Source organism: Melanotaenia boesemani, chromosome 2 (genome assembly GCF_017639745.1).
Source record: "Melanotaenia boesemani isolate fMelBoe1 chromosome 2, fMelBoe1.pri, whole genome shotgun sequence".
In the NCBI taxonomy this organism is placed as follows: Eukaryota; Metazoa; Chordata; class Actinopteri; order Atheriniformes; family Melanotaeniidae; genus Melanotaenia; species Melanotaenia boesemani.
This window is the reverse complement of record NC_055683.1, coordinates 32,281,694-33,397,684: the sequence shown is the minus strand read 5'-3', so window position 1 is coordinate 33,397,684 and position 1,115,991 is coordinate 32,281,694. Positions and strand designations below refer to the sequence as shown.

The 1,115,991-nt window shown below is 38.9% G+C and overlaps 16 protein-coding genes and 5 long non-coding RNA genes across 37 annotated transcripts; 10 read left to right on the top strand and 11 right to left on the bottom strand.

The window, feature by feature from the left end:
* Positions 1-39,325: 39,325 nt before the first annotated feature.
* LOC121632184 lies at positions 39,326-39,507 on the bottom strand. Its single transcript, XR_006008894.1, has 2 exons — positions 39,456-39,507; positions 39,326-39,381 (listed from the first exon to the last, which is right to left on the bottom strand). It is a non-coding gene; the product is annotated as an uncharacterized LOC121632184 (long non-coding RNA).
* Positions 39,508-53,765: 14,258 nt separating this feature from the next.
* LOC121632178 (speckle type BTB/POZ protein) lies at positions 53,766-159,150 on the top strand. The gene is given in 14 exon segments (XM_041973415.1): positions 53,766-54,027; positions 67,378-67,511; positions 104,381-104,496; positions 119,565-119,692; positions 135,870-135,898; positions 135,900-135,960; positions 135,962-136,043; positions 145,344-145,399; positions 147,702-147,803; positions 153,235-153,357; positions 156,104-156,146; positions 156,149-156,236; positions 158,907-158,955; positions 158,957-159,150. Coding segments are annotated over 12 exon segments (924 nt in total). The 5' UTR covers positions 53,766-54,027; positions 67,378-67,511; positions 104,381-104,429; the 3' UTR covers positions 159,053-159,150.
* Positions 159,151-229,593: 70,443 nt separating this feature from the next.
* LOC121646674 (neurexophilin-1) lies at positions 229,594-246,893 on the bottom strand. Its single transcript, XM_041995815.1, has 2 exons — positions 246,303-246,893; positions 229,594-233,944 (listed from the first exon to the last, which is right to left on the bottom strand). The coding sequence occupies exons 1-2, from the start codon at positions 246,378-246,380 to the stop codon at positions 233,171-233,173; spliced, it is 852 nt and encodes a 283-aa protein (XP_041851749.1). The 5' UTR covers positions 246,381-246,893; the 3' UTR covers positions 229,594-233,170.
* A 3,368-nt stretch (positions 246,894-250,261) lies between these two features.
* LOC121632772 lies at positions 250,262-324,397 on the top strand. 2 transcript variants are annotated; one of them, XR_006008965.1, is made up of 6 exons: positions 250,262-250,344; positions 251,751-251,919; positions 293,054-293,121; positions 294,030-294,188; positions 324,007-324,068; positions 324,181-324,397. It is a non-coding gene; the product is annotated as an uncharacterized LOC121632772 (long non-coding RNA). The 2 variants fall into 2 exon arrangements; XR_006008967.1 differs by lacking the exon at positions 251,751-251,919.
* ngfra (nerve growth factor receptor a (TNFR superfamily, member 16)) lies at positions 321,852-352,277 on the bottom strand. The gene is made up of 6 exons (XM_041974500.1): positions 351,894-352,277; positions 349,236-349,398; positions 339,603-339,962; positions 332,434-332,668; positions 330,717-330,922; positions 321,852-324,055 (listed from the first exon to the last, which is right to left on the bottom strand). Exons 1-6 carry the CDS (start codon positions 351,930-351,932, stop codon positions 324,003-324,005), a joined length of 1,056 nt encoding a protein of 351 aa, XP_041830434.1. The 5' UTR covers positions 351,933-352,277; the 3' UTR covers positions 321,852-324,002.
* Positions 352,278-372,304: 20,027 nt separating this feature from the next.
* si:ch211-214j24.15 (GTPase IMAP family member 8) lies at positions 372,305-380,170 on the bottom strand. The gene is made up of 5 exons (XM_041967127.1): positions 380,146-380,170; positions 379,302-379,988; positions 376,354-377,064; positions 375,558-376,217; positions 372,305-373,672 (listed from the first exon to the last, which is right to left on the bottom strand). Exons 1-5 carry the CDS (start codon positions 380,168-380,170, stop codon positions 372,948-372,950), a joined length of 2,808 nt encoding a protein of 935 aa, XP_041823061.1. The 3' UTR covers positions 372,305-372,947.
* A 3,946-nt stretch (positions 380,171-384,116) lies between these two features.
* On the top strand, positions 384,117-385,909 carry LOC121634108 (migration and invasion enhancer 1-like). Its single transcript, XM_041976576.1, has 4 exons — positions 384,117-384,249; positions 384,466-384,563; positions 384,736-384,812; positions 385,079-385,909. The coding sequence occupies exons 1-4, from the start codon at positions 384,221-384,223 to the stop codon at positions 385,160-385,162; spliced, it is 288 nt and encodes a 95-aa protein (XP_041832510.1). The 5' UTR covers positions 384,117-384,220; the 3' UTR covers positions 385,163-385,909.
* Positions 385,910-392,194: 6,285 nt separating this feature from the next.
* On the top strand, positions 392,195-400,185 carry slc4a1a (solute carrier family 4 member 1a (Diego blood group)). Its single transcript, XM_041972582.1, has 21 exons — positions 392,195-392,362; positions 393,551-393,626; positions 393,776-393,831; positions 394,360-394,472; positions 394,559-394,605; positions 394,704-394,869; positions 394,975-395,110; positions 395,210-395,279; positions 395,358-395,400; positions 395,486-395,670; positions 395,798-396,005; positions 396,115-396,318; positions 396,405-396,553; positions 396,650-396,844; positions 396,952-397,197; positions 397,286-397,375; positions 398,106-398,272; positions 398,368-398,609; positions 398,707-398,876; positions 399,082-399,255; positions 399,338-400,185. The coding sequence occupies exons 2-21, from the start codon at positions 393,600-393,602 to the stop codon at positions 399,392-399,394; spliced, it is 2,745 nt and encodes a 914-aa protein (XP_041828516.1). The 5' UTR covers positions 392,195-392,362; positions 393,551-393,599; the 3' UTR covers positions 399,395-400,185.
* Positions 400,186-401,252: 1,067 nt separating this feature from the next.
* On the top strand, positions 401,253-412,716 carry ubtf (upstream binding transcription factor). Of its 8 annotated transcripts, none has more exons than XM_042011488.1 (21): positions 401,253-401,918; positions 404,210-404,268; positions 404,434-404,606; positions 405,364-405,447; positions 405,539-405,694; positions 405,781-405,845; positions 405,959-406,085; positions 406,178-406,288; positions 406,388-406,521; positions 406,622-406,763; positions 406,853-406,894; positions 406,987-407,097; positions 407,304-407,459; positions 407,569-407,715; positions 407,872-407,982; positions 408,068-408,156; positions 408,262-408,451; positions 408,535-408,582; positions 408,677-408,730; positions 409,996-410,118; positions 410,204-412,716. In XM_042011488.1, the coding sequence occupies exons 2-21, from the start codon at positions 404,232-404,234 to the stop codon at positions 410,321-410,323; spliced, it is 2,220 nt and encodes a 739-aa protein (XP_041867422.1). In that variant the 5' UTR covers positions 401,253-401,918; positions 404,210-404,231; the 3' UTR covers positions 410,324-412,716. The 8 variants fall into 8 exon arrangements, with proteins under 8 accessions (XP_041867422.1, XP_041867431.1, XP_041867437.1 ...); XM_042011497.1 differs by lacking the exon at positions 401,253-401,918 and adding an exon at positions 402,387-402,567; XM_042011503.1 differs by lacking the exon at positions 401,253-401,918 and adding an exon at positions 402,891-402,929.
* A 2,226-nt stretch (positions 412,717-414,942) lies between these two features.
* On the top strand, positions 414,943-428,126 carry atxn7l3a (ataxin 7 like 3a). 2 transcript variants are annotated; one of them, XM_041967807.1, is made up of 14 exons: positions 414,943-415,178; positions 415,734-415,776; positions 415,905-416,004; positions 416,148-416,280; positions 416,364-416,535; positions 416,620-416,717; positions 420,969-420,991; positions 421,086-421,131; positions 421,750-421,787; positions 421,897-421,965; positions 422,080-422,123; positions 422,797-422,868; positions 424,964-425,100; positions 425,186-428,126. In XM_041967807.1, exons 3-14 carry the CDS (start codon positions 415,954-415,956, stop codon positions 425,380-425,382), a joined length of 1,080 nt encoding a protein of 359 aa, XP_041823741.1. In that variant the 5' UTR covers positions 414,943-415,178; positions 415,734-415,776; positions 415,905-415,953; the 3' UTR covers positions 425,383-428,126. The 2 variants fall into 2 exon arrangements, with proteins under 2 accessions (XP_041823741.1, XP_041823751.1); XM_041967817.1 differs by lacking the exon at positions 422,797-422,868.
* A 36-nt stretch (positions 428,127-428,162) lies between these two features.
* Positions 428,163-431,594, bottom strand: tmub2 (transmembrane and ubiquitin-like domain containing 2). Its single transcript, XM_041967830.1, has 3 exons — positions 431,481-431,594; positions 429,813-430,438; positions 428,163-429,268 (listed from the first exon to the last, which is right to left on the bottom strand). The coding sequence occupies exons 2-3, from the start codon at positions 430,421-430,423 to the stop codon at positions 428,875-428,877; spliced, it is 1,005 nt and encodes a 334-aa protein (XP_041823764.1). The 5' UTR covers positions 430,424-430,438; positions 431,481-431,594; the 3' UTR covers positions 428,163-428,874.
* Positions 431,595-434,798: 3,204 nt separating this feature from the next.
* asb16 (ankyrin repeat and SOCS box containing 16) lies at positions 434,799-438,597 on the bottom strand. Of its 2 annotated transcripts, none has more exons than XM_041976362.1 (7): positions 438,563-438,597; positions 436,796-437,137; positions 436,452-436,719; positions 435,837-436,245; positions 435,664-435,747; positions 435,350-435,460; positions 434,799-435,264 (listed from the first exon to the last, which is right to left on the bottom strand). In XM_041976362.1, exons 2-7 carry the CDS (start codon positions 437,130-437,132, stop codon positions 435,079-435,081), a joined length of 1,395 nt encoding a protein of 464 aa, XP_041832296.1. In that variant the 5' UTR covers positions 437,133-437,137; positions 438,563-438,597; the 3' UTR covers positions 434,799-435,078. The 2 variants fall into 2 exon arrangements, with proteins under 2 accessions (XP_041832296.1, XP_041832291.1); XM_041976357.1 differs by lacking the exon at positions 438,563-438,597 and adding an exon at positions 437,332-437,711.
* Positions 438,029-448,848, top strand: hrob (homologous recombination factor with OB-fold). Its single transcript, XM_041976345.1, has 10 exons — positions 438,029-438,242; positions 438,421-438,471; positions 438,615-439,556; positions 439,734-439,817; positions 442,563-442,697; positions 444,332-444,440; positions 445,838-445,923; positions 446,021-446,143; positions 446,248-446,482; positions 447,981-448,848. Exons 1-10 carry the CDS (start codon positions 438,231-438,233, stop codon positions 448,034-448,036), a joined length of 1,833 nt encoding a protein of 610 aa, XP_041832279.1. The 5' UTR covers positions 438,029-438,230; the 3' UTR covers positions 448,037-448,848.
* A 6,969-nt stretch (positions 448,849-455,817) lies between these two features.
* asic2 (acid-sensing (proton-gated) ion channel 2) lies at positions 455,818-936,032 on the top strand. Of its 2 annotated transcripts, XM_042002156.1 has the most exons (11): positions 455,818-456,001; positions 456,733-457,353; positions 891,345-891,495; positions 907,780-907,907; positions 917,632-917,782; positions 918,083-918,139; positions 928,078-928,231; positions 929,033-929,124; positions 930,784-930,863; positions 931,572-931,640; positions 934,038-936,032. In XM_042002156.1, the coding sequence occupies exons 2-11, from the start codon at positions 456,781-456,783 to the stop codon at positions 934,137-934,139; spliced, it is 1,557 nt and encodes a 518-aa protein (XP_041858090.1). In that variant the 5' UTR covers positions 455,818-456,001; positions 456,733-456,780; the 3' UTR covers positions 934,140-936,032. The 2 variants fall into 2 exon arrangements, with proteins under 2 accessions (XP_041858090.1, XP_041858083.1); XM_042002149.1 differs by lacking the exons at positions 455,818-456,001; positions 456,733-457,353 and adding an exon at positions 778,888-781,044.
* On the bottom strand, positions 913,994-932,220 carry LOC121650595. The gene is made up of 3 exons (XR_006012302.1): positions 932,209-932,220; positions 931,926-931,927; positions 913,994-914,075 (listed from the first exon to the last, which is right to left on the bottom strand). It is a non-coding gene; the product is annotated as an uncharacterized LOC121650595 (long non-coding RNA).
* A 22,267-nt stretch (positions 936,033-958,299) lies between the features above and the next one.
* Positions 958,300-987,750, bottom strand: mpp3a (membrane palmitoylated protein 3a). Of its 3 annotated transcripts, XM_042002125.1 has the most exons (20): positions 987,581-987,750; positions 974,235-974,297; positions 974,014-974,132; positions 973,091-973,168; positions 972,674-972,754; positions 972,437-972,574; positions 972,238-972,319; positions 968,406-968,491; positions 966,678-966,752; positions 966,368-966,564; positions 965,500-965,564; positions 964,743-964,763; positions 963,904-963,945; positions 962,299-962,364; positions 961,546-961,701; positions 961,366-961,446; positions 960,283-960,376; positions 960,093-960,201; positions 959,785-959,913; positions 958,300-958,891 (listed from the first exon to the last, which is right to left on the bottom strand). In XM_042002125.1, exons 2-20 carry the CDS (start codon positions 974,269-974,271, stop codon positions 958,712-958,714), a joined length of 1,836 nt encoding a protein of 611 aa, XP_041858059.1. In that variant the 5' UTR covers positions 974,272-974,297; positions 987,581-987,750; the 3' UTR covers positions 958,300-958,711. The 3 variants fall into 3 exon arrangements, with proteins under 3 accessions (XP_041858059.1, XP_041858067.1, XP_041858074.1); XM_042002133.1 differs by lacking the exon at positions 962,299-962,364 and having other exon boundaries at positions 987,581-987,749; XM_042002140.1 differs by lacking the exons at positions 962,299-962,364; positions 963,904-963,945 and having other exon boundaries at positions 987,581-987,749.
* A 2,071-nt stretch (positions 987,751-989,821) lies between these two features.
* LOC121631321 lies at positions 989,822-994,397 on the bottom strand. The gene is made up of 3 exons (XR_006008718.1): positions 994,256-994,397; positions 993,492-993,567; positions 989,822-989,882 (listed from the first exon to the last, which is right to left on the bottom strand). It is a non-coding gene; the product is annotated as an uncharacterized LOC121631321 (long non-coding RNA).
* Positions 994,398-1,003,414: 9,017 nt separating this feature from the next.
* Positions 1,003,415-1,021,416, bottom strand: si:ch211-198m17.1 (uncharacterized protein PB18E9.04c). 2 transcript variants are annotated; one of them, XM_041976112.1, is made up of 15 exons: positions 1,021,269-1,021,416; positions 1,010,270-1,012,357; positions 1,009,871-1,010,026; positions 1,008,047-1,008,145; positions 1,007,858-1,007,967; positions 1,007,707-1,007,765; positions 1,007,558-1,007,611; positions 1,007,330-1,007,460; positions 1,007,104-1,007,238; positions 1,006,448-1,006,490; positions 1,006,272-1,006,309; positions 1,006,092-1,006,179; positions 1,004,810-1,005,005; positions 1,004,514-1,004,546; positions 1,003,415-1,004,158 (listed from the first exon to the last, which is right to left on the bottom strand). In XM_041976112.1, exons 1-15 carry the CDS (start codon positions 1,021,318-1,021,320, stop codon positions 1,004,030-1,004,032), a joined length of 3,411 nt encoding a protein of 1,136 aa, XP_041832046.1. In that variant the 5' UTR covers positions 1,021,321-1,021,416; the 3' UTR covers positions 1,003,415-1,004,029. The 2 variants fall into 2 exon arrangements, with proteins under 2 accessions (XP_041832046.1, XP_041832053.1); XM_041976119.1 differs by lacking the exon at positions 1,004,514-1,004,546.
* Positions 1,021,417-1,033,381: 11,965 nt separating this feature from the next.
* Positions 1,033,382-1,045,693, bottom strand: znf281a (zinc finger protein 281a). 3 transcript variants are annotated; one of them, XM_041974071.1, is made up of 7 exons: positions 1,045,554-1,045,693; positions 1,042,712-1,043,159; positions 1,040,366-1,040,467; positions 1,039,727-1,039,853; positions 1,037,456-1,037,539; positions 1,037,213-1,037,331; positions 1,033,382-1,037,123 (listed from the first exon to the last, which is right to left on the bottom strand). In XM_041974071.1, exons 2-7 carry the CDS (start codon positions 1,043,108-1,043,110, stop codon positions 1,035,516-1,035,518), a joined length of 2,439 nt encoding a protein of 812 aa, XP_041830005.1. In that variant the 5' UTR covers positions 1,043,111-1,043,159; positions 1,045,554-1,045,693; the 3' UTR covers positions 1,033,382-1,035,515. The 3 variants fall into 3 exon arrangements, with proteins under 3 accessions (XP_041830005.1, XP_041829990.1, XP_041829999.1); XM_041974056.1 differs by having other exon boundaries at positions 1,042,712-1,043,134; XM_041974065.1 differs by lacking the exon at positions 1,045,554-1,045,693 and having other exon boundaries at positions 1,042,712-1,045,547.
* Positions 1,045,694-1,051,479: 5,786 nt separating this feature from the next.
* On the top strand, positions 1,051,480-1,069,320 carry LOC121634554 (G protein-activated inward rectifier potassium channel 1-like). The gene is made up of 3 exons (XM_041977269.1): positions 1,051,480-1,052,526; positions 1,063,331-1,063,547; positions 1,068,257-1,069,320. Exons 1-3 carry the CDS (start codon positions 1,051,861-1,051,863, stop codon positions 1,068,919-1,068,921), a joined length of 1,548 nt encoding a protein of 515 aa, XP_041833203.1. The 5' UTR covers positions 1,051,480-1,051,860; the 3' UTR covers positions 1,068,922-1,069,320.
* An 11,826-nt stretch (positions 1,069,321-1,081,146) lies between these two features.
* LOC121648204 lies at positions 1,081,147-1,105,041 on the top strand. The gene is made up of 4 exons (XR_006011927.1): positions 1,081,147-1,081,216; positions 1,086,744-1,086,755; positions 1,102,276-1,102,281; positions 1,105,029-1,105,041. It is a non-coding gene; the product is annotated as an uncharacterized LOC121648204 (long non-coding RNA).
* The last annotated feature ends 10,950 nt before the right edge of the window (positions 1,105,042-1,115,991 follow it).

Here is a 1,115,991-nt window from a genome sequence, read left to right as displayed (position 1 = left end):
AATCCAAAGTAGAAAAGCCAGACCAATTGTGTAGCCAATTTATTTTCTCAGATTTTAAATTGTATAGGCAATTCAGCATCTTAACCAAGACATCAACCAAGAAAATGTCCTGGTTAGTTAGAACAAGTTAAGTGGCCAGTGCATTTAAGCCTGAAATTAAAAAGTATATTTACACACCGAGAAATGTCTTTGCCTAGTTTGAACTCCTCAGACTGGCAGATAATTCTATAAAACCTGTAAAATGACCATAAACATGCAGCTTATAAAGGTTAAACATCAGAAATATTCACAAATAAAACTATCTTCCTCTAGGCTGTATATTTGTTCACAGATATTTCACACAAAAGAAAGAAAATCAAACCCAGGAGACCAAATTACAGCAATAGATTTGAACTTTTTCTGTGTCAACATTGCCTATTATAATAATCTCAATTGTCTCTCTTTTTTATTGCTTAGACACAAACATACACTGTTACAAATGCATTACTGAAGCAATAAATTGCTGTGGCACTCCTGCTTTGTTCTTGGTTTCCCTTTCTCTTTTCCTCCTTCCTCCTGTCTCTGGAGTTTTTATTTTTATGTCCACGAAGCCACTATATAGACACAGACATGAACTGCCAGCAGACAGGAAGTTTGTTGTTATATTATTCCTACAAAATCATATTGATCCTTGAGCCTACTCCTGGAAAATGACAAAGTGCATTTGCAACAGATGCACAAAAAGGTCAGGGTTGTCGATGTGTCTTTGCATGAGGGATTGAGTATGGATGTTGCAATTTAAGGGCCATTTCAAGAGGAATACCAGAGGAATTAATCATCTCCAATATCTCAGGGACAGAGACACTGTGGAAACATGCTTTATGTGGCGTTCAGAGCGTCCATCACTCACTTTGGAGCCAATTCAGTGCTGGATTGGCTGGATGGTTAGAGACTGTATCATAAATACAAGGTCTCCAGTTTGATCCCTGAAACAGCCAATGAGTCTTGCCCTTGAATAAGACAGTGGAGCCCTCAGGATAGACTGTCAGCTATTGCCGTAGTAACAAAAGATGTGAAAGTTAAAGTGTGATTAATGTGATTGTTCTATTAGGGCTTTACTATGACAGAGAGACACACAGAATGGCAACAAAAACTAGCAGACACACCAGATCCAACTTATTATTATCCTTGGCATCTGTATTTAGAAGAAATCTGCTTTTTTTGTGTGTGTGTGTATGCCTCCGTGGTAGGAAAACAGGTCAAAATTTAAATAGCTGAAAATAGAACATCTGGCAGGGCCTTGTCAGTCAGCAGTGCGTAATGAAATATGGAAATTGGGGCGCTCTTCAAAGAGATACGGGCCTCTTAGTTCCGTCCTGGGTCTCCAGCAGGCCCCTCAACAGCCCCGTTGGAGCCCCGCCCCTGTGAAACGTGTGCTACATTTCCAGGTGCCGCCGCTGTGGCCTGGTCTGCCGCTAGTGCCAGCTCATTAGCGCTCACAGCCTGGTTGAGCTGGCAGCTGGCATCATTAAACTTCAAACCGGCTTTCGACCCAGGGTGCCGCCGCGGGGAGAGACCGACGGCTCATCTGCCTGCCAACAGCTGATTAGAGCCATGCTGACACCAGCAACCAGACACCATTTGCACGCTATGCTAACAGCATTTACAAACGCCACCAGAAAATCTATCCCAACTAGCAGCTTATCCACACACCATCAGCTACACCACAAACTGTCCAAACAACAACCAGACATTGAAAAAAAAAACCCTAAAGACAAACAGTGAATGTTCAAACTCAAATCTGTGTGAATCATACAAACATATTTGGTGACTTGGCAGGAAAGATGAGCAGGACCAAAACCACCGCACAACAATCAAGCATTTATATTCATGCTGAGTGACTGTGGAGGGAACAGCTGGAAACTCATTACCTTAATGCAGCTTTTAAAAGAAAATTGTATGTTTTAAGCCACATTGATTGTTCTTTATTAAAACTCTGTTCCTGCTATGAGGCTATCTATATCACATGTGAACATTCAATAATCCACAATCCTACCTTGTTTTATTTCACGATCTAAAATGTCTGTCAACTAACCTAACAGCAACCATTAAATATTTTGGAAAGTTCTGAAAGTTGAATGCAGTAAAAAACAAACAAACAAACAAACAAACAAACAAACAAACAAACAAACAAACAAACAAACAAACAAACAAACAAACAAACAAACAAACAAACAAAACAAAACAAAACAAAACAAAACAAAAAAACAAAACAAAACAAAACAAAAAACAAACAAAACAAACAAAAAACAAAACTGTAAGCAAGTTTAAAAGCTAACGATTCTTTTTCAAGGTAAGAAATTACTTTAAACCTTTATATTAAAATGGATAACTCAAAACCACAGGGTGTTGCACTAAAGCAGCAGTAGTTCATCCATCCATCCATCCATCCATCCATTTTCTTGTCATTTATCTGGGATTGGGTTGTGGGCGTAGCTACCTAGCAGACAAGCCCAGATTTACCTGGGGGGCGATCCAAAGGGGTTCCCAGGCCAGCCAAGAGATGTAGTCCCTCCAGCATGTCCTTGGTCTTCCCTGAGATCTCTTCCCAGGGAGGTGTCCAGGAAGCATCATGACCAGATTCCTCACCTGTGTAACATTAGAGCAAAATCATTTCTGAACTCAGCTTTGCTTTTTTATGAGATGAGTGGAGGAACGTTCTAAAGCTTGTTACATACACTGTGAAAACCGAAAACCTTGTTCTTGCGCTCAAGCCTACAAGATTAAGAAAAAACTTTGTTTCGCCCATTTCATACTTCAAGAATAACTTTGTCTGTGGCAGGGTGGGCTTGTGCATATGGGAATGTCCATATTAAACATTAAAACTATCTGTTCAGCTTTATTAAACATTTTGGATAAGCAGAAAAATGGAAATGACAAGTTTCCAAACCTTGAACTTTTCCATGTTAAGCGCTTCAAACTTCCAAATCAAAGTTCTCATTCTTTTGTCTAAGTTTCTGGGCAAGAGTGAGAACACAAGTAGGCGAAGGCTTAACTTGAGAGGGATTCGCATCTTCTGGTTGGGTGCTCTTGGGAATGTTTAAGATTTCCAAGGCTGGAGTGACCTTTCCACTGGCAATGCCGTTGCCCAACAGCAGGGTAACCCCTTTTACTGGCAATGATGAACATACAGCAATGGGAAAGACGCCAGACACAGGTTTAGGCTGCAGGTGAACACAACTGACAGATTTTGGCACATAGCCTTTCGCAACACCTTGCAATATGGTGCTGTATCTGCAGGAAGACTTGAAAAGTGTCAGCCGGAATCACGGATTTTGATCCCCCTGTATCCCTCAGGATATGGATTAACCGATAACTTCCTTCTTTGCAGTAAGTAAAACGGTCCCCTTAAATATAGTTTAAAACGTGAATCAGTGGTGCAACCAACTCCTGTAACTGAACCCAAGGCTGATTCATTTTAAATCAATCCAACACTTTTTGTCTGGACCTGTGGGGAACACTGAGTTTTATGTTTCAACGCTAACCATTTAGCAATTACATGACCTGATTTATGACAATAAAAACATTTTCTGTCATCATTTTTTAATAGTGGCTTCTCAACTGAGCTGCTACCAGAGGGGTATTGCACGAAACCAAGATAAGCGATTAAGCCGGGATATGTTGGTTATCCTGGCTGAATTTAGCCCTAAGTCAGTTGCATGAAAGCAGCTCAAACTAATCCCGGCCAAGTTACTGTGGTGATTTATCCGCTGCAGCTAGCCTGCTCCAGACCAGGCTAACTGCTCAGGCTAAGATTAATCCTAGCGAGTCACCTGCATGTCCAACGTCAATTCTATGAGGAATTAATGTGTTTTACAGCATGTCCATGGTCTTCCTAAGTATGGCGCGTCATTTTAATCATCCAGTATTAAAATATTACATATACAGTCACTGTACATTTAATCGAAATCTGTTCGTAATCGCAACAGCCTTTTTATATGGATTCGAGTTGTAGTATTATTATTCTATTCTATTCTACAGTCATTTAGCAGACGCTTTTATCCAAAGCGACTTACATTTGAGAGTAAGAACAACACAAGCATGAATTCAAACATGATGGGACGTCATAATTAAGTGTTAGTCAGACCGCTTTTGAGTCCAGTTGGACCCAGGTGCTGACGTGTAGTGCTAGTGCAGTGCATATAATTTTTTTTATTTTTTTTATTTTTTTTAGTCATTTTATTTAAATACAAGATCACGATTTCATCACACAATATCAACTTGGTCATAAGTTCATGATTTCATCAGGCCAAGTGTTATATTGCTATGCTAATGAAGACTGCTCGTCAAATTGCTGTCAGAGGTTTTATAAATATGTGTTTTATTGCAGTAATTGAGATTACAAAACACAGCTGATGAGAATTTGATGTATCTTGATCAGGAGATGTGGAAAAATTGGCTTTCAGGCAAAAACGTCTCTGGACGCTGACTTGAATAATAAAAAGAAGTTTATTACAAAAGTTCAGACATCAAAACAGATTTCTGCAGCAAAATCTGGAGGTCCCAAAGCCAGAACGAAGACCTAAAGACTTGATGTGTCATTCTGTCTTATATAGGGTTTAAACAAAGAAAATTCCTCAGTCCTGTGTCCTCCAATCATAGAGTTTGCCTATAGGATACTCATTTGCATGGAATGCATGTTCTTGTGTCAGTCCAGTCTGTGAGACAGAGAACCTTATATGGTAAAGACTTAAGTGTGTACCATACAAATGCTATGCTTAGATACCTCAGTTTCAAAGGTGTTTTCAATTTAATCTGTGACGAAGACAATGTAGAATATTCTGGTCCAACTCCCCTTCACCTGTTCCCTCTTCATAATGGCTTGCCCTTTTTTGGAGGATGTGCTGGACGAGGAAGCCCGCATCCTCAGAAGAGCATTCAGACGTGAACGAGTCTTCAGGGACAGGTCAGATCCCCTGGCCTTTGGAGATGACTATGTCATTGAAAGATACAGACTTTCGGGTGATGGACTAAGATATTTATGTAGGCTGCTGAGTCCAAAAATACAGCACCAGACAGCACGAAGCCATGCCCTCACTGTACCACAGATGATCTGTGTCACATTGAGATGGCTTGCGAGTGGGAGCTTCCTTTATTCTGTTGGGGATGCAGAGAACCTCAATAAAGGAACCATTTGCCGGACAATCAGATGTGTTTGTCTGGCGCTGAAATCATTCAGCAATATATTCATCACCTTCCCTGGCCACAGAAGACCCCTCTACATCAAGGAGGAGTTTTACAAGATTGCAGGCAACCTCAATTTTACCCCCTAACCTGCTTGTCACTCTTAAAGTATACAACAGTTAGTGGATTTAAAAGGTAACTCCTTTAATTGTAGCCTAATTATGACAGTTCCAGTGGAGCACTGTTTATTAATTGTACAGTTTTTGACCACTTACGCATTGAGCCGGTCGGCTATTGTCTGCCAGGCTCTCTCGCGTTCTTTACTTATGGCATTGGTATTGCCTTTTTTCCTTATAATATCCTTAACTTCGTCAGAGAACTCTGTCAGGAGCTGTTGTTCAGCGGCCGTGACGTAGGACGCGCGGCTTTTATCCATTTCCCCATCGGTGATTCTGTGAGCGATCGCGAGGTCTGCTTCAGTATGCCGTGCACACGCACTTATCCCAACTATCTTCACCTGGCTTAACCTAGCCGCACCTTCTCATCCTGGCTCAGCAAACGTGCAACCAATTAAGCCAGGATAGGCCGCGCAAGCTAGGTCAAGCTGGGCTTGCTTAATTATCCAGGATTTCTTTATTCTGGTTTCGTGCAATACCCCTCAGTTAAGGAAGGTTTTGTTGTCCAAACATGGTAGGTAGTTTTGTGTGTGAGCACATGCTCATCAGCTATTACAGCAGCTGCGGAACAGTATTTACTTTCTGTTTGTTCATAAACAGTTCTTAAATTCCTCTTATAGGATTAACTCCAGCAGAGAAGTCAGTCATCTTACATGTTTCACGCCATCTGTCAATTTGTAATTTCGTTACACTTGTTACAATGACAAATAAAGTTCTATTCTATTCTATTCTATTCTGTTCTATTCTATTCTATTCTATTCTATTCTATTCTATTCTATTCTATTCTATTCTAACAAACTCCCCTTTTCTTATGGCAAACTCTGTGTAGGTTTGTTTTCAGGTTCTTTTTTGAGACCTGAACTTCTGGCAATCTCCTCACTGAGCCGAGGAGTTTGCGTGTCCTGGTGATCCTAGCGGCTATGTTGTCAGGGGCTTTATGCCCCTGGTAGGGTCACCCATGGCAAACAGGTGTCGAAGGGAGGGACCAGACGAAGCGCGACTCAAAAACACCCCTATGATGATGACAAATCATGGACCCAGGTTTCCCTTGCCTTGACTTGGGTTATTGGGGCCCCCCTCTGGAGTCAGGCCTGGAGGTGGGGCAAGGAGGTGAGCACTTGGTGGCCGGGCCTTTGCCCAAGGGGCTTGGTTGGGCTCAGCCCGAAAGGGTGACATGGGCCCCCCCTCCCATGGGCTCACCACCTGCAGGAGGGGCCATAGGGGTCGGGTGCAGTGTGAGCTGGGCAGCTGCCAGAGGCGGGGACCCTGGCGGTCTGGGTTTGGCTGCAGAAGCTAGCTCTGGCGGGGAAGGAGCCTGAGCTGGTGCGCGAGGTTGAGCGGTCCCGGCTAGATATAGTTGGACTCACCTTGACACATGGCTTGGGCTCTGGAACCACTGTCCTTGAGAGGGGCTGGACCCTCTTCCATTCTGGAGTTGCTCCCAGTGAGCATGCTCATTGCCTCCCGACTTGGCACCTGTGTGTTGGGATTTACCCTGGTGGATGAAAGGGTAGCCTCCCTACGCCTTCAGGTGGGGGGTACGTTGCTTAGAGATAGAGTGAGAAGCTCGGTGATCTGGGAGGGGCTCAGAGGAGCCAAATGAGGTGACTCGGGCATCTGGTCAGGATGCCTCCTGGGCGCCTTCCAGGCAAGTCCCACCGGAAAGAAGCCCCGGGGAAGACCCAGGACATGCTGGATGGACTACAGCTGGTGAATGTGGCCGGGGAGAGGGCAGCCTGGGTTTCCCTACTTAGGCAGCTGCCCCCGTGATCCGACTCCGGATAAGTGGCAGAAGATGGATGGATGGATGGATGGATGGATGGCGATAAGCTTCAGGAACAATTTCATAGGCCTTTAAAACGGTTGCCTTGACTGTGTCATAGCCTAGACTTTCATGAAGAGGAAGTGCTGCTTCAACCTCTTGTGCCTTGCCAAGTATTTTGCATTGAGCACTAGAGACCAAACATCTGGAGGTCATTTTAATGCTTGTGCTATGTGTTTGAAAGTGGCAAAATAGCACTCCACCTACATCTCTCTGAATTCAGACACCAAAGCAAAAAACTTGGTGATATCTATCCGGCGAGGGATTGGGGAAGGAGGACCCAACAGGACCACTAAGTGCTGGTGGCACCTGTGCAGTGCCAACCCTGGACTGAGACACAAGCTCAAGCTGGCAAATACAAACAGCTTTTTCAGATTAAATTTCTATCGTCTTTCAAGTTGGAACCGCCTCATATGTTCCTTTACCTGCAACGAAGCCAGTTTGAGTTTCAACCGGGCATCAATTCTTGACCCACCAGAGGAACCATCCAAGAGATGGACACCCTGTGGACTGCACAGTAAGGACTGACATGAAAGCACGGCTGGACAAAAACACAGACTAGAGAAATTTAGGCCCTTATCCACATGTGAACGAATATAGATGATTTTGCTACAGTTGTTTGTTGTTTGGACATTTTGTTCGCACAGAACTGCCATTTTGGGAGTCTGAAACTGCTGCTCTTCTAAAACATTCCCCACATTGAATGGCTCTGCTAATGTCACCTTTTTCCATTCAGTGTGTATGACCTAGACCAGGGGTAGCCTGATGATGTAACTGTGCGAATGCTTACCTTATGCTGCATAAGTTTAATTAACTTGAGGATGATCTTCTCATTGAGAGTCATGATAAAATTATTTCCACCACAGAGTGCAGCTTTCTAAGACTATATTTGCCTACCCTTGGCCTAGATGCTTCCAGAAAGCACAGAGGTTCTGAAAACTCAAATATGGAGCCGGTACCACAAAAAACAAACAAATAAACAAACAAACATGTCTGTGTGAAAGCCCTAGTGCAGACCTTCCTCTTCTTCTACTACTTCTTTATTGTCAGGGACTTACATCAGTGCAAGCTCCATGTCTTCTTCTCTGGTACGACAGCGTTTTCACTAGAATTATGTGGATATACATCTTACTGGAAAAATTTCCATCTGCACAAAAAACATTTTACCATTTCATGAAAAATATTAACTTTATTTTGAATTTGATGGAAGCAACACATTTAAAATAAAAAGTTGGAACAGAGGAAAACGGTCCCCACAGCTAATGCCACCTTTTTCCATTCAGTGTGTATGACCTAGATCAGGGGTAGTTTGGTGGTGTAACTGTGCGACTGCTTTCCTTATGCTGCATAAGTTTAATTAACTTGAGTGTGATCTTCTCATTGAGAGTCATAATAAAATTATTTCCACCACACAAAGGAAAGAAAAGGCTGGAAGTATTTTATACAAATCAGATATTATTGGAGAAGCATTTGATCACTAATTAGGTTAACTGGCAAAGGGTTGATAACATGGTGGGGTATAAAAGAAGCATTTCAGCGAGGCAGAGCCTCTCAGATGTAAGGATGGGCATAGGTTCTGCATCAAAATCTGGGGCACAATATCAGAAAAATATTCCTTATTGTAAAATTGAAAGAGTTTGCAGGTTAAAGCTCTATAGGAAATATCCAGAAACTCAGATGAATCGAAATTCGAACTTGTAACTCATGCAACCCTAAGCCATCAGAGATGCAGGCTTTTGAACTGGGTAGTCATAACGAGCTGGATGGTCCCTCTCATCTTTAGTCTGCAGGTCATGGTGTCCATGTTTTTTAAAAAAAAGAATTTCAAATTGTGATTCATCACAGTTTTCCACTTTGCCTCAGACCATTTTAAATGAGCTTTGGTCCAGAGAAGACACCAGCTTTTCTGGACCGTGTTCACATATGGCTTCTTCTTTGCAGACAGAGCTTTAACCAGCATTCATGGATGTGATGGAAAACTGTGTTCACAAACAATGATTTCTGGAACTGTTTCTGAACCCATGCAGGGATTTCCAGTAGAGAATCATGTCTGTTTTTTAATGCAATGCTTTCTGAGCGCCTGGAGATCACCAATTTTGAGCCTTTAGGCTTTGTTCCATGCGCACAGAAATTCCTCCTGAATCTCTGAATCTTTTGATAATATTATACACTGTAGATGGTGGGATCTTCAAAGATTAGAAATTCTAAAAATCTTTTGCAATTTTCATCTGCAGTTTATCGCGAACATTTGCCCATTTTATACATCTGAGCTGAGCTCATAACTTTAAAAAAAATAATAAATTATAGTTTTACCTCTCCCGAAAAGTAACTGCATTGGTTACAGCATCTTAAAAATAAATGGTTACTTGGGAAAGTAATTACTTTAAAAAAAATCTTTAAATGTGTTTTATTTAGCAGAACTTTAAATTCAACTGCATGTAAAATAATTACAATAATAACTTAAAATCAAACTGAATTTTTTTTTTTTTTTTTTTTTTTTTTTTTTTAAACCTGTCTTGTCCAGCATCGTTGCAAACAGAATGATTGTCTGGCTGCTGTCTGGTGCTGGGCAATTTTACTCTATCAAGCAGGGATTTATACTACATGTATAAAGTCCCTCTTTATGAAAAACTTTATTAAATCAGACTCTTAATGCTGGACTCGACCGGAGGGGACAGAGAGAGAGAGAGAGAAAAGAAAGTAGAGAGAAGAGGGAGGGGAGAGAGAGGGACAGAAAGGGTGTGGGGAGTGCGGGTGGGGACTTGAAACATCATACAGAAGACCATGTAATCCATACTACTTACAACATATATAGCTACGATCATCCTAGCCAGTAGGTCATTACACAACTAGTTGATAATAGTAACAATAATAATAATAAGAGTAAGAGTAATAATAATAATAAGAACAGAAATAATTAAAAAAAGAAACAAAATATGATAATAGATATAAGTGAAACTGCTGTATTCAAGAACACGCGCAGAGAAACCTGTGTGGATGTGTTGGAGAACTCGGCCACACGGCGACGCAAAGACTGTGTGGAGACGTTCAGGAAGGAGTGACCATGCAGAGTGATCATGCAGATGCCACTTCACTTGAACAGAGGCCAGAGTCAGGCCAGCGGTCCCGAGACCCAGGCCACCAGCCCCCCCGCAGGCAACAGATCCCGACCGGTCCACAGAGACGACCACTCGCCCGCCCAGGAAGGCAGCAGCAGGAGACCCCAGCAGGAGCCGCCCCGCGGACCCAGGGCACCGGCCCCGGCGGGCCGAGGCCAGCAGTCCCCGACCCCCCCGGGCACCGGCCGCCCGGGACAGACGGGGCAGAGGGCCCGGGCCCAGGAGCGCAGGGACACCCCCCCCCCCACAGGCCGAGGGCCAGCACGCCACCCAGGGGGACCCGGCCCGCCCAGACGGCCACCACCAGAGGCCAGCCCCACACCCCAGCGCCCAGCCGCACACCCCGAGAACCAGTCCTGCCCCCCCCAGACCAACACACACACACACAAACACACACACTCTCCTTCCACTCCTCCATTTATCCTCCCACGCATACACCATTCAACCCTCACATACTCTGTCCTCCCACACACACACACACCATCCTTCCACCATCCATCCTTCCACACACACACCATCCTTCCTCCCACACACTCACCATCCTTCCACCATACACTCTCCCACACCTATCCCATCCTCCCACACACACATCATCCCTCCACCACTCATCCTCCCACACATACACTATCCTCCCTCTCACACACCATTCATCCACCTTCACACCTCCCATACACACACACACACCTTCCTTCCACTACCCATCCTCCCACACATACATCATTCTCCTACACCAAACATCCACCTTCACGTACCCCATCCTCCCACACACACACACCACCCCTCCATCACCCACTCTCCCAAACATACACCACTCCCCCACACACACACCATCCTCCCTCCCATACACCATCCATCCTCCCGCACACACACCATCCTTCCACCATCCATCCTCCCACACACTCCCCCATCCCTGCACCATACATTCTCCCACACATACCCCATCCTCCCACACATACATCATCCCTCCACCATTCATCCTCCCACACCCACACCACCCCCCCTCCCACACACCACGCATCCACCTCCACACACCCCACCCTCCCACACACCATCCCTCCACCACCCATCCCCCCACACCCACACCACTCTCCCACCCACACCCCCCCCCCCAACACACACACACACAAACACCATCCCCCCACCACCATCCTCCCGCCACCCCACGCCACGGGGGGACAGCCCCAGCCAGGAGGCGAGGAGACACGAGCCAGGCCCCCAACCCCCCACCCCGCCCCCGCCCCCCACTCCCCACCCCCAAAACAGCACCAAACTGAATTTTAAGCTGCTCAGAATGCTTGGATGTCGTGCCTCACGTGATTATAACTGCTTACAGCCAAGTCATTATCATTTAGGCCAGGTGTTCCTAAACTTTTCCATGCCAAGGCCCCCCAGACAACATTAGCTTCTGGCTGGGGACCCCCAAACCCACAGACAATGCTACAAAATAAAAATAATACTAATGAATAAAAGCATCAACTTTTAGAATGAATTTTCCTACTTTTATTCACTAATCAATAATTATTACATTTGTTTGGCATAAGAAAATTATTAACGGACATCTTTTATCAGCACTGTATATTTCCACTGAAAAATTAACTTTTTAACAAACTGTTGACAAATAAGCACAGAACAGAAGAAATCAAACCACTCCTGTGCCTGAGTCTGGGAGTGCTAGAGTGGGACGAGTTTCCAAACAGCGGACACATTTCGGGCAATAATGGCCATTTTCTTTATAGCTATAAAGCCATACCTAGTCTTTGCTACATCATCACAGCTTTCAGATTTTAGTTGGCCATGAGTTCCTTTGTTTCTTTTGAGGAAGAGTCCTCCATGACAGGGCTGTTGGTCTGCTCCTTTGGTATATTTGTTGTCAAAAATCTGTCCATTTTGCACTAGCTAGCTACACGCTAGCTTGATGAGCAGAGCAGCCTGATGACTGCCAGGTCCACACATATTCTAACATGCTGAACATTTCTTTCCGTAGCTTCTGTCTAATGAGGCCCCATAGCACCACCTAGCCCCCACTTTGAAAACCACTGTTTTGTACTAAATTATAGTAATACCTCGCATTTTTTCGTCAGTAACAACGATGAAAAGAACAACTAGCATACCATACTGTAAAAAAGGTGATGCTGTTAGTCCAATCACTGTATCTGAGGGGCTCTGCTTCTCTGAAATGCTCCTTTTATACACAATCATGGCCTGCTGCCGATTTACGGTGTTAGTTGTCCAATGCCTCTCTGGTTGTTTTCTAATTACTATTCTCGCCTTCTGCTACAACTTTCTTTGTGATGTGTTACTGCTACCAATTTTATAAATTAGCTAATATTTTCCATGAAATGCTAAAATGTCTCAATTTTGAAGTCTTATGTTCTATTGGGAATATAATTTGGTTAATGAGATTTGCAAATCATTGTATTGTGTTTTCATTTACATTTTAGAAAGAACTGGGCGTATAAAAAACCATCACATGTTAGAGCTGTAGTTGCAGATCCATAAAATTGTGATATCTTTTGCTTCAGGTTATCATCCTGTCAGAATCTCATATTGGTCCTCACTAACCCCATAAAACAGGAGCCATTTGATGATTCAAGTTTGTAGTGATAAGACTTTGTTGAGAAATAATCTCTCCCTTCTTCTAAAACAACATCCAATGTTTTTTTCTTTTGTTGTTTATTTTTTTTTTTTCATTTTTGTCACAGTTGCAGACGAGCTACATTTATCTGTTTCTGGCTTAATAAAACTAAATGGATTCTGGCTCAAACCTTATATTTGAAAACAGATATAGTGTGCAGTATATGCTCTCCCAGCTTATGGCAAGAAAGAAAAAGCATTGTTTCTAAAATTGACTGTTGATATTTTGGAAAACACTTTTTTTTCCCCCCTGAAAACTGCCTGATAAGAGTTGGCATGAAAGGAGTGCTGGACCATTTTTTATCACCACTTTCTTTAGTCTGAAAAACAGCTTTTTTTTTTTTTTAGGTCAGTTCATAAATGTCTGCCAAAATGTCCAAATATATCTTATCTGTGGAAGCAAAACAACAATACATGGACAAGGTGTTTCTGTTTTGCCACTGTGACAAAATACCAAACATAACTCATCACATGCAGATTACTCAGAGGGAACATGATCCACAAATCCTGGAATCTTGATATGAGCTTCTTTATTCCAAAAACATTGTTGGCAAATCCCATCTCTCTCTTTTCCTTCCATGATGAAAAAAAGATTGAGTTTGCACCCAATCAGACTAAGGTATGTGGCAGATAGCGGATATCTCGGCAGGCACCAGTGAGTTAATGCAGCAGTAGTCCCACTGGAGACTCAAACTGGTTTGAGCTTCATTATCATCCTTTTGTTTCCCTACATGTGTGTCGTTTTTTTTCCTCTCCATTGCCAGGCACAAGCAGAGACTTAGTAAATTCCACTGTGACTGAGTCATGAATGATAATGGCTTAATTATTTGGCAAAAATTGGTCTCTTTACATTCATTTCATGTTCTATAATAATTGAGAAGTCTTATTGCTCTAGATAATACCAAACCGTTTATCTGACAGCTTTTACACATCTCTCAGTTTTCATATTTTTACTTTCTGCTAGTAGAAATCTCATTTCAATTTTTCATGTGCTGGAAAAATTCTTCAGATAATTTCTGTTAAATCAGTGTATTATCGTACCACAAGGCTTACACAGAAACCTGAAAGCTTGTGCAAGAAACCTCTGAGTTTATAGTCTTCCATGAGTTCGGCTCAACCTCCATGATACTTCTTTGCCTCTATCTTTGGGGTCTATGTCATATCTACAATAAAAAAAGAAGCTGATGTTAATCTGTAACTCCCAATCTGTACATCCAGAGGGCCTACAGTGTAAGCTTTCTTTAGTACTAAAGGGAAAGTTTTGCTGCAACTATAACCTTCTTCTTGAACAGCAAAGAATCAATCTATATGCCCTAAAGGTACTATTGAGATAAGCATGAGCAGTTGAGGGTGAAACCAGCCTAGTTATGCTGATTTTGAAGCAAGAACCTTAGTCATAATCATCTCTGTTGTTAATGAACCCCCCAAAATATCAAGGCCTTTTCTTTGTGTGTCTCACAAACAAATGAGCATGAGGTTAATGAGAAGTCCAGTGAAACAACTGGTAAGGGTGGCTTGCTCCTTAAAGAATCCCTAATGAGCTCTTTGTGCTTCCTTTGGAACCCCATGCACTGATTTATCACCAAACCAGTGACATAAAGGTCACCGGTCCACAGTGTGATGGAGTTCAGCACTTTCTGGTTTAGACACGACCTTTTGACCCCCACCTTGCATCACAAGTCTCTCGTGATCATGCTGTCACACATGCATCAGCCAAAGCACTCCTTGGAGAAAATGCAGTTTCGCATCAGTGTGTACAACATTTATTTGGCAGCTCTCCCTTGCCCTCCCCACTCCGCCTCTCTGTGAAAAATGAGCTGCTTACGTGTAGCCTGCAGTCTTGATCATTTCAAAGCTGGCTTCGCCAAGAGACATTGAGAGGCTTTTGTCTGAGGACAGAAATGCTTCAGCACAGTCAGAACTTCAAAGCCAGCATGCAGTTGCTTCTTACATCCACAGGGAGGCAGCAGAGTGTTTGTGGGAGGATAAGGTGGTGGGGTGACCCCTCTCTGTAAGCAGTTGACCCTTGTAGTGATGGAAGGCAGGGGCCAGGTATGGTCTCCATGTTCCCCTGGCATGATGCCTTAAAACTAGAGGATGGGGGGGCTAGAATGCTTGAAGAAGAGGTGGTGGGAGGAGAGCGGAGCCTTTGGACTCCATCTGTCGCTTTCTCCACAGCAGAGAGGTAGGAGACAGGGAGAGCCAAAGACAGGTGGGCCCACCCCCCACCAGCTGGTGCAGCAACCAGCATCTGGCCACAGCCAAGGCAACTTTCTTGTCTCATCATCACCATTCAGACAACTCAAATCCTTTTATTTTTCTCCTCATAATTGTTCCCATCAGCTGCTCCTCCACACTCCAGACTTTGCTTTCAGTGATGTAATAGTTTGACCCAACTGAATGAAGAGTACTTTAATTTATCTGCACTTTATCATTGTTCTGATCCAAGATTTTACACAGCTGCCTGCGCTGTTGTACTACTGCTGTTGTACTACTGCTGTTGTCTTCAGTATGTAGTTCAATACCAAATCGATAACAGCAAAAGCAAAGCATGGGAAGTCAACAGAGGAATGTAAACAAAAGACAAATTAGGAAAGATTTTAATGCTATGAGACAACTCAGATGTGAATTGAGGAAAAATGACCTTCAGTATATTGCGTGTTTTGTGCTTTCAAGGCAATTTAAAGCACAATAAAAATAATGTTGTTTTTATTATTTTTAAATTTGATCGGTGCAAGGAAAACAAGTTTTTGCTATTGTGTTTCACTTTAAAAGATAATTCAGGCTCTGAAGTTAGCCTGTATGGGGGTCAATAATAATTAAAAATAACACTTAAAATGTAGATCCTTAATAAACATAAGGTTCACAACATTTAACACGGGATACACACTCACATCAGACTATGTTTTTACTTGTCTCTGGTTGGTATGAGATGCAGTCTGAATTGTGCAATGCTGAAGTGAATAGCTGTAGTAGCAACCCCTCCTGTCTAATTCTGCTACATTTCTGGTGGACCAGGCAATTTAGCTGAAAATTGATACAAGAATGGTAATAAATTGTCAAACAAGACAATCCAACAAGTCTGATTAGGGAGTGTGTAGCCAATTAGGCCTACTGGCTCCCATCTGAAGTTTAGTGACCGGCAGCAGCAAGCATATTAGCCCACTGAAGAGCTTTTTGTCTGTCCCATAACATAATTATACCCATGCTGTTACATTTAATCACATTGATGTAAGATTTAACATTTCTTAAAGACAAACAATAGAGACAAAAAGCTGTATTTATGTCTAAGATTTTCATCACCACAGTGAAATATATGGTGGGTCTGGTTTTAAATCTAACTTTACATATATGCATACAACTTAGGTGTAATAATGATTTTATTTATGACAATGTGCCACTGTTATAGTGTGTCTGTACAAATGTAAATTCATCATCCAAAACCAACATCAGTCATGCAAAGAGAGCTCAGATCAATAACGATAGCTTCTGCCTCTTTGTTTTTGTCTACATATTGCATCCATAGCCTGAATTGTTTGTGTCACCTTCCTGCTGGGTTTAATCTCAGTTTTACGTGGATCCTGATGTCCATTCATTCATGATGATTAGCTTTAATAGATGTGCAGTTGGGTTTGTTTGAAGTCTCTTATTGTTTTTGTTGACAGAGTCTTCATATCTTTTTATATGAAATGCATTATTCCTCAATAAATATGGTTACCTTCTAAGATAACTGAAAGCCCACCCAGAAAGACCAAAAGGTGGGCATTAATATGGAGTTCTCATAGAAAGGATCTACATTTTGTTTCTCCTTGATTGCCACAAGGCTTCTCATTGCAGGTTAGAGTGACATCTACAGATTTATAGCCACAAAATGGAAATTACTTTGTGGGACAGACAAGAATGAAAAGGAAAATGTGCACCACCGTGTGTGAAAAAAAATCACACAATGCACCAAATAACATCTACTGAATGAAAAATAATGGCTCCAAAACATCTGGTTTCTGGTTTTAAAAATTTTTCAATAATGTTCTCTGCAGTAACAAATGACATGTGACCGGTGCCCAAAAACCGTGGAAGTTAAATGAGTTGGAAATATGTATTTCAAGGTGTGATAACACACCTCTGTAAGCACATGGTACCTTTATTAAAGATGCTCTGGAGCATCTGATTTCTTCTGCAGGTATCAGCACGCACAGAGAGAACAAATTACATGAGGTGAAAATAGGCTGAATACTAGAAGAAAGTTTCCATATCCAAGAGCATCACAGAAATGACTGACAGGTAATAGAGATTAAAAAAAAAAAATTTATTATAGTTTAGATTCACATGGAGAAAAATATGATAAAAGCACACTGTTAATATATCTGTTTACTCATTTATTTGAAAGATTGACTAAAAAGGCTTCTGAAATAAAATAATTTTAGTTCTTTGTCTGATTTGAGTATTTAAAAAGACCTTTAGCAGACACTAAGCAAAAATATGCAATTACAATGTCAGCAAATTTCCCCCATTAAAATAATCTCACACTTGCTGTCACCGCACTGCTTTGCACCACCACGTTTGCACTGTAGTGGAGGAGACAGATGTCCCAAATCTCCCCCTTTCACACTTTTATAAGAAGTCTAATTCCATTGCTAGTTATTGCCTTCATTTGTCTCCGCTATTACCATTGCTGGAGGAGGTTGGCAGCCCCTGGAGATGCCTTTTGGCGGGCCTTTTCTTTTCACTTGAAATGTGTGAGCCAGACATGATGGAGGCGCCTTCTTGCACTGCGTGGTACCTATCTTCTGATCATCTGTTATCACTGACTGAACATATTGGATTATTGATTTGGAGCAGGGATGTGTTTTTGTAGCCATTCACATTTATCGGTATAAGCCGAACATACTCACTATAGTCAAACTTTGACCTTAAAAAGGGCTAAACTGAAAACAATTGCATTTTTCTCTGCTTGTGTGCTGCTGCAGAGCTGTCCATGGTGCTGAATCCGATTTTTATTCAATTTATTTTTTCTCTTTCACTTTGGTCTAAAACAGCCTGGAGAAAATGTGCTTCAGTTTGAAAGTGAAAACAGCAAAGCACTGATTGAAAGACACAAGCTGTATTCATGTTGAATCTAAATCTGATATTTAAAGGAAGAAATAATCAAACTGATGCAGTAAAACCAAAGATTTAGTCTTTTTCCATAACCTTTCTTCCTTTTTAAAATCTCGCCCCTCTTTTATCAGCCTTTAGTAGAAAATATTTTAAATTTCATCTTGTGAATTAAATTTACAGCATGCTTAAGTACAAAAAATGTGATTTTATCAAAAGCACATAGGCCAGTAAGACCCACATTATTGGCAACTATAAACATTTGATTAATCACACATGCTCCAAACCATGTGTGTACATTTGCATTAAGATAACCATTTGAGCAGTGGTGGGAAACCCTGGTCCTCAAGGGCTGCAGTACTAAAAGTTTTCAATGTTTGCCTGCTCCAACACACCTGATTCAAATCAAATGTATCCAACAGCCAATCAAGTTCTGGTCAGTGACTCTTACATATTTAATTAGGTATGTTAGGGCAGGGAAACATCTAAAACCTGCAGGACGAGGGCCAAGGTAGATCAGCCATGACAGATCAGATCAGTCATGACACCACTTATATACCTTTTAGAAATAACATGGACATATCTTATGTATCTTCCCCAGAGTAATTGAGAGGAGTGACTGAGTGCCACTGAGACTAAAGCCAACAAACATTGCTTAGTTTACTCAGTTCACTCATTCAGGTCATGTTAACATTTATTTATGAGGCACTTTTCATGCACGAAGCACCATAAAATTCTTTATACAAATAAAATTAAAAACACATTTGTAGCAGGCATAAAAGTACAAGAGCAGAAGATAAATTTTATTTAACAATAAACCCTACAATACAGTGCATCCATGAACTATTATTAATGATTAACAATAACTATTATTGTTTTAATTAAGAAAAAAAATACTACAACATTTTGATTTTCCTCTGGGATAAAACTGTTTTTAATTTAATTAATGGTCTACCCAGCATATTTAAAGATGCAGCTCCTTCCTGTTTGATTTTTGCTTGGTGTTCATTTGTCTGAGGGAACTGAGTATCTTTTGGGCCCAAAGAAAATTTAACACCCAATAAAAATGATAGTCCAACTCGGTGATGGTTAGGAAATGTCCAATTCGTCTCTTATTTCTCACGCTCTCACCAAGCAGATTGCTGCTCTCTCTGAAGATACTCACTGTGGAGCACAATTTGCTAAATCTTCTAGTAAAGGCAGCTCAGCCATGACGAATTTTCAAAAACCCATCTGTCACAGGTGTCTTAAGTTTTGACACAAATTAGGCTATATATTTCAATTTTAAACTAAACATAATTACTAAGTAATTATCATTTTGAGACGATAAAGAGTATATGGACACCACTAAATCCTGAGCATGGTCAGAGCAGTTCTTATATTTTTTCACATGTTAAAGTACCAGAACATGTTGGAAAACTCTACTTTCCTTTACACGGAAAGTTTCTTATGCACAGATTGGGGTAACTGATGCCTAACTAACTCAAAATATAACAAAATGCTTTTGGCAGTTTATTTTTTCTGGAATCATATGTTTAATGTCTAAATATAAGTGCTTCTTAAGATCTACAACTATATATTAATGTGTAAGATGACTTGTGCGGAAGCCCCATCATTAACTTCTCCACACAGAAGTCCAAACAGAAATGCTGTAACTGGGTGGAAGAGGGGATGTTGGGAAAACATAAATACTCACTCATACACAATTACATCCTCACACTTGAACTGTATTGTAAGCTTTGCCATCTGGGAGCAGGATTTATTTCTGGACTATTGCTCAACCTCTTCTAATATGGGCATCCATTACACCAAATGTTTAAAAGTGTGTGTGCACAAACAAGAGGGTATAATGAACAAGTGAAGCAGGAGAAAGATGTGTAATGTTGTAGGTACCACTTTGATGGTTCCTCAGGAGGATTTATGAATTAGGACAGCCTGAAGATCGGCAGGAGAAGAGAGGAGGAGTCTGTCAACAGGAGGAGAGCAGGAGGGAATGCGTGGCGTCAAGGCAATAAATTTTATTGACATTTCATCTGCCTTGTGTGTGTGTGTGTGTGTGTGTGTGTGTGTGTGTGTAAAAGAGGCAAAGACAGAGAGTCTGAAGGATTGACCAGAGACACCAAGCCACTATGCTGCCAAGTCACATTAATTGTATATCAGTAACTGCCTTTCATTCCTCAAGTTTGCCGCATATCTGGATGCAGTTCCAAGAAAAAACCCATGATTATTTTACAAACAGAGGAAAAAAAAGCCAAATGGTGTCAGTGTTTGGTCTGAATGACTGCTAAAATGTGTAATGTTATGCCATCCATTAAAAGAGGCTTTGTCTTTTTATCATCTAATACATGTAAACAAATCACTTAAGAATTAATATAATCAAGTCGGACTATTACCCAGCAGTCTGGTTCAGTGCTTCAGCTGAATTAGTAAAGAAATTAAATGAAATGAAAAGAAAATGGTTCAGAATTGAGCTGCACACACAGCATGAGGTTGTAATTATAAGACAAATCTAATTCTAATGCATAAGAATTTAAATGGGTTATTTGTTAAAGATAGACCACTGTAGTCATTGTACATTTTTTAAGAATATTAAAAATAAGACCAATTTTAAATCATACCAGAATTTAGAGTTCGGCAAAGATTAACATAATCATAGGACTAGACAAGCAGTGGCTAATAATTTAACAGTTTTTTCTTTTTTCGCTTTCCAGACAACAAGAATCTTTTGAATTGTGCCAACACACACACACACACACACACACACACACACACACACACACACACACACACACACACACACACACACACACACACACACACACACACACACATATATATATATATATATATATATATACATACATATATATGTGGGCACTATTCAAAAGATTCTTGTTGTCTGGAAAGCAAAAAAAGAAAGAAAAACCTGAGATGAAATGAGTTCCAACATCTTCAGCTCAGTTTGTAAGGTGTTCCAAGCAGTAGGGGAGGCAAAGCTATAAGCTTGTTTTCCCAGTTCAGGTCGGACTCTTGGGACATTAAAATGATAACTATCACAATTGTGAAGGGCATAATGCTTATTGTTCCTTTAAAGAAGACATGACAGATATGTTGGAGCCAAAGCAATAAGAGCTTTTTATATTACCAGTGGGTATACCTATGGAAACTAGTCAGCAACTAGTCACACTGTAAGTCACAGTAGTGTGTGAGACAACCACAACCAGTGATTAAATGTAAAGCACTATGACAGGCAGTATTTGTAGAGATTCCACACATTTGGTTGTGGAATTTGTTTTCAAACCATCTCCATAGTTGTTTGATGATAGTAGAACCCAACCTTCGGCCTAAGTCTGTGGACCAAATTTGAGATATGAGCTTGGAAAGAAAGCTCACAATCAAGCAGTGTTATTATTATAATAATATTATTATTGTACATAATAATTATTTTGTCATGCAATGTGCTAATGCTAATGCTCTGCATGCTGCTTATATATTTCCAAGGCAGCAGCTGTTGTTCATTATTATTATTATTATTATTATTATTAGTAGTAGTAGTAGTAGTAATAGTATATACTGATAGTGTGCATTTATGTCTGTATATCAAGATATTTCCTGTATTCAAAGTAATTCATGTAATCATGAAAAGGTTTTACATTACTTTGTTATTTTGTTAAATTTTTATTATATATACAGAATATATATGGTGACAGACCCATGGGAAAGTAGCTGCAGTGTTTTGCTGTCGCTAATAGCTATCCTAGTAAATGAAAAGAAATGAAATAAATATGATTTCAGTCCAACATGTTTACCACTGCCAGCTGAGTTTATTAATACACACACCCATACAGCTGAAATGTGAACATGCAAGAACGTTCGACTTTGAATCTTTCAGCGGTGTAGCCTTAAGCTCACTCATTAGTCATATGCTTTAGGGACAATAGATGCTTACTCCTCAGGCTAACCCATCTCTTTCTTAGTTATATTTCTGTCAATCTGTACAGTAGATATAAAATGCATAAATTCTTGTACACAACTGTTTTATTTTTTTTCCCTTTACCAGGCCCAAGATGATTGGAAGAGTTAATGTATATTCATGAAGTGGGAATAGGTTGAATCTCTCTTATGTGATATCATCTCTGTCGCTGATTGATATAATCAGACACAGAGATTGTTATTCATAACCAGGGATACAGACTGGGCTTTATTTCTCTCACAATGTTGCCAAGTTTTTCTTTAAACAAAGCTTTTTTTCCTCCCTGTCAGATGGGTGAGGTTGAACTTCAAGCTTTTTTCTTTCTGCCTGATCCCATGTTGGCTTCCTCTCACTGTTTATTAACATCTCAGTGGAACAGCAAGGATCAAAGTGTGTCTATCTGCAGAAATCCCTGCTCTCCCATTTACAGACTGGGAAACATATCTTCTATGCTTGCTCTCACCTGACCCTACTCCCTCTTCCTTGCATACACTCTCTTCCCTTCATTACATTAGCTGATGGCATGATGTCTGGAAGCTGTTAAAGCACTAGGGACCTGCTCCTACTGTCCCCAGCTGTCTATATGAATTAGTAACATAAAGTGCCAGTAATGCTAGCAGATCACAGTCTCAGCAACATCTGTGCACATCTGTGCAAGTCTGAGTCCTTGAACTAAGCAGGGAAGTTGTCTTGAGGACACTTGCAACTGTTATGACAATCTGAGGAGGGTTTCAAAGGAGGCTTAAGTCACAGGACAGAGCAACATTTTATTTTATTTACTTCTCTGCCTGTTGCAACTGCTGTGTGCTTGAAGTGGAGTTTGGATTTTCCTGCGTGACAAAGCCTTCCTCCTCATCCATGCACCACTTCTGCTTGACTGTCACTTCACCCCAGAGTTCTACCCTGGTCTTCACTCATCCCTTTTTTAAGTGATCATTTCCATTTCATCTTTCTATTTCAGTGTCCATGGGTTTGTTTATTTCACTTTTTCTCTTGCCCCACATGCCTCTTTTTTCCTGCCTGCAGTCAAACAGAAGCACTGCCAACAACAGCCCTGTTGGACTGTTTAGAATTTACATATGTAAATGAGAGCCAGTGTTGCCCGTAGATCTGCAATTAAGCAAACAGCTGAAGCTTACAAATAATGTCGGTCCCTATTACTTTACCAATAATAGAGTTCTTGTGCACTGATTTATATTTCTAACCCCATTACCTTTTTTTCCCTGCTTTTACGCAATTGGCTGACAATAATGTTCTGGACCAGACTCAAAGTCTTTGATTAGTGGAGCAGCACAATGTGTTCGGGAAGCAAAGAGGCGCCTCACTTTTTCTACAAAAATATGAAAACAAAACACAAGTTGATTCACTTTTATTACTTTTAAGGTTAAAAATGATTGCGAGCTTTTCCTCATCAAAGTACAGAGAATACATTTACATTTTGTTCTCTGACATGGAAGCAGCAGTCTAAATAAACAGTAGAATTGTACAAAGTAAAGTAAATTAATTTACAAAGTAAATTACCTGACAGGGGGTAGCTAATGCATAAATAAACACAGATGACTTTCCAACATTGTATGTTGGAGGCAAAATATTTCCAAATATGTCTTTGATTTTGAGTCATTCTGTTATTATTCATGCAAATTAAAGTTTGGCATTGTTTCACTGAAATGGACAAGGCCTTCTTTGTAAAAAAGAAAGAAAGAAAAAAAAAAGATATATTACTCTAAACCTTGTATATGTTGCTAATTTATTATTTTCCTTTCACAGGTATATAATTTATCTATACTGCAGGCACTGATCACAAGTAGGACGGTCTTTTTTGTCTTGCAGTCAGAAGAAACACACAAAGTGCCCTAAAAGAAACTCAAAATTAGTTAAGTCAGACCACCACACAGTTTTTACTATTATTTTAGCCTATCTTTAGTTAACTTAGACGATTTTTTAGTAATGGCATTTTCCTTTCTAACACTCATCCTTCACACTCTCTACATACTATAAGAAGGCCTTCTAAAGGAGAGGTACTCCATAAGATATCTTGTGGCAACTTGCGATAAGGAGGTTGGTCTTGTTATTTCAGCCTGTAAACTTCAATGCAGTTCAGAAATTTATATGTGGAGATTTGAGGTCAGTGTGACCTGCCCCATGTGTGAGGTGAGTGAACATTATCCAGCATCTTCTTCCCACTGGATGTTTGCTTTACAGAGGGAATCAAAGGAAAGATTTAAAGCATGTTTGGTGACTGAAAAGTCTGAAGCAGTAAATCCAGGTCATTATCCTGATTTTATCTTTGCTGCTTATCGAAATCTTATTGCTGTGGAAATATAAGTACTTAAAAAATATGATCAATCCTCCATTTAGTCCTAAATGTCTTTGATCCAGATCCACATCTGGATCCACATCAAAACTTATTCACTTCAAAGTTGGACAAGGCCCCACCTCTGGGTGGTTTTAACAAAGACCTATCTGTAAATTTTATTAAAAATTGTTAACACAAACATACTGCAGAACCTGCTTGGCAGGATTTGGCTATTTAAAGAAGAAAACCAAGTAGAAAAAAATTAGTAATTTCATATCAGTAGCTACTTAAACCTTAATTTTAATTAAGTCAAGTACATCTAAGAGAAAATAAAGGCTGAATTCAGGATTTTGTGTCATAGTAAGACAGTAATATTGACCAAAAACTGTATTATTTGGCTCCAGACATGACGACTGGGCTCTTCAAAACAAAAAAAAAAAAAAAAAAAGGCTGGGAGACAATATTTAAGGTTCACAGATCATCTTAAAACTAAAAATATGTATCAGAAACCAACTGATGGCCTGATGACACCTTAGACTGTCTTTAGCTTTACAGTCAAGACTAAACCTTTTATTTCACTTGTTCTTATTTCACATTTTCAGTTCTTTGTCTTTTTTTTTTTATTTATTTTTGTACGTTAAGTTACTGCAACAGATTTGAACTATTGACAATAAAAGTAAATCGGATGAGCAAATAAACAAATATGATGTAAAACAAGGGATTTATTTAAAATCTATGCACTAAGTGAATGATATGAGTTTTCATTCTCATTTCCTGGTGTTTTATATGTCAACTAAACCCCTGTCTAAGGTAGAAATGCTCATCTTTCAGCTACAAGTTGCTCACTCTACATAAAGAGAAACATAATGTCAGGTTTTGTTCTTCTTTGTTAACTACATAATTATTAAAATAATTCAAAACTGTAACACTGCAAAGCTTGGAATAACTGACAAATGTAAAGTAATTTATTCTGTTGCTGTCAGAAAGAAAAAAAGCACACCTGCTTTAAAGCCACTTTTAGACTGTGCCATATGAATAAACTGTCGTTGGTTTTAATGTTGGTGTAAAAGGAGAAAAAAGGGTCACATGGAATAGTGAAATTGGATTGCGGCACATGATGAGGAATAGGGCTAAAGCCACTCAGTGTTACAGGCTCAGACCTTTTCCAGTAGCATGAAATAAGAACAGATCTACTAAAACCTCAAAGAACATAGAAATGAGACAGAACTGGCTTTATGCAATCGCTCATTGGCCCCCTCGCATTGATGAGGCCTCCATGAGACTTAATTAAAAAGTCGATGGCATCTTTAATGGCCACAGCGCTGGTTGCTTTTCTGTGCTTTTAAAATGCTGGTTTCCTAATGATCAGAGGCAGCCTCATTTGGGGGATAGCGTAAAGAAAAATGTTTTGACCTGTGGCTTTAGGTCATTATGCCCCAGCTGTGTCAGGAAAACAGATTAGTCTGTTTTGTATGTTTCCATTGTGTTTGGGATGCAGGCAAAGCAGAAAATTGCATGAGTTGAGGCCCTTTACAGAAACTCCACCAAGATAGGGATGAAAGGGTAAAATGAGATGACAAATCGAGTGCCTGCTGATAGAATTCTGCTTGGTTTGTTCTTCATGCTCTGAGTTTTTCTGATTTTGTTTCATGTCCTTGTTTATTCCCTGAATTAGAAACAGAGTAATGGTGCAACATGTCAGAGATGAAGCCAGCTGTATCAAAGCGTTGAAAGAAAGCCCATGTCCTTTCTCTCTCAGACTAACTTTAGCTCAGGTTAATGATTGCAGGTTGCAAAACACAGAGAAGGCCTCCTTGCAGTAAATGTATTTGTTTTTATTTTTTTATGCCAAGTTCAATGATGCTTGTTCAAGCTATGCAATTTTGCAAGTATGTTAGCTTTTCTTCCACTTATGAAGGTTGCTCTTGCATCAGGTTTTTAGGTTTAAACTACTGCTTCTTCCTGTAGCCTTCATCAGAAAAGTCACATGATGTTGCTGTGAAAGGTCTTATAGACTCTTCTTTCTTCTATAAGATCCCTCATCCCTGGTGATGGCCCTTGGGACCCACTTCCATATCTCTATGGGATTTTGGCCCACTCTTCCATACAGATTTTCATATCTTTCATGTTTCACGGCTGTTGCTTGGCAACATGGAGTTTCAGCTCCCTCCAAAGATTTTCTATTGGGCTCAGGTCTGGAGACTGGCTAGGCCACTCCAGGACCTTGAAATGTTCCTTACTGAGCCATTCCTTAGTTGCCCTGGCTGTGTGTTTTGGGTCATTGTCAAGCTAGAAAACCCAGCCATGACCCATCTTAAATGCTCTTACTGAGGGAAGGAGGTTGTTCTCATGATACATGGCCCCATCCATCATCCCCTCAATATGATGCTGTTGTCTTGTTTCCTTTGCAGAAAAACACCCCCAAAAAAGATGTTTCCACCCCCATGCTTCAAGGTTGGGATGGTGTTCTTTGGTTTGTACTTGTCCTGCTTCTTCCTCCAAACACAGTGAGTGGAGTTTAGACCACAAAGTTCTATTTTGGTCTCATCTGACTACATGACCTTCTCCCTGCCTGTCACGATTATGGACTTTATGCTGGTGTTTTTTTGGGTTTCTGGTTATGTTTAGTTAGTTTTTTCCCTTGTGTTCTGTGGTTTTCTGTTCCTGCCTCGTTAGTTCACCTGGTCTGATTAGTGGTTTCTGTTTTGGAAATAAACCCTTTTTACCTGCACCAATTCTGCCTCCTGCCTGCAATTGGGTCCTCACCTCCTCCGACGCCCGCCATTCATGACACCTGCCTCCCTTGGATCATCCAGATGGTTATAGGAAACCAAATGTATTACTAATGGTAACCTTTGAGACTATGGTCCCAGCTGTCTTCAGATCATTGACCAGGCCCACGTGCATAGTTCTGGGCTGATCCCTCACCTTTCCCATGATCACTGTTACTCTATGGCAGGGGTGCCCAAGTCCAGTCCTCAAGATCTACTATCCTGCAACTTTTAGATGCAACCCTTCCCCAATACACATGAATCAAATGGCTCAATCCCCTCATCCACATGTCATTCTGCTCTGCAGACGCCTGGTAACGAGCCATTCATTTGATTCAGGTATGCTGGAGAAGGCTTACATCTAAAAGTACCAGGATAGTAGATCTCGAGGACGGAACTTGGGCACCACTGTTCTACGACGTAAGATCTTGCATGGAGCAACTGTCCGAAGGAGATTCATCTTGAGTTTCTTTCATTTTCCAATAATTGCGCCAACAGTTGTTTTTCTCACCAAGCTGCTTGCCTATTGTCCTGTAAGGCAAGGCAAGGTAAGGCAAGTTTATTTGTATAGCACAATTCAACAACAGGGTGTTTTAAAGTGTTTTGCAGAAACATTGAAACATCAGAAAATAAGAAACATGATTTAACATTAAAACCAAAAGAGAAAGGAAAAAAAGAAAGAAAACTGGATTAAAAACAATATTAAAACATGATCATGTTTTCTCCAGGTTGGGAATGAGGTCCTGCCCCAATTGGAGGAGTTCAAGTGTCTCGTGCTCGAAAGAATGACATTGCGAACACAAGCGGCCAAAATGAGTTTTCTCGGCAGAGTCGCCAGGATCTACCTTAGAAGATTGGGTGAAAAGCAAGGTGATCCGGGCAGGACCCAGAGCAGAGCCGCTGCCCCTCCACATCGAGAGGAGCCAGATGAGGTGGCTCGGGCATCTGGTCAGGATCCCTCCTGCACGCCTCCCTGTCGAGGTGTACTGGACTTGTCCAGTGTTGGGGTAGTAAAAGTAATGCCACTACTTATTACTTTACTTCACCTTTTCTTAATTCACTGTCTAGACATGGACAAACATAACCAAATCATCACTGCCTGTCTGCATAGTGTTTAGTGTATATTGTAAACAAAATGGCTTTAAAAACAGGAACAATATTCCTGTCTATGGGAAGAAATGGGCACACTTGTCTCATAATCATTTTATCTAATATTTATCTAAACTGGGGCAATCAATAGTCGACAGGGGGAGCATGTCTCCTACAATGAACCCTGCAACTAACTTGTTAATTTCTGTCTTACCGGCTGCTGCGCTCCAGGAAATGTTGAAAAAAGCTTGCTTAGGCGGGTCGGCGGCTGAAGGACTCCTTCCACTGAAAGTAATATCGTTACTCCCAACACTGGACACATCCCACGCGGAGGAGACCCCGGAGAAGACCCAGAACATGCTCAATGAACTACACCTCTTGGCCAGCTTGGGAATGCCTTGGCATTCCCCCAGATGAGTTGGCAAATGTGTTTGATCTGAGGCTTTCTGGGACTTACAGATAATTTCTTTTGAGTTCATGCTTGGTTTGTGCACTACCATGCACTGTCAAGCGTGGGACCTTTATATAGACAGGTGTGTGCCTTTCCACATCATGTCCAATCAACTGAATTTACCACAGGTGGACTCCAATTAAGCTGTAGGAACATCTGTTCATGATCAGCTGAAACAGGATGCACCTGAGCTCACTTTGAGATTCATGGCAAAGGCTGTGAATACTTATGTAATGTGATGTTTTCTTTTGAATAAATTTGCACAAATCTCTAAAATAACCTTTTTCACATTATAGGTTATTGTGTGTAGAATTTTGAGGGCAAAAATTAATTTACTGAGTTTTGGAATAAGGCTGTAACATAATAATGTGGAAAAAGTGAATTGCTGTGAACACTTTCCTGTTGCACTGTTTGAGAGGAGCCATCACAGTACATACAGAGAAGGATCCATCTGGTTCCCAGTGTTAACTCTAGAAGTTTGGTTTGAACAAAAAGCTCAGCTGCTAAACATAAACTTGATCCATTGATCCAGGCCGATGCACAGACTCAGGATATCCTGTGCTGCTTCATTCAGGCAACATTTTTTGAATCTCCACTTAAAATAATATTGAGTCTGGCTTTCCCTTCTTAAGCAGCTGCCCTCACAACCCGACTCTGGATGGATGTAGGAAACATGGAGGTTTGTGTTTCAGTAAATATATATATATATATATATATATATATATATATAATTAAATCATAAACATTTCCATCCTAATCTGCACTTGTTTTTACACACAGTATTTCACACATTTTCACCCCGAAGGTTTTTTTAGCTTTGAAAAAAACAACTTTAATATGCAAATATTTCTGTGCAAGTCAACACTGGAGGGGAATTAGCTTTTTCAATCAGTCAAATTGGGCGGCATAATTCAGTTTCTGACAGTCTGAGGAAAAACAAGCATATATTATTCTGTAATGTGTCTCAAAAGTTTTATATGAAAGTGGTTAATTAAGATATCAATAACTTGGTTAACTGAGGCAATCTATGTTTCCAGCAACTATGTGTAACTGCAAAGATTATTTGCTATTAATGGACTGATAATGACTTAATAAACTATTTGAATGAAAAAAGGTTAAAAGGCTATATAAATAGAAATAGTTTCACAACATTGTGATGTGTGGAAGGCATTAGCCATTAAACATAGGAGAATTTGACAATAATTCAACATATGAATTTAGCTGTGATTTCCCACAAGGCTGCTGCCTGTCGTTGTTAAAAATATTTTCTCACCTTGATAGTTGAATGATTTCCAGTCTGGTTGAGCCTGACATTAGCAGGAGACCAAGCGTCAACAGCTCCTCTCTCTGTCTTTGAAAAAATGATCCTCATTTAGAGCTGCAAGTCTTTCTTCCAAAGGATGCCTCTAATTGGAGGAGAGAAAGTTTCTCTCTGATGGCGCTGCAGGTTTCAAATAAAGCCCATTTGCCAATGTAAGGAGTCATTAAACATGTCATTAAATCCAGCTTCTTTGATATAAGAAGATGATGCTCTATATCCCATTTGGTCTTTGGACAATTGGAATTTTTGAAATTTGGAAATTTAAAACCGCTCTCTTTGGCTCACGAACACCCACCCATACATGAATGTGCTCTGTCTGTACACCGTGTGTGGTGTTTATTAAGTGGTAAAGGGAAGCTTTTTACAGTATCATTTTTATACAGGAGGGCACCAAATCATCCCATTACTGAAGGAGGAGAGTGACATTCAGCTACTAAAAGAACAGCGAATTTCTCAAACTGGTCTCACTCTTCTGTCTGACTGACTTGCATTTTGTTTCTCTGTTGCATTTTTTTAAACTCAGTGGTCTGATTTGGCTTGCTGCTTGTAAGTCCCAGTGGAGATGTCGGCCTAAACAGCCGGGTCTGAAGTGATTATGTGAGTGCAGTGTGAGAGATTCCTTTAGGGCCTGTGGGAAGAGTGCACATTCTTTGTTGACAGTAGATATCAGTGAAAGTAAGGGAGGGAAAGGTAGAAGGGAGGGATATGATCCAAGCAGACAAAATAGAAAAAGAGCTGGAAACAGAGGGCTTAAAGGTATGTGTAGATAGAAAGTCCCTTTTCTGTTTCCTTTTTTCTTTGTTTATTTAAACGTACCCAGTTAGCACAAGCTTTGCAATCATGTAGGCCGCATTCATATAAAATAGGACAAATTCAGTTTGGGTAACCTCCCCTATTTCATAAAGGTGTCATGATGCGTTTGAACAGCTTTGTTATGGAGCTTTTTTTATTCTAAAACAGATGTCAGAATGTGACAGCAGATGATAAAACTGTTCCTTATTTCTTTGATTGTTCTGCACATTTTTACTTTGAACATAACAACTAATTAAGGACCAACAATCCTTCTTAAGAATCTATAACAATCAATCATTCACATTCACAGCATCTCACATTGTCTTTATAAGTTCAGCCAAGCAATCAAATTGAAACTATCCCGGTTCTGTTCATCGCCATTGGCCTGTGTATTCTAAACACACGTCCTTCAAGCATCTCCTTCGAAGAATTGCGGCACTAAGCCGTAGACAGCAAGCAGTCGTTTATCACTGCCTTGCAGACAAATCCACTCTAAATGGCCGGTGATTTTTACTCATTGGCTCAATAATCCATTTGAGAATTTACTCAGGGACTAAGACACAATGTTGAGGATATTTTTCTCCTTGTGAAGAGATTCCTCTGTTTACCCCTCTGTTTACTCCTCCAGCTTGAATGAGATGTGTTTAAACACAGAAAATGGAAATGAATGCACACAGACTAGAATTTTAAAATAACCTCGTGCAACCCTGAACAGTGTACTCGCATGTCTATGCTTTCAGATGTCAATGTTAAATCTGAATTGTTTCCACTCATTTTCATGCACTTGCACAAATCCTTTCAGATTAAAGAACTGACTTGGGTCATACAAACATTCAATATTTCCATTTTTTCTCATCATCTTCCACCACTGTGCTCCTTTACCCTGTTGCCTTCAATGTCCACCCCTCATACCTGCTGTCCCTCCGCCCATAGTACACTGGTAATTGAGTGGGAGCTGTGGCCCTGGAGTCCTTTTGTAATCCACACTTTATAAGCACTCTAATTGAAGTGCAAATTCAATACTACCTCATCAGCCTTTTACTGGCTGTACCACTGCCTACACCCCTAAGTAATTACAAGGAGACTGGCAGTTCAATCATTCTGCAGAAAATAATATAAAACATAGCAGCATACACAAACTCATTTTACAGTGCCTGCAAGGAGTGTGATAGCTGGGTTACTGGAGGAAAAATACTTGAAAAAACAAAACACCTTCCTCTCTGTTGTCAGGAAGGTTACACACCTGTGTGATGAAGGAATTTTAACAATCTTATCTGAATAGCACAGGGGATTAAGCTAAGCTTGCATTCTCCTCCCAATGTATTGGTTTACCTGAAGACTTGTGCATACTTTGATACGAGCACATCAGTAATGGTGTGCATAAAGATGCTCATGCAAATGCCCACTCTTACAATTTCCTCTTTTGTTTAGCTGTAGCCAAAGATACACTCATGCATGCAAAACTGTATAATGTCAAGTGAAGTGTGCACACAAATGCACAGGTTTTGCCCATGTTGCAGTGTGTCTATGTGTAGGAGTGTATTTTGCTGCTTTAATTAAACTTCCTCTATGTTTTTTTCAGATTGTCCCCACAGGGCACTGTCTTCTTTTCAACCACATGCTTATTTATTTATAATTGCATTAAACTCTAGAGCGGAGCCATGGTTGAACATGGTGCCAGACCTGTGGAGTAAGTTGGGATTGTCACAAACACTTTTCATGTACTGAAACGTCCCACTGGCTGGGAAAATTCCACATTATGAATCATGTAAACAAACTGGAAAAATGTAAGATATTATTCTCAAAACTAGAGTACCAATCAATAATGTCAACACAAATGTACGTAAAAATTGTGGAAACATATGGCTACGTCTTACAATAGCAAAACCAAATTCTACCTGTAAAAAGATCTTCTGAAACTCTTCCCTGCAGAACTGTGCTCTTCCAGAGATCAAACATTCCTGAGAAGAATACAATCCAGGTGTCATTATAACATTTCTCTTCTTTATTCACTTGCCAGATTTCTCGTCCTTTTTTTTGTTTTTCTTTCTAATTTGCCCTGCCTTAGACTAAGTTTCCCACAAGACAATGTTTTGGATGAACTTCACAGCAAATTCCAAAGACATCTCAAGCACTTTTGTTCAAGTTTTATGAAAGTGATTTAAATCTTCAAAAGAGAAAACCACATTACGATATTCTTATAACACGGCAAAACTGCCAAGATGCCCTACATGAGCAGCTACCAATGAGTGGTGGCTTAATGTCTGCAACACTGCCTACTCACAGCTGCAGCACAAACAAGGCTGCTTCCCATTCTTTTTATAGTCGATTTGAATGCTGACATGAAGATTATAATCATATTATAGCACATCTTTACAACACTGCAATGTAATTTAAGCTTTATGTTATTCTGAGTACATTTTTAATTGCTTCAGGCATTATCTCTTGGATCTATTTTCTGCTGTATTGACCTACATTCCCAAGGGCAATAATTCACTGTATAAATAAGAAAATTCCTGCATTTTGTGTAGTTTAGCTCTCTCAAAGGAATGCAATTTTCATTGGAATGGACCAATGATCAGGGATTGGAGAGAAGCAATTACTTCCAACAAAAGTGTATCTGTGTGTGTTTGAAAAATTGTAAATCACTGAGTAACCAGCTTCAGAGGAAAATGGAAGCAGACATGGTCTCAATGTTGATTGATAATTTAAAGGTCCCATATTATACATTTTTTCAACAATTTCATGTGGGTGTTAGGGGTCCAGCAACATTGTTTTCAAAGTGTATTACCCCAAATTCAGCCTTGGTCCTTAATTTCAGTCATTTCAAAAGTGGCTCTTGTGAGCTCTACTGAGAACGGGCTGTTTCTGTGTCTGAACCTTTAAATGTTATTGAGTGGTGCCTTTCCTCACCCCTCCATGGGAGAAGATCCAGCTTTCACTGGTGCCCACTCAGTGATTTTAGAGGGTAAGCTCAGCTAGCCCGGGGGGACTGGTCAATGACACTATCCACTGCCGTGGGGGGTTCCCCTTGTGATGTCAGAAGGGGAAAGATCTCAGATTCACTAGTTTGAGCACACATTCACTAAAAAGTGGAGCAAGCAAGTGAGAGAGGTGACAGAATTTTCTAATTCTTGGGCCTCATGCACGGGCTATGAGGACATTTAAGACTGTTAGAAAACCTTTAGAAAGTGAATTTTGCATAATATGGGACCTGTAAGCTTTTTATGGCAGTACACAAAGTTTCACCATCATGGTCAATGAAGTTCATTAAGTAAGACTATTTTATTGTGATTATTGCAATGCAAGTTATTTGATTTAGGAATCTGATGGCAAAACAGATGAGATAAAGGGTCCACTTTTGTGGGCTTTGGTATTGTAGTTCAGGTGTCCATGCATTTGGATCATCCTGTCCTTTGTTGTCTTTGCCAAAATAATCTTTTTAAAATAGAGCTTTTTTACTGCCTAATGCTTTAAAGTTTGACCAGGAAAAAAGCAAGAGACAAATATTTCTTTGCATTTTTCTTTTCCTTTGGAAATAATAATAATAATAACCAATGGTTTTAACAAATAGTTGAGAAAACAATAGTAACAATAGTGAAATATTTAACATTTGAGACAGTAATAAGATAACAAACACTTGATTTTGGCCATTGTCAATCCAGGTGGTAGAGATAGCTCAGACAGATTTATTTCCACAAATGTTAAATAAAATTAATTATAGCCACATTTTTTTTGCTCTCTGTCAGTACAGGCTGTTAAGGTGTTGATCTAATTCAGGTTCTGAAAAGTCACTCAACCAGCTGAGCCACAGACACCCCAGCTGATGAGTTAGCAGTCCTTTAACTGTTGGGAATTTATTATGACTTTGACTTGGAATGATTATAAAATGCTCCAGTACGCTACAATTGCAGGGTAAAATAATGTATAATAGCTTTTAACATTCTTTCTTTTTGTACATTTATTTAATTTAGCCCGAGTGTTTCCATTTTCTATAACTTGATATTTGGAAGAACAATTGTATTTGTTTACTCCATCTGCATGCCCCCTTAAATCGTCCAACCCTCATTTTCTTTTCTTTTTTTTTAACCTGTCCTGTCCAGCATCATAGCAAGCAAAATGATAATCTGGTTGCTGTATCGTGCTGAACAAATTTGCTCTGCCAAGGGGAGGCTTATGCAAAAGGGAAAGAAGAAAGGAGACAAAAACATCACAGACAGAAGGAAACAACCCTTCAATCCACACCTTTACCAGTCAACAAACTGTTACACCTGTACATGAACACACCAGAAAATTTCCTACAACTTTTACAAAAAACAAAAAACAAAAAAAAACAAACAAAAAAATAAAAATAAAAAATAATAAAACAGAGCTCCTAGTCATTAAGAGTTTTTAAATTATAACCAAATCAAAAAGACATATCATGAAAGTAGCATAACAGCGACCACATACTAACTAACAGGAAAAATAAAAAGAAGAATTATCTCTTAGTATATAAACCCACTGGACAACTCAGTGACTGTGTCAGCATGCGGAGGATGAGGAATAACGAGTGATCAGTGATGAAGAGTGGTGAGTGAGATCGTGCAAATGCGACCACGCCTCTACGGAGGTCAGAGGCAGACCAGGGCAGCCCAGAGACCCAGGCCTTCAGCAGCAGCCCCGGAGCACTAACCCAAGCTACCCCACCACGATGACGACTCTGGCCCCACCTGAAGGGCGGCAGAGGAGAGCCCCAGCAAGAGCCCCCCACTGTCTTGGGGCACAGGTCCCAGTGGGCCAAGGTTGGCAGCCGCCGGCCCCGCCAGGGACCGGCCACACAGGGCAGCCCAAGCGAAGGGCCCAGGGCCCCAGGAGCCCAAAGGCGGCCACCCCACCCCCCAAAGGCAGAGGGTCTGCACCATGCCTAAGAGGACCAGGCCCCCCCAGACACCACCCAATGTAGGCCAGCACACACTCCGATGTTCCAACAGCACACCCCAGGAAACCAGGACGCCATCGACCCCCTCCCCCCACCCTCCACCTACTCCAATCTGCACCCCATATAACCCCACACTCCCGTACCCACAAGCACTCACTTTCACACAGTCACGTCACACATAACCCACCCACCATGCCCCGTGGGAGACACCTCAGGCGGACCAGAGGACAGCGAGCCCCAAGCACCGCCCCGCACCCCGACCCAGCACCCACACCTGACCCAGCACCCACAGAGCCAGCAGCCCACTAGCGCAGCCACCCCGGGTCCTGGCCCATGGGGCAACCACCTCCCCCTGCTCACCCCCGGCCACACCCAAGGGGAACAGGGGTGTGAGAGGTCCCCATTACCCTCTCCCTCCCCCCTCCTGACTGTTTATGTAGTCTGTGTGGTTTGCAATTAAAACTGAGGGGCAGTGACCGCAATGTACCAGGAGCCAGGCCACCTAAGTGGCCCTGCCCCACATGCACCGCATGACACGCCCCCCAGGTGTTGTTTGTGTGTTGTGTTTCTTGTGTTTTGGTGTCTAATTTAGCATGCAAACAAAAAACCTATTTTTCACATTAGTGCAAAATACCAATAAAAAACCAATAAATTATGATATACAACTTCACATTTGACACGATGTGAGGCAGTTATAACAAGATTTACCACAAAATAATGCTTCTCACGCTTCAGTGCAAAAGTAATATAGCATTTACGAGCACTATTGAAATATAATGAAACTCCAGTATCTGCTATTAGTTTTCAAACTCAGTTCTTTAATTTCTAACACTCAGTAGGTTGAACATTTAAAAATGATAACATTTTGTTGGTGAGAGTTTGAAGGCTGGATTTTTTTCCTGTTGCACACTTGAAAGCATGACACTGCTCTGTTCAGACATTATAAAGATCAAGTATCTCTATATACTAGTCACCACGGCTTGCTGGTCTTTTTTACATGCTAACACAATGCACAAAATGTTATCATAAGACATATCAGGGAAACAATAAACTACGTATAAATAAGATTTTACACATCGAAATCTACAGATTGCAAATAATTAATATAAAACAGAACAGAAAACTATGTCTTAGATATTCATGCAAAATTAGTAGTTATTAAGATAAAAGAAAATTAGATAGAATAAAAACCTAAATCATTAGAAACCAAAGCAGTACAACAATTTACTTAAAAATTTTAAAGTATTTGTAAAAGCTTAAATAACAAAAATAAATTCTTATACAAAGTGTAGTGATACATGGACACATATCACCATCTAAAGCTTTTAAAGACAATGTTTTGACTTTTCTGTTGAAAAGAGTTTTTTTTTTTTTTTTTTTTGTCTGGTCATAAAATCATGCTGTATGGCAGCAGATTTGAGATATGTAGTGATGAATTTGATATGGTCAGACTAGTGATCAAATTCCCAAGAAAGTTGGTTCAACAAGCCTAGTTTCATCAAATATACAAAGCTCGAATTTTGTTTGTATTTTTTGCTCCAGCTGTCAATGTGTGCATTATACAGAATCCAGAATTAGATTAGAGAGATTTAAACAAACAAACAAACAAACAAACAAACAAACAAACAAACAAACAAACAAACAAACAAACAAACAAACACCACTTAATTTGAAAATGCATAACTAAACCAGACAAACAAATAAAGAATAACCTTAACTAAATGCCACAGGAATATTTTGAGAATAACAGCGCTGCTTTGATGGAAGAGTCTTTATTCAAGAAAGGACTTTGTATTTTCTCCAATCTAACAAAACCAAAACAATTTTTTTATTGCACAATTCTGCAAATACAAATGTGTTAAGAAATACTGAAGATTTGATTAATAGTGCATGAACATAGCAGCTTAAGAGGGAACAAAGGTAGAATCAAAACAATTAACATAATAATAAAAATAAGAATAAAAAAGAAAAAGGAAAATACATAAATAAAATCAATCAGCTTAAATTATTAGATTGAGGTAGTAAAACAAAGTTGTTTTTTTTCCTGAGAATTGTATATTACAAAGCATTACAGTAACAACACAGGCGTGAGAACAAGAATATTGATAAAAACACTAGTAATAATATCAATAATAGCAAGGGGTCAAGTACAAAGGAAGTTAAATCTTTCAGTAGATGTCAAGCAGACATAAGTCAATGGCAAAACCAAAACAATTCCAGCATGGCCAGTCTGTTATTGGGCGTCACGATACGTCACCGCCTCACCCGGAAGTTCGGTGACAGCTCGTGTCAAATTTTTTTTTATCCTTTTCGTTTAACTGCAAAACAGAGGTGAGTTTCAGAGCTTTAAAATGCGCCCTTCATGTATTTGTTGCATAGAAATTTTTACATTTCTTCCATTATAATATACGCTTGGAGTGTATCATTTGACGTTACATTAATTTTTACAGTGCTTATATATTTGCCGCTGGTTGTCTAATGTTCGTCGGCTAATAACGGCTCAGGACGTTAACGATCCGTTTTCCCTGATTTTCTGTAGAGTGCCCAGGGCTTCTGCTTTATTTTGTATTTACGGACAAAAAATGTCAGTGCGAAAATTTCCACAAAGACTTGAGAAATGTTGAGCTCGTACTAAAAAACATGTTAGCCATCGCCTCGGGCACAGCAGCAGTATCCTGCCAAATAGTGATCACGCTTTCTTCACTGTGTTGCTTCTTCCTGCGCAGTGCAGGGCAGCTGCAGGTTGAACCGCTTTCAAGCACCCACAGACAGTTATGGTCCACCAGAAAGGCTCCTGCAGTGCAGAAGGGAATAAATGAAGCCATAAAAAAGGATTTCTAATGGCCAGAAAAAACAAAAAACAAACAAACAAACAAAACAAACAAAAACACAAAAACCTGTAGCTTAAATAACTAAGTAATAATTTGTAACATTTAACCTACAACTGTTGAATTTGGGTTAATTTATATTGAACACTGAAATCTTTGGTGCTTTGCTTCATTGCATTTCAAAAAGAAAGACTTGCCGAAACATTTCTTTAAGCTATTATTTACTGTTTAACACCATATTTTGTCATTTAAATATACAATAATCTTAAATTTAAACCAACATTTTAAACCTCTTGGGCCTTTTCTGTTTTTATCAATATTGAGTGGTCTGTGTATTAATGCAGATGTTAGTTATTACAACTCAAATGCAGATGTTTTCCTCATAAGTTCTAACAATCTCATTTAACTAAAAGTTTAAATAACGAAAAGAAAAAAACTCAACAACTCCCATTAGTAATTGCACGACTCTGTAAGTTTAGCTGGAGTCTCTTCATACAAAACTCCTCTAGCTACAGTATTATGCTTCTCATACAAATTTTATAATGTGATTATGTCATTTTAATTGGAAAGTCTCATCTAATACTTTTGCTTTAGTGCTCTAAGTATATTTAGTGGCTAATAAATATGTATTTTTACTTAAGCAGACTTTTTGGGTTACTGTTAAATAGTGTGGTATTTTTATATATTTCTATTTTAACATTTTCACATAATTAAATGATCTGAATACCACTTTTCACATAAAATCCATGAGATATGATAGTTTATGGAACAAATTGAGAATTTCTGCCATTTTTTGTCTTGAATAATTGTCACGAATCAGCAAACTGGACCACAATAATTGTCAGAACTGATGACTGGGTGATAAAAGGTTTTTATTGTAAAGATGAGAGTATATCCAGGGGAGCTGAGTCTGGTCTCACAGTCCGCTAGCCTGATAGGGTAGGAGAACCAAGGTGAGATAAAGCGTGATCAGATGGGAATGTGTAAGATAATTTACTCACGTACCAGCAGTGGGGATGGAAGCTGGCCGGGAGGTTTTCAGGAACAGAGATGGCAGCAAAGGGGCTCCACTGGGGCTATGGAAACTGCTGAACCAAAAACAGTTAGCTGGGTCTGATAGTGACAAGAGCTGAATATCCACACTGGATCCAGGTAAATCCTCCAGATTTTCCAGAAGGGAGAGAGACAGGTTCCGTAATCCAAATCCAAATCCTGGGGACAGTCCAAGGGTCAGAGTACCAGCAGAATCAAACGACAGACAGAGTTACCAGACGGGGCAGGCAGAGTCAGAATATCCAGGTCAAAAACAGGTCAAAGATCAGAACACAGGTTTGGCAGGCAGGAGATCAGGGCTGGAAACGTGCAGGGTTAAACCGAGACGATCTGGCATGGAGAAGTTGTCACACAATGGTATTTAAAGCGCATCAGCAATCAGCTGTGCTGGAGGGAGAATGCCTTCAGGGACAGCTGGGAGATCTCAGCGCCAGCTATACACAGTGACAATAATAGAAAATTCCCCCAGGATTTTGGCTGTTGTTCAGAAATATTAGTCATTAGTTTTTTTTCCTCTTTACTGATATTGAAAGAGTTACTGTTGAAGATATGTTCCTTGCTAACAGTCAAATGGGATCGATCATAAATGATTAGCCTCTGATGTTGGGTAATATTCAGGTTATGAGTGCAAAAATACCTAAGCTGTCTTTTACTGTTTTACATAATTTACCAACCTCAGTGTAGATTTGTGATATCTGGGATTGGACTCACTGGGACCAACTCATCAGATTCTAAATTTATTCCAGATTACACATTACTAATATGCTTGACTTTTAACATCTTTGATGATCCGATTGATCAATATTAAAATAAGTGTAGCCTTATGCGAAACTATGGCTCTGAAGACAGAAGAACACCTTTTTAATTATAAGCAGTCAAAACATAAAAAAACTCTGAAAAGTGGAATAATAATACAGTACAGTCTTGATGGGAAAAGACTGGTGATCCGCAGGAGAGGATAGATATTGAAAACGGAGCTAAATTGCTAAAGTACCTGAAGAAATGGTGCTGCTGTCAGTATTTATGTAACGTAAATTCATTTTAACGTTATGCTAATGACATTGAAGCTGCCAGTGTCAGACTATTATGTTTGACTTATGAATGTGTTTACATTCTGTGCTCTCCAGTCTTGGCTAAACCTTCTGAAATGTAGACCAATTCCACACATTGTAATCTAAATAAAACATAATGCACAAAAGGTTGTTTTGTTCTGTAGCCCAACCTGATACTGCTGCTTAACATCTGCAGGAATGAAAGAGACAATAAACACAAGGTATCTTTGTATTGGATCCTTTCAAACAGTTTTTGCAGGGTGTTAAAGGGGAAAGATTTGATCTGCAGATATGTGTAGGCCAATAGCAGGCAAAGTATTATCCATGCTGGAAGCAGGTTTTGTCAGCACAACATTGTAATGTAACAAGATGAGAAGCTACTCACTTGACCTGTCATGGTTTTAATATAGTGGCTGATAGGAATAATCTATAACAATGTCCTAACCATGACTGCAGACCATTTGCTTTACAAGCTTCAGGGCCCTGCCAGTGCTGGCCTTCCATCAAAGCCCTGTGGTATACAGCAAGGTTAAACTTTCAGCTGCATAAAGGATCAATAAACACATGTATGCATTACAAACAACTGTGAGGGTTGTTTTAAAGTTATGAATATGAAATAGATATACAATATATTATAACTGCTGTATACTGACATTGTATACTCCTTTCATTTTCTTTATATTTAAAGTAACGTGTAGCTGATTGTGTCTTTATTGTGTCTGCAGCCCTGGAAGCATTTCTGCAAAAGGAAATATATTATTTTTAACATTAGTTTTTCAAAGTCCAGTTAAGGACATAAAAAAAAAAACAAATGTAGCTAAAGCATATTGCACATCACATTAGTTACACATGTTACACATAGTCAGAAGAACAGGTAACTTGATAATAAGAGGTTTAAGAGATCATCCTTTTTCTGGTTATTGTTGTAACAACCAATTTATTGTCTTACTGAAGGAAACACTGTGCTTTTATATGAATAACCAGCATCTGTTGGCTGAGAGCTGGTGGCAAAAATAAGTTACAAATATTAACTCATTGAATTTATGAACACAAAATTATGCTTTTCATGGAGAAAAAAACCCTATTTCTGCGAACCATCCAAATAAATTCTGTGTAAGAGGAACACAGTTCAGGCTTTTAACAAGATCAGTGTAGAGGGGACAGGCCAGATGCTCTTTTTCAAATTTCTGAGCTGTATGCATCAAAAGCAGCTATTAGACAGGTGGCCTTTCTACAGTCTTCCACCTGGCAGCTGGCAGATAGATACATATTTCCTCTGTATATAGAAATGTGTGTTGAGTGGAATGAGACCACTTTTCTTTATTTAGAACAGCTCTTCTTGTCTGGCTGTTTTTATTTCCTTAAACACTAGTCAAATTGAAACAGTAACAATAATGCCTATCAATATTTCCCTCAAGTCAGCTTAGTCCATTCATTTATATTAAACTACTCAACCACTCTGTCAGAAACACCAACGTACAAAGCTGCTCAGAGACCCCTCCCTTCATACGCTGCAAGATGCAGCCATTTGGTTTATTTACGGGAGGTGCTTCTGTAAATGCTGGGAATAGGCCAAGAGCCAAATCAAACACATGGTGGAGGCCAAGTTAATAGAATCTGACAGGAATGGAGTCATAGGGGCTGCTCAGGCATCGTAAAGCTGTCATCGTTTAAGCCCCTAAATTTGTCGCTATTACCTACTTGCTTCTCTCTTTACCTGAAAAAAAAAAGAAGAGTGCAGTCAGTTTTTAGAGTTTGGTAGATGTTGTTGCTGCCCATTTCCACTACATCAAATAAGTCTTGTTGTGTTGGTCTATGAACACATAGTTGGATCAAATGTCAGAGTACTTTACTAGGGCTGAACAATTAACAATCTTTAAATCGAAATCGTGATTTAAGACATTGCAATTAGCAAATCACAGAGTGCAATTAATCTACTTGATCCAGGTTTTACACCTGCTGCATCCACGGTTATACAAATCCACTCGCTTCAGACGTTTTTCATGTCATCTATGTTGTGCGACAGCAGGGTCCTCTTTTTTTAGAGTTAAAAATGGCGTCCGGCCATGATTCTGCTCTATCTGAGCAGAATTTGAGCCAACTTTGGCCTGCCAGCCTGTTATGTCTGGCCCGCCAATTAGATATTAAAACTATTTCGAGTATGCCACACTAGAAAAATTGACACACATTGTTTATTATTAGTTATTATTATTAGTTTTACATTTATTTGTGTTTCACCCTTAAAATTGCTGTTTGAATTTAAAGCGTTTTCTGTGGTGATACAGACTAGTTTCTTTCCACCGGGTCCCCATAGCTATTGTTTGTCTCAGACCAGCCGCTATGTTCTGGAGACATTTTGTTTTCACGTTGATATCTGCATCAATAAAATGTAGCGCAACATTTATATATGGCTCTATGGTGTGGCTTGACCACAGGTCCGTAGCGCCATCAATAAAATGTAGCGCAACATTTATATATGGCTCTATGGTGTGGCTTGACCACAGGTCCGTAGCGGTGCCGAAACATTGGACTGTAGCCACGTGCTTCACAACACCCTCACCACACTCATCATACAGGGCAGGGAGACACTCGACTAACATGATGTCAAGATGGCAGTGATGCTGTTTGTCCAAAAGTGTTGATGAGTTTCTTAAATCCCGAGTTGTTCACTGTGTTAACTTAGAAAAAAGTTGTGTTTGTTTATAACATTTGTCTCGCTGTGTCTCTGGAAGCTGATGGATCATTTAGTCACGACTCACAAAAATTTAACATTTTTCTATTTTCTTGTGTCGCGTTGCAAACCCCCATGTGTGCGTCTGGGTGAATGAGCGCAACATATCACATGCACGAGTGTCACCTGTTGCTTGGCTGGAGGAGGGCAGCGCTTTTCGCTTCATCACTCAAGTTTCAAAAACAATGATGGAGAAGGCGCAACGTCGCCTCCCGTGTGTCCAGCCCTTAACTGGCGAGGTGTTTGCAACTCGCGCTAAATAAAACTAAAGCAGTCGGGGCCAGGGGAAAAATATGGTGGCGGACTAGGTAGGAAAACCGTGGCAGAGAATGTTAAAATTCTGGGATAACTTGACGTTAAACTTACAAAATAAATTAAATACATGTGAGATTTGTAAAGCGGACCTTGTGTACCACGGAAGTATGTCTGCAATGCTCGAACATTTAAAGAGGAGGCACGGCGGACTTACTAACAACCTTATGCAAAGTTTCAAAGCTAAAAGTGAAATAAAATCCGTTTATAATAATCATGAGATACATAATCCGATTGGTCGACTAGTCGTTTTAATAGTTGGTGACTAATCGACCATTAGAATAGTCATTAGTTGCAGCCCTAATTAGAAATATGTCAGTCTGTGAGGAATGAATGTCTACATTATACAAGTTTCACTCTTTGAATGGAATTACTGAAATAAATCAACTTTTTCATGATATTCTAATTTTATGACGAGCACCTGTACATCTTCCACTAAAACTGAATATATAGGTTTCACAGTTAATGAAGCCTTTCCAAATGTACAAGCTGCCAGTTCAGTAGGTATTCATGAACCTTGATTCCTTTATAAATGAAGTCTTTGAACTGAGTGTTGACAACAAGCTGACGTTTAGTCTCAAGGATTACGCTGTGCTGGTTAAAAAAAAAAGAGGAATCCTTTTTTAGAATAATTTGGCCATAGCAGGTTTTTTGTCACTTTGCAACAATCCTTTTTAAAATGAGCCCAGAGAAGACAGCAGTGTTTCTGGATAATGTTTACATGTGGGCTCTTCTTCATGTGATACAGCTTTAATCTGTAATGATGTCACGGTGAAGTTTGCTGATTGAGCGTCTGAAGATTACAAGCATTCAGTATTGATTTTAGCCACGTCCCTTGTGCACAAAGATGTCATGACATCTGATTTTATCTACTGGAAATGATCAATTCATTAACATTAGAATAATATTGCTTTCTAATTTGTAAACCTAGTTTTTTTTTTTGGCTGATTGCTAAACCTTGTTCTAGCTCTGCTTCAATAGACTCTGCCTCTCTAAGGTGCTCCTTTCTGCCTAATCATCTTGCTGGCTTGTTGTCAGTTAATTCAGTGAATTAGAGTGGATATTTTTTTATGATATAATAAAACAGTTGATATGTTTTCTTTGTTCTATTATTACGATCAGTTTATGAGATTTACAAATCATGGTGTTTTGATTTTGATTTACATTTTAGATAGCACCACAGCCTTTTTTTTGCTATAATTTGAGTTGTAATACAGCATGGTCCTTCTTTTTCTTTCCTTCTTTTTGCTGACAGTCATTCCACATTTGCTATGTCATGGAAATAGGAAGTCAGAATTCAAGATTACATCGAGGTTGAGATATAAAAAAAGTGGTGTTATCCTGACAGCTGCTTCTGTGAGGAAAACTTACCCATGTTACTGACCATGTTAGTTAATCTGTTATCTTGTGCTGTTTTAATATTTTTGTTCTTACTGTTTTAGGATCAGATATTAGAATTCCCAGCTGCAGTTTAATGCTGTACAATGACAGTGGTGTTCAGAAGTGAGAGACAGACTGACCTAAAAATAATAATAAAATGATTTATTCATTGTTTCACAACAGCTATATTCTAAATCACAAGTGAACACATACATATATACAACCTTGTGGGGAAGTTTTTATATGAGGGGCCGTTTGAGACATTATTCAGAATTACCCTCTCATAGACACATGTGAAATTTAAGTCATCCACATATTATACTGAAAGCTCTCATATATCATACTGAAATCATTCACACATTATAGTAAAACCTCTCATACACTATACTGAAACTGCCTCTTATATACAATATTGAAATTTCCTCTTATACACTATACTGAAATGCTCTCACATACTATACTGAAATCTCCTCTCACATACTATACTGAAATGCTCGCACATACTATACGGAAATCTCCTCTTATATACTATACTGAAATGCAGCTCCCTGTCTCATCTTTGACTCAGTGTTTGATAAAGAAGTTCTCAACCCTGTGTCACTGTTTTCATTTGTCCGTGTTTAAGTCAGTGTTGAAGCGTCATCCTTATGTAACTGAGATAGTAACTGTGTTGTTGTATTTATAATGTTATATTAAAAATTGTGGCTGTGACACGGACATTTTCAACTTGTCACCTTGTTTGCAGAAAGCATAGCAGGTGTAGCTTCTGTTCAATGGCAGTGGGATTGTTTAATTCTATTGATGTGGTCATGAGTTTATGATGACTAAGTGAAGCAGCCGGCTTCTTTAATACTATACTGGCCTAAGCAGATACTATTAAAAGGGTTAGGTCTAACACGACAGCAACCAGATAACTGACAGAAGCAAGTCTGAATGAGGACACGCTAACTAGCCACCTAGCATAACTCGGCCCTTAAGATATGCAGTGCTGTCAAAGGAAGACCTGGACAGCACTGGACAATATACTCTTCACCTGCGTTTGGAGTATTCTCTAGAATATGACTCACAGTGCTGTCCAGGTCTTCGTTTTACAGCATTGTATATCCTAATGGCAGAATTATGCTATTTGGCTAGTTAGCATGTCCTCATTCAGACTTACTACTGTCGGTTGTCTGGCTGATGTCGTGTTAACCCTTAATAGTCTCTGCTGAGACCAGAATAGTATTGAAGATGCCAGCTGCTTCACTGAGATTACTCCCAGGCGACTGAACAGATATTAATACAGCATAAGTCTTCGCAAAACATCTGTCATGGTGTTTTCCAACTTCTTCTTCGGTTTGTTTTAAAAATGCGCTCCTGTTTTTTTCTACTACGTGACTTCCGTTTCAACTGAAATGACTTCCTTTTCAAGTGAAATCCGCTCTCACACACACTAGTAGAATTCCTTTCATACATACTAGTGAAATTCCCTCTCACACACACACTAGTAGAATTCCTTTCATACATACTAGTGAAATTCCCTCTCACACACACTAGTAGAATTTCTTTCATACATATTAGTGAAATTCCCTCTCACACACACTAGTAGAATTCCTTTCATACATACTAGTGAAAGTCACTCTTACATAGTACACTAGTAGAATTCCTTTCATACATACTAGTAAAATTTCCTCTCACACACACTAGTAGAATTCCTTTCATACATACTAGTGAAATTCCCTCTCACGCACACTAGTAGAATTTCTTTCATACATATTAGTGAAATTCCCTCTCACACACACTAGTAGAATTTCTTTCATACATATTAGTGAAATTCCCTCTCACACACACTAGTAGAATTCCTTTCATACATACTAGTGAAAGTCACTCTTACATAGTACACTAGTAGAATTCCTTTCATACATACTAGTGAAATTCCCTCTCACGCACACTAGTAGAATTCCTTTCATACATACTAGTGAAATGTGTTTTCAGAAATTTCACTATAGTGTGTGAATGATTTCAGTATAGTGTATAAGAGCATTTCAGTATAGTATATGAGAGGAAATTTCAGTGTAGGTTATAAGAGGCAGTTTCAGTATAGTGTATGAGCAGTTTTACTATAATGTATGAATGATTTCAGTATGATATATGAGAGGTTTCCGTATAATGTGTGAATGACTTAAATTTCACATGTGTCTGTGAGGGTAATTCTGAATAATGTCTCAAACGGCCCCTCATATGTTTATGTGAGAGTCTATATACTGTCAACATTTATGTGTGTGGGCATCTGTTGCTGTCTGAAAAAACAAAACAAAATAAAGAAATTACAAGCAGAGGTACATGTCTGAGAAATAAACATACACTTCTATGAGGTCATAAGACATGATTGAGAGGAATAGCTTTGGTATGAGTTTCTGCATTTAGTTGTAAGGAAACGCTATAAGTGAGGTACTCTGCCTCAGTTGATGTGTTGTCCAGTCTTGTACGAATGGCAAATGTTGCGTGTGTCCCAACTCTCACTCACTGCTGTAGGTATGTCTGGATCAGGCTGTGGGGAACATTAACGTTGATGAGAACTTTGTCTGAATGGCTGAATGCCATCCCTTTAACAGAATGATGAAGCCATTAATGTTGTGTGTCTGGAAACACACCAAACTCGAAATGCAAAATCTCCTGGGTTCTTTCAGCTGAGAAGCTGTCATTATTGTTCCCTTCCATTGGAGTTTGACTTATTTGAGGCTCATGGCAGAACGGTTACCCTATCCCGGGGTCCGGTCGAACAAGGAGGGGAGAACGCTGCACATGCACGCTCTAGGTAGTGATCTGTCTGTGGACAAGAGGGCAGACTGTAGCTTGAAGAGAAGTTGCAACCACCCACTGCTTCCTTCTCACTGTGGGGAGGAATGCACAGGGGGCTTTAGTAGAAAGGGCAGTCAGGCGGCTGCTTCATGTCTTTTAGTATTCCACACCCTGAGTGCCTGTTCAGAATAATAAAGGCCAATGCAAGGATTCACGACTTCTATAAGACTAATAAAATTGTCTTACCTCTCCACTATGTGGAGTTTAATGTTTAATTAGCAAATAATAATGAGGATAATACATTTATTTATACAGTACCTTTCACAGATATAGAAAAAAAATACCAAAAAAAGTACAGAAGATACTTTTTTTTCTTTCTTTTTTTTAACGTGTCCTGGCCAGCATTGTAGCAAACAGAATGATGGTCTGGCTGCTGTGTTATGCGGAACAAATTTGTTCTGCCAAGAGGAGCTTTATGGGTATAAGGCTCCTCTTGATAATCTATTTTTTTTCTTTATTTGTATAAATATATTGTTATATCTTATTTTTTTCAGTATTATGGAATCTGTCTGAATCTGACGGAGGGGACAGAAAAAATAAGAAAGAAAGAAAGAAAAGGACAATAATGGAGAGAAGTAATAAGGAAAGTGAAAAACAGGAAGTAGAGACAAAGATACAGTGGATAGAAGCAACAACGCTTCAATTCAGCTTAACACCAGACACTTCTACACCTGTACAGAAACACAACAGAGAATTTCTTACAGCTGGTAAACTAAGCTGACAGTCATTAGGAGCTCAGAAAAAATAACCAAGACAACAACAAGAAGATGTATCACAACAACAACCAAAGTACCAAAGACATACCCATAAAATAAATAAATAGATAGATAGATCGATAGATAGATAGATAAAAACCCTAAACAAAAATAGCTTGTGTATAAATCCACTGGACAACTCGGTGACTGTGTCAGCATGCAGAGTATGAGGAGTCAGGATTGAGCAGAGATGAGTGTGATCAGGCAAATATGACCACACCTCCACGGAGACCAGAGGCAGACTAGGGCAACCCAGAGACCTGGGCGATCAGCGACAATCCCAGAGCACGAACCCAAGCCACACCACCACTAAGACTACCCCGGACCCCCCAGGGCATTAGAGAAAGGCCCCAGCCAGAGCGTAAACATATAATAGTCACAAATTGTCTGGCACTCACTTTACAATAACACAGTGTGTTGCTCTTACAGCCTAAGTCACATTCTACTGTTTTCTGACAATGTAAAACTAAGAATTACATGACATGATGACAGTTGCTGAAGACAGAGATTAATGTTCATCATTTTAACTTTTTCACCTCCTCTCTGCGTTCACATCGCTCCTACTTAAATACGTTTCAATACGCAGATGATGAAGGGATGAACGCTCGTTCTGTACTCTCAAATATTTTATACACTTAACGTTATTTCTGCAGTTACTTACTGGCTTTTAAACTGTTAGCTAATGCTGTGCTAATTTGGCATAACCACAGCAATGTTACTGCTTACATAAACAGTCAATGAGTAACTTAAGCTAGGTTAGCACAACTTTAGCAATGCAATGTAAATGAAAAGCCTGACAGATGCAACGAAGCACGGGTCACTATTGTGACACATAGCAGAGTTAACTAAAACTGGAGAATTATTGAGTCATTCTTAATTTCACAACATCGTTATAAACATTCCTGTCATCAAGCACCGCAATGCCCACCCCTGTAGTGTCGCCTGGCTGTAGCAACTGCAGTAGTCACAGCGGTGAAGACTGATGATTGAATGGAGTCCGAGATCCATCTAGTGAACAAACGGCACAACAACATCATTTTGCACAACTCCGACACTTGACAACATTTACGTTTTTATGAGAAATTACGAATATGTTTTCAATCAGCAAAACTCTGGCCAATTATGATTGTTTTGAAAAGGGCTATAATCAACCGATTTAATTGGCTGGCCGCTCAATTGGTCGGGCTCTATGAGATACAGAAAAAATATATTTAAAACACAAGTTAAAAACAAAAAACACAATGACACAATAAAACAGTAATAAAACCCACTGGCTTATTCAAAGCCTGCTTTACAAAGCAAAGACTGTCGCTGCTTTTTAATAACTGTGTTTTTGCGAAGGGAAGGAGGAAGAGCGTTCCACGGCCTAGATGATACTGCTTCAAAAGAGCAATCTCCTTGAAACACAATTTAGCCAAAAACAGGCTTAATATGTATATCCAAGACTCTGTATTATGAAGGTATTTATGTTTGAGAGGCAGGTAAGTTTCCTGTCCATGACATGACTAACTTAGAGAAACAGATATGTGCTCCAACCCTAACCCTAACCCAACCTTTTTGTAAGGTGACAATACTAGGCGCTCCACCTTTGTGTAGCCCGCTATTCATATTATGCATAAAAAAAGTTGTTCCATGATGTATTCAAGCTAATTTGCCATACTTAACATTGCATTTCCTGCAGTGTAACTTCTGTATACACATGTTGCAGTGTTGTTGATGAAACAACCTAACTTGGAGCATGAAATGAAGAATAGTGACCCTGAACATCAATAGCATACTTTCCAACACACTGGTATCAAACACACATGCGGATTATCGTCAACTGTGGTGAGATTAATCAAAATGTTTAGGGCTGCAGTGATGCAATCCATCATAGCATCATTTGGTTGATTTGTGTAGCACACATTAAAATTATTTAAACAAATTATCATTGGCTGTTTTTCCAAAGATGTTCTAATACTGCACCATTTCTCAGTCTGACTCCTGGTTATGTATTCTACATGCCTGCTGTCATTCTTATTGGATCTGTTCTTTTGAGGAATTGATTTGTGGTTGACCTTGTAGGTCTGGTCTGTGGGGGTCTGTTTAAAACGGTAGAACATCAAATACTAGTTAGTGAAGCAAAAGAAAAAAATAAAAATAAAAAGTTAGCAATAATGAAAGCAATACAAAAGTTCATTCAATAAAAATTCATCAAAAACTAATGAAATGGTGCTTTTCTCCCCACTAATGAGCCCGATTAAAAGAATGTTCATAAATTTCTCTTAATTTTGAGCTCATACTGTGACCATTTACCTCTGAGCTGCATTGTTGGATCAAATTAAAAAATTGTTTGCCTATGGCATCATAGTTAACAGCTTTGGCATTTCTGTGTCTGACTTTGTGAGAGACTTTCATCTAAATGGATCTTTGTTATTGGAAAATCTGAGAGCTATTTATTCAACTCTGCTACTTATTCAGCTGATCTATTCAGTGCTGTTAATGATTTGTTTGGAAAAACACAAGGAGTTAATCTATTCATATATGCACAGACGGTGTGTGATGTAAAGTATTAGTTTTTTTAAATGTGGCTAATTGAGTGTGAATGCATTCTGAAAAATGTACTAAAAAATCTGCTTTGGTGCAAAATATTACACAGATTGTATGTCCTCAGACACTGTGCTTCCAAGAATCTGCCCGTGTGCTGGCCTGCTACGACATAATTGATATAGACAGAAGCGCCACTCAAAAATGTCTTTGATTGGGCCTTTTATATACGCAACATGAGAGCAGGCTCATTTCTCATATGGCTTATCGCTTGTGAGGAACGGCAACAAGTATTGAATTAGTTTGCATGAGAGGAGGGAAATTGAAATATGGATTGGGGTCGCAAATGCCTTCCAGTGCTATTGGCTGTTTTGGATATGGAGGATGAAATGTATTTTGTGTGTATGCTTGTGTCAGTGTGTGACTGATGCAGACACAGCCAGCATCGAATGGTTTTCCACTGCTCTTAAACGGAGCTATTTTCCAATAACAAGTAGGGAACAGGAGGGACACAGATGAAGTGAATGTTTTAAGAGGAAAAGTAATCTTAAAGATAAGCCAAGCCATTCCTCACTTTAATGCGCAGCCTCATTCCCCGCTTCTCCTACATTACCGCTTCAGTCTCTTGCCATCTGCCATTTACATGTATTTAAATCATGCATGCTGACTTTAGACCTGTGATTTGAACTGGCCAGGTCCCCAGTCTCTACCAGGCTCCTCAAAAAATCTCATGACCCAGGCAAGCCAATGGATTCTGAATTAACGTCTGCATTTAAAAGGGTCACTGCTTAAAAGTCAACTAAGTTTTTGCTGATTTTATTTGGCATTTAATCCTGGAAATGCTGACTCATTCTAATAGTTTGATAGGTCCAACTACTTTTTTATGGCTGAAAGAGTATCTAATTTATTGTTTTTTAGAAGAGCATAACTTTTGGTGGGAATAATGTTAAGCAAAGAGAGGTTTAGTCTGTATAAAAAGGTGTGTTATCTTTGTTTTGAGATATCTTTGTTTAATTAAGGTGCCAGGTCTTTCTCTTAAATTCTCACTGTTACTATGACTTGTTATATTTGTTTTTAATATCTAATTTTGATGCATGTATGTTTGGGTGTAAATCAGTTGCTAATCCATTAATTCCTACTTTATTTCTGACAGTTGTGTGAAACTTTCAGTTAGTTTACTTGACACTTGACAAAAGAAAAAACAAGTGCATTAATCAGACCAGAGATGACTTTAAAATGCATATAAACATGTTAGTCTAATCAGAATTAAATGAAATCAAAACTGTCAAAACTAGACAGACCCAGATAATGTGGGTGGGAATCAAACCACTCCTGCATCTATGTGATCAAGGTTCCATCTTTTTGCATCTTTTGAAAAACATAAAAAGTGTTAGCTGACACAGCCATTCATGTATTTTACTTCTTCCTTTGATTGCTAAACGCCCCCATTGAGAATACATGTCCCTCAAAGCATTTTGAGACACTTTTTTTGCACATTTTCTGACAAAATCATCACCCAAGTGACTTAAAGACAATATCTCAGCACTGATTTAGACTACAGTGCTCGCCCACAGTAAAACTGTAAAGCAACATAATGTGTTGCGCTGACAGTGTCATAGCTCAACTCAACTGTACATGTAACTGTACTGTAGATAGCGAGACGAAGAGGCAAATAATATATTGTTTTCTGCATTAATTAATCTTGATATTGACACTGATACAGAATTTATAAAATAATTTAATAGTCCTGTAATTTTATTTTTTTAATTTTTTTTCATTTCAACCATTATTCAACCAGGGTTGTTCAATGGAGAACCAGTTCACATTTGCAGTGACAACCTAGGCACATGTGCATATATAAATACACAACTTTTAGCTATTTCATATGTATTGATGTTTGCATTTACATAAAAATAAGACTGTATAGATGCGCTGCACATACTGTTGCTCTACGATACAAGAATATATTGGTATTTTGAATATTAAAAACCTAAAAAGTAATCATCCAAACAGTTTGTAAAATAATGCGTGGTCACTCTTAGTCAATCTCAACCCTGCTTTTATATTTCCTGTGGGCTCCACTCATTCTCCCCCCACTTGCAATAAGTCCTCTTCCTTGCTGGCAGCTCAGTGTTTTTCCAGTAATAAATGGTTGTTTGTGTCTATGTGATGGCCAGACATACTGGCTGTTGTGACATTTGGTTAGCGTTGAGGGACAAGTCATGTTCTCTGCTAATGTACATTTATTTAGTTTCAATCCAACTTTAAGATCCTTTTATCTCCCAGCCTTACCAAATTGGCTGTCTTTTATTTATTTCTCTTCTAAAATATATCTTGAGTACATTAGAAAGTGGGTTTCGGAGGGAGACTACACTGTGTGTCAGATCTTTGGAGAAAAATAGTTGACAAAGCTTTTCTTTTTTCAAACTGATCAGAAAGGTTCTGAACGCATTCAAATGAAAACACACACACATTTAGTCAACACTGGTTATTAAAGGTGATAGCTACAACTTTTTCATCAAAAAAATAAATAATAAAAAAAAAAATACATCAAAAGAACGCCTAGAGGGGTGCAGAATAAAAGTATTCATTTGAATGAAAAAAAAATATATCATAGGATATAAATAATTGTTTTATAAATTTTGACGGGTCCAAAATTTATAAATATTTACATTTGGCTGCAATGCCAACACCTACACTGAAGGATTCTAAGCCAATAGCATTAGTAGGTTGATGTCTGGTGAGGCAGCGCTCCAGAGTTGCCAGATCGATAGCACTGTCTACAAATGGCATCTACCCGTTACATTTCTCAAATTAAAGCGGACCAAAAACGAAGCAGAACGAGGGTGAACATCGGTCAAGCATTTGAGTGTTGGTGCCGACTGATGGAAGAAAACACACTTAAAAGCCACTTTCCTTCTCGACAGGTAAGTAATACGTTTTGCTAGTGTTATTGCTAATTAATGGTCAGCCATACTGTAACATTTTTGATGCTCATTAACGGTCAACTGGTACTGTACTGGTACTTTCAAGACCAGAGAAATTTGTAAGAGTAAGTACTGAAGGGTTCATTCAAAAGGAACCATTTCTAACAGTGTATTTTATAATCATTTAGAGGGGACTCCATTGTATTAGTGAATTATTATGATTACACAAGAAATTGTCATGACACCAACTTTGCAAAGATGGTCAGGAAAATTTAAAATGGATGGTATCACTCCTTCCTTTAAACCTGTGGACTGTCCAGTCCTGTCAAAGTCCTCTGGCTTGAAATGACGGCTGCAGACGACTGAACAGTCCTTCGGTACCAAGTCTTTCCTCCTGAGTGCTGCTACCCATCTTTTGGAAACATAAAAAACAAATCCATCTGAACATTGCTCAGTTCACAATTATTCTGTAGCTACAGTTCGGCTGTTAAAGTTAATGTTAGCGCCATGAAACTGATTTAATAGATAATGTTGAAATTACATGACCTACTTAGTACAATTATATGAAGTGGCTGATTGCCAAATGCCACTTAAATGATCTTGCTGTAATCATCGTCTTACTAACAAAAACATTTTTTCATTTTCTTGTCCTGATCTAACCGGTTTCATTTATGTTAGCTGTAGCGTAATGCCTCGATATTAATGTAAAACCTTGATGGTAGAAATTAATATCAAAATTAAAGAAACCTTATAATTGTGATTTTCCTCGAAGTAGGGCACCACTCTTCTGTATAGCTGATTAAGTAATCCACGGTCCAGAAGAGAATACCGTGAGTGGGATTTTAATAAAATTATTGATTTTAATCCAGTCTAATTCTCATATCTTAAGTTGCGAATTCAACGTCTGAAGGGACCTTGATTCCATCCAAAGATAACCACGGAAACGCTTCTAAATTTCAATAATGTAAACCATTTATTACACTAATAATCAATTAACAGCAAAGAGAAATCCATGTCAGAAATATTGAAATTATCAATATCGCTTTAGAGACTCTGCTGGCTTTCTGTTGCGCTGGGAGGGTGAACAAGCTTAAAAGACAGTGGAAATGAAGCAGGAAAATGAAATAAACAAGGGTGAAGATTGAAATCAAATTAAATCAGAGATTATAAAGAAAATAATATCTGGATCTTACGCAGCTTGGAATATGGGAAACTTAACTAACTAATGAGCAGCATTTAGTTAATTTTGGTCGGAACCTAACGGAGTAACCGGGAATTTGGTAAAGCAATTCAGAATCGTCAATTGAATGAAAGGAATAACTAAATGAGCTTTGGAGTGAAAAGAATAAAATTCAGCATTTCAAAGACACCAGCTAGATGCAGTTGGAGGCTCGGTTCGGTCTTACTTGGAGCAGGTGGTAGGGCCTACGAGCGGGGTTCGGTACGGCATCACGGTGACAAGGTCCCTGAGGTCGTCTGGTACCTGGCAGAAGACAGCCCTTCATTATTACAAAAATCAGACATTTAAGGCAATTTTAAGAACTTTGTTCAAAACAGTCCTGCAAGAGAAAGGTTATTTTCTCTGACACTTCTTAACAAAGTACAGATGTGGGGAGGAATGTTCTCTGAGTCCTGAATGGGGGAAGAGAGTCCAGGTTGGGTGATTTACATGTGTGAATGTCTGGGGACGATGGCGTTAAGTGTCGTTAGTCAACAAAAGGGTTGAGATGTTCCCTGGTACGGCTGACACTTACGGATTTAATCAGCTTAAGAATGTTTCTGCTTTTGAAGTTGATGAGTTCGAGTTTTCTGGTCTGATTGCAAATAAAATGTCCTCTAAATGCAAAGTTTGTGTAGGCTGAGAACCCAGTGTTAGGTCAACAATTGTCCATCTGGTGGTGAACAGGAACTTCCTGGGGGTCGTAAAACATGTAGATAAGATGGGTGAGGGGAACGAGTCTTGGGCCTTAATGCAACATAGCTTAAGAAATACATCAAATTCAACAAGTTCATAACAGTTAAATTATATAAAACCACTTCTTACTTGTGAAATGTTATCCCTCTTGGTTTTGGTGTTTCTTTCACAGGAACATCCGTATGCAGCACAAAAATCTGGCATTTTGGATTCACACACACACTGAAAAGACACACTGAAAACCCGGCCCAAGATGGTGGCCATGTTGACGTGCCTGACAAGCCCGAATGCAACATCTAGTGTATATATCTATGGTAGAATCTAAGGTTGGAGGGATAGTGAACGAGTGTGAGTGCGACTTCTCCTGGTAGGGAGGAGTTAAAGTTGTAGCTATCGCCTTTAAAATGATGGGAAGCTGTTAAATGTACATCTTTTAACATTTTTCAAAAACACCAACAACACAATCAGGGTGTAAATTACAATTTGATGAGGATGGGATATCGTATAGATTCAGTGGATTAGAATTCTATATATCACAAATTCTGCCACAATATGATTTTGATTATGGAGCTGATTCAGGAGTCAGCAATCAGTGTGGGATGATAGTACGTCTACATGCTCTTCCATTCATTAAACAGAAAATAATACATATAATAAAAAGCAACTAAAATAATGACATTCAAATGTAAAATCTGTCATTTTGTACATTAAGCTTTAAAAGTTTCACATAATGAAAACTGAAAGAATAATTGTTTTTGGTCATTAAAGCTAGAAGTAAACCTTACTTTTAAACAAAATATACTGTATACAGAACATGGTCATAATAACAAAGGTGTGATTACTAAAGCTAACTTAATTGTCATAGTTACAATATGTGTTTTGATTGAGAAGAGGTGTGGAAGGAATCAGGCCTTGGTGTAGCTAGAGAAATTGAACTCAGGTGTGATAAACCACAGTTAAGTTATGTTTTACCCGAACCCCAACACGTGGGGGAATCACTTTTTCACACAGGGTCATGTAGGTTTGGATTTTTTCCCTCCCTTAAGAATAAAAACCTTTATTAAAAAAAAAAAAAAACTGCATTTTGTGTTTACTTGTGTTGTCATTAACTATTATTTAAATTTGTTTGATGATCTGAAACATTTAAATGTGACAAACATCCCCCCCAAAAAAAAAGAAATCCGGAAGGGGACAAACACCTTTTCACACCACTGTATGGGCAAACAAGGCATTAAAGTTACTACATTCAAGATTCAAGCTTTTAATGTCAGTTTCTCCAGTATGTGAGTACATACACAGGAACCGAAAAAGATGTTTCTCTCCGCCCCATGTTGCAAAAATACAGAGAATAATTTAAAAAACAGTGTGCTAAAAATACAATAGATAATAGTTTGTCTATGAATATAGACATTCCTATACACATGAATCCTATACATACGCATGGAAACCTACAGTGCAAAATACAGAACCAGGTGATTCTGTAGCATTAGCAGCATCAGAGTTGTTTTTTTTTAGGAGTGCAATTGTCATGTACAGTTACATTACATTGTTACTGCAAACTAAACATGTCCTGCCGTATGGAATTTAAATCCCATCTAAATTATAAACCGCAGTGTTTTGGACAGGGCTTTCACTGTGAAGATGTGCATTCGTACCATGCGTAACAATACGCCGAACTGATACAAAGTAATTCAGAATAAATTAACTGTTCAACAATTTTTTTCTTTCTTGTGTTGACCAAGTCCCCAACTAGTATAAGATGCTTCTTGTTGAACCACATATTTGTTTAAAAGAAATGTGGCATTAATTATTAATATGTTTTAAGTTTTTTCTTTAAAAATACATTGCGGCTTAATTAATATGGAATTATAAATTTAATGCCGAAGAATTTTTTTCATGCCTTTACCTCTAACAGAAAACTCTTATGTTTTCCCAAGCAGAGAGGTGGAAAAGGAATTACATGTCAAGAGTAGGAACTGGAAAAGAGAGCAGACAGGAGGAGGCAGAGGAAGAGTAAGAATCGTGGCCGTGAAATCAATAGCTCATACTGTTCTGAAATTGAGTTTTTTTTTTCTTTTTTTTTTTTCTTGGCAGAAATTGCGTATAGAAAGTGGAATATGAAAAGGCTTTGGTGAGGCCCCCTCATGTAAGCAACAATATTGATTGCCAGGGAGACCTGGTCCAATTATGGTGCCACAGATTTGGTCACTGCCCCTTAAAGGACTGGGTTGACTCTGGTGGGGCAGAATTTTTTGGCAGTACCTGACTTTCTGCCCTCTGCTACTGACAGAGCCCCCAGACAATTCTGTCTCCAAAGCCACAGTGGAAAAAAGTCAGGAAAATAGTTTCCTCCATTGTTACAGTTTGCAGAATCCCTCTGAGAGCACAGCTGTAGGATGAAAGATTTCCCCTGTTGGCAGTTCCTGTGAAGAGATTCACAAGCATTACAACATAACCAGAAAATAATCCCCCCTCTTTGTGCGGTAGTCTCTGTTTGCACGTGTGTCTGTTGGCAAGTGGCTCAGAGACTGACTGAATGGATTGACAGACTGTGTGTCTGTGTCTGAGACAGCCCAGCTTTGTGCGTCTAAGTGTGTTTTGTTGCTGAACAATGATGGGGGCTGAATGAATGTCTGTTCAGCTGCAGTTTGAGTTGAGGTGTATTCACACATATCCCCTACAGTTTAACAGTTACTGTGAACAGCCAGACATTAGTGGAGAAATACCAGCTGTTTGAAAGCTTTTCTTGCAGAATTCACAGGGAAAAATGGTCTGTAATTCCCAGCCTGTGTTCCTGCTGTGCTGTCCCTGCTGCTGATGCTTCTTTCAAAGTACCCTATGTTTATAAGTAAAGGCAACAGAGAGGTTTCAGCCTTGGGAACAATGTTGGAATTTTTTTTCACCTGTACTCTACTATTGAGATAAAAAAAAAAGTTTGCTGGAAAAAAAAATGAAGGCATTGCCACTTGCTGCCTGCGCCCCTTTGCTTCCTCTGTAGCCACCACGTGTCTCATCTCTTCTTCGGCTTTTTTCTCTCTCCTTTAACTCTCATTCTCTTTCCAATTAATGGGAGCCTCTTGCAATATGTTTTGTTTCACCACTTGAGTGTTAATGAGGCAGATGAATATTCATAAAGAAGAGGCTGACATTGCTCTGTGGTGATTGTGCAGAGGATGATTGTGTGCACAGGGACTGTAGTGGCCACATTTCAGAGGGATCTATGGGTAGACATCAGGAGACTCTGTGCTCCTCTGCTAATGATGCAGATGTGCATCCCTGTGTTTTGTTTTGGTTCATAATTTTGAATGACCCGTTCCCAAGGCCTTTCCTCGTTCCCTTGAGGCTGCTGCCAGAGCTTATGTTTAGCCTCCAGCTGCCAGTGGAGAGCAGGCACAGTGCTCATGTCTTCGAAGAGGAGCTGCCTGCCTACTGCCTGCAATCCCCATCCTCTTCCTCCCGGTGGTCCTGACTTGTAACAAACAGATGCTGTGGGTTTCCTTTCTGGGGAATATTTCTATGCTTTTATTATACTTCTGTATCTATATTCCTATCTCTCCTCATCTTTTCTTCTTTTGTGGCATCGTCATTTATTTTCTCCTGTAACATATTGCACTGTGATGTGTAGAGCTGTCTGCACTTCATGTTGAAGGACATACAGTGAGAAAGCATGCACCCCATTTTAAAAGGGAAAGGCCACATTATGCATGCATATCATGTCTCTAGTATTGCTGTTTCCTTCTGCAGTTGGCTGCCATACTCACACTTTTTTATTGTCGTCTTCAGATTATCTTCCAACAGCTCTTAAAGTAATCTCTCACATTTCTCTCATCTGCTCTCTTTTTTCTTTGTTCAGCAGATTTTAATTTACATTTTCTCACTTGCTCATCATCTCAGTCCTCCTCTTCTAACACTGCTGTCCTCAGCCTGCGGCTTTTTTGGTCCTTATTTGCCATTTCTATCTTGCAGCCTAACCTTTTCTGCCCTTACTTCTCTGTAAGCCATCTGACACTTGCAGTCTACCTCTGAAGGAGTACCTGTGCGTATGTTAAATATACATAAAATATCTAATCTTTCACAAGACATTTTTCAATCTGATTTGATGTGTATACTTCCTCCAACCTTTGCTGGAAATGTGTATTTGTCTGTGTGTCTTATGCTTTTGTACTCCTAACCCTTTAATCTGGTAAAGTGAGTCCTCTTGTGCTGTTGTGGAAGACAATAGTCAGACCAGCTCCTTTGTGGTACTAGTTGCCGACATAATAGAGACCTTCCTACAGTTCTGTGCTCTTGGCCTTCTTGCGTTTGGATGGCCACTTAATGTTGTCAGTTCCAGTCTAGCTGGCGTCCATACTGATCCTCATACGCACATCCTTCCTGGAGTTGGGGAAAAGGTGGAGGCTGGTCAATTTATCAGTGTTCTGACTGTACAGCTACAGGGAGCCCTCTGTCTTCATCAGTTCACTCAGCAAATAGGCCCACCCCAGTCACCACTACTAGACTTACCTCATGTGTCTCCATTATACGTTAATAACAAAGCAGTGGGGGTGACTAGAAAATGTTTGGCCACTTGAAGAAACAGGGGTCTGCTCAAATCACAGGTGAAAGATTAAAGTATGATTATTAGCTCTGAAAAATGAGAATAGTATTTAATTTGTGTGTCTGTCCTAGTGTTTGGAAGTTAATAATCAACAGATTATTTAATGTAATAGTAAATTCTTCCCTAAATTGTAACTCTGATATCAACTGACTGCTGTTCTTCTTTGATTATTGTAATCACTTTACATTGCATAAAGTTGTGCTCATTTCTTTTAATTTTTTTTGCATTTTCTTTCAGCCCTGTCCATTTCAGGGCTTTTGTACTGCAGTAACGAAGGACGCTGTCTTTTTTGTCTGTTTTTCCGTTCTCCTCCGTCTCCTCCCTCTGCTGCCCTTGGCTTCAGTGCTCCCTCGCTTTCCTTGGCCGGTGCTGATCAAAGCCCCTTTGAGGTTGCTGAGCGGTTCTTGGGCTGATAGTGATTTGATGATATGTGTATGTCTTCAGAATCTTGTGTTCTGTGATTAGATGGTGTGTGACAGGTAGTGTCAGTCCCATCAGCTCACATTAATCCATGGTGCTTTGCTGCCACCACTGCTGCCGTTTTTATCCTTTAATGTTAAACCTTCCTCACCAGCCAAATCAATTATCAGTGATTATGTTAGTGTCAAAGTCTTTAGCGCCTGGCTGAGCCGCACCACTGCCTCCTCCTTCTAGTTTCTGTGTGGCCCAGAGGCCCAACAGAAGCCCCTCTGTGCTCATCCCCTGTCAAAGTGCGACTGCTGCAGAGGGACAGCTTTACAGACAGCTCTAAGTTTAACCTTCCTTCTCAACAGTGTTGTGACAAGGCAAGGAGAGTTTATTATGCCTGACAAAACTCCCACATGTATATTCTCCTCACTGCATAGAGATTAGCCATATCATGCTCAGTCGTTGGATGTAGCTGTTAGAACCAACGTGGTGGTCCCATGTCCTTGGATTGAACATGCTTGCATATTGCTTTCGAAGACCTGGGTTGAGATCACAGATTTTTCTCTGCAGCACACCAGCAAATATTTCCTTTTCTTTTCTTTTCTTTTCTTTTTTCTTTTCTTTTCTTTTCTTTTCTTTTCTTTTCTTTTCTTTTCTTTTCTTTTCAAAATCCCCACCTCACACTTTCCTTTGCAAACCCAGCTCTTTCTCTCATGGGCTTTCCCCAGAGCCGCTTGGCCTTGGATACACAATGTGTGTATGGATTATTGCCACTGCACGACAGGGTAGTGAGGCGGCTCGTTAAAAACCACTCTCGGCTGCAAGGTCACAGCTCTGGCTTTTCCACCCTTGTGTGTTAGTGCTTTGTCATATACATGTTCACACATTGCTTCTAGATGTCAAGCTCCTATAAAAGTTTTAAATATATATATCACACATTTTCATATTTGCTAATAATTACTTGTCCCAGATGAAGTCTTACTTTTATTATTAGAGATCTCAGATGCTGGTATGTTATTGGTGAACAATACAAGATACCTTTAACATCAGTAATGTTTAAGCTTCTGAAATGCAGTCGTCCTGAAAACAAATTTAACTGTATGGTCAAAAATGTCACTGAACATGACAAGTGTTAGCTGTGCTCACATGGTCATTTTGGGATTTGTGGAGCGACTGATTGACATATATGAAATTATTATATACATATTACTTATATATAGATATGTATGTCCAACTGAAAACAATCAGAGTTTAATTAGCCCAGTCATGCTAACATTAACTTTCCAGCTTTGTTGGTGCCACATTTAGCTTTTCTTAAGTAGATTTATGTCTTGTTTAATAGCAGTTAGTAAAAACTGATTTAAATGTTAAGCCAGGATTGAGATCTATGCTTAGTTTCTGTTTTTTCCCCCTCTTTTCCCTATTAAACATAAAGCTGATTCAGAAATGTCTTAACATTCAAAATATCAGTACAATTTATTTCAACAAATCAATATGACCTGCTTAGCCCAATCTGATTAGTGTATTGGCAGTAAATAATCCAATAGATATTCATCCCAAAAAAAATTAAATATTTTTTTATCCAATTAGCTCCCAAGTGCTCCGCATTATGTTCAGATATGGGTACGTGCAGCACCTAAAAGAACAACACAGTAAGGAATAAATGGTGAACTTGAGGCTTTTAAAATCTGCAGTTCATAAACAAGAGGTTGGCATCATGGTGACTTTCTGTTTTTAACTTAGTCTATGGTTGTGTGACTGAAAATAGAGGAGGCAATGTACAAGACTGCTTCTTGGGGGCCCAATTATTGTACAAACACATAAAATATTCAAAGATTACCACATTTTCAAATACTCGACAACAGATAATCTAGTGTTATTATATTTCTGATGGCACAAGTAAAAATATATTCTTGCCATTGTTTGAATTATTCAGACCGAGAAATGTAAAATTGAGCCTTGGACAGTCCCAACCCACTTTAATCTTACTTGCTTATTGAAATGTCAGATGTCGTCAGCGATGTTAAAACTGAACATCTTTTGACAAATACTGTATGTTTTGCATCACATTTAATTAGCTGAAAGATTAAAGAAAATGGGACTCAGCCTTTGTGTTAGTCAGATGAGGTTTTTTTCTTCATGTTGACATGGAATACTGATACTGTACATTTTTAATTCTTAAGATATAATTTCATTAGTAATTAATTTTCTTAAATGAAATTGAGATCAGGATTATTTACCACTCAGCAACATTTAGTATTTGACTATCTCATTGGAGAAATTTGATTTGTTACTACAGTCCAACAAAGAGAATAAGAATACACACAAAGCACAAATGATAGCAGTCAATGAAATCCAAACCCTTTATGTCATTTTATTATCTAATCTCATTGTGGAAATGGATCAAATAAAATTGTGCTGCTGTGCTTCTTGACAAGCTTCTGGTGGTGGCATGGCTGGAAGTTTTTTTTTTTTTTTTTTTTTAAACCCATTAAGGCCCAGGGCTTTGATTAAAAAAATAAATAAAAAAGAAATACTCTAAAGAGCTTTTTTTTAAAGACTTAAATCTTTAAAACTAGAAAATAAAAAACATGATTTTTTTAAATGAAATGAATCACTGTTTTGCACATAATTGACTTTGCCCTCATGTTTATTGATAATGATAAAAACAAATTAAATTATGTCTTGAGAATGTTGATGCTATGCAGATGTAGCCTCAGGCTTGAAATGTAAAAGCTCATATGTGTTGCATCAGCTCTCAATGGTTTAAGATCTCATGCATCTGCCTGCTATACAAGATTTTTTTCTTTAACACCCTTGCAACCCTCCATGCCCCCTCATCTGCCCATCCTCTCGGTTTACATGTTATCCACTGTTGAGTGGAGGTGGGACAGATAGTAATCTGCTGTAGCCTTGGCACTCTCACACTCTGGTCTTATTGAAAAAGATCAATGGCCCTCATTCTGGAATGACTGTTGGTTTGGATGGAGACAGAAAAAGATGGAGGCATAAAAAAGGATTAAGAATGAAAAACTGAGTGTTGGAGTGCTTCAGAGCAGGTATAGTGGGAAGAAAAAGAGACAAAGGTAGGGTGAATGTTAGCTGTAAAAGATTAAGGGAATGGAGGAGAAAATGCCAATGTGGAGGAGCTTGAGAGGTCGTTAAGTTTGGTTGTATTTTATTTTATTGAGTCAGAGATATGCACTGACCTGTGACTGGTCTTAAGATTCACACTGTTTTTTTTCTATGCATACGTGGGTTGTGAAATTGGCTGCACTTGGGTTGCATGTCAGCAAGGTTGCATTTAAATGCTAGATTTTCTCTTTGGATGCAAATGAGATGGGAACAGATTGAGAAGATGTGATTTCTGTACACGTGTCTTATGTTTCTTCTGCATTCGAATAGTATTAATAGTGGCTGTTAAATTGCAGGGGAATTAGCAGCCCTTCATCCCTCTTTATGATAGGTCTGTTGGCCATGTGTGGGTGGAACTGGGTTTATTGGCTGTAAAGACAGTTACACTCTTAATTGTGTCAGTTATTCTCCCTCAGTAGCTCTTTTTGAATTTAGTCGAGCGCTTGATGTAACCCCCTGGTGTTTTGTTCTGTTCTACACATTGGTCTCTTTTAAAAGATGAATTAAATTTACATTTTATTTATTTTTGGGGCACCCCCATCTTCTTGTGCCCCTCTGTGTTGTCTGATTAATTTGTCATCTGCTTCTTTAGTGACGGCTTTATGCTCCTCTTTTTCTTGGCTATTGTTTAAACTGCTGTTAGACTCCCTTATCCCTTGTTTTCTTTTGCTCTGTTTTATCAGCGGGTTTCACATAGACCTAGCTTTTATCCTTTCTCCTTGTCTGTCTTGTAAGCTCTCCTACCTCGCTGTTTAGCAGCTGTGTTTCCCCTTTCTACTTTTTTTAAGATACATCATGCTGTCTTATGAAGCTTAGACATTACTAGGGTCAACTAGTCAGGCCTTGGGGGCATGATATGTTGGACTATCTATTGTTATAGCCTCAGGACCTGAGACTGCTGGAGTTGCAGCAGGGCAAATGAAGGAAAAACAAAACAAAAACATAAAAGCTAAGTCCTGTTGGGCTCACTCAAACTATTGAGTGGGTTGTTGTGCTCAGTGCAGGTCGTACCTCATTTCCTATGGTCACAAGAGCATCACACCTAAGGCAAGTGTGAACATTAGGTAAAATGTAGACATGTGGCATTTTTGGTTCCAAGTTTAAAACAAGGGAAGAAGCAAAGTTAAGGTCCTTGTTGGTAATTTGCAGAACAAAGGGGTTGCTTGCATGTGTAGAGAAATCTTAAACAGTTCAAAAGGCTATAAGAATTTGATCTGATATGGCAAAATGTATGAAAACACCAGTTTTACCTATAATTTTGTTGTCACAAAGAGTTGTGGATGCTAATGGCTTTCTTCAAAAGACGCTATTGTCACGAATGGCGGACGTCGGAGGAGGTGAGGACCCAATTGTAGGCAGTCAGGCAGGAGGCAGAATCGGTGCAGGGAAAAAGGATTTATTTTAAGGATCCAAAACAGGACAAAACAGAATACTTAAACCAGAGGGAACAGGCATGCATGAATGGTGAAATGATGACTAATCAGACCAGGTGAATGAGGCAGAAACAGAAAATCACAACACACAAGGAAAAACTAACTAAACATGACCAGAAATCCAAAAACATAAACATAAAGTCCATAACCGTGACAGCTATGAACTGCAGCACATGCAAAACAGTAATAGTGTTGCTTTGCCAAAGTTCAAAAGTTGCTACAAATTAGGTAGATTTTCTTGTTGCTATCACATTGCAAGAAACACTCATTTTCTTGTGGTAAGAACTGAAAGCTGTCTTGCCACCAGCAAAAAGAAATGTGTATTTATCAAGTATCTTGGAATGGAAAAAGAAAAAAATAAAGTTAAGGAGGATCGTCAATATCCAGTTTGACATTTAATTTTTTTTTATAAAAATATGTTGCTATTAAATAATTTTTTGAGAAGTGCTTGTTGACCCAGGTTGCAGCTACTTTGTTGTAATGTTTGGACTCAGCATCTGCTTTGTTGAGTCAGAGAGAATGAGCACATATTCAGGTGTACTATTGATCAAACGCTGCTGGCCCCATCCACACACCACACAGCCAGGCTACCTTTTTGACATTTCTTTCAGGACTCAACCTTTGTATTTTGCATCTGATTGACATTTCCTTGGTATATATGTGTAAATATACAGATCTTAAGATATTTCATTCATTCATGCTGATCATCTTTTCCCTCTTGGAGGTAAAAATCCCACAAGCACTTTAGATTCTTGCCACGAATTAAATGAGCCTATAAAAAGTGGCCCATAATGTGTGCAGTATTTCTGAGCCTAATATGAGTCTGTGTTTACTGTTTCAGTGTGTCTAGATTTATTTTCCTTCTGAGGCAACTTGTGACTCTCAATTCTGTGGCTTACACTATAGTTTTAAGTCATTCATGTCGACTTTAAAATACAGCTATGTATTAATGATATTGCCATGAAAATGTTACTTAAATTACCTTGCTTTTTCTGGTTTAAATGTCAGGCATCTTTATGGATTACCTGCATTATGAGTCCAAATAGCACCACTGTTGCTGTTTGGCTCGAGACATTTTGTTACAATCAACACAGACTGTCTGCAGTAATTTTTCTTTGGTCGAACACAAGCAGCCTGTTATGTGAAATCCTGTTCGCCTGTGGTTGATAGGCATGTGAAGTATGAGAAAGCGTCCTCGGTCATGTTTATTTAGGTAGGGGTGGTATTTGAAAGAAAATTAGACTTGGAAGATTTTAATGAGACTGCCAGTGCACACAGTCACGCTGGAGTTGTGTGCCACTGCAAGTCTGCTAGATGTTTGTTCAGCTATCGAGGTATCTTTGGGCCTTTATTACATGCAGTGTGTACATCCATAAAGATTTTTATCCATCTTAATGGCTCAATGAAGATAAACCACAATTAGTATTAGGGAAACATTAATCCTGCTTTTAAACTAATTGCTATTAACACTATTAATTCATTTGTGGGGTAGAGACGGCATGTTTTATAGATCTGTTTACACATGTGGTTTTCCAGGTTGCTGTTTTGATATAGTTTGTGTTTGTCAGTGTATGAAGCTGGGGGTAATTATGAAATGCAGGTCCCTGTCCCAGTTAGTTGGGTAAGCCTTCTTGCAGTCTTTGTAAAACATGTGTCTTTTCAATATTTTGTCACACACACGCATACATACACACACATTCTCAAAAATATTCTGCATTCAAGTCTCCCACATAGCAGATCCACACACAAGCAGTCAACTTGACAAGGAGTCTCTTGCAAGAATATGATAAGACAGTAGCTTACACCCACGCACGCTCTCACAACTACATCTTGTATTTTCTTTTTGCTGTTTGTGTTAACAGCTTGCCAAGAAGCTCGGGCTTGGGACAGGCATGCAGTACTGACACTTCTACAGACAGAGACCTGAACGGACAGGGTCCAGCTGGCTAGTATGGCAGAAGCAAACAGAGCAGATGTGCAAGGTGCTTTGATCTAGGTGAGTACCAAATGGGGTGAGAATCTGGGGCAGCAGTAAGGTGGGGCTAGTACTGGTCTGCAGCATTACAGGGAAATTGCAAGTATATGGTGGGTTATTAGGGGTTTGGTTTCAGCTTGTATTACATTAACATGTTCATACTGATTTGAAAGTGACTCCAGGTAGTGGGGGACTCGTGGGGAGATGTTTTAAAACAAGCTGAATTTATGGCTATATGAAATTAATGTTTTACTACAACTTTAGAACTTCTTCTTTATATTGAATTTATTTTGCAGTCTGTAGAAGGAAGTTATTTTATTGTTAGTCAGACTAGACAAACAGAACAATATTTGTTATATCAAAAGTTAATTTAATTTACACTTTTATTGTGGTTTCATACATCATCTTCTTTAATTCTAAAGTAAATTATTGCCTTTCGGCAATTAATTTTCTGTGCAATTTTTAATGCAGCTTTGGTTTTTACTTGGACTGGAATGACACCTTCAGTGCTTTTAGCTGAGCTGCATTAAAATCACTTGTGGGTAAGAGGACATAGATTGTCCAGAATGGGAAATGAGATTGATAGTTTCAGAAAATTAAGGTGTGAGGATCTGAGGGATTACAGAGGAGCAAAAAAAAAAAAAAAAAAACCCTCACAAACTGCATGCCAACTCTTGGGAGTATAAATAACGATTGGCCAAAAGGTTTTATGTGGTAATTGCCATTTAAAACTGCAGCCAAGTCTTATAAGAACAAAAAGTTAATTCAGATTTAGATTCAGACAAACTTATTGATCCCTCAGGGCAGTTCATTTGCAGCTAACCCACATCCACATCAACAGTCATCAGAACAAAACACAATGGTCTATCAGCACCAGCAGTTAAAAACAGACAGAAAGATTATACAACCAGAATTAAGTGTAAAAAAAAAAGCAATGCATAAAAACTTCAATAAAGTAATAATAAATACAAGAAAAAATATCCTATAATATCATACATATAAATTAATTAACAGACTAAAGTCAGATTTAAGCATCCTGATGGCTGAAGGATTGATTGACTTGTAGTAATTATATCTTTTCGTCAACTGAGCGTATCAGCAGTGACTAGTAAGCCTCATCACATAATCACAAATAAAGGGGCTATATCGGGTAGTTATCTGAGGAAATGGAAGCAGAGGCACCAAGGATGTGCCAACGCAGGAGATCAAAAAACAAAAATAAAACATCTGTTCTTTAGGGAAAGTATAAGGGCCTTAGAGTATCAATCCTCCCTACATTAAACTTTCCCATGTGAATTAGGTTGCAAAACTAGCAAAAACATCCAAAGAGCTAGATCATAAAAGCTGCATGGAAATACTGTAAAAAGGCACACATCACCACTTAGAGGCTAACAGCTGCATGCTTTTGTGCATGCTGATAGGTGACAGTAGTATTATTTACATGATGAATTAACCTTCTGTTGTGTAAAAGCCATTGTCTCATCAAACATAACAGAAACTCCAGGACACAGATCTGACAGTGACTGACCTTCACATATTCATTCACAAAACATTTAATAAGGCAGCATTCTTTCTATGTGTTCTTATGAAAATAAAATCTCAGTATAGAGTTTATTGAGAAATGCTTGGGCTCTAAATGATCTCCTTTGTGTAATAGCATACATTCAAATTCAACATGAACATCATTGTGTGGATGTATGTGAAACTGTGCCTATGATATTGGATTTCCTGGTTGCGGTTTAATTTCTTTTCTGTCAAGAAACTCAGAATAGTTTCAGTGATGAAAATGAAGAAAATGCTGTGTGGGTTTTTTTTTTTTTGTACAAGACAAGCTGTGTGTGTCCTGGGTGTAAGCATGTATATACAAGTGAAAGACAGTCCTTGCTGACCCTGCACTTAAAGCCAATTTGCTGTGAACACTCTGACAAGTGTTTTTATAAGGATACTTAGTAATTAGCTAAGAGGAGATGGAGACAGGTTGTGGCTGGTGGGACACTAACTGACCTGTCACAAGACCCTACTCATCCTACACCCCAAAAATCTGTCAAGAGCTCTGTCTGGAGCCCTTGCTCCCCTGTCCCCTCCCTCACACTTGGCTGCTTCAGTTAATTGAAGCCACTTCAGATCAGTTAGAAGAGCTGGATCTGCACGCCTGAGCAGACCACAACACTCACCTGACCTGCCAGTCACTGCTCCCACCAGCTGCCTGCCACACACACCATAACATATCAGTGTCTTTCATGTGAACTAACCAAAGACAAAGCAGGCACCCTAGATACATACTTATTAGTATACCCTTACACATACCCAAGTATTTGGCCTTGTTCTGTTCTATAAGGTAAGGATGCTTTATACCTGTCAGTTTTGAATATAAACTTTTTTTTTTTCACACTTATTATGTAAATTGGGACTTTTCGCTTGATTGCATTAAAAGTGCAAACCAAGAGACCTGAAAAATATTGGTTGTAATAAGCGACCCTGATTTAAATAATTAAAACTTTCAGGAGGCCAGTGTTGTCATCTGATGGACTAGATTATTCATGCTTGGAAAGCCAAGCATAAACCAAAGACAAACTTGTATGTGTAACACAGTAGAATCCTTTTTTAATCTTTGGACACTACTGAATCTGAAGGAGCGCACAAGAAGTGGCAAAGCTCAGTTCAAACAAAGACCCAAGCCTACAAAGCTCAGCTGAAGTGACATGGAATACAATTGGATTTGCTTGGAATAATTTGGCTCCCACATGGCTTTTGTTGATAAATTATGGCTAAAATGCAAATTGTCTGTGGTTATCAGAAAGTAACCGTAGCATGGAAACAACAAAGACACAACTTGTTCTCTGATTTGGACAAAAACAAACTGACAGAGGCCATCAATTTTCCCCTTTTTCCCACTTTGAATAATTACTTTTCTTTGGTTTTAATATGCAAGAATTCTTATTACAGTATACTTTCTAAAATGTCTGTGGATTTTTTTAAATTAAAATATGCCAAAAGGTTTGTTAAAGGGCCCGTGGCATGTTTTTCTGTGTTTTTAATATTAAAATGATGTATTAGAACCTTAAACGTCACCCAAAGCTGAAACAGGGCACGCTGCTAAACTAACATCCTGCATCCTGAGTAAAATATTTGCTTAAAAAAGACTGTGTCCTTCTAATGCTTCTGCAGAGCTGCGTCAAATAACACTTAGAGCTTGGGAAGTCCAAAGGGCAATCATGCAGAGTACTGTAGATCTCTTTGAGACAGCCCACATGGGAGTGAATTTCTGCATTGAGAAATGGAGCTTGTGTATTGTTTTAAATGCCAGGCTTGTCCTCAGCAAGTGTGTTTTATTGTGCTAGCCTGTAGATGTACTGTAGCTCACTCAGCTGACATTTAATGCTCAGTCATTACTCTGATGCTGCTTTAGTCTGGATGTAGTTGTTATCGGCTTGTGTTTGAGCAGACAGATGTGACAGCTGGCCAACAATATGTGACGAGTCTTTTAGAGCTTTATTCCCTAATTATTCCTTCCCTTGAGACCAATATTGACATGTAAGGTCCTAACACTTAGGCCATATAAATTGCCAGCCACCGGTTAGCATTATCTGTCTCTTGGCAACTTTCAAGCAGACTTAGAAAGGTGCTCAATACTAGCTAAGTGCCAATTTTATGTCTGTCAGCTGTGGTGAAATAGAAGCCTTCAAATGCATCATATCACCATACAAATTATTAGTTGTTAGTAGATTACAATCTCTACTAAAGGTTTTCTTGTTTCCTCTAACTGTGACCTTTTTGAGGTTTTCACATATTTTCAGTAAGTAAAATGAAAGATCTTTGGTAAGTATGTGTCTGTATCTTTCTCACCTTGGTTGCTTGCACACATTCAAATTTTTCTCGTAGTCTATCAGTCTAATTTCAGTTGCCGCAGCAACTCTGTGGCTCCCTCTACTTATGCATCCTCCCTTGTTTCTCTGAGCTCCTTGTTAAGTTCCATCAGCTGGTTAATGATTGTTTTTGTTATTTATTTAATTCTTACAGTGTTCCTTTTGACAGAGCTCACAAGTCTTGTCTGGTCTCCTGTATCTTCATTCCAATTCTTTCTTGTTTGTTTGCCGTCTTACTGACTTAACTGTTCATTTATTTTTTCTTGCTTTTTTAGCAGGCTCTTGTTCATTCTTTTTTTCATTTTTCCTCATTCTTTTGCATTTTAACACTGTTTGGTTTAAAACATGCAGGAAATTTTGGTCATTTGAGGCCACTAGGTGAACTGACACTGCTTATCTAATGATGTACTTGAATGCAAATGAGTTTGCTTAGTGTACCTTGTCTGATTGCTTGTTTTAATGGAGGTTTAAATGGAGTTTAGAAAATTTCTTGGTTCATCATAGAAGTGAAATGCACAAATGGTTGAGAAAGCAAATCAGTAGAACACCACACAATAATTTTCATTATTTCACATATCTAATAACTTGGGTATAGATTGTGAATTTATTTGGACCACTGTATTTAATTGAAATGCTTTAGATTTAGAAGTCACTTAAAGCTCTGTTGTTGTTCTGTTGGTCCTGAAACAAAACTAATGGCCACTTTGTTTCAGTGTCTATTTTACAGACTTTCCATCTCAAAGAAAATAAATTAAGCCAAGACATTTTTCTCTAAAGCTGAATCATCACTGGGGGCTTTTATGTGAGAAGCTTTTATCAAAGCATTTCCTTAAGTGAAAAAAATGTGTTGTACTTATCACAAATGAAAAAATTGGATATTGATTGATATGTGCAGTTTAAAGAAACACACGGTCCATTTGAAAAGAAATTAAAAAATGGAAGAAAAAAATACCAAACTTCATCCATCCATCCATCCATCCATCCAGCCATCCATCCATCCATCCATCCATCCATCCATTTTCTGACACTTATCTGGGGTCGGGTTGCGGGAGCAGCTGCCTAAGCAGGGAAATCCAGACTTCCCTCTACCCGGCCACATTCACCAGCTTGTCCAGGGGGATCCCAAGGTGTTCCCAGGCTAGCGAAGAGATGTAGTTGTTCCAGCATGTCCTGGGTCTTTCCCGGTGTCTCCTCTCGGTGGAACGTACCCGAAACACCTCACTAGGGAGCTGGCCAGGAGGCATCCTAAACCAGATGCCCAAGCCACCTCATCTGGCTCCTCTCGATGCGGAGGAGCAGCGACTCTACTCTGAGCCCCCCCTGGATCACTGAGCTTCTCACCCTATCTCTAAGGGAGAGCCTGGCGACCCTGTGGAGAAAACTCCTTTCGACCGCTTTTCCAAAATACCAAACATTCCATTTGAATTCAGGAATGGAACAACATATATCAGTTGTCAAACAGTTGTAAGGACATTTTTGGATATCTTTTCCAGAGCACCCTGTCCAGGATGTACCTCACCTCTCACCCAATAGCAGCTGGGATAAGCTCCAGTGCCCCCTACAACCCTGGATTGGAATTAAGCTTGTACAGAAAGTAGATAAATAGGTTTTTTTCCAAGCTCTATTGTCAAACTGGGTTAATCTGTTTCTTGTTGGAGTCCTGTAGAGAGGAATCGATCCTTCCAATTAAATCTGGAAGCTTTGATCTACACCACTGTCACTTTGAAACAAGCTTGATTGCATCTTGACTCCATCATGAGTATGTACTTCATGCTGTCTTGTTGTGAGGGAAACAGAAGTTATAGCATTTTAATAGCCTCAGTGAAACAATCTTCCAATTTATCAAGATCATTCCGACTTCTGTGTTTCTTTGATCATCCATGTGAGGTGCCATGAAACATGAAATGCACTCTTGGAAATCTTAAGGTGGAAAAAGCTTATTTCTGACCATTCACTCCTTTTAGGTACTTCCTCTGAAACTCGGCTGATAATATATGTATTTATTTTAAATAGAAGCCTGGAGACAAAGCACTTGACTTAGAGAAGATATTGTCTTCAATTGTCCAACTAAAAACCAGACCATCAGCAAATTATTTTCGGTGATTGTATATCTGTGTTGTTAAGCAGTTATCAGCTGCCAGGTAATGAGAAATATGGTGTTTTTATTTATGAAATACAGAGGAAACACAACTTAGCCTATTTACTAAGAGGCAGCAGCTCTGAATGCTTAGGTCTGATGTTGATTTCAAGTTTACATTGATCAAACCTGTCTGTTACAGAGAAACAGGAACGGCTTACTGCCTGGTACAACAGGAGAAAGTTGCTCCTCAGGCCAGAAGTAAGGCCATTTTGAGTCTTTCATTCTTCCCACGTCCCACACCACTGCCTGTATCGGCCACACAAGAATACCACAAACTTAATAAAATGTTGTTGCTGTATATTTGTGGGATTCTGTGAAATAAAGCGTAATTCAGGCTTGTGCTAAATTTTAAGCCCTGATTGGGGAAAGCAAGACATGAGAAAGTGTTAGAGTGAGGCTGGTGTTAATCTGTTGTTTCTGATTGTAGCTTAGCTCTGGTTTCCTATGGTGATACCCTTAAATAACACTTCCTCATCCTCCTTATTAACATAGTTGAACATATTCTTCTGATGGGCATCACTACAGCAAAGCAAAGCCAGCATCAAAAACATGCTGGCTTTGCTTTGGTATCCTCCACATGTAATTAGAAAATCTCAGTACATTAACACATCTATTTACATAAACCACATGGAGCTACCAGTGGTACATTTTCCAAAGAGAAATTTAAATCATGTGTTTTGTTAATAGGTAAGTAAAAAAGTTTAATTCTCACAAGACATTGAAATACGAGAACTGACTTGATAAGCACTTTAATTAAAAGGTACAAGTAATCCACCTATCGAATATGTTACAGTGTTATTGTGAAAAAAATCAATCATTACCTTATAAAGTTGGTGGAAAGATGAAGTCTGATGAATTGCATCCCTAAGGGCAGCCGCTTAAATCCATTTTGATGACCTGCTGACAGTCAGTGGAATATATTCTGTAAGACTGAACAGGGTCATGCTTGCTTGTTGCCAAGCAGCAGTTTCTTTTTTCTCCACTTTTTTCTTTTATTTCTCCACTCTTTCACTCTTATGAAGACTTCTAAAATGATTATTGATAACTCAGAAGTAACAAGTGACCATGCTGGTATGTGCAAGATACAAGCTTCAGAGTATTATTTTAAAACGAATCCTTGTGTAACCCAATGGATGATAAATAAATGTTTTAATGAACATTTGCGGCATGAACTTGAAAAAAAGCTCTCAATGAAACAATTTCATTTTGCTCATTCAAAGTTTCAGGGATGAGAATTTAATTTTGTTTGAAATCTGGCTTCCTTATTTGCATTATCACTTCATATCAGGACATTTCTTATTTTCTTTTTTTTGCTTTTTGTCTATCTTCCTAATACATAGCTCCTTTGTTTCAGTGTTTTATTATTCTGTTATATTTATATATTCCACATATTTTAAGCTTAGTCTTGTCTGACTTGTTTTCTTTTACTAATTTCTTTCTCTTTTTATCTACCAACACCCTTTAGTTCATCACTGTCTGCTGTTGCCACCATCTTGGCATCTGCCAGAGCAGTGAAAGTCTCTGTGGTGCTTTTGATTGGCTGTTCAGAGATTGGAATGTGCCTGTATGACTCAAATGACTTCATTAGAGAGAGTGATAATCTCAGAGGGGGTTTGCACCAAAGGCATCCTCCACCAGAGGCGATTTAGACAAAAGACAAAACGTGCAGAATAGTTAACGTGAGTAATTTAAAATTGCAGAATAGAGGAAGAAGATGAGTTTTTGGGCTCAAAGTTTGATAGTGGCAGGAGTGCTCTCAGATACAGAAGAAAAAAAAAAGATGGAAATAAATTAGGAAGCCTTGCATTCAGACTATAACTGTTGGTTACGGTCCCAGATTTACTGCAAAGATCTAAAATGTCAGTGTGTGTGTGTAAGAGTGCGTGTTTGTGGAACTCTTGCAGCTTTATCTGCCTGGCATTTTCCCCTTTCAGAACTGACTGCAGTACCAACCACCATCTGATGACCCTCCAAAAGGCTCAGCACTGCAAAGAATATTGAGGAGAACACATGTAACCTTAACATGAATTAGGAAGGCTTGGATTTAAAGGATGAAGCACAGGGTTGTGTCGCCTTTACTGACACTGACAGTTATTTTGTGGTGTTATCTTAATGGTGCCTTTGTGACAGATTTTATTCTGCCACTGCTGACTTTCTGTGAGCCCCTGTGTGCAGGTAATAAACTGATCTCAAATCAGTCTCCTAGCTGATTAATACACATGATATGACACATTCACGGTTGTTTGGTTTCCGCTTGTGGCTGCATGCAGTCTGTTTTTACATCAGTAGTGTAGGAACTAAGGCTGGCATTTAGGTGTCATCAGCCAGAGACTAGCATCTGCAGGAATTCAGCTCCCACTGCTTTCTGAGCTAGCGTAGTAAACACAGTAAAAAATGTCAAATTTTTAATGTACTTTATTTCTTAAAGTTGAAATGATCTCATTAAAACGTAGAAAAATCCCTGAAACTGTACAATATCTTATAACTAGAGTGTATGCAATTTCCCCTAATAAAGGTTTTTCTTATTCTTATTCTTATTCTTAATTTTTCTTTTTGACTACACATAATTAGCTAAAGATGCACAATGTGAAGAACAAGCTCATGGTTATTCAATCATCTTGTTGGACTGCTTAAGTCAAGTTTTGTTGAGAACCTTTGTATTTATATTGCCATTAGCTTATATCACCAACTCCATTTCTCTGCTTAGTGTGACTGACATTTACCTTTTCATAATAACAATGTGGTTTGACTTTTCTCAGTATGAGGTGACTCATTTTTAGCCAACATCAGATAATGTACGTGTTCGTTTATATATATGTAACAGCGTATAAAAGGTAAAAAGTTAAAAAGAAAGATCCATATTTGATTAATTTAAAAGATAGGATTTAAAATTCTCTCAGAATGTGAATGAACGTTTGTGTATGCGTGTATATATTTGGTAATTGGGGGAAGCAATGTAACTCTGGGGCACACAAAGAAGTAACCCTTGTCGTACCAAGCGGAAACGATGGATGGAACTGAACTTGTTAGTGCAGCTACCTTTCTTCTCTCTTCATTTCACTGGAAAGAGCAACAGCAAAGCAATAAGACAGAGCAAAGTGTGCACATTTCTTTATATGTCCTCAGTGGTCTGTGAGATTCTGACTGGATTTTCCATACAATGTGAACATATTTATGCAAATTTTGTGTCTGTTCCAAATAAAGAAATAGACTTGTTTTGTTAATGAATCTTAAAATTTAGTGAGTGATATTTAATCTATTTTTTCACCTCTGGAAGCTATGAAATAGCTAATGTTTGTATTTATATGAAGAATTTCTTAACAATATGAAAAATGTGGACAAACATACTAGAAATCTGATTTACCTCAGCTGAAATCATAGATGCAAGTTTAGTATCATTGTACATTTTTAAGCATTTTATGTTTGTTAAGCTTCCCTGACTTGAGTGTTTGATTGCTTTTTTATTCTCATTGTTCCTAAAAGATAACTTGGTTTGACTGTAAAGACACATAGAATCACATTTTCGTTGTAGGCTTATGAAAGCTGGGATAAATTACCACTGGGAAGAATAATCAATTTTATTTAGTGTCATTTCAGTTTTGACTTGGTTTAAGCTCAAACATAACTTTTTTAGGGGTCTGATAGGAGCTTTGTTTGGGTGGAAATCAGTCCTTGTCTCAAAGAACTTCATTAAGGATCAGGGGTTGTCAGTTTGGCACCAATTGGATTATTTCGAGAAGACAGTTTTACTAAACAATAACTCAACTGATACATACGTTGACCCTTTTTGCCACAGTAGTAACTGCAGAATGGTCTCTTATGTACACTTCTTAAGGGAGAAGGAGATTAGATGTGACATCTGTTGAGAAGTGGGAATATTGTCCCCTGAGGTAAAGATGAGCTGCTGTGGAAGAATGCCAGTTTTGACCCCCTACAGCATGAGATTGCCCTTGATCCTCATATTGCAGCAGAATGATATGACAGTATGACACATTAAGTGAACATTTGATCTTAATGGACTCCTCTTCAACGTGAGTGTATGTGTGATGTGTGGGGGGGCTTCCCATGGGATTGAAGTACTTTATGTTAATGAAAGACCAGCAGTATAGAGACGTGTATTTAACAAGAACATATTTGCTTTATTGATGGTTTTTCAAGGTAGCTGCTCATTGCTATGATACAGATGTGCATTGTGTGAAGTGAACAAGACACGACATTAAAGTACTAAATGATAATTGGCACTTCAGTGCACACCAACCACACAGTCATGTAGAATTTAAATCTTGCTGTCAGTCATATTTTTTGTTCAAGGGAAAATGTTTTTGAATGTTTTCAAGTACTATGGGTCCACACCAGGTTTCCTCAACCTCTTCTTCATGAGGCCTTTTTTAAAAAAAAAAATCTGCCTCTTGTCTGAAATCACATACCTAAAATAAATAAAGGACATTTTTACAACTTGCATGTATAAGCTTGGTCTCCAAAGAAAGCCAAGACATGAGATATTACTACAGAAGTGTCAGAATCAAGATCTGTACTGTATCAAAATAATTTCACCTGAAACACAGTTGAACATTTTTAATGGTTAACTCCTCCTTAAAGAAACCACATTACTTTGAGTGAAAACCAGAGGATAGCAGCCCAATTTATCTAGCAATTAGTGAAGTAATGTCTCATGAGGAACTACGCAAAAGCAGATGTTAGGACCGTGAACCTGAACAGTTTTAAAGATGTTTAAATAGAGGTGTTATGCATATCTTAGGAACCTATCATCTGATGTTGATAATCGACACCTCTATCAACAGACACATTCAGGATAGCCCCCCAATTCACCTCAGAAACACCATAATGATCCAGAAAGAAGTGAATCCCCAGATAGTTTATGATAAGAAGAGTCAATACTTGTCTATAAAACCTCCTTCATCTTCATGTAAATTGCCAGGATCTTCATGACTGTAAGGGGAGAAAAGAAGTATGAGTTCTGTTATGACCTCGGTAATCTAGGGTGTAGGTCGATAACAAACCGGGCCGGAGTCAAATCAAACAATATCAAAGATTTATTGTACAAAACAAATATCGAGATATAAACACAAATACTGCCTCCGGCTATAACCAAATATAACAAAAGGTGTCCACAGTAGGTGCTTTAACAATTATATCTACAACAAAAAAAGGGTCCACCAGACAATTAACGTACTGGGACTATCAAACAAATCAATAAAGAAACAAAACAATTGCTGAACAAACACAAATTCCTCCTCCTGTTGAGGGAAAAACCAAACCAAAACAGTTAGCCAAAATCGCTCTAATAATGTAACTCAAACACAAACGTCTTTTCTTCAAACCAAACTTAAATCACTGTCACAGAAAGCTCTCACAAGTCCACCATGTCACAAAGAGTTCCCAAACCGGCAAGACTGTGCTCAATGCTCACAGCTGCCACGACCGAAGCTGGAATGAACCATTTATGGGCGAGGCCTCCCAGCCGAACGGTCCCTCGGGCGAGTCCGGAATGCCGGTCGACCAATCCCGGTGGAGGAGGGCGGAGCCGAGGCGGCAGCTCCTGCAGGCGACTGACGAGGCACAGCTGTTCCCAATAATACGGCCTCAGGCTGGCAGGCTGGGGGCCGTAACACCCCCCTCCCTAAAACTTGGCCACCACGCCAAGTAAGGAACCCTTTTCAAAAAAAAAAAATAATCACGTAAACATGCCAGTGTCAAAAGCTATCACGAGCACACAAGCTCATGGTTATCCTTCATTTCGGTCTTTCTGTTTACACACACACACACACACACACACAACGTTCACAATAAATCACTTTGTCACGCTCGAGACAAGGCATCAGCAAACTGGTTGTCAGTCCCTTTCTTATGGGATATCCTCAGCTGGTACTCTTGTACTACGAGCGCCCACCTCATGAGTCGCTGGTTGCTGTTGTACATCCGAGCAAGGAATGTTAGCGGGTTATGATCTGTGTATACCTGTATGGGCACTGGCGAGGACCCCACGTACGCATCGAAGTGTTGTAGAGCCAACAGAAGGGACAGCGTTTCCTTTTCAATTGTGGAATAGTGCAGTTGGTGCCGGCTGAACTTCCGGGAGTAGTAGCAGACGGGGTGATCAATTCCGTCGTCACCAGTCTGGAGAAGTACAGCGCCAACCCCTACCGCGCTGGCATCAACCTCCAATTTAAAGGGTTTAGCCATCTCTGGGGCAGCTAAAACGGGCGAGCTTTTAAGAAGCGCCTTTGCACTGTCGAACGCGTGCTGACAGGCTGAGGTCCAAATGAAATCCTTCTTGGGACTCATGAGCGAGGTTAACGGTTCCACCACTGTGGCATAGTTCCTACAGAAGTTGCGGTAATAACCAGCCATACCTAGGAAACGTCTTAAGGATTTTCTGCTGTCGGGAGCCGGGTATTCGGTGATGGCTGTCACCTTAGCTTCAATCGGGCGCACCACCCCTTGTCCTACCTGTCGACCTAGATATGTGACCGTAGCACGACCAAACTCACATTTCGCTAGGTTTAGGGTTAATGAAGCCTCAGCTAGTCGCGAAAATACCCTCTCCAAGGCAGAGGTGTGTTCCTCCCAGGTAGCCGCGTACACAACCACGTCATCCAGATATGCTGTACACTTAGGCAGATCCGAAAGCAGTTCATTCACTAACCGCTGAAACGTAGCCGGGGCGTTACACAGCCCAAATGGCATTACATTGTATTGTAAAAATCGGTCTGGTGTCACAAATGCGGATATAACTGAAGCACGGTCAGTTAATGGAACCTGCCAGTAACCTTTCAGTAAATCGAGTTTTGTCACGAATCGAGCTGACCCGATCGTGTCCACACAGTCATCTACTCGGGGTAACGGAAAAGCGTCTGGCACGGTAACAGAATTCACTTTTCTGTAATCCGTAATGAAACGCGGTGTCCCGTCTGGCTTGGTCTCTACCAGACAAGGCGAACTCCACGGGCTATTACTAACTCTGGCGAAATTGTTTTCCAGCAGGTAGTCAGTTTCACGTTTCATTATTTCCCTCTTCGTCGGATTACAGCGATACGGGTGTTGCTTGATAGGACGAGTGTTGATGAGTTCAATATCATGACTGACAACATGCGTGCGGGTTGGGATATCATTGAATAGAACACGGTACTCTTCGATTAGCTGGATAAGTTCTGTACGCTGGACGGCGGAGAGATAGTGCAAAGTGGACGGGAGCGCAGCTAGCATCGCAGTGTTAGTTAAACGCGGTGTGAGTCTGGACGCGACCGAGAGAGAGATGTCTTTCTCCTCCGTTGGTGGTTCGTCCCGAGCAATCCCCTTCTGTCCGACTATCACCCCCACCGGTGCAGCGCTTAATGAGGCTGGAGTCGCAGCCTCTTCCTGGTCCATTTTGACGCTCGGCGACACATAAGCCTTCAACATGTTAATGTGACATCTACGCGTCTTTCGCCGGTGGTCCGGAGTAGCGATTACATAATTCGTCTCACTAACACGCTGTGTAATCGTATATGGTCCCGCAAACTTCGCATCCAAAGTTGTCCCAGATATAGGGAGCAAAGCCACTACCTTGTCTCCTACCTTGAACTCTCGTTTTTTCGTCTTTTTATCGTATCGTCTCTTCATTTTAGTCTGGGCTATTTCTAACGAGGCCGCCGCAAATTTTCGTGAGCGCTTCAAACGGTCTCGGAACGAAGACACAAACCCAGAAACGTCAACACTGGGAGACAGTGGTGTCTCCAATATCTTCTCTTTTAACACCTTGAGCGGTCCCCTCCGCTCGTAACCAAAGATGAGTTCGGCGGGACTGAATCCCAAGGATTCCTGAGGAGCCTCTCTAGCAGCAAATAAAAGGAAGGGAATTCCTTCATCCCACGTATTTCCTTCTACTTGGCAGTATTTTCGCATCATTGCCTTCACAGTTTGATGCCATCTCTCTAACGCACCTTGGCTTTCCGGATGGTACGCAGTCGACGTTACATGCTTAATGTCTAACTCGGCTAACACCTGCCTGAATATTTTAGACATGAAATTACTCCCTTGGTCTGTTTGTATGATTCGAGGTAAGCCGTAAGTTGAAAAGAAGGTCAGCAAAGCTGTCGTCACTGCGCGAGCGGTAATCCGGCGCAACGGGATTGCTTCCGGGTACCGAGTCGAGGAGCACATAAGTGTCAGGAGGAACACATTTCCTTTCTTAGATCGGGGAAGAGGGCCTACACAGTCTATTATTAACCGTTCAAAGGGTTCGGATATAACAGGGACAGGATGTAGCGGAGCACGGGGCACTTTCTGATTTGGTTTGCCTACGATTTGGCAAAGGTGGCAGCCATTGACATGTTTAACCACATCAACTTTCAAACCCGGCCAGTAAAAGTGTTTTAATATCCGCTGGTATGTTTTATTTATCCCTAAATGGCCCGACCAATGATCGTCATGCGCCAATAGTAGAATCTGTTCACGGTAGGGTTTTGGCACTACTACTTGCTTTTCGACATTCCAATCTACTTCCGGGATCACTACCGGACACCAACGTCGCATCAATACTCCATCCTGCAAGAAAAATGCTCTATCTCCAGTCTCCAGTCTGTCAGCACTCACCACCTCGTTAAAGTACTTGCGAAGCGTGGGGTCCCCCCTCTGCGCCTCACACAGTTGCTTTCGGGTCATCGACAGCCGGGAGGTAGCCGGGGACGAGGGGGCCGGTCGAGCTTTTATGTCTGCCTTTACCCCCCTCCCAGCCACTCTCCCAGGTGGCGACTCCCCATCTCCACCTGAAAAAGGTGTACACAGAAAACTGTCAGATAAATCAATCTCATCATCGAGTGATCGATTCTGACGAGCCTGAGCTCGAGTTACCACACATGTTTCTCCCGAGACATCCCTCACCGGATGGTCCAGCACCTCCAATGCGGGGATTACTCTGCCCCCTGCAATGTCGTTCCCTAGAAGGACAGAAACATGATTAATGGGCAGCTCAGTACATACCGCCATCGGAAATATCCCCGTCACTAGATCAGTTTTTAGGTGTACCAGGTGCACAGGACGGGGCGCATACCCCATCTCCACTCCTCGCAGGATCACGCTGTAGCCAGCGTGCGTTTCCTGCGAAAAGGGAAGGGTGCTCGCCAAAATAAGGGACTGGGAAGCTCCTGTGTCCCGAAGCACGTCGACCTGCTTACCTCCTGTGGTACAACCGGGGACTGACACGGCCCCTTTCATCAAAAATGGAGTAAAACATGGATCTATTGAGGAACCTTCTAGGGTACTGACAACCTTACCTGCCTTGCCTGTATTCTGAACAAAACCCACAGACTTTTGTTTTGAAGGGGAGGAAGGGCTGTCCTGCTTGTGCTTTCTGCACTGGGCAATTAAATGACCCGTCTTTTGGCAGTAAAAGCAGGCTCTTTCCTCCTTCGATCGGCCTTTTACCGATCTATATTCAGAGGCAGGTTGTGCAGTAGAGTCATACACCGTTTTATGTGTTAACACAAATTCGTCAGCAACCACTGCAGCTGACGCTAACACCTTCACTCGCTGTTCATTTAAATGAACAACGAGACGCTCAGGGAGCTGCTTCTTAAATTCCTCCATTAAGATCAGCTCCCTTAACGCCTCGAGAGAAGTGACCCCACATGATGAACACCACCGGTCAAACAGGTTGCACTTCTCCCGAGCAAACTCCACATAGGTTTGGGAAATCTCTTTCTTATAGGCACGGAATCGCTGTCGGTAGGCTTCCGGTACCAGCTCATAAGCTTTCAACACCGTTGCCTTTACAATGTCATAGCTTTGACTCTCCAACAGGGGGAGTGCTGCCACCACCTCCTGAGCTTTCCCCGACAGCCTGCATTGCACCAGGAGGGACCAGCAATCCTGTGGCCACCTTAAAGCCAGCGCGATGCGTTCGAACGCTGGAAAATAACTGTCTATGTCTGCTTCCCGAAACACCGGCACAAACGGAATGAACTTAGACACATCAAAAGGGCCCGAAGACGTGGCGGCGCTGTGGGATCCCAGCGGGGTCCCAGCGCTTGGCTTGGCACCGGTCGCCGCCTGGGCTTCCAGCTCCAGGCGGCGCAGGCGGACAACCTTATCAGCTTCTATCTCCATCCTCCGGATGTCAAGCTGCATTTGCCTCTGGTGGGCCTTTTCCTGGGCTTCCAGCTGTAGCCTGGCCAACCTGACCTGTAGCCGGACGTCCCCCCGAAAGGGACTCGAGCCGTCCACAGAAAAGCGGGGGGGATCAAACCGGGGCAGGGTGACAGGGGTCGCGGGCCTGTCATCCCCCTCGGCCGTCCCCTCTCCCGGACTTCCAGGATCACTCAGATCCTCGCTCTCAGGTTTGCACGGCCCCGTCTCACCAGACGGACCTGCTACCTCAGGCACAGTCGGAACACCCTCGGCACCACCCCCTTCCAGGGTCAGCACTCGCCGTTCCACCAAACCAGCCACAACCAACGCCTTCAATTCCCTCTTAAGTACCTGTTTTGGCACCGGGATCTCGTAGAAGTCAGCAATGACAGCTAAATCGTCCTTACGACATAACTCCAATAAATCCAATGTCGGGTTCTCACGGAACCGATCCAAATCGAATTTAGCCATCTCTCTGGCTGCCACAGCCCCTCACAATGCAGTAAGTTTGCAGGAAAGACAATTCAAGCCACACACGCTGATCAATCTATTCACGGCTGATAACTGTTACCAATCAGGTATTAATTAGGCTATTGTTCTCACAATAAACTAATTAAACTCCCGGACGAGCCCCCATTTTGTTATGACCTCGGTAATCTAGGGTGTAGGTCGATAACAAACCGGGCCGGAGTCAAATCAAACAATATCAAAGATTTATTGTACAAAACAAATATCGAGATATAAACACAAATACTGCCTCCGGCTATAACCAAATATAACAAAAGGTGTCCACAGTAGGTGCTTTAACAATTATATCTACAACAAAAAAAGGGTCCACCAGACAATTAACGTACTGGGACTATCAAACAAATCAATAAAGAAACAAAACAATTGCTGAACAAACACAAATTCCTCCTCCTGTTGAGGGAAAAACCAAACCAAAACAGTTAGCCAAAATCGCTCTAATAATGTAACTCAAACACAAACGTCTTTTCTTCAAACCAAACTTAAATCACTGTCACAGAAAGCTCTCACAAGTCCACTATGTCACAAAGAGTTCCCAAACCGGCAAGACTGTGCTCAATGCTCACAGCTGCCACGACCGAAGCTGGAATGAACCATTTATGGGCGAGGCCTCCCAGCCGAACGGTCCCTCGGGCGAGTCCGGAATGCCGGTCGACCAATCCCGGTGGAGGAGGGCGGAGCCGAGGCGGCAGCTCCTGCAGGCGACTGACGAGGCACAGCTGTTCCCAATAATACGGCCTCAGGCTGGCAGGCTGGGGGCCGTAACAAGTTCAATGGGACTGAAATTACTCCAGTGCTCAAGAATTCATTGGTTGAGGCAGAGCTCTTGTGGACAATATGTCAACAAGTCAACAATGCGATGCATCGTATGCAAGGTCTCAGTCACTGAACCTTACTGTAAAGTTCACATCATAGCAGTACACTTCTCAACATTAACTGACAACAAATGCTAAGTTCAAGCTCTTCAAAAACAGAAACATTAATTCATAAACAAAGTTTTTTTTACTGCAGTTTCTTTTACCTGTATGCTGCTTTATTGAGATGATAGCAGTTAAAGAGGTTACATCAAGCAAAATAGTGCAAGGAAATGAACAAAGTGGAAATGACTGATTTTATAGCTGTAAAAACTCTTAACATACAGCAAATTCATTTTATATATAATAAAGTCACATTGTTTTTATGCAACATTAGAAGATGGGTAGGCTTGTTTCTCCATTTCTCTTGTTACTCTTCCTAAAATGGGCTTTTTTTGCTGATATTTTAATGTGTTTTTGTGCTGCATTGAATGTTATTTATTTATTGATTAATTAATTTATTTTTACATCTGTATATCAGATTATTTTTATGTATAAGCCAATGCTTTTGGGTCAGACATCTAATTGTGCATTGTGATTCTCTCCATAAAAACTTAAACCTGTTGATGTATAAAGATACCCACAGAGTGCATGTATGATGTCCAACACCCTTTTTGAAAGAGAAGGATCAGATGAGATTAGACAAGCAAAGAGGATAAAGATAGAGCTAAAGACAGGCTTTGTGTTTGGTCCCCTCATGAGCTAGGGCTCCTGCTAATTACCAAGCTCTCTGGTCCTTGCTAAATGTGTTTGAAATCCACTGGATGCAGATAATTGAGCTGGAAACGTGTTACATGACAAAGTCACGCTGAAGGACATCAACTAAAAAAATAAAAGACCTCCTCTCCACTTCTGTTACTTTTACTGTCAGACTCACTTTTGAAACAACGCTCTCTCCACATGATTCATTCCACGTTTGTCTTTGTTGTTTGTTGAGATTGAAGCTTAGGGGATGTTGGAGCCACCTTTTGTGATAAACTATAGTCAAAACAGAGACAGCCTGATGGTAGATGTGTCAGACAGACGCGTGTTTTCCTGTTGCAGAATAATTGCTTTTAGCTTTCAGTTCAGGCATGTAAGCGTTTAAAAATCCTTCACACATCATCATAGCAAAGTACTTTTTTTTTTTAATAGCCACAGGCTGGGCATCTGTCCATGTATCTCAAGTTTTCTTTCAATCAAGTTGTGGCTTGTCTTTAAGTTTTTGTACAGCCTAAATCTCAAATTGATTTCAGTGCTTCATATAAAAATTGATTTCCTGCCTTGGATACATAGATCCCAGACAGAGATGGGTCTCCCCTGAGAATGTTGGAGTAAACTGAAAACAAGGTAGAGAAAGGCTTCCTGCTGTTCTATTTGCATTTTAATTATAAATTGCATCATTGCACCAAGTGCAGTAACAAAACAACTACATCCCTCTCCATTCACATTCTGCAGGGCAGAAAATAAACAGGGCAAAATGAAAGAGCATATCCAGAGCAGTTAAGGTGGATTAAGATAAGTTAAACCTAAGTGGATGTATGCAAACATCAATATCTCTATTAACTTGGCCCACAGAAAGGATGGTGCCCATTTTCAGAAATAATTTTTAAGTTCGGGGGCAGACTGTGGGTGTCTTTGAGAGAGAACTGTGGACTTTTGCGATAAAAAGGACACGTCTTTGGTAATATCTTGACTGCTGTGTCCACTTTTATATGTTGGAATTTTTTCAAATCTAAGTGTGTTTGGCTATTTTTGTTTGGTTGTATGATTGTCTCAGCATATGTAGATGAAAAAGTGTTTGTTGCTGGCGTTGTGCTGTGTTGATCATGGAGTAAAAAGCCTTAGATGCTGGAATTGGCAGAATGCTCACAGGGCTTTAGTTATAAGAGTTGCATATCCATTTGCATAGCTCGTGCTTTCTGCATTTCTGAGCCTGCATCTGTCAGTTTAGTGTTATCTTTCTTGCAAGTTAGTTTGTTTCCGACTGTGCAGATTTATTTTTGACAGTTGAAAGTCACTTGTGTGTTTACTGAAGCATATTAGCTAATGTACATTTCAGATTTTCATTCATATAAGCACTTTGTCTTCATCATTAGACAGTGTTTTGCATTTAGTTTAAACCTTTACACTCTAAGTCAGACATCCGTTGGTATACTTTTCAACAAAAGAGTAATGCAGAGATTTGAGAAAGATCAGAAAGAATAGAGAAGTGAGCTGGGTAAAGTAAGTATTTGCCAAATTGATCAAAATGTTATTTTTTTCTTATTCAGCTTTACTAGTGTAGGCCAAGGTTGCTTTAGACTGCTGTAGGCCTTTAACTAAGTTGAGTGATGTTGTAACGAGAGCATCAAAAGAGCCCCACATCGTTCGTCTTTGCATTGTTTGTTATTTGGCATGCGTGTTTCCCCCCTCTGCCCCACAAGATGAGATTTTTTTGCTACACTAAGACTACAGCAACACTGAAGTGACTGCTTAGAAATGCAGTGTAAAACATCAGTGCAATCACTTCTGCTTCATGACACCCAAATTAGCTTAATTTATTATTATCACTCATAAGAGTCACAATATAGTTAAAGCTCTGAAGGATATTAACGCCATTAATTTGAGCTAAGCAATCTCTTTTTTTAATGATGTGTAATGGTTGTTGCACATATGAGTACTTCTCTCATTTTATATCTTTTAAAGTAAGGAATGCCATCAGAATGAGGGTCTAAAGCATTAAAGAAGGTGTGTGGTTTTGTCATGGTTGCCTGGTTTTATAGCACTCTTGAGTGGGTATTAGAGGAGAGAAAATGGGGAGTTGAGGAGATGTTTTAAAAACGGGGGAGAATGGAGGCCATAAGTGATATGGAGAGCGATGGTGATGTTGTTTTGCTGGGGTTAGCTCCACGGTTCAGGGAAGACCTCTGTCTCTGCCAGTGCTTCTTAATCCATCACACCTCCTGCAGCCCTGTATCCGACACACTCCAGCATCCTCGCGACCTGCTGCCGAATTCGTGCTCAGCTTTGTCATGCATGTTTGCCCACTGTTTCTGGCATCCTCTCATCCTGGCTCTCACTCTATTTTTTACTCTCTATCAGCTGTGCCTCAGGCAAGATGGACCAACACTGATTTACAGCAGACAGGTTTCATACATGCTCTACATCTGGCCTTTTTCTTTCTCTCAGGTCTGATGGACAGTTCCTCTTCCCTCCACCTACTTTGCCTGCCAGTCTCACCTGCAGCAGCTCATATACTTTCGATTTTCTTGCCATTAATTTCAGAGACATCCCTGGATTACTTCTCCTGTCAGACATACTGAATTTCTCATAATGAAGAGTTAGAATTACTTCCTTTATATGATGCATGTCCATGTGCCTATTTAACAGGATGTGCACCTCCAGCCAGCTGTGTATGATTTTTAGAAATAAGGATCAGCTACTTTACTTGATCAATCTTAGTAACCCACCTCCAGATGCATCTGCACGTGCTTCCTGTAAGGTTTTAATGGAATCTCACCTTATAATGAGCATTAACTTTGTCAGATTTCTCACCAGAGGGGCAAGACTTGGTGGTGAAAATGGCATAAGACGAGCCCAGGTTTCACTCTAAGCTGTTAAAAGAATTGAGTGAGCATGCATGCATTTGATTTATGATCAGATCTGTAGCACTTTGTTGCTTAAGTTCAGCCTTCTGGCATGTTTTTCAGAGTTAGTAAGCTGTCCCTCTGTACTCTGCAGACTGTCTCTGTACCTCACTGTTTTGCTTGATGCCTGTTTTTGCCCAAGGTGACCCTCCAAACGCTCCAGGATCCCTGCTGTGTTCGCAGCCTTTGCTGCAGCAGCCAAAATTTGCAGCTCCACCCCCTGTCCACCTGGTGGCATTGTCTCAGCACTGTGCCACCTGTTTGGTCTCCTCCCAGCAGGAACCAATGCCCCAAGGGAGAAGATAGTGGGTGGCTCTGTGTATTTGATTTTTCATTTCATTTTGCGAGTGAAAAGAATTGCAGGTGACACATTTATGTGTGTGTAAATGCTTGTGTGCTTGCATGTTGAATATGGTTTTTCTTCTTTTTTTTTAATATTGAATTTATTTTCTGTGTTTGAGGGTCTGGGCAGTGGCTGTAATATATTCCAGAAGGCTTTCTGTCTCTCTGTTCTGTCACTCCTCACTTCTGATTACACAGCAGGGCTTGTCGCCTGATGTCCCTGCCATATGGCCTTGCTCAAGGATTTTTGGGGTAAATGTAACCTTTTCATATATAATCCATTGATTTAAAAGTCTGTAACAGGCTTTTCATCATTTTCAGCAGCTGTGGTGTGCATTCATCTTAACATTAAACAGATATTTTAAAGTTGTGCGATTTATATTTAACCTAATAGTTGCATAACATAATTCAGTAAAAAAAAATAGCTGAAAACACATTACTTTCAGAGAAAATCAAAGGATAACAGGTTAACTAATCAAAGATTTAGTGATGTCTGGAATTGTGCAAAAATAGAAGCTTAAAAATTTAACTTGAGTGGTTTTACAGATGTTTTAATAGAGGTGTTATGCAGGTAAGTATCTCAGAATCTCATCAGCTGATTTTGATGATTTTTATTAATGGTCAGTCGTTAAAATGGAGGGATAGCCCCCAATTTCACATTAGAAACACAAGATGACCTAGAAGGAAGTTAGGCTCCAGATAGTATATCATAAGAAGAGTGAATAGTTCATTGTAAAACTTCCTTCATCTTCATGTAAATTACCGGGACCTTCATGAATCATGTTAAACAAAGACGGAGTCATAGGAGAACACATTGGCAGTTTTTTTTTTTGTTGTTTTGTTTTGTTTTAGGTGGAATTAAACTTTTGACCAAAAAATAGCAAGACTAAGATATGATTTATAACTGAGTGATTCTTTTTGTTTTTATTTGTTAGTTTTTGGCTGATAGCTCACAGACTTTTCCCTACAGTGATGAGACAGACATAATCAGCAGTTTTTTCTTTAATGTAACACATTTTTTGGGTGGTTTGCTTGAAGTGAAGAAATTGGCAGAAACTTTAAAGTGGTGTTGTAGAAAAATGATTATCAAGAGTCTGAACAGTGCTGTTCTTGTTCCTTTGTTATAGTTCTGTATAATTGGGTTTGAATTGTGTTTCGTTTGGTAGAGTGCCAATGCTTGGTATAGTTTTTTTAGCTGAGTTTCTTTCCATGCTTTTTGTATGCTACATGTTAGAACTGTTGCTTCTTAGCATGTGCAAAGATACTCTGTACTGCATGTATCTCATACTACCATTGTAAAGAGGCCTCTTGTAAAAAAGAGGTTAGGCAGTTGTGTTGCCATCTTTTGTTGGACTGACAATCTATGAGGAAAACCTTTTCTGTATTTGTCCACATCCAAGGATATAAGATATATTCTTTTTTCAGCATTATATTTGCTAGTGACAGCAGAGGAAACTCAAGGAGAACGTACATAACTAAAGTCTCCCTCAGCTGGAAATGAATTTGTTGCTAAGATATTTAGCATTTGTTTTAATCAATCCACTCCTTATAACCCCTCATGATCTTTGAAAATGTTATTGTATGGAATTTTAAAAAAATCTGTTTTTCAGTCATTATGACAAAGAACGAAAGCATTGGCCTCATTAACCAGTAATGAGCCCATGATCAGTGAGCCCAATCACTTTTCATCAAAGATGTTCGTAAGCACGCCTTCTGGTTGGTCATAATGAATACAATCTGGATGTAATCGGCTTAACATTTCAGACAAAATGACCAAAGCTATTCTCACTCAGTCCATTAGTAGCACAGCAATGTGTCCTCTCCAGTGGTTTTGCATGAGCAGTTAATAAGCCCTGTCCAGGTACAGTCACAGAAAAAAAGTGATAATTTGATCTCAGTTTAATAATATGAGCTAAAATGTTGATGCTCATCGTTTCAAAAGAATAATTTGTTTTTAGCTTAACATTAAATGTGTTTGCTTTTAAATGTTTGAAAAATACCAAGATAAATGTGTTGTAGAAAAATTACCAAGAGTCTGGAATGAGTAAAAGTATATAAAGTTTATTACAGGAGAATTACTGAATACAGAAATTACTTGCAAGTTGAGAGCTGACCCACGAAGAGTCAGAAGAGGACTCTCCCGATTCATCAGAGAAAACCAGTTTTATTCAGCTGGTCCCCAGCTGATGGTCAGTCTCAAAACTAATAAAGTCAGAAAAAGGAGACTGGATGGTGCCACTCTCCTTCCAGTTCTCACCAAAAACAGGCTGATATCCTAAACAATTATTGCCATCTAGCAGGTGTGTCTTTGAAAATCAGTCTTAACTTTCCCATATCCAAGGTCTGGAAGAGAGTGTTCAGTCTGACCACACAGAAGCATGCACAATAAACCTGCAGCACAGTAACTTCAATATTCTGTAAAATAAGAACACACAATATGAAAATGTAACAGTGAATGGATTAACAACAATAAATGAATAAAGAAAACTGAATATATGCGTGATTATTATATGAGTAAATATGAGTGATTACCATATGCAGCAAAATTTCTTTCACAAAAGGTCATCCACAAAATTAAGTCAAGTCAAGTAAATTTTATTTATATAGCACATTACAAGTGCAAGTGCAAACTCAGTGTGCTTCAGCAACATACCACAACATAACATAAGCAATACAAGATTAAAAAAACACAAGATAAAAAAGGGGGCAATGTTGCAGTATAAAACAAAAACAAAAAATTTAATTAAAAACTAAAAGCTTGTGAGAATAGAATTCTTTTGAGTCTGCATTTAAAAGAAGATACTGTAGCAGACCTGAGTTCATAGGGAATTCCAAAAAGTAGGACTGTAGTAACTGAATAAAACCATGAGCCTATTTTCACTGTATTCTGGGAATACAGAGTAGACCTTTACTTCATGATCTCAAGGATCTGTTCAGTGAGCATGTCAGGGATGTAAGGAAGTGCTGTGCCATTCAAAGCTTTAAAAACATTAAGTAAAATAATTCTTTGCTTCACTGAAAGCCAGTGAAAAGATACTAAAATATTGCTGTCAAGATCTTTTTTATTTCGGTGTTATATTTGCTGAGTTTTCTAATTTATATAATTATCCTGCAGTTCAGCTTTGAGCAATTTGCTTATAGACTTATGACAAGCTATTTTTAGTGCTTTCACACAGTATATATTCCTACATGGTGCTTTAAACTTATTTAGAGATGCCTTTATTTTGAGTTGAGCAATATCTGTTGTTTTTGGATGTTCTTAGTTTTATTCTGGTTAAGGTCAACTTGTTGGATGTGTCTTCACGCACGGAGTGTCTTTCAATTGATTGTAGTCTAGGTTGGCGTATGGTGGTCAGAGGCATATCAAAGACAATACAGAAATGACTTGATATCCCAACACTAGAATGGCGTTTATGGTTAAATTGAGGCCCTTGGAGTGAAAAGTCTCAATGTGACTGTGAGTAGGGCCACCTACATGCTGTGTGAGATCAAACGTTGACAACATGTCTGTAAACTGGTTGGCATCTGAGATGTTGAAATCACTGGAGATAAGGACAGAGTCATGCTCAATAGAGATCTTAGATAATAGCTCAGTAATTGTTGTACAAATCCATTTTAAAGCCTTGGTGGACAATAAACTGAGTACTAGACAGGGATATAGAGATTTCATAATTAAGGCCAAGTACTCAAACGTAGAGTAGCTACCAAAGAAGACATTTTTGGTTGATATATTGAATATAGCAGCAACCCCACCACCCCTCATGTTCTCCCTGGAACAATGTAGGGATGAGAAGTTGTTTCAATTAGTTCCTTTCTACCAGTTATATCAAGCCATGTCTCAGTAAGAAAAATACAATTTAACCTGTGAGAAATGATAGAATCATTAATAATAAAAGTCTTATTGATATGAGATCTGACATTAAGAATTGCAAACTTTAAGGTAGTAGGTGGCAAGGAAACCGGGAAGTAAGCAAGAGTGTTCATTAAATTGAATACAGAAATTATATGCAAGTTGAGAGCTGTCTTCTGACCCACGAAGAGTCATTAAAGTTGCTGAATGGCTGCAGCACCCTGTCATTCACAATAGGCTGGATTTTCTAGGCAGGAAGACCTATTAATAACAGTTGAGGCCTGAAGGGGACGATCTCACGGTAGGCAGTACTTAGGTGAGAGACCGTAGAGGAAGGGGGGGGGGGGGGACAATATATCACCTGCCTCCTGCTCAGAAAGCAGCTTTGATCCTTCAGAGCTTTGAGACCACTCCTCTGGGCATGTCCTTTATTGTTTGGTACTAGGACATAGACAGTAGATCCTTAGGAAGCAAACTGTTGCAGATTTTGACCCTCTATGGATCAGGTTGTTCTGTTGTATCCAGATGTATACAGATGTACAACACATTGTGATCTGGGAGTTTGATGGCAGAGTCGATACATTGGGATATTATGTTCTTGCTTATTCATAAGTATATTTTTCTGCAGTGTGGGTGGTGCATGTCTTTCAGGGAAATGATAAGTTTAGGGAGTATCTGATGTGTACCTGGTATGCAGCATGGTATGCATGGGTAACACATTTAAACATTACATCCACATTAACTGCAGGGCCCAAGATCTCCTACAGAGTGTTGTACAATAACAATGTTCACTCTGCCATTTAAGGGTTTAGTTTTTGTGGTTTATAGGATAGTCTTTGTTGAATTGTGGGCTAACATTAGCTCAAATGTTTCCAGCAATCCGTCAGCACAATCACTGACAAATAAATCCTCTTATCATAAAATTATACTAAGTAATTGCATTGCAGTAATTGGTATTTTTGTCAGCCCCTCAAGCTAAGATTTTACCACAACATTCACTGATTTTGAATTATTTTTTTAGTATGATAATATTGACAGGTCCTCAGTGGTGCATCTTGGTCTGAAATAATTCATCTGGTTCATACTCCCCAGCAAACACTTCAAAGCATACATTAAACCTTCCCATTTGAAGGATTAGTTTCAACTTAGTCTTAGATTAGCTCTTATCATCACTCTTGCAACTGGTTTAGTTCAATCAAGAATAAGCCAAAACTGAGACTTATTTAAAACAAGTCTTTGCAAGTGACTTTTAGTAAGGTCAGTTACAACAGCCATTTTAGTCTGGGACTAGCCTTAAGCTCTGTCTCTGAAACTGACCTCCTAGACCAGTGGTTCCCAACCTTTTTTCCTCGAGGACCCCTTCATGCATATACTAAAATGCCATGGACCCCCTGCTCCACCCTGTTCTGAAACCATGCTTGGTTTTAGGCTTTCAAAAGTGAGATTCTCACCATATATATTGTATTCTGGTTTAGTCCTGTCCTTTGATAAAGCCAAAGTTAAATGAACAACATACAGCCTTACTTTTTGTCCTTAAAATAGGGACAATTTGTGGACATTAATCACAATGGCTTTAATGTTCAAAGCCTCAGGGACCCCTGTGCTCTTTGGACCCCAGGTTGGGAACCACTGCCCTAGAGTTTGATGTAGGAAAACATTTTAAGGTTGTGATTGCGCTTCAGAAATGTCAAGGTGGGTAGCAAGTGTTAAAGTAACATTATGCAGGTGCCAGGAACACAAAGAGCACTCTTGATTAACTGGTCATGAAAAGTCAGAAATCCCAAAATTTCAGTTTTTCCTATGGTCACATGCTATGTTATGACAATGTTTATTTTCTGTGTTTAACCAGTATTGTTCTTTAAAGCCACTTATTCCTTTTTTTGTGTGTGCTGATATTAACAGCTTCACCAGCCAGTGCTAAAGCTGTACAGCATCTTTATCCCTGCTGTATTTCATCAGCTACAGTTCAGTGAGATATAGGATATTTTGTTAATAAAGTGCTTTGTTCGTGGATAGTAACATTGAAACAGCTAAAGATATTGAAATGAGCTAAATATTCTTTGTCCTCTTTGACAGACATGCAAGTTAAGAAAGCTGTGCAAGCAGCTTGTGCATCACCAGCGATTCATATTGTCACAAGCCCAGATGGAAATAACAAATACAGAAATGTGCCCTCAAGTACAAATATGCGTTGTAGGCTGTTTTTTTATTATTCAATTTGCAGATGGAGGTAACATATGCCCAGAATTATATGATATCATTATGTAAAATGTACAGATATGTGAACTTCTTAGCACAAATGTTTTCACACCATGAGCTGGGTGTCATGGGCTGACTAGGTGTTTGTGATGTGATTCCTGCATACAGTCTGGTTGTTGTGGCCTGGACAACTGGCAGCCTCCAGCTCTCATCCTGTTGGCAGGTTCGGTTGTGGCATCACCTCACTTAACTCTTGTTTATGCAAGAGAAGTTGAATCTGTCTTTTGGTTTGTCAGACTCTCTGGTGAGTTGAGGTGTGTGGCAGAGAGATGGTGGCTGGACTGGCAGAGTGAGAGGAGACCATCTCTGTAATGAATATAAATGCACTCTCTTCATGTGGTGTAACTTTCTGAAAGCAGGTATGGGAGAATGGTGTGGGAAGGAGTTGGCACAAACCCATTTGCTTCACATTCTACTTACTCACACACTTGCTGCATTGTACAAAACACACACAAGCATACAGTTTTTCTTTCTGGCTTCTCTGTTGTCCACATTGTGATTTGTAAGCTCCCACTTCAGTCAAAGCAGCTGGTGGCGAGACTCTCAAAACAATGAATCTTCATCATAGTGTTGTCAAAGTAAATGTGTTTCATGCTTTTATAGAGGAGAATGCATTTCACTAGAAACATTTGCTACGAGCTGCATCATTACCTTTGTCAAGTGGGTTATGTGATGGGTATGAATTGTTTGTTTTTAGCAAGATTACTTGCAAAGCAATAGCATGATTTGCATGAAAATGGTGGTGCATGGCCCGACATTAAAGTGGTGTTTGATGTTGATCCAAAACTGGATTTTGATCCAGGATTTTTTTTTTCTTTTTTCAGCTTTGGCTAAGCTTTTGTTGAGCTGTTGTTGTCTCTAATGGAGTAACGACAGGTGCTCTTCATCAGACAGTTTTATGAGATTTTGCTGTTGTGACAACTTTGTCAAATATGGGGATTTGTTTACAGCTATGAAATTATAAAGGATATTTCTACAAATTTTTCTACCAACAAAGAATATAAGTGATTATAATTTGCTAGACTTAGGTGCAACTTGCCCTTATAATCTTTAAAACAACCATAGATATAATTTCCGACTGTAAAACTCTGCTTCCGACTTGCTTTGATGGCACACTGACATTCATTATGAATATCCCTGAAGTCATTGTTTGACTCACAGCGTCCTGAGGCTGAGAAAATGCTCTTCATGGCTGTTTTTTCCAGCCTGGAGCAACATGTAGCAGCTGTGTTTTGCTTTATGGCACTGTGTCACACACCAACAACCAGACATCAACACACCAGCCGTTTTGGACAAATACCATGGTTGATTCAGCAAAGATACCCAAGAGGACATTATCGGAGGAAGTAAGGAAAAGAAGAAAGTGAAAGAGCAAGCGTCCTTCACTGCCAGAATCTACCAGCGAGTTTGGGGATTATCACCACCGGGCACCGACAACCTTACGACCACAGCTCCGGTTGGCTGCCTCAACAATGGAGGTGCGGAACATAGTCCACTCAGAATCAGTTTCACGTGCCTCAACTGGGAATTGATTGAAGCCCTGCCGGATGTGGGAGTTGAAGCTGACAGGGGACTCCTCCAGACGTTCTCAGCAGACCCTCACAACATGTTTGGGCCTGGCAGGCCTGATTGGCATTCTCGCCCACCATCTTAGCCAACTCGCCACCAGGTGGTGATCAGTTGACAGCTCCGCCCCTCCTTTTACCCAAGTGTCCCAAACATGTGGCCACAAGTCCGACGACACGACTGCAAAGTGGATCACCGAGCTGCGGCCTGGAGTGCCCTGGTGCCAGGTTCCATGTGGACACTGTTATGCCTGAACATGGTGTTTGTCACAGACAGTCCATGAGAAGCACAGAAGTCCAATAACGGATCACCACTATATTTTGACTTCAAAATACACAGATTTTTTTTGTGAAATTCCATACAAGAGAAAGAACTGGCAGGAAGAGTTGTATTGAATCTCAGCAAGGAGTGGACATCTACACCTCACAGTCTCTGTTGTCTGGCTCTGTTATTTGCTGGAAAGAACATTAAGTCATGTAATCTTTATTTGTTGGTCTGCCTTTCTGTTACTCTAAGCACCCTTATCATTGTAATTTCGTCTACTTTTTATCCATCTCCAACGCTGATTGAGCTAAAGTAAAAATCGTCATCCCTTATCTGGAGAGTAGCAACTAAATTAACTTTTACCTTTGTCCTTTAATTGCCTTTGTGAAGGTATATATATATATATATATATATATATATATATATATATATATATATATAAACTCTTTCCTGGAGTCCTGGGAGTTTGAGGGTATCTTAGCTGTTTCATGACTCCACTCTTTTGGATGGAGATATCTGATGTTTCTCCAGGTTTCTGTTGGAGCCACTTCTCCAGTGTCGGGGACACAGCCCCCTGTGCTCCGATGACCACTGGTACTACTGTTGCCTTCACCTTTCAGGCTTTCTCCAGCTCTTCCCTGAGTCTTTGGTATTTCTCCAGTTTCTTGTGTTCCTTCTTCCTGATATTTCCATTGTTCGGGATGGCTGCATCGATCACTACGGCTTTTCTTTGCTTCTTACCGATGATCACAATGTCTGGCTGGTTGGCTATATATATATATATATATATATACACAAAAATGTTAATATTTATCTTTGCCTTATCATATTTGTTATCTCTTAGTTCACTCTGTCATCATCGGATTCCCATGACAACTGAACTGTCTAAAGACGTTTCTTCAGAGGGCATCTTATGATTAGTTCATATCTTTTCCATCTCTGAGTTGTTATTTCTCCTTTCCTCCTGCTGCTTTGCTCTTGATGTTTGTCATGAAAGGGTATAAAAAAAACAAAACAGAAGAAACGTTCTTAGCTTTATTCTGGTTAAGTGTCATCTGGGTGTACTTAGAAAGCTGTGAGGGTGTTAGCAGTGCTGCCAGTGTTGTCATGTTTTTCTAAATTGATTCGCTCTGTGATTACTCAGCATTCATAGTGCTCTTTAAGGCACAGCATACCAAAAGCATTTGGAAAATTGTGCTTTAGATACGCTGTGTAACAATGCTAAAATAATGGCACACACTGAGAAACACACATGCATACAAAAATCTGTGTATATGCCCTCACTCACTTATGTGGACTATAATTAATTGCCAGGAAGTTTCACGTAATTTAAATTGCAAATCAGTGCAGCCTTTTTCTCCCAACCTTTTTTTTTATATTAATATTTTATTGTTTTACTGAGCTAAAATGCCACCAGTCTTTTTCATCAGATACAAATTGCACAAAAGAAGAGAAGGGGAGTGAGGAGGATCAGATGAAGGAGTTATCTTTTACTTTTAATTAAGACATGTGTTGGTCTGAAGCTGTTGAGGCTTGAGTCTCACCCCCTCTGTTTCCTGTCAACTCACCAAGACAGAGGGTGCCTCTCCCACTTTATAAGCCGTCTTTCATTTCTTGCTCTGTCTCTCTGCGCTCTGGGCCCGATATTTAGTTTCTGCCAAGTTTTCTCAGGTCCTGAACTTCTCTTTCAATCAGACACTAATTAGGCTTGGAAATGGAAGGGTTTCTTTGGCAGGAAAAAGGAGGGGAACTTGCAGGTTGAGTGAGAAAAGATGATCCTGAGACCTTGCGGTGACTTGGCATGAAATTTGCAGAGAGGAACCTAAGAGGAACACGACAAAATGAGACTGCAGGAAATGAGTTTAAAAGAAGTTAAATTAAGCTTTTAAATCAAACTGTCATTTGTTCTTTTGTTGTTGTTTTTTTGTTTCTTTTCTTTAGTAAGATTTTCAATCCCATGAGAGTTGAGCAATGCAACAAAGTCTTAGCACAAAATAGTGAAAGGTGATTTAACCATTTTAGCTCCCTGCCCTCCAATAAAAAACAAAACAAACAAACAAAAAAAAAACCCAAAAAACAAAAACAAAAACAAAAAAAAAACAAACAAAAAAACCAAAAACAAAAATAAAGCAACATTGACCTTCCTTCGTCAGCACTGCTATTTAAAAGTATGGTGGTGCATTTTCAGTGCAGACTGGCATCTGGAGATGAAAGTCTTAAGTCTTGCCCTTCACTTAAAACCATGGCGGACGGTTGCAGCCTGGCTGGAATCAGATGGCTGGCACAGCACTCTGCTCCTCTCAAAGCAAAACAAAGGAGAAACCATGCACAGATAAAGGAAGGCATCCCTCGGTGAAGCAGAGCACGTGCTGCTGCTGTGCTTTGAAAACAAATGAATTCAGGGTTCTTACATCCTGCTCACTGGGAAATGCTGCTCAATTAGACGAACCATTCAATTAGAAATTGCCTCAACATGCACGAACACACGCACACAAGGTCACTGATTTTCTCAGTAATGTGCTTCACTTGTTTAAAGGTATTTTAATGACTTTGTTGCTGTGTTCCTACAGGGTTTCCATAACTATTTTGGACACTGGAAGTTCTGTTGCACCTGTTCTGTGACATACTGCACAGTTGTTGGTCAAGACTGATTAGTGAACCTACCCTCCTATGCACACTCTCCCTCACTCCCACACCTGGCTGGCCACCCCTGCTGCCACCTGGCAATGTCCAGAGCCCTGAGTCCCCCACCCCCTTCAGAAATGTCCAGCAGACCCGTAGCCGAGAGCTGGTGTAATACTCAAGTGACTGATGCATAACATATACGTGTGACTGATCATATCTAATTTTGTAGGTGTTTTAAGAAAATTTTTTATTTTCATGCAAACAAGTAGTTTACTAAAACCCTTATGGCCTCAGAAGACGTTGTACAGAATATAATAAATCACAAAATGTTTTCAACAATTGTTAATTTGATCATAGAACAAAAAGTTTGAAATTGAAGAGGGAATCTGTGTTTTCTTCACTGAGAAATACAACAAATTCAGCAACTTTTTTTTAATTGAAAAAAACAAAAACAAAAAAACAAACAAAATATTAATGCCACACAGTCAACCAAGAAAACTAGTCTGTGTCTAAAACCTAGAAATATCTCTGAGGTCATTTCACAATTTAATATGGTTGTTTTAAAAATCCTACAAGAAATAGTTTAGCATTTGAAATCAACAACATGCACTCTGGACATGATTCCATCTGACTTTTTAAAAGCAATTTTTTTACCTCAGTAGAAAGTGATCCCCTGCTTATAATTAACAGTGCACTGGCATCAGGCATTTTTCCTTAGTTACTAAAGATAGCTGCTATTAAGCCACTCCTAAAGAAAAGGACTCTAGACTCTTCTATAATGAACAACTACAGACCTGTCTAAAACTTCTTATTTATATCAAAGATTATTAGAAAAGTTGTATTTAACCAGCTTAATGACATTAAATGAAACAGAAATTTTAAAAATATCAGTCTGGCTTCTGACCTCATCACAGCGCTGAAACAGCTCTGGTCAAAGCGTTAAATTACATTAGGTTGATTACTGATTCTGGTCAAGTATCAGTCCTGGTCAAGGCCGGCTTTACGCAGGGGCAAGAGGGGGCAGTGCCCCCTCAAACAAACATTCTGCCCCCTCAATCAAATGCGCCGAAATGGGCAAATCTCTCCAAACGCTCTCTCCCCTCTGTACTGAACTCTGTGTGTCGGAGCTTCACAGGATCCATTGTACTGTCTTCAACAAGTCCTTCCCACCACCACAGAAAACAACCAATCAGTGTTTAGTATGCAAATGAGTTGACATACAGCCTGATCTTGCGGTGTCATATTTCTTCCCCTCGTAGAGAGAGCGGCTGCTGAGCTCCAGCGGTAAAACTTATAGAGTAAAGCTCTGTTAAATGTGTTGTAGCGATACTGAATAAATACTTATAATAACAGACGTATTTATTGCATCTATTCTGTCAACTGGGGTTTGTTTCTGTTCTATTTAAACGTGTCTACGCCTGTTAGTAGGAGCAGTGATCAATCACGCACGGGCCATAGATGTGACTGCCTCCTCGGTACTAGACTGAGGGAAAACGAGCTGCGCATATGAGACCCCTCAAGCTCCGCCCAGCCTTTAGTTCAGCATGCTAGTTTGAAGAAAAAAATAACAGAAAGTTTCACTCTACATTCCCGCTGCTTTCAGCAGTTCAGCTCAGAGCTTCATGTATGCCTTGTTGGTTCTTAAAATTTTGATGAAGGATCATTAAGTTTTTAGTCATTTTCATTTATTATTATCATTATTTCCCCCTGAAGATTTACTGCCTTATTTTGGTAGGGGGTTTAATTTTTTGCTCTGTTATTGTTGTGCTTGATAGTTATGATTCTTTAATCATTATGGTCTATATACAGACAGAAACAAACACACAGATAGTTGAGTTTATTGTTATTAGTTTCAAATTTATTCAAAATGCTTAGACATCTAATGGCTGTCCAATAGGGCAATTGTTATTTTGTTGGTTGTTAAAGCTTTGATAATGGATTATTCTTTTCTTTTTTCTTACTTCATTTTGTTATTGATATTTTCTGTTCCCCCCCCTGAGGGATTGCCACCTTATTGTGGTCAGGGGGTTTGCGTGCCTCAGTGACTCTAAGAGCTATACCAGCAGGAGCTTTGGTTTCAGGTGGGACACCCAAGCTGGACAGGTCTTAGAGTAGAGGCCTGACAAAGTGCAATCCATTTCTTTGAAGTTGGACTCCACTAACAGCACAGTTCCGTTAAAGAAACACTTAAAAAACAACAACAAGAAAATGCTGAAGTATGTACTCATAATGCCCCCTTCAAATTTATGCCTGCCCCCTCATGTATGCATTCCTAGAACCGGCCCTGGTCCTGGTTCTGCTGGATCTCAGTGCTGCTTTTGAAACTGTCGAACACAGAATTCTGTTGCACAGGCTGGAAAACTGGGTTGGTGTTGTGTGTTCAGGGTGTAATCAGGATCCAAGTGTGGACACAGAGCTGGGAAAGAGTAAAGGGTTTATTTGTAACCATCAGATAACTGAAAAGTGGGATGAGGAGGGTGTGGCAGGCGTGCAGGCAGGCAAGTCCGGATCTCTAAGGAAAGTAAAGCAAAAAGCAAATTAGGTAGGCAGAACGACAAGACGGACAAAAATGCTGACATGGCTGAGTGCTGTTACCACTGGGTAAATCAACAATCTGGCGATGGCTGAAAGGCTGGTCCAGTCTGATATACTTGCTGCTTGATTACAGAATAAGGTGCAGGTGAAGATCCTGGTTGCCCGGGAAACAGGGACACCTACCATTGCCACACACCAGAGCAGGAACCACCACAGCTGGACTTTCTGGAGTGGTCCATAACTGGTTCAGGTCCTATTTAGAAGGCCAGAGTTATTTTGTTATGATTGGAAGCTATGAATCTAAGCAAGTGGCCATGACTTGTGGAGTCTAAGGCCCGACTGATTTATCGACTGGCTGAATAAATCAGTCGAGCCCTAGTGGAGTCCCCCAGGGATCAGTCCTTGGACCTCTTCTGTTCAACCTATAAATGCTCCCTTTGGGTTAAATATTACAGAACTTTGCAGACAATACACAACTTTATGTGTCTCTGTTAGCAGATGACTGCAACCCAGTAGACTTACTGTAGACTTACAGTGTCTGGAGCAAATAAACACAGAGATGAGGAAAAATTTACTACAATTACATGAAGACAAAACTAAGACTATTCTGTTTGGGAGGAAAGAGAAGAGGCTCAGCATTGGCAAACACCTGGAGACTCAGGCTCTTAAAATCACTGACCAAGGTCTTAACCTTGGAGTGTTGATACTCGGATCTGACTTTCAGCAGCCCCATCAAAGCTGTCACTAAGAAGCTTTTTACCAACTCAGAAACATCAACAGAATTAAAAGTTTAGTTTCCCAGAAAGATTAAGAGAAACTCATCCATGCATTCATCTCCGGTAGGCTGGATTACTGTAATTGACTTTTAACAGGACTTCCTAAAAAGAGCATTAAACATCTGCAGCTCATCCAAAACTCTGCTGCTAGAGTTTTTATCACACCAGTTTTGAATCTTTACACTGGCTTCCAGTCAGTCACAGAATAGATTTTAAAACCCTTCTGATTGTTTACAAATCCCAGAATGGTTTAGGCCCTGAATACATCTGTGATATGTTCAGAGAATATAAACCTAGCAGAGCTCCATGATCCAAAGACTCTGGTCAACTAGTACAGACCAGACTTAACATGGAGAAGCAGCATTTAGCTGTTATGCTGCAAACAAGTCGAACAAACTGCCAGTGGAGATTAAACTTTCACCAAATATAGACACTTTTAAATCCAGGATAAAAACATTTATTTTCTCCTGGGCCTATGCATGAAATCTGCATGTTTACCTTATCTTGCTTTTCAATTTAATTTATGATTTTATTATAATTTTATTGTGATTTTTGCTATTTGTTGCTGCCTTTTACTACTTTTTAATGCTTTCTCTGCACCATCTGTAATGCTTTTAATGTATTATGTAAAGCACTTTAAATTGCCTTGTACATGAAATGTTCTATACAAATAAATTAGCCTTGCCTTGCCTTTTTTGGAGTTAGAAAAAAATGGAGCTCCACAGTCCTCTCTTACCCACTTTCAGAGTCACAGGTAAACATGAGCAGTTACTAGTAAAATACAGCCAAGTCTCCAGATGAAGTGCCAGATGTTGACATGACTCTAGGTTATGAAAATGAAGAAGAAGCAAAATATAAAGAAAATCTTTTGGTTTCTGCTGCATCATTTGTCAACATAAGGGGTACAACAGTAAATCTATGGAGTGTAAAGCTAAGATCTGCTGAGTGGCTGATGAAACTCAAGTTCATTGTCTTCGTAGGAAACTTTTGTTCTAATTCTTAATTAAATCAAGCTAATTCTCAGTGAGAATAGTTTAAAATTTCTCATAAGAAAGTCATACTTATTGGTGCCCTTTTAATTGAAAAAGCTTCCAGTTTTAATTGTCACACTTTTCCTTATTAATACTGTTGCCCTTTGGATATTTTCCAATTCTATTTATTTTATCATAAAGATCGGTGTGATTGAGTTTGTTTTCTTTGTTTAAAGGGTGTCTGAGCTGTGAGATTTTAATTGTTTCACTCATTACACTTCAGAGTTAGCAGAGACTTCGCTTTCTTGTTAAATGACACAGTAGATAAAATATGTCATTGATGATCTGTTTTTCATCTCTTATGTCCTTGCAAAGTTGTTTTGTTTAGTATTTTTTTGCCACTTTTGCAATATCCTTTCTTCTTTCCTGTCGTTTGTTGTTAGTGTTTATTGAGATGAAAGGCAGTTTTGATGTGCGGTTTTGAAGTCCAGGCTGACCAAACATCACTTACCCATATAGATATATAAATATATAAATAAAAAGATCTGGTTTCAGTCCATCCTCTTTTTTTCCCCCTCTAGATCAAAGAGGTGAAGTTCTCCTGCATTTGGACCATCAACAACTTCTGACATGAAGATATGGGAGACGTCATTAAGATCTCTACTTTCTCCTCAGCAGCCAACGACAAACTCAAATGGTTAGTGATGCCTTGTTTATATATTGAAAATTCTGCATCTTATTTCTAGGAATTTTTGAAAAACACTCTTTTAAACAGTTTTCTCAAGGCTTTTCAGTTTATTGCATCTTTGAGAGGTGGATCTTTTTTTTTTTTTTTTTTTTTTACAAGTTTAAAACCATCCACTTCAAGGTTCTTGCACATACACAGTATGAATCATCCATTTTTTTTTCTTAGCTTTTGGTTGGCTGGGATCCAATGCACCTTCAGCTTTATCTGCATTTGAAATTATTATTATTAAGGATACTTTTTGGGATGTTCAGTTGAACTGCTCGTTTGCTTTCTGGAATTGCTGTCAAAACACTTTTGCATAGAGCTAAGATCTTAGATTGCAGCCGTTTGCTTTTGCAGGGCCCTGCGATTTCTACGATGTCAAAAACACAGAATTGCAGAATCTGACAACAAAAATTAAATCAGTTGTGAAATCGATTCCTGACCTAATTGTCTAAGAAGGAACAACTATACGACACAGTTTTAGTGTCAAAACACTATTTAGTTTCTAAAACGAGCAAACTGAGTTGAGAATCTTTGTCAACTCCACACAGTGTACAGAAAATGATTCAGATCAATAATATCTTAAAACTGATATGAATGCCAAAACTACAGATCTTGTCTAAAAAAAAGAAAAACATAATACACCACTTAATATAAAAAGTCAGTTGATGTTTAAATTAAGTCAACCAAGAATGCAAGAATATATCACTGTATTGTGTTGCTTATTAATGCAGTATAGCCACTTTCACTGGAAAAAGATTCACCAGATGATGAAAGGAGCGATGCATTATTCCAATATCTGGCTTCTGATTGGATTCTAATAACAATGTTTCCCTACAATTATATCAGTGGCGCCCCGCTTGGCTTTAGACCTTTCCTTTTAGACCTTTCACAGGGTTATACTTTATCCTTTAATTAAACAACAATATGGTATTTGTTTTATTTACATGACTGCCATTTATTTCTCATCTGCTCACTTATTAACAGTTTACCCGAATATAGCCTACAAAAGTCTCCATGAAGCACATATACACCTGTGGCTACAGGTAAGCTAATTGATAAATCAACAAGCTGCTAATAGCCTCCAGACAGAAATACAGCAGGAATATTTTCCCCAAAAGGTGGAAAACTAAATTTGTCAGTGATGAATTCCTGGCTGCACTCAGTTTATCCAGTTGAAAACATTTACCTCCCAGTCATTCCCAGTCACCACTGGTGTGCCCCAGGGCTCTGTCTTTGGGCCCCTGCTGTTCCTCATCTACCTCCTCCCCCTCAGTTATATTTTTAGAAAACACCACATACATTTTCATTGCTATGCGGATGACACCCAACTCTACCTCTCCACCAAGCCTAACTCTACCCTCCCACCATCTTCCCTCACAGATTGTCTTCAAGAGATTAAGTCCTGGTTCACCTCAAATTTTCTTAAACTAAACGGCAGCAAAACAGAAATTTTACTAGTAGGCACCAAATCCACTCTCTCCAAATCTGACAGTTTCTCCATTCCCATTGATGATTCTTCCATTTCCCCCTCCCTTCAGGTAAAGAGTCTGGGTGTCATTCTCGACAGCACTCTGTCTTTTACATCACATATCAGTAACATAACCCGGTCAGCATATTTTCACCTTCGCAATATCAACTGCCTCCGCCCCTCCCTCACCCCTCACACCGCCGCCATACTCGTTCACAGTCTTGTCACCTCCTGTCTCGACTACTGTAACTCCCTTCTGTTCGGTCTTCCCCAAAAAACACTTTATAGACTTCAACTGGTTCAGAATGCAGCAGCCCGGGTCATCACAAGAACCGCATCCACCCATCACATTACCTCTGTTCTGCAGCAGCTCCACTGGCTCCCCGTCACCTACCGCATCCACTACAAAATCCTGCTGTTCACCTACAAGGCCATCCATCACCTCGCTCCTCCCTACATTTCTGATCCATCTCAGATCCTCCTCCTCCATCCACCTCATCGTCCCCCCAGCCCGCCTTGTTACCATGGGGAGTAGAGCTTTCAGCTGCTCTGCTCCTCATCTCTGGAACTCCCTCCCCCCAGACCTCTGTAACTCTGATTCAATACAACTGTTCAAATCCAAACTCAAAACACATATGTTGAAACTGGCATACTCACTGTAATATTTCACACTGCTTTTATTATTGTTTTATGTATCTGTTAATTTATGAATGTATTTATTGATTTGTTTTACTCTTGTGTTTTATCCTGTAAGGTGACCTTGAGTGTCAAGAAAGGCGCCAACAAATAAAATGTATTATTATTATTATTATTATTATTATTATTATTATTATTATTATTATTATTATTATTATTATTATTATTAAAGCAGGAAGTTATTCCATTAATTTGATAACTGGATTGAATTAAACGAAGCTGCACATCAGGCAAACCCCCAGCAAGTACACTACAAGTAGTGGTTAGGCTGTGTACTCCTCTGCCCAAGGATATAGGTCTGTCTGATGAGCTTTTAATATTATTGGTCCTTTCAACACAGACATTAGAGCTTCTGTCTTTGTTTCTTAATGAAATGTATATTGTAGATGCTACGACCCGGCTCAGCTAGGGAAGGAGGAAGTAACACAAAAGACTGATGCCCAGATGTAAGATGGAGTAACAGGGACTATATTGTTCTATGGCAGGTGGACAAATAACAGAAACCAGGAGGGATGGAAGGTTGCTGCTGCTCAAATCAAAGAAATAAGTAAAACCGAATGGACTAAGCAAACTAAAACACAACAGAAGCAGCACCAGTAACTAAACAAGACAACAAACAAAGACTGTAAGTGGACAGACCTAACTGGCCCAAATGTTTGACAGACGCCAATTACAATGACAAGGCTCAATACAAGACCCAAGGGGTCAGACATAGTATTAAATACACAAATCAAACCAAACTAGCAAGTCACTACAAGAGTGCAAACTGTCAGCCAGAACACAGCTGCCAGCTACTAAAGGGATGCCACACCCTTTTATACATGAAGTGAGGAAGCAGCAGCAGCGATTGATCCAGAGGGCAGCGAACCAGGGAGCAGGTGAGGAAGGTGTGGCGGAATGCAGCCAATCCCAGCCAGGTGACGAGACATAGTGATTTGCATAGCAGATGGAGTAATTGGTTGCACAGCTGACAGCCGTAACAGTAGATGTAGATGTCCTCTGGATCCCCTCTTCCAACAACAATCACACGTGCATGTCTGACATTGTTTATTTGCAGTCAGTGAACTGGCTAGCACCTGTCAGCCCTGATAAAAGCATTGATAAGTCCATTGATAAGCATGTGCTTTGGAAAATTTGGAACCGTTTCCGGCTTGGAATCGGTTTTTGATTCCCATCCCTAATCATGGAATCTGCTTGTATGAGTGTGATCTGCTTTCCCTACTAATCTAAGAGTTTTTCATGGAGCCAAATGAACAAAAAAAGCTGGATGAGAGTCAAATGTGCTTGATCACTGCAACCTCAAGTCTTTCCCAGGAAGTCAGCAGCGACTAAAAGACTAACAGAAACACTAAAGTTATCCAAGAAATTAAGAAATGCTACCCTAAATGTTTCTAAAAAAATGTAAAAGCTGTCTCCTTTTTTGGTGAAGCCTTGCAAAGGAGTGTTGTCAGAAGACAAGAGCGGACCCCAAGTGTTTGAGCTGCAGCTCCTGAAGAAGATTCATGGGAAAAAAATCAGCCAATGTCAACTAAAATACTTTTTAGATTATGCAGGGTATGAAAAAATAAATAATGAACATAATGAAAATAAACAATAATAGTGAATAAAAAAAGAAAAAATGTTTGTTGCCAAGCTCTTTGCTGCAGGTAGCCTCCTCTGTCTGACCACCCTTTTACATCTTTAAGCTGGGCCTGTTTACCTTTAATAAATTAAAAAGACAACGCAGAGGAAGATCACCGTTTTATCAGTGTGTGCTTACAAGTTGCCTGCTGGCATTACAGAATCAGGTGAGTATTGTTGGTGTTTGATGTTTAATATTTTAGTTGTAAAATTAAATGTTTTTATTCTCACAGAGTGCATTTGAACATATTTCAATGTCTTATGCAGTAATGTTGTGGCTGTAGACATATAGCAGGTCTAAAAGAAATGACTATTGTGTGTGGTAAAATAACACATGGTAGAAGCTGTTCAGTTACCTTTTAAGATGTAAACTAAATTGTAGCATTGTAGAAAAATTACAATAAGCAAAGTTTTTAATCATTATGCCAATAACCACAAATAATTTACAGAGCTTTACTGTCTTGGTTATTAATTTAGCTGGTTTTCACACCCGGTGTAGCAAACATCACAATCAGCATCCACTTAAGAAATGATTCTCCACTGCTCTGCAGGCCTGACTCTACAGTAGGAGGGCTAATTTAATATAGATTAAAATAAAATACTGAAATATATATTAATTATAAACAGTTAAAAATACAGGCCAGGATTTATAAGGTATTGGTTTGAAAAAAATATCAAAATGACCCTTAACATCACTTGCAAAAAGCTTGAGTTATTGGTGCTGCAGACAGATGAGTATTTGAGGTGCCACAGTTCATTTGTTTATCTGAGGTCATTTGATAAGGTGAATGCAGAACTTATGGCACAATAATTGCCTATCAAAGAAACTTAGCATGAGTTATTTTTTTTATTTTTATTTTTTCAAAGCAGGGTCTGTAAAGCTCTATTTCATGAAATGTTTGTAAAATATATTTTTCTTACATAGCTTAGCAATTTTACAGCATCTTTATGCTTAATATGTTAATTAATGGTCCATATGGCTTGTTAAAGTGTTTCATGTTTCTTAAACTATAACAGGCTATGGAACAAGGGATCCATATGTTACAAATGCATCATTATGCACAGCTATAATTCTTTTATAAAAAGGCCTCCATTAAAAAAAAAAAGTCTATGACTCCACTGTTTTATTAACATAATGAAAAATAACAGCATTGTAGTGGATTACCTTTCAAAAACATATTGTTTGTATGTCTAACATAATGTATTTACTAGTTGAATGAATTAGGATATATTTAGCTGGACTGACAAATCTACTGTAGGTCTGGAAATCTCCTTTTATATTTCATGTTCAGGGGGTTTAGCCTGAGGGCTCATGCCTAGACAGAAGTTGAGGTGGGTTTTGTTTTCTCTGACAACAGAGTAGATTATTTACCCCCTTTATTCATATCCTTTCAGTTGCAGAGCTGTTGTTTGTTTACTTTTCTTGAAGGAAAGGAAACAGTGTGAAATGTTTTGCTTTTGGCAGTTTAGTTCTCTGCAAGTTTATTGCTGTTTGAGATGGAAATATTGTCTTGTGTTACGCTTCTGAGTGTTTGCTAAGAAAGCGCAGACTGTTTGCTCTGTTTGCTCTTCAGTTGTGTAATATCATAACTGAAACACAGTAAAATGTTAATTATTGCATTATGAAGGATTCATTTTTTCATCCTTTTTTTTCATTATCTGTACTGTTTTATCCATTAAGGGTCATGGAGAAGCTGGAGCCCAACCCAGCATTTTAACAGGTGAGAGGCAGGGTACACCTTGCCTGGTCACCAGCAAAGGGCCAACATAGAGAGACATTCATGCTCACACTCATTCCTAGGGAGATTTTAGAGTGACCATTTAACCTAACATGCATGTCTTTGGACGATGGGAGGAAGCTGGAGTACCTGGAGAGAACCACGCATACATGGGGAGAACATGCAAACTCTAAACAGAAAGGCCACCGCCCCCCAGTTTGACCCTCCCCCTAGCAGAGGCTTGAACCAGTGACCTTCTTGCTGTGAGGCTGCAGTGCTAACCACCACACCAAAAGTTCACCGTACATGATTTAATTAGTTTCACAATTTTGTTCAAAACATCATAAACTGTTATATATAAAAAAAGTGTATGGTTTCCAGCTGTGTGCCTGTTCGGCTTTTTAACCATCCTGATGTTATGGTTCAGCGGGTGAGTTTAGATCAGCATTTTCTCTGATAGGTTGGTGACTTCAGTTTATGTATGTGAGGTTGACAATGATGATGAAGAGAAATTAGTTTTTGTGGCATTTAAGGATCCAATCAGTAAAAATCTGAACCAGAGCATGAAAATGGGAGAAGGATCAAAATAGTTATTGCTCATTACTAATAGAGTAATGTACCAGTAATAAACATTACAAACACCTTCCATGAACCGAAGCATTAGATTCCCCTTTCAGCTTTATCTGTCTCACTTGTATGTTTCTTCCTTTTCTTTTCCCCTCCAGGTGTTTGTGTATGAATCCTAAAAGTCTAGATGAGGAGAGGAAAGACTCTTTATCACTTTGCCTTCTGTTGGTTAGCTGCCCAAAAAGTGAAGTGTGCACCAAGTTTAAGTTTTCTATCCTCAATGCCAAAGGAGAAGGGACCAAAGCCATGGGTAAGTCAGACTCCTGGTGAAGAAGGAGCTCAGCCCAAAGGTAAAGCTCTCAATTGACCGGTCGATCTACATTCTTAACTTCACCTATGGTTACGAGCTGTGGATAGTGACCGAAAGAATGACATCATGAACACAAGCTGTCAAAATGAGTTTTTTCCACAGGGTGGCCGGGCTCTCCCTTAGAGATAGGCTGAGAAGCTCAGTGATCTGGGTGGGGCTCAGCGTAGAGTCGCTGCTCCTCCTCATCAAGAGGAGCCAGATGAGGTGGCTCGGGCATCTGGTTAGGATGCCTCCTGGACGCCTCCCTGGTGAGGTGTTCCAGGCACATGCCGCCAGGAGGAGATCCCGGGAATCCCCCCCAGACAAGCTGGGGAATGTGGCCGGGAAGAGGGAAGTCTGGGCTTCCCTGCTTAGGCAGCTGCCCCCACGACCCGACCCCAGATAAGCAGTAAAAAATGGATGGATGGATGGATGGATGGATGGATGGATGGAGAGCCCTAAGCTGTATAGAATACAACAGCAATACAGCACCCTCTTTTTTATGACCCTTTCTTTGATTTCCATAGTAATTGTGAGAAATTACAAATGATTCTTCTCTCTTCTCTCAACTGGCTGTTGTGAATCCTTGAAGTAAAAACAAGCTGATTCTCTGTCTGTCCAAAACTACATTTTCTTTGTTTTTTTTTCTTTTGTTTTACTTGATCTGTTCAGTATTGTAGCAAACAGAATGATGGTCTGGCTGTTGTGCTGAACAAATTTGCTTTGCCAAGAGGAGCTTTATGGGTATGAGGCTTCTCTTAATAATCTCATTTTTTTATTTCTTTATTTGTTTAAATATATTGTTTTATCTTATTTATTTGGTATTATGGAATTTATGTAATCTTGCTGGACCTGACCGGAGGGGACAGAAAATAAAGGACAGCAATGAAGAGAAGTAAAAACAGAAACTGGAGGAGGAAGAGGACACAAAGATACAGTAGATAGAGGCAACAACCCATCAATCCAACCTAACACCAGACAACAAACCGCTACACCTGTACAGAAACACAACAGAGAATTTCCTACAGGTTTTACAGGTAAACTAAGCTGACAGTCATTAGGGGCTCCTAAAACATAACCAAGAAAATCACAAGATGTATCACAACAACAACCAAAGTACCAAAGACACACCTTAACATATAAAACCTTAACAAAAACAGCTTTTGTATAAACCCGCTGGACAACTTAGTGACTGTGTCAGCATGTAGAGTATGAGGAGTCAGGAGTGAGCAGAGATGAATGTGATCGTGCAAATGTGACCCCGCCTCTACAGAGGCTAGAGATAGTCTAGGGCAGCCCAGAGACCTAGGCGATCACGGAGCACGAACCCAAACCCAAACCCCACCACTAAGACCGGACAGAACCCCCCCCCCCCCCCCATGGCAGAGGGCCCACACCATGCCCAGGAGGACCACCCCCCCCTACAGTCACCTGGCATGGGCCAACACCCACCCCAATGTTCCAGCCGTACATTTCTTAACATGACATCAGAAATGAGTTTGCTATTATTACTCATAAACCTTTTTAAGCCATGCTACATAAAAGTATGCTCAGCGGAAAACTTAGGCTATCTCAAAGTTTGCGAGTTTAAAAATGAAAAAGTCTTCTCACACCTGTATCTGTGGGGCACTGAAATTTGTTGCAGGTAGAGAGTGTGTCTAATACTCCAAGTGTGTCTAATAATGTGAGTTACTGATAGCCATATGGGCTATGTAATCACTGCCGGTTGGATTCATTTCCAGTAAATATGTAATTCAAAGTAGCGTGGTGCAATTTGGATTTTAATTAAAAGAGACCCAACCTTTTTAGAAGTCTTCGTCCGCTTCACTCCCCGTTGATGAATTGAAAATGAATGAGCTTCCACTTTCTATTTTTATTTATTTATTTTTATTTTAATTAGGTTATGTTATTGGGGGTGGGGGAAGCAAACTTGTGTGGAACAGGATTAGTTAGGGCCAGATGTGACCGCTTCCTGGTTATCAGGCTTTCTGGCTGCCTCCCTCCCTGCAAGTGCCCTGCAGCATTCTGTTCAGGAAGCATAGAGGAGGAAAGATTGGGCGGGTGGGACACAGGGAGAGAAGAGAAGAGGTGGGAGTCGGAAGTGTCTTTGATTTAGAGGCGTATGCGGAGTAGCTGTGTACAAGCCCCTGCGGTGCAGGTTGTGTAAAAAGTGAAATAATTTTTCCTGTTGAGAAACATTTCCCTCATGTGAACCTTCAGTCCCTCATTTGCTCATTAGACCTGCATCTTCTCCTTTTCACACTCAAAAATTTTAATTTTTTTCACTAAAATTCTTTTTAAATTCCATGTCTGCTGTGTAAAATTGGAATACCAATAATTGTCAGCTTTTGGCTTTTATTCTGTTTTTTTTAGTTGCTTTTCGTATTAAGAGGCAGGTTTTCTTGTGTAGTGATTTAAAAGAAGACCTTTGAGGTGTTTAATTTCATTGCTTGACCATTTTATGAGCATTGCTACCTCCAAATGACCTGGGAAAAGCCTGAATATGGGGGATACTGAGTGTAGTGAAAAGGATCTCATTTTCCATTCTTTTTCTCTTTTTGTGTCTCAATGGGTCTTCAGCTATAAATGCTGTGCTCTATGGTGCACACCCCATCCCGTTCTTGCCATATGCCCTCCTCCACTTCCCACAATCCCCTCAGGGAGACCTGGGCTTTTTACTTTGCTTGTCTTGTCACTGGGAAAATTACCCAACTGCCAGCATATTTGTTTAGGGAACGCTTCGTCTAAGAATATGGCAGTAATGATTGCTCTGTCGGTTCTGGATCATTTGGAATCCAATTTAATCCAGGCCTTTAGGAAAAAAGCCAAATAAAAACAAAGTGGCTTAATTATGAAAGCTGAGTGATTGTAGACTGTTTATGTGATGGGATGCCACTTTCCTGCATATACACTCTTTGCCTGGAGGTAAAAATTTGAATGACTTGCAAACTGAGTTCAAATTCTTTAATGGAAATTTGCCAGGTTGAAGGATAAATACTGGATAAGTACTATAAAATTGTTATGAGCACAATGTATGGAAGTGTACCACAGTTGGACAGCTGAGAAGCTGGAAAGCTTTTTGTGTGTCTAGTCTTTGTTAAATTTTGTCATTACTGTTCCTGCCTTTTGTTTAATTTCATGCAGACTGAGTTAGTTGTGTTTATGCAATGAGTGGTCTGTTTGCATATTGAGTATTTCCGGATTATTTGAAAGATGGGATATAAATACAGTCTAATGTTTGGGCTGAGCTATGATGGCAGATTTTTGACTGCAAAGTCTGACATTATCTGATAAAACATGCCATCCGCATCAGTCAGCTCTTGAGCTCCCCACTAGAGAGCATGTGTCTGTGTCTGGATCCTCTGATGGTCTGTACTTACTAATGGAGATAGATTCAGGCAGCAGTGGCAGCCCCCCCCCCCCCCCCCCCCTGCCTCTTGCACCATGCTTGGCTACATCATTTCTTTCCCTGGCTTAATGTGCTGTTTTCTCCTCTGAGGCTGTTGGGTAGGTTGTAAGTTGTCTCTTGACACCCCCCGTTCCTTCCTCCTCCTTTTTCCAGAGAAAACAGCTGCCCCCCTTACAGACTTATTCTGACAGCTCAAAAAGGAGAGATGGAAAGTTTTTATTCTCTGCTGCAAGGTGCTTTGTATTCAAATGGTTTCCATGTAAAGTCTCCCATTCAGTTAGTGGTTTTCTTATGTTGTAGCCAAAGGCTAAGAGGGCTTATAGGGATATGAGGTGGACAGAGAACCCACTTCCAGCGGGTTTTATTGTGGTGGTCTTCTTTTTATATTTGCAGTTGGTGAGTGAGATTTTTATTTATTTATTTTTTGTTAAATTTAATTGAAGCTGTGGGGATGAGCTTGTCAGTCTGTTGCCCTCAGTAACTGATGGAGGTGATCAGACATTCTGTGTGGGTGAGTAAAGCACGGCTAATAGAGTCGAAGCTATTGGTCAGTCTTAACATAATCAGCTGGTATTGACATTGGTAGAGAGAATGTCAATAGACATGTTTGTGCTGACACTAGCTTCTAAAGCTCAATCTTTAATTGGAATTAGATTTTTTTTTTTTTGCTGAAACACTCTGTGTATCAGCCAATGAGAGTCAATGTGTTAATGTGAATTAAGTTTTAGATGAGATTTTTAAAGTCTGATAGAGTAGCACGATAGATATTTGTCCTAGCTAAGGCCTGGTTAAGTCTCTTATAAACTAATCACTTATTTTGTTCAGTTCACTGAGAAATAAAAGGTTTGTTGCTGGTAATATGATTGTTATAATGTAGGAAATTGTGAAAGATGTCTAAAGGAGGGCTAGATGGAAAGTGAGGTGTTGACTCTGGCTGCTGTCGGCTGTTATATTTCTACATGCCAGCTCGTCTTCTGACGACCTTCTCTTTCTGTGTGCCAACTGAGCTCCTGAGCCCTACGCCTGAATATGGATGCCCTGCTCACTTAAACAGCCTGGCATCACTCCTGCTCCCCCCTTCCTCAATCTCTCTGACTCCAGCTCAGACTTCAGTTTTCTCACCTTCCTCATCACATTCAGTCTCTTTTCTGGCAGGGTGGGAAACTTTACTCTTCAGTGTTGGTAAAGTGCTGTTGCAAAGGGGTATAAACTTGAAAATCTTCACTGAGTGGCACCTGTACATGCCTGCACTGTAAGTGTTATTTTTCACGCAAAATTCATACCTTTTTTCATACATTAACAAGACCTATATATTTCTCTGAAGGTGTGCAGTGACACGTTTTCCTATCAGAGCTTGTTAATCTTTCTTTCATCCCAGTCTTTTTCACACGTTTCCAGTAGGATGTCTCAGATGCACTGACCCCCTCAACCACTGTCCGGTTCTTTTTGGTATTCTGTCAGAGTGGCTGCACGCCCACCACCTTGGCTGGTTCCCTGAAACAGTGAGTGCGAGTGATCTGACCTGCAGTTGATTCTCTGCCAACGCAGGTTTCTGATGCCTCACTGGAGATGGCAGCATGGCATTAGCTGAGCTCAGCACACACACGCCCTCATCTTCGGTCTCTGTATGCATGCATACATACACGCACAGACACCTTACTGTCATGGGTGAGCTCTGAAAATGTCACACCTTTTTTTTTTTTTCTTTGCAGCGAGTCTGCTGGAGCTTCTTTCAGCATTCCCTCTCACCTCTCTGGATTTCTTCCTTTTGGCTCCCCCCCACCATCTCTGTCTCTCCTGCCAACCTTTCTCTTCACTCCTTAGTTTAGCTTTCGATACTGCCACTGGGGAAGTCCTCATTCGTTACTGGTAGTCTTGTTTCATACCCAAATAACACAACTTCACAAGTAGTTTCTGCGCCTCAGGGCTTCATCTGGGTCTCGCATAACAGGTCTTTCAAACATGTTTAAAGGACATAAAAGAGGGCGTGAAAGGCAGCAGAAAAAGAAGTCCTTTAGATGTCTGACAAAGATTCTTGTATTGAGTTTATTGCTTCATGTCTACCCAGCGACATACAGGAATGTGCACTGAGGTCACAAAAGTTTGACTTTGTTTTCAAGCCTACTTGGCTGCTGTAGAAATCTTTGGTCTATTTCTTTTAAAGACTGACTCTTTCCTTTTGCTGCACTTACTGGCAGTACGATGAATAAACTCAATGAATAAACTAGTGTAAAAAGTGGAGTGCATAGATTTGTAAATTTTGTGAATTGGCATGCATTCATACTTACATCTGTGTGTGTTTGCATGGTGATTTCTGTCAGCTTCTTTGCGTACGCAGCCTCAAGAGGCAGGGGATTACATTGAAGGGCCCCCTGCATGAGCAGTGGTGGGAATAACTGCATATGCACTGTACTCCTCCACCAATCCTGTCTTTGACTGCCTGTTCCCTCAGATCCAAACAGGGGATTTGACACAAGATCTTACAGTTGCGTTGACACTTCATCTTAGTGCTTCCTACTGTGATCTGTCAGCAGAACGCCTGTTGAGACCTATGCAAAAGCAGCCTGAGTGGAAGTAAAGAGACTAAACACATGTACATTAGTGTGCACACGAGATCTATGAGTGTTAGATGTGATGACCAGTATGGGGTGACTATATAGCTCTATCGGCTTTTAACAGAAGTGTTGTGTTGTTTCATTTAACCACTTCTCAGTTGCCAGTGATTGAGTACTTATCAACTTGATGCTTGATGGTGATGGGGAGTTGGCAGATTTGCAGGACCAAGTTTGAGTGGTCCTGTTGCCCTTAAAAAGTATGCTGTGTGTGAACTTTAACTTGTCATCTTGCCGGCATTAATTGTGGAAAATCTCTGAGTGAATGCTGCAGGTGGTCCTCCTGGGAATTCATATTAAGAGAGTGTGCATGAGGAAAACAGTTGCTGTCTCATTCTGTTTTCTGCTCAGCTGTATATGGCTTTTTATGTATTTGTTGATTTTACAGATGCATTCAAAGTTAGGTGGTATACATGTCAACACAAAAACAATCATTACACATAAAAAGGGTACCTTATCCACCATCCTAGGTGCGCTGTGAGTGAAACAATTTCTACTGCAAATTTGTTCGTTATGTCCCTCTTTACCCTCGTGCTACTTGGTTGAATTTGCAGTTGTGAGAATGCATCTCATATTGAAAATATCAGACTATCTAATGCATTTGTGAGTAGGTCTGTTGTAAAACTATATGCCAAATTTTGTCTGGTGTTTGTAAAAATGGCTTGAGAGGACTGAAAAGATCTGTTGCCACTGTGTTGGTGTTGGTTTGGTCTTCATTAGTTTACTGTATAAAAATTTGGCCATGTCAGATGTTTAAATTCTTGATCCATTATTGGGAGGTATCTGATCACCTCAAATCTGCCATGCATGTCATAATGAATCTGACTACACAGCCAATCAAAAAGTAATATTTTCAGAAATAAGATGAGCAAAAGGGGCTGCAGTAGTGTGGTGGTAGCATTGTTGCCTTACAGCAAGAAGATTCCAGGTTTGAGCCTCGGCTGTAGGGGGTGGGGTTTGATGAGCTAACATGTATACATGGCTACTCTCCGAGTACTCTGGCTTCCTTCCACAGTCCAAAGACATGCATGTTAGATTAATTGATCACTTTAAATTCTTACTTGGACTGAGTGTCAGCTTGGTGGTTGGTTGTCTCTGTGTGTTGACCCTTTAAAGGACTGGTGACCTATACAAGGTGTACCCTGCCTCATACATAGTAGCCTGCATTGGAATAAGTGGGCATAGAAAATGGATGGATGAATGGATGGAGAAGAGCAAATAATCCTGGTTAGCTCATGTGGCCTTCATAGAGGCATGACTTCAACATGAAGAAGTCAGTCTGAAGACTCATAGGAAAACAAAATATATTTTTTCTGTATATAAAATGGATAAATACACAACAATTGATATTATTTGAAGAGCTTTTGTACAAAATAAAGATTTTGTCATTTAATTTTAGTCTATATACTAAATAGAAACAGAGGGTGCATTGCTTTTAGACTGCATTAGCCTGACCAAATAAACATTAAGCAGTGTCATATGGAGATTTAAATTTTTATAATTGTTTTTTTTCCCCCGTTTTGTGTTTCTTTTCAGTGCCAACACAACTGAAGAACCCACATGCCCAGGTTACTGCATTTTTGTTGCATTGTGTATATCAAACATTGTTGGAAGCACAGCAATGACAAAGAAATGAAAGGACTAGAAACCAATTTGTTTCAAGTGGGTCTTTTGTAGCTTGGGGTGCTTTTTCTCGTTTGTCCATGTAACCCATTACAGGATGAGGCACATAAAACCGACATAAAGCCCTAAGTTATTACCTTCATTGTGTGTTATTGTCATGGCTTCTTTGATAGGAATGCACAACATACCCAAACACATCATTCATCACTGAATCTCAGTTCATCTGATTCAGAAAATTTGAGCAATGTGTGAGGAAGCATTATATTCTCATTTACAAAATGAATGATGTCATTTCTCTTAGAAATAATTGCATTCCTCCAACTAATTGCTTGCAGAATTTATGCATTTATGGCTGGCTTTCTTAATATCTGCAGTTAGCCTTAACTTGCCATGATATGTGCAGCAGTCATAGTCCATAGCCATAATGTTTAGACTTGGTGCGTTATTGTTTACTGTTAGATGACTGTCTATAACTGTAACCACCATACAGCTCGACTGTTGTACACACAAGAACTCCACCACCGTCCTGTGTCTTTGTAGTGAAACTGAGTGTCACAGAATCCTTCCTGCCACTGTCAGAGATAATTGGCACTCCATAAACACATGATAATTGGACTGCTTTGATCCCTGCAATTTCTCACTTCTTGGCCAAAAAGGCCCAGCAGTTCTGTCTCATGTTTACCACTCGTCTTTATGCAGCAGTGAGAAGATAGAGAGGAAAAAGGAGAGAGAGAGAGAGAGAGAGAGAGAGAGAGATTCTGCTTTCTTCTGAAGTGTTAAAAGCTCCCTGCAGGCATAACTTCCTGCACCCAGCATCTTTTGCCATTGTTCCTCCGCTGCTTATGGCCATGACTCATAACAAAGTTTCTTTTTTGCACAGACATTCACACACACAGTGCCTAATCACTTTTTGAAAGTCTCCTCCAAAAAGATTTAGTTACTCCTTGTTTTTTTGTGTGTTTATTTCCAGAGAGTCAGAGGGTGCATCGTTTTGTCCAGAGGAAGGACTGGGGTATCAAAAAGTTCATACGGACATACTTCCTCAAGGACGGGGCCAACGAACAGCTACCTGATGACAAACTAACACTTTTCTGTGAGGTAAGGGTTGGGATAGTTGATTTTAACTCGGGGTTTTAGAGAAAGTGTTCTTACTGTGTCTTTGTTTTAAACTCAGCACAGGCTGAACTTTCAAAAGAAGGATAATCCTGATTATATTGTGAGATCAAAACGGAGCTATTCCGACATTGTGCACAAACACGTCTATTTTTATCAGAAATTTGCATTTTCGCTTTTTTTTCTTTTATTAAATTAGTTATTTGGCAAATATATAATTTTAATAAAATCTTAAAACAAGGAATACGTTTGAGATCTCCACACTTTTTATTGGTGTTGGCAGCTTTGCCTGGGGGGGTTCACAACTGTAATTCCTGTTTCACATATCTTTTTATTCAACACTACTACTCATTTTATGTCCCTGTTAGTGAATTATGTATGTTTTTATTGGTACTACATAGCCTCTGGGTTTAGATCGCTCTTTCATCACTAACATACAAGCTGATTGTCATTCAGCCCGCACGGTCGCTTGGCTCTGATTCCTCTGATCCAGAGCTGGCCGCTGCTCCACATTAAAAATTCCCTTGTTGTTTTCCAGCTGCAACGTAGGGGGCAGCAGAGGTCAACTCTCCTCTCTCCCTCATTTCCCTCTGCTCCTCCAATTCGAGCCAGAGAGCAGAGAAGAGGTTAAACTTTCTGGATATGTTAATGTCTTAGTTGTAATGCATGCACCCATAAATGTTTAAAAAGCATGGCAATGGCTGTTTAAAACAATTCTAATTAAGCCTGTGGGTATGAAGGAGAGCATGTCTTCAAGTTTTCACTTTTTGTAGCAGTATAATGTGCAAGTCTGTTTAAAGTGTTTCCAAACTGGGCTTATTGACAGAGGGGTAGGAGGGGCAGCACTGTCTTTCCAGACCCATGTTGAGTTTGGGGGGGTTGAGTTGATCTGATACATATACAGCATTGTGCGTGTTTGTGTAGGCGTGTCTCTTTGGGACATAGTTTTGAGGATGAGTCTGTTTGCTGGAGAAGATGAGCAGAAGGAGACAGTGATTAGTTACTTTGAAGGGCCTTCTTTCACTAAATTCATCCACATTTTTGAAGGGGAGGAGGTGGGGGTTACTGGTTCAAGTCCTTGGTGGCGCCTTCCTCCCCCATTAATATTTGTCATACTGTGGTAATTAGCCAGCTCTGATCTGCCAGCTCTAATAACTAACATTGTTTTGACTCTGGAAATATTTAGCATTTAGTATTTTATTTATATGCTATCAGATGACATTAAAAGAAATCCTGAATACCCCACAGAACAACCATTTAACCAGAAACTGGCATATATGTAAAGTCTCTCAAGGATTTACAGAGAGAGAGAAAGAGAGAGAGAGAGAGAAAACACACACTGGAAGGCAGTGTGTTATAGAAAAAGGGCAAACTGGCTGTAGGATGTTTTGTTTAGAAGCAATGAAACTGCCAACACTGAGGTCTGGTCATGCCTTACACCAATACGTGGGAAGGATGGTTGGCATAGTTACTTTTTGGGTGGGTAATGGCAAATGGATGGTGGTAAGAAAGTGTGTAACGAGTGTTTGAATCTCTTTTCCTGGGCCTTTTCCACGTGCGTGTGATGCCCAGTGTTTACTGTCAGAGACCTGGCTCTGCTTTCGTCCAGATGGTCCCATCCTGCATCTGAGAAAGGCCCATTGCCCCAGAGTCCAGAGCTCTCCCTCTTTTCTCTTCTCTCATCTCCTCCTCTTCCTTCTTTCCCCTCAATTTAATCTCTCATTCGAATCCAATGCCCTCCTCCTCCTTTTTTGTTTTCCTTTCAAGTCTTGTTGCCTCCCTCTTTGAACATAATTTTCATCAGTTTTTTCCTTTTCCCTCTCACTCTAGCTTTACATCTCTCCTGTGTCCTTTCTCTTTCCTCACTGCTCTGCTTCCCTACTTTTACCACCTCTGACAATTTTATCTAACTTATTTCTTCCTCCTTTAGACTGTGCCATAGATTGCCGTAGAGACAAAGCTAAATCCCAGTGAGAGAGGAATACTGGCTTGACATCTCCTCCTCATGACCCTTGATTCCCGTGATCACTTACCTGTAGAGTCATAAGTAATTCATATTTAGAGCAGAAAATCTGCTATATGTCATGTTCAAGAGGGCCTAAACAACACCAGCCGCTGCACTCTCTGTTTCTCCTGCGACACTTTCTGTCTACATCCCTGCCAAAGCACTTCAGACAGCTGCAGGTATTTAATGAGGAGATAGCTCCTATTAAAGGTGCTGCGTTGCTTGTCAAAAGTAAGCATGAGGGACAGAGGAAGATAAAAATGGAAAGTAAGAAGACACAGTGAGAAGAGACAGAGGTACAGGCCTTAAAAGGAAAACTGAGCACGCTTGGTGGCATCAAGTCAAAAAGAATAAACATGACACAAGATTAAGACAATAGACAATAAATGGACTTGTTTAAAAAAGATTTTTTCATCTGGATAAGATTTTCTCTTCTCATTCCCTCTGTAATGAAAGAGAGGGACACAGGAGGTAAAATCTGCTCTCTGTGCTCCACTTCTCTCTTTCTCTGTCAGCAAGGTAACCTTTAGCTTTATTGTCAAACAGTTCTCTCTCTGTTCAGGTTAAAAATTATACAAATGCTTTATAAAAAGTTTAGTTATACCAGCCGCGGGATGTCCTTTAGCACACAGAAAAATCCCAGAATCTTCATGCTGTCATGATATGCCTCTAGGCAGAGTTGTGTTGACTGACAATGTGAGAGTTACTACTCTGGAAAGCTTGTTTTTTGATTGACAAAAGGAGGGAAAAAGGGATTGTTTTGGAAGGAAGAAGTTTATGGTAAAACTTATCTGTCAGTCATCTTAAATTGGCTACTGTGAAACAGAAGAAGACAGTGGTCCACCTTTAGTCAGCCAGAGGTAGAGTCAGAGAGCTTCTGCTGCTGGACACATTCGGCTTGTTTCCTCTTTCTTCTCAGAGTAACACACAGAATACACCATTATATACTCTGTATTCACTATGCACACACAGTACATTACTCTGTTATAGTGGTTGGAAGGCAGCACTTTATCCATCTTCATCTTTGAAAGACACCTACTGATAAATCACTTTACAAATGTGCAGTAATACTTAATCAGTTGTTGATGGCAAAAGGTGATTAGCAACATACACATATATTACATGAGTAATATATGGCAGATTCAAAAATTCTGAATATTTTCTAAAAATTGTGCCTCACTTCAATACAACCAGTATGTAGGAGGATGCATATTTTGCATTTGCATTGGACAAAATGCATAACTTATGTGATTTCATCTGAAAGTCCTTTTTGAAAGCAGCATAGAAATAGACAAAAAAAACTTATTTACAAATAAAGTAGATTAAGATGTACAAACAGGGGGAATTATTATAATTATAATTCTACAATATAATTATATTATTGAATCTAAATATGCTTAATAAATATAATAAAATGCAGAGCTATAGAAGGAGGAGGAGACTGTTGACCTGTGTCCTTACTGTCTCTGTTTGGATTGTCTGGTTCAGGCAGAGGATGAGGAAGACTACATGGATGTGATAAGAAAAACAAAACACAATTACAATTCCTAGAGGTGAGTCTAAAATGGTCTTGTGCCAACTTTTCTGATCATTTACATTTCCCTAATTTAAATTTGATTTGTTAAATGTATTAATTGATGCTCAGATTTTATAAGAAAAAGGGATTTATTTAATTTTATTTATTTATTTTATTTATTTATTTAATTGTATTTATTTATTTATTTTTTACAAAGAGATACTGGAATTGGGAATGCACACACACGGGCTTTGGCACACAATGAACACAGCTGAGGAACAGCTCGAAGAACTCAACAGTGAGCCAGAAGCATTGATCTGCTTCCCCTATTTCAACCCTTTCGAGTATTCGCTTGATGCGCTGGAATGAGCCCAATCCACAGAGCCTCCAACCCACAGAAATGTAAGGATTTGCTTTGGATGCCCTGATGCCAGACAGCACACAATATCTCCAGCAGTCCTGTGACCACGGTACTAGAGGGATAACATGTCATTAATTCTTTCGCTTCTCTGAGTGTCAGTGTCTCCATGTCTGAACTGGAAGGTGACAAAGAGTTTTCTTGATTGGATTATTTTCTGCAAATAGACAATCTTTGATATCCACTGTAACATTTTGAAACTGCCATCTTGGCTGCCATTAGCTGTTTGGAAGTCTTTTCTTTGAGGCTTCAAGGCTCTGTCCTCTTAGGGTGGGGTGGTGGTAGGAGAATAAATGAGTAGGATGCTGATGTTCAGCTGTTTCCTCCTTTTCCTCGTAGTGTAAGTGCGGTTCTCCTTTCCTGTCGGTGGGTAAGCACTTTGCCGGGTGACAGCACCCATCCTTCACAGGGCCCTGCCATATGCTGTGCTGCTGTCAGAGGAGACAACTGCAGATGCTCCAGCTGCTCTCTCCCTGCACACTGAACAACACACACACATACAGAGTGGTGTGTGTGTTGAGCTCAGAATATGGAGTAGGATAAAGAGACAGTGGTAGACAGAGAAAGAGACACAGGAAGGATGGAGTGAGAGAGAATGGATGCATATCGAGGTTAAAGTTTACTTTAGGAAAGATGGGAGAAGTGAAATGCATGTCTTTTATGGTGAAATGTCTGAACGCATGCTGGATTTAGCCTAAATAGAAGATGATGGAGAGATGTATAATAGGTAGGGTTAGGGGCAAAGGTTCGCAGGTACAGTTAAAAGGATAGAAATAAAAGAAGGTAAATGATGGGGAGGAAATGGAAAAGAATGAGCTTAAAGTCAATACTGGATTTCTATGATAAGTTGCTGGCAACTATTTTTAAACCACAAATTATTCTTTAATTGATAGTGTTTCTGTAATACTTTTACACAACACCAAAATGTTATTTATTTATGTTCTTTGTCCATAAATCTCCTTCAGATACCTCAGACCAGATATCAGAGTTTCAAAACAATCACTTTAGTAGCTGCTTTCCTCATGCAGAGAAAACTGAACCAACTTAAAACAGACCCAAATGGCTGGTGCTCACAGACATCATGCAGAGGCTTATGCTTGCTGGCAGTGCTGATACCAAGTCTGAGTGTGTGTTTGTTTGCGTGTGTGTGTGTATGGAAACAGTGTCTATATGTCAGTATTGTGAATTGGTCAGAACTGGAGCAATCCGGGCAAAACACAGTTGGCTATGGAAGTGGCACTGAAGTCACGATACTTGTTCAGCAGCTTGACTTCAAATCATGCATGGGATGTGCCTCTGTCAGTGCAGATTCACCCAAATATGTCTGTGTCAGTGGCAGGTTGGCATGTCTGTCTGAGGGCTGCTCAAGCTCGCTTGCACCAAGAGCACAAGCTACCACAACAGCAGTTATCTGGAAAGTTCTTTAACTTATTGAGGTGATCCTTACCATCTTTAATACTGAAATATCAAATGATTTTTGCTTCTGCATGTTGAGAGATTTTCTCTAAAAACAAAAGCTGCAGAAGGCAACTACTACCTCCCACCATCCAGCGTCGGCACTGCTGAAAGTCTACCATAAATGATTTATTGGAAACGCAATTGATACACCCTGATTGATCAACATTTTAAAATGTTTTCCAGGAAATCTCAGACTGTAAATTGCCATTTAGAAAACTCACAGAACAATAGTATTTTCATTGATCGATCAGAAACTGGTATGTACTGTAATGACATTTTTGTGCAGGACAGATTACATAAAAGCTGGGAGCTGAACCAAATGTTATCATCTTGCTTTAAAACACATTTACCTTTTGGTACAAATAAAGTAACCTGACCTGATCTAAACTTTAAAAAATATCATTTCACTTCCTAAAGAATTTCAAAATGATACCAAAAAGACACAAATTTATTGTTGTCTTCATGCGGTTTTTACCTGTTTCATCATCACATATAAACATACCCAGCCTATGGAGCCATAAATAAAATGGTCTAAAGAAAACCGGTATGGACACTTGAGAAATTTTAACATACTGAGAGATTTTAGATTGCATTGCTGATAGAAAAACTGAAGTGTTATAATAGGCAACGATTGAAAGCCAAGTCCAAACTGTGTTGTAATTTCTTCTCTGCATATTGAGACCTGAGTTTCAAGTTGCTCCATTCCTCTGTATCATATAAGGATAACATTAAGAAAAGTTATAAATATGGGTGAATTTTTACTGATTTAAACTGTGTGTTTCTTTTTTTTATTGAGGTGTTTAAACCAATCATTGTCCCATGTCACAGAAAATTCTCTGCTGTGTAATCTCCTACTTGAAAGTTAATAGACACTCATAAACAATCCATCTGTGATAATAATAAAAGTCTTTGCCATGTGATTTATTGTTCTGGGTGCTGTGTGTGTTCTGCACACAAGCTCAAACTAGCCACCCAGATGTTAGTGATTAGTTTTGTTTTTGAGTTTTCTGCAAACAAACCAAAAATGTAAACTAATTACTCGTTGTACACCAAAGAAAAAAAAAACCCCACTAAGCACTGTGTTGACAGCAAATCTAACAGCTTCCATTAACTCTTTGTGGGTTAACTGTGGAGATAGAAAAACAACAAAATAGCCTTTAATTAAAGAAGACTAAGCTTTAAGCTATTAAAATACATGTATTTATTTTCCTTTAATAGCTTTGTGGAGTTAGCAGTTAGCGCTGCTAACTCCAAATCCAAATCAAAATATCTCCTAACTCAAATATCCAGTCATTGCTTTAAGTGGTTTTGAGCAATAAGAACTGGAAGTGGATGGAGGGACTGAATGAAAAAGGCAGAGGGAGTGAGGAAGCTGCAGAGTGGCTCCGTGACATCAAGCCTGTTTACTCTGGCTGGCTGGAGAGAGGAGGGCGAGCCGTGCATTATAAAAAGCTGGTGATGACTTTTGTGCTCAGGGGTTCAGATGACAAGTTTAAAGGTCCTGGATCTATTAAGCTGCGAGCCAAAATTAAATGTGCTTGCGTGCATGTTATGTGTGTATTAATGAGGTTATAATGAAAATATCTATGTTACAAGACACCATAATTTGGATGATTCCTCAGATAACATAGATCCACATTAGCTTAGGAGCATATTGTTTTAAAACACATAATGCACAGCATTTCCTATTGACAGTTAAATTTAGGTAAACTTTTATCCCGTAGCAGATAATAAAGTCCCTGATGAAGCCACAGTATAGTACTCCTCTTTCATTTAATTGTCTTGTAGTTCATTTGACATTATTTCTCTAAACCTAATGATTTATTTCATCATAGCAGCAAGAACACAACTAATTGTGAATCAACAAATTGGTTTGGATTTTCTTTCAAATATGAAAACGTCATGATACAGTTAATGGTTTAATAGATAGAAAAGGTTTCATTTACCCTGTGATGGCAGTTGTGTTTGTATTTATTCATGTTTTTGTTGTTACCTCCACAGAGCTCAGCAGTAGGTTTTTCAATAGCCTCAAGCAGCCCGATTTGGATGAGGCTCAACCATTTAGTATGCTGCGGTCGCCACTGTCGGGGAGCACTTTTCATATGTAACCAGTGCTTTCACTCTTAGACTCTTGTTTAAACTAATAAAAGTGTTTTTGGTGCATAGATGTTCAATGTGAGATGTAAAATCAGAAGTGCAGAATATTATGGGTCAGTTATAACCTTCAATTTCAGATTTCAGAACCAATGAACCAGTAGATGTAATGCTGAAAGACCAATTTTAATCGAATATAAACACTGGGGTGACCACAGTTTTAATAATTAGAAGTGAGTGAAATTAAATTGATTTGAAAATAGAAGAGTAGCAATGAGCAACAGGAGCAGAGTGAACCTGCAGCTTAAAATCTGAATTGAGTGAGTCATGGTGGGGTTTCAGTGATACACTTCACTAGATGAGTAGCTGTTGTGCTCCTTTTCTTGGCTGCTCTGACTGACCCGACCTTGCAAATGAGTAATTTCAAAAGCATTCATGAAACGGTCTCAGTGTTATTTTTATTATGCGTAATTATCCAGATTAAATCGTAGTGGTAAATTCATGAGCATTCATGTGTCACATAGAAGATTGAAAATGAAGTGTATGTTTTCATGTTTAACCAAATTCAGTATTAGTTTTTACTTGTAAAATATGCAGCATAATTATACTTGGTTTTACAGCTTCAGTCATAAACAGTTCTGGCAGTATCTCGCCACCAACCTGGCAGCCATTTTTGAAACAGACTCTGCCTCTGTCTGCAGAGTTGGGCACCATTTATTTTCCTTCCCATTTTGTCAGTTTGTTAATTTCTTCGAAGAATGACTCAGAAAGTTAATGAATGCCAGCAAAGGCCTGCTGAATAATTTCCTCTCTGTTAGAAAAATATATATCTCAATCAAACAGGTGCTTATTATAAACCATGCAAATATGATAATGTGTGTAACAAATCTGACCTGGAATATTTAAAAATGGCTCAAATTTACATCTTATGGGTCAAAGTGAATAAAACGATGCAAAATGACTGATAAAAGTGCTTGAAGGAAAGATACAGGTGGTATAAAATTAAAACTGGACAGCATTTGTAGGGATAACACACGTCTGGTGCCATCTACTATTTTATAGTCAGCAGCCATCCACAATAGATTAAAAGAGGCTTTTAACAGTTCAGCTCATGGTTCAGTGCATTTATAAATGCACAAATCATTTATAAAAACAATAACACGAAGAGGGTAGGGAAAAGAAGCCATCCCCAAAAAGAAAAGTGCTTTGATTTTCTTTAAGGCATCCAGCTGCAGTATATGATGTAGACTGACGTAGTAAGTGGATGAATACCTCTGTGCATATGAACTGAACACAAAAGATGAGACTTAGAAGGTGAAAATAAATAAATAAATAAATAAAAACAAGTTTTCCATAACTTAACTATTTCACGCATGGTAAAACACTATAAATCCATAAACAAACACACAAACAAGAAGAAACAGATTGATGCATTATGAATAAATCATCTGGGTGCTGAAACTCAATATTAACTCTTGCCTGGAGGGTTTAGAGGGAACTTACGACAGATCCATCTTGATGTCTGAGGAACTGACTGGGAGGCAAGTGCTTTAGCAAGTACTTATCTTGGGAACTTAATTACCAAAACAAATGATGATTGTGATGATACACAACAGCAATGATTCTTCATTACTGTTATTCTTTACCTAGGGTTGTATACAGAATGGGTTTTTGTCGTCATCATCATTATTATCTGCGTTAAAACTCGAGGGTAATAAATAAAATTCATTCAGTTGGCTGATTGGTTGGTTCAGCGTTTTTATGTCTTCATCACTCTTGGGTCCTGAACAAATTTGTTTGACGATGATGAGTTTCTTGTGTTTCAAGTTATAAGTCATTAAAGGCCACTGTAATTTAACAAATAGGGCATCAATGACCCAAGTATCTCCAACATTTTGTTTAAGATCTATACCCAGCCTATTTTGAGCTGATTTTTAAAATTTTTTTTCAAGTTGAGGAGCTTTGTGCACCTTCATGGAAGTGGGAGTCCACATTCCTGGGAATTGCTGGTAGGTTGTTTTTATATGGAGTAGTGTTGTCTGAGGTTAGGATATGGAAACAGTTCTTACATGGTTCAATAACCAGTCATAAATTATGTATTATATTATATTATATTGTTTATTATATTGCTTTATAGGCTAAAGATGTCATGATAATAGATTTTCTTGTTATGATTATTGTCAGAAAATAATTACAATATTACAATTATTATGATTATATTTTATTTAATGTCACATTATACGTGTGCAAAATCAAATGAACACGCCTTACAGGCCTGTAATTTTAATTTGTTTCTCTGCTTTGAGGAAAACATAAAAAAATAGTATTGCAACAAAGGTAAGTAAAAAGGCCACATAGAGCTTGGGAATGTATGTCGTCCCGCAGTGCATTGTGGGACGCAGTCGCCATACTTGCAGACACGTAGAGTGCAACAGCGACAACTTAACATCAAAGAAAACAAATAAATAAATGGATTGAGAAAAACATAAAAACCCTGTTCCTTAGGAAGAATAATGGAACAATCAGACACGGGAACATTATCTAGACATTAGGCGGAATTGCCCAATGCAGGCGTGGGGAACGCTCCCAAAAATATAGGATGTGTGCTTCGTTTGTGGGTGTGTCTGCAAATTCCATGATGCTTTGCGTTGTAACGTCACATTCCTAAGCTCTATTCCAACTAATCTTTGTTTGGTAACCAGAAAATAAATTCTACACATTGACTAGGGGTGTTAAATTTAAACATTTCTATGATGCATCGACATATGGACGTGGACGATTCTTCATTGATAAATAAAAACATAATCAGTTATAATAATGTATTTATTCTGCCGCCGTGCGTGATCTTGTGTGAGCTGCGCCGGGGCCTCTGCAGCTATTTGCAGCCATTTTAGTCAATAATTTGGTTAATGCATCCCAGAAGCACCTTGTCGTGGCTCCTCGCTAAACATGTGTGCCTCCGATAATTTTCAAAATATAAGCCTCCGTGCAGATTTGTGCTAACTAAACCATGTAAACATTACGTCATTAAGTAGTCAGGGTGTCCAAGTGTTTTTTTTTTTTTTTCATCATGGATGACGAGATGTTTATCCTGGAAGTGGAGAATCACAAAATCGCCAATTCTTCTGGGATTTCGTTTTATTCCCTTTACAAAGTAAAGGGATTAAAACAACTTTGTCCATCAACAAATGTTTATTCTCTGTGTCCAATTACAAATTGACAGAATACTTACAGGCAAATATTTTTTGGCCATATAAGAGAACGTGAAAATCATTGTTTCATATTTTTCCTAAACTGACTATGGAAAGACTGAAGGGACAAAACACACTGCCTTACTGCAAAAAAAACTAGCTACTTAACCAGAACGTCACAGTAATGATGTTTCTTGATTTTCCGGTAATGAAAAAATAAAGGTAAAAAACGAAGTTAAAAAAATAACATAATTGCTTATATGTTTGTGATTTTTGTCAATATCAGGACATTCATATTAATTTTTTAAATAATTAGAAATGAACAGGGAGTTCACAATTATCTTACTCCTTGTATTCATTGTTGAGTTATGTTCAGTAATAAATAAAATTAAGAGTGATGCATCGTGATCCTTGTATCTATTCAAATTGACCAGCTAATCGTAATTGAATCAAATTGTGAGACACTAGTAAAGATGCACTGGAAAGAAAGGCGAAGGTCTTACAGCAAATCAATCATGTTTGAAAAGCGAAACTATCCAACAAAAAGTTTTTGAGACCTGTTTGTTTTTCTCATGCATAAAATGCAATGTTCAGTGAATGCTGCTTAACACGTTTGACGCTGTAAGCTCAACCTGAGTTGAACATAATTACATATTTGCAAATGATGCACTTTTTAATTTTAATTTCACACAAAAATTTCAAGAGGCCTTTGCAACGCCTTCGGTGTTTGGGCCTAATTAGGTAAACATGAACATAATTTACACCTTTACTTTGGGGTACCAAGCTGAATTTTATATGCTCTAGTTGGTGAAGTAAGTGTTGGTAAGTGTTTTTCCTCTTTTTGCTGCAACTTTTTATGGCATGCTGGCACATTGTCCAGAATAACACCTTATTGTTTTTTTTTTTTGTTTGTTTGTTTTTTTATAACCAAAAACAAAGCAAAAAATAAAAAATAAAAATAAACATTAATGACTTGAAGGTACAGTGTGTAAGAATTACAGACATATTGTGGTGAAAATGGACACAAAAATGACCTCAAATGCCAAACATAGTTTTGACTGGATCGTTGTCGTCATTGGTCAAAATTCATCCAGACAAAAAGATGTTTCTACTGCAAGTTGATCAAGTGACCTCAGGTGCAGCAATGACTGCACTACAGGAAAATGCTTTTGGTGCCTTTTAAGGTGTTATTTATCCCAAACTGTGCTCTAGCACCTGTTAAACAAAGCCGGAACTGCAGTTTTAAGACTCTGAGGGTTTTCACTTCCCACACAGAGTTGTTTGACCATTCAGAGACACAGTAAGTGAAAATGGTGGCCCAGATATGGCAGCTACCATGTACTGTACGTGGACTCATGGCAAGTAGACATAAATGACTCATTCTAAGAGAATAAAAACACAATAGTTAATTTTGTGAAATGGTAAGATACTAATAGAAACAGTTTTTAATTATATATAAAACATTTTCTGCCATTGATCTTTGTTTTAGTTACAGACGGCACCTTTAATGTGTTTGTTTGATGAAAATAAATCTCCGTCTGCCATATTTTTCCTCTCTGGCATGCTTGGGACGTTGTTTTACAATCTTTAGGTAAATATAACCTACTACTGGTCACCTCTACCAGTCATAGATAAATGCTAGATATGCATCAGATAGTTGTTTTAATGTAAATTATGTAAGTGTGTACTATAAATTACCATAAATTAGCATTAAGTTTATACATTGCCCGTGTCCACTCGTCTATTATGCCAAGGTGTGTTACGGAGGGGCAAGACATACAGAAAAAGATGGTTGACAGTGACTGAAGATGACAGGTAATAGCGAGATGACTGTCAGGGCAGCCGGTGTGTCTAAATAACCAGGTGCTGCGATTTCGTTTATGCCTGGTTAAACAGTGGAATAATTGGTCAAGTTAGCCAGTAATTAGACCGGCTCTGCCACGCTGCATCTGAGTCCCAGCAACGTCTCCACCATACTAATTGGGCTATTTATACCCAAACACATTGACCAGGCTCACAGGCTTCCCTTCCAATTCGCTTTTCAGCACTTGTTTATTTTTTCAGTGAGCACTCAGGACACAGTACTGGACTCACTCTATCTCTCTTCTCAACTTCTGTCATCTGCCCTCTGTTTCTTTGTCCATCTGTCTCTCTCCTCTGTTTTTCTCATCCTCACATGTACACAGCCGTTCCCTCTCTCTCTTGAGCTTTCTTTTTGCTTATCAGTGTTATATGAATGACAGTGTCTGTCTCTTCTTCCTGTGAATGTTTTCCAGCGTTCCTCTTAAATTGTGAGGAGATGGAAGTATGTCAGTCAGTCAGACCTGCATACGCCTGATTAATAAAGCCAGCTGTGGAAAACAGACACACATGAATACTTGCTTCTTTCTTCTTTCTGCCCTAACAGCTCATTTCTAGCCAGAAATAAGCTGCTACTATGAGAGGCCATCTCCAACTGTAGCTTTCTCCCACCCTGTTTTTATGTAAAGATTTCTCTCTATTCTGTCAGTCTGTCTCCCGGTATCTCTTGTGCCTGTATTCTCTCTGCCTTTTATTATCCATATATCTTCCCCTCACTCTCATCCTTTTCTTACTCTCCTCTTATGTCTTATTATCCTTCCTTCTGTCTCTCATTCTGTCTGTCTTTCTTTCCCTTTCATGCTTACCCTCAAACCCCCATCAGGAGCAAACAAGGCTCCTTGACATTCAATTTCTTGCTTGCCACACACTTCTCTTTTGTATGTAGCTCCCCTCCTTTTTCAGGACTCTTTTTGTGTGAATTGAATAGGTGGATGGATGTGGCATTGGACAAATAGCTGGGCGGAAGACTGAATGGGGGTGAATGAAGAGGGAACCTGGCTATTTTTTTTTTTTTTGTTGTTGTTGTTGTTGTTCTTTTGTATGTGTTTGCGAGTGTCAGCCCTCTGTGCCAAAGCTTTAACAGCAAGGTCATTTTGTGGAGATATTGTGGGGATTTTTGGCCTTTTTCTTGACAGCAGTGTGCTAAAAACATTTAGGTGGCATCAGTAATGGAAACAAGGAAACAACAAGGTATCTCCGACTGGTCGTAATTGTGCACAGTGTGAAAACCAGTAACCACCAGGTAAACAGTGTCATAAAATCTGTTGTAATAATGTGCTGAATACTGGAAGAGAATCTTTAAAATTCAATTTTATACTTTTAATTACCCTTGTATAACTTTTATATAGTCATAATCGTAACTGTGTTAATGTAGATCTGTATCACGCTGCCATTAGAAAATTACAATGTAGTAAAAATAACATTATATCCATATTTAGCTGCAAGCTTACTTCACAACCTGACATTTTTATAGGCTGCACAATGGTGTGGTGGTTAGCAACGCGGCCTCACAGCAAGATGGTCCCTGGTTTGAGCCTTGGCTGGGGGAGGTTCGAACAGTGGCCTTTCTGTGTGGAGTTTGCATGTTCTCCCTGTGTATGTGGGTTCTGTCTGGGTACCCGGCTTCCTCCCACCATTCAAAGACCAGCATGTTAGGTTAATTGGTGACTCTAAATTCTCACTAGGAATAAGTGTGAGAGTATGTTTGTCTCTGTGTTGGCCCTGCGATAGACTGGTGATCTTTTCAGTTTTTCTGAAACACACTATTAAGATTTTTTTTTATTTATTTAAATTGCAAAATAAATGCATGTATAGTATTTAAAAAATAACAAAAATACAACAAAAACAAAGATTAGTTTGCTTGGTGGTAAAGCTGAAATTGCAGCCTCAACAAATGCATGGTGATTTAGTCAAACATGAAACTAACAAAAAAAGTTCCAGTGTGCTTGTACTTAAACGTACCTCTGCATTTAGCCAATAAATTCTATTTAAAACAAAACTTATTTCAGCTTCTCTTGCCCAAAAATCCCAGTACTTTAATTCCACAGATTAATCTCTTTGTGCCGGTGTTTTAATTTTAAAAAGTGTAAGAAAAAATATGTTTTCTTCCTTTATACTTTTTGAATACCATTTCTTTGATTTTTTTATGTAAATATTTGGACAGAGTCTTTTGTAAAGTTTAGTCCATAATTTTCTGCCATATGTTGTAAGACACGTGATTTTCATGATTCCAGTTTTTTATTATTTTTTATTATTACTATTCCTAATCACAATAATGATAATAATAATAATAATAATAATAATAATAATACAATCTTTTGTAAGTAGTCAGACAGTAAATTATTTCTTGACATATATACATTATTATTTACATTATTATTGCTGTTTATGATTCCATCAAATCAGTAATGTCACACTGATGTGAAGAAAACATTTGACCATGTAATTATTGTTACTATATTATTAACTGCGTTTCACTTTATGGCATAATGTCACATGCTAGCAGCTGGATTCACACACTGGCCATTTTTAACGAGCGCCATGGCGGATTTAGGAAATTTTTTTGAGCAAAAAGTGAAAGATAAAGTGACAGAGCAAGAGATATGACAAGAATCATAATCGGACTGACATTTACTAGCTGGAGAGGGCTCAGAGAAGAGACCGGATGCAAGACAAATGCTTAATTTGCCGCAATTATGGGCTCCCAATATGTGAATTCTGCCACAGTTAAGTAGTGTTGCTTCCATCCACAGCCAAAGAATAGTGAGTTACCACAATTTTTTTCCTGTAATAGCCTCTTATGTAAAATAACACATGTTTTTAGGTATTTGTATTAGAATTTGTCCGGTGAAAATATTCTTTGACTAATTTTGAACTAGATTTCAAAGAAATCGCCTAACAAGCGCAGCTGTGAACTTGGCTATGTCTAATCAGACATCGCTTGTTGATTAGACTGCGTACAGATAAAACACCGCAAGTCAGTCAATCCAGTCTGTCAGAAATGACTTAATAATGAGGATGTGTGAATATGTGGCTGTGTGTTTGTGTTCCTGATTCTGCTTGTGTGTGTGTATGTGTGAGTGTGTTTGCAATGACTCCTGTTGAGAGATAAATGAGTCTGGTTGACATTGTCTGGAACAGGTGGTGAAATCAGCAGGGAAGACATACAGACAACTCTCATGCTCACACACACACACACACACACACACACACACACACACACACACACACACACACACACACACACACACACACACACACACACAGGCACACACACTCTGACACTCCCAATTTGACTTCAGTGCTTGGGTTGTTTGAGGGTGTAGCCCATCTGATAAAGACAGAACAATAGGTTGTCTTTGAATTGCTCCCATATTGAGTGGCTGATGTATTGATTAAAGAGGCAGAGAACCCGGATTAATCATTCACAGCGTGCTTGATTGACTGACTCATTTTCTGTTATGAACATTGATGCTATTTATAGGCTTCTGTGTGAATTAGTCAGTTTGTTAACAGATAATTTCTGCCTAGAATAACTCCTATTTCACTTGCATGTACAGTAAAAAGTACAGTATAGAGTACGGTTGATATAGTAGCTATTTGTATGTGTGTGTTTTCAGGTAAGTTTAGTGCAAGACTCTGTAAACATCCCAGAACGCCATGAACATGGTGAAGGTTCCTGATTACAGGTTGGCTGAGGAGCTTGGAGATAATATGGGAAAGCTCCAGATTCCTAGACTGCTCCCTTTGTATTGCTGGCCAAAAGTTTCAGGCACACAAAGCCATCTTAACAGGTAGGCGTAACTGTTGTTAACCTGGAAACGGTGGTGTATTTAGCATTCAGGTGCTAAAACCCTAAAAAATATATAAATTAAAGCAGATTATTCATAGTACATTGACATAGTGACATAAATACATCATCACTTGGTTATAGTGATCATGTGTGTCTTGAAGATTGATCATTATGAGCAGATTTTTTTTAAATAGTTTTTTTTACCTGGACAGTGCAAATTAACAGCAGTGAGCCTGTAATATGCCAGAGTTAGCCAAAGGCTAGTTTTCATCTGTAGTCCTGTTGGTCAGTTGTAAAATAAGGCCATAAGTAAACCATAAACGTCAAAAGAAAGAAGTACATCCATTATGTTAGAACTGTGTTAAACTATCACATGAAAGCAGCGGCAGCTGCAAATTTTTTAAGACAAGAAGTTAAAACTCGTTGAAATAAACAATAATAATAATAATAATAAAACAGAATTAAAAGTCCGGGTAACAGCAAAGGGTTGAAGAAAAAAAAATATATGTATATATAACAGAAATGACAAGTATGACATGCATGTCTGAGAGGCATTTGGTACAAAGAAGCATTTGTGTTAATATTTAGAATTGGTTAGAATATATATATGCAGAGCAAAAACAGAGAAGCATCAAAAACACAAAACAAAGACATAAAACAGAATAGCGGCAGCAGGGACTCAGTGATGACAAGTGTGATTAGTAATAAGCCAGCGTTTTAGGTATGAGCGAAAGAGTTTAAAACTATTGGTGTTGTGAATTGTTGTTGGAATGGTATTCCATTCCTGAAAGGCCCTAACAGAGAAGGCTAATTGACTGAAGGTGGCACTTTTTCTATGTGGAATTGTACAGTCACCTCTGGACACACCTCTGCTGATTCTGTAAGGGGTTGTTCTGCGACTGACAAAATCACTAAGAGGTGGTGGGGCCATTCCATGTAAAATTTTATATAAATAGCAGACATTTGTAAACTTAAAAAAATGTCCCACTTTAAAAAACTATATTTTAATAAGATGGCCCAGTGATGGAAGTGATTTGGAAGTCTGTTTGTATAGAGACTGTAGTGGTTTTAATGTAGAGGCGTTGGACGAGCTGGTTAAGCAATAATTAAAATGAGAAAGGATCATTGAGTGCATAAAAGTTTTAGCAGCTTATACAGACATTGAATTTCTAATAAAATGTAAATTAGCTAAGTTAAATTTGACTTTTTTAGAAATCTGTTTTACATGCGCACTAAAATTGACTTTGGAGTCCATATAGATGCCAAGATATTTTTATTCCTGGACTATTTGTATTTTTTGATACTAATATATCAGCGTCTTCTGTTACCTTATAAGATTTAGTAAAATACATTCCTACAGTTTAGATACATTGAGTTGTAGACAGCATTGATTCGACCATGTTGTTGTTTTTATCATTGCCTGTGTGCGTTTAGCCGCTACCTCAATTTTTGAGGCTCCTTGAACATATAAAACTGTGTCATCAGCATACATATGAATATTATTCTCTTGGCACACCCATGGCAGATCGTTGACATACAAGCAGATAGGGGCTAATATGCTAATTATTATAAATATGGACTATTTGTAAAGGTTGAATGTGATATGAGTTTATCCACTTTAATACATTATCTGAAAAATTAAACAAGGATAATTTAGCCAGTAGGATCTGATGGTTTAATGTGTCAAATGCCTTTCTAAGATCGAGAAAGACTGCTCCTATAATGCTATTGCTATCCAGTGATAACTTGATTTTATCAGTAAAATAACAATTAGCTGACTTGATTTAGTTTGGTCGAAATCTGAATTGTAATGAATGAAGATGAAATGGGTTATTGTTTATGTAATCTGTTCAGATATCTGCTTCTCAAGTACCTTAGATATTACAGCCAAAATACTTTTAGGTCTGTAATTGTTAACGGATTGCGGATTTCATGATTTAAAAATCGGTGATACAATAACTGTTTTCCATATGCTTGAAAACTCTGCTTGACAAATGGGTTCATTAATAATTTTTGTGATGGGACTAGCTAATGCTGCACTAACATTTTTAAGCATCATCGTGTCCATTCCATGCACATCCTTAGCTTTGGACTGTTTTAGTTTTCTGATAATTGCTTTAATGATGTCTTCTGTGGCACCTATAAAGACAAGACTATGTTCTATAGATTGGGTTTTGTATGTCTCTATATTTATCAGTGGGAAGCTCTGTGCAATATCTGCAACAGATACAACAAAATATTGATTAAATATCGCAGCTACTTCCATTGGATTTCTGATACTGTTTCAGTTTATAACAGAATTTTTTTTCTCTTTTGTATTTCATGCAGATTCTATTTAATGCTGTCTTTACACCAAAATTACAATGTTGCTAGTCGTAGTGTCTTCATCCTCAATGATCTGTGGTCTACAATGTATTCAGAGTCTGTCCAGAAACTACCACTAACTCTCAAGGGAAAATCCTTTAAAAATGACAGCATGAAGGGATGGCATTATGCAGTGTGCTGCAAGCTGTGTTGGACATTAATTTATGATGAACACAACTTTTTGAGATAATTAGGCAAGTTTATTATTTTTTTGACTGGAGTGTCAGCCCCTCACAGCAGGACTGAGAGTGAGCTGCAGTTTTTCCACAGACAGGTAAAATCAAGTCTTGTCTCTTTTTCACAGTTTTAGACCCTCCGTGTGAGATACTACAGTCTGTAAATGAGTGTTTCTTTTAAAAAATAGTAGGCTGTGCCCACTCTTGTTGACCCATCCTCATCAATGCCAACTGAAGCTAAAGCCAAATAAAACCCATTATTACTGCTGAATTGTTTGAAGCGGGACTGAATGCTGATTAGGCACTCATAAGACAGATGTTAGCAGGTGTTTTTTTTTTTTTTTTTTTTTTTTTAACAGTAAAAGAGGTTTAATTTACACATAATTATTTGTCTACTGGATTTTCTTTCTTTCTTTCTTCAAATTGTCTTGTCCAGCAAGCCAAAAGGATCTTGGTGGATATAAACGGAAATGAAGCCACCCTTGTGCTTAAATATTGATCTTTATTTTGTTTATTGGTGTTACATGCTTATGCTGGACCTGACGAGGTGAAACAAAGGGAGGGGGAGTGTGAGGAAAAGAGCGTAGGAGAGAGTAAAAAAAAAAAAGAAAAACGACATAAAGATGCAACAGATAGAAAGCAACAGCAACAACTGTACAACTGAAACAAAAATCTGTAACAAAAAACCTTCCCATAACCTCTGTAAGAAAACAAAGCAGACAATCATCGGGAGCACCTACTGGAAGACAAGCTGAGCAAAACATGAATACCAACAGCAAACAATGAACAAAAATACAGCTGTAGTTGTTGGTGATTAAACCAGCAGGTCAACATTGTAAGGGTAAGTGAGAGTGAGTGCCAAAATATAAGTATTGAATAGTGTTCCATGATGTGTACGATTGTTCAAATGAAACCGCGCCCCTCCAAGGATCTGAAGCAGACAAGGAGGGCCACCACAAAGCACGAAACCCAACCAGCCCACCACAGACGGCAGAGGACGGCCCTAGACAGATCCCCCATGACCATGGGGCACAGACCCCAGAGGGCCAGAGACGACAGCGACTAGCCCTGCTGGGCACCGGCCCCTCAGGATCAAGCCGAGTGCAGGAACCCGAGAGCTGACTTCTAATGTATATAAATTAAAGCATCAAGGATTTTCCAAAAAGAAATAACTGCAGAATAATCACAGCTTTTTTTTCTAATGTATCTTTTGAGATTGTACACAGAGAAATAGCCATAGGTGAGAATTATAGGTGAGCTATTGTTGCAACATTTGCTTGAAAGAACTGATGCTACAGTAGTGTTTTAAGACTCCTGGTAACATTTGGTAAACTGTACACTGGTGTAGTGTCTCTAAGTACATCATGAAGTGCTCTACTCACAATCTTGAGGCAACGCAAGGCAAGAGAGACATGAAAAATGTGGAATAGAAAGAAAAGGGAAGAAATAAATGCACATCTTGACCTGAGTACATATTAGAGATACAATGTAGAGACAGAATTCACTGAGCATATTAGTCTCACTCCAGTTTGTTCTCATTTGTGGCTCTAACACCTTTAACTTTCACTTACTTTGCACTTCTTTGCCTCTGCCTGTCGTTTGTCCTTCTAACGACATTTTACTCTTAGTGTTTATGCCAGATTTTCTTACTGTACAAAAGTTTGGATGTTTTTACTTGTAAGTGACTTTGGGTAAAGCATCTGTTAATGTTAAAATGTAAAATGTAATATTTATAATCTACACAGAGCAGCATCTCTTGTCATGATCTTTCTTCTTCAGAGGTGCTTTGACCTAATAAATAGGAATCTGAGCTCTGTGTGCATGTGCCAAACTCATTTTACACTGGTGAAGAGATGATGCAGGATAAAGAAATATTAATAAGCTTGTACTTAATTCCACCGTGGGGTACTTTTCCTGCCTGTTTTAACCCTTCATTCTTTGTTCTGGGCTCCACAATACACTGAATATCTTGTGAATCTTTTCTTTAATTTGATCAGAAATCCACTCATAGCTAAAGAGGTTTCACACTTTTTGGCTTAAATGCTATCTGGGGGAAATTTGAGTCTAAAAGCTTGTTAAAAAAATAAATATCTATAATGATCTAAAAACTAATTTAATCTATAGCAATGATTTAGTATGAAACAAAACTAATTTCCATAATTTCATCACTAATACCCACAGAGGAGTGTATTTTATTATTCATTGAGAAGTTTGTTATCATACCACGTTTTACTGTAGAGTTGTTTGGTCTAAATGCTGTTTCACAGACTTGTTCACTGTGACAAGAATTAAACCGCTGAATAATTTTGCTTGCCATTGGGATGGTTGAATTTGAAATTTAAACGTATCTTCATTGCCCTTTAGGCGAGATGAAAATATAGTTGCACACTCAAGCAAATAAACGTGAACTTCATATACAATCACTTTGATGACAGCCACCATCAGAGAGTGAAAAGTTTGAGGAACTGGTGAACTGTATGTCTCTGTGGAGACGAGGGGAGGCTGTTCATTATTGGATTTGTTGAAATGTGTGTGTGAGGAGCCATTTTAATTATGTGCTGCTGTGGTTTGGGGTCTTCCCCTCTCTCCTCTGCTCTCGCTTTCTCTCTCTGCTCTACTCGGTCCAGATGACGTCCCTCCTCCTCGTTATTCCCTTGTTGGCTGTTCCCGTGACAACTCTCCTGTCCGTTAATCGCCGTGGAGACGGACGGAGGAGGGATCAAACAAAGGAGGGAGAACAACTCAAATTGGCTATACACTGACCATGTGATCTTTAAATCAGACTATCTTCCTGTCTCTTACCTCCTGCTTTATTTGTGCTCCTGGAACTTCTTTTACCTTCCCTTCCCTTTTTCAATCTTTTTCCCCTTTTGTCTCTATGAACCGTGTTCTGCTCATCTCTATTCATTTTTCACTGCTTTGTCTTTTTCTTCTCAATTCTGCTCATTCTACATATCTCCTCATCCCTCTTTCTCTTTTACCATTCTTTCCTTTTCCCTGATGCTTTCTCTCTTTCCCACTATTTCTTTTGTTGCTGCAGTATGAGCTCACCAGTTTTCAGCTGCACCAGACAGACTTTCCAAAGGTTTGTCTCCAGAGTCTTACCTGGCCACTTGGTGCTTAGTTGGTTTTCAATGCAAATATTTAGGATGCTTAGCTTGCTAGTCGAAGGATGTGTAACATCTGTGCAGGCCGAAAAGATGAAAAATAGCCTCTTGGCAACTCTGGAGCATTTACAGCAATGCTCATTAATGTGCAGTGCCTTTGTGAGATAAAGTAGAGCATAATGAATAACCAGTCAGTAATGAGTAGCAACATCAAACCTTTTCTTAATTTACCTGAAACTCAAAATAACTGATGCATCCTTGTTTCTTGTGTTTTTCCAAAGACTGTCTAATGGAGTAAACTGACATGAACCAACATGTCTAGTTATCCTGTAACATCAATAAATAATTTCTTCTGACAAGTAGATTAACCCTAATGCCTAATGCATTATATTTGGTGCATAGTTTTGGAGACCTATTGCATGACCATACCATAAAAACTTTGCTCAAAACCCTGTTATATACAATCTAATGCTTGTCTTTTGCCTTTTGGTGGATACCATGTGCATTACAAGTTGGACATATCACACAGTAGTACACATACATGTAATTAAGACATTTTAGGTGAACCCCTTGAACATGGGTCCTCCTGACTCAAGTCCCCGTCTCTAACCAGTAGGCTATCACTCCTTCAATGAATTCAGATTTTAGATTAAAAAAATGACACTTTTATGTCCTCTACTTCTTGGGTTAGGGGTCAAAGTGTTAAATTATGTCTAAATAATAAAGCTACCTGCAAATGGTCAACTGCATTTTAGCCACTGCTAACGATCTTAGCTTACATTTCATTGGTTAATGTTTTTAGGAGGGAATGCACACCATCAGTACTTCTCTTTATGTTCTTGTTGACGAGATTCATGTTTTCACTTCATTTTTCCCTCTTATGTTCCCATTCTTGTCAGCTGTGGAACTGTAATGGCTCCTTGTTTATTCTCCCACTCACTGATGAGTCTGCTTCTAACACAAACAAGCTGCTTCTATATTTAGATCATACCCATATTCTGATCATTAAAGGAATATACTGACCAATACAAAGTCTACTTCTCTGTGCTTATAGCACTGTTGAAGGGACTGTCATGCACATCTGGTTGCAGTGTCACCTAATGAGCATTCATCCCATGTTTTTGTGTATTGATCCAGTGTGTGTGCTTTGAGGGAGTTGTGTGCATGTGTGATTGAGAGCATGGTGAGAGGCCTGAATTCACAGGTTACATTTAACTAATTTTGTGTGGGAAACCCTGAAAATATCTATTATAAAAATGCAATAAATAATTGCTCAAAGAAAGCATCATCAACACGGTTGTCTTATAAAAACTAGTTGAATAAAAGAAAGTTCATATAAACGTTTAGCTTCCTTTGTCTTTCATGTAGGTAGGAGGTTAACCCTCACTGGAGACCTTTTAGGAATATTTTGCCTGCTTGCATTTGCTCCTCCAGTATAAATGTTAAAGATTGTTATATGTGTCAGAGTACCATGCACATTCTTTGATGAATGTTGGTTCAGTAAACTCTGGACTTTACTGTTCAGTCTATTACTGTTCTGTTTCACTTTTCAAAATACAGTAAATATTATAAGCTGAATGGCAGAAATCCTTACCAGTGCTTACAAAGCTTTCTTCTAAGGCTGTTGCCATGCATCCAACACTGAACTCCTTCATTGATGAGTTTTCTTATGCCCTAAAATAGACCTCATGTGTAGTGGATCCAAGAACGATGATCATCAGCAATTCTTAAAGTGTGGATAAAATGGAGGGTGAACAGCAGCTCCTATATTAATAATGACTATAAAAATATCACCCTGTTGAGCCACTGAAAAAGTCTGAAAGTTGAAAAGATAGTTAACAATTTCAGGATCAAGACAATCTCCCTGATTCTATAGTTTTGATGATCTTGAGTCTTGATCTTTGTTACCATCATACAATTATTTTCCATCCTAAAACTGTCTGGACAAATCAGTAGAATCACTTGACCATGTTTTAGTTGGTTTGGAGTGTTTATGTTATTTGTTTTTGTTGAGATTTTGGTCTTAAACATGTAATTTTAAGCTTTGTCCTTTGTTTCAGAGGCTTGATTCAGACACAGAGTCACAACCTATCAAAGCAGATGTCTGAAAAGACAGCAGGATCTGCTGCAGTCTGATGTCTTTGTTTCTTAAGTTAATTGAAGCTGTTAAAGCAACAATCGCTTCTGATTTTCTATCCTGTACATCCCATTGTAATCTGAGCACTTGCTTAATGGCTAAAGCTGGCTGAGTTGATGGATAGCACCATGTGTTTCCAGATGAGTAATTTCTTGGTTAGCTGCATTAACACTGGCTTTAGCACCTAATTAATAATGTGTTAAACATTTGTTAAAATTTAATAAGTGGCTAATTAGTGAATGAAAATGTGTTAAAGTATCACAAAGATTAGTGACAGTATTTTCTGTGTGATTCTCAGTAAATGGCCAAGCTCTACCCTCACCCTGAGTAAAAAACACATTCTCCCTAGGCTGGTAAACAACTGAGTGGTAATCGAGTTCAGACAGCGCTCCGTCTGTGAGGTTCGGCTTCAGCCTGTGCCGAAACTAACCGCTGTCACGGCTAGGATGATAAGAGAGAAAATACACAGTGAGGTTGCCTTAAGCAGAGCGACAGAGCCATGATGCTGTGATTATTTTAATCTTGCAGAGTTATTATACAGCAGAGATTTCAAGTAGCAGAAGTCGGACTGATTTATTTAATTTGCAGCGCTGTGGTAGGGCCAGCATGACCTGTCTGGAGTGGAGATTAAACATGACCTCTCCCGCTGTGGTCATGGCTGGGATATTCAGACAGAAAACACACTATTCTTAGCTTTTAAAGCAATGTGATAAGTATGTTACATCACTTATTTAATAGGAAGAAAACATCCATCCATCCATCCATCCATCCATCCATCCATCCATGATGCAGAATGATAATGAGGCGGTAATTTTAGTAGATTAATTGTAATTCTTGTTGAAAAGTTGTTGTTCTTCTCAACTTCTTCAATAATTTGTTCTGATTATTAAACTAATCTCTGTACTTGTTGGATACTAATTAAATAAATTGTTTTATAAAATCAATCATATAAAAATGGGTGAGGTTGGATAATATACCATTTTCCTCTCATTTATGTGATGCATTTGAAAGGACACTTTCTTTGATCTGTCTTTTTCTTAAGCGGATTTATAGACTGGTGAGCAGTGTCCTCTTACAGCAAGAAACTGAGCAATTTAATATTCTGTCGGAATATTAAAGATGAGTAAAAAAAAAAAAAAAAATCAACACAATGTTAGACCCTTTAAAAAAAAACTCAACAGTGTTTATTTTTTAGGAAAGGATAAGTAGACCTGAAGCAGGTGTCAGTATTATAAAAACGTTAAGGCAGACCTTTTTTAATGAATAGAAAATCACTGTTAAGTCGGCCTGTCAGCTCTGACTACAAGCTTAAAAAACTTGAGGCAGTCAAGAGTCTGTCAGCAGGAAGGAGTTGCAGATGACTTTTTCCACATGGTGCCTCTTCAACTGTCAGTACTGTCAATCATCTTGTCACTCTCATGGCAGGCTGTTCATGGATATCAGAGACCTCACTATGTTATCAACATTATACACAATAACAAACCCTCCCCTGTCTGTGTCTCTTCTTTCTTTTTCAGCTTCCTCACTGGTATTCCGTGCCATGTTTGAGCAGGAGATGGAAGAGAGCACGAAGGTGAGTTGACTTCCTTTCAGTAACAAATCTGATAGCTTTTTTTTTCACTTGTGACAAAAAATACATCAGGACTTGTGTTTTCCACGTCATATTGACTGTAACTCTGTCATGTGTCATTAAAGCTACCATATGTAGAATTTCTATGTGATCATGCCACCATTTCTGAAGGCCCATGGTTGTTGTTTATAGAAAAAAATAAGACATCACTGGCATTACTTAAGAAGAAATTGACTCACATTCTCTTTCTAAATTGTAAACATGATATATTTTTACAATAAGGCAGGTAAATGACCAAACTGGGCAATAATTTTAATTTCAGGGCAGTTGACAGAGTAAATACTAAGTTTTCTCAAGCTTTTGTGAATCTTCCAACTTGAGTTAAATATAAATTTTTAGGTTTTAGCTCTAAAGTTTAAACTTCTGATGCAGAATCACCTTCAGCAAGCAAACACTGGGTGGTAAGGTTCTGTTCTGCACAGTGTACCTTAACCATAACTGAAAAAGCACAGTATAAAAAAAACACTTTTAAGAATTTGTTATGTTAAAATAACAGAAAATACTGGGTCGCTATTAAGTCTCTCATGTTGACTTTTTATCAAGTTAAATAGAGAACTATGAGCAAAAAGTACCATCCAATGCGTGTTTTACTAAACACAAGCAAATTTATTACTGCAGTTTTTCATGTTGGACAAAATGTATTCCAAAACCTTTTTATTACTTCATACTGCCCTGTTTCTGCCTGCAGTGACTTTAGTTATTTATAAATATGCAGATATATTACATTTTGACTTCAGTGTCAGGCTCTGCAACATTTTCAAGGGTTTTATTGCAGTTTAAATAAGCCCTTTAAAACCAGTGTTAACCACCTGTTAATTTAACCTTAAATCTCATTGATTTAGAAGTTAATACACTCTACATAAGTCTGTCTGTGTGACCCAATGAATTTCTGTTTAGATTTTACTAATATATGGGGAGTCCATTTTTGTGTGTCCTCTGTGATGTTTGTATGTTTATGTGCATTTGTATTATTCATGTTGTAGAGATGTAAATCTCTACACATGTTGTGGGGTTTAGCCACCACAGTAATCAAAACATAAAAACATAGTTGAAATCATAAAATTTTAAACTCAAGACTTATTTAAAGTTGGACTGACGTATGCGGTGACACATCTGCTGGTAAGCAGGAAACGTCATCAGGAAATTAATGTAAATCAAATTAATGTGCTCTGAATTACAAGAAATAGAACAGTGTGAGTGATGCACAAGGTCTTTGAACCAGCTTTGGTTGTTTTCATCTGATAGGAGGAGGTGAGATTGAACCGCAGTGTTTTAGCCCTCATGTCAGCGGTATATTGATGCCTGCACAGCTCAAATGGGGAAATTATAAAGCACAGAGCCAGGAAATGCATCTTAATTGCTGCTTAACTGGGCGTCTTTATCAGAAATACGGAGAAATGGTGGGCCATGTCCCCATACAAATCAGGGAAAACAGATAGATGAGTAAACACTCCTCTGCAGCACTCTATAGAGAAGAGACAAATGAGCTCATAAAGAAACACTCCAATAGAAGGCTGCTTTGTTTATAGAGGGGAGTTTCAGAAACTGTAACTACAGGACTGTTGTCTATTTATGGGACACATTGAGAGCTGATTTTAAATTATGGGGGGATTTTTTTTTTTTTTTTTTTGTGCTTTGTTAAGCAGGTGATATTGCCAAAAACTATAGCACAGTATTTTGTAGATACTATTGTGGATATTATATTTAAACAACATTTTTTCTATTATATCTTGACAACAATATAACAGATAACATCAAAGACGTCTTTTGCCACACAATAGGTTTGTCAGGGGTGTAAAGGTATATGTGTCCATATTGGGATTTTTTTGGGATGGAACATTCGGTTCGGAACAGAGGCGAGCCGAGTTCCCACACGGAGTAACAGCCTTGCACTATGCTAGCAGACGTTACTGGCTAGCCACGGTTTTAAGGTGAAACCAGGGCTTGAAGACCCTCTTTCTGTTATGATTACTGTGCTGAGGTGATCACTGCCTGCAGGAACCTCCACTCCCTCATTAAGTTGGTCCCTGCCAGATGGTCAACATTGCTAACCCTGTTGATATCCAGCGTTTATCCCTTGTTTCTAGACTCCTGTTGCCGACCTTGCCACGTCTCCTGGATTTCCCCGTACCTGATTCCCTGTTAGACTTTCCTGCCGTCTGCCTTCTCTGGATTTTGACCCATGCTTTGGAGTCCGGTTTGCATGATATCATGTCTATGGTGGCTAAGCTCTCTACTTCTGCAGGCCCTCCCAGTGCGGTGGCGACCCAGCCCCCTGTTGTACCACCTGCCAGCCTTGTTCTGCCCTCCCACGAGCCTCGGTTGGTTCCACCTGAGGTGTTTGCAGGTGAGAGTTCTCAGTGTCGGCCATTTATAACCCAGTGTAAGATCCAGTTCGAGCTGCAGCCCTCATAGTTTCCCTCCGACCGGGCTAAGGTCGCTTATATGGTGTCGTTATTAACTGGCAAGGCAAAACTGTGGGGGACTGCTGAATGGCAAAAAGACTTGCTGATCTGCTATTCTCAGAAAGATTTTGTCAAAGCCTTGGTCAGAGTGTTTGATCCTGTATTACCAGAGAGAGAGAGGCGGTGCGTGGGCTGTTCACCCTGCAACAGGGAAGGAGCTGGGTCACGGACTACATTATAGATTTTCACACCCTGTCTGCTAAGAGTCATTGGAATGATGCTGCACCGTGTGATGCTTTTTATCAGGGTCTCCAGGAGGTAATAAAGGACGAGCTGGCCACCCGGAATGCACCAAAGAGTCTGATCAAACTGGAAGTTATTGCTGCACGCATTGATCTCAGGCTTCTGGAACGGAGAGCAGAGAAGAGTCGTGCCCACCCTGGTCACCGATCCGAGCCCCAGGGTAAGCCCTCCTACATCCAACCTGATCTGTCCCCTGCTTCCCCTTCCTCCAGGGAAATGGGGGAGCCCATGCAGCTCGGGCAGACCAGGCTGCCTTCCCAAGAAAAACAACGGTGACTGAAAGAGGGGCTGTGTTTCTAATGTGGTGGGGACGGTCATCAAGCTCTCCGGTGCCCTTTAAAAGACCAGACTCAGTGGGAGAAGTGAGGCGCCTGCTGAGTCAGAAAATCTTCAGAGACCTCCGATATGTTCTCTGTACCCTGTCAGCTCATAATAAATGGTCAGATGAAGCAAGTGTCCGCGTCCATTGACTCTGGTACAGACAAAGAGTTCCTGGATATCGGTCTGGCTCAAGCCCTCAAGCTTCCGAGTTGAACAACATCCAAAAAGGTTAAAGTTCTGGCCCTCGATGGCCACGTCTTACATCAGACCACTCATGAAACGGTTCCGGTAGAAGTGGTCGTAGGGGGCAACCATCATGGAGTAATTTAATTTCTGCTCATTCATTCTCCAGAAGTACCGGTCATTCTGGGTGCGTCCTGGCTAAAGAACCACAATCCCCACCTCAACTGGAACACTGGAGAGATTTTGGGGTGGTCTCCTGGCTGTTTGACCACCTGTCTCCGCACCACCACCACCCACGGCGGGGTTCCGGGACCTCTTCAACGGCCTATGCCAATCTGTCAGAGGTTCCTCGGGGGTATCATGACCTCAAGGAGGTTTTCAACTAGCATCAAGCCAACTCCCTTCCGCTGCATCGACCCTACGACTGCGCCATTGACCTCTTGCCAGGATTGTTTCCTCCTAGGGGTTGTTTGTACTTTTGTACTACATTGATGACTCTCTCAAGGCCGGTATTCCGCCGTCCTCGTCTCCTGCTGGAGCGGGCTTCTTCTTTATGGAGAAGGACGAATCACTCCGACCTTGTATTGATTTCAGAAGTCTTAACGACATAACGGTGAAGAATCGTTACCCTCTTCCCCTCATGACCACTGCTGAGCGATGAAAGATACCATGTACTTCACAAAGCTGGACCTTCGGAATGCCTATCATCTTGTCCGTATTAAGGAGGGCGATGAATGGAAGACGGCCTTCAATACTCCAACACGACATTATAAATATCGTGTTATGCTGTTCGGACTGTCACACGCACCAGCTGTGTTCCAGGCACTGGTGAATGACTTGCTCAGGGACATGGTGGGTCAATTGGTCTTTGTCTACTTGGACGACATCTTAATCTTTTCAAAAGACATGCCATTGCATATGGAACATGTTCGTGCAGTGCTTTTTCCGCCTCCTGCAAAATCTGTATGTCAAGACTGAAAAATGCGAGTTTCACAGAAGGACAACCTCATTTCTTGGACACATCATTACCCCTGAAGGCATCTCCATGGATCCTAACAAGGTCAAGGCAGTCACGGATTGGCCCCTGAGGCTTAATCAGGAAGTGGAGGCGAAGCTCTGTATACTCTGCGAGCAGAGTCACAAAACCTGCCATTTGTGGAGCATGCCCTTAACTCCCTCCCTTCTAGTGCTACCAGGCTTTCCCCCATTCTATGTTTTATGGATACCAACCTCCAGTGTTCCAGGTACAGGAGAGGCCTGCTGGGGTTCCCTCGACCCATGCTGCTGCCCGTCATTGCCAACAGCTCTGGCGAAGGGCCCGCAGGGCTCAGCTTTCAACTTCTACCGTGTATTCCAGGGCTGCTAATAGACGCCGGATCCCTGCTCCCGATTACCGTGTTGGACAGGAGGTCTGGCTGTCTGCAAAGGATCTCCCTCTTCGCTTGGAGAACCATAAGCTTGCTCCCCGCTTCATCGGTCCCTTTCCTATCACCAAAATTATTAATCCTGTAGCTGTGTGTCTGAGTCTCCCCAGGACTCTCCGGGTCCATCCCACGTTCCATGTCTCCCGGATCAAGCCCGCGAACTCATCTCTGGCTCCTGCCTTCCGGCCCCCCTCCTCCCGCCCCGTTGCTGGTGGTCCAGGGAGGGTTACGGGCCGGATGAGCACTCCTGGATTCCCTCCCGGTTCGTGGTGGACCGCACCTTGATCCGGGATTTCCATCTCGCTCATCCTGCCTTGCCTGGTGGGCCGTCAGGTGCCGGCCCTTGAGGGGGGGTCCTGTCATGATTACTGCGCTGCAGTGATCACTGCATGCAGGAACCTCCACTCCCTCATTAGGTTCATCTCTTCCACCTGCCCTGATTACTCACTCTCTCCACCTGCTCCCCGTCCTACTTAAACACACTCCAGTCTCTGCTTCCCTGCCAGATGGTCAACATTGCTAACCCTGTTGATATCCAGCGTTTATTCCTTGTTTCTAGACTCCTGTTGCCGACCTTGCCACGTCTCCTGGATTTCCCTGTGCCTGATTCCCTGTTGGATTTTCCTGCCGTCTGCCTTCTCTGGATTTTGACCCATGCTTTGAACTGACCACTGAGCCTTGCCTGTCACTGATAAGTAACCTGTTTTCTGCCTTCTCGTGAATGACCCTGCCTGCCTCATTACAACTCTTCTGGATTATTGGATTTTTCCCTGTTCATGTCTGGATTCCCTTTTTTCAGGATCCTGTACCCCACATCAAATAAGGACCTTGTTGTCACTCCCCGCTGGACTGTCTCTGGCTATTGCCTTGGAGCACCTGTTTCAATAAACACATTTCTTGTTTAATACTCCATCACCATGTGTGGCTGAATTTCCGGGTCCCCCCCATGACAACTCATTACATCTTTCGTCATTAAAATGTCCTGTTTGGGAGCACTTCCCAGTGAAGTATGTAAATGGCCAAAGACAAGTAGATAAAACGAATGTCGTGCTGGTCTTGTGTCGAGCTGTGTTCAAGATGCCTGCCTCCCCGTCCCTTGCACATGTGGATGGAAACGTGCTCTCACTGGACTGTGCTAAATTATTTTTATTTTAATGAGCTGTAAAAAAGACTTGTTTATGTTTATATTTTAACGATAACATATACTGTAAACTAAATAAAACGTAAAATGGTTGAACAGTTTGAATACAGACATATCTATATGCCTTTTTCTTTCTTTTTTTTTTTTTTTTTAAATCTTTTATTGGAGGATTTACTAAATTTTTTTTTTTTTAGTTTCAATTTAAATGTCTTTAAACATGTTCCTGTTTACACCAAAGTTAAGCAGTTTTATTTATATTTTGCAATTGTTCCCTTACTGTAGCAAAAAAGAAAAGAACACAACCATGACCTTAAAACCAAGGTATGTACCAAACAGTGATTTTGGTGTACCGTTACACCCCTTATATATATATATATATATATGTATAGCCTTCTGAGTATGATCTCTGCCACTGTCTACTGTTGTCTGAAACCAACACTGGAACTCGGAGTTGAACTTTGAACTCAGCATTGACCTCTGGTGGATTGCCAGGCAACCATTCCAATGTAAAGGATGCATGAGTGAAAAAACAGGAAGGGAAAACCTCTGGCAGAACCCGGCTCAGGGAGGGCAGCCATCTGCCTCGACCGGTTGGGGTTGAGAGGACGGTAAAGAGAGAACGTCAAGCATAACAATTTTTAGCCAGCGAGATCTGATGATAGAGAAGAGGAGAAATATGTTAATGATGCCAATACTATCATGAGATTATACATGGAAGATAAGGAGCAGAGAGATGAAAAAGAAGTGCTCAGTGAGTCATGGTTCGTCCCTCAGCAGTCTAAGGGACCTAGGGATGGCTAGACCACCCTTAGTCACAATGAATTGGCTTTAGTTGATTTTATCTGAAAAGTGCCTTGAGTATGAGGACCCTGACATTTGAAATAGACATATCTATTTAAATATGCAAAGGGAACATAAGTCTATTCCAGCTGCAAGGTACAGAAACATTTTTTTAATAATTGCAAAAGTAATGGCTGTACATGGTAAAGATGGGGAATTAAATTTGTTTTTCCTTAGCCATTTATTTTTTTTATAAATACACTGGAATGAACAGTTATTATAAATTTGGACTAACGTTGATTTGTTTTATTGGGATCACAATGAATTGGCTTCAGTTGATTATGTCTGTAAAGCGCCTTGAGTTGATTTTGTTGTGAATTACTGTTGTATAAATAAAGCTGAATATAAAATGCCCAGTAATAAGCTATCCAACAAGTGTTACACAATCCCTATTACTCTTTACCCACTATTTGTCAGTCTATTTCACATTGTATTCTTGCAGAATGTTTGTGTAACATGCAGCAGGATATTTGTTTAACCTGTTAAAACAGTTTATAATCTGACATGTCTTGTGCTTACTATCATTCCAAAAACAAAAAGGGCAACTATAGCAGACCACAAGCTGCATGCTCAGGCCTGCTTCTTTTCGATTTGGTTCTTTTATAGTGATATTATGTTGTTGGTCAAAGTTGAAACAAACACACTAAACTGTTAGTATACCCAATCTGACCCTGCTGAAAAGCCACTGGTCACCTTGGTGACGATAAAGCTCTGTTTATAATTGGTTTATTGCTCTGTTTTTCCTCTCAATGCCGGGGGAAAAGCTCAGGTTACCGTCACTGTGCCAGTGAGTGATAAAGCATATTTAGTCGGCGGCAGGCTCAGTCAAGCAATGAATACACAGGATTTACTTTCAAGTAAATAATTAAAAAATACACTGAAGTGTAGTATTGTTGGTGTATGTATAGACTGCTCTTCAAGGCTTCTTCTCATTATCTGGTTCCTGGAAGTTGTTTTGTATCATAGCAGACTGTTCCTATGTGTCTGGTAAACAAGGTGATTAAGTTTAGTTCAGGCAGAATTTTGCAAACTCACAAAATATAATGTGCTGCTCGGCATAGTTTTGAAATATTGTTATAGCATCCTTTTTTCTTCTTCTTCTCTTGCTTTTCATGCCAACAAACTGTATATTCTACTCTCCTGTCCTCTCCACCCATTCAGAATCGTGTGGAGATAAATGACATGGAGCCAGATGTCTTCAAAGAGATGATTTGCTTCGTCTACACAGGCACGGCCCCCAACCTGGACAAGATGGCTGATGACCTGCTGGCTGCAGCTGACAAGGTACAGTTTGTGTGTGCTTGCACCTGTTACTATGTACATTTACACACAAGTCTGTGTGTATTATAATAGGAGACGCATTTCACCAGACACAACACACACATACTTAAACAAATAAACATGCTTTGATATATATATGTATATATATATATATACATATATATATATAAGAAAAAAAAACGTCAGCTTGCCTATAAAATGTGTAGACTTGTTGTAGACGTGCACACACTTAAAGGTGCAGCGTGTACCAAAATCAAATATCAATGACAAAAAAATGTAAAATATTATTAAAACCTGTGTTTCTATTATTATCTATTCACTCTACTAAATAATGTCAATGTTTTTATTCTCCTAGAATGAACCATTTATATCTACCTGCCGTGGGTTCACAAACATGGCAGCTGCCATATTTGTGCCGCCATTTTTTACTATGGTGTCTTTGAATGGACAAACAGCTCTTTCTGTGAAGTGAGAACCTCTGAGCTTTAAAACTGCAGTACTGACTTTGTTTGATAGGTGCTGGTGCACCATTTGGGATAGGTGACACCTTAAAAGGTATCAAAAGTAGTTACCTGTAGTGCAGTTTATGGACTTCAGTGTTGAATTTGGGGAATCTGTGGATCAAACCACAATGTTCTAACCTAGTCAGAGTTGTGTAATATAAAACTTTTGTAGGTCTCCTTCATTCCACCAAAAGACATCTGAACATTTGCAGCCCATGGCCACAGGTTTGTATACCTGTGTAGACTTGTTGTACCTACAGTTTTGTATACCTATGGACTTGGGAATCTGTAGATGTTTTAGACAGTCTGGGTCAACTTTGTTAGAGCTTTCTATGTACAAGCAACAAACCTTTCAGGGAAGCATTGAGGTGGAATAGGTTCAATTCAGCTTTATTCAGCTTTAGACCATTGATGTTTTTAAAAAGAAGTTAACCTATCTTTTTAGTTTATACCTTTTTACTTCATTTATTTATTTTTAAATTATTCTCTTTACCTTTTACTTAGTTATTAAACTTTGTATTTTATTTTTTATTTTAATTCTGCTTTCATTTGTCTTATTTGTTATTACAGTTTTAGATTAATTTGAGCTTTGTTCTATTTATTTTATTTTTTCCATTCTAGTGTTTTTTTCTCATAGGAGTTGTCTGCATTGGGAGCTATGCCTGCTCTGGTCGCGTGGTCATTGCTATGGGGACTGTATTTGTTGGGGTAGTAGGGGCCCTGCACTGCAGCCTTATGGCTGTTGTGTGGGCCTGGTCTGCCCTGATCTGGGTCATTCCCATGGTGATGGCCTTTGTGGTCATGGGTTGGGTTGGCTCTTGGCGTGGATGGAACCTTAGGATATTGTTTCCTCACCTGGTGCCAAGACATATGTTTGTTTTGTTTGTTATTTTTTAGCTAGAGACAGTTTATTTTAGAGTAGGGTCAAGGGGTAGGGGGTAGGACTCCATGTCCATTTAGCTTGCGTGTGAGAGAATATATTTAAGTGTGTGTGCTTTACTTTGTTTTGTGGTAATCTTTGGGTGTGCTTGTGTTTTTATTATTTAAACAGTTGTTCTTATCATGTAAAACACTTTTTGCTGCTCTGATGTATGAAAAGTGCTATATAAATAAAGTTTGATTTGTATTCACAAAAGATCAAATTCCAGACCAATTAACAACAAAATCAACTCAATTCCTTGTAGTCCAGTTATAACCCAATTAAAAGAAATACATTACATAATTCATAACAGTCCAATAAAAAACAAACTACATATCGAAGGAATGAATAGAAGCAGGCCTGTGCAGTCTCTTCTTCTTGCCTTTTTCTGCATTCTTCAGTTAATCTGGATTTTTTTTCCGCTTAATTTCTTTCTTTTGAATTTGAAATTGATCCAGGCAATCATCGCACAGACCTCACTCATGAAAGACCGCAGTACCCATGAATTAAGCTTTACAGAACATTTGCAGCAGATCCTTTGGCCATGTTGAGTTTACACCGAGGCATCACATTGATGCTTACTTGGATGCCTTGGGGCTCTTTGTCGTGCTCTAAAAGCCTTCATTGGAAAGAAAAGGCTGTTATATCTTGATGGTGACTATACCACCCATTAATATATTCTAAATATCAGCCTGTTAGCATAACCATATGACTAAGAACTGCCTCACAAAGCTATAATAATCAAATCAGTCACTGAATCTTTGCAGCAGTGATCTTGTCTGCAAAAAACTGAGACTGCAAAAAGAAAACAAAAATGCATTTATGTATTAAAACAAGCCTAAAGTTTTTGCAAAGAAAGTACTGGTGTCATATGTAAGAAGTGTTTTGAACTAAGAAAAAGGCTTATTTAAGGGTGTGTTTGTTAAAGGAACCCCTGCACAGTGTAGGTAAATAGACGCATACATAAATATGGAAAGATAAATAAATATATGCTGTCTCTGCTTACCGTCTAGAACTCAGCCTCAAGTGTGTGTGAATATTACAGAAAATTGTTGTGCCTTGCAGTTTAGTAATCAAACTGAGATTTTTATTATTTTACCTCTCATATGAATGTCTATCTCATCATCACTCCCTCCTCAGTCTGCATAATCATTACTCTTCCTTCTCTTCCCCATACTTTTCCTTATTTAATTTAAACCTCCTTGTCGCTGCGATGGAGCAATTCTGTGTTCTTGTATCATTACACAGTGCAGCAGTAGTTGTTGGTGGCAGCGCTGTTTAAGTAATTTAGTTTACCTGCTGTCTCTCGTCTCCCTGTCTTTGGCAGTATGCTCTGGAGAGGCTGAAGGTGATGTGCAAGGATGCTCTGTGTCTGTAGAGCACGCCGCAGAGATCCTCATCCTCACCGACCTGCATAGTGCCAACCAGCTCAAGACACACACCGTGGACTTCATAAACTAGTGAGTTACATGCTTACAACGAGATCATCCATCTCCGGGGCTGCCTGTATACAAATGCAAATATTTTTCCCCTTCACATATGCATATATGCACTTGTATGCTCAGCTTTTTGTCAAAGGAAGTCATTAATTTTCAGAGGGAGCAATTTTTGTCTCCAGGGGAAATTTAATTTAATCCACCGATCAGACAATTTTCTTGTCATATCATATGAGTCATTTAGTAATAAACCTCCGCTGGTTACGTTAATCTTGTTGCAGGCAGTCTGTTTATGATAGAAGGAACATATTAGCATCAATAACTACTACTAATGCCCACAGAGTTGATTGATCCAGTGTTTGGATGTACAACTGCAACAAAAAGCTTTCTGTCAGACACCACCTAAATTCGCTTGTCCTTTTCCCTGTGTTTTCTGAATTCTCTGTCTCAGAGCCAAACACATTTTCCATTCTTTTGTTCATTCCTCTGTTCTCTCTTTAAAGCGTTACTACATCTGCTGGCCTTGTGCCTGCCTGGGCTCCAGCTTCCTCCCCCTTACATCCACTCCCATCTCCCCTCCCTTCCTCTCTTTTCTCCCCTTTATCCCTCTCCTGTTCTGTGCTTAAGAGCTCATGTGTGCCTAAAGGTGTTCAGTAATGCAGATTTCTGCCCCTAATCCCAGTCATTAATTGTGGTTATGGGCGTTGTGACAGTTTAATTTGCGACAGCGTTGTTGTGGTGGAGGGAAAATTGGCCACGGGGGACTCCTGGCCAGCAAAGCGTTATCAACCCTCCTGCGGACGCAATCGACAGCTACAAGAGCAGCAAAACAAAAATCAATTTAGAGACTGAATATTGAAAACTGGTGACCCGGAGGAACCAATAATCCTGCCCCCAGTAGTCCCTCAACCTCTTTCCAGACCAGTCTTTACAAGCATCTTACAGCCATTTAGTGGAGACAATAGGAGTTCTTTTTATCCTCCCTCTGTCTCATTTATTCATCCTCTCCAGGGATGTCGCAAAGAGTAAAGCCACCCAAACTCCCTTTATCTACTTTGTTTATTGAGCTTGCCCACTTTTTCAGTCTAACATGAATCTGTAGCCTGAGTAAATTTCTAAAATAAACCACAGAAAGAAATGCAGACGCAACACAAGTTAAATGAAACACAGTTTAAAGGTTTTTTTTAAAAGGATTTTTTTTTTAAAGAATTTTGTTTTTTCATAGTTCTTCTTTATCTTGTGGTTAGCACTGACGAGTCATAGCTTTACCCTCACATCGCTGCTCTCCTGCCGCTTCTCTTCGTCACCTCTCCGTTTATCTGTCACAGCTGCTGTCTTATTCTCCTCTCTGCCTGGACATCCCTCCTCCTTCCCCTCCTGCTGCGACTGCTCTCCTCCTGCCCTTTCCCTGGCCTGTTGCCTTAGCTGCAGCACACTGGCCATTACTGTGAACAGGAGTTCACTTCCTCCACAGAGAATAGGGTCAAAGGTTGGCAGGAGGTCTGGGCTTGTGTGGAAAGCCAATGAGCACGCACACACACAACAAACACACCGGCACGCCAAAACCATACATGCCAAGGCATAAACACAAGTGCACACGCACAAGCACACATGCGGCTGTTTATTTACACACAATAAACCATGAGAAATGTCATTAAAGGCCACACAGCGGTGTGCGTGATAGTGCAGCCCCGCACCCTGAGGGTGTCAGGAGGATGTCTGCTGGTGTGAGCTAGCGCTGTTAGGAGGTGATGACCACAAGTAAACTCATCAGCAGTTAATTAGTCAGCTTATCTGCACACATACTGATCATTTAAGAAGAGCGTGAGAATTTCCATTGTTAATATTATAAAGAAAATTGGGAGTTGGCCATTAATTAAGTGGATAAAATAGAAAATAAAAGAAAAGTAGCCAAAACCTTCAAACTGTGTATATATATATATAACAAACTATAGATTTTTTTAGCTTTAAATTTAACCATTTTTTTAGTGACATTTAGTTGTCAGTGACATTGTAAACTCACAACTTGATTAATGTCACAGGGCACAGTGAAGATTAGTAGTGGAGTTAGTGGAAATGAGACACAACTTGTGTATTGTGCATTGATCAGCGATACACAGAAATAAGCAGTCTGCAAGGTGCAAGCAATAAATAATGTCATTATTTCCCTATAGAGTACTACTTGTATGATGTCAAAGGCTTTTGAAATGCTCTAACAAAGAAAGAAATGCATCAAATCTTCATGGAGTTAAGAGCACGTTACTGTTTTGCCTTTTTGTTTAAAAATGTATTCACAAAAATATGCTGATTGATTTTCTGTTGACAAACTGATAAAAATAAGTAAACATTCTATATATGAGTTGAAATGATAAAACCATGAATCAGCAGATTTTATTTAACATGCCCACATATTTGTCTTAGTGTTGACTGTTACTTTGTGTGAGTTCTTCTTATTTAAAAGTGACCTCATGAGTTACAGTAAATATGTTAAAAAATATTAAGTAAACAACAGCTCTGCCAGCTGGTATGACAAATCCTTACTCCGTCTCATAGCCCCACACAGATGGATAATTTAAAAAAAAAAGGAATAAATAAGTAAAAGGGAAAAAAGAGTGTATTTGTGTGAGTGATTAGCTTCTCTGTTTAGCCTGTAAATCTCTTTTTCTTCACTTAGCGTGTCTTCTTTCCTTCCAGTCATGTGGCTGATGCGATGAAGACGTCAAGTTGGAAGTCCATGGTGATTTTGTCACCCACACTTGGTGGCAGAGGCATATCACTTGCTGGGCTCAGCCCAGTGCCCCTTCCTGGGGCATCCAAGAAAATGGCTGAAACAACCGTAGCGGTCCTCAGCAACTCTTCTATCCTAACCCTGCTGTGTCCTCCTGCACCGGCAGCCTCTCGTCTCCTTTCTCCCAGCCCTCTGTTTGCTCATGTAGGTTCCAAGACAGCAAAGCTCCTGGCTAGATATCACTAGTGGAGCTTGGCATACCGTAAATGAGGACACTACACACTTCTGTAGTTGAGGATTAAGTTAGTTAAGTAAGATCTGAACCGGCCAGCCCACAGCCTTACATGTTCCATAACTTTTGCCTAACCTATTGGAAAGCTAGAACTTTATTTTGCAAGATAGTCTTGAAAGAATTGATCCTGAAAGTAAAAAGTCAAAGTTGATCTTTGAAAACATTATTTTCTGGTATATTCTCTGATGCAGTGGATTTTACCCAGTTTCAGCCCTGAAATGCTGTTTTCTGGGGCAGTTGTTGTGTTCAGATATTGAAGTGAAAGATCAACTGTCATTGTCTGGATGTCTGATTGAAGTTTTTGTATGTCAGAAATGAGTTGCCAAAAGTTCTCCAGTTATCTAAGACTGACTTGTTTTTACAATACTGGAATTCAGTTTTATTTTTGTCATATAATAAAACCAATGAAAAATTCAGCCGACTGCAGTTAAAGAACAAACTTAAAGTTGGTACACCACGCACATTTTTTCTTAAACTTTTCTGATAGTAAAACTGCTCAAAGTAAAGCTGCATCTCTCCTCTGTGTAAGCAGTGTTGTAAATGATGTCTTGTTTGTTTAAACGTCACAGGGCAAAATAGGATTGCCATGAGGCTACGGTGCCAGGCATGGGATGTCAGTGTTGTGTTTCATGAAGTTTTTTAAAACTGAACAATGCTTTACCATTTCATGGAGTCAACTTCAACCAGTTTAGACATTTTTGTTCTGCGTGTAGATGGTCTCAGAAACTTTTTTTTATGAAACACAATCCATGCAGTTGTTGTCCTCAAAGAGCCGCCGCCGACTTCCTGCATGTAGCTGAAATACAAGTCATTTCTTTGAACTACAAGATGAGGCCTTGCCCTTAAAAGCAGCCTTTTGTTGATTTGTGTTGGGATTTGTATTTGTGTTTTGCCACTTATAGATTTGTGTTTAATATTTTGCACATTTGTTTCTTAAAATGCTAATTTGTTTTCTAAATGTAATTTGGGTTTGAAATTCTTTATGTGTTTAGAAATGTAAATGTAATTTTGCACTTCTCTGCCACCGTAAGACGCAGCTTACCTGAATGTAGTCTCTGTGACCGACTGTCTTGCCTGTAAAATACATTCTGAATTTTCTCAAAAATGCCTTTGTCTACTTCTTTAATCCTATTAATCATTTTTCTAATGTATTTCCAGATATTGACTCATCGAGGGACAGCTTTTTACACCTCGCTGCCAGATGACTGTCTCTGAGTAACATGTTTCAGTTTCAGCTTAATCCTGCTGTGATCAAAGTTCAGTCTCCTCTGTACATGCTGACAGCGAGGGCTCGTATCCAGCTGCGTAATATCTGGACTCAGCTCTCACTTATGGTTACAAGCGTGTTTGACTTGGTCGCCTTAGCCTAGCTCAGAGAACAGACAGGTTGTAATTACTCCACAGAGAGTTGGACCTCTCTGTTGGACTGTATTTTAACAGGGATTTCTTTGTGTTGACCAAAGTCGTGGCCTTGTGGGCTTTAAGGAAGCTCATCCCTGAGCCCTCAAAACACTCCCCATCAAACAGTCTGGTCACCGGTCTCTGGGGACATTGTGGCTTTGTCGCGCCCTCATCAAACACAGGGTGAACCGTTATTTGTGATATCTACAATCTAGTGTGGCTTTAAAAAAGAGCATATATTTGAAAAAAATTGACTAACTAATGAAGGGATATTTGTTTAACAGCATTTATGAATTAAGGAGGATTTTTAAAGTAGTTGTTATTTAGCATCATCTCTGAACCAACAGAAGTTGACAGTAATTGCATAATCTGTTATCTTGAAATGACACTTTGATGTAAAAACGGGTTTTGGTATTCATTAATTTTTATAATGAGGTTAGATTAGTGTTTTCCTGGTCTTCTAGTTTGAAGTGTGCCAGCTGCAGGACAAAAAGTAGTTGTGTTACATCATCTTTTCCGTGTTAGTGTCTGCAAACTCTACTCACAGTTCTGAAAACAAAATCTTCTCCCATTGTTGCTTAATGTTGCATTTGAGCTGCTGACCAGTTCCGGTATCTTTTCTCATATTTTTCACTTCGCCAAATGTTTTCGGTGGATGACAGGTCTGGGCTTCAGGAAGAACTCAGACTCTAATCACAGAGCTTTACTGTTGTAAAACATGCAGAATGGGGATTTGACACTGACCGCTGAAATAAGCAATGTCCTCTCACTGACTGAAACTGAGTCTTTGTTTCTACAGAATGTGGTTTTTTTATTGTGCAGCATTGGTGGTGCCTTCAAAAATATGCAAGTTTGTCATGCATATGTGCTAACACAACTATGTCATCGCAAATGCTTGCTTTTAATTTGTGGATAAAAAAATGAATTTTTCATATAATGGTAAATGGTCTTTATATAGCACTTTACTGTACCTTAACTGTACCTGCCCCAATAATGGTTTTTGAAAAATTTTTTGAGTCCACACAGGGATTTTCACTGCAGAACTGTGTGTGTTTCTCATGCAGTCCTGCCTGGAGATCCCAGCTATTAGGTAGTGGTTTGCAGCCTTGTTCTGAGTACAGATTTCTCCTAATTATTTGAATATTATACATTTTTTATGTACAGTAAAGGATGAGTCTTTACATTTGTTGCAGTTTTACCTTGAGAAACATTGTTTTTCGATTATTTAACTAATGCCTTACTCTGTCTTTAAGCTTGGATAGCAGCTTGCAACCAACCTTCTGTGTCTTTGTAAAGATTTGTGTGTTTGTGTGTCTCTGTTGGCCTTCGATGAGACAGTTTGAATGGGGGGATTTAGATGGAGTGATGCATGTGGAGAGGCGTACTTGGTTATTATGCATGCTGTATGAGTCTGTCACTCCCCCCCTCCTCCTTGCCTTCCCATCACTCACTCATCTTTTTATGGGCAAAAGGAAAGCGAGGCGTGGCAGGTCAGTGCTGTGACAAGCTCTGCATCTGTTTCTGCCCGCCATCACTAAAGAGGAGAAGGAGCCAGGCGGAGATTGATGCCTGCTGGGTTGTACTGCCCAGAAGGAAGAAAAGGAAGAAGGATGGCAGTCACAAAAGAGGGACCTGGGGAGCGCTGAGCAAAGGGTCAGGCCTACACTCATGGGAATGAAATTTACACCTCATTTTTAAAATGTGAACATCACTTCTGTGTCAGCAAAGTTAAACATGAATATTTGAATATTTTTTTGATATCCAATGGAAACTTGCAGCTTGATGTAAAGATAGCTTCACTAACCCTGAGCAGTACTGTGATTGTCAGATAAAGTATATACATTCTTTCAAATTTCCTTTAAATTATTTTTGCTCTTTTTTGAATGTAAATCATTCAAACTATCACTGCTCTATATAGATAGAAACTACAATGTCAGATGAACAACACAACATATTACATCGTGTCTAACAGCCTAAGTGCAAAAGCAGTTGGTGGAAATAAATAGTTTAGTCTGCTCATTTGAAGCATTTAAGTGTCTGTTAAAATATCAGAGAGGAAACAAAAACAATCTTAGAACAGCAACTGTTCAACAGCAATTTTATTAAGTATTTCAACTTTTTTAAACTACAGACCCACACTGAAAAAGGTATTGAAGACATGTGGGGACATGAGGATCTTGCATGCTTGCTTAACAACACTTAAAAGTGTGGATAACCACTCTGAGCGATGGTGACCCACATTAAAAGGCTATGTCCATTTGGAATCATTGGAGTCCATCATTCTATAATAAGAATATTTATATTCTAGTGGAAAACATTCAAGACAGGAGTGTAAGTGTTCAGCCCAAGATCAGACAGTGTAATGCTCAGGGAAACCTAAAAACTTAAAAGCTTAACCTCAGACTCAACAGAGTCCACAACAGAAAAGAAATAAAGAAAAAGTACAGTGAGCTTGGAAGGGTTGTCAGTAAACACAGTGGTGGAAGGCTGGTGATTTGGGTTTGTTCAGCCACAAGACTTGGGACTCCAGATTTCAATGTGACATAATCGCTGTGATGGGACCTTAAAAGAGCTGTGCATGAAGAAATGCCAGCAAAGCTTAATAAACCGAAGCAACACAGTGATGTAAAGTTGACCAAAATTACTTTACAATGACAAGAGAGACTGATAACATCATAGAGAAAATGATTACTTCAAGTTACTACAGCTAAAAATGTTTTCACACAGTTTCTGCATCTTGGCTTAGTTTTTGTTAAATACACAATGACAGGGTCTGATATGTGTTGATCATATGAGGCAGTATTTATCTTGTCTTATTACCTAGTAAGGGCCAGAATATTTAATATGTCCTTATATATAAAACAGATATACAGAAAGAGCTATGCAGATGAACTTATTTGATTTATTTTTCATATAAAGTTTTGATTAAAACAGCTTTAGTTGTCACAACACAAAGTGCACCTTAAGTTTTGATAAAGCATACTTTAGTAGTGGATTTATGAGTATCTGATGCCTCATTAATGAGGGAGCAAATATAACTTAGGGGGTTCGTGTGTGCTGAGACTTCATTTAAAATTATAATTTTCTTTTATAGTATCTACATCTAAAGAAGTCAGGTTATGTATTTGTTGAAAAAACATAAAAAAATAAACTATTAAAAAGGGATTTGCCAACAATAACATGGACATTAGTTTAATTTTACTAACCTGACCTAACAACATAGAATCAGTCATCATATGGAGCCACTGGAGTATCACAGCGTAATACGACATTATTATTAAGTGCATTATAACCTTTGTGAGGAGATATTCGACCATCCATCCCTCATGATATCCCAAGTAATCCACTCAGATAGTATCATCTGTGACAGGCGGGAGGGAGCTCAGGCCTTGGGGCAGAGAAATGGAAGGAAGAAGTGACAGGGGTAATGGATGGATAGAGGGATGAAGAGTGATCGGGTGTCATACAGGTGGGATAGGGCCAGACAGATAGCGAATGAAGGTGCGATGGAGGATGGATGGCCGGAGCACCTCAGACATTGACAGCGTTGAGAGATTTGTCTTCTTTGCACACCATTTGTCTTGTTTTTCCCTCTCCGCCATGTCCTCGCAAGTTAAATCTCATAAAGCTATTTACTCTGACAATGCAGAAGCAGCCGCAGCACGTCTGCCATGATACTATTACTGCACTGGAATGCTAGAAGCTGCCGTTTTGGGAACATCCTGCATTCTGACAACATTGTCTTAAGGATTAGAGGAAGGTAAACATTAAACAAACTACAGTCCACAATGAACTTCTTACTAATAACACTACATGTATAAATTAGAGTTGAGGAAAAAAAAGGGAGCAGAAGTAGGAGATGTGTTGCACCCACACACTTGCACATGGACACCATTACACATGCATATATGAGCTGCTAATTGCTTTGTGTGTTCCATACTGTTGTGTGAATGTGTCAGTGTAATATTGCAGTGCTGTGGGTGTTTGCCCAGCTCATAACCGCAGACCAATGTGGCAGAGACAAGCTCATATATTAAGATAACCCCGAATCGGAATGGAATTGTATTTCCCCGGCGGTTCAAACGACTTCTGTGGTTGTAAACTGATAGTGGATGAGATTTGGCTTTAATGAAGCAAGACTTATTGCACACAGTGCCACAGAGGAAGGTGCATGGGTATATATGTTTCATTATTCAAGGGTGTGTTTGGGGTGTGCATGTGAGTGTGTGTTTCCATTTATTTTTCCTTAAACAAGGAGTGCTGTCATCCATATCTGCACGTTAGCTTGCGCTGTCACGGCGAATGTTATTGTATCGGTATTTTTCTTGCTTTGAGGCTGGAGTGTGTGCCTGAGGGCCGTGATTTATCTTACCTGAACTAATCAAGTGAAAGGTTTTTATTTTGCACTCGTCCCTGTAGTAATCTTTTTCAAGGTTGTGTGTGTTTTAGTGTGTGTGTTATCTTCATCTGTTTATTAGAACGATCCCTACTGTCCTGGCTGTAATGAGGCCTGTGGAGTGATGGAGTTGGGCTCATCAGGACAACACAGGGAGACAGAGAGGTAGCAGACAGGTTGGAAGCTGTTAAAAAGGATCAAAACCACAAGACACAGCTCCTCGGTTAATGAGTGACAAGTGTAGTTTTCCAGATTTTTCTCAAAACCCTTTTTACCTTTCATTGCTGGTCAGTGAGTTCAGACCTGTTTAAATGTGGTTTGTAGTGAGAGCTGACACAGCTAAAATCTTGTTGGTAATTGGCCTCACATCATTTTCCAGCAAGATATCTTCCTCTGATGCTATTTTGTGCACTTTAGCAGTAGCTGAAATTCCAGCTGGGATTATTAGCTCAGTTACTGGGTAGCAGGGAAAATGTTTTACCACCCATCTCCCCCTGGAGTGTTAATACTGTCAGAAGAACAGAGGATGTCCATGTGTTGTGAAACGGAAGGAGAGATGAATGAAAAACAAAACGAGGCCTGAGTACAGCTTTAATGTCTCAGAGGCACCATTTAGTTTTCACACGGTATAATGCAATAGAAGGAAGAAAACACACACACACACACACACACACACACAAAAAATGCAAAAATAACTAAGTCTACAGCTGTGCAGCTAGAGGGGTGCTTTAAGCTAAACACCATCAACATGCTAACATGCTTACAGTTACATTTTAGTCTAAATTTTAGAGGTTTTAATGTGTTTGCCATGTCTTAGAAGAGTATTTGCAGGGTTAACATTTTCTAATCAGCAATATCTACCATCAGCAGATATTATGGATGTGATTAATAAATCTACTGGAAATTTACAACCCAGACTTTCTAGATGAAAATGCTGGACTGTTGAAGTTATAGACAAAAATCACCATTCCGAATTTCAAAGCTGTGTTTCTCATATTTGTTGAGAACTCTTTCCATCTACTGGAAATTTTAAATGTGTTTATTTAAATTTTGTCCCCTTTGCTGGGATAGGCGTATACATATATATATATATATATATATATATATATATATATATATATATATATATATATACATCAGCAGTGGCACATATTTGTTAACAAGTTGGTTAAGATATGAAACATGTCATATCATATTGAGCTCACCCTGCATCACCAACTAAAAACATGGTTTCCATGGTAACACTATGATTTATTTTGCTGTAAACCACAAAGATTCTTCAGTGGCAAATGTTGTGTTCAGTAGGTTATTTAGGGTAATTCTTAATCTGAGATTATACATTGCAAGTTAATAATTCAACTCTTGAGTTCTGGTCGAAATCTGAAGGTGAAATCTATACAACATTAAATAAAAAAGTGTTGCTTAATGAACATTGTATCGTGGTTAAATTAATCAGTAAGAAATGCCCTAAATTTGATCAACATCTAAATGTGACACGCTCACAGACTTTTAAAATGATGGCTTAATTATTTATCTACCGTCAGTCCTGATTTTTATTCAACGGTAGTTAAGATCTTTTTTTTTATGTTAGATACATCAGGCAGAAATATTTCCAACATTTCTGCCTGATGTCATTTACATGTTCTTAGTCTGACAAAATTAGTCAAACCATAAGATGTTTTTTGATTGTCATTATTTACTTGAAACACTGATGAACTGCTTAGAGTGGGTCATCAGTTTAGTCTGAGTTTACCATGGTATTTTAACACGTAGAAATAAAGCAAAGTTGAAAAAATCTGACTTTCAGCACAAGACTGATTAAGCTGCAAATTTGGACAATATTTCTTCATTTAAAGGTGAACAAAAGAACAGCACTGCAAACTTTTTGGGGTGTAATATGTATTTTACTCTTCTTTACTATCTACGATAATACAGTGAATGTTTGTCCAATCACCTGCTAACCTTCTACTGTTCCACCATCGAGAGCCTACTGACATGTACAGTGACAGTGTGGCACGCCAACTGCACAGAGGCCGACAAGAAGAGACTGCAGAGTGGAACAAATACTGCACACAAGATCATCGGCTACTCTCTGTCCTCCCCGACTACCATATACAACTCCCGCTGTCTCAGCAGAACCAGAAATATCTTAAAGGACATCACCCACCCTGGCTTCTATCTTTTCAACCTGTTGCCTTCTGGCAGGCACTTTAGGTCCATCAAGGCCAGAACAAACAGACTCAGGGAAAGTTTCTTTTCAAAGGCTGTCACCATACTGACTGCGAACCTGCACTAAATCAGTCTGCACTGCCATTTGTACAGAAACTATCTGCACCACTGCACCACCTTATATTAGCTACCTCAGTCATTTTTATTTTATGTATATTTATTTTTCTATATATTTTATATTGCTGAGTCTTTCTTTATCATAGTAATTGTGTGTGCACATTTATGGCGCTGCTCTTTAAACGTCATTGTATTGCGTATAATGATAATAAAGGCTTATCTAAGCTAATCTGATTCTTGCTATTTGTTGCTGCCTTTTAATGTTTCTTAATATCTGTAATGCTTTTAATGTTTCATGTAAAACACTTTGAATTGTCCTGTAATATGCAAAAAGGGAAAGAATGATCTCATAAATAAAAAGTAGTGCCTGATAACCTCTACAAATACACAGAACTTTACAGAACTTTTATACACACTTTTTGGTTTATGCTATGGCAGACACACACACACACACAAATGTATGTGAGATGTGAGATGTTGAAGAACAGTGTATAAGTAAAGAGGGAAGATGAACTGTAGGAGGGAGTTGCTGAAGGGCATCACTGGAAAAGGAGAAACAGTGCTGTCTGATGAGTGCTGTGGTCCATTTGTTACCTGCGTGTGGGTAAATGAGAGCCCTCCCTTTGCCTCGTTAAGCATGATACACTGCCTCGCCCATTGGCGCACAGCTGATTAAAATTTACCCTCCTGAGTTTGTGGAAGCAGCAAGCTGAGCCTGCACTCTTGCTCCCTCTCAAAGCAAATGGGCTGAGAGGTCACGGCTCGACGACCCCCACAGCCATGCCTTATTTATTTAGCCTTTTAGCTGATAGTGGGATGGACAGAGAGGAGAAGATCTTCATTCACAGTCATGCTAATACACTGGAAATAAAAAACAAGATCCTCCATCTGCTCTAAATGAACAGGTCCTGTGTGATTTGATTGCACATATGTTGACGTGTTTGATACAAAAATTAATATGAAACTTTTTCAAACTGTGGTCTTTCATGTTGGACTGTAAAACCTAAATTTATTACCATAAAATTTGCTGTTTAGGTCAAAATTTCACACTATATTGTCTAAATTCAGAAGGGCTCAAACAGGTCAAAAGTGTGATGTGACGAGTTGAATGCCTTGACAAAATTGTTGGAAAATGTCACCAGTTCTGCAGTTACCCTCGCCTTATCTTTATTTTTTAGTGGCTTTAGCTCATTATTTTGGTTTTCTGGCTCTCAGATTATGCTGATATCCACCCCATTTCCACTTGCAGCAGGTTGTCTGATGAAAACTTGCAGCACCTGCCAGAAATCTGCCATATTTGAAGATGCTGCCGTAGTGTAATATGCCAGGCATCATTGTTGTGAACAGCTGTGGAGGCAATCGTCTCCAATATATAGGAGCCAAATTAACTTTGTTGGAATAATGACAGAAAATTGGCTACAAAAATCCATGTTTGTCCTGTTTGGATGTGCTCTGCGAGATTTATTAACAAGTTTTATGGATTATTCCAAAAACTCTAAAGAGTATAGATTCAAATATCTGGACAAAGTGTTGAGAACATGTTTTGTTTTGTAGGGTCTACGAATGCTCGTCCAGATGATGTTTCATCCTGCCAAGAAGAAAATTCACAATGAAGTGAGCTTGCAATATTTGAGATAAATTGTTGGTGGCTTCCAAAAAAAAACCCCCACATCATCACTCAACTTCAGCAGACCTGATAAAATCAGCTCAAGCTGAGTAAAGAGTATCTAGTACCAGGAGGAAGTAAAGCTGGGAGACAGCAGACATACACTTAAAATCTCCTCATATTTCCTATTTTTTCCTCATCTCCTGTCTGCCTGTTTGGGTTCTTAACATGATGCTGTTTGACATGTACAAACATCAGCTGTATAATTACTTTCAAGGAAAAAAGCGAACTGAGATTTCTGTCATTTTGTTCTGAAGTTAGAGAGATGTACGTCTGATGGTACTTTAACTCGGAGTTTCTTTCATTTTTTTTTTTTTTTTTTTTTTTTTTTTTTACTTTTTATAGCCAGACTGCAACATGCTGCGGTTTGTGCTGGCACACCTGCCTACAGGAAATTCTGGCAGCAGGTATGCTTACTGGAAGAAAAAAAAAACCTTCTCTTAGCTGGCAAGAACAAATATTACCCATATCAACAGCCAGAACGGCTTTGTGATTGCTTTTTTTAATAGATTTTTGCACTTTGCATGCCCCTTCACCAATTTTGTTTACCTCTGCTTCACTTGGTGATTTTCCTCATGTCTGCAGAATATATTGTGATAGCTTTTGAGACCAGGATGAACTTGTTTCATTCACCTGAAAAGTTACAGCTGAATAAATGACGAATGCAGCTGAAATAACAGAAGGTTCTCTCCTGTTTAAAGAATTTGATCCTCACTTGTAAATGATGTCCTCAGACTGTATTGTTATAAATAATCGGTCTTCTTTTAACTGGATACGTGTGTAATATAAACGACTGAGGGACAAAATAATCACATGCATGCAAAATAGTTGCTTTTTTTTAAGTCAAATCTAACAAGGCTAAGGGAAATGTTTACACAGATAAATTAGTGTCAGGAAAGCAAAATACTGTTTCCTTCATTGTAGATGCAAAATAAGTGAATGACAGATTGCTGTTCTGGATAACTGTTTAAACACACAGAGAAAAGCTTTAACTGAGTGGAATCTATGAGTAGCCTAAAATTATCAATAATAAATTGTACACTCTTTTAACTAGATTAATTATTTATTTAGATTTTCTTTACCTGTATTTGGATGGAAAAGGAAACCATCTCAGTCTTTACTGGGATGGATAAATACATTCACTTGTAGTCCCTCTTCTCCCAGATTTTAAACTGGAACAACAATGCATTTTTGGAGTGTTTTCTTCTCTTATGAAAATAGTTCACCAAAATGTGTCTAAAAATATTTGAGATGAAATGCTGAACCTGTTTTTACTTTCAGCTGACTTTATGCAGATGAGGATGAGACATCCTGCCTCATAAGAAGGGGATTTCTTTCACCAGACATCTGCATATGACTGAAGAATTTGTAGATCAAGTTTTGGTGCTGGAAATGTTCTGGTATCCACTTGTAGTCCATTTGCAGTCTGCATGAAATTAGGTAATACTGTTTGAGTGGGTTTCCTACATCGTTCAATAAACCTGCAGGCTGCTTTCACAGCGAGGCCACGTCACAGACATGATCTGGTGTGTTTCCAGCCACGCCGCCGCATCGTCCATTAATTTATGATAATAGAAACCTTGTCGGGCATTATCCCTTACATAATGAGAAAATATAAAAACAAAACCAGAAACAACAAGAAAACCAAAAAAGGAATCATTAATTACTAGGCATTTTAATCATAATTTAAAATAACAGTAAAAATAACAATACTCAGTGAATACCGTCAATATATCCCTAAAGAATACATTTTTGTCATGGAGTTATACAATAGTAATAATTGTACCAACAACAACAACAGTAATAATAATAGTGATACCATTATAGTAATCTTATTATTATTACTACTACTACTACTAATAATAATAATAATAACAACAACAACAACAGCAACACTTCTGTATAATACATGCTCATTTCATTCCATTTCTGTACTGTTCTAGCATCATATCTTTATATATTGATTTGGATATGTGGGGATTGTGTTCCTCCCCCAGCCTCTTCCACAGTTTAACCCCACAAACAGACACAAAAACTTTTTCTGGTGGTCCTCACCAGGTGCCCTTTAAATATTGTCTTCCCTTGTAAATGATACCCTCCATCTCTCTGGCTAAAAAGGTTTTGTGGGTTGTATGGTAATAAGTTCCTGCTGGCTTTAAACTTAATCAGTGCTGTACAATAATTAACGAGGTCCTGATTCAAATAATTAACCAGGTATGATTCAAATAATCAAATTAGACATAAAGTTTGTATTTCATACAAATTAAAATTGATCATCAGTTTTGTTTTCTAATTTTTGTTGTTATTCAGTTGGTTTATGCTGTTTATTATTGGTACATAAATACAAAAGGGTGAATATGGAAATATTGACCATGAACAGAGCTGTCGCATCCAGCTCCACTGGTTGAGTTATGTGTTCTTAACAAACTGGAACAAACTGCCAGTGGAGATTAAATTTTCACCAAATGTAGACATTTTTAAATCCAGGTTAAAAACATTTCTTTTCTCATGCGCCTATGCATGAAATCTGCATGTTAACTTTTTAACTTACTTTGCTTTTGATCATTTTTATGTAATTTTTTATTTTATTGTGATTATGTGTTGACGCCTTTTACCATTTCTAAATATCTGTAATGTCTTTGTTTTATGTAAAGCACTTTGAATTGTCCTGTACATGAAATGTGCTATACAAATAAACTGCCTTGCCTTCTTCCATCATGGTTTTCTATTTCCTGTTTTATTATGAGCACTAATCTCTTGTCTTATTTCAGGTATTTTCACTTCCTGTAATCAGCACCTGTGTGTTCCACCTGTGTGTCATTGTCTCCCCATGTCTGAATGTGCATGTGTACTCCTTTCCTGCCAGTTTGTCTGTGTTCAGCATGCCAGCATTTTCTCCCCAATTACTTCAATTGTTTTGACCCTGCATGCATCATGTTATTTGCCTCCTGCATTAGGGGTAGGTTTGTCCAAATATCGATAGCAACATTAAATGTAAAGCTTAAAAACTGTCAGAATCTTAATAACTAAGATTAAAGTGTCTGGTAGATTCAGTTCACTGCTGAAAGAAAGCACCTACATGCCCAAAACCAGCTTCTCTCACCAAGATAATGCGAAATTTGAATTTTTAATATGGCGTGCATTAACAACTTTGTTTTGCATTAATGCAAAAAACAGATTAATATCTTTGCATTAATGCATTTATTTTAACCTCTCTTTTAAACCATATCAACATCGATACTGAATATAATAGTTCCTTATTTACTTTGTATGGATTTCTTGCAGTATCATATTTCACTAATCTGCATTGCTCCCTTACGCGTGTCCCGCCTTTGGTCTCCATTAAAGGAGACTGATTTTGCGCTCCTATGGTGGTGTTTTGCCTTCATGATCCAGTTTCCTGACAAGAACAGTAACTTTTAATCACATATCTGCAGGTTAGTCCAGAAATATTGGTAGTTTCCTCCAGAAACATTCAATGAGATTCCAAGATGAGGCTCAAAATGTAACCCAGCTCTTTTGTCTTTGTTAAGTACATTATGAACAAAAAAGCCTGCTTAGTAATTTATCATGAAACGATAACATTTGCCTTTGCAGCTGGTAAAAAGAGCTAACTATGCTGTATAAAGTTGCATGAGGAGGGAAGTGTTTTGTTAAACAGCGTGTTGAGCTGTATGCTGATATTAACAAGCACAAAACGGTAATACCAATTTTGTTGCATTTATTTTTATTTCATCAATGCTTGTGGAGGATGAAATGTTAAGGGCATAACTGATAGGACTTATAAAATGATCTTTATACTAAGAAGAGAACATATTTTACTCTGTGCTAATAGTAAACTCTTCAGCTTTGCTACGTGGGTGTGGTTAAAGTGGCATTTGGATGTGCATTGTATGTGTTTATTGAAATAGGCATGTGAGGTGATAAATATCAATATTCACATGGATTGGCTGTATTTGCATCATATATTTAGACTTTACTCTGCTCTTTTTTTACCAAATGTTTCAAGCTTGTGCTGCTGGATCACAGACAAAAATCCAAAAAAGGTAATGCCCACTTGATTAATTTGTCTGAAAATGATAAACCTAACATCAAAATAGAAAATATGTGGCTTATAAAGTGTGTCTAGTATTTCATTTGGTGTTGGCAGGTCTGTCCTAATGTTCACAGCCCCTATAACTACCTCCTTCCAAAGAGGTGTATCAGTATTAAAACCACGAAAAACAACACTTTGATTAATTTGTGTGCAAATTGGTTTTAAGTCCATCCCTTCTACATTTGCTGAGATATTTTACAGAACATTTCAACATATCGGAAAAAAGACATTGTGCCTCTGTTCTTTTTAGTGACCTGAGTGTTATCGACCAGTTGGATTGTGAAACATGAGCAGACTGTCTGCTTCTTCACGTCATGGTGTATGATTCATGTTTGGAGAACCTTAACATTCAGTCAACTTTCTCCTTTTCTGAGTCACACTCACTAAACACAACTATAACCCCCCACTTTCTAGTCTTAACACTTTTTTTGCACTCATCTGTCCAATGCAATTCTCTCTTTACATCTCGCTCTCCAATCTCTCCTTCAGCATCCTTGCCACCTACACAGTCAGGTTTTTCTGCATCCCCAGTCATCCCTGTAGCCACCTTCATATTCATTCTCTCGAGTCTCTTCTTTTCTATCTCTCTCTCTGTCCCTCCACCGGTTTGAGGTGCAGGTTTGGCAGGGTGTAATTGGGTTTTGTTGTGTTAGGGAACTATTGGAAAAAGAGCTTTAATCTTTAGTCTCGCTGAAAATGTAAAGCAAATGCCAAAGGCATCTGGACACAGTTGAAGACTTTTCCTCTTACTACACAGGTTTGCATAGACAACGTTCTTTATAAAGACGCAGTGCATGAAAATATATAGCAGAATAGCATTATTTCTCCAAAATGCAGAAAATGCTGCACACTTGTCACAATTTTTTCTTAAGCAAAGCCAGCATTCACATCTTTCTCTTGGTGTCAGTGCTTTCATAAGGCAAGTGTATCTTCTGATTCTGCCCACAGCAAGTAAAACACATTAGTGCTCTCCAGGTGGTGTGTTGACTAGATAATGAGTGCTGAGGTAATTGATTGGGGGCTGTAATTAGTGGTTAGCTGTCACTGATTAATCACAATCCACCACTTCTAGCGTTATCATCTCTGCGTATCGTGTTGTTTGGAGCATGTGTCTGCTTCACTGGGCAGTACTTGAGCCCTCACTATGATTGCTCGGTGCTTAGCTCTGACCTGCCCCGGCAAAACGCAAATACACACATGCACAAGCATTTTGCTTTCCATTCCTTATATTAAAAAGCATAAATGCTGTTTCCATTAATTCTTCTTCCTCTTTCTAGTTGCAGATTTTTAGTATTCTATCACTGTCACACTCACACCCCTTCAGCTGCTAAAAATATATAAATAAACGCAAGACAGCAATCCTGCTTCAGCTCTTGAGGCTGTCCTATTGTCATTTGTGATTAGTGCTGATTTGTCAAATTAACCCACTTTAATCTCACAATTAAATGATCTAATAAGTTTTGCGGTTGTATCAAATGAAACTTTATAACTCATTTGCATGCCGAAGCTTGTGACATGATTTCTGTTAATAAGATCATTCCGGCACTAATCAGCAAGTTTTTGCACAGATGAGGTTCTGCTAAGATTCCTGCTTCATCTCTAGATTAGTCAGATAGCTGAATAGGATTCTAATTTTACACAGAATTTCGACATAGAGCAAAGACACACATTTTAGTTTTATGTGTGTGGATATGTGTATGTGTGTGCCATTTCCAGGTATTACTCATGTTGTAGGAATTTGTTTATCAAAATGAGCACAAAAGCACAAGCCCCCATGATGAACTTAACTATTATAAGTTGAGGATATGTGCAAGGGTTGAAAGGACAAGGACAAAGTGCTTATATTTCATACAATTAAAAAATACTCGGATGTTTACTAATGGCAAAAATCCAAAGTTTCTTAAAATGGCACCACATATATAAGGCTTTTTGTGTGGGTGTGTGTGTCTGTGCGTGTATATGCATTTGTGTCCACTTTTCCATACAGTAGCTTGGTGTTTTTTCACTTTGCCTGTTGATTAACAGTCAGGTTGATTGCAGACTTAAGGTTGTTAATGTCATGGAAACAGCCAGAGATCCAACAACAGGCTAACTTCCTCAGCTTTAAGGATCTACAGTACATGTGTCCCCTTTGTCTTTGTTCTTGATTTTTTCAGGTCCAACTTGAGGATACATATGTCCTCTTTTCACATTGTTGAGATAATTTACTTAATTTTTGATTGTCTGTCCGTTACAATCTTTGGTCAAAATAACGCTGAGACACTCTGCAGCGACTTCTTTTTTTTTCCATTAGTTTAGTCATCTATTCAAATGGATCACATTTGTTGCCTTAGCAACCACCGGAGTCGCTTTCACATTAGTCTGCTGATACCCAACAATTGCCTCCGGAGTCCCACAGGCCAAAAGGCCCGTTAGGACTCCAATAGGCACCGATGACCTTACGGCCACAACTCCAGTTGGCCACTTCAACAATAGAGGCATGAAACACAGCCCACTCGGACTCCATGTCCCCCTCCTCTCAACATGGTTGAAGCTCTGCTGGAGATGGAAGTTGAAGCTCTGACAGGGGACTCCACCAGACTTGCCAGGCGGCTGCAAGTTTGATGATACAACTTCAAAGTCCATCATCAAACTGCAGCCTAGAGCATACTGGTGCCACGTGCAAATAGTCTTATGCTTGAACAAGGTGTTCATTATGGACAATTCATGATGAGCCCAGAAGTCCAATAACAAAACACCACTTGGATTCAGATCGGGGGGCCATTCCTCCCAGTCCCGCCCCTCCAGGTCTTACTGCCATTGCCCATGTGTGAATTGAAGTCCCCTAGCAGAATGAAGGAGTCCCTGAAAGGAGTACTCTCCAACACCCCATACAAGGACTCGCAAAAGGGTGGGTACTCCGAACAGTTGTTTGGTGCTTAAGCACAAACAACAGTCAGGACCCGTCCCACCATCCAAAGGTGGAGGGAGCCTAACCTCTCATCTACTGGGGTAAACCCTAATGTACAGGTGCCAAATCAGGAAGCAATGAGTATGCCCACACCTGCTCAGCGCCTCTCACCGGGGGCAACTCCAGAATGGGAAAGGGACCAGCCCTTATCGAGGAAAGTGGTTCCAGAGCCCAACCTGTGCGCAGAGTTGAGTCCAACTGTATCTAGCCAGAACCACTCAATCTCGCACACCAGCTCGGGCTCGGTCTCCACCAGAGGGGTGACATTCCACCTCCCTAGAAGTAGCTTCTGCAGCTGAGGATCTGACCGCCAGGGTCCCTGCCTTCGGCTCCCGTGTAGCTCACAGTGCACCCGACCCCTACGGCCCCTCCTGCAGGTGAGGAGCCCACAGGAGGGGTGCCCTTGTCACCCTTTTGGGCTGAGCCCAAACAGGCCCCATGGGCAAAGGCGCAACCACCAGGTGCTCACCTCTGTGCCCCACCTCCAGGCCTAGCTTCAGAGGGGGGCCCTGGTGACCCACGTCTGGAAAAGGGAAACCTGGATTCATTATTTTTACTCAACTAAGGGGTCTGTTGAGCTTTGTCTGGTCCCTCCCCCAGAGACCTGTTTGCCATAGGTGACCCTACCGGGCGCATAAAACCCCAGACAACAAAGCTCTTAGGATCTTCAGAAAGCACAAACTACTTCACAACGATAAGGTGGTGGCTCAGGGAGGAGTTCAAGTTACTTTTAGAGCATTATTAGTTCATTTCTTCACTGAAATTAACTATGCAATTGATTATGGAATTTGACTATTTAATTCAACTCAATTCAACTTCATCTTTATAAGCTAATTCACAACAAACTCATCTCAATGCACTTTAGAGACACAATCAATTCAAACCAATATATTGTGATCCAATTAAAACAAATCCATATTAGTCAAATTTATATTAACTGTGCTCATACAATCCAATTCATAAATTAATTGCCCTAACTAAGGAAAATCAACAGATTGCCTCAAATTGTTTTTTGGATTCAAATCCCCATGTTGAACATCCGTGGGGTGGTGGAGAACAGTAGAAATAGTAATACTAAAGGAAAAAAATAAAATTACCAGTGTCAATCTGCCACTTCCAAAGTACAGTGAATGCAACATCATCTGAAATGGAAGTTAAGTGGAGAAAAAGGCAAGAAAAAAGGCTCAGTAACTGTAATGTGATGAAGCTTTACTGTGCAAATCTTGAACAGATCAGTGAATGTCCCATTTTCACATCAAGGGAGCTTTTAAAAAAACTGTTTTTGAGTTGGCTGTGATTTCAGACACTCAACATATGCTCTTAAACACAAAAAATGCGTTTTATTTTTGATCATGTGTTCCATTTAAGTCAGTTTTTTAACAGCAGCTGCTTTTACTCTCTCAGTGGACGTCTGCAGGGTCAAATACACTTTTCTAATTACACAAAACAAATATACATTATATGAAAAAAAATTGGAAATATTTTTAATTATAACAGTTACTTTGGTGTCGTAAAGTCATTAATTTGAGGAGATATGTTTAAGAAATGCATTGGTTCGATGCACTGAGTCTCAGTCACCTTTTCACGCACAGATGGTTGTTGACTCATTAGTGCCCCATCAACACTTGGCTTTCTGTTACCTTGCATAAAAATGTTTCCATTGTACAGTATTCACTAAAGTGAGATCTGTTTTAAATTCAGCAAAAAAGAGGACTGGTATTAGACTGTGACTTTGTGTTAGCATAAAATTAAGCTAATAGCATAGAGAGATGGAAAACATTGCATCAGTTCAGCTAATATATTGTATGTTTTTACTTCAGTCTCCTTAAAAATGGGCTTTAGAGTTAAGGTTAGATTGAGTTTTAAGGTTGAGCATGTGTCTTGAGCATGTGTCATAGCCTGAATGTTAGAAGCTACGAGATGCATTATCTCACAAAGGGTTCTCTTGAGTAAATAGGAGTAAATACACTGTGTGAGTGTGTGTTTAAATGTGGGGAAAAGGGAGTGGGACTGAAAATCCCTCATTTTAGCACTGTGCAGAGGAATGCCAACATGATGTATGAGGTCACTTGTCCTTCAAGAAGCTTTGCTCTATCTGCTTTTATCATGCATGCTGTTCCCTCAGTACACACACACACACACACACACACACACACACACACACACACTCAGACAAGCCCACAAACAAGCTTGTTCATACCTGAAAGGTCACCGTGAGGAGTGTTGGTTTGTCATTTAGGCTATTACCCTTCATTAGTTGTAAAATACCTCTGTCCAGCTGACTCTGTGAAACAGTCGCTGCATAGCAGACATTTCTGTCCCGATCTCATGAATTCTTCAAACAGCCAATTGCTGTCTGCCAGTGAAGCCTCTGATCGCTCAGATGAGCTGATGGGTCCAAGCTGGGGTCATCACATATTCTATCCACACCCTCACTGAGGGTATGTCTTCCTCATTCTGATACCAGCTATGCTTCAACATAACCACCAAGCGAATTAGAAGCAATCTTTTGAAACATCATCCAAAAAAAATAAATAAGGGGAAATTTGGCAGGTTTCCATTACTTAATCAGGAGCCAATAAACTCAAAGAATGGCTCACAAAAAACCATGAAGAAACAAACAGAAGCACCTTGGCCATATTCAAGAAAAGTTGAGGGAAAGCTCCTGTAAAGTTTATATAAGTTGAGCATGTTTTGAACATATTTAATTAAAGAAAACTCAGAAATCAGAAATTTGAAAAAACTGAATTTACTGTTCTATTTACTATTGAATTTTAGTGGGATTTCACTTCTTTTAAAGTGAGGTTGTTTAGTAGTCAGTGTCTTGCATTCAGCAGTCAGTGTTCTCAGTTTGGATAATCATTGGTAATTTGATCGCAAAACAGATTATATAAGTGTCTTGGTTTGGTGTTACAAGGTTTTACTTTGGTCAAGCTAATCTGCTCATATGCAGTTTAAATCTCACGTTTTGATCACAAAATTAATGGATCATAAAACTACACAAAAATTCCATCAGAACTTCCAAAGCTGATGCTTTTTGTTTTCTCTTATGTATCATTATATTCTTTCTTTTGTTTATGTTCATTTCTAAGTTTTCATTCAAATACGAAGGAGTTCTGACCTACCCACTTGTTTCTCCTGAATCTGCCAGTTTCCTTCCCACTGCACTTGAGAATTATCTTCATTTTAAGGCTTTGCAAGTTTGCTTCTTTGTTTCTCACTTATTCCCCCTGTCTCAGGTGCCCCTGTGGGTGCTTTTCTTTTGTCTCAGAGAGGAAAATGCTAATATCTCAGCTGCACTTGGCCAATTACTCTCCCTGACTGTTTCTGTGAACTTAACGTTTTACATCTGAACGTCAGAGCAGTCAGTCATTTGCCTCCTATTGCAGCTCTTGAAACGATCTGCAGTAGGAGCGTCTGGCCTCATAGCTGATAATTAAGTTTTCATTCCAAGATTGTGAGCAACAGAAAATTGGTACAATTAGGTGGAAATCATTTAATTGCCATACAGTGGCACAGTGTGGGTGGTATCTGTTTTCCAAAGATTCTATATGAAACGGAACTGAATGGATGCAATATTTTATTTGTCTAGTTATTAGGAGTTGAACACTGATAGTAAATCGCTTTATGAAAAACAAGTTTCAGAGTGCTTTATGGTAAACAAAACAGCATGGAAAGTCATTATAATGAAGGAAGCAAAGCAGAGCCATCTCCTCCACAGACACTCCTGCAAGCTTTTCCTCAACTAAATGATGACTTATCTACTGTACAAGTGTGTGCTTGTGAAAACTTTTCTCTCAATTTATAACGCATCTTTGAACAATAATTCTGCAGGCTGTGTTGATATGTTTTTCTTTAATAGGACACAATAAGATGTGTGTTGTGCTAATGGACCACATCATGATGAAACCCAAAGTGAATAAATAAGAGAATGAATTACAGTAGGTGTACAAAGGTACATGTGCAATGATGGGAATAATAATCATCACTGCGCTGTCGCTGCAGCTAATGACTCTGAGCATGATGCCTTGTACAATATGCAGCAGCGCTCGGTTGCTGCTAATTTAGAGTGTGTACTAGTTGTCTGTGTGGAGCAGAAACACATTTTTCACCACAGATAAAAGATGTAAACCATAACTTTCCATGACTTACAGCATTTGTTTTATTGGAGTTTCTTTCTGGTAGGCCTTTTCTTGTCAGCTGAGCCATAAAAGTAATTTCTTCTTTGTTTATCCCAAACACTACACAATGTACTCCAGTGTTTATATATACAGTTATTTACCCAGAAAAAAAAGTAATCAGCATGTGAAAGCTGTCATAAAGTGGCCATACAGTAAGGTAAGCAGGTTTAATAACACCTGCACGGTTGCAGTTAGCGAGTTGTATGTACTGCTCCAGCGGGAATGCATTAATAATCATCTGACAACATGATGCAGAGTATAAACTAAAAGCAGTGGGGGGAGATAGTGCTAACTGAATTTAATGAAGGATTTTTATAAAATAAGCTTCTGAGACATGAGTCACAGCATTGCACATGCACACATGTGACATGTGTCTTTTCCTGAGTAAAGAGTTCATTTCAGATTGTTGTTTAGTATGTGTGTGTGTGAGTGAGAGAGAGAGAGGCTTCTGTTTGGAGCAGCTAACGTGGAGTCTGATGGGCATTCTCTGCTTTGTTTCAACTTTCTTTCTTCTTCTTTTCCTCTCTGTTGAAGAGAAGATGAAGCTCAGATCTCTGTTGGACCAAACATCTGTTCAGCCTCTGTGGAAGTTCATGAAAGGAGTGAAAGAAATCTTTTGAGATGTGGCTGCATGTGCTGCTTCTATGCATACAAGTCAGATGTTGTTGAGCTACTTATGCATAGATATGTACACATGGACCTGTTAATAAATTAAGAAATATCTTTAAGCACTGCAAGCTCTGGTTTTTGACTAAATCAATTACTTGTGGTGTTGCGATGGTTTAATTTTCAGAGAGGGTCACGGACTGCCAACTTGATGAAACATGTTACTTTGCCTTTTAAAACACGAGGGTTGATGATGAAGCTAGTAGTAAACATAATTTAAATCTTTTTTTAGTCTTTAAACTTGACCATATGGACCCCACTGCTGAAAATTTCCTGAATGTCGTGTAATGTAGCTGGCCTCGTAAAATCTGATCATATGACAACCGGGCCTAATTGCCCCCTTACTGGAGAAGCTAATTTGTCTGACAATCTTGCACAGTGTAAATGTGTTACGTGTTTGGATTCTTATCTATTGTATCCATTGTGCAATCTTTTCTGTTACACGTTCATTCATCAGCATGGAGCTAAGTCACCAGAATGAAATGTTAGTTTTTCTGCAAACCATTTTGTGATTTCAATATTTTTTGAGCCTAAAAAGCCTAATTCTCCATTTGGTCCTTTTTATCAGGAATGTGTCAGATTGTAAAATGTTGTGTTGTAAAGAATATAATGACCTGTGTCTAATTCTAAAGAACTTATTTTGGTACATCAAGTAGGTTTTTCTTATCTGTACCTGACAGGGTGATAAAATGAGGTCAGAAAAATAAAAACATACTTATTGGAGCTTATTCTATCATATTGCACCATCACCGGTTATACTGTCACTCTTTCAAATAGGAGACATTTCTTCATTTATCGTGCATATTGTGTTTAAGTTTAAGTTTCTTCACAGGTGAATCACAGCACTGATGCCAAACAATGTGATAAAATGTTGACATTTTAACTACAGTGGTGTGAAAAGGTGTTTGCCTCCTTCCCGATTTCTTAATTTTATGTATGTTTTTCTCACTGAAACATTTCAGATCATCAAACAAATTTAAATATTAGTCAATGACAACACAAGTAAAATTGAAATGCAGTTTTTAAATTAAGATTTTTTTTATTAAGGAACAAAAAAATCTGACTAATGTGGGACTGTGTGAAAAAGTGATTGTCCCACCTGTTAAAACATAACTGTGGTTTATCACACCTGAGTTCATTTTCTCTAGCTACTACCACACTTGTTTTCAATCAAGAAATCCCTTAAATAGGACCTGCCTGACAAAGTAAAGTGGACCAAATGATCCTCAAAAGCTAGACATCATGCTGAGATCCAAAGAAATTCCCGATGATTGTCAACTTAGTTTACCTGTAAAAGCTGTAGGAAATTTCTTTGTTGTGTTTATGTGCAGGTGTAGCAGTTGGTTGTCTGGTGTTAGGTTAGATTGAAGGGTTGTTGCCTTCAGTCTACTGTATCTTTGTCACCTCTTCCTATTTTTTACCTTTTTTTTTTTTTTTTTTTTACTTCTTACTTTAATTTTTTCTGTCCCCTCTGATTAGGTCCAGCAAGATTACATGAATTCCATAATCATCAACATCATTCTGCCTGCTACCATAAAAAAAAGCAAATACTTTTTCACACCACTGTATCTATAATTTGTATAAAATAAGATGGGAACTCTTTAATCTGGAATTTGGTTTACTGTATGTATATGACTAAACTTAAAGTCAAAGTCCTAGATTTTAAACAATAAAGAAATATGGGGAGCAGCAGTTAATATGGCTGCTGTTGGGCTTCAATCACAGTCTGTTGTAGTTTACTGTCTATGAGAAGACAGAAGTAGCTGACCCACAGCCTTCAACCACATAAAAGCCATGACAACTTTTCCAAAATCTGCCTTTAACTGTCATGTTTTAAGGAAGGACTCAAGCTGTGAAGGGTTTAAAGGATCAAAGATTGAATGTATACTCAAAAGGTGTCAAGTTCATAGCAGGATTCCAGTAACAGGAACTCCCAGATTTGACAATGGACTGGCAACTGGTGGGTAAAGAAACCAGGCATTTATTTCAATAAGTGATGAGGGACAGGTGTGCTGCAATCCAGTCAGGTGCAGCTGCAGGTAGAAAGGGAGGAGAAGCTGAGGCAGACCAGGAGGTGCAGGGATGCCAGAGAGACAGGGCAGAACTGTATCATGACACGAACAGACAATTAAAAACTGTCAACATTTCCTTCCATTTGGTTCACTTAAAGCAAACAAAGGTCTATGTTTTTGGGCAGACCAGAGTTTGTTTCTGTGATTTACATCAAAGTTCAGTTGCGCATTCACACCTCCCCAAACCATCTGGACTTTCCAAGGAAATAAACTTGGACTACGGCCAGTGTGAATGCATCCTAAATCCTTACCACTTTGTGAATGAAGATGCATAAACCACGTTTTTCCTGAGTTAGCTACTTACAAACAGCAAAACTGGTCAGTCTCACCTCTTTTTGAGAACTCTTATTAGATTTACAGTGCATTCACACTTGTTAAACAAACTGGTCCACTTCCCTGGATAGTACAGTTTGTTTTGAGTAATGTGAATGTACATTCGCACTCTGGTGAGAGCCAAAGAAGTTAACTCTGGTCCATTTGAAAACTGGGGTTTCTGTTCACTTGCAAGTGAACTCTGGTGCAGTTTGCTGACAATGTGAAAGCAAATGGACCGTCCAGTGAACCAAAGAAAGGAAGTGTTGTAGTATGTGTAGACTAACATACTGTAAAGTTGCTGCCTCTACTGTAGTAAATAAAACATATGAAAACGCAACACTGCATAAATTTATTTTTGCCAATTTTGGTCAGTAACAGAAAAAATTAGCTGTGCCTGATTTTGCAGGCTGGAGTGCACCACTTTCAGTAAAAATGAATGGTGTTTTGATCAAATGGATTGAAAATGGAGCCACTTGAACTCACCTGTATTTACTCCAGTTGTTTGAGTTTAATGCAGATTAAACACTTATATAATGTACTTAAAAGCCTAAAATTAGTGAGGTATTTGGCCAGTAAAGCATTTGCTAAAAATACTTTGATACTTTTTGTGTGTTTTTGTGTTGTTTGTTTTGTGTTATAGTTTATCTTTCATACAGTTTTGGGGGAAAATGTCTGTGATGCACATGGCAGAGAATTTAATAACATTTACTATTTAAGCAGCCCAGTTGTCAAAAAATCAGCAAATTTCCACAAAAAAAACAAAAAACAAAACAACAACATATTTGGAAAAAAAAAAAGTTGACAACAGACTTTGAGCTAAAATAGTTAAAATTTACATTTGTTTCTATATCTGGATTTTTCTGAGTACATTTGTTTCTTGAAATATTTTTATTCTAACTTATATCTTTTCCCATTTAGGAATGGAATAATGAACTAAATGAAAACTTATGCTGTCAACGTGATACCCAAATGTATATCTGTTTGTCAGGGGCAGGGCAGGGTGGATGATATTAGATTTCTGTCCACTGGCCATTAAACCAATGCAATATTGGTCCACAGTCGGGGGTCTTTAGTGATAAAGGTGGTATTATTTAAAGATAATACTGGGCCCATGATATTTACAGAAGGACAATGCTATTATGAGGGGAATGTTAGTTCGGGTATGAAGCTCTTGGGTTGTGATGAAAAGCAAAGGGAACATATTAAACCTGAGCCGTTTTGTAAAAGCCTGTCATTTGCCATCCATACCTGCCTCAGAGAAAACCTTGGTGTCATGTAAATAAAGAGAGAAAGGAAGAAGGATGATTGCTTTAGAGGAAGAGGGACAGCACAGGGTTGGGGCAGGACTGAAAGAAAAAGTGAAAGGGCTGAAAAATGTGTCAGTGAAATATATAGAGAAGGTAAATGGAATCTTCTGAAGAATGAAGGATGGCATATTGAAAATGGGGAGGGAGATCGTTGTGGCTGAGGTAAAGATGAAAAGTGTGGCAGTGTTAGGATGACAGTTGGAGGCTGAAGCTCCAATCAGTATTCGGGGCAGGGCAGGGCTTTGAATGTGGACAGTCAAACAGTGTTCAGCTGCTTTTGAGCTGCAGATATACTGCACTGATTCAATACTTTCAGTATAAGCAGACCTCTTCTGACCACGATCAAAATTACACAGTCCAGTAAGAAATTCTTATATATGGATGTGGTCCCTTTGGTTTTCTAATAAAATCGAGGAGGATATTTTTAATATTTCAAATGTAATGCTTCATGCACATTTCTGACCAAAAAGGAGATATTAAACTGAATAGAGAGATGATTAAATGTGTTAAGAAACTGGACTGATTATAAGAATATATTTAATTCCACTCTATTTTGATGCTAAATGGATGAAACCATGTGTTACATCTCATCTTCTTTTATACAAAGCAGAATAGACTCCATTATAACATGTCCACAAAGAGTTCATGCAATATATCACCAAAGGATGTTTTAAAAAATATAGTTAAAGTGTAGAAGAGAGATTTGACTGACTTGGTTTTAACTTAATGAGCCAGACTCCTGGTCTTCCACTAAATGATAAATAATAAATGATCCCCGCTTATACATATTTTCTACATATGCTTTACAATATCTTTTTATCTTTTTCATCCACCCATTCACATCCACACATTTATATACATGGATGGATTGGTGGATGGATGGATGGATGGATGGATGGATGGATGGATGGATGGATGGATGCAGTGTCGCGGATGAAAAAGTTGTATAGTGTGGTTTCTCTGCCTTGGGCCGCTGCTGGACAGTGACGACTACAGAACTGCACAGAATAGATGTCACTTTACCATCAAACGAATCTGAAATGCAAAGTTGGAAAGTTACATGGTGCATCTCAAAAGAAAAGAGGCTGGTGTGATGTTAGCTGAATTATATCAATGTAACATATAACACTGCTCTACCATGCAGTCCAAATGATCATAGAGAAAACTTTCTTCGATATTTTTTTAAGTAAATTTCAGTAGTTTCTTTTGTTCTGTAGTTAGTGTAGTAAGTTTCTGTTAGTAGTCTACTGTTATTAAGATCAGAAGTTGTCTTCCTTCATCTCACTGTGCATTACAGACCCCACTATTACATCACACCATCACACCCAGGAGGTTATATAACCCAACCCTTCAGGTCTCCACAGCCCTTTTTCCTGCAAAATCACCCGAACAAAAGAAACTTCTATGAGTTGAGAAATGGACTCCTTTTTTCCATTTCCTTTTTTTCTTTGAATATTTAATTGTAATTACATATATTTTTGTTATATATCTATGCAATGTTCACTTTCCTTGAAGACAATGTGAAAACCCAGCTGAGTTGATGCTTTGATGATGGAGGCTACCTGTATTCATTTCATTTTCATTTGTAAATGCAGACATCTAAAGTGATCTGTTATTGTATTTACTTTTTATTTTTGCAACTTGTTATTTCAGGCAAAATCATCCACCAAGCCACCCAATTCTCCCAGCATCTAACAATGAACTGGTAAAACCCAGTCTGGGATCCTGTGTGTAAATGTGCATGCCACATAATATGTTTGATGAGCCAGCCCTACTCAACTAATGAATATTTTTTTCAGCAGTCTGTGCTTTGAACCATAAGAATCATTCTCTGTAGTCTGTGGCCATATTTGTCTTGTTCTTACGAATACTAAAATCAGGACCTAAAATCAGCCTTTACGGATCACTGTAAGAGGGGCAATCACATCATGAACTGGGAAGAAGCCAAGGTCATCTGCTCGGATCAGGGGAGCGGATCTCGAGGACCATCAGCAGAGATTAGGGAGCATACACCTTGTCCCACAGCTGGGATGATGTCCTGCGCAGGGCGCCAGACAGCAGGAGTCCATGGGCAAACCAGGATAAAACAGCTGGTAAACAGCTGATAAGGCACGTCACAGTAACATCATGTAACCCTTCTGAGAAAGACTATAGATGTAGTTGAAACATGTCAAAGAAATGAAAACTTTTTTTCTTATCTGCCAAACAAAAGAACAAAATAGAGACCTGATAACCTGAGTAGACAGTACCTGATCGGATTACTTGTCATTGGTGCCAATAATAACATTGAAAACTGAATCTGACAATGCATTTGTTACACTGCTGTATTAAACTGTTACTGTTACTCATTAGTATCTTTGGACATTTCATGCCTATTAATTCTAAAAATTAGTCTCCACTGAGCTCTGAAGATTTGACAGTTCAGGGGATTGTATTTAATGGTGTCATCCTAACATGATAGCTGACAGAAGAACAAACAGCAAGCAGTAAAACTAATTTACAGTGAACTTTCAGTGCACCAAGGATTTTCTCATGCAAGTCCTGTTAGTTTATAAAAAGCCTAATCTAAAGTGTGTGGGGTCAATGAAAGTATCTTGTAATAGTTTGGGGCTCTGTGCATGAGGCCACTACCAGGGGCTTGAAGGTCACAGCACTCTGCCAGTGCTAAAAGCTATACGGCCATTTTTGCCCTGCTAATAGAATTAGGAGGCCATCTGTTTTTGTGCGGTGTGCCAGCCCGGAACCCCTGCTAATTATGTTATAATATCCCGTTCAACTGCAGTCGTCTTTTTAATATTCCCCCAGCAAACACTCCGGGGGCAGACTCCAATAAAAGCAGGTGGCTGGAGACAGAGATGCAGAAACACGAACCCACATGCTCTGTTCTAATGAAATAACACTGTAGCTGAAAGTGTATATCTTCTCCGAACTGGGAAATATGTTCAGAGGCTGAGCCATGTTGCCAGGCGACTGCTGCCTAGAATGGCATGTCTGTTGTGATAGACAGATGGAGGGAGGATGGACATGGTGAAGCCAAGATACTGGAGTTAAACTCTCTCCAAGTCTGCATGTGTGTTTATTTGGAAGATGTTGCTTGGCTGTTGTCACCTCAGCAATGATAGCAGTGTTTGCAGCATCACACTTCAACACATCAGGGGAGGTGAGCAATACAGTTTAATAATCCAGCCAAGTCCTCTTCTCTGTAAAATGCTATTACCACAAACATTATTTACAGTGTGTCTGCCATTACAGTTTAATAATTGGGATATTCTGAGCTGCCAGCACAGCTTTTCTTGTTTGCACTGTCGGTGGTTTGTAATCTGATGTTTTTATTTTTTTTCTTTACAAGGCCTGGATTTGTTTTGTTGTTTCCTCTGTGTACCCTTGTGTTTGCAGATTGACCTTGCTCCAGACAAAGTGAGACAGAGATTCACCCGAGCACTCAGTGCGCCTCATTAAATTAGAGTACTGTCAGAGGGGCGCTAAAATAAGGCTGCAACGCCCATTGTCTGTCCTGCTTTGTCATCTGAATGAGGCATGTTATATTTTCCCTCTTGTTGCCTCTCCTCTCTCACAGATGTAACTACTGATGCTGTTCACGGGGGATATTACACTTTCTCTCTTTCTCTCTCAGCATGATTCTGCTTATGAATATCTCAGCAGTCTGCACAGCTTACCTGACTCTCTTCTTACAGGTGGATGTTCGTGTCTTTTAATTTTTTGATGATGCAGCCATCTGGGTCTTAGAAAAGGCTGCTGAGGTCGACAATGTGCGTGTTTAATTGTATTACAAAATGATTCAATTACTCATATAAAGAGCCTTGCAAAGTGGGAATGTGCAAACATTCATCCAAAAGAAAGACACGACCAAAATGTTGCATGTAAATATGTAGCTTCTGTCCTATAAAGCTGGATATATTTTTGTACACAGAGATAGAGTAATTTTACAAGAGGATGAATAGCAGTGCCATCCCTCTGATCTAATAAATTTTCACATGCATCCTCCCTATTAACGCTAAATCTTAGAACAGCACTCAGAGGATGGAGGCTTTTTATCTCCTCAAACATCCCCCCTTGTTAAATGAGAACAAATTGTCCACTTATTAACATGTCAGGAAACCGGCCACAGCATGGGCCTACTGTAGTTACTCCACAATGACGCTACAAGAACAGAGAGATAAGGAATAGAGAAAAAGGAAAATTAATATCCCTTTGAAACTGACAGTGGATGTGGCAAATTACTATGCTGCTGCCGTATCCATGTGTCTGACCAGTTGTGTTGATTGGGATTTCTCCCCTGAGGTAAAAGGCCCTCTTACAGGATTCAAAGCTTTAGCTTACCGTCAGACGCCTGTTTGTAATTTGTGATTACAGCACAAGCAGAAGGGGTGGCAGGGAATAATTCAATCCAACACACAGATCTAATTCTCCACATTTGCATATTAATGAGAAAAAATGTTGAGTGTTTTTGGCAGGTGGCAAAGCAGAAGATGGTTAAAACTTGGAAATTTGGATATTTACTGCTCTTGTGTCTGGCGAGGTCAGTGTCTGGTTTTGCATCTATTTACATACATCTACATCTAAATTATGTGATTTTACTTGTAGATATTCCAGTGGCTTTCTGCCTCTTATGCGACCACTGTTTCCTGTTTAATTATTACAGTTTAAGCACTGTTCGCTCATTTGTAAAATTCCTCAGCAGTTTGTTTTCAGGTCCCAGTGTATGTTTCATGGAGGCTGATCCAGTGACCATGGCCAAGGTAGAAATTTCCAGCCTCATTTGGTCACAGTAATTAAGCTTGAACAAATAGCTGTAAATGATTAATGAAAATGGAGTTACAGCTGTATGTTGCATGATGGTACTTTTTATTATACTGATGCTGGATTCATTTGTTTTGGAGAATGTTGGAAAAGCTGTGTACGTAAATCTTTGCCTTCATCCAGAGACAATTGCTTGCAAAACTTGTTCTATTGTGGCTTTGAAACACATTGAAGCAACCACAGAAAGATGACTTAAACGCAAAACTGCATAACACAAAAAGGAACAAACTTTTATATTTTTCTGCAGTAACTAAGTTAGAGGAGTGAAATGTCTGAAGAACCTCTTTCAACGTTTCATATTCTCAGTACATCAACTGATTAATCAATGAGCGATATATACAAATAATAGACAGAGAAGTTTCTTTGAGGATCTGATTATTTCCAAGCTAATATTCGCTACGTGCCATATGCAAACTCGAAGTACTCTCCTGAGATGGTGAAAGTTATTGTTATTTATCTCTGTATCTGGACAACAATGGAGCTCTGTTGCACAGATAAATAGACTAAATGAGGCTTTGGAGAGATAGACAGTGTTTGTTAGCAGGATCAATCCATTTTTAACTGCTGTCATTACATTCAATTTGTTGTCAGTCAAAAAAAAAAAAAAAAAGACTTAAAAAATTGAAAAATAGAGGGAGCCCAGACGTTACAGACTTATACTGAGGAGCCATAATGTGTTGCACTGGTTTTATCTAAGAGAAACCTAAGCTGTACAATTTAATTTGCATTACATAGCAGAATATGCAGTTGGTGCTTTAATCATTATCTAATCATGCAATATTAGTTCAATTCAGTTCAGTTCAGTTCAGCTTTATTTGTAAAGTGCCACTTCACAACAATGTCATTTCAGGATACTGTACAGGGTATTGTCCCTCTGGGGACAATCCTTTATTGTCCCCAGAAGGACAATAAAGGATTTGAATTGAACTGAATTGAATTGAATTGAATTGAATTGAATTGAATTGAATTGAATTGAATTGAATTGAATACATGTGATGGACCAGTATTGGCTGATTCAGTTGTCCAAACAATATGTTGTTGGTTAAAGACTAATATCAGTGAAATATACTCTAACATAAATCAAACAACTGTGTGATTTAGAGAAAAATGTTTTAGTTTGTTTTGTTTGTGCAAATGTAGAAACTTGCTAATAAATCACATGTATCACTGAACTGGCCATTTTCTTATGGCTTAACATTATGCAAAATTCAAAAACATCACATATTAAAATACTTCAGATGGCTTTCTTTAGTTTGGTTCTTTTACGCTGAAATCTTAACTTTATTTCGTTATCTGAGCTTTTTCCTGCTGTTTTTATGTAATCAATTTTATCTTTTTTAATCTTTGTTTTTCTTTCTTTTTTTTTTTCTTTCCCTGCACCTTGCTGTAATGTTTTTATGTAAACCACTTTGAATTGTCTTGTACATGAAATGTGCTATACAAATAAATTTTCCTTGCCTTGCCTTTCTTTGTAACAACACTTAGGCCCATGAATCTGCTTCTTTACCAAGTATTTTATTGCTGTTATCAGCTCACCAAAACTCCTGATGTGGTTGAGAGCTCTGTGAGGCTTGGCTATGGGTCACTGTCCTCCAGGTTTTAGCTGCACCAACACACCTGATTCAAATTAAATGGATCCTACAGCTTGTTGTCAAGTCATGCATAATTACTCATTAAGTGAAATTAGGGGTGTGGAAGCAGGGAAACATCTAAAATCTGCAGGACAGTGGCCTTCAAGGAGTAGAGTTTGACATCCCCTGGTCGAGATTGTGATTTCCAGAACCTGTAACTAACTCACTAACTCATGCTAAAACTCCCAGTGTTGCAGCATTTCTCTGCTACAGCTTTTAGAGATGTCGGTTCTTGGTTGTGGTCGGATGCGTATGTGGTTTATGAGCCACGCGGCCAGCCCATTAAACCCGCCGCTCTTTTGTAAAGGTTGTCTGCCTCTTAAACGGTGTCATCTTTATTGATGTGTTTCTCTTCCAGCCTCCCTCCCCTGAAGTAGAGAAATATGCAATATGGCCCTGGTTTAAATTCAGTTCTCCAACATGGGTTGTTTATTATGGCAGACAGGCCAGCTATAGAGCTATAGCTTTAGAGAGGGGAAAAAGTGTGTGTGTGGAGGGGGTGACTGTCCCAGCATGAAATGATACAGCAAATTAATGTCTTCCTTTCACAGATAGCTACACAATCGCACGGGCACGCACAGAAATACACACAGCAGTGGCTCCACATGCCACATCCCGCTTAGCCCTGACAATATAGCAGCTGTGAAAGTGGCCGCCTCTGTGATCGGACGCACAAATCACAGCAGGAGAGATGAGATGGTGCTGTCCTGCAGCTCAGAGAGCCAGGGAGAGCCGCTGCAAAAGGACAAGCTGCCACTCTCTTGCCATAAAAAAGGGAGAGGTTACTTAGTTTCTGGAGCTTCCATCTATGCTTCCATCAATGTCATTTTCACAGTCACACTTCGCTATAAAGAGCTATTGAGCTTGTCGTTATCTTTTTGAACACGCATCGAGGTTTGCTCCTGCGTACCGATGATGCTAACCTGCCGTCTGCATTTTGCTCTTGTTTGCTTTTCCTTCCACATTATCTTTTATGCTTCTTTTGCTGCAGAGTCACCTCTGACATCAATTTCACACGGTTCATCATGGGGGGCTTTTCAGAGCTGCAGTGCCAATACAAATGTAATATACTGACTGATAACTCTGGCTAAGTATTGATCCTCAGGGATTTCTGGTTTGTACTAAGTACTTCATCTCATCAGCTTCAGTCTTTACATGACAGAGTGTGCACGTGCCTGCTTTTTGTTGGGGGGGGGGGGGGGGGGGGGGGGTTGCTGCACCCTCTTTGCACCATCTTGACCATGGCCACACATCAAAAGGACAGTTTTTGCAGTGGGGGTATAGAGTTAAGGGATGGAGACACAGACTTGATTAGCACTGTGAGCTTTTGCCATGCTGTTTAAGTTTGTCCCCTACCTCAGTGCTCCTCAACCCCTCACAACCCCCCTGTTTCCCAGAGCTGCTAATGACTGCTAATTGTGGCACAGCAGGGAAGAGATGCTAAAAACCAAAAATATCCAGCCATGCCTGGCAATGCCACTGCCCCCCGGCCGAGAGGCTTGTGGCCCCTCATATGTCAGCTCCATCTATCAAGAAGTTGACTCAGCTTCTGTTTGTCTGTGGCAGTATCTTGAAAAACAATGTTTGCTGGAGTACACAGTGATATCTCAATAAACAACTCACTGAAGAGTTACATTGTGCTTTTCAGTGACTTTTGCCAGTAAAAATCTTCCTCACTAAGCTACAAATTAGAGCATGAAGCTTTCACTGATGCCTATTCAAAATTATAGACTCAGAGTTATTGTCTCCGACGTTTTAAAATCCCTATCTATCAGAAAATGGCCCCATATTCCAGAAAAATCACCACTGTAGCAAAAATTGTTTAATCATTTACAGCCTGCATAGTTACATCTGTCATTTGTCTGACATTGTGCCGGTATCTACTCAGGAAATTCTACCAAGTTTTCTTTTCATGTTGAGCAGATACAAACTTCTCAGCTTGCACCTTTCAAGGTAGCTTTGCAAGTATGGATGTGATGTCATCAAGGTTATCTCATATGGCACTTGAAATACAAACTAAAGGACTAGGTGTAGGAAGAAGTAATTTATGAGATGCAAGATTCTCTATTGAAAGATCCTATTGATCTGCCATATTGTAATTGTGTGATCCTTTATTGGGGGGTTGATATAAATTCTAATTACTGAAAAGTAGAATTGTTGAACGCTTGAGCATTTGGTTAAATGAGGAGAAATTGTGAGCCCGTTTACAAGACTGACATTATCTGAATACTGAGAGTAATCAGATAATGTCCTTCACAATAACACAGTTGTTAGGCAATACATCCACTAGATGGCAGTGCAGAGTGCAGAGTTCATGTACGAGTTCAGTTTCAGACAACAGTCAACATGGCGATGGTGGAGGAGGATAATGTTCATTTTTAGAAGATGACATAAAAAGGGGCCACAAAGTAGACAGCGAGTCTTTGTGGGGTCATTAAATACATTATAGCGTCTTCTTCTTCCTTGTTCCTCCTTGTCACGTGCTAAACACTGCCCCCGCAGTTTCTGGTGGTACTGCTGTGTTTGCTGTGTCCAAACTTCCACATGAGCCCTGGAAACAGAGCAAATTACGCAAAGCAGGGATCCTCATCTCCAGTCCTCATTGCACACTTTCCTGCAAACTTTTGATGTTTCCCTACTGCACCACACCTGAGTCAAGTAAATGATTCAATAGCAGACTTGTTCAGAACTTGTCAGAGATCCATCTAATCTAACTCTAATCAGGTGTGTTGCAGCGAGTAAACACCAAAAGCCTGCAGGACAATGGGCTTGAAGAACAGGGTTGGGAATTACTGACTGATGAGATAGATGAAAAGCTCTGTATCTGACTTTAGCATAGAGCATAAATGGACCTTTACAGGCCTATATGCACAGCATCAGCACAAAAATCTATGTGTGTTAATCTGATTTCTCATAATTAAATGACTACCATTATCTGATAAAGGAGATAGATTATGCAATCTATATGATGACTTGAATTTTCTGGTGACTCTAAAAATCAGGTAAAGATCAGATTTTTGGTGTGCTTGTAACTTGGCTCAGTCATGTATGAGGCAGAAGATGCAGCATTTCTTTGTAAAAGAAAGTCTAACCTGCCAGCTCTTTTCTGACAATGTTCCACATTGACTGTTTAAGGACTGATGTGCTTTTACGACACAGTGGAAAGTATAGAGGTGCAATGGGGAGGGGGGCGTATCAATGCTCCTCTGTGGTGGAAGCTAAAGATTCAAACTGATGCATATGTAAGGGACAATTGGCATTTCTTCTTAATTAACAGAGCTAATTCCACTATGATATAATGCTTTGTTAAATCGGGTCAGGATGGCCCATATGAGCTAACTGCTCTGTGAAAAGGGCTAATGACAGTAACACAAAGCAGGAAGTCTTATCACAAATATCTGTTATCTGTAATTTGGATATGTGCTGGCTTTTCTCACAACCCTGAAATATTGGTCTTTGATTTCATTGTCACAGTCATAACACTGTAGCAGACTGATTCCCGGATTTAATCTGTTCAAGAGTGAAGGGATGCAATCAATAAAAAAAAAAAAAAAAAAAATCCAAAGAAAAGAAATCTGACATTTATCTGAATCTGATGTTGACAGTCAAACATTTAAGGTAGAATCTGTTTTTGCTTCTTGAACACACTGTTTCTGTGAATCAACTGCTGCTCTAAATGAGCACAGTAGATGTGCACAGCCATGCTGGCTACTACTCATTAATCATCAAACTCAATCTCAGTTCATTCTATAATATAATTGGACTGACTCCTCTGTGAATGAAAGCATCCGTACCTCTGTCCTATTTTTAAAGTTTATTTGTTTAGTTTCAACCTTTTTAAGCAAAATATCTGTTAAAACAAAACATTTTTACTTACTTACAAGCCTGACAGGAGGACTAGCTACCATGGTTTGGCAATAGCTACATTTTCCTTCATCAGTTATCTGCTGTGAAAGTGCTTCCTTCATCTTAATAACGATGTTTCCGCTCCTCTTGTGATGTGAAGACCTTGACACCCATGATGTAACTGTTTCACATCACTGTACCGGTGCAAAAGTCTTTAAGTGGTGCATTGGATTGTGTTGCTAAGACTGTTAACATTGGTTAGTTTTTATCACCTACCAAACACTTCTTTACCTCTTGTCTACTGTCTCAGTTTCATGTTGCAGCCAAACAGCCTGTATTTCTACCATATATGTGATGCTACCCAACACAACACAACTGCCAACAAAATACTGTCATTTTACGGTTTCTAAGTCTAAATTGTGATATTACTACATATTGCCCGTGTGGACAAACATTCCTATTTCATCATTTTTGGTGAGACTGAGCTGCTTCTTGCCTCATGCTTTCTTAGACCTGTCTTTCTGCTTCTTCTTTGTCATTGACTTCACCAGAGCAGCATCTTTCACGGCTGCTTTTCTTCATATTTTGCTCATATAGTAAAGCAATTTTTTCCCTTTTTTTAAGGTCTTGCCCTGAACTCAACATAGCATTTGCACAATAGGCATAACATGATAAGCTTACAAACGAAAGCTTTGCAAATCACTCTTCAAGCATGTTGAATTAAGAACATAATGGGGCTAAACACGTCTCATGACCCCCTTCTTTTGAAAGACATGCTTCTGCGTTATGGTTAATATTCTGATTCTAATCTCATCATAAGCCTGTGGTGTGTCGCTTTGAATGTTATTGCTGTGAGGAATTGCAGGAAGCCATTATCTCCCTTCCACATCCTCAGATTGCATATTTGTGTGCAGGGATAACAAATTCGAGAGCACGGTTTTAAACATGGCTTTACACGTGTCTCTTTTTTCTCTCAGATGACCCTCTGTTGGCTTTGTAGCTCACAATTATGTTTACTGTGTAAAATAGTGTCCACACTGGGAGTCTGTCACAGGCTTTTACAGTACATTGACTTTCTTATAGACAAGCTTAAATTTTGTCTCCTTTCTCTCTGTCACAGTTTCAATATTCATTACACAACTATGTTGATTGGCTAATTCTATCAAGGTTGTACACAAAGTAAAGTACGTGTGCTAAAAGCAAACACAGACAAGGAGAGTTTATTTGCTAGATTGACTTCAAATACAAATCACTGTAGAGTATTGGAGGTGCAGCCCTGCACTGCTGCCAATTCATTTAAATTAAAGTCAAACGCACAATTAACTGCTCTAATACTAATCTTTAATGCATTGTAAAAAATAGAGCCATTTGATTTTTAATTTTGTTTTTATTTTTGTATTTGTAAGAATGAAGTGTTATATTGTTGTCTCAGAGGAGCTTAAACTGCCAAATAGTTTAAGCCTCCTGGGTCTTTAAAGTGGTTTAACTTTCAAAGTAATTTTCTTTGACAAGCATGTCACATTAGACTTAGTTTACAGTCACTTACAGTGGCAGAGTTTCTTGCGCTTTTCAAGCAAATCGCTGATGCTGCTGTCAGGAAGTATTAATGAGTCAGTATTTCTAGAAAACAGCTGTTGAGTAACGAGTGTTTTAAGGAGTGGTTATATATGCTCTCTATCAGTTAAATGGACTGAAATGGCTTTTATTAGTATGGAAATCAGTGCTAAAGCTAAAAGTTGCTAAGGTTCATGTGTTTGGAATTTTTACCCACAAATAGTGAAAAATAGCTCTTGTTGTGATGTGCTCTGTGAGTGAATGTCCTGTCATTCTCCGGTCTGTTAGGACCCAAGACGCAGTACACACACCAGACAGCTTCCAGCTCCTCAACAAATTTTTTGATGATGTCTGCAACTGTGATGTGATAAATTACATATAACTGCAATGCTTGCATTTTAAATAGCTGGAGACTAAAGTAATTCAGACCACCTTGGTGAAGTTATTAAGAATTTCCTTCATTGGTCTGATATGTTACACATATGTGTGTCTCTGCTGCTGGATGTTTTTCTCTTTCACTAGTTTATACCTGATATTCTTATTGATTTTTATAAACATGAGTATGTTGATGAGCATCTTACACATCCTCCTCTTCCTAAATTTTTAAACACAGGAACTTAGTTTTCAGATTATGGATACAGACGGCAAATTTACATGTCTAATATAAAATAAAAAGACAAACCTGTAACTGTGAAAATACAAAAAACTCAATTTTCAATTTTTAAAATAGCGACTATTATTTAATTTCACATAGAGATTATGATAATACTGTCATAAAAATGTTAAATCTCTTATAATTTCACTAAAATGTAATAAAAAAAATAGTCAAATACTTTCAAATTCAAGTTTGATTCTGTTATATAGTACATATATGTACATACAGTGTTGGTCCCTAGGGTCAAAGAGGTAGACTATGGGTATGTAAAGACATGTGAACATGGGGGGGGGGGGTCAGCAGCTGCCATTCTTGGCCTGCTGGGGCCTGTGCCCCATGGCCAATGGGGATGTGGCTGGGGCCTTCCTCTGCCAAACTCTGGGTGGGTCCAGGGACGTGTTGTGGTGGAGTGACTTGGGTTCCTGCTCCAGGATGGCCGCTGATTGCCCAGGTCTCTGGGTCACCCTAGTCTGCCGTAAAGACGTGGTTTGCATGATCACACTGATCTATGATCACTCCTCATTCCTCATACTCTGCATGCTGATACAGTCACTGAGTTGTCCAGTGAGAGCATTTTTGTTTAGGGTTTTTGTGTGTGTGTGTTTCTGGTTGTTGTTATGTTTTCACTGTCTTAGTTATTTTTTTAGGAACTCGTGATTGTCAGCTTAGTTTTCCTGTAAAAGCTGTAGGAATTTCTCTATCTACTGCATCTTTGTCTCCTCTTCCTTTTTTCTACTTTACTTTTTACTTCTCTTCATTATTCTCTTTTTTATTCTGTCTTCTCCAGTCAGGTCCAGCAAGATGACATAAATTCCATAATTCAAAATGAATATATAAATAAATAAAATCAGGTTACCAGCCTTATACCCATAAAGCTCCCTTTGGCAAAGCAAATTTGTTCAGCACAAGACAATAGCCAGACCATCATTCTGCCTGCCACCATGCTGGACACATAAAATATAAACAAACAAAAAAACAAAACAAACAAGCAAACAAAAAAAGAACAAAGAGGTGGACTTAAGGCTGGAATATCTCAGTTGAAGTCTCCAGACTGCCAACAAAGGTGAATCACTATGGCCCCTTGAGCAAGGTCTTTAATGGTATTTATAGCTAATTTATGTTTTTTTAATATGTGGTAGCAGCTTTTATTACACATTAAAAAGACAAAATAAAGCAAAAAGATCCCATGTTAAAGTATAGGTATAATCTATATTTTCATTATGGAATTTTACCTTTTTTTAAAAATCTTTTTTTATGTATTTTTATGCTGACCCAAGCTGCTGTAATATTATTTATTTATTTATTTATTTTTTTTTTTTACAGTGTCAGTGTCCTTGAAGGGTTTAATATTAACTTTTTTTCTTTTTAATTAAATGCTGAAAAGTGGACTGAGCATGTGTTGATGTTTAAAAAGAGCAGCTTCTGCTTTTCTAACAAATTCATTCAGCGTTTGGTTGCTAAATTGCTGTCTAGATGCAGCCAGTGTTAGTCTCAGACTACCTTGTCCTTAGTCTCTCCTTTTAGGCCTTTAACTTCAGTTTAACTCACCGGAGCTGTACTTGGTAATAGGACCACATACACAGAAAAGCAGGACCATACATTCTCTATGTCCTTGGGCGTCTTCGCTGCATATTCTTCAAGTGTCAATTACACAGGCAGTAGATGAGGGATCAGAAACATGGATGCAATGCTGTCATAAATCTGTTTCATCCCTGTGGTGTATTTCATTTGGAATGGGATTTGGCAGAGAGGAGCGAGTAAAGCTTAGATGAAGTACCTGACCTGTTTCTTTGTCCTGTGCTAGCTGTCCTGCATCACTTCATCTCTCATTTCAGCAAAGAAATTTCCCTCTTGTTTCAAACTCAATTTTTCCAAAACTCCTTGCGTCAGCAGCAGCAGCAGCACCTAAATCTGCCCAGTCGAGAGCACGGTGTCCAATTAAATGCTCCTATCCACGCAGAAAGAATAATATCTTTTTCTTTCATTCCCTCACTTGCCTACCAACTCCATCCATCATTAATATAATTTCCTCCCATTCTCAATTACCTTTCTCAATTACCCAGCCTTGTTAGAAAAACAGACGTGCCCGAGTGTAATATGAAATACTAATTAAACTCTAAATGCAAAACACTGATTTAATTCTCACATCAGTACCTCTTTTTTTCACCTTTTCATCATTTTTCTCCCAGCTTCTTTCCCCCCTGCCTCCCCTGTCGCTCCCTGCAGCAGATGGCTTTGGTCAAAGGTGGACAGGTAACAGATGACCCTGCACCTCCCCCGAGGGCAATCTGAGCCCTGCCCTGCCCCGACTGCCGTGACACCAACTTCGCTCCCAGGGTTTTGAACACCTCCAGCCTTTTCAGCTCCTCACACCACCTTCCAACCCCTACCCGCTCCTCGATGACATCCTCCCCTCCCCTCGCTCTTCTTGCCTCTGGGCTGTATCTCGTGGGTCAGCCCCCCGCCCTTCTCCTCCCCAGCGGTGCAGGCCTTCTGGACAGAGCAGATGGTAAGAGAGGGCCATGAGAAGATGTCCTCTAACCCGGGAGCCCGGCCAGACCTGGCCCAAACCAAATGCCTGATGCCTGCCTAATAGACCTGGACTGGGTTTGCAAGAAATCATCTCACTGTGTATGAGCACGTGTGTGCATATGGTAATGTGTGTTTCTCATGTGTCCACAATTATTGTGTTTTCTCTCTCTCAATCTCTCTCTCTTAGAGGTATCTGTCTGTTACTGAAAATTGTGTTAAATTCAGTGTGCTGGAGACATGCTTTATAAACAGCATGTTAATGTTTAGGGAGAGATTTTGGTTTGAGTTCAACTCAGAACTTTAAGCTTAGAGGACTTTCAAGGTCCTCTAATCCAACCTTCCTTCATGTGGTCTTGGTCTTCTAAAGGCCATGATCCCATGGTTGCTTTACTAATACGCTTAAAGGACTAAGTGTGTAGAAAAGTGACATCTAGAAGTACAGTTTTGCAAGTAAGTGGGGATGGTTATCCCTACTAATTTCCTGAATCAGTTTGATTCACAACAGCCTGATTCAGTCTGATTAGATAATGATTCATGTAACAACAGCAAATTTTCTTGAATATTAAAAACATTCTTAGGTAACTTTTTTTTAATAAAACATTGAGCCTGTTTATATGACCAACAAAATCCGAAATCTGGGAAATAATCAGACTACTGCAATAATCTGAAATGACGAGTTTACATGGACTTCAGAAAAATTACATTAGAACAATCCTTGTCTACATTTATTATCGGATTTATTTTAGAGTATGTACATCATGCAAGGTGATGTCACTTCCTGATATTTTCAAACCTTTTAGTCTTTGTTGAACATGAGGGAGCCCATGGTTATAGCAATAGCTGCTAATGTGAGAGGTAATAAGCTGAGTATGAATATATCCAATTTCTTACTGCCAAATGTATGATTGTCAAAAACACAATCATCCCTTATTTAATTATGGTCATACAATCTAACAACATCTTCAACTCTTCAAAAACTGGAAGAAATCTACTTCTCTGGTATTTGAATGATCACCAACGTTTCATTCAGAACTCACCACTGTTTCCTTTATTCCCTGGTTAAATGGTCTTCCTTACATATCTGCTATAATTTTCATTGGTTCACTTACCTCTATACTTCAGACAGCTTCTGCGCTCAGGATCAGTAGCCAAATACAACACATGGCCTTCACATCTTAACATGCTACACATCCCCAAAACAAAGTCTCAGGAAGAGCAGTTGTCTACCGATGAGAGTCGGTGGATCGATTCCCCTGACTACATGCAGGACAGGCATGAAGCCCATGTTGCCTCTCTATGTGTCTATGGGAGTATTAATGTGTGTGACAGGTGAAAGCTGTAGTATATACCAAAAAAAGTGATGGGGTGTGATTGGGTGTGACATGTAGTCTAAAAGTGATATGAGCGGTAAATATGTGACTAGAAAAATGCTAATTAAATATAATCCATTTAACTTCAGACAATTGTCCTTCATCATCAAATAACTGGAACTTGCTAAATAACACACTGAAACTGGACACTTTTATGTTTGCCACCTAACTGCAATTTTTAGTGGCTTTTGTAAATGATGGACTGAAATTTATGTGTTGTATTGTTCATAGTTTTGTTTTTTTGCCCCCCTTACCCTGCTGCGTACATGTTTTTTGGCACTTGTCAGGTCAATATTGCAAATAAGAATTTGTTCTTTTCATTACTAACATGAGCCAAGTTGGTAAAGGTGTACATGTAAAATTTTGAAGTTGTTTTGCAATAATGAAAGTGGTCTGTGTCAGATTTGAAAAAATCAGATGTGGGTCATGTATGGGCAAAAAATTTAGATTTACTTGCAGTGTGAATGTAGCATAAATCACTATAGTGTAACAATAATTAAATGTGTCCACTCGTTGTTACATGGACAACAATGTGTCACAAATTAAGACAGAAATAAGTTCTTAGACAGACTTCACAAGTAACAAATTAAATCCTGATGGATTCTTTTTTTATTATTATTATTATTAATTTCAGATTTTTTGTTCAGCTTCAGTTCTGCTGTGTGATAATTTCCCACAAGTAAAAACCCAGAATTTATTTGACAATTTAAATCAAACTATTTAAGATAAAATATAAGCTAGACCCTGTGATTTATTCCCAAACTTTGATGAAGTAGTTTTGGCTCCTAGACCTAACCAACTAGTTTCATTGCCTGAACCTAACCGGGAAGCACTGTTGTCTAAATCTAACCAAACAGTAATAAGTTAAATGAAAGTTTGTTTTTAAAAAAACACACCAGAGTCTTATGTGGGGGATGCCAACAACTTTCACAAAACAATTTTGGCACCTTGTAATAAAATTAGGCTGGGCATTTATAACATAGTACGGAAAAATAAATCCAAATCGGCACATTTGGCAAACATTATACAGATAAGTGGTGCTGCTAATGAAGGTATGTTTGAGTTTCATCAGTTGGGAAACACTATTTGACCATCTCTTATTAAGGCTTTGATCTAGCATCTGCATTAGTTACTTTTTAGATACATGTGTTTATAAAACTTTCACTAAGTCTGAACATGTTTTTGCTGTAAAAAGACTTATTAAAACTTATTAAAAGTTGGGAAGGTTTAGTTTAAACAACCCAAAATGAGGATGTTTGGCCTATTCATGTGTTAGTTTCTGTGTGTTTGCACTGGTACATACTGTAATTAAGAAATATCTGAACTGTTTCTATGGAAACATGCACGTTGGTGAACTGAGGTTAGATAGACAAAGTGCTCCTCCAGTTGCTGAGGTTATTCAGGGGGGATTTTTGAAGTTTTAATAGGTACAGCTAAACTGTGACGGCCACATAAGTTTAAAAAGAACTGAAAAGACATGTAACATCAGATTTTGTTTTGGATGTTTTTCAAGACAAACCCAATTTACATGTGTGGGTGAATTTGATCCCTGAAATTGAACAATATGATGGATGTGTTTGATTGAGAAATATATTGAGTCGGAAATACGTGTGCCCCAGAGGAAAGGGCTTTTGTGCCATATCTGGCAGAAAATAAATGTATCCATCAAATTTACCTCAGAGAGTTATATCAATCCTGATAAGTCTTACATGTGACTGTCTCCTCTCAGATACCCAAAGCTGTAGTTTAAGGGCATCCTTATGGCAAAGAAATAGATATTTTGTCTCTGTCCTCTATTATCTAACCTCAGTTTCATATGTAGCAGAGAAGAAGTCCCATTTTAAAGCGTATTTATGGCTATTCTCTACAAATCATTTAAAATTCATTGATACCACAGGGAAAAACTCAGTGAGCTCAGCCTAGTTTCCCTCATTTGCCCAGTGAGTCCAAACGGATTGTTGTTCTCTCCAGACGCTGCTCCTCTTATTAAATATTCAAATCTTCACCACAATCTCTCTGTTTAGTAAATACTCAGGGGAACATACCAGGACTATTAAAACAGAGAGATTGTAATGCTTTGCTTTTGTTTAGTTTTGTTCCCTGATATGGCTGACTTACTAATTGTTAAAGGATTGCCAACTAATTGTTTTACCATTTCGGAACTGTTTCCATCACGAGACACGTTTATTTATTTATTTATTTTTTTCTTACTGTATTTTCCATGTTTGAATATGTTGGAATATTATAGACACTCATCATACATACATGCTATAAATACATACTATAAAATGAGTTACTACAGTTATCTTTGATCTTTTGGTACTCATCCTCCATCAGATTATGTGAAGGAGCAAGGAATCTATCTAATATTGTATTTCTGTGTTTTACATCATTTATTATCCCTGGCCAATCTGAGGGCTCCTCTTTTTTTTGTAACAGAATGTTTCTCATCTGATCTCTACTCATGCTGTTTTCTAATACGCTCCACAGTAATTTCTGTATGTTATTAATGGTGGGACACGCTGCCAACCAGAGCGCTCCAGCTGTGCAGAGGCGAGGACGGGCATTTTGTGCCCCCCCTCAATTCCACCACACGATCTACATACAGACTGCCGCCCCCACCGACGCCTGGGGAGCGTGCATGCTTGCCCTGGAGGTGATGCTAATGGGAGATTTTAACTACATTTCCCTCCTTCTTTGCCTCCTCTCCCACTGGTGCTGCGGATATGAGCCTAGAGCAAACACAGGGCACTCTCATTAAGGGACTAGTGCTGATATTGAATTCGCTGTTATTAGAGAGGCCTGCTTTCATTTCACTGGCACAGCAAACCACAGACACCCACAGGAGACTCGGGGTGAGGACTAGATTACACTCATACTCTCAGAAGGTGCATATGTGTTTGTGTTTTGGGCCTAAGCTGTAAAGAGCATTGAGAAAAATGGGAGTTGCAGATGCTATGTTTCTTTTTGAAAGTGCCAATTGCAACAAAAAACACCAGTTTAACAATAATAGAGTAATAGAGCAGAGGGCATCGCTTTAACTGCAAGATTCACTCCATGCTACATTTTGGCCCTGCCTGGGCGGCTTTCTGCCAGACAGGGTGGCCATTTTTCATATTATTGCTCACCCCCTGTCTGACATGTCAAAATGGACAAAATCGATCTACATACAGTAGCAGCAAAGGCTCGACTCCACAAAATCAATGCAACTTATTTGATCAAAGACTGTTTCCACAAGCCAGAGCCGAATGCTCATGAATGCTTTTCAGGGTGGAATGGCAGGTTTGCATCCTGGCTGCTGTATTGGGAATAAGTGCCCTCTAGGACATCCTCGCCGCCATCCGTCTGCCTGCCGATACCGCTCTTGTCAGCAGCCCCTCAGGGCACTGCAGGCTGAGTGACGTGAACGAGCCAAAGCAAGTGTGACAAGGCACCTTGCATTAAATTCACTGACAGTTACCTCTACAACCTCCGCTGATACTGCCACGTCACATGTATAAGGAGATTACTGAATGGATTTAGTAAATGTAAAACTTACTTGAACGTTTCATGATGTCCGCCCCCCCTCCCCCTTTTCCTTCCTTGATGCCAAAGTAGTCTGTCTATGTGATATACTGCTATCTCATGTAGGCACTTGGCTGGCTCCTCTCAGGATGAAGTCAGAGCAGGTGGTAAAGAGGCAAAACCAAGACAGAGTGAATGCATGCTGCAAACTCGCTGCAGGCTGCTGGTTGCTTGCTTTGGTAACTGTGTGAAAAACAGTCTTTACAAACCTTCAAATATGCAAACAAACTTAATTATATTCGAGATATACTCCAAGAGGACCTCATTTGAACCTGTGTATGTGTTGTGGTATTTGTGATTGTAGCAGGCGTTCATCTTTCCATGGTGGCAGGCCCTTCTGTTGGTGCTGTAAAGCACAGCGGTGTGTTCAGCTGTGACTGGAACTCATTAGACGAGGAGAATGTCCGTCATGGTGCCTGGCTGTCAGTGTGTTGGTCATCCAGCAGGGGACTGAGGGAAAATGGGGAGCAGGCAGAGCAGGCTCTTCATCCAGGCTGCTCCATCCTTTCTTTTTTCCTCACTCCTTCCCTTGCCCCGCTGCTTTCTCTTCCATCCTGCTCTCCAGCCCTTCTTCCATCTCAATGGGGGTTCATCTCTTGTGATTCACTGAAGCCCATTATCAGTACCCCGCCAACTTCTATCCCCAACTAGCTTCTCAGCAACAGCACACAACCACTCGATCAAAGCCCCAAGAGAGTTGACAGCATGATTGATACTTACCAAAGAATCCATTGTTGTTGACCTGTGTAGCCTATTCCGGCCGTCATCCGTGCTGCTGTTATTGCATGTATCACATTGTGTTGTACTAGTTGTACTGGAGTGTTAGCCAGCTTAATTCCTGCTTCATTACAAACCATCTTCAATTACCATCTTTCAATGACCCATGGCAGGCTGAGCTGACATCCCTTCATTTATACTTCAGGAATGCTGTTTAGGCTCCTGTTTGATGGATCTTGGAGCCAGCGAGCTTATGATAGCTTGCTGGCTCCAAAATAGTGATAGCCAAAGTGACCAAAATGGTAAGTGGCGAGTAAGTAGCAACACATTACCTGCAGTTCAGATCTGCAATATTCCTTTAAGGTTAAAGCTTTTAAAGACTGAAAATGCAAAATTTCAGAGGCTTAATTAGAGCACACAGAAAAGCGAGAAATTTGACTCAAAGTGGAGTCAGTGGAACAGAAGGACGGGTTAGACAAACCATTATCCTTTGCTTGCTGCCTAAACCTTACCAAATAAAGAATATTCTAACATAGGACTCACAAGTTTCTAAAAATTGCAGCTTCCTGGAAGAATCTGTGGCAATGACCTTGAATTTGGCTCTACAGAACTAAAGTCCCTCAGCATGTTCAAAAACCCTTCCCACCAACTGCATGTAAGGCACACTTTATAGGTCTTTCATTGGGGAGACACTCTGACCATCAAATATTGCTACGTGAAAGTTGTGGATGATAGTATTTATCACTCCATACTTTTTTAATTTTATGATGAGGATGTAAAAATCATAAAACCACCATATGCAATGACAATGGCATAGAAACATTGATGAAGCCTGTGATTTGGCTCAAAGCAAATTCTTGCTGATTGTCGAAGAAAGATGTCTTTGTGCAGCAGTGATTAAAGACACACAATGCAGGATCATCTTAAGCAATAGAAAATGTTGATTATTCTCTTTTGCAAATTTTTGCTTTATTTAGATGATCAGTTTATTTGCAATAAACAATTATTCCTTAAAATCTTTCTTACATCTTTCTTAAATTTTTGAGGTCTCATTTACACGTCCTGTCTACATTGCCCTGCCTGGTTGTAAATAAAAGAAATAAACTTTATTAGTATAAGTCAAATGTTAAAAAACCAAAGCAGTTTTGTAATACAGTCTTAACCCGTTGAGGCCCGACCAATGAAAAAAAGGTAAGAAAAATCCATATCTATATCTACCATTTATTACCATGAGATATATTAAAAAATATTATAATATGGTTTTCTGCTAGGGGAAAGAAGACAAGTATCAGACTGTGTTCAACAGGATTTTGAGCAAAGTTTATACCATAAATTAAAGCAAAATGTCTCAGAAACTGTATGTGACAAATATGTCACCTCGGGTTGTTTTTTCATTCATTCATTCATTATCTTGACCGCTTATTCCATTACGGGGCGCGGGTTAGCTGGAGCCTATCCCAGCATTTTGGCAGGTGAGAGGCAGGTTACACCATGGACAGGTCACCAGTCTGTCGCAGGGCCAACACAGATAGGTAAACAACCATTCACACGCACACGCTCTCCTAGGGAGGATTTAGAATAACCAATTAACTTATCATGCATGTCTTTGGACGGTGGGAGGAAGCCGGAGAACCCGGAGAGAACTCACGCATACATGGGGAGAACATGCAAAATCCACACAGAAAGGCCACCCCCCCAGGTTTGAACCTCCTCCCAGCCGAGGCTTGAACCGGTGACCTTCTTGCTGTGAGGCTGCAGTGTTAGCCACCGTGCAGCCCACCTCCCCCTCCTCCTCCCCCCTTGTTCATTGTACATGAAGACACAGAACAAGACCATATGAATTTCTTTGGTTTGTCCTTAAATCTGCTGCTACAGACCTGGATGCTCCTGTACTGTCTGCATGGCGGCAGGAAAAGTGTGACGAATGTGTGGCTGGGTTGAGATCAGAGTGGATTCTCTGTGTCTTCCTTCTGCTGGGCTGTCTGACGAGGTCCTGGATGGCTGGCAGTTCAGCCCTGGTAATGTCAATCACTCTGTAGAGCTTGTTGGTCCTGAACATTACAACTGCTGTACCAGGTCAAGAAACTACCAGAGACACTAAGTATTCAGGAGCTTATGCCAAACCCCCTCAGCTGCTGTAAAAATAACATCCTCTGTTTGAACCTGAGGCAACATTAGCAGTAATCTGTTGAAATTAGTTATAAATGATTATTTCTCCAGCTCATTTGGTTGAAGTCCTTACAGTGCACCCACAGCAAACTCAGCAAATCTGTATGTCCTCATCTTCATCCTTCTCTTTCTCTACTTTTCATCATTTTTGTCCCAATACATGAACTAAATAAAGAGAACCTCCTGTGTCATCTTTATTTGCCTTCCTGTTTGGTCAATCCTTTTTTTCCACCAGTTCTGTCCTCCCTCTATCCTTTTCTTTATTGTTGGGGGTATGAGAGTTTCCCTCTGAGCTCTAAGACCAGAAGGACCAATGCTGTGTCAGTGTCAAATCTCCACCCATGTGTGGAGCAGCTCAGACACAAGCTCAATCTAACCCAGCACCCAGACTCGCTCTCTGTTTAACTTACTCTCCCTCCTCCCTTCATCTGTCCCCCACTTTCTTTTCATCTGTTGTCTTTTCCTTTAAAGGAATATTACCTCCGCCTCACTGGCCGGGGCTGATATATCCTTTCCAAATCATTGCAGCTCACAGCTGTCTCCCCTCACCTTTCTTTTTGTCCTCAGTGCACTGAAAGACCAAACATAGCACAGGGAAGCTGTAACACAATGGCCATGTTGACATATAAGAGGAGGTGGCGTGTGATAGGCTGAGGCCTCTGTGGCACCCAAATGAGAAAGGACATCACTCATTTCCAACCTCAAATTGCCTTGCTCTCATGTCTGACCCTGGCTTAACAGCCTCACCCAGGCAATTCATCCCCTGTTCTCACCCACAAAAACAAGTGTGTTTACACAGCAACATGCAGAAATGTTCACACACATATACCCAACAAAAAATGATTTAAACATAAAACTAATCACGATCAATAAAAGCAATATACTGTAGAAAGGATTATGTCCGCTCCCATGTGCTTTAGAACTGCATAAGTAACTCAAATCTATTAGCACATATTCCACAGACCAAGCAGTCTTTTATATCATGTGGCATCTGAACATGATCTTGTCTCCATGACTACAAATTCATGTTGGTCAGTTAAGAGATAATGGCTACCCAAGTGGCACAGCAATTGATTGCACTTTGCCACGAGGGAGAATCAGCTGAACTGTGGATATTTCTGGGTGTTGCAGTCATCCAGTTGACATTTCACCTCATGAGCAGGGATGAGTGGGTTTTCCACCGGCTTCACAGAGTCTTCCCCATCTCTCTACCTTCTGTCATATTGCCCTGTGGAAACGATGGGCCCTGCTCATAAAACTTCATTACTTTTTAATGCAGCCATAATTACTCCAGCTTGTTGTAATTGGACAGAGATATGAGAACAATAAAGGATGTCAGGACAGAGAACAGGATTTTAATTGTGGGTTAATGATATTTATTTTGCAGCATGCTCTTTCTCTTCTGAGTCATGGCTGAGTCGTGTGGGCTAAGTGTTGGATCTCTGGGGGAGCTCAGAAGGGTGCTTTTTTTTTTTTTTTTTTTTTTCTCACCAAGGCAAAGCTTTCGCCCCTCTTGAGCTGTTTTGTCAAAAAGAGGCAGCGTATTAACCTCAGATCCGATTAAGGGCTGTAACGGAGCCGGGTGGAACAGTGGTCAAGCAGCTGGGCCCCTCTGGGCTCATATTAGGCCTGACCCATGACTGACATGTCAGTAACAGATAATGAACTTACCTTTATCAGGTCCATTTGTATACCTGAGGGTCAACACAAGAGTAACACCATGGTAAGCTGAGTAGGTGTGAACTTGCGTATCGGTACAGGGATTAATGCTCAGATAAGAATCGTGTTGGTTTATCAGCTCCCACTGAAGGCTTCGGAGCCGAGAGCTTTTCTGAGGGAAAACATGTTATTAATTTACCCAGAAAGCAGAAATGATGTTAAGATGCACGTAGGAATGAAAGGAAAACCCTTCAAAAAGTAACAATTTTTTCCTCTTACAATTATACCCATTCATTTGTTACATTATGTCAAACTGACCTGAGTCGACATTAATGGAAGTTACAGCTCATACATTTTAACAAAATTTTGTTTTTATTTGCATCCTTATTGGTGAGGTTTGTGATTTCTGACACACTGCGACATTTTTCAACTGTGTGGCTAAACTTTGCAAATGATATTGATCAGCCCTGGTGGAAACTATAATTACAGACGGGCAACGTTTTTGGGGAAACATTTGATTTTAATAGCAAGCAGTGAGGAGAATGAAGGAGTTTTGCACACTGCAATGAATTATAAATGTGATTTACAGTAATTAGAGTAATAAGTACAGAGTTTTTGGAGCAACAGATACTAAATTGAGGGTAGAAACATGGCCTGCAGTCAGTTCAAAACAGATTTCCCCTTTCACAACAACAAAAAATCCCATCAATAACTTGTTATAATAATTTAAGGACTAACTGGTTAATGACAACCCTCAAATGATAAGCAGAGGGATTGACAAATAAAAAAAAAGAGCAAAGAGGTGTGGGGGGAGTTTCACATCCTAATCAATTACTCTGTTCGTCCACCTGTGGTTTGCATACATATCGTGTTGATGAGGAGGGGATTATCAGGCAATGAGAGAAGAGATGAGGAGATGAGTGAAACTGCTAGATTAATATCCTGCTACTGCAGCCTAGGGAGAGATTAATTTCCTCTTTACCTCCATTTAAAGAAGGTGGGTAGTTTCTTTACAAGTGGGATTTTTTTTTTTTTTTTTTTTTTGTGCATCCACATCACAAGTTTGATGGGTAAAAAAAACTTGACGTCATTGGTCAGTTAGTGAGTTAAAGTAAGTCCACCTTGGCACCTTTAGCCCTTTGTGTGTGTATGTGTGTTTGTGAGGGTTGATGTGCAAGTGTTTGAGAAAAGGTGTGATTGATTGGATTCCTGAGTGCTTGTGCCACTGGGAGGCAAAAGAAAGAACCTACAGTGTGTGCAGGCATGAGAGGAGCTTGAAATGAGTGAGTATGTAGGGGGTGTGTGGTGCGACACGCTTCTTGAGATTTAATTTGATTAAATGCGAGTGCTGTCACTGTAACCAATGAGAAAGATGATCTTACTCCCATTTCTGCAATATTAAGCTGATAAAAACGATGGCATTTTTAGATCTCGCGCTCCATGTGTTGTAATATTTGGAGGACTTAGAGCAGAGAGCGCTGACATTACTGGGAGCCTAATTGGAAATGTATGAAACAGAGAACTAATTGGACAATAAGGGATGGTTTCGAGTGGTTTATTAAAAATGATGGATAAATTTACCAGTCCATCACCACCAGTTATTACTTACAAGAATACAAATGCTAGAATTTCATTGAAAAGTAAAATCTAATTTAAAAAAGCAATCATATTTATTCCGTTTTGTAATGTTTAGACAACATAAACTTTAATTCTATTGGGTTCAGTCTTGATATAAGCAAAGGAAGCACTGTTGACTTAAACTGTTGCTTGTAACAGCTGCCAATCAGGGAAGGAATCTTTTCTATTTTTAATATTGCATTTACTGCACATTTTTGGTAAATATTTCCCTTTGAGCTTCTCACTGTCCCACTAGTGTCAGTGCACCGTTCATTAGTTGGCTGCCTTTATAAATCTTCCCCCTTATTAGAAACGCAGAAAGCTCAATAGCTGGAAATACAGCCACTCACTGATACTCTATCAAACCATTGCCTTATCGATCGTCCTCTCTCCTCTCTTTCACCTGGGCTCAGATGGATTGACCTGAGAGTGTCAGTCAGTCGTGTGAGTCAGAAGCTTCTGTATCCGCCTCTTTACAGTCGCTTCCCACAGCGATAGCGCTGCTTAAATGTCAAAGTAAATGAGCTGGCCAGGCTGTGCTAACGTATGTGCTCATCAGGCCGCTTTTCTCTCTACTTGTTTGTGGCTATAATCTGATATTTCTAATGCACACAAACTTTTACTCTGCCTCCACTCATCTTAGCTCCCCAGGGGCTTAGGGGTCATTTGCTCGCTTAAAGGTGTAATTAAAGGCCTGTTAATTATTTAGTTCGCCCCAGGGGGCGAGCCCATCCTTGGACTTCAGTTTGATCACTTTGTGACTTGTGCTGTGCATAAAAACAGGTCTGCAGCTAAGCATTGGATTTGTCACTAAGCTCATACTTTCCACCGACTGAACATTGCAGTGGAAGAAATGTCATTTATTTCTCCGTCTATTTTGCTGCCTTTCATAATTACTTCAGTGTTAATTATTTTTCTTTTAGATAATTAGCTCATAACTCTGTTTTTGAAATGTTTCAGCAGTCATTTCTTTCATTTCTTGAAACACTGCATCCACCAAAGTAATTGCTTATATCTGGAGCAAATAATGATAACAAAGCTGGGTAAGATCAGTGAAACATGGACAGTCTTTCTGTTATTTTTGTTGGGAAATTTTGCTCAGTGTATCTGGTATTGTGCTTTTTTTGAGTCAGATGTTAAGGATAGAAAACATGACTGTTGTCTGCTCACCAAATTTTAAAATGCAGTGTAACTTTGTGGGAACCAGAAAATAAAACAGCAAAAAAAAAAAAAAGGTAAACATTTATTTACAAGTGAAACATTTTCAGCCTCATGGGTGGCTGTTACCAGATTCCTGAAGGTAAAAGTAAAACCAGTATACATGCTGGATTTCTTGTTGTGTTTATCTGGAGAAAATCTGGTTGTGTTCAAATGACTCTTTTAGCTTCAGCACATTTACTTGTCTTTTTAACTTTGTTTAAAATAATAATATATTTAAAAAAATCATTATTATGAATTGTGAATATTAATACCTTTAATACAATATTAATACACCTTTTTTAGCAAGAATTTGATTAAAGTTTTCTGTCGTTTGAGGAATATTTCTACTTTTCAGTCGCAAAAAAATGTATTACAATTTAATGACCTATGAAAATTTTATTATTTTTTAAGTGTTTTTAATAAATCATGTATTCAACAAAAGACTTAATACAGCACGTGCAGTATTTGTTTAAAAAAACAACCGCCCCCCCCCCCCCCCCCCCCCTACAATATTAGCTGTATTACAATACTTTTTGGTTGTCTGTGGCTTGCTGTTTAGTCTTTTTGTCTGTCTGCTGCATGGATTTAGAGTTATAATGAACACAGTACTTGTTGAGGGAAAATAAATAAATACCATTTCTCTTTCTGTTTCTGTTGCTGCTTTAGGATCACAAAGCGATAGAGTCTATGTCAGATAACTGGGCTAATGGCAGAGGACACCCAGGTCCATCACAGAAAGAAGACATAAAGACAGACATCCATTTGTGCTTTATATTTATCCTCACATGCTATTTAGAATCACCAATCAATCAAATATTCATGACTTTAAACTGTGGGAGGAAACTGGACTAACTGGAAAATAGAAGCACAGGCACAGAAAGGACAAACTCCACAGAGGAAACCCCAGCAGGCAAGCAAGTTCAAATCGAGAACCAAGACTAAACGAGGTCAACTTGATCAAAGTAATGCGGCTACTTTAATGTTACCATATGTTTAGAGTACAAATGATTGCGTTTCTCCCCTGTATTCTTAGCAGAAATATTCATGCAGGAAGAAGCCATTCATATTCTCAGGTCATTAAATGCAACTTCTCTGAGGGTGCTCCTAATAGTCCACTAAACTTGGTACGACTGGGGACTCATTGTCCGAGTTTGCTTTCACACTGTACTAGTCAAGTGAGCATTTTAAATAACATGCTGCTGCAGTCAAAAATTATTGAAGAAGAAAAGCAAGACAAGCAGCAAACAAGAAAACTCACTCATCTGTTGATTAAAAGTATTGTAGAAGATCCTATATTTTGAAAATACACAATTTTAAAGTCCAAATCCCTTTCTTTAGACTTCACCCCACAGTCATGCCTCCAAAGGAGCACTGCACATGCAATGCTTGTTCCCCAAGAGTTCACGAGCGCTGGGTAGCATGGATTCACTAACATTCTGCTCTTGCTCTGCTCTCCTTCAGCTTTTTCCTTTGAAGTAGCATTTTCCGACTCCATATAGGAACCTTTTCTGCCATAATGTCCCTAATGTTTAAGTGTATACTGTATTTTGATGTACTGTAGTAAACTAGCCAAGCTAGCTCTTGCTTTGTTGCCTCTACGAGTGCTCCAAGCCACTGAGAGTGCACAATTCATGCTCAAAAAGGGGCACTCGCAGGGGGTTGAAGGGGGAGGGACAAATGGAAGTTGAGTTTGATAGAAATATCACCAACCCATCTTTTAGAACGGGCCGGTTAAAATGATTGGATGATGTTTTTTTCAGTCCTGTCCATTTCACAGGTGACTAAACTTTCTTTTAATATTTGTGCTAGAGCATTTAATTAATTGGCTGCAATCAGGGTATAAAGGAGGATTTTAAGCAATATAATAAAAAATGCTCCTGGAAAACATCTCCTACCCTACCTTTAGTACAGAGTGACTTCATGGACCTGCATCAAATCCTAGTGGTTTCAAGTTGACCATATGTCTATCAGTGCCTTTAATTTGTTTTTCATTGTTTAACCATTAGGGGTTTCTCCCAGCTATCATTCTATATGTGGGGGAGTGGGATTTTCTCACTCCAATTTTCTCAGTCCCACTTTGCAACCGCAAGGTGTAGCGCATATGGCATAGATTGCTGTGCAGAGTAGAGCTCCTCATTATCCGAGCAGGTGTGTGTCCCTTCAGTATGAGCTGTATGCCCTTGTGTGCCCAGGTGTCAACATTATCTCCCCTGCAATCCATTGCAGTCCACTGGCTGTCCAGGCCGTGTCGAAGGCCTCATACCATGCAGTTCCACCTCGCTGGTGTATTGCTTGGTGGTTGAGTTTGGTGTCAGGGCAGTTCATCAAGACCTGGTCCTTCTTTTTTCTCCCTCCCCATTTTGGGATTTACTGGTAAGACTGCTTTCGGTCGTCAGATGGAGCGGGATATTAATCTGCATCATATGATTGTTGTGTTTTCCTCTTTTTAGACACAGGAAGTAGCATGCCCTACGCTGTTTTGTCTCCGCTTGGGCTCCCACCCGCTCCTCCAGTTCATCAGTGGGTGGACGAATAAACTTTTGTCACTGACAAACTACTCCTACACCCCAATGCAAGGGGTGAATTATACACTGATTGCGCACTGTGAACGCAGCCCAGATTTGGCTAACGTTGTTTGGTTTCTTTGGTTTTGCTGGTACTAATTTTGATATGATTATTTTGTATTCTTGTTTTGCATGTATTAACATTTTGTTTACAGAGTACAGCCGTGTGATCGAAACCACTGCAAAGGTTTATTTGGGGAATTGCCAGGTTTTAGATGTTTGTGTTAAGTGTGTGTGTTTTTTTTTTTTTTTTTAAGAATTTGTTTAAACAAGCGCTGCCACATATACACATGTTCTGGATGTCTTTACCTATTTATTGTTTTACATTCTACTCCAATTTCTGCATTTGGTTACATTAAAACTTTGCTTCTTTGATTTGCTTCAGTTTGGTTTTGCATTCATACCTCCAGAAATGAACCGGACTTTCTGAACAAACTAGGAATCAGAAGGGCTTGTGTAAATGCTTCCTGACTGGAGTTCTTTAGAGCTGATGTCGTCATGTGTCGGAGAGAAAAATGTTAGATTATGGGACCAAACTGCATCATATGAGCTGTAATATTTATTTAAGGTGGTTGAGGGAAAGTTGTATTGAATTCTTTACTTTTTGTTTTTTATCATCCAGGTTTGACTTGCATCATTTTTCATGCTTGGAGAATTTGCTTTTTAATCTACTGTGAGTCACATAAATATTTCACTCTTTAGTTCTCTCACACAGATAAGGAACCAAAATTGGTTCTGTTTAAGGCACCAGGCCTGGAATTGGGATTAAAATACAGCACTTTTATACAGTAAATCTGGGACACACACACTAAAAAAAAAACAAAAAACAAACAAACAAACAAGCAAAAAAAACTATGGATGAAACGTGCAAGCATATTGTGACATCAACATAACACCATAACTAGTTCTATTCAGGTATAATTACAAATGGTTTCTGAACATTGAATGCCAAAACTGACAAATTGACAGGAATAGCTTGAGTAGAGGAAAAGTGTGATATGGAATCACAAATGTACCTCCTCTCCTTGATCAATTTCTAAAGGGCAATAATTGTACCTTGTTGGGTTTTGGTGAGCCCAAAGAGACAGATTATCTTACATACTCTTCTCTGGAGCTCTTCCTGTTCATTAAATGTGCCACTTGTGCAGTATGCTAAAACAGTAACAACAAATTTATAAGGGGTGTTCCTGATGTAGACACACATTGCTATTGGGCGAAAACTGCAGCCATAAACCACACATATGCATGTTACAGCCTGATGCTAAGAGGTCCTAACAAAGCCACAAAATGTGGAACACTGGAAGGGAGAAAGGGCTGTTAGGTATAAAATGTTTGAACTGGATCACACCAGAGCTTGATTGCCACTAGCCCACCCCACTCAGCCCTGACCATGGTCTAACCTCCATCCCCTGAGGAGATAATGACACTGATACCTATAAAAGGTGCACAGCTTTTTGTTAGCTTAGAAGGATGTGTCAAGAATTGGGTGCAGGTGGGGAGCAACAGGGCATTTAAACCGATTCCAAACCTGTCAATTTAACAAGTGATTTGTGTTGAACAGAAATTACTCTGGCATTGCCACGTCAGCACCTCACTTCTCACCAGCACACATGCTTTTCCTCCTCCATCCCACAATCCTTGGGTGACTCAAAGAACCATAGATTGGTTGAGCTGTTCACCCCTCAGACAGATCGATAATCGCTGTGTTCTCATGGTGCTCTGCTGGAGGGTGAGACTGGGTAGACGCTCATTTGCCAGTTCCCATGGGAACTGTTTGAATCCCACTGGACAATAACCACCTTTAAGACCTTCTTGATTTTCTTTCTTAAAGTTTCTTCTTTGGAAGTTTTACTGAATCAACCATTAGGGCAGTTAATTTTCTGTCAGTAGATACTCGCTTTAATTGGCAGTAAAATTGTAAAAAAAATTTTGGTGGCTGGGTTATAGGGTATCTTGGTAATTACTTGTACTATGGATTCATTTTTTAGGAGAGATGTAGTAGTGTGTGTGTGTCTGTGTGTGTTACAGTGATATAATGAATTTCTCTTGATTAAAAAATTCTCTCACAGAGCGACTCCTGAAATCCTATTGATTTCCATTAAAAGTAATCAAACTTTTAATAGTGTTAGATGGGTGTGGGATTTTTTATTTTTTTTCATTGTGAAGCACTATTTGGCTTGTGCTTTTAAAATGACCACCAATCTACTCACAAGTGTTTGATTTCACACATTCATCAATCAAAGCTCTCGTGCTCAGCTCTTAAATCAGCTGTAACCATCTGAGCCCTGAACTCTGCAAATATTGGCAAGCTTTTGCTAAAGCCCAAATAAAACCTTGGAAAGTTTAGAGCTGTATCTTCTGATTCATCAGTCTCTAAACCAATAGCTCTGAGTTTTCCCGAGCATGAATCTCCCCTTTCTACCAGCCCTGAGTCTTTTTAAGCATCAATCTCTCTTCTATTAGGCTTGCACTATCTGCTCCATGGCCATGTCTTCTCGCCAGAGTTAGGGGAGTGTTGGACAGTAGATGGATCACAGAGACATGGGGGATATGAGAGTGAGCATAGGTTAAAGAAGGCAAGATATGCACAGTATTAAAGCAGTGATACATGAGGAATGCCTGCACCTGCCACTTCCTGCTCTGCTGTCTCTGCCACTCAGTCCATTCATGGTGGTGGCTCATAAAAAGTCCTGTGTGGCCCTATGTTCGGGTTGTAAAACTGAATTAAAATATTAAATCTGTCAGGGCCTGTCCTCGTAAATAAAGCCATATATTACTCCTCCTTCTATAAAAGTGAAAAAGGGGCAAGGTATTTTATGAGGCGAGAAGGAACAGACCTATTTCGGATCGGATTGCAAAAAGCCACTGCACTGCATCACTGCCCCCACCTGTGGATAGAGCTAATTATTCACCATGCAGAGTGATGAAGAGGAAAAAAAATCAATGGAGAGAAAAAGGGAAAGCTGTGCATTGTCAGTGAAAATATGAGCATTTTTAATCTGATCCACAGACATGATCATGTATAAGGTCACAAACTCGTGTAATATATTTGCATGTTGTGGACAAAAATATTAATTCACATATTTTGTCATGAAAAACAGATATCATCATGAAAGTTCTTAGACTGGTGCATACACCGTAAAAAAAAATCTATATCTATACAGTTTTTCCTGTACTTTTGAAATACTGGGTTTTATAAAATTACGAAAATAAACAGCAAATTTACATATCTCATGTAAATTAACATAAAACTCTATACAGGCTATCATATAAAAATTCTGAAAATAAATAAACGTTTAATTTTTTTACAAAGGAAAAATAAATCCATTTCACATAAACACACTTATAATACAATTTCCAAAGTTATCATGATTTCGAGAATATCATTTCAAAAGAAAATAAATTAATTCAAGTTTAGTACTCTTATTACTCTCTCATTTTATTGTGAATTTACTTATTTATACTTTTAATTTATCTAATGTCACAACATATAATGGCCTAGAGGTTAAAGAGGTGAACTTGAGTCTGGAGAACCCAGGTTCAGGACCCTGGACTGGCAATGAAAGTTGACCACTGTAGACCCTTTAATCATTATTATATGTGTTAATGTTGTTCATTAAACATAAAAAGTCTAAATTAAACTAAATAAACTTTTGACAAATGTATTAAGAATGAATGTACTTATAATTCTGTAAAATTTTGACCCAAAACATCAATCCATTTCTCCATTCTCCACCATTTATCCGGGGCCTGTAACATTATAGTTAATTACTGTAGCTTGATCTCAGCTCCACAGCTGATTGAAAAGTATAAGAATAAAAAAAAATCATTCACTTTTCTGAATAAAAAATAAACTGTTCATCTATCTTGTATAACCAATTATTCCAACTCAGGGTCTGAGATTGCTGGGACAAGCGGGTCATGAAGCCTGTCCCAGCAAGTAGCAGGCAAGAGGCAGGGTACACCCTGAACACACCACCAGTCCATTGCAGGACCAACACAGAGAGAAAAACAACCACTCACACTCAGTGATCAGTTAAGTTAACACAGATGTCTTTCGACTGTGGGAAGAAGAGAGAACCCACACATACACGTGGAAAACATGCAAACCCTACACAGAAAGGCCCAGTTCAAACCCGTCCCACCAGCCAAGGCTCGAGCCGGGCATCACCTCGCTTTGAGGTGAAGGTGCTAAACGCCACACCACTGTGTAGCTCTAAAAATATACTGTCGTAACAGAAATAGGTAAAATAGCAAATGCAGCCTCAAGAGGGGCACCTGCCAGTATCTTTTCTGTGCTGGTCCTAAGCCCAGAAAAATACCAAGGAGGTGAAAAACAAATGCATAGTCAATATGCAAATTGGTGCTCCGTCTCCAAGGTCTAAATGTCTCAATCCTTCTGTCTCAGTGTCTTGGCTATAGAGATGGTGGCAGATAATTTGCTGTGGTGACCCTTGAAGGGAACAGCCAAAAGGAAATAAGAAGATAAAAGAAATGGATCGAAATTTATTACTCACACTTTTTACACAATAGGCTGAGTTTATGTTTTAAGTTCAGCATCTAGAGAGGCACCTATTAAAACCATCATCGGGCATTTTTGCATCTTTTAAAGTGTGTTATACAGTATAATTCAGTGTTTTGTAATCCTGGATTTTAAGACCCACTACCCTGCATGCTTTAGATGTTTATGTATTTGAACACAACTCAGTGTGCATGTATAAAGCCTGCAGAATAACAAACCCAAAACCCAATCTTGGGCCTGGCCTTGTCAAAACTTTTATGAAGACATTATATACTTATTTTGATATTAGTTTGTGTTTTTCTCATAACTTCTTAAATAACTAAATCAATGAATATATAAATGAAAAACCAGCCAAGCCTTTGTGATAATTAGGCCTTCTAGAGAAACATGCATCTGTCTGTATACAGATATTTGACTTCTGCCACGATATGCAGCACAAGTGTTTAAAATGAACCAGTTTTCACATTTTCACTTAGACAGCATGCTTACCTTCAGCATGCTTAGTTTAGGCATCTGTCTACACCAATGGACGTTTTTATCACAGAAAAATCACTGCTTCCAACCTTCTTCAAATGATTGAAGTCCAGGTTTTCCTTTCCTTTCTGATACGCCCAAACTAAACCAAAGAGTCCACAGCTCTCTTGAGGAAAATTTTAGTAATACATATCTTTGAGTGGTAAAAGTGTGTGGATCATACCGCCACACCACAGTGGCACAGGTTTTGCTTTTGGAATGACACCATTGTAGAAAAATAACTTCAGTTAATCATTTACATTTACTGATGATCTGCTCCTGTGACAACTTTGTTGGTTTAGTTTAATCAAACTTTACAAAAAAGTTTTAGCTGTTGTGATTTAACACTAGTGGGTTTACAGGACTGGTTTCCTTACATGGTTCCCTAGTGTCTCTGTAAGGCTCCAGGTCTGCCCATAGTGATTTCTATTCACAACTGACCTGCCTCCCCTGGCGGTCTGGTCCAGTGGTCCCTGAGATCATAGCCATTAGCATTACCAGGTGGTAGGGATGTTGGGATGGACGTGCACCTGCTACTGGGCAGCTGCTTCTGCCCGCTCAGCTAATTGGCTGGCAGGTGGCCGGGACAACGCAAGTGTGTCTCAGCCAGGAAGAAGAGGAGCGAGGACATCAAGTCTCCTGGCATCCCAGACCAAAGATGAAAAGGCTTCTGCAGAATAAAAATAAGTCACGCACGCACAACCACACACACAAACACACACGCACTACCAGCTACCAGCTACACAAAAGCTGTAACACATCCACCCATGCACACAGCAATCTTGCAGAATTCACTCTCAACACACAAAAATCTAAAATAGACACATGCATACACACTCTTTTTCTCCCACACACACATTCGTTGAGCTTTGTAGAATAACCTTGGCACCAGCATGATTCCTGCTACACCAGTCTGGTAGATAGATGGTCCTTGACGTAGGTTGGCACGGGTTTTTCTTTTTTCTTATTATGTTCGCCACCCTTTCATAGGAACCTGACTTGAGTTTTGGATTTCCTCCCATTTGCTTCCTTCACATTTACTACTGTCAGCCAGTTTTCACCTCTGTACTATTCTACTTCTCTTTCTTAACATTGCATAGTCTTTTTGTTTTTGTATCGTCTTTAGGTTTGTAGATTTACCTCTCCTCTCCTCTCCTCTCCTCTCCTCTTCTGGATTAATTAGGGGAACTGGGTGTCGGTTGAGTAAGCTCAGTATCAGATGATTAATTACTAGAGAATGGGGGGGGGCGGTTACAGCGACTCGGGCAGCATGACTGGGGGGGCACAAGGTTACAGGATGGTACTACCCTGCCTCCATCCTATCCTTCTCTTCCATCAATTTCTCCTTCTGTCTCAGCAACTTGTTCTCCTCTTTGTCTCTCCTCCCTCCATCTCTGTCTCATTTACCCTCTCATTCACCCCTCTATCCTTGTTTATCTGCTGTAAAACAAATTCTCCACAATTCCTTGTCTGACCCATGCAGGTTGCTGGTGAATGCCGACCAGGACCGCCTCAAAGCATCAACATGGCTGCACATATGTGTGCTGTTAATTAAGATAAAGGGCCAAAAGCAGATGAACGGCAACACAAACCAGCTGTTCATCACTGCAATGATCATTAACTGTGTGTATTCATTAACAAGCCTTATTTTACACATTTCAGGTGGTCAGCACGCTCAGGCTCACACTGTTTCCTGCTGTGGTTTTCAGCTATTCTCACCCTGTGTTGCAGTGGTCACTGGTTGGCTAACCTTGGCTGCCAGCAGGTTGAACGTGTCAGACTTTGGCTATGATTAGTTTGCAGATACTGGACCTTGTCTGTGTCGGCCAGAGGGCAGAAAATCTATTATGTGACTGGTTGGGCGGCACTGTGCTCTGCAGTGAAAACATCAAGCCAGAGCTTAGTTCAGGCTCTAAATTTAGATTAATGAAAGCATAGCTGGATAAGTTTGTAATTAATAGGAATGACCTGCAGAGGCTATACATATTACTAAAGTCTGATTGGAGCTGGACACTTCCCTGACCCACACACCCCTCACACATTGTCACAGGGTATGGAGACCTCATTTATTTTCTCAGAGTCTCTTTTAATTCATAACTAGTTGGACCGCTTCTTGGAAAATGTTGTTCAGCAGTGTGAATTTGGTTTATTGTGCAGAGTCAAAAAATCCTCCTGTGACAGCAGCCCACCTTGAACAAAGCATCTCCTGAGACAAAATGCAACTTCAGCTCTTTGCATCGAACTCCTCTTTGACCACTTTGTTTGTGTTTAAAAGCATTTTCTACTCTCCATTCTTTGGCTGTGACTGTATTTTCAGCCACCTTTCACTTTTGTCACAGATTTTCCTTCATTGTCCTTCACTTCTCAGTATTTTCACTTTCTCTCCCCCATCTGCGGCTGATGCTGGCTTTCTCTCGCTCCATCATATCGAGCTGTCCATCAGTGTAGGGCCACGTGTCTCTCAGTGTTTGATGGATGGGGAACGCGTTGGTGGAGCAGCCTTCTCTAATAGACATGGCGGATTGAAACGCTGGGGAAGTAAATGTTAAGGGCCTCATAAAACATCCACTTCCCTGACTGCGTCCCATACTGCCCTTCTCCACATCACCCACACACCATCCTCCCACAATTATCCTCCCCTTTGTCTGTAAATCTCCATCCACATACCACTGCCTTGTCAGTCCCTTTCAATTTTGTTGCTGATTATCTGAGGACACATATAGTCATTCGTATACTTGTTTACATTCTTTTCTGTTTACCTGGGTCAGTTGTGATCTTATGCATGCCTCCTGTGGTGTGATGCTGGGAAAAGAAACAGAACAAACCACCTTCAACCTCAATCTTGCATTTGTGTGAGCTTTAGGCCCTATATCAGACTGTATGTCAGTTTCCAACAGTGACATGTCACTATGTGAACAAACAGGAGCCGTGAAAGCCCTCTGCCCCTGAGCCCAGATAACCATCAACTACTGGTTTGTGAAGATGTATAAAGAGGCACTGGTAAAGTTGATTTATTTCCTCATGCCTCGGGCAGGGACAAAGCAACAATGTTAAATAGCCTCTATCAATAAGTCTACACTCTGGCTACCATGTTTGCACGAGGCATTAAGGTCAGCTTTTAAAGTTATAGCTGCAGGGTGATAGCTGCATCACTAAATAACTCAATTCCTCTCAAGGTGGGGGGGGTCAAGAGGAGTCAAGGACAGTAGCAGGGCAGGGATGGATGAAAAGTGAATTAACAGGTGAGCGAAGGGTTGCTGTTTCATCTGGAGCACTGACCCTGGTCATAATTCCAATCATCTGACTTGTTTGATGCAGAAAGAAATCCCTCAGTGTGAAAGGAATTGCCTTACTCCAATATCTCAATCATGGGTGTGAATGCGTGTGTGTATGAAGAAGAGGCTCTGTACATGAATCAGATCTTCAAAAACTAACCCTGAACTAAAAACCTCCCAACAGAAAATATCTGAGCCACTATTATGTACTGTATGTATGTGTCTTAAAAGACAACCTGAAGGCAGTGGAAGGGCTCTGCAGATTCAGTCATTAATCATCATAATGCAGGAGGCATCCAGCAATGAATTAGAATGCCTTGCTCCATGCAACCTCAATAATCCAATTATTTAACAGACAAAATAGAAGGTATAGTAGCATGCTCAAATAAAGGTAAAGGTTAACAAATTACAGCAAAGTATGGCAAAAGACATCACCCAACGGTGCACTTTAATTCTATGATGGTGGCTAATATCAGGACTTGTAAAGCAATCTGTTGTTGAGGTTTTACTTTGAGCTCATTGATAGTTACTGCATTGATATGATGAGAATGTGTCATAAAAGATTTTAGGACTTAAGTGCTGATTTGAGTTTGAGTTGTAATTTTTGTTTTGAGCAGGAATCTGAAAAGGCACAGGAGATAGAGTTGGTATTATTGTAGAGGTAATGAGTGGCAAAATATTTGCTGAATAGAGATATCTATCACTGAAATAAGCATGTCAGCATATTGTAGAAAAGTCTCTTTTAAAAAACAGACAATAACATTTTGATCCAGCTGTAAATTTTTAAAAATAAAAGGTATTACAGTGGAACATAGAGGACTATGTGCATTTTAAAATACTGACTAAATGTAATCTAAAAGATTTGGCTGCAGTAAGTTAGAGGGAATTTTCAGTTAACCTTCTCCTCCCCAGAGTCATCTGCACACTTTGGCTTTAATTATTTTAAATAAAAGATTGAAACAATATCAAACTCCAATATTACAAATATTAACGTGACTAAAAGAGATTTAGTGTTTACTTAAATTTCTGTTGCAGCAAATTAGCACAGTTTAAAGCACCATTGTCACTGCTAGTTTTGATTTAATGGAAGTATCAGCGTCAGTTTTAGTAGGTGTTTTCCAAATATCCTTTCAGCAATTAGGACACTTATAAAGAGGAGTAAGTTGGTAGAGGTGTTAAAGTTATTTTATAACTTTAAAGAGGCATTTATAAGGCTCTCAGCCCCCATAGACAGGCATTCTTTTCAACCCTTGAAACCCTAACAATGCATAGCTCTCAGAGATTTTACTGCATGTTGGTTGAATGCTGTTTTATTGTAAGTTAGCTTGAACCAAGAGGAGCCAACAATGTCCAGTAAAAACAGATTTAATGACAGAGTGTGAAGCTCCAAAAATGATGAAAAGCAACGAAGCACTGGTCAAATTCTCCAACAGCTGCAATGGACAGTCTTTATTATAACTTTTTTTTTTCTGTAACAGAAAACAAATCAGTGTTCACTTTGAATTCTATATTTTCCACATGAAAGCAAAGACAAGCATCAACAATAACAACAACATAACCAAACGCAGCCCACAGCTGAAAATGTGCCACATATTTCTAATATGTAAATGTGCCAAATTTCCCTGCCATGTTCTGCTGTTGGTATTTACTCGCTTTGAGTTTCTTGATGTATTTTGTTGACTGCACTCTTACACTCTAATAAGGGCAAAATAACACATGTACACACTGTATTAATTTCACACTGTCAAAGATTTCAGTAGCCTTTGGAAAATCAATACACCACCACATCAGCTTGGTACCTTCTCCTTGTTACCAGACTCATCTCATTTTGCTGTGGGATGGCATTCCTCCCCTCAACCAGGAGATGTTGAAGTTCAGCCAGTGTTGCTGTGTCGGTCACACACGTTCAGTACACCCACCACGCCCAAACTGATCCCTCAAGTGTTCATTTGGGTTGACATCTGAACTTATGGCAGGTCATTGCATCCTCTCCACTCCCAAATTCTGGAGGTAGTCTGTGATGACCCTGGCTCTGTGGAGGAGAGGGTTGCTACCCTGGATGATGGAGTTAGGTCCTAGATTCTGGAGATATGGGATTGCCACTGGCTCCAGAATCTCATTCCAATATGTCAGTCATTTAGGTGGCAATCAGTTACCAGTCATATATCTGTGACTGGCATACACCAGTCAGCACATGAAGCTAAAAAAAAGCGTAGATGAGGAGAATAATGGGGGGATTTTGGCACAATTTTTGGGAGCACTACCCATACATTTAGTTGTGTTACTCATTACACAGAAGCATGATGCTTACAAGTTATACCTCATTGTAAAAGTGACTAATCAGGCTTTTCAACAATATATAATACAATTGGCATTATTTAAGAGGAGAAATATTCCACCAAAAACAAGTTGTACACAAGTACAACTCCAAATTAAATTGTTGTCCTGTATCTGCTAACCCTATATTGCCAACATCTAGGATATGAAATTGAAGTGGTCACTTGTCAGTTTTGCATTTCCAGCTCAATGCAATGCCCATTAGTAACCAGAAATCTACTAATGCAGGTGTAAGTAAGACTTGAAATACAGAGGTTATGAATAATTCTTCCACTATTTTAAAGTCATCCTCGCCAGAGTAGCCACTGCAGGGCTCTGAAATTTTTGCCCTTTATGACCAGTACTTTAAACATTCCAACACTGTATGTGACATAATTAATCAGAAAAGCTTTGATTCCCTTATAATTTGTTGAAATGTCAGACCGCGACTTACTGCATGACCGTCCATTGTCACAGAGAGGTCACATTGAAGTGTAGTTTGCCAATTATCGTCCTGCAGTAAGCCTGCTCTCCTTTGTGGTTTTGTCTTTTTACTGAGTAGTAAACGAGGAAGAATGACCACCAATTTCTCTTCATTCATGGCAATAAAAGAGCAAGTATTTTATCCAGGCATTTTATGGAGGGATTTCATATGAGAAAACTCTTTCACAGCATTTGATACCATGTCTTTTAAGGAAACTCCTGTTTGTACATTGAATGAGTCTTAGTGTTATAGAGGAAAGCTTTGCTTGTGCAGCATTTGTGCATGTAGCAAGTGCAATAAACATCTGTGGGGCGATATGCTGCTGCAAGATAGCTATTTTTCCACCTCCTGCAGCTCAGGCTCAGGCCCAGCAGGACACAGGTCTGAAACATGTATCACAATACAACTTTTATTTAAAAAAAAATAAATAAATAATAATAAAAAAAAAAAAAATCAACTACTCAAAATGGAAAGCAAAGGAGAAAATTTCTCTCTTGAGAGTTCCTGGTTTTGTTTTCTGAACATAAGATGCTTAGCAGTAATATATTAAACAGAGAAGGGAGCAAATGAAGAATGATTACAGTTATGTCTTGTCTGCAGCTGAGTCTGCACATCCCTGGGTTTGTGATGAACTCGTGTAGTGGAGCCGATAATGATGGGAGCCCAATGCTTTCCTATGACATCCATATCTATGGCTAGAGGATGGAAATTGGTGTGTGAAAGGGGGGATAGGATTGGGGTTATTTTTTGCAGAAGCCCCAGGGGTGTCAAAAAGCACAGCAGCCCTTAACTGTGTGTTTGACTTATCAATAAGCGGCCCTGCAGTACTGAGGACTGGACTGTCAGCAGAAAAAAACCTGCAGAAATGTTTGTGTATTAAGTCGGGGCTCATGGGCAAGTGGATCTTGAAGTAGATGGAGTATTGCCAGAAGAAAAGCAAAGCAAAGAGGATGTGTTGGGAAAGATAGAAGCACAACTGGTGCCAAAAAATCCATCAGGCTATGTTTTTGAAGGACAGTTTTCCAATGAGAGTCTCATCCCATCAACCCTGGGGCTAGGCCTCAGCAGGAGAGAGCTCCTCCCCCTGAGACACCACTGCCTCTGGTTGAAGGTTAGAAAGGAAGAACAGGAATGAATGCAAGGAGACAACAAGCCAGAAAATGACAGTGATGGAGAGGTGGAAAGCTAACCTTTACAAGCTCTTGTTTTATGTCTCCAACTTTATTCCTACTCACGTTGATCGCCCAATACGAGCCCTCGGCTGAACACCCTTTCTCTCCTCTGATGACTTTGGCATAAACACTTCTCAGTTACATGAAAAGAGAAGAAACTGTAGCATTTCACACCTCCCTCGCTGCCTCATGGTTCACTCAAACACACAGACAGAGACAGATGCTGACACAGTCCTTGCCACACATCCACACCTGATCGTCTTCTAAAGGAGTGAATAATTGCTTTGCCAAAGGGCACAACTGTGATCCCCTGCTGGTATTTAAAGCCTTGTCACTGACTTTAAATCACCCCTCTTCTCCATTGCTTCCTGTAGTTAAGTGGAAATGTCCTCTTTTCTGGCTAATACAGAGATCACAGCCCTTGATGTCTTCATCATCTTCATCATGGCCACCAGCTAATACTGCCACATTGCATAACACAGATGCCCAGCGTGAATATCCGCGTTGGCATGTGTGGATGTGTGAAGCTATTTGCCGTCACCCACTGTAATCCAAACTCTTCTTTCTGTGCTGTTGTGCTACAAGATGCACTGACGTGTAAAACTCTGAGCTTTGGTTGCACTATTTCAACTAAAAGACAAACTTTCTTTGCATATTGGTGTTTTTAGATGGTTAGGTGTGTTGATTTGATCAAGATGTATGTAAAAGTCAGCCCATCTCATTAGTTTATTCAGTCATTCTTTCCTGTTCTCACAATTTTGTAGCTGTAGGCAATCTGTGCTTTCTTTAACAACAACCCCCACCTCTTCCCATATTGTTACCTCAACCTTTTCACTGCACTATAATTTTCCAGCATCACTCCTGGCCTCAGTCAGATGCCCCTATATTGTGTGTCCTGTCTGTGTAGTGAATTGCAGATATGGGTTGTAGTGCTCCCTCATGGAAGAAGCCGGGGATGTTGACAGGCTCGTCTTGTATTTGTCCTTGTCTGATGTAACATGTCTCCCATGATGCTCAGACTTGGCCCACCTGCTTGTCCACTCAGTTTGGGGCTCAATGATGGGCATGGCAGGGCTCAGAGATTATTAGAATGCTGGAGCATGAAAGTGCTGTGTGTTTCTTTGCATGTGTAGGCACTGAGCATGTGTACATTTGCATTTACATTTATGCTCATAGTGAAAGCATGACCATGACCACCCCTGCTCACAACTCAGAATATCAAAGAATACCGTCTGAATTCAGAGAGTGCGGCAGGTAAAGTAGATAATAAATTGGGTCTGAATAAAGTTGGTATCCAGGTAACAAAAGCCCTAATCAGTGTATACACGACCCACATTGTCCTTTATGATGTAGAAATAGATTACAGAGACACTAATGGTGAGCTTGGTTTGTTATACAGAATAAAAAAGATATACCCTTTTAGGTAAAAAATTATGTATATATTTTCCACAGCCAATGCAGGTATGTTTTGACATGCTTCTAATAGAATTTCATTATATACCAGTGAATAAGCCTCAATTCTACCTACATTTCTAAAGCCCCTATCTTAATGGATGAATATGCTAGTCCTGCTCATTTTTTAATACAAGCAGAGATCTGTTAATGTATTGCTTCTTTAAATTTAAAAATAATAATGAAAAACTGAAAATCTGCTTGCAGATTTGCTAAGCAGCTACCTGTTTTACATCAGTGGACATATGAGTGATGAAATTAGATTTTTAATAGAACCCTAGCATCACTCTGGTTCCATATATCAACAATCTGATGTACTAAACTAATTACAAGTGTGAAGAAATGAGAGCCTCCTGGTTGAGCTTTCACTTTGTCAACACTGTTAGCAAAGGATGATGTTGCAGGGTGCAACATCTACTGGCAGAGCAATACTACACTTTGTGGTGTAACATGTCATGGAGGGAAAAAGCTCAAAATCATTTCTCTGCATGATGAGCTGAGAACCTGATAGCCTTGAGTAAACAAAATGCTAACAAGAACTTTGTGTCATCCTGTGTGTCTTCATCCCCACATTTTATCACTCAAGGTTATTTTTCTGTCTATTTATCATTTTAAGCCTTGCACGCCCTCTCCCTCCTCCTTGTGCAACAACTTGTTATTTTCTCAATTGACTATCGTCCAGTTCCCCATTACTCGTGCTTAAATGCCCTTCTCCCTTTGAGGAGTGAACACCTTGGATTTGTTTTTCTGTTTTCAAACCAAATGGCTCTGATATGAACCTCCACTGTTACCACTATCAAGAGCTGCTGCCAGTATTTTCCACCTTTTGTGTCTGCCCACGTCTTGCCATGTGTGTGTCCATGTGCAAATTTGACCCAGAATACTGCTGTCTGTTTTCACATTAACCTCAATTCTGCTTTCTTCCAAATAAGGTTCCTTTTCTTCTTCTCTATGTTGATTTATTTGCTTCCCTTTCATCATCTCAGGCAAGGTTATCCTGAGGCAGGCAGCACTTTTATGGGAACAAGGGGGTGGAGGCAATGAGGTGGAGGGCCTGGCTTTGCCGCTAGCCATGCCTTAATCGATCGTGTTTAAAGGGATGTTGTGAGCTGAATGTTTGAACCCATTCCCTCGTTAACAGTTGTCTGGGATTTAATTAAGAAGTAGAAAGAATTTAATGTCAGTTGCATTTTGAAAGGAAAGAGGAGTGTGAAGTTGCACAACAAAGACACTGAAAGTAAGTAAATGTGGAGGGAAAAAAGAAGGAGAAGGCTAATTAGGGGATGAAGTTGTGTTCATGCATCATTCCAGTTGAAACATTTCCTTTTTCCACACTCAACCCCATTTTCCTCCCTGCTCCTCCTTACTCCTTTTTTTCTCTCTCTGCATATATATCTGCAAGAGCCTCAAGCAAAAATTTCTGTCACATCTTTCTTTTTTTTTTCTACCTCCGGTTTGGGTATGAAAATACAAGAAAACAGAGACTGCATGATTGTTGACACACTACCTGCACAGGGGAATGCAACCAGTTATAAGACCAGAGCCTGTTTCTCTGTAGTTTAAGTGGCTGAAGTACCTCTGTGTACTTTATTGATTTATAGAATGTTGAAAACCACAGTAAATGCCATCATATCATCCATACAGTATATCATCCACATGGCACAGAGAAACAAACTGATAAGAAACAAAAAGGTAAAACGGACAACTTTCACCCAGAACTTTATTCAGTTCTGAGGACTCTTAGCTTTTATATATATATATATCTATATATATATATTTATATATGTATACTTATGTTTTCAAAAGTCTGATTTTGTTATTATTTCTTGTTGAGTAGACCAATGTTGTCTCATGGTCTCTAAGGCCAGATATTCACATGTCTGTTGGCACCAGATGGGTAAATAATAAGGCTGCTGCCATGACAACACTGTCCATCCCACAGCAACATGACAGTCTGCAAAATTTAGTCCAGCAGCCTTTCTGCCCATCCCGGAGCGACAGAGAGGGTGGAGCCTCTGTGAGAGTATTGCTGTGAATCTTAATCGGTAAGGAGCTTCTTCTTGGTGGGTAGCCCAACATGTGTCCTTGTTGTTTCTACATTGCTACAGCGCTGTGGGCTTATGTTGCACAGCTTTCATACCATCCTTGTCTGAGTTTCCAACTTCTCTCATGATGCCCTGCGGGATTGGGGTGGGGGTGTTTGAGGTTACTGGGGCGTATCTGTGTTCAGCACTCCGTTGGCATGCTTTCCAGGACATTTCACGTCTTCCCAATCCAGAGGCTTATGTAAGATGCTTTGAACAGGAGAGAGGAAATACCTAAACCAATACATCTTAAGTCTCTGTGTGCACACACATTTGTTTGATGGGATATAGAGATATAGAGAGAAACTGATAGAGGAGGAAAGAGGGGAGTTCTCCCTGCTTATGTTCAGCTAGCTCGACATTAAGCTCAAAGACATTAGCCATCTCAGCTCAGCACTGAGATCAGGAGGGCTGCCGGGGCAGCAGTCAGGAACTACCCACACCAGGGTTCAGCCCCGGGTAGACAGCGTATGAAGACTGAGGCCAGTCTTACATATGATAACAGCATAAAGACAGTAGGGTGTACAGCTGAATAACATGCAGATGTCTGGGAGGGAAAGGACAGCAAGAGCTGGAGGATGAGGAAATGGATGAACAGAGCAAAAGCAGTGGTTCATTCATGCTGGTTGATGCATCTAAAATACAGGAAACTTTATATTCCATCCAGCAGTGCAGAAGAAGGACCTTCAAACAGGCGTCAGGCATTCAGTTTGAGATGCTGCCTAACTTATAATGTATGCTCCACTGGGACTCGGTATGTATGTATTCTTTCAAATAAATAAAGCACAAACTGGTACTGAGAAGGGAGTGAAACCAAAGTGAGTTTCAACATTTTTTCTAATTCTTAATGCTTATAGCTGTGTTAATGATTTTGGAAACACTTATAATAGGAGAAGCGGCAGGCAAATGTTGTCAACAAGCAGAGGATTGAAGCAGCTATGGCATATGTGTTTAAGAGACAGAGGTCTGAAGCAGAAAAAAACATTTATAATGGCTATGAGTAATGCAGCTTTCTGTTTGTGTGCTGCTGCCATTTGCTCTGGGCCACGAGTTGATTTTGTTTCATATGGGAGAAGCCCCCCCCCTTTAAGAGGAAATTACAAACTAAGAGCTTTGATGTGCAGATTTACAGGTCTTTGTTTCTATGTTTAGCCCCTGTGACTGTGTTTTCCCTCCTTCTGCTGCTCACACTGTACAGCCAAAGTGATGCATTTATGTCTGGCCTTATGCTACCCCCCACAGGAGGACAGCTTCACGGTGACCATTCACTGCTGCTTGAGTCCACCTGGGACACTGTTGTGCAGTTTCAGCCAAGCATGCCTATGCACAGATCTGTTCTTTATCACTGATGTCACAGTACATTGGCATCAAGCAGCATATCTGATACTGCTGTTTAATGACTCTTTACACCTGTCGTGTGACTGTTCATTGTTAATTAACCAAGAAGTCATTGTGTCCCCATAAATGCTGCAGCGGTAACCTCTCAGCACGCAAAAATGCCAGCCAACCTAATTCGTTTCTCCATTGTGCGCCGCTTTCCACTGATATTGTTTGTGAGAGTAACATGAGATGGGCCAGCCAGTGGCCATTTATCTTAATGAGAGCAGTTAACTCTGGGTCGAGCTTTGGCTTCTGGCTCCACACAAAAGCATCACAACAATCCCCAAGAACGTCTTCTTATCCTCCTTCCCATTGACTTGATTTTCAGAAATACATTTACCCTCTAGTTGAAACCTTAATTAGTTCTAAAAGAGATTAAATTATATGTAATTATTATGATAATATTTTCATTTATTCAAGATAACGGGCTGACTTTAGTGAGAACAGAATTTGTGGGGAGAGAGCAATCTCCCTCACAGAGTCAAAGTTATCAAGGCGTGAAATCAGGAATCCTGACAGCAACAAAATGTAATCTTTTTCATACAGAGGGGACAATAGAAGGCGCCGCATACTCTGCGTCTCCTTCTCCACTTTAATTAAAAGGGCTCACTGAATCTCTCCGTTTCTCACTCCCCTACCTTGCTCTTGCTCTCTTAAGTGTGGAGGGCCAATTCTATCTCTGTGCACAATCTAGTAATTCCCCTCACACTGAACTTGTCTTAAGCTGTGGCCCTGGATCGTTGTTGAGCAATTTTCTTTTCTTTGCAAATTTTATGTAGCAGCAACATGACTGAAGAATGTATTGTGATTAGATTTGGTGGGTAAACACACGTCTGCAACGAGGGGGATGTCTACGTTAAAGAAGATGGAGTTTTCATACAGAACGTCCTTTAAAAAGTCTGATTGTGACCTTAATGAAGATGTGGTTGGTTACACTCTTCATTCACCTGCACTTTGTGAGAAAATTAGTGTTTCATTTTCCCTGTGGTATGTTTAAATCATGACTATAGTGCATGCAATGTTAAACACAATATGATTATTGTAATAGTCTAAATTTGTCTGTACCTCTCTGGTGGATCAAATCAGCATTTAAAAGCCCTCTTTCACTTTTCATACTGCCTTGTGACTTTGCAAAAGAGCAGTATTTTAATAGGTGATTAGAACATTCAAACAAAATTCACAAATGCAAAAATGGGTGAGAGAAATGCTGGTGAAAAGTTGGCAAATAGAAGCAGGACTGAGGTAAGAATGTGCATGTCGGTGGTACTATATTTTGACTGCCAGTCAAGCTAATGAATGTTGTCATTAAGCATTTCAAATCCCTTATTATCTGCATACTGTAGGGTTCGTTTGCATATATGATTTTACATCTTACAATAGTCAGGCTACAGATTTTTTTAAATTGTTTTGCTGCCACTCCGGCATTTACAGCCCTATTTTCCTCACCACAAGTTAACACACTCCCACTCTTCCCCTTTTCCTCTTTCCTCCCCCCTACATCTCTTCTAGCCCGAGGGCAGGTAGGGCATCTCGTTATGGTAGTTGTAGTCCGGGCAAACCTTCTGCACCAGGCGGTAGTCCGTGCTGTAGAAGGAAATGTAGATACAGATGACTTTGAAAGGCTTGGAGCAAATCCAAGACACGTGGCTCTGGATTTGTTCCTGAAAGCAGGTCTTGGATGGATCGTAGTTGCACAACGAGGTGCGCTTGCTTCGGTCTACTTTCTCATAGTCCACGCGGCAGTTGAAGATCTTGGAGTCCTTGGGGTAGACCACACTCTGGCGCTCCAGGTCGAACTCCACCGCCTTGACGGGTGGCACCAGGCTGACCGAGATGTTGCCCTGGCCTGTGGAGTTGTGGCGAAAGTAGACGCTGAACGTGCCGTTACCGTGATCTACGATCTTGCCAGTGATCAGCAGGTTAAGCCGCACTGTTTTGATATTGGAATAGAAGTCTCCCCAGCCAAACATCTTCTTGAACTTGCCGGTCTTAACAATTGGCCGGCGTTTGACTCTGGAGCTTGAGGTGTCAGGTTTGAGTAGGTCACTGCCTAACATCTCCCAGAACTCCTGTTTAGAAAACTCCTGCTTGGAGAAAGGGACTGGGGTGCGGTAGGGCAAATCTAGAGAGGTGGCATTTGCAGCTCTGCTTTTACTGCTCAGCATCCAGCGGCTCAGGGGTGAGAGGGATGTCTGCCCACTCAGAAGGCCCACCGTCTTGGAGGATTCATCTGAAGAGCTCTTGGGGCTGGTAGAGTCATCTTCTTGACCCATCACCACCTGGAGAGAGTTGGAAAAGAAGATTGAAAAAGAAAAAAAAAAGTATTATTAGTAAGGTTGAAAGAGACGTGTACAGAAAACAAATGAAAGATTTAATCAATACTTAATTTACTGTTTGCACCTCTAGTAGTATTAACTGTGACACATTCTATTAATATCAATGTTACTACATGATGTTTATATATATATATATATATATATATATACAAGGCATTATTACATTTTTTTGTTTATCTCAGCTGCAGGGGAAAAAACACTCCTTTGTCTAGTTTTCACAGAGCCGATGTAATTCCCTAAGCTCACTAAGCGAGTGGTGAGGCCAGAGGGATCAAGGAACTGATTCTACCAGAGAATCACCAAAACTGAATTCACGTAGAGTGTATTACTGCTGTGGTCCTGCTCAGTTTAATCAATATTTGTGAGGGTGGACAATGTTCTTCAAAGGCTGTAAAACAATAAAGCACCATCGGTTTAAAATGTTCTCTAAAGTTCTTTCTCTGACAACAGAGGTTAGAGGTTGATTTATGCACTTAAAGCAAGTGTAGGTGAGCTAAGCATTTACATTACATTTCACTTTGTCCATGTTGCCATCTCAGCTCACACAATCTCATTTCTTGCTGGAGCAACATCAGAAGATAATATAGCTGAAAAGAATGGCTCTTATATAAAAACCTTAAATGAACTTAGTCCAGGTGGAACGTATACTCTGCTGTATTTCTTGTGTTGAAGGGAGCTTTTTGCTTTTTAAGCACCGCGTTCTGTGTGCAGAGGAAACTGTAACTGCCTCGAAACATTTCGTCGGAGGATCAAAGTGTTTGAGAAAGGAGAGGTGGGCCAGCGGGAGGGCCCAAGAATAAAGTGTAATGTCCAATTAAGACTTCCAGTGTTTTAATTAAAGAAAAAAAAAACCTGTATCTGTGCACACACAAACACACACACACACACACACACACACATACACAAAGCTGTCAGATGTTAACATCAACTGAAAGGTGGGGAAGAGGAGAGAGGGAGATAAGATAGTGATGCTGTTCTCAGCAGTAGCTTTGTGAAGTGTGTGAATGTGAAAGTAAAGGATAATAATTTAATGGTAATGATCTATTAACATGTAGCTTTTTGTCTAATGTGCAGTTTAAGGATCCAGTATTGTTGTATCCTTTGGATTTGGCAGTAGAGAACACACACACTTGCATACACACATCTGAATTTTGAGTTGTGGTAAATGCAAACAATAAGTGATGCAAATGCGAATGCTGAGTTAACTTTGTGTATGTGAGTGTGCTCCACCCGGGAGATTTTACAATGATGCATAATGCATGCATCCCTGTCTGTGCTCTGATCCATCTACTGTCTTGACTGCCAGGGCTTCCTTATACCGGCTTAGTCAGGATTATTAAGTCTGACTCATTTCTATTGCATTTTATGCAGGCTTTTCAAGTTTCCTCACATTTGTTAACTTGCTCTGCAGTCAGTCAGTGATATTGATTTTCTGCCTCTGTAAAAACATGTATTTCCTTTAATAACGACATGTATTGCATTTCAAGTGCCTTGAAAGGATTCCCACTGATGTGATTGTGGTCTGATGTTTGGACTCAGTTGAGAGGACTCCCCTCTTCCCTTAATCTGGCTTTATTCCCACGGGGGTGTTACAGGCCAGACGCCCTCTGCTCTAGTTACCTGTCTGCTGCTGCGCTACACTGCCGCTCACATCCTTTAGCTTTCCCACAGGGGCCGATAACAGCCCTGACAAGAGTTTCTTCCTCTTGAATCAGATGGTTCCAATAGCTTGTTTTCTTTTATTTTTGGAAAACATAAACTCATTAATAATGAACAAAAACTGAAGGAGCTGAAGACTTATTGATTTTAATCTCTTCAAATGTATCTTTGTTTTTCTGAGGGGAAACAAAAGGGCCAAACATGATGACTTTGATGACACACCATTCCCCATTGATGGACTAGTTTGTGATTGATTTCTTCCTTTCAATGGGCTGATAGCTGCTGGGCACTGAGGGGAGCGCTGCCTCCCTCCCAGATGGCACTTAGGATCCCCTGCAGTGTCCTACAAAAAGCCCCTCAGGGTTCTTCAAAGTTTGTCACTCTTGATGTCTTTCAAACTGCCCTTTGGTTAGAAGATCATTTTGCCTGTTTTTCTCTGAAGTTGGCAGCATATCTGAACAAAAAACGCATTCAAATACACTTTGTTAGTCTCTTCCTCTCTCAGTCTTATTATGAAGCTCAAAAGGCTGAGCTGCACGAGGAGAGACGAAGCGAGCGCTGTGTTATCATTGAACAGAAGATTTAAGTGTCTGGCACCACTGGAGGTGTCAGATTCAGTACACAGCATCATTGTCAAAGACAAATGTTAGGATGAGCTTAATGTGGCTGTGAAGAAAGCCCAAGTTGCAGCAGTAATGATCACTACAGCCACTGTTTTTGCCAGTAAAGGGATGGTTTTCAACTGTTATTTGCATGTGTGTGACATGGTCTGTTGAATGACGCATCCTGCCTAATGTGTGACTTCAGCATATAAAATATTTTCCTCATTAAATATTTTAACAAGCACTACAGTTCCTTTCTCTTCTGGAAAACTGCATACTCCTACAACTCTCTTGCCTCCCTGCATTTAACTAGGGAAGTATATGAGGTGTAAGATTTAACTATCAGCACTCTTCCAACTTGTTCTTCTGCTTTGTAAGCAAATTGAAATGGTAAAGAATAACCTCAGAATTTAGTGTTGTTTTCATACAGCAGAAGATGAATCCACTTATCCACTTTGATATTTTGGAAAGCATACCCCAACGTTGTGTTAACTGTCAAACATCAATCCCATCTTTGGGTCCATGTCACTCATTTGCTTTCACATTCAAGCCACTGTCCAAAAAGTCCTCCCTTCATGACAAATCAAGCAGCCACAGTGACTTTAAAAGGTCAGAGCAAGTTTCTTTCAGAGGAAGTTTGTTTTGTTTCATGACACTTGGCAAGATGTATCCTGGCTTTAAGTACTGTCGGCAAAGTGTGGGCGATGGGCAGTCAGGTCCTACTGAGGGGGCGGAGGTTCAGGCTGATTTTGTCATTTGTCATGTGTGCTAAGTGAGTCAGGGAAACGGCTGGAGAGGATGGGAGGTGGCTGCGGGCTCTGTCGCTGTGGTAATTGTGAGTCATTCAGGCTCAGTGAGCAAAGGCCTCAGGCCTCTCTCCCAGCAGGAAGTACAGGGAAAGCAGCGATCCTCACAAGCCTGCCCGCTCCACAGGCAATAATCAGCCTGTTGCAGTGACAGGTACACCATTTTAACCCCTTTCCCCTGGTGGCAGAAGCACACTATTAGTAAGATAAAGAGCAGAGATCAAGGTAGGAATTAACTAAAATCTGTGCTCTAAGTCTTACAAAAGAAGAAATATATATATATATATCTGTTGTTTTCTGATACCTGTTTTTGTGTGTGTATGTTTTAACTATAGGTGTCTCTAGTAACTTGATCTAGATTACAGCCTTGGACAGCTTGGTCTTGGTTTTCTACTTCTGTCCAACTTCTTTTTCTTTGGTTTTCTGTTTAGTTTTTTCTTTGGATTTCCTGTTTTCACAGCCCCTAACTTTACAGTAACAATAGTGATTTTGGTCACAGTGGGTTGCTGTCTTTGGCAAAAAAAAACAAACAAAACAAAAAAAAACTTGTTTACTGCACTGTTTACCAATCAAATGATGACGGTGATGATGGTTATCAAAGTGGACAGTTTGCAGCTCAAGAGCCAGGCATGCCCCAAGCCAAAGTAGAATGAATGTTAGACTTCATCAGCTGGACACACACACTCAAATGATTGCAAATGCTATCATTTGACTGTTGTAGTCTATTTTAAATAGAATTGTTTTTCCCACATTAAGCCAGTTCATGACACTAACCTGAATTTTACTGGCAAATATTCAAATTACCAAAAGAAAAATCTGTATTGAATTAAATTGATCAGTTGATAGAAATTCTGTCTGTTGAGCCACCAAACAAAACATGTGCTCATCCTGGGGAGCTGACAAGTTCAATAAGTACTCCACTTTCCTCTGACTGTTGAATTAAAATCTTCATCTCTAAAATGGCATCAATTTTTTATTAAAGACCCAAGCAGCTCAGATTTCTTGGGTGTCTGTCAATGCTTCATTTTTCTCCCCATCTCCAGAAGTAATATGCTCTCTGCAGGAGATTTCTCTGTTACATGATTAAAGTCTGAAAACGGCTGTGCCCTTATAACTAATTATTCTTCTGGCTAGTCTAGATCCAAGAAGAGGTGAGGGAGAGAAAGGTAATTTCACAAGAAACAAGCCGTTTGACTCCCAATGAATAATTTACTCCAGCTACTTGGGGGTCACAGGAGCTTAAGGCCTGCAGTAGGTGGCAAACTCACTACACTGAATCTTTTTATTTTAAGCTCTTTTCCCTCTCTGTCCTGTCTTTCTGCATCCTCAACCCTTTTACCTGGCTCATTTTGGACAGGTTCAGTAGTGTGTGGGTCCCTGTGGAACGCAGCTCATTTTGTATGCTCACTATGAAGCTTGGCTCTGAATTGGCTATCAAACTTTAACATTATATGATATCGACAAGTTGGCGGTGCAAAGAGGATAGAGAGTGGCAGCAGGGGACGCTTTTGCCCCAGTTCTTTCCCTGGGGAATGGGAAGCAAAATGAAGGCTGATGGGACGCAGCTGATTAAAGCCACCACTGCAATATTCACACCTGTCTGGTAAATCTGGAAGAGCTCAAGTTTGGGTAAAAAGGCATTCAGTTAAATGCTGTCTTATAAGGCTGTGGTCTGATATGACACTACAGTCTTAGTACTTTTTAACAAGATACACAAATTTCTGCGAGTTAAAAAACATTTTTGCTGCCAAACAATAAGATTTAACACAATGTTGAAAGCATTGGTACTGAATCTTGGTATTGTGCATTAATAAATACAGAATGTATTTAGTTGAGGGATAGGTTTGTTTATTATTGGTTTGATTATCAGAAATCCACCTTGCGTTGCTTTGAATTTTGTGCAGCACTGCAGGTCTCATGAAACTACAAACTGTGAAAACAGTTTCTTTCCTTACACCAAACAGTTTAGACACCCAGAACTCTGCAGTCTTAGCTGATTTCGGACTTTCTTGTCTTTTAACCCAAAAATGTGAGGAAGGATGTGAAATCTGATCAGAAATGCTTGCTTGTAAGACATTTGACACTCACTCTGGCAACAAGTGAGACCTGCAGTCCATTTAAAATGGATTAGACCTAATCTGGAAAGGTCAGCAGATAAACAAACCCATTGTTCTTAGAACAACCTTTGTGTTATGTGACCCTGGAAAGTCGGGCTACAATTACGTGCCCACTGCAGAAATATGAGTGTTCAAATGACATTCTTTAACTTTTAGCAACAATGAGGAAAAGCCTGTTAAGAAAAGGAAATTTGTTTTCTCCCAAAGCAAAACATTTAAGACAAACTCTCTTAACTAAGTATCTACAGTCTTCTAAAATTATACTGCATTAGTTTAAAGGGTAAATTGTTCCAGGTTATTGAAAAATGGGGTTTGATGAGTGCATGACTGTTTAAATGGATGTTTTTCTAGAGCAATAAAGGTTGAAATAACTGCTGTCTTATACCCTGCAGCAATGCATTCTCAGTCCAACTCAGAAATCAATGTGCTCTGCAAAAATGTTTGCGCTCAGCCAAAATTCCCTCATTCCTATGACTGTGTGTTGCTTTAATTGAAGACCCCTGTAAAGACTCTCAGCAGGCCTGGATGTGTGCACCACTCTGACCCTGAAAATCACCGTACCATCACCAGCCGGCACGCTGGTCAACTCCAACTTACTCGATATCCATTCGCGCAGAACTGACTGTTTACAGATTGTCAGAGAATAAAGAATAGAAATGGGCTCTCACTCACTGGCCTTATTCTAGTGTGATATCAAGCAACTCTAGTCACACCACGATGAGGTCAGCATGAGCCTCAGAGCCTGCGGCATCGAGAAAGCTTTAGTTTCCCTTCTTTCTTTTCACCAACAGCCTGGTGTTCCCCCTTCAATAAACCCACATCCCTTGGTCCCACATCGCCTTTTCTAATATCGCTGAGATGCCAACTGCTCCTGAAATAATGAAAAGTTCATTCAATCTTTTGGTAACAATTTGAATTTATACAGTACATTTAAACAAGTTTTGCTTGTGTCACTTCCAGCAGAAAATCTGTGAATTTAAAATATCTGTTGTGGATTTTCCCATCCTTAGTTATTCATTTTCGTGTGAAAGTCAAGTACATCTTTATCTGGATCCCCTGGGAGTTACACCCACTCATTTTACCCAGGGCTACGAGCCGATTTCTTTTAGCTGTGCGCTGTGATCCACCCTTCACAATCCCAACCAACCTATGGATATTCTTCTAGGGAGTGCTTTGTCTCCCAAACAGTCTCCCAGATAGCAATGCCACAATAAATAATGCTGGATTTGAGCCGACAACGTATTCTGTCTCATGACAGCTCAGCGCTTGACTATGAAGGGCTGTCAGCGTGTCAGGGAGTGTGCTTTCTTCCTGTCTCTCTTCGCCACCTCTGTTGGGATGCTTGGAGTATGGAGGAGGAGCTAACAGGATGGTCAGAGGGGGGGGGATGGAGAAGGTGCACCTCTGGGGTCATTCCTGCTGTGGTTGTGCATAACTCAAGCAATTTTACTCCACAGGCACGTGGTTCAGCTTTGCTCATCCTCTGCATCCTCATGTTTATATATTGTTTCTGTGACAGCTTATTGTTGGATTTTTTGTTTGAATGAAACAAAAATAGAAAATAATAACTAAGTAAAATTAGGTCAAAATTCAGAGGAAAGAACCTTACAGTTACTCTGGATGTTCTGGCAGAGTCAAAGAGACAAGAAGCCAATTTCTATTGTATTTAAAGTCACTTTTAGCAATAACAGGCAGCATTTACACAGTTATCTGCACAAATACATCCTGAAATTACGCAATAAAGGACTGTCTGCTATTACTTGAAGTGTTTGATTCGAATAGCTATGAAAATCATTTAAAGAAAGACAAATCACATTGGAGTTTTACATTTAGAGCTCAAGCTGACGAAAATCATACCAAACAGAACAATTAGCCTTCAGTGGAACTGGAAAAACAAAGGTAAAACATATTATTTTTAACAGGTATTTATGGTCTGTCGAGTGAATTAAATTATTTTAAGGTCCATTGTGTAGGGTGTGGTGATACTTGGTCACACAAACTACAAACCGTAACCAACTTAAGCAAAAAGGCTTACACAGGAGACAGTTTGTCCCTTCTGGGCTACTATCAGAATTTATTAATCTACATTTATTAAAGCAAAGCCTGAATATAGTTGTATTACATTTCTACATGCAGACTTTCCTAAATGTTGCACACTGAAACTTTAATTTAGTCTTTTAAGAAAGTTAAACCTGATTTTGGGATTTTTTTTTTTTTTTTTTTTTCCACTAACATTCAAAGCCTTTGACACAACCAACTTTAAAGTAGCACTATGCAACTTTCTGACCAAAAAGATATGTGTTTCTGACTCGTTTTGATGGCACAGTGACATTTATTATATAAATTTCATGGAGCTGATGTTGGCCAGCAGTGTCCCAAGGCAGACAAACCACATTTCACAACTTTTTAATTTCCGGGATGCTGCAAGCAGGATTTCGTTTTACTGCACCACGTCAACTGGTAGCAACTGGATATCAACACACTGGCCGTTTTGAAGGTGCATTGTGGCAAATTCATCAAAGAAATTCAAAAGGGAAATTATTCACAGGAAACAAGGAAAGCAGAGAAAGGGCCAGAACAAGAGATAAGACAAGAACACTGAATTGACTTACGAGCGAACTCAGAGGATGGATGTAAGATGAATGCCAAAACAGCCGTCATTAGGGGACACCCCACTGATAAAATTTGCTTAAGCTCAGTAATGCTTCTTTAAGATGAAAACAGTTGGGCAGCTCTCTTCCTCCCTTCATTCCTGCTGGAATTCCTACACATTCAACATGTATTTCATCCATAAGATATTAGTGATTAAATCCTGTTAATATGTGGTCATCATAAGCCAAACACTAACTGACAACATGCATTATTTGTGTTTGCAGACAGTTTTTCTAAGCTTCAATGTTTAGGCTACTTGGCCACAAGTTTACTTCCCATTTTGATGATGATCTCATTTCTCCACCTTATAACCTTTTATTTTTTCACATTGGGAAAGTGCAGGTCAGATGTGCTCTGCACAATGAACCATACAATCTGCTTCCACTCTGATGACATATCTAGAGCCTCCCAAATAGAAATGTGACTATTATGAATGAGTTTTGCATTTTGAACATATGTGTAGGATGTGAGGTGGGAAGTGGAGCTTTGACATACACATTGCAACAATGATGGCAAAAAGGATGGGGGAGGAAGTCACATTTGTCACCATATGCACAGTAGTATCAGACTGAGTTTTGGTTTTGGATTAAGATTAGATTTCTGCTTACCTGAGGATTCATCAGGATGGACAGGGTGAATGACCCTGTGAGGAGGGCAGGAAGGTAAGGAACATGACTCTGAGGGTTTTCGACAGGTCAAAATAGAGCGGCAACTCTTATGCAGTAAGAATTAATCAGACAGCTACTGCTTTTTAACCTCATACACAAATCTTCAGGTTTGCACAGCATGCGTTTGTGTATTGTCGCATCATGTTGTCTTGTATTATTCTAGGCAAACTGCAGGAAGTCTGTATTTTAATGCTTTTTGTTGTCTCAGTTATGATTTAAGAGAATACTCTGTTGTATACAGTCTTTGTAATGAAAGCGATTCTGGCTCTATGATGCTTTAAACATGATATGTTTTAATTGATGTGTTAAACCAATCTATCCTTGCTGATGGCAAAGTCAAATAGAAGGTGATGGTAAAAGTGTTTTAAAGGAAAGAGGTAGTAGCAGTAGAAACTAATTTCTCGGTGTCTTCAAAGTGCCATTTTGTTTATATTGCAGTTAATTTGCATAAACAGAAAAGCGTGGCGTTTAGACCTTCGAATACGTATGAATGTCTTCACAGAAATTCAATCTGCAAATAGTGACAGTTTCTGCTCATCTACAGGGCTGGAATTTAGTTATCAAGCATGATGGCCTGTGTGCATCTATACAGAAAGCAATCAGACTGGCAATAAAACGGCTCTGTCTCTCACGGCCACAGAGAGGCTACCTGAGGCTCTCCTCCGGAAAATTCTTCTAAGAAAAAGCTTCTGTGAGCTCAACGTAGGGCTGGGCGATATGGCCTAAAAATAAAATCTCAAATTTTTTTATAACCAAATCCGATTTCCGATTTTAATCGATTTTTTTTCTTTTCTTTAACAAAACATAAATAAACTTATTAAAAACACTTATTTGTTTATATAGATGAATGCCAGCAAAAATAAAACATATAATGTCATAGCTTTTCCACCATATAAATGACTTCATATCTAACATTGAAATATGCGACACAATGCATCCGTGATCTCTTTCCATCTTGATCATTATCATACAGGATCCACTGCAGGAATTATTCCCCTGATGAAGGTTGTCTCTTAACTAGGGTTTGTGGGTTAAGTTGACTTCTGCATCTCATAGAGAGCAGCATTTCTCACTGCAGTTTTATGCACAGCTAAATCCCAGGCGTGAGTAAAGGGTCATTTCACTGAAAATCTGTCAGACAAACACCGTTCTGGTGTGAACGGAGGGCTAAGTCTGCTGCTAACTAACTATGGAAAAAAAATCCAGATTTTCATAAAAATAAATCTCCAGAAATGGAAAATTCGATTTATCGATTTTATCGATTAATCGCCCAGCCCTAGCTCAACGTGAGCATGTATGAAGAGCAAAGCTCCTGCATCTGCAGAGGTCACACTAGAATTACTCAGTTGTGGCTACAGTACAGACATAGATCTCCTTTTTAATAAAAATATATTCAAGTTTACAATATATATACATATATATTAATATATTCTGATCTGTAGTTCTGATTATTGTTTTCATGTAAAAAAGTAAAATATTTAGCAGCTTCTTAGATGTGACATTTGGCTGCTTTATCTTTTCCTTAATACTGTAAATAGATGATGAACCCCAACATGTTAAAGTGAAATATGTACCGAACAAAAAAACAGAGAAACTACTATAAGAGACAAATTAGAATTCAAAACAATTACAAGCCTTTACCAAACTGGCTCAGCTTACCGACCTCTATCAAGAACAATAAAAAACAGGAATTATCAAACTTTCACCTTAAATATTCCACAAACTGTTCTCTATGTATGCACGCTGGCTATTTAGCTTAGTGAGCTAAATCCAGTCAGTTTGCTGAGCCCCACTGATGGAAAATAAAACACAAACTGCTGCCAAAAATAAACAATTTCTCAAGCAGTCAATTATACAACTGAGGAGGTTTATATTATTCATAAGCCTCCATTCAAATACAGAGAATTAGCATTTGAAACACATCATTAATCGCATAAACAGCAATCAGAGTGGCACCTTGTATTAAAAGTCATCAATAATAGTATCCATTCGTGAAAGATCCCTGGAGACCAAACCCTCTCTAAATGGCAGAGCTGTTACAACAGCAAATAATCCACATTGAATTTTTAATGCAGGGTGGACCGTTATTAATCTGTTGCATAGTAAAAAGTTACTTCATTTATTAATTGCTCCCTAATTCATCAATGCCACACAGCTAATGAATTACCCAAGATCTCCTGCTGAGGGATCTCATGTACGTTTCTCATAGATAACATGGTGTGGTGAGGAAGAGAAAAAAGCCCCCATTTAATTTCATTATCATTAGCCACAGACCTTCTGAGCTACAATAGGCTGTAGCCCTGCAGCTCACAAAAAGCTCATAGAACCAAGACAACAAGTGCCTGTTAAGCCTATTATCCCCACTCTGGTATCTGGCTACCTGACAACTGAAAAGGCACACATTCCCCATGCTTTAAGGCAGCGTGTGGTCTCTTCTCTCAAAGAGGAGAGGAATCTATTGAAAGAAAGACAAGTGCCTCTGCAAACAATATCTGCATGAATATTCATTTACAACTGCTGTCTATTATTCATTCAAACCACCAAAAATTATGTTTGCTTAACTTGGAACTTCAAAATGATATTAACTGAAAATCACAAGGTCATCCTTGACGGGATGCACAAAGGGGCGCATCGAACAGCTACTCCAATTCGCTTGAATATCTTGCTCTCTTATGTTTTTTTTTTTTTTTTTTTTTTTTTTTTGGATCTTGCCATTCCCTAAGCTCTGTGATGAGTGAGCTTCACTCAGCCCAGGGGTTTCCGAACAGAAGGATGTTTTTAAGTTTTCTCATGTGAATCATAAGCTGACTTCTCATTAAAGGCTGCTTTTTAATATGTCTGCAAGCCTACATGAAAGTAGAGTGGGTGATCTAAATTTGATTGTGGGTTATGCAATGTTGGAAGTAATTTTTAAGACTACAGAAAGAGTTGAATGATTGATTTATTTTACTGTAGATCTCTGATATGAAAATGTAGCAGGTTTGACTTTTTGATTCCACAGTAATACAGAGAAACCAAGGAGCCATTAACCTACAATGTCTCCCAAAGGGTAAAGATGCTACTACTTATTGTAAACGGATACCATGATTAAAAAAATAATACAAAAAATAATAAAATAAAGTCTTATTTTCTGTCAGCATCGACTTTTTTTCCATTTGCCTATTATTATTTCATTTATTTTTTTTGTTTCTTAAGCTTGATGAAGCAAGGTGCATGCAAGTGTATAAATTGTGCTACTAAAATCTTCAAAAGAAATTGGTTAGTTTAAATGTTTAACACTTTCCAGGAGTTTTAGTTTTTTTAGTTCAATTTATTAGGTTTTTGTGCAATCACTTAGTTGATAATTATGTCATTTTACTTTAAGTAATCAGACAGTATGCACTGAATGACTGGTTGTAAGACTGAAACAAGAAGAGAACATAACCCCCTAACAGACTGATTATGAGCACCGACGGCACGGCGCGCTGTGCAAGCCCGCACGAGCCTCCCTTGGGAATAGAGAGATTACACCTGCCAAACCCGAGTCAGCCGAGCTGAGCCAAAGTCAATATTCTTAATAATTAGAAGTGAGGGTAAAAATTGCATAAACATCGTAATGGCAGAGAACAGCAGAAAGCAAACGAGGATTATATCTGCATCTTCGCAGGAGGTACAAATGACCTGAAGTTTTTCTTGTAAATTGGATATAGACACCTACACCACCTCATGGCGGCGGTACAAGGTGTGACATATAATGTAATTCAGCAGCGTTTAGGACGACCCGAGCATGACTTTTTTCACTCTTACTCTGATCTTACCAAACAAGCGGTTCCGTTGAGGAGGAGCAGGATGAAGCCGTGGTTGGGACGCATCATTCCGGTGCGTAAAACTCTCATCTCCCCCTCCACAGTAGAAAAAGAAAAAAAAATATGTATATGCCTATATGTTAGAAATGTTAGAGAAAAAAAATCCCGAACGCGGGCTTTTCCTCCTTCAGGAAGATGCTCTTCCTACGACACCAGGTCCCTCTCGGCTGGCGCACGGTCCCATATCCAAAGCGGGCTCAAGTGCTGCTTCTACAAACCAACGACAAAAACAAACAAACAAACAAAAAGAAATACGTGGAAACCACTTGAAGAGCCTCTGTTCTGTCTGCTCTTTCCCCCCCGATCCCGTGTTTGAGTCACATTAGTTGTGGTGTGAGAGATCCATGTTTGCGCCGTGGGCTGTTATCATCCATTCAAAAGCATGAAGAGATCCGAGATCTCAGCGGGAGATGACTTCACTGGGAAGTGTGTTGATCATTTCTGGTCACCGGTGCCAGTGGTGATCCTGGATGGATGGAGCTGCACCCTCTTGCAGAAACTGAGCAATCCTGAGACTGGCAAGAGCGAACAGACGATTTAACAGTTTCCTTTCTCCCTCTCCCTCTCCCTGTGTGTGTGTGTTTGTGTATATCCCCCTCTAGAATCCCTTTCCTCTCTCACTCCCTCCTTTGTCTCAGTCCCCCCCACCCCCATCTGTAATCTCCCTTTTTTTCCTCTTTTAATTACTTTTCCATTCACTCAGATAATCCAGCAAACAATCAAAAAGAAAGAACAGAGACAAATAAGTACTAAACCTTTGCATCCGGTGTGAAAATATCTGATATTGTTTTTTTTTTTTGTCCCCACAACAGCTTTTCTCAAAAATCCACAGACAACTCTGTGGGCATTTCTCACCAGCCACCCCATCATTAAATGTAATCATCACTGTGTGGGTGAAAATTATTGATTGGGGAAGACCAGATTTACTTTCAGGCTGTTTGTCACATCATAAACACAACTAATATCTCAGCTTGTTGTTAAAAATGTTTAAACTAGGTTTCAGAGCTCCAAGAATTTACTGCAGTCTCTGACTGTCACACTGTCACATCATACATGTTTTACTCAGATTGTTTGTCCTCCCTACAGACCAACTATTGATTTAGACCTCTTCTGGAGAGTATTGACATACAAGGTGAGCTCAGATGAACCGTTGAGCGTCACCTCAGTGAGGTGTGAATAATAAAGACTTTCTTCAATAACACAGTTTGGTAGGAGCAGGTTAATGAACTGAAATGCAAGATATCACTACACAGGTCACCTATCTCCCAACAGCTCCATTTCTGCTTAATTAGACTCATAATTGAGTTTTACTCAGTTGGGTCTTTCTTTGTTTTTATGCTGGCTTATGCAGGAGCTTTCTTCTTTAAACATGCAACACCTGATAAACCCATGATCTATTGCTTCCTGTCTCTATAGGTCAGAACCTATCCTTCAATGTTGTTTTGTCTCAGATTGACTCATTTAAACCCTTTGCTCATGTTTTCTTTGCATGAACTAATAATGCATTTGGTGTTATCTTCCAGTGCTGTAGTAAAAGGGTTAATTGATCTCAGATCGGGGGTTAATTGGCTCCCCAGGCCTTATACTGAGGGACCTGACCTCTGAGTGTGCAGGGTCAGAGCTGCAGGTCCACAAAAGTGGATGAGAGCCTGTCTATCCAGTGTGACTAAGCAATAAAAGAGAATGGGCACAAGAAGGTCTTCCAGCTTGCTAGCATCCACTGGTCCTGCCTGCGTGCACACACAGAAATTCACTGCTCATTATGATGCAAGAGAAGTTGATGAAAAGTGGAAATGAGCTCGTTGACTTGAAATGTTGCTTTATATCTTTCCCTCATTCGTTTTTATTGGATTATTTCAAAGGCTAAACGTGTCTCTGTATAATTCAAGCCAGCCTATTCGTTTAGCCGGAGTATCAGGGAGCTCTTTGGGAGAGGAAGAAGCAACCTATAAAGGGAAATCCGCTCCCAGTCCCACAGTCTGAAGAAGCAGCAACCGTAATAAAACTCCTTTCAAACCCAAACACGTTCATTTATGCACACTTTCACTTCTGCACATGATTATGGGACTATAACTCAGTCTGTATACTCTCTGGGGAGCAGCCAAACAAGTGACTTCTATTTTTTACTCACTTAAAAAAAAAGCATTGTGGATGCTAAGATACCCATCATTTGACACCCAGTGTCGACTTATCTTAATGTTGTTTCACAGACGAGTCACATCAAAATGACAAATAGGAATGTGTGTTTGTGTATTTCCTTTTTATTCTGCTCTCCTGACAAACCACAACAATTGTGCTCAATCATTGCATTGCTTGACACGTAATCCTATTTCACAGTATAATTCAGTTTGAATGTGGAGCTGCAGGCAACAGACAGCCTGGTGAGATGACACAGACCTGGGATGCAGGGTTGTAGATGAGTGTTGGCTGCTCTCTAGTGTCTAAAGTAATACCTGCACCATCATGGCAGAGGCACAGCTCCAGCAGTGATACCAGTCACTGGATGTCGTAAGTTTAAGAGTCAGTTCACTGACTTGTCAGATAAAGCAATTTTCTTTCTGAGTGGTGATGTTAGGCTTTATGGTGATTTTTGAAACTTCCTCTGCCATTCTATCACAAAAGAAGTTCACAGAAAAAAATGTTTTTAAGAACAAGACAAATATCAATTTCCTAAGCAATATGATGCACCATAATAAAAAGGATCTTTAATAGTCCACTGTGATGCTTATGTCTGTGCACTTTCTTCTAATTGGGGTTCTATCTTATAATAATTTATATTAGTTTTAAATTACAAGTACACAGTTGAGGTAATAGTCCTGTCAGTGGTCACACTGTATTATAAATCTAAAAATGGCTGGGGGACGTTTATTGGCGCATTACCAGGAATAGTAATGTACCAACTGAGGGGAGGAGAGGAGGGGATTTTAAGCCCTAACAAAAGTTACAGTGTGTTAATCTCAATCAGAGTCGCAAACAAGTTGAAATAGAAGATTACTGAGAGGTTTTATAAGTTTATAATTCATCAGTGTGTTTCATGCTCCATCACTTTTATTGAGGAATTATTCTGCTCTATGGCAGCTCATGAGCTGCGCATGAACATGAACCTCATGAACAGGACCCTTGGCCTGTTAGACTGGTATTTCAATTTAAGATAGAACAGCATTTTCTGTCTTATTTTTTTTCCCATGATGCACTATTGTCTTCATTAAACCTTGTTATTTTGAACTTAATCTTAACTAATCTCAGATAGTAGATGATGAAAATGATGTCACCTCCTGGTTTTGATTTGCTATAGCATAGTGAACACCTTATCAAAGTTCGATCCATATGACTTTTATAATTTAATTTATTTTAATTATTTTTCTTTTATCACTGATAACATAACAGTGTTGCTTCAAGTCAGATATTAATGGCTTTATTCAAGTCATTAGACACCTATGTGTCAATTTAGAAAGATTACAAGATAACAGTTACAATAATCGTAAATATGTATTTATTACAGTTTTAATAATGCTATGATGCCTTTTAAATTTGTATACTAAAGTCGTGGACTGCATGCTGTTATGGAGGGTATTATATACATAAACAAATTTAGTTTTGAAGTCTCCTGGAAAAAACCTTCGACTACCTGCACCAACGCTGGCCGCACCAATTACTTTCACACTACTTTGTTTTTCCAAACACAATTTGATTTGATGTATCAATCTTCAGTAAGATCGTTTACAAATGGCTGGCTCAGTTTATTCATCTAATAAGAAAAGCAGGCACGTTCATTTAAGTCGAGCTCTGATTGGTTAATGTAGCCCGACACAGCGGCTCCTATTGGCCAAAAAAAAAAAAAAATAAATAAAAAAAAGACTGAAACGATCCCTAAACATGCAGACAATTAACCTCACCTGCGGAGTAATTAACAATGGTACAATAGCATAGGCCAGTATTTGTCGATATATATTTATTTTTTCTAAACTACATTGGTTATTCTGAGACTTCAGAGGTGAGTTCCCTCAGTTCTGTCATGTTAGTTTGTTGCTGGTGGTGTGAAGTTGTGTAGAAACCAGTAAACAGCCAGTATGCTAGAGCAGTTTTAGGTGGTTAATGCTAAATTATTAACGGTTAGTCGCATTCAAATCTTTGTATGTTGATAGTACCCTTTCTTGTAAGTGACATGTATTTAGGATTAATACCTAACTGTAATGTTTCTCCCTTAAATTAAGTTGACCATGCTAATTCAGATAGATGTACTTGCAGGAACGCGAATGCAAATCTTTCAGTTAGCAGCCACTGTGAGGCGCTGTAACCAAAGGTAACTCTTACAGGCGTTGCACAGTTCAGACTTTATGGAGGCTCCACCTGGATGGCTATCAATAACCATCTACTCGTTTCCTGACAACAAATACATGGTACATGTCGCTGTTTGTTCACTGCGACATTTTACTTTGTCAGACACAAATTACTTGGGTAAAAAATTATGGCCTTGTTTGGCAGTTGTTTCTGGTTTAGGATAAAAAAAGATGCTGTCAAGCTACAAATCTGGCTGATATTTGAGAGTCTATCTTGATTCAGTCTGATTAATTTGGATTTATATGTTGAAAGAATAGAATAATACAGTAACAGGAGTTAAAAGACTTACTAAGTAATGGCAGATAAACTGTTTTTTTCTCCTTTATAACAAGACAAAAAAGAGATCTTATTTTCAACTTTTGTCCACCACTTCCTTCTCAGCGTTGATCGTTTAATCTTAAGGGATCTAAATATATGAGGCACTTCAAGCTAACAATAGACTGATTGATCCCCACGAGCTGCTCCGTGACAGTGCAGCCAGTCACCGCGTCCCCTGCTAATCGATGTCTTTCTAGAGAAGAGAGCAGGCTGGAGGGGAGTAGCAGTGCTGACAGATGCTGGCATTAGGAAAAGTATGAGAGCCACAGATGAAGGGACGTTTAAATGTGGGTTGAAGGATGAAAAGGGGTCTGGATAGATGGAGGAGAATCAAATCTCCAGCTCTGGGGAGGTCTTCACATCCAGGATCCTGTAATCCTGCACAGATCCCTCATCTTTATCTTTCATTTCCTCCATTTTCCCAAAGAAAATCCAGGGCTCTTTCATTTATAGGGCACTCAGCAAAATTTCTGTCTTTTCTCGTCAGAAACCTAATCATTTAGTTTTACATATGCTACTAACTAATATCATCTAAAACATAGTTATAAGATGAACTTTCTCCTTTCAGCTTTATCTTAAGAGCTTATGTAAACTTTTCATGTACCACAGAGGGTTAATTAAGCTGCTGAAGGGAAGTGGGACACATTTGGGACTTGTCAGTTTTATTTATATATATATATATATATATATATATATATATATATATATATTAATTTTTTTTTTCCCCTCTTTTGTGAACAGTGGATTACTTCCAGACCATGATGAGGAAACTCTGATACAGAGACCTGTTCCCTCCAAATGCTCCTCCAATCATTTCAGCCACTCTCAGGGTGTAGCTGTGCAGAAGGATCTTTGGTGCGGGAGTGATTCCAGCAGTTTGATTCAGAGTGAAATGCCTGACAGCTGATGGGTAGGTTGTTTTTAAACTTTGATGAAGCCCGGTGAACAATTTTTTTTCCTTTTCAGTTAATCTTTTATCAAGTGTCACGAACCATCTTCCCCTGTAGAGCTCTCCAGTTTATTCAGAAACAACTCTTTAGATGATAAACTGATGTGTAGTAGCTGTTAACATAAATAAGCCCTTTGTAAGTATGTCACTGTTAGTATTTCACTAGAGACACAGATAAGCCACCAGTTTTGTACTAGAACAACACTTTGCCAGAGTCTTTTAACTTAAAATACTGATTCCTAAAATAAATAGCAAGGTTAATTGGAAAGAACTCTTTTTTTGAAGTGATGAAGACATCTTCACATAAAAATGACATGTAAAATCAGCCACCAGGCAGTCAAATTGTGTAGAGCTTCTTAAAGATAATAGTCTGTTCTAACTGGTTTGAAGATAGAAATAATAATGAAACATAATATTAGGTTTTCTTTCTCTTAAGGGAGAGACTGACAGGCAAGAAAGTGGTAAAAGAAATGTGTTTCCATGTGGGCTGTGAAAATTCCTTAAACCTTTTTAGGTTCATAAAACTCTTATAAAACTCATGGAAAAATGTCAGAAATGTTTTGTGACCAAAACTGAACCCAGACTGTTTAATCCAGTTTTTGCCAAGCATGCCAAAGACTGCAGTGGCAACTATTTTAATAAGTTGTAATGAAAAATCGAAGTGGCAGTGACATAGTTTAAATTAAAGCAGACATTAAAGTTATGCCCACATTAGATGAAACGTGATTTTTTTTTTTTTTGAGTTTGAATAGTTTTCGTAGTTTTTATAGTTTCAGAGAAGATGAACTGTGATCAGTTCACATGCTTTTGATCAGTCATGTCGTGTGCTGACCCGTCTGCAGCCTTTGTTTAGGTACTGACGTGTCCGAAAGTGACATTGACCAAAGAACTATGTTGCTGTTTGTTTGGGTTATAACAACACTGAGGGTGAGAGCAAATGAATTTCAACACCTTTAAATTTCAGCTGTCTTTGGTTTTTAACCTCCCTCTAATACTCAAAATAAACAGCTTGGGGAGTCTTGGGGCTAGCCTAAGATTTCCCACTGAGAGGCTTGATGTCCATTCAAAGCTCTAGTCTTTATCACATGACACAGTTTAAACCAATCTGACATTTTTTTGTAACCTTTGACCTCAAACAAACCACTTGGTCCACTCAAAAACATTTCCTGGACTGATACAGCGGGGTGCCTCAGGGGCTCAGCTTGAATACATTTGCACTTTTGTCAGAAGTCTTTCCTTCGTAGATCTATTAACACTGAGGTTTACTTAATCAGCATGAGTGATGGATATCAGAATAAGTTAAGAAACAGTGAAAAGTAGAAGCTGTGTCACGAGGTCATGCGCCACTGTTCCCTAATGAAGGTGCATTTTTGGTGATTTGGGTTGTTTAACATATCCATCACCTGAAAAATGTAGGATTAAAGGAGAATGTTTCCCCCTATTTAGAGTTATGGCTCATTACCTTGTGAATCTGGTCTAGATTACACGCTAATTTGCTGTGATCAGAAGAATTACAAAGATTAATTTTGATCTAGCATAATTTTTTGTGGAGATAATTGTCACCTAAGATAAGAATGTATTTCAACTAATTGCTATCTGAATTTGGAAGGTACTCCCAGGTCTGCTTGTCTTTGACAAATATATAACCTTTGTGCAAATTTATCATTAAAGTCATATCATAGTGGAAATCATTCACCTCACCTTTTAAAGAATCGTCAGTCACCAGTCCTTATGCATGCATAATTCTAACCCAGAGAACAAGTGAGTCTTTGTCGAATCCTCTCTTTGTCCTCCACACTGATAATGGAGAGGCTTGCAATATGTCTCAACATATATATATATATATATATATATATATATATATATATATATATATATATATATATATATATTCTAAAATCTTCTTTTTAAGCATAGCAGCCACAGCAGGTTGTTCCATATGGCCTGTATAGCTACATTGGAGGGTGTATTGTGGTCCTGATGTGGTGTTCTCAAGTTACAGTTTTAACGTTGCATTAAAGAGGATCCACTGTCAGCTGAGTAGCTTTGAGAATCAGAGACACACAGAAAAGGCTATGAGGAGGCTGCAGGGGTGTCCGACTTCAACGCCTATCAGTTGGACCTGTGTCACAGGCTACTATGAGGTGGGCCAGTCGGTCAGAGTGCCACAAGGTGACAACAGCAGGATGCCCTTGGGGATATGAATGACAGGGACTCTTTGAAGTGTGCGGTTGCAGCTCTGTGGCTGTGTGACCCTCCCAGAGCCCCACCCTACTTCTTCACTTCACATATGGACATCTATGAAAACTACCCCGGGAGCACTGTGGCTCTCAGGCTGTGGTGGTGTAACCTGAGAGTAGCTGTAGCAGCCTGTCAGACCACTGATGGAGTCTTCCCATTGGTCCAAACAGGAAGCAAGTGTAACCCTCGAAGCCTCAGGGTCAAATATGTGTCTCGGAACAGTGACAATTGGATTAGTGTCTTATGTAGGCCAGACGGCCTTGGGATCACATGAACACAAACACATCCACGCAGGTAAAACCAGCCTGGGAGCCCTTAAACTTGCACTTCTGCATACACAAGCAGAACCGTCTTGTTCTTATGGCATTGCTTGTTGGCAGTTGGGCTCATTGCAGGTTTCCTTGTTATGTTCAGGCTGCAGCAAGAGAGATGAAGTCAGCATCTTTACTTCTGTTTTATGATGGCAAATCGATAATTTAAAGTGTACTTATCTGTTTTTAGTGGGTGAAACATCCAGTCCGCCTGTCTGCCCTCTCTATATTTAGCCAGCCCCCACCCTCCCCGGTTTATGATTAGAGCAGTCTAATAGCAAATGTACACCTCTTCTTCAGGGGAGACACATGAAATCAGTGTTTTATAGCCTTGCTCACTGCTGCCCTTTATCTCCCTCTGTGTTCCTTTTGTTCTTTATCTTCCTCTCTTGCTCTCTTCCCTCTCTTGCGTAGATGACACACTGACACCACTTTTGCAGACTTGAGAAAAGATGATTAGACTGATTTAATGCTGCTAAAGCCAGTTTGGTTGTCTGGTCAAGCATTTTGTGGCACATAAGTGCATATGCTTGCATATCTTTTGTGTACAATAATGTGTACTGCATGTGTGTCTATGATTATATAAGTGCATGGAAGCATGTGGCTGGCTCAGAGGAGCAGTGGTGCATACATTGCCATCAGCCAGAGTCAGGAGCCAGCTCTGCTTTAATGGTTGCCATAATTAAAAAAGCTTTTAAAGAAGGGTGCGCCACCAAAGGGGCCAAGGTGGGGGTGGTGCTGAGTTGGTTGGAACAGAGTGATCGCTGTGATGGGTTATATATATTGCAGAAATGGCAGAAAATGTCACGTCCTCTGACTGTATGCATAATTTGGAAACTGGACTGTGATGAGCATGTCCCTGCTGAATTACTTTTTTTCTGAAAATGTTTTTAAAAATATTAACCTTTTTTAGGTTGACTACGTTCGGTGATAGAATATTCTCTTTTACAGATTATTTAGGATAGTAAAGACATGAGCACCTGATATGTTAATATACTGGCAAATTGTGAGCAGATTTTTGTTTCTTTTCATGTCAGTCTGTCTTTTTTTGTGCACATCTGATGAATTTGATTCCAGTCATTAGCTTTTTGTTTTTTTTTTCCCCCCTAACATGTACTAATGTGTTGGGTCAAGCTTTTTCATCATTTTGGGTTGGGCAGCTACACAAAAATATAAAGTTCTGTAAAGTGTCCATACACTGATCTCCAGACTAGGTTTTTTGCATTGATTGCACTCAACTTTATTTTAGGTTAACCTCTGCAACATTTTACCAAACCATTACTAGGTGTGTATATGACAGCAAAAATGAGTGAGTGTGCATTATGTGTCTACCTTTATTTGAATCGTAGCAAAAACAAACTTGAGAAAGATAAAAAAAAATAAACAAAAAAGTAATCTGTAACCTTAAATTGTTTTTTTTTTTTTTTTTTTTAATGTTGATCTAAATGTCGTGCTCTGACATCAAAAGCATTGTTAGGACTGGTTTAGGACTGCATACTTTGTTACTGCTGTACCTATACCATAGAAACAGGGCTAACCAGTATTACTAGAATACCCATATTCTGACCTATTTTTTTCCAGTAGGCTCTGGTTTAAAGTCAGATGTTACCCCTGATACTAGACCGGTGTAGTAATTGTTCATCTATAAGGAATAAGGGAACTGGATGGTTTTGCAATGTACATGTCAGGTGCAGCTTACAGAGCCTGGTCTGACAGATTTGTTACAGCTGGCACAGCATTTTACACCAACAATAGAAAAAAAATGAAACTTCTATTCATCTTCAGGTACTTGTGTCTAGCATATGTCTTTGTTTTATCAGGTAATAGTTTGCATTCTCAGAGAATAGGGTATGAACACAAACATCAGCCTAGAGCAACAAGTTGTGGCTTATGAGCTGCATGTGGCTCTTTAGCCCTTCTGCACTGGCTCTAAGGGAAAATATTGTAAATTTGCCATGACAGATTAATTTATGTTCATTCTCAACTATGCTGGCTTACACATGTTTGATTTGTAGCAACAAATTGGCGAACAACAGAAATGTGTGAAAGAAAATCTGAGAAGTACATACATGGTTTTAAAAAAGGGCAATGTAGATATAATGGTGTGCTTTTAAAAAAAAAAAAAGAAAGAAATTAAAAACCTATACATCATTTGTAGATTTCAAAAAGAAAAACCATGGCTGAAAAAAATTAATACATTTACTTGAAGGGGACTTGGTTATTTTCCTTCTTTAAACCTACAAAGTGCACCATGTGCATTTTGAATTGTAGTGGAGTGTAGGTATAAAGTGTAGAACAAAAAGGCTGCAATTGCCATAACAGCAGAAAACACCTGCAAAGGTCTGTTTCACTTTAATGTAAATTTATCCGGCATGAAGCGCTTGGGGAGTTGGAAAATGTATGCAGATGTAAAGAAGAAACATAAAAGTGCTCCAAGCTGTTAACAGCAAAGATTATGACCCCAACAAATGTATTACTTAATCATGTTAAAGATGTTACCTGGTGGTTATGATGGCATCCATCGGCCACTTGTGCATAATTAAGTCAACCTTTTTAAACTGATTTAGAAAACATTACATTCATTGTCCAAATTGTCATACTACTGTATACTTATGTCATGTAATCATACTAAACTATCCCTGATGCCAGGAGCTGGTGTTTACATGTCTAGAAAACATTTAGGTTGCTGGCAAAAGCTTTGTAACACCGTGACCGTGTATGGAAACAATTACCCACTCAAACATACCCCCAGTGGTAACAGTGGTAGTCTGTGTTCTAAACATTGGAAAGCATAAATATTCATAAGTCAGGAGAAAGGTTGGATTAAATGCTGGTATGAATGAGGTTTAGGGGTTTCTGTTTGCTAGTTTTAATGGAGGAAATGCTTGTAGCATTCTGTAACTGCTGGTCAGAATACAGCTAGAAGTTCGTATTGTATTACACATCAGCTAATACATTGAATTGACCTGATTTGGACCGTTTTTTATCAAAAACAGATTTGTGAATGCAATAGTGCTTCCGTTGTGTTGTGGCTACATCCAGTACTGGCGATTGTGTAACAGAGTAGTAGTAGTGTAGCTGTGGGGTTCGTGAAGTCTTGGATGTGTGGCTGTGATTAGCTGTTTCTCAACTCGCAAAGTTGTGAAAACATTTGAAAACACTTTTCATTTCCTTGGCTTAAAATGAAGAGCATCCTGCTTCTCACCCTCTCGCAGTCTCCCCCCCATGAAGGTAAATGATCCTTCTCTGACAGCGAAGTCCAGCTGAGCGCCTGCGTTGTCGTGGCCTCTGGGGTCGAATAGAAGAGGTCAGAGAGTTAAACGGCTATGAGCCTGGCGCACACAACTACCGTGCCCCACAGTTCATCTACACTGAACCTATTGAATATCACCAAAAGGGAGAAAAACATCCCTCTGTTTACTGCTGCACCCAGAGGTAAGAGCAGGGGTGTGGGGGAGAAGGTGCTTTGGGGTTCAGTCACAGGTCAGAGTAAGAGAAAAGTTGAGGTTTGAGGTTTGTGTGCTTGGCTTCTTTATCTACTCTGATTATTTATACTTAAGTTTTTTTTTTTTACATTCAGTTACAGCTGTCAGACCTGTAAATGTACAGAGAACATGCATGTTATGGCAGCTTTTGCAATACTACTGTTTTGTTTTAATGTGTGTTTGCTTGAGTTTTTTAATGAAAATGTTGCATCACAACTGCATTGCTGCTGCCGTGGTGAATCATTGATTACTGCTAGTTAGTGTGTCATGTTCAATTTGTGGCGTCTTAATGACTGCAGTTTGTTTGACTTTAGAATTACTGGAAGTTTAATCTTATTTATTGCGCTGCTATTAAACATGGTTTGTTTGTTTTCTGTGCCCTGTTATCTGCTGCTAAAATGTCCCTGCAGAGATCATTAAATATTAATTACTACTGATGTTGCACAGTGTTTGGCATGAAGTAGATGGGGCGTATTGGTGACTTGGACCTCCATGTCTTTTTCCATAAATGGTAAGTAGGTGGTTGGATGGGCGAAGGTGTGAAAGTGGGGGCAGACTGAGTCTCCTGTCATCAGAACCAGGTGGAGGCAGTGGGGGTTTCTGTGCAAGTTCTCATGTTCAGGAAAAGCACAGACAGGGCTGCAGGATCTGAGCAATTACATTATTTGGGTTACTGGGGAGCCATTTATTTGCCCGGTTTGACATGTTTCTGTCGACCTGGGGAGCTGTGCTGTATGGAAAAGCGATAGTGCTGAAGTGTATTTATTTATTCTGCAGGCATAGCAGCCAAACACAACAAGGCTGGGAAGAAGGAGACAATTTTACTAGTTTTCCAAAGGGTCGCACCTTTAAATTTGGCTCCAGCATGCTCTGCATAGAGTCCTGTGGAGTTGTAGGTAGTAGAGAGGACATGTCCTCCATCTGTCTGTGAAACTTCCCAAACCACAACATGATTTCTGGCAGTCAACCAGTGATGTGATGAGCGAAGCTTCAGTGCCCAATCAGAACCATCTGCCCTAAAAAAATTTTAAAAAGTTGAACCTTTAGAGAGCACAGCGCAAGTCATCTGCATTATATTGCGTGTCCATTGATGTAAAACTGAATTCCTGGATAGCTTAAGCTGCTTTTGAGAAAATGTCCATCCAAAAATCTGCCCGTGCAGAATCAAAAATCACACAGTTGGTCTATTTAATCACATTATCAGGCCTTCTTCACTCCTGTCTGGGTTTATGTGTAAACTCTCATACATACCTCCAAACGACAACACAAATTGTGTGGGTCTAATCTAAAAGGAACTGGATATAAAAGAATCTGAAGAACTGTCCTGACATTATCATTTTCATCAAGGTCACATGCACACTCTCCGTGAGTGCTAATGTTGACCATGTGTATGTCTGGCAGCTATTTTAAACTCCTAAACCTTTGCCCTTGAATTGTACTTGGGTAAACACCACTAATCCAGCACTCATGCGACTACAGAGGACACAGAATCAATGCAGCTAAGTGCAGGTATTATACTCCAATGTTATGAGCTGTTTATATTCATGATTTGTACTATCAATGATATTATCTGTGGTCAGTGGAATGGGTTGTATTCCTCTCATGGTTGGAATGGCAGGCTGCTCTGCATCTCATGGCATGTCAGGCATGGAAGTGGCCCGAAGGATAAAGTTAAGCATGACGACTGCATCCAGATCCTGCAAAGATGCTCTGGTGATGGCTCCACAATACCACATTACAGGTGGCTTACCTGCAGAGCAGCATGACAGAATATGAAATGTTTCACTTTTGTCGTCATGCCATTCCAGGGTTATTGATTCTTCAGATCATAAGCAGTTCTGATGGAGGAGAACCTGACTTTGAAGGACAGCGGAGCCTTTTCACATTGCAAATATTATAGTGTGAGCACGCTGTGCACGTACTGATTAAACCATATCTATGTGGTGACTGATGAAAAAGTTGTACGTGCATAGCTGTTTGATGGGAGCTGAAGTTGTTATCGAGGCACTTCGTCACCCTGAGACTCATTAGGTGCTTATGATGCTGATGGTGACTCACAACCATGATTGATTAATCCCCATAACAAAAATCAACTGCAGTGTGGCTATGTTTGAAGAATATGAAGAGGTTTTAGAGTCATTTGATTGCATTCACGGCACGGGGGCGGTTTATTGCTGCAGGATGGCCTTATCAACATAATTCAGCTTTGACAGGATATGCTCCACATAGACCCCAGTTTACTACTTTATGTCATGACTTTCAGTCCTCCATCGCAATTATTTTATTCTCTGTTCACGTCTGTCTGCAGTGCATTTTAATCCAAAGTAGAAGTTTTAATAATGAAAGCTACTTTTTAAAACCACTATTATTTGGTGATACGCAGTGCTGTTAAGTAAATAACCTGCTAGGGAGCTGAAATTGAATTAAGGACAATTCTAAAAGTAATGCAGGAGTATAATAATTAATAGGTTCCACTTGATTTGATAGGCACTGTTATAATAATCTATTTGCTACAGTTGCATTAAGTTTGATGTTGGCTGTTATTTCTAATGCTGATGGACCTTTTGTAGTAGATAAAAATGACATTTATCTGCACATGGTAACTGGTCTGAAAATGGTCTGAAACTTTTTGAAATGTAATATGCTCATGGTACGACTGCTATAAATTCAATTCAACCTAACCTGCAACTTGGAGTTTCTAATACAGGGATGTCTAACTCTAGTCATCAATCTGCTTTCGTGCAGATTTTAGATGTTTCCCTGCTCCAACACACCTGATTCAGTGACTCTTGGCCATCGCTGGTCTCATGACATCAGCCGTTTGTGCCAGAACAAACCCAATCAATGGAAACACCCATACTAAAACCCATGGGACTCAAAGGATCAGCTTTCAAACACCAGAAGGATACCACAGAGCCTTTTGATGCTCTAACAGTTTAGACTTCTTTTGGTGGCATTTACTTGACTCCACTTAATATTACACAAGTGGTTTTATTATAAAGGCTGATGAATAGATATGTATTTTTCAGATGTTTTGCGACTCAGAAATGGCACTGCAAAATCCCTTTTGCGCGTATCAACTTATGAGAAATTATTTTAGTGCGTGCCGTTATCGCCTCTTTGCTCCAACACAGTAAACTGTTACATCCATCTGAGATAATTTCTGTTTATTTGAACAAACTTCAGTCTATTTAATCAAATGACTTTTTAAGAGCATGCAAGAACCAAATACAACTTTGTGATTATTTATGTAAATATCAAATATGAGTTAAATGCTGGAATTTGCTAAATATGATATTAGAAATGTCAACAGGAGCTAATTAGAGTGAATATGATCCATAGCAAAAACAGATCTGAGCTGCTAAAAGAGTAGCATTTACTTTATTGGCACAAAGAGTCAACATTGGTGTTTTATTTCTCCTTCAGGTAGGTAGGTAGAGGTGAGCATTTTCATCAAGGTGATTCATCAATAGCAAGCTTTCCTACACTTTCTTATCTAGTGTCATTTGGGTCGAGGCCTCTGGCCTGCTCTGGCAGCCTTGGTGTTCTGCCCCATGATGGATTGTGCAGAGCTGCAGTGGCTGTGATCCACAGAGACACGAGTTTTCTGAAAGAAACCTCCTGCTCCTCCGCCGCCACAAATCTGCAGGACTTGCACTGTTAGCTGTGTTTACTGATATGTTTTGAAGCAAAAGGTAATCTCTCACTTTTACACATGTGAAGGGGAATAGAGCTTGAAATGTTTCGATGTCACATCTGTGATATGTTGAAAAGTTTTGAAAACTTTATGAAAGCAAATAAGGTTGGTAGAGTGCAATTACTGGGCTACAAATGAGAGACTGTTCAGCAGCGTTTGTCTGTATGATCTGTTGTGATCGTTTATTTTCACATCCATTCCTGTATGCTCACCTATTTGTTTTTCCATCGGTTCAAACAGCTTAACATGGCCTTGACTCCTCCACATTGAGCCATGAAGGCAGTATGCAGAGAGAACAAGTTGAGCACGGGTGGCCTCAAGTAGGAGTTAGCAGTTAGATTAACAATTTGAGGAGATTTGTTTACGAATGTCAGGAATAGAGTTTCTCTCTTGGCTTTGTGAAGGCACAGAGGCCCTAATTTGTCTGTTTAATGCTGCTAATCCTGCTCCTGGAGATTGTCCGCGGCCTGTCGGCCGTAATGCCTTCCAGGCAGCTGTCAGCAGTGGGAGAAAATTATTTTTATTAATCTGTATTTAAGGGCTCATAAGGTCCTATTGTAGAGGGCTATCAGAGTGAATGATGATCAGGATGAGACAATACGTTTAGGATGTGCATCAGAGCACCTAATTGTCCTCTACATCTTCCACACATACACACAAAAATACAAACTTCATGCTCAAAATACCATCACCTGAACTAATACACACGAAATTCACATGAAAGCACACATGCTTATGCACAATTTTCCACAGCTAAGTGTGGAAAAATTTTCTGTCAGCATTAAATTGCAGATGATAAAAAAAAAAAACAAATGAAAAAGGATATTAGACTATTTTCATTTCATGCCTTTGTTTAGGTGAAAGCAGCCAGTTTCCATTACAGGCTTCTGTTTCTGTTTTAACTGAGCTAAAGGCGATCATCCAAGACTCAACAGAATGAAGGAGAAATGAAACCCTCGGCTGGCAGCTCCATTTATTGTGTAACAATTTGTTGAAGATCATCAAAGCACAGTTGCTTCTCCATATAATAAGCTTGCTTGGGTCTAAAAAAAAAAAAAAAAACACAAGGCTGTACAAAAAGTATAATTGTGCTTGGAGTGGTTGCATTCTTTGAGTGGAGCTCAGTTTGCTGTAGGTCCAAGTTTTGTGCACTATGATAGATTTTTATGACTTTTGTATTCAGAGTTGTTTAATTTCCTGGTATTTTCCCTGATTGAAACAGAATGCCGTTGGGGCTCTGGATGGATTAGTAGTGTTTTGACTTGGGCAACTGTGTGATGGACGTCCTTACTAAAGAGAATTGCTGCTAAGCATTTTGAGCACTGATTACAGCTGATAGTCTGAATTTAAACTACTGTATCATTCTCTCTTTCATCAAGCAGCAGTGTAGTGTTTCTACATAAGTAATTCACTGTTTGCTTTGCTACACACCTTCTACATTTGTTAAGGTAAATGATCAAAAGATGTTCCTGATTTGCTCAGCCCTCCTCCCACCTGTCTTCCCTCTCATCAGTGATTTACAGTCAGACACATTCCTACACACTCTGATCTGTCCCAACACATGCATTTCATTTCTCCCATTTTCTTGCCTTCTTTCTTCCTCTGCCACAGTGGAGCATTAAAGCTTGAAGCTTTGTTTTTCCAGGCACATCTCTTCATCAGGGTGTCTGTAATCATGAGCAGGTTTATCTTCTTTGGCTTCTCAGCAGCCCTAAAGCACATTTGTTATTTTAGCATTTATCCTCTTGCTTTGGCAGATTATGTAATGTTTATTCTTTTCTTTTGTTTGTTCTGACATGAATGGCGCAGGATGGGTGTGGGAAAACCTGAGAGAAATATGCATCATACTAATGTCGCTCATCACTTACCAATATTAGCTTTCAATATAGCTCTTTTGTTTAAATCAAAATCAATAAATTACTTAATAAATAAATAAATCAAAGCCAATACATGAGAACTCCTATCTGTAACAATTTTAAAAATATTGCATCACACCACAATGTTTTGGGATTTCTACTCTAAATGTTTCAAATGGACAAAATTTCTTTTATCTTAGTACTGCCCCCCCTTCCATATTTCATTTGTCCACAAATTCTCCTCTTTTTTTTTTCCCCCCTCTCTTCCCCTCTTTGTCCCAACATGTTTCCGTTTTCTTGCTCATCTTCCTTCCTGTCTCCGTGTCCAAGTCGGAAACATCCTGTTCATGGCTCCATATTGACAAAGACACAGCTGGTCTGGGTCTGCATGTGGGCTGGCTGCTCCAGCTTGCTTTATGTCTTTCTTCTAGTTAGTCTGCCGAGCTCTGGACCAGATGGCTGCAGTGTTCACTTGGACTCTGCCATTGTACCCCCAATAATTGGTACTTGGAAGCGAGTGCCTCGTTAATTATGCAGAAGGGACTGTTTTAATGCATAGTGAGCTGGTCTTGCTGAAGTGTAATACTAATCAAGTGAGTGCTCTGCTGCATTATGCATTAGAAAATTTGATTTATTTTAATTGTGGGCTTGTAAGCAGATGGGTTTGCCTGTGAATTTCTGGACAAAATGTTTTTTTTTTTTTTTATCATTGTCCTTCAAAGGCCCTTTAAAAGGACACAAGAGGCACAAAAGAGGCTGAAAATTTGTGTTGAAACTCGATGGTCCAGAAAACATAAAAACAGTATTCTTTAAAAGCAGAAACCTGGGCGTAATGCCTTTACTTTTTTTTTTTTTTTTTTTTTTTACAATCCGTTAATAATCTTTTGATCCATAATGTAGAACTTTATGGTACTGGACTTACCTTCAAGGGTATATTTAGAGAGCCAAACATTAACTTGGTAAAATGCCAGTGCAATCTAAGCTTACCTCAACAAAACAGAAATCCATCATAAACGCAGCTCCAGCAAAAACAAAAGCAGAAATCTATTCAGATTTATTGAATCTTTGAAAGCTGAAATTAGAAAATGCTTGCCTTTATGGAGCAATGCATAAAAGAAAAACCCCATTGTGATATGATGTAAGTGTGGGTGGAAGAAGTGATTTTAAGTTCATAGCCTAAACTCAATTGTGAAAGTCCTCCAAACCTTCATCTGCTTTGGCAGAGCTGCTAAATGATCAGTTGAAATCTGTGGCTCCACCAAGAAGCAACAGGCTCTGAATCTGTGTTTTTCTTTGTGAATGGAAATCAAGCTATTGGTGGGAAACGGTCTGTATGAAAGCTTAACCTCCCCTGCATGAACGATGTAAAAAAAAAAAAAAAGGTGAGGTTAAACATGATAAAGCAACATATAATAATTTCTGCCTTCTGGTTCTGCTTTTATACAGGGTTCTGCATTGTTGCCCAAAGCCATGTTGTCACAACCAGCCGTCCACTCTAACCACATGTGTTTGATTTTTGCAGCTGATTTAGCTGGGTGGTAAATGGTTGTCACTTGGTGGTTTTAGGGGTTATGACCACATTTCAGTTTCAGTCCACTGTTTTTAACTGAAACGTCATGCTAAAGCCCACAGATTAATTCTATTCTGCAACTACTAACTTGCACACTGAACGGAGTTGGGTGGTGGCCTCTTGAGGTATTTCAGCACCATGTGGTAATTAGAAACATACATGTGGGCCACTGTGAGCCAGTGGGGTTAAAAATAAACTTGCATGCATGAACTGCTCAGGTCTGATGCTTTTTAGTGCATCATTGTACCATCTAGTCATCAAATGTCATCACTAAATTCCTGTTTCTCTGCATGTTCAGATATGGACATGATATGGATCTGTAATTTAGTTAATTGTCATACAGTTGATTTAATATTTCATGTTTGTTGCAACTGAAGCAGTACTGGATCTTTCTAAAATGCAGTTGATAGTTAGACTTGGTAAACTGGAAAAACAAGTCCACTATTGCAATTAAAATAAAGGGCATACAGAAATCACTCTTGTGCATCAATTTAATAAAAAAAAATACTGTTTGGATCGGATTAATTTTTGTTGGATCTGGATTTTCATAAGTGTGTCTGTTCACACGAGTGTGAACTAGTAAAGGTGTGTGCCAGCGTTAACCTCATGATTTTCATACAGTAGGAGGTCCAATTAGCACCATGAAGGCTCCAATGTGGGAGGGCCTGTTTAGTGCTCTGAGTTAACTTTAATGACCATGCCAGCTCAATCTCTGGAAAGAGTTTTTCCTAAATGATTCAAGTCTGTCTTTAGACAAAACACTTTTTTACTCACTTTAATCATTCTCTTCATTTATGCTATCTGCTCAGAGACCCCACCCTTCAACATCAATTTGTGTGTTGGCCTTCTTTATAAGCAAAATGGTGGGCTTGTATTTTAAATACAGTAACAAATGGTGGCCTTGTGGTTAGAAAAGTGGACTTGGGGCTGGACCCAGGTTTAGGATGAACCACTGTGGGCTCCTTTCCTCCTCCAGCCCAGCCCACTGCTGCTAGTATAACTGGGATGGAAAGTAGTTTCTCAGTTGGGTTTAATAAAGATGATTATTATTATTATTATTATTATTATTATGTACACACTCATTTATAAAAACAGCACACTTGATTTTTTTTTGGGGGGGGGGGGGGGTGTTGTCATATCCAATCTCACAGTTTTAATGGAGTTAATAGGCTATTGTAATATTTTTAAGGTGTGTTTCTTTTTCAGCCTTCTTGCTGAAATTTGCTGCTGTTCATGGTTATTGTCTCTAGCAGACTGACAGAGCGAATCACCTTTGTCAACGACCCCTCACCCCCCAACAAAATGTCTAAAGGGAAAGTAAACTTTGAAAACAGAGTCTGTTTTTGGATGTGAAGGACAAAGCTATGTGACTTCTGTGTGGAGACAGTGAGGCTGTAATAAAAGAATACAATGTAAGAAGACACTTTGAAATGAAGCACCACAACAGATACAAGCATCTGGACAGGATGGCTCCTAACGGTACAAAAGTTAATCCTTTAGGCGGCAGGATTTTTAAAGTTTTTAAGGCATACTCTAAGCGAGAAAAAGTGTTGAATATGAACCAGAGTTTATGATGGCAATAAAATTACTCATCTAATTTCATATTGTGGCCACAGGTTGGCAGCCATATTAGATTCCATAACTTTCACTATGAACTATGGTGTGTGTGTGTGTGTGTATACACATATATATATATATATATATATATATATATAAATAATCAGAATAAATACATACACAAGTACGTACGTATGAATGTATTTAAAATATACACTTATAGAAAATTGACCTTCAGTGCAGTTTATTTTTTGCATTTTTTTCTCTTGCTTTTACAAGATTTTTCATATAGGGAAATTATTTTTGGCTGTTCTGTAGAACAAGTTTTTTTTTTTTTTTTTTTTTTTACTTTAAATTACTCTGGGGGGAGGGGGGCATAGAGCCATAGGAAAGAAATGCTACAGAATTGAACAGCTGTTTTTTTGTGTGTTTTTTTTTAGGCAATAACTAATAGGCTCTGTTAATTCCAGGTTCAGTATCTGCAATAAGGTCATTTTAATTAGTTTTTAAGAAACATTGAACCAGTCTGGCCCTCATCTTGTTCCACTTTTTTCATTTTGGCCCGGTGTGTATTTGTGTTTAACACCCCTGCCATACATTGTCTCTCCATGAAACCAAAAACACCACAACTGTGTGTTACTTTGACACATGATCAGCTGTTCAGAGGGTCCAGCAGGTTGTGATATTAAACATTGCAGATAGAGCTTGCAGTATTGTAACTGCTATCATCCATCCTAGTTTGGACACAGCTGTGTGTTTTCAATTCCTTTGTCAAAATGAATGATCCACTCCTGGAAGTTTTGGAGCTGTCTTGGATCTTATGTTCTTGCTGATCTTTCACTATGCAGTGATGGATTCTAACTAGTTTGGAAATGGTCTAAAATAATTTCCTAGATTGATGGGCAGAAGCAATTTTCTAAGATTATTGCTGGTGTCTTTCCTCCTCTGCACTGTTAACTCACACTTGAATGCTCCAGCCCAGCAAACTACCAAAACTTCCAAAATTGTAGCAACAAGTCTGTACTTAGTTTTTCTCACACTGATCTATATTTTAAAATACTTTTAGATCAGTAAATGACTTAATTTCATGTTGACTTTGCATTACTTAATTCTGAAACCTGTTTATCATTTTTATTTTATTCTATCCTGATACATAAAACCTTACACAAGAAAAAAAATTGCACTTTTTTTCTCATAACTGTATCTCACCACCAAATATCCTGTGTGCATTAGAGACACTGGATTGCCATGGCAACAGCATGATTGAGGGTTTCAACAAGACAAATTACACTAATTTGTGTTTCTGACCCCAGGTCTGATCATAGTGTTGATGCAACATGTGTGAGACAAGCTTTCTACATTAGATATAATTTCAAGAGCAACAATCGTCTGTTCATCAATTCTGTGGGTCACTGTGAACTTGTCTTACTGACGGCATGCCCATAGCTTGCAGCGCAGAACCAATTTTCAACTGATTTCCAATACAAAGCAGTTTCATAGACTGATTGGGCTCAGCCTTAACCATACATTATTTTCTTGCAATTTCCACAAAGAGGAAAACATTTTCTGTAGTATTTATATCTTATGTTTACAAAATGTTTTTAGTTGCCTGCTCAGCTTGCCTAATTCGGTTTGCCACAATTTGCATTAAAGAACAAAAGAGGAAACCCCAGCCTCAGTCTGCAGCTCACTCTTTAGTTACCCTCCTGTCTGAGACTGCAGGCAGTGACTCATCCCTGCGTCTCCCATGAGCTCCACTCAGAAAACACAAACAATGATGATTATAGCTGTGGTTCAGGTATGATCACATCTTCATTGTGCTCTTCTGATGTTCTCTGACAAAGATAGAAAATGTGTTCTGATCATGTCCTTCAAAATCTCTTTTCTTTCTTCCCTCCCTGTGATGACTCTCATATGTCCATTTCACCTGGTTCCAGTCGACATTATTCCAAAGTTTTGTCATTTGAAGTCACATGAAACACAAAAATCTCTAATGATGATTACTGTAATTGCTGCTCAATTTGTCTGCCTCCACCTCCCCATCACCTCCAGTTAACCCTCCCCCTCATTCTAAGTAATCTCCCATCAGCAAACTTTCCTTGAGTTTTCTCATGTAATTACGCAGAGGAGTATGTTTATGGTTTCCATGGTGAGCTTCTAAGATAAACATCAAAGTATGTGATAGGATGGTGTCTTATTGATTTTAGAGATTTAAAGGTTGCTCTCAGAATGTGTCCACATTTGACCTTTGACTTGTCTCTATGTTCTTTGACAACATGGACAATTATAGTTGGACTGAGTAGTCTGTGGGTTCAACCCCCTACCTCCACCCTGACTGTTTACAGATTATCTCATCATCCTTCCACCCCCTCATTTTGCTAAAGTCTCACCGTGTCTCAAACCTCGCTGACATAAAACCAGCTTCCTTACAGTTCCAGTATGTATTTACAGTGATAGTGAGTTTATGAGTTTATGCCTACATGAGGTGGAGTTGGTGCAAAATATGAGAACTCTATTCAAATTGAAAGATTTATGTTCATAGCACAGTTTCTGCTTTATTTGACTCATAATATGCAGCGTACCTCATTGCAGATCTGTGGCAATAACATGTTTTAAATGTTTTCTGTCAGATTTAATTCGTTGAACTTCTCAGAACGCATTTTTCTCAATTGAAATATGATTACTATGACTTTGGGTTTTGTTTTGCTTGCATTGACCACAGTTTTAGTTGGTTACATAAAAAAAAACACGGCTGTCATCCAGTGACATTTCTACAGTCAAGCTGATGGGACGAGATAGTTAAAAGTCATTATATTCAGTTTAAACAACCTAATCAAGATTAAACATGGACACCCATAAAATCCTGATTCAAATGTAATTGGCATCTGTTAACTGTTCACTTTAATTTTTGTTTTCAAATTAGTTTTCATGAATTTGATCTGAACTTTATGAATTGTTGGTTCATGTTTGACCCATGATCAAAATGACAAATACCACCCACAAAGAAAGAAAAGAGTGGAGGGGTAATCAGTTTTTAAAAAAAAAAAAAAACAATTTTAACAGAAAATCATTGAAAAGGCAAGTGAAATATTGAAACTTTGACATCTATACTTGCTGATTTTTTTAAAATCTCAGTGACATGACTGTTGAATTAGAAAATAAACCACAAGGACTAAATAGTTTTAAATATTTTCCACTGACAGTTACTGTATGTTGAAAGTTGAGCTAAAAGCAGGAATAAACCATATTTTAGGAGCCAAATCTGCGTCGGTGCCAATGGTGAGATGTTGGGGGGCTTTCTTACACCATCCACTGCCAATATTTACTTAAATAACTTCATACACATACTTTGAAACAGAAGGTCTGAAAATGCCCATTCATGCTGCTATTCTCAAAACCTCTTAAATCACTTTCATAACCCTTTTCATGCTGGAACTGATGTGCCTTCCTTGCAGAAAGGTGGGATTTGTAAAAGGGTAGAAGCTGAATTTGGGGGGTCAAAGTTGACCCACTTCTAATACACCACTGAACCGGATGGAGGTTGTTAAAGGCGGCAGAATGGGTCAGCCTCATGTGGGCTGCTGTGGTGATGCATGATGTATGCTACTACCCTGCCACAGGATTTAAAAGCACAAATAAACAGCAGTGACTCATACTTGCTACAAAGTGATGAGTCCAAGTATCTTTAATGCGTTCCACTGTGTGCTACTTATGGCTTACTGGGGAAATGGTATGAGGGGTATATCAAAGGCACATTTTATGCACCACACATTATCTCTGCCAAGTTGGACACACCAATCCAGGGTTAGGCTTCTCTGGTTCATTTGTAAACGGTCAAAGGTGGCTTTTTGAAGGTGATCATTTTTGCAGTCATGTGGCCAAGTGATCTGTGAAAGGGGTTTTAGATGATGCATCACAAGTAAACATCTCTGTTCCCTTTACAGTAACACGTGTGATGTTCAGCAGTCTACAGAAGATGACCACAAACCTCCCAGAAGCCTATCTGGACTTGTTCAATGCAGCAAAACCTCCTCTATTTTACACACAAAGAAGCTGCGGTCCAGATTTCTCTTCATGCTGCATCTCACCGTCTCTCTCACGCCGTCATGCCTTTTCATCACTTTGTTTGTGATCACAGCAGCACTCACCACAGCTCTGTGGCAGGCTGATGTGGTTTCAGCCCCCAGAGAGTCCTGGGAGCGAGGGCCTATCTTGTCACGTGATTTCCCAGCCTGTCTGGAGGTAGCATGGGCGTTGGCAGAGGAGGTTAAGCCGTACAACCCATGAGTCTGCTGTGGTTTAAAAGTAGTGAGGAAAGGTTGCTAAATTGGCTGTTTAGACTAACTTTTCTCACATTTCCCTGCCAAATGCCACCAAATTATGCCTGACCTCCACTCCCATCATTGCTCCCACACACTCTACCTTTAAACTCTTATGGTGGGGAAACACAACCTTGGTGTAATTACTCTGGTTGCCTCTTCCTCATTAGACTCCTGCGGTGGGGCCTGTAAACAGCTGCAGCATGTTGCCTCCAGTGAGCCACACAGTATTCACCCTGGACCTCATCCACGCAAAACCAGAATCTACATCATTTTTGACCAAATTCATTACCATCAAGCTGAGCATAAATTTAAAAGAATGTTTGTAATATTGTAGGCAATGAAACATGATTTATTATGTCCAGTGCTCCTGACAGTTTGACACATTTCCCTGAGCCTGAAATCTGGGAAATCCACAGTATTTACACAAACATAGTCTGGATGACACAGCCTGTTGTCATCAAATACTACAGCAAGAATGCAGTCGAGGTGCACCACGCATCACTTTTGTTTATCTAGTGACGCTGATGTATGGTTTGTTTACTCCACATCCTGGAGTGACTAGTGCTACATCACCTGCAGGCTTACTCTTATTGAACTCCAGCTTCGTTCGAGTCCCCTTAGGTTCAGTACCAATCATTTTCATAACCACAAGACCCTTTCATTGGGGAGGAGAGTCTGTGCTTTTGACCATAAGTGAAAAAGGCTAAATCATTAATGAAAAGTCAATGAGCTTGGTCAATAAGGCAATTTGATCAAATACATGAATGAATGGTGTATTAAAGCTCTTGCCAAGGGGAGTTCAGAGGGGGTGTTTTGCTGCACTCTTAGAAAAATCTAATGTAATCATTATTAGAATAATGCCTAGTATTGACTGGTGTGAGAGGCCATGAAGTGCAGAGGTGGGGCTGCTCTGTGGATGACCCTGTCCCACTTTAAGATTGATTGGGTGCGTCGGAGCAATTCTAGCTCACTGTCAAGCTGTGTCCAGGGTGGACTCACGTTATTAACTTACCCAGGAAGAGGGTACTGCACTGGAGCCTCATTGGGGGACACTGCAGAAATAAGAGGGAAAAGCAGCCCTGCTAAACTCAATTTGTAATTTAATCCAGGGTGCTGCCATCGATTGAGATCTGCTTCTGCAATATGCCAAGCAGCAGCTGGGTAATAGATTAAAGCGTACACCAGCCTATCATCCTCAGTCCATTGCTGCCTTCATAAATGGTCACAGCCTTCTCAGTGAGCTTTTTTATCTCTGTTTTCTCTTTGTTTGTCATGCAAACCATGTTCCTTTCAAGACACAACACACACACACTGGCATCTTTGGATGCCAGGCACAGCTGAAACCCAAACAACCTTTGCTGACATCTAATGGACTACAGCATTGTACTAATGATATAATAAATGAAAAAATTGTATAAAACGTATGTTTAAAAAAAAACTGCTATTTAAAAGATCAGGTACTCCACTTTAAATATTTTCTGCTTATTGTTGATGGTAACTTGCAAAGCAGGGTTTGTTTGGCTAGTTTTTCACATTTATATTTTCCAACAATGAGACCTGTGCTTTCCTACCAGAGCTGGTAAATTTATTTTGTTGTGTTTACAATGTTACACAATGTTAAGTGCTCTTAGAAAACCCTTTTCCCATTGAAGAATATGAAAACATTTAAAATCATTGCAAGTAGCTTTCAAGAGTAGAAAAGCTATGTGAGATAAAAGTTAACATTGAGTCGGTTCTCTCAACTCTTTGGTAGATGAAACTGAACCAGTACAAATTCAAATTTTCTGCTGCCGGTAAGCTGATTGCTTCAAGATGAAATATGTATTTCCTCAAGTGTATTTACAGGAAGTTTTTGCAGCTTGTCTGATGCATGTTCTATCTTTGACCTCCAGGCCATTGTTCCTTAAAACCCTTCAGGACTGAGGTTAAATACGGTCCACTTGTCAACTCTTTAACACACTGTCACGGCAGTGAGGCGCTCCCCATTCACCTCTGCGTCATTCTCTGTTTGATCTGAGCTCAGTGTCTGAGAGACGATACTAGTATTAACTACCAGCTGTCAGCTCACACCAGTAGCTCCCTACCAACCAGGGAGGAGGTTTGCATCAGTCATGGATGAAGTTTTATGGCTCTGCTCTCATCTCCACCTTCTGCTCCCCTACAGATGAAGGTGATTCCATATAAGCTGAGGGCATTGTTATTGGTTAGTGCGGGTGGTGGATTTGATGAATTCCTCCATCTTCTCAGATGGGTGATACCAACATCTCCTTAAAATAAACTTCACATCTGTTACTTTCTAAATGACATTATGACTCTTCAGACAATAGCAAGAACTGTTTAAGCGAGGTAAGATACACTACATCAGTGTAATTAGACTCTGCAAACACACTTTGTTTTAGCTGTTTTGCCATATGGAGCCATGAAAGGGCTTTATATTTATATGTTCTGCCATGGTTGTACGGGCAAGAGGCGAAAGGGAAAATGCATGGCAGCTTTTCTGCAAGGTATGCTTAATTCCTCTCTCAAAATGTTTTATTAGTTGTGCTTTTGCTTGCAGAATCCCATATAATGCTTGAGGCACGTTGTGCTTTTAGTTTTTATTATGGCTCTTTTAATCAGTTACTTTAATTTTTCACTCTGAAGGTCAGTCTTTTAAAGGTTCCATTTCATATTTCATTAGCGGACTCTGTGTTAAAGGTAATGAATTACTCACTGACCCCACACAAACTCCTTCATTTTATTTCCCTAGGGAGACTGGAAGAATATACTTAATTGTGGGGTATCAGTGAAAGACTATCCCACCATGTTGAGCATACTCTTAATAGACAATGAGCTCTGTTTTTTCTTTTTCTTTTCTTTTCTGAGACTCCCTTCATGTTTTCTGTTCAGCAATGTCAGATGACTCTCTGGATTTTATCGGTTCCATGTGTTTCATGCCTGGTCTGAGCCTTGAAGGGAATGAATTGATCCCTAAAGAAACAAGCCGCTTCAGTGTGCTGCACTGCTTGAGCCAGTCAGCTCCCCTGCTGCTCCCGCTCACTTTAATTATGTTCTTATAAACTTTTCAGTAATATCTTCAGGAATTTTTGCAAATGGACACAAACAATATTCTCTCATCTTACTGTCTCTTTTGTATAAACTAACTTGTGCACCAAAATGAGGACTGGTACACCATTACATAAGCAGGATGATTTGCTGCCTGTTGTGCAACAATTATTACATTTTTACACGTTTAAATATAGCTCTAGTGTTGACTCACAGCTTCCTTATCTCAACAGTGCACATATATGACTGTGGACAATATTTATGAGGGAAAAGGACATCAGGCAATGAATCCCTGCCACACTAGGATGATGCACTTCTCACCTTTGACTCCTGACTGGATTTATATACCATTTTCATGATTATTGTAAGCATCCGGAAGTAGCAGCTGCATAAATTGTTGATGATGGTGGTCCTTTTTAAAGATTGTGTTGAGTCTTTGCAGGTAATTTATCGTATGTCTCAGATTTCTTCTGCAACTGAAAATCTGCCTCTTTTCATCAGAGACTTGAGTTAATCTATTGAAGCACACTCTGTATTTTTTACCACATGTTTTTCTTGTGCCGCCATTTTATTTCCAGACAACTTTCTTTGTTTTGCCCTGTGATTTATGCACCAGCTGATCCATCACAATCACTAGCTGGGAAAGATGTTTTCAGCACCATCGCACGCTGTCAAGGCCGTGGGTTGTGATTTAGGGCTTGAGGATCTGTTGCTGCTGTGAAGGGAGGAAGAGGTTTGAATCAGACCCGGTACGCTTCGACATGGGTCACTAAAGAATTTGAAGACCCCGATGGAAGTGGAACGATTTTCTCCTTTTTCAGTGTTTATTTTTCTGCATGATGGAGGGTGGAGAGGTGGTGGTTTACAGTTTTCAGTTAAACATGATGGATCAAACAGTTTGGAAAATAAACACACACTCACTGAGACTCACACTTTGTCATTTGTTATTGGTCGAAGTAATTCACTCCATCAGTTGTGCACATGTGAGCAAGAACACACACTCGTTGCTCACCATGTAACACTGCAGCTCCCCTGACACCGACTATATTCCAAACAAACAGCCAGATGAAAGCTCAGGTCCACGTCAGTTAGCTCTACTCTAATGAGCTGACCACAGGTAATGGATTGCTCATTACTGACTTTCATGAGGTTTGCCTGGATTCTTTTAAAAGGAGAAAGTTATCAGTGTCTGGCTGTCAACTTCAGTGAGACCCTCCACTGCTCTTATGGTGACTAACTGATCTACAAGCTATAAGTGAGGGAATTAGAGAATGTTAAGTCTACTGGATTATTATAAATGAACTTTATACTCCACACAAAGTTCAGCATAGGTTAATAATAAATTATGGCCATCATTTGGTTTGAGTCACTAAGTGTGAGATGATGAATAATGTGAGGAAACATGGGAACAGATAATAAAGTTTACAGTGTACAGTATACCTCTGAACAGAACCAGTTAGGTGGAGATAAATTGAGTTTAATTTGGATCTCAAGAGCAGGACCACATCTCAAACACCTGTTTCTTTTTGTGTCTTTTTGCCTTTTACTTGTATGTGGGGGGCCTGCCAAGTGAAGAGCTGTTGCATATTCTCAACACCTGTAAAGTGTTTACCTCTAATCTTCAGCTTACCCATAATAGTTAAAATAAACAGTGACATATTTTTCACTCCATTGTTCTACTGTATTGAAGGTCATTATTTCCATTTTTTATTATTTATTTTTTAATTACTTGCTTTTTTCTTTCTTGAGCCTTGGATTTTTTTTAATACTTGAATATTTTTCTTAGCCCAGTTACATATAAACCCACCCAGGAACAAAATCTGTCTGATATGGAAAATGAGGGCTGAGTTACTGAAAATAAGTCAGATTGATGATGGAATAAAAGGCTACATGAATTTGGACAATTATTATAGTTTATTTACAGAACACACAGTGGTTGTGGGGGTAAGTACAATGTGCTGTATCTCAGATCAGTTATGTGAATATTTAGTTATAAAAGCATTAAAAAGCAATAAACTTTGACATAAACCTAAAGGTGACAGTTATGTGCAAATGACTGTTAATTTGTCAGTTTATAATCAAAATGCAAAGACAAACTAGAATTAAAATTACTCATCACAAAGTCAAAAGTTTCTATCTGGTAATAACTGAACAAATGGATGAATGAGAGAAGTCAAAGATGGGACAGATGTATTATATTAGATATGAGAGGAGGAATGAGAATAACGATGTTTGATCAATCAGGGACAGATTGGATGCAGTATGAGATAAAGCATCTGCAGTGATTTCAGTCACCATCTCATGGAAAAGTTTAGGTGCACTGGCTAATATTCATCAACTTGGAACCGGTGTTTTGAAAGCTTGAAACCAGGTCCCAAAGTAAATGAATCTGACAAGGCCACCGTCTCATTTCCATGTTTGCAACCTATGTGCATCTTTCCTGATCAGTTGACACTGTAGCCCCACCAATCCTGTCAGCAGCTACAAAAATGGAGAATCACTATATTGCATTCATGCTGCAGAAGTTACTGAGTATAATGTGGTTTTAACAACTGAATCTGTTAAAAAAAATCAGACTCTTTACATATGTCTCCTTTTTAACATAGTTGTCTATTATTTTCAGCTCTGTTTATGACATGCTAAGGGTGTCCAGATGGATACTAAAGTATCAATGCCACAGATACCAGCTATTTATGTGCTGGATGGATGGAAACTTTATTCATCCCAAGGGAAATTCAAGTACTCAGCAGTTATGTAAATACAAGAACAAAGGCAAGTTAGTATAAAAATAATGAACAATAATAGGTTCATGTTAAAATATGAATGTTTTAGTAATGAATTTGGTAGTGTATCACTAAGGAACACATTGGAAAGTAACTACTGTCAGGATCTCATCTAAATGACACCCATCCTCTGCCTGCCAAAGTCAATAAAGGTACAGTGTAGCCTTGCAGCAGGTGCTATCAAGGTACAAAGGGAGAAAATTTGAAGCTGTTGGGGATGTGTAGCACATCTAGTGTTTAAGTGATCTGTCTACCTGGCTGAGGTTTTTGTGTTGATGTTTAAACAACAGCAGTTCCACTCTGTCTTACAATTAAAGCATCCAGTTTTGTTCAAATGTTCAGTGATACATATTGAATTTAAAAATAGGGACTGGGCATATTAATGTACATTCTCATGTAAATTTGCGGGATTATAGCCAATGGATAATTTCCATCTTTAGTCCCTAGTCAGGTAGATGGACTAACAACAATAAAGTACAATGACATAAATCATAGACAACATATAACATCAACAGAAAACAAGATGGCTATCAACAAATTAAATGCTACAATAAAAAGCTGTATGAGTTCAGCAAGTAATGACTCTCTGACAGTCCCAGATGTAGTCAGTAAGGTTAGCTGCAGAGTAGACTGTTACAGAGGCTGGGAGTCATTAAAATATTCACTTATGGGAATAAAACAACTATTGTGGGTTTTATATAATAAAAACATCACTAAAAATATTTATTAGATAAATATCAGTGATTCTCCATTTGTTTTAACTGATAGTTAGCTGAAGATGTTAAAATACAGGTTGTCATGGTTTCGGGTTGTTTGATGTTTTCTGTTCCTTGGTTTCTGTTGTCTTTTAGTCTTGTGTTTTTTGGTTTCTTGTCCCAATTGTTTAGAGCCACACACCTTATGTTCTTGGCTCTGATTTAGCTCACCTGGTTTATTTCTAATTAATTTCACCTGTTCACTGTTAGTCATCTTCAGTATATGTACCCCTTGGTTTCTGTTGCTTTTTGCCAGATAAAAGAGCAACAGAAACCTCTGGTTCTAGTCTGTGTTAGTTAACTTGGGTAACTGGATGAAACCCTGGATAGTTGTATTCATCTGCCTCCTCAGTCCACTTTTGGGTCCACTTCCTCTCCATCATTGTGATACATGCAGGCACTGACAAATGTATGCAAATAAATATAATTAAATCAATTTTATTTTTTTTATGTATTTTATTGCCAATTTCTGTATGAGTTAAATAGTATTCTTTATAAAATAGCCAGTATTATGTATACTTTCCTTTCCTATTAGTGTCTTTATGAAAGTGATTTTACAAAAATATTAAGTTTTTGTATAAAGTGTTGATCGGTATCATTGATAACACCCTGAGTTTTACTCAGTGTAGGATCAGAAAAGAAATCTGTGCTATTGAACATCACTAGCGTATGCTCCATCTCAGGGCTCAAATTACACCAGGGCTTACAGGGGAGCCTTATTTTCAAGCGTGCATCATGACTTCGCAATAATATTAGTTCACGTAATGTAGTCATAAATATGGTTAGCACCAAAAAACCTTGCTGCTGCTACTGTATGCGGCTTATTTAATCAGAAACAAAGACAGAGTTCTTTTAACAACTATAAAAGGAAGCATCTAAAGTGGTTGTTGTATAGACACTCATAGCACATAACAAGCAGTGATGTTGTCCACTGTGCTGAAGGAAACACATCGGGTCACCTGCCAAGATTTAATTAATTTAATTAAATAAGTGCATATACACAGAGCAAATTTAATGCTGTTCATTTCAAGAAACATCAGCTTATTGAAAAATTAATATAACCTAAAAGTAGACTATTTTTTAGGAGTCCCCCTTAAGGGGAGCTCTTCTACCTTTCAAGGGGAGTCGAGCTCCCCCCAGCTCCCCCGTAATTCAAACCCTGCTCCATGTCTTATTCTCTGTTTTTGGCATGTCTCTGTGGCAGCACGACTTACAGGCCTGGCGTATGGATACACCCATTTCTTAAAACAATTCCATTTTTATGGGCAACTTTTAAAACTATATAGATTCAGCCTCCAGGTGGACGTAGTCTTGTAATGCTGCAGATGATTTGAATTTTAAAAGTACAATGGGAAAATGGGAAAATTTTCTTACCAGTTTGAAATTAAACAAGAACATTACAACAAACACAATCCACTGATGTAAAATGATCTTCATTTAAACCTGAGGCATCCCCATCGTGTCAAAGTGAGAGGGCAAAAATCGCAAACGTCTCAGTATTGTTCTGGTTTCCATTACCCGAACAGCTGTACCTAATAAACTAATGAGCCATTGTGTATATTAATTTCTAAAGGTAGTAAAGATGGACTTGCATGCAACCTAATATGAACCACCCTACTTGCAGACTTGTGGTTGCGAATTAGCTTCCAAAAAGTCATTCATCTTTTAGCTCTTTTATTTATGCATTTGTATTTACGCTTAATGTCAATGATGATAGGTGAATGTGTATTGATTTCGCTGCCGCCACCAACAGATAAAGTCAGTAACAGTGGATAATATTAAGATCGGCTGAGATCATGAGTGTGTCACAGAGAGGACAACTCTGTCATTCAGTCAACACCAGCAAAATGAAAAATTCCTCAGCCTACAATCTGACACCTGTTCAGCAATGACAGTTACAACAAAGATGAGGGTCGTGAAAATAACCATAACTCACTCTTTTGATGTATGTGTGTGTGTGATCCATGTGGCTGTGTGCCGTGATGTAATGAAACAACTGTGTGGAGAAAATGCCGGTCCGGTTTGAATAGTCAGGTGTTAGACATTACACTTGCTAAGTCCCCCCTTTATTTCACATCACACATGGTTTCTAATTCTTCCCGACACACATGCAGCTTATTCCCCCTGGTTCAGAAGACAGGGCTGAGCCCACTACCCTTCCTCCCTCAAAGTGACACCGTCACGGCTAACACCTGCCCAGGAAGCGCTTAAAACAATTAGAACTCCTTGAAAAGCTGAAAATGTTGCCTGCCAACAAGAGAAAAGAGATATAAAAGCATAGCTCCCTTTCTTAGATTAAAAACCCTAAATTAAATCAAGTGTGCCATCAATGCACGCTAGAGGGAGGGTGGGGGGTCAGGGGGGGCTAATGGCAGGCTTCTCATTCTCTTATTTTATTAATTCCCTCCTCTCACTCCTTGCTTCCATCTCATATTGTAACAGCCTCTCTGACTCATCTGCAGTAGAGGAGGAACGAAAGCAACCGAGAGTGGAGGAGTGGGGGTGGGCACGGTGCCCGCCTGAGGCAGAGTGAGTCACGACGCACCGCAGGTCCCATTCATCACAGTGTGGCGCTGGCACTTTCCTGCACCTCGGCTCTGTCCATCACAGCCAGCCTGGGCAGATGTGAAAATTAGGCTGTTTCATCGCTAGACTTTTGTTATTGTTGACTCCACTGCCTTGCATGTGGTCCTGTGGTTGAGGATGAAAGGACACAAGTAAAACTCGTTAGTCAGCTGACGATCAGGATGATGGGGGTGGCTGCAAATTTTTTGCACAAAGAAAGAATTCATCATTTCATACTGAATTTAATTGTCTTATAATAGGACTCAATCTTTTATGTACCCACTTGCATGGACCATTATGCTTACAATACAGGAGTTTCTTCTAATTACTGTAAGATTTTTGTCAAGAGACAAACCTTTTGATCATAACATGGCTATTGATGATGATCCTCTTTTGTGTGTTCATCTGCATGTAGATGATTTCAATTTGTGGCAAAGATTCAGTTACACAGTGTTGGGCACTGGGTTGAAAAGAATAAAATGATACCTCAGCTGTAAGAGAAATAAATGTTGAAGCTGGTATGCTTTTAAGGACAAGCTGGGTTGAATTTAAGAGGAAAATGTCCCATCTTGATTTCTCTTTTTGAGTGGCTGAAGATGGTTAAGAAGTAAGCCAATACATGAAGGATGCTGGTGATAATGGGTGAAATAAATTAGCAAAATCCAGTCAAGGAATATAACTTGTCATTTTTAGTCAAGTACAGCATGTAGACACATCACTCAAGTACTTATATTTTACTTGAGTTACATTTTTTTAAATTAAAGGGCTGTCTTTTTGCAGTGGATACATTTTAATGGTTGAATGTGCAATGTTTTAACCTAATAGTAGGAATCGACCATTTAATGATAGAGGTGTGGTTGCATTCTTAAACAAGGGGAAAAAAGTCACTCTCTCTCTAGGTTGTAACCTGAGATCTTTTGTTATGCTTCTCATAAACAATCTTCCACATTTTCCACATTTACTCTTTTGGATCTAAAGGCAAACATAGTAAAAGAGATAACCAGAGTCCTAGTTGTTCTTTTTTTATGGGATAAAAATGTCTGAGTTGTTTGAAATGCCCAGTTAGGTTTAGCTTTTCATTTTGTTTTGGAATCCATTGCTCTAGTGTAACATTTTGGGACAGATGGAAAAACAATGCATACACACAGAAAACGTGTACACATTTTCTTCCACACAAACTGGCATGCATAAAGAAAGGATGTTTGGTGAGAAGATGTAGACCACACGCCTAATGAGATGGAAACAGAGAAGCAACAAAAATTTTACAAAACAGAATAATATTACATAATTTGCTTAATATGAAAGTTTTTTTTTTTCAGATTTTTGTCAGTTTTCAATCTCCTCTTATTAATTGTAATTGTAGGTCCTATAAATAATATAAGCAATAGCTGTGCATTGTGCTTCACGGCTATGAAAGCCTTAAGAATATTCTCCTTTAGATATTTCCTGGCACAAAGGTATCTCACAGGCTCCCATCTTTGCCCATTTGTGTGTCTCACCTGATCATTTCTAGAAGGCTGTATTCTTTACAGGTTCAGCATTCATCTAATGAAGATCAAGCAGGGTTGTCTGGTAATCTCTCTGCTCTCTTCCACAGTTACTATACAAACTTTTGTTAAGTAATTTCAGTGTTGCTTGGTTTTTGTTAGCACCTTTTCAGCACACTCACATCCTTCACCTGTGGATACCTTATGTCTTGTCTGGAATGACTGCATTAGACTGAATGATATTGGACTAAGGCAATATGACAAAAAGGATATCCTCAGTCTAATTACCTCATAATTTTTTTAATAAAACAAACATCAAACTTCAAATTAATTTCAAATTATTTTAAATTTTTATAAATATATTTCCTTAAGCCTAACTTTTATGTAAAACTATGAATGAAATATGCTTGTAAGTCTACACAGAACGCAGTAAGTATCTATAGCACCTAAAATAGCTCACATGGCTCACTCACAGAGGATCACAGTCCTGTTTAGAGAGGCTTGTATAACTGCTGCAGCTTGTCCAAATAACATCTAAGCCACTGGGTGTCTGATACCAATCAGGACATAGTGTTGAGGGATGACACACTAACGACATGTTGAATATTTCTTAATGCATTTCTGTGCACTGCAAGTTTTTTTCTTTAGTTAGTGAAACCATCTGTGTTTTTTACTAAAAAAAAAATCTCCATGGATGAAGAGCATTACTGAGATGGTATTGATGGTTGGAAACTTTTTTTCTGACCTAAGCTGTTGGATTCTTTGCAGACTGGTGGGAAGAAAAGAGGCATGTTGACTTAATCAATCTTTTCTTACCCTCTCACCTGATTCCGATGACTTTTGTTTATCTAAATCACATACCAGTCATATGATGTTACATTCAGTATGTGCTTTCTGTTGTCTTTGATCAAACCGTCACAGTCAATCTCTATTTATGCCATATATGAATAATTCAATTGTCACAACTTGTTTAGCTCATCCATGCAATTTTAGACTTGGCTGAATTTGTTTTTAAAATCATCCATGGTCACCATTTTGTGCCCTAAGATGTCCTTGTGTCACCGCGGGATGCCTGTTAACTAGTTTTCACTTTCCTGTTAAATGGCCAGCTCAACAGATGCATAGACCACATGCTTCCTCTTAATCCTAAAAAGATTTTTGCTTATCCATTCATCACAAACTTTGAGTTCCACATTCCTATGAGCTCCAAAACCCTTGGGGGTTTAGTTGTATAAAATCATGGATGGATCATCACACATCTTGAGGAGCCTGGCACATAACAGCCCTCATAAAGCTCTCATTTACAGCTTTTCAATCACCCCTCTGTCTTCCTTGTTTTCTCCATCATTCCTTCTCTTTGTGCCCACACCCTCATTGAAGATGACATCGCTGTCTATCCAAGGCTACTGTATTGCTCAACACTCAGAAAGAAAAAATAAATAAATAAATTCTCACACTGTGTTGCTTAAGCTCCCCTCCCTCCCCTGAACCCAATATCCCTGAACACCAGATCCTCTTCTTCAACCCCATATTCTATCTCTTCTGTGCTGGTGTCTGGTGGGCCTCACGCACTTTAATCTTGTAAAGGTGGATTTCTGATCTAGAGAGTGAGAGAGCTTTTAAGTGGATGGTATTGAGGTTGGTATAGAGTGTGTATGATGGGTAAGAGGCAGGGGCAGAGTAATGCAATGACTAGAAGGCAGGTGGTTCCTGTAATGGCTTCTGCACCCTCCCTCCCCATCAGCCCCTAATGAGCCTATATAGACACCCAGTAGTGAGTTTATGATGTTGTGGTGAAAATGAGAGTTGGACACAAAGGGAAGAAGGAAAAGACTGCGGGCCCATTGTATGGCACAGCACGGCAGGTCACTTACTGATATCGATCTGCATCCCAATCCATCTCAATTTGCCTCATATGTACTCGCATCCAATTATGTCCTGAAAGCAGCATGTTTCAGTAGAGGCATCCAAAAGCTGCAATTGTGTGATGAACTCGCATACAGTATACAGCATGCAGCACACACACCAGGGAGGGTGCATGTGCACTGGGGGGAGTGGGGGAGACATTGTTCAACACTGTTTTATGTGTACAATCCACTTCTCTCTGTCCAGATGCCTGAAATCCCTGGGGTGAGTGAGCTGCTCTCGTTGTTATAACATCTCCATTTGTGGAGAAGATGAATGTGTTCTCATCTTCATCGCCCCCTCCCTCCTTCCTCCGTCCTCTATCCCCCAACAGCTCAGAGCTGCTGTCTGGGTGGTAAAACTGTAGAGATGCACTAACTCTGACAAGTGTGGCAGTTATGTGTGTGTGTGTGAGTTTGTTTCTTCTTTTTTTGCATATGTGATGAATCATGTGCACATAATGGACAGTACTTCTGGAGATCCATCTTCTGTTTTCTATTATTCTCAAGGATACACAGAAAAAGAGTTTCTTTGTCTTAATGACAGCAGTTATTTCAGCAGAGACGAAGCCCTCTCAAAAGTACAGTGTCCAAGTATATAAATGCTCCATGCAGACTGATAATTCTATTGAGATGCACAGGGAGGCAGAAATATATACACTGAATTGAGATTTTTTTCTTCACTTCATTTTCTTGCACCCGGCAACATGGGGTGTGGGGGGCTTTTTACAAGTTATCTGTTATATCAAACATGACCTGCCCCAGAGCAGGCTAAGTCTTCAGCAATGGTTGTCATGGTGATAAAAAGGGGGGGGGGGGGGGGGGGGGGTCTCCTTAGTGACAGAAGCTTTCTAGGTTTCCTTCCTAGGTAAATAATTTTGCATTTTGAGACTGTCCCAGCTAAACTTTGCAGCTGAACACCTTTTCCAGTAAATGTAGTAGTGGCCTGTGGAAACACAAAACCCAATACTAATGTGGGTAAAAACACACACTGTTCCTGCTGATATGAAGCATGTTTTATACTTCATGTTCAAACTATGTCTCTGTTACCTGTGTTTGGATTTCGATAATCTCGATGGTATGTTACATGATCTTGGAAGTCTGTGGAGGCTGTGTGGTTCTGGCGGTCTTGTGTTCAGTGCAGGCAGATTATGTACTCAGGGTCAGCTAGCGTGTGATCGTGTAATGTTACAGCTGTTTTTGGGAACATCAGCATGAACGTTGCCTTCATCATTGTGGAGAGTCATCTCACTTTTGCTGGATCACTTGCGGATGTGGTAGCTGGGTGAAAGCAGCAGCTATGTGTGGGACAGCTATCAGTCCGGGTGCTTTTGTGATGGATCACTTGTGTGTTTTGGTTCACTGAAACTCCTGCATATTGTATCTTGTGCTGCTGACCGCTTACCAAGCTTGTGCTGTTATAATAGATCTCCTAACTGTGGTCGTGTTCTTTGTGAAACAAAACCCTACTCATAAAATTACCTTATTGAATAACGTAGATGTATAAACCTCTTGTTCAAGATTCACGTTTATTTTATTACATTTTTTATCTTATTTGTCTTTAACACTTAAGGAGCTATTGCTTCATAAACCATAGTTCTGTAATTCATACAAATTGTGGCATTCTTTCTAATGACATAAAAGAATTAGAAATATAACAAAAAAAGTGTAGCACTTAATAATATTCTACAGTGTATCTATTTTGCATGAGTGTGATGAATGTCTTTGGTTAGAGCTGAAACTTCATTCATCTTTGTAATAAGATTTTTACAACATTGTATGAGTGGAAAACCTGCTAGTACTTATGTAAAAAAAATCCTGGGGATGAATAATCCATCATTCATTTCAATCATCTGGGACTAATGTGTAACAGTTTAGAGGACCTTAGTCACTATAAACCCATTGACAGCTTGACCTCTGGCATGTGACAGTCTGTAAAAGTCTTGGGTTGTAAAGTCTGTTTTCAGAGTGAAAATTTCACCCTAGACATGATATTCTCAGGTGGGTTTCCACCATGAATGCAGACTGAGGACATTTTTATATGGGGAGGTGTTGGACAGGACAGGAGGGGGTGGTGGAGAAGAAAGGTGTCAATAAAATGAACACGGAACTGTCTGAGGAAACCAGATAAATAAAGGAGTGTTGTGCATAAAAATGATAGCTGTTTGGGTAACATTACAGTGTACTTTAGCTATCCTGTTATGATGTGGTATATAAAAGACATACAAGGTATGACTGCTGGAGAGTAAAAAGCACAAAAACTTGCTGCTGGTTCCACTTAAATAGGTTCAGTTTCATGTAAAAACCACTTGCCATTATGAGTTTCCAGTTGCTTTAATCTATCAAACTTACCTGTATTTACGTGACAGTAGTTTTCAGGTAGAAAAATTAATGGAAGATATCTAAAATCCTACCGAACTGCAACTATCAAATGGCTGAATTTATCTATATAACAAAGTCTTTAATTAAAATGGAGATGTAAGGTATTAGAATGCAGGATTTTGTTTTCCCCTGATTTTTATGTTTTTCTTTATTTGGGTGGAGCTCATCAACCTGCTTCGCAAAAAAAAAAAAAGTAACGTGCAGTATACTGAGTGTGTGAAAGTGATGATGCTTTTCTAATCCTACCCAAGTAGCTTAAACCATGTTTAATGTATTTACACATAATCAGAAGATGAAATTGAAGGAAAACAGTGAGGGAGCGGCAAAACATCTGGATATTCCTCCATTACTATCCCTCCGTCTTCTCTAATAGATGTGAACTTATAAGCACTTTCTTCATGAAATTGGATTTAAACAACTTGCTTTTAGGTTTTTGTTTCCATGTCTGACTATATTAGTTCAGATTAAATAAAAGCGGTTATTGTCATTGGTTCATTGTGTGTCACTTGATTTAACTTGAGGTTTGGGAGTATGCTCACAAATATCTTCGAAGTTAGGTCATAATTCATTGTATTCGTTTTCATAGTTTTCCTAAATGTGAATTTGTTTTTGTATTTTAACTTGATTACTGTATGAGACATATTTGATTATTATCTTTAAATGAACCTAAGTTAATGACAAATCTATCCATTAATCAAAACGGAGCTCCATGTCCATTATTCAGTAGCTAAGCTTGACCTCTGACCTACCAGTGAAGCACTGGGTAGAGTATCAACACTGAAAAACAACAAAATGGTAAGTCATGCAAGTCGACTACTATTCAAGGGATTCTTTAGAAAGGGAGTCTTTCTTGATCGTGATTTCTTGACTTCCTAACCACACATGGCTTTTGGTTCTGCTGTTTAATTAAGAATTGTTTAACCTAAAAAAAAATATGTTGAGAGCAGAGTGGATTTCCAGTTTATTGTCAATGGAACATTTCCAAGCTGTAGATCATGACAGTCTTGAGTCCTGGGAAAGATTTGTCTGCATTTGCAATTGAATCAACTTTCTCAAGCAAATTGTGCTTCTTTCAACCTTTATTATATTCCCATCTAACAGAAATGACACAACAGAGTACAAATAAGGAGCAACAACGTGGTTTTTGTTTTTCTCTCTCTCTCTCTCTCTCCCTCTCTCTCTCTTTATTTCCATTTCTATTTATTATGAGAGTGTTGAGTGATCTGTACAATCAGTGATATCATTGCTACTTCTGTCCAAATTCGATAAACACACATGCTTTTCAGCGGGATACCCACGGCGTCGTTGAGATAAACATCCTACACACTAACTAACACCTCTGGTTTTAATAGCAAACACACACAAAGATGTTTAACAATGTTGATGGGATGCTTTACCAATATGTACACAATTGGAGGCCAGTTCAAGTGGTTCATTGAGCTTTGCTCTCACAGATACCACCAAGGCAACACACAACACTCATACTGGTATTAAAAATATGATCTTACACAGGTACATCTTCACTGCCAGTCTCTCTTTAAAGCAAGCACAAGAAAAGTCGGGGCTGTCAATCTGGATGATGTCCAGGGGGGCCTCTCCCACTTCTGTAATCAGACTTTAGGCACTTGGGAGGGGCAGTTTACTGGGCTTCTCTGAACCCTGAGATCAAACCATCAGATCACTGCTAACAGCTCTTTGCCACAATTCAAACAGCCAGATGTACCAGAAGTCACTACAGATGTATTCCTTGCTCATATTCCTCTATTAAATGCTAATCTCTCAGGTGATATGCTCTGTACATCTGCTGGTGATGACATTTTTATTTCATCTGGCAGCTTTTTTTGCTCTGACAGTTTTTAGTTAGTGGCCTTTGTTCTATGTTTGGCAGCAGCTGTGGAAATAAACTGCTGCCTCTGCTGAACAACTTATCGAAGCATTCGTTTCACTCAGCTTTTATACAGTCAAGCTAAACATTTGCCTTGCTGACAGGGATACCTCTTTTAGGGATCCCTTAAAGAATCCCAAAAGTCTTTTTTTCAGACTTTGACCTGCAAGGAAATAAGTAGTAATTATAGTTGCTTTTTAGATCCATACCATCTGAAACCAGAGAGTGGAGGAATGGTTCAAGTTAGACCTGTCACGATAACAAATTTTGCTGGATGATAAATTTTCTTAGAAATTGTCATTTTGAGACCATTTTCAACTAATATAATGAAAATGCCATAATAATGCAAGTACACCCTTTCAAAGATCAATACACTTTCATTTCTAAAGAACATTTTACACTGGAACTGGAAGACATTTTAAATAACAAAACAAAAACAATAAATAAAATTAATGGAATAAAAACCAAACACAACCAAACACAATAAGTATGATGGATAATAAAGTCTGTTCAGTAAACAAAATTGCCTTTAAAAAATATATATATTTAAGAAAAATATTAAACAAAAACTGCCAGTTTGTATCATTGTATTAATATATATATATATATATATATATATGTGTATATATATATATATATATATATATATTGCTCATCATTTGTAAAGCTGAAATATCTCCCCTCCTCGCTGTGTGCAAGTCTGATCTATGAGCAGTGAGTAATGTCTATTTTGTCATATTTGTGTAATGTGCCTGCGCATTACAGGGGTTATTACAGTAGACCAGAAAGTGGAGGCTTTGTACTGACGTTGTAGGCTACATGTGTGTGTTCTGCTTACATGTGGGGAGCAGCGAAACAATAAATGAGGAAGTGCTCGCAGCTATTATTTCTCCATTCGACTTATTTACGTATTTCAGCATGAGAATCGGAGGTTTAGCGCGAAAGCGTGAGAAGCCACTTAAATGCGCGAGTCTCACGGCCAATGTGTGTTGGCAGCCCTACTAAATAAATGCTGCATACCGGCTCGCACAGGTGCTTCATCACGGTCTCGTGCTGCAACATGCTGCTGTCACGTATGACACAAATAAAAATTATCGCAGCCGGCAAACTTATCGTGCTCATATTTTCTTACCGTGCAATTAATTGACTTATTGCTTATCACGACAGGCCTAGTTCAAGTGTTGAAGTAGTTGTTCGACCAGGTGACAAGCAATTTTTATAGTTGCAAATACACATAAACAATATCTCACTATGAAGTCGGCATTGCAGGCTTACATGACGTGTCGTTTGGGAGTTTGATGGGACCCAGTATGCCACATGACTAAAATATGCTTGTGATGAGCCATGTTATGTTCAATTGTCAACAGCAAGCTGGAGTTTATTAAGAGAAAGCTTTAAAAACAAGAGTGTCACCATTCTCAGGTTCTTTCATAAGACCTATACCAGTGTTGGAAAAGAGACCTGCTGCATTTTAGATCAAAGACAAACTGTACAGGACTAGTCTAGCTTCTTACTTCCTCAACCCCCTAACACCTAAATTGATTTACAATTTAATTAAAAAAAATAAAAGTAATAAGAGAAATAATAAGAATAATAAGAAATAAGAAAAATAAGTTGAAAAAAGTAATTTGTTAAATATTGAATAAATAAATAATAAATATAAAATACATAATAGCAAACAAAATAAAGAATAAAATACCTAGCTGAAGTTGAAACAAAGAGAATACTGGACATTGCAAGTGCATTTGGCCAACAAGTTACTGGACACAGTGGATAAGGCAGAACATCATCCATCCTGTATAGTGTGTTATAGCGGGTCCTTCATAAGTATGGTGTATCAGGCCTGTTGCTGCTGGTGGTTTGAGCTTTGCATTGCCAGAAGTTAGATCTCTTTCCAGCTGTATGATGGTCTCCATTACAGCTACTCTTTGTCATTTAGTTCACACTTTTAGTTCACAATTGGTTAGTTTTTAGTTGTAATGAAAAATTAGACATGCTAACATGGTATGGCCTCCCCACCTGGGGATAGCTTGTTGCCTTCAATGAAGGAGCTTAAGAGACTGGGTGTGACATTGATGAGTTGAGGAACACACAGGAGGTTTACAAGTGGACTGGTGCTACATTTGCAGTACATTTCAGTACTATCAGCTGATAGATGAAGCTTCTTTACAACCTTCTTATAAGGCCTTAAGCATTTGGTAATGAGTGGGGGGGACAGATCATAGATATGGTGTAAAGGTGAAAATGAACTTCCTCTAAAGGCTGTCTGAGCTAACATTTTGTGTCAGGAGTCAAACTCAACAAGTAAGGCCGTTGTCTCTCTGTTTTAGAAAAGGCCAGTTGAGGTGGTTTGGGTATCTGGTTCCCTTTCCAACATTTTCTACTTGTGGCTGTAACCCAACCCAGATAAGTGATGGAAAAAAATAGGACATGGATAAGCATCCAAATTAAATATGTACGTTCCAGTGATTTAAAACCTTTTCTTATGCTGCGATTCCACTGAGAGTCAAAACCTTCTCTGTCACTCAGTGACCTCTTAATGACCTCTTGAAAAAGTGTTGATCAGACCAAAACTATGAGAGCTCAATCTTGATCCATGAACCCCCCCCCCCCCCCCCCCCCCCCATTTATTCTTGCATGTGCTCAGAATAAATAGAGCTGAATATTTACTGTTTCTTGGCATTCAGTAAACTATACCTGTCAGGGGAGACCATGTGATACAACCAGCTGTTGTGAAACAAGTTACAGGTCCGGTTTGAAGTTTTCTAACAATCAACTGCATGAGCGGTATTGTAGTCTAGTGAGTATAAACTCTGCAGCCAGTCAGTCCTTAGTGTCCCAAAGCAATGCAATCAACAGTGTAAAACTCAGACTGCAGCTTAAATGATATGCTTAACATATGTTTAGCATTATATCACTTATAATGCTTTGTGATGGCTCTGTGAGTGACAAACTCAGGCAATAACCCTTTGAGATTATTAACAGTGAAGAGTGACCTCTACACACACACCATATGGGCGGTAAAGCTATGTGGTATGCAATGGTGCTTGGAAAACCTAATTTAGTCCATTGCTAAGTCCTTGTGTCACTACTGAAGTATTTGTTATGAATTGTCTGTGTCAGCTTATATAAGCAGTTCTTCATCAAAAGGGAAATTTCTTGTTCAAGTTTACTGGTGAAGGATTGAAGCAATGAAAACACATTTAACACTATCTCTTCTAGCATGAGGACTATTGGAGGAAACCGGTCAAGGTTAATGCTACCATTAACCTTGACTGGTTTTCTCCTCTGATAATATCTGCATGCATTTTAACCCCCGTCACTCAGTGTCCTACTCCTGTTGGTGTTTGACAAGACGGTTGCCACCAAAATTTGATGTGTTACTATGGTGATATTTATACATCACAGTTAATGTATGCAGGTATGACTTCATCTAGCTTCCTCCAGGGTAAGACGTCACAACAGGCGTCTCCTCTGCTCATCATTTTTTCATTCATTTCTTATGTGTATTAGTAGTCGTCAGTGGAAGCCGGGATTGGTTTATTTTAGAATTTGTCTTGCGTGCACGTCTCCAAGCTACACCGTGATTATAAACAAGCACCAGTGACACGGACATATGGGAAGCATCAACTCTTTCCAAGTTGTCACTTCCTTCCTCTTTATTTTCTCTGCCATGATGGAGAACCACTCTCCGTGTCCATTCTTCAATGCCCTTCCCCATTAGAAAGGTCACATTAGGTCATTTTGAGGGTTGCCTGTGGGCCAGCACTTGGCTTTGGACCAATCCTAACACAACAGGATATAGCTTGCAACTGTGAAAAAGACGACCTGTATTAGTAGTTACGAGGAAGGAAAGGCTCAGAGGTAATGGGTTGTTTACACTGTTTACATAGCGCTGATCTTTTGATTCATGTAATTGGCCTCTGACTCAATCAATCAAAGTATCAATCAGCTTTCTGTGATTTAAGTAAACATATTAATAGTTTTCAATTCCTGCTCTCCTGGCGGCACTCCAAATACAAAGTAAAAAATGGCAGCCATGAGAGAAAAGTCTGGCTAAAGGTAGAGTTACCATCATAGAAAAACAGTGATTAGTTAAATAAGCAGCGCAGACATCATTAAAGGCAGACTGGCGATGCAGAGAACAAAGGTTGTGCTCGGTCCTTTCTCCATCAAGGAAGGAAATGACCAGTATTAATTACAATGGTTCCCAGAGGAGTTTCAGTAGCACAGTATATCTATCAGCAATTTATCCAAATGATGTAAGTGTGGGTTATTTTATGTATCTGGGATTTTAGATTAGCCTCCTCTATCAAAGTTTGATATGAGGACTCTCATTTTTGCATTTGTTTGACATGTGGATTTAGAGCGCACTAGTATCATTGTTTCACAGTAAAGACGTTTTCTGCTACAGCTTACACATATATGAAATGAAAATCTTTGGGTTGTGTCCAAACTCACACACACTGTGGTTCACTAATCCATAAGGACTTGTTTGTAAAATACAATAAAGTAGGCTCATCACAGAAGACCGTTTTTGGACACAACCCAGTGATCCTGTAAATGATGCAACGGTTGCACCATTTGCTAAATTGTACCTGGTCAAAACCAGTGCTCTTGTTTCTGATGTTTTTTTTACTGATTGAGCTCATTTGTTCATGCATTCCAGCAGATTTTTGGTGCACATTCAAATATTAAACATGTATCTCCATGTTTTAATCATGTAAACAAGCTTATCTTTCCACTGTGTGAAGTTTGCATGTTCTACCTCAGTACACTGTCCAAAGACATGCATGTTAGGTTTACTGGAGTGGAGGTTTGTCTCTTTGTTTTGGCCATGTGATGGACTGGTGACCTGTCCAGGGTACACCCTGCCTCTTGACTAGTAACTGCTGGGACAGGCTCCAGCTTCTCTACAACCCTGAATTGGAATAAGCAGCATTAAAAAAAAAATGGAGAAATGAATGACAAAATTCTTCATCATACCACACATTCGATACGCTTGGCCATAGAAAGAAGCAATATACATGCCCCGTTTATAGTCCAGTCTCTTGGGAATGGCATATTCTGTAGTTATTTCAGTCTGCAGTATGTTGTGGTTTATATCAGTATCTGTGGGAAGCCATAGGAAACAGTGATATAAAAGTGACCCACGTCTGAATAACTGAATGCTTAAAAAAAGATAGTTGAACTTGGAACCTAGGTGATTATATTGAAAAAAAAATCCTTTCTTACTATTCTGTTATACAGAAGCATATTTTGTCATGGAGTTGGAGAGGGTGAGCTAAGCTAATCATCAGAGTGCCCACCCAAAACAGGTTTGTATGACTTAATTTACAGTCTGCCTGTGTCATTTACTCATTGTTGCTGAAACTAAGTTGCAAGAGTTTTGGTTGCAGCTGCGTTGGTGGTCTTTCACTCCTATAATTGCAGCTCCCCTTGTCACCCTACCTCCACCCTTCTCTAGCCCTCTCTGCTGCACCATTTTTCCAACAATTAGAGGATTTGCAACCAAATCCTTGTTACCATCGGTTGCCACATCTTGTGTAACAACAAAATGAGTAGCTTCCATAATGAGGCTACAAGCAGTCTGACCTTTATAAGCTGAGTGTTGCATGTCAGCAGGCAGTCTGCTCTGCCTGGTTTGGTCAGTGAAAATGTAGTTCTTTATAAGGATTTGTCATTTTAGTGTTACACTTATTCCACCTCCACTGGGGTTGAAAGGACACCTTATAAAGTCAGGCTGAAGATTAAGTAGTTTTTGCTTCATTACAGTGCAGAGTCAGGCCGCTCCAGTCATTAGACCAAGCCCTACCCTACTGTAACCACAAAGGCTGGCTCAGCTCAAACACACCTCTTAATGGCTTTCCCAGAGTGGCCCCCGTCTGGGCCAAACTCTTGTAATAAGAATTTTGCATTATAAAATAAAACAGGCATTGCAAATCTCCAGCAGGGCATAACATTGTACAGTACAGCCCGGTTAAACCAGGGATCTAGAAATACTGCAGTAAAGTTACACTGAAAGTAGTAAGAAGTTTCTCAAGATGTTAGTCATGACATCATAATCCTGGTGTCCATCCAGACATCCACTCCAGTGTTTTCACTCCCACGTGCATGTACTTCACTACCCTCTTCTCAGCTTCCCGTCTCCAAAGCATTCTTGTCTTCATGCTCAGTTGCAAGGTTAAGAGTTTGATCTCATCATCTTTTTTTTCTTTAAACACAGGGTTGGTGGTGTGGACAGCCGGCCTGTGCCACAAAGGGATTAAATGCTGTCATCGCCCTTTCCTCCCCCAGTGCTCAACACACTCGATCACAAGGACAGCAGGTCTCAGCCTTCCTAAACTAAAGCTGAACACATGCCAGACTGCAGAGAGACAGACAGGTAACCCCCCCCTTGTGAAACGGTGCTCATGTTTTCTTGTTTCCAGTTTCTGCGTAAAGCTTTACAGCCTGATCCCTAATTCAACCTCACTTTATATCATTCTACAAGGTGTATGCATGAAAAGCATTAACCTATCAAACTAGCTCATAAATTAAAGTTCACTTGTAGAGCACAAGTACTCTTAAAGACCAAGATAGTCATTGAAAAAGGCTAAAAAAAGCTTAAATTAAAAAGAATTGCAGGAGTCATGCTGTACCACAGTAACATCCGCTGGTCTTTTCTGGTCAAGTGACCCACCGGGTGCAAAGATTCATAGCCAGCTGTGAAACCTGAGGAAATAAGCAACCACACTGTTTCTCTTCAGAGCTTCACACCTTTTCCCTCATGGCAGTTGTTTTCTCAAACACTTTTCCAGAGAACTGCAATATTCGTGTACAATAGCTTCATTGTTGTGCGTTGGTGACATTGACATTTTCCATGTGTGCATCATAATTTAATTTAAATCAGACATCTGAAGATACTAAACTAACTTTTAGTATCAAACTGTACAGAGCTCCAGTGCTTATCTTTTTTTTTTTTTTTTTTTTTTAATCCCACATACAGAAAAATTAACTTTTTGTTCATTTAATTAACTTTTCAAACAAAGCACTCTTTTACTATACAATACTGTATATTACTATGCTCTCAAGAGATCATGCAAACCCAAATCCATTATGTTCACACACCGATGAGAAATGGCTGTGATTCTTATAGTAACTAATTAAGTAATATTTAATTTAAGGGGTTTTATTGATTGACAAATATAAATCAAGTCAAACAGATGTTCAAGTATGATAACTATCTTAAGGACGTGTAAAGAAAATGGAAATGCAGTTTATTTTGGAAAGAGAAGCTGAGTTATGATGAGATCAATGTGTTCAGTTGAGATTTCATTCCATTGTGTCAATAAGTTTAAGATTTTGGTTCACAGTGAAGTAAAAGGAAAAGAAAAAATAGATATGTTGGGACAGAGTGTGGAGAAAAATAAAAAGCAGGCTCTAATCTTTTACCCCGCTGTATAAATATCACAGTCCATTGCATTAAAAAAACCAGAGGGCTTTTTACTGTGGACATCAAAGAAACACCCCAAATAATCATTGTTAAAAACCTGAAAATATGTTTGTGTGAAACACAAACTTTGAATAACTTGATTAACTTTGATATCACTTTGAATCATAAGACCATTGAGCTTCTTTCAGCACAATATATGTTGGGGGGTCTTAAGAAAATCAGATTTAGAAAGAAAAGGGTTGTAGGGGTGATGGTATGATTCTGACATGAAGCAGGTTTTACACGGCTGTAACCACTGGCTGCACGTTGGCCTGTTTGCCATTTTTATAAGGCGATTATATAAACTTAGCATTTTAAAGGGAAAACGGTCCGTCTGTAACTAGGTTTCTGCTCTCGGTTGGCTGTCTGGAAGTTTCTGTGGTTCCCATAAATTGTACAAATACTGAATACTCCATATTCCCAGATGAATGTGGAAGCTTCTGACCTCATAAAATTCTTTTCAGCATTGGTTTTTGATTATTCATGCTGAACTGGTTAAAATAAAACATTTGGTGATACTTTATCTGATCCATGTTGTGCAACTTCATGAGCTTTGCTGGCCAAAAACCTTCTAACAGTGTTGTGTAACGCTCCATACAATTATTGACATTTTAATTACAATTAAGTATTAGAATTTTTTTCAGGGTTTTTTTTTGTGTGTATGTTTTTATTTGTTTATTCATAAAATTATTTTATTTTTATGATTATCTCATAGTTCTTTCAGCTGAATAATTCAAGGAAATTCAATTATTTCTGTGACAAAAAGTGAAACAACAATCGGTTACTAAGGAGACGGCACATTTCTGTTCTTATTTCAAACATTTGTTAATGGATATGTTTTACAGGACACCTAAGACAGACCCAAAGAACAGCTTTTACCAGTTAAAAGGTAAAAATGGGCTAAAATGCAAATGCAAACTCTGATGGGTTAATTTAGGCTTTGAAATTATTCAGAAGATAGGGAATGAGTTCTAGTTTTGGTTTATTACTGAAAAGGGAATTAGATGAAAGACAATATAGTCTAAATATGTTAAGTCACAACATGGCAGCACATTACATGGTGGATGCATAAAATGTGTTAAAGTTGTATGTCTGTCCCCCATAAAGCAGCAGCCCTATAACCACATCGCCTCTGAGGAAACTGAAGTTTGTGAAACTTAGAAAATGTGAGTGTTTTCATCTGTTTCAATGGGGGAAAAAAGTTGATTTTAGGAGCCTGTAGAGCTTGGAGTGGCAGTGAACAAGGAGTTTTCTTCCCATCTGATGTATTGCTTCACCTTGGAGACTTTTGTTAGAATATTACTTTCATTCACAATTAAGATTAATTGGTTGGGTTAACTGGTGACTCTTTTCCTAGGAGTGAGTGTGTGTGTGAATGGTTGTCTCTCTGTGTTGGCCTTGCGATGGACTGGTGACCTGTCCAGGGTGAACCTGCCTCTCACGTGCTAAAATTCTGGGATAGGCTCCAGCTTACCCGCGACCTGTAATGGATCAAACGGTACAGATAATGAATGAATGAATTATGATTGAGCTCATGCTTGAATTCTGTGAAAGGATTGATTGCACATTCATGAGACTGATCACACCTGTCACAAGGTAAGAGGTAACAGTATTGACCTCTTAGTTTTCTTCTCCTCTGACTGTTGACCTGCTATCTCTGAAATGTAACTGATCCTGTTGGCTGATATCGACTCTGAGCTCCTCCTTCTCCTCTGTGCTGGAAGCACTGCTCTTATTGATCTCATTCTTTAAGTGTTACCATAAATTCCCTCCCCATTAGTTTAAACTGGATGGTGTTTCATCCACCTCGTGATTAATCCGGACAGTCCGTCACAGGGAAGGAATCATCCTCTGTGTCCTATCTTCCCAAACTGCTGCTCATCCCTCCTGCACTCCTGTGGTCTCCCTTCTTACATTACCTCTCCATCCACCACTCTTTCTTTTACCACTTTTTCACTTATCTCTTGCTTTTCTGTTTAGGCTTCCTGGATTCCTGCAAAACAAAAAGCTTCTACTAGAGAGATTAAATTCTCTCCTAATTTGTTTTTGATCCCTTTTATGTGCTTCATTTGCTTGTTAGTTGTGTGGCCACTGTCTCCATTGTTGATACCTGTAATGCACTCAGAGTACTTTTAAAATATTTGTTTAATTCAAAAAGGGAACAGCCAGTTTACAGCAAACAAGCTCTGACAGAAGTTTTCCATGAAACTTAAGTAGTCCTCCTGAAGAGGCTGCTTAATGGACTACAGATGAGTTTCAGTGGTGCACTCAAGTGCTGGGTGGCATCGCATTTGCAAATACATTTTGTGGTTTGTATAAGGTTGCTTCGGCATCACATGTGTGTGGATCATAATCAAAATAGAGAAAGTTTATTTCTTTTGTGTTATTGTTGGTTAGTTTTCAGTATTTGGTTGACTCAGGGAAGCAAAGTCAGCCAGAAAAACACACCTATCAGACACCATAGCAACGAGAAAGCTGTCAGGTATGTCTTGTGGTTTCTCTTATGTGTCCAACATTGGATCTAAAACCTTTCAGGTGTCATGTGACCAGAATCCTGGGTTCAATTCACTACATTGCTATTTTTTTATTTTCTTGAATAATTTTTTTTCTCAAGTGTTTAATAGGATCTGACACTCTCTCACACACAAATCATTCCTGGGTGAAGCCATATGTGGAGCTTTAATGTAAAGACTTTAATAATGGTTTTGGTCTGGAGCCAATTTTTACAACTGAGGAGCTGTTAGATGCATTTGTGTAGTGATCACCTAAGTTTGAGTACACACACATGAATATGTGATGTTATTACCAGCAGGGGTTTCTGAAACATTAGAACAGTCTTTGTGGTTCGAGTGTTAGAAAAAGGATCATAACTCTTTTTAAGAGGTTCAGATGGCTGCAGAGGTCAATGTACAGTTCCCATATGCAACTTCTTGTGTGTGTGTTTACATGTATGTGTGATCTGGCAGGAAGAGCTAAATTAACTTTAAGAGATCAAAGCAGTGATCTAATCTTATTCTTTCACACTGCAATTTGCACAGGAAGTTTTGATTAAAAAGCATGTGGATCAGTGTTAAGAGCCTTGCTCACCTCCATGGTTGCCAGTTAACTGATACCCCAGAAGACCCAGTAACCCAAAGCCAGCCCAGTCCAGGGCTGCTGCTGCATTGCTGTTGGAGGCTGAGGTGAAGGATGAGGGGCGGACAGAGACCTGAGCAATATGCTGCAACACATCACTTACATCCGACACTCACATATACACACTAATAGATTGGTTGAGTGTAAAAACAAGGAACGTTTGTACATAAACTGTACCAACAGCGTAAAGCACTGCTGAGCTCTGTGGTTGGTCAGGCTTACAAAACAAGCTTCCAAGTAAACATACAAGCAGCAGCATCTCCGTCAAATGTCAACTACTGCAGAGAATGAACAGCAAAACAACAGTGCCCAGGAAGTATATTTCTTTCTTTCCATCAATCCTCAGTCAACTGCTACACTCACACCATCAGTTAAAAAAAACATTCAAGGCAAAGTCAAATACACTCAGACTTTATCCACATGAACACAGATTCTTTTACAAACACTGTTTCTCTCCTGTGGATTTAATTCTATCATCCACTACAGACAGTTTTTTTGGTCACTGAAAGTCTTTAAATCTGCCATTTTAAAGAACTCCAGACAGGATGTCAGGGGAAACAGTTTAAAAAACTGTTTGTTTGCCTCATCAGAGTGTGTATCATTATTCTTTTCGTCATGAGAATAATGACAACATAGTGCTAACCTTAATAACGGGACTTTTCGCCATCTTTGCACATGCATCCACAGGAGGGTATAATAAGTAAAGGAGTCGTCACAACACTAATTACATTTTGGATGATACTCTGTTAGGCTAGGTTCATACTGCAGGGCATAATGCTCAATTCAGATTTTTTTGTGAAATCTGATATTTTTCAGAGTCCATTCACATTTCCAATTAAATGTGACTTGCATGTGATCTCCTGTATGAACCTTAAACACACCAAAAGTGTCCTGCATGCGTAGAAGACACGATAATGTGATGGGGAGCGTTTGTGTGATGTCTTTGTGTTTGCGGTAACAGCGGAGGGAGGTATGTTGCAGTTTTAAAGTTATTGTCCAACCGTAGCCAGCACATTTTCAATGGCATCGTTTTGGAGGAGATTACAAAGAGGAGAGACAGATTTGTGTCATGGCTTTTTGTGGAGCAGTGGCAGCAACATCTGTACAGAGAAACGTGTGGGTACGGAGTTGCAGCCAGGAGTGGTGGGAGAGTGATGTGAGCGCCTTTACAGATAAGAGTTTATAAACAATGTCCTGTATGACATGTAGGCCTGATTAATGAGACCTGGCCGTCGCATGGCAAAAGATCAGATACGAATCGGATTTAGAACCACATGTCCAAGTGGCCTGGGTCGCATTTGAAAAAATCGGATCTGTGTCATTCAAACTGTTTTGAAAAGATCAGATACAGGTCACATAGGGGCAAAAAAAAAATCGGATTTGGGTCACTTCAGCCTGCAGTGTGCACGTAGCGTTAGACCTCTGATTGATGTGAAAACTAAAAGTCTTTGTTGCTGCAGAATGGTGAGAATATATTTCTTCTCCTAAAGGTCCAGCAACTGATTCCCTCACTGCAAAGTGACTTTTATGGTCAACTTTTATCCAAACAAAAAAATAATTTCTAAGAGTTGCAAGTCAGTTTTTATCAGCATTTTACTTAATCTATCAACTTTTTAGAATTTGAGGTTGTAAAACTCTACACATCAAAATCCATTTTGCTACAGTCCACATTGTCAACATGAGATGTTTATTTGAGAGCATCATCCTCAGAGAATACAGTTACTAGAAATCAAAGCTAAAAGGGAAAACATAAATACATGCTTAAAGATGAAGAATAAATTATATATTAATCACCTAAAGTTGGTTCTTTATGTTTTTTTTTAAAAACAATACAGAGAGAGTGTGGAGCTTGTTCACAGTGTGGAACACAGGGATGTTGTAGGCTTTTATTAAGAAAGGTACATGCTGTTTGACCTTACACGTCCCTGCAGCTCCAAACCCCTGCTTAGAGCTGCTGTGCTATATATCCACCCCATTAAGTCCATTAATCTGGTCTTGTGCCTCTGTTGCTGCTTGTTTGAACCCGTTTCATTATTTACCTGATTTACTGCTCACGATCACAGCATTCAAGACCCACTTGAATATCCCGAGGTGGAAGTTTGAATTCTGATTCAGGCCATCTCTGATCCCACATGTTAGGTCTTGACATCTACAGTACAGAGTAATGAAACTGCAGTTTGTCTCAGGCTGCAACAACTGGGAGTCAGCAGCTTATGATGATGTGATCCAGGAATTAAATGTCAATGAGTATTTAATCTATTTGATTCTGCACCGAGGTGTTGCTGGATAAGGTTGTGCCAAGTGTAATGTGTTAAGCTCACTGTAATGTGTTTTTTAGTGGGTTGTTCTTCACGCTTTTTTTTAAAACTAGATTTATTATTCAGTGTGCAATGGAAAAATAACTTACAACGTTAAGATTAGCAGTGAACTAAGTGTCATATTTAAAGTAATTTGCTTGCTGCTATTCTTGGCAGAGAGAGGTACATTCAATATTTTTATTTCCATCAGCCAGACTAAACACTATTTTTCATGAGGTTAATCAAGAAAATGTAGCAGAGACACTCCAATCTACTGTAATATCTCTGTCAAATAAATACTTTATATTTATGAGATAAGAAATATAAGATTCTTAGAGGGTTTATACACTTGAACTAAAGATCTTCCTGTATTGTGTAATTTGTCATTGTATAATCTGGAGACCTCATGTTATAGACAAAGACAAGGCTGTGGGTACATCAGAGAACATAAAAGAAAGGTCAGACAGCTGCCTCGGTTCACGTCACTCACACTAACACACACACTCACTGACCCCACTCACCAGCGTCTCCATTAACCAGAGCTGTGTGATTTCATTACATTGGGCCTAATTGTGTTCACTGCATCTCAACAAGCTCTGGTAGAAACAGTGGCGTGAGGGCGGCTGGAGAAAACAGAAGATGGGAATGACTGGGATACAGGGCAGAGGGGATGTCAAAGCTTTTATTCACAGGCTTTTAAAAAGCTCTCTATTCCACACCAGTGCATTTCCCCCTCCGCAGGGCTGAGAGCATGTCTGCACTGAGAAAAAACCTCCAGCCTCCGTGCCGCTTTGCAAACAAACCACAATGGCTACATATGGATGGGTTTCTAGAACAGGCCCAATAAAGGTGCAATACATTTTCATTTTAGTGAGGCAAGAGAAAGAGGTGATGTTTGTGGATTTTAAACTCACACTGTGCATTTTCTTTTTTTTTTTTTTTTTTTTTTACTCAAAACAGACATAACCAAAGATAAGGGGGTTGGAAATACAGAACAAGTAAAAAAAAAAGTAAAAATAAAGAATGGAATTTCTCATCTTTTCACATAGATTCCTTACAAAGCAGCCAGCTGTTACCTGTACCTGTTGTACAATCTGTTTAGACAGCTTTAAAATAACAGACGTGTCAGCAAGAACAGTTTGGTAAAGGAGGAGTCGACCCCACAGGGCATAAGAATTATGCATTTATGAGCTGTCAGTGGTAGACACGTGATTTGGTCCTTTTTTTTTTCAAACTAGAGTAAAAACACCTGCTGTGGAGTTTTATTGTCACGTCAGTCCATTCAGACACCCACTGCTTTTTCTGACTGTCACGACACAGCAGAGACTGAGGTCTCTTGTGGGAAATTTCATGTAGTGTAAGCATCACTGGTGGGACTTTTGTCTGTGTGAGTTCATATACCAGAAAATGCAGGTGATATTCTGTGTTTGTGTGCAGTTTTTGTTTCAACATATCTTGCAAACTCACTAAACATTGAAGGTTAACAGGAGAAAGTTACTGAACATCTAAACAATAACTAAGAATCATTAAAAAAAAAAAGTTTGCAAGAAAATAAGCATGATTTAAGGAAAGGTGATCATTTTTTAAATGCTAAAATGACTGGATTTCCAGTGTGTGTCCATTAAAGAGAAAAAAAAGTCTTCACATTCTGCAAGCTTCTGAAGTCACCTCTGTTCTTTCAATCAGGATTGGATCTAAAAGTAAAATGAGCTGTTTGTGAGATGAGACTGCACTCTGATTTACATTAAAAGATGAATCTACCTCCCCAGCAGTTAAAAGGCTTGTGCCTAGTCAATAGCTTTGACTGCAGCTAATGCTGCCTAATGTTTTTAACCAGATTTAAAGTTTATGATTTGGAAAGTATTTGACTTTAAATAGCATCAAGGCAGGCTCCGAGTGTTCGGCCTGTAAAAAATTATTATATGCATGATATGGTGTTGGATAATAGCAATATTTAAAACAGATACTAATGACAAACATTAATTACACATTTCAAGTAAAGCAGTTTAAAATTGTGCCCCATCAAAGGCTGTGTTAATGTGATATGATGGCAAAAACAAGTTTGTATTGTGTTTCCTAATGGGTCTGTAGGGTTAGGGCTGCTTTTCTTTTCCATATCTATTCTAAACTTAACCCAATGTTTTAATACCTAGACCTAACCGAAGATAAAGGTGAAGATAAAAGTAAAGGAGCTGGAGGAAACGTTGGCTTGGATGAAGCCAGTCTGCAGAAATATTGTACATGATCTGTCTGGAGATTTCTAAGCTCACCACACAGCAAAGACACCTACACAGTTCTTCATAGTGACATTAACAAAGTGAAGAGCATTTTTTTTTCACTAATTTCATGTCTAAAACAAACATTTCCATTTAGAGCCATCTATGTTGCACCATCATTCTAGTTCTAGCTTCAGCTTATTTACTAATCTTGCTAATCTAAACCTTTAACTATTCAAGCAACTTCACACATCATCCCCACTCTTACTCGTGTCATGCAGCTCCATAGTCATTCATATCCTTCTCAGCAGACCTGGATAATGTTTGACTCACTGTGACTCACTAGACAATGTCAGAGGATGGATGAAGGCGAAGATGAGTTTGCCCCATACCAAAGGCACCATGAAGAGTTGAGCATCTGCTGTCTGCATGCCACCGAATACATCAACCGTGATGACAGCAGTGGCGCAGAAACCTTTGAACCTTGAAGTGTTACATACATGTGCAACACATGCTGAATGGAGAAGGATGGATGTCCTCAAAAGAGCATCCGTAAGCCCAGAATAAAAGGAGTTAACACATGTAGCTTGTTGGGACTTTGACTTCAGAGTTAAAATTTAATATATCAAATCCACAGTGACCATCACCATCCTAATTATAGATCCACAGAAATACTACTGATGACGCCAAACGGAAAGCAAAGTTTACATAAGTAGCATGCTTAACTTTGCTGTCACTGAGCTCATTAGCCAGAATTAGACAGCTTTGTGGTTTCATCCAAATCCATTAATACACTATTTGCATTCATATTCCAGCACATCATGGAGATGTGAGCTATCTAAAGCTGCCGTGTGTTTGAGTGATATGTAGAGGGTAGTTCATAATGAACATGTCTACTCTCCTGGATGGCCCTGCAGCCAGGTGCTCAGGTCTTTGTTTTTGATCCCCCTCTCTCTCTCTGATGCATTAACTCACTTCTTTTAGCAGACCCATAAATGACTAACATCATTTTTCATATTGAGGAGCATCACTGAGATGCATCGTAAAATCTGGCCCCACAGCCCTCACTGGGCAATGTGACTCTTTAGTACATTAAGGCACCCATCTCAACACAGATGCATTTAAAACCAGACAGTGACATATTACAGTTACCATGATGTTGTGCATTAGTAGGGCATTATGTTGCTCTTAGCACATAATGTTATTGAAGTTTGCACTGAATGCAAATTAATGTTAAATGGTTGGCAGTGTGAGGCAGAAAAATTTTTAGGCTGCTGTTTGTTTGTTTTTTTGTTTTTTTTTTTTTATGAGTTTTATTTAAAGGTTTCCATCGCATCAGCAGAGCGCAGACGGGCTCAGAACATGTCACATGAAGTGAGGTGGATGAGATAAAACACATAAGTCAGACTGTTTCTGGTTTTTAGCAGATTAGATCGGAAGATGCACCTGCTGGTGTTTCATGTTATCATTGTGCAGCACTGGAATTTTCTTTTTTGCCAAATTTCCTCAAATGTGTGTTACTTTTAACTCTTTTAATCAAAATGTCACTTCTTTTGAATGATTTTGTCTATCATAGCATACTGTATTTATACTGTATTGTAATTTTATGGGTAAATTTAAAGTCTATTCTATATTCTTAAATTTTCTAACATTTAAAAAATCTAGATGAAGTCTTTTTTTTTTTAACTCTAAGCCTTTATATTGGACCAGAATGACCTTAGTTTAGTCTGTTCATTTGTGTGTCTACACCTGACTTTTAACTGACTTAGTGTCCAAACGGTTGACTCATCATAAATTTCTTTTTTGATGCATTAAAAAAAAAAAAAAAAAAAAAAAAAAGCAGCCTTTTCTTTCAACTTCAGGTCCTTCTGCAACATTTCTGTGAGATTCTGGCCAGGACTTTGCATCAGCCATTCTAAAACATTCATTTCATTATTTTTTTTATCACCATTCTTTCATGTTACAACTTATGTGTTTTAAAATTTATCTTTTTTTTTTTTTTTGTTAAGGAAAATGTGTTAAGGAGCATAAATTCTGACTGACAACATGTAAGATAACAGTAATTTATGACAGCCATCTGGCTGATCTTGACAAAACTGCCCAAGGGTTTTCTCTGTCTCCTCTTTTGTGCAAATTATTTACTTTTTAACTTTTTTTAATAGATAAGTAGCTCTCTCTTTATGTTCTTTCCATTACATCAGTATTTTCTTGATTACAGTCTCATGAACATTAATATTGGCCCACATGTGAGCGTTTAGTTTTTGGAGGTTACTCTGGGACCTTGTGGACTAATACATAATTTATTTCTAAACAGTCTTTTTGTAAAAAAAAAATAAATAAAATAAACTGTAATAGTCTAATTCCACCAACAACTAACTCCTAATCCTTGAGCTACACACATTTTTCCACAAAGCTGTGAGAAATTAGATAATTTCTTCAGTAAATGAATGATTAAGTCTAATATTTTTGCATCATTCATAGTAAATACATAGTTTGGAGAAGCAGTCCATTCCCACGAACAGCAATGTCAAAAAAGTCTATTTTTTTCTTCCAGGTTAAATAAGTATATACTCCTTATTCTGATTTTACATGAACAAACTTGCTTGGTTCAGTCTGACCTTAATGACTTTGTTTAGAGTAAATGTCTGTGGTCTGAGAAGCCTACAGTATATTGCTGTAGATCTCATGTGCCAATACCACCAGTGCCACAAAGCAAACAAGTGCCCATTTAGTTACTCTCCTCTTTGCACTTAGTGCAGTAATGCAGCTCTAATGACTCTCAAAGTTTAACTATGTCCGTCTGGGTGTTTACCATATTTACTGATATGGAAGAGAACATCCATTGTCTTCCTATAAGCCATCAGCCATGAGTAGGATGCAGTCATTGGGTTTGTCCAGTAGATCATCTTCTCTGCTGTCAAAAAAAAGGTGCTAACAAACTTTTATGCGATTATCACTTTCTGGAAAGGACCAGAGAGGATAGGAGGAGAACAACCCTGGGGTCTGATATATAATTTAACGAAAATACTTCTATAAAGTTGGTGAGTGGATCCACGTGGGCCGAGTAATGACAAGCACAGCTGCGTCTGCAAATTTTCCCAATCCCTCAGCTGAGACTGTGATTGGATGGCTGTCAGTAGGTTTCAGCTTGCTGGTAGGCCTACTTAGTTTGCAAATTCTCTGTTTTTCTTGCAGGGAGAAAAACATTGGGGTGCTGTGGGTGATTTTTAGATGACGTCAGGTATCAGTTTGTCTGGAGAAGTTAAATTTCCACAGATATCTTGCACACAAGCTTGCATATGTTCCTGTAATACAGGACAGTCATACCATGTCAGCAGTAGTAATAAATTTACTTGTGCAGTTAGCAAATATATAATGCAGTGGACAGACGAAAATCATTATGGTTCCATCTGTTACAGAATTTATGTTTAGGAGATCCCACAAAGTTGCACACTTTAAAATCTGTTACCGAACAGATGCTCATTGACTTTGTTTAAAGATTAACCTGTTCATGCCACAATGAACTCCACTGCACCGTATCCCTCCCTCATTAGTTCCCATACAGTAAAAACACAAATTTTGTCCAGTTGGAGCTTTCAGGCAGTCTCAGCAGGTTAATGTTTGGGGCTGTGGTTAGTCAGGGGTCTTTAGTTACACTCAGTTTTTCTTTGGAGGGCCTGAAGGGAAACAGTGAACTAGGAAGGCTCTTCGGGGATCCAGTGACTCTTTAGGAAAACATGGTGTAAAAATGGATGGGAACACTAACTTCTCCAGACAGATGTGTTGATAAGACCTCAAAAGAAAAAGCTCTGAGAGGCAGAAAGGAGAAAATAAGACATGTGGAGCTAAAAAAAAAAAAGAATACTGGGGGAAAAAAAAGCTTGCAAATATTCTGCCTTCCGCTCAGTATTTGTTGCAGCAGTTATACTCTCCTTCAGCCTCTCCCTTCTAAATTAGCAGTTGTCAGACCTCTTTGCACTACAGCATTGATTAATGACCTCATCTGGGAGTTAACATGACACACTTTGTGTCAAATTTTCAGACTGCTGCTCTCACAATCTGTATTGTCCTCTTTATTCAATCCCTTGAACCATTTATCACCTGCCCACCAAACAGCACTCATTATTACCTGATCCTTTTAAGCCTCTGCCACGCAACATGTGGTGAACAGACAAAGACACTTAATTCTCTTCAAGTAACAGGTTATAACTTTTGTCAGATGACTCGGTGGGTTTCGGTAAAGGAGAGGCTGTAACTGTGCAGTCCCATTGCCTCCCAACACACCCACACCCTCGTAGTGTTGACGACTGCAGAGCTCTGATTGATGACTGCACCTTTACTCCAGTGCTCTGGGGTTCATGATCTACAGTATGTGGGTGTCCTCTAAGTGGAACTATTTCCTGCAAAGACACAAGGGTGTGAGGGTTTCTTTTTAAGAAAAAAAAAAATTCCACTAAGTCATGGAGCATTTTTTTTTTACGCCTTTGTAATGTCACATTCTTCCCCATAATGGATCTCGATGCCTCTCTGAGTTCTAATCACCACTTTATCTCTCATTAAAAGGAGTCAGCAATCAGTGGTAGGTCAACAGAGGATTTTCGAAGGAAAATAAAGCTTCTTTAATTCATTAAAAGTGGGCTGTGCAATCCGACATTGCTTTAGCATGACTTTTCAGAACAATAAAAGGCACTGTGGTTAGTGTGTGGCTTTATACAAGAGAGGTAATTATCCATTAGATGTGTCACATCTATTAGACGTTCTCTCAATGGTCAGTTAAAATGCATGTGAGGCGTTTTTTGATTTCCTGACGTCTGCAGGTATTGAGTGATCATTCATGACTTGACCACATTTTGAATCAATTAACTTTAAGTACAAAAGCATGGTTTCTGTGCTAAGTGGCTCTTCCTTTATAGCTGTACTTGTAATAGTAGCAGTTCCACTTGTTATTTGTCTGTTTTCAGACATGCATTTGATATGGATTAAATTTACATATAAAAGAGTAAATGTTGCTGTATTTATTTATAGCTATTGTGACTTATAAATTTTGCCATTTGTATTTTTTTTTCTATTTTTGTAGTCCATCATTTGTCTTTTTTACTTATATGGTATCCAGAAAAACATGCATGTTTAATTCTTGATTCTTCCAAATTACAGTCCAAGTGAGACTGTTTACAGATAATTTATAGCCTACTAAACAAATTTTAAAACGGTACAAACACAAATTAGTTAATGCATTACAGAAATCTGTGACCCAGAGGAGGCTTAAGATCAAAGTCCCATTCTTCAGGCAAACAGAATGCAAAGATTTATGGCAGATGCATCAAACTGTCTCTGAAATGTTGGAAATGAAAATGTGACTGATGTTATAGTGATCAGCCACTATAAAGGGCACTCGTCATGACAGCTGTCATCTTCAGTATTTAGCTCATAACTTAAGGTTATGTAGCTGAAGCCTGTAAATAACTAATTATGTGTTTGTTCTATGAAAACAAAAGAAAATACCAATTTCTGTAATGTTTTTGTCGTATCCTGAAACATACAGTAAAAGGCTTTGTCTTTGCAAATAAAGTCAAACTGGATGCTATTTGACGATTACTCTCTTTTTGTATCATTTTTAACATTTTTTTTTTACTTTTTTATATTTTTAATGGCAACAACAGTGTTGCATGCAGTTAACATGAAATGTTAGGCTATAACATGGCAGTAAAGGGTTTTCCATTTCAGGCGCAATCATTTCTGCTTTAAGTCATAAGGATCATTTCTTAATATGGTTTTTTTTATCTCTTATTTAAGCACTGATAGAAGCCTGTATGTTTAAGGTTATCTGCAGCTTTTTCAGTAAATCCATGTTTTTATTTATTTATTTATTTTTTGTTATTTATTTATTTTTATTTCCCTTTTTTCTACTTAAATTGACGTTATGCTCTCACATAGCAGGCTGATACCAAATCCCTCTAAAGTGAGCCATTCTTGGTCCAGTAAAAAGCCCATTCTGCTGCCTGAAGCCCCTCCCCAGATTGCTAAATGTCACCCTGATGCTCTGTAGATATTTTTATTGTAATTCTTAACTTACAAGCGTCATGTCCTAAAAGCATGCAGTGTCAAACCTTTCAGCAGCATCAGAAACAGTTCAAACTCTTGGTATTTTACATCATGTGCATGTCTTTGTTACCCTTGGAGCTGTTAAGTCTTTGTTTTATAAAAGCATTTCTGAGGTTCTTAGAGAGCTCTTTTCTCTCTGATGGAAACTGGAAACCGCTTCCTTCCTTTCCTGCAGTAAAACTCAGGTGACCGATTGTGTAAAATTTTTATCTGTTTTGATTGTACAAGAATAATAAATTTTTATTTTTTTATATGAATTCTGTCAAGAACCAGGACTGATCAATGTTAAATGTTATGTCAGTCTATAAACTATTATCGTTACCCTCTGTGTTAGTTAAAATATGCGCCTGCTGGTTCCTGCTCCGTCGATGGATCATGTTGAAATTGGGTTTTTGTTGACGCTGTTAAGGTCACTGAGCTCCCTGCTGTTCACATGTGTGCATGAGTTTCTTCTCACAGACCCAAGAAATACAAGTTGGATGAATTGGAAACTTTTACAGTTTGAGACACAGCATCTCATGGGCAGTGCATGCTGGGAAACTCTATAGCACCCCACAAGTCTGAACATGTGGGAATAAAAGGACAAAAAGGGTCTGCAGCCACAAAAATCAGGTCTGTGGTGCTGTTCTCAGGGTTTGTGTTGCTATTCTTGAAGTATTGCTGATGTCAAAGGGTTCCAACAGAGGCAACATGTGAATGTGTGCTAAATGTTATGAAAATCCATCCTACATTAGCTGGCATATTTTCACCAACAAGAATAGGGTTTATACTTTGAGAGCTTAAATTTAACATTTTATAGCAATAAAGGTGGACGCACTATTTAGAATGGCATGATATTTATTTCTGTCCCCCTGTTCACTGATTAGAGCTTAAACACCAGCTATTTGAACCTCATCCAGTGATTTTGGTCCCCTTTTTCATGTTAAATAAAATGTTCATAGGTCATTATACAACATAAACCTCATATCAGCAACACAATGCTTTTCATTGTACAGTTTCACTGTGGTCAACAGGCCGCAGGCATATTTCCATTTGTTTTGGCAGCTGCATGTTGTTAAATCAGGAATTTAAGATCATATAGTTATGATCATAAGTTGCCTGTTTTATTTGTACATTCTTGCCAATGTAGGATATAATTAATAAGTTAAGTTGAAAGGATTAAATCTCAGTTTTCCTGCTTCTGCTTCTTGAATGAAGATTAAAACACATCTGACTGCAATTTGGTTTTAACTTATGAATTGTTAGACAGTAAAATGTAACAAGGTGGACATACTTAAAAAGCAGTCTCACCTTAAAAATGTAACTAGAATGATTTAAGTTTGTTAAATTTAAATTTTTTTGTTAAATTTTAGTTTGTAAGTGCATGAGGTTGTAGAAGGAAGTTGATGGGATAAATTCCACATGAATTAGACATTTCACAAGCTCATCTTTTTATCTTACACACATGATGATTTCAAGTTCACCATGTTCAGTTATTGACATATTGGCATAATTTATGAAGTCAAAAATGTTCTTTGCGGCAAGCAAAGTGCTTTGGGGGCATGAATTTGTCTAAACAAAAATCAGACCATGACCCGTCTGCTCTGCTGCTGCCTGTATAATTGTTTTTAAACACAGTGTTGCTCAGTAACTTGAGAGTAGTCACATGGTATCAAAATTACTAAAAACATAATTTATACAGGTAACCTGTATTTTTATATCCATAGCATATTGTCTATACGTTGAAAATATGGTGAAAGGTAGAAGTCATGAGCACAGTATACTTTATTTTCTACTTTTTTTTTTAACTCTTACTAAAATTATTAAACTTTTTTTTTGTGTGTGTGGGTGTGTAATTTGATTTACTGATCAACCAAACATGTTTTCTTTAAAAAGTAAAACTTACTGGGTAATTTTAACTGTGACTAAGTTAGGTTAAAATTTTACCCATGTATGTAAATGTATTCTCTTAAAACCAATGTCACATTTTACAGTGTAGGTCTCTATTGTGTAAATCATATCAACCATGGATTACACTAAACTCTGTTCATTCATCACCAAAAACACAATATTTTGCTGGTAGGAGCTGCAGCATAGCAGTTGCAGGCAACCCATATAAAGCTAAAAATAGTTATAAGACAGAAACCTTTAAATACAGTGGAATATTCAATATTTCAGGAAGATTGGTGTCACAGTCTTTGTATAAGTAATAATCTAATAAAACAGTTTTTAGTCAGATGGCTGATTGAGGGTTGTAATGGAAGAAAAGAGGAGGGTATAGAGGTTCAAATTATAATCAGAAGGCCATTTCAAAAGGATGAAAGTCTAAGATTTGTGTGAAGAACCCCCAAAGTGTCACTGATTAAGGAGCTTATGGCTCCATTTTCTTCTTTCTGGTTTCATTACTGCAAAAAAGAAGGTCAAAGGGAGAAAGTAGTCTCAAAGGAAATGTTGCAACTGAGACGAGATATGAGACAAAAGGACATCTAAACACCAGTACACAGGAAATCCAGTGAATATGAGGCATGCCCTTTGTTTCTACCCACAATTCTACCAGGCTTTTTAATTAATTTATGTTACCAACAAGTATATTTTTTTTTATAATTGCATAAAATATTTGCTTCGTATCAGCCTTTTCCAATATTAACACTGGCTGACAAAGGCAAACTTTTGAAAAATCCTGTCTTATTTTTGCCTTTATAAATGATGGCTGTCTCCACAGTTATTGAGAGTAAAGAAAAATGGAAATAGGTCTTTTCACTGTGAAACAGCTGTGTTTTATAGCCTCTGCCCTACCAAATGCAGCAAATGATGCTGCATGCTAACATAAAACTGATTACCAGGTGCATTCTCTGCACTGAGGTGTGGATTAGAGCCGGTCATATAGGCAAACTGCTCTGTGCAGATGCAGCAGGACGTGCAGTGGGTACTCAGCATCTTCAGCCCAGATGAAGGAAACTCCATAGCAGCTGAGCTTCTTGTTGATTTCCATCTGTATTTTCTCTCCCCATAAACATTGTTCTCTCATCTTTCTAATTATGCATTCCTGCTAGTTATTTAACAGAAACTCTTGTGTTGCTGATTTTTCCACAAGACGTCTCGATACAGAAACACTGAGGGTATTCCACCAATCCTTTTTTCCCCCCTATATACCTGCTGGTCTTTTAGTATTCAAATGGCATAGAGCTGAAAGCATCAGCGGCTGCATCAGCAGCAGCAGCCAAAGCAGGGAAACAACAGATCTGTATGGTAGAGTATGTTACAAGGTGGGAAAGGCAGAGTAATGAGCAAGCCTTAATTGTTGGTATTTAACTTGAAATTCATCTTTTCTCATCATAGTTCTGAAAACAAACATGGACTGCTCCCAGTGTTTGCCTCATGTAACGGATATCAACAGTGTTATATGAGGTGGAGCATAGTGTAATGATGTAAGATCACTTTATCCTGCTCCTGATCTCTAAATATTATTGAGAACGTCAAAGAACTGCTGTGATGCTTCTGATCAGTCTCAGAGGTTGGAGGGGGTTGAAGGGAAAAGACTTCATTTGTCAATGCAAATCTTGAATTTACGTTTTCATGTCTGCTGTGTTTTTTTTTTGTGAATTTTGATCAGAGGACTGAATCAGGTCTTGTAATCAAAGACAGGAAGTGTGTCACAAAAATGAACACAGCCTCTGTTCTGCCTGCTCGCCCTTTCTGCAGGCTGTTTAAAGGTTCAGAGAACAAGCCAGTGGACTAATTTCCACATTTACTATCGATAAATGACAGAATTTACTGCTCTCTTAAAATCTTTTAACCTGAAAGTTCTGGGTATGTTGTTGGGTGGGCAATGGAGGGGAGATGGAGTATGGGTTGCTGTGCCCCCACCCCACCCCCACCCGAATATAAACAAAACCAATATAATTAGTTCCAGCCACTGTCCCAGTATACATGTCCCTTTGGTACAAGTATACTGTACATGTGTGTAGTTTTAGGAGATAAATCTTGTGACATTTGATACAAACGTTTTGAATGTTGAGATAAAAATGTGAGCACCGCAGAACCTTTGCTGCATTTGGGACTCACAGGTCCAGTCCCCTTTGTTTTTTACTGGCCTGCATCCATAATTTGTTGTTCTTAGCAAAGATCTGAGGTGACTGGACTTTTAAACAGTTTTCTCTGTTATCTTAGATGATTGGTAAACTTAACTTCTTGTCACCTCATTGTAGGAGCTCGTTGCTGTTAAAGCAGGATAGCCTCTGCTTTCTGCATCCTTTGAGATGATGTTGCACATTAACCCAACCGATGAACTCAGAAAAACTTGTTCAGTTGTACGTTATGTAAAAGCTTCTATCACAGATTAGCCACATGTCCAATACATCAGGAATCAATAAAAGAAAGCTAAATGTTTTTTAATGTTTGTCAGTGCCAGTAGTAGAAACAGAAAAAAAGAAGAAATATGAATACAGCTCATAAAATAAACATGGCAGCTAATTAGTCATAATTTATTTAGTTATGTTTGTCATGAACTGAATTTCTCAGGAAGAATGTTTCAGTGCCTGTAATTTTCTTTTTCCCGGCTGCATTTAAACAGACGTAGGCAGTGTCTGTAGGATGCTCACAGGCCATTTTTCAGTAATACTTAAGACGTTATATGGGGTGATGGGATGGCATTAATGGCATACACTGTACAGAACGTTGTTATGGCAGCTTCTTGTTAAAGAGAAAAAGCAGAACGTTACCAGCAGCGTATAAATAGGGCACACTTTCACTTTTATGTCCTTCTGGAAATAAAGACTTCATTTTAAACGTCACTAAACAGTGTGAGAAAAGCGTTCACATCTGAGTCTTGATCCAGCCACTTCTAGCTGTTTTTAATAAGTAAAAAGAGAAAAAAAAACAGGCTTTCAAAAGATATTTGTGGTAAACTGTGTTGTTTTTCCATCTGGCTGAATGTTGCTACACTGTTCCCTTCACAAGTAAGAAATCATGTTGCCGTGTTGCTTTTCCTGGTACATGTAGAGTTGTGGTGCTTCATCAGGGGCACAGACACGACCCAGTTTCTGTGACGCTTTCTGCCTTTCCACTGTGTAATAGGATATTCTTTTATGTCCAAGAAAATAATTTGTACAGGATGTGAATCTGAAAGGGCCTGCATACACAGGTGCCAGAGCTTTCATTTTTACCTCTGTGGTTGAAATAAACAGAGAAACTAAAATAATTAATCCCTATCTTGATGTGAAATGACAGGCAAGTTATTGGTGTGTGTAAAGTGAGTCTCACACTAACGCTCCATTAGTCACCAAAGGTGTCCACCCTACTTTGTAGTGGTGGAGAAAATAAGGAAACCAAATCCTTTAGTTGCAGTTACAGTTGGTGCTGTGAAGAAGGATAAATTGGGTTTTTTTTAGGAGAGTTAATTCTGCAAGAAAGAATGGTGATATTTATCTTCAGTACACTGAAGCTGATATGCTTATCTTTTCCACTGCAAAGGTGAAAATACAAGCAGAAGTTCTATATACATCTGGATCAGATTTATAGATTTGTACAGAAAAGAAGATAAATGTGCTGCTGTTCAGTACCGAGAGAGTCATATTTCAGTACACAGGGAAAAAACCCACCATTTTTTCCTATTCTTCTTTTCATTTTTGTTTCCAAATTAGAAGTTTTATAAGTCCCACAGCAACAAGTGCAATGCTACAAGAAATAATTATAATAAATCTTACTGCTGAGCATTGCAGGGTGTGCTTTACTGCTATCCATACAAGTGAGGTGTTACAAAATGAGGCTCCCACAGCTGGCTGCCATCACTCTCAAATATGTCTTCCCATCTTTTTTTTTTTTTTTTTAACCTTCCTCTCTGTCTTTTTAAATCATATTCTTTATTAATTCTGCATGTTAAGTGAGATGGAAGAGGGTGGTCCCTTTATCTGGATTCAGGCAGATTGGGGAGGTTCATGTGGTTATTTGTTAACTGCTGCTATGCTGGATGGGTTCTTCATGTGCCCTACACAGGACACAGTGCTTGCACCCAGCTGGCACACAGATTTCTCACTCTGCAGACTCAAGGAGACGCAATGTCAGAAAACAATGATAACATCTCCATTTGCAGATATGACCCCGTGTTTGTTATTTTGTCTGCAGCTGTTTGTGTGCATGCTGTGCATTTATGCAAGAATGTTTTGTATGTTTATCTGTCAGGTGTTTCACCGTGAGAGCGAAGAGCTCAACCATTCAGAGCCTGTTGTAAGAGCCTCACAGTCCGGCTCCATCCTCTGCCGAGTGGAAAAAACATATTTGTCTAAAAATATCCTCCTTCACAAAATCTGCTCACATTGCTTGCAGATGTAGATTGACTGAGTGAAGCTGTGGTCCAAAACATTTCCGTACAGATGTGTTTTAGTGTTTCAACATTTTGATTTTTTCCAACCTTCTCTGGCTGTACATAGCTTGTGTGAGTTGGAGGTGTGACATCCATCATTTGATGATTTAAAAATGAAAGCCACATTTGTCATAAATTTGTTTTTCCTATGGGATTATACTATTTCTATCTCATCAAGTTGTCACCAATATTAAATAGCATTAAACTAAATGGAACCATAAAAAGTCCGAACCCTAAATGCACTCCGATGAGCCGATACAGCATGAATTTAAAACATTAGAGAGGTTCATGCTTACATTATGTAATACACATGTACAACATGTGGAAAGTGGTTTTTATTATTATTATTATTTTTATTTTTAAGCATTTCTTTAAAGTGCCTGGAGACAAATATGTAAAACTGCAACCTTGTAATGGCAGTATGAAAGCAAGTGTTATAAATGTCAACAAATTCCTCAAGCACCTGCATATTTGGATATTCAAATCAAGCTTTTTGAAAAACACTCTAGAGACTGAAAATTTTCTTTCTTCAACTGTAAAATTGATGTTTGGACTGAAAACCTCAGTTTTTGCTTTGCAGCTTTAAGATTGGTCTATCTTCACAATGACGTTAATTCCCTCTTTCTATTCATACCAGTGGTCAACCAGGACAGTGGCAGTAACAGGACTTTTGAAAATGATTATATAACAATGTGCACTTGCTTGCTGATTATACTAAGAAATAGAGATGTCAGAACCCATTATGAGTGTAATGCCTCATAAAACGACACAGAAGCGGATGCCGACAATGCAGGTTCTGGACCAGACCCGATTAACAGCAGGTGAGTGGGATAACTTTGAGAGAAAAGTCTTACCCGACAAATGATGGGAGAATACTTTATATCTGCACATTTCTGCTACAATGTGGAAATCGAAAACATATGGAGAAATTTTTAATGTCATGTCATTTTAAGCTTTCGCATGTCCCCACGGAGCTCCATTTTGAAGATATGAAATGCAATTTAAAGTCCAACATTTCCCACAATTTACTCTGTTGAAATGAAAAGCAACAGCCAGCTACAGATTAAGACAAATGCTGTGCAGGACCCAAGTAGTACATAAGTAATCTTTGTGGAGAATTGTTTAGCCAATAATAATAGTGTGGTTTGGTTTTCTCAGGGTGTCTCTTCTTTCTAGAAAAAATAAGTTGACTATAGGATTTCATTAACTTTAATGATACCAAGTTGTCATTAAAGTGTATGGAGGGTTAGTATTCAATATAGTTGGTTTTTAGTTTATTAAAAACAAAACTACACAAGTTTCCAACTCAAGCTTCTGACTCGTTTTGATGGTGCACAGACATTCTTGCACATTTCTTGAGTCGTTGTTGCCCTGCAGCGTCCTAAGGCTTTATGACACCGTGTCATACGGCAGCAACTGGATATTAACACACTGAACATGCAACATGGATAATTCAGCGAAAATAATGCAAGCAGATATTATCAGAGGAATCAAAGAAAAAGAAGGTGACAACAGATAAGACAATGTTCAACATTAGACTGACTTTCACTGGCTAGAGAGAGCTCAGAGAGCTCAGAGAAGAGACGGGATGAAAGACAGAAGCTAGATTAGCCTTCGTTAGGAGGCACCATAGTTCAAACATCTAGTTGTTTAGTAGTGTTGCTTCAAAGGTCTGGCATATATAGTGTAGTGACATGTAGTAGCTTAAATCAAACTATAACACCGACCTCACATTTTGTGTAACAGAGTGAAGAATTTCTGTTCTGAAGTATTAACAATCATAATTATGAATGTTATCCTTGGCTTTTCATTTTGCATTTGTCGCTAATGTTTTCTTGTGAGTTTTGGTTTTCATATTGTAATCTTCTGTCATTCTTTTGCATAGTTAGCTTACTTTGTTACATTTAAAATAGTTGCTTTTGCTTTTTCTGTTGATTCATACCAATGGCCTGCTTCCTGTTCTCTTACTGCTCCTCATCTGTTTTCTGTTGTCATAGTTCTGGTGGTTATTTGCCATTTTCTTTTTGTCTGTTGCACTGTTTTTGATTTCCTGCCTGGCCATTGGATTTTTTTAGCCTAATAAGTTCAGTAAAGTTAAGTTTTATTAAATACCTGCCTGCTTTCTGTCTCTGTCTGCACCTAAACTCTCACCTTCCTTGTTATTTATCAACAAAAATCCATTGTCGTGCTTTAAATCCATCAGATACACTATAGTACTTTCTCATTTTGTGCAGAATGTGCTGATCAAACCAACCAACCCTCCAGAAATTTGACATTATAGTTAATGTTAAATTTAATTTTACTGTGAATATGATTCAGCACCAGTCAAAATAAAGCAATATTCTGTTCATTTTTATAACTAATAAGAACATTTAAAGCAAATTAGAGCCAAACAGAATCTAAACTTATGAATTAGAGCTAGGATGGTGTGGTTTGGGATAAACTGTTTTAAACACTTGTTTTCATTGTTTTTAGATTTGCACTTTGTAAAGCACTTTATTGCATTAATTTTGCCTGATGAATAAAGTCTGGATGATTAATTCAACTGAAACCATTCTTCATTTAGCTGGAGGTCACTATGTTTCATTGCAAACTGTCAGTCACATGGATGTGTTTGAGTTGAGTCATCCAAAGCATGTTTTAATTTAGTTCCTTTCAAAACAGCATGTCTGTTTCCTTTATTCCCCTTATTACTTTCATCTGGCACTTTAGCTGGTTTACAGTCTTGATTAGTCTTGACAGAGAGACTAAAGGTATTATGATGTGTTTTCTTCTTGCAGATTAAATAAAATTTGCAATCTATCTGCAAACCCATCTTTTTCTAAAAATAAAAAAATTGAGCATTACAACTTCTGTTGAATGTATCTCTGAATGTTTCTGTCCGAAATTGCAGTGAAATACAACTGCTGGCATTTGCAATGTACTTGATTTTTTTCATGCATTATGTCACTTATGTGTCTGTGGAGAATTTATCGCTGAGAATTAATCTAACACATCACAGGAAGAAAATCCTGCTGGACTCCAAGATGTTTAAGTAGTGATAAGACTGTAAAGAACCACACTCCCAGTCCAGTTGACCGTCACATATGGTCCTGCTTTTAGCTGTGGTTTGGCTGTCAGTACACCCCTTCATGCTTTCTGGTTTGAGCATTTTATTTTCATTTGCTAGTGGTTTTTTTTTTTTTTTTTTTTGCGAATGCTTTTGGGTGTTTTTGTGGAAGAGAGGAAAAAAAACTTAAGTCTAACATTAATTCTGTGTAGCTGACATTTTGGCCAATAGCTTGGGATTTTGAGTATTTCTCTGTCAAATTTTAGCCCACTGAGGTTTTTCCCTTAACTCCTTTCATCAGTGCTCTTGAGATTTGGAAACAACTTGGTGTGGGAATTTTTTATTTTTAGGGGGTGGGGAGGCCACTCTTCACATTGTATTTGTGTTTTGCTTTGTGTTTGTGTAGCTGTTGACATCTGTCTGCTTCTCTCTTCCTCTCTGTACTCAAATATACTTTGTTTAAATGCCGCCAAATTCCCAATAAAGCTGCTGTCATTCACATTTCTATTTATTTTATTGCGTTAGGTGGTAATATGAGTCTGACATTGTGAGAAATTACAGCTCATTAAGACTACACATCAACACGAGAACATGATCAGAGTATGTTGAGTGTTTCTCTCTCTGACAACATTGCCATCCACATAAGGTGAAGAAATGTTTGTTCAGTGATGTTTTGCTATATTTACAGATGTAATAATGTCCAAGAGAGAAAGATGCATGCAGCATAATATATGTCTGAGGCTTTCTCACACAGCCTCCATTTACAAGGACAACACTGCACATGTGCTGCAGCTGCTTCCCTCTTAGAAGAAGCACAGAGAGGAGTTCCCGCTGCTAGATTGCAAGACTAGTACTGTATTTCTTTTTTTTTTCACCTACAGTCTGTAACAACAGATTTTTCATTAAATTTAAACTCACTAGTGAGGGTGAGTCTGACTGAATGTTGGTCTCTCTCTATTAGTTCTGTGATGGACTAGAAAGAGCTTCAGCCCCGTTGTGACCCTGCATTTGAATAATCTGTTATCTTGAGAAAACAAATGGTGTAAATACAGGCTTCTCATCGCTCCTGTCTATCTGCATGTATGTTAAATCTTTTTTAGTTTAATGACAACAACAAACTGGACAAATAATGCAATTACATATATTTTTTTTATTATTTTATTATTGATTTCACTTGCACATATTTTTGTTTTTGTACATTTTATAGTGTATTTTGTGTCTCGTATCAACTCTAAGAAATTCACATTTACACAATGCATTTTACATTAGTAGGTAACTACAGATGACATTCAGGTTTTTGGGGACTATGTCCTGATTTATTTGTATCAAGTAATAAAATCAGAGAATCACAGTGAGTCTTCCCACAGGCTTCACTAAACTGTAGGTTACACGTCTCCTGTTGCCTCTGTGGAGGTACATGATAAAACTACTGTACATGCAAAACATCTGTACAGTAGAGCTGATCTCTATTGATGAAAAGCCTATGCGTATTTTAGAGAATTACTGGTGACATGTACAGTATATGTTTTCAAAATGCTACATGACCCTACATTTCTAGCATGTTAACATACAGTATGCGTTTGCCGGCCACCTGTTTGTACTGTTGGTGCCAGGTTTATACAGTTTGTGTGAGTCTCCAAGGTTTAGTTCACTAAAAGCCTTCATTAGCTCTCAAAATACTTAAAAATAAATGTTCATAAAAACCTCAAATCAATGGAAAATGCAAAAAAAAAAAGAAGAAAAAGCTAAAAAAAAAACAATATAGAACTCAAACACTAGATACTGTACAGGCACTTCAACTCTGGTACACTCTTTGAGTGCATTCATATTACATCTATTAAGTGCTACAAAATAACATTGTTAGAAAAAATACTGATTCCAAAAGCGTGGTACTATTTATAGTATAAACAAACAGGAAATGTAAAGACAAAACAATGAACAACAAGAAGGCTAGCTTAAACCTCATCCTTGAAAGTGTCTTGCATATTTGTCTTTTTATACCCAGGCTGCCCATTCGTACAAAGGCTGTCTCACTTCATACGCTGTAAGAGAAAGGGAATACATTGACTGAGGGAGGACGAGTCCATTGCTGGAGGGCTGATTGGACCTCAGGGGGAAATGAAAGTGAGGTGTTTCTTGTTGTTTTATCTTTTTTTTTTTCTTCCCTAAAATCAGCTCTCTGGTCACTCATACTGTCATAGAATCTGCTTTAATGCCTCTGCCTGGACGGCATGAATCATTCCGGCTTTCAGCAATAAAAGATTAAATCATACACTTGTCTGTATCGGTTTGGTCACATGTCCACACCAAATCAGCTACAGAGCTGCAAACTGCAACAGAGTTTTATTTGTTTCCATTCTTAACACTGCAGTGATTCATGAATCACAAGTGAGCTGACGAGGAAGTTTAATTGTCTTGAAGTGTTCGTGACCACCTGATCAATCCATGCAGCACCAAACAGGATGTAGTGACTCATTCCTTCTCTGTGAGACATTTTCTGTTACTAAACTCTGAGAGTGCCTCTAACAGAATAAAAAAAGAAAAAATAATCTTACTTTTCTTTAATCATTTGTATCCTTACTTTCAGTCTTACAGTGAATAAGATGATTGATTCCACTGGGCAAGAATAATGTTATATATGACATTGCTGATGCACCATGTGTCGTCTTACATTTTAATGTTTTGTATGAAACAAATGAGAAGGGTCATATTTATTGCCAAGCTTCAGAGATGTGAGTAGCTTGATTTCTTTGCTGTGGACAAACCCAAATTTGTTTGTTTCCTCCCATTTGAAAGTTTGTTTATTTTATTTTAAAAAATTGTTTCTAATAAGAGGAGGTCATCAATCTTTTTGTCTCCATTTCAACTAATTTATTTTAAAAATATGAAACAGTCTGTTTCTAAATAAGGTTGAATTTGATAACATGTATATTAGCATGAGGTCTTGTTGTAGTAATATAATTTCATTAGTGTTATCGTATATATGGTCAGTAAGTACACATGCTGCCGAGCAGCAGGCTGTAGTCATCTGTCCAGAAACAGAGCAAGTGCCATCATGAAGTGCTTACTTGAAGAAACCACAAACCTTCATTAGGAGGAAAGGGGAGCCAGGAGCTGGATGGTGTCGTTAGTACATTCAGCACATTAAACAACAGGATTTAACCCTTACAGTTTCCAAGTGAATGCATGGGCAAAAATAATAATAATGGTAAATGGTATGTACTTATATAGAGCTTTTATCCAAAGCGCTTTACATGTACGTCACATTCACACACACACACTGATGGCGGAAGCTGCCATGCAAGGCGCTCAACCACGACCCATCAGGAGCAATTAGGGGTTCGCTGTCTTGCTCAGGGACACCTCGGCATGAGCTCTCCGGGCCGGGATCGAACCGGCAACCCTTGGGCTGCAGGACAACCACTCTACCCACTGAGCCATAATAACAATAATAAGGAATTGGTTCTGAAACTAAAGTAAAAAAGCACATTAACTTTTAAAAACATGATGCATGGCGAGTCTTGAACCAGCAATCTCTTCCATGAAGGAGCTGACATGGTCACAAAGGTACATAGAGCTGCACATGTCACCAATTCCTTCTTCACAGTTATAAACCTTTAAGCCGAGCCAACTCTTGGACAACGTGGAGCATGGAAGTCATCATGTAGGAACACATATGGAGACACAGGTTATTAACACATAAGCTGTAACATTTTCCAGGTACCTACTGGTTCATGTGTATGGAAAGAATGTGCACTGATAACACCCACAGAATCGGCTTGTATTCACTTGTCTCTCAACCCACCAGCTCCATCGTAGTTCTACAGGCTGTTTACTCAAATTTTCTGAATGTCTATATAATCTCAGTTACAATGAAAGGAATCCTGAGAAGGTACATGCCCCTGTAAGAAATTAATGCAGTCAAGCTCGGCTTTGATATGCTTCTTTTATGGGGTTTCGAAGTCAACTGCTTCTACGGGTGCTGAGGAAGCAGGAAGGGGACAACATAGAAAAGAAAATGAAACGCCAACCTCCCTAAGAAGTGAGCTTGGTCTAAGTGCAATGTAGTAAATGTTAGTGGACTCTGATTTAGAAAATGGATCTGAGGCTTCAGCTATACTCATCACTGTCCTCTGTATTATTCCTGATGAGAGTGAAGCAGAGGGTGAATGAAGCTAAAACCCTGAGGTAATTACTACCTGCCTGTCAGGACGTCTTCTTAATGGGCCCTGCGTTGATGTGAGCGCCTACGACAAAGCATTGCTGCCTCAACACTGTTTATCACGCTGTATAACACAGATGGTGTTGTATGCAGGAGCAGGCATGTGGAGACGGAGTGCTTGCATCCTCTGAGGGGTGTCCCAATTTTCCGCTCAGAAAGCGTAAATGATTATAGATGGGATTCCTCGCTGCAGCTTTTTTTAGTCCCAAATTCATTTAAGCATCATTTTAGTGAACAATGACGTAGCTACTCCTTTTCTGCTAGATGGATTTCCCTTCTCTTCAGCAGAGCTCCACAGTCCAAAGATGTTCTTTTCATGTTGTACATGCAGACTCCATGGGGGAATGTGGAGGCAGCCTGCTGAATCAGCCATGTAACTCAAGCCACAAAATAAAAGTAGTGCACCGTAAACATGAGACAGACATTTGGGTGTGTCACATTATGAGCATGAAATTGCTGAAATACAATCCCAGGAGGCACTGTGGGGATGGAGTGCTTCATTTAGTTTATGCAAAGGAAAAAAAAAAAAAAAACATCTCACTAAGCAAAAATAAAAAAATTTCTGAGAAAGCCAGAAGGTAATGGACCTCTCTGCCCAAAAATGAGTCAGTCGGTGCAACCAGTCTCAAACAATGACGCATACATTTTATAAGACAACATGACAAGAAATGCATCAGTGATTAAATGACGAAAGTGGAAGAAACTTCAGAAGAAGTTGGGAGTGACTCACAGCTCCCCTGTGGCTTTTTTGTATCGCTGACAGTGGGTGTCTAATGGAGTGAATCCTATGGAGAGGGGCTGAGGATTATCTGAGAGTGGAATGCCACACAGGAAAATACAAGGAGAAAAAGCTACCCCAGTCTCTTTGATACAGAGGAAAAATAAAGAGAATATCACAGAATACCTTTCTTCCTACTTACTTCTCAGGCACTAATGTTTCATGGCAGCTGATCTTAGAATCAAAAGTAAAATGAGAGGAAGATATTAAACTGGCAGCTACTGAGAAATTTGTCAGATGACAACATAGTGAAATAGTTAATATGAGATGGCATATATGTTATGAGCTATCTGTGCAACACTAGTTCAGACAGTTGTTGATATTGCCGCAGATTTTGTGTCCAGGCACATTGAATTTAGACTTCAAAATGCAGGGATGAAGAGTCAGACTGTGGCCCAAAGGTGCATCAAGTTCCATGTAAGTCAAACTGCTGCCCTGTGGCCACTTCAGTTTTAAATCAAGGTCTGTTTTTACATTCTGTGTGTGGCACCCCCTTTGCCTTCACTTTGGTCCAAGGTTCAAGTCTCCAACTCTCTTCCCCCCTGTCCTCAGCTCTGACATCTCCTCTTCTTCCTCTTCTTCTTTTTCAGACTTCATGGGGAGGCGAATCAGGCTCAGGGCTGCCATCCACTCTCACCACTGCAGAGAGAAGGTAAAGAGAAAATGTCATGGGATGAAGACTAACAGTCTTTTGTGTTTCCCATGGAGCAGCTTTCTCTTAATAGGGAAGCTAAAATCTCTGATAAACCCACTCTTCCCTGCAGAGGGCCCTGTGCTGTCACTTACCCATCTGAACCTGTTCAACTAGAATCATTATCAAGTTGAGGATGGGAGACAAACATTCTCTTTTCCCACAAACCTCTTAACCTGTTGTTGATTGAGGGAATCCATGGAAACGTTACAGGAATGCAAAGGCGTTTCTGAGTGCACCCCCGAGTCCAGCGAATGTTTTCTTCCTTTATCAATGCATCCTTGTTCCAAGAAGTGTAACACAATAAAGTTTATCTTTAAGCTTACGAGAAATGTCTCTCTGCAGCCATGCCCTTTGCATTCCTGCAAAAACCTCTTTTGTCTCATAACTGCACTAAGATTAATAGATCCAGCTTCTCTGCTACTTTTCTACATCCGCACTGATTGTGTCCAGTGACGGCATTCATCTCTCTCCCTTCCCTGTTAGACACCCAACAGGCGCCATCAGAGGCACAGAGCAGGAACACATGGATGCTGGCCAGTGCAAAACCATCTTGAACACACACAAGATCAGACATACACACAGGAGAACACACCTATACTTCTGCTTTAACTGTTTCTTGATTGGCATTGCACTTCAGTTCAGTAGTGCAATGCCAATCACTAATGACCACATGGCAGCCTGGGTTTTTTGGATAGAGCCCAATCTCATTCTAGGAATCAATAGGTTGTTTTTTGTTGAACCAGTGCAATCAGAGTCTGCTCAGAAATATGAACTCCCAGTCAGAGCAAAGTTACTTTCTCCCCCTCTTTGACAGTTGAAATTATGGACAAAGTCATTTTTTAGTAGTTTTCTTTTCCCCCATTAAAACACCAAATTCCACTGATTTGCTGTTTTTAACACTTCAGAGACTTTCAGACTAAATCTTGACAGTTTGGACTTTTTCTGCAGTGGTACGTCACAGCAGGAAACTTTCCTCTGAATTCTCCTAGTTGGAAATCCAAGGTAGGGGGTGCAGGAGAATGGCTACCCAAATGGTGATTTACGTTCTCACATGCCAACACAATATCTCTAGAACACTTTGTTGCATGTGTGTAAGCAGCTGTAGATAACAAGTCAACGCCCCTCTGGCCATCATCCTGGTCACTAGAATAGCCCACTTTTTAGATGTCCAGACAACACTTTCAATATCAGCTTCTCTTCAAGAACATCATTATATATTCATCGTACTTGATTCCCCGTACAATCACAAATCAAAATTTGAATCTCTATCAGAAACCATTAATGAATTATTTCTCAGTTTTGTACCTTGCATTGTCAAAATCTATATTTTTTTAAAAAAACTCCCAATAATTCTTCACTGTGCTTTTGACCAACGGCTAGCTTGACAATATTTTTAGAGGTCAAACACAGGGCAAGGATGCATAGTGGCCAGTATGTGAGAGGGATTAGAGTCTTGTTTAAATTTTAAACACCCTCAATATGCATGATTGAGAGGAGAGAGTAGGAAGAAAAAGACATGGGGGACCAGAAAGGGGTGCTGCACAGATAGTTGGTTCTTTGATGAACTGGGCAGCCTTCATGAAGGAGCTTTCACCCCTCACCAGTGACTCATTCAAGGAAAAAACCCCTCAGAACGATGTCAGTCACAGCAAGAGACATTTGAATTGCCCTGTTTCCTTTTTTAAAGCTTATTTGCCTTATTTTGACTGAAGGTGTTCCCATTACTTGATCTGCCAGTAAAATATGGTTCGCTGAAAACAGGAAACCCCCTGTGATTGTAATGGTTTTATAGTGCATATTCTTCCTTACTGGTGTGTTTAATAGACCCAGTTGGTAGCAGAAGACCCAACAACCTCTTGTACAAGAACATTTGCTGCCTCTTTTAATAGCTTCCACACAGACGGTGCTAATGCCAATTAGCACGTGCTAAACACGGATTCTACATCAGATTCGTAAAAGAAGGAGAGACCAGGCCTGGATCCCATCTCATAACACCTGCTAATGAGCCAAAAGAGGTGACACCCAGAATGGGTTAACCAGGCAGTCATTCTCTCTGTGAGCCAGTGCCAAGCTGCTTCTCCAAAAGAAATTCCTTCTCTTGTTCATCATGCAGTCAGCTTCACATTTGTTGACTGGAAGACAGAAAAGGTACTCAGATGTCTCACAAAGACGAAATAAGCTTTTCTTAAACCTCATTAGAATGGGTGGCTGTTGTAGAAAAACAGTACATTGTTCAAAGAAGTATAGCAAACTGTTTGGCTTGTTAGCACATTATAAACCATGAATAACCATTATTTTAGACCATATTCAGTCAGCATGGGAAGAGCTAAATCAGCCTGAGACAATCAGTAAACATAAATGAATGTATGAATAAAAAGATTATAGCTGAACTTCTTCTAAAAAGCATCCTCACTTTATGAATATAGATAAAGTATCAATGCTGTTTCTTATGTATTGTGGCACTATATTAGTATTGAATAGAGGGGGAAAGCTGTAGTGCAGAAGTCCCATCTCATTTCTGCAGCATTTCTTTTGTTCTGGTGTCTGCTGCTTAAAGGTTATCCTCATTTTTCAGATGTTCATAGTAATTTTTCAACATAGTCTTTGTGTTTATATCTGTTACTGAGCAGAGGGAAAATCTCTGATATTTATATAACGATGCATAAAAAGCACAAAGGTTTGACTTTCAGGATATTTATTGGCTAAAATCTACATTTTCATATGAAATTACTCTGGTTTAATGGATCATAAGGAGAGATTTTATTGATAATGAATTCAAAATCCAAACATGCATTGATCTAATCAACATTCACTCTTTGTAGCTAAGGTGTAGTTGATAATTTGATAAAGAGCATAATTTAAATATTGCTAGACTGCAGTTCACAATAACCTTTACTAGAGCTTTAAATATTTTTCTTACATTTAATGACAGCAACATGTTTAAAAGAAAATGGGATAAGGGCAACAAAAGGCTAAAAATGTGAAGGCTATTCAAACCAATCCTCGAGGAACATGTTAGATCTAAAGAGGTTAATTGGTAATGTTATAAAAAAAAAGAGCACCTTAAAGAAGCAGAGTATCTCAAAAGGAAAGATGGGCAGTCAGTAATCTGCAAAAACTATAATGGAGCCATTTTAGAGCAATGTTTAAGAACTTTGACTATACCATCATCTGGAGAACATATCAAAAGTTTCAATTAATCCAAAGACATCAATGTGCACAACTGGAACTTAATGAATGTCAACATTAGATGCAAGAGATCTTTTTTGTGTTAAAAAGAGAAATATTTCTGTCATGGATGTCTCTGTGTGGGCTCAGCAACACTCATGGAAGCCATTGTATGTTAACACATTTCACAGTGCCATCCACAAAAGTAGACCAAAGCTCTGTCATGCAAAAAAGAAAACAAATGTGAATATGACTGATAATCTCAGATGTTCTTTGGGCCAAAGATTTCAAACAAATTGAAGCTAAGGGAAAAAAATCTCTTGTGGTCAGGAAATCTAAGTTTAACCATATAAAGCCGAATGTGACAAATTACATACAGTTTCTGAGACATTTTGCATCACTTTATGATAAAAACCTGCTCAAAATCCTGTTGAACACAATCTGATACATGTCCTCTGCCTCCTAGTAGATACCAGGAACCAGAAGATTACACTTTAATAATTTTGACATATCACGTGGTAATAAATGGTAAATATCCCGAAAAGAGATTTAGTTAATTTTGTTTTTACATTCTGTTAAAAGGCCAAATGAAGACTTCATTTAAAAAAATAATAATTTAAAAAAAGTACTTTTCTTGCCATTTTTTCTTGGGTTGGCCCTTAAGTTTGTAGAGCAGCATGCGCTCCCATGAAGATGGCATCTTTTTCAGATAAAGACTTGCAAATTTCAACAAGACACTGATGGACCAGATTCTGCATCTACTGCAAGAGCATGGCTTTAAAGTACAAGACTGCGTGCTAGACTGGCCTGCCTACTTTCTGCCAGTTGAAAACATCTGGCACCAAGACCCTGGGCTGTTTAGTAGCTAGAATCATACACCCCCCATGAAACTAAACTAAAAAGATCGTATATATATTGATTTATGAGATTTGCAGATCAGAATATCCTGTAGTTAATTAGCATGTTACACATTGTCCAAACCTTTTTAGATTTAAGAGTTGTAATTTAACACAAAAAATGACCAACACAAAGATCACAAAGAGACAAAAAATGACCAACACAAAGATCACAAAGAGACAAAAAATGACCACAGATTGATGCAAAATGATGCAAAATATCTGCACTACACACAGCTGGATAAAAGAAAACAACCACAAATTGTGTTGTTTTGGTTTGTGGCAGTAGAAATTACATAAACTATAACATCTCTTAGCCCAGAGGTCCATTGTTTCATAATTTCTTAATGCAATAATAACAGATATCGAGCAAACGAAAGCACTCAAAACTTTCAGTGTTTATCTCTCTTAATGCACTGCATCACTAGAAGTAAATTAAGCACATGCTGAACTGCTTCATAATAGATCAGTAAAGTGCGTAATGTTGGTTCCAAGCCAGACTTCATTTACTGAGTTCATCTTATAAAACCTTTTTCGATTTTGTCTGGCATTAAATCTGTCCTACAAACCTACACTCAAAATACTACCTGTGCCCCCAGAGACAAATATAGCAGAGTAGTAAAGACTAACAAAGATCAAAGATGCAATTATGTACCCTGCTTATGTATTATGCAGCACGTCTGATATGTTCTAAGACAGAAATACTATAAAAAACTTTCAAACATTTTTGAGTACTGGAATTTAAAACTTAACTTTTAGTATTAGGATGTTATTGGTAGGAATATAGAGGAACTAAGACCTACAGAGTACAATCCACAAATTTATTTTTCTGCAGATGCCTAATACATCATATGCGAATATCGCTTTTGGCAGCTTTATGTAAGCATCAGTGCTGCTGTATGTGTGTATATATGTATGTACATGTGTATATATATATATATATATATATATATATATATGTGTGTGTGTGTGTGTGTGTGTGTGTGTGTATGTATCTTTCTCTTTTTATCTTAGTCCACAGAAATGTATCTTTGCTCTTGCACAACACTCAAAAAGCCACAACACACCTCAGTAAAATATCTTAATGTAACTTGGCAGCTTGAATATCACACTGTGAAGAATGTGTTCACATCGTGATGAGCTGAAGTTTCTCTGAAGAAGCACCTGAAGCCCATTGTTTTATGGAACACAGCCAAACCATTTCCAGTGTATATTATGAAGGCACTCAGAGATAGATTTTCTACTGAAATGGATCCTACTAAAGAAAACATAAGCATTTATGGTAATAAATAAATCAAAGTTTCACCACAAAGAATATAAAACTACACTGAACAAAAATATAAATGCAATACTTTTGTTTTTGCTCCCATTTTTCATGGGCTGAACTCAAAGATCCAAGACTTTCACAAAAGGTCTATTTCTTCCAAATATTGTTCGGAAATCTGCGTTAGTGAGAACTTCTTCTTTTGCCGAGATAATTCATCCACCTCACAGGCGTGGTATATCAAGACACTGATTAGACATAACACATCTCCTTCACATAGAGTTGGTCAGGTTGTTGATTGTAGCCTGTGAAATTTTGGTCCATTCCTATTCAATAGCTGTTAAAAGTGGCTGGATTTTGGCAGGACACGGAATACATTGTCATTTACGCCCATCCAGGACATCCTAAACATGCTCAATGGGTGACATGTCTGGTGGATATGCTGGCTGTGCAAGAACTGAGATGTTTTCAGCTTCCAGGAATTGTCCTTGCGACATGGAGCCGTGCATTATCATGCTGCAACTTGTCACGTTATCTCTGTGCATTCAGAATGCCATCAATAAAATGCACCTTTGTTCATAGTCCATAACATACGCCTTCTTATACCATAAGTCCACCGCTGCCATGGCCCACTTAGTTAACAACACTGACATTAGCAAACCGCTCACTTACCTGACGGCATATACGCTGTCTGCCATTTGCCATGTACAGTAAAAACCGGAATTTATTCATAAAGACAACACCTCTCCAAAGTGCCAGATGCCATTGAATGTGAGCACTGGCACACTAAATTCGATCTTGGATATGAAGATGCTGTATGTGGAGGTCTTGGGCTCGTTTGGTTACACATGGTCTGTGGTTGTGAGGATGGTTGGATTTACTGCCAAATTCTCTGAAAAGCCTTTGAAGATGACTTATTATAGAAAAATAAACATTCAATTCACGGACAACAGCTTTGGTGGACATTCCTGCAGTCAGCATGCCAACTGCACGCTCCCTCAAAACTTGCGACATCTGTGGCATTCTGCTGTGTGATAAAACTGCACAGTTTAAAATGGCCTTTTATAATAGCCTAAGGCACACCTGATATTTGAGAGAAATAGGGCTTTTGTGTCCACAGAAAAGTCTTGGATCTTTGAGTTCAGCCCATGAATAATGGCAGCAACAACAGAATTATATTTTTGTTCAGTGTACATTCAGGATGTTATCTTATAAACTGTGTTTATATGGCATTCTGTTATTGAAAATAGCATCGTCTTCATATGACTGAAAGCTTACCTATCTGTTCCTGTGTGTGAGAGTGTGAGGACTGAGGCTGGACTTCAGCTTGAGCTTGCTGCAGCTGCTGCTGCTCCTGCAGACTCTGAGTGTCCACTGAGATGCCGCTGTCACTGTGCAGCTTCTCTCCCTCCGGTGTCACCATCTGGTTGTTTGTAGCTGCACGATTATTAGCTGCCTGCTTGTTCTGCTTGCAGCTATTCCACCTGTAGAGAGGTAGCATGTCATATAAAACCTTTTACAATGCAAATTATTGTATATCAATACAGCAGCATATTTTATTGAATTGTAAAATTACTTAATCTGGTTTTAAAATTTATATCAAATCAGTAGCTTGGTGGACAGCTATTCTGTAAATATGACTGTTCATTGCTTTGCAAGTTTTTTTTTATGTTATTAAAATATACAATATGATGTCTAAAGCAACAGAGAAAATATTTATTTATACTGTATCAGAGAACAAAACGAGCTACTGTATGTTTGAATAAAAAGGAACCATCTATCACATTTAGGTTCTGGCTGCAAAGCATACATTACATTGTATGTGTGTTATTGTTTGAAATGGCCATAAATCTCTTTAAGGTGTATCTAAAACAATCATATACTCCAAAACTAAACTTTTACAAGTTCATCAGTTGTTTTAAAATTTGTTATTTAGGATCAGCTGAATAAGTAACGCTGTGTTAATCAAAAATCTACACAAATTTATGTTACCAAACAAGGAACAAAAACAAAATAAAGAGACACCTTACCAACAGGATTCAAGAAATTAAATGAATACAGAATACTATGAAAAGGTGTTTTTGCTTTTTCTTTATGTTTAGCTGTTTTAGAGTGGAAAATCAGTCAGAATCAGTACAGCATGCCTACCTAGCATCAGTGCTGGTGGTCCTAGATACAATCAGATTTTAGTCTACCATATCGGCTCTTCTGGGATACATTTGCAACATAATTGTTTAAGTTATTTCTTATCCTAAAAGCATTTCCTCTTTGCTTTGGATGTAAAATATGTGCCTATGTTAAGTAAATAAAAAGGCCTTCAATGAAACAAAATGGCAATATGTTTCTTTATCATAATCAAAATTATATAAACAAAAAACTTGTTTTTCCCTTTTTGCCAGTGAAATGCAGATTATTTACTTATAAATAATTGGCAGTTGTAAAATTTTTTGCATGATCCAAAGTACATGTCGAGTATTAACCATACATGTGCGTGGCTGTGCTGATAAATCTGCTCATATTTCCCCTGGTCGGCGCTTTTCAAACAATCAATGTCTCTAATGAGCTTGTTTACTTGCTTCAAATGTGTTTTAGCCTGCGTTTGTATCTGTATAGTGGAGCAGCTGCATGTGCAGCTGCATGTCTTAACTAATGTGTTTGTAACCTTTGTAATGCATTGAGTGTTATTGTTTTCTTCCTTTTTTTTTCTTTCTTTCTTTTTTGGAAAGATAACTTGTCTATAGTGCATTTTAGCAGAAGTGGGTCAAAGTCTCTTCAACCACAACTGGACTGAATATTTCACCACCTTACAGGCGGTCTTTTAGGCTAAATGTTTCCTGGGGTAATGTCTGTGTTAAAGTGCATTGCCACTGGCAACATCAGGATCACCAACACCCTTTCTGTCCGAGAATATGTTGCTCCTGAGGTGCAAAACCCAATTGTGCAAATGTCTTTAAGCACAAAGCAGCTTGTCAGTCATTTTCCACTTTCCGCTGACCTCTTAAAGATGATGTAAGCTGCTAGGCCCACTACCACTGCAGCCAGGATAGAGCAGTAGATGGGGATGAGGTTTTCATTGAGGCCGTGGCCAAGAAAGCGGGGAGAGCCTGCACTGGATGTGGTTGTCTCTCCACTCGGCAACGGGGTGTCAGAAAAGTCGGAGGAGACATAATCAGGCGGGGACGTTGCAAAGGGATCGAAGGTAGGAGTGACATATGTAGGAAGATAAGGATCTGTGGGGAAAAAAGTGGACAAAAAATGCAATCAGCAAACAATGCTCTGAGGAAGGAGGACTGCATAAACATTGAGCTAAATGGTAACATGTTCACAATGATACTGCTAACATGCAGCTCCTGAGGCACTTGAACATCTGAATCGAATTTCAAGGCAAGGCAATCCATCCTGTAGAAGTAGTACATTTAACCTAAAACCCCAAATTTCTACCTCGTGTTTGAATTACAGCAAAGTTGAGGGATCACAAGAAGTCTTAAAAACATCCTCCGAGCATCATGAATGTTTGTAGAAAGCAGTGAGCCAATGTGTTAATTAGAAGTCTAAATATGCTATTTGATAATAGCAATATTTACCCTGCTGTTGCCTGTGGAGTAAAGTCTGTGGATCACCTGTTATTATCCACAGATATCTGCACTGAATTGCATTTCATTGCTGAAAGAAATCTTGCTTTGATGACACTTTATTTGCAGAGAGCTTGTTTGCTGGAGTGTGATTACCAAGTCACCAACCAGATGTCTGCACACATGCAGCAGCTGTTTCTGATAGACAGATAGGTTCTGGCTGAGTTGCTGTTTGCAAGAAGAAGGAATGCTCTGCAACTAAGAGGGGGGGCAAATGTATGTCACCCACCAGCCCACCCCAGACTAAGCTTCAGACCTAAACACCAGGTCTCTTCTCACCACATCCTAATCGGTGTGATGTCTGCACATTGTGTGACGTTAAGGTCATGTGAATCCTTGAAGAAAGAAGTTTAAAGCTTTTGGAGGTTGTCTCTTTGACTGTAAACTTTGCAGAGGCCAGAGAGTCAAGGGCAGTACTGTGCTACTGGAGGGGTCTGGTTTCTATCACCACAAAGCCTGTAAAGAAGCCATTTTCAGAGATTAAACTATTTCCTCATTCACTGTGTGCTCCATTAATGACAGTGTAATTTCCTATCTTGCAGCACCACACCCTCTCTGATGGACACGACTCCTGAAAACACAAGTCATCCATCAGTGCTCTCCTGCAGTCCTGTCATACAGCTTCTGTTTTCAAAGGCCATGCAGTGAAACTGCACTGACTTTGTCGGATGGTTGAAAAGCCCACAGAATAGCCTGCTGATCATTCGTGGCCTCAGGGTATGGCAGATCAGGCCGAGGAGAGCACCCGTCCAGCCAAAATCAAAACTCCTGTGAGTTCAGCCATCTGGTGGGGATGGAGTAAGCGCAGCTTGGCTCAGATCTGAGCCTGTAACTCTCACTAGAACCTTGGGCTGCTCCTCATTAGCTTTATACTGGTGCTCACAGGATTAACCCTGCAGAGACCCCCGAGGCTCCTTTCAAGAATAAAGACTGGGGGCTCTATCCCAAATTCTTTTGGGGTTGTTCACAAATGTTAGGATTTTTAGGGGCTGCTGACTTGTTGCCTATTTCTATCGTTTCGCAAAGGAATTATAATACAGCAGAACATGGTGATAAAACTTATTTATCCATGATTATAACTTACATCATGAACATTTAAGTTTCATTAGTTTCTTTTATCTGTTAATTTATCAGCCTCAAGTTAGTTTACAAGGGAGGAGTAATACCAAATCATAAATCATTACCATGCATTATTAAAATGATAACCCACTGACCACATGTTTATACCGCTACACCTTCAAGTAGCAATAAATTTATTATTTTACTGGTTGAAGTCAGAAGAGGCTCCAAGGTTTACTTTACTTGATTTATATGAAATAATTTCTTATTTACCTCCACTGGTATGTAGGTTAGAGAGAGTAAATTTTTAATATTTCATTGTCAGCTGTTTGAGAAATCTTGCTCTCGAATTTGTGCCTCCACCCTTGTGCGTTGGTGGCAGATGGAACATAATTCGTGAGGCTCACAGCTCAGAAAAATTGCATTTCAATAATTTAACAGCAGTGTGCCTTTCTAGAAATGATGTCCTGGTTATTCTGATTAGTCATCAAACCTCTTTGACAACTTTTATCAAAATTCCATGGAACCGAAGAAAAATTAAAAACAGTATGAAGCTGAGGAGTGTAACTTCACAAACTTCTTAAAATCTTGACAATTTAGATTGAAGTGGGCGTCGTGGGTCAGTGGGTAGAGTGGTCGTCCTGTAGCCCAAGGGTTGCTGGTTCAATCCTGGACCGGTCGAGCTCATGTCGAGGTGTGCCTGAGCAAGACACTGAACCCCTAATTGCTCCTGATGGGTTGTGGTTGAGCAACTTGCATTGCAGCTTCTGCCATCAGTGTGTGAATGTGTGTGTGAATGGGTGAATGTGACGCACATGTAAAGTGTTTTGGATAAAAGCACTATATAAGTACAGACCATTTACCATTTGAAGTAGTAAAACTGATTAAATAACTAAATAATATTAAAAATAACTAAATACAAGGGAAATTATAAAGCAAATTACATAAATAATGATACATAAAAAACAAATATCAAACGTACTAAAAATAAATAAATGAATATATTTAAAGAATACATAAAGAAAGGATAAAAAAAACTGAAATAACACAAACCACCACCAGTGGGTTATTGGCATTACATTTAAGCTGTTTCCTCCATTTTGCACACATTGACACCCACTGTTACTGATCACTTATGATTTAATGAATAAAGTTTATACAAGCCAAGTAATCCAATTTTCTCTTGTACATGCTCAGTATTAGTGTTCTGTCATCATTCTCTGGAGACTGAGTAGAAAGTCTCCATGATAAAAACTAATTATGGGAGTAAAATGCATTAAGTTATGGTGGTGATGACTGATGTGGATTATAAGACTAAAGACATTCAGTGGACTATCACAGCAAAACACTGCAGTTCTTCTCTTTTCTCTGACATGGCAGATAGTCAAGTTTCTCCACATTGATTTGTTGCATAATTTAGACACAGTTATTCCCTTAAACAGTCCATTGGGATCCTGATGGGCAATTTATAAGGACGGATTTGAGCCATCTCTGTTTGTTATTAAGAGTGCATGTTTGTCCGTCTGTCTGTCAGAGTGGTGATGATGGAGCCCTCCTTCTTCCAATAGAGGGGGAGGTTGGTTTATTGAAATATTATCCCCACCAATCCAGAAATATTTGGCACATGCGCATGCCATACTTAGAAACACGCAGAATGCAGAGAACTATTTAAAGCAAAACTATCGATTTGGATGTCTAAAAGGAGGGAGTGTTCAGAGAAATGGAACATGGGTGTTTGTATTACATGCATTTCTTGACCTTTCCTCAGATGTAGTCAGGTTTCCTCAGCTCTGCCATGCATCATCTGGCTAATGCAGGCCTGGCTAATGGTATTAGCAATGCAACACGAGCTTGCGAATACAATAAATTGTGAATGGAAGGTGTGAAAGAGTGAAAGCATGCAGACTGTCTAGCTTTACAGTTTATCAGAGAAGCTGCAGACAGTCTTTATGTTATCACTCAGGGTTATCAGTCATGCTGCTCTGTGGCAAGTGCTCGGTGAATGCTACTTCAACACAGACTTCAGGACTGGTTGTAAATTGTCATTCTCAGTTTCAGATTACAACTCTCATGAGAACAGGCTTCACATACCACTGACTCAACGCTGTAAGTTAAGGCACAGGATGCCACATCTTTATTATAACTGCCTGCTCTTTATATTTCTCTGGTTAGGGGACTGATACACAGCTGGCTAAAGAATAAAGCAAAACCTGAGTCTGCAGGGGCTGCATGCTTCACCTTAACTGGAACGCAATGGGAGCTTAAACCTGGCTTTGGACCTTTAACAATTCCATTTTGGCTTCAGTGAGTTTAAAACGCTCATGAAACAAAATAAAACTAGCCCAGGATTTTATGAGAGTGGGGCTGTGTGGGCATGGAGATGTGTTTATTAGTGGGGTGTGGACACAAATGGAGGAAAAGAAAGATTTAATTTTTATGAGCCACTGAGGTCTTTATGGTGAATTTAACCCCAGGGTCTTGTGCAGAGGTTGATGTCTTGGCCGTTACCAGTCCAGAGTGGAGATGAGCAACTATCAGGCACAGCACATGCACAATGACCTCTTTATCAGCCGCCAAACACTCTCCTTCTGTCTCAGCTCAGCCTCTATCTCAACTGCCTGCCGTGCACACAACCATCACACACACACAAAATACGACAAATTATTCAAGTGAGCGCTCTGTCTTCTGTTGGGGAGCGTTAATAGGAAGAGCGGAGGGGAGGGCAGACAGAGAGGCAGAGTGTTAGAAGAGAGACAGGAGGAGGTGCAGATGAACAGAGGAGCTGCTGTAAAGTGCTCTGATTAGCGGGAGTAATTATACTGCAGCGGTGGAGACACTGAATGCACACTGGCCACCTTCCACCACTCTGCTAGCCCGTCCACTTGAGGGCCACTGTGGGAAGAAACGGAAGGAAAGGGAGCAAACATGATGAGCTCAGCTCAATGAGAGTGGGATAATAAAGAGAAAAGAAGTCCACCCATATCTGTGTTTTTAATCTTTCCCTCTTTTTCTCTCGAGAACTAAACTTATACACATGCTCAACATTTCACGCAGACCTACTCAAATGGAGACTGAACAGTGCCTTTGGGATAAATGTGACAATTCCAAAACAGACAGAGATCTTCTAGGAAAGATGCAGGAGGCGTTTTCAATTTCAGTTCAAAGAGGTTTACACATGTGTGGCATTTAATGAAAAAATGTAGAAGTTAAACTGCACTTGGCAGGAGGAAGAGTGTGCATGTGCCTGCTATCAGCTGCATTGATTCTGGATGCTGTGTCTGAATCTTGTGTGAGCGTGTGTGTTCTGCAGTCATGTGTGGATGCTCATAGAGGTCACTCAGCGAAACCTGAGCATGAGCAGAAGAAATCCCAGGACTCATATCGACCCCTCAGCATAGAATACCAGCACAGCAAATATGCTGCAGCTCTCTGCCTGTTTCCATCTCTATTTCTTCCCCTCTCTCTGTCTCTGTCATTGTACCGTGTAATTGACACTTGCTGACAGCTGGACAGAAACTGGGGATTTGAGGATTTGAAAATACCCCAATAGCAGCTTCACTAAAGGAGGCATAAAGTTTTAAAAGACACCAAGATAGGATTTTAAAAAAATGGCAGAGAACCCCAGGAAGGCATCTTCTTGATTGCTGCTGTATGCACAGTCATCAAAGACCACCCTGGAAGCCCGGAAACGTCATTACACCACATGTGACTGCAGCCCTTACCCACAAGCCCACTGGTGCTGTTTAACAGGGCTCTTCTTTCATAAGGTCACTCATGATGCCATCTTTCCCATCTCCACCATCATTACCACTGCTGTGGTGCCATCGCACAGGACAAGGCGGGTCAAAGTTGAGCTGCCTGGGTGGGCGCAAAATGGGCAGCAAAAGGCTGTATTGTGGCTACACAACATCAGATATTTTATGAATCTCTTGTAGGGGTATAAGGGTTGTTGTATGTATGTAATCTGATGACATGCAATGTAAAATGGAGTCAAAAGTTAAGAGGTCAAAATTTCTGTTGCCTCATTTGTGTTGATATCTGGTAGGGATTTACTGATAAAAGCTAAATATCGCCCTTCTTATGGTGCTATTTTCACCCTTCTTCCACCCATCTGCCTTTCCACATCTTATCTTTCCACACATCGTTTCTCCATTTCCTTTCAGTGCCATTACAGTTGATTGGAAGTGGAATGTAAACCATCCATGGCTCTTGCACAATAATAAAAATAGTGTTGACTGGTGTTTTAGCTTTATGAACATAGTAGATCCAAATAGGAGCCATGAAACCTCAAGCAAGTCACTTTCCTACAAGCATTCTATTGCAGCTGATGTCCAAAGATGGACATTTATAGAAAAAGCATAATGAAAATCTTCATTTAAAAGTAAATATGTGAACATGAGATTGATTTTTAAAAAAGGGCCCTACAGCACCTTTTGCTCCATCCCTCAATAGCTTTATCAGAAGCATTTAACGATTCCACTAGTGAAGTGTTTCAAGGTTTGGGCAGAACATTTCACAGGAACAAACTATTACTTCTTTTCTGATGATACTTAAGACTTTTATCCAATAAATCAAATGCAATGCCCCCCAAAGGCAAAGATGAGGTCAATTTCATGCCTTGCCTGACCCTAAAGGATTTACAGCTTCCTACAGCACAAGCTGCCTTCACATGCAGACACAAGGAGCTGGGCTGTGTTTGGTGGGCGAGCAGATTATTGATTGTTTCACTGTTGACTCTGCAAGAGACTTTGACCTTTTAATGCTAAAACTTTCAACTTCCAGCTGTTTGAAAGTCTGACCAAGGTCGACCTTTAACTGCGCCTGTTTCCACATACACATGTGGAGGTCGCCCCCGGTGGCTCATTGAAGTGTGACTGAGACATATACGGTGCTTCCAACACCAGTTTGAAATAACTTGAAGGCAGCTTGTGATCCTGATCTTGTTGTCTACTCTTGTCAAGCCTCATATGTGGCGTGGCACAAAAACAAACTCTGGTGTGTTTACCAGCTTGGTTCAGGTCTTTTAGCTCTAATGTAGACCAAACAATAACACCCAACAGTCTAACAATATTAAGCTTATTATCCTCTCTCTGGTCCAAATCAGCAGGCCCCTTTATAAACTTGCTCCATCCTTCTAATTTGGGTCTGTTTTGATAAAATTAAAACAAAACAAAAATGCACAAGACAATGTTCACACTGCTAATTGGTTAGATTAGCCAAGCTGTGAACGTAACATTTAGTTTAATACAAATCAGATCTCAAACAATTTTATGTCTGAACTGCATCAGTGTCATTTTGGTTCAAGTCTAAACCCAAACTATCTACATAGAATAGAAATGATGAGCAATCGGTGATTAACAGTTAAATTAAAGGCAGCGTGATTGAGAAGGTGGAGATAAAAAGTACACCTGGCATTATGCTGCTGTAAAGCACCTAGCTACAGGTTGGAAGCTTGACTGTGAGGCTGACTTACTGTGGCATGTAGAGTCACTGGTGGGCGTGCACTCAGCAGTCTGTATCTCTGGTTCCTCACAGATGGTGCAGGGCAGGCAGGGTTCGAGGGCACTTTCCTGATCAGAGTAGGTGTCGTCCATACACTCCTCACACACTGTGTCATGATCATGTTCACAGTGAGCGAACACGCCCTGTCCCACCGGGCACACTGTGCACTTCTCACAGCGTCCAGACACTTCACTGAAGTAGTAGTTGTAGTTGCAGATGCATCTTGCATCATTGGAGTCGGTGCAGGGCGTCTCCATCCGCATCAAGCCGGTACATTGAGTGCATGGCCTGCACTGCTCTGTGTGGCTGTAGTTCTCAGAGAAGGTCTCACCTGCAGATCAGAGGACAAGTTGAAGGAGACAAGAAAAAAATTAGAGAGGAAATGTGAGATAGTGAAAAGAGTAAGGGAGGGTGGAGAGAGAAAATGAAATATGAGAAGGTAAACAAGGAGATAAACAGTGAGTCTAATGACATTAATCATGTTTACTGCACATTCATTAGAAGGAAGGACACATTGATCCACAGGGCTCTTTGTGATTTGTGCTCCAGGACAAGAAAGTGGCTCTTGTTAGGGAGCAAGTCAGAAGCCTCCTGTGCTCATTATATCGATCCCAATGTGTTTGTTCTGTGCTGAGTAAACTCTTATAAACGCAGTCATATACAGCGAGGGGAGTCTCCACATGCTCAAGCTGAAGATATGTTGCTTCAAGTTCTTAGCAGGTAGTCAATCTGCCAAAACAGCCTGTTTAACTTTCCTTAGACAGGTCATGTTATGCTTTTTTGGGGGGATTCCCTTGTCTTCAGTGTGTTACAGCAAAATGACAAAGTCTGCAGTAAAGGGAGTTGTTCTACACCCTCAGAAGGGACTCCATCCGGGACTGCCTGATGTAAAGCGTTTCGGTCCAGAATTTCCTTCCCTCATTGGTCTGCTTCATCATGTAAAATATAACCGTCATACAGGACCTTTTTATTAAGCGTTTAAGATTGGCAAGGGATGTGTTTTTTCTTAAAGTATAGAATCTTCTTAAATAGATCTGACAGTAAAATTGTAATCAAGCAAAATTAGAAAAATATGGTCAAAATGTTTGGCTTTTTTATGCTATAAACTTGTTTAAGTACATAAATAGTATTTTGTGTTGTCAAAGGTTATTGGAGAACATTGACTGATACACACGTTAAGAAGACATAAGATTAAAATGTTCTTGCCTGTGATAAGTTAATATTTATAATAAATTGTCTTTGCTCATTAGTCAGTTTAGATGAAGTTATGTAGCCTGAAGAGACCACAAGGATGACAGTTTTCAGTGAGAGCTAACGGAAAATTTTTACTGACTCCAATTGTAAAAAAAAAACTTGAACTTTGCATTTAATTAACAGAAAAGCAAAATGCAATGATTTGCAAATCCCATTAGAGAATATTGCAATTATGAGCAAAGAAAACAAGTTAAATGTTGAACATTTGATAAAAAATATTAGTAAATAATATAAGTTTTAATATAAGTTTTAAAGAAATCTGGAAAAATGGTTCTGAAAACAAGCAGGAGAAACACAATGCAAATAGTTTGGATTATTGACAACAGATCAGTAACATTATAAAGTGTAAAATAGCACCTCAGAGAGGCAGAGTCTCTTAAAGACGGTAAGCGGTTAAGCAATCTGCCAAAGAACACTGTGTCTACAAACTGTGGAGCAGTTGCATAATAATGTTTTTCTATGTAATACTACAGATTAGGTCATTACATAACCTGCAGTATATAATATCATCTTGCAGACATCGTTGTGCACAAAGGACATGGCTGAAAGATGAAAATTTCTGTGGATTCCCACTGAAGTCCTTTGATCTTTGGGTTTTCCTGAAGCACCGCTTTATAAACAGGCATAATTCTGTCATAGCAATCACTGACTGGGTTCAGGAACACTTCCTGTCTCTGAACATATCATCATGTGCCATCCACAAATGCAGGTTTAAGATCTGTGATGCAAAGAATGTGTGATTTTGAATCACCAAAGTCCTCTCTGGGCTAAAGTTTAAACTGCACTGAGACAATATGGAAAACTGTTTTGTGTACAAATTAATCAAAATTTAAAATTCTTTAAGAAATCACAAACACTGTATCCTAGGAACAATCTGGCTTGTTGTCAGCACTCGGTGCAAAATCCTGCATCTCAGATGGTGTGGAGGTCCATTAGTACCATTGAATTGGCAGCTTGTACATCTTGAAAGGCTTTATTAATGCTAAAAATAAACATAGACCCTCATCTAGATGTTTTATTCCAACTAAGGCCTTGTATATTTCAGCAAGACAATACCAAACTGCATACTGTTTAACTTTATTTACATTTTAACAAAACTTTTAAACTTTTTTGAGACTGGGACTGTAAAACATGTGTCAGCTATACATTTTAATGCTAAAGACATTTGTTTTGTTTTTTGTTTTGTTTTTGTTTTGTTTTTGTTTTTTTTATAGAGAAAGGCCTGATGGGTGCACTTTGTACCAAAAGTAGATCATCAAACTCTATAAACAAAAATTAAGTCACATATTCTCAGCGGCTTGATTAAGATATTTCATTCAGAGCCAGAATGATCGGCATCATCAACCCTCCAGCACATCAGCCTAAAATCTGTTAGTTCTGGCTTTTGTCAGACGTTTGCAGAGCCTTCACGGTGTTTAGACATCCAGAAGGAAATGGCTCAACTGTCCTTTCTGTGGACAGATGTCAAATATTAGTGCCTTTAAACCACAGCTGAGATGTGGAGAACCGTATTGAACAAGAGGTAAAAGCCGTGGTGACTAATTGCCTTCTGCTTTTCACTTACTTCAGACACTTCAGATTTGCTCTCCAGGAATATTTGGTATCGGGAGGATTTAGGAGAGTTTGTCACTGAGGAAGGGATGACCTCAAATTAGCTTTTTCTTACACTGAGCTCCTCAGGGCACAACGTATTCTATTAATATTGCATGTTCATATAGAATTATTTTCACATATAATTGGATGCCTGCTGAATTATGCATATAAGCGAGAGGAAAAGTGTTTGTGTGTCATATGAGTGTGTTTTAGTGGTTGAATGAGATGCGAGCAGAGTAGAGAGGCCGACAGGAGGGGCGAAACAACTCGCAGCTCAGATTCATTACAGAGGCAGCTTCTCTGTTCTCCAAATCCCCATTTTACTTTTTGTGACGTGCTTAACATGAGAGCGGTCACCTTGCAAGAGCTGCAGAGTTCAGACAGAAACAGAGCGAAGCATGATGTTTTGATCCCTGCTGCTTACAGAAAAGTTTCAAGCTCTGCAGAATTACAGCTGGAAGATCAGTATGAAAGTTTCACAACATGAAATTATGAGCCAAGAATGCATGTTCAGGCTGTTTTTACACTGTATAATTAACACCAGAAACTGCCTTTTTTTTTTGGCTTTTTGATGTCACAAAATGAGCCATGTATTAAGTTTACACTAGTAAAAATCTTCTTGTTTAAATATACTTTATTTTACTGTAATATATAAATCATTTGGATTTGGTGGAACTGAATAAATAAAGCCACATGACTGTGTGGATGTGTGGCCCCTTTGCGCAACACTTATCTGCCTTTCCATATGTTTCAGTATGCTTCTTTCATACGAGCTGCTAGGCGGCAGACATGTCGAGCAGTTGCATATTTTCAAAGTGAAAAATCCTGCAACCATGTCCCATCACTTGCTTGTGCATTGTAAACAGCTCCAGCAAGTAAACACTGGCACCGAGTGAAGCTTTAAACACCTTGTAAACAGCAGTACAGGTAGGTCTGTCACATTATACAGGCAGACTGAGCCGAGCAGATGGAGGTAATGATATGGAGACAGGTGGGGAGGAGGCTGTAAGATTTGCTCGAATGAATCTCAGGACTGTTTGACGCAACATAATCTTTGAGGGTGGTCTAGAAGTCCAAACCCATTCAGAAAAAAAAAAAAAAATACATGATTTAGCAAAGTGTTGAGGAAGCGCTGATGAAAGACTGAAAGAAGAAGGATCAGAGGAGAGGGGGAAAAGAGTTCAACTCTTTCCCAAATAATACAACTCCACATGTTTTTATCTGTATCCTTCATCGCCTTTTACTCTTATTACAATGTGCAGGCAGAGATGGAAGAGAGGAGTGACACTGACCAAACAATCCAGACTCAGACAAGGTAAATGATTGTTTTGAATTAGTGAGCTTGAAACGCTTTGTTTTCTTTGCACTGAAGGAAAGCCAGTAAAGCTCCCTTTCTCATTCATTTCAATTATGCCACAGCTTGCAGGCCTCCTCCTTCATTTTAACTGTGTATGCAAGAGCCCCTCTGCAGTCCTTGTGTGTAAACTTTTATAAACGTGACCATATGCAGTCAGTTCAAAACAGGCAAAGAAGAGAGGTGTGTGTGTGTGTGTGTGTGTGTTTGTGATAAATTTATGTGTTAGTACTTTCATCTGAGGCCAAAAGAAGTACCTTAAAGGCCATCAAGAATTAGGAGGGGAGTGCCTTCTTTAATAAAATATTAATTTTGTCCTAATTGTCCCCAGTTGAGCGACATTCAGATCAGCTCAGCGTTTATAGTTTTCATGTTTGGCTGGGAAGACGGTCATTGGTAAAAGGAAATGTGACCATGAGTGGGGGGTTTGTTCCACTTAAAATGCGCCACTTCAGCCCCCCTGCCTTCGGTGTTTCAGTCCCATTAATGTCATCAATAATGTAGCTATGCATGGCCTTGAAACTGCTCAGTGATCTTCACAATCAGCACTTTGGGTGTAAGCTTTTAGCCATGCTGGGCATTTATCAGAGCCCACATTTCAGGGGAGACACCTTTTTTTTCTCAACCGAACTGTTGACCCTTTGCAGACGGGGGATAAATGATCAACATTAGGAAAGCTGCGTGACCGCTTTATTTGTCTTTTTTAATTCCAAACATGTCTGTCTGTAATTATCGCCCAGCTTCATTGGTCAGCTTAGCTTCTCTCCAAATTTAAAACAGGTGTTTAAGGATATTTCCTAAGTTTTTATAACAGGGAAAACATTTACCCTTGCATCCTGTTCTAATAAAGCTTTTTTTTTTCCATGTCAGACAGTAAGGAAGAAGCTTCCTCTACTGTAGTCTGACAAGATCTGCCAGTGGAAAATCTTCCGTTTATCATGTCTTCATCCCTACTGATCTAAAGTTGGAAGTGATTCTTGGTGCTCAGCTCCAGGCTTCAACCAGACGTGCCTGTGATTCTACTTTCCTTCCTCCTTAAGTCCTGAGTGAGCTACAGTCCCGTCTGCCAGCAAGGGTTGTCTTAAATTCTTCTCTGTCTCCTGAAGCGTTTTTCTCTCAGAACTTCAGCCAGTTTTCAGGGCAAAGCTTCTCTGAAGGGTTCACTAAGTGAGGCAGGTCTGGTTGTCTTGACTCCCATGACAGCAGAGAAAAGTGGAGGAGACTGATAAATATTTCAGGGCTGCTGATGCTGGCACTCATCCCGTGTTGGGATCGGAAGACCATGGGTGGATGGGGAGGGGGTTAACCGACAGGAAGTGGGAAAAGTGGGAAATTAAGAGGGAGGTCAAGGTAAACACAGGTTTTCCCATATTTACAATGAAACAGGAAATGGATTTGTTGAATTTGACTCTTTAATTATTAATTTCTGCACTTAAGGAAATGTATTTATGGCATTAGTTTTGTTTTTTTTTTGGGGGTAGGGTCAGTGTCTTAGCCTCTAACCCTAATATAAATCCAACTCAGCCTGTGGGCTTCAGGTACATTAAGATTTTATCTGACGTATCAAAAACAATATTCAAATATATGAAAATCCCCTCACACCGGAAATTGAGTGCAGTCTCCAGGGTATTTCAACTTAATTGCTGAGTGTTTATCAGCAGTGAATACTGTTACTATACTGCAGACTGGGATAATTGTTCACTGTAAGAGCCACAAAAGACTTTTCAATATTGTTTAATTAGCTGGATCAAACGATTAAGGATGCATTGATGTAACAGTATGTATAATAAATGAGCAGATCGTGCCCTTTGCTGCCTGGCTCTCTAATGCCGTCTTATCTGCTAGTACAGATGATGAGTCATAGCAAGAAGGAAGGTGGGGAGGGGGAGGCAGGCACGGGATGCTAGATTAGAAAAGTGAGATCAGGAGAAGAAGGGAGACACGACAGCAATTTGCTGGCATAGAATAGTGAAGAATTTAAGAAAGAAAATCAAATCAGTACAGTCCTGATGGCCAGCCCACATCACAGGACAATGAAGCTGCAGTTTAGTATCTATGCATCCATCATCTGTCCGTGTTTTCAACAGGAATATGAAAAGCAAGGCAAACTCCTCATGACGTCAAAGCAAAGCTAAAGTCCAGATGCCTGTGAAGCAGCAGCAACTCTTTCTCTGCAGACTCCAAGCACCATTTAACCAGTTTCCAACCTCAGCATATCAAATGTATTGTTCAATAACAAGTATTAATTATTCTGCTCACTCTATATTTTAAACAGTGTTGTTTGGGTTTTTTTTTTTTTTTGTTTGTTTTTTTTGTCTTTTACCCTTTGCTAATGCCTTACTTTTGCTTAGAGGAAAGGACTCTTTGCTTCAGAAGTCATCACTGCAGCTTTTGACATACTTGATGTAATAAATAGGAACTTAAGATCACATCTGTTGTGCTAATTACACCATGACTGATTGAAGCAAAGCATCTCTAAAAGGCTGCAAGCATTCCTGCATAACTTGATCATGATGACATCCAGTGGTACTCTGGAGTTGTGTTTTGGACATGAGATTTGTTGCTGAAGGACTTAAACTCAGCAGTCCTTGTTTACAGACAGGATTTGTTTCTGTGTTTACATGTTTCCATAATGGATTAATGCCACCAATCAATGCTCACCAACTCTGCAGTTTTCACTGAGCTTTCCAGCGGTGCTCGTGATCTACACTTTGAAGTTTACTTATCATGCCGACAAAGCTACAGACCAACATCTGAAAGGGTAAAGATAGCTGCTAGAATGTGATGCAGAGAGACTTGTGAATAAAAAAAGAAAAGGTTTGTCTGCAGCACTGACTCCTCATCTCTTCTTTGCAGTGATGTTGGCACCTCTCCCAGCTCTGGTCTGTAGACTCTGTGCTAATGGTTTACAGCCTGAGCTGAGCTGTGGGTGAACACATTTGGACCCACTTACAAGCATCAAACATATGAATTCCTGACTTATTTCTGAGGACATTCGATAAAGGCAAATCAGACACTTTATACAAATGGCTAAATTGGAGGATAATAGTTTGTTTTGGCTTTAACAGCCTTTTTGTTTAGAATTCAAAGCCTGAGCTCAACCAGTGAACGTGGATTTATAAATAAAGATGACGTAAGAGTACAAACTTGAAGAAGTTGAACTATCATGTGTAATGCTGCTGATGACATGTAAGTTTTTGTTTTTGCAGCTGTGTATAGATTTTCATTTATATATTTGATTTAAATTGTTACCAGTGTTCACCAATCACACACAGACCATGTAAACATCTGCAAATGTAAGGTTTTGTGTTGTAGTGAAAGCGAACAATTTTATTATTCAAGTATGGCCACCTACATTACTGTAATAAGAAAAAAAAAACATGTTTATTTGTTGTAAGTGTACTGCACCATATTTAAAAACTGTTGATAGTGAGGTTTTCAGTTATTGTTTGCAGACACACGAACAATTCTCACTTCCAGTTCATCATAAAGTGCTGTTTGGTCAGGGGTGTGAAGGAGTCTCAAAGCATCATTTTTCAGCATACAGGGTAGTTAGTAATCCACCTGTAAATCTTGCTGATAAAGCCATATAGAATTTGGGTGTATAGTTAATGAATAATTTGCAGGTCTTTGGCCAGAAAATCCCATTTTAAGTCCTATAACTTGAACTTGAAAAGTCTTATTTTATTATGCTTTCACTTTAGATATTTGTCTGACATGTTCCAGAGTTATTGGTTTCGAGCACCAAAACCTAAGTTTAGGAAAATTTATCAATGGGCTGAAATCAAACAATTTACTAAGTTAAATTAGGAGGGAAGACTCATATCACCTGGTAACTATGGTGATGCATCCTTCAGTTGTGATGTTGCTGTCATTGTGATGGCTGCATTTATGACCACACATTAAGTGGTAACCTGCAATTGACAGCACTACACACACTTATATATTGTTTTCATAATGAATTTAATTTACAGACCATTATATGATTTTGTTTGACTTTGGTTTAATTTAATCATTAACATCACATATATTATACCCAAATTTCCCTGAGGGCTCTCCGAAGGGATTAATAAAGTATTTCTATTCTATTCTATTCTATTCTATATTCTAAAATTGGTGCGTATTTTGGTCTATATTGTGGTGTTTTTTGTTTTACTTTTTAGTTGTTCTAGTGGCTCCAGTTCCTTGGCTTGGGAACCAGCAGGTGCTAACTAATTGGACCAGACCAAAATGCGTTAAGATAAAAACCCTTTTTTGAACTTTAAAACTGTGCCTGACTGTCCTTCACTCCCTGATCCATCACAGTCATATAATATTTTGTCTTGATCTCACAGTATTTAGTTCACATCTTATGGAAATTTTATTGAGATTTGTTGGACACCCTGCACAATGAAAAATTAGGCTGATGACTAAACTCTGACATTTTACAGCAGTTAAGATGGGAAACAAAATTAATAAAATGGATGCATAACTTATCACATTATACTGTTGAAAGACCATTGCATAGGCCAGAGAGATTTTGAGTTTCTCTCCAGGTTCTATTGCTTGGCAAACTTCTAAGATGGATGGATGATTTTCTATTTCTGCTTTTGACACCTTGCTAAATGTGGTACGCTTTAAAGGTATTTGGTTAAGATTCCTTTTAATGCATAAACCAACAAAGACGTCATAACAAGGACTATTTAAAAAGTTACTGTGGACTGCTTTGCTGCTGTTTTCTATGTTGCTATGGCAACACATCCAGCACCTGCTCTGGGAAGTCCTGCCCATCCAAAACAGATGCTATGTGTGGCCTAAAATTAAAATGAACTACGGTCCACATTGGGGCCTGTTCTGGTATCTGGTTTGTTATTGGCTGGCATTTAGCTTTACTGTGTTTTGTTGGTGGGCAGTCTAACTGACACATGTCCATGTACAATATCATTTAGGTCACGGGTGTCAAATTCCTGTCCGTGACAGCTGCTATTCTGCAGGTTTTTGTTGTTTCCCTGCTCCAACACACCTGACTAAAATTAATGGGTCATTGTGAAGAAGTTGGCAAGAAGCTGTTGGATCCATTTGACTTGAATCATGTGTGTTGGAGCAGGGAAACAATAAAAACCTACAGGATGAGGGTCCTCGAGGACAAGAGTTTGACACCCCTGATTTAAATTAACATGCTGGGATGGGAGATGGATTTGGGCCATGGTGCAGGATTTTTCACAAGCAGGCAATAACAACCAGTGAAAGGCACTTGTTAATACATATATATATATATATTAAGTGTTTGGAAAGCTATTTGTTAGGACTTTGGTTTTAGTTCCATGAACTTGTTTTAAATTCACCTGCACATGAGTGCACATGCATATAAATAAGGAACAAACAATAAAACAAACAATAACAAAAAAGAAAATCATTACTCACTGTCCAAACACTGAGCGCAGACAGTCTGAGAGGCACCACATTCTGTCACCACTCCCTCTCCAGGTGGACACTCCTCACAGCATTCCCCACTGTTGGTGTACTTTCCAGAGTCACACTGAACAAGCACCGCCCGCTCAGTCTTAGACGCCAACATTAATGTAACCTGGCACACCCGGGAGAGTGGTTCAGTTAATCACAGCAGTCCAGACATACACACTCACATTTAGCCGTATGTAAACTTCACAGCATAGAAACACTGGGACTTGGAACATTCACAGCAAAACAAATTGATGAAAATTACTTCAATGTGTGAAACCTGTAACTGCTATCAGGATTCATCATAAATCATGATGCCTTGGCCTGTATTAGACACAGCTGGGGCAAAACTGTCACCTAAACTGCCTTAATGACTGCCCTAAAGGCACATCAGCTCTAATAGTAAACTTATGACATGCTCCAGTTGAGGCAGAGACCATAAAATCATGTGTGCACATCATTATACACATGCCCATCCTTATTACTGTCCAAAGGTGAGAGCTGCTGGAAATGTCGGCCTGAGCCTCTGATCATACACAATTATGCTTCCACACTTCTGAAGATACTTCATCGAAGAGGTTCTTTCGTTCACCATCACTTGTTTAAATCCATTATTTGCCTCTTACCTTCCCATAAAGAAGTAAAAACCTGCTACAAGTTTTTGCAAAGCCCTGGACTCAAACGGCCCCTTATAAATTAAAGGCATTGCTCTGATTAGGAGGACCAAAAACACAAAAAAAGTTTTTTTTTTCTTAGTTTTTTTTTTTTTTTATTTGAAATTCCCAGAAAAAATCAACAGCTGAGGATTTTAAAGTATTCTTAAGGTACATTCAGATCATAAGAGTCAGCTCTTTATTAAGGCTGCATCTTTCTTCACATATATAGCATCATTTTAAATCATTGCAGTGGCTGTGTTGTAAATATGCAAGTATTTGTCACACAGATAGTTAAATGTTTAATACATGATTTGACTCATAGAGCATGCTTTATTTACTCTTATTCTCACATCAGTTATCTCCCTTCTGCCTCTCTGTTGTTGTATTTTCAGTCCTCTGATAAATGCCACGCAGCTAACTGGCAGAAGAACTGAGGCTTCCTCTGCTGGTGTGTACACAACAATGTTAAGTGAAAAGAATTTGTATCCAGACGTTGTAGAACAAAGAAAATCATAGAATCACTTTAATGTCCTGTGGTTTTTATTATGTAACTAACAAAACCTCATCTCCACTTAATTCACAATTGCTGAGACATCATTTCCGACTTTTCTGTCTTTTACTTTCTGATTCGTCCCTCCTTGCCTCTCCCCTCTCCACTGTTTCATTCAGAAACAGATGTACTGAGCAGTCTTTCTGCTTCTTTTGCTCAACGCTTCCCCCTCTCTGTCACTTCTCTTTAAGGCTCTCAAGGTGCATTTCTCTTTCTCCTGGTTTCCTGTGACTCTGCAACCTGTTATCTCAATATTTCTGCACAAGCCTCAGTTTTTATTCTGTTGTCAGAGTCCAAGTTAAATTAATGTCAGGATGCAGTTCAAAACCTGAGGATGTTCATTTCTCTGACTCCTAACTCCCTTTTCCTGTGTCATCTCCCTGGAATATCACTCAGTTAAAACACAGATTAATAGCAGATTCTGTGGAAATGTTTCTCAGCTGCAGCAGGAACATACATCAGACTGCACAACGACACAGCTGTGATGTGCTTGGTTTGTACTCTCCCCAATTTCATGGTTAATTTGAGAGTTTATTTCTAAATTTAATTCTACCAAAGTGCACCCGACTGTCACCACTCTTTACTCCAGCTGTCATAACAGAGTGTCCCCTCACATCCAGGGCTGTTCACATGATGACTGAGCCGAGCAACTCAATTAGACCAGCTGCTGTGGACATACCAGAGAGTGGGGAAGATGTGCCCTCTGCATTTTCTGATAAACTGATTAATGTTATCAAAATAGGCTCTTTTTTTATGCAAAATTATCTGGCAAATTAGCCAAGCTATGGCTGGATGCAGATTTAATTATTACTTTCCACACGTTGCAGCATTTTCTGTTTTTAGTTTAAACCCCCAAATGTGTCCAAATTATAATAAATTTAGAACTAAATCGCTTCTAGTAATAATGTTAAAGTTCAGAGCAAAACCCCTGTAGCAAACTGCTCCTAGATGTTTGGATGCAGCCCGTTATGAGGCAAGAAATCCCAGCAGCACTCTTAAGTTTTCTTCCATGAATGAAAACCAGCAGAGAAGAAATAATCGCGCAACTATGCGTGAGAGCAGATGAACATATCACCTGAGCACAAATTTCAGTAAATGTTTTAGACATGAGACACCTGCACTCTTAGAAAAAAAAAGAAAAAAAAACAGCATTGGTCCTTTATCAAGAAAAAAAATCCCCGCAGCGAAACTTAAACAGTTTCCAAACTGTTCATGAACTTTTACAAAATATGTCTTTAAAATTTCACTAAAAAAAAAAAAAAAAAAAAAAAAGCCTCTGCAAGATTTATTAAAGGCTGATTACCGCAACTCAGCTGCGACGTGCATTTTATTGGCGCAATATAAAAACGTCACGATGGAAAGAAATAGATTTTTAAAAATGCAAGAAAATGTGCAGAAGTGCAGCAGACTACTTACCAACGCGCACAGAATCACCAAAGATATTGAAGTAGTCATCCTGCTTTGCCTGCTGGAGTCACATAAAACAGATCTTGAGCGGAGAAGGCAGCGCTATGTGGAAGAGGAGAGCCGCTCAGCAGGAGTGCTCATTTTTATTCCAGCGGCACCTTTTTTTTTTTTTTTTTTTTATCAATGAGTCCGCAGCATCGCGCGTCTGTCGGGACTTCTGGGCTGGAGTCGGATGCAACTGTAGGTGCAGCCTCCGAACACTGCCAGTATTACAGGCACTAACACACACAGAGAAAGAGAGATTGGGGATTGGGAGACAGAGGGGGAAGAAGAAGAGGAGGAGGAGGCCGTCCTGTCCGGAGAACTGCTCAGCTGCAAGTGCACTGCGGAGGAGCTGAGAGACAAGAGGAGAGGGGAGCACGTCCACCCTCCAGCTTATAACCCCCACAGTTCTGCAGTACAACCTGATCCTCTCTCGCGCGCGCCCTTTCTCTTTAATCTCACGTGAGGTGTTGAAAGCAGCAGCAATAATAATAATTTAAAAAAAAGATTCATTATACCAGTTTAATCCCTGACACCCTGTCTGCAGACTTTTTAATCACTAAATTTTAATATAACTTCACAAACTTAGTTTTATATGTTGGTCTTAAGCTATTTGATAAAGATATTTTCCTGTTGAAAATGACCTGACTAATTACTAAGCTGACCAGATCTGACCCAAAGGTGTCCCTATAACCTAGAAATATCTCAGAAAGAAAACAATGCAGCTAAAGTTAGATTTAAAAAAGACCCAAGATGAAGAGGCGTTAAATGACCACAAAGAGAGAACATGTCAAGAAAGAACCCTAGAACAACCAAAAGAGGACCTAAAATAACCCAAACATGTAAAAAATTACCTCAAAGAAATACAGAAATCCAAATGAACAGATACACCAAGACCACAATGTGACACAAAATGTTCAAAGTTAGATACAAGCAACCACAAACAGATGGAAAGAAATTACCAGTTTGAGACGCAAAACAACCTACAGATGCAAAATTGACCACAAAGAGGCAGGAACTCTTCTCAGAAAAACAAGAAAGGAGCAATATTAAACACAAAACAGCCAAATAAAACAGAAGGATTCTGTGGTATATTTTCTTCTGGACTATATTATGCTAAAGTGTGTTTCTAATGTTACTACATGTAATAAATTAGCTTAAAAAAAAACACCAGCTCATTTAGTGCAAAATGCCCCACAGTCTAAAAAAGTATTCAGAAATGGGATTAGTGCTGGTGTTTCAAACTTAATGATCATTTATTATGAGATTCTGTAACTCGAATCATCTTTTTCCTTCTCAAACTTCAGGAAGTGTTATCATCATGTGCCACAAGAGGGCGACTCAGCTGAGCTCAGATCAGCAGCCGCTCACATGCTGAAATCTCAAGCTCAGTAGTGACAGATGTTCTTCCCCACTTCATCACAAGCTGTGCACCTAAGAAAGGCTTCATTTTTAATAATGTGTTATAATAGAGTTGCATGATAATAGTGTTTCATTAAAAGTGAGTTTTTTATCCATATACTGTGTGGTGAATAGCTTTCTACTCTCTTCATGACATGGATACAGTGGAGTTTTGAGGTTTTTGTTTGAAAACCTGCCAAACATGTTGAGGTTTGTTGACTTTTTATCACATTAATCCATTAAGCACCGTCTGCTGCCTCCTTTTTTCTCCCTTTTTGTCAAGATGATACTAAATTTGGCAAGACCACTTCAAAACCACTAATGCACATCTCAGCAGTGTAATTGTATTTGATGCTCATTGAGGTACTTAGCCTTTACACTTAAGGAAAACCAATGTTGATGGATATTGATCCAAGATATTGTGGCAGTAAAGCAGTCACAGCCACCCAAAAAGAAAAATACCTGTTTTAAATCTTTCCCAGTGTGAATCTTCCTGATGCTGCAGCTTCAACCTTCTCCACACCTGTCATCAGCTCTGGGAACAGACAGGTTGATGTCTCTGCAGCCACAAGCCGATTTAGTTACACTGTTGAGATCTGAATGCTCTTTAGTATTGATCTTAGGACACATCAATTTTCCCACTTCCTACATCCTCCTTTGAGATCACCTCAAGACTAACCCTGGTTTTGATGACTTTGGCAGCACTTTCCTCTATCAATACTGTTGTCGTTGATTTTGCATCCATGTGTTGAGTCAGTTGGATCCAGTATTTACTATCTGTAATCACTGTAGCATGATTAAAGCCACTGCATCACCCCAGAAGTATGAAGTACACTTCATAAGCCATGTAGCGCCAACTTGTTTGTCAAACAAATGCTAATTTAACAGTTTTCAGCCAATCACCATCAACTCTAACAACAATGTAACTGAGATGTTCAGCGCTTAAAGGAAGTGTACCCATCCAACAGCCAGAAATAGAAAAATGTCCTTTGACTGTGAGTTTGATTAGTAGTGTTACGGATTTATAGATATGTGCTGACAAGGCTGTTTGTTTTTTCTATACATATCATATTCCAGCTATAGGATTGGTCAGCTAAGGCAAATATCATATCATTTTGGAAGGTTTCTTATAGAATGCAATGTTTATTAAGATGACTATGGCAGAAAAACTTCTTCAAAAGCCAGAGGTGAGTTAGTTGTTTGTGCTTCTTTTCTCCACATCAGAACATGATGATCTCATGTTCATTCTGCTGTGGCCTTGAAATGTTTGACCCTATGAATTGAGAGTGAAATGTAAAAACAGTTTATCTTGTTTTATGTCAAATAGGTTGTTGTTTTTCTAATGACAGAAACTGGACAGTCACAATTTTCTTGGTGTTAGAAGAAAGTTCTGATTTATAGTCATCCAAACATGCTTCACATGAAACTGAATTATTGGTGGAACTGTAAAAAATTTATAAAGTCCACTCCGTTAGTTACTCTAAAAGGGGGGAAGGCATCATTTACTTTAACAGGTGGATGTTATAGTAGCAGTTTGCAGATGAAAAGGAGGTGATGAAGGAATATTGTCCATCCTGAACATTGCAACTGTGAAAACTATGATCAGACATAATATTACATGTTTGTGTTGCCCAAAAACTTTTTTGTCTGCAGATATTTTTCAACTCAGCTTTATTTGTAAGTTATCAATTCACAACAAAGTCCTTTCAAGGCACTTGACAAGCACAATCAATTCAAGCTATTTCGTTGTGATCAAATCAAAACAAATCCACATTAGTTCAATTTATAATAACTGTGATCATACAAGCCAATTCATAAATAATTATCTATCTAAGGAGACCAACAGATTGCATCAAATCTAGTCATAGATTAAATCCTGCATCCTGATCATGCATGGGACAGCAGGAGACATTGGAAAGAAAAAAACTCACTTATAACAGGAGGGAAAACCCTTGAGCAGAACCCACCTCAGGGAGGGGGGCCATGTGCCTTGACTGGTTGGAGTTGGAGAGGACAGAAAAAAGGGACTGACAGGCACCACAACGTTTAGCCAGGGAGACCTGCTGGGAGAAGCAGACAAATACAAGTTAATGATGATATTACTGTTGTAAATTTACACAAAAAGAGCAGGAAGATGAAAAGGGAAGGAAGTGCTCAGTACGTCATTAGACATCCCTCAGCAGTCTAAGCCTATAAGGGATGGCTGACCACCCCTAACTATAAGACTGAAAGGTAGAAAGAATTTCTGCCTCCTGAACTCAAACTGGGAACTGGAACTGGTCTGATAGCCAAAGGCTCTGCCTCCCATTCTGACTTTAAGAACCATAAATAAACCTGCAGTCTGAAGGCAAAGTGCTCTGTTAGGAATTTATGGAACTGAGATCTTTGATATACAATGGAACATGGTGATGGAGAGCTTGTGAGAAGAAAATTTTTAGATTCTTTTCTGGATTTAACAGGGAGCCAATGAAGAGCTAAGAATCACCAAACCCTTGCTGCAGCATTTTGATCAGCTGGAGGCTCTCAAAGCATATTTGGGACAGGACAATAATAAGGAATTTTCTGCTTCACTCTGTGACAGGATGTCCATAATTTTAGCAATATTACCTTGAAGAAAGCGGTCCCAGAAACCTGTTTTATATTTAAAACAAAGGACAAACCATGTTAAAAAATAAATAACTGCAGATTTACTGCTTAAATTTGCCACAGAATTAGTAATTTTACATTTTTGATTGGCAATTTTCCTTTGAGAGTTTAAACTTTTCAGGGAGATGTGGTTATGATGTGGAGAAAGCACCCTGTTAGTTAATCTCAACTAACCTTCAGTTGCCAAAACTATCATCATTAACTGATGAATTATCAAATTACTGACTGAATTCCCAAGCAGCAGAGTAGATTTTCATAATTACTGTATGTAATCTGTTCTTTGAGTACTTTAAAATAGTCTAAAACTCAAACATGAGATGAGATAACATGTTTAAATGGATGTCTTTTATAGTGTGTGTCAGATCTCTGAGCATCACCTGTGTAAATACAACCTGTGCCCTGCGTCTCTTAGCTTCTTTTTTCCAGGTATGTCAGGTTCATCTGTTCTGAGAGGGTCACATGTTTTACAGCCTGCTGCTTTCATGCTGCTGCTTCCCCATACGGTGACAGCAGGGGATCTGTGGGTGAATCTGGATGTGAGCACGCTCTGACCACCAGCCAAGAGAAGACAAACAGGAGGAGCACTGAGGTTTTATTCTTACAGATAGATCAGGAATGTGTTTGCTGTACCTTCTCAGTGACACTGTTCTTTGAATGTCTCTGTCTGGTTTTTGTAGTTATGAAAGGACTGTGTGTGGGGGGGATCACTGTAAATACGGTGAACCAGCTCAGAAGCAATATGACACCAATCAGATGTTTTACTGCAGCTCTGCTGCATCCTGTGGCTGCCTGAGAAATCCCCCACAGGACATATTGACTTTCTGATCAAGACTGTTCTCCTCACCAAAGCATGCCCACGTGGCAAATGTGCATGAAGACAGACACAGAATATAATTACATGCAATTATGAATCTACAACCTCTTGCAGATAAAAATGGCATCCATGATGCTGATGTTAATATAAATGTGTTTCATTCTGTTTCACACATGATCCTTTTCTAACTTAAACCAAGTGATTTTTCAGCCTAAAGCCAACCAGGAAAAAACAAACTTACATCCTAACATCTGGTGTTGTTGTGCAGTGTGTAAAGCATCCACTCCACAGCAGTGATGGTGAGACTCTCAGCTCAACCAAGAAGTGAGAAAACTGTTTCGCTGAGTGTTGTTGAGTTTCTGAGGAAACACCTGTTGGTCTCAATGTCACACCAAATAAAGGCCTGAAGTTGGAAGCGCAGTGTTTACCATTTAGCAGAACCATCCAACCACTCCTCCTTCCTCCTTATGAGGACTTTGTGGCTTGTTAAAACTGTAGATTTGACAGTGACTTCAACTTTGATTTAAATGAGGCATATGATCCTCATTCTGTTTGTAAAAGCAGTCCCTTACTGGATGGGATTATGACTCATATTTAAGGGTATGAATAAATGACAGATGTGTCCATTTCAGTTAAAATGCTTATTCTGAACAGACACGATCATCCTACATGTATCAGCGTTACAGATGTCACTCTGAGGTAATTACAAGTTGGAACTGCTAAAGGATTTCGTAAACTGTATATTATTGCTGTTACTTTCAGATCAAATAACTAAAAACAAGAAAAGAATCAACAAAAACATACACAGAAGTATCATATGTACTCTGCATCAGCACCGCAGCATCCATGTTGCTGGATGTAGCCATGAAATTAATCGTGTCCCTCAGGTCGACATATATCATGGACCAGGGTGTCATGCTTTTTACTGCAGGGCCAGCTGCTCTGTGAAAGTATAATAAATGCAAATAGCTACAGAGTTAACCCTCCCCACACACCTTTCCGTGTGGAGTTTGTGTTCTAAGTGAATATTTGTGTTCCTCTTTAAACCTTCAGTCTGATATTCACACCCACTTCATGCTGTGGATTGGCCGGCTCGGTCGGAGTGTGACAGCAATCATGTTTTTCTCTCTTTAACATTCATTATTCATTTGTTATGAGAATATTTTTGTGTTACAAAAGTGATTCTCTATTATATTTAACAAATATGTGATATGTTTGATAGTAAATTGTTAAATTGAGTATATGCATAATATCACTAAAACTAATGAGTTGCATGGTGGCTGAAAAGACATCCAGGAAGTAGACACTGTTTCCAGCTGCTGACTTGGGTGAGGCTGTTAAGCTTCAGAGAAAAACCCTGGAATTATTTTTACAGAGAAGGAGGAAACAAGCAGCAACTTAGAAGGAGTGGGTTCATTAGATGTGCAATCATAATAATGCCCTTTTTGCCTCATGGAAAAAAAGGTATAATGGAGAGTTTAGGCCTATCCAGGAGCTACGCCTGTACGTTAGCCTCTTTGAGGCTGACTTCTGGATAAGTAGGGGAGTAATTTGATATTCTGTTGGCGAGTGTCACAGATAGACTTACAAAAAGTTGATTGAATTCTGTACAATGTCTGTGGCTCATGCTGAAATTATTCTTCAAATCAAAGAGCGTAACCTCGCACATTTATTCTTACATCACCCATCAAACAGACCCAAATGAACATAGTTTAGAAAGTGAAAGAAAAGCTGAAAGATAGCTCCCTCCAGACTGGACTTAATGGGATTCATATGCACTAACAACTGCCAGACAACTGAAATCATGAGCTTGGATTACAGCACATACAATACAAATAAGTTCAGAGGTGAAATTGGTATTACTCTATCTAATTCATATAGAAAATAGTATTTTTTTCTGCTGTATCGAGGTTAATATAAATTTATCAAAGCCAAAGTTCTGAACTTTGTGAGAGCATGGTTAAAAACTATTATTAGATACAGACTATCTTCTAGTCTGTCATTAAAAAAAACTGCTAAAGTTATCCATGAACATTATTAATCAGCATTTAATTGTCAGTTTACTTCTTTTTTTGTTGCTTGGAGATCAACCTTGAATTTGTGAGATTTATTATAAACCGTCAGCTCTCCTGATTCATGCCTCCACTTTGGTGCCCCTGTCACTATTAAATATACAGTATATTGAAGTTGTATGGCCTGAAAACAAAGCTTTGAACATCCGAGCACAACAGATGAGAGGAAAACTGCCAGATGAAAAGTCTTGAATTTGGACTCTGCTTTGATTTTGGGCAAACCTTGTGTGTTTCCTGTAAATTGCTCTTGAAGCCACAAAGAAAAGTCTGGCTTTGTAGAACTGGATAGTAAACATGAGTCATTGAGGCACAGCACCCAAGGGGGCAGTTCCTCTCACAAATGCACACACATTCAGACAAGGGTACACATGAAACAGGAAAAGTTAAAGCTTGGTAGATTCAAATGCAGTGGAAGTCATTAATCTCTCACCTAATGTAAGTAGCAGGGAGGTAATTTATGTTTAAGTAAATCACCTTGTCCTGTTCAGTCATGTGTCTTAATATAAGTAAAACCCATCAGTGCAATTTTCTCTTTTTTTTTCATTGTAGGTAAACAACAGCAAAGATACCCTCTAACACTAAATTCAAAATGAATGATCAAGGCTTCAGTTACAAAATAGACCAGTTTTGAGAGGTAAAAATTCAGTGGTCATTTATCTGTTTCGCATAAATACACATGATATATGGGAATATTTTGGCTGAAAAGCTCTATGTAATGAAGCTGTAACTCTTTTAAGAGACTCTGATGGGACCATCTGCTTAAAAATTCATTTTTTTATTCCCTTCTTTGATCCTCTGATAGTTGAGTGTAATGTACAGGACACGGGCAGTCTGTCAGAGTGAGAGTTAAACAAGAATAGAAGACCAAAAAAAAAAACTCCGACAGTGTAAAGACAGCCTGCCAGCAGGAAACTGTATGTTCAGTTTTGGCCCTTTTCCAGCCTTCAACATCTATATTTTCTGGTTTATATTTGCAAACGATTTGCATATGGTGATTGCATCTTCACCTCAGTGTGGAATCGCAGCAATAACTGCTGTTTTTAGATCTGTAACCAGACACAGGTGATGTACTGTCCCCTGCTTTGTAGTCTGTTTAAAACATGTGGCGTCCTATTTTAGTGCCCCTCCCCCCAGCAGCTTTCCCAATGCATGCTGGGTTATAGCTTTATACAGTGACTTCAGGCCAGATCTGTCACTTCAGCTGCATAAAGATAAGGAATGATTGTGTAGCTATAAAATAATACTAGGGTCACACTGTCTTCAAGCTGCAGGAGAAGGTCCTCTTGTCATGAAAAACATGCGGTTTCTGCAGAGTGAGCAGAGCAACATCTGTATTTCATATAGACTCAGTTTGAATCCTTAAAGGTTTCCTCAGAACTTCAGCCATGTTTCTAACAAAGTGGCGCTAACCTGTGCGTTATTTGTCTTATTTATATAATCAGGATGTGAACAAGAGCCAAGAAGTGATTGAATTTATCAAACACTTTTATTCTTTACACACAAGACCAAAACAAGCTTATATTAGTCTCATTGGAACTAAAATTAGATGATATCCAACCTCATGTTGCAACATGTTTAAAATAGTTGCATTTAAGGCTTTTTTAGTTGGGTTAGCAGTTGTTTTTACACTTGTACAATGACTTTTACTTAAAGTTTGCAGTGGTAAATGACAGACACCCTGGGTTAAATACCCTGTGATTACCCTTTCTTGCTCTCAGGTTGTCTAGAATGACAGCTGTTTGTCAAAACTGGCATCTTTGAATATTAAAGAAAATAATGTAACTGTAGAAATCAGTTACATTATTAAGCCCCTACATTGCATGTAGGGGCTTAATATGGAGTGATTGTTCTATAATTAATGTTGCATTGTAGCTGCCTCATCCCATACATGCACATTACCATGCTGTGGTACCAATGAGCCACCTACTTGAAGACACAGTAGTTATTTCATGCTGCAGGAAGAAGAAGGCCTGCATAGACCAAAGTCTGTGTGTGATGTCACCAACGTCTGACCACTAATTTAATGATAATAACTATTCATAGCCCTTTTTGTGTGGCTGGCACGCAGAATGTGAATATGGATGTGTCCTTTACCTCCCACTTAAAACAGGACTGCCTTCTTTCAGTTTTCATGCAAAATATCCTACAATACGGAATTACAGTTGTGTGATCCAAAATCATACAACTATAATTCCGTATTGTTATTCATTTTTTAATACCAGTTACAACAGTTTAAGTATAAGAGATGGATATGGATGAGAAACTCCTCTATTCTCTGACTTATTCTTGCAAATCATGCATTTTTCACAGATTAACTGTAATAATACTGTAAGGATTAGAAAATGTGACTATTCTGCTTTTATTAACAAGAGAAGTTAGTTACATACTCTACTAGTCAATATTGTCTGTATAACTATATTACCAGGTTTTCCATTAAGTCAACTCAAATAGCACAACATGTAGAAATGACTCATTCTGTCTTTACTTTAAGTAAGAAAAAGAATGTCCATGCCTCCTGATTTATGTTTTAGTAATTCCACACCTACAATAAGACAGAAAATGTCCTCAGGTTTTGTTATCATGATACATTGGCTGCAGCAATATTTGATGCCAGAAGCAAACATTGCCTTGTTCCTCAGTGACAAAATCACACACAGAAGTGTAATAAGTGGCCAAACCCATAGTTCACAGACCTAGGATGAAGTTATGTATCAGACAGTCATGTTTTCACTTAGCTTTGCCTTGAATAGCTTAAGTTTTGTTTTGTTTTTTTCTTCTGTTGTAAAATTAGATTCAGTTTATTTTCTTAATTTGTAATCTACAGATGTACTTTGAATTTAATCATATCCTATTGTTCTGGGCTGTTTCTTGACAATGTTCTCCCTCTTGAAAAATACAGCAGCTTTTTAATAGGCTTTGGCTGGATGTAACAACACCATTTCTTCATTCCTTACTCTCTCCTCTCCCTAGAGTAAAGTGGCGATAGAATCATGCTGTTAACCACTGGAACGAAAGTAGTTCTTATCTGTTTTTACTCCTTCTTACCTCTTCATGGTGGCACTTCAGTAAATTACAATAATCACCTGAATGGAACAAATGCTTCACTCTGTGTCTTGGTGAATATCGATAGGATTATGTGGTTTTAAACCTTGATATTATTCTCTGCCCTTTGAGGTACTTAAAACACCTGAGTAATTAAATGAGCTGTTTCCTCAGAATAACTAAAAGATGCAGCTACTATGCTGCACAAATCAGATGCACTTTGATTAAAAAAACTGCTGCCATATTCACTATTTGCACCAACAGAAGCAAGATAACTTCTACACTAACACCCTTGCAGAAAGACACAAGTTTTCCATTTGTAAGCATAATGTTCTGGGATTAAAGGCACTATATGTCTATTGATTGGGTAAAATTTTCATTTCAGTTTTTATCTGCTATTTATGAGCATATATTATGATCATGAAGGTGACCACTGTGTGACATCATGTGGAAGGAAATGAGAGGACAGAGGGAAAACCGAAAAAAAAAATGAAAGAATGAGCCAAAAGCAAAGCAGTGATGAATGGATTTGACAGTAAAAATAGAGCCGTTTACTGAGAAGAATCTGCAGATGTGTATTGACAGCCAAGCATTGAAACTGGAGGAATACAATTAGCTGGATGGAAGATATTGAATTGCAATCATACATAACCTAATACCTCTTCTTCTAACTTCCTATAAGCATCCTTTTACCTCCAGAATGTGATCTCCCTGAGATCTGGACTTCTACAAATAGCTCAATTACATAGAATAATACTAAATAATGAAAGCTTTAATTGCCTCTTGTTCACGTAGATTTGTGTGCACATTTCGGTATTTCCTCATCTTGATTTGATTGTATTACTGTGGGCAACACTGATATAGTAATGTGTGTATCTGTGCATGTGTTTGTGAGGTGTGTATCTTCCATCTCATCATGCTTTCTGTCTCATTGGTAGCCATCAAAGGCCATAACCGGTCATGTTCACTCAACCAGCATACATGGCTGATTTTTAATGTCCTGGAAATCCTCAACACAGAGACTAAATAAACATTGTATGTGAGTTTGTGTGAGTGTGTGTATGCCTCCAAGAGTCTATGCTCATATAATACTCTAAGTAATGCACTGTATATATGTCCATTTACCACAATTCTTGGCTTTAAACACTAAATCTGTATTCATTTCCCTGATTTTCTTTCCTGTTCTTGTTTTTTCCATTATCTCATTTTGCTGAGAACCAACATCAAATATCTGTCTTTACACAGCATGCTTTGAAATATCCTTTTTACATCCCTTTATGTTGTTGTCATTCAAGCCAGGGCTCAGGCCTCTCCACTCAACCATTTATTTTCCTCCCCAGGCAAAAAAAAAAAAGAAAAAAAACACTGGCTGCAGTGTCAAATAGCTTCAAGTGAATAAAGTCAGCCATTCACATATAATATTAAAGACAGCATCAAAACAGACTTTATTCATGGATCCTGCAAGGTATGAAATGACCTCTATTACTGTGCTAATGTGTCACAGCAAAGAAGCCTTTTATAGCTTTCAACCTCTCAATAAATGGTGACCAAAATTTGGCTTGTGATACTCGAAACTGAGAACACAGTATGACTCACCATTGCCCTGTGAGATGAGTGGGATATGATCATAAAACCATTTCTGCTTGAGATCATTTTACTTTATTACAGTACATGTGAGAAGAACATGAAGTAAAGTTGTGCAGCAGATTACATGAAAATCACAGAGAAAAATCAGAACACACCATGTGCCACACAAGATTTACTTTTCATTTTCATGAAATATGCAGAAATTTTATTTTTTAAATGTTTATTTTGTTCAGATTGCAACCAAGTGAATATTCAACCACATATCATTACAAAACATGTAATACCTACACTGGGTCAAATGTTACAGTTTTTACAATAAATTCTCCAAAACTATACTATTTCCACACTTTCTTTACTCATTTCTTTACTGAGATTCAACATACACATATTTTTCTACGTAATGGCATTCACACCTGTGTTGGTGCATACATCATTATTTAGTCCTGCACTTTCAAGCCTCTTGACATGTTCAGCACTGTAGAGAAGGCTTGTAAGGAGGACAAGACCGATCCTGCACAATGTTTATAGTTCATTACATTTCCACTTCCCTCTAACAAGCTATTTCTTTCTTCTCTCCTTCATCAGGTGGTTATGGTTAGGCTACTTTACAGTTACAACTTCTGACACATTCAGTAGACTGACAAAAGAAACTTTAAAATGTATCAATGAGTGAAGCTTTATCAGGAAATCATCTGTATTAATATACATTGACGCTTATGCTGTTAGCCTGAGCCCTCAGGACTCTAGTTTAGTGCATATATGCATGATTTAATATGGGGCTTTGATTTTGTTTGATTTCAGTCAGACTTGCAAGTTAACATGAATTTTAAAGACTTGTTTTGGTCAGATTTACAGAATAATTTGTTTCTTTCTTGTGTAAACACACTCTGTGGCCTCTGTCTTTTTAGCAAAGTAAGGGACAAAGAAAATCAACAACACCACAAGCAAACAGTAACACATATTTCCAGTTGTTCCATATGCATTATTACTGACACCGTCCCCAAGTAGCAAAGAAAGACTGAACAGGGAGTCAAGCATCTGTGCTGGAACCTTAAGGCTGAACTTGATGGTACTAATTTTACACTATTTAACTTTTACAGTTTACCATCCTCAGCATCTTTGTTAGGACTTAACACCCACTGAGAAAGAGACAAAACAGCTGAGTATGATGGAAGGAAATTTAGTTTTTCAGCAATTTAGTCATGGACCAAAGTTCTAATAAAGTTAGTATCTTGACCTGCTGAAGGGTCATCCATGTGTTTACAATTCACCACAGGGGAGGCATGATTATAAGCACCAGTTTTCATGGCAGTCTAACCTAAAGCTGTCGAGATAATTTACTCAAAAAATTCAAAACATCACTAAGGAGGTAACAAAAAATGCACAAAAGGGAATAGGATGAATGTAGCATGAGTTGAGATACTTCAAATATCGCACATCTAAAGTAAAGAACCAAGTGACAGACCAAAAAATAAAGATTTAGATTAACAATGTAAGAGCAAAAGTGTAAATGAATTAAATCTGCAGTCCACTGCAGTCATGCTCACTGCAATCCTATACACTGACAGTAGCGCATATATGGGAGATGTTTGTATTCTCTATGATATATATCTTATTTAAGTGCTGTTGACATGTTGCAGTGATGAAATGCTGTGATAGCATTTTACCTCAATGTCTACCATTTGGAGCCAAATGTGTGAAGGTGAAATCGACTTCAGGGTCAAACCACGAACCCAATAAGACTCAATTGATCTAGAGAGGGCTCTCCCCTCATCTGTCTCTGTAACAGTTCTTGTAATAGCCACTTCCGAAGCAGATGGCATCTAGATTTTTAATGTACAACATTGTTGTTTTTTCTCTTTTGTGGCCTCCAGTTGTAGGGTTAATGATTTAACGAGTGGGACCAACTGAGAAACAGACACATTTCCAAAATGGTACTGGAATTTGGTCTACTGGTGGGTAGTCATTTTCCTTAATTGTTTCCTGAACTTTGCCCTTGAGGTTTTCCCTGACCTGCCATGTCCTGATGGGGCAGAATGACAGACATGGACTGGGAAGATGGAATAGGGGAAGCTGGTGTTTGTGTGTGTGTGTGTGTGTGGTTGCTTTGGTCTCTGGGCCAGGTGGTAGCAAAGCCAAATGTGGGTCATTTACTTCTGACATGCACTCCTCCATCACCTCCATACATGAAGCCTGGATTTATTCAGACTGTTCCTGACCCGTTCCAGTGAAATTGTTCCTGCAGGCTAAATGTGACGTTGTAATGAAGTCTCAATGAGGCCAAAAGTTCTCACATTCATTTCCCATTTTTACTAATACTGGAATTAGAGCTGAAGATGTGATACCCCTAAAAATCTCTGCACAATTTTGTCACAAAATCAAAGACTTGGCAGCATTGTCTTCCATCCCTCTATCACAAGATGACCCAGACATCTCCTTTATCTGGTATCTGCTCATTGGAAGTTTCAAATCTTTCGGTCCATCAAGTCTCTTTTGACTTACTAATATCTATAAGAACTGCAACATTTATCTTTGTTTATGTCATACTGTTACATTTTCATCATGTTTTGGGGATTTACAGCGAGCATCAGATGTTCCTGTGTGAACAGAGGTGTGCACTTAAGATTTCTGATCTCAAATCACAAAAAATGGTTTGAATTTGACTAATATAAAGATATTTGTGTTTTCCACAAAAGATAATCTAAAGAGTCTTCTTTTTTATTGTTATTATTGCTTTAGCTTTTCTAGATAATGACTGAATTATGTTAAAATCCTTTTGTCTTATCAAATCTTGCCACTTAGCATCTGCTAAATTACTTTAGAATAGAAAATCAACAATTATCAACAAAGAAGGACAAAAATGCACCTTTTATGCAGAGCTGTGTAGCACATGCATCCCATTTAAGGTAAGACCGTTGCACTTTTTTTGTCCGATTGTAGCATCTTTGAGGTAGTCACAGATCTAAAAATGAGCATTAATGCAGTTGGGATGACTTTGTTGACTTTGATTCATGCAAACCACCATGCTGTTTAACAGTGCATACTGGGAAGGCAGTAGACCCCCTATGTTTATTCAGTGGGATTAAGTAAGTGGAGCCATTATAGTGGAATCTCAGAAAAGAGTTTATGAAGAATGCTCGTGATGAAATAACAAAATGCAATTAGCCTGTAAAACTGATAAAGTCAGTATTTTAATGCAATCCATTTCTAAAAATGGCTTACCATTACTATAGTTTAAAACACATTTTCCTTTAATTCTCAAGTCAACACTGTTTAAACTTGATGGCAAAAACATGAAAGCTTCATGTTTCATATTTTGAAGCAATACCTTCACCGACTACCTCATGACATAACATGTTACAGAAGTCCTTTTATCAGCCCAGCAAAGAGGATTTATTGATTTGTTTAATTTCAGTTAGTACACTTCAGTTTTTCCAGTCCAAAGCTGCTGGTGGGCTACAACATGGGCATCATCCATTAGCATCTCTAAAAGCTCAAAATACTCTAGATATATTCAATCTTCTATGTTTATAAGAGTAAATGCATGTATGTTCATTACAATTGGACCTTATTTGATTACACTCCTCACCCAGTAACCAAGAAGGTTCTGGAAGAGCTTCTTGCAGATAGAAAACCAGGATATTCAGATGACATTATCCGGCATGCAGGTAAGAGTAAGAAAATAGTTCTACATCTAAAACACTGAAGCAAACTTATTCAAAACCAAGAGGGAAATGTGACCAAAAACCTATAAAAGTATACATGGAAATAAGTTGTGTGATTATGGGTGAAACCCTGATCTTTAACTGTAAAATAAATCAGGAAAACACAACAATAAACCTATGAACATAGTTTCTTTGTCTAAATTCAACCAAACTGACAGCTGAAGCTATAAAGGATAACCTTGTAGAAAATGAAAGCCAAAAAGAAATTGACTTCAGTCTCCTGGATGAAAGTCCAGCGTCAAATTTATGGGCCTTGCCGCAAATTAATCCAATAACAACAAAAACTTGTGAAATGAACACAGCTGAACTCTAAAAAGGAAGCAATAATTACTGTTTAGAAAAATAATAATCCTTTTAATACCCTTCGTACTGCTCCCTGTGGCATCAGCAAAGCCTCATTCTATTGTTTTACCCTCTGTGATTGGAGCCAAAACAACAATGGTTCAGCATGATCATCTGATGCAGCTGTTTCTGTTCCGTATCATCGTCATACATAAAATATCCATCTATCGGACTTTTTAATGGCCTGCATGAGGTAGAAAAGTTGAGTCCTCCAACTGAGGTGCACATATCAACATTGTACCGGGTCCCAGACATCACCCTGTGGGACATGAGCTTATCAGAGCATGAAAAGAAGTGAAGGATGGATGATTTCTTTACACCCGATCTAAATCATCCCCGTCTTCGCCATTCTCCATCCTGGTTCCCAGCCTCTGCTCATCTCTCTGCCCGGCTTTCTTTTCCACCTGGAAAAATAGTAGGCAGTGAAACGTGATACAGGGCAGCGGGTGGGGGGTCGTGCTGGTTGCTCTGCTGTCCCACTAATGGTGATGGATGTGGGTTCAGAACTGTCTCCTGAACAGCCTCCACAACAGAGAGAAAGGAGAGGAGGGGGGTCCATTTCTCCTGCACCTACTCCGTCTCTACAGACCACCTGTAATGAGCATGGAGGGCTGAGTACTCACAATTTGATTTGAGAGAAGGAGGAGAGAGCGTGAGATGGAGACCTGCAGAGAGAATGGGATGGCAGAGAGATAGAGAAGAGAGAATGGGCGAAACAGCAGGAAAATAGACCAGAGGAATGACATGCTGACAACAGAGGAAGATAGATGATAAGACAGCAAGGAGACTGGCTTAAAGGAGTAATGATGTTCGTAGAGGTATAATGCATGAAAGAGAAAGTGTCAAGATGTGCTGATGGAGAAAAATAAAGCCTGATTGCAGACAAATCGCCCCTTTACTATAATTCTTCCAGTGGCCCATCCTCAAAATGTCCCTGTCCCTTTCCTGCCTCTGCACAGCTGCACTGGGGATGAAAATTACCACCAGACACAGCACAATGTGTTTAACCTGTAGCCAGGCTTTTATGGTGGTCATGTATCCAGGGATTGATCTTTTACATCTCCTTTGTTGGTATCAGATTTCAGAAAACATCTCACATGCATTTTCTGAAGTCTTATAATTGATGGGAAATTTATTAATTTATAGTCATGAAGGGGTCTAGTTGGACCTTCAAAAGTCTTAAATAGATTTCAGCTCTGCATGCAGAAGGCTGCTTGATTTAACATCAGGTGTTTTCACACTGAAAGCTCTCATTTTTTGGTGCACTGATGATAATAAGGCATTTTGTGTTCAAACCTTTTCAAATACACTGCAGATACTTTACCTGATGGGTGAATTGTCTGGCTGGAAAAACATAAAACTGCTCTCAAACATGAACTTTTCTGTGTAAATCCTGATGTTCCTCTAAGCTTGTTCCTTCATTCTGTCTTGAGACATAATTTAGAGACAGCATCTGGTTGTTTGAGCTAAATTTTGTGTAGAAGGTGTAAAAATAAGAGAAATCTTAAACAAAAGAGACAAATTAGTGTGCTTATCCGTCATTATGTCTAACGTGACAACTAAATAAAAATTCCCTTAAGAAGTGTATTTAGTTCAGAAACAGTCCAAGCTGGTTTGATCAGTCTAGTCTGGTCTGGATGAATGAAAACACTGACTTTTGGCTCCATATCCTTCAGTAAGCCGGTAATCTGGCCTCCTAGCTCACACCTCCAGCAGAAAGTTAGAGTCAAAGTTCTGCCTGTAACTGCTTCAGCTTCATTAACAACTTTTTCCACAGCTGCTGTTTATAATTGTGAGATTTGTTTGTTTCTGAAATGTCATATTTTGCATCTAGCTTCTGAAATAAATGCTGGTTTTTTGTTTTTTTGTAGTTTTTTGAGTTTTTTGAGTTTTTGCTCCTGATTGGACAGTGAGTGAAATATTATTTTCAGTTGGGTACAGCTTCAGAGACTTTTGTGTTTATTTTTTTATTATTATTATTTAAATCATTATTTATTCATTCAGTTATAAGACAAGTCAGGGGTCTGGGAGTAAACATGGCAAAGTCAGTCCAAAGTTGATGATTTTAATTAAACCCAGCGAGCACCAACTTACATTTCAGGTTTCACTTTCTGGCTAAAATCTAGTAATGTTTGGTTTGAAAGTCTTTTTGCCCTTTTTAACAGCAAAAATGTGATTACAACATAAAAAAAAAACTATTTTATATTTGTTTTGTTGAGTGACATTTTTTATAAGTGTGGGGTTGATTCTGCACAACTGTTTTGCACTGAGGACATCAATTCAACATGTTTAATGTTTCAGATTAAATATTTTAAATGTGAAAAGTGGACAGTGTGCAACAAACAGGACAGGGTATTAGTATTCACAAAGTAACCCTAAGTCATACTATACTGACATATTCGGATTTCAGATTTTTATTTTTTTTTTCACAATGCAGCCTTTATTAGATGGTGATTGTTAATACAAAGGAAAGGGAGATAAAAGGTCAGCATAAAAGATCACAGGCTGGAACTAAAGCTAGGTTGCTGGAAGGGGAAGGGGATTATTAAACCCTGTGAGCAACACAACAGTTTGACATTTTGGGGTACATTTCATACTTGGCCTAAATAATTAAATTCTTCAGTAATCATTGAAGAAATGTAAACTGATCAGTTATTTTTCAAATGTCTATTCAGTGTCAAAGGTTTTCCTTGTGAGCTGGAAATTTCACAACTAATGAAATAATTGACAGGATATTTTGTTCAGATGTTTATGGGCTGCAGAGAATGAAACTTCTAACACCCCCAAAGGGTCAGCACAAATTATCCGATTAGGTTTTGGACCTTGACTCCTTATTTTGACCAATTTCCACACACTTGATTCCTCCACTCAGTTTCTTTGAGTGTATCAAACCCACCAAGATGCAAGCAGAGGCGGTGAAAACACTGAATGAGAAGGTGAAATGAGAGGCATTTAACAAAACGAGTCATCTTTGCTTCAGAGCCTCAGAGCATTTTAAACCCAAAGTAATCGTAATGTGTGACACATCATCTCACTATTATTTAGTTGCAACTCAACACTTGTTTTCTCTTTGTCAGATCAATGTTTAACCTGTAGGATCTGCAAAATCTTCAGTAAAGGATGTATCTAGCAGCAGGATGGCAGAGGAGATGAAAACTGAGACTGGACCAGTGAGAGGAGCCTCATGTTGTAGACACAATCATATCCTCACAAGCATTTTAAGTTTTTTCTTTCTTTCTTTTTGGTGACCCTCAGACTTTTTAATTAGTATAAGCCACCACTCTGCCTATACAGCCTGACTGATACACTGGTGTGGCTTTAGATTCTCTGTGGATTCATTTTGCAAACTTCTATTATTTAAACTTTGCCTCCCACTATCAGGATACTGAGCTACCACAAGTGTTTCACTTGACTCAGTCTATTTTACTGGGGATTTTTCAGCTGCTTATCTCTCAGGTTATGTGCTACCACCAACTTGCAAAGCTGTTAAATACAGCACTAATGAGAAAGAAAGAAAGAAAGAAAGAAAGAAAGAAAGAAAGAAAGAAAGAAAGAAAGAAAGAAAGAAAGAAAGAAAGAAAGAAAGAAAAGACAAGGATGTTGCCTCAGCGGAATGAACATAATGATCTGAAACTTACAGGTTTTACTTAAACACACTATTTTAACTCCTGTCCTTTTAAAGGTGCAGTAAGTACCAAAATCAAAGGTCAGTGACAGAAAATTTGAATAGTACATCATATTTTTCTGTTGTTTTCTAATCACTTTACTAAAATACCTGTTTTTATTTACTTAGAATGAGCCATTTATATCTACTCCACATGGGTTCACATGACAGCTGTCACTTTATGCCACCATTTTTGCTACGGTGTCTCTGAAAGGACAAACAACTCTGAGTGTGAGGTGAGAACCCCCTGAGCTTTAAAACTACAGTACTGGCTTTGTTTGATAGGTGCTAGAGCACAGTTTGGGGTAAGTATTGCCTTAAAAAGTACATACAGTACACATGTATGTAATTTTGAAGTAATTACCTGTAGCCCCTGGATCCTCTCACAGATGAAAACATGTTTAAGTCTGAAAACCTTTTGGCCACTAAAGGCCACTGTCCATTTGCAACTGTGCTTGGCATTTGAAGCCCTCAGGGTGTAACAATTACTAGATGTCAGTAATTCTTGAACCATGTACCTTTAAGGCCCCCTAAGGACAAACCCATCAGTCTCCTCTGATTGGTCAGCAGACTGATCAAAAATAGCTCACAGCCAGGTAACTAATTAATAGTAAAAAGAAAACAACCTCTAGTCATCTTTTCCTAAAATGACCACACAACTATGAGAAAACCAAAGCTAAGATGCAGGTCTGCTGCACTGAAACTAAAGCTGTTCTAGGAATATTCTACAAAAAAGGGTATTTAATTACTTCATCCTACACCATCGTATCATGTTGCATAGACGTTATAAGTATCATATATTATAATGTGAAATACTACTTTCTCAAGGTAAAAACATGTTGTCAACACACATTGACCCTCTTCATTAATTTGTTCTCATATTAAACATATGCTGGATTAAGTTGGAATATTGTGTCGACAAAACAAAATGCATCTCTTTTATTTAATAAAGGATGGTCGAAAGTTCCCTAAGCTAAAGGAGATAATAGAAGAAACTCTAACACTGCTTTCCTTAGAATTCAGACACTTCCAGGTCATTTAATTAAGTTGGAAAAGTTCCTTTTCGAACAGGCACAAAACACAAAACATAGTCTCAGACTCAAGTCATAACTAATCTTGTCGTTAGTTGAATAAATGAGTGAATGGAGGTGGAATACAGAGGAATATTCTACATATAAGCACATGTACTCAGCAGTGTGTTTTTCCTTCTGTTGTCATTCGTGTCATCCAAACCAACAGAGGGAGCTGAGGGTTAAAGGTACAGGCAGTAGGGCACTTTGTTTTATTAAATTAATTAAAATAACTGGCATGCAGAGGGCTCTGGCTCCACCTTCATTTATACCTTTGGTATGAAATGGAAACCAGTTAATACAACTCTAATGTCCTTATTTTAAAGGGGATCAAGTTCTCTGCAGCCAAGTTGCAAAATCTTGTGCAAAACCTTCTCATTAAAGTGGAGGGCATTATATGCAGGTTTATTTGAATGCTTTCTTAATAACTTGTATGTAACATGGGGGTTTATTATTAAACTTGTACTTTGGTTGAGACTATCCTCTTAATAGCTGAGATGTAACATGCTTACCTCTTATACAACAGCTCCCTCTTGTGAACCAATCATTAAACAACTGTTCCTTTTTTTCTTTTCATGCCCACATAGATTCAGTTTGACTGGGAATACAGTAATTCTACCATAAATCCTTCTTTTTTTTAACTTCCTGACTTTCTTGATCAATATGTATCATCATCAGAATCATTGCTGTTTTTGTCTCTGAGTTCATGTATGGCCTTCCAGCTACTCTCCAGATTCTGCCTCAGCTCTGTCAAATCACTCCTGATCTCCTCCAAGAGCTCCAGCTTGGAAAGCTTCCTGTCGATGGATAAGAGTACCTCTTCCTCCCCTGTTTCCCTGATGACAGCATTCTGCTCTGCTGTGGGAAGGTCTGGTTCAGAGGGCTGAAATGACCCCATGGTTTGTTCCCATACCATCTCAAAGTACGAGTCAATGAAAGCTTCCAGTTCCTCCAGGTTGCTGTGGCCCCACTGGTCGATCAGAGCCTGCAGGTCTCCGGACTCGGAGAGCCTCAGGAGAGTTCGCTCTGTCAGCGCGTGGTGGCAGAGGGGATTCCCGCTGATGACATCCTCCTCTGAGAGCATCCTGGGCTGTGTCTGATGTGACACCAGAAGCATCGTTTGATGTCTGGGTGAGAGTGTGTTGTTTTCAGTGGTGAGTCTCAGGTGGCTTTGAGGAGCAGGAAACCAAACAGGTAGATCAGCTGTTTGCCACCTCAATCCTTGTTTACCAGAGACAACTGAGGCCATGTAAGACATGAAGCTGTCTCTGTCCACAAAGGTGAATCCAGTCCGCCATCTGGCTCTTCTTGCTGGTAGTGCAACATCTGAAGCTTCTGAGTCGGTCAGTGATGGATGAGGCATGAAAGATACTGACTCAGGCACTGTAAAGGAAATAAAGACATGATGCGGTTTTGTTTTATTTTGGCTTGTTTTTTTAACTGCCTCAAATCTGCTCTCTCATTTATGGAGTGCCTACATAACCACCGTTAACATGCAAAATCTCATTTGATCTCTTCTGATCTTACACCTGATGAGTTTTTTATAGCCTAATCTTGATCTTACTTTCTTTTTTCTGTTTAAAATGAAATGTAATAACGGGGCAGAAACTCTCGGCCCAAGAAATACAAATCTTTTCAAATTCATTCATGAGCACTGCCTCCGAAATAAAAAACATGAATCCTATAACGTCTCCAATAAGAGCTGGACGGTGGTGGTTGTTACCACCGCTGCCTCACAGTAAGAACGTCACTGCAGTGGAATAAGCTGAAACTGAATGAATGAATGAATGAATGAATGAATGAATGCACATTCATATATATATATACATATTAGCGTATCAATGACATATGATCGTACAAGCTTAAATCAGGTAAATTAAACTTCTATTTCTTAGTTCTTTTCTTAGTATTTCTTCTCTCGTTTAAAAAGCTTCTTTAGTTTTAACCAGTTGGGGGTTTCGGCTTCTGTTGAAGGATGTTCACACACATTAAAAGTTGTGAAGTTTGCATGGTGTCCCTGACTCACTTGACCTGTCTGTTGGTCGTTGAAGTTGTTGTCACCTGTGAATTGTTTATCTGTGTAACCAAAACCATTTTGGTCACAAGGTCCGATGTGTGAATGGTTGTGAAACTCCACGGGAAGAGGGTTAAGTGCGTTGTAGGTAGTGCCAGGGACCACTGGGACCAGCTGTGTTTTTACCAGTCTAACATAGATGGCTCGCTTGAAACCGTCTTCTCTGTCCAAGGTGTGGACATTACTGTCCTCGTGTTATTTAATTAAAGTTGTACTTTTGCAATATCTAAGTAATCAGTACTGGGTTCCAGTTTACTTAAATACATCAAACCTCCCAGTTCTATATATATCATGAGGTTTTTTTAGGCTTGTTCATATAAAATTTATAGCGTGATTAATATGAATGTCATCCCAAAAGAATTGTTTTTTTGTTTTTTTTTGTTTTGTTTTTTGTCTGGCTATGAATGTATTTTCTTATTTATGATGTGATAAAAAAAAAAGTGTTATCCAAAATATGCTCTGAAGAATCCTTTGATTTTAATTAATCAAAAATATGCAACAAGCCTTTTGAACCTGGATGTTTCTCATGTTCTCAAGTTCTGCTCTGGAGAATTACAAACATTTGTAAATCTTTAATTAGGTCGTCTATATTCTACAATTCATGAAAGCTTGTTAGACATAAAAAGAGTCTTTGTACATAATTTACGAGAGAAGTCTCATGATGATCTCTATTAGTTAATTTTTAATCCTGTTCACCTGTTTGTTTTGTTTTGTCGAAGTGCTTTTAGTTTTCATGACGGTGAAAGTTTTATATTTTAACTTAAAACTTGAAACTTTGCAGATGCAATCATCCTGACCTACATTTTTGCTTCTCTTTTGGTTATTTTTGACTCAAAATGTGATAAGCATTGATAAAATATCTAATCAGTTTACTGTTGCCTGGGTGTATCTGGTTTTTCCAGCTTCTGAATTATGACATTAAACATGTTTGAGAACCACTGCTGCAAAATCCCTCAATGTGTGTCAAAAACATCTTTAAGACATCAAACTGAGGAAATGATGCAACTTGTGTTTAACATACTGCATGTTGAGTCTTTGTATAAACAGGGAATATGAGCTGCAGAATTACTCATTTCTCTCAGAAGATCAGTTAGATGATTACTTGGTCTGAAAATTTACCTAAAAACATTCAATAGTCCAGAATAAAGTTGAATTCTAAGTGACAGAAAAATCACCCCATTAGGTTTTACTCACCATCATGGGACAGCTTATGTCTGCTGCTGATTGGTTCCTTTAAATCCTTTTCACACAGTGTGGCATCTGACTGCAGCTCCTCTGCAGAACATATACTTTTCCACATGTGATCGCCTCTGTGGAGATCAGTCAGCCTTTGCCCACCCAGCATCTCCTCCACCAGCTCAATCAGCTCCCCAACTTGAGCACCATCTCCCCAGTTCTTATTGTCCAGAACATGATATCTGTTCCCACACTGCTCAACAAGCCTCTGCAGCGGCTCTCCTTCACTCTCAATGCGCTGTTCAAGGCTTGTGTCTCCCAGCCAATCGCCATAGCTGAACAAGACCATGGCTCTGCTCCACAGCTGGCCTCCTCCAGCCTCCAGCTGGTCCTCTATAGCCTCCCTGTGGGCATCTTTGAATGAAGTACTTATGTTGACAACCAGGAGGAAAGCCGAGGGCGTCGTTTGGAGGTCAGAGGTCACAGGGAAGCAGCCTGGTGTGTCTACCACTGTCACCATCTTGCCAGTGATCTTGTCTCGTGTTTCGGTGCAGGAAGTAGTTTGTGTATCCGTGTCAAAGCTCTCTCTGCTGAGGATGGTGTTCCCACAGGAGCTTTTGCCAACTTTCCTGCCACCAACAAGTATTAATCTCACCTCTGGTAGAGGGTCCAGTTTCTCTGTCAGAAAAAAAAAGATTTACATAATTGTTACAGAATTCAAGCAGAACATTTCAGTGGCTAAATTACTGTTTAATGGGCTAAATCAGGGAAACAACATCAGTCTGATACTGTTTACTAAATGTACCCAACTCACCCAGCTGAGACCTCGCCATCTGCCTTTTTTTCTCCTTCTTCATCTGCCTTTCTCTGGCTCTCGCTGTCTCTTCTTTTATCTTCCTCTCCAGCTCCTCCAACATTTTTCTCTCTATCTCATAATGCCAGCTACCATTGCAGCCAGACATCATTTCCTCAATCTTCCCAATCAGTTCTCTGACCTGAAATCCATCTCCTCTAGTTTTGCTGTTCAGAACGTGGTACCTGTTGCAGCATTTCTCAACAATCCACCGCAGAGGCTCTCCCTCACTCTCAATGTACTGCTCAGTCATTGTTCCTCCCAGCCAGTCACCAAAACTGAACAGTAAGATGACATGACTCCAGATATGTTCACTGATGAGCTCGAGATGCTCCTGCACTGCTCTCCTGTAGGTTTCAGGAAATGCTCGGTCCACACGGATCACCAGCAGAAAGACATGAGGCCCCGGAGGACAGAGGGACAAACTCAGCACCATCTCCCTCTGATCGAAGAGTGAACTCTCATCACAGAAGTAGTTCATCCACCAGCCTGGTGTGTCCACCACTGTCACCTGTCTCCCAAACACCACTCCTTCTCCTACCCAACACTGAGCTGTTCTCTGGAGTTGCTGGCTGCTCTCTCTGCAGAGGATTGTGTTCAGAGCCGAAGTCTTTCCTGAACCCTTTGCTCCAAGCAGCACGATGCGGATACTGGTAACTGGCTTTGAGTTTTCTGAAAGAATAAAAGAGGGGAAAACAGACAAGAGGGAAGGGGTTTTAGTTAGAGTTTACTGAGACTTCTGTTGAACAGATTTTCCAATTTCCATTTTAATTGGTGGTTTGTCAGGCGAAAAAGCGAAAAAGGTTGAGGTTACAGGAATAGTTGTGGGTTATTGCTAATTTGTCTTGACAACAGTTGTATGAGAAGATCAATGACAGTCTTACATTTCTCCATCCACTACGAAGCTGGAAGAGCAGGGAGTTAGGTTTCCTCGCAACCCAAACAAGTTAGATTTCTTGTTTCAAAGAAGAAAGATTGAGATATTTTCTTACCTGTGAATGTTTGATTAAACATTTTAAAACTATTTTAAAAAGATTATGTCTCAAAATATACAACATTTCTATTACACTGTATACATGAAGCTAGTAAGTTTTATTTTCTAGTTTAGTTTGTAGCTGGAGATTTTGCAGAGATTTCCCACCTAAGTATTCTGTTGAGTTTACTTCCTGCTCCTTTGTCACACCTTGTTCTTAGTTACTGATTTCCACATCTGCTCCTTGTTTATGATTTTTCACTCAGCATATTATCTGTCTGGTTTCCTTTGTTGCTTGCCAGGTCTTATTTTGCTCATGGCTGCTGTTATTGTCAGTTTTGTCTTAGCTACCTCCCACTTCAGTCGCCAGTCTGCTCCAGGGATCTATTTATTGTTGAGTTTAGTGTCCTGTTTATCCTAGCTTGACAGCATTTTTTGTTTATCTTTAATAGTTTAAGGTAAACTATATTGTTCCCGAGGGGCAATTATTTCATCCAAGCAACAGGCCATCACACCAAACCACTCAACATATCACACACAAAAAAAAACAAAAAAACATGTTTTATTACAATACAGTGAACAACAGTTTATATAAGAGAAGACAATAAGTCATCATAAACCATTTAAAGTCCTGATTAAATATAAAGTCTCAATAAAATTTACCTATCTGCTTTCAGCTTGTCCTGCATTCTTGTCCTACCTTCTTCAACAGTTTGGATTATGACTTTGTTTTGCTTTCATAAGAAGCTAAATAGCTTTGAATGCATAATAAATTTGTCAAAAATCCTATTTAAGATGATTTTAATGGTGGGAAATCTCAGACTGTTTAGAAAAGATTAATGTTTCTCAATCAGTATTAAGTGCATTAAAGTGCAATACTACAGATAGCCACAAGGGGCTAAACTATTAATGACTCGATCTCTCTATTCATTAAATCACAAGTCATTTTTTTCCCACATGTCAAATGTTGTCCTTAATTCATTATTAATCAGTTTGCTGGAGGTCTTTCTGAAAACATTTACACAATATAAAGTTAATATAGATATAGATATAGATATAGATCTTCATCCAATCATGTTTTATGAATCATTTTTTAGCTACACCCTCTTACCCAATCGTGGTCACATTCAGCTTTAAAAAGACCAAGAAGCTACCAGCCAGAACAGAATATATTCTGTTAGTCCACAACAGTAATAATTCAACACACCACAATCAAGTCAAATATGTTCAATCATTCAGACTCATACCAGACCCATGAATGTGCTAGGTATAACACTCATATAATAAGCACAGAAAGAAATCATTTGTGTTTGTATGTCTACCTCTGAGCATTATTGGACCTTTTTTTTATTATTAAACCTTTATTTAACCAGGAGGTCCCATTGACATTCAAAATCTCTTTTTCAAGGGAGACCTGGCCAAGGTAGCAGCCAAAGCACAAAGTAAAACCTTTGGCAAAATTAGTGTCCCAGCTATCTACAGCAGTTGGATGTTGTCTTACTGTGGAAATCAGTTCAAAATCCTCCCTATTTGGAGTGTATTTGCAGTAGAAAAGAAACCAAAACAAGTCAAGGAAGTTGATCATATCATTCAGTGGAAATGAGGCTGTAGTTGGGGCGGTGCCAGAGACAGAGCAGGCAAATAAGAAGATACTGGCATCTTGTAGTTGGAGTTATTCATGCTAATAATTAGGAATATGTAAACTATTGCCAGCCTCACCCTGGATATGAATGCCTTCTGTGTCTGCAGAACCCCTTGGGAATAAAATTATTGGATGGTATTTGCATGGAAAGCAAGCTAAATTATGTCTAACTAATATTAAGTAAGCTTAAACGAACTCAAAGGTGTGCTTGACTGACTTCACTTCTATGTGAAGGGTCTGTTAGTCAGATTAGTGGAGTTTGTCTCATAGATAGCCTTTAAACTATTAACTCACCTCTCATGAGAGATCTGTGTTGTTTCATTCTTATGAATCTCCGCTGAGCCCTTTCCTCCACCCCTCTCTTTTCTTCCGCAACTGCTTGCAAAATGATGTCCTGCATCTCAAACACTTTGTTTCCATTTTCTGCAACAAGTTTCTGTATCTTCATCAGCAGCTCTGTCACTCCTGTGTCATCATTCAAGACAACACTGTGACACCTTTGGCTGCACTTGTCAGTGAGCCAGCGGAGAGCCTTTCCTCCTCTCTCCACACACTCTTCTGCTTTGCTGTGTTCAAATCTATAAGGTGAGGTGAAAACAACCATGCAGTGTCTCCACACTTTGTCACCCAGCAGGACCACATGCTCTTCCACAGCTCTCCGACGCCTCTCTGAGAAAGCTGAGCTTGCCTTTACTGTAATCAGAAATACATGAGGGCCAGGTGAGCACATAGAAACGCTGCTTAGGATCTCTCTCTTCACCAGATTAGATGTTTCCTGAGAGCTGAAGTCGCACCACCAGCCGGGAGTGTCCACCACTGTGAGCCATCTTCCGGCCACCACACCCAGTCTCCGAGAGCAGGTGGTTCTCTCTTTGGTGACAAACTCCTCTTTGCCCAGGATAAAGTTCCCCACCGAGTTTTTTCCTGAGTTTCTACCCCCAAGAAGCACAATCTTTAACTGTGATGCACCCCAGCTGCCCCCTAACAAAAAGGCAAAAAATTCTCCATCACACATTAAGCAATACTAGTATACTTCAATACTCTAAATATGACTCTGATGGAACTTTTACAGAACGAAAAACATTATTTTTAAAAGTGAAGATGATAGTCAGATATTGCATCAGATATTAACACTTACATACTGACAGGTCTCTGGTTGCCATTTCAAACTCTGTACCATCTAAAATCACTAGATTTAAGAGCAAACATTGTTCGTCTCGCCTTTTTCCAAGTACTTAAAGAATGTGACTAGAATTTGCTGCTTAAGGAGGGACAGCAGAGATTTCTGGTTTTACATCTTTATGAGTCTGAAGGTTGTCTGTAATGAGTTATCAGGCTCATACAGTGAACAGGAAGAGCCACACCTCCCAGTCGCAGGTTGACAGTCAGCTCTAGAGACAGCTTATCTTTTACAAAGTATAGACAGACAGGAGAGAAGGCATACTGTTCACAGCAGGAAGTGAAACCACTATATGAACATTTAAACATTTTGCTTTTACTTCCAATTATTCCATAAGTTTTTCCTCAGACATGATGAAATAACGTAATATTATCAAATTGCATGTATAATCATGTCATTTTTAAACATTTTGCATGACATTTAGATAGATTAATATACGGGACAAATAAATTATTTAATCGCAAAACTGGAAACATATTTTAGCACAGTTTAGTCTTGTTCCTTTGTTAAAATATTACCAAATGGTGAGGTTAAATGTTTGGTGCATTGTGTCAACCATGCATGCATAAAGTAAAAGGCTGATTGGGCTGGTGGAGGATATGCTGAGTAGGCAAAGGATGACTGATCTCCACAGAGCCAATCACGTGTGGAAAAATATATGTTCAGTAGAGGAGCTGCAGTCAGATGCCACACTGTGTAAAAAGGAATTAAAGGAACAAATGAGCAGCAGACATAAGCTGTCCCATGGCACTCAGTGAAACGTAACGGAAGATTGTTTCTGTCACTTAGAATTCAGGTTTCATATTTGTTTTGTTTTGTTTATTTGGGGGTTTTTTTCTAACATTACAAAAATGAAAAATACAGACTGACTTTTGTGGAAGTAATTTAATGCATGTGGTAATCAATCATATTTATTCATATAATAATCACAAGTGTAATCATTCTTTTATTCATATAATACATTTATTCATTTATTACCCTCAATTACATTTCATAATGTGTATTTTCCTTATGTAGAACATTAAAGTTATTATTCTCCTGTTGGGTTCTTGTGTGAGGTCAGGCTGACCACTTTTCTTCCAGACTCGTGAAATGGGGAAAAGTTGAGACTGATGGGCAGCTGCTAGATACAAACAGTTGTTTAGAAAATAGCAGCCTGTTTGGGCGAGACAGTAAGAGAGCGGGCGCCTTCTAGTCTCCCTTCTCCTTTTATCAGTTTAGAGACTGGCCTTCAGCTAGGATCAGGTTGAATAAAACTGATTCTGGAAATGCAGCAATGCAGAGTCCTCTTGTCGGCTTCTGGGGTCAGCAAGATAGCTGTATTGCCTGTATTTTATACTTCTCCTGTAACAAACCTTATATGCTTTCACTCATCCCAGACTCTTGGTAATTTCTTCTACAACACTATATTTTATTGATCTTATTTTATTGATGTCAATTGAATCAATGAATAATTATAAGATTTACATGACTTAAAGAATTAAAACTGGTAGTAAATAAATGATATTCATTAATAGAAATGTATAAGACATGACATTAGAGTGAAGCCCAATAAGTGCATCATGTCATCTACAGTGAAGCAAAACACTAAGTTAATATAAAACAAAACTTCCAGTGCCTTTAGCTGGTAACCCTTACCTCCCTCTCATAGTTTCAAGAAGAGAAATGTCTGAATGAAAGAAGTTGTAATGATGAATAAATTAAGCATGTATTCTATAATGAATACGTGTATATAAGTAATGACTGAAAGTTCGTATTTGCTCTTAATCTTCTACCCCTGCAGTATAATTATGGAGTTAAATATTTCTCACTTCCATTTTAGAGTTGAAGTTAGATTTATTAATATATTTTTTATGTGGCTTCATTCTTTGTTAAAGCCTCGTTCACATTTGTAGATGTGTTGATGTTCTAAACTTTGTCAGAAAAAAAACTTTTCCAGTTGTGTGTCAACATAATCCATTTAAAGTGGACATTATGTGAAAGTCACATTGTCATACACAACGTCCATGTCACATGCCGACTGAACAAAGGATGAGGATTATGACACACTATGCATAATTACATGTTTTTTCCACCTAATGATGCTTTGTTACACTGTGTTTTAATTGCATTACCAATGGAGAGACTCATGACTGCAGGGCTCCTTGTGACTCACTCCCTAGCCTTCTGCTGTCTCCAAATTTCTCTAAAATTGCCATCAGGTCCAATTAAGTAAAGACAGCAGGTCACACATGACAGCATCATTATCAGATCAAAGACCCAGAGAGTGTCTCAAGTAAGCACTGAGTCATTTTCATTTCATCATTCATTGGTGGAACTGAATAGCTGTAAGAGACAAGATAATCTCACTGAGTCTGTTAAACAGTGGCAATCTGCCTTTAAACATATTATACTTCTTTGCATAGTGCACATGATACAGGTGGTGGTGTTTGTTGGCCATTATGAGCAACATTTTATCTATGCTTTCTCTTTTTGATAGCAATATAAAGGAAGACAATTCTATGTCCACTAGAGAGCAGCTCACCTGCTTGTCCAATCTGATAAACTCAAATTTTAATTCTGCTTCCATACACCCTGAAACTGCAGTGTCATCTGATATCTTGAGGCATGACTGAAATCAGTGATAAAGGGTAAGGAAGACAGGAATCCCTCGCAGTGTTGCTTGCCACATTTTGAGAGAACAACTTCCTTTTGTGAGACTAACTGAGGTCTCCTTGTGAGGAAATGTGTGATCCAGGTTGCTAGATGGGTGCCCATGCACATCTCTGGCAGCTTGTGTCTCAGCAGGAGGGACACAAAGTGTTGAAAAGATCCCCCACTTCAACAGTATAGGCTTTCATTCTACCTGAACACACCCTGTTAGAGTCTCCTTGGCTCTACGCTGCAGTGATAGCAGGGTGAAGAGTGTGGCCTTGTCCGTGTTTGTGGTCTTGAGGAAGGTTGCATCATGCACAAAGTGTGACTTTTTTTAAATTACCTTACAAATTTGCAAACAAATGGCCTAAATCAAATGGTAATCTGGAATTCTGAGGACCCCTGATGTGAAACCCTGAGGCAGTTATGTTACTTGAATAATAACTGGGTGGGGGCATAAGAAAAAGAACACAGGCCAAGAGGGCACTCCAGGCATCGCTTGACTTCCAGCATTTGTTTTTATATTAAGATTTATTTAATGATTCTGAAATATGAAAAGTTCAAAATTGTGTCAAATAATAATGAAATTAAACATAAATCAAAAAGATAAGATATAATTCAGCTCTGCCAATTAAATCACAAAGAGGACTTTGGCTGGAGTGCTTAAGTGTATTTTGCTGATAATAGTGTTATTGCTTGATAAGCTGGTTGTGCTGATCTGCAGGTATGATGAGTGGGAAAAGTTTGAATCTAAGAATAACATTATGGTTTTTAGTGATACCTGGACATTTATTGTCATAACAATATGAAATTAAACATGTGAAAATCACTTTATGTTGTTTTGTCAATAAATAAGGCTCATAGTAAAACATGTAAAAGCAAGCAAATGTTAAAAGATAGAAAAACTTTTTTTTTTTTTTGGATTTTGGATAAGTTATTTTTCTTTGTGTTCAGAGTTAAAATTTATATAGTAAATAAGCTAGCTTAAGGCAGGACAACACACAAAATTTACATAAGTTTTAAGTATGTAAGATTTGACAGTGATTTTTTTTACTTTGGTTTGAACTTGTTTGCATTTTTTGTGATTGCTTTTGTTTTTATCATGTAATATTTAAAAAAAAATAGAAAAAATCTATATAAATCTTTCTAAACTTCTGTAAAATAATATCTTGTGATCCTATGACACTTTTTTTCTGTGTCCTGGTATCAGCTGACTTGAGGATGGGTCCAGCAGTGCCATATAAAGAGACGCTCCTGACCACTTTGTTTATAGTCTTACGCACACGTGACTGTTACGTTATCTAATCTCCGCCCCTTTCCGCTCTGTGTTGTGCAAGCTTGTTGCAGAAGCAAACTGAGTGCTACACGGAACACAGGCGTTGCAGGTTGAGACGCAACAATGGGGGTGACAGTTAAAGTCGAATACTGGTACTTCGATTTTTTCATATTTATTCTTATGTTTTTACCGTTTTCATGTAACATTTCTGCTATTTCTTCATGTAAATTTAATCTTAGATAGCATTTCTGTTCATTAGCTTCCATTAGCATCATTAGCAAACAGCTAAGCTCATTTGTGTTGCAGTTTGTGTTGACACTATGATAGTTAACTTGCGGCTAATTTTAACATGTTTTGATTTTTTTTAGTGGTGGATGAGGATACGAACCCCGCTATCGGGAGCTCGCTCACGCTGTAAAGAACGAGTTTCCCGAGGCGGCTGTGTCAGGTTTCGTGGGAAGAACAGGTATTTCTTGTTACACATAAATATAATGACTGAACCCTGATTTGAACACGCATTTATGTAAACATTTGTCCTTTACCCTAAGTGGTACGTCAGACATAACACTTAGGGTACAAAGATTACCAAACTACCTAATTTTCTTCCTTTTTTTTTTTTTTTTTTTTTTACATTTTAGGAAGCTTTGAGATTGAAATCAATGGGCAGCTGGTCTTTTCCAAGCTTGAAACTAGTGGCTTCCCATATGAGGATGATGTAAGTAAAATACACACCAACTGTACAGGCAAAGCCATGTTTCTTAACCCTGGTCCTCAGGACCTGCTGCCCTGCATGTTTTAGGTAACCCTACTTTAACAGACCTGAATAAAATGAATGGCTCATCAACAGGTTTGCAAATAACTTGATGAGGATGTGAATCAGGAGTGTTTAATTAGGAACATGTCTAACCTGCAGGGTAGTGATTCTTGAGGACCTGGATTAAAAAACACTGGATTAAAGCACAGTTGTTTTTCCTGTAACAGATCTTGGATGCAGTACAGAAGGCTAATGATGGGAAACCTGTGCAGAAGATCACCAAAAGTCGCCCACCTTGTGTCATCATGTAAACTACTTCCCTCTGCCCTGCTTCAACATCAGTAGCAATAGGAAGGGCAAGTATACCAGCTGGGATGAAGCACCATGATGCTGCTCTGCCTTCTGTCTCCTCTCTCTGTTTCTAGTGGGTACTTCAGGCTGTTAATGATTACTGTACCTGAAAATAAAATGTTATGGTATGATGAATATATTCCTGGACTTCCTAGCACTATAGGAGCAGAGACAAGGAGAAGTTATGGCAGAAAGAGTAAAAGGAGCCCGCTTCAAATTTCCTGTAACCTCTTTGCCTGGCATTCTACAACTGCCTACATGTCTTTTTATTTGTATGTTTTTTTTCAAAAGTTTTGTTTTTTTTTGGTTAAATATTCAGTGAACCATTTTTAATGACTGCAAAAAAGAGCAGTGTTTCATACAATTTCTTAGAAAGGGAAATAAATTACGTCACCATGCCACTAAATGCTCAATAATTAAATGAATTTAACTGAAATCTGGCAACTCTGTGTACAGGGTTCATATGTTTACAACAATATTAAAAATGCACGCAGCAACATGAGCTCTGCCAAGTATTTAAATTTGAATCCATTGTTTTTCCATCACTTTTGGGTTGCAAGAATTACTGCCATTCATACCGGACCATCACTCACTGGTCTATCCTACCCACAGTGAAATGACGTTGGCTTATTTTCAACAAGGCATTTTAATTTGTATTTTCAGATGTCAAAAGTAAAATTTGAATAAAGGCAATGATTGTTAAAGTACCGCTGTTGTCACCATTCTTATTTTTATCAGTGTTTCGACTGGGTAGACCCAAACCTGTTTTTCAAACCATTCCTAAGTGGGTGTGCCATTGTTTGTGAAACAGAGAGCTTCTCTAGGGTGTTTTCCTCAGAATCATTTGGGAGTATTTGCTAGTAACAGCATGTTATCTCATTTTATAACAGGTTTTTTCTGTTTATGCTAAACAGTGAAAGTGAAAATGATAGCAGTGGGTAATGCAGTTCATACACTGATTTGTAGATCAAAGTGAAACTTTGCAGTATTTTAAGGCTTTAGGTATCTGCAATGCAAACTTTTACAAGGATAAAAGATGTTCATCAATGGTCGAAAGTCAAAATAAACAAAAGATCAGGGTTTTAGTTTAGGAATATTTTTATGTTAAAGCTCCCCCCCCCCCTGTACGGATTTGATCATAACAGTCATGAATCACTTAGTCATGCAGTGTTCAGTAATGTTAACACTAAGGGGCGCCATACTCAACAAAGAGCTATTTCGGTTAGTTTGCCCCTGGCGTCCCCTTCAGCTGGAGATGTTGTGACTATACGTTCAAATTTGGAGGGAAAAAAAGGCTAAAGTTTTCAGTTTGTTAGGGTTATATTTTTACATAAGAATTGCTTTTTTTCTTAGCAAACAAGTAATGTAGATCTGAACAAATTAAAGTAACTTCTTCTGAGCTTATTTATTAAAATAATGGGGATTATAATTATTTCTAGAAGGGGAGTCGATGACAATGTTTTTATTTTCGCTAATATGCCAGCACTGAAATGATCATAAATCCACCACATTATTACAGCCAAGCTTGAAATAGACTGCAGTTTTTACAGTGTTTGTTTGAAGTGCATTAACAACGGGCCCCGTGGTGTTTACTCCTCATTAGGGGATGACATGTTGTGGTGTGTTGCACACTGGGAGTAGGTGGGTCTTTGGCTCTGGCCCTCAGTGATAACTCACACCAGCCTCCTTATTGAAACACAGATAGAGCTCATTGGGGCTGTCTTAGTTCTCCAATAAAAAAAGAAATAAATTCCAGTTAGAGGCTTATTTAAACCTCAGTCAACTCCGTTCCACTTAACTAGTTATGGATCCAATTAGCTTTATCAGTTATTTAGATGAATAGACGAATCATTTTTTAACACCCAGCTGATCAGCCTTATAAACACTTGACTTGTGTTTTGTTTCAACCACTAAGGTTTTCCTCCTATATTTGTCTTTTTTTCATATGCTAGACATAAAAATCACACTTTTTTCCCACATAATTGATGCCTGATATTTTTAACTTTTATACTCTAAATGTGATTTTAAATGTTTTGCTTTATTTTGAGAGATTTAAATTTCTCAATTCTTATTTCTTTGCAGTTCTGTGAGAATAATGTGTGCAGATTAATATATACAAAGATATGGGTTGGAAAGTTGCTATATGAAGTATGGGAGTGTCTGTATACTGTATGTTAAGGCACATGGACACAGCAGATAGCTTCTACAATTAGTGATAACAGGCCTGGGCCACAGTCTTCATGTGGGGCCCACTGTCCCTCACCATTTAGTGTATTTTCTCTGTAAGGCTAATTTATTACATTTATTACACAGGTTGACCTTTTGGGGATTTATCCAGATGTTTTAACAAGTATTTACAGTCTCTGTGATTTTCTGACTTACTATGTCAAGTCATCCTCAGGTTACATGTTAATTTGTAGACACAGTAGTCTTGATGACATGCTTTTTACTAACTGGCTCATGTGTAAATAAACAATTTGAAGTTTTAAAACCAACTGAGTGCAAGAAGACACCCACATATATGTAAAATGAATTCAATTTAAGTAAAATAGGAAGACCGATGCAGAATAATCTGTTATATTTTCATGGTCAGAGGATTAGAAGATGCATTGTTCATTCCTTAAGAGGAAATTTCAAAACAGATTCAAAGTTTGTTTACCTGGGAAGTAAACTGGACATTTAGAAAAAGCTTAACACAAGAATGTCATGTAAAATGAAGGGGAAATGTCTCAGATTCTGCTTTTCTTGGTGAACATCTGGACTCAAACAGATCAGGGATACAGATTCTATAAGTTGCTTTAAACAAAAAGTAGGAATTCCTTCCACTGAAGCAATATTCAGGCGGCTTTCAGGTGGTTTTGATCAACGATCAGAGACTGCTTCAAATAAATCAGCATTTGGTTTTTTTCACCTTTTTGATAAGATTTTACCTCAAGTTTCCAACATTTCTTATTAAACATTAATAAGGGGAATGGAAATCAGGACTAAGAGAAAGTTTCAGTTATTCTCATGTAGAGCATATCATCCATTGAAGGTGGAGGTTAATGGAACTATGGAACTAAAAAATCAGCCATCCGAAAATTACAAGTTGCATACAATGATGCTATGAGAATAGTACTCAAGGTTCCCAGAGGAGGAAGTGCCAGTTTAATGTTTGTCTCTGCTGGGGTGAGGACATTCAATGCGCTGTTGAGGAATTATATGTATAAGTTCTTGCAGCGCCTGGATGTCTCCACAAATGCACTTGTGGTGGCTCTCTCAGATCCCCTCCAGAGTTGTGCCCGTTACTCATCCAGTTTAAGGATGCACTGGATGAAATGTCTGTATGTAGTTTAGGTGATCTGTGTTTTTTATGTACTTATTTATTTACTAGTTGTGTGTTTTATATGTATTTTATTTGTGATTCATATGGACTTGAGTCTGCTAATAAAACTTTACTATTAAATACAGTATATTAATATATAAGAAACTGGCTTCATTACAGATGAAGGCTTTACCATTTTTATATATATATTTATATAACAAAAGACAAAAGAAAACTAAATTGATGATCTTACTGGATTTGATATGCCAGTATGCAAGATGATACCTGCAAGGAATCGACTCCATCCTGATCCTGAAGGGACAGCACCACAGAAACCTGCTCCACCCTCTGGTTTTCATCTTAAAAAGTAGTGAATCATACTGTACCTCAAAAATTTGAGCAACTACTTGAAAAAACATAAGTCAAGGAGTGCTGACTGTTGTGAAATTTCCTCCTCAGTTAGCCCTTCTAAACAAAGCCAGACATTCCTGACATCACATGAAACCTTTGCAACGTGTTCAGGTGATGCTGGGATAGCACACGTTATCAGACCCTAAAAACTGTGGAGTCCCTACAGCTCCAGTCTTGTTATCATTTAAAAAAAGAAGGCTAATCAAATACTAACAAGTTTTAATTCTACATCACATTTTCAGACCTTTGGGCTGAGCTGAATGTGAACAGATATTCAAGGACACTGAGTTAAGCACAACAACAGGCACTAAATTATTCTACAAACCACAGAATCAAGTTTAAGTCAAACATCACTTGTATTGACTCTTTAGCTTAAATGAGAAAACCAAAATATGCTGTTTAAAAGAAGTTCAGTCGTATCTTTACACCCTTTGTACATTTTATTTTGCTATGTGGAACATCAGTGAAGGTGTATAAGATACTACACAAACAGAATTTAGGCGTGAGGATAAAACCGAAAACTCTTAAACATAATTTTCGAGATCAGACGAGATCAGGCGTGTTCAGGGTGGTATGGCTGTAAGCATACGGCAGGGTTGTGTGTGGCGTGATTGTGTGGTGGTGAGCGATTGTGGGTGCGGCACGGGGGAGGGTGTGAGTGTGGGGTTATATGGGATGCAGGTTGAAGTAGATGGGGAGTGGGGGGAGGGGGCCGATAGCACCCTGGTTCCCGGGGTGTGCGGCTGGAACATCGGGGTGTGTGCTGGCCTACGCCGGGTGGCTGTCTGGGGGGGCCTGGTCCTCCTGGGCATGTTGCGGGCCCTCTGCCTTTGGGGGGTGGGGCGGCCGCCTCTGGGCTCCTGGGGCCCTGGGCCCTTCGCTTGGGCTGCCCTGGGTGGGCCGGTCCCTGGCGGGGCCGGCGGCTGCTGATCTTGGCCCACTGGGGCCTGCGCCCCCGGACCGTGGGGAGCTCTTGCTGGGGCTCTCCTCTGCCGCCCTTCGGGTGGGGCTGGAGTTGTCTTTGTGGTGGGGTGGCATGGGTTGGTGCTCCGGGTCTGCTGCTGAGGGCCCGGCCCAGGCCCTGGTCTGCCTCTGGCCTCCGTGGAGGCGAGGTCGCATTTGCATGATCTCACTCACCACTCTTCATCACTGATCACTCCTTGTTTCTCATGCTCTGCATGCTGACACAGTCACTGAGTTGTCTAGTGGGTTTTTAATATTAAGAGATAATTATTAAAAAAAAAAAAAAAAAAAAAATTGTATTTTTCCTGTGATTTAGTATCTGGTCGCTGTTATGTCTTTTTGATTTGATTTGGTTATTATTTAAAAACTCTTAATGACTGGCAGCCCTGTTTTTTTTTTTTTTTTGTTTGTTTTGTTTTTTTTTTTTTTGTTTTTTTTTTCTGTGTGTGTGTTTCTGCTTTTGTAAAAGTTGTAGGAAATTTTCTGGTGTGTTCATGTACAGGTGTAACAGTTTGTTGTCTGGTGATGGTGTGGATTGAAGGGTCGTTTTCCTTCTGTCTGTGATCTTCTTGTCTCCTTTCTTCTTTCCCTTTTGCTCTTTTTTTGCTATTTTCCATCTTTTTCTGTCCCCTCCGGTCAGGTCCAGCAAGATTACATAGATTCCGTGATTCAAAGTAAATAAATAAATAAATTAATCACATTATCAAGAGGAGCCTTACCCATAGGCCTCCCCTTGGCAGAGCAAATTTGTTCAGCACAATACAGCAACCAGATTATCATTTTGCTTGCTATGATGCTGGACAGGACAAGTTAAAAAAAAAAAAAAAAAAAAAAAAAAACATAATTTTCGATTCTTCAACAGATCCACTTCATGTCTCCACACTTGTGGAAGAATCCCAGCCAGCTTCATGAAGCTAACACTTGGGGTTGATTTCAGTTAATAGCTGAGCTTTATTAAAAGATAATGAGTGAAATAAAAACACTCATTTCAAACACTCAGGATGTTTCTATTCAGTTACTGACGAGCAAAAACGATGCAGCAAAGTAGAGAACAAAAATGGCTCATCATCACCATGAAGGTTAGATAATGCTGCAAATTTCAAGTGCAATTTTAAAAAACTTATAAAAACTGTGGAAGACTTTCTTCAGGATATGAACACTGCTGCAGAGTTTCCAGCTTCAGAAACCGGAGGTGAAACTGCTGCAAAGAAACCACAACAGGGAAACCACTGAGTAGAACAGATTAAGGCATGAGACATGGTATGGACACAAGGGGAAATCTTGCTGTGGTCTGATGAATCCAACATGAGGATGAGGCTGCTGATTCACTGTGAGATGCAGAGATGGTGAATAGACGGCATGGTGAGTAGATAGGATTTATTCAGAATTCAGGGTAAGCTATAACATGCATTGATGATACAGCTTCCTGCAGCAATACAACACCCAATCTGGTTTGAACTGAGTGGATGCATCACCTGTATTTCAGTAGCAAAGTGGGTCATAAACACACTTACAGACTGTTTGATAAAAAAGTGGAGAGGTAGAATGTTGCATAAGATTAGCTGTCCTCACTTGAATCCACAGAGAAGCAACCACCACATGCTCAGCATGTGTGAGAGCTCCAGGTGATGATCTCATGAGGTGAAAAATCATGTGCAAACCCATTTCTTTCATGTAATTTTGAATGACATTGAACTGCATTGTTTTTAACTGCATAAGTTATTTTCTATTTTTTGGCAGCAAAAATAGCCAAAGCAGTCTCATGTTTCATGTTCTGTTTGTTGTTTTTAACATTAAAATCTTCATCAAACATTAATGTGTTTCTCTTTCACCAGTCTGCCCATCTTAATGGGTCAACATCAGTCATCGGCCACCAGGAGCCCCTCCAATCAGCTGTGGAGGAGGTGTCACTTTGTGTCTATGCTCACTAACCGAAGTGAGTTTGAGGGTTGTACAGAAAAAAAAGTTTAATGTCTTTACATTGCATCTCCTGGAACCAACCCCACTCCTTCCATCTGCAACCCCAATTGGGAGGGAATTCCCAGATGGTAAACAAGATGACGTCAAAAGATGCTCAACTAAAGATACTGTAATTTGCCCCCTTCTCTACCCTCTTGTGTGCCCCTCAGACAGCATGAGGTTCAGTCCTTGTCCAGCCTTGGACTTGATTCATGCAGAGAGGGCGGAGCAGGCAATTTAGGGCTGGGATATCCCTGTCTCAAGGTGTCCCAGGCTGATAGAGATGTTTGTATGTCATACACCCTCTGCCCCCCCTCACCATCATGATCATGGTTTGTAGGGTACTGCACTTGTTGACGTTGTTTGGTGTGGGTGTTCCCGCTTCTCTGAGGCTTGCACTGTAGTAATTTTTTTTTTTTTTTTGTTGGTCCTGGCTCATTTTGTCATCGGGCTTGTCGAGGCTGACAGCGCAGTGATCGTCCTGTGTCCACTGCTAGAGACCAGGTGGAATACCTGCATGCAGGTAAGGGTGTGGCCTCTTTCGGCCAATGGTTAGACACTTTTTGGGTACTAGTGAACCAGAAGGTAGAGATCAAACAAGATGGAAATCTATATGTACTTATATAGGAGTGATTGCCAGAAATTCAGTGTAAATTATCATGAATTTAAGTTATGTTTAAGTAAAGGAATTCTAACTTTTAGAAACAAATGTGCCCCATACTCTGTAACCATGGATCAAGCTTTTTTTCTGTCTTTTTTTACTCTGATGATATGAGAAAGTAGATTTATTGTAGATGGGATGTAAAAACCCGTTAAGCCAGTAAGGACTTTTACATTTTGCTGCATTTTTTAAAAAAATGTCACCAAATTCCTCTTGATATGTGTAAAAATATCTGCTTAATGTCAGTTCTACAGCTGACGAAGTAAGTCCTAAATGAAAGATAATTTTCTCACATGTATTGACCATATCAGTAGATTTCTTTGTTTTAAAATAATAATTCCTTCTTATATCAAATAGGCACCGAGTCAGTGTATGTAGAGAATTCCTGTTTTCAGAGGCTCATTACAAAAAACTACCTAGCCTTCTCATATATCTGAGAAATGTAAAACCAAATAGCTTTTTTTTTTTAAATTGAAGATCAATGTAAGATTGTTGTTAATTTTGTATTATTTGATGTTACAGTAGCTTTAGAAGCTGCATATTTCAAATTTTACTGTGCTGCTTCTGAGTGGGATAGATGTATCTGGCTGAAGGGTGTAACCACAAGATAAGAAACTCTGTAGGCTCCTATTGAAACTGTATCGTTTCTCAAATTGTCAACGGCCGATTGATTATCTGCCCTGAGCTGCAGCTCTGCAGAAAAACTCAAAATGCAGCTTGTGATGGTGGACTATTGTGTCTTTATCAAAGTTGCCTGAAAAAGGCTGAAAATAGGTCTAGTTGAGAGCTGGTTGGTGAATGAGTAACTTTTCCCTCAACAGTAAAAACACCCTAACAGTTTGCATACAGAACAGAGGCGCTTTACTTGTGATGGTTAAGAATTTTTGGCAAATCCGGTGTTTAGGATGATTCAGCTGCATCCATCTACATGAAATATTTGTCAGAATTAGCAGGTTTGATTGGTTCCCAGGTTTTTATACATCTCATTAATTTTTATATTATTATTATTATTTATCTTCTGAGTGTTGATTAACCCATTTTCTGTTTTAGGGAATGCATAAAAGTAACTGAAAGTTGAAGGACAGACTATTCAGCATCCATGGAGAACAATTTCAGTTTTGAGGAGGTTGGTCTACTTTTATCATCTGACAGTTTTTTTGTCTGCAGCAGCAGCAGCTCCAAACATCTTCTCTGATGTATTAAAAAATAGGTATTTCCCCTTATGATTTTCTTCCAACAGCTTCCATTAATTCTCTCATTTTCCCTCTGATGTAGGGCAGTGAGATGTCATATGAAGACAATGATGCAGCCTTCCCCTCTCCAGTGAGACTGTAAGTTCCTCACCGAAGCCTCTCTGTTCCCCACTGTGATGTTTATGCTCAATTTCTGCACTCTGTTTCTGATAAGATAATGGGTGTCTTATATGGAGCATGACCAGTGTGCTATTCCAGCAAAAACCTTTAATTCCATTCAAGAAGGAGGGTTCAAGCTGCTTTTAGTAATTTCAAAATTGTGCAACAGTAGCATATTAATTCAAAGCACAGGAGGAAAAGACTCGAATACACAACATGATGTTAGTAGGATAGTCAATGTTAGATGCATCCAACTGCACTGAAAACTGCACCACAGTCTGTGGTTAGTCTGCAGTATCTGAAATCAGACTTGACAGTCTTTTAGTCCAAGTAACGATAAGGTTGAAGCTGAGAAATATGAGGGTGTAGTGCTGCCATCTTGTGGCTGTGCAAAGAACAGCATGAGAAAATATTTTCAAGTTTACAGAATTGCACATGCGCTGAAAAATGTTGCCAGTCATACCATCCTTTGCCTTAATTAACATTTCTGTATTTCCAAACCACCAGGGCTTCACCAGGCCTGAGTGGGAGCTTTGATCCTGAACAGAGGGAAGAGGAGGAGGAAGAGGAAGAGAATGAACTTCATCCAGAAGCCGTTGTCGTTCCCATTGATTCAGATGGTATATTCTTCTGAAAATAAGTGGAGAATTTTAGTATTATGTCCTAATATAATGGCAAAAATCACTTATCTGGCTCTTTATTTTAGCTTTTCTGAATCTGAACACCAATGCCACCACAAGAGGGGATGCTCAAGTTAGTCTCTCCTTTCAAATAACGTGTTCAAGATCAATATAATGAACTCTTGCATGCTGGATTGGAAATATTTAACTTATCCCTCTGCATTACCACAGGCCTATGTAGAGCTGAATGAACTCCAGGGCAACATCTGGCAGGAGACCAGCCGATGGGTGGGCTATGAAGAGAACTTGGAACTTGCCACAGGAAAGTGGGGACATTCTCATGTGTCTTATCTCACCTTTAAGAGCTTACTCCAAGTCCGCAAAACCCTGAGCACAGGTGACATTAAAACCTTAAATGAAATAGAAATAAGCACACATGTGGATAAGATCAGTTAGAAAGACAAAGTTTAAAACCATGGTAAACTGAAGCCTCCATCCTCAGGTGCGCTCATCTTTGACATGAATGCTGGCAGTCTGTCTGCTGTGGCTGAGAAAATTGCCGATGAGCTGTTGAGCAAAGATGAGATCCGGGCTTCTGATCGAGAGGGCCTGCTGAGAGCTCTGCTGTTGAGACGCAGGTTACACATATGCATGTTTCTCTGTTTCTTCTGCAAGGAGATAAACTCTCAGACATGTTCACCGAATGCACTCTTTCATTATTTTATTTGTCCTTTCAGTCAGTCTACGGGACCTGTGGTCACCCCCTCTGGAGACATTCACATGCAGACTTTTTCTGTTGCAAAGAAGGTACACACTTTGAGGATTTATATTCATTACTATCCTTTGGGATGTTTGTATGTTAATATAACCTGTTTTCCTTTGCAGAGAGAGAGCTCTGATAACGTGGAGGCCTCAGTTGTCCTCACAGGTAAATTATTCTGATGCAGGTTTATGCCACTTTCTTCAATTTGTTTCTAGTGCAGATATTTTCAAAGTGTTTTTTTTTTCCATAGGTGTCCTCGACCTTCTGCAGAAACCAGTGATGGCCTTTGTCAGACTGGTCGACTCTGTGGTGATGGAGTCCGTTTTGCAGTCTTCTGTCCCTATTCGCTTCGTCTTTATGTTGGTGGGCCCCACAACAACTGAAATGAACTACAGTGAATGTGGACGTGCTATGGGTGCTCTGATGGCTGACTGGGTAAGTAAGGGAAAGTGGAAATGGAACAACAGCAACTTCAGTAATGAGACAACACATTCCCCTCTAGTTTATTTGGTGCAGGTAAATAAAGTTTTTGGTTTTTGGGGGGCGTGGGGGTGTTTGTCAGGTGTTCTGTCTGGAAGCTTACTTGGCCCAAACTGACAAAGATCTGTACACCGCCATTGCCGACTTCATGGACTGCAGCATTGTGATTCCTCCCACTGAGATCCAAGATCAGGTGATGCTGGAGCCAATAGTTGCTTTCCAGCATAAGATGCTGCGTGACAGGTACCGTCCTACTGACACCCGACTTGCCTTTGGAGAAAGGGCCAGAGGTTAGAATCCACAGCAAGCTGCAATGGTGCACACTAACATTTTAAAAACAGAACTGAGGGAGAGTTAATTTAATGTTTTAAAGTCGGTTTAATTTGTTTTCCTGTTTAGCTATGGCCGCTCCAGAGGAGCCGAAGGAGGACCCTTTGGCCCGTACAGGCTATCCGTTTGGTGGAATGGTGAAGGACATTAAGCGCAGATATCGCCACTATATCAGCGACTTTACAGATGCTCTGAACCCTCAGGTCATATCCGCCATCATCTTCATCTACTTCGCTGCCCTCTCCCCAGCCATCACTTTTGGAGGGCTTCTAGGTAAAGGACAGTCCAGGACACGATGATGACTTTTCTCATCAACGACTGCTAAAGTTAATAATAATTCTTTCTGATTCTGACCCCAGCTGACAAAACTGACAAAATGATGGGTGTGTCAGAGCTGATGGTCTCCACCTGCGTCCAGGGTGTCATCTTCTGTTTATTCGCTGCCCAGCCTGTTCTTGTCATCGGCTTCTCTGGACCTCTGCTCCTGTTTGAGGAAGCATTTTTTGCTGTGTGTACAAATTGAAAGAAGTTAAAACTCCTTCAAAAAGTCTTTAGAGGACTAATTTTTTTTTAAATTCCTTTCACTTTGTTCATCTCATATTAGTTCTGCAAGTCCCAGGACATGGAGTACATCGTGGGCCGTACCTGGGTGGGTATGTGGCTGGTAGTGATTGCGGTTGTCATCGTGGCGGTGGAAGGCAGCTTCCTGGTCCGGTACATTTCCCGCTTCACTCAAGAAATCTTTTCCATCCTCATCTCGCTCATCTTCATCTACGAGACCTTTGCAAAACTCATAAAGGTTCTCTCATGTTGTTCTTACATCTAATCCACATCTGAGACTTCATTTCACTTTAATATCACCTGCTCTTGTCTCGTTTGTTTCATTTTCTGCTTTTTCCTCTTCAGATCTTCCAAACCCACCCTCTGATCCTGAATTATGACCATCTCAACGACACAGTGGACAATCCTTTCCACCCACTCGTCGTGGAGCACACTGAGTTACATTCAGATGGCAACGTCACCATTAAGGAGCTGGAGATTGAAAGGCCATACCCCAACACTGCCCTCCTGTCCATGTGCCTCATGTTTGGCTGCTTTTTCATTGCATACTCCCTCAGAGGTTTCAAGACTGGCCACTACTTTCCTGGCTGGGTAAGATTTTTTTTTCTAACTCTAAAGTATTGTATTTGAAAAATCTTTTAAAGTGAGGTGATGTTTACTAGTTGCTCCATCTCTCTAGATTCGTCGCCTGATTGGAGATTTTGGCGTCCCTATTGCTATTTTCTTTATGATTGCTGTGGACATCTGCATTGAAGATGCTTACACCCAGGTAAATGCTGAAAAAATGGACAAATTGCAGATTATACTGTGTGCACTTAAGATTTTGCATATGCATGAGATCCACTGGGATGACAATTTCAATCTGTTCCTAAACATTACCTGAGAACAAATAATTTGTTGGAGTGGGAAACATTCATGACAGTTGTCAATCATAGCAGCGCAGCTTAGGCTTGAAAAGTTATTTCTTAACAAAGTAGAAATCAGTATAAATCCTCAAGCACACTGAGTTTGTTCTGCAGCTACAGGATCTAGACACCTTGCAGTCCCTGAGTTGACAAAGAGAGCTTAGCTCCCAGAGCTACACTGTAAATAAATATAATGGAGTCAAACGTGAGGCCATCCAGATGAAACTGGTTCATGCAAAGTGAAAATGACCCTTAATCTACAACAGAGTGGCTGAAAGAGAAAACACTCAAGGTGTTGCAGTAGCTCAAAGTCCAGACTTCAACCTCACTAATGCTCCAGGACAGTATGAGAGCTGTGCACGAGCAAAGGTGATCACAAAGAGCAGGCCAAAGCTCCTCCCCAATGATGCATCAAACAGATAATGTTTAGTTTAATGAATATTACTATTGATTACTGTATTATTACTATGATTACTATTTTGACTGATTCTCTCTCTCTCTACCCAAAACATGCTCAGAAAGTGAAGCAGTACAACTTAAAGCTCTATCTTTACTGATGTTTTTCTGAATGAATATCACCCCCTCCCCTTGTAGAAACTGGTTGTGCCAAAAGGTGTTGAAGTGACCAACCCCAGAGCCAGAGGCTGGTTCATCAACCCCTTGGGAGAAAAGAAGGATTTCCCTGTCTGGATGATGGGAGCTTGCTGCATACCTGCCCTGCTTGTTTTTATCCTCATTTTCATGGAGTCCCAGATTACTACGTGAGTTACTCTATAAATGATGGCATCACTGTTGTTTGCAACCCGTGTGAACAACATTTTTCAGGTGCTTTTTTCTGTTCTTTCTCGGATTCAAGATTGATTGTGAGCAAACCTGAGAGGAAGATGGTGAAAGGATCTGGTTTCCATTTTGATCTGCTCCTACTGGTCACCATGGGAGGCATATCCTCCATCTTTGGGGTGCCTTGGCTGAGTGCTGCTACAGTGCGATCAGTCACCCATGCCAATGCTCTCACTGTCATGACCAAGGGCCCCAAACCAGAGATAGAGAAGGTGGTTGAGCAGAGGATCAGTGGCACAATCGTGGCCGCCCTCGTTGGTATGTGCTGCTGTCTATAATGCTGATGCAGTCAGAGCAGATTTAGCATAAATTTCCATTTTTTCCTCTTTCTTACGATGTCTTCTCTGACTTTCAGGTGCTTCGATTTTCATGGAACCCATTCTGAAGATGATTCCTATGACAGCCTTGTTTGGCATCTTCCTCTATATGGGTATCACCTCTCTGAGTGGAGTCCAGATGTGGGACAGGATGCGTCTGCTTATCACTCCAAAGAAATACCATCCTTCTGATGCCTATGCCACCAGGGTAACTATCCTTCTCAAATTCTGTTTAATGTGTTGGTGGCAAAAAGTCTTGTTTTTCATCTCTTTATCTGTATGCAATCACTTTGCTCTTCTTTGTAGCTGCTTCATGGTGTTTATCACAATATAAACTTTATTTTTTTGTTCCTTTTTTTTGCATTTTAATGTCAGTCAGCTCCTAACTCTCTCCTGTGTGGTCATCTGTGTAGGTGCAGACCCTGCGGATGCATCTTTTTACTGTCATCCAGCTTGTGTGTCTGGCTGTCCTGTGGGTGGTGAAGATGAGCCCCTTCTCTTTGGCTCTGCCTTTTATTCTCATTCTCACCGTTCCTCTGCGCATCCTCATGACCGGACGGCTTTTCACTCCCCTAGAGATGAAATGCGTAAGTACCTGTCTGCATCTGATTCTCTCATCCCATCCCTCACACATAACTTTGCTGTTTCATGTCTCGGTTTCTCTTACAGCTGGATGCAGACGATGCCAAAGTGAAATTCGACGACGAGGAGGATGGACTGGCGTAAGAAGTTTAAAAAAGTGAAGTCATTAGTTTTGTATTTTCAAACTGTTCTGTTATTTATCTTTTAAGGAAATTACTTGATACATACACACAATATTCCAGCATCTAATTTTTGTGTTTTTACTGGTATCTGCTCTTTATCTTCTTAGATTAAAAGATAGTATTCTGATTTAAGAGCAACATAAAAAAAACAGAGGTATTTATTTTCCCCAAAGATTTGAGTTAAATCCATTTGTTATGTGTTTTTTCTTTGAATAATCAAATATTGAGTGACTTTTAAGTGACTATAGTGCAGTGACATTTGAAATCTGCCTGTGGTATTTTCTAAATTCACCTTAACTTAATCAAATTTAAATCAATATTATTAATCTTGAACAAATAATGAAATTTGCTGAACTGTCAGAGGTGCTATAAAACCAAAGCTTTTTGTCTATTCTTTTTCTCAAATGAATTTTAGGGTGGGTTTCTCGAGTTTGCTTCATTTAATCTTTTGTTTGGGATATGTTTACAGGATAGTTTTTGTTTAGTTGCTCTGTTTGTATAAAACAAGATGTGAAATTCATTTAGAACTGAGTGTAATTGCTTTAGGATTATAAAATGTAATGAGCAGTAATAGGAAGTCATTGGTGAGATACTATTGAGCTGATTGTTGCACCGATGACATCAGGGAAACATTTCTTTGTAAATGTCTTAAAATGCTCTTCTTTTTTTTTTTTGCCTATCACATTTGTTCGCTTAAAACACTGTACATGCTTTGAATTTCCCTTTATTAAAAATCATTTTAAAAAACAACCTTTAAAACGCTTAGTTTTCTTTAGTTTAACTAGGAGCAACACTGATCAAATTTAAGGCATCTCCTTCTTTTTAAACTTTGAATAAAAGGAATGGGAGTTTACTTGAATGATGTCTGCCTTCTAGCGGCATGCTGCATTCAGGAACATCACTGAAACTCCAGCTTCTTAAATTCAAACTCAACGACTCTCTCAAGCCTCATTACAAGAAAATTGAACAGAACATTTTCCTTCTTGTAGTGGGAATAAATTTGCTCACTATTTTTATGCATTATTTTATTGAATAATTTGGGAACTTTATTTACTTATTAATGTTTTACACACATCTTTAATACAATTAAATACATACAGATAGACATGAACAATATTACCACAAAAGTTAAACCATTTCAAAACCAGATTCATTTTATTATCTATATTACCAGCTTTGTTTATTCCAGCAGTATCTATATTTTTCTTAAAGTACTGGTTCATAATACCGCTTTAAATCTCTTAAACTGTAAAAGAAAATATTACATTACTTATTATAAGTTGAATTCTTGCTTTAAACGCATATTAAATACTGACAGTGGAAAAAATATTTTGACTAATGCAATCAGGATCTACTACAGACCCAGCTTCAATCCTAATGTCAGATGTTCAAGATCCATTTGCAACAAACTAACAACAAAATGCAATTTTAATTTTTATTTTCCACCACTAAATGACTGGTAACATGGGATGAGAAAAACTTAGACAAACATCATTACATGAGTGACATTTAAAATAAAAAAAACAGAATTATCATCTCGATAAGTAACTGATATAATCAACATATAATTAAATGATTTGTTGGTAAACCACAATAAAGTTGCAAATTATGTCTAAATGCACTCATAATTGCATAATTTTACAATCTATCTCTAAGAAATGCTGCCAGTAGCTTTTTAACCCCAAACGTAAAACAGAATTCCTCTTACCATAAAATATTATATAGTCCAAGTTTCTGAAAGCTGTTCTCAATCTGTGCACCTTTGTAGTGGGTTACTTTTCCCACAGCAAGTGAACACAGCATAGTTTAACAAGGCCGAGTGCCTGAAAGTCATTTGTTTTCCTGAATCGGGCTGACTGGATTGGATGGTCGGGGGTTCCGCCCACAAACACACAAGGTGGAGTTGAAAAGAAAAAAACATGCTGGGCCAAAATGAAGCTGTCAAACAACCGCCTACAATTCAGTAAAAGACTCTTAGAGCAGTGGGAAACGGCGTAGACGCTCCTATAACGGTGCCTCTATGATAAAGGGGAAACTCTGGCAATGATTGGATAAAATTAAAAACTTCTCAATAAATCACATTTAATGTTGAATATATTTGATTAAGCTGGATAGTTGCACTAAATTGGACAACCAATGGCGCAACTTATTTTATAACTTTTCCTGATAAAATATTCGGGCTGCAAACTTCGGTTGAATAAGTGACATGGTCGGCCTCGGGGAAGAAAAAAACAATCGTCTTCGTTTGTGTTCATAAACAAGGTTGTGACATCGGAAAAATGTGGTTGTGTCGGCGTAGCGAAATGGTTGGATGGAGAGAGAAGAGCTGCTGCGCGTTGAGTGGAGGGAGACGGCGAGTGAGATGGAGGCGGGGGGAAGGACCATCTCTGCGGGGACTGGAGCCCAGGACCGACGGCGCAGTGCTGGCTATCGTTCAACCCTCCCTTTCTTCCTCCACAGCGACACCGAAGCTCACGTCGAGACAGGTAAGCCAACACAACGGTCACTCGGTTTTAACACAAAACAGCAAGAGCGCGCGGAAACAAACCACAAAAATTGTCAAAAGTAGGAAAATATAGCTTTAACGTTTGCTTTCGACACGCTCCTCGTGCACTAGTTTCTCTGTAGTCGCAAAACAAACCGACCGCTGTGGAAGGGTAGAGACGAGGTCGGCCATACCCGAATTTCTAGTGTCAAACAGCGAGGGAGAATCTGAACGCAAGTTCCAGAGATATTTGTGATATTTGTTTAAAATTACACCCATCGACTATATTGAGCACAGTCTTTTAATTATATGTCAGCTATTTGCGGTCTAACAGCGTTTGCGTGGGGGAATGAACGGTGGTTTCCGCGCCGAGAACCTCCATGCGGCTGTTGGCGGAACAACTAGCCGCCTCTCTCGCTCAGCCATCAGGGATCTCGGTTTAATATCTCACCGTGCAGAGACTCGCCCTCCCTCTCCCCCTCTTTCTCTCACTGACTAGCCCAGAACCACCGACGACCGAGATCGGAGAACCCGCCTTCTCGTCCTCGCTTATGCGATTTTTGGATCGAGGAAGGGGAGTCTGCAACGCCCTGGCTGTAGCTTTAAGCTCCGTTTTCAGTGTTTGCAGTGCGCCATTGGACCTTGTCACGGTAGGTTTCCTTATAGAGCAGGGCTGAAGCATGGCGGACCCGGAGCTGTTTGTCGCGCCAGAGAAGCTGCTCAGCCTCGGACGTTAACATGTTTCCTCTCAGCTTTACCCGACAGTGAAGAGACTGTTTACCGCCGTTATTTGTAGCCGAAATTGTAAATAGGTATCATTAAGATTAACCCACGGAAACGGTTGTTAGAATGTTATAATTTTTCACCGAGAAACATTTTATTTTTTCCTGCGCCTCCGCAAGTCCTTACAACCCTTTTTTAAACGACAGTTTACTTATCCTGGGCGACATTAAGAGCCACAAATTTTTTATTTCCTCCGCGATATTTGTGATTTAAGTAAAACAGCGAAATAATAAGTGTTAATTGTTATAATTTATGTGTAGTAAACAGCAGGTAATTTGATCCCGTATAACAGAAATTTATTTTAAAAGCATTAATCTTGCTAGCATTTTATATAAAAATATACCGTTTTAAAAAGTGTAACTATAAATAACTCAAATTTGAGCTGCTTTTAGCGTGCTTAGTTGTCCTTGGTTGTGCAGTGCTTCGGCACCCAATTTGTAAAGATCCATATATTGTCATTTTGGCTGAATTTAATAGATTCGATGTTCCGAGAAGTCTAAATTTGGGTTATGGCGTTTCTGAGTTCACACAAATGTCGATATTTGTAGTTTTAGTGAAGCTAGCTCAGACAGTTGAGCTGGAGCCATCAAGGACAAGATGAACAACGAGCATCCGCCATCATTGGAGCGCAGCTCGGCTACGCCTCGCTGAAGAATGCTCTGGCTTTTGCTCCAAAATTCAACCATGTAACGCTAAGCCCACAAATAAGGCGGTCTTAAAATACTCTAAAAGCACATTTATTAACTTCGAACTATTATTTTGTCGTTTTCCTCGCTCCTGTCTTGGTAAACAGAGGAGACGATTATAGGTTTTCATGGCGGAGCTAGATCCGCGTCCAACGGTGATGAGGCGCCTCTGTCGAGTGTGGCGCATTTGGCTGCAGTGCTTCCAAGCTACCATTCCTGCCTCTCGGAGACCGAAAGCAGATCCCCCGTCCGTGGTCAGCTGGTTGCCTACAGCTGCCTGTCCGTCCACGTCCATTCGCTTCCTCCTTCCGTAGATCCTCCCCAACCTCCGCTCCGACTGAAAATCCTCCATTACCGAGCAGACCGAGCGAGAAAATGGTCGCTCCTGTATGTCCACGATACTTTCGTTGTGGAATAAGGACAGTACTAATTCGCCAAATTCCGGTTTGCAAAATTTGCTCGACCGAGACTCCTGTTGTCGCAGCTAGTTGTGCTAGTTGAAGCCCTCCGCAGTGTTATTTGAGATTTGAAGCCGTCACAAGCAATAGCCTATGTCTCACCATGTAGCGTAAACGTTTTAGGGGCGGTGTAATGAACATAAACCATTATGTCGAGGCAGATTTGAATTCATCAGGATCAAATCACTTATTTCACTCCCAGTCTTGTAAACAACAAAGATATAAATAATGTTAACTGGTTTTAATTTAAAAAAGATAAACTTGTGATTTTATAATGTATAGGTAAATGACACATTTAAATTTAATTTGAATTGATTTAAAGGTAAATTATTAAGATTTATTCGATTTTTGCTTCTTTTATTTAGATCAAACACTGTGTACTCACAAATGAATGGAGAAATGGAGGCAGCGACCCAAGACCAAGGTGAGATTTGACAGCAGATTTGTTATATTTCAGAACATAAATGACTTAAAGTTAATGCAATTGTATGATGTGAGTAATTTTACACCTGTACAGGGACACTTTTTACAAAGCAGATGGTCAAAAAACTTGATTTGTTAAATTTTATTTGTGTGTTGCTTTTTTCAGTATGGGTGCAGGAGGACCTCCTAAAACTGTTGGAGGCCATGAAAGTGGCCCTGCCTCAGAAAGACCTGACTAAATACAAGACGTCAGAGTCCCACCTTGACTGGCAGAAGGTGGCCTTCAACTCTTACACCGCAGAGATGTGTAAGCAGAAGTGGCAGGAAGTTTCTAAAGAGGTGAGACATGGACTGACTTTTTTAGTTGATAGTTATTCCACTACATGAACTTGTTCCAGGATCCAGGGTGTTTAGGGAGTGTTTTCCTTGACAACCAAATTACCACCCCATGAACCAAATGCTAAACGGACTCCCAGGGAAGAAATTTCACCCCCCAAACAACAACCAAGATAGGGAGGTAGTACTTGGAGATTTGTACTACTTTGAGATTGAGCATCCCAGTGTTTTGTTTCTACCCTTAGTCTCCAAAATAAATGGAAAAACATGTTAACTAGGTACTACAGCAGGAATGTTCCCATTTGTAAACACATCATTCAAACTTGAGACGCATGAGGCAGCTAGAAGTGATGACACACATCAGGAAATAAGTTTATCTCTTAGGTGGAGAAGGAAACGTTTGCCAGCAAAAGGGGTGTGCTACCTTAACTGTCTTTACCTGAGCGATCACAGTTTATTGTCCTTTATTGCTGATGAGCGTAATATGCCACATAAAGGGAAAATATTAAAATCTCAGCAATCATTTAAGCACATACTCGAGGTCGGCCTATATGCTGCTTTTGCAGCTTGATCTGAGCAGAGGGTCTCTTGTTCGTTGATATGCAGGTTAAGTGGTGTGTATAGTCCACCTACTTGATGTGCTATAGCTTGCATTGGCATTTAAACGCACTCAGCACTGATCAGCACTGGTTTCCATAACTAAGATGTCAGTTATCTAGTTCTTTACTGAGTTTACGCATTTTGTTTTTCTGCCAAACAGATCCGTAAATTCAGAACTCTCACAGAGCTGATATTTGATGCTCAGGACTACATAAAGAATCCTTATAAAGGAAAGAAAATTAAGGTAGGTTGGAGTTGATGTTTCACATAATTACAGCTAGCTGTGTGAGTGGAGCTTTAGGGTCAAATCTTTGTACCTTTTTTTCCATCAACAGAAGCATCCAGATTTCCCCAAGAAGCCTTTGACTCCATATTTCCGTTTCTTCATGGAAAAGAGGGCCAAATACGCCAAGTTGCATCCTGAAATGAGCAACCTAGATCTTACGAAAATCCTCTCCAAGAAGTACAGGGAGCTGCCTGACAAAAAGAAGGTCAGCCAGAAAAATGACCTAAGATTGCTCGATTTTACTTGTTGATGCAGTTTGAAACATTCTTTTTTTTCTTTACACGACAACAGAAAAAATATGTTGATGATTTCCTACGAGATAAGGAATCATTTGTGCAAAGCATGATGAAATTCAGGTGAGATTACTTCAAAAATAATTTATTTAATAAATGATTGGCAGTGCTGATCATGTTAAGCCCACCTGCTGATGAAAATTGTGCCTCAATGTTGGTTTTTAATGTGCTAACAGGGAAGAACATCCAGACCTTATGGAGAGCATGACCAAGAAAGCTTCAAATGTCCCTGAGAAGCCGAAAACGCCCCAACAGCTGTGGTACAACCATGAAAAGAAGGCCTTCCTTAAGACACATCCAGATGTAAGCCTGGGGATTTCTAACATACAGAATCAGGCCTCTTAAAGTGTAATTGTGTTATTCCACAGATATTAACATTCTTTATTTGGTACCAGGCGACAACCAAAGACATCAAAGACAGTCTTGGCAAACAGTGGACACAGCTGTCTGACAAAAAGAGGCTCAAATGGATCTCAAAGTCCCTGGAACAGCAGAAACTGTATGAGGTGAGAGTTGCTGTCACAATATGCCACAGTGACGACAAATGCAGTGTCTGCACCCGCCTTTTTAATCATCTAGTAACTCTGTGTTTCTAATATTTGCAGGGAACAATGCGAGAATACATTCAGCAGCACCCAGAGTTAAACATGACACAGGAAAGTATTGTCAAGTCCACTCTGACCAAGGCGGAGCGGCACCTGAAGGACAAGTCTGACGGTCGGCCCGACAAGCCTCCTCCGTGAGTTGCTGCTTCTAATACTCCGCAGCGCATCTGAAATGGATGATTTAAAGGCTGCAGCTATAATTTGGACATAATGTGGATATGTGGACGCTTTCAGAAACGGTTACTCGATGTTCTGCGCGGAGCTGATGTCGAGCATGAAGGACGTTCCCAGCACAGAGCGTATGGTGATGTGCAGCCAACGGTGGAAGCTGCTGAAACAGGGCGAGAAGGACGCCTACCAGAAACGCTGCGAGCAGGTGCGTTCAGTCCTCCCATCATTCGCTTGAAAACACCTGCTGTCCTCTAGTTTCTGTTGGTTTTATTCCTGCACTTCTATATTTTTCAGAGGAAGAAGGAATATGAGATTGAGATGAACAGATTCCTTAGTGTAAGTCCTAATTTTGGTTCATTTTTATTTGTCTTTAGTGCTTTACTTAAAGCATTTAATACATATTTTTCTTTACTGTGCGGCATTTATAGACTTTACCAGAGCAGGAGCAACAGCGGATCTTGGGTGAGGAGAAGGTTGGTTTTAAGAAGGGCAGTGGATCCAGCAGTCCAGCCTCAAAAAAGAAAAACTCTAAAGCAAAGGTAATTTTTTTTAAACATTTTCAGCTTGGAGATAATATAATTTTGTTAAAAAAAAGAGGCTTACTTTAAGCAGAGTATTTATTGCTATCATCAGGTTCCATCTTCCATATTATCTTGTATTAGCAAAGAAATACGTCTTCATCATATGTATTATTTTAAATCCAGATATTATAGTACATTTACCCTCTTCCATCTGCTATCTGTAGGTTAACCCAGAGAAACCCAAAAGGCCCATTTCCGCCATGTTCATATTCTCTGAGGAGAAGCGTCCCAAACTGCAGCAGGAGCGGCCGGACCTTTCTGACAGCGAGCTGACGAGACTCCTGGCACGCAAGTGGAACGAGCTGCCAGATAAAAAGAAGGTCTTGCATCTATCCAAAATCGGCTTAAAACATACTTACATGTACGAGCTGGGATTGCATTTTTTTAAAAAGTCATATTTCTGCTGGGCTGGCTCTTTCTGTGATGCAGGAAAAGTATAAACGTTTAGAAGGGGTCCTGAAAGCAGAGTCGGAGAAGAAGGAGAAAGAGGATCGAAGTCGTCTACCGGATTCGCCCAAGAATGCTCAGGAAATCTGGCAGCAGAGTGTTATAGGAGACTACCTGGCCAGATTTAAGGCATGTTTTACTACATTGTAAAATATCACATTGCATTTTCTGTGAAAAGTATTATATCACTTATATATAAGAGGAGCTCTGAAAATGAATATAAACATGAATAAATCTGCATTTTACTGTTTTCTAACAATGAACTACTGTACCTGTACTATGCAGAATGACCGGCCGAAGGCACAGAAAGCAATGGAAACAGCCTGGAGCACCATGGAGAAAAAGGAGAAGATTATGTGGATCAAAAAGGCAGCAGAGGACCAGAAAAGATATGAGGTCAGAGGCAACGTTTGTTTGATCTACAGCGTCTGTGTGTACAGGACCGGTGAGAGCTAACTGCTGACTTATCTCTCTTCCACAGAGAGATCTGTGTGAGATGCGCTCTCCAGCTGCTGCCATTGCCTCAGGGAAGAAGATGAAGTTTGAGGGTGAACCCAAGAAACCACCATCGTAAGTTTGCAACGTCCAACTCATCCATTTAAAATGGGCCCGATTAAGCTTGTGAAACCCTGATGGATTTTATTAATTTTTTATTACCTGGGTTTGATCTACTAGAAACGGATATCAAAAGTTCTCTCAGGAGATGCTGTCCAATGGAGAGCTGAATCACCTCCCAATGAAGGAGAGGATGACTGAGATTGGCAGCCGATGGCAGAGGTTGCCATTAAAGGAGAAGGAGCGCTATAAGAAGATTGCGGAGGAGAAGCAAAGACAGTACAAAGTCCTGCTGGAGCAGTGGCTTGCTGTAAGAAGTGGGTGGGAGGTCCAGATATTTATAACACCTTAAGAAAAGCTTATTCTTAACATGATGTTTTTTTCTGTCCACAGAGCTTGTCTTCACAAGAAAGAAACACTTATAAAGAATATAATTCACAAGTAAGGTTTTATTCTCCCTCAGCTTCAGTGTATTTCCTTCTTTTTAGTATATTTCCTTGTTTTCATGTTGAAGTTATATTCTTTCATTTTACAGAAAAGAAGAAACCCAGCGAAACCAGGAGGCCCCAAGGCAAAGGCCAAGAAATCTGTGAGTTCTGGCGCTCTGCTGTGCTGCTGTGTGTGAATAGGAACATCATGATTATAGTTTTTATTGTCAGAGAAATAATCAAGATTTTACTATTGTTACATTTATTATGTGTCACTTTCACAACACTGTAAATGTTCACATGAACACTCCTTATAAGTCTAAAAATGTTATTTTTATTTTTTGATGCCAACGTAAAGAAATAAATAGCAACAAAGAAAAATAACCAAATAGTCCAATTCCAACAAAAAATAGATACTACACAATAACAGATGTTAAACAAAGGTGAAACGCTACAGGCTTCTGAAGGCTATTGCACACAGACAACAAAAAAAAAAGACCTCAAGCCAAGTTGATTATATTTTAACAAAGAAACAAAGAGTCAAAATATTTTTTCCCCACTATTCAGTAAGCCCAAACTCAGTCATACACCTTTAGAATTAGAATGTAGGCAAATATTACTCTCCCAATGGCTACAAGGCAAGAAGTAAAGTACACCTAGACAGATCAGCTGTCCCTCGCAGGGCTCAGAAACTCCTAGAATGACGTAGATTCAGCTGGTTCAGCTGTGCATGTTGCCGAGACGACTGTCGAGCAGGAGAAATCTTCCATCTGCTCCTCACTGGAGCAAGATGCTTCCATCTTCACCTGCCTGAGAGAATTTTGAAACCTCTCATAGTTTTGTCTGATTTTCAGCTGGTTGACGTGATTTTCCGACGCGTACACTCTGTTGGAAAGCTGTGTGTGCGCACATGTTTGTGTGCTCACTGCCGTGGACACAGAGCAGCTATGACATGCCATCACATAAACAAGATAAATAGCATCAGATTGTTTACTTTTTGATAAAAGAACGAAGTGTAAACCTGCTCCAGAGGAAATTTTACTTGAAATGACCATATAGGATTTATTTTGAACTATGCAAGTGTGTGGTAACATCCCTTCCTGCTTTGGAACGTGGCGGCGCCCGCAGGCCCAGCGTTAGTTGCTAATGTGAGCGGTAAAACTCTGCAAAATACTTTACAGGTGAATGTAATCGACATTGGTTAGATTTGACATCTCGGCAAGAGAAGCTGATTTTGAATGGAGGCAACACAGTCGTGTGTTTATATGATCTGCCAATACGGTTGGGACAATCCTTAGTGGACAGTGATGATAATGAAGAGTCTTTATGATTGATTCATTCATTGTGAAATCAGCTAACCAAGACGTCCCTACGTGTGAAGCACACTGCATATACAGTCATGTCATTAAAACGCGTGTCCTTACAGGACACGGAGGAGGAAGAGGACGACGACGATGATGATGACGATGACGACGAGCAGAAGGCTTCCTCAGAGGCAGACTCTTCCAGTGAGGAAGACGATGAAGATGACGATGATGACGACGTGAGTGTCATCTGTCTTTGGTTTGCAGTGATGGTGAAGCACGAATGAGAATTGTGTTGATTTTTTTTTTCCTTCTTTTTTTTTAAAGAAGGAGGGTGATGATGACGACGACGATGAAGACGACGATGAGGCAGAAGACAAAGAGAACAAATCGGAGGACAGCAGCAGCGAGTCAAACTCCGGAGGGTCGTCAGACTCTGATTCGGACTGAAACGCCATCGCAAGACGAACTGAGCAGCGCTGAGCTGAGCCAAGAGTCCAGGGAGCTCTGCCACTGTGCCAACCCTGCTCTCTTCCTACCACCAGAGGGCGCCCCTGCATTGCTTCATCCATCTCATACACAAATTTAGTTGCTGAACCCAAGGAGAAAACCTGCCCCCCTCCAAAAACAACAACAAAAAAAAATATAATAATAATCTAATTTCCTCCTGGGTGTCAAAGGTTTGCCCACTAATAATATGCCAAAAACAACATCCCACTGGTTTGGTGATGTCAAACATTTCTGCTCTGGAATTTTTGATCTTCATTTGCAGGTTTAATGGTTTCAGATTAGTTTTAACATGTAGGGAAATTATACATCTCCTGGTGTTTTCTGATTATTAGTTGAAGACAGTTGGCGCGAGTTGTGAACAGGCTTTATGAGCCAAAGAGTAGTACGGTGGAGAGAGACGGGGGATATTTGTGCGGGGCACTGAAAAATTGCACTCTTCAGAATGTTTCCTTTTAATTTGTTTTTTTTTCCAGAATATTGATTCTTTTTCTGTATTCTCAAGCTATGATGTAGATTTTATGATTTGGTTCTTACAGAGGTGGTATTTTTTTCAGGAAAAAAAATAAGAGTCAAGCCATTATGAATGTCTTTTTGTTGCTGGAAATTTTCAGATTTTACTTACCCGTGTTCTCATTCACAGACGGTGTCTTTAAAGTGTTTATCTCCCATGGATTTGTCATGGTTTATTGTTTTACATGTGATTAAAGTGGATGTAAAAAGCCCTTTTGACGCCAATCTGTATACAATTCGGAGGTATACTGCACAGTTTATGGGGTATTTGCTGTAATTGTGAGTAAACCCGTTTGAGGTCAACGCAAAACTTGTTAAGTCACGTTACAAGGAATCATATCTAAACACAAGCTATTTTAAAATTTACAGTGTTCTGGGCTTTTCACTTAAACCTGTCATTTTCAAGTTATTCTGTAATCTGACTGGTATGAATTGTCAGTAAACATGTTGAAATTTATTCAGAATTTTCCTGATGTTTTTACGACCTATGAGAGCTTCCAGATACATAGTTAATTCACTTTTATATGGGAGTTTGATTCAAATAAATGTGCAAAGATTGTATCAAAAGCGGACTTACACCCACTCTTGTATTCAAAATGTGAAGGTTTTGTCGTCAACATCCTTCCTAAGCGCTGCAGAATCCATTGTCTTGCATCTGTTACTGGACTAACACGTCTCATTGTGTCCATCCATCAGTCTCGAACAATTCTGTTTGTCCCTGCTATTTCAGCCGTTTGTGATGAACCAGGACAGTTTGTCTTTTTTTTTTTTTTTTTTCTTGAAGTATTTTATTCGGTTTATTTGCTGGTGAGGTTTGTTTTAATTTTAAAGATCTGATCCATCTGGAATTGTGGATGTTGAACAAAATAGTTTCATCCTTTTTTAATTTTTTTTTTTTCCCCCCCCTCAAGTTTGTCTTGAAATTTTAATGGTTTTGGCTGTGATCCATATGGGTTTTGTCAAATACTTATCCCTCCTTAAAAATATAGGAAAAAAAAATGTGTGCACTTAATGTAAATCTGTTCCTCTGAGTTTGTGTGCATACATGCACACAACTGTGTATATATGAGGATGTGTGTGTGTGTGTTTTTGCTTTAATGTGTGCTGTTTGCTGTTATGTTGCATACCATGATGTGACTGCAGCGTGCATGTATGTGCCTATGAAGGGACATCAACAAACACCATGAATGTAGATGTTATTCAGTTATTTTTTTTTTCTCCAAAGGTCTTTGCTGTCATTACCTGAATATGTACTAATGACAAACCTTCCACAATTGATCTTTTGTGTTTCCAGATGGATTGATTACATGGCAACTGTTATTGATCTGTTAAAAATGGATGATTTAGACCATTAAGAATCTCATCAAAGACTGTAACAAAACCAGCGTGAACTATTTAAATAACTGGGGGAGGGAAAAGGAAGGTAGTTGCTTATATTGATGGATAAGAATTTGTAAAAGGGATTTGAAGAACCGACTTGCCAGAGGATTTGGGGTTTAAGAAAATGTAATTTTTTCTGTAAATACAGTTTTTGTATTGAGTGCTTATTGTTTTGTTAGTTCCTTCATTTTGCAAACCCTCATCTGTGATTTCTGAGGCCAGTGAGTCTTTGGCTCACTGGGGAAAATTCTCGGTTAAATTCACCTGTTTTACTTGTTTCTTCTCCTTAATGTTGGTTTATAGAGATATCTATGACAGCAAAGCTTTACAAGTTTGTACTGCTGATCATTTGACAGAATTTGATGTTTTATATAGCTGAGGGTGTTCTTATGTCCTTGTAGTTCAAGTATTTGGGCAAATAAAGAAGTGATCTTTAAGATAAATTGTCACTTGTCTGATTGTACAGAAAGTTGATCAGAAAAAGCCATTTTTCATAAATGTGATTCTACATGGGGACAGTTCACAAATAAAAAAATAGATTTCTTTTATTTAGTACAAAAAGTGTGCCCTTTGTGTGCATATATATAATTAAAGTTAGCTAAAATTCCTTAAGTTCTTGTTTGTTGCAGTTTTATGTGTGTTTTGGCTGCAAGGTTTTGAGAGCTGACATTGAGCGGTCAGACATGATCTGCTCTTTTGTTGTTTTTGTTTGTTGGATTTCTTAGCGCTATAAAATATAAAGGATATCACTTAAAATGTTTAAAACCCTCATCCTGGAGATAATTTCATGTTCTACCTACTTAACTTGAACAGGACTCACCAAACCTGTGCAAGCTTACCAAAGAGCCCAGTGTAAATTCAGAGCTGATTCTGGGCTCCAGTGATGCATACTTGCTAATTATCATCAACCAAGAAACCAGCTGTCACGCTGTAAGCCTGCAGCTTTTAGTATTAATCCAGTTTTGACAGTTTGGAATCCACCCCTTCCTCCTTCAAAAACACATTCGCTAAATACACATTTATAGATGCATAACGTTTTTCCCTGTTTGGTGTGGGGGGAAAAAAGGCAGGTCTCCACAAGCCTTGGTTTTAACCCCATCTAACACCTGCAAGATTAACTGATATGCTGGTTTCAACTGAAATGTGGCTTCCAAAACCAGCTTCCAAAACCTGACTGAAAGGATTAAATCAGAAGTATGGAGGGTGCTATAACCAATAGTTTGGCAATAATGTGCTCCTTTGCCAAAGTTCAGCTGTCTACACAAGCAACTTAATGACCACTTGCTGCACCTCAGTGCTGCTGATGATCTCAATGAACTAATCAGACTCAATAAACTGATTCTGGATAAGGACTGATGATGATGTTCATTTATTGATGTCTGAAAGGGAAGGTAAATGTTGAGTTTTCCAACTAAAGCGGAGGCAATGAAACTCTGCTTTCAGAGTAAAATCATTGAACCCGACCTTGGTTGTGAGGAAGCTGGACCCTAGCCCAGTATGCGTATAGGGTATCCAGGATAATTTAGGACAAAATGATTCAAATCAGTAACACATTTACATTTTAAGCCATGATGACTATTTGTCATAAACTTTGCACAGAAAGTAAAGACATTTCTGTTTGGTGGGTTATTTCTTCATTGTAACAGTGCTTCTTGGCTGTAAATATCCCATTAGAAATCCACATCTGTATGCATTTGTGGGATGAGCAGCAGAGTTGGGTATGTGTGTTGTACCTCAGCAAAGCTTGTCAAATCTCATCTGTCCATTCCAAACAGCTTTTTGACTCTTGTTTTAAACTATTGGTACCCCATATCTCCACAGTCTGGAACTAAGTTATCTTCCAAGATCACAGCACTTGATCCTACACAGCTGAGTTTAACAACCTCCAGAGGTTGGGAGTGAAGAGGATGAAATGGCTTGCCTGCTGTTCTGAACTCAACCCCCATGAGCACTCAAAGGATTTACTTGGACCTTTGTGGTACATTAGCTAACATCTGACAAATGCTGGTTAAAGAATGGGAGGTTATCCCACAGCAATTTGTGACCAAACTAGTGACTAGCCTGAGGAGGAGGTGCCAGGATGTTGTGGCTGTGTATGGTTCTTCCACATTCTAATAAGACACCTGTTTGTCAAATTAATAAATTGTCAGTATGTCTCCTGTCTTCAGACTTAAATAATTTAATTCAGTAAACAACTCCAAACAAGATTAAATGGCAGAATAAGCTGACTGGCATTGACACAGAAGCTTTTATAAGTTTTTGTCACTTATTGAACTCCCACAAATGCATTTTTCCATACAAATGTAGCACCATTTTTAAAGGATAAACAGGTTTTCGAACATTTATACGATTTGTTGTCAAGAATCACTGTTACAACAAAGAAATAACCCATCAAATACATAGAAACTTCCCTTAATCTTTTAAATGTACCGTTGAGCCCCTGATAGCTTTTATTTCGGCATTTTTCCATACAAATGTAGCACCATTTTTAAAGGATAAACAGGTTTTCGAACATTTATACGATTTGTTGTCAAGAATCACTGTTACAACAAAGAAATAACCCATCAAATACATAGAAACTTCCCTTAATCTTTTAAATGTACCGTTGAGCCCCTGATAGCTTTTATTTCGGAGGGTTAAACCGGAAGTCGCTCGGTTTGTATTCTTCGTGTTGTCTGGGTTTGTTCGGTTGGCCTTCTCGGTGTCAAGCGGGTCCTTAACGTCAGTTTAGCTAACCGACACCTGCGGCAACGACCACTTCAAACCAGAAAATAGAGAAACGTGTAATACTAACTATGCCTGCAGCTTAGAAGCAGGGTTTTATATTTAACGTGTTTGTGGACTGCTCCGGTTATGCTGCTTCCTTCACAGAGGCTGCCTGGCGCAGACTGAGTTTTCTGACCGGGTAAGAGGAAACAGTTTTGGTTACATTCAAACACCGCCATCTACGCTACTGTATTTCTTAATATTTAATCCCATAAACGCTTTTCTTTAATCTCGGTGCAGTAGGCTAACAGGGCTAATAAATACAAACAATAAAGTAATATTAGTTTACGGTATAATGTCAGTTTAGCTAACAAGCTTTCATCACCTGTCTTTAATCTATTAATGTTAGCTAGCTGTTGGTTAAGGCTGTTTTAAATGGTGTTTTGTGATTAAAATTTAGCTATCATATAGTGAGCTCGGTTCATATGAAAGTATATTTGTACAGCTTGTATTGAGCCCCCGTTTCAAATGAGATGGTCTTCGTTTATATCATAAATAATAAATGACTCATTTAGCCCTGTGGATTACTAGGTACGAAGTATGCAACATTTTAATCAGATATTGCAGTTGGTGGTACTTTCAGGTGTTCTCATTTTTAACATTTACTTACAGAATAATTTACTTATACTGATTAATTAACACTTGATATTTGGGAGATTGTGTCAAGTATTTATTTTCTTATTTTTCTCAACAGAATGAAGATAGATATACAGCAAACCTTAATATCTAAATTAAAAGTATGTATTCTAAAATCTGTTTTACACATAAACTGTATTGTTATTGGCTCATTGGATTTCCTTATCTTTGTGTTTTCTTGGATCTCTCAAAATGTTGTGATTTATAGTTTTCTATTCTAATCATGCAGGACAACATCCTATGACCTTGTTATCAAGATTTCCAGTACAGATTTTCAAATGAAAATGGAGGATATGCCCCTTTCAGGCCCAGACAACACCAAGCTGGAGGTAAACGACTTCTAGACTATATTACTTTAGCATTGTTCTATTTTTTTTTTTTTAGCCATCAGTAGACATTATATCCCGGAGATATTTCCTTTATCAAATCTGAAGTTTGCACTTGGCGTTAGATTGTATCTTTGCTTTTGCAGGCCTTGGTGCATGACATCTACTCTGAGCTGGTGGAAGATGCCTGTTTGGGCCTGTGTTTTGAAGTACACCGTGCTGTAAAACAGGGCTATTTCTTCTTAGATGAAACAGATCAAGAGAGTATGAAAGAGTTTGGTAGGTGCCATTCCCTCTCATCTGTTCTATTTGTATTTCAGCATGTTTGCTTACGTTATATGGATTTTTGTTTACTCCTCCAGAAATTGTGGATCAACCAGGATTGGACATATTTGGACAGGTGTACAATCAGTGGAAGAACAAAGAGTGTGAGTGTCCCAACTGCAAAAGATTAATCGCGGCTTCTCGTTTTGCTCCACATCTGGAGAAATGCCTCGGCATGGGGCGCAACAGCAGTCGCATTGCTAGCCGCAGGTGGGTCAGTAAGGGCCACTCATTGATTTGTTGCTTGTTTCAAAGGTTTATATAAAAATCTGATCATGCTACTGCTTTTAATAGGTTAGCCAGCAATAACAACATGAGCAAATCAGAGAGTGATCAGGAAGACAATGATGACCTTAATGACAATGACTGGTCATATGGGGCAGAAAAGAAAGGTGAGCAATTAAAAATCATTGGGCCTCATTCACTAATATCTTATAAATCTTCCTAAATTTCTTCTTAATGAGTTCCTAAGAAGTTTTGTAAGGAAACCCTCAATCACATTCATGAATGTGTTTATAAACTGCAAAATTGTTCATGGACAATTTTGTCCACGATCATGGCCTGGATGGGCTCAGCCAGAAAAGGGTGACATGGGCCTCCCCTCCTGTGGGCTCACCACCTGCAGGAGGGGCCATAGGGGTCGGGTGTAGTGTGAGCTGGGTGGCTGCCAGAGGCGGGGACCCTGGCGGTCTGATCCTCGGCTGCAAAAGCTAGCTTCAGGGATGTGGAATGTCATCTCTATGGCGGGGAAGGAGCCTGAGCTGGTGCGTGAGGTTGAGTGGTTCCAGCTAGATATAGTTGGACTCACCTCGACGCATGGCTTGGGCTCTGGAACCACTGTCCTTGAGAGGGGCTGGACCCTCTTCCATTCTGGAGTTGCTCCCTGTGAGAAGCGCCAAGCAGGTGTGGGCATGCTCGTTGCCCCTCGACTTGGTGCCTGTACGTTGGGGTTTACCCCGGTGGACGAAAGGGTAGCCTCCCTCCGCCTTCAGGGGGGGGGGGGGGTCCTGACTGTTGTTTGTGCTTATGGGCTGTTGAAGAGCACTCCTTCCTGGGACTCCCTTGTTCTGCTGGGGGACTTCAATGCTCACGTGGGCAATGATAGCGAAACTTGGAGGGGCGTGATTGGGAGGAATGGCCCCCCGATCTGAATCCGAGTGGTGTTTTGTTGCTGGACTTAGGTGCTCGTCATGGACTGTCCAGGCCTGGCAGACCCAAGCGTGTTGTGAAGGTCTGCTGGGAACGTCTGGCGGAGCTGTGGCCAAGGTCGTCGGTGCCTGTCGTGGCGGTAACCCCCGAACTCGTTGGTGGACACCAGCAGTAGGCTGGCTAAAGGCTAAAGAAGAAGTCTTACCAGGCCTTTTTGACCTGTGGGACTCTAGAGGCAGCTGCTGGGTATCGGCGGGCTAAGTGGAGCGCAGCTTTGGCGGTCACTAAGGCAAAAACCTGGGCATGGGAGGAGTTTGGGGAGGCCATGGAGAATGATTTCCGGACGGCTTAGAGGAGATTCTGGTCCACTATCCGGCGGCTCAGGAGGGGAAAGCAGTGCGCCGTCAATACTGTGTACAGTGGGGATGGGAGGCTGCTGACCTCGACTCAGGACGTTGTGAGGCGGTGGAGGCAATACTTCGAAGACTGTCTCAATCCCACAAACACGTCTTCCGATGAGGAAGCAGAGTCTGGGGAAGCTGGTGCTGGCTCTCCCATCTCTGGGGCTGAGGTCGTTGAGGTGGTTAAAAAGCTCCTTGGTGGCAAGGCCCCGGAGGTGGATGAGGTCCGCCTAGAGTTCCTTAAGGCTCTGGATGCTGTAGGGCTGTCTTGGCTGACATGCCTCTGCAGCATCGCGTGGACACCGGGGACAGTTCCTCTGGACTGGCAGACTGGGGTGGTGGTCACCTTCTTCAAAAAGGGGGACCGGAAGGTGTGCTCCAACAACAGGGGGATCACACTCCTCAGCCTGCCTGGTAAGGTCTATTCAGGGGTGCTGGAGAGGAGGGTTTGTTGGATAGTGGAACCTCGGATTGAGGAAGAGCAGTGTGGTTTTCGTCCCGGTCGTGGAACAGTGGACCAGCTCTACACCCTCTTCAGGGTCTTTGAGTGGGCATGGGAGTTTGCTCAAGCAATCTACATGTTCTTTGTAGACTTGGAGAAGGCATTCGACCGTGTCCCCTGGGGGGAGTACTCTGGGAGTGTGGAGTGCCGGACTCGCTTGTACGAGCTGTCTGGTCCCTGTACGACCAGTGTCAGAGCTTGGTCCGCATTGCCGGCAGTAAATCGGAATTGTTTCCAGTGCGGGCTGGACTCCGCCAAGGCTGCCCTTTGTCACCGATTCTTTTATGGACAGAATTTCTAGGCGTAGCCGATGTGTTGAGGGGTTCCGGTTTGGTGGCCTCAGGATTGGGTCTCTGCTCTTTGCAGATGATGTGGTTCTGTTGGCTTCATCGGGCCGTGATCTTCAGCTCTCACTGGAGCGATTCGCAGCCGAGTGTGAAGCGGCTGGGATGAGAATCAGCACCTCCAAGTCCAAGACCATGGTCCTCAGCCTGAAAAGGGTGGAGTGCTCTCTCCGGGTCTGCAATAGGGTCCTGCCCCAAGTGGAGGAGTTCACGTATCTCGGGGTCTTGTTCACAAGTGAGGGAAGGATGGAGTGGGAGATCGACAGGCGGATCGGTGCGGCGTCTGTAGTGATGCGGATGCTACATCGGTCTGTTGTGGTGAAGAGGGAGCTGAGCCAAAAAGCAAAGCTTTCGATTTACCGGTCGATTTACGTTCCTACCCTCACCTATGGCCATGAGCTGTGGGTAGTGACCGAAAGAACGAGATTGCGAATACAAGTGGCCGAAAATTAGTGTTTTCCGCAGGCTGGCCAGGCTCTCCCTTAGAGATAGGGTGAGAAGCTCAGTGAGCCGGGAGGGGCTCAGAGTAGAGCTGCTGCTCCTCCACATCGTGAGGAGCCAGATGAGGTGGCTCGGGCATCTGGTTAGGATGCCTCCTGGACTCCTCCCTGGTGAGGTGGTCCTGGCACGTCCCACCGGAAAGAGCCCCCGGGGGAGACCCAGGACACGCTGGACAGACTACATCTCTTGGCTGGCTTGGGAATGCCTCGGGATCCCTCTGAATGAGCTGGTGAATGTGGCCGGGGAGAGGGAAGTCTGGGTTTCCCTGCTTAGGCAGCTGCCCCCGCGACCCGACTCCGGATAAGCGGCAGAAAATGGATGGAAAATTGTTCACATGTTTCCTCAGATATTCTTGGGAAAATGCTAATCTTTTCATAAGTTAAAAAGATGTGATGGCTATTTTACATGGGTAAATGTCTGAAAATACCTATTTAAGGTTATGAGACTGAAGGCGTGTGCAGATACAAAGGTGAGACAGATGTGGAAAAATAATGAGCAGAATGCCACAGGACATGAATGAAAATAAATAATAATACAGAAGTGCACTGAATCCTGTTTGTCCTCGCTTTTAAAGTGACACACTTTGTATTAATAATCACACAGTGAGATTAATATAATATTAAAGGAGCTTTATGTACAAACAGGTAATTTATTGCTCCGGAACCTGGACAGCAAGCCTGCAGTCTGTTCCCATGAGCGCGTCAGGATGCATATCCTCGAGGTGTAGTGGCTAAAGGAGGAAGTGGTACAGCGTTGAATACCTTTTCATCTCTCTTTACACACTGAACATTCTGCAGTCTGAAAAACAAATTGCCACCTGCTGTGTTCAATCCAGCATACTTTTAAGATGTGGTGCACCTCATGAAGTAAGTTTGGATCTGGTGAAATAAAACCTGGTGAGTCTGAGGGTTGGTCAGTGGTGTTATCAAAAAAGGGGTCAGAGTATAACCATCTTCTCTTGAAACTAATCATTACAATAAAAACTGTTGTAGTAAATCTTGATATTAAAAGATAGGTGCAAATGAATCACCTGCTGCTCCTTATTGGAGGTGCATGCCCACAATGAATGAGTCATGTTCTCCTGGAAAGTAGGAGGCCACATTTAGTTGATGGTTCTGGGATTCACACACAATCTGGACATTTATGGAGTGATATTCTTACAGTTGAGGAAATAGATCTGGTGAGGGTCCTTTGAATGCACACGTGTTTAGTCTGTTGCACAAATAGTTTTAAGACAGGGGTGTCCAGCTCCGGTCCTCAGGGGCTGCAATCCTGCAGGTTTTTGATGTGTCCCTGCTCCATCACCACCTGACTCAAATTAATGAGTCATTGTGCAAAACTTAATAAGCTGTTGGATCTATTTAATTTGAATCAGGTGTGTTGAAGCAGGAAACATTGAAAACCTGCAGCACAGCGGCCCTCAAGGACCAACTTTGGACACCCCTGTTTTAGGAAGATCAGCAATAGAATTAAATCCACTCTTGACTGTAACTTCATCATAACTCAAATGTTCATAAGAGTACTGCATGTTTGTTGGATTGCTTCTTAAGAACAAATCCAGGATACAAAGATTTTCATAGATCCCACAACCTTCATAAAAAGCTCTTAAGTAGGGGATTAAGAGCAAATTGGTTCATTGGAGGAGTTGGTGAATGAGGCCCATTGTATCCAAGTCACTGCATGGAATTACAGAGGAGAACCCAGTGTTTCTTTTTAACATCAGTGACTTCTTATGCACTCTTGCAGCCAAGAAGAGGAAGTCAGATAAGGTATTTAAACATTTAAGTAAATTTTAAGTAAAGTTCTCGAGTATGATTTGCCTATTTTTATTTCATTTATTTGTTTTTTTTGGCCAATGTGCAGAATCAAAATTCTCCAAGAAGATCCAAATCTCTGAAACACAAAAATGGTGAGTGTCATATATTTGGCTTGTAGTTTAGTGAAGAGGATTAAATCCACTGTGTTCTATCGATGTGTGTAAACGATGCAAACTTCAGCATTGTAGAAACCCATTTGCTTTGGTGCATGATGTTCAGAGGATAAAAATATATTTGTCACAGGAAATTGATTATGGACACCTGTTTGAAAACCATGCAAACCACAGCCGAGTGAAGACAGCAAGATAAGCAGCAACAGTTGTGTTGTGTAGCTTTTAGGTCATTTTTGTATCTGCAGCTTGGAGTAGGTGGAAACTCCTGTTATGGTTTTATAAAGGTTTAACAATTCTGTTCCATACAAATGTGTAAAACAAAAAGGGAAAACGAATGCAGGTTTTTCTTAATTAATTCACAGACAAAGATTTAAAAACAGAACATTACATATTACATTATTAAAGCAGAAATTACATAGTTCTTTAAAACATTCAGAGTGCTCTTTGAATTTTATGTCCTTCAGCTGATCTCAAATTGAACCAGTTGAAAAATGGTTGAAATGCAAGACGTTAAATTTGGAGAAATATGATCTTTCAGCTCATATCAGTAGGTTTGTAATGGAAAAAATTAAGGCAGTAATTGTTTTTTTTTTCCAGGTGAGCTTGGGAGTAACATGAGTTCAGAGCCATACAAGGTGACATATCTTCCTTTGTTCAAGTTGATTGCAACACTAAACTGTGAACTTTATATAGCTTTGTTCTGTAAACCATATAAATAACTGTTGTTTATGTCTTTGGTTTCAGTACAACTACAATACTGGCATCAATTATGAAAGTTTAGGCCCTGATGAAGTCAGATCCCTTTTAACAACGGTGAGCAACAGTCATAAATAAACTTAATCATGGAAATCTGTTCTTTAGTCTTCAATTTTATTGAAATTTCGCTTTGATGGCACAGATTGGTCATTACAGTATTTCTTTCTACAGCAATGTGGAGTGATCTCTGAGCACACGAAGAAGATGTGTACGAGGTAATTGTTGCGTTAGCTCTTGAAATTTGTGATTAAACTTCTCCACTTTGAGAGAACAGTTAACTTTTTCTTTCTTCGTCACATTTGGGTTGATGCAGCGTAGTTTCAGGTAATATAAAACCAGGTCAAGTGTTGTTATCAAATCCAAATTGTTTGATCCAATGTCTTTATGTCCAGTAGTTGTGTCAAAATTGGAGATGTGATCAGTTCTTGTTTAAAACGTGATCATGTTTGTTGGGACTAACTCAGGGGTACACAAGTGGCAACTCATGGTAAAGTTATTCTGGGTCAGTAATTGACTTTTCTCCAAAATTAAACAAAATCCTACAAAAACCTGCACCCGTATATACTTAAATTGGACCATGAAGGACTCCGTCCATGACCAAACTCATTTTGTCTCTTCTGATTGGTCATTGACTGTGTCCTAACAGTCCGTCCCACCTCCTCCTGCAGACAGGGGCTGCTTTTCATTACACTAGCTTTCATTACCTTGGACTCGGGTGTATCCTTCCTTGCATCTCTCTCTAGCATCCTCAAGGAAAAGAGGCAGGTGAGGGGAAAGAGGAGGCATGTTAGCATAATGAAAAGCACCCAGGGTGATGCGTGAAGCTGTTTGGTGGGTGTGGGCGGGCCGCCAGTTAGGAATGTGTAATGCCACGTTGTGTCCCTCCAGGTCTCAGCGATGTCCTCAGCACACGGACGAACAGAGGAGGGCCGTCAGGGTGTTCCTCCTGGGGCCGTCCGCGTGAGTCTGCCCTGTCCCCTTCTAACTCAAGTGTACTTAAATAAACATTGTTTGAATTGGTGATGGTGACCCTCGTGGTGGGGGAGGGGGTTGCAGACACAGTTCTGTTTTCTGATCAGGTTGCTTCATAGACTAAAAATCCAGATGTACGGTAGTCGAGGTCTGGAAACTGAGATCATTGAGGAAGTGCCTACATGTGGCTGCAAGTAAATATGGTATGGGCTAACGTAGTTTTATATTTATTTCCATCCCCTACTCAATAGAATTTCTAAAAACCAAGATGTCTGCACCCAAAATGCCAACTTGAGGGCTTCAGAAACATAAGCCACAAACATTTGGGCAGTGATAACAGGAAGTTTTCAGACTTGAGTTTTACTCATTTGATCCACTGTATGCTTCTAGTATAGAAGAAAAAGCCCTGGCCATTCCTAGCGGCTTGAAAGAACTCCTACTTCTGCATTTTTGTGCATCGATAGCATTTCTCTGCTTCTACAAACTCCCAGCTTATGGGAGCTGATAGATGTTTCCAACTTTTCTGGAAAGAGTTTTCAGAAACATTTTTAAAATGCAGTAAAAACCTGAATATGTAATTGATTTTTTTTTATTAACTTTTATTTAATACACAAAACAAAAGAAATTATTTTGAGCGTCTTACTTTGATAATGTGAGGACATTTTAAATTTGATGTCCGTAACCATCTCAAAAATTTTGGAGAGGGATGTAATTATGATTCCAATTTCTAATCCTCTGGGAACTGGTAATGCTGTGTTGCAGGTACTTTGGAAGAACCTGTCTCCTCTAGCTGAATATAAGATAATTTGGCTACTTCTGAATTTTCTCTTTATGATGGGATGTGCACACACACACTTGGTCCCTATAAAACTATGCTGTTGCAAATCTTGCAGAATGAGGAACCATGAACTTTCAGGGAAACTATGTTCCCTTAATGTTAGCATATCTTTCCAAAAGTCTAGTATACTATTCTGCATCAATGGTACCTTTACACATATTTAAGATGTCCTTGTCATGCCATAGCATCACAGACATCAGTTTTTGGACCTGTGTCCCCTTTATGTCCACCCGGGATGAGCTCATATCCAGAGAACTCTTGTTTTTATACAGTTTGCAGACTGCAAACTCTATTGATCATGGGGGCATGATGGTTTCCCATTAAACAGTGCTTACCATACTCTGCATTTACACACCCAGACTTTCCCTGGCTCCATGAATTGATTTTACAATATTAAACACTTTATATGCTGAAAAACAAAAGCTCTAAAATTTGGCATTAAGGTTTTTTTTTTCCATGACTCATCCTTGTTTAGAAAGATTAAACTTTTGGTGGTTGCTCTTGTTATACCAAACCCTGACACCCTCACCTGTCACCAGCTAATCTGCTGGCTGTTGAATCTCCCAGAAGGCTGTTACCTTTTTTTTTTTTCCTTGAACTTATAGAAATGCAGTGAAGTTGGTCCGTGAAGGCACTGAAAATCATTGATACAGGCGTACATCTGTTAAATACAAGATGTATGTTTTTGTTTAAATGAAATTTGCATATTGTACGTGTTCTTTATAGGGTCATATAGTTTGAGCAGTAGAATCTTGAGTCTGAAATAAAAAAACGTGGAAAACTTAAAATGGTCTAAAAACTTGTTCAGCAATGGCTTGGAAGAAAGGCAGTGGAGGAGCCCTGAGTGTTGTGTAAGCCACTGTCACTAAAACAGTAAAGTACCTCAAGAGATATTTCTGGTCTTGTGAGAAGCACCTGTGTCTTAAGTATGTGACAAGCAGGACTGTGGTTGCAACTGGCAGCAGTAAAATGAAACTTTGACAGCGGGGACAGGTTGAAGTACTACCGGCAGGTGTCTTCATAGACATAATGGTGAAATGTTCTCTATGTGCCTCTAAAAAAAGAAGAAGCTTTGAAAATTCTACAAAATTTCAAAGTGAACTCTTGAACTCATTTTAGATTTACCAATTAATGGAGAGAAATAGTTTTAGAATTTATAAGGATGTTTGTATTTTTGTGTAGTTAAACACTTTTGGCGTCATTGGTCCTCATCTGTGTTACTGTGTCTGGCTTTCCTGTTAACAGGCCAGCGCTCCCCGATGCAGACCCTGTGGTGGAGAACGATAGCTTTGACATTCCAGATGGACAGAGTTTAATGAGCCGCCTGCAGTGGGAAGACTCCCCTGATATTTCCCCCACTGATTCTGCCTCCTCTAAAACCAGTAAGGAAGAAACGCTAAGTGCAAAAATAGCTTTTTGATCAAAAAGAAAGTGTCCCATGAATTCCTATTTCTCCTTTTCCCACAGGCACCAACCATTCCGATTCTCGGAGGCCCAAGAAGAAAAAGAAGCCTTCTCTGGGATTGAACAGTGGAGGGGGAAGTGGAAGTCTGACTGGAGGAGGCAGCACCATGTCCCAGAGTAATATCAGTTTATCGACCAAAAAAAAGAAGCCCAAGCTCTCAGCACCTTCTATTTCGAGTATGTATGATGGCCTAAACTAGTGCAGGCACGTTCATCAGACCAACACCTGCTTCCTCTGTCAAGTCCCTCCTTTCATTCCACGATTACAGGTCTGAGCAGGATGGGATGAAACTTGATTTATTAGTTCTTAAATAATTTGGAATAGACCAGTAAGATTCCCTCTTCTACATTGTGAACACAGTTATCTAATAACTGTGGTCAGTCACTGTATCTGTAGGTACTTTGCAGTGCAGTTCCACAGAAAATGACCATTTACACCATGATGAACTTTTAAACTAAGAGTTGTTTCTTTAAGATGAAAATCAGGGTGACTTGATGAAATCTGTTTTTGTCGCTGGTCCAGTTTTCCGCACCATAGCAGGATAAACCAAGAAAGGACCTCAGGATACCTTGCAAGAGAGTCGAAAGCTTCTTTTAAATTGGGATTAAAATAGGATTCAGTAGAAATAAAGTCAGAAAACAGGATATCCTGTTGTCAAGAGGCTTTTTTCTTTTTTAAAAGTTAGTAGTGAAGTTGTCGACCTAACAAGGTGTAAGTCAGGGTTTTTACAGAATGTTGTAGCGGCCCTAAGCATCATAATTTCTTATTTATTTTCCAAACTCTACCTGTTTATTATTCTTGATATTCAGTGTGAAAAATGCTCAATTTCATGAATCCATGAAGTGCTCGTAAAAGTTTCTGATGCAGCTTTGTGAAACCTTCAGGTAGTCATTGTGGCTCCTTTTTATCCTCCCGTTTTTATAATTTGCGTTCGCTCCAAATGAGGAAACGGCGACTGCTCTTGGTTCAACACTTGACACACCGACACGCACGTACTGGAGTACTCATCAGTGGCTTCTTAATTCTAGCGGTGTATTGCACAGTTTTGTATCTGTGTGTGTGTGTGTGTGTTTGCATCTAAATGCTGACTTGCATTCAGTATGAACATAACTTTTTTGTGTGTATGGTTAGAGGAAGTGAGTGTGCGTATCATTATTTTCACATAACTATGCATCATAGAATGTGGCATTTTTGTGAAAATACATGTGCCATTTTAAATATTTACCTTTGTTTACATCAGTGAGATATTTAAGTCTGTCACTGCCTTTATAGTGATGTTTATATTATTTGTGTGTAAGTGGAGATTTTGGTATTTGATGAGCCAGAAGGGCTTTTTTGGGGCACATTCATGAAACTTTGAGTAAACAGAATCATGAGTCCAAAGTAATTTTCATTACTTTTGTCAAATGGATGTTTGTTTTAGTCCATTGTTTTATTATGCATTAGAATAAATTTGACATGAGTGCTGCAGTTCTTTTTGGAAGCAATGAGCATGACATCTGAACTAATTTCAGTTCCCAGAAGATTTTAAGACTTTTTGTTGTTATAGGATTGCTCCCCAAAAGTTCTTATACAAGTCCATGGATTTTTAGCTGCATGTTTTGCTTCCTTTAACTGAATCTTCTGCTAATGTCTACAGCGTGAGAGCCTTTGGGTTACCTCTACTCGACATTCCACTTTGGTTGTATGAATATTCCCTATTCTTCTTGAAACCCTTACAAGAACATTAGTAAGTAAAAATGTTTTATTTGCCATCTCAGGCTGGTATGTAAGCTAGTAAAAGAAGCGGACCAGAAATAGTTTCAGAAAAACTTAAAAAGTCTCGGCGTCCTGCTAAAAAAGCAAATGATCAAAAACTGAATAAGACGAGGATCAATATTGGATAATCTTTTGAAAAGTGGAGAAGTCTGAGAGACCAAATTCATTTCAAGACCTATTCAGAGCTGGCAAAGTAGGTAAGCACTGGAATTTTGCTTAAATTAATCTTGATTTACAAAGATTTTAGTCTAATTTAGTTCTCGGCGCTCATTAAATTAATTTGTGACTGTATTGGTGGAGTAAATTGGTGGCCTATTAGTTTACAACGACAAATACAATGATGTTTTGGCAAAGTGAATACTGTGTTTGTCCTTACAAACTCACGAAATTACTATCAAATACTTTCGACTGCAGTTCTGATTTAAAACACTAGGTGTCAATGTTTCTTATTTCATCTTAAAAACCCCCAATGTGAGGGCCCAGAATCTCTTATGATTATATTCATAAATACCCAAATACAATGGTCAGAATTTATTAGGGATTGTTTCCCTCTCAACAAATACTATTTGTTTAAGAATTAAATTAAACTTAATTAGGGCCTTAAGCTTTGAAGATGCAGCCAATTTGGCAATATTTAGAAGACAGCAATCGCAGATATGTATTCAGTATGTTTTGATACAGTTGGACCAAGACGTGAGTCTAGCAGGTTAGATGGCTGTTCTCAAAATGATCATTGACTACAAAGCTAGTGTGTTCAGTTATTTCTCAAATTACATGAACGTGACAATCACCTAAAGCCTGATTCTCAGACCTTAAGTTGTCACTTTAGTTTTTGATTCTGCAGCAAAACTGGCTGTGCCCTTGTGAAACCTGTCCAGTAGTCTCGTAATGTGCACTATCAATAAATGGACTGTTATTGAAATGACTTGGTGAGTACAATTCGACGCTCATACCACCTCTTGTGGATGAAGTGGACAGCTGAAGTCCCCTTGTGGCTCTTTGTGTGTTTCTGTGCAGTACAAGTGCAATGACAGAATGCAATAATGTGTTTCTGATATTATTTCCAAGCACAAAATGAGTGCATGTGCGAATGACTTGTATCTGAATGTAATGTGATGGATTTATTTTTCTTCACTGTCGTGCATACTGATGTTTGTATGTAAATAAACATGCTGTACCCAGAGACCAACTTTTTTTTTTTAACAGCCACTGAAACAGCTGTGGTTGAAAATGCTTTTTTATTGGATACAACTGAAACCAGACAAGTCCAGCAAAATAAGGAGGTATGTCCCACCCCCCCACCCCCAGGCCTGTAAGTGCCAGATGCAGCTTTACCAGATGTATTCTATTTACACAAAATACACAATATATTTACAGTCCCCTCATAAAATTATGTTTTTGTGGCTAGGTATAGTTTAAATTAGCCTATTTCTATATAACATCCAAAAATGCTAGCCTTGCCCCGAGGCAGTTTATTTGCTTACAAGAGATTTGACTCATTTAAATAACATAAAATGTTTGAGTCCGACTGGCACACGTAGCACGAGAGCAAGTGGTTTTAAATGAGATATTTGGATCTATTATTTTTTCTTAACAAAAACAAACCGTTCTAAAACAGAATAAAGCACAAGATCGTTTTAACAGAGCAGACAAAATGATGGTTAGCCACTTATATTGGGGAAAAAACGCTTAAAGCTACAAAAATTCTCAATTGAGATTATATTTACTGCATTTAAGCTGTACAATCACTCTTTTTCAGGGTTACATGCACAAATAACCTCATGGGAACTGAAACAGTTAAATCAGCTGCAGCATCGGCACCAGGGAGCTTCCTGATCAGTCCATCTCAGATACTCGCCTACTGCTTTAGTTATTTTTATTTATTTTATTTTTATAATATTCAGCTGCAAGTGTGAGCCCGGTCTTCGTCTTCTCAGCGGCTGTGCATCCCAAAAATCAGAAAGCTAAAGAACACAGTGACTCCCACAAGGGAGATGGTCGCGGGGGCAGTGAAGAACTGCCTGTAGTTGATGCGAAAGTACCACACCACAGCCAGTATCACCACGAACACAGGCACCACCAGACTGCTGGTGCTAATGGCCACACCTGCAGCCCTAAATCCTCCAGAGACCCCAGATCTGTCTTCTGCGCCTGTCCCAGACTGAGCCTCTTCCTCTGGACCGACTTCATGCGAGGCATGGGAGATGTGGCAGTGGACCACGCTGTCGTCAGTGATGTTTAGGGAAAGCAGAGTCCTCTTGGGATCCTGCAGTAACTGGCCTCGGTAGATTAATTTAATCTGATGCTCCCGGCCTGAGAAACATTTGCTGCAGAAAAAAGAATGAGACAGAACAGTTGTTTAAAGAACATTGCCACATTCTGGCAAACTCTTTTGATTTCTTTCCAGGAGTTAAAAAGCCACATCTGTCCTGCAGCTGTGCAATAAATTCAAATTGGGAACAATCTACCAACTGAACTGGACACAGACACGGCTCATCTTCTTTGCTTAATCTGCCTTTTAAGTGAATGCAAGTCAGGCTCATTAGATAACATGTATCTGGTTTAACTAAAAATGGAAGCATGAAAAAAAAACATTTGTGGAAAAAATAAGAATTTTCACAAGTTGAGGTCATCACTTCTGATTATTGAGGTAAAACTTGCAAAATGAGCTTTACTGCTGCTGGCCAACTGTCTTACCTTTTGGTCTGATGAGTCAGACATGCTAAATCCAGCTCTTTATGCTATGCTAACTAACTGGCTATAGGTTACATTTACCTTCAAGTGACCAAATTTTCCCTAGACATTCAAACAATTACCCACCTTATCTACATGTGACATTTTTTGATGAATACTTGTGGTTATCTTACCAACCTTTTCAGTATTCCAACTGTATCTTGCGGTTCTACAACAGCCACCTCCTCTGTGTCGTTCAAAAACTTCAGGCGAACATTGATGGCGGTTGTACTGCTAGTGGTGGTGGTCAAAACAGGTTTAGGCTTTACTGGCTTTTCTTCTGCCAGCCTTATCTCATTCTCTTCATCAATGTCATTCTCCTCCTCATCAGCTTCATTATCTTCTCCATCAGAAGTGTGCATTCTTCCAGCCTGAGGTTGTTTCCTTTGGATGTCCAGTAGCAGATCCGTCCAAGCCCCTTCAGCTCCTTCGACTATCCCATCACCCTCTCCTCTCTCAGCTGCCGACTCGCCATCATCCGGCTTGTTCTCCTGTGATGTTGAAGCAGTCTGTTGCTCAGGAGCATCAGCACTAGCAGGCCCTCCACTGTAGCTGTCGTGGCCCCCCAGTCCTATCAAAGAGGCATGAGCACCCACAGTGAGGATGGTGCCCAGGATGTGGTCTCCCCTATCGGCCACATGGGTCGAAAGCCAAGCCAAGATGAGCGCCAGTACCAGGAGCAACGCACCACCTGCCGCTGTTACTTCATCCTCCATCCCATCTAACATGGTCAGTGCACACACTGCCATCTCTGACCTCCAAAACTGCGGGAGACAGAAAGTGATGAAAAAGAAGTTAATTTTTATAACACAAGATCACAAATTTGACTGAAAAAAGTTTTGTTTTTAAACTAATTACAGTGGTGGCGTCATTAAAGTACTGAAGAGGGTACAACTGGTATCAGATTAATGAGTTATGTTACATTTTTGCCAGTTTAGCTGTTTCCTTCAAGAGTAAATTGTAAGATACACAACTCTAAGAACTGCTAACTGCTTAGTTCAGAGTATTTCTCATATGAAATGTGACGTAATTACAGATTTAATACAAAACAAGAAGCCATGTTTTGTTTTGCTTTTGGAAGAACGTTCAGTAATTATGCCACTGATTTTAAATACAGCACACTTAAAACAGCTTAATACTAAACCTATTTAGTAATAAAGCAAATATTTCCTGTACGCCAGGAAAATCCTGCTCAACACAAGACGTTCTTTTAAGATAGAAAACGTATTTTCTTACCAAGTACAAACTATAATGGCAGTAGCCAAAATCTCAAAGACTAACACATCCATTTTATTTATTTAATCTTTATTTTACCAGGCAAACCATTAAAAACAAATTCTTATTGACAATGTTGGCCTGGCAAGTGTCAGATAGCACTTGTAGAACAGACAAAATAATAATAATAATAGTAATTGTTTACACACGTATATACACACTTAATTTATATGTAAAGTCACTTGTGCCATTTAAGTTGAAAGTTACCAGCAGCCATCAGGTCCAGTAAACAGCTGTTTCGTTATATGTCAACATGTCCTTATGTCATGTTTGTTACACTCAAGGTCTTATCCAGCCCTCAAAATTTAGGAAAACTAGCTTACTTTGCCGCTAACTTGCCATGTTGTTGTTTATGTTTCAGTTTAGCTTAAAAACTTAGCTTTCCGGCTAGCCTACTAAGCTAATTGAACAACGACCTTCGTCTGTTTACGACCAGAACTGCTCAGCTTTTTTAGTTTAGATTTTACACTTAACGAAAGCATGAGTGGACAGCTAAATGTCTTAAATATGATCTAGCTGAAACGCTCTTACCTGTCGACTGTAAAGTCAGAGCATGTCTATAGATAAGACACTATGCTATTAGCTAGCAGCTGCTACCCAACAACCACATAATAAACACGGTGCAGCGACGTGACGTCACCGGCGAGGGTGGGGCCGGTTGTTGGAGGAAGGAACGCCTGTTGCGTCCTCAAACTCCAGATGTAATGATAGAGCATAAAAGCTTCCTCACCCCAGTTGATGGTGTTCTTGACCCGCTTTCTGATTTTTACATCCTCTTTAATTCATCTTTTGTACCTGCCTCGCTTTCATACCCAGTCATGTTACCTCCTGTTGCCAGTTAGTCTCTTTAAGGAGGATGAAATCACTGGCATGAATCAAGCAGAGGAAACATCTATGGTGCGTCAGCAGAAATGACTAAAACTGGGTTAAGAACTGTCCAACACATTATAAAAAACTGGAAGGAAAGTGGGGAATCAGTCTTCCAGGAAGAACAGCGATCACTTTAATGATTGAAAATAAAATCAAAGAAAAACAACTGTAGAACTCAGGGTTATGTTTAATGGTGAATTTAAGAACATGAACAAGGACACATCATTTTTACACGTGGACTGGCCACCATAGAAGCCAGACTTGATCCCCACTGAGAATCTTAAGGATGTGCTGGAGAAGGCTTTTTACAGTGGCTGGACTCTGCCATCATCAATACATTTCCATCAATGCTGGATGGAAATCAGTCTTGTGACATTACAGAAGCTTACTGAAACAGTGGCACAGCGAATGCTGATGTAATCAAAGGTCCAACCAAGTCTTAGAGTGTGACCTTTTCTTTTGGTGGCAACTTTTGTTTTGGCCAGGCAGTACTCTTTCCATGAAATTGTAAAATGTCTCAGTCTCAACATCTGACATGTTGTTTATGTTCTACTGGGAATAAAATATAAGTTGATGAGATTTGGAAATCATTGCATTCTGTTTTTATTTACATTTACACAGCACCCTGACTTTTTTTAGAATTGGGGTAATAATTTTATTACCCCAATTTACAGTTTTTAATGTAATATTATATTGTCTGATATGTGTTAAAATTATACATGAAAATTTAAAAAATTTATTTATTTTTTTTTAAATCAGAAATGACTGTTTTGCCTTGCAATTTGAGTGGGCCAATTTAGCTGATAAGTGGTCCTGAACAATTATACTTGATTGCATAAATTCAACACAAAATTATTAAAAACAGTCCACCACAAAACACAATTCAGTGTCACCCAAAATTGTTTTTTAGTCTCTCAAGTGACTTGCCTAAAAGTAGCCCACTTTACCTGATGTCACTCAGTTATTTAAATTATTGTGGGTGTTGGCAGACCACAAGTTTTATATTACAGACAGTGCTGACTGGTGTGTGCTGGAGTCAAAACACCTGCTTTTACTGGAGGATGCTTAGTGTCATGGATGTCAGTGAGACCAGACGGCTAGCACACATCCGGCTGAGAGCATGGTTGGAGTTGTACGCACCAAATACACTATTCTGGGAAATTATTGTTAAACCCCAAATTCTTCCTACTTACATGTAATACAGAATCATGATCACTGGCTGTGGGTGCCTTACTGAGCTGCACACATCTTAGATTTTTGGGACCGTTCCCCACCCTTGTATGGGTCAACTCTGCCTAATGTCTGGATTTCATTTAGAGAACGTTCCCTTGTGAGAATGTTCACTTTTTCTCCATAAGGAACAGCGCTCTTATGTTTAACTCCACCTATTTATTTACACTGCTCAAAAAAATAAAGGGAACACTAAAATAACACATCCTGGATCTGAATGAATGAAATATTTTTATTGAACACATTGTTCTTTACATAGTTGAATGTGCTGACAACAAAATCACGCAAAAATTATCAATGGAAATCAAATTTATTAACCCATGGAGGTCTGGATTTGGAGTCACACTCAGAATTAAATTGGAAAAACACACTAAAGGCTGATCCAACTTTAATGTAATGTCCTTAAAACAAGTCAAAATGAGGCTCAGTAGTGTGTGTGGCCTCCACGTGTCTGTATAACCTCCCTACAATACCTGGGCATTCTCCTGATGAGGTTGCAGATGGTCTCCTGAGGGATCTCCTCTCAGACCTAGACTAAAGCATCCGCCAACTCCCGGACAGTCTGTGGTGCAGATGGATGGAGCTCAATTGGATTCAGGTCTGGGGAACGAGCGGGCCGGTCCATAGCATCAATGCCTTCGTTTGCAGGAACTGCTGACACACTCCAGCCACATGAGGTCTAGCATTGTCTTGCATTAGCAGGAACCCAGGGCCAACCGCACCAGCATATGGTCTCACAAAGGGTCTAAGGATCTCATCTCGGTACCTAGTGGTAGTCAGGCTACCTCTGGCGAGCACATGGAGGGCTATGTGTCCCCCCAAATAAATGCCACCCCACACCATTACTGACCCACTGCCAAACTGGTCATGCTGGAGGATGTTGCAGGCAGCAGAACGTTCTCCACGGCGTCTCCAGACTCTGTCACATCTGTCACATGTGCTCAGTGTGAACCTGCTTTCATCTGTGAAGAGCACAGGACACCAGTGGCAAATTTGCCAATCTTGGTGTTCTCTGGCACATGCCAAACGTCCTGCACGGTGTTGGGCTGTAAGCAAAACCCCACCTGTGGACGTCGGGCCCTCATACCACCCTCATGAAGTCTGTTTCTGACTGTTTCAGCAGACACATGCACATTTGTGACCTGCTGGAGGTCATCTTGCAGGGCTCTGGCAGTGCTCCTCCTGTTCCTCCTTGCACAAAGGTGGAGGTAGCTCTGGACACTACGCTGACAGACACAGCAAACCTTCTTGCCACAGCTCACATTGATGTGCCGTCCTGGATGAGCTGCACTACCTGAGCCACATGTGTGGGTTGTGGACTCCGTCTCATGCTACCACTAGAGTGAAAGCACCTCCAGCATTAAAAAGTGACCAAAACATCAGTCAGAAAGCAGGAACTGAGAATTGGTCTGTGGTCACCACCTGCAGAACCACTGCTTTATTGGGGGTGTCTTGCTAATTACCTATAATTTCCACCTGTTGTCTATTCTATTTGTACAACAGCATGTGAAATTGATTGTCAATCAATTTCACAGAAGTGTGACTGACTTGGAGTTACATTGTGTTGTTTAAGTGTCCCCTTTATTTTTTTGAACAGTGTATTTTTATTTCAGAAATGGAATAAGGAACAAGTGATTAGATTTTGGGGGTGATATGGATGAGATAGGGATAATTTTGACATTACATCAAAAATAATGCCCACAATCATAGGCAAAAAAAAAAAAGAAAAAGAATAAAACACAGTGTGCTGGTGGAGGTCTGCTCTCTGTGTGCTTTTAGTTTTATCTTCTTTTCTTACACCTTCAAAAGAGTATTAGTAGTTTTATGCAAGAACACTGTTACTAATATTTGCAGTAAAACAGTAACACCAAGAACATATAAGTATCAGTCCAACAGAAGAATAGTGAATAAAAGAATAACACATTCATCAAAACATCTAGATTAACAGATTTAGGAATTTCTAAATTAATATAAAATGATGTTTCCAGAGAGGCACCATACTGTCAGAAATATATTGCACAAAACAAATTTAATGGAGCGTTCCATCATTACGCAGCAGCAGATAATCCTTGACTGAGCTGGGAATGTCTAGTTTACTGACTGCAGAGTGACACTGGCCTCTGAAATGCTGACGTAAAGCCCATCGACAGAGATGCTGCAGAGAACGAGGCTGACCACGCTGCTCATGCACCAAGAGGAAGAATGGCTGGTGTTCCTGAGGCAGGGAGGCAGAAACAAATACACCTTGTTGGAGGGTAAACAAGGAGAGGAGAGGTGATTCAACTCTGCACAGAGCTCACCTCCAACATGTCAGCAGACAGAGAGTCCATCCAGTCACAGGCAGGGATGGATGGATACGAGTTCAGCATCACCTCCAGAGTAGCAGGAGAGAGGACGCACTGCTTTAGCATCTAGAAGACAGCGCACATTTAAGTAATAACATCCAACGTAGTAAAAGAATTTGTCTGAAAAAGACTACAACAACTTTAAGAGAGAAACTAAGTCAGATTTTAGTTTAAATTACTTCAATAAAATGACATATTTAAATTATAATGTGCTTATTTTTTATTTTTATCAATGATTGTTTTCTCTTTGTGATGCTGTTTGCTCAAACCTTTGGTGAAACTGGTTTAGCTCCATGGTTCAGAAGTGATTGTGCAATAACCTCAGGCTGTTGGTTCGGGTAATCCTCCACCACCTTAAGGACCAAGCAGAACAAAGTTTTTACAAATATGTGCATCTCTCTAGATAAAAACTGAACTTTTTTACCCAGTCTTCATCTCCTGCCTGTAACAAACAATCCATTGGTGTGTATCCTGCACAGTTGACAACATCAGGCTTTGCTCCATGCTGCAGGAGGATGTCTACAATCCTGTGGCAGCAGTTTGCACAGGCATTGTGCAGAGGAGTGTGCTGCTTCCGGCCAGCAGTTCGGGGGTCAGCTCCAGCATCCAGCAACTTCTGGATCACTCGGAGGTACCGGCCGGCCTCAGATGGCCTTTCTGCTCCAGAGCACGCAGCATTTAGAGGCGTCTCCCCCTCTCGATTTGTGGCTAAAACATCTGCTCCGTGGCTGAGGAAGAGCTCCACATGCTCCTCAAGGCCTCTCCGAGAAGCCACATGCAGAGGTGTGAGCCGTGACTCTCTGGTCCTCACATTGATGTCGGCACCTCCTTCCAAAAGCAGCTTAGCACAGCTTAAAAAGATATAGAAATTTTGATAATGTCATGTACCACCATCAAAACTTAGACCAACAATATTTTGTTCTTTTCTGTATTTATCAAGATGAAACTCAGTTATTAGTTTCCCTCTTTGCAAAATGGGTTTGGTAGAAAATAAAAATCTTGACACCATTATCAAATAGAAAAACAAAATCTATTTTCATGTCTCTTTTTCACTCACTGTAATGACTGGGCTGAGGTACAGAGGTGAAGTGAAGCACTGCCCTCTGCTGCCAACAGTGCAGGATCTGCACCATGAGACAGCAGGAGCTGGACACAAATGGAATGTCCGCCTATGCAGGCATCATGGAGGGCGGTGTTTCCTCCGGGATCGGCGTTCACCTCGGCTCCACGAAACAGCAGCTCCTCCACACATGCTGTGTGTCCTCTGCTGGCAGCCAGGCGTAAGGCTGAGGTTTGTTTCACCTTTGAACTCAGCGTCCACATGCCTGATGGAGCAGAGGTGCAGTTAAGTATAAAAAGCATTTGTGAGAGATAGTTTGACAGAAGTTATTGAAGTCATACCCATCTCTGGAGCCCACACCATCTCCTCATGCACCGTCTCCATCAGGGCGTTGACCATCGCAGGGTCCTTCAGTACTGCATATACTCCCTTAATGTCCCCACACATAAAGGTGTTGTGGATGGCTGTGTCTCTGCAGCGGTGCTGGGGTGGAGGGGCTCGAACCTCCTGGAGACGCTGCTGCCTCGGAGGAGGCCGGGGGGCAGGAGGAAGCGGGGCCCTGGTCATGGTTCTACTATGAGCCAAAGCTTGCCGTGCATCCTCCCACTCTTGAAATTCCTGCTCCAGTCTCAGAGAGCGGAGTGAGGTGGAAGTGAATGGAAACATGTCCTTTGACATTACACCTTAAAGTCAGTTCCACAAAAATGAATGTTATTATTTAATGAATTCAATAAATAACCACAGGTTAAAAAATAATGACTTAATACCATTTCATCTTAGCAGAGGTTTACCAATTAACTTCCCCCACCTTAACTTCCCTAAAATCTTCTGCCTTCGAAACACTATGCAGAAATGTCAGCACACAGCTTTTACTCACCCTTTAATGGAAATGCCAAGAGGTAAAAGGAATCAAAACAAGAGGTCAAGTAAACACTTTCATGACTGGATTTAGCCTAATATAATATTTGATAAATAAAGAGACTTAAAATGAAATGCCCTTCCTCTGTGAGCACAGTCACAAGATTGCTGCACAAATACAAGTTCAGCTCGAGATATTAATAGGTCAAAATGCAAACTGATACTAGTTCTATTTACTGTGGGCACCAGATGGCAGCACTAACCCGGGATTTATCTCTCTGACAGCCAAACAAACAAAGAGCAATGAAATGTCAAGATTGTCAATCGATGTTTAACTTCACAATGAACACAGCAATGTTACTCAAAATTCAAAATGCTGTTTAACCCAGCAATTAATCTACCCGTGGCTGACGGAACTTCGAGAGTTGTTATGGAATCGTATGTGGTCACATTTTGAAATGTTTTATTTTTCTTTTCCACAATTTATGTCGCAAATGGTCTTAAAGTTGGACTAAGTTTATTGTAATTTTACATTTATTTCAGTATTTTAACTTGAGAGGTAAATTAGTCAAATTATTTTAACAAATTTGGTGTTTAATCGTTTTAAAATAAACCAAAACTAAGGTAATTTAAAACATAATAGAGAATTATTATCTTGCGTTACTTGAACACTCTTTGGTCGTTGATAACGTTCCTTGCGACCTTGCGTCATTCCGTCGTGTTTGAACGTGGCGGCGCGGTAACAAGCAGCAGCGGCTCATAAGAGCAAAAGTTGGCCTTAGGATTGTGGTGTTTGTTGCTAGATGATTTTTTGATAAGACAGTATATTTTAGATAAACCCAGTTACTGAATGGCATTCAGTGGTAGTTTGGTATATTTGTCTAAACTAATCAAAAACAGGTTTCATCGCGATATCCCATGACTGCGATGGTAAGTGACTCAATACTCCAAACTTATGGTAGATTGAGCTAACTAAGCTAACAAATGCTAACATAACATTTTAGAAAACGCTTTCCTTGAATTTCATTATGTCATTTGTTTTAACGAAACGGCATCTGGGCGCTCATGTATTTATTTCATTTTATTTATGCGTTTAACTGTATTACAGACCTGCAAATTGAGTGGCCTGTTCAGCATTGGCGAGGACTTTGACGATGAGGTGATTCCCAACACTCTTTAGCACACCTGAATTCACTGTTCTTTAGCTGTCAATGCGGTTTGGTTATATTTTTGCGGTATATTGATCCTACCTCTGATTCCCTTATCCTTTATACACACGCTCTCTGTATTTGTATTTCCCAGGACGTACTCGGAACAGACTGGGCTGGTTGTTCAGCCTCCGGACCAGCTAGTGTAACAGCAGCTGCTGCACCATCCTGCGCTCTGCGGGCTCCCTCTGTTGCTCACAGAGAACCGGAGAAAACTTGCCATCAGCAGACTGGAGAAAGATTGGCCGGCTTGTGTAATGGCACCGCATCAAGGAGCAGCACATACAGTGTTACAGCACAAACTGTTGCTTTGGGTTTCCGACAGCTCTCCTCCTCTTCTCAGTCTCACTCCCACCCTCCAACCACTCTCAATAACTCTCAGACAAATTTGGCACGGCAGCAGAATTCTGCTCACACTAAGGGGCTGTTGCAGCCCTGTGTGGCTCAGGATGATTTTGATGAATGGGATGTTGACCTGGCAGACTTGGATGAGATTGACAGCCAAATGGGGCAACTTTGTAAGCCTTCTGCTCCCAGTCCATCTGCAGCAACAGTTGAGCCATCATCTTCAGCCAAAACTCTGCGACCTTCAACCTGTGGGAGTCAGACAGTGCCTAATCGGACCCTTAGGGAGCTTAACAGTGCATACAAGACTCATAGCTCTTCTAATTACAGTACACCTCCCCGTCCTGCTTTGTTCTCAGCTTCCTCACAGAGTCCTTCTGTTTTCCGTGGCCTTACAACAACCTCACCACCTCCCAGGAGCTTTTCCAGAACGCCTAACATTCCTCAGCAGCCGCAAAAATCGTGGACAGCTCCCCAAGCATCCCCTCAGGCTCACAGCCTTTTTGAGACGGTCTCCCCAGCACCCTGTCCTTCTGTGAACTCTCATCCCCTGCACACACCGGTTCTCACCAACCGCCTGGTCCAACTGGTATCTGCCTCCAGTAAAATTCCCAAGAAAAGGCCTCGCTCTGACGCTCACCAGCCCAGAATGCGGCGCTTCCCTGGTCCTGCAGGACTTCTGCCGCAGCAGGTTAGACTCATAAAATGTAAAAGCAGCCAGATCACATGTAATCTCAGATGAGTTCTCACTCTGCTTAGAATTCATGCTGCTGCTTTTCTGTCTGAACTCTAAAGAACTGAGTGTAAAAGAAATCTGTCTATTATTCATTTGTATTTTGGGATGACTCATTTTGATCTCGTTTCTCAGCCACAGGGTCAGAACCTGGACCGGATAGTGGTTTCTGTTCCTCAGACTCCTGCTCATGGGGTTATGGCTAGACTCCCAAGCCAGGTATTTAAAACGCAGACAGGAACGTTCACGGGAACCACAAACACATCTACTGAAATCCAGCTGATTAATACCAAGACAAAATAAATCTGTGGGTAATTTTGAGCCTAATTGGTCCTATAATTATTTCTTAAAGACTTGACATGCCCATGTTGCTCGCTCCAGAGGAGGCTGATGTTTAGTTTTGGATTTAATCAAGTCTTTTATTCTTCTCTGAGTGACATTTGTAGAGCAATGCACAAATAATGTCCTCAGAAATATCATCCAGCAGGATTACAAATATAAACCAATCCCCTTACATTTGATGTTTAATGCTGTTGAGCCATATTTTCATGATGAAACCAAAAGAAGCATTTTTTTTTTACAGAAGAGCTGTATGCCTTCAGCTAGTGATGGAGAAAATCCATACAATTGTTTATTTATTTATTTATTTATTTTGCTGCTAAATCCCAGTTTAACTGCTGATACTGCAGCCATGGAGTCAGAGGTTAGTTAAAATGATTGATTTATTATTATTATCTCTTTTTTTGTGCATTTATCACAAACAAATCTAGTCTTTAAAAACCTATTTTACTTTTGCAGAAAACAGAAGTGTTTGTATTTGTCTCTATTTTCATGCACATCACCCAGTCTTGGTGTTTTTCTGGCTTTTAGTCCAACTTTAGAAAATTTCATTTAGTGCAGTTTGAGTCCGACTAAAGTGTCCAGATTTCAAAAGTCTGGCTTTTATTCAGACTAACACCATCAGATTTTTCTCTTTTTTTTTTCTAATGTCACCTTAACCGACTGTCTAGCCTGAGTGTATAAATGACTCATTTTAAAGTTTACCGCTCTGCCATCATGGATCTCTGGTTTTATTTGCAGAAATGTTGTTTTTTTTCCCCCCATAATCATTTAATAAGCTTGACAGTTTCCATTATGACAACCTCTTCCTCAGATTAGTGCATTTTATTCGGAAAAAAGAGCGAAACTGAGTTTATTGTTCTTATGGAGAGCCTAATGAAGAAAAACTGGGATGATAACCACTGTAATAAAACACACTGTCTTAGTTAACCAAACATAAATCTCTGATCTAACACACACACACAGACACACACATAGAAACATAAAAAAGTCTTATTTTTCCCTGGAACTTTAGACCCTGCTGAGCTGATGCTTGTCAGCTCCTCTCTGTTATCTTCAGGTCATCCTGGCAAATTGCTTCTTTTTGAAGTGTTTTTCCTCTTTTCCGTTTCCAGTTACAATTTTGGCTTCTGCCAACCATTAACACAAAATCCTGAAGATAAAACTGATGTGATTCTTTTCTTTCACTATGTGTTAGAAAACAGTTGTATTCTTTATCTAAAAGTCACTTCCTGTTAGCATGTTTAACTTAAACCAAGATGATGTAACGAGAGAGTTTGGTCAAAACTTTGGTTTCAAGGTGTCCAATGAGGAGCAGAAGATATAATATTAATACACCCACTAAACAATCATGATGAAAAGGGGTTTTTTTTTTTCTTTTTTTGCCATGTTTAAGAAGCTGTGGTGCTGACAAGAGAAGAAATAACTAGTAGCTAAGGAGACTGATTAAAACATGACTGTTGCTTTTGTTACTCTGTTATTTGCACATGCTGAGTCATTCCCAGCCTGAGTCGACAGCAGGGATGCTGCATATCTCTTAAACATTTCATTATATATATTTTTTGTATTAAACATCCCTGGTGCATGTTTGAAACTAGCAAGATGATGTTAATGTGGTTTTAAAATATCATTTGTCCCGATAGTGCGTGGTCAGTAACAGCTGGACATTTCTGGCATCAAAAACAACTCTTACATGACCTTTTAAGTCGTAAACATTTGGTATTCTTGGCTAAAATGCTCTAGCTCAAATAATCACACTGGTAGGGAGACTTTTTATGCATTACGTTGAGAAATAATTTATTAAATAAGACCAAAGCGGAGTTGTAAATCAAGGGTTTTCATCATGGTGTGTGTAAATCAGTCAGATCAGTGCTGAATAATGTAGAGGAATGAGGGATTTGCTAATTGTTCAGGTTGAGTAAGCCAACTCATTAAGCGCCCTGCAGTTTTTTCCCCCATACCAGTTCCACACCCGCAGTGAGACAAAGATAGTTCCTTTTTTTTCTTATTTATTTTCCACCAAATGTGCAGGTGAAATGCTTTAAACCAAAGCATCAGAAAACAGCCAAAAGAGACAAACACACCAAGATGCTGGAGTTAAATCCTGAACTTTTCTAGATAACTTCCCTCGCTGTTGAATATTTAGGATGCACCACCCCCTGCAGCAAAACTTGTTTAAACATATTTGATGTGAAATTAACACATTGGCCACTTTATATCAGCCAAACTTGGAATAACATGTCCAGACTGAGCACTTGAACTCTGGTGCATATGAAATTAAGTCATGTTTTCCTTATTTCTGTGCACCCATAACTTGCATGGGATGTTCGCAACACAATATCATGAAATTTGTCTTTAACTACATCCTCAAATGGGAAAAAAAGGAAAAGTTTTGTACCAGTAGATGTTCTGAATCACATTAATCAACCAGCAGCAGTGAATAGATACAGGTTAGTACCATCAGTAACCACAAGAGGGCGCCTACAAAGAAATCTGACAAACAATCTGGCTTTTCTTAGCACAGCATACAGCTAGTAGGATAAAAATGTCCAACATAGCCCTTTTAAAGACAACAGGGTAGGTGGAATCCTGTGAGTATACAAACATTTTGACATTATCTTAAAGGGTTCCAGCTCACAGACTGAGGAAGATGAGTTCAGCAGCGGTGCCTGGGCAGCGATGAAGGCAGAGATGGGCCTGGATGAGAGGAATCCATCCTGCTTCCTGCACACGTACAGTGTGGTCATGGTGCTTCGCAAGGTAGGCTCCTATAATCACAACAGGACACGTTCAGTTCCAAACGCAACCTCTGGAGAAAGTTTTTCTCAAACTGTAGCTGCAGTAAGCACCATTGTGATATTTAGGTCAAGTAGTTTTTGAAATGATTCATCCTCCATCCTCACAGCCTGCGTGGCTGCTGGAGGTCTATTGGCATAATCAGGACAAATGACGGCGCTGCACTGGAGGTGTTTTGTGATGATAAACAGTAAGATCAGTCATCAATCACACTAATGGAAACTCTGCTGTTGTGCTGCTCTCTGTTTGGAGGCGGCCCTTGAATTTGTTTTAAGTGCTTGCACATGTTGGTCTCTGCTGTTTTCCCCCCTTTTTACCAACTCTGTGACATGCACTCAGGCGGGATGCTGGCTGAGCTCATTCAGGTTAATCTCACACAAATATCAGCTTCCCAAAATCCATGTTTGCATGAATAATCAAATGATCACGCAGCCCGAACACGTCAAATCTAATGTGGTGGAAAGAAAGGATGATCCTGCTCACTTCTGTTTGTTTTCATCCGTACATCCTCACAGCTCCACGTTTGTGCCGTTAGGAGGAAGATTTAAGGCTCAGATGATTGGATCTTGAGTTACTGGCACATAGATGATACTTCGGTAAATTAAGAGTTGAGTTATCCTTCACAGAAGCAAAGGACAATTTATCAGAGTGACTTAGCATCTCAGTTAATCTTAAATGAAATAGCAGCTGCACCTGTAAAACTGTCTGAACAGACATGCTTATACAAATATAGGGAGGACATCAAACATCCCTGTAACATGCTGGATTTCATGGTTGGCATAGTAATGAATGAACTGAATTAATTCACTTCATCTTGAAGGGAAATTAAATTGCTATGGTTTAATGAGGAAAAACATACCCAAAATAAGTCAAATTAGAACAGTCACGTAGATCATTATGCTTTCCTTTATAAAGACATGACTCTACCACCACTGAGATCTATTGTATTATCAGGAATGACTCGATCCTCATAGCAGCTTAGCTTAAGAAGCCTCTGGTACTGACGTCCCTGTCAGTGTAAAAATAGCCAATATGTGTTGATTTTTTCCTTATTACTCTGTATGAATGCAATCATCCGATCCACCAGGAAACTCAAACCAGAGTGGGAATATTGCAGATATTTTTGTGGGAACTGCTCACATGTTTAGCTGTGCTGCTCATTGCACAGAAGCACGATCTTAACAAGTTATACCTTATTGTAATAGTGACTAATTAGGCTTTCTAACAATGTATAACATAACACCAGTTTGTATTATTTAAGTAGCAAAATAATCAACCAAACACAAATTTCCTCGCTATTTCTGCTAAGTTGAGTTGCTGTTGGCTTGTGTAGCTGCCTTCCTTCTCCTGCACTGTGAGGAACAAACAGTAAATAACACAGACACACATCACTGCATGCTAACTTGTTGGAAGTTGCTACGTCATCCAGGCTAAAGAGCAAACTGAAAGAATTTATTAGGCCCAGCATCTGATGTGCTGTTGTTACTCTGTTTCCAATTCAAAACCAGCTAAATAAAACAAATATGGGTTAACGCAAGTAAACAAAAAGGTAATGTGTTTTGTTGTTTGTATGTTCTGTTTTTCTGTCCTCCAATCAGGCTGCGCTGAAACAACTGGCCAGAAACAAAGTCCCCAACATGGCCGTGCTGCTGAAGAGCATCATTCACACACATGCTGACGCCAAGGCTGTATTTAAAGACCCAACAGGTAGTAAACACACATACACCCTGTTATAAGCACATGGGATCATTGTTGAAATATGCAGCAAATTCTGAGGTTAGATCATTAATAAAATGACATGATGTAATACCTCAAAGTTGATGTATAAACTCCAAACATGATTAAATGGTAGGAAGAGGGAAAGAGCCTGAGCTGACGGGGAGCTGTAAGCTGCTCGCCTTACATTTGACATTTGCTCTCCGAGATGTCGTCTTGCTCCACATGGTAACGGCAGCACGGTTCAGACACTGTAACACGCTCGACTAAACACACAGATACATGCAGTCCAGTTCACACGGGCCCTGTCCCTACAGCAGGGACCCTCTTTTTTCCTGCTCTGTCTGAAGTCCTCATCCTTTTCTCTGATCCTCTTCTGAGCCGAGCCGGTTGCCATGGCCTCCCAAGCGCAGCCACATGTGGTATACTGAATATCAGCAGGAGTGGATGTTGTTTTCAGCAGTGGACTAAAGTGTTTATTAGCAATTCATTTGTAGTAGACTGCCGTCAGTACTGGGGGTGGGTATTAAGTGCTTCTGACATAAAGTATGACTCTTCTTTCTAATGAGCCTCCCACCTGCAGGAAGGTTTGCAGCTTCCTTCCCAGCAGACGCTCAACATTTCCTCCCTCCGACTTTACTTTATAGTGATAATTCAGTTGTATTTTTTTCTACTTTAGATTTGAATGTATTCTGAACTTGAGCTTATAAGAGCATTTGCAGGTTTCCAAACTTTGTTAAAAACTCCGAAATTTAATAACAGATGGTGGTTAAAGCTGCTGCCGCAGTGTTGGAAGAATAGTTTTTACACAGAAACTTAAAGGTTTCTTTTTGCTCTGCTGACTGATGTTACAAGAAGGTCTGTGTTTTGCTTTTATTTCATGTTGAAGGTTTTATCATGTTGCAGTGACAGCTGGTTGCTACACTTTCTGAAAAATAAAAAATAAAGATGAGGACTAAGACCTGAAAAAAACATGCATGTCCTGTAAATAATGCAGGATTTCAAATATTTAAAAAATGTCCTGACAGATGTTTTTTTTTTTAAGGAAAGAAATTGACTTGTGCGTTTGGCCTGAAGCGTACACCCACTGCATTTGACTCCACAACACATGAACAAAGCAAAGAAGCGAAGAGGATAAAGATGTTTTAATGTGATTCAAATCATATTCGCTTGTGGAGATCTGATTATTTGCATCTGAATGCCTCTTTAAGATTCTTACCCACTGACCCATAGTGTTTATCTGGTGAAATAAAGTGTAAGTGGATGTCAGTCAGCTTGACTTTACACTCTGTGCTAGTTCAGTACAAGTACATGATGAAAGCAGACCTTGTTTGAGATGACAGAGTGCTGCTTTGCTCTCATTTTATTTTTGATATTTTGGACTGAAGGCGAGATCCAGGGAACGGTGCACCGGCGGCTCCTGGAGGACAGAGTGGAGGAGCTGAAGGTTGGAGCCGTACTGCTGCTCAAACAAGTGAGACCAACTGTCTGCAGTCATGAAATCATTTATTTTTTCGTGCTCAACCTAAATATGCAGTGGCTACATGTATTCATCTTGCTTGCGAGAACAGGTTGGCGTGTTTTCACCCTCCCATCGTAACCACTATCTTAACGTGACACCCAACAACCTGCTGAGGATCTACTCCCCCGATGGAGTCGGTCTGTCCTCCATTCAGCTCCACCCGCCGGTACCGGTGAGCACCAGCTGAGAACAAGAGCAGCACAGTGAAGTTCCCACAAATCCACAAACCTTCTGCAATATTTTCCTTTTTTTGAAGATATTTTTGTCCCTTTCCAGCAGCCGATGTCGACGTCAACCGCTGAGGCTCCCAGCGTCCTCCAGGAGCCGGTGTCTCAGATGCAGCTGATGTTTGATGAGGAGGATGACGAGGGAAAAGAGGGGGACAAGCACACAAAGAGAGCTAAGGACCCTCGGGTGCAAACACATACTGAGGATACCAAATCAGTGAGCTCCAGCAGAGGCCCCCAACAGAGCGCAGGGAGCTCAGCACCTCATGCAGACTGGGATGCAGGTCAGGTCTGAAATATGCAACAAAACTTGCAGTGAAACAAACTGGTTGAAAATAGTCACATCCTGAGTGTCAGGATGCAGTAAACTTTGGCTTTGATGAACAAACAGCAGTGCTGTTTCTGCTAATGTTTAGAAATATTTAAGTGTAAACACAATCCTGGCAAACTGCAGCAGAACAGCAGTGTGTGTTTGTCCAGTGACAAACTGGTTTCTCATCAGTGTATGAAGACTGAACCTGAATTTAATGGTCTGGCTGAGAATCAGTCACAAACTTATCAGTTAGAGGAATGTTATTAAGAAGCCCCTAAAGGAACTTATCCCAGCAGCAAATAAAAGCTGCATAAAGGTAAATAGAAAAAAAAAGGTTCTATGACTCCCTGAGGGTAGCAGTAGGGAACGCTTTATCAACACACAACACCTTACAAATTTCTAAATGTCGAAGTGTGTGTTTAGGGTATGCATAGTGTGCGCTTTCATTATGTATTTGATCCTGCAGCAAATGCCTGCAGGCCCACACGTGTCATTGTGTTTCACCTTTATCGCCTCAGATGCCGTCACTCCCAAACCAAATTCATGACAGGTGTGGCGAATAAGGACGATAAGTAGGGCAAACTGGCTTCAGTATAAAACATGAGGAGCACATTGAGGGGCAATGTGGGGTTTAGTGTGTTGCCCAAGAATGCTTCAACAGGGATACTGGGGTTGTTGACCGTCAGTGCAGGAAGTTTTTTAGCAAAATGAAGAACGCTTAACCTCCTGAGTACTAAAGAAGCTTTGCTTATTCTTAGGATGAGCAAGTTTCGGTCTGAAGGTGTTGGGTTTTAACACACACTCCTGTTCCATATGGAAAATAATCAGGAAGAAAAGATGCCACAATATTCTCCAGCTATCTTTTTGTTGAAGCGCTTAGCTGTCACATCCTACAGCTGGATGGGTGGTGGTAGGAGCTCTAGCTCCTTCTGTCCTCAAGCCATAAAATGACTTTGGGGTTTCAACACAATTACTTGTGATGGTCAGACCTCCAGTTTGCATGGTGGCTTTGCTGCACTGATGTGTGTAAATAAGTGGTAAAAGTTGGATAAAAGCATTATATGCTGTCCAGTTATTGTATAAAACCGTTTTGATGTGGGGAAGAACGTCTGCTTTGATGTAGCACCACCCTCAAGCCAAACTTTGAATTCTCTCATTTGTCGCTCACCTGGCAGATTGTATGAGGTGTAAGTCCTCGCTACAGCAGGACCAGGTCTGATTCTCTGACTCTGGGCCGTGTCCCAGGCCAACTGTCCTGTCACCACTGTGCTGCAGCTATTGATTAAATTACAGTTTACTATTTTTATTAAATGACTGACTCCAAGAAATAAATCCTCATTTAAGTTTCTCAGGGCCCAAGAAGTCTGTCTAAGAAGTCTGTCTACAGCTTATGTTCTTATGTCGTCTGATTGTTTAGGAGTTAACGTCATTAGGATGCTGTCTCATGTTTTCATCTGTGTGTTTTTCAGATGATGATTTGGATGAACTGCTGGGAGAGTTACCTGAGGACACCTACGGCTTCTGATGTCAACTTCACATTGAATCCTCTCTTCAGACTGTCTCCATCTTTAAACGTGTCCTCTCTGTTCTGACATCTCCTCTTTCATATCACCATCTGACCACTGAAAACTTGTAAAAATATATACAGCACATGTTAACAAGAAGTATTTTTGATTGTCATCTAAAGTCAACGCATGCTCATTAATTTAAAAACAAATCCGCCTTTTTTTTTTCTTCACACCACGTACATTGTTAATATCCTTGTAAAGACTGTGTTGGACATTGTGTATTAAGGATGTTCCTGGTCCTTTTATTTCATTCTTATACGCTACCCTCACCTTGAAATCGAAAGCTAATCTGCACAACATTGATTTGCTAATTATGCAAAAAGAAAGCAAGGCGAGGCTTCGTTTCCTGCCATGTTGATAGTTTTTGTCCTCGACCTCCATTTCTAGTCCTTATCTGTATCCCTGAGCCTCCAAGCAGAGCGGATAAACTCCCCCGGCTTGTTTGCAGCACCTCTTATAGTTTTTCTGGCAGGACTTGCAAGTAGTTGTCCTCAGAGCCTCGGGTGTGTTCGCTGACTGAACAGTGTTTACTCGGCCCTTTCTGCATCAGGGTGGAGTTGCACTGTGACTAATGCACTCTTATGGAGGCTTCCCAACAGGATTTCCTCCACAGATTCAGACTCCACCACCACCCCAGCCTCTGTATACATATTCAGGTTAATCCACAGCTTCTTTGTCATTCTGAGTACGACACAGCTGCAAATGTGGCCTAGATTGTATTTTAAAAGAGAGCTGGAATGATAAAATGGTTGTGTGGTTTGCAATTTCATTTAGGCTTAAAGTGTTTGGTTATTTACACACCTTCTGTTTGCCCTCCATTTATCAGCATATTGAAACTGATAGGAGCCAGTTAATGAGGCTAAAATGCCGGCTTTGTGTCTTAATAATAGGCAGATTGCATATTTGCCCTGTTATCATTCTTTATTTTTTTTTTTAATGTAACGTTCATCTTCAGAGATTCCTGCTTTTTGTCACTTCACACTGCAGATGAATGAAAGGTCAGTTTTAAAGTGTTTTCAGATGAGCATCATACTGGCAGCACAAACCTCTTGAATTGTTGAGGCAAAAATCTCCAAATCCCACAGCAAATGCAAACAAAAGAAGCAACTGCAATACTAGATAATTATGCAGGGAAGCTAGAAAAAAATGTATCTCAAAGGGAGAGCGTGGGATAAGAAAGCTTGTTAGCATTTACTCGAGGTAAAACCTTAAAATACTGATCATCAGCACATCAACCAAACAAACTATAACACAGTTAATAGTATTAAAGCAGCAATGCTGTCCAAATTTATGACTGCATTCTGTACACGGATCAATCTCATTAAGACTCCTCGAGAGGTCTAGGCACTAATCCGAGGGATGCTGTTGGTTTGTGAACTATTTTGGCTTGTGGCATGTTTAAAATAAACCTTTGCCTCTTCTACAAGTTAATAGGGTTGGTTACTAGTAAAACTTGTCACCTTCCTTAGAGGAATTCTCATAAGTACACAACAAAATTCTGCTGATTTTATCTTAATGAGGCTACAAGCCAAAAAAAGATGCACCATCTTGGATAAAAACATCCATTCACAGAGCAAGATATTTAATGTAGGCATAAATTCCAGCAGGGGGTAGTATTCAACACCCTCCTTGGCAGATGAAGTCCTTGTGGACGTCACATAGCTCAAGAGAGTATTCTATCACAACCTAGTTAGGAATCTTGATGATTAAACTCTTAACTGAAAGCAAACTTAATTTGACCAGAAGTAGCTTCTTTTTAAAAAAGCTGTGTGTATCAGGGATTGGCCTTTCTCCTACCTGAATACCTACCAATTAGAGGTTTTGCAAAAATAAGGACTTACTGCTCACACACCCAAATAATTTGCCCTTCTGCTTCTATCGCCAGAGCTAATGATCAGCTGTAGCTTGTCTGGTCAACTTTCTTATGCCTCCTGATTATCTACTAATAAGACCTTATTATTCTTCATAACCCACAAGATGGTGTGAAAGTGTAAATACTCCTTGGTTATAGTCATGCTTATCATGCAAGAACTGCCTAGTCATGCCTAGAAAGAGTTTTGAAGTTTTTTTTTCTTTTAATATAAGATTTTTTGTATGTGCTGTACTTTGATTTGGGGGAACAGAAGAAAAATATTTACTCTCTGGTGTAAAGTAATGTAAACTTGGTAAAAAAAAGCCAAGAGAATTCCACTAAGATGACTTAATTCTAACAAGTCTTGTGTTTAATGAATAGTCTTATAAGGATTATTGAAATTTACTGATTATCTGTAACTCACGGTGCATATTTATGCCCTCAACCACAGACAAGGGAAACAAACTATATGAGGCTGATATTTTTAGTCTTAATACCGTGAACATAGAGTAGGATAAGGAAAGGCTAGCAGTCCCCCAGCCTTAACTAATCTTGTGCATGGAAAGTTTTTGGATGGATGAAGGCAAATAAAATTGCCACAACATAAAGCCTAATTTTCAACCCTGGAGATTGCTTAATCGCCGTAAAACTATGCTCATTACCTCAGTGAAAAAAAGGGGGTGAGATTTGCTTAATTAAGTTGTTAAGAAAGCAGCAAGCCCTGCAGCTGTCTGAGACCACAGCAAATTAGAAGAAAGACTGTGTGATCTGCTGGCTCTCTGTGTGTATGGGTGTATGCTTGACAGAAGGATAGAGTCAGCTTATTTCTTTACTTTTAATTAGGGCTTTGGTTTTCTTACAAATGGTTTAAGTTATTCTACAAGTTTGTGATGGACAGATAAAAGTGTACTGTAAATTAAATAGCGTCAGATAAGTCAAATATGAAAAGAAAGGTATAATAATAAAAAAAATTGTTTTGATTCCCTAATAAAAATGCCTTGTGTGTGTATATATTTTACATTTCTATATCTTTAGACTTTATTGTTCTTAATTTATTATTACACTGTCAAAATAAGCCAAAGCCACGTATCTTTTTTAAATATGTATTTCATATAATTGTTTCTTTCCATAAAGTTTATTTTTCCCATTTTTACAAACAAGCATTGCCATATGGTAAAATGCTCTTCACTCACAATTTTTCTCCACATAACTCAATGATATGGAGTAACAACTTTATTATTCTTAGCAGGAGGTCTCTTCAATCCTGTCTAGTTTTGAAGGTATTCTATTTGTATACAGCTTATATGTGTTGTGGCTAATTATGGGGCGTTATGGCTATTTGTGTAGTGCTGTGGCTTTTCTTTTGCTGTGACACTTCTGGGCCACCGTACTGTTGTCTATTTGTTTGCAATTGTCGAACCCACAGGTGTTTAATAATGGACACACTTTCTCTAAAGATATGTCTTTTAGTTCTCCACATTATGCCATTAACCACAGAGTAAAGCACCGTGTAAAAAGATTATTTTATCGTTAAGAAGTTAGAAAGAATGTCTGAAAACAAGCGGAGCCTCAACTTCAAAGCGCCGCGGTAGCTAATGAGTTTGGGGAGCAGCAACAGGTGAGCTAATTGTCTAACGCTAAGACAACTGTAAAGCAATTATGAGGTTTTATGTTGATGAAATGCATTAAAATAATTGAAAGAAATTATCAATGGTAAAATGTGAGGCTTAAGACAGTAGTGCTGTCTGTTAGTTTCATTTAATGCAAATAACAAAAATTAAAACATGAATTTAGGTGTTTCATGCATTGTTTTTCAGATTCCGGTATCTTCTTTTAAATTGGATTTTCTTTATTAAGGTATAGTATTCTATCATTTAATCTGATTGAGATAAACGCAGATTGTAGTTACTGTTGTAGTTGAGGCAGGTGTGGAAGTGTTAAGTATTAACATTACTGAGGTGACTGGGTCCGCACCATTTGTCGCCCGGGCGACCCGGCGGCGAGCACGGTGGGCGGAGTTTTTAAGACGAGCGATCAGTCAGGGCCCCAGTGGACACCCACTCAGATCCAACCGCTTTTTCGGCAAGATCGCCCCTTTTAAACACATGGATGGAACAAATAAATCATAAATTGTTACAAGTTGATAAATAATGTTTATACGTGGCCTTTATTTAGGTTCGGTAGATAACTTCGCATTAATATGATTCTTCTAACAACGTTTGCTGGTATTATGATTCTTTTCAGCTGCTATAGACAGTGAAGTTATTTTCCACTTCAGTATGTTAAAATACCTCCAGTAGACACTGTTGCACTTTGCAGACTACAACTTGAAAGAAATGCGTTCAAAATTATGGCTTTACCTTTTTGTTATCTTTATGATCAATTTCCCCCTGGAAAAATCCATGCTCTTTTGTTTTGGTAAAGCATCTTTCCACCGGCAACTTCTTTCCTTTTAAATGGCAAAGTCCTCCCCCGCCACTCGCCACCACTTCTTCCGAGGGTAAAGGAGTGAACCCATTCATATAATCATTGTTTACACATAATTATAACCTGTGTTAACATCTGTAATTCAGTCTGTCAACATAACACCATGCCGAACGTATGATTTTGATTGATTCTGTTAAGTTTTCTCTGTATTTTATTTTTCTTATTTTAAACCCAATGTGGAGAAACATGGAAAGATTGAACCATACAAAAGAAAAATTGGATATAAATGTAGCCTAGGTGTAAATAAGAGATTTATGTAAGATATTTAATATTTTGTTATAGTCGTGAATCCCATTTTAGTGTTTCCAAGTAAATTTCTTTTAGCTCGATTAAGAAAGACCATAACAGAGGAAACGTTAGGATTGTGTATTAGTGTGAATGCCCTGCAAGTTATACAGTTTATATTATCTGTTCAATCTTTGCCCTCTTTTATAGCTTGCTCTGCAGTAAAACTTGACTCAGGCAGCTTTTTTCTTAACACATCAAGATTTTCTGGTGACCTTAGCAGAGGTCATGTTTTAGGAAAGCATCAAATGGAGGCTCTGAAATGCACCGTGCTGTTATTTTTCAACTCTTAAAAAATGCCCCCCACAAGCATGCACTAAAGTTGGTAAAGCTATTGATGATGTGGATGTACAACCATTATGACATTTGACTTTATGACATACTGTAAAACAGGGATGCCCAAGTCCAGTACTTGAGAGCTACTGTCCTGCAACTTTTAGATGCATCCCTTCTCTAATACACCTGAATCAAACGGCTGAATTCCATCATCCACATGTTATTCAGCTCTGCAGAGGCCTGGTAACGAGTCATTCACTTGATTTAGATGTGTTGAAGAAGGAATGCATCTAAAAGTGGCAGCTCTTGAGGACCAGACTTGGCCACCCCTGCTGTAAAAGCAACCCATGTGCATCCTCAGTTGGTATTTAGGGGCCCAAAGTATGTCAAGAAAATATCCCCTGCACCATTACACCACCCCCATCAGCTTAAAGCATTGATACAAGACAGGATGGATCCATGATTTTATGTTGTGTCCATAAAATTCTGACCTAACCATGTGAAGGTGGAGCTGAAATGGAAACTCATCAGACCAGGCAACATTTTTCCATCTTCTGTTCTGCAGTTTTAGTGAGTCTTTGTGAATTCTAGCTTCAGTTTCCTGTTCTTTGCAGACAGGAGAGACATCCATTGTGGTCTCCTGCTGTAATCCATCTGCTTCAAGGTTGGACGTGTTGTACAATTCGGAGATGGTATTCTGCGTGCCCTGGTTGGAACAAGTTATTTGAGTTACTGATGTTGCTACTAACTGCCTGAAAATTAGACACAAATCAGAAGACGCAGGTGAACAAGCTGAATCTATTAATTTGCTTCGCATTACGGCTCAAAATGGATACAATATTCTTTTTAAGTTTAAGTAACATCTAAAATTTAAACTTATAGAATAGAGTGACAGCCTAGTAAAAAGTTCCTGATCGATTTCCTCAGGACATTTCAGAAGTTTCTTTTCTGTTCTTGGTGTGTTTCAGTCATTTATGGAAAATTTAGTCCATGATGAGGTTTGAAAATGTGACTTCACAGCTGAGTGTAGCTGTCACATGATGTTTAAAGGACTGTCACACAAGGAAGATGACAGGAATTTCAGCTGAAGTGAGTGGATTTGTAAAACCGTGGATGGAACAGGTGTGAAAACTTGATCAGGCGCTGTGTAACGAGAATTAATCGTGCTTACGATTAGCTAATTGCAACGTTTTAAAGTGCGATTTTGATTCAAAAACGATTAATTGTTCAACCCTAAACCATGCCACAAAGTCACTTTCTTTCATGTCCTGATGCTCAGTTTGAACTTCAAGCCATGTCTGCATGTCTAAATTTGCTGAGTTGCCGCCATGTAATTGGCTGAGTTGTAATTTGTGTTAACAAGCAATCAAACAGTTATACATAATATAGTGGCCAGTGAGCGTAGATGGGCATTGATTGGTTTGAAGTAATTCTGAACAAGAAAGTTGCGTAGCTCATCACAGATAGGAAGAAACGTTGAAGGCAAAGAAGAATCTTAAGTTTGAGAGTACCAACAAACACTGCATATGAAAATCCGCTGGCTTTAAACACTGTTTAACTCCACCATGGATGAGGCATTTATTCGTAATGCCTTCTGCTTTTCCTGCCAGAGGGCAAAACTTCAATGCTAAAGGACCAACAACACAAAAAGATTAGCTTTCACATGATTTTATTTGTCACTGAATTCAGCTGTCAAGAAAAGTTGTAATAGGTGAATGTGTCTGAAGTTGTGTGCAGAACTAATCTGTGGAGACAAAAAGAGAATCATCTAACAATCACGAGCTGACCTGAAGCTTTAACGAGTGAAAGAAATTGCAGTTTGAGGCAGCTCTACTAAATACTGCAAGCCAATACTAGTGGGCTCCAGACTTCGTTGTGCTAATACTTATATGATGTTGTAATAATGGAAAAATGGAGGGATGATGGTGCGTTTTTTTTTTTTTTTCTTCAAACCTTTTTTAGCTATTGAGTCACAAACATTTTACACCAGTTGTGCTGGTTTTGTTACAGTTTATTTCCAAAGTTTATCAGCTTTGTACACATACTCATTTTGGCATCTATTTTATTTTCCCTTTTTTTTTTTAAAACAAAAAAACTACTTTTTAACACTTATTTTCTTCTCCTCTCCTGCCACTGTCTTTTATTACTCCACACTGGCTTATTTTCTGTTTCTTTTGAAAAACAATCTGCTTATCAGAAACATAAAATTCCTCAAAGTTCACATCCAGGCTCTTAACAAGCACATTGTGTACCTAATATTCTCTTTACATCTGTACCCCTCTCATTTTAACGTGTGAGTTATGGGTTTAAATTCCTCGGTGTGACATTGTGTTGCAGCCTGTGTGACCACACTTCCTTGCTCGCTCTTTTTATAGTTTTCTTGTTTTTGTCCTCAACCTACATCCCTCTGCCTTTACTCCTCCATCTCCACTTCTGCTTCATCTCCCATGACACATAACCCCCCCCCCACACACACACCTCCTTCCTCAGCCAGACAGCCACTGCTGGTTCCCCCTCCAACTCCTCGATAGCCTCCTTCTTTGCATCCATCTCTCACTCTGTCTGCAGTGATGAGACGTGGAAACATGAAAGGCAGAGAAACAAATAAGAGCAAAGGTGGGGGTGTTTTCCGGGGGAGGAGGGAACATTTTCAGTAAGAGACTTCGCTTTGGGGAGATCAAGGGAGGAGAGTGTTGGCTTCCCTCCTTTCTCCCTCTCCCTCTCCCCCTCCCTCTCTCCACTCTGTCTCTTTGCAAGCATGTGTGTTGGTGTGTGCGCCTCTCCCGGCTCCGCTGTTGTTCGCCGCCGCCACAGATGAGCTGGGAAGAGGAGGGAAAGCGGATGTATCTGACCAGAGGAAAGCAGGTGGAGTTTGGATCGGCATGCAAGACTAACCAACGGCTCTCGTCATCAACAGCTCTCCCTCTCTTTTTCACACACACGCACAAACACACACGTGCGCTGTCAGATTCACGCAGACTCACAGCGGCTGGATGTCTTCTCGCTAGGCTGAACCAGAGAGGTGCTTTGGCTTGTCATTAGTTGAGGGCATGGGTGACTGTAAGAAGCCTTGACATGTGTTTCTGTGTGTGTGTCAGCTTGCTTGCAAAAGAGAGTTACTGCGTGAGTGTATGTGTGTTTTGAATGGAGATGGGTCGGACTTTAAATACACAGGGGCAGCTTTCATTTGCTCGCGGCTGAAGTGACTCTCACCTCTTGCTCCGGGTGTCACAAAGGACTTAATTGTGGTATTTTTGTAAGTGAAATTGAGCAGTCATAGAGGGGCAGGATGAGGAAGAGGGGGGCGTGATGGGATTTGGGTGTGTGTGTGTTGAGTGGCTGTTTGTTAGGGCTGTAGTAGGAGCCACAGGCAGGCTGTCAGCCACAGTAACTCTCAGTTCAGGGAGTGATTGAAAGTGGAGGTGGAGAGAAGAGGGATGCCCTGAGGGAGCATCTTTCTCTGTCGCTTACTCTCTGTGGTACCTATGCAGGTTTTAGGTCTTAGCTTTCCTCTTAAAACTTCCTCTTCTTTGTCACATTTAATTTCCTGTTTAATCAATATATTTTTCATGTTTTCTCACTGTGTTCTTCTAATTTTTTTTATATAGTCTTCTATTTATTTTTCACTTTCTGATCCGTTTCCTCCCCTACTTCCTCTTATATTTTCCATAGAATGGACGATTTGATTACGGATTGTGAATCTGAATCTCTTATTGGTGTTTCCCCTCTCTCTCTCTTTCTCTCTCTCTGTAGGTGTGAGTGCACAGGGGGCTCCCTAGCTCAGGAGGTGGAGGGCTGAACATGGATTTAAAAGAAAATTGTGGCAGTCAGGGGAGCCATGAGAGCTCCAGCCTGGACCCCACTTCCTGGCAGGCTTTTGCCCATGCCAGCACGTTGCATGGCCTGCGTTTCGTCTTCCCATATGGTCATGCCAGTGTGCGCCGCTTGCTCTGGGCTGCAGCTCTGTTGGCCTGCCTGGGACTGCTAGCATTTGAGAGTGCAGAGCGGCTGGCATATTTCCTGTCCTACCCTCACGTGACCAGTGTGGATGCCGTGGTGTCCAGCAGTCTGGTTTTCCCTGCTGTGACCATTTGTAATCTCAATGCTTATCGCTTCAGCCGTCTCACACGTAACGACTTGTACCATGCTGGAGAGCTGCTAGCCCTCCTGGATGTGCACCTAACAATCCCCCAGCCACACCTGGCTGAACCTGATGTTCTCGCTGTCCTCCAGGAGAAGGCCAACTTCACAGCCTACAAACCCAAAGCATTTAGCATGAAGGAGTTCATTGATAGGGTTGGCCATGACCTGAAAGAGATGATGCTTTACTGCAGATACCAAGGCCAGGATTGCAGCCATGGCGACTTCAAAACGGTGAGTCTGCTCATGTCTTATTTTAAATGTCATCTCTGGTCTGTGCCCAGCTGGGGTCACACCCTTTCTGAAGTCTCCTTCCCATCACAAACTTTGAATGTAAGGTTTTCAGGTTACCGCTCTGAGCTTTGCAAGTTTCCAGAGAGATGTTTTATGTATTTATTAATTTTTTTTGCATATAAAATGAATTGATGTACGCTGTATGCAAGGCTGGGAGTCTCCTAACTGTTTTTCTCTTTGGTACTTGTGTTCTGCTTTACAGACTGCTTCTTAGGCTTTGTTCTGCAAATATATTGCTATTACTGTTGTTGTCCTCAGCATTCACATAATATTTGTGCAGTACTGGCAAATGCAGTACTTGACAAGTCTAAAATATTTTAGCCGTTGAAATAAGGGTAACAGTTTTGTCCTGGGCAAAATGGATTGTGAATTCCTTCAAATCCTGCTGCCTGCTTCTTTATTTCTGCAGTATTTTCCTCTGTTTTTAGAACAAGGCATAACATGCAAAGGATGTTTGTTTCTCAGCATTGAGTTGTTTGATGGTGCATGAACACCAACCAAAATAGACTGCTATATGTATGGTAGCAATGTTATTGCTTCTCTAATTTAACTTGATGGTGAAAGTAGCACTCTAGTGTGTGTTCTGTCAGTGCTGTGCTTGTAAAAGCAGCAGAGCACAGCAAGGTGATGTTAAAGTAAAGCAATGTATTTTGTTGTGACAAACACAAAGATCAGTAATGACTTTGATATTTTGGTTTCCTGCTTTCTTGCAAGATTTGACACAAAGTTGGTTTTGAAACTTGAGGTTGATCCACTTGTTGGAAACTCCATCAGGCCGAGTGTTGTCCATCAGTGATTTGGTGGAGTGCAGTGCATGCAGAGCTCGCATTCTTTAAATAACTAAATACTAAATCATTTAATGATAAAATCTGTTTTTCTCTTGTCTTGGTTGCTTGAGAAATTAAATAGAATTTAGTAAATAAAATAAAATAAAGTGAAACATAGCTGCCAGAGTATAATATATGATATATATGATATATGATATATGATATATCATATATCATATATCATATGTAATATAGTCATTGCAATGCCCCCTTATTTTAATTAAGGCACACGTGATTTATTTCCACAAACAGGATGCTAAAACACTTGTCGGATCTTTTAGGGCATCTTTGATATTTGCAAGGTTTAAATCACTACCACAAATTATGGCTCTCTGACAATTTATGGACATTTAAATTGCTTGCTGCACAATTTGACTTTTTAATGCATTCATTCTGTTGGTAGACACATTTGATGTGTAATCTATCACTCTGAACACAAAGTCTGCATTACTTATATTGATGTAACACTACTGTGGCCTGGTAAGCTGAAGAATTTCCAAATTATTCTGAGACTGATTTTTACCATATAGTAATGAATAATAATATAACTGTGACAAGGATTAGATGACTTTTCATTACAACCTAATCCAGCATTGATTCTCATTACTGTTCTGTTAAGCTTTTTATGGCTGATCAAAGACAGCATTAAATACCTTTTAATATTTAATAAGTAACTAAAAGCATACATTACCACATCCGTAAGTCTCCATTTAAATGTTTTTGATGTCCAGCGTTTCCCAATCTTTAGCAGCACTGTGAAAATAAAATGGTCTGCATTAACGAAATACTTAACAGATCAAATGCTGTTGCTAGTTTATATTTCACAAACTAGAAATATGCAATCAAACCAAAGATCAAATCTAGTGATGCAGTGATCTGACAGATTGCACAACATTATGTGTATCCTTATGTTGCTGAGCAGAAAAATGATCCCAGTGGGATTCATGCAGCAGACTATACAGATGTTGAACCAGGGAAGCGTAAAGCATGAGCTTTGATGCTGTACTTTATGTGAGGATTGAGTAGTTTTGTACTTGGAGAGAAAAAGTCAGCTCAGTTGAACTGCAGGCTTTGAGGGAGGACAGCCAAAAGTCTGGTTTTGACATTTAGAAGTTCAACCAGCTGTTGGAGAAGTGTTGATGTTGATGTGATTTCATATCTGTGTTGATTGCTGGATAGTTCTTTCTATGTGCAAGTAAAAAAAAAACAAAAAAAAAAAAAACAAAACAACCACATTTTAAAGTTGTTTTTTTTTTTTTTTTTTTGCTGTGGACCCATGTGTGTCTTTAATAAAGGGAACTATAAGTATATAAAAAGAAATTTTGAGTGTCACGATAAAATATATGATTTATGAAAACACAAACATACAAATACTTGATCACATTCTTTCAGAAGCTCTATTGCATTATAGTTTTCAAATTTGATTTGAGGAATGTGGCTTTTCTTTTTAACACAACAAGAAAACAGCAGAAAATACAGACAAACTAAACAGAAGCTAGAAAGGGTGAGGCTAATTTGACACACACTGGTTGTTGTATCTGCTGCTAAGTGGATTAAAAATGGGATCTGTTGCTGCTGAACTACAAGCTTGTTTAGGGACTGCTTGGATACTGCTGACTGACCAGATGCTTGACTAGTTTCAACAACTAACATGGTATTTTAAATGTTGTGGAGATGTGCTTTATTCAGTAACCCTTAGCTCAATGTTATGAAAATACTACATTTATTATAAGTGTGAATTAAAGGCTGAAGAAGACAAAATGATCTTTAAACACCTGACATTAGTGCAGCAGAGGGATACAAGGTGTTGCTAAGTTATTGGACCTTTTAAATAGTACTTAATTGTAACAATGAAAAGTACGTTTGAAAACTCTTGTCTGAGTAGAGCAGGTATACTTAAGAATGGAAAATAAGCTGCTTTACAGATTGATTTAATGGTAGATGAGCAAACAGAATTCTATTCACCATTTGTGCATGACTCAGTACTTCTGCAACAGATGTCCATGACACACCTCCACGCTCCGTTTCAGGACAGTTTCTCAGCTGAGTGTGCTCGGTTGCAACAAAAAGCCTTTGTGGGCATGACTGATACAGGAAAATGGGAATGTTTGTCTGTCACCATGCTCACATTTATTTACCTTTTTGTAGGCTCGTGGTTGTAAGATGTATGCATATAATGAAGTTGCCGGCTGGAATTTTGAGAGTAGTCAGCTTTTTCCATGAGTTTCAGTCTATATTTTTGTTTTTTATTTGGTTTTTCTTTTTTCCTCTTTGACTGGCCTCTAAGCTGACTGGTGATGTGCACACAATACAAGAAGCTCAATGATGCTGCACTCAGATTTAATCTATCTAGATGAGCTCTTTGTTTTGTGCAGTTAGTTCTATTGTCATTCACAGAGCATGTTCAGGGACATTATTACACCTCAGCTGTGTGTAATCTAAGACATTAAAGCCCTTAGGTCTGTGTCAGTTGCTGTTGGATTGATGTCTCCATGTTTTATCTTGAGATGCTCAATGCAGAGAAGCTAATTGGGAAAAACAACAATTGTGGATCACACTTTGGCCTTAGTGATAATCTATGCACGCCTTCAGACAGACACTTCCCCTGAAGCTGATCCATATTGCAGTGAGATGTTAGAAAATTACAACTAAGGAGTTCTCAACTCATGTCTGCAAGGAAGACTTGTGATTTTTATAAATGTGTGCTGTTAAATCTTCAGAGTGTTGATGCAAACAAGTTTTTCTCAATCTCTGGTTGTCTATGAAGCCCAGTGAGTCTCAATTTAAATCCCCTTAGCAACCTTCTTACATGTTATGTGACACATCTTTCACCTCAAGCTGTGTTCAAAGATAATCATCTTGACAGAAAGACTACTAGGAGGCACTGTCATCCTCTTTGCCCTCTGCCTGTTGCTGCTGCTGAGCTCCTCCTGACTTCTCCCCACTCTTTGTCTACTTGTTCTGCCTGTCCTCACTGTGTCACTGCAGCAATGCACCTTCATATTTCCAAAGCTGTCTCCGAGGGGAAAAAAACAAAACAAAAACAACACATCAGGCCCTCCAAAATAGGAAAAGGAAAGAAAGAAAAAAAAAAAAAAAAAAAAAAAAAAAAAAAAAAAATTATATATATATATATATATATATATATATATATATATATATATATATATATATATATATATATATATATATATATATATATATATATATATATATATATATATATATAAACTCAGAAACATGCATTCAGAAAAAGCTATTATAATCTCACTGAAATGCATGCATACATGAATGAGCCCACATGCACATAGGGATGATATTACCATGACACTACAGGGACCCGAGTCAGCGTTTTGAGTGGCACTGATGAATGACCGTGGGGAGGATTGTGGGGACATGGGAGTCTTTGTGATGTGACTGATGGAACTGGAGCATTGCTCTGCACAAAAGGGGAAATGGCAACAGTGTGCACATTTCCACCCATATGTATAATGTGTCACCTCCAGATAGTTTTAAGCATTTTTCAAATGTGCAGACTGCTCATCTTTTTAATTTATGTTCACACACGAGTGCCTCTGCAACCTACTTAACATGATTGTCTGTGTTTTAGCAACATGGTAGTACAGTTTTACTATACTAGGATTACTATTCTCTCATCTCCCATATTCCTTTGCAGTTTGGAATATCAGTTCACTTTTTGATTTGAACCCATCTGTAAACTGTACCCAGGTTTTAACATTGGCTACACTTATGCATCAGCACGTTTTATGTCAGAGTCGCCACATAATATGGTGACTGCTCTCCTCGTAACATACCTAGGGACTAGCACATATTCCAGCATGGAAATATCAGTCTCCATCATTCACAAATGAAATACGTGGATCAGTCAAGTTAGTCAAATGAATTGGGCACAAGCATTGTTATTGCGGCAGGTTGGGTTTGCTTTTGACTGGCTCATTTACAGGGCGATGATTTATATCTTAATAGCGTCTCTTAGGCTGTAAGACATGTTGAATTTTATTATCTCGGATGCCTCACTACTTCTGTATGCTACTGCCTCATGCTGAAATTCTAGTAGGGAGGACACTTTGTTGGTCAGACAACTGTCACTACAGTGGATGTGTTTTGTTGACACAGTTTTTTCAGAGTTTCAATTCTGATTGGTGGACTCTGACAACAAAAACCTGTCATGCTCTGGTTGCATTCTGGTTGCAGTGGATGACATTTGAACATTTTCATTGTATCAAAGCTATAGAAACTGGGCCAACCAGTTTTTCTTAAATGCACATCTTTCGGCTTTTTGTTTCACGTGGCTCTGACTCCAAGTCTGATGCTACCCCCAGTGCTCAACAAGGGTAATTGCCGTCTTATGAACAGCACTAAGATGTATAGTTTACTATGGGGTCCAGCCTAGAGCTTATCTTATCAGTATATATTAAGCTTATCAATACTGGTCCTTTTTATATTCTGTTAAGAAAGGAAAAATGAGAGGGACTAAAATAAACAGACTTGCGAAATGATTGGCCCACCAGTGCAGCCAAAGAAGTCAGTTGCACTCCACAGATTTTTGCTTCAGGCTGGAGCCATGATGCTTTCAGTTTTAAAACAGGCAAGAAATTTCAGCATCTGAGGAGGTTTAGACATGGATACATCATTGCTTAATATGTTCCCTCCAAAAAACATTTGGAGAAAAAGCCATTAGCCAGTTAAGAAACCAAGGAACAGAGCCACTTTGACTGAGACTTTCAGTGAAGCTTATTATAAACTATGTTAAATGGATTTTACTCAACCAACTATCTTTAGAAATGGAAGAAAACTACTGGTAAATATAATAATCTTTATGCAGACATACATTATGATACATTAATATTCTCAGCAGCATGCTTTCAGGAGTACACAAGTCACTTCATATGCAAGTGATCAAACTCCACTGAAGTCATTATTGCAGATTATATAATATTAGTAATTCATTAAAACACAAATATATCTTGACTTGAGTCAACCACTTCAAATTAAGTATAATATAAATGTATAATTCATTCATTATCTTAACCACTTAGTCCATTATGGGTCACAGGTAAGCTGGAGCCTATCCCAGCATTTTAGCAGGTGAGAGGTAGGGTACACCGTGGACAGGTCACCAGTCTGTCGCAGGGCCAACACACACACACACACACACACACACACACACACACACACACACACACACACACACACACACACACACACTCCTAGGAGAATTTAGAATAACCAATTAACCTAACATGCATGTCTTTGGACGATGGGAGGAAGCCGGAGAACCCGAAGAGAGCCCACACATACACGGGGAGAACATGCAAACTCCATACAGAAAGGCCACCGCCCCCAGGTTCAAACCTCCCCCCAGCCGAGGCCTATAACCGGTGACCTTCTTGCTGTGAGGCTGCGGTGGTAACCACCACACCACCGTGCAGCCCTGTGTAATGTGTAATGTTAAAGTAAATGTGTTCCTCTCGTTATACTGCAGTCTGACGGCCTGCAAGTATCTGCTAAAGTGGAGATACAAATTGAGAAAATACCCTCCTTTATTGTCTGTGTTAAGAGTTGGTAGTTCTCTAAATCAACTCAGGCCTCATAGATAGCATAAGAAAATAGTTAAAATTGATGAGCAGTTTTGTCAGTAGCCTACAGACATTAAAAATGTAAACGTTTAAGCTAGAACTACGTTGGATGCTAAAAACTGCTCTAACAACGACCTGACTTTGTGTTTTTGTCTATTGTTTTTTACCCTGTTGAATAATAAATGCACCACTTCTCCCTCCTGCACTCCCAAGTTGTGTCCTCTCTTTCAGTAGTAGGGCTGCATAATTATAGATCAAATGATGATCACAAATAGTGTTTCTCCCAGGTTTACATTTTGAGGGGGTGGAAACAACATAAACACTTAAAGATCTTGTAGGGAGGCAGTATATTGTATAAAAGAATACTGCATCACCCTCCTTGTGCTGAAATACACAGACTTGATAATAAAGTTGTGTTTTCTACATTTATTCAGTCTGTTTTGAGTCATCAGTCTTAATGTCAAACATGTGACTTACATATTGGCTTAAACACGGGATGGATGTCTGGGAAACCTTAAAATCAATACTGCTGAATCATATATTCTCAAAGAACTCTAATGCTGTAACGGGATAGTCTACCAATTACAGCAGCAATCCCCAACACTGGTCTTCAAGGCCCACTATCAGAATCAGAATCAGAATCAGAAATACTTTATTAATCCCTTGCAGGGAAATTCATGTTTTCAGTACAACCCATCCAAGACTAGACAAAACAACATATGACACAACAGGAACAGGCAGACTGACGGAGCAGCCGTTTCTACAGCGCTCCTTATCTTAGATATAGGTGAAAGGTAACATTAGGGGAGTAAGATGTAGCTGGAGAGGATAAAAAAGGCATCTCCACACTGGGCCTAAGGGCCCATTATTGAGATACAAAAACACTCCTCAGTACATACAGAACAAAACTCATACAATCACAACATCAGAAACACATGGCGGGGGGGGGGGGTCTCCCATCGCAGCAAGTGCAGACGCAGCTGACACGAGCGCAGTCCAGTCGACCCGCCGCCAGGGAGTGGAAGGAGCGGGGTAAGGAGCAGCCCAGGCAGTGAATCACGGGGGGGATGTATCTGTAGTTGTGTACTTGAGTGTGGTGCATGTATGTGTGTGCGTAGAAGTGGGCATATGAACTTTGTCCCAGTTCTCCCTCACAGTCTCTGCCACCTGATGATAGTGGGGCATCCTTGAGGGCTGATCCAGGTTGAAGTCCATCGTCCGTGAAGAGGGTGAGGGGAGGGTGGGGGACTGAGCGTCCATCAACAAAACATTCCAGGGAGCTTTCAACCAGCCATTCAAGGCCAGCACAGGGAGCCAAATTTGATAACAGCATTTGTTTTGGTTCAGGCCAGAGCTGTTTCGTCTGCCTTGAGTCTCTACAGTGGTCCCACTGGCGACTCCAATCATCCGAATTTTGGGTCAATTTCCATCCAGCCGAGCTGACAACTTCTCCAAGTTGGTGACCACCTCACGTACAAGCCCAGAAATCGCAACCAGTTTGCCATCCAGAACTGGAATAGCCTCCAGTTTACGATTCAGCTCCTGTACCGCCACAGCCTGATTGTTCGTAGCTCGGCACACACCCGCACAGAAATCCGGCAGCTTGCCAGTGACTGCCGACAGTGTCCGAATTTTGCGATATGCCAGGAAACCGCCCGCTCCAAACAGCAGAAACCCAGTTATCATGAATCCGAATGTATAGATGTCCTCAGCGTCCTCGACAGAAAGAATCGACAGACACATGACTTTCCACACTCCCCAGGAATCCATCACATATCCAGCCGAAAACGTTCCGCCAGGGCAAGCAGGCTCCCCTACGCCTGTTTTCCGGTTCGAATAAATTTGGTCGATTGCATTTAGGGACCAACTGATCAGATCCATATCTCAAGATTTAAGTTTTGGAAGGAAATGCAGAGAGAGGCTCAGATAGATGACAGGACAGTAGCAGCAGGGCAGAGTGGGAGAGGGAGGGAGAAGAAAAAGCGTCTGCCTCGGTTGAGAGCCGGAAGTGAAGATCCTGCAGGTCTTAGATGTGTCCCAGCTCCAACACACCTGATTCAAATTAAATGAACCTCTGACAAGCTCTGCACAAGTCTGATATTGAGCCATTAATTTTAGTTAAATGTGTTGAAGCAGGGAGACATCAGGGAGACCAGCAGGACAGCAAGCTTTGAGGACCAGAGTTGGGCATCCTGGCATTACAGAATTAGTTTGAGACATGTCTAAAGAATTTAAATATCATTTGACAGGTACACTCAGCTTTCAAATCACATCACATTGCAGAATAAAGGCCCATTTATGCTCCCTTACATACGTAAATAACGACATCCGTTTCAAACGCCATCCTCATACTTCCATGTGTTTTGCATTGCCATGGTTAAGTTAGTTCCTCCACTAGTGGGCAGTGTTCACTTCTGCAAGCGACGTCAGTTTCCAACATCGTTTGGCAGCAGTAATGCTTCGCTATGAAGTTTTTTTCCAACTGCCCAACAATCCCTAAACACTCACATGTGGTCTTTCTTAAAAGGCTCGCACAATTTCTACCGTTGTTTGTCTTCATTCTTCTGCTTTTTGTTCCCTTTCTGATTCTCCTTCTCTAATGTTCCTTTTGCTGGTCTATGTCAGCTATTTTCGGTGTTATTCCGTCAAGCGATGGATAGCTAAGCTCCATGAAAACAGCCCAAATTTTGCACGTAATTGACGCAGAAGGTGGGTGAAACTGTCCTTCCGTCTGCATATCCGTCTTTTGCATCAAGTATAAATGGGCCTTAATTTTCTATTAATTAGTAGAATTAATAGATGTCTTAACTTTTTTCTTGTACAGTGACAATAAGGGTAATCTGGAATCTTATATTCACCAAAATTATGTAGATTTCTTTATAGGGGGAGGGGGCTACATCTGAGACTTGTCGTTATTGTTCAGATTAGAACATTACTGCAGATGAGTACACCTGTAGTAGCCCTTGTGTACAGTGTGGGGCAATTTGGCATTATTGCTGACCTTCCCTCCCAAGGCTGCTCAATGCATCTCACTATTCAGATGCTAATGGCGCTTTGAAGAGCAACAGACTAGAGGCTTTCTGACCACTCTGGAACACAGAGTGCAGCAGCACCCTTGGAGCAGGGGGAGCATGATTGAAGCAAGTACTGTTAGAGTTGGAAAATTGCAGAAAGCGCTGAAGAGGTCTTGGTAATTCCAGTCTAAGTTGTCCAATCGATTCAAAGACATAAAACCTAGAGATCACTGTAGTTGACTGAGAGCACAGTCGGTGTGTCTTATTTTCTCTCATGGGTTTATGAATGGAAAAATATTTAAGTTCACTTCCTTAGTGAATTAGTTATGCTTTGTTTGCTTCTGCTTTTCATTTTAAATATTGGATGATCATGTTCATTTAATTGTAGGAAGTTTAAAAACGTGCAGAAATTAAAATTCCACTGGTTGTGCAGCTCTACTCGGGTGTAAATCATACATTTTAGTTGGCAGTTGGATGTTGTCAGTGTGGTGTGTTAATTTTTTTTCTTCTTTTTTCTGATAGGCTGGTGATGTGAGGAAGTGTTTTTCTTGTGTTTCATGCATAGAGGGTCACATCCAACAGCCACAGGGAAGCCTCTGCTAACATGAATCAAATGAATATACATTGATGAATAAAAGATTAACCTTAGGAAAAATGAGCAGATGCCAAATGTAATATATTAAACGTGTGGCGTTGTCATTCTGGTCATCATCTATTAAATGCATTAATCTTGAAGGTGCTGTGTAAGGAAATAGCTGCATTTTTATCCACTTATTGCCCAGCTTTAAAAAGTTGTGATGTCAGTTTTAGATCATATGTCATCCGTATGTACTTTCATGCACTCCTTGCTTGTGTTTGTTTTGTTGGGTGTGATTACAACCTGGATTAAATGCTGATTGATCACACTGACAAGACCCATCAGTATCTGCCACAGTGAATCAGCTCAGAGTGCCTCTCCATCACTCCCTGCATGCCTCAGTAATATATTTAAATACTCTTCAAGCTAAACAGGCTGGTGAGGATCCTATCACACTCTCAGCCTTTATGTGAAACCTGATGGCAGCCAGACCCTGCATCACACAGACACTAATTAGCCACTCTTCCTCTGACCAGAGCCTTGTTAGAATAGCAGTTCCGATGTAATGTTGTTAGTTGGTTACAGCAGTGGGAATTAACCATTACATGCAACCTGTGGCCTGAGCTCTTCCCTGGCCGATATTCCTTACTCCTGCCAGTGGAGCAGCACAAGTCTATCACTTGTATTGTTATGTGACTCTGCAGTTTAATTTGTCCTTCTCCTCATGTGCCTGTCTCCCTAACTGCAATTTATCACTTCCACATTCATTTCATAACATTTGAAAGCTCATTGTTTCAAATCAGGTTTTAGTGGATTTACTGCATTAGTCACTGATGTGGGATTACATTGGCATTTTAGACTCCTGGCAGGCATGATGGCTCAGTCTCTTAAAGGGCATGTAAAGATCCATTGCCACAAAAAAATCCTTCCTGAGTAACACATCATGCAGAGAGTGGAAACCTGTGCTATTTAACCAATTTGGAAGAAAAATAGGAGAGCAGCCCCAGAAGGCCCAGTGTGGATTGCTTATGTGGTAGACACTGCAGCTGTTTGCTGTGGTGGATTATAGTAGGTTGGGGACACTGTAGCCGTGTCCCAGTTCAGGGCCTGTACACTTTGGAGTGTGCAGACTCTATAGGAGTGTCCTCCATGCTTCGAAGTGTGCTTACTGTTTGTGCAATGGGACAGCTACCTAGCCAACAAGAATTTCCCATAGCAACAACATAGGACGTTGAATCACGTAAACCTCTGAAATTACTCATAGGACACTTCAGTGAATGTTAACACTGCGGCTCTGTTTTCCAGCCGGTACACACCTCATTAACCCCTTAAAAATCCACAAATATCAAATATTACAGAATTTTAATGTCACCATTTAACAGACATATTTTTAATGTTCTTGGTTTTGTCATGTTTCTACTAAAGTGTAGTTAAAAACAAAACAAAACTGTTTAAAACAAGCAAAATAAGACACTGGCGTCAGGTGAGGGTGCGTGCTTGTATACTTCTAGTTTTTTTTTCTTTAACTGATTAAATGGTCTGCAATGTTAATAAATAAAAACTTACCATTAGTTGAACATCACACAAATCTTGTTTTTTTTTTTTCAGCCAATGTAGAAATCTGACACTAAAAAAATAAATAAATAAATAAATAAATAAAAATTGGTGATTGGTTCCAGATAGAGAACTCATTGTTGTTTTTACCAGAATTTTTCTGCTTGTAAATTTGGAAATTAAATAGTTAGTGCTAATTGAATTTATGCTCCTGCTTCAGTGGGGAGTTGAAGCATTTAAATGGGTCACAGTTTGACTCAACAGTGGCTTAGAAATTATCACATTTTATACAGTTATTGCTTATGCATCATAAACAGATCGATCAGCCCAATCTTATTCTTTTAGTGGAGCTCAGAACTTCACTAAAAATGGGTTACCTCCTTGACTTGAGTTAATCATCCATTTGTTCCTTAAGCAAGGTAGAAAATTATGTCTATGAAGAAAGAAAGCTGTTAGTTTGGGACATGAAGTCATGCTTGGAGATGTTAGCTGGCATTCACACTAGTAAAAGGAGAAGAGGGATCTGGAAAAGAGGAGAGGAGCAGAGCACAGCCCATTACCTAACCACGCTGTCTTGAGACCTACTTCATCATTGCCCCAGGAGGAGGATGAGGAGGAGATGGAGCATGCCTCTGTTTGTGCGTGTGTTTGTATGTTAGCTTGTGTTTGTTTTTAAGAGCTGCAGGGAGTGTTCATGTATATGTGTGTGTGTGTGGGGGGGGGGGGGGGTGTTGCAATGTAATGTGCTGTCACATGCAGTCAGTCTTGGTTTGTTCTGCATATGTCTGTGATGCAGCTGCTTGACGCATTTACCATGAATTGCTTTCAGCAGATATTGACTAATGTGTATGAAATCAAAGGTCAAGTGCCTAGTTAACTGGAATTCCCCTGGCTTGTTTAGATGCCACTCAGTGAAAATTATATGCTGTCTGCATCGGTAGTTAGCCTCCAAGAAATGCTGTCTTGTGTAGATTATTGATTTCTTAAGGAAAACCTCTTTTTGTTTACCTGTGTACAGACAGTGAGGTCAACCTAAAAGAAGCACTATGGAACAAGATGAAAATACCATGACTAGGTCAAAGGCTGTACATCCCAGTGATTTATAATAACTAACTCAACAGGAAAATACAGCCAAGAATATAAGTCTTGGCATTTTAATGTACAGAATGATTACACACAATACCTCTTTATTTTTACAAATAATGATTATTAGGACACCATCTTCTGGAATTAAAAAAACAAAACAAAAACAACAACAACAAAAATACAAACAAACAAAAAAAAAAACAGAATTTCTTTCTGATTTTCAGGTGGTTAAAGCCACATATTGTTTGATATGCATTCTCTGCTTGTTGGAGTGTGCATGCACGTGTCTGCATCACAGTAAAACTGTAAAAAATCTTGTAGATTTTACAATTTGGAAAGAGTGTCTTAAATGCACCATGGTTTGTAGAAGTTAGAGATAATGTTTGACCTATAAGTGGTGCTTTGTAAACACAATCAGTCCAGGTGAGTTTAAATTTTTTCTTTTCAGTTTTTCTCCATGATTTCAGCTGTGTTTACATGTAAAATGACTCTAATTTAGCCTACCTGCACAGTCTCAGCTGCATTCACACAGCTGCTTCTCTACAGAGCGGAGGGAAAAATCTCATCTACTGTTACAGCAACAGGAGACATCTCATCTTCCTCCTGATCTATTCTCACTTGGTGCTCGTGGCCTACGTATCCACAACACAGCAGAACAACTATGTGAAGCAAACAATGCCTGCTCATTGCGTTCTGTCATGGTGCACAAAATATGTGTGTGAAAAGTACAGACTTTTTATGTGATTTATTTATTTTAAGATGTAAAAAAGATCTTGTGTATGGCACCAGGTTGTGAGAAGAATGAAATGCAGAGAAACTACATTTGGCCTGCTTGATGCTGGGCTACAGTTCTGGGTGCGATGAAGCCTTCAACTAGTCTTTGTTTGTCGCAGAAAGGTGGTACAACAGCACAAATGTGAAGCCTTTTATAGAGAGATGAAAGGGTTATCTGGGATGGAAGTTGGACCATCTCACAGCATTTATGCTTTCTTCCTTCCTTTTTGTAAAGCTGCCTGTGTTGAGGGAAGGTTAATAAATGAAACCACTGAAAATATAGCAGAGAATAATAACAAAGATGGTAAAAATCTGTGAAATTAAGTGTGGTAACCACCATCCCCCTCTGAATTTCTGGCTATGAATATGTGACATGAAGCTCAGTCTCATCCATCACATGTCCTCTACATGACCATTATTTCCTTACCTGATTAAATTTATGTGGACTTCTTTGTTTTTTAAATTCAGATCAAGTACTTTTTTTTTTCTTTTATGAACACAGTGGTGAAATATTTGATTTTGTGCTGCTAACAATGTCATTCATCCCCCACCTACATCTTGTTCTGTTTCTATTACCTTTCAGGTCTCATTATTCTTACTCCCTCCATAATTTACTGGAAAGTGCCTGAGCCAAGCCTCAGATGCTCAAACCCAACTGCCTGGATTTGATGGGGGTTGGGGGAGGTTCATATAGCTACTTTAAAGCGGCTGACAGACTCTTAGACTACTTTTTGTCCACCTGTCTTCCTCTCTTTAATCTCTGTAAACTCCCCAGGAGCTCTTTTGATCTCAGCACTGCTCCTCACCTGAGAGCTGTGTGCCCAGGGCCTCGTGTGTCTGTTTGCTTGGATGAAAGGATTTAAGCTGCTTTAATAGAAAGTGACCACTGCTTAAATAGATGCTGAGATAATATGTTGAATCATAGTAGTTTTTGTTAATGTTATTAAGACACTATGCTCTTTTTTAATGGACAGTTTACAGTTAAATTTGCATCTTAATAATTTTTAATCACTTCATAGAGGTATCTTTTTTGTGGTTTAATATAATACCTTTGAAATATTGTAACTTCTTCCCACCTGACTGCATGACTCTTTAGTCAGCTGAAATAAATACCAGACTAAACCTTTAAAATGTCAAGATATCCCTGCGACAGCTCTCTTGTCAGCACCGATCCTCTCCGTCCGCTGGTACTGCTGCTGTCCTGATGGAAAGGATATGAGATTGGTGTCAGGACGATGTGCGGCCTTTTTGTCAAAATGACGCTTGTGTGCTGGACAGCATGACTAGAAATGACTTTCATTGGCCGTACAAGGCCAAAGTTAGATTGATTCTCTGTCCCACCTGTTTCCTTGTTTACCCAGAGTGCTCCTCTTTGCCACATATTAGGTTGTGTGCTTCAAAGAAGACTGTGGGGTAAAGGCACAATACATTTATGTATATTTTCTGAGCTCTGTCAGCTGACTTTATTATGTTAGAACTAATTTGATGTTGGCAAACAGTTGTAAGGAAAGAATCTGGCATATATATCTTGTTTTTAATAAAAAAAAAATGGTGATGAACATTGTTGTGAATTCAAAACCAGTGACAGAGAAGCATTCTTCAGGACCAGGCACCAGAAAGTGTCTGTTTATATAATAATGCTGTATTGTTAGGTAAATAAGTTGAGCACAAATGTTGTCAACCCAAAAATCTTATGTTTCTGCTGCAGACCTCTCCCTGTACACACATAGGCATTAAACTGAGGACAGTGATGACAAATGATCCTAAAATGTAGTAGAGATTCTCATACTGAGATTAAAACTACCATGTATAGTTTAAGAGGACGAAATAAGTTCTCAAACCCAAAGGATTTATTTTTTTTATTTGACTCGATTTGCATTTAAGAGAAGTGGTGCTTTGTGCAATAAGTGTTAGTCTTTTTTTTATTTATTTTCTTTTAACTTTGCTTCCAGCACCTAAATTTAAAGGCTTAATTTGCTTTTTTTGGGAACTGATGTTTAATTATCTTGAAGTGAAGTGCATGGAATAGAAATTATCTTTTAAATCTCATTTGTTTCTACTTCAGGTCATTTTAACAGTGCTCTCTTCTGCTCTCTCACTAATATTTGAAATATATTTGACAAAAAAGGTTTTTTTTGTATTTTAAGAGAAAATCCAAAAAGTCATTTACAGTTGTTTTTTACATCTTTTTTTTTAAATTTTGTTTTGTTTAGCAGAAACTGGGTAATGTCTCACTTCCAGCTGCCTCCCTCCATAATTTGGCACTGGAGGAAATGAAGCAAAGTCTTAATAAACAACAGCATCCTTCCAGCATCTTGGACACGTTTTCATGGTGACTGTTTGTGCAATTAAAAACAATTGAATGAGTTGACTCTTGAATACTTTGTCATCTTCCTCCACTTCTCTCCATCTTCACAGATGTTACCTCTAAGTGAACTTTTCTTTCAAATTAGCTATGCAGACCGTTTTAACTGCAGGGGACACCAGTGATAAATAAGACGATGGTAAGAAAACATGACTTGATGACACAAGCATCAAGAACCAAGTCAGTTTTGGGTGAGGATGATGCTTAAGTTCCAGTATTTGACTGATGAAGCACGGGTTTCAAGAACAGAAAAATCTTCAGTGACAGAATAAATCTACTCTAACCTTCCACACAATGTATCAGTCTTAACTATTTAAGAGTTTCCTTGGCGAGTTCATTTAGATGAATATTTTTCCATTCCTTATCCTTCCTTGCAGCTCAGTAGTTGACTTCAAGATTTTATTTCCCATTGGTGAAGAAGAGTGAGTCAGTTAACAAATATTACCTTATTTCTCTCTTTATTCTGTTCTATATATTCACGACTAGGATACTGATGCGAACCGAGTATAAGACTCCCAGTTGTTTTCAGTCTAATAATATCCTGGTAAGTTTGTGTCAACATTGCCTTTTTTAGTTTCTCTCCACAGCGCTCTCTTTTAGTTCTGCTTTGGCAGTTGGTGCCTTGCTTTTCCTCCTTATTCATTATTCAGGAAGCTGTTGCTTGGATGTCCACAGATCTGCATCCAAACTTCATCCTGAGATACTCCATGTGGCACGGCAGCACAAGTACCATTAGTAACCATCTCGATCATGTCATGCAACAACATGTCTCGCACTGCTGGCGGTGATACAGGCTGGTGTTTTCTGACACCAGGAGTCCATCCCTATGAAATAGTTATTCCAGTTCATTGTCGGCATCAGGTGTGATGTGGGAAGGTCGGGGGTACTGACAGCAGGAGAACTGCAAAAGCAGTATTTGATCTGGGATCTACATGCACATTTACCCAGTGTGAGGGCAACTGGCAGGCAAGTGGGTGGTGATGGAAGAGTGAAGGAGGGTGAGCTTAGTCATTTGTTAATTTTACAGCATCCTTGAAAAATGTCATTGACAACCAAGACAGTACTGTTTTCATGCCTGGCTGACTGCATGATAGAGGGTGAGTCGAGAGGGTAGAGTCCATGAAACTTGGTCTGTGGTTGTTAATGTGACAACCAGAAAATGAAAGAAAGCATACGGTGTGATGTGAATAATTATAATTTTTCAGACCTTCTGTCTTTTGTGACGTTTAAGCAATCAAGATTAAGTATAGTGGTCATTCCACCATCCAAAAAGGAAGTTCAAATCTGTGCAAACATCAGAGATTGAGACTCGAATCTGGGACTCAAACTCGAGTTGCACTCAAGTCTCATTTCCAAGGAGTCGAAACTTGACTTGGACTCGCCATTTGAGACTCATGAACTTTTCTTTTTTTTTTCTTCATGATCTTCTCCCTGTCCAATCTTCCGTATGCTGTCATTTCCCCAGACTTAACTCTAGGGTTGCAAAGGGGAGGAAAATAACCAGTAAATTTTCGATAACCTCCCATGGATTGCTTCTGGAAATTTAAGCTGGGGAATTTTGGAAATGCATGTTTTCAGCCTTCAAAAAATTTTTGGCATTTAACAATATGCAGCTGCTTTTTTGTACATATTTTTATGTATGTATTCGCACAATATTTACACACATAGAAACACCTTAGTTCAACATTAGTCTGAAATCCTCCACATATCGGATGGCAAACGTGACATTTTTCTTTAAAAGCTTTTATAAACGCATGAACAGTTATATAGTTAACAACTGGGGTTTTCTTCAAAATATTTTACAGTTGATGTATAAAATAAATTTACCCTATAATATTATGAAAAATATTCAACTGTGCTTGCATTAAATCTGGTTGTTTTAGCCAAATTTGAAAATTCCCAGAATTTTGCAACACTACGTAACACTAATGTAACGTCACACAGACACATCCACAGTGCACGTGCAATCAGTCAAAACACTTGCAGAACTGGACACAGCTATTGCTGTAGTACCTATAACTTTGGGGTATTAAAAACTTTATAAAGAGGGACCAAAATAAGAGCAGCAAACTGGAACATCTGTGGTGTAAAAATCCAGGATGCTGGATCCACCACACCCACCTTCATCCAACTTAAAACATACCGGAGAGGTTAGTCACTGTAATAAGTTTTAAGTTAGCATTTATGTTAGCAATGAGCTGAGGGGTGGCATGGCTCAGCAGGGTAGAGGGTTGCCGGTTCAATCCTCGGCCAAGCTGAGTTCATGCCGAGGTGTCCTTGGGCAAGACACCAAACAGATCCTGATGGGTCGTGGTTGAGCACCTTGCATGGCAGCTTCTGCCATCAGTGCATGAATGTGATGTATGATGTAAAGCGCTTTGGGTATCATTCCAGGTACAGTAAAGCACTATATAAATATGGACCATTTACCATTTAGAGCAACACCGGCAACGTTAGCATGTTACCACCTGTATACTAAAATAGTGTTAATGCCATGATGATGTTAAACTGGCATCAGACCAGATGGTTTTACTGAGTCTGTTTTTTTTTTTTTTAAAGAAAAGTATAGCTGTTACCGATTAAGGAATGTAAGGGATATTTATTAGACCTGCAATTATTGGATCTAAATTAATTAAAATATTGAATTTTCTTTTTAAATTATTTTCAGAATGAATATTTTCTCAGTTATTTCAAGCCCTCACGTCGTTATTTCCAGTCCTAGTGCATCAAATTTTTCTGATGCACTACTACAGTGATCACCAGCTGTGGACCTGTTGAGCCACTGTGCTGCATATTTTACATTTTTACCTGCTGCAGTACACCTGAGTCAAGTTATGAATGGGTCATTAAGAGGCTTGTGCAGAACTCGACAAGTTGTCATGTGAATCAGGTGTGTTGCAGCAGGGAAACTTCTAAAGGCTGTTACAAGGCTGATGTGAATGGGGATAGTTCTCGACACAATGGCAGAGCAGAACTGTCTACTCGTGGAGCTCTGAGGAGAATTGTGTGATTGGTCGGACATCTGACGTGGGGACTGTTAACGTGGACAAATATTAAGCAGAAAGTTTTGGCTTCCACATTTACCCTGATGCGAGGCTGAATGTATAGTTTAAGGAACAGCTGACAGAGGTCGTGAGAAAGTATGTAAATGTAGACAACACGTGGGATTTAAAGACACACTGCTGCTTACACAACCCTGTCCTGCCATGGATAAAGTTTCTCGTTGAATATACAATAACCCGGTCAGGTGTTTATTGTACATAAAACCTCAGACATACCTCTGCTGTAATCCCCGCCCTGTCGCAGACGTTTTCTCGTGGAGTATGAAATGACTGGACCGATACAAACTTTTTTCTTGTTCTTTCAACCTGGAGAGCGAAAACAAATTTCTTGCGGAGTGTGTAACAACTTTTTTATAGTATAACATATTAGCCCTCCTCTCTTCATTCAAGAAAACATGCTATGAACTACAGTATTAGTACTTTAATTTTCTCTGTTGGTGAGGGTGAGTTCGGATTTTAAATTGCGTATTATCATACAGTCCTCTAAGCAGAACAGATGGCTGGTGATTAAAACTAAAAGTGACTTGTGACTTGACTTGGACTGGAGCCATAAGACTTGAGACTTGACTTGAAATTGCAAAAAAGGACTTGTGAACATCTCTGGCAAACATAAGATGATGAACTCCTTGACATTAAGATGCTGAAACTCAAGCACAATCCAAAGACTCAGGAATTACCATCGTTTATAATTTAACAAAGTCCAGGCCAATGTCCTCAAATGAATCAGGAGAAACCAGAAACGTATGACTCTGACTTGCTGTTGCAGCTTGAGATGAAGTCTTTCCAATAAATGAAAAATGAAGTCATTTCTCAGAAATGGAGGTGACGTTTTCAAATATTTTTGGACTGAGTTTAGACTTAATGTTTTCACTGCATCAAAAAATGCTTTGTCCCTTGATATTGTGCTTGCAGAGTGAGAGTGTGAATGCAGAAACAAACATGGAAACAATTCAATTACACTGGAAGAAAAAAAAAAACATAAGACCACAAATGAAAAATTAAATAAAGGAATCAAACTGGCATTAGTAATAAATGATACACTTGCAGTGCAACCAGCTGCTTGTGCAAATCCTGGTAAAACTAATGCAATCTAAAACAACCCAGCGAAAAATGCTACCTTCATGAAGGTTAGAATATAAAATGACTCCTTAAACTGCAGGGAACAGGTGTTGCTTTACTTTATGGACATTTTTAATCAACATTTAGCTTTTGTCACATCTACAAATTTATACCAAAGGACCACTGTTGTTAACAAGAGCCATATGGCTAGTATAAAATTTTGTAAGCTGCTGTTGCACACACTGTACAGTCCGATCGATTAATTTAGCACAATTTCTTCACTGACAAACTTTTGTTTTCCCTCTTATCAAAACGCCCCTTCTGTCATGTTCATATCTGGCCATATATATGTATAAAGTAGGAAATTTTTGAAAAAAGGCAACATATTTGGTCAGGCGGGCTGTATTCTGAGAAGTTTGGTGGGTGAAATAAAAAACATGGTTCTATTAGTTGAATTATTCAAATTCTTACACACTAAGTTTGCTATATTTATCCTGTGATTTCTGGTAAATTAATAAAATTGAAAGTGTGTGTGACTCACACATAACATTAGCAGCTTCCTCTGTGTTTACAGGAACTTGGTGTGGTGCTCCATGCTATGTAACTTCTTTCCTGTCAGTTAAGTATTTATTTGAATTAACTAATTATTATGTAGACTGCAAACTAAAGTATATTTTGTCTTTTTATTTTTTATCTTATTATGTATAAACAAACTCTGTGGCATCTACATGTGGTTTCATAAAAAACAAAGCATGTTGAATGGATTGGTAAACAACTCCCAGATGGGAGCAGTAATAATATACCATTGGATGGTCAGGCTTTTTTTTTTTCTCTGGGGGGTTGGGCATTGGAACACAGACTAGGGCTAATTTAAATCAATGTTGAAATGTTAAAAGAAAAATCTTCTTTTAATACAACAAAAAAACATAACCCCCCCAAAAAACCAATGTTGAATGAAACAGATGTAACTTGAGATTGTGGACTTGCAGTGCCCAGGCAGTGTGTTGTGAAAATAGCAGACATGATGGCTGTGTGTAATCTGCCCAGCACCTTCTCTGCATTAAAAGCTAGCGCATGGAAGCACTTTAGCTTCTATGGCTTTGTTTGCTTGGAAAATAAAGTTTGTTTGGGGAGCCATGAATGCACAAACAAACTAATGTGAATTAAAAACAAGCAAACTCTGGTCCACCTGCAAACGCAGCTGTCTGTTCACTTCAAGTAAAACAAATACAGGAAGAGGACTTAGGGAAAAGGGCATTTTGGGCTCAATACATTGCACTATGGTTAAATACAACTAAAATATATGGGTGTAGGATGACAGGTGGCTCTGGCTGGGGAAAAAAGGCTCACAGCCAGACAAGGAAGAAGGCGGTTAAAATTTAAATAGAAATTTGGTCGACCCTAGATTTTTTTTACTTGGAAAGTAGTAGTAGTACAAGTAAAATCATCAAACAGGGGAAAAAGATGCATCAATAATTGAGTAATTATTGTATTACGGTTATCTGAATTGTAATCAAATTGTAATGTGCCTAAATATTAGGACTGGGCAATTAATCAATAAAATTGATTAATTTTCCATTTATGATTTTATTTTTATAAAAAAACAGGATTTTTTCCTCTTTTATTTGCACCACAAACGTTGTCCTTGGGCTTCCTTCCGTACCAGTTTCTCTAAAAAGCACGAACAGATTTACAGTGAGGTGAGCCGTCCCTCACACCTGGAATTTAGCTGTGCATATAATCACAGTAAGGAATGCGGCTCTCTTTGAGATGCAGAACAAAAATTCAGCCCACAAAGTCTTGTTAAGAGACAACCAACATCAGGGGAATTATTTCTGCTGTGGATCCAGATGATCACAGCTGCAGTTGTGTTGAATGTCTCTATGCAAGGTATGAAGGGGTTTATACGGTGGAAAAGTTGTTTATTCATATAAAAAAAAAATAAAACATTTTGCATGTAAAAGCTTAAAGCTTTGTAAGAAAGAAAACAAAAAAGATCTATTAAAATCGGATTTGGTTTGAAAAAATCATTGATTTTATTTTTAAGCGATATTGCTCAGCCGTACTAAAAATTACCACCACTAGTCAGGTATGTCAGGGACCATGACTTTAACTACTCTCGTGGCGTGAAGGACCTCAGGAAGAGCTTAAAGCCTGTCATGTGTTAGAATTGAAGAAGTTTCTTTGGCAAATGTCTTTCATTCAGGCCTTAAGGCTGATATTGATGTATGTTTGCACTTGTTGCAGAAGACGCATGTCATAAACACACGCATAGATTTTACTTTGTTTCTTAACAGAATGTAAATTTATCTGATATTTTGCCAAAATAAGTTTTTACTAAACTCGCATGGTAGATGGAGTCAGAGTTGCATTATTATCTTAATTTCAATAGCTATTCCAGTAACACACCTGTTTAAAACGTTTTGGTGGCATGTTTGGAACTATAACTTTTAATAACGCTCATTATCTGTTCATGTCTATATACTTGCTCTCTAGTAGTACAAATGCTGTGCTTCTATAGACTTACTGCAGTGCAGCATCGTAAGCCACAGCATGTTGGTCGGTTTAGCCTTTAAAGTCGTACTGACACAGAATTTTTTATCAGTCGTGCTCATATGGCGTATATGCTTTAATCTGCTTTTCTGCACAGCCAGGATCTGCCATGCACACGCACGCACACACGTATGCACATACAGTCTGCTCGCAATGTTTGGTTTGACAAAGTCCCGGTTGGTTTTGTCCTGTGACAATTCCAGTAATCATTCAAACACGATTGTCTCCTTAAGGAGGCAACATCAGGCCTATAAGCCTGCCCATGTGTTTGTGTTTTTTTTCTCTTTTCTAAATTATTGACAAGATATGTAATCAAATCACACACACAGACACACACTGATGCAATAACCATAGCCTGGGTGTAAAGCAAACCATGTATTTTATCTCATTAGAGTCACTGGTGTTGGACATGCCCCTCTTTTCTCAAGGCTCCTACGCTCAGTGAAGTCTCAGTAAACCTCATCAGATTTAATGAGACAATAACTTACATCAGTTCTCCGGAAAACAATACAAGAGCTGACTACAGCAAACCTGGTGTGTGGTGAGAAAATCCCTGAAAGATGTCAGACTCTTATAAGCTTTTTGAGTGTGTGCGCACATGAATTAATTTTGTATTTTATTATTTTCTATTACTGCCAATATTTTCCATCTTGTTTTCTTTACAATATGAATTACTGTGGAGGCATGTTTGAGTTGATTTGATGTAATCTGAGTTGTGTACATGAAGAAAGTCTTTTATCTCAGCAGGAAGCAGGATGAATATGGCTAGTCAAGATATAAGTAACCAATCCAATGCAGTATTTTTTCCCCATTTGTAATAAAAGCTTAAAGAAGATCATGTTTTTCTTGTTTGTTCTATTATCTGCACCCCCCATCCCCCCCTTTTTTTTTTGTTTTGTTTGTCTTTTCATTAACAATTATCTCTTTGAAAGAGAAGCCAAAATATTCCTTATATTGCAGAAATAGACTAGTTCTCATTAGAGGACATCTATAACTCATCTCATACTAGTCTAGAAAATTTTATTCAGTACGTTCTACTAGGTTACAATCTTGAATCTGTCATTATTTTGACTTTTTATAGCACCTGTTGGAGCACTGCTGCACCAGTTTACAGAGATTAATGGAAATGCTGATGATGCAAAGGGCTGTTCGTGTTCTCAGTCACAGCTTATACATGCCACTGACATAAGAAGCCAAACTACACTGGACTCAGCATTCACTCGACTCTGAGAATTCTTTCCTTAGTTGTACTTGGTTTCAGTTATTTTAGGCTGTAATCATGTATTGATAATTATAGTGACCTCACAGCTGACTGCATGCAGGAATAAACAACTATCAGCTTTCAAATTTTTTATTGGTCTGTTTGTGTATTCTTCTAATTGCTACGCAAATCAGGTCAGATCTTAGAAACATTAATGATTCACAGTATATATATATATATATATATATATATATATATATATATATATATATATATATATATATATATATATATATATATATATATATATATATATATATATATGAGGCCCCGGGGAACACCTAGGACACGCTGGACTGACTACATCTATCGGCTGGCCTGGGAACGCCTCGGGATCCCTCCAGATGAGCTGGTGAATGTGGCTGGGGGCAGGGAAGTCTCTGGATAAGCGGCAGAAAATGGATGGATGTGTATATGTATAAAAGGAGTCCTTCACTATCAAAAGAACTGTTTGATAAATTATTATAAGAAATTAAATCACATGCAGTACATACACTCCTTCTGCTTCCGACTACATGTTTAGTCAATTTAGTTTGAGATGACCAAGAGTATTGGCAGAATTGAACAACCTCCTGTCATTGATCTTCCACACAGTAATGCAATGCTGATTGGTCTGTGTTGGTGTGTAGTATTACTATGCTTATCAGTTCCAAGCTTAACATTTGCACGAGGTTTTAACTGTCTTTTTGCAGCAAGAATCTTGGTGTACTCTTAACTAAATGTCATTAAATTGCATGAGGGAATTTCACTTGGAATTAAATTATAAATCCAAAACACAGCACAAGGTAATTAAGCTGCTTGACAAACTGAATTATTTACTACTCTGTGAGCCTGTCTCAGTAAAGTATTGTGGATATACTGTTATTGTGAAGGCCTGGCTGAGAATAATAAAACCTGAAGGAGTTAAAGCTTAAAGTTGGTGGAAAGATTAAAAAAGTTGTACTACCCAATGTGCTTGCTTAAGGATCATCATCATCATCATCAAGATTGACTGTATTAATTAAAAGAAAAAATAATTTTCAAGTAATGACAAATCATACTCCTTGATTAGTTAAAGTTAAAGTCCAAATAAAACTGTAGGTGACTTGAGGATATTCATGGATTTATAGGGTAAAATTTTAACTTCCGTTCATGTTGGGAAAGGTTAGACACTCAAATGGCATTTACAAAAAATATTGGTTTGTCTGACCAGCCGCTCTAACATTAAGCTGCAGCTGACATTAAATTATGCTGGTACCTTAGCTGTTCTCTATCTTCTTCAGTGAAATATGAAAAAATGGCTGATAAAATGCTAAAAGACATTTCTATCTACACAATCTTTAATTTTGAGTCAGTTTTGGATTAATTCAGTAACTTTTGTGCCTTTTTTTTAGACACAATAAACTTCTGTGCCTTTTTTGTTTCCTGTAACAGGAAATTTTCCTGTTACAGCAGCAGCTGTCAGATTAAAATAAAGAATTACGTTAGATTAAACATATTAAAAAAGTAATTCGATAAACACAATGTATAAAAAGGTAACCCATAAAAAACACACAAAAAAGATCAAAGAAAATAGCTATTTACACAGTCTATATACAAATATGATTATGGATTGTTATATGGGTTTATCCATAATCCATCCATAAGTGAACAAGCACTGATTTCAGTCAGGGTTGGTACAGTCAGTTAGGTGAGTTTACTGCTTGAGTTTCTGTCTTGGTTTCGGGTTATTGTTTACATTGCTGGTGTGGGGCTCTGTCGTTAGCACCTTCTCTCTTCAACCAGTTGAGGCCGTGACGCGGGTCACACCCACTGTGTACTGCTCAGGGCAAAGCAGATAGAGGCGGTGATTTTGAGGAAAATCCCGTATAAAAGAGAGAATTTGTTTAACTTCAGCAGAACAAGCACTGATTTCAGTCAGGGTTGGTACAGTCAGTTAGGTGAGTTTACTGCTTGAGTTTCTGTCTTGGTTTCGGGTTATTGTTTACATTGCTGGTGTGGGGCTCTGTCGTTAGCACCTTCTCTCTTCAACCAGTTGAGGCCGTGACGCGGGTCACACCCACTGTGTACTGCTCAGGGCAAAGCAGATAGAGGCGGTGATTTTGAGGAAAATCCCATATAAAAGAGAGAATTTGTTTAACTTCAGCAGAACAAGCACTGATTTCAGTCAGGGTTGGTACAGTCAGTTAGGTGAGTTTACTGCTTGAGTTTCTGTCTTGGTTTCGGGTTATTGTTTACATTGCTGGTGTGGGGCTCTGTCGTTAGCACCTTCTCTCTTCAACCAGCTGAGGCCGTGACGCGGGTCACACCCACTGTGTACTGCTCAGGGCAAAGCAGATAGAGGCGGTTTCAGCCGGGTGCAATCAAGCAAAGTGTGCTCAGCTGTGTCAGCTCCAGGTACTTTTCCACACATGGTGCGCTGAAGCGTCAGCGAGGCGTCAGCCTTTGTGTCAGCCCACGTCGGGTAAAGACCACAAAGGGTAAAGACCACAAAGGGTAAAGACCACAAAGGGTAAAGACCACAAAGGGTAAAGACCACAAAGGGTAAAGACCTGCGAGTCTACCTGCGCGAGTCCACCCAGCAAAGGCACAAGCTTAACACTCCTCACAACTATATTAACGCACAATGTGCTTCAAACCCATCCCTGTCAGATATGGGTACAGACCAAGACGTGTCACCCATAGACACTGCAATCCGCAAAACCTGTCCTTTCCAATGGCATGCACATCAGTCACACCCTCTGTTACCTTTGGTCTCTGGAACTGTCAGTCCGCAGTTAACAAAACAGAATTTATCAGTTCATTGATAAATCTCTCTGACATTCAGGTCCTAGCCCTGACTGAAACCTGGATCCGTCCAGAAAACACAGCTACACCAGCTGCCCTTTCTGTCAATGCAGAATTTAGCCAAACACCTCGCTCAGCTGGACGAGGAGGTGGAACGGGCATTCTTATTTCTAAAAAGTGGAACTTAACTTCTGTCCGTCCTATGGCTAACTGCTCATCACTTGAGTATCACTCAGTAAAGGTCTCTACACCCATCACTGCATACATTCTGGTCATTTACCGCCCTCCGGGTGGCAGTATAGCTGAGTTTGTCTCTGAAATGGACATGATTCTCTCTGACATTCCTGATGATGGCACACCACTAATTGTCATGGGAGACATGAACATTCACATTGACAAACCACAGGCAACTGACTTTCTGGCTCTTATCTACTCTTTCAATCTCAAACTGGTACAGACTCCTCCAACACACAAAGCTGGCAATACTCTTGACTTGGTGCTGACCAGAAACTGCTCCACAGCTGACCTGTCTGTCACCCCGCTGCACCTCTCTGACCACTTCCTGGTTAAATTCTCTGTCTTCCTTCCTCATGTCAATCAAGCGGCTCCAAAAATGGTGTCCTACCGCAGAAACTTGAGATCCCTCAGACCTACACAGCTGTCTGATGAGGTTTACTCTACCCTCCCTTCCCACTCAGACTTCTCCTTACTGTCTGTGAATGAGGCTACAGAAACACTCTGCTCCTCTCTCGCCTCCTCTCTGGACAAACTCTGTCCTCTGGTGTCAAAACCAGCCAGACAAAACCCTCCCAGTCCATGGCTCACAGAGGCTCTAAGGGATCACAGAGCCGGACTCAGGGCGGCTGAAAGAAAGTGGCGCAAATCAAAAGAGCACACTGACTTGTCTGAGTACCAGCAAAAACTCGTAACTTTCACATCCAGCCTAAAGGCGGCCAAGATAGCCTTTTATCAGAACAAGATCCACAATGCTCCCAACTCACGACAACTGTTCATGGCGTTTAACTCTCTTCTATCTCCACCACCTGCTCAGCCTCCCACTGTGCTGACTGCAGAAATGTTTGCTTCCTACTTCACTGAAAAGGTTGCCACCATCAGTAACCAATTCACTGAGCCTTACCAAACCAGCTACTGGTGCCTCACTATGCTCCTTCCGCTCTCTAAATGAGGACGAAGTCTCTAAACTTCTAGTCAGCTCAAAACCCACAACCTGTCCTCTTGATCCTGTTCCCTCTGACATCCTGCAGAGCATTTTACCTACAGTCAAATCTGCAGTAACTCATATTATCAACTCCTCTCTTAAATCCGGTGTCTTTCCTTCTGCCTTCAAGCAAGCTCGGGTTACCCCACTGCTGAAGAAACCCACACTCAACCCAGCCCAGGTTGAAAACTACCGGCCGGTCTCACTGCTTCCATTCATGTCTAAATTACTAGAGCGTGCCGTCTTCAGTCAGGTCTCACAGTTCCTCCAAGACAACAACCTGTTAGATCCATATCAATCTGGATATAGGCAAGGTCACTCTACTGAAACTGCTCTCCTGTCAGTTACTGATTCCCTACGGCTTGCCAGATCCACTGGTCAATCCTCAGTCCTTATACTGCTGGACCTGTCGGCTGCCTTTGACACTGTCAACCATCATATACTGTTCTCCAAACTCTTAGAGCTTGGCATCTCAGGATCTGTCCTCTCGTGGTTTACATCCTACCTCACAGGGAGATCATTCAAAGTATCTTGGCGAGGGGGCGTGTCCAGATCACATGGGCTGACAACAGGGGTGCCTCAGGGCTCGGTGCTCGGCCCTCTTCTCTTTTCCCTATACACCTCCTCACTCGGTGCAGTCATTAGCTCTCATGGTTTCTCCTACCACTGCTATGCAGATGACACTCAGCTTTTCCTTTCTTTCCCACCTGATGACACAACCGTCTCAATGCGAATATCAGCATGCCTTGCTGATATCTCTGCATGGATGAAGGACCGCCACCTTCAGCTAAATCTGTCCAAGACTGAGCTTATTGTCTTCCCAGCCAGTCCTTCTTTACCACCACAGATAAGTGTGCAGCTAGACTCAATCACACTAGTCCCTACATCTTCTACCAGGAATCTTGGTGTCATGGTAGACAACCAGCTGACCTTTAAGGATCATGTTGCCTCGGTTTCCCGGTCTTGCCGATTTGCTCTCTACAACATCAGAAGGATCAGACCCTACCTGACTGAACACACGACCCAGCTCCTGGTCCAGGCTCTGGTCATTTCACGCATTGACTACTGCAACTCCTTACTGGCTGGCCTGCCTGCATGCTCAGTTAAACCTCTGCAGATGATTCAGAACGCAGCAGCACGTCTGGTCTTCAACCAGCCCAAAAGAGCTCATGTCACTCCACTGCTAATTGCTCTTCACTGGCTTCCAGTTGCAGCACGCATCAAATTCAAAGCTCTGCTTCTGGCTTACAAAACAATAACCCAAACGGCTCCGGGCTACCTTCACTCCTTAATCCAGAGCTACACTCCCTCTCGAAACTTACGCTCTACCAGCGAAAGACGCCTAGTGCTCCCACAACAACGTGTCGCAAAATCAGTAGCTAGACTCTTCTCCTCTGTCGTTCCCCGGTGGTGGAACGATCTACCAAACTCCGTCCGATCCGCAGAGTCCGTATCCACTTTTAAGACCAAGCTAAAGACTCAGTTGTTTAAGGAGCATTTCCACATTTAGCTTAACTAAATGAGTCAGAAAGATTTGTCCAGCTTTTTGGCTCAACCAAGTACTGAAGAAGCTGTGTGCACTTATGCCCAAGATGATATTGTGTGATGAAATCATGCACTTATGACCTAGTTGATATTGTGTGATGAAATCGTGATCCTGTATTAAAAAAGAAAAAAAGAAAAAAAAAAAAAAAAAAAAAACAACAATTATATGCACTGCACTAGCACTACATGGCAGCACCTGGGTCCAACTGGACTCAAAAGCGGTCTGACTATCACTTAATTATGACGTCCCATCTTGTTTGAATTCATGCTTGTGTTGTTCTTCCTCTCAAATGTAAGTCGCTTTGGATAAAAGCGTCTGCTAAATGACTGTAGAATAATCATATTTGTATAATCAATGATCAGAACTTGACCAATTCCCACTCTGTGCATAATAATAACTCTGTGCAGGGTACTGATATCATTACCCTGCGACAAGGAGCTTCGTTCAGCTGAGAACAGCGTAAATTAACATGTCACCATGACTTAATGAGCTTTATCTTGATAAGATAACTAGCTTGTGAACTTGAGATAACAGACTGTTAAATTCTGGCTGTTACAAGTTGCTGTATTTTCTTTTGTTTAACCTTCTTTTTTTTTGTTATATATGTTCTAATTTTTGTGTTTTCCTCTGTCTGCTATAATTTTCATTAAATTTTCAGTTGTATTTGTTTTGATGTACTGCAAAATAAATGTAAAAAACTGACACTAGCACATTAATCGAATTAGAATGAGCTTTTTTCCTGTCTTGAATAAATGTGAAATTATTGTGGACCATGATGATTGATGACTGCAGTTTAATTGCAAGGAAACAATTCAATCAGCATCTAGTATTAATTCAACACAACATACGGAAGAGTGTTTGTGTTCTTCCTTTAGTTGCATGTTACTCTTGTCCTTTGCCTTTTTTTTTCTTTTCTCAGCTACAGAATGTTCGTATTGATTTTTCTGTTTGCACACTTTATATCCTCACTAAATTAAAACCGTGACAGAACTTACAGTGTAATGTCCATTTCATTGACCTCAGGTAAAAGGCTTGCTAGTCAGTGGTCTTCCTGTTAACTGTGCATTTGTGCAGTGACAGAATATTAGGTGTTGATGGTGATAAATGCCAAGATGGTGGCTGCTGTCTCATTGCAGGGTCAGTCCGCCCGCTGGCAGAAAATATGGATTTTTGGAGTTGTTTTTATTCAGTGAGAAATAGATATGACACTAAACTATTTAATTTAAAAGCTCAACAGTCTGGTTTTGTAAAGCAAATATTTCTAAACTTATGCCTGCACAAGATTAAATGTGCAAACGAGTTTGCTGTTTAAAGACGTCGTTTGCAGAGCTTAATGAATTGTTGCACCCGGCTGGTTTACATGTTGAAAGGAAAAATGGTCCTAAAAGAATGCTACTAGTTGAAACCATGGAACAGAATGATAAACTTTCTTCAAGAAGGCAATTCAGCCTGCAGTGTTGTAAAATATACTGGCTGTTCAGTCAGGTGTGACTAAAATTCAGAGCAAATACAAACAAAATGTGAAGGTTATAAAAGGGAAACATAAAGGACAACTAAGAAAGCTATTAAAGTGTGGAGAGGATGAAGAAACTCTTGTTTGATGCAGGTTTAATGGAACATTAGAAAGTGCAGTGTGTAAGCAAATCAGACATTTATAGCTACTTTCCGTGAGTTCGCATACGTGGAAGCTGCCTTATTTGTACAGCGTTTTTACTACGGTGTCTCTGAATGTACAAACCACTCTACTTCTGTGTGAAGTGATAACCATCTGAGTTTTAAAACTGTAGTCCCAGTGGGCTGTTTCTGTGCCCATCTTTGCCTCTAGATGTTAGTAATTCTTACACACTGTACCTTTAAAAGAGAACATTTTAAAGAGGAAGATGGAGCCATTACCTCTATGGTAAATGTACAAGTGAAAAACAGATATTTTGCATACTCATTCATTCCATCAATCAAAAGAAAGTTTGGTGAAGATTAAGTCATATTTAAGAATAATGCATCTTCCTACAAAGCAACTAGTGTAAAATGTTTCATTAGAAAAGACATGGAGAAAGGACTGCATGGTGTTTTGGTGGTTACCACTATCACCTCATAGCAAGAAGGTTCCTTTCTATGAGATGTTTGTATGTTCTCTCTCTGGATACTCAGGCTCCCACCCCCACCCCACAGTGCAAAAACATGCTTGCTAGTTTGATTGGCATTTCTTAATTTTCACTAGTGTTTGTCTGTTGTTCTGTGTTGGCCCTGCGATAGACCAGAGGCCTGTCCAGGGCGTTTACTGCCTCTTGCCCAGCAGCTGCTGGGGTAGGCTCCAGCCCCCCTGTGACCCTGCAGTGGAATGAGCAAGTATAGAAAATGGATGAAAGGCATGGAAGGACAATTCAATGGCATGGCCAACACACAATCCAGATCTCAGTCTGAGTTAAGATTTATTTATTTTATTTGGAGGAGTGAAAAATAAACTAAGTAAAATGGTAAAATAAGATGATAAAGATAAAAAAAAAGTAAGAACCCGATAGTTAAATTATGTTCCATACATAAAGTAATCAGAGCCGTAAGTCAGAGGAACTGCAACAAATGTCTTTTTATTTGCCAACAATTCTAATTGCTTTTAAAATACATTTTAGCTATGTTTTAACCGTTTGGCATGCAGTCAGGCTGTTTTTGATCGTTTCAGCCACAGAAATGATTAAATACATAAATCCATAGTGTACATCATCTGAAACATCATACTCATTAAATAAGCAGAAATTCTGATGTCAGCACTGGTTTTATTTAATAAAATGATTAATCACTTTTTGGGATTTACAGCTTACTGTGTAACTGTTGGTGCTGAAGCTTTCAAAGTATGCAATCTATATCTACAGTGTGTTTTTTTTTTTTTTTTGTTGTTTGGCATGTGTGTATTTTATCTCTGACTTAATACTGTAGTTCCCTCATTGTCATGGGAATAAGACTTTAATGTGTTTGCAGAGACGAAAAACATCCTACACCTGAAGTATAGAGGAAATATGTAGCTGATGTGCAGAAAGTGTAGGAGTTGGTCGCTTTGTTTAAATGACACAGATTTTCACATATTCTGATTTTTGTTTTAATAATGCAAACCACAGCAGAGGATGAGAGGAACCCAGAGTCTGATTCTCTTGACTGGGACATTTTTCACAGAGATGTATGCTGGTTTGAAAATTGATGAATGGTCTAAAATATTAAAAGCTGCAGATGGGAAATGTAAAAATCTAAGAGGAAAAAAAGATAATGCTGTTTTCAATTGTGTCCACTGAATAATAAACAATGCTTTTAAATTCATTGTTCTTTGGCAGATTTGTCTCGTTGCCATTTAAATATACAAAAAAGGAAAATGTAGGTTTTTTTCCTGCAATGTGTTGGCAAGTCATTTCACATCTTTCCTTGCATTATTGATTATCTGCTGCAATAGGTTTGACTTAATTAGGTGCCCTCCCTTTTGTTGTCAGTTTAGTCATGACAGCTAATTGCAGCTTTTATTTGCCCAACAGTATTAAAACACATCACATTTATATTTTATTAATTTTTCTGTAAAAACTGCTCACTGTTGAGCTGCACAGAGAAGGCCGATTAGCATGCTGGGAGTCTCAAGACAAAGCTGCTGAAAAAGAAATGTGAGAGTATATATATGTGAATTAGAATCCCACAAGGTGTATAATGATAAAGCACAATATGTTTCCTTAGAAACGCACTATTCATTGTTTGCACCAGTGAAAACCTCTAGCTGTAGCTGTGTTTACAGCTACAGGTAATTCAATAAGCACTGTTGTTCCTCCCAGTTGTCACTCTTCTCTACTAGATGCTCTTGTCTGTTGGCCTCTCTATGTGCTGCTTTCTTTTTTCCTGTTTTACACCATATTTAAAGTCTTCATGCTTTTAACAAAAATATTTTCTGCTCCCTCTTCTATGCCTTGTGAGCCCCTGAAGCAGTGGTAGCAGCACCACTAGAGACTTGAGGTCAAAGGGTATTGGAGCCAGGCTGTATCAGACATATCTATATCTTGCAGCCTTGGATTTCAGAGTCTAATGAAGCTGAAGAGGGAACTGGCTGCCCTCTGTTTTGCATTTACAGAGCTGTATTTAGAACTATTTGCTGCTACAAGGTTTGTCTTTGCTCGCCAGACACGCCACAGCCTCTGTTAGCCATTTAAAGTCTTACCATAATCTTCATTTATATACCCGTCCAAACCCTGCATTGTGTGCTTTAACAGAGAGATTTAATAGCCTTTTGGAAACATATCTAAAGGCCAGCTGCGCAGAAATTAGTAATTTCTAGTTTTTTAATAGTGCTGAAACAAATATCTGTGAATGTAGCTGCAGTTTCTGTTGTTTGGTGTCACAGGAAGCGCACTACTGCTATAAGCACAAACTTTGTCTTCTGCCAAAGTTTGCGCCATTATATTTATGCAATGATATGCATTTGAGATTTATTTTTTTGAATATCAAATGAGAAATAATTTTCTCATAAAGTTGCAAACCCAGATGATGAAAATCGCTCTCTGGCACAGCCTCAGAACTGTGGTGGAGAATTTTCTGTCTACATGCAATATCATTTCTCACAGTGGTGGATGGAAAAAACATTTTAGGTGTTTTGTGTATCTTAGAACTACTCAGTCCCCTCGGCTTGCCATGGTGCAAAGCCAGGATACAGTGACCGTGCAGCAGCAGAATAGTTGGTAAGGTACTTGTTTTGATGGAATAGGTAGGAAAAGCTTAAAAAAATCCCAGTGGAGAGCACATGCAGAAATTATTATTTGAAACTCTTGGGGCAAACATGTAAATATGAGTTGACCCTTGACAGTCACTGTGTAGATGACATGGTTTTGGAACAGAGCTGCATACTGAGCGTCCTTATGTCGATACAAGCGCTTGCACACATACATGCACACACCCACTCGTGCAGAACCGGGCCACTCGCTCTTAACGCTTTTAGTCACACCACAACATTAACACACATATAGTGATTATGTCTGCCTGTTTTAGTGGCAATATTTAGGAAGTTTAGTGTTTGCTTACCATTCTCCTCCTGTCTACACTGCTTCCCGCTAAAAAAACTGCTGGAAGTGACGTAACATGTGACTCGTTTAATGCTGAATAATCACTCATGATATGATGAGCGAAATTTATTAGAATTTTGTAGTTTTCAACAAGCATTGTTGCCTATATTTATTAGAAAGTTAGTCTAATAGAGTATTATGAGCCTGCTGTGCTTAGAATATTTAAATTGGCCTTCTGGAGATGACAGGGGAGTGTGTAACCTGGTTGCTGTGATGGTAACAATGGGAGAAGCCCTGTGGTGGATATACAAGTTTTGCGAATTTCCTGTGGATTTATTTAGACCCAGAAATAGACTAAAAGAACAAGTCTACATCTACATAATGACTTGCCTGGTCTGTCTTACCATCAAACAACCCCATCACAGCCCTTAATGCCATCTAACATCATGTTGCCATGTATTTGAAGCTAGGCTAACTACTGCTATAAATCTTTTTTTGGCTATTTATTCTTAACTGTTGTCGGTCAGTTGTGTAAACTGAGTTTAATAAATGATAAATGAACTGAATGAATTTAACTTTGATATTTATCTCATGGAAAGTCATCTAACTCTGTAATTTCCCATCGCTGTATGACCTATAGCTATTGACTTTTTTGTGTGCAGTTAGAATTTGATAAGAAAAACATCTTTATTGAACAGAAAAGAGAAAACATTTAAGTTATTTTTGTTGGTTGGTTGTTGTGAGTCAGAGAAATCCTCCAGCCAGCCAGCAGGTAGTGTGACTGATTGATACTCCTTTGCATTGTTTGTCATTATCAACTGCAATCAATCAGATGGAAACATAAAATGATAATCTTTGACTGCAGTATGTGAAGGGAATGCTGAAGGCTGTGGCATTCTCATGCAAATGACATGGATAATTATTCCCTAAGTTCCTCCCTCGCTCACTCTAAATAGATTCTAGTCAAAGGATCAAGAAGCTTTAGGCAACAGAGAAATAAAATGAAAGACATTCACATTCAGAGACAATTAGAGAGCTCAGATATAAAAAAAAATGCATTTCGGTGTCGAATGAGTCCATGCGTGCTCTGTTATGTCTCCAGGGTGACAGAACTCTGAGAAGAAAAATAGATGAGAAACTGTCATTGGGGATGACAGAGACTCTGACACTCAGACTGTGACAGGCCGGGTGAAAGCGAGATGGCAAGACATCATTACGGTATGTGTAACTGGGAGAGGCCATCAACATGGCGGTGAATATATGCTGTGAATGGATGATTGGAAAGGGGAAGGCAGAGCAGAGAGGGACTCTTATTATATTCAAGTGGGGGGAGTCAGAGCTCCGTACTGTACTGTAGCTTGGCGGGAGGGGGGGTGTTGTGAGTCACTGAGGGGGTGTTGATAAACCTGTCTGTCTCTTTCTCCGACCTTACTGCACATGCATTCCTCCACCTCCCTGTAGGTGAAAAGATGACGGGCAATTATCACATCAGGCCACACAAATGTGCTCCTTTTTACTCTCAACTGAAAAGAAGCAAGTATTATTACTTGAGGTATGTTGAAAACATAATTTAATCTCAGTTAATTTCATTGTATGGATGCAAATTAATTTTCTTGGAGAACTTTGAAATGGTTCCACACATTTGTAGATATGTGCCCCTGTTTACATACAGGCGGATGAAGCCTGCTGCTATATTTATTTCCATGTAAAAACCACAGCTTGAAGTGTGGATTCACACAATAGGTGGTTGTGAGTTGTGGGATCGTCAGGATTGGTAAAAACTGGGTGTGATGGAGGACTTTTAATGAGCAGTTGAGTTTTTCTGTTTGGATTTCTTGGGTTTTAAAGATGCAGTATAAAAATAATCCATCTATAGTTATAATGAGCAGATACAGATGGAAAAAGTTATCACCTGCCAAAGAATTCTAAATCCCTTTGAGCATTGGTTGGTAAGTTTGGTTACCCTATGAGCTACTTCTGTGGATGGCAAAGAATACGTTCATATCAGTATCATTTAAGGGAGAGCTGAAAGGATTTTTACACACAAACTTTGGTTTGTTTGTGTTTAGCAGTACTGTGAGAAAGGTTTTCAGTTTGTCAGGGCCTTTATCAAGACTGAAAATTACTTTGGCACAGATTTCTTGGCTTGGGCTGAAAGGCTACAAATCTATCAGAGAAAGCCAACATGTCAACTTTGAAAATATGAGCATCTACCAAGCAGGGAATGTGAGAAATATTAGGAAGTTTTATAAAAGGGAAAAGTAGGACTCGGTATTTCAGATCTTGAAATAAAAGGTACTAAAAGTCAGGATATGCTTTCCTAAATCTGGATCTGGGATTTTGTTGGTGATACAAGAGAGACCAACTTATTAATGGCACTGAGGTCTCCTGCAGAAGCCAACTTCTTAGAACAGCTGTATGATTAGTCTTTATGTTTTTCTTTCTGATCTGTTACCCATATACACAAACTACACTGTTTATGATTTAATTATTTAGGCTACATCCACTGTAGCGTGCAATTGTGTGAATTCAGAGAAGTTACAGTTAATTAGTTTTTGTGACAAGGACAGAAAGTGTAAAGTCAGTTTATATAGTGTGTACAGTAAATGCAGTAGTTGTGGATTATCCTGCAGGGTAACTGCAGGTTGAGGCCAGTGCTCTTAGTAGTAACAGAAATGTGGAGAGGGCAGCCAGAGTTAAAAGCCATGACAACATTGGTAGCTCTCAAGGACAAGTACATGGGAATGCTTTTAACCGCTGATCTCTGTGGTAAAACTGAAAAGGAAAAACTGAAATTTTATTAAATCAAATTAAGTGCCTGGCAAAATGAGCCCCGGACTAAAACATCTGCAGCGCTAAAGCTTTGTAACTTAGTCTGTGTGTATGTACGACTGCCCAACTTTTGAATGATCTTGTTTTTCATTCCTCCTGCTGACCTCCATTTAGCTACAAAGAGTGGAGTGTTTTCAACGTTTTTGTTTCCCCTTGATGTTTGTTTTTTTTGTTTTTCAGGTTGACATATTTGAAAGCAGTGTGTTGAGTGCTTTGCCAGATATATTGACCTGATTTTTGCTGATCTTACAATAGCTTATAAAACATATTTGGCCATTAATCAATAATTTATGAGCTAATTTTGACTCAGATTTAGGAATCTTGAATTGAATAAAATATCATTTTTTATTTCCAAAATTTAAGATAAACAATTTACATTTCTCATACCTCAGTACATGCACTCAACACAGTGATGTGCTGTGACATGTAGCATGTTTGTGTTACTGTTAAGTGCTTCACTGTAACACGCTACTCAGTTGCCCTTTTCCCTCTGATTTGGTGATATTGATGACTTACAGCTGTTTTATTCATGTGATCAGAGTAAGTGCAATGTGTATGTTAATCATAACAAATTGAGTGATGGCTTTGGTAATATGCATCTGTATTGATATACTAATTATCTACAACCTAATTACTCTGCTTAAACACTGCTGATGGGACTGACATAAACAGAGATCTTCTAAGACTAAAAAAATGTTTTGACATGATCCTGATCCTATACTTGCTTTGGGATCAGGGCTTTTCATATTAAATACCTTTTTAAATCTTCATAGTACAATATGAGTACATTCAAACACTGCTTTCAACTTCAAAGTGAGCAGTTTGTTGAAGCTCAAAGATGCAAAGTATTAATACTGTTACACAGTGAACACAGTGATTTGTGCTGTGACATTAAACGTAGTATCTTTAAAAGCTGCAGTACCCTGCTGGTACGTGTGATCTGAGGGAGGTGGCTGCTTGCTTCTTTGTGTTTGGCTAAATGTGAACTTGGAACAGGAATTGAACTGTGACTGATGACATTTGACAGCTTATTCAGAAAGGAGCAAATGCCACTGATTCAGTGGCTTCATTGTTCTGTATAAGTCAAACTATTCTACCTCCTTTTTAATTTTTTTTTCTCCTGTTGTAGTTTTTGTAATTGTACTTAAATATTTGACCAGTTTCACAGTGGCTTTGGGTGAGGAGTTTACCAGCTAACTGCTGCAGCTGCTGTTAAATATGAATTTATCTTGCTGCATTGCTATTGAACTACACTCGTTGTGAAGGTAGAATAATGAGACCATATTCCATTGTTAACTATTTTTATTATTCATTATGTAGATTGCAGCAGTTAAGAAGTGCTGCTTTTTTATAATAAAACTAGCGTAATCCATTTATGATGCTGGTTGTTTGTTTCGGTAACTAATTATCTCATGTTTGTGTTCTTTCTGTAATCTCTCTTGCACACAGATTAATAAGAAATCAGAAAACTCAGTATGCTGCTCATGTTTTTGCTTCTGATTCATAAGATGAAGGTTATGACCATTCGCAGACATCTTGTATGTGCTGGTTATATATTATTCTGATGGGGGAGGAAAGGAATACTGAACAGGCAGCTATTCTGACTACTAAAATCATGTTTTTTCCCCCTCTTTTGTCAACAGTGAATATTTGTTCTTTAAGTGTGAATCATTAAATCCCTACAGGAAAAAAACAGAAAACTACCATGATTGTCTGTGTTTATTTGTAAAAGAGCTGCAGAAGCTGCTGCAGCCTGACTGTAAAGTTACCCTCTTTATTTGTGTTTTATGAGTGTACTTGGGTGTTTTGTCCACACTGATCAATACACATGGTTAGCTTTCAGTGACAGTAGAGAGTACATGATGAATTATTCCTGTGATCCCACAGCAGAGCTTGTCCTTCACAGACGTGTATCAAATAGTATATTGCATTTTATGGAGACATATGAAGACTAAATTACATAGTAAACTTTGATTGGCATTTTAAATTGGAAAGAGGAACCATAAGTGTTGCATTATCAATTTTTTATGTTTTGTGATACAGAAAATGTATATAAAAAGCAGAAACAGCTTTTTGAAACATTAAAAATATTGTATTTGATCAGTGAAAAACTATGTAATACTCTTAGAAGTAAAGCAATACCCTTAAACCTTGGAAAAGTAAAGCTGACTATTATTGTCTGTAAGAGCAATGTTTCATATTCATCACACTCACATTTGTACACAAACATTTCCCTGTGCAGTTGTTTTGTTGTAGACGCTTTATAGAATTTTCTAACCTCTAGCTGTGCCTCTTAAAGTTTTACAATAACAGCAGTGACACCTTTACCAGCATTTAATTTTACTATTGCTTTTTATTCTGTAATTAGCTTGCATATGTTTTTTTTATTCAATTCTTGACATGCAACAATGAATATACTGGATGTAAACAAGAATCCTGAAAAACTTTATGTATTTAATTTTTAAAGTTCATTTGACAAGCAGCATAAAGAGAATATCATATATAAATGCAGTCGCTGTATTCAAAACAATGGCCCTCCTGTGACCTGTCGTTTGATTGTATGTGCATTCAGAGCCAGGGAGCAATTGACTTTGTGGGGAAGAAAACTAAAAAACCTCTGTGTTAATGCACAATTAAATAATTGTTGCCTAATAACCTATTCATTTCAGTCATGTGTGTTGGGGCAGGGAAACATTTAAAGCCTGCAGGGTTGCGACCCTTGAGTTGACAACACGGCAAGTTACAGGCTTTTTCCATATTTGCACTGGTGCATGTGTAGTAAAAAATTTGGTGCACCGTTCATGCATGTGATATTTCAAATTCTAAATATGCATTCATAAACACATCTCTTCAGGTTCTTCTTGAAGTAAAATGGTTAGGAAAAAAAAATTAAATTACCAATCGAATTTCCCTTGAAACCTGGATATTTCACTGTAGTCTGCAGCCTTCATATAAAAACTTAGCTGTGTGGGCTTTAATCAGTTTGACAGTATTCTCGTTATGTGGCATTAACCCATTAAAGAGCACTGGCAATCAGACTGCAAACAGCTGTAGAATGTTTTAAATAATGGTGTTTGTTTGACTTAACATGGTGTTTTTAGAGCTCAGCCCACATGGCTCTGATGGTGAAAGACTGATTACAGTACAGTTTAGGCTGAGATTGGACCTTTCTCAAGTTTCAAGTCTGTGGGGACGGAATGGGAGAAATCATCGTCCTTGGTTTTTTAAGTCGGTCTGGTTTACCTTAACTAACCTGTAGCTTTTTCTGTGTATGAATCGTGAAGCAGGCAGAGGTAAGATTTGATTAGTTGAGGACATGGAAAAAAACAATGAAACGGTACCCTTCAGCATAGAACAGTCATCACAGTGTGTCTGGTGTCTCCTCTCTTATTGGATAATCACTTGTTCAACACCCCAGTCCATCAGGTGTTGCTATGTAGTCTAATAGAGGCAGTCCTACAGAAAAGTAGGAGTTGACAACTGTTTTATTTGTTAGTGATAAAACTGTGGTAAAGGGTAGTTGGCATCCATCCATTTATCCATCCATCCATAGACCTTTTACCAGCTTTATTTAGCACATAAACTGTCGGCCTTTGTGTCATAACATTTTCTAAAATTTATCTCAAAAGATCACTTCAGAATCATATATCATAGAAAACATGTTTAACAGGTAATTAGTTTAAAGTATGTTATCACCATCAACAACATCAGTGTTTCCCCCATGAATAATAAAAATTGAAATGAAGTGAAAATATAGTAAAATAAAAAAGTGACATTAGGTAAATGACAAGGCAGGTTGAAATTGACAAGTGACTTGTTTCAAGACAAAGTGACGCACAGATCTTTTATCCTGTCCACAGACTATCTGTGGTGTCCCCCAGTGTACTGTTGAACAGTCTGATGGCCATGTAGGAAGGGCTTCCTGAGTCTGCGGGTAGAGCAGCTCAGTAACAGCCGCCTGCTGCTGAACAAGCTCCTCTGTGCTGTGATGGGAGCATTTACAGGGTGGCTGACATCATCACTGATGGTCAGCAGCTTGTCCGATGCCCTCCTCTCTGCAACTGCCATGAAAGACTGCAGCTCAGACCCCACTACAGGGCCAGCATGTTTGATCAGTCTATCCAGTCTGTTGATGTCCCTCTTCCTGGTGCTTCCTCCCCAGCACACCACACTGTGGAACAGAGCGCGCTGGCAACAACCTGCGGGGGAAAAAGAATCTGCAGCAGTTTTCTGCAGAGGTTGAAGGCTGCCAGCCTCCTCAAGAAATTCATCCTGGTTTGGCCACTTCTGTGAAGATGGTCGCAGTTTATTGACCGGTCTAGCTTGTAGTACAGCTGTAGACCAAGGTACTTGTAGGACAACACCTCCTTTACGAGGACTGGCTGTCTTGATGGTCTTGTCCTACGGAAGTCCAGTACCATCTCCTTGGTCTTTGAAGTGTTAATTTGCAGACGGTTCTGGAGACACTATGCTACAATGGGCTCCACTAACTTAATGTATTCTTCCTCCTGATCCTCTGTACCTTGTATATGGGGTTAATAAAAAAAAAAAAAAAAAAAAAAGGCAACACTTGGCACAAAAAACATTTAAACATTTTAAATGTCCTGATGAAGATCGTTTCATTCAGTGGAGTCGCTCTAAATATTCCTACAGTTTAAATGTCAGAAAACGTGTTGACATTAATAAAACCTACAAAAAAAATTGGATCTATTTTAAGCCATAAAAGGACTCAGAAATTCCTGTAATAATGTTAGGGTTCAGTTCGTTAAGCTGTGTGCGATCCTGGAGCAGAAGAAATAATCCGGCTGCTCCTCATTGCAGCAAATTTTTCCATTTTTACTTCCCTGGGAGAATAAAAAAAAATGCTTATTTTTCTGACTTTAAGCTGTTTGACGTGTTTGCCAACAAACGCCCTCTGTCTGCTGACGGAAGTGTAATCACCTGTGTGTGCGTACATATGTCTTTGCGTGTGAACAGAACCCGCAGAGCAACACAAAGAACAGCTGACATGGCGTCATGTAAATCAGATCATCATATTGTTTAGATTTGAATAAAATAACTCACTATAAACCTGTTCCAAAGGGAATGGAAGCTGAAATGACTTTTGTTGTGACTTAGCGCTGTATGGAAAATGAGATAAAAATAACCTAACCTGACCTTGTAGTGGGAGCGGTGGGTCAAAGTACTGAACATAAAATAACTAAAAAACAAAACATTAAATAATAAAAGACAAGACAATAAAATCAGTAAAACAATAAAATCATTACAAAATAAAAGCAAATTCATACTGGGTGGAACGCCAATGAAAAGAGGTGGGTCTTAGGAAGGGATTTAAAACTGGACAGTGATGAAACCTGTCTGACCTGCAGTGGCAAAGAGTTCCTAAGCTCTGGTCCTGCCACAGAATAGACCCTGTCCCCTCTGAGCTTCCACTGCAGCTCAGAGAAGTAAGGCGGGACAAGGTCATTTAAAGACTTAAAAACAAATAAAAGGATTTTAAAATGAACCATAAAAAAAACAGGCAATCAGTGCAGTGTGACTAAAACAGGATAAATGTGTTCTCTCTTCTGTGTTCCAGTCAACAGACATGCTGCAGCATTTTGCACCAGCTGCAGACGGGACAAAGATTTCTGAGAGACACCAAAGTATATGACATTGCAGTAATCCAGCCATGTTGGATTATAAAAGCATAAATTACTGTTTTAAAGTCCTGCTTTGAAAGAATGTGTTTTGCCTTTGCCAGTTGTCTCAGCTGGAAAAAGCTGGATTTCACCACTGATCTGCTTCTCTAGATTAAAATCACTGTCCATTTTCCCCCCAGATTTGTGACTGCAGGTTTACAATATTGTGCCAGAGGAACCAAGTTGACAGAAGAGGACCCACCAGTACCAGGACTAAAAATCATAACTTCTGTCTTTTTTTCATTAAAGTGAAGACAATTTAAGGCCATCCAGGCTTTGACTTCATTAAGACAGAGTAAAAGTTTTTCTAAGAAGTAAGAGTCCTTGCATTTAAAAGGGACATAGACCTGACTATCATCAGCATACAGATGGAAAGCACAATTGTGCTTCCTAATAACTGACCCAAGGGGAAATTGGTATAATAAAAAGAACAATGGCCCAAGATTGGATCCCTGGGGGACCCCACATGATAGAGGAACAGAATATGACTGGAAATGGTCCATTTTAACACAGATTGTCATCTCAGACACGCAGGACTGGAACCGTTCCAGGGCAGTACCACAAATGCCAACACAATGCTCCAGACGTGTAATTAAAATGTTGTGATCCACCGTGTCAAAGGCTGCTGTTAAATGCTGTAAATTATCAGAGAAAACCACATCAGAGATCCTCAGGTTAGACACAGAAAAACCAGAAGTTCAAACCAAGTCCAGTGTGTGACCCTGTTCATGTGTGGGTCCAGACACACACTGTGTCAAGTTAAAGGAGTCACTCAGGGTTAAGAAGTCCTAAACCAACGGTTTATAAGGGCAGCATATGTGTATATTAAAATTCCTAGTGATAAGGACTCAATTATATTTAGGCATGATGTCAGTCAAAATTTCAGCAATCTCATTTAAAAAGTCCTTATGGTATTTAGGAGGCCGGTATATAACTGCACACAGTACAGGACATGAGGAACCCAGCTCAAAAACATGAAGTTCAAAGCTAGAAAAGGACAATAAAGAAAGTTGCTTACATTTGTAAATATTCCTGTGCAGTCGCTGCTCCTCCTCCTCGACCAGAAATCTGTGGAGAGTTAAAAAAGCAGCAAATGAGTAATAAAAGTTCAGAGAAGATGCCAGACTCACCAGCATTCACCCAGGTCTTTGTCACAGCAATCAAATCCAGTTTATTAGAAGTAAAACAATCCTTTAGGATGAAAGTTTTGTTTGGTACATGTCATGTATGTCAGGTATGTTGCTGCTATTACACCTTCTACTACTGTCACCGAGCAGAGTTTTGGAAAATGAAATGGCCAACAAGTTGTAAAATGTCACATGTACCACTACTAAAACAACATGAAAGCGTTGACCTTCTACAAAATACCATTACTGTTACGGCCCTGCTTGTCGAGGCCAAGCTGTGGCCGGTTGTTTATAATTAGGGGCGGCAGAGCGCTGCCAGGAGTGGCCAGGGCCAGCGCCTTGGTCCCCGCCCCTGTGTGATTGGCACCCCTCTGGACCAGTCAGGCTGCAGCTCACGGGACAGCTCAGGCTGAAAAGGCTGCAGCCGAGGCAGGTCTGGAGGGGGAGAAACCAGAATGGCTCCGGCCTCTCTCCCCCTCATGTTGTGCACCGGGTGTGTGTGTGTCGCGACCACCTCCTTTCCACAATAGGTGTTTAAGTGTTGAGTTAAGTTTACTTTGTGTTTGTGTTAGAGCTGGGCTAGGTTAGCGTTTTATTGTGTTGTGACGACGGTCACTTTAGTTATGGGCCTGTTGCTTTTGTTTGGGTTTTAGTTTCCTCACCGAGTTGCGGTTGTGTTTCGTTTGCACTCGGTGTGTGTTTGGTATAGGTTTTAGTTTGTTTCTTTCTGCAGGTCCGCTAACCCCAGCTCATCTTATTTTGTGTTACAGGATGTCCATCACTTCGCACGGGAATTGTGAATAAATGTGCTTTTACTTTGAAATAACCCCTGTCCTCACCGTGTCTTTGTTACACCCTTCCCTACCCCTTAAGTTGGGTCGTAACATTACTACCTGGACAACTTTTTTATACGATACCCTTTACCACAGTTTTACCACAACTAACACAACTGCTGACAACTCCTATGAACACATTTGTGCAGGAAGGTGCTCTCCTGAGCATACTTTTGTATTTGTGAGTACTGCCCCACGATCTTATTGTGTAGGCATGCTCTCTTCCATTCATAGAGTCTATTCTACAGTTATATCACATGCACAAGCTTGGGTTTTCCATTCGTCTTGGGTTTTCACATGAAAAAGCATGTTTCAATACTCTATTGACATAAATCTGATTCCATACTCACATTTTTGTTTTTTCACCAAGTTTTGTTTTCTCTTCATGAAAACCTGCTTTAGTGTTAAAACAATAAAATGACCAAAAATGAAACATAAATGATGTGTGGATGGGTGGGGCTGTGGGACCAGACACATAGCTTGGAGGGAGACAGATAATAGGCAGATGACAGCTGCACAGTGGGCGGCGTGCTTCACAGGGCCGACCACCACCACACAGCCATCCATCGCACTCATTCTTGTTCTCACTTGCTTCCTCCCTCTGTCATTGTGTTCCTCTTTTCTCTCTTTTTTCTCAATGACTTACTGGCCCAGTTTAATAAGTGACCTGCCAGGAATAATGCCTCCTCAGCCATTGTGTATTTGTATTTTTTCACGCTGTGTGGTAAGATCCTCTTTGTTTCAGACTACCCTCAGTCAGTTGTGTGCAGTGTGGAGAGAAGAGGCTGTTGTAGTTGTGTGTTGTTGTGAATATAAATGATTCATGTGAAATTTTAGTTGCAGAGCTCATAGTGCAGGGAAGACTCCGTCTGAACTAGAAGCACTCATAGAGCACAGACCTTGGCCAAGCTATTGTAATATTTTCCCCTTCCAAATATTGTGGGCATTAGTTTTTGAGTTAGAAGCTCTAATGACAAAATGATCCCCATGACATTCAGTCTCTTGGACATAGGTCATGGGAAGGTGCAAACCTACATAACAACCCAGAGGACAAGTGACCATGAACAGCTTCGATGTGAAAACAAACCCTGCATCATACCAGCTTCCATGCAACTTGTTCTCATAGTTTTAAAGATTCCTCTGTCATTGTTTTGGTACAAAATTATCCATAATATCATACAATCAGATAAAATCAGTGTCAAGGCTGGAAAAAGCTATGAGGTGAAGCTGGTGGCAGTAGGACTAAACAAATGCCCTTATGTGTATCTGCCGCCACACTGTGAAGGAGCGCTTAACAAAAAACATTAACAACTTCACAAAAACCAACAGATGCTTGTTACTGTAACCAGACATTTCATTGTATTTTTGGCATCTATACAAAAACAACCATAAGTTTTAGACAGTAATAACATCTTAAATGTTTTACTCACCAGTCACAAAATGATCTGAACAAATATTCGAAGATTTTGAAGGACTCCCAAGGTGTACCGTCAGCATTGACACACTTGAGCTAGCCAGTTATCACATCTTTCTGGGATTTTGTGTCTTTTTGGTAGTTCAAAGAACGATCTCTTGTCTGTGGAACAACTATTTACGACAGCCAAACACAACACAACTTTTCCACATATGTAAAGGAAACTCTACAAAATTTACAGGAAACTACAAAATTTAAAAGGAAACTCTACAAAAATCAAAGAAAAATCCTATGATCGATACTGAAAATCCAGTGGTGTTATGGACTCGACACACAGGAGGCGACATCGCTCCTTCTCCATTTCCTATGGAACCTGCGTATTGAGGCGAAAATCGCTGTTCTCCTCCAGCCAAGTGACAGGCGACATTCGTGCATGTGAAATGTTGCACTCGTTCAAGTAGACGTGCACACGAGGGTTGCAGCGCAACAAAAGAAAATAGGAAAATGTTCAAGTTTTGTCCTGTCGCATGGCACTACATCCAACCAGCAAGGGGCTTCATGGACTGACCAATAAGAGCAGGCTGGACAGCGCCGTCTGCAAACACTTTGAACATGGAAGAATAGATCATTTTAGCTTCATAAAAGGCAGCCGCGTGGCGTCAGAGTGAATTAGTCCAAACGTAGGTTTTGGGTTTATCTGGATCAGCCTTGAGGTCAAATGATGATATTCACGATGCTGTTTCCTATCTTGTAAACTTGGATGAACCCAGGGTTGTCTTTCTTTTATACAGTAAACGGTATTTCTGTTAATTCGCGCAAAATCTTCTGACTCTCCATCGGTCATACTTTGTTACGTCTGGGACTGGTTTGAAAATGTCATAATCCCCACCAACATCATAACCAATCAAATTTCTTAGAGAAAAGCGATCTTAGAGCACAATGCACGGCACTGCTGTTCCTTAATCTATTTTGGAGATTTCCTGAAAATGTAATCAAAATTACTTTTTGAATTATGTTGCTGACAGACGCCACCGAAAACATTACCTCCGCCTTTTTCTTTCGAGAGATTATTGATGGCTCATTTCTTTGGATGTGCAGGGCATACTGCATACAGTACTTGCTCGTCTCAAACAGACACAGTTGAGGCCTTTGCACACATGCAATATGTAGTATTAATGGATTTTCAATCTGTTGAAGTGATGGCATTCAGTCTCTTGGACATAGGTCACTTTTCTGTTTATGTTCCCTTTATTCAGATATGTCTCTATAACTGGTACAAAGAACCCCAGTTTACTTTGTTTTTTTCTGTTTACCTGAGAATGGACAAAGTGAGGTATAATATAGAGCCACAGTCTGCTCACAACATATTGTATGATTATTACCATTCACCTTAGCATGCCAGGTGTGAGGTGGATGGAAACAGGTGAATTTTTTTTCCAGTTTGGATTTACTGAACAATCAGGGTTATGCTCATGAAGCTTTAATTGCTCTACAGTAAGACATAATTGTTATTTTAATGCGAGAAAGCCAAATCACCTTGAGGACATCTTCTCCACATAGTTACGTTTTTTAAGAAGCAGCATCATGCATAAAACTGATACTAATGATTGTGTGTTGTTCTGGCATAAAAATTTGATTTCAAGCAGGCAAATGCAGAGAAATGTGTAAAAACTGTGGTGGGTGGAAGCACTTAAAAATATTGATATGTTAGACAAAGAGCTGAGGCTTCAGCTACAGCTCACTTTATTTTCTATCATTCTATCGGCTCTGATGCAGCTAGTTATTGGTAACACCATGGAGGAGGAAAATTTACATTATTTTTAAAACAGTGCTGCTCAATCTGTCAGATTTCACAGAACAACTGATCAGAAACCAAATGAACAAAGCCAGTGGAGCAGTGTGTAACTGTCTGTTATGACAGCAGATCAGACCTGTTGAAAAGTGTTATGCATATATTATGTCTGACACGTCAGTGGCGCTTTGCATATTCATGATGTAAATATGTTTGGTTGAAAGGTTGTGAAGTATCTATAACAGGTTCACAACTAGTTTGCAACTAGCATCAAGTGGTAAAAGTCTTCAGCTATAGCCAAAGCACTTCAGCTTGGCAATAATTCAGGCTTGGATTTTTAAAACCAATCCATTATTAAACTTTTTAGTCTTCATTAACAGTTAATTCACCTCTGCAGTCTTGCTGTTAATTGTTAACTTGTAGCTGACACGTCATCTTTGTTTTATGAGTCATGTGGATGCTTCAAATCTAGGTCAGAGGTGTGATGTCAGAAATACCTTTCCTTCCCCTAAGAAATCTTGCAGTGAAAACTCCGTGACAAGTTATGATGGCCTATTACCAAAAGCAGTCTGTCCCTCTTGTCGTCTTTTTAAAGATTAATAACCATGCCCTGATCCTTTGAGTGCAGAACAGAGGCCCATTTTTAGAAATGTGCATCAAAAGTGCCAAAAAAGAAGGAAAAAAACTGATGGCAATTAACTTTTAGTGCTTAAGATCGTATCATCCCCACTGTGATGTTGTCATGTTCCCACTCATTACAGCATGTGGTGAGAAATAGCTGCCTTTACTCAGCTGCTCTGCAACAAAATGTTAGTTTAATACACACTAAGGTCAGTTTAGCCACTACTTTAGTACTAATGCACGTAACTGTATTAGCACTGTGTTTTTTTTTTATAAGTAGTTATTTTCAGTATGGATAACTCTGCTAAACTTAAAATATCTGTTTATTACTGTTGGATGACCCAATACACAACATATGATAAGATTAAATGATCATTTTAAGCCAGTAATTTCTCTAGGGGGTGTGAAAAGTTTAGAGTTCACCTATGAGTTCCAATATCAGTTTCAGATGGTACCAAACATGGCGACGGTGGAGGAAGTTATTATAATGCACATTCTCATAAAGGGTCATAAAAAGAGGCAGCACAGCAGACAGGGGTGGTCTTTATGGCCAATAAACACATTGTGGCTGCTTCTTCTTTGTTCTTTTCATTGGCCACGATAACAGATTTACTTGGTATAAAAATTGTCAACATAATAATACCAATGTTATGATTATCAGGATTATTTTGTTTAAATTTCCCAACATTTTAAATGTATAAAATCACATGAACACTCCTTACAGGTTTTAATTAGGGCTGTCAAAATTAATATGTTAATGCATTGAAATTAATCTGTGGAATTAATGTGTTATTTTTAATAACCTTTTGGGGTTGTTCTCAGGTGAGTGACCCTAAGGCTTGGCGGAGGCCTGTGCTCTCTGAGTGCCTCTAGTTGTTTATTTTATTTTTTATGTATTAATGCGTAAACAACAAAGTTATTACTCATACAACATTAAAAATCTGAATTTGGCATCATCCTAACGAGTGAAGCTGATTTTAGGCATGTAGATGCCTTGTTACAGCGGTGAACAAAATCCACCAAAAACTACCTGATCCTCCTTATTTATGAAGTTTCTGACAATTTTCAAGCCTTATATTTAGAGGATGGCCACAGGGTGACCCATTTAACTTATTGTATAACTATGTTGTCGTTCCATGTGCTGATTCGCCATTATGGTTTAGGTATGATCTTTAATGGAAATTGACGATATTAAGGAATGTTTGCAATTAAATAATCGTGTTTAGTACCATGAATTTGAAATCAAGTAAACATGACATCTCTACACATGACAGCTATGCATCACAACGCCATCCTCATGGTTTCTGTTAGGACTGCTCCATTTGCTACGTCTGGCTACGCATCGGCAAGCTTTCTAAAAACAGACCAAAATACGCACATCAATGATGCAGAAAAACAGAAGGCTCCGTCTGTATATGTTTTTAGCGCAGACTATAAAAGAGCCTTAAGGGGATTAGTATCAACAACTGCTGTAGTCGATCTGTCTGCAGTTTGGTTTGTTATCGCTGCTCAACTTGAAGGCTGGTTTATAAAAATGCTTAATCTGTTTCACCTTGTTCTTTTTATAAAAAGAGAAAGATTTCTTGTTCCTCTGACAACTATGTTCCGTATATTGGGTAAAGCAAAAGCTGCTAGTAAAATATAATGATGCGTATTGAGGAGTTAACACAACACAAATGCAGTTGAGCCATCTCATCCAATGTCTCGATGTCTTTCCTCATTGGTGACAATCAGTGATAATGCGAACAAATCATAGATGACCTATTACGCAAAACAGCACTGTGTACCTAGATCAATCCCAGTTGCATAAGTTACCCATGTCGTTGTCTCATCAGCTTTAGGCCGCAGCACTGATTCACTTATTTAAAATTAAAAGGATCAGAGGCAAGATTATGACTGGACCATTTTCATTTTAGCACCAGCGGCACAACACCCACCAAGGGCCTGATATGGCAGAGGGTTGGGGCAAGTCAATGAATAATACGGATACAGAGGCCAGCGGCAAGAACATAATGAACCGACTGAAACTCACCAGTGACCATTCTCTCAGGCCCCAGCTCCATCTTATACTGAGCAATAAGCTATATCCAAGTCCTATTTGCTTTTATTCAATTTTAATTTCTTATTTTCTATTCCTCTCACTCCTTCCATCTGCCCCTTCCTGTTTACTCTCAATGTGTATTTTCTGGTCATAGAATTATTAGAAGTATAGAAGTATATAGAAGTATCCACCCATAGCTTTTAGGCAGTAATGCAATTTGAGCAATTCTTCAGAACAATGCTTGAGGCAAGCTGTTTTGGTGCAAGATGCAGTACAATGGCAGATTCTCATTTTAGCTCTGTGGTGTTGCTGAAGGGGTAGGAAACCACCTCAAAGCATAAATTATTGATACTCCAATCAAATCAAAACAGCATTTTCAAGCTGAAATGTCTGAATGTGGGGCCTCCGTTGCAGAAGTGGCATGTTTACACCATCTTGGTATGCTTGTGATTGTGTAACTCTTCTACGTTTCTGCATGTAAATGGATGGTAATACAGAAATGATCAGCTGCTGCTTCTGTTTAGATCAAATCATTTGATTTTGTAACAAAGGGTCTTTTTTCCCTTTTCTTCGCTATTGGGGTAACAAGAAGGCAAAAAAATGAATATCTCAAACATTCAGATTTATTTTTGTCCTCTTTCTGTATTCTGTATATATGTGTGTATTTGAAAAATGCTGTCAAATTACGCTTATATAGAAAATTGCATAATGCATAACTTGAATTTATTATTCATTGGCACATATCAGCAGGCAGACCAGAAATGCAGAAATGTTTTACTTGCATGGTTGAGTTAGACCAGATGTCATACAATGTGTACTCTATCAATGGTGTTTTATTAAATTCAGATTTCCATATTTTCTAATGACCTGTGCTGTCAGTATTTATCAGTGCTGAAAGCAGCTGAGTAAAAATGTACTGACTGAAAGTGCTGGTTTAGAGGTGCTGAAAAGAGTCATGAAAACATGAGTGGAGAGATGACTGACTTATCTTTGACTTTCTCACCCACTTGTGCCTACATCTTGGAAAAACTTGTAAAACTTGAAGTTCTTTTGTTGCTATTCAACATTTTCTGTATCTGTAGGAACGACATCTTTTAAGTGAATTTTTTACCATCTTCCTACCCCTGCCCAATATCTCCTACCTTATTTACATGTCTTTTGCCAAATAAGTCAGAGCATCAGTAGCCTTCCACTGTTTGCCAGACTTGTCATGAGGCTTACAGCAAAATAAAGCATATATATATATATATATATATATATATATATAAACGTTAAAGATGGCGCTGAGGATGGCTGCTGCATCTCAAGCTCTCTCCCCTAACATTATTTATTCCCTATTTATTCTTCTTATTATTCATTCTTTTCTTAGATATGCAACCTGCTAAAGTGAGCCCTATCATACAATATGATAGAGATAAACTACAATGCATCAGGTCGGTGGTGGAAAAAACCTTTTTATCGCCACCACCACCGACCACCAGCTTACAACGGGGAATCTCCATGGCGGTGCCTACCTGTTGTTGTTGTACCTGAGTGACAGAGGCGGCGGAGGAAAAGAGGGTCATGAGCTGGAGTCCTGAATTGGCTTCCTCTACAGAGTATTCTTCTGGCAAATGTTCATTCATAGGACAACAAGCTGGATGAACTTCGGAGCAGGATGGCGTTTCAACGGGAGATTAAACATCTGTAACGTTTTTGCTTTAATGGAAACTTGGCCCCTCGACCCCAGACTACGCCATTGTTCCCGAGGGACTCTCCGTTTATTGGCTATACATTCAGGAAAGAGCAAGGGAGGTGGTGTCTGTTTCATGGTGAATGAGTGTTGCTCCGATGTGGGAATTATTTCCTACGGGCTGTACTCCGGACCTGGAGCACCTCATGATCAGATGCCGGCCTTATTATCTTCCGTGTTAGTTCACATCGGTTGTCATGACAGTAGTGTATGTTCCACCACACGATGAAACCAACGAGGCCATTGAAGAACTGTTTGAAGTTCTCGACAGGGTAGAGACTTTGTGGCCGGGAGCTGCGTTTATTGTAGCTGGGGATTTTAACAGTGCCAACCTGAGGAAAGTCCTGATGAGATACCACCAACACATTAGCTTTTCTACGTGTGGCAAGAACACACTCGATCATCTTTACATCCCTTACACAAACACTTATAAGGCCCTCCCTCTCTGTCCTTTTGGGAAATCTGATTTTTAAAAACCCCACAGCCCCTCCCTCTAGATGCAAACAGGTGCAGCCATAGAAAACCACACCCACCAATTTATATGAATGGATGTGAACTTGTATGATGTAGATTTGCTAGTTTCAGACTATTTTTTCACAGAGTCTCTGATTAAATGTTCCTGAAATGGGACGAATTTGTGCTTTTGAGGGTTGTAAAGTAACACCGGACTTTATTCTTAACCTCATTTGGCGGACAGCAGCTCATATCATAGCAGCGGCAACTTAGAGCGGCACTTCCTGCAGCTGCCACAACCTGCCGCGAGTCTCCACAGCTTTCTAAAGTTGCTGGAGCTACTGACAGACCAGCGTAACAGCACTAATGGCTCAGATTGATATGGTTCAGAACCACCTTGTTCATGTGCAGCTGAAGAGATTCTGGAGGGGAAAAGTCTTCCACGTCAAAGTGGGTGGAGTTACGCAAAAAGCAGGGGATGTACACTTTAATACTTACTTCATTCCTTTGCATCAGGCCACATACCACTAGTATTAACAGAGTTCATTCTTGATGTCAGAACTAAAAAGAAAAGAAGAAGAAAAACAAGAATATAAATACACACAAAAACGTACTCCGACCTTCTCACCAAATCAAAAAGTAAAGACAGAAGGAGCCCTACACAGAAACTAAAAAAGTTAAAAAAGAAAAAAAGTACAGAAACTAATTTGGTTTCTTGGCAGCATTGCGAGTGCTACAGAACAACCAGTCAAAGTCAAAGTTCAAACTGAGCAACGACTACAAACTTTGGTAAACGACATGAAGATCATGAGTCACATTTTCAAAGGCAGATGCATCTCACAGCTATATGATGTAGAGTTAAGAGTTAAACAAGGATCTTCAGCTGTAGTAGACAGAGTATGAATGTGCATAGTGACTCTGATGCGTTTCTGAGACCACTAAAATGTTTCCAAGCTCCCACATTAACGCTGTTACACAGAGTCAAGGTCCAAAGCAGTGTTAAATAAGCACCTTTGGGGTTTCATCTTTATTTTATTTTATTTTATTTTTTGTGGCTATTTCTGATTGGTTCTTTGATGCTCAAGTATAGTTTTTTTTTTAAGTTTGAAATGCTTTTTTCCCCGTCTTAATCCACTGGTTAATTATTCCTTTTTTTTTTTTTCGAATTGTGTATATAAATGTGATATGGATTTGTGTACATCTTGCCTCTTTGTGCTCGCCTGCGCCTTTGCTGTGAGAGGCAGGCGTGCTGATGTCTGATCCAATTTTACTCAGCTCTGGCGGGCCGAAGACCTGAAATGGCGAGAGAAAACAACAGGAAACATAGAGGGAAGGAGAGTGTGTAGGCTGTGCATCTGTAATGATGTGCATGGTTTGGAGTATTGTGGTGAGAGCCACTACAGCAACAGTGAGATCTGTTACAGATAAATGAGCACATCATTAAAATTGGTTTAATTAAGTGCCTGATTAGTCCAGCTATGTAACACTGGCTGATGTCTTTTTGAGTGCAATGTGAAATGGCATAATCCAATTTACAGATTGTGCTGTAGAATTATGTTATTAGCTGCTGTAATCATGTTAATGATCTTGTCATTAAACTTTACACCCATTTTTATCAATAAAAACAACATTTTGTCTTGCTCTATGGATTAAAGTTTAGACTTTTGTCATTTGCAATGGATTGGAAGACGTAACCACAACAAAGGTAATTGGAGTTCCCATAATAATCTAAATTAAGACTCTTTTTCTCTTTTTGTTAACATAGATTTTTATATATATATATTGTTGTTTTTAAACCACCACCTGTAAATAAATCATCAGAAGGAAGAGTGTTCAAAAATCCACATTTTTAAAAGAAGGCAAAAACACCAGAGATCGAGTAGAATTGACAATTCTTTGTTGAGCCAGTAATAAGGAGCAATACATATCTCTTAAGAGGACCGTTAGCTTAGCTTCTGGTCCACTAATACACAAAGTGTCGGGACCCTTCGGTTCAGCCAAAAGACCCGCCTACCTCATTTATACTGATACAATGCATTGTGGCTATGTGCGTGCATGTTGTGCGTATTCATGTGAATGTGTATTTTGCAAAGGTGTCGTCCCTCCTCCTTCCGGGAATTTGTTTCCTCCAGGTCCTCCTACTGGTGTGCGTCAGAGCTGAGGGGAAAAGAAACACTTCTCCCTGTCCTGTTATCTGTCTGTCTCTGTGCTGACTCCCTTCTACCTGTTCCCACAGTTTTTACACAAAGGCTGTTCTTTAATAATTTTTCTGAGTTACTGGGAAATTCTGCTCTGCTTGGAGTGAGTAGATAAGTAAGGAGATATAACAATATTCACAACAACTCCCTTGCCGGACACGCAGAACAATTTCAAGGTCCCTTGGTATTTTCTCAGTGTTGAACTCGGTAACCCTGTATGAGTTTGTGTCCTGTTTGTGAATGCACTGTCTGTCAGCTGTGTTGTTAGTTAAATGAGTAAATGAATAAGAATGCTTATAAAATATTTGCAACAATATATATATATATATATATATATATATATATATATGGAGTTCATTCATATCACAGTAATTGTGATATGTTGTTTGAGAAAAGTTCAAACCTTGCAGCAAGTTTTTAACAAACAAATGAAAAAAGCCCAATAACAATACGCATAGAAAGTATTGGAAAGACTTTCATGCATCATGCACATATTTACTGATAAAAAAATGTTCTGTTTTTTTCAGGTAACTTGGGAATTTTCTGCCTCTGTTGCAGAAAATTATAAGGAATGGGAAAATTATAAGGTTTTATTGGGTAATATTATTATTTGTCATATGAATCATTCAGAATGGCAAATTTTTTTCCCCGAATCTGTTCTCTTGCAAAAATGCACTATTGATATACGGATAGATACAGAAATATTTATAGCTTCGATACCAACTGTTTATGTTTTAAAATAAATGTTCGTTCTAAAATATCAATATTTCAGTAATGTGGGGTAAATATTTAGTTTCACATTAACAGAAACAGTAGAACGTAACTATACTGCCAGGATCTCATCTAAATGACACACAGTTCTCCTGCCTGCCTTGGTCATATGTAAAATAAGGCACAGCTTGGCGTCATAGCAGTGCTCTCTCAGTCGGAAGTGCATTCATGTGTGGAAGTATTTCATCTCTACAAACAGCAACAGTGCACCGTGTGATGTCTGTGGAAAGATGGAGATGGGTTATAGCAACGCCACAGATCTTCTTAACCCTTTAATGCATAGTGTTCACTGCAGTGGACACCTATTTAAAAAAACTGTTTTCTAGTACATCCGTGAGTGAGCAGGATATATTTTTGTTAGCCACTTTGTTGGACATCAGTGAGACATCAAGACACTGCCAATGACTGTAGAATATGAGTATGTTTTTATGTGTGTGGGTGTATATATATATATATATATATATATATATATGTAACCACTAGGCTACCACTCGTCCCACCTTTTTGGTTAAAAAAAAATTATAATAAAATAAAATTAATTAAATAAATATATATAAAAGAGATAATGCCTGATGAGGTGTCCATTATCATACCTATGTGTCAGACGGTTCACGCCTCCGCAAATTTATAATGGACATCTCAAAGGGCATTATCCCGCTTATACCATGGTCACTTACAAAAGAAAAAAATATTAAATAAATTATTAATGCGTTAATGTTGTTTTTTACCATTAAAATCGTAAGTTTTTGAGAAGAAGCGGCTGAGTGGACTATTTCGTTGTGATCCGTTGCCAAGGGAACTGGCTCTGACACAGAACCTGTAGCTGGGTCAGCTGCAGTTATGTTATGTGACACAAACATTTCAGAGGGCGAGTGCAGCTCTTACAGCTTGTGTGTGTCCAGAGGATGATGCGACATTTAGTTTCAAACAGTCAAAATCCACAGATAGTTTCCTACATCGTTCAATAAGCCTGCAGGCTGCTATCACAGCGACTCCCTGTCACAGACGTGATCTGGCGAGTCTCCAGCGGCGACTCTTAACCGGCTCTAACACAGAACCTGCAGCTAGGTCAGCTGCAGCTGGTGTATTAGATCTGATCAGTGGAGGGAAGGGAGATGATTGCTTAATGATATGTTACGTGAAACAATGATCATTTCAGAGGGCGGGTGCAGCTCTTACAGCTTGTGTGTGTCCAGAGGATGTTGCAACATTTTGTTTCAAACAGCCAAAGTCCACAGATAGTTTCCTAAATTGTTTTTATTGCAAGAAGTATTATCCACCATTTACGCTGTATCAAGTATGTAAGTAAGGTAATCAAGACAGAAAGACAGACAACGACCTATTTAAAATTAAATGCAACATTGCCATTGATTGTGACATTTCATAAAGATACTGGCATGTTCATAGAGGCGTTTGTAGGATGGAGATTTAACGTTTGTGGACCCTGACCGCTGCTGGTTGGGACCTTGCAGGACGACAAAATGTTGCTCCATTCTCGTCTCTCCTGGACTGACGGAGCCCAATAAGCCTGCACCTGCGTCACATACATGTTCTGGCGTGTCTGCAGCCCGGTGTCTGAGTTTCTGTTGCCACGGTTACCAACTACCAATTAGTCAGCACAATAATTTACAGCAATAAGTCTATTTGACCGAAACTTATTTGATAAGTGTTCATTATCACTCGTTAATGGACACCTTCCAGCCAATCAGAATCGAGTATTCACCCAGACCGTTGTATAAATTTATATGAGATATATAGGAGAAATATATATATATATATATATATATATATATATATATATATATATATATATATATATATTAGGGCTGGGCGATATGGCCTAAAAATAAAATCTCCGATTTTTTATAACCAAATCCGATTTCCGATTTTAATCGATTTTTTTTCCTTTTATTTTACAAAACATAAATAAACTTATTAAAAACATTCATTTGTTTATATAGATGAATGCTAGCAAAAATAAAGCATATAATGTCATAGCTCTTCCACCATATAAACGACTTCATATCTTACATTGAAATATGCGACACAATGCATCCGTGATCTCTTTCCATCTGGATCCTTATCATACAGGATCCACTGCAGAAATAATTCCCCTGATGAAGGTTGTCTCTTAACTAGTGTTTGTGGGTTAAGTTGATTTCTGCATCTCATAGAGAGCAGCATTTCTCACTGCAGTTATACTCACAGCTAAATCCCAGGCGTGAGTAAAGGGTCATTTCACTGAAAATCTGTCAGACAAACACCGTTCTGGTGTGGAGGGAGGGCTAAGTCTGCTGCTAACTAACTATGGAAAAAAATCCCGATTTTCAAAAAAATTAATCTCCAGAAATGGAAAATTCGATTTATCGATTTTATCGATTAATCGCCCAGCCCTAATATATATATATATATATATATATACATATAAACAAACTTAAGCTATGCAGGGGTGGGTCTAGAAAGGTTTTGAAGGGGGGTCTTTGCAGGGTAACATTAAGACATATTCTATGGTCTGGCAACCTTTTATTCTTATTTTGTACATGAATTTTCATCTGCTTCAACATAATTGGCAGCTTTTGTTATATCTCCAGTTATTATTTTCCATCTTTATGCACTTGCTCAGATATTTGTATGATCCGTATTGTTACAGTTTTGTCTGTAGTTTACACTTGTATTTATGCATGTTATGAGTCCTACTGTTTTCTTATGAATGGGACATGTGCTGTTTAAATATGAAAAATAAATAAACACTTATTATATATAGCAAATTTCTATATTGCATCAGTATCGTCAGTGCAACCTGAATTTTACTTTGTATCAGATCAGAAAGATATCCAGTTGTATTGTACCTTGTCACTATGTACTAATCAGTGAGTTATCGCCAGCCAGGCAGTTTCAAATGTACATCAAGTCAAATTTTTTGCTGTATTGCATAATGGCTAACTTCAAAGTAAGACAAGCAGTGACACCACAATCATGCATCCCAATGTGCTGATGGTGTTGAGGTTTTAACATAATTACACAAACATGATCATTTATTCAGCTTTGGTCATTTTTCATGTATGATACATGTTATGCATAAACCAGGACAGCCAGGCGGTCTGTCATCAAGAAGCATGAAGTTGCACAGCTCCTGCTTCACAGATCCAAACTTAATGGGTTGATAACTATGATAACTAGAAGACATTTTCTTAATGCACAATCTCTACAGCTGTAGCAAGGTTGACTGTGGTATAGGATTTAATTTGCATTTAAACATGTTTATTTTTTTTTTTATTTTTATTTTTTTTAGGTTTGACAAATAACATCCATGTATGAGTTGAGTGTGCAGGGGCTGTCTGTGAAGGGCATCACCGAATAAAGCTGCAGCCTCTGCTTTCTGTCATGTAAAAAAATTGGGATTTAGTGATTATTTTTCAGTAGGATTTGATTTGCACAAAATATTTCAGCCCAGTATCAAAGGGACACATGCTAAGTACTGGATCCCCGGTGATGCCGTCTTCATCTCCAAAACTCATGTTGTTCCTTTTACATCACAAAGGAGAAGTATATGAGTTCTAAGCTACTTGTTGCCCCAGTTTTGTGAGCATTGTACCTCTGCATAATCCTGTGTTTGTAAGGAAAGATGTGAAGGTGTGTGCAGTTGACTTATGGGTTTTCTGTCTCACCGGGAGATGTGCAAGGCTGTGGTGGAATGTATTGATTTTAACCCATTTTTAACTTTGTCCTAGTCATAAAGGTTCCTGAAAAGTAAAAACTTCTTGTTGTTGCATCCGCCTTTTTCTCAAGGTAGTTAGTTATCTACTGGTGGTGTTGGGAAAGTTCAATTTGTACATGCACTAGTTCAGAGTTCAGTTCACACATTTTAAAATGAACTAGTTCAGTTCATAGTTTATAGTTCAAATTTTTTAACTAAGTTCACAGTTCTAAAAATGAACTAGCTTCTAGTTCTTTATTCCAAATATGCTGCTGTGAACTGTTACCTTGAGAATACTGGCATTTTGTTACCACCCATTCAGTCAATGCTTGTAGGCAGCTGCAGCTTTCACTCCTACGGTATAAAACCATGAGGAAAAACTTGATGGAATGGTCTTTTTTTAAATGCGGAATTATTTAAATATCTGAGGTAGGAACCAGGCTGAGGTAGGAAACAAAGGATGTACCTCAAAGTGCAATATTTAAAGTGCAAAACATTTAAACATTATCTTTTCATTAAGTCACTTTTCAATCTTTTGTAAATGTATTTTTTCTGACTTGTTTGTCTAAAGAAATCTTTTAGAACTTGGGTCATAAAAGTGTAAAACATAGCCCAAATGAATAAGTAAAAAACAAAACAAAAAAAGACATGCAAGACCATATGTTTTATTTTTTATTTTTATTTATTTTGGCACATGTTAAAAGACATAATACAAAAATTATTTAGATAAAAAACAGTACAAGTGCAGGGAGAGGCAGAAAACCCATATGGGCTTAAGTGTCTTGCATTTGTCCTGTTTCTGACCTTTTCCAGGTTTTCCAGCTGTGGCTGTAGATGAAGACAACAGAGCTGCTAGAGGATCTGCTTTAGCACGCTGTTGCCGATTGTTTTCAGTGAAATCTAGTTCACATACCTTGGAAGGCTACCCGGGTGCTTTATTTCAATATGCCGGTTCAGGTTTGCTGTTGACATTGTTGATGTCCAGAGTTACTTCTTGACACCTGGCGGGAAGGCAAAGTTTACACACAAAGGCAAGATTTCTCCCTCCTGGATCATCACTGACCTTTTCAAAAAATTATTTTCAGTGATCTTATGAAGATGCTGTAGTGATCATTGAGGCAGAGGTGAAGCTGCTGCCTTCATTGGATTTTGCCTCAGTGTTTCACAATCTAATGACGCATGTGCGGTGCACCTTTGTGGTAGCCGGTGCTGCCAGATTTGGTGTTTCTTTTTTTAACCTATATATTAAGGCCTGTTTACGATGTGTTTTAGCTGGGGTTTTGCCTGGAAGGCTCCATGGAAATCTGGCACTCACTTGAACAAAGTTCAACTGTGAGAGAATGCTGTTCACAAACGCCAGAATGAGCACGCTCACAACTTTCATTAGGCAGAAATAAGTTCAATTCATGAGCGATCGTTAGCTATTTCAGCCACAACACTGCCCACCTGTAATATTCTGCTTTAAGGCTGGGGGTTTGATTTCTGACCCTTTCACATGCAGGAATCCCTCACACATGAATCCCTCAGGCAGAGGGTCTTTGGGAAAATTGCTATCATTCTATGAGTGAATGAATGAAGAAACATCTTTTTCTTGATTAATGTCAGCCATTTAGCAGGATATCAAGTTATCTGGAGTAAATCTTTCTTACATAATATTCAGGAAGGATTAATATCCCTAACAGTACATTAGATGTATATCGTATGTGGATAAAGAAAATAAATCAATGTAGAGCCAGTGGTAAGTGCATTTTCCAGCCTTAAATATGACAAGGTAATCATACTTTGTGTTAAAATGTATCTTGTGTAGTCTCCTGCCTTTTTAAACATTAAGTTTAATACTTTATTAATGATCAAGAAAAATAAGAAGTCAACTCTGGATCACTAGAAATGATGTGTTGACTTGCCAAAGCAGGGACAACTCCAGGAATACACAACACATTCTTTGCATGAGTAAAAGTTTTGGCTTATTATTTCTCTCTTTTAATGATACCAATGATTTCTGTACATTGTTGGAAAACCTGATTAGTCACCTTTACAACGAGGTATTACTTGAAAGGGATTGCACTTCTGTGGGATAGGCAACACTGCTGAACATGTGGGTAGTACCCCAAAGAAATTTACCAAAGTCCTCTGCAATACTCTCCTCTTGGTATTCACTCATATTTTTGAGCTTCATGTGCTGCCTGGTATGTGTCAGTCACAGGCACCTGATTCACACTTAACTGATAAAAATATTGGACTGAGATTCTGGAGCCAGTAGTGATCTCGTTTCTCCATCTAGGAACGTAACTGTGTTCTCCAGGATCACAAAGCTCTCATTCACAGAACCAGGATCATCAGAGTACCTCCAGAATTTATGAGTCTAAAGGATAGAATGACCTGCTGTGAGTCCAGAGCAGAGTCCTTCTTTACTTCGAGCTTCTGGTTCTTGTGCCAAATAAATGCTCTGTTCGGATGTCCTGACAGAGTGGCAGCGTGTAGCTACGTGGAGTTCATCCAATATACTTTTGTTTTCATATCTGCAATAATTTTTCTTTTAAACTGAATTTTTTTTTAAAAAATAGTCAGTATTTGACCTGGATGGGGTTTATAATTATCATCTCTGAGATTGGATTACAATGATTGATGGTAGAAGTAAGACTTCTTCTAAAATTAAGATAGATTTCTTATTTACTGTATCAATGCTTCTAAAATTGGCAGATATTTAATGTTATTTCATGGTAAAGAGAGGCATTAAAGTGCCCTTTTCTTATTTAATCAGTAATTCTCACTGGCAGAGATTCAACTTGATATCTGCCATTTTTTACTAGAATGTTTTAATGTCATACTAAGGTTAGTTAAATTTTCTTTCAGCAGTAGTGTTTTTATTCATAAAAGCTGATTCTTAGAAGCACCATAAATGCTTGTTTTGAGTGATAAAAGATTTTGTGAGTTACTACTAAACTTTTCAAGCATGTGAAGGTCATGAAAATGTGTTGTGTGAAGCTAAAATTATTTCATTGCACAGAAATTTAATTATGTTCCTCAACAAGTTCCAGTTCAAAATGAGTAATTCACAAAAGCTTGTTAAACATGAAATAGCCATGGATGTTGGGTGTATCTAAAGAATCAATCTTGGGAGATGTCTTCATCTTTCTTCTCTTTTTCATTACGACACCGCCCTTATTATCCATTTCATTACGCTCCCAATTTCTCCTCTAAGCTTCCATGACACTACCGCTCTTTGTCCATTTCACTATGTCCTGTCACTTTGATATATCACAATGAATGTCTGAATACATCTTTGAAAATCTTAAAATTCAGCCCGACTATTCACTCGCATTACTGTTAATACAACTAGTATGGCTGAACTTTAACCATGCATTCATCTTAAATGAGATGAAAGCTCAGTGGTCACATTGGCTGAGATCCCACATTAGTCTTTGACATAATCCCTTTTTAATCAGAAGTCATGTGATGTGAGACAGCTTCATAGGGAATAGCCAATTGCATAGATTTGTCACTGTTGCCAGATTTTCATTGTTTTTTTAAACATGTCTTCTTGATGTTAATGATGATTCTCATCAATTGAAACAGTAGTTGCTGGGTTTGTGAAGCTCTGCTCTTGACAGTTGTCAGTTAATAATCCATCAGGCACTCAGAGGGAGAAGAAGATGCTGCAGTGAGGTTTCTCTGCCAGTATACCAGTGTCTGAATGAATTAAGGGTTCGGGACAAGACAGGGGGTCAGCAGGGGCAAAGCCTTGACAGGTGACACATCGTACTGATAGTGCGGGATACAGTAGACTGACTGGATGGCGTCTCCTCTTTGCTTCCCTCTGAAAATCACTCCAGGTCTGTAGAGTTGTGTGTTGCTGCCTTTTACTGTTCTAAATATTTGTAATGTCTTTGTTTTATGTAAAGCACTTTGAATTGTCCTGTACATTAAATGTGCTATACAAATAAACTGCCTTGCCTTGCCTAGAGAGAGCTGGGCATGATTCAGTTTTTGTCCTGGGTAATTCCTTATCAACTTTCTGTGTGATTTCTCTACCTTTTACCTGGTATTAATTTTTACTCAGTTTGAATTACTTGCAGGTGAAAGTAGTGTCTGAAAATCCATTTCTTGTCTGCCTCTTCAAAAGGCTGAGTTAATCAGTCACACAGCCAGTAATGAAATGGATTAAAAAAAAAGCATGAACCATTCTATTAGTTATGAAGCTGTTACAAAGATTAAAATATTACCCAAAATGTCTGTATCATTCAGCAGTGTTGACATTTACTTCTTCCTCCTGCCATACTTTTCATTACATAGTATTGCCACTGAGATGATCTGTTTTCAGGGATCTATTTCAATGCTGCTGGTCCAGATCTAATCATGTGACTCATGTGGTACGCTATTATTGTTCAGAATAGAAATACATTATCTCAAACTGATCTGCATCAGGGGGAGATCTGAAGTGCAGTCAACTGGAAAAATGCAGTCAATATCAATATTTAACATTTAAATTGCCTCAAGCGACCACCATGTTTAACATCTGAAAGTAATGATATGGCAGTCTCATATTTCAGGTACCAGTTCTAGAATAATTTTTGGCTTATATTTTCTTTTGTTGACTTTGATTCCAAATTTGAGTAATCATTAAGAAACTATACAGCTATTTACTTTCAGACAAGACAGACTTGTATGTCTTTGTGTCCCAAGGAGAAATTGTAAGACTTGATGTAAAATGGTTTATCCAGTATTGATGGTATTTTACAATAATTTCAGTCTCTTGTTTGAAATTACTTTTCCACTCTTGTGGGTTTTGAATACACAAGCTTTAGATGATATGCTTTTTGTCTTCAGTCTATTGGAAAATAAAAGTAGTTTCAGGGAAGGGAATGAAACAACCCTCTCAAAGAGAAGAGTGCTTCTTTCAGCTGCTCATGATTGATCCAAACACCCTTAATTTTTTGTTTTCTGACACATTGACTTTGTTTATTAGTCTGTAAGTCAAACTGCATCTATTTTTTACGGACTTTGAGCATCCTGAAGTTCCCTCCCTGAGGCTATGTGTTAACATAGAATATGGATTCAGGTTCCGTCGTTAACAAGCACAGTAACTGCTGCTTTTGTCCCAAGCAATCCGAATAATCAATAGTTTTGACTGTGTGTGGTTTTTTCTTTTACTTTATTAATATTGTTTTGGCTGTGAGTTCTGCTCAACTGCTCTCCTGTTTTGCTTGTCTATCTGATTTTCTCATCCATCACTTTCTATTAAATATTTCCTCACTTTTTCAACTGTGGCAGAACTCTGTATTTAAAATGTATTAGGAGCTAATCTTAGCTAAAACATCAGTTGATCTCATTCTTGCAGGCCTTTTGCACTATATGCGAAGACAAATAAATGGATGCAGTCATGGTTTATTTATTTGAAAAGCTGATTTAAAAAACCTTGAGTTGGTTTGTATTTGCTGCAGTGCTTCCCTCTGGACCCTCTTCAGTTATTAGAATCATTGTAAGAAATTCAACATGAGCTTAATGGTGCTGCTTTTGACTTTTGTTCTTAGTTATAGTTTGTCATAAGGGGCTAACATCAGAGTAGATGGATTCAAAGTTTAAAATAAATAAATAAGCTCAAGTTTTAAACAGAGCAAGGCAGTAGGATTTTAATATTTATCCTGAGAATTTCTCTTTCTTCTTTGTGGCTAATTGATGATTTAATTACTGTGATTGTATGATTGTGTAAATATATCACTGTATTATTGTTTAAAGAAGTGTCATATTGTATAGTGCCAAAATCCAATCCAGCTCAATCCAACTTGGAGACTACAGAAAGACTGATATGATGCTACACATAATTTTTTTCGGACAAATGTTGATCTGGCTTAACTATTTTGCAACTTTATCCAGTGCTGAATTAGATGGTTTTATTCCATAAACAATACCCGCTACTAATGTGTTTTAAATTGTACAGCAGCCAGCGACAGTATCTAAGCTTTGCAGTGACTTTTTTGAGCTCACAAACGTTTGTTTTCAGTAAATGAAGATCCTCTTTCAGTATCTGCAACAGGTCACAGTAACAGGTCGTGCAGTTGATCGCTGTGGGCAAGCCCCATTTAACAAGTGGAGTTTGAATTTATATTGAGGCCAAATTCTAGATCAATAGTTCAATATTTCACCCATATAAGCAGATTAGAATTTGGAAAAAATCATTTACCATTAAAGTATTTTAATTTGCTATAAAAAACCCCCCCCAAAAAACACCAAAACCTTTTGCCAACACTTGACCTAAAATTGGATCCAGCTGATATCAGCCGTGAACGACAGATATAACAGAAAATTTAACATTTTATTTATGAATTGTAAAGTCAGACTAGTAATCTCAACCAATAATTAGACTTTATATATAAATGACAGACAGTCTGAGGCTGAGATCAGTTAAATACCTAAACAGTGATAATAAGAGAGATACATTCAGGACCATGGATCACATTGCACACAGATAAACACAAATACATCCAGTTAAAGAATAACCATGGAAAAACGCTCAGTAACTAATCAGTACACCTCACTCACAGGTATTTCCTGTACAGGTGGTTAATTTTAGAGGAAGACTACTAAAGCTCAATCAAACTAATCATGTTTAATATTATGCAACTTACTTCAACTGTAAAGCATCAAGGAAATCTGTAGCAGACAAAATACTGTGAGTAACTTACTACACTTCGTAAGGATGAGTCAGTTTAATCCAGCTGCAGCGGTTGCTATCTCGTCTCATTTCTGGAATCTTCGAAACTGGTGGAAGTGCTTTATTCTTGCAGCTTGACACCTGTTACTTTCTTCATGTTACTGGTACTTGTGTCTGTTCTCAAAAGGTATCACTCTACTACTTATGTTTATGTGTTTATGTTTATTGAGATCCCCATTAGTGTCAGCAGCATGCTACATCAGCTATTCTTCCTGAGGTCAGTTTACAGTAGAAAAAGTATACAATTCACATTTTTCACAGATTACAAATTAAATATTAAAATAACATTTTGATCATCTTACTTTTCGACTAATACAATATTAATTCCCATACATTGTCATAATTTAAACATTAATTTACAATGTAGTCATACTTATCTTTTATACTATCATTCTAAAATACACTCGCACATTATTAAATACAAATCTGGTTATTTTTATAGTATATTTTCAGTTGCTTTTTAAAACGATAAGCATTGCATTGTTGTGTAATATTTTGTGGTAGTAAGTTCCACATATGCATGGCTCTAAACATCACTGTACGTTGACTTAAACTTGTTTTACATTTTGGTAGAGTGAAACACAGCGCTACTGCATGCCTTGTCGAGTAATTATGTGTGTTTTTGCTAAATGGAAGTTTCTGGTAAAACATAGATGGTGTTTTTGTCATAATAATATTGTTTTGAAAAATCAACCAGTGAATATAACCATCTATCCTTTACCCATAACCAGGAGAGTCGATTGTGCATTATAGCAACATTTGTCATAAAACCACATTTCAGAGCAACACGTGCTGCTTTGTTTTGTACCAACTGTAATTTTCTGATATTGTTTAATGATGTATTTGCCCAAACCACAGAACAATAATCCAGATGAGACAAAACTAGAGTTTGAATGACATATGGGATTGTTTGCTTAGTTAGATATTCTGAGCATCTTTTGATAACAAACTGCTACCCATTTTAGAGACCACTCTTTGAATGTGGTTATCCCACGATAGTTTATTGTCTATTAGAATTCCCAGCAGCTTCACCTCCTCCACTTGGTTCACAGATATATCTTTTATGTAGAGATCAAGTTGAGGTTTAGCTCTTAAAGAATGATTTGTACCAATGTCTATGCTTGTAGTTTTAGAAACATTCAAAATTAGTTTGTTACTGTCCACCCAGTTGACTATATAAGTTCTTGTTTAAGGCTTGTTTTTATGCCATGGATTGACTTGCTGCAAAATATACTGTTGTGTCATCAGTAAACATTGAAATGCTTGCTTTTCTTAACACTGATGGTAAATCATCCATAAATATTGTATACAGAAGAGGGCCAAGACAACTGCCTTGTGGCACTCTACGTTTTACAGTTTTGCAGTCCGAGAAGTGGCCATTATAATAGACCAGTTGTTGTCTATCGCACAAATAACTACTAATAAACTGTAATGCTGATTCCACAAAGCCATAGGACTCCAGTTTTTCCAACAAAATCTTATGATCAATTATATCAAAGGAAGGCGAAAAGTCAAGTAATACAACTCCAATGATATTATTATGTTCCATTTCCCAAAACCAGTCATCTGTCATCTGGATTAAAGCAGTCGCCGTGGAATATTTTTCTCTATAAGCATGCTGATAATTTGTTAATAAGTTCTTATCTTCAAAAATGGGTAATAATCTGTTCATGCATAATTTTTTCCATTAATTTACTCAGAGTTGTAAACTACACTAATCGGTCAACAGTTTGTTTTTTTGAATTTCATTTTTTAATTTTTTGATAGAGGTATTACTTTGGATATTTTCCACTCCGAAATAAATTTATTTTCATTAAAACACTGATTGATGAGGTGGGTTACACTCAGAGCAATAATTGAGGCAATAGGTTTTATTAGTCGTCCGTCCAGTTCATCCACTCCAGGAGGTTTATCCTTGTATGTTAACAGTAATCGTTCCACAAGTGATATACTTATATTTTTTAAAGTAAAACTGCATTTTTTATTACTCATCATTTCATTTATTAATTTAAGATATATTTTCCTTAGTTAACTTTAAGGTGTTTCTAAAGTAATCAGTTTTATTTAAAAAATAATTGTTTAAATGATTAGCTATATCATAAGATTTTGATACAGTCAGCTTAGCTTGATCTCTTTTTAGCATTTGTTGTTTTAAATCAACATCTAACCATGGAGTGTTTAAATTGCTTCATTAAAGCTAGCCAACAACATGGCTTCAAATATTGCTATATCTTACAGAACATAATGTGCCCTTTAATTGTGAGATTTAAATTATATATTCAGATAGATTTAATATACACACACACATGCATACTTAACTTTGCAATATCTTGAGATATAAGTTTTCTCAGCACCAGAAGTGCACAAACAGGAACAGATTCTAGTTATTACAAATAACAATAAAAATGCTGGTTCCTGGATGGGAGGGCTTAATTTGTGAGTGGCCGGGCCCATTGGAGATTACCTGTCCTCTTTGCAAAGCTGGTTTGCATCTTGGATGTTTTTCTTTTTTTTTCAAATTTAATCTAATTCATAAATGTGTTATTTTTTTTAGGTATTTGGGTGACTCAGGTTTTGTACATCTGCATTGTTTTACAATCAGTCTTTTTGCAAAGTTGCTTCTTCCGAATCTGTCCTCTTAGAAGTTTTCTTTTGTGTGCTTTTCTTGCCTAAAGGCCTGTTTTACCGCTTTATTTAAAACACTTTCTTATCAAACTGTAGTTTTACAATTGCACAGCTTCGTTTAATGATTATTTTATTCTGTTTTCTACATTTTTATCGGGTTGAGTGTTCTCCCAGCCAGATGGGGAGAGCGCCGAAATGGATGGAGAAAGCAGGGGTCAGGTTTATACAGACCTGAACCTGAACGACCATCCAGAGTTGAGATGGATGTCAGCAACACCAACTGCATGAAAGTAAACAAGAATGTTTGAGGCGGAAACAGGAGATGGAACGGGAAGGTGAGGGAGTAAAATGGGCCAAAAGAGAAGTCGGAGGCGCTGAAGGTTGTGGTGTTCCCTCCAGCTCAACCCAGCTCATTAATTTTCTCATTTAGCCTGAACAGTGGAGTGTGCAAACAAGATTGGGGGGCTTGCCTACTAATGAGGACCAGAGACGAGCAGACAGTTTCCACAGTATGTATATTTGTATGTGGATTTATAAGAGAGAAAGAGGTTGTATAATGGCCATTAAGTGGAAGAGGGAAAATATGTTTTTGTTTGTGCCTGAATGAATTACTCGCACGGACTGATGTACTTCACGTTCATGCTTTAACTGAGCAATTGTTAATCATTAGATGTTTTTCAACATCAGCTTCTAGATCCACACACAGATAAATAACATAATTATATATGACTGACACTAAAGGTATTTATCACCTGCCATTTCTTTGTTTTTGTCTACACAGTGTGTTCTGAAAAAAAATCATCAATAAAAAAATCATGGCCTAAAGGCCCATTTATGTTCCTTTACATACATAAATAGGGACAAACATCATACGTTGCTGTCCTCATACTTTCATGTGTCTTTTCATGGTTGTTTAGTCAATTCCTCCACTAGTGGGCAGTGCTGAGCTTAGAGTTCACTCCCACAATCTGACGTCAGTTTCAGACACCGGTTGGCAGCGGTAATGTTTCGCTATAGCATTCTTTCCAACCACCCAACACACCCTGAACACACATATAGCCTTTCTTCAAAAGCTTGTGCAATTTCTACTGTTGTCCTCATCTTCAATCTTTTTTTCTTCTTTCTTTTCCTCTTCTTCTCCTCTGGTTTGTTTCTTTCGTTGGTTCCATCTGCTCAGCACTTCCCCCATGATTTCTGATGGTATTGCTCTGTTTTGTGTCAAGCGACGGATGGTTAAGTCCTGTAAAAAAAGAAACAAATTCTGTGCGTAACCAATGCGCACCCATCTGTCTGCGTATCCGTCTTCTAGTTGAGCATAAATGGGCCTTAACAGTTACAGTTAAAATATATTCTGTGACATAGCTTGACTTAAGTACCAGCAGGATTATTACCTGCAGCCAATGTTGAAAAGTTATAAATCAGTCTCTGAGTTCTGGCTTTTGTTGTCACATAACCTTCATTTTGTGTTTCTGCTTACATTCATGCATTGAGATGCTGCATTTCAACAACTTTTTTTGAATGTCCTCAGTGTAACAACCAGTGTTACATTCACCAAGGTGGGGGTTATGTTTTTGGTAGTGTTGGTTTGTCTGTCTGTCTTTCTGTTAGCAACATAACCAAGTTGTTGATGGATCTCAGAAATAATAAGAAGAATAAGGAACAAGTGATTTGATTTTGGGGGTGATCCAAATCATCACCTGAATCCATGAATTTTTAAAGAATTTTTCACTACTGGGGAGATAGTTTTGCCATTAGAGCGTCTCACTAAAAACAATAATACCCACAGTCATTGGCCAAAATAAGAAAAAAAAAGAAAAAGAAAATTGCAATGGCATGGTGGAGGCTTGCACTCTGAGTGCTTCTAGTATTTTTAAGTAAAGTTTGATTTTGGTTTAAACATAGTCTAAATTTAATGCTAAGAGTCAAGAAATATGCTGTAGACATGGACTTTTACTACTCTGCAAAAGTAAAGCAACACTAAACTGAAATTTGAGGTCTGGTTGCTCTCAGGTTACATAATATTGGCTTTTCTGTGATCGTTTGATTTGCCAGTAAGGTTTGATGTAGATGCCACAGCATCACTCAGTGGATTGTGTGATTGTTGGTTTGAAGTCTTTGAAGTCTTACAGTTGGAAATAGCCATGTTTGGAAAGCGGCTGGAGCTTGGATACTTGATTGGACAAAAAATACTGTCTTTAAAGACTAATATCTTTAGCTTCATAGTATAATATTTTAAGGTTTTGTAGGCAGTTATGCACAGTTAATTACCAATATTAGGAGAGTACAGTTAGATATCATAATTTAGCCAAAATATAACTAAGACAATTAGTTAGACAAATGATATCTTCTTAATGGGATTATTTTCAGCAGGTCTGAGTGGGAAAGAAATGATCTAAGACTAGGGGTTTTGTGCATGTATTTTAGGAGGGATAAGAATTTTTGTTGATTAAAAGAAATAGAGAAATCTTTTGAAACTACTTCATGAATCTAATAAGATGCTCCCTTGCTGGCTGTTTCAGTTTATTCTTTAAATACAGTCTATCAGACCCCTTTTTCAGACTGCTGGCTTGATCCTACTTTTACCTGCTTTCTGCTCCGACAAAATTTCACACCATACCCACCTGCCTCCACCCATTTCGCTAACGGCACGATAACTGGCATCTGCCTTCTCTCATTGATGGTTTTAAACATCTCTGCACCAGAGAAAATGTCCAGACTTGCTTCATATTTGCACTGTAAAGTCCTGCTTTCATCATTCTCTAAACGCAGTTTGTTTCATCTTTCACCATGGTTAAAAACATGACCTTGGCCTTTGACTTTCATCATCTTTTTTTTTTTTTTTTTTTGTTTTGTTTTTGACTGAAGTGGTCATATTTGGACTTCAGGAAAAGCTTGACAGCCATGCTTAAAATCTGTTTGGACAAAGAAACTAGTCAATACAAAGTACTGGTTCTAATGTCTAATAATAAACTTCAGTTTCAATGATATTTTAGTTTATTTAAATTTTTTTCAGTTTTCTTTTCGATTCACTGCTATTTACTTGCCGCATAAATCTTCCTACTTCTGCAAGATTAGCTTTGGGTCTGACAAGATGCCATCTATGTTTTAAGATGGTGACTCTTATATCCGATGATAAAGGATCCTGTAAGGCATTATTTCTCAGTCTTGGTCCTTGTGACCCCCTGTTCTGCATGTTTTAGATGTTTTCCTACTCCCAAACACCAGGATTGAGAAACACTGCTTTGAGGCTAGAAAGAACAAAATGTTGACAAATGAATCTCAGTCCTTGGCTTTTTTTCAACTTTTTTAAAGACAGAAATAGGAGGGTAAAATTCCAAATAGATCAAACACCCAGGACTTATGGCTGTCTCAGATGATGGGATGAGAAAGACAATTTGGAAAAGGCTGTCAGAAGAATTGATTCACAGTAAAGTGAAAGTGAGAGGGGAATTGGCGCCCTGAAGTAACTCGGTCAGCTGGCTGGTGTCTACACCCACTGTGAAAGTGACATGCCTACAGATATCCAACTGAGCAGAAATTTATTAAAGAGCCAAAAGCTTTTACACAGTCAAATGACTATACGGAGGGGGGGAGGGTGAGAAACATCTTAGTGAAATAGTATTTTCTAGGCGGAGGTCCTACCCAAACACTCACCCGTCACCACAGCAACCGAAGCCCTGAAAGATCTTTCAGAAGGTGAAAGTTGTCACAACAGCAGATTTGTTGATTTCTGAATGGAAAAGAAAAAAGTTTTTCATTAAATTTGATTTAAGTGCTCCTATAAGTTTGAGACTGTCCTCAACCCAAATTCGAATTATGTTTGAAGAACATTCAACCTCTAGTGGTCGTAAGAGAAACTGCATGTAAATTCTTAAACGTGTCATCAGCCATGTTAACATAGACATAAGTACTTGGAATAAAACGCTAATTGGAATGAAAATGCTTCACATAAACATACCGACTCTAAGATTTTGATCTGATCGTGCTCATTTGGATCAAAATGTCATTTTGATTGAGAAGGTTATGCCGATTTATTCCGATCGATGTGCATTACGTATGCCAAATGTTGTGTAGAATTTATCCTTACTGTGCATGCCTGTTATATCAGCCGTACATCAACGTAATCCCACACTTGGAGTTATACAATGTATTTTACTGTCTGTTTTACTCAGTTTATATGTGTGTGTGTGTGTATGTGTGTGTATATATATATATATATATATATATATATATTTATATAAAATCTCCCTGATGAAGCCAGGTTTCATCCAAACACATGTGCTCAAGCTTTTTAATGTTGGTCTGCTTTTCTGCTGTCCAGAATGTGGTATAAGCAAATTAACAACATTTTTAGCTACAGCAAACTATGGTAAAAGGTACATGTCTACATAAACAGCTCTCACAGAAGCATTCGAATTCTAACCCTTAAGATGAGTTTTGCGCAGCATGACCAAATTTATGTAAAAAGATATTTTTCCAAATGATCCTGGTTCATCAGTATTTGGATGATTTGGATGGATTTTGATTACATTGTTTATCTCAATCCACTGCTTGCTTTGCAACTGACATCTGACTCAAGTGTCCTCCAGCTTTTTCAGGATGTAGATGGCACTGATCTTAGTTAAATACATTCTTGGTACACCAAATCATGTTTGCAGCTAAGGTGGTGCAGCTACTTGCTTAAGTTGCCGTCTCTAATGACATCTTAGGCTGCATTAAATAGTAGTTTGGCCCATGTCCAAACTTTAAGACAGCCAAAATGGCTCCAAAAGTTCTTCTGCTAGAGCTTTATGGTGAGAGCTTTGTCTGTCCTTTTTCACTTCTCAACATCTCCAGCAGCACAGGTGCTCTACTATATGCATGTTTAGTGGTGCAGCAGTTAAAAAGGTCCCCCCTCAAATTGTTTCTTGCTGCGAAACATTCCTAACATTGTTTGGGCTGTTCAAACCAATGTTTGTAGTATAAGATCTAGTATATCTTGTTTTACAGATATTCCAAAACTGAGTAGAGGATCCTGTTTTGTTTACCATGTAGATGGTGGTTCTTTTTGCTCAGTTTCCTTTCCTTTTGTTTGGCAAGCAAAGTCCTTTATTTGAAACTCTGTTTTATATTTATTTTTCTGTTATGAAAAAGCATTATCTGAAGAAATGTGCAGGAGGCGTGAACAACTAGCAGCTGTATCTGATTGAGGCTAGACTTTTTTAAATGGCTTTCCTTTTATGAGGGAGCTCTTTTCTGTCAGTCACCCACAGACTATAACCCACTGACCACACATGGTCCATTATCAAATGCAGTATGGAAATCAGTCGAGCCTTTTTATTTCTATCATATCTATGATTTAAATAGTGTTATGGATTAATTTAAAATCAGACCATTCATGTGTAGTTGGTTTCTATTCTGCCTTTTTCATTTTTACCATTGTGTCTAAGGGTTGCATATTAGCCAGCACCATGGAGTTTGCCTGTGTGAGAAAAGGGAAATTAGTTTTCCATATCAATCATGGGGATGGTTTAACTCTGCAAGGGTCTTATTACTTCACCCTAGTTGAAAGGGAGAGTGTGATTAAGTTTTTTATTTAAAGTATTCAAATTAGTCATCATTTTCAAGTATAAACAAACGTACCCCACCATTTTAGCCTGTCCTTCTGAGAGAAATATAAAGCCTGAAGCTTTGTGGCATTGTATAACATGTAAATATCTATCAGCCTCAATCTTATATAATATACTGCAATTACGCAACATCAGTCCTCTGAAGGACATTGCTGGAATAATCTGGGTATCAAAACCCCTGTTACTTTAACTCTTACTATCCTCAACAGCAAATGTAAAGACAAATCCTGCTAGTTCCAGTCTGACTTAACATTTGCAGCTAAATCAATTTCATCAATCCAACCGAATGACTTGTTGGCAATGTCCCACTTCTAGACACCTCAAAGGAAAACCCAAAGGTCCCATGTTTATACAGGCTAACATTCTTTTTTTAACAAGCAAAAACAAAAAAAGCTACTAAAGCTTACCTAAATGCTCGAAGCTTGAACACAAATTTTAATATTAGCACTTAGATTTGGATTAATTGCAACACATTTTTTTCCATCACAACAATCAATTGATAATTAAAGGCAAGTATATGCCTATATTTTAAAATTCTGACATTTGCAATTTTTTGTAATTGTGCAAAAATAATAGTTTCTGCTTCATGTTGTCATGCTGTAAAACTATTTCTTTATAGTCTTAGTCTGTTAGTCTTTGGTTAGATTGTCCTGAACCTTCTGCCACACAGTAACAGTTCAGACAACTAATTACCAGTGTGTTTCATGTCTTTGATGACATGTAAGATTTTTCTTTTTCAGTCTGTTGCAAATAGTGTCCTGATCAGACAGATGGATCCCTGTGTTGTGATGACATGTCCTCACCACCCAATGGATGCAATGATGTCCAGCTGTGTAGCTGGCCTACCAACAATGATGCTATTGGTCAGAATGGACTTGATGGTTTGCCTTTAAAAGTTTAGAAGCAGTTTAAGAAGTAGTTTGGCCTGTTTTGGGTTCCATAGGAAGTGCAGTAGAGTCTCTGTTGGGCTTTTTAAAAGAGATTTGAGGTGTTATATTTGTCCTTGTCAGCTCGTTTGACAGTATGACTAACAGAAACCCTACTTCCTAAACCACGTCAACCAAGTTGATGATCCTCTTGAGAATCAGGTTTTCTGTATGCCAATTAGTGAGATGCTCACTTATGTTGATTTTTCCTTCAAAATCAGGTCCACTATGTATGCGTTATCTGGCGTTAGATGAGATGGGAACATGATCATATGTGAATGATGGAAAGAGCATGGGGCAAGGCACACAAGCCTGAGGGGTACCAGTCTTAGGATTAATGGTGGTGGATAAGTTTTTACCCATTCTGACTTGCTGTGGGTGCTCTGCAAGAAAGTCTATAATCTATGCACACAAGGAGGAACTGAGACCCAGGATGTGCAGTTTGTAGCTAAGCTCTTGAGGATTAATTGTGTTGAAAGTAAAACTAAAGTCAAGAAAAAACATCCTCACATTGGTGTTCAGTGTTTCCAGGTATGTCCAAGAGGTGTACAGTTGATTGCAACTTCTGTGAATGGTTGGTCTTGTAAGCAACCTGTTGCCTGTCTAAGTCAGGTAGGATTGCCTTCCTGATGTATGAGCACTCCAGTTTGTCAAAGCACTTCATGATAATTGGTGCTAGTGCTATAGGATGATGAATTTAAGCAATTTGAAGCAGATTGTTTGGGCAGTGGGATGGTAGTAGTGAGGCATGTTGGGACAGCAACTTGTTATTGTGTCAGGCTATCATATGCACCAGTGCAACCAGCTCCATTGTAAGTGTAATTGCTGACATATTTGCCTGTGTACTACAGTTGTTACCAGAGGATTCCACTACGAGGCGTATTAAAAAACTTACAAGACTGTAAACATGGTGACAGTAGAGGTGGTTAGTATTTGGTCAATTTTGATATCACAAAAGAAAATAAAGACTTCTAGTCAAATTGTTCCTAATACTGCCCCTAATGGTTGCTCGCAGCTTGCTAACGTGTTGCGTTATTTCTGAGGTGCGCACAGACAACTCTTCAAACACAAAATATGCGAGGCGGCCATGATAATAAAGTATGTGTTTTTAAAAATAAGTTTATTTTCCGTCTTATTCACACTTCATTTTCCACAGGAAGTTCTTCACCTGATGTTGCAGGATGACCAGTGTTGGTTTAGCACAGGGCAACTTAACACAGTCCTACGAGAGGGCCACAATCCAGCAGGTTTTTAATGTATTCCTGTTTCAACACACCTACCAAATTCTGCACAATTACTCCTTAATTGAGCCAGGTGTGATGAAGAAGGGATACATGGAAAACATGCTGGATTTTGGTCCTTGTAGAACCGAGTTGAGTAGCCTTGGTCTAGCGGCCTGGCTTCATTGTGAGGCAGCAGGTAGTGGTTTAGTAATCCATCAGTGCCTTGACGCTATTCCATGCTGCAGGGTTCTTGTTGTTAAAGTGTTCCTCAATGTGCTGCCTGTATTTGTGCTTTGCATCCTTGATGTCTACAGACATTTGCCCTTGCTTCAGTGTCGATCTGCTTACCCCCTGACCTAAAGCCAGCATTCTGTTCTTGTGGTAATGTCCTTACATATGAGCATTAAACCATGGCTTCTGGTTGGGAAACACCTTTATTTTCTCCTTTATTGTGACATTTTCTTTACAGAAAATTCCATTACAGAGGCAACACTTTTATACAAAACTACTCCCTTTGCAAACATGCCCCAAACTGTGTTATCAAAATACTCGTGCAGTATTGAATTAGCTTCCTCAGTCCAAACCTGCACAGTTTGTGTTTGAGTGTGTAGCTCAGGGGTCTCTGATTAAGGGTCAGCATAAGGGAGATGTGATCTATCATACGTATGAGCTATTTATTAGTGCTGTCATGTAGATATTGTTTATAAAAAGAAAACAAGTTGCATTGGTTCCTCAAAAAGAAAAAAAAGTGTAAGAAGTTAGAGATAACAGGCCAAAATGTCCTTTTTTCCACTGTTTAAATTTATGAAGAATTTCTCCCAAACCTCACAGCTGACCTTCAGAGCAGCAGAGCTCTCAAAAGAGCAGGTAAACAATTTTAAGTTCTCCAAATTGAGGTGGTTTATTAGACTGGGGTGGGTTAACAGGGCACCAGATTATTAGCTCCAGAGGTGACCGTGGATGCTTGTATGTGAGCTGAAGATTGAGTCATTTTTGTATCAAAGATGTGAACGTAATTTTCTTTTGTCCTCTCAGAGTGATGGGATGGATTTATATTTACAGGAAACATGAAACTGGAAGAATAGGTGATAGTGCAGATGTATTATTCTGACTCTTTTCACACTCTGTTTACCCACATGTTCACAGTTTGTGGAGAAATGCACATATTTAAGTGCCTTTGGTGTGCAGTTTGCTCCTGGGTTACATAGCTGAGATTGTGTGAACGTAGAAAAATAAATACCCTGAGGCTGCACCACACTGTTGTTGTCAGCTGAAACAACAGCTGTGAATGTGGAGTGTTTTTGAAACTATCTGAATGCAAGCCAAAAAAACTCAAAACATCCAATATATTATGCAAGATCAAGAAAAGTTTATTTTTCTTTATCAGCTTATTGCTCATGGTTCCATTAATTTTTTCATGGGCATTGCAGAGGTTGAATTAATTAAATGTAAAGATGCATAAAATAAACTGAAAAATGTAAAAATCCATATTGGGGGTTTGTTTAATTAGCTCATTGTGAGTAACAGCAGTCATCACCTAATAAAGCATCTCAGTAGTTATAACGATCTTCATTATGATGAAAATTGTTTCTAACCTTTGCAGTGTGCGCTTAGATTCTTCCTCCAAGGTGGGGACCGAGGTTGAGGTAGATGATTGTTGCCATTTTACACAAACCTTACTCAGGTGAATTTCACAGAAGTAGGTGGAAAGTTGAAGCACTGGCAAAGAGGGAACACATTTTTGAGGCTAAAACTACTTTCAGTAAAGTCTTGCAAAACTGTTAAACTTGCTTATGAATGGAAAATAAATTAACAAAAAATAAATAAAAAGAAAACAAATCTTTAGCCTGAAGGACATCTGATCAAGAAATTTGAGGGTAAAGGTCAAACATCAACCCCTGTGAGGCTGTAACTGACCCTCACTTTTGACCTCTTTATACCACAAAGTGCAAAAATATCTTTTCTGCAGGGTCAAAAGAGCATTACATTCTTATGGCCTCATTTCTCGAGTGCATTTCTGTCAGCTGGAATTTCTTGTGTGCTATGAAAATGTGGGAATTTTAACTGTGGTGATCTGTGCCTACATCCCAGAACAGTAAACAGAGGAAGACGCGACAGACAAATTGGATTCCTTCCTAATCCAAACAGCATTATTGGCATTAATATACGTGTCTACAAAAGATTTACGTTAATCAGCTTAATGGTTGAAGTACTGCAAGCAAATAAGTCTCCAGAATGTGACTGACTGAAACTTTAGTTCCCTTCACTAAAATAAACTGATGTAAATCTCTCTTGAACTCTTCCTGATTCTGCTGACTCTGTTACCATTTTCATATAAGCATTCGCAGATGGTGCAAAGCAAAGGGAGGAGATTTCCTTAAAAAAACATTGGCGAAAGGACATTTTGTTCATGTTAAGAGGCAGTCTTTTTATGTGTTCATGGGGAGAGTAATGCTCAGATATTGCAATGCTGAGGATTTGTAAGCAGTGTCTGAGAATGCACTGGGAAAGTGTGTTTTACAGGCAATTTTGGTCAAATACCAAAGAAATCCCCACAAAACTCCTGAAAGTATGCTCTCAGTAATAAACTATTAGTTAATTCCTTTTTCTGACATTTTATAGACCACATTAATTTTTGAGCCCTCATGTAACATTATAGGAGACAAATTATGCCCTTTTTTCACAAGCTGACAATTTCCTGAGGGCTTAATGAAATGTCTGAGACACAGTTTGGTCAAAATGAACCAGAGACACCATATAGCAGCACCTACTATTAATTTACAGCTATTTACTTATTCAAAGGGATCATTTGGAGACACATAGAGAGACCTATGACTCCTCTGAGTTTTTCTTTTAAAAACTGTCCCCTTGAAGCAGATTATTATACAGCAGGAGGGCCCTGTCATGGACTGGTGACCAATCCAGGTTGCACCCAATCTCTCATCCATACAGGATAGGCTTCAGCCCCCTACAATCCTGAACTGGACAGTGTGTACAGAAAAAGTATGAATAGATTGCTAAAGGGCATACTGTAAATAACCAGAGAGCTCAGAGCACACACCAAGCTGATTAATAAAAAGACTTGTCAGTTTTATTTTCAAATATATATTTTTATTACACCAGATACAGTTGGTAAGCTGCTGATCCACCACAGAACATAACAGCTGCTGGCCAGTTAATAAAACCCTGATCAGTTTTCTTTCACCTAGTTGGTTCGGGGTTGCTGACAGAACCAGTACGAAGTTGGTTCCAGCTACATGGCTTCCAGGGTGCCACTACATGGAGTTATTTAATGTTGTCAATTTCAAAAGTACATCAAGTATGACCTCAAGGGGCATTGGTTCTTTTGCTGGGAAACATAAAATGGCTGTTATATTCTCCTTGCTTTGTTTCAGATGTTTTTTTATGTGGCAGTGGCAGCCAGTAAGGATGAGATTGTCCTTTTCTGTTTGACACTCACACTCGTAGAGCCGGTGCACCAAGTTGCATGGGCCCACATTTTCATGCTCTGTGTTGTTGCTGGGATGATACCTTCTCAGGTGCTGAAATAAATAAGTCATATTTCTTGTTTTGGCATTCAAAACCAATGACAGCTTTTAAAAGTTGTATTAATATCCTCTTCATCATTTTTGCTGAATCCAAAATACTTTTATGTTACTGTTATAGCGGAGCAGCAGTTTGGGAAGCTAATGGGAGTTCAGTTTCAGTCTCACCTCCTCTTTTAGCGCTGTCTTCAACATTTTCGCATGTGTTTCTTTTCAATTTCTCCCTTTAGTCTGCTCGCAGCTCAGCAACCAGGTTAGTGGTGCCTCATCTCCAACAAATGGACGAGAGCATGCTGATCCATTGATAGCTGGCTCAGTAGAAGGATCGACTGAAAATGTGTCATACTGAGATAGACATAAATTTATTGGTGGTCTCATTTTGAGATTGTTTTATGGCTCTTCATTTCACTCATTCATTAGATTTGACATTGTACTTAATTTACTAAAGAAATAAATAAATGAAAAGTAGTTAAGCTTGATCTGACTGCTCACATTTCTTAATACAATTTTTGTTTTTATAAAATATCTGATGACGCAAAACAGACAAATCTAGAAGCTTTGTTAATCATTGTGAATTTTAATAGTTGAATAGTGTAAACTGTAGTTGTACAAGAATGACACTCACTATTGTGTACTGGAAACACTTAACACCCGCTTTTGAAAAATCTTCGTCTTCGTGACTGATGAGTTCAAAGGCTAATTTAGAAATGGGACACTAGCAGGAAATTTGATGTTTAAACTGATGGAAATGGCAGCAGTATCTCATTCTTTGGCTCTTTGTCAGAATCTGTATGTAAATAGATTCCTGTAGTTCAACATGGTTTCTCTGTATTGAACAGTATGTCAGTACTTCTGTCCTTTTCATTGAGGATGTGCAGACTAATTTCTTGTGAGCCAAGAAGCTCCCTGTAGCTTTGTCATGTGTCAAGGTCTCTTTAAAGCTGAAGTTCTTCTCAGAATCAGAGAGAGAAAAAAAAAAAACTCTAGGAGTATGTCCATTATAATAAATTGGACCAAATTTTTTTTTTGTATTCATGTCTTGATCCAGCTAAAGCTTCCAATATGCGCCTGACAATGAAGGTTGGTGAGTTGGCTGCATGTGAGTCCAGAAGGAAATCTCCAGTGTGAGAAGGCTGCATGACTAACTGAATTTATTAGCTTGATTTATGTGGGGTGTTCGTTGAGCAAAAAGTAGTACTTAAAGTATAAACTCATCATTAAATCCTCAAAGCACTTTAAAAGGGAGGACATGGCTGTATTTTACAGTGTGTGATTACCCAGAGTAAGTAATCACTTATTCATTGAGGAAATGTATGTTTTTTTTTTCCCCCAGTGAGACAAATGCAGTATGTTTTAATGCCCCAGTGGACGCCACTTCACAGTCAGGCTGTTTAGTGTCTCAGGAAGTTTGGATTTAAGTTCCCAGCTGTGTAAGAAAAAGGTAACTGTAGACCGAATGAGGTCTTTAATTTAGTTCAGTCTGATAGTGGTTGGTCTGGCAGGAACTAGCCGGGCCCTGTGGTACTTTTCCGCTGATTTACTGCTCTGCCACTGTGGGTTGTTTATATTCCACACAGTGCCAGTCAATGTGAAGCCTTAGGCAAATTTTATCACTGGCTCCTCATAAAATTAATAACTAGTCTTAATGTGTAGTAATTAATTTGAGAATGGGCAAGGGTTGTCAAAAAATCAATGCAGAAATGCTGAGTCACTGCTGAAATGTATAAGATACTTGTTTGCAGTAGCATTGATGCTAATAGAGAACGTGCAGTGACTTTTTAATCTCTGTCTTATTCAGAATTTCTGGCGAGTATTTAATCTTTTCTTTTTCCCCCCCCCGAGTCGTGTACTTGGCTGCAGCAGCAGCTTTGTGATCAGTGCACAAAAAAGGAAATTATGCAGCAGATTTTCTTCCTTCGTCTTAGTGCAGTAAATATTTTAGAAAAACACATCCCAGAGCACAGTGGACTTCTGCAAAAACATTTCCAGTCATGTGGTTTTGGCTGACCATAGGCTGGATATAAAGGACAGTTTTGGCTTTATGTTAGCAGAAGTAAAGATGGCTGCATATAAATGTGTCAGCAAGATGAACGGGATGATGAGACAGCAGGTGAGGTGGTACACCTGAGAATTCCTGTAGAAAGGGTTACTGTCTACAGTAATAAATATGTGATGCAGCGGTACCGATCTGGATAAAACTCCCACGTGCAGATGTGATCCCCACCAGATTGTAATCATTTGTTCTCTGATTAACACCAGCCTGTGTTGTTTTGTCAGACTTTCAGTCACAACATTTAGGACTGTTCAGCCTTTTCAGATGTTTTAGAGCAGGTGCCCAAAATCAGTCCTCGAGGGCCACTGTACTGTAGATTTTCCAGTGTTTCCTGCTTCAACACACATGACTCAAATGAAATAGATCCAATAGCCTATTAAGTTTTGCACAATGACTCATCAATTTGAGTCAGGTGTTTTTGGAGCAGGGACACATCAAAAACCTGCAGGATTGTGGCCCTTGAGGGAGGAGCTGGACACCCCTGCTTCTGAGTAGGTGTGCCGTCCGATCAGTAAAGTTATTTGTTAATTTCATTGTTCTTGTAATAAATAAATATACTTCCTCATATTTTTGACTGCTCTCATATTTGCACTGCATATTTTACGAGATATATTAAATTAATTAATCCTGTATATTTAGACAAATTGTTGTATAATTTAGAAAGCCCAAAATATATTAATTGATCAGAAATTAATCCACACAGATCAACAGATAATTTTTTGATTTCAGAATCAAAATATAAGAGCAATAAATGTTTGACTTATAAATGATCAGTATGATGGTGAAGTTGCAGCTGACAGTTTGTAGACTCACAGGCTTTAATCCATACTGTAAAATGGCTGCATGAACATTTAATGATCGGTAGTTTTTAGATTTCTGACAGGTGTAGGAACTTACACCAAACACTAGATAAACGTCTGAGACTGAAACAGGTGGCAGTGCATCTAAACCAACTTCATTCATTTTTCAGCAGATTGCAAGCATCTAAGTTAATAATTAGTTTCTGCATCATAATTCTTCACTTAATATGTGAGCTTATCGCGGTCAGGACGTTTCTTTTCACTGAGTTTTAGACACGTTTTTACAACAGTTTACTGGTGAGAAACATGAAAGTGTTGATGGAAACAGTAGCCGGGTCCCCCCTAAAATGGTGGACAAAGCCACGGTGATGTCACCTGCACATTATCTATAATGCCATCTCTGTCGGCTGACAATGAAATTCACAGCACAGCCTCAAACAGATGCGCAGCCTCTCCCTCACTGAGTCCACAACACACAGATGCTCATGTCTCAGCATAAAACTGGACATTCCTTTTCTTTTTCCAAGAGCTCCAGACTGCAAACAAGCATTCAGACTGAATAAATGATGAAATGAAGATCATCTCTTGTTTTAATGTGAAATGGTTGCACATTTTGTCAAGTAAATATATTGTTTTCATGTACCATTTTGGTTGTGGCCCAACATTTTTTGGAGGGCTTTTGTTTGGTGACTTGACCACAAACTTGCATAAATTATGCAGAAACAGACACATTGGCCTGCAAGTGGTCTGTTTGCAGACTGCAAGGAAAATAATAAGTAGATCATTGGAAGGGCTTATTCCATTTTAACTTTACTGAAAATGATGATAGCTTACATTTGACTACTAATAAACTGATGCAAACAATAAGAAAACAGTATAATACAAAAAAAAGAGTGATTACAACAACTTTGGATTTGCAATTTCCTCTAGGGTTGAATAAAAGATAAAATCAAACATGATTTGGGGTTTCACACTTCATTATATAGAGAACTTTAATTAAATTAAGTGATTTAGAAAGAAGCTGTAAACCATGAAGCAGTTAATAAGTCGCTTCATCAGTTTTAAAAATACATCCTGATATAGTGAAGTGTAAAATGCATCTAGGGATATGCTGTTTTTATATTTTAACTGGAGGCAAAATCACTTGGTAGCTGTTGTATCTTTGTAGTAATGAATGTAGACATCAAAGAAAAACTGTCAAACAAAAAAAAAAAAATTAGTTTTAAGACCACGCCACTTAGCTTTGACATTTGTGCCATAAATCATTAACCTCCTCTCCTTTATGACTCTCATGACTGACATAAAGGACTGATTGTGCACGCTGTTTGCATTCCCGTACATGTTTTCCATACATTTCTGCTTCTTAATGTGTGGCTGTTGTTCCAACCAAGAGCTCACTGATTAAGAAGTCTTGTGATGATGCATCAGCAAACCTAATTAGTCATACAAATATGCTTACTTGCCTCTGCACCGATAGACTGCACAGAAAGCAAAAACAACAGAAACCCAGACCAACAAACATGTCCACAGCAGGGGAAATCCAACCAGCTCAACATCCAATCAATTATTCAGTGTCTCTGCCATGAGAGGCAGCACAAAGAGAAGAATGAGGTAAAGGTAGAAAAAAATAAGAGCAAAAGACTGAATGATGCTTGGCAAGCACAGCAAGAGAAGGGATCAAGGTGAGGGATGAATGAGGGATGCAAAATGAGAAGCATTTGTGTAATGGTGTTAGAGTCGGGGTTTTGCCTACAGGGAGATGTATTGTCTGGTCTCTGAACTGATCATCATTCTGTTCTCAGAGGATCTGACCTCAGTACAGAGACTCAGATCCTATTAGTCCAAATCACTCTGCCATAATTAGTCTCTCACCAGCCGTCTGACCTCTGCTCACCACATCTGCAAAGCTCTAACATGCTCGCCTTTTCTCTTGGAGCAGCTTAAGTGTAGCTTGCTAATTACAAAAAAAGCTTTATATCAACTCATTTTTTTCATTTTTTATGTCTTGTTTGAAAGTGCTAGTTCATAACAGTAATTTTCTTCTTGCTACAGACCCTGTCTACAAATTCTCTGAATATTTTAGAGTTACTCAGCCTTACCAGTTCCTATGTGGATAATCGGACGTCAGGCAATAATGCCTGTTGTTTTTGCTCTCTGGTGGAGCAGAACACTCTTTCTTTCTATAGAAATGCTCACCTATAAAAACTCTGTGGGTTTTAGATCTGTAGGTTTTTCACAAATTTTTAAATGTCACATTGATAATAAGGATTATTAATATCACATTACATCTTCAGACATAGTTCCACTCTGACACACTGAATAACTCTTAAGCATGACAACTTCTTAGAACTAATCAAAGCTTTGTGTCATCCATATACTTTTTCCCCTGTCTGAGATCTTAAGTGGCTTCAATTAAAAGTGCACATTAGGATGCATTAAAAATGACAAAACAGACATTTCTGGGAGGAGCAGACCTCACCATAATGCTGCTAGAAACTCAGGAGTGGTTAAACCAAAGTGCTGCAGTGATGACACTCAGGATCACCACGCTGTGCTCAAATCAAGCTCTGTTTATACTGAATTGGCATTAACACCATTAAAGCACTTCCAGTACTATGATATATTTTTCTCCTGTTTTTTTTTCCTGTGTTGTTACCTTTGTATAGAATAAAAGGTACCCTTCTCTTGGCAGGACTCTAAGATAAAGTAAAACAAAAATTACATTTGGACAAAAGCAACACAGAAATTATTGTATCTGGGCAGTCTTGATATTTATGGCTGTATAAGTACCACTCCCTAATTCATCCTTACTGTCACTCAGAAGCAAAGCAACTTATCATGATTTTTACTGTGCCTTTAAATTTGAGAAACCACTCAGCTCAGTAGTGTGAAAGAAATTTTGCTGCATATGGTAATCACTCATATATACTCATATAATCTCACATGTATATTCAGTTTTCTTTATTAATTTAATATTGTTAATCCATTCACTTTTACATTTTCATATTGTGTTCTCATTCTACAGAATACTGAAGTTACAGTTTTCATTGTGTATGCATGTGTGAGGTCAGTTTGATCACTTTCTTCCCAGAGCTCTGATATGGCAGAGTTGAGACTGGTTCTCAACCTGCTAGATAGCAATAGTTGTTTGGGATATCAGCTTGTTGTTGTATGTGGGCTTTGTCTGAAAACTGGAGGAAAGTGGCGCCACTCAGTCTTCTATTCCTCATTTATTATTTTGCTGTTTGACCTTCAGCTGGGGACCAGCTGAATAAAACAGTTTCTCTCTGATGAATCATCAGAGTCTCTCCCGACTTCACATGAGTCGGGACGACCACTCTCATTACTTGCAAGTAATTCTTTATTCAATACTTCTCCTGTAAAAAAACCTTATATACTTTTACTCATTCCAGACTCTTGCTAACTTTTCTACAACAGTAGTCTAGTTTTTTTTCTTCTTTTTTTCAGTATTATCCCCAGTAAGAAGGTTTACATTCTTTAAATGAGTTTGAGAGAGTAATTCTTGGTTTTATAACCTACCTTTAGCTGACTAAATATTTGCATGTTGGTGTTGTCTGATCGTCACACGTCTGTGGCAGCCTGTCTTCTAAAAGAAATAAAACGATAACATTGTGGCTTAACACACCTGTACTGTCCTCTCTCTGGCTTCCAATCTGTTACAGGATCTAGCTTAAGTTTTTAGCACAGGTTTTTAAGAGTGTCAAAAACATAGTCCCACCTCACTTGTTCAAATTTTAACAGCCTCATCCAGTGTCCTGAAGTCTACAAATCGGTTGCTTTTGGATTGTTCTCTGTTTCAGGCTGAAAAATACACGAGTTTTTTTTCGATGTGGCTCTTCGGAGCAGCTTACTGTTGCACATCGGGGCGGCATGGACCCTAGATCATTTTAATTTCAACATATAAATCTTAGAGATTGTAAGTTATAGTTGTTGTACAGAACAACTTGCTACGGCTTAACTTTGGTTAACTGTGGCTGTTTTAAATGTGCTGTAAAAATTAAGGTCTGAATTAAAGTCTTTTAAATGACATTTGTTCCTGCACAACTTAAATGGGTAGACGTGGAGCTGCAGGAGCTGGAAGTCTTTTATCTCTGTTGCATTTTTTTATTATTATTATTACAGATTTTTAAAGATTATTTAACCTTTATTTAAACATTAAAAAAGTCCTGGTATTTCTTTTACAAGGGCATTCTGGCCAAAGATTTCTCTTTTCCCGGCTATTCAAATTAGCATCTGGATGCTTATTTTTGTTATCATTGGCTAAATCTCTGTCTAAAATTATGGCTTTATCTTTAAGGCATATCAAATATTTCATCAGTGACCTCTGCTTGGCAAACTAATTGTCTTTGAATGGGCATGAAGTCTGTGTTTAACTCAGCTCTACTGACTTCGTTTATCTATAGAAGAGGGAAAAGCAGAATATCCCTCAAGACTTTGTACTGAACTCTTCTGTCTGTGTCCCATGAACCATTTCATGATGTTCTTAACTGTCTTTTAATGGAATTCACTGCTGTCCATTTCTGGTCTTATTTCTTTGCAACTCTTTTTAATGTGAACATAAAAAGCCATCAAACATCTTAATTCACCACTCTACTTAATTTAAGTTTCTTTCCTCTCCAACATAATTCACACAATATGTCAACCATCCTTGATCATAGCCAGAGGTCTCGACAACGTTATTTCTTGTACGTGGTTGTAATGTGAAATCTTTAGAGAAAACTTAACTTCATATCTATGTCAGTGGAGTGACAGGATAAAGTTCTCCTCTGTTTCTCTGCTCTGATTTCAGGACATTGCTGCTGAAATGACCTTCTCAAATCATGACCTTTCTAACCTCTGAGGTCATTTCAGCAAGGTACAGTTAACATCCGTCTCTGTTATCTCTTGTTGCAACTGATGGGGCGGCAGTGGCTCAGGCGGTAGAGCAGGTCGTCCAATGATCGGAAGGTCGGCGGTTCGATTCCCGCTCCCGCAGTCATCTGTCGTTGTGTCCTTGGGCAAGACACTTAACCCTCCTTGCCTCCAGTGTTGGCATCGCTGGTGTATGAATGTGTGGATGAATGTTCGGTGATGGTCGGAGAGGCCGTAGGCGCAGAATGGCAGCCACGTTTCCGTCAGCTTGCCCCAGGGCAGCTGTGGCTACACACGTAGCTTACCATCACCAGGTATGAGTGAGGAGTGGATGAATAATGGATTCACACAATGTAAAGCGCTTTGGGTGCCTTGAAAAGCGCTATATAAATCTAATCCATTATTATTATTATTATGTACCTTCCTCAAACATTCACTTCAGGTGAAAACAAAGACATTTCATGACCATCATTTAGAGAGAAAATGAACCGCCTCTGGTTCTTGCTCTGCCATTACTGTACTTCCTATACAACAACTGCTTTGAAATACTTTGAGTCAAGAGACATACTTTTAGTGGCCTCTGGAATTAAACTGTTTTTGCTGAATAGGTAGAGTTCGAGTCATTCAAACTGGTCAGCCAAAGGAGGAAGTGAAATTTACCGTTACGTGAGTGTAATTACTTGCCTACAGCACAGGGCCAGTGTAATGAAACTTGCATTTTCCTGTCTTCCTCTTTCCCACCCCAGGACATGACTGGGCATATGTTAAATCATTCACAACACCTCTGCATAAAAAAGCCAACAGGCTGTCGGGTGTTATGAGCAGGTCTGTGGTGAGAAAACAGAGTGGAAGGAGGCAGAGGAAAGGTGAGGTTCCCACTGACATGAAATATGTCAGCATCCACATGCAGAAACTGTGAGGAAACAGAACAATCCATCTAAAACACTGGTGTGATTATGTAAGATGCTCTTGGAGGGTGTTGCATACTTGGTGTGATCATTTTGACTAATTAGCAAACTTTTAGAATTTCATTTGAAGTATTTTTTTTTGTTTTGTGCCTTTTTCTCTTGCTGACTGAAGTTAGCTTTCATTTAATAGAAAAATATGCCAGTGCATCAGAGGAATCGGTCATTTCAGGACTCAGTCATGCTGTCATTCCTCATGAAAAGCTGAGTGACAGAAAATCATTTGTTTCACAGATGAGTGGCGTCAGTGAAAAATGTGCACTTACAAGCCTACAAATTGTGCTTTTGATTAGCACTTTACCTCAATTTGTCTCTTAGTTTCGATTGCATAGTTAGCAATGCTCCAACCAGTCTACCGTTTTTAGAAGCTTCCTGAGCATGTTGTTTTTCTCTTATTTTATACAGTAGTCTAGAATTAGCATAGCATCAGATTCCATATCAGATATTTTTCTTTGGTGTGAATGCAAAATGTAATGACATTAAACATTACAAATTAAACAGCTCTCTGACAAGCTCTGCGCAAGTCTGCTAATGAGCTATTAATTTGAATCTGGTGTGCGTTAGCAGGGAGACATCTAAGACCTGCAGGAAAGTGGGCCTTGAGAACCAGGGTTGGGGACCTCTGGTCTAGACCTCATGGCATCATAGTTATGCTTACTGGACTTGAAATGTGAAGCCATTGCATTCTCTGGAACAATAATTTTGCTCTGGATGAGTAAGTCTTTTCTAGCATCATCTCATCTATGTGATAATATTTACTTTAATCCTAATTGGGATTTCTCAGAATGATGTGCTTGAACTGACTGTAGCATTGCTAGTCCACACTTGAGTGCACTTAAAATGTTCTTCTTGTCGGCTTGTAAGGCTGCGGCTTTTTGGTTGTGTTGAAGAAAGCCCAATCTTTGTACAAAGTAATGCTTGGCCTTGATGGCGTTTAAGGGTTAATGCACTTATATTACAGCTAAACATCCCTTCTTTGGCACTTGATCTTGTGTTCAACACCCAATTTTTGGGAATGTTGAATTTACCAGCCCTTGCTCGGTCATGCTAAACAGCTGAAGATATGAAATGGTGGCAGTGAAACCTTGTTTCATCAATATTTACTGACAGTCCCCCCCTACATTAATAGTGGTTTTAAAAAGTATAAGCTATACTAATACCTCATGGGACTGAAGTAACATACTCTATTGGCATTAGCATCAACAAGTCAGCCTTTTTTTATTGGTTATGCAGATGTTAAAAATTTTAATGTCTTTTTGATAGTATGGCGTGAACACAGCAGTGAGTATGTTTGCCTTTCTACAGGTGGATTTTATCCACAGCTGAGACTGTGAATATATTCCTGGGTGTTTCAGGATCCCTGCTCCGTTAAAGCATGCTTGGCTTGACTGACTGCACGCTTACTTACACATGATGACAACTGAATTAAGGCTGAGAGGTGTGCAAAGTGCAGGGGAGGACATGGAAGCTGCTCAGGTGTGAGTTGTGTTGCAGTTGGCTATGTTGAGATAAGATGTCTCTGCAGACTAGTAACTGTTGACAACATTATTTTTGGAGATGGAGAAGAGATGACATTTTTATTCCACCGCCGTCGTCTCCGTCTGGCTCGCTGCAGTGCTGAAAGGCTCTTCTTGACTGTGTCTAATTTAACGCCGGGTGTTCTTGACCGCTTTTTTTTTGTTTCCTGAGGAGCGACCGTGTCTCGCTATGTATAAGATGTTTCATCTCCATGACAACAATTTTAAGTTTCTTCTGTTTTTCCTCTTGAGCGATCCTCCAGTGGCTTTGCTGGCAATGCTTCATGCTGTCTTCCTTTTTCATCTCCAGATAAATGAACTTCCTGTGAGTGGCAGGAAGTGAGGATTAAAGGTGGCACCGCATGTTTCTTGGAGAAGGGGGTAGCCAAGGAGGAAATGAGCTGACACAAGAAACTCAATAACACCAAGGTGCACTGAGTATGAGCACCATGAGAAAGACAGGCTGCTTTACTTTGTTATAAATGTGTACATATGCATCATCCTTGCAAGTATGTCTTTGATCAGAAGCACCATTGGGCAGTATTGATATTCATGTATAACTCCATGACATGATGACGGCTCTGAAGTGCACTACCACTCAAGGCAGTTGAGACACTTAAGTCAGGACTGCTCCTCATTTCCATAGATGGAGTCGATACTTATTGAGGTTTCAGCTCAACATATGCTCTCTTTGGCCTGCGACATAATGACATTTTTACATTTGCTCTTCCTCCTGTTTCAATAATCCTCACAGCTTTTAGTTGCCTCATTCACCTTTTCATTTTGAGTTTTCTCCTCATCTATCTCCTTCTCATTTTTTAGTTTTTCATCAGTTTCTCCTTTTTTGCATTCAGTGTGCCTTCATTTTTTGTATCCCCCCTGTACTGTCCTCTGCCTGATTTATAAGAGATCATAGCTGTGTGATATGCTCATATTTCCAGTTGTAAAGGAACCATCTGGAGCCCGGTGTGACCAATGAGGGCTAGAGTAATGAGGATGTTTGTTTGCATACATAAAGAAAAAGACAAGTCGACACTGGAACAGTTAAATGCAGTGAATTTTATTTTCTATGTGTGAAATATGTGTTGCCCCATTTGCAGGAAGATAACACATGCTCAAAGGTTTTTATCTTCTTATTAACTTTGTTCTTTCATTTATTTTCATTCCTGAAGCAAATCTCTTACAAAGTTCTGCCTTAATCTTTAACAATAGCGATAGTATAAACACAGCTGTTGCATCTTATTAATTTTTGGGGAGGGGGTCGCAGCAGGCTTAAACTTTGAAAGTCAAGTGCAATCTAAACCTTCTTCATTCTGCAAAGAAATGGACATAATTAGTCTCACAATGGTAGTATAAATAGAATACACACACATTTGCAGTCAAACTTAATTATTAATGTAAAATATACTTAAAAAAATGCTGACAATCTTGCTTCACAGACATAGATCTTTTAGTTTGACTCTTGTATTAAAGACACTACACACACACACGCACACACTGACTAATCTTTCCCTCTGTCATTGACCAAATTGATCTCAGCATCCATTAATAAAAATGAGGTTTCCTCTGCAGGTGTGATACATCAATAGGCAATAAGTACTCTGCATTTATGCCACGAAAGTTGATTTGTCGAAGCTTTAATGGCAGCTGTTTGCTGCTGACTGCGGATGTCAGGCACCCAGGGGATCTCACCCCTCCTGCCGACGTTGCAGTTTGACATCCACAGATTGCTAAGGGTGAGTGGGTGTAGAGAAACTTAAGTATTGCTAAAGGCACAGCTGGAATCCACAGTGTCCCTCCCAGTATTTTTTCTTATTCATTGTCTCCATGATTGGTCCGTCAAGGTACTGACATCCCTGTAATTGCTCTTAAACACAAAGAGGTGAGAATTAAGTCAGAGAAATGTTAAAGGAATGGAACAAATTGCTCTTGCAGTTAAAGTTAGATGATTGTTAAATGGCTTCACCAAGTTATTAAATGACTGCTTTGTCAAGAGGCAATCTGTGACTTAGTGTGCACGTTAAAAGCATTCCAGCCTGGATATATGTCAGTACACGCTTGCAGTGAATCCATCTGTGCTTAGTTCTGTCAACACGCTCACTGATCTTGGTGCGGTGTTATAAATGTGCCCCAGTTCCAGCCAATCCGCATTGGAGGAAGTCATCCTCATTGGCTGCGTTGCTGCATCACAATAACGCTGGAAAAGATGATATCTAAGACTACGTTATGATTCATGGCAAAAGTGCCTCAAATTTTATTTGTTTGTCTGTCTGTATCCAGCACAAGTCTGAACATCACAAATCTGATTTTTCCAGATCTGACCTCAGTCTGAATGGTCATGTTGCATTTTAACTGACTTTTACTTTTTTTTTTTTAAGCCAGTCTTTTACTGATCTTAACTGTCCGCAATGAGAGCATAGTCTAATGCAGGTTTTATTCTGAGTGTAATATAACAAGCATAAAAAAGCTCCAAATGGATAAAAAGAAAAGAGATATAATTGTGGAAATCTGCTGTGCTGCATTTTTTTGACCATTACAGTTCAGAACACCTACAGTGCTATCTGATATTTCTGTGTCCATTTATTTATATCCGTCTCTCTCAGTTGGACAATTCAGTTAACAGTTTTTGTTCCCTCTTGCTCTTCATAATGTGGGGATCCTGTGCTTGTGCTGCTTTCTCACGTCTGTGAAACACCGCTGTGTAGTGTATACAACACTTCAGGAACAGCAGTATAGGCTCCTTGGTGATTCTGTTTATCAATACAACATGTAATTCGAACATTCTCAGAAAAAGAGTGGAAAGCAAGACCAGCGTCAGCACAAAAGAGAACAAAGCAGCAGCTTGTAGTAGCAGGCTCAGTTTTTAGAAAATGATTAACTGAGATGTTGGTCGTCTCCGTCACTGTGGAGCAGTTTTCTCTCTTTTATCCTTGAACCCTGCACCTGACAGACAAGAATTGACAGCTAATCAGCTTTAATTATAAAGCATCATATAGCTGTAATTCTGTTGTTGATATCAAACTGGGATCTTTTATAGAAGAGTAGTTTCACCAGCATAAAGAATTCCACAGGGTTTCTTTCAGAAGGCACTAAATTGGGGCTCGTTCAGTGAGCAGCTGCAGAAATATCTGGTGAGTTTTTCTTTATGATTTTGATTAAATCATTAATCCTGCAAATTAATCTGTTAAAGCTATTTGCAGAACAACATGAAGAGATCATCTGTCCTGCCCAACATGCTGCTTCTCTGTCCTAATTTTCTCTTTGTGTTGGCACTTTCTCAGCTCCCATGCCGCCGTGAAAGAGGAGCAATCCCCTCATTCCATTGTAAAATAACCCAAAGCAATTCATGAAACGCTTCAGAAAACAATTCATGAAACAGTCAGAAATCTCAGCTGTATTTCAGAAAATATGCAATCACACAAATGCAAAGCACAAAAATACAAAAAACAAACAAACAAACAAAAGAATCAGACATTTAGAAAGTAAAGCAAAATCTAAAACACTTAATTTCAGCAGAAAAAGCCAAAGCGTGGCTTTATCTTCAACAAGCTACATAAATGTAAAATCTACTGGTTAAAAAGTATCAGAATGAGGTCAAAACAGTGAAAACTTAGTTTTTTTCATTTCTGTTTTGGTTAAACTGTGTGTAATTGACATCTTTGTTATTAATGTGAGTTATAAACCAACAGGCCAGCCGTTGATGGGTTTATTTTGGAGGAGGAGTGGCAGGAAATAAAATATTCGGTGAGAAACAGCAGAGCTGTTGAGTCATTGACAACCTCTGTTATCAGCTGTGGAGAAATATGCAGCTCCATGAAGCCTAAAATTAACTGGGATATAAAGATGCCTGCAGAGTCTGGCCTGTAGTCACAATGTCACAAATCCTATTTTATTAAAAACATGATTTTCCCCCTTTTTTTTTTTTTTTTTTTTTTTGCCATACAGTAGTTTTATGCATTCATTGGACATGTTAGAAATGTTTAAAATATTAACATTTTGTACACACTTATATTTGTAGAATCTAAGTGTGTCAAGGGCAGCTTATTTAACATTGAGAGGTTTAGTGTACACACTGATTGTGTAACAGCAATTAAATATGTTCTCATGTGCTGAGCGGTTTTAGAGGATGTCTGAAGTTTAGAGCTAAAAAATATGGAATTGTGAGATGAGTAAAGATGCTTCAAGTGAAAAATGATCAAACACTTGTAAATTTAATTAGTGAGCTTTACATCCTGCTGTCAGAAATATTCACAAGTCCTTTTTTGCAAGTCCAAGTCAAGTCTCAAGTCACATTTAGTTGTAATGCGTTTTTAATGTGGACAAAAAATCCATCTACACTTACAGAGAAAAAAAGAACTAAGACTGCAGTTCATAGCATTTTTTTCCTGAATGTAGAGGGAAGGGCCAATGTGCTGCACATTAGTGCAGGGGTCAACTATCCTGCAGGTTTCCCTGCTGCAACACACCTGATTTATATAACACGAGCTTGTTAATGACTCATTAATAACTGGACTCGGTAACTGAAATAACCATGTGAGGTGTTGACGGAAAAATGTCATTTAAAACTTTTAAAAATGCAGTAAAAAAAAAAACAATTTGAATTATTTTACTTGTATTACAATACTTGTAGGTTAAATAAATATGTCTTACATTCCTATATCACTAACAGCTGTACTTTTCTAATAAAAAGCCCCAGTAAACTTAATTGTTTAGAGTGGGTCTAAACCTAGTTTGTTCAGTTTCTTAGTAAAGGTCTCACATTCAGTGAAGCTAATCTGATGGAGTTAACATATTTTAGTACAAAGGTAGTAACAAGCTAACATTTACACCACTGTGGCTGTAAGCTCGTTGCTAATAGACTCTAACATTAAGCTTTCATATTATAGCGACTAATCTCTCCAGGTGTGTTTTAAGATGGCTGAAGATGCATGTGGTGGATCGAGTGTCCTGGATTTTAATACCACAGACGTTTGTTACTCTTTTATTTCTACCTTTCATTGAGTTTTTCAGGGAGAAGCTCATGAAAAAAGAAGAAAAAAACAAACAAAGAAAAAACTATTGAAAATAAATTATTGTTCACGAGTCTCAAATTGCAAGTCATTCTAGTCTCAAGTCCCTAGAAAATCTGGAATCCGAGTGCCAGACTCGAGTCCCCATTTCTGCCTGCTGTACCCGTGAAATAACATCACTGAGGAGGCTGTGTCAAGATGGCCTGTTTTAGAACAGCAGCGGTCAAACCTCAATGTGGAAAAACCTAATGAACATACACATTTACATCTCCACTGATACGTTCTTCACATTCTCAGTGAAGAGGAAACAGACTTGATGTGTTTCCTGATGTATTCAGAGAAACCAGGGAGACTGTTGGGTATCTTTCATGTTAGAGACCTGCTGTTTAGTGTCTCTACTCCCTCCAGTAGTTGAGGATAGTTTTTTTTAACCATCATCACTACCTAATTTTGGGTTGTTTGGACAATAATGACCAACTGGTTGTCTTGTTACTCATGTTGGTTTTTTCTGGAGTTACTGGTTAATGATTAGGTGCTCTGGAGTTTGATCGTTGGGTCTTATTCAACTGACAGTGATGCCACATAAAACATATTTGAATGTGGCTGTAAAATTGCACATTTTTAATGTACTAACTAATCATTTCATTGCCTGAAAACATGTTCATTCATTACATGCAATGATTTTTAAGTGCATAATGTGATGTAAACTTTATCATCGAAGACTTTCAGGAGCTTTTCATCACTGAGAAACCTTGAAACATACCGACTCTGAGTTGTATTGTGACCAAAGATGTGTACATTGTATAAATATTGCTTCTTTTTGTCAGCAGGGCTTTGGCTGATGTTTTAATACTCTGATGCTGCTGAGGTGTGTAGTTTTTAGTTTAAAAGCCCAAAATTCACTCCAGTGTCAGTCGCCCACTGAGTTCCTAACAAAACTGCTTGATGAGTTTTCCCAGGAGGCCGTTGTCCTCCACTTATCACAAAGTGTAAGATTCTCTTAGCCTCAAGTGTGAGCCTCGAGGTTTGCAGATGTGTTTGTTCGTGTCCCTTTGCTCTTTATGTTGAATGACTTTGACCCAGAATTCAGCCGGACAGCTAAAGGCCGTGGAGCTGCAGTGCCTCAGGCTTGAATTGAAGCTGCTGCGAAAGAGGACAGGCTCTTCTGCTAACCTTAGATGCATGCTTATAACATCATGCCTAGGCGGTTACCAAACCACCTTGGCACGCACACAAATTTATATTTGTGTCAACATGGTGGTCCATTAGCAGTGATCACCATATTCATTTATAGGTGCATGCCTACACTTTCATCTTACTTCCCACTTTCTTTTACTCAACTTTTCTTTATTTATTTCTGCCTCAAGCTTTAATAGATACCAAAAACATTCTACCATTGTCTTCTCTTCTTTTTCTTTTTCTTTTTTTTTTTCTTTTTATCCCTGCTACCACAACTCCATTCACCTGCAGCTCTGAGGAGAAATAAGGGAATACTACTAAATACTATAGATCCCATGATGCCACACACAATGCCACCCTATTTGCTTTGCTAAAAGGCACGGAGCAAATGAGAGCACAAAGAGGAATTTTAACCAGGTTGATGACTAATCAGATTTGGGACCTCGGCCTTCATCCTGGCTTCTGAAAAGTGACAATGATGACGGCACAACAAACACTAGCTTCTCTATACAGTAATTGTAATATTCGTGTTACCAAGCTCTCTGAGGACCAACCACGTTTTCTTTCAGCATCCTCCCCCCCCCCCCTTTACTCCCCCGTCCCCACAAACGTTTCATGGCCTCATTAGGCAGGAGAGAAGTGGAAGGCGAATTCAAACACACAAAAAGATGCTGCTGAAAACCTGCATGCAGGGCTCCCCGTGTGTGCTCAGACACAGATTTTGTGTTATTGCTGTAGATCTGTTCTCATTACACACTTGTGCCCACGGGGCATGGAGTGATGATTGCTGTTTTTTTTTTTTAAACCAAGCAGGCAGAGATCCATTCATATATTGAAAAGTTTGCACAGACTTGAGGAAATTGAAAGGCTGTATTCAGAAGCAACCTATTTTTCCAGCTTACAGTGGGTTGTAGATTATTTTTTACCCCCCCCCCCCCCATCACCTGTGCTGTGTTATGTCCTGATTTCTTTTACATATAGTTTGTCTCATTACATCCCCAGACGGGGTTGTGTGCTTATTAGAACAACAGCAACTCAATTCCCCGGAGAAGTCAGTCACTAAAAGTAATATCATCATATGGGCCTTTTAAATGTGTATTAGTCGATTGTATCCTTTCCCATTACCAGTAGTGGTGCATGTACCTTCTGTTCTCTAAAGACTGCAGTTTCTATGTGGTGACTAACATCCATACCCTCGATGGGAAGCCTGTAAGGTTGGTTAGTATAAAGTAGTGGCATCGTGAATGTTATGTGGGGTCACCATTTCTGATCAGCACAGCTTTCTGAGATAATTAGGCTACATCATTATTTTTGGCTGGACCTCGAATGTCAACCTCTCACAGTGACACCGAGAGTGAGCAGCCAGCTCTCACAGTCATTTAAAATTGATAACCTTTCTCTGTTTTTTGTCCATGAATTGTTCTACAAATTTCCACAACTGACACGTGAGATGTTACTGCAGCCAAATGTGCATTTCTGTAAAGGAAAACGGGAGCTTCGCCCACTCTTGTGGCCCCGCTACAAAACCCGCATTGTAAATGACTGTGTGCTCCATGTAGGGGTGGCCGATATATTGAATATGCTTGATGTATCCCAAGGTGTTTGATTACAAATATCCCAAACATCGAGCACAAATTATCACAGCAGTGTTTTAAACCATCTTCATGTGATTTTCTTTGTAGTTTGGCTTCTCTCACGCACACGCCCGCCGATCAGAAAATTATACTGCTCACTTGCGTGTTTCAGGGGAGACGGAAAAACATGGAGACATGGAGAAAACTCCTCCAGCTGCTCCCTCAGGGGAGTGAGTGTTTCCACCCCAGGAGAGCTTAAAAATGCAGGTATTTTTGTCTGTTTTTCAGGTAGCTGATGCAACATAATTCCAGATGTGCGCTCTCTGTCCGCTGGTGGGGTGTGTTCTCACCTGTTTGTCATGGCATGTAGAGACCATGATGTAAGATACTGACATGCCATACTGTACATAAGATAAATGACATCAGGCTGTTAATCTTTTAGGATAAAATATAATAATATAATGAGGAAATGCTATTTTGTGTTAATAGCTTATGAGTGCAGACCCTGGTTTAAAATTGAGTTTGCCAACTAACTTAACAGTGATTTTTCCTTTTAACAGAGTTTACTCTGCTGGTGTCTTTTTATGCATGATAAAGCTGAATTCAGCATGTACAGTGTTTTTTTCTTTTTTAATGCAATTTCAGAACATCAGATGATAAAGCCAAATAATATTGCGATGTTAGCTGTAGACCACAGTCTCCAGTCTCACAGTCTCCTATTACCATGTTGTTGTGCTCTGTAACTGGGGCTACAGCTGATACAAACCTTGGTTCAGGTGCGAATGCCTATTAAATTCTTTCCCATAGCACTAAAAAAAACAGATAATAGTGAGTATTACACTTTTCACCAGTGTAAAAATGGTATAATAGGAGTGTTTACATCACTCATTGTTGCTTGTCACAAAACTCCAGTTTCCTGCTATGCTCTTGTTTCACTATCAGTTGTGTCTTTGCTTTTGACAAAGAGGACAAACATGTTTGTTTCTCTGTCAGCTCTCCACTCCCACACTGTCTAACTAAATATCAGGCTTGTCTGGCGCCTCCTCATCACATTTGCTGACAAATCTCGAGCCACTGTCACATCATCTAACATGCAGTGTTGGGGATGCCACTCCACATGGTAATGATCATGTTTGCATGCTGTGACTATATGGATGTCTCAAAATCTGCGTGGTAATGTTTAATTAATGTGAAAATGCTTGACTTAACACATTTAAATATACATGAAAGCATATGTAATCAAATGCACATGTGTTCCTTAGCTTCTGTCTTTTTCTCTGAAATCTCCCCAGAGATTAGATAATTTAGCTCGTCAAGGAAATTATAAAGGAAAGACATAAATCACTTAAAGAATCAGAAAAAAAGAATACTGTTTTATCATTTCAATGAGTGAGATACAGTAGTGGTGTAACACTGTAATCTCACTACCTTCCTTAGGCTTAGGGCTGCAGTGCGGTGGGCTGGCTGAATGTGGTTTTAATTTCACTCTGCACTATTTGATAATTGAAATCGTTATGAGGACACCAGGCCAAAGCGGCTGTTATTTTGCAGTCAGTCTAGGCTGCTAATTAGAAATTAGCTCAAGCATTCTGGTGCGCATCCTTAAGAGAGCTTCTTCACCAGTTAAATCTCTGACATACCTACCAAGAGCCTAATGACTCTATCGGCTTTGCAGATAAGCACACTGTTCTAATCATCGCAGTGTTTAGTGGTAATGAGCTTTCCTCCAATGTCCACCTCTTTTACACACTGTAAAACTGTAAGCTTCATGTTGTGCATGTAAAACCTTTTTTAAACTTCAGGTTCCTCTGTAACAGAAAGCTGCTCAATGCATCTATAAAAGATTTATTTTTTTCCATCTTGGGTTGTTAGGGATTTCACACTGAGAGCTCCCAGAGGAGGCACAAGTCACTGGAATTTGCAGAAGTGCTGCTTTTCATCCAGTTACACAAAGAAACTGAACCTCGCGAGAGAAAAGAGTCATTGATGGGGAATTTAAAGTTTAAATTTTTTGTAGTTGGCTATGTTTTTTTTGTAAAACAAAGGTTTACAAAGAACATAGGTAGATGGAAAGGTAGAGGAAAATTCTTAAAAAGGGCTCCTGGCATCTATGTGGCTACAACAGCTGAAAATGCTGCTGGATTGATAAGATTTGTGAGCAGAAGGATAGGAATATTACAGTGGTTACACTCTTTTTATCTTGTAGACATGTAGATCAGGGGTGGCCAACGTCGGTCCTCGAGAGCCACAATCCTGCAGGTTTTACATGCATCCCTGCGCCGACACACCTGAATTAAACTAATGAGTCATTGTGCAGATCCTTATAGGCTGTTGGATCCATTTAATTTGAGTCAGGTGTGTTGGTGTAGGGATGCATGGAAAACCTGCAGGATTGTGGCTCTTGAGGACCGACTTTGGCCACCCCTGATGTAGATTGTTGCTTGGTCCTGCAGAACTGTCCATATTTCTGCATATTTATGACTGAAAACAATAAGTAGTTCAGGATTTTGACTTGCTTGGCCCTACAGACCAATGGCTATCAGGAACCAGGGTTGAAGAGCCCTGGTTTAGGCCTTACTCTGTGATTACAGTTCTCTGAAAGATGCCCTGATATCTTTCTCTGGAATTCTCTGATACAATTAAAAATGAATGGCTCCATAAGTGATGGCAAGTCACTCAGGCTCAGATTTGATGAGAACAGACAGCCATTTGTCCAGAAATGGTATAAGGAGGGACATTTGCTTTTTTTTTTTATTTGAGTCTCCAGATTGCTATGAAATCATATTTTATTTACAGTTTTCATAAATCAAGCAGATGCACAGGAACATGCAAACAAGCTGGCAAATTGCTATGTAGTGTGAAGTTGCTAAGCAACTACAATAAACTCTGCTCATATGTAGTGAGATAAGAACAAAATTGCCATTTGATTGAGATGTCATACTAGAGGTGCGGAGGAAGACATTTTGGAGTTGACATTTCTGAGAAATATTGTGTGTGTGAGTGTAGGACAGGTTTACATGCTCTGTTGCAGCAGCCTGAGACGGCATTCATTCCTGCTGCTACCACCGCTGTGCTGCACACATCCTATCTGCAAAGATTAGCCTCAGACTTGAACTATTTTTAACTGACCTACCAAGCAAGCTGGCCAAAAAAGACGAGAGTGAGGTCTTTTTCAGAGAGACAATGCATCTGGCAGATATTACTCTGATCCTTCACTCAAGTGGCATCATGTTTTTTTCTCTTCTCTGTAAGATTATTTAAAATGACATAAGAACAGAGGAGCTACATATCAGTTACATGACAGCATTAACAAAGTGTCATGTATCTGTGAGGTGATAAATATCACCCTAATTGAAGTCTTCCTTTGGCTCCAGGTGCCATGTTGTTGATGCGTGACCCCAGTGTGACCCTTCAGCATTGAGTTATGCTCCAGCAGCTCACACGCTCTTATTACTAGCTGAATAGAGCGTGTGCAAACCCTTCATCAGCTTGCACTATAACCCATACTGCCCATCTTCTCCCTTACTCAGCCTATCTTACACCACGTCTACTTCTATTTCATTTTCTCTTCATCTTTATGAATCTTTATTTCTCCCCAACTCTTGACATCACTTTAACCTTTGTTTTTGTTGGATCTTGCCTCATCTGCACTACTTTTTTCTCAGCTGCAGAATAAGTATTTACTGCTTACAATTTTATGTGAAAAATATGAGGTAGAGTTTTGTGCTGTTTGCCACATTTGCTCTTGAGACATGTGGAGAATTCAGTTTAAAGTCAAGGCTGAGTGGTGTGGGCACTTACATGTCCAAAACACAAAGCTATCTTCAAGTGTTTGGTCAGATTTGAAGTTCAGAATTGGAGGCTTGTAAAAATGGAGAAATTCTCTGAGACTTGAAAGCTCTAGAGTGAGACCATTTTGGTCACACATTAGACTAAAAATGTTTTTTTTTTTCCCCTTGGTACCTTACATTAAGCAGGTCCAGGTAGAGGACTTTATCTCCCTGAATTACTGTATGCTTATATGTTCTTTCCTTTACTTGAGGTCTGGACTCTGTGGTGGCCAATCCGTGTGTGAAAATGATGTTTTTATGCTTCCTGAACCACTCTTTCACAATCTGAGCCAGATGAATCCTCGTATTTCATCTTGGAATATGGCCGTGCCGTCAGGGAAGAAAAAAAAACTGCTCATTCGGTATATTCAGGTATCAGCTGACCTCATTCTTGGGACACACAATGTTGCTGAACCTAGACCTGACCAACAGCAACCCCAGATCATAGCACTGCCCCCACAGGCTTGCACAGTAGGCATTAGGCATGATGGCTGCATCACTTAATCTGCCTCTCTACTTACCCTGATGCTCCATCACTCTGAAACAGAGTAAATCTAGACTCATTAGACCACATGACCTTCTTCCTTTGCTCCAGAGTCCAGTCTCTATGCTCCCTAGCAAACTGAAGCCTTTTTCTCTGGTTAGCCTCACTGCTTAGTGGTTTTTATATGGCTTCACAGCTGTTCAGTTCCAGTTCCTTGAGTTCATTCACATTGTTCATGTGGAAATGTTCTTACTTTCAGTCTTAAACATAGCCCTGACTTCTAGTGGTGTTTTTCTTCCATTTGACTTCACCAGACATTTTGAGTGCTTGCCAATTACCATCGTTCAGGTTTTTTTTTTTCTAACCACATTTTTACCTGGAAGGCGATGTTTCCTCACTATTCTTCCAGTTTTTAATGTGTTGGACAGTTCTTTACCCAATTTTAGTAGTTTCTGCATCTCCTTAGATGTTTTCTCTGGTTGATGCCAATGATATGAACCTTCTTAAACATTCAAACATCTTTTCCACGACCATAGGATATTTCGTTCCACATGGTTGTTTGAGAAATGAGAAGCTACTCGTTGCATCAGGGTTAAATAACCATAATTGCTCATGCAATAATTATCCAATAGGAGACTCCTACATATTATTTAAATCCAAATGGCAATATTTTCTATTTTGGCCAGGCAGTGTATAAAGACAAAGAAGAGCTACATTTCACCAAATTCATGGTGAAATAGATAATTCTCATGAAGAAGAATGGATAAAATGTAAATCTGGGTGAGGGAAATTTGACAGTCTCATGAGTTTTTCCATGTTATTCCCTTTGTAGCATATTTCCCATGGGCAGGACATGGCAAATAAATTATTATTTTACTCAGTGTCCGTTCCAAATACTTATGTTATACACATTTGGGAAGCTGTTAAAGATATAGTCTTTCCATGCTCCATCATAACTGGAGATTCAGTAAATACTTACCAGTCACCAACGCAGTTTATCTTTAAAGCCAAACTGTGCTCCGGTAGCACATGATACTGCAACAAAAATGGTCCTGTTACATCAGCAAGGGTCCAGTAAAAGTCGTCCAGTAAAATAGTTAGTCCACAACAAGTCTTTCATCCATAAAAACCTGTTTTAGGAGAATATTGAAGGATTTTCAGGGATGAACATTAATGCTTCAAAAAAAGTTAAACATTTTCCTAAACCTTATTCTTGTTTATAATATTTTTAATAACCACATTGTCTATGAGTAATGATTAAAATCCAATCCTTAAAATGTAAATGTGATGCTGAGAGCAATGGTGTGAAAATTGGGGTGCATCTCAATTTTACACTGATGCACACAATTAAGGTGCATCAGTGCAACCATTGGAAAGAGTTAGCCTGAAGCCCCCGACTTGGTATCAGGGAGGCTCATATTGATTGGATTAGTGTCTGATTATTTAATAGATACCCATGGAGATGAACAGTTTTTTTTAAGTTGGAGCAGTGGGGAACATTTATGTTGTTGATGAAAGGAGAAGTCAGCAATTTTAATCAAACTTGACCACTTATTTTAGAAGCTGCCTGAGACTCAGAGGAACTGCTGACATGAATCTGTTTACAGATGCTTGTGCTGAATATTCAGGTAATTTGAAGAGATCAGAAGAGAATTTCATAAAGAGAATGAGGATGGACAATAATTAATAAATAATAGAACAGTAACAGGAGGGTGAGCTTTAGCCACAAACATTTCACTGCAGGATTTCCACTTTAAGAACAGCATTTTTGGTTGGAGTCTTTATTAATTTTACTGGCAGCGGTCATCTTCCAGGTTAGTGTTTTATTTATTTATTTTTTTTGTATGTTTTTTTTTAAGTGATAGTCTGCAATCTGCACTGTAGCAGCAGTTCTGTTTCCATTCATTTGTTATGCAACAAGCCACAGCTTTAGCCCGTCCCAGTCGTGCAAATGTAGGGCAGCTACCTCTGCTCTAATTTACATGTTCTCTGATTTCCTTGCAACGCCTCCCCAGCGAGATTTCAGTCGAGATCATTGGCACAAAGTGGTTTCACATTGATGCAAACATTTGTGCCACTATATTACATGCCTGATATAAATACTAATTTACTCCATGGTCAATTTTTTTCCACTGTTCTTTTACAACTTTTCACCTTATGTTCATTTGTCTGTTCTGGCATTTGGCTAAAAGGGTAACATTTAAATGTTACTTTAAACACACAACCAGAGATTTTAAGAAACACTTTGGAACATAAATGTGTCACCCATCAGCAGGCCTTTTTTTTAAACTCTTTTCATGCCTTTGTTTGCATTTTGAAACTTTTAAAATGATTTTATGTTATGTTAAATGTGTAAGAGCAAATTAAAAGTGAAATATGCAACAAAATAAATGCATTAAAATCTGTGTGAAGGTTTCATGGACTATTGGTCAGACATTCAAGGATATAAGCTCCTCTTTGCAACTGATTGGGAATCTAAAAATTACGCTTGTGGATCCCTAAACAAAAACAAAGCTGGCAAATTGACCCCATCTTTTTGTTGTTTCCATGCAGCTGTCATGCTGTTAAGAAATGGGAACTGAGGAAGTAGAGACCGTGTCCAGAAAATTATGAAAAACCACCAGATAAGACTGCAGCATAGAAAGAAGAAGGCTAAATCCAAATTTGACTAAATAGTGGCAGAAAGGATACATTGCACACATTTGTCAAACAGGATCTGCGTAAATGAGTAAAGATAACCAGAGTCAATTGGAAATGAGTGCTGTGAACAAATGAAATTTATTTGAAACGGGGGGAAAAAAGAATGATAAGCAGTGTGTGTAAGTATTTCATTATTTGTAGTTGTGTTGCAGGCTTAGAAAACAAAATATTTAGGTAAAAACAACTCCACTGAATAAAATTTATCCTTGAAAGTAAAACTGAAAAGTCTGGTTGCTACAGTCAGAGCAGATCTCAGAATCTGACCTACTTCAGCAGACTCAAGATTTTGGATAGAGTTCAGATTCTTCACTTGAACATCAATGAAAGTCTGTGGGTAGATCATGCTGGGTGCCCAAAGCAGTCTTAAGTCTGTTAAAGGAGGGTTACCAATTACTGACTTAGTAGGCTGTTCAACTTCTGGCATTAAACCACTTACTGATACTTTATTCTTCCTTCTAATTCTCTAAGTGCCCAAAATAAAAGGTAACAATTTATTCATATTAGAAGAAAAGCTTATTTTGATGTCTGTCTGCTGCAGGCTTTTTCATTTAGTTTTTATCGCATCAAAAATCACAATCTTCCAATAAAATCCATTTTTCAGGGATTCCCAGAAATTGCATTCAAGTATAAAATATTGTGATCCAAAAGACCATGAGGCAAGTGCTGTTGCAGAATGTGTTGCATCCACTTTATTGGCTCCCCAGAACTGATACCCAGACAACTGAATGTGTGAAAGCAGATGGAAAAAACTGGCAGTGAGCAGAATGAAGTGAGAGAGGCTGATCATGATCAACACATTATATGAACATTTTATGAAGTTTTCTTTGATTCACTGCAGAAGATTTCTCTGCAAGAGTTCAGTGCTGGTGATTTAACATTTAAGAAGCATTTTTGCAGCATAAACTGAATGACATCCGGCTAAGCAATGCTTCAGATATTAATTATCTAGTAAATAACTGAGCTTGTTGGGTCATGTAAACAGGTTTTCCTGCCAGGGGTTATGCCATGAATGCAGAGCATTTTAGCTGGAGCTTGGACTTCCTGCCTGGTTTCTTATCTGTTTGCTCTTTTCTGAGTGAGCTGGTGTGCAGATGGGCGATTGTGGAGGCTGACAGAGAATGGTGACAGTTGGAGGCCTGACAGGCAGTGCTATGGGGGTAAAAGAGGGAATAATGATGCACCATGTCTGCTACATTAACAGGCCTTATGTTTAGGAGGGCAGAGCAGACGTTGCATGTTTATTTGTCACTCTACCTGTCATGCTTTGTTAAAACTCTTTGAGAGGGGCTCTAGATTCAAGTGTTTCCTTCTCTTTGTAAATCAACTTCTGCAAAATGTCATAGTTGGGATGCTCCTACACTGTCGTATCTGTGCTTTATCTGAGACTAAACCTAAACTAACTGCACAACTGCTTGAACTGGGGTTCAAGGTCAAAGTATTATTTATAGAGAGAATGCTTCTTTCACTTGATTCAGGAGGTGTTTGTTTGTTCGCTTGGAGTTTGACATAGGGGTGCTTTCAATGTTGGTTTGTTAAATGGTTCCTCCAGTGGAAGCAAATACAAAACAGACAAAAAGTAAAACATATGTAAACTAGATAAAGTAAAAGCTTACATAACATCTACCCCTTTTAACAGAAGATGGACACATAAAGGAAAATTGACATATATTTTCCAAGAGAAAAAAGTAAACAATTTAAACCACATCTTTTTAAATTCTATCAAGGAATCGGTATTTTTTACATTTTCAGAACAACTATTCCAAAATTTTACACCTGTAAGAGAAACACACAGTGACATTTAATGTTGGTCCTTGGGGTTTTCAAAAAACGCATAACGCATTTTTCCAATGTGCCTCAAAATACCTATTAGTTTATTTTTTAAATCTTATATTTATTTTCAGCTTCCATAATTTTAAGTTTCAAGAACATTTTATATAAATAATTTTACTGATTGCAGGTTTTTTATTATCCAGATATTCTTTATATTTTTTTTTTACTACTGTAGCCAAAAGCGGGCAAATTTCTGTCATACATATTAAATATAATCTGTATGAACTCATATGCATTTTCAACATCATAAAGATAAATTGTCTCAGTTCTGAAGCATCAGGTCATCCCTAAGACCGTCAACAGCAGTTTCTGCGACACATCTAATAAATGAATTATTGAATCATGTTTAACACATAAATCAACTGCAACAAAAACAGGCAAATGGTCACATTTCTTAAGACCAGGCCTCCAGTTACGTTTCCTTCTGTAACATTTATAAAGATATTATCAGTCAACATGGCAGTGTTTGCATTTATCCTGCTAGGATATGTGATTGGTGGCTGGAGTCCTATGCAAAACATAGAAGTGATGAATTCAAGGTATAGAAGAGATAGATGTATGACGGTAATTTTAAAAGGTTGATGTTCACCACAAACCAAAAACAGCTCATTACCAGTTACATTATACATTTCTGTATAATGTACAATATCTTCTGTTGGATGTGATTTGCTCTTCCATTGATCAATAAATGGATTTCATTGACCTGTTGTTGATTCTGTAATCTAGCTCTCAGGCAGTGCTGTGGGCATAACTTGTTTTTTAACGGAGAATAATTGGAATTCCTTATTACTTTGCTCAGATAATTTTGCAGCCAAAATTGTAAGTCAACAGCATTGTAATCACTAATCTAAAATCTGCTTCTAGAAGTTAGTATAAAACCTGGACAAAAAGAAAACAAAGCTTATTTATTTATTTATTTTTTATTGCAAACAAAGCAAATTAATTGCAAATGACTGATGTTACAACTCTTATCTGTACATTTTACTGAATTCAGAGCCTACTGTGTTTACTAACTTCTTATTTGCTCTGGAACAGGAGTCTGAAACCTGCAACTATTCAGCCAAATGTGGCTCTTCAGACCTTCCTAACCGGCTCCAGAGAAATAGTGCATTTCTTCATACATAGACTTTTCATTCATTGCCAACTCTGCTGGCTTACCCATATGCTAGGTGTGTGCCAAGAAAAAGAGCAAAAAACAAGACATGTAACATTGGAAGACGTTTTCCCAACAAACAAACAACATTTGCTAATTAGTGGCAAACTAAAGGTGATAAAACAACAAAATGTGGAAATCTGAACAATGCAGACATACAAGTTGCAGACAAGTTGATCAAGTCCCCAAACTCAATTGCAATGCAATTTGTGACAGAGAGGAAGACCGTTCACAAACCGAGCATACACAAAAGAATTATTCATTAAAATAAGAGTATCTTTGTATTCTATGTGACTGAAGGTGATATCTGTGATATCATGTCTCTATCCACAAAGACAGTCAAAAACAGAAACAACAGAATGACAAACATCTCGACTCAGCAAACTGATTCTGCTCAAGCAGACTCAACCATTTGAGACGAGTCAAGTGATCTTGATAATAATGAGGAGGCAGTGCTGTTTGGTAGATTTATGAACTCTGTTGGTGCATGGGTTTGGCATTATCTTTTGCTGTGACAGAAACATTAAAAGGTTTGCAGTTTTGTTTATTGTAAGTTTTATTAAAAACTCAAATGTTTCTTTTGTGGTACAGATTGTAAAAATGGCTCTTATTGGTTAACATTGTAAACCCCAGCTTTCAAACAATCCCAGGTTTTATAGCAGTCACATTTTTTGGACACGTTGGCGCGGTCTGAAACATCATCCACCTGTTAACCAACCAAGCCAGAAATGAATGTATGATTCTGTCATATACTGTTCTCTTCTTTCTGGTGATGTATGGCAATGATGCAAACCTAAAACAGAATGACTAATTTACTTGGTGGAGTTGGAAAGGCAGTTAAAAAAATAAATTACAGAAGTTTTCAGTAGTTATGGAGGAAAAGGAGCACATTCCTGTGTGTAGGAACATTTTTGTCTTGGAGCTTGGCTTGTTATTATCCTCATGGCACACGATTATCTGTTTTTAAATCAAACTGGTAATTTAAAATGTTGCAATTAGCAAATTACAAAGAAGTGTGATCAATTTTCTTGTTTCGTGGCACACTTAATCCAGGTTTTAAACCAGCAGCATCCAGTAGTTTTACAAATCCACTTGCTTTTACTCGCATTTATGCACTTACACTATTGTTCCATTTTCCTCTATTATTATTTCGCCGAAATTTGGCACACAACTCCTCCGGCACTGTTTGTTCCACTTCAGCTATTCAGCTGTTAAAATGTTGAGTTCATACAGGAAGTTCCTGCAATATCTCATGGTATTTCAAAGTTTTATACTTTTTGAGATATTTAGCGTTTTGTACTAATTTAAATTCAGCCGTTTGATTGGACACGCCCTCTTTAGACCAAATGCGATTTGGACAATGCAGAAATTCAGACCACCAACTGGACAACTTTGTGCTTAATAAGGTGCAGACAGCATCACCACGGTGCACCATTGTGCAGTGTCCTGCCAGAATGTATTGTCTCCCCAATTGCAACTCTGACTGTTCCGACTCATGCTGCCAATGTCTCTGGTTGGCGTAGTGCCCTAGTAGATGCTGTTTGGAACTGTTGCACTGGATAATGCCTATCTCTGAAAGTCAGTATGTTCCCGTTCTCAAGTTCATACTGATATCCACTTCAGATATGCATGCTGCCGTTAACTCATTCATCTCAGGTGTGTGCTGTAGTCTGCTAATGCATAAATATTAATGCATAATAAATCCAACCTGTAGATGGAAACAAGGACAAGTTTTTAACAGCAGACCAGCATGTTTCAGCTGTTTTTCTGCCTTTTACAATGATTTATTCAACATTCATCGTTCAACGATATTTAAACTCCAGTTTGACCTTCAGCTTTATAATTAGTTCTGCAAACTATTTTCAACTATCTTCGTCTACTTCAGAACATTTGAGTTGAACTGTCCACACTCTTTTTGTCTGCTTCACCCATGCACTTGCTGTGTGCGTCAATATTTCATACATTATAATGTACAAAATTGTCTTAAAACCCACAGAAAAGTTTTATATAGTTGCAGTTACACTCGTGTGCTGAAATTACCAAAGTCTGCTTGCTGCCCAATGAAAAATGGTTAAAAGCTGCAAAAATACCACAAAGTGTTTGTGGTTGCAAAATTAAAAGACAAGTTTAAAATCTTGGACAAGCATTGAAGGCATACCTACAAGCAGTAAGCATAAATACTTCTGCTTAGGTTTCAACAATGAGTCATTTATTTTCAGCAGAGCATACTTGCACAATTCAGCAACTTTCCTGTGGATTCTGCTCCACTGGAAATACTGGAACGCATTACTTCACCATTGACAGCTTCCCTGTTTCTATTCATGTACACAGCTGTCGCTCTGTGGCCTTGTGGTTGTGATGGTGGACTGTAATGCTGCAGGACACAGGTTCAAATCAGGCAATGCACACCTTCCAATAGTCTGCTGATCACATCAGTGAGCTGCTTCACCCTAATATGCCATCACAAGCTCTAAGACCAGTTGACCAGATGCTTTTAACTCTCCCGAAAACATTTTATAAATCCAGGCGAGACAGAGCTTTTTCATTTTTAGCTTCTAAAATACAGAATGAGCTCCTGCTGCAGGTCAGACAGGCTCCTTGTTGTTTTAAAGTCTTGTTTAAAAACACACTTTTACTCTTTGGCTTTAAAGCAGTTGTGGGTTGCCATCTGTATCTTTTACCCTTTGTATGTAATTGTGTTATTTTAAATTTCTTATAGCTCCTATGTGGTCATTTATGGCCTTATTTCCATATTCTGTGTGGTTTATGTGCTTTTTCCCCATTTTAATTCATTGTACAGCTGCTATGTTTTTAAAGTGCTTTAAAAATAAAATGGTATGGTATCAGTTTCACTTTAAAATCTTATACTATTCTTATACTATCCTTTAAAATAAAAAAAAACTTTTGCTTAGTTTTCAGCAATTCTGCTGTTTTTCATCATCTTTAATGCAACCTTTTGATTTTGTGCATTTCATTTCAGTCATTCGGTGTTAAAGCCTTCACACTGTTCTGCAAGAACAGTAAAATTTCTAGTTCCTGTGGACAGTCATGTGAACATCAGGGGACAACTACACTCAGCTGTGATGTCAGATCACTTTTTCAAACCTCACCCTGGAGTAATTTTCCATAAATGACTGAAACATTTAAAAAAAAAAAAAGCATTTGGGCTTTAGTTTAGTAAAAACACATTTTTTTTCCAAATGAATCTCACTTGATTCTTTAATTGGTGATAAGAACTTTCTTTTGTTGATTCAATGATCTTGAAATCAAGAAAATTGTAAAACCAAGTCCATTTAGTTCAACTAGCTAGTCGGATTTACTCAAATCACTTAGTTTCTTTCAATTTATTTGAAGCACTCTGACTCAACTTATTAAGAAGTCCACTTATTATCATTATTCATCTGTTGTTATTGCCTCAAAAAGTTGTCAGTAAACGTGCAGAAAGGCTTAATCCTTTATTTACGTAGAAGTAGTAGAATTATAGAAAATAGGTAGAAAGTATTAAAGTAATTGAGGTTAATTAAAGAAACAATGAAAATGAAGCCTTCTGGCTATGCATTATTTCATCTTAAATTTACCACTATAAGCACACTGTAGCCACTACAGGTACAGTATGACCCTTTGTCCCCAGGATTATTCATTATTCTCAATAAAGCCCCCTTTTTATGTATAAATTAGAAATCACTGAGCTTTCTTTAAAGAAAATATTTAGCTTCTTTACCTTGTGGACAAAGACTGAAGCAGAGCTCACTTATACTATTGCTTTTAATTGGATGCTATTTATTTATTCTTTGTTGTTTCTCTGCTCCTTAAGTAACTGTGCAGGTTTTTTCTGGTCGTGTCTGTGACATATTTTTATTTTTTTATGTTCAGTCCTGTATTATCATGGCGGTAGTTTCTTTATCGAGGATATGAATGAGGACAATGAAAGGATTAGACGTTACCAACTGTGATTTGGCTGTGGTCTAGAGATCAAAGTCTCTCAATTTATAATAGAGGATTTTGGAGAGTAATTTTAGGGCATTTGCCTCTTTTATATCCCTGACATGGATCTTTGCCAGTTTGGGGGTTCCTAGATGAGTTTAGAAAGGAAGCTACACATTGTTAAAAGAAGAGATGAGAAGAAAGACAATAAAGACTATCAGTAGATCTTTTCAGGGTTTTGAAGAGCTTTCATTTAATGTAGCTTCAGCACAATCATTACTTTTTTATATTTAGAAACTCATTTGAAACAGTTTTTAAGGTAAGGCAGTTTACTTGTATAGCACATTTCATGTGCAAGACAATTCAAAGTGCTTTACATAAAACATTAAAAGCATTACAGCAGGGTGCAGGAAACAAAAAAATGCATTAAAAATAAACTAAAAACAAATTAAAAATAAATAAAAACAAAAAAGCTAAAATAAAATAGATAAATGCAACGAATAAAGTTCCTGTGTGAGGAATCAGGGGTGTCAGACTCTGGTCCTCGAGGGCCGGTATCCTGCAGGTTTTCATTGTTTCCCTGATCTAACACACCTGACAAAAATCAAATGGATCCAACAGCTTCTTGTCAACTTCTTCACAATAACCCATTATTTTTATTTCTAAAATATTTACTGCAGTAAGAATGCTGCAACAGAGCTAAGTTCATAGATATAAAAAAATGGATTGATGTTCTGTAGTCAGATAGTAATGTCCCCCTGTACTTTTTTCCTCTGATCAGAGTACTTGATTGTGGTTGTAATTTGTCTTCCATTTGAAAAATTCTTCCTAAACATCATGACCGTTTGTTGAACTGCTGATGAATACCCAAACTTATCCAGCAAATGCAGGGCATATAGGATGATCCAACCTTTAGTGACATTTACAAGTTTGCTGCAGAACTAAGCTTTTAATGATAACAGTATTCATTCTGAGATGAAACACAGCTGCAATAAAGTATGTGACCATTTTTATTTTAAATTGTTTCATGTTTTTGTCGTTTATTATTAATTATTATAAGGCCCAGGTAAAATTTGTTGAACTACTCTTTAAAATTTCTTTATTTTATTTATTTATTTTTTGTTTTACTTTTTGTTTTTAAATTTTTCTACAGGGTGCACTTCGTCATCGGTGAAGGTTCTATCTAATCAAACACACACATTCACTATTCACTTGACTGTTGATTTCTTGCATCTGAAGAATTCTTTTTCATTCATCTCATAGATGATAGCTCTATTTACAAGGTGAAGGTAGACATTTTAGTAATTTTGTGGAAAACAAATCTATTATAATAAAAAAAAGCACCTACACATTTTAACAAGGTTGAAATGACAGAACGGAGGCATGTTGCATAAAAGTTGGATTTAGATATTCATGATAAATAAGTAAGCTGGGTTGGTTAAATTCCAGTATATTTGGGTGCACAAAAAGCAGGCAAGGATGAGCAGACGCAGATTCATCAACCCAGGTGAAAAAAATCCAGGAAAAGTATTTGCTCACAGCTTCCTGAAATAGACACTTGCCATCTATCACAGAATCATTGCTCTACCATGGCAACGAGAGCAGCGTACGTCTGTCTGTCGGAGCAGGAAGTCATCCCAAAGTCTGTAAAGAAGCCAGCGACCAAATAAAAAGAAAAACACCGCCATGGTCATAAAACAAGGAGAGAAAGTGTGGCAAAGAATTGCAGACTGTAAGAAGTGCACAAATACACACTCACTACTCTGCTGAAACCATCACAGTTACAGACCATAGTTAAATAATGTCTTCAAAAATGTAATTAATTTGATTATAAATGAATCCATTGAAGCTGCAGGTGAAATTTACTGCAGATATCAGGGAAATTATGGTCAAATGTGTGTCTGGCAATTAAAGCACATGTCAGATGTCTTTATCTCCTCCCTGGACACAGAAGACTCTGCAACATCAAAGAGGATTTTTTTAGAATTTCAGGTAAGAGAAATAACTAATTACAGGACTAGTGTTAACAGTCATAGTAAGATACTCTTTGTGTTGCAATTGGTGCAATGTCATTAATCAACTGGACTGCAAACGCATTAAAATAAGACCCCTCTATGTGCCCATAAGGGGAATTTTGTGAATAGGAAATCCTCACATCATTAATGTTTAGGTGAACAAGACTTTTTAATATTTTTGACTGTACATTGCTTGTGCTGTGCATTGACTGGTTTAATAGTCTACATCTTATAATTTCAGATGGTCTGCAAAGCTGACTGGCTAATCAGCAATGTTATGGTCCATGACTACCAAGTCTTTCGTACCTCTGGAATCTATCAGCACCTGTCACAAGGTGAGCCCAACAACCTCTATTAATAATCATTTTATACATCATGACTGAGTCAGTAATGTCACTCTATGAGAATGTGATGATGACATTTTGTATTCACAGGTGAATTCTCTAATGTATTGCTGGCAGATTGAGGGTGTACCTGCCAGCCTTTTCTTCTGACACTCTTGGCCGACCCTGAGGAAGCACAGCAGTCATACAATAACGCTCATGCCAGGAGAAGGGCAGACATAGAAATGACCTTTGGCCTCCTAAAGGAAGGCACACTTTCAATGTCTTCACCACTTGGGTCAGCCCAGGCAGGACATGGAACATCACAATGGCCTGTTTGGTCCTCCATAATGTCGCCTGCCTGAGGAAGGAGAGGACCCCTAGAGTGCCACCACACATGGACTGGGACAATGCTGCCATCTTCACGGATGGCGGCCATGGTCGGCTGCTCACGGACCATTTTAAATTATTTTAGTCATGCGTGTTTTCAAATTAAGTTGCATATTATCAGCTAAAGACAGAGGAACTAGTGTAGTTTTAAATTGATTTGGCCTGTTTCAGTTTGTTTGTCTGTTATGGATCTGTCCATTTATTTCAGCGTGCAGGCATAAAGAGTGTAGTATATACAGACCTTAATGAATGTTTATCTATTCATGTGCTGTATAATATGCTTTGATTCACTGCTTCCTATTCTGTAGAGCACTGTGTGACTTGAACAGAGCTCATGGTTTAATGTTACTATTTGATGTGTATTTATATTTATATTTATACACAGTCTTCCCCCTACCACTATATTAGGGGGGTGCCCCATCCCCTCAATAGCAAACCCCCCAAGAAGTTCAAGTTAATTGTACAATTGTAGTGGCTGGATAGCTCAGCTGGTAGAGCATCCATCTCCCATGCAGGAGACTAGAGTTCGATTTCCCCAGGGGATGAACATTAACACCTTCCAGTTGGGTCCTTAGGCAAGACCCTTAATGCTACCACTGTAAGTTGCTTTGGATAAAAGCGTCTGCTAAATAACTTGATTGTAAAAATTTTTCTTTTATGTAGAATGGAACCACTTCTATCTTCATTTTTTCCATTTTAAATCCTCCTTTATAACTTTTTCTCTACTGTAGAAACTAGCTAAACGTCGTCTTCTGCTTATTGGACTTGTCAAACGACTGACCGACACATTAACGCCAGCTTTTCACCACTCGGTAGCTGTGCAACTCTATTGCTGACTGAGCTTCTCATTGATAACAAATAATATCTATTGTCTTCCATTGATAACTTCTGCAACCTTACAACACACAGGTGCAAAACTAAAGGTTTCTTTAGGCCTACTAGGTGGCCACAGCCCCATGGTCAAGAATCAGTGCTCTACAACTTGCAATTGTGTTTAGTTTTTGTTTGGTAAGCTGTGCACACACACACAATCATAATCTTTGTCATTACTTTGTTACTACAGGCAATTTTTACATTAAAAGTAGAGCAAATTTTTGCACTTAGAAATCATTAATTCAGCTGTAATTTCTCTTGTACAAACTCCTAAAACTTCTGAGTCTTTTAATCACTTATCTCTATGTTGGTTTTATGAAGTTTGTGTCCAGAGAGACAGCAAAGACTGAAATAAGCCCATTAACAGCTTGGAGGGTGATTTAATGTCACAAGTGACTAAGCTTCCTCACGCTCCAATAGCCTTACCACCATTGTCTGGTTGCTGAATGTATTCAGAGGAGTTTGAGACAGGTTGATATCCAATGAAGATATTTTATTTACAGCAAGTGAAGTCAGTAGGAGGTTGTTGTCAAAATGGATCAATAAAAGAGTTGTGAAATTTGTGCTTGGAAGGTTTCTTTTGTAACCCACAGAGCCTTATGTGGGACTGCTGGATGCTGCAGCCATTGATGCCTCAGGTGTTTAGAATTGATTCATTATGTGCAGGACTTACTTAATAAAAGGTATTCCTGAAGTACACTGGTTCATTACAGAAGACATTGTGCTGCTGCCTTGAATTCCTCAGTGAAATTTTCTTGTTTTTCAAAGCTCGAGTATCTGCAGGAACTCTAAATATTTATGCATTTCTGTATCTCTTTAGAATTATGTTGCATTAAAAGAATTGGATGATTACCTATCTCCAGCTTCTGTGCAAACAAACTTCATTCATGATATAAATCGTGTATCACCCTAAAACAAACCAGACAACACGAATCAGTGTTTTAGCTGCTGTAATGGAAGTTTTTTTTTTTTTAATTATTTATTTCGAGCCTGTGACAATACATAGTGTACAATAGTGTGAAACATAACAAGACAAAAAACAAAAACAATATATATATACATATATATGTATATAATCAGAAAGAAAGGAAACAAAATAATAATACAAAATAAAATAATAATGTAATACAATCCATAAATTTGCGTACTTGAATATTTGTAAATCATAAACCAAATCAATGCAATAAGCTCGAAAAGGAGTGGAAGGAAGATAAACTTATTTAATTCCACCCCATCTCCATCATTTATAGAAACAGCCCACAATATTGAGAATCTATATTGTAAGGCATTAAACTTGTTGTATTTTCAGCAGAGGCAGCAGACGCAACTGATCACTCATTCCTTTGAAGTAACCAACACAGCACTTTTGATGCGACTAATTGAAACGAGCCCAGATTGACTTCAAGCAATAGCTTTGTTGTGGTTTTCAGTGTTTTCACTAGATTTATGTTGCTTTTTCAGAGTTTAAACTGAAAATTGTGCATCTTCTTTTTACTTCTTGCCTTGCTTGTGAAAACTAGGTTATTTGTAGGGTATGTTTTTAACTACTCTATCATATCAATCAATCAATTGATCTCTTGTGTTCTTGAGCTGTTAATGTATAAACCTGGACATTTGTTGGATTTAAATCCAGTCCAGTCTGAAGGCATAGATTTAAGTACCCCGGTTAATCTGTGCACCTTTTATAGACCTATTTTGAGATTTTTATTTGTTACATGTTGTTGATTGACTGTTTTTTTTTTTACTCATTTGACTGATATGTCTTGTCCAGCAGAAACATGGTATGGTTGCTGTGTTGTGCAGAACAAATTTGCTTAATGGATATTAATCTCCCCTTGAAACTTGATTATTGTTCTTCACTTTAGATATTGATAAATTATATTTTAGGTCTGGACCTTACAAAGAGAAACAAGTGAAGGGGGAGTGTGATGAGAAAAGGGGAGAGTGAGGAGAAGAAAAAGGAGTCAGAGATACAAAAGACATCCACAATAAATGTACAACTGCAACAGAAAAACCAGCTACTACACCTGTAGAGAAATGTAATGGCCTCTGTAAGAAAAGCACACAATCATTGGGAGCACCTGTAAGAAGACTTACGGAGAAAAACATAACATTGACTGACTTGATGTCTTTACGTGTTACAGTAGGTAGGTAGGGAAAGCACAGATTCTGTACCGGTGGCCATGTTCCTGTTTAAAGATGTTCTGTATGTGCTGGTTTTGTCATACCTTACCTCATTTATGCCTGTGCAGCTATGACAAAATAAATGACACACCTAATTGCAAAAATAACCACTGACTGTTGAGAGGATGGACGCAGAGTAATTTCACTCAAACTAATCTTGAGTAGTACATCAGGGCCATGTGCTGCTGCTGTTTACTGACTCTGTCTTGAGGGTAGTTGGATGTTGTAAAAAAGAAAAGTAAGATTTCTTATTTATTTAATGAGCATTCAATTATATGACACCTGGTGTGGCAGTTATACAAAGACATTGGGTTATTTTAACACAAATTTTGCACGTCCAGGGGCACGGACATGTATCACAACACAACCATTAATATTACTTTCACATTAAAAATAATTTGACCACTAACAATCAATAAAGATATGTTTACACACTTAGGTAAAAGCATATATTAACTAAGGAATCTGACTACCATTATTACAGTAATATTGCATCTGTGAACATTAACTACATTTAGCATTTTTAGTTATTAGCATCACACTTGTTATGCTTAAACAAAGTTAACACACTACTTTCCATGGCTCCCTCCATAATCTTTAGTCTTTGTTTGGTTATCTGAGTGCCGACCAAGCCTGGAACACATCTCTGAACATGTGCACAATATCAGTATCTAACTCTAAACTATATTAACATGTAAAAATCTTCTTAGCAAGTCAGGGAGCAATATTCTGTTAATTAGCATAGCTTACCAGTGCACCACCATCAAACACAAGGGCTATGTTCAAAAGTTGACACACCCTTGTTGTTGAAGTCCCTTAACTTCACAAGGGCTCATATTCACGACAACTTGTGGGCTACTGAGTCCAAGTGAGCTGTTATAGGAGCAAAGCAGACACAAGAAAGTTTCTAGTGACGGCTTGTGGTGACATTGAGTGGATGGGCTAACGTGTATATGAGAAGCCAACCATTCAAATTTAAACATTAAAGGCATCCTATCACAATATACAAGATTTAAGCTATCAAAACAGCATTACGTGCCTTTTTAACAAAATACTATTCTCCAGAGAAATGCACTTATGACAAAATATTCTCTCTCTCTTTCTCACACACACAAACACACTTGTACAGCCTTTAAGGTAAAAAAAAAAAAAAAAAAAGAAAAAGAAAAAAGTCATCTCAGGCTAATGCTACAAAATTGGTTTCATCTATTTTGACAAACTATTGCAAATTGCTTTGCAACACATTAAGTCAAACATCAGGGCAAAACCAAAATAATAACTCAAGCAAAAATTACGGATGTTAAGGGAGACAGAAAATAGAAATACTGAACAAAATATGTTTTATTTGTATTGATACTTGAGTATGGGTGGTTTACCTTATTTAAAGAGGAGCTCAGCACAATTACTTTTCTGGGATGCAAACAGGCTGATCACCATGTCATTGAAGTCAGGTGATTTCTGAATGAAGTCCCGCTCAAAAGAAAGCACGGCCAGTGCGTTCAAGCCTTTTCTGTCACATAATACTTCTCAGAAAATACTTAATCCTCTTTAGTATACAGAAGCACCTCTCTGATTCTGCTGATGTCATCAGGTTGTGATGGCTATTTGCGTCAATTTCAGAGTTTCAGAGAAAGTGTCTTGAAGATTATTCTTTGTCAACATCATCAAAGGTGTAACTGCAGATGTTAACCCCACAAATTCTGCACTGCTGTACATTACCATCAGTTCACCCTTCAGCTTATCTTTTCAGATCATTGTGAAATGTTCACATGCCACATTCAGCCGCTTTCAGTAGATGTTTTTATCAGTTCAAAAAACATTTATGTCGGCTTTCACAAAGCGAGCTTTTGACTGCTCGATCATTATTTTGCAGCGCTGAACGACCACCGACACGCCATCAGACTTATGCATCCTGCATGGTGCTGCAGCTGTGATTGTATCTGAATGTTGATGGGTGTCATCTTTGATCAGCTTCTCCCTCAGTTCAGTTATGGACCTGGAAAAATTCTTCAGCATTTGTCCAGTAGTCGTAGGATCCTGGATTTGTTTTTGGAGGATGTTGTAAAGAATATCGACGTGCATCAGGGTAACATGAAAGAAACGATAAAAAGAAGAAGAAAGAAGTTGTCATCCTCCTGTAATGTAGAGTGCCCGTGGGCATGTTGAACTGACACACTGTCCCAGAACTGACTTTTAGACTTTTTTAAAACATGCCTTCAGAGTGTTTTGCTGCTCGAACACTGTGGATTGTGCAGCTCTTAAAGTTGTTTGTCTCAACGCAGGAATCCTTCTGCCACACACTTCATCCAGTACTGCTGAACATCCAGTGATCTGACAACAATCACGCAATGACTTACACATGCCACATCTGTTGGCTCATCCGCTGGCACAGCCACAAATGGTGCTTGCGATATTTAACCTATCAACTTCTGAAACTGATAGTACGCAGTCAAGCACCTCATTCTGGCTAGTCTTTGATGTATACTTTGCAAACTTGTGTGTTTGACAGGTGATCAGCTAACTGGCTGTCTAAAAATGAGAACTGGTCAACAAGGCCCAGAAATGTCCCCATTGAGTGATGTGGAAGACTCATCAGACCCACGTAAAGCAAGCTTGTGTGTCCTGCAAAATTTAATACAGTCCACAATCCGGGATGATGAATGTCTTTTCTTGACAAGCTCGTTTTGTTTCTGTACAGCAGTACGGTGGCCCTCATCAAGTTGACAGGCGATGTTCACATTGACAGCTTTATGCCATTTCCAATATGACTTGTGCTGCATTTATGTTTCCTTATTTTATCAGATAAATGTTTCAGATCCATAATAACTCCTGGGTCCATCCTGTGTCTCCTCCATAAAGTAAGCACGGGAAACAGAAAAGAGACTTTTCAGCTAGGCTTGCTGTTGAACAGTCTTTTCTCTGAAACCAAGTTGCACAAAAGCTGCAATTTTGGTGCATGTCTGATGTCTGCATGCAGGGTAAAAATGTGTAAATAACAGTTGTCTAGGCTGCCTAAAACACACCACAAAAAAAAAAAAAAAAAAAAAAAAAAAACTACCACAGTACTACATGATACATAAAGAAAATAGGATAATGATGATATGAAAAAGTACAGCAGTCATCAAACGTACCTGCAACGAAATGTACCAACACACAAATTTCAGCAACATCTAGTCAGAAGCAGATGGAGAGACGAGCACGTTTGTGAGCATGCATGTGTGGACGTGCGTGTGTGGCCATGCAACGAGGAAGAAATGTGTGCTTGCAAGGGGGCCGTGATCACGGCGCACCCCTAAGCATCAGTGGGGGACGGGGGGAGCCCGAGGCCCCAAAGGCCTGGCAGGTCCACAGAGCACCAAGCCCAGGACAGCCAAAGCACACAGAGCAGCGGCCCACTCAGACCAGAGCAGAGGGGCCCCCAGACTGGAGTCCCCCGGCGCGACGGGGCAGGGGCACCGGGCAGCACAGGGAGCTTGTCTTTCTGTTTGATTTATATCCTTTAGATAGTGTGCCCCCAGTTTCCTTACTTTGAGTTTTTCTTCTTTGAAGAAAACGGATTTGAAAGCAAGTAATCCAACTTGTTTGTGCTGATTTCTGCCATTACCACAAGTTTTGCACCACACACACACTGGCACAACTTGCTGTCTCAAGTCAAGTCGTCTGTCATTGGTCCAAATCAGCTGGCTTTAGGCTGCACAGATTTAGCCCAAATGGCAAATAAAGAAGGCGTGCCACACAAGCTGTCACTCGTGTCAACGCAAAGTCAAGAAAAACTGTGTTGCTCAGCTTGGGCTGGAAATAATTAACCCATTTTGACAGATTTTGTATTTTTGCTCTGTAGCTGCTATTGGCTAATCAAGAATTTAAACAATCTGTTTAAAGATTTTTTAAATTAACCAATTAATTTGTTTGTTTATTATTTTCTCATATTTATTGAAAAATCCTCTGCCGCCCTTCGGGTGGGGCTGGAGTCGTCTTCGTGGTGGGGTAGTTTGAGTTGGTGCTCCGGGGCTGCTGCTGGGTCCCGGGTCTCTGGCCCTGGTCTGCCTTTGACCTCCGTAAAGGTGTGGTCACATTTGCACGATCTCACTCACCACTCTTCATCACTGATCACTCCTTGTTTCTCATGCTCTGCATGCTGACACAGTCACTGAGGTGTCCAGTGGGTTTTAATACTAAGCGATAATTCTTTTTTTAAATTTTTTTATTTTTCCTGTGAGTTAGTATCTGGTTGCTGTTATGTCTTTTTGATTTGGTTATTATTTAAAAACTCTTAATGACTAGCAGCTCTGTTTTTTCTGTGTGTGTGTTTCTGCTTTAAAAGTTGTAGGAAATTTTCTGGTGTGTTCATGTACAGGTGTAACAGTTTGTTGTCTGGTGATGGTTTGGATTGAAGGGTCGTTTCCTTCTGTCTGTGATGTTTTTGTCTCCTTTCTTCTTTCCCTTTTGCATCTTTTTGCTATTTTCCATCTTTTTCTGTCCCCTCCGGTCAGGTCCAGCAAGATTACATAGATTCCGTGATTCAAAGTAAATAAATAAATAAATTAATCACATTATCAAGAGGAGCCTTACCCATAGGCCTCCCCTTGGCAGAGCAAATTTGTTCAGCACGATACAGCAACCAGATTATCATTTTGCTTGCTATGAAGCTGGACAGGACAAGTTAAAAAAAAAAAAGAAAATTTTTGGGAGGGCTAAGCCCTGTTAGCCCACTTATACCAGCCGTCAAATGACATTTATTGAAGAAATACTGTTTGACTTGCAGCTCTTCTATGAATGACAAGCGGCTGCTTACTGACATTCTCCCCACTGTAAACGCCCTTTGCTGGCCCGAACTAGATACTACACCCAATCCACATAACGTGGAAATACTAAATATTAATTCCCCATTTCAGGTAATATTTCAGAGTAATTTAAAATGAGCATAAAAAATGTGACCACATTTTGTGTGGGTCACACAAACATTAAAACAAACAACAAAAGCAGTAGTAAATTGGATGTTCTTCAGAACAGCCCAGGTTTCCTACCAGAGCATCTTGATTTTTTATTTACAACCTGTTTTAAGTTTTGCATGGTCACTGACCTTGGCTGCATATGGTATTGATGTCTCCCCGCTCTATCAATCTACATTTCCCTCTGCTTCTGTGCTGTGAAGTACCCAGTAAGGGCAATATTGACAATATTTTCCAGTTTAGCCATTAGAGATATTACACTCAATTTTATTTCATTGCAACCCTCACAAAATACCAGTTTAAAGACAAAAAAGGATTTGGACTTTAGACTTTTAATCAGTCTCTTCACCAGATAATAGTGGTATTCTAAAAGCAAGAAAGTTTTAGTTTGCAGTCCTTTGAGCTGGTCTTTGGTCCAGAAGTTGCTTTGCTGGCTTCAGAACCCATTTTGTTTTAAAGCTGGCTGCTTGAAGCACTGTTTACTGCCACTGAGCTTTTAAAACTTGCTGCAGTGGCAAAAACGTTTCTCTTCTACCATAAAATGATGGCCAGAAATTGTGGTTTAAGGGCTGCTAGGCTAGATGGAGAAATTGTTTAGGTATTGGTATTGATCTTTAACTGTATCAACCCCATGTAGACGTACAATTTCTCTTTTCTTCAATTTTTTGTTGTTGTTGAGTAAATTAATGTTTTTCCATAGGCACAACTGTATTAAAATAAAGATGCGATATTAAGGGGAAAAATTATTTTGAAGCAGCCCTCCAGCAACGGCTAATTCAGCATCTCTCTTGGATCCTGTCTCTTGTCCGAGCTTTCTCTAGTCAATAAAACTGTCCAATGTTACCTCGTCTTATCTGTTGCTCTTTCACTTTCTCTCTTTCTTTTCTTCTTGCGTTGGAAACTTGTATTTTCTGTAATACAGCATAGCAATGACCATAAACCAGTAACTTTTCAGCAAAGGGATAAAAAAGTGCACAAAGAGAGAACGAAGTTAAGCAGAAATTTTATATTTGGTTTGAAATTAAACATTTCCAGTAAGTATTGGATGGATTTTTGCCAATTCCTTTACACAGAAAAGCTTGTTTTCTTGGATCTTTTCTCTCTCTTCGCACAACTGCTTGGCTTCAGGTCCTTCCTAAAAAGTTTTTCTTGGATTAAGGCCAGGACTAAGACTTGGCTTTAAGAATATAAACTTTAGGCTTTGACAATAAGCTTTGATTTCTACTTGCTTAGTAATTAAAGTAGTTAGCTGCTCTTTTTTCATAAAATTTTGCCAACCTGCTTTCTAACAATGTGAAGACTTGTATTTAAGTTGAACTAAGTTGTAGTAACCTTGCAGTGAGACTACCAAGAATGACTGAAACATTTAATGACAACTTAAATTTCAAATGGAGGATGCAGCTGTTATCGAAAGTAATACTTTATAATACTGAAAGTGTAAAACACATTTGTGAATGTTGACAGTTTTTTTTTTTTTTCCATTTTAACCTGGCCTGTCCAGCATTGTGACAGCTGAATAGAAGTCTGGCTGACGTATTGTACTGAACAAATTAATTTGCCAAGAAGAGCCTTTGGGATATGGGGCTCCCATTGAATATTAAATGCTATTCTTTATTATTATATTAAATACTTTTGCCAGTTCTGCTTATAACCACTGGACCAGACTGGATAAACAGCAGAAGTAAAAGGGAGAGGAGAAAAGGGAGAACAAAAGGTAGAAAATGAACCATAGTAACTGCAATAAAACCTGAACAAAAAACCAGCTCCTACACCTGTAAAGAAACTGTAAACGTCATCAGGCTTATACGAAAGTACAACAGACAATCATTAGGAGCACCTGTGAGAAGAAAAACTGTACTCTCAACAGCAGTAAACACAACAGTAACCAGTATACTGTCTGAAGCATCTGATATTTATTTTTGTACAAATAATTATTTTCAGAATTTATGCGTTTTCTTAGACTCTGAAACCATCCTGTAGTTTATAGCATGCATAAGAAAATAAAAATTATTTGAGAGTTTTTCCAAACACAAGAGTCTTTGTTTTGCTGGTGTACACACACAAAAAAAAGATGCAGCCTTTATCTCTACTGTCTAAATTAAAGTGTTGGTTATTACAAATATAAAGGATTTTTTTTCTTTGTTCTCTTCCTTCCAAAACAGAAATATAGAATTTTGTTTGTATTTCCACAATAAGAAGCAATTAGCTTCTTAACTGACATCATATTTAAAATAAAGGCACAGTGAACTTTTCATAGAGAAACTCATTCACCTCATTTCAGGTACTGACTGCAGAGGAGAGCCTGACTTGCTGACTCAGCAGCTTGTGAAGTTCAGTTTTTAAGGTTGACGGTGGATGAGGAAGAGAGATAATCTGAGTGAGCTGCACAGATGGACAGACTGAGAACAAATAAAGGTCAGCAGCAGGTTTTAGACTGTGCTGCATGAGAAAAACTGGATTTCACCTTTTTTTTTTCTCTCATGTGTTTTCATACATATGTACATATGCATCTTATCTAATGTATCCACTTGCATAAAAATGGCACCCTTAAAAAAGAAAGCGTCATAATTATTTAATAATTGCAAAGCAAAATTACATTTTATTTTTAGTTTTTAGTCTGTGCAGTAGTTTTTCCTCATTTATTTTTAAGGTTTATCTCGTTTTTTTTCCCTAAATCTTCCCCGTCCATTTGTTTCTCTCCATCTGTCAATTCTTTGCTAATTTGAAATTAATTCCAGCTGATTTTAAAGATTATTTTTTTACTGGTAGCATATTGTGCAGAGCTGAATGAAAACCTGGAGTTATTCTGATACATAATGATGGAAGACAAACATCTCTTTTAATCATAACTTAAAGGTCCCATAATATCATTTTTTTTTCAACAATTTAATATAACCGTCATTAGAAGCCTTCAAGATTTTAGTACTCATATATCTTCATTCAGTAGAGCTTCTAAATAAGATTTTATCATCCCTGCATGGTAGTTTTACAATACATTTTGTTATATTATTCTCATTTGTCAGAAATGATCACCAGGGAGTGATATTAGTATATGCAAAGGCTTAAATTTTAAATCTGCTGTGAACATGCCAAAAACCAACCATCAGAATAGCCTTATTATGATTTTCTTCATATTATATTTACCTTTTTCATTGCTGACTCTAGCTAAAGAGAGTGGAGGTTGATGGCTGGGTGCAGTAGCTTTAATTTTAGTCCTTTTGCCTTGGTTATCTTTATCAAAGTGGCTGATGCTGTTTTTAAGTATCAGATTAAGTTTGCCATCTCAAAAATTTTGGCATTTAATGCTCCGCGTCTTGTTTTTGACTCACAGATAATGCAAATTGCAACCACTCACTGGGCCTCTATGATTCACAGTGAAGACTTGGCTGTGAGTATGTGGCTGTCTGTGGTGCTCATGATGCAACTGATTTAAAAACAGTGTTTCTCTGAGCTGGTCACAAGTCATAGTCGGTAAAGCTGAAATAACAAGTGATAAATCACTGCTATCACTAAAGGAAGAGAGCATATTTATATGAAGGTCTCTATATGTGTGAAAGATATTTTGTAGCTCAGCAGTTCAACTTGAACTTTCTCTCACCTGCTACCAAACAGAAATAGTGTTATTCTAGTAGGCTTACATCTTATAGAAACACATTAAGATAAAACAATTTAAACGGTTAACATAACATTTAATTTTCTAAGGGCATCAAATGAGAATTCTGTGTTGCAGCATTTTTCCTCGCCGTTCATCCTTCCTTTGCTTTTTGAATTATCAAGATTTGGAGTTTTAATCATATTTAACCATCCTAAGTGAATTTTGTGGTAGCAAAATGTTGAAGTAGTAAAGTTTATGGATGTTAAAAAGTTTATTTATCCCTGGGATTTTCTCTATTACTTCTTGTTTACAGTTCACCTGCTTTTGCTGTGTTTTATCCATGTTCATATTGGATGGACAAAGCTTTGACATCATAATGGCAGTGGGTTGATATATTGATCAGGATCCCTATGTTGGCCTGGACTGCTCAGTCTGAGCACTGATGACAGCTTTGCATTGTTTATTTATTTTTGTTTTTTTATTCTAGTACAAAAAGAAAAATAAATGCAAAAAAAAAAAAAAAAAAAAAAGTCAGTTTAATGCGATGCCCAATTGTGATGTTTAGTCACTTAGTACCTTTTTATCCACTCAGACAAATCTGTCTGATCTGTCTGATCAAGTGATAATAAAAATTATAATAACTTGAAGTTTCTAATCTGCAAGAGTATATCAGGGATTTCTTTCTCTATTTTTCTATATTAATTAAACCAACCTTTCACGTCTGGTTTCTGTCAAATCCTGCAGTGATTTCTGATTAATTAGGATTTCTTTCATTAGTATCAGTTAAAATTACCTCAATGTTTTACTCTGGTCTCTGTTTAAAGGACATTAGAAGTATAGATTGCACTTTATTTAGAAAGTGAAACGTTTGATACTTTGATATAAACATTTACAAAGTAATTGTCCATTTACATTACGCTGTTTTGGCTTGTAGAAGGAAAGAAATTTCAGCAATACAGTTTAAAAAGTCTACGTTCAGAGGATTCAATCATAAATACTGCTTGATTGTTGGCTATTGTTGCTGATTACTATTGTAGCCGGATTGTGAGGAGCGTGGTTATATAATGTGAAGGCAGAATGAAAAGTTATGATCCTTCATCTCTTTGTTTATGTGCAATTTGAAATGTATCATTAAAAATTTTAATATGGGGAAAGGAAAGCTTTGATTTTTGGGAAAGGTTGAATACTTGGTGTCCTTAATCTGAGTAAATGGTGTGAAAACGGATTCAACAAAGAGGACAAAATTAATAGCGGCAACCGTCATCTTTTATTTGACAGCTGTTCATCCATTTTCCTGGTTACTATGATTACAATTTCTCTTTATGTGATTGGTTACCTGAAAAGTACACTAACGACACCCGCACCCTTTGAAGAATCTAGAGATGTTCAGTTTTTGGTAATTCAGTGGTGGCGTAATCAAAAGAAGATGGAATCAGGCTGCGGTAAACTTAGATAGATCCATGTCTCTATGTTTTTATATATTAGATGTTAAAAGCAGATCATTTAGCATCCATGTGTCTCAAGACCCATAAATATGATTCATGCGTAGACTATTGTCAAGGTAAGTTCATCCCTATTTGCCACTAAAAAAAAATATATATGTAAGCTAAGTTCAGCAGCATGAGACACGGAGCTTTTGGTGCATGCTGCTAAGGCTTTTTATTGTCTTCTCATCCCAAATAATTGCATAATGTGACCCATTTTTCTGGCTCTGAGAGCTAGAGAAATGCTGGCACAATGTTTGAGTGCAGGACATACAGCCATGCGTGTAAAATGGATGGTGGAAATGCACACAGCAAAATGTGTTTCTGAGGCTTTATTTCTGTTACAAGCAAGCTTGTGGGTCACAACATAAAGTCAAGAATGACAGAGAGAAGAGAGAAATTCTGTGATGGGCTCTGTTGGAAAGAGTGGTGCAGGACATGCTTCGTATCCAGAGTTGTGGCCAGTTTAACCCAAAGACTGTTACACTTCCTCTGCCCGGCCAGCCACGATGCAGAGGTGTGTGAAAATACATTTGAACTAATAGTAAGTAAAAGGGGGGAAAAAAAGGAATATATTTGTCAGGACATCTTGAAATGTCAGCTGTAATCTCTCTTCACTTCAAAGGTAGAAATATAACAAATTGTCTGTGTGGCTGTCAATGTAGGACTAAATGTTCCAGTGTCTTATAATGTTCACTCAGGATGTCTGATATGGATAGCATGCAACAGGCAGGTGCAAATTAGTTTGTCATACCTCTTATATTATCTCTTTTTAGCTTCTTTTGTGTCATCACACTATTATTCCAGCTTATGCTTTTGCTGCAGAATATCAGATACCTTTGAAATCTGTCTCTGCCTGGAACAGTGGGGTTTAAACATTTAATAGTAAAACAGACAATATCTTAAAAGGGAAATGCAGCTTTATCAGCATCAAAGGTAGGAACAGACAGAGGAGTCACAGGTAAAGTCATGTTTGACTAAATAAACCTGTGAGGCACATAAATCAAGGCAGGAAAAAGCCGCAGCATGTTCTGCTGCTGCTGCCTGGATTTCTGTCAATGTGTCCATTGAAGGAGGAGAGAAGATTCAAGGAATGAATGAATAAACACGACTGCTGTTTATGCCCTTAACTGGAACTCCAAATTTGAAGGTAAAGGAAGCCAATTATAGTGTTTTTTTCAGTATTTTTCAACTACAGAGAGGTGACTCTTTTCCACTTGACTGTCTCCTGCTGTGAAAAGATGCACCTGCCCCTCTACTCCATCAGTGTCTCCTCTTTGTTGGAGCAGAAGAAGCATTTCTGACAACTTTACTGCACTCTTGCAAGTTTAAATTGCCTTTTCCACATCCACGTCAAGAGGATAATAAGCTTATTTCTTTTAGTGATTTCTACATCACCAGCATCCATAATTGTGTTTGCATGCCTTGTGAATGTCAGTGACTGTGTGTCAGTGAGTTTATATGGATGGCTGTCAGTGATGGTGGCAGTGTGGGGCACTGAAATGTCACTGCTCTGATGAAAGTGCTTCCCTTTGGCAGAATGAGTGTTTGATGTCACCCAGGGAGAGCACACTGACAGATCCACATTTGCGATTATGTGAATGAGCTTCTCTGTGTGCACATTTTTTTTAGCACTGTGGTGCTGCAGTGTCTGTTGAAAGGCCATGCTGGCATAACATCCTGCCCTCTGTTCACATGCCACAAACTGGCATCATGTTGACAACCTGACACATGCAAAGAAAGCATTTACTTGGTGTTTTTGCAGTTTCTATTAACACTGTTTAGTTGGCTGTGATAATGGAAGAAAGTCTTGTATTATTGTATTATGTTGCATGTAAAAGAAATTGAAGTCTTCTTGGGCATTATGTTGCTTCTGGGGGTAGATCACTATGGTTGGTGTGTTAAGCTACTTGTGAGCCCTTTAAATTGGAAAAGAAAGAAATAACTGATTATCAAAGATAATGGGATTAAAATTAGTATAAAATCACCAAAGAAAAATACCATTTGGAATGCAAGATATTGGTGATATTTACATGATATTGTTTTAATTTGGTTCCCGGAGGAATACATGTGTTTTAAAAGGTGTGACATGGTTAGGACACACTACCATCACTACCTGAAGCCCTTTGCTGATCCAGTGTGCAAATAACCTGATTAATATGTTAAATGAAACAGAAATTCATCTTAGCCTGTAGCTACCTTGCTACCAATACTGTTGTCACCAAGGCAACCAATTCAGAGAGCCTGGTGATATTGGTGCATAAAAATGGAAACTATTCATCCATTTTCTTCCACTTATTTGAAAACATCAGTCAGTCCAGAAATAAGAATCAGACTGAGCCATTGACACTCATACGATCAAATGGTGTCTGTATTGCCTGTTAAAGCATGTCAGTATGGAGAAGCCTGACCTCTGCCTGTCTTTTTCCCAAAAAGCATCTGTGATGTGGGGTAAAAAAAAAAGGAGAAACTAGTTGGACAAACTGGGCCTGAAATCCTTTGAAGAGTGTCATCAGAAAAGTCCTGTGAGATCAAGCATTTGCTTTCCTTCCTTATTTTCTCTCTACCCAGCAGAGCAGCAGCCTGTAAGCTGCACCTGTCAAATAAAACACAGTATTCAGAGTCAGGTTTACTTGCAAAATAACAATCAAAACATACTTTGTCCAAGATGACTTTACATTAACTGTATAAAGTCAGGGAATTCTAGTTGTTTTCTTTGTGGGTTTTAATTTGATCATTATTTGACTCATTCTGATGTAAAACATGAATAAATTCTTGTTGGTTTTATTTTTTTTTCTCAGTTATGGAACATATGCTAACATGACTCCCCTCTTTACTCCCAGCATGCAGTATGATGCATTTCAGTCAACAAACACTCAGATCAGACACTCCATTCAGTAGTTGTAATGTCCCCCTGGTTTTCTGATATATTTATTTTCTTTTCATTTTGCACCTATTATTTTGTGTTCATATCATCCTTTGCTTTTGTCAGCAGTCTCATGACATTTCTTTATCAGCAGTTGGCAGCCAGGTTTACATTGCAGAAATATGTAGTTTTTTTTTGTTTGTGCAGTTTTCCCACTTGACTGTGACTGATTAGGTGTGGATACACTTGGATTTTGCTGTGAAACACTTCCTATTAATTTGTTTACTTGCAATGTGACTTAACCTGCATGTGCAAATTTGCCTGTGTGCTTCATTTCCTTGATTACAATTGGGGCACTTGTGTGTATGGCTATGCATAGAACACATTATGCAGCAATTATATTAATGAGATTTTTAATAAAAATCTATGCATGCATTTAGATTAGAAAATGAGAACAAATAATCTAAATTTAAATTGCATATTTAAAGATGTCATTGTTCCTAATTAGTTGTTTACTGCAAAAACATATATTAACAGTTTGATTGATTTACATTTACAAGCACAGCAAAGGTTAAGAATCATTTAAACTCAACGGAGAGGATTTTCTTTTTCTGAACCACAGAGATTTCAGCCTTCATCATGAAGTCTTTCCAACTTTTTAGTCTGTTTTCAACAGTTAAAAACGGCTGTGAAGATAAGTGGCATAAAACCCCCAGCTGGTGATGAACAAGCACACAACTCAGGTCCCCAGTTGTGACAGGAAACAGAGAGAAAACAGCATCTTTGATGGCTGTTTCAAGTTTTGACAGGGTGTATGACTCAGATCAGAACATAAAAAAGATTAGGGCATCAAATGGTTATGCATCTACAATAAATGTGATGTCGGGTTAAATAAAATATAAATAAATAAAAAGAAGCAAGAGAGAGAGAGAGAGAGAGCACAAGCTTAGAGTTGGAGAAAGTGTGTCCTTTCACTGTGTTGCCATATTCTTGTGAAACTCTGCTGGAGGCTGCAGCTATTACTGAGAGCTTCAGTGACAGATTTGACTGATCATTATGAGCTATCCTCTTCAGCATGACGTTACTACCCATCTTCGTGTTGTTTAATAAAGCAATCGAAAGAGGAGCCATGATCTCTCATTAGTGCATGTATGCTTGCATATGCATGCAAACAAAGCGGTGGAAACTTTAATGGGGAATTAATCTGTGGATAATTGCACAAGCTGCCATGGGTCATTAGTAGTCCTCTAGCCTGTTTCTTTTATGGCTCGCAAAGATCATGCCTGTATTATGATAACACCTCCTCTTCTCGCAGCAGGGATTGACTTCAGTTTATTGGGTATTTAATTACACGGATATATGCTGCGTCCACATGTGCAGAGACAGTTAAAGCCGTTATGTATATTAAACATCACAGATCACAAACCACCTGTGGGGTAACTGGTGTGTTAATTTATCTGGTGTGGTAATTAGAAGTTATTTGTCATATTTTCAATGCCTAATTAGTGATTAAATGAGTCATTTTAACTAAATGTTAAATAATGAATCATATTTTGAATTAACACATGAATAAATAATAAAAGTCACATTTAGTTAATTACAGTCTAACTCTAAAAATTAAATAATACAGAGAAGTAAGTATTGAGAAGTTTCCTTCATCCTGTGGATGAAGGAGGACAGAAAAGCACACTTGTCTCTTTAAAGAGCAATGACTAAACTTTTATATGCAAGGATACAGTTTATTTTCCTCTCCTGAGTCGCTACCCTCTCCTTATCTACAGCTTTATCATAATCGTTTTCCCTGGATTCATGAAGTTTCCACCATCTGTCCCATTTCACTTTTTGTGAAACGCAAACTTTTCCTCATTTAACTTAGTATCAAACTTCTGGATGTCCTGATCAAGATGGATGATCCCCAATACTAATCTTTTATTCAAGAGTGCCTGTGATACCGAGTCTGATATTAGCATTTTCCTACAACAGAAATGTTGACGAGCAACAATTCTTTAGCAGAGCCATGAGAGAACAGCTCACACAAAACAGATATACTTTTAGGTACAATTAGTAGAAAATGTCAGAAATTTCTGCCATGCTGATATTTTACTGTTTTTTTTAAAGTAAGATATTAAAACAGAATTTAATGGTAACTACTTTATATTAAACAATTTATTGAAACAAAATCTAGTGGCAGGTATAGCACAACATATAACGTCAATGTGTCAATAACTCGTGTATTTGGTGTCGTCCTGGTCTGATGATGTCTGAATGTGAAGCTTATGGTGAATAAGACACAGGTTGTCATTGGACCAGAACATTTAGTGGTCTGTTTATGGTTAAGACACTTCTTTTGTTGTCTTTCTTTTGTTTTTTTCACCATGTTAGAGAACAGCACATAAGTACTTTGCAAACATTGAACAGCTGAGCATATTCATTCAAAAGTTTGGAGAAAGTCAAATTATGTTCACCTGTAAAGGTAATAGTGCATTTAGGTAGATTTCCACATCATACAAAAAGCTGATTATCCCTAACTTACTGTAAGTGTATAGGTGTACCTTCTTCCTTTTTATGCAGATACAGTGGTGAATGGCACTAATAAACATGACATTTTCAAGTGGTTTTAAGGAGGTTTTTTGATAACCTGATCAGAAAATGTGTAAAACAACTCTGAACCATTATGTGATTCTGGGACTGCTGCAGATTTGGGCTGATGAGCGTTGCTAAAACTTTGGTTGATAAACCAATATTGTTTAATAGGTTAGGTTTGTACTTTACAGTTTCAAAGCTTTTCTGACCAAAAGCAGTCCTCTTTGTAAATGTTTTATATTTTTTATTTATTCATTTTAACTTTCCTTTAGTGCTCAATCTGATAAATCAAATTACAGTTTAAGATGTGTCTGTAGGTGTGTGTCTCTGGGCTTTGTGCTTCACATAGCTGCATTTATGTTAAGTTTATTTGAAATTTGCACTGAAAATTGGGAAAATCGGATTTATTTCTGTCCAGTTGTTCAGATAAGCATGAATTATTCATCATTTTTCAAGCTTTTCTTTGGTACTTCTCTGGTAAAAATACTGCCAAGGGTAAGGCCATGTTGACCTGTAAAGATAAATTTTACTGTGTTGTTTAGGGTGTTAACACTTTGATCCATGTGGGCTCAGCCAGCTGGATAGCACCGGCTGCCCACAGTAAAGATTTCTTGGCAACACAATTAGTGCAGTTTGATCTTAATATCTAAACCCATTACAATGTGTGTGTGTGTGTTTTTTTTTTTAATTTATGTAAAAATAGTTTTATACTGCATGAAAGACAAGTATTTTTTTGTTAATACCTAGAGAGGTGATGGGTTATTATTAAATGGGCCTAACAGTGACAAAAAGCAAAGATGCCAAACGTTTTACTTTATTAACTTCTTTTAATGGGCAGATGGAAATATTTGAGTCTAAAGTGTTTAAAATTAAATTGCTTATTTATGGAGATGATATTCTGCAAAATCAGTAAGCATTAAGTAAACGTGCACGGAGTTAGCACAGCGGCTAATTTGCATCTATTTTAAGTTATAGCTTAAGATTATACGTCCATGATTACAAAAAAAAAATCATGTAATATTTTATGATTTCTTAGTTATACTTGACCCTTGAATATTTTGGAGAACAAAGTCCATTTATATTAAATTGCAAATTTGTTCTTAATCTTTACTGTTTGTATCATGGGTAACATAAAAACCTAGGCCATCTTGTTTTGGTTTATCTAATGTTGGCTGCTGTTGCTTAGCAATGGGTCTTTGTCAGATAACAATACCAGATATTTAATTTATCCTTTTGCACCAGGCAGTACAGGTATATGTGTTTTCATTTCAGTTTGACAAATTTAGCCCAGTTTTGTTTTCATTTGTCTGTCCTCAGAGGGCAAATCTAACCAGAACACAACTGTGCCACACGGGTGTCTGCAGTGTGGGACTGGGTCAGAGAAGCCTAAAACAAACACAACGCAGCACTGATACATTAAAGGTGGGTGATCCCACAAGTTGGTTTGTACTGAATAATATCCACATTAGAATTGTTACAAGGTGTTTTGCTATCATTGGAAGTGCCATGTTTACCTCTGTGTGCTGAGGTGTGACTACCTTTTTGCTAAGATAAACAAAGAAAAAACAAAAACCCTTTTAGTCAGAAGCAGAAAGAAAAACACAAAACGGAACAAACATGTTTGTCCTGATTTGGTACAGGTACATGAGTATGAGGAAAAAAAACTTGTTTGCACTGTTTTGTCCTAGTAGAATTTGATACCTTGGTATCTCAGTTTAGAGCCTGAACAATACATCTGTAACTCATAAACACACAGGTTTCAGCAGGAGTCTCTGTGGACTGCAAACATGTCTGCAAACACTGAGGGAAGCTGCTGTCTCCAGGAGTCCTGATGCAACACTGGCTCTTAGCTGGCACAGCGTGAGATGAGATCCTGGGGGGGGGGGGGCATTCAGGACATTAAGTCACACTGTTGAATAACAGCACACTTCCTGTCCAGTGCCACCAGCTTGTTAAGGTGTCTGCACTCCTAAAGCCTGAGGAGAAACACCTTAACTGTGCCTTGTGGGGAAATATATGGTTTTACTTTATTGGGCAAACAGCTGAACAAAACCTCTCAAGTGGGCCATAGATTTGTCTTATTTTCCCCCGTTGTGCACTGTAACAATCTCTGAAAAATGCAGCAGCTTTGTAGGGTGAATAAATAAAAGAAGGGTGAAGCATCATTTGAAGCTGCACAGAGGGGGGGTGAGCTCAGTATGATGTAATAAGCTTTATGCCTTTGACATGAAAGCTAATTTCATGTGGCAATGTAATCTTAATTTCACAGCTTTGCCTATAGCTTTTCACTTTTCTTTATATCTTGTGACCTACTTCGTTCCTAAATAGTCATTTCTGACCTTTTTGAATAAATCCAGTTAGATTATTGCTTTGCTGTTTTGCCACTGGGCCCTGTGCTTTGTGCAGGTGGAGACCTTCACACCTCAATACATGCTCTCCACAGATGGTATCACTTGTCTGCTGCCACCTGCTCTGCGCACCTGCAGAGAAAAGAACATGCCAACGTATGACCTTTCCATGCTGCTTCAACTAAAAAAGAAAGAAAAAGGATGTTATTGTTTCCTCTATATATATTAATGTAATATGTTTATTGCCAGAACTTTTTAAATACGCTGTATAAAACCTACTTGTTATTCAGCTAATTTCTCAAGGGAAACTAAAAATGCCCTCAATTCATTATGCAAGTGTTTCTTCAATGAAAAAGTTTTCACAAATGATTTGATTATTCTAAACTTCAGACGTAAGTATATCACATAAGTATTAAAAAAGAAAAAAATATTTAGTGGGCTGTGTTATTGCCCCCACTTTCTATCCATTAACCTGTTGGTACCAGATGTCCTGTGGTCAGGACGTCACAAATAAGTATGTATTTTACTCAGCCTACCTTCCAAGTACCTACACATGTTTTACACCATTGGAAAGCTAAGATTCTTGAGATTTGAATGACGTATACCATTCCAGGCTACAACCACAACTGTAGATTTGAATTTATCTTTGATGTCATACTGTACTCCAGTAGCAGATCATACTGAAATAAAAATGGTCCTGTTATAACAGCAAGGGTAAAATAAAGTTAGTCCACACAAAACCCATTTTAGGTGGAAATTGAAGGATTTTGAAAGGTTAAGTCAATGGCATTTATTGTTTTGTTTTTTTTGTTGTTGTTTTTCACAATTCTTTACTGAAGCAATAGCACAACCTCCCAACTTCTGTTATAAATGGATCATCTTAATCTGTATCCTTCTTCTCTGTAACTTTTGTTACACAAAGCCATTTGAGAAGCCGTCTTTAAAAATGTTTGGCACTTTGAAGTAAAACTTGGCAGGTTATTGGATAAACCATATTACAGTCATCGATCATGAATTATCTTCTACCAGTCAGATAAACTGGTGGAGCCAGACGCTAGTATCAAACTGCTGTAACAAAATCTTAGCAGAAAATGTTCCTGTTCGTTCTCTGCTCTTCTTTCTGTGAACAAGTATAACTGTGTTCTAACTGATTTTACAGCAGCATCTACACAATTTTAAGCTGTTGTTTTCACATGTGAAATTAAAATGGTCCTCTTTTCTGTTAAAACAAGTCTGACATAATCCCAGTCTACATAATGCACTCATCCCCCGGAGATGCATACTGAGTGTTGAATACAAACACTTAAGCACTAAAGTGGACTTCAGGTTTTTAATAGTTTGTTTTGTTTATTTAGTAGGCCACCCCAAGAATAGACAATCAAATTCTAACAAATATGTAGTGTAAACAGACTGTTACCTGGGTAAACCTCAGATGTCCAAGTGCAAGTGAATGCAACATGCACTGTCTATATGTTCTATATCAACACTCCTACTTTCTTAATCATAACCTGGAATTATATATTATAAGACTGGAATTAAAACGAGGTTTGTGTTGCATTTTTAAAATTTCTAAATAATTGAAATATTAATGAAATTAATCCGGCTAAATGAAGTGGCTTAGACTGTTTCATTAACAATAATCAGGAATGTTCTCTGAGGCCCGATCACCCCTTTAAAAAGATACAAAATGGTTTAGTTACATCTGGACTGGCCCATTAAGTCCTTTGAAGTGATCGGACAGTCAGAAGCAGGACAAAAGAAAAAGTCTGTCCCATAGAAAGGGAAATCAGGCTACCAAAACAAAAAAGAAAGAAAACAGGTAAAGAAAAAGAACTGAGGAGATGCAGCTGCTTCCTCATTTCCTTGAAAGATAAGGTGAGCAGCACACCTGGCTAACAAACAGAGTTAGAGCTGATTCCAGCAGCAGGTGTCTCAGAGAAAAGGCAGCATGCTAGGATTCATTTAGAGAAAACAGATTAATTACCATCAGAAATTATTCAACATCACGCTCATTAGCACCAGTTGTAAACAGTTTAACCGCGGTACTCAAGGTGTAAGACAGTTAGACTTCATCAATATTTAGCTCCTTCCCAGTAATCAGTCATGACCCATTTAGTATCAATGAATTCCTTGTCATCTCAGGATCTTGACGAAGTCAATGTCATCATGCTAATAAATTAAAAACAAAAAACTAACGTTAATACCAAAGAGTTTACCATAATTTTCCAGATGGTTAAAATAAAACCAAGAATATTTCATCATAAAAAGGTTATAGTAAATGAATAATAGTTTAACTATGAACTACTGTTGCTATATTAGAGTCAGACAAAAACAATTTTGTCTTAAAAAGGGGCCGTCTTATAATTATTAAAATGATAAAATAATGGATAAGTTCTCAGGGAGTGCCATCCATCACAAAGTTGTCTAGCCTGCGTGTTTTAAGGTAGAGTAGAATAAGTTCACAGTAAGACAGGAGGTACAAAACATGGCTAATGTTTACTACAAGCAGGTTTATCTAAACGTCCATTTATGCTCGATGCAGAAGACAGATATGCAGACAGACGGACAGTTTCATCCATATTCTGCGTCGGTTATGCATGTAATTCTGTTTTCAGGGAGTTTAGCTATCTGTTGCTTGACACAGAAGATGGAGCAATACCACTGGAAATCCCGGGGGCAGTGCTGAGCAGCATAGCTGAGCTACGACCAGGGAAAGAAACAAACAAAAGAAGAAGAGAATCAGTAAAGGAACAAAAAACAGAAGAAAAATGAAGACAAGGACAATAGCTGTAGAAATTGAGCTATCTTTTGAATAAAGACTGTATGTGAGTGTTTAGGGCATGTTGAAATAACTTTATATCGATGCATTACTGCCACCACACGTATTTAAAGCTGATGATGGCTCGAGGGGGTGAACTCTGAGCCCGCTAGTGGAGGAATTGACTTAACAACCATGGATAAACAACCTTTGATAAAACTTGTGATTTGGCTCAAGGCAATGTTTCCCCATTATCAGTAAAGTATAAGTGTTGGTGTAGACGTGATTAAAGCCATAAAATGCAGAATTTTTCTAGGTAAACAATTATTGTTTAAAAAAAATGTTATTTACCTTTACAAGTTTTGCTTTATTTGTACGAAGGGTGACCAATTTAGAAGTAATAATGAGTTAATTTTTTTTTTTTCCAAAAAAAAATCTCATGTACATGTGCCCCACCTCTTTCCTGGTATGTGTCCCTGCCTGTCCTCTCCATTAAACATTTTCTTAGCCTTCCACTGGTTGTACATAACTATTGTAATCTCTGTCACATTTTGGAAATGGAACTCTGTTTTTTATTCAAGTTACAATTACATATTGTCCATTGCCTTCAGTAGACCAGCTCTTGGCTCAGTAATGTCAGGAGGGAGTTAAAGCTAAATTAAAAATTTAAACTGCAGGTGAAATTCTGAGAAGCAGTCTGTCAATTATCCTGAAAATGCTACGTGTTTCTTGTCTCTTCTCTCTAAAGAAGCAGCTCTGTTTACAAATCAAGATTATGTTCTTTTGCACACATCTGCTGCATAAAAATCTGCTGTCCCCTAATATGAAATAAAAACGATGTTTGTGGTGCTAATCTCAACATATTTTTGTATGATTAGCAGTGTAGGATGATGGACGTCTTTCTGATATATGAAGTTATCACTTATTTTGTTTAGTTTACCATTAAGAAAGTTCATTTTTGTGCATGAAACTGCCCTCATTTATATCTCAAAATGTATCTATATGAATAGAAGAAGCTTAGATGTATTCAAAAGCAAGTTTTCAAATAAATCCAGCTAACTAAAAGGTTGATGTTCTAATAGATGAAACTTGCTTTCTGGTAATGTTGAAGGCCAGTGAAATCCCTCCCTGCAGTCACTATGGCAGAGTTATTAGAAGTCATTACAGTCTCTGGAGTCGGCTCCCTGTACTTTTTCTTGTTTTCCTTCATTACTTCCCCTCCATTTTATTTCCTACACAACAGTGGAAATGAAGAAAACATTCCTTTGGTAGGACTTGTTTGGAGTTTCAGTGCTATCTGGCACAATTCATTTTTTTTTTTTACAAACGTCTAGCTCTGCAATTTCGCCGTCATCCATCTGTTCTTTGCTCAGTATTAACAACATGTCAATTTAGTTTACACACAACAAATTTCTTGCAAACTAATTTAAACTCGGACAGAAGTAGCGAGGGAGCAAGCGTCAAATGCTGCAGCACTTTTTTTAAATAAAGCTACATACAATTGCATGTCAGCTGTGCATAATTAACCCAAACAATCCAAATCAATTATCTGTCACGGAGATAAGAGGGAATGCAGCCTATGTGAAATTTAAACAAACATATGTTTGATCCAGTGCTTGTTATGTAAATGTGCCTGGATTAGTTCTTTGGATGTAAAAATTCGATTTAGTCAGCATGTCTGTTCATATTCTTTTCCATTGTGTTTGTTCATGACAGCAGTCTGTGCACAATGATGCACACACATCTACTGAGCTGATTTGTTAAGGATGGCAAAGTTGGAAGAATGAATCAAGCACTGTTTTCATCAGCATTGTTAGACTAAACTGAATGATATCACAGACAAGCGAGAAACATTTGTAATTTTGGTTAATATCTGAAGCTATATATATATATATATATATATATATATATATATAAACACCATAAAATAAGGCTGTGGCCTTGGCAGAAGATGCACACTGCTGAAGTGACACAATGATTTACTGCCAGAAATGTAACCTCACCACACATATTTATTATCAGCTTAAAGTAGATTTAGGTGAAATATTGTTACTAGTAAGGTGATAAATATTGGGGAGTGATGGCAGCTCACTGGCAACTGCATTTTTGTTGCTCTGAAATTGATGCACAAAGTAAGGATTTTATTAAAAAAAGACTTAGCAACACTTTTAACAGCCTCCCACTGCCCAAGAATCTTCTGCACTGCAGTGGGAGCTATTTTTTCTGTGTTTAAGAACACAGTGTTACTCACAAAAAAAGGGAAATTACATGCAATTTTTACTAGACTGACAGTATTTGAAGCACCCAGGCTTTTTCTTTATTTAAATACCATCCTGTCACGGGGGGGGGGGGGGGGGGGGGGGGGGGCATGTTGCAGCTCTGATTTTCAATATAGCTTTGAACTTGTTTGATAGCAGGAATCTGCTGTGCCTGACAGTAGCATATATATTTAGCTGAAACAAAAAACAAAGGACCTCTGTGCAAAGTGAGATAATATCTGCTGTTGTAGGCGGCAGTGCTGTGGCACCAAATCCATTCAATAAAATGAGATGCTCCAAGCCCCATTTAAAAGCACCTTTGTGCAGTTTGAAGTTCACAAAAAAAGGTCAACAGTGGTAGTAGATCTGAAGACTTAAAAAAAGAAATGCAAGCAAAAAATTTAAGCAGGCTGACAAAAGTGTGTCCAAGCACAAAGGCTGTAGACTTGGTGTGTTTATTGGGAAAAACATGTTACATTTGTTGCTGCTTTGGCAATGTTACACACAGTTATTGGACCTAGAAGTATTGGATATAATAACTTAAAATGTTGTCAAAATTTTATTTACTAATCTGAATAAATTTCCATATTCATCTACAGGTTTTCTGAATTCAGTAAAGCAAAATAATTGTCCAGTGGAGAGGGACAGAGCATGTGTCAGTTTAAGCTACACATCCTTGCTTTTACAAAATGCTGGTAGATAAAGGGTGAGTACGGATTTTAAGATTATTTTTATGATAAAATGCAGTGTTCTAAGCAGACCATATGGCAGGTGTTGAATGGGAAATTACTCATTACATTACAATTAAAAGTAACTTGATTTATAGTTAAATTAGAATTTATAATCTGAGTTTGTTTTTACTTTTAACCCAACAATGAAATGGCTTCAAGTAGATGATATAGTTTAAAAAAAAAACAGATTCTTGCTCACACAGTCCTGAAATGGCATGCTGGGAAGTCCAATTAGCCATCATGTAATGTTTCTTCTTAATGGTGTTTTAGTGACTACCTCCTACTAATGGTACTTGGATTACTTTCAAAGTGCTTTATGTTTGATCTTTGTTGTCCCTCATAATGTCTTCTCCATGCCACCCCGGTGCAAAAAGAAAAGCCATGAGGTTAATGAAAACCTGATGGTTTTTTAGTTTTATTATTCTTCACATATTGTATAAAGGTGATTTGTTGTCAGCATGATGTGAGGCTCTCCTCAGCGTTCCTCTTAGCATGTGATTGTAACTGCTGTAGAGCTAGACCTTAACTGGCGAGACCCAAACACAGCGATCAGGAAGTGTTATGTCATTTTTGTCCACTGACAAGCTGACAGACGTCACCACAAAGAGGCGTTGCAGGCATTTATATGTCTGAGGTAGACTACTCAAGAGGAAGATCACAGGCAAGAAGGATCATCATTGCTGGATGCAGCTATCTTTGTGTCCACTTCTGGACTGAAGGTGCATTTGTGTCCCCTCTATAAAATCCCACCACTCTCTGGAGGTTTTCTTCCGGCTCTGCTGGCCTGTCAGTTTGAATGAGCGTGGTCTTAATGTGATCCAGCAGGACTGCAGACACTCGGGGCCCTCTGAGGGTTATGGGATTGGGTGGAGGTTCTTGTGGTACATTCCAAGTACAGATACAAAGACATTTTATTGAATAAAGAACACTTTGGATTGGTGGATGTGACTTTTCAAGGACAGGATTAGTGGTGACATTGACAGAGGCAGTTTGACAGGAAAATGCAAACAAATCAATTGAAACTAACTTTGGTCTCATGTTGATATACAGCCTCCATCTTTAGAGGCTTGTAAGATGCTGTAATGCTTTTGCAGTAGTTTATTTTTGTTCTACTGAATTAAATCCCATATTAAACTTAAAATCTATCTGTTTGGAGGGGAAATGCACCACTTCTAGACCAAATACAGATTATTATTATCAGTACACAAAGTACAGAGAATAACAGTACACAGATAATACAACTCATATTAATCCCTCACTGATTCAACAAAGCGTCTAAATTATGAGGAAAGCTGAGTCAATAAATTAATTGAAGGTTTAAGATGATGTAAATACGCTATTTGTTTTTGATTTTTAGACAAGATGTAAATAATCCAATGATGAGATGATCTTCAAAGAGGAAAATTCCTCCAGCGTTGGGCAGCTGTTTTTAGTTTTTCAACGACTTAAAAAGCTCCTCTTTATGTGAAGTTATATATTGATGCTATATGGTTTATTGTGTATGAGTGTAATATCTGACAGTTTTTAGATCAATCATTCCTAAACATTAATGCCAGAAGAGGGTTGTTTCATGTTTTTTTAAATTAAAAAGTAATTAGAACTAAAACTCTAAATTCTTAGAACATGTTCCCAGTAGAGAAAAACCTATTTATTATTCTACTACTACTGTAATTGAGCAGTTTCTACTTTCTTTGATTAGATTTTTCTTAAATATTACATATGAAAAGCGAATAAATATGAGTAAACAACGGTTTAGCATGATTGTGATGTTTTTCAGGGGGAATACCAATTCAGCTGCTTCAAAAAAAGGCACATTTTAAAGTGAAGTTAGATGTTTGTACTTTCCAGTAAGCCTGAACGATTTTTTAAAGAAAAAACATATGCAACTTGCAATTTGGTTAGCAAGCTACTCTTTTAAATTCCAGCTTCCATTCAGTGTTCACACAGAAATATCTTTTACCTGCAATGAAGGATTGATTACCACCTGAGATGACATCAGTAACGTGGAGTCAGCAGAGAAAGAAAGAAAAAGAAATACATCAAATAAATATCAATATTTTCCACTGTTCTGTGGTAAAACAATGCATCTTCAGTATGACTACGTTTTTGGCAATTTGAGTAAAAATAGCTGAATTTGAGCATTTTCCGATCAAAAATGGGACTGCGCGACCCAATACAATCGTGGGTTGCATGACACGTGCCCGTTTCTGTTCCTCAGCATATCGCCAATATGAACTTTACAGAAATATTTGTTATACATCATCACTCTCTACAATCTGTGTAATTTTACTTGCACAGTGACAAAATCTCCTCTATAAATGTGCAGCCAAATGTCAAAATCTTCTTTCACAGCATCTCCTTCACAAAATTCACAAACTAAAATGACTTTTTAGTAGAAAAATGTGACGTGACTTGTCGCCTGAAAGAGATAGGAATTACGACTGAGGCGAGTGAATCTGTAAAACTATGGATGCTGCAGGTTTGAAACCTGGATTAGGTTGTTATTTTTGCCTGATTTCAACTGTGATTTAAATTTGAAGACAATTAAATGCAAAACATTATATTGTGAGTTTTTTCTTCCTCCTTTTCTTTTATTATACCATATTGTGCACTTAAAATATCACACAACACCCTATAAAAAGTGGTGTGGAATCAGTGGTCACTTATTACCATATTGCACTGATCCAGAGGGACCTTGTACAAAAACTGTCAACCTAATAATAATAATAATAATAAAACCTAAATGTATGTCATGAGGACTTGTTGCAGTTTTATTACCTTTCTCAGCTTTGCAAGCATCACAAAACATTTTTTTCTAAAGTCGTGTATCAAGTTGTAAAACTACATTTGCTAGAAGCATAGTCAAGTTTTTTTTATATACCCATAAATAAAACAACTAATAGTGCATGAACATATAAAAAAAATAAATAAATAAAGCTAATCTTTCTTTGCGAGTTTGCTTTGACTTTGTTCCACTTCAAAGATCAAGAAAATGTCAAATTTCCCCATGGAGTCCCACGTGCTTTATTACACCTTGATGTTGTTGTTAGTAAGTCTAGCTCGCACGACTAAAAAGTCACATTTTAAACTGACCTGGCGAGATAAAAAAAAAGAAACATAGAAGAACCCACTGTTTATTCAGAAAAGAATAGCACTTTATTTATAAGATGTCCCTTTGTATGAGATTTTAAAAACATACTAAAGTTTGTGGGGAAATGGCAGGTAATTGCAGTTTTCAACAGTTTTGGAGAGGAGGAGAAAAATTATCCACACATGGATTAAAATTACCTGGGAAGATAATATTATAATTAACTTATTAAAAGGGTCGAAACAGGTGAAATTTGTGATGTGTGTGAATTTGAATGACTGGTTTTACAGCTGCTGTTTAAGGGGTAAAAAAGCAGATATTCAAAGATCTTTTTCAGACCTTTGAGGTTCTTTGAAAATCTTTGTCTCTTGTCAGCTTTAGAAAGCAAAATAAATCACAGTGTGAACTTTGTGAGCCAGCATTTTTTCTACAGAAGTAAGCCACAATCATACTGAAACTACTAACTACCTTTTTTCCTCCTTTTTTTTTTTTAGAACCTCTTGTCTTGCTTTAATCCCTGTGCTTCCTCTGGCTCAGCACACTGCAGGAAAGGGCTGTGCTTTCAGAGCTTCAGTGTTACATAAAATGCATGAATGGCCTCTGTTATTGTAATGAGAGGAGAAGATTCTTTGCTTTTGCTTGTCAACAAAAGTGCCAACCTTTGTAGCTGAAACATTAAGTTTGAAGTTGTAAAGAATTCTGAATGATTTCAGTTAAGTCACTTGTTACAAGAATTTTCTTTTGTTCAGTCACAAAAAAGAGGAGCGCTCCTCAGTGGGGCTGGCAATATTGCAAATAATGGTATACGTCCAATAGTAAGTAAATCAAGGTCAAGTATCACAGATACTGGTACTTTTTGCTTTAAATTTCATTTAATGATTTTGCCTTCAATTATTGATTATGATGATAATAAAACACAGGACCATGTTGTCAAATAAAACATTTTAATTAAATTGAATGGCAGAACTGACAGATGTAATTTTTGTTTTGTTTGTAAAGAATTTAAAATAACATCAGCAATGTGACAAAATAAGAAAATTACTGTTTTTCTTTTTATTCACACACATTTTTTTTTGAGAAAAATAAAGTTAACAATGCAAATTAGCTAAACAAAAGCAAAACCTACTGGTTGACTTTCAATTACATTCTTTGGCTTTTTGCCCCAAAGCCCCCTGCAAGAAAAAATATGGAGCTCATCACGCTGGTATCAAACAATACAGATACTAGCCCTGGTATAGATACAGTTGATATTTAGATCGATATGCCCAGCCCTAGTCTGAAAACCTGCCCTCTCCAGGAAATCCTTTATGGCACTAAATATCGCCTTTAAAAACATCTTTTCAAGCCAGATTATGGACATTTTTACCTTCTGAATTTAAGTTCAAGGGTTAATATAATATAATATAATATAATATAATATAATATAATATAATATAATATAATATAAATAAAATTGTAGACTTCCTGATATTAGTGTTCTATCAATGTCCTTCCAGGTCTCTAGTGATTGCTTCCTTAATCAAGTTTATTTGTTCACTCCCTATCCTACATAAATTCTCTCCAGTCTCTCCTTCCCTTCCTCTCCAAGCTAAGATCCAGTGTTTTTCTGGGGTTCCAGTTTTCTTGTTACCGACCAAGCCACATCCCAAGATTACTCTTGCCTTGCTTTGCCCTCGACGGATCTTACTCTCTATGTGTTTATCTGGACACCGACCCTGCTCTGATCTATGATCTCAGATTCTCACCTACCCCCTTCGATAAAATTCCAGACTTTTGATAGAAAGATAGATATACTTTATTAATCCAAAGCTGGACATTTACAGTGTAACAGCAGCATTACACACAGAGACAATAGCAATACAATGAAATAAAGAAGAGGAAAAAACCTATACATATTAAAACAATATAAGACGCAATATAGAGTTGTATAGAAAAATGTATAGATAAGCGGTATTGGTTGTGGTGCAAATAAATATAAGGTGCAGTGAACATAAATACAGTGAACAGTGTGTAAAAAATAAGTTATGACCAGAATATTAGTTGTTCTTGTACACTGAGATGGCGTGTGGCAGGAATTCAGGATTTCCTGTATCTGTCCTTTCGACAGCGGAGCTGAAGCAGCCTGTGAGAGAAGGTACTCCGCTGTCTGTCTACTGTGTGATGGCGAGGGTGCTGATCATTGTCCATGATGGATAGTCCATTCAGCTTTCTAATCTCCACCACGGTCTCAAAAGATTTGTTCTTTGTCTGTTGTCATTGGCTCTGATGCTGCTGCCCCAACACATGGCAGCAAAGGAAATGGCGCAGGCAACAACAGACTGGTAAAAAAAATCCCCAACATCCTGGCCTACGTTTAAGGATCTCAGCTTCCTCAGGAAATAGTCTGCTCATCCCCTTTGTGTACACAGCCTCTGTGTTACATTTCCAGTCCAGTCTGTTGTCGATCATGTTAATGCTGTCGGTGCATTAACCATAGTCTGGTGTTTCTGGAAAGTCCATAATAAGAGTCTTGAGATTGAGCAGATAAGAAGGAGGTAGATCAATAAATAATCACAACCTTTTGGCAGAAGGGTTACTTCAGAAAATTTCTCTCTGGAAAAAAATTGAGTTGATAGAAATTATCCATAAATTCTTAACTCACAGAAGACCTTATCCCAGCAACATCATCTAAAGAAAACTTGTTTGGTTGGAACTGCAGCAAAACCAGGCGAGAAAAGGTAACTGCATATATCACATGGAGGAACATAAAAATTTTTTCAGGTCTCGGCTCAGAAGTTGGAAGCATGCTAGTTTAAGCTATTAGAAATAAACGCTGACCAGACACTATTAAGTCCACCTTGCTAGTACCGAGTTAGATAACCTTTTGTTTTCAAAATGCCCTTAATTCTTTGTATCATGCATTCAACAAGATGTTGGAAACATTCTTCAGAGATCTTGCTTCTTTATTGACATGATGGCATCACACAGTTGCTGCAGGTTTGTGGGCTGCACATCCATGATGAGAGCCTCCCTTTCAACCACATGTCAAAGGTGCTCTACTGGACTGAGATCTGTTTACTGTAGGAACCACTGGAATACAGTGAACTCATTGTCATGCATTTAATCTACTTTTCCTTCATGCAATGTTTCTTGCAAATATTTTCTAACATTATTGTAAAATATTGTAAAATGATGACTTTCTAAATCAAACTTAAATCTGTTCTTTCAGTTTATAGTATTTGTAAGAAAGTGAAAATTAATGGGAGCATATTCTACTTTAAATAACATAACAAATGCCAAAATCTTGTGTTTTTTGGTGTTTGGAGACAGTCTGTTTTACCAACTGACTGCATAACAAATCAAACACAAAAAACTTGTGCAGCTCAGTGTTTTACAGACAGAATACAAAGTTCTTTCAGCTCTGGGTGCAGCGTTCCTTATTAAATTATGTAGTAGTGTGCTGTTTAACTTTCTACAGTTCGGAGGTCTCATTTGTGAGGGTAACTTTTTTTTCTTTATAATCTGTAACTCTGGGAAATCTGTGGAGGCAGTGCAGTTAATTTTCCAGCTTTGTAATCTTTGCACTGAAACATAAAAATGTATCAAGCTCTTTGCTCTCTCAATGTGCAAAGAAAAACATGTCACACTGTCACCAGCATGCTATTACTGTCTGTCATAATGTGACCTTACTCCCACTTAGCTGTGGAAATTGGTGCACAAAGCTGGGCTTCCATTACTTTTTTTTCTTGGAGATGTAAACAATAAAAGGTTAATGAAAACGGTTGTTTTGATAAAAGAAACGTCCACTAATGCACAATTAATAAATACCTACTTTGCTGAAAAGGTTTTTGCTTGTTTGAAAAAAAGATTTGATGCCTATTAGGAGGAAAGGATTTCTTTTGCGGATTGTGTTTGAACTGGCTAAAAGTGAAATGACTCATCAGCGGTTTCTGATCTGAGCAGAAAAAACAGATCAGCATGTTCCCAGACACGACATTTATCACTGATATTTGCAGAGATAGTCCTGTGATGGACCAGTGACCTATCCAGGGTGTATCACACCTCCGGCCCGATGGCAGCTGGAATGGATTTCTTCACATATTGAAGCTTAATCATGTGGGGGATGTAAAAAATTTCAACAGTTCAGTAGTAAAATATCTTTATCTTTCATACAGCAAAGGGATACAGACCAGGATTCAAACTTGTATTTTCTGTTGAATGAACCTGTCCTTTGTTCTGTCCTTTGTTCTGTCTTTTGAATAATTCTTATTTTTATTTCTAGTACATTACAGTCTCTCCAACATGTAGTGATATTTTTATTCCCTATGGATCTTCTTCTGGACAGCCTCTAGCTTGGGGTAGGTGAGTTTAATAGCGGCTGCTCTCATTTTTTGACAACTCTCAATGTTTCTAACGCTTCACCAAAAACTGAGGCAGCTTTTTCACTTTTTTTCTAGGCAAGGCAAGGCAAGGCAGTTTATTTGTATAGCACATTTCATGTACAGGACAATTCAAAGTGCTTTACATAAAACAAAGATATTACAGATATTTAGAATAGTAAAAGGCATCAACACATAATCAACACATAATCACAATAAAATAATAAATTACATTAAAATGATTAAAAGCAAGATAAGTAAAAAAAAAAAAAAAAAAAAAAAAAAAAGTTACCGTGCAGATTTCATGCATAGGCACATGAGAAAAGAAATGTTTTTAACCTGGATTTAAAAATGTCTAGAGCAACTTTGAGTAGTATTTTTAAATTTTTTGGACACTTTGATGTTTCTCTACTTTTTTCTTGCCCTCGGGGCCTCAAAATGACATCATTTTGCCCTTGCGGACGTGAATGAGGACAGCTTGCAGCTGAAGCAGAAATTTCTTCTCCGAGAAGTATTGCATGATTGGTCAGACATCCGATGTAGGCGTTGTTAACATGGAACATTGTGAAGCGGAACATTGTGGCTTCCAGATTTCTGAGGATGAGAGCTTGAACGAATAGTTGAACAACTGATCCAGACGGCGAGAAAGTACATAAATGTATAAAACACATGCCGTGCCAGGGACAAAGCTTCTCGTTAAATCTGAAGTAACCCGTCAGCTGTTTGTTGCACATAGAAAAAAAGACATCCCCCTGCAATAATCCCCACACCGTCATGGACCAAGCTTCTCCTCGAGTATGAATTGACCAGACCAATACCAAGGTTTTCTTTGTTCTTGTGGGCTTGAGAACAAGATCAAAGTTCTTCTCGTAGATTATGCAGCAAGCTTTAGCCATTGCAGACTTTCTGGGGGAGACTTAGCGCAGGTGGCGTTACACAGAAGCTCACTTTTGCCAACTCCTCAGTAAGAAAAGTAGCTATTGGCTGTCCTAAAAGTCGCTAAATGATGTCATCATCTAATTTGCATAATTAGCTTGGTACATACAGTTGCAATGGATGCCACTGTGGGGAGGGATGTCATGGGAAAGGCAAAAAATGATGAAAATACAACCTATAAATGTTGAGAACAGCAATAAATAAAACAAAAATAAATAAATCCTTTAGTCAATATTTCTTTTGTTTCTTTGTTCTTGTTCTTGAGGTCGCTAGAACAAAAGAACGTCATTTTGTTCTTGCAACCCTGGTTGGGGAGTTTTTGCTGCTTGTTTTTGCCAAATCACCTCGGCAGAGTTTTATTTTTTCTGTTGTGTTTCAGACCAACTGTGTGATTGGCTGAAAATTTAAATGTGGGCGTGGCTAATGAGAAAAAGTGTGAAGCAAAATTTTTCATTTGTTTTTTTTGTTGGTACAAAAGATTTTAAAGACTTAAAAGTTTTAAGGGAACTACCAGTTGAGGTGGTGTGGAATTTGGAAAACCTATATAACATGTGGCCTTTAAACACATGGACACCACATTGCACAAAACCCTGATCCACCGTGAACGAAGTTTGTCCTGTAGCCCTCAGAAAACTGGGCTGAAACAAATGTTTTTGTTTTTCCACTTAACAAGAACAAAGTTCTTTTTTCTTGAGTATGTAGTATGTATGTAACAACCTTTAGTACATCTGTGTAAATGTGTCTAATTTTTCAGAGGACTTGTTAAGGTCTTCTTTTGTCATTTTGAATCATTTGAATGTGCAGCCAATTTGCATTAAAGAGAAAAAAGATTGAATGTGATTGATTGTGACTGTAAAGTTTTACAGTTAACATAAAAGTCAAGCAACAGCTTCAGCTTTAAAAGCTCTTCAGCTCTTCATTGATTTCAAGAGAGATGTCCCATTTGACTTCTAGCAGTTTTGTCAGTAATTGCCTTTTAGAAAGTGTAAGTGTACCACTGGTGCATTGTGGGGAACAGGGTCACAGAAGAAAGTGCGAGATTCAGATGTAGTGTCCCAGCAGTTGGTGGAGGTAATTTACTCAACACACAGTTCTGTGTGAAATTCCTTTGTCCCTCATTCCTGAAATAAACATTGAAAGGCTGTGTGATTGAGAATGAGGCACTCTGATCACTGTTGAGAAAAAGGGAGAAGCTTTGAAAGTTGATGCATCTGGTTGTGTTCTGGTGACCATGACTATGTTTTTCTGTTTGCTTTCCACTACCTGTTTGTGAGGATTTGTGACTTAAAGTATATGTCTCTTTTTTTTTTGTCTTTTTTCTCCTAATATTATTAATATTGTTATTTAACACCCATTTTCCCCATTAAAAAATATTATTGAACTAAATGTTTTTTTTTTTTTTTTTTTTTTACATGGAGTGTTCACTTAAGTCAAATGTTGAACTATATAAGTGGTTTAAAGGATGGACGAGAAAGTCGAAGGATTATTTTTTTACTTTTTGCCTTGGTAATGAACTACACATTCACACAGCACAGTGTTTAACAGTGAGCTTTAAGTGCTGAGAGAGCATGTTGCTGTGGTGTTGCTCAGTCTGACTCTGCATATTCTCTTATAAAACCACAATGGATTGTTCTTTTTACAACAGATGCATGCACAGGTGTTTGAATTCACCTTTTCCTTAAAAGAACAGCTGCAGCCAATGAGGCATGGAAAACAATAACAAATGTAAACAACTTTTTTTTTTGCAAACAGAGACAGAAAAACAGCTTTACTATGTGATTTCTTAAATATTTAAAACATCCTAATATATATATATATATATATATATATATATATATATATATATATATATATATATATGTATATATGTATATATATATATATATATATATATATATATATATATATATATGTATATATGTATGTATATGTATTCTTACTGTAAGTTTGCAGTAAAAAACCTAAATCACAGTCCGCTTTGTCTCTTGTAGCATTTTAAATATTTTTAAAGAAAGTTGAAACGTTTTAAAAGCTTGCTGTCCTTTTGTTTGAAAATAGCTGTTCTCTCTGTGGCAGCACCACATGCGCTTTGTGTGAACCTCAACTCTCTATTGTCAGGTGTTGATGCACGGTGGGATTGTGGGAAGTGATTTGGTTTTTCGCTTTTCTCTGCCAACCCATCAACAGATTGCAGGCGGAGTTCAGCATGTCGTTCCTCTGCCTGGGAGAAACCTTGTGGGTGGGAAGAGAAAATGAAGGCCTGACACATTCTGCTGTCCTACTGTGACAGCAGCTCAGCCAAAGCACCTGGGCATCTTCCAGCCTTCTTGTCATAATTACAGAACGATTGAACTGTGATGAGAAGCTGGACATGGTTGGACCAGAGAAGATGCATATATTGTGATGGTATTCTATAGCTTGTTCACACAAGCTGGTTTTAATTTAGTCTCCCAAATCTCTTATTTCTGTGTTTGGTATTGCACATTTCTGCTGTTTCTTACTGACCTCAAATGTTTGAGGTCAGCAACTGCAGACATGTGAATGGGGTCTATTGTTTTTGATTGTAGCACAACACAGATCATCTTACATACCCATGTGGTAAAAGCACAAGAAAGCTGACAGATGCTCAAACAATCTGGAGATTGTGCTCAATAATTAGACATAGCCTCCATCTGGTTGTCAAATATGTGTTTTTGGTTTGACTTTACTCTTGAACTTCTGTTTTTGGTTTCACTTTATCTGAGGGCTTCTAGATGGAAGCAAGAGCATAACAAGCAGCATTTGGCTGTTGATTGGTTAGGCTTAGTGAGACACATAAGTCATTTGTGCAAATTGGACCCAGCGGGTGTTGTGTGTTACCAGCATGGTGGCAGCTCAGTAGAATATGTGTGAGTGGAGTTCAAATCAGGGTGATGAGGAGGTGCAGTATCAAGAGCCAAAGACACATGATAGGATGTTGATTAATCTTTTCAGACCATTACACATTCTTAGCAAGTGTGTTTGGAAATGGAAATGAGGTGTACTGTAAGAAACAACTGGATTAGTTTTTAAAGCTTGGATCAGATTCAGTGACTGTAGTCAGAAATGCTGGAGATATCTTTTCTCAGTAAAAATATTGTTTAAAGTTTGTTATTTAAAAATGATAATATGCTGAAGATCTGCTGGTCATATTTACACATTTATTCTAAATGCTGAGGTTTGGATCATTTGCAAGTGTGTTCCAGTTTAACCATCCATCTATCCATCCATCCATCCATCCATCCATCCATTTTCTTCCGCTTATCCGGAGTCGGGTTGTGGGGGCAGCTGCCTAAGCAGGGAAACCCAGACTTCCCTCTCCCCGGCCACATTCACCAGCTCATCCGAAGGGCTCCCGAGGCGGTCCCAGGCCAGCTGAGAGATGTAGTCCGTCCAGCGTGTCCTGGGTCTTCCCCGGGGCCTCTTTCCGGTGGGACATGCCCGGAACACCTCACCAGGGAGGCGTCCAGGAGGCATCCTAACCAGATGCCTGAGCCACCTCTCTAGCTCCTCTCGATGTGGAGGAGCAGCGGCTCTACTCTGAGCCCCTCCCGGATCACTGAGCTTCTCACCCTATTTCTAAGGGAGAGCCTGGCCACCCTGCGGAGAAAACTCATTTTGGCTGCTTGTATTCTCGATCTTGTTCTTTCTGTCACTACCCACAGCTCGTGGCCATAGGTGAGGGTAGGAACATAGATCGACCGGTAAATCGAGAGCTTTGCCTTTTGGCTCAGCTCCTTCTTCACCACGACAGACTGATGCAGAGTCCGCATCACTGCAGACACCGCACTAATCCGCCTGTTGATCTCCCACTCCATCCTTCCCTCACTCGTGAACAAGACACCGAGATACGTGAACTCCTCCACTTGGGGCAGGACCCTATTGCAGACCCGGAGAGAACACTCCACCCTTTCCCGGCTGCAGGCCATGGTCTCGGATTTGGAGGTGCTGATTCTCATCCCAGCCGCTTCACACTCAGCTGCGAATCGCTCCAGTGAGAGCTGAAGATCATGACCCGACAAAGCCAACAGAACCACATCATCTGCAAAGAACAGAGACCCAATCCTGAGGGCCACCGAACCGGATCCCCTCAACACCTCGGCTACACCTAGAAATTCTGACAAAGGGCAGCCTTGGCGGAGTCCAACCCGCACTGGAAACTGATTCTGATTTACTGCCGGCAATGCGAACCAAGCTCTGACACCGGTCGTACAGGGACCAGACAGCTCGTACAAGCGGATCCGGCACTCCATACTCCCGGAGTACCCCCCACAAGAGTCCCCGGGGGACACGGTCGAATGCCTTCTCCAAGTCCACAAAGCACATGTAGATTGGTTGAGTAAACTCCCATGCCCCCTCAAAGACCCTGAAGAGGGTGTAGAGCTGGTCCACACTGCTCCTCCTCAATCCGAGGTTCGACTATCAGACGGACCCTCCTCTCCAGCACCCCTGAATAGACCTTACCAGGGAGGCTGAGGAGTGTGATCCCCCTGTAGTTGGAGCACACCCTCTGGTCCCCCTTTTGAAAAAGGGGACCACCACCCCAGTCTGCCAGTACAGGGGAACTGTCCCCAGTGACCACGCGATGCTGCAGAGGCGTGTCAGCCAAGACAGTCCTACAGCATCCAGAGCCTTAAGGAACTCTGGGCGGACCTCATCCACCCCCGGGGCCTTGCCACCGAGGAGCTTTTTAACCACCTCAGCAACCTCAGCCCCAGAGATAGGAGAGCCAGCACCAGCTACCCCAGACTCTGCTTTCTCATCGGAAGACGTGTTGGTGGGATTGAGAAGGTCTTCGAAGTATTCCCTCCACCGCCTCACAACATCCTGAGTCGAGGTCAGCTGCCCCCCATCCCCACTGTACAAAGTGTTGATGAAGCATTGCTTTACCCTCCTGAGCCGCCGGATGGTGGACCAGAATCTCCTCAAAGCCGTCTGGAAGTCATTCTCCATGGCCTCTCCAAACTCCTCCCATGCCCGAGTTTTTGCCTTAGCAACCACCGAAGCCGCGCTCTGCTTAGCCCTCTGATATCCATCAGCTGCCTCTGGAGTCCCACAGGCCAAAAAGGCCCGATAGGACTCCGTCTTCAGCTTGACAGCATCCCTTACTGCTGGTGTCCACCAACGAGTTCGAGGGTTACCACCACGACAGGCACCAATGACCTTACGGCCACAGCTGCGGCTGGCCGCCTCGACAATAAAGGCATGGAACACAGCCCATTCGTACTCAATGTCCCCTGCCTCACCCGGGACATGGTTGAAGCTCTGCCAGAGATGGGAGTTTAAACTCTTTATGACAGGGGACTCTGCCAGACGTTCCCAGCAGACCCTCACAAGACGCTTGGGCCTGCCAGGCCTGACCGGCATCCTCCCCCACCATCTGAGCCAACTCACCACCAGGTGGTGATCAGTTGACAGCTCCGCCCCTCTCTTCACCCAAGTGTCCAGAACATGTGGCCGCAAGTCCGACGACACGACTACAAAGTCAGTCACTGAACTGCAGCCTAGAGTGTCCTGTGGCCAAGTGCACATGTGGGCATGTGTCTGAATAAGGTGTTCTTTATGGACAGTCCATGATGAGCATAGAAGTCCAACAACAAAACACCTCTTGGCTTCAGATTAGGGGGGCTGTTCCTCCCAATCACGTCCCTTCAGGTCTTGCTGTCATTGCCCACGAGAGCATTGAAGTCCCCCAGCAGAACGAGGGAGTCCCCAGAAGGAGTGCTCTCCAACACCCCCTCCAAGGACTCCAAAAAGGGTGGGTACTCTGAACTGCTATTTGGTGCATAAGCACAAACAACAGTCAGGACCCTTCCCCCTACTCGAAGGCGGAGGGAGGCTACCCTTTCGTCCACCGGGGTAAACCCCAACGTACAGGGGGGCAATGAGCATGCCCACACCTGCTCGGCGCCTCTCACTGGGAGCAACTCCAGAATGGAAAAGGGTCCAGCCCTCTCAAGGACAGTGGTTCCAGAGCCCAAGCCGTGCGTCGAGGTGAGTCTAACTATATCCCCTCTTTCCCTGCCAGATAAGTGACATTCCACGTCCCTAGAGCTAGCTTTTGCGCCCGATGATAAGACCGCCAGGGTCCCCGCCTCTGGCAGCCACCCAGCTCACACAGCACCAGCCCACGGGAGGAGAGGCCCACGTCACCCACGTCACCCTTTCGGGCTGAGCCCGACCGGGCCCCATGGGCAAAAGCCCGGCCACCAAGCGCTCGCCTCCATGCCCCACCTCCAGGCCTGGCTACAGAGGGTCGCCCCGGTGACCCACGTCCGGCCAAGGGAAACCTTGGTCCTTGTTTTCTCCTCATCATAGGGGTGATTTGAGCCGCACTTCGTCTGGTCCCTTCCCCAGACACCTGTTTGCCATGGGTGACCCTACCAGGTGCATGAGCCCCCGACAACATAGTCGCTAGGATCGTCCGGACGCACAAACTCCTCCACCACAATAAGGTGGCGGCTCAGGGAGGAGGTTCCAGTTAAACAACCTGCAAAATGCTGGTAAATGCTGAAACAGCACATTAAAAAGAAGACCACAAAGTCTCATGACTCAAGTAGCCCAGTATGTTTTAGTTTGTTTGTTACTGTTTTTGGTGCTAAGTGAGTTGCAATTTTGGATACAGTTTTTTAATTAATTAATTTTATTTTTATTTATTGTGTAAATGGGAGGATCTACAAATTTTATTTTATGTCACCATGGTGGCGCTCACTACAGCTGCGGCAAACTGTTCACCCAGCCAGTGCCTTAAAAACAGAAATAAGTACATCTACAGCTGACATGTACAGTAGTACGCATGTAGCGCTGTAGTGACAGCGCTACATGCGTCATTGTCCCACCTGGAGCAGCGGGGAAAGTACACACGGATGTTCTTATGGGTTACAGCTTCACGTTCCACATAATCTTCCCTCACAAACTGGTGGGTAAACTGGGGGACCTGGGACTTCCACGTTCCGCCTGCGTGTGGATCAACAGCTTCCTGTCGGACCGCAGTCAGAGGGTTAGAGTGAGACTGCAGTCAGAGGGTTAGAGTGGGATACCATACTTCTGCAGGCATCAGCACCGGCTCTTCTCAGGGTTACGTGCTGAGCCCTCTGCTCTATACTCTCTACACATTTGACTGTACCTCTGCACACCACAGTAAAACCATTTTCAAGTTCATTGACGACACCACAGTTGTGGTGCTCATCTCTGGGGGGATGAGTCCGCATATAGGGCTGAGGTGGAGCAGCTGACTAGGTGGTGCAATCTGCATATTGACATATCAAAGACCAAGGAGTTTATCAAAGACTTTAAGGAGGAAAAAAACAGGTATTCCACCACTGTTAATCAGCGGAGATTGTGTGGAGAGAGTGGAGGACGTCCGCTTTTTGCGAGTCCATATCGAGGAAGACCTGACCTGGACTGTGAACACCTCTTAGCTAATGAAAAAAGCAGCTCAGTAGAGACTGCACTTCCTGAGGATGCTCAGGAAGTATAACATCACCCAGAGGCTGCTGATATCCTTCTACAGGTGCACCGTAGAGAGCATCTTGGTGTACGGCATGTGTGTGTGGTACACGGCCCTAAAGATCATCGGCTGCCCTCTCCTCACACTGGTAGAACTGCACTGTTCCTGCTGCCTCTGGAAGACTGGCAAAATAATCCAGAACTCCTCTTACCCCAGTCACAACGTTTGATCTGTCAGACAGGCTGTACAGATCAATCACTGCAAGGACAAACCTGTTCAGGGAAAGCTTTTACCCAACAGCAGTAAGAGCCCTCAACAAATGGTTGAGTACTTGATAATTCCAACTCACGTGCCTAAGTAAGCAAAGTCATGTGTCCTTTATATTGCAGTTAATATCTGTGCCTTAATCAAAATAAGGGTGTGTTGCAATAACTATATGTTATACATTCTCTGGCAGCCATTTTTTTTAACTTTATTTTATCTTATTTACAGTATGTTGTTTTTTGTCTTATTTATTATGTTGTTGCAAATATTCTTTATTCTATTTTATTATTCTGTTTTGCACTGACTGGAGGGCTTTTTTATTTCGTTGCACTTTTGTTGCAATGACAATAAAGTTCTAATTTATTATTCTATTCTATCTGAGACTATGGTCCTCAGCCGGAAAAGGGTGGAGTGCTTTTTCCAGGTCGGGAATAAAATCTTGCCTCAAATGTAAGTGTTCAAGTATCTCAGGGTCTCTTTTAGTGTTAGAAGAATGTAGCAGGAGACTGTCAGATGGATCGGTGTGGTGTCCAGACACTGCATCGCTCTGTTGTTGTGAAAAAGGAGCTGAGCCAAAAGGCTGGTTGATCTACGTTCCTACCCTCACCCAAGGTCAGGATCTGTGGGTAGCGAATAAAAGAATGAGATCACAGATACAAACAGCAGGAAAAAGTTTCCTCCACAGGGTGTTCGGACTTTCCCTCAGAGATAAGGTGAGAAGCTCAGTCATTTGGAGGGACTAGTAGTAGAAGCACTACTTTCTCACACTGAAAGGAGCCAGATGAGATCTTAGTATATCTGGTTAGGATGCCTCTTGGACACTTCCCTGGTGAAGTGTTCTGGGCATGTCCCAGAGGTCCCAGGGAAGTCTTGGGACACGCTGAGGGGACTATGTCTCTTGGCTGGCCTGGGAATGATTCAGGATTCCCCTGGATGAGCTGCAAGAAGTGGCTGGGGAGAGAGAAGTCTGTGCTTCCTTGCTTAAGCTAGTGTTCCTGCAACCGAACCTAGTAGAAGATGAATGGATCTTTGTATGTATGACAGCTTTAGACTAACCCTGCAGCACTTGGATCATTTGGTGAATTCCATTTGAAGTAATTTTTTTTTTTTTTTGTTTTCTGAATAATCACAAAATCATCTGTACTGTTTGATGGTTGCATTTAGTCTTGTTCTAGAAATGTCCAAATCAGACTGATGAAGTGAATGGTGCTGTTTGTGCAAGGTTGATGTGCATGACAATTTTTTGTTGGATGACAGACTGAAGAAAAAAAAATTATTAAGAGCTTTGTGTGCAAAGGCCTTTATAGGGTTAAATGGGCCTCTAAACTTGGTGACTGTAGCTCACAACATCTCGTTGTGAAACAGTATGTTATTTGATGTTATTTATGACAGTTCTGCTTTTATTGGATGGTAGAAAATGATATTTTGATCAGAAACATCAGGTTTACAGATAGCCAAACCAGGGCTGCAAAGTCAAATACCTCTATTAAACAAATACTGTAGAATTTGGCCTGTGTTTTGTTCATTTAGACCAGTATAGCCATGAATACTATCAGGTTACTGCATTAACATATAATGTTCCAGTGATGCCACCGGAGTCATGGTTGATATAAATGTGGGCAATATGGGTACTCAAAGTAGCTAAAGTTTTTATTAGACTTCTCAAATCAGTTTTCAAACTGAACATGACACCTGGAACTGCACAGATATTTGTGTTCAGTCAGTCACTGTTTGCCTGAAGCTAAAAAACAAAACCCCCTGACAGAAGTATGTGATGGTGTGGTAGTTGCACACCAGCTACATTCAGCTTTCACAACTCTGTGCTTGTTCGTCCTCAGAGTGCAATTTAAAAGTCCACTGGCTGTATCTGGTAGCACATATACAGAATCTGAGACCCATCTATTTGTCTTAGTGTCTGACACCATGCCCAGTCATTTACAGAGCAGAGACATCAGGCGGTGCTGAACAAGATGACCTCTACTCTGTGTCATCATGGAGTAGCCTATCTGTCATTGTCTTCAATTTTCATGTGGGGTGAGATGAAGTCAGAGTTAAACACCGAGAGGAGGACAGGCTCATGGTACTGTCTTCCGATACAAGGAAGTAATCATGGTACCATATTTGTATTTAAAAAAAAAACAAAAGACAAAACATTCGTCATGTAGTGAGGATCATTTAATGGCACAATCTCACTTTTTTAAGATAACTGTCTTCAAATCATAATGTCCATGTTATTCCGGGATACCTTTTTATTTCTATTTACAAAGATATTTATATGTATTTTTTAAATCTGTTTTGACTTTATAATGAAGTAAAATGTTGGAAGTGGGTTTTGTTCATCAGGGTTTCCCTTACCCCCCTATTGGGGGAGCGCCCTGCCCTCACTAGAAGGTCACCCTAATTTATTGATGATGTGCCAAGTTACAACATAAGTAATTTTCGGCTCCCTTCCCTCTAAAACATGTTTATACTGTGTCTGATGTTATTTATCTGTTATACATGATGGCATGTCCATGGTGGCGTTCCGCCTTGATGCCACGAACTCACATAGCTACACAAAGAGCAGCTATAACATGTCATCATGTAATTCTCATAAATAACATCATATTGTTTAGGTTTTAATTAAATAACTCTGTACTGTATAGAAAACCAGATCAAAATAAACTAACCCCCCCCTCCCGGTTTTCTTGCCGAGATAGTGCCAAATTTTTATGTTGTCACTCATAATAACTTCGTATCTGCACAATCAATGATAAAAATCTCTAAATGTAAGACTTGAAAAATATCAAAACTTAATAAATAAGGAGGATAAAGTTGTTCTGGACTGTAACAAAGCACCTACACACCCAAATCCAGCTTCTCTTGCTGAGATAATACATAATTCAGTATAGCATTGTTGTTTTTGCACTGATGCATTAAAACATGAGCATGTGTACTGTCAATTATATATATATATATATATATATATATATATATATATATATATATATGTGTGTGTGTGTATGTATATATTTTATATATATATATATGTATATATATATATTTATATGTATATATTTTATATATATTATATATATATATATTTTTTTTTTTTTTTTTTTTTGCTACATATTTTTTGTTTTTCTTAGACTTCTTGTAAATAATTGCACCTTCTTGTTGTGATGCATGTTCACCTTATTCTGTCTGCTTTCTGCACTTTATTCTGTAATAAGAGCTGCTGTAACGAGTGAATTTCTCCACTGTAAGATTAATAAAGATCTATCTATCTATCGATCTATCTATCTATCTATCGATCTATCTATCGATCGATCTATCTAGTTGCATTAACATGGCAATATTGACAGCCCAAATAAAAATCCCAAATTTATTTAAAAAATGTAGGCGATTTATTTATTTTTGTACAATGATCTGATGACCCCCAGAAATTATCTCAGGACTGCCAGTTATGGAACGGCTCATGCAGCTGCTGCAACATCTTTATGTGGGAGGTGGGAGGCGAGGGCCACTGGTCTGTAGTCATTGAGCCTACGGGAGTGTCTCCTTTGGGATGGGGATTTGTTGTAATTTGCATCATTAAAAATGCTTTTGGGGGGGTTTCACAATGGTGTTGTGGATTGCACTGTTGCCTCTTGCCTCACAGCAAGAAAGTTCCTGGTTTGAACCTCTGCTAGGGAGTTTATTGTTTCTTTTTCTTCCCACAGTCCAAAAACAAGCATAGCTGATTTCTCACACCAAGTCAACCATGGATGTGAGTTTGAGGTGATGTGTGCGAAGCGTGCCTTAGAGATCTGCTTCTTGCTCAATGGCAGCTGGGATAGGCTCCAGTCCCCCAACGTGGGCCTGAATAACAAAAATGGAAATAAATAAATGAAAGGGTTCAAAATGTAGATAAAGACTTGCTTGATTACTGGCACAGCAGCTGCAGTCTAGGCAGTTTTCACTCCAGACAACATCAGAAATGTTAAATACAGCAACATCTTAACACAATTTCGATTTACTTTGTCCACAAGAACCACTTTTGAGTCACCTGGTGCCACAAGAATCCATTGCAAAGTTGTAACTGTCACAGGTGTTACTTGATCAACTCTTTTTTTCGTTTACTGCCTAGAAACCAGCCTGCAGTTTTATATGGGCTGTAATCAGAGACCCTTATATGCAAGCCAATTTATTGTTAGAGGTTTCATGCTGTGGACACATTTTTATAATTTTCACTGTGTCATGCTGTCTTGACCTTTTGGGTAAATCACACCATTTCAGAGGGAAAGTGCTGCCATGCTGCCTCCAGGAAAAGAAAAAAAAAAAGTTTAAATTGGCTGTGAAGAAAGTTGAAGCTGATGTAACATTGACATGCCTCATTAGAGACCATGTACTGTTGTAATGTGGTGAACGTTCAGCGACACTGCACTTCTTGCTGTTAAACACAGACTGTAGAAGTCAGACATTGTTACTGCTTTTTGCCTTTTTTGGCATCCAACACAGGAATTGGAATCTCATTAATGCACATGCAAGAGAATTGCATAGAAGTAGATCGAAAGTGTGCAGCGTATTCTGTTTCCAATTCATTGTCGCATGCTGAGACTTATATAGTCTCAGCATTAAGTACAGAGAAGAGGAGCAGTGTGGAGACAAAATACTGAACTTAGAGCTTTTTTGGGGGTATGCACAGAATTTCTTTATGACCAGTAAAAGGTAAGAAATAAATAACAACAACAAGCCAGGGAGGATGATGCAGAACCACCAACAATGTGGGAATTAAGAGATTAAGAAGTTGATCTTCTACAGCAGTTTAAAATTGTACAAGACAGTACAATATTACCACTTCTTTGTAAGGCTAAGAAGGTTTTTTTCTTCCCAAGGAAAAGTTCACAAGATTTTAGAGAATCTCTGTTCAGTGTGACTGTACAGCACTCTGAAGAAAGAACAGCGATTTCCCTGATACAGTGGGATTTAAAGTGGAGCCCCAAAATGTTTAGGGATTTTTGAGAAACTGAGTTTAACAAGAATTTTTTTTAGACGCACAAGTCTGCCAAATATCATAGCGATCCATTTGGAAGATAGAAATATAGGGCTCTGTGATGTATGTTCATCAGGACTAACACTGTGAGGTAGAGATGTGAAATTATCACATCACAGAACGTACAATGTCCAGTGATGCAAAATAACATCAATACATGTTGTTTTTACAGATTAAAAACAAAAGTAATTTTTCTTACTTTCCGTCCCTGTTTTGTCTTGTAGAACATAATTTATTCGAGGTTTAGATTTCTTGATGAATTTAATTTTTTTTATTCTTTACAAACCACTGATTATGGTGATTGATGGAGGCTCTCCATGCACACAGGAAAATGAAAGAGAAACTGGAGGAAAACAAACATATTTATTTGCAAAAATAAACATTACAGAGTGAAAGGAGGATTGTTTGATTGAAATTAATGAAGGAAATGTTGTTTATGATGGAAAACCTTACACTCTTTGTGCTTCCCTGTGTGGTAATATCTGTTCCCCAGCATCATTTACAAAGGCGCTTAGGAAAATAATAGCCGCGTTCCTGATGCGGGGAGGAAAACAACCTCAATTAGCGGCTCAGAGCTGATTATTCCCCAGCTTTTCTGTGCAGTAACCAGTGGAACAGCATTAAAGTTCAAAGTCACGGACAAAGTCGTATGATTTATTTCTAATAAATTTATTAGTCATCTTGTGTAAATTTCAGTGTATCTCAGTACTGCAATAGCACAAAAATGGGAAAAATATTTAAATATAACTTATTTTCATAGTTTTATATTGATTATTTATTATGTTCCTAAATCATGCAGCTCTGGAGAGATAAGATTGTGAATTTGTTGGGGGAAAAAAAAAGACTCCTACTGTGATGGTAGATTAAAAATCAGGATTCATACTGTGAAAATATGTCTGCAGTTCTGAGTTTGTTACAAAGAAACATCAAAGCCCCAAAGCTGAAATAAATAGTGGTCGTAGGGGTTCATCAGTGATGGAGTGTTCTGTAACTCCACAGTGCAAGATGAGAATCGTTCAATAATACTGCAGGACTGGCAGGAGTCTTCGTGCACTTGCTTTGATTCACGTGTGATTTTAGACGTGGCTTGAGAAGACTCTACTCGTAGCTTAACACATTCAGGTCGATTCAAAATTCATGTCTTGCAGACCTTGGGGCAGATGCAAAATACGGTGTAGATCCTTGAAAAACTGTGCCTACATAGTGTGTGCCAGATTTATAAAAGTGTTTGCAGACCTGTTTCCTGATTTTTTCATTTCTATTTTATAATGGATACAGACACTCCGCTAATTAGTTAATTATATTTCAAGACGCAGTTTCATGATAATGGAAACATTTAAGTAAACAGTTTTACTTTGGTCATGTCAAAAAGAACAGCATGGTGTCAGGGCTATGGCAGAGTTATTGTTATTTTATATTTGCTTTGATTTGCAAACACTGTTGATTTCATGGGCTTTTTATTATATAAAGCACTTTGTGCTATTCATGTATGAAAAGTGCTTTTTAAATAACATTTGATTTGATTGGTCTTTCTTAGAGATGATCAGTAGGGAGAATCAGATCAAGCCAAAACAGTCCAATCAAAGCCTCATTAGTAAGTTTTTCACCATCACTTCACATGATGCATGGCTGCAGTTATTCATAGCTCCTACAATGACTGTAAATAAGAGTTAATTGTGAAAGTTGAGAATGAAAAACAAAGGATAGTCACATTCAATCTGAGCAAACTCTGTGAAATTGTTTTATTTGATGGTAAATTATATGAACTCTTCTTCCCATTTTGACTTTATATCGGGGTAAAAAAATCTGTGCAACATCTGCACAGAGAAACGTGTGGGTACGGAGTCGCAGGCAGGAGTGATGGGAGAGTGATGTGAGCGCCTTTACAGATAAGAGTTTATAAGCAATGATGTGTATGACGTGTAGGTCGGATTAATGCGGCCTGGCCGTTCAGACTGAAGTCGCATGGCAAAAGATCAGATACGTATCAGATTTAGAACCACATATCCAAGTGGCCTGGGTCGCATTTGAAAAAATCGGATCTGTGTCGTTCAGACTGTCATGAAAAGATCAGATACAGGTCGCATAGGGGCCAAAAAATCGGATTAGGGTCACTTCAGCCTGCAGTGTGAACCTAGCCTTAGTGTCTTTGCAATTAGACATGTGAACACATACATTCACTTACATAACATTTGACACAGGAAAGTATAAGGCCTTTTTTACAATTAAAGGGCTTACATGTAACATAGCTTTCATTCTTTACAGCTTGAAGTTCAGGTATTAGCATAATTGTTACAAGACTAATGCATTAAAACACTTATTTAAAGCCAAAACATTCTAGAGAAAGCAGTTATAAGACAGAACAAAACAATACCTTGTTACCTTTCCAGCTAGGTGCTTAGTTATGAGGATTCTGAAGCCTTGCGGTGCATCTTAGATGATGCAAATTTCCCTCATTTGGAGGCAGTCAATTTACTAGTTACAAATTTCACTGTGTGGACATGGGGCCAGGGGTAGTAGCAATGTTGCTTGATATTTTCGTTTGTGATGCAAGCGATACAGTAAGTTTGAAGTTAACGGTGATGGAACGTAGGCTAATGATAATTTTTTTATTTTTTAACGGGGCCTTTTTTAGTTGTTTCATGTTAAATTCTTTTATGCTTAAAATGGGAGGTTTTCCTAATTGACATCATTTTCACTACCCTAAACTCCAGTGAAAAATAAACCACTGCCAAGGTTTCAGCCATAAGTCCGAACCCTGTGTCCAGTGTCTTCCCTCTTCGCACAACACCCCTGCCATCACCCAATAAAACACAACGCAGAGGCCAAGGGGTTGCAGAGAGCCGTTTTGAGGCAACAGACACACAGAGAGAGTGGGTTACATAACCATTACATGTTATTATGTACTCATCTGGAAAATGCACAGTGCAGTTCTGCAGACCAAAGCCACCATAGAGCAGCAAACTACTGAAAACCTTGTAAATGTGCTTTTCACAGCTGTTGAACTCTAGGGACTAAATGTAAGATTAATAGCATGTGTATGTGACAATGCTAGCTAGCAACATGGTGTTAACTTTCACCAACCTTTTCGGGATGGGGTTGTGAGATAATTGAAGAATAGTCGAATAATGACAGTGATTTCAGGAAGTATTTTGCTTTCTAATAGAAACCAGCTATCAAGGAAAAAGAGTGTAGTCATTAATTAAATAATCTGATTCCTTATGCAAGTTTGTGTTATTACCTTTCAAGCCTGATGTAGCACAAACATTAATTTTTAATGCATAACTTAAATGATACAATTATTATTGCCACAATGCAGGGTGGTGCGATTTGCCATTTCTGTCTAGTCTTCCTGTAAATATGTCTCTGTGTGGCCAGACTGCTACCATGAAATAGTCTTAAAGCACAGCAACAGCATGACACACATTATTCAGGAAGAGATGCACAGCATGTCTGCCTGTAGCACTCTTTAATAAATGTACCAATCACTTGGCGGAAGATGCTAGAATAACAATATAACTAATTACATCCTTCAGAATTATAATGAAGAATCTGGCATTTGTTAACGTCATAGGTAACATTTAGAGCAGGTTGTTCACAGAAATGAGTTTGGGGTGAAAAAAGATGTGTGCAGTCTATTGTCAGTGACATAGATGTGTAGCTATGTTTAAGTCATAAATCAACATATGGCTAATGCAACATATTAGAATTTCAAGTGTAGGTCTCTTTTGTGTGTGTTAACTGATTCAGACCTGAGACTATTTTTTTTTTTAAAAAAAAGGCCTTGTGAAGTTTGAACAGTTTGAAAACCTTAAAGGGACCCTTTTATGCAATTTCCACTTTTTTGAGTTATAGTGTTATAGTCCTGAATATTCAGACAAGTGAGCGGCGCCATTTTTCTTAATACATAAACCTACTTTTGAGTTTTCCAGTATGTCTCTACATTCAGTTTCCATGGTGCTGAAATAATAGGTTTTAGAGCGTTTCAGTGACGTTATTAGGCAATCGTTGTTGGTTAACTCCTCTAGAATCACAAGAAGAAAGGCACAACCACCTTCACTGCTCAGTGTAAGAGCGGAGGCACTGCAGTGGGCACCACAACGTTTTCAGTGTCAACAAGTGGCACAAGAAATGCTTCTTCGGCTGTGAGGGAAAGTTACATTTGTTCAATTTCCTGAAGGAAACAACGGTTAGACTGTAATGGATGGAGTTTGTTTTTGGGAGCCAGCCACAGAGTTGCACCAACTATTTATGTGAACGTCAATTTACCAAAGACTGCTGGAAGAATAAAGGCCACTACAACAAGGATTTGCGACCAGGCTTTAGCTGAAAGGAGGATCTGTTCCTACGATCAAGGACTGCGCTTCCAATCCTGAGCCACAAGCTGCAAGTAAAACCGAATAAGTTGTCTGTTTTGTTTTGATAATTAGTGTGTGAGTGACGGTCAAACTGGAGGAATTAACCCACGCTTACTTTATCTGATCGCTACCAGCAGGTAACACACGTGCAATGATGACCAGAAAGTAATCGGTCAACACTGTAGATGGAAATAATACAAATGTAACAACCAGGCTAACAACACCTAACTGATTAGCCACGTTAAACAGTGATGTACATGGAGTAGCTAGAAATACAGCTAACTATAGTGTAACAATGCATGAAAGTAAATGAAAGTAAAATAGCATCATTAGCTTATCTATTTCTTGGCAGGAGACGTTTTCTACCTCTGTTGGCATTGTGGTACATTTGCTACATGTACACCTATTAACAGGGGCATCTACAAATATATAAGGCAAGTTAAGAACGACAAACGTTATATCGGACTTTAACTGGTAAGCAGACTATTTACCGAACAGATGTGTACTGCTCATAGACTGTATATAAAAGATGAACGGAGCCTCCGTGACGTCATCAGTAGGTTTCTGAAGAGTAAAAGTTAAATTCTTTGGGCGTTCCCACTGCTGTCATCTTGGTAGCGTCACGCATGTCGTTAGTCCTGGAAAATCCAAAAATGGGCAAAGAGGTTGAGCTGAGAGGGGGACTGTGAAGATGGGGGTTGATGATTGAAAACCATCAAATTCTGAGCTACCTGTAGCTAAGAGCTAACCGAGCTAACCCCGAGCAATGGTAGCTAACCAGTTAACTTAATAATCCTAAAATGGATTTTTGTACTTGGCTTTAAACATGTTTACTTCTGCTGTGAAGTTGGCCTTTTTAACATGGGTCTATGGGGTTTTTGGAACCCCTAGCGGATGAGGGGTGAACTGCAATTTTTTTGCACTTCTGCATAGGCTTCACTTTTTACAGGCAGAGGCTGCTGCTTGGTCCTACTGCATTCCTTGCTGCGGATTGTTGAGTTGTCTTCTCTTGTTTTCGGGGTCTGATTTGGGCTCAAACCTGTAGGTTTTGTGTTGACATTGTTTACTGAGTATTTGTTCTGTGTTTCTATGACAAAAAAACAGTGCACAGCTCCAACAACTACTCCCAGCAGCTGACCAATAAGAGGCAGCCCACATCAGAAGAAGGCGAGGCTCAAGGTGGAAGAGTCTCTTTCTGCTTGTTTTCTGGCAGTGGCAGATCTGAAAGAATCAATATAAAATAAATAAAGGGGTTTGTGAAAAATGCTTGACTGATTGATTCCTGCCCTTGTGGACTCACATTTAAAGATAAATTAGCCTGAAATGAGCATAATAGAGCCACTTCAATCTCACTGCCTTTTTAGCTAAGGGTTAAAGCTTTTGTTTTTTTTGTGAATTATAAAATTATTTTACTTAGTTTAATGAAGGAGGGCGAAAATAAAGTTAGTTTCGGTCATTTTGCGCCCATTTTCTTCAGACCCTGCAACTAAAGTTTAAAAATGGTTAAACACTGTGACTTGGAAATATATTCCCCTTTTGGTTTTTATGTGTTTTTTTCATAAACTTTTATCTCCCAAAGCAGCTGGAGGAAGGTAGTAAAGCTGTGCATTGATGAAGTGAATGTAGTCTTCTGCTTTAATTTAATAAAGTCTGTCTTTGTAATTTAGTAATATAAAAGCAGTTTTAGAGTTAAATCAAATTTTACCTTCAAGGCACCAATTAAAACCATGTTTTGTTCATTTACGTTCTGTTAAATTCATTTTGAATTTTCCTTATTTGTTGAGCTTATGTACTTCTTTCATTGTGTCCTCAACAGTGTCACAATCTTGGGGAAAATCCTTATAATTTTGCACAGATTTTTTATAACTTTAAACATTAGGGCACAACTGAAGGATTTATTCCTCAGTAGAACCAAATTTCACAAAGAAAATGTGTAATAGGGTGAAAGCAAAGGATTAATATTTTCTTGTTACGTCTTTTTGTATTAATAATTTTCCACCCATTCAACACATATAACATATTTAACATATTTATTTGCTCAAATTTAGAATTGTTTTTGTGAATTGGGGTTGCCTTCTGTGCAAACTGAAAAGACATCAAACAGCTTCTGTGCTATGATAAAGGTGTCTCTGAACTATACATTTTTCAGAAAATTTTTAGCAGCATCTGCTTGAAAAGATATGAATAAAAAAATTGCATGCATTTCTACAGTTTCAAACATATTTAACTGTTATCAGACTAACTTGAGGTTCTCATAGTCAGACTAACAATCCAGGATTATGTGGTTTTAAGTAAAATAAATATCACTTAATAGCAGGGATGCTGGATTAGAGATGAATGTTACACATCCGTGTTTGGCCAAGCATGCAAATGCAACAAGAAATTCAACACAAAGAAAGTAAACTTTTACCACACAACAAAAAGAGGAAAGCTTATATAAACCCTTACATCACAAGTCAAGAAATGACCTTCATCTGTACAGCAGACAACATCCTCCTCCCTTTATTCCTCACCTCCGATGAGGAACAACTCCCATCACTTGAAACGTGGACAGACATTAAAACGCAACAACTCAACTTTCTGACTCCAGATTTCTGAAAGATTTGTGGGCACAGTGGACTCTGTCCCACAGTGTTGTTTGTCATCAGTTTCTGCTCTGAATTCTCCTGGTGACTTTTTCATGGTTACATATTCAGGCAGTGAACTGATGTGATATGGTGGCTTTGAGTTAGTGTACCCATCCAAACACTCATCTTTATACTGACAGGGGACAGATATCTGTCATGGATTTTCTGCAGACTCATATGACAGACTTCACTAAAAAACTTAACAATGGATTCAGTCACTCAACCTCTCAGTCTCTTCTGAAGGTTGTTTCTGCTAGCTACAAAGTCTGAAGTGCCTCCATTTTTCTGATATCAACAGCTATATAGTCCTTGCATCATTTTATTCTACAGTGCATGTTTCCAAAATTTCAATGCCATTCAATTATGTTAGTTAGAAACTTTAGTGTGGCTTCACACATTATATTCTTTATTCACTGAGCAGATGCAAAGATTGTCCTCAGCATAGACGTACACCTCATCTATTTATCCCTACATTTACAATTATTCACTTAATCATCAATCAAAACAAATAAGACTGAAAGTAACGACCTACTCTGCAGGTAATATTACCAAATCTAGGCTTGTTGAATTGAGGTGATCTCAGGGATGTGTTACTACAAGCTGAATGCATGAGGTTATTTATGATAGCATTTATTGATTTCATTGCATATTTCATACCCATATTAGTTTTTCTCAATTGCTAAGGCACTAAACCCTATTGTCTGAACCAAATGCTCAGTTGCCTGAGCCCACTGATTGAATCAGTCACTCTTTTACCATAAGCACTTTTCACATGTTTAGACACTACTTACAAACACATTTTTATTGTGATGCACCTGTGTTGCATAATGTTGAGCACAGGTGGCAAAAGTCAAACACAATTAAAGCACAGGCATCACCGGTCGAACACAACAACTCAAAATTGATCACACTTGGTTCTAAAGGTGTGAGGGAACATATATAAGCCAGCTCAGAGAGCACTGGTTTGTGAAACACTACAATATAATTTGAGAGGAGGAGTTTGTGTGAGAGGTGGTTGAGGTGGTCAGAGAAGACAAGAACAGTATTATCTGATGAAATCAGATAATACCCTGTGATACCAGAGTGACCCTGTTATTGTCCATGAGCATGAGGGAGGCTGGACAAAGAGTACAACCAAACATATATTATCCGAAGATTTATAGAAGAGAACAGGTAATTACCTTTTTTTTTGACATTACAGTATGTAAATGTTAACAGCAATTATGACTATACTATATACTTTACCACAGTATAATGTAAGTAAATATATGTTTCAGTACATCACTGTGCCAATGTACTGTAGTTTTGTAATGATGGGTTAGTCTGTTTGTAGGCCTAGTATTCCATGTATAATTCTATAACTGCATGTTCTCTTTTTGTAGAATTGAAAGTCTGCCTCATAGGGGTTGGAGGTATATGAACGCCAGCCTTACACCTCTCCTGCAAGCCATGTAACTAACCTGTGGGGAGGCATGCTAAGCCTGGATACGGCATGCCCTGTTTTTCCCCTGTTGTCTGGCCAGACAAAATGTGGCCTGTGATGTGGATGAAGTCCTGTGGCCTGACCCAGTAAAGAGCAATGATGCTGAGTAACCGTTTCACATTTGAATATGTTTGTACTTTATTTTCCCCGTAGGCTTACAAGTGCTAAATGCACAGGCTATTTGTTTTGCATCGTGCATTTAACCTACAGTAAACAAACATTTAATTCCTGAGCATTGTTTTTATGTAGTGTTTAGTGACTGCCCTGTTGTGTTTTTAATTTTGATTGACTTGGGGCACGATTTGACAACATAGTTCAGTTTTGGGCACAGATTAAACTGCTTTGAAGTAAGAGTTTGGTTTTGCAAGAAGAGTCTGAGATGTTGTGAGGGTAGCTTGAAAACTGGGTTTTGTGTTCACAGTTTGGAGATAAACTGATTTCATAAAAACTATAATTACTGCACATTTGAATAAAACAGGAAGCCTTAGTTTTAAGATTGCAGGGAAGTTCTGTTGTTCAAACATCAGCACAAAAACTTAAACCAGCAGCAGGCACACGTAAATCACTTCCACATTTTCTCCCTCTGATAGTCCCCAATAGTACCTGGATAATACCTGGATAGTACCTTCCAGCAGCATCAACTGACTCAGAGCAACGTCTGTCTCCATCCTAGCAGCACCTGTCCTCATCCTCTCCTTTCTATGTCGCCTCATCACAACCTCATCACCTCTGCCTCTGTGTTATGACTGATTCTCAGATGTTTAAGGTTTGTGGACTTCACACACACATCAAACTGTGTGTTGTGGAGCTGAAATATCTCCACTCATCACTGCATGTCTGGCTGATCACCGAGCAGTGAGTGAACCGTGCATTCCCTTATTTCGCATATGGAGGCGAAAAAAGTAGTTCCTACCTATCCTGAAAGGTAATTTATATACATGTTGGTATAGGAGGAATAGTATTATTCTGCATATCACTACTAGTTATTCTTCTCAGATAACTACTTAGATCAAAGCGTAGGCCTGTTCTTACTTACCCACGTCATTTATTTATTTATTTATTTGTTTATTTGACTGGCACATCAGCCCCACCGGGCTCCACCCGAACCTCCCTATTAGCCACTTCATTGTGCGCATACCTTTTAGTCCAGTTATCAAATTTTCTGTTTTCACTGACAACTTTTTCTCCTTTGAAAGTAACATGTTCATAAGAAGCTGCTGTCTTTGGTCTTCTGTCTGCAGTGTAAACGACAGTGCGACATAGTGTCACAGAATGTGGCAAAGTGGTGCACTTACAGTTTAGTTGCTGCTATTAAATTATGAATTTACTATTTACAACTAGATGGGCCAAGTAGACTGATGGGCCAGTTTTGGCCCGTAGGCCACAAGTTGAATAGCCCTGCTCTATAGCCTGATGTTTATCTCAGTTACTGTGAAGAAATATGTAGTCAATGGCTTAAGGTGGAAAGAAAGAGTTTGAGTTTGATAACGCAGTAAAGAAGGGTTGCAATGAGGTGAAAGTTTTTAGGAATGAAGTACTAAAATTTAATGGCTCTATCAATTTAAACCATAAAATATCCATTTAACTTAATTTAAATGAGTCTTTCATTTGTTGCCTGTATGGAAGCACAGTTTTTTTATATATCAGTCATTACATAAAAAATATTTTCTCATGGGTTATTCAGAAGCAAACTGAACACTCCCTCCAGGTTTGCTTTTTAGGCCAATTTTAGCTTTCAGCTTTTTTCTTTTTTTTTCTTGCTTGCAACACATCTTAATATTTTTGATTGCTGAACCCCAAACTACAATACAAAAGTCATTTATACGGTTTAGAAATTTCCTTCTGTCTTATTTTATGTTTAGGGAGCAGAACTATCATATCAAATTTGTCAGAAGGTTATCTTTCTGTTACTTTGGTTGAGCGAACAGCGGCCTGGATCACATCAGTGCATCTAGATGCAGGATTTTTATCTTCCAGAATGTCTGTCTGCATATTATGTGTTCATTCTATCCTTACCCAAGCTCAGGAAGAATATAACCAGGATAAAAAGCAAATTAAATCCAGAGGGAGGGATGGGTCTTCTCCTCTGATTGGCTCTGATTAGAAGTTGTACACTGTGTTGATTAAAAATTGCAACCTGGCTCACATTAGGCATCCAGTAAGATGAAAAGTGGCACTGATAGATTCATGGAATTTTAAAGTAAAAATGGAGTCAGTTGTACCATGCAGAATATGGTGGAATTTGCTCATATAAGGGTGTGATCTCTTTCCCTACTAATCAGAATCAGAAATCAGAATCAGAAAGGTTTTTTATTGCCATATGAGTGAACAGGTTCACTTCATTAGGAAAATGCTGCGGTACTTGGTGCAGACATAAAAACAATATAAGTTATAAGTTTAAGCATGCAATAAATATAAAATAAAAATTTTAAAACAAAATAAAGTCTCTACACTTTAACACAAAATTACAAAATATACAGGATGGGTATGGAATTAGAGCATAATCCAGAAAGTATGCTAAAGTGACAGTAAAGTAGCTTGGTATGTTTGTCTCTTTTTGCATGAAGCACAGGTCCTGTGACTGAGACAGAGCGTTTATGGCCTAGAGTTCTCGTTCATGAGTCCAACAGCAGAGGGGTAGAAACTCTTCTTGTGGCGAGAGGTTCTGGTCCGGATGGACCGTAGCCTCCTGCCTGAGGGGAGTGGCTCAAAAAGTCCATGACCAGGATGAGAAGGGTCGGCTGCGATCCGGCCCGCACGGCCCAGTGTCCTGGAGGCGTACAGGTTCTGGAGAGATGGGAGAGTACAGCCGATCACCTTCTCAGCAGAGCGCACGATACGCTGTAGCCTCTGTACGTCCCTGGTGGTGGCTCCAGCGTACCACACGGTGATGGAAGAAGTGAGGATGGACTCAATGATGGCTGTGTAGAACTGCACCATTGTCTTTGTTGGCAGGTTGAATTTCTTCAACTGCCTCAGGAAGTACATCCTCTGCTGGGCCTTCTTGATGACAGAGGTGATGGTGGGCTCCCACTTGAGGTCCTGGGTGATGGTGGTACCCAGGAAGCGGAATGAGTCCACAGTGGTGATGGGGATGTCAGTCAGGATGATGGAGGGGAGTGGGGCTGTGTGCTTCCTAAAGTTCACAATAATCTCCACTGTCTTCTGGGCGTTCAGCTCCAGGTTGTTGTAGCTGCACCAGGACACCAGACGTTCAACCTCCATCCTGTAGGCAGACTCATCCCCGTCAGAGATGAGTCCAATAACGGTGGTGTCGTCCGCAAACTTAATAAGTTTGACAGACTGGTGGCTCGAGGTGCAGCAGTTGGTGTACAGGGAGAAGAGCATAGGAGAAAGTACACAGCCTTGGGGGGTGCCAGTGCTGATGGTCCGGGAGGCCGAGATGTTCTTCCCCAGCCTCACGTGCTGCCTCCTGTCCGTCAGGAAGTCAGTGATCCACCTGCAGATGGGATCAGGCACGTTCATCTGGGACAGCTTGTTTTGGAGGAGGTCTGGGAGGATGGCATTGAAGGCAGAGCTGAAGTCCACGAACAGGATCCTGGCGTAGGTTCCCGGTGAGTCCAGATGCTGCAGGATGAAGTGCAGGGCTATGTTGATGGCGTCGTCTACAGACCTGTTGGCTCTGTAGGCGAACTGCAGGGGATCCAGGAGGGGGGCCGTGAGGGATTTGAGGTGGGACAGAATCGAAGAGTTTTTTTTTTTTAAATGAAATAATTCTTACGTAGAGTAATGACATTGTATTTATGTTGATTCTATTAAAATTAACAAATGAACAAGAAAAGCTGGATTAGAGTCATATGAATACACCCTTCTGTCTGGGTGACATCATATAAACTGTTCAACTCTAATCAGTGGCTAAGAAGCCAGAAAACCAGAGCTTCTTTCTTTCTTTCTTTCTTTCTCCCTGTTAATCTCCTCGTTGAGTAATGACATTGTATTTATGTTGATTCTATTAAATTAAAATTAACAAGTGTCTAAACTTTATTGTGAGAAGTGATTGAATTAAGTTCATCCAAGTTAATTTATTAAGTTATTTCAACTCAGCAGTCAGACCTTCTCAAACTATTTAGTACCAGTTGTGCAAAGACAGCAAAAACTCATAGGAAATGGCTATTTAGCTATTTTGATCTTTTGTCATTGCTACACTGTAAATTTGAGTTTTATGCTTTACTGTCGGTGTTATGTTTACATTATTTAAATGTTCTGTTTGCATGTTGGAGTGTAAAGGACAGTACAAGGAGAGACACCCACCATCACCTAGTACTGGTGTTTAAGTTAATCCAGAAAAAAATCATCATCAGTCTTTGCAAACTCTATAATTCACACAATCCATTCAAGGCGTGGTTCAGACAGACTTCTCTATGTGTGAACCAGGATGGAAATGACTTCAGCACATAGCAGCTGCAAAGTGAGCTATAAAGCAATGCTGTGACATCCGAATGGCCTGGAAATCATCTCAGCTTTAATGGCCCCACTAGAAATGATGAAGCAACATCTGCTAACAACTGCAGCAGTGTCTCAACAACAGTATAAACTTACACGTCTTGACATCCATTCCTCTTACCTTGTCCTTCCTGCTTTCCCTTGTAATCATCTCCTATCATATAATCTCTTTGCATCACACTCCCTTTATCACATTTCCATTCTGAGTGCCATGCATCACCAGAAACCGACTGTATTGTCTCATTTGCATGATGGTGAACTGGAATACTGGAGTCAAGTATCTGGAGTCAGCAGAGCTCTAATAAATTGAGAGGCCCTGAGTCGCAATCCTGCTCCTCACCCCTGCCCATGCTGACTGAGTCCTCCACAGAGGGTGCAGTAACAGATTAGAGACTCACAAGATGATACACAGTGCTGTTTGGTCTATTTGTGTGTGTGTGCGCGCATCCAGAGGTGAATGGATCCTGTTAATATCCTCCCCATGACACACATTTATCCGCTGCTCTGGCTGTGATTCAGCATCCTTATGGATCACTGCTGGGAGATTTGCTGAGAAATAATTGGGCTTGTTCTCTTTGTACAGAACTGGATTTTTATTTTTTTTGAGTGTGTGTCTTTAATAGGCTGTGTTGTCACATCAGAGCAATAAAACCCAACTGCTGTCTCTATAAAATTATCTGTTTTGTATACAAATTCTCCAGTTGGCCACCTTTTTGTTCTTGGTCTGCACATTTGGTGAATAAGCCAAATGTTGAACCAGAGAAGATTTAAAATTACTTGACATTATTTTAGAGTCATGTTTGTGTCCTTGTGTTAAATTAAATTTTATTGTTTGTAATTTTACTTCTGTTGTAAAACTCACATCTGTGTTCACATAATCTTTAGAGTTTTTTGTGTGTTTCACAACATTATTTTTTTTTTTAACATTATACATCAAGAGAGCAAAAGATGAGCATTCCTGCAGTGTAATTCTTTTTATATGCAGTGGCATAAGGCTTCATTTTTCTGGGTCAGGAATTTTGTTTGCTGTACTAAAAAGTGTATCATTCTGCAAGATCCATTTGTGAGTTTGAGGTAAGAACAGATAGTTGTTCTGAGCTAATGTGTGGACAAAAACAGTTGAAACAAGCTATATGGAAGCCTAAATATACTTAAAGTTTTTTTTTTTTTTTTTTTTTCCCCCCCATAACATTGTAGAGGCACCAAGCATGTGATCCCACAATTTGCTCTGATGGATCTGCTTCATGGTGCTGTCATACTGGTGCTGTTTGGTCTGCTTTAAACAAACCCTGCTTCCAAGGATGGTACGGTTCATTTGAGACAGTGTAAATGCGCATTCACACTCTGGTGCGGACCAAAGAAGCGTGCTCTGGTCTACTGGAAAACCGAGGTCTCAGTTCACTTACAAGTCATCTTTGGTGCTGTTAATGCAGTGTGAAAGCAAATGGCCTATTCAGTGAACCAAAGACAGGAAGTGATGTAGGGCACGTTAAGGAGCAACATGCTGGAAAGCTGCTGCTGCTCATATTGGGCAGCTTCTTGGTAAAACCACATTGAACACCAAAGTAAAAACAAAACCTCAAGACTGCATTAATTTATTGATGCTTCTGTGTTTACATGTGGTGAATGAGCCGTTTTAGATTCTGTCCAATCAATGAGCTGGATTTTATTTGTATTTTTCTTCTTGGTCAGCGGTCCTTTCGGAGGGTGCAGTTGTTATAACTACATGATGTTGTCCAGGCGGGTCCACTTCAGTAAAGTGCTGTGTGAAAGTAAACCAAACCAAAGTGCATATTCTTTCTGAATTCCAGTTGAACCAATTCCCCCTGGACTCTCCTGGCATGATTGCACCCTTAATTGATCTGCTCAGGCATCACCCATGGGTCATCATTTCAGCTGAAATTCAGAATTTGATCACTTCTTGTACCACTAATTAGTTTATTCCCCTAAGCACAGGACATGTTTAAAGCCCCCCTCAGATAAAGAAAAGTCAACATTAGCGTGTCCATGAGATGTTTTTATATAATGGGCTATATTAGCTACGGCTTTGCCTACAGACTCAAAGTGAGACAGCTCCTATGTTCTATGCAGAAGGAACTGGTCCTGACTACTTACTGGGTGGAGGCTCTAGGAGATAGATTGCATTCACTTTCAGGAAATGAATTGAGAGGCTAGAGCAAGCAATAAAAGAAAGTTGGCCCAAGCTAGGAGGAGATGACAGCCGGACCAAGGCAGAACAACTACTTGTGCTTTAGTTTAGTTGTGTAGATGACTGGCTGCAGTAGCACAAAATGAAGTTTTTTAAAACTTTGTTTTTGACGCAAACTTGTTAAAATAGAACAGAAGTGGATTTAACTTATTTAATAACATCATCTGTCTTCATTTTTTGAGCAGCTGCTTCATAAATTCGACCAACAAATGCCTGTTTTGCCGCTAAAACTATAGTCTGACATTTTTTCAACCAAGTTAGATATGAAACTTACAGGAAATAAACATGCTCCTGGACCGGGGAAAATGTGTTAATATGACTTCTGAAAGACTCCGATATCCCAACAGACTCCACTGACTTTGCTTTCTTTCTTCATTTTTCCTTTAAATCTGCTTCAGTCAGCTCTACATTTTTATCTGTCTGTAAATCGGGTAAAGAATGTACCGCTTTGCCTTCCACACCAATCGATGAGAGGGTGGCCTCTTAATGGATGGAAAAGAGTAATTCCCAGCAAATTTGTAAGAATAGACTTTTAAATAACAAAGAGGAGAGAGAGTGGAACTATTTTTATTGAAACCTTTTTATCTGAATCGATAAGATCAGTGGAGCAGAGGTTAGTTTTCATGAAGGTACTTCTCTTTTTTTAATGGTAATTTCAGGTAGGTGGGTGGTGAAAATGTAATTATTACTTAAATGAAGGGAAGGTTTAATTTACCGATAAGCCTTATATGTAATGCTGTCAAGTTATCTCCTTGATGAATAGCTTTGTCACCGCAGGTTCACCTCCAAAAAGAGATTGTTGTGATGCAGATGGAGCCTATTTCATCGCTCTTTGACTCTGGAGCCAATATTCCTGCAAAATTATTCACTGCTTTTGTCCCCCAAAAGAAGAAATCTTCAATCAGAGTAAAATATGGTCTCTGTGGTATAATGCATCTTTTACAGCACAAACGTAAGCCAGTGGGAGGAGATGGGTGGCAGCTGGGTTTGCTGAAGGGCTATTTGACATTGATGTGATTCAGATTGATGGTGGCCATCCTCCACTAAGCAGAGACCTTCCACCATTTTTTTTTTCTTTGTACCATATTATGGTGTGTGGCAGGTTCTGTAATGTAAACAAAGCTTTGTTTGTGTCTGTCCATGATGTGTTAGAGGCAGCTGGTCTGAATTATAATCACTTTAATCATCATTCATGGCAAAACAAACTGACTAATCATTTAGCCTCATTCAGAATCAAGAGTCGGGCCTGAGAACAGAAACATTTTCAGCGTTATGAGTTGCAGTGTAGATGAGAAGTATTCGCACACTAAATGTAAATTAAAGTCCCATGCTTTTCATAAAATGGTATTCAGTGAAGCTCTTCATTTTAAAGTTATTTTGTCAAAATAAGCTATTGTTTACATCCAGTACAAGTTGATTTTACTATTTATTGACCAATTTGAGATTAACTTGAACTAAGTTTAATTAAATGAAAAGTAAAAGACTAAATTTATCCCCTGAAGGAAACTGTAATGTCTAAAAGGCGATGGTGGCTGACAGGAATAACCTCCTGACTGTTCTGTCTTGCAGTGTATTTGAAAAGCTTCTGACCGAACACAACTTGTTGTTTCCTGACTTTGTTGTGTAGACAATGTGAAGAATTATGTTAAGCAGCTTGTTCAGCATTCTTCTCAGCGGCTTCAGGGTTATTCCCAGCACCAGACCTTCTGGATCAGTTTGTTTGGGTTCTTTAAATCTCTGGCTCTGATGCTGCTGCCCCAGCAGATGCTGCAAAGCTGAGAGTGCTTTCCACATACTCATATGTGTTACTCATAACAGCTCAGAGAAGTAAGGTAGGGTGAGAGCATTTAAAGACCTAAAAACAAATATATGGATTTTAAAATTAACCTTACAAAGAACAGGAAGCCAGTGCATGTGAGGATAAAACTGGAGAAATATGCTGTCTCTTCTGCGTACCAGTCAACAGACAAACCGCGGAATTTTGCACCAGCTGCAGATGGGAAAAAGATTTCTGGCAGACACCAAAATACAATGCCTTACAATTATCCATCCATGTTGTAATAAATGCATGTATCACTGTTTCAAAGTCCTGTTTTAAAAAAATGTGTTTAATTTTTGCCAGTTGCCTTAGCTGGAAAAAGCTGGCTTTGACCACTGCACTGATCTGCCAGTCTGGATTAAAATCACTGTCCGTAATGACACCCAAACTGGTGACAGCAGGTTTAGAGAATTGTAGAACTTCTGTCTTCTTTTCTTTCAAATGGAGAAAGTATAAAACCATCTAGGCTATAGATAATGAAACAGCATATACCCACATATATGGTATGCTTGTATCTGCATATGACATACATAGACACATTTATACATATGCACATTTCATACACATACACATATGTACACTACACATACATTCACATACATACTTGCCTATACCTACACATAAATGCATGAAAATAATTACTTAAGTAATAATCATTGTAATAATACTCAGTGCTTTCTAACATCATTCAGTTACATGGGAACCAGTCTGTACTTATCTATCATCATATCTTTATACCCTTTTTTAAAATTGTTTATAAAATTGAATATGTTTAAAAACATATTCTTGCTTTATTTTAATTCTTCCGGTAATGCTCTCCATAACTTCACGCCACATACAGATATTTTATCATTGTAATACAGATGGATTGTTTCCATTTGAGTAGGCCTCTGAGGGCATAACCCCCCTCTCTTGCTTTGAACATAGCTTTTATGTTGGGAGGAAGTAGGTTTTTTCTGGCTTTATATATAAGTAAAGCTGTTTTCTGATCCACCAAGTCCGTGAATTTTATTACTTTTGACTTAATAAATAATAAATTTGTGTGATCATAAAAGCCAACATTATTCGCTATTCGTATTGCTCTTTTCTGTACTGTGCAAACTGCCTGTAGTGTGGCTTTGCGTTACCCCAGATCTTAACACATTAAGTTAAGTAAGGTAGAATCAGCGTTCAGTACAGAGTATTAATAGATCTGAAATTAGGGAAGCGTCTGATTTTGCTCAATATTTTGATCTTACTTGATTCATCTGTGGTTTCCAACTAAATTTATGATCTATTATTACCCCCCAAAAAGTGTTTTCATAAACTCTTCCAAAGTTAACTCTTTCAGTCCTTAAAACTACCTGAGTTGTTAAATGGGTTTTACAATATCCAAAATTCATAAATTTGGTTTTATTCAAATTCATGGATAACTTGTTGTGGTCTTAGCATTACAACACATTATTTAACAGTAATATAAAATATTACCTTTAACAAATTTTACCATTGATAATTTATATAAAATATTAATATTTCTGTTTATCTACAAACCTCGGAGCACCACCAAACTTTTTCTCTCAAGGGAAGCAAGAAGAAAACCATTCAGATCTTAAATAACGGTGGTTTGGTGTTTGGCACCGCAGCCTCACAGCAAGAAGGTCACTGGTTCGATCCCTGGAGGTTCAACAGGGGCCTGTCTGTGTATAGTTTGCATGTTCTCCCCATGTATGCGTGGGTTCTCTGCGGGTACTCCAGCTTCCTCCCATCATCAAGACATGTATGTTAGGTTAATTGGTGACTTTAAATTTTCCCTAGAAGTGAGTGCGAGTGGGAATGGTTGTCCCTGCGATGGACTGGTGACCTGTCCAGGGTGTTCCCTGCCTCTCACCTGCTAAATGCTGGGTTAGGCTCCAGCTGCCCTGTGACCCTGCAGTGCTGGACCTTTATCTGGAACAGATACACATTAGTTCAGTTCAGATTATCGTTCATCATTCCAGTGAAAGATTTCTGTTACAGAAGGTTTATCCAGTTATTCTCCAAATACAGAATCATAATTCAAGCCAGGCCCAACACCGCCCCCCCCCTTAGAGAAGTTGACCTGTTGATCAAGACCATACATTTGAGTTCAGTTGCAGTGTCCTCTCTGTTTCTCTCTCTCTCTGGGAGAAGTTAACATCAAAACACATTTTCATTTTACCTAGTTCGACTGTCACCTTTTCTATTAGCCTCTGTAAACAGTCGCCTGAACAAAGAATAGTAGTATCATTAGCAAAAACAACACATTTCAAAATATTGTAAACTTTTCAGATGTCATTTTAATATATATATATATATATATACACAGTATATATATATATATATATATATATATATATATAAAGGAATCATTTAGGTCCTAGTATCGAACCTTGTGGCACTCCACACGTAATGTCAGCTGGCTTCAATGTGGCATTACCCACCTGTACTTACTTATCTGATGTAGCTACTTAGCCATTCCAGACCCTCCCCTCTGACTCCATACCTCTTCATTCTTTCCAAAATATTATTATGGTCTGTGGTATCGAAAACTTTCTTCAGGTCTAATAAAACCTTTTCTCAACTGCACTTAAAGGCTCTTCCATTAGCTCCATCAAAGCCATCGAAGTTGATCTGCTGTCTCTAAAATCATATTGACAATCAATTTATAGTTTGTGATTTTCAACAGTTAAGTCTGGCAACAAAAAAGTTTTTAGAGATAAAAGTGAAACTGGTCTATAATTTGTATATCATTTTTTTATCTCCAGCGTTGAACAGTGAAATTACTTCTGCTATTTTCATTTTATCTCAGAGGCAGTCCGATTGAAAAGATAAATTACATGTAAGGCAAGGCAGTTTATTTGTATAGCACATTTCATGTACAGGACAATTCAAAGTGCTTTACATAAAACAAAGACATTACAGATTACGTTACAGACGTTACAGATGTAACATCTTCAGACATTGTAAGATCTCAGCTTCTTTCATAAGTAGAGTCTGCTCTGTTCCTTTGTCTAGTCTCTTGTCCAGTCTACCAGGTATTTGTATTCCTCCATCACCTCCACCGCTTCTCCTAGAATGTAAACAGTTTTTGCTTGCTCCTGTTCCTGCTGATGTCCACAATAATTTCTTTTGAGATGAGATGAACACACAAATTGAGTGACCAGTTTCCTTTACTCAGCTTGTTGTACATCATTAATAAACCCCACAACTACAAAGTCAGAGTATTTGTAGATGACAGGGCGGTTGTATTGGACCTTTCAGTCTAACAAACTGTCGTCTGTTTGTAAGACCTTCATACATCCAGGTGGTTATAAAGGGATCTACCTGGATTTTACAATACTGGCTGAATTTTGTTGAAGCCACATCACAAATAAAAAAAAAAATCTTTAAAGTGCTGGCTGATTGGTGCAGATAAGAGTGGGCTCTTTAAAGCAGGTAGATGATGGTGTCTTCAACCCCAAGCCCATTACAATTTTGCAAATTTGCTTATTGGGTGAGTCAGTAACAGGCTCCCAAGGACTTTCATGTGAGATGTTAGGTCAAATGTAATTTAGTTCAAATGGTTGGGATTCATTATATGTAACATTTGTATAACTATCAAAACTAACAAGCATTTTAAAAAGAGTTTAAAATCAATCAATACTTTGGTATTTAATTTTATATTAGAATTTTAGGTCAGCATTTTGATGATAAAGATAAAGATTACGTCTCAGACAGTTGACATGACAACAGCTAATTAAACTGTTATTGATTTTAAAATAACTCTTTGTCTACTTTCAGGAAAACCTGTTTATTTTTCTGTATATTGCACAGTGAAGAAAAAATGACACGCAGTTTGTGCCTCACATATTTGAACAAATATGCTCCACATATTTGATGATTAAAGGGTAAATTAAGAAAAGCTAACTTTCCAGATCAGATATGTTAAACTGTTTGCCCTATTTATAAAATTAAGGGAATGCATCATAGAGGGAGGAAAAAAAACATCCTTGTGTATCTTTAATGGGACTAACATCAAGCAGTTGAACAACGCCACCATAAATGATCATAGTTAAGTATAAACTATGGATCTTATTGGAAACCAGAACTGGACAACCGCAGTGGTTTGGGGCTTTTATCTGGATGGAGCAAATGAACAGGTTAATTCAACTTTGATAAACTGCAGTCAGTGTAAATAGCTTCAGTTTCTGCAGTGATTTCTAAAGTTGTGTGTTCTTTATACTGTGCAGTGTAACGTTCAGTAAATTGGAGTATTCACACAGCTGCTCGGCCTTTAATCTGGTTTTGATTGCCTGTTCGAGCCTCATCACTCAGCCTGTTGTGACAAGCTGATGCTGTTCTGCACAGCAGTGCATGATTCACCTCAATGGTCCAGGGCCTGACAGAGGGATTTGTTTCACACAGGTGGAGGTAAATATGTATTAACACTCACTAGTAACAATGCAGCTTAACTTTAAATCCTTTTCTCTTGGGATCAATGAAGAGTGCAGTCGAGGGACAAAGACAAACCTACGATCTGTCCTGCAACAAAAACACAGCATCACTTATCTGAGCTTTAAGAGGGATTGAAACAGTCTGATTGTAGCTGCAAGGGATAATAAGCTATAAGATGTTTGTTCTTTAGCATTTCAGATGGTTTCCTTTGCATGTTGAGGGCATTTCAAGATTAAAATTGATGTTTCATTAGTCTAACATAAATGATTTCTTGAATAACCAATCAGAGACACTGTAATAAAAATCAGTGGCACAAACGTAACAGCTGTCATGTATGTGAACCCACAGCAAGTAGATATAAATGGCTCATTCAAAGAGAATAAAAACACATTGTTTTTCTATTTTAATGAAGGGATAAGATACCAACAGAAACACCGTTTTTGATATTTAACTTTTTCTGCCATTGATCTTTGATTTAGTTACAAACTGCACTTTTAAACCAGCTGTTTTCACACAGATGAATAAATAAGGTTAAAACATTATCATAAATAGCCATGGTGATATAATCAAGCAGTAATTTTGACAGATTCAAACCCGTATAATGATGATAATTTTTCAGTTGCGTTGATCAGTATGAATCCAGGAAATATATTTAGTGGACTGCAAGTCTAAAGCTGAAATTTTCTGTGAGGCTCTGCAACACTAGATGCAGTCTGTAACATAAAAATAAAAATATCTCATGAGGAACTAACAAGTGTCAATGAAGACCATAAATGTCAAACCAGCTAGAGCTAATAGAATATTAGAATAATAATGTGCCCTTAATAACATTTCACAGTAACTCTGTACACCCCACCATATCTGCTTATGTAAGTTGCGCTTGTGTTAATAAACTGCAGTAATCTAATTAATAAAATGACCCAGAAAATGCTCTGCAGTCTTACATCCTTTAAGTATTTGCCAAATTATGCCCAGCAAACAGAGCAACGATTTGACAAAAAGGGAAATATGAGTCTCTGAAAGTTCAGACAGAGTTTACGACTGAACAAAAACACTATTTGCTTCTTATTATGGTTCATTGAGGCTTTATGTTCCCAAGAGCTGTGTATTACTTCACAGCAAGTGTGTGAAGCACGAAATCTAACTTTTTTGTCAGCCTATCTGCATATTTCAGATAAGGAAACGCAGTTTGATTTATGCTCAGATGCCTGACATTTTGAATTGTGGTTGCAGAGGTTGTTAAATGGTCTTGTACACATTTAGAGTGTGTGATAAAACATTGTATTGTGGATATTGGGTACAGTGTGCTGGCAGCTGCAACAAAGATTCTCATCGACCTCTGGAAAAGTAAAGAAGCTGACGCTTAAAATTGAGCCCTTCCCTTCTGCTTTGACATCCCTCAGTTCGAGCCTGAAGGGAAATGTTTGAAACATAGGGAACGATCTTCAGTGTGTGACAGCAGTCAGTTCAGACATGTTGGTGTCTGTGTGTAGTTCAGGGACAGGATAGTTTGAAGAGTAGTCTCTTCCTCAGAGGCGTAGGAATTTCCACAGTCTGTCTCTTGGCTATAGAGAGTGATAGATGGTTCCTATTAAAGTGGGGGAGGCAATTAGAGAGCTAAGGAGAGCCAATCCCTCTCATCTGTAATCACTTTCCCTCCCTACAGTGATGCTGTTGAGCACAACTGCAGGCATGCTTTATCTGTCCAAAATTTTTTACATTCCCGCTGTGTACAAATGTCATAAAAATTTTGGTTTGTTTGTGTGTCGTGCATCTTTAAAAGAGAAGCAGCTTTGCCTCCAAGCTGTTGTGGGAAATAAGTCTTTTTTATTAGCAGTAAAAGGCAGACGCCCTGCAAAGTCCTGCTCAACTGTGAAGGGGTGACTTAAACTTATTCAGCTTTGCACACTTTCTGTTTGGTCATATTCTCGCCTTGATGTTCAGCAGCCAAGTCTGTCTGCTTTGCCAAATGATGCATCTCCTTGGCAGGAAGTGAAGTGGGGAGCGTTACCTTGGGAACAGCACAACCTAATAATCCTGTTGTTAAATCATGCTCTGTACACTCAGGGCAGAGGTTTTGAAAGCAGACCTGGAGTCCAAATAACTATTCCTCAACTAATTTAAAGGATATCTGCTGCTGGTATGATTCTGTTTATCTTTTTTTAAGTTCTGTTTTTCATAATTTTGAGAAGCTTTGTTACAGTATAAATGACATTTTTTCCTATTTTTTTAATCTTTATTGGGGTTAGGTATTGCTTTAATCTGACTCCATCAGCCTCTCGCAAATGTCAGAATCTGGTCCCCTGACTTTATATGTTAGGATTATAACTGTGAAACAACAGAAGGAGTCTTGTTTGGAGATTTTGTGGCATAGTTTACAGCAGAAAGAATTTTTTTACCACCAGGACACTTTCAGCTTTGTCTTCACTAAATTATTATTTCTGTTTATCTTGAGGAGTTTTGCTCTTCATCTAACCTGTTTACACAGAAATCACATTATGTCAGAGACATTGAAGTTTTACGTTCACACACATAAAACTAAATTCTATTTCCTATTATTTTAATTGATTTTAAAGATCAATAAAAGTTATTCTTCCACCTTTTCTACCCATTGCATTAGATCCTCTGTCAGATTCATTGTACTTCATGAAAGTAAAAGCCAATCAAATTTGGATTTGTGTATAAGGCTGAATAATGGACTCTTACAGCTGCCTTCTTACATCATCTGTTTTTCTCTAGCCTTATTTTTGGACTTTGTTCTGACAACTTCTGACAAGTTGAAGAGCACCGACTCTCTTCAACTCCAGGTCTTCTCTCTTGAGTCAGATTCTTTCAGAGTGTTTGCTGTTAAAATGGTTGTATGATTGAAACACTGTGAGAGTGCTTAGGTATGTTTGATTTTTGTAATTGAATGTAAAACAATGGCATCCTCCCAGGATGCTCTGCAGCTACATGTGAGTGGACAGAAGTAGCATCTAGTGCCAATGCGTGTTTCTTATTGGGCTGTGCATCATTTATGTTAGTGGTAATGACTGGTTGTGTGTTCACGTTGCACGCTTCCACTGCAGCCTGTTTGCCGATAAATCTGTTCCTAATTTTTTTTCTTTTAAATGGGAATTGTTGAAAACCAGTCTTTGCTATACAGGAGGCAGTTTTGGTTTTGGGTATTATTAATCAGTGATCTTTTTTAGGGCCAGAGTTAATTTTGGACAGGTAAACAAGAAAATCTGCATATCATCAGCCCAGAATCCTAACATACCACCAAATGTTGATAAATGATTAGGTTTGTTGATGGATGTAAACAGATTCATTTACACATTGGATGCACTGTGGCTTTTCAATGGATTGACATTAATATGAATTATTTCTCTCTTTCTTTTTCTCCTCCTCTTCCTCCTGCTGGGTCACCTTCCCTGATGGTGGATTTCCTCTGGTCTCTGCTACCTTCCCTCCGGTTTACAGGTAAGTGCTCTCTTTTAAAGTGTTACTCATGGTCTGTCTCTTCTGACCGGGGAGTTGTGTGGGATGCTCTTCCTTCCACTCACAGCAGAGGCCTTGCACCCATTAAGCACTGGACCAGACCAGATATGGCTGAACTGGACTAACTGGTACAGTTCTTCCTCAGCCATGTGAGACCCAAAGTTTTAGAGATTTGCGTCATCAATGTCAAATGACAAATAGCAGAATCATTAGTATTGCGAAAAGAAGATTTTATGGCTTCTCATCGCCTACTTTCATGCATGGATGCATGAAAGTAGGCGATGAGAAGTTAATTAATCTGTGAGCCAGAAAACAGGAAAGTAGAAAACACGTAGCAAACTGTGGCTGCAGCAGAGTTAATCTGTCAGATGATACAGAAATAAAGAGTGAAAGCTTGCATGAAAGTAGAAAATGTGAAGGAGAACAGGTGCAGGTCAGGAGCTCTGTCAATGGGAGGCAGACAGAAGATTGACAGTGATGTTTCTGCACGTTGAAGCTTTGGACTTTTCACAGATTCTGTTTCATGTTTTTCTCCTATTTTTAGAAAGTTCAGAACATGAAAATTATTTTAAAAAAGACAATAAATAAATATATTTACATAATTTCTCTACTGGGAGCGCCAGAAATATCATCATATCACACCTGCTGCCTTCTACACACAGCGATGACTGCACACACACTCAGAATAAATTTAATGTTCTTCAGGAAATTAAATTTAGAATTTCAACAAACAGCATCAACAACAGAGCTGATCATTGCTCCATCTGGTGGTGTGTGAATTGATGGTTTTTCAGGAATGAAATGGAATACTTCCTTGGGGCTTTTACATTTCCCATCCAGGTTCTGATGCTACATCAGTGTTCAGTCACATTAATGCAGTGTTTACACACCAGACTAAGCTCAAAAGAAGCTAATCATCTTATTCAAAAACACCACAGCGATTGTCTTTCAGCTTTTTGTCAGACTCACAGTGTCAGCAGGCTCATAGTTGGGGGTCTGTTGAAGCTTCTCCACCCTCCTTAAGCCCTCCACCAGGAAGTAATACTGTGGCGAAGTAGTTCACTGTCTGCACTGTGTTTCTGATGGATAATAAGATCTCATCCTGAGCTGCACAGCTCTGCTCTGCCTCCTGCTTTACCACACAGCTCCACTAGATGGTATAGCATAGTCATGAGTGAAATAGACACTGCTAGAAGTGATGGTGGCATTCAGTGTATGTCTTAGGGTTTCATCAGATGAAGCAGCTCTTTATTCTGGAGATGGAGGGTAAACATTTGCATTTGTTAGCCCTCCCCTGTGATTCCTCTCATGTCACAGCTTAGGGGTGAGTTTGGTTCAAAGTTAGCTCTGGCATACATGTTGTTATGGGAGTGGAAGTAGTTGTGTACATCTTCCTTTGTGTGTATGAGTCTGTTAGTGTACATATTCAGCTATTTTCACCTGTCAGTTGTCGGTGTGGCCACCGTGTTTGCTTGGCATCGGTCCTGAAACAGGCTTTGACGTCAGTTGTCAGGTTTGATGATTGTGATGCTTGTTCCCAACGCAGTGTTAGCATAACAAAATCAGACAGAGCCTGGGTAGAAACAACAGGAAATGTTGTTTTACGGCAGGTATCAGGGATTAGTTGTGTTGGAAAACATGAAGATTTTATCAACGCTGCTTGTGCATGTATGGGTGAGGCAGTTCTGTTAGTTGTAGTCTGGCAGCTGGCAGGTATGGACACGTTTTTGGCCACGAGGCAACACATAGCAGCCTCTGCATGATGGTTGGTGTCATCAGAACAAATGGCTGAAGTAGTCTTTTTAGTCGAATAGGTTTGGCTGATTTTACATGAGATTGTTAAGGATAATGTTAGCAATTTTCTACACACAAAAGAAGAAAAAAATGTCTGTGACCTTCAAGTGACTTTAGGAAAACTATTTCAACCCAGAGTCAAAGTAGATGTTTATTTCTGATACTCCCTTTGTTCCAGGCTGAGATTTTCAAGGTTGCTAATTTGCACAAAAACTTAAATCAAGTTCAAGGCAGCGTTGTTCTGTCTAATCAGTGCTCATGTTCGCAGTCACAGTCAGAGCTAATTATGATTACAATGAGCAGTTGAACCACTGGCGCTGCCTGCTAAAGTTCATTTTCTCTAATGAATTCAACCAGTAGAGTTATTCACCATGGAGATAAAACAAGAAAAATTTAAAGATGCCTATAATAAGCTTCATGTTTTTTTCTGCTCTGCAGAAACCTTCGATAAGTTCAATCCTTCTCATAGCTGTGAGGCTTGTTGCTTGTATTTTTTATTATATATGGCGTTATAAATGTTGAAGACGCACAGGTAAGTGTTGCTTTTCTAATTGCAGATTAGATGGCTGCTGGTAAAGGGTGAGGTCGTTCTGGTGGTGGTGTATCCACAATGAGCTCAGCTTCATCTGTTAGCTCATTGTTCCAGATGTACATGTTTTTTTTTTCAGCACTCTTTTTTCTGCTTTTAGTGAAAAAAAAAGTTAAGATCACATCTCTTTCTTTGTTTCCAAGTCAGCAATTAGCTGTCATAGAATTTAATGCATTAAAAAAATAGCTGTAAATAAATACCGTTAATCCATGTGTTTTGCCAATTAAAATGAGTCTCTGTCAGCTTGACTATGTTGTGCTTACGGCTCATTTTCCTGCCCACAAATAAAAAAAAAACAAAAAACATCTCTTTGATAATTACATTCTGTACTCTGGAAAAATCTCAAGTTTTACACTTTGTTTACTTTATCCAGCCATACTTCTGCTAATCCACTTTTCAACTTGATTTGTTTATTTGGACAAGGTTCAAGTACCGAGTGCCTCAGGCACAGGTAGGAGCTGTGGTGGGAGTTCAGGGGAAGTTGTGGACATTGCTGTGAGCGTTTGGTTGCTGCTTAAATGCTCACTGAGAGCTTTACTCTCATTCTTACTTGTGAAGTTCAACGTAACTAGGCAGTTCTCTTGTGAATAAGTAAAGCTGTTTGTTTAAAAACTAAGTAAAGCAGATATAAATCTGTGTTCTGAGTTTGTTAGATCAAAGAAAAATATGTTTAACCCCCCCAAGCTAAACATGAAAGCTTAAAACAATCCCATGGTAAATAAAATTAGGTCTTAAATTCAGAAGAAACTGCTCAGTTCTTTCTCTTTTGCTGGTGGGGCCTCTGTTGAGGAGGTAGATCTCAGACCAGCTCAAATTCAGGGTTTTAGCCAAAATAATGTAAAACCCCAAACGTGCGCTGCAGATATTAAAACATTTTAGTCACCTTCCACCTTTATACTCAGCTGTTAGCATTGTTAGATCGAGCAACTCAGTCTCAAGTATGTTCCGCTGAGGAATCAGCCATGATGGCTGTGCAGCGTAAGCAAACAAGCAGAGGTCGTAACCACTGACTTACTCCTGAAACTTCCACCTTCAGTGCTGATACACAGCATTCTGACCTCTGTTGTCTGAGGTTGACTCTCCACACTGTTGATCCACAGTGAGCAACTCAACTCAACGACGTGCATGCAAAGTAAGTGCATTGTTAACTTGACCCTTCAATCCACTGAGCATAAATCAGATTTTTTGAGCTGTTTCAGCCTCCCACTTTACAAAATGAATCCAGTTTTTTCCTTCATTATTCCTTGAAATTTAAGTTTCCACTCCCAAGTTCTGCCAAATCTGGTATCCAGAGGAGACACATTCCTGTGATGAGCATAGAAACATTAGCTAGCTAGTTGTCAGATACACATATACATGGCACAATTGGCTCCTTGGCGGTTTATGCATTGTAATAGGCTTACTGATAATAGCACAGTGTTAGAGGCCAAATCATCTTTACTCACCTAAAATTCTACTCCCCTGCATCATGGAGCTCTGATTTTTGACCTGTACTAGAAATCCTAGAAAAATAACATCTTTCATTGTCGCACACGGAACATGTTTCCATGCAGATTTACAAACATGCTTTTATTCCGACTTGAAGACATCTTTTGTAACATGAAGCATCAAGTTTCTTCAACAGCTGTTTAAAATAAAAACGTTTGTAAAAGAAAAAGCTCGGCAGCATACAATGTGGCCCAGAACAGTGTGGTCATCCTGAAACATAAAAATGAAACCTATCGGGTGATATGGTGGTATTTATGGTGCATTGGGAGCAGTGAATAAAGCTGTGAGGACACTTAATTGGGCCTTTGTGCTCTATGGGACATACTTTGGCCTCAAATAGATAATTTTCCTTTGCAAACACTTTTTTCTTTTATTATTCTGTGGTTTCAAGAATGACCTCTGACTTTGTTGCTGCTTTATACCTTATGTAGCTGCACTATGAAATAAGAAAAAGTTAGATATTTCATCTTGCTGCCTGTGTAAGGAGAAAAGCTTATTTTTTGTTTTTGCAGATATACTTGGTGGAGACTGGATCCTGGATTAGACACAGCTGTTTATTTAAAGGAGTTGATGTTTAAATGCACAGCAAAGTCAGCATAACAAACATTTACTCAAAGTACTTTAAATGTAGACTCCTACTTACAAAGACAATGAATGATACCTGCAGGGATTAGCAGAGAGATGATGCAACATTTTTCAAAGCAAACAGATTTTCCTAGAATATTATGCTGGCTAATACTCTGCAGCTCTTAGAAAACCTCTTGTTTCGATTATATGTAGTGTTTCCAGTCATTTCTTTGTACCTCCAACTTAGCTATCGTGTTGTTTATCTTGTAGCTTCACTGTGGAGAGATCCTTGGTCATTCAGCTTTTTTCAATCTTTTTCCATTTTCTGTAATAATAATAATAATAATAATTAGTCACTTAAGTAATCTTCAACTACCCTTTTTTGTCTGTTGTTCTTTTCTCCCCAGTAAGAAGATTATTATTATAGACTTAAATGCAGAATAGTGCTGTCTACAATAGACACTTTTTTCACATTACAAGGCTACAAATGCTCATCAAGTAAAATAAAAAGACAACAAATAAGTGTTGAGATGGAACATTTTATCTCAGGCTCATAATACAGATGCAAAAGAAACCTCAGCTGTGCAGCAGTGGGTATAAATGGTTCCTCACACTGCAGAAAAGCTGTGGCTCAACAGTATTTTTGTTCAGATTTTATCAATACATTCAGTTTCACGGCTATTACTGAATCTAACTGTGTTTAGTTTTAATTTGGCTTTAGATATAATTAATTTGAGAAAACTGTTAGTACTTTATATTGACTTTTTTGGTAATGAGCATTACTATTTGCAATAATGAGACCCTTGAAATCTTTACAAGATGCTTGTCAACACATTTAATATAACTGCATTAGTGTTGATAAGCAAATTCCAGACCATTTAACACTAATTAAAACATTGAAAAGATGCACAAGAAACTCAACACTTGCCATATATTTGTGATTTAGGCAGTTTAAGAATTTAAATATATAAGTGGCAATGATTTTATAAATAGAACTATATAAAGTGAGAGATTTTACTCTTGTAGCCCCTCTTCAATTTCTGAGTAACACAATTTGATATAAGGAGCATCTTAAAGAGGCAAAGTCTCTGAAGTAAAGATGGTAAGAGGTTCAGCAAAATTAAAAAGAAAAGTTAAATAAACAAGTGAATTAATAATAAGATAAATAAATATGGCTGCTGCAAATTGTAGAAAAGTCTAACAATGTTACTTAATGTATGAATGCCAAAACTTTCCTAAATATCTGTTTTGGAAACTCATACCCATTACAAACATGGTTTTGCCATGGGAATCACTGCATGAATTCAGGAACTCTTCCTGAAACTGCATGTGAACACACTTCACCGTACAGTCCTCAAATGTAGTTTAAATGCCTATTATGCAGAGAAGAAGCCAGATATGAACATGATCCCCAAACACCAGAGTTCATATGAAAGAAACTGAAGCAAAGTGAAAACAGCTCTGTTCATGTTCACACATGAAAATAAAAAATCAGGCATTTTACAGTTTTGATCATACTGTGTGTGGTGTGCTCCAGTAATCTCATCACAGAACAACACACACATAACGATGCTGTCCTGCAACTGAACTACAATCTAGTCCTCTGAGTCAGAAATCTCCAAACGTGATATAACAAAAGCAAAGAAGAAGAATCATAGTAAAAACTGAAAAATGAAGAAGAAGAACCATGGCAACAACCAGAAAAAACAACACCCGGCATAGCAGAGGACATACATGATGATGGTAGTGATGGTGGGCTTGTGACTATTATTACCAGAAAACGGACTGGAAATGCCGTGAACACGGACCTTGTATCCTTCCTTGTTCCCCAGTCAGCTTGCTCTCTGATTGGCTACATTCTGTTCCACGTCACCATCGACATGGTCACAACTCAAGAGTCATCGGCTTTCCACACACGTGGCTTTTGGTCATAAATATTGAACATGTTTAATATTTCCGATTTGCCTTGACCCGTTTTAGAGCAGATTGTCGGGATGAATTCACCCTTAACACACCTCAGACCACGTGACAATTTTATAGAAATGACTTAAGATAATCAGGCGTTTGCCGTCCTTGATCGGGAAGGGGCAAAACTGGGACAAAAACAACCCGATAATCATTATGCGTATACTCAGCTCAAGCCGTTACAAAAAGTAACATATCAGGGGCAGCGTGGCTCAGTGGTAGGGTGGTCTTCTTGTATCCTAAGGGGGGTTGCCGGTTCGATCCTTGACCTGTCAAGCTCATGTCGAGGTGTCCCTGAGCAAGACACCAAACTCCAAATTGCTCCTAATGGCTGGTGGTTGAGCGTCCTTACATGGCAGCTTCCGTCATCAGTGCGTGAATATGTGTGTGAATGTATGAATGTGATGTATGATGTAAAGGGCTATATAAATACACACCATTTACCATTTACATATGCTTGTGTGGGTGGTGGTGAAATAGCACACCTGGTAGAGCAGCCCCCCCCCCCCCCCCCCCCCCCCCCCCCCCCCCCCTTCTCTGCCCAATAAACAACACTAGAGCCTACAAAGAGAATAAAAAAAATTATTTGCCTAAGACTGACTTTTCGAAAGATTTTAAGAGCAGAGTTCTGCAGATTTCAGTCCATTGCAGTCATGCACCGACTAAAAGTTTTTTAAACTGTGTTTCGTTTTAAAGCTTTGACACCAACTGAGTACCACTACGACTGGCAGATCTGCTGGTTTGCAGTTCTGTGGAATTTTCCATCAGAGTACTTCATGGACCTCAATATAAAATCCTTAAAATGTATTAATCTGAACTGTCAGTGTATTTTATTTCCATCAGGAAAGACTCGAGTTACATCAGTTTTGTGACAAAGGCTAATGAGCAATTTAGGCCTGTCCTTGTCTCAATAATTGTTTCCCTTCTCTTTCTCTGATAAGATCCAACACTGTAATGAATTGGTTTCACATCTCATTTTCATAAGGAATTCATTTGCTCAGCCTGAAGACTTTGCCTGAGCATGAGCAATCTTTTGGTACTTTTGTGTGCCAAACAATCAAATTGTCCTAATAAGAAGAACTATTCCTATAATGCATTCCTCTATTCCTCCAGAAATTGATGAAATGACAAACTTCAACCCTTAAACATTCACTTATCTGCCACAGCTGAGCTTGTTGCACCAAGTGGAGCCTCTGTGTCCAACTGCTAGGAAGCATTTCCACTTTGGCAGTGGCTAAGTAAAAACTTGACTCTGCTGTTGTGATTTTTCTTAAGGATGAAAAAGGAGGCACTTTGGAAGGAAAAAACTGTATCTCTTTGTGTTGCGGCATGATGGACAGCCGGTAGCATTAGTGGTGCAGATTTGTTGTGATGCCTGGGGTGGGTTCGGAGGAGCCCCTCTGTAGAAAGCTGGGGAGCTGAAATACTGGAAGGACATCCACGAGCAGTGGTGGCTGTTGATTCTGTAATGATTTTAGCAGTAGGTGATGGTCTGAACGCATTTGTTTTTCCTGTTCAGACGAAAATAAGGACACCGAAACATGCACATACACTTACTTAAACATTTATCCTCTTTTCTTTCTGCCTTACACACAAACATGCACTCATATCAAATTAAATATAGGTCTCAGTCACCTTCTGTGCAGCAAAATCAATAAATTGTTTCTTTCAAAGCCCACAGTTCCCTGCTGTGCTAAGCAACTAAAGGCTAGAAATCATGGGGATTTTTGGCTTTTAAGAAGAAGAGTCAATATGTAGGCTCACAGAGAGTTGAATGTGTGCTCAAGTATTGCAAAATTGAGTTTAAGAAGCAGAAAGTCAGGGCACCTTAGTTTTTTTACCAAAGGCATCAAATTTATATTCTTCTTTCTTCTTCTTTTTTTTTTACATATAAATTTAATCTTTTATTTAAGACTGCAACCTGTGGAGAAAAAAGAAAAGAAGACTGGACGATAAAGCTTTGTTATTCAATCATTGTTCCATTATTTCTGCAAATATAGAAACTTCTGTGAAACAGTAATAGGTTGTTGTTGTTTTAACATTTTTCAAATTCTCCTGTGTTCTCTAGTGAGGACAGGCCAGGACCTTTACCCCTTTTTTGGCTTTGTAATGCGTGAAGTGTAGTTTCATATTGCCTTATTGAGAAATGCATGAAAATTCCTGGAAGAAATGTATTAAAGGCAGGATATGCATCTTGAAAATCTCAGTGTACTATCACAAATGTGGAAATGAGCTTTGCCCAGGACACTGACAAAACCCCAGACCATCACAGAGCATGACCTTTGGACTCAGTACACTCTAAAAAGATTGCTTGGACTGTGTTATTTTTAAATATGAATCCCACTCAGTTATTTTGATTAGTGAAAACAATTTAATTTTGTTTATTAAATTAACATGAAAGCAAGAGATTTTTTTAACCAACTTAAAAGAATTGCTTCCTTTTGTAAAAAGTGATTGAACAGATTTAATCCAAGTTTATTTAGTATATTGGTTCACCTCAACAGTCAGGCCTACCCTAACAATTTAGCACTAGTTGTGCAAAGACATGTGAGGAACACATTTTCAGGAGGAACTTTACAGTTTCTTGTAGGGCTGAGCAATATACCAAATTTGAGTTAGATTTTCTACTCCATACGATCAGTGACAACTGTTATTATTAGAATAATTTTGCCATATTACGCTATTATAAACTCCAAATGACACGCCCACTAATGTCACTTCCAAAGATGAGTCTGGGCAAATACCCTCCACTATATATATATATATATTTATATATAACCTAGGCTAGATAAAACACCACCTTTTTTTCTTTTTGTTTTTTTTAGGGCTAAAAATACTCATTCATATACATTCAGTTCACTTTCAGTCTTATGAAGAAAATTTTTGACCAAGTCTCTTTCTCTTTGTTTGTCCCTTTATGAAGCAAAAACGTAGTAACTATATAAAAACACAAGCTAAAGAAAAAAAAAGGAAAAATAAACCTATGTATTTATGCAGAATCCATTAAATTTTATAGCTCCCTGCTTTGCACGTCATGCACTGAGCTTACCGTGAATCACCACCAAGACAAACATGGGAATTTTTTCTGTAGTTTGTTTGTAAATTTACATTTATGTTTCGGCATTTTCTAGCTTTACTGGACAAAACCAAACCATTATTTACACCAAACCACTATTTACACTGCTCAATCAATCAATCAGTCAATCAATCAGTCAATCAATCAATGGAATAATTATTAGCATGTAAAGCCTGGTACACACAAGGATTTTGATCTGTTAGAGTCCCCACACATGAAGATAAAAAATCTGACATTTAACAGTTCTGATCGTATTTTGTAATCCTCCAAGCCAGAAATCTCATGTGACCAAATGTGATCTAACAAAAGCAAATAAGAAACATAGCAACAACCGGAAAACACAACACCCAGCATAGCAGAGGACATACATGATGATGGTGGTCTTGCGACTATTATTAACAGAAAAATCCAGAAATGAAAAAAACAGCAGACTGGAGACAGTGTGAGCACAGACTTTATATCCTGTGTCTTCAGGCAGTGTAGAGAGCATGGATGAGACACCAGGATACAGGCCAGTATACCAGGAGACATTGTGGGGGCCGTAGGAGGGCAACAACCCAGCAGCAGGACTGCTGTCTGCTCCTTTGTGCAAGAAGGAACAAGAGGAGCACTGCTAGAGCCCTGCAAAATGACCTCCAGCAGGCAACTAATGTGCATGTTTCTACTTAAACTGTCAGAAACAGGCTCTATGAGGGTGGTATAAGGACACCACATCTACAAGTGGGGCTTGTGCTCACAGCCTGATCACCAGGATTGGCAGATTCACATTAAGCACATGTGACAGATGTGAGACTCTGGAGACGCCATGGAGAATGTTCTGCTGCCTGCAACATCCTCCAGTATGACCATTTTAGCAGACCTCCATGTGCTAGCCAGAGGTACCTTGACTATCATTAGGTTCCGGGATAAGCTCCTCAGACCCATTGTCAGATCACAGTCTGCTGCAGTTTAATATTTAAATACTTTATAAATATATATATATATAAATATATATATATATATATATATATATATATATATATATATAAACACACAAATACACAATGTGTGTGTGTGTGTGTGTGTGTTGTATGAAGTCAAAAACAGTTCAAAAGATCACAGAGATTATAAAAACCCACCTCCACGTTGACCAGTAATAGTTCAGTTCCAGCTCAGCTGCATCTGAAAGCCATCAGCTCTTTAATGTCATGCTGCACTTTGGAATCGCAGCCATTCAATACACACTCCTGCAGAGACCCAGTGGGAGTCTGTCCTGTCCTCACACTCTTTAATTTACAAACCTAACTCTATACATCCCTTTTTTTCTCCCTCTGTGCTGAAGAATAAAAGCTTCTCTGGTCGCTTGTGTTCTGGAAGATTAGGAGAACTGCAGGGGAAGGTCCTGAATGAAGCAAGGAGAGTGCAAACAGAGAAATGCATCACCTTCACCAGCCATCTCCATCGTGTTTCAAGGGGGGATATGAGTTGGCGTTTGATTTAAATAGTACAATTTGATTGGTCTTTTATTCCAACACGCGATCTTCACAGTTAAGCACTGATGATTTATGCACTTCCCACTTCCAGTAAAAGCATCACAGCTCCATCTTTGGATACCAGTGTGTCATTTCTGTGAAACTGTTAGGTACAGGTTGGTTATGTAGAGGAGCCCTGCTGAGAAGGTGATGATTGAAGTTGATGGGAAGCAGATGAAAAGCAGCAAGCGATGTGTCGCTGCAGGGCTGCATGTTGACTCAGCCTGCATCAATGACATTATTAGAATAGATAGATGAAATGTTCCAGGAATAGAAATGTGTTTATTGATGCAAGATAGAGTACACCCTGATGATAGTGAGGGCTGTACAGTTGGGTTATACAGGGTTATGCTGTCTATTCGTATGAGTGGCAGACTTAGTTTTGTTTAAAGTTCTGATTAGTTTTTCTCTCTATGTGTTTTATTTGGTATTAAAGTATACAGTATGGATAAAAAGGTTCAGACTAAATTCTTTCTGGACAGGTCACCAGCACAGAGACAAACAATCATTCACACACAGACACACACACACACACTCCTAGGGAGAATTTAGAGTGACCAATGCACGTCTTTGGATGGTGGGAGGAAGCCGGAGTAAGCGGAGAAAACCCACGCCTACACGGGTAGAACATGCAAACTCCACACAGAGAGGCCACCGCCCCCCAGGTTCAAACCTCCCCCCCAGCCGAGGCTCGAACCAGCGACCTTCTTGCAGTGAGGCTGTGGTGTTAACCACCACACTAGTAAGACATTTGCTCTTTCTGTTTTGCTTTTTGTTATTGTTCCTTTCTTATCTTTGAAAATAAAGTTTGCTTAGAATTTTATCCGTGCTGTAAATTTCTACCACACAAAAAGCTGAAAGCTCCTCAAAACACACATCTATGTAACACAGATCCTAAATTTCTATGCTAGCTTTATAACAATAGAAAAGTACACTATTAAGCATGGCAAGAAAAAAAAAATGGTGTCTAAACAGTGATTTATTTTATAAGGCAGAATTTGTAAAGGTAGAGCTATGATCAAATAAATTTAATTTGATCATTAATATGCTCATTCATGGCTGTTCCAAATCTTTAATCCGGTCCTAAAAATAAAGAGTTGAACTTGTGTTTTCTGGTAGATGCAGGTCGATGTGTTGGCAGCTGAAACACAACAATAAAGCTTGCAAAGGATTTGCAGCCTCAGGGCTGAAAGAAACTGAACTCCATTTACTTCCATAACCTGTCTCTGCGTGTGTACGTGTGTATAAATATGATGATATACCGCCTGCTCAAAATCTAATATATTAATATATTCATTCATCTATACCTGTGTCATGCCTCCGGGGTGATGGCTGAGTGGGCAGCAGAAAACACAGGGGAGATATCAGTGATGAGGGGCAAACATGACGCATATATCCACAGGATGTAATTCTCAAGCTGTCACATGAGTTCATATTGCTGTTTTCAGTCTTCTTGGTACATTGCACCCAAGGTGAAACTCCCATTTGTGTATGTTTTGTAAAGCATAGTGTAATTGCTCTGTGTTCCACATCTAAGGGCATGTGTGTTCAGGTTATATGAGTCTATCTGATTATTTGTTCTGCCTCCATGATGTCAAGGGAATGTGGCCAATAAAGGTTTCACAGCACCTCAGGTAACAGTCAACAGTGTCCCAGTGAGAAGACCAGTTTACACCTTTATTGCTTTACTTTATCCAACAGAACTTACATTTTGTTGTGTTGCATATGCCTGTAAACATCCTTGTTTAAGCTTATGTAGATAAGCTTTGTTCAAACTAAGAAAGAAGCTAATTTACACTTGAAGTGTTCTTCATGGGTCTCAATGCTACGATTAAAAGCAAAAAATTAAAAGTGAATCCCCTCCTGTGCATTTAAATGTATCAACAAAAAGAAAATAAATTTCTCCTCTAGCTCCCAAAAAGAGCCGAGGAGTGATCATACTATTAAAATGTAATGTCATTAGGAATTTAAACACCTTTTTCTTTTAGCCTTTCTAGATTTGATTGACAACTGATTATTTATGAAATAACAACTTATAGATTGTTGAATGAAGGAGTAAAACTTAAATGGCAAAAGTCAGGTTTTTCTCTTAAAAATCAACTAAACATTTTTAGATGAGCAGTTTTTTTTATTCAGCTACAGGTTTTAACCACCATGATATAGCAGGTTTTCCTCTGTTTTCTAATCAGACTAATATGGTTTTTGTTTAGGCTGCAACGCACTTTTGTTTAGTTGATTCAGCTTCATTTCACACTGAGCATGTCAGACGCAGGCTGTCAGCATGGCTGTAGAATTTACTCTACTTTTAAAACTACTCTAGAAAATTTCATGCTTTGTCCTTTGGTTTTGGCTTTTTATTACTGGTATTGTCTGTTCATATGAGGCATATGTAATGTAAGTTATGATCCTTTGAGTTTGAGAGAGTTCTTCAGGTCACTCTGCAGCTAAACAAGGGCGCCCCTAAAATCAGAAGCTGTCTAGGTGGAGTGAGCTTCCTACATGTGTGTTGAATTGAGCTCTAATTCAGAAGGGAAAACAGACATGGACACTTTTTATGAGAGAAGACTCTCCAGGAAAATAGTTGTTTTTCCAGACGGAGTCCTGAGGAGCAGTTACATGCCCATGCATATATATACTAGCATTTGGTTTCCGGCTGCTGAATTGTTTGTTCATCATATGAAAATCCTCAGATTTTTTTTTTTTTTTTTTATCAGAGCTTGAAGCTGCTGGTTTCATCCATGTATTAATCTGCAATGGGTGTTTTATTGTAAAAATCAACTAGATTTTTTTGCCTTTCTTTTTCGTGTCTGACTTCCTGCTTTATTAATATAATTTTTGCGTTAGTCAAAAATTGACCAGCCAGATATTTTAAGTAGGGTCAAGTCCAAGCTGCATGCGGGACACTTTTAAACTGTGAATAACTCCTAGAATTATGGCTTGGCATGAACATATTAGAACTATGTTAATTTGAAACCAGAAGATAGAACTTATCAATAATAAGGAAGTGACTTGAAATCCTGTTTCATGAAGTTGTTCATATGGGTCAGAGATGAGGCCTGGATTGAATCTGACAAAGTTTTTTAACTCATAGAATATTGTTGGAACAGAAATGATCATTTTTCTACAGACATCTTAATATAGAAAATTAGCTGAAATGTGGCACACAATATAATATTTTCAGCATTATTCTTCAGTGCATTCATTCTTCTTCTCCCTCAGATGTGTCGATAAACATGTTTTGACAGCGTGTCTTCAGAGGTAAATTGGATAGATGGGCCTGGAGTTTGTTTCTGTATTTTCCCCCCGACAATTACTGTGAAATATGACAGCAAAACACAAGCTGACCCAAGTTTTATTCAGCCTTGTGCAGGAGAGCAGAGTTAAATGGTGCCTTGTTGATTCTGGTCATGTTCATGTTGAAAGCCGACATTGTCAGTCTCTTTCCATACACAATCAGCCAACAGCATGCCATGGTTCCTTTCTTTTCAGGCCTTTGAATTGTCCAGTGAACAATGTGAAAGACAAATTCATCACTTGGACTGAATGTGTGCAGGACTTTGGAAAGGAGCCCTGATGGTTTTTGTTTTACTTTAATGCCAGCTGTGAGATAAATGCTAATATTAGTGAAAATTAGGGGCAAAAGTAAAAGCATTGTCTCCAAATGTCTTGAGACAAGTTAGACGTGTTAAATTGCAAACCGAGTCTCCTTTTTTGTCCTCAGACAGGAAGACTTGTCTTAATGCGCAACTACCAAATGACAGTGATGATGGAAGAAGAAGCTGCTGAATTAGAAAATTCTCTCTGTCCAAAGAGACAGCATGGATAATCGCGGGCTGGCTCATGGCACGATGAGAGCGCAGTGTGATTTCTTTGTTCTTTGTTTTCTCAAAGTCTGCTCTTTGGCTGCTTTGCTGCATAGAAATGCAATTTTAAATTCTTTCTGAACCAGTTATTTGTTGCTCTGACAACATACGCCTCTCGCAAGCAGCAGCTTCTCAATGCTGCGCTTGTTTGGACTTTTGTGTTTTACATCTTTACACAAACAAATTCAGCTTGTAAATTTAGTTGCATGATTTGTGCACAAAGAATACCTGGACTACAGGACATGAAGTGAACAGGCAACATGAAGAAGTTGTCCTGCCAAGACTGATCACTTTTTGTGTGTGTGTGTGTAAATAGGGGGACATTTGTGTTGAAATCTGCGCTGGTTTTGTGCCAATGATGAAAAGCTGGTGAGTTTTCTCTCCAGGCCACCTGTGACTCAGTGTGGCATGTCTACATTTTTTATGGTTGCATTAATCATAAGCCCCAGTGTGACAGCTTTAGGCATGATTTGATCTCTACTAGTCAAACTATACCAGATAAATCAAAACAATCAGAAATCAATATTTGCTTTGCTCATCCTCTCAGTAAGCAGCATACATCATGAAACTCTGATCAGTATTATGAAGCAACCAGTTCACATTTAACTCCAACTAAAGACTGCTCACAATTAGATTTCACTTCTTCATGCAGTCATGATCATGATTTTCTGCCTCTGCTATCATGATTATAATTACAGAATTACAGTTGAAATGTTTGACCTTTTTCATGGATGAGGAAAATTGGCACTTCTGCCAATGAGTCCTTAACAAAAGTTCTTACTGCTTCCTCAGACATTCAATGAAGGCCAGATCCTTCGGGGTTTGATTGATCAGAGAAATATTAAACTAAAAAAATGGTTTCCTGATGGGCTCAATATGCTTATCGGGTAGCCCTTCAATCACTTGTCCTTCTTTGACCATTTGTCAGCATTTACCTGTCAACTAGAGTAAAGGAAAAATGGAAAAAGACAGAATTGGATCCCTATTTTAGTCTGGGTGATTTCCACCTCTGCAGAATTAAATGGAAAAGAATGACATGTAAAAAGCTCTTTATTATTAGTGTAAGTGTAAGTATTTGTGAGTGTCTCAGCTATTGCGTATGAACTGATCATTTTTTTTTTTTTTTACCTTCTTTTTATACAACTCAACAATAACTTAGACAGAGGAGGTGAAAAACATTGATTATCTCTTTGCATTGGGTGGAAAATAGGCAGCAAAAAAAATCTGTATCCCTGGACTTGAGGATGCTGAAAAAATGGGCAACCGTAATGATTCGAGCGACTTTAAAAGGAGCCAAATCGTGAAGGCTAGACAGCTGGTATCATCTCTACAGCTGCAGCCCCTTTAAAATGTTTCTATTGTTCAGGATCTCCAAAAAAATGAGGAAAACCAGTAAACTTTCATCACTGTCATTGGCTGTCAAGGCTCATTGGCTCATTTTTCGATCCAATAGAGGAGGTAATGTATCTTAAATTGGTGGAAAAACTCTGCTTCTTATTTATAGGGTGTCAGAACACACAGTTTGCACTAGTGATGTGCGATACCACAGATTTAGTTTCTGATTCAACATAATACTAAGAATTTGTGGAAAATATTAATGTATTTGGGAAATTACTTTTAAAGCAGCCCACACTAAGGTTAAAGGAATTGATAGTTCACATTTTTACCCAACACTTTGCAACTCAAGCTGTAATAACCAGTAAAAGATATGATTAAATAATAATAATAAAAAAAATCGTTTGCTAATAGTTAATAGTTTAACTGCTAATAGTTTGTCAATATCTACATATTAAAATATTCAGGTAATCATCAATCAAAATAAATGAGAACGATTGATGTTACCTATCTATGGAATATTTTTCAGCTATATATTTATTTTTTTAAAACCCCACAACTCAAAGTGCTTTTACATAACACACCACATTCAGTCAATCACACACACACACACACACACGCACACACACGCACACACACACACACACACACACACACACACACACACACACACACACACACACACACATATAAACAACGCTTCTATTGTTATTATACTAATTGTTTTTTTTTTTTGTTTTGTTTTTGTTTTATTTTTAATCACACACATTTATACCTCAACAGAGACATCGGGAGGCAATATGGGGTTGAGCGTCTTGCCCAAGGGTTATTCAGCATGTAGTCAGGGAAAGCCTGGAATCAGTCCACCAATTTTGCGGTTGGTAGTTGACTGCTCTTCCTCCTTCCTCCTTCTACAACCACCCAGTACCGCCTCTATTTCCCGTTTTCTACCATTTCTCTTTGCTTTTTTGGTGTTGATTAGAAAGTTTTTTGTTTTTTTGGGGGGCTTTACTGTTTTTGTCATTGTCTATCACCATTGATTGATTATTGTCAATTAAAAAAAAATAAAAGTAGTCCCTACAAACTAAGTATAATTTAGATGAGATTGCAGCATTTTAGTGGCTTTTCAATATATTCCAGTTAGCGATGGACTATATATTACATTAAATTACTAGAATATTGATGTTTCAACATGAAAATCTATTCTAGAGCATGGATATCTGGTATCTGAGGTATCGATATTTCAGTATTGATCTGCACATCACTAGTTTGCATATTGGGCCGCCTGGCTGCTGGATGGTTAGAGTGCACTTGCTGACCGGTAGTATGTACCTGGTAGCTGGAAAGTTTGCATCAGAATAGGATAGCAGCAAAAGAAGGTGGCCTGTTCTCACAATTTCTATACATTGTGTGTGGTTTGACTCCATGTGCTTTACTTACCATAGTACCAGAATGCAATAGGAAGATGGCAAGCCTTTAGGGGATGTATGATACTAAATGCAAAGTTCTGTTGGGAAAACACAAGTTCTGCAAAAGTAAAGGAGATCTAGTCTTTTAAGCAGGTAAGGCAAGGATGAACATATTCTGGCAGACATAAGCCCAATTTCAACAGTTAAGTAAAAATGTTGATCACAAAACAAGAATGCTTTAAAGAACACAAGTCTGAAGTCTTTTTACTTATTCCTGTATTATACAGTACGTGCTGGGAGACCAAACATTACTAATCCAAGGTAATGAGAGAGGCAGTAGACAGTAAGATAATGGCATGGTCGCTAATGTTTTCTTGTTTGCTCAAAGCTGTGAGGGATGAAAAATTGACTCATTTTTCAAGTAAGTGCTTAGGCCTCTCTAGGAGTAATAAACATGCACTCTCTGAATGCCTCACCTTAATTACAGGACATGAGTAATTATATTTACAGCACAAGTTGCCTCAAGTTGTAATGAAAAGAAAAGCCACAGGAAACACATGTATTACATAATGACATGCAATGCGACTCCTTTCTTATCTACCAACTAACTGCTTGGAAATGGTGTTGTTTCACTGTCTGTACTTTCAGAAATTAATCCAGATGCTTTCTTTGTTCTGTATCGCCTGCAAGTTGAAAAAATATATTTTTTTTACGTTGTTTTAGATATAGATGTCCAGAACTAAGTAGGGGCGGCTGTATCTCAGGAGGAAGAGCAGTCGTCTTTAGACCGTAAGGTAGGCGGATCGATTCCAGGCTTCCACTGACTACATGCCGAAGTGTCCTTGGGCAACTGTATGCAGATGTTGTTGCGAGCTATATTGGAGCAAAATACATTTAATGGAAAATATTCTTATCAAGCAGAAATATTTCAGTTCCTTTAGCCAGTAATTAATTGGTCTACTCTGGTTTATTACAGAAATGTGGGACAGTTATGAGCAACACGATACGTCACCTGCCTGCACCCAGTGAGGTGCGTCCGAGTTGCCATAAAGTGTGTGTGCTGGTTTTAGTTAATAACATGTACCAGTAATTTAGTCTATGGCGGTCTTCTGAAAATAAAAATAAAAACTATAAAGGCTATATGCATCGCTGAGACTGGGAGAAATAAGTTGCCGAAGGGTGCAACGTCAACAATATCACAATGTCCTCCAAGCTTCACCAAATCTCCCCAATGAAGTACAACTTAATCCCTCTTGGTAAAGTAGACATATCTCTGGAAGTAGCACGCACGGTTTTTCCATTCAATGACAAATATGGTTTATAGTCCATGTTTTCACCACAAAATGTATCACATAACATGATAAGGTCCCAGTTTTTTATTTTTATTTCAGTGACAGCTCCACGCTTCTGTAATATCTATATATAATCCAGTTAAATCAAAGTCTAGTAATAATCTACTTTAATTCAAATAATTAAAACATGTCTTCATATAATGGCACTTTATAAAAGGTTGCCTAGTTTAGGAAACCACCTGATCACATCTAGACTTTTTGATTCAGTCAATTGGAAAAGGAGAAGTTTTAAATTTTTGCCAGCAACATTTACTGAGCAGTTTCTCTTCCTTTCCCAACTTTCACATCAGTTCTTTCACATTAAACTATAGGTTTCCTTAAAGGAAATGTCACATCAAACAATGTCGAGTTGTTCAGAGGTGTTTGTAAGCAGTGTTGAAACTGGTTTAACAGCAACCAAGGAAATTTAAAATCGTGAATAAAAACTGTGATTTATTTGTTTTACATTTCCTTCAAGCAGAATATACTAAAGTTCGGCAGCAAGGCAAAGGTGAAGGCCAACATGTTAAAAATGGAAACCTTCCTGTGTTAGGCAAGCAAGGCAGTTTATTTGTATAGCACATATCATGTACAGGACAATTCAAGGTTCTTTACATAAAACAAAGGCATTACAGATATTTAGAAACAGTAAAAGGCATCAACACATAATCACAATAAAATAATAAATGACATTAAAATGATCAAAAGCAAGATAAGTTAAAAAGTTAACAAAGGATTTCATGCATAGGTGCATGAGAAAAATGTTTTTAATCTGGATTTAAAAATGTCTACATTTGGTGAAAGTTTATTCTCCACTAGCAGTTTGTTCCACTTGTTTGCAGCATAACAGCTAAATGCTGCTTCTCCATGTTTAGTCTGGACTCTGGTCTGGACTAATTGACCAGAGTCTTTGGATCTAAGAGCTCTGCTAGGTTTATATTCTCTGAACATATCAAAGATGTATTCTGGGCCTAAACCATTCTGGGATTTGTAAACAACCAGAAGGGTTTTAAAATCTATTCTGTGACTGACTGGAAGCCAGTGTAAAGATTTCAAAACTGGTGTGATGTGTTCAGATCTCTTAGTCCTGGTTAAAACTCTAGCAGCAGTGTTTTGAATGAGCTGCAGATGTTTAATGCTTTTTTAAAGGAAGTCCTCTTAAAAGACCATTACAGTAATCCAGCCTACTGGAGATGAATGCATGGATGAGTTTCTCTTGGTCTTTCTGGGAAACTAAACTTTTAATTCTGTTGATGTTTCTGAGCTGGTAAAAAGCTGTCTTAGTGACAGCTTTGATGTGGCTGCTGAAAGTCAGGTCTGAGTCTATCAAGACTCCAAGGTTACGAACTTGGTTGGTGATTTTAATAGCCCGAGTCTCCAGGTGTTTGCCAATGCTGACCCTCTTCTCTTTGCTACCAAACAGAATAATCTCAGTTTTGTCTTCATTTAAATGTAGAAAATTCTCCCTCATCCAGGTGTTTATTTGCTCCAGACACTGACACAATAAGTCTATTGGGCTGCAGTCATCTGGTGACAGAGACACATAAAGTTGTGTATCATCAGCATAACTTTGATAATAAATGCTATAGCTCTGTAATATTTGACCCAATGGGAGCATATACAAGTTGAACAGAAGACGTCCAAGGACTGATCCCTGGGGGACTACACAAGTCATGGCCACTCGCTCGGATTCATAGCTGCCGATCGTAACAAAATAACTCCGGCCTTCTAAATAGGCCCTGAACCAGTACAGGACCGCTCCAGAAAGTCCAACCCAGTTTTCCAGTGTGTGCAACAGGATTTTGTGATCTACAGTATCAAACGCAGCACTGAGATCCAACAGAACCAGGACTGATACTTGACCAGAATCAGTATTTAACCTAATGTCATTTAACACTTTGACCAGAACTGTTTCAGTGCTGTGATGAGGTCGGAAGCCAGACTGAAATTTATCAAGATTTCCACTTTCATTTAAAAAGTCATGAAGCTGGTGAAATACAACTTTCTCAATAATCTTGGAAATAAAAGAGAGGTTAGAGACAGGTCTATAGTTGTTCATTATAGAGGCATCTAGAGTCCTTTTCTTTAGGAGTGGCTTAATAGCAGCTATCTTTAGTGACTTGGGAAAAATGCCTGATGTCAGTGAGCTGTTAACTATCAGTAGGAGATCACTTTCTGCTGAGGTAAAAACTGTTTTTAAAAAGTCAGATGGTATCATGTCCAGAGTGTATGTTGTTGATTTCAAATGCCAAACTGTTTCCTGTAGGATTTTTAAATCTGGGCTTATCTGTATAGGGGGATTTGTAAGTTTTTCAATCATAGCAATAGCAATTTATTTTTCCGCCATTTCCGCTCAGTTTTTCTGCATTCTCTTTTTAGGCTGGGAACCACAGTGGTGTTTCTTCATGGTGTTTTCTGTTTGCTTAAAGTGCTTTTGATTCTTATCGGTGCAACAGTATCCATTACATTCAAGATTTTCAGATTGAAATTATCCAGGAGTCCATCAACTGACTCTGCACTGGTTGTTGGTAACATAGCTATGGCCTCCACAAACTTAGCACTTGTTCTTTCATTAATGTACCTCTTCCTAACGGAGAAGCAGGTTGGTTGGACATTCTGAGTGATCAGTAAATCAAACAAAATACAAAAATGGTCAGACAAGGCCAAGTCAGTGACCACAACAGAAGAAATATCAACACCCTTTGAAATAACCAGGTCCAGAATGTGACCTTGAATGTGGGTCGGTTCTTTTACATGCTGCCACAAAACAAACATGTCCAATATGGAAGAAAATTCCTTGACATTACCATCCGTCATGTTATCTATGTGAATGTTAAAATCCCCAGTTAAGATGAAATGGTTAAAATCAGTAGAGATAACCGACAATAATTTAGAAAGTTCATCAATAAAATTTACACAGTGTCCTGGACATCTTTAGATGATTAGAAATAGGATTTTAGGAATGCCCCTTAAAATAAAACTAAGATATTCAAAAGAAGTAAAATCAGCAAATGAAATCTCTTTACACTGGAATGAATCTTTAAATAAGGCAGCTTCTCCTCCCCCTTTCCTCCCGTTTCGACATTTATTCATAAAACTAAAATGAGGGGGTGCTATTTCATTAAGAACTGTAGCACTTGTGTCTTCTGTTAACCATGTTTCTGTCAGAAAAAGAAAATCTAAACTGTGAGAAATGATGAAGTCATTAACTAACAGTGACTTGTTGGACAGAGATCTAACATTTAGTACAGCTAGCTTTAGTTTACACTGATCTCTGTTGCATTCTGAGTCATATATAAGTTATAGTTAACAGATTAGATAGATTCACCCCACAATCTGACCGTGTTCGATTCCTTATTTTACTAACTAACAAAGGAATCCTACTGGGTCCAGGCTTGATCTCAGAACAGCTGTCAGTAGTAGCAAAACTACAGCAAGGACCCTGAACGCATCATGGCATGTTATCTTTGTTGTGAATTCTGCTGCTGCTCTGTAATTAAATATAATTAATGTCAACATAGATTTAGAGTACCTCAATCCAAATCACGAGGATACTTAGTTTGAATATTGCAAATTTAAAAAAAACTGATGTTTAACATAGTTCAATTAATTGTGCAGTTCTTCAGAAATATGTACACTCTGCTGTGCTTATATTGTAGTCACAGTGTCTTAATTTGGATTCTGAAGGGAGGAATGGGTAAAAAAAAAACAAAAAAAAAAAACAAGAGGGATCTTTGTGGCTCACACACCACTTTTTATTTTCTCCATAATCTTGGTGTGAGTGTTACAGTGCTGCAGGACTGCAGCCATTCTGTTATGATGATGCTCAGCCTCACAGATTTTACCTGCTACTTAGTATGACGATCACATTCCAACTCTGTTTCAGTCATCGCCCCCAGTGACTGGAGGGGTGGAAAAATTATATTAAAGAAGCTATCTAAAGGTTTCTTTATCAGCTACAGCTGGACCTGACCCAAGAAAATATTATACTGAACTTTGACATAAGTATAACCCATGTTTGAAGACACATTATGTCATTGTGTTTTGCTTTTATTACTTTTTTAAAAAGAATACTTTTTATTCTAGGCTGTTTCTATAAAACTGTTGTCATGGGTAGAGTGAGGAAATCAGTTAGTGACACTCGGCTAATTTACTAATTTCCTGGGATTCTAGCAGGAATTAACAGTGGATATAAGGCAAAGATCCACAGGTATGCCTGCAGACAATGAAAGGGTAGTCTTGTTGGGTCTTGTTGGGGTTGCGGTCAGGTAACTAAGATGACTAAGGTGGCCATGCCCTGAATAACAGATCACCAGTCTTGTCTCTGTTTGCTATGTAGATGTCTGTGTGAGGTAATTTTCTTGCATATGATAAACTTTGGACCTATTAACTGAGTTCTTGAAGGTAGAACTTGACACTTTTTGCTATTAATTGAATTTGTTGAGTGTGTTTTTCCTGCAGAGACCATCACTGAATATATGTGCCCCCTGCTGGACACCACTGTTAGATTATACTTTTATATTTTCAATAATAGACATGTTAATGTGAAATTAAGTTTATGAACTTGTGTGTTCATGACTAATCCATGCCATGCAAGCCTGGTGCTTAAAACTATCTATGGACAATTGATTTTGGTTCAAGGCAAGGGAAACTTATTTGTATAGCACATTTCATGTACAAGACAATTCAAAGTGCTTTACATAAAACATTAAAAGCATTATATTGGGGAGCAGGAAGCAATGACAAGAGCACCAAAAACATTAAAAACACAAAATTTAATATAAATGAAGAAAGAAAAGCTAAAATAAAATAAATAAAATGCAAATGTAAAGATTTGAGGACCGGAGTTATATGATCTACTTTCTTGATCTTAGTGAGGACTCGAGCAGTAGCATTCTGGACCAACTGCAGTCTGATGGACTTCTTAGGGAGACTTGTGAGGACAGCATTACAGTAGTCCAGTCTACTAAAGATAAATGCATGGACAAGTTTTTCTAAATCCTGCTATGTCATCAGTCCTTTCAATTCTAGATATGTTTTTTCAGTGACTTCACAACTGTCTTAATATAACTGCTAAAATTCAGGTCTGAGTCCAGGACTATTCCCAGATTTCTGGCTTGGTTGTTAGTTTTAAAACAGATGTTTAAAGTGAGTACTGGCTCCCAAGCTTTCTTCCTTGGCTCCAAAAACTGTTATTTCAGTTTTTTCCTAATTTAGCTGAAGGAAGTTCAGGAACAGCTCAGCGTTTGTCAGTCAGACACACTAGATATTTGGCTCTTTGCAGGGGAAGTTAACTTAGGCCTCCTACTGTGAAGGAGGTCAGACACAGAGTAAAATCCTTCTGAATATACCCTTTTATATTTTCATTTTCTGTATATTACAGACTTTCTCGCTTCTTTGGAAAGTTCCCTCTGTGTTTGAAATGTGACATAAAAATCAAACTGTGATTTCTGATTGCCTTGGAAATATCTTGTGCTGACTGTTGATCCTGATTATTTTAAAGCTGCCAAATCACTGTGCAGTGGGAAAAAAAGATAAATAAGCATAGAAGAATTTTACTTCTAAAGATAGGTTGATTGTTCCCAAGTTTCTGTTTAATTTTTGCTATATAGGGACCAGTTTGACCTGATGTCACGGGGTGGAAAGCGGTAAAAAGGATTAAAAGTTTTTTAAGGTAGGACACAGCATGAACCATCTAGAATACCACTCAGAATAAACCAAATACTAACCTTGTCTATTATTGCCATGTTTATGGTTTTGTTTACACTTAATAAATTTAGCAATTCAATCTTAATTTTCTAATGCACCCCCTAGTGGAATCCTCTGGTAACAAGCATAGTACACAAGCGTATATTAACAATTATGCCTTCAAAGGAGCTCGTTTGCTACATTATCGTAAAATTAAAAAGGAAATATATTCCTAGCCTAACATGCCTCTGTGAACATTTTCATTGTTTTTTCTTGTCAACATGACCAAGTGTAAGCTAAAATTAATTTCCATCCACTCCAATATAAATTCATAGGTTTTCTGTCTACTTTGATTTTAGTTAACATTTTCCAGTAACATACAGGAAGTCTGAACAAGCAGCGTGTTAATGTTTCAGATACGTTTTCCATACAACAACAAACCAATTATTCAAATTTCTTTGTGGCTGTGCAGATACACACTGTATGCCATTTCAGCTTTCCTAAGGAAAATAATAGCTCTTTATTACAATTTTTTTATATGTACATTATATCCATATATATTAATTTCAAGGATTGCTTCAGAGTAACAGCTTGCAGTAAATTTGGTGTTGTAATACATACTGTCTGCAGATTGGCTCTGCATGATGAACAGCAGCATAGGAGAAAACCAAGACTCTCTCCTCTTTGTGTCAAGATGTTTAAGTGTGATGAAGAATGCAATCAGTGGAAAAAGTTAAAAGTCCAATTATGCTGCAGAACAAGTCAGTTACAACCATCGAGTAATGTCCTTCAGATTAAAATAGTGTTGGGTTTAATTATCCCATCCTGCAGAGTCTGCAGCCTGATTGGATCTAATACAGTAACAGCAAAGCATGATACAATGCATTTAATATAGCCAGCTGCTGTTGTAAAGCCGGTGTTGTTTCCATCTGCAGATGCCAGTTAAACAGGAGAACCATCTGCTACCAAAGTTTTAAAAAGAAAATCAAACTACAGTGTGGCCTGGCAGAGGCATCACAGCATTTTGCAACATGAATAACCCTCACACATCCCCATCTGATTGTGACTGAGATAGCTGCTTGCCTTCGGCATTTCACAGCAGGAAAAAGTCTTTTTCACCACTCTGAAACATCCTGCCCTGATTCCACACTGTAAACCAAAAATACAGCCAACCAAAGACTGTGATCTACAGAGCTGTATCACAGAGCCCTGCAGTATCTGTAAGAGTTAAGGCCTAAAACATCACAGCTTATTACATTACTTGGAATAGTTCTCCTACCACCTTTCGACCAAAAGGTTTTACTGTGTGTTTAGTAATTATGTACAGATAACAGCTTGCTAATGACAGAAAGATGAAATAACTTGTCAATATCATCTGTGCCACTATGGATTTAGCTGTAATGGTGATGAATTACATGTCCAGTGGCTAGAGTTTACTGGATATAAATGTCAGCTCCCAACATTGATCTGTGTACTTTCCATAAAATATATTAAATAGTCTTTTCTTTAGTAGAATACTATTTTAAAGCTGCATGTTTTGCATTAACTGTCACAATAAAACTATATTTGGACATGTTGCAGAGGTTTTTAATTATCATTAACGTGTACTAGTATGGTTAGCAGGTATCATGAGTTGCTCATGTTGGCAATGACACTAACTAAAACAATCTTTGAAAGAATTCTACACATTAATTAAAACTGCAACTTCCTCAAAGTGTAATCAAATCGGAAAACTTCTTAGAAAAAAGAGTATTTTAAGGAACTTTTCATGAATCGACTGGAAAGCCAATCATGATTAATGATATCTGCGTAATTCTGGAAACTTTTTTTAAAAGGATAAGATGCTTATGTCTCAATAATGAGATAGCGAAAATGTATTGACTTATTGGAGAGTTAATCAGCATCTCTTCCAGTCTGAGATGGTGGACCCTGTCCATCATAATATCTCTTTTACTGTGTAGGTCAACATGAATGTCATTCTATGTAAGTAATCAGTAGTTTTTAACTGTGTTCTGTGCAGAAATCTGAGGATGTACAGTAGGCAGAATTTATTTTTTCAGAGAAACAAGAATATCTATTAACGCTCCCACCAGCACGTTTAGTCTCACCACTCTGCTGACTAGTTGCTCATTTCAACAGAAATGATGTTCTCAAACTTTAATTAACTCCAGCTCATGTTGTTGAGTAATTGAAGTGAGACCATGTCGATTTTTTTCTACTTGGAACTTCAATCAAATTGGAGCTACAGAGAGTGTAGGTCAGGTACTTCATGAAATGCAATCAACCAAAAACCCAGAGGTAATTTTGGTGCTGATCTTGTACACAATAAGGTGACCACTGAATTTTACTCACCGGCTTGGTTTTAAGTCTCAGACTTTAATTACTGAGCCCCTTTTTATTTCCATCCAGCACAGAGTAAACAAAGCTGGCAGTGGTGAACTCTCCATCAGTACATTTTGTTCATGCTTCACTGTGTTCGCTGAAGCAAATAACAAGAACATCACTAACCAGCTTTGGTTAAAATGTTTACAAAACACCTAGGCTACTGTTGACCTTTAGCTTTTAAACAAATGTTGAATAATCTGTGTAGCAGTCAACATTAATTAAACTCTGCTGTGTCCCTGAAATGTTAATTGCTACCTTTTCATGTTTTAAGGGTAAAAATATCAGCGTGCTTGTCCAAATGAAGCAGACTGGTGCACAGTGATGTCTTACATTAGTCTCCCGAGATTAAATGGCTGTAAAAAGGAAAGGTAGAAAAGGAGGTTCTGGCTTTTTTATATTTAGGTGTTGATGTGATTATGCTCAGCAGGGGAAAAAGAATAGATTTCCACATATGTATTTGGTACGTACCTCACCCTGTGGGCATATGACCCTCGTATTTTTCACAAAGTATCACCCTTTCCATTGCTTTTACCAGTTCTGCCAAGTTATTTGTCAAGCCATTATCTGCTGCACTCTTACCTGAAAAACACCATTTCACAACTTTTCATTGGTTTAAAATATCTCTTGGTTTGTTTGCTGGAACATGGAGTGTAAAGACCAGAGATGCTGCTCCATCTTTTTTTGCCATTAGAAACCTGTCTTGGAGTCCCAGCAGTGTCCTGTATTTTCAGGTAATTGCAGAGAGCTGACCTGGTTTAGCTCTCCCTCTGAGAGGAAATGTCAGCTCCAAATGGCTGGATGGGACAAAGGCTCAGTTTGTTATGTCCCCTTGATGAATTTGTGATGACTCTATTCACGCTGTGCAAAAGGAGATAAATATTAATGTCCCGAGGTTTACCTCAGCATTAATGTAGTGGGGCTGACAGAGCTCAGACAGCTCTGTGTGTAAATGGATCCTTTTTTATGATTTAATCACAATTACAAAAGCAGCCATATGAATGATTCTTCTTGTATTACCTAAATGTCAGTCAGCAGCATGTGTCCTGAATGGGGCCTGTTTATATATAAGCTGATGAAAGGTAAGAAAAATAATCTTTCTGCTCTGTTTTTGAGGCAGAATAGAAGCACGGTGTTTACTTCAGTTTGATGGAAAAGCACTAAATGTTATGACAGGCTTGCAAACTTAGATTTTACATAGCATACCATTTTCCTTTGTACCTCCTCAGTGAGGTTGAGGTTTACAGCAATGACAATGAGACGATCTGATGTTGGTGACTTTTCCAGACTTTTCATCTCATAATTTTGCCAAGTTAAAGTTTTACCATATCTTAAAAATAGATTCTAAGCTTAGAAACTCATTTCATTCCAATTAAGCCCAGTTGCACTTTGATTTTAGTGCAAATGAGCAGATGTCAGCATGGAAATGCACTAAAATAAGTAAGTCAGTGGTGAGAACGTCAGTCAGTGTTGCCATGGACTGTGTCTGAGGATAAAGCTCCCTTTCAGACTGTTAAAGAGTAGCCAGATATTTAGAGGGTTGTGGATCATGGTTGGATTGATTGTGTTGCAGTAATTTAATGCAGCATGAAAAATGGCTAAAACACTTCAAATACAACAAAATTAGTTGCTGAAATTCTGTTAGGGTGTATGTTGTGAAGACCAAAATATGTCGTTACCAAAGTGTTTCTGTTAAAAATATACACTAGTTTAGTAAAATAGCTAGAAAGACCACATGTAGTTTGATCACTGTTTTGATGGAGTTGTATAAGAAGGAATGGCATTTTTTTGTCTGGTTGCTGCTCTGCATGGTGATAAAATAGTGATTTAAGATCCACTTTAGAGACAAAGGACTGAAGCAAAGACAGAGATTCTCATCCACTTTGATGTTACCAGATTACAGGATGATGATGACACTGATAAACACATTTAGAGGGTCTTATTGAAGAGCAAGATTAATCCAAAGAAATTCTACAACCTCCTCAGGGGAGAAGCCAGGTTTCTGAAAACTTCAAAGACATGAAAGTTTTCCCTCTACAAGAAAGTCAAAATATCAGGTTAAATGTTTGGTTGTGTCACCACAGTGTGGAGTGGAAACTCACACGCACATAGTTTGACATACGATGTAAGTTAAAAAGGCAAAAGGAGGAAAACATAAATGAAAAGAATTTAAGGTTGTGAAAAGACTTTCCCACCTTGGCTTTCAGCCTTTTACATAAACACATTTCATGTAAAAAAAAACAATCTTTTCTCCTACACTCAAACTGTCAAACTGCCAAATCTTACATTTTATTATAAACACTGAAGTTATTGTGTGTCTTTTTAATAGTTTCAGCATTTTAATCTAAATATATTTTTAATATTTCATTCTGTTTTCATTTTAAAAGTCTAACCAGGGACGGGGGTTGCAAATCAGCCTGTACTAGAATCCTGCGTGCATGGCATTTACTTTGTATAAATTTAAGAAGCAATGTTTTATGCATTTGTCCCTGTTAAATAAACATGTAAATAAAGAAGAGAATGTAATAAACAGGATCTATATAGAGATATGGCAAATATATTCTGAATGAATATTTACAAAAGGAAGCTGATAATGTCAGTCAGTTTCTTGCTGCTGTGGAATAAATGAAGCGATGGCGTCCAGCTCCTCCTGAAGCTATTCGTACCTGCAGCTGATTACTATTATTTGTTTTGTTACAAGGTAATCATAATGAGTGGCTCTTTTTCTTGCCAGTGATTGTGTATCTGTTGGCTTCTTGTGTTGTAATTTAAAAGGAGCTGCAACACAATGAACATAAAATTGTCATACTGCAGAAAACAGGAAAGTTTGATGCAGCAGTTTAATAAAACATTTAGCCATTCAGACCTGATGCAACAGTTTCTCCTTTTGCTTTTTCAAATCTGATGCAATGCAAGTATTTTCTCATCTTTTTCAAAATGCACAATGGTTATTTTTATGTTTTTTTTTTTTTTGTTTAATAATTGAATAATTTCCTCCCCTGGAAAAACTTGGGAGCTGCAGCTTTAATAAGGAGTTTAGCTTTTTCCACTAAACCTCAAGTTTTAGTTTGAGGTTTTCAAACAAAGAATCAGGTCCAAATAGCTTATGTTACTGTTGTGTGTTCAGGGTGAGAACAGGATCCAAGCACCGACACAGAGCTGAGTCTAAGTGAAAAGGTTTATTATAAACAACAGTTGATGAACGGCTGAACGAGGAGGCAGGCAAACCAACAATCTGGCAGTTGCAGATGAGGTGCAGGTAAAGATCCTGGTTGCCGGGGAAACAGGCAAGCCCACAACAGCCACACACCAGAGCAGGAACATAGACCGCCACAGTTACACTCCTGCTTACCTTTCTTTCTTTCTTTCTTTCTTTCTTTCTTTCTTTCTTTCTTTCTTTTGTTCGTTCTTTCGTTCTTTCGTTCTTTTTTTCTGTTGAAAAGAAGACTTTAAGACCTGCGAATGGTCCCTGAACATCCAGCCTAAATTTGTGTAATATTTGGGTTAGACGTGAAAGTTGTGTAGACGTCTAGTCTGAGTCAGAAATGTTAAGATTTCTGCTTTGATGTTATCTTCCAGAGGACAGCATATTTGCAGGGTAGTTAGACTTCTTACTAATAAATAATGCCAAATCCTTTCAATTTTCTATATTTAAATATTAAACTGCCGCCTCTACAATTTCCAGCATGTCCTTTTTTTTCAGCAGCCTGTGGAGCACCACATTTACAATTCATACGAGATGTTAAATCCACTGATGACTACAATAGTTTGAAAATATATATATATGTCTTCAGTTATCCATTATCATTTTTGTTTTTATCCACCAATAAACAAACAGTGTTTTCACCATGTTGATGTTTAAAATGCATTTTCAACTGAAAAACTGGTTAAAAAAACAAACATCAAAAGAATTTTTTGTATTCGGCTTCGCCCTTTATGTTGTCTCAGATGCATCTAGTTGTCACCCTGAAGCGTTTTAGCTCCATTTGATATTTGACAAATTCATGAAATATTCAGACTTCAAATTAGCATTTTCAGCTAAAAATTTGCTTCTTCATTGTCACTTTATGTGATTTTTATCCGGGCTTATTTCAAACTAAATATTACTGGTAAGTCCTGTTGATGGTCATTGTTTTCCTTTTTTCACACCACAGTGTTAAGATAGTCGCAATTAAAACCTTTACTGTCCTTCTTGTACAGAACAGTGAAACTAGAAGTTGGGATGATTACAGCAAAGGGACATGCAAGAATGATTGAAAGAAAGGACCAAATATTCTGTAAAAATCAGGCCAGCAACTTTGCAACATAGATATGGTCTGCACATTTATTTCTACTCACTATTTGATTTCTTACTGTTAAATAACTAAAATGACTAAAAGACAGAAATCCTTATCCATCCAGTGAGTCAATAGTTTTTCAGCAGCTAAAGAAACGTTGCAAAAGTAGCCAATAATCTGACGTCCATCTAAAGATTCCTCTTTATAAATAAAATAGGCAGACCTCCAGGTGTTGCCCAAAGCTTGCTCCTTGCAACCATGACATCATATTTCCATTTTACATCCTAAAAAGCTCTGTGATAATCGTCAGCTGTAAAACATGGAGCATGGTTATCTGCCAGATGGAAGACAGAGAAAGAGAACAAAGAATATAATCTGTCTTGTCAACAATATTTTTTGTTGCAGTAAAGGCTCTGAATGTTCCAGCATCTTTGATCTTTAAATGCTGACAGACTATTCTCTTATGAAGATTTTTACAAGTCTGAATTTAACAGGAATCTTGTTTTATGATAGTTGTCAGTCATTTTTCAGCCAGAAACATATCTGGAGGGTGTGCACATCCTCTGCTGGATGAAAGCCACATTTCACCCTGAGTGTTTTCAGCTGATTGGCAGATGGAGCACACCATCCTTGTTGGTGCTGGTTTTATGATCTTGAGAGCGGGTGGTGGATGGCCCCAGTATACTGTGAAGGCAGCATTTAACTAAATGAGGGGATAAATAAAAAGCTGGATCACATCATTACTTCAATCTTCCCTGATTTGCTGCTAATGTGCTTTCTCTAGCACTGGCACATGTTGTGTAGGATGTGGTTTTATGTATAAAAATAAAGAATTCAGAGATCATGTTTAGATTTGCAAACATGTAAAAGATGCACTGCACAATTTCAAGTAATAATATGGATAAATATGGATAAACTAGTTTCTGTTTCTCCACATGAAAATTAAAAATCCCAACAGCATTATGCATGTTTACCACCCCTCTTATGTTGTAATAATAACCAGCCAAACTTCCACTTACTTAATATTCTATTTTAGAAGTCTAAAATCCTTCCTTTTGAAAAGCAACTTTTAAGCTGTATGGTGTGAATATGCTGCAGAGAGATGCACAGCATCCAGCTGTTTAAGCTCTAATACTCGCTCAGTCTTCTGTTAAAAACAATGTGCCTCTCTGTGCTATGGTTGAGTCAACAAATTGATTTAATCCCCATTAACCTGCTGAGAGAAAAGGAAGCAGGGCCTAACTCTTATAGCAAATCCAAGTGGATAAGGCGAAGCTGGGTGGTGGTTCTTCTAGTATAGACTGAAGAATCCATGGAAATAACTTAACTTACTGCTGTTATTCTGACACATCTGACCTCAGAAACAGTGTGAGGGCATTATCTGCAAACCATACAAACAGAGCCCTAAAAAAAGAGTCTATCCATTTAGAACAAAAATAAACCAACAGCAAAATGAATTCAGTAGAATTGATTGCAGGATAAAAGAAGGGTGCATGTTTGAATTCCAAGCACAGCAGAAATAATGAAGGACTTATTAAATTCTGCCTTTGCTTTTGGTGCTCATCAAAAGTCAGTTTAAAACATGGTCAATCAATGAAATGGAGTTTTGGAAGTCATTAAGAGCAGCATTTTGCATTACCGGAAAAGTAAATGGAGTCTAAAGTGAGCCTCTGCTATTATGTCCAAGTCTCATAGTGGCCGTTATGATGGGAAGATGGAGCAACATGTCTCTTTAACTGAATCTATGAGCCCTTTGACCCTTTTTATTGTGTCCATCCAGCTTGCAGTCAACATTTCACTGAGTCTGACTGAACTGGACAGTTGTATCTGAATAAAGGCAGACGTTTCTGTTTAAGTATGTTGGTATAGAAGTGGAAAGTAATATAGTGAAATTGCTGTTTGTTAACAAATAGGCTTCTAGCCAATGTACCATAACATAATACAATTGTAGACACTTAATCTTTGTGAAAATGCAGACATTGCATAAAACTCAAGCACTCCAGCATTAGCCTGAAAAACTGCCAAGCCAAACCTCCTGTTGGTGCTCTTAAAACACAAAAAGACATAATTTCGTAGCTCAGTGCAGTCTGCACAGGATGTAATCTTTGTAGTCAGACTTTATGATAGCATTGTGTTCGTAAAATGAACAGCTCATCTGAGCAGATTGAATGGTGTGGATATAAATCTGCATTTCCATAGCTGAGGAATAAACGTATACTGTTGTCTTAAAGTATTTTCAAATCCCTGATGGAAACATATTCTATAAAATGTTTTTAGTATAAACCAAAAGTGCTACCTCACAGACTCCTGTTTTATTTGTATCTAAAGGTGTGCAGAAGTAATTTGGAGGGAAACAAACTTATTGTAACCTTTGGCTAATCACATCTTGTGACTGTTAAGGTAGGCAGTAACAAAGACCTGGTTCTTAATGAGGTCTAAGCTGGATTTAGAAAAATGACCAGAACCTTAAACAGACTCCAGCAGGTTAGTGAGTTGGCAGAGAGAGCTCCTCATTTCTGAGACCAAAACATTTTTACTCAAGATTGTTTTTTAATAACTGGATGCTTGTTTTTGTAAATTGCTGGAGTCAAAGTTGCATCAAGGGGGGCAAAAAACATGTCTAATTTAGTACATCGGTGAACTGAAATTAAAATGCAAAGTCTATTAAAATGTTATTTGGCTGCTGAATTAGTGTACACATTAGCAAGACTTTTTGTATTCAGAGACTTGAGGCAGCGATGAAGCCCAGTTACAAGTCACGGCTTTGTGAGCAGTGTTACTGAAAGAACTTTAATCAGTGTTCCCTTAACACACTCTGAATGATTCAATACAGGATCAAATAAGTTATTTCCAGATGACTTGAGGAACAAACTTTTTGTCGAAATGAGTGAACAATGTGTTGACCTTGTCAGTATTTGTACTTACCGTTTTCAGGATATCAAGCCAAGAAGAATGATGGCTTGACTGCTGTGTTGTGCAGATCAGTTTAGCTTTTCTAAGAGAAGATTTATAGATATACAGGTCGCAGATCGTTAACCGATAGCAGCAGTTATGTTTTTGTATAGGGTTTCCCTGGACGGCTATAGCTCAGGAGGAAGAGCAATCGTCTTCCTGGAGGTTGGTGGATAGATTGCAGGCTTCCCTGGCTACATTGCTAAGTGTCCTTGCGCAAAACACTGAAACCTGCATTACCTCCCAATGTGTCTATCAGAGTAGGAGTATAAATGTGACATGCAGTGTAAAATGCTTTGAGTGGTCAAGCTGACTGGAAAAGCGCTATATAATTTACCATTTTAGCATTCCCAAACACAGCCCAGTGTGTGATGCAGAATCAATGCCACAGAATTAGCGCCCCGGTAAGCAATTTGAAATAAAAAAAATAAAAAGAAGCCTGTCAAAAATAATGTGTTAACTTTGCTAATTAATTGCGATAACATTTTTAAGGCATACATGGCATGACAAGCCAAATGCGTCTGTCATTTCTCTTTAATGACGGTGGGACATGGAGATGGAAAAGATGAGCTGGCTAGCTATAGATGGATTTGAGTATAAAAAGAACAATAATGGAACAACACATGGGGGTAACACCTGTAGATGATGATTTTTAAAGGGTTCAACACCAGCACTTTTCCCACATTTTAAAAAAAAAAGCTTTCTTTTGGAGTTTTGCTATTAAATGCACTACATCTCGACATACTGAAAGTTTTTTTCCACAAGCTGTCATGACTTTGAACAATGCACTTTGAAATACCTCAGACATGCACTTTCCTGTTTTTTTTTTTCCTGCTATTTATTTATACTGTGTTTTTATTGTTTCTTAGCATTATGCACTTTAGGATGTGTCCATGTGTTGTATTTTCAGGCTTGTGTTTCGTATGTTTTGTTTTGTCTGTTAAATGTTGACAGTGCACTTTGAGTTCCTTGCAACTTTTTCCAGTGTGGTTTCTTTTCTGCAAATGGCAAATAAACTGAACTGAACTGTACCTGGGGGGTATTCCACGAAGCTGGATTAAGGAAAAGTCAGGCTTATCTTGATAAGTCGGGCCCATTTAAGCCAGAGTTCCGTTCCATCAACGTGGCTTATGTGAATGCCTGTTGAGTAACCATGGTAACTTATGCACCAGAACTAGCCTGCTCGGGGGCAGGCAAACATTCAAACTTAGCTTAGCTGTGTCTCAATGGTCTCCCAAAAGAAAGTTCCACCTGGTAGAATGCTGCACTCCCGCCACTCATTCTTGTATAAAACTAAAAAAACAACAACAACAACAACAAAAAAAAAAAAACACTTATCAAATCACTACTTTGACTGTTTTGAATAATCAATAAAAATGTGTCAGTGCAAATGTAACTAAAGAAACGCAACTATAAAGGTACTGAACGTGAAATTAAATGAAAAAGAACATGGTTTTCATTAAAACTAATTAATACCTTATCAAACCCCCTCCCCAATTTCACGAACACTCGACCTCCACTGCCTCTGGTTGGCTAACAGTAAAACTGGAATCAGCTGAGCCCTGTCTATACCGGCCTAGGATATTTAAAAAGCGAGATAGAGAAAGCTAATCTAAAGAGATGGACAGAGAAAGATATAGCTAGATAGAGACAAGGTTCCTTTTTGGTTACCATGGCTTGGCCTTTTATTAATTTCCCTGCAGAGGACGGAAACTTAATTTAAAGTGCTTTTAGGCCACCAGCCCCATGGGTTTTCAGGGGAGGACCCCCACCAGTAACAGTGGCCTCTGACATCTTGGTATCTACAGAGCAACATATTTACAGCTCAACACGTTTTGAACTAATACACTTCTACAAAGGCCACGTACTACTCTGAAATATGTTCTTGTACTTTATTTTCACCTGCTGCAGGTATACTTTAGCTGGCAAGATTGCTTCTGTATGTAACAGTGTAGAATTAATGTAGGTCGCACACACGCACACACACACGCACACACACACACACACACACACACACACACATACACATGATAATCACAAAGATGATGCATATTGATTATTGGGTTATTAATAAATTGAACAGGGCCAGTACATACAAAGACAATTCAGCTGCTTTATGTAAACAGATTTATAATACAAGAGGAGACCATAAATAAATGAGGACAGTGAAATCAACAATTGACAGCAGTGACGTGCGGTCAGGAGAGGCGTCATGATAAAAAAAGAAAAAAAAAGTACATAAAATAAATTATTTTCCACTGATCTGTGTTAAAAATGCATTTTCAGTATGGCTCCACACAAAAATCACAGAATTTGAGGATTTCCCGATCAAATACAGGGCAGAAATACCAGATGAGGCAGTGGTGAGCTGTGCCTCCCATGACTGCGTGATCCAATACAAACTGGGTTGCATGATGCTTGCCCGTTTCTGTTCCTCAGCACATTACCTATATGAGTTTTACAGTAATATTTGTTATAAAACATGACTCTCTACAGTCTGTGTAATGTCTTTAACGTATGTGTGAGAGAATTATTCCTGCTTATCGTACAATAAAGCACAGAGAAAAGTCAGCAGGTGAGACAGGCAGTACTCTGTCTTACCTCAAGGGGGCATAGTTGCATGCTGTTGGGTGAATAGTGAAATGAGATGCTCTGTTCGCTTCTTAAAAGTCAGTTCATGGCTGGTGAGTCAGTGCCTCACCAGCCATGAACCCCACCACACGTCACTGATCCCCAACAGCGTTCTTTGTTCAGCTGCTCTCGGCTTGCAGTCTTTTTCTGCCAGCTCCTTTTTTCCACCATCCACTCATCAGGGCTTCCTACGTTCCTCAGGACCTCCCACATAGCCAGGCTATGTAAGCTTCGCTTGGATTGGCCTCAAGTAGATGCAGCTGAAATGTGTTTGTGGAACGGCTTGAGCCTTAATTCAGAGGTGGTGTTAGTTCAAGCGAGGCTTTCCTGATACAGCCTGGCTTTCTGTATCTTCGTTCGTGGAATACCCCCCTGGTCTGTGGGAAACTCTGCTTGTTTTGGGTTGTGGTTGTTGCTGTCCATGTTTGTCACAGTTTGTCTTCCTACAGGTGCTCCTGATGATTGTCTGATGTGTTTTCTTCCAGGATTTAGGACATTTGCTGTTAGGCTTAGCAGCAGGTTGTCTGGTTTTTCTGTTTGGGTTTGATTGTACAGTTGATGCTGTTTTGTTTTTTTGCTTTTATATTTTTCTTCTGTTCAATCTCTTGAGTATTTGGTAAGATTTTTGCCTCCTGTGATAGCAGAGAAAGACTCCAGCCTTCCCATGACCTTGAACAGGTTATGAAAGTAAAATTTAAAAATGCATGATCTGTCGTGTGAAGGATGAGAGCGATTGCTTCAGCTTTTTGGCTGAGCTGCAGGCTTTCTAGAGAACTGCAATAGACATCCTGGTAATAAGGTATTGCAAATACGTTACTCTGGAGGCCTTAGCCTTGGCCATGCAGACTAAAAGCACAATGTGTCAAACACAATAACTTACAACTTTGAGATATTCTTTTTGCAAGCTAAGTGGTTGATCTTCATTTTGGCCTCATGACATTGCTTTTGCGATGACTCCCTTATGATTGCATTGCTTGTTGCAAACTCACTTTTGTGCTGCTACCTGGCAGATCTTCAGTTGTGGAGGTCAGAATTGTTAGAAAATAGTTCACCGGCAGCCTTATTTGGCATAGTTTTCTGGTTAGGTAGTGAAGCATGGCTGTTTACCGTTTTGTGATATTTCACACTTAGAAGTAGGCGTCAAAGTAATTTTGTGTATGTGTGAAGGCTTACTGGACACCAGGGACTAATATAATGGAAAGAGCATGTGTTGCATCTGAGTGCCTTTATTTCAGATGTAAGAGTTTTAGGAGATCCAGCAAAGTGGTACCAAAAAGCACATAATTCCCTGCAAGAGTCCTCTCACATTTCCTGGTCTTGTAAAGAAGAAACAAACCTCTTCATGTCACTGCTTGCTGTGTGTATGCATTGACTCTCCAACTGATAACACCCACCACCCTCAACATGAAGCTACTTCACTGAGTCACTCATCAATTATACATAAGCCACTTCTGTGCTGTCGGAGTTGAACATCTTCTTTCTCGGCTGGTTAATTCATTAAAGCCAGTGTGCATCGCTGTTAGACTGTTGGGGCTTGGTAATTTCAGTTTGTTTATTCAACAGTGAAATAAATGATTAATACGTTTTGTTTTGCCTTTCAATGGTTCAGCTTATAATGACCTAATTTTACAATGTGTGACAGTGTGAAGCCTTAGCAGATTAACAAAGAGAGACACACAGGATTCATAACAGGCCATTATCTTTGTTACTGAATTTGTCCAGTGTGGAACTAGCATAGTGGCTTGCAAAGAGGCTGCTGCTGTTGAAATCAGCATCTACCTCACCTTACTCAGACGTGAAGTAATCAGGGGATGTTGTCTTTTTACAAAAGAAGCTCTGCCACATCAGTAAGGCTAAGACTGTCAGGCATGCCCTTTATGTTAATCATGTTTGATGGCTCTTTAGAAATGTTGTTACTCATTGTGTGTTATTGTGCTATTTTAGAAATTTTTATTTTCCCTCGTGGTTTTTTTTCATCTCAGAATGTCCAGAACACTTTATGCTCCAGAACTCATAAAGCGCTGTGCAAAAGTGAAAAGGCCTTTCATACTTCTTTCTTATGCATCACACATCAGTGTTCACCACACATGACGCCACACTCAGATCTAATCAATCTAATTTATAAACCCCTAAGGTTAGATGTTTAAATTTGTAGTGTCATTTTGGATCATGCGTTATTTATGTCTAACTGGTTTACATGCTAACAGTTTGAAGGCAGCATACTACATGTTAGGTTCTGTTTTAGTGCTTTTTGTCCGTTTTAATTATTATTAGGGCTGGGCACTTTAACGGGTTATTATCATGTTAATGTATGAATTAACAGCTTTAATTATTTCATTGCACACTAACGCAGTCCCCCCCCCCCACCCTCCTCAAACCTCTTGCCCACTGGCTCTGAGAGAAAACACATCCAGAGGCTTGCAGTCCAATGCCTCTTCTTCCATGTCTGGTCCTGCTGCAGTGGCGCATCCAATGTAATCAGGAGAGAATGGGTTTATTAAAATGAAGAGACATTTTCTGTCTGGCACTTAGGAAAGAAGAAAAAGAACGTGTTAAATATAAATTTTGGAGGCAAGACATCAAAAATAAGACATTTTATAACTAGGTTTTACAAACGTGAAGCATAATTTGGGCCATCTTTTGCCTTTGGTTCAGTAAATCTTGGTCATAGCGAGATGAAACGTACAGTTTCAGAATCTGTGAGATGTATGCTTTCAGTAGAGGTGTTGTTTGTCTGTGATCATGTCCGTGTTACAATTTTTTTTTTTTGTTTTGTTTTCTGAACTTTCTGTACCTGGTCTTTTAATTGTTTGTCATCCTAACTGTGTTTGGTGGTCATATAAATGGCTGTACTGAGATATTAGCTGAGATTCTGGATTTTCTGTGGATACCACATGTTTATCGTTACATTTGCAGACCTGATGTGACACCTGTAAAACCCTTAACTCCTGGTACCAGAGAACACAGGCAAATAAGGTTAAGCTAAGCAGTCAACCTAAAAATGCAAAGTTAGAATTTATACGCAAGAAATCTGGATAATGAACCACTAAAGGTGCATTATTAGTCATGTATTAACAGCCATGGTGGAAGCTCAAGCGAGCCACCAGAGAGCTGAAGCTTCAGAGCCGCAGGTTGCAGACCCCTGATTTAGTGTTTGTAATCCAAAATTTACTGCATTTTTTTCATATAGCACTAGGCCTTCTTTAAAGGAAAAATGCATTATGCGTGTAACAATGTGATTAATCACAATTTCTTGTGATTAATCATGATAAAAAAATTTTAATTGTTGCCCAGGACCAATTATTTTATGTAATGTATCTGGAGGTCCTCATTAAATAAGAAGAGATACATTGGATGTTGTTCGACCTTAAAATATTTGTGCATGAAAATCAATGGTATTGTTTATTTTACAACCTTTTTTGAAAACAAAAACATGTTGAAGACTGATCCACAATTTCTACCAGATGCATGAATGCTGTGTTCTGGCTGCGCCGTGGTTTCTTTCTGACCTCTGTGGCAGGTCAATTCACACCGGGAGTGTGTCCGATGTGAAGCGTCCATGAACCCAGTCTGCCTAGCTGGATCCCAAGATCACGAAATCACATGATAATTGGAGGACGTTGTTATTCTCCACTTCAAGGATAAATGTCTTGTCATTCATGATGAAAAATAAACAAAAAACAATGAGATCTTCTGACCGATTAATGACATAATGTTTATGTGTGTCAGCGAGTGCAAATCTGCACGGGGGCTTTTATTTTGAAAATTATCGGAAGGTTTTACACTGCTCCTTTGTCTGATTTCCTATCTGAACTGCTGAACTTGACGCTTTCTGGTCGTGTTTTCCGTCAAACAATTAGCAGAGAGCTCCAACAACATGCTTCTGACACACACTGCAGTGCACCCCGTGTGAACTAGAGGGTGACACGGGAGTGCATTATTACTCCTGTCCCATCCCACTCCCACAGAAAAAAGATCTTGTCCCTTCCCAATCCCGATAAAATTACTCCCGATCCCATCCCACTCCCATTTAGAATGACTCCCGCTCCCATTTTTTAAAATGTATTTAGTCTTTAGGCAATACATTGAATTTGATTTAATGTTCTCACCCTTCTTCTTTAGATCAGCTGCTAAGTGTTTCTAGCTTTTTTTAGAGGTCAATTACAATTATATAAAAAAAACAAACAAACAAAACAAAGGAGAACAAGAATGAAACAGTACATGGTTCACAGCATGTCTACTAAAGATAAATAAGCCCAAACCGAATATATAAAATTGTATTTCACTCATTTCTAAATGTCATTAACTAAACATGTTTTACAAATGGCAAACAGTGTGTTAAAAACCATCGCACTTGACTCTCGTGAAGTTCAATTAATATGTCCGCCTTTTCTAACCAGTTCTGCCAACGTAATAGACACGTCATTGCTTCTAATTTTGCGTTGTAAATAATTTTTTGCCATATCGGTTTCTCCGTGGGTTTATGGAAGTATGGAGCTGTCACCAAAATAAAAAAAACTGGGACCTTATCACATCATTACATTACGTTACAGCGTGATACGTTTTGTGGTAAAAGCGTGGACTATAAACCACATTTGTCATTGTATGGGGAACTTTGCTACGTACAGAAAAATGCCTAATTTACCAAATTGGATTAAGTTTTACTTCATTGGAGAAATTTGATGAAGCTTGGAGGAAAATGTGATATTGTTGACGTTGCACCCTTAAAGCAGACAGGACCACGTCTTTGTGTAGGCAACTTATTTCTCCCAGTCCCAGCGGTGCATATAGCCTTTATAATTTTCATTTTTATTTTCAGGAGACAACATGTTATTAACTAAAAGCAGCGCACACACTCTGTTGCAACTCAGACACACGCACGCACCATCTCACTGCATGCAGGCAGGTGATGCACCGTGTTGCTCATAACTGTCTTGTGTACAATAGTAAACCAGGTCTGCACCAGCCTCTTAACGACCCATTATTTGAGTCAGGTGTGCTGCATTATGGACATATTAAAAACCTGCATGACACTGGCTCAAGAGGTCCCAAATTGGGGATGCCTGCTCTATGGCAATTCAGACACACACGCACGCACCGCCTCACTGTGCGCAGGCAGGTGACCTACCGTGTTGCTTATAATCGTCCCACTTTTCTGTTTGTACAACAATAAGCCAGAGTAGAACAATTAATCATTGTCAAATAGAACTGAAATGTTTCTGCTTGGTGAGTATATTTTCCATAAAATCTTTAACAAGATGTTGTTAAAAAACATCTGCATACAGTACAGGCTATGTTGTTATAATAAACGTATCACGTTATAACGTGATAAGGTCCCAGTTTTTTTTTTTTGTTTTGTTTTTTGGGTGACAGCTCCACACTTTCATAGTTTGCTAACTCCATTCCTTTTCTTATTTCAATTCCGCCAGGGAAGTAGCGGCCAGAAAGCAGTGTTGGCTTCTGGGTAGTGTAGTTCTTTTTTTATGATTGGTTACAGTGTAGGTTTATTGAGCAAAAAATACAAAATGGCGGCGGCTGTCTTTTTTTTTCTCTCTCGTTTGGTTCCCGCTCCCGTCTGCTCCCGTTAACTTTTTATCCTGTTCTGTCCCAATCACGTGATTAATAGTAACATTGACTCCCATCCCGTGGGAATCCCGTGACCCATGGGATTCCTGAAAAAATGTCAGCCTCTGGCGTGAACCAAGCTGTTGTCTAAAATGGCCACAAACAGCTTAGGAGGCTGCGGCGCACATGCACCTAATGGAAATTGGCCTTGTTGTCTGCTCAAAGGGCTGTACAATAATTCTGGATCCAATCAAATAATTTCTGGAAATTCGAATCTTAGCTGAGACAATGTGGAATGGTTTGTGGAGCCTTATCAGGTCAATGGGGTTAACCAATCATAGCAGGACAGGTTTATTCATCAGGTTTTGGAAACTGTAAACACAAAGAATGGCTCTCTGCAAACTGTTTTAAAGGTGCACTACACTTCTCAACTTAAACTCTGTGCATCAAAATTGTTTTGATGGCTAAGTGACATTTGCTGCTGCCCAGCAACGTCCTGTGGTAGAAAAACCACACTTCACAACTTTTCTTTTTTGTTCCTGTCCCAATGCATGACTTTATAACAGCATTTTGCTTTACAGCACTGTGTCACGTACTAACAGCTGGATATAAACACACTGCCCAACCCAGAAGAACTGAGGAAAGGACAGAGAGACCAATAGAGTAGACAGGACTCATCATCAGACTAACTTGTACTGGCTGGAGAGAGCTCAGAATGCAGACAAGATTCAAGACAGATGCCAAATTAGGGGTCAACCTGGTATCTAGGTGAAAAAAGTTCAGTAGTATATGATGTGGAAAGAGAAGGTTATCACATTCTTGACTGGTTTCTTGATATCCTGAACAGTATTACAGTATAAAAGCTTCTTCATGACTCTTCTCACAACATTACATGATTTAAAGAACCTTTTCTTTATTGTACAGATATGATAAACTGTTTTACTGACTTGGAGTGTTTGTTCCTGCAGGATTTTACTTATTTGAATCTATTTGATTTGACTAAGCAAGGACTTTAGCCTCCAATGACGTCTATGTTCTTCGTTACTTTGAGTTCAGTTTATTCCTAGTAAAGCTTGTTGCTCTTTAGTGTAGAGCTCCATTCTTGGCTGACATGTCATTACTACGAACACGGCCACTGCAGTCACTAAATTGCCTCAGTCCCACATGAACTGTGCTACTGCTGCAGATAATAACTAGAGCACTAAATATATATTAGTGAATAAATTCCCCTAATGTGGCACTCGGTTCTGTCACAGTGATCTCCTGTAAAAACTGGTGCCGCTGAAATGATAGGAGAATTTAACATATTGGGAGTCGTGTTAAAATTAAGAGTTGTCTAAAATGAAGTGTTTTTTTTTTTACCAAGTAATTATAATGCTTAAGGAAACTAATCAGTCCCTCCTGACATAAGTAGGGAATTTACCATCAACAGTTTTTCAGATAAATCCCAGTGCTCCTATTTTTCTAAAGTCTTTACCTTTACAAATGGTCCTCAAGCTAAATTGTATGCTTACAACTTGCAATCCTGTGAACATTGAGTACCTTTGGTTTGATATGAAAGGAGTAAATCTTTACATGCAACTCATGAATGTGTTTCAGAAATTTCTGCACTAATTGTTCAGTCTGATAAGCGTCTAATTTCCGCTTAATATATTCTCTTGATTACAATCACCGTCAAGGGGAACTGGCGAATTAATGACACAGAATTAGCCACAACTTTCATATTCATTTGCATTTTTTATTCCATTTGTTTTCTGATGACCTGCGTTGGTGAATTGGAACATTTCTGACCACCTGCTGTCTTTAAAAACAACACTGTGGTGGTAAGTGGCAGGTAAGTGAGCGCTGGTGGCAGGTAAGTGACGCTAATGCTGTAGGTGACGTAGTTCCGGGGGAGACGGCAGATTCAAACTAGGCGCCCAAACATTTATACTTTCAATCAATTGTATTTTGTGCCAACTTAATCAAAATATTCTTTAAAGTAGGACTATAGTGTCTTTAAAAGGTACACTCTGGAGCACAGCGGGGAGGATTTGGCCAGCCTGACAGATTTTATAGATCGTTGTTACGACAGAATCGTCATGGGGAAACCAAACAACACCTCCACCCCCTCCACCTCATCTAAATCCAAGAGACAGCGAAATGAGGATTCACCTGGAGCTATTTCACCACCGGGGAACGACTCAACAGATGTTCTGATCTCCATAGATAAGAAACTCAGTAGTTTTGATGCGCGTTTGAGTCTGGTAGAAATTCTCCACAAGGAGTTCCAGGCGCTACGTGAATCATTAGAATTCAGCCAGAAGCAGGTGGAAAGTCTGGCTGCAGAAAATGTCGGTCTCAGAGAGACGGTAAAATCCCTCACCGAGGGCTTGACCCGTCTCTCAGATGAAAATAAGAAGATCAAGGAAACGGTGATCGATCTGCAGGCGCGGAGCATGAGAGAGAACCTGGTATTTGCAGGGATTCCAGAGCAGACGGAGGAGGACCCCGAGACCACGGTGAAAAACTTCATCAAAACCCACCTGAAGCTCCCGGAGGAAACGGTGAAAAACATCTCCTTTCACAGAGTCCATCGGCTCGGCGGGAGGAAACCCGGGTCCAGCAGACCAAGACCCATCGTAGCGAAGTTCGTCAGCTTCAAACAGAAGGAGCAGGTGAAGAACCAGGGCCGCGAACTGAAGGGGACCAACTTCGGAGTAAACGACCAATATCCGAGAGAGATTCTGGACCGACGGAGAATCCTGTTTCCCATCAGACGGAAATCTATGGCTAATGGCGCTCGCGCTGTCATCGCGGTGGATAAACTGTTTATTAATGGACAACTGTACCGCGACCCGGACGTCACTCCGTGGCTCTTCTGATCCCAGGTGCTGTAAGTCAATCTCTCCAAATGATCACTCTTAACTCGCCATTATAGATCACTGACAGTAGAACACACTGCTCGTCTCACCACAGCCTCTACACCTAGATCGATGTATTTTTTTCTGTTTTGTTTTTATATTTCACACAAATACTTTTCTCACTTTTCACTATCTTTCACGCTTTCACTGTTAATTGTAATCCAGCTCGTAATATCAGCAGCGCACGCGGCCGGTCAAAAACCGTCAGGACGCACAGCCGCACCATACATGATAAATATAAACACTCGCGTTTTATGTATGAGAGAACACGCATTAAGGTACATATACGGACATTTAACATACGGACAAACGCGCGCAATCAGGCTGCATGCAAACACGCGCGAACACGCAAGAGGGGCGCACAAAGACACACGCGTCAGTAACACGCATGAAGCATTAAACCGTTCACAATAACCATGTTAAAAATCGTCTGTTGGAATGTACATGGAGCCGGTTCCAGGGAGAAGAGGTTGAAGATCTTTAATAAATTACAGGAGCTGCAGGCTGACATTGTCTTACTACAAGAGACTCATTTAACAAACTCAACCATAGATCTTCTTAAAACAGCTCAGTTTCCTCATGTTTACTCAGCCTGTTATAATTCTAGGCAGAGAGGAGTAGCTACTCTTATTAATAAGAGACTAAATTTTGACATAGATAGCACAGTAGTGGATCCGGAAGGCAGATTTCTGATAACTTTATTATCTATTTGTAATATCAAATTATGTATTACCAATGTATATGGCCCCAATGCAGATGATCCCTCCTTTTTCCACTCCCTGTTTACTACACTCCAGAATTATTCAGATAACAGAATAGTGCTAGCTGGTGATTTTAATGTAGTCTTGACTGAACAAGATCGCTGCAGCACATCAGCCAGTCATCGAGTCTGGCAGTCGTCAGAAACTATCAAACAGTACATGAAGGATTTTGGTCTTTGCGATGCTTGGCGCTCTCACCATCCTAAACTAAGAGAATACACCTTCTTCTCTTCAGTTCACCACTCCTTCTCTAGAATAGATTATATATTAAATAGTAACTCACTAATGGGCGACATTTCAGAGACTCAGATACATCCAATCAGCATTAGCGATCACGCACCAGTTTCATTCACTCTGAGAAACAAAAATAATAAACCGATTGGTAAAAGCTGGAGATTTAACACCTCTTTATTGAAAGATCCTGAGTTTATTGATTATTTTAAAAAAGAATGGTCAATTTATATAGAAAAAAATGACATGCCTGAAACTTCAGCGTGTCTCCTTTGGGAAGCAGGAAAAGCAGTAATGCGAGGGAAAATAATTTCCTTCTCCTCACATAAGAAGAAGAAGGAAACAGCAAGAGTTTTAGAATTAGAACTCAGGATTAAATCATTGGAGGAGGCTTACCGCATTTCCCCCGAAGAGCACACAATGAATAATATAAGGAAAACAAAATTGCAGCTTAAAGAAATTATAGATAAAAAAACACAGTTTTTAGTGCAAAGACTTCGCTTGGAGAACTTTGAACACAGTAACAAATCTGGAAAGTTTTTAGCAAATCAACTAAAAACAAACAAGGAGAAAACAACAATCTCCTCTGTTAAAGATCAAGACGGAAACATCAGCCATGACTCAGACAAGATAAATGACACGTTTAGAAGCTTCTATAAAACATTATATGAATCACAGATTAATCCAACAGATGAACATATTGAACAATTTTTAAACAACATTAATCTACCAAAACTAAAAAATGAAAATAAAATAAATTTAGATGCACCTATTACTGTAGATGAACTCCACGAAGCTCTCCAACATATGCCCAACAATAAAGCCCCGGGTCCAGATGGTTACTCAGCAGAATTTTACAAGGAATTCTGGACAACGCTAGCTCCTACATTTTATAATATGTTGTTAGAAATACAGGAAAAACAAAAAATACCGCAAAATATGAACTTAGCTAATATAACACTATTGCTAAAACCAGGCAAAGACCCCACACTTCCATCCAGTTACCGTCCCATATCTTTAATAAATGTAGACCTGAAAATAATTAGTAAAGCTCTTGCCAGAAGGATAGAAAAAAAAAACCCTCTTATAATACATCCGGACCAGACAGGTTTTATAAAAGGTCGACATTCATCTACTAACACACGTAGACTAATTAACCTCATTGATTACTCTACTTTACATAATCTAGAATCCACAATCATTTCTCTAGATGCAGAAAAAGCCTTCGACAGGGTAAACTGGAAGTTTCTATTTGCAACACTAGACAAATTTGGGTTTGGACCTTCTTTCATAGAGTGGATTAAAATATTATATAATAACCCAAATGCATGTGTGAAAACCAACGATCAAACTTCTCCAAGCTTCCGCTTACAGAGAGGCACCAGACAGGGCTGCCCACTCTCCCCCTCACTTTTTGCCATTTTCATAGAGCCGTTAGCAGCTGCTATTAGACAAAATACAGAAATTAAAGGAATCCAGGGCAAAAATATAGAACATAAAATAAGTCTTTATGCAGATGATGTATTACTCTTCCTTCAGAACTCACAAACATCACTCTCTGAGACAATCACAGTTATTAATAAGTTCTCATCAATATCTGATTATTCTATTAACTGGTCTAAGACTACAGCCATGTCCATCAACTGTGACCTACAAAACATCCCTAATATCAAAATACAGACAGGAAACATTAGATATTTAGGTATAAATATTTCCCCCAGATTATCAGATTTAACAAAATTAAACTATGTTCAGCTACTAAAAACAATAGAAGATGATCTCTTACGGTGGAGGCGCTTACCCATCTCACTAATGGGGAGAGTTGCCACCCTTAAGATGATGATTCTACCTAAAGTTAATTATTTATTTTCAATGATACCCACTAAACCCTCCACCAGTTGGTTTAAATCTCTGGACTCTTTCATATCCAAGTTTCTTTGGAAAAACAAGCCGTCACGTATCAGTCTTAAAACCTTACAGCAGACTAAAGATAGAGGAGGACTGGACCTACCAAACTTTAATAACTACTTTATAGCTAACAGGCTGCAGTACATCTCCAAGTGGCTCAAACCCAGTTATCTGGATGAGCCGTGGCTAGATGTGGAGCAGGCTTTGTGTGAGGACTTAGTCATCTCTGACCTGCCGTTCATCAGCTCAACCATTAAACCATATAGTGCTTTAAAAGCCTTAACATCCGTTTTTCCTTAATGGCTTGGTGGGAATTCTGTAAGATAACCAGATCTTCCCTCTTTCCATGTAGACTTACACCCATCTGGAACAACCCTGACATCCTGCAGAACAAAAAGATGATAAACTTCACTCAATGGAAGACTAAAGGAATACAACAGTTAGGACAGATAATAGAAAATGGAAACTTTGTATCTTTCAACACAATTGTCTCACAGTATGGAATCAACAGCAATAAATTCTTAGAGTACCACCAACTAAAATCAATTATATGTACGAAGTATACCCCTGTACAGTTAGACTTGCAGCTTCCTATCAGAATAGCAGAATTCCTGAATCATAATACTCCAAAATTATTATCAAAAATATATAGATTACTTGCAAAGCTAGAAGACAGGATATCTCTCCCAACTTCAAAATGGGAAGATGATTTATCTAATAACTTTGATCAGAAAAGATGGTCACAAATATGTTTAAACACGTTTAAAATGACTCAGAATTCAAATATACAACTAATACAATTCAAAATTCTCCATAGAACTCATTATACAGGACACAGGATGTTCAGGATGGGCCTTTCACCATCAGATATCTGCCCACACTGCTCTGAGAACACCTCTGATAGCTACATCCATGCGCTGTGGTCCTGCACACCTGTCCAAAGGTTCTGGATTAAGGTGTGTGAAGATCTCTCAAAATGGTTTAAAACTAGTTTTCCTACAAACCCCACACTTTGCCTACTGGGCGACCTGGGTGACACTAACATAGGAATACACTCCATAAACTTGGTCCTCGCAGTCTTATGCATCGCAAAGAAAACTATTCTTGTGAACTGGAAAGATAAGAATAATTTGTCTATCCAGCAGTTTAGAAATCTCCTGTTAGATCACATCAGCATTGAGACAATGTCTGTCTCCTCCAGGAACCAGTCAGATGACTTTCATTCCCTCTGGTCCCCTGTGACTGGCTACATCACTTAATGTAGGTGGAGGATTGCGGCTTCGCTGGGATGGGGGCGGATGTGGGTGGGGGGTCCCTGGTGGCTTCAGGTCTCCGGTTGTCTCCTGGGTGGGGATCTAGGCTGCTCCGCTGCTGGGTCGGCTGGGGGTTCCGGTCTGGGCGGGCGGCATTGGGTGGGCCCCGGGGTGGGGCTGCCTCGTGGCGGTGGGGGGTGGCTGCCGGGGTGCCTGGGTCGGTGTCCGTCGGGCCCGGGGTGGGCCGGGTGGGGCCCCGGGCTCTGGGGCATCGGGTCTCCCCCCGCTCCTGGGGGTGGGGGGTCTGCCGCTGCTGGGGGGAGCTGGGCCCGTCCTGATGTGCCATGCCGGGGGTTGGTCCGTGCCCTGGTGCTTGGTCGCAGCCCCGGAACCTGGGTGGGGGTGTGTTTGTGTGTGGGTGTGTGTGTGTGTGTGTGTCTGTGGGTATGCTGGTGTGTGGGTGGGTGTAGAGGGACGTGTGTGCTGTATGTGTGTGTGGGTGTGTATGAAGGTCTGGGTGTGTGCGTGTATGTGTGTGTGTGAGTAGTGTGCGGGTGTGTGTGTGGAGGTCTATGTGGGATGTGGGTGTGTGTGAAGGTATGTATATATGAGTGTGTGCACGTGGAGGTCGAGGTGTGTGTGCAGGAGTGAAGGAGTGGGTGGAGGCGTGAGTATGTATGGAGGTGCTTGTGTGTATATGCAGGTATGTATGTGAGTGTGTGTGTAGTGGTGTATGTGTATGGAGGGGTATGAGAGTGTGTGTGTATGTGGGCACCGGTGTGTGTGTTTATAGGTATGTGCGTGACGTGTGTGTGTGGAGGTATGTGCACGTATTGAGGTGTTGGTGTATAGAGGTGTGTGAGAGTGTGTGTGCGTTTGCAGGGGGTTAGGACATGTCCTCTGGGGGGCGCCCTGGCTGGGTGTTGGGGGCGGGGGCCTGGGGTTCCCTTCCTTCGCCTCGCCCCCCTCCCACTCAGAAAGAGGAAAGTGGCCCCTTGGGCTGGGGGCTGGCCCCTGGGGGGGTTCGTGGCGTGCCTGGGTTGGGGTGCCTGCTCTGGGCCTGTGACGCCCTTCGGGGCCGGCGGGGGACGGGGGCGCCCTAAGCCACTGGCGGGTCGTCTTCCAGGGGGGAGGCTTACCCCCCTCTGGACCTACATCTCCTGACCCCTCCCCTCCCCACTCTTCACTACATACACAGGTAGGGCCGTGGGGGGTGTGCTTGTTGCGCTGGGCGGGGCAGGGGGGTCATCATAGTGGCCCCGTTGCTTCGCCGAGCGGCAGCATGCCTCCCAGCTTTTAATTCCACTTAGTCACTGAGCACAAATAACATTTGCAACATACAAACACGTTTTGGGGGGTGGAACATGCAAGGTCAGGTGGGTGGGACTGCTCAGGTGGCCCCACCCCCTCCTCAATGCAGTTACTGCCCCCCAATTTTAACCCTCTTTTTTTAATTGCAAACAGCACATAATATATTCCCTCACTAGTGGGGGAGGGAGGGGGGATGGGGTCTTCAAGCGCCCCTGTCTCCATGGATGGCCCGGGGGCGGGGCGGGCCGGGTGGCCTGTCGCGTTGGCCCGGGGCGTGGGCGGGCTGCCCCGGGGGGTTTGGCTGCTGGCCCTGGGGGGAAGGTGCTGTTTTGGGGGTGGGGAGTGGGGGACTGGGGCGGGGTGGGGAGGGTGGGGGCCTGGTTCGTGTCTCCTCGCCTCCTGGCTGGGGCTGTCCCCCCGCGGCGTGGGGTGGCGGGAGGATGGTGGTGGGGGGATGGTGTTTGTGTGTGTGTGTGTGGGGGGGGGGGAGAGTGGTGTGTGTGTGGGGGGATGGGTGGTGGAGGGATGGTGTGTGTGTGTGGGAGGGTGGGGTGTGTGGAGGTGGATGTGTGGTGTGTGGGAGGGGGGGTGGTGTGGGTGTGGGAGGATGAATGGTGGAGGGATGATGTATGTGGGGGAGGATGGGGTATGTGTGGGAGAATGTATGGTGCAGGGATGGGGAGTGTGTGGGAGGATGGATGGTGGAAGAATGGTGTGTGTGCAGGAGGATGGATGGTGTATGGGAGGGAGGATGGTGTGTGTTTGGGGGAGTGGTGTATGTTTGGGAGAGTGGGTGATGGAGGGGTGGTGTGTGTGTGTGTGGGAGGATGGGGTACGTGAAGGTGGATGTTTGGTGTAGGAGAGGGAGGACGGTGTATGTGTAGGAGAATGATGTATGTGTGGGAGGATGGGTAGTGGAAGGATGGTGTGTGTGTGTATGTGTGTGGGAGGTGTGAAGGTGGAGGATGGTGTATGTGTGGGAGGATGAGTGGTGGAGGGATGATGTGTGTGTGGGAGGATGGGGTAGGTGTGGGAGAGTGTATGGTGGAAGGATGGTGAGTGTGTGGGAGGATGGATGGTGGAAGGATGGTGTGTGTGTGGAAGGATGGATGGTGGAAGGATGGTGTGTGTGTGTGGGAGGACAGAGTATGTGAGGGTTGGATGGTGTATGTGTGGGAGGATGAATGGAGGAGTGGAAGGAGAGTGTGTGTGTTTGTGTGTGTTGGTCGGGGGGGGGGGGGGGGCAGGACTGGTTCTCGGGGTGTGCGGCTGGGCGCTGGGGTGTGGGGCTGGCCTCTGGCGGTGGCCGTCTGGGCGGGCCGGGTCCCCCCGGGTGGCGTGCTGGCCCTTGGCCTGTGGGGGTGGGGGGTGTCCCTGCGCTCCTGGGCCCGGGCCCTCTGCCCCGTCTGTCCCGGGCGGCCGGTGCCCGGGGGGGTCGGGGACTGCTGGCCTCGGCCTGCCGGGGCCGGTGCCCTGTGTCCGCGGGGCGGCTCCTGCTGGGGTCTCCTGCTGCTGCCTTCCTGGGCGGGCGAGTGGTCGTCTCTGTGGACCGGTCGGGATCTGTAGCCTACGGGGGGGCTGGTGGCCTGGGTCTCGGGACCGCTGGCCTGACTCTGGCCTCTGTTCAAGTGAGGTGGCATCTGCATGATCACTCTGCATGGTCACTCCTTCCTGAACGTCTCCACACAGTCTTTGCGTCGCCGTGTGGCCGAGTTCTCCAGCATATCCACACAGGTTTCTCTACGCGTGTTCTTGAATACAGCAGTTTCACTTATATCTATTATCATATTTTTTTTCTTTTTTTTTATTATTTCTGTTCTTATTATTATTATTATTACTCCTACTCTTATTATTATTACTACTACTATTATTATTATTACTATTATTGTGATTATTATTATTGTTACTATTATCAACTAGTTGTGTAATGACCTACTGGCCAGGATGATCTTAGCTATATATGTTGCAAGTAGTATGGATTACATGGTTTTCTGTATAATGTTTTAAGTCCCCACCCGCACTCCCCACACCCTTTCTGTCCCTCTCTCTCCCCTCCCTCTTCTCTCTACTTTCTTTTCTATCTCTCTCTCTCTCTGTCCCCTCCGGTCGAGTCCAGCATTAAGAGTCTGATTTAATAAAGTTTTTCATGTCATCAAGAGGGACTTTATACATGTAGTATAAATCCCTGCTTGATAGAGTAAAATTGCCCAGCACCAGACAGCAGCCAGACAATCATTCTGTTTGCAACGATGCTGGACAAGACAGGTTAAAAATAAAAAAAAAAAAAAAAAAAAAAAAAAAACACTGTGGGAAATAAAGAATAAATTAGCCCCTTCAATAGAAGATTTTCAGAAGAAATCTGATGAGAATCAGTAGCATGAAAAAGAATCAACAGCAAAATACAATTAACCAGTGTAAGTACGCCACTACTGCAGATGTTTATGTGTTTTATGCAAGGCTGGGTGCTGTGATCACACAACCTTAAGATTGGCTCTAAATGCTTTAAACGTAGTAGTTACACCTGACTTAACTGTGTGCTATAATTTTACCGTAATTGCAGCACTAACACAAGCAAACACAAACAGAAGCTTGTTTTTGTCTTTAACACATTATTCATTTTTGTGTGTATAAATTAATCTGAACCTTCAAGGAGTTCAGGAGGAATTCTGGTGGTCAGGAGCTCATTGTGCAAGTTTGTAATCTGCATTTTCATGTTACCTTGGGTATTACTGTGTATATTATCATTATGTTTTATTATGATATGGGGGGGCAGAAGTATTTTTTATAAAACTAATCTTTCAGCTCACTGTGTTTTCTCGTTGTTCTTTTAGTTTTCTGTTGCTACTTTTAAGCCTAATGTTTCTTTTTTCGGTATGACTGGTTGTAAAGCATATAAAACATTATCACCCAATTCTATGATTCACCATGTTAGTCAAATTCACACCATCCCAGTACCACCAATTTTACACGTATTTATGGAATATCATCATTTACATAGCACCACCCAACGGTGGTCAAGCTGGCATCACAGGTGGGAAGAAATGGAATAAAATGTCCATTATTCAGTGTAGTCAAATATTAAATTTTATTTTAAATAAGTGGAACACAGAACCATTGAATTTTTTTTTTTTTTTTTTTTTTTTGTATATGAAGAGTGAACAGCAAGACCACAGAAGGGTCAACATCATGAGTTCAACCAAACTTTCCAAACGCATGTTGTCTGCGATCATTGGCAGAGATAAATTCCTGGCAATTTCTTCCTGTTCAAGGCATCAACTCTGTCTTAATGTATGTGACAAACTGCCACATTGTTAATGCGTTTCTGCCTTTTGCAGTTGTAAAGCCAGGTCTTTAACCTCCTCATTGCTCTGAAACTCCTCTCAGCTTCAGCAGATGATGTTGGAACAATCAACAACAGCCTCACAAGGACCTCCACCTGGTCAACAAGGACCTCCACCTGATCAAAACCTCTGACTTCAGGCAACATGCCTCCCAGGATGTCTGGTGTTTGGACTTTATCATCATTAACCTTTGTCACTATGCTTATGATGTCATGACTAAAACATGTTTATTCTTTCAACCTCACCTCTGAGCATCCAGCCTCTTCTTCATCTCAAGCCTCTACTCCTCCATCTCCTCCAGCTTCTCCTATCCTCCCTCCTCCAGCTTCTTCTCCTCCATCTCCTCCTACTCTTCCTCCTCCAGCCTCTTGCTTGACATGAACGGTGGGACAATCTGGGGTGCAACAATTATCAATTTTGATGATACAGTTATAGAGGAAAAAGTTAGTTAGTTTGGTCGTACAAAAATCAATATAAAAATGTATTGTTCCCTTTTTAATAATACTATTAATAATAATAATAATAATAATAATAATAAGAATAATAACAATACATTTTATTTATCAGCACTTTCGATGAAAGAATAAACTTTACAAGATTATTGTGAGCTTTGTAAATGATGAGGAGGATCTTAAAGTGGATATGCTGTTTTATGGAGGCAGTGAAGGTGTTGCAGGATGGGTGTAACGAATTTCTATGAGTAATTTACACTATTTACAGTAATGTCCACTTTTCTTTTTTTTTAGACATCCTGGCTGCGCCTAATTACCAAACACACATACGCACACAAGCACATGTGGACATGGCCACAGATTCAAACGTTAATGTAAATGAAACTTATATTACAATCCTTCCAGCTGACGTGACTCAGGCAGAACAAACGGCCAACTTACAGCAGCAAATGAAGGACTCCTAACCGTGGACTAGCTTACAGGTGCGCAAGCAAGGTGGAGTGACAGCGGGGACAACCAATCACACAAGAAGTGGCAGAGCCAATGGGGGAGCTTGTGGGCGGTCTAAACTACGGGAAACAGGTTTCAGCTTGAGTGGCTGTTTTCTGTTTGGTCCTAGTGCTTGATGTGTCTCTGTTTACTATAGTGAAACATTGTGTTTGGACAGTAAAAAGTGCAGGGGACCAACACGGCCGTTTGAAAAAGTGCAGGGGACATGTCCCTTGTGTGTCCCCCTAAAATTACATCCATCAGTATCAAGACTTAGAAAAAGTACTCAGCAGCATTTTTTGTGCTTGTGTACTGGCCTTATGTTCGGGTCTGAAGGAATAGAAGGTCAAAGCCATGGATGAGATGAAAAAGCATGATTGTACCAGGAGACCAGCCACTAACCTATCTATGCCTCTCTAATTCTTCATCTTATCGGTGGAAAATGCTGAAACCTGAAAATGACGTCATTCTGATGTGTTTGATGTTTGAGGGAAGGACTTTGTGACCCTCCCCATATAATACCTTGTGATCTGTGAACCAATTCAGTGTATCATACTTGTATGGTGTGCATACTCATTTACAAAGTAAAATTGCATACATTGAGTTATGTTCTGTGTCTTTGTTGTGTCTGAAGGTTTAGCTTAATGGTGCTTGGTGTTGGGAAGAATTTTCGTAACACTTGGCAACAGAAAAAATATCTGGGAAGGTTTCCAAAATTAATGGAATTTTATTTACTAAAATGTTTAATCATGAATTATTAATTTTCTTGCCCAACCTCAACTATGCTCCTTTTAATCAAATACTTTAATTACTTTAATCAACTAGCCCACATTTAATGCTTCACCTTAACCAAATAGTTTGATATTACTGAGATATTTTACCTAATTGTCTCCAGAAATGCCCTCATGCACATCACTTGTCGTTACCTTGTAAGCTTTAGTAACGTCCGCCTCCCAATGGGATCATTTATGATCACTCTGTGTAAGTAAATTGGTATGTCAATGTCAAACATTGTCAAAAATCCCTGCCCACTACTGTGGCATGCTTGTTAAACCGGTTACATCCTCCACAAGACATGATCTTGTTCTCAAAGCCACAAGATCAAAATGACATAATTTTGTTCTTGTGGTCCTGGAGTTCATCTTGCTTGTTCTTGTCACATCAGCTGAGCAGAACTTCCTTCTTCTTCTTCTTCTTGAGAAGTATTGTGTGATTAGTTGAACTTCTGAGTTTTTTTTTTTAATGAACATCTGAACGAGGTGGTGAGAAAGTATGAAAATGTATACAACACATGACATTTAAAGACATGGACACCACTGCATGCACTACCCTGCCCTGCTACAGATGACTCAATTGTTCATAACACATAAAAACATTGACTCTTTCTTTGTGATTGTTGTGTATGCCAGGGCTACTCAATTCGGTCCTACGAGGGCCGCAGTCCAGCAGATTTTCCATGTATCCTTGCTTCAACACACTCGACTCAAATTAATTAGTCATTGTGCAGAACTTAATTTGCTGTTAGATCCATTTAATGTCATGATCATGGGCTGTGTTTTTGTCATGATCATGTGTCGTTTTTTAGCTATAATTTTTGTTTATAGTTATGGTTTTTGTCATGTTTAGTTACTGTTTTAAGATCATGGTTTGGGTTTTTGGGTTTTGTCATGTTTAGTTCAGTTTGTAGTTTCCCGTCAAATGCTGTGTTTTCTGTTCCTGGCTCATTAACTCACCTAGTTTGGTTTTGATTCACTTCACCTGTTCTCAATTTGTTCCTCTGTGTATATATACCCCATGGTTTTCAGTTTGCCCTTGTCAGATCCTTATTTTGGTTTATCCCTGTTGTGTGTGGTTCCTGGTCCTGAGTTTGTGACAAATAAATGCTTTACCTGCACCGATTCTGCCTCCTGCCTGATTCTGCTTGCACTTGGGTCCTCACCTCTGCTGCCATTCTTGACAGAAGGATCGGACCAGAAATGGACCCATCAGGCGGTATGATGACTTTGTTTGAATACTTCAGTCGAGCTCTGGTCCAAGCCAGCCTGTCTGCTTGAGATCCGGTCTGCATGTCCTCCGGGTCGTCCTCCAGGAATCCGGCCCAAGTCTTCTCGACCTCCGGGTCGACCACCGGAGATCATGCCCGAGTCTGTCCGGCCTCCTGACCTAACCCAGTTGTCTGCTTGGCCTCTGGGTCGACCTCCTGAACTGACCCAGTTGTCTGTGCGGCATCCGGGCCGCCCCCCTGACCTTTTGTTGCCCGGATTTTTCTGCTTGGGTCTGGACTTGGGTCCTCACCTCCGCCGCCATTCTTAACATTTAATTTGATGCAGGTGTGTGGAAGCAGGGATACATGGAAAACCTGCTGGATTGCGGCCCTCGTAGGACTAAACTCAGTAGCCCTGGTCTATGCAGATATACAGTACATATCCTTTCGGCTGCCAAGGAAAAACTTACAATATGTAGCTAAAGAGCCGTTCCCAGTGAGACAAAAATAATTATAAAGAGGTCTACCTTATAGGTTGGAAAGTGACATTAAGGGCTCACACCAGCCCACACACCACTATGTGTCAATCGTTTTACTCACTCTAAAGCCCACACAGCTCATCTCAACAGGTTAATAAGGAATTTTGTCTCATTCAGGTAGGGATTATAATGTTTTTTAACTCATTTTTACAGTTTGAGTATCCTGGTGAAACCATTTTTATGTTTCAAAAAACACCTGTACCTGACACCTGGTTTACTGTGCCTTAGTAGCTGAAAAGGGGGAAAAAAAAAATAGGCTGCATCAGTGCAGTCCAACACAATGAACCACATCTGCAAGAAGTCAGTAAAGCAACACAGGAGCCAAAACTCTGAATGTGTCTCTCAACTACAGTGTTGTCCAGTTAATAGCAGCTGACAGAGGACAAGCCAGCAGAGAGCTGTGGCTAAAGGCCAACACTGTACCATGGATTATTTTGACAAGTTTTGTGCTGTAACACAGGTGCATGCTTTAACAGTTCCCTCACAATCTCCACTGTATTGCTTCCGTCTGCCATTTTTTTTCCCTTGGCAGTTAAATAATATCCATCTGTCCAGCTCTGAGGCCAAACCCAACAAAACCAAAAAACAATCCATCCATAGTCAGTAAAATATGAATAGTATCAACCAGTTTTAAAAAAAAACACTCGTGATGACAAACAGGTGTAATCTATGTTTTTACAGCACCATTTCTGGCTTCTAAAAATGACACAAAGACTATAACATAAAATAAATATACTGTCCTAACTTTGATGTCTAATATCTAGTCATTTTTAAAAAATGCATATATACCTGATTCACTGGGAAGATCTAGATGAAATAATTCCATCTTTAGACTCAACAGGTGACTTTCTGAACCACAGCGTGACGCCATGGTTTGAATGACAGCTGTGAAGTCAAACTAACTTTTTTTTGGAACTAAATAGATTTGATTATTCATATTTGCAGAAATATTGTAATTAGGTACCGATTTTGCAATGATGAGAAATTTATATATTAAAACTAGAAATTTAAAAAATGTAATGATTAAAAAATAAAAAAGTTTGAGCTACCAGAATACAGTTTTTACTTTTTGTCATTTTCCTAGAACAACACATAACTTAAAAACTTATGAATTATTATCATGTTCTTTCAAACAGCTTTCTCTATTTTGTGTGTTTTTATCTACATAAAGTATTGCAATAAAGTCCCACAGTATTTAAAGTGTCACAGAAGGAGTGTTTAGGTGAAAGAGTCCATGTATGAAAACTTAACCTTCCTGTTATGTTCATTTGTCAGGAACAGCAATGATGTTCCTGGGTCAATTTGACCCGGTGCATTAGTCATTTCCACAATGATTTTCTGTATTGAATTAGGGATGACCAGCTCAAAAGCTGACTTGATGTCTGTCACACGAGTCACTGCCATCCTAGTGGGCCCTGGGACTGTCTTTATTATGTTTTCTGAAGACAGCTTTGCCTGACGCATATTCGGGGATGAAGACCACTGTATTTCACCATTTTGTGACATTATGTCTTGCTTGGAGGAATAGGAATATCAATTCCCTCATCTGGTTCAAAATCTGAATCATTCAAATCAGAATTTAGCTCAAGATAGTCTTCATCTTCAGATACATCCTCCTCTATTTCACTGTCATGATCAAAGATGACTTCCAGAGCCTCCTGGACTGTCATCTTTTTACTTCTGCTACTCATTTTGTAAAGGTCTGCTTGACAGAGTGTAACCCCTGTTTTACACCGAGTGTGTGTGTTAAGGCTGCACTGCGACCTCCACTGCTATTCGCAGTCATTTTAGTCAATAGTTTGCTTTCCACTGGGTACGCTGCAGCACGTATCAACAGCTTCCCAGAAGCCCATTGTCGCGGCGCTCTGCTAAATTTGCGTGCCAAGTCTATTTTTGACACTTCACACACCAAGAATGCATCAATTCCGCAGTTCAGATAGGAGCAGACAGGAAATCAGACACGGGAGCAATGTAAAAGCTTCCGGTATTTTTCAAAATAAAATCACAAGATCCTGCACTCCTCCTGTGATTTCATGATCTCGCAGATCTTCCTAGGTCAGGAGTGGCCAACGTCGGTCCTCGAGAACCACAAATTCTGCAGGTTTTCCAAATTTCCCCGCTACAGCACATCTGACTCAAATTAAATGGATCCAACAGCCTATAAGAATCTGCACAATGACTCTTAATTTAGGTCAGGTGTGTTGGAGCAGGGAAATTTTGAAAACCTGCAGGATTGTGGCTCTTGAGGACCAGCGTTGGCCACCCCTGTTCTAAGTGGACTGCACGTTCCACACCTGAAACGTTCCTGGTAAACATTACCGCACCACGGAGGTCGGAACAAAACCATGGTGCAGCCATAGCATGGCTCACACGCACCTGAGAGGTAATGTTGGTAGGACTCCCATGCAGAGAATCCTTTATATGTTTTGCCCCTGCCCTGTTGAGTGTCCACTGAATTTGGGTGGAGTTTTCCCGCGAGAACATAAATGATTCCTAACACCTGTGTCTGTGTGTGTGTGTCTCTGTCTGTGTGTGTGTGTGTGTGTGTGTGTGTGTGTGATTGGGGTGAAATATGTCTCACAGTTGCAAATAAAAGACCTAGTCTGACATTTCTGACACCCTTTTACCTCCAGTTGGACTACTGGGTCAAATTGACCCAAACAGTATCTATGTGATATAAACATGTAGGGGGTGGTTGCAAATATACTAATTAAGGCAAGCAGAACAAGTTTCATACTGAAAAAACACTTTTAACTATTTTTCCTAGAGCTTCAAACTTTAAAACTGGTCAATTTGACCCGTAACATGATAGGAGGGTTAAAGCAACAGTACATAAGTTTCCAGTCTTAAAACTCTGTGCTTCCGACTCATAAATTCTCTTTTAAATGACCTTGTAAACACCTAATTCTAAATGAAAATGGCCATTCCGATTTAAACTTAAATCTGAAATAAGTGGCTGGTTTATTTTGATTTTAAATTTGAATTAAATAATCCCTGGATCATGTATATGTTCATTACACTTTAAATTAATGCTGGTCACTCTGTGTATGCCTGTTCCCTTGTCCTGTCGAGATGACTGTACGGTACTCTATCTCCCTTCTCCTCCTCAGCTGATGAAAGAGAAATAGTATTTTAGTGTTGAGCTGCTACTTCAAATCTACAATCAAAATCAGAGCAAAAATAGTTCTTTATATGTGGTCTTCCATGTTGTAGACAAAAGGAAAACAAGCAAGTTTGTTTTCTTCTGGTAGACACAAATACTTCCTGTCCAATCAGAACCCTTCTTAACCCCCAGATCTAATGTGAAATTGAATTAATCCTATTAACCATGTTTTACATGAAAACCTCAATTCGGAATTTCTATTTACATGTAAACATGAAGGTGAATACTTTAATTCTGAATTATTTCATTTTGAATAATTAATTTTGAACTAAAAACATGATGTAACCATGCCCATCGTGATGGCACACTGACACTTATTCTGAACATACCTGGAGCTGCCATTGCCCTGCAGCATCCTGAAGCTGAGAAACCACACATCACAACATTTCTTGCAAGCTTGGAGCATCACATTATAGATGAATTTTACTTTGCATCATATGCCAGCCACTGGATATTGATAAAATTAGGGGCAAGGCAAGACAAGGCTGTTTATTTGTATAGCACATTTCATGTACAGGACAATTCAAAGTGCTTTACAATTAACTTATACGGTTGGAGAGAGCTCAGAGAAGAAACAGGACGGAGGGCAAATGCTGAATAACCCTCTCTGGGGGCACAAAATGCAAAACTCTGCTAAAGCTTAGTACCACTTTAAGGATGAAGAATAAAGAATAATACAACTACATCCAACACACTTGAGTTAAAGCCCATTTATACTTGACGCAGAAGACAAATACGCAGACGGACAGTTTTGTCTGTCTTCTGTGTAGGTTACGCGCGTAATTTGGTCTGTTTTCAGGGAACTTAGCTGTCTCTCGCTGAAAATCACAGGGGGCAGTACTGAGCAGAATAGCTGACTTGGGACCAGTGGAACAAACAAACCAGAGAAGAAGAAAATGATCAGAAAGGGAACAAAATAGCAGAAGAATAAAGATGAGGACAACTGTAGAAATTGCATGAGCTTTTGCAGAAAGGATATGCGAGTGTTTAGGGCATGTTAGGCTGTTGGAAATAACTTCATACGGATGTATTACCGCTGCTAAATGGTGTCTGAAACTGAGCACTGCCCACTAGTGGAGGAACTGACTTAACAACCATGGCAATGCAAAACACGCAAGGAAGTATGAGGACAGCAACATATGACAACATTTGAAACGGATGTTGCTATTTACATACTTAAGAGAGCTTAAATGGACCTTAAGTCTGCTAAGAAAAGCAAACCAGTAAAGACATGGCCAGCCTTTATGTTAAATTTATTTCTTATCCATCAATGTTACTTTTGTTTGCATATTTTTCAGAATAAGTTGTAACTTGAGTTGCCAAATGACCCATTCCTTATTATCGTAAGTTGTGATTCTGTAACATTTATCATGTTAAGAGTCAGTGTACCCTCAGCTGTGGCTGCATGGACACAAAGGTGCACATCAGCATCCAGAAAGAAAACTAGAGGATCTGTTCACCAGCAATTATGGAGGCGCTGTAGAGCTGGAGTTTATCTGAGATGTGTGTAAAGCGAGTGCTGTATGCAAGCTGCTGTATGCTTGAACTCCTGTGGTGTATTGGAATCCCATGTGCCATACAGACACCACATGTTCAAATAGTAACAGCTGGACACATCCACAGTAACGCAGATTGACCCACAGCAGCAGCCATCACAGCCAGCTGCAGGAGCTGCAGCTGTGCTCACAGTCAAAAATGTGCTTTTAAAAATGGAGCCTGTTTAGTGTTACATCAGCACCCCTCTGTGTAGTACCTGCGGTGTTTTCCTTTACTGGTGATGCATCAGATCTACTCTAACTGCTCTTTAAGGTGCAACTAATGCTACAGTTTTGGCCCATTTTCAGAGTTGAAGTGTAGATATTAATTAAAATATTTTAGAGTCAAGCGGTTGTTGTGAGCTTTCTATGTTAGGATGAATTTCCTAAATGTTTTCTTACTAAATCGAGATAGATAAAATGTAAATAAACACACATTTGGAGTTAGTTTAAAAATAAATTGGATATCAATAATACGTGAAACAATGCAACCTAACGGCTGTAGTTTTAAATCTTTCGAAACATGGATGTCAACCTCCAGGAAGAACTTGGTTTGACATGCTGAAAGCTTTCGTTTGAATGTTGATGGTGAAGAATCGATAAGTTCTCTACAAAGAAAGGGGGCGAGCAGTTTTAATTAACTTTTAACTCTAGATTAATTAAGCTGTCTAAGGAGAAATGTAAAAGGTATGAGAAAGGCTGGGAAATTGAGCATCATTTCTGGGGTCAGGTCTGAAGATGGTTTACTCCCTGTTTATTCTGCAGTACTGTATTAATGAGCTGCAGTTTACACTCACAGCTTTACATAATGAAGGCGGGCGGGGGTGTTGACTTGGCTTCAGCTCCGAGGCGTTCATCTACTGTCAGGTCAGTGACCATCATGTTAGCCTAGGACAATATCCCCATCGCAGCATTATGTTATGTTATGTTAGCGCTTTTGTTTCCCTTTTTGCCAGATGTTGAAGTTACTGTTTGATACAGCTGAGACAGCAGTGTCGCATCACATGGGTTCATATGCTGCTGCAGGCTCGGCCATCAATCAGTGTGTGCGCTGCTGGAGCGAGGCCACATCTCAATAACATGGACAAAGACTGAATTATAGGAACATGCAAAATCTTGACGTAACAGGGAAATGCTGTCCATCTGTTCGGTATGATTTATTCATAATTTTGAGTTGTTTTGTTGACTCGTAGAGGCACAAGAGGAGAGAATCAGCTTTGTGTTGTGGAGACCCATGGAGGCTTTAGTGCCAGTTTTCAGAAAATACTGAGAGTTGTATTCCTCAAATCAACCCTTTGGTTTGATTGGGAAGTTGCTTAAATTACTTACTACACTTGCTTGCTGCCATGAGCTAATATAAACACAAGCTTAGCTTTTTTTTAATCTTGATAGGTATATGTGCAATGAGGGATTTTTTATTTTACACGGGAAAAGAAAAATCTTAAAAGTGTCCAATTAGGAGAAAATATTTGCCACACAAATAGAAGGGGCACAAGAGGATGTTGGTTAGGGAAAAAAATTGTATGCAGAAATTCAAACCATGTATTTGTTACATTCATCACAAGCCCTGGTTGTTGCATATTTCTCAGATAAATTTACAAATTAAACTAAAACAAAAAACAACAGCCCTATGTCAATATTTGTGGTTCTAAGCTTTAATAGCACCACTGTTGTATTGCAGTTTTATGTATCACCATGAAAACACAATTAACAGGATGTCTGACAAATTTCAGTGTTTAATCAGTCACATTCTGTGGGTCCCTCTCCCACCTGGTTCCCTCCCTCTTTGTTCTGTAGCTATACATTTTTCTGCAGGCAGTCACTTTTTCATTAAAGTTCAAATTGCAGTCCTTGTGATCCAACAAAGAACACTTATAATAGCAGCTTGACCTGAAATAAGCCCCAGAAAACTCGCAGTAAAATAAATTAATGCTTTGCTTTCTATGTTGCTATGAAAACAATGAAAACGACTAGCAAACTTGACATAAAGAGAAGTCTGGAAGTCCTTTGTTTAATTTACGCTTTAAGTGCTACAAAAAGAAATGTAGATAGGCCTTTTTTTTCTCACAGACTTGCTTGCTACTTTGCCACCTAAGTAAAGAGAGGTACCACATATTAATGAGGTAACAAGGCTTCATAATCTTATTTAGCACAGTCAGTTATAACAGGTCTGTCAGAGGTTTGTAAAGATGTCATCCACAAAGAGGACCAGAGTATTTAGATGTAAAGATTTTTAGCCTGTAGATATTATTTTAACAGGGGTTTCAATAACTGATGATGAACTGAACTGAAGTTCCAAGTTATTCAACAGTCTCATTCCACATAGCACAGCTGCGCAACACCACATGGGAAAACTCTGAGACAACACCACAGAAGAATACACCGACCTATTTAGTTTTATTTTGCTCCAACCACAGACATGTGACAACCATGGCTCACTGCATTTCAGACTCAGAAACTTGACCTTTACATCCTGTTTATCAAGGAGCTGAGAGGAAATATATATATATATATATTTTCTAAAAGTGACAGACGTACTGCCCGAATAGATTCTTACGATATTTCTACAACGTTCTTTGTATCCTCAGTTTATTTGAGCCATTTCAGAAGAAAAGCTGTTTTGTAAGTGTGATGGAAAACCAATAAGAGGGAACACTCGTGCAGAGACAGCCAGGTTAGTTTTTTAACCTTCAAGAATCAGCTTATTTCACTGCAGTTACAATGTTGACTTTAGAGTATTGGGACATCATAGCTACTGTAGAGATTTTAGACTGTGACTTGTTATCTCACCAAAAACTGCTTGGTTATTTCAGGGTAAAGATCCTAGTTTGGGTGCATACAAAGCTTTTTTTACATCAGTAATTATGCTTTAAAAAGTATTTCTGGAAATCTTAACCTCTCAGACATTGGTGTAAAATTGGGTAAAGACAGTAGGGACATGTCCCAAACATTTTCCATTGCACAAACAGCTGACAGGTCAGTGCTCAGTGTATCTGCAACAAGGTAAAGGTTCCTTCTTATAACCCATTTCAAATTATATGATTGGCTCTGCTCTTTTGTTTCTTGTTAATGTGATGGGTTGTCCCAACTGTGACTTGCTCTATTGAAGAAGCTATCGCTAGCTAGTGGCAGAGTGGTGCTAACGGTGGTTGGACTATAAGTCAGAAATTTATTAGCAAAAATAAAAAAAACAACAACAAAGATGGACATAAGGGCCTATTTTATAGTGATTCAACACAAACATTTAATTCACAAATTATTTTCTCAACTGCTTTTGAGTCATTAATAACCATGATAACAACAGTGACTAAGCAAAAGACGTGTTTCCTTAGCATGCATGAATGTGTTATTTTATCAGGTGCCAGGCAGGGTCACAGCAGCAGTTGAGCTTTGACTACTTCTAGCTTTTTAAATGTGAAGGTTTTAAATTTCTTTCTGTTTTTAAGCCTTTTCATTATCATTTTCACCTCCAATTTGAAACCTTTTCACAATTTTAAGCTTTTTTCTTTTTAGCTTTTACTCACCGTCTGCTGACTGACTGGAGGACAGTCAACCTTGGAGTATGTTCTAAGAATAAATTACATATTTGTGTCATAGCAATGACCACAGATCTTGAAATGAATAAAGATTGACTTTATAGGGTATCATCTTCTTTTGTAACAGTTGTACTTGGTTTGGCAAATACAGGCTACTGATTCTTTGAAAACTCTATAATTGTATTTTTTTTTTTTAGCATTCATGCATCTGCCAACCTATGCACAAAGTAAAAGTTACTATGATTTAAACTCCATGTTTGCCAGGCTATTTTATTTTATTTGAATTAATGTTTTTATAGTCAGGAATGATTTCTTTTTTCTATTGTCAGCAATTTGTAAATCAACTTATTCTCAATGACTTCCTGTAACTTCTGGCTACATGACAGATGAGTTGTTTGGATCCATTTATGCAGTAAAATGTCAGGAGATATTTGTAGGAAGACATAATGGTTGGATCCCCAGGCAGACAGTTCATGTACTGGTTGCCTGAATAACCCAGAGGCTCACGGATGGTGACAGAAAGTCAGTGTGTTATTGTGACTGACACATCTGTCCTGTAATGTAGAAATTGTCTCTGACACTTTAAACTGAGCTATTAGATTTAGGAAAACATCAAACTTGTCCACTCAGACTTGGACTGAAAAAGTGTTATCGATGTATAAAAAAAGAATCTTTTTCTCTATATTCCCTTCATTTTATCAAGCATCAAAGTCAGTGTTTTGAGACCTAATCATGACATGTGACATATATTTCATATTTTGTGCTTCAAACGCAGAGAAAATGAGATATGTAGAAAGTATTATTTCCCATCTGAGAGACTATATCAGAGTGTAACTTAGACCCCACACTTGTGCACAGCTTTGAAGTGCTTTGAGGATTAGTACAGATTTCAGCATGCTAGGCTGGTGTCAGATCAGTTTAAACCAGACGGGGATGGACACCTGCCAGCAAAAGCTTTGAAAAGGTGGCTGAAGTTAATGACTAGGCGTGTAGTGTGTTACACTTCTAATTTTCTTGCAGTCATACATGCTCACTCTCAGCCTCCAGTGTGCCTCTATACTTTGTATGCATTTTGAAAAAATCTGCACTTTCACATATGGGAGTCCATTTATTGCTAACACAACAGGAATCCAATTTTTCTGTGTTTAATTGAAGGTAAAAAGCTGTACTGAGTGCTCTGAGCACTGTGTGATAATGGCTCCCCTTTCTTATATCCCTCCCCACCGCTTTTTTTATTTGAGCATTTTCAGTCCCTGAGGAGGGGCACAGAACCATCCTATATGTGCACCAGTTTGCAAAGTGCATGAAAAAAAAATTCCTTTGACAATGAACAGAGAAGCTTAAAATAATCAGCTTTTTTTTTATATAGGAGAGTGCGTTTTCAATACCTTTAGCAATTAAAAGAACATAATAAACACACACTCTTCTCATTCAGCCTATTCTCACTGATTCACAAGCTTCAACAATTTATATTTACTGTCCATCCTCCGTCTCCAGGATGATGTCTGGTGTGTGTAACTAAGACTGGTTCCATATCTGTCCTACAGAGCTGCTGCTACACATAATGATGCAGTAATTTCATAAGCAGCCTATATCAAGGTTTTCTTCACTTGTCTGAAGATATTTCACACAACACTTTAATAGTGTTTAAACTTTTTCCTTGACATTAAAAGAAACAGTTGACAGAACAAGCACATCAGATTTTTTTTCTGCACATACTGTATATTGAGCTTTTAGCCTTGGGTTCTTAAAATGTGTTTCTCATTCAGCCATTCACATGTTCCGGCTTCGTGTTGTACACATGAAGTGCTTTACTTAATTATAAACACATTCAAAACTTGACACTCTAGGACAGCACGGGGTCAGTGTGTTTACAAGGAGACTTTATTATCTTATTAGTGGATGCCTTCTCCATGTTCAAAATTAAACTTTTCGTATTGCTGTGTTTCCGCTTCCCTGGGTCCAAGTTTCTGAATCCCAGCACTCCACTGAGATGATCAGTTCTTCTGCCGGTGTGACTTAAAACAACAGCCCAACAATGCGCCATTAGACAGAACCATTCCACGTCACTATAGCTGTAACGTTTGCAATATAATGAATTTTTATTTCAATTTTGGACCCAAACAATCATAAAAACAGTGATACTGACAAAAAAAAAAACAGTTATTAAAATAAATTTGCCATATTATGCTCTCCTATTTTTAAACATGTTCTAAATGACATGCACACTTCTGCTGCTTCCGAAGGCGCATCCGAAATGCTGAAAGTAGATCCTCTGCCATTGCTGTGAACTCCGTTGCCAACTTTGTTGCTATATTAAGTGAGTATTGAAACCCCTTTAGCAACCCTTTCTCAAAAAAGCAACAAATGTGGTGACTTGTTTGGGTTTTATTGGAGACTTCTGGAGGCTGAGGTGAAAGCATTCTTTCTCTGCACAATGAACAGCAGTGCTGGCATAGACCTGTCCCCTGCCCCAAAGCACTCACAGGAGGCCTAGTGTTGTGCCAAAAAAAGCAGCCCTGCTGTCAAAGTACTATGCCTTTCATGGCTGGAGTGCTTATTGTGACACAAAACCTGCCCTAGCGCTGCAATCCCTCTCAGCGACAGCTAAAGCACGAGAGACTGAAAATAAATTGCACAAGCAAAGATATTTTTCCCCATAATTGCGCAGCCCTATTCTGCATGGAGGGTATATCCAACTGTAGTTTGCATGTTTACTTGATGATACAACAGGGGTACACCTATGCAACATTACTTAAATTTTAAAAGTCCCAAAAATTATTTTGATAATTGGCACTCCAGTGTGTCCAGTTTGAAGGAATCTGGCAAATCTCAATAAAAATGATCAACTTCAGAATCATGTCGGCCTGAAGCTGGTTCTTATTTTTGTTTCCATACAATCCTTCCCAAAATGTTCCCAAATCACTGCTATCCATAAAAAAAAAAAAAAAAAAAACTGACAGTGGTCTCAGTGCAGGTGCAGTTCCTGGATTAGCTTAAACCAGGGGCGACCAGCTGTGGTCCTTGAGAGATGCAGTCGAGCAGGTTTTACATGTGTCCCTGTTACAGCACAACTGTCCCAACTTTAATGGCTCTCCGCAACAACTTGTTGTCAAGGTCTACCCAAGCATGTTGACCCATTAATTTGATTAAGGTGTGCTGCAGCAAGAAACATCCAAAACCTGCAGGACTGTGGCCCTCGAGGACTGACTTTGGTCACCATTGCACTAAACTCTAGAAACTTCTTAGCTAAAAGGAATGCCAGGGCTACCCACAGTTTGACACGGTCTTCTTATATCCACGCTTGCAGCAAGGGAAAAAAAAAGCTACTTCGTGGACATCTTTTCAGTCTTCTTGCAACTGGCACCAAACTTGGACATGATTTGCATGTGTGCACTCTTTTTGCTCGCCCTACAACTGCGGCACGCTCAGTGTGAGAGATAATGCAAGCATTGGGAGCTGTGGTGAAACCAAAAGAGGTTAGATTGGATTAGATGGGGTCACGCATGGCTCTTGAGAAACCAGATGGAAAGAAATGCTGTAGAAGCAATCTAGAAGAGGAACATTGGAGCATGATGATGATCCAAAGCACCTTGCCGAATCCACTCTACTTTGTCTTTCAAAATAAAAAGTGAAAACTACACCAAAGTATTTTGCCTCTCTTGGTGCAAAAGAAAATCTCTCTACACATACAGGAAACACACTGTTAGCAGATTTTTTTTCAAGATGATTAGCTCTGCCGAACATAAACGCTCTGACGAACATCTCGCCGCTTCATACTTGCAGCGATCAGCGGTATAGACGTACATGACTTTATTCATTTTCCTACCCTCTGCTGTGGATGTGTTTTCTCCAGCTGTCTCCATTTCTTCAGGCAGTTCCATATGTGAAAGCTTTGGAATTTGAAGCCTCCTCAGGTGTCACATTTGATGGGATTATCTTTTGTTTAATGTCGCTGTGAATTGGTCAGTGATGTGTGAAATAAAACCTGGCCTTTCTCATTCATCTTTTGTAGGGAAAATGTAAGTGGCAGTACAGTGACAACCTGTGGAAACAGATATAAAATCAAGAGATATACCCCACATTATGCTGCTACACTGAATATATATATATATATATTATTTATTTTTTCTCAGACAACATTCTCACACAAGAGCATTGGTTCACCTGGCCATGTTGACCCCATTTACTTTACCCTTTCAGTTATTCTAGTTGGATTAAATTTATTTAATCCATTTACACTGTAGGTTCAAACACCAAGCTTTATGACAAGATCTTGTTTTGCTTCCAAAGGTCCATACAGTATGAACCTACTTCTTCACATAGATAAATGAATGCTCCTCCCCCTCTGCAAGTGATTGTACATGTAAAAATGTGTACCTGCCCGTATTGAATAACCAACTTTCACAGATATCACAGCATGCAAATACTTCCTCTGGCTGTGGCTGAAGTTTGTTATACTTCCTTGTATATCATTCAGTTTGTGATTTGCAAATTTTTTTTTTTTTTTTTCATTTTTAATATTGATTGTCTTCCCACAGATTTAAGTCATGTTTAGATGACTAAACTCACCCACCACTTTTTGTTTCTTGGAGTTCTTGAAAATTTAATGTAATTTTGAACATGATTCGAACCCATGGTTGCCTGATGATCTATAATCCATGACGTGTAATAATTGACAATGATGAAGTGTCAAAGCAGAGCAGACCTGCTGAATCTAGAAGTTCAAATTGGTGAAGTTGAGTGTGTGGGTGACTGCTTGTGAAATCAAAATTGAGGTTTTGTTGCGTAGGAGAGTTGACAATGACAGAAGAGGAAGAGGCAGGAACAACCCCGACACTGAAGAAATATTTGAAAAGTTTTGCTATATTTTTGCAAAAGCTTTATTTAGTATAGTTATATCAGACAGTAAAAATGTCAGGAAGTCACCACTTTATCACCTGATTCTTTAGCATTCAGATGTATATTTATGTCAGATCTACTAAATTAACTATTCTGTGTTTGTTGTTTCTTCAAGTTCCAAAATACATTAAACACCTTCATACAGCACCAAGCAGGTACTTGCTAGTATAGGCGTGTGTTGAAGTTCTTACAGGTTGTGCAACTTCCTTTCTCAGCTTGCTTTGGTTTTACAGCTTAAAAGTTTTGAGTTTATAGCAACCAGATGTCCACAACTGATGACCCTTTGAAGCAAGCACATTTTCAGATTTGTCTCCACTTTATTTTTTTAAGATAAAAAAAAAAAACGATAATAAGTAGGAGAGGGAAACAATCTGAGTCAATTTGGGTAAACTTTAAGGATATATCAGGATTTATTAGAAATTTTTTGTACTTCAAGTTAGGTCTTTGTTTTGTCTGTTCCCAGCAGGGACAGTGTTGCTTATGCAGTTTCATCTCAATCTGCTTGAACTCCAGGCAGACACCTTTCAACCTGGATGGAAACCTAACAAATACAGTGAAAGCTGTACATTGTTTAGAAAGTAATTCTCTTTGTTCAGAAGGCAAAGCAAGGCAAGTTTATTTTAAAAAAGCACATTTCCTGTACAAGACCATGTACAAGTGCTTTACATAAAACATTAAAAGCATTGCAGCGGGGTGCCGAGGAAGCATTAAAAACTATGATGAAAACAAACTTTAAAAAGAAATCAAAGAAATCAAAGAAATTAAAGACCCAAAAAGCTAAAACAGAATTAAATAAAATGCAAGAAATAAAAGTTTTTGTGAGGAATTGAAAGTTGTTTTGATAAAAGGTGGCAAATAGAAACAATTTTAATCTGGATTTAATTGCTGAGAGTTTGAGTTGGTTCCACATAAAAAATGAACGCTGCCTCTCCATGTTTAGTTCTGACAGAAAGGGAACAAAAAGTAGACTTGACCCTGATGACCTGAGGGATCTGGTTGGTTCATACCAAACCAGAAGATCCTGAATGTCAAAAGACAGACTAAAAGACACTTTAACGTATTCATCACAGCCACGTGCATGGGAGGCAGCACGAGATCCGTTCGATACAGAAGATCTTTGCACACACTATAAAGCACAAGTCCTAACATGTAGCATTTTAATATCACATGAAGAAACTCAGCTAAAAGATTCTAGAAAACATTTGCATGCAAACAAAACATGGTTCAAATCCTGAGCAATAACAGTTGTGCCACAAAAAGGACAACAGCACTGTTCACTTTTGTACTTCTGCTAATTTCTCCACCCAGATTGGGTCACATAAAAACACAAAAACTCTAGCAGGTAATGAGTAGCAAACAACAAAACATCACAAAATCATAAATTATGTTTTACTTTTGATTTTTTTGGGGGGCCAAAAGTTTTATTTCACCTTGAATAAAATCTGATTAATGTGTTCTCTTATGACTCTGTGTTTGTTTGGAATGAATTATGGAGGTCCTAGTTTCCATGGAGATGAACAAGGTTTTATAATGAAGTATTCACAGGTATGATAAATTATCTTCTTCTATAAATTTAACTTCTTTCTGGATCTTCATGGTGTTTCTAAGGTAAATTTGGGGGCTATCCCTGGATTCTCCTGACTTTGACCATTGTTAGTGTTGTCCATCATCAACATCGGCTGATTTCTGAGATATTTACCTGAGTAACACCTCTATTAAAAAAATTCTCAGCATCACTTTTTTTTTATCTTCAATTTATGCAGAGTTCCTCATCAGACATTACTTTACTAATTCATAGATGCATTGGGCTGCTATTCTTTGGTTTTAACTAAAAGTAATGTGGTTTTCTTTTCAGAGGTGACTATTATTTCCTGCTGTATTGTACTCAGACACAGTCGATTCTGACACTTCTGTAGTAATCTTACATGTCTTTGCTTTCTTTTGAGACCAAGATTATACAGTACAGCTCATGCAGTTGTGAAGATATTCTTAATTTATTTTGGGTATGTCATTTCAGACATGAGGGAAAAAGAGGCTCAAGGTGAAGAGATTAAACGTCTCTATTGTGGAAACACTGCAGTGGCTCCTTTTTCTTTGTTTAGATGGATCTTTTGCAGTGCCAGTCCCAGTTCCTTTAATCATCTAATACTATAAATTTGGGTAACTCAGTCGCAATATAATCATTACAACAGTGGTTGGAAAATAAATAATAATAAATAAATAAAAAAATAAAATGGCTCTACTGCCATTGGTCAATGTACACTATAAAGCAAGTTTTTGCATGTCTGCTGCAATATTCCATGGGTTCTCTCATGATGTTAACAGATGTTGATGTGTTGATAGAGTCAACACCATCACACCTTCATGGTGTGAAGCACCAAGCATAAGAGCTGCAGCAAATGTCAGACACATTTGTTGAAAGCCAGTTCTTCTAGTTTCACCTCTGACCAGCAGCTTTTGTCCACACCGCTAACACCCGGTGTCTTTCTAAATTTATCCCACTAAACACCGAGTGAATCAGCTTCATCTCTGAGAATGGTAACATGTACTTTGAGGAAACTCATCAGTTATTTCAGCTTGTGTTTGCCATTTGAAGCCATTCAAAAATGTTTCCCCCAGCATTTATCTACAGACTGTGCTTGGGCCAGTCCGAGAAATTTTGTTTCTTCTTTCTGTGTCTCTGAAAACAAACATAAAACTCAAACACTCTCCTAATCTCTCTTGTATTTATTAAATTATGTCTGAATTACTGTGTATTTTGTTTTATTTGAAGTTATTTTTTATGTTTTTTGACTAAAAACAAGCACTCAGAGGAACATGCTCCCACTTATTCAGCCAATTCATGCTCAATAGTTTTCTGTGTGGAATTAGGATTTCTGGACCAAACAGAATTTAAATTTTGTTTATTATAAGAAACAACAATAACGGCTGCTGCAGCTAAAATGGCAGAGGAAGAATTAGCAGTGTTGCCATAACTTTAACTGCAGCAGAACAGATCAACATCAGAGCCTAAACTACTTGTTTATACTCTCTTTACACACACTTTTAAAGGGAACAAAGCAGGACTACAATTAACTATTGACTGAAAGCCCTGCCTGCCTCACATCAGCAGCTTGCTTCAGTTAAATAGACTTTCACCAGGCTAAGAAACTAATAAATAGCTCTCACTAAATCAATTCCCATCGGTGTCTAGTGCCGGGTTTCATCAGGTAGAATTAATTCTGTTTGTATTAGCTGTAAATTTGGGCAGAATTTACACCAACGGTAATGTGGCTGAGAAACTGGCTTGATTTGAACAACTTTGTCCACTCTGCTAGGAACTCATTTTAAGTTACACACACAAGATTATCCAAGGTTAGATTTATTTATCCTTGCAGTCCATTAGTTTCCTTAGCTAGGGAATTGGATTTTATGAGTTGGTTTATATGAACAGGGGTATGATAAATTGGACTAACATGGGTCACAAAATGGATTTGTTTAAATGAGACTGGACTGTTTCTTTGGAAGTGCCTTGAGATAACTTTGTTCTGAATAAATTCTGACAAAGATGAAACCATCAAAAGAACCATAACTAGATTACTTTTATCAACAGCAGCTGCTATTGATTGTTTGGGTGCAGAGTATCTGCAGATTTTGGAGCCTTTAACAGTAACAAATGACAAGCATTAAAAAGAATATTTATACATGTTTAATTTGATGTTTGTGTAAAGATGGGTTTTAGTAGTCACAAACTAAGCGAGTATTATTACTTCTTTGGTTTTATTTTTATACTTTCCTTTATTTTATCGCTATTTTACCAGGATGGGCACATATGTTTTAATGATCTCTTTGAGAAGAAAGACCCGTCAAGGCAGCTTCACACATTAAACTAAATAATGTAATGGAAACAGTATTATATTCTTAAATCCATAAAGAACAAAAGAAAATCCATGTTTGAGCTTCATGGTAAAAAAGCTGCTTTTCCAAGATATGCAAATGTGAAATATTAGTAATTCATGTATGAATCATTTCATGCTGGGTTTTCCATCATACTGTCACTGGATGATAAATTATATTATGTTAGAAATCAAGAAGCCTTTAAATGTCACTCATTTGAAACTTGCAGTGAAGCTGGGATAGCTTGTAAGACTGCCCAGAGGTTGCTAAAGTAAGGGTGATGCTCTCAGTTTTTGTTGCAGTATGTCCTTCCAACAATTATTCTCATATGTTCACTCCCTGAACATCCTTCTCTGGTCAAGTCTGACAAGAATTTGGAGCCCCTCTTTTCCTGGACATTCTAAGTATAAGGCAGAGTTTTTAGCAGACATACAGTATTAAGGTCAAACTTTGACAGTGAACCAGTTCTGTATGTTTGTGAAACTCCTCTAAATTGGGAGCAGCTGCCTCAGAGCCGTGACTTTGAGCGTCACTGCAGTCTGTTCATCTGCCTCAGATCTGAATCTTGGGTCGTTACTCAACCCGCTACCCAGTAAATAAAAGATCCATGAGCAGCACTCAGATTTATTGTAGTCGCCTCAGAATCAGCACCTTGGACAGCGCTCTGTATGAGCCAATGTGTAGCTGAACCTTCCTGTTTTAAATGACTAATGACAGATTATTTATCCATTGCCATAAACTTTATTTTAACAGCAAATACTCTTCAGATTCAATTAATTTATTTTTTTTTTTCTTTTTTTGTCATCTGTGATACTTTTTAAGTTGGGTCAATAGGGATGTCACGATTACTTGATTTCACTATTATTCACAATAATGAATTCCATGAATAATTAATTATAAAGATCCATCAATATCTTCATTTTCCATTAAGGATTATGTTTGAACCATAAGGGCAGATCAGGACAACTCACACACGGAAATAAAACAAAGTTTAACAGTTGAATGCATGGTAACCCTTGTGTTGCTTTGTTTTCATTTTGTGTGAGTTGCAGAAGAGGCGTGGCAGGGTGGGAAAGTATGGCAGAGGAAGAGTGAGTCCCTCCAAATAAACAGATTAAGTCATCTTTGTTGAATTTTTCCCATACCCTCCCCCCAGAGTATGGGAAATGGATGAAGGTTTCACCACCTGCAGGATAACAACCAGCTTTGTGTGCTAAAGTAAAGATAGATGTTCAGTAGCTGGGTTAAATTATGTTAATGTTTACCTAACGGGTTAGGTTTAAGGCCAGTTTCCACCGGGTGCGTGTGCACTGTGTTATATCTGCATAAAGCAGTGTAAGAGCTTCATTTTTTTTTTTTTTTTTCAAAATAAAAGACCCTGTACAGATTTGCGCTCGCTGAACCATGTAAACATTACGTCATTAATCAGTCAGGGTGTCTCAGTGTTTTTTCTTTTTTCCCCCCCATCATAGATGACAAAATGTTGATCTTGGAAGTGGAGAATAATTCTTCTCCAATTCTCCTGTGATTTCGCGATCTCGCTGATCCAGCTAGGTGGACTGCACTCGCAGGCGCTAGCTCCTCACCAGACCTGCTCCCGGTTTGGATTGACCCACCACTGAGGTTGGAATGAAACTGCGGTGTAGCCGGGATGTGGAGCACATGCACCCAGTGTAAATTGGGGGTTACAGTGCAACGAGTCAAGTTAGGCATTATTCACTTGTCATTACATTTTGTAAAAAACTGAAAAAACCCTTCATTTATTATTTATTTATTTTTGACTAATAGTTTTGCTGTTCAAACGTGATCAACTCAGGGTGATGTTCTTTTTTTTTTTTGTTTTTTTGTTTTCATCTGTGTTGTCTGTATAGAAAAAAAACATATTTAATTTTAGATACGGTCTTGTTTATTTCTTAATTTTCACAGTTACAGTCTTGTTTAGCAGCTATGCTGCTAAAGAGTAGCTGGAAGTCTAAAACCATTCCCGTTTCCCATTTCATGTCAGAAAAGGAGTAGGCAGAAATATAAACTTATAATGCCCTACCCCATTTCTACAACACGCTAACACTCCAACTCTATTTCACAACCCAAATTTCATACTTCACAAAAAAGATGTTCACACTTCCCTCCCTCCCTCCTCCCAAGAAGACATAAATAAATTAAACAAAACACCTAAATATTTCAGGCTTCAAACACTTTCACACCATCATCACCGTCCTTTGTTAAACTGTTGTTCTTCAAGCTTATATTTATTTAATATTTGCATTTTGTACCTTCTCTTAAACTGGTTTATGTGTTTACTTACCTTTCATTGATCTGTTAAGCTGCTCCATAATTTTATCCCTGACGCTGAAACACACCTACTTCTTAAAGTTGCTCTGACACGCTGCATTTTTAAATTATGCTTCCCTCTTATATCATAACCTCCTTTTCTTGCTGAAAACAAATTCTCTGTTTGTTTTTGTCTTTGTTTCAACAGACTCAAAAGAAATAAAAAAGAAAAACAAGAAAAAAAAAAAACATTGTTATAATGTAGTTTTTACCTCTGCTTTTACGTCTGTTTTCAGTTATTGTGTAGTATTTATTTATTGTTTTGTTGGAATGGGATTTTTTTAGTTAGTTATTTTACTCTGTACCTATTTGGTTATGTTGGCAACAAAAGATATAGTTAAAAAAGACCTTGAAGTAGAGCTTCATTAAAAAATATAATTAATTGATTGAATCTATTAAAATTTAATTGATTTAGTTTGACTCATAAAACTCAGAGATCAGTTTTGTTTTACATGTTTCCTTTTCCAGTCACAATGTGACCCTACTTTTGTGTGACTCACAGATGCTTGGTGAGATCTTAGCATATATTAAAGGATTGAAGAGTTATCTGTGTTGCTTCCATCCAAAATCAGCTTCTCTTGCTGAGATAATGCCAAATTCAGATCTTTTAAATAGCACTCATAATAACTTTGTTTCTGGACACTTGATGATAAAAACTCTAACAGGTTCGAAGACTTTCTTAAACTTCACAAACTACAGGCACTCAGAGTGCAGACATCCACCAACCCACAGTCTTTTTCTTTTTTTTTCTTTTTTTTTGAGTTACAAACTCTAATGACAAAATTAACCTCACAGTAAAGAATACTTAAAAAAAAAATCCTGGATCCAGGTGGTGAGCTGGATGACCCCAAAATCTAATCACTTCTATCTTATTCCATTTCTGAGATTTCCTGAAAATTTCATCAAAATCCATCAATAACTTTTTGAGTTGTGTTGCCAACCTACAGCCAGACAAACCAACAGCAGCAAATACATGACCTTCATCCTGGCAGAGGTAATGATGAGGATAAATGGTTTTTGGTTGATTATGTTCACAGCTGTGAAAAGGCACCTATATCACTTCTTTCAATGTGATTTTTTTTTTCACTATTGGATGACATTCACCTGTAAATTATTTAAAATACTTATTACACCTTACTTTAGCAATTAATGCTAAGACCGTGGGCCATGTTCAACAAACACTGAATGTCTTGAAAATAACAGGAAGTGACGCATGTACGTATATGGAATAAATCTGATGATAGACTGGTAAGGGACAATCTTTCGAATATTGTATTACACAAGTGCATGTAGACGTGTCATAACAGATTATTACAGTAATCTGTTAGGTCCCAGATATCTGGGGGGTTCAGTGTATCTGAGAATGTCTTTAATATTCAAGAAAAATTAGTGATGATCGGAAGTTGTTCATGTAGGTCATTGGTCTTTAAACCTGCTCCATGGAGTCCACTGCCTTGTAGGGTTTAAATGTCTCCCAGCTCAAAACAACGGGTCACCTGTGTTTTCAAACACAGACAAAGAGATCCATTTATTTTAATCTAGTTTATTCAAGCAGTGAAACACCTACAACTTATCGGGTTGTTTCCTTGAAGGACTGGACTTGTAGAATCTCAGTTATCTCAGGTGAAACTTCTTGAAGCTGCTTTTCTTCTTATTCAAGACGCTTCCTCAATTTTAACTGACAGGTAGGAGGTCCCAGGCATATAACCCCATGTGGAGTCATTAGTGGGAGGGTATCCAAACTCTGTGCCCCCCAGGCAGAAAGAGATGGAGGGGGAAGAGAAGCACACACATAAAGAAAGCCTTTCTAGTGAATGATGCCTTTTTTCACAGCAGAGGGGCTGCTGCTTTATACATTAATCTCTGCACACCTCGATCTGTCAGAAGCTGTATGGGAGGACTTTTGGTAAGTAGTTTGAAAGCAGAGTGCGATGTGTTAGCATGAATTACAGATGGCTGAATTAATTTATTCTGTTTTTTGTTTTTTTTTATGCTGACTTAACATTCAAACTCATGATTATACACTACTCAAAAAAATAAAGGGAACACTAAAATAACACATCCTGGATCCTAATGAATGAAATATTCTCATTAAACACTTTGTTTGTTACATAGTTGAATGTGTTGACAACAAAATCACACAAAAATTATCAATGGAAATCAAATTTATTACACATGGAGGTCTGTATTTGGAGTCGCACTCAAAGTTAAAATGGAAAAACACACTACAGGCTGATCCAAGTTTGATGTAATGTCCTTAAAACAAGTCAAAATGAGGTTTAGTATTGTGTGTGGCCTCTACATGCCTGTATAACCTCCCTACAACACCTGTGCATGCACCTGATGAGGTGGCAGATAGTTTCCTGAGGGATCTCCTCCCAGACCTGGAGTAAAGCATCCGCCAACTCCTGGACAGTCTGTGGTGCAGCGTGGCGTTGGTGGATGGAGCGAGACATGATGTCCCAGATGTGCTCAATTGGATTCAGGTCTGGGGAACGGGTGGGCCAGTCCATAGCATCAATGCCTTCATCTTACAGGAACTGCTGACACACTCCAGCCACATGAGGTCTAGCATTGTCTTGCATTAGGAGGAACCCAGGGCCAACCGCACCAGCATATGGTCTCACAAAGGGTCTGAGAATCTCATCTTGGTACCTAATGGCAGTCAGGCTACCTCTGGAGAGCACATGAAGGGCTGTGTGGCTCCCCAAAGAAATGCCACCCCACACCATTACTGACCCACTGCCAAACTGGTCATCCTGGAGGATGTTGCAGGCAGCAGAACGTTCTCCATGGTGTCTCCAGACTCTATCATATCTATCACATGCTCAGTTTGAACCAGCTTTCAGCATAGGGCGCCAGTGGCGAAGTTGCCAAACTTGGTGTTCTCTGGCAAATGCCAAACGTCCTGCACAGTGTTGGGCTGTAAGCACAACCCCCACCTGTGGATGCCAGGCCCTCATACCACCCTCATGGAGTCTGTTTCTGACCATTTAAGCAGACACATGCACATTTGTGGCCTGCTGGAGGTCATTTTGCAGGGCTCTGGCAGTGCTCCTCCTGTTCCTCCTTGCACAAAGGCGGAGGAAGCGGTCCTGTTGCTGAGTTGTTGCCCTCCTACGGCCTCCTCCACGTCTCCTGTTGTTCCGGCCTGTCTCCTGGTAGCGCCTCCATGCTCTGGACACTACGCTGACAGACACAGCAAACCTTCTTGCCACAGCTCGTATTGATGTGCCGTCCTGGATGAGCTGCACTACCTGAACTACTTGTGTGGGTTGTAGACTCCGTCTCATGCTACCACTAGAGTGAAAGCACCACCAGCATTCAAAAGTGACCAAAGCATCAGTCAGAAAGCAGGAACTGAGAAGTAGTCTGTGGTCACCACCTGCAGAACCACTGCTTTATTGGGGGTATCTTGCTAATTGCCTATAATTTCCACCTGTTGTCTTTTCCATTTGTACAACAGCACTGATCGATTGTCAATCGTGTTTCTTCCTAAGTGGACAGTTTGTTTTAACAGAAGTGTGACTGACTTGGAGTTACATTGTGTTGTTTAAGTGTTGCCTTTACTTTTATGAGCAGTGTATTTACATCCAGTTGGTAAAACATGCAGATGGTCTTCTTGTTGCCTCAGGGCCTCGGTCTCTGTTGTGTACAGGCGCTAAATCTGCTCTCATATTTTTAGCCAGACATTTTCTAATCATGCATACTGCTAATAATTTAGTGCTGGAGGTATTTGGAAAGAAAATCATAGTTAATGTTTTTCGGTTTCTGATCTGTTTTTATCCCCGCTGTCTAGACACATCCTGCCTCATCTGTCACTCACCATGTCCCTGTTATTCACCTCACTTATCTTCACTGTCATATTTATTGATTGCTTTGCAAGTCGTTGAAACTTCACTGTTTAAAACTTAGTGTTTATCTTTTATGGATTTTTTTCTGCATGTTTGTGGTTGGCAGTTATTCATTTCTTCATATCTCCACTCATTAGCTTTCCTTTGTTGCTTCTGTGCTGTCACCGGAAATTTTGTCACACAAATATCAGACCATCCTCATCCAACACATGCCTTACAAAGAGAACATTATTCCTGTCAGTCTCAATCGCAGCTGCTCATCACCATCTAAGTGAGCACTAATGCAAACTAGACTCCACATTGTGGAAATTAATTGAGTGACTGCGACGGTAGGTTGTGTGTGGAATGTTGAGTTTTATCACCCTTCTCTCTGTCACTGACTGCTTAATGTCTCACTTCAGTCTGTGATTAAAAACCAAGACATTATCTGCTGTGTGTGTGCAACAGAGAAGCTAAACTACACACCAAACGAGTTTTCTCTTGAGGCTTGAAATGTCTAGTAAGGATCGTGGGGTCAAACAATGAAGTGATTTTCGTTCAGTTCAGGCAAACAGAAGTGGAAGGCTAAGTGCATTGGTGTCTTACAGAATAATGGATAAAGCCACTCATTACAATACGGGGGAAATATTAATGTCATTTTGCTTATTTTCTGGGTCAGTGTGAGCCGCTCTAGGTCGATACTCTTAGTAATACTATTTGAAGTCATCTATATGTGAACAGCTGCTGTTTTTGCTGTTGCAGTCTGGCATTGAACCAGGGCTTGCTGCAGTATTTTATTGTGTTGAGTGCTGCTCTGAATAACCCTCGTAAATAACTGATGAGAATTGTGATCCTATCAGAATACTGTGTTACCACAATGTAAATGTTTGTCAGTGTTGTTAATAGGAAGTAAAACTTTTTTCTATTTCCAAAAATATATGAATGCAGATTAGAGAATTTAGTTAGCCAAAAGTACAGAGCTAAGTTTAAGTTAGACAAATATGAAAATATATAAACATTTTGTAACGTGGGGAAATTGGCACAATATCAGTATCAATATATGGATTTTAGTGGACGACTGAATTAAATAATAGACACAGACATTAATACTGCGACTCAAGCTCCATTAATGTCTGGAAAAATGCAGTTGATTGCATTTCAGTTCCAAACAGTAGAAAAAGAAATAGAAAGTATCCCTGAGCCAAATTAGAACAGACCTAAAGTTAAATTGTGTCATTTTAAGTACGTTAACTAACAGCTCCAGCTGTCCTTTGATTTAGAGTACAATGTCTTTCAGTACTTTTAAGTATTTAAATGTTTTGTCCACATTCTTCATTATCAGACATTAATATGTGACTGTAAGCCAGGCTGGGATCAGCCAGTGGAAACTTTGTGCGCAGTTTTCAGTCCGGTCGTGGAGCAGAGGTTAATGTCTCCTGCCATAGACATATATACGTAGATGCCTCATTACACGCTGGAGCATGATGCAGCACCACCGCCATATTGGATGGGTGTCCGCATTCCAGGCTAGCTTCAGAGATAATAGAGTCAGGACAGTTCCAGCAACTATGCTCGTATTTTGTGCAGCCTACGGTTACAATAACCAGCGCAATAACCAGCCGATTGTGTGGCATTACCTTACACAAGCAGGCTAAGATTTTTTTTTTTTTTTTTCCCGTCAGTTCTTTCTGCATGTCTAGGAATTATTGATTTATTGTGTATTACATATAATATAATATAATATAATATAATATAATATAATATAATATAATATAATATAATATAAGTTTCCTTACTTACCCTCAAAAGATATATATTTTACGACTCTCGCTGTCCCCACAAAACAGCTCTATAAGTGTGTTAATGGTATTTTATTATTATTTTTATTTTATTATTTGTTTATTTAATTATTTAGGAGGCTGGAATAACAATCCCACTGCAGGGCAGTTCCAGGGCATTTTTCATGTCTGATGGCCCACTGTGGTGTCACAACAAGTGGGTCAGGCAATGTTAATGTGTAACAGTGACCTGCATCATAACTACATCTTTGCTGTTTGTAACAAAGCAAACCGCAAGGAAATCGGGTAAAAATTCATGGAGTTGCGATGATTGTAGTTGGGCATAAACCTTATAAATAAATGCTTCGGAGGTGCATGAGACACCCATCCAAGATGGCGGCTGCGTTGATCGTCAACTCCAATAGTCAGTGTATGAGGCATCTATGTGTCCGAATATCCACCCTACTCCCTAACCCCTTGTTCACTACAAAGGGCTGCACTACATAGCACACTACATAGTGCACTCATTCTCTTGGCTATTCAGACACGAAATTGCCTATTTTTCCTTGGCCGCAAACCACGTCACTACCCACGTCAAGATGTCATTCCAAATCCAATCCAAAGCTCTGAGTAAATATTTTTATTCCTTATGTTGTATTTTATTCTTTGTTTGTTTGCTTAGAGGTAATTTCCATCCATCCATCCATTATCTTGACCGCTTATTCCATTTCGGGTCGCGGGTGAGCTGGAGCCGTAGAGGTAATTTCATGCAGCTCAATTTTTTCGCCTCCTTGCGGCATGTTGAGCTTCTGCCCGCAATGCGTTGTGGTCTATATTGACCCGTCTAGTGACCATCGATGCTCACTACTTTTCAAGATGCATTGTGGGTAATTTTTTTTCTCTCTGGACATTCGGACATTCCGACAAAATGGCGTGACCCCTACATAGGGCACTATGTAGGGAGTAGGGTGCGCATTCGGACACAGCCTATGTCTCCTGCTCTGACTGCAGCTGTAAGCGTTAACGGACGTGGGAGGGGCTGAAGCGCTACTCACTGAGGAGAAGTAAACGTGCTTTCCCGTTTCCAAAAGTCTCCAGTTATACCAGAAGAATTCTCTATATTTGTTGCCAGTTGCTTCTTTGAAATAGTCACTAAATGGGTCTGAAAACTCACTCAAATGGCACCAAAGTAGTTAAACTGGCAACACTGGTGTGTCTCAATTTAATTGGTGTACTGGAAACAGTGCACTGACAAACGTTCCTCATTGTTTGGAATGCAACCTACGATTAAATGCATTCATTTTTTTTAACACATTATTAATTGTAATTAATGTGTTAGTCTCACCCCTAGTTTAAAAATATATTTGTCAACAGGCCAATGACAAAGAGCAAGCAGATATGGCAGATCAATATCGAAATCAGTTTTTGGCCAAATGACTTGCAAAATATTGGCATTTCAGCCAATATTTTAAAATTTCGATATCTTGCTTGTTTATACATGTTGCATTGCTTTTCAGAAAAAAATCTCAACCAGACAAAGGATAACCTGTATAGTTTATCATTAAAGAATTTACAAAATAATTTGAAAACAGTAAACTGAATGGCTGTTTTCTTCTTCTCACTTTAGGGAGGCGTGTTTGCATTGGTCTGTGCACATAATTCCTCAAAGCAAAACCTTTCTGTTTGCTTTAGTGATGCATGTGCAACACTCTGTGTTGATCTGTCCATCATTTCTTCATATTTGCTTTAATGGAGCCAGACTTTTTTGTGATCTTTTTAACTGGTCTTGCTGCTATAATCATGGCATTTTGTTTTAAATAATTTTTATATGATGCCTTTCTGTTTGATGCTTGCACTGACCTGCATTTTCATGCCTTCTGTCAGTGTTCCTTCAGACAGGAACAGCCTACAAAACATTTTACAATCTCACACTTTATCATTGACCTGTAACTGCTTTTAGTTTCTTTTTATACTAGTTCATCTTTTTAATTTACTCAGTCTGTTTTTATTGTGTTTAACTGTAATTGTCTTGTTTGTGGGTTATGCTGTGCCTTTCTTGGCCAGGACTCTCTACAAAATGAGGTAATTGGGGCTTTTCTGGTTTGAAATTGGTTGATTAGTTGATTAATAAAACAAATTATCTTTTTCTGTTTTGTTGTTTACCAGCTGATCACCCAGCTGATGGCAAAGTAAGTGTCTTTAGACACTTTGTTCCAGTTTATTCCAGTACCTTTAGTTGCATCTTCAAACAATGCCAAAGATAAGACAGTTTTGCAATCTTTTTTTTTTTCATCAACAATGTTGTGCAGTGTCTTTAAAGCATTTGAGGATACTGGACAAAAGTAGCAGCTGCTTTAAAACTATCTGCAGCATATAAACAGTATTTGATCGGGATCTTTTAGAAATGGGAAAACAAAAATTCCAGCAAAGACCTGAGAGATACATTTGGCTCTGCAGTTGATCCATTCGCTTTTTGTCAAAGTGGTTTTAGAAGAAAAGAACAGACACAAGCAAAGAAATTCCCGGCTGAAATGTCACTGCTATAGTTCAGTAAAGCTTTGCTTCTCTCCTGTTTCTGATCAAAGGGGGAAAAAAAAGCATCATATGTTTGATTTCATTCAACAGGAAAGGGGTTAAATTTTGCAGCAGAAGAGTTGAGAGTATCTTCTAACTGGCTAAGTAAAGGAAATGTAAAGATGGGACTAATAAATGTTTAAGTTTTATACAGTCTGATAGAGATTGAGTGTGTTGCATTTATTTATTTATTTATATTAATTTTGTATTCAACTTTTTTGTGATTGTGCTGAGACTAAAATGCATGGGCGATTCAGTTCATGACTTGTTTATGATTTCTTCCTTTTCTTCTCTTTTTATCAGTATTTTTATTTCATTAATTGCAGTTTTTCTTATGGTTTGGAACATAAGATAACCATGACTCACAAAGCAGAAACCTTTAAGAAGAAAAAGTCTTGATGTGGCTTCTTACTAAAGCATACGACGTGGCTGCTAACAGGACCTGTGGAGGTTAAACTGAGATCTGAAATATGAAAATTAAAAAAATAACTTTGGTTAGAATACCTTGATATTTAGAAATACAATCTATTAAAAAATACAGCCTCTTTTCATATCTGGTCCTCATCACCTTCAGCCATTTTATTTTCTTTTTCTCAAACTTAAACTTTGCTGGTGTTTTTTTCTTTTGGGACTATTTTTGTAGATGTTGGGCAAAAACTTCTTTTTTTTTCAAAGTTTTTCAAAGCACCATTACTGAGTTTGGTCTAAATGGTAAATGTATTTAAAATCTCTAACACTAAACATCTAAAGTTTTTTCATTGTAAACATTAAAAACTTTCATATCTAACTCCTAAAAAGGCAGCTTAGAAAATGTACGCTTTAATTTTGGTCTAAAAATCATCAAAGTAGTCTGTAAAATTTACTAAACTATTACAGAAAAAAGGAAAAAAAGACAGATATGAAGAGGAACACTGTTGATGTGAAAAGTTAAACCAACTACTCTGTAACACAAACTAAAATAAAAGGAATATGCGCACAATAATCAGAATGTTTTCCTGTGTAGAGTAAGGTCAACAATCAGAATATTGCTGTAAACTAAGCTGAGCTATTCATGGTCTGTGGATGGATCTCAAGAGAGCACTTGAAGCAAGAAGACTGAAAGTCTAATCAAAGTAGAAGAATTTAGGAGGAGGGATGAGTGAAAATCCACCAAACAAACTGAAAGACTTATTGCAACACTTGCATCAAATGAAGAGTCATTTTGTCATTTTCTACTGACTTATTTACTGCAGATATTTCACCCCGAACTTGTCCATGCCCATTTATTTCTTCAAAACGTTGTCTTTGTTGGGCCATTTTTTTTTCCATTTTAAGGGACGTTGTTTAGTGTTTTAATCCAGTTTTTTATACCAGGAAAAAACTGTAGCCTCCAGCAGCTAAACCAGACCATTGATTTCTGTCTGAGAGACCTTTGATCGGAAGTAACAGACAGGAGGACAAGGCTGAGCAGATTTTTGTTGTGGAGGAAAAGCTTTCACACCCTCCGCCCAGAGGTAGCAGCCACCTCCAGGCTTACTGAGTTTAATCTGACCCCATATCAGCCACAGTGGCAGTCAATAAGCTCCTCTCTGTCAGGACCGACTCCCCTGTGTCAACATCATTCTTATAATTAATTCACATATAGCTCAGTGTGTGTGGTTGTTTGATCAGTTTGCAGTATGAGACATGTATGTTACTGATGCACGCATGGAAGCATGTGTAGATAGTGCAAAACATGTTTTACTTTTTAAAATTTTAGTGAGAAAAAAAAATTGTTTAAGTTGAAAAAGGACTTGAATGGGATCAGCTGTGTCATCTGTGTCAAATGTTTGAAGTTTTTGTGATGTGAAATGCAGAGGGCAGCCGTTTGGATAGAGGAAGAAGCAAAGCTCATGACCTCCAACCAACTGTCTGTGTGTGCACAGCCAGTAGACATTAAAATGATCTGTTGTTCAAGGACGGTGAGGCTGTTTACTATTGAGTGTGCTTTTTTGTCGAAGTCTAACAGGAATTCACATACTGTAACTTTTTATATCTGATCTTTTATTTTATCCTGAGAAAAACAGCAACTAAAATGTTGGAGCAACATCACTTCATTAGCAGCATCCTGATCCACAAATCAGATCCACAGAGTTTGGATGTTTGTATGTTTCCTGTAACTTAAAAACATGAGCAAACATCTTCTTCTGCACCTCAGTTTCTTCAACGAGCAACTAATTGACCTTAAATGAAAAAATCTTGCTGCCACTCAGTTACAGTGCATTAAACAGCATGTTAATATTTTAGCTTGGATATATTTAGCATCCATAATAGTATGGGTTAAACAAATTACAGCCCAGGATGCCTCTGAAAGTGCTCTTTATTGCCTCAAATCATTCAACACTATTCAAACCACTAGATGTTCTAATTTAATCATTTGAATCATGAGTTTTAATCTAGTTTTAGTCAATTAAATAAAATAACATGACTAAATCTACAATAGATTTAGATTATAGTAGACTATAATATATAGTGTAAAGGTAATGAGTATCTTTAAATGTTTAAATTTGGCTCTCTCAAGTCATTATTTACAAATACAATAATGACTCCAGAACATTATTAGCACATCTAACAACACGTCATCTGCAAAGGCCCATTTACGCTCTACGGATACAGAGGATTTTATCCTTTTTCTGCGTCAATTACGTGCATAATTTGGTCCAATTTCGGGGCCCTTCTGGATCCATACCCTGACGGAGCAAACATAGTACCTTCGGGAACCACGGCAGCAGTCTTAAGCAGCATTTATATATGCGACTGAGAAAAGGAACAAAGAAGAAGAAAAAGCCGCAGCGATGTATTTAATGGCCGCACAGACCACCGCCATCTACTGTGCTACCTCTGTGTCTCTTTCTGAAAATGTTCATTATCATGTTCTCTTCCACCGATGAAGTGTCTGCTGTTGTCTGAAACTGACATCAGATCTCGGAGGTAAACTCTGAACTCTTTGGATGTATTGAAAGCAACATTTTCCTCTCACTCTGTGTCAACTAGAATTTGATAGGAAAAGATTAATTGGACCGTTTGATTTGTAATTATCAGCATCCAATCAGTTTGTGCTTTGACCCATTAATGCCTTAACACCCCTCCACCCCCAACAAAAAATAGAACATTGTACTTCTTTTAATCTGAAGTCTTTAATTGGCATGATGTTAATAAAAATTAATTTGCATATACAGCATTTACCATACATTAGAAATATTGTAGTGCAAAAGGTTTCCACCAGGGGGCAGAAGACATGTATCAGATTGTATAACGGGATTTTGAGCAAGGTTTTTAGTAATGTAATAGGTCTCAGGAACAGTGTGTATAAAAATGACTGGGTGTTAAGGAATTAAAAACAAACTTAAATTTCTCAGGCAGACATTTATCACAGGTTAAAGTAGGATTTACAACTATGCTAAATTCTAATTCACAAGCTGAAAATCTTTAAAAAATCTGATCTTTGTGTTTTGCTCAGACGGACTCGACATTTAATTAGTCATAAAATCTGTTGTTGTTTCCATATACTGTGTCCATTTAAAACAGATTTTAAGTACCGATATGTGTTTGAACTTTGAATATTAATAAAAAAAAATAATTGCTTGTCATGACAATAGCAGAAATTTTACAAAATTATAGATTGTATTGGCTTTTGTTTCAGGCTGTGTCCAAATTAAAATTTTCTTAGTTACTGACCACTTAGCTATGATGAGTCAAATCTTTGGTCCTCATGATTCAACACCACTTTTGTTGCACAGAGTAAAGGAATATTAAGATCCCACCACTGTAGGAGCTGGTGTTTGTTTTCAGTAGGACATGTCAGTGGGTCTTTGAGAGGGTTATGTTGTCTTTATAGCTGTCAGAATGTCATCTTTGCAGTTTCAGGATCATCTTCTGCAGAACTCACCAGTCAGATTATGTATTAGAACTGTGTTTTGTAAAGCACTGAGGTGTGTGACTTGTTTTCTGTGTTTTCCAGGCATCTATCCATTATCTTCCACCTGTCTAAGTTTGGGTCATAGTGGCAGCAGTCCTAGCAAGTTATGCCAAAAATCTTTATTCCCTGCAGTGTTTTCCAACGATTACAGGGAGGATTCTGAAGCGTTCTCAGGTCAAATGGGGCATGTAGTCTCTCCATTATTTGTAATCTCCTGGAATATCTTGGGGTTTCCTTCTAAGTGGAAAACTCCCAAACAAAAGTACTAAGGAGGCTTTCTAATCAAATCCACAAACAGCCTTAATGGACCTTTCCTTAGGTACAAAGATAAGAAAATGGAGCTCTTGCAACATACATGATAAAGAACAACTTGTATAACTTCAGTCTTATATTACCTCGGTCCAAAACAAATGAGAATTTTGTGTTTCATATTTAGATCAAAACTGTGCCTGTGCATAAATAAGCTTCACACCCAGTAATGTAAATGCCATTGCAGCCTGAGGCTTTGCCAATCAGAAGACAGTATTAAAGTATTGGAGGGATGCCGTTGCAGGCATGTCAAAAAATACAGGCTTTCTTTTCCAGTAGTTAGCTGAAATGTGCCAAGTTAAGATAACCTCAGTGATTTACGTAGTTCCCAGCGTCCTAATGAAGAGAATAAAAACTCATCCATCAGCCTCAGGCAATGTTACGTATGCAGGGACATAGTGAAGGACACAGCAGAGGAAATCATGGCCTGCTCTGCCCACTGGATTTCCTTTCACATGAAAATTACTCTGCATATTCAGTCCATCAGTGCATATGTTTCTCTTTCTATCCATTTAATAGTCAGAGCATTTCCCTTCTTTCCTCTTATTCAGGAGCCCACAGTAACTGAATACAGCAGAAATATTTAATAACACTCGGTGCTCCAGGGAATAGTCCAATTCAATTAATAAAAGTGTAGAGCCCCTCAGTAATGTAATTAATAGTACCAAATACACACAGTCTTATGTTACGATTAAATGAACTGAACCACTTTAATATAATAAATTGGTTGGTTGATTTAAATATCAGCTCCAAGAATTTTAACTAGCATTAACACTCAGTTCAACTTTACTCATCTTCTTCTCTCCTCTCCCTGACCTCCTATATAAGTAGCACAAAATTGCATTTGTTGTATAAAAACTCTGCCTTTAGTTAGGTAGCTGATCATATATGTGATCCATTTGTTTACACTTATATCCCTTTCTTAGATTTTCATGTTTGTGAAAATTTATCTTCTTTATCCATCTCTGGGCCATTTATTTGTGGTAATTCTGCATTTGCTTTGTTATATTTCTGTGTTTTTAACAGCCTTTTGTAATTGTGTTTTTAAAAGTGCTGAACACTAAATCTGAGTCTGATTGTAAAACCCTCAGTATGGCCTTCTTATCTACTCTACTCACAATAATAACATTACGAGCTGATGCTCTCTGAATGAAAGTTTATTTTTTCTCTCACAACCCTGTAGAGTCCTCTAATATCAGTTATTCTCTCATAATAATTTTAATCAGTTCCTTTTTACCACCTTTCAGCTGAAGGACTTGAAGTGTCTTAAACACAACTCTGGCCTCCAGTGAGCATGTTAACCACATCATAATAAATGTCAATGTTAATTTATCATGAAATAACTTGCATAATTGAATTCATTTAGAAACAAATGATTTGATATTTTAACATGTGAGCCTGACGCTCGGCTTGAACAAAAGATAACAAACTGACACATAAATGTGATGTACTGTGAAAAACAAGAACAGAGAATATAGTGTTGTTTGCATCAAAGTTTGACAAATCTTTGTTTCAGAACAAAAGGGTCATTTGCTCCACTGGGGCTTTAATCTGATCCCATATCAACCATCAATACAATATAAGGCTGGGGAAGAACATCGTCATGATATGTATTGTCAATCAATGAATATAAATGGATCTTATTCTGTCAGAGTTACTGAAAAAGTTATATGTGGTCAGACTGGTCTAATTGGCTTGAACTTTACTTGATCTTGCTCTGAAAATGTTATTTTTGGAAAACGAAGACTGGAGTCTCAATTTCCTGTCTGGTTCTACTGCGGGTTGCTTGAGAGTGAAAAAGGTGACAGAGCGGAGGACTCCACAAGAAGTGATAACTTTGCTCTTGTTCTCAAGGCTGCAAGAACGAGAAAATAAAAAATAAAAAAAAAAGGTGGAGAGTGTCTGTGTGTGCAATGAACAGTTACTGGTTATTTCATATTTAACGTGAAACTTCCTTGGTGGTACATTTTTTCTCAGCACCTAAATCGGCTTTTCCGTTAAGTGTAATAAGGACACTTTCAGTTCTCGCAGTTAAAAAAAATCCTGGAGGAAACTCTGGTGTTAACGTACCTCACACATATTCAGCCTGTTTTGTGTGCTACTGTGTAGTTAAGTAACTTGCCTTTCCAGATTAAATGGGCTTAGATTTTGTGAAATTAATTTCTAAATAAATTCGACTGATGCTCCAGAGCGACTTATAGTGCAGAAAATAGACTAATTCTTTTTTATGAGAAAGTGTTTTTCAACCAGAGATTATTGCAACTGTTATTCAGAATTTTAGGGGTTACTTTTAATGTAAACGTTTGCACTGCACAAGTTTTGAATCGTCATCGAATTTTGCCTGTAACAACGCAAATAATCTCAATTAAAATTTTAAATTGTTGCTCAGCACTAATTAAACACCAAGCCAGACTTCAGAAAATTAAACTAGAAAAGACTTTTTATGTGTGTTTCATTTTAATTGTATGATTTTTCTAATATTTTCTAAGAATAAATTAAAGGTTATAATTTCACAATTTGGGTTTTGCACCTTTATCATGTTTGGTACAGATAATATTTTTTGTCATGTGCACCTATACTCTATTTCAAGCCCTGATATATATTTGTTATTTTTATTCCATCTATTAGGGAGCATGTCCCATTCCAAACATAAATGTTACTGTCTGATGTAACCTTGAGTTAACCTTGGGCTAATGTCCATCTGCAGTCTATTTTCAATGCAGATGATTAATCCAGTAACATGTCTTCCCTCGAACTCTATTCATTTATAATAATTCTTCTAAAATTACCATTTTTTAATCAGTGTTTTTTATCCCATCAGGCTCCCATGAGTTGACGTATAGGACAGAAAACAGAATTCCCAGCATGCTTTAATAGACTCTGTAGGCTGTTTCTTTAATATCTGACTGAAGCTGCTGCCTTGTTTTTATAGAAATTAAATAACTACCTTCAGGACAAACCAAGGCAATAATACATTGATGTTATTATACTTTTAGTTTTATTTTGTTCAGATTTTTAAAATCTGCTTCATGGCTTCATTTTAAACACTACAACTGACTTTGGAAGTCATCTCCTCAATTGTAATAGCTAACAGGTGACAATTTCAGCCTGCATGTGTGCACATACCACTAGGTTATCATCTCCAGGCACAGCAAGTGTGTGCTTTGTAAAATCAACTGCTCGAAGCCCTTCACTTGAAAAAGTAGCTGACTGAGCAGAAAGGTGCTGCTCTGACTGGCAGTCTGACAGTTCTAACTGTAATTAGCTTTTTTGCGCTTTCCTGAATGCATTTTTCTGCATGTATGGCATTTCCTACAGGCCCCCTAAATCTTTCAGGTAAGGACAGTGCATGATGAAATGAGGGGTATATTGGAAGTGGGGGATTCTGACCCTCCATGCAGAAATCAAGCAATTATTTCTTGTGCTGCCTTGCATTAGATACATCTGATTCTCTGCAGAACAAGATGCTAAAGCTGCATTTCCAGGGGCAAGACAAAACAGCCATGTTTGCATTATTTATAGTACAATGGAGCTTCTTAATAGAGGGGAATGTTAATGCTGATGGAATCAATTTGAGATACATTTGTCTAAATTTAATACATTAAGGTTGTCGCAGAGTAGGTTGTTCCATTTGTAGGTTACTTTGCCCTATTATCTTTTCAGCTTTGCAAAAACAAACCAAAAAAGCACTTTTTGTCAAGCTGTCTGAAAACATATCATAAATGGATTTGATAACGTCACCTAAATGATTCATTTCAGTGTGCGCTACCTTTAATTGAGCAACAGGATGTTACAAAGAGAAGATAATCAGGAAAAGTATGCCATCTGTCCACACGTAGAGCTGACCACATGGGAGCAGATGCAGTGAAGAGTTGCATGTCCTCCAGAGAGGGGCAGCTCATCTTTTCACTATCAGCCTTGAGTGTAACATGCTCTTCGTCTTGCATCAGTAGTTCACTCCTCCACTGCAAGACTTCTAATGGACCGAGAGCCTTGCTTAAGGGATGGCATGCAATATGTGGGTGTTGCTGCTCTTGCACATCTTTTTACTTCTTTGGTTTATGTGTTGGTGGTGAGACAGGCAGTTGGAGGAGCCGTTTCCAGCTGCATACCTCTTTAATAAATCAGTGTAACTAACTGCAGAAGATAGATTACATTGTGATTGCATTTAATTTGATCCAGATTCTATTTTCTTCTTTCATTTTCCTCAAATCTCACAATTGCACCAAAATTGTCTTCACAGATATTCTCAACTTTATATGCTGGGGATTAGGTTACTAATATAAACACATTTCAGGGAAAAAGCCAGCTTTCACACCAACGAGCCCTAAAAAATGAAGAATTTGTGCCCATTCATTCAAATGAAGCATACATCACACACGAGGCAGCACATGAAGAGCTCATTGATGTGTGTGTCCAATTGTTTTTGGACAATGAAACTATGATCAACAGAATGATTTGATCCTTTCATCGTGTTTGCCCATGAGAAAAACACACGTATTACTAATATTTTGTTTAATATATTTTAAATACTTAACCTCTTAATTCTGCTATAATATATATATATATATATATATATATATATATATATATAAATAATATTATTAATAATATTATTATTAAACACTTCGCTTTAGAAAACAAGTAAAAAAAACTATTTACTATAATTTCTTTGATTCTTGTATTGGTGTAAAGCTGCAAACGTCTGTATTCGTGCAAAGAAAAAAAACCCACATTTTTCTTTTGTTCCAAATAGTGTCGCCCACCTGCTGTCACTGTTTTTTTTTATTTTTTTATTTTTTTTTTTTTTTTTGCTTCTTTTGTCTTTGACTGACACATAAATACCTCAAAATGTCCTAAGCTTTAAAAAGCTTTAAAAAAACAACAACAAGCTCAGTGTTATTACTTTGTGTACTGAAAGCCTAGAGCAAGAAGTTTACCATCTTAATCTGAATCTGTCACTGAAACTTAGATTATTTCTAATTACTCAACCAGAAATAAATTGGATGACTGAACAGAACAAAATCAGTAGAACTTTTAATAACAGAGCTTTGAAGAAAATGTGTTTTTTAAGAACAAGCTTGCATAGGAGCAGATTAGTAAATGATTATATTAAGTTTAGGGTTTCATTTCTTTTTTATATCTGGCATCCTGTTACATATTAGAGAGATCTCTGAGTGCACATTGATATTTAAAATATGTAATAATATTCATCCTACTATGCACTTGTGCTAGTTTTCCTGGGAATATTCAACTTTCCATATTAATGTTACATTTAAGTATTTATGCTGTTACGTGCATTTTACATTATTACACATATTTGATAGTATTGTTACTATTTGCTTTGTAGATTTTACTACTGTGTTCAATAATTTAAGACTAGTATTCCTTAGTGTAAAATCACAAAAAAAATGTGTTTAAATTCATTTAAAGATTCTCAAAATCTGAAGAAGACTCTGTATGCCTGGAACAGGGGGAAAATATCCTAAATATAATATTGTAATTCTCTCAGGCAGCATTGAATTAAAAACAAGTAGCTTGCAAAAAAAAAAAGAAAAAAAAGTGGACCACAGTTCATCTCTGAATCCAGAGATGCAAGATCACATGACAAAATATATAATATGCATGTGTGTGCATGCATTTATTTATTGGAAAACAGTTGGCAAATGTTGTTAAGCTGTGCTTCTTTTGTTGTATGAAAATTCCATGTTATTAAAATCAAACCTTTTGCTTTTAGAATTATATTTTTTTTGTGTTTTAACTGTTGTAAAGTTATAATTTTGATACTTTCAGTTGTGATTCTGTATGTTTTAAATTTCAGTATCTAACGTTATTATCCTTATTATTAAACTTAATTGTTAAAGAAATTTGAAGGTTGGAAACTACTTAAATCTTAACATTTCAGTGAGGATTTTCTAAAAATTTTTCCACAGTTTTACCCTCAATACATTTCCAGTTTATTTACTGACACTGTTTTGCTAGCATTTATTTTATATAAGGAAATTGAATCTGTAATCTTTATTCTTAACTGAATCCGAGGATATTGTGTACAGAAATTTAGCCAATTTAATTAAAGCCTTTTCAAAAATACAGACACATTATCTCGTCAGAAACTCCGACACTTTCCTGAACTCTTACTGTACAAACAAAACCTTCAGTCAGTCTTAAATTTTTGATTGCTGCTCTTTTGAAGGACACATTGCCACCCACATTGCTTTACTTTTTTTGTTAATGTAATGTAACCACAGATTTATTTCAATCAATTGACTTTCCCCACTGGGAATTAAGTCACAATCTATCTTTTTTTCCTCTCTTTATTTAAAAAAATATGATTAAATGCAGAGACTGAGCTCTTCTGCCTTTTATGAGGAGATCAAAGCAGCTGGACCGCTGCTCGAGAAAGTACTTCCACATTCTGTGCCGAGCACTTTTAAAAAACGAGGCCACCTAACTTTGATGACTAAACCATTTCACTTCCACTATTAATCTCACAGTATTGGCTTGAAATGCGAGAAAGGTACAGCTACATAAGCTCTCTCAGCAGTTGTGTGTGTGTGTTTAGTGGAGGCAGATAGAAAGACAAACTTCTAGTACAGTCTCTTTCTGTGCACCATTAACACTGTACAATTGTCCCTTACTTTTCTTTTGATAATTCACCTGCTTTTAAGACCTCATCTTCACTCCGAGCTGGTTTGATGCACTTAACAGGCGCCTGCATTTCTTCAGCTTACATCAGTCTCCACTTGAGAAGCTTCTGCAACCCTGTAAAGAACTTAAAGGCTCTCTAGGTGGTACTACACCTTCTTCTCAACTTTACTTTCACTTTCTTTTAATTAAGTAGCTATCCCGGCCTGCAAGCATCCTCATTGCCTTTATCTGTTTCACTGGTTCTCCAGAGATTAATGTGCTCTATGCTAAAAGAACACTGATTAGTGTGAAAAATACAAACCTCTGTGTGGTTTTCCATTACAGAACTGTAACATGTTTACAGATTAAATTAGACACAATGTTTGAGATCCTGTTTCTTTAATTAGCAGAATGACATGCCTGAACGAGGCCGGTGCTGAAAAGAGATGAATCTCATTAAATAAGAGCACATTATCTGAACCTTTAGACATATGGGTCTTTCCAGGCTTGTGGAGGACACTGAATAACACCCTGGATAATAAACCACATTCATATAACCCATGTTAGAACAGAGAGTGATATAGGAAGAAGTGACGACTTCCTTTAAAACAAGTTTAATCTGTTAGATTACTTTGGATTTAGCAATGACTTTAGCTAAATCACGGAGAGATTATGATCACCAGGGCCAGAATCAAGTTGACACTTTAAGCTTACCACCTTCCAGACCAGCTTTTCCCAAACAGGGGATCCCAAGATAATTTTAGGGGATCACCATATAATTGTAAAATAAATAAATAAATAAATAACAGTCTACATTTATCACATAATTTATTATTAGTCCTCATCTGGCTCCTCTTGATGTGGAGGAGCAGCGGCTCTACTCTGAGCTCCTCCCGGATCACTGAGCTTCTCACCCTATCTCTAAGGGAGAGCCCGGCCACCCTGCGGAGAAAACTCATTTTGGCCGCTTGTATTCGCGATCTTGTTCTTTCGGTCACTACCCACAGCTCAGGGCCATAGGTGAGGGTAGGAACGTAGATCGACCGGTAAATCGAGAGCTTTGCCTTTTGGCTCAGCTCCTTCTTCACCATGACAGACCGATGCAGAGTCCGCATCACTGCAGACGCCGCACTGATCCGCCTGTCGATCTCCCACTCCATCCTTCCCTCACTCGTGAACAAGACCCCAAGATACATGAACTCCTCCACTTGGGGCAGGACCCTATTGCAGACCCGGAGAGAGCACTTTACCCTTTTCAGGCTGAGGACCATGGTCTTGGACTTGGAGGTGCTGATTCTTATCCCAGCCGCTTCACACTCGGCTGTGAATCACTCCAGTAAGAGCTAAAGATCACGGCCCGATGAAGCCAACAGAACCACATCATCCGCAAAGAGCAGAGACCCAATCCTGAAGCCACCGAACCGGATCCCCTCAACACCTTGGCTGCGCCTAGAAATTCTGTCCATAAAAGTTATGAACAGAATCGGTGACAAAGGGCAGCCTTGGCGGTGTCCAACCAGCACTGGAAACAATTCTGATTTACTGCCGGCGATGCGGACCAAGCTCTGACACCGGTCGTTCAGGGACCGGACAGGTCGTACAAGCGGAGTACTCCCCACAGGAGTCCCCCGGGGGACATGGTCGAACGCCTTCTCCAAGTCCACAAAGCACATGTAGACTGGTTCAGCGAACTCCCATGCCCCCTCCAAGACACCTGAATAGAGTGTAGAGCTAGTCCACTGTTCCACGACCGAGACGAAAACCACACTGCTCTTCCTCAATCCAAGGTTTGACTATCCGATGGACCCTCCTCTCCAGCACCCCTGAATAGACCTTACCAGGGAGGCTGAGGAGTGTGATCCTCCTGTAGTTGGAGCACACCCTCCAGTCCCCCTTTTTGAAGAGGGGGACCACCACCCCAGTCTGCCATACCAGAGAAACTGTCCCAGATGTCCACGCGATGCTGCAGAGGTGTGTCAGCCAAGACAGCCCTACAGCATCCAGAGCCTTAGGGAACTCTGGGCAGACCTCATCCACCCTTGGGGCCCTGCCACAGAGGAGCTTTTTAACCACCTCAGCAACCTCAGCCTCAAAAATAGGAGAGCCAACACCAGGGTCCCCAGAATCTGCTTTTTCATCTGAAGACAAGTATTAACTTATGCCATTTTAAAAGTCTGAATTTGGCGTTATCTCGGTGAGAGAAGTAAATTTTTGAGCATGTAAGTGCTTTGTTACAGCGGTGTACCGAATCCCTCAAACAACCACTTTGTCCTCCTTATTTCTAAAATCTCTGATAGTTTTCGAACCTTATATGTAGAATTTTTATAGTCTGATATCCAGAAACAAAGTTATTATCTTGGGGGCTGTGGCTCACCACTGTTGACACCCCACACAGTCAATGTTTGGGGTGTCAACAGAGTCTGCAGAGCCCTCATGCACTTTGCACATACAAACTTCCTATTTTATCTGTTTCTCAATAAAGAAAATGCGCACACAATTAATCAGATTTTCTGTATAACTATTTATAAACAAACTACATATAGCACTTATTGCATTATAGTGAATTTAAACAGTGAAAATAATATGCAGCATTATAAATACATCACGATCCCTACACACCCACAACATAAAAGGTTTGTGTTCTTAGTTATAGATGAATAAATAATTAAACATAAAAATGAACATAATAAAATACTGACGAGTTCAAAGATAAAACAAACAGATGAACTATATAAGAAAACAGTTAATTAAAAATAGATTGAGAAATAAAGTCAGTAGAATTTAATTAGAAATAAGATTTAAAGTACAATAGAAATGAAGACATACACCAAAATTAAAAACTGTTATTTGAATAATCAAAGGTAACACAATCCATGGTTTTTGTACTACCTTGCAGTCATGCCTCTTTATGTGAATAAAATGACCAAAAATATCAAATATATATTACAGGACAAACAAGCAGACCATCAGAGTTTTTATCACAGCCTGAATACCCCTGTAAAAATCTCCATCTGACTCTAATACTGAGCATCATCATGTCTGTGTATTAGTTTTTTTAATACTGCATCCAATAATCTTTCTTTACATTTTTTCTAAAGTGATAGATTGGCACACACTGTTCTGGGTTTATTTCTGAGCTGGAAAAATTTGTTGAATTTTGATATCCCCTCTGTTATTTGGTGAATACAACATGGTTTATTTACTAAGCTCATCATCTAGCTGCTCAATCATTTTTCAGGTGCTAGTTTCATCCTGCTTATTATGAAACTTACAAAAAATATTTGATGAAGTTGAGGGTGTTGAAGGTCTACATCCTGTAGTGTTGCATGTTTAAACCAGGAGTTACCAATTAGCAAAATATTTACTCCGCACCTCTGCTTATAATGTTAATCCCTCTGGAATCAGATCCAAGACTCAAGGTTAGCATGTTGCTTTACAGTTTTTACTCTGGTTTCTTAAGAGTAGCTGACAGCTCTGTCAACTGGAATGAGTTTTCCTAAGAGGATTTTTAAAGCCACACCAATACAGCAGGTAACAAGGACGGACACGTATCATATTCATTCTGCAAGATGATGTCTACTCTAAAAAAAATCCTCCATATCTCAGCTTATCTTAATATCTGAAACTCTTGGAAAGTAATTACAGAGAAGGAATCAGATGTCAATTTAACTTTAATAAAGTCATTTCAAACAGCATGATCATTTGTGGGGAACCAGCTGTTTGCGCAGCCTGTAATAACCTGATGGTGACCTCTTGAGGACACCATCAGAGAAAATTAAATTACCAAGAAAACCTTCATCTTTATACAAATAGAGAAATAGAGTCTACCTCATTTACACAACTGCAAAGCTGAATCTAATAATTCAAACAGAAAAATACATGACAGAAATTAAATACATGAGGAGAATCACAGTTTTATTCTCCGTCAGATTGTTTCTCCAGAGATGCTGTTGCTTTGTTTCCTCTAGCATGCCTGGTCATTGTTTGTGTGCTTATCAGCCTTCACACATGGATGCACATTCATGCCAAGAGCATGTAATCAATGCATTAAAACCCAAACCGTTTCCTGGCGCCTGCAGTGGACACTAATACACATGTTTCATAAATGCTAATTGTTAGTTTCGTTTCAGATGAAAGGGTTTTGGCAAACTCACAAACAGGCTGAATTAATTAAATTAAAGGGATGAAAAGAGTCCTAGTAAACACTAATGTGGAAAATTAATGCTTAAAAGCAGTGTAGTCTGTCCTAGTTTTTAAATAAACACACTGCTTACATTGGATTTTTCTTTCTCACTATAAAAAGCAAGTCTGCACTGCTACAAAAGCAATATGAGACGGGTTTCGCTAACGCAAGTACACCTATTGTTTGTTTCTAGCAAAACTCCACAGATCACCTCTAACATCAGTATCAGTTTTGGCATCTGTACAAGTACGAAAATAACTTCTGAGTTTAACATCCTGCGTTTGATGCAGCAGATGTGGGCATCATCAGAGAGCATGAACCTTTTGAAATCAGAGAATGAGCTCAGGTGAGGTCCTCTGAAACAGATACCAAGTTGAAAACCAGAGGATTGTATTTAGTTGCACTTGTTTGTATTCAGACTTTTCTTTCCTTTTATGACCTCTGTCACACTTTTCTGGGCTCTCATCACATCTCTGCTTTCTCAATTCTGTACTTCTGTGAAGCATAAAAAGCATGGCTGTAATTGTCCAGTGAAGTTCACTTTGAAGATTAATCACCTTCTCTTGGGTGGGTGGGTGGGGGGGGGGGGGGTAGATGGATGAAGTATTGCTGCAACAAGCCCTGTATCCAAGCCCATTTTATGGTAATGAAGGGTGCTAATGAGAAGTGGAGGCAAACAAAAGCCCACTTAATGAGGAACAGAGTGTGCTTTTGTTGTCATTAGGACTCCCTTTTTGCCAGTGGCTGGCCCACATTATCAGGTGTCCCCTTCTGCCAAATATCTGAAGACACTTTAGTGTGTTCAGAAATTGAAAGGTAGCATAAAACCTAGAAAAAGAAGAAAACATGATCCCAGATAGATAGATGCATTTCCTACAAGGGCAATGGAGGTTTATGTTGCAGAATGACGACTCCATTAAATAAAACACCGTCAGGGGATCAGAGACAAGATTGTTACTGCTATTCTTACAGGATGAAGAGTCAGCTGAATAGAAGGTGGTGATAGGAAACTTTTTTAATACATTATCCTTCTTAGAAAAAGACATTTTTGATATTTAGCCGTATTTGGATGGAATGTGGGATAAATAAGATTTGGCTGCATTGTGTGTGTCTGCAGGTGGTTATTGGATAAGTAAAAGCCTTTCTCCAAATACGGCACTCAGATTCATACATTCCCATTTCCCAAACCTGGCAGCAGTTTCACTGTGAAGCTTTGTGGTGCACCTCGTCTGTGTTATGTCTGGCACACAGTCCGATGAGAAAATGCCAACCGAATTAAACGTGGACCGTGAGCCAACATTTTTTTTCTCTCTTTTAAAGGACGTAGATAATGTTTGGAAATTTAGTAAGACATCAGAGCATTTCTTTATCAAACTGTGGGAATTGTGTGAATGTGTACTTATCAAATGTAAAGTTTTCTTTTAACTTGAAAGAGCAAATTAGCACTTTTGAAATGTTTACCTTCCTGTTGGGTTTATTTGCAGTATCTCATAATGTTCCCCTGATCTTCTTGCTGCTGAAAATTAATGAATTTAATTTTAAACACAAATTTAGGATTATATAGTATAGTGATCCATGATGAAAGCACTGTTTATACATGTATTCTTTATCTTGAAGTATAATAGGATACCTTTCTGCTTGAAAAAAGAACCAAAAACGAAAATACTAAAATAATGTTGGTGCTGATTTTTATGGCAACACACATAATTGAAGTTTACAAAGTAGTACTCATAAAAAAAAGCATAGTGCATCATCATCATCAGATTTAGAGGAATTAATTTGACAAAGTTTTTGGCAATTGCAACAGATTACATTAAAATATTCCTAACTTAGTTAATCTTGTCATGAAATTTAAGCAAATTTGAAGAACTGAAGCATTTCAGACATGAGTATAAGTATTTCTCTTAATAACCTTTGCTTACATTTGTTCAATCAAAACTGAGAAAATGTAATATTCTTTTAAAGAACTGCGTTTCAGCTTCCTCATTAAAAGCCAAACATGATGGCTTCCACAAGGTGCACATTGCAAGCACATTTTTCTTTAGTTAAAAATTGTCAATTCTGCAGCACATACAAGACAAACAGAGAGTTGAAGTTATGTTTCTCTCAAGCCTCGGTGCAAGAATGTAATAAACAAAGTAAACAAAACAATTATCACTAAGTGAATAAAAGACAGACAAGGTAAATTACAGTCAGTGCATCATATATTTGTGGTTTAAAAGAATGGTTAGCTTACTGTCTGGTTAAAGTGAATAAAATGGCTGTGTCCTTCTTCCTGATGATGTGAAAAGTTCAAGTGTTGATGGGGGGTGTCAGAGTCCAGGCAGAGCAGGGAGAGAGTTCAGCATCCCGACAGCCCGCAGGCTCTGCAGTCTCTGCAGGCTCTGCAGTCTCTCTACTAATGGTGGCAGGCGGTTGGGGTCTCACATGATGCAGAAGGGTTTGTGGGTGAGGTGAAAGGTGAATATGTTTTGCAGGGAGGGGAGAGAGGCACTGACTATATTCTCAGCTGCTCTCTCGATGCGTTGGAGGGTCTTCCTGCAGGTCATGGAGCAGGGGCTGTACCACACGGTGATGCTGGTCAGGGCACTCAATGGTGCCTCTGTAGTAGGTGCACATGATGGGGGCTGGGGCTCTAGTTTTCCTCAGTTTGCAGGGGAAATAGAGGCACTGGTTGGCTTTCTTGGCCAGTAAAGTAGTGTTGATGGTCCAGGAGAGTCCTCTGTGATGTGCAAATCCAGGAACCTGGTACTGCTCACTCGCTCCACTGTAGTGCCGTTGATGGTCAGAGGTGCATGCTGGGGGCAGCAGCCACTCCTGAAGTCTTAAATAATCTCCTTCGTCTTCTCCATGGTCAGAGAGATTGTTTTGTTCACACCACAAGGCCAGGCGGTTCACCTCGCTCCTGTAGTCTGTCTCATCATTTGTTGCTGATGAGACCCACCACAATCATGTCATCCACAAACTTGATGAGGAGGTTGAAGCTGTGTGACAGTGTGCAGTCATGGGTCAGCAGAGTGAAGGGAACGGGGCTTAGCACACATCCTTGAGAGGACCCCGTGCTTAGTGTGATGATGCTGGATGTGTTTCTGCTGACCCAAACTACCTATGGTCTCCTGGTCAGGAAGTCCAGCAGCCAGTTGCACAGTGAGATGTTAATTCCCAGGTGGTCCAGTTTCAGAATGATGCCGAACTGAAGTCTATGAACAGCATTCTGTCTAGTCTAGATCTATCTAGATGTGTGAGGGCAGTGGAGATGGCATCGTTGGTCAAGTGGTTGGACTGATATGCAAACTGGAAGGGTTCCAGTGAGGGTTAGGAGGACAGGCTTTATGTGTTTCAACATTAGCCATTCAAAGCACTTTATAAGAATGGGAGTGAGGGTTACCTACCGGATGGTAGTTGTTGAAACATGAGGGCAACAAGTTCTTTGGGACAGGGAAGATGGTGGTGGTTTTGAAGCATGGGGGGACAACAGCCTGTCTCAGTGAGATGTTGAAGATGTCCGTGAAGACATCTCTGAGCTCCCCAGCATGGTCTCTCAGCACACATCTAGGTATGTTATCAGGACCAGAAGCTTTTCAAGCATTAATCCTGCTGAGTGTCCTCCTCATGCTGTCCGGGGATAGTGTGATCTCGGAGAGACAGAAGCTGCAGCGTGAGCATGCACAGCCATCTTAAAAAATTTAGAATTTCCAAGATATTAAATCATCATATATACTTTCCTTTTAGGTAGAATACAATCCACCCTCTAGAAAGTCCAACTATTGTTTTTGATATGGTAAATTAAAAAAAAAGTAAAAAATTAATGATGAATACTTAATATGTATCTTTCTATTCATAGGTGAAAATGTGGTTATACAATCACAATGTAGCACACAAGATTGCTTTTCAGTTGAGAAAATAGTAAATGACTGTCTGAGGCAGACATGGCACTGTGGAAAAATAATTATACATGACCTTTGCTGAAGCCACTATGAAAATATTAATGTGAAGTCCAGGTTACTGTGGCTACTACTGAGTTATCGTAGGCTAATAAACAGGACTGACTTCAGTCATTTTTAATACTGGTGTGTTTCTTTTCTTTTGATGATGATGCAAGTGTGTTTTATGAACTAAAGGCTCATTTATGCTCAATGCAAAAGACAGACACAGATGGACAGACACTTAGTCTGATGGACACTTTCGTGCATCTCTTGCGTTGTTATGCACATATTTGGTCCATTTCAGGGGCCTTGGTGATCTGTTCTTTGACCAAGCAGCAACCTCTGCCTGTAAAACGTGAAGCCTATGCGGAAGGGCAAAAATTGCAGATCATCCCTTATCGCTATCTGGCTCCAAACCAGAGCAAATCCCCACAGACTCCCATGTTAAAAAAAAAACTTCACAGCAGAAATAAACATGTCTAAAGCCTGGCACAAAAATTAATTTTAGGATTAATAGATCAAGTTTACCTTCATGACAACTGTGAAGGGGGTGAATTTTTTTTCTAACTCATCCGTTTGGATGTTATTTAATCTTGAAATTAGGCAAAATTAGGGGCATGTCCTTTTGATTGACAGGTATCCAATATCCGCGGCAAGAAGAGAGAGTGCAGCACAATGGCGGTTTTTAGCTGGCTAACAGCACGCCTTTGCTTTAGCCCGCCTACCTCCATTAGCTGGTTAGCTACCGTTAACTCCAGGTTAGCTCGGTTAGCTCTTAGCTACAGGCAGCTCAGAGTTTGAAAGGTGTCAATTATCCACCCCCACCTTCACAGTCCCCCTCTCAGCTCCAGCTCTTTGCCCATTTTTGGATTTTCTGGGAATGACAACACACGTGACACTGCCAAGATGGCGACAGTGGGAACCACCTAATGTGCTTAAGTTCAGCTCTTCAGAAACCTACAGGTGACGTCACAGAGGCTCCGTCCATCTTTTATATACAGTGTGTGTTTGACATAGCAACTCCAACCTGTTGAGTTTACCAGCCGATACCACCCCTGCTGCCACCTTCAAATTATGAAGAGAAACAGCAACACGACACCAAAAAGACGCACACCGCCTACGCTCAAGTGCGAGAGCAAACTCATCAGTGTCAGCCACGCCGTAACCGACCACACACAAAAGTTGCGCGAGCATAAATCCGCCTTAAGATCACTGTGACTGCTTTCAGCTGCAGGTAATACAATGATTGCTCTTATGTACTTCACATTACCCTGCTTCTCTAGAAACATTTTCTTTCAAAGTTTTGGGCAAATCTTTATTTTTATTCACTGAAAAAAAGACTTAAGAAAAAAAGTCTTCAGAATGTCAGCATCCTGTAACATTTTACATGCTATTACTCACACAAATAATTGAAGTCACATATCTTTCACATCTATAATTGATCTATGATTAATTTGGTTACAGTTGCCTAGAAAGTCCAGAATCACAGTGAGAAGGAACATCCCAAATCAGCCTGTCCCATTTTTAGGCAGAGTGGACAGACAACACGGTAGCAGTTAATGGTTGCTGCAGTCCAAACTAGAGAAAAAAGGAGACCATAAGAACATGTTTTTGAAATCGTAAAAGCCATAAAAGGATATTTTGTTTGTATGCTCAGCTTTGATCATCATTGCTATAGATTTCAGAGCTTGTTTTTGTGTACTGTATGTTGATGAGTTTGTAGAAGAACCCCGAGGGTTCCCACAACCCACACTGCAGTCCTGTAAGGCCCTGTGCAGGAAGCTGGCAGAACACAAGAGACTTCCTCACAGCCTCAGTTCATTTATGCCCCCACATGCAGCAGCACCGCATGTGGTCTAACTCAGTTTTAAACTCAAACTATGCGTTGTTGCTTTGCAGAATGAACAGAAAAAATGCAATAGAGCTAAAGTCGCTTAGAATTGAATCTGTTTAAGTTTCCGATAGGTGTTCCAGTTAACTTTGAAGATATTTTTTTCCATGTGGTTTATTGGAAGGAGATGAAAGTCTGAGATTGAAGCCTGCAGTTCTTCATCATCTTGTTTCATGTCATGCCATCTCCAGGAGTGTTGCAAGGATTTTCAGCTGCCTGACAAGACATGACAGGAGACCCCCTGCCTCGATGCCTTCAACATAGTGAAGGCTTGAGTGACTGAAGGGTGTGCACCAACCATGAGCTTCTTAGAAAAGCCTTCACTTCCCTTTTTCTTATTCTTTATAGTGATAGTTCACATTTGAGCACATTTTTGAGCTGGCTTCAAGGTCATTTATTGATGAGGTTGCTTGCTGATAAGTCAGCACCAACTGTGGCCAAGCCTGCCAGTGTCTGCACTGTAAACAATAAGTGTGGATTTAAAGCTTACATCAATCAGTTCAAGGACCATTTATCAAGTTTCTGCATTAATTCTTGGCCCTCAAACTGCTTTCCTGTGTAGGTTCACAACATAATGTGGAGCAAAAGGAGCCAAGAAATGACAAAAAGAACAATCCAGACTTAGTATAAATACGAAGAAAGTAGCAGAAAAGTCAGAGGAGGTTGATTCATTTTCATTTTAAAACGTCATTGGTTGTAAAACTAATTTAATGTCTGTTGAATTAATATGAAAGATTTAATTACTGTTATAAATTATGACAATTTGTCACATATCTTTTACAGACTGATGCATGCCTCCCTTGACTTGTAGTAGGAAAAACGGATGAAGGGTTAATGAAATGTCTTGAAATGTGGACAGATAGGAATACTAACTTTCTCCTGTTTCATACTTCTTCAAGCTTCTCTCAATTCCCATTGATATATATATTTAATATGCAACGTTCTGTTTAAAAACTTAATTAGAGAACAGCTGGAGCTGCTGACACTTTAACTTTAGGTTCATTTCAGGCCAGGGATATTTTCTATTTTTATTATTTTTTTACTGTTTGGAATTGAAATGTGATTAAATGCATTTTTCCAAACATTATTAGCGCTTGCATTTACAATATTAATGTCTGTTTCTGATCCCACCTCTAATATAATATAAGAATATATAATATATATCTTTTCTTATTTCAAAGGTCCTTTTATCGTAATGGATTAGAGCTCTGCTTCTGCTGGATTACTAACCATTACTACCTCCTGCTACAATTTTCCATTATGTCTGTCTCCCAAGTTCAATGTAATAAACATGCTTTCCACAGAGCAATTTGTTTAGATGTGAGACTTCATAGTTTTGCCCTTCTACATTTCAGTTAACATGGAAATCAGATCCTGGTCAGAGATTAGAGACTGGAGCTCCTTTCAGGTTCAATATTTTCATTTCCTTCAGTTGCAGCAACCGATCGTTTATCACTAATTTGTGTTTATATATTTGTGGTCTGTGGAAACAGATATTAACACAAGAGGAATATATCTATATCTGATTCCCAGAGAATATGTCCTACAACATTCATTTTGGCTAAAGATCTCACAACATTCTGTAAATAAAATGGTGGGTAGCAGGGACCAATACAAATGTGTTTCTTTTCTATAAACAAAAGGCAGCAACAGTAAAAAGTAAACTAAATAAACATTTATATGGTTAGATATATTCATAAATTATATTAATGGTAGTATGCAGCCATTGTTAGAAGCAATTTCACTCTTTTAAGTTGACTGTATTGCATGTATATATCGGTATTTTTTATACAAAGGCTACCAGTAAGAATTGTTTCTCATCTTGCAGGATCCCAATCCATCTTTAAGTTTTTGAACTGACACTTTTTCCTGTTTGTTTTTGGTGTATATTTTAAAGTTATATTCCTGAAACTCCAGCAGAAACTATATTTGTGATGAGTTTTCATATTCCTGTGCCGACTACCTAATGAGTTTGGAGTTTCTTTCAAATCCATCTTTTGCACTTCACATCTGTCTCCTAAGATTGCAACAGCCAAATTTGAGTCATCAAAATAGTCTGGTGGGTGACATGATGGCTATGTGCCCTATTTATATGCAGTTTATTCTAAAAATGAACTCATCCGCTATAGTTTAGTGCTCTGTGAGGATATCGTCATCACCCATGCATTTGATCAGAAATCAGTCGATGGCCTGTGGAGCAGTATATCATTTGCACTCTGCTATTAATGTAAACAAAGAGCAGCTGAAAAGCCTGTAGCTCAGATGCTGACAGAAAGTTGTTGCTGTGTGGGGGCACCATGTGTCTTTCTTATGTTTGCAAATCAGCCTTGTGATGAATTTTGCAAAGGACTCCAATGATCTGTGCACAGCATCTCTAGAGATTTTATCATTTACATATAGCGAATTCACAACACAAATACTTTTTGTTCATTTTCAAAGTTAATGTATTTGTGTTGTTTTAAGTCAATTTGGCCTGTTAATTTAAAAATGCAGTTCTTACCATATGAAGAAAACTCGTCTATATACAAGTATTAGACTGATTACGGAACATTCCTGTGTCTAAATAATCTCCTTTATGATCTATTGATTACACAGGTTTTTATTGCTGTAAATGTGCTTTCTCGGTCACCTCTGTTTTCTGTGAGATGTGTTGAGCCCACGGCAGCCTATGGGAGTTCATGACAGCTTGTTCAACACATTTTACAGCCACAGAGGAAATAAATTTCTGATGAGTGACAATTAGTCAAAATGTTTCCTACATCAATGTGTGAAGCACACCAGGGTCTGAATAATTTGTGTAGCAGCTAAGAGTTCCCATTGTCACAGATAATGAGGACTCAGACGGTCTTGAACATGGTGTCATTATGGACGTGTTTAAGGAGGTGGTGTGCTGTTGCAAAATGTGTCTGCTGCGTACACGGATCTGTTTTTACATGTAAAGATGGATCGTCTGCCCATTTTATAATGAAATCGTTGTTTTTCAGTAATAAGAGAACATGTAATAAACAGGTGAGGGGGATTGGATCCTACAGATGTCACATCCCACAATCAAATTTTAGCTCAGTCAAATATCTGGGCATCTATACTGATCCACTTTTTAGGTGGAACATTCATATTGATTTTGCATGTTCTCCCTGTGTATGTGTGGGTTCTCTTTGTGTATTCCGGCTTTCTTCCACCGTCCAAAGACAAGCATGTTAGGTTAGTTAGTGATGCTAAATTGTCCCTAGGAATGAGTGTGAGCTTGAATGGTTGTTTGTCTCTCTGTGTTGGCCCTGCGATGAACTGGTGACCTGTCCAGGGCGTAGCCTGCCTCTCACCTGCTAAATGCTGGTTTAGGCTCCAGACTCTGATTATACGGTGAATGCACACAAATTCTGACCTGCTTTTATTCTGCTGTACCTGAGTGCATCATAAGTTATGAGATGGCTGCCTGGTCGGAATCTCTTACTACACAGAACAAATCCAAGCTCGATCGTCAAGTTTCACTGACTTCCAAAGTGACCAGAAACAAACAATTAAAATCATTGAATGATATGTATAAACAAGCTGTGCTGATTTGCTACCTTCTAGGAGATAGTATAGATCCATGGGGCACAAAACGAAAGGTTTTAATTTCTCCCTCCTCCCATCTTCCATTTTACTGCCTAAGGTCCTTCAAAGTTCAGGGAATATTTTAGTTGTTTGTCAGGATTTGCTGTTTGTATTTCTTATCAGGGTTTTTATATATTTAGGTTGACACCTGTTTTTTCTGCTGTCTTGTTTTTACTGATATTATCAGTGATGCAAGTTGGCGCACTTCCCAAAATTATTTTTTTTCTTCTTTATCTCTGCATTTTATGTCAGAGTAAAAAAAATTAAATAAGAAAAAGACTTTTTAAACATTTCTACAACAAATTTTGTTTTTAATTTGCAAAATAAACTGCAAGCAAGTTATCCTTAATGAAAACTGTAAGCTTTGTTAAAGGCCTTCCTTAATGAAACATGTACACCCAGCATATCCATCAGTTTCCAGCACCTGATGCATCTTATCTTAGATTTATAGAAAAGTGATCAAGTATTTCCTCAGGCCATTGTGAATACAGTGGAATAGTAAAAATTACAGGCAGGGTAGATAAAAGATAAGAAATGGAGGGTGAACAACTGACTTTTAACTTTTGATATTTCTATTTTAGACTTCAAAAGGCCATGTGTTGGTGTACATCTAATGCAGGTAACCTTCAACAAATTCCATTACTGTACTGCTTTACCTCTGTACCAACCGGTCTGACCTTTACAGTTTAAACTCTACTGTGTGTGTCAGTAAAGGGACAGTGTATAAATAAACAGACTGGAAGGGCAAATACAAGAAAAGGTAATAAATGAGAAACAGCATGTTATTTACAGTCTACTTTAAATGTGTATTGGTGCGTCAGGTCTTTATCTGTAGTTTAAAGGGTGTGATATTAGAGAGTTTTCCCAACAGCTCTATGCTGTTTTCATCAGCTGCCTCTCAATATGTTCTGAGGAGATAATGACCGGTATTTACACACAACCACTCACACTAAAAAGTACATATTGGATTGAGTTTTTCTTGAGAGATGTGTTTACAGGGATGTTCTTCAGTACGTAAAGCAGTGTGTGGTATGGAATTGTTATTCCTGTTTCTCTAATAATGTTTATCTGCATTATCTTGTTGCTATGTTACCGATAATGCTGGAAAGATTTTCTACCTCAAAGAGTCTAGATTCAGGCAGTCACATTTCCTCTATATATGAAAACCAGAGCTGCCCAGAGTTTGCACTCAGCTGTTACGTTCGTGTTGCACATCTATGATTGCACACATGCATATAGGAAATCCACTGGAAAGTTTGTAGAGCACACTGCCATCATCGATCTGGATAACTGAAGCTTCCACCAGACTCTGAACCACATTTTCTGCTCACAATAAATTTTTGGCCCTCTCGTTCCAATACGAGAAGGTTGTAGAGCATCTGGTGCTCCTTAATGGGTAGAGTTCCCGCTGTGACACTGACATGATGTCCCACAGTAGGTCCCAATTTATAACTGGTGGCACTGGAACAAGCAGCAACTCACGGGCCAAGCCGCAACTGTTGCCAATGTCATTGTCTGAATGGAGTGTGTTGAGAGAGCTTGCCAGCTCATAAGTTTGCAAGGTGCCTTCACTGACAGCTTAACAAAGAATATGAATGGAAGAGAATGTGGAGTGCACAGCAATATTTATATTCCATCTTTCTTCTTCTTTGCCTCTGTTGAAGGAGAAGAAAAATATTTCGTTGAACAGCAGCATAACTAGAGAATTTTAGGACAGGATGTAGGAAGGTGGGCACAGCACTTTTGAATTTCTGTTAAGTTTTATGCTTTTGTAAACATTTACTTCAGGTAATTGGGCTGTAGGTGCAGACTATCCTCTGAAATATTGTGTTAATGACCTTTCAGGTTATATAAACCAGCTGCGTGTTTGAGTCAGAGCCAATGAATTTTAAGAATGTAAGTAATCATCTTGTTTCCATGGTCCAGTGAAATATCCAGCTTTCCATCATAACGGACAAAGGGGTTTATTTATTTGTGGACTGAAGTAACTCACTGCTATATGTCTGCCATATATACTTCTATTAACAAATATCTTTAACAAATTACTTTTAGTCTCTGAAATAACTTATATATTTGGGAAGATTCAGGTCTGTAATTTTATTGTTTATTGTTTTTTAGGCTCAGACAGACAATATTTGGTTGGTTAGGTCATTTTAATCTTGGCCAGGTCAGATTTACTTCGACAGTTTTCATTCATCTTTTCTTTTTCCACATCTTTTCAACCCAAAGTGAAAACTGTAATGGCAACCCAGCTCTTGAATGAGAAACGCATTGCTTTTGAAGTTCTGAAAGCTTTCCTCTGAGTTATTCATCCTCCTTACATTGGTGCATTGTACTTCTAAGATGTTACAGGAAAGCATTAGCCTATTGTGGATACGAGAAGTTTTCTACATTAATTTCCTTTTGTGGTTTCAATAAATTGTTGTTTTGAATCAGTATTTTACAAGGAAAAAAGGCCTCAGTCAGACTGGTAACTGGTAGCTGTGGCAATGGGAGAAATTTTTATTTCAAGTTCAAGAGGCTTGACAGAAGCCATTCCTGACTAAAAGTCACATGAAAGACTGGCCAAAAGCCATCATTTGAAGATGATACACTGAGCACCACTTCAGTTATACCATCCCCACAGCACCATCCTTTTTTCTAATAATTACTGTGGAATATGCCGGGATAGAGGGAAAATTATACGACAATCTTGGATGAAAACCTCTTCCAAGGTGCTCAGAATCCAGAAGCAATCCAGAAGTACAGGCCTGGATATAGCTGTTCTGTGTCTAGTTGAACATTTCTGGCTAAAATAGTGAGAGATAAGTCTAAAGGAAATGAGTGCCAAGGTTTGATGATCCTTCAGAAAAAGCCTTGAGGCTGCCTTTTCTGCCAGCGGTGCTTCAATCAAGTAGTAACCCAAGAAACTAAATACATATTCAATGGTTATGATTGTAATCCATTTATTGAAACATAATGTGGAAAACTTCAAAGGATCTGAGAACTTGCTGTAAGTGCTTTAACTGTGGGCACTCCTCACAGTGATCATTTCACTCTGTTGGACCTAAAGAGCAAGCCATGGATGCTCTATTCCTGGTACCGGTTTTCTGAGGATTTCAAATGACTGGGACCTATTCTCAGACTTTCTGAGAGTAGGTTCCCATCCCGTTCAATTGGCCTCGATTTGTTCTTTTGTTAAAAAAAATGTTTAAATCCCACTGACCTGATGTACCTGATCTGATGTCAAGATGTCTTTTGTAAGAGTAGAAGTTACTGTATGGAAGAACGATGGTGGCCTTGATTGGTTTGACTTCTCAACATCACAATTATGTGCTCATCAGAGCTGGAAGCCCTTGCGAAGTTATAAGGGGATAACGTCGTCCTTTGTCTTACTATCACACAAATCTGTTTCAGGAGACACAGGAAGCTGCTGGGAAGACATTCTGCTCTGGAGAGATGCTTTGATGGAAAATGTCTCAGTATAAAATGGTTATGAGCTTGTCAAACCTTCTGTTTTTTTTTTTTTTTCCTTTCGACCAGGCTCTGAAGTGCTAATGGAAACATCAGGGATTGGTTTCTCTTCTCTTCTACGTCTTTTACTAAAGTTTGCCAGCACATGTTAAATGTTATATGTGTTATTTGATTACTTGATTTATTCATACACTCATCTTGTACTTTAAAAAAATCCTTTATGCTCTCTGCCTAGAATGGACATAATGGGCCATTTACAGACAGGTATGGTTACTGATATCTATTATGCCCAAACTAACCTTGAAAAGTGACCACATGTGACATTAATGATCCTATAAAGGGAAAGAATGTGAGGGTTATAGCCCTCTAAATAAAATGTAAACATTAAATCGGTTGCCGTCACTTCATACCAGAAAAATAACTTAAGCTTATCTTTAATTCATTGTAGTACCTACAGTGCAGTGCCAGGGCAATCATCTTCCTGCACTCTGTTTAAAATAGATTTCCCAGAAGGGTCAACAATTTCATTGAGGTAACAGCTGGATGTGGGCCTTCCGTTGAATGTGGCCCACAGGTTTTATCCTGTTCTCATTCCTCCGTCCCCAAATGCATCCAGATAAATGAATGTTTATCATATAACTGAAGCCGAACCTAAAAATTAGAAGTCAGGATCATAAGTTTAAATCTCCACTGGAGAAAAATGTAATATTTTTATAAAACATAAAAACTCCAATTTTACGTTTTATTATTTTATCAGTTTTAGGAGAAATACAGTTTCATTGATTTAGCATTGAAGAAAAATGTCGAACCCTACCCCCACTTTATCATCGGGTGAAATTAACTTCAGTCTAAGATCAAAGAGTGCAGACTTTGTGGGGGTGTTTTGGTTGGAGGTGTTGATGGTGCACAGGAATGATCTCCACCTCCAGCCACACTGCTGCAGCTGCTCCTGCTGTGAACTGTGATTCAGAAAGTTTGCTCTGCAGCAGCTACCTGCTGGTTGATAAGCCACTGCATGAAAAAGGGGAAGGAAAATCATTTCTTTGCTGAAATTTTGGCACCGAAGCAGCAAATTCCTGTTGAAGAGGAGTGAAAAAGCAGCACAAGTTTTATTGTGATTTGCATTGACAAATTGTTTTTGTTGTGAATCTAATGTGAATCCGTCAGGGGAAATTAGGAAAATGCAGGTGAATTCTGCCACAGTAAATAAGTTCCATAACAAACTCATTGCAGAAGTAATTTGTTTTTTTCATATTTTCTTTATTTGTGACATTTCTCTCATCATTGTCTGATGAAAGACTGAATTTAATTATTTCAAATGCCTTTTGAGCCCAAGTTTTTCCTCTAAAATCCAATTTCTTGAATACTGAATCTAAAGTAGACTAGATGGTATCATTGGTAGAGCTAAATATTATATTTTGGGAACATGAGACACTTTGGTGGTACTTGCCTGAGAATATTGGGCTTGATGATTGAATGATATTGTTAAAAACTAATAACGGTTATGATTGGATGAGAAAACACTGCTCGTATTTATCAGGCAACATGTTTTCTCTATTGAAATAAAATTGAAGTTAAAGGTACATATTTTCTTTCTCTATTTCTTAGATTTGTGTCCTGAGAAACAGCACAATTTGTATCCATCAGCAAAATTTTGGCTTTTTTCATCATGAGATATTGTTTTTACTACTTATGTGACTCTAAAAGTGGACTCAGTCCATTCATCAATACTCTGGCAAGTCTCCTAGTCTCAGCAACAATTCTTAGGTCTCCTTCTCCTGAGCTTCCTCTTCTAGCTCTTTTGGAGGGACTCTGAGGTGTTCCCACGCCAACCAAGAGTAGTGATCTCTCAAATGGGTCTTGCATCTGTACTAAAGCCCCTCCCAGTGGGAAATATCTTAAACAATCTCAGATGTATACAAGGCATTCTGATCAGATGCCAAAACCACCTCATATGATTAATTTCTATGTAAAAGAGCTGCAACTCCTGTGGCAGCCTCATACCATTGACTGAGTTCCTCACCATTCCCCACCCTTTGTAAGATGCTCATTTATTGCTACTTGTATTTATGATCTCAGTTGACCAATGACACATAGACCGATTGGTAAATCTGCTGGATGTTCAACATGGTAGACTGAAACAGATTCCACTTCACTGCAGACGCTGGTCCAGTCTGCCTGTCCTGGAGAAAACAATCCACTCTTTTCCCTATGAAGGACTTTGGCTACACACACAAGCTTCATTCGAGTTTCTTTAAACTCAGCTGCAAACCTCATTGGTACACAAAGAGGTTTGCAGTGTGAGGGGAATAGGAACACATCATCTGTATAAAGAAAAAGACACAATCGTACCCCAGAATTATAACCCTCTGCCCACTGTCTTCTTATAGAAGATTTTGAACAGATGACAAAGGCCTTGAACTCAACATTTGACTAAATTATAATACAATTTTAATATGTCCCATTGGCCCTGCATCATTTAAATTGTACTTATTATGAAGTAATCAGTGAAGCAATATTTTATGACCCAGTAACATTTCATAAATTTAATTTCCCATTTGATTAAAATTTATTGATTCTCTTCACTGACATACACACTCAGATTTTATTCACACTACTTCCACATCTGCCTTAAACTTTCCCATTTGGGGCCTTTTAATCCAAATAATGTTTTGCTCACAGAGGCTACATTTCACTGTTGGAAACCTGAAACCCACATAATTAACTAGAAACAAAAAATGGTAATGATTGCAGATGGATTGCCATGGTTACATTTAAAGAGCAGCCTTGTAACTGGTGTGTGTTTTCTCTCTTGTTTCACCTCAGCACCCTCATCTGGCCTGCCTCAGATTTAGCTCACAGTGTTTCACCATCAAATCCTCTGACTGTACCTCTGAACTAGTTTTCATTTTCTTTTATGATTCGCCAGAAAGCATTCACACGTGTCTGCTCAGGAGTACATAATCAGTCTGCCACGTGTTGCAGAGGGGAAAACTAACATTGCCTCTCCTACTCAAGTGATACGACTTTACAGAATCTTTACAGAACTGTTTTTGACTACTTGTGAATGTTTTATTTATTGAAGACTTTCATCAGCACATAATGACGCTATTTCACACATCATTATAATGACCATTTGTATATTTTTTTCCACTAACACCGTGATGTAGCGCTTCTTAGGACGCAAAGTCCTGAAGGTTATACACAGCACATCTGACTAATGGTCCGTCTCTCTCTACATGCCCATGCTAATCACTTCTCTGATTGATTGTGCTGCTCTGTAGCACTAATGGCATCATTAGCTGGAACTGTTGTGGCAGTCTCAGCTCTGAGCTCTTTATTCCCTGGCTGAGATTTTTTTTTAATCCTTTCCTTTATTATTTGGAACACAGCTTGGGACAGGTTTGTTTTAAATCTGATTGGCTTTAAATCTCAGTAAAGAAACTGTAAAACATAAATAACTGGAAAGCAGTTCATTAACCTTCTCCCACCACAACTACTTCTGTGGGTCAAGCTGGAGCTGCCGTTACCATGGCAACCTTGGGACAAACCCTGTAATAAAAGAAATGACAACACTATGTTGGCAAGCTAACCCTGTAGGAAGAAGTGTCATTAAAGACAGCGAGATAAAGAAGCAGCTGGAGGTTTAGTTGTAATACAATAAGATTTGAAGTCTTCTGTCCTGTGTTGCCTCTTTCAGCTTGATACAAAATAGCCTCAATAATAACATTTAAGTACAGCAAGAACTGAGCATAAACTCAAAATTGTGAAAGGAGCGATTCTTTGAATCAGGAATGTCCAGTGTTGGTCCTTTAGGGCTGCCGTCCTGCAGGTTTTCCATGTTTCCCTTATGGAGTACTTGACATCTGTTGTCAAGTTTGGCCCAAGTATGAAGAGAAATATGTCTCAATATAATTGTGCCTGCATATTTTGTGATGGCTACACGGTGGTGTGGTGGTTAGTACCGCAGCCTCACAGCAAGAAGGTTGCCAATTCGAGCCTTGGCTGGGGGGAGGTTCAAACCTGGGGGGCGGTGGCCTTTCTGTGTGGAGTTTGCATGTTCTCCCTGTGTATGCGTGAGTTCTCTCCGGGTTCTCCGGCTTCCTCCCACTGTCCAAAGACATGCATGTTAGGTTAATTGGTCACTCTAAATTCTCCCTAGGAGTGTGTGTGCGTGTGTGAATGGTTGTTTGTCTCTGTGTGTTGGCCCTGCGATGGACTGGTTACCTGTGCAGGGTGTACCCTAACTCTCACCTGTTAAAAATGCTGCGATAGGCTTCAGCTTACCTGCAGCCCGTAATAGACTAAGCGATATAATTCATGATTTGTAAATCGTGTCAACCAATTTGTGCGTATATTTGTATTTGTATATATTTGTATAATTGTATTCAAATCTATCTATCTATCTATCTATCTATCTATCTATCTATCTATCTATCTATCTCTCTCTCTCGCTCTCTCTCTTTCTCTCTCTCTCTCTCGCTCTCGCTCTCTCTCTCTCTCTCTCTCTCTCTCTCTCTATATATATATATATATATATATATATATATATATATATATATAAATATATATATATATATATATATAAATATATATATATATATATATATATATATATATATATATATATATATATATGCACTTTAAGCCTCTTCCACAACATTATTCCTATCCTCTGCAGTATCTATTACTATTATGTGTACCAGATTGATTATGCTAATTAGATGATGACATCATTTAGTTTTTAAGACAGCTAGTAGCTACTTTTCTTGCTCAGGAATTGGTATCAGAGGAGCTGTTTGCAGAGAGCAGCTGGAATGCTGCCAAACTGTCAGGCAACATTTTGGTGGTGTCAGCTGGGGATGTTTGTTAGTGTAACTAGAGGTGAAGTTACAATCATATGGATGGGAATTCAGTTAAATAAACAACGTATAAGTCTTTAGATCATGAGGGAAGGATAATCTGTTTAATAATTCCCTATGGCTACAGTGGTGTACGTTTAATGTGACTGAAGTGCAAAATAAGAAGAAAATGAGCTGATTTTAAATGCATAGTCAGCAGTTTTAGTCAGCTGAGAGTCCTCCAGTTCTTGTTTAGGAGATATTTTGCCCATTTTTCATTTTAAATTTAAATTTCCTCCACAAATCACTGGTATTTAATTGACTACATTCTGCTCTTGACCTTTGTCAAAGGCTGCAACACAAACGGAAAATTGTTGATCCACCCCTCTGCTTTATAGCTGGTGATGTGTTCTTTTTGTGTTGTTATAAATTTTCAGTTATCTAGGTCACAATACTCCTTAGAGCTTGAATAACACCAAGTGTACTTCTGCTCTTGGTTCTTCAAAACATTCTACCTCTTATCTAAAAGGCTTCTTCAGGTCTAACTTGTTACTGTATTAAATAATCTGTAAATGGTAGCTACTGGGCATATGACTCTAATGATGATGTAAACAGTGTTGAGCATCATGATCAATATTCCCTTATCTGCTTGTAAAATGGTTCAGTTTTGGTTTTGCAACTATTATTCTACAGAAATTTACTCCAAATTTAGGCCTTTGACCTTTGCAGACAAAAATTTCAAATCTAAATGTTTCAATGGATAAAAAGTTTTAAGTTAGCAAACTTCTGATGCTGAATTTTGTCAAATGAATGGTCAATTTTTTTCTGATGACCCATCAGGGTGATGTTTGTGGAGAAATGGCTGATGTTTTGAAAGTCATATACAGTACAGCCAGACATGGCTTTCTGGTTAATCCTACCTGCCTGCAAACTCTGTTTATCTTTTTTTCCCAAATATGAAAAGCTAATATATTTTGAGCCTATAGGACACGTGTGTCAAACTCAAATACACAGCAGGCCAAAATGGAAAAATTGGAACAAGTTGCGGGCTGGACTGGTTCAATGTTTATTAAAAACTTTTTTAAGTTACCTTATTGCACACATTGAACTTGGAACTAACAGAGTTCATTAGTTGTTGCCAAAAAAAAAAAAAACATTGATTATTAAATAAATTTAAAAAAGTTTGTACAAATCTGTTGCATTTATGTCTTATAGCTAAACATGCACTTTTCAATTTTTTTCAAGGGAAAACATTTTCTACAGGCAAACAATAGCCAAAAATAATTTCCTCATCTGAAAAATCAAATTAAACTGCTTTCAAGAAGGATATATATATATATATCTATATATATATATAGATATATATATATGCATTGTGGGACATGTAGTACTATAGTGGTGCATGCGCTCTATCAGCAGGCCAGCTCTAATAGTGATTAGATATGATCATGTGGGCCAAAAACAATTCATTAACGGGCTGAATGTGGCCCGCAGGCCTTGAGTTTGACACAAGTGATTTAGTAGATCAGATCTGTTCTTCTTGTCCAAACTTAATTATTTTAACTACTGAAACCTTCAACAGTTAATATGAACCAGCACGTCCACTTTTTAATGGGAGTGAAGTGTGAGCATTGATCTAAAGCAGGGGCTCCCTACTGTCTGTGAATAAAAAAGTGACGGCAGATAATAAAAACATGAACACAGACCTAAACAGCTGTAATATATGTAAGAGAATCAAACGTAGCAAGAAAAAAAACGACAGGATTTTTCTTTTCCTGATCCATACAACATAACTCTGCTTCTAGTTTTGTTGCGCTGCTTGTTTGTCCCCAGAGAAGCTGTTGACTTAACGTTGCATTCAAATTTATATCTACTCTGTAGAGGATCAATGACAGTATATTGTTATTGATGTTTGGAAAATAAAATCTCTGCACCTAATGTGGAGTTCTTATTTTTCACTTGAGCTTCTGTTGACAGGTCTTGGTCCGTCGCCCATTCCTTATCTCTGCCTGAGCCCAGCAACTGCAGCCTGCAATAATCGCTCCTATAAACCTGGATTTACAACTGAACTGTTATGTTGCATTCTGGGTAATACAAGATACAGGATCAAGAAGGCATAGAATCAGGGCTTAAATTGAGCTCAGCCTCGACACATAAGCTGGTGTTACATCTTGGGTAATAAACCTTTTTTTATCGTGATTTTCCGTTCTGAATAAATAAAACTATATTTTAACAATGTTCATGCATGGCCACAGACTGGCCACAGACATGTAAAACAGTTTTAGGAAATACTGTATTTTGCTGGTTATTTTAACTAAAGTTTTCATCTTATGTAAAAATGTAAAAAAAAAAAAAGGCAAATTCTGTAAAAGCAAATAGCCTGATATTTTTTTTATTACCAGTTTTTTACTTTGGAAGATCCTTCATTGTATGGTTTTAATTACTGCTGCAATGAGAGAAACTTTGAGACAAGTCAGCAGTTTTATCAGTGTCTTTCATCAATACTGGCTGTTAAATTTAATCACATCTGGTGGTTTTGTGAGATTTAAATCCTCTTAATAAACTGTGAACACTTTGGACAATAAAATATAAAAAAATATAATCTTCCACACAGGGTAGTGTATATATTGTATATTGATGTATATTAGGTGGTAGCCCAGTGGTAACAGAGATGGGCTTGGGTCTGAAGGACCCGGCTTCAAGTATCCAGTTTGAAAACATGGTGCTAAAATATGGCAGCCCACTGCTCTCTGGTAAAGCTACTAAAGATGGGTAAAAATGCAGAGCCTAATATCCAAATCGGGATCAATAAAGTAAAGTATTTATTTATTTATTGCAACTTTGATCAAGAACAATCATGAAGAACATATAAAAATAAATTACATGCTGCATTTATTTGCGCTTGGGCATCTGAGTTTTACCCAATTACATTAATTAAAAAATAAATCATAGTCACTGTAGCTGAATTGTTTCTGTATCAGATAGTTTGTTAATTGCAGTTACTGCCAGTGATGGGAGTAACAGCATTAAAATAAACAACGTTAGCGCCGTTACTTTTTTCAGTAACGGGTAATCTAATTACTCTTTCCATCATTACACCAATTACTGAGGATAAAATGTCACTGACAGCACATTATTTTTGTAAGATTAGATTTTTTTTTGTTTTGGTGAACATGAGTTTCACATTTGTTCACTGAACCACTGAACAAACAAATCAGGGGCAAGGAAGCATCTTAGACTGTTGCTTGAACTACAGGCTTTTAGTGCAACCATCACTGACTGTCCTCTCAGGACCCGTGTCCCCACAATGCCCGCATCCATTTGCATTTCATTAGAGGTACTCTGACCCAGAGCTTGTTTGTTTCTTTTTATTTTTACATTCATTTATTCTACTTTTCTGTGACAACAATCTTCTCAAAAGCACATATCTGCTTTGACAGCTTTCACCCCTTTTCTGTGCTTTATTTATTTGTCTGTCTACTATTTGTTTGGCATTGTTTTCCCTCCATTGTTTTCCCTCCAAGAGCACCAGACAGAAGATGCTTTCCAACATATTGTCAACAGCCAAGCCTATCATTTACTCAGCTTGACAGCTGTAGCGCAGGGAGAGGTGGGTGACACAAGAAGCAGGGGACAGCTATAATGGATATCAGAGTCTTGTGTAAGTGCTACTATTAGAAGGTGGCCGGTCTCACATCTGTTTAAGGTTAAAAAGGGATGATTGGGCTGGTGTCAGTGGGTTCAGTGAGATGATCAGCCCTCTCATTGTTTCTGTGATCTGCTGTCACCTGCAGGACAGACTGCAGGTCTTTTTCATTTTTCATTGTTATCAACACTTAGCGTCTAGCTGATCCACTCCCACAAATTGACTTTTCTTTTTGGTTGCTCTGATAACTTCTATCAGACATATCATATCCTACCACCCAGGACAGGCAGATACTGGGAGTAAGCTAATCTTCTGCTTTACTGGTAACAAGGGGTGACAGTTTCTGCCAATATGATTAGCTGCATGAAAAAAGACTGTTATAAAGACACTGTCATCTTTTTGACAAGTTCAGCCATTTTCAACTTAAAGTGCTCGAAGCAGCTGCACAAAGAAGATGGGGTGCTTAAAAAACTCAATGCTGCACTTTCTGTCAGTGCAGCTGCATTTACTCTATGCTAATTAGGAGCAACTTAACAAGTATTATACAGAAACAGAAAAAGTCAATTGTTTTTTTTCCAGTTAACATGATGAATGGAAGCCTATGCTTTGTCTTGTAAAACTGCCACATGTTGATGCTGATCTTCTCACTCTTCATCAAGTTTGAGCCACTTACAGCATCCAGGGAGGAGCTTGTCTCTACCTGCCCATAGGTACAGAGATGATGGTTAAACAATTTATTGGCCACTTTGTCTCTCAGTTTTCCTCACCAGAGCAAACCAGTAAAGAACCTGTTTATCTGCTTATGTTTTGCTGATCCATTCATTATTAGGCCATGAAACACCAACTGATAAACATCAGCTGGTGTTTCACAATTAAATGAAGCCATTTCACTGTAAAACAGACTCACTTAGATATTGTTGCAGTATCAGCAGCTTTATGTGGCCTACAGGCACCATCAGGACACATCTACTTCATTTTACACCCAGTGATTTAGCTGAATGAGGAGGAATCTTGGGTTCATTATGCTGATCAATTATTTCTCTCTAAATTGAAGGAAAACATAGTAAACATCAAAAGGATTATTTATAAAACATTTTAAAGGTTTTTTGTTTGTTTGTTTGTTTTTTTTTTTTTTTTTTTTTCCACATCCTATTCTATTCCAATAAAATGAACCTTAATAACAAATAGAATTGTGCTATTTGTTACTGGGACTGAGTTGCATATATTTCAACACACTGAAAGAAATCAGTTCTTTTCTCTAAACACATTTTCTTGTAAACAGATAATAGGCAGCGGCCTTGAGTTGCAACCGAGTGAAAAAACACAATCAGATCACAGCTTGACTTACCAAATCCAAACAACAATAAAACAATACAAAAAACAGTATGAAAATATTATTTAATAGTTTTGTCTCAAGTGATTTCCTAAAATGCATCATAATGCAACAGCAATATAATATAATATAATATAATATAATATAATAAACATTTTTTTATGGATTAAACTCTTTATGAATTAGACTCTTCAGGATTTTTGTGAATAATAATAATAAAAAGAAAAAAATCTGGATGGCCAGATTTGTTGCATGTTTTTTTGTGATTTTTGTGTTTTTAATGTTGACTGCACCTGCTCTTGTCACTGTTTTGTAAAGATTTCCAAATCAGTCAAATCAAAATAAACTCAGCTTCCCAGCAGCATGTTGTATGTGCATCTACTCACTGTATTTATAGCATGTGATGTTCACAGGAATTTAATAGGTTTTATGAAAATCTATGCTGCCTAATGTGTAAAAAATATCAAATATTTAGAGCGACAGACTGAGAGTGGAATACAGTGTGTGAATGCTGTGTATAAAATAAAGCCCAGTTTTTGTGCCTAAAAATATTGTAGTTCTTTAGACAACAGAGACATTACATTGGCGATGAGGTGGAAATACGGAGACACTCAGGACATTGTCACCTACATCCATGAGAAGAAGGAAAGAGTAGGACACTGTGCAACGTCACTCAAGCTAAGCTAAGCTAAGACATTAGAAAGCCATCAGTGCAATGTGCCTCCCCCACCTTTCAACACTGAAACTCATCATGGTTCCATCGGACCTCACTGGAGCAAATGGGTGCAGAGCACTGTTGCCAAATCTTTGGTAAGAAAAGTAGCTATTGGCTGTCCAAAAAGTCGCTTGAAGTCGCTAAATGACGTCAATGTCTAATTTGAATAATCAGCCATGGAGGGGAATGTTGTGGGAAAGATAAAAGTTGACGGAAGGACAACCTAAAAATGTAAAAAAAAAAAAAAAAAAGGTTTTGTTTTTTTTTTATTATTAAGTGTAGGTTGTTTTCTATTTAGGAATCTGCAACATGTCACAACACTTTTAAATTTTTAAATGTTTTCGTCCACACTCAAGCCGTTGTGGGATCAGCCAGGAGCAGCTTGACGTGTCTGAATAGTCACTAAATATAGCGACAAAGTCGCTAAGTTGGCAACACTGGTGCAGAGGTTTGAAAATGGCACCGCTGCCATCAACTTAACAGGTGATGCAAGGCTTAAGACATTATTGTTGCACGTTGCAGGAGAACAAGTGCAAGACATTTATGACATGTTATCAACAGAAGATGACAAATATGCAGACACAAAGCAGAAGTTAGCAGCATATTTATTGCAGAAGAAAAACATTCAATATCAGGTCTATGTGTTCAGGAACCCGGAGAAGATTGGACAGTTATCACACCAGACTAAGAATGCTAACAAAGAACTGTGAGTTTGCAAATGTACAAGCAGAGATTATAACCCAAATCATACAAAGCTGTGCATCATCCAAGTTGCACAGGAAGGCCTTGAAGGAGCCAGAACTGAGCTTAGATGACCTTCTGGATCACGGAAGAACGCTGGAATTGTCTGAAGTACAAGATACTGGCATGGAAAAAGGTACCGCAGCTACAGTTTACAAATTGACCCACAAAGCTTCAGAAATGCAGCAGAATAAAAACGACTGATCAGCTAAATGACATTCCCATAACTGTGGAGGTAAATACCCTCACATTGGAGAATACCCAGCTAAAAATAAACAATGTAGAGCCTGTAGAAAACGGAACCATTTTGCAAGGCAGTGCAGATCAAAACCAACACGCATCGCAAAAGGACCACAAAGCAATACAAAGAGCATTCAAAGGAAGTTCCCCACATGAGAGAGTCCACAATAGGCTAATAAGTGTAATCATAACAGTATCTGCTACGAAACCAGGTCGCACAGTTGCAGATGTGCTGGTGGAAAGTTGCCCCGAGCTGTTCAGAGGAATTGGAAAGCTAAAGTACCTTCAGGCGAAACTTCACATAAATTCTGACATCAAACCTCCAGTCCTACCACATTTGCCAGAAAGTTGAAGACAAGCTTTGAAAACTCAAGGCAGATGACACTGAAGATGTTACTGGACAAACACCCGGGGTCTTACCCATTGTCACATCCCCCCAAGCCCAAAGATCCTGACAAGGTGAGGATCTGTGTTGACATGCGTCAGGGTAACACAGCTATCGAAAGAGAATGCCACATAACCCCCACCATGGATAATGTAGTGCATTAATGAATGGTGCCACAGTGTTTTCCGAACTGGATCTTAGAGGTGGATACTACCAGATGGGGTTACATCCTCACAGCAGGTACATCACCACAGTCAACACTCACCTTGGACTGAAACGCTACATGCAACTGAGTTTTGGAATATTTTATGCTGCAGAGGTGTTTTCAAAATGCTATCTCCCAAAATGTACAGGGCCTAACATGTGTCAAAAACCTTAGTCAATACATCATAGTGTATAGCACCTGCCAGACTGAACATGACAATAACCCAGGGCATTGATCCAGAGGCTCATGAAAAGTGGTCTCACCCTCAATTGGGAAAAATGGAAATTCAACAAGTCCAGGCTGAATTTCTTGGCTTAATTTTTTCCTCAGAAGGTGTGTCTGCTGATCCCAAAAAGGTTACTGCTTTCCAGCAGGCTGCTGATCCTAAGACTCCTAATGACAGCGAAAGTATGCTTGGTATGGTTAACTACTGTTCCAGGCTCATCAAGGACTTCTCATCCATTTCTGATCCTCTACACAAGCTAACCAGAACAGATGCACCCAGAGTGTGGGGCCCAGATCAACAAGCTGCACTACAGAATCTGAAGAACAGTCATACCAGTGACACTGTCATGTCATACTTCTATCCAAGCAGAACAACAGAGCTACTTGTGGATGCTAGTTCTGTAGGACTAGGTGCCATCCTCGGCCAAAACGATGGAGTGGTAAAGCAAATAATAGCATATCCCTGCTGATCTCTCAGTGACGTGGAAAGGAGATACTCTCAGACAGAAAAGGAAGCACATGCTATTGTGTGGAGCTGTGAACACTTCCATCTGTACATCTATGGTCATTTGTTCGCAGTAATGACTTGACCACAAAGCACTGGAAATAATCTGGAACAATCCCAGGTCAAAACCATCTTCCAGAATTTAGAGATGGGCTCTGAGGCTGCAGACCTACAACTTCAAGTTGGAATATAGAAAAGGAGGTCGCAACCCAGTTGACTTAATGTCACATCACCCTATTCGTCTCAGACAAATGAGAGCACACATGCAGTGAATGTAGAGAGGAGTATGTGAACTTTACTGAAGCTCATGCTAAACCTAAAGCTATGACACTCTCAAACATAGAGGCCAAAACACTCAAAGACCCAGTTCTTCAAGAGGTCAGTACTTACATCAGATACACCTGGTATAAAGCTGACAAGTCACATCATGCTGACATGCTAAAACAGTTCAGATGAATCAGCAATGAACTGACAACAGCACATGAGTCTGACATCATTCTTCGGGACACTAAGATAGTGATTCCTGGTGCCCTACAAGTCAAAGTAATCCAGCTTGCCCATGAGGGCCATCAAGGAATCGTCAAGACCAAAGCACTGCTCAGGTCCAAAGTTTGGTTTCCAGACATTGATCGCAAAGCAGAAGCAGTAGTACGTCTTTGCATCGCGTGCCAGGCTGCAACCACAGTTACAAATAATGAGCCACCGAGAACGAAGCATAAGTGCTGAGAATAGCATGAGTGCAGATTTTCATGGACCTCTTCAAGCTGGCGAGTATTTGCTCATCATTATGGATGAGTAAACACGTTATCCAGTACTTGAAAGAAAGAGATCAACTGCCAACACTGTCATCCCTGTCATGGACAAGGTTTCTCTTTGTTTGGGATTCCCACAGCTGTGAAAACTGACAAAGGTCCCCCATTTAACAGTGGCCTGTTCTCATAGTTTTCAATCATATAACACAGCTTTGGCTTCAAGCAAATACTAGCTGATACCTTGTGTGTCTGCCACACGAGTGAAATAAAACTAAATTAAATATGTCTGAATGTTAGAGGTTGTTTTGTAATACTGCAACTGCCTGTTTCTGTTCTTAAGTCCTTAAATCCCAGCAGAGATCATTAAAGCTTCCTGTAATTAAATCTAATCCTGACCCCGACTCCACCAGTGAGCTGTTTTGAGGTCAGCTACTGTACAGGCTCCAGTTATTCCCATTTAATGCTCTTATTAAAATAAGCAATGAAATACAAAAAATACTTCCCCATCGCATGCAACTGTTCCCTGCAGTTTTTTCCTTTCTCCAAAAAGACTCCCCCTCAAGAAATAACAGTTACCTTCTGTGCAATTTAATCAGGAATAAAAAGTTTTTCCTGTAGGTTGGTCATGCTTGAATGGTGGAAGATTTTATTGACTGTCTGCAGCTAACGCCATAACAGTAAGAGAATTGTATGAGCTGGCAGCTGACAGCACTATTTTTAAGTAAAACAAAGAAACTAACTGGAAAATGCTCATTTCACTTTTTATAAAATAATCATGGTTTGCCTTTAAGAAGATAACCTGGCACTTAATTAACAAGACAAGCGGAAATATGGGATTGTTGTAAAAATTATTATTGTTGTGCTAAAAATGTAAATGCATCAGTTAGGAGAAAAGAGAACAGCTAACAGTAAGCTTTTTGTTGTGCAAATTAAAGTTAATTAACATTTGCTGTTTATTGAATGACAGCTGCACATTAAACTTGATAAGAAGTTAGTTAAGCTCTGATATGGACTCATGACGATGTGGAACGATGGATGAAACACAAGTCAATGACCGTGTTAAAGAACATTTTTATTAATTGGATATTCTCTGATAGATAATCCTAGACTAATTATTTCTTCGTTTTGTGTTGGATCTGAGCAGCAGTACGACAAACAATGGTTAAAAATTCAGAAAAGATCTAAAAAAAAAAAACATTTCTGACTCATTCTGCATCGCCAACTAATAGCATTGTTTCCATGGTAACACAACCAATAATCATAATGTTGATATGCTGTCATTGCATATATATATATATATATATATATATATATATATATATATATATATATATATATATATATATGGGGGGGATGTATCACTGAGAAACCAGTTCAGTAGTGTGTCTTTAACATAATTCTTCAGCTGAGTTAGTTTTGGTTAAATCAGTGGTTGCTTATATATTTAAATGCTGAAAAGAAGCCACTGCATTGAAATTGGGTTGTTGTTAAACTTGAAAATCTCAATGCTAACCTTTTACCAACATCGTAGGGTGCATTCACACCAGTCTTTTTCATTTGAATCCTGGTCCGTTTGCTTGGGAAGTCTGCTTCGTTTGGGGTATTGTGGATGTGCAAACAAATTCTGATTTGAAACAATGAAGGGTTTCAAGCAGGCCAAATACAGCAAGTGGTCTATAAAACAAAGTGTGTCTTAGGTTCAGCGCACATGGTTGTGGGTAAACACAACAAAAACATAAGCGCATGTGGGGCAATCGGTGGCTCCAGACGAGAGAAATGTCTTGCGGTCAGATGGAGAAGAATTTGGTGACAGTTCTGTTAGAATTCTGATCAACCCCAGATCGCTAGGATCTGATGCAACTCCATATTCAGCTTTATGCAAATTGTTCCACTAATTAAACAAACAAAATTATATGTAGTTGTTTTTAGTTCTTGTCTTCTAGTTGTGGTATAGACCAGTGATTTTTTTAACTTCTTTTGATAACTATAACAGTTTTTCAACATTAATGTGGCAAGACAGAACAGCAATACCTCAGCATAAGTGGGAAACACTGACTAAAAGCACAACTGGTCATTTACAATAAGGCTTACAGTGCTGTAGTTGTTTGTCTACCAGGGATTCAATATAGATAGTGCTTTTGCATGACACGTATGGATAACCAGACCAGCTGCAACCATAAACTGAAGACATTCTCCTCTCTAGGAGAAAAATGCAGCACGACAGTTTTGCTTGAATCAGCTAGATCAGAGATTGTCTTTTTCTTTTTTTCCCCTTTAATGTTAATGCAATGCCAGCTGTTGGTTTAAAATCAAATCTTGAGCAGAAAATGAAACAATACTGATGAGCACTGCAACATTTGCTGCTTGGATCTGGGTGTGTAAACATTTTGATGTGCACACCCATGAGCAATCTGTTAATGAAAGCAGCGTTCTGGTCACAAAAGCTTCCCGAGCACAATGAGTTATTATCTGCAGCAGTGACTCGAAAATGATAGACAAGCCCCTACAAAACCTCCACTTTGATATTACAAAGGAAGCGTGTCATGGCAGCTTTATGAACCTTAACAAGAACTACATAACGACGGCTATATGAACAGCTGCCATCAATCTTATAATCAACTCTATTGAGGAACTTCAGTGCTTTCATTTGTTGTAAGATCCAGAGACAAGATGGAAGCTGAAGCTGTCTTTCAGTTTGAGCTTTTACCCCCCGGAAGACACATTTGACTGTTTTTAGTTTAGAGAACTCATAAGGCAGAAAAAGCCATTGATTGCCTCCCTGCAATCACTGTCATTTTAAATCAAGCTGGAGCTTGATTAACAGCACACCGCAGCAAGAAACAGTTTTCATTCACATCCCTCATTTTTCATCTGCTTGCCTTTGACACAAGCTCACCTGAGCATTCACTGACGAGGCCAGCGTGAAGCTCACATCCTTATTAATCATCTCCAACTACCACCATCCTCGCGATGGGCGGGAGCTCTGAGAAGCACCATTGTTCTGCTCAGCGTTCTGAGCCCGATGTTCTCCAAAACAGTCTACGACTCATTAACATGAATCTTTGGGTGTTTGTTTGTGGTTTTAATATGTCTTACAAGCAGTTTATAGCAATGTGTCCTTTGATCTCAGACAGTGTTGCAGATGAAGACATACAAGGATATAACTGCATATCATGGAGCTGCAGCTATAGGCTGCTGTGTAATTTTACCTTTTACTTGGCTTGGATATATCCCTAATTAATCTATGATTTCCTGCATGCTTTAGAATTGCAAATGGAAAATGTTGAGCCTTTTAGGGATTCTTTACACTGGCGACATAGCTGGATCGAGAAACCCTCTTTATGGCTCTAAGCTAATTATTCAGCCTGTGGATCCAGGCTCTGGAAGGCTGCCTAGCTGTAGGCTGTAGGCTGTATGCATGTGCATGTGTTTGTGGATGTATTTGTACATGCGGTTTCCACAGCAGTCCTGTAATTGTTGGAAGAATTAAAAGTGTGTGCATGCATTTGACATCCCAGTCCTTCGTTTCTGTTTTGTACTTTTGCCAGTTATTCATTATACATGGATATGTTACTGTTTTTCACAGTCCTGGCTCTGCTGTTCAGGGATGACTTGCCTCATTGTGTGAGTGCCTTAGTCTATTTGCATGTGAGTTCATGCCAGTTGGGATTTTTATGGTAATTTCTTTTGAAATAAAGCTTTAAAAAAAAAAAAAAATCTGAAAGGTTTTTTTTTTTTTTTTTTTTAATTTATGTGGGTGCTTTATGGTTTCAGATTTGATCATTTCTTTTCATTAGATATTTTTCACAATGAGGTCACATGGAGCTGTCAGGTAGTGTTGCAAAGCACTCACACAGACCTCTAGAGGCACAGTAAGTTCATCAAAATTATGTGAAACCAGCACAGATAGCTGGTTTTGGCGGAAATTTGACATTTAAGATTATTTGTTGCAGCTTCACATAGTTGTAACTTACAACAAATGCCTCTAAACGAACTTGTTTTTAAATCACTAGTCAATGTGATTGGTAGGTTCTGCACTTCATGACCAATCACAATTTCTGAGCCTTGTTTTTTTTTTTTTTTTAATATGAAAAAAATGTAAGTAAATTTCATCATACCTGTTGCTTTAAATTGATTTTATAGACTTTTATAGAATTTGGCACCCCATAAGGATAGCTTATTTGGCATCTGTTTTGCATCCCGTGTCTCTTCTGAGTTCTTTCCAACTAGTAAAAGTCAGTTTGATGTTGCATATTGTCTCATCTTTTGCTCTGTCCCTTTCTTTTTTTCTGTTTCATTTTGAAATAATTTAACAGAACATGGACTGCATGAGCACAAACTATTTACATGCCAGATCTTAATAGTTCTCCTCTAACTATGATGCTTAAAGGTCACTCCTCTGCGCTTTGTTGGGTAAGGTAGTCATGTGTAAAACAACACCATGCATGCTATAAGTGAACATGGAACAAGAGGATGGATGATACTAAATAAATTTTAACTTGCATTTGGCAGGTTGGAGGATATTAATTTAGAGCCCTGTTTACAAACAATAAGATAAGATAAGATAAGATAAGATAAGATAAGATAAGGAATACAGTATTCATCCCCAACTGGGGAAATTCAGGTGTCTGCAGCAGCATACAATATTTGCCATTATTAAGCACTCTTACTACCATACAAAACCACAAAATGAGTAAAACAACATGACAACAGTAAATAAAATATCCTAAAAACTACTATCAATAGTAATGAAATGCACAATAACATGTTTTTTACTGTGGAGTCTTATAGCGGCAGGGATTAACAACCTCCTGAGTCTCTCAGTCCATGCAGCGTATGGAGAGAAGTCGGTCACTGCAGCTGCTTCTCTGGGTGACCACAGTGTCATGTAGGGGTTGACTACTGTTTCTGAGGATGGCCGGCATCTTCCTCCTAATGTGCTTCTCCACAAGTCATGCAACAGTCCACCCCCTCCCTATCACTGACACACACTTACTGACCAGTTTGTCGAGCCGTTTCCCAGTTCTGGCTATCATGCAGCTCCCCCAGCACACCTGGTGTCTCCCTTCCCTTCTCCTTATAGCGAGTAATGCCTCTCATGCACCTCCACACCTCGCTTGTGTTATTATGCTGCAGTTTTCTCTCCAACCTTGCCTTAATAGTCTCTTTGGGCTTGCCTCATGCCTTTTTCAAGTCACGTTGGACAGACCTGATCATGTCTCTGTCCCTAGTTTATCTGGTGATCTGATAATTATTAGGGGCTGTCATACAACACGTCCTGACAAAAGAAAAAGAAACAAGTTTAGATGTTTTTCTGTAAAAAGAATGAGCCTGGAGGTGTTTAAGAAACAAAAAAAAAAGTCAGTGAAATGAAGTAACAAAATATGATTTTCCTTATCACACAGAAAATGATCTTTATAATTGGTAGAAGAACACTGAATGCTAATGAGCGAAACCTTGAAATTTAGAGAGGCTTGAATTGTAGCTCTGAGTGAACAAAGAAATTACTTGTTGGTTTATGTGGTGTTTACAGATCCTTTAAATTAATTAAAAGCTAAAACTTTGCTTAAAGAAGGTTTACAGGAGACATGGGATATAAGTATGTCATTCTGTTGTGTGAGTTATGGTTTTACATAAAGCAACTAAGGACATGCTACAAAACTAGAAGGCTTTTTCAATCCAACAAAAATAATATGAGCCCCTGACCCATCTTGTTTCTCAACATTTCCTTGAAATCACTCTGTTGACATTCATTGTTCATTTGGGGGAAAAAAAAGTCTAATATAAGGAAATATGAATCCTCATGAACAAACCCTTTTTCAGCATATGTGTGTGTCAGTGTTGCTTTTGGCAGGGATCTCAGTTTTAGTCTTCAGGATGAAAATGCTTCTTAGTTTTAGTCACATTTTAGTCATTTCTGAGTTTGATAGTTTTTGTCTAGTTTTAGTCGACTCAAACTCAAAAAGGTTTTAGTCAAATACGAAAAAAGTATTAGTCTTTTAACAAATTAATTTAGATTAATACGTATTAAAAAGTGGAATCAAGGTTGACATGTTATTACAAGTATTGCAATTCATAAAAACAAGTTAACCTTAATGCTTTTACATAATTACAAGATCCTTTACCAAACTGATGCCATACGTCATTATACAAAAAAGTCAAACAAGAAAATTAAAAGGAATGGTTTAAGACTTAGAAGGTTTCCGAACCAACAGCAAATACTTTCTGGTCTGCTTAGGGTGATGCATTGCACAGATAAAGTGCTAACTGTGGAATCAAAAAAAAAAAAAAAGAAGTCAAAGAGCAACAACATCCTTACCCTGGTAACTGTGGCTTTATTTCTAAGAATTTTCTGAAGCGCAGTACTGCACCCTGAACATACACATGCCCAAAATATGAGCAGCCATTCTTAGCTCGTCACCTCTCTCCTTATCGTCATGAAAAAAGGTTTGTCAATAAAATAAATTCGTCATCGCAATTTTTATTTTTATTTTTGTTATAGTTTGAAGTGAATTTGGTCCCTTTAATATAAATTCCATTTTAGAACCAGTTCAACTTGAAAATATTATAACTGTTTGATTTTCCACAGCCAGAAAGCCAGTACAAGGCTATGCCATTATATTTTAAATATCTCTTCCAAAAGATGTTTGAAATGCCAGCCGGTGATATTAAAAGACCTAATAATATTTTTATATGCAGCTGCAAACGTGTTGATTGTGAATGTTGCTTTATGAGTCTCTAATTGCCATCTTTCACAAATGCAGACTGACAATATTAAAACTTTAACAGGAAGTAGAAGAGATGCACATACAAATCCTAATTAATGGTCCAGATTTTATCATTCTCTCTTGAATTAAACAGATTTATGCTGAACTGTCTAGAAATGAACCCCTCTTGTTTTCAGAGCCAGATTCAGTCTACAGCTCGTAGTATTTCAGGTGAGCAGCCACTGCAGCTCCACAGATGGTTCTCTGCTTCCCAGTTAATGCTGCAACCATGAGTTCACTGAAAGTAGTTGGTTACTGTTCCTCTAGCATTCTTTTAAAATCATATATTTTTGTCCTGTGGGTTTTTTTCTTTCCTACGCAGTGATACTGCCCTTAGAACTTGGAAAGTTGGAAAGTTCTGAGCTTTGATTACTGTCTCAGATTGGTCAATAAAAAGCCTTACTGCACAGCTTTAAGCAACAATAAACAAAGCAATGGCCAAATCTAAGCCAATTTAATAAACTACCAAAAAATTATTAAATAAAAAAAGAGACAAGCAAATACTTTCTTTGAAACCTCTCATTTTTATTCACATACACTTTCCTTAAAAATATATTTCAAATTTATACACACAGAAGATGTTGATGCCATCTGATAATGGAAAACATTGTGTATCTGGCTCATGTGTACTGCATGCACAGCAGTCTCTCCTCGCTCTGTGGCAGCTCAGCAGCAGCAGCAGACAAACAGAGGGGGGCGAAGGACGGCGCGAGTTAGCGTGGAAAGAGACAAGCGCTCTCATCAGTGACGGGCTCACCGGCTGCGTGGACAGAGCTGTGGCGCAGGAGGAGGAGAAGAGGTGCAACGGGGGGACAAGCTGCCTGAAAACTGGAGGAAAAGGCACGAGAGAGGGCGGCGGGATAAACAGAGCGATCACAGAGGAGAAGTCATTCAGAGCAGGGAGAAGGGGGAGAGACCAGGCAAGGACACAGAGGGAGGAAAGCACACAGAGAAGATTTTCCTGATGGGGAGAAAAGCTAGAGAGTGCATGCATGAAGTGGAAAAGAAGAAGAGGAGGAGAGGGAGCCCGACAGGAGGTCGAGATTACAGCGCTTGACTGACATAAGAGAGAAAAGAAGGAGGAGCGTGAGGGCAAGTTGATGGATTTGATTTGGAGGGAGTATTTTTAGAAGGAGTAGCGGAGACATGAGAGGAATACTGAGATGAGAGATGCTGTCTCTGAGTCGGGAGAAAAACTAGGAAGGAAGAAGAGGAAGAGAGAATAACAGGACAGTTAAAAGAGGGGGGGAAAGATGTTGAGATCAGAGTGTGACAGAACAGATTAGCTGGTCTGGTTTCCTGCAGTAAACTACTGAGCGTGTCCGTGAATGTGCTTGAATGCCTTCTTCTCCCTGTGGAAGTGCGGCGTTGTGTGTTTCTAACTGTGGCTGTGCTGCTGATGGACCAGATGAAACTGTGGCCACCTGAAGGAGCTAACGGCACCGGTTGAAGCCCAGCATTTCAGTGATATCACAAAGTCAAGACATCTACAGTGGGACAGCAAACAACCGAGCGTGGGAGACCTTTGTGAGTTGAATTAAAGCTTACACTTTATAGTGAGAAGAAACTGATTGCAGTCTTTGGCTGGCAGACACAACTCATAAGGAGAAAAGCCACAGTGCTGGAACGAGGCGAGATCTCAGACAACACACTGCACCACACCAATCAACCCCCCTTTACTGTCATTTCATTATTTTAATTAACCTTCCCTTCTTTCATTTGTTTTCTGTCGTCGCTGCTAAGCCCTTGGTATTTGTATGCTGCCTTCTCCCTCTCTCCTCCCCTCCCTCCTCTTTTTTCCTTTGCACTCTGTCTCATCCTCGCCTGTTCGCTGTCACACTAACTGCTGTGGATGCTGGACTCACTCATGTAGAAGACACCTTGCTCAGAGCACATTTGCCTTTCTGATGTTTTCTGCTCTTCCCCTGCTGGGCTGGATGATCCGAGCATGATCAGACAGAGATCTGGAGAGAAGACCAACAAGTAGCTGAGCAGAGTTCATCGCAGCTTCAGCAACACCAGGACAGAACAACTTAGGAACATACAGCATTAGCGTGGAGGTATTTTTACATGTGGCAGTGTTGTTTGGGTTGAGATTGTATGGGTTATTTGCGTTCATAAGGCAAAACACATATTCATGTGTGGATTAAAGTAGTGGATTTATCCTGGAGCTTCATGTGGGCCCCAGCCCCGGAGGCCTGGCTGGGAAATGATTCCTCTCCTGCGGTTGTAGGAGCACTGTGGGCAGCAATGGCCCAGGAGGGGCGCTGTCTCCGGAGGGGATCCCCGGCCATGATCAGAAAGGGTCGTCAGCGGCGTCACACTAAGCCAACTCTGGCTCAGGTCACATCCACTTTGCTGTCAAGGACACGCCTACATGGCCTGAGGTATGTTTGCATCCCTGGTGGCTCTGTGGGCCGCAGGGCTTTTTGGCTGCTGGCCCTCTGCACCTCCCTGGGGTTGCTTTTATCCTGGTCCTCTAACCGTCTGCTCCACTGGCTCTCCTTCCCCACATACACTCGGGTTCACACTGAATGGGCCAAAGAACTGGCCTTCCCCACAGTCACTATCTGCAACAACAACCCTATTCGCATCTACAAACTCACCAAGAGCGACCTGTACTTTGCTGGCCACTGGCTTGGCCTGCTGCTGGCCAACCGGACAGTTAGGCCCATGGTTTTGGACTTGCTACAGGAAGACCGTCGGGCCTGGTTCAGTAAACTATCAGACTTCAGGCTCTTTCTGCCACCCAGAAACTTTGAGGGAACCAACCTAGAGTTTATGGACAGACTGAGCCACCAACTGGATGACATGCTGCTATCATGCAAATACAGAGGAGAGCCCTGCGGAGCTCACAACTTCTCCTCGGTAAGTCCATCTTCCACTGTTGTGTTTTTAGAAAGTTTATCACCATGACCGTACAGCAAGGCAACCCACTATCTCCCCCTGTAATTTTATCTTTCTACACTTTTTTCTTTATTTTCAGCTATCTCAGCTTGAACATCAAACGTGACAAAGATGTTCACATCCTGCTGAAACAATGTTTTGGTCATACTTTGTGAAAGTTTTCTACTTCATCGTGTTTAAGTAGAATCAGCATGGATAACACAGAGTAAAGGAATAAAGTTTTTTAAAAGCATAAAATCACAAATTATGATCACACTGCCTGGCCAAAAAAAAAAAAGATAAAATTGGTCGCCTAGAGTTAAATAAACAAATAGTTGCAAGCCTCCTATGGGATAATTACTGCATTGGCAATTATATTTAAACTGACAAGTTATTTAACCCAAACAGATGCAATGCACAGCTTCTCATTTCTTAAACAACCATGTGGAAAGACATATCCCGTGGTCGTGGAAAAGATGTTAGTCTGTTTAAGAAAGGTCCAATCATTGACATCAAGCAGAGAAAACATCTAGGGAGATGCAGAAACTACTAAAATTGTGTTAAGAACTGTGAAAGAGTGGTTTGGGGAGCATTAGACATCATTTTCACATGGATTGGCCACCACAGCATCCAGACCTGAACCCCAATGAGATTCTTTGGGATGTGCTGGAGAAGCTTTACACTGTGATCGGACTCTCCCATCATCAATACAAGATCTTAGTGAAAAATTGATGCAACACTAGATGGAAATAAGCCTTGTGATGTTGCAGAAGCTTACTGAAACAATGATACAGTAAATGTGTGCTGTAATCCAATTTAAAGCTGGTCCAACGAAATAGTGTGACCTTTTTTTTTTTTGCATCAGGCAGTGTATATTAACATGATTCAAATAGGCTAATTATGTGCTTATAGTGAAGCAACTCCTACAAATCAAAAAGATTATTTTATTTGTGCAAACCTCCAGAGCAGTTCACTGCCTCTGCATCTGATCACTCTCATATTCAACTTTATTTATTTATTTATTTTTGGTTCTTTGAGTTTGAAGATGCCTGTGTCCACTCTTCCTCCCTTGGCAAGTTTAAACCACAACAGCTAATTTTTCTGTTTTGGTTATTTGGATTTGAGGTTTTGGATTTGTTTTTTTGGAAATGAGGCTCAGATTTGCAGATTGAAATGAGAGTATTTCAGTAATGCAGTAATCTTTCAATCACACTGTTTTTTGCTGTGTTGAATATACGTCCTGACACCACAGGAAAAAAAAAATTATGAAAGGTCATTTTCCAGCTTTGTTGTTACAGATAATTAATGAAGTCTTAAAATTAACAACAGAAGAACAACTATATCGTTCTATGATCTTTAATCCCTGGATTCCAGACTAGATTGATTTCAGTGTGGGATCAATATTGTTTTACATTCATTTGGGGCTTTGTGAGCTTTTGATGCATCTGTTTTAACTTAAGTTTAGGTAGGCTAAAATACTTGGTTAGGTTTAGGGCTTCAACAGGGGTTCTACAGGGGGTCCACAGCAGAACTGCTGACAGGTTCCTAAACATTTGGATGATTTTGGATGATATATATGTATATATATTTTATTTCCCTACAAATTTCAATCCACATGAACATGAACTGAACCTGGAGGCAGAAGATTTTTCAGCCAGAACTGTGCACATTCAGTAACATAAAATGGTGTCCACCTGTCTCAAGGTGGACACCAGTTCACTCACAGCACAAGACCAGCTGAGACCTGACCCTTCAAGCCTCTTGCATAGAAAGAGGAGAACCCACCCCTATTACTGCTGTGACTATCATGAGGCTGCACATCACATGCTGGCTCCGTCAGCTTCCCCTGGCCTATTCAGTTACCGGCTGACTAAGATCCAAAACCAACAGCATGCAATAAAACATTTGAAAAAAGTAAAATAAAAATAAATTAATGGAAGAAAAACAATGTCATTGACTTCACACCGCAACAGCCAGCTACTGAGGCCAGTATATTATAATCCCAACTGAGCTCTTTTGGGCTGGTTAAAGACCAGACGTGCTGCTGTGTTCAGGATCATCTGCAGAGGTTTAACTGAGCATGCAGGCAGGCCAGCCAGTACGGAGCTGCAGTAGTCAATGCGTAAAATGACCAGAGCCTGGACCAGGAGCTGTGCTGTGTGTTCAGTCAGGTAGGGTCTTATCCTCCTGATGTTGTAGAGAGCAAATCGTCAAGATCGAGCAACCGAGGACACATGGTCCTTATCTGCTGGAAGTTTTTACTTCTCCAAAAGCTCACAGAGCTGCTGCACAGTGAAAGTGTCTGAGTCACCAAACCTGATCCTGATTTTTATGTTGTCTATGTTAGGTTTATGCAAAATTTATGCGTGAGTTATAACCACAGCCTGTTGACATGAGAACCGACACAGTGGAAGAGAGTTATTTAGCTTTCTGTGGCCCCAACAAGTTAGGTTAAACACATAATGTTCCTCCTCCACACAAAGCAGTGATAGGTGTCATTAGCTGCGTTTCCATTACAATATTTCACAAAATAAAAGCGACATTTCTAACATTTCGATAAAGTGCAAGTGTGATTTGTAGGTGTTTCCATTGAATGGTGTTTAGCACATTAGCCGTTATTTTCATAAATCTCGTTCTGCAAGGCTCCACTTTAAAGAGGATAGAGATTTCTAAATCTTTGTAAAACGCTTGCATTTCACCGTTGTTTGCTATCAAGGATGACAATTACATTTTTTTTCTTCAATTATTTGGAAAAAAAATTCTGTCTCCTCCTGCGTCTACTCAGACTGCGCTATGTTTATTTGAAATGAACTGGTCACGTGACCCACTACGCCACGTCCGGTGAAGCGTAAATGTGGGAAAGATTTTACACTTTTGTGATATACTTCTATATCGACACGTCTGATAAAACCACCTCATGAGAGCATAAAAACTTTTTACCTTTTTTTTTCTTTTTCTTTTCTTCCAAAATGTAAGTGTTTCCATTACCGGTTTGTATTGCAATATTTAGCTTTTGCGCAATTCTAGGGGTAATGGAATGTCATCTGATGGTTTTCATTACTTTGTTCTATGATTGTTGCTTTGTTGATTGCAGCCCATTCTCTTTATAATTATTTTGTTGAAGAGTTTAAGCAAACTAATTCACAAATAGTATTATTTATAGATGACTCTTACAAGTGACTTCTTAAAAATCTACAACACATTAATTCATGGTACAGATTAGATAGTGAGAGAGTGAGGAAATACCGCATACATACAGCAGGTTAGGTGGAATGCAAATCAGATGATAACTGTCTATCTATGAAGGACATAAAGATGAACTACACATAAAATTCTGCTTACAGGTCTTGAGAAATACTGAAGGATGCATGGAAGGGGAAAGCTGCTTAATTTGACTCTTGGCTCTGATTCATCTCTTTTAAAGGAAGCTGTGTCAGATAAGATAAACTGCCTGAAGTGACATCTCTTTGGCTGGAACTGAAGACAACACAACATTTATCAGCCTTCTGCAGCCCTCTGCATTTGCATAACCTGTGACTTGAGTAACAAACCCCAAAGTCTGGCCTAACTGATGGTCAAGTGGGATTGTGGAAAGTGAAAGCTTCGACATATCTGGTCCTGCCTCTTAAACTTTAGGCCTTTCTTTAAATTGACTTGTTTAAAGTGGACATATGCTTTTAAATCCTTCCTTTTCACATGTAAATCATTAATTTATGGCCTATATAAAGTAGAACCACAAGGCTTTGGTCCTAATTCCTGGTTATTCTAGCTCCACACACCCCTTATTAACCCCTGTTCTGAGGTGCGTCTTTAAAGCGACTCGTTTTGGTGCGGTCCCTTTAAATGTGAAAGAGGCATTTCATGCCCCGCCTTCCTCCAGGTTGCAGAGTGTTACACTCCACCCCATTCGGCCATATTTGTAGTTTGATAGCAGCAATACGCTTATCTACTGGCAGAGCTGGTAGATAAGCAACCAGCTGTTGTCCCCCCACCCCCAACACTACTTTTTCCACACTACCACAATAGGAATAAGATAAACAAGGCCTCAACATTGTAAAGGAGTTAGCTAACACGAGCGTCATGAGAGTCCCTGAATGCATTTGGATCATGTGTTCCACTACACAAAACTGCAAAAAACAAAGCCAAATCATTTTATTCAAAGCACACATTACAGTTATATCCTCAGGTAGGAAGCTGAAAGTTAGCACATAGCACTAACAGAAGCAGAACGCACAATGCTAATACTATCAAAACAACGTCCGGTACATCATATCAATAATACAACACACTACAGAATTGCTTCGAGAAAAAAATAAAATAAAAAATAGCGGCTTCACAAAATTGGTTCCCCGAAATCCATGGCCTTATTTAGCAGACCTACAGCAAATACTGTGACGTAATAGATAAGAAAACATAATAGAAAACAGAGAAAACTAAACAGACTGAAAAATATGACCCAAAAAGAATGTAAAGATTTATACACAGCATCAGGAGAGAATGTATTTAAATTTTTTGCAATGATTAACACTAATGGTGCACAAAAACGTGTATTTGAAGGTTAAAAAAGTGGATTTTTCATGATATATCCCCTTTAATGCAGACATGACCTTATCAAATAAGGCTGAGAGAGAGAGTCCTGAAATAGATTTTTTTACAGGTCTACACTGTGTTCTGGTTCTGGTCCTGTTTCCCTCTGACTCCAACTGAGAACTAATGTATTCTCTTCAAAAACCACATCATGTGGTTCAGTTTCTCATGTCACAGATCATTTAAACCTCGTATGATTTTCTTCCCTTTATCGGCCTCTCTGTTCAATGACAAAACCAGCCACACATGAAATTTAACAATGCATGTTATTATCTGCAAGGTGAAATGATACTTTCTGTCATTTATTTATTTGTATATTTATTTATTTAAATGCAGATATTTACTAGATACAGATAAAAGCTAATTGTGAATGTGCAGGTACCGGGCAAAATAAAGGGCAAAGGTTTAGCAATTACCACAACAAATTATCTTTAACCCAACTTTGATTTATTTGGATTTTAAATATATTCATTCGTTCAAATAAAATTATTTTATGCTTCAGAGATGCAAGCTATATTTGAAGAAATTGATCTAATGTATAAAGATGGCAGAGCAACACTGCATTAGGAGAATTTCACCCACATACTGCCTTGAATTGAAATGCCTACTAGCCAGCTTCTGGGGACTTTATGGGTTTGCAGCCAGTTTGCATTTACTGTCAATCTCAAATTCTCTTTTAGCCTGATAATTTATTCTTCTCATGCAGTTAAGAGCATTAAACAAACAATCAGTTAGCATTTTTAGGGATCTAAGCAGTGATGAATAGCGTTTTGTAACTGTTTACATCCAGTGGACTCTTCGCTGTTGTACACACAAGCTCATGATTGCCATTTGAAAGCAGCATGATTAACAAAGCTCATGGCATAAAATTGCTCCCCTCCTGCATGATATTTTCAAAAGTGAGCACTACTGCCCACCTTGTTTCATCTTTTTGCCATGTCAGAAACTAAGCAAGGCATGTCAGTCTGACATGCAAGTATGTAATCAACGCATGGCCCCACATTATTTGTTCAAATCATTTAGAAGGTTGCGTCGTTTCAGCAGGGAGGCAGACATTTTCCCACTTCTTTGAATTCAGATATAAGCTCCAGTGCAGCATAAGAAAAGGTTGTGTTGTTTGCTTTGTTACCTCAATATTCACAGGTCAGTGTTTATGTCAAGGCAGCGCATTCAGCTGAGTGGAAAACAATGAAAATTCAATCCCAGTACAAAACCTATGATGTTTCATGACTTGGGCATTAAGCTATCTGTGGATTTCAGTATAAAACTGCAATAAGTTCACCCAGGCTGAAAGACTTTTTTTCACATTTTATGTCCGAACATTGTGTACGAACGTCTCAATCTGCTGATGGAAAAACATTTTCTGAAAGCAACTGTTGTGCAAACTTAAAAATCCAATCTTTGCAATCTTTTGGAAATATCAGCAAAACAGGTCAAGTATGACGGAAGAAGCTGCGACCGCTGCCTCACTGCAAACACAACAGTGAGTAAGTCTTTAAATTTAGCAAGACATACATTTAAATGATTTGGTTATTACATCAACGGTATGCCGGATGCTTCAGTCATGTCTGCTTTCTCATCTTGTTTTACCTTAACGGAAGCTTCGTGCTGTTACGGGGCCTTACTGGTTTTTATTAATCTAATTACTGTCTTGCAGCAGTCAGCAAAGACTCCCTGAGGCCCATTCATTATCACTGCATTTAGTACGCTGTCACTCCAATACCTAAAGTATGCAACAGCTACAGTAAACAGGACATAAGGGAATGCAGGTGTGTAGACGTAGAAGTAAACAAACATGTGTATTTGACTTGTGTGAGTACAGATTTGTACAATGGGGTGTGTTATTGTCTTTTAGACTAAGTGTGAAATCTCCTTTTGGTAGGAGCTGGTTATTAGAGACTTTCAAGTCCAGAGAGCCCTTTGAACTGCCAAGCAGCAAGCGGCTTCAGGGAAGAGGAAGAAAAAAGGTATGACTACATGTTTAGAGGAAAAGGTAGCTGGCTGGGAATACAAATCGGTCCCATAACTCTGGCCGGTCTCCTTGCAGCAGAACGGCTTCATGTGCTGAATCTACTGTATCATAGAGAGCTAGTAGCAGGCTGGCTAATCAATAAATCTATTAGCTTCATGCTGTTTTTTATGATGGCCTGTTTTGCTCCCACATCTGCAATGGTGTTGTACTCTCAGCTACCCCGCAGCAAGTCCCATCAGCAAGGATACAATAGAGTGGGAGAAGTGTGCCAAAGGCAGAGGTGAACCGTTCCCTCCATCCTCAATAAAAGTAAATGATGCCCTAGCAAACCGAGTCTCCATATGTGGAGCAGATACCATCTCCACCCTGATTCTCAGAACTCCATCAGGACTAGATAGCTACACCTGCAATGACAAATTAAACATTGGTCCGAGGTAGAGAGAAGCACCTAATCATGCTGTTGGCAGGGAGGGTCTGGATACCGTAACGTCCCTAACGTCTCTATCTCCAGAGATGTCTGCAGAGACACAGTAATGCTGCACTGCACTTTTTAAGAGTTTGGCTTCAGAGAGTTTGTTCAAGTGTATTTTGGGGCTCTGCTGTTATTCATGCTGCCCTTTTAAAACCACATCTGTTATCCTCTGTTTTATCAGCAGTGGTTGAAATGACTATACGAGTGTCAAAAATTTAGCTGGAAGTTGTATATCAACTTTCTATTCACACAACTTCAAGCTCAACACCAGATAGCAACATATTTAAAAGCGGATGAGGGGTAAAAGGACACTACCAGACATTCGGATATGTCTGAATGAACCATTGTCCTGTACTGCCTCTTCGTTTACATACATGCTTATTTAAATACATATTTAATTTGACTAACATGCTTGCTTACTTAGTTTAAATGTTAATAATATGTCTCTGTTCAACACTGCCAAGAATCTGTTCATGCAGGTTCAGCTTTACTAACCAGTGCAGGTGGTTTGTTATTAATAGTGTGACATTAAAATCTGCTGAAGAAAGCAAACGCAGGTTATTCACTTTATTGCAAAAGAGATCAAGGAATAAATCCTTTGCTTTATGATCGCAAAATAATGTTGATGTTTAATCCTTTAAGAAAATGTTTCGCTTCTGCTGAATATTTTTCTTTTTTTCTGTGTGTGTTTTTATCAGTTTAATAGGTAGAAGCAATAGCAGTCCAAATATGGTGGTATCATCTGATTTTTTTTAATCAAATCTCTCTTGAATAGTGTTTTTACAGAGGAGCAAAATCATAGGTCTCAGTTTAATTTAAGTTAAAAAATACACATCGGACTGGTTTGGCTTGAATAAACTGGGGTGTGTTTATTAAACGGAGTCCAAACCCAGAAGTATAAAAAGCTAATTTGTATTAGTATTGTGGGTAAAATGTTTGCTACATCAGAATTTAATTTGCAGGAATTGCTTCATGTCAGCTGTACTTTTGACTTTTTTCCACTCCACAGCTGTAATAATTTGCTGCTGTACTGTTGGCGCTTTAGAGCCACACTTTTCCTTCGTGAGAATACACTCTGTTAACAAAAAGGGGCTTATTTGCAAAGAGTCATTGAAGCCATCCTCAACAACACTGAGCATGGAGGAGCCGCTGATTTAGATTTCAACGCATCCTTGTAATAATGCTGATGTCCGACCTTTTCATTGGGATTCTGTAAAGCAAGACCATAGACTATTGATTTGGGCTGAATAAACAAGACAAACAAGAAGCTGCAGCTCCAACTAAGTAATCTCATTACCACAGGTGTTCCTTTGCTAACTACACTCCACAGCCCAAATACAATTTCCCCTTCAGAACAAATGGCTTTAGTGGTTTCATGATCTCCAACTTTTACTTTCCATCAGAAAACTACAACACTGTTCTTAAATATGAACATACACAGTACAGGTCATTCTTATGCTAACATGCAGCGTCAGGACATAAACCTGAGGGCCACAATTAACAGGCCCCTAAATCTGCTGATATAATGTAAGACTGAATGCAGAAGAAAAGATTATACCTGGTTAGTATGCATGAGGTCATACTGATGCATAAACCTCAGGACTTGTAAAAGGTTAGAGTTTGAAATAGAAAGCTAATGGAGGCTGCTGTCTTCCATGAATACCATTAGCTGAAGCTGTAGCCAGCCATCTCCACCACTGGGTAAGAGGGAAGTTAAGATAGATTAGCTGCGAATGGTCAGATTTATAATACAGGAAAGAGGGAGAGAAGAAGAACTTGTATGTGCAATTTTTTTTTTTTTTTTTATGGAAGATACATAGTATGATTAAGAAGCCATGTATGAGAAGCTTACTTAATCTCAGGTCTTACCACCCATTGCATATTCTTGTAGTTCTTCTCCCTTAAACAAATATATTACTCTCTTTAAGATATGCATGCTACCCACGAATCAGATATATATTCACTTCCAGGAACTCTGGCCAACAACCACCCACTTCCACGGTTGTCTCAGTTTTGTGTGTTCAACAAGGATGAGTTTTTACAGACATGGACAGAACTGTTGGCACCCCTCTGTTATGAAAGAAAAACCTACAATGGTCACTGAAATAACTTGTTTATGACCCTGAGATTTTGTTAAAATTAATACTTGCACAACCATCAATATCCTGAGAGATGGTGTGCCATTCACGTCTTACAGTGAAGCACGCTGATCAGCAGCAGGCCTGACAGTAAAATGGGCTTCTCAGCATGTGATACTTGCATCTGTCCTCAATAGCTTTCTACCCATATAGCCATAAATACTTCAGCTCACAATTGCGAGATATTGGAGTTCAAAGAAAATTGTCCAATTGAGGCAATTTGAGTTTTTCTTTAGCTTTTTTTTCCTCTTATTGCACTCAGTCTTCAGCTTTATATAAAAGCTTTGGTATAAAGATATTAAGAGGTAACGTGTAGGCCAACAGGATTTCATTTTTTAAGACTTTTTAGCTCGATACTGATTAGTAGATTGTTGTAGTTTTGCAGACCCAGTGTTGCTTTGCATGCTTTTAATTTTTCTTGGGGTGCTTTCTTCTTCAGATCATTCTTCATGATGGTTGCTGGTGAACAGTTTGAAGTTATGGGTCTATAAAAATTGTTGGATGTTCAGGACAAACCAGTGTTTGGTATAAAAACATCACAAGTTTTCCAGCCTTTCAGTCTTTGGCAAACACTGGTGCAGAGCAGCCTCTGATCTGGTGACAGGCATTTCATCTGTGGGCTGGAAAATGAAGCTCCTCTAAGTCTTGTAGTTATAAACCTTTTGAAAGAACCTCTGCAGCAATTTAACTCAGGTAATATCATTTTTTTATTTATTTATTTATTTTATATATATCTTTTGGACCGAAATCACTTCTTTTGCACAACACTAGTTTTTTTCTCCATTTCAATATTAGGATTACACTCAAGGAGGAAAAGAGTGGATTCCCGTCCCCCCAAATTATTTCTGCTTGTATGCCGTTCAGTAAGTACTTAACTCCGGCTGCCTCAGTCAAGCTGCTTTGCAGTGAACTGGTTAAGGTTGTTGCCCATTGGATGGCTCTCAGGTGTGTTAGTGAAACATCCTCCAGCTAACACCACAGATCAGATGCCTCAGAGGAAACCTTTTTTTTTTTATTTGGGGTCAAGGACCACTGCAGTGGCAAATGTAAACAGACTTCAAACAACAGGTGGATGTTTGTTCTTTCTTGGATCTCATGAGACTCAGGAGGAATCGACGAAATGATGCTATGTCCTCCTACAGCTGCATATTTACCCAGCATATTCCCCTGTGTGCATTCACTCAGGCCATTTACTTACACTTTTTTTTTAATGGGAAAATTTGAGTAGAGAGGAGGTGGTGTTAATTCTGCAGCTTAAAAGATAAAACAATGAGGAAAAATAATGGACATCAGCAAAGACCTCCACCAGATTTAGACTGAACAGGATCTAAGAGAGAAATCAGTCTGAGATGCTGAAGTTCAGTTAATAATTTAAAACACTGAATGTCTCACTGTTGTTTGTGCTTCTCCATCAGACGTGAATAGATTTATTTATTATGGAAATACTTGGAGCAATTCTCACCAATTCTTCCTCTACACTTGACAGCACACTTCAATTCAGGTTTACCTTGTAAATAAAACATTAATCATTTTTGGAGTTTGTATCATCTCTGGGTGGCTGATTAAATATTCACTCAATTCCTTTATGAAATTCAAAACAAATTACTGAGAAACAGGCTTGCACTGCTTGACCAGCTCTGCATGATAAATATGCTTTATTATTTTTGATAAATATATACTGGAGGTTTCAATAGAGTATGCAGAACTTGTATGCAGATGAAAATGAGCAAAGGAAACCAAAAATATGAAATACTTATTTCATTTGAGGTTACCTCTTTCTTTCTGCTCTATTTTTGCCATTTAAGCCTTTCGTGTTAACTACAAATTCATGGATTTTCTGGTTGTCTTCAACCATTTCTAGGTTATGTTTGTAGAGAAATCAATATTTGATTTTTGGAAAAGAAATTGATTAAAGTGACAAAATTGGATGCAAAGTTTTTTATCTTTATTGATGACAAATGAAATATGAAATTTAACAATATATGATAGTTATAAAAGTAATTCCATCTGGCTGAATGTTTTAACACATTTATTTTAAATGAACAAACTTGATAAGAGGTTTTTTTTTAATAGCATGTGTATATTTTTATACAGAAAGTGTAGACTGAAAAATAAATATATATATTTTTTGTTAACAATGGGGTAATTTCAGCTTTAGTGCTGACTTAATCATATAATAATTTTGATGTAAATAGTGTTGGCCTCTTCCATCATGATTAAATGTATGAAAATGACCTGAATTCTAAATGAGTTGATGGTGAGCTCATTTTCCTGCGGGACTGACTTTAAAAGAAAAATAAAGAAAAAAAAAAATGGTAGCACCAACACTGGTTTCCAACATTGTTAGCTGTTTCACCTCACTGATTTGTCTGAAACCTTTCTCACACACCTTTTGCATGTGAATGAGAGGTGCAAACACACAAAATAAGACTTGTCTTCCAAAGCATCCATGTCAGTTTCAGCAAGGGCTTGGTTTCAGCTCACCAATACTGCCAAGAAGGTCATTCCTTTTGAAATTATTCTATATTTTTTTACCTTAAGTCTTGGAATCAGTATAGTTTTTGGGGATTTGTAGCATTTTATCAACACAACATGAATACAATTGAAAAAAAATGCTAAATATTAACAAACATTTAGCGAGAAGCGAGTGTGCTCATGAACTAAATTCACCTCAAGTGCAGTACCTCCTAGAGTCTATTTTTGCAGTAATTATGACTTCGGTTATTTTTGGTTGTGCATCTTTGGGCTTGGCACATGTAGCCATGGAGAACTGCATCAGCTGCTTCAAGCTGGAGGGGTTCTCCTGGTGTGCAGCAACTTTAACTGTACCACAGATTAGCAGCTTGATGGAGGTCTGGTCTTTGGCCTCTGCTGCCATGAAGGTGCAATTTTAGAGCCTTAGATCATCACTTCCTCCAAATCATAGTAAGATCCTTACCTGCTGCAGGAAAAGAGGAGACATAGTTGAGACTTCAGTAAGGAGTCTTTGAGCTCCAGTTGAGCCAGAACAGATACATACCTTTCACCAGATCACATCTAACTCACCCTCCACAGTGATTCATTTAGTGTTGCCACTTATCCCTGCTGCTTCAATCTGTTTTAACGTGTATCCATCTGCTGACTTCAGTCACACTGACTATGCTTGTAGGAACAGATTTCCTTATTTGCTGACTGCTTGGCAGAAAGAGACCCTACATCTGTTCTGTCTGTATTATAAAGCAAGAAAGTGGAAATTCACACCCATATTTGGGGCGTCTGATAAACTTTATCTTCTCTCTAAAGCTTAACTTTGTGGCAGGAACAATTCAAAGTGTTCCTGTAGATGGACACACTGTTCTCTCCTTCAATATTATCTCTGGCCTCTTTCTTGCCTCTCTGATCATTGCTTTTTTTATTTGATCCATGAGTTTTGGTGTTCTGCTCCTTCTTGGCTGTTTTTCTTTGGGCTTCATACCCTTTCTTAATATATATATATATATATATATATATATTTATAAAATAGCTTCTCTACAACATTGGACCTCATTCACCAATCGTCCTTGCAAACTCTCCTAATTATTAACTTACTTATAGTATTTCCAAAAATCTTTGTATTTTTTATTTGTTGTCAGCTAAGAACAAATCCTGCGAACACTCAGGATTACTCTTACAAACTTTTGAGGGCTGATATGTTTGAACAAAGTCAGTATTTGTATTGTTTTCTGCAGTTTAATTCATTAAGATCCAAAAATAAAATTACAGTAATGTCTTTAAAGTAACTTTCAGTCATTTAAAAAAAAACATTTTGTTATTTTGAAATTAATAACAAGATATTGCAGATCATGAACTAATATAATTTCTCTCAGGGGAAAATAAAACAGTTTTTTCATTTGTTTTATTCAAGATCAAGTCACAGTTAAAAGCTGATTTAATTCTATTGCTGGTCATCATCAACTGTCGGCTCACTATGCTGCACACACCTCAACTGCATAAATATCACTCCACAAATGGTCCAGCAACTCCCACCTGCAGAAAGTGGTATTTAATAAACATAACATTTACTGTCTCATTCGTAGAATAATTCACATTATCAGGAAATCAAGGTTATTTCCTGGTCGCCTGGTTTATAACTGACCAACCCTCAGACCAGGAGCTATTATTTCATCGGATGCACCATTTGCTGCATCGTTGCACCGCATCTTAAAAGGATGCGTTTGGACATAGCAGATAGCAGTTTGCTTTACAAACTGCAGAAGCTACAGTTTGTGATGTGAGTCCTGATGCTGTGATGGGACCAGACTGCAGTCTAGGTTCAGGATTTATTTATTAAATTAAGTGTATTACTTTAAAAATGAGGACCAACAGGTTTCAATACACATTTTCACATGTGCATTATTTTGGAATTCGGTTTGTTATTTATTTATTTATTTTATCTTCTTCTGTCTCACCACTATCAGCTGTTTGTACATGGCCAATAAGTTTTTGACCTTTGATGGCTATTTTGGGGGCAGTTACCTGTGCAAACCTGAACCATCTGGCACGCCCTTTGAACTTAAGAGAGATTGGTATTCACTCATCTAACTGGAAAGATACAGTTTTTGATAAAAAAAAAAAAAACTTCTAAAGTATAACTTAAGAACAAATGTAAGAAGAACTGTGAGAAGATTTTGGTGAATGAGCCCCATGTTCCTGACTTGTTTAGAGAGATCCTTGCTCTTTATAGTTCTACTTGCTTAATGGTTGATAATCTTTAAAGGTACATCCTTGATCCCATACATTCCCTCCTATCTACGTGAAGATTGTTTTTTGCATTTGCTTGTTAAATGTTTAATGCTAAGCAGTGTGTGAAAGCTAATTTCTGCTCCCTCAGAGCATCAAATGGAAAGTCTCCTCCTTTTTTTTTCTTGCAAATGGAAGTTTTTCTGAGAAAGCCCACCGTCATTAGCTTTGCATTACTGTAAATGTACTTCCATTTTGCCCTCCTTAGTGAGACCCAGCACAGCAAGTGATTATTTATTTATCTATTTTTTTTTTTTTTTTTTAACAATTTTGAGACCTTATTCTTCTTCACCAAGAATCATTTCCATGATGGATGAGGACATAGAGCCAGGAGCAAAGAGGCATGGTGTCAAATTGGCCTTCAGAAGCTTACCAACATGATGCTTCACAGCACCGTGGCACTGTGGGCACAGGTGGCTCTGGTTCATTACTCTAACCACTGTGGCTTATTTTTCATGGTAAAAGGAAAAGTGCAGTCCTATTAGCACACCCCCTGCTGTGGCATGCAGTACTTGTGTGGGTCAAGGCTTTATTGGGATGTTGTGACAAATAAACAGCCAGAAAAAAGAGGAAATATAATTTATATTTGACAGATAAATAAATGACTTCAAAGTCTGAGATTTTTATCTCATTAGAGTGAAGAAAATCTGTTTCTTCTCATTATAAATTGCAGAACAAACACAGGCTAAATAAATTAGGTCTTAACTTATGTTACCCACCAGTTCACCTGCGCTTCTGCACAAGATTTATGCAGACAGTATAAATATAGAAAGGTACATCAACGGAGGGGGGGAAAAAAAAACAAGCATACAGGTAAAATTAGATGTTTTATACACAGAAATAAGGCCAAGGAAGCTTGATCGACTGACAGGGGTTGCTGTCAGACTTGGCAAGATCAAAGTGTTTTTGAAGCTGCCGCTGTCTGTCGCACTTTCACAGACGCATACCCATCCACACAATCAGAGATACCATTAGTTATGAACACATCCCTGCAGGCCTAACACAGTTGTGCTTATCTAATGTACGGGTGCATGCAGATCATGTTAATCCCAGATGATGCCAAACATGGAACATGAGAACGCAGAATGGTATCTTTGTTATGTTGTCTTTAATCTTCATGTCCTGCAGGGTATATGTTCCTCATGTATTAGCATTACAAGTTATTGTTTAACGACAAGCTAACCTTAATAAATTTATAAATGCAAGGGTCTATTTGCTGATCTAGATATCTGCAGATGCAAGAAACTGATGCTGCTGATGTTAGAACATTGCTGGGCGCTGAGGCCTCCATATTTTTGTCCCTGACATTGCACCGAAAGCACAACATAACACCTAAGCAAAAACTTTATCATCTGGTTACACAAACCTCATTCTGCATCCGAATAGAAAACATGACATTTTCTTTCCCTGCTTTCATCCACTGACAAGTAGCAACATAGAAGTGAGTGTTTTTCAAAGATTCTACAAAAATAGATGGCTCAGCAAAAAAACAGCCAATCATCCTGTAAACTTAGTACGGTGAACTCTGTGTGGGAGCAAGGGTTTATGTTCAGCCTGTAACAACAGCCTTAAACTAGAAGCACTCAAAGAGCACAGACATTTATTTATTTATTGATTGATTGCCAATGATTGTGGGAAAATATTTTTGAGTTAGAAGTTCTAATGGTAAGATTATCCCTATCTCCTCATAGTAAAGAATCCTCTTTAAAAATTCCTAGATCCATCGATCGATGATCCAGATCATCCCCAAAATCTAATCACTTGTTCTTTATTTCATTTCTGAGATTTCCAGAAAATTTCATTAAAATCCATCTGTAACTTTTTGAGTTATGTAGCTAACAGACAGACAGACAAACCAAGGCCGCCAAATACATGACCTGTGCCTTGCCCGAGGTAACAAATTAAAACACAGCAATAATCTCGAATGTGGGAATCTTAAAACACGTTGCAGCAAATTGTTGGCCAGCAACAACTGCAGCATTTCTCATCTCTCTAGTGGTTTTCATACAGATGGCAAAGAAGACATGGACGTAGCAACCATGACGTCACCCTTCAGTTTGTGAACTCTTGCTTTAAACTTGCTGCTGACTACAACCATAACTCTGCCAACTCACTAAATCTGCTTGGTAGCCTATTCTAACGAGAGTTAGAATAACTTTTAAATGGTATCCACTTCTCAGAAACCCTGACAGTTTATCCTTTGTTTGGTGAATCTTCCTTAAAAGATGATGCATAAATCTTTTTGTCATTTTTATTGATCATTTTTATCTGGTAAATCCACAATGCTTGATCCCAGCTAACATGCTTATTTATTACACTTTTACTACTACAATGTTGCTAATAGACCTTTATTTTGACCTGGAAATTCTGACAGAATCACTTCCTATCAAACTTTCAACCAATGAGGTAGTTTAAACTGATGGTGATGCCTCTAAGCCTGGAATGAGTTGAAGATGTTTGATGCATGGTGCAATAAAAGCAAGCTGAGCTGTGGGGATAGCAGGTAAACAGTAACACTGCATTGTCCTCTGTACACGTCTCTCCCTAAATACCAAGAAGACTGTTTGTATGTACTTCTCAAAACGTAACTTACAGATACTTCAATCTAATGTATTTCTAAATGGTATAGAACTTGATTTGGTTATGGAATTTAAATACCTTGGAGTAATTTTGGATCCTACATTAACATTTAAAAGTCATGTAAAAAAAGTTGCACAAGTAATCAAATTTAATATCCAAAATTTTCAGCATATCAGAAATAACTTAAACCTAAATGCAGCCAAGATGTTTTTTTTCTCTATGATCATCTCTCACATGGATTTTTGTTTAACCAGTTGGTCACTTGCCTGTCCTACAACTCTTAAAACCGTGGAAACTCTATATAAAAGATCACTGAAAATACTTGGTAAAAAAAACCGCAATCGCACCATTACTGCAACATTTTAAGAAAACTCAAGTTACTGAATTTTCAGAATATATTTAAAAAACGCTTCTCTGATTTATAAGGTGCTACGCTCTCTAGCACCCCCTCCACTGGGAGATTTCATTAATCGTTGCATTAGTGTACAGAGGACAACGAGGGCCACCACTAGAGGAGATGTGATTATCCCACACAGACGTACCTCTTTTGGTCAGGGTGTGTTATCTGTCCAAGGTGGAAAGCTATGGAATAATCTACCACAAACATTAAGAGAATGTCCTACATATAACTCATTTAAAGCCTAATTAAAACGTTGGCTTTGGTCAAATCAGGAGTGTACTCACATGTAACATACACTGTAACGTACAATAAGCAAAACTCTGAAGGGCTCTGTAGGTGTGTAGTGATATTGAGCTTTGATGAATGAGTATGAGTGTTGGTAATTGTGTATGTGTAAGTATTGTTCAGGTGTAAGTATGTAGTGATATTGAATTTGGTTAAGTATGAGTGTTGGTAATTGTGCATGTGAATGTACTGTTTTAGATATAAGAATGGGTATTTTTTATATTGGTTTGTAAATACAAATTGTTTCTATAGTGTATTATATTGTTCTCCCATTCCCCCCAAATCCCCGGGACAACGGATGGAAATTAGCATTTGCTATAATCCGGTATGTTTACATTCATGCTGCATAAGCCTGTCTGTTCATTAACATGCACTGTCCCGCTCAAATAAATAAATAAATAAATAAATAAAAATAACATAAACAAATGTAAACTGCTAAAAAAAAAAGAAACCCTGGAAGAGAAAGTGTAAATATTTAAATAGTTTGTTAATTTCAAAGCCATTTTTTTCTCTTGAAAGCCAAGACTTGAGAGACTGATATGTACATAAGAAAAGGCCTGGCTACTGGTGATCTGTATGTTATTTCTACAAAGTAAGAAAGTATGTTTTGCTTTTATGGATGACCTTTATGGGGCTACATTTATTGATACATCATTTTAGCCTCAGTCTGCATGCTGACTGTGTTTCAAAGGATTGAGCTTCTACATTTACATTTTTACCATTAAATAAAACACTAAAAATATGTAAATATGACTGAGTTTTTAGGGTTAATGAGCAACTCTGTGTCAGCATTAGCTTGATGAGGGTCAAGATGATTTGCAGTGCAGCCCTTGAAATACTGATTTTAATAAGCTTAAGAAAAACTGAATAAAAGCAGCAGCACTGATATACGTTGCGGTTATTTTATTTTACATTTACATTTTAGACGTTTTGATATTTGCAGAAAAATTAAAAATTTGGTCTCAGTTAATTGCTTTTGTACGTTGCATCATCTTTGAAGTACTGTGATTGTCCTTTGGCTAATTGTAGTATCTTATAGCTAAAAAAAATACCACTAAGTTCCCCTCGGTTGGTGGTTTTTAAAGATAAGCATAAACTCTACAGTAATAATTAGTCATTTCTAGCACGAATTAGCAACACTCACCCCTGCTTTCACTTAGTATTTCAATCTTCTGTCATCATCACTTCACCTCTTCCCCTGAGGATTGATGATGTGCAGAAACAACGCTGGTCCTGACAGCAGCGTTCAGCAGAGGCTGAGCTGTCCTTCAGAAGGACAGGTGCTTTTAGCCCCTCAGGGGCTTTGCTGGACAGAGGACAGAAAGAGGACATGCTGAAGCTGTCCTCATTGATGATGGTAGCTTTCTGAAAGCTTTAACCAAATGCACAGAGATAAAAATGAGCTGGGGCTCAGTCGCATGAGACGGGCAGGCTGTGTGACTGCACTGAGATGAGCCAGATCCTGCAGGAAGCATCCTGGACCGACCGAGCCTCCGCTGGCGTAAACAAGCCATATCAAAGGTTTCTGCACAAAACTGACTGATGACCAGAAATGCTTGTCTTTTTCAAAGTTGAGCACACCGGATAAAAACCGGCCTCTTTGATGTCTCCTTCACCATTTGGCAGCACTAAAACTTCACTGGTTTCATGTTTTTCAGTGTTGTGGAGAGTTTTCCACCTTCCCCAGATCGTTCAGGATGCAGCTTTTGTCTCACATCCTTATCTACATGAAATATTGTGCTGCACTGTCACCATTCTGCCAGCCATAAGTACTTATCAGACCTCATTGTTTCTGTTTAGTAGCTTCAAGCTTCATTTGAATCAGTGTGGGAGGAGGTGCAGGAATATATGAAATTTTTGAATATATGAAATGCAAAGATGGTGGAGTATGTTCCAGATTTGTTCTTGACATAAATCCCCCTGATTGAGGAAATAAAAGAGTTGTCTGGAAAAACACCACACTGAGGCTGCTGAAGCAATGAAGCATCACACATTGGTTTGATTACACAGCTCCTTAAACAAACGACAGCTAAAAGCAGCTTTGAAAATCCATCATTTGCTGCCATCCAGATTGCATTTTACACCAGTTTACTAGTACAGAGAGATCTGAACCTGTCAGATTATATGACATAGGGCTACACATATGATGTTTTATTGCTAATCTTGCTTAAACAGTTGTAAGTTTAGACTGATTTTATCTGTATGTTCAGATTATCTGACTTAGATATTTTTCAGTCACCTGTTTTTTTCCATGGTGGATTAGTCATTCACTTTTCTTTATTTTTAATTTGACCATTTTCCAAATCACAGATAAGAGGCAACACGCTTTAAGCTCATAATAATGCATGATTCATTTCTGTTAGAGTTTTGTGTAAATTTTTATGTTGTCCAGCAGAAAAATACTATTTCTGTCTTTGTACTCTACAGCTTCTAAAAGATTAAATCAAATTTCAGTTTAGATGTCACCACACATTATGGAAATATTTATTCTCCATTAATTACAAGGACACATAGATCCAGTTAGTGCTAAAGCAGATGAAATTCATCATAAACTAGGCTATAAGATTATATAAGATTGCACCATGGACTTCATCAGCCTCAGACAACACCCTACATGGCTCAGATTTGTGAGGAGCCCATCCATCTTCCATCACACCTTTCCTCATAAGCATGAGAACAAAGCCAATGACGCCCACATGGAAATACCACTGATGTTTGCTAGTCACTGGCCCAAAACATCTCTGCTTCTCTGATTCATCTTTATGGGTCTTATGCATTACTCTTTCAGATCAGTCTGCTGGTGTATACCTTGGAAATTATTTAGTGGTTAGATTGATGTGAGTAATGCTTTCAGCTCCACCAGCTCACCCAAACATTGTCAGAAATGCTAATGGCAGAAAGGCTGAGTGGTTTACACTTGCTAGTGCAATGCCATTAGTAGTAGTAGTAGTATGTTCTGGATGTCTCACTGCTGAAGCATAGTATAGTTTTTATAAGTATAGGAAGAAGTATCCACTTTCATTCCTATCTTTGGCGTAAATGCAACCATAAATAACATTACTTCACTATCCCCAGTGACCTCATAAAACTGTTGGTCTAAAGCAGTGATTCTTAATCAGTGGGGCACATCCATGTTTGGGACTTGAGTGTCACCAAGAGGGCCAGAAAAAAAAAACTTTCAGTTTTGCACCTGGGGGACTGTGGACTACATAGGTTATCAATTTAGAAAAGAGAGACGTTACTGTTATCCGAGACGCTCGGTTGCAATACAGCTTCCCACCACATGGTCGCAGTAATGCATCAGTCGACTGTTAAACGTACTCCAGTAAGCAAAAGAAGACACTCAGCTGGCTGCTACCGTCTAACAGGTTATGGAGAAGTACTTAATCCAAAAAAAGAAGACTAAAATAGTCCCAAACGGCCTAAAAAGTCAAAATCTTGTGCAAGTGCAATCTTGTTAATTAAGTACGCTTTTGTAAACAGGCGAAGCCATGACCCTATGGTGTGTTGTTTGAGTTAATGCTATCCACTACTACTAAAGCATCCAATACTAAAACAGCTTCTAGAAACCAAACAGCCAACTCTTGTGGGAAAGTTTGGGAAAAAAAAAAAAAAAAAAAAAGAAAAATTTAAATAAGTTCAAAATTTTATTTTGTTGATTTAATTTAAAGCTTTTATTTTTTTAATGTATTTATTGTTTCACTGTATTAAATTACCATTTTTATTATGTTTTTTTAGTCCCTCCTTTTTCACTGTAGTAAAATCTAATGAGTAGATTTAGTGTCCAAGTCTGATGTCAGCTTTTAAAAGTGTTCTTGCAGCAGCCTAAATTAAATTATTAGCCTATCTGGTGTCTTGTTGCAGGTTCACATGGGTATGATAAATTAATGTGATGATCTTATTGTGTCATGTCATTTATTTGCAAGGCTTTAGCTTGGTGAACTGTAAGTGGATTTGATTTAGTTAATGAATATAAATTAAACCCAAAGTGGCATCAATACAACCAATACAGTTTTAATTTTTGAATGGGACCTGGGGCACTTTATACTGGACAAGCTGGGCCCCAAGTCATAAAGGTTAAGAAGTCTGAGTTTAAAGCACCTATTTGATTTTTGTAAAACCGGAGAGCTGCAGTTCACTAGGTGGCACATGTGAGCATGATTTCAGATTTAATCTCTCCATATCTGCAGTGCTAGTTGGTCATTATTAACTATTAAAGTTTTTGCTTCGGGAAAGACTGTTTCAGAGTAACTTCAGAAAAAAAAAGTCTACACAGATGGGTCATTTGGACAGGGTGTTGTTAGTCCTGGCCTTTAGTTTAATCCCCACACATGTAAAGATTTGTTACTTCATTTTAGTTGATTGATCATAAACATAGAAATGCAAAGCGCAATATTGAGAGTGTTTTAGTGGTGTTTCTTGGAACAATAAATGACTCTGGGATCATATTTTATTATAATAACATACACAGACTTACTCTCAAACTGAAAACTGTACCAGAACAACATCACATCTTTTAATTAGAGGACAATTAAAGATGATGTCAGAAAGCCAGCGTAACAATTAGCCCTGTCCCCTCCCATCGTTAATGACTTGATCAAAGCGGCCCTCCTTATTCAAGGTGTCACCTGCCATATTTTCCTGAAAGTCACTGCTTTCAGAACAATAAACACCTTATAACATGCCAGCTGGCAGCATGTTTTACTTCCAAACTTGTTAAAACTGGCCCCCTCTCACAGATTTAGTCTGCTCTCTGATATTCCTTTTCTTGTGCCACCTCTGTTTCTCTCTTCCTGTCAGCTAGATTCAGCATCACGAATGGTCAGCATGTTTCTGAGCAGTGAATACATGACAGGTGGTATTTTGTTGATCCCCTGTAAACATCACAATACCTCTGTAGCCATCCTATCATGCCCACAGAGCTTGATCTCGCAGCAGGTCTGCAGACTTGTGATGCAGGATTTTATCTGAGCCATCGTCCTCACTCAAACCTGTTTGGAGCACATGAGAGGGATCAAAGACCCTCTGCTTCCACATATGTCCCCCTGTTTGAGTGGAAGAAGGAGTAGATAAGGACTGTGGGGACATGTTTGTGGATAGCTTTATGCATTTGTGTATTTTTACATTAGTGAATGTTCACACTTTCCTGTGCATACACATTTCAAGCTTTAAACTCGTTTTTTTGTAGTTTACTTTTTGTATATAATTTTAAAAATAAGTAATCTGGTCCAGAGCACGACTTAAAATCATGTACCATACAACCTGAAATGAACAAGCACATATTACATATTATGTCATGCCATCATCTATGAAACAAAACCACAGATAAAATGCAAAAACGGTGTGTGAGAAACTTCCTACAACTCATAGTTCAACAACTTGGAGATCAGTCTTTAGCAGTAATAACTTCAAGTAACTTTTAAGTTTATCATTGTCCTGTTGCACATAGTTTAGCCACGTTATATCTTTCAGACAGATGGCCTCCATTTTGACTGTTAAAGACTTTAGTGTACTGAGCAGTTTATGCAAATCGTTATCCTTCCACCACTGTTGGCATGAGGTGTTTGAGTGTTGTGTTTGGTTTTCCCCAATCATGGTGCTGTAAATTATGACCAAGCATCTGCACTTTGGTCTCATTTGTCCGAAGGACATTGATCCATAAGTCTTGTGGTTTGTTCAGATGTAGCTTTGCAAACAGACCTTTCATGCTAATTTTAAGAGAGTAGACTTTCTCCAGCAGCCAATCATACAAGTCCTACTTATTCAGTTTTCTTATTTTACTGTCCACACACTTTAAGATTTAACAAGCTAGCTGAAACATACAGAGCCTGAGACACAGCTCTAGGCTTTTTTGCATTTACATTAAATGTTGCACGGTCTGTTCTTGGGGTGAACTTACAGAACCCTTCACTTCTGGGAAAATTGTCAACTATCTTGAATAGTTGCCACTTGTGAATAACCTCTCTCACTTAAGAATGAATGAGACTAAATTGTTTAGAAATTCCCTCATAACCCTGGGACAACGTAGGATATTTTTTATATATGTCTTTCCACCTTGGCATTGTGTTAACACACACCTGAACTTTGCAGACCAGCAAACTGCGGAAACATCTACTTTTATTGAAGTGATCACTGATCATGATCAGTGTGCCAAAGGCTTTAATTAGTAGCATCCTGCTGCTATTTATCCTCTCAAGTCCTATGGAAGCAGTAAGGCTGCTGTTCCCCTTTAAAATGTACCTAAATGTAAAACGTGGTGGGGACTTATTTCGGCATGCCTTAATATAGAAAATCCTAGAATAGAATCCTATAATTTAGCCTTTTTTGTAAAGCAGGATGAAACACTGCTCTGATGTGCCTGATCAAGCAATATATATATTTAAAAATGGTGAGAGAGAGAGAGCATGTCGTAGCATATTGAATGAAACATGAATGGCTATGGCATAGCATGCATATAATCAATATGTCTGTTGTGGAACAAAAGACTCGGATTTAGTTGATTGATCCTGCGGAGCTGCAGAACAGCTGTGGATTCAGTCTGATGGGCACATGAATGGGCTTATATGGAGCACAAGCTAATGCTTAACTAAACCAAGATGATAAACTTTACTTTGTTTAACATGTTTCTTATATCCCACCTTAACACTGAACATGAGCGTGTTTTATCTTTGGTCAAAATAGATGCTTTATTAACCATATTTAATCTTTGTAATGAGTTTAGTGTTTTTATAAAGTGTAAGTATACTGTAGCCAAGGTTTCTAAGGCAACAGTGTTTATTTTGTATAATTCTGGACAAAGTAGTCTGCAGATTAGTTTTTCTTTCACCATCATTAGCTGCCTTTAAGTAGAGAAGCATAGCATCAAATCTTGATTTTTGTGGGAACTTTGCATTTTTACTTTTGTTTTTGGGCTCCGTGTTCTACTTCAGAGTACTTTTCAATGTGTCATTAGTCAAAAAGAATTATAAAACAAGTGCTTCAATGGTTTTTCCTTCATTTAGTCATTGACGATAAATTTGGCGGCTCTCAATAGTTAACAAGGTGCTCTTTTCTTTAATACTGACAATGGTTGAGCAGCACATAAATGCCTCAGGACCCAGCCCATTTATTAGGTATTCTTTGTGATGTGGCTGAAAGACTGCTGTAGTAAATAATTCAGTTTGGATGAATCAGTCTCTCCAGAAAAAGGAAGAGTAGAAACCTCTAATTTGCAATGTTATAAGTTTAAGTTGCTCCACACTTTCTTTAAAATCATTAATGACACAAGTCAGCCTTAGCCTGTTCAGATGGGATTCGATCATGATTTCTACTGCTAGTAAATATTGTTGTAATATCAATCCATGAACATTAAGCTTCCATCTCTCATCCACAAAGATCTACACACACACATTTAAAAAAATAAAGAGTACAGATTTTCAAAATCATACATAGTTTACTTTCTATCTCAGATATGACTTTTATCAGCACTACATCATCCAAAGTTTACAGTGACCTGAGGTGAAGAGAGAAACTGTTTAAAAATGTGCACATCTACATTGAAATGGTCACAAACTCACACAAAACAATGACCACTGGAGACACACCAGATTAATTTTAACCACAAATACCCAGAATTTAAACAGCTTAAGGTGTCGACTGAGAGAGTGTTTTCATTTGTTCCTTCTTTAATTTTTTTTTCTTTTTTTTTTTTTTTTCTTCTTGATAAAAAGTCACTGTATGTCAGGGTCTGGAGAAAACAAGACGGATTCCTGGAGATAACAAGATAAATAACCCCAATAAGTAAAAATGAGCTGTTATCTTGGTACAACAGAATAATATACTCATGTGATCCATAACGACTTGTTGCATTGCTCTAATCTAACAGAGGGAAATTGCAATGTCACTTTAGCTGAACTGAAATGAAAAGTCTGGGTTCAAAAGTGAGTTTTAAAGGATTCTAAAGACTTCAGTGTGAGTATTAAGTGACATTTCAGCATCTAGGGGCCACCACCACAGAAGCCCGATGCCCTCTCTGTTTCGAACCAGACCTTGGTTTGGGAACATCCCCAGATAGATACACTTCTTGTAACCAACCTCCAGACCGACAACTGACATTTGGAGCAAATCTGTTCACACAACAGTTGCCAGTGTTGTAAATGAGCCATAAGTGCTAAACATAGTCCAGATTAGGTCCAAATATGTTGGCTACATGGGTCTGGTTGGACGAGCTAAGTGATCTTTTGTGGTTGGATAAGATCAAATAAATAGCTGGGTGCCAAATCATTTAAGCTTTAAAAGTTAGTAAAAGACTCTTAACTCAAAATGGAGAGGTAGCCAGTATAAATCTGCTAAAACTGGTGTGAGGAGTTCATGCCTTCTGTGACCTATTAAAGACATGCAGCAGCATTCTGGACCAACTTCAGTTGATGGAGACATAAGTTCTCAAGACCAAATTATAAACAAAAGCTACTACACTTATTAAAAACTGCATGGAAAATCACAGGCATTGAAGATCACGTGTCAATGCAATTCATCTGAGCAGCCCTCTCACAGACAGACCCATAAAATAATCAATGACATGACCCATCGTCTGCACAGAGTATGAGCTGCTGCTGATGAGGAGATACAGAGTTCCTTGATGCAGGTTAAATAGATTTAAATACTCATTTGCCCCTGTGTCAATTAGGCTTTTAAACACAAACAGGACGGATCAACACGAGAATGAGAAATTTAATGCACTCACAGCATTTGAAGAGATATTCTCTGCAGTGGAAAATGAATAATAATGTTAAGAGGAGAAAGAAAAAAACAAGCATTTTCTTCGTCATTAGTTCTGATGATCTCATTTATTTCACATTAATGCTACATTGACTTTGTCAGTGAAATGGCTGTTTTTATGCATATGCGCAAAAATCAGTGTTTTAAATCAAATGAGTTTGACATGATGATTAGAATTATATTAGAGTACCATCCAAATCTGGCTATGTTCACTCCCACATGTGCACATCCACCTTGCTGCCATTCTCTTCAGCACAGCTACACATTAATGCATCTAGAGAAACCTGAACACAATCACCTCCCTGTGATATCAGTTATGTTTTAATCAGATTTCATTACAACAAGCAACAGATATTTTTCCCTAACTGTAACTGGGTGAGAAATCACAGCTGTTATGCATCCAGTAACATAAATTTTAAAGAAAATGTCACAATAATTTAATTGAAAGATCTTTCAAGCTGAACCCGCTTGTGTTTGTTCTCAGAAAGGCTATTATTTAGATTTATTTGTATAGACAAACTCCAAATATTCATCTTCACAAGTCTTATTGAAGGCTTTCCTTCTTGTCTCTCAAGCCTCATTAACAAGACACATGGATGTCACACATACTCCATGGCATGTGTTGGGACATTCATCACAGCAAACAACCTTCATGCTGATTACTGCTGTAAATTATACCCAGACACAGAGCCTAAACTCATCTGTTCAGTGGGCCTTTGGTGCCTCATATTCACAGAAAAGCTGTAAGAAGCCGAATGTCCCAGACAACTGGTTTTATTTAGCCGAGGAATAGCGGCCATTATGCTCCCCGTTTATGATCCATTCTCAGCTTGTTATCCAGGGAATTGATAAGTCACCCCACAGCAGACTTCCTATTTAACCACATGCTATTCCCAAAATCACACTTCTAATCACCCAAACGTTAACATTTTCCTGGGTGCAGCAGAGACTATAAATCTAGTTTAAAAGCTTATAAATAAGATGCATAAATATAATGCACCCTCACTCACACAGCAAAGCATTTGTTGGCTGCTAAGTCTAGCAGAGTATTACAGTCATTGTCTTTTCAAAGCATAATATCATATTCAGTGCATCATACTGAGCAATTCACTGAGTAATGCAAATAAAGAACTCCCTTAGTTTCGTTACATAAAAATGCAGACCAGTTTCTGCTGTGAACAGTCAGCAGAGCATGCTCATAATATCACAGCCTCACATTTCTTGTTTTAAAGTGAAATTGCAAAGTTCAAGTCTTTGTAATGAAGGAGGAGTGTGCTCTTATCAGTGGTCCTGTGGCAATTGGCAACACCCGTCATGTTCAGCTCTGCAGGCTAATAACAGTGGATCGGAGCTCACACATTATCACACCGTGCATGCATTTTTTTTCCCAGATTTTCTTATAAACTCACCCTGCAGACCATTAACCATAATGACTTCTAATGATGGCTTCTGCCCCCGTTTCCCAATAGCAGCCGTGACTTGCATCCAATGATGTGACTGCCTAGGTCAGAACGGGCTTATCTAACAAATAATACTGATTAAGAGAAACTAGCTAAATGAATTCATCAAGGAAATGTTCATTAGCTTCTATTTCATCCAGGAAAACCTGCTGAGACTACCTCATTTATGGAGGTGCTCATTTCACATTATTTTCCAATCAAGTCAAACAGTTTTGTAAACACAATAATTAAAGTAAATCACATATAATTGTAGAATTGCAAATTAAAGTATTAAAAAAAATTATAGGATCATTTGAGCAGCAACGAACTTTTTGCTCTGTGAAGATTTAGTGGTGTGAAAGTGTTCTTACCTGAAAAACGAGTCATTACCCTTCCTGTGGCAGTCTGGTCGTCTCTAGCGGGTAAGTTTCTAGATCTTTCTTTAATTAATAAATCATGTTCTTTGGCTGTAAGCTTCTCACAGTGGGAATAGCAATACAGCATAGCTCTGGTTATTCAGGGATGCAAAAATCTAAAAATGACTTGGAAAGCTACAACTTATATGTGGGATTTGAGGACACCAGCATAAGTTTTGCAGCCAGTAAATGATTATTAATTAAATCTGTTTGTTTTCTTTGTAATACTAACATTTGCTGTGTGACATTTCTTATCTTTTAACTTTCACATGTCATGTATTGATTTGTTTGCACTGTGATAGTAAATCTGTTGTCCTGGTTTGGTCTTTCTAATAAAAGATAAATAAACAGAATGAGAACTTGAACAAAGGTTAAATAAATGAATAATACTGTTACAGCGGCCTCTTCCTCTAGTGCAGATCCTCAGATACAAGGTTCAATCCATGATGCATTACTCTGCCTGTAAGAAGTGATGTGACTTTAGAAGTTTTCCTCTTTATCGCTGCAAGAGAGAACTTCTTTTCAAACATTTGAAGTTCATTTTGAAAACTTCAGAGCTTTTTATCGCTTTAAAGTTGTGGTTATTTTTACTCAGCTGCTTCAAATTGGAAATGATGTTGCTCTTTTGCCTGTCAGCCTTGTTTATTATTTCTGGATTTTTTGGGGATTATCTGGGAAACCCCTGGGACCTTCTTACAGCAGTAATTTTAAATCTCATTTAAACCAAATACCTGTTTCAGTTGTGAGTGTTTGCTGTGTGATAAATCCACGGCACGGCTACATGCATGCTGAACCGTGTCCCAGTGTGGCCTGACCAACCACCCGCAGAGCTCTGACCTTTGTTTCCATCACGACTGCGTTGCTCTGTATCAGTCTGGTCTGGAGGCAGAGCCATTGAGGCATAACGGAACATTTTCCACCTGTCTGAATCATCTGAAAAACGTGTTGCATGTGCCATGTCATGTTCCCTGTCCTTTTTAAAATGATATTTTATACTTTATATAAAGCAACATATGGATAAGAATGATGCTTAGATTCACATCTTCGATGTGTTTGTGTGAAAAAAAGGATTGTAAAAGTATTAAAAAAAAGGTCAGATAATTCAGAAGGAGTCCATAAAGAGGGGACATAGGTGAGGTGAGACATAGGCAGAGCTTGTTGGTGTGTGTTACTGCTCTAAGTCTATTGTAAAAACTCTCCCTAAAGTAATTCCCCGTGCTGGATATCTTTGGATATGTTTTCTGCTAAAAATCCTTAAATCAGCTTTCAGTTAGATCCTCCACAAAGATGGAGCATCTCAGGATGCATGTTTACAAATCTGTTCATGTCAGTCATTTGGATCTTTAGAAACAGCAGCAAAGGGCTTGATCGGTTGTTTTCAGCCTGAGACGAGACTCAGCTGTGAGTGACATCCTCTGACAGGTCTGAGCTTCGATGCAGCAGCCGAACAGGCCTCAACGTTTCTCTGGCACTCAGAGAAACCTCATCTAAACAGTTCGGGAATATGGCTTTCCTCTGAGGCCACAAGCCAGAGCTCACACCTCTGTGATTCAGCATGTCGCTGCACATCCTGTCCTCTGTACAGAAAAACAACCTCCTAATGTTTTTTCTCTCTTTTGTCATCACTAGTACACACACGCACACATGCCTCAGTCTGACCTGTACAACACCAACAAAAGCAGCTGAGATGGAGGTTGTCACACGTAGGAAAACAGAGTACAGATGATACACCGACTCCAGAAAATGTTGTCTAACTGTGCTTCTGTTAGCTGCCCCAATGTTGATTTTAACAATGACTAACTAAAACCTTTACACTCAACTAGCTGTAATGTCTTCTTGACTAGAGCCCATTGTACAGGGGGCAACGAGATACTTGAAGTGGAGAAGATCTTTGCATATGCTAGGAAGCACCAAAACTAACGTATAGCATATCAAAATGACACGCAAAAACTTAGCTAAAAGACTCTTCCAAGCACTGGTGTCCAAACAAAACATAATTCAAACCCCAAGCAATTATATTGAATGTAACAAAAACAAGAGAACAGCACTGTCCACTTTAGAGCTTCTGCTAATTTCTCCACTTCAAGCAAAAAGCAGAGACTGTTGATTTCAAAGATGTCTGTCTCATCACCATCCTGCACAAACTCTGCAAGCTAGCAGCCCAAGAGTAGCAAATCACAAATCACAATATCATGAATCATTTCTCACATTTGCTGTTTTGTGGTCAAACGTTTACTCCATACCTAAAAAAAAACTCTGCTAATGTGTTCACCAATTGAATCATGAAGGTCCTGGTAGTTTCCATGAAGATGGAGGTTTTATAGTGAAGTATTCACTCTTCCTGTGGTATCTGACTATCTTGGGTGTCATTTCTTTCTGGATCCTTACAGTGTTTTTGGGGTAAATTTGGAATCTATTCCTCAACTGACTCTGACCATTGTTAGAGGAGTCCGTCTTTAAAATTGGCTGGTTGGTTCCTGAGATATTTACCTGCATAACAACTCGCTTAAAACATACATATAAAACTTTTCAGGTTAATTTTTTTAGCTTCTACTTTCCTCTTCAGACACTACTTTATTAATACAGCTGCTATCGTCTGGTTTTCATTAAAAATTTCTTCTGTTCTCCAGGTAATTTTATTCTGGCACTGTAATACATATCTTGTAGTAATATTCAGAATAGAGGCAGAAAAAATAAGCCTTGTGAAGTACAGTTTAAATGCTTACTGAGACTCCACACCTCACAGTTTAACCATGAAATAGAATAAGACCACTAATAAATTAGAAGCAAATGCTGATGAATTTATTACTTATCCTCAACATTTTTTGGGATTTGTCAGTTTTACCCGCTGGTCCAGAAAAGCTGCAAGTTTTATAACACCTCATTCTGCATCTGGCTGTTTAATGTGAGGGGGATGTTTTGTTTATGTGACATTAAAAAGTGTTATTTTCTCTCAGTTCGGCTTATGTTAAGCTGAGTTTCATACTCATAGGTTCAGCTTACTAACCCCCTGCACTCTCTTCTTCCTCTTAAAAATAAAAAATACTGAATCCTGCTTTTGACATTTAGCTGCAAATGTCTGGTATCTGTCTGCACTTCATGTCAAGCTTTCACTAACATTAGCAAGTAAATTCATTATTACCAAAGTTACAAAAATCTAATATTTACCCATGACAGCATCAGATGCTGTCATTGTTTTTAGGGAGCTTGAGATTTACCACAAATAAAGTCTGTCTGTAATTTAACTGATGCACCCTGAGATTAGTTTTCCAATTACTTCAATTTCAACAAACTCATACACCATTAAGCAGCCATTGCCAGCATTTAGAAGTTGGGCTAAAGTTGAGATTTGGTGTTCTGTTGCCCCAGTTCTTTATCCACTATGTGGTAATGTTTTTTAGAAGAACACCACCTGGATTAGCAGCGCATCCACTGGGTGGGGTTCTGTATACAACCCAACCAAACACGCTTTATGTTTTGGAGCAGAAAAGTTTTAAGATTGAGGAGTCCTCTGAAAAATTAATATGTGAAATGAAATCTTCAACAAAATATGATTTTTGAATCACTTTTAAGGTTAGCTGGCCTTCCTTTTCTTCAACTGACTGAAAAAAGTGACAAATATCTAATTTGAGACCATATTCTGCAGCTGGAGCTTCATTATTATTTGTTTTTAGAATATGCTATTTAGCTAGATATGCATAAAATTAACACAGCTAACAGGAAAAGTGTGTAAAAGTGGTCATCACCAATCTCCACACATACCAGTCTGATGGCATCTGTGGGAGACAAGCTAAATCCACAAAGAGCCCAACCACGACCCCACAACCCTTAAAGCCCATAGGAGGCTCTCATTCCAGGCTCTCAGTGACACTCAAGTTGTCCTCCTCCACAAAATAACTGGCACTTTTGGCATCATTAACATTACAGTCCAGCAGGCAGCCATGATGTTGTCGCTGATTGGTTCATAAACTCTGCAGAAACTTAAAGACCTTAAGTGGCATTTTTAAACATAAGCATTGTATGGAAATGACCTCATTTGAAAAACTTGCCAGAAATGTCTCTATCTGTTAAAAACTGTATTTCTCAGCCTCTAAGGAACTTAAGAGGATAAAACATAAGCTAAGTGAAAAGTAATTTCTATATCATGTGAGTGCCATTTATTTTGAACATATAAAATATGTTTATTTTTAATAATAGAAGATAAAAAAAAATAATGAAAATTAAAATAATTAAATACCAAACTAAATGAAAATTTAATTATAAAAAGAAATTAAATGAAAAAAAAAATCATTTTAAAGTAAATAAAATAAATTTATTTTTTGTAGAAAAAATGCTGAATAAAGAAACCTGTATGATTATTTCATACAGCAAGTTAAAAATGACATTCATGGACGACGTGGGCATAGTCAGTAATTAACAATTTTTCATCAAATTCTTTAGAAACTATTTCCATTGACTCAAAGCCTGATGGTGGTGTATATTAAACCTGCATGATTCTGATATTAAAGATAACCTTTCTTGGCATTAGCTCCATGTTTATCTCTTTGTCTGCTTCAGAATCAGGTCAACAGTTTCACATCTCTGTACCGTGCTAGCTTGGATAGCTCAACTAACAACATCTGCCTCCTCAAAACACTTGAATAAAGTAAGACAAGAAAGATCAAAGAGAGCAATGAACAGGAAGCCTCTCTGCTCCCCCCTCATCTGAAATCACAGCCTTCCTCTTTCAGTGAAAGCTGCAGCTTTGTCATCAGCTTGCTTGTCTGCTGAGTGAGATGTGAGTAAGCAAAGTCACGTTGTGTTCATTTCTGGGTTCAGCCAACATGGACCCCAGCATCTCAAACAAACCGCCTCACCTTACCCTTTCTCTGCCAATTAGCTGAAATCCTCAGAGTAAGCTTTAAAATCCAGCAGCCTGCGTTGAGTTGGGTGACAGATCTCTAACCATTTTTATTTTTGAGGGTTTTCTTTTACAGGTTGTTTGTCAGTCTGCTGTCAGTCATACCCTCATCGTGGGACAAGCAAGATCTGCTGCTAGTGGAAATGTATGTATTTATTTATGTGTGTGTTGCTGGCTTTTCCTGCTGCCTAAATTTGTGAATCCAGAGGGTGCGATGTTCTTGTCAGAACATGTTACGTAAAGTCTGACATCCACTGGAGAAACAAGGTCATGGATTTCAGATGTGCAGAGCTTGCCTGTGTGAGACAATAAAACTAACTGCCACAGATTCAGATGCTAGCATATTGATATGTTTCTATGATTTATGCCATCTCAGACTTCTGTATCAGAGCTGAGCTGGTTATTCAACTTTTTGATGATTTGAAACATTGATTCTGAGAAACCTCATCAACAAACATTAAAGTTCAGTGATGCACCAACTGTTTACAATGATCTATAGGTGCCAGATGAAATTCAGAAACAGTTTGATCATCAATGCTCAAACCAACTCTGTTAACCCTTTCATACATGTAAGTTTTCACACGGGTGGACTCCAATTTGAAAGGATGGTATATTTGTAAAGTACATTTCAGTAAACAGTGAGTCATTCAATATACTGCCACTCACTGATAAAGAATAATATAATATAATATAATATAATTAGGGCTGTCAAAATATTGAAATTTCTAATCAGATTGATCACAGCTTACAAATTAATTAATTATGGTTAATTACCATTCGTGAGTTTTTTATATGCCTGAAATTTGCCTGTTTTTACTGTATTGGATCAACAGAAAGAGCCAATGCTCACAAATACTTAATGTTAACTGACCTTTACTTGGGTAAACATTAAATGTCTAAGGGTCAGTAAATACATGCATGTTGTTCTGCATAGTCTCTACAATGCAGAATGCATACAGCATCCTCTCACCAACCGTTTCCATGGTAATATCTGTCATAAAACCAACAGATTGAAATTAATTAGTCAAAACTGATGAAGAAACTCTAGTAAAACTGATCATTCGGCTAAAAACATGTTTGAGTGTGAATGTTTGTGCAGCAGTGATAAAAGTTTTACAGCAGCTTTACTCAAAGTAAAACACCTCTCGATAAAATAGATTTTTTTTTCTTCACCTTTTTTTTTACGTTAAACGATCGCTTTGGTTGTATTAATCAGTTCAATATTTCATAAATATCTAGACCTAAAAAAGGTTTAATTTGTGCCCCCTTTTCCTGGTCAGTACCTCAGCCTGCCCCCCCATCAAAACCTTTCACACCCACTAGACCCACTTCACCCCTGCATAGCTGAAGTATAAATCCTTTCTACCACCTGTCAGCAAGAGTTAGAGAAGGGTGCTGACAATGACAGTACTTTGGGGTAAATATGTGACGTGTGAACCATGAGCTGCTAGTTTCCTCCTTCTCAGATGAACCATAAATAAAAGCAAGAGAGATGTACTAGTGACAGAAAAGCAGATCAGCTGATCACCAGCAGCCGTTATGATTCACGAAACAACCGGCGAGGAGGAGGAGGAGAGGAGGAAGCTGCTGCACAGATGCAGAGAGGACCAGAGAGCCACTAGACCAGCCATATCTGTGCAAAACACAGCAAAAAATTAAAAAAAAATAAATAAATAAAAAAATTGTGGGAGAAGTGCAGGTGTGGAACCCCCTCAGTGTAAAAAGTGTGGGTGTTAAAACACCCTCATCTTCTTCCAGGCGGGTGATGCCCATGTGTTGTTCCATCAATGTTCTTTTTATTCTCAGATTTGGAAAAAAAAACCTCCATGTCTGTCGTAACAGAGAAATGGCATGGGGTTTATGTTATGCGTTAAAAATATTAACGCAAATAATTATATAAATTAGTTACCAGCGTTAACATGTTAGTTTTTACAGCCTTAAATATAATATATTGATTTTAAATACCATTAAACACATTCAAAATTATAAACACCCAGCTTGCAGCCTGCTAGGTGTTACACATGAACATGAAGCCTCATCAAATGTGTGCCTGGGTAGAGGTGCTTCAATGAAATGAAAACTCATTTTTGCAAAGTTCTCAAATGGACAGTTTATATATATATATATAAAAAAATATTATTAATTCCAGATGGGAAATTCCTTCTTTTAACCCGTTCTTGTTACACTAGTGGCAGTAGATGCCAGGACCCAGGGAGCAGATAGGGTGTTAGAGGCCTTGCTCAGGTCCTTCATGGACAGTGCAGGTCCAACCCCCAGTACGCCTCTTTAACCACTAGGCTACCACTTTCCTAATTTTTCTCAATCTTCAATCCCATCTAAAGCACCATCAGGTTGTTCAGATTCTTCCATACCACTCAGGTCATAATCAGCCTTTAACAACTTCTTCTACTGGTTTTCTTGGCACACAACAGTTTAGTACTTTACCAAAGAACATCAGATTCAATGACTGAGTGGTTCATTTTGTGATTTGTCTTAAAAAAAAGCATCCTGTTAATTCCACAAATTAATCTGTTTGCATTAACATGTTCATTTTGACAACCCTAATGTTTATAGGATATGTAGAAATAATATATATAGAAATATTATGTGTGAAAATGTGGCACTTTTTACAGTGTCACAGAGTTAAAGATGTTCATTTTGTGTGTGAGGAAAAGTTTCAAACTCACTGATGATTTAACACTCCTTGAAAGTGGAGAGCTGTGATTACTGATGCGATATCTGATTGGAAATGCAGACATTTAAACTCACTAGAGGACTTGAGTGTCTCCTTCTGACCAGAAAAGAAAAATATATTGGAATTTTATTTTAGAAAGCAGCAGGTTTGCTGCTGTTTTTGACCTGAGGTTTCAGAACTGACAGGACTGACTGAAGCAGTGGGACAGGATCACAGAGTTTCGCTTTCTAAAGTGTAAAAGTACGAGACAGAACAGCATCCCTCGACACTGCACGACACAGAATGTCAACCAAAACACAAATAAATGCTCAACGATGACATGTGGTGTAAATTTGCATAAAATTGTGTACTGCTTAGAGCTGGTATGAGCTGGATTCATCCACTTTGTTTTAGTTTTCTCAGCATGAAAGCAGATTGTCTTGGTTGGATAACCTGCGGCTGTTCTTAACCTTTCTTCTTATATAAGGCAGTCGGTCCTTTGCGCGAGTAAAAATAAAGCTCTTTAAAATGAGTGATTGTGTAACTTGCGTGTAATCACAGGTCAGGTCACAGGGCTGATTGCTGCTGAAAGTTGTGTACTGGTGGTCTGGTGAGCGGCTGTAAGTGGGCGTTTTGTAGGCAGGAAATCAGACCCATGTGTAGACCCACTGGAATATGCAACCAGAAATGATATGCAGCTTTCTTTGCATATGGAGTGAGGAAGTTGGGTCCAATCACAAGTGGACACTCAACATAAACGTGGAGATGCAGCCTCATCGCAGGTGTGAGCTGATTTATTTAGAGCCGTCCATCTGTGTTAAGGTTAACATTAATGTGTGATCAGGGCCAACAAAATCTGGAGTCCCTGAAGAAAAGCAAATGTTGCAAGTGAAATAATAAAAGATGTTTGACTCAGTTTTAGGAAAAAATGTGACCGTTATTAAACATGACTATTGAAAACCAATAAGTAATTTGCAGCCTGGGTTCTGTTTATAAACTTCCTCGATAGCTGGTTCATTTATTGATTATTAAACCCTGTTGTTAGGTGCTTGACATGTTGACATGTCAGTGAAATGAACTGTGTGTGCTTCCATGGAAAACCAGTGATGTCCCAGTCTGTTAAAACTGCTGTTTCACTTTTAGGAAGTCTTAAAATAGTCTTCACTCCCTGGGCTCATCATTATGATTTCTCTTCTTCACTGACTTCAAGCTGGTTCGCTCTCGCCGTCTGTCCCCTCCCCTCCCACCGAATTTTTATTCCCCACCCCCTCCGCCCCTCCATTTCTGTCAGGTTTTATTCATGCACACCCTGTAGTGGAGTGTTTTCTGTCGAGACATTTTTTTATGATTCAAGCAGATGGAAGCAGATGTTTGTTATAAATGATCAGTCAATCCGTCAGCGGGTGGAGAAGATATGCTGAGCCAGTGCAGCGTGCATCTGTTTGAATGTGATTCTTCTGTGTATGAAACCAGGTGAGAAGAGCTTTGATGACAGCCATGAAAAAACAGCAAATGTGAAATAAATCACAGTCCAGTTCACCGTATCATAAGCACAGCTGGTGCAAATCTGCAAGAGGAAGGGATTTATTATGTCAAACTTCTGTCGAATTTGGGGTTGAGCCTATGACAAAGCAATGGAGAGAAAAAATGACTGGGATGGAGATCCTCTGAGTATAAAACTTGAGAGGCACTAACTTGACACCACTTGTCATCAGCTGGAAATCTTTTGATGTGAAGAAAAAAAAAAGACTCCTGGCTAGACGCTGAGCACTAGGCTTACTTTGAAGATTCTGGTGCATCATAACTTTTTATCAGTGTGTCCATATTCTTATAGTGACTTTGCTCACTCATCTATACTTGTACTTTTAGATTGGCAGGGGGAAGGCGAGTGATGAAGCATTGAGAATTGAGGATTGGATTGAAGTCATATTGAGCAGCGCTGCAGCTGAAACTTCAAACACCTGCTGGCTTCATACAGTGATGTGCTGTGTATTTACAGTATGCAGCAACGCATATCCCCACTGCAGCATGGCAACCGCCTCTCTGGGGACATCGGTGTGGTGTGTTTGTGTGCGACAGATACACAGAGCATGTCAGGTAGAGACAGCATCAGAATAAGAACTCCTCTTCTTCCATATTAATAGACCTGCCTGTCTGTGTAATTTGAATTTTTCTCTGTGGAGCGCCTTATCGCTTCTTTTCCATGTCAGTAGCAAGCTCATTCTTCCCTCCTTCACCCAGTGCTGCTGTATTTGTGAAAGAAAAACACTCCAGAGCTGCTGTATTCTGGCTGATATAAGTCATGTGGGGTGAAAGGTTTGGTTTGCATTCAGCGTTTGTGTCCATCCCGAAGGTGTTGGGCTGAAGTCAGACCTCTGTGCTGATCGCTCAACTTCTTCTAACAGCCAGAAAACCATTTCCTTTTATAGCTTGCTGGATGTGTGTTGTATACACTATTGTGCAAGTTAACACTTCACAAGAGCAGACTCTAAAAATTTAAATTTTAATGCTGAGTTCTCATCATTTGTTAAATAACCTGTTAGTTGGGCTTGATGATATTAATTTGCTATTTATGAGCATTTGTTTTTATGAAAATCTGATTTTTCTTTTAACTCTTTAAGTAATTCCTTTGCTATTTGGGACAGCAATTTTTTGGTGACTATTTCATTTTCATTTTTTTGAAAAAGAGCAAATAAACCTGGCTGAGCCATTTCTACCAGTTGGTTCTGATATGTAAAGCAAACGTAAGTACTTCTATTACTAATTTCCATTACTGTTTCAATTTTGGGTCATTACACTTTTGTTACTATATTATATAGTAACTACTATATATATACTATACTGTATATTACTATATTAACTTATCTCAACTAGGGCTGGGCGATTAATCGAATTTTAATCACAATTACGATCTGAGTTTTCAACAATCATATAAATAAAATGATCCGATTATTTTTGTCCTTCATAGTTTCTACTTGTGCTGTTTCCTGTTGCAAATCGAGTGCCACTGGCATTGCAGCGCTCTGGTGCAGACTCCTCCCACAGCTCTGACTGCTTTAGTTTTATTCAGCACGGGTTGCCTCGCCAGTTAAGTTTAGTTTCTCCAGTTTAAGTTTCTCCATCATTTTCTATGGAACTTGCCCAATGAGGCCAAAATCGCAGCCCTCCTCCACCTAATTGACAGGCAACATTCGTGCATGGGAAATGTTGCACTCGTTCACCCAGACGGGCACATGGGGGCTTGTGACGTGACACAACTGCACTCTCTCTCTTATTCTAATCGTGTTAAATAGTCGAGATCGCAATTTAAATCAGAATAATCATGATTATCATTTTTCCCATAATCGAGCAGCCCTAATCTCAACCATTTGTTAAAAAATCTGATTCTTAATATTATTGTCTGATTGTCAAAAGAAAATATTAAAAGAAACATTTTCTTTAGCTATTTTTCTTAGTGAAAACTTCAAATGGTTAATATTTACATCCAATGCCATCTCTAGTCGTTAATAGCAGGCTCAGCTCTCCCCCTGTACCCCACAGAAACAAGTACACAAACCCAAAAATGTTATCTAGCAAGAGTTGATCCCAGGAAGCTACCAGGGTTAGGGGCCTAATTTATTAAAGAACTGGTTTAGTTTTGTGACCTCAAACTCTGAACACGTAGTTATTTTAAAGTTTAAAGGTGCAGTGTGTGTCAAAATCAAAGTACAATGACAGAAAAAATAATTATATGATAAAATATAAATGATATATATCAACACAAAATCATTTTACTCATATAACCATGTTTTTATTCTTTTAGAATGAGCCATTTATGTCTACTTTCCTTGGGTCCACATAAGTGGGATCTTCCATATTTGTGCCACCATTTTTACTATGGTATCTGTGAATGGACAAACAACTGTTTGTAAAGTGAGAACCCCTGAGCTTTAAAACTACAGTACTGCTCTGTTTGATTTACAGTGTTGTAGATTGTTTTTAAACACACAAAAAAACTATAATAATAATAACATGAAATTATGTTTTACCTTTAAATAAGACACAAAGCAGGACAATGCATCCTGACACAGTCCTAAACAGCAGTTTCACCTTCAAACTGTAGAATATATATGATTAATGTGCTCTAATTACTGGTTTGAGAGGTCCCTGTTTGCAATTGATCTGCTGAAATCAGTAAATCACTAATCATCTGGAGGGGAAGCTGTGACATCCTATTGGCTGAGGGAACTTTGACAGGTTCTGCTCAACAATCTGAAAGCGTTTGGAGCAAGTCTGAGAGGAATTTTGTGTGAGTGAAGCAGAAGGGTTCAAACTGGAGAGCAACAGCAAATCTGAGTGCAGAAACAGTTCTGAGGTGAAACAGAGCTTATTTACAAGCCAGCAGGGATGTACGGAGTGTGAGAAGCTTTGAAGAAGAGAAGCAACATATCCATGAAGACAAAGTATCCAGCATTCAAATCCAAAACTCATGATTACAGATGGAAAACAACTGAATCCACACACTGAAAAACTGAGCAACTGTTCACAGCATCTATTCATTCTCAGCTCACGTTCTTCAGTGGAAAACATTCTTGTTCACTCCTCTGCTTTCTGAAAACTTGAATGTCCATGATTGTGAGCTTTATCGAGTGCTCTCTAAAACATCCTTGTGCACTCTAGTAGAGAAACGTTCCTCAGATTGATCCCAGTCTCCTGGTTTCCACTTAACCGAAATGAATCCATTAGACAGACAGATCCTGAAGCCTGCAGCATCAGAAAACAGATTGTTAGTGCTTCATTGGCAGTGCCCAGCACATCTGATGGTGATCTGGCTGCTGCATAGTCAGAAAAGTGTCGAGGAGCAGATTGCTGATGTTGCTTCTTGAGGCGGTTTGAAACTTGTTCATAAGTGTGGCAACATGCAAGGACAAATTATCTTTACACGCAGCGTACGTCAAGACTCCCCGGCCGTAAGCTCATGTGGCATGACTGAGTTGTTTGGCTCCGAGGTATTTTCGCACCATAATAACAGCCCAGCTACAGCTGACAGGGGCAAACCTGGAAAAACACTAATTTGACAAATACTTATTGGAAAGACGGTAGTGGCTAAGCTCTTCAGTGTGAGCCACTCTGCTGAAAATTGCCAATATATTTCTGCTGTCAGACTGCGCATACTTTAATGGCGCTGTTTGTGATGGGTGCGGCCGAGGCGGCTCAGAATCGATTAACCCGCAACAATGAAGTCACTACAAGCATTTGTTACATCTGATGTTTTCTGTAGATGTAATGAGTTTTTTAGTATTTATAATAGTTTTTTATGTTTTTGGGGGAATGTTGCTCTTCATTAGACATTAGATTGAATCAGTCTGTTCTCAGTTTACTTTATTACAGTACCTGTCTCGCCAGTGGGCAGCACAGGAACGGAGGTCAGAGGCGGATTCTCCTGGTTGGTCCAGAGGGAGATAAGCTGCCTGAAGTCCTCATGCGACGTAATGGAACAACTGCAATCCTCTGCTTCTCATTACATTTTATCAGTGGGACGAGCCGCAGAGGGAATTCAGACGTGCAGATACACGGTAGAGAAATTGTTTCAGGAATCCGTGACTGCTCAGGCTTTGTCTGAGGTAGTCATGTCTGTATTTCCTCTTCTTTTGTTTTAATGAATGTCCATGCAGAGGCTATCCCCAGCAGGCCTGTTCAGCCATTATCGGTCCGTTCTGGGCTTTTATGTTTGCCCACGACCTGCGTGCCGCTGGGATAAAAGCTGCTGACAGCTGAAATCTCACAACTTCAACCTGAAAGCTTTCATTGGCCTCACTTTTCCAGGAGGGGTTATGCAAATGGAAAACTCATGTTAACCATTAAACACGCCTGAGCCTCTAAATGGTACACGGCTGAATTTACTGTTTGTGTAAAATGGAGGTTAAACCACATTTTTTTATGATAGTCAAAACATCACAAAATCACTGCTTTATCAGTGTTACTTGATGGGGATAATTCATCATTTTTCTACTCTTAAAGGTAATTTCTAATGCTGTTTACTGAAAATACATCAAAATTGCAAACATTTTTTATCTGTTTTTAGTTAACATTTCTTTGGTTGAAGCAGATAAATTCATAACTATGTGGAATAGACTCAAACAAGAAAAGCAGACATTTAAGGGATTTTGAGTAAATGTTTAAAGAAAAAGTAACAACTAAACAGTATTACTTTTTTTGTACAATTTAGATAAAATTGCTAGTCAGAAGTGATTGCTGTGTTATTTTCAAAGATTCAAGTAATTCACATATTCCAAACTTTTCTGACTTTTGTCACCGTGTTTTTGTTTTTAATTATTCTTTGATCATATAGTATGATGTTAAATTTGTGTTTAAACCTACATACTGATGTCAGGTGGGATATAAGTTCACTAATACTGAATCAATGAAGCATTTGACTGAACTCTTCTTCTTATATTGGTTGTTTTTTAGCTCAGCTCATCTGAAGGATCATTAACACATTGTTTTTGGGCTATTATCTCATTTTAATCATCCACATATTCTGTCGTTGTTATGTCTTTGTTTCAACCACCTGGTTGAAAACACTGGCTTCATAAGTGTAGTTTATTTAGTTTACTTGTGTCAGAGCGGGACTGCACCAACGTTGACCAGAGACATTGCTAATTGGTTATACACAAGGGTGCAATGCATGGTGGGTAATGTAGTGTGAAGTCAGAGTAGCGCCGGAGAAAATGTAGACTATTGCAGGAACTTAGATAATCCGAACAAGCTCACATTCACGTTTTTTTTTATTTACAAATGCAAATACAAAGTTCAGCGTACACAGAAAAGTGAATGTATACAATTAATGCTCATTTGAATCCACAACACTGCAAATAATAATCCAACATTCGTGTACTTCTAACAGCAAAACTAAAACAGTATAAATGGTTGTCTACAATATGTTTCTGTCCTGTGTTTGTTTAACATATTATTTCTAAATAGTTTAAATTTGATTGCTGTAACTGGAAGTGGTATACAAATTAAATCTATCTTTATCTTTAATAAAAGCAATAACACTCGCCAATGAAACATTACAACCGGCCAATTACAACCACTGCTCATACAAATAAAAAACTTGCAATACTGGTCTTTTTGTTACAAAAAACAGACTCACAGGTCCCAGATATATTAAATAATCTTGCCCTCCCCAACCCGCCCCACACACCCAAACCAATTTTCAGCCACTATTAAATGCACGTTAAATATGCAATTGAAGGCGGATTTTATTTGACCTGAAAAATGTGCTTGAGAACAAAGCAGAACTGTTTATTTGCAACAACAAATGACTTAAGATTGCAGGTTATGCGCATTTCACCCACATATTTAATGACCCGCCCCACCCACCCCGCAATTAAAATGAAAATTTCTTGACCCCACCTGATCTGGGGGCAACCTGTGGGACCTGCGGGTTACTGGTTAGCCCGCACATCAGTAGGTTTTGCTGCCACTTTCTCAACCAGAACTCGCTTCTGCACTTAACAAGTATTGTAGTGCAATCACTCAAATTTCTGTAGCTTAAACTCCAGTTTAGTTAAGAAATATTTTTGTGTTGGATCAATAATCTCATTAGAATTCACAGTGTTTCCTTGACTTACTGTATGAAGGGACTTAAGTTGTTTCATCTCTCTGAGACTTGTAAACACATCTCAAAGAAGAGCAAATAAAGATTTTACCTCTAGCCGGCGTGCTCTCTTATCCCTGCTTGAATTGTGGAAACTTCACTTTAACAAAGTTTACTCCTGTTTTCATAAAGCTTTGTCTCAAATTCCTATATTTTATGTCCCATTTCTAGAAAGAAATGTCCCACTTTAATCTCCACTTAGAGGAGGAGACAATCCCTCCTAATCAAGGATTTACAGATTTCACACAGCCTCATCCAAGTCTGTGGATTCTGCTCTACTCCTCCTCTCCACACTTCCACATTGCATCATCTATGATCCTTTCAGCTGTTGTCAAGTTGTATAGAAACCAGCAGGTTGTGGTATCCATTACACATGTGCACAGAAGCAGGGAAATATTAAATCCAGGTTGGGGAAAATCCAGTTCTCTTTTTATCTATTTCAGATGGGCTCCATGATGATGATTGATTTTAAGTACCTTCATAAAAAAGAAGGTCTGAATGTTGGTCTGGAAATAACAAAGATTTTACAAGAAATTGATTTAATTAATATAGAGAATAAAGTGTAAATTGCCTGAGTAGTTACTGTATGATTAAAACATTTGTTATGTAACAGAGACACTTTGAATTGTTATTATCCATGACCAGTGTTGGCACATTTCTTTAAAAATATATTTAATTATAGTTATTAATTACTTATTGCAAAAAATAATGGGGTTAGTAACAGAGTTACAGCATTATAAAACGAATTAATTACTCAGAAAAGTAACTCATCCATTACTTTTTAAAAAAATGTTTAAATGTTCCCTTTAACCGAATTTCCAGTTCATCTCCGTGTTTATTTATTCATATTAAAACCAAATATTAGATCTGACTAAGAACTGAAATGGAATAAATGACAGAAAATAGAAAAATCAACACTAATCTGGATATCGTGTCTCCGTCTCCTCCTCAGTCCAGGTGCTTCACCTGTTTCTAGACGCTTACAGCCGCCATGAAAAAAAACTTGTTTTTGTTTATGATGAACATTTCTCATAACGTTCTTTTCTTTTATCTCTGTGAGAGAAAAGTGATGTCGGTTCCAGATTAAAACTCTGTTTTCTCTGTACTGTGCTGTGTCTCCGGTTCGTTTGTGTGTGTTGCTGTGACACTGACTGGGTTCGCTCCTTTATCATCAGCAAGGCGATGACCCAGGGAGAAATGATGACAAGCGGTGAGGAGGAAAGTGTTTGCCAGTGGAAAGAGGCTTTACTGAAACAAAAGAGGCATGGATCTTTTAGGGCTAAAATGATCATAAAAATAATAAAAGTTAATATTAAAGCCATGATTTTGTACAATTTTTTGATTTTGTGCAACAGTGTCCATTGGAGGTTTTTTTATTAACATATAAGGACAATTATAGAGCAGCTGAAAAGAATAAGATCAGCAAAAGTTGTTGGTAGGAGTCATATTAATGCAAAGTTATCTACTGAACAAATAAAGATCAACACATCAACTTCATGAGGTTGGAACATATTCTAAGTTTCTCATGAAACCAACTCTGATTGTTTGCTCCACCCACATGATTGAAAGGGCCGTTCTCGCCGAACAAGCCATTAAATCTGAGCGGTTCATCCGGCTGATCACCTGGTTTACATAGAGTGAAAACTATGCGATACAAGGTGCGGACCCACTTCGCTTGCACCCATCACAACACAACACAGCAGCTATTCTACTCAAACCTTAAATATATTCTCCAGTTTCAGTCATATCACTTACCCAAAACCTTATCAAGCTTTTCAAAATCTTACAATAGTAACGCACTGTCAGTAACATTTTATCCTCAGTAACTGTAACGGTGTTGTAACGACAAAAGAAGAGCTTTGATTATTGGTCACTGAAACAAGTAACGCCATTGGTAACAGTGTTTATATTAATGCTGTTACTCCCATCACTGTCCATGACACAAAATAAAAATGTCAAGCTTGACGACAGACACCAACACTTCAAAGCAAAACCAGGTGATAGCCTGTGTGCTAACATAAGCTGCATTTCCATTACAGTTTTTCACAACTTAAAAGCAATATTACTAAATTTTTGACAAAGTACAATTCAGTTTTATAGGTGTTTCCATTAAATGTTTTTTTTTTAGCACATAAGCTGTATTTCTTATAAAATCTTGTCCACTTTGAGGAGGAAGGAGATTTCTAAATCCTTGTGAAAATATGAACTAATAGGGAGGAGGTGAATCAAATAAGCAAATTAAACCAGGTGCACTGATGAACAGGAAGCAGAAAACAAAACAGAATATGAGGAAATCCAACAAAATAAAAGAAGAAAAACAGAACACGAGATTACCAAACCAAAACCCACGGATTACGACACCAGCAATAGAAACAATGACAATGAACGGACACAGACATTTGTCCTTGCCATTACAAGCAGACAGAAGCCACCTGTAGAGGTCAGATACGAGTCTTGGGAAACTAATATTATATGTCTGAAAGGCTTTGTATCTCAGTGGGATGTTTCTGTTTAAATAAGGAGAAATAAAAATAGAGAAACAAGTTATTAAAAAGGTATTTTTTCCATTCCGTTTGTTTTGACATTGAGGAGTGTTGTGTGCACATTGTGGTGAGTTACAGGAGGATTAAGGAAATGAAAAAAGATAAAGTAGGTTGAAGGATGAAGATGTTTTGGTTGAGTGACTGGTGGCATCAGTCTAAACAACACGAAGTCTGAATTTGTGTGATAGCTGCATTTGACAAATGATTTGAGACAAGGGCTCAACTATTGATAGCTTCCAAATGAAAATATTCTCAAAGTGAGAATAAAAGAGTAAGAAAATGACAAAACAGCATTAAATCTTAAGTCGCTGAGGAACGCCCTGTCAAATGTAAGGTTTCACAGGACAAAGCTGTTCTACTTTTCTCTTACTTGTCTTCCATTGGAATATCCTCCTCCTTTTTTGTTTTTACCACAAAATGAAACATTTTCTGAAACATGTCTGTTATTTTATTGATTCGCAGAGGCTTATGGGTTGAATTCACAACAGCCATCTGCATCTCCTGCATCTGAAATCAATGATGGGATTAATACAGATATATGCTAAATTAAGCCATTTTCTCACAAATATCAGACATCTGAGTACAGAGGGAATTTATTCAGAAAGGATTTTCTCAGAAAGACATGAAACCTGTGAACAGACCTCCTTCTGCGCTTTGTGAACAAGGTGGGAACGCAGCCTCCATGCGTTCCTGTTCTTCTTCTGCTTCCAGTCCCACATCTCTTCATCTCTCTGAAGTATATCGCAGAGATTTCGCCACAATCTTTTAACCTCCTCCACTGCATAAAAAAGGAATCGTATTTTCTGACTTAAAGTTCTGCTAGATAAAAGTATGTTTTCAATGTTTAAAAAAAACAGCCTCTTCTCAGATGTGTTTAAGCTACTTTTAAATTTCAAACACATCAAATGACAGCTTGCAGACATCATGAAATTGTCTGTTTAAAGTTGCTGATTGAAAAGAGCTGGAGTGACAAGGCTTTAATGATGAAGTGTAAATCCCGGTGAAGGTTACTGTGGGATTTTATTGTATGCGAATTTGGCATAGAATCCACAAATCCACGAAAATGCAACACTCCGTTTCTGGTCTCCACCATCTCTTTTAACAAGAGTCGTTCTTCAATGATTGAGCTGACGTCTTCATTTTTTTCTTTTTTTTCTTGAAGATTTTCAATGACAGCCTGTTAACTGCTCACGACTCATGTCTACAAGCTGAAAAGGAGCTGCAGAAGATATGAAACACTGTTTAAAGGGGAAACCAATACTTACACACTGTGTAGGTGTGTGTTACTCTCGCTCCATTCAAATATTGGAAACTTAGATGCTAAACCAGGTGATTGTTTCGATAGGATTAGTGATACGAATTATTTAATGAATGAACATGTCCTTTACCCAAATCCAAAACAAAGAAAAATATCATTACAGCCAAGTTTGTTGAAATGAGTAACAACATAGAGCTGCTTTAGCTCCTTCCAGTATTTTCTCTCCAGTATCAGGGTTTGTGTTCTTACTTTCCTAAAAAAAACAAACAAAAAAAAACATGTTTTTAGAATACTGGTTCCAAATATTTTATGTTGGTCCAAGGAGGACAGAAATCATGCATAAACTGTAAATTATTGTATTTGAGTTGAATTATTAATTTGTGTTTATTATTCATAATCCTATTTTATGCCCCCTCATTGAATACCAAAATTATATCTTCCCTCTGTTTTACTTCAGATTTCTCCTGATAACAATATAAAGATAAACTGGCTCTGCCAGATACAATATTAACTTAATGGTGGAAAGTGACTTTTAGCTATGATGCTATAAATTTAATGTATTCATCCACAAAGTTTGGCATGTAAACCTTAGGGAAAAAAAATGGAATTTGTTTGAAGCAACACATTTTAAAAAAGCTGGGACAGGGGAAAAGTAAGTGGTGCTAACACCTAGAGAAACATGTTTGAACTGAGTGGGTTAAATGGCAACAAGCCAGTAACATGAATGAGTATAAAAAGAGCACCATAGAGAGGTAAAGTCTCTCAGAAATAAATAAATATGACAAAAGCTTCAGCAATTTTTAGGAAATGTGTGCAAATCATGGACCAATTTCATAATAATAATAATATTCCTTAATGTAAAATTGCAAAAACTTTGAATATGTCATCTACAGTGCATAACATCATTAAAAGATTACAATATTCTGAGTGAATCTCTGTACACATAGGGATATAGCCATCTACCAATATTGGATATGTGTAATGTTGGAGCTTTCAGGCAGCAGTGTATTCAAATCAGGGATTATTCCATCATGGAAAAAATACAAGAACAATTCTAGAAATTATTTGTGATTACACTTCACCATCTACAAATAGAAGTTACAGCTCTGTCATGCAAAGGAAAAGCTATTTGTGAACACCGCAGTCTTGACTGGGCCAATGCCAAATTGCTAAATAAATATTCTCTCATAAATTAATAAAATATATCATTATATAGAAGATACACTGACACTTGATATATCATTACAAACTGTTCCTGGAGCCACTGCACAGCTTCAGTAATGTATTTAGACTAAACAAATCAGAGTTTTCCCAGTATGCACATTACCTCCACTCTCATTTGTCTGCATGTCCAGTCACTCACTTTATCGCCCCCATATCATGCAAAACTCCTCCTCATGAGACCAATAATCACTCACTCTGTGCAGGGATGTGAAAAAAAAACTTTAACTGACATATTATTTTACTGCAGCTGCTGTAAAATAAACAGGCAAGATCTGCAGCCTTTATTGCACATGGATTGTTGACCACATCCAGTTCAGAAAACATTTAAACTGAGAGAACACAGTATGGTGCAGTAAAAATACTGGGGATGGTGTGATATTCAGAGAAGAATTGTTACTCATACTTTGATAATAGTTTGTGTTTACAGTTTGCACCATTTTTTTTTAAATGAAAGCATAATTAATCCTTACATCAGGAAGTATTAATTTTACTATCTAAAAAAAATTAAACTTTTGCATCACATCATCTAAGGTCATTGGTATTTTAGGCCAAAGCAATCTCATGAATAAAAGATAATCTTTAATTTTCTCTTCCTTGTTTCATCCTTGTGATTGTATTTGGATCCAGCCGGGAGCAAAATCCTCCCTTTAAATTCTTTATTAAAGCTGGACTACAGAAACAATTCCTCTCAGAAATGTCATTGGGGATTTTGCCTGACTGAGACATCATTAGGTTTCCATCCTGTGTTCTGTGTAGGTGAGCTTCTTTCTCTGACTGATAAAAAGACACATCTTCACCCAACACTCTCTGCGGCCACAGATCGTGATGCAGGGATGACCGTCCTGTCATTCCTTCTCCAGGCCTCTGTGTTCATGTTGTGCATATTGATGTTGCTGATGGAAGGAGCTAATGTTGCAGACATGTCCGCTCCAGCTGCAAGCCTCCTGTTTCTGACAGAGGATCTCAAGGTGCTCGATGTCAGATGCTAATCCAGCAGGACTAATAGCAGCCAACACTTCCCCCCTTCCTGCACTGATGCACACACACATACAGTACACAGCATTGTTGCTGCTGCTGCTGTGCTGTTACACCCCAGCAGGGTCTTCTCTAGCTGGAGCAGCATCACACCGGCTGGCTCCCACGCAGATGGAGCAGAGAAGGGGGGGTTTACTGTAATCTCACTAGGGATGGAAGCATCTAATTGTGAGGCATTTTACGAGTAAAGCTCAGTATCATATATGAAATATAGTCTAATGAAACAGATCTTCATGTCCTATCATTTTAACATAGTTTAGGAAAATTATATAAGTATTACTGTGAAAATGCTCCTCCACTGCTGGGGCTGGGCTTTAACACAGAATGCTGTGAAAGCATGAATGTGCTCTGATTAACCTGACCTGCACGGTCTCAACCTATTTAAATGTCTGTAAGATTACACTGTCTGTAAGTCATGTGGATTCAATTCACATTTAACAGTGCATATCCAACAAAGGCAATTACAGCAATTAGCTTGGAGGAGGAACGTTATGCACAAGGAGCATTAATGATTTGAATTTTCACTTTTCATTAAATCCTAGTTTGCTCTTTTTTCTGTTTCTTGCCCTCACTCTGATTTATTTTCCCCACACATCCATCAGCCTTGCCTGTTGTCTTCATTATCGCCTCATTCAACTTCCTCCTGATCCTCTTCATCTTCACCATGGGATTACATCGTTACTCTTCCTCTGCAGGGAGAAACTCTGTCTTATTTAGAGATTACTCATCCGGTGACATGATTTCTTTGACCTGAGCTTTTTGACCTCTTTGTTTTCTCTACCAGAGGTGCACCTGAACTCAAATGAGCATTAATGGCAAAATACATGAGGGAGCACACACACACACACACGCATACACACACACAGACATGTCAAACACACACACTGGTGGGATTGTTTAAATTTCCACAAGGTCTTCTGGTGTTTTCACATGTGTGAACCTTGGGGTGGCCTGCTGGTATTCTGTGCTTCCCAGACGGCATCGACAGGGATGGAAGGGGGGTGGGGGTGGGGGTGCGCCATGAAGAATTGATTTGTTTTTCCCAGAAGATGTAAGAGAGGAGGCAGAAATGAAAGACTTTTAATTAAATAGGACAGATAAAGGGAAGATGAAAGGTTGCCAGAGAATGAATGCTTGGAAGGGTTGAATTGTTTTAAATCCAGCTGCATTTTAATATTGAAGAACTGAGAGACGAGGCGAGGAACTCCTGACTTATTTGGTCAATGTTCAAGAGCAGTGCTTTGAAAGCTACTAAAGAATTTAGGTCTATTACACAACTCAAAAGTGGGGCTCTGGATAAAGCAGATAAAACAGTTGGCAGAGCATCCGTCTCCCATGCGGGAGACCAGACTTTGATTCCCCTAGGGGATAGGGTCCTTAGGCAAGACCCCTAACGCTAACGCTGACCACTGTAAGTTGCTTTGGATAAAAGTCTGCTAAATGACTGTAATATAAAAAAAGAAATTCTCTTGAAGTTTAAATGTAAACACTGAACAATCATGTTTAAAGAACCTTTAAGTGCAATTATATATATTTCCACGTGTCAACAGAAGCTGGAGGAGGCCACCAACCACCTGAAAGTCCAGTCTGCTCTGATTCGTGCATGCTGAATTAAAACAGGAGTCCTGGACATTAAATGCTGAAATAACATTAATTCTTTATTTATTTATTTATTTATTTAAAAACAGATTTAATGGGGATTGTAAAATTCTTCTTACAGTTTCTCTTGTATGCATTAAAATGTTCATTTAAAGTACTATTAATACTACAGTATTAAATACTGTCTTTAGCAGTCAGTAAAAATAATTTTCATCATGTTTTAAAGCAATAGATACTCATATAACCAAGCTCATTAATGACATTTGAACAGACCCCCCTCCAGTAAGTATATATATATATATATATATATATATATATATATATATATACATATATATATATATACACCAGGCAGGTGTAGCACAGGTTGTGCAAAGTGGCCCCTTAAACAATGCAGCACCTCCCAACAGGGTGTAAGATACTAGCAAACAAAGAATACATGGAATGTTATAACCAGGTAGCCAGCATAGTGTACAGAAACATCTGTGCAGAATATGGACTGGAGAATGGGAAGCGCCTCCCAAGATGGTGGAGAATGAGAGTGCTAAGATTCTGTGGGACTTCCAGATACAGACAAACAAAATGGCAGTAGCCAAAAACATAAAGAAATCATGGATAAGCAGCAAAGGAAAGCCATAGTGATCGATCCAGACATCTCCAACGATGGAAATATCAGAAAAAAAGAACATGAGAAACTGGAGAAATACCAAGGATTAAGGGAAGAGCTGGAGAAAGCCTGAAAGGTGAAGACAGCAGTAGTTACTAGTTTGTTTAGAAAGTCTGGTACAAATGGGGAGATCTGAATCCTCAAATAAACCCTGATGCGGATCAATGAAGTGAACTCTTATCTGCTTACAAACGAAAGTCTTGGTTTGCTTCAAGGGAGCCCAAATGCATGAAGTGAACTGAAATGCAAAGAGCATTGTGGATAAACAGAAACAAAACATATGTGTGTGTAGAATGATAGCTGAGAGAAATGGCTTGAGCTCAGGTGTACAGGAATGTGATATTTGGTTGTTTGTGCTATATGTTTATGCCTATAAATTCAGCAAAAATGGTTTATATTTTGCAGTGTAAAGGATTTCAGTCCTATAACATCTCAGTAAATAGCAGATTTAGCATTCAGCAGTTTAACTCCCGACAAGGTTTTTCTTTCTCTTCCTTTTTTACTTTCTCCATGTCTTCCCTCCTCCGGTATTACCATTTCTAAATTAAACCTAATCTAACAGGCAACAGTGGTTGTAAACAGATGTGATGGGAGAACATTTCTTATAAGATGATGGTGCTTTCCCAGCATGCTTCACATTCTCTGCTAGTAATTACAATAATTCTTTATTTTATAGTGCATTTATCAAAATGTTTGTGATTTTTAGATGGTGTCGATTGATAGAAACAAACTAAATCCAGTCAGTAACTTGTTACTGTTGGGATTGGAAGTAATTCATAGAGAAAGCTTGTAAGTGTCTCAGTGGTGGAACAGATTATGAGACTGGCAAGTTGGTTGTTGCAGTGGAGCTAAGGTGGAAGGCTTCAGTCATGAGCTTTGGGTGGAAACTCCACAGACGAGTGAGTAGTTAAGACATCTGGAGCGAGCTGAGGGTAAAGCTGCTGCTCTCTCATAGATGGGAAAAAAAAGGCCAGATTGAGGTCCGTTAGACTCATTCAGCTGGTGCGAGACATCACAGCAGACCTAGAACATGTTGGAGAGATTATGTGCCTTATCATGCCCAAGAGGTGGTAGGAATACTATGGGAGGTATGGACATGTGTGGCTTAATTTGCAAATAGCCATGAATATTGATGCGTTGTTTTCTCTTCAAGGATGGGGACTTATTTACCTTTTTATTTTTTTATTTTTTTTTAGCATACACTCTGTTGTTTTGTGTAACTGCACATATTAATTGGCTTTGTTTGCATGGAAGAAAGTATCTACATGTTTCATGTTAGACATGCCGAGGTTGTCAGATATAAATTATTTTGAGAAGTCTTCTTCCTTCCTTTCTTCTGCTTTGGATTTCTTTATTTTCATCTCTTGTCACCCACAAGTGACAGTAAGAGTTTTAGAAATAAAAACTTTATCTCCATATATCTCTATAACTTTGTCCTCACTGCGTGTACAGAACAGCCAATTGACTTGTTACCTTTAGCATTCAGGCCACATGGAGATTGCTGAGGTTAAAGAGATTCTATGTGTTAAATGAACAGGTTGGCTCATGACTTGTGCTTTAAAGGAAATCAATTACCTACTTAATGAAGACTGGACTGAACACCCTAAATACCACTCATGCTTAAATAGTTACCCATTTAGACCCTGTTACTGTTTGCCTAATCGCTCTCCTTCCCGTCCTATTCTGGCACTTTTTCTATCAAACTAGTTATTATATATAATTTCAAATCCCTTTATTTCACTTTCAGAGTCCCTCATTCAGAACTCACTCAGGTTTTAATGTGACCTTTCCATCACTTTCTCATCACCGCAGTCCTCTATGTGCTCCCATTTTCATTAAATGATACAAACTCATATCTACATAGGATCTCTTCCTCCTGAGGCAGTTTTCTGTTCTTGTTGCTGAAGCAAATATTGAGATGAGATGTGGGAAATGGTCAAGTATGCTGGCAGATGTGGGAGGGCAACAGTTAATGTGCCGCACAGGAGGAAGAAGAATGGAAACAGAAAAAGAAAATTGAAAGATGAAAAGGAAAGTCAACATGAAATTATTTGAAGCGGTTCAAAGGTCAGCTTTCAGCGGGTCGTGTTAAAAACAGATTTTCTTCAGTCTGTGCTGCAGTCAACATAGGAAAAGTATTTTATATCCAATACTTAAAAGAATAATAAAAACTTGCTATAAAGTTCATTAATTAACCACATTTCATGCAAACTGTTCCAATACTATAGAATAAAACACTTTCCATCTTTAGTAGCTGTGTTTTCATGCAGTCCTTGCTGCGGCTTAGCATTTAGCTCAAGTCTGTCCAGTAGTTCAGATACTTTTACCTACCTGCCTTTAAAAGGGGAAAACAAACCAACATAATGCTGATACTATCAAACCAGATAGGAGCTTACATTTCCCATGCATATATTCTGTAACTGAATTATGAAATGCAAACCAAACCATGTTTGTATGTAATGCAAGAAATCCATCTTAGCTTAAAATGTTGTTTAATGGAAATGAGTGCAAAAAACTACAAAAACTTAGTTTTTAAAGGAGGGGGGAATCCTTTTAGCCAGCAGAAATGGCAAAATATATTTTAGCAGCATCCTAGACTGACTAACAGCTATAATTATCCAAACTACTTTTTCTCACCACAGCTCAAATAAATGACATCATCCTTCCATCCATCCATTTTCTTCCGCTTATCCGGAGTCGGGTCGCAGGAGCAGCTGCCTAAGCAGGGAAACCCAGACTTCCCTATGCCCGGCCACATTCACCAGCTCATCCGGAGGGATCCCATGGCGTTCCCAGGCTAGCCGAGAGATGTAGTCTGTCCAGCGTGTCCTGGGTCTTCCCCGGGGCCTCTTTCCGGTGGGACATGCCCGGAACACCTCACCAGGGAGGCGCCCAGGAGGCATCCTAACCAGATGCCCGAACCACCTCATCTGGCTCCTCTCGATGTGGAGGAGCAGCGGCTCTACTCTGAGCCCCTCCCGGATCACGAGCTTCTCACCCTATCTCTAAGGGAGAGCCCAGCCACCCTGCGGAGAAAATTCATTTCGGCCGCTTGTATTCGCGATCTTGTTCTTTCGGTCACTACCCACAGCTCGTGGCCATAGGTGAGGGTAGGAACATAGATCGACCGGTAAATCGAGAGCTTTGCCTTTTGGCTTAGCTCCTTCTTCACCACAACAGACCGATGCAGAGTCCGCATTACTGCAGACGCCGCACCGATCCGCCTGTCGATCTCCTGCTCCATCCTTCACTCATTCATGAACAAGACCCCGAGATACATGAACTCTTCCACTTGGGGCAGGACCCTATTGCAGACCCGGAGAGAGCACTCCACCCTTTTCAGGCTGAGGACCATGGTCTTGGACTTGGAGGTGCTGATTCTCATCCCAGCCGCTTCACACTCGGCTGCGAATCGCTCCAGTGAGGGCTGAAGATCACAGCCCGACAAAGCCAACAGACCCAATCCTGAAGCCACCGAACCGGATCCCCTCAACACCTCGGCTGCGCCTAGAAATTCTGTCCATAAAAGTTATGAACAGAATCGGTGACAAAGGGCAGCCTTGGCGGAATCCAACCTGCACTGGAAATGATTCTGATTTACTGTCGGCAATGCGTACCAAACTCTGACACCGGTCGTACAGTGACCGGACAGCTCATACAAGCGGGTCCGGCACTCCATACTCCCAGAGTACCCCCCCACAAGACTCCCCAGGGAACTAGGTTGAATGCCTTCTCCAAGTCCACAAAGCACATGTAGATTGGTTGGGCAAACTCCCATGCCCCCTCAAAGACCCTGAAGAGGGTGTAGAACTGGTCCACTGTTCCACTACCAGGACGAAAACCACACTGCTCCTCCTCAATCCAAGGTTCAACTGTCTGACGGACCCTCCTCTCCAGCACCTCTGAATAGACCTTACCAGGGAGACTGAGGAGTGTGATCCCCCTGTAGTTGGAGCACACCCTCCGGTCCCCCTTTTTGAAGAGGGGGACCCCCACCCCAGTCTGCCAGTCCAGGGGAACTTTCCACGATGACCACCCGATGCTGCAGAGTGTCAGCCAAGACAGCCCTACAGCATCCAGAGCCCTAAGGAACTCTGGGCCGACCTCATCCACCCCCGGGGCCTTGCCACCGAGGAGCTTTTTAACCACCTCAGCTACCTCAGCCCCAGAGATAGGAGAGCCAGCACTAGCTACCCCAGACTCTGCTTCTTTATCGGAAGACGTGTTGGTGGGATTGAGAAGGTCTTCGAAGTATTCCCTCCACCGCCTCACAACGTCCCGAGTCGAGGTCAGCAGCCCCCCCATCCCCACTGTACACAGTGTTGACGGAGCGCTGCTTTCCCCTCCTGAGCTGCCGGATGGTGGACCAGAATCTTCTCAAAGCTGTCCGGAAGTCATTCTCCATGGCCTCTCCAAACTCCTCCCATGACGCGTTCCGCTTAGCCAGCCGATACCCATCAGCTGCCTGTCTCTGGAGTCCCACAGGCCAAAAAGGCCCGATAGGACTCAGCTTGACGGCATCCCTTACTGCCGGTGTCTACAAACGATTTCGGGGGTTTCCGCCACGACAGGCACCGACGACCTTACTGCCACAGCTGCGGCAGGCCGCCTCGACAATAGAGGCACGGAACACAGCCCATTTGGACTCAATGTCCCCTGCCTCGCCCGGGACATGGTTGAAGCTCTGCCAGAGATGGGAGTTGAAACTCTTTCTGACAGAGGACTCTGCCAGATGTTCCCAGCAGACCCTCACAACCCACTTGGGCCTGCCAGGCCTGACGGCCATCCTCCCCCACCAGTCAGTTGACTGGTGAGTTGGCAAATGACAGTTGACAGCTCCGCCCCTCTCTTCACCCGAGTGTCCAGAACATGTAGCCGCAAATCCGACTAGACGACTACAGGCCTAGAGTGTCCTGGTGTCAAGTGCGCATGTGGGCACTCTTATGTCTGAACAAGGTGTTAGTTATGGACAGTCCATGACGAGCACAGAAGTCCAACAACAAAACACCACTCGGATTCAGATTAGGGGGGCCGTTCCTCCCAATCACGCCCCTCCAGGTCTTGCTGTCATTGCCCACGTGAGCATTGAAGTCCCCCAGCAGAACGAGGGAGTCTCCAAAGTCTCCAAAAAGGGTGGGTACTCTGAATTGCTATTTGGTGCATAAGCACAAACAACAGTCAGGACCCGTCCCCCTACCCGAAGGCGGAGGGAGGCTACCCTTTCGTCCACCAGGGTAAACCCCAATGTACAGGCGCCAAGTCGGGGGGCAATAAGCATGCCCACACCTGCTCGGCGCCTCTCACCGGGAGCAACTCCAGAATGGAAGAGGGTCCAGCCCCTCTCAAGGACAGTGGTTCCAGAGCCCAAGCTGTGCGTCGAGGTGAGTCCAACTATATCTAGAACCGTTCAACCTCGCGCACCAGCTCAGGCTCCTTCCCCACTGGAAAGGTGACATTCCACGTCCCTAGAGCTAGCTTTTGCAGCCGAGGATCAGACCGCCAGGGTCCCCGCCTCTGGCAGCCGCCCAGCTCACACTGCACCCGACCCCTGTGGCCCCTCCTGCAGATGGTGAGCCCACGGGAGGGGCCATAGACATCATCCTACTGAAAGGATTTCACATCTGAAGCATTTTCATATTCCTTCAAAAGACGCAGACAAACGCTTGTTTAAAATACTTTGAATTTAATAGAACACTTAACCATAACTGCTGAATGTGTTTTTAATTGTCTTTGTTTTGTAGTGTTTTGTTTTGTATCCTGTCGTCATGTACTTATATTTTCTGAAGTGATGCTCTCAGCTCCCAACTCTCTTTATACATAAACCTTGAAATGATGTGCAAATGTCTGCATTTACATATCCCCACATGCTGAGTAAACTCTTATCCTAAGCTGCTCTCAATTTCTGTAGCTCATCAGCTTCAACACTGTTCTGTTTTCTCAAATGTCAAATCTGAAAGAGCTCAGAAACCCAGCAAACCTTTGTTTTTAAATCCCTCAAAACAAAGTCAATAGTAGGGGAAGAGGTGCAGCAGGTGGAAAGGAGGGCAGCAATGGAATGGATGATGACGCTGGCAGTAGCCCCGGGGCAGCAGGGGTATCAAACTTACAGTTTAGTTGTAACATGAAGGATCACACTGCCTCTGTGCTGTGATTCAAACAATCAGCAGGAGCTTTTAGACTCAATGCAAACATTATACAGCATTTAATGCTACAAATGACTTAACAAATGTAATTCTGTTGTGAAAGCATCAGTACTAAGGAGGGTTTTTTTTAGGTGATTTTCCAAGTTGAATAGTCTGGCCAATCAAATCAATTGCTTGTGACATCATCATAACCTCATCAATAATTAAATGAAAATTACTTTATCTCCAAAGGGAAATTGAAAACATGTCTGAGAAGTTATAAATATAATGTGTGTTCCATATACTAGCGTTTGTATTATTTTTTTTATTATATTATTAACATTGGGTAGGCTCTGATATCCTTCATTGTTCAGCAGGTAGATGAGTGGGTCAGGGAAACATAGGGATTGAACCTGGGTTGGTTGCACAGCTGCTATGCTAGATTAGTTAAACACCAGGCCCACCGGAGCATTCTGCAACAACAAAACCAGTTATTTTCCCCGTCTCTCCATCTGGTCCTTTTGCTTTTGAAGCGCAACAGTTCTGTGATGGTTTAGTAACCGTGCTGCTCTGGTCTGTTGCCTCCACTATTGCGAAAAAGTCAGATACAGCTGTTTAACTTATCTGCTTCCATCACCAAACTGAAGTCGAGAGGAGAGGTGATTACTCCCTGGCCGAAGCTGCAGCTACCTTTGGGGTTAACTCTGCACTTTACCCAGCAGTGGTGAAGCAGACACAGGACTCTGCTAAGAGTTGTGTGGTGCTTATTGCTGATACTTGTAGCAAAAGCGTTCACCTGTAAACATGCAGTTTCTCACAGCTAACTTTTTCTGAATCAGACCTACACTGTGTGTCAGACTCTTAAAACATAAAGGGACCACAGCACAGCAAACAGCACCATATCTCGACAATATTTCCATAAAATCAAGTCCTTTGTTAAGGCATTCAGTTCTCAAAGGATTTCTTCTCAAAGTAAAGAAGACATAAAAATAGTTTCTCTCTTATTTTTGGGAATATTTTTTTTTCTTTTAAAGGCAAACCTAAATCCTCATTTTTGATCCTTACAGTTCATAACTGCATGGTGTCCAGACTTCAGAAACAGAGCCACCCATTCAGAGACGTTTCAAGAGAGAACAAATATCATGCATCTTTATTTTCTAAATTTCCATGTAGTTAAATCCAGTACCAATGAGGGGATGCATGAAGAGGATTGCATTCCAGAAAAAGAAAAACAACTCGAAGGAGAAAAAACAACCAGACATCATTTGCTTGTCCATTTTAAAGATATACAAACAGAACAAATTGCCTTAAAGCTCAGGTACTGATAAAATATTTATGGAGTGATATAGTGCTTCACTTTTGGGAATCAGCAATGTAATTAAGTCTTCTTGGGATTATACCACATTTACTGAGGCTGCAGCAGTAACAAAAGGTATATAAAACCTCCCACCAACACGGTAAAGCATTAGCCTTAACAGGACTGCAATAAGCTTAGGGACGAAGTAAACAGATGTGATGCTGGAGGACAAAGTGAGAGCCCAAAATCCATTAGCTCTGGCTCTCACCATCCATCTGCTTATGGAAAGTGAAGCATGCGCACACATGACTGTATGGGTCACAAAATGACCCCGGGCTGACTTATTGTACTTCAGGTGCAGACATATTGTTTCTTTGTGTCCTTTTCTGAGCCTTTTATTTAATCAAGGTGATGAAATTTAAAAAAAAATGAAATTTTGGAATAAACATGTTTTTCTCAACATTTAAATATAACCAGGGGATCTTTTTGGAGAGATTTGGAGATTTGCTGCATGAATTATCATACTGATGAGGTAAAACTGACCCTTTATCCTTGTCTGAGTGCACTCTGACATGTCATTACTCTGTTTCTGCACTCTGACTTTACTATCTGTTAAATTAAATCAAAAGACACATTCGTTATTGTTAGATCAGACCAGGATTTTAAGGAAGAGGCAGCACATTTGACTGTGAATTAAATGTTTTTTCTATCCTCAGAACGTACATTCCTGTATATTTGTTCTTATAGGTGAAGAAAACTTCTAATCTGTAATATGACAGAATTAAGGAAAGCTTTGATATACTCTACAATCTGAGAGGAGTATGTTTTTCTCTGGCAGCAGCTGTGGTGGACCAGGAGAAGAGGAATGGAAACAATGGTTCGGGGAAGGTTAGTTGTGACCTTCAGCGAACGTTTAGAAAAGTTTTCAATCTTAAAGGTCCAAACAACGTTCTCTGAACATCACAGCAAATTTTACCGGAACTTTCAGCCTGTTAGTTGTGTACATCTGCAGCTGGAGCACCATCTCAGTTACTGCATCCACACCAAACCATGAGCAGTCATCAGTAACTGAGTGATTTTCAGCTAAAAGAGTCATGTGTCGAGTAATGTAGTCTCCTGTTGAAAGTCAGTCATTTCTGCCTGGGTTCTACCTGCTCAAAACCTCCTTCTTCTCCTGAGGCCACAAGCGGCAGGGCCAGTCCAGGCTGCCCAAAGACCGCCGCCCTCATTTACATAGTGAGGCAGAAATGCATGGAGAAATGTAAAAAGGAAACAGAAATAAATATGCTTCGAGAAATGAAAAGAGGGAGAAAATGCAAGATTGGAAATAATGAGGAAGCAAATATGACTGAATAAAAAAGTGTCAGTAAATGATTAAATAACTAAAATACAGAAATAAGACATTTTAGAGAATAGACATTTTAAAAAGCACTAAATAAACTGAAATAGGAAAAAAATGGAAAAGTAAATTAAAATATATAAAATAAATTTATTTTTTTTATTTTTATAGGTTTCTTAATGGAAAATTTTTTTTTTTTTATATTTTTGTACAGTATATTGGCAAATCAATTTGTTTATTGAACCATTTTTAACTTTCTGTATTTACTTTTAATTTTGGCAGTTTCGGGGCTCCATATATAACTTCCCTTTCAAGATAAATGTAACTGGAAGCCATTTTAAAGATGGCGAGGAGTCAGCTCTTTTCTTCATGCCAGGCTCTGTCTGCATTCACCCTGGATTTGCCCAGTTAACCGTTTCGTTGCATGATAAACATTTCCAACTTTGCTCTAGTCTTGTAACACATTTTGACATTTCTTTTTTTTTTTCTTTTTTTTTTTTTTACCTTTTCCTTAAACCTTGACAGTTTTGTTCATAAAGGAAAAATATGTTGTTAGTTTCTCCTTCCTTACCCCAGCTCAGCTTGTCCTCTGTTTTTATCCTCAACTCACCTTTTGGAATAGATTTTTTTCTTTTACCAAATCTTTTGAACATAAATGTAAAGATTAAGAAGCGGCTTGTGTGGTTCTCTAGTGATGCACAAGCATTTGGAAACTGCTGGGGTCTCACAGGACATTTTTTAAATGTGTGGGCGGCTACGAGCACCAGCACATCCCCGCTAAACACAGATCAGACTACATTTGAATTCAGGAACTTTTTCTGCATCTCCAGACATACCCCTCAATTGATTGCCGCCCAGTTCAGCTCCACCGATCGAAGTTTTATAGTGATTTATGGTTGCTGCTTATAAATCTTATTGAGTTGTTAGTTGGTTAGTTGAAACTTAGAAACAGATAAATCTCTTGCACAGTTTTAAAAGTTCTGAATATGTCAGCTAAGTTTCTGAGAAACCTTTAAATAAAATTCCTTGTTTCTGTGATTTAGACTAAATGTTTGTGTCATAGTTACCTCGTGTGTTCAAAACTGACTCGGATTTTAAATGTGAACATGCTTGTTGGTGTCAAACTGATGTTACAATAGATTTAAACAAGCAGCTTTACTGACAATTGTTGAACTTGTCAAGTAGCTTCTGTTGTTGTTGTTGTTCTGACAAAATGCTTCTCACTCAAATCCACATCCACACACTTGTACTTGAGTTTTCATTCTTTACATTGGACACAAATGTCAGGGATGGTTTTTGGGGTTCAGCATGTGGACAAAATATTACTTATTATGCTCCATGTATGATTATAATCACATTTATTTTCTTTTATTATATACATTTTTTCATTCATTTATTAATTGTGTTCACACTGATTGTTCAACATTTTATCCGTTTTGCATCGTCATTGCATCATGTTCTGTTCTACTTGGAGTTCATTAAAGGACAGAGTGACCCTCCAATCTCCCATCTCCTCAGAACTCTGATAGTGGGTGCAGGCTGGTGCTTGTACAGACACAGATCTGGAACATTGCTTAAGTCTTTGAATGTAACATAGGTTGTTTACGACACCAATGTACAAATTTATGCACCCACTCCAGATTCTGGGAGGAGGGATTCACTCTGTCTTGACCTTATCTGGTCAAAGTGACCCCTAAGTACAAACAGAAAGGTCCTGACTTGAGTTCCAGAGAGTCGTCTTTTGACTTCACGTGAGTCAGATGACTGCTCTCCCTTACTTGCAAGTAATTTTTCTTTGTTAATTTTTCCTTTAATAAATGTTATGCTTCACTCATTCCAGACTCTTGGTAATAATTTTCTACAACAAGCATCACCTGAGTACTCTTCGGCATGCTGATTTGATTTGAGATTGGAGAATTGACCAGGCTTCTGATCAGAAGATAAAATTAAATGAAAGGACACATATGAAGCCACCCAATGGTGATTAAAAAGGGAAAATGAAATAATAAACAGTTAAATTGTGCAGATATCACTCAGGTTTCTGTCATGTTGGTTTCCTTTGCTTGGCGACCTTGTTCAGTTTATTTCTTTCTCTTTGTATTACACTAATTTAGAACAAAAATGATTTTTACTCATTTTTAGATGCCCACTACTGCGATTTGGCAGATTTTTAAACTGTGGCACCCCCTAATGACAGTTAATTCAGCATCAATCTTGCATCCTGTCTCTTCTCTGAGCTCCCTCCAGCATGTAAAAGTGTTATTGACTTGGCTTATCTCCTGCTCTATTACTGTCTCTCTTTCTTTTTCTTGCTTCATCCTACGATGTCTTCTTAGGTTTCTTTGCTGAATCAGCCATGGTACAAAATCAAAATGACCATTGTGCTGACATCCAGTTGCTGGCATGTGACACAATGCTGTGAAGCAAAACACAGCTGGAACTTGATGCCCGGGCTGGAACACAAAGTTGTGAAGTGTCGTATTTCAGCTTCGGGACACTGCATGGCAATGACGGCTCCAGAATATATGAATGTCAATATGTCATCAACAGGAGTCAGAAGCAGAGTTTTAATGTCAGAAAGTTATGCAATGTTACTTTAAAGATGCAGTCAAATCCATTTAAAATCAAATACAGTCCAGTTCTCTTGCATCCAATTATAATGATATTTAAATTAAGTTAATTATAATTCACATTAGTCCAAATCATTGTGTTTACATAAAGCCAATTCATAACAAGTGTCCTTCCTTTTAATAAATGGGTATACACTGAATTAAACTCAACTGTCATTTTCTGTCAAAATATAGATTTATTTCTCACTTAAAGGGTAGTGAGTGTAATTTTACATTATCTAACAGTCAGAAACGCTCTTTATAAATTAATTCATATGGGAAATGGCATCACTAACCCATCACAAAACACCCAGGGGTTATTTCTGACTGTTTCCTGCCCCCTGAATCTCTCTCTTAGTAACAACAGTAGTGTCTTTGTTTTGTTAGATGTTGCTTCCATTTAATGTTGACCCAACAGACAGGAGACAGCATAAATGATTTAGCACATTAATTACTCTGGCTAGCTTTGTGTCCATACTTCTCACTTGAAGATGTGTTGTTCTATTCCGTGGGAGTTGTAGGCTTGTACTCTTGGTTTTTACTTGGCATTGACTTCTAATCAGACACGTGTTCGAGTGCAGCTGGTTTCTGTCCTCTGGCTGTATGGGAAAACTGTGTGTGCCTAAAATAGATAACCCTCCCTTCTATCAGATCCTGAAATGATGTTCGTAAAGAAATGGTCAAAATCATAAGCTGGATCTTGACCTTTCATGTTAGAGTCATTCATCATAAGACGATCCATCCAGCAGTAGCATATAAAGACATGCACACAGGCCATATCTGCCCACCACAGTCCTGTGGAGCTGCATTAGTTCGCTGATGGTCAAAGTGACTTAGCGGTGCAGCAGATTTTAATCTTGCCGTTGCACATTCTCTCTGTTCTGAGAGAGGAAGAGGACTGAGTCCTCGCTTTCGCTGTCGCAGCTCAGCAGAGTGTGGCTGAGTCATGGCGGCTGGCTTGCATCATCAGTCGCCGCACGTTCAGGTTTTCATGCCTGTCAGAGTTAAATGTCAGTGACACTGTTGCCCAGGGTGCAGCACTCACAATGGGACACCACTATGCTTACTGACATGCACCTCAAAGGAGATTACAATCAGACCACATCACTCAGAAGATTCATCTGTGCCCACACAGACACCTTCAATAATGAAGACTTGATGATGCCACATTGTTTACCTCTGAAGGATAGCTTTAACTCTTTATCTTAAGCATCTTCTTTAATTTATCTGTGCTGTGAATGTTGTTCTTAAGGGCAGAATGTGTATCGGATTTTAAAAGACCATAAAGTTCTCCCTGCTGTACGTTACGTAGCCATCACCACCTTTCAATTTCCTCCTCTGTTTGCCTGAAGCCACATTCAGGCATCAGTGGGTGTGACAGGACGCTGAGCTCAGAGTGGAGGTGCTGATCCGCTGGTGACAGACACTTTCACAGCTATGGCAAAACCTCAACAATCTTCACGTTGAAACTCACCTTTTGCCTCCTCCAGAAGAAATAAGAGGCCACGGTGAGTCAGAAACAGACATGGAGACTGAGGAGAGAAAACACAGCAAATCTGTTTCACCTCTTTTTTAGCTTCTAAATATTTCAACGCTCAATTGTTTATATATATATATATATATATATATATATATATATATATATATTTATTTTATCTTCTTCATTTTTAAACAAATTCAGACATAAGAAGGTCTGAAGAACAATAATGTAAGGAAAGTGAAAGATGCCCATGTCTTTTTATTTGATGAAAGCATAACAAGCTTGTTGTAGCAGGCGCTTTAAAACTGGCCATGCTTTCATTCTGCGCTGCTCAGTGTGAAACCGTGCAGAACAAACAAAAGTCAATCTTGTGATCAGAGAACAGCTCAGAAGCATTTTTCCTTCTTCACAGATGTGATTAACAGAAAATTAAGCAAAAAAAAAAAGCCAACTGTTAATGACGATCATTTTACTAAATTCACAAGAGGATGACAAGTTTCAACAAGACAAAATGGTTTTATTTTAGTGTTTTTACATTTCCATTTTCTACTAAAGTCTTTGCTCTTTCCTACAAGCTTTAGAGATGCCAGCATGTGGATATTATGTTTGTTAATGTGTTCAGAGAGTTGTATTGTAACAGCCTCCTCACCAATGCTCTTCCTCTTTGTTTAACCAGTTTTAGTGTTCCTAGCCATGCCTGTGAATATATGTTTTTGTTCAGAAAGGTTCTCAACTGAGTAAAGTGTGCAGAGAGAATATAATAAAATTTGTTGCCATCTTGGTTTAAAACTTTATAACAATAAATATTCATATTCAGAGTAAGCCAGCGGAGAGTCATTAAATTAAACAGTTGTTCTCATACAGAGAAACAAGTTGGTACTCTGTAAGTAAATATGAGTGGATGGGAAGATGAACGTGAGAAATTGTCTAATAAGTGGAGCATAAGCCTTCAAACTGTGCAAAACAAACAAACAGATAAGATCATTTAGGTTTTGCCACCTAATAAACTAAGTTTAAGCATTTTTCTTCACATTATAGTTGAATACGACCGCCTTCAGACTCCGGTGTGAACAGTCTATGGTTGAGAAGTGACCTGCATGTTCATAGGAGGTCAGGATGTAACATTCAGCACGCTGTGTTTATAAAAGTAAATATGGATGCTACACATGGTAGCATGTGTGTGTCAGTGTTAAAGATGTGTAATTGGAAACGACAAAATTATGATTTAAAATTGTTCCATCCATTGATTTCATATTGATCTTGCAGTATCCAGCCTCCTCAGGCACAGAATCATGATGTCTGTCTCACTTAGATCACGTAAAAGTTGAGTGAAAGGCTACATGACCTTTTAGACTGAGGTCACTTTGAAGAAACTCGGATATGTATCCCAAACTAAAGAGACAAAATCTGCCATTTCTTGACTTGAAAGTTGTTCCAAATTGACAGCAACCAATTCTGCAGTATTTATTTTACCAGGCAGATGCTTCAGATCAAATCATCTCTTTTACAAGCACGGCCTGGCCAACATGGCAGCAGTAACACAAACAAAAGAGGGGGTTACATTATATGTTAACTAACAACATTACAAGACAGATTAAAAAATAGATAAAAAACCAGAAAAAAAAAGTCTCATTGAGGTTGAAAGCCAAAGATTAAAAAAGGGTTTTCTCCAGTGTGTAAAGGCAGATTATTTAACAATGGAGAGGGCCCCATTGAGCTTCCACCTGGACCTCAGTACCTACTTAACAATGCATTAATGCAAAGAGATTAATCTGGATTATTTTTTATGCAAACCTTTTTTAATGCTTTAATGCATTAATGACAAAGTTATTACTCATGTCATATAAAAAAAAAGGCATTATCTCACTGAGAGAAGCTGATTTTGGGCATGTAGGTGCTTTGTCAAAGCAGTGAACTGAATCCACCAAAAACCACTTTATCCTCTGTATTTATGAATATTCTGTCAGTTGTCTAGCTTTCCATTTACAGGACGGCTGCAGGATGACCCATTTGATAAATCACATAATTAACCGCTCAGTTCTGGTTGCCAACGCCATCATTGCACCAAAAAAACCCCACTAGACTGAAGCACCATCATTTTCTACATATCTGCTGCAGGTGAGTGACACTGTAATGTGACTGTAATCTATTACATCACAGCAACCTATTTGATATCAGGCACTATGAAACATGAGATGTAGAAAAGCATGAGCAATTTTCAGGAGATACAGTTGGAATATCCACAGCAGGCTTCTTAGTATTAACATCTCTTAACATCTCCAGGATCTCTAAAAAGCAATGTCGTGCTTTTTAATGAAAGGCGCTTCATTGCTCCACAAATACAGAGATCTCCACTTTTCTTTTCCTTTTTTCCCCCTCTAAATGGTTTTATCGAATAGTTTCATAGAAATACTCAAGAAAATGAATGGCTTTTTTGCCTTTCTGCTTGTAAAATTGTGGCTGTTTTCCTCCTTTAAGTGTTACTGAGTTACAAGCTGCAGAGATCATAAATTAGTGGTCTCAACGCTCCTGGAAAACAATATGTGCTTGTTAAAGCATTTTAAAAGGTCATTTACTTTCCTTGAAGACTAAAAGATCAGGTCATGTTATTAGTGTAGCTGGTGCATTTTTATTTTTGTTTCCGCAGCAAAAAACTCCTCATATGCATAACGCAAGTGTCTGCGATAAAGTCGTATCTGATGCTGAAGGATGTTTTGTGATAACCTTGGTGTTGAGTTTGCAGGGCTGGTGTGTGTGCCAGCATGGCTGCATGTGTGCTTGATCAGACACTAATTAAAAGTCAATTAGCCTGCAGCTCAGTTGGTGACTAGCCTCTCTAAACATAAGGAGGGTCTGGGAAATGAGAAGCTCCCCGAACTCATTATTTACCGTGACACTGTCCTTATCCCCTCTATTTACGGCAAGCTCCCACTGTCTGCCCACCTGTCTGTCTACACTGTATGTTAAACATGTGATATTTCAGCACACATGAGGAAAATCTATTTGCAATCTGTGGATGATTACAGCATCTTTACTCTTGACTTGTCCTCTAACAGCCTGATCCCTCTCCCAGGCTGTTTTCCTTCATCATGAAATTGATTGACTGAATGCCTTTCTCCTTGGCTGTAGAAGTTGTATTGTTGTTGAAATAGCGGGCAAAATGTGGAGCCTTCCATCATAACCCTCACTACCGTTTACCACTAATACTACTTAATACTGCATTTTGCTTTCAAGCATCAGCAATTACCTGCTGCACTGACACGTGTCACTGCTGCTGCAAGTTCACAATGGGACCATTTACCATCTCCTTAGAGGGTCTGGGACCAAATATAAGAAGCATGCATAAACACAGACGAGGACAGCTAGGGATTAATCCAGAAAGCTGATCGCATTAGGAAGTCAACATGGTTTTAAAAAAATATGACTAAAAATAATAATTAATAAAACAGGAAATATAATGTCAAACTAAACCCTAATGTAAACCAAGTGAATTTGTATAGATCAGGGGTGCCCAAGTCCGGTCCTCGAGATTTACCATCCTGCAACTTTTAGATGCAACCCTTCTCCAACACACCTGAATCAAATAACTGGCACGTTACCAGGCCTCTGCAGAGCTCAAGTGCGTTGGAGAAGGGTTGCATCTAAAAATTGCAGGATGGTAGATCTCGAGGACCGAACTTGGGCACCCCTGGTATAGATTATACACCATATTTTCGACTGTAGTTAGACCATGCTGCAATAAAGCACTTTATGTTGGGGCTGGGCTTGTTTGGCTGCACACTACACATTTACCTTGCACGTTTCTATTTTTAGAATAATATTGACTGAAACTGCAGCTGGAGATGACAAGCTAAACATTGTGAGATTTTTGTACAGTGGCAGCAGCTCACATAATGGCATCACAATGTGTAAAGTGTTGTGAGCAGGACAGCCATTGCAAATCAGAAGGTCAGTACATAAAAAAAAAACAAAACAAAAGAACCAACGTAAGTAAAATTTGTACTTATAATGCAAAGATTTAAAAAAGTATAGAAGCAAATGTAAATCTCTTACTCAGGGGTTTTATTCCTCCAAATACAATTTTGGTAATAAAACTTAGTGTTGCCGATGCGCATTGATGCCAAAAGTAGTATCAGTACAAATATCCAGGGCTTTCTATCTCCAGTCAAATGACTAGCACGATGTACATTGCTAAAGTTAGCAGCCAGTCAGAATATTCACTAGCTCCACTACTTTCAGGGAAAATAATCCAGATTACAGATACAGCTGAAGGCAATTAATCATATATGTTCCAGTGTTGTTTTTGGCAGGCATCTCAGTTTTAATTCTGGAAAAGGTTGTCGCCTCTCAGCTCCACAAACACCTCACTAACAATAACCTTTATGAACAATTCCAGTCTGGCTTCCGTCCTTTTCACAGCACAGAATCTGCTCTGCTAAAAATCACCAACGACCTGCTGATGGCGGCTGACTCCGGTCTTCTCACAATCCTCATCCTCTTAGATCTCAGTGCAGCATTTGACACCATCTCACACAACATCCTCCTAAATAGACTGGCAACCCTTGGTGTTTCTCATACTCCTCTCACTTGGTTCTCCTCCTATCTCTCTAACCGCACACAGTTTATTCAACTCAAGACCCACACTTCAGAGTCACTCCCTGTCTTAGCCGGTGTACCCCAGGGATCAGTCCTGGGCCCTCTTCTGTTCATCACATATCTTCTCCCCCTTGGCTACATTTTCCGTAAACATAATATCAACTTCCACTCCTACGCAGACGACACCCAGCTCTACATCTCCTCCAAACCGCACTCCTCTCTTCCTCCTTTCTCTCTTTCCGACTGCCTCCAGGAAATTAAAGCATGGTTCTCCTCCAATTTTCTCAAAATCAACAGCAGTAAAACTGAAGTTCTACTTGTCGGCACACCCTCCACTCTAACCAAATCTCACAGTTTCTCCATCAACATTGACAGTTCTACCATTTTCCCCTCCCCTCAGGTCAAGAGTCTCGGCGTCATTCTCGACAGCACCCTATCATTTCAAGCCCACATCAATAGCATTACTCGGTCTGCCTACTTCCACCTTCGTAATATCAATCGTCTACGCTCTTCACTCACTCCACATGCTGCTGCAATCCTTATCCATAGTCTTGTCACATCCCGCATTGACTACTGTAACTCACTCCTCTTCGGTCTTTCCAATAAATCACTTCAGAAACTGCAGCTTCTCCAGAACTCTGCTGCTCGTATCCTGACTCGCACCTCTTCCTTTCAACATATTTCCCCTGTCCTTCAACAACTTCACTGGCTCCCAATAAAATACAGAATTAATTATAAGTTACTGGTCCTCACTTTCAAAGGTATTCACCATCTGGCCCCTCCTTATCTGTCTGATCTCCTCCATATTGCCACTCCCTCCCGTGCTCTCAGGTCATCCTCCTCCATTCACCTTACTGTTCCCTCTGCCCGTCTCTCTACCATGGGGAGCAGAGCCTTCAGTCGCTCTGCTCCCCAGCTCTGGAACTCACTTCCATCCGAGATTAGGAACATCAACTCCCTTCCATCATTCACATCTGCACTCAAAACCCACCTGTTTAAACTGGCATACTCCCTATAACCCATGTATACTGACTGTTTTGTGTAATTTTTATATCAATGTCCGTTATCTCTTTTAACTCTTATGTAATTTATATTTTTATTGTCTTTTTATTTATTTTTTATTTTTGTGTACGGTGACCTTGGGTGTTTGAAAGGCGCCAAGAAATAAAATGCATTATTATTATTATTATTTTAGTTTTAGTCATCATGACGAAAATGCTAATTAGTTTCAGTCACGTTTTAGTCATTTCTATGTTTGATAGTTTTAGTCAAGTTTTAGTCAAATAAAAAAAATTATTAGTTTTTAACAAATTAATTTAGGTCAGTAATACGTATTAAAAAGTGTAATCAAGGTTGACAGGTTATAACAAGTATTGCAATTCATAAAACAAGTTAATCTTAATGCTTTTACATAATAACCAGATCCTTTACCAGACTGATATCTTTAGCCGAGACTTTCTCATCAACAGGGATGCAATGCTGCCGTGCTGTACTTAACTGCTGTTGGGCAGAAATCTTTTTTTCTATATTTCACCCTTTTTCATGAATTGATGCCCTACTTCATCATACAACAATGTCACACAAGAAAATAGCTGATCTATAAGTTCATCATATAGCAACACCTTGTGAGCTTGTTGTTTGGTTATTTTCATCAATATTTACAAATTAAATGGAATGGTTTTAGACTTACATGGTTTCCCAGCCAACAGCAAATACTGTAATCAGTTACTCCTAAAAAGCAAAGAGCAACAACATCCTTACTTTGGTAACTGTGGTTTTATTTCTGAGAATTTTCTAAAGTGCAATACTCCACCCTGAACATACACATGCCCAAAATATGAGCAAAGGATGAGGAACACATGCTCAACTTGACCTGGTCTGCCAGTGAAATTATGATGGATTATAGTTAAAATATGTCCATATATTGTTTCGTCGCTTCCACCAAACCCCTATGTCGACACTGCGTCATGATTCATCTAGGTGTTATGGGATGTGTCTAACTGCTGTGTGTGTGGTTCAGCCAGCTCGGTGAGTGTGTGAGCGTGAGTGAACGAACACACAGAGAGAAACACGCATCAGGAGTGAAGCGAGCAGAGAAATGGTGTAAAAAGTATGAAAGAGGTCTTGTAATAAAGCCGTTTCTCAGTGCAACCGCTGCCTTCCTTTCCTTGTGTTTCACCCCGTTAACAAGTGTTAACAAGACTGATCTCCCCCATGTCTTCCGACCACGGTCAGAAGAGGAAAACAGGAAAGGTTAACATATGAATGAATAAACTTTTTGTGTGCACTGTACGTCTGGTGGTGGGCGTGGCCAAGGTGCAGCAGCATTGCTGACTGACAGATTGCGCTCACAATGCAGAAATGTCGTACATTTTTATTGTCGGACAATCAGCCCTTGAACGTTTTCGTCTCGTCTCATCTTGTCAACGAAATTTCACAAACGTCTCGTCATGTTTTCGTCATCAGAGAGCCATTTTTAGCTTGTCACCGTCTCGTTATCTTCATGAAAAAAAGGTTCGCCAACGAAATAAATTTGTCCTCGTTGACGAAAACAACACTGATATGTTCCTTTAACTTGCTTTTTTATTTTTGTGAAAATGCCAAACAACATCAACATTTCATTGAGGTGTAATCAGATGTTTTCAGAACCACCTGTGTGGATCTGTGCTACTCTGGATATTATCAGTTTTCTCTGCTTGGTGTTTATGAGAATACAAACTCTCTGCATGCCATATCTCAGTGGCTTTCAGCTTTCCTTTTTTCCTCAAAATTTTCCCCTACCTCCTTTCATTTCTTGTAACCAGCCTCATTCTTTACATTGTCCAACAACCGCCACATTTTTCTTATTCCTTCTACATGTCACTTATTTAAATTTCACTCCTCACTGAGCTGCACTTTGTTCAGTCAGGCAGTGGCACATAAACAACACCTCGCACCCTGAAGGCAGCACGCAGCCACAGGATGGAAGGTACGTCATGCAATAGTGCTTATGGGACATTCAGTGATAGGACTGCCAGGTCAAATAACCAATATTGGCTTCAGTCATCACCTCGCTAGCATGTTTTATTTATACCTTCCAAAATGAATTCTAACCAACATCTGGCAGATATTCATTTAGAATCTGCTGATATTCAGAATCAATAACCTTCTAAGGACCCCCTCCCATTATGCATTCGCATAAGCATTATGTGTCGCTAGCCAAACCTCTAACTGATTTTAAAAATATATATAATAAGTCAATTATATTGATATCACCAAAGGTTTATTTTGCAGGTGTAGCCTGACCACTTGCAGCATTATTTATTCTACCTTGTTTTTGCAGCTGAATCAAGGAAACTTATTTAAGTAAAAGTAGGGAAGTCATCACTGGTTATAATCTGGTTGGTGGATTTCAGACAACAATAATGATTTTCTTTTCATTGGCTGGGCAATTTAAACATTTAGTTTTCTTTGGCTGATTGAAAAGCCTATTTAAAATGCTAATGTCCTACCCTGGTTTACCACCGTCCATAAAACCCACAATGCCTTAAAATGTTCATTTCAGTAGACATTTGGATTATACACTGCAGAAAATGGAAAGAAAAAAAAAAAAAACTCAATTATTCTACTTAATTTCTTCTTTTTCGTAAGAATGAAAGTGCACTGATAAATATGTAAATCAGGGACTAAAATAGTGCATTTATGTTATTAAATTTAACTGGGTAGAAAGTCAGTCTGCCTGCATAAGTGCAGTATAAAAAGATGCAAATGTGGCATTAAGATTCCTAACAAGAAATGACACTGATGGTGTCTACAGAATAACATTAAAGCCTCCCTTTTGCTGTCACAGTGGAGGAGAAATTTCACACCTGTGTATAAAATCCACATTTTGGTGAAACTAAACTATGATGGCCTAAGAGTTTCCTGTTACCTCCTTTAGTTTTTAAAAGCAGGTTGGTAAGTGTGACTCCCCATGGTGATGAATGGACAATTTGAAAGACGCGGGTCACCATCATGACCTCTGGGAACACTCACATCATCCTTTCATAGGGTTTGAAAAGGCTTTCTGTCGACCTCCCGTCTTGGCTGGACTCCATGGGACACTCCAGCTCCCTCACTCAGGCAGAAATGCCCCATCAAGCGCTCTCTCTTTGGGAGGTGAGACTGACTGAGAGCTAGCTAGCAAATGCTTCTACCTGACTTTTTTTTTATTGATGAATCTCCACCCCAGAGACGGATCGTAGGGCTGGAAAAGAACAAGGTGTTTCCAGGGAGGTGTACATGTTATATACATTATTAATACTCACTGTAATATTAATTATTTTTCCTTTTTCTAGGAACACTTGTTTTTTACAGAGTGTAAGGTATTGAAATATTTAATGGAAAAGACTGCTCATGTTAAGAGTCAATTTAGCACTGCAGCCCTGCAGCTTTTTCAGGTTATAATGGAGTTTTCATAAAGGATAACCATCCAAACATATGGAATAAATGCAGCAAGACAAGAGAGATTGCATTTCCTATTCCAAACCAGTATTGTTTTTGACAGGCATCTCAGTTTTAGTCTTAGTTTTAGTCCTCATGACGAAAATGCTTATTAGTTTTAGTCATGTTTTAGTCATTTCTATGTTTGATAGTTTTAGTCTAGTTATAGTCGACGAAAACTCAAAAAGGTTTTAGGCTATTTTTAGTCAAATAAAAAAAGTATTAGTCTTTTAACAAATTAATTTAGTTCAGTAATACATATTAAAAAGTGTAATCAAGGCTGACAGGTTATAACAAGTATTGCAATTCATAAAACAAGTTAATCTTAATGCTTCTGCATAATCACCAGATCCTTTACCAGACTGATATCTTTAGCCGAGACTTTCCCATCAACAGGGATGCAATGCTGCCGTGCTGTACTTAACTGCTGTTGGGCAGAAATCTTTCATTTCTATATTTCACCCTTTTTCATGAATTGATGCCCTACTTCATCATACAAAAATGTCACACAAGAAAATAGCTGATCTATAAGTTCAACATTTAGCAACACATTGTGAGCTTGTTGTTTGGTTATTTTCATCAATATTTACAAAATTAAATGGAATGGTTTTAGACTTACATGGTTTCCCAGCCAACGGCAAATACTGTAATCAATTACTCCTAAAAAGCAAAGAGCAACAACATCCTTACTTTGGTAACTGTGGCTTTATTTCTGAGAATTTTCTGAAGTGCAATACTCCACCCTGAACATACACATGCCCAAAATATGAGCAAAGGATGAGAAACACATGCTCAACTTGACCTGGTCTAATATTGTTTCATATATTGTTTCGTCGCTTCCACCAAACCCCTCTGTCGACACTGCGTCATGATTCATCTAGGTGTTATGGGATGTGTCTAACTGCTGTGTGTGTGGTTCAGCCAGCTCGGTGAGTGTGTGAGTGAACGAACACGCAGAGAGAAACGCGCATCAGGAGTGAAGCGAGCAGAGAAGTGGTATAAAAAGTATAAAAGAGGTCTTGTAATAAAGCCGTTTCTCAGTGCAACCGCTGCCTTCCTTTCCTTGTGTTTCACCCCGTTAACAAGTGTAGAGAGAAGCATAGGGAGTTAACCCCGAAGCGAATCCTACTTTGGCCCTGGAGAAGACGGATCTCCCCCATGTCTTCCGACCATGGTCAGAAGAGGAAAACGGGAAAGGTTAACATATGAATGAATAAACTGCTTGTCTGTGTGCGCTGCGTAGAGAGGAGCGTAGGGAGTTAACCCCGAAGCGAATGCTACTTCACAATAAGCAGAAAAGTCCTGCATTTTTAATGTCGGACAATCAGCCCTTGAACATTTTCGTCTCATCTTGTATCGTCAACGAAATCTCACAAACGTCTCGTCATGTTTTCGTCATCAGAGAGCCATTTTTAGCTTGTCACCGTCTCGTTATTGTCGTGAACAAAAGGTTCGTCAACTAAATAAATTCATTAACGTCATCATTGACAAAAACAACACTGTTCCAAACTGTCTCCCTGATGAAATGACAACACCCTGCCAACATGAGACCAAAGTCAGAAAACACTTTGTATTTTTTTTAAGGCCATGAACAAACATGTTTGGCTTTGTGTGCTAAATCAAAGTACATAAAACCCCCCAAATCCTTTGCATGAAGTTATGAAATCATCAGTAGATGCTTTAAGTCCATTTTTTTAAAGATAGCCCAGAAAATAAATCAGTTTGCTCTTCATCATTATCATATCAGCACATCACATTTGACAGCATATCCAACACTCACATCGGCTTCCTTACACTTCCCGCCAGCTAATTGAGGTTAGCTGTGAGCCAGCATCACACAGATGAAATGATTAGTAAGATAGTACACTTCTCTCTGTGTGTGTGTGTGTGTGCTTGTGCTTCTTGAATAAAGGACATTTTAACAAGTGATAAGACTGAAATTTGAAGTTAAAGAAATGAGATAACACACAAAGACAAAGAATAAATAATGAGTTGATCATATCTCCAAAGCCTTCAGTAGATTGGGCAAATGAATCGTTTGAATACTCGATTCACTCGAGACAGTTTGAGAATAATTTGTTTAGGGATGTTATCAGCTCATTTAGGTGTTTATGTCATGAATGAGAGCTGAATCTGTCTGAGAAAATCTTGTTTAATACAGCTTTCATTTTTTTTCCGGAGAAACACTACTCTAATGAGACTTACAGCCCCACGCATGCACACAGCACTTCATACATCACACCATCTAACGCAGCTGCTCATGCCGCTCAAGTTTTACTCTTAATGTAAGCAGGCAACCGAATCTGTGCCTTCAGACAGCGTCTTTCCCAGCCATATATGGCTCATTAATCACTTTCTTTTCTAGGTAATTTAAGATCATTACTCTTTACGCTGGAGCTTTGTAATTCCCACATGCATAAAGCAACAACATATGTGTCAATATCAGCCAGTTGCTGCTTACTTTTTAAATTTATTTTCAACATTATCATTCCCTCCTGTTGAATGCTACCAGCAACCATTTTTCTTGCTTTGTGCGAGCTCTGCAGAAGTGTAATGAATGCTTCTCTGCATAAACCTTCTGGCACACCTGCTGATGCTGATAAAGGCTCTGTGCAGAGCTGAGAAGTTGATTCTCATCCCTGTACTGATGCCATGTGCTGCAGCAACAATTTAGTAATCCATATAAAAACAATCTCTGGAATGTATTATAATGGACAACCAGAGCATTAGTACAATATTTAGCAATAAGTTGTACTAAGTCGAACGAATCCTTAATTCCTATAATTTCCTCACCTGGTGCATCAGTGCACAGACATATACTTGTTTATGTTGTTATTTTTATCAACATATTGTGTTAGAGGCAGTCTGTTTGGAATGGGGGTGTGGGCTCTATGTGTGATGAGTATATGTGTGTGTGAGAAAGACTGAGAAAGAGAAAGTTGGGCTGTGTGTGTGTTTCCTAAATCGTTCTTCAATAAACTTGAGTATGGCTTGTGTTTTTAAGTTTCACAAATTTTGACATGAAAAGCACTTTGTGTTGCTTGGTGAATGAAAAGTGCTTTATAAATAAAATTGGATTTGAAATATTAGTATGATCATCTGTTATTTAGAGAAAACAGTGAAGAAAAATGTTGATTTTAGCTGGGTTTGTTCTCCAACATGTGGACATGAGTTTCTCTTTCTGTTTTACATCTTCAACTTTTAGCAAGGCTTTCCTAGTTGGACATTTTAAAAAGGTGAATTAAGATTGTGTTATAGAGAACACAGAATTTGTTCAGTACTCTGACTTGAATACCAGGACAAATCGTTCCATTGCTGGAGTCTTTTGTTGGCTACTGTTTCTTTTCTTTCAGTCAGGGTTTTGTTTAAATTTTAATCTCTAATAGAACTTCATTTCCACTCTCTGATTAAATTAGGCCTTTTTTTTTTACAGAAACATGGATGTCACCTCAGCCTAGGGCGGGTTTTGTCACCCTAGTAACCACTTCACGTAGCACTGTCCAGCCTAAAGAAGCTGCAAAACTGTATTTAAATTTTAAAGTGAAAGTAATTGGTTTAGTCCCTTCATGCTGATATATTGTTATATATGACGCAATTAAAATATTAATGCTGAAGAATGAGTGCAAGCAGCACGTTAGTGTTGCAGGAGTCAGATCTGGTTTTCACTGCTTTATATATAGTTTCATAAGCAGGGACACCAGATGCTGTAAATCGGAGGGGTTAAGAGAGTTTAAATGGAGAGAAGAAAATGAAAGATAAAGTTTGGCATAAATCTGTTTTCAGTTTTTGGACTTTATCTCTGATGTTTGATTTTGAACACTCACTGTAACGGAACTATGTATTATGTTGTATTTTATCTGATGTTGGTAGGTGTTAAATTAGAAGAAAACAATGTGATGATTGAACATCTGTTCATTCATCACAAGGCAAGGTGTTAGTTATATCATTAATTATGGAACAATAACTTTTGTGTTGGACTGATTCATTTACTTGGAGGAGTTTTAGTTGTCTTCATGCCAGAATAATTAAAGGTGTTTGTATTACCAGTGACTTATAACTAAAGCCACACCTGCTGAGAAATGGGTACATGGTGTGCATCTGTATCCATATGCTAATTAGCTACGAGCTAGTTAATTTCCTTTGAATGTTTCAAGATTCAGGTTGGGTGTGTTTAAAAATTCTCCCCCTGACTTAGTATGGGGCCGTCTAATTGTCCAATGCTTGTTTTAAGGCTCATTTAAGTTCCTATTTTGTATTTAACTTGGGAAATCTGTTTCAAACACAAACTCCTATGCGTCCCTTACGTCATGGTTATTGGGTAATATTTCCACTACAGGGCAGTGTACATCCCAGAGTTCCGACATTGATCAGTGTCAAACCAGAGCAAACGTGGTGACGGTAGAGGGGATCCCGATGATGCACATTCTCAGAAAGAGACATAAAAACAGCTAGTACAGTAGATTGTGATGATCTTTAAGGGCCATTAAATATTTTGCGGCTTCTTGTACTTTGTTTATTTTGCTTGTCGTATGTCAGCTTTACTGCTTAATACGACCTTACTGCTTCTGGTGGTACTAATATATTTACTGCATCAAGGGACACATCTGCAAGCTAGAATGTAGATGTTAACAGCAGTGGCCCCAGGATGGAGCCTTGGGGAACTCCACAGGTTAATTTGGTTTGCTCAGATTTGCAGTTACCTATAGACACAAAGTAGTCCCTGTCTTTTAAATAGGACTTAAACCAATTAATTGCAGTGCCAGAAAGTTCTACCCAACTAGTAAGATACGGTCGACAGTTTCAAATGCCGCACTGAGATCCAGTTGTACTAGAACTGAAATGTTTTCCGCTTTCTGTGCTCATGTGGATGTCATTAAAGACCTTAACTGGAGCAGTCTGTGGTATGGCCAAAAACCTGACTGGTAGACATCAAAAAAGTTACTTAGTGTCAAGAAGTTGTGTAGCTGTTGAAATACAGCTTTTTTTTTTATAATCTTACTAAGAAAGGGGAGGTTTGATATCGGACTGTAGCTGCTCATGAGTGACAAGTCTAGGTTTTTCTTTTGAGGCTGATGAGGAATGAACACAATATTTGATAAATGTATAGAATGCATTGAGTGAATCTTGCTTTTCTGAACATGTATCAGTCTTTCTTTGTTCCCTATTAAAAAAGGGATAAAGGAAAATACTTGAATTTCTCACCCCGAGTTATCCTGGAGAGAGCCATGAGTACCCACATAGTTGCAGACCCATATCAATCAGAAGTTGTGCTGTTATCAGGCTGTGGAGACAGATGACGAGTTTGGGTCCTTCATGGAGGGAGGGGAGGTGTGCGCTGGGGCTGTGATGACTGTCAGAGCTTGCTGCAGAGTTGGTGGGGGAGGATGAAGTGGGATGTTTCTGGGTGAAAAGATGGGACTAGGGCATGGGGCCATTTTGGTCGCAATAGTGACCAGCTTCTTCATCTGGGAGGTGAAGTCTTGGCGGGGTAGGAAGGTTCGGAAGAGGGAGGGTGACCTGGATGGAGAATGATGAGATGAAGTGGGGTTGTTCCTTGCTGGAAGCTTTGTGGGTTTTTTTCAGGAGGGCCTGAGGTGATGTTTTCCTCAAGGTTTCCTCTATGCTCTGTCTTATCACATTGTTTTGGTCTCTCTTGTCTGTTATCCTTGTCCGAAGAAGTTTTCCTTATCGAAGAATAAGAGTATTTTTTTGACCACACAGTCCATTTCTACTGGGTGCCTCTTTTTATATTTGAGAATGTTGATTATCATGACCTCCCCCACCGATGCCATGTGTCCTATGTTTTTATTTAAACTGATGTTGGACCTCTGAGGTAACCTTTGTGCTGCCCTCCATTGGATGTATGATCTAATACCATCCCAACATAAAGCACACACAGGAGTATCTACATAGTGACTTTTGACAATGTCTGACCCGGACATACCCATTTATGCATGTAAAGGGAGCATAAACAATGCTTAACAGGCTTCACCTCACTATTGAATGGAAAAAAAAAAAACAACATAATAATAATCAGCCTTTCTGATTGGGGTTTTTGGTGACCACCAATCAAATTATTTAGGACCAGTATCTGCTGAAACAATCTGTACCTGACCAATCAGATCAACATTACTTTGAAATTCTTGTCCTCTGAAATATGACACAGACACTTTGCTTTTTGTTGCTGCATAGAAACTAGGAAGTTTGAAAATCCATTGTGTAATATTTATTGCTGATTTAATTTTTAAAGCTTTATCCAAATGCTAGCTTGTGACAAAAACTCCTGATTACCGAATCCATTCTTTTAGTTTTAAATGAAGTGGTGTCTGTTTGACAGAGGATAAACTTTAAAGTTCTGCTGCTGGTCTATAAAACTCTGAATGGTTTAGAACTGGGGTGCCCATCTCTGGTCCTCAAGGGGCACAATCCTGCAGATTTTCGATGTGTCCCTGCTCCAAAATCACCTGACTCAAATTGATGAGTCATTGTGCATAACTTAATAGGCTGTTGGATCTACTTCATTTGAGTTAGGTGTGTTGAAGCAGGAAACATTGGGAAATCTGCAGGACAGTGGCCCTTGAGGACCGACTTTGGGCACCTCTGGTTTAGAACCAAAATACATACATCACCCAGTATGAACCTACCAGAACCTTCAGGTCATCTGGATCCAGTTTCTCATCAGTTCCCAGAGTCAGAACTAGACATGGAGATGCTGCATTCAGTTTCTTCTCCCCACATGTCTGGAACAAACTTCCAGAAAGCCTCAGATCAGCTGAAACACTCAGTTTATTTAAATCCAGGTGAAAGACCCACCTGTTCGCTGCTGCATTTCAATAGTTTTTAATTTAGAAGGTTTGAATTTTTAAATATTTTATTGATCATTGACAATTTCAGTGTTGTCTTCGTCAACAACGACGAGGACGAATTTATTTCGTTGACAAACCTTTTTTTCATGACAATAACGAGATGGTGACGAGCTAAAAATGGCTCTCTGATGATGAAAACATTACAAGACGTTAGTGAGTTTTCGACTAGACGAGATGAAAATGTTCAAGGGCTGATTATCCGACATTAAAAATGCACGACATTTCTGCCTATTGTGAGCGCAATCTGTCAGTCAGCAATGCTGCTGCACCTTGGCCACGCCCACCACCAGACATGCAGCGCGCACAGACAAGCAGTTTATTCATTCATAAATGAATCATGGCAGCAGAGTCGACGAAGGGGTTTGGTGGAAGCAATGAAACAATATATGGACATATTTTAACTGTAATCCAAGTTGAGCATGTGTTCCTCATCCATTGCTCATATTTTGGGCATGTGTATGTTCAGGGTGGAGTATTGCACTTCAGAAAATTCTCAGAAATAAAGCCACAGTTACCAAAGTAAGGATGCTGTTGCTATTTCTTGCCTTTTATCTATTTTATTTTAGCTTTTTCTATCTGTTTTTATTTAATTTATTTTTATTTCTTTTAATTGTTTTTAATGCACTTGTTGTTGCTTCCTGCACCACACTGAAATTCTTTTAATGTTTTATGTAAAGAACTTTGAATTGTCTTGTACATGAAATGCAGTATGCTGCAGATGTACAGCAAAGTACATGATGAAGATCTGTTACGGATCTGTGATGGAGCAGCTACAGAAACACCTACTATGGGCAAAGTTTCAGGTCAGGAGCGTTGTACTTCATTAATCTATTCCCTTCCAAGTATAATAAAAAGGAATAGTTGTTCTTACATTTCATTGACCACCAAGTTACTCAAAGCTTTGGTTGCTAAATCTTTATGTTATATATCTTATTTATTTATTTATGTATTTATTTGTCAGAAAGCTTTGTCGATCTACAATCTCATGCATCAGTCAGAGTTTAGTGTAGTTATAATGTGTGATGGAAAACCTAGTAACTCATTCATAGGAGTAGTCCGGTGTAGATGGTAATGCAGATGGAAAGGATGAATCTGTGGGGCAGATGGATGTGTACATGAACAGATGGACTTGCTCTCCACCTCTAAGCATTCACGTGTCTACTGGGGAAAAGCCTTATGACTTCATGCTGTTGCAGCATGGACTTGGCCATTAAGTCAAGTTCAGCCAGCAGGAAAAAGAAAAAAAGAGCTGAATCGATACCTGTGTGTGAGTGCTGGGAAGGGAGGGGGGTTGGTAGGTAATCTAGGAGGTTTTGCTTAAATTCTGCTGTTTGTCCTTGATGTGAGGGAGGTAATGTTGCATGATGAGTGCTTCATTTAGAGGCAGGATTGTGCTGAAGGTGACAGTGTTGTACATTTGTGAATCTCTGCTATTCTCCTTTTCATCAACATTGTGGAGGTGAAACGGGTGTGTCTAGCTACCTGAGTTTTGGAAAGGCCAGCAGCTTCTGTGATTGAAGGCTTGACATTTGTCAATGTCTTCTCTGCTGACAGTGAAAGCCAAAGGAGTATTTACCCTGTTGTTGACATTCTCTGGGATTTTTTTTCTTTCCTAAAAACTGAGCAGGCAGGAGCTTGTCCTTTTCAGTCCCACTGCTGATAGCATCAGAGAAGTAGCTTGGAGACATTGATGCATTTCTGATCAGTGCTGCCAGTGGCTCTATCGACCAAAACCTTGCTGTGGTTCAAGGCTGTAAAGACACATGCAGGTATATGAACACAGCCATGATAATCTATGCTTCTGTAAGTGATGTTTGAACTTGTTTTGCAGCCATTATTGTTACAGCAGAGCCCAATAAATCACACCAGAGAGAGCTGAAACACATTTCACACTGCCATGGACAGAATGAGCCAGCTGTAGCTGCTTCAGGTTGCTGTGGTTAATTTTATCTCTAGATGTGTCCCTCAAAAGGTATGCCAGATAGAATGACTCTGAACCTTTAAATCACCTATCTGTGTTTTCAGGTACCTGACAGAAAATGACGCAGATAGAAATAAGCTGGTTTTTTTTAACCATGTGTATGTACTTAAAAAAAAACAAAAATCCATCTCTTCCTAAGAACTCAAATATAATATTTTTAGGTTTAAATCTGGAAAGGCTTTGAAGGATTTCGTCTATCCTTCAGGTGAACATGTCAAGGTAAAGAAAATCTTTATAGGCCTTTTATATAAACTCAACATCTGTACAATGTTTGTTCCTGAGCACTGCTTATCTTTCGAGGGCAGGAAAATTTTTAGGCTTTGTGGCTTGCTTGAGTTGTTCAGATTATATTGTGGCTGTTTGGCTCTCACCAGTGTTTTTTGGCTTAGTTTGCTAAATAAACACCTACAATCATGTAAGTATAAAAGAAAAAACATAAATCTAGTTTATTTAATAACTGAAATTTGTCACTGCTGTCCCACAGTTCAGCACCAAGGACAGCGCCTGTGAGTGAGGGATTATAGACACCATTAAAGCCTAATGTATCATAATATCAGCATACCAATCAGTCAGCGATCATTGCATTTTCAATCCCTTATTTTATGTTAAAAACAACTGCTGTTTTGAAAAATTTAAGCCTCCATCATCAACATTTCAGAAACATTTCTTGGCCTGAATCCCCTGTTTGACTTGGAGAATAGATAGCTCTTCCACTCTCAAAGCTCTCTAACAAATTACTGACTTCAGTACCAAATATTACAAAGTTAAACTTGTAACCCCAGTCTTGAGAGCAAAGTGAAGGATTTTAAAGTTAAGAAGATTTTAAGATCCATCTTTCCTGCACTATCTTAAGAACTAAATCATGACGCCATCATCTGCATAGTTTGGTTGTCCCCAAGCTTAACTAGTCTTCAGGGTTCTTCGGAAAATGAAACATGTGCCTTGAAATCAATATGTACTCACTTTTTTCAGCAATGTTGAGTGTAAAATCGGATTACGCTTCATTTCAGATCTAAGTAATGGCACGATTACCAGTAAATTGACTATACTGCAAACCTATACTGCAACCCCTGCAAGGTTGGTTTTTATAATCTGCTCGCATTCTGATGAAAAAAAAAAAAACACCCATCAAATATATGCAGCAAGGCCAAATGCAAAACTGACTTGTACTTGATCCCAAGTCCAATTTAAAGCCAAAAGGAGGTTAGTGCTTGCACCATATGTTAGTAAATGCATCCTTTAATATGCTCATTAGATGCTTTTCAGCCCTGCTGAGATCCTGCCAGCAAACACGCTTATATGCAGCACATACACACAAGTGTTCCTTTTTAACAATGCTGCACAGACTGACTGATTATCTGTTGACGGGAACTTTGAAGGCAGCCTCTGACTGCTAGTACACTATGCTCACTTTTCAGTGGCTGTGTCCTCCATAGAGATCCACTTTCATAAACACACAATACATCAAGAAGGCAGGCATCAATTTAATCATATTTCACACAGCTGTGCACCCCTTACCCACTCTATCCGTCCTTGTGAGTACGACAAACTCAGGAATATGTCCGTTTGTATATTTAGCATATCTGTTCTCTGAGATTCCCACATTATTGTTAATCTATTTCTCATCACTTTGTCCAATTTCATGCAGCTGAATGAGACAACACAGACATTATCTCAGCTCCAACCATGAATTTACAGGAAGCGGAGGCATCCACAGCGAGAATTCCTGTTTACTGAATCATAATGGAGGGAGACAACACACCATTGTGACATAATGAGAATGCACCATCAGCTGTATTCATTTCTCCAGATGGCTCCCCGATCGCATTTTATCCGTCCATGTCACTTGTCATCTCGCTGATTCTGTAAAATGATCCGTACAGCAGAGGGAACTCACCACCACGTTGTTATTTGATTGTAAATCATATTCTCCTCATGCGCGGCTCTGCTCTCTAGTGACAACATGAGCTGTTTAATACACCCCTCTGATATGAGTGTGAGGATTACTCAGAGCACCAACCCTACACACAGAGGCCTTGCCCAGTGTCCTTCTCCTTTGATCTGCTATATGAATATCAAACAGCATATAACTTATGATTATTCAGAGCTCACCCCACCTACCCGGCTCAATCCTCATCCTAAATAAACCCCACCAAATCCTGTAGCCTTAGTCAGAAACACTCTCAGTAAGAGTACCACACAAGTACTTTGCACTCAAAACAGTTTCTGCTCTTAAATGGATTAAAACCACAAGATGTTGCAAATATTCTCTTGTTGTTCTGATTCACGGTGACATAATTGCATCCATGTTTTCTAGTTTAAGATAGGGAACATTCACAAAGGTGCTGTTTGGTCTGCATTAAACTCATGTCCGCTTCCACGGATTGTATGGTTTGTTTAGAGTAGTGTGAACACTCATTCACATTCTGGTGCTGCCCAAGAATGATAACTCTGGTTTGTTTGAAACCAGGGGTCTGAGTTCACTTGCTAGTGAACCCTGGTGGGGTCTGCTGGCATTGTGACAGCATCCTTTTAAATAAAGTAAAGGCAGGAAGTGATGTAGAGTTTGTTGTAGCCCAGGACTCTAGCACTGCTGCCTCAGATGCTGTTCTAGCTGGCAGGATTGGAAGCTGACACGAGCTCCACCCTGTCATAGCCTTTTCTGGTGTGTTCACCACAGTTGTAATCAATGTTTATCTGAGTAAGTCTAGCATTTCTGGCAGTTTTCCTTTGACCTCTGACACTATTATTTTTATCTGCAGGACTGCTGACCAAAGGATGCTCTTTGTGTTTTAATACCCTGTTGTTGCACCACTCTTCAGAGACTTTAGACACTGTTGAGTAGGAGATTACATCTTTTCCAGCTCTGTTTGACATGAACTTTACAGTAACAGAAGCTCCGGAAATATCCTGAGGATTTTGTTAGCTGTGTTGCTTCCAGATGAGAACTTGAAATGTTGTCTAATAAATCTTAATTCACCGGGATTCCAGGGCTCTTTGATATGTACATATCATTTTTAAAACTTAATTTACCAAATGACATGCAGCTTCGAGTTGCATTTGGCAAACTAGGAGAAGAACTCACGATAAATGCCAAAAAGTAGAATCTCGTTGCAAAATTATGTAAAACTGGAGAAATGAGTTGATTTATTGGGGAAATCAAACCATTTCTTAAGATCAGACTTAGTTCTTCTCAACCAAAAGAAGCGAAGCAGCTGCCTTTCTGCTCATGCAGGGTCCTCAAGCTTTACATTGCTGACATAAATACAACTACGACAGGTTTTAATGCTCAGGCAGCTTAGTAGCACAAAGTTTATTAGTTGGATTGGGTGCACCAAACTTCTTAAACCATTCCTGGATTAAAATACTGTTTTTATTTACTCTGTTTCTATCAGACTTAGTCACACTGATCACTCACTTGCTTTAATAAGGCTAAAAAAATACAGCCTCAGTTTTCTGTAAACATAAAAGCTGGTTTTAAGACCACAGATGGAGTAAAGCATTGTTTCCTCTTTTTTTAAATATTGGTTTGGAGTTTTTTTGTGGTTTAAAGTTGTCAGAACTGAGCAGTTTTCCTTCAGGGATGAGACGAGAGAGAGCTGAAGAAATTGACAGTAAGGTCAGGTGCTTCTGGAGTGAGTATGGACTTACTGTTCCCATGGAGCTAAAATGTGTGGATCTGCTGTATATTTGATGAGCTCATTTCCACGAGCCTGTAGTTTGAAATGAGGCCGAGCTGCTGTTTAATTCTGTGTGTATCACAAAACACTCATATGGGATGCACTGCATGGAACAGTAAATGAACTCAGATCAGTGCATGAAGCCGATTTAATCTTTTACAATTTTGATCTTTCCATAGAGACTATTGAAACCTCGCAGCTACACTTTGCAGCGAAAACAGTGGACATTGTCATTGAAACTAGAAAGAACAGTCTTAATTCTGATCAGAAAAACAAGCACCATTGTAAGAAAGCCTTTTGGTTCAACACAGCTTTTTATTTATGTTAATTCGCTCACTGATTAAGGAGCCATGGGGAAACGCCCAGCCGCTCAGTTAACTTCCAAGTAAATAGCTTTGGCGTCCAGTTGATTATTGTTTTTTTACTACTGTCGTGGTAATTATAGTTTCACACAATGGCTGGTGCTTAACATAATCTTCAGTGCGTGAGGGAATCCTCCCGTTCCTGGCCTCCTCTATTTAATATGACCCAAACAATAAGCTGAAAATCACCAGTTGTACAGATTTTCTATTCTTTCCCCAGCTTTTCTTTCATTCTTGTCTTGACTGCCAGTAAACAACACAAATGCAGCAAAGAGCGTACCTGCTCTTGTCTTTTCTCTTTTGATTACCTCTCTTGTAATCTTCTAAATTGAAGCTAGAAAATCAGAAGTAATTTTTGTTATCAGCGTTGGTTTCTGTCTGTGTTATTTTATGGATCAGTGGTGCCGCTGTGCAGCAGATATGAAATGCTTCCCCAGCATGGCTGCAAGCTGGTGTCTGGTCACTATATCACATTGTGTTATTATCTGAGGGTCATTCTTCTTCATTTTCAGGGGAGTGAACACAAGCCAGTAATTCATGTCAGAGGTGTCACTCTGAAAGTGAGAAAAACTAATAGATATAGAAAGTTGTGTCCTCAACAGACTTTTCTATCCAGTTTTAAGCTGCTTTTATTGAACTTGTTAATTAATCAGTTAGACTTTATTCATTTAGCACTTTTCATACAATTTCATAACTCAAAATGCTTTACAGAAATAACAAGAGAGAAAGAAATGTGAAAAAGTGCATGTCAGTCCCTTTTTCGCTCCCTCTCATCTGAATTGAGCCCAAAATATAACAGTAAGCTGAGGAAAGGCTATCAGTGAGGAAACACTAGAGATGAGGTAAATAAAATAAAAAATAATATACATTCAAAAAGACTAAATGGGATTGTTATTTAAAAGAAAATAAATAAATAAACAAACAAACTATATATAGAAACTAAATATAACAGTTTTTTTTTACAAAGCATAAAATACAACTAAAAGTAGAACAAACATTAAAATGCGTATTTATACTCTATGATTATATAATACTTAAATATAAGTCACTTTTATCAGTTCAAATTAAAAGTTTGGTTAAAATGTTTCAGTTTGGTTTTAAAAACAAGTATTTTCTACAAACTTCAGGTTATAAGAATAATAAATATTCTGTCATAATCTTAGAATTTTATACTCAATAAGCAAACCCACATTTTTTATAATGACAGATTAGTGTTTGTCTAACTCTAGTTCATATAAATAAATTGAAACAGAATAGAAAATGATGTCTTGCCGGAGTATAAGGCTGAGGTTTAAGCTCAGTTTTACAAATAAGTTCTTCATTCTGCAAAAATCCCTTTAATATTCACACAATAAAAAAGCAATGGAAACATTTTATTTGCATTTCTTTTTATTTTCTAGAGACAATAGTAATAAGAGTCAATGTTTTCTTCTTTATTTAATTTTTTCTTTTTTTCTTTAATGGTTGAGATAATCGTTAATAATATAGTAACAATAGTTAAATAGTCACACCTTAAAACAGTAATGAGCAACAAACACATATTTTTGGGATGACTTACCCAAACAAAGTGGTAGAGAGAGTGTGGACGAGGCTCAGAACAGGTTCACTTCTATAAATTTCTAATAATATTCACTGAAAATTTTGCTCTAATTAAAAGGTTATGTAGGAAGGTTCTTATCAGCTCATGTATGGTGCAACCGGTCATACATGGAGTCGGGAAGCAGCTTAGTATACAAAATAACATGTTCTGGAGTTATATACGGCCCTGGAAAATCTACTTTCAGACTGCAAAAATGAAACAGGTTTTACACTTCTGCCTTTTCTGGCCTGAATATTAACCTCCACAGAAGTGTTTCAGTGGAAAGACGGGTTCATGCACACGGCTTCTTCTGTGTGAATTCACAAGCGTGTCCAGCCTTTTCCCTGCAAAGCATTTTACACACATATGAAGAACTGTAAGGTCTTGTTTCCACACATGGATGCAGATTCACCAAAGACACATTCAAAATTAAAATCCTCCACAGCCAAACCCAGCAGAGAAGCTTCCTGTCTCACCAGATTTTAGGATTTGTGGTCTTTGCAGGCCAGTGAGGAAGAGCAGTGGGATCTGAGCATGTGTGTTGTACCATGAATGACCTTCTGGGACAAGGTTTAAAATGGTAAAACAACCCAATCACCCGACAAAAACATGATTACCTTGAAGCCAAATACTATTTTAAAATAGCTACAACCTTTTGTTTGTTGGCAGTTAAAAAAACAAAACAAGGAAAAGCTGCTGTTGCCGCAGATGGATTTTTTTCTGAGCCATGTCTGCTCCAAAGTTCATACCAATGAGAACATTTTCTTCTAAATTACAAATGCCAACCTGCTGTTGGTCCTCAAAATCAGTCATCCTTAGGGGAATGTGACTTACTTTCTTCAAGCCATTTTAAGTCAATCAAGTGTATAAAATAGACAGACATGTCTATTTTATGTTTTATGTGATGTAGCTCATTAGTTTGTGGATGAATTGAGCTCTTTGGCTGTTAGAAAAAAAATACACCCGCTGTAAAGCGGGTTGTCAGTCATAATGAGGTCACTCCCTACCTACAACAGTCAAATTTAAATTGATGATTTTGCTAGTAATGGCAACAAAAATGACAAAATGACCCTCAGGTTAGATTAAATAAGAGGTCAGGTATTCAATTAGGACCATGAACTCATTGAGAACATGCTAACTGAGGTCACAAAGGAAGACGGAATGAAGATCAGCCATCTCTACACAGAAATGTGTGAATTGATGCATAAGATCTGTAATTTCATTACTGAAACTGTTATTACTGAAACAGATTTATGGAGCTGTCTGTAGGTGTTCCACTAATTTATGAATCTCAATTATTGAGATATTGCAGCCTCTTCTATGAGTGTGATTTCTTCTCCCATTTGACTCTATGAATGAGCGACAACACCCCAATGAATCATTTGCAGGTATAAAAGCATCAGTTGCGCCACATATAAATTGATATGGAAGCGAAAGTTGCAGCAAATTTTACCAGATGTGAAATTAAATCAGTTGTGAGGTAGCGAAAAGAAAATCTATTTTATATTGTGGTCTTAGTGGAATGGAAATAATAATAATTTAAAAAAAAAAGACCAGCTGTTAAAAATTCAGACCAAAGGGGAATAAATTACGTTAAAAAAGTTTAAATGAAGTGTTGTCTTTTAAAGCAATACTACATAGCTTTCCGACCTTAAACTTTGTGCTTCTTACTTGTTTTGATGGCACACTGATATCCATTTTGTACAGTCCTGGAGCGGCTGCTGCCCTGCAGCATCCTGAGGCTTAGAAACGGCACTTAACTTTTTTTTTCTATCTTGGAGCGTCACGTCACCACTGTGTTTCACTTTACAGCAACACATCACACACCAGCAACTGGATATCAACATGTTTTGAATGCGCACCAAGAAATACAAAACAATGTTATCATAAGTAGTGAGGAAAAGAAGGAGAGAAAGAGCAAGAGTCAACATCGGACTGACTTTTACTGTCTGGAGAGAGCTCAGATAAGAGGCAGGCTGCGAGACAGATGCTGAATCAGCTTCCAATGGGGGGCACCAGAGTGTGAAAATCTGCCAAAGGTCAGAGGTGTTGTTTTTGTTGTTGTAATAACAAAGTCTTCCAACATACAGTAACTTTCACACAGCTTCACCACCCGGTCACATGGGGTTGACTGTCTTGCCCAAGGACACTTCAGCATGTAGTCAGTGGAAGCCTGGAATCAATTCACCAACTTTCCAGTTGGTAAACAACTGCTCTTCCTCCTGAGCTACAGGCATCCAAGTCAAGGTTTTTTATCTGTCACTCAGCTTTAACGCTATTTCAGCATTGGCAGCGGGTGTTGGAACACTAACTGCATGGTGCAAATTCATTAAATGAGAACACCATATGTCGATAAAGCTATGCATTTTTAAAGCACATGTACCCGGAGCTGCTGCTGTTACATTTAATGGGTAAATCAGTTTTTGTCTTGAACCTTTTAATTTCTGTTTGGGAACTAAACTTCAAGCTCTTTTGGATACCAGGGATAATGAGGCTTAGCTGCTGGTATTGATCACAGTAGGGTTTCAGGAAGCTGCCAGGTCACATTTATCAATAGATTTAGAGCTGATGTGAACTGAAATCACAAACCATGATTTTTTTTTTTTCCCCCCCAAACAACAAACTGGATTTAAAGGTTCCTCATGAAAATTTCTCCAGCCTTTTAAAGCCACCCATGAAGCTGACTGTAAGTTTAGCAGTGTATGAAACATGTTGTAGCCGTCTCTTAGAGCTGACATCCTCTCATGTACCTCTGTGATGAAGAGAAGACATGTCATCCAGTCAGATGGGTTGGTTTCCTGTTGGTGATTAGGAGCTGCCACTGGTTCATCACCCTTGGGCCATTACTCAGCCCTGCATCAGGGCTGGCAGAGACAACCAGACTGTGACAGGTGAGATAGAGCCCCACTGGCCATCTCTGAAAGGTGACTTATTAAAAATAATGACTGGATGTGTGCGAAGTGATTGATGAGGGGTTGACAGATAGTAGTCTATAGCTATATTTGAATGCTTCTGCACACTGACATGATTGACACATCGGGGGAGTTGGAGGGTTAAACAGAACATGTAGTTTTAATATTTAAATTTTTCCTCCTGCAAGAGGAGAGTTTGATTGAAGGGAAGGAGAGTAGTGCAATTGTTATTCAGGGAGTGCAAGGTGTTCAACCCAAAGTAACTTTTCTTTTATATGATGTCTTTCTGTGGCAGCGTCTGATTCTAAGGACCTTGAAGAGTATGTGCTAACAAAGACAAAAATGTAGTGTTGCAGAGTTTAAAGATATGTTTATTTTAATTCACCTATTCTGTTTTTAGTAGAAAAACGCTGCCTTAGAGGGTGTAAAAGCAGTTTTCTAAGAGCTGCTGAATTTGTGGGCGATTGACACACCAAAGAAGAAGGTTTTATGTTTAACTTTTAGCTTTAAAGAATAGTTTGATGTTTAGAGAATGAACAGTGTTCGCTTTCCTACCAAGTACAAGATGAAAAGAGTAATATGCAAGTAGAGAAATGCACTCAAAAACTACAACTACAGCTTGTTTATTGACTAAACTCCAGTGAATTCTCATGGTGAACCAGTAAATGAAAGAAGGAAGGGGAAAAGACTTTAGCCCCTGCAGTTTAGATGCTGCTGCTGTTGGATCAGCAGAGTCTGCAGGTGGGGTCAAGAAGGGGTGGAGATTGAGCAGAATGAAGATGAGATTTAAAGAACAGGGATAACAACAGCAAAAATAAAGAATGACTGCGATAGAACAGAAGTAAAGACAGTAGTGAGGGATAAGCCAGTACACCGTGGGATAAGAGCAGGTGACATTAGAAAGTTTATTATGAACATAATGACAATTACAAAAATAAAATATATGACCAAAATAACAGAAAACACAAAAAGTTCAAAAGATGTCGGCGGAAGTATAAAATTATGTAATCCCATCCCAGTAAATTGCAACAATCTTTAAATATTATACCATTATCACAACCACTACCTGGCACTACATAATCTTATAGAAACAGTAGTGCTAATAACAGTATTCAGTCTATACAATCAATACCTTTTTATAGAATATGTTATTATGAAACTATATAATAATAATAGCCGTGCTAACGACAATACAGTAATAATAACAACAGGGATACCCTATTACCTTATTGTGTTATATAATCTATAAGCTTACAATAATCAGTTACAATTACAGAGTTATGCAGTAATAATAATAATAATAATAATGATAATAATAATAATAATAAACATCAATGACAATAGCAACAATTATTACAATAATGATAACAGAAATACACAGTCTATATATGAAACAGAGATGAAATGGATCTCATTTAACTTGCACTGTAAGTTTTTATCCTACAGCAGTGAACTTCACAGAAAGTTCATTCAGGCTCGGACCCTTTGTTACCAAATCCAAAACTTTATTCATTCATTTCATTCAGTTCTGTTACAGCTGCAGTAATTTTGGTTGATTATTAACAGAAGTTCATTGATGTTAATTTAGTAACAGCAAAATTGTATCAATTATCTTTTCATTGTTATTATTGTTTTGCTCTGACAAGCTGTGTAATGTTTGCAAGCTGCAAGTCCAGTTTTTAAAAGCTTTCATATGGAAATGTTTCTTCATTAATGATCTACTCCCCTGGCTTTGGCAGGAAATGTTTGATTTACTCTGAAGTTTAACACTCTCTATATAAGGCATGGAGAGTCCCAGATGAAATTTCATTGATCATTGTGGATAATTGTTGTAGCATAAGAAGTTTAAAGATAGCTGGTATCATGGTCCTACGACCCAAAATAACCTGCAATAATTTTTTGACATTTGGATGACTTTTTCTTTTATTTTTTTGCTATGACCCACATTTTCAATGAACCAAAATTCATGTTGATGAGCACAGCACTGGCATTATTGCATTGTATTGTATTATTGGATGGCAGTATTGGATTATTAACATCAGAAAGAAAAACAAGCTAACTTCTGAATTTGGTTCAATGTTTAGCTTGACCACATAAAGATATACTAATTATGGATAAATTATGAATAGTGTTCAGAGTTTGCATCACTCTTCCTGAAGGAAAATGATTTCAAACACTGTGCCAGAGGTTGTTTTAAAACACTATTGTCACTTCTGAAGCTTCAAATGTCATTGTTGCCTCACTTCACGCTTCATTGATTGGAAATGTGTTTCATTGTGTTTCATTGGTTCAGCAGCTTTGAATGATACCTTTGAGTTTTTTTTCTGAACTACATCAAACCGTAAACAAAATGTTTATGTGTTCATCTAAACATCATAATCGGTTGCAAAGCTGCAGCAGGAAAGCTTTCTGGTCTTCTTTGTATAGACTTTGACTCCAGTTTTTTTTATATTTTACCCTTTAAATTTTTTTATTTGCATTTATTATTTAGTTTAATCTGAAATGTTTTTTAAAATGTAAATGGGTGTGTCTTTAAATTTTTTTTTTTTTTTTTTATGTCTTACACATTTTAACTGAGGATTCATATTCTTCTAACAAAAAGTGTAAACTTGACTTTATCATATAATCATGATCTAATCCAGGGGTGCTCAGACTTTTTCAGCATGGGAGCTACTTATGAAATGACCAAGTCAAAATGATCTACCCATTATATTTATTGAGAAATATATTGAGGATTCTTACAACTTATGTTGATGTAAGTTGCATAACCACATATGTTGCACAACATAATTATGTAAATTTTTTTGTCATTACCCAAGTTCACTCTGATGACTTGCACTGAATTGAATCAGCCAGGGATGCATAGTCCGGACAGTAGCTGCTGACAGCCAGCCTCAAGCACATTTCCAAATGCTCATCAGTCATAGTGGAGCGGTACTTGGACTTAATTATCTTCATGTGGGAAAATGCTGACTCACATAAATAAGTGGAGCCGAAAAATGCAGTCAAGGAGGTGGCATGTTTCCTCATGTTGGGGTACTTTCCCTCTGCTAGCAAGTTCCAGAATTGTCCATGAGCTCTGGACTTCAGCTCAATGTCGGCTTGTAGTGTGAATATCTCATCTTCCACTCCAGAAGAGTTCAGGTGAAATAGCGTCCACTGTCAAGTTGCACACAGGTCTTCCCTTGCATCTCCAGCTCTGAGGCCAGGTTCTGGAAGTTTGCCAAATCATGGCGCTGCAGCTTTGAGGACAGATGTTGCAGTTTGCGTTTGAAAGCATTAACTGCGCTGATCATATTGATCACTGTTTTGTCTTTTCCTTGCAGCTCTAGATTGAGGTCTTTCAACATGTTTGTCAGATCAGTTAAAAATGCCAAGTCTAACAGCCACTCACCGTCATTTAGTTGCTTGTATTCTGCATACCCAGTTGCAAGGAAAAACTCCTTAATCTCCGGGCAGAGCTCTCGAAGTCTTTGCAGGAATTTCCCTCGGCTAAGCCACCTCACGTCAGTGTGTAGCAACAAGTCAGAGTGGTCGCAGTCAGCCTGCTCCAGATGTTCACGGAATAACCATCTTTGAAGAGATCGGGCTCGAATAGCACAGGCGATCTTCGTTGCGACATCCATGATCTCTTTCATGTTGAGCATTTTAGCGCATAACGCTTGTTGGTGGATGATGCAATGGTAATTCAGAAAGTCTGGGAAAGCATCGTCCTGCCTACACTTGGCAATAAATCCATTCACGTGGCCAATCATTGCAGGTGCGCCATCTGTGGTGATAGACACCAATTTGTACACCGGGAGCTGGGTTTTCTCCACAAAGTTTTTGAACGACTGAAATATGTCCTCTCCTCGCGTCTTTTCTTTCATGGGCAGTACTGTTAACAGTTCCTCTTTTGCAGTCATATCACTAAACACCATACGAATGAAAAAGCACATCTGGGCTGTGTCACTCACGTCCGTAGATTCATCCAACTGCAGTGAGAAACACTCGCAATCTCCGATGTCCTTCCACATTTGTTGGGTTAAGTCCTCAGCCATGGCTTCACAGCGCCGTATAACTGTACTTCTTGACAGCTGGAGAGCTTTGATCGAAGACAATATTTCTGCTTTATTTTTAAAGTCCCGGAACAATGAGTCAGCTGCTTCAACGAAGGCCTCTTTTACCATCTCTCCGTCTTGGAAGGACTTCTTGTTATTAACGATGATGTGACTTACTCGGAATGATGCTTCAGTGGCAGCTTTCGCTTTAGAAGTAGCTTGTGTAAAAAATGACTGCTGTCCCAACAACTGGGATTTTAGCTCCTTTACCTTTGTCTTTCTCAGCTCGCTTTTTGGTGGGAATTCAGTGTCGTATTTTCCATGAAGAGTCCGAAAATGCCGCTCCACATTTCCCTTCTTTGATATTGTACCGGTAAACTGGCAGATGAGACAAACGCACTTTGAAAATGTCATCGTGAAAAAAAAGTCCTCCTCCCATTCCATATGAAAGTGATATGTTTTTTTCTTCTTACTTGGTCCAGCTCCCCCACTCATTTTTATACCCTGTCTTACTGTAAGTTTAAGAGGAAAAACCCGAAAACGAAAATCTGGGAGCTAACTAATGATTAGCTTGTTAGCTTTGCAGCGCTTAGGGACGTTGTTTGAACATGCACAGTGACCTAATTGTACTTAAAAAAAATCAGATGTCATCAGACTGGTTGTCCTGTGTATCAATCAAGTGACGGGATGGATGATAGGCTGACGTCTATTTTTTATTCAAAACAATTCAACTTTATTTGTATAGCGTCAATTCATGACAATGTCACCTCAGGGCACTTAACAGACAAGCCAAATACATAACAGCCTAGCTAAGGAAACAAACAGACCGGATCGAATCTTAGTGTCATGCGATCTACCAATAGTACCTTGGAGATCGACTGGTAGATCGCGATCGACGTATTGAGCACCCCTGATCTAATCAGTAATTATGATAAATGATCAAATGAATTAGCAAATTTAAATTACTATACACTCTTTCCTGAACTTTTACTGCTGACATGGGATTGAAACTGTCAGCGCTTCTTGAGAGGTCACTATGGTTTCAGTTGGCCACCAGATGTCACTGTTCTCAGTCAGACTGAAGCTTCGAAGCTTTGAATCTTTCTTTGGCACTAGAAGGGAAGTCTCAGAGCTCCACTTGGCCATCACTAACAAATACCTATAACAAAAGGAAATAGAGGAGAGTCAACCACAAACCAGTGAGTATATTAATAGACAATGTAGGAAACAAGGAAATATCATTTTTACTTCATCAGCTGATGAAATCTTCATTAGGTTAGCATTATGCTTAGAATGTTTTTCTATTTACAGCCAGTTTGTAATAATACAGCAGGCATCATCATCATAGTATGCACACATTAACCATGATAATTAGATGGACTGTGTGGTTTCTAGTGAACTTGTATGATGGCTAAAGTCACACAGTGTGCATCTGCCTTAATACTAGACACCATGTCATCCTTGTGATGCCATGTATTTCCTTTTTATCTGGTGTGAAGCCTACTTTAGTTTTAGCCATAATAGCTCAGATTTGATTTTATGCTTGTAACTATTTGAAAATATCATTTTTTTTAGAGTCCAAAACAACAAATCACTTCAATATTTTGGGATATTTTTTATTCCTGACAATCTCCCTCATATATTTTATATTTGGCTGCACAGGTCAGTGCTGACCCTAAAAGTACCCTTGTGTAACATCTCGCTAATTAGCTTTTCATTACTTCATTTGCATAAAGGCGTTTGTATAAAAAATAGTCAGAGAAAAGGGTTTGTCCAGATTTTAAATTTAAAATCAACAAAGTCAACAAAACAATTTGTTGAAAAATTGAGGCTTGGTGCATTCCACCTATCAAGCTAACCATCCTTCCCCATCCCCTGTATTACTGTATAATACAGTTTTAGAGGTTTTAGTAGACTGTTTTTTCTTCTACTGAGGAAGCCAGGGTAGCTATTTTTACTTTTCTGCCTCAAGTCATCATATTAAACTACCCCAACCGCATCATGACTTCAGCTTCACATAGATTTATATCAGTCATGTCATATCATTTTTGGTGAGTCAGTCATGTCATATCATTTTTGGTAAAAGGGAAGTTTATAACACGTTCCTTAAAATATTGAACTCCTCCTTTAAGGCACCATTGGAACTGATTGCATGGCCTTTTGCATACTGGTAAGCTATGTGCCTCTTTATATCATGATGGATTACACTGCAGCATCCTTGTTAAATCCTGCCTGTCCTTGCGGCCTCTGTGGCATGCACTCTTGTTAACGGTATCCTCTGCCTTCAACCCCATGATGAGCCTTACATGAATCAGATGTATTTATACTGACACTTTTCTATAAAATATTAAAAGGGATTTTTGTGGGGTTTAAATGATTTGATCAACACAATGTTTGTAATAGCCAGATAAATAAGGAAGTAAAACATTGAAAAATTAGTTGTGTATGAGTATTCATCCCTTCTTTTGCATTACAATAGCTTTTTTCTGGCCCTTGTTTTGCAGCTTCTTCAGGGTTACTTTTGACCTTTTTGTTTCCTCTCTGATTAGTGCCTCTCTTGGTTGATCCTTGGGTTTTGATAGTTTGCTATTTCTTAGCAAGTTTGTTGAAATGTCATTTTTCTATTTCTTGATAAGTTTAATGGTACACTATGGGGTGGTCAGAGAATTGGTCATTTTATAAACTAACCCCAATCTGTATGTTAACATAACTTTGTTCCTGACCTGTTTGAAAAACCACCAAGAAAACAGCAAAATAAAGACCACAAAACTCCTCAGACTTTTCTGTTAACTAGAAATTGGATAATTATATGACTTTGGAAAGTGTTTGGCAGCATCATATATGGATTTAGGGCACTATAGAAAAGGGAGTATGCACGTCTTCTTTTTTAAGCAACATTTAATATATTTTTACTTCATTTTATGGTGTAGATCTGTTGTATAATACACATATACATACATCAATTTTATTACCAGTTTGAAATGCAAAAAAATGCTAAATCGTCTGAGCATAAATACTGTTGCGAGATTCTGTGATTTACTGTTTTTTTTTTTGTCCTTTAAGTCATGCTTAGTTTCACACTTGTTTCCATTACTTTCCTCTCCTTTTTATCTCTTTGACTGTCTTTGTACCCTCATCGTTCACTTTCCTTGCCCATGCTCTGCACAAGCATAAATATATTGCTGGCAGCAGTGATGGCAATTCTTTGTGTCCTATCACATGCCTGCCTCACTTACGTGCTGTCTTGTAAAATAAAACATTATAGACCGCCATGGTTAAATTACATTAGGGTGCAATGATAAATATATTCCATAAAATTCCCAACATGTCTCATAAATGACAAAAATTTGTTTAAAGTGACAAATGTGGGTGGGTAGGCAGGGGGGAGGGGGGTTTAAGTTGCATCCCTTGCAGGTTGAGGAGTGGCATATTGGAAGCTGTAATGATGAGTAAGGAGTGTGTGTGTGTATATATAAAATCCCCCTCTCTCATGTTCATGGCCAACCCTGTCGCTAACGCTGCAGGCCTCTGCATTATTTATGTCCGCATCAGTACAACTACTTTTACCGCTGCCAGACAGCGAGAAAATGCACACCTTGCACCTCAAAGACCCTTTTCATAAACTTCACTCCCCCCTTTCTTCTTCAAGTCAGTTTTGTGAATAAAAGCCCTCTATGTTCTAACTCTATCTGCTTATTTCTACCACGGTTTTTTATAGCACTTGCTAAATTCTCAGAGAACAAGAATTGATTTGTCAACAATAACAGAAGATTACAAAAAAACAGCTCTTGCTAAGGCACTCTAGCCTTCAAAGCTTCATGATAAAAACTGGCTGATAGTTATACTAAACATTTCTGTTTGCTCCTCACCACCTCTAATGTCTTTCTTGGAAGGACACTAGACCATAAAATCTGCTTAAAACCTCAAATTAATCAAGTCTGAGCAAAATTTACAGTATTGGGGAAAAACATGTTACATACTTTATTACAATCTCAATTTCACTGTTCAGATAACATTACAGTATGTAAGCTATGGTGTAGAAGTCTAGTGTAACACTTATAAAAGCAACATACAACCATTACATTTACCTCAAAAGAAAACAATCAGAATAGTATACATTGTGTGTCTTAGGTAACGTGCAAACTCTTATTTTTTTTAAAGCAAATACACTAAAATTAGAAGATCTGAAGAGCAGAAATATAAATAAATTCAAAAATCAATATAAAAAGCAATGTTTGGGAAATACATGGTGGAGGTTGTATTGTCATGATGGTAAATATTGATATCGGTTTTAGTAAAGTAAAGTCTAGGTGGCAATGAGGTCTGTCTTAGTGTGACGAGACATCCTTTTTAACCCAGACGTGTTCTCTTCTTAAGAACTAAAAAAATAACTCCAGCCTGAATTTTGAAGTCGTTAATGTTGGGTTTGTCTTGCGTTTATTTTTCCCCACACTCTCTTTCAGAGTTTCTCCTACCATAATATTGCCAAAAAAATATTAAACTCACCATTAACATAAATAAATTCAAAATATTCATAAAACAGCATCTATCAAAGTACGGAATCATTATTAATAAGATATATAAGGTATAATAAAATATATAATATGGGTGCATGTTGCATGTTGTATATCATTGTATATTTATAAATGTATGTGTATATATATACATGTATATATGTAAATGTGTGTGTGTGTATATATATATATATATATATATATATATATATATATTAGGGCTGTCAAAAATAATGTGTTAACTGCGTTAATTAATGTTATTAAATTGAGGCACACATGAATATTTATATATATATATATATATATATATATATATATATATATATATATATATATATATATGTTCATGAAACTGAAGTAATGTAATGTATGAAATTGTATGGTATAGGTAGGTACATATGACATGTATAAATAGTATTATGGTATAAATATATGTGTGTACATATAAAGAATATACATTATAAAAAGTAAGGATAATACACAGGGTTATATAACATACTGTCCTCATAATGTGAATATCAAGAAATGAAGTGTGAAACTCACTTGGCTATATGTGAAGACAATATATACATGGCTTTTGTTTTGTTTTGCTTTTATAATGGTTTTTCATAAGGAGGTGTATATGCTACTAATAATGGCATTGTTTTAGCTAATGCTAGATTTCAGGAATTTTCGTATAGCCCTTTTTTGTTGTCCTGTAGATGGCAGTGGAGATTTGCAATGTTTCTTATGGTGGTGGTATTCAATATGTTTTGCAGAGTACCTGTGTTGGTGTGTCATCTCTCTTGTAGTGCAATACTTCCAAAGAGCTGCTGTTCTTTCTAGCTACGGGTTTTTCTGCACCCACACTTTCGTTGCTTTATTTGGTACCTTCAACCATGACAACACTCGCTCAATTTGCACTGTTGAATTATCATCTATATTGAAAAGCCATCCAAGAGTCTATTTGATTCACCAATGAGGCACAGATGAATATGGGAACTAATATTTATTTGGTTTATGCAGTCATTGTCACCTTAGTCTGTATTAATCTAGTAATTCAGATGATTAGGGGTCATGAAGTGTGTTGGTGGCATTTGGTATATTGAGAATTATAAAAAAGAAATGTATTAAACTCATATAATAGTTGATAGTTATTTAATTATTTAAAAGCTGCAGGAAAATATGCTTTCCTTTACTTCTACCTACTCCTTTTCTGGCATTTTATCTTGTCCTGTGTGTTTTGTTTTTTATATGTCTGTTTTAAATTGTGTTTAAAATCAATTCATAAAGTAAGAAGGTAACAGCAAAGTCAGCGTACGGCGATCCAATCCACTTTATTTATAAAGCACATTTTAAAACAAAGTGTAACTGATGAGCAGGATTCAGGAAAATCAGCTTCTGCCTGCAGAATCAAGTAAAAAATATGGTGGTGCACTAGAGGATAATTTGGTTTGAACAATACATGGACAGAAGGAGATAAACAAGTGGCCAGTGAGGAGGAAAAAAAAAAAAGAAAAGATAGAAAGCGAAGCACTGATAATGAGACCATGTGGAATATATTTGAGTTGACAATTTCAGACAAAGTTAGAAATAAAGAAAACCTTTTAAGAATCTATTTTTCCCCTTTATGTAAACACATATTTACAATTCTTTGCATTACCCGGGAGCATGTTCAAAAGTAATTTGTGGGTGTTTGGTGTTAACAGTTGACCTTTCATCATGATGGGGATATACACTAATGGCCATGTCATCTTTGACTTCTACACTGTAGGAGGCACTACACGGCAACCAGGCGAGGTCATGCCATGTTTGCAGCTCAGTTGTTCCAGACATTCACACTTGCAGCTGTGAATACTAATGAGATGTGTTTTGTTGGTCAGAAGGCATTTTAATTGGCAGCCAAGATGCGTGTGCTCTCACTTGCAGGCTGGCGTTCGACCTCTGGCTTGGATAGAAGCAAGTTAATATGATGTTGGCAGGAAATGTATTTGACTTCTCTGGCACTTTATACAGTACCATGACACAATTAAAAATGTTCACAGCAACAAGAACTTGAAGAAGAAGAACAAAGCAGCCTCAGCTTGAGTGGGAAATCTCACTGTCTTTTAACACAAGGCAGCAAATCTAATGCAGAATTAATTATCTGTAAATCAATTTTGTTTGGTAGAAAGTGAACACAACACTGACCTCATCAAGCACATGTTTACAAGAGCTCCTGAGCTCTGCTGGCCTTTTGATTTGACTTGTTTATTCATCTGTTAACAATTACTTTATAACATGCCTTACATCCTTCAATAACTGTATGACCATATACAGTTACTTTTCATCAATACATATCATCACAACAGTCTCAAATCCTATTATATTTATTCATTTAAAAATGAAGACTGCTGTCTTTCTTGTAAGCAGCTGCAAAACAGTGTCTAGGTGATAGATTTTAATGGCTTTTCTGTGAAGTGAAATATGAGCACACCTTTGCAGTTCCTTATACCCTTTGAATGAACTGTCTGACTCATTATATAACCTGTTTTATGGTTCATAATCTGAAGCTCTGCAGGCTAATAACACCACCTCTCCACTGTGCTTTATTAACCGGTATATCAGTGCATATAGTCCAAGGTGTTATTGGTGATTGATGATCTTAGAGAAGATGACAACTCTACAGGTGCTGGTTGCATTTCCTTCACCAGACACACAGAAACATGATTGACAGCTTCTGCTGTTGTGGTGCTGTGCTCAGTCTGCAGCTTTCTTCAAACCTGCAGCAGACTTCTGCTGACAGACACTTGTTATCATCCAAACCCAACATGCAGCTCCCTTGTTTATCTTCTACAAATTCAACATGATGCGAGAAAATCCACAACATGAACACTGTTGTCTTTGCAGCCTTGTTAGCTTAGACAGAAGACTTTTCAAATTTTCCTTACCTTCTTTATCTCTAAGTCCTCTTTTTATTTTGTGGAAACAGCAAAACACAGACTGATATGATAAAATGTCAACAAGGATAGCTTCTTTGACAAAGTAACTAATTACTTGAGTTGTAAGTTACCCCAGCATTGGTGAAACATGACTGAACCAAGTTGCCACAGACTTGGTGATCTTTGGTGACTTGGTGGTCTCTTCCCTCTCTCTTAGCTGGAGGACAAATTTTAATATCTCTCCTTAACTTTTGCATTTGTGCCATCATACACCAGTACCATAACAATATGATATGACTTATATTGACTCCAAAAGTATCCTAATAGACCTTGTGGTTTGGCAGAGAGTTACTTATTTCATTCTAGTTATACAAATTTTAAGTCAAAGCCTAACAAATAAGCACAGGACTCAAATGATTAAATTATGACTGGTTGTTTATCTTGAGGTTTGGTTAGCTAAATTGGCTATTCTTGTTAGTAAAGTGAAACATTTGCCACTCTACATGCTTCTCCTTTTGTTCAGGCTTTCTGGTAAATTCATAAAATCCAGACTATGTCTAGATGCCTGCTTTCTTCTTCTTTATTAAAGGTTGGCACACAACCAGTTAGTGCAGATGTCTGCTTTTTAAATAGCTTTTTAATCACTTATTGATCTGAATTCATCCACAATAATGACCCATCACTCCAACATTAGCACAACATCATAGCCATTGTATCTACTTTTTCTTCTTCTTTGTTGTTTTACTGTAAAGGATCGTCTCTGATCTTTGTGACTGCAACTTTATTTGCAGCTGGAAAATCTCTTATTTTAATGTAGAAAAGGAAACTCATTCCATTGTTTATAGTGAATAATGCTGAATGACAATAAAGTCAAGTCTAAGCTTGATTATCAAAGATAGTATATACATTTTGTGACAGGGGTAAACTTTCATCTGCATGGAGATGCATGTTAGATTGGAGGAGTTTCCCAGTTTGAACAAAAATGTTAACGCTGTTTTCAAGTGGTCAATATAAACCTAATTGTCAGTCTTCTTTGTTTCACTGGTGCAATGTGTTTATTTAATGTGCACTAATATATTTTTTAAGCCCCAAGCAGCTTTGAGGTTGAGCATTGTTTTCTGTGCTGTTTTAGACTGTATTTCTGGTCCAGTTTGAAAACTCATTGGAGCTTCCTCTCTGACAGTGCTACCTGAGGTGTCAGAAAATGTAAAGAAAGGCTAGCCAAAGATGGGTTTGTCAAGGTTTTTCTCATCCAGTAGCTGAAGAGGACGTCTTTTGTCTGTTTGAGGTCTAATGGGATGTTGACCCGACCCTTGCACAGCCTGACGAGCATCATCAGTCTCGACAAAAGGAGTGAAAAATGGGCGAATAATGTCCTCCTGAAAGCAATTCTTTCCCACATAAAAGAGCCACAGATGTGAAGATGGTAAGGGTGGGCGTTAGGGAGGCAAGTGCTCTGAAGGAAAATATCCGATCTAATTTATGCTTTGTTCACATGTTCACACAAATGTGAAACAGAATAGGCAATGGCTGCTGGGCAATCACTTCTAATGGTGCAGGCTCTGACCAGTTAGCTAGCGAGTGTTAATTGGAATACTTCAATCTCATGAGGGTTGGGACAGCTGTGTAAATGAGGTTTATCAGAGGCATCATTAGAAAATGCGTTCACTCAGGAGAAGTCAGGGCAATGTGGCAAATGTCAACACACATTTTCAGATAATGAAAATTACATGACAAATGAGTACCTGATGTGAAACCAGCACCAACTCAGAAAACACATGGTGGTGTTTGTTTCACTACTAGGACGACAAACACCTATGTCTTGCACCTGCAAATGAGAGGTGGCAGTGGTATGAATATGCATCTGCTTTTCTCTGCTCCAACAACTTTTCACGCCGTCATTCATTCTGTGCAGGCAGGAATCTGTTAGGTGCGTGTCTGTTCTGCAGAGGTGAATAAACCTCTAATGTGGTGCTCCATATTCCTCTGATGTGCAATACCTCGGTGGCAGCATGGCATAAACTATCAATCAGTCATGTCTTTAAACCATCCAAGAAAGGGTCAGTGTCAATAGAGGAGGAGGAACATAAAAAGAAAAGCTCATTTTAAAACAGTGCAGCGATAAAAGAAACTCTTTTGATCATGCATATTTAAAACGTGAAGTTTCCTTTTTTGATTTGGATGTTTTCACCAACTCAGGAAATTCAAAGGACAAATGCTAATTATAATCCTAATTATTCAAAGGTTAAAATTTTAGGATGTCTAAATCCTACTTTTGGTTAACTGGAGCCAGTTCTTCATCTTTATTAACACAAACTCCTTTAACAATTATTGCATTTTTCTCTCAAGCTTGATGGTCTAATGCTTTGCTTCTGGAGGCCCGTTGTCATTTGAGATGCAGTCATGGAGGGAAAATCGAACAATTTTTATGCATCATTGGTCGATTTTATCTCAGTCCCAGTTGTGACTGTGAAACACTTTTGTGCTGTTAAAGACTTTGGCTTCTCTAAAAGATGAGTAAAGGCTTATTTCAACCGAGAGAGAATCATTTTAGTTCTCAGTTGTGCACTAGTTCTCATCAACATCCAAAGAACCAGCAACGCAGTACCAAACTGATGCAGGCATGTTCTTTGTTTTTCAGAGATTTGCCAAATGCTGAGTCATGACTCATGTGATGTTGTTATGATCTGATTTACTGATGGGTCTCAATGGAAATAAAGACTTTAGATTCAGAACTTACTTTTCTATCTTTTAAATCCCTGAAACAAAGTTGCTCAGATTAGCTGCTGGAAAATGAAATGTTTTAGAGGTCCAGAGTGCAAGAATTACTGATATTTAAATTTAATTTAAATTTTTTCACACATAAACATGTTTTCATCTGTGAGTGGATCCAGTGGCCTCAGGTGCAACAATGACTGCAGTACAAGTAACTATTATATGTAGGGAAGCTGACATGTTTGTGAACCCACGACAATAGCAATATTGGCTCATTCTTAGAAAGGGGTGGGCCATTTCTGGCCTAAAGAGCTGCGGTCCTGTATGTTTTAGATGTTTCCCTGTTTCAACACACCTGATTCAAATTATTAGGTCACAATACAGAACTTGGTAAGTTGTTGGATCCATTTAATTTGAATCAAGTGTGTTAGAGTAGCAAAACAGCTCTCAAGGACCACTTGCCTACCCTTCTTCTAATAGAATAAAAGCATAACAGTTATTTTAGCAAAGTAATTACATACCAATATAAGCAATTATTAAAGATACATAAATAATTTTCTGTTGCTGATCTTTGATTTTGTTACACACTGCACCTTTAAAATTTGTATATTCGTACTTTCTAATTATGAATAATTCTACATGTCTATCCTGCATCCTGTCTCCTCTCTGAGCTCTTTCCAACCAGCAAAAGTCAGTTTGATGTTGACTCTTCTCTTATATGAAAATGTCTTCTTGCAGTTCTTTGCCATACCACATGTTTATATTCAGTAGCTTGAATGTGATGTCCAGGGCTGCAACACAAAGTTATGAAGTTCAGTTACTCAGTTTCAGGACACTACAGGGGAACAATGGCTCCATGAATGTACGTAATGAATGTCAGCATACCATCAAAACAAGTCAGAAATACGGAGTATTGTATATTATTGCTTTAAATGCTCCTACATAATCGTGGAGTGTTTGTTAATTGAGAAATTACAAAAAATGGATGTTAAGGAGGGAGGTGATGAATTGTGTGAACGTGGTTCAACCAGTATGGAAGTACTAATTATTATCTTTCAACGTAATCATAATGTGAAACTGATATGTTGCTCCACAGTGAACAATGTTGGAAAACTGCACAGTTTTTTACACATTTCCCTAATCAGAAGCTGTTTTGATGTTGCCAGCAGATGGCATGATATAAATATCGTTAGCTGTCCTACACGACGACGCTGAGACTTTTGAACTGAGAAAAAACACCAGATAAAGCAAGAGAAGAAATGGCGGAAAGCATTAGTCTGCTGATGCACAAAAATCAACCAGCTTCATGTTTTAGTTTCACTTTTGTACTTTTCTTGACTCATCCTTTCATTTTTTTATTATATCTTGCTCTCACCCATAAATGGTAATGGTTAGGTGTTTAAAATTCCTGGTATGGGTTAGATTTAATGAACATATTCAGGTTTAGAAGTTGTACAAGTTGAACATGTATGTTTAGGGTTAGACAAGTTCACATTGCACACAGATTTCACCTTTTAATCGTCATTGCAGATTATGTAATCTGACCTTGATTGTGTCTTAGCAAACAACAGCTTAGGGACGTGTTGCCTTCTCGGGTTTAAACCCTGGAATCTACAGTTTGGACATGTGGACAAACTGTTCTGTTTCACATCCTCTAGTGAGACTGGGGTGTGTGTTTTATGTTAAGTTAGAATTTAAAGAATCTGTGTCTAAGTTTAGGAAATTATAGTTAAGCATAAAATCCACAAGATATTGAAAGTTATGCTAAAGGCTTAATACCAAGGGGTCCTGTCAAGGACAATTTGTGCCACTGCTGGAGCAAAAGAGTTTGATTTGAAATGACTGCACAACTCCAGAGCTGTGCAATCATGTCAACATGTAGATTGTTGTTGTATTTTGTCCTTTAAATGTTCATATAATTTCCCCCCCTGTCACAATGACATTAAGCCATTTTCTCAGTAGCTGGATGCTTACACCTTCAGAAAAATTCAAAATAAGTTCCAGTCAGCACTTGAATTTCGTTTGATTTATTAGTCTCAAAGTGATGAATATTATCATCCTCATGATGTCTGTGATTCTTCTGAAGATGCTGAAGGTCATTTTAGAAAGTAATGAATACCATTAACTGTGTCTGGTTGTTATCTGGTTAATTAGAAATTATCAAGTATTTGCATTGCAACTCAATGAAAGAATTCCTGTTATCTTTGTTCTGCATATTTTATAAAAAAAAAAAATTTAATTAATTAATTAAAACCCCATGATTTGCAACTTAATTGAGCCCATCTGACAGTTTCCATAAGTTTAAGGTTATGTGGGATTATTCTGGTAATTTATGGGTGCAATCAACATAGTCTGTGTGCAGAGAAACATCTGCAGCTTTTGCATGCTTTGTGTGAGGTCGCAGAAACAGACAGTTACGAAACATTTATAAAACACCTGTTTAATTTCTTTACCCCTCTGGTAATAAATGTTTCTCCACATTTATTTAACATCTGCAGCCAAATGTTAATTTATTAGACATGAGCTAAAAATGAGGTAACTTTGTCTAGTTTTAAACTGGTTCATAGATGTTATTTACTAATTAGAGGTTTTAGAGGCTTCAGTTTTTGGTGATGGATTGGTTTTTTAATCATAAAAGGAGGTGTTTCTCACATTTAATATTTAGCACAGTCGATAAAAGATTGGAAAACCTTCCTATAATACAGTTTAACTTAAAAAGATCACAACCTAAAACCTCTAAGACATTACATGTTGAGTCATTGGAATTATATTATAATATTTCATTTAGCTTAATGGGGACTATATAGCACTGCTACTGTTTATTAAACTGCTTCCACCAGTCACTTATTTTCAATCAGCCACCATCACATCAAAGTGGATGTTTGTTAGGGTTATTATTATTCATGAATAGAGACCTCGCAACCACAGTTTCGTTTATATGTTACACGCACACACACACACACACACACACACACACACACACACACACACACACACACAGAGAGAGAGAAATGGGCAAAACACACTTCCAAATAAGCAACGCTCTGCAGTTTTAATACAATCTATTATTTAGATTCCTTTCCTGCCACTCGGTGGCTCCTGGTGAGCTGGTGGTAAAAAGCCTTCGGTGGAGAAAGAAACTTTTGTCAAATCACATTACATCTGAGATGGGTGACATGCTGTGGAACTGTTAACACACACACACACACATATACACATCATGACAGAAATGTTTGGCCATATTTACTGGACTCTAGGTGGAATTCTTTGTGCTTTTAGAGGGTTACATTGGAAGTGACAATGTACTTGTCAATTGTGTGTTTCTGTGGGCCCTTCATTTATTTATCTTGACCAAACAGGAGCTGTGCACATCTCTCTGGTAGATAATGTTTGTTAAAGTGAAGTGGCAGACTGCATTTATGGCCAAACCTGTCCTTCAAACATTTACTACCTAAAACCGTCTAAAAGTAGAAACATTGAATATAAATAAAACATGAAATATATAAATCATATAAATATAAATAATAAAAATAAATATAATGTAAATAAAACATAAAACATGAAATACATTTAAAAGAGGATGACCCGTCAGCTAGCTGCAGCTTCAGCCCAGGAGGAATCCTCTCCCCTTTGTCTCCGAACCACAATCTGGAGGCAGAAACAGGAAAAGCTAAACAGCTGTTTCTGCTGGAGTTCACACCTGTAGCACAGGAGCAGCATGACAGTTTTTCACTCAGCTGGACAACAAAGTCAAATCAACATTATGTGATAAAACTAGCTTACCTCTGCTCTACCAGCACAATCAGGACCCACATACTGTTCCACTAAAACAATGATGAGCTTTAGAAGCAAAAAGACAAGACAGAAAGATGGTGAAATTCACTGGTTTTGTTGTATCTGAACTTGTGGGGGGGGGGGATGTTTAGCTAACCTGGTAGAACATCCTCCCCGTCAACTGGAGGGAAGCTGTTACTATGTCAGGATAAGATCACAGCCAATAATTTTCAATTGGCCCGATAAGTTGCCTTAACTATATAAAATACTTAAAATGTGCATCACTAAAAATGAACCTGCAGCATCCCTCCAGTGGATCTCCAAAATGATGCATGAGGCAAATTTCCTTTTAGCTTTTGAAGCCACAAACTAAGATTATTATCATTCCCTACAATTTCAGACAGAGAAGTTCATCAGTTTTCACACGTTAAAGTTCCCACAGACGGTATTTAAACCTAATGCAGCAGCTGTGCTGTATGAGATGGGGATGCATTTAAGTTCTTAGCAGAGCGCTCAGCCTCTTTTGTGTTTCCTGCTTAAAAGCTTTATGTTTTCAAAGCCGTCTTGGCCATACTTCTCTGTTAGACTGAGGAAACTTTAAACTTTTCCTTTACTTTTCTTTGGGTTAAACAGAGTCCATGTGTTGTTTTTCACCAAGACATAAGGATCTAAGACTTGTTTGACTGAGTCCAAGTTGGGGTTTACTTTCTGTTTTGGCTTAACTCTTTTCTGAGGACATACAGCTTTCAGGATGATTCTAATTTTTAAGCTTAATAAATATTATAAATCCTCAAAAGTTGGACTCCTCTGAGTCTCTGCTTAGTCCTCCAAGTGAAACTAAAAGGTAAAAGAAAACAGAAAAGTCTGCTCAGGTCACACAGAGGTGAAGCTGAGGTTTGAAAACCCAAGAAAACTTTTTGAGAAATTTGGCCAAAAGATTCCTGGAAAAGAAAATCAAAGGACAAGTTTGGCTGAAAAAAAAACTTTTTATTCAAATTATAGAATAATTGTTGTGAACTGTTCTGTTCAGCCAGGGGACCTTTGCTGTCTCTCCATCGCATCGTTCAGCATCACAACTTTGCAAAAAAACATTTAAACTAGTTGGATGTTTAAAAAAACACATATACTGAAGTGGTCAAAGTAGAACATTTTAACCACAACAGACAAAATTATAGAACCTAAACCTGGGTCGGGAAAATAAAAGTTCCCTAAAATCCACAATGAACAATCCGAAGAGACACAAGCTGAAGGTTTTATTGTTGTCTTTATACTCCCCTGACTAATATATCATAAAAAGCTGTAAAAACATTTCAGGGTTAGCAGTGTATCCAAAATGGACCAGTGGTGTTAATGTAGGACAAGCTTTTCAAAGTAAAATAAGGTTATAATTCCTTCCAAAAAACACCAGATCTTCAAAAGTACTGTTGAGTCACTAAAACAGACCACACTAGCTGTTTGAAGTTTTACTTTGGGCACTTTTCCTAGAAAATAAACTCATTTTACTTCTTCAAGTATTCTTAGTAACAGGAACATTGACTAAATTATGTTTTGCATTGTAACTGGAGCTCAAGACTCCCGGTAACATTAAAAATCTGAATGTAAATATAATTAAATCTCTAAGCACCTTCTGGCTCTGATATTTTTGATGTGTTTGTTTGTATGATGATTAAGGACTCATCACTCAGCCTTCCTTTTGTGTTTCTCTTCAGGTGTTCACCAGGTATGGGAAGTGCTACATGTTCAATGCTGCAGAGGAGGGGAAGACACTGCGTACCACCATGAAGGGAGGGACGGGAAATGGCCTGGAGATCATGCTGGACATCCAGCAGGATGAGTACCTGCCGGTTTGGGGGGACACAGGTAGGCCTGGTAACCAGTTTACATTTTTCCACTCCTTCCAAGATCCAAGAATTCTGAAAAATATCACCTTCTTATTATTTTTCTGTTTTTGCTTTCTGTCTTTTTCTAAATTAATTCTGCCATCAGATTCAACTCACATATCATGAGATTTCTGTTGCCAGGCGACTAAAACACAAATGTTGTCTCATTTCCTTCAACGATAGTTCATTATTGTGTACTGTTTATATATGTGTAACTACATGCTGACAGTTAACTAAACCTTCCATGTTTCTTCCCATGAATTTAAGAATAACACATTTTCCCCAGCTCTATTTTTATTTTTCACTATTTGTATCCACCCATGATGTGCACCCATGCCAAGCTGGCCCTTCAGATCTATCCATGTCTGAATCAGTTCTCCTTGTTCTTATCTCCAGGCCAGCACAGTATCTCTATTATGAGACCTACCTTCCAGAGAAATCCTGTGTTGTTCTAAATTAGCTTCAACCTTATCACATAATGTCACACAAAACACATTTCTGCACAGTTTGCAGTGTGATTCACCTCACTGGTTTCACACTTCTGCAGCAAAGTCAATCAGAGATGATGGAAACCAGTTAAAACTTTATTTTCCCTGTGTTTGTCCTTTTTCTCCATTCACATATTTTAATTGACCATAATTCAGACTGCGATGATTTGGGGAAATCTGCTCAGGGGACACTTAATACCCAGAAATTGTAAATTACATAAAGTCTCTAAATATTGGGTGTAAATGTTTATGATCTGTGGCATGATGTGATTCTGCTTGTGTTACTCATTTTAATTACAATTTGCAGGTTAACAACCTCAGAGACATAAAGTGTAGAAAGATGCAGCAAGCAAAGTCTGTGCCCAATAACAACATTTAGAGCTGTTTTAATCTCAGAGTTTTTCACACTTAAAAAAGAAAAAAAATCACCAATTTGTAGATCTGGTTAATAGGTAAGGTGGATCCACAGTGGATTTTTGGTTTGGATTGAAAATATGAATACAAATTCACTAAAGAGATCACAGTTTTATAATCCTCGGCCTGATGAGCATCAAAGAAGCAGGAAAGAACAACGATTAGGAAAAATGAGAAAGCTGGCATTAACAAACTAAAGATTTCATGTGTTGTTTTAATAGTAATAAGAATAGAGCATAACAAAGCTAACATCTGACATCTGTTGATGTCAGAGGAGAATGTGTGTTGACTGGTTGGAGATGAGCACTGCTTGCAAAATACGCAAAGCCTGTCCTGATGGACTACAGTAGCAGAGGACCACTGAGTGCCACTCTTGCCAGCCTAAACTTAGCTTCAAGACTAGAAAAACATTATCTTGTCCGATAAGTCTTGATTTCAGCTCCACATTCAGATGGTAGGGTCAGAATTTGATGGAAGCAACATGAAAACATCCTGCGTTTGATCAATGTTTAAGGCTGCTGCTGGCGTGATGGTGTTGGGGATATTTTCTTGGCCCACTTTGGACTCCTTATTATTGATTGAGCATCATGAGGTGGTCCAGTTGGTGGAATAGGTTGTCCAATAACAGTATTTTGGGGGGTTAGAGTCCCACTTGATCACGTCATCATTATCTTCGTTTATTATCTGTACCGCTTCACCTATTAATGGTCGCGGGGCAGCTGGAGCCTAACCCAGCATTTAACAGGTGAGAGGCTGGGTACACCCTGGACAGGTCACCATCACAGGGACTGCACAGAGAGACAAACAACCATGGGGGATTTTATAGTGACCATTTAACCTAACATGCATGTCTTTGGACGGTGGGAGGAAGCCGGAGTACCCAGAGAGAACCCACACATACATGGGGAGAAAATGTCAACTCCCCCCAGTTCAAGCCAAGGCTCGAACTAGCGACGTTCTTGCTGTGAGGATGTGATGCTAACCACCACACCACTGTGCAGCCCTCATCATCCCATGTCACAAAACTCAAATCCTGTCCAACTGCTTGCTTGAACATGGCAATGAGTTCACTGTAGATCTCAATGCAACAGAGCAGCTTTGGGGTGTGGTGGGTCCAACCTGGTCCTATTAAGGTATACTTAATAAAGCTCTGAAGCTCTTAATGTCACTGCAAGTGTCAAACGTCTAGATGGTGGCTCAGACTGAAAGTTAACTAGTAGGCAGCGCAACTACACATTAACAAATGAGGTGTGAAGTGGAGGGCAGATCAGGAAGATCCAGCAGCCAAAGTGGAATAAGCAGCTCTGCAGAGGGATGTAATTCACTCTGGACCCAGATTTCATTATTACCCTCAGCTAAGGGACTCATTCTCCATCTCCTCCCACCAGTTACAATCCAACCATACAATAACCCCCCACACCCCACCCCCCTCCTGCAACCAAAATTTTTTCACACTGTCCATCATCCAGAGGCCAGCAGTCAGTCTGGAGATTTGTTAACAGACAGGAAACTGCAGGTAAAACCTGACACTCCTCAATTTATCATGATGGTCAAACATTGTGAGAAATGTTATGTTTTATGAAAAATAAACAAGACTGATAAAAGTTTTGATGGTTGGAGAGAATGGATGGTCTGTTGCCTGGTTACCAAGCTCTCCTTACTCTGCTGCTGTCCAAACTGCACACCGAAGGAAAAAGAAAATGGATTGGACGTGTCTTTGGCTGTCAAGAAGAATTTTTTTCACTTCTTTTTTTGTCAATAATTATGCAGAGAGCACCAGAAAATCAATCTGTCTAAGTGATTAGGATGCAGAATCAGGTCATGATTTATCCTCAAGGGTTTTTCTTCACTCTTTTATTATCTGTATAGCCCTGAGACTAAAGGAAAGCTGAAGGGTCTAACAAGGGTTTCAAGAGATATGCTGACCTTTTTTTTATCTGAGACACAAGCTTAAAAAAGGCAAACATTGCTAAAATCAGTATTTGAAAAAATATAAAGAATGTCAGATCTCAACGTTCACTAAAAATTATATTAACGTGGCCATAGTACATGTATCAGGAGTCTAAGGGGGTGTGTAGCATCCATTGTAGCTCTTCTTCAGACATTGTTGTTGTTCCATTAATCTGTTCTAACATCAGAACGTGTTGGCGTCATGAGTGAATTCTCTCTTTGTGGTGCTTTCCATAACATATTACAATGGCTTTCACTTTCAGCATGCAACAAATCTGAACACTAATGGACAAACAAACAAATATTTCAGATGAAATTGTATAAATAAACACATAAATAATGAAATGACATATAACATATAACACCAAGTCTTCTTTAGCACACAATTTTAGCCAGAAAAAATAGGAGAAAACCATTTAAAGTTTCTTAACTTATACATCAAACCTTCAACTCACAAACCACATGTCAGCATATGAAACTGCTCCCATTTACAGCTGCTGTGTTTAACACAATATTCTGTATTAATTCTGTAATATTCTTGGCTTCATGGGAATTTAATGCCAAACAGCATGTTACAATAAAACTGTTGCTAAGATTTGGGTGATTTCTGTACCTGTGATTGAAATCAACCCTCATAAATAAAACACTGACTGGTCAATAAACTTAAACATGTAGAAAAGGGGCATTGATATAAATTGCGATGACAATACAACCTGTCAGAAAACTGTGATTCTGTAAGACTTTTAAAGGTACAGTGTGTAAGAATTATTGACATCTAGTGGGAAAGATGGGCATAGAAATTACTTCAAATATCAAGCCCAGTTATGAATGGACGGTGGCCGTCAGTGGCCAAAATTCTTTCAGATATAAATATGTTTTCATTTGAGAGTGGATCCAGTGGCCTCAGGTGCTGCAATGACAATTTTGAAGTTACATTTTTGAGACTAGGAATAGAAGTAACTACTTAACAACTTTGTTGAGTTTAAATTTAGTGCCAATGTAGTATTTTAGTGCCAACAATAATGTTTAGATATAATTTTGTTGCTGAAAGTTATAAATAGCGTCCTTGTCCATGGAGTCATTGTTGATATGATGGTGTTGAAAAAAGGGATTTCACATTTCTCCTGTTTACTCATGCATAGTAACAGAAACTAAATATTTGACTAGAAATACATTCTCTGAGGTCCCCAGATCTCCCTAGACATCAAGAACATGCGCATGAACCTTATTGTGAAGCAATTCTTCATTTACTTTAGGTCTGAAATCTGGTGTTTACAAAAACTTTAATGGCTAAGCCAGTCTTCTAGGGATGATGTCATGTAGCCAGAGGTAATGTAAAATTAAGCCAGTAAGAAAAAGAATGGGCTTCAGTACATGCTATCATGTAATGCTAATGCTACTGGATGCTTAAATGTCCTAAAATAAATGATGACCAGAAGTGTTAGAAAACTGGCTCTGAGATGAGGGTCACAGGTCTTTTGGTTGGACATTGACTCAAAGCATGTGCTGTGAAAAACCTTTAACTATTATAAAAAGGAGAAGACAGACTTTTTCAAACTGGCCAGCAGTGAGTCATGTGGTAAGATCTGAAATCTGACATTGCAAATATAATTCTGCAAAGTTAAAAGAGCTTGGGGGGAAAAATGGTTAAGACTATTGACAGACGGCTGCAAGAAACATTCACGTTTCCCGAAGATGACGGCTCACTGAGCACCAGAACATCTGAACATTTAGAAAGTTAAATTTATAATTTATCTGAGAAATTTGCATGCGGACCTCTGATTATTAAATTTAGAAGATATGAAAACCTTCCAGCATATTGAATAATTAAAGCAAAGCGACAAATTGTATGCAGTCAGATGTAGTCCCAGTTTTTCTAATTTCAGATAAGCACCTTTCCTTTTTAATCAGCCACATATTAGCGTTTTGTTTTACATCGAGTTTGCACTAATGTACAGAAACTAAAAGCACAATCCAACATTTTAGAGCTCCCAAGCATCCAATTATATTGTGTTCACACACCATTTCTCTTTTCTGACTGCGTTACTGAAGGATTGATGCAGATTGGTAGATGTATACAGTTTTTGAATTCGGTCTTATCATTTCTTTGCAAGGAGGCATGTTGCAACATGTTTTTAATCTCACTCTTTATATCCCTGCACTGTTGGAGCCCCCTCTCTCACTGATTGCTTCTTTTTTGTGCGAAACTTTGATATTTTCAGAGCAGCTTTTCTTTTACTGTTTCTGAATTTTGTTTTTCTAGCAAACCTGTCATGATTTATGTCATTTACAGCTCAGGTGTGTATAGGTAAACGCTTGTAGAACCACCACAACTCTGAGCTTCCTGACTCCCTTCCTTTCTGTTTTATATTTTACAATAATAATCTACCCATCACTTCAAGCTTTTGCTCTGATTTTATGTGGCAAACGGGTAAGTGAGGTCCAGCAAGCAGTAGAGAGCATGATAAAATCTCACCCTGCCTCTGCACTTATTCAGTCTGCTGCTGTTAAATCAAAGCAATGGTAAAAAAAAAAAAACGCTTTCAGGAGAAGCTGAAAGGAACAGCAGTTAGCTAAACATGTTTAAACTGAGTACAAAGTCCTTGATCCTCTTATCCATTCAGCTTGATGTTGACTTGTATTCATTGTGTAACAACTGCTTCTTGGAAGTTTAGAATTGTGTTATTTCTGTGCATAATAAAGTTGTTTTCTTTGGCAGGGACAAATGGCAGCAGGTTTTTGTTTCCTTTATACATTCACCAGAATCCAGAGGTCATCTAATACCTACATTTGTTGCTATTATTGTGGTGTAGCAACAGAAACACAGTGTTTCTCTGGATGCCTTTCAACCTGTCTGTAAACCACCATTTATGTTTATGAAAAAGGAAAACTCAAATACACCTGTCAGCAACACTTAAACAACATATTAACTTCTATTTTTCTTGGTGAGTTGTGACAATTTGGTTTTAGTCTAAGACATTAGACTTCTCGAAACTAGTTTTGCTCAATTTGTTTGCATCTCTGGTAGGTTGTTCCAGTACTTTTTTACAGTCAGTCTAACATCACTGTCAGCGCTTTGCTAATACTCAGAGTGTGGAGTTATGGAAACAAACCAGATAAGCTAAGTGTTGCGACCTTATGTTTAAAACCCATCATTTCTGTGTTCTTTTGATGGTCTAGCTATTAGCTGTTTTGCTATTTTTAGCTACAACATCTGAATATGCTGCATCAAACAGCACCAACAGTTACCGCTCACAGCTGGAATTATAAACAGCAATTAAATGCGACATTTAAAAACTGTTTCAGGTTGCGTTTGGTTTATTTTTTAAAGATGCAGCTTGTAATTGGTATGTTAACTGGTATGTTTTTATATTTTTTAGAAAAAGCTGTTTACATCCATCTAAGAAAAATTGTATCAAGCTGCCATATTTGTGTCACCATCTTTACTACGGTATCTCTGAATGGACAAAATGTGTGTGAAGTGAGAACCCTCTGAGCTTTAAAACTGCAGTACCGGCTTTTAGCCACCATCTATACATTCACGACTGTGCCTTATTTGCCCATCTTTACCAACAGATGTTAGTAATTCTTACACACTGTACCTTTAATAATAGAGTCAACCGGCTTGTGTAAATCCATCTTGAACAATTTATAAATCCTGTTTCTATCAGCATACATTACTACCGGTGAACTACACCAATGATGATTTAAATCAGTTTCTGGGAAATAAATCAAACAATGTAATCTTTTGTTTTTGGGAAGGATAACATTGCTCTGTAGTCGCCCCTTGGCTGCAGAAAACCAAACCAGTTGCTACAACCAGCTCAGAAACCATCTCTAGCACCAGCCCTGAACCAGTGTTAGAACCACTTTGGTTGATAAGGGATATGTGACTCGCTGATTGTGACACCTTTTGGAACTACAAGAAAGTCTCTATTTATACAGTAACGGTAGAAAATGTTAATCGTGAAGACCCAGGTTCAGCTCCTGTGAGACCGTTGTTTTCTAACTCTGTATACCCTTGATGGCACGAATTGTGTCATAAAAGAGATCCCTGGGCCTCATATTACAAGAACTACATATCTATGTTCTTTGGAAAGTCTTACAAAGAATCTATCAGATTTAATAAATCACTGAATTGTTTATATCAGTGTTAATCTAATAATGGATCCCATGTTCTTGTAAATCTAATAAGGACTGTAACAGGAAATGCACCGCCAGGCCCCATAAAGGTCCATGAGACTAGACATGTGTGCACACATAGAAATGTTGGTTAAATGCAAACTTATCTACAATGATGCAAATGTCCTCAACACCACAGTCTACAGTACATTTTCTCAGTTAAATGAAAATAGAAAAATAACCAGATTTTTATTTTTCAATTTTGTGTCTTGATGCTAATTACAAGATATAAATAATCACTCTGTAAATGTCAAATTCATTTCAAGCAATTCATGTCTGAACCACTGATGTGGTTCATAAATCATAATAAGCAAAGTTTCAGTGGAACACTCATTTAGCTCATTTGAATTTCTAATTTCTTTTGAAAAGTTTAAGAATTTGGATGAATATCAGTTTCAAAATTTTTGGAGAAACATATGTCTCCAGCAGCTCCTTATTGGAGCTTTATGCCCGATTAGTAAGATGTATGGGCTTTGTATTTATGGAGCCATATTGTTTGCCAATGAGATATGGGAATGGATTTGGAAAGGGTGACTTTATGCGTGTGAGCATGCTGTATACCACGCAGATGGTATTGAAGCAGCAGTAAACATGCCATTGTGCCAGTAGGCTTTCATTTGGTCTTTAAATAGTGTGACCAGTCAGTTTTTATTGAGTGGCATGGCTCTCAGTTAACATAAATAAAAAAAAAATATATTTTAAAAGACTCAAATGTTTAGAAAAATAAAAAAACTAATTTTAAAATGATCATTTATTAACATATATTAGCATAATTTAAAAAACTGTTTTCTTATACAGGTCCATCTCTATAATTGAATTTAACATTTGACAGGGCCGGCCTGGGACACAAAGTCAGTGTAGGAGTCAAACACTGACTAAGGCCACCCCAGATCCTATACTGCATGCATATACTCATACGAGTGTACATATACACACATATGGGCTTAGTAATCACCAAAGCTCATAATTTTAGACTAACATTAACACAAAACTACAAACAGCTAGTCCTATACTTTTCTTTACTCTCTTAAAAAGGTTCAATGCAACAGTAAAAACATGACTCTTATAATAATGGTGGTATTAGGTTGATGTAAACAACATGATTTTATCATTTTGTAAGCTAATCATTAAGATGACAGTTTACCAAAGCACATATAATACACCAACAACAATGTCTGCTACAAAAGTAAAAACAAGAAGTGGTCAACAGCAGCTTCACCTGATGTCATTTATTTATTTATATTAGACAATGAAAGTCATCTCAACTTAGATAAGTTTAAGCTTTTTTTTTTTTTTTTTTTTTTTTTTTTTTTTTTTAAATTTAAAAAAAAAAAAAAAAAAGATAAGTTTAAGCTTTAAGAGGGGTTCCCAAACTTTATCATTCAGAAACTCACTTGTGGAAGTACATTCAGTTCAGCATGACCCACCAAATATTTCATTCAGTAAAATAAGCCATTTCATTACTATGTGAACGAACACATCCACATACACACACTCCATATGAAGCTGAGAACAAAAACATCAGACATCACACATTTTACCAGCAAGCATAAAACGCCGCATTCACATAATTTACAACCAGATAAACATGCTGACACGTTCATTAAGCCAACAGGTTCCCTTATTAGCATTTAACCTGTACTAATAAAATGTTCTTCATTGGCAGTTTACAGCTGTTTCTCAGTTGGACAAGAACATATGTAGACAGTAATTGTATACACCAAGCAGTCACAGTAGCAAAAAACCTCCTGTAGCCTATATCCAAGGCTGGAATAACCAGTAACTTTATGTTTCAACTAATAGGAGGTGTAACCATCCTGCAACGGTAGAATGAAGTTTTGACAGGAAGTACGAGGGTCATTTTTACAGCTACATAAAAAGGGTCATGAAGAATCTCAACTAGTGATCATCATGTTATGTTCAGATATAAATCTGTAGCTCATCATCAGTCGTCTCGCCGGTATTACGCATTTATTAAACAGTCTGTTGCTGCTACCGGTGGGGACTTAGAAAAGATCAGAACGTTCCCTCATCCTGATGTGCTTATTTTTTTATAAGGCCCCTCTCTGCTTCCTTTTTCCTTTTTTTCTGAGTCCATCTGCACCACCACTTTCCCCCTCCTCTCAGCTGTTCCACCTCTGTGTGCTTGCTCTATTAATTAATCTTAAAAAGACTTGACCAGGCTGCTGACTAATCTGCATTCACCTATTAGCAACAACTGACAAGAATAAATAATTTTGTCTGTAGGTGGATGCTAGAACCAGGCAGGGCAGTGTAGAACACTGTAACTTTTTATCTTTTTATCAGTTACCGGGACACCGGGAATTGTCCCACTCCTCTTGTGGCCCATGAAGTTTTTAAACAGCTCCTATATAAACATATGTGTATGGGGTTTGGTAAATGCATGGCTATGGCTGCTTGTGTGACTAACTATATTAACATAAAGTACTGTTAGGTCATGATCATTGCTCTTAAATGTCTACATAGAACAAATGCCCAAACAACACAGACATCTGAATCAGTTTCACCTACAACTTTAGGTTAGACTCGTCCCTTATAAATAATGGACTATTTGCTTCAGTCTTCATGCAAAACCACGTCATACTGAGCTTCGTCCATAGGACAGTTTTCCATGAATGATTTTTTTGGCTGTGGTCCTGGCCAGAAAAAAACATCACCTGTATCTGCTGAGTCTTTAAGGAAGTGGAAAAGAGTCACTTTCATGGCCTGAGAAATTGTGTTGGATCATTAATTCCTTGTTGAGCAGGTACATCATTTTTTATGTGTAGTCTCTAGTTAGGTGCCCTATCTAGAAAATTTGAGAACTATGATGTGATATCTGCCAGGCTGCTTACAAAAAAGAAATAAAATAGAAATAGATCATACATGTTTCTCTCTACTGAGTCTTGGATTATCTTTGTAAGCTTCAGATAAGTTAGAAAAAATGGAAAAACATGCAAAGGGCCCTTTAAGTAAAATGAAAAAAATAAAATGAAGGGTCAAATAAATTCAGTCTGTAATCATATTGTGTGAGTGAGCTCTGAGTTATTAAAATGAATTTTTATGATTTGCTTGTTGTGTTCACTTTTCAGTCAAATTTAGCTTCAGCTCACCAACAGCTGAACTGGGTTTTCCTTTCAGTTATCACTCTCACACAATAATCACACAAGGTAGAGCTCTTATGAAGCCTGACACACCCAATCCTGGATGTGACAGTAATTGGGAAAAGGTGGAGCGGAGGGAGGAGGGAGCGGTTGTGAATTACTGCTGAGGAAAGGCTTCTAATTGTGTTTGCTAGGAAGGTACAGAGGACGTCTTAGCTGCAAACATGTCTGCATAGATATTAAAATTAGTCCTTTCATGTTTTTTGGGGAAACAACCTCCAGCCTCTTCGTGCATCCTCATGTTTACCCACAAGAAGAATCAGTTGTAATGCTGAAAAATAACTTAATGCATTTAATACAAAGTAGCAGAGAGCTGTTGATAATTTAATCTAGACGAGTGAGTCTGATCATCAGAATCTAACTGCAGATCTATGGAGGTGTTTTTGATCATGCTGAATACATGGTCAAATAAAACAAAACATCATTTAATCCCAATCTTTTTGATTATCTTCTGATAAAGACAGCCGGACTGACAGGAACAGAAATAAGCACATAGATCTCCATTTGATCTGATCTGAGACACAGAAACACACTCAAACACAATCTCTAGGTCTGCTTCATTCAGAGAGATGTTTATTTGTGGATATTTCATTTTCTCTCAGGAAGAGATTATTGTCTCATGTTTTTAGTTTTGCTTGGAGCATTGTTGCCTTGACAAAAAAAAAGTCTACTTCTAGTTTTTTACACCCGAAAAGATGATCTACAAAATTATATTGTCAATGTCTTTATCATCCTTTGTTGGGTGTTTTGTGGATTAATTAGGTGCGACTTAAAGCTCGAACAACTTTTTATTTCATTAGTGATGTTGAGCGATTTATCGAGCAGAAATACAAAATATTTTACAGTTCCAGTTTCTGTAACATGTCAGCAAAGCATCGACACATCCCTTCTTTACTTTCATAACCTAATGAGCAGGGTTTAAATTGGCATTTGTTAGGTTAAACAAAAAATCAGTTTTAGTACCACGTAGACAAAATGTGTTCTGCTCGACTGAATTGTCCATTTATTTGCTTCAGATCACATAATGCCACACTGATAATGAGTAACCCACAATTCCTAGTTGTGTTTGCTCTTTAAATGGCTCTTCCTCTATTTGATTTATGTCCAGCACAGGGATCGCCTCAAATAACCACAAAATATAAACTATTGACCCGTGTTCTTGACCAATGAAATGAGTCCTCCTCGTACTTATTCATTTTTGTATCAGCACACAGAAATAAAAATGACACCATACTGAAATCTTTCCACTTTGAATGACTGAGTGGTGGTGATTCAAGGTGTCATTTCACATTAGGATGTCCAGCTCGAGTCCTAAAGGGCTGCTGTCCTGCCAGTTTTAAATGTTTCCTGCTTCAACACACCTGACTGAGTCATGGGTCATTAACAGGCTTGGCCAGAACTTAACAACAAGCTGTTAAGGACATCTATTTAATTTGGATCAGGTGTGTTGGAACCAGGAATCATCTAAAACTGGCAGGATGGCAGCCCTCCAAGACCAACATTGGACATGCCAGGTTTTTTAGAGTCCAAGGTGGATGAGGTGTGGAAATGGATCCCATTGCAGAATGACAGCGAAGGAGAGGAAGCCAAGTAGGAATATCTGTGGTTTTGGTCATTAAATACGTTATATATCTGCCTCGCTGCTTTACTTAAATCAATGGGATGTGATCACTGGTTTTATTTATTGTTATTCTTTTTTTTTATGTTATGTTGTACAGTTAGCCTTTTTCCAGAATGAAAGAAATTTTCATTTTGAGAATGAAATGGACAAAAAAGCAGTCAGAGTCTGAAACTCCTGAAAATGATCCAACAGCAGTCAACTGAGAACCAAGTGTCGATATATACACAGAAAACTAATCACAAAATGAACAGCAGGTGAGGCAATTAGCTAAATAAACCAGGTGAAGTGAACAGAATACAGAAAGGGATAAACCTATAAAATGAAGCAGGAAACAAGACAAAGGACTCAAACAACAAAAAACAGAAACTAAACAGACTACAACAGAAAACCCTAACAAAAACCCACAGGTCATATCAAGGTTTAGGGAATGCAAAGGATTTGGTTAAGTTGAGAAAAAGGTTGGAAATTACATGATTTATTTTGCAGTGTGCTATGACACTGAGATAGTCACCCTAATTCTTAAATGTTTACTTATAGCACAGTTATTTAAATATAAGTCAAGTGTTTCTTTGCAGAAAATCTTTTTGCTTGATATCACATTCTGTCTGTTCCCAGTTCTTCTAATTTTACAGCATCATTTCTGCCAACACATCTTCATCCAGTATTCAAGCAGACAGATGTTTATTGTATTTATTTTTCCAGCAAGGGAGAAGCAGTGAGCAGTTTGCTTTGCTAATATGTCATCTCATCTTTGAAAACACAGCATCATATTGAGCTTCAACCCACACAAAATATATATGTTGAAAATCGGAGAACATCTTCTATCAACAGCTGGTGCACAGCCACTAAAACCTTTTATGTAATGGAAGCTTTTTTTTTTTTATTTTTATTTTTTTTTTTTTTTTGCAAATTCTCAGATACGTGGACCATATGCTTACAACCTACATGGCTCAGAGGATCTATACCATCCCCTCAGATTTTCACTATCCTGATTGTTTAGAGCTTGTTTAGCTAATCTTTATCTACAACAGGCCGGATGTTCCCTCAGATTTTACTCTGCAGAATACTGCATCAATAACATAGTAAAAATATCAGATCTCATTTCCCCTTTACCTCAGTCCCTCTTCAGTATGTTCTATACTTTATATGTTTTATAGCCGATTTATAATAATAAAAAAATTTTACTTTATTAATCGCAACTGGGAAAATCCGTTCTGTATTTGACCATCTTTAGATGTAGAAAAGAGAAGTGGGCTGCCATGTTTTAGCACCCGGGGAGCAGTTGGGAGGGGTTTCTGTTGACCTGTTGACCCACCAGGGACTAGAACCCACATTCTTCAACCCCAATCCCACTGCTGCATGTTGTTAAACAAAATAATATATATTTTTAAAGCATTATTAGGGTCTAGCATGTTATACTGGTTTTGTTTTTTGTTTTGTTTTTTGTCCCATGTGTACAGAGATTTCCACAAAGTCTTCAAATATCTTTACAATATGTACTGAAGATTATGAAATCTAAATTGAAAAAAAGCATGTTTAAGTCAGCACAGTGTATGAACAGAGTGTATTACAGAGTGGTGAACCTCTTTTCAACTTCACTTCTTAAAGACGCAGCCAGATTTTCTTCTATAAGCCTAACCACATTGCTGACCTGTTACCGGGTCATCTAATTAGTTGTGAGATCTTCCACCAAGTTTTTTTTTTTTTTTTTTTTCCACATCATTATATAACTAATCTTTTTCTTTCCCCCAGTCATTTTTTAAATGCTTTGCTTGGATTACATTTAATTTGAGTTCATTTTTCCACAAGTACAGAGAGAAGCAGCTGCTACCAGTTCTCTTTTTCAGCAGATTCTGTCATCTGTCCTGTTTGCAACAACATATGCAGTTTTAGTGAATACCAGATTGTGTTTATTTACATCTTTAGCTACTTACCAGAGTCTACATGAATTGGTAATATCTCTATTTCCATGTTGTGCGAAGGTCAGGGTTGTGTTTACACTGCTTTCTCTTTGTTTTAATGAAGGAATCTGTCACTCAGTGTGGTTATATGCATCCTTTATGGTTTTTTAATTGCCTTTGGACAAACAGTGGCTAATTATGTAAGATCTAACTGTGCTTTGGCTGCTAATGGTGTATTTCTCTAGCAGCTATTATGAAGAAATATTTGAATAAAGTGATATTTCCGGTAACATGCCAAATTAAAGCTTCTAAGACTACTTGAATATGCAGATGTTTATTTCAAAAGTTTAAGTACAACATACACAAAATGCATTCTGCTTGTTTGAATAGTCCATTTGCATCACACTAACCAGCACCATGGCCACTTTTAAGTTTAAAATCCCACTAAATGGCAACTTTTGGGGGGATTTTTAATGGTTCTAACTGCTGAAACATCAGCTGCAGATCTAACTAACATGGTTGTGGCATAATGTGGGCAAATACCAGCAAAGTGTGCAGCAGCCGTGTCTCCAGTCACTCCCAGCCAGATGCTGTAAAGCAGTTCCATATAAGTGAATCCACTCAATACATAAACTATGAGACATAAAATCTGTAAGTTTCCCATGCTCACTTCATTGGGTATACACACATTCAGATGTGCACCGACTCAGACACAGCATACAGTCATTGATTCCTTGATGTCTGATTGATTCAGAAGCATGGACTCTGAATATCTCTCTCACACAGCAGATGTTTCTTTCACACCATTTTACACACAAATACACACAGAAACACACATTTCCGTGACCTCAGAGGTCTTCATTGACTTAATTTATTTTCTGAAGCTAATGTTAATCTTACCCATGACCTAACTTTAAGTTAACCTTGTAATAGAATGATTTACAATACAAGACTAGCTTAAAAGCTACAGTTTGTAAAAATTACTCACATCTGGTGGTAAAGATGGGTGCAGAAATTACTTCAAATGCCAGTAACAGTTGTGAATGGATGGATCTGCCTGTGGCCAAAATTCTTCCAGACATAAGCATGTTTTTATACATGAGTGGATCCAGTAGATCCAGCAATGACTGCACTACAGGTAACTACTTAAAAAATGTGTTTTACCTAAAATATGACAGCTGACGTGTATGTGGACCCACAGCAAGTATAGGGACTTAGAGAGGAGTTTAAGAAGGAAAACAGTGGCTGCAGCACAATCCAGCGGTGCAGCTGACTCCTGAAGGAAAGCTGTACCAGTTGTGGGGAAGATGTAAAAAAACGAACAATGAAACACAAAACTCTGACACCTGCATGCCATGATGCAAAGTAGTGTAACTGAGTTTCAGTTGTAGAAGAGACGTTATCTGCGCTGGTTGCAACTTGTAAATACCTGTTATAGCCTCTGAGTAAATAGTGTAAATTGTTGATAGTATAAATATTCTTACCTTCATATAACTCTTGTTACATGTTCTTAACATGTTGTCTGTGTGTTCTCCATCACTTCAGGCTTTTCTTTCACAATTAATTATATTACCAATATTAAAGCCATGCAGTCTGATGTTTATACTTTGTAAGTTTATGTGACAAATGTCATTTGGAATATCTGATCAAATTGAATTCAATTAGATTAAAGAAATATTTGTCCATGTAAACAGAACTATTTAGCCATAATTTTCATTTCATCAATAATTGTATTATGTTTGCATGGTCATAATGTGATAATGTGACCATGCAAACACATTTATTTCCCGTCAACATGGGCAACACCTGCATGCTCTTACAGTCCAGAAAAAGCCCAGTTGATCTGTTAAGTTATTCCTTGATATGAAAGCAACCAAGCTGTCGCCACATCCGTCACTGTGGATGTTTGATTTATGAGTGCATCATGATGGGATGATGCTGTTGTGTCTGTGTGTGCAACCTGTCCATTTGTGAGGCAGGTTCTGTTGAGAAATTCCATCGTCTTGGTTGAAAACACCCCGAGGTATCAGCCCGATCAGCTGGCAGGGGAAAGCCATGATTGGATGTGTGTGCGCTCACCACTGAATGTCAGGACTTTATTGATTCCTGCAAACACTACTTCTTCTTTGTGCCCAAATGTTATGGTTTCCGTGGTCCTGCATGCGTGTACGTGTGTGTGTGTGTGTGTGTGTACACATATACAAGCGCTCTAAATGGAAGGATAAAAGCTCTTTCATCTATGGAGTCAGCACCAAGCTTTTTTACTACCCATGTTTGATGTCACAACGAACGGGATGCCTGAAAGTGTGTGTGTTTATCACACAGGGAATCTTTAAAGCTTCAGGGTTTGAGTTGAAAGCCCCAGAAATTGCTGTTAAAAGGTTGTCCCAAACATGAAATTCATATTTTGACAGCATTAACAGCTTTTTTTCCCTCCTCCTCTTTTCTTTTAACAGAATAATTCCATCCGTCAAAGAGCCAACATTTGTCCCTGCTTGCATATTTCTAAAAAATTAGCTAACTATCTTTTTGTCTTCCTTGCAGAGGATACAGCCTTTGAAGCAGGTGTGCGGGTGCAGATCCACAGCCAGGCGGAGCCTCCATTCGTTCATGAACTTGGCTTCGGCGTGGCCCCTGGCTTCCAGACATTTGTGGCCACACAGGAGCAGAGGGTAGGTGTCCCCAATTTTCACTGATGCACATTTAATAGCATTTTTTCTCTCTTCCTTTTGCTCTTTTATACCATCAATCCTCACATTCAGTTTATGGCTCAAAAATAATGTGATAAATAACCTGCCATAACAGACTTTATGTGTGTGTATGTGTGGATGTGTTAATCTCCAACAACTCAGTTGGCCTCTGTGGACTCTTGGCACACATGCCGGTCATATGCTTTGACCTTTCTGTTAGAGAGGTTCCCAACACAATCACAGCGCCACTCAATCATACCCAGGCTTTGTTCCATCACAGGCAGCCAGTGTTAAAGCCACAGGGCTCACAGACGCACACATCTTGTGGTTTTTGAAAGAGATAGCTTTTTCTCTGTCACCTTTCTTCTACTTCATACAGTTGTTTTTCACTTCTTTTTTCTATCCTCTTTGCTCAGGTTGAACAAGCTCTACTCATTTTGTTTCTTCACTGTTGAACTGAACGGCTTCCTATTGGGTCTCCATGAGCCTTGTCAGGTCACTGCTGTTATTAGTTTTGTCACAATTCCCCAGTTTGTGTCTCTGTTTCTTTCTTTCTTTTTCTTCCTGTTTTCAAGCTTAGCTTTAGAAACGCATTGTTTGGTCCAAATGTGGTAGCACAGAGGCTTCTGTCAAGATAAATTCACTTCCTTCTCGTTTATGAAATTGCTTCTGTTTCCTCTTCTTCTTCGCCTTGGCTGTCAGTGTTTCTGATATGTGCAGGACCAGCTCATTGTCTGAAGGCCTTGAGGGAAGCAGAAGTAAACTGCAAACATACAAGCAACTGCAATGCATTTTTAAAAAAAAGAAGAAAAAAAAACTTTGCTTCTCATTGTCTTTCGGGAGCAGCTTCCCATCCAAACAGCACAATAGATGCCAGCTGTACAATGATCTTTATTTATGAAAAATTCCTCTTTGGATGAGCAGAGGAATTCCCTCTGCTTCGTTTTGCTGGGAAGGACTACACTTCTGCATTCGGAGGTACTCGAAGAAATCCTTGCTTTAAAAGTTATGAGTATAAAAATTTCATCCCAGGCTATCAGGATTCCCTCTTTGAAAGGTCCCCCACTTTATTCTTTTCTTCGTCCAAATTTTGAATCCTGACCGTCTCAGTCAACTTAAACCAGTTGCGGTAATGACCCAACTATGAGGCCAGATCAGTCTCAATAAGAATGAACTCATGCCAGGTGTTTCACAAATGCACACGCTCTGGTTTGCATTCGTATTTCAGAATCGGAAATGCACACAATCTGTTTCACAAATGCACACGCTGTGGTTCACAAATATAATTTTGAGGCACACTTGTAAGATTATACGAATTGCTGAACGTGCATTTACGAACTGCTTCTCATTTGTGAACATCTCTGCATTCGTGAGAGAATTCTCTGCGGTGGATTTTGAGACTCCCCTGACGCCGCAGTGTAACGAATCTCACCATTGGTTGACTAATCTGTCAATCAAATTTCCGAGTGTGATTGACAGATTCATCAGTCAATCAGGTGTGTTTGCATTCAGCCAATCATACTGCTACTTACATTTTCTCCACACTTTTAGACCTGTCGCAGAGCTAATACTGCTATTTGAGCATGGTAGTTAAAGTCCAACTAGCGGGCAGACATGGAGGAGACGCAACAATCACAACCTGTAAGTAACACATTTATCTTACATTCCCTCGTTGTAGATCATGTAATGTTATCGAATTAACTGATTGACTGATGAATCTGTCAATCACACTCGGAAATTTGATTGACAGATTAGTCAACCAATGGTGAGATTCGTTACACTGCGGCGTCAGGGGAGTCTCAAAATCCACCGCAGAGAATTCTCTCACGAATGCAGAGATGTTCACAAATGAGAAGCAGTTCGTAAATGCACGTTCAGCAATTCGTATAATCTTACAAGTGTGCCTCAAAATTATATTTGTGAACCACAGCGTGTGCATTTGTGAAACAGATTGTGTGCATTTCCGATTCTGAAATACGAATGCAAACCAGAGCGTGTGCATTTCCGATTCTGAAATACGAATGCAAACCAGAGCGTGTGCATTTCCGATTCTGAAATACGAATGCAAACCAGAGCGTGTGCATTTGTGAAACACCTGGCGTGAGTTCATTCTTATTGAGACTGATCTGGCCTCATACCCAACAGTCCTTTGTCCTGTCCACATGAACATTGACTCCATGCTGACTGGGTTAGAGGATGTTTTCTTATCTTAATTTTTAATTATTAAAATTTATATTAAAAAAATACAAGAAGAGTAACTTTCCCCCTAAACACATTATAAAATTAGCATGGAGGAAATGATTAATCACAGCAGGCTATGTTACATCATCTTGTATCAGATAAATAAATTCAATCTTATTTGCTGGTTTTGGTCTATTTTGGGAGGCTTGGAATAAGAATTCAGACGCCATGGATATAAGCTGATGGCTGCTGAGGAAATACAATAAATACAGAGAATGAGTCTGTGGAGCAGTCATCCATCAACTTGTCAATGCTGAGACAGACAGGGTGAGATTATGGAAAGAAAACGAGAGCATATGAAAGTGATATTTTACATTGTGCTCACGTCACTGTCTCATTGCATTAATGCAAATACATTTTAGATTGACAGTAGAAAAACCTAGAAAACAATGAAGACAAAACAATTTTACATTTTAACCTTTAAACATATTTCTGTTTACACAATTTCATGAATTTAGGCCACAAAGTTCTACTAACTTTTTTGTTTTTAGTCAGTTTAGTATACACGACAATCACTCTTTCTTTCTTTCTTTCTTTCTTTCTTTCTTTCTTTCTTTCTTTCTTTCTTTCTTTCTTTCTTTCTTTCTTCATTTAAGCAATCATGCAAGCTTTCAATGTTTTACTTGTGCCCACACAAGTGTGTTTCTGCCTTTTTGAAGCTGAATAAAATTTATAAACCTTTATTTTGACTTCAACAGATCCAAAATTAAAATCCTGGCAATGTGATATAAAGCAGACACTATTTTCAGGTCTGTGCTATTCACAGTGATTATTTGGTTCAGTGTGCATACCAGGGTTTTTTCCAAAATACAGGGGGATCACATTTCTCATTGTCATTAGTAACGTCTATTCAGGGGTCCTGGAGTGGAGGGTCGATTGGATAGTCGATTATATTATTGAGGAAAAGCAGTATGGTTTTCATCCTGGAATGGTCAACCATGGCAGGGCAGGGTGCATGGGAGTTCCCCCACCCAGTCAATATGTGCTTTACAGAACTGGAGAAGGCGTTTGACCGTGCCCTTCCAAGATTCCTGTGGGGAAAGAGTTTGAACCCCCTACTGATGGCCCTTCAGTCCCTGTACAGAGCTTGGCCCACATTCCCAGCATTAAGTCGGATCCATTTCTGGTCAGAGTTGGACATTAGGACTGCCTTTTGTGTTGGATTCTGTTAATTCCTTTCATGGACAGAATTTTTTGGCACAGCCAGGGATCTGAGGGGGTCCAATTAGCTGGACCCGAGATTGGGTTTCTACTTTTTGCAGATGATTTTGCTTTATCAGGTCATGATCTTCAACTCACATTGGAACAGTTCGTGCCCACGTTTGAAGCAACCGGTAGAAGGATCAGCGCCTCCAAATCCAAGAACGTAGTCCTCAGCTAGAACAGAGTGGCGTGTTGCCTCCTCTTTGAGAATAAGATCCTGCACCAAGTAGATGAGTTCAAGTATTTCAGGGCCTTGGTTATGAGTGAGGGAATAACGGAGCGGGATGTCAACAGGAATTTCGGAGCTGCGTCAGCAATGATGTTGACTCTGCATCAGTCTGTCATGGTGAAGAATGAGCTGAACCTAAAGGCGAAGATTTCGATTTACCTGTTGATCTACGTTCCTACCCTCAACAATGAGTTTCCTCTGCGGGTTGTCTGGGCTCTTCCTAAAAGATAGGGTCATCTGGGAGGGGGTCAGAGTAGAGTCACTGTGTCTCCACATCGAGAGGAGCCAGATAAGGTGACTCTTTTTAAAACCATCACAGTTATCAGTGCATGAAGACAGTTTGTTTCCTCTATGATGAAGTGTAAAAATTTCAGTTCCCATTCCTAATCCTTTTTCCCCACAACAAAGTGCATGGAAGAAAAAATGTATTCTTACACAATACTCACGTCACACTTCAGAATTGTTTGGTGCTAGAATGATGGAGATTTTTTCCAGGTTTGATGTGTATCTTGGCATGCAACTGGATACTTGCAAGATGCATGAGATGACATGGGAAACCCTCAGCAGTGTCTGATAAGTCAGGGCCACTAATCAAGACAAACAGGCAGCTGTGAATGAGTGGTAGAGGCTCTTTGGAAGAAAAGGTCACCAGTTTATCTCTCTTAATGGCAAAAAAACATGTAGGAAGTGGGCTCCACTATGATCAGCTGAAGAACAAAAGCACACAACCTTTAAGCTGCTCCTCACAGGGGGGATTTCCAGCTAAACACTGCTTGGCTTGTGTGCTCATTAATCCTTGTATGTGTGTTTCAGACATACAGATGGGTTAAATGCATAGGTTAAATTCACATGTGTAAAAAGTACATATGTTGTTCTTTTTTTATTGCCAGCTGGACAAAAGTGAACATAATAATAATAATAATTATTATTATTATTATTATTATTATTATTATTATGTTTTCTGATGTTCTGTTTAGTCAGCTTACTTAATTTATCTTCAAATTTATCCTTCAGGTGAATGGAGTTTTGAAAAAATTAAAAAGGAAATGTTTTTCCATTCAATTTTTAAGTTTACTTTTAATTATTGTTTTTTTTTTTAATAATAATTAATTAGAAGAAGATATTGTCTTGTTCCATAGGGTGATGACTGCTTGCAGGGATGATCTCTGGTATCTTTCTGACTTGACGAGACTTGAGCATTGAGGAAGTCTCACACTAAACACACTCTTTTCTTCTCTGTGTTGTGTAGAGGATGTGAGGAATTTTTCCATTATTTCAAGCAGCTTGTGCAGCATTCTTCTCTGAACAATGCCCAGTGTTGTGTTTCTTGTTCCTTCTAAAGTCAACAATAATTTCTTTTGTTTGTGTTCAAGATGAGGTGATTGGTTTTGCACCATCTCACAAATTGACTGGCCAGTTCTCTGTTCACAACTTCTTGTCCATCAATGAAACACTTTCTGCAGATGACAGGGCTCAGAGTTGTATAGGAAGTCTGAGGTGTTGTTAGGTTTTAGTATTTTTATGTAGCAATTCTTTTCTAAAGGTTTGGACTGGATTCACGAGGAGATAATGTGGGGTTGCTGTAAAAGAAGTAGCGTTGTGGTGTCCTGGGGCCATGAATACCTCATGGGGAAATGGCTGGTGGGTGGAGCACTTCCTCCAATTTGAGTAAAGCAAGACAAGTTTATCTGTATAGCGCATTTCATGTATAAGACAATTCAAAGTGCTTTACATAAAACGTTAAAAGTATTACAGCAGGGTGCAGGAAATAATAACAAGTGCATTAAAAACAAACTTTAAAAGAAATAAAAGAAATGAAATGAAAACAGAAAATAAAAAGCTAAAATAAAATAGATAAAATGAAACAAAATACAAAAGTTTTTAACCCTGATTTAAAACTGCGAAGAGTTTCAGCAGACCTGCAGTTTTCTGGGAGTTTGTTCCACATGTGAGAAGCATAAAAACTGAATGCTGCCTCTCCATGTTTACTTCTGACTCTGGGAACAGAAAGTACATTGGACCCTGATGACCTGAGGGATCTGGTTGGTTCATAATGAATCACAAACTAAAAGTAGGATTTTGAAGTCAATTCTTTGAGAAACAGGAAGCCAGAGTAAAGATCTGAGGACTGGAGTTATATGATCCACTTTCTTGGTCTTAGTGGGGACTGGAGCAGCAGGGTCCAGGATTAACTGCAGCTGTCTGATGGACTTTTTAGGGAGACCTGTGAGGACAGCATTACAGTAGTCCAGTCTACTAAAGATAAATGCATGGACAAGTTTTTCTAAATCCTGCTAAGTCATCAGTCCTTTAATCCTTGATATGTTCTTTAAGTGATAACAGGCTGACTTCATAGCTGTCTTACTATAACTGCTAAAATTCAGGTCTTGAGTCCATGACAACTCTGAGATTTCTGGCTTGGTTCTTAGATTTTAACTTAGATGTTTGAAGTTGAGTACTGACTTTTAATCTTTCTTCTTTGGCTCCAAAAACTATTATTTCAGTTTTGTCTTCATTTAACTGAAGTTCTGACACATCCAATTTTTAATTTGATCGATGCAGTTGATCAGAGTTTGGATCGAACTGTAGTCTCCTGATGAGATGGTTATGTAAACTAGTGTGTCATCAGCACACTGTTTTAACATATTTTGTTGTTTTTCATAATTTGAGCAAGTGGCAGCATGTAGATGTTGAAAAGCAGTGGGCCCAGGATGGAGCCTTGAGGAACTCCACGGATTATTTTGGTTCGCTCAGATTTATATTTACCTTTATACACAAAATAGTCCCTGTCTTTTAAATAGGACTCAAACCAATTAATTGCAGTGCCAGAAAGTTCTACCCAGCTTTTCAGCCGGTCTAGTAAGATATGGTTGACAGTGTCAAATGCAGCACTAAGATCCAGTAGTACCAGGACTGAACTGTTTCCGCTTTCTGTGCTCAAGCGGATTTCATTAAAGACCTTAACTAGAGCAGTCTCAGTGCTGTGGTGTGGCCAAAAACCTGACTGGTAGATATCAAAACACTTACTTAGTGTCAAGAAGTTGTGTAGTTGTTGAAATACAACTTTTTCCATAATCTTACTAAGAAAGGTGTGGTTTGATATTGGACTGTAGCTGCTCATGAGTGACAAGTCTAGTTTTTTTTTTTTTTTTTTTTTTTTTTTAGTAGTGGCTGTTTTTAGGGTCTGTGTAAAAACACCTGAAAGCAGAGATGTGTTTACAGTCTCTAAGATATCTAAGCCCATGCATCCTGAAACCTTCTTAAAAAACCCTGTTGGCAGGGCGTCAAGAGATCAAGTGGTGGTTTTCAAATCCAACATCAAGTGGTGGCCAATGATCTCATCCAAGTTTTTAGGACTGATTGGAGATTATTTTTTTATTTATTGTTGTTTTATAGAGTCAGTAAAAATAAATTTAATGACAGTGAGTCAATTGGCACATAAGTGAAGCATTTCAGGTAGCATTAAAACACTTTCTCCAACAAAACGACGCTTCACCATCTCACATCTTTTGCATTGAACGCTGTTCAGTCTCCTCAACAGCAGAAAAGAAGGATGAGATACTGTATTTATCCAGAGATGGTTAGGCATATTTGGGAAATGAGCCTCCAAGGTCCCTATTTGTCAGCCCTGAACTGTGACTGGCAGGGCGAGACAGGCCGTCGTCTGTGAAAATGCAGTCACTACAACCCAGCACAGAGGGAAAAAGAAAAAAAAATTAGCTGCAGCTAATTAATGAAGAGCCTCACTTTGTATCAGATGTCTTTGGCTCTCAACCTGTATCAAGCACTTTCAAATATGTCCCAAAAAAAAAAAAAAAAAAGGAACTCATGAGGATGATTATTTTAAATGTCTAAGACAAATCTTCAAAGTGAAGCTTTATGGAACAAGTAGAAAACAAAAAAAAAAAAGAAAAGGAAACTGGTGATTAGTGGATATTTTTAATGTATACTCATCAGTCAGCCTGGGTAAATGACTATGAAAAAGAGTACAAATGAACTCATTTTGGCCCAGTAGTATTAGGTCAACATCAAAGCAGCTTCAATCAACTGAGCTTCAGGCATAAACTGCAGGCCCTACAGTAAGGGATGAATCAATCCTCTCAAAGCAATTTTATATTTAAGCTCTCCAGACATAGAAATTGCCCTTCTGTGGGTTTTTAACTGAAACTAAAAGGGCATGCTGCTCCTTTTATTGAGAAAGTCATTCTTCACAACGATGAAAAAAAAGTCATTATTCCATGAAGACTCAGCTCAGGGTCATTGTGTTGCAGTTTAGCTATATTCTGTAAAACAGAACAATACACACAATGGCAGTTTTGTTCAGATTTGTTGTTGAGACCCAGTTCATCCAACCATCGCTTTTAGACTGACCTTAAAGCAACTCTTCCTGTTCTCAACTTTTTAACAACGTTCCTGGTTGACCAAGTAGTAAGGTCTAATTAGAGTATTACTCTGGTAAAACAGGAGAATAGAGCATTGATTAATAACACCCTTAGTGGGGGACAGGCCTCTGCTCTTATTAAATTGAACATAATCAGGTCAGCAGGTCTCAACGCAGTGAGAAATGATATTGAGCACCTTGGATTATCTGATTACATAGAAATAATCTTATCTGGAAACAGCTAGAGCTGACTCTAATTAGGCTAGGAGTGATGATTAGCTGAGGTTTGAAGGTGACTGTAAAGGTTAAGGATTGCTGAGGAGCACCTTTCATAAGTCTCTGATAAAATGAATAGCTCCTGGATGTCAGGAAACTGCTTGTGCTTTCCACTCACCTCAAGATAGACATTTTTAATTATCAGAGGAGGCATTATGGCTGCATCTAGATGGTTAGAGGCTTCTGGACACTGAGTTTTTAACATGCAAGATTGTTTTTTTTTTTGGACTCAGTTTTAATTTATTGTCCAACTCACCAGTAAGTGTTGTTGAAATGAGTTTATCTGCAAACATGTTACCTCAAAGTAGAGGTACAAATCACATGACAGGGGTGGGGGCAGGGTTTCAGATCATGTCAGTACCAACAAGCAGACAGGAGCCAAATTTAACTTGGCAGGATGTTACTTTTCACCTCATCCAAAAAAAAAAAAAAGAGAGTGAGAGGAAGCTGCTTCACGTGGGATGCAGAGTGATGACAGTGAAGCTAACTGGGAACAGAGCGTGATGGATACCGTGCACCACTAGATTTTGGTGCCTGTGCTGTGGAGCAGATGGGCCTCCACGCTGCTCAGTGTGGTGTCCCTCATTTCTCATCTGTTGTCCCAGTCCTCAGAACCACAGGAAAAGGAGGAGAACATTTGGATGTGCTCCCATCACTGTGCGATTAGTTTTTTTTTTTTTTTTGGTTGTTGACAGATCTGTTGTTTTCCTGAGCACCTGGTCTGCTGTGAGACTTCTGCTTCCTTGAGTTCCAGGGACTAAGAAATGTATTTAGGAGAGCTACTAAAATCTGCTGGTCATTATATAAAATTATTAATTTTCTCTGATGCAAAGTGGCCCTCTTACATATGAAAGATGCAGTTGGTATTAGTACATTTATATAGAATATTTGTAGAGTAGGTTAAAATCTCAGCAGATTACAAAATGAAGGAATAAATTAATAAATCAGACAATCAATTGACAGATTTACTTTGGATTACGGGATATTACAAAGAAACCTCTCTAATAGGTTCATGAGATTGAAGAAAGTTCAAAAATATCACTTGTAAATATGCAAATGAGCTTTCACAAGTCCAAATTGTGAAATTTGTAAAGTCAAATCTGAACTCAGCAATACAATTTGTTTTATTAAATTTGTTATTTGCCGTTTATTATTCACCCATTAATTAATTTACTGGCATGTATGGTTGTATAGAGCTTTGAAATAAAAACGGTATATACACTACCCTTCAAAAGTTTGGGATCACTTTCCCCTTAACTACAATGGAAAAGTGATCCCAAACTTTTGAGGGGTAGTGTACATGTCAATAACTGTTGTTTTCAGTAAACAGTGAGAAACGTACTAACCTGACCTTCCACTTCTTTTCTCGCCTGTAGCTGACCTACCTGCCTCCCCCGTGGGGAGAGTGTGAGTCAAAAGCACTGAAGTCGGGTTTTTTCCAGGTCTACAGTGTAACCGCCTGCAGGATTGACTGCGAAACCCGCTACATCGTGGAGAACTGCAACTGTAGGATGGTGCACATGCCTGGTGAGTTCAATGTATTGAAACATCCACACACCAATGAGAGTTTTTACCAAGGTTGCAGCATTTTATGTAGAATAAAAGATTGAGAGGCCTTATATTGATATGACAAGTCAATACTGGATTAGGTGTGGGCATTTCAAAAAGCCCCTCGATTACAGCATGCATCAGAGAGACAGAGAACAAAGTGCTTCTTCTGCATTCATCCACATGGAACACTTTGCTGAATTTTCCAAGAAGTTAATGTTTAAACACTTACGTTGAATTGACACCTCCTCTAACGTGTACTATTCAAAATATTCTCAGGTGATGCTTCATACTGCACACCGGAGCAGTACAAAGACTGTGCTGAGCCTGCTCTAGGTAAGTCACCATTCACCACTTAAACATGATCCACAGACTATAAGCAGGTATGTGATTATTGGCTCAGCAAAGGATTATAATTACATATATCTTGGAAGCAGACTAAACCTGCTTCTAAGCCTAGCAGTGCTGAATTTTAATACAGATGCAGAAAACAATCAACTCAGACAGCAGGTGAAAACTGGTGTCATGTCATTTAAAAAACAGTGTGTAGCCTGCAGTCACAAGGGGCACAAGTTTCAGTGTATGTCACTTCTGAACTTTTTGATTTATCAAGAGGAGGCATCTTAAAACTGCTGCTTGTGTGTGAAGGGCTCATCAAGTCTGTAAGCAGCATCAGAGCCAACAGGGACAGCAGTTTTAGAGTTCAATTTAATGCATGGATAGCCAGAAAGATAATGCATCATATTTTTTGCATTAAAGTAAATTTACAAGGACATGTCAAATGTTTGGCAGCCTCCTTCCTTCAGATTCAAGATATCATATAAACTTTGCCAGTTTTATGTGGGCTGATCCAGCTGCTTGGAAGTATTGATCTGATTTTTTTTTTTTGTTTTGACTATTTATGAAACTTCCCTCACACCTCACTGTTATATTTCACCATTAACTTGAGAGTGACTCATGAAAGTCAGATAAAGCTGTTTTTTATTTCACATTTAAATGTAAATTTAATTCCTTAGCAGGCATTTAAAAGTCATGGTTTTGCCTGTCTATGCCAGCAGGATCATGAGGCGTTATTTTATAACGTATACTGTATTTCATTATCAATTTAAAGGCCATAAGTATGGCTTGAAAATATTGAGAGAAGCAGAGGTGGGGTGCACATGGGTAATGCTGCTTGTTCACCAAAAGAAAAATACTCAAATATGAAAAGATTTTATTGCCCAAATAGTAAAATGTTAGGAGCTAAAGCACCCTTATAGCAGTTATTGTCATTGTCACTTACGGAGGCAACAATAAAGCTGATTTACTCTTCAACAAATTAGGCACGTAACTACATAGAAAGTAAAATAATATAACATGATCTGATCATTTACAACACATCAATCTCAGGCTGTAATGGTCCAAAGGGTCCCCAATATTCCTTCTGGATGGGCGCTCTTTTTGTCTAAATTTATTGATGTGTCACAGTCAGTAAATGAAACTCTCAGCAATGGACCCGAATGCAGATGCATGCAAGCAGTAAAAGTGAGTTTTATGGGAAAAGATTATGTCCATAGCTCAGTTCTGATATCCTTTCTGAAGTCTAATCACAGACCCAATTGTTGTCCCAGCTGGATGACTTGAGCACTTGAAATCCAAACCTGAAAAAGAAGACGCTGAAACCACTAAAGCTCAGTTGGAAACCATCATCAATACCACGAAGAAATTTGGTCTGAAAAAAAATCCTTCATGATCATGATGAGTGATCTCTTAAACATTTGTTGAAATCTTATTGTAAAATAAAACAACAATAGAACCCACAGCTATGTTTAATAGGAATTCAGTAATTCAGAATATAGTGAATGACCAGTTTATTCCGTCTTCCCTGATGGTACGGCCATTTTTTAAGATGACAGTACCAAGTTTCATTGGACTCAAATTGTGAAAGAGTGGCTCAGGGAGCAGGAGATGACATTTTCACACATGGATTGTACAGACTTAAACCCTATTTAGAATCTTTGGGATGTGCTGGAGAAGGCTTTCCGCTGTGGTCCGACTCTCATCACTATGAAACCTTGAACAAAAAGTGAATGCTCTGTATGCATCTTTGGTGTTGATGAGGCAGGATGATTACCAGTTTTATTGTTTACTCTTAAGTACCAACAGCAAGCTGACAATAAAGTCCAGCACATGAACAGCACCAAGGAAAGTGTCAGTCTGACAAAGAGCAGGTAGGATTCGCTTTGAATGATGAAAGAAAGAAATGAAAAAATGAGAAACAGATGCATGAGTGGGTGTGGTGAGTCAGGCTGAGGAGGATAGCAGGATAAAAATGTGCGAGGAGGAAAAATTTGGATGTAGCTGAAAGGAAGAAATCGTGATATTTACACACATCACGTCCACAAAAAAACTTTTTTCACAGGCCTGTTACAAGACGTTTGCTAAGTTTTTGGGACCTTGTTGAGTAGAAAAAAATATTCAATAAAAATGTCCCAATAAAAGAGAAAAACAGAAATCACAAGAATAATTGTTTTAAATCTGAACAGATAAAATCAAAACTCCTCAAGTGATTTGATTCAATAAACTGCAGTTATGTTGTTTTATATTTAAGGTGTTCGTTTTCCACCATTAGACTGTTTTCTCATCTCTTTGGGTATGAATTATTGATCAGGACAACAGTGGTCGGAATCGTCCAGTTACAACCATCACAACATATTTCCGTAGTAATCCCATGAGTCAAATGTTCACATCAATATACGAGTTTGTTTTTCCTGCTCACATTGTCATGTTGCTGAAGATAAACAGGAAATTAAACGCTGGAACGGGTATACTGCTGTGATCTGACCCACTGCCACAGACAATACATGTTTACAGGCATGTTTGTTTATCCTGATACCATTATTAGCTTCATGAGGATCAAGTTCATTTCAGTTTTACAGTTTTCATACTAAGTTACCTGATGATGATGATGATGAGCTAAGTGAACACAGCACAAAGCCTGAATGGATGAAGAAAGGTCGTCCACAAGCAAGAGTAAATGACTGGTTTCTGCTCTCGGCATTCTGCTGCACAATAATGAGAAAAGCTTTGATGATGCCAGACATGAAAAAAACTCCTCATTTGTTCATTGACGAGATTATTCCAGCTGTGCAACTTAAAAACCTGCAGATATATTTTTGGTTTGCTGTTTCTTCTCCAGTCCGAAGAGATGCTAAATGAAAAGCCACAGACTCCCTAATGTAAACAAACCTGCAGGAACCAGATCATGCTCTTTGATGAGACAACAATCCAAGCCTGGCAATGGCATAAACAAGAAAATATACTTTCCTGTAGAGAATTACCCTGCAGGATTGCAGCGCTGTTGTCTGATAGTCGCTGATTGTGGTCTTCTTGCTCAATAAAGGGTGGATTCCTTTTAAGTCCCAAATCAAAGGTCAATGACAGAAAAAAAAAAATATAACATTAAAAGCTGTTTGTATTTGTATCTGATTACTTTACTAAAATAACTGTCATGTTTTAATTCTTTTAAAATTAGCCATTTATATCTACTTGCCGTGGGTCCTCATAAATGGCAGTGGTTTTACCATCACTTTTACTACGGTGTCTCTGAATGGACAAACAACTGGATGTGAATTCAGAACCCTCTGAGTCATAAAACTGCAGTGTTGGCTTTATTTGATGGGAATCAGAATGCCGTTTGGGTTTAGTAATGCCCTACATAGAGTAGTTACCTGTAGTGCAGTCATTGTTGCACCTGAAGCCACTGGATCCAGTCACTGATGAAAACATCTTCATGTCTGGAAAAGATTTGGCCTCTGATGGCCACCATCTATTCACAACTGGGCTTGGCATTTAAAGTCATTGCAAAGCTCATCTTTACCACTAGATGTCAGTAATTAGCAGCGCCACCCCCCTTGGCTGGCGACACTGTCGTGGACGTGTGTGCGAGGTAGAGAGAAGTTTGGATGTTTTATTGCTTTTTAGCAATCTTTTTTTTTATATAGACTCTGCTTTTGTAATCAAGGTGCTCTCAACTTAATCATGGCCTAGTTTGACATTTACATCCTAATGTGTCTTTTGTGTGTGGGCGCGATGGTCTTTTGGCATCCCGCTCAAACCCTGCGAGTCAGGAGTGGAGGAGGCCTACCTGTGCTCACCTACACTCGGGAGGAACTTCTTAACTTACGCCATTTGTCACTTATAAACCTGATTTGGACATTGAACTACATGACATCAAATGTAGAATCAGGAAATGAGGCTGCAGAGGGGGAATTAAAGTTAAAAATCGGTGGCGGGGTTACAAGCCCGTGCTTCCCTCAGTTATTATGGGAAATGTTCGCTCACTTCGTAACAAAATGGATGAGCTGTCGGCGTGTGTCCGCTATGAATGTCTATACTGGCAAACCAGTCTTATGTGCTTCACGGAAACCTGGTTGACGGAGAAGATACCAGAGTCCCACGTGAAGCTAGATGAATTTACACTTTACAAGATGGACAGAGACCTGAAGTGACAACTAAAAAGCAGGGCAGACGTATGTCTGCCTACGTGAACGAACGCTGGTGCCACCCGGATCACTCAACAGTAAAGGAAAGAGTATGTAATGAGAACATCGAGCTGCTGGTGGTAAGTTGTTGACCTTACTACCTTCCCAGGGAGATCTCGCATGTTATTGTTACTGTTGTCTACATCCCACCATCCGATAATGGAAAGCTGGCTACAGAGACAGTATCGAAAGTGATGCATAAGTTACAGCGCTCCTCCCCCTGATGCCCTGGTTATTATAATGGGGAGCTTTAATCACTGCTCTCTTTCTTCTACGCTGCTATCTTTTAAACAGATGGTCAAATGTCCCACGAGAGGAACAAAGACAATTGACTTGTTTTATACGAACATCAAGGACAGTCTTGTTTCCTCTCCCCTTCCTCCACTTGGACAATCTATAACCTTGTGCTGCTGAGATCCAAGTATACACCGGTTGTGCAGAAGCAGCCAGTCACTTATAAGACTGTGGGCGTATGGTCGGGGGAGGCGTGTGAGACACTAAAAGGGTGCTTTGAATGCACGGACTGGTCTGTGTTTTTGGAGGACGATAGTAATGATGTGGATGACATTGTTGACAAAGTGACATGTTATATTAACTACTGTGTGGATCTGGTACTTCCTTTTGTAAGCAAATCAAAGTCTTTGCAAATAATAAGCCCTGGGTGACCAAGGAGGTCAAAGCTGCAATTAATAAGAAAAAGTTAGCTTTCTTCAGTGGTGATAAAGACACAATCAAGAAAGCACAAAAAGAGCTCAAAACAGTAATTAGACAGAGTAAAAAGAAATATAAGGATAAATTGGAAAGCTCTGTGATAGATTGTAGCACCAAAAGTCTCTGGGACAGTATGAAAACTATGACTGGGTATGGAGCTAGTAAATCCTCTCCGGATGGGATGAGGTTGAATGCGAATGATATGAACCAGTATTTTGCTAGATTTGACCATACTGATTTCACACATGAACACGCCCAAATAATATCATCACTTGCTGCACAAAATGTGGAAATCTCCTCTCCAGAAATTAGTTTTAGTGTTAGTGGTGTCCAACAGCAGCTAAGGCACCTGAAGCCTAATAAGGCTTATTAAGGCTAAGGCTGCCTAATGAGGCAGCAGGCCCGGATGGTGTTCACCCTCGTGCCCTGAAAGTCTGTGCGGAGCAACTTGGGTCTGTTTTTCATTTTATTACTACGTCTATGTCTATGTCTACAGCCAAAATACCAGCAATATAGAAAACTTCTTGTCTTGTACCCATCTCTAAGAAAGTGAATGTGAACTGTACTTTGTCTAATCTCAGGCCTATAGCATTGACATCACATATTATGAAGTGTTTTGAGAGGGTTGTTCTTGGCCACCTGAGAGGACAGGTGGCATCTTTTCAAGATCCACTACAGTTTGCCCTGGATGATGCTCTACTGTATATGCTTCACACTGTTTACCAGCACCTTGAGAAAACTGGTAGCTCTATTCGAATCATGTTTTTTGATTTTTCTAGTGCTTTTAATACAATACAACCACATATTTTGGCTAATAAGTTATTGAATTTTAATTTGCATAATAAGACTGTTGCCTGGGTTTTAGATTATCTTTTAAACCGTCCTCAGTTTGTAAGACTGGGTGACAAATGTTCCGAAATGATTTTAACAAAAACTGGAGCTCCACAGCGCACGGTTTTATCTCCTTTTTTATTTACTCTGTACACAGCTGACTATAGACACAATCATGCATCCTGTCAGATGCAGAAAGTTTCTGATGATACTGCCTTGTTGGGCCTGATTTCTCAGGATGATAATCTGGTTTACAAGGAAGAAATTGACTCTTTTGTTGATTGGTGTGAGGCCAATTTCTTACAGCTAAATGTAAACAAAACACAGGAGTTAATTATTGATTTCATCAAAGGCCAGGCTATTGAAATAGTTGAAAGTTATAAGTATCTGGGAGTTCATCTGGACCATAAATTGAACTGGAGGAAGAACAGTGAAGCTGTCTTCAAAAAGGCCCAGTCCAGACTGTTCTTTCTGAGAAAGCTTCATTCTTTTGATGTGAGCAGGAGGCTCCTGTCTGTCTTTTATCAGGGGATCGTGGCCAGTGTCTTGTTTTATGCTGTACTTTGTTGGGGTGGGAGCATCACCTCGGAAGACAAAAATCGGATGAACAAACTGATTAAAAAGGCCCGCTCAGTGGTGGGGCTGAGCTTGGACTCTGTGGACATTATTGTGGACAATAGGATGAGGACCAAACTAAGAACTGTTCTGTCTTTCACAGACCATCCTCTCCACAGTGTTCTAAGTGAACTTAAGAGCTCTTTTAGTGGGCGAATGGTGATGCCTCGGTGCTCAACTGAATGTTTAAGGAAGTCTTTTGTTCCTGCTGCGGTGCGCTTTTATAATGAGCACCTTTTATGATTTTCATTGTATTTGTATGTTTTAATGGTTGTGTTCTGTGTTGCAATGATGTTGTAATGGTGTGTAGCAGAGTCTATTAATGTAGTGTTGATGTTGTATGTTTTTGTTTTATTTTATTTTATTTATTTATTTATTTTTTTATGTTTTTGTTTTAAGCATCCTTGGCAATGTAGTTTCCCCCCTCGGGATTAATAAAGCTGTAATTGATCAAGTTACCATAATAAAAACAATAACTAATCCCGAAGAGCTCTTTAATTAAAGCTACAATAAAGGTAGTATGTAAGTATTAAGATAAGATAAGCTAAGATAAGATAAGATAAGATAAGATAAGATAAGATAAGATAAGATAGCTTGTATTAATTAGTTATAACTGGATCTGTGTATTTGATAAATATAAGCTCCTTGTCACTGAAAACAAATAATGACTAGATTCAATAGCATCAACATCATTGAGAAGTTGCAGCCACATTATGACAACTTTCTCTCTTCTCACATCGTTCTCTCTACTCACCCCAATGGTAAATTGATTTGTGAAAAAGCCAGGAAGGCGCAAAAAAGATGTAGCCAAGGGCAACAAAACTTTCAGGCAATCATCATGAAGGCTTCAGACTCCCACACCAGGAGGGCATTCGGTGTACCTCAATGCGTCATTAACATGCACTCAAAAACACAAGGTACAGTGTGTGATGCATGAAGGCTCTGCAGCTTGTTCCAGACAGCTCTTTCCCTGTAATTGGCTTCGTTTTTGGAAGTGGAAAGCTTTCTCAATCCTGACACACACACACACACATGCATGAACACACACACACTTAGCTTGGATCATGAAATGCAAATAAATTCTAGTTCAAACCCCAAATGCCAATTTGCTTTACCCAACAGAGAAGGTTTCACACGCCAGAGTTGGATTGGGTGTGTAACTATGACACTCAAGTTTTAGAAACACATCTGATCATTTATTTTTCTCATTTTTTGAAGGAAGCTGGTTCATCTGTGCTCCGTGGGTATTTTATTTCTCTTGTCATTAGTGTTTGAGGAGGCAGAAGGCTCCAAATGGTGCATTCAGGCAGTTAACACTATTATAGTAATTTCTGATAAAATCCATCCAATCTATCTTAAATCGTATCCTAATCATGTCTTAAAGATATTAATTTAAATATTTTATAAGCCTTTTATATAAGTGTTTATGTTAATTTGTTCTTTTTAGACTTGAGAGTGAGAGAAAATGTGTGATGTGTGGACAAAGGTGAGAAGACAAAGAAATCAACCATTTGAATGCATGAGGCTTTGCTCTCATGAATCCAATAATGTCTCATTTGAATAAAAATAAGAGACCACAGTGAAGCCATATTGAATTTCCTTTTACAGTTACATGACTGTGTGGCCCTGCCAATGATTAGTGCACCATGGGGGATTTCCGTCTCCTGCTCAGTGATCTGCAAGTCTACCACAGAGCTGCTGCAGTCAGTAACAAGCATAATTTCTTTCTTTTTCCATCCTGATGCATGAATGTTGCACAGATTTAGAATCCAAAGATTTTCCAGGTAAGCTGAATATGAGATCTTTTTAAGCGGCATCAGAAAATCAGACCTTAAGGAAGTGATTTGCGAGCGGCCTCGTTCCTGCAGAGGTTTTCCGCAGAGCTATATTTGAGAGGCTTATGTTGCTTAGCATTACCATCACCGCTGCCAGAGAGTTGGTGTTATGTAGGAGGCTGTGGGCTTCACATGAAATTATCCAGCACACTCAAGTTTGTTTTTCCTCAAACTGCCAAAGCGGTAGCTTGAATTGAACTTTCTGCAGCGGGACTTTGTCGCTGCCAGCGTGAAGGCTGTTCCACCCATGCTGCTCAAGGGCATGTTTGTGTTTGCTGCTTTACATCCTCTGCTTTGTGATGCTGACAGTGACTTATACTGTCATTAGGGCTTCTGCAGGATAAACACCCACATGACTTGAGACGCTGTGCATACAGGGCCATGTTGACAGTCACGTTTGCTATTCTCTATGACCATGTTATATGTGGCCTTTGATTTTAGGTAAATAGATTGGGAGATTATTCAAAAACACAAGTGTTATGTTTGTTTTCTTGTTCATCAGTGGAGAAAAAGCATTAAAGCACAGTTGGCTCTAAAAAAGATAAAACTAATTGAAAGTCATTATTGTAGCATCAGATCTTATTTAACTAAGTAAGGATTATTTCACTCTACAATCAGTTTGTTGATACAAAAAATAATCTAAAAGCACAACTTATGCTAATGAAAAAGTCCTTTTCTTGATTTAGATGCAATTAAAGGTAATATTAATTGTCAGTAGTGGATTTTCCAGTAGCATGAAATGGTGGTTTAGTGAAGGTTAGTGTCTAACCAGCAAACCGAAATCCAAAACATCTGCAGGGATCGCAGCTTCATGTTTTACAAAACACACATTGCGATGGTTTATATAATCAAACTCCTCAGTCTGGGTGAGGAGTTTGGTTATCTGGGAGGGATTTAAAAAAAGACACAAATCATCTCTGTTGAATGGAGCCAGTTCAGGCGGTTTGATCATATCGGATGGATGGATGGATGGATGGATGGATGGATGGATGGATGGATGGATGGATGGATGATGGATGGAGGCACTGAATATTTGGCACTTACTTAATAAAGCAGAATTTTCCATCTGTTAAATAATTTATAATTAGTACAGGATTAAAATGTTTAAAGTAAATTTATAGTTCCTTCTGCACATTTGTCTTTTATTAAAATTTTTAAATATCTCAATGGTAACTCATGTCGCCTTTCTGTCATATAAAAATCTTCCTTGCTGACCTTGTCAGATTTAATTTCTTCATCTTACCTTGCACTTATGATAACATACATGATATATTCTGTGCTCCCTGCTGACAATTGATCCTGTTATTCTTTATTAGATGAATATATTGACTGTTTGATTTGCAGACGATTCTCCTTTTGGCCCTTTTTATTGCAGTTTATTATTGCTCCTTGGCAGAGAACCTTTAAAAAAAAAGGGAGGGGGTTACTTTTTCATAGTCGCATATGAGTTTTCTCAGGGCTGTGGGCCTTAATCGAACATTATCTGCTGTCAATAATATTCATGACCACATCAGCAGGGCCACATCCTAATCAATGATGTAATACTTAACCAAACCCAGGGTGAACACTACTCAGGTACAATTCAGCCCTTTACTTCATTTGCTCACTTTAAACTAGATGTTCAATACTGTAGAATTTAAATCTCATTTTTTTTCTACAACTTCTTCCCCTGTTCCTATCATCCTCATCCCATCCTCCTGAATTTCATTACATTTTCCCGCCCAAATTTCCGCCTCTCCATCAACATGTCTGTGTAAAGCTAAACTGTCTTCTGCGGAGAGCAGCAACTGCATGTGCAGGACACCGTGCAATATGACCCGCTACAACAAAGAGTTATCCATGGTTAAAATCCCCAGCAAGACCTCGGCACGCTACCTGCAGAAGAAGTTCAACAAGTCGGAGAAGTACATCACGTGAGTAGACGGCTTTTCTTATTCCATTTTCTGCAGAGGTTTCTTTATATGTCTGCTGTCCTACAGCAATGATCTTCAGGTCTTAATAGGCAAACGATGGCTCAAATGAAACTTTAATGAAGCCCATCAAATTAATTAAAGGGTGTAAATCACAGAAAGTCTCTCTTTTGGGGGGAATTTCTTCCTTAAAATCAATTTTTCCTTATTTTGGTTCAAATTGAGCAAACTTAGTTTTGTCTTGTGTTACACTAAATACAAGTTAATTTAAAAAAATCATTCAATATTTAAGATTATGCAGCATTTTCTATCATTTATGCTAATGACTGATAAAAAATCTAAGCTTTTTATAGCAGTGTTGATTGACAGCAAATCAGCAGCCTGCAGTTATTTAATGAAGCAGATGTAGGTCTTTATAATTTCTCCACGGAATTAATAAATTATTTTTCATTTAATTTAATTTCATAGAAATAGGTTTTGAAGAGAAAGAGGGAAATGAATGTAGACATACAGTATGTTCAGCTCATCTTTACTTTTTACCATATTTCCAAACCCACAGTTCAGTGTAAATTTATCTAATGAGCTAAGCGTCCTCACCGAGGGGATTGATGCAGATACAAGACGAGAACTTTCACTGTGCCAGATGCCAGTACAGCCCACATTGTTTTAATAGACCTGTAGGAAAGTTGCAAATATCTGAAAGCTTTGATTCAGACAAGCTGAGTTACTCATTGTGTTTCTTATGAAGTGATGACCTGAGGTGAGATACATCTTAACAAATGTCTATTTTTATCCTTTTTGCAGAGACAACATCCTGGTTCTGGATGTGTTCTTTGAAGCTCTAAACTACGAAACCATTGAGCAGAAGAAAGCCTATGAGGTGGCGGGCTTGCTGGGTATGTTAGCTTTGATGCACCTTGATTTTTATCTGAAGAGGTCTGTGTTGGTCTACAAGCATGTTGCTGATTATTTGTAGAAAAGAAAGATGATGAGATGATTCAAAGATGCCCAAGTGGATGGTCAACAAATCTACTGATGATGTCTTTACATTGTCGGAGGGAACACCAAATTTCTGTTGAGTAAATAAGTTAAATATTTCAGTTTTGGTTGATCTTTGGTTCCTTTAAGAAGGAATTATTATGCTTTTTGGTTTCTTGTTTTTTCTTTCTGGTGTTACAGGCTTTTATAATCCCAGAGTCCAAAGTGTCTTCAGATTTTACTTCATTTTTTAAAGATGTCATCAAAAAACATTAGTATAATTGCTGTTTACTGCAGTGATCCAGATTGAGCCTTTATGGAGGAGCCTTAAAGAGACAGACATTTCAATTTACTTTTGCACGCTTCCAAAGCATCAGTATTAACCTGTAAATATGCAGGTTAATACTGCAACTCAGTGTATATAGTCATGTAGACATGGTCAAGATGATTTAATGAAGTTAAGAAGAGGAAAGAAGGAGATTTAAGTGACTTTGAGTGCAGCATGGTGCCAGACAGACTGGTCTGAGTATGTCAGAAACTACTAATCTGCTGGGATTTTCACACACAACCATCTCTATGGTTTGCAGAAAATGGCCCAAAAAATATTCAGTGAGCAGCAGTTGTCTGGACCCAGATGCTTTGAGAATTGGTTAGCTGGTTTTTAGATGACAGGAAATTGGTTGGGAAACAACATAAAAGCATGGATCCATAGTTTGGGCTGCTGGTAGTGTAATGGCATGAGGGATATTTTCTTGGCACGCTTTGGCCTCCTTTGTACCAACTTTCTGTGGTTTAAACACAAGAGCCTGCCTCAGTATTGTTGCTGACCATGTCCATCACTTTATGATCACAGTGTTCCATCTTCTGATGGTTACTTCCAGGATAATGCACCATGCTGCAAAATCTCCAACTGGTTCCTTGAACATGACAATGAGTTCACTGTAGTCAAATGATCTCAATCCAATGGAGCACCTTTAGGATGTGGTAGAATGGGAGATTCTCATCATGGATGTTCAGCTGACAAATCTGCAGCAACTGTGTGATGCTGTCAGGTCAATATGGAGCAAAATCTCTGAGGAATGTTTCCAACACCTTGTTGAATCTATGACACAGAACTAAAGCAGTTCTGAAGGTCTATGTCGGTCCAACCTTGTAATACTAAGGTGCACCTAATAAGGTGGCCTGTGATTGTATGTATGCATAAAAAACAAAGCTTGAACTTAGTTTTATTTTATTACATTTTTTTATGTAATTTTTCTCAGTGCTATAAACTGCAGTGCAGTCTCTTGCCAGCTGATTAAGCTTCAAACTATGCATTTGATGTAAGGAATGAATACATGGATTTACATTTTATTTCACCTATATCAACAGGTGCTTTGCAATTTTTGGCAGCAGACTTCTTTCAGTCTGAAAAACTGCATGTCTGTCTGTCTGTGCTTGTCAATGGAGCCACATGTTGCCAGCATATCAGAAACCAGTCATGTGCTTAGCTGTAAAACAACAGCTACAACCAAGGAAAACATTCTGCTTCCTTCTTCCTCTCTTTTTTTTCTAACTGTACTCGTGTCTTTCTGCAGGTGACATCGGGGGTCAGATGGGTTTATTCATTGGAGCCAGCATCCTCACCATCCTAGAACTGTTTGACTATGCATATGAGGTCAGTCTCTCTTCTACACACATCACTTCTCAGCAGATTCTCCCAAGTTGCATTTCCAACAACTTGTTTTCAATTCGAAGGCAAAAAAAGATGAATTCCTGTGAATTCATGGAACAGTAGTAAATGATGCTTCTATTTACTTTTTTCTAGTTTGGTTTGGTTTTCTAGTTTGGTTACGATAAATTCGGGTGACAACTAATGTTGCATTCTTTTTTAGCAATAACCTTCAGTGACTCATGTTTTTGGTTTTTCTGGGAAGACAAAAACATTGACCAAAACAACAACTGATAACAGACACAATGTTCCTGATATGAAAAGCAGATAAGGACAGAGCGATACCTCGGCGCTGACTGATGAAGGACTGTGTGATCATACTTTTCCATCTCCTCTCCATTGTGTGCTTCTTTTTAGAGCATTTTGTCCCACTTCACAGGCCTTTTAGATATGACAAGAAAAAATAACAGCTGAGTTTTTTTATTTCTGATTTTTCATTTTAATGACCATAATGGAGTAATTGAAAAAAAGAAACTTTTAAGAGCCTTTGTGTTAAAATGATTGTAACAGATTTTGTTGCTCTATACACCATCTAATTACACTTTTACTTTGCAGCCAAAAGTCCTTTTACAGTCTGTCATTACATAGAGAACACATGGAGATCACCTTTTACAAGCAAAAAAAGGGCTTTCTGACTTATTTTCTGATCTGCAGGTTGTGAAAGACCGACTACTGGACTTGCTGAGCAGAGAAGAGGAGGAGGAAAGTCATGGAGAGGATGTGGTGAGAGCTTCTTCTAACTCTTTTCTGCTGTTGTCTCAACTGAAAGCTCTATTTAAGAGGAGCATGTCAGTTCAATATAATTTCCTTCCTTCAGATCATGCATATGAAACCCCTCTTTGTAATTATTCATTCATTCATTCTCTGTACCGCTTGTTCCATTACGGGTCACGGCTGGAGCCTATCCCAGCATTAACAGGTGAGAGGCAGGGTACACCCTGGACAGGTCACCAGTCCATCGCAGGGCCAACACATAGGGGACAAACAACCATTCACACTCGCATACACTCCTAGAGAGAATTTAGAGTAATCAATTAACCTAACATGCATGTCTTTGTAATTATACCTCTTTGTATGTGTGTTGAAGTAGTGCCTAAGAAATGCCGGGACCATCCTCATACCAACTGTTATCTGCCCATTTAGGATATTTGTGTCATCCTCATCAATGTGACAGTACCTGTTCTGCAAATCACACAGATGACAAGAGATGTTTCTAGAGCCAAAAACACCTGACAAACCACACTATAAGATTCTAGTTTTACTTGAAAACCTTCATTTGGTTCATTCTAACTTGTGCAATTGTGAACCTCCTGAACTGTTTGGTTTCTATGAAAACCAGATGCAACATGCAGGTGTGTCTCGCTTTTAAGTCTGCAGCACCATTTTCATGAGTCCTCCTTTCAAGTCTGCTGCAGCGTGACCATCCTTTACATTCTTTCATTGTTTTCAAGACACAAGGACAATGATTTTCATACATAGCTCTGCTGCTTCAAAGCCGGTCTGTCAGTTTTCAGAAAAGCTTCAGGCTTTGTGACACTGTCTTCAGAAAATGTTACGTTTCTCTCAGGTCCTGTTATCTGGATTCATTCTTCCCTCCACCAGTGAAATGTCAGTAATTGCAACAGAAGTGCATCATACAGTATGTCCCATTTTTGGAAAAGTGCTCCTTTTTTTATATAAATGCCAGCATCCTTTTCCTTCTAAAAACACCTTTGCTTGTCACAGACAAGAGTTTCTATTTCTGAATATCAATCTGCATGATCAGACTTTAGTGCTGAGTTTTGTGGGGAGGATGCAGATGTTGTCCTCTGTAGCTGCCCCTGCACAGTTTGCCAATGCAGAGTCCACTGAATGTCTCTTTATAGCCAGAAAAAGGTTATGATTTTCCCCGTTAATGGACTCAAAAAGTTTTACCTGCCAGTTTATAAAAAGGTTGCAAACTAAGTAGATGAAAACGCTTTCTCCTGCTTTCTAGCCATCAATTGATTATCTTTATTTACAGAGTGCTGCTCAGAGGAGCCCCATGGCTGCTGATTGTTGGGAAAAGGTCTCAGGAGTCTCTATAAAGCTTTATTTATTTATGAAGCTTTGGAATGAATCACTTGGGTTTTGGTGAAGAGGCACAGCAATGAAAAGTTTATTCAAGTCTCAGACCATAGTAAAAGTTACAGTTGTGAAAAAGAAATCACCTAAATTCTAACCCCATTACTAATATCATATTTATATTCGGATGTTTAAACGCGTTTTTTATTCCTTACCAGATTCCAAAACTAGGTCAATTTTCGCCATGGAATTAATAAATTACCTACTCTGACTTTTTTATGTTTATTTAACAAAAATCAAGTTAAAGTGCAGAAGGATTGTGAGGAAAAACTAAGTATAACCAGTGATTTGATAGCTTGTAAAACCAATGACTGATGATAACTTGATATTACAATTTTCTAGAAGATGCAGTCAGATCAGTCCCTCACATCTTTGTGGAGGTATTTTGGCCCATTCTTCAGGTCCCACCACAGTATTTCATTCAGGTTGAGGTCTAGACTTTGACTAAAGGATTTCTCCTGCATATCTTCCAGACAAGCCATGTTTGTCCAATCTTTTTCTAATGCCACTGTCATAAACTTTAAAATCTAACATGCTAGCATGCAAAGCATGTGGAGTCTCTGAAAGCTCTTGGGTTATTTGTTGTTTCTCTCAGCATTGCAGCGTCTGATCTTGGGGCTGAACTTGCAAACAGTTTTGAATATTTCCCACATGTGAATATTTGTTCTCAGTGTAGAAAAAAATTGTTTGGAAATGACCTAGCAACCCTTTCCAGATTGATGGGCAGCAACAATTGTTTTGCTAAGATCATTGCTGATGTGTTTCCTCCTTGGCATTAACACGCCTGAATGCTCCAGGCAAACAAGATACCAGAACTTCTGCTTTAAAACAAAGTGCTTGCACCTGGTTGAAGTTTATCCTCCTAATTATTTACCGAATGTCAAGAAATGGTAAATACCAAATAACATTTTTTTTACATCAAACATACATTTCTTCAGTATTAATAACTATAAACTTGTATGTTTGCTCCTGCTCTAAAAGTTTAAAGCTTTCAAACTTTTTTTCCTCATTTCCCAGAGTTCCTGCGACCCGGTGGCAAACCACTCTGACTCCATCAGCCACACTGTGACAGTTCCCCTGCAGACAACATTGGGCACCTTGGAGGAGATTGCCTGCTGAAGCCCTCCTCCTTCCCCCTCAGAGCCACACACATCCAGCAGCTGCCTGCACCAGGTCGCGCCACACATCCTTTGTTACGGCATCCTGCAAGACCCTAACAGGGGAGGAGACGAGGACAAGTGCAGGGGTTGGTCTGAGGACGGTGCTGCGCTCTGTCACACCCCTCTGTCTGAGGCACTAATGGGGATTAAGGAGCTGTCAGCTGGACTTATCGGGACTCTCTGTCACCCTGCCCTGTACTGTAGTGGGAGGGTGGCCTCTGCTGCCAGACCTTGAGTGGGATCTCCATTTATACGCACACAGAAAACCTGAGACTGGGTGGGGCAACCGTCCATTAAGGGAGTCTCATCCCTGTGCAGAACATCTATGTAACAAACACATTCATGTTGCTCACTGCCAAATGAACTGTACAAAGTTGGTCTCAAAGTGCATGCGTCAATCTATCTTGCTCTCTTTACGCTGGACCACAGTGTTGCTTTTCTGTACGTGTGCCATTTGTCTCTTTATCTGCAGGACAAGCCCGTGCAGAGGGCCCAGGTGAGACGTCAGCCTTCGAATGTACAGACTGAACAATCACAGTTCAGGTGTGATCGATCCATCTTTGAAATTCTACTCCAATGAGTAATTGATCACTTCATAATTAGCCATCACTAAGGTAGAAGGTTCAGTGGTTGACAAGCATTGCTGAGAGGAAACACCTAAATATTTAGCTTTTTTTTAAACTTAAACAGTGAAATTTGATTTGCATTGGTAAATTTCAACCTGCCACTTTATGATTAATCAATCAACTGGAGGATGAATTTGCTGTGCGACTCCTGCGGTGCTCAGCTCTTATTTACAGGCATCTATAAAGCGACATTGTACCCTAACTGTTCATTTATGTGCGTAAAATACTTACTTATGGCTGCTGCACCTCACCTGAGCACCCAGCTGAGTTAGGTAATCTGAATTTGTTTGTCTGCCAAGCATTTTATGTATGGGTTTTGTTAATCTTTTGTGTAATTGAGAATGTCAGGCTGATATTTCAGACAGCTATTTCCATTTAATCAAGGACCTTTCACTTTGTCCCTCTTAAAAAGAAACTTTTCAATTTAAAATCCATTTAATGATTATAAAATGATTACAACATAAAGAGACGGGATGTTTATCTTCTTTTTAGTATGCCGAGTCTGCTGTGCTGTGCTGTAAATAATTGTGTTAATTTTTCTCTCATAAAACGGGTACAAGGCAGACATAACTGAGATTTAAAAGACTTTGATGAAACTTCAACTCAAGGTCCAGAGTTTTTTTTTTTTTTGTTTTGTTTTTTTTTGTTTTGTTTTGTTAAATACTGTTCCTGCAGTTTTTGGTTTATGTAACAACCAGTAGCATTTTGGATTAGCTGAATGTCATGCTGAAAATGAAAGACACGCTCTGCTGTGAGCACCAGACATCCTCTTCAGGACTGAACCTTCAGTGTTCAGACTGTTACATAAATAACATGTGGCTTTACACCAAAAGCTTCTGTGAGACTATTTAGAAGATTTAGTGTATCTGAGTTTTCTATTTCTAGTCCATGATCATGCTCGCATGGTCTCTGCGAAAATGTACATTACAGGTAGGAATGAATTCAAGTGCTTTGTGAGACTTTTGAATTATGATTTCCCATCTGTGGCTCGACCTGCCGTCTCTGTGTACTTTCTCATGTTGTGGCTTCTGACGAACAGTCCTCCACCGACCTGCGGGGATTCGAGATAAATGAGTCTCGCATCTCTTGGCGGCGACAACGCTGGCTGTTTCCTCTTTCTACTTTGGCTTCAGTCGTTACCGCAGGATAGCGATTTCTCATTTTGTGATGCAGCATACAGTGTGTGTTTTTAATGTGAAATGATTAAATGACAAAGGTGTTTTGCAGCAGTTGTTGGTCTGTGTTGATGAAAACAAGCTAATTTGTAAGGACAAGTACATTCTAAGTGCTTCACACACAAGATGATGCTAACATGAGTCCACACTTCAGAGAGATTTATACATGATGTTCCAAATTATTCTGCAACAGTTTCAAAACATTAAATAGGTTGTAAAGAACTGAAAATATACAGCAGTCATGTTTTGCATTGTGTAGGAGATCATTTTTCAAAAAAACTAATTTTTACAGGTCTATGTTATCACCTTAACTCTTTCATCCATTTGAATTTCAGTAGGTAGTTTCTGCCTGGAGCTCACTGGAGGAGACGAAATATCTCCCAAAGTTTCTGTTTGGAGCTAAACTGCCTCCCTCCCTCATCATTATAAGGATGCTCCACAGATTCTTAGTAGGGTTAAGGTCAAGGGTGCCCACACCATGAGTCTTTCTCCCTTCATGACCACAACAGTCAAAGACTGTGGTATATTTTGCTTCATGGGATGGAGTGTTGTCTGTACTACAGATGGCCCATCTCTTACCATCTCACACCATCTTTTTTCAGCCCAGAGCATCACTCTGCTACCACCCTGCTGATTTTGCAGCCTTGTTGGGACATGGTGGCCATCCACCAACCTTCCAGAACTCCATCCAATGTAGCACAACATTCATCAATGAATAAAACTGTTTGAAAACCAGTCTTCATGTATTTTCTGAACAAACATCATTGCAAACATTTCTCTTTGTGACCATTTTTAAGTATGGTTTTTGTAAAATGGCCATGGTTTTCATTCTTTTCACACTGCACTATTTCATGCTTTTTCTTTACAGAAAGATCCTTTTTATCAGACTGCATAGAAACTGTGATTATCTTAATAATGTGGAACAAACTCAATGAGTCCAACTTCCTATAAATAAATTCACCTGAAAAACTAATGATCAAAACTGCCTGAGATTGTTTTCAGTTATCTAAACAGGCAGGAGGAAAAACACAAGATTAATCTTCCACCAAAAAAACACACAGTGGTGGTAGGCAGTCACACTCTCCATACTCCTGTGTTGTGATGTTGTACCATCACATGATGCAGCAGGTAGACAAGCAAGCATGAAGGCAGAGGCCAGCAGGACACACACGAGCAGATGGGGAAGAAAAGAGATTAAGAGTGTGCAAATATTTCCAGGGAGAAAATGACAGCAACCACTCTATAATCTGCAAAAAGAGCTGTTAGATACAGCTGCCACACAACATATATGTGAAAAATCATGTGAAAGAAAGCAGAAGGCTGCAGAAACAGAGAGAGAAGAGAAATCCCCATCTTCCTTTCCCCCACAGATAAGATACATTTATCTTGCTGAAATTTGTTATTTGAATAACTACATTTATTGGAATTGGAACAAACAATCTGAATAAAGTTTGACTTTAATTGCCTCATTGTGTTAACGGTAAAAGAAAAAAAATATGATTTTAACTACATGTTTATGTTGCAGATTGGATTATTTTAATATTTAACCAAATTTCCCAAGAGCACTGGAGATTATTAATTACTTTTTAATAATCATTTAAAGGAAAAATAGCAAAAGCACTTTGATTCATTCAGATTTAGTCATTTGATGATTTATCCACCTTTATTATCATCGTTTTGGTATGGGCAATACTGGCCGTTTATTTGCTTGGTATCAGATCAATATCACATTCTGCAGTATCGAACACCACAATAACACAGTGCTTGTCACAATACTTTATGAAAAGCTTTGGCATGGGTCACATCTGTATTTTAGTTTTTTTTTTTTTATCATACCTCTGCCTTTTCTCCCTGTTTTCCTTCCTTAAGAATGACTTCTTTACAGACATCCTTCGATGTACACCATTTCTGATGAGGTCCCTCATGGAACAACAGGTAGGAATGAAACAAAACAAATTTGTTTGGTACAACACAGCAGCCAGACCATCATTCTGCCTGCCACAATGCTGGACAGGACAATTTAAAAAATAAAAATAAATCCCGCTAGCAGAACATGCCTAATATGTAGGACTAAAGTTTCCAGAGGCAACATGAAAGCTGCCAAATTTAACATTAGTGCCTTAATAAAGCATCTGGGTTGTCATCACATGAAGAAGCACAAGGAGTTTGTTGTTTTAAAGGAAAGGCGCAATGAACTGCAGCAAAAACAAACACTGGCAAATGCTTTTTAAAAACAGAAGGAATTTGCAGAAGATAAGCCAAAAAGCTACCCCAATGTCAGAAAATGTTTTAGAATTTATTGTCCTAGATTAGCAGCCCCTGTCCTTTGTGGAAAACATTCACCTGATGCCTTTGTTTTAAATCACTGGCGTTGTGCAGATGTTGGAGACAAATGTCTGATCATTTAGGGGCCATGAATGTGATGAGAGCTTTGATGGGAGGCTAGGCAGGTGCACTGGCCAGGAAAAGGGGGGCACAAATGAGAACTTTTTATAGGTCTAGACTTCATGAAATATTGAATTTGTTATAACAACTAAAGTGATAATGTAATTTAAAAAAGTGGAAAAAAAAACATAAGTAAAGGTTAGTTAATATTTCATATTTGTAAGCATTGGCTCTTCCTGTTAATACAATGAAGTAAAAAATAGGCATATTTAAGGCATACATGGTGATTATCATGATTAATTAAACTGTAAGCTGTTATAGAAATTTCATGTTTTATAATTTAATCTATGCTACGCCATTGAATGGCAGTAAAAATATAACACATTAAATTTTACAATAAAAACAATTTATTTAAATTATAAATTTAGTGGGCATCTTAATAACATAACACAGATATCGGATCGGTTCTCGGTATAGGCAGATACCTAAACCCCAGGTATCGGAGCCGGTATCAGACAGTGGAAAATGGTATCAGAACATCCATAGTAAGTTAGATAGGAGACCAAGGCCTCCTACCCATTTAAAGGTACGGTGTGTAAGATTCACCGACATCTCGTGGCAATGACTTCTAATGCCAAGCACAGATGTAAATGAATGGTGGCCGTCAGTGACCAAAATACTTTCAGACACAAACATGTTTTCATCTGTGACTGGATCCAGTGGCCTCAGGTGCAGCGATGACTACACTACAGATAAATACTTCAAAACTGTGTGTCTTCTTCCATGTCCCAAATGGTGCTCTAACACCTATCCAACAAAAGCCAGTACTGTAGTTTAAAAACTCAGAGGGTTCTCACTTCACACACAGTTGTTTGTCTCTTCAGAGACACCGTAGTAAAAATGGTTAAACCAATATGGCAGCTGCCATGTTTGTGGACCCACGACATGTATATATTAATGGCTCATTCTAAGAGAATAAATATTTACGCTATTTTAGTAAAATAATAAGACACCAGTAAAACCATGTTGTTGGTTTTATTTTGTTTTTGTTTTTTTTACTATTTTTTCTGTCATTGACTTTAAAGTTGTTTTTAAACGTTAGGATTCTGTAACAGCTGAATCTTGACCTAAAGAGCAAATTATTTTATCATTTGGATGAATCATTTCTATGTGACTATGTTGTTGGGTTTGAAGTGCACCGTGATGGTAAAAAAAATGTCAAAGACACTCCTGCTTCATAAAGAAAAATGCTTTTGTTTTTCTCTCTGTCTGACTCCATATTCTTGTTTGTTTTGTTTTGTTTTTTGTTGTTTTTTTCCCTCCAGATTTCTTTGCTTGATTTGACAAAAGGCCCATTTTGATATCAGTCATATTTCACTAATTTCTGCTGCTTTTCTTTTTATTCTAACTTAGTTGGTTCATTATCACAATGGCAGTTTAGGCTTCAGATGCCAGGCAGTTTGTGTCGGTGCGAGTCAAAGAAAAGTTTAGATTTTTACTTAAGCATCGGCCATATTTCTAAACCGGCTGCTTGGAGTTGTTTGCTTGGAAGAGAATTGTGTTCTGTTTTTTCACTTCTCACAACATTCCAACATTTATGACAAAAGTCCTTTAGAAACCCTAAAGAACTACTGCTTAAGACTACCTTAAAAGATGACAGTAAGTTTGGCATCTTGGAAGTAAAATGTAAAGAAAAGAGGCATGGCAAATTACTGTACTGTAAATGGATATGTGTTTTGTTTTTTTTGTTTTTTTTTTGTTTGTTTCTTTGTTTCTTTTATTTTCTCCTTGCCTGGTAATTCATTTGATGATAACAGGCACATTGACTGTCCTGACTTGTGTCAGGTATGTCTGTATGTTTCCAACTGTAATGAAGAAATAATGAAACGAATAAACAAATTTTTGTTGAATTGTTATTTATGTTGAGAAACAGTTTAACTCATGTGATTGTAGTAAAGCATGTTGTAGCTGTTGTGGCATCAGCTGTAATTTCTCAATGAATACGGACTAGAAGACATTGTTAACTTTTGGAAGCTGTAGTTGGGGAAAAAGTTGGCACGAAGTATCCCACAACTCTTAGAAAAGGCCACAGGAATAACGAACCATGTTGGATCAATTGTACAGTAGCTTGGTAGAGTTCACTTTCCTTCTTGACATCTGTTCTACATCCTCCTAACATCGACTGACATGTTCTCTTTATTCAACTGTAACTTGGACAAAGGCAGAGTCACACTACACCAACTAAAGAAAAGAAATCAATTTAAAACCTCCTGTAGCTCAATGGTGGGGTTTATTAAGCAGAACTGCTTTAAAGGAAAGCTGCAGTGATAGCAGGAAGCCCTGGACCTCAGTGAGAGTGTTAAATCTGTCATTCCTCAACACACTCTCATTTGTATCATTAATTCACTGATAACACATTTCCCGTTTAATTGTGAGTAGATGAATGTTTTAAAGGAAAGACGTGACATTCAGCTTGAGAAGTGCCTCACCATCAAAAGCTAAGCTAAAGAAATTTTCCTCACAGGAATGTACAGTTTAGTTTAGATTCAGAGCAAAGCCACAGCTCCACTTTTATTGGAAACTATTTTATGAAATGACTCATGTTTACATAAAATAATATTCTGCACATTGCCGGGTGCTCTTTTCTGGCAGTTGCTGCATGCTGGGTTCAGCCTCACCTCTCTCTCTGTATGTTTAGCAGATATTTAGACATCAGACATTGCCTGCAGGTCAGCTGTAGTGCATCAGAAACTCATTGGGAAAACAATGATTGCCTGTGAAGAGTGGGAACTCACCCACAAGGAAGGTTGCATAAGTGCTTAAAGGTACAGTGTGTAGATTATTTGGCTTTTTGTTAGCAAAAATAAAAAGTTTCTCACTCTGATCGATCTGATAGTACCTGCCTGCAGTGCTGAAAGACCCAGATTAATGTCTGTCTCTGCCCTAGCTGCACCTGTCCTCTTCCTCTCCTCTTTAGTTCACGTCATTACAACCTCATCACCTCTGCCTTTGTGGTATGACAGATTCTCAGACATTTAAGGAAGTTTGTGGTCTTCATACACACACATCAGACTGTGCATTGTTGCTGTTTGTGGAGCTGACATATCTCCACTCATTACTGCATGTTGGACTGATCACTGAGCAGGGATGACAGGCGGAAGAATAAGTAGTTCCCACCTATCCTGAAAGTTTAGTTATATAAATGTTGGTATAGGAGGAATAGATATTTCAGTATTGATTCACACATTATTATTTATTCTTCTCAGATACTTCGATCAAATTGTAAGTCCATTTTTTACTTACCAACATATTCATTTATTTATTTATTTGTTTCAACGGGACACCCGCCCAAAAGTAATGTGGCCCATTGGGGATCCTCCCAAACCTCTGGATTAGCCGGCATTGCTCTTGATGTATATTTCAGCATGAGAAATCGAAGGTTTGGCGTGAGAGTGTATGAAGCCACTCAAATGCATGAGTCTCACGGCCAATGCGTGAGAGTTGGCAGCCCTGAAATCATGTTTATTATGCTGGTTATTGCTAATGGACTAAGAAACAAAGGGCTGTCCTGCTGCTGAGAGTAAATTACTTATTTGAGAGATAATGTGAAATGTTACTAAGCGTAAACCTGAAAACATTTGGACTTTAGTTCTAACCTCATAGAAGAAGAAAAGCTGGAAGTGAAGCACAGTAATGGTCTCCACAGGTAAGCCTCTGCTGTGGAGGGACTGGAAAAGCACCTTGTTCCTAAAGTAAACATGATTGCAGCATGTGACAAATTACGACATAGGACACAAAGATGCTTTATGATCAACTGACAGAGCGTGTTGCCAATACACGAATACAAGACAGGCTGTTGCTGGAATCGGATCTGAATCTGACTAAGGCTACTGCGCTAGCCTTACAAATTAAAGCCTGACTACTTAACACCCACGTCCTTTCTGACAGCACTGCTGCTACTGCATCTGCTGCATCAGTAAGAGCCATACACTCGCAGCTGTGAAGCAACTGGCCACAGGAAAAGAAGAAAATGGCACCTGCAGCTCAAGCTACTGGTAAACGTCGCTGCTGCTACCACTGTGGGTCAACCAGTCACTTCACTGATAAGCCATCATGCCCTGCTGCCAAAGATTCATGCAATTCCTGTGGAAAAATGTCCCACTTTTCAACAAGTTTGCAGATCTGGTCAAAGAGAGGTGCGTGAGATGCTGTTAATTCAATGACTGTGCTTTACATGAATGATGCTGCACAGGATCAAATCTTCTGTACTTTGTGTGTTGAAGCTGATGAATATTCTCATGATGTTGAGCAGATTGTGGATACAGGCTCATCTGTTTCTATTCTTCCTGTGAACCTCTTATCCTACATGTGGATATGCTGTGTCACAATGCGAGGAGGAAGAAGACCCAAATGCAGGACTCAGAGGCAGGAGGCAGACGGAATGTAGAAAGAGTTTAGAAAAAACACTAGGGATTCAGACACCAGATTCAGACAGACTGGCCAAGAGACAGGAAGGCTGTGTCGTCTGAACTTGTTCCACACTTGTCAGTATCAGAGATGAACTGGCTGTGGATGGCTCACCTATCATGAGAGGCACAGACCGCTTGATTGTTACTGTTTCACTCAGATCCAGAGCGGTGGATTGAGCACATGAAGAGCACCAAGGACTGGTACATTTTAAACAGAGGCTTTGTGGACTCTGGTGGTGGCTAAAAATGGACATCTCTGTACAAAATATGATAAAGTCATGTGTGCCATGCCAGTATATTGACAAAACTGCAAAAATCTGCACCTGCACCACTTCTAATGGTCCATGGGGAAAAGGTGGGCATTGACATTATGGGTCCTACTTCACAGAATCTTCCAATTACCAAGAGGAAGATTCTGTGATACTTAATTTATGCATGTTCATATTCCTGCTTATGCATTTGATACTTATTGTTACAGAAATGCTGTTTCCTTAGAAAAAAATCTTTATTTAGTCATTCAAGGAAAGGGGAAATGTTGTGTTCTGTTATATGGATGAGCATGGAACAAGGTACCACTGATCATGGCTAGTGCCAAGCTCATTAAGTGGGCAGTCTGCTAATTTAGACCCAGCCATTCAGGCTGTAATGGGACAGATAGGCTACTTTACAACAGGGACGAATAGTTTGGTATCAGGCTTAGTTTAGGAGCAAAAGGTGACCTCGAACTAGTTACCTGAGTAGTAGCAGGTGGAGCAATGGGAGGTAACCTCGCAGACGGTCCAGCTGGTGCAATGCACATGCTTACAATGTGCCTCTTTGGCACCGGCTTTGCATGATCACATTGCCAAAGAAACAACAGGAACAGAACGGGCGTACGCGCATGTGCACATGTGTGTAAGGGGTGTGTAATGGGCCACATACAGTATATAAAAAAATAATTCTGATAAAAAGGGCCCTTTTTCAGCCCCGACGGCAAGGGCCAGTGCTTCATCAGCACCAAGGTTATTCTAGTTTTCGGAAGACAGCTATGAAATTGGCATAGTCACTGGTACATGTTAATAAGGGTAATACATACACAGACACCATTTTACTGCGTGCAGGCAGGTGTTGTTCTGATTTGCTCATATCTGCCCCTCTATGTGTTCCAATGTAGGAATTATAGTTTGCATTTTGCTGCTCATCACAAACTAGATGATTAAAATAATCTTGAATACCTATGAAAAAAATCTAATTATTAATTTATTAGGATCACTGGTCTGCAGTGATTGAGTACAACTAAACTAGATCTAGCTAGTACAATAGTATTACAGTACTTAAACTAAGATGGGGAGTAATGTCGAGTGGACTTTTTTTCTTCCTCTATTTTGGTTATTGACATAACCAATGGCTAACATGAAAACAAAATAACTACAAGACTAGCAGATAAGATACCTTAATCAGTAACTGTGGTCCATTGCCTAATGTCGTCTGTCCAGATATCCATTCTGTGGTCAGTGTCAGCAGACGGCAGTAGGTACAAGGTTGCCACCCCAAAAATGGCAGTGTGGCAAGATGGCGCAACACATAAAATGACTGTCGGATTTAACTATAGCATAGGTTTTTATAAGATAATATTTTTTCTATTAGAGTCATTCAAAATGATTTTATACACTAAAAAGTCTTCTGTTGACTACAGTCCTATCTAGTGGTATAAAGTGATATTGCAGCCAAAGGCTGCTTGTCCTCAAATTATCTCGGCTGCCAACTATAGGCATGTTTAACCAGCATCGTAGATAATGACTGCTAATAGCTGCAGTTAAATATTGCGTAACAATGTCTATTTTTTTTTTTTTTTACATAATGCACCTTTAAAAGCAAGAAAGTTTTCCTCTAAAAAGTGATGATGTTCTACTGTCATTCAAATAAACAAAAGAATTTGAAGAAATCTAGTGAAGTCTAATGTAAATGTAAAAGAAGAGACTGTATTGTTTATGTCTAGTTAAGACTAACTTACAAAAAAAAGTTGCTTGTTATGATAAAGCAAGTCATATTTTACTTATTGCAATCATTACATGTAAGCTCATATATATGGATTTTCTTGTATAAACCAGTGTAAGAGGGACAACCAGTTATCCCAGCTCTGTAAGTCTGCTCTGACCAATAGGAAGCACTGGTACAGTTTGGAGGTGGATAGCCAAGAATGTTGTCTTCATTACTTCACTGGAAGTAACTCTTTTAACAAGTACTATTATTGCATGCTATTGGTAATTGATTATTTTTGCGAGTCAAACGGTTCCCCTTATCCCAAGCATTTCATTGCATTGTTGACCCTGTGTCGAAACTGCACCTGACAAATAAACAATCTTGAATCTTAAATCTTGGAACATGATAGATCCTTTCACCTCAACAGCAATACTGTGGAGCATTTTTACTGCCACCGTATAAGCACTGTACACAAATTTCTGAAGTTTTTACCTCAGTATTGTGGCAAAGCAGCCCCTGATTGTCTTGTTTTTGTAGATTTTGTGTTTAATTTATCATCATCATCAGATATCTTAGACTTATGTATCTTAAACTTTTTTTTTTATTAATTAATGTTTTAATTTTTATTTTACCAAACACTACCAGACAAGTTTAATCAAATACAGGATTTGATTCACCTCCAAAGCAGAACTTCTGTATTCACAAACACGACTGACTAAATATTCAGAAAATGTCCCTCTAAATTCATATTGTACGGGATAGTTTTCTGTGTTATAGGGAAAGTGTTAGGGTGGTTTTTGTTTATGCATCCCAACCTTAATTTGTTAAGTGCGAGGTCCCAGAACGCAGAGGGTGGGTGGTTCCGGGGACTCAAAAGAGGGCTTGACGAGACGTACCGTGCACACACACACAAACACAGCCAAAGTACTAGCCTCTTTAAGTAAATCCAAAATCCAAACATTACTGTGTGTATAACAGGGCAATATTTATTTTAATTTTAGAACACTGGCCTGACAAAAAAAACAAAAAAAAAAACATGGCCACCCCATCAGCCTTTACATAGCACTGGGTGCGAAATGTAAAAAGATAAAACAAAATAAAAACTAGGCCGACACCTCAACATTGCTTTCATAAACAGCAATAGCATTCTTCAAAAATCACAAAATCAACTGGATAACACAACCATTCCACCATGATATCATGACAATGTAAAAACAAAAAAAGCCAATTTAGGCTCAACTTAGGCAACTTGTAGGACGTATACGATATAAAATTATGTACACAGATTGAAATTAAACCCCAGGTTATAGGTACCAGAAAATAAAACTGCCGGTAATTACTATAGATAATCAAATATATTACTAGCGTGTACACATGCACACGCATTTCATCAAACCATCATTTTTAGTCTATTTATCCAAAACGGCCCATACAGCATCCATGCTGCTGTGTCCATTGGGGTCTCCACACTATTGATCCACCGAAACGATTTTAGCTTGTTTAGGATCCGACTGGCCTGCTACTTTGAAAAACTTCAGCAAACTTACTTGTATTTTTGACATTTTTTTCCATCTGAGTTAAAGCTAACTGCATTCTCAAAATCATTGCACACCTGCGTAACGTGATTCTCTCCCTCCCTCCCCGTTGCCTAATATTCACCTTAGAATACCTCTAAATTATGCAAACACAAGATTTTTTTGTGTAACTTCAATGGGGAATATACTATGACAAAACAGAAAACTATTCTAAACACGAAACAAGCATTTATTTACATACGTTTTTATTTAGACGATTTTTGTTGTGACACAGCAGGTGGCGGATCCAATGAAACAGGTTCAGAATCCAACGTTGGAGGTGCCGGAACGCGTTCCGGCTGGATCTGGCTCAAATTAGGCCCTGATCCCAACTCTATGCTTTAGCCAATATTATCATCTATGTTAAAGACCTTAATATTCCCAATATAAGTAAGGCAAGGCATGTTTATTTGTATAGCATATTTAATGTACAGGACAATTTAAAGAGCTTTACATAAAACATTAAAAGCATTACAGATGGTGCAAAGAAAGCATTCAGAAGTAGTAAAAGGCAACAACTTAAGCATGTGAGCTGAAGAAGGTCTGAAGCTCTCAGCTCTGTGTTACATTAAGCTGATATCATGTTTTAAGAATGTCAGGTTCATTAAGAAGGAAACTGCTTTGATGAAGACACACGCACATGCTTAACTGCTAAAAGAGAGTTAGGAACGAGTGGACTATTCCAAATTAAATAACAGTGGAGAGGCCAACACAGCTAGGTGGATCTCACTTGTGAGGATTAGAAATAGACTAAAATACAATTCTAAAGGCTGATCCTTCAATTTGAGTGAATTCTGTCTTTGCATACTCAAGAACATGTAAGAATACAACACAAACCTGACGTCACATGACGTCAGCTCTGCATGGTTTAAATCTTTTTAACCATTAAGGGTCTGAGTTGGAGGGCTAAAACTCCAGTCCTTGGGGCCGCCATCCTGCAGGTTTTAGTTGTTTTCCTGCTCCAAAACACCTGATTCAACTCAAATGGAACCAAAAGTTTCTTGTCAATTTCTGCACAATCACCCATTAATTTCAGGCAAGTGTGTTGAAGCAGGGAAACATTTAAAACCCACAAGACTGTGGCCCTTGAGGACCAAACACCCCTGCTCTAAGGCTATTTAAAAGAACCCAGACCATTAGCACTTGGTGGCCTTGATACTGTATGTTGACCTTGTTCCACTGGAATTCATTTTATGTAACACGTGAAAACTCGCAAAAACACTAAATCCTACTTGTTGACTACCTTTTTGTCCTACGGCCATTATTTGACCTGTACAAAGCATTATGGGATGATGACATGTCTCACTTTCTCTTATTAAAAGAAGAGAAGTTGAAGACAAATGTGAGTTACTTGAGGCTAGATTTTCTTTTCCTCTTGACCTACAGAAATTATGTCACTTTGCACTGCTTGTGGTTGCAATTTCCAGTCATAAAGAAACAGCGACGTAGGTCTCCACTGCTTTCTGACTTGACACTTCTTTCATGATGCCTTTGAATAAGGGGGCTGCTAAAGTAGCTAATGGGACTGGCTGCTATAAACAAAGGCTGAAAACAAGAACTGTCTCTCACATGGCACCTAAACGCCTATGAGCGTGAACCATTGGACACAGAATTTTAGAGTTTCCAAGAAAAACGTTGTATCTGCCACATCCAGTTCTGTTCTGTCGCCACCAATGTTCCTATCTTTCCTGAAACTGATTACCTCACCAAACAGGAGGAAGAAAGAAGGTTCATCACAGAAATGATCAGAATGAGTGTAAGCGTAGTTACTTTCAATCAGATCATGAAAAGGTTTTAAACCATATCTCAGATAGGAAATTCTTTTCTATTTTAATTTGGATGTTTAATCGGATCATAAGTGCTCCACATAAATGCAGCTGGTGCGTTTGGTTTCAAATCATTACCTGGCGTAAATTACAAGTTTGAAAATGTATAAAAACTAAACAGAGTAGAAAGTTTTTAAGATAATGTTTTTATAGCCATAGCAAATTTTTATCAAACAAGGTGTATTGTTCATCCTAGTCAGAGTTCCCTTTAAAGGACTTCAAAAGTATTTTTTAAATTTAATTTAATTTATTCTACTTTATTAATCCCAGCTGGGAAATTCTTTCTCTGCATTTAACTCATCCTAGTTGCTAGGAGCAGTGGGCTGCCAGATTCCAGCACCCAGGGAGCAGTTGAGGGTTAAGGGCCTTGCTCAGGGGCCCACAGTAGTATTTATAAATGTCTGAAATCATTTAAGATTTGACATCAGGTAAAGATACATATCATTTATGCTCTTTGTTGTATTTTAGTCGTATTGTTATGGATTCATTGTGCATTTTAGATTTCTTTAATAATTTAACATAAGTATTTGAATGCTATTACAAGTCAGCATGAGAAGAACGAATAAGGAGAGGCCACACACTAGCTAACTAAAACCATCAGCAGCAGGAGCGTCAGGTAATCTACATCTCCATGACAACAAGTATCAGCCCAGCAGAGTCCTGCAAGGGGGAGGCAGCATGCTGACAGTATATTCATCAATAAAAGAACAGAAAATTAAGCTGGATTTAAACCCAGCATGAATTCATCTTCTGGGAAATCGTATATTGTACAGCTCAGTTTTGTCAGAGTGAGAAATGCAGTTTAACGATAACAAGAGGGATAATTGCAGTTTGAACCGAGAGAAATGTGGAAAGTGTAATAAAAGTGGGACATCCACTGGAGAGCTGAATGAAGAAAGTACAGAGTGACTGGGAGGAAAATGGAGCTTCACAGAGACTATTTCCACCATGAATATGAAGGGACAACAGATGTAATTTGCAGTAATACTACTTCTGTGCACGTACATTTAGTATTTTGTACTTGTGTTCATTAATGTATCTTATTTATTTATTTTAAATAAATAAGAAAAAAAATCTACAGAAACCTTCACCTCATGCCTCTGAGCAGGGAGCATTTGACCTTGAGATCTTAAATCCATATTTCAATATTTGATGTCATCAATCAAAACTGAAAGAAATTGCATTTTAAAGTGACAGCAGTCACAGAATTCAGAGAGTTGTTGACTTTGTCTCACAGAATATGATCTGGTTTGGCTGCATGTTTCTTCTTAAGCATATTGCTGGCTGTTACCTGGAGCTGAATTGTAATTACCTGCCGACTCTGTTTATTTCTTAAGAGTGCTGATTTACTAATTGAATCACAACCCACAGACCCAACAGGGTGCTCTGTGTCTAATGCGCTCTGGGGAAATCAGTGACATTCAGAACAGTTAACAAGGCTAATAATCCCTTCATGTAACGACATACACAAACACCTCACTGAATCGCCTGTCGCATGTCTGTCAACATTTCTGAGATCCTTCAGGACAGTTTCGGAAATACATTGGGAGTCTGTGTGCACTGTGATAATTACTGAAACAAGTCTGCAATATCCCACATGGTTCACAAACCATCATGGCCTGATGAGTTAAAGCTCCGTACAAATTCCCTTAAAGAGATTTACAGGAGGACTGTGAACTCGAGTTTTAAAGTGACACATGTATTTGACACCAAAGGAAGCCTGCTTTCAAATTTTATTTAGCTTGTAAGTATATTCTTTGAATTCATGTTTAGAAATAGGAGCACTTTGAATTCACCAGCAGATGTATTTAGAACACTTACTTCAGCATTAAACCTCATAACCAGGAAATGAAGTCTCCTGTATGGAAGTTTTATGTAACTGCAGCCCACATGTCAACTTTTTTACCCGTTTAAAATGGAAATATTCCAGTGAGCCAGTGCCAATCAGATTTAATTGGGACTGTCAAAAATCTGACTTATAAGGCATTGCAGGAGATCAAGTTTCCTGACATCAACTCCATCAGAAAAGATGTGCAAGGATTTGGTTCTGCACAAATGCTTCCAGAAACCATGTCATCACAGGACTCAGCTGCTAATGATCTTGTTATTCAGGCTTCGCTGTGGCCGCTCTGATTCCAGGTATCAAAACTTTACCTAACATGAATGTTAGGCTGCCCATTTCAGTCTGAATAAAGTTTTGCAAGAATGTAAAATGTGGCTGCATGAGTTTCAAGGTTTGATTTATTGTCTTTTGCATCCTTAAATGAAACAACCAGCTAACAGAATAAATAAGTATGACCCATAGTTTGTCTGTATGTGCATTCAGAGCCAGTGAGCAACAGCCTTTTGCTGAAATAATTGTCGCCATTAGTTAACACAATAATATGTTAACATGCCGAGCCCTTATAAACCAATAATAAAATGAATAAGTAAAAGTAAATATATTAGTGTGGTACATCAAAAAGTTAAGCCACATGTTAAACATCTGTATCAAAAACAGACCAACTCAGGTCAAAAGTGCATGAATGGGGCATAGGGTTCATCTAACAACCTCTGGGTAGAGGTTGTATTTGAGCTTGGTTTTAATGCTCCTAAGGCTCTTAGCTGAGGGAAGGGGCTCAAATAGCCCAAAGGTCATATGGGTTAAGTCCCCCATGATGCAGGTCACACTGCTCCTTTATCTGCTGATTTAAATTTTCTCAATGGAAGGAAAACTATAGCAGGTGGTTTTCTGGGTGGTTACCATTTCCACCATTGATCCACTGATCAACAGTGGGAGAAGGAGGTGTGGCCTCTCCTTACAAAATCCATAACCAGCTCCTGCATCTTTCCCACATTGAAATAGAGATTATTTTTCTCACACTAGCGTGCCAGCTCCTTCACTTCCTGCTGCTCGTCATTGTGGAATATCGGTCCCATTATTTCTCTGCCGTTTTGAAATTTCACAATATGGTTACCTGGATGTTTAACTGAGAGGTCATGTATGAACAGGACACATCTTTAATCAGGAGCCAGTGTTGAGAATAATGGGGGAGGATGAAATGCTGTGAGTTCTGACAGTCTGCGGCTAGCATGTCAGGAAGACTAGGACGCAGATGCAGTGGGAAAGTATTTATCCAAGCAGCAGTAGTTTGTTGGCAAGAGTCTGCATTTGTAATGACTGATGGGATTCCTGTTGGAGAGGAGTATGAATGCTACACATTCACAGTTACATCTGAGTGCATAATACAAAAGATTCAAGACTAAGACACTGCTCAGTGTAAATTAGTCGCCAGGAAAACAAAATGGCAATCAGTGATGCAAAGAATCAGGAATAAGTGATGTATTGCTGTTTTAAGATCAACAGTAAACTTTTTATAAGTACAGTCAAATAAATCAAGCATCATCTTTATAATTATACCCTGCAGTAATTTCTCCATCCATTTGCAGACTCTGCTTAAGAAATGATGAGCCTGGAGACATCTAAGTACAACATAAAACTTTAAAGTTTTATGCTGATGATACATCTTTGTACTACTCTGAGTCTACACCTAATTAAGCTCACTTTAAGCCAAGAAGTGGTTTTAATATCATCCAGCTTGTCTTGTGTTTTTACTATTTTCATTTCAGCTATAAAAACCATTCAAAGTCCAAATGTTCATTAGATATTTGGCTGTCAAAGTCTTGATTTCTTCAATGGTTTGGACATAGTTACACGTTATGTTTTTAAATTAAATGTTAGATCCAGCCCAGTTCTGAGTCTTTATGTAAACAAATGTTGAGCATGAAGCAATTTTTTTGTATCAAAGAAAGTAGAAAAGAACTTCCAGAAACTATCTTTTAAAGCAGACAATAATTGTGAGCACCTGAGAAAACAAATTAAGTCTGTGCATTAGTGAGTCAATGCTGACCCACAGCCACCCGCTGTGGACAGTTTTGGAACCCTAGCTAAGCGCCCCAGTGACCAGGATACTCCCAACCCTCCCTCCACCCTACCTGCCTCTAACTCTCCATCCATTCCGCATACCACCCCCACCCCCATCCAATCACAGACAGAAGGTTTCTAAAGGGAACCTGTGTGGAGTTTACATGTTCTCCACATTTATGTGTGGGTTCTCTCTGCTCTCGGCTTCTGTAAAGTTGAGCTGATGAGATAACTTCCTTATCCTGGACTTAAAAACATAAATACATGAATAAAGATGGTGAAGAGAACCATAACTATGAAATTAATTAGTTTTATTCTATGCATAACTGACTGAAGGATAACCATGGAAACCACAGTAGGTGTTTATATCTGGTTGTGTGTCAGCATGCAGTTATATGTATGTGTGTGTGTCCTCTTCAATAAACTGCATGATGCCAGTCAGTGACAGATAGCACAACCTGTGGGGGAGATCTGGGCAGGAGTAATGAAGCAGAAGACTTAAGGGAAACCTTCAGAGAAGAAAAGAGCTTCCACAATTGCAATCATTACTTTTCTGGTTCATCCATCACTGAGAAATGTGTTTGGTAGCGTTGCATTATGAAAAAAGTAATCTGGGGAGATAACTGTGGTGTCTTTGTTGTATGGTACCTAAAGGCAGCACAGATTATATTATATCAGCTGATAGCAAAGAGGCAGACTGCTGCTGTGTGTTATTAGGACCAGATGCAGAGTTTTGATTCAATAACTTTATCAGCATCACCCGAGAAATATGTATTTAGAGGCTTTTTATTTCATCACATATCTCATAGCACAAGTCTAAAAGTAAGACCGCTTTCTGTGCCTGAAGGTGATCATACGTATGGTCATCATTGCAATACAATTCTGCAGTGGAAATGTCTTTAGCACCATCTCCTGCCAGAATAATCTGTCCCACTCTGTATATGCTCTGCTTTTGCCATCTAGTGGTGATGAAGCTCATTTTATGCAGCTGTGATAAAGTTTTTTCAGTTTTCTCTCTTCACCTTATTAAGAAGCCAGTTAAAATATCCAATTTATGCTGATTGCTGGTAAAGTAATAATAAGAACAATAATGAAGTTTATTGTAGAAATTATTCAAAATGTTATTCTAAAGGTATTGTTTTCGCTTAACTGAGCACGTGTTAGTCTCCCCCTCATGTTTTATCACCAGAAATGTACAGACACATGAATTTTAAACCATATTAAAATTTTTTACATGGTATAGTAAAACATAACTCATTAATCTGAATTCAGGTGCATGCAACTTTTCAAACCATAAAATAAAAAATATAATACCATCTTGAGCTGTTTTAAGATTTCTGACAAAAGCTATTTTAAGACACTGCAGGTAAAATAACCTTTTTTCCAGTCAGTTATAAAGAAAATATCCAATATGTGCATCTATATGTAAAATTCCTTATTTTTCCAAATAGACGCATGTCTCTATAAGTTAAATTTGAACTTTCACAGCCTATTATCAATATATATGTTAAAGAAAATATATCAATCTTCTGAATCAGATGTCAAAATAACTTTTGTAAGAAGAAAATTAAATGTAGCTTTGTCTGACATTTAGGTCCATTTTTCACTGTTTTTATTTAAACAAAGATTTAGGAAAATAATAATAACAATAAAATATTTGTCTTAATGTAAACAATCAACTGAGAAAATGTCGCAAGATCTGTTATTTTACACTATTAGTGTCGTTAAGTAGATACATTTCTCTAAATACTGCAAAAGATCCTAAACTATTTCGGGATTTTCAGATGATTCAACTACAACTAAACACATTAGGCTACATTTCCAGTTTTCGTACTTAGTGGGAGATAAACTTGAGACCATCATGATTTATTGTAAAATGGCGAAATACTGCTTCATGCAAATGATTTTGTATGTTTATCGCTTACACGAAGCAAGCAAAGTTCCAGTAACAGATCCCAGAGATAGAGTGAAAGAGGTGTTGAACTCTTATTAAACCTCTGTACTGGTGGACATTTAAATCAATCACAAGAATGACAGATGGCATTGTATAGAGAAATGATGTGCAAATGTAACCAGTGATTAAATCTAGTGAAAATAAAGTCTAAATTAAAGCTAGTTCATGTGGTTAAACCAGGTGGGGTCATTTTGACCTTAGGGGGACAAAACGTGTATGAGATAAACCTTTAACATTCAGAGAGCTGAACAGGTGGAGGTATATGCTTGTTGTTAAACTATCGACCTTGTTACACTTTCAAAATTAATCTTTTATGTATATTAACTGTATATTAAACATCCAGCAGCAGCATGGAGATGAAGAGTCTTTGAACTAATGTGACCCACTCTGCAGCTGAGTAATCAGCTTATTGGTAACACCTGTCGTCTCCCGCTTCAGATCAACCAGATCAAACACTCAGAAAGGAAGACAGGTGCGTAACGGCTGCAATGTTAACAAACTCTCTGTTTATACAATAAATCAAATGTGCACTCATACATTGAATACAACAAACTAGATGAGAGAAGATTAAGATAAAGATTGTCCTCTTTAGTTTGAAACTGCATGAGAATTATGCAGATTTTTTTTCATGTAGTGGCCTTTTTCTAAAAGTTTTAAAGGTTATTTCCTCTGCACTTTAAGAGCTGTCATGCTTCACTTATCAAACCATTTTCCTGTCATTTCTATCTCAACGCTGTGATTTAAAAAAATAATTATCTGAAGGTCATCAGCAGCTGAAGTGAGAGTAGTTTTCATAAAGCCACCGAGCACAACCTGAATAACATCTGGACAAATTAATTCTAAGGCACAGCTGTGTCGAAACACCGTTTTATACAATTAATTAAATTCATGTTTAATTATGACTTCATATATCATTGTTGTAACCTTCTCCAAAACCAAAATGAGCTAAAAGGCTTGTCTAAGATGGTGCTTGCATCCCTTCAGAGCTCATTAAGGGAACTCTCAAGCCTGTTTAAGGCAAAGTTTGAATTGAAAAGATTAGCACAAACCCCGGATTGAGATGATTACAGTGTCATTAATCTACATAACACCTAAAACAATTTTTTGATCGGGTTACCAGAGCTTTCAGCTTTTAGGAAAAATTTGCTTAGGGTATTTAAAAGATGGATTTTTTTTCCCTATCTCTGTGTTAAGGTATAAAGCACAGCATATCATGAAATGATGTTTTAAGACTTGAAGGCAACAACAGGACGTCTATCTTTTCTGCCTGAACACGGTAAAACACCATCACTATCTCTCGCAGGGAGCCACATGGTGGACGTCGCACAGCTGAGACTTCTGTGCAGCATCACCAGCTACAGGATGCTACCGCAGATGTGGTAAATAATACTTGTGATCCCTTTTAATTCTACTGCTCTATTTACTTCTCCTTTCACAGATTAGACCTTAAACTAAAATACCTGTAGCTGTCATAAGTCAAAGTTGCTTAGAGGCTTTGCTCACAGTCACAGTTGTAGCCAATTCCGGGTTAATCAAAACTAGTTGCAAGAGGGAGGATTAGAGCTGACCTAAAACCAAGTTGATTCTTAAATTAATCCTTTAAATTAACATCTGCAGCCCCATCTACCCAGGGTATCAACCCAGGAATATTCAATTCATTATTGTTTATATAGTACCTATTAATTAATTAAGCAATCCAATTAAAATAATTCCACATTAGTCCAGTTTATAATAGCTATTCATCCAAGCCAAAAATAATTGCCTAGCCAAGGAAAAACAACAAATTGCACTAAATTTGATTAATTCTCCATCCTGAGTAGGTGACAGTGGAAAAATATAGTCTCCTGCTAGTTCTCATCAGAACCCCAGCTGGAGGCTTTTCAGAGCATATTTAGGACAAAACAATAATAAGGAAATTCAGCAGTCCAATACTGAAGTAACAAAAGTAAGGACTACTTTTTCTTTAATATTCTGACAGGATGTTCCTCAACACTATGTAGGTAGATCAGATCAGTTAAAGGAACACATTTTTTCCATCATACTGGATTAAGTTAATTTGTTTTTATACCATATACCTATGATGATCACTACAGTGGCTTATCCACTGCATCATCAACTTCTGTGTTTAAACAACCAGGCTGCACCCAGAGTCACAGCATTGACATGTAACTTAAAAAAAAAAAAAGAGTCTGAGCCTGTAACTCACAACACATTTTGTTTGCATGTGATGAATGTGGATTTGCTTTTAGCTTTACATAACTCCATTTCCTCAGGATAGCAGCTTTGTTAATTAGAATGATTATAACTCTGTTTGATTGGTTCTGCCTGCCGCAGTCTCAGGAGTTACAACCTGCTTGTAGAGTTAATTACAATAGTTACCAAAAACCTGCACCACATGAGCACAATGGGTTTTTTTTTATCTTTTTTCAATTACAGAGGATGAATTGGCACAGTAATGAATTGGTGCAAGAATTAAAATGTTTACAGCAGTATGGTAATAAATTGGAAATAGTGTTGTTGGCTGCATGGGGAGTATAATAATGAACACTTGCATCAGACAAGTTAAAGTTTTTAATTGAAAATACGTTACTAAAAAACACTTGCCGCATTTTTATGTCATCAATTAAAGTTTTAGTACAGCACTTTGTGAAATCTATTGGCAAAAATGCAATATTTATAACTATGTCCCAATATTTATACAGTATAAACTTTATTACTGTAATGCCAGGTTAAAATAATAGGATATATTTGCAGAGAAAACAGATTTTTCTCAATTGTCTTCCTTGCAGTTAGCCTTTTCACCACTAGATGTCAGTAAATCCTCACATGCTCAGAAACTAAACCTGAACTTTGATCTGGTAAATACAAATTGAGCTTTAACAGTCATTTTCATCATCTGGATATGTAATCCAGATGATGAAAAATCATTATCTTGATTAACCTATGTTCAGCCTTGTCATTAGCTGAAACTGAAGCTGAAAGGTTTGCTGGCTATGAAGTGAATTTAAATTCCTCTTTTCTTTTTCTTTGCTCTGTCCTGAGGACTGACTGACAGAAATGAGATGTGTGAAGTGTTCTTGGGGACTAAAGCCGAGGATTCCTGGCAGTGTTTTAGATGCAAACTGCACTGGAGCCAACAACAGTATGCAGGTAAATGTAAGAACTACTTGAGTAAAAATCTGGATTTAGCTTGCTTTATTATGGCACTTTGTACATGTCAGGTTACAAATTCAACATTCTGGGTTTGTTGGTTCATACAGCACATTAAACAATCCAAAAGAACATTTCATGTGTCATAACATGTTGACAAAGAAATAAACAGGAGATCTGGAAGCTGTTAAATGCTTACATTCAACCAAATGCCAGAGTAGGGGTGATAATTTCACCTAAAGTGTTTGTTGCCTGATTATTATTTTTTAAGTCTTAACATAATACATGCCAAAGAAAAGCTCATGGTTGTCATAATCACCCCTCTCGTCTACAATGGCTGTGAGAAAATGATTTTGAAAAAGTCCACAGTCTTTGTAGAAATCCCTTTAGCTTAGACATGTCTTCTTCTGCAGCCAAAAATACAGAAATGTGCAAGGAAACTGTACAAAATCTAATTCTGTACGCAACCGTAGGTTGACTTGTCAACACACAATGCGACATCCACCCACATAAAACACATGTGCACAATACTGTTTTACACTCAGACTGATGTGGCTTCCCAGGGGTCCACAGTAAACAGGTTGCATTGAAGTGCTACGACATCTTTCGTTGGCACACGAGTAACATTTACAATATTTACATCTGAGATTAAGCAATCAGCCATCATGCATCACCTAAAAATTGCTTTGTAGAAAATAAGGTCTCACATTCCATGTGGATACTTTGCTTTGTTTCGTAATTATATGGAAGAATGCACCGGTTTAAGATGGCATTCAGTCATTACCATTTCTCCTCTTCTGTACAAGATGCATGAGGAATAAACAGGAAGCATCGAGTTAAGCTGTAAAATTAAGAAAAATCATGCTACTAAAATGTACTCCAACAGGAGTCACAATAAAGTGGAATGAGATCCCAAACCTGAAGCTTTTGGCTCCAGAATGCAGCAATGTGAGAATTAAGCTCCCCATCATGTCCCAGGTGAGTTTCCACAATTCCAGGGAAGAAAAAAAAAAAAAAAACAAGCCATGTGTTTAGCTGTGAATTACTGGTCATTTCCAAGAAAGTCAATGACTGAATTTTTGTTTGCTTTTTAAGAAAACTGCATAACTTCAAGTATTTTTTTCTAAATCTAGGAACTGAATTCATTTGAACAACAAATCCTTTTCTCCGATTATTGCAAGATGCATTGTACTTTTTTGGAAATCTCCTTGTAATTAACAGTTCAAATTTGGTTGGAAAATAAGAGATCCATAAAACATTAAGTAACTTAATAAACTTCTAATTATCTGGGAAAGTTGGTTGATCAACTTTACTGTAAAATTGAGGTATTATACGTCATCTCCCTGTGGTGCCTCAGTGCCGGTCTGGCTGACCAGCCCTGTGTTCAGCAGACCCTCTTGGCCAGCCTTTGGGGGGAGATTTAAGCTCATTAGCAGAAGACCAGAGCAAGACTTGGGTTAGAAGACTGAAGTTTCTCTAGAAGGGTTTTGAGGAGGAGAGTTATGTTTAGGTCCGCATCCAGTTGAGTGGAACCCAGAAAGATTCCCGCTCCAGCCTTTCCAAAATGCCTCGCAATTCTGCACAAGCACTGGATGAGTCTTCTTTGATGAGGACCCGGTCCACCAGGTGTCCATACTGCTGATCAATCTGAATGGCAGACTGACGCATTTCCTGAAGGTCCTCATCCTATTAAAGAAGAAAAAAAAAAAAGGTCATGGCTTGTTTAGTATCTTACATACAGTGGACAGAAAGCTCTCAATTGGAGAACCAGGGAAGTAACATGACAATCTTTGATATAGTGTAATTTACACCATGCAACTTATACACTAGGTGTTTTTTTTGTCATCATTTTCTCAACCAAAGAACGTCCACATCACTGCATGCAGTCATTGGATCGCTTACTGCTGGACATTACTTTCAAAGATAAGCGTTGATGCCTTTCGAGGTTCTTAACTAATTTTACCATCTAATAGTTGGTGTTTTAGGATTAGACCAGCTCACTTAATCACTGATGATCAGCAAAAGGGTAATCATGCATGTGTAAGCAAATTCCTCAGATAAGAAAATGGGGACAACTCTCAAAGAAAAAGAAAAAAAAATTCTATGAAAAAGTAAAATTCAAAATGTAGCATTTAAGTGACTGAAACTTCTCGTCTGTGGCCCCCATAGTTAGCAACTTTCAGTTCAGCTTGATGTGTAAAACTTTGCTCCAATTCTCCAAACTGAAAGCGTTCTGTTTGTTTCACACAAGCTGACACTGAAAGAGAGACATCATTACTTTTCGTACCACAGGTTTGACTCTTCTATCGTTTTCACTATGAATGAAACGTGTTCAACTAATCAAACATGTCTCATAGCTACTGACATGGTGGAGTTAGTTTAGCTGAAAATAATAAACCTCAAATGTGTGGAAATGGTGTACAGTTCATTATACTTTTCTAGAGAGTCCATTGTATCTGTGGTTGGGACCTTTTGTGCATCAGTTATTCATGTCATCTTGTCTGTAAAGATATGCATTCAAAATACACCAACTTCACTGGGAAAGCTTCAACTTTGTTACTGAATAAAACCAGACTCACTGTAATGCGGCCATGGTCACCACCTCCTGGTGACGTGGCTGCACTGCGGCGGCGTCTGCTCTCGGGAACACGAGGTTTGACAAATATAACATACGGCTTGAACTCTGCTGTCCGCAGTCTCTTCAGGGCCTGGAGAGAATGAACATTTACAAACAACAGATGTCAGGAAGAAGACATGATGGAGTCAACAGGGACATGCCAGACCGCTCTCGTCCACAGCAAAGTGCTGCTGCCTGCAGACTCTTAAGCTCATCCTGACATGTCTGATATTTTTGGAGGAACATTCACAGGAACTATAATAAGCTTACCTCAGGCTGCACATCAACTATACACATCTTATTCTTGGCCTGTACGGAGCGAATCGCTTCTATACTGGTGCCATATTGGTTCTCCTTGTACTCCCCATGTTCTATGAACCTGGAAGCCAAGAATGACACCTTTACCTCAACAAGAAACCATGCATGTTCAAATTAAACACAATGAGCAGCAGAAACATACTTGTTATTCAAAGCGTCGGCATCAAACTGCTGTTTGGTGACAAAGTGGTACTCCACACCATCCTTCTCGTGGGGTTTCTTCGGCCTGGTAGTATCTGTCAAGAGCAGACAAATTTGCAGATATGTGTCTTTTATTGCCAGTCAGTCTATTAACCCTTAAACGCCCCTGAGCATTATCGCTTATATTGTCTTTTGAGGAATGGGGTGAGTAACTGAGGGGTAAATTGCAATCAATAGTTTACCCTTTAGGTGATCTACAGAATTCCTGTAATTATCCAGGCATTATATCCCATCCAGGATGTTTACAATCCAGCCACAAATGAAGTTTATTTTGAGACTATATGGTAAACCCACAATGAGTGATCCACAACACAATTTTCTCATTTTTGTAATAAAAGAAAAATGTTGCTAAAAGACCTAAACTTTGACCTGGAAATTATGATGCAGCCATTTACTGTCAAACTGTTGACCAGAACAAAAAAAATGCTCCACTGTGGCTGGAATGAGTTCATGTTTTTGTTTACCAGTGGCACCAAAAATGAGCTGAGTGTAAGTGGGTTTTCTTAATTAGTAACATACATAACTGTAAATAGCCAAAACTGCCTGGAGGTAAAATTATAGTTTGTTTACATCAATGCCAATATTTTTTTCCTGAAAACCAAAATCTGAATGATATGCAGATGAGAAAATGTTGGTCACTGTTGATCTGTGTCTTATTTCTACAATTTGTTTTTATGGTTGGCCTTTATGGTGCTATATCTCATAATACATTTTACACAATTTTAGCCTAATAATCTAACAACGGAAGCTGTCCTAAAATCTCTAAATGCTTAAAAAGGCTGAGGTTCTACTGGCACTTTTTCATAAAAATAGATAAATAAAATAAAATAGGCCGACCAAAAGTAGCAAAAACTAACTTAGAGACAGCAAAAGTAAATTAGCAGTAATGCTAACTCTGCACACATTTACTTTTTAACTAATGTTCATTAATGTGCAATATGTCCCTTTTTTCAAAGTAAATAAATACATTTCTAAAAAAAAGGTTTTAAGGGTTCAGACTGAGTTTTAAAACTGATGGACTCACGTGGAACAGCTACAGCATAACGATGTGGGTTTTCAGCTATCACCCGCTGTTTGAGTTCATTGATTCGGGCTCCAAGAGATCCTTGGGAGGTAGATGTAAAAGAGGAAGAAATAAGGTCATCACATTGCTGATGCATGTTATAATACATCATTTAACCCACCACATGTGGCTCTGTCTCACCTATCAGAACCACCAGGCGGGGCCTCTCATTGGACCTCTGCTGATAGCGGGTCACCTCTTCATAAGTCAGGAACTCTGGGTCTCCAGAATCGGAGCCTTCTCCCGTTGATCCCTGTCGGTCCTTACGGCTCAGCCGGAAACTTCTCCGCAAACCAGCTACAGCGACACCACAGATGGGTGGGAGAGCAGGAGCAGAAAAAGTGAACGGTCTGGTCAGGTGTGCCATATGTTACTTGATAAATTGATACAATCAAAAAGAAATAAATCACACACAGCTTGTGCACAAATGTTATAAATAAAGCGACTAAGCCTGACTGTCATGCATTTAAACATTGGTAAGGAGTGCACATGTAAAACCGCTCACGCTCATCTGAACCGTGAATACTTGTCAGTGTGAGATTAACAGAACTTTGAGGCAAGTAGATATTCATGCTTCAGCTAAGAACGGAGGCACATGCAGTAAACATATTACCTAAAGGCTGAAATAGAAGCAGACTCTGACGTTGGCATGAACATTGTTTCAGCATTTCAAATCATATCTCAATGACAAGATAAAAACTTTCCAACATTATGTTCAAAGCATGCTGCTTTCAACACGGCTACAGTGCTGAGGCAGGAACCACAGGACGGCCTGGCCCCGGGAGACCCCACATTAAAAAGCAAGGAGTGGCTGCAGGGTCTCCCACGGCCAGGACCATCTGGATCCTCCCCTGTCAGTGGTGTGAACCTGCAGGAATGAGCCGGGCACTGTACCTGAATAAAATTCCCAGGAAAACACCTGGCCACAGGAGGGCGCCACTGCTTTACACTTAGGAGAGACTATAACTGGCGTTAGAGCATCACACAGCCCAGCCTCACACCTCCACACAAGGGTGAACGAGCAACAAACGTGCCTGGTTGAGTGTGCAATGCATCCAACGCAGCAGGGCCCTCTTTGGGGGAGGGGGAAGGGGAGGGAGGGAGGTTTGCAGCGCACTGACCACAGCAGCAGGAACAGTTAGTTAGATGCGGGTGGATGGGGGGGCAGAGGGAGGGTTCATGTGGATCCACACACTGCTGGCGGGGGGGTTTACAGCCCTAAGCAGGCTGACAGGAAGCACAAATACTGTGTGATAAGGCATTTTGTGTCACAATGATGCCGCTGTTAAGCTTTCAGCTGTGGTTTAGATCACTCCGTGTGCTCAGCATCATTCAAGCAGCAGGGTGGGTGGGGTGGGGGGGGGGGGGGGGCATGGGGGTCAGGTTAGGTTGAAGAAGGGTGATGGAGGGGAGGCCAGTGGAAATCGAAAAAAGGAGCTAATGCACTATTGCAACAGTATAGCCAAGCTGTCTGTCAATCCAGAAATGTTACATTAGATTTATTTTTTAAGAAAATAGACCATGAGTGTCTACTTTCTAGAAAAGAACTTTTCTTTAGCAAAAGCAACACGTTTTTAGAATTTTTCTCATCACATGTAAATTTACCTGTAAAACTGACCTGAGGTCTGTGCTATGAAGCCGGATTTGTTACTTAGCAAAGTAACATACTCACTCGAGTAGGCTAGATCCAAACACGAGATCAACGTATGTGACAGTTCATTTTCTTAAAAAGAAAGGAGGGAATAAAAACTACAATTTTCTATTTGAATTGTTGGTGTTTTTCGCTCGAGTCCTTAAGTCACACCCTTTAAATCCTTTAGTTTCTAATAAGCGTTTATTTAAAAGGAATTTAAAGCACAAGTTTGTTCTTGTTGACTTGAAAACTTTGTTAAAAATCTAAAATTTAAAATATTTTATTTCCATGTCAGAGAAAATAAACTAGATACTGAACCATTTTTTCCAACTAGAAAAACGATACCCCAGTGCCGGTAAATCTGCATCATAATTTAGACTCCAGCTGTGTAGCGACTTAAACTCTTTGATGCTTCCTCAGTCTGGCGGCACTAAATGTACAATTTTAGATGACATGTTGTTACTGAGCTGAAATGTTTGGTGAAACTGTGGAAAGTTGAACTTTGTTTTGATTCTGTAGAATCATATTTTTAACACTTTGATGCATCTTTTTTATGCCGCAGAGTCTCTGAAGACACAGATCTGTTTCTGGCACCTGCAGACGTGAGAGACGAGACTTTCTACTCAAGTTCCAAACATTACTTTCACTGCAACACTAAAAACAACTGCATCATCATCCCGTGGCTTTGCATTTATTTGAACCTCCGCCCTTCACCCCATCCTTCAACCCCAGACAGGCCAGTCCTGAGCAGTCACTTTGACCCCCAGCCTGAAAGTACCGGGGGGAGGGGCCAGAGCATAGCCAGTCTGCAGCAGGCAAGGAGCAGAGAGGGAGAAGGTGGTGGAGAAAGATGTGCACACTCTCACCTATGTACTGTCCATTGAAATAGCCCTCACAGTCACAGTCCTCTGTAGGGAGGCAAGCAGGGGAGAAAGGGGTAAGCACTGGGTAAGAGACCTGGAAGAGTTAAAGAGAGGGGCAGGCAGGTGGGCTGAGGGCACCGGCGAGAGGGAGGCAGGGCCCAGCAGGCAGCAGGCAGGCAGACAGACAGCAAGAGGACAGGGTGGATGGGGCAGCCCAGAGATAATGAAGTGACACTGTTGGAGGCAAGAACCACTAACAAATAGTTCATACAGAGAGGAGAGAGATGGCAGCTCTTCGTCCGCCTGCTGAGAGCCAAAATCTCTGTGCAGCACAAACAAGTCCCCCCAAAGATGTGCAAACCTTTCCAAAAATCCCTAAACAAAGAAGTGTTATGCATTTCTACTCATCTGTGTCTAAACTGTCTTAATTTTACTTATGACAGCATGCATCAAGTTCAGAAAACAGACAGCAGAGAAAAGATGAGCAAGAAAATAAATAAACAGGAGATAAAAAGGAAGTGAGGATGAGAAGAGCTATTGTTATCTTTAACAACCCCTGCTTGGTTGGGTAAAAGTCTCCAGGGGCGCTGGTCTGCCTGCACATCACCTGCTACACACACACACACACACAAGCCTTGCTAAGAATCTCTATTCTGGTCTGCTACACCAACAGCAGGAGGGGAGGAATTAAGCTGCGAGCAGTAGAAATCCCAAATGCTCACCCCACTAACACTCATGCAAGCTTTACACTCACGCACACACATTCAGACTGGAAGGCCTCATGAATATTTTTAATGCGGGTGGATGTTTCTTTGTGTGTTTGTGTCTGCACATGTACCCACCTTTGTCACATCCATGTTCAGCTGATAGAGTTTGCAGCAAAGAAGATCAAAGAGCAAAACATCATTAAAGACAGAAAAGACAGGCTGATGCGTCTGCATGACATGTTAGGAGAATGAGGTTTTATGGATTCTAAATATAAGATGTCACTAAGCTGACGTCAGAGACGAGGAGGGGGACCCACTTTTTAAAATCTCCTACTGGTATTTAGTTGGAGGGAGGCCAGGACTGGAGAGTCCCTGCAGGATAGCTGCTGCATCCAGCTTAACTCTTGTCTCCCCGTGGCTCAGCCCTAATCAGATCACCGGCAGCTTACATGACACAAACGGCTACAACTCTCTTTATCCACTCACCTGGATATTTACATGTCACCTATAGTGTCAAGAGAGATGCTGAGAAGTGGAGGGTATTGTTGTGGCAGTCTGTTGCTGTCTGGATCTACTTAGGCTGAACTCGCAGCACTCTTGCTGGCCAGATGGACTAAACATGAAAGAGATTAATTCATATCCGTGATCCCTCCCTCCGTCTCTCTCTCTCATCCTTTTAAAAACATGCCTGCACCAGAGGATGGTCAATGAATTCTAACAGATCAGTGACTATAAGAAGAAGAATGCTAATTATTAGCTAAGGACTACAAGCATCAGATAAAACAACAAAATATTCAGCAGGCAAGATATGAGAGATGAGAGCTACAGATCATAGACTGCAATTATGGGAAGATGAAGTAGATGAAGCGATACTTGAGAAGCAGAAACTTACAGACAGGTTTTTTAGGGGATTTTGGATTCGGGAGCGTGCCCATTTTCATCCTGTAGGCCAGTCGCCTGGAGGAATGTGTAGCACAACAAAGAGCCAAAGAGGATAAAGGCAGGATGAGAATCATTGGGAAAGAAACAGGAGGCAGAAAGTAAGAGGGGATTGTCAGGAATAAAAGATGACAACATGAAAGGCAGCACAAACAAACGGATTATGAGATAAAGGGTCGCAAAGTTCAGACACCTTTTGTGTGTATTTAGTATTTTTCCTTTCATGGTCGATTAGTCTTTTTTTTGTGGTTGTCATTTCTGTCTCTCTTCGTGGTCACTGCTTAGCATCCCTCTATAGTTGTTTGGTTTTTCTAAAAGAAATGTCAAAAATCCCCTCAAACAGAAGCATGTGCTCAGTACAGCCATTCAGTAATCCACCCATGACAGCAGATGAGCTCATCTCGTTTGTTCATTCAGCAACATTCACCCAGACGAACTCCTTCTCCTTCCCCTGATTATTCATGAAAACAATGAACACATGTATGCTTTCCTGCTTTCTGTCTGTGTCCAGGCTTTATTAATCCAGCGGCGGTTGTGGTGTTTGGCATGGACCTCCCAAACAGCTTAAATTATTTTACTGAGGGATTATGACACTTAAGAGTATCAGCGTGTGCATATTGAACGCTGCATCACAATTAATTTTCCCCCCATACTGCTTTGATGCTCCATCTAACTACAGCTGACCTTTCAGAGAGGAACACATGAATGTGATTTAAAAGATTACAAATGGCTGAATAAGATAAATCAGAGGCATCTGGATGAACCACTGGAACAGATTTTAAATTGTAAAAGCATATTATTTAACCTCTGGAGGCTCTCACCTCTCCTGGAACTGTTTGGAGGGGATGAGTCCAGCCCGCAGGTTGCTGTCTCCCATTCGCTTGGCCTGCCACCACGTGGGGTCGTCCTGCGTCACCACCTGCAGGATGTCTCCTCGTTTAAAGGGAAGGCCTGCCTCTTGGCAGGGCGTGGCCTTGTCTTCCACGGGGATGTAGTCAAACAGAGCACGCATAAATACCTGGAAAGCAGAATTAGAGAAATGTATAAATGACTACTGAGAATGAATATAGGGAACAAAAACTATTTGACTAAAAGTTGAACACTACATTTATTAATCACAGCACATCTCACCTTGCTCTCCCTCAGTTTGTCTTCCTCTTTGATGGCTGGGATTATTTTTAGAGTGATCGAGCCCTGCGACTGGGACTAGATCACAAATAGAAAAGAGGAAGTAAGAAAAGGAAGATTATGGCTGAAGCTTCTCATTCAGGACAAACACACTTGGAGTATCAGTGATAAAAATAAATAAATATATATATATATTTATATATTTAAAGTTTAAGTGTGCTTATCTTAACACAGTACAGCTACAGTACAGCTGGTGCCATTTATTGTCGTTAGTACTTAGTTTTAGCTCCTCTAGCTTTTAGAAACAGCTTAAACTCTGGGGATTTTTAGGGGCAGTGGACAGATCGGCTTTGGAGGATGAAGCCTTGTCATGGATAATTTTTTTTTTTTTTTCTTTTTTGGTTTCCTCCATAATTTTTCAATAGGACTGAGATCTGGACTGATTGATGACCGGGTCATTGAGTTGATGCATCTTTCCTGAAGAAAAGTTTGAACACTATTTGCTCAGAAGCAAGATGTATCATCATCCTGAAAAATGACATCATCAGCAAACATACTTGTGACTAGTGGAAAGAGGGAAGTATCTAAATCAGTGCACATTCATTCTATTTGTTTGGGGGTAATGACCAACATCTCCCATGGTCCTTTTCCTGACTTCTTATAGTTTTTCCAGGTAGCCATCTTTATAAGTTAAACCGGCATTAATTTAAAGTTCTTGTATCTCCTTTTCAAATGCAGATTGGTGATTAATCAGCGGACATCACTTATAATTGATCATCTTTAATCCATGACTGCTCCTCTTTAGCCCACTGTAACCTTGTTTTGGTCTGTCTGAAGTGTTGGTGATGGTTTATCTTTGAATTTTGTAAATCCCATTTCACTCAGCTGGTTTCTCACAGTTTGTTCACAAACATTAACTCCTGTTTCTACCCATTTGCTTTTTATCTCTGCTGTTGTGCACTTTCTATTTTTAGGCCTTTATGTCTCCCTTTTCCAACCTTCTCTATTATTTGTACATGCTCTTAATATTAAGAACAGCTGATTTAAAACAGCTAAACTCTTTTGACAAATTTGATTTAATTTAATTTTACTTTCTTATTCAAATATTCATGGTCATGTTTTTATATGCAGAAAGTTTGGCAGTTAAAATAGTTTAGTTCCACATCTGTGACTTGTTTCTACAAAATAAATACTTCAATGACAAATCTCATCCTTCCATTTATTTATATACTCATTTTCTAATTAATTTATGCTTTTAGCTTTTATCTGTGCTACAAGTTATTTACGGTTTTCGTGCATGTTAAAGATCTACAGACACACAGCTTTCTACTTCCACAGAAGACATTCGTTCTGAACTAATTGAAAAAAAAAAACCTTGTCTGAGGTCCTGGTTTTTCTTCCTTTAGATGATGACCTCACCATGAAACACATCGACAAATTCCCAGCAAGCCTCATCCAAATATGAGCAGCTGTCATAAACTGTTTGTTTCAGTGTGCTGACAAACCAGAGCAGTACAACAACTATATTTAAAGTCACCAATTTAGAGTCAAAAGTCCCAATTCTGACATTTTGGTGCAGTACTGCCTCGAGTATGACTGTTCGGTTGATTGTAGCCTAAAATACTGTGGACTGCAAAATGCAAATACAGTTCATACGCACAGTGGGAGGACTTATGGATACAAGCATTATCTGATGGTTAAACCATATGCTGGTTTGTGCGATGGTCTTACCAGCATCTGACTGATCTCATCGGGTCTTTTGTGGATCACAGAGACTCCATTAACTTCCCTGAGTTCATCTCCTACATGGACCAAACCTGCGAGAAAGGAGGACAGTATGAAGACAGAGAAGTCAGTGAGCCTTTTGGGGTGTATCTGTCATATGTTAACATCAGTTTTGTTGACAGATTCAGGGATTTGAGCAGCTTCGATTCTGAGAGGAGGTCTGTTAAGCTTACAGCCACAACAATGAAACCAAATGCTGAGAGGAGAGAGATCAATACATGTTTCCCCTCAGCGGAGAGGCACACATTGGACAATATTATACAGTCAAACATGTATTATGTATGTATTAACCAGACATACACAGAGACCAGAGGCCCAATCTGAACAATGCACCACTCCCATCCCCCCCACACACCTTTTTAATGACTTGATGCAGCGGCTTATGCTGCCAGCATGTATGTTTCTGATATCATGTAACACACACACCTGAATGTGGATGGTATTTCCATGACAACGCCCAAGCAAAGATCTCTGCTGAGTATGTATCGTGATGGATTTTCGTTCGCAGAGAGCTTTGTGTTTCATTAAAAACCGCAGCATCCTTCTCATTTTTCTCCTGCTGCAGCATCTCTCCCTGTCTGGCTTTGATCTCACTGTCATTAGAGATCAGCCTTTCATTTGTAGTCTCGCACATAAGTGCATATTTCTCTCCTGTTCTTGCTTGGTGCAAGAATGCAGTCCCACATCTGAGGATCAGGGGCCTCATTACTGAAACAGCCTGGCTCAGTCCCATACTGGGGTTTTTTTTAACATGACACCTTTGACTTCTGTCCTTTTTGTCAGCCAGGAATCAACAACAAAGTGTCCCAAAATGCCATCTTTTTTGTCTATTGCGCTACTATGAGTTGTTGATGGAACTTTAACAGCATTACATCCCAGACTTTTCTGTACAATGGCTCTAAAATCTTTTACACCCACTGTGCTGTTTTTAGACTGAGTAGACTAAGTTTTGAATCTCAGCATCCAAATTTAAAAGATAACTTAAACAGCTGTGGGCAAAAACTGACATTTAAAACATTTTCAGGGGATAATACCATAGCTTTTTGAAAACTGTGGCCAACATCCCTGTTTAATGAACAAAAAAGCAAAGAGGATGAAGGGTAGCAGCAAGGCAGAGAGAGACAAAGAAATAATTTAAATAATTTCTTCCAACTGCTCGTGATGTTGTTAGCTAACAAAATAAACAAGCTCAAAATGCTAATAATAACACAGATGGAATACAGAGAATGCAGTATTATGTGTTGCACCAAGACATGGCTGTAGAAATGTGTCCTTGACTCTAATGTGTCCCTACGCTGCTTGAAGACTATAAGAGTAGTTCAAGAAAAAAAAGTGTGTGAAAAGTTAAATAGGAGGTTGTGCAGAGCTTTTCTAACTGGACTTGTCACAGTAAAGTAAGATCTGCACAAGGGACATTGTACAGTTTGCAGGGAGTTTTTGTCCACATCATATTTCAAGAATCAAGATCAAGAAGGCTGGATCTGTATAGGGGACTGATGTGGAGCCAATGGGGTTGACTGTCCACTGAACAAGCTGCTGAACATATTTGGATTTTTTTTTCCTAACCAATCTACAAAACATAGCGAGGAAACAACATGGAGTGTTCAGTCTAATTATAGGTTTAATAATTTCCACTCAGGGGATTAATAAAGTATTATCCATTTCTAGAGCTCTCAAAAGTAGCACAACACTTCACCAAATGCAAAAATTAAAATTTAGCCACAAAAAAGCTTTGTTTATTTTTAGACAAACCATGGTTGTCATTTTTTAAGTCTTACCCACAAGCTGGGCCCTCTGCTAGAGAGGATGTGAAGGTGCATCACACTAATCTTCAGGTTCATTATGACAGGTATAAAGAAAAACTTCAGTTTTATAATTTACAACCGAGGAATGCATGGAAGTCCTATTTCTTTGACATTACTAGCAAAAACTGTTATAATGCTTGGGCCTTATTCACTACTGTCGACAGGTTAACAAACCCTCCTGTGTCAGAAGCACCTGCACTTTATTCAACCAAAACCTGCAATGAGTTTGCCAAATTCTTTACAGACAAAATCCAGAATATCAGACAAGCAGTTGGTTCATCAACAGCAGGTTCAAGAGACATACTGTGTCCATTAAAAAAACCAGTTTAAACACCATGACACAGTTTAATCCCATTAACAGCAAAGATCTGGGGGACAGATCTGGGGCTGTTTAGACAGCCTGCCGACAAGTTTTTTTTGTCTCAAAGACTCGGGGGCCAGATCTGTTACAGAATTTGAAACAGTTTTTAATCTTGGGCGTCTTCCCATAGCTTCTAAAAAACAGCTGTGAAGAAGAAAAGACACAAATGAGCAACTACAGGCCAATCTCAAATTTTCCTTTTCTAAGTAAGATCATCAAAAAAAGCTGTTTTTCGTCAGCTAAATGACTTTTTAACACAAAACAACTGCTAATTCATCTTAAAGTCAGGTTTTAGACAGCACCACAACACATACTGCTCTGACCAAAGTCATTAATGACATATGTTTGAATATAGACAATGGAAAAATGTTAGTCTTAGTCTTACTAGACCTCAATGCTGCATCTGACACAGCTGACCACAATATATTACTCAAACAACTGGAAAACTGGGTGGACCTCTCTGAAGCTGTGTCAATAGGCAACTTTACATCTGAGCAGACAAGAATTATACATGGAGTTCTCCAAGTTTCCAACCTGGGGCATCTTCTGTTTAACATCTACATGCTCCCACTGGCACACGTCATAAAGAAAAACAAAATTGGTTACCATAGCTATGCAGATGACACACTGATGTATTTACAATGTCACCAGGAAATCGAAGCTCCATACAGGCTCTTGGTAAATGCATTGAGGAGATTTGATTGGATGTGTGTGAACTTTCTTCAGTTAAACAAAAATAAAACTGAGGTGATTGTCTTTGGAGCTTAAAGGTCACCACAGAGCTTCAGTCTACACACCTAAAAACCACCAACCAGGCCAAAGATCTGGGTGTATTGATGGACTCAGACCTAAACCTTAAAAAAAAGAAAACTTTAAGGCAATCACAAAGTCAGCCTACTATTGCCTTAAGAATTCATCAGGTAAAAGGTCTGATGTCTGAGCAGGAAAAACTAGTCCATGCTTTCATCTTTAGTCGGCTTGATTATTGTAACAGTGTTTTTACAGGTCTACCTAAAAAATCAATTAGACACCTAGTCTATAAATGTCTGAATGGTTTAGGACCAAAATACATCAGTGACCTATTGACCCAGTATGAATCTACCAGAACCCGCAGATCATATGGATCCGGTCTCTTATTGGTTCCCAGAGTCAGAACCAGACATGGAGAAGCTACATTCAGCTTCTATGCTCCACATCTCAAACAAATTCCCAGAAAGCCTCAAATCTGCTGAAACACTCAGTTCATTTAAATCCAGGGTATCTACATGACTTTAGACTACAAATCCCCAATAATATATATGACACAATTTTACACGAGATGGATGGAAGATCTGCAAATGCACAAGTTGCTGGTGATGTCCTGAATTCACAGTTTCGTCACTCAGTTATAAAATAACAAAACCTCCAAGACACTCAGCTAAATATTTATTACATCAAGTCCTAGGCAAGGTGTTTTATTGGTTGTAATACTGATTAAAGATTTTCAGGAATCTCCGACCAGAATTTTATAAAGTAGGAAGATATATGTGTAATTACACAAAATTCTACACAACATGGTGTAAACTTCATATTTACATATGACAGGAAGACAAAAAGTTTTACAGTAATTTACCGCTTCGATCAGCTGCACCTCCTCTCATAATCCGAGCAACAATCACCGCCCCGGTGGCTTCATCCCGCCTGATAGTTGCTCCCTGGAAACAAATGAACAGAGCAGAAGTCTGACTCCCATCATCCTGTCTGATTTTATCCAGTTGTCCTGCAGGTTCGTGTCATCTCATTTCCAGTTTCCTCCCCCTATCACAACTTACCAGAGGCTCCTTGTTCTTCACCAGCCTTACGATCTTCACAGACTCTTCCTCCAACTCGTCTTCAAAGTCATCTGGCAGAGGCGGCAGCACAGGATCAAAGTTCTTCTGGGCCACAGTGTCATGCACCGAGAGGACGGCCTGAAGGGACAGAAAATGAAGATTGCAGTACTGATCTTCAGCTGCAACATCTGCCAGAGAAATAACGAAGCAAATGAAGGTCCCCAGAAGTGTATTTACCTTGAGATGTGGTGATGTCAGCAGGTGCAGCAGCTCTTTCTCCTCGGTGCTCATTGGTCCACTTTGCAGCTCCTCCGTCACCTACAAATTATATATTACAACTGAACCATGCATGTGTATGCTGGTAATGTTCTGTGCAGTTTGCTGTGGAATAACTGCAGACAGATACACAGACATGCACACAGGGGAAGATAAGTAGCAAGCAGCTAAGGTCAGCAGTTTCCTCCCACTGATAACTGGTGAGAGCGAGGAAGCAGCAGGATGTGGAGATTCATTAGACGAGCATCAGGATGATTCAGCACTTTGAGAACATTAAAACTCCCTTTTGATTGTTGTGATGCTTCCCTGTCAGAATTAACTCATAGCGACTGACTGCTGCGTCTGATTGAAAGAGCAATATGTGTGTGACAAACTTACATCCTCAGCCAGAGAAGAGGCGCTGTGGAGGACGGGTGTAGGGCTCTGTCTCTCATACTGTCTCAGCTTCTCGTGTATCTGTGGACGATATGTTGAATAACAGATTTTAACAGTGCAGTCTGCAAAATTTGATATGTCACATGTGCATATTTGCTCCAATAATTACATCATCCCTACACAAAGGGTCACCAGAGTCTGAAACATCCACTTAAAAACAGATTGATACAGTTGTTACTGTAGTTAAATTTATATAACACATTATATAACCTCTTTTATAGAGGTTGTTGGGATCTGATTGGTTCTTTTCTGGTCCTGAACACATGCATTCAGCTCCCACCTCACGTGATTCCTCCTAGTCTTTGTCATGGTGGCTGCAATCCAGCAGGTTTTCTACATATTGCTGCTTCAACACACCTGGATCCCCCTGCATATTAAGTTCTGTACAATGACTCATTATTTTGACTCGGGTGTGTTGAAGCAGGGATTCATGGAAAAGTTGTTAAATGAAAGGACAAAGTATAAACCTGCTCTAGTGGGATGGAGACCTTAAATGACTTTTGTTGTGACTTGGTGCTGTATAGAAAGTCAGATAAAAATAAATTAAGTTGACTTGAGGGGCGATGGATCTTGTAGAGGAAACATTGGCTTCAGCTCAACTTTAGTGGCAAAAAAAAAAAAAAAGAAAAAACATCCATGTTCTAATTTTACAACTTTTATCTTTAAACTAACCTATTTTGCTCTCTGGACTTTCGTAGCTTTACAATTTTATGAGACTAACCTGCTGCAGCCTACACATAAAAATCCTTATTTAACAACTTTACCTTCTTGTGAAACTTCAGCTAAAAAACAGTAAATCCAGACAATGAATTGTTTTGTCTTCTACTATTTCGTTTGTGGAGTGACTCATAAAAAGAATTTCTCACCTTCATGAGGTATCCCAAACTCTTCTCACTGAAGACATCTTTGAGGAAGACCATGTCCTCTTTATGGTTGGCATCTGGCCTCAGCTGGGAGGTCAGCAGGGCCAGCGTTTCGTGCAGCCCTAAATAGGACAAGAAGCCATCATGTATATGAAAATGGGAGGGCGGCTAGCTTCAAGCCAAGTGAGCTGTTTGTGTTGAGCATCTGTGCCAACTTGTCTTACCTGCTCCTGCTGTGAGAACTGGCATGGCTTCTTTCATGGGTCAGTGAGGTGAGGAGGGGAAGTCTGTGAGGGATGAAGATAAGAAATATATATAATTAGCCTTTTGTCAGCCTCTTGTATGGAGTTTGAGATATTTAATTGTCTGAGGGGAAAATTATTTTTTCATGGAGTCTGAGAGAAAATGAAAGCATGATGTTCCCATACCATAGAGACCCGTGTACGTTAATTACAGCCGTATATCATCCCCTTATAGGCCTTTTGCAGTACACCCAGGTTACGGTTTCTTTTCCACTTCATCTGTGAGTGTGGAGGTGTAAGTGTGTTCACAGATAAACAGTCACTGCTGCTACTATAAATCACATCCACTCTCCCCAACCCCTCTGAGCTTTGAGTTGGTATTTGAGAGCAGCAGATAAAACCCTGCATGTCACACCTCTGATTTAAAAAAAAAGGTTGCTGATAGGACAAAAAGGAGGCTCAATCTGCAGACTATATGCCTTGTGTTTGCTGTGCAATATGTGCTCATAAATCTGTCCTCAAGCCATTTAAGCAATATGTTAAGTGTTTCTGCTAAAGGGTGTAACTCTTAAAGTAAATATGTATACAGCAAGTAGCAAAAGAAATGCATTTTAAATCAGTATTTTGAGTTTTAAACCTTTGAGGTTTTGACAAGGAAAAAAGTAACTAATGAGGACTTTTCCATGTTTTTAGATATAGCAAGTACAGACCAGCAAATACAGGAAATATGGATAAACATTTGCAGAAATGAATGCAAAGGACTTTAGTTGCTAAATAATGTGTTACTGTACTGACATATTTAAGTGACTCAAAGATTAAATCAGCCACAGTACAGCACAGACTGCTGCGTTACTGTAGCCTCAACAGATCAATGACTCTTGTCATTTCCCCTCAATATTCATCACATATCCTCAGTGGAAACCTGAACCAATTAAAGAAAAACCTCTTGCCACACAGAAAATGTGCAGCAAAGTCAAAACAGCACATTATTATTAAGCACATCTGTTAATAACAATACTCTATAACTGAAAAAGGTGCTGACCAATGTGTATTTATACATTCTTTCTTATTTACTTACATGAAACATTCAGATTTATTTTCCTTTTCTTTTTTAGGAGAAGAACCAGAGCTGAACCAGTGTGACAGTCAAGTTAAAAAATGTGAGCTTTGTGGGGACATTTTTACTTATGTTTATGGCATTACTTCTAAGTATGAAAATGCATTTAGGAAAATATTTTTATGCTTTTGAAATTCTGTTTTATTCACCAATTGGTTTGCAGCAGCAGCAAGAAAAAAAATGTTGCACTGCCCATTTGTGAGCATCTACAACAGCTGTATAAAACTAGAAAAATCACATACCCCTTGTAAAAATTTGCACCATGAGAACACCTGCCATTTTTTAAATATACTTTAATGAAATATAAAATACATTTCTGTCACTGACCTTTGATGTTTTATACAAACTGCACCTTTAAAAGAATCGCAGGCCCCCTGATTATGAAAATAAATATTTCACTCAGACATCAGAGGTAACTTTAGCAGCAGGTGAAATAATGCAAATTCAACACAGCCAGCAGCAGGAAAATGCTCTGCACATTGGATGCCTGAAACAAAACACAATAGCAGCCATGTATAAACAGCCAAGATATTTACTGGCAGTGACAACAGAGTCTGCAGCAAGGCCAAACAGAATGTCAGCTTACATTACAGCTGCAAATAATGGCTCATTTTCAACTTAAATATCTCTTTATACAGCTTCATGTATAATCATGATTTGCTTATGAATGTTAATGTTTTCTATCACTGTGTTTGTAATTTTAAAATCAGCTAATATGACATGTGCAACACCGTTGGGGCTGTCACAGTTAAGTTTAATAAATCATTTGTCACGCAAATCAACATTTCTAGAAATGCTTCTTTTTTCTTCCCATTCACCTTGAGTGCCTGCATTGCTTGGCCTAAATACCACATAAAATTGTCAAATGCACCTTCAGATGCTGTCATGCTTTTATTAAGTCAATTCTGACAAAGACAACAGCCAGTTCCTGAGTGGATCCACAGCTCTAGCGTTTGCTACAAGTTTGCTGAATTGCAAAGATGAATTTTCAGATTAGCATCAATAGCCGCCCCATTTCTGCTGTAAATCCAGCAAATTGGCTGTTCCTGCTTTAATGGACTACAGTATATCTTTTCATTTGACTTAAAACCTAAATATTTCCATACATATTTCCCAAATATTGTTGGAATGCAGTAACTCTGATCCAAGTGAAGCAACACTATCTAGCATTCAGTACTGTTAGCATGCTATGCTATCTAGTTTTAGAGTCAGACATGAAGGCTGTGGATTAAGTCAACACCAAGAAGTTAGTGACGAGGTGAACAGAGGTCATAGATACATGTATGTATGAACAAGAATAAACATAAAATATTTGATGTATCTTGATCAGGAGATGTGGAAAAATTGGCTTTTAGGCAAAAACGTCTCTGGACGCTGACTTGAATAATAAAAAGAAGTTTATTACAAAAGTTCAGACATCAAAACAGATTTCTGCAGCAAAATCTGGAGGTCCCAAAACCAGAACGAAGACCTAAAGACCTGATGTGTCGTTCTGTCTTATATAGGGTTTAAACAAAGAAAATTCCTCAGTCCTGTGTCCTCCAACCATAGAGTTTGCCTATAGGATGCTCATTTGTATAGAATGCATGTTCGTGTGTCAATCCAGTCTGTAGGACCTTAACCTTATATGGTAAAAACTTGAGTGTGTACCATACAAATGCTATGCTTAGATCCCTCATGTTAAAACAACATTCTGGTGTTTGCCTTCATTTTATCAAGAAACTTTCTGGCATGTAATAGGTCTGCAGAGTTAGTCTACATCAGTGCTGGGGAACCCTGGTCCTTGAAGGCCACAGTCCTGCAAGTTTTAGATGTTTTACTGCTCCAACACACCTGATTCAAAATCATCTGGTTCCAACAGCTTATCAAGTTCTGCACAGTGAGTCATTTACTTGTATCAGGTGTGTTAAAGTAGGGAAGCATCCAAAACTTGCAGGACGAGGACTAAGGTTCCCCACCACTGGGCCGAAGGGTTTTTAGTCTAGACTTCTTTTGTTTGAAACATAAGCCTTAAAGTATCAGAGCTCTAGGAGACAGAAGCTAAACTGAGAGCTAGTTTTTCCCTCACAGCTGATCAGGATGACTGACAGTGAGGTGAGTTCCTACATGTCTTAGTCTGGTTATTTAGGTGCTGCGGTGACTTAAACCAGGGTACATGTAAAGTGTGCTACCAGAGCAGAGTTGCATTAATAGGGTTCTTAACCTAAAAACATCAACATCGATGTGCAGTGCAGCAAGTGAAGAGTTCCTGAATGAGGTCACAGCAAACTGCAGCTGAACCTTCAGATTGTCCTCGTCCTTTCTGCTGTTTCAGTGAAATAAAATACAAATCATCTAAATATGAGGACAAAATAATAAAAAAAAACATACTTTTTAATCTCAGACAAAAATACTTCACATAGTAAGCACTGATCTAACATCTCTGCAAACTTCTTAGTCAAACTTTCTTACTTCAGTTTATCTCTGCGTTAATGTTTCGCTATCAGAATATCATTAGTCCCACACAGAGCGAGAAATGAGCTCATGAATAATACATACACACCATATTAAAAAAAAGGGAGAGAAGCTCTGTCTTCTTCTGGTTTTCTGCATCTCTATCAAAGCAGAGGTTTGCCATTTTTTCTGTCTGGAACATTCAGGTGTGTGTTAATACAATGCCAAGCTGGAAAGACATTAACAGTGAAACAACTGTTGCTGCTCATCAATCTGAGAAGGGGTTATATTTCCATTTCCAAAATATTTGGTTTTCTATCATTTACAGTGAGAAAGCTTATTTAAAAGTTGGCTGCCTCTTTTAAGTTCTTGTAGTGTTACTTCGCACCACTAGGTGGTGTTGTAGGAACTGATGGACTTCCGGGTGAGATCTAAAATGGACAGATTGAGACACGTATGTGGTACACTATGTGACAGACAAGCTTCCAGATATCTGCTATTAAAGGCACATGTTCAACGTTAGGACCTCTGTTTCTTTCTGCCAACACTACTAAGTTGAAAAACACTAATGACAGCTGCCTGGAAGAAGATATTCCAGTAAGTTCAGACTAAGGTTAAACTGTGCAATGTTCAGAGAAACTGTAAAACCCATGAGCTACATCTCAGACTCTACAGGCTTCAGTTAGCATGTTACATGTTAAAGTTCATGACAGTACAATTTAAAGGTTAGAAGAAAACTTATTCCATCTAAAAAAATAAAAATAAAAAACTTTATAAGTCTTTGCATCTGAACAAAGACTTCAGGAAAAATGTTCTTCAGACAGACCAGACCAAAGTAAAGTGGTTGGTCATAATATACACTATCATACTGCCATTGTTTTCATTCATTGTGCATGCAGACACGTCTGTCTTTGTGTGGATTTGTGGAAGTGTTACGTCAGGCAAAATGACAGCAGACTGGAGATCGGACAGAGAGAACATCATAAAAAAAAGAAAAAAATGTTCACAAGTCTCAAAATGTCACATAAAAATGTGACTTCAGTTCGAATCCCAGACTCGAGTCCCCTTTCTCTGTGTTAAAATCTGACAGCTGGAATCTGGTGAAAACTAGATGAAGCAGGACAGGGATCCCGTCAGAGGATCTACAACAGAATTGTTTATTTGTTTGCCTGTTTTACAGGATTACTCAAAAGATTACAGACAGATTTGTAGGAATTCTTAATCAGGGGAAGAGTGCAGCCCATTGTGGAGGTGATTAACTTCTGCCATCTGGATGCAGGAATCTTACATTCAGCTTTGGAGGAGACATGATCCAGTTCTCATTTTCATTTGCAATGTCCAGCAGCAATAAGTTTATTTTACTTTGTAATTATTATTTATTTATGGTTAGTAGGCTCACCTTCTAATTGAAGTCAATATAACGCTTATAGCAGCAGTAATGGAGGCTGTAGTTACTTAATATTTAGAGCCAAGTTCCCTTAAATGGAATTGGTGTTCAGAAAGCTGGAGCCAGTGCTATATATCACAGTCTTAATTAAATGCTGAAAAGTATCTCAGTCCAGGGCACAGTTTAAATGATTTTATTTAAAATTTAAAGATTGTCCATCTTCCAAGTCTGAGTTTAAAGTCTTGTACATCAGCAGTAGCCTATGCATGATGTATGCATGCAGTGAGGATAATAAATGATGTGCAAAATTACAATATAAGCTTTAAGTGTGCATTTGTGTTTCTACAGTTTACTATAATCCAGATAATATAAGAATGAGGTACATATAATTTCCATTTAAGTAAAATTACATTAAAGCAACATTTGTTTAAGTCTTAGTAGAGTTGAAGAAACCCAAAATCGTGCAACAAATTATTCTAATTCATGGTTCATAACCATCATTTGCAAGAGACAAGTTTCCTGCACGATTAGGGTTCACATCCTTCTCTAACCTGGATCACCTTTGGTCTAAAAGCACCGCTGAACAGTCAGGAAGGATCAGACCTGTAATTGTAAACATGGATCTACGAGAACTGCTGTAAGCTTTTTTTAAAGTTTCATTTTGCTTTGACATTGAGTACATTTTTAATTAAAATACGTCTCCAATTTTAAGGGACACTGACGTCTGTGGTCTGAGGCAGTTTCTTATTAAAATGCTGCCTGCTAGAAATGATTCTAAGGCTCTTCTGAGCGTCGTCACATCTTTTATTCTCAATGCAGAAAGATGTCAACATCAGTTTGATTAATTGGCTGACGACTGCAAGCAAATGAAAACATGAAATAGATGTGGGTTTAGACTGCTGGATTTAAGCAATCAGGATGGTTTTACTCTAACAATTCCCTCTGCAGCTATTGGGTAACAGTCAATATGCGGTGAGGTGATCAGGGAAGTATTACAGCAATACAACCTGATGACACTATGGGGGCATTTAGGATGGAGGCAATTTTCACAGGAATAATTAAAAAAAATATTTTTGAAGAAAAAAAAAACAAAAAACGATAAGGTTTCATTGGTTTTTTTTTAACGTAGAAAAACATCAAAATATTTTAAGAGTAGCTTAAGTTGTTCAGTTCTTTGGGGACTATGAATGTTTACATCATCAGGATGGTAGTTATATGTATAATTTAACCTCTAATTAATTTCTTGTATGCAATCTTTTATAGCAATTTGCTCTTTTCTGTCCAACAGAAAATGATGCCAATGATCATTGTTTTTAAAGATACTTGCACATTAAGATATACACTGCCCATCTAAAACATAAAACCCCCACCTGGATTCCACTAAGCAAAACTGATGCAGTAGCTTCTCATTTCTTAAACAACCAAATGTGTTACTTGAACTGAAAGAATAGTGGGGAACCATAATTTTCAAGGAAGAAATGTGGTCGGAGAAAAAATCTTGAAAAAGTGGCAATCACTTAAGCTTTTGGTGAAATCAGATCGCAAGAAAAACAGCCGAACTCAGGGCAATGCTTAAAAGTGACAGTAAAGGCAGATTTATGGTTGTGCAGCGTTTGTGTCTGTGTGACCGCCGTAGGCTTGGCGTAGCTCCACAGAGGCTCGACCAAGCACCAGCCTCCGCCTTTAAAATGTGAAGCCTATGCGGAAGTGCAAAAAAATTGCAGTTCACTCCTCATCCACTAGGGGCTGGCTCCAAAACAGAGCAAATCCCCATAGACTCCCATGTTAAAAAGACTAACTTCACAGCAGAAATAAACATGTTTAAAGCCTGGTACAAAAATCCATTTTAGGATTAATAGGTCAAGTTTACCTTCATGACAACTGTGAGGGGGTGAATTTTTTTTCTAACTCATTCATTTGAATGTTATTTAATCTTGAAATTCGGCAAAATTAGGGGCGTGTCCTTATGATCGACAGGTATCCAGTATCCACGGAAAGAAGGGAGAGTGTAGCACAGCCGCGGTTTTTAGCCAGCTAACAGTGTGCCTTAGCTTTAGCCCGCCCACCTCCGTTAGCTGGTTAGCTACCATTGCTCTGGGTTAGTTCGGTTAGCTCTTAGCTACAGGCAGCTCAGAGTTTGATGGTTGTCAATCATCCACCCCTACCTTCACAGTCCCCCTCTCAGCTCCAGCTCTTTGCCCATTTTTGGATTTTCCAGGACTAACGACACGCGTGACGCTACCAAGATGGCGACGTTGGGAACGCCCAATGAGCTTCACTTTTGCTGTTCATGGAGGATGTCATTGAGGCTCCGTCCATCTTTTATATACATTCTATGGGCTCGACACACACCTCTTTCAGACCTGACGTGCACCCCTGCTTCGCAGACGGTTAAGCCAGATTTATGCTCACGCGGCGTCTGAGTGTGGTCGTTTACGGTGTAGCTGACGCTGGTGAGTTTGCATTCACACTCGAGCATAGGGGGTCCACATAGTTTTGATGTGTTGCAGTTTCTCGTCTTAATCTGAAGGTGGCAGCAGGGGTGGTATCGGCCGGGAAACTCACCAGGTCAGAGTTCTTTTAAAGGTTCACTTCAGTTTGGTAGGCATTTTCTGTTTTAAAACAACAATGGCGTCCAGTATGGTTCAGTGTCTTTATTAAGTTGTGGTAGATAATGAATAACGATAATTCAATCAGCCTCTCATCAGCTTGATCCACTGGTTATTGCTTATAAAAACGGTGGTCACCACACAAATTCAGTGAGAAGATCCAGATATCCGACAACACGTGATCCCAAACTGACCAATCACAAGGGGAGTACCTCCACGTAACCATCTGCGAAATAGGGGTGCACGTCGGGTCTGGAAGAGGTGTGCGTCGAGCCTCTGCGGTCTACGCTCGAAAAGCAAAAGCGAAAGCAAACTCACCAGCGTCAGCTACGCCGTAAACGACCGCACTCAGACGCCGCACAAACATAAATCTGGCTTAAGAACATTTCACGATATGGGGGGAACTCAAGGCTACGCTGCTGTTTAGTCCCAATCCCATAACAAAACCACATATCAGTGAGACTAATCAAGTAAAAGGTTTTAATTTGGCATCATCGCTACAAGATCTGAACAGAAATAAATGCTGTGTCAATGCACAAACTCTTTGGAACGATGCCAAAGTGATTGTTGCCATAATCATAGCTGGAGGCGGTCTAATTAAATATTAGAGTATGTACTAGACAGGTAGTATATATATATATATATATATATATATATATATATATATATATATATATAAAGGTACACCACCTTAAACAAGTGCTGATAGTGACAGTGACAAGACTTAAAGAAAATAGTCAAACGTTAATTTTACTGAGAGACTGAGCCACACATCGCATGGACTCCATGCTGAGCGACAAAATGTTGAATCAGTGCTTTGTTGCCACAGTCACTTTCAGATCCTCTGTGTGAGACACTTTTGCCTTTAGAAAAAAAATTAAGTGTGCAGCAGATCTCAATACTGACAGGCATGTCCACCTGAGGATCTGGTCCACGTCACTGCCAAAGCTGGAACTGATAAATACCTGAAAGTATTGCTGAGTCAGCAAGCTGTGGGGCCAAAAGCAAGTAAGCAGGTGTGTGTCAGGGCCAACAGTGTTTCCTCTGTCCACTGCCATTATATTAATGGCACGTTTACATTCAACTGCTTACAACATACAGTATCTCACAGAAGTGCGTACACCCCTCGCATTTTTGCAAATATTTCATTATATCTTTTTATAGCACAACACTATGGAAATGAAACTTTGATATACAGGACACCAAACTATAAAACTAAACTCTGATATTCTGTATGTCAAAGTTTAATTTCTATAGTGTTGTCCCATTAAAGGTATAATGAAATATTAGCAAAAGTGTGAAGGGTGTACTCACTTCTGTGAGATACTGTATATCTGCATTTTAACAGCTCTAAATATTACCAGTACTTGTACTTTACACTTTAAGTCAAGAAGTATTTATTTGTACAGAGAATCTAAAAACGGTTAAGGTAAAACACATGAAGCAGATTACACAATTCGGGTTTAAATTATTAATTTACCCTTTTACTTCATTTTCATATACTTTTAGTGTACTGTAGTGGGCAGTGGGATACTTGTATTTGTCTGAGTACTTCTTTCTTTTAGAGAAATAAATTAGTACTTTCTTTTTCTAACTCATTGTTACTTTATGTACACAGTTTTTGGGAGGGCAAGTTCACTTTTGAAATGCAAATATGTTTCAAGCTGGGAGCCCTGGGCTACGAGAAGTCGCTGGCTCAAAGGTAACCCCAGCTGGTGGAGGCCCTGAGCCGTAGTTTTGACTTTCAGAAATAAATGCAGCTGTACCTCTTCTGTAAGCAAAGTTAGAGTGTGAAAGAAGCTTTACAGTCTTTTTGATCTAACCCAAAGTATACTATGCAGACAACAGTTTTTTTTTTTTTTGTCTGGGTTACAGAGGAATAAAAACTGAACCGCCACACACACTTCATGGACTTAGAAATTAAACTAACTCAAATCAGACAAAGTCTGTAGCTCTGAAAGTCTCTCTATCCCTAAAGACCACCATCATAGGAAAGAAAATATACAAATAAACATGTTGACCACCAGGCAGGTATAAATAATAATGTTGCCCTGGACAGCTAATTTGTCTCTTCATGGTGAGATACCTTTTTAAAATAACTCAGAGTTTACACTGTAAGACTTATGCATTAGTTTGGGTGGGGCTACTCTGACTGACAGGTGAGATACTTAGTGGTCAGTGTTTCATCTGCTAAAAACTACTAAAAACTATTACAAAACCTAAAATGCTTCATCGTCATGCCAGTAGTGACAATAGTGTTTCAAGTTTATGAACCTATACTATGATGTGTTACACATGCATCACTCCCAACAGGCTCACAGCCAGAGTTGTTCATTTTATTCCACAGAATATATTCTGAGGTCTAAACTGGGTACCTATAACCCACAATGCATCTCAACTACAAACAGACCAGTTTGGGTTTGAATTACAAAGTCCTCATACAGAACTTACAAACTTTCATTTGTAAAACTGGCTCAGGGGTGGACATGTAAACACAACTCGCACAACAAAAATAAAAAAAAGAGTAAATTATTATATCTAAACATTTGTTGCATTTGGAATTATCACAGAATCAAGCTCTGACAGCTCAGACTGTAACAACACTGCTCATATTCACCCATGTTATACAATACATGCTGAAACATTAGAATAGACTGCATTCTCTCACCTGTGACTTTACATCTGTCTGAAAACCTGCACGAATCAGTGAATCAGTCCAGGTTCTTGTTGCTGAAGGCGCCTTTAGAAAACACCAGCTTCTGCCATTTCACATCAGCACGACTCCAAATATCAAATCAACAGACATCACTGATCCAAAAATAAACTCAAACATGACTTTTTTTTTTTTTTTTTTTTTTGTATTTTGTTCCAGCAAAAGTGACGTTATCGCCTCAAATCTAGTTAAGAGCTTAGCTGCAGATCACACTAACATGATGGAGCTCAGACGTCAGCTGATCAGATAACAGCTTTCATCATACGTCATAATTTCCCTGGACATGTTTGCTAAAATGCAGATGGATCAGTCATCTTTATTACATTAATAAAATAACCCAGACTTAAGTAAGACATACAAACAAAAATAACTGAGTTTCACCTCCTAAGTGCTGCTCATCTTTACTTTGAGAAAACACAGTTTGGACTCACAAGGCATCTCTGTTTCTCCACAAGAGCTTTTCCAGAAGCTTTTCGTTGTTGTTTGCAGATCTGATGTCTGGAGGTGGTGTGACGTCTGCAGGTTGAGAAGGCTGCAGTTTATCCTCGCAGCAAACAAACATGTGCTTCAGGCTCCTCTGTTCCAGAATGAATTTAGAGTTTAACCTCAACAGGGCGACAGAGCATCTGCTGAACCAGGTTTTAAACTGACCACAGAAGGTTTCCTCTTTTCTCAAAGATTCATGCTGGTTGAAGCTCTACAACCATTTTTTCACCATATTGTAAAACTTGAAACTTGATGGCACATCTCTGAATTGTTTAAGACCCACAACCATTTTTTAATGGAGTAAAATTGTCACTTCGGAGGCGGTTAAATTAAAAGGTTTCAGTGGGAACTCTATTTTAAAAAAAGGTAATAAGTCAGCTATAGGTCTTAATTGGTTAAAAAAAACTCAGATAATTATATTTTAAATAAAACAAATCATTCTGAAAAATAAGAAAAATTGTATGGACATTCTAAACAATATTGATCTAACAGTATAGGATTGGATATTTAAGATTTTATGCATGAATTATTGGTTAAATGTTTCTGGCTCAGGGTAAAAAGTAAATATTTATCTGTCCATTTCATCAGTATATGCAGCACCAAAAACCTCCACTGTTGTCTTTTATTTTGACCAACAAAAAATCTGAAACATAATCTCACAAAAAATATCAGTACAATGGTTTAAACTAGACCTGCAACAGTTATTTTAATTGTGTACTCTGTTATTTAAGATGTTCATGTTTACATAATGAACTTCATTTACTTATCATTACAAGACAGAAATATCTGATCATAAATTCTTTGGAAAAATATTCAACTACCAACGTTTTGTAATCGTAACAGCTCTAATCCAGACTGCAAGATATTGCGGTTTCAAATTGAAGCCTCAAATATTACACATCTACTCCATTTTCCTGACTCACGTTGCTGTGCAGCTGTGATTGCCAGGTAGCTCAGCTGATGAAGCAGGAAGCCCGTTTACAGAAGCTGAAGCTACGTGAGGTAGCTAGCCTGGTTTCCTGCCCAGCCCCTTTGCTGCATGTCACCCCCCCACCCCCACACAGCGTTTTCTACATGTGGACAAATGTTCATGTCAGACTGGACTGAACCTGTTTGGCTGAGGTTTGCGGTTCAAAGATGGATGACTACTTGTGTTGATCCAAATCTGTTTAATGTTTTATATTTTAATACTGACAGATTAAATCCTCTCTTTGTTTTGGTGCAATATTCTTCTTCAGCCAGCATCCTGAACTGTGGCTCTGTCAGAAGTCACTAAGCAGAACTTTATAAAATCAGTGGGAAAAACCCAGAAAAGTTGCTGCAGAAATCTAATCACAGCAGATCTGAAACTTGCCTGAGTCATTTTAGGGCAGTTATGAGAGTTGCTGCAGGACAACATGGACAATCCATCCAGTATTTGTTGTTAGGGTAGGCCATCATTGCCATGATGCTGCTTGTTGTTATTTATGTATTTCTAGAATATGCCCCCCCAGTCATGTTGAATGTCTAAAGATGTTCCAACACAAAATGTGCCATCTGGTGAGTCTCCTGTACTGCTTGTGTGTGTAAGTTGGTATCATTACACACACCCTCTTGAATCTAACAGCTCTTAATGAGAGTGTATTGTCTACTACACTGTGAAAATGCCTCGGCATCAAGACAGTAAAACAACAAATGCTCAGTCAAGCTGTTGAAAGGAGGAAACCTCTCAGAGGGATGACTCTTTCACCTTTCCAGAGGACGAGGGTCCTTTCACACACATACAAATTTTGAGCAATATGTTGTGGTGAAGTGATGGATATTAATTCTGCATCAGCCACTAAACAACAGATGTAAAGAAGGAGAAAGGCAGACAGAGTGGAGGATGAGAATCCACACACACACACACACCTGAGTGTGACAGCATCTTCATGATTGAGCATCTTGGCTGGTCTCCTCACTGCCTTGAGAATCAACACTGCTCACATACAGCTAATCCACTGCCCTGACAGTAAGGGCAGGCAGCACTAAGCGTGTTTGGCCAGCATCCAACATGCCTTTCACACACACACACACACCACCCACCCCACCCCAAACACACACACTCACACAAAGCCGCCCATCATGTAAGCTCATCTTGCAGAGGGTGTGGCCAGATACAAACTTATATCATCTCCAACATGGAGGGAAACTACTGATGCTGACAGCTGACACACTCCTGCAGACCGTTACCAAAAGCACCCCCCCCCCCCCCCCCACACACACATACAAACACACACACAACCAACTGAATCTGCACAGCAAAGCAGAGGCAGATGTTGGCTTTCTCTTCCTGCTTTCAGCCTTCTTCCTCCCAATATTTCCATTCCTACTTCCTTGTGTCTGATCAGGATGCTTCCCTCCATCCCTCCCTCCCTCCTGTGTCTCCATCTCTGCATCACTCTGCAGTGCTACAGCGCTCTTCTCTCCCCACTCAGCGTGAAATCAGCTGGCAGACGGAGGAGAAAAATGAAAACACACACACTCCATCTTCCAACTGATACCTCGTGCTCTCACTGAAAACAAACAAATGTGGTCGGATGTGAGCAGCAGCTGCCTTCTTACCTTTTCTTCTCTCTGGATCTCCTCCTCTGTCAGTGTTTATGTCCCTCCTGACTGCAGCCACACGGTTTCTCTCGCTCTGATTCCTCCTCCTCGCTGCTTCCTCCTCCTCCTCCTCCTCTGGCTGCTGCTCTCACAAACCTGCTGCCACTGAGTGGACGCCTCTTCCCCCCTCTCTCTCTCCCCTCTCAGAGCCCCTCCTCTTCCCCCTCCCTCCCTCCTTTTCATGTCTAATGCTCAGCTCACATCATTAGCAGAGAATGGCACATTACATTTTTCTTCTTAAGTGATGCTGTAGTCGCAGTTTGCACCTCAAGTCCTATCCATGCTTCTGTTTTTTATGGAAAACAGATCTGAGGTGATATTTTAGAAACACAAAGACTCTTCTATCTGCATATCTAATACTAGTTTCATGAAACACAACTGATGTAAACACCAGCAAACATTTTCAGCAGAGATTCAGCATTTTTAGCTGGTTTCATTTGATTCAGCCACACACATTCTCACTCCCAACTCATTACAGTTCAAAACACTGGTTATTACATAGTTGTTTTCAACACACAAGTTAAAGATCTACATGTGCATCTTGCAGAGAAAATATCGAAGCATCAATAAAGGTGATCGGAAAGGTACAGTGAACTGAAATCTCTAAATACATTTGAAGTTTTTAACAAAAATGTACAACTATCAGAGAAGCAAACAGATTAATCCTTTCCTGTTATGGTCTTTGTTTAGTTATCATCTACAACCAAACAATGACACCAGTAAGTAGCACAAACTGAAGATACACTCTGCAAAAATATGGTTACAGCAGAGCGAAAACATAATCTTTTTTCTTTTAGTCTTTCACTCATCTTGATTTCACTTTCTCATGTTGTGGCGGCTAATTGGATCCGATTGGCTGCTTCCAACCGAGAGCTCCCCTCCCCCTCCTGTCAGACGGCAGGAATGAAGCTGAGATTGTGGAACTCACATCCAGCTACACAGCGGCTGCTGTTCTTTGTCTGCTTGCTTGTAGCTCTCACAACGGAAACACACCATCTTTATTGCTAGCATGACCCCCACCACCTCCACAACACACACACCCTTCATTGACATGTTAATTTCATGTATATTTAGTCTATTTTAGTGACACCCCCCCCTTTTCATGTCCAGATTGCCACAAACCTTGGGACACAAAGAGGTGAAATGCACAGACAAACGTACCACAAACATGCAGATATGTTACTCAACTTATTTCCTAAATATATGTATATGAGTTAAATTAAAGAAGGTTATGTTTTTTAATTTAAAAAGTGACAATGCGAATGACTTCTCTTAAAGCTGGCGTTTGGAATGACACATTATATTCAAGCTCTTAACTGTACACAGCACTATGAAGCCCACAATACCAGGTAAATCTCTAAGTTGTACATTTCAGATCTTGTGTCAATAGCTATGTTTACATGGACAAATATTTAATCTATCCAACTGAAATCAATCTGATCGGAGATTCCAATTGACATGTTTACATGGTTCCTAGATAAAGTGATCTGATCAGTAGTATTTACATGATGGAGAGATTTAATAAGATCCTAACGGTTATGACATGCGCAATACCTTTTAGTTTGGAAAAAATGTTTTGACTGTCAAAATGTTTAACTTTTTCAGTTTTTGACAAAAACATTGGACCCACCACAGTCTGTTGTGCTTTGCTGCCTCCATTTTTCAGGTCTTCCCCAAAATTCATTACGCCACATAACCTCCACATGCAGGGGTGGACTGGGGCAAAAATTCCGCCCAGGCATTTTCTGTCCAGACCAGCCCACTACATTATCAGCGAACATAGAAGTCCACAAATCTCACAGCATCTCCTCTCATGCATACTACAAAGGAAAGTCATATTCCTTGATAGCAGTTAACAAATAAAGCACCTAACTATGAACTCATGGGCTAAAACTGACTAAGACTAACTGGGAGAACCGTCATGCTACCCTTTCAGGTTTTAGTCTGTGACTGTGAAAATCTTTTGGTGCAAGTCCAGCATTAGTTAAAACTAGACTCAGACAATAATAACAAAATATCCTGACAAATATTCTTAATAGAAACATATTACAGACAGTAGCAGCATTAGAGCTAAAACTCATTTTAACGGTGACTCAGTCATTATGAAACCATAAACAGAGAATTGAAAGGAAAAAAAAATATCTATAGCTGTGTGAAAGAGTCTAAGACATGAATTACAGTCTGAATAGATATGTATGTATATATTGCCCTACTTCCTCATCCGCAGCCAGCCAGCTCCACTCCTCACCAAATTCATGACCTGCAAGAAACAGCAAACAGAACTTATACTTAGTGTCTGTGTACTGACAAATATATAAAGCCATGTAGCCTTTGTGATGTAGTGACACTTAGTGAACAAATTTATCTATCATGACCAATGACTCAAGTCTCCAAACAGCCCTAAGGCCTACCTACCTACATAACTGTTAATTCAACTTAAAAGATATGCAGATGTTTGGAATTAAAATCATCAATATGAAAATCTTCAACCAGGCGTCCCGATATTATATTGGAAATAGGTCCAATTTCTGCCAAAAAAAGAAAAAAAAAAAAGAAAAAAAAACATTGTTTACTGTTGCTATGACAACAAGAGACTGCTGCTAGCTTAGCTAAATCATCTAAACAATAATAACCCATAATATCACAATTCGGAATATTTAAACAGAATCAACCACAACTACCAACAGTCACAGCCCTTTAACTCTGGGCTAATATGTTGTCACAAGTATTCAGTTATTTAGGTCACATCACATTCAATGTAAAAACGTTTTCTACTTTGTTTTAGAAATTGTAGCCTAGCCAGCCACGGGCTAACGTTACTTGCCATGTATGTCTCCCTGTGCAGCAGCACCTGCTAAGGGTGGTGACTGGCACCAAATAGGTCTGTCAGTTTTGAACATTTAGCAGCTTTCACCTCCAGAGACTTCACCTTTTTAAGTCGCAATTTTTCAGCACCATCCGGGCTCAGCAGCAGCCCGCTCCGCGACTCCGGCCCATGCCATGAGTTCCCACCCACCCTGGTTTGTGTTGTAACTGACAGCACTGTCAGGGCTCTCTGAACCTGTCAGCCCATGACTGACTGACAATGAGAAACATAAACCAATAATATGTGCCGATGTCGGCAAGACGCTGCTAGCCCTCTGTAGCCAATTGGCCAGCCCAATTGGAGGGAATTTACACAGAGAGAGAGAGAGAGAGAGAGAGAGAGAGAGAGAGAGAGAGAGAGAGAGAGAGACAGGGGGGAAAAAATAAAAAATAAAAAATTGCGTACTGGACTGGCCCACATTGGGTCAACGGCCCACCGGGACAATGCCTGGTATGCCAGATGGCCAGTCCACCCCTGCCCACATGGTTCAAGCATGCACAGAGAAAACATACACCATAGAAGAATTGAAATAAGTGGATATATGGGTTTATTTTTCCTGATGATCTAATCGTGAAAAGTTTTAAACCATCCCTCTCGATCAGAATGAAAATTCTTTCTGATCGAGGCCGATCGGATCAGCTGACATGTTTACAGAACATATTTTTACTCTGGACGTTCCATTGGATTAAAAGTGCTTCATGTAAACATAGCTTATGAAAAAAGTGGCAGTATGCCATAGCTGACAAGGGGAGGACAAACTGCAGATGTTAAGGCACCAATAGGTTTCAAAAGGTTTCACTTTTCAGCACCTAAAATTAACTGAACTTCTTTAATAGACCAATAATTGGTGGTGGCACCAACCAGTGTTGTTTTTGGCAGGCATCTCAGTTTTAGGGGCAGTCCCCATGACGCCGGATTGCAGCAAAACCGCAAAAGTATTTTAGCAAACCACCCTTTCATCCCCACGAAGCCAGGGATTAGCCTCCATGAAACCGACCATGTCTGAAGCCAGGTACCAAAGTGGATAGGTTTGAATCCTCTACCGTCTGCAGTACTGTATGGGCTCAATATTAAGTCATAAAGATTTTGCAGTTGTAAATGAATGCTTGCACATAATTTCAGTTTGCGTCTGTAAATCAAGCTTGTCACCCTGTAAAAACAATCTGCCTGAAAAATTCAAGTGTGCAAATGTGCAGAAAAGGTGTTTGCGTGGTTGTAAAAAATGATTTGTAGTTGTGGGGGAAAAAATAAAGTTCTTTTGCGAAAACCCTGTTCATAGATGCAAAGCACCAAACTGCGTGCGAGCCTCTGAAGTTGCGGTTGCGAATTTTGCCTCTGTCTTTACACTTCTATCTGATGGTGACAAATCAAACTGTCCAATCAGAGCGCAGGGGGCTTCCTGTCCTTCCGCACCGCCGCAGACTCTTAAAGGGGAGTAGAGTTTCAACAATGGACGAAGGCGCGAGTACAGCGGTGGGTTCTAATTTTAAATATAGCTGGAATAAAAGTTCATATTTTATGTCACAACTTTATTGAAGCATTCAGTTGTTTTAGTGTCGCTCCAACTAAGTTGTCCTTGTGTATCTTCTTAGTTAAGAATTGCGGCCTATATATATTTTTTCCTAAATGAAGATCAGCTTTTCCGGTTTATATTAGCCTCACGATGTGATAGCTGACATGAGGCCTCATGAATCATCGAGCCAACTTTGACCCAAATGCATGAAAATGGCTTAGTGTTCTGAATCATTTGACCATATTAAAGAGCTCCATCTGCTGGCTGTGGGCGTCTACATCAGAAGGTCAGCGTTGCAGTTGACACCTCACATCTGTCATCCCTATCTCAACTTGGAATACTTGTTCAATAGACGATACATATTATACCATGAGTGAATATTTATTTTCTGTAGTTCATAAATTATAAAGAGGGGTTATTAGGTAAAGGTAAAGGTAACAGAATTGTGGTGTAACTTAAGTATACCAATCTGTAATGACAATAGTTACTCACAGCAGGAACATATGAGAGAAGGGTGCTTGTGCAACAGGGATAGTGATTGTGTTAGTGATTTTAGACAGTTGTAGTAAAATTGTTTACTGTTTTATGTGTCTTATTATTTATAATAAATATTGCAAATGCATCTTATCGTCTACCTCATGAGTTGTTTTTTTTTTTTTTTTTTTGCATAGCTGATTGTTGTTGAATGTAGCACACTGCACATTTATGTACATAGATTATTTACTCCTTTTTTATGTTATCTTTATCTTCTATCTAGTTTTTTTAATTGTTTATTTATTTTATAATGTTTTCTGGCATTCAGGTCTCCAACTAGTTGTTGTCAAGCTCTGCACAAGACTGTTTGTGATCGATTCATTTGAGTCAGGCATGTTGCAATGGCTAAAAAATTTAAAAAACCTGTAGGAGAATGGACCTTGGAGACGCACATAGTGTGTTACTATGTTCAGCTTTTATGTGAAATCTCTAGGCTTGTACCCTTGGATACTTGGTTATCGAAGGTTACAAGCGAATCTAGCGGACCTGACAGAAATATGCTAAAATAAAAAAAATAATAATAATAAATAAAATTTAAGCACTTTTTCTGTTTTTTCAACCAAAACTGCACCTTTATGCTGATGATAGTTGTTTATATGTAGGCTCCATCTTTAAACACAGGTAGTGTGAAAACTTCAGGTTGAATTTTACTCACTCATTGCTACTTCAATGAGAATTTAATTTGCTTTTAATACTTTAACAAAAATGTCAGCACAAACCATTATGTTATTCATACTAGTTGGCTTCAGGTGGGTTTTACTAACAACTACAAAGAAAGACACACTGATTAATTTCTTACACAGTCATAGTTTGTTCTACTTATCTTTAGTTAAAGATGGAAAGGTCTAAAAGTGCACTATTAACATTTTAAGCAAGGATACAGGTCTCAGCAGGTCTGTTAAAAAATAAAACAGTCAAAAAGAATTGCATCAATAAGGAGGACAAACAGGGATTACCTCTCATGTGTGTTGCTTTTCCTTGCTCAAGAACTCAGAGAAGTTTATTTCTTTACTGGCAGAAAAAGGTTCCACTCTGCAAATTTAAAAGAAACATTAAAGATTTCATTATGGTGTTAAAGACCCATAATAAAAGAGCTTATACTGGTATTACTGCAGGAATCAATCAATGAGGATGGGGCCAAAAGTGATAACATGTAACATAAAATACTTAATATAAATTAAATTAAATACTTGATATAAATTAAAAAAGATTATGCAAAAATCATATAACTTTAGGTCAAGAGAAATTCTGCTGTACACACTTTCCATTGAAAAAGATTTAAAAATTCTTTACTGTAGGTAGAAAAATATGTTTCTGACAGCATAATTTCTATCATCCTCTCTGAAGCTTAATTCAAAACATTCTTATGCTAATGAGCTGTTGATGCATTTTCCGTGTTATCTCACTTGTCTTCATACTTACGAAATGTCCAAGATGACCACTCTCATTTTTTTCTTTAAATCATCAGTTTTTAAGAGGACTAGATGAAGATCCTGCATATACACACTTATCAAACCAAATCAAACTTTATTTATAAAGCACTTATCATGCATAAGAGCAGCACAACTGCAAGTTATATTTTACATTTAGTATACAATTATAACACAATAGAAATCTTATGTACTAATACATTCCTCTGAATTATTTTTATGTTTCAGTAGGTCAGCAGGACTTTCCAAACATCCCTTTAATTAGAGCAGGGGTCATTATGGGTCCTTACCAAACTGATTCAGCAGCATCTGTTCACCTCGCCCTTAGAAGCACAGGAAAAGACTGGCCTGATGTTGATTCCAAGGGGTGGAGCTGGACCTTGATTCCAAGCTGCTCACTGACCCAACAAATAGGCCATAAACTGAGTCTCTTTTCTGTAGGGGCCAAATGGAGGGATCTGCCATCAGATAATAGGGCGCATAAAAGAGACTGTGGGCCATTATTCTGAGCGGTGTGCAGATACAGCTTAACCCAGAATGAAGAAGCCAAGTTCTGCATTTACTTTCTGTTCAAACTGTAGCAGCAGTCAGACATGGCCTGCAGTGGAATGCATCTGCCTCATTAACTCGGTAATCTTTTTTCATTCAGTGAGCAGAATAACAAACCAGAATTTCCCCCTAAACTTTCATTTTTGTAAAAAAAAAAAAAAAACTATTACTACTTCAGATACTTCAGATACTGGGGACTGGAATAAAATTTCTCCCTGCATTGATGAACATGTGCATCAGTTCTGCATCACTACCAGCAAACTATAAGCTTGAAACATGTAGTTTCCTATAGGGATGCAAATATAAAAATCTATTTATACATGTTCTTGCTTTAGAAGAAAAGATGTAAACCTGTTAGATAAATACATAACAGCCTTTTCAAGAATATACTGTATTCTGTTCATTTGCTCTCAGGAGATTTTTACTTTTCTTTGACCTTCATTATGTGTAAGAATTTCTAAGGATTATTAACAGTGAGCCACAATGAACGAGAATCTGACCTCATAGATAAGCTGCAGTTGCCTCCTAAGTGAGGGAAGATTCACAAAAGAGAAGGTATCACTTCTCTGGATGATATTAACTGAAATCATATTTACTGCTCTCCCTTTCAGCAGATCACTGCCATTTGTCTGGAAGCAGGAAGCTTAACGTCCTTTAATATCCAGCAGGCGCCACAACTTTCTCACTGTTCTCTCAGCTTGCAGTACTTCATCCATATGAGTGCATGTCTGGACCTCATTCAGATCACAGAAGGCCTCAGACTGCTCTCCACTGCTAGAGTTAACTAAGACTAAATGTTAGAATAACAAATCTGATCCCTTGAAAAATCTAAAATGATCTTTATATTTTTGGAACACTCAAGCTTTTGTCTTACTCAATGTAGATGACAGTTTTCCTTTTCACAGAGATGTCAGAGCTGTTTGAACTGGAGGATGTCCAGTCTTATTCCAGAAGTGAGACAGGACCATTTCTTGTTTGAAAGTGAATATCTCATCTCTAAGATTAATGTTAAAATTATTTTGTACGATAACCAAATCAAAGAAATAAAATGACCTCAAACTGATGCGAAACAATTTCCAGGATATTAAAAAAAAAAACTACCAAAATGATTCACCAAAAGCCTCATTAGTAGAACATTATTAAAAAAGAAAAGAAGAGAAAAACAAAACAAAAGGAATTCCTTCTAATCACGTCTCATGACCGACAGGAGGTGTCTAATTTAAAACAATTTGTTTATATCCTTGAATATGACGCATAGGGAAGTCTGAATTCTAAACCGCTGTCCCTAAAGGCATCAGCAGGAAATTATATATCATAATTTCCACTTTGTAACTATGATCATTTAACAAGCTATAAAGTTTTCTTAAAGCAACATAACACATAAGTTTACATCCTTAAAATTCTGTGCCTTGGTTTTGATGGCACTATGACATGCATTCCTGGGTCTGTTGTTGCCCTGCAACGTTCTGGAGCTGAGAAACTGCACTTCACAACTTTGTGTTTCAGCCTGGAGCATCATGATGGGACTGCTGCATTTTGCTTTAAAGCATCACACGGCAACAACTACTTAGCAACACACTGGCTGTTTTGGATGCGCATCATTGTTGATTCAGCAAAGAAACCCAAGAGGACATTATTGGAGTAATTAAGGAAAAGAAGGAGAGACAGTGACCAAGCAAGATTCATTATTGGACTGACTTTTACTGTCTGGAGAGAGCTCAGAAAAGAGACAGGATGGAAGATGGATGCTAAATTAGCCGTCATTAGGGGGCGCCAAAGTGTGAAAGTCTGCCAAAGTTCAGAAGTGCAGCATTAAGGAAGAAGATGGATGGCAAGATAACATTCAGCAATTTTAACCATGTGATGTCATTTTTGGCACTCAGATAAGTCTTTTTTTTGGGGGGGGGGGGGGGGGTTACAGTGACTCAGTAATATTAGTGACTCACTGCTGTCTTTTGCTAAAACAGATGTTTTTACTTTAATTTTTGGTTAAGTAAAAAGTGACTTGGTTAGGGTTAAAAAAATAAATAAAAAAACATGCAGATGCTTTTAAAATCCCTTGAGATTGGATGTTCTTTAAATGTAATTGTCCCGTGGGGTTGTAGGGTTGGAAGGACAGTCTGTTTCTCTGCAAATAAAATAACAAAAATTATAGCAAACAAATGTGAGGTGTATAAAGGCACCACATCCCTGAATGTTTATATCCCTGAACATGACCAATAGGTGAGTCTGAACTCACCTATGTATGTATGTATGGATGGATGGATGGATTTGGCTCTTTAATTTGTAAACAAATAAAATTATATTTAATTTCTCTAATTAATTGTTTTGTTCTGCCAATGGCTGCACTATTTTTGCTTCCAGTTCTGGGGTAGATGGGCCAAGAGTTATCTCTTAGTCTCCCTTTAAACAGTCAAATGCAAACCTGCATATAGAAATACAATTAGACCAAATTGATGCAGCAGAATTGCAAAGACGCAGTCACAGTGTGAAATGTACAACCACAAAGAGCTTATTTACTATAAACTGATGCAGCAAACCCACAAAGACGCACTTAAATGACTATGAAATGCTGAGCAGCAGCAGTGACACACAAAACAACCACACCATGATCCAAAATCACCAAAAAATGCAAAAGCACTGGACTTTTCCATAGTCTGTCCATATTAACTGGTGAAAAGTGAGAGACTTTAACATTATTTCACATTCAAATATTCCACAGAATATAAACTTAAACTATCAATGTTATACAGTTTATCATCACTGACAGCCAGGGCCTAATGTGTAAGCCATCTTTTTAAAGAATATGTCCCCATCTGTCAAAAATGAAACTCGTCCCTGCAACTAAACAGAAACTGATACATAATACAGAGTTAAAATGAGATGAGGTTAAATGGAAGTTCATTGGAAAATGGAGTGGTTGGACACGGTTGCTGGGAAAGGTTTAATAATTTTATAAACTCCGCTGGCTGCTGCAGAGCTGTATTAGTGAAACGGATTTACAGCCTTCTGTGTGACTCAATAGAGGAAAGAAGAAGAAGAAAAGAGGCAGTAAAACATCGGAGCAGGTGGTTTCAGCTTTTTTGTGAGCCTTTTGGCAGAAATTTATGAGACTGCTTTGTTTGGCAGTTGTGTCAAGTAAACCTGAGTGTTTTCAAACTATCATCTGCTTCATATGCTGCAGTTTGTCTGATTTTAGGATGTGTTACTCCAAAATTCTGTATCACACATGTATATAAGAATATCTTGTATGCACCATAAAGATATCAGCCTACGGCAGCAGTTCATGGTCATTTTCATGAACTACCATAATTCTAAATAAATGATTATTAAAAAATAAATAATAGATTCTAAAAGATATTAAAAAGCTAAGATTAAAAAGCTACAATCAGTTTCTGCTCATCTGGGAATTTCTACACTCTTTTAGATTTTAGTTATACAGCTTAAAATATAAACACTGCAAAGGCTGTCGTACCTTTGAAGTCTGAAGTTTGAATGTAAACCATATTTATAGATATTTCACCTCAATATGATCATTATTGTCTTACCAAAGCAATTAGACTCCATAAAAACGCCATAAACTCTGGACCTAACCGTTGTTGCATTGCTCTGTTTTAGATTTTTAGCTTCCAACATTAAAGGTACAATGTGTGAGAAAATTTCTGACATCTAGTGGTAAAGACGGGCACAGAAATTACTTGAAATGCCAAGATCCAGTGCAGCGATGTGTGCACTACAGGTAACTTCTCCATAATTGTGTATATGTTTACCTTCTTCTAAGTTCAATTTTAGGCATTTGGTTGCAGAAATATGGCAGCTGCCATGTATGTGGACCCATGACAAGAGAATAAAATTTGTGTCCTTTTGATTGACAGGTATCCTATATCCATGGCAAGAAGGGAGAGCGCACCACAACCGCGGTTTTTAGCCGGCTAACAGCAAGCCTTAGCGTTAGCCCGCCTACCTCCGTTAGCTGGTTAGCTACCATTAGCTCCAGGTTAGCTCTTAGCTATAGATAGCTCGGAGTTTGATGGTTGTCAATCATCCACCCCCAACGAGTTTTAATTCAGCTCTTCAGAAACCTACTGGTGATGTCACAGAGGCTCCATCCATCTTTTATATACAGTGTATGATGCATGCATATACACATATATATATACATATATATATATATACACACACATACAGACAGACAGACATCAAACTAAATAATTCTTGTAGATGCATTTAATGGAAATTATCTTCATTAATCTTTATCACACTATGAGTGAAAGATTTCAGCTGAGACGAGTAGGTTTTTTTCTGCATCTATCTGGGAGGCGGAGTTTCTCACCGTCTGTCCAGCAGTGCTGATTCTGAGACTCAATGCTTATTGGATTGCATGCCCATTCCCACAGCTCCTGCAGGTCAAATGACTTGGATGTGTAGCTCAAGGCCGCTAAGTGGCGTATCGATCAACCGAGCCTGTGGGCTGATGGGATGTGCTACAGCAGACAGGGGTAGGGCTTGGCAGGCTGGTAACACATTCCTCCACAGAAGAAATGTCAACTACGACAAGAAAAAACAGTCAAACAGTAAGTCATTTTAATGGACTAGCCAGGTCCTCACACATTTCTTAAAACAGAAATCTGAACGTGTCCTATTTTCACTGTTATTGTTGTCTTGTCAGATTTGTTTTAAACCTATAACTGGTATAACTAAAGATCAAGATAGTACACACACAAGCACAAACACATCTACATCCATATATGTCCATATGTTTACCCCTTGCATGCAAACATAAATCAACATCTGATTTGAACATCCTGTACACCAGTCAGTTTGTTCCAGGAACCAATCTGCCAAGATTAAGACCTGGTAAAGCCAGATTTGCCATCCCAGCAAAACAAATCCCAGTTTATAAGAGCTTGTGAGGAACAACAGCAACACACTGCCAGTCAAGATAAGGCTACAGAAAGCCATCAACAGCGTCCTGACACAGAGGCAATTATTCATAAAGCCTTTCAAATTAAGTACACAGGCCATCAGCAAATTAACTGCAGCAGCTAAAGTTATTCATCTTAAGTGATGAAGGTGATGTTTGCAAAAGCAACGCTGAACAAAAGAAATGAAGAACAAACATGCAGATTTAGCTACTAGCTAACTTCCATCTGCAGTTCCAGGACAGGTAAACACAAAAACACATTCAAAATACAAAGATGTAGGAAGTAATTAGCTACAAATGTAAAATGAAATATTCACGAACAAAACCTCATATGGATCCCAAAGCACAGCCACCATCACTGTTTAATTTTCCACATTACTACTTCAAAAGAAGATGGAGATGACAAAGTGGTGATTTTTATATATATATATATATATATATATATATATATATATATAATGAGTCAATTGTACTGCTTTGTTGGCTCTAACATCTGAACTGAAAGACTCATTGAATGACACATTTTTTAGGTCGAGGTTGCCTAAAAATAACAGGGTTGTATTTTTCTGAGTTTTAGAATTTTTTAATGATTTCAGGCACTCAAATGTGTGCTTATTAACAAAAAAAACTTTTACAAACTTTTGGAGGATTTATAAATTATTGATGAACCCTAGAGATTAAAATACTGGTGAAGTTTATATCATATCCTAATCCAATCTTTATTTATTTTGTACCAGTGCCTCCACTGGTATCGTATAGTTCTTAATTGTACACTAGTTAATCCTATAATAATTTGATTCTCTGAAAAACGTAGGTGACAAGTGAATTTAATTATTAAATTTCTTAAAACCATCTGAAAAGTAATGACCCCAGCAGCCACAAACATGCTACTTGCACTGCACCATCGTTATAAGCCACTTTAAGTCTCTCATGCTGTCTCCAAAATTCAACTGTAATCTGATCCAGTAATTCCTTCCACAGTGCATGGCAGAGACATTTTACATGTATTAAGCGCCCTCACCTCTTTTTGAAAATTAGAAGCATTATTACTCAACAGGTTCTCAGCCATTCGACTGCTCTCATAACTTCATGTTTACAGATGAAATGAATAGCATATTTATATTTTGTATTAAAAGTATAAATATGCATATCAATGTCAATTTTTCAAAAAAAGTCCAAATCTGCATCTGTTTTAATACTGTTTTTACCCAGTATTATTCCTTTTCCTTTTGTTTTACCTACCTGCTAATGCTCATGCCCTCGCAGCTGAACGAGCTTCAGCATGATTTTCAGCTACATACTTATTCCAACCAGGCTCCATGTTTTGTACTTTGTTCATGCAATTAAAATGGGGCTTACCACCGTCATATAAAAAAACTCACTAACATTATCCTCATACACTGAACAGAGCCCCCACCTATGCTCTGCATCTACAGTTAACACCGTTACACGTGATAGCATTCAGGTAGATGAATGTTGCATAGCGATTCGTCTGTACAAGTATAACAGGCCAGAAGGTCTTCCTTTGTAAGAGATGACCATTCCACTTCATGGGAATCTACACAATTTTCATGTCTTAATTGCAAAGCTATACAATCAACATTCTTAGAAATTGCAACTAGTATCTGATTAGTTGTTGCCACCTCATAAAAGATGCTCATACACTCTATTGATGAACGTACATCTGCTTTGCAATGATCCAGCCATGACGTACTGTGCCAAGCCTCACGAATATGAAAAGTTTAGGTGTCCGAAGGTAAAAGCTCTTTGCTTGGTAATACAAAATTATTATCTTGACAAAACTCAAACATATGATTGGCAAACAATGATTTTCTGTCTAAATTCATATCCCCAATATATACTAGAAGCAGTATTAGTCTGAATAAAACAACTGATAAAATCAAGCCTATTTAAATATTCATCTAAATTCAAATAGCTTTAAGGTGTATACATATTTAGAAAAAGGACTTCTTCATCATCATACTTCAGTTGAATTGCTATACATCAGTCAGAACCTGGCTTGATCATTTATTGATGAGCCTCCTGTTCCACAGGACTGCAACACCTCCTGGAATTCTACCTCTAACCATTCCCATTCCCATATCACATGTAGATTCTCCCACCCCATGAAAGTTATCATGGACTGAATTTAATTTACCTAAGTCCCTTTGCTTAAAAAAAAAAGAAAAAGAAAAGAAAAAACTCTTGTAAACATAAAACATCACAGCTCTAAGCGCAGGCCACGACAGTTCAGTTATAAGACAGAACCCGAATATCCATTTATCATGACTGATTCCGAGTACCACCAGACCCCCCTCCTCCATTTTTTTTTTTTTTTTTTTTTTTTACTGGTCCAAGGTAACCTTAGATCCAGTCTATGCAGTCCGACGTGGATCATATAATTGCTGAACAAACGCTCCTTCTTACGGAGCCTCCGCGGAGACTTGAAATGCGCCATATCTGCTGTGTACATTGTTTATCTTTCGACAGGTGACCCAACGACCGAGTTTTTCCTCAAGATGCAAAGTTAAAGTGTCTGTATCCAGGTCTGGTGAAACCTTTGAGGCAAAAACACCAACTTAGCTTTCACCACCTTGATGTTACCCACAACCTCGGCGCAGATTTCCTCTGCCGCGTGACAGGCAGAGTTTACCTGATGGCCGCATTCCATTTCGTTGTCGGCCCTTTCTCACAACTTGACTCCACGTCGGTGAAGAGGCTGTTCCTACAGGATTATACAATGTCAGGTTCAGAGCAGTGTATGCAATCAGCTGCTAAATTAAATTAACTCATTACTGCTTGAGGACCTTAATGTAATTTTTACCTGATATTTAGATTGTTTACAGTTTACAAAAAGTTTGTTTACATTTACAAAAATATATTCAGGAACCCGAGCAATGAGTGATTAATTGTGTGATGTATCAAATGGGTCATTTTGCATTGTTCCTCTTAATGTAAAGCTGGAAAACGTAGAATCTTCATAAATAAGGATGATAAAGTGTATTTTGGTGGTTCACTGCTGTGATAATAAGACATGTACCCAAAATCGGCTTCTCTGGTGGAGATAATGTGAAATTAAGATTTATAATATGGCATGGCAGAGTTGTCTGTTCATTAATGGTTTCATTTTGACAGCCCTGGTAAAAATCACAAGTTTATTTGATAAATGTAGGCTAGATATATATTTTTTACAATTATCTGGCAATCCCCTGAAATGATAGATCCGCATGAGAACCTTTGTGTGAGACCTCCAACTGATTTGTAAACTTTGCACACTACACAGTTATGGCTTTATTATTAACTTTTTTATTCTTATTGATTGGTTTCGCCCTGAAAAATTTATGCCTCTTGTTTTGTTAAGCCTCTTTTCACTGGTAAACGTTCTTCCCTCCATTTGAGCGGCTAGCTCCTCCTCCGCCATCACTTCTCCCCGACTCATCGCCCGGCTGACCGTAAAGGAGCGGACCCACTGACTGAACTCAGACGTTAATTAACTGATTGAAGACAGGTGTGACAACAACGACAAGACGGAAACTAACACGTCTACAAAAAAAGATTTACAAAATAAAAGAGTGAAGTACTCTTATATCGTTCTTCGCTATATCGATGGACATTTGCTGCAAATGTGACACTGTGAGCAACTTGAGAAACTTCATGAGAAACAAAAAAGGCTTTAAAAAATTCAAGAAATGATCAAACCTACTGGTCTGATCATGCTGAAAGCTTTGTTAAATTATGAAAAACAACTGCTTTTGTTTAAATTAATTTATTTTTACTGCACACACACACATTCTCTGCCATAAGATTAATTTCTTTTTACAAAAACTTCACACACTTATAAAACAATGCATTGCCTCATACACACATGGATAAATATATTCATATAGAATCTTAAAAAGAAATGTACACAAGTGATAATTGGCACATCTGAGAGACCGGCTTTATCACCAGATTTGCATAATGTTTCCTATTTTTCAGACAAACCACTACCACAGGCACATTTTGCAAGTGCAGCTGCAACAAATACTCAGCGTTGGACTGCTACAACAGAAATCCCTTTAAAAATAATCCCAACCAGGGATCCAGCCCCTTTAGTTATTCAAGATTTCTTCTCTAAATTATAATCAGACCCCTAAAAATAGCTACAGCAACCCCAGAAAGCTCACATTCAATTCACTTTTGATTCCAGAGAAAAAACTTGTGGTAAACTTTACACATACTTTAGTGCAATTAGTAAAGTAAGAAGCTCCATTTTTTTTTAACTACACTGATTTCTTCAAATGTTTAAAAAAAACATGAGAAGTGAAATATAACCTTTAACAAAAAAGTACCAAAATTAAAAAGCAACAGTGACATCTGCTGGCTGTGTTTATTAAAAGCAGCCACAAAGCACACAACTCTCATTTAGAAAAAAAAAAATCCATTTAAAAGTGTTTCTGCAGGAATTAATTAAGCTCTTTGGTTACAGTTTTGTGTCCTTTGTGATTCCAAAAAGTTCAGAATATGTCATATGTTTATAAATAGCCTGGCCCTGCTCAGGAAATGTGCCTGTAGTGTCAGAGTTTCCAAACTTCTTTTTGATCCTCTTGTGTCAGTTTTTCTTCTCATCTCCTGGCAGGAAGTATGGGTTCTCGTGGCCTTGGACCAGATACGAGTACCGGGATGTATTTTTACCTTTGAAGGTCTTCATTCCTTCAGGGTTGAGCTCGTAAGATCCCGACTGAAAAGTCAGTTGAAGCAGAGAGTATTTTAGTTTTTTTGACAAGGTGAGGCTTTGCACATCCACATGCAGAGACCCAGAAAGCCAAACGCACATACAAAGGTAACCAACTCACCAATGTGGACTGATAACTGTTCAAGATTATTCCCAAATTACGGTTAGAGGAATTACATTCAACTGTCTTTTACAAGGATTAGCATGAATATGGAGGCAGACAGCTTTCCACATAACCCCATGAGATTCCTCATGAAGCTTCCCGTCCCCCAGAAACAGCATCACCATTTTTCTCACTGTCTAAATCATTAGCAGCGGGCATCAAAGCAAATCAGAATCTAAAAGCAAAGCCATGCCTTACCTTTTTCCATCCATTCTGCTTCAGGTGCAAACCCTAAAGCAACACACTGTGAGTCAGGCAAAGCAGGGAGCAAGGAAGGGGACTAATGCTAGCAGCACTGTATTTGAATTCTGGACGATTGGGTTAAACATACAACTGTGAATCAATTTTAAAATAAAGCATTTACAGTATGTGTGCATGTGTTATCTTCCTCGGGAGTGATACAGGAAGGTGAGGCAAACAGAGATGAGTTAATCTGACAGGTGGACTAACTAAAAGGCTGATTCGTTAGCAGAAGATCAAATGTGAGAACTCACCAGGCCGTTGCTTTGATGCTTTTTGTCCACCAGGGCGTAAGTGCTGCCCCCTTCTGTCATCTCTATGGAAGGAGATGGCTCCCAGTTGGTGGTGGCTCGGGGGATCGGGGTGATGCCAGTGGGCCACGGCTTGCTTGAGTCCTCTGATGAGTACGGGCTGCTACGTAAGTTCGTCTCACTCTTTGAGCATGTCCTCCTGACACACACAAATAGCAGAGACTGTATAATGTGTGCACATGTTGGGAGTAAAACTGTTGTATTTCTTTTTACAGTACTTTAATTCAGACAATGAATTTCTGCAAGTTGTCAATGTGATTGGTAGAGCTGAGGCCTGAAACATCTCCACTGTGGTTGATTGTGAGTTAACCCTGCTGTAAATACACATAAAAATGTGTATTAACTGCAGCTTTGAAGACAAATGTCTACATGAAAGTTTAACAACCGGAGTAGAAATTATACAATATATCTCTATGAGCGTTCACAGACAGGATGTAGGGTTCATGAGGATTATACGACATAAATTTAATCATCAGAAGGCGACATGCTGGCTCTGCTCAAACATACATGTAACCTCAGGTTTGTCTGTGCAGTAATTTAACTTAAAAAGATTTTAGGACAATGGAATAGGTTTAAATTTGAGAACACAAATTGTGAAGACTGTCAATAAATATTTAAAGTTTGACTCAGAGGACAATAATCAGTTGATGATACATGGCATGCATCCTGCAGGAAAACTCCAAGTAAAGCAGAAGGTACTGTACTAAGAGCAGACATGAATAAGCATCTGCAAGGACACAAGGGTCTGCAGGGGTCAACGTGACATAAATTGCCTCATCAGTAATTGCAGGTATGGTTTTATACACCCACACACCCTCTGATTTGTTGTTTCTTGTCTACAAGCAGTCACACTGCAGTGATAATTATAATCACTTGTGAAGGGAAAAGGACCAAAGTTGTAGTTACATAGGTTACATATCCAATAAATGCTCATTTCCAAAATGTGTAATTGCTTTAATTTAACGTAAAGCAGTTCCTTAACAAAAACAAAGTCTATTAATCATTTCATCTATCTCAGGTAAGAGACCAGCCTACTCTACTTTTTTTTTCAAACATGTTTTCTTTGATCCATAAATCCTCAAAACCACATCTATACAGGTTCAGTGGATAAAAGTGCTTTCGAATTCTTTGACTATCTGTAGAGTAGCATGTAAGTCATAAGAGAAAGAGATTAAAAGGTGGGGTTGGTGAATTTGGGAGGATTAGTGATGTTTAACATTCTCACCAGCAGCAGTAAATGAACAAAGCCAGAACAAGGATGAGTAAAATTCCTCCTAGTACACATGAGATGATCACCACCGCCAGCAGGGCCGCTGTGAACACACAGTTGAGCATTTAACCTTTAGTGCATCAGAGCATAAACATGGCTGCATCATTTTCTTTTTGAATCAGAGAAGTCACTCACAGTCATTGCAGTTGAAGCCAGCATACCCAAATGAACATCTGAAAGAAAACAGCAACATGTCGGTGGAGTTTAAAACTGAATCCACATGGGGGAGCCAGTACCTTCACACCTCAACACATACCATACACACATACACACCTTACACAACCCACAAAGTTCAAAATGTTTGTACTCACGGTATGCATGAACCTCCCTCTGCTCTCTGACCACTGGGACAGGCTACAAAAAGAAACACAACACCACCAAGTTTTGTAAAAGACTGAAACACAAACATAACAAGCTACAGTTTCAGACTCACTATGCTCGGCTGCGCATGCAGTAAACAATGACCACCACAAACAAGCACATTTTTTTCTGCATGCTTTTCTCTGGAAAGGAACTGTAAACAGCATTTGTTTGAGGCTTATTCTTTAACAATTTTTTCCTACAGCTGATCTCACTGGTTACAACCACACACAGAGAAGCAAGGCCGCAATTCCTCTGCACGTTTCCAGGGTAACATCCCAGTTTAAATGAAAATAGATTTAGAGAGATAAATGAAGATAGGGTCAGGGGTCGGCATGAAGAAAAGGCTGCAGCTCTTGACCTCGTCTGTGAGTCTCACTCCCTGTTGTTTTTCTCCCTCATTCCCACACACATGTTTTTCAGTGAGGATAAGGAGGTTTTGTTACAGTTCTCTGGACTGTAGATCAGCTAGAAAATATTCACTTGACGCAGCATGTTGTCTGCTCTTACAGTTTATATATGTGACTTTTTAAAATAATGCTGTAATAGCAGAATCCTGGCAAAACTAAAATATGTTATAAAATTATTAAAAAGAGAAATATCCTACCTCTGCAGCTGATGTTTGAGTAAACAACGGAGATGTATCCCTCTTTACAGGAACAAGCTGCCTGCCTGTCTTTTTCAGTGCATGTTGTAGTGGAAACATCACAAGGTAATGGCTCTTGCATACACAGCATTGTGCCTGAGACAGAGCAAGTACAAAACAGAAATTGGCATGATGTAATTGAGCCTTTGCTCTATTTTTCCCTTCATAGTGTCCAGTCAATTCTTACTTGTGAAAAAAGCATTACTCAGCACCCCCGTCGAGTTGGTTATAGCATCTTTAATGGTCTGAGAGACAGAATCTTGGGTGGCGTTGGTGTTTTCAAAGATGTTATTCACAGTTGCTATCACGATTCCACGTCTGGAGAATTATAGAAAAGCATCAATATGGCCGAAACACATTTATACGACATGAGTAAAGGTGTCTGTGCAGCAGCATAAAGAAAGAAAATACTCACTGAAGTCGAACAACATCAGACCGGGTGTTCAAAGTTGCTTGCACGCTTCCACGTCTGGGGAATTAATGAAAAGCAGCGACAGGGCTGAGACACACTTATGTTATGAGGCATGGTGTCTTTGTGAGGCAGCATAAAGTCAAAATACTCACTGAAGCTGAACAACATCAGACTGGATGTACCCCAGCTCATTTTTAAGAACATCTCTGAGCTGCAAAACAGGATAAATGAGATCTAATGAGCAAGAACGGAGCATATGCAGCATGATCTCTGCTCAAAATGCATCATGACTGCTCAGCCTACCGCTGCTGAGATATTCGCTGCTGTGCTCTGAAAAATGCTTGAAGACCTGTTGCTCATTTGATTGTCAAATGTCAGGGAGTTGAGCTGAAGGCTGCCTGGGAACACTTGGGCTGAGCAAAGAGAAGAAGAGAACATAAACTAACACCAGTATAATTTCTGTTGTAATACAGACATGCTTTATGTTCTTACCAGGTGCACAACGTCCGTTCAGCAAGTAGTTACCAGTGAGACACTGACATGTGCCGTTCAGACAGACGCTCTTAACAGGACACGGGGTGGCTGGACACACTGTTGAGAGACAGAAGAAAACATTTCAACTAAACAAGTTCCATTAATTTGTTTCTATTGTGTTTTAACAAGAACGCAGACAACTTTGTCTTTTATTGTCTTTTTGTCAGTCAGCAAGTTTACACCAAAAACTAGAAGGCAGTGCAGTGGGGTATGAGAAAATAACAACAAAATCTTTTAGCTCCTGTGGGTTCAAAAATAGGATTGTTTTCCAAAGATGCCATCAGGTTCCACGAGATTGGTATCTAGAGACTTTAAAGGCCAGATGAACATATCAGACTGTCAAGTTATTTGAGTTTTTGTAGGGCTGAGGCTTTCCAGACTTGAGAAGTGCTACTCACAGATGGGTGCAGTGACACAGCATATACATTTGTAAGAGATTTCTGAGGAACTCTCCTCTTCTCTCTGTAGTGAGAAGTTCTTTGACTTCTCCAGTTCTTTCAACACCATCCATTACTGCTGCAGGGGAAGATGGACCAACAACTGGTTGTATGGAGCATCAACTACCTCACTGACAGACCACAGTACGTGAAGATGCATGGCTGTGAATCAGATGTGGTAGCCTGCAGCTGGATCTGTCGTGGGCTTCTCACTGGACTCCATCAAGGAGGTGGCAAACAGATAGATGTTACCTCTTTCCTCCACATTCTTGCTGCTGTAACATGTAAATATCCCCACTGAAGGATCAATAAAGTCTTATCTCCTTTTTTCTTTAACATGTGGCTGAAGAAATTGTGTCTTTTTTTAATCTTTTTCCTTGGTATGTTGTTGTGGATTTCGTCATTACACAGCCTAGTTTATTCATTTTAAGGTTGTTAACATTTTGAAACCTGAGGACCTCGATAACAAGGGATGGCCTCACTGTGCCAAGAATGACCATTTTGGAGACTTTATCTGAACTGTCTGTACTGAAACATCTCTAATTTTGTTCTGTTTCCCTTTAATCAGCTGACCTTTGCAGAGATAATGTTCATATACTGTACTGTGATTAATAGAGGTTTAGAGCTCCAGACGCATCATTCCAAAGGGATATTAATATTCATCCGAAAGTCTTTGGGGTTTTTTAGGCAAGTCTGAAACTCTTTTAATTTGTGATATGTACCATTTTTATTTATTCTTCACCACTAACATAGAAAGGATATTTACACATCTTAACAAATCATAATAAAGTGTTCCCTTTATGATGACTCCAAAAGTATTCAGATAATGTGGTTGCAGAAATAAACTCATTTCATTATGGATAATTAATTTTTGAGCAAAGGCCTAAAAATTAGGCATAGGGCTCAAAAGGTTAATGGAATTTGTCTGATTCATAAATTCTGTTTAAGCAAAATTCCAAAACTTTACTTTATAATCTCTTGACATGTTAATGAAGTGTTGTGATTTACTGGTATTGATGGTAAGTTATATTAAATGAATATAATGTGAATATTGTGTTGATCATTTACAAAATATTGTTACTTGATCTCAAATGATAAAATAAAACTCTTTTTTTCATTTCTTACCTCATTTAACTTCCCAAAAAGAGACAAAAAAAACATACAAACCTGAATTGGTGTGTCAGCAGTTACATTTTTTTCAAGATTCACAATAATATCATGATAATATTGTTATCATGACTGCTTTGGCCAATAAGTGTGCAATAAAAAACCTAGTATCATGATATCATCAGCATAAAACCAAACTTTTTGGAGGGCAACCACAAAACAAGAAAAAAGTACAAACCAATAACTGGGCTGGGGCTGGTCAGAGCTGTAGTGGAGGAGCTGCTGATGGTGCTATCTGTTGGCTGCAGGGTGCTGACAATATTGGTAGTATTATTGTTGGTGGTGGGAGTGGTGGTGCTGGGTGAGGCTGTTGTTGGGTGAGTTTCTATGGTTTCTGTCAACAAAAATGAGACACAATCAGCCCAACAACATGTAAGCACATGACAAAGCACATGTCTACACTGCAAATACGGAAGTACCTGATATTGTGTAAAGCTGTACAAAAAATTGCTATGGAACACAAAGCAAGGCTTTAGAACACCCCTAACCCTTCATTTAAAAAACAGGTTTCTTCTACAAATTCCCCCTCATCTGCATGCTAGACTATTCTAATTCTAGGAACAAACACCAACATTACCTCCTGATGTTACTGTTGAGGAATTAAGGATGGTGGTCATTCCAGTGGGGGGTACAGTGCTACTGCCTGGGGAGGTGCTTGAAGGGACAGAGTCAGATGTGTAGATGGAGGTAGGTGAGGTAGGTGAAGCAGATGGGGATCCAGCTGTGAGTGTCGTGTTTGTGGTGGAGAAAAAAGATGTAGCAGTAGATGCAGGAGTCTCAGGAGAGGTGTTAGTAGAGTTGGTTAGTGCAAAGGTAGTTAATACAGCAGTGGAGCTTTCTGCAGTGACTGAGCTTGTAGCTGCTGTGGTGTTACTGGTTTGCATGGTTGCTGGAGTTGGAGTTGTGATGTTTGGTTGTGTAGTAGCAGTGGTAATCAAAGTTGAAAAGTTGCCTGTGATAGCTGTAATTGTGCTGAACTGTGTGCCTGTAGTTGAATTGTTGCTTGTAGGTGTGATTCCATCACTTGAAGTCACATCTGCAGTTGTAGGTGTGATTGAGTCATTTGTAGTTGCGTTGTTTGTAGGACTGTTCGTTCCACCTGTACTTGCATTGTTTGTAGGTGTGATTGGTTTGCTTGTAGTTGCGTTGTTTGTAGGTGTGATTGGTTCGCTTGTAGTTGCGTTGTTTGTAGGTGTGATTGGTTCTCTTGTAGTTGCATTGTTTGATGGTGTGATTGGTTCGCTTGTAGTTGCATTGTTTGATGGTGTGATTGGTTCGCTTGTAGTTGCATTGTTTGATGGTGTGATTGGTTTGCTTGTAGTTGCGTTGTTTGATGGTGTGATTGGTTCGCTTGTAGTTGCGTTGTTTGATGGTGTGATTGGTTCGCTTGTAGTTGCGTTGTTTGATGGTGTGATTGGTTCGCTTGTAGTTGCGTTGTTTGATGGTGTGATTGGTTCGCTTGTAGTTGCATTGTTTGTAGGTGTGATTGGTTCGCTTGTAGTTGCGTTGTTTGATGGTGTGATTGGTTCGCTTGTAGTTGCGTTGTTTGATGGTGTGATTGGTTCGCTTGTAGTTGCATTGTTTGATGGTGTGATTGGTTCGCTTGTAGTTGCATTGTTTGATGGTGTGATTGGTTCGCTTGTAGTTACATTGTTTGATGGTGTGATTGGTTCGCTTGTACTTGCGTTGCTTGTAGGTGTGATTGGTTCGCTTGTAGTTGCGTTGTTTGTAGGTGTGATTGGTTCGCTTGTAGTTGCATTGTTTGTAGGTGTGATTGGTTCGCTTGTAGTTGCATTGTTTGTAGGTGTGATTGGTTCGCTTGTACTTGCGTTGCTTGTAGGTGTGATTGGTTCGCTTGTAGTTGCATTGTTTGTAGGTGTGATTGGTTCGCTTGTAGTTGCGTTGTTTGTAGGTGTGATTGGTTCGCTTGTAGTTGCGTTGTTTGATGGTGTGATTGGTTCGCTTGTAGTTGCGTTGTTTGTTGGTGTAATTGGTTTGTTAATAGTTGTGTTTTCAAATGCTGTTGTGTTGTTGCTTGTGGGTGTGAATGATGCATTTGTTGTTCCGTTGTTACTTTTAGATGTGATCTGTGTGCTTGTAGGTGTGATTGGTGCATTTGATGCTGCGACATTACTTGTAGACTCAATTGATGCACTTGTTGCACTCTCACTTATAGTTGTACCATCGCTTATGATTGTGCTCAGTGAGCTTGTAGTCGTATTGTTGCTTGTAGCTGTGATCTCTGAACTTGTAATTCTGTCGCCTCTTGTGGGTGTGATCTGTGCAGTTGTTATTCGGTCGCCTCTTGTGGGTGTGATGCGTGCAGTTGTACTTCCATCTGCAATCTGTGCACTTGTAGTTGCACCATCATTCGTGGGTTGGATGCCTGTGCTTGTTGCACTGTCATTGTTTGTTGGACTGATCCCTTCACTTGAAGCTGTTGGAGAGGGTAAAGTGGTTGAATTTGAGGTGTCATTCACTGTTGTGTTGTCTGTCTCTGGCATTGTGGTGGAAGTGGTTCCATCAAAATTTGGCACAGAATCAGTTGAGCTGCTTGCTGTGTGGTCACTGTTGGAAGTTGGTCTTGGTGGGGAAGGTGCACTTGATATGTTCCCATCTATAGATGCATCAGATGTGCTAGGGTCCACTGTTGTTATTTCTTCAACTGAAACAAAAGCACAAAACCAAATCAGCTCAATATCTTCTATCCCTTGGACATAACCAAACAAAAGGATTAACCCATAAGAATGCGTAGGATTTCTCTTGCATACAGAAATGCATATTGGCAACATCTGTGTACATACATGCCTTTTGTATAGACAAACTTTCTAAATTTCCAACTATTTTCAGAGCAATATCATTTTCCTAAAAATACATTTTTGCTTTGAAATTGCAGAAATTGCATAAAATGTTTGTGTTGTGAGCTGATTCACACATGTGGCAGTTTAAGTTGTCTATTCGCCTAAAACAATATGATGTAAACAGAAACCAAAAATTCTTTCTATTCTGATTTTAAACAACTCCAGAGAAAATGATCTGTATTTTAACTGCTTCATTCTCGATCAACGATGAGTTTTTAATCCAAGCTATTTTCACATGTGCACCACAGGCCTGAGGCAGTGGCTGCATGTGTAGCATGCCAGAAAGTATGGATTGTCATAGGAACCATGGTCTCTGGTGTGAAGTCAAAATTTTACTGCTGGATTTTTAATGTAACTAGTTTGAGTTTTTCTGAAAAAAGCTGCCTGTCAGTAATAACAATATTACAATGAAAGCAGACACACTAGCCCTGTTTAAACATCTGCACCTGTTTTAAGTTTTAGGGATAAAAAGCTTGACTGGAATAAAAAATTGTCATGTAAATCTATCAGAAGATTCTGATCTGATTAAAATTTAGTTGTAATCGAGATGGGTTATACCAATTCCTATTCGGATAGGCGTGCATGAAAACACATTCAGAAATTCAAGGAGAAATTAGTCTTACTGCGTATGTCAGTTATATCAGTTATATGTCAATGTAACATAATCATGGACTTAATTCTGAAGCTAGAAGTCATGGTGGCTGTTCAGTATGTGATACAAATACATTGCTTGAGATTTTAATATTTTAAGGGGCGAAGATACTAAAATATCTCTATAAAAAAAAACACAAATGCAGTGTTGTTTACATCAGAAATCACTGTTTCTTCTTCTGCTGTTCTTGTGAAGTTAGACAATTCTGCACATGATTTATTTCATTCAAATGTGATAAACGGATAAAATAACTGAAACATCTTTTTCAGGGTCCATGTGAACAGAGCAGGTCCGATTGGAGCTGCAACCTTATTGCAGTCATTTTGCTCATTTAAATGTGGTAAGTTACCACGTGTAACCAAAACAATGAGCTAAAAGACACAAAAATCCACTTTAGAGCTAAAAATTCTGATATACACACTGTCACTTCTACAGCACACAAAGGTATGAATATTAGATGAATGCCTAATATTCTATTACATAATATTCATGGTATATATTCATGGCTTAAGACATTTACATGTGCTGCAAGGGAAACTTTGCAGAATACATACTTATTTGTTTTTGTTCACATAAATAAGCATGTTTCTAAATTCACTTAACAAAATGTTCATTTGGTCTCTGAGGTTAGAGTCTGCACTGCAAGCAGAATTAGGTAAACACTGTGTCATGTGAAAATCCTAAAAGTACTTTGTAGAAGATTAGAAGCCCTAATTTTTCTGTAACAACTGTGACGACAGTTTCAGCTGTAGTCACAGAGGGCAGAAAAGCTCTTTAGGGTGTTGAAAAGTTGACAGATGCTGTGACTCAGCAGAAGAGAACTACAGTAAATGACAGCTATTTACAGCAATGGGAAGTGTAAGTAACAAGTGTTGCCAACTTCGTCTGACCAGCCTAGTGTTTGCTCAGTTTGCTGCTGCTGCGCCTCTTCCCACTCTTTGTTTGGTGTTTATTGGAGGAGGTAAAGAAGCAACAGGACAGCACGAGGAACGACACAAACAGTAGGAGGTCTTTGATTATAGCTCAGCCTGTTTACATCAACTCCTCATCCGCATCCAAACTGCGACTGCAGAGACAGAATGAGAAGCCAGATGGGTGCACTCCTTACATAAACAGTTTTTTTCCAAGGAAATGGTGAAAAAAATCAAGATTAATATCATATCCTGAGTTATATCAGATTATACTCAGTGTATAATAAACGCTGAGTGGCCTGATGTCTTCATCACCAGGCTCCACACACCCCATTTTTTGTGGGCATGTTGTATTTGCACCCTTCCCACCTGCCTCCACCCTTAAAAATGACAAACTTAAGGAGTGCAGCAAGACATTTAGCAATCAAGATAAATGATAAAGAAGTGAAAATAAATAGAAAACTCATGAATTGTTGTAAACCAAAGGAGTGGCATCATTTGGTATTTTTATGTGAAGCCACGCAGTGGGAGGATTATGCTGTAAAACACATGTATAGGTTTGAGACACGCTCTTCTAGATTAGGATCGGACTAATCTTACTGGATAACCAGTGAGCAAGATTAATGGAAAAAACCTCTTAGATCAGATCTAGCTGACCCTGCTTTGATTAGTCTATTACATTTTTCTGGTGTTTCATTGGCAAGGACCTATTTTCCACGAATGTTTGACTTCAAGGTCAGGTATTTGATTGTGTACTTTATGCACGCTCAACTTTGTTTCAATAAAACACTGCAGGATCGTGTTTTATCACCTTGTATTAAAAATAATAGCATTTTAGGCATTTTTTAGATTCCTGAGCAGCTAGTTTCAGTTACCACTTCATCCTGTAGATCAGTCGGATGGGTGCTACTGAGCCAAACAGCTCTGTTAGGGCCAGCAGTTCTTTCTATATATATTAATGCTGGATTAAGGAGGTGAAAGGGTTTACTTTAAAAAAAAAAAAAGCTCTTTGAACATAATAAAAATACACACAATAATGTATTATCTGTAGTAATTGAAATGAATACAAACAGTATGATGCTCAAACATCTCTGGCTGACAACTCGTCACATATTGACCAGCCTTGTAAATGAAATCTGATTCCCACTTGACTCTCCACATTAAACATTACACATGATGCAAAAAGAAAACACAGTGAAAGCATCTAAGGTATTTCTTTTATATTTTTGGAAACACTGTAGTTTCACCAAAAACACTGCAGTCAGGTTTTTCTTCCTAAGTCTTCATGCCTTCCCTTTTTCTAATCTTCATTTTTTACATTTTCATCAACGTCAAAAAAAAAAAGACAGATAAAGTAAGGCACAATTTCAGGAAAGCATGTGATATCATTGTTAAATATGGCGATGACGATATCTATTGCGATACATAAACAAATACTGCAGTATGTGGTGTTATGTTCAACACGACTGCATTCCAATTCTGTAGAAAAAGCACAAAAATAGGATCACACCCCTGATTAAAACACTTGTGTTTGTCCTATTTCAAGCCAAAATATATTATGCAAAGAAGATCTATAAGCCCCTATTTATTGTAGTCCAGTCTTTTTGTGATATTGTGCATGTTGAAATTTCAAATTAAATGTTATATTTGTTGTTTAGATTTTATATGAGCTCTACATCCAAAATGATTATCACTACAGTCCTATAAAGAGGAACAGAGGCAAACAACCTGAACAGGTTTGTTGTTTGTTTGCTTTGTGAATAACATTTCTAAAGTTCCCCACATTCTTATGATAAATCTATTGAAAAAGTTAATATGACAAGAGTTGAATCTACTACACAGAAAGCATAAAAACTTTTTTACATTCCTTATAGTGATGAGATATATATCAAAGATATTCCAGATAAACATAATTGAACCATACTTTTGCATCATAAAAACCAAGCCTGTCAATATACGTTTGTTACAGACAAAATGGAGACAAGAGAGATAAGAACACAAACCCACACAGTGGTTCTCTTTCCACTATCACTATCAGAGCTGCTTCTTCATTTTCACTAACATAAAAATGTAGACCATAAATAAAGCTCACAGAGTAAAGCAAACATAAACTCTCCCAGTCTTGAGATGGTTGAACAACAGCCATGATACACTATATTGCTATATTAGTTACAACTCATACATTTCACCGTAGAACTCATAATTTCTGCAGCTAACATCCATGTCATGTATAATAATAAAGTAACTCTACTAGAAAAAGTTATAAAAACATAAAAGACAAAACCCACAAACAGATAGCTGTATGTAATAATGTTGAAACAGTGGCGTAATTAAGAGACACTCTGTGAGCACAGCTAACTGGGAGCCTTGGCTTTAAGGATTTAACCTACAGCCGGATAATCTCCTGCAGACACAAAAGAGATGACTGGGCCAGGCAGGGTAACAAGTGGGTCTAAGGTCGGCCTGTGAGCGTGCGCTCAGGAGGATGTAGGTAAGGAGGTCCAGCTTTGCTTCACTTCCAATGAAGATGTTTCACAAAATAACACTGAAAGCTGCCCCACCTGTCCGCCTCGGCTCTCTTTTCATTACGTAACGCAGAGATAACAAAAGCAGTATGGATCTGTTTCCAGGGAAATGTTCGCTTCCAGCGGTCAAAGCTTCACCTTAATTCAAATCAGTGACAGTAGCAGAAAGAGAGACAGAGCCAGGTTTGTGTTTCCGTTCTGGTCTGTATTACAGATTTTTATTCATGCAGAACAATAGTGCACCTGCTCATAAACTAATCCACTTCCCCATTTACACACCCTAAACTTCCTGCCCACACTGCTGCACCTGAAGAATAAAACCCGTTCAGTTCTGCTAACACAAGCCGAAACCTTGTGACACACAGAGGCAATCCTGAAATGTCCAGAAGGCTGCAATGTCCTCTTTTCTCATTACTGCCATTACGTGGGGAAAAGTACGTTCCTAGAATACTTCTCAATCACTTCCAGCTGTGCTCTATGAGCCAAAGACCAGATTAAGTCTTGCACACAGAGCAGAACCTGAACTGAGAGGTTGTGACCCAAATGTTAGCGGAGCCTGAGGCCAAAAGGCAAGATCTCATTAAAAGCAGGGGAGACGTGTGGAGGGTGGTACGTATGGTTGCCATGTTTTTGAGACCATGTTGTCGGATGTGACTCTGAAGCCAGCTGATCAAAGACACACTGGACAGCAGCTCACAGATAATTGCTTCAGCACACTTTGTGTCCCTCTGCAGCTAATGAGAGTGAGCATTTCTTACAGCTTTATGACCTCCTGGTATTTAAAAGTGCATGTTCCTGTGCTTCAGAGCCCAGCAGATACACACAGGTCTCCTCAGTGGCAAGCGAGACACCGGCCTGAGGGACGCCACATCAAAGCACCTCAGCTGACGCCGGTTTCAGCAGGAGCGTCCTCACAGGACACAGAGGAAGCTTTAATTGTCATTAACCAGCAGTCCATCATGCAGCAGAGAGTCCTGATTAGAGAAGAGATGCTGGCAAATATCCTTAAAGTATTCCTGAATGAGTCAAATCTGAAGCTGAAAACGTGAAAAAATATATTTGCTTTCTCTTTAATGTTTTGTGTAGTTTAAATGAAGCAAAAATACAAAATAAAAACATAAAACCTGAATAAAATGAATTTGTTATAAAGGTCAGCCACATCTTTAGCACATTTGAAACAATTTCTTCACAAATTTTGGTAAATTTGTAAACTCAAGAGATAAATGTAGCGTTACACACATCCAGCACAAAAACACAGCAGCCTCCATGGTGGTAAAAACACAAAGTGCTCATTTTAACCAGGTAATTCAGTTTTTTGGGGGAGTTTTTCTTTTTATTACTAACAAATTCTTTATTCATACTATTATACAGTTATCAATTTGTAATTCAGAAGATGCACATAATGTAAAAAAATTAATATATTTACTTTACTTCTCTGTCAGTTATCACTCCTGGATTCTGTAATTAGTTTTATATTCCAGTGTTACGCAAAACATCAAGTAAACAAGGTTTTCAGGGATAATCTGAGCAGAATCATTGAATTTATGAGCCAATTTTTACATCTAAATTATTTCATATGAAGCTGCAAACATAGAAAGTTAATGTGCTTTTTCATTAATCAGTCCATTTTCATGTTTGTGGGATGACCACAAATAACTAGACTGCTCTTTTTTGGAAGCATCCACAATTAGGAACCTCTGAACAAGTGAGAGTAAAATAAATGAATAAGTAACTTCCGACCATGCCCTTTAATGCTTAAGTCTAACTATCAGTGAGTGAGAGTGAAATAGTTAAGTTAAAGGACTGTGGAAAGCATTGAGTGGAAAACTCAAATCAAAGTGATCCAAAGTGTAAATCATTACTTGGACATCATGACAGGTGAAGCAAGATTAGTAATATTTCAAATGTCTACGTCATCATCTAGATAGACGCTGAATGTTTATATTGTCATGTACCTATGTGTAAGCTGCGTTTCTTTATTTACAAAAAGAAACAGCTACAGCCTCACAAAAATAATCTGTTATATAAAGAACTGGAGCTGTGGACCAAACCAGTAATGTTTTATTCATGATCTGAGCTTTATAGAATTGTGGCAGTCCATGCGGATGTCTAACCTACAAGGAAACTAAAGAGTAAAGTAATGTTTTTTGTTGTTTTTTTTTCTGCTGCTGTTGCTTTTTATTTAGTGATCTATTTTATTTTTGCTGGTTAGTGATTCAGGAACTAAATCCTTGGCTAATGATCTGGTCACAGAAAAGATGAAGGAAAAAAAATCAAACCAAGTAGAACTGATATTCAAACACTGCTATTTTATGATTACTTTATTGTTTATCCCACACCCCAGACACAGCAGGTAACAGAACAACCCCTGAAGCTTGTCAAAATAATGGCTTTTAACGTAACTGAGAAAATCAGGCCTATCAATATGAGACTGAAAGCCTGAGTGCTAAAGGTGGCTGAGCAAAACTAAAGCAGCTCTAAGCTCTGATCCATCTGGACTGTCATAAACATCTTCCTGGTTTGAACTGTGTCTCTTTCTGCTACTGATGTGTGTTTGCATGACACACTCACATGGAGAATAACACACAGCTCAGAATGAAGAAGAAAGTGGAGCACAGGTAACATATCAGATCGGATATATATATAATAAAATATTTTCTTTATTCCAGCTGACTATGTCCCACTGCTGGCTTTTCTTTGCCCATCAGCCTCCAGTTGAAGCAGAAATGAGTTCTTTCTTTGTGAGCAAACAGAGCTCTTTTACTGTAACGGTAACAGATGGCTCGCTGGAGCAGGAGCTTGCTTGCAGGGCTTCTGCACATATCATATCCAATTAAAGCTCCGCCAGCACATGCTTTCCAATTACAGAACGAGATTTACTGGCCTGGAGCACGTCTAATCCAACAGGATACAGCAGACACGCAGCCACAGAGGGCCAGAGAAAAGAGAAGAAACAACAGCAAGTATGCATGAAAAGTGGAAGTAAAAACAATATGAAGCAGCAGGTGGGGACCAAATGAGGACTGCATCAAGATACTGGGAAGCTTTAGGGTGCAGTGGAACAAATATGTTTTACACAGAATAAAGATGGAAGCAGCTTAATGACGCATGAAACTCTTTATATTCTGGGAGAAAAAAAAACGTAAAGGTCCTGATTATAATGTGTTTGCTCATGTTCTGGTGTAAAGTGAAGCAAATTCCTATTACACGGCAATTAATGCAGAAAATAATGGTCCTTTCACTTGCCAGCAGGTTGTGCATGCTCTGGTTATGACCTCATGATGACTGGCCAGCAAAACATGACACATGTGGGGGAGTCATGATAGAGCATGTGGTGTAAGAGAGGCAGGCATGTGCTGTGCTCCTCTATCTGAAAAATTTCTTAGTAGGGGCATCACAAAGTGTGGTGCCAGACTTGAAAGAAGAAGAGAAGGAGCACAGCCTTTCAGGAGGTCCTCAGATGGACATTTTTACCACTTCTTCAGACACACACCCCTAAGTGGTGCTCCTACCAACTCCCTGTCTTCACAGTTTTATACTCTCTATACAAGTAAACACATGACAGGAAGGCAGACACAGCCTGCAGGCTTCCAGCACATGAATGCCTCTGTCTTCATACGAGGATGCTTGAAACACAGAGAACGGTTCAAACTAATAAAAAAAGAGTGACTAATGGATTTAACAGTTGAGCCTAGTAACAAAGTGCACACTGAAGAGTCACTCAAAATTCCCCGAGAGGCTTCGGCAAGCTGACAAGGAGGCACAGAGCAAACTCAGAGGGAGAAGTGTGCCTAGCTTTCCAGCTTCTGTCCACGCTCACAGTAAAGCTGAAGGAGTCAGGTTCAAAACTGATAAGGGAATCCTATCCCTTAGTAAGAAGTGAAACAAAAACTTTGTTTCTTCAAAAACTATCAGAAATGGAATAAAACACCTCCACAGATAGGTGAAATACTTTTAAACACTTGTAAACACTCATAAGAATAAAGGAGAGTTGAATTATAATAAATAAAATCATCTTTCTTAAAAATAACAAAAAACATTTATTTGTTGATTTTATGCAACTTTTAAGGTTTCATTTTTATTTTCTAGTAATAAAAATCTTACATTACGTTTATGGTTTCTTATCTTGTTTATCAGACAAAGTTTGTCATATTTATGTAGCTAATAAAAAACAATGTTGTATAAATTGTTTACATTTTACTGAATTTTAAAGATGAAAATATTTTTATTCTCTGTTACATTCTAACAAAGAACAGCGCAGGAACTTATTTGGTCTAGCTAGTTCAGTTAGTTGTCTATAATTACTAATTAATTATTAATTATTAATAACAAATTTTTATTTTCTGCTGCAAAATATTAAGAATATTATTCAGTTCAGTTCAATTCCATAAGATACTAACAACACTGTTAAAAATAATATGAATAATTATGCTTCAAAAATTAATCTTGGTTATGATAATGACACATTAAACAGTTGTAGTAACATAAATTGCAGGCCTTCTCTGGGAAATAGTCAGATTTTAAGCTCCACGCGGCTATTAAAGCTGCGTTACTCTCAGTTAAACTAATGTCAACTGAACTTGAACATGAAATTAAAGAGTCCAGGGTGAAAACAAACTTTACTCACCTTTGAAGACAGCGCAGATGAGAAACACGAATTGCAGATAAGTGAGAGACATGCTTCTGCGCTGTAAGTTTGTACAAAAAATGTAGCAGCTCCGTGTCGGTAGCGTGGTGGTGGATATAACGGTGCGGTACTGACGCTGTCGCCTCTCGCGCTGCTGCAGGTGGCTCAGAATGAGTGGCGCTGCCTCCGACACCGTTAAAAACTTCAGCGCGTCTTCTGATTGGCTGCTTCGCCTGTCAGTTATCATTAATGTACTGAAGCACCGCCCACAGACATTTGTCAGAGCTGGGACAGTAAACCTACCATCACCAATACCAGAAGAAGATTGTTGTACAATAAAGTGTATTTTTAGATCAGCTCAGGGCAGGTATAAAAATTACACAAATTCAATACTGTACATTTTAACTAGACAGCATACTAATATAAAGTGAAGTTTTCCTTTTTTGAATTATTTTTAAAAAGAAAAGGTCACATTCCAATAAGTAATACAATAAGTATTGATTGGTATTATGATACTGTTTTTTATATCCTAACACATCCTCTGATTGATCACTTGGTAAATTTAAATGATATTTTAATGATTGTTTTAACAACAGGTGACACAATGACAGAATCTTGACACTATTTCTGTACAAATATCACGCCTTGTGTTTTTTTTAAAGAAATGCAAAGTTGCACATTTTTACATTAAGTTTACTTCCAAACGTCAAAATTGTAGCTGTGAAATTCCATGGAACAGTGGATTTCTTTCATTTGATACCCCCATGAATATTTTCATTCTTTCATGGAGGTGCAGGATCAGTCAGCTTTTGTGTGTTCAGTGTCTCAGATTTACAGCAGCTGATTTATATCAGGTCTGGCCCCTTGCAGCGTCATCAGGCACCAAACCAGGTCACCTTGGCTTCAAATGAATTTGAGTCTTGGCACTGAAACAAGTAATCCAAACACAGAAAAATGTAAATGTAAAGCATTTAATTCTTTCAGGGTTTTCTTTGTATGTTCTGTGGACACTGTTTACAAGATGTATTGTTATATAAAGAGTATGGTTTTATTCTGTGTGTTTCATCTTTTCTTTTTAAAAAGCCTCATTGTCCAAAAATGAGAGCACAAGAGCAGAAACTCATTCAGGGAAAACAACAAACTTCCCTTTCTTTCCTCGTGTTGTTTTCTGTGCACCACTAAATGGGTTTGACCATTCAAGCTAAATTAGTTCTGTCAGGACATGAAAAGAGACCCCTGCGCATCATTTTGTAATATGTTCAGTTGTTATGTTACTACTGAGACAAGATAGTTAGGAAATGTTGCCAGACCTCTTTCCATTTGTCTTAGTTAAGTTAGAGTATTTCAAAGTTTGCTTCACAATACAACTTTTCTTCCCTGTCATCTGTTTTAAATTTCTGAGCTTTTCTGGTTGTTGTTGTTGTTGTTGCAGACAGCCAATTTGTTGCATTGGGAGCATTTCAGTGAGGAGAAATTACTTGGAGGTAGATGACGATACAAGAAGCATCTTCATGGAGGAGCTACCAAATGAAAGAGACAGTACAGGATGTGGTGGAGCCTGAAGGTGGAACAAAGATGTGGTACCAGTATGTTTAAAACATCCAGGCTGAGAAAAGATGATGATAAGAAAGGCGGAGAAGTATTGGGCTTGAAAGGAAAAAGACCTTAATAAACAGCGAGAAGGGAAACCTGTCATTTATAGACTCATTCATTTTCTTTAGGTGGCAACAAATGATATTTGTGTTTCAAATTAACTTATCCATGCTTCCTGTTCAGTGCAGTGCTCATTGTTAGCATGCAAAAAAAAACAAACAAACAAAGAAACAAATAACCTCACAGATCACATGCATCATATCTGTTTATATAGATTACAAAGTGAAAGTTACAGAAATCATCATCATAATCTTAGGCCCTTCAAAAACATTGCTACAGCCCTGCATTTAACACAACTATGTGCATCACAGAATCCCAGACATGTAGGAGACAGTCTGTCTGCAAACCTGCAGAGTGCAGCAACTGAGATGCCCAACTTTCTTCAAATGACGTTTTAACACACAAAGCTCAAGTCTAATTGAATCTGTAAAGAAATGGATTGCATGTTAAATCAGGTGGACGGCTGCGCTTTAATACATTCATTAATCATTTGCTGATAATGACTCATTTGCATGTGATTTGTTGGAGTATGTTTCCTTAGTTACGTTAGGTAATAATAAACACAACAGCATTATCTGAAGCATTTAGATTTGAAAAAAATTGGTGGGGCCCTGTTTCAATGAATGTTCTGTGTGATCACACAGTGACTGTTGTGATGATTCCATCCACAATGTTAAACTGGAGAAATAACAAACAGCGTACAATGAGACTAAGTAGCCTAAATATAACTGCTTGTGTGACTTGTGTTCATATAAAGGGATTTTCACATACAAACACAAAAACAGCAAATATTGATTATTCAGACTGAAACATGAATGTTCATGTTGGCCTCTCCACAGATTAGATCACAACCATTTTTACTTTATTGAACAATGAATGCTTTTGAAAGTAAACTGAAGACCTCAAGCATCGTATATCCATCTTAAACACCTGCTTTCTCCTGTTCTGCTGTTGTTTTGTATGTGATTGCTGCCCAGCAAACAGCATCTTCAGAGGGGTTTGAACACTTTGTCCTCAAAAGCAGCTCATTTTAACCCCTTAAAACCTGTTGTCCCAAATTTCCATCAAACCATCAAACCCTTTCTGGCCTTTGTTTTTTTATTTCTATTTAACAAACTGATTTATTTTACCTATTTGCTTTCACTCACTCTTATTTATGTATAAACTTTTATTAATTATTTATCTTAATTTATTAATTATTAATTAATTTTATATTTAACTGTATTTTGTCCTCATCATTTTCTTTTTGCTTGTTTTTTTCTGAATTTTACTATTTATTTTGTTTTTTGTATAATTGTAAATAAATCCAGGCATTAGGGGGTTAAGACTTATTAAAAGCATTAGAGCTAAAAGTTTAAAAAGTAAACATTTCATATCAATAACAGAACTTCGTCATAAGCTCTTAAATACTGAGCCAACTGTAACAATAGGCAAGGGAAGTTTATTTGTATATTGCATTACATGTACAAGACAATTCAAAGTGCTTCACAAAAAGCATTGCAGATGGTGCGTAGCTGAAGGTCCTGGTTCAACATTCACACGAAGGTCTGGAACAGCCTGATCTATATCAGTGTTTGTCTCATTTCACATCCTCATCTAGTGCACAACTGTCACTGATGCTTATGCTGTTTGCATATTTGTGTATTTTTTCTGCTGTTCGTGTATGCAGGAATGGCTTTGTGTGGAAAGTTTTGAAAGATATAGGGTTTATGTTGAAATGCAGGGTGGGAATCCATTGTCTGTTTAATAGCATACAGCACACGGGGCTTTCTGACGGATCATTCTCGTAATTCCTCCTGATGTTTTATTTCCTCATGTTTTACAGGAAGAATTTATTGTTTTTCTTTTCATAGAATGATTGATTTATGGTGTTAGGCAGTGGATTCAAGTGGATACACTTGAAGTTCAATGTCCACAAGCTAAAAAAAACAGTACTAAGAGCTTTTCAAGATGATTATTAACACAAGAATATGTAGAAAAATCATGTTTTATTAATACTTTGATATAATCTCAATAAAAAATGTTGATACTTATCCAGTCCAGTCCAACTTTATTTATAAAGCGATTTAAAGCAACCACAGTGGATCAAAGTCCTGTAAGCAAATAAATGCACAGTTAATGAAATAAAAGCATTAAAAAACAGTCAAATCAAATAAATAAAAATAAGTTAAAATCTATAGAGTCCAAAAAAAAAAAAAAAGCCAAAGAGAACTGGTGGGTTTTAAAAAAACAGGCAATGAGGAGGCCTGTCTGATATTCAGACGCAAGTCGTTCCACAACCTGGGACCAGCACCAGCACCAGGCCTGGTCTCCTCAGAGTTTCCACTTCATTGTCTGTACAGTTAAAAGAAGCTGATCAGCTGATCTTAGACATTTAGGTGTGTAAGGGTGAAGGAGCTCAGAGAGATTGGATGGTGCAAGACTGTGGAGGGATTTAAAACAAACTAAATTATTTTAAGCTGGATTATAAATTTAACGAGAAGCCAGACGCCAAAATGTGTTCATGTTTACATGTGCCAGTTACAAGATTACAAGCACAGTAGCATTTTGCATCATCTGAAGGCGAACAATGGAAGATCCACTAATACCCAAATACAATCCATTACAGTGGTCTAGCTAAGTGGTGATGAAGGCCAGGGGCCTTATTTATCCACTGTATGAACGCACAGAAGTGTGTGTAATGTGGGTGTACTAACATTCCCACGCAAAGTAATGGATTTATCAACTTGTACTTGTACATAGGAAAAAGTGTAAATTTAAGCATGATTCTAACATATGTAAGCACAAAACCTAGTGGTAGAACAGTGAAACTACAAGTAAAACTCACAGAGTCACAGTGTTCAGCAATCTCAAACCTCACCTTAGCTAATAAAAGTTCTCAATTAGTGATGGAGTATATAATTTGAATTCCTGATGTAACAGGTTATAAGAGACAGCTGTGACAGGACAACCTGAAAGAAAACTCATGTGCCACGGCTTATCTTGCACTACTGGAGGATTTGGAGAACCGTGCTCTCCACAGGGAACGAGTTTTCAACAAGCGTGCTGATCTATTTAGCGAGAGCACAGAGTGGCTTCTCAGCAGGTACCACTTCCCCAAAAATATCCTGTTGAATTTATGCCGTGATTTGCAACCTATGTTGGATCAAGAGACAAAACGCACCCCTGCCATCCCAATGCACATCCAGCTCCTGTCTACCCTGAGATTCTTGGCTTCTAGAACATTTCAGCGGGATATTGGAGACATATGCAGCATTTCGCAGCCAACACTAAGCAGAATTATGCCAGCAGACAGTGCTGGATGCAATCATTTCTCTGGCCCCAACTTACATCCATTTCCCATACAGACCTCCCCAGGAAGCAGAAATTAAACAAGGATTTCACGCTATTGCAGGATTCCCAAACATGATAGGAGCCATAGATTGCGCTCGCATCTCAATAAAAGCACCATCAATGAGTTCAGCTACATGAACAGAAAAGGTTTTCATTCAATTAATGTCCAACTAATCTGCAATCCACATATGTCTTTGTTAAACGTTGTTTCCTGGTGGCCTGGAAGAATGCGCGACTCATTTTTTCTGCACCACAGCTCTGTGGGTGTGTGCCTCCAAGCAGGAGCTGTTGAGGATGGCTGGCTGATTGGTGAGTGTTGGAACATTTCAAGATTAATTTATGTGCTTCATATAGCATTTCTATGACCGATTGGGAATCTCCACTGGAGCCGTGGCTTTTGTTGTTCCAAAGTGTTCCAAACAGTATTTTCTGGTTCTTTCTACTACTAGTATTTACCAGTGTGCATAAACCACAAATTTTTTTGTACTCACACACATTCTAAATTTCAGTCAGAACCTTTTCTACGAACAGTTGATAAATGAGGTCCCTGGACTACTGCCTCAAAATGCTGCTTCGGAATGATTGGCTTTACTTTGGCTAGATGCCTTAAGTGTAAAAAGCTTGACTTCACGGCTGCCATTACTTGACTGTCAAGCTTAAAGTCAGAGTCCATTTTAATATCAAGTCTTTTTGATGCCTGTCTTTTTCTACTGAGCCAAATAACCCAGATCTATTGGGTAAGAACCAGTCGTAGCACTAAAACCCATAACCTCGTTTTATCTTCATTAAAATTTAAAAAGTTACATCCATGCCTTCCAGAGGCAATGATCTGACAGAGAAAGATTTTTTTGACTATCATCTGCATGACACTATGCGATACATGGTGTTTCCTTAGTATGGAACCTAGTGGAAGCAGGTATAGAAAAAAGAGTGAAGGGCCTAAAACTGAACCTTGTGGAATTTCATATAAGAAAGGGGCAGAAGAGGACACAACATCACCAAGGCTCACACAAAATATCCTATAAGCATAGTAAGACCTAAACCATTGTAGAGCTGTGCCTCTGATGCTCACCCAAAGCTCCAGACGACCTATCAGAATTTCATGATCCGCAGTGTCAGAAGCTGCAAATAACTCAAAAAGTAAAAGTCAACTCAGTCCCCAGAGTGAGTAGCTCCTAAATGCCATTAAAAGCTCTCAGAAGAGCTGATTCTGTGCTATGCAGAGTTTTAAAACCAGACTGAAACATCTCTAGAATATCATGCTTCTTCAGAAAGGCCAGTAACTGAGTGTAAACCATATTTTCTAGAACTTTTGAGAAAAAAGGCAGCTTGGAAATGGGCCTGTGATTTGTACACACTGAGGGATATAGGGACGTAATGACAGAAAACTTACACAGTGGTTAAGGAAGTATTTTTGTGCGTTTGCCTGTGTGCATGAAGAATTGTTATTGTTTAACTTAGTTATTGACCTTTTTGTCTGTGACATTAATGAGTCATTTCGAACTATTCATCACGTTCCTCTAAAGTATTTTCCAGGCACATTCACCCTCTATCTCCTCACATTTTCCTCTCGTGGCCATCACACAGCTTCTGATGCTCCTCTGTTGGAGACATAACAAACACCAAGCAGCATATAAACACAACACCTTGCTGGCCTCACTCTTATCTCATGCAAATAGTTGCAGACATTGCAACATATTTTAATACCTTGTGTTAATTTTCAGCCCAGCAACCAAATAACCTTTCTTTGTTGACACAAGTGTGTCTACTTTCATGGCTGGATTCTGGGAAAGAGGTTTGCCATTGTTTTAACTGCACAAGGACATTTTTTCTCATAATAAATTTTCATTTTCTACAGTTAAAGGATTTCTCTGCTGTATCCTGAATTTAGAAAAAAAAAAAAAAATGAGGAGATTATGGTTTTGGGACCAAAGAGCAGGCAAAACCATGACCACAATTAACTGTGTCGACACATTAACTCTGTTTCATTCCAATGATAATTTTACTCTTTTTTTTTTGTAGATGTTTAAATATATGTAATGTATAGACTAAGTAAAGGCAGTTTATATATTAAGTCCTTTTTACAAACACAGAAATGTAAAATCAATACAAAAGAACCACAGTTGAGCTAAACATAGTTTTACTGAAAGACCATTCCACAGCCTGAAATGTCTGTCCATTCCTGGTCTTTAGTCGCATGCGAGGAAAAACTAAAATATTCTGACAATGAGCAGCAGAGTAATTTATAAGAAGATGAGGTATATAATCTGATGTTATGGTGTGTGTGGATCCTACAGTCTATTGGGAGCCAATATAAAGAGTGTAGAATAGGAACGATGTGAGATTGCTTGCTAGATTGTGTTAAAAGCCTGGCTGCAGCATTTTGTATCACTTGGAGGCGTAAAAGAGATGATTTGTTCAAGTTAGTAAGCAGGGCATTACAATAGTCTAAACACAATGACACAAATACATTTCCATTTCAGATGAGGAGACCATACGTTGCAGTTTAGACATGCTCATTTAGTGAGAGAAACAGGAACAAGACAGAGATTTTATATGGGAGCTGAGGCCCAGAGAAGTCAAATATTACTCCAGAATTTTGAATGCTAGACTTAGCAGGTGAACAAAAAGAAACAAGAGCCTGACTGATATTAAGGTTTAGCTTGGGAAAAACTATATCATGGTCTCATTTAGGGGTGGGCGATATATCGGATATATTAGATATATTCCGAGTTGTTTGACCCGAGATATATAAAATAAGTATATCGCGTACATCAAGTATAAATAGTCAAGCAGACTGAAGCTATTTACATATGACTGGTCTCTCACACACTCTCTAGATACCCCACTCTCAACAGCAGACAGCACTCGCCCCGCACGTACAGAAAACTCTCCTGCACACATGCGTGTTGTTCTGTTAGGTGAGACGGGAAAAGAAACTTGGAGACAACGGAAGTAATACGTGCAACGTGTGAACTTATAAATGTTAAGGGATGGAAGCTGAACGTGGTACGGATGATTTGGTTATTAAGAAAAACAGCTCTGGATCTATCATCTAACCACCTGAAATGTCATCCTCAGCAACATGAAGAATGTCTCAAGCTCCGCGGGGTCACATCTCCACCGACACCAAAGAAATCATCAGACGAATTGGCCGCAAAACAAATGACTTTGGCTTCTTTATTTGCTCAGTCAATCCCATACGACAGAAAAAGTTCCAAATGGAGAGAGATAACGGCTGCAGTAACGAGGTACATTGCTAAAGACATGGCCCCAATTCGCGTTGTTGAAAAGCCTGGATTCTGAGGCCTCATCAAAACACACCAATATGTGTGAGCGGTGAGTGTGTGTGTTAGTCAAGAATTCTTGCTGATGCATTTTATTTTTGTTTTTTAACTTATGAACTTCTGCCTCTGTGCCAATTTAATTTTATATATATATTTATTTATTTTGTTTAATAGTCTTTTACAACAAATGCAATCTTGCACAGAAAAATGCACTTTAATTTGTAAAGTTTTGAAATTCCTTTCTAGGGGATGCTTGTTAAATTATTTTTTGTTGTTGTTGGTACCCTAAGTTGTTGTTGTTAGATATTTAAGGACCAAGTCACAGCAAGGAGACCTGCTGTATTGTTAAAGCATATGAGTGCAGATCCCTGGTTTAAAACTAAAAAGTTTGTTAAATTTAACTCTATTGTGATTTCTCCTCCCCTGTCCTCCCTTTAACAGAGATGTATACCGTGCATCGGGATACAAACAAAAATATATCGGGATATTAGTTATAGACCATATCGCCCAGCCCCAGTCTCATTCTAGTAGGTGTTTAAAACAAGATAACTGCTAGAAAGCCCACCACTAATCTGGGTTAACCCTTTGACCTTCTATGTATCATATTTCATATAGTTTCTGGGGCTTTTTGCATTACTTTACGGTAAAAACTTTGCTCAAAACACTGTTGTGTGCAATCTGATGCGTGTGTGCTGGTGGATATCTTTTGCACAGTAGTAATTCAGACAGATGACATGGTAATAAAAGGTGCATGCTGTATAGGCTATTTATTTATTTATTTTCATTTTGATAAAGAGCCAAATATAGACTTAAGATTAAAAACAAATACGTACATTATTTCTTAGGGAAGGCTGTGAAGGACTGAAGAGTGGACTAGAGTGGACATCCTATCCAGTTAAAAAAAAAAAACAAAAAAAAAAAAAAACTTTAAAGACAGATACAGTTGAATGTATACCAAACTGGAAATCACTAAAAGAAGTCACTAAAAGACTGAATGTTGCCAGCAAACTGAATCATGTAGAAAGAAAATAATAAAGGACCCAGGACTGAACCGTGTGGAACACCCCAGGTTTGGTAGGCAATGTTAGAGCTGATATTAATATAGGGGTGATTATTGGGGGAGAAAAAAAAGTAGAATATTGGGCTCTAAATTATTTGGAAGTAATCTTTTTCAAATCTCTTTTCAGATTGGTGGGCAGCAACAGTTGCTTCTCAAAGATCATTTCTGATGTCTTTCCTCCTTGACATTGAGTAAACACAAACTTGAGTCCTCCCCAAGCTGCCAAAATCTGCCAATGCAAACGTATGTTAGTTTTTAAGGGTGTTAGATCAGCAGCATCTGGCTGCTTCTTACCCTCTCCATTGCCCTGGCAGCAGCAAGTGTGTGCTCACTTTTCACACCGATTTAGCACTTGTGTTAATCTGTAGCCCCAGTTTAAAACCAGCTAAGCATCACAATATTCATTCAATTATGCTAAAGAAGTGCATTGTCTTGTTTGTTTTGGGTTTTTTTTTTACACAGTGTCAAGGAGGAAAGACACCAGCAATGATTTCGAGAGGTAATTGTTGCTGCCCACTAATCTGGAAAGAGTTATAAGATTATTTCCAAATGATAACAACATGATTTTAAGTGACTTTATCAACTGTTTTTTCTCAATTATAAAAGTGAGGCGACAGGACGAACACCAAAGTGATGATCTGAGATCTATAAATAAGTCTTGATGCTTAAGCTTGAATAAAAAGTGATGTGGCCCAACAAAGAGATGGACATTGTCAACTCTGGAGTCCTACTAAAGTCTAAAAAGATTCATTTGCATTCTATATTTAATTCATCTTTGCCTATGACTCATATTACAACATCCACAAAGCTTACTCCTTCCCTTTATTGCTGTTTTTCTCTATTTGCTATTTCACTGTGTACATTCAATATAGAGTCATTTACGAGCTCTAAAGATAAGAACATCATTCGATTCGTGTCACTCTCTCGTCCACCCTTCCAACAGCCCTGCACCCTCTGGGAGCAGCAAGAGTCAACAAAACGTGCACACACACAGAACACAAAGTTCACACACAGGTTTAACTCAGCATCTGTTTCTGCCAAAAGCAGCAACACAACGTTGCTCAACAAAATGTCAAATTCCTCATGGTCACACATTAAACTTTTACAGCCTAATATTTAGTCTTTCAGACAACAATTCACTCAACACTGAGTCATGATGATGTACAGAAAGTTCGGTGATTGAATGAACAGTGCAGGAACTTCATATCATCATCGCACTAAAATAGAAGATGGAGTCATTTATTAACACAAAGGGTTTGGCGCAGGTTTCAGGTATGGATTAATCATGAGAAAGAAGGTAAAAAACTGGTCAGGGTTTAATTTGCAGGAAGGCTGCAGAGTTCTCTTTTCAGTTTGAGGAAGTGGTTTAATTCCTCAAAATGCATCAAATCACAGACGTGTGACAAAGTTCATGAGCTAAATAATGACAAGTTGGCTGTCATAAACATAAAAGTTCATATTCTCCTTTGTGTCTATTTATTTCCCTTAAATTTGCTAAATATTGACTCATTTCTTCAGTTACAAAACCCTGATGCAAAAATATAGATACTAGTTTGGAAAAGCGGACATTTAAGAAAATGGATGAGTCTGGAGAAGAGCTGTTGCAACTGGTTTTGTTTAAACAACCGGATTCACTTTGAAAACGCATATTTTGAATAAGTGAAAGGGAAAGAAAGAGGAACACGAGTGCTTTTAAAAGCAAAATTATCATGAAACTTTGTACTCTTTTTAACTGAGCTCCAGTCAAAGCAATAACTCCTTTAACAAACAGGGAAAAACCATTTGAAGATAACGTTCTTGTCAGTGTTTGTGTTGCATCCTGGAACACCAGCTCACAGGTCAGTTTTATTAGGTGTCTTGTGATTTTAAAGAAGGTACTGTGAAACATTCAGTTTATTAAACCCCTTTCAACAACAACAAAAAAAGAGGGAACTAAATGGCAACATTCCTTTTAATCCCATTGTGCAGTTGAATTAACTATGAGCCTGTATGTCAAAGTGGTCCAACACTTTAAATAAAGTCTGTTTTATGTGTCTTGTTTGTTTAATCTATTCTTACGTAACATGGAGATCTATAACTAAAATTTGATCATATTATATAAAACTTTTTTTTCTTTGCTAAATCAATTTTGCACCGATCCCTTCTACACAAAACAGACATTACTGGTATAAAATGCACAAAGATAAATCAATAGTTTTAGATGTTGAGAGTACAAATTTAAAGCAGGATACTAATACAGGAGAAGCAACAGCACCTGAAACGGTCTCATGAAGGCTAAACATATGAAGAGGCGGAGTAGCTTCAGCATAAGCTAAAGTAAAAAACAAAGATATATAAATCACTGCTGAAGTTTCTCATTTTCTTTTTAGCAAGTAATTTGGCAAACCAGCACTGATTTCATGCTAGATGATTGACCACTAGATGTCAGTAATTGTTACACACTACTCATTTAAATCAGACTTAAACATACAAAGCAGGGATGCAACAGATGAGTTGTACATTTGTTTTGAAAGTCTTCCTGAATAGACAACAAATCAGGCAAAGCAGGGCAGAGATTTAAAATTATCTTAATCCCAATGTTTTCCTGAATAAATACATAAAATGAAGGATCCATAAGATGTTCACAGCCAAGTGACTGGTTAATAGAGTTAATAGTCCTAAAAAGCCTCATCACCCCACTTGGAGATGACATGACTACCATCTAGTGGAGGAAGTAAATACAGCTATAATAAGCCTAACGGTAACTTTAATCACCAACAACACCAACACAGGCAAAGCACTTCATGGTAACAGCAGTTTTTATTGTTTTGTCCCCATTCAGTCACTTTTCAATTCATTGGACAGACTGTGAAACATGTCACAAGAAGATAAAAGAAAAAGAAATCAACATCAGCTACAAAATTTGGCGGTGATTTAAAAAAATATTTTTTTTAAAAAAGGTCAGGTTAACATGGTAAAAATCAAATTTGTACAGAGGGTAAGAATGAAATCAGATGTAGTGTTTTTTACATTATTTGTAAACAATAAGAAATAATACATGATGGGAAAGAGACTGAACACTGGTTGGCATGACATGTACAGAAACCTTTGAGTCATGTACAAAAAGTTTAAATATAGTCGTACAGAAACATGACATCTTACATAAAACAGCATACCTGCTTCATACAAACCTTCACACCTTTGTCCCTGGTTTACAGTGATATGAGGTATATGTGAGGCTAATTATTATCCAACACCTCAACATGGCGACATATTACTCTTGATATGACAGCATTGCATTCACCATGTTTAATGATTGCTTATAACGGGTCATCGGGGCACAAATGGGCTCAAAGACTCATTCAGAGCAGCAGAAAGATCATTTCCAGCACTCAAGGCCAGTTGTTGCTATGGAAGACAGCGCAATTGTTGTCTTTACAAAAGAAAAAAGAAAAAAAAAGACATTTGAAAATCAGCAAGAAATCACATCTAACATTTACTAGACAATATCTTGCACCTGTTCTTCAGAGGAATAGGCACAGAGTTTCTAACAGGACAATGTGTACAAATATCTGCAGAAATGCTTGATCATTAATGCATTTTGTCCTCAAATTCAACAACAAAACAAAGCTCCTAATTCAGGTATCAAGGCAACTAAAACTAGGGGTCTGAATTACATTTACATTATCCCGATTAAATATCATTGTATTTAAAAAAGCCCACCCTCCCAAGCTAATCCCTCCCTAAAAGTGAGGAGAAATAAAACATTTCACATATCAACCCTCCCCTTTCCTTTATCCCATATAAGCCATGCACCCCCACAAAAGGCATTCCCACCCCACAATCAGCTCCACCCCAGATGCTCCATCTGCATTTGCTCCAACAGCAACTGTGAAAAATAAAGTCAGTTCATTCCCCATGTTTGAGCTTGATCTGACAAGGTATTTTACACAAGGTAAGAAAGCGGCTCAAAGTGCTAATCTGACTCTTTTTGATAAAGATAAATAATGGGAGGATGAGAACAGGAGAAAGGGAGAGGCCATTCCACTGCTGTCCAACAGCAACCTCTATTGGCTGAAGAAAAGCCCGACCATCACTTCTGTTCTCCAAAAATATTAAATCAACACCTCACTTCTGAACCAGCTCTCGTTTTCATTCAACTTCATCTGGGAGATCCCCGTGATTAAAACTGATACTTTACATAATATATATTCTTATAAATATATATAGATATTCATATATATGGCCCTTACTGAAGAAAACATGGGTTTCACATTGACATGACAGTACCATAATCTCTATACAGCCAAGTAGAAAGTGTTTTCAGTGTTCAAGTGAGCTGGCAGCAGTCTGCTTGTGTGACACTCATTCAACAATTAAGAAAATGTAAGAAAAATCCTCTTTGAAGTCGCAAACTTACACTTCTGAAGAGTGCTCACTGCCCCCTATAAGCCCCTCCTTTCTCACTTTTCCTGAGTAATACCTGTAACAGACAACTTTTTCTTTTTTTTTTTTTTCCTTTTTGCCATTTCAGTTCTGGGCATTTCCCTGCCATGTTTTTCTTTTTTGTCTTTTTTTTCCTAATATTGTTCTAAACTTATAAAGTTGGATTGCTCAAACCCCTCAGTGTAATGGAAAGGAAATATATCCTGCGCTTGTCTACAGTCACTCAAAATGTATTTTCATTTTATAATTAATGATCTGACCTAATGTCACTGACAAGACTTAACAGTAAAATACATATTTAACTTAAAAATAACATACTCTTAAAAAATTGCATTTGCAGGATGCCTTGCAGGCTTATTGCAGAGAGAGGAGTGGGCACAAAGACAGAGCATCGGTATAATTAAAATATACATGTCACTTAAAAAAATAATAATAAAATAGGAGCACTTAAAAAAAAAAAAAAAAAAGTTTTCTCTTCCTCTCAGGATCTCATCTGTAGCTTTGGCTTGTTGGCGTTTTGGAACCTGTAATTACTGGCTCATTGACATCAGATAACAAACTACTATACCCTGAGAATTCAGACACAGGCGTTCGTATCCTGTGATCCACCTCTCCACTAGAGTCAGTGCCGTAAGACAAGTCGTGGCCGTCAGACTTAAACTGGGAGCCAAAGGCTTGGGCAAAGTTTTCTATCTGATAGGAAGGCTTGGAGGAGTCCAAAGTACCCAGATCTTGCGACAGAGCCAGAGGAAAGACCACCACCGCCCCGTTCTTGACTGGTTGCTGGTCTTTCTGGCCACTCAGATCAGATGGGCTGATCTGGAAGGATGAGGGGGGAGTGGAGGAGTGCTGCTTCTCCAACTGCTCGGTGAGCTCCTGAGAGGGGGTGAGCTGCTGGTGTGATGAGGCCTCCAGGCTGCTCAGGTGGAAGCTGTGCTGTGGTGAGGAGCCCGTCAGCATTGCGAAGTGAGACTTTGGCACAGATGTGGGCAGCGAAGGCGAGGCCACCGACTGGCCAAACCCGCACTCCAGCGGGGATGTAGTGTAGATGTTCTTGTCGACGAAGAGGGGGTTTCCTGGGTGGGAACTGGTGAAAGGCCCGGAGGGAGGAGGCCCGGGACCCAGGGGAAAGCTGGCACTGTGGGTTGTGCGCTCCAAAGCCTGAAGCAGGAAGCGGGAGTATTCGTGCATCATTACAGTCTTGTCACCCGACGGGCTGGAGGCGTCGGCGCTGTGGCCGAGGTCGGGTCCGTCGGCTGAGGGGGGGTTCAACTCCACATGCTGGTCGCTGATGTCAAAATGAACACCGTGGTGAGAGCCGTCGGGTTTCTGGGTGTAGTGGTCGAGGAGGCTCTGCAGCACTTCGTCAGGGATCACTGACTTATCGAGACTAAGAGAAGCATCGTTGTCCATCACAGAGGAAACTCCCCCGTGAATGACGGAGGGCTGGGAAGACAGGTGAATACTGACGTCGTACTCACTGCCGGCCCCTCCAGCCACCGCAGGCCCCGAGGTGTTCGCATTGTTTGCTGCCTGAAGGTAGCGTCTCTTCTTTAGAAACTGCATGGCGTCATCATAATTGCTGCTGGTGGAGCCCACTTTAGCCTCATTACCCTGCAGGAGGCCAAGGCCATCCATGCCTCCACCCTGCTCCAACGACCCGGGTTTGGCCTGCCCCAAACCCCCTTTATCCAGACTCTTACGACCAGCCTTCTTGAATGCCATCTTTGGAGGTCGGCCGTGGTGGCTGTGGTGGCCGTGCTGCATGCTCGGCCCTGCCTCAGTAGAAGAAGACACAGTCTGATTCTCCACAGAGTATTCATGGATGCTGTAGCCTCCAGATATGGCTCCATGCATGTGCGGCTCCCTCGCCTCTCCTATACCTCCCTTCTTCTTCTTGCGCTCCCCTCCGTCTGCAGAATTTTTTGACTTTCCCCGCTTCCTACCAGAACTTCCAGCGTTTCCCTGAGTTATTCCATAGCTGCCTTGTCCCATGTCTACACAACCCAGGTCCATCATCCCGGGATCCAGCCCCTTCTTTATGGCTTCTCCACAGGTTCGCTTGTGCTTGAGAAGTCGATCTGTCCTAGAAAAATACTGCAGAGAACAAACACCACATGTTGCCTTCAGTAATTCTGCAGCACAATGAATCCCAGTGTAGACGAGGATTTAATGGGTTAACAAACCTGTTGGCAGGTCTCACATCTGTACGGTTTTTCCCCGCTGTGCGTCCTCTTGTGCCTCTCCATGTGGTACTTCTGAATGAATCGCATGTTACACTGGTCACAACTGAATGGCTTCTCTCCTGTCAAACAAGGACAGGACAACTCGAGGTTAATCACCCTCTGCTGCATTGAAAAACCACACAATGATGCACAGATGGCTTTGGGGCCCTTGGGTGACATGAATAGTCACCATTAATTACTCACCACTGTGGATTTTCTCATGTCGCTGCAGAAGGTACTTCTGAATGAAGCTCATGTTGCACTGAGTGCATCTGAAGGGTCTTTCACCTTAAATAAAAGCACAGGACATGTGTTTAGTTGTTGTGTTGTATCCATCAGATTCTCATTAATCTCTGTGTGTTTCATAGAGGTATTGGTTCAGCTCGGGTCAGACCCAAACACACACTTCATCACACTGTAGTGATGGTTGACTACTCCAACATATTACAGTGCAATCTATCAGTCAATCTTTGGTTGTCTCATTGTTGCCTGTAGGAAAACAGGCCAGCTCACAAAGTATAATTAAATAATGTGTGAAGTTAAAATTACTCAATAAGGTAGAAAAAAAGGAGAAAAAAAACAAACAAATAAAAAAAAGGACTACACAGAGCTCCTAATGTGATTAACAGTGTGTGACCTCCAACTTATATTCCCTCTTAGAATCAATTTTCTAGATCACTGAACTGGGAGGGATGTGATAACACACTGATCACATAGCAGATATACAATCTCACAACTGAGAAATAATAGGTCCACCCTGCGATTTGAGACCCAGATCTGGGCTTGGACATACTTTGCCTGAGAATGAATGTGTAAAATAACCAGAAAAACAAATAACCACAGATTATTATACTCAGACACTATAAAACAGGATTAGGGAACTCTGGTCCTCGGAAGCTGCAGTCCTGCAGGTTTTAAATGATTCCCTGCTCTAACACACCTGATCCAAAAGCTAATCCAGTTCTGCTCAGACTCATTCATTTGAACCAGGTGTGTTGAAACAGGAAACATCTCAAACTTGCAGGACTGCAGCTTTCGAGGACTGAAGTTGCCTATCTCTGCTATAAAAAGTCAGAGATAAACTACAACAGTGTTTTTAATTCTGGTCCTCAAGTACCATAGCCCAGCATGTTTAGATGTCTTCCTACTCTCTTTACAAGAACTCGATGTTAATGAGCCATTCATTGCAGCCAGGTGTGTTAAAGTATGGAAACATCTAAAACATGCAGGGCATCAATAAGGTTGCGTTGAGAAACACTAAACTACAAAGTTCAGTTTACAAAGCTTAGATGATTGTTACACCTTAAAAGTGGATGAATACTTCAAGTTTTTGAAGTTGTTTATATTTTCTGTGTTTTTAAGTTGACTTTAATGGTAATTATTTATTATCATTGTAAGGAAATTAGGTTTGAAACCATGTAAACCAGCATTCTGAGTGCTCATTGGTCAATGTATCTGTGTAGATGTGTCTGCCTAGTTAGTGTGTGTTTTTTCCTTTTTCATGCTATTTAAATGCAGGTTTCGGGATTTTTTATTAAGACTCTGATGAGGGCCATGTTCTCTAGATATCTCAAATGTTGGTAGCGTGATGTCTTTTACTTGTAGGCTTGTGCCAAAGTTCATTCAGTCTATGTGTCAAGCTTTGAGCAAGAGGTAAATACAGAACTGCAAAGCATAGATATTCTTCTCCTCAAACACACCCATTCCTACCACATTATTACAACAACACAAATGACAAACTATCTACAACACTGGATCTCACTTGCTAACAAACTGGTCCTGGTAAAGCAACAACATAGTGTATCAGAGCTCATCAGTCCAAAAAGCTTACTTTCAATGGCCTTTTTAAAATGGAGAACGTTAATCTGAGCTGATTACTAATAAAGCTTCATACAGAGCCCACTGAACCAGGCTGCAGTAACACTTCTGCGATGGTTATTGCACAAGAAAATTTTAATTTTTATAATAGAGCATCTTGGGTTTTGATGTAGTCTTCTTTGTAAACAGTAGGTGCAGCTATTTGCTAAATTACACTGCTACAGTACAGGATCAGATGAAAAAAAGTAAACAACCCTGAATGCTATGTTTTTTATTTTCAGTTTGGCACACACAACCAATTGTAAGGTTGAGAGTGGAGAGCATAAACCCGGTTATTAAAAACAAAGCAATCAGGTAAATGGATCCAAATGATTAGAACTAGCAATGAGAATTAACATAAGAAGACCAAGACAGGATGGATTATCTTGTATACCCCAGATACTAACAAGAAACTAACAAGAAAAGCTGACTGACGAGGTTGTTCCCATCAGTCAGCAGATAGTAACTAGAATTTTCATCCATCCAAATCACAGCACAAAGAACTATTGTCAGACAACATTTAACATCATCCCGCCACCTGCACTGATTGTTATGGTCAGAATCAACGAGAAAACTCTCTGGGAGAACACACAGCGGAGAAAGTGCAGCCTTTCATACCTGTGTGAATTAGCACATGTCTGCGAAGGTGGTAGGAGCTTCTGAAGGATGCACTGCAGTGTTCACAGATGTGAGGCTTGGCTCCTGGAGACAGATTGCCTCCGTCTGCATCCAACATCATTGATTGCTGCACAATTACACAAGAGAGGTCAGAGTCGGTCAGGGCTCCATGTCAACAGGGAATTAAAACCACAGCTTCCTTTCAGAAAACTTCCTTCTGCCCGACAGGCTCTGCATCCTTTTTTTTTTTTTTTTTTTTAACCAGGACAAGTTTTTTTGTCTGTGAGCAACATATCAAGCTGCCAGTGAGAAAAATAAAGAAATCAATCACAGTAGAGTCAATATATATGTACAAATCTTTACTGACATGCATGAAGGTAACAATATAGAGCAGTTCTGTACCTTTATTTAATTTTCTTTTGTTTATTTACATGTCTTGTGAAATGTTTGAATTAATTTAAATACGAGAAATAAATTTAAGGAAAATAAAGTAGAAAATTAATTTAAAAAAATGAACTTGGGAATATAAAACACATTTACAAGGTTATTTTCTGTTAGTGTGTAAATACTGACATAACTCCGTGCAGAGGACTAAATAAAAGATGACTATATTCACAAATAAATAAATACTAAACAAACCTTTGCCTCACTCCTCTTTTTTCTCGGTTTACCCTCCTGTCCGTCACTGTTTGACCTCCGACCTTTCCTCCCAGTGGCCTCCTTTTCTAACTGACTTGGCAGCTGCGAGGATGACAAAGGAAGAGGCAGAGGGCCGTGAGAGCGAGCCATGACAAGAAAATCACTTGATTAAGGTTAAGGGTCTCCAGCCTTAAACTATCATGAAAACAAGTCCATGTTTGTTACTCATGCAAACAAACAAAACACCTAAACAATGTGCATGGACGGTCTGTTAGAGGCTCATTGTGAAAGCTTCTAGTGGGCGGTGTAACAGGACGCAGAATTTATGGGTCTTTTATGAAGATGCAGTGTGCACACCTCGAAGAGGACACCACATTTAAACATGATTACTTATTAGTAAACTTGAACTCTGAGAAGAAGAAAACTGGTTTCTAACTCCCTCCATCTTTTTGCAGTTTGCACAAAGCTCCATACGGGGACTGACAGCACAAATGTGGGTGCACCTGTTTTTCTTAAAATTAGCCCAATGTTTAGAGTATAAACAGGGATGGGTCAAGTCAAAATAAAAAGGAGTCCAAATATGCCTTGGATGATTGGGCTGGGATAAAAAAAAAAAGAGAAAAAAACTCCAACACAGACAAAAGAAATGGTATCAATGTGAGAAAAGCAACAATTTGTAGGCCTTCACAAATCTCTTAAATGCAACCTGAATCAATCTTTAATTACAAAAAAAAAAAAAAAAAAGAAATCAGCACTAATTTTTTTTTATTTATTTAATTGCAGCTCTCCCCTTCTTTTTTATGTAACAGTAATAAGATGCCACAATGACAAAATAAATTATAATAATAAAAAGAAAAAGATTTCAAAGACTAAACTGCCTAAAATCAGTTGTAGATTAATCAATAACATAAATTAACATTTGGCTGCAGCCATGTTAGCATTTAAGTCTATAAAAAAATTAATCTGTAGTGTTAAAAATCGTCCTTAAAAAGAAGGAAAATAAGCATCTAAATGAAGACAATAATAATTGGATCTGTTCAATATTCAGGCCTGCTGACCTCTGATGACTTCCTATTGTTAGGAGAGTGTGGATGTGTATATTTCTATTTGAATGAGCACAAAAGACGGCTGAAATGAAGTGCAAGCTCAAATAGGACAGCTGTGTCTTTGCCAAGACGTTCTCATTCACGTCGAGGCTAGATGACATCACCCCTCTGCCCAGAAAGAGGAACTACTTTGCATCTAAAGCTGTTGAGAGATTAATGTCTCCATAACTGGTTTCTCACGGGCTCCTGCACGGCGGTCATTAGGCTCCTCCCTCTCAGAATTTAAGAAGACCAAAAAAACTCAAGTTATTTCAAGATTAATCTTTGCTTCAAGCATGCAGCTGATAACTGAACCAACACTGACAACAAAAAAAAACTGACCAAATTATCATGATTGTAAAAGAAAATGAGCTGACAATGAGTAAAAAGCATGTTATATTGCCATTTAACAGAAGGGCTGTCCTTTCCACAGCACACATCTACAGGAGAGATATCAATTTATAAAAGTGCTTCTAACTCAGTTACGATAGGAGGCAATAAGCCCCCATTTTGACTTGAATTAAAAAGGATTACCCCTTTCCAACCAACTTGAACCTGGCACTGTGTTGGTACTAGAATCAGCTCTGAGTTAAACTTTGAAAACTCTAAAGGATCAGGTTGGTTTTCTGTAAGTAGAGAGTCACATCACTACATCACATTAAACATCTCTCTGAGGGACCACTGCATAGGGAGACCGTTTATCTACACAGATCAGTGTTTGTCTAATTTTTCCTACAAACTCACGGATTAATATCACAACTCTGTTTGTGGAAGCTCTTTGCAACCGAACCTAAACATCTCCAAATGCATTACCTGTATTTATAAACGCTGGTGTAAAAAGGATTTATGAGTTCTGTTTTGAGCTGGATCTATAAATGCCAACTGGTGATATTAAAACAACTGCAGGATGAGAAACGTTGAGCTCATCTGATTAAACGGCAACTCATACTCATGATGAAGCTCATTTTTAAACTGTGGTCTATCAGATGATGCAGACAACATGATGCAGCTGGAAACAGCTTCCTGTCATGGACCTGGAAAGATTTGATGCTACTGTAGTTTTGTGGGCGTCAGTGGACCAAGCTAGCACTGGAACATGGAACATGGGCCTTTCTCCTAAGTCTTTTTCCTCATTTAACAAATCAAAAAACTATGTAAAAATATATTGACTGTATAAATTATCCCTTAATAAATTTCATGAATCAAATGATTGTTTACACATTTCCATGTGACATTCTGCTTTTCCATCAGTGGTACTCACGTTGGCCATGTTGGGGTCGTGCACCAGCAGGTTGTGGTTGTTACCCACTGTAACCTCCAGCAGCTCCGTGCTCTTGCCCAGACCTCCAGGGTAGAGCGGCAGGCGATAATCATGCTCCGACTGCTTCTCCTGCTTGATGCCCATGTTGTGAACATAGTCTGCCACCCCAGCACATCCCAGGTTGACACCCTGCGTACCCATGCTGCAGTCAGGAGAGTCACGCTCCTTCTTTAGGATCATTTCTTGTGGTGGAAGGTCCTGCATGACCGTGTGGAGCCGGGTGAAGCTGGTCACCGGGGGGAGATGGCTGAACATGATCATGCCGGCTCCAAAATTAGAGTCTACGCTCCCGTTGGAGCGCAGGAATTCATTCCCTAGCTTGTCTTGAATGATGCTCATGGTGAAGGCTGGTGGGCAGGAAAACTATGGGGTGGAAATCAGTGTTATCCTGTGAGGGACATAATGGCAGCAGGCAATGTTTATAACTGTGAAAATACTTAGCACCACGACTTAAAGAGATTTTATAACTTACAATCACCCTGTGGGGACACAAACAAATAATCGTCAACAGACAACAGTTATGAGCCAGTTAAGCTTGGTCTCAGGAATCAGTGTCACAGCCTCTGATCTCACAACCAGGCGCTTAGTCGGATTAAACTGATGGTTTGTGGGTCAACAAAGGGTTACAGTCTGGAACACATGGAAACAAGGTGGAGAAACAGAGCACAAAACTCCCTCTGGATGATTACAGTATGCATGTTTGGCATTTTGAGGCCAAAAAGGTCAAATCGACTGCAGTCCCAGACACAACAGACAAGCAATGACAGGATTGAAGTTGTGTGTTAATCTTTTTGATGGACCTGTCTGACCCAGTCATCCTATTTGCATCAGCTTATCTGCCAATGAGAGTGCACACAGACTGTACTAGAATGACTGTTTGTGTACTTGTGTAGCTGCCACATAAACAAATCTAGTGTTTGTCCGGTTATAGATCTGAATTAGTGCTGTTATAGACATGTTAGCATTAAGGATTCAAGTCCTAACTCCATTTTGATCAGATCTGGAACGCAGCTGGAAGCAATACAATCATGAAATTTAATTTGATGATTGTCACATAAATAGTTACAGTTAACAATTTAATTGTCTTTTGCTGATCCTTTTATGCCGCCGTTACAATATAAGCCTAATAACATAACTATAATAACAGACAGACTTTTGTAAGAGGAAGGATTTAGCCATGTTGAACACAGGACACAAAGAGCTTATTCTTTCTACATTTATGTTGCGAAAGGCTGATTTTGCATGTTTTACTGCAGTTGTCTTTCCAAACACTGATTTATTTATTTATTTTTTAATTATTTATTTATTTTCTTTATCATTTTTGATTAAATCAAACAAATTACCTCCAAGTCCTTTTCTGATGAGCCCATATTGTCTGGTTTTGTGTTTAAATTTATGTCATTAATGCCAATCAATGCTCAGTGTAGATAAACAGCTTGTGTTGCTCATTCTCCATTCAGGTGGGATTAACCAAAATCACATGAAGAGGATGCAGGAAGATGATGTGCTTAAGCTCTGCTCAAACCTCCGACCGGAAAAACCAATAGTCACAGAAATATGTCCAATTAAGCTCTTTTTTTTTTTTTTTTTTTTTTAATAAATAAGGGGAAATAATTAAAATGATTATGAAATGTGTTTACAGTTAAGAGACCTGTTTTTTCTGGTTCATCTCAACCAACAGACCAATAAATCTTAAAGTTGAATTTATGCAAGTTAATCTAGTATGAGATAAATGCAACCCATAACCAGGATATTCTCATGTAGCCAATGCATGAATGCAATGAGACGTTTAATGCATGCATTTGAAAGAGGTTAAAACAAATGTTAAAGATCAACAAAAATGTTTGAGATTGATGGTAATATGTCTCTTTGCAGTAACATTTTCATTAGCGTTTTATCAGTAGTGATCATAAATCAAAATTAAACGTTTTGCAATCATCTTTTGGCAACACGAGCGACCCATCCATCAGTGTGTCTGCTGCCCAAATGCCTTCAGCTCTGATGGAGCGTTAGCAGCAACTCAGCTAGCACAAACATAACGTTGGATAAACATTAAATAACACTTTATTTACTCTGATAACTTAAACTTTCATTGATGTATTTCAGCAGACAAACTGAAAGCTACCCAGTGTGTATTTATATAAACTACCACGCTTGCTCATTGTGAAATTAGCAACCCAGCTAACCATTTGGCTAAGCAGTCTTGCGGGGCCCTTCTTTGTGATGCAGGATCAGGCAATAATTAATATGGCCATGCAATAACAGCAGCGGATCTGCCCTGACGGACGCCAAACTGCGAACATATGAAGCAAAAACAGCTACACAACACGAGAAACGTCCCCGTTTTTATTAGTATAAGACTACAATTAGTGTTTAATACTTAATTCAGTTTAATTGGAATATTTCAAATTAAAGGCATATTTCAAACAAGTAAAAACTACAACATGTGAAATTATCAAGGACGAAAGCTGGTTTGTGCCCGATAATAAAAGGAAATTGAGCTAATTTTATACGTTTTCTCCAAGTCGTTAGCTTATTTCCTGGACACTCAACCGATCGTAACTGATGGAGCGACGCACAGGCATGACCCATAACAAATGGCCCATGCAACTCCAGTGAACAATGATGCTCGCCCCGACTAGCCGAGCCAGCTAACTTAGCGGCTAACTAGCGGTAACACAGCGTTAGTGCGCTGCGCTTTGTTGTCTGTCCCGTAACGGCGAGTTTAACCCCAAAGGCCGCCAACTCTGCTCCAGACGTTAATAAGATAAATTTCTCTTACCAGTGCAGGACCATGACCCGCTGTTGTGGCTCGCGTAGTTCACCCTAAGCTGTCCGTTTTAAATATTTAGAGCCAAAACATTGTTCTCCCGCAGCAGCTGGGGTCTTCCATCTTGGCTCGGCGCAGAGCATTCTGGGTCCTGGAGGCGGACGCGTCGAGACCAAGGATCCTTATCAGCAGTCAACATCACCATTAGCAATTTGCTATGTGTAGACTATTAAAAGTGTTTAAGGTTTAAAGAATTTCATTTTTTTTAAAACAGTTTCTCAAACCTGATATTAATTAAATGATAATAATATATAATTTTGGTTTATAGTTGATCTTAAGATATTTGTTGCAAACACATGAAAGATCTTAAAACAACAAAAATCTTTAAAAAAAAAAAAAAAGCCAGTTAACAACCCCCTTTATCTGGGTGTACACAATTCAATGCTGCTTCTTCAAGTGAAAAACACGATTTGAAATCTGTAATAAATTAAATAAGCACATACAAATGCAATAACTGCAATGTAAATTAACAGTGGATTTACTACAGTATCTTATTGTTATGATTGCAAATCACTAATGAATATCTCTTGCATGTAAATTAACAGTTAATCCAGTCCAAGTAATAACCACAAATTAATTCAAATCCATAAAATGGTACATTATCTCAGTGTTTTTGCAGAGCTGCAGTAAATCCAGAGGATTTCAACACTGAATATCTAAAAGAAGATACGCAGCACACACATAAAGCTTCAGACCAAGGTTGATTATTCTCCTTTTACCATTTTATACTCAAAGTATGCTCTGATGAAGGCAACTATACTGATCAAGGATGAAATATTACCAAACCATTTTGCTTTTTTTTTTTTTTTTTTTTTTATTGAGTAGAACAAATTGGTGAAACCAAGATTAATCAACATTGCACTGAAGATTTATGTGCTACCAATCAACCCACTTTTAGATTTTCAATATGGGAACAGTAAATAACTGTAATTAATCATTAAAATGAATAAAATAATATATAAAAAAGACCATGCATAATTATACTATTCCTAGGATCAATTTAGACTAAGAATAAAAATAAGAATAAGAAAACCTTTATTTTTTTCCTCAGTGGGGAAATTGCTATGACTTACCTGTAAATTTAACATGCCTGTGTTTGGACTGTGGGAGGAAGCGAGAGTGCCTGGACTGAACCCATGCATGCACAGGGAGAACATGCAAGTACCACATAGAAAGGCCCCAGGCAGCAGCGCTAACCACTAAACCAGCTTGCAGCCCACAGGATGTCTATATGATTAGTAATTTTTGTACTTCAGTTGTGACAGAAACAAATTAACAGTTGCATGATGTGTTCACACTGTCACAATTAATGGCCCCTCATAGTCTTTTCTTATAAGTTTTCCTCGACCTCGCTAGGTCAGGTGGTTAAGGAAATATTAGGTAGGAGAAATGTTTGATGCCGCAAGAATCCAACTGAACTAAGCAGTGACATATGCAGCTGTTTCAGTGAATTGCTGCACATATTTCTTATTACTAGCAGAATATAAAGAAATGAGAGGTGGCTCAATGCTTCAGCGAATGTCTGGTTATGTCTGATTTGTTATATAGTAACTTTAAATGGAATGCAAAGAGGAGCACATGCAGTATACTTAAGTAGATATAAGCTAATAAATGCTGATTTGGAATGATGGTCGTAGCACTTTATTATATTAAAATGGTCACTAAGAACAAATAACTTGTCTTTTTTCTATCTCTTCTTTCTAATATTTAATTAGCTGAGAAAAAGAGAAAGCCTTAAGAACAAAGCTTAGCAAAAGAATCAAATGTCTGAGGCTGATTGTTAAAATTGAGAGTCCACCCACCCATTCAGAGAATCATAACAAATGTTTTTTAAAAGAAGCAATCTTCAATCTGCTGGATGAATGACTATGTACACATCTAAGAACACATCAAAGCCAGACCTCACTCCCCCTCCATTCTGCCGCTGTCAGTGAAGCAATTAATTCAGATAGTACAGCATAATTGAGAAGGAGCAGTAAAGTAATGCAAAAAAGGTCTCAGCGTGCATTTTTGATGTTCCTGCTTTGTCAGTGATAAAAATTCTAACTCAATATTGCTCTATGTGCCATTGAAATAGTTAGTTTATAGTTTTCTTCCATGTTTATTATCAAAAAGAAATCTCTATATACATTTTGTGAACCCTATAGAGTTCACAAAATATGCAAATAGCAAATCTTAAGAGGTGCTAATGGATTTTGTTACTTTTGGACACAACCAGTTGTTGTTTTTCCTAGTCTGTATCCCATGCTTAGCTAGCCTACCCTGACTCTAGCTTGAGACAAGGGGATGAAAAAGCCTTTTAAGCAGAGCAAATACTTCTACAGAGACCAATACCATAGAGACAAACAGAGAACATCCTGCATGGTGTTTTTTTTCAGAATCATGCTTTGAATCTTTAATGTTGGACTTAACTGATGTAGGAAATGTCAATGTATGGTTCCACTTTCCGTCAGCTCAGTGTTTGGGACATTATAAAATAACATTATAAGGACATTAGGATTCCTGCATAAGTTCAAGTCACATTATGCACCACAGATTCCTCAGTGAATGTCGACGAGGGGAGAAAGAGAGCGTCTGCACACAGATCACAGCGACGAGGAAGCTGAGAAAACAGTCCGTCTGAGGCAATTTGTGTTTTATACGACACAGATGGTTATCAACTCTAACATCTCATTAATAATTCATTGTGTGCAGCATGTCTTTGTTCTCTCCTACCCTGCAACTATCCCAGCCTTACAAACAGCACACGTAATCTATATGAGAAGGTTGATATTCCTCTCTGCCTAGACAACTGTGCAGCTGAGAGCCACAATGTTTGGTGAGCTCCTGTTTGTGCTGATTTGGATCCTTCTGTCTGGGAAAGCCTGATGCCTATACACGTAACAGATGGCGATCCTGGCTGCCTACACTCTAATCCTTGATTCTCAGGGGGATCGCAGCAGTATATGAGCTCCCTCTGTTGAGATAAAAGTCCCTCATCAGTTATTAGAAAATGCCTCCGTAGGGTTTTATATGAAGGGCAATGATGGTTCTCAAATATGCTACAAAGTAGATCTCAGTCATAATATCAATACCAGGCCCAGCACGATCAATTACATGAGCAACATATTTTCACCATTATCAACATTATAAACCTGTAAATCACCACCAAGAGCAGTTCGTTTCAACAATGCCAACATCAGTGGGAGTGAGCTCAATCTTTCTCCTTCCTTCTCTGAAATCTGTCTGAATGTGTTCTGATAATGAAGAGTTAAAATCCTGCTCCTATGACACATGAAATGTTCGATTATCTGTAGCACAGATCTGTCATTTTGCCCTTCAGTTTAAATGTTAGATGAGAAAACTACATCTCTAATGGCATTTTGCTGTGTGATGGTACAAATATCATGTTTCAGTTCTAGTATCTGAAATGTGATATATGCCAAGATGAATTTGCCCTCGTCACATAAAATTTTCACAAAAAAACAAAAGACAAAAACACTGCTAAATGTCCTCTGAGGACAGCTGATGATCTCATCCATTTTCAACCAGCAAAGCTTTAATTTTCTCATTTTTATCTTTCATAATATGTGACATGAACATACAGCAGGGATGTTTATTCTGCTCAAGTAACTTAAATGACTAATGTAACTCTGATAAACAATCTTTATACGTTGGGGAAATCTTGTAACTTCTTCATGGATCTATGACTGTACGCTTATCAATGTTACAAAACATGCAGACATGACAAGCTGGACTAAAACCCGAGATCAAAAATGCCTTCTTCTTTAAGCTCAATTCCAAAAATGTTGGGATGTTGTGTAAAATGTAAATAAATGAAAGAATACAATGCTTTTCAGTCTCATGAAACCATATTTTATTACCAATAGAATATAAACAATATAACAGATGTTGAAACTGAGATATTTTATCATTACATGGAAAATGTGAACTTATTTTAAATTGTAGCAACAAAAATAGTATAACAATATTAATAATATAGAAAGTAAGAAAAGCATAGCAACACATAAAAAAATAGCTGGAACAGGAGAGTAAGTGTCACAAATCAGAAACAACAGGAGGAGCATTTAACAACTAACTAGGTTAATTAGCAACAGGTAACTTGACTGGGTATGAAAGGAGCATTTCCAGAGCTGGGTATAAAAAGTGTTGTTTATATGGACTTATGAGGAAAAACAAAAACTTTGCACACCCTGAATGAGACTTGCATGAACAAAACACACATGTGGCCTTTATAAACTGTGAAAAAAAAATTAAAAGCATGAAATACGTTGAAAACAGGATTAAAGAAGCTCGAAGCTCACCTACGAGCATCAATGCACAAGCATATCTTCATATACTGTATAAAAATAAAACTCTTAACACTCTAATATTTGGAAAAATAACAATTTGACAGAGTAAGATACCCATATTGCTGTTACCTATTCGTGATTATCTTATCTACAGGACAGTTGTTTCTAGTATTTTCTCTACCATATTTTAACAATAGCAAATTGTCAGTTTTCTTCAACAACACTAAAAAATCTCAGCTGGAAAAATGTAAAAGATGAATAATGAAGGTTGCATCACTTTGAGTCGGCTCAAAATTACAGTTCATCTCTGATATGTTATTATGCTCCAAGCCTGAATCACCTGTGTGATGGAGAATCGTGTTTTCTGGTTGTCTGCTCATATATTTGTGTCTGTCCTGGTTTAAGCACCTCGGAACCATTTTCATTTGGTTCAAACATCAGGGATAAGCTTGTTAGATTTTTGGGTGCATGTTAAGGATTCACACACCAGTCTGATGATGAGTCTATGATAGAGTGATTATACTTTTAATCAGTCAAAGATCAAGTCTGAGTAGCCGTAATTCTAATGTCATCTTTTTCAGATGTGATAAGGCCAGCTACCACATAAACCCTGATCCAAAATCAGATCATGATATCATTTATTGATGAGGAGATTAAAAGAGCGAAAGAGTTTCTTAAGAGCATTTCATCAATAAATGATGTCATGATCTGATTTTGGATGTTGTAGATCAGGGACAATCTCTCTGCATCTCATCACAAATTAAAAAAAAAACTGAAGAGGGAAACATTTGAGAAATGGGTTGTGAAATGATATAAGCTGAGGGTGTTTTCATGCTTCGGTTTGATTGAAAGCATAATTAAGCATTTGTTAATAGCACTTACATATGCAATGCTGAGTTTTATGTGCAGTCTGATTAAAACAAGGGCAAATCAGACCCAAGGGTGACTCATTCCTTTTACGATTGGTCTTTCAGAGAAAAGTAGTCCTGGAAATTCTAGATAGTCAATGTCTAACTCAAAATAAGACCTTCAGTAGAAAGAGCAGAGTGTCTGATTTAATGTCAAAGACACAGGCAAAAGATTCAGACTAAGCAAATTTAAATAATTCAGAAAATGAGATTTTAGCTTAATATCCAACATAGAAATGAGCTTTACTTTTTTTTCTGGCTGTCTATTGTCACAGAGTCTGGTAAATAACAGAAGCACAAAGATCCCCTACAGCGAGAATCACACTGTCCCATCACACAAAGAACAAGATCAGTTGTGCACATGGGTTGTTCATCCAGTAGATGGCAGAGTTTAACTTGCATAAACAAAAATTTTCCAGCATCATCACTTTGTATTTGTTAATCTCAAAGCTTTTTAGTAGGAGGATCAATTAAAATGTGAAGACAATGCAGAGTCTAGAAGATAATGAATGACTTAATCAGCTCGCCAATGAATACATTTAAACCCCACGCTTATCTAATTAACCGGCTGAACTGCACATAAACGAAAAGTCAAACTGCCCACCTTTCTCCTCCTCTCTCCCTGCCCCCTTCCCTTCCTCTCTCCCCATTACTCTCGCACTCCCTCTTTATCTTTAACATCCCACCAGAAGCTGTGAATGGTAGACAGCTCCTCGTACGCTTTTCCGCCCCACTGGTTGGAGGCTGAGGAGAGCGCACGGCTACAGCCAGAGATCCTCTGTTGTCACGTTAAAAAAAAAGAAAGAAAAAACAAAAAGAAAAAAAAGAAAAACTGGAGGACAAGTGGAGATTTTTCAGTAAAAGGAACAAGCACAAAAGCACACATGATTTTTTTTCTTTTTTTTTCCTTTTTGGAACAACTCATAGGATTGTCTGTGCGCGCTGAAGTGACCATGGCGCATTTTACGCACTGCAGATAACCGCTCTTTTTGGAGGCTACAACAAACACAACATGGATTAAACTGTAAGCATTGTTCCATTTACTCCAGCTGAGCTGAAATGGCGGCACTTCGTAGAAAATTTGGAGAGGACTACCAGGTGGTTAACACAAATCGGGCCAGCACTTTTTCAGCTCCGGTCAAGAAGAAACGCCAACGCTTCGTGGAGAAGAACGGGCGCTGCAACGTTCAGCACGGAAACCTCGGCGGGGAGACCAGCAGGTACCTCTCTGACCTGTTCACCACTTTGGTGGACCTGAAGTGGCGATGGAACTTACTCATCTTCATCCTAACTTACACCATCGCGTGGCTGGTCATGGCATCCATGTGGTGGATCATTGCTTACATTAGGGGAGATCTTAATCACGGTCATGACTCGTCCTACACCCCCTGCGTGGCCAATGTTTACAACTTCCCCTCAGCTTTCCTGTTTTTCATTGAGACTGAAGCCACGATCGGTTACGGCTACCGGTACATTACAGAGAAGTGTCCGGAGGGCATCATCCTGTTCTTGTTCCAGTCGCTGCTGGGCTCCATTGTGGACGCGTTCCTCATCGGTTGTATGTTCATAAAAATGTCCCAACCTAAGAAACGCGCAGAGACGCTCATGTTCAGCCAGGACGCAGTGATTTCACAGCGAGACGGCAAACTGTGCCTCATGTTCCGCGTGGGCAACCTGCGGAACAGCCACATGGTGTCCGCACAGATCAGGTGCAAGCTCATAAAGGTAAGAAATAGGAGATGATATCAGCACCTTAAAACTATAAGTGGAACCCTGCAGTGTTGAAGCAGAGTTTGCGTGCAGTTCCACGTTTCGCCAATAAAGCAATCAAAAGGTAACATTGAATTAAAAGATTAATGCAAACAAGTTTTATTTATTCTCGCTTATAAGGCTGATTACAGCTGAACTGTGTCGGCAGCACCATTTTACTTTCAAATCTGGCACACAGTCAGCTAATGCAAACCACAGAAGCTCTCATAAAAAAGAGATTTTTCTTCTTTTTGCAGCATGGCTGCACTTTAGACAGTTTGTATCTCTTCTCTTCACTTTATCATATTATGAACCCACGAGGAAAAGGACACAGCCGCAAATTGCACATCTAAGGTTAAAATGAAACATTTTTTAATCCACGTTTTCATTGTAAGCAGGCCCTGCTACACATATCCGCCTTGTTTAACAAAGCATGGCTTAAAGTGGCATTACCATAATCCCCTCCAGATGCTGGATGGTGAGGCTGAGTGGCAGCTAGGTAGGGGCACCTCAAAGCACTGAGATAAGAGAGCAAAGACAGTGCTGGCTGTTTGTTGGGATCGCTGCAGCGTGGATGATCGACTCTGTGTCCAGCGTCAGCTCCTCCTCAGCTGGTGACAGATAGGGTTGTATCAGTAAGTGGATGTGACAGAGAGAGGCACCGCTTTAGGAAGAAAGTTTAGCTCAGTGAGCCAGTGGTGAGAGGGCAAAAAGACACTTCTGGGAGAATGTTAAGCCAAAAAGTGTACCTACCCCTCCACCCAATTTTCTCCCTTTTATTATTATTTTTTATACTTTAAAAAAAATAAATTACTCAGGAATCTAAAATGTGTACCCAAATGAAACCCTCAGGTTGCTTTGGGTTTCATTCCTCACCATTAAAGAAGAGTTCAGCAGATTTTTAGCAGTAAATGCAGCTAATGAACCTCACACACTGAAAACAAGCAGCAATGCAGAAAATTACCACCAACAGCAGCAAGGTCCATTGACTCCTCTTTTAATTACCATAATAGAGCTCCTCTCAGCCACATCCATGTTCAGTGAGCAAAAAGGGGCCATAAAGAAGACAAACAGCATTAGTGAGGTGCTTGGAGCTTGTTTATGTCCATGTTCTCCTCCACACAGTCACATCCAGCACAGAGTTGGTCAGCTTAATAGTGCGTGCAGGCAGGCAGAGAGGGAGGTGGGGAGGACCGAGCTTCCACACTTCCAATCATGGAGGAGGTGAACAGTTTTATAGGCATGAAGTACAATCACACAGCTGCATTACATTTCCCCATTTCTCCTTAAGACTGTTGATATAAACTCCAGCTGTCCATGAGCCTGTAAAATGGTAAAAGTGTTGAATTTGTCTTTTCTTCTTTTAAAAAAACAGCATTACACAGGAGATTTGAGTAACTGAAGCTCATCTTTTTTTTTTTTTTTTGTCTTGAACCCAGCAGTGTTTCATCTTCCTTCTAGGAATAAAAGACATACAAACAGCATAAAATCCAACCCCTTTTTGCAACTCCACATCAGATGTGTGCTCTTCCTTGCTGTGACAAACAAATACATCATCCACTGTGTCCTCCTTAGTATCTTTTATTTCTGCTCCAGGGCTTTGTACTCTAACCTTGTTCTTTCGCTTCAGAGACTCTCAGAAGCTCTGCAAGTGTAGACCACAAAAAAAAACAAAAAAAAAACAATAAAAACTAAAAGCACAGAGAAAAATCATGTGAGTCACTGCAGAGACAAAGATACTGTTAAGGATGTAAAAATCCTTTAAATATTACATATCACATGCAATGCTTAGATTAAGAAATATTTTAATCTGGATTCTTGCGGTGCAGTCCCTGTGGAGGGATGTTGGAGGTGCTGTTGAGCTGCAGCCCTCATTCAGTCACGCTGCATCAAAAATATTCATACTGTGTGTAGATAGGAACACTGCAAGGGACAATGAGAGTTTAAGAAATTGGATGCATCTTAAAAACAAAATAAATGAGCACCTCTTAAGCTCTAATATCAATTTAAACAATTCAAAATGCGAAAATATTTAAGTAATGTCTGAAACTTTTGTTTGTGTTTTGAGCTGAACTGACTGCAGTTAACTTTAGTCACAGTTGTTGCTCCTGTTTCTTCTTCACATATGTAAATATGAGTAAAAAACGCTTTGGATATTTGTAGAAGACGGATTCAGTTTCACCATCTAAACCTCTCTGACTCAGGTCTCCTCTTGTCTGATATGCTGAGCACATCATTTACAAACTCAGCTCTGCTGGTTCAGTCTGAAAGCTGTCAAGAAATAATCACTTTTCTCCACTTTGAAGAACTAAATTATAGCCAATTTGTGGTAAAAACAAAACATCTGCGTTGCTTGTTCAAATCTAAACTGCATAAAACATCATTTGCACAACACAAAACTGACTTCTTTGCATCTACATGTTTTCAGGATTTAGTTGATAAATTGCAGCTTTTCTTCTCCCTCAGTGTTTAGCTATATGGGTACATCCCAATTCTCCGATTAGACGCTTCATCTGCCAACAGCCTTCATTTCTGTGAAACGTACAAAAGCTGTAGTTTATTTACGGTGGACATAATTAAAGAAAATAACAGCTTTCAATAGATAGATGAACTATGAGAAAGTTAATGTGGTTCAAAAGTAGCTTATGCTTCTAACTGGCCAATAACACCCAATTTAATTCCACTTTTTTGCCATGCTTCTTAAATAACAGACTAAAAGTTTAAACACTTGGACATATATATAACTTCATTAAACAATAAAAAACGACAATGCTGCCTTTACATGTTGTCTGTGTGTATAGTGGCTGAGCAGTGAAGTCGGACACAGACTGAGTGCTGTAGAATCGCAGGTGTAACCTCCATTTAGACATATAAGAACATAAAGAGTTTATGATGCAATTAGTATCTGAGCAACACTAAGAGGAAAACTTAAGAGAAGCCTGTTTTTAGTGTCCATTACTTCTAAACAACGGTTAACATAAGCAACCACCATTATTTTGTTTTATGCAGGCTTGTTGCTGTGATGTAGGGAGAAAGGCAAACAGCACTCTTTATGTAGCGACAAGCCTGTCATTATTCTGCGTGTCGACTAAAATAAGCACCATAGCACACTTGTAATGTGTGGATAATGCAGACAGAAGAGCTCTGCTGTGTAGGATAAAAGCACCAGTCTTTCACCACTCTGACTGCAATCCACAGACTCACTGACCTTTGGTTTGAAGTGGGCCTGTGGCCATCTGCCCACGCCTGCATGAAGAGTTTTGGTTTTCCCTTTCTCGTTGGTGATACCCAGGAAACCGGAGACGGCTGTTTGGCTGGGTTTTAGCTCAAACTGCTAACATACTCTGCAGAGCAGTGCAGCAATCTGCTGCTCTATAAATGTGCATCATAGGGTCGATGGAGGAGACATTCTGCACATGGAGTTAGTTGCAAGAACATTGTAACTGGGACAATCCTGCCATCTTAAATATGAAAAATAGTTTTTTATTCACACATGGGAGTAAGTGAAGTTATATTTGTTTATTATATTCTGGCATTTTTAACTTGAATTAATCAGATGAAAAAAAACAAGATTAAATGATTGAAGGAATAAATTTTGACTGAAAAGTTAAAACCACTTGTTTGCACTGCTGTGTTTGACGCATCAGAGCCTTGCTGTGCTGTAGCGGATGATTGCTTGATGACAGGATGCAGAAAGCATGGTGACACAGCCCAATGGGAGCTGTCATCCAAAGCTCACCGTGAGCAGCTGACACGTAGCTTTGCTGGGCATCCATGACGGCCTCGGAGGGCATCCTAGTGGAACATCCTTACAGAAATTATGACTCTGTTTTTTTCTCTGAGGATGGATAGAGGATGTGTGTGGAAGAAATTGATAAAAAAGGAATGGAAAGTGCTCAGAGGGGTTGAGAGAAGGGAAAAAAACCACTTAAGAGATTTTTTTCCCCCAATATTTTCCTTGCACATCTCCACAGAGGATTTCACAGATAGCTACAGAGTCACTAAAACTAGAATTGATTTCCTTTTTTTCGTGTATCAGATGATCAGGGGGGCTGAAGTGAGGCCTTGATGCTTTGCAGTCATTGATTAGTGAGCCTGAGAGCCAGAAAACCTTCCGGGCCTCTCATGCTGCACTCTCTCTTTTTGTTTGTTTGAATAATTCTACACAGGCTTTTGCAGGTGTGCACATTAAAAAACATACAAGCATATAAAATTATACAGCCCTTGGTCTCCTAGCGAAGAGTTCTCTCTGATGCATCCAAACCCTGTTATTTAATTTAAATTACACTGTTTTCATATAATGGTGAAAGAACCAAAGTGCTGTATTTACAATAATGCATTTTAAAAGTAAAATAGGAGTGTATGCGGGAGTCCGATTCTCTCGTTCCTGTGGATATTTTCTCCTACGCACCTGCTCTGAAAGTGTACATGAACCTTTACAGTCGAGATTTAAATGCACAGATACTAAAATGCAGCTTCATTATTTCTCTGTAAAGAAGCCTTAGTATAGTATTTTCCACAGTATCACTGTATAGTAACACTGCAACAACAATGCAATACTATCTCTGCCCACCTCTGCCACTTTTTTGGGAAAAAGGGGAAATACCAAAAGGATATACAATCAGCATATATTATTTTTTAATCTTTAAACTGCCAGGAAGACAAAATTATGATTATAAAGGGGGGCAGGAATAAATAAGTTTTTACTTCATCCTGCTCCTTTTCGGACGCTATAGTAACTGTTACTTTTTCTTTAATCTGATGATTCATTTATGTTATTTTTTTTGTTCGAAATAAAGAAATATTAGTCAATCAACCAATCAATCAAAATTTGGTGTCATTCAAGTCTCTACAGGACCTTATCAGTACAGTTTTACACATCACTGCATGCCCAAATCTGTCCAATAACCAATTTAAAATATCATAAAACAGAAGGTGATCACGGCCTGTTTCTGCAACACTAAATTATGAACCTTTTACGGAGGGAAATTAAAGTGCATAATGTAGTTTAGTTGTTTAATCATGACCATAAAATACTCTATAAAAATAATTGGGGCAACTTTCTCATCTGAAAAAAGTTTCCTAAACTTCTGATGGATATTTGGCATCTCTGTCTGCTTTGCTAGTTAAAGTGTGGGCGATAATTAGCCAAATAAAACAGGAATGATCCATGTTTATCTTTTGGCTCAAGACTGAGTTATGTGTGTGAACAGATGTCTCATTAATGTTCCTGTCGGTGCTACAGCAAGGCCCCATTTAAACCTGAAACTCCTCTTTTCTTTGTGGCCTTCTGTTCAGTCTCAGTGGACATTTTCACACCCAAAAAGAAAAAAACATATCTGTTCAGTCACGCTCTCCCTGAGTGAATAAAACTGAAAAATGCCAGCCTTTTTGATTCACCGGTGGCTCAGAGCCTCTCCATGATGATCAAACAGCAGGTGTTATCAACTTAAATAGCTGCAACAAAGCAGTGATGGCAGTTTCATGAACAGGTAGCTTTTATGATGTGTAATTAAGTTTCTTTTTCACTTCTCTGAAAGATATTTGTTGGCTACAAGTTTATTTAGCGTTTAGAGTTGGTGAAGTGATACAAAGTTGTGGCAAGTTCCTACAACATGCAGTTTATATTGGCTGTGTGAGATAATTGATTTTGTGTGACGAGTGCTGATCAATGCGTTGCCTGTTTTGTCAGTTAATTGAATAATAAAAATAAAATGAATAATTATAATAATATTTACAGCACAGTGTTACATACATGTGTAAATTCAGTATGTCTTCACCAGATTTTATTATATAGCCGCATAATATGTTTAAATTACAACTAAAATAAAAAATAAATATCAAAAACCACTGCTATAACAATTAAACATAGTCTATTAGGTGATGTTGGGAAACATAAGCTTTATCTTTTCTTTTTGTGTGTGTGTGTATCTGATCCAATAATGTATTTTATTTTTCATTCCTATTGTAAAGCACTTTGTGGTTTTTATCTGTGAAAGGTGCTATATAAATAAAATTCCCTTTCTTAAAACTACAATAACAATAACAACAATAATGATAAAAAAAAATAATAGTAATAATAATAGCTTTATATAGCACTTTTCAAGGAACCCAAAGTGCTTTACAGTGAATCCATTATCCATTCCCGCTTGGTGCTGGTAAGCGATAAAAGTTCCAATCTGAACAGCAGGACAAAGCTGATTTCCCAGTGGAAGCTTCTGTGGTGCTGCTATGTAACTTCAGCATGTAATTCATTGTGAAATAAGTTGTTTTTATTTAATACACCTGTGAGATCAGGTTGATGCCAGATTGTCTGCTTCATTTAGTTTAACTCGCATTTAATTTGTCTTTGGAAGCATGTGGTGAAATGTTAGGCTGGTCTCTTCTTATTAAATGTACTGATCAGGCTGATGATATCCAGCAGATAAAAGTCAGTGGGATTCGACTGACTACTGGTGTGCAGAGAAACTTCTCCACTTCCTTTTCTTCTGAGAATACTGATTGATGGCGGTCTGGCAGACCAGACTGGAGTTAAATTGGAAGATCAGGACACTTAGTCTGTAATCAATTTTATCTATAACCTGTATTTATCCAGGATCATGCATTAAACCTTCTAAAATTCTCCTTTGTAGAGAGTGAAGAAAAACATGTTAACTTGCTAATAATAATAATAATAGAGCTGAATCTGAAGGTTAGCAAGCAATAAGATGTGAGGGCTGAAACTGCTCAACAAAACTGTTTTAATCTTGTTCATCTTCTAAACAATTTCCTGGAAAACATGGTAGAAAATGAATAAAGAGTCCTTGCCTTCAGATATCAGAGCTCCTGAAGAAAAATCTGTTCATTTGTTGGGACAGCATGCCAAATCTACAAGGGAAAACAAACAACGCAGACAAGCTCTGTGCAGGGAGGAGTGTAGTACAATGCCCACGGGGATGTACGAGGAGCTTTGCCTGTCAGTATTTGCAGACAGTCATCCATCGTCCTAATTCTAAGCGACAAAGAGAGAAAGTGAAATGTAGAATTTCCCTAAGCTAGTGCAAGATAACCCACATGGGAGAATGATGCTAAACAGTATTGAGTGCCCAACATATGAACAATTCCCCATCCGAGGTGACGACCCTCCTCCAACTTGAATCCCGAGGAGCATCTCATTGAAATGCACAGGAGAAAGAAGGCAATGCAAAGCCAGAAAACACTGCTCACACCTCATTCGAGGTTTCTATTTCAGCAGGGTTAAACCCCAGGGTAACATCACAATCAGCTCAGGGTTAAACTGGACTCAGTACAAGTTGCAGTGTGAATGAAACTTGAGGGAAAAAGACTCAAACATATAAAGTGAAATCTACAGAAGTTTCTTACCAGCTGCGATTTAATTACACCTGCTGTGTGTTTGTGTGTGTTTGTAGCATCAACTTGCACAAACTTGCTCTTTTACAGATGTCTTACGTTTCTCGGTGGACAGATTTTGTCAACACCAACACATCAACATAAAACTTTATAGGTGTGATTAAGATCTAGTCGATGTTATTTTTGGCAGTTTTATGACTGATAAGTGATCAACCCAAATCCAGATGAGCTGTCAACACAACACGAGCAGATGTGCCATTAGTGCAACGTTTTTTCCCCCAAACCCTGTAGAGTCTTATCATTTTCAGACAGGCAGGTATAAAAAACACAAGGATAATTTAATGGTACCTGAGCTAGAAAAGAGAAACCAAACAACTCTAAAGAGTCCGGGAACAAAAAGGAGACGTCCAACAAAAGTCTAACCCACAAACATTCAGAGACTGAATGAATACAAGCCAAAAGAAAACAGGTAAAAATGCAATCACCACATTTTCTACGAGCTTAATAGAAAGTAGGTGTAGTAAAAACTATGTCAGCTTGTAAATGGAGGTCTGTTGTGATTTCACAAGGTGTCTACTTTATCAAGAAAACTGAGAACACTTTACAACAAGGTACATTTTTTCAGATAACTATCAGATAATTCTTATATTATCTGATCATTATCTAAAAAAAGTGTATCTTATTTTAAAGTGTCTCAGGAAACTTAATTACTACTATTTACAGTTAATTAGCTCTACTTGAAGTAATAATCGCATGTGCGGATGAATGAAACAGTTCTGTAAATCAATTCTACCTTCATAAAGGATTTATGTAATAAAGGCAGACATAAAAACAAGTTTCTGTGTAAGGTAGAGGTATGAGTGCATCTAGGTGGCAGAAAGCAGCTCTAAAACCAGTTTGTTTGGAAGATCAAGCTCCTAGATTATGGATCCAGGCCAGTAAAAGAGCAGCTGGAGATCCTGTGAGTCTCAAGGGCGGTAAAATCTCTACAGCTGAGCCCACTTCAGGATTTAAAATGCAAAACTCTGATCCTGTGTCAACACACTTATCTGCCTAACCACCTTCAGACGAAAGTCGCTTTGGAGAAAAGCATCTGTTAAATGACTGCAGAATAGAATATTGACAAAATTTGGGAAATAAAGTAAAAATTTTAAGAGGAATCTGTGTCTATTGTTGTATTAAATATTTCAACTGCTCAGCTGTCAGTGGTTGCTGTCTGTGATTTTCCTCCTCATTATGATCCATATGTAGAATGATGAATGATCCTGACTGCAGGCAGGCCAGTTGTGCAGAACGAAGTGCGGCATTATCCTGCAGAAAATTTAATTATTTGCCTCTAGTGTTCCATGTTCCAGTCTTAATCCTCAAGACCCACTGCCTCCATGTTTTAAATGTTTCCATGCTTAATTCAAACATATGGAGCTGCTTATAAGGTTGTCATTAAGTTATTTACTCCTTTTATACCCAATCCTGACACCCTCACCTGTCTCTTGATGTAGAATCTTTCCTAGTGTTAATTTCTATAAGCTTTTCTGTTTCTCTTCATCTCTCTACCAACTTCTTTTGAGTGTACTGCTTCATCAAGTTCTGAATGTTTTCAATAATTTAAGTTACTAAGTAAAACTAAGATTTACAGAACACAATAAGGAAATATTTAAATGCATATCAGTTAGTAAGACAAGTAGAGATGATTTGCTAAAGTTTTCCTCCCCTTTCTCTTTTCACTCGGAGTACAAAAACCATATCTAGTCAAGCTTAGAACTTTCACATAAGTTTGGAGGGATGTCAGAAATTAATTAAAAGTTCATTAATTTTCTTCAAACTTAAGCTGTTAGCATGCTCATCTAACCACCCACAACATCAGTACTGTTTGAATTCAGGCCACCGTTGCCAGTTTAAAGTTTTGTGCTCCAGAGATTTACTGCAGAAAAATAAGGATTCATAGTTGACAAAAAGCTCAGAGACGGGCTGAGACTGTATGTTTATCTGTGTGGGAGCTCATAATGAAGCTGTGTGCATGTCTAGGTGGGTGGCTGCTGCATGATAAATCCCAAGAAATTGGTTAGAAATTGAGAAAAAAAAAAGAAAGAAAAAGACAAAATGGCATAAAAATCAGCAGTTTTTGGTAAAATATGAGATAAAATCAAGTAGATTTTTTTAAATCAAACTGCTACCTTTTAACTGAAGAGTAGATTTGTGCTGTTAATATCCTGTTGGTGCATTTTAAGAATATTAGATATTAATGAAAAAACTGAAAACTAAGAAGATGAAAAAAGAAAAGTTGAACAGACTGATATGACAGAATCTGAAAGGAAAACAAGAAGAAAATACATCCAGGAAATCAGAGCTGGGCTCCTACATCATCTGGACAATTAAATGTTTCTGCATCAGTGAACTCGCTGTGGGCAATTCCTGTCTGAACATGATTGTCTCATACGTGCAAGTTCTGCAAGAAATCAACATGGAGCACCAAGTCTTTAGCTACGGCTAACAGGACACCAATGGAAAACAAAGAGAACAGAGAGACATTTCTATAAATTAAAAGTTTTAAAACTCAAGCAGTTTAACGAAGTCTCTTAGTTTTTTTTAAACAACTCACAATTCTGCTCCAATCCCAAAATACCAACTACAAGGCAGCAGAAAAGTAACAGAAAGCTTTGAAAAGTGCAAACATACTGTGAATCTCTCATAAAGTAATTCCCAGCAGTAATTCCTGACAGACCGGGTGATAGGATAATCCAGGCAGCCATTGCGCACCAACACATAGCAATCTGGATATTTTTCTGTATGAACAAGCAATATACAAAATGTTTACTTGAATCATTATGATATTGTTGAGATTTTAGTTGTTTTAGGAGTCAAATATTAGCTCTTCCGGCCCCATCCTGAGCAGCTCTTAGCTTAGCTCCTCATTAGAATTCCTCCCTGACTCTCCAACCTTAATCTCACTGCTGTCTGCTACAGATAAGGTAGTAAAGGCTCATAAGTACTTTATACAAACCAACCTCAAACAACAAAATATCCCTGTAGGGTCCTACTTAAATGTCTAGAAGTCCTCTGTGGTCTGAGACCAATTTTATTCAGATACATTTAAACGTTGCACGTTTAAACTGAAACCCGGAAGGTCTCAAAGATGTAGAAACTGTTCAACAACCACGCCAACTATATCTATTTTAAAAAGAAGCACTTGTATTTAAGATGTCAATAATGTCAGTTTCAACTTATTTGATGTATGATACATGCATTAGTTGATTTTAACTGTGATAAGATTTTAAAACTTCTGCCTCGGGACTGAAGAACTAAATTGACCTGGATAGGATGAAAGCAGAAGAAGAAACTCTTACCATGTATTGCAATAACATGAATCTCAGCCTCTCTTTTATGTCTGCTTCCTCTTCTCCCTCTTCCTTTTCTCACTTTTTCCCTCCAGTCTCGTCAGACCCCCGAGGGCGAGTTCCTGCCTCTGGACCAGTGTGAGCTGGATGTTGGTTTTGGGACGGGTGCAGACCAGCTTTTCCTGGTGTCCCCTCTCACCATTTGCCATGAAATAAATCCCAAAAGCCCCTTTTTCGACTTATCGCAGCGCTCTCTCATGAATGAACAGTTTGAGATTGTCGTTATACTGGAGGGCATCGTGGAGACCACTGGTGAGGAGTCTGTTCCCATCACATCTTGACATCATGATTCTTTTCTGTTTCCTCACTCCAAGTCCAAATTTAATTAACATTAATGCACACAACAATGCTGTGAAAACAAACTCTAGACTCTGAAATCTAATTTTCTCACCAGTTCTAGTTTTGCATTTCTCAGTAGAGCTTGAAGGAAGAAGATAACAACAAATGTGAATAATTTTCTTATTGAATTATGAGGTATTTTTCATTCCTGCAAAATCACTTTATACCGGCTTTATGCATAAAAGTCTGTAGTCATACATGCATGTGTCACAGTGATGAATGAGCTGAGGTTTTAGTCAAACTTATGCATTTTTCTGATGATACCTGCGAGCAGAGGTTGGTACACAGCCTGTTAACTACAGGCAGCCATGCTGGAGACGCCTCAGCAGCAGCACTGCTCTCCCTGTTGCATATTTAACAGAATGATTCTTCCCTAAAGTCCAATACAAATAAATCCATCTCCTCCTTTTCTTTTCAGCTCTGCCTCTATCCATTCCCTATTACTCACACTCTGTTACTGTTGTAGGAGCATACACAGGGATGAATAGGCTCAGAGCAGGAGAGAGGAAGGGAGGGATAAGCAGGGAAGCAGAGAGGCAGGCAAGCAGCCTAGTCTGTGCTCTACTGGTAATACCATTTATCAGGCTGCAGCCAGAAGTTTGAGGAGCAGAGGAGGGAACTTCCTGTCATCCTTACACTAACACAATGCCCTTTTACCACAACCCTTAAACAATCATCCCTGCACAACCAGCTCTTCTGACACAGTTGTCTCCTCAACCCGTTGCAGCAGACTTGACAGATTACCACTCAATAATACTTAAAAGTTTTAAGTTATGTCTTAAATATATTTTCACGTTTTCTACACTAAGAAAAACTTTTTAAATAGCATAAAAGAAGACAACTAAATCAATCCCAGGTAATCCTCCCATCAGTTGAGTCCCAACTTGGAAAGATGTACTGAAATCAGAAAATCACTTCATGCCAGACTGACTCACCAGAAGTAAATGCCAAAGATACACACCTAAAACACCTAAAAACCAACAGACAAAGAGACAACAACAAAAATATATAGCAAGAGATGCACTTCATGTATGACACACTGTACGGCAGCGATCTTTGGTAAATACACATTGGCACAAATAGCAAATCAGCCAATCGCATGGCAGCAGCTCAATGCATTTAGACACGGCCAAGAAGACTTGCTATGTTCAAACCAAGCATCAGAATAAGGAAGTGGATTAAGTGGCTCAAGATTAAGTGACGTTGAATGTGGCATGGTTGTCGGTCTGAGTATTTCAGAAACTGTTGATCTACTGGGATTTTCACACACAACCATCTCTAGGGTTTACAGAGACTGGTCTGTGAAAGAGGAAATATTCAGTAAGCAGCAGGTGTCTGGACCAAAATGTCTTGTTAATGTCAGAGGTAAGAGGAGAATGGCAGACTGGTTGGAATTGTCAGAAAGACAACTTTAACCCAAATAAATACTGGTTCCAACCAAGGTATGCAGAATACCATCTCTGAATGCACAACATGTGGAGCCTTGAAGTAGATGTGCTACAGCAGCAGAAAACCAGACTCGGTAACTCTCCTGCTGGCTAAGAACGGGAAGCTGTGGCTACAATTCATGTATACACAAATATCCATCAATGTGGACCAAAATCTCAAAAAAATGTTTGTAACACCTTCCCTGGTGTATTAGTCTAACTCTCTTCTTCAGATTGTGTCTGTTTTTTTTAAATAAAGAAAACAATTAATACACCATTACTCCCTTTTCAAGCAGCATGTATTGATTATATCCCACCATCTCCAGTCACATTGTCAGTTGAGGCAGGAAATCTCTGGCAGAATTGTAATGACTATAAGAGCGATTTTCTGTTATTAGTCATTTAAATGTAATATATTTTGTTAATCACTCAGTGCTCTCATAAAGGTTTCCTTTTTTGCATTGTGCATCCAGCTCTCACATTATCATGTAAAGACAGATAGATGGAAATAATTTGAGTTTTGGGGGAAAGTTGAGTGAAATTACTTTAATTCATTATTCTCTGTGATAAAAACCAGTTATCTAATCAGATGCTTGTCTGACATCAAGCTGAACTGTCAAGTCATTGCACTTCATTAAATCAGATTAAGTAGCAACCAGTTGTTAATCAAATTCACTTGATTAACTGATTATCTGCAAGTGTGAACACCTCTATAAACATAAAAGTTTTAGAAGTTTGCTGGTTTGGAGCATTTAAATGTGTGTTAACACAATAAAGAGGATAGATATCCGTCATGATTTTTGAGAAGAAAATGTTTCTATGCGTCGGTTTGAGAAGGATTCTCATGTCATTTGCAGTTTTGTCAAAAGATGATTTATAAGTGGAAACCATTTAGGACAGTTGTCAGAAGTGGACATTCCAGCAAGCTCAACTTAATTTCAGACTATGCAATTCCCAGAAAAACAACAGCTAAATAGAACTGCATCTCAGAACCTACAGGCATCAGTTAGCATGTCGAATAAAAGTTTAATACAGTTTATTTAAAAAGACTGAGAGTATGTTTATTTTAGAAGGGCTTCCAGCTGGTGGAAGTGGTCGATGGTGCCCTGGTTCTAGGGGTGTGCGGCTGGAACATTGGGGTGGGTGCTGGCCCACGCCAGGTGGCTATCTGGGGAGACGTGGTCATGGTGCGGGCCCTCTGCCTTGAAGGGTCGTTGCCTCTATCTACTGTATCTTTATCTTCACTTCCTTTATTTCCTGTCCCCTTCGGTCAGGTCCAGCAAGATTACATAAATTCCATTAATCCATATAAATAAGATAAATATACCCATAAAGCTCCTCTTGGCAAACCAAATTTGTTCGGCACAACACAGCAGCCAGACCATCATTCTGTTTGCTACAATGCTGAACAGGGCAAGTTAAAAAAAAATGGCTTCTAGGTGAAGACTTCTCATTAACATGGTTGTGCGGCTTGGACATCATCTCATACCAACTGGCTGAGTGGTCAGGCAACCACCTGGACCTGGACACTTTGCAGTTCATGAGTCAGCCTTAAACTCCTCTAAATACCAAAGTATACCAAATACCAAAGTATTTTTTCTGTCACCTGTCTGACAGCTGAAACTTCAGTGAAATTTGGTCATGCAACAAGACAATAATCCAAAGCACAGCAGTGAATCTACAACAAAATTGCTAAAAAACAAACAAACAAACAAACAAAAGAAAAACAGGTGTTCACCAGTCCAACCTTACACCTATGCTATAGGTTTGGTGTATACCGCTCTGATTTGAAGGTGCTATTTTTGAATCTAAAGTTAGACCAAACAGAATAATCTGCTCAGGGCCCAAGGACAGAAAAAAGGAGATGAGAGCTTGAGCAGAGTTGTTTGTAGACATTTTTGTGTACCATTAGGTCATTTGGCCTTTAATGCTGTGACACATTGATCCCTTCTAGTTTCACTAATCTGCAGACAACAAACACGTAAGAAGAGTAAGCCCTTATTTCAGCTCTAACTTCATCACAGTAGTCACATTCACCTGACAAGTTCACTCAGTTTGTTTGCAGGGTCATCTTGCTCATGGACTTCCAATACCTTGTTGTGCTGATGTCTTTTATTTTTATTCAAGATATAGTGAGTGAATTAGGTGGTTGAAGCCTGAAACATGAAACTAAACTAGCATGCCTAGCAGGCCCTAACCACACAACCCCCTACTTTGGTGATATCAGTGTTGTTTCATGCATTAACAGTCAGCAGAAATACAGCCAATCTACTGGTAAAAGAAGCAGAAAGTGCTGGAAAATGATCTTGCATTCAGTATTGTAAAGCTAAAACTTCAGGCTAAAGCCATATGAAAAATGATCTTTGAATCGATGTAGGACTGTTGAAGGTTTGCAGTAGATGAAGATGAGTACTGAGCTTGGAATAGCATTGAGCTATGACATAATACTGCACATTCCCCTCAGAGGCATGCAATCAGACTCCTACTCTTCAGGAAACAGTTGGGTTTGGCAGAGAAGCTCTTGTTGTAGCAGAGCTATTGGTTCAGAAAAAAACATGGACTAAAAGCTTATTGATCTTGAAAGGGACCTTGAAGCCTATATCTAGCAGACTAACAGAGATGCAACATGACCATTATGTCTGCAGAGAGTTATGGTAAAGACAGAAAGGTAAGGGGAGGACCTTTTGCTTTTCCCACTGATGAAATGACGTTTGCACCGGCATTTACCAAATCAACATAATCCACACTTTTATTAAGAACCATCCATCTAAACTAACAGCAAAAATTTCACAGATAATTTGCTTTAAATTTCAGGCTAAATTTCCCATAAAAATGTCCTTTTCTTTGTGCCATCTTCCTCGTTATTCCTACACAGTACATTAGGCTGATTTGAAAGAAGGAAGGATAAGTTGTGGTAGTAGGTTGTAGGTAGTAGGTAGTAGGTAGTAGGTAGTAGCTTTGTATTTGCATCTATGAGGCAGAAAATGCTTTAACAAAAGAAAAAGTTCAGCTTGGTTTACATTACATACATGTGACTAACATGAACTAAATGATGATGGCCTTTTCAGAACTAAGGAGAGAGAAAAAGCTAATAGGGCAACAAGCTGCCCTTTCATATTCCTCCTCATCAGCTAATAACTGTTTTGTTTTAAGTATATTTAACAATATTTTTAATGACCTGTAATCCTCTTCTAGGTATGACATGCCAGGCACGGACATCATACACCGAGGATGAGGTGTTATGGGGCCATCGTTTTCTGCCAGTGATGTCTCTGGAGGAAGGCTTTTTCAGGGTGGACTACTCTCAGTTCCACAGCACATTTGAGGTGCCAACACCACCATATAGTGTCAAAGAGCATGAGGAGAAGAATTCACTGCCCTCCCCTCTGTCCACTCCCACCCCCGCACTAACTGAGAGCCACGGTGCCCGACGTGACCGGGTGTTTTCTGTGGATTGCATCAACACAACAGAGGAAAGGGGCCATCAGGGAGGGACTGGAGGCCGTCTGCCGAGCAAGCTGCAGAGGATGAGTTCATCCGGAAAAGAGGACCTACAGAGGAAGGTGCTTTTGCTCAGCTCCCAGCACTCAGAGAAAGCCTGCAGCACGGGGGACCTCCCCATGAAACTGCAGCGCCTCAGCTCCTCAAGCAGTCCGGTGGCACAGGATCGGCTGCAACTCAAGTCCCTGAAGGTGGGCTTTGAGCCCATGACCCAGTCCACTGGAGATCTGTACCAACGCAGCCCCCCAACCTCTCTGGCGCCTGCTCCAGTCCCAATGCACAGCCCTCTTCTGTCAGCTGGTGCGAGGCTGGAGGACAACCTGCCACCTAAACTACGGAAGATGAATGCAGACCGCTAAAACCAAACCACATAGCAGACGAACAAGAGGACTCGCACATAGAACCAGAATCGGAGACGTAGGAGGCTTTCACATGGGGGGCATAAAAAGACAGAAAAGAGAGGCTTACTGACAATTAATCTTCTCTAATTTCTTTTCTTGACAAAAACAACCTTTACTGGAATTACTGTGATTTTGTTTAATAGCAGAAGCATTCATGCAGACTTGTGTTACACCCAAAGACTCAAGAAAACAAAAAACTTCATGCATACTGCAAACTTTCATCACACTATCATTCTGCCAGACTTGTGCATGTCTTCACTATTGTTTAACTTAAGCAGCACTATACTTAATATTCAATCTTAGTTTTAATCAAATATAACTTATACAAAGATGATAATAAATGCTCTTTAATCTTTATATTGTGTTTTGCTTTTTGTCCAACCTGACAGTTTTATCCAGATGTCAATATGTATTCCTTGGTGCAATGCCGCACAGTTTTTACTGGCTCAATAATGGCTGCATTTAAATCCAATGAGGGGCAACTAAACCTGACAAGAGAAAGAAAAATATAAGGAACAAGAAACAGAAATAGAAATATGCATTTGAATATTAAAAGTAGTTTATTTGTTGTGGTAATGACATATTTACTTACAAGACCTTTTATATAGAACTATGGGAGTGCCACAAAAAAAAAAAAAAATCTAAAAAATAATAACAAAATAAATGAGAAAAAAATGCACACACATAAATAAAACTATAAATACAATATGTATAGTAAATAAACAAATATACCAAGCACTTCTTTAAGTTCTATTTTTTATGTGATTTCATTATATCTATTTTTATATTTGTACTTATATGTTTTGTCCTTAGATTTCTTTTTATTATTATTTAATTGATTTCACATTATTTTATTCTTTTTAATTTGAAAAGAACAGAAAAAATATTTAGTTATAAATATATTTACAAAATATATATTGAAATATCTAATAAAATAATTAGAAATTGTCTGTTTTTCTATATTTATTTATCTGAATCTTTCCACATTTATTTATGATTTTTATTTATCCATATATTTCATCATTTACTTTTTTGTGGCATTCCAATCCTTCCACATATCAATTGATATTTACTTATTTATTTATTAACCTATTTATTTTTATGTATTTATTAATTTATTTGTTTATAAACTAACATATTATTCATGTTCATATATTTAAATTAATCTGTTCTTAAATGTAATCATCAAATGGTCATTTAGAAATGGTTAACAGTTTTAACAGCAATAGCACTGATCAATTTTAAAAAGTTATGTCATTTTGGGTATTTTCATGTTTATGTTCTTTTTTATTTATTCATGAATTTCTTTGCTTTAATTTATTGAAGATAATGTTCTTATATGTTAGCGAGGCAGGTAGATTTATTCTTTATAGAAAATGAAGAGTGCTCACATTCCACGCAACTGTTTTCTCAGATGTGAGTTCATATTTATTAATTCTTTAACAGACTTTTGGTTTGGGAGATTTTGGCTCTGCAGGCAGCAATTTTTGCAGGATGAAATCTATAACTGCTGCTGCTCAGTGACTTAAGTGCATGTAGAACAGAAGGAGGATAATGAGATTCACTAGTGCTGAACTAGAAGCATGAACAAGATATACTGGACAGGAGAGCCTGATTATGGTCAGCCCAGAAAAAGAAGGAATGTGGTCATTGAGGCATCACATCTGAGAAACACCCAGCCAATGCAGCACACATCCTCCACTCCTATAAATAGTAGATGACCACAACCTTTTTTTGGTCATAGTATTGTATCATTTATTCACTTAGATTTAATTTAACTCTCATATTCAATCAGCTTTTGTGTAAAAGTCCCAAAAAATACAGCAGGATTTATATAGTTGAACAATCTCCTGTTTCTAATCAGAGCTGTAACATCTAACAACCTGATTGGGACAAGACACAGCTAAATGAAACCCAGGAATAAATGCAACACGCTGTGCAGATGTAACTCCACAAAACACTTCAAGAGCACATCCAGGGTCAGCGTTTCTCAAGTACTGACAGGACCTGAGCTTTAATTTTACTACTATAGCTGCACAAAGACAGAAAAATCAATGAAGGAAAAAAGATTTCTTCTTCTTCCCAACACCACCAACATCATCAATCCACAGCTTCAACCACCCACTCTTTTCACACACAGCCTAAAACTGCTTCCTACACTTGACTCCAGCAATTTACTTGCATACAGAGAATTTGGTGTTTGCACACTCTGCCCACTCACTACAAACAAGAATTGGCACCCTTCTTGTGCTGTGTGGTGTGTGGTTTGTGAAATTACACAAAAAATGAACAGAAATAAAGTCTCTACAAGACAGTGCAACCCATAAAAAACATGGGGACACTTCATTATGAAATTGAAGATGTTTGAGAGGGAAAGTCTTACAGAGACTGTTAGAGTTTCATTATATCTCCACACGGAGTCGTGAAGTTTAATGTTTGATATACACACCTTGTGATTACATTGTTCTTGACAGTTCAACCCCTCCATTCTGCAGGTTTCACTCAAAAACTATTATAGTGGTTTGAAACACAAAATTAGAAAAAAAAGACATTATGATAAATTTAACAAGAATCTTGCCAGCACCTTTAAATGCTTTCATGATCATGCTATATTTAGTTTTTCTCTGAGTGGACACACTTCATTAATAGAACCCATATATCAACAGACCACAGCTTCAATAGAAAACAAACGTCCAGACGTATATGATATACTGCAACTTACACATTACAAATGAACCTTTTGTAGACTGGAGATTATACAAAGCTTACTCAAAAGCAATAAATATACCAACCATCTGTGTCAAAGACCGCAGTGACACCTGTTAAAAGAACAGGGTCACACATAATAAGACTTTAGACAAGGATTGAATTATCTAGGGGAGCCTTAATTTTGGGTGTGCACCAGTCAAATCACATCTAAAAACATCTAAAATAGGGATGATAGTAATAATCCTGCAAGATATTCAACAGTTAAATTGGAGTGAACAAAAAGCAACAGAGCAGACATTATTTAGAGCTTCCTCTCTGTGTCTCAGGTGAGTGTTTTCAGGCGATCTCACCTGCTTTTCAGAGAGCTCGGCTCCCCTTAGTTCTCCCATTTTTCGAACCATGACTTAACAGATTAAAAATGATCATATGAATATGTGTGTATGAATGAGTGAGTGTAGCTTATAAAGTAAAAATGCTTTGAATGATGAGCAAGACTAGAAAAGAATTATTATATCATGTCTGCAGTCCAGTTATCAATTTACACATACACAAATAAAGCATCATAAAAGACAACTGGTGCTATTCAATACACTGCCTGTCACAGATGTTTGAAACCTTAGTTGGAAAGCGTCTCAGAGTCTTCTGCCTGTTTAAGCCAATGAACTTTGGTGACGTGACTTTTGTCAGTTTTACTAAGTCAGTTAAAAATATCTGGAACATGAATACTTAATAACGAGACGGGGCATAGAGAGGCTCATTATGAGCACATCTCACCGACTTCCTCGCACTGTCCTAAAACTCAAATCTGCCTCTGTCACAGTCTTTGTTCCAGAATGACGGGGTTGAATGAGGTTTAAACAACAGAAAACCTCCATCTTATTTCTGTTTTTTTTTTTTTTTTTTTAAAAAACAAATAAGAAAAAGTACATTAATTTGCATTATTTGCCATCAAATTGATTTAGGGATATTTTGAAGTACAGCTGGTTCCTTAAGAAGTCCACAATGACACATTTCTTTGTGCTGCAAGAGAAATACGCTTCACTGAACTAGTTTAGTGAAACACACACATTCAGAGATACAGAAACGCAACCAACACAGCAGCCATCCATCACAATCACCACGGCAACATGGTATCCTCTTTGATCTGCAGCAGTGCGAGCTAAGCATACAGCTGATTGTGTGCGTTGTGAGATTATTCTAGTCTGCATTTTAAATCCAAGTGTGTATTCGTGAGTGTTTCTGTATGCAGATGAGCTGGCTCACTGATCTAAAGTGTGGATGTTCAGCATCTCATCTGCAGCACAGATTTATTCCCCCTCATCCACAAACAGTGGAAAACTGCGAGGGAATCAGGGAACAAGAGGGCAAATAAAGTGAGCCACAGTCTTCCAGTGAAGCATTTTAAATTCATCTCGTCTGTCTTATAATATAGACAACTGTTTCTGAAAAGCTTTGAAAATAATGAATGCATTGATTTTTCCATGCATATATTACAACAATACTCACCTGTGTGTGTGTGTGGTTGTGTAAGTACCAAGTCTTTAACATTATACCTGATATAAAAGGTGCATCCTTGAGAAGTGCCAACATCCTCCAGGGACTCCCCATTCACGACTCTGCCTAACTAGGCTAAAGTTTGCAGGGCTAATCGATAGCTGTCTGTCATGACCTGACCCATGACACAATCCTTCACTAAAAGCTTGGGAAAAAAAACAGTCAACCCTGCAGGTGTCAGGAGATATCGGAAGACTCGAGGTCAATCTCTCACAGACAACTTTGGTGCAAACCTTGAACAATGCCCTCATGCTCCCTCAGAAGAAATCAATACCTTTTAGTTTTGTTCATCACTGCAGCACATGGGAGACATGAATAGACACTAAGACTTTCAGGGTGTTGGGATGCATTTTATCCTCCTTATGCTCCTTAAACATTTTGTAGAAGTGTTAAACTTTGCGTTGTCTCCCGTTGGCATAAGATCTTGGAATTACTGGTCCTGTAGTAATAAAAAATTAATCAATTGTTAAGCTAGCTGCAAGGCAACACATCTAGGAAGATATTGTTTACTGTGATTTTTCAGTCTCACACATCAGCTTCAGGAGTCATGCTGTTTGTTGTGTTGAATGAGCAGCAGAAGGAGGCAATGCAGCCAAAATCAATTTGATGCTGTTAATTTCACTGCACTTTTAATGTATATTGACAAATCTGCAAAAGCATACATCATCATATGCTTTATTTGTGTCAGCATACTTTTACACACACATGAATTTGCATTTAGCATATCTGTAAGGCATGAGCACACAGTAGGAACAATGAGCAGTTCATCTTTGTCCATGACATATCATTTATCACAGACATAAATCAATTACAGACTTAAATGCCTTTAAGAGCTGAATCTTAATATGATGTCAAGGGTAAAATACACCTTTTCAACAGATTAGGAGCATCATTGCATTACATTAGGTGTTTTTACTCCACTATTATCTTTTATCAGCCTCTTTAATAAATAATCTTTTTACATAAAAAGTACCGCAGCATTACACATCATTACATGTAGTTAAAGAAGTATTTATTCTAAAATGATTTATTTTTCTGGGCTGAAAGAGTTCAACGAGAATAATTTGTTAAAAATAATACAGGACTTCTGAATTTTTGTGCAGGGAGCTGAATAGAGCCTGAATGTGGTGCCTGACAGGCAAAATGTAGGGCAAATAAAGTTTGCATTACAATGTGTACTGCTTTAGAGTTGAAAAGCTTATAATTTTAACATTTGGATCAACTCACCTATAACTTACAAACGATTGTAAAAAGCTGAGTAGAAAGAGAAAGACAGCTTGACATGAGTTACAGATTAATCAATTTAATATTTTGACAAAGGATTAAAGTTTCATTTTTGCCATCTGTTGTTTAAATTTAACAAAAAGGGGCTGAAGCAAAAGTGTGTGCTCTTCTCATGTTCGTGGCTGTAGGCGAAAAGGAAACAAAAGGCACTTTTTGTAGTTGCTTAGAGTTTATCAGTTCTTTTTCTGGGGATTTTCTATCATGTTTTCTTTCTGTGAGATTCTTGGTTTGTCTGTGACATGCTGCTGTTTGGAAATCTGATGACAGATTTTTAATGATGTTTAGGTCAGTGGATTGTGAGGGGGCAGAGCAAAACTTTGAGCTCGCTCCTTTTGAAGCAGTTCATTGTGGATCATTATCATGTTGTAGAAGTCAGCATTTTTCGGTTCTTAGCTTTTTTATTTATGTGTGTATTTACAGAAAGTGTGATGTTTACCTAAATCTTTCTGATAGTCCTTTTAATGTCAAACATTTTTATTTTGAATTTTTTCTTTGTTTTAGCAATCTTAGAGGCAGTTCCCTCTATAAAAGTTAACTGCTTTAGGTTACAGAGAGGAAAACCCTTTTCCATTTTTATAGGTTTGTCATGTTTTTTCAACATGAGTTATTTTCACGTTCAAAGTGGGAAGAAGCAGTTTTGTAGGAGCTCCCTGAAGAGTTTCAGAAGCTCTGAAATCTGCATCAAGTAGCTTTTCCAACAATTGCTGTGAACAACTCATAAGTGTAACAAGCTGATAAAAGGTGTGAGGCCTTGATTAAAAAATGTCAAAGCACTTTAGGTGCCTTAACTTTTGCATGATGACCTTTTATCTTTTTTAAAAAGCCTTAAACAAAATGAGCCAACTTTATAAAGGATTAAGGGAAGGACACAACTATAGAAGGGAAAAATTAAAAATAAAATGTTAAAACTTTGTATGATGTCCCTGCTGTGTGGTGTTTTGGATTCCAAACCAAATACCGGAGACATGTTGATGAATAAAACTTCAAACCTCTAGCTTCATTAAACTACAAGTAGGAGGTAGAAAACAAATTAAACCTGACGGTGCTGTTAATGTTTCATAAGCACACAGACCTACGCAGAAATGATGAGATGCTTGACAACAAATAGTGTATGTGTGAGACTTTGTGCGTTAAGCCACACTTTTAACATCTGTTACGACACACACGCTTCCTGTCAGGAGTGAATCAGTGTGCTGGGAAACCATCATTGCACTTCACCGAACTCATAATGAAAACCTGGAGACTCAAACCTGTACACATGATGAATGGCTTTACTTCATACTTCATTTATATATTTACTCCATTTTTCTTCTTGTCTTTTTATTTCTTCCAGGTTGCTGTTTTTAATGGTGGCGCTCTCCCACCTACATTGTGCTTGTTAAGCACTTTTTCTCCCAGGACAAATCACTGGTCTGACACTACTTCTTCTGTGAAATTGTACTTGTCAGATGCAGGCGTACGCTTTGGCGAAATACGATCTCACAACCCCCCCCCCCCCCCCCCCCCCACACACACACACACACTCCCTCGGTCCCCACTTGTTTCCCACTTTTCAATTCCCCACTTCACAGCTTTGAGCTTTCTCTGAAATCTTATTTGAAATCCATCTGCACACACTGAAAAGCAGCAATTTTTAATCACACTCTTTTCGTGGACTTTTAATCACTCTCTTCATACAATGAGTGTGTGAGAGTATGTGTGTGTGTGTGTGTTTGGTGGGAGGGGGGGCATAAGAAGAGAAGTGTGACAGTGATGTAGGCAGTGAGTGAAAGCCAAGAGAATAAAAAGAGACCCCATCATTACATCCCGTCGCTCCATTAGAAGGAACAAAATGACCCTGATCACCCCATCCTCCCTGCAGACATAATTGGGTTTTCAGGGGAAAATTTCTTCAGACCTAAATTGCATTTGTTCTGTCTCCTTGCAGCGCTGCCTTGCTCAGCCGACCCCTGCAGCATGTAGACCCCGGGGGCTACATAGGAAATAATAACCCCTGCTGTCACACACTAATGGTCATTGCTGCATAGCTGCAACGCTGCATGGAGAATAATAACACTAATTCTCTGCTGATAGGTGTCGTCAAGTTATAGATGAGGCCAATTTCTCGGGTTGTAAGTTGGATGAGGTTATGAAACTATTAGGAAAGGACTGAATGACCCATTGGTCATTTGTCTGATTGCTTCTTATCCTCTGGTAATCCCTGACATGTAGGTGTGGTTATTAACAACAATTACTATCATTGGGGATTTATTCCAATGGGTGTGAGGTCATTGTGAGCATGGCTGGCAAGAGCTGCAGAGTAAATGAAGTACAGTCTGAACTGATACAGTATAGATGCATTTAATATGGAACTTTTAAGGGGTGTAACAAAGCACTGATCTACATCAGTACAATGATTCAAAGATCAATGGTTGAATTGTGTGAGGTTGTGTTAAATCAGGATGTGATATCAAATCAAAATTGCATCACTGTAATATCTGTGATATCGCCAAACATCGAATTGTTTTCCACTGTATCGATACCTCATATCATGATCAAACTTGTGATTTATATTCCTATAATTCCTTTAACAGAATTAAATACATGAACCGTAGTTATAAGTATATAATACTTGGCACAAAAAAAGAGTAAATTTGTGTTTCATTGATTATTTTTTCCCTTTCACAACAACTGGTCTTGTATTATACATCACTGGAATAATTCATTTAAAAGAAAAACAGTTAAAAGAATAACAGACATGTCAGCATAATTTTATCATTCGTCATGTTTCTCTTTACCAGTAAAAATATGTTAAATGTCACATATTATGTAATACCATACTTTACAGGATAATTAGGTCGGGATAAAGGGCAGGGGGTTAAATAGGGTAAACATGTTTACATTTATTACTTTAAATACAAAGACTTCTTTTGTATTTTGCTACTATTTGCTATATATGGAAATTAGTGCAGAGAACTTCAATCTGGTACAAAACATATTTTCTTCCATGAACATTGCTGCTGTATATGGTCACTGTTTAGTAGCATCTGGTAGATCAGTACATATGACCGTATTGCCCACCATACTGAATCTTAAAACAAGAGTGAACACCAACAAGAGAATATTGCGGGGGATTTTGGCACATTTTTGGTGGGGGCTCTAACCACATGTTCACCTGTGGTACTCATTCCACAGATACATGACCTTTACAAGTTATACCTTGTTGTGAAGGAAACTAATCAGTTTATACAAAACCAATTGGTAGACATGCATTAAAAAGATGGTTAAATCTGAAACCAGTTTTTAAAAATGAGTCCTCTGTTCCCCTGTCTTTTACAAAGTGCCATTTCTATCTCAACACACTGTGTCCACACACAGCTGCTTTATCAGACCCCTAAACTGTCAGAAACTATGATGTAGAGTCAGACTTTTCAGGGTATCCTTTGACTTTCTGAAAAAAGATATGTTTGAGTGCTTGTACTCTCCAGGACATGAGCCCTGAGACAAATTAAACAAGATTACCTACAAATGTAAAACTAAGTGTTGTCTGCTAGTTGGAAAAATCTGTGATGGGGTTTCTAATACTTCAGTCTGACTTTCACAAACACTTTTAATCTATTGCTTAAGAGAATTTGTTGCAGCTCACCCCCTTCTGTCTTTGATTCTGAGAGACTTAAGTCTTTATTCCCCCAAAAGTCATCATCATAATTTTAAGCACTTAGACACATTCATTCTCCTTTCTTGCTAAGAAAGATTAAAAGCTTAAGAGACATTTGTTCTTTGGACTCTTGGGGTTAAAAAAAAAAATGTTCAGCACATAGAGTAATTCAACAAACCCAGTGAAAACAACAGAGAAGCTAAAAAATTACAGTCTTGCAGTGTTTCCTGGTTTGTAAACAAGTCCTGAGTGTGAGAGAACATTGTAATCTCTATGTACACACATCGCTGTCATTTGTTGTCAGGATATATGTTCAACAAGGTGTTTAAACAAGATAAAAGACCAGCTCTTCATATGCTGATAAACCACTAACGCTCAATAAATCTGCTTCACACCCATTCTCCTGGATCTACAATTGTCAGAGCAGAGCCTCTCTCCTCTGTCTCCCGATGCCGTGACGAATGGAAGGGGATTCGAGATAGCCCTGCCTGATGTTCACACTCTTCCTTCTGTCTGCTCGCCTTTGATATGTAAAACCTGTCCCTCGTCCGCCTGCCTGCTCGACCCAGTAAACACCGGTTGCACAGCTTGCTTCTAATCTCCATCGCATCAACTCTGTTTTAAAAGCAGCCAAACACAGGAGTCCTTTCCTGACAAAAGAAGAATGCACATCTGCTTCTCTGTCAACCTGCCAATTCTCATGTTAAAGGAGGCCGGACATTTTCAGACATTTCACACCGCAGATCATTTAAATCACACCAGCACCTTAAAAGTGGGCTCTGCAGGACCACGACCACAGGTTGTCCATTTGGTAAACATACAGATTCAGTGGGATATGATGCTGACAGCAATTGTGTTTGTTTCTACACACAGCAGAAAATAATAGAATAGACTTTTATTGTTATTGTGCACAGTACAATGAAATTGGAAGTGCAAGCCTTTTTTAAAAGAGAAATTAAATAAGAATAGTAGAAAAAAATATATATGTATACAAAGAAATAATAAAAGATAGATAAAATCATACATTCATAGTGTCATGGTCATTTTTTAGCAAGTTGATTGCTTTAGCAAAGAAGCTGTCTTTTAACTCGTTTGTTTTTGTGTCATTGTCCTGTATCTTGAGTTTTATCCTTAGTTATATCTTGCACTTTCTTGAGGCACCAAGAGGTGTACAGTCATCCAAGGAAGGGAGAGGGCAGCCGATGATTTTCTGGGCAGTGGCAATGACCTTCTGGAGAAATTTTCACTGTGCTACTGTGCAGCTGGCATACCACACACACAAACAGTGTGTCAGCACAGACTCTACAGAGCAGTGGTACAAACACAAAAGCAGTTTTTGAGGCAGTTGGTTCTTCCTGAGAAGTCTCAAGAAGTAAAGTCTCTGCTGTGCCTTCTTAACCACTGCAGTTTGTTTTTCCAACCAGATCATCTGGTTTGTGGATGATACTAATGTGTACAGAGTCACTATCCGCAAGACCTTTAAAGGGTCACTTGACAACACCTTGACCTGTGGCGCTCCAGGTCAGGTCCTCCCCGACCTGAACGCCCAGAAATCGGAAGGCAGAGACCCTCTTCACATAGTCCCCGCTGATGAGTAAAGGCTGGATGTCTGTTTTTCTCTGTGATCAGCTCATTTGTCTTGGCGGTGTTAAAGACCAGGTTATTGTTCCTACACCACCTGGTCAGTTGCTCCACCTCATCCCTGTATGTAGACTTGTCCCCCTCCTTCGAGATTAGTCCCACCACTGTGGTGTGTACAGAGTCACTATCCACAAGACCTGCAAACTTAATGATGGTGTTGCTGGAATGGGTGGGGGTACAGTCATGGGTGTAGAGGGTGTACAGTAGGGGGCTCAGCCCGCAGCCCTGAGGGGAACCCGTGCTGAGGCTGATGGTTGAGAAGGTGTGATGACCCACTCTCACCCTCTTGGAGTGATCCAACAGGAAGTCCAGGATCCAGCAACAGATAGAGGAAGACGGTCTGCATAACTGAAGGTCTCAGCACGCGTCAGATTAAGTGCTTGTCAGAAAGTTAACAGTGTCTGAAACCACCTTTTATACTGTGGAGAGATAAGCCCAATCACTGGTGTGCCATTTTCCACATTTAAAAGATTTACTGAGTTGTGCGGTCAAGCAACGTAACAGTTTCCTAATCAGTCTCACAGGATGTTGCAGGCATTTTCAAAAGAACAAAACAGAAACATTTAATCAAAATCTGGCCTTCAAATATCTTCAAAAGCTATAAAGCAGAATAATGAGCCCAGTAAGAATCCCCCTGGTTAATGTATTAAGATTAAATGAGCAGTTCTGTGAACAATAGCACTCTGTGACCTCCAGCTATGCAGCAACCATTTCACCTTCAGGTTAAAGCAGAATATTTTATTTATTGCTGCAGATAACTGCTGATAAAAGCTTCAATGGGTTTAGAAGCAAGAAGCAAGCATTTCCCCCACAAATTCAAAGGAGAAATTATTTAGATCAGCGTTAATGAATGTCAAATAGTGGTGACAACATATGTGATGAAACATATACCTCAACTCCAAATCTCTGAGGGCTGGAAATATATTTTCTTTTTGCTTTTATTCACATTAAACAAGTGAAATTTTATAAGAAATTGAAAAAAGATAAATGGATTGATTCGAAGTTATGCCTAGACTCTCTAAAATGCACCGTCTTAGCGTGATGCAACAATGAGCACTTCCTCATGTATCCACCTCTTTTACAAGACAAGATATGGTCCTCTCTCTCAGCATGTCTTTAAAAGTGGATCAAAAAAAAGTACCATGGCTCAGAGGCTTTAAAAATGTAGTGATAGTTTTATTATCCAGTCTTATTCGTGAGCAAACATTTTCTAATTCTGTCAAAACTACAGAAACCTATGGAACGGTTTGATTTGAACCTAAATGTACCTTTAAAAGCCCAAATTGGCCTTTGGGCATTAAAAAATGCTGTGGCCTTTTAAACATGCTGTGTTTGCAGTTTAAACTCTTCTTGACATGCACGGGGCAGCATGAAATACATGTAGCACAGAAGATCTTTCCACACACTAGGAAGCAGCAATCCTAACATGTACAATAGAAAAACTCTGACCTAGCCAGCTAGGCCACCTTACTAGAGGTGTCAATAATCAACATCAGCCTATGGGTTCTTAAGATATTTACCTGCATAACATCTCTATTAAAACACGTGAGTTACTTGATTTATTTTGAGTACTTCATTTCGAATGCAGAAACAGACCTCGTCAAGAAGAGGTTTAATGTGATGTGAAATAGATCTCTTTTCATATGAAACCTAGAGACCCAATCTCCACTCTCACAATATCAAACAACACATCCATGTACACCTCACACAGAAAATGTAGCTGGACAGCTTAAACCTCTGAGGCGGCATGGCTCAGTAGGTAGAGTGGTCATCTTGTAGCCTGAGGGTTGTCGGTTTCGAATGAATGTGTGTAAATGGGTGAATGTGATGTATAATATAAAGCGCTTTGGGTAGAAGCGCTAAATAAATACAGACCATTTAACCCTAATTATTGCTAATCATAAAATTGTACTTTTGCATTATACTGGCCTATTATACTTCTGAGCCCCATTTCCAATGATGCGTCCAAGTCGGGGCAGGCATTTTTTTTAGTATTTCCACACGCAGAAACTGGGAAGGGTACCTACTTTAACACCTACTTTGTTAGGGCCCTTTGTTTGTTAGGTACCAATCTAACCAGCCCAAACCAAAAGGGTGGAGTTTGACACACTGCCAGGTCGCACTTCACATGCAACCTGGCAAGAAAACAAAGCTGGAATGGCTTCTTGTTTTTTTCTTTTGTCACAAATGTCACAAATCGCCAGCAAGAGGAAAGAGCACAAACTGTTGGATGATAGTTCACTTACTTCTGGAGGGTGTTCTTAAATTGGGTGGATGTTGTGAAGGGGTTGTTCATCACAATGAAAAGGACCCTTCAAACATCCACCTCTGTTGCCTTCCATGGATGTCCAGGCCTTTTTAACTTACCAAGCTCCCCACTGTGCTTTCTTTTTCCTCTCAGAATGTCTCAAACTATTCATTTGGCCACTCTTAACTTTTCTCCTCTCTTTCATGGATTTCTTCTTTTGTTTCTTACATAAGGATGGTCTATTTCACATCTACTAAGATCTCCTTTGACTGCATGTTGTGGGTTTACAGCAACAGATTACAGATACCACACCTGGAATCAACTCCAGACCTTTTACCTGCTTAACTGATGGTAGATTAATGAGGGAATAGTCCACGAAGCCCATAAAATAGCTTTAAAGTTACTTGACCAAATCAATTTTGGTCCCTTGAAAAAGAGGATTGGATTCAATGTTGCCAACTCCTTAGTAAGAAAATATATTAGCTTTCCTAAAAGTCACTAGAAGTCATTAAATGATGTCATCATCTAATTTGCATAATCACCCTAAAATGATTAGATAACTGTATCTTGAATAATGTTTAGGTAAACAGCTAAAATAACAAAACTTCTGTTAGAATCCAAAAATATATGGATCTAACTGTATAGGTGTTTGCAAGTCATGATATAGTGTCAGCTTTAATATGCTGGGAAACTTAGCTAAGAAATTACAAAAAAAAAAAAAAAAACTACCTCTCAGTTTTCATTTCTCTTTTTCATATCTGAATGGGACGCCAACATTATTTAGCTAATACAAACCACTAAAACATGAACGTATATGAGAAGAAATGAGTTGAGTTGTATAAATTGTGCAGTAAAAATGCAGATCCAGCACATGGAAGATAATCTGCTGAAACTTAGACACAGTGCTTAAAGATGTTGGGGTGCAGAGGAGGTTTTTGCTGCAGATGATGTACAACTAATACCATGAGAGAAAAATTGAGGGAAAACCCTCTGCTGACAGTCTGAAGCTTAAAAGGATTTAAATGTTGACGTGGAGTCAAACTCAGAGACTTCAGGGTTGTACTACTGTGACTCAGAAGCATCCCCTCTCTGCTCTGCCATGTTGTGATTTTAGTCCAGCGATGTGAGACAGAAACCTGCCAACCATTTAGTTCAGAGCCAGAGCTTTAGTTTAAACCACAAATATGGCAAACTGAAAGCATAGGGAATAACTAAAAGAAAGGCTGATCTGCTTTCTCTTCTCAGAGGCATACTGTATGTTTGCTGATAACACATGTCAGGAGCATGTCAGTTTAATTGTTTGATGTCAGATACTCCATTTAGACTCTCATACAGTGCAACTTCCTATCATTAACTTAATCTCCGCTGTATTATACCAGGAAATGCAGCACATCATACCTGCTATTGTTCTCTTTCTATGAGCTTTTTTTTATTTCATCTTCTGCTTTCAACTTTGCTTTCATCTCAGCAGCATGTTTGACACAGTTTGGAGGTGGGGAACAATATTCTCTGTAAGCAGAGAACAGATCCCTGCAGGGAAATTTGCCCTCTTACTTCCTTAGTAGTAGCAGCATTATGTATGAGTTGAAAATATATGAAATGTAGGAGCAAAGAATGGAGTATGGGAGTTTTTCTGATCTTGTCTTCTTTAATTACAGGAAACCTTGTTTCTTTTTTATCAAGTTCACAAAAAATCTCCTCTGAAGCAGTTTGTTTAAACTTTATAACTAGTAAATTTAGCAAACTGGGCTCTGTCACCAGTAGCACTTCTTGCTGGTTGTCAGTTCAGCTGTGCACAATATGTGCTGAAGCAGAAACAGCTGCAAGTAGATTGTGTTTTCTGTTATGTTTCTGGCAAAATTATCACAGTCATCAGTAGTAGGAGGTTGTTGTGAGGACTATGTAGTGGTCTCTGGGTCCAGTCAACTACTCCTCTAGCTCAGAAAGGTTCCTGGGTAAAATAGCCTGAATGTATCTAAGAGGCAGCTGCGAAAATAACTGTTTGGTTTCTCTAAATGCCAAGAAAATTTGCTCTTTATTATCTCTTTTAATATTGGAAACACTGAAACATTCTTAATCAATGAAAGGAGGAAATCCTGTCCCAGAATTGTTTGTGGAACTCAACTGATTATACTTATCCAATTATATTAACTAGGATTTGTGAGGACATACAGTATATGAGGAAAGGAAGGTGAGTGTGACCATTTCTTTCACTTTGGTGCCATTTTATTGCTTTTCTTTATTACAAGCCTGAAGGGGAAAGTAATATTTTATCTAATGCTAATATGATATTTATTTATTCTATGTTTATTTGATAAGTCAGCATTAGAGGAATAGTTTAAAGCTCTTTTGTTGAATCCCTATTGAGTATTTGTAGTTCAATGTTGCAGACCACCATCATAATTACTTGCAAGGTGTGGTTGAATTCTCATTGTAGTGTGGGAATCTTTTAAGAATTTCAACCCTCAGGGTTCTGTTCTGGGCCCACTGCTGTTTTTGCCATATATTCTTCCTACAGGTGTGATCATAAACCAATTCAGTTTGATTTAATACCGAATTTATGTAGATAATGTCCACGGGTGCTATTCCTTTAAAGACTGTGTTTTACAAACTGATTGACAGACATTAAATGACCAACTGATATCTATCTCCGGTTAAACTTTGATGTCTCTTTAGGTTCTTCTGTCCAACTGACACTGATAAATTTAGATGTTTAGATGTTTAACCAGCTGATGTCTTCAGACAGTCAGTCCAAACACTTGGTCTGAGACAGGGTTTTCTACCAGAGCATTACTTCTAATGGCTAGTGTTTAAGTCTAAAATGGAGATGACTATCCATCATGTTTGTTTGATGTTTGATGAAAACATTTATTTTAATTGTGTCAACAGAGAACACTGGGTTTTGAACTAGATAAGTATTTAACTTGATTTTGTGTATTAAATGTTCACTTTTTTGTCTGGCATTTTAGTTCTAAATAAAAAAAATACAAAAAACAAACAAACAAATAAAAAAAAGAACAAAAAAACAAAATACAAAACAATGATGAATGTTGTGCCAAGCTCAAAAGTGTGGTGCAGAAAAGGCCTGTTGAACCCTCTCAGACTAGCAGAATAAAAATGATCTTAAACAAGCCTTTAAATCAGCTGAGCTTCTCTAACTTATCTAACTCTGGCTATAGGTGCATTTATGAAACAGCTCCTAAAAGCTCCAGAAGGTGCCCTGTCTCATCTGGTAATATGCAACAGCAACAACCTGTGTGCTGTGGGCTGGGGTCTTTGTGGATTGGGCTTGCTTCTGAAAGAAGTCATCAGGCCCCATCATCCTAATACCTGGAAAGTTTGGAGGCAGAGTGAACACCTCGGGCTCTTTTGCCCAATCCCACCCTTGACAGTAACACTTAGCCCTACCTTTCATCTTGTTGGGGTTAGCGGGCCTTTTCCTTTTGGAAAGAAATAGTGGGTATCTGGGATACTGACATCAGACCGGAGTTTCGAGAGCTGTTTGGATGGCTGGATAATTGCCCAGAGGAGGACTGATGACTGGGCTTTAGTCATGTTCTTTGAAAGTCCTTAAACAATTTTCATGGGGCTCACAGCTGGTCTGCTGGGGGAGCCTGCTGCTGTAGGAGGGTCTTGCTGCCATGTAGGAGTGTTAAACTAGCATACATGTGGATACCATGTACAAATTTCCCATCAGAATCAATCAGCTTGGTGATAATAAATGGGTTAAAATAAGTTATAATAAGTTCTGTAGAAACCTCTTTGTTTCTATTCTATTATTTTCTATTCTGTTCTATTCTACAGTCATTTAGCAGACGCTTTTATCCATGCGACTTACATTTGAGAGTAAGAACAACACAGGGATGAATTAAAACTAGATGGGATGTCATAATTAAGTGATAGTCAGACTGCTTTGAGTCCAGCTGGACCCAGGTGCTGTCATGTAGTGCTAGAGGCAGTGCATATAATTTTTTTTTTTAAATTGATGACCAACTAATTTTACTTACCTCAAACTAGTCACACATTGTAAGTAACTTTGAACAAGATAATTTTAAGTTTATCCATGAAGTGTATTCCAACAAGTACCAGAGCCTTTGTACCCTGCAAGCAAAGAAGACAGCAGTTTGAAGCTGACAGAGATCTCTGCTGACTGTTTGATGGATGGAGCAAAGGCAGCTGCAGGATCTAAGCAGATTTAGAACAAGTCAAGACAGAGTAAAAATCACCATTAAAAACTTTAACAAAAGCTTGCTGTTTCAACTAACCCGTTTTTGCAAAAAAATGCTGAGCTATGCCATTAACACACATGCTGCCTATTTGGACAAAGGTGATTTTAAAAATGCTTGAGGACAATCAAGATTTCATGACAAGGATGCAAATGTTCAAACATCAGTGATTTCATGTCTCTGAGATGAATAAGAGAACATTGTTGGTGCACAAAACACAACTATTTTAATCTTTGTGTTACCAGAAAGGGAGAGAGGAAAGAGGAGTGAATGCAAAGTCACTTAAATTTTCTCAATTTGTTCCACATCAAAATGAAAAAAAAAATACTTTTACTTTCCTCAGACACACAATGCTCAAAAAGAACCCTCTGATTATATTTCTACTTTTCACATGCAAGAAAGCATTTGCTGTCTGACAGACAGATGGCTCTCCAGATGATTCAATTTTTTTCTGCCAGAAATGGCCGACATTCACCAGGAGGAAGAAAAACATGTAATTATTTAAGCACACACTCACATTCACACACACCTGTCCTGATACATAATGAGCTCCTGGAAAACAGTGAAGTAAAAGCCAGAGGGAAAAAACGAAGAGACTTTTGTTGTATGATTATATCTAAATAAATAAAAATGCATCCTAATAAGTAAATGATGAGGCTGCTACAGTCTGGTCAGACCATGGCAGAGCCACACTGTGTGCTAAAAAAGATGATTTTTTTCCCCTCTCAAGTAAACTGAGTGTTCCTGTCAAGATAATGGAAACAGCTCAGAGAGAGATGTGACATCATGTGGTGAAAGTGTGATTGAGCTCTTGGAGCTTTGTAATGGCCTGCCTGAGGATTCGATGTTAACCAGATCATCACTTCCATCTTAAAGCAGAAAAAAACTGTTTATGAATTTCAAGAGATTAACTTGGATGAATCTGAGCAGACTCTGCTCTATGTTTATTAGTTTTAATCTTTGGTGCTAATGACTTGATAGACACTAATTCCTGATAAGTAATTAATAATAAATAAGTATGACTGCTGTCAGCTTAAATGTGGTGCTTTTAGTGATAACTTCAAAGATTCTCAAGTGGGAGAGAAAAATGAAAAGTGAGACTATAATTAATTCATTGGATTTTTTTTCCTAGAAGTTAATACCACCATCATGTCCACTTTCATAAAATTTAAAATCTTAAACTTTAAATTAAAGATGTATTCTAGGTGAAAATTATAAACTTAGTACAACAAAAGGACTAATCTGTTTGGCCTTTTTTTTTTTTGTTGTTGTTGTTGTTTGTTTTTTTTATTGCAGGGATTTTAAACTCAAGTCCTCGAGTGCCACTATACTGCAAGTTTTAGATATTTCCCTGCTTCAACACACCTGATTCAAATAAATGGATCAGTATTTCAATGAGTTGTCTGATCAATTTAATTTGAATCAGATGTGTTGGAGCAGGGAAACATCTACAACCTGCAGGACAGTGGTCCTAGTGGACTGGAATTTGAGATCACTGTTACAATGGATCAGCATTTCAATGAGTTGTCTGATCAATTTAATTTATCAATTTATTTATTATATATTATATACTAATATTAATATTATTAATATATTAATTTATTAATCAGTTTAATTTATTTAATTTATTGTTACAATGCTTTTTGGCAATAAACCTTAAACTGTCAGAAACCCTTTTTATTGCCGTACAGAGGTTATGTTTGGAGTAAATTTTGTAATTATTAATGATATAACAGGTAAACAGATGTGGTACAGGAAATTTTTTAAAAGACTGTTTTTTGCTGAATTTATTAAGTACACCCTGGATACTCTGAGTGGTCTGGCGAGTGTGTTTCTATGGGGTTCTATGGTTCTGTGAGGTTCAACATTATGGACGGGAAACTAAGCATTTGGTATTTTATCTATAAGAGGCACCACTGTGAATATGTCAGCCTCATTAGTGAATAATGGCCTTCTTTCCATTTCTTCTACAGTGATAGATGTGAGTCTGTCTAAGGGGAAAACATACAGCAATGCCATATGTTTGTATCCACTGAAACATCAGAACCAGAAAGGTTTTGATGGGAGCAAAGTGAGGTTCAAAGTTAGTCTTAGATAATGAGACTGCTCTGCCTTTGGGCTCTTTTGTTTACTATACACATCAGAACCTAATTAAAGTATACGAACTACTCATTTATTGCTTTTTTTCAGAGGATATAATTTGGAAATATCCATCCTTTGGGAACAGAAGCTGATGCAGCTTCTGAGCGGCTGACATGCTTCTCCTTCGCAAACCAGAGTTGGCTTTAAAATGATCCTGACAGGTCTGTGTGGAGAAAGGCAAAACCACAGGTCTCCTGCATTTAGCCCTGTCAAACACAGTTAGAACTCTGTGTGCCAACACTTTCCCCTGGTACTGACTGTATCAGCCATCACTTGTTTATTGCCTCCACAACGGAGCTGCCTGGACACTGTGAAGACTAATTACGATGGCTTGCTGTCAACAGGCTTTTTGGGGGGGTTTATTTATTTCAGATTATTCAACCAGACATCAACTAGAACCACAGCAGATCTGTGCAGATAAAATCAGTGTGTTGCTGTGAAAAATTATGAGTTCAGTGCAGTCTGCATGCAACTCTCCAAGTCATGCAACATTCATGACCATTGCATTCAATGTTTGACAAATAAAAATGAGCTTGTCTAAGGACTGATAAAGAAATTTCTCGGGATCAGGAAGTGAGAAACAGGTAATAGCTTCTTTTATCATTATGGCTGCAGAGTGCACAGTATTACCTTGCTATTGTATATTGGAGCTTTTTTCATCTTTTTTTAACAACTATGCCTACTTGTCCTAAAGGAAAGATGAGATAGAAGACGGCTGTACCTTTAGCAAGAAATTTATGTTGTTTCCTTTTTTTTACAAGATCCATATAAAAACAACAAACAGGTAACCCCACAAAGACCGATCACCCACAATATTCATACTGTGGGCAGTGGAAATGAAACTTTGGATCAGGGTCATTTAAATGTCACTTTCACATTTAAAATAAAAAAGAGAGTTATAAAGCAAGCACAGCACACTCTTGAGAGCAACTGGCCCAACAGCCTTCAAAGCATCCAACCCAATCACATTTATGCAAGATGAGTTAAAAGAAGTTTGATCCATGGATCCCTATGTTTTGTTTTACCATCTACGATACTATAGTTGTAGATTTTTCTGGCATGATCTCATAATTAAGCAAAATACTAACTTCCTCTTTTGAGCCGTGTTCATCTTTTTGGTTACATCCTACAAATTCAGCAGCTCTATCCAGTCTGAGCTCTCTAATGCGCCCCATAGTGGAACAGGTGGAGTAGCAAGCATGTCAACAATTAAGCTCATAAGTCATAACAAAACCAGTTATCTATGAGTAGCAAGTATAATCTCACTTACAAGAAGCAGCTGCAGCTAGCAAGATCATGTCATGTAGCAGAGTCAAAATTACTTTGATGAATACATTGCCTCTATGGCCCGACCTCAGATAAGAGGAAGAAAATGGATAGATGTATTTCTGCCGAAATATTTCACATCTGAACTTTCAGGAGTTGAGAAAGTTGGCAGTGACTTTGAGAGATACTGCTTGAAACTCAAACTGAAACACACACCTCTCAGCAAAGGTAAAAATGCAGCTTTTAGTAGATCAAAGGGGTTGGTCTGAAGTCTGTAATCTAAGTTTATTACAAGTCATTTTAGCACATCTTAAAGTGCACTGTGATTGGTGCTGAAAACGAAAGGTTCAGAAGCAATATACAACCATTAAGGCACCATAATTTTTTTTCTTTCTTTTGTTAAACAACTATGGTCTACTAAACTGCAAAGTGCAAGCAGAAATGGCTCCACAACACTAGAGGTCTAGAGACTTTATTGCAGTTTTAATGTCTTTGTTTCACATCTACAAGTTCAAAATTTACTTTTGTGAATCATTCTGTTGGTTTAGATATAGTTTTCAAACTTATCCATGAAAATGATTTTTATAGCCAACCTGCACACAACTGCAGGAGGCCAGAAATCTGTGTGTGAGATTTACCATCCTGCAACTTTTAGATGCAACCCTTCTCCAACACACCTAATTCAAATGACTGGCTCCTTACCAGGCCTCTGCAGAGCTGAATGACATGCACATGACATCTGATTCAAGTGTGTTGGAGAAGGGTTGCATCTAAAAGTTGCAGGATGGTAGATCTCGAGGACCGAACCTGGGCACCCCTGCTCTAAAGTAATTTCAAATATATTAGAGAGTATCCAATCAGATTCAAGACAATACAATGAAAAAGACCACTATAATTTAATGCACCACAATTTAAGGTTTTATAGTTTGACCGCTGGTCCATTCATGGTGAATAATATGATGTTTTACAGCTTGAGGCTATGCAAGTTAAATGTCTAAGCAGATACAGCAGCACGTGCACAGACCTGACACAGTAAATATGCAAATGAAGAGAAAATAGTGTTACAGATGGATTGTAGTGGAACAGTTTCCACATGGCTTAATTTATACAGAGAGACATGAACATACCCCTAGTGAAGGAGAGGAAAATCATGCAAATTGGGGAAACATGAATCTTACATCACTGGATATAATTGAGCCCCTCCTGTTTTCTTAAAAAAAATGCACGTAAAAAAGGAATTACAGCTTGTTGGAATAGTTGTCCAGGCTTCCTGATGGACTTTCCAGAGCGCTTCTTTGGATGTTGAACACCTTTTGTTCTATCAAGATAATCACATGTTGCTTAAATAATGTTGAATCCAGGCTCTGTTGCCACAGATTTTCTGTCCAGTTCTTGTGTAATTAGACATACCTCAGCCTTTTCTCTATTTCCTGTCTTTAAGAATTGCTTCTTGACAGTCCCCATATCATATAGACCAGAGATCTCCACCTCCAAATTTCGAAGGGCACTGTTGTGCAGTTTTTAGATGTTTACCTGCTACAGCATACCTGATTCAAATTAAATTGATTCAACAGCTTGTTGTCAAGTTCCACACGCGACTCTTAATGAACCTTTAATTTAATTTAAGTGTGTTGCAGCTGGGAAACATCTAAAACCAGCTGGACACTGGCCCTCAAGGTCAGGAATTGGTAATCCCTGGCAAAGACAAGTGTTTTTCCCTATTTCTTAAGGACAGCACTTTCAAATACTATTCGTCTGCTGCAGAATGTCTTAATTAAGGCCTAGACTTCTCCAAGTTCATAAATCTATTTAGGACATCCCATTCAGATTTTAGGTCTTAGCTCTTTTGGAATCTGCTTAAGGACTGAGCTGAACATGTGTTAAAAAAGCAGCCAGTTCCCAAAGAAAAACTTTGAATGGCCTTCGGAAACCCTGCAGAACTATTGCTTCAGACCACTTTAAAACATGATTAGAAACTCTGGCTGCTTGGAAGCAAAATATCAAGAAATGGAGGATGACTTAAGAAGTTACAAAAGTCTTTTCATTTTAAAAAGTCTTCTTAAGTCATGATTATATACAACATGGAACAACTCGAATATGGTTAAATGTTTTGCACTCCATTTTGTTTGCACATGGAAAGCCGTGAAAACTTCAGACCTTAACAAATATCTGAGACATGAGATTAGCTTTGATTTTAGATACAGAAATAAAAGGCATCAGCAGTTGGTGTAATAAATATAGAAAGGCTCATCTGCTCCTAAATTCCGGCAACAGATGCAGTTTTTTGGAGTCCTTACAGCCTACATTGTCAGAACACTGAATCTAAGAGTTCGATATAGGCTCCAGAGAAAGATAGGAAGATGTGTTCACACAAAGGGGTCAGAAAATAGCTCTCACACCATCTAAAGCTTGTCATATATTGGTAGAGTTTTTTATTCTGGCACAAAGTTTTCAGCATGTTGGTTGTTGATGCAAACTAAGAGATAAAGGCAGCAGAGTAAAGAAGGAAGCTAATCTGTCTTTTAAACATTTATTTGTATTTTCAACATTTCATCAGAATCAATGAGGTCAAAAAACAAAAATTCCTCGTGTGTCAAGAGGAAGTACAGATCAACATAAATATTTTAATGTTATTATATATCAGCACAAAACTCCTGTATTTCATTTATGAGAGCACAAGCAAAGAATATGAAAGTGACAAAAAAAAATATGTGAATATGTGAAAAATATGTTAACTTTGTCAAGTACATGACTAAATCATACACTCTGGGGTTTGGTGCTCAATGAAAAGTTCATAAAAACTTAATTTGTCAGTTACAGAGACTGGAATCAGAAATCATGAGATCAGATGTAATAAAAGGTGAAATTTCACCATCGTTCCTCTCTGGTGGATCATAATGTTTTTTTTACTTATTTGATCTCCTCTTCTTTCATCACTGTGCTTGTTTCAGACTTCAGTTGAGCCAGAACCAACTGATGCTGGTGTGTATTTGGGTCAGTGGGAAGCAGCGCTGGCTCCGATGTGATCAGTTTGTTTCCAGGAGAAACTTTCACCAGTTCCCGAACTGGAGCAAAGCTGTTGGGAAGCCTCATGTGCACCTAAAGTTAGCGAGCGTCTGTGGGCCACCCATCATTCAGAGGAACCCCAGGGTTCTGTCCCAAATACTGAGACAACATTTCACTCCACGACTTTCTGCAGAAATCTGGTTAAAACATAAAAAAGCCATACTTGTCATGGTTTTGAATCAGTAAGTTTGTGATCACATTTCCCCTCTCTAACAATATTTTCCAGCACAAAAAGAAAAAATCCCCAGAAACACACATGATGATATTCTCTGTTAGTGACACAAATCCTGTATATGTTAACTTTTAACAGACTGCAAAATCTAACTAAACAAAACCTGGTTTTATTAGGTAAAGTGAAATTTTAGGCTATTAAATTTTACTCTGGGTTTTTTGTTTTTTTTTTTCTTCTACAAAGCAGGTTTAACAAACTCAAGTCTGATTAATCCTGACTTCCCATCAACTGCTTAGTTAACTATTCTCCAGGCCAGAGGTTTTCTGCAGACATTTTACTTCAGACTTTCTCTGCAGTTGTTCGAAAATGCATTGAAGAGCATTACAAACAACAGATGAATTTATAGGTTTTTTGTTCACATACATTATCATGCTAACATTTAAAAAAACATACCTTTCTTTTCTTTTTTTTTTTTTTTTTTTTTGGTCCATCAAACTTAGATTAAAACTATGAAGATACAACTAAGGAGATGAAATTGTGTATCTGAAAACAGGCAAACCGAAAGCCTAACAACACTGGTTCATCAAAAACTCCCTTCTAGTCCCTAGCTATGCAGCTGCACCACACAGTACTGTTTCAGGTGCTTCAGTTCCTACATTTGTGCAAGATTCCTCAGATAGGTTCCTTAGCACAGATTTACAATCATATTCCACACATTATGATGCCAATTAGAAAAATGTAATGAAGTGTTTTTATGTCTTAAAATAGACTAAATAAAAATAATCTAAACAACTTCTATTTTTATTTTTTTTTCAGTAAGTTTGTGAGGTTTGTTTCCTGATTTTGTGCCAAAATGATACATGAGTGAAAAAGTTTTTTTTTTTATTTGACAAACATTTATTTCAGAAATGTGTAAAATATTCAGTAGATTTAACAAGTTACAATGCAATACTTATATATTTATACTTTTTTAACATAACGTCACTTTATTTCACTCCACTTTAGTTTCACTTTATTTCAATTTTTTATTAATTTTTTTATTTTCTGTATTTTTTTTTTTTTTTTTTTATGCTGCTGGGTCCTCAAATTTCCTTGGCGATCAATAAAGTATTTATCTATCTATCTTTAAAGGGTTTTATGTGTGAGTGTTGCCAGGAGGCAACAATGCACCAAAACAACCCAATAAAAAATATTTCTAGAAGAGTCCAAGTATAGTTTTTCAAACTTTACACAAACTACATATTAAAAAAAAAGATCACAACTGTTTCCTGAGCAAGAAACTGGGGTCAAATTCCAAAGTTTGATCAGTTTGATTTAATAAATGTTTCCTGTCAGCTTTCTCTCTCTCCTGCGTTGCCTGATGTTGCTGTTCAGTGCTTATGGAGCTCCAGCAAGCTCGACTAAATTCAAATTAATCTTTACTATACTCCACTGGAAGTGCGATTTCTACCCTCTTCTTTATAGAGGCATAGATTGTGGCTGAATTTCTTTTGTAACTGGAGGAAAACGTATGGAAATATGAGCAAATAAGACTCCTGGTAATAGTAGCATATGGCCTCCAAAACTTAGTAATAGCCTGAACTTGATGTTACTGTACCAACATCAAATTTTCTTTGTTAAATTATAAAGATCAGAACAAAATTATGAGGAATTATATGCTTTTGAACATTAAATATACCTAAACACACAACAGAAAAATTTCATGCTGCCATGTTAGTTTCAGTTTCCATAATGGTTCAGCTATTAATTTCTCTTAATGGTATGTTGGTGCCTCAGGGAAACAGTTGTATTTGAACAAGTTTTCATTATTTAATTAGCAAATAACTTGCAATAAATTATCAAAAAGAAAGGTTTCCTCACATTGTAGTGTGAATATGTTTTTCCAGACAGAAAAAGGACAGGAAAGGATGTTTTTTAGACCCATTTTGTATAGCAAAATAGCAAAGATGTTTCATAAAAAGGTTGAAGTATGGCTTCCAGAGAGTCATGTGACAATTAAACCATTGATTTTGGTTCCCTATGATCTTCCTTCCCTTTTAGAGAAGTGTGTCATTTAAAGGGATGCATACTGGAAATGTGCCAGCAGGTCAAATAACTGGTCTGTTTCCTGAGGGCAACATGGTGGAATTGCTGAACTACAGTGACAACGACAGGGTGAAACATGAGAATTGATCACTAATCAGTATACAGATTAGTTTTAAATATTAATCTATGGTTAATATAGTAATGTACATTCACAGCTTTATTTTTATTGGTGCCTTGGTTATACAAAAAATTACAGTAGATTCTAATCTGACCTGAGGATTCCTCCAAATACACTGATGTAGCTTTTAAATTAAAAATCCTGGGTGATGTAGTGAGCAGTTATATCTGCGAACAATACGGATTACTTCTGATCTGTGCTTTGATGTCGACTGGATGAATGAGGACATGAAACAGTGTGTCAGAGTTGTTTCAGGCTCAGCACTGAGGCATCAGTAAGAACGCTCAGTGATGAAAGCCTGTAGGCAAGTAAGTTAGCTGGTTACCATGGTAACTGACTCAGAATTCAAGCTGCCCCTCTGCATATAGTAAAAAAAGTCTGAATTTTCTCATCTCAGGGCTAATAAAGCTTTTTAAAAACTTTCTTTTGGGATCCAGTGATTACTGCTTGTACACTAAATTGTATTTTCTCTTTTCCCATCAGTTCTTTAATAGGACAGACATGAAGCTTTAATGTGATGCAAAATTCACTTACAGTTAAAGAATAAACCAAGACATTAATTAAATTAACTGTCCAAACACAGGTAAGTTTGTCTTCTGTTGATAGGAAAGTTGGTCTGATGTTGTTTGAAGCTATTTCAGCTTGTCTAGAGAAATATGTCCTCCATTTCTCTTTTGGTTTATTAAATTTGGCCTTGGCTTTGCGTTCTGTAAGTAAGTTATGCTGGAAATCAGCCAGAGTTCTGAACCGATGAGTTTCTGAACCTCTAATCCTTCTTAAACCATGCCTTCATAGCAGACACACTTACATAGAGGCAAGCCTACATTTGCATGTTAATCACATGCATGCAGAAAAACACTCTCTTTCCATTTGCCATTGATTCTCTACACATTATTTTAAATTATGCCTGACAAGCAACCAGCAACTGGAGCAGCTAAACAGGGTGGGATATTAATAACTCCACCACATTTGCCTTGATCAGTCATTTCCTGTTTGAGACACAGGTACTAATGGACAGAGTTAATGTAGCCAGTTATCCTTGGGGTGTCTGTGTAGGAGTCAGTAATGCGCTGTCCTCTTCTTACTGTCTGCTCTGCTCCTCCTGTCAGACTCTGAGGTCTCCAGACAACCTGGAACAAACCGTCCTAGCCTGTTATCGACTGCCACAGAGTGACCTTACAGCTAATAATACCAGAAAACTTTCAACCTTTTAACCCTGTCAGTTTGTGAAGAAATTATTTAAAATGTGAAAAAACAGGGTAAGACAGACAAATACCACAACAAACTGGTATTTGAGTCAAATTAGAAATAGCTGTTTAGCATGTTTGTTTTTGTTTGGTTCAGGTTAATATGATATCTGGATCTCAGACTATACTCTCCATCTCTAAAATCCTTAACTAATATGTCACTCAATTAGAATTATATAATGCAGTGATGTGTAAATAATTTAAGCCTGTTAACTGAAGATAATTCAAAGATTTAAAGAAGTTTAAATAAAGCTGAGAGAAGTTTTAGCATGACGCAGCACAGTACTTTCAATTTTTATCCGAATCAAAAAATAAAATGAAATTTTCTTATTTTTTGTTTTTTAGACTAAAATGACATTTGTTTTTTTTCTGATTTGTGCTCAGAAAAAAAATTTGGAAAAAAAATGGATAAAGAGCAAGAAAATGTTGTATTCTACATGATGATCAAATGAGTTCAACAAAGCTTTGGACACATAGTCAGCACAGCAGATGTGGAGCTTCTGGGTGTGGTAGCTTGTCTCAGATGGAAAAAGAAATATCTTGTTCTTTATGTGATTTTCATTTTGTTTTAGAAAACACAACAAAAAAAACTGCAAAACAAGAGCTTTTCAGTCTTTTTTCATTTTTCATTTCAAAGGAAATAAAAACAAAGTGTCTAAAAATACACCTCTTTCAACAACAAACTAAATGTTTTTTTCTTTACTCCCTCATTACTTATTGTCAGCTCTTCATGGTTCAAAGTCTTCTTTGTTGTATTGTTAATTTCATAATGCACTATGAGACAGGTCTAGACTAGTTTGAACTCAGACTCTTTAAACAGAGTTGCTGTGTTTAATTTGGTAATTCCTTCCCAAATGAAGCAAAACAATAAGATTTGCCTCCAAAACCTGTAAATTTCCTCATTTTTTAATTATATAACATAGGCAAATTTTTCATTTTTTCATAGTTTGATAAAACAAAGAGTTAAAAAAATTGAAAATCATTTAAATAGTTAATTAAATCAACCACGAATACCTGGTGACCACCTATGGACATTTTGATCAGATCTCAGGTAAAGATTTCATAGCTGAACTTTGAATGCTGTATGAAATGTACAAGATGTGTCTCCAGCTGTTCAGGATTTATTCAACACCAGGCAGATTCACAGCCCGTCTCCAGAAGCTGCCGGTGGACGGCAGCCAAACAGATCAACATAATCATATGGTGGGTATGTCTGTCCACCTTTCACCTCTCTGACAACTGGTATCCTGGCACCTTCTGCGCACCCACAGAGGAATCAGCTGTCAACACTCCTACCAGTGACAGCTTTGTAATAAGTGTGAGGGCTCTTAAAAGCAATCTCTCCCTCTCCCCTGACGCAGACACAGAGTCAACAAATAACATCACAAACGTCAGAGGCATGAGATGGTTTCTCTGTCCTTCACTACAGACCACAGCTCTTCTGCTTCACTCTGCAATCACATTGATAAGGGATAAGTGTTTCATACACACATACACACCTCCTGCTTTAGTTTTAAACAAAAGTCTTGCTTACCGTTTGACACATTTTGCCTTAAAATGTCATTTCTACTCGTTTCTTCTTTATTTCCCCAGTAAAGGCAAAAAGGAAGCGGAACATTTCCCCACTGGCCAGTATGTGCATTTGAATGTGTGTACTTTTAGCAGATGCTTGCACATTTAACCTGTGTGAGCAGCTTTCCTTTCGTGGCATGTATAAGGGTGTGTGTTGTCCACTTAAAGTTCCTCCGGACAGCGACCTGTGTAGCACTCAGCAGGCTGTCAGGACTTCACACATCTGTGAAGAGGCAAACACGAATTTAAGGGGGTGAAAGTGAGAAGGATGAGCTTCTACAATGTGCTGTTATGGAAAAACAAGCTTGGTGACAGCACCTCTCCATAGATAGAGGTTGCTTTGCCACATCTGTCTACAAGTAACACGCTCTCATTAGAAGCAAAAGGTCAGCTTTGCACATTCTAGTCAGCCAGGATCGCCCCGGGTGACTGCTGGTCGTGATATTACAAGCATGCCAACTTGCCTAAAGGTGTCCACTCAGGCCAGCAATCCTTCAGGCTCAGTGGGTGTCAAAGGGATTCTTCTGAGGTATGGTTTAGTTGAAATTCAAGTACACTCTTCTGACCATCTGAACTGGATGCAAGGCAGCTGTGGTGGTGGTGGTTGTGCCTGGTTTTACAGCAATATATAAACAACAAAGGTCTCTAAATGCCACCAGCTCTGTCGCTGTGAAACAAGAAGCTTTCTATGTAAAAATAAATATCAATAAATAATTAGCAGTTGGATACATCTGTGATTATAAATCTGATCAGTCTTTTATAAAAGAGTTTCTTGCAATCTGAATTTCCTCCATGTAAATCTACCAGAAATAAAAAGAAGCATTTGGGAGGCATTAATGTTAACATGAAATAACACCAAAAAATGACAAATTGTAAAATACAGACACAGAATCACAGAAAAGACTGATGCAGTTTTATATGATAGACTCAAAAGATGTCCACTTTCCACTGATGATGATATTTCTACACATTTGTGTTCGTAAAGTTGACAGTTGTAAGAGACAGTCATATTGTTTAAAAAAAATTTTTTTTAAAAAAAGCCTTATTTAGTCTTTTCAGGTGTTGTTTTCCCCGCCCTCTTCTAAAACGTTCCAGGATTAAAGAAAGGTGGAGAAATTTGTAGGAACTTAGGAAAAGATAACTGCATCACAATGAGAGGCCAACCACACTTATACTAAGCACTGAATCAAGAGATGTTCACTAAATCTACAAAAAGTGCTTTCAATACTTAATCTGATCTTATCACAATGTCATACAGAGACTTTATATCATATTAGCATGTAAAAGTATAATATCAAAATGTTTCACAGAACAGGAAAACATTTTGTCACAGGCTGCTCACGCACACCCCAATTTCTTTCATAAATGGGGGGGTCCGGTGTATCCTATGTTAAAGGAGATCTTTAAGTACAATTGGTGTGCTACCACCTTGTGTACTTCTGCCGTTACTTTCCTATTTCATTCCCATTATTGGTCATGGTAAGGATTAAAATTATATATGTTGTAATATATATGATGTGGCACCATCCAGCACAAAATAATTGCCTTAAAAAAACATGATCTCACAAGTTTGAAGCCTGGATGGTAAAATGTGTGAATAAATCTTTGTACAAAAAGACACTTCTGTGAAATTAAAAGGCTGATTACACATTGATCGAACAAGTTTAGAACAATTCAGCTCAAAACGCTCTGAACTTGTGGATGTACAACAGGATTCTGGGATGCATCTGATCATTTTGCATGTTTATACACCAACCTGAAACATGCAGAAACATAAACTAGATGATCATTTAAGTGAGCAAGGAGAGAATCTTATACCATTTTAACTCTTTGAATTAAAATTATTTACATATTTCAGTAAGTGAATGAGCATATATGTCTTTTGAAACTCTTGAATCCTGATTTTTATCCAAACCTTCTCTCCAAGTGATTAAATCACAACCACAATGATCCATGTGAAATATATTTAAAAATCAGTTCAGAAAACAAATCAAATGAACTTAAAAAAAAAGAAACTAAGAGAATTATCTGTTCATATCAAAGTAATTAATTGATATTTCATTCTGGTCTGTGAACTGACCTCTGACACATCAAATTACCATACAAACTACCTACAAAAATGATTCCATTAAAAATAAAATGTTTTTTAGCCAATTTTTTTCACATGCTCTGGTCCACATTTCATGCCTATTAATAGCATGACAGTCAAGCCACCTTCAACTCGGAGATAAAGAAACGGGAAGTAAATTACATCCGAGCTCACACGAACATGGCACTGTGCCGTGCTGTCCGTATGCAAGCCAGGAGCTGCAGGAAAGGATGTGGGGCGCAAAATCAATTTCCTTTGTTGCCTCACCAGGACCTGCTGCTCCCCTCAACCCAATAAAATTTAATCCTACCAAGCCATGACTCTTCAATTAAAGAAAATTCTAAAAAAGAAAAAAGAAAAAAAAAAGGTATATTACTCTATATGACTTTACTCCACGCTTTTCAAAAGGAGATTAGCCACATAAATGACTTCTTGACAATAATAGAAATAGTACTGAAAAAACAGAGGGCAGATGACTGAGGGCGCTCTGGTTTTTCTTCTGCTACCAGCAGGTTTGCTTCTTGTCAGTCAGACAGCAAAAGCGGAAAAGCTGTTTCAAATTAATTTAGTGTATGCTTACAGACTTAATCTCATAAACAGTAATAGGTTGTCTTTTGGCAGCCAGGTGGATTTTAAATCAGTCTGCAACAGCACAACCAAAGAAAAATCTAATTTAAACACACAAAGAAAAAACCGTTTGGCACATTCATAGAGAAATAAATGTATGGCTGGAAACGGAGACCAGTTAATCCCCCATTAACTGTCTCCCTCCTAAAATCCACTCCTTTACAAGCAAGGCTTCCTGCTGCCAATTCTGCTGGAATGACAGATGAAAAATAAAACATGAGTGATGAGATGAGAAGGTGTAAATGAAAACTTGACAGCCGTGTTGTATAATCCCCCTCTGAATTCATCTGAAGCTATAGACGTCTTCACTTGACCTCTGACCCTTTCACAGAGACTTTAACATGTCCCTGAGCTCCTCGAGATGATGAGAGGAGGAAGATGACAGCTCTTAAATGTGTCTGCTGTCACACAACGGCTTCACTTTCTGATATGGAGTGGATAGAAATGAGAGGGGACAGAAGATGCTGATGACCGGTGAAATATACTGGAAAAAAAGTAGAATAATTCACCCACTAAAAGAATGAGAATACACGAATTCAAGAAAACAGCCCCTTCATTACAGTGAGGTTGTGCTGGTTTTGTATTCATAGAATAATCATAAAGCTTTATATCTGTTTCAGATTAGGTGATCTGCTCACAAATGACAAAGATTACTGATCCATGGCTTAGCATTTAAAATGTGTACGCCTCATGAATAAACATTGGATGAGATAGAAGCAGCAGCCTCCTCCGACAAGAAAATATGCTGCACAGGAATATCCTGAGGAGGATAAGCCCAGTCTGATCGAGCATCTGCAGGATGGACCAACATAACAAGCCTGACCAACCCACATGTGTCAAAAGGTAAATAAAATATAAACAAAAAAGGTCAGATGTCCAACCAGAGGATCAGAGTTTTGGTCAATGACAAAAAAGTTTTAATACATCATTAAAAATTGTGTTTCTATTTGTATCCAATCACTTCACTAGAAAAAATATGTTTTTATTCACTTAGAATGACCCATTTATATCTACTTGTAGTGGGTCTACACACATGGCGACTGACACGCATGACATAGTTTTTGCCATCATTTACGATGTCTCTGAATGGACAAATAACTGTGTAAAGCGTCAACCCTCTGTGCTTTAAAACTGCAGTACCAGCTTCGTTTGATAGGTAATAGAGCACCATTTGGGATGACTAACACCTTAAAAGGCACATAGAAAAAGACAGAACACATGTACACAATTTTGAAGTAGTTACCTGTTTAAAACTAATGGATCCACTCAGACAAAAACATGTTTATGTCTGAAAGAATTTTGGACACCAAAGGCCACCAGTTGGTGTTGTTCATGTAACTGGTTGTTACATGAAGCTGGGTCCAATAGTGAGTCCATCCCCAAGTTCAACTGAGCTAAACTGTTTTAGTCTTTCCATATAATTTGACCCTTCGTGACAACTGTAAGACAACTCACTTATTCTGAATTACTTTAAAACTTACTATTAAGTGTTATTAAGACAGCGCTACCTTACAGCAACACTACATAAATTTCCAACTTTAAAACTGTGCTTCTGACTTTTGATGGCACACTGACATGCGTTATGCACATTTCTAGAGCATCTGGGAGCTGAGAAGCTGCACTTTCCAGCTTTGTGTTGCAGCCCGGAGCACAACGTGACACATGTGGTTTGCTTAATGGCACCCACCAGCAACTGGATATCAACACAATGGCCGTTTTGGTCACCACACCATTGCTGATTTAGCATAGAAATCCATAAGGACATTATCAGAGAAAGCAAGAAAAAGAAAGAGAGAAAGTACCAGAGCAAGAGATAAGACACTGGTCTGGCTTTTACTGGATGGAGGGAGCTCAGAGAAGAGACAGGATACATAGACATTATAGCCTTAGTTAGCAGGTGCTACAGTTCAGCTGTGTCACTTTAAATGTCAAGTTATCCAAAAGGCCTTCATTAGTCTGTTAGGCCCCATAAAAACTAAAACTATATATTTATGTGCAAAAATGTACAAAAATCTCCTTTTGACCACGTCTACATCTAGGCAATAAGCAGAAAACTCTGTCACGATATCTGCATTCACATGCACAGATATGGATTAGTTTGCGTTTTCAGAAATTAATTCAACTAAAGTAATAAAATTAAATGTCTTGCTTTGGAGCTTAAACAAGCTCAGCATTTTACTCTCTTCGTGCTGCAGTCAGAAATAATATTGTGTATTCACCGATGTGTGGGCCTCAGAGGTGCAGTGTGAATGAGTAATCCACTTCCTGACCTTACACACCTCCTGCTGTTTGAACAGCCCCACCTCACAGCCTCTGGTAAATGTTGGCATTAGCATTTTGGCATTTGCACTGTTTGTGCTTTTTGCATGTGAGATTCGTGCTGTGCTGCAGTTTGATTTTTATGTTTTATAGCGTAAGAGATTTATCCTGTCACACCCTCCCAAAACAGCGTCCTGAACAGGAGGGTAGCAGAAGGACAGAAATCTTAGATGTCAAGATCGTCCTCAGCAGATATTCTCAACATGCCGTCTGCCCTTTTCGGGGGTCAAAAGCTCACTTTTCACTGATCTCATTACAGTCAGTGGCATTTCATTAGCCAGGATCTATCATAAAGTACCATTATCTCTCCATCTGATAGTCTACTCCTCACAGCCTCCCAGGCCTGCAATAAATGATAGCTAATATAATCCTGAAGCTCCGAGAGTCAAAAATGACTAGAGGGGAGAAGACAAAAAAAGGGATGATGGAAAGAAAGTTAAAAAAAGAGAGAACTTAGAAGCTAAATTATTAAAAACAAGAAGAGGAAAAGTTGAGCATCTTAATGCTTCTGTATTAGTCTTAAAAAGAAACCTGCAGGATTTAACTTTCAGCAAATATGTTTAAAACTTAAACTGAAGTGAAATTTACACCCACTTCCACTCACCTAAAAGCTGTAAAATATATTGAGCCAAAGTGGTGTCCACCTTCCAGAGAGAGCTCCATGTCAGATATGCAGGTGCAGTTTAACCTAATTACCCCTCTGAATGTAGCAGGCATGTAAACAGTCACGCAACCCACAGTAATTAATTCGGTTTTAGTGAACTGTGCTGTGATGGTTATATTATAGGCTTTAATTAAGAGTGGAAAATTGACCAGGGCCTCATATTGTGATTAAAGGACCTTTGTAATGACAAAGACTTAAAGTATGGATGTTGTGGTAGCTTTAAGTTTTCTACTTGCTCTATCATTGTACACTTTCAGATTGTAATTCGCAGATCAGCATCTTGAAACTTGAAAAAACAGATTTAATCTGGATTCAAGATTTATATTCAGGTGATTTGTGTGAAATCTTCTGTGGGTTGCCATGTGTGCTGTCACAGACAGGCTGAAGAGGCTCTCAGCTGCCGACTGTCGGCCGAATGACAGTCAATCTGTGAAAGCCTTTGAAGTGTAAAACCCCAGAGCCTCATTATGTTGTGTAATATTGTCTAAATGTTTCTGTCGATGTGGTCTATGCTGAATGGCAGCAATTAAAAGCTGACTAAATTAAAAGAGAAGCAAACCTTGAGAACTCAGGTGTTTTTAAGAAAATCTATACAGAACAGGAAAATATAAACCCAACAAGCAGAATAAGCAGAGCTTGAGTGAAATTGTTTGATGGATAGAAGATTTCAGATTTCTAAAAAGAAAGAAAATGTATTATTCAGGGACAATATTTTGGTTCAAGGCTGTTTGTCACAGTTCTTAATGTTTCTTCAACACAGAATTATTTTTCCTTTGTAAATTGTGAAGCTCCAGCCGCAGAGTCTGTGCAGAATGGAAAGTCTGCAGGTAAAAGACGACACCACCGGGATGTGGAATAAACCTGAGATATTTCTATGTGTCTGATGGATTTGGATATAGTTAAAGCTTTAGATGTGCACAAAAATGACTCTAGTGTAGGTGGATGTAGTGTGGGCCTGACTCATTCAGACTACAGCTCATGTTTGTATTTTAATCTTATTTAGAATAAGTTTATTAAACAGAATAATGTGTACATAGGTACTGTTTGCAGACTCCACTCACTCTGCATCAGTGCAGTAATGATCAACCTTAGTGAGTTATGTGGAAATCTGTGTGGATCTACAGCAAACCAGAGTCCACTGGATTTTAATTACAAACTTTCACCACTGACCAGTTTATAGTATATTTTATTCAGTTCAGGGGTCTGAATACTGATGTAAAAACAACTTAAGTGTTAAAAGTGGGTTCCAGTTTGTAAAGGTCAACACAGTAACTAGACATGGCTTCCAGTGTTTCATACAAATAGATATAACTTTAATAATAGTTGTACACTTGGAAAGTGCTGCAGTATACCTGAAATGCAATTTAATGAATGACTTTAAAACTATAATTTGTATCAGCTGATTTTCTTATGTTAGAGAAAGTCCAGAATTTATCTTCATTCTTACAATGACATCACCATCTCCCCTCACATTGCATAACATTCCTATTGATGTTAGGCTGTAGTTATAATTGCTCAAAATATGACAGTAAAAATGTGAAAAATGTCCGCTGGATGCTTACTTCTCAAATAATATATAGCTACAACATGCTAGCCGCAAATGTTAGTTGTCATTGGACTTTCATGTAAATTTTTAAAGGAGTTTCAAAAGAATATTTGGATTTTTTTTTCTTTCTTTTTGTGGTCTCTTGTTTCTTAATTATGCACCATTACCATTTAACTTCCAAGCGTCTTACTGGAGGGTAGCAATAGTGAAACAGTCTGCTTATGTTTTTTCATGTGGGTTAACAAACAGCTTGGTCCTTTACCACCACCTTGTGGTGACATTGTTGTTTTATTGCCAGGCGATGCTTCAAAAAAATCTGTATCAAAACAACTTGAAAGTCATTTCTCAACTCTAATTCGGTTATTTCTGTGTGCATGGTGCAGGCAAAAAGGTAAACTGATTTTATGATATGCGACATGAGATGCTGTACCTTTAAGGATTTTAAACAAGAATTGTCATTTATGTACCTTTCTGTACACTTCTTTGGTTTAGATGTTAGCATTAGTACAACTAATGCAGACAGAATAGTCTGAATTGGACAAACTCACAACCGAAAATCTTTAGATTTACATGATAGCTAAGAAACAAAACAAAAAATTTATGAAAAAAATAAAAATAAAAAAAATAAAAAACAAGTAAGCTTCCCAGATAAAGCAGCGGATTTGTCAGTTGTTGTGGCATCTCAGATATACACACACAGTTTCCATGAGAAATTATTTATTTATTTAACTCCCATTTAACATTAGAGTTTTCATAGTATAATTTTCTGATAGTGTTTCATTAGATGTAGATACTAAGACAAAAGAGTTGTAAAAAGATCATTGTGAGACTTAAATTCATCATTTAACATGTTAATCCTGAAAAACGAGAACATTCTGATGCAAAGGAGTTATAACAAAGAAGCAGCATGTAATGCAATGGGAATTAAAACGACCTCCAAGCAATAGATAAAATGTGAGATAATCACCAGAGATTAAAAAAAAAAAAAGATCAGAAACGTGTGTACCCGACTGAGAAATTTTTAAGTGCTAAAAGTTTAATAAGAAAAATATTGGCCTTTCAGATTACACTAAAAATACACTAATAAAACCTGTAGACAGCTGAAAGCAGTATGAAAATTCTCACTATGTATTCCTGTTTAATAGAATCAATAATGAGCATTTAATTGCATTTTTAGAGGCAGTACGTGAATACTCATAATTCCCATTATCCCAGAGCCCAATAAGACCCAGCAGATAACCATCTGTACGGTAGTGGTTTCACGATCACACACATGCACACCAGCAGCATCATTTCTTGTTTAATTGGAAACCTGAATATTAATTCCTATGTGATATTAGCTTCATCTAGAGTTTCATGAAGAAGAATAGTGATTAAAAGTCGAATCATACCCGCCTGTCTTCTTTTTCTCTTCTTTACTCTGTCAAGATCTCTTTTTACACTTTTTCCTGGTATAGGAGAAAAAAATACTTTAATGTGGATATATTTCACCTCATAATTCTGGGGTGAGTTTCATAGAGTTGCAGAAAGAAAACTGGTTGAATTCACAGGAAACAAACAGTGACCATACTGTGCAGTAATTACTCTGCCTTCCAGTTTGTTTTCTTAACGGTTTGCTGAGCACAAGTTTGTTTTTGTATTTTCTCTTTGTTGTTGTTTTTTTTTTTTTGTTTTTGTTGGCAAAGCATTTTTGGGTCTTAAATTTTACTAAGTTTTGTTTTTCACCTTCTTAGAAATTGTAGGGTAAATGTAAACTTATTACAGATATTACATTGGTGGTTGTTGTTTAGTCTAGATCTGCTTTGTGATTCATGCTGATGTTTGGTGATGTTTGTTGAAACATCTTTTATAGCTCTGTAAGTGTGCTAACACACAGAGAAAAACTTAGGTTTTATTAAAATACTATAACAAACAAGCTATATACATTATTTTTTTGTGCCATAAAACTCTTTTGGTGTTCAAAGCATGTCCCACAGGGGAGGGTGTGAGTGTGGGGTTATATGGGGTGCAGATTGGAGTAAGTGGGGGAAGGGGTTGATGACGCACTGGCTCCCGGGGTGTGCGGCTGGAAAATTGGGGTGTGTGCTGGCCTATGCGGGGTGGTTACCTGGGGGGGCCTGGCCCTCCTAGGCATGTTGCGGGCCCGCTGCCTTTGGGGGGTGGGGTGGCCGCCTCTGGGCTCCTGGGGCCAGCGGCTGCCGATCTTGGCCCACTGGGCCCTGTGCCCCAAGACCGTGGGGGGCTCTTGCTGGGGCTCTCCTCTGCCGTCCTTCGGGTGGGGCTGGAGTCATCTTCATGGTGGGGTAGCTTGAGTTAGTGCTCTGGTGCTGCTGCTGAGGGCCCAGGTCTCTGGGCTGCCCTGGTCTGCCTCTGATCTCCGTAGAGGTGTGGTCGCATTTGCATGTTCTCACTCACCACTCTTCATCACTGATCACTCGTTATTCCTCATCCTCTGCATGCTGACACAGTCACTGAGTTGTCCAGTGGGTTTTTATACTAAGAGATAATTCTTTTTATTTTTCCTGTTAGTATCTGGTCGCTGTTATGCTACTTTCATGATACGTCTTTTTGATTTGGTTATTATTTAAGAACTCTTAATGACTAGCAGCTCTGTTTTTTTGGTTTTTTTTGTTTTGTTTTGTTTTGTTTTTTATTTTATTTTTTTATACAAGTTGTAGGAATTTTCTGGTGTGTTCATGTACAGGTGTAACAGATTGTTGTCTGGTGATGGTGTGGATTGAAGGGTCATTTCTTTCTGTCTGTGATCTTTTTGTCTCCTTTTTTCCTTCCCTTTTCTTCTTTTGGCTATTTTCCATCTTTTTCTGTCCCCTCCGGTCAGGTCCAGCAAGATTACATAGATTCTGTGATTCAAAGTAAATAAATAAATAAATGAATCAGATTATCAAGAGGAGCCTTACCCATAGGCCTCACCTTTGCAGAGCAAATTTGTTCAGCACGATACAGCAACCAGATTATCATTTTGCTTGCTATGATGCTGGATAGGACAAGTTAAAAAAAACAAACAAAAAAAAACAAAACATGTCCCTTTATTACAATGAGCATATGCATACAGAATACCAAATGTGCCTTAATCTGCTCTGATGAAGATACAGAAAGTGTTGAAAACGGTAGTCCCCTAAGCAGAAAAACTGCCCAAGTTGAAATTACTGAGCTTTTTAAAGTCATTTTAATTTCCAGAGAGTTAAAGGTAGGGTAGGATATGTTTTTCAGGAGAAATTTTTTTACTATATTGCTTAAAATCTCCTCCATACCCCAATTGCATCCCATTAATTAAATGCTCTAACACAAAAATTAAAAGAATTAGTTACTTGTGGAACAAACAGGACTGAAAAAACACCATCCAATCATTTTAACTATCCCATTCTAAAAGATTGATTGGTGTCTATGTGGTTAGCTTACAGTGTGAAAGCAAACAAACCATACAGCAGGGGTGCCCAAGTTCGGTCCTCGAGATCTACCACCCTGCAACTTTTAGATGCAACCCTTCTCCAACACACTTGAATCAGATGTCATCTGCATGTCATTCAGCTCTGCAGCGGCCTGGTAACGAGCCAGTCATTTGATTCAGGTGTGTTGGAGAAGGGTTGCATCTAAAAGCTGCAGGATGGTAGCTCTCGAGGACCGGACTTGGGCACCCCTGCCATACAGTGTGCCAAAGAGAGGAAGTGATGTAGGACATGTCATAGTGCAATGTTGCCTCTCCTGCTGCTCATACTGGACGGATTTTTGTGAAAACTGCGTTAAGTTTAAATATCAAGATAAAAACAGCAACACCGTGACTGCAGAAACTTTAGTTGCTCCATTGTTTACATACACTAAACAAGCTGTTTTCAATCCTGACCAACTAATGAGCCAGATTTTGTTCTTTTGGTTAGCGGTAATGTCGCCCCCTAGCGAGCAGTTGTAACAGCATAATGTTGTCCAGGCGGTTTGGTCTGCTTGAGCAAAGCAAAGCAAACCAAAGTGTGGAATTTTTTTAAATTCACTCTGAAAAAAACATATGTTTTGTCATTTGTTTTCTATTTACTTTTATTTTCATGGTTAAACTTCCTGATCTTGCAGCTTCAACACATCTTTCTAGGTTCAAGAATTTCCAGCATTAATCGAGTTATGTTAGATAACAATGATGGGTGCACTGCAGCAATTATGTTAAATTTGGCAATAAACAAATAATAAATAATTGAATAAATAAATTTAAATAGATAATGTGGAATAGTATTTAAGATTCAAGGGGACCCTAATATCCAAAATGCTTGGCAAAGCAGCCAGACCATCATTCTGCAGTCATGATGCTGGACGGGACAGGTTTAAAAAAAAAAAAAGACAATGATCTGGAAAACAGTTTAAATTTATTCATATATTCTGAAAACTGATGCCAAAGACATCCCATCTGTGTTGGTGTGTTATCTCTCAGGCTCCTGACAGAAAAGCAGTAATGGAAAGACGTTCTCAGATAAAACTCATTCAGCGTGTAGTGTTAAATTTTACTTTCCCCGTCAGTCTCCCTAAACAAACATCATTAATGAATCTTCCTTGTCTCATGGCAGCACAGATATGTTTAACACAAGCCCCTGTAAGTATAAAGTATAAATGGATTTTTGTATCAAACCAGCTTTGCAGCCTCTACCAGCTTACATAACACAGAAGAGATTTTAAAAATGAAATGGCATGAATATAAACTCAATTCCCAGATATTTTTTAGAGATAAAGTTACACATTTTACAAAAATACAGACTATACTTTTGAGTAATGACACAAGTATTGTTTACACAGGCTTAACATCATTCCTCTTAAGTACATTTTTTGCCTGCCAACTTAATTGTTGAGATCTGCGGATGCAGCCAAAGCCGCAGCTCTTACTTCAAATTAATTTGGTTTACAAAATCCAGATGAAGTGTGAGTAACCGTGTATCATCTGCATGCTGCTTGGCCATCCAGACACTGTTGTATATTTGTGTCTAATAATAAACACTGCTGGCAACACACAGACATGAGCATTTAGAGCAGCACCAATATGAAGCCTTTTAGGCTTTTGGTTGCAAGCATTAAGTAAATCATTAGAAATAGTTTTGAGAAACATCTAATGATGTAATTTCTGCACAAAAATAAATGAAATGTCATCCTTTTGGTGACAGGGAGGAAGACCTAACTGCTCCTGCCAGACTTGGGCTGACAGTGTGCTTCAAAGGGACACAATGCAAGTCTACTCACAAAAAACACAGAAGAAAAACACCTCTAAGATTTCATCCTCCTCAGCCCTGTCCGGACCTCTCCACTTGCTTAAAGCAGGTTCTGCTTTGTAGTTTCTCTGCTGCCTTATATTTAGCAAACCATCGCCACAGCACTCGAGTCATCCCTGATTGCCAATTAGGGACTCCTGATGCTTCCTTGCCTCCAGCGAGAGCAGAGAGAAGATGACAGACGTAATTTGGTGATTAGGTGTCATCCTTCAACATGCAGTTACAAGTGCGGGCAGGGGTGTTGTGTATCTAACCTCATCACTGCCAGATTAACATCTGTAGCAGAAGAAGGCTCAACTACAGGTGAGACTAATGATGGAAAAGGTTTGCCCCACTGAGACATTATGATTAGTTGAGGGCTTGGGAGGCATTGTACTCATCGGGAGAATGATGAATAAAACATAAACTGCCAGCTGATAGTAAGATGGAGATGGAAATCCAGCTTTATGAAAACAAGTAAGTTGGAAAGGGAAAAAAAATGTACATGAGAAAAAAGCAAGAGCAGATTCACAATGTGAGAATAAGATATTTTCTGATTAAATAAAGTGTAAAACCTGCTCATCTGTCTTTAAAAGCATACATTTTTCATCAAGGCTTTGATGACTAACAGCATGAAAAAATACAAAATCCTGCTCTTGATCACGTTTTTTGTTTAGTCTGTTCTGGAATGCATAAAAAATGGCAATGCAACATGACAGACTCCATGGAAAGGGACCCACATTGTCTGCAGCAACAAAAGCCCATTTTAATGTACAACCCGGTTCCTGAAAAGTTGAGACACTAAGTAAAATGTCAACAAAAACAGAAAGAAAATATTTGCAGTTCTCACGAACCCCATGTTTTATTTCCCACAGAACATTAACATCATATCAGATGTTGAAATTTAGACATTTTACCATGTCATGGAAAATATTAGCTTATTTTTGAATTTGATGACAGCAATGCAGCTCAAAAAAGTTGGAACAGGGCAATTTTTATTATTGTGTAGCTTCTCTCTCCGTCTGTGAACGTCTAAGAAGTAAGAAAAGTAATTGCTGGAGTTTTAGAAAATTAATCTTGTCCCATTCTTGTTTGATGCAGGTTTCTAGCTGCCCAACAGTCCTGGGCTTTTGTTGGTAGGAATTTTCACTTCAAGATGCACCAAATGTTTTCTGTTGGTGAAAGATCTGGAGTGCAGGCAGGCCAGTTCAGTACCCAGCCTCTTCTTCTGAAAAGCCATGCTGTTTTAATGGATCCAGTATATTGTTTAGCATTGTCTTGCTGAAATCATAGACTGTATATAAAAAATGGACGGAGCCTCTGTGATGTCACCCGTAGGCTTCTGAAGACCAAAAGTGAAGCTCGTTGGGTGGTTCCTACCATCGCCATGTTGGCAGCGTCAAGCCTGCCGTCGCTCCTGGAATATTCAAAAATAGGGAAAGTGGCGGAGCTGAGAGGGGGGCTGTGAGCGTGGGGGTGGATGGTTGACGTCTATCAAACTCCGAGCTGCCTTTAGCTAAGAGCTAACTGAGCCAACTCTGATCTGATGTGAACTAACCGGCCAATGAACGTAGGTGGGCTAAAGCTAAGGCATGCTGTTAGCCGGCTAAAAAATGTGGATATTGGATACATGTCAGTCAAAAGGACACGCCCATAATTATGCCGAATTTCAAGATTAAATAATATCCAAACGGATGAGTTAGAAAAAAAATTCACCCCCCTCACAGTTGTCATGAAGGTAAACTTGACCTATTAATCCTAAAATGGATTTTTGTACCAATATGTTTATTTCTACTGTGAAGTTTGCCTCTTTAACATGGGAGTCAGTGGGGATTTGCTCTGTTTTGGAGCCAGCCGATAGCAGATGAGGGATGAACTGCAATTTTTTGCACTACCGCATAGGCTTCACATTTCATCGCCGGAGGCGCTTGGCTGAAATATGCAAAGTCTTCCCTGAAAGAGGCATTGTATTAATGGGGTATGTGTTGCTCTAAAACCTTCATCTTCTTTGTAAAAATGAGGTGTATATATTTTGGCAGAACTGCCTGTAGTATACACTATAACATGAAAATGGAAAGCTGCTATAAATTAGAAAGATGTACAAAGATCAACAAATTTATATAATGTCACAGTATACCATTGTCATATTGCCCATCACTACAATGTGATTTATTCTTCTACTGCGATATGAAATTACATTTAACATATTTCATGTTTTATCTTTCTCCTGTGGTAGCAGCAGAAACTATATTCAGTGTCACGCTACAGTACAGCAGCAGTGATTCATCCAGAATGATCCACTGTGGGTTATGCAGTTTATCACCGGACGTGTTGGTGGGCAGAACAGAAGAGGCCCCACTGATAAATGGAGGTGAGAGGAAATGACATAATGACGATTAGAGATACAAAGAAGGAAAGAAAACACTTGGTGTCCTTGACCATCAGGAAGTGGAGGTCTGCAATACACTCATTGCCAACTCTCCCTCTTCCATAATCATAGAAAATGTGAGTTATGGTTCACGATTACAGGATACTACACCATGAAATGCACATTTATGGTCTGTAATGCTTTGCAACTTAAATCACTTGACCTCATTTGGGTTGTATGGCTGCATACAAATACACACAAACACAGAGCAAAGTCAAATGTATACTAAAGCCCATTCTGTTCTGTTAAGCAGCCCATTATACTGTAGAAAAAGAATGTACATCTCTGAGGAGAGCATGTTTTTAGGCAATAAGCATAAAAATGTGCAATATTTTTCAGCCACTTCACCGAATCTAACATCAGTTATCAAGTAACGCTTCCACAGATTCTCAGTTTATCTCTCTGCTGAGCTGCATGAACTTACAACTACAGTAGTTTATCCTTAAACAATCACAGCATCCATGTCTTAGCTTTTACAGTACATACCTACATGCATCATTGCACACAACCTGCAAGCACACACATACAAATAGAAGATAAGAAGGCATAGAGAGTGTAGAGAAGTGAAAATATTGATACTGCGATACAGCTTTTAGCTTTTAGGTTAGAATTGATTTTCCTGTTAGAATATCAATATTTATCTGATTTAAAGTAAAAATGCAGTCTATCACAAACAGTGGAAAGTAACTATAATATCAGGATCTTCTCTATATTATACCCAGTTGGCAGGAACTACTTTTCTTGCCATAGTCATAAGTGAAATAGCACATTGTAGGGACGCAGCAGCGCATTTTCCACTCACTCAGTCCATAGCTGTATTGTGTGGAGCTGAACAGTAATGTATGATGTGTGAGAAGACATAGAGGTGTTGTAGTAACACCACAAACCTCCTTAAAGATCTGAGAGTCCACCATAACGCAGCATATAATTAAATTATGATGAGAAAGAGGGGGAGGGGAGGGGGACAGGTGCTGCAAGGGTGAGACACGTCACTCTTGGAGTTTCTATAAAAGTGTAACTACCACTTTCTTTTCCCCTAGCGGACGATGCTTTGAAAGGGATTTTCCAAATACATTATGTTTCTATACAAAGTATCGGTATCGGATTGGTATCGCAGATACTGGCTTGTATTGTACTTGGTACTGGATCGGAAAATAAGTGAGTGGTATCGCACATTGCTAGTGTAGAGTCTCAGCTGAGTTACAGCTAATACATTTAAGCAGGATGATAAGGGATGATTTACCATTAATGAACAAAGCCACCTTGCTCTTCCTTTTCTGTTCATTTACAATGTAGTTGTCACTACAGACAGAAAATCACATGTCAGGCCTGAACACAAACACTTCCAGGTTTTTAAAACTGAAGGTAAAAGAACCAGCATTGGGGGGAATAATGAAGGCGGTTTGAACAGATGAAAACAACACCTGTAAAACCCTCATAATGTTTTACAAAAGTGCTGTGACTGCTCACACAGAGCAGGAAAAAAGTTTTAAACATGACATGCAGACGTGATGTTTACTTCATTACATTAAACAGTCTTTAATTACATTCCTCTGGCTGGAAATGGGTGTGTAATATTGTTAGCTGCTGCACAAAACAACCCTGACTGCTTGTTTTATGGCACAGTAAAAGGGACTAAATTAAGCCTATTGATGAGGAGGATGTGGAGGCTATATCTGCTTTTATCCTAATTGTTCTCATGCGATTACTGCTGAAATGCTTGATCAACAAATTTCCTTCATTAAGAACAGGAATGCAGTCTGTATTAAAGGATAATTATAGTAATTAAGGTAAATCTGTGTGCATGACACAGTGCTAAAATTTTATATAATAGGGATAGAAACATGAGCAATTAAACATTCACAAACTAAACAAAACACCGGATTAGTGAACCACTTCTGCAATATGTGTGGCCTCTACAACAATGGACCATTACTGTTTTTATCTAGATTAAATGGTTTGTGTGATCTGCCTAAACTGTGACAGGCCTATTTGATCATCTCATGTTTCTTCCCCCAGTGGATCTCAATAATTCTCAGTTGAGCTCAGTGTTATCATGACTAGCAGAAACAAAGGCTGGAACCAAAAAAATAAAATTTAAAATTAACCAGAATTATCTTTGTAAGCCAATACGGTCACACTGTCTGGATCAGACTGAATAATCTGACTGTCGCAGACAAAAGGAGAAGAGCGAGGCGAGCAGTAAGAGGCTGCAGGGATACACTCCAACATGCAGAGATATGGTCAATGTGGAGCCGAGATGAAAAGTGAGGTTGGGAATGAAAATGAAAAAGGTGGGTGTGTGTGGCAGCGAAGGAGAATGGGACTGTGAAAAGTGAGTGCAAATGAAAGACAAGGATACAGATTGAAAGTGAGAATGAATCGGGAGCAGACAGTGAGCACCAAGAGGCAATCAAAACCCCTGAATGGACAGGAGGATGTGTGAACAGGCGCTGGACACATGATTAGCAGATGTCACCATGTGGACTTGGCCCCTGCCATGACATGTTATCTGAATAAGGCAATTAAAAGGCCCACCACAGCAGTTGCACAGGGAGGAGGGGTTCATTTAAACCCCTGCTGCAACTGCAGGGGGGCAATATGCTATTGTAACAATCTGCATATTCCCTGAGATTCACAGAGCAATTTACATCACTAACACTGCATGTGATGTGTTTGCTGGTTTAATTTCAGATTTGTAAAGTCACAATGCTAAATCTTAAACTCTTATATCTCTCCTTATCTTTATTTTTCACAACTCATGTAGCTTATCATTTACAGGTTCAGTGTGGTTTAATATTCTGTGTGGCAGCTCCATCAAAACTTAAATCTCTTTTTAGAGAAACACCACATTAACCAGAAAGACCACAATGACTGTAATTTCATCATCATTCAGATACCTGTTAGTCAATTCTGATTGTTAGAAGTTCCAACTCTTTTCTAAAGAGGCAGATTTTAGCAAGTTTACTGATGGTGATTCCTTGTAACTAATAAGTTTAGCTCATTAAGGTTGCGGTTGTAAATTAGGACTTTAATTTGGATTAGGATGTTTCTGAATTAAACTGTTTTGTTCCCTTTTTTCCATTATATCCAAAAACACCAGTCATTAATAATTAATATATTCTGCTGTTAGGAGTTACATATTTTC

Excerpts from the sequence above, each read along its gene's own strand:
- LOC121646674 (XM_041995815.1), bottom strand. The coding sequence starts at position 246,380 with ATGAGAGTTTTACGCACCGGAATGATGCGTCCCAACCACGGCTTCATC. Across the intron at positions 233,945-246,302 it reads TCAACGGAACCGCTTGTTTG|GTGGTGATGGGTCAAGAAGA; the intron begins GTAAGATCAGAG and ends AACTCTCTCCAG.
- ngfra (XM_041974500.1), bottom strand. The coding sequence starts at position 351,932 with ATGACTACTTCAATATCTTTGGTGATTCTGTGCGCGTTG. Across the intron at positions 332,669-339,602 it reads CAGTGACTCTACATGCCACA|ATCCTTATCTTCCTACATAT; the intron begins GTAAGTCAGCCT and ends TTTTCCCCACAG. Across the intron at positions 324,056-330,716 it reads TCACACACAGGAACAGATAG|TGGTGAGAGTGGATGGCAGC; the intron begins GTAAGCTTTCAG and ends TTCTCTCTGCAG.
- si:ch211-214j24.15 (XM_041967127.1), bottom strand. The coding sequence starts at position 380,170 with ATGGCAACCAGAGACCTGTCAGTAT. Across the intron at positions 376,218-376,353 it reads GATGGCGAGGTCTCAGCTGG|AGAAACTGGACCCTCTACCA; the intron begins GTGAGTTGGGTA and ends TTTTTCTGACAG. Across the intron at positions 373,673-375,557 it reads ACATAAGCTGTCCCATGATG|TGCCTGAGTCAGTATCTTTC; the intron begins GTGAGTAAAACC and ends TTTCCTTTACAG.
- slc4a1a (XM_041972582.1), top strand. The coding sequence starts at position 393,600 with ATGGAGAACAATTTCAGTTTTGAGGAG. Across the intron at positions 395,111-395,209 it reads GCTCTGCTGTTGAGACGCAG|TCAGTCTACGGGACCTGTGG; the intron begins GTTACACATATG and ends TTGTCCTTTCAG. Across the intron at positions 395,401-395,485 it reads GGCCTCAGTTGTCCTCACAG|GTGTCCTCGACCTTCTGCAG; the intron begins GTAAATTATTCT and ends TTTTTTCCATAG.
- ubtf (XM_042011452.1), top strand. Across the intron at positions 405,448-405,538 it reads ATAAAGGAAAGAAAATTAAG|AAGCATCCAGATTTCCCCAA; the intron begins GTAGGTTGGAGT and ends TTCCATCAACAG. Across the intron at positions 408,583-408,676 it reads ATAAAGAATATAATTCACAA|AAAAGAAGAAACCCAGCGAA; the intron begins GTAAGGTTTTAT and ends TTCATTTTACAG.
- atxn7l3a (XM_041967807.1), top strand. The coding sequence starts at position 415,954 with ATGAAAATGGAGGATATGCCCCTTTCAGGCCCAGACAACACCAAGCTG. Across the intron at positions 416,281-416,363 it reads AGAGAGTATGAAAGAGTTTG|AAATTGTGGATCAACCAGGA; the intron begins GTAGGTGCCATT and ends TTACTCCTCCAG. Across the intron at positions 416,536-416,619 it reads AGTCGCATTGCTAGCCGCAG|GTTAGCCAGCAATAACAACA; the intron begins GTGGGTCAGTAA and ends TGCTTTTAATAG.
- tmub2 (XM_041967830.1), bottom strand. The coding sequence starts at position 430,423 with ATGGCAGTGTGTGCACTGACCATGTTAGATGGGATGGAGGATGAAGTA. Across the intron at positions 429,269-429,812 it reads ACAGTTGGAATACTGAAAAG|CAAATGTTTCTCAGGCCGGG; the intron begins GTTGGTAAGATA and ends TTTTTTCTGCAG.
- asb16 (XM_041976362.1), bottom strand. The coding sequence starts at position 437,132 with ATGTCAAAGGACATGTTTCCATTCACTTCCACCTCACTCCGCTCTCTG. Across the intron at positions 435,748-435,836 it reads CAATGGATTGTTTGTTACAG|GTGGTGGAGGATTACCCGAA; the intron begins GCAGGAGATGAA and ends TTGGTCCTTAAG. Across the intron at positions 435,461-435,663 it reads CTAAACCAGTTTCACCAAAG|ATGCTAAAGCAGTGCGTCCT; the intron begins GTTTGAGCAAAC and ends GCTGTCTTCTAG.
- hrob (XM_041976345.1), top strand. Across the intron at positions 442,698-444,331 it reads TGGTCATGGTGCTTCGCAAG|GCTGCGCTGAAACAACTGGC; the intron begins GTAGGCTCCTAT and ends TCCTCCAATCAG. Across the intron at positions 444,441-445,837 it reads TGTATTTAAAGACCCAACAG|GCGAGATCCAGGGAACGGTG; the intron begins GTAGTAAACACA and ends TTTGGACTGAAG.
- asic2 (XM_042002149.1), top strand. The coding sequence starts at position 780,352 with ATGTGGGCCCCAGCCCCGGAGGCCTGGCTGGGAAATGATTCCTCTCCT. Across the intron at positions 891,496-907,779 it reads GCCGGTTTGGGGGGACACAG|AGGATACAGCCTTTGAAGCA; the intron begins GTAGGCCTGGTA and ends TCTTCCTTGCAG. Across the intron at positions 929,125-930,783 it reads TGAGGTGGCGGGCTTGCTGG|GTGACATCGGGGGTCAGATG; the intron begins GTATGTTAGCTT and ends GTCTTTCTGCAG.
- mpp3a (XM_042002125.1), bottom strand. The coding sequence starts at position 974,271 with ATGAAAGAAGCCATGCCAGTTCTCACAGCAGGAGCAG. Across the intron at positions 973,169-974,013 it reads GTTTGGGATACCTCATGAAG|ATACACGAGAAGCTGAGACA; the intron begins GTGAGAAATTCT and ends TATCGTCCACAG. Across the intron at positions 972,320-972,436 it reads TGAAGAACAAGGAGCCTCTG|GGAGCAACTATCAGGCGGGA; the intron begins GTAAGTTGTGAT and ends ATTTGTTTCCAG.
- si:ch211-198m17.1 (XM_041976112.1), bottom strand. The coding sequence starts at position 1,021,320 with ATGTCTCTCACTTATCTGCAATTCGTGTTTCTCATCTGCGCTGTCTTC. Across the intron at positions 1,007,461-1,007,557 it reads TCTGATGTTGTTCGACTTCA|ACGTGGAATCGTGATAGCAA; the intron begins GTGAGTATTTTC and ends ATAATTCTCCAG. Across the intron at positions 1,006,180-1,006,271 it reads TGGCTTCAACTGCAATGACT|CGGCCCTGCTGGCGGTGGTG; the intron begins GTGAGTGACTTC and ends GTGTGTTCACAG.
- znf281a (XM_041974071.1), bottom strand. The coding sequence starts at position 1,043,110 with ATGAGCATCATTCAAGACAAGCTAGGGAATGAATTCCTGCGCTCCAAC. Across the intron at positions 1,037,540-1,039,726 it reads ACATGTGCTAATTCACACAG|GTGAAAGACCCTTCAGATGC; the intron begins GTATGAAAGGCT and ends CTTTTATTTAAG. Across the intron at positions 1,037,124-1,037,212 it reads GATGTGAGACCTGCCAACAG|TATTTTTCTAGGACAGATCG; the intron begins GTTTGTTAACCC and ends TGTTCTCTGCAG.
- LOC121634554 (XM_041977269.1), top strand. The coding sequence starts at position 1,051,861 with ATGGCGGCACTTCGTAGAAAATTTGGAGAGGACTACCAGGTGGTTAAC. Across the intron at positions 1,052,527-1,063,330 it reads TCAGGTGCAAGCTCATAAAG|TCTCGTCAGACCCCCGAGGG; the intron begins GTAAGAAATAGG and ends TTTTCCCTCCAG. Across the intron at positions 1,063,548-1,068,256 it reads GGGCATCGTGGAGACCACTG|GTATGACATGCCAGGCACGG; the intron begins GTGAGGAGTCTG and ends ATCCTCTTCTAG.